Source organism: Dromiciops gliroides, chromosome 3 (assembly GCF_019393635.1).
Source record: "Dromiciops gliroides isolate mDroGli1 chromosome 3, mDroGli1.pri, whole genome shotgun sequence".
Classification (NCBI taxonomy): Eukaryota; Metazoa; Chordata; class Mammalia; order Microbiotheria; family Microbiotheriidae; genus Dromiciops; species Dromiciops gliroides.
Genome location: NC_057863.1, coordinates 360,784,767 through 361,938,199, shown reverse-complemented (window position 1 = coordinate 361,938,199; position 1,153,433 = coordinate 360,784,767). Strand labels below are relative to the sequence as shown.

The 1,153,433-nt window shown below is 37.0% G+C and overlaps 3 protein-coding genes and 3 pseudogenes across 10 annotated transcripts; 5 read left to right on the top strand and 1 right to left on the bottom strand.

The window, feature by feature from the left end:
* Positions 1–262,441: 262,441 nt before the first annotated feature.
* Positions 262,442–405,188, top strand: ACVR2A (activin A receptor type 2A). 3 transcript variants are annotated; one of them, XR_006355697.1, is made up of 12 exons: positions 262,442–263,152; positions 348,047–348,254; positions 353,837–353,946; positions 354,154–354,308; positions 380,138–380,281; positions 382,673–382,816; positions 384,940–385,085; positions 386,804–386,918; positions 390,216–390,354; positions 400,620–400,750; positions 401,371–401,972; positions 404,369–405,188. XR_006355697.1 is itself a non-coding variant. In XM_043996214.1 (11 exons), exons 1-11 carry the CDS (start codon positions 263,098–263,100, stop codon positions 401,563–401,565), a joined length of 1,542 nt encoding a protein of 513 aa, XP_043852149.1. In that variant the 5' UTR covers positions 262,442–263,097; the 3' UTR covers positions 401,566–405,188. The 3 variants fall into 3 exon arrangements, 2 of the variants coding, with proteins under 2 accessions (XP_043852149.1, XP_043852150.1); XM_043996214.1 differs by having other exon boundaries at positions 401,371–405,188; XM_043996215.1 differs by lacking the exon at positions 262,442–263,152 and adding an exon at positions 265,000–265,100 and having other exon boundaries at positions 401,371–405,188.
* Positions 405,189–409,169: 3,981 nt separating this feature from the next.
* On the bottom strand, positions 409,170–492,999 carry ORC4 (origin recognition complex subunit 4). Of its 5 annotated transcripts, none has more exons than XM_043994842.1 (15): positions 492,444–492,760; positions 458,345–458,416; positions 451,546–451,622; positions 451,185–451,275; positions 437,913–437,927; positions 437,703–437,778; positions 436,690–436,775; positions 434,811–434,859; positions 434,200–434,351; positions 430,911–431,084; positions 427,819–427,905; positions 412,769–412,877; positions 412,078–412,173; positions 411,923–411,990; positions 409,170–409,747 (listed from the first exon to the last, which is right to left on the bottom strand). In XM_043994842.1, the coding sequence occupies exons 2-15, from the start codon at positions 458,399–458,401 to the stop codon at positions 409,559–409,561; spliced, it is 1,326 nt and encodes a 441-aa protein (XP_043850777.1). In that variant the 5' UTR covers positions 458,402–458,416; positions 492,444–492,760; the 3' UTR covers positions 409,170–409,558. The 5 variants fall into 5 exon arrangements, with proteins under 5 accessions (XP_043850777.1, XP_043850780.1, XP_043850776.1 ...); XM_043994841.1 differs by lacking the exon at positions 492,444–492,760 and adding an exon at positions 492,767–492,999 and having other exon boundaries at positions 409,171–409,747; XM_043994843.1 differs by lacking the exons at positions 437,913–437,927; positions 492,444–492,760 and adding an exon at positions 492,767–492,997 and having other exon boundaries at positions 409,171–409,747.
* An 859-nt stretch (positions 493,000–493,858) lies between these two features.
* On the top strand, positions 493,859–938,937 carry MBD5 (methyl-CpG binding domain protein 5). Of its 2 annotated transcripts, XM_043995606.1 has the most exons (15): positions 493,859–493,976; positions 629,295–629,349; positions 708,775–708,868; positions 743,654–743,823; positions 796,754–796,862; positions 869,700–870,355; positions 874,081–874,183; positions 875,107–875,287; positions 876,502–878,637; positions 890,247–891,272; positions 893,014–893,225; positions 894,980–896,188; positions 912,100–912,173; positions 933,855–933,930; positions 938,340–938,937. In XM_043995606.1, exons 6-15 carry the CDS (start codon positions 870,246–870,248, stop codon positions 938,409–938,411), a joined length of 5,199 nt encoding a protein of 1,732 aa, XP_043851541.1. In that variant the 5' UTR covers positions 493,859–493,976; positions 629,295–629,349; positions 708,775–708,868; positions 743,654–743,823; positions 796,754–796,862; positions 869,700–870,245; the 3' UTR covers positions 938,412–938,937. The 2 variants fall into 2 exon arrangements, with proteins under 2 accessions (XP_043851541.1, XP_043851542.1); XM_043995607.1 differs by lacking the exons at positions 493,859–493,976; positions 629,295–629,349; positions 708,775–708,868; positions 743,654–743,823; positions 796,754–796,862 and adding an exon at positions 864,588–864,681.
* LOC122749306 lies at positions 740,599–741,209 on the top strand (annotated as a pseudogene).
* LOC122749304 lies at positions 794,986–795,999 on the top strand (annotated as a pseudogene).
* A 44,295-nt stretch (positions 938,938–983,232) lies between the features above and the next one.
* On the top strand, positions 983,233–984,162 carry LOC122750087 (annotated as a pseudogene).
* Positions 984,163–1,153,433: the final 169,271 nt, after the last annotated feature.

Here is a 1,153,433-nt window from a genome sequence, read left to right as displayed (position 1 = left end):
CTCAGTGTTCTCCTGGCAAGTGCAAATGCATGAAACGAGCCCAGTGAATAAAAGAAGCAACAATGTGTTGCATTTGGAAGAATGTGATTTTTAGCTCTAGTTAACATTTGGCTGGGAAATTAAAATCCACTTTCCAGAGGCTACTGTCATTCTCTGTGGGTTCAGTTGTTAGGATGGTCATAAACTGATTAATGGGTCATAGTGATGGAGATTAGTCTCTATTTCTCTAGCATGTTTAAACAATGGCTAAGAAAACTTTATGTACTCTTCTTTCATATGGATACTCAAAGCTGTCAAGTTTCTTATTGATCTAGAACCCCAACAGGGCAAATGCCATGAAAACCAGTTATTGTTACTACCAGAGGGATCTAATAGAGGTAAAAGCCAGAAGTTAGAGATAATAAACTAAAATTAGGAAGACACATTGCCCAGATGGTCTTTCCCTGTCTCTGTCATTTCTTGTTTGCAAGCATAACAAGAAAGACTAGACTCCAATAAGTTTCATACTGGAGCTGCTAGTGTTGCAGCAATATACCCATGCAACTGCTATCAAATAGTCCTTACTCTCCTTGCTTATCTCTGGACAATTCCTTACTTTTCAGAAGACAAGTGTTTATTACGGGAATTTGGATTGTTTTTTTTTTTTCTTTTTTGGGTGGGGGGGGTTGGAGTTTTGTTTTTGTTTTGATCAACACCTGTGATTTGATACCAGTCTAGAGACCTCCTGGTATGGAAATTCCCTCCCATATAACTTCATCTTAAAGACTTACCTAGACTTAAATCAAAGTTCTGCTATCTGTTCCTGGTATGACTATAGCCAAGTTGCCCCACCTCTCTGGGTCTCAGTTTTCTCACCTGTAAAAGGGAGAGTTTGAACTAGATGAACTCTAATGTGCTTTGCATCTCTAAGTCTATGATCCTATGAGTTATAAACAGAAGACAATAGGTTCACAGAATGTTAGCATTGTAAAGGAATTCAAAGACCATCTAGTGCAAACTCATTGAAGTATATGAATTCCTTTTATAGTATCCCTCACTTCCAGAGGTAAAAGTGGGTATTTATTCTCTCCTAGAAGATACCCAGTAAGGTGGCTACCTACTAAAGCAGACCTCTTTACATTTGGGGACAGCTTTGTTAGAATGGCTTGCATTGCCTTAAGCCAAAATCTGCCTCTCTGAACTTCTACCTATTGGTTCTAGCTCTTCTCTCAGGCACAGAAGGGAACAAGCCCTTCATACAGATGAAGACAAAGATTGTGTCTTCTCTTAGTCTTTTCTTCTCCAGGCTACATATTCCCAGTTTCTTCAATTAATTCTAAGGGATCATTTCAAATTCCTTCATCATTATGGTTGTTCTCATCTGAATCCATTCCAATTTGGCAATATTCTTCCTAAAAGTGTCAACATTCTAGATGTGGCCTGACTGGGTAGAAAGTACCACCTTTCCCATTCTGAACACTGTCACACCTCTTAATGTAACTTAAGATTTCATTATGTACAGAAAATTAATTATTAATAACTATAACTAACCTGGAAAAATTATAATATAATTGGATTTATGAAAAATTATGATTATATGAACACTGATAAATTTAGAAAAATTATAATTGGGCCGTAAGTCCCTTTGTGGTCGCCATTTGAATGTTAGAATATTTGTAAATTGTCTACCCTAATTTTGGGGGGCTAAACTATGGATGACTAGAGGACTAATCTGGGGACTTTTGACTATTTGGCTATCTGACTTCGTTAATTTAATGTGGGCCATTTATAAAGTTCCACCACACTGCTCCACTCCCAAATTGATAAGCACAGGATTAAGAAGCCTCTTAACTAAATAATCCAAGCAGAGTTTATTTATGAGATACTATTTGAAATTAAGAATACAGGAAAATAAAATGTACAACCTGACTGCTTTCCTACGGTCTCTTTCCCACCTGCTGTGCTTTGAACTTCTTGAATACAATAAGGGCCTTAGCCGCCTCTGGCCTCAGGGCACGTTACACTTTCCCTGGTTTGTATTAAGGCCTGTAACCTTGTCAGCCCCGTCTCTCATTTTCTGAACTGAACTCTCCTCTGTCCTTGTCTGTGCTCCCCTCTAGTCTTTCTAGTCCGTCTTCTAGTCAGCCCCTCCTCGCTCCTTTAGTCCATCCTCTCCTTCTTTACCTAGTCCGTCTCCCCCCTCCTGTCTCACTCCCAGGTCTATATATACCTTTTCTTCTCTCCACTCAAATCTCGGGGCTTCCTTCACCCCCACAGACCAAGCTAATCCGACAGCCAGAGCTGCAGCTGGTGGGGGGGGGGGGTGCTCTCGAGCCTCATGCCTCAGCACAGGCCATCCGGGATCCTTCAGATAGCTCCGCTCAGGTCGGAGGGAGCTGGGGCCTTTTTTTTTCCCCCAGCTGTCTGACCTGGTCTTGTATAGGCCATGGGGCTTTTTCACTCAGCTGAAGCTGAGGAGGAGGGGGAGAGACCCTGAGCGCCTAAGGCTTTCTAATCTCAGCCTAAAGGTAGGGTCCCCAAATCAAAATAAATTTCCACAATTAGTTGTTTTGGATTTTTTTTTTGGTTGGGGGCTGCCACATAATATCCAACTAATATTGTGTTTGAAGTCCACTAAAACTGAAAGATCAAGTGCACATGGTTACAAAACCACCTCTTCCCCATCTTGTATTTGTGTCATTGAGTTTTTGAATCTATGTATAAGGCTTTACATTTATACCTACTCAATTCCATTTTGTTTGATTGAACCCAGCATTTGTCTCTTGAGGGTTTTGGTATTAGATACTAAGTTATGACAATAATTTACACATTGCTATAATTTAGAATTAGGAAGGTGGCAAGGGCAGGAAAAGAGGAAAACCCAATATATGTGTCTATTTTTAACTAGGCTTTTTCCCCATTTGTTTTGTTTTCCAAATTTAACAATTCTTCACTTTGGCTCATTTTGTAAGCTAACATAATGTTGAGGTCTAGAATGAGGGTCTGACAGATTACTGGAAGCCATTTATAGACATTATTTGAATAGACTTTTAAGATACAGTAATATATTGATGTTTCTATTAAGAGAGGGTGTACTGAGGACTAACTTCTTAATCAGAATTTTCATTACCAAAGATAGAACTAATAGAGGAAGAATAGGAGAGTATTGTAAGATATCAGAAAAGAAGGTTTATAGTAGAAAATATTATTAAATAATAACTAATATAACAGTCAATTTGACATAAGACCTAAAATATGTTTCTTGGAGCAGAATAAAATAAAGGGTTAAGTTTAGAGAGTTGTCCTATCCTGCAGTAAAGAAAAGATGAAGAAAAGGAGTCTACTCCAGAGGCTTCAGGTAGTGAACAAGGCTGTGGCAGGGGAATAAATACTCTTCTCCCATAAGTTGCTCCCCTAGAAAAATATCCTTGTGGCTTGCATTTCATCCCCTGCTCCTCCAGGGGGGCAGGCAGAGATCAATAGACAGTGTCTTCTCACACTCCCTAGATAAGACATTCTGAAATTACTCGATCAGGTTTACTTCTAATTTAGGGTCAATCTTTACTTCCAATGGCCCAGTATGATGTCAGGATCACCCACTGGCCTCCACCACTATTGCTTCTCCCACAAAAAAAAAAAAAATTTAAGAAGATTTCCCCTCTTTCTTACTGGTGCTAGAAATTCCTTTAATAGGAAATTGAATAAGCTCCTCATTAGAGCATAAACACATGGAGGGCAAGGGGTACATTCCTATTCATCTCCTCACTCCCACCCAACTCAGCACCACACACCCAGTGGCCATTGGAAAAATTGTGGAATCAAACTGAAAGAAGTTTCATTCCATAATCAAATATAAAAGGCTTAACATACACCTTGTTGAAGCCACATGCTAATTGAAATTCTTTTACACTACTCTGTAAACAATCAACAAGGATAAATGATTGGCATCCAAAGACCAAAAGAATAAGAGAGAGGGAGTAAAGAGGAACAAGAAGGCATCAGGCAACTAAAGTGAGGGGAAGGAGAAAAACTTCTGAAGGACCAAACTATATGTAGATTTCCCTTTTTTGCCCTAGCTACATTCACAAATAGTGTCAGGAGTGATTTTAGTTATATGTAGAGGGCACTTTTGATTTTTCTGCTTTAGTGATGGCCTCTGTGACCATGTGGTTACTATGTTGCCACCAGAAACAGAAGAACTACCAAATTCGCAAAGACCAGTGTATTTTTTGCCCAATTCAACCTTTCCGCTTCACATGTTTTATGAGGTCTCAGGTAGTTCTACTTAACATGCCTTAAGAGGTTTGTTTTTCAAGGGCTGTAATGGTTTATGATGAGTTCTATAAAAAATTTTAAACAGAAATTTGGAGACTTTTTTGTCTTTCTTGGTATTCCCAACACTGAACCCAAGTGCCTGGCACATAACAGTCATTTAATAAATTCTTGGCTGTTAACTTATTCTCAAATCTTTTATTAATGGATGTTTCACAGATATTTTTTAAAAATCTATTCCTAGTCAACCCCTCTCACCCCACCCTCAAAGTTCTTGTAGTTAGCAAGTCCAAGAAAAGGAAAACCAGTTTCCCATGGGGCAATTTTAAGAAGGCTGTGAAGGCCACTTTGGGGCAAAAGTAGGACAATGAAAATATACCTTTCTTCTCAGAACACAAGTGGCTACCAGCTGATCACAATCTCAAGTGGTAGGTACTCTTCTATAAATCACTGTAATTTAAACACCCATGCTTTGCACCTCCCTTGGCTGGGGCAGGCAGAAAAAGTTACAACTTCATTGAGGGCACCTTTGAATATCAGTTGGTAGGAAGCCCAGATGGAAATTAGGTAATGCACACCTGATCTGTCAGGCACCAATTACTATCTTGTTCATCACTTGCCATGGTATACTATGTTCAGTACAATTCCCAGAAACTATATCATAGCAACAAATAACACAGCTTCCAAGAGCAGAGGGAAAAAAAACCGCTCCAGTCACTGTCAGCTAAGCATGAGTTTGAGCATGTATAAGTACATGCGAAGTACAGCCTTTTAATCTCAAGCCATATCTTCTCTTGAGCTATTTAAAGCTTGGGTTTTGTTCAATATGAGATGTTGCCACAGTAAAGAAAATGTCAACTTCTCTCACGGCAGTTGAGAAAGAAAATAGGTCTCCTGTCTAGCTCCCAGGAATCCATTCCCCCATGACGACAAGAAACATTTTTGAAATATCATATACACTAATACATTCATTGGCCTCATATGACGGCCACATGTTTTTTCCTTCTAGTTGGAACCTTTTCCATGCTTTCAGCTAAAAACATCAGTGCAAGCAGCTCAGGCTTTGTTCTTTATCATGCAAATGAGCTGTCAGAAATGTGGAAGAGCCATCTAGTACCTCAACTACTAACCATATTCATTTTCTGTGACCAGTCCATTGCCAAGCTACTGATGCTCTGCTAATTAAAATTAAATTCTAAACACTACCCACCTGAACTGATGGCTTAACTATCACTGGGATAACTGAGTCCTTCTGCCCAAATCACTGACTGCCTTTTGGTCAACTGGCAGAATATGAGCTTTATCACTCCTCCTCTTGTTCAATCACCTGCTACCCTCAAACTGATGATGTGACAAGGCTGCATTTGGAGACAGAGGACTTAGGTTTCAAATCCCAATCCTGCCTTACTACTTGTGTGACCACGGGCAAGTCAATTAACCTCTCTGAGACCCTCTCTTCTTCTGTAAAATGAAGAGATTGTATTAAATGGCCTCTGAGTTCTCTTCCAGCTATGATAAAGGGCTATGATAAATTCTCATCTCTAGTATGCCTGAACATCTATGATATGCAAGTGGACAGGTTTCCTCCTACAACAGCCAAATCATACAATTGCTAAAGGGGTTCTGGTAAAACCCAAGACCTCCAGGCAACAAGGACAGGTCTTAGTTTAGGAGTTTACTTTGGTCAAAACCACTGAGATGTTTATCAGCCTGATGGCCACATTCCTGGAGCAATTCCTAGATGGAACTGGTTCATGATTTCTATTATCTAAGTACCAAGTGATTAGTACCTTTTGCCCCCTTTACAATATTTCCACCACCTTTTGCTTAGGAAGCAAAAGGATAAATCCTGCTTTTCATTTTTTTTCCATTTCATGGGTCACCAGGTTCCCCCCTAAAATTCACAACCTGGTGATCAACTTTCTTTCCATACTTACCTAGGCTGCATCTTAGACAATAGAAATGGTCTGTCATCATCTTGCTTTAGAGTCTTTCCAGCATGGTAAACCTTCCAGATCTTTTACCCCAGTGGTACAGGCTTTGTTACCCCAGGGTTATTTCCATGCCACAACAGGAAATTGAAATAAAGCTTTAAGTGCTGAGTGACAATTCTGAGACTAAAAAAATCATTTAATAGTCAAAAGCACCTATAACCTTAATGAAACACTTTTCCAACTAAAATTTATGAGATTCCCAAGAGAGGGAAAAAATATGAGCAGAGGGCAAATTATATTCAGACATTCATTCAATAGGTATTTAGTAAGCACAGGGTGTTTTCCAGACAGTAGAAATATAACGAAATGAAAAAGTTCTTCCATTCAAGGTGCTTACATTCCACTAAAATGATGTATATGTAAAGAGATAGTAGTCAAGCAAACAAGCAACTAGCACTTTTAAGGGCATAGTGTGTGCTAGGCACTGGAGATAAAAACAAAAACAAAATAAACTCATATCATAGGGATACATCTACACAGATGAATAAATGCAAAGAATCTACAAAAATGAAAAAGTAATTTTAGGAGACAGGGAAGCATTCACACTTTCAGGAGATGGTACCTGAACTGGGTCTTGGAGGAAGCTAAGGATTCTAAGAAGTAGAGATGAAATAAAAGTGCATCCCAGGAATGGAGGCCAGCTGGGACAATGGCACAGAGGCCATAGATGATATGCTGTGTACAGAGAATGAGTCCATTTTGGATGGGATGTAGTGTACATGATGGCAAATAACATGAACTATGTCTAGAAGGGTAGACTAGAGGCACAATCCTCTAAATGCCAAATGGAGAATTTTGGTTTTTGCCCTAGAAGTTATAAGGAGCTCTGAAGATTCATTCACATGCAATGAAATGGTCAGACATTTACTTTATTAAGGTTACTTTGACAAACATGTAAAGGATGGGTTGGACAAGAGAAGACACTGAAAGCAGGTTAGGAAGCTACTCCAGCAGTCCAAGCAAAAGATGATGATAGCCCAAGCAAGGATGGTGGCTAAATGGATGGAGAGAAGGGTGTAGATTCAAGAGATTTAATGGATAGAAAGTTGCAAAGACTTGGGAATTTATTGGATATAGAAAGTAGGGGGAAATAAATAGTTGAGGATAGCTCTGAGGTTGCAGACCTAGTTGGATAAAGAGATAGTGTTGTGATCAACAGAAACAGGTAAGTTAGGAGGAAAAGTAATAGTAATGAGAACAATTTTAGATATGTTGAGCTTGAAATAACAAGAGGACATCCAGGCAGAGATGGTTAACAAACATCTGGTGATGTGGTACCAAGTTTGGGAGAGAATGCAGAGTTGAGCTATGTAGATATGAGAATTCTATGCACAGAGATGATAATAAGAAAGAGAATTCATTAAATAGAGAGGAAGGAAGAGCTAGTTCAGAGACTTAGGGGCCACCCACACTTAGAGATCAGGACACTGATGATGCATGAACCATCAAAGAAGACTGAGAAAGAGCAATCAGAGAGATCAATGAAACCAAGAGAGACAATGCCACAAAAAACAAAGTTTCCACAAGAAAGTGTTGACCAACATATGTCAAAAGCACATAGAAATTAAGAAAGATTGAGACTGAAGACAATTGATTTAGTAATCTAGAGAGAACCTTAGAAAGAGCAGTTTCTGTTGAGTGATCAGTTCAGAAGTCAGACTGTGAGGCACTAAAAAGTGACTGGTAGGTGAGGAGGGGGAGGTAACAAAAGTAAACAGCTAGGCAGTGCAGTGGATAGAGTGCTATAGATAGGGTCAGGAAGGCTTGAGTTCAAATTTAGCCTTAGGGGGCAGCTAGGTGGCACAGTGAATAAAGCACCGGCCCTGGATTCAGGAGTGCCTGAGTTCAAATCCGGCCTCAGACACTTGACATTTACCAGCTGTGTGACCCTGGGCAAGTTACTTAACCCCCATTGCCCCACAAAAACAAAACAAACAAATTTGACCTTAGACACTAGCTATGTGGCTCTGGGCAAGTCACTTTAGCACTATCTACCTCAGTTTCCTCATTTTACACATAAGGAAAATAATAGCACCAACCTCCCAGGGCTGTTATGCTGAGAAAATGAGATAATATTTGTAAAGTGCTTTGCAAAACTTAAACACATTATATAAATGTTAATTATAAACAGTGATTTCTTATCTCCAGTTCATAACTAACAAGTAAATGTAGGTAAATACAGACAGTAGATGTAAATGGAAATCTCTACATTCTGAATTCCAAATTGCATTCAGGTCATTTGTGACTTAGATAAAGATCATGCCGTGTGTTGTGCTGAACTAGTTATCTTAGTTCTAACACAATGATCAGCCAAGGATACTATTCCCTTGTGCCTAAATAACAGGCCCTTATACCTAACTTGTTAAACTGTTATTCAATTTTATTTGTATACTATGGGAACATTATAATGCATTTCATTGGTTAAGAATTACTGTATCTAAGGAAAGCTCATGATGAGTTTAAATATCATGTACACAGGGCAATTGGTCCTTAGAATAATTTAGCTATAGTTACTGAGTACTCCAACTACTGTTATCATAGTTCTGGCAATAATAATAATGATGGTTTTTATGATAATTTATATGAAGTCAAGATGAATGTTCAAATTTAGGAGACTTTTTTTTTAAAGAAAGAACTAAAAGCACCTTTAGCATAGCTCTGATTCTATGAGCTTCTCTATTCTCAAGGCCCAAATCTTAGTCTTATCCATATGTCCATGGATAATCCCTTAATGAGATCTATTTTCTAAGAGATGTATTTCTAAACCTTACTCATTCTTTATGGGATAGTCTTATGTGAATTTTCAGGTAAGGCCCCAAACAATCTTTTTTACATCCAAAGGTGTCATTGGCTTATAAAAGTTGAAATCACAAGAATGTGAATCCACCTCATGTCCCCCTGATCACACACTCACTAGGCTAAATAAGTGAGCAGGAGTGTAGGGCAATAGCTAATGTTCTTAGAAATCACCCATATAGTGCCATGAAGCAATTATAAAGGCATATGAAAGGAGAGCTTATTAAATTATTTCAGCCTGGCTTGGTTTTGTGTCTGGCCGAGTATAACCCAATAGATGAGAATAGGCCAACATGCTGAAAAAATTAGGCTATAGGAAAGGAGAGATCTTAATACTCCTAGCCTGAAACCCAGGATAACTCCAAGATGAGGGATCTTTCCACCAAACCACACAACATAGCTCCTCTCTACGATCCTCGCTGTGGAAGGGATCCTGATATAAGGTGAAAGGTGGGCCTAGTGACCTCAAAGGGCCCTTTAAACACAGTCTATGATGTGATGACTCTAAACACGGAAATAGGGGTGGCTAAGTGGCACAGTGGTTGGAGTGACAGGCCTGGTGTCAGGAAGACTTCTCTTCCTGAGTTCAAATCTGGTCTCAGAAAGCTATTAGATTGTGACCCTGAACAAGTCACTTAACCCTGTTTGCTTATCTGTAAAATGAGCTGGAGAAGGAAATGGTAAACCACTCTAGTATCTCTGCCAAGATAGCCCCAAATAGGGTCACAAAGAGTCAGACACAACCAAAAAGCAACTGAAAAATGTTGAAATGGGTGCTTCCTTTAAATATATATACACACATAAATAAGCATATATGTATATAGAGATATATATCCTTTTTATCAGATGATAACACATATCCAAAAAAAAAGGATAAAGTGAACCCAGTCAAAAATAATTAATATTTCATAGTAAATGGTAAAGGGAAGAGGGGAGAGGATTTGATTGGAACTTTATCTTGAAAAATCAATTTTAAAATTATTAAAATAAATTTATTCTACATTATAATTAACAATATTTGGTTCATAGATACAATGATGAGCTAATTCTCAGGATGAATAAATTGCTTGAATGTTGGTTTGTGAGGATATAGTTTTTCAACAAAATTGATAGCATGACATAATATTCTTAACTTCATATATGACTTTTATAGTATAATTACAGAGGGTAAATTTTGAAAAATATATACATATACACACACACATATATATTCAAGGCCTCATCAGCTTTCCCAAAGATCTGTTAATCTCTTAATATTCATATTATTCTTTTTTGAAACACCTACTAATAATCGATAAGAGACTAATGAAGTTGTTGACAGATGGGCAGAAATAAACACTAACTAGTATTAAACAGTAAGGAGGTTTGAGGAAGGTCTAATTTGAGAGGTGGTCAGTTCATTAGTAAATACACCCATGTTGTAATGACTTTTGCTTTCCTACACAACCGTACAATGAGGCAGTCTGGTTTAGTGGATAGAGGGCTGAGTTTGGAGTCAGGAAGACCTGGGGTTCAAATACTTACTCTAACATTTACAAGCAAGTCATTTAACCCCTCATTGCCCAAAGCATAGCTCTAAGTTGTAGAACAGTTGCCAATCTGCATTAATATAGGTAATTTTCTCACAGAAGTTCTTCATACCAGTGGAATCCCAGGTCCTGACCAAAACAAAATATAACTTCATTAACTGGGGATATTTGGATAACAAATATTCAGTTTGCAAAGGACCTCATCTATATTATTGCTTACTATCTTTCAGGTAAAACTCTGGTTCTTGTGAATATAATGCAAGGCTAGTAATCAGAAGATCTAAACTCTAATGAAGTGACTTATTGAGTGGCATAGAACCAACATGAAAAAAATCACTATTTCTCAATTAACCTCAATATGGTAGAGAAAAAATGTGAATCATCATGTTCCTTTAATGTTATACCAGATATCAACAACTACCAGTCTACTTTGTCCTCTCAACAAAATGTTCTTTAAGTATAAGAAGGGAACAAAGAGTAGACTTTTACAGATAATTTTCAGCATTAACTACACATTCCAACTGAGAGGTATAGAGAATACAAGATTTCACTGTGTACTGCTTGATTTAAAAAATTGTCTCGGTAGAACAAAATGTAGACATAAAAGGCTCTCCTCAAAGTGCATCATATGCATTTTAAGATTGTGCCATACTTCATACCATATATAACCACAGAGACAATTTTGTTCAATCCACTGAGTATAACTATTAAGCAAGCTGTAAACAGGGATAAATATGGTCACCAAAGGTGTTCACTAGTGTCATAGTAGATTTCCTACACAAAATCTACATAGGGGACTGCCAATTAATAAAGATATATTCCCGGTAGCCAAAGATGGCCCTGGGCTGATTCCTCAAATCCCAGAATATTATAGGACTTTTACAATGAGGTCCATAGAAATTCAGAAGATACCAAGCTAATCATCAGCACAAGAAAAACAAAACTAATGAATGCACCCTGTCCAAATGATTGCATAGGCCTATGTACTGATGGACTTAACCCACCATTTGAATTCATCAGTAAATGTTTCTTGAATTGGGTGCATGCAACATGACAGATAGTAAACAGGGCCCAGAGTTGAAAAATAATAAAATTGTTTTGATTTGCTATATACAATTTCCTTCGAGAATTACAGGACAAGTAAATTAGGTCAATTTGTTATATATTGACCCCTTCTCTGCTACCTACAAATATGTTTAGCTTTCCTATCTTAAAATAAATAAATAAATAAAAAGCTTTACTAGTTCCTACCATTTATGCTAGAAATACTATATCTCTTCTCCCTTTCTCAGGTAAATTCTTGAAAAACCCATCTGTATTTAGTGTCTTCACTTCTCTCACTCTCTAGCCCCCTGAAATCTGATCATTATTTAACAGCAACTACCTTCTCCAAAGTTACTGATGATCTCTTAATTCCAAATCTAATGACCTTGTCTCACTCCCATTCTTTTTTTTTCACCTCTCTGAGGCATCTGATGCTATTGACCACATTCTCCTCATATATGGGTTTTTTGTGACATTGTCCTCTCCCTACCTCTCTGACTACTCCTCAGTAATCTTTACTTGATCTCAATGCCTACGAATCATGAGGTTCCTCCAAAGTTCTATCATGGACCTTCTTATCTCATCTCTATACTCTCTAACATGGTTATCTTCAGTGATTACACTTATGCAAATGATTCCTGGATCTACATACTAAATCCTAGTCTCTCTCTTGAACTCCAATCCCACATCATTAATTGACTAGTAATAATTAGAACAGAATGTCTTGTAGTCATCTCAAACTCAACATGTCTAAAACTGAACTCATTATTTTCCCCAAAATCTATCCCTCTTCCAAACTTCCTATTTTGGTTGAGAGCACCACAATTCTTCCAGTCACTCAGGTTGGCAACCTCTGTATCATCCTTGACTCTCCATCCTCACTCATTCTCAATCATCTACTTTTCAAATGATTTGAGAGTCATTTGCCAACATTTGTCATTTTTTTCTTCACAGAATCTTTCAAATACATCCCCTTCTCACCACTCACATAGCCACCACACTAGTTCAGGCCCTCATCATCTCTCACCTGGATTCATGGAATAACCTTCAAATTTATGTCCTTGTCTCTCTCTCTACTCTAATCCATCCATCCTCCATGCTGTCAACAAAGTGGTAAAGTGCAAATCTCACCCTCCCCCCCTCCCTCCCTTCCCCCCTTTCTATTTCACTCAAACACACACACACACACACACACACACACACACACACACACACACACACACACACCCCACCTCTATGGAGGTCCTTATTACCTCTCAAATCAAACCCTTTTGTTCATAGACTGACCACTTCCAGTCTTTCCAGTATTCTTCCACATTACGCTTCTTGTAGTCTACAATCAAGTCATACTGACTTACTTGCTGTTCTTCACTCACAATACCATAGCTTCATTTCCATGACTTTCTACTGGCTGCCCTCCATTTCTGGAATGCGTTCAATATTCACCTTAACCACTACCTTCTACAGGCTGTTTTTTCCTGGTGTCCAAGCTGTTAGTACTTCTTCTCCAAGGTTACCTCCTATCTGTTCTCCACATATCTCATATACATATATGTGTATGTATGTACACACATGTGTACACATATGCATGTATACTTATATGTGAGTGTATGTATAAACATACCATTTTGTACATATATGTTGCCTGCCCCTTTGGAAGGTAAGCCCCATGAGGGCAGGGATTGTTTTCACTTTTAATTTTTACTTCCAGTGTTTAACACTGTGACTGGCACATGGTATACACTTAATAAATGCTTATTAACTGATTGATTATTCAATCTTTTCCTGAAAATGATATGTGATTGTGAATTGTGGATAACCCTGAATGCAAAAGAAATAGCACAAAGTGACTAAAAGACACATGATAGGCGTAAATAGCTTTGGGATGGTAACCATGATGAGTTCCACATAAACAGTAGCCTCAAAAACATCTTCAAAGATATGAAGGCCAGAAAAGGCCCAGTGATGTAAAAAAAAAAGCAAGTGATAATAAATAGGCAGTCCCTGTGCTGCACTGGTCACTACAAAATATTAAAAGGATTAGCTGGTGGTATTCATTGAATAGATCATCTATGAAGCTTTTTGAAGAATGACAAAGGTAAGGATTACACAGAATAAGAAGGCCTAGACAGGTTAGGATCTAGAATAGTGAAGGGAATATCTAGCAATTAACTCAGTCATTTAAGATTATTTGGTTTTTTTTAAAAGCAAGACTTAAAATGTAGAAATAAATATTTTCCCCTTTCTTTTATCTCTCCATAGATCTGTGCTCTGCCCACAGAAGGCACTCAGTAAATACTGTTGACTGATTTCTCTAGCTTCTTCTAAGAAAGGGAATGCTATTCAATTATTCAATATTCAGACAAAATAATTAGTGATAAACATCTAAACCTGAGTTCTTTAACTCTATGGGTCCATAAATATATGGACTATTACTTTTTTAGACCATAAAATTCCCCCAATGACTCATGCAGACAGAACACATAAGGGCAACAACAAGAAAAAAACCAACAGCAAAAAGTACCACTTAGACATTTAGCTCCCTCTGAATCATTCTGAAACACCCCAACAACTTCTCCATTGAAATGGATTGTTTCCCAACACAGCAACATCCTCTTTTCCCCTAATTAATTAAAGTCCCTATCTCTCAAACAGAGTACTGTGTTGACCATCTTTTTTCTTTTCAAATGAGGGGAGGAGGGAAAGCATACAATTGGCCTCATCTAGCTCCCACTGGTCCAGGTGTACATACCTCCATCAGGGCAAGAGGCCAGCTTATTAACTCCTGGTAGTTTTTTCATGAGCTTTCTACTCCCACCCACCCCCCCAACACACACACACACACACACACACACACACACACTCATCATTGAGGTTTCAAAATCTCATTCTCAATGCAAGAGCCTAGGATTCTGAACACCACTTATAGTACCCTTTGGTTAAGGTGTCACATTTTCCCCACCAATTCCTGTGGCTTGATAATGTCTTCCAAAGCACATTCAGTTTCTACCATAACAATCTGTCTACTTTTCTTCTCTAGCAACATGCACGCACACACACACACACACACACACACACACACACCCCTAGTGTTCGGGTGTGTTGAGGTATAATTATTCCTTGTTTACAATCATCATAGGATGCATAGATAAAGAGGAAAAGAATGAGGCAGGGAGTCAGGGAAGAAAGTAGAGAGACAAATGAACTAATTCTTTTCTACAAAGCACACGGAGCTGCTGGTCTGGCATAGCCTAGAATTTCTTCTCCCACCAATTATCAAATTAATCAATCCTCTAGCAAGCTTTCTCCAGGCCCTGCATAGCACATAAGTGGTGCTCAGTAATGCCAAGTTTATACTAAATAAGACTGGTGTTAATTCAAGTCACTAGGAGGTGAGTTTAAACCCCCACACTTCGGTAATTTTATTACAGCCCTACTTAGCCTTGATAATGAATAACTCCCTTTGACGATCTACACAGCAGAAATAAAAGAGTGACTTCAGAAGGCTGGAGATGGGTTATTGGCCCCCACACAAACCTAGCCTAAATCTGAAATTAAAGTCATCCTTTCACACCCCATCTGAAAAGCCAGCAATATGGCTGGAGAAGCCCTCCATCCTGAAGAGGAGACAAATCATTTCTTTTCCCTGCCCTTGCTTCCTCACATGTAAAAGGAGTCACTTCACGGAAAGGCTGCATGAGTTTCATTAATTAACATGCATCAAAAACACAAACTGCAAACCCCCTTTGCTCAGCTGCCATCTAGCAAATTGGCCAGTAGTCGCTATTGTTTGGTTGGTAGACATCCCTCCAACCCATCTATGCCTCCTTTTTGCCTACTTCTACTCCATCCCCCCATTCCCCTCTTCCCTCCCCCCAAACACAAACACACAGGCACACAAGCACCCACTCACGTCCTGGATTTTAGTTTCCTATTTTAATTTTTTTTCTTGGCTTTGCTGGCAACTGTTTCAGCCTCATGTTTCCATCCTCAAATGCCCACTAAAATTTCCATTCACCACAAAAGATCCCAAGCATCCATGCCAAAAAAGCACATGTCCGACTTGCGGATACCCAGCCAAATGATTCTACATCAAACTCTGTTTTACTTTCCCTGCTCCACAGTACCTTCTGTGACTAGACAAAAGATGATGGAAACTTCATTCGAGTACATCAGGCTCTGCCAGGCATATTTCCATCTGTCCTATTGAAGACTGCCAAAAAACATTTTTTGAGTTGTTTTTGTTTTTTCACAAAGTTAGTCAATCTAAAATCTTCTCAGACAGAAGTTATTTGAGGACTAGGAAGTGTCGTGCATCCTACCTTGATCGACTACTTGGACTCCACAAGGCACACCTGACAGAAATAGAAGGAGTAAAAGCAGCTGATTCTCACACAGTGCTAAGAAATGGGTTATACGAAGACGCTTTAGAGCAAGGGCAGAGATGGGGGCAGGGAGAACTCAGAGGAGTGCCCCAGAAAAAAGGTTGATGGTGTCTGACTGAGGAACAATGATTCAATCCAATTCAACACATTTATTAGATGGTCTGCTATGCACAAGATTCTGAGTTAAGCTCAAAGATGGAAAACACAGTTCCTTCCCTCAAGGAGCTTGCCATCTCACAAAAATAGAGCACAGGCACAAATGAGCATGATATAACATAGGGAAGGAAGTCCTTTAAATAAAAGAAATCCATTATCAAGAAGGACTCAGGATTTGGAGTGCCAGAAAGTGAAGCCAAGATGGACAAAGAAGAAACTAGAGCTGAGAAGAGAAGGTTATGACCAAGTGATAAAAGGAATAAGATTTCCCCTCAATAAGAGCTGATTCTCTAAGGAAAAAAAAAAGTCTATCTATTTTATCCATAATGAAGAAAGAGGAGTAAGTATTAAATCTCCCCAGAAGAACAGTGAAGAGAATGAAAGTACCAGCATGAGAGGTGGACTTCTATAGCAGAGCTGATGGCCCACTGATGAGGTTTTCTTAGATTCTTCTCAGCTTGGTGCAGTGCTGACCCATGCCAAATCAATCTCTATCACTCCTGTTTTTCCCTTTTCCCTGAAGCCTACCAACCATTCCCAGAAATACCCATGGTGTTCTATCAAACCTTTATTTTCTTTTATTTTTCTTTCTTATTTTTATAGCACCTGGGTGGAACAATGAATAGAGCACCTGTCCTGGAATCAGGAAGACTTCAGTTCAAATCTGATCTCAGACACTTACTAACCATGTGACCCTGGGCAAATCATTTAACCTCTGCCTCAGTTTCCTTATCTGAAAAATGCAGAAAATAATAATAGCACTACCTCATATATTTGATGTAAGGACCAAATGAGAGAACAATTGTAAAACAGCACAATGCCTGGAATATAGTAGGTAAGATAGACACAGATATACATACATACATATATACATATATGTGCTATATAGTATGTATACGTGTGCGTGTATATATATAAATATCCTATATAGTAAGCTTTTTAAAAAAATATCAGTGGTAGATGTTTCAGTCAGTTAACACTTACTGAAGCTTTACTGAACACTAGGCCCCAAACTTAAATACTAAAATTGGATTATCTAGGGGCCCTTCACTTGAAGACAATACAATGTAATTAGGGAGGCCAGAGCATAAAACAGCTGAGGAAATGAATCCAGAGAGCACATTGAAGAGTCAAGACAAGTCATGAGGGTACTAAATAATTTGAATCCAGAAACTCTGAGTGGAGGTACATTCCCCACCTCAGATCATATGAGATTATTCATACAACTGACTTTCCTAAAAGAAGTGTAGATATACATTTACACCTATTGTCCCCATTTTCCCCACCAATTAATTCATTCCTTAATCCCCCAGAAATTCAGCTTTCATTATAATTACTGAAATTAAACCCATCTTTCATTCAACCAACACTTGTCTATTGTCTACTAAGGGCAAGACATTGCATATGGTGCTGAAGAAGATGAAGAGATGAAAAAGATGAGATCCCTGAGTTCAAGGAACTTATAAGTGATTACCACCCAATCACCAAATCAGTTATTTAGTCTTCATTCTTCTTGATCTTTCCATAGCATTTGATCTTGCTCACCGCCTTCTTCTTGAACTTCTCTTTTCTTTTGTCCCCTTTGACAAAAGATTATCCAAGTCCTTCCAAAACTTTTGGTCTTCTTTATTGATTCCTTTTCCTGCCCCTTCAATGTAAGGGTGCTGTAAAGTTCATCTCTGTTCTCTCTTTATATTATCTTTCTCAGAAAACACATTCACCCTCATTACCACAACTGTTATCTCTCTTTTAATAATTCCCAAATTCATATCTCTCTTGAGTGTCAGTCCCATATCTCCACCAAAATTCTGGAGTAGCCATCTGGATGTCACCTCAAACATGCTGAAAACTGAACTCAACATGGTCCCTCTCCCTTGAATTTGCTTGCCATTTCAATTGATTGTTCAGTCAAAACACCACTTCACAGTAAGAGCCTGCTAAGTGCTGGGGATAATGGAGAAGAACAAAACAGCTCCTGCCCTCAAGGACCTTACATCTGGTCCTTTCCTAAGTTCCTTATTGCTATTAATGATAATTTCACTTTCTCAGGTTCCAAACCTCAAGGTCATGTTTGGCTCCATCTGCTTCACCCTTATCTCCCATATCCAATTAGTCCCAAGTTGTGTCTGAATTACAGGTACAGTCATAAATTAGCCCTGCTGCTTCTGGCCTCTCCCTACAATAATCCACACTGCCCAACCATCCACCAGAGTGAGCTTCCTAAAATGGCACTTTGGCCACATCATTCACTACACAAAAATCTTCAGTGACTCTTCAATACCTAGAGGATAAAGTCCATACAAATCTTTAGTAAAGCCATCTACTATCTGACTCTAATCTACCATTCCAAATATCTAATACTCCCCTTCCTGAATTCTCAGTTTCATCCAGGCTAGTCTTGTTCAACTCCTCACTGTACCCTTTCTTTATCCTCCCTTTAATTTTTTTAAACTCTTGTTTATGTCTACTATGTTTCTCTGCCTATGATATTTCCCTTGTTTGTACATCACTTCCACCCCTAGCTATATGAAACCTCTCTATCCTTCCAGACCAGCCTTAAGGCATCATTCATGCCTTTGCATATGATACAAGTGTTCATAATGCCTTCCTTCAAATTCCTGTAGCTTTTATTGTTGATAACATTATCTGGCACTTATTATATAATGATTTGGGGTAGTTTTTATTTTTAGCTATTTTGTTTTTCACGTGTTTTTTTTCTCTCTAAACATAGATTTTAAGCCCCTTGATGGTTTCTACCATTGCTTCTGTGTCTTTGTAATCTCCATATAGGCATAGCATAGTGCCTTATAAATAGCAAATAATCAATCAGTATTTGAATGAATGAAATGAATGAATAGGATTGGGGGTTACACATCTGGCTACCTTGTACCACACTTTTCTGGCATCTCATCAGAGTCCCATCACAGTAGTCTCTCAAAGAGACCACATAGGCCTGCTTGAGGTCTTTTGCCAGTTTCTCCTGAGAAGAAAGCATAAGCCTCCTCAGTTCTTTTCATCCTAGTTGTTGGTAGCCACTCTATTTATGTCAATCATAGGCTCAGGATAAAACTTTCTTTCCTACCACCTCATCTCACCTCATCTGTTACTATGGATCTCTAATCCATGACCCTGACATCTTTTCAGGCTCAGCTCTGTATCTCCATATGAAAAGGAAATTTTCATCATTCTTCTCTATTATTGATTTCATTAAGCTGACCTGGCATACTAGACTTCAAAATATACTATGTTTAAAGGCTTGTGGGGGCAGGCTTGTCGATAAAATTGGCCCTAAAGGATTCTAGAACAGCAAGATTGACTGGACATTAAAATTGTTGTGGCTTTTGTCCACCAGCAAAATTTTCTCAATCCCCAGGGAGGTGATTCCTTCTCTGTTTACTGATTAGTTAAAAACACATATATTCTGACATCCTGCCTGATGCCGGGAGATAAGAGGGTGTTCTAGAAAGTATCCGAGATTTGGAATTGGAGGAATTGTTTGACTCTCAGCTTTGGCACTTACTGCCCATGTGACCTGGGGAAAGTCACCTCACATCTTTGGATAAAATTTCAATTCTAATTTAATTTAGTATTTATTAAATGCAGGCGTATACTGGCACTGATTATCACATTTTTGTGTGAATGCTTACATCTCAGATATCAAAAAATGCTACAAATCAGAGCTTGATTTTTTATTTTGTTGATTGTCTAGACTTACGAAAATGAGGAAGCAAATGTTAACAAAATGTATTAAATTTAAGTGCTTTTTGCCTATTTTTTCCCCGAGAGCTTTGTTAAACATTTACTAGCTAGTTGTTGAAGCTAAGACAAAACAAAGTTCCCATTTCCCTCAAGGAATTTTGAATTTATTTGGGGAATACAGCTGGGAAAATGGTTATTTGGATTACTGAAAAGGAAGAAAGCACTAACAAATAAGGGGATTGGACTAGATGACCTCTAAGGTCATTTCCAGATCTAACATTCTATGATCTTGTTATTGGAATTATAACCCTTTATTGTGTTTGATTAGAATCAAACAATTTGTGGGGCAGCTAGATGATACAATGGATAGAATATTGAGGCTAGAGTCAGGAAGACCTAAGTTCAAACCCTTCCTCAAATGCTTATTAGCTATGGGACCCTGAAGAAGTCACTTAATATCTGTTTGCCTCTATTTGTTCATCTATAAAATGGAAAGAATAATAGTACCTCCCTTCTAGGGTTTTTATGAGGATCAAATGAGATAATAACTGTTAAATGCAAGGCACATAGTAAGGTCTACATAAACATTAGTTATGGTTAACTTTGTTTCCAATCTTGTCTTTGCACTTTACTACTTATAAGATTTAGAGCCAGTCACTTTACTCTTTCTTGGTCTCTGTTTACTCATCCATAAAATGAGATTTGACTAGATAATATGTAAGGTCCCTTATAGTTCTAATCATACATCCTTTTTTCTTAAACTTCAGATTTGCCAGGCCTTCCTTGACCCCCTAAGTCACACAAGTAAAGGTAGTTGGGGGGGGCAGCTAGGTGGTGCAATGGATAAAGCACCGGCCCTGGATTCAGGAAGACCTGAGTTCAAATCCAGCCTCAGACACTTACACTTACTAGCTGTGTGACCCTGGGCAAGTCACTTAACCCTCATTGTCCCACAAATAAAAAGGTAGTTGGACCACCTCATTGAAAAAGTTAGCTTAACAACAAGTCAAGATGACTATATTCCATAAACTCCAACAAAAGCATCCCTGAAGTCTGGCCTGCTATTGCACTTTAATCCTCTGGGTTTTACACATCTCTCCATTTTTCCTAGTCTATCACTTTACCTTTCTGAAACATGCTATGACCAACTACAACCCTATATCAGGTCTTTGAAAACTATTGATTAATAATCATTTATCAAGCATCTGCTATGTGTCTAAGCATTGGGGCAGGACCCAAAAGAAGCACTGTCCTCTCCCTCCTTTTGACTTTGTAATGTTGCCAATTTGTCTCTTTAATTTTGATTCCCTAAATTTGAAAAGTTTATTTCTGTTTCAGACATTTTGACTCCCTAATTTTGACAATTGAACTCACTAGCCTTGACCACCCAATTTTGACTCAATTAAGCTCAAGGAGCTTACAGTCGGAATAGGAAACCACATACATTAACACATTATACAACAAAGTAGGCAATTAAATTATAACCTGTGTTATACATAAACTGTTTATACCTTTGACTCCCAATCATCCCATTTCTGTGCACATACTCAATAGTCAACAAGCATATATTAAGTCACTTACTATTTGTCAGGCACTGTGTTCAGATCAGGGGTTATAAATACAAGAAAAAAGAAAGTCAATCAGTGCCTGACCTCAAGAAGCTTACATTCTACTGGTGGAAAACAACACATAAAAGGCAGCTGAAGTGGGGTGGCCAGGGAATAATATGAAAAGGGTACCTGCATGAGAGCATGGTGGGAAAAGAAGTCTGGAGAGTCAGAAGCAGAGCCCAGAGAGGAACAAAGGAGTGAACATGGCTACCCTGGGCACTTTCCTAAAAATGGAGGTTCCAGGAAGAAGCAATCATTCGGAAGAAAGGGCTGTAGGGTTGACATGAAGCTCTAGGATAAGAAGACTGTTGTAGCCTGGTGGAGAAACAAGTCTGGAGAGTACCAACAGAGAGACATGAAGGAAGAAAGTTAAAGATAGAAAGAAAAGCACCATGTGTGCCAAAATGTTTATTCATTTTAAGGCACAGACTCTAAGCACTGTTGATTTTTAGAAAAGATGATCAGTGAAGGCTAGGTACAAATCAAGGAAGGCTTCATGGAGGAAATGAAATTTGGGCAGACGAGGGGAGTGATGACCTTTGTGACCTAAAGAGAAAGAGAGAGAAATAAAAACATACCTCAAAAAGCAAAAAGATCTTTGTATATTAAAATGGACTACATATCAATGGCTTTGATTTTAATTTGGAGTTGCCACTGGCCAATGGGTAGCTTGGGACAAGCTACAAATTCTTCCTTTTTCCATTTCCTTCTCTTTAAAATTGGATTATCTGCCTTGGCTCTCTCCTTATAGGGAAACTATTAGGATTAATGAGCAAAGGTTTGTGCTTATGAAGCATCTTTGTTCAGAAAACTCAGAGTACTTTGCAAAGCATTCTTATTAATATTCATATAGTGGTTTATATGTTTTCTACCTTACATTCGAAAGTTGTGTATCCATATCCATAAAAGCTTTCAATTCTTCACTAATTCCTCTTCAATGTGCTGATATAGTAAAAAAAAAAAAATTTGTGCTTTAAAATCTTCATGTTTCGGGAGCAGCTAGGTGGCGCAGTGGATAAAGCACCAGCCCTGGATTCAGGAGTACCTGAGTTCAAATCCAGCCTCAGACACTTGACACTTACTAGCTGTGTAACCCTGGGCAAGTCACTTAACCCCCATTGCCCCACCAAAAAAAAGGAAAAAAAAACTTCATGTTTCTGGTGCTCAGAGTCAATATCATGCTTCTTCCTTGCATTTCTTCCACAAAAGAAATATACACAAGTATGTCAGCTCCAATGGACACACCTCAGAATGAATGAAGATATGAAATTATATGATTATCTTTAAGTCTTATGGGTTTTGTTCATAAAGTTTTGAATTTTCCAGAATCACAGATGTGTATGGTAATCATAAACATGCTAAGCATAACACTGGAAGTATATATGTGTGTGTGTGTATGTATATATAAACACTAGGAGAGTGTGTGTATATATATATATATGAGATATAGGTATATATTTGTGTATGCATATATATATTTACATTTTTTGTATATTAAAAATCAGCATGGTACAGTTGAAAAGAGCTCTGGCCTTGGAGTGAGATCCTGCCCCTGTCACTTCCTACCTGTGAGAACTTGATCCAGTCAATTTGGACCTTAATTTTCTCATCTATAAAATTAGGGATTTGAATGAGATGGCCTCTGAATCTCTGATCCTATGATTTTCTGGAAATCATAGAATGTTGAAGATGGCAGGCAATGCTGGATTCTAAGGCACAAATTCTAGGGCCCAGTCCTACTTTGCCACCCACTACTTATGTCTGTGAGTAAATTAATCTGTCTCTTTAAACCTCAGTGGAGTACAAGCCATGGTGGATAGCTATATTCAAGGAATACCCTTGGAGTCAATAAGAACAGGGTTTAAATCTTGCCTTTAAATCTTACCAACTATGTGACCTGGGGGCAAATCACTTGAATTCTCTCAATCTCATTTTCCTCATATCGAAGGAAATGGTTTGATTATTGTAAGGCTTAAATGAAATCACACACACACACACACACACACACACTAACCTCACAAATCTTAAAGTGCTACATAAATATGAGCTATTATTTTTGGTACTAGTGATATCAACCTCACAAGGTCATCATGGAGAAAAAACTTTGTAAACCTTAAAACACTAGATGAATATGAGTTGCTGTTTTTACCTAATTGACAATTATTATGAAGAAAATATTTTATAAATGGAACAGTGTTCTCTAAAAGTTTGAGCTATTATGAGATTGGGTATCAGAGGGCCAGGATTTAACTCCCTGCTCTCCCATTCTCTACCTGTGTGAACCTCTCTGGGCCACACTTTTCTCATCTATAAAATAAAAGGCATTGAACCAGATAATCTCTAAGGTCCCATTTTGCTCTAAACCTAAGGTCTGTTGTCAGTCAATAAATGCTTATTAAATGCCTACTGTATGCTAGGGGCTGTGCTGAGCCCTGGAAATACAAAGAAAGGACTCACAATCTAATGGAGAAGGCAACATTCAAATAGCTATTACAAACAAGCTATAAATTAGAAAGAACCAACAGAAGGAGGGGACTGGATCTGAAAAAGCTTCCTGTAGAAGGTTGAAGTTTAGGTAGGACAAGAAGGAAGCCAGGATATAGAGATGAGGAAGGGAAATCATTCCATTCCTTGGGAAGAGGCAGTGAAAAATGCCCAGGGTTGAGAGATGGAGCACCTTATTTATGGAACAACAGAAAGGCCCCATTTTACAGTTGAGGAAACTGAGGCTCAGAGAGAGGTTCAGTATTTTACATAAGTACACCCAGTACTTTAGAGATAGAACCAGGTCAAGAAATCAGATCCACAAGCTGCCTCAGAGTTCTCTGCCTTCCTGTTTGCACACTAGCCAGCAACACTGGCTAATGTCCTTAAATTGAGAGGTAGTAAGAAGGTTGCCTACTCATGTCACTCTACCTGTGTGGCTCTGGGCCAATATCACAAAACAAAGCTTCTGGAAGCAACTGAGAAGAAACAATTTGCATAACTTAAAGCTACGTTACAGTGGGGCTCTTCACGCTGTCTCGGAGTAGCATACGTCTTGAGCTTTAAATAGCCAAACCCTGACATAGATTTAAGAGCAAGGCTCTGAAGGCTGTTACATAAAGCCCAAGACTTAGTTATCACCATAGGAAAAAAGTGCAAGGGCCTCTTTCTTTGCAAACTCTCAGGAAATGACCCCAGCTAAGTAGCTAATTGAAGAATGTTCAGAGTTACATTGTCCCCCAAAGAGGCTAGCCCCAATTGCAGGGTAGAATTGAGTGTCACTTGGAGGTCCCACTTGCCCTAAATTATATCCTCCCCCAACAGTCTGACTTGGCATTGCTCATCTCTCATACTTGAACTGAAATTCCCACCATGAAAATCACTTCTTAAGTGAGATGACTAAAGTCAAGGCATTGTCTCCAGAAGGCCACTGTTAAACTGTAAACATGATAATAACAGCCATTGTGGCTACATGTAGTTCTTTGCAGTAAAGAAAGACCCTTTTTTTTGCTTTATGTCTCATGAATGATGCAGGGGAGGACTGAAACAAAAGAACAAGGACCATTGTCATCTGGAAGCATATCTGGACTTAAGTTCCTTAACTTGACTAGGAATTTTGTAACAAAATGACTTACCCAGTTGTTTTGTTCTTCCACAGGGGAAGTAGTATCTCTCTGTCTCTCTGTCTCTCTCTGTCCCTGTCTCTGTCTTGCTCTGTCTCTATGTCTCTGTCTCTGTCTCTGTCTCTCTGATCTTTTCTCTCTCCTCTCTCCTCTCTCTCTTCCTAAGCTTCTAGAGGACATCCCTCTGTCTGAAGGCTGACATGCAAAATCTGTATGGTTTGGGGTTTTGTAAAGCAATGGGGCTGTAAGTGCTATAATTATTAACCATAAGAATGAAATGGAAATGCTAGGCTACATATTATATTCTGCAAGTCGGAGCACAAAGAAGGTAACTACAGCTAGGGAAAATGCAGTTTCCATACTGATTTTTAAGCCGATGTCTCTCTAACCAGATTAACCAAGGGCTTTCAAGAAGCCTATATTTGTTCCTTGTGACTGTTTCAAAACTGGTAGCATCACACTCTCCCAATGGCCACAGGTTTTTTTTCCTATTCTTTGTCTCCAATCATCTCTTATTGCTAGCATCTCATTATCTACCTGACCCTCTCTCTCTTCACCTCTCATCTCATGGTCCTAACCCCAACCTTCAACAAAAACCATAGCTCAGGTGATAAGAGGAACTTAATGGAGGATTTTTTTAATAAAGAAGGCCCTGGGAATAGTTATGGGAAATGTAGGCATAGGAGGAAAAGGAAGATACTTATATTGGGGGTACAGCTATCTCGAAAGGGATAAATGCCACAAGGTGGTCATAGCCCCCCAAAAAACCTGGTTATTTCTGAAGTAATCAAAAGAAGAAAGGTCACTATCATCATTTCCCATTTTCTTGGTAAAGTCAACTTCTGTTACTTTGTTTTAGGAAAAAAAAAAATAAGATGGATGACAGAAGCCAGAGCACTTCCAGTGTGGACCTGCTCTCCTGCTCTTTAATGAAAAAAAATTTAAGAATCCTTGTTCAATGAAAACTGAAGATCCAGTACTTTGGTATCTAAAGCTAGTATTATAGATTTTATAAAATATAGAAATTTATAGTTCCCTGTTTAAAATGTCTAGTAATAAAGATCACATACATACACACACACACACATACACGTGCACACACACACACACACACACACATCCCAAATGTAAACCCATAATTTAAACAAAGCCCTGTTTTGGCAGGTCAGCAGTGGTATGACTGAGCCTGCTTTACAGTCTAAATGAAAAATCAGCTTTAGCTAAAAGCATCAAAATCATAATAATGAAATGTTGCCACTGAGTCAGAAAGCACTTTTTCTCCTCAAAAAGACAGATGCATTAAAATTTAATTATTGTCTCCTGATTCTCTACCTCCAGACAGTCTCCTTACCCAATTGTCATTCTAGAAATGTATGCCCAAAGTCATCAGAGAACGTACAAAGTAGATTCAGGAAAGATAACTTGGGTTCACACTGACACAGGAGTAGGATGTATTTTAAGGGCTCCTCAAAGAAACTTCCCACAAGCTTCACTACTTACAGGAGCAAGACACCTAGCTGGCTAATGGATGAAAGGGTTAGAACACGGTAGTCACTGTCTAAACAGCAATACACAAGAAGAGAAAGCTTACATGCACACGTACACACACAGAGAGACACCAATGTTTTAGACATCCCAATTCCTCACTTAGTTCTATGGCCTTTAAATAGGTTGTGTACATTTGGCTTTTGAGAGCTTCTGAAATAAATGTGTGGTGCTCCATCAGACAGTGCATTGATCCAAGTCTTTTTCCCTAGGTTAGGTAGGTAAGCAATTCTTTTCTGGAGTGTGAAAACCTCACAGCAGCAGCAACACAGCATATCTCATCTCTAATTTATGACTGACTAACTGAAACTCCTCACTGTCAGCAAACTGTGCAGTGTTTACTGGTTTGACAGCGTACACACATATGGTAGGAGCCAGATGGACCTTTCTCCCCCAGCTTTGAGCAAAGGGTGCCTCATTAGGATAGGGATTCAGCAGATCTCCAAGATCTTTAAGCAAGGTTTTCCAGACTAGAGAAAGAAAGTCAGCAAGCTAGGGGGAGAGCAGAACAACAGGCCCCTCAAAATGAATGGAGCAAGGCAAAACTGGATGGACTTCCTCTTATTTACTCAGCAACATTTTGAAGACCATCAATGCTTAAAAGGTGGAAATTATGTTTCTTCATCAAAAGCCCCCAAGTCCTTCTTTCCAAAAGAGAAACTTGAAACAAACTTTGTACCTCCTCTGCTCAGGAAAAAAAAAATAGGGGAAATACAGTAACAGGTTAGCTTTCTAAAGCTCCATTTCAGAGTTAGGAAATAATATTCAAGAAGAGCGCCAGCAAAGTTTGAAAGGAAACTGTAGTCACTCTTGCACTTTCAAAGATCAGAGGGAAGAAACTCACTAGTACTATTTGATAACCAGAGATCCACGGAAAGACAGAAAAGACACTTTATGGTGCAAAATTCAATTAAGAGCCTCTACTCTAGGACCTATGTTGTCAAGCTCAAATAAAATTGGGGGCCACTATACCATAAATAAGTATCCCTGCAGGCCACATATCGACAGCTTTAAAATATAGTATTATCTATGTTTTGTTGTGTTTTTATTTAGTTAAATATTTCTCAATTACATTTTAATCTAGTTCAGGCCTACTCTGGAGTATTGTGGATTGAGTATGGCCAGTGGGCCATGTTTGACACCTCTGTTCTAGACCAGCTTTGTGTTTATTATAAATTGTTGGGGGGTTAATTGGTTCATTATGCCTATTCTTGCTTCCTTTGCAATACTTATGGTAGTTTTCTATTTTTCTAGGGGGAGAAAAAATGACAAGACCTGAAAAGGTTAAATAATTGGTCCAATGGTCATAGAGCTTGCTGGTGGTTGAGCCAGGATTAGACTTGTTTCCTGAAATCTTTACTCAGGCCTCTTTACATTTCACCATGCTCATACAAAATAAACTGACCCCCAACTAACTATATCAAATACAGACTTTTCTATTCTTAAATCATCACTCAAAATGTTTTCTTTAATTTTTGAATAGTTAGGTGATGCCCTCACTTTTTTCTGGAAAGATCTAAAGCTTGATTGTGTGCATGTGTGCATGTGTGTGTGTGTGTGTGTGTGTGTGCGCGCTACCCTCCTAGCTGTTAAACCTAGTAGTATAAGGCTGCCTCCAGAAATGTTTTTTTCTCTTCCTCTGAAACAGTTTGGGCAGGGGTTTACTACTGAATAACACAAGATCTTCAACTCAGTAAGGAGCTTTGTGACTAAAAGGGTGTTGGCAAATGGACTAAGGAATGGTGGGTCCTCGGCAAGGTAATGTCTCTTGCCAGACTCTCAAGGTAGCAAACTAGTCAATGTCCCAGGTTTCACAACTTATAACTCACATTTTACAGTTTTCTCTCAACCTGAATTCATCTAGGCTAGGGTTCTCCCAAAGAAAAGTCCTTGGTTGGACAGAGAAACCTCTTTAGAAAGTCCAAGTGCCTCTTTGGACTATCTAGGAGCCCTTGAATAAGCTCTGAAGTGGAAGTAGAAAAGTTAAGTGTTTCTGGATTTTAAAGGTTCATCTTCTATCCCATCAACAATTAGTATATACCAGGAGTTCTTAATCTGGGGATTTGTGAACTTTTTTTTAAAAATCTATTTTTTGATCACTGTATTTCAGTGGACTTGGTTTCCTTTATAATCATGTATGTTTTACTTTATTCATTTAAAAACATTCTTCTGAGAAGGGGTTTGGTAGGTTTCCCAAGGTAGTCAAAAGGGTTTAAGACACACACAAAATAGAATCTCTGGTCTCTGCTGATCGAACTATGCCAGAACAGAGTTTATTCTCCCTGGAGGGAAACAGACAACTAAGTGTATTACAATGGAAAATATTATAGATGCCATGAACTGTTTTTTCAACAATTTATAATGTAGCAAAAGCTGATATAGAGAACAGGCTTTTAATTGAATGCTGGAAGATAAAGTATCTTTTCTATCCTCTGTCCTTCTATGAAAAGTAATTTAATCTAATGCTTATTGTCAACATAGCACAACTTCCAATTTCAGCCATAAGACTTTTTTGCTTTATTTTGAAATGTTCTGAAATGTTCTCTCTCAAAGTGACTGATGAGAATACTCAAGGGTAAACTGAAGTGAATTGTGGTATTTTTTTTAAATCCAGTTCTCTTTCCTTCTTGCTAATGGGGACCTTTCATCTGATTTGAAACAGGGTGCCAATTGTCAGTAAAACTTCATGGGACCAAAGCTCAGATTTCAACCAAATAGCCATTCACCAAAGAGCAACCAAATAGAATAATTCATTGATGGACTCCAGCAAACAAGGTCAAGCTTGAGGTTAGAAAGGATGACGGGTTGGGGCCTGGGTCCCCCCCCCATATATTCATTAGGATGAATAAGGTTATCCAAGAATGTCATTTTGTCGAACATGATGCTCTAGTATCTTCATAGAGTATATACCAAAATGGTCATATGATGTGATGAAGCTATGCTGCAGAGCTAGGCTTAAATGTAACCTATACCTACTCAAGTTACCAAACCTCCACCCCCCAAAAATAAATCAAAGATATTGGTACAAATTACTTTTTGCATTCAAGTCATACTTCAATTCTTTATCACAGCATCAAAGAGACCCTGAATTCTTTTTCTTTTTTTTTTAGTGAGTCAGTTGGGGTTAAGTGACTTGCCTCAGGTCACACAGCTACTAAGTGTTAAGTGTCTGAGGCCAGATTTAAACTCAGGTACTCCTGACTCCAGGGCCAGTGCTCTATCCACTGCACCACCTAGCTGCCCCAGGACCCTGAATTCTTAAAGGCCACTAGAATCAAGTTGAAGCTCTGGTAGGTTTTAACATGCTAAAATACTTTAAAAACGGACCCCAGGGGGCAGCTAGGTGGCACAGTGGATAGAGCACTGGTTCTGGATTCAGAAGGACCTGAGTTCAAATCCAGCCTCAGATACTTGACACTTGCTAGCTGTGTGACCCTGGGCAAGTCACTTAAACCTCATTGCCCCACCCCCCAAAAAATGAAACTCAAAAATATAAATAAAAATATTTTTTTAAAAAGGCAGGAAGGGGCAGCTAGGTGGCACAGTGGATAGAGTACTAGCCCTGGATTCAGGAGGACCTGAGTTCAACTTTGGCCTCGGACACTTGATACCTACTAGCTGTGTGACCCTGGGCAAGTCACTTAACCCCAATTGCCCACACATACACACACACACACACACACACACACACACACACACAAAAGGCAGGAATACCTGAGTTCAAATCCAGCCTCAGACACTTGACACTTACTAGCTGTGTGACCCTGGACTTAACCCCCGTTGCCCTGCAAAAAAAAAAAAAAAAAAAAAAAAAAAGGAATGGGCCACAGTGACAAGCTGTGTACCCATGTTCAAAGACCAGCATAGCTAAGAGCAGAGAAGATCATCTCTAGGTTAGTTTGAGAAAGATGAATTTTTGGCACAATAGCAACTCTCAATGGACTTCTACTGAGTTATAAAGGGATTGCAATTAGGCTTAGTGAAAGGAGTACTCACACGAAGGAAATTATAAATTCTTGAAGTAGGATCTGTCTCAGATTTGAAACTGGAAGAGATCTATGAGGCCCATCACTCTCATTTTACAGATGAAGAAACTGAGATCCAAGAGAGATAAAGAGACATCCAAAGTCATATTCCATTGCACCAGAAGTCCTGAAATAAATTAAAAACTATACTTTTTGAAGTATTTTTACCTCTGTTATCTCATTCAGTCTTCACATCCACCTTGTGAAATAGTGGAGATATATTTTTAGCCCTGTTTTACATATAAGGAATAGGAGACCCAAGGAGTTAAGAGACTGGGTAACTGATATGAGGGTCAGTCACATTGTTAGCTCATGTTTGAACCAGGATTAGAACCCAGGTGTCCTGAATTCTCTCCTCTTTACTGCTGCCCATCCTGAGGAAATAATACAAACATCATCGACACTTAAAAGGCTTAAAGTCTAATATAATGCTAAATGAACTCATGACCAGGGGATCAAAAACACAGACATTTACAATTATGATTATGGACATCTGAAACACAGTGAAAAAGTTCAGAGAGGCTAAACTTCCCTGCTCAGCAAACTAGCTCCCCAATTTATCTGTGGTTTACACCTTAGACAGCCCCAGTCCCAGAGAATGGAAATGAAGAGAAAATGCAAATTCTGCTGTGTGTTACATCCAGAGTAAATGCAAAGGCAAATTAAGAATTAAAGACAAATGCAAATTACTTTGCACATAAAAGAAACCTATGCAAAAGGAGAGGAATGAAAAGGCTATGACAGTTATAGATGGATCTCTGAAGAGGAGCAAAGTGGTTGTATATCCAAATTCAAGATTTTTGTAAATGGCTAGAAGAATGAGAACAGCTGCTGGGGGGTGGGGGGGAGTGGGGGAAGTGGAAACTGCTGTTAACAGTAAACCAAGCTACTGAGCAAAGCTGTGAATCTCATCCTTTTTGTCAAGGTGAGGACAAAAAGCAGCACAGACACCTAACCAAGCATTCTCTTACTAGGAATATTGTGACAGACATTAGAGATTATAGGGCTCTGGGCAGCACCTATGAAAGCCGGGATCTGCAAAACTCTTTGGCCCTGAGTGCCACAGTAAGTGAGTCACTGACAGACCTTAGTGATGGGGGGGGGGGAGGGGGAAGAGGGGAGAGGTAGGCAAGGGAGAAAAAACAGGAAGTGGAAAAATGTAAAAGGAAAGGGAAAAGACAAAGGCAGAGAAAACCCTCGAATTTTAGTGTTAGGAAGAATCTTAGAAATCATGAGGTCAAACCTCTTTATTTTAGGGATGAGGAAACTGAAGCCCTCATAGGTAAAGTGACTTACCAGTTGGTCACAAAGCCAAAAGCAGAATCTAAGTCTCCTACCTCCCAGTTCAGGGGGCTGCTAACTCCGCTAACAACAAGAATAAAGTTTTTTAAGATATGTAAAGTGCTTTACCAATATTGTTTCATTTGATGAGGAGGGAGGGAGAAGTACTATTAGTATTCCGTTTTTTTTAACAAATAAGAAAATTGAGGCAGAGATTAAGTGACTTGCTCAGGGTCACAGTGCTAGTGTGTGTGTGTGTGTGTGTGTGTGTGTGTGTGTGTGTGTGAGAGAGAGAGAGAGAGAGAGAGAGAGAGAGAGAGAGAGAGAGAGAGAGAGAGAGAGAGAGAGAGAGAGAAACCAGGTTTTAACTCATGTCTTCCTGATTCCAGGTCCACACCACTCAGAATTTGGCACAGGCCTTTAAGTGGCATAGTGGATAGAGCATCAGGCTTAGAATCAGGAAGATGAGTCTTCCTAAATTCAAATCTGGCCTCAGATACTTAATAGCTGTGTGACCCTGGACAAGTCACTTAACCCTGTTTGCCTCAGTTTCTTCATCCATAAAATGAGCTGCAGAAGGAAATGCCAAACCACTCCAGTATCTTTTCCAAAAAAAAAAAAAAAAAGACAATGGGATCACAAAGTGGTGAACACAACTCAACAACCACAAAGGTACTTAATAGATGTTTATTGAATGAATGAATGAATGAATATTGATGAAAAAAGGTAGAATGCCCACAAAAAAAATTGCCACAACTCCCATTTACTGGCCCCGGAGCCACCACTGCCCACTCCTGTACTAGAATTAACCACACATGCTAACCCTACTCATCTTCTTTATGGTACAGTGGAAAGAATGATGGTTTTGGACTTAGAACTTAGGTTTAAATTTGGCTCTTGCAATTTATTACCTATACAAGCAGCTAGGTGTCGTAGTGGATAAAGCACCGGCCCTGGATTCAGGAGGACCTGAGTTCAAATTTGGCCTCAGACACTTGACACTTACTAGCTGTGTGACCCTGGGCAAGTCACTTAACCCTTAATGTCTCTGGGCCTCCATTTCCTTATCTCTAAACTAAGGGAGTTGGATTAGATCAGAGCTTCTTAAACTTTTTCCACTAGTGACCCTTTATCCCCTGAAGAAATTTTTACATGACCCTGGATATATAGGTATATAAACTAGGGATATATAACCTTTTACTGTCGTCAGATTTTTCACAATCCCCACATTCAGTTATGTGACTCCATATGGAGTCACAACTCACAGATTAAGAAACTAGGGACAAGACGATCTTTCAGGTCCCTGCCAGCTCTAAATCCATGATCCTGCGACTATGGTCTGAATACTTACAGTGAGGTTGACATAGCATACTAAGAGAGAAACATTGGACTAGTTGATTTTAACATCAGCTTCAAACATGCAACAGTACTTTAAACCAACCTACAATTTGTTAAAATGTCATTAACTTCTAAAACAGTTGAAATAAAGGATATCTATGAGATTATACCATATAAACAAAACCCTCTGTAGGATATTTGCTGATGATTTATATCATTTCTTCTCTGTAGAGATTATTGACTAGTGTCTGCTTTTGGGGGGGGGGGGGACAATGAGGGTTAAGTGACTTGCCCAGGGTCACAGAGCTAGTAAGTGTCAAGTGTCTGATTCGAACTCAGGTCCTCCTGAATCCAGGGCCCCAGGGCCAGTGCTTTATCCACTGAGCCACCTACCTGACTCCCTCCCCCCTTTTTTTGGATGGGTAGCTACTTTTTAGTGCTTTGTAACATCTATATGTGCTTTTTTGAAACTATTTTTTAGACCAAGCTTTAATCTCATTCTGTGACTATATGACCCACATAATTGACACCTCAGTTAAGTCTAAACTTCTCAAAAATCACCTTTTTCCAAAAAGTCAGATTTAACCGAAAAAAATTAAAACTCCTACTTACATTTTGGGGTTTGGGGATATGGCCAATGTTGGGGTTTGTCTTGCTTGACAAAGAATGTTTGTAAAAAAGAGGGTTTCTTTTCTTTTCTTTTTCTTTTAAATTGGAGGAGTGGGGGAGAAAATAAATGCTTGTTAAATTGAAAAATAAAATTAAATGAAAAAATTAAAACTCATCATGAATGACACAGACTGGAAGAATGTCAAAGCCTCCATCTGAATAGCAACAGATAGCAACATGTCTTTTAGGGTTGGTTTATTTATTTAATGGAGAGGGAAGCCTTTTTTTGTTGTTCTTCTCCTGAAGCTATTTAAAAAATTAAAAAAAAAACAGTTTCAGGAATTATCCAAGAAATAGAATTCGAATTGTTTGTGAGGCAGTCAGCCCCTGAAGAATGTCCATACAATGAGCTGAACAGCCTGAAGAGGAGGGGTTGTAACCTAAAACCTGCAGGAATGCAGTTTGGCTTAAGGTACCTGCTCCTTTCTCCCTAACAAAATCCGGGAACTGAAGAGAATAAAAGTGGTGAATGTTATATAAATAGTGTATGACATTTGCAAAGGTTAAGAAGGGTCTCTTTGCTGCTTTGCTTCTTTTCCCAGGTATTATATTTAAGCAGTGAACCCCAAGGCTTTAGTATTCAGGTAGCAGGCTTCAGGTCAGATTACTGATGATACTCAGGCAGATCTGGAATTTCCACCCTGTTTGTTCCTTGGAGGGAAGCAGGACTTTAGGCAGCCAGATCTGGCACAAGCATTTGCCCTGGAGCTGGATGATGTGGCATTCTGCCTGAGGGTCCAGGGTACTAACTAGGTAGCTACCGTAAACAGAGAGTACAATTTGCCTTCAGATTTCATGTGGACCACTGGGGCAATGTGTAAAAACTGCTGCTTAAAAGGTGTCCAACTGCCCATGGCTGCTTCCTATTAGCTGCTAATCTCTTGGGGGGAGGGGAGGGGACAGAAGAAAAAAAATGGGGACAAGATGCTCTTAGTTCCAACTTTGTGAATAGAATTCAGTGTTTGAGGGTAGTAGGGTGGGTTAGCAGTTGGTTTTCCTAAACAATAGAGGCAGACTACAAGGAGAGGTTATCTAATCCATCCCCCTGTCTGTAGGGAAGAAAGTATTTATAACAGAAAAGTTTTCATTTATCTAACATTTGCAGAGACAGAGACCCATAACTATACTTCTGGGTCCCAGTTCTTCTTAGGAAGTTCTTCTTGGCTCCTACACTCCGTTTTGGCTCTTACAATTTGACCCTGTACTTTTATTCCTAATAAGGACTTAAATTTTATATGGAGTAGATGGGGAAAATTGTGACAACAGTCCATCTCCAGTGTATGGGGGTCCGGGCAGGGGGAGAAAAGGAGAATAACATAATTACTGTACGTGCTTTTAATCATAGAATCTCAGACTTAAGAAGGACCTCAAAGTCCATGCCTGAATCCTCAGAGAAAACTTCTCTGACAGATGGTAAGCCAGCTTTTTCTTGAATACTCCCACCTTACCTCCACCTCTTCGAATCTCTAGCTTCCTTCAAGTGGCTAAGGATGGGAATTAAGATTCTTATATCATGGGCACAGCGAACTCCCAGGAGAGAATACTTCCTCTGCCAATTGAGGTAAGCATCTTCTCTATAACTTAGTCTTAACATTTTCCAGGGTGCTAAAAAGATAAGTGATTTGCCCAGGGTCCCACAGTCAGTCTGTGTGAGTCAGCTCTTGAACCCAGGTCTTCTTGGCTTACCAGCTTTCATACCAATGTGTCAATGCCACTTCCTTTCAGGCACAGCTTCCATGCTGCCTTCTTCAGGAAACCTTTTCCAATTGTCTCAGCTACTAAGGCTTTCCTCCTTAAGGTTACCTTGCCTCTACTCTGAATGTATCTTAGGTGTTCCTATGTATGTACACCTCCACCATTAGGATAAAATCCCCCAGAGAGCAGGGACTGTTTTTATTTTTATTTTCTATCTCCAGGATGTAGCAAAGTACCTGACATAGAGTTAGTGCTTAATAAGCACTTGTTGATTGGTTGACTGGGAACCTACTATCTTTGGAAGAAACCCATCCCATTGTAGACAGCCCTAATTATTTTTAAATTATCCTTAATATTAGGACTTTCATCCATTGGTCCTACTTCTGACCTCTAGCGGTACATAGGATAAATCTAATCCCTATTCCAGATGACAGTCTTTCAAATGATGGAAGACAGCTAATAGGTCCCTTATGGTACTTCTTTTTATCCTCTGTTTTAAACTACTGTTCCCCAGATAATAAGTTATCAAGTTCCCTCAGGACGTTGATCAACCCCTCTTAACTTTCTCCTCTTTGTCAATATCCTTCTTAAAGTGTGGATCTCCAATTTTTTCACATTACTTATTAGCTTCTAGTAACAAAAGCCGAGATTATATTAGTATGTTGGTAGCCATAACCTGTTGTTGACTCATCCTGAGCTTGTAGTCAAGTAAAACATCCATGCCTTTTTCATGTGATTTGTTTGCTAAGTTATATTTCCCTCTCAGTCCTAGTAGAGTTGATATTTCCATCTAAAATATGACTTTGCATTTGTATTAATGCATTTTCAATTTCCTTTGATTTACTCCATTGGTCCAACCTGTCTGGATCTTTTAGAATGCTGATTTTTGCCATCTAACATATTAGCTAACCTTCTCAGCTTTCTGGTCTTCACCAATTTGATAAGGATAGTTAGTATCTGTCTTTTTTTAATTCATTGTTTAAATTCTTGGAAAAAAAGAATAGAGGACAGAGCTCTTCGGCATACCACTAGGAATTTAATCAAGACACTTTGATTGAGGCCATTCAACTAGCTATGAATCTATCAAACATATCATCCATCACCCAACCTACATTTCTCCCTCTTGTCTACAAGGGTATCATGAGTAACTCCATCAAATGCTTTATTAAGCAAAAAGATTAAGTTAATGAGACAACAAGCACTTATAAAACATTTACCATGTGCTATAAAGCAGGATTCCTACATTCAAGAAATTCATATTCTAATGAGGAGAGACTACATACAAAAATCATATATAAAGAAGATATACAGTATAAATTCTCAGAGGTAAGCCACCATATTTTCAGGCTTTCCCAGTCTAGTAATATCATCAAATAAGAAAATGAAATTATTTTCACATGGTTTGTTCATAGTGAACCCATGATGGATCCTTTTAATTATCAAGTCCTCTCCTTGGTCAGCTGGAGATTAGCAGGTCACAGATATATTCTTCCAGATCATTAAGTGAATAAACAAACTATTGGAGAGAAAGACAAATACAAAGCAAGAGAAAGCCAGGAAGGACCTCAAAAGAGCCCAACTATAAAATCTGAGCCAAGTCTGGGGCCAGAAAGCCTGATTACAAGAAGCTAACAAATCCAGGAGTTAAAACAGGGAACACGAGAAGGAACAGTCAGAGATTTACATGTCAAAGTCAAAAGGCACAGGGAATCAAACTGAAGCAGGAAGCAAAAACAACACAGGAGGTAGCTGGGTCAGATGACAATTTGCTTCACTCAGGGATCTGCTGGAAGTAGCTTCATTTTCTGACTAGTGACATGTTAACCACACCCCCTACTCAAATGAAGGCATTGCAGCTGTGGGCTCAGACACTAATCACCATTTCCCTTTCTGAGTACTAACAAACCAACTGTTTAATAACCTCTTCTAAAATTTTGCTGGGCTCAATGTCAGGCTCACCATAGCATCCACTCTTTCCTTTTTTTTTTTCCTTTTTGAAAATGGGAGCAACATCTGCCCTTCTTCCCGCACATTTCCCTTTCTCCCTGAATTTTTCATTGCTCACCAACTACATCTACAAAGTTCTTTCCGTATCTTGGAATGTCATTCATCTGGATCAGGAGACTTGAACTCATTTAAAACAGTTATGTGCTCTCACTACTCACTTATCTTGGACTTCAGTTCCCTCTTAGGCACATTTGTTCTTCTATTTCCAGTTCATTTTCTTTTCCAGATCATTCTCCTCATTAGGGAAGACTGAAGCAATTGCACTGATTTCCTCCTTTAAAAACTCAATTACAAACAGCCCATAAAGGCAAGCCTTTTTCTATTACTCTCCTGGTTCCCTTCAAGTTCCATCTCAAATCCCACCTTTCACATGAAACCTTTCTAGATCCCCCTTAAATGTTAGTCCCTTCTCTCTGTTGATTATCTCCAATTTATACTGTGTACATCTTATTGCACACAGTTATCTTCCTGTCGTCTCCCCTGTTAGACTGTGTGTTTCTGAGAGCAGGAACTATTTTTTGCCTTTATTTGTGTCCCCACTGATTAACACAGAGTCTGGAACATAGCAGATTCTTAACACTTAATTGACTAGATTTTACTTGACTCCTTGAGGGCAAGTTCTATCTCAGTCTGTAAATACAAATCACAAAAAATCTTAGCAAAGTTCTGGGCCTTGGCTGTCTAATCTGAAGAGGTCAACTAATGGTTCTGCACCTAAGAATAAGCAGGGCCTGGGCACCAGGAGCACCGGATGTCATTGTTGGTAGCACTTTCCCATTCCCTACCATGAGCGCTACTTTTCTTTTCTCTTTCCTTCTTTCTTTATTTTTCTCCTTCCCTCCTACTTTCATCGTTCACTTCTCTCCCTTTTCATCTCTGCCTAATACCCATAGATCTGTATAGAGTGTAAGTGGGGCATGCCCCAGAGGAAAGGGGAAAAGACAAAATTAATGCTCTCTCAAGGTGTACACACCTAATCCACAATCTATGTATGCACTCCTTTGGTAGCAACCACAAGTGTCTATTAGGCCCCAGATGTAAAAGAACTGTTGGACAAAAGGCAGAAAAATTCACTTTGCACTGACCATTCTTGGTTCCAGAGAACATATGGCAAAGTATACTTTCCTCTTTTCAATAGAAAAGTGGAGGATGGGAGAAGGGGAGACCATAGGTGAAGAAAGGTACCTATACAGTGGGACAAAGTGAATCTGTTGGTTAGATATGACTTAATTTTTTTCTTTGTTACAAGGGAGGATTCAATAGTGGAAACAATTATAATACAAAAAAGATACTAAAAAATTAAGGGCAAATATGAGGCTTTTAGCCCTTTCCCTGTTCTTGTATGAACAGGTCTTATCATTTGATGATAAAGTAAGTTGTGGCAGTGTTCCAGGTGAAACTAATCCAAAAGGTCCCTTCCAGCTCTAAACCCTATGATCCTTTAAGAAACTGAAGTCGGTGTCTGTAACAGCCACAAGACATTCAGCTATGTACTCTCTCCTCTGGGAAGCAGTTGGGCTGAATTCCTAAGCAAGCAAATATCACTTCAGTTATCATGATGTCTATTCCTTACCCTGCCATTAACTTGCTATGAGACATTAATGTCATCAATACAAACAGGCTATCCTTCCCGCCTTTCCAATACAATTCTGAAGAATTAGGTAAAGATAACAGGCACAAACCATGGCTTTAATAAATAAGTTCCCTGAAGACAAAATCTACCCATTGTATCAGAATACCAGGCCCAGACTAAGGTTCATAGGTTATGATATCTCTCATCTTGAGACATGTAGATGATAAATTAGATTTTATTTATAATAATAATTAATATTTAAATAGTACTTTAAAATTTATGAAGCAAGTTACATGCCATTTTCCATTTGATGGACACCATAATCGTGTGAGTCAAAGTTTCTTAACCTTTTTTGTGCCATGGACTGTCTTGGCAGTCTGGTGAAACCTATGGACCCCTTCTCCATATAATATTTTTAAATAAATAAAACAAAACACCCAAACTTACAAAAGACAAAATATATAGTATATTGAAACATAATTATCAAAATAGCTTTAAAACATATTCATGAAAAAAAAAATTTTAATTAAAAAACATATTCATGGATATCAGATTAAGAAGCCCTGCTGTTACAGGCACCATTATGACCATTTTACTGATGCAAAAAGAAGTTTAGAGGTCTTAAATGATATGCCAGGGTTACACAGATACTATGTATAGGAGAAATTATTTGAACCCTGATCTATCCTGACCTTAAGACCAGCACTCTTTCACTATACACTCTGGTAAGAGAATTATCCCAATCCAAAGAAAACAGATTTATAGGCTTAGGTCAGAGTTCACATTGTTTATTCATTTTGGCACAACATGACACCTGTCAAAATGAATAAACAAATGTGTGTTATGATCCAAGCATTGAAATTTGTTTTCCTTTAGAGTAGGATGATTCAGTTTTGAAATCTCTGGAGGGAAGTCCCTAAATCAATGTATTAAGTGGTATCATTCAGTGAACCTCCCAATTATGGACGCGTTTTTTGCAAAACTTGACTGTATGGGGTCTCCTGCACAACACCAAGCCCAGGGAAATTGTACCATAGCTTTCAAGTGGCTGAAACACCACAGGCTTCTTTTGTCAATGTTCATTTCTCAGCGCAGTTAAGTTCATTCTAGGAACTCAAATGGAATTCTGCTGTATCCTTTATCTTGATCATCTCATGTCCTATTGTCTCAGGTGCCTCCTATTTCTTAATTGCTTCTCCTATAATTGTTGGAAAAGAACATTCCTTTGAAACTGTAAGTTTCTTTTAGCTTTCCTGCTAAGTCTCTACCCTCCAACACTGTGTATAATTATTCTTTGCCAGTTTGGAATGGGAGATAAATTTTTGGTTTGGTTTTTGTACAGAAGGGATGCTCAGCCCTGATTTGCTGACAACACTTTCCTCAATCAATCAATCAATCAATCTCTCTCTCTCTCTCTCTCTCTCTCTCTCTCTCTCTCTCTCTCTCTCTCTCTCACTCTCACTCTCACACACACACTCCTCCAACCACCATCACTACCACCCTCCCCAAAGTCCATCCAGTTATTTCCAGGGGCATTATGAAATGCTTAAAACAAAATCAATCTTAACTCACTGTTTTTACATAAATACATACCAACAATATAGCCCTTTAAAGGATGGAGTTGAATGTGTATTATAAAACAAGGAAGGTGTTGAAATTCAAAAACACTTAGGAAACATTGCTCTAATGAATTTGGGGATAGAAAGTAAAATCCATGTCTACAATACATTTCCAAAATGATTCCTCGCCTTTGATTTGTCACTAATTTACATACTTCACCTACTCTCCTTTCAAATCCTGGGATCAAGAAATTACTTTCTCTGTCCCCAGTTAATATGTTGCTCAGCTTATTAGCCTTAACACATAAAGCTTTAACTTATTGTCTTCAGGGATTTCAAAGGGGGTTGGATAAGATAGATATTTTTCCAAAGTGCCTGTATGCCCTATCTTTTTGCATCTTGCAAAAGATCTATCAATCTATAATTTTACCTATGCATGCTTCTCTTCCATAAAACCCCAAAGGCTACTCTAATTAAGGTAAGACTCTCTGGCTACAGATTATTAAAAAAAAATAAGGTGTCTGGGCCATTGAATATAGACATGGCTCATACTCCATACAGTTGAGGTTCTAACATGTTCTCAACCAGCATAAAGTTCTCCTGTGTCCTAACGGTGTAAGGAAGGTAGGAGGGGAAAAGGATCATAGTATCATAAATCTAGAGATGGAAAAGACAATCTAGTTCAACCTGCTGAATTTACAGATGATGAAACTGAAGGAAGGTAAGTGACTTTGCACAAGGTCACACAGGCAATGTCAGAGACAGAATTCAAACCTAGCTAAGGAAGGGAATGGAAGGGAAAGTATTTAAATCACTCTCATTCTTAGTACCTGGGGAAAAAATCATTCCAATTGTTACAAATTAAATTGTCAAACCAATCCATGCTTACTTCAGAAATTCTGGATTCTTTTCAGATTCCTGGCCCTACCACATCCTTCTTGGGGGAGAATACATAAACTACGTCACTGGCAGAATTAAAGAGTTAACTTTGAAACCAAAATGCCTATAAGATGAGGTTGGTGGTCCACACCATAGTGGAGCTTAAGGGAAGGGAGAGTAGGTTGAGGAGGACAGGGGAAAGGACAATGATTTGGTTATGAGTGTGGAATGCTGCATATATTGTCAGATTTTTTTTCGATATATGGTTTAGTTTTTCTTTTCTTTTCTTTTTTTTTTTTTTTGGTGAGGCAATTGGGGTTAAGTGACTTGCCCAGGGTCACACAGCTAGTAAGTATTAAGTGTCTGATGCCGGATTTGAACTCAGGTCCTCCTGAATCCAGGGCCGGTGCTCTATCCACTGCACCACCTAGCTGCCCCCTGTTTAGTTTTTCTGAACTTCTCTTTTCCTATTTTTAAAAATTCTTTGTTATAAGAGATTTTTGTTCTGGGCAGGGGAGAAGGAAGAGATACACTGGGAAATGTAAGTGTTGTGAAAATATAGGGTATCTATGAAATTTTACTTCAAAAAATACAAGACTGTTTTCTTTCACAACATGACTAATATGGATATGTTTTGCATGACTACACATGTATGACCTATATCAAATTGCTTGCCTTCTCAATGGGAGGGCATGGGAGAGAATTTGGAATTCCAAGTTTTAAAACTGAATGGTAAAAATTGTTTTTACATGTAATTGGAGGAAAATAAAATACTAAATAACATTAAAATTTTTTTAAATACAAGATTAGTAAGAAAAACTGCAAATGGGAACTAGCAGTTCTCCAGCCATTTCTTGTTTAGACACAGTGAGCCAGCAACTCTTTAAATTCTTTTCCATTCTTTTAGTCTCTAAAATGGCCTGGCCCATCCTACTTCCATGAAAAGGACCTATTGAGAACAATGGCTCAGATGATGAAGAATTTGGCATCTCCCACCTCAGAATGGGGACATTCTGAGTAAATAGTAGATAGGCACCCCCTCCCCTTATACACAAAGGAAACTAGAAAACCACTCTAGTAGATGTAAATCTACCTACAGACAAAAATACTGAAGAATTCAAGATAGACAAGAATATTTATTCTAACCAGTCAAAAACCTTAAAAAGAATTCACCTCAAGGGTGAAGAGACTAGTTAGCACAGAAAGGGATTAAGTTACACATCTGCTCATCATCCATTAAGAAAGAGCAGCTAGGTGGCGCAGTGGATAAAGCACCGGCCCTGGATTCAGGAGTACCTGAGTTCAAATCTGGCCTCAGACACTTGACACTTACTAGCTGTGTGATCCTGGGGAAGTCACTTAACCCCCATTGCCCCGAAAAAAAAAAAAAAGAATCTACTATATGCAACACACTGTAGTAGGTGCTATGAGGTATAAGGTGACCAAGGGCCAGTCAAATAAGTACCAGTATGTCTCCTCCTCATTAGAAAACCCTAATTCTTTTAAAGACAAAACTCAGGTGCCAAGTAATAAGCAAGGTCTTTCCTTCCAATTGTTAACATTCTTTTCTTACTGATATTGCTCTTTATTACTCCGTGTGTGTTTTATAAATTCTTATCTGTGTAAAATTGTTTTGCTTGCCCCTGGTGGAAAGCAGTCCCCGACTGCTTCGGTTCTGTCCTTTATCTCCAGAGTCTAGCACAATACATTGTGATAGTAGATGTTTAATAAGTGTTCATTATATTGAAGCAAATAAGACCCAAACATGTACACAATTAAATTAAATGTAGAAAGTCACACATTCTGTAATAGAGGTACAGTGTACCATAGGGATTGAGAGGAAGGAAGGTCATCTGTAGCCAGGCACACCAAGCAAGGTTTCATGGAGAAGTTTCCATTTGATCTGGGTCTGGGAGACTGGATGGGATTTTGACAGGAAGAGATTTGAATAAGGGCACTTGAGGCAGAAAGAATGGCTTGAGAAAAGGCATGAAAGTGGGAAGCTGGGACATAGAAAACATGTTTAGAGAATAGCAAATCAGTTAAAAGGGACTAGACCTAGGAGTTCTTAACTAACTTTTTGTGTGTTATAAAAAACTGTCAGTCTAGTTGAGCCTATGGACCATGGTCTAAGAATAATGTTTTTAAATTCATAAAGAATACCTATTATTACAGAGGAATCCAATTATATTAAAATATAGTTATATTTTTTTTAAGTTCACTGATACCTCCCCCCATCCTAAGGTTAAAAACCCTTGGCAGCAAAGCACAACGTATATGAAAGGAATTAGTAGGAGAAAAGGTTTGAAAGGTAGGTGTGGCCAGTACATGGAAGAACTTTAATACAACTATAAAGAGTTTGGATTCTTTTTCCCAAAACAATAGAAAGCCATTGAAGGTCTTTGAGCAAGGAAGTGACATATTCAGAGTTGTGATTTAATGTTGTTAATCCTTCATTCTCAAAGAGAACCATTAACATCTGAAGGGTGATGACTTGCAAGTGAAATGGATTTAAGTGAGGCAGGGCTGTGCAGTCACCAGATCACCAGCCTCACTCTCTCTTCCAGAGTCATTCAGAATCCAGTGACAAGGCATAGGTCAGGGTGACTGGTGATGGCCCAGAAGCAGTGAGAGAACTTGGCCTTTTTAAGTTAAAATCTTTCCCAGGTCTCAGTTTGTCTGAGGCAACACCGATTCAGTGATTAAAGACTAGGTAAGAATTGAGGCAAAAGATAGCCTAGTTTGCCTTCTCAAAAGAATCTGTCTGACCAGATCAGAAACAATTGCTATTTATACTCACTCTGAGCCATCAAAACCCAAACAATAAGTAAATGAGGCTTGGGCTGGGATCTATTATTGGTCAATGGGTGAGGGCCCTCGTTATTTGAACTTAAAGACTGTGGTTTAAAAAATTATGGCAGAAGTAGTGTTGAGAATAGACTACACTGGAGGAAAAACTGAAGACCAGGTAAAGCTCCTAAGGCCAGGAAGGAGGTTATTGAAAAAATCTACGTAACAGATTGTGGAGAAATAAACATGTCTTGGCAGTAGAAATGGAAAGGATATACAAGAAATTGGAGAACTGAAAGGGCTAGGCAACTGAGTGGGTGAAGGGGTCAAAAGGAGAGGGAGAAGTCAAAGATGACTTTGAATTTTCTAGCTTGGATAACTAGGAAGATTCTAGTGTCTTTGGTAGAAATAAGAAGAGTTAGAATTAAGAAGAGGAACAAGTTCAAGGGGAAGTTTATGAATTCCATTTGAATCATATTGAGTTTATAATCTCATTAGAATGAAGCCCTAAATGGAGATGTTCAATAGGAAAGTAGAAATGTGGGCCTGGAGTTTGAGAAAAGTGGTCAAAGCTAGATATGTTGATATGGAAGCTATCAGCATAGGGGTGATAGATGAACCATAGGACTGAATAAAATCACTAAGGTAGAGGTTTCTCAGAGAGAAGAGACAAGGGCTAAGGATAAAGCCCATGGAATGTCTAAATTTGGAGGAAGGGAATAAGGGAGACTATCAAAAGAGTCAAAGAAAAACAGTATGAGAATTTCAAAACAGTAGGCGAGCCAAATCACAAAAGCTTAGAAAGTAGTTTCAAGAACAAACAATTAGAGTCAAATGTTACAGAGATAATAATAATAATTTGCATTCATGTAGCACTTTAAAGATTACAAAGTACTAGGTAATAAAAGCATTATTAATCCCATTATATAGATGAAGAAACTGAGTCTCACCACAGGCAAACGAATTAACTAATGTTATATGGATAGTAAGTGGCCAAGCCATGATCATACTTTCTGCACTCAAAGAGCCTAGTTTCACAGAGGGGTATGATATACAGATGTATGTCATATAAAATAATATCTAATTTTTGAATTATATAAGTGAAAAAGAAAATTTAATTTGAAGTCCAAAGACATGCTAGGGGGTTTCATAACTCAAAACTGAGATCTTTTGACTTTAAGTTTAGTGCTCCCTGAAAAAAGGTGGGAAATTACATGATAAATTTATTATATATTTAAAAGGAATAGCAAGTTGTACATAATAGATTTGCAGTTTCATGTACAATCATCTTTTTTGTTATAGTATATTATAGAAATACTTGTTTTATTCCATAAATTTTTAAAAACTAATAAATAAATAAAAAAAGAATTTCAATGCTCTCTCCTATATGTGTGTGTATGTGTATTTTTTAAATGGGATAATGAGGGTTAAGTGACTTGCCCAGGGTCACATAGCTAGTAAGTGTGAAGTGTCTGAGGACACATTTGAATTCAGGTCTTCCTGAATCCAGGGCCGGTGCTCTATCCATTGTGCCATCTATCTGTCCCCTCCAATATATTTGCTTTGCAAAGAATAAGAAGTTTTCAAGGGCTAGAGGACTTGGTGCAATGTCATTTCCTGATCCTCTAGAGATTTAAAATGTTGTCCCATAAAATGCAAGATGCAGGATCAGGGGATAGGTGAACACTGTTAAATCAAGATCTCCCTGTTACTTCAACAATAAATTTCTTTGGGTGGACTCCAGGTGGATCATTCTTACACCAGATTCTCTTCCTTGCCATTATTATCACCACTTTATATTTCAAGAAGTTCCCTGTGCATTTACTTGAAGAGGAATATGACACTGTTTCATTATCCTTGTAAACGGGGCTCAAGAGGCAGCATCATGATGACTCAGACTAAGAAAGATTCAGACCAAGAGGGAGTCAAGGCAGGCAAGGATCAGTAGAAGCTGCATTCTAAAACAAGAGATATGCTGAAGTTTGATGTTCTAAGGAGAGGGTATGCACTGTCCAGAAAGTATATTTGAAGGCAGGAGATTTTTTTTCACAGAACCACAGTATAGAAAGGAACTGCAGAGGTCTTCTGATCTAATCTGTACCTGAACCAAAATTCCCCAATACAACATACATGAGAAGTGATCATCCAGGCTTCACTGAGAGCTCACTACCTCTCAAAGCAGCCCAGTCCACTTTGGGATGGTGAAAACTATAAGGAAGGGTATTTTTCCCCTTCTTCTAAGACTAACTTTGTCACTTCAACCTCCACCTGCTTCTCTGGAGTTTTCCCTCTGAGACAAAGTAAAACAATACTATTCCCTCTTCCACATGACATCCCTTCAAATGTTTTAAGCATTCTATCATGTCCTCCTGAAATTTTCTCTTTTCTAGCCTAAGCATCTCCAGACTCTTCAAGCCCTGTTGGGTCTTCATGATAACCATTTCCTTCTCTATATGTTCACTAACCTTCACTTCCTTCCTTCTTTTCTTTGGGTACCTATTGCTTTTAAAACTAACCAACATATCGACCAAATCAGATAGCATATGCAGTGTCTCACGTCCATAGTGTTCCACCTCTTCAAGGAATGGTGAGAACACCATTACTTTCCTATGTTTTTAGAATTTTTCTAGGAATCAAAAATTAAGCTTTTGCTTATAACTTAAAGACCATCCTTTCCCCTTTCTTTTTCCGATGAGAACATTTGCCTTTTTCCAGTCCTATAGCAATAGTGCTGTTCTCTCCTATATCTCTCCAATTATTACTTGAAATAGCTCAACAATCTCATCTGCAGGTTCATTCCATTCTCTAGGGAGCCTGGTGACTTGAATTTCTCAAGAATTGCTACGTGTTCACTTACTATCTCTCTACTCATCTTGGGTTTAACATTTCCATTAACCATTTCTGTTCTATTCTTACCACGCAAAAGATTATCCTCCTTAGCAGGGAAAACTGGAGCACAATGCAAACTGAGCGGCTCTGCCTTCTTTCTCTCCTTTGCTTGCTGCCAGTGTCTCTTCTAGCCTAAATAGTAGGCCTCTTCCTTCTTTTCCCTTCTGTAATGTGTGTGTAAACCCTTTTTTGTTATCCTTAGTTTTCCTTGATTTTCCTGACAGCCTCAATTCATCCTCTGCTTTAACTTAGTCCAAGGAGGAAACATCAAGCTAGATATGAATCTCATCAGCCAAGGACCAAATGGAAGACATGATCTGAAGTCTTTTACTTGAATCTGGGCTTCTTGCTATTTCTCACAGATGACAGTCTATCTTCTATCTCTATGCTTTTCCCCTCCTCCCCTCTGCCTCTTAGAATCCCTAGTTTACTTCCAAGGAAAGGGCCAAACCCTACCTGAAGCTTTTCCTAATAGCCCTCCTCCACCAATTGCTAGTTTTCCCTCCCAAAAAGTTACCTTGAATTTATTTTGTATATACATATATTCAAATATGTCATCTTCCCCATTAGAATTCAAGCTTCTTGAGGACAGGAGTTGTTTTGTTTTTCTGCCCAGTGTCTTGAGCAGTGCCCAGCACATAATTATCTCATAAATATTTGTTGATTAGTTGGCTGGTTGATGACTGATTGATTGATTAGTCTTACCAATCCAAATGGATAGCCAAAGTTGAATTAAATGGAAAGACTATTCAGCATTAGGCCTATACTGATATGGGATTCATTTATTTTCTTTAAGTGGGGACAAGAATGGTCTCAGAGCTTGAGATCAGGAGATTTTGTAGGATGAGATTCCAGGGTTAGAGAGGTAGGTCATCATGACTGTCCTGTGTATGTTAGGAAATGAGGTAGCAATAAACGTTACTGGGCCCAAGTACAAATAAGATTCTAGTAGTGCTAACTGTTAAAAAAAAAAAAAAGTAGGCTATTCTTTTCAAAAACTAATTACAAAGCTGAATTAAGCGACACTGTCCCATCCAGGTTTGTTGGTGGAGGAGGATGTGAGGGTGTCTACAACAGATCTTGTCTTAGCTTCATTTAATCTACACCCACCCTTCTCATATTCCCTAATATCCATTCTACTTTATATCAGTTTTATGTGCACTTCTAGGTAATAAACACAAAATGTTCCCTGTGAGGCAACAGGATTTTTTAGACTGTATGGCCTAGTAACATTAGGATCAGGCTTAAATTTGGAAAGATCAGCTTTCAATCATCTTCTTACACATACAAGACATGTAACCCTGCATAAGTGGTAACTTCTCAGGGCCTTCTGAGCAATTCACAGGGAAGTGATAACAATATTTTTTTAAAACATCAACAGGTTTTTTAAATAAAAATAACATCTTCAAGATTATCAGTAAGTGTATACAAGCCTTACCTTAAATTTGTTTACAGAGGAAGAGAAGGCAACTAGAAATGCTGTATATTCTGATATGTCAGAAGGTACTTTGTTTTCTCATATCTGTTTCCATCAAGACACCCAAATGTAGTGACACGCTTCCTCAGTCTGGTCAAAGCAGTGGGGAAAGGCAGTTTACCTGGACCTTTTTTGGGACTATATGGGGAATTATTTCAATTACTCATTGACTGTGGAGCCCTGACTCCAATCTGGTTCATCCTTGAAGAACTAGAAAGGTCATAGTGTTTCCACCACCACCACCCCTCCCCTCACAGTGCAATATGAACAAAATATAGCCCCAGGGTAATTTGGGTCTGCCAAACTATTTGGCTTGGCCATTCCCACCAGTCTGGCTGACCACCGGATCCAGCCCCCCAGCATGTTAGAACTGGCATGGTCAAAGATTGGGCCAAGGCTGCGATTGAGGCAGCTGTGGTGGCTGCCACCATCTTCTTCCAAGTCAATAAAGAGAGCCAAATAGCTCAAATCCTTTTGTACTTAGTAAAATTATGGTAACGATTTCTTTAAGGCTGCCAGCCTATTGAAATCCTGAGCTCCTACTACACTGTACATTTTGGCCTCCACTATGGCCCAGCCATGAAAGAAAGTAGTGATGAATTCAAATCAGTTTAATTAAACAAACATTTGCTAAGCAACTGCTATGTGCAAGACACTCTACTAGGCGCTGGGAACATAAAGACAAATGAACCAGTCTCTCTCCTCAAGGAGCTTGTATTCTGATGACACCCAGAATCCTAGGAGTATAAATTTAGATCTATAAGGGACCTTTGAGATTACTTAGTGCACTGCCCTCTACACATTTTACAGTTGCCTAAGATGAAACCCCTAGAGATTAAATTAGTTATTTAGGGTTACACAGGTGGTAAGTGATAAAACTAAGATTTGAACCGAGGTTCTCTGGTTGCTATCCACTTAAAAGGGAACCAAAGCATAGGCCTGCTCCTTTCCATGGTACCAATGACACTCATTAAGAGTAGCAGCTGGATATATTAACTAAGGCATAACTAGGTGACACAGTGGATAGAGTGCCAGGCCTAGAGTTAGGAAGACCTGAGTTCAAATCCAACCTCAGACACTAAATAGGTGTATTAGACTGGGCAATTCATTTAACTCTGTTTGCCTCAGTTCCCTCATCTGTATGATGAGCTGGAGAAGGAAATGCCAAATCACTCCAGTACCTTGCCAAGAAAACTCTAAATGGGGTCACAAAGAGTCAGACATGGCTAATTAACTCAACAACGATAACAGCAAAACATTAACTATAGACAGATTGAGTCTCAAAAACATAAACTATAATAAAAAGTTAGACACACAGAGTACTCTGAAGACCTTCAGTTTCACCTAATATCTCCAGTGTGGTCTTGCTATGTGGCTTTTGATGATCTGCAAAAATTTATTTCCAAAAGCATGCTTCAGGTCTATGTATAGGAATTCCCTGATACAGGTTGGTACATGATTTTGATTTTCTTCAGTCCTCAACATTGTTTTGACTCAGCAAAATGGTCCAATACTCCTTTCATGTCTGCTTGTGCAATTACCAAATACAGGCATCCTGGGTGACTGACTTAAAGACTTAGAATATTCACAACCTATTGATCTGGAAGACTTTCCCAGAGGATATGAAGCATAGCCCAAAATCAACTTCTAGGCTTCTTGTTGAATACACAAGGATGCCTATATAAAATTGCTTGGATTAATATAAGCCTGTTATGCAGCCTAGCTTCATTCCTTTAATGAGAGAAAATGACAAGGACCCTCACTCAACTGACTAATATATAAAATTTAATGAATTTCACTAGACACATAAATTAACTCAGTATTTGCCAGTGTCTAGCTTTCCTAAAGAAAATAAACATTCTAGAAAAATTAACAAATGTAATATAGAAGTCTTAGTATTCTTTGTTCTTCTAGTAAACGAACACCTACTATGTGCCAGACACTATGTTAAGTGGTGGGAGATACAAAGAAAGAAAGAAGACCCTCAAAGGATCCCTATACTAAGTTATAGTCTAAAGTGTATTTGTGATTATGAAAGGGGAAAAGTTATGATGTTGGATAATCATTATTCCAAAAGTATTGTCTCTTGTCAATGATGGAGAACTTCAGTTATTTCCATAGTCAGTGTTCTTACCTTTGTGTTTAAAGATGGTAATGATAGTGCATTTCTTAAAATTCTAAGATAAATAAGAATAGATATGACCCTTGCCCTCACCTTAAAATTTCAGTAAGAATGTCCATCTAACCTTGAGGAACTGCTACTGGCCCATGAGGCCTGAAGTACTGTGCCTTGGATGGGCCAAGATATTTAGCTCATACTAGGTTAAGCCTTAGGAACCATAGCCACTATGGAGAAGGTGTTATTCTCCTCCTTTGCTCATTAAATGCACCCACAGTACCTCAGAATGATTTTAATTATAGCTTAGATTATAGCTTATGTCTAGGGTTTCCCAAAAAGGGGAAATAAAAATGTATTCAGGATACACTATGAATCAGTTATAGAGCAGGTAATTTATTCCTATAGACAAAGGAAATGCTAAGCATAAAAAGATACACAGCATGCATCAAACAGGATTCGGTAACTTAATCTATAATTCTTGTTACAATCTGTTGAGAAGCTGGTACTTAAATCTCATCAGAACACAAAACAGAACACAAAATAGACTGTTACTAAGGAATTTTACATTTCACCTCAGTTCTATATTGTCCAAATAACTACTGGAACCTCTCTACAATTAAAGAAGGTAGTCTTAATTAGACCAATCCTCTTATCATTAGCCATTATCTTCAATCACTGGAGTAGTTGTTGGGGACTCCTTTTCCCCTACTGATATTCAGCTCCAACCCAATGGGACCTCCAGAACTCTCAGAATCATAAGGTTGTCTCAAAGCCTGTATAAGTCCATCTCAGGATAGATACCCATTCATCTAAGACCAGGAAAGAACAAAGATCAAAGAGACAATCCAAATTCAGGCTTAGGCTTGTGTAGGAGGCCTTAGATGCCGCGTGCTCACAGCACTTGAATCCTCAAATTATTTTGCAAAAGTGTAATCATCAACATTATTTGGTAGTACATTAAAAAAGAAGTATATTGATAAAATGTACTAAATAAATAAAAACCAGAACAGTTGAACTTAATAACATAGTGTCCCAGTGACCCCAAGGACATAACTACTTAAAGTAATAACTTCCTATTTGACAAAAACTGCTGGGAAAGTTGGGAAGTCATCTGACAGAAATTAGGTTTGGACCAACACCTTATATCATTTACTACAACAAGTTCAAAATTGATGTTGCTTAAATAGCAAAGGACATAGTATTTTTTTTTAAATAGAAGAGAATAAGATCAATATTTGACATCCAAACTATATAGGAAAGCTAACTCAAATATGTAAGACCTAGAGACATTCCCAAGGGAAAAAAGTAGTCAAAGGACATGAACAAATAATTCCCAAAAGAAGAATTATAAACTATTAACAATCATATCAAAGATTATTTTAAAACACTAATAATGAGAGAAAAATAAATCAAGATAATCCTGACACTTCAACACACAGCTAGCAAGATAGGCAAAGGTAACAAAAGATGGAAATAGTCGATATTGCAAGAGTGTCAGTGAAACAGGCATACTTGTGCTCTATTAGTGAAACTGTGAATTGCTTCAACTATTCTAGAAGGCAATTTGGAATTATGCTAAATAAGTGAATAATATTCCTTGGCTCATAAATCCCATTGCTATGTATATAACCCAACAAGGTCAAAACTAGAAAGTTCCAAAATATTCAGTCCTAGAACAAAGAGCTGAAACTTACAGGTAAAGTGGAATAACATTTCATGTAAAGTTTTGCATTTAGGTTTAAAAAGTAAATAACCATACAAGAACAAAATGAAGGAGACCTAACTTAATAGTAATTCAAGTAAAAAAGGAATTGGGGAAGGAGTCTTAGTTGATGGAAGGCCTGAAAACTCATATGAGACTATTGATTGGGGGAAAATATCTAAGAACTATTCATCAGTGATGCTGAACACAGATCAGAAAGCAAAAACCTAAGAATGAACTTTCATCCCTGAGAGTTTCCTACTCATCAGTATAAACAACCAAAAATTGACCATTTCCTCCTTCAGCCCCCCAAATTTAGTATTTAACGGTAGTGGTAAATAACAAGAATTTCTGGAACCTGCATAGAGCATGGATCCAGCCATAGACAGGCAGTGACAGAGCCACCATTGCAATAACACATATTCTCAACTGTGTTGGTCCCAAGGGTGCCATGTGGCTCAGTCTTTATGTATGCCATGAATTATGTTGTGCTATATTCACATAATATATAAATTGAATTTCAGCATTCCCTGAAATTCTGCTGACCATGAAATACTCTTTCAGTCAAAATATGGTGCTTAATAAAATTAAATTACATTACTCAAGACTGCACAAAATAATTTGTTTAAGTTCTTCCTCTGATCTCCAGGTGAGAAGAAATGATATTTGATATTAAATAGCAACCGCCTATCTCTTGAATAGATAAAATACATATTAACTTAAATGTGAGTACTTTCCAATTTATGGGAGTATTTCAAATGTAATAGTTGTTAATAAAGTAGATTTCAGATCAAAACCACAAAGACTCTAAAAAATTACAAATATGATTTATTCAGAAAATACACATCTTGTCAATAGGCATAGATTTGCAATCAGTCAACAAGTAAGAGGGTGGGAAAAGAAGGGAGGCAGGAAGGGACTAGGAACAGGGCTTGGGATGGGTTGGGGTAGGATTTAAGAAAGGCATTAGGAAAATAGTTGTTAAGGTTAGCTTTGAAGGAAACTAAAGACTCTAACCAGCACTTAGAACAGGGCTTGGTAGATAGAGGGATTAAGAGATGGAGATATTCATTCTGAGCATGAGAACAGACAGCCTGTGCAAAAACATGGAGACAAGAGGTGGAATATTATGTGCAAAAGAGAAAAGGAATTTATGCAGCTCCCCAAAGGATCTGGATTGGCCATTTAGATGGTTTCAAATTTCCTGTATAAGTTCAAATCTCCCTGCTTTGCTTTGATGGCATACATGCAAACTAGAACAAAACACTAAATATTGACCATTTTTCCTATTACAGAAAAAAAAAACTCCTTATGAGCAGCCCTAAGTACTAGGTATTTGATAGAGGCAGTATATTTATGGCTGTGTATTTTCCAACCTTTCGTTTCTGAAAATGAATCCATTGTAATTGAAATCTAAAGAAATTAATGCATTTTTAATCAAATCAATACACATTTGCTATAACTAGTATACAATCCATTTTGAATTGAACACAGTATTTTTGAAAACTAATAAATCTCTGCAATTCAGAAACCTTAAATTGATTGGCCCTGAATGTGTATAGTGGTTGCTAAACATACAAGGGCAGTGATAAGAATAACAGAATTCCATCAGGGGTCTGATGATGCACAAGTGGTTATCAACGTCAGAGTGAAATTGAGATAGAAGCAGACAGGACATTCTCAGGTTCTTAGGGATTCCTGTTAGTTGAAAGGTCACCCTCAGCCTCTTCACATACCTCATAAGAAGTTAGAGCTTTTCATATTGGCCGACACATCATCATCCAGTCAGTCCAATGTTCTGTCTCTGATAGAAGCAACAGAGGACATTTAAGCCCCACATGATATCCACCTCATAAAGTCAGGGACATATGCTAAAAATATCCTTACTTTTCCTTAATAACCCATAAAACATTAGACTAGAAGGGACCTTGTAGATAAAACCCAGTTCAAACCTCCTGGTTTTTGTTTTCCAGCTAGGAAAACTAGACCCAGAAACAGAAAGATTCTCATGTCAGTGGCAAATCCAGAACCAGAACCTAGGACTTCTGACTCTCATTCTAGTATGCTTTCCTCTAGGCCATGCTTTGGGGGGAAATATATACATATACATATGTACATACACATACATATACACATACACATACACACATGCATGTATTATAAAGCTCTCTGTATGTAGCATATATGTATGTAAGAGAGACAGTTGTACAATGCCCACCATACAGTGGAGAAGAAAGCAATGTTTCTGGAGTCACCAGTCCTGAGTTCAAATCCTACCTTTGATGCTTACCATCTGTGGGACCTTGGCCAAGGCACTTGGCTTTCCTGGTATAAAATTAGGAGGTTGGGTTAGAGGCCTCTAAGTTTCTTTATGGCTCTACAGCTTTGATCCCTCATGGATATTTTTCTTTCTACAATCCTTTCCATACACAGCTCCTTGACAGATAAGGGAGGGGAAAGAGGAAGTTTCTGGGCCCATTTTCCCTTTGTCTTAGTGACTAATGGCTGCCTGTTTCCTTCCTTCTTCCCAGCCATCATTCCCCCTTCCTGCAAACCTGCTGCCCATACAACCTGCCTGAGAAATCCTTCTGTTCAACAAGTTTCTTCACTGTCCCATTGCTCAAAGACAAACTCACAGAATCACAGAACTATAGAATACTGGAGTCAAAAGTTTCCTCAAAGATCATCTTGTCAAACCCATACCTAATTAGGAGTTTGAGCTACAATGTCCTGCAATAAGTGATCATTTAGCCTCTGCTTGAATACTTCCAAACATAAAAAAAAACTTCTTATGGCCCAAGGAAGCCTATTCCACTTTGTGGCAATTCCAATTGTGTTTTTTCCCCTTATGTCAAAATATAATCTGCCTCTCTGCAATTTTTGCCCATTGATCTTAGATCTACCCTCTGAAGGAAAGCAAAATAAATCCAATCCCTTTTCCACATAACAGACCATTCAATAATGAAGACAGTTACCATGTTCTCTGCCCAAGTGTTCTCTTGTTTCTCTTTATTCAATTTAATTTTATTAGATATCACTGGCTTCAACCTATCAGTCTACATATATGGACAATATAGAGATCATTTTGGGATCTTAATTCTGTCATCCAATCAATGAGCTCCCCCCCCATCTCATGCCACCCATGAATATGATGAGCCACTAGTTGTACAGTGTATAGACCAGTGGTCCTGGAGTCTGGAAGATCGGAATTCAAATCTACCCTCAGACACTCCCTAAATGAGTGACCCTGGGCAGGTCACTTACTTGCTTTTTTCTTCAGTTTCATCAATTGTAAAACGGGGCTAATAATAGCACCTACCTGCCAGGGCTGTTATGAGGAAAAAATTATAAGAAGCTGGGAGCAATAACTCACAGATTAGATGACAAAATTAGGATCCTCAGAGATCTCTCTATATGTTACCCCTAATTACTTCTTGCACTTGCTGAAGGATGATACCATCAGCAAGAAAAATCAAAACTTTCTCAGCTGCTCCTCTCTAAGCTGAGAGGAACTTCCAAGAGATAACTAAATGGTTGATGTTTCTTATCTTTCCTACATCTTGCCTTCATGCCAGTTTTTAAAATCAGCTTCAAGAATTCCTCTTTCTTCCATCCAGTTCCTCTTTCAGGCTGGCCAGGCTTTGGAACCTCCTCTCACCACAATATGACTTCTGTTTCCTCCCTCTGTCAACCTTCACCCAAGTGTTCTCTACCAAGCTTCACATCTCAGGCTTCTGGTTTACACAATAGAATCTAATCTATTCTTTTTGAATAAACTTTGCCTTCCACCTGGACTCCAATCATAGGTCATATTTCACCAAGTTACCAGTTATAGGCACAAGGTCATATTTATCCCCCTCATGTTAGTGTGCTAAAACTGAGTACTAAAATTATAGAAGGGTTGCAATCAGTGTTGGTGGAAGGAGTATTCATAGCAATGAAATTATAAATCCCTGAAACTTGTAAATGCGGTGGAAAAGTATTAATTCTGGAAAGAACCCGTGTTTAAATCCTACTTATGAGGCTCAATGCCTGAGAGACTTTGGACAAGTTATTTACCCTCCCTGGGCCTTGGTTTCCTCAATTATAAAATGACAGGATTGGGCTAGATGTCTTGTGGGTTCCATTTTCAGCTCTGTGATTCTAAGTAAGTTAAGATCTTTTTTTTCACTTAATTTATTGACCATATTCTGTGTATTTGTGTAAAGATATTTAAGGCTCTGAGTAGTAGTATTATTATTGTCCTTACTTTGGGTATTGTTTCCTGTGAATTACTAGGCATTTTAACTCCTTTTTTTTATTTGTTTTGCTCCAATAAAAGAATCGATAGGCACCGGACATGACAAATACCAAATAACCTCACAAAGAAGAAAATAACTATATGTCAACAGATAGGGATGGGGAGGGGAACTTATTATGAATGTTAGAGTTATCCCTGAATTAGCTGCCTGACTGTAGTGGGATCATCAACTTATCAGACCTGAGATAAGACTTTTTTTAATGAACAAGAAGAAATAATGTTAATGAGAAAAAGATATGTTATGCAATTAAGAAGAGTTAACCCTGAATTATTTAAACAAGCTCTGGAAAATAAAAAATAAATGGGAAATGGATAACAAAAATTACTGATAATAACAATAATAATTTTTTCCACAAGGAAAACCAATGTAAATAGCCTGCTACAAGTATTCTAAAAAAAGTCCAATAATCACCTTAGTCAGAAAACATTTGACTTATTAGAGAAAGATGGCTGCCAAAGTTAAAACTAGGCTTTAAAGCACAATATAAATACTAGTTATTATTATTACTATTATTAGCTAAACTCACCTATAAAATTTTATGATGATGTATGGAATACAATTATGAACAATATCATCTCATAAAATGTAGAACATTAGTGAAGGGTAGTACCAGTGTAAAGAAAGTTTGGCAAGAGAGCCAGCTAAGGAAAGTCATCTAAAGGGCATTCAAGGATGTAAAGAGAAAGAAGAGTACAAATAGAAATATAATGGAAACTATTTGCAAAAATAACACAGCAAACTCTTTTCTCCAACAAGGGTACTGGCACCTCCACACTTAGACCTTAATATTATAGTTTCTGAGATGCTTAGAGGAAGTAAAAGACGGCAATAAAAAGAATGAAGACAGAAAGGCAGCTGGCTTGGATCAAATCTAGAGAGAGGAGATACACACTGGAGGCAATGTAATTTGGGAGGGTATTAAAGGACCAGTTCACAAAGTATCTAAAGACAGAAGATACCACAGTCTAAAACGAAACAAAACAACAAAGTAAAAAAATATTTCTTTTTGGTACAAAAAATAAAAGGGCCTGAGAAACTTTATGGCTTCCTATTTCCTTTAGAATAAAATATAAACTCCTCTGTTAAGCTTTTAAAGACCTTCACAATCTTGCCCAAACCCATTTTTCCAGCTTCATTATACTTTACACCCCTCCCACACTCTGAGATCCAGCCAAATTGGTCTTTTCTCTGTTCCACACACAACATTCATTCCCCAGTCTGGGTGCCTTTATACTTGCTGCTAGGTGGTTCAATGGATAGAGCACCAGACATGGAGCTAAGAAGACTTGAGTTCAAATCTAGCCTCCGGACACTTCCTAACTATGAGACCCTTGGCAAGTCATTTAACCTCTGTTTGCCTCAGTTTCCTTATTTATAAAATGGGGACAATAATAGCACCTACCTTGCAGTGTTAGTGTGAGAATCAAATGAGATAATTGTAAAGTGCTTAGCATGGGGCCTAGCATATAGTAAGTACTATATAAATATTGGCTATTATTATTGTTGTTGTTGTTATTCTTACTGTTATTTCTGTATCTTATACCTAGAATACGCTCCTTCCTCACCTCCATTTCATCGAATCTCTCTCTTCAAGATATAGCTCAAAGACTTTCTGTCTCGAATTACCTTTATTCAACTACTTTGCATTTATTTTTATTTCTTCTCTTTATGTTTATTCTGTATATTCCTATATAGTATGTATATGTAATCTATCTATCTAGATATATAACCTATCTCACATAGTTATATTGGATATAAATTTATATATTTATGTATTTACATGGGTTATATAAGTAAATATGCTATACACACATATACACATCCTTGTTCTCTCTCCTATTAAAATGTAATCTCCTAATGATTAAGTTCTATTTCATTTATTGCATTTTTATTTCCAATGCCTAGTACAGTTCTGGACATATGAAAGAAGTTAAATAAATACTTTTTTATTGGTTGCATTGTTGTTATTTAGTCATTTCAGTTGTGTTTGACTCCTTGCAACATCATTTGTCAAAGTTGCTGCAGGGATTTGCCATTTCCTTCTCCAGCTTGTTTTACAAATGAAGAAACTAGGGCAAATGGGGTTAAGTGACTTGTCCAACATCACACAACTAATGAGTATCTGAAGCTGGATTTGAACTCAAGAAGGTAAGTCTTTCTGACTCTTGGCCTGGAACTCTATCCACTGTGTCACAAAGACATTCACACATAAAGCCTAGATAGTAAAGAGTTCTTCCAGCCCTTTCATCTTTGCTCCTAATATGAGGAGCCTCCATTTTTGTAAACACATAGTTGTTAATTGATTCTGGAATAAACACAAGCATGTTGTAATCTCTTCAAGTCTCTGGATTGTTACCATTGCTTTCCATACCTTTCTAAAATGGAGATTCTCAGGTTTCAGCTAACTCTCATAGTGGCTGTGACAAATTGTTTGCTTGCTGCACCTGTTCACTATTCAGGGTGCTCTGGTGTCAGGGACTGCTATGGGAAGGTATGTTTTTTTTTAATATACCAATCTATTGTTCTCCCGTTATCTGCCTTTGCTTGCCCAGATATGTTTGATCTTCAGCTAACAAACTCTTGCCAATACCTTAATGCAAACAATAATTTTACTCAACCATTTTCCGGGAAAAGATCTTTTGAAGAAATACAACTTCTAGACCTTTATTAATTCAACATATATTTATTAAGTACCTATTATGTGCCAGGGACTGTGCTAGGTACTAGAAATACAAAGACAGGCACTTCTTAATTCTTCCCTCTCTCCTCTTGCTGCTAGTTAGACATTTTTGTCTGGTTTTCACTGTGCCACCATCTGTCATTCATCTGCTGCTATGCTGTTAAGGAGGGACAGAGGGGTACCAAGAAGGCTGTATTTAATGTGGCCTCAGCAAGCCATTATCATCTAGTCCCATCCTTTCCTTTGATAGATGCATAACATGTATATAAATCATCTACTAATTTATTCCATGAGCTTATTCATATTTTCTATAATACCATTTCTTGAAATGAAGAGTTCCATAAGTTGTCTACTAGCTGGTTTAAAAAAAAATGCCTCCTTCAAATTCCAAGGAGTCCCCCTAGTTATAACATTCAGAGTTTGGAAAACAAATCTCTATTCACACTCTTCAAACCCTTCACATTATAGACTTCAATCCTATCCCTTTCTCAGCCTTCATCTTTCTTATGATTCGATCCAAACTGGAAACTTCTGAGGGTTTGAAATGTTTGGAAGCCTTCTCTTTCATTTCCAGCCAAGACAAAAATAGAGAATGACATTTTGCTCTCAAGAAACAAAGTCTATTTTCTTAGTAGTTGAGACTGCTACATTAGATGGATCTTACAAATCAAGGCCCAAAAGTTTTCTTGTAGGAGATAGCCTAGCACCAGACCGCAGTACAACTCTAGGATGGCTTCCACCTCTGAAAGACTACTTCTCTCTAAGACAAGGATCAGCAGTCTCTCGGAAGTGTGAAGCCAAGTTGCTGCCTCCTGTTCCTCTAATGTATGTGGGGAAGGAATTCTGCCAGAGTAGACAACAAGCACTCATAGGCAAGAAGTCCCTGTGTTCAAAAATATCTGCATCTCACACTCCCCTAATTAGAGACTTGTCATCATCCTTACCATCATCACCTCCTCTTCTTCCAGTCTTCCCTATCTCTGTCAAGGGGACCTAGATTCACAACCTTGGTCTTATCCTTGACGCCTCACTCTCCATTGCCCCATATCTAATCAGTTGCCAAATCTTGTTATTTCTACCTCTAAATCATCTCTTGAATTCACTCCCTCACATAGTCAGAAGTCTAACTTAGGCTTTCATCATCTCTTACCTAGATTAACACAATAGCCTCCTAATTGGTCTCTCTATCCATGCCTTCGCCTACTCTAATCCATCCTCCACATACATAGCTGCCAGATTGATTTCCTTTTCCTTTTTTGGGGGGAGGCAATTGGGATTAAGTGACTTTCCCAGGGTTACACAGCTAGTAATATTTGGGGCCAGATTTGAATTTAGATCCTCCTGACTCCAGCCCCAGCACTCTATCCACTGTATCACCTAGCTGCTCCCAAATCGATTTTCCCAAAACCCAAATCTGACTATACTCAATAAACTCCAGTGACTCCCAATTACCTCTAGGATCAAATATAAAATCCCCTGTCTGGTATTGAAAACATTTCTCAATCTGGTCCCACCCTAAATTTACAGACTTATTAAAAATTATTCCACCTCATACACAGAATAGTCAGTCCAGCTAAAATGACCTTCTCACTCTTCCTGGTACACAGCACTCTATCTACTGTCTCCATATCTTTGTACATGCTATACTCCATGCTCTCCTTGCCTCCCCCACTTAGACTCCTTAGCATCCCTCAAGTCTCAGCATAATGCTATCTTGAACATGAATGTTGTCCTGATTCCTACAACTTCTAGAATCATACCCCTTTCCCAATTATGTTGGATCTTTTCCATATTCACCTCTGTACATATATGTTCTCTCCCTGCACCAGATTGCCCTCACCAAGGGCAGAGATGGTTTCACTTTTGTCTTTGTATTCCCAGTGCCTGACATAGTACCTGAAACACATTAGGTGCTTAATAAATACTTGTTGATTGACTTATCATCATCATCTGGCAGGAAGATGGCATGGTGGAATAGGAGTCAGGAAAGGCTTGATTCCAGTCCTCCTTCTGATACTGACTAGCTGAGTAACCATGAGCAGTTCACTTGACCTCCCCATGTTTCAATCTTCTCACTTGTGAAATGGAGATATAACAGGATTTAACTCACAGGGTTGTTGTTGGGAGGTTCTTTTACCTTATAAGACTACATAAATATGAGCTGTTACTATGCATTTAGAATTGTAAGGACCCTTCAAGTTCTTCTACCAAAGGTGTCAAACTTATGGCCCCCAGGCCATTTGGCCAACAAAACTCCAGAATGGGGCTGAACCAGATTAAAATATAATTGGGAAATGTTTAACAAAATAAATTAAAATGCAATACAGCATAGGAAATACTAATTTGTGGTTTTCTAAGTCAATATGAAGCTTTCATGGAATCCATTTCTATTTTAGCTTGACACTGATATTCTAGGCTACTGTCCCTTATTTGAGAGATAGGGAACTGAGGCCCCCCAGAGACAGTAATTGTCCCAAGAACATAAAGGGAAAGAGCTAGGATTTGAACAAGGGGACTCTTACTCCCAGGTGAGTCCTCTTTCCATTACATAAGGGTTCTTAATCTGGGGCCTGTGGATTTGGTATGTATGTGTACATACAAAGACATATGTGTATACATATATACTTACAAATGTATTTCTATATTTTAATAACTGTATTTCAATATAATTGGTTTCCTTTGTGATCCTATGTATTTTATTTTATGCATTTAATAACATTTTTCTGAGGAGTCCATAGATCAAATGAGATAATATATATAAAAAGTACTTAGCACAATGCCTGGCACATAGTAGATACTACATAAATACTTATTCCCTTCTCCTTCCCCTTCCTCATAGGTTTCCAAGGGATCCATGACACATACACAAATTAAGAATCCTTCCCTTAACTACACTATGGCTGCCTCATATTTGTTTGGTTTAATACAGCATCTTCCAACCCAAATGATTGTTGCTCAATAAAATATCCAAATTCTACACCATAAATTGTTTGCTCTAGCCTTCTTTCCCTTCCACAAATATTTACAAAGGGCCTACTGTGTGCCAGGCAGTGAGGTTATAAAGACAAAACCAAAGCAATCCCTATCCTCAAGATGAGAAAATAACAGTAGGAATTTCAAGTTTATAGGTTAAAAAAAAAATAAGGTAGCAGAAGTTTTGGCAATCAGAAAAAATAAGTCTGGGAATGGTACAGATATGAAAACTTTGGGGAACACAGGTAACAAGTTCCTCTTTAAAAATTCAAACAGACAGGGCAGCTAGGTGGCACAGTGGATAGAACACCAGCCCTGGATTCAGGAGAACCTGAGTTCAAATCCGGCCTCAGACACTTGATACTTATCAGCAGTGTGACGCTGAGCAGGTCACTTAATCCCAATTGCGTCACCAAAAAAATTTCAAACAGACCCTGGAAGAGTTAAATCTATCAGTACTTAACAATATACTGCTAATTACTTTAATTAGCCCAAGAATAACTAGCACAAGCGATTAGGAATTTTACCTGTGTGAAAAGGTAAAGATGGAATCTTTCCAAAAGAAAAATTTTTAAGGGTGGAGGCAGAGGGGTGGGTAGTGGCACATCTAGGTGGGATGAAGCTGCTTGTGCACTCTGGAGATGGTGGAGAAGAATTAAGGGTCTAGATAGAAAGATACCCAAAAAGGGAGGGTCCCCAAAGATAGCTCTGAAAGCAGAGAGGAAATTATCCCATCTCCCTTACCCTAGGAGAGAAACCAAGCCAAAGGCCCTGAAGGTTAAGCAGCAGTATTGAATGATGAGGAGAGGAAGAAAAAAGAAGAAAATTCAAGTTTCTCAACTTCCAGAAACTTGAGACTTCATATCTTCACAGCAGTCCAAGTATTCCAACACCCCCTCAGAGGAACAAAGTTGTTAGCTTGTGTCGTCAATAAGTTTCTCCTGAACACAAAATCAGCTGTTAGGAATAATGAGAACAGACACAACCATGGTATTCATCATAGATGTCAAAACCAGCAAGACTCAGATCAAGTATTTTATAAAGAAACTTTCTAACACTGATGTGGCTGAAGACAATAATACCCTAATCTGGCACTATAGAGAGATGTGCATTTAATCTGCCCCAGACTGTGATGCCTTTGACCTTGCCATCAAATCTGTAATCACCTAAACCATGCTAGTTAAAATAGGAAGATAAATGAAGGAGGAAGCAGCACTTAATAAATGTTTTTTGAATTATATGCTATCCTGGGTGGTCTTTTTTCTTCATTTTCAGATGCCTTATTTAGATTGTTGTGACCCACCTCATGATTTGAGATACTACCACTGTATGAACTGCGGTTTTTTACTCCAAAGTCAACTGTCCTCCAAAAAATTGTCTTCTCTTCTTCTTTAAGAATACTCCAGTTGGGCTATTAGCATGCTCCTGTAATCTTATTCCTTTTCTAAAACTGTCATATAGAACTGTTTGGCAAGGTTACTAACCTAGGTGCCATAAAACCTAGGCACTAGACTCTCATCTGCCTCTGCTACTAACTATAGTTCTGTCCATTCACTTCTTTCTGAACTGTTCTATAGATGTCTTCATACATGTTTCTCAGAATTTTTCATATAGGCCATCATATTCATATGCAACATTTTCTTTGACCAGTCAGTCAGTCAACTAACATTTTATTAAGTGCCTACTGTATGCCAGGCACTGTATGGCACCCTAGAAATACAGAGAAAAGCTTTATTATAGTTATCACCAAGTGATGAATGCCCATTTTGTTATAAAAGACCATTTTCCTCTATGTTTGGTATAAAAGGTTATAGGATCATAGATCCAGAACTAGATGGGACATCAGAGGCTAACTAGTCTAAACTGATGTTTTTTCAGATGAGGAAACTGAGACCCAGAGAGTTAAGTATTTTTGCCCAGATACCAATAGTTTTAGAAATGTCTTGAGAATAATTTCATTGTATCAAAGGAAATTGGATTTAGAATGGAAAAAGATAAGGATACATCCATTTGAGGAGATATTTTAATTCAACACATACTCTGACACTTTGGGGGCAGGTTGTCACTAAAGCAAATTCTAATTATGCATGGACCTATAGGGCAAATGATTGATTTAATGACTTCACACAGTGTTTACAATCCATCAGCTCATCTTGTTTTTGTAAACTCTCTTAAATCTTGCTTCACAGAAGGAGGGAGAGCAGTAGAGCTGATGAGAGAGAAAAGGTTCATAAGCGCTATCTGAAAACATCAACCTGAGATTTGTATTTACGCAAAACTAAGTCTGGGGGCATTTTTCACATGTCTGGCCTGTTTTCCCTGACCTGCTTCTATCATTACCTTACCAAAGAGTTTCAATCACCAATTCTATATTCCTGCCATTATCATGTTACTGTTTGTGCAAATCAAAGTCAAACTGAAATTCTAACTGGGCTGAAAATTGAAGTGTCCCTCCATTATACATTAACACAGAGAGAAGAGGTCAGGAAGAAGAAAGAGAGACACCAGAACATTGCTTTTTTCCATTATCATCACAACAGCATGGTACAGAGAGAGGTAGAATGCTAAATTTGGGGTCAAAAAGAACTGGGTCTGAATCCCAGCTCTAACTTTTGCAAGCTATGTGACCACAGACAAACCACTTTAATCTTACTGACCTTCAGGGAATTCTCTAAAACAATAGTCATAGAAGATTTTTCAGGATTATGATATGTGTTGGTGGAAAAATTTTCCACAATGGGATTTCCCATACCAATTAAATCAGAGGTCCTAGTTGTATCATCATTATATGACACTATTACCAATTCTCAATTCTTCAAGACTCTCCTCAGGTCTATAAGTTTCTAGGAAACACTCAAGGCAGTAGAATGATGATTTTTTAATATAAAAATAAGTAATTATGGGATATAGAGCTGAAAGGGATCTCAGAGGTCGGGGTCCTTTTTTTGGACAAGTTTTACTAGACCGATAAACTAAAGAATGATACAAATATAGTTTTCCTGGATCTTTACAGAGCATTTGACAAAATCTCATGCATATTCTTATACACATACTCAATAAAATCCAATGGCCACCTCTAGAGTCATAAATAAATTCTTCTATTTGAAATTTAGAGCTCTTTGCATCCTGGCTCCTTCCTACCTTCTCAGTCTTCTTATGTATTACTATTCTTGATGTACACAAATATGTAGCTATTCTGGCATAGACAGACAATAAGGCAGATGATGGAAATATACCTATATGTATATGTATTTGTGTGTGCATATATGCGTGTGTATATGTGTGTGTGTGTATATGTATATATATATGTGTATATATGTATATGCACAGAGAGAGAGAGAACAACCTCTGGCAAAGGATTGACTGCCCCCTACCAAAACAAAACCCTGGGATTTCTAGTTCTTTCTAGTTTGGGAAGAAGAAACAACTAGAGATCAGCCATTGGACAGAAGGGCAGAGTTTTTTTTTTTTCAGGTAAGGGCTCTTGCTAGACTTTGGGGACTTTTAAAGGAGAACAAGAAGAGAAGAAGGGAGAAGTGGTAATTATTCCATGGTAACAACCAGTGTTTGTTACATCTGCAGCTTTCTTCTTTAAGACTAGGAAAAATAGGGGCGGCTAGGTGGTACAGTGGATAAAGCACTGGCCCTGGGCAAGTTACTCAACCCCCATTGCCCTGCAAAAAAAAAAAAAAAGACTAGGAAAAATAACCCGTGTGTGTGTGTGTGTGTGTGTGTGTGTGTGTGTGACTGAAATGAAAGAGTGGAATCTCACACACATACACACACACACACACACACACACACACACACACACACACACACACACACACACATATATATATATGTTGGGTTTTGGTCAAAGCATTCCCTCCAGTAGCAGTAACACTGAGAGGACTCCCTGCCTTACTTCTGCTTCCTTGAATGTTTTTCAAATACTATTAAAGAGGGGCAGCTAGTTGGTGCAGTGGATAGAGCACTGACCATAGACTCAGGAAGACCTGAGTTCAAATTTGGCCTCAGACACTTGACACTTACTAGCTGTGTGACCCTGGGCAAGTCACTTAACCCTCATTGCCCTGAAAAAAAAAAAGAGGCCATTCCAGGTCTCTGAAGAAATGCAGTTACTACTTTAAAAAATACTATTAAAGAATACATTTTCTGGATTTCCTATTATTTCTCATAAACAACCTATAGTCAAATCTATCTTTATATTACCTGGTAGCCCTTTGCTTACAGTAGGAGGGTACAATGGGAGCCATATAAGAACCTGCACCTTTCCTAGTTAAGGGATGGGAGCTCAATCCCCAGTCTGTTGTTAGGGAGTTTTGCTCTTTAGCTGGGGGCATAAGTATGTCACTTCATAACTACCCTTTCAAGTGCAGAATGATTATGAATGCAAATTATCTTTGATATATCTACCCTAAAGACAAGAGCCAATGTTACAGATAAGTAGGGTGAGTCAATAGGTAAGTGATAGACACATAGTAGATAGATATAAGTGCTTACTATGTGACACACTGTATTAATGAGCTAGGGATACAAATACAAGCAAGCAATATCATCCTTGCCCTCAAAGAACTTATAGTCTAATGGGGGAAGTTTACACATTAAAGGAACAGCCAGCCATAGGGATGAGGAGGAAAGGTACCCTCACAAGGCAATGCAGCAGTCAAGGAGAAGGAGGTGGAGTTCAAAGAGAGTCCAGTAGAAAATGAGATAAAACATGATGGAGATTCTTACAAAAATGGTGGTCCAGGAGGTGGTCCAATGAAGTAAGGAGAGCCCCAGGACAGAGATTCCCCTGGGGTGACTAGGTCAGGTAAGGGAGAGGTAAAGTCTGAGGAGAGAATGAGAGTGAGGTCTATTTGTTGTTCATTACATAGGACACTTTATCTCCCAAATCTGTTCCTTTATACTCCCTATCTCCAAGCCTACCACTGTCACCCCATACCTGGAATGTTCTCCCTCCTCACCTCTGCCTTTTAGAATCCCTAGCTTCCTTCAAGATTCAGGATGCCCGTCCCAGTGGTATGCTGGGTAATGTTGTTAAATCAGGTCTCTGATAAAAAAAAACAAATAATATATATGCATGACTTACTTTTAAGTTCAATTTGCATTACTAACATTTTCTCCATCACTTTCTTAAGCCTAGACAATCAACAAAACAATAAATCAAGCCCAAATTTGCAGTCAGCTGATTTTCAAGGTGTAAATGTTCATATTGAAAATTTAACAATGGAGCTCTCAAGCTAATTGGAGCTTTTACTGATATTGCCTCTCTTGATACTCCCCTCCTCCTGGCTTCTAGAGCTTTCTCCTCTATGTTTAACTTACTCTCCATCTACTCCATTTGTATTGTAAAATATTTTAAATGACTAGCTTGGGCCTAATTTGGGGGGACTAATCTGACTGGAGGACTTGACTGTGGACTTTTGACTGGCTGGCTATCTGACTGCTATTAATTTAGTATTGGGCCATTTATAAAATTTCCCCTACTGCTCTGCTCCCAAATTGATAAGCAAAAGATTAAGAAGCCTCTTAATTAAATAATCAAAGCAGAATTTATTTATAAAAATCAATATAAACGATAAGGGTTAAAAAATACAAATTATACAACCTGTCTGCTTTTAATATAATAAGGGCCTTTGCTGCCTCTTGCCTTAGAGTATGCTCCAGCTTTCTCCAATTTTCACCCCTTCACTCCAACTCTGCTTTCAGTGCTCTACTCCTTTCTTCTAACTCCAAGCCCCTTTCACTTTGTCGATCCCCCTGAAAAGCCCCTTACCGTCCTCACCTCTGTTGCCAACCCCCTGGCATCTATAGCATCTCTGTACTGTAGCCCTTCCTCACTTTCTCCAACCTCCTTTATGCTGACTGCCCTTACATTCTCGCTAGCTTCCCTGTATGTATGTTCCTTCTCTCCCCTCAAACCTCCGGCTTCCTGTGCCCCCTCACACGCCAAATTAATCCACTGGCCCCACTAGCACTGCAGCTGGGCAGGGGCTTGAATGTCCAGTGCATACCACACCCAGGGCTCCCGGGGGCCATGCCCCCTGCTGCGCCCTAGGACCTCTGCACAGGCTACACCAGAGGCTGGCCTGGACAAGCCTGGGATCTCTGGGGTAGATTCCCTCAGGGTGGAGGGAGCTGGGGCTTTCTCCCCAGCCCTCTGACCTGGCGAAGCCCAGGGGGCTTTTTGGCTCATCTGAAGTGGAGGGGGAGGGGCACCAGCCCCTCCCACACAGAAAAAAAACCCTGAGAGCCCAAGGCTTTTCAATCTCAGCCCAAAGGCAGGGTCCCCAAACCAAAACAAATTCCCACAGTATCTTGTATATACCTATTTATTTGCAGGTTGTATCCCCATTAGAGGTAAGCTCCCCAAGGGTGGGAATACCTTTTCCTCCCTTCATATCCCTAGTGCTTAGTATAATGCGTGGCATATAGTTTAATGAATGTGTGTTGACTGACTGCCTGATTGACTGACTATAGTATAATTAGATGGATCTGGATCTGGTTGGATGGCCAGACTCCAAAGAGTAGTCATTAATGGACTGATGTCAAATTGGAAGAAGGTCTCTCTTAGAGGGTTCCATGTCCATATGCTTGGATTTGTGCTGGAGACATTTTTAAACACTTGAATAAAGAGCCTTGCTTATAAAATCTGCAAAAGAACAATCTGAAACTTGGAGGGATAGTTAGCACACAGGGAGGCATAATCAGGATCCAGAGAGATTTTGCAGGCTAGATAGAGCATAGTCCAAATCAAATAAGACAAAATTTAATAGGGATAAATGTAAAGGCTAACAAGGCTATTCAAACAAGTTTGCAGTAACAAAAAGGGAAGACATGGCTAGCAAGCAAATCATCAAAAAAGATATGGGAGTTTTGACTGCAAGCTTAATGGAAGCCAATGGTGTAATAACACAGCCAAGAGAGTGAATGTGATCTTCAGTTGAATTAAAAGAAGTATCATGTCCAGGACTAGGAAGGTGATAATTACCCTGTACTCAGTACCTGTCAGACCATGGCTGGAATATTTCATTCAGGTCTAGGGTCTGTGTTTTTAGGAAAGACATAAATAAGTTTTGTAGTATTCAAAGGAAGGCAAGCAAAATAATAATCATTATTATTATGTATTATAATATCTTATAGTAATATAATTATTGTTGTTGTTATATTACTTTTGCTATGTGCCAGGTACTATTATCTCATTTGATCCTCACAACAACCATGGGAAGTGGATTATTATCCTCATTTTATAGAGAAGGAAACTGAGGCAAACAGAAGTTAAGTAACTTGCCCAGGTTCACACAACTGCTAAGTGGCAAAGGGACTAGAGTTCATGCCTCCATGAGCACTGGTTTGAAAGAACTACTGATGTAGAACCTAGAGAAGAGATGACTTAAAGTAACAGATCTGTTGTCTTCAAGTATTTCCAAGACAATTATGTGGAAAGGGATTAAATGTGTTTTTCTTGGCCCCAGAAGATGGGGAAATAGGGATAATGGGTAGAAGTTACAAATAGGCTAATTTAGGCTTTAGATATGGAAAAACTTCCCAACAACTCAAGTTGTCCAAAAACACATTGGGCTGCTTAGAGACAGAGGAGTCCTAGGATATATGGTTTCTAACAAAGAGTGCTGGAGCCAGCTCCTACCAGCTAGTGAGAGCCAATTACTAAATTTTCAACGTGGCCATTTACTCCTCAATAGGCAAATGCTACAGATCAGGGCTTGACTTACAGTTTTGTTGATTGCCTAAACTTAAGAAAGCAGTGCATAAAATGTTAATAATGCTGATTCAATTTAAAAATGTGTCCTGAATGCTCATTTCTTTTCTCTCTCTCAGAGTGGCAGTTGTTAAACATTTACCAGCACAATCCTGCCCCTGAAGTTTCTCCACCCCTACCTTGAGATCCCGTGATAGTACAATCTGTTCATTAATATAGTTGGGGAAACCAAGTCTCAGAAAGATAAAGTGACTTCTCAAACTCACACAGTTACTGATTAGAAGAGCTGGGATCCAAAGCCAGGTCTTCAGACCCCAAATCTACCCTCGGTGTTATATAGTGCCTACAACCTCTGGTCCTGAGCAAAAATTCCTTTTCCACAAATCCTCCCTAAATTCAGGGGTGAGAGGGAAGGAACTGGAAATAGATATGACCTTCATAAGTCTCTGAGGACTACCAACAAGATTCCAAACACTGCCTAGAACATAGGTAATAAGCACTGTGCAATATTTATAATAAATCCTATAGCTCTAAATTAGCATAAGGTTAAAGCATCATACAGACATAGTCCCCAGCCAAAAGTCCTTAGCCCATGACCACTTCTACTTTCTGCTAGGCCCTGAAGTCTGCTTTTGCTCTAAATACAAATTCTTATCTTGTAAGAACATTCCCAGAGGTAAATATATATATTTAGGAACGTTAAAAATTACTAATTGCTTTCTTCAGGTTTTTGCCCGGGTCAAATAGATTTTTCCTGTGGGCCTTCCTGGCCTCTTGCCAAGTAAATCTTAGAAGAAAAATATAACCAATCTTCTGGGTGGCCACCTGCTATTCTCCACATACAGCTATGTCTCCTTCTTCCATGCCTTTGCTCAGATTTTCCCCTAACCCCAGAATTCTCTTCTACTTTATCTCTTGAATTCAATTCAAAGTTCATTTTAAGAGCCCCCTTCCTACAAAAGGTCTTTGCTGATCTCCCCTCATCTCTCAGCCACTCACCCTTTGTTATTATAACCCTCACTACAACTATTTTGTAGTTATTTTCCATATTACTATTTATTTCTATATTACCATGTTATTCTATATCAATATTGTATAATACCTATTATTAGTAAAAATTATCATTATTATAATGTTCTATATTAACACACCTATCTATGTTACTGTGTTCCCTAGCCCCTGCAGACTATAAGCTCCCAGAGGGTAAAGACTGTTTTCCTCGCTGTCTTTTGTCTTGGCATTCCCACTGCCTAGCACAGGGTCCGAACAGAATAAATGCTTCTTGAATTGAACAGTCCCTCAAGGCAGGGAATTGGGTTTAAATGATCTCTTGAGGTCTCTACCAACCCAGTTGTGATTCCTTAAGATCCTTTATTGGTTATGTTGTGGCTAAGAGGAAGAAAGTGACAGTGGAATAATAATAATGACAATGATAATGATAAACATTTAGCTTTCCCCTCAGGAAGAACTTCCCAATACAACAGACAAGTAAAAATGGGAATGAGTCTGTTCCTGAAGATCTGGCTATAAGAATATCTAGGAAGTAAAACCAAATCAATCTTAGAATGATAAAGCTGAACCTGTCTAGTTCAAACCCCTCATTTTACAAATGAGGAAACTGAGGCTTAGAGAGATGAGGTCATTTGCCAAAGGACAAACAGGTAATAAGTGGTAGAGGTGAGATTTTACTTCAAGTCTTTTCACACAGAGGCTAATTGTCTTTCCCTTACACCGTGTTTAATCTTAACATGAAGGTCCTGTCCTCGGCCTTCTCTTCTCTATACTATGTCACTCAGTGATCTCATCAGTTCCCATGGATTTAGTTACCATCACTGCATCTATGATTCTCAAATCTACCATTCCTCACCCCAGTCTCCCATCTCCAACTGCTTTTCAGACATATTGTAGACATCTTAAATTCAATGATATCCAAAACAGAAATCATTCTCTTATCCTTCTCCTGCTTTCCCTGTTACTGTAGACGGCAATACTGTCCTCCCAGTCCCCCGGACTTGCCACCTAGGAGTCATCTAGACTCCTCACTATCTCTCATCCCCCATATCCAAGCTGTTGCCAAGGCCTTTCAATTTCACCTTTGCAATATCTCTCAGAGATGCCCCTATCTGTACTTTGATACTGTCACCACTCTGGTGCTGGCCCTCATCACCTCATGTCTGCACTATTGCACTAGCTTGCAGTGGCTCTTCATGCTTCAAGCCTCTCCCCACTCCAATCCAGGCTCCATTGAGCCTCTAAGGTGTTTTTCGGAAAGCATAGGTCTGGCTCCACCTCACCCCCAACTCAATAAATTCAAGTGGCTCCCTATTACTTCCAGCATCAAATAGAAAATCCTCTCTGGCATCCAAAACCCTCCATAATCTAGCCCCCTCCTACCTTTCCAGGATTCTGCCACCTTACTCTTCAACATGTACTCTTCAATCCGCTGACACTGGCCTTCTGTATGTTTCAGGAAAAAGATATTCCTCTTGGTTCCTACCATTTTCTCTGGCTTGGAATTCCCCATGCATGGAATACTCTCCCTCCTCAACTCTGCCTTTCCCTAGTTTCATTTAAGTAGCAACAGGGGGCAGCTAGGTGGCACAGTGGATAGAGCACCAGCCCTGGATTCAGGAGTACCTGAGTTCAAATCTGGCCTCAGACACTTAGCACTTACTAGCTGTGTGACCCTGGGCAAGTCACTTAACCCCAATTGCCTCACCCCCCTCAAAAAAAATCTCATTTAAGTAGCAACTAAAATCCCATATCTTACAAGAAGCCTTCCCCAAGCCCTCTTAATTCTAGTGCTTTTCTTCTGATAATTATTTCCTATTTATCCTATATATGGATTATTTGTAAGTATTTATTTGCATGTTGTTTCCCCTGTTAGATTGTGAGCTCCTTGACTGCAGAGCCTGTCTTTTGCCTCTTTGTATCCCCAGTGTTTACCATAGTGCCTGGCATATAAGATGCTTAATAAATGTTCATCAATCTATTGTTCTATGTGTCCTCAGTTATAAGACCTTCAAATAGTAATTTTAGTTTTTTGACCCTATACAATTAAGAATCTATTTAGGTGGTGATTTTAGACAGGCTTTTTTCATTATAATCATAAAACATAAAATAGGTCCAGTCTACAAATTTCCTCAGTTGACTGGAGATTGAGGCCTGACTTACCTTTCTAAAGTCATCTTTCCTTCCTGGAACCATGAAATGAATTGTTTGCTTGAATGAATATTCCTAGCATATATTTTGTTTTGTTACCCACTGTTATTTCAGTTTGTAAATTTTGTGTTTAACATGTTAAAACGTGTACTCACACCTAGAGATGAATCAATCATAAAAGGTTCTGCTTTATCACTTTAAACCACAATTTTGCAAAAGCCTTTCCCTACCACCACCAGCAAACCTCTAACTCAATCAGGCCTCTGAGCCCTAGTACCACCAGAACTGCTTATTCTCCTTTCATTGGCCCCTTGAGTTTGTTAAGATTTCTTTGATAGTTACATTTATGCTGAAAACAAACAATACAAGAACCTCAGAAATAACAAGATATTTCTATAACCCTCTAAGCCCTACAAAGCTCTTTGCTGTCACATCTGACTCCTAGTGACCCCATTTGGGGTTTTCTTGGCAAAAATACTGGAATGGTTTGCCATTTCCTTCTCCAGCTTATTTTACAGATGAGGAAACTGAGGCAAACAGGGTTAAGTGACTTGCCCACGGTCATACAGTTAGTGTCTGAGGCCAGGTTTGAACTAAGGTCTTCCTGACTCCAGTCCCTGTGCTCTATCCCCCTAGCTGCCCTAAAAAAACTCCTGACAACACTCTTTTGAAGTAGTTACTATGCAATTAACTCCATTTTACAAATGAGAAAAGAAGACAGCAAAAGGATAATATTTATGGTAGGAATACCTAATGTTTGGAAACCTGGGTGCCCTTAATTCCTATAATAAAATAAACTTTAGATCAATTTCATATAAACATATGCATATGTGCATATATGTTATTTTTTATTGTTAAAGAAAAGTGTCCAGATGGAAGAAAGACAATGACTTTGCCTCCTGGAATTAATTTTGTTCCTCTGCCTTTTCCCCCCTTCCATTTATTTGCAAAGAGTACCCCCCCCCCAAAAAAAATCCTGAAGTTGAGAAAACTAGTAAGCCTAATGTTCAGAGAGCTCTTGGAAGCTTATTAGAAGAGCAGTCTCTAAATTGATGTTAATTGAGTACAGTTCAGCAACCAGACATTAAACAGGGAGTTATAAGAAAGTTCTAACACTAAATCAAAGTGAAATTTCTGACTGAGATTTTGCCCTTGTTGAACAGGACATAAAGGTTGAAAAAATAAACATAAGCCTGTGGGCACTATTTAGTCCCTTGAATCTGGGCTATCTTTGCATGTGAATTGGAGGGTGCCCCAGGTATTGCTTTATTAGATAAAATTCTATTCTGCATGTACACCGTGGTTTCTGTCACTTTTCCATGTGCTCATTTGATGGTATCTGCCTTCCTCTCAGTCCCCACGCTCTGCACTCTTGCCAGGTTAACCTATTTAGTGTTTATCTAAAGCAGTTTATCTGTTCCCACCTGCAGATCATGCTTTTCCTGGTTCTTATTCAAACAGAAAACTGAAGTGGGAGTAGTCCTAGCTTTGAGACTTTGTCATTAGCATTTTTTGTCTACTCTCTTGCTTTCAGTGTCCAACCCTCTTGAATGCCAGAACTTAAAGGTTTCCTGACTGCTTGTATGGCTTCCAACACACTGCCATGCCTTGACCTCTGCCATTGATATATCCCTTGTCTCCTTGCCTGACTTCTGACCACCTGCTCCATCTTCACTGCCAACATCTAAGCATGCCCCAGTATCCAACTGTTCCTGTGCCTAAATCCTTACTATCTTCTGTTACCAGCCATAACCTGGCTTTTTAAATTCAATAAATTAAATTCAACAACTATTAAGCACCTACTATGTACAAGGCATTATACTAGGTTCTCGCATCCTATCCTGATTCCATTCTCTGCCAGGACCAACGGTTCTGAAATGGCATGAGTCAATAGATATCAAGTGTTGTTACTGGTTTGGTTACACTTCACCATGTTGACTTTCTTTTTCACATTAAAAATTAGTTTAATGCAGGTGGTATGTTTCATAAAAAATTTAACAGGTTTTCAAGGCATTGAGCTTGTGTGTGTGTGTGTGTGTGTGTGTGTGTGTGTGTGTGTGTGTTCCAAAGATAATTCAAGGTATAATTCAAACACTTTCATTGCCATTTATACATTCATAGACAAAATAGCAAGATTCCTCTTGTTATCAGGATTCTGTTAAAACACACACACACACACACACACACACACACACACACACACATATACTAGAATACTAGACCCCTCAATCAGTGCATCCATAGTGAACTCTACTTCAAAGACATGAATGTTTTAGTGTATTCAGGCTTAATGAATTAAAAAATAAAACAATTTTGAAAAAAATGATCTGTATGCCTAGTGCAATAGGATTTTAGTAGGCAGTAAAAATGAAATCAACACATTTAAAGTTATCATTTTTCCCATCACATAATCAATATCTAAAACTAGATTTGCTTAACCAATTTATTCAACCACCTTAAAAACAGTTTATTTGGGTTGGGTTTTTTACTTTTGTTTTTTGTTTTTGTTTTGTTTATTGTTGTTTTTGCAGAGAAGCAAGCTTTTAAAAAATGAAAGAGCAAGTTCTTCTACACCCATAATTTCCCCTGATTTGAACTTTCTTAAGTTTGTCAAATGACATGCATTTTTCTTAAAAACCTATTCTGACAACTAGACTTAGAAAAGAGTTTTCTGTCCTGTCAGTCTTTTTTTTTTCTTGTCCTTGTCCTAGAGAAGGCTATATGTGCTGAGGCTTTTGTCAAATTAGAATGAGAAGTTTCACTTTGACCATCACTTATACACATAAAATTCAGAGATAATGATTTTAGGCATACAGAGAACAGGTGACCAACATTAGCTTACTTGTCATCCTCTCAATAACCAGTAATTGCTTCCCTAACATAGTTATTCTAGTCACCATATAAAGATACCTACTGAAGAATGGTGACAGAAAATGTGTATATATTTTATTTCTCTTCCTTGTGATTTAAAAGCATTCCAATGAAGATAGGATCTTTGTTCCTTTGTAGTCCATTTGTTCCTGCATTTCTTGATGTACCTGAATTCATCTTATGTCTTAAATGCCTTCATAGTAACCAAGGCAGGAAATATAGAGTAGACAAGCCCTTAATAAACAAAGATTCAATGTTCATTCACATGCCATAAAATCTAGACGAAATGGTTTTTAAAATAAATTATTTTTTTACATTTTCCTTGATAAATCATTGGCTTCAGCATTGTTTGTCCAAAGATTTCAGATAACTATTTTGTTTCAGAAAGAAGTCAAATTCTGGGAAATTTCTGCAAAAGAAAAGAATTCTAATTCCCTGCAAGGCAAGTAAAGCACTTATCAGCCTTCCCAGAAAAGTAAGTCTAGCTGGATTAAAATATTTTATAATTCTCTACTTTAACATTCTCTACTGACCTAGCCACTGATGCACAAAGGGCTCTATATTTGCTTTGCTTCTGAATTTGGCACCACCAAAACTTAGAGTGCTCCAGAGAATGTAGTTATCTTATGAGTATTTGCTCCTCACCTGTCTCTAAAGTGGAAAGCTCTAGAAATCTTCTCCCAAAATACTCAACTCATAGACAGACAACCCCAGGAACAAAGGCATTTTGAGTGCGGGACTCTGCTTTCCATCAGAGACTAAAAAATCTTCTTAACTGTTATCATTTAACCTCAATAGACATATTAATTGACTCTGAATCATGATACAAAGATAAAGGACCTCATAACTCATCTCATAAGCTACCCAGAGACTCAACCCAGAGTTCTGTTTATAAACTTCCCACCCCATGTAACAGCTCTGAGACTCTTTAATCAGCCAAGAACACCTAAGCTATAGTATAACAAGGATTTAGGTACTTCTAACCTATAGATCCTGGGCCCTGGAGGACTTATGTTCCTTATTGCTTTGAAAATGTAGGAAGTGCTGGGGCAGCTAGGTGGCGCAGTGGATAGAGCACCGGCCCTGGATTCAGGAGTACCTGAGTTCAAATCCGGCCTCAGACACTTGACACTTACTAGCTGTGTGACCCTGGGCAAGTCACTTAACCCCAATTGCCTCACTAAAAAAATAAATAAATAAAATAAGAAAATGTAGGAAGTGTTACAAAGCCAAGTAAGGTAGTATGTTGGGGTTGACAAGGACTGATAGTTGGTACTCAGAAGTACTTTATTATATTGCCTTCTCCTAACTCTCTAAATGTACCTGAACTCTCCTTATTCAATAAATAACTTCTGGAGTAGCTAGGTGGCACAGTGGATAAAGCACCAGCCCTAGATTCAGGAGGACCTGAGTTCAAATCCAGCCTCAGGCACTTGACACTTACTAGCTGGGTGACCCTGGACAAGTCACTTAACCCTCACTGCTCCACAAAAAAAATAAATTAAATTAAATTTTCAAAAAATCAATAAATAACTTCTAACTACATTGGTCCCTCTAAAACAAGAAGTCACTGGAGCGTGTACAGAAAATGTTTTAAATACATAAGCAGTCATTAAAATGTAAGCATGTCCTTGGGGCAGAAAATGGATACCTCCACTAGGAATTTCAAAGCTAATAAATATAGCTATAACAAGCCATTAAACCACATTGTAGCCAACAAACATAGGTGTGAATCATTGTGTCATGTGTGAGCACAGGGACTTGGCTGGCAGAGAAGCCCAGAAAGTAACCTGAAAACATTAAAATTAACTCAGTAAGTAATAAGATATGAGGGGTGACAGACATAAGCATGTAGAAAAGAGTAGATAAGCTATGGAACAGCTGAATTGTACAAGCTGCTTTCCTGAGATGAGAAACCCAGATTGAAACCAATTTAGGGGTAGGAGGCTGGGTCTGGTAGCTACAATGAACTTTGGAAATTAAGGAACAATTTTATTTTGAAGGCATAACATATTTCTAGTTGGAGCAACTAGAAAAAAAAAGAGAAAATGGAAGTCCACTTTGAATTGAAACAAGGACATAATTGAGCTAGGATGCCTACAAATACTCGATTAGAATGGTATTGATTTAAACCATTTGCAGAAAAAATCACATTTTTTTCATGGACCTTTTTTTTTTTTTTGAGTTTCAAATTCTCTCCCTCCCTTCAGCCTCTCCCCCACCCATTGAGAAGGCAAGCAATGTGATACCCATTCTACATGTGAAGTCAGTCAAAATATATTTCTATATTAGGCATGTTGCAAAAACAAAAACAAGAAAAATAAAGTATGCTTCAATCTGCATCCAGAGCTCATCAGTTCTTTCTCTGGAAGTAGACAGCATTTTTTCAATATGATTCCTTAGGAACTGTCTTCAATCATTGTATTGACCAAAATAGCTAACTCTTTCACAGTTGACCATCATTTCAATATTGCTGCTACAATGTACAATATTCTCCTAGTTCTGCTCACTTCACTTTGCATCAGTCCATATAAATCTTTAAACTAAATTCTAATCACCCTTATAATTCCAGTCCTCACGTGAGAATTCATTCAATTTATAGAAGATAATTTGTCAATTTTCATTCTGGTAAATGAGCCAACCAACATGTATTTACTGAAAAACTATTCTGTGTTCACAACAATTGGCACAAGCATTGCAGTAATGCAGAATAAATCTCAAACGTGGTCCCTAAATTAGAAAAGCAAGGAATAATAGTCTACCTGTTAGATCTATGGGAAAGGGAAGAATCCATGACCAAACAAGAGATAGAAAGAATTATGAAATGAAAAATAGACAATTTTGATTATATTAAAATAGAAGGTTTTTGTACAAATAAAACCAGTATGGCCAAGATTAGAAGGAAAGCAGAAAGCTGAGAAACAATCTTTACAGCAAGTGTCTCTGATAAAGGCCTTATTTCTCAAATATATAGAGAACTGAGTCAAATTTATTAGAATACAAGCCATTCCCTAGTTGATATATGGTCAAAGGATATAAATAGGCAGTTTTCAGATGAAGAAATCAAAACTATAGGCATATGAAGAAGTGATCTAAATCATTTTTATTAGACAAATGCAAATTGAAACAACTGTAATGTACCACCTCACCCCCATATGACAAAAAAAAAAAAGGAAAATGATAAATGCTGGAGAAGATTGGGAAAATTAGGACTCCTGCACTGTTGGTGGAGTTGTGAACTAATCCAAGCATTCTGGAGAACAATTTGTAACTATGCCTAAAGGGCAACCAAACTGTGCATACTCTTTGATCCAGTAATACCACTACTAGTTCTGTATCCCAAAGAGATTATTTTTTAAAAAGGAAAGGACCTACATGTGCAAAAATATTTATAGCAATCCTTTTTGTGGTGGTAAAATATTGTAAATTGAGGGGATTCCCATCAATTGAGGAATGGTTGAACAAGCTGTGGTAGATGAATGTAATAGAATACTATTATGTAAGAATAAATGATAAACACGCAGATTCCAGAAAAACCTGGAAAGACTTGTACAAACTGATACAAAGTGAAATGAGCAGGAGGAAAACATTGTACACAGTATCAAAAACATTGCGTGATGATCAACTATGAATAACTCAGTGCTGCTCAGCAACACAATTATCTAAGGCAAGTATGAAAGACTCATGAAGGAAAATGCTAATCACATCCAGATAAAGAATTGATAGATTCTGAATATAGATCTGTTTTGAATGTGTATTCATTTTTTTCATTTACTTTATTCTTTTTCATGGTTCTGCTTTTGATCTTCACAACTGTGACTAATACAAAAATATATTTTACATAATAACACATGTATAATCTATATCAAATTGCCTACCATTTTTTGGAAGAGGGGAGGGGAGGGAGGGAGGGAGAAAATTTTGAAACTCAAAATCTTGTAAAAAATGAATGCTAAAAATTGTCATGACATGTAATTGGGAAAAAAAATTAAATACTACCAAAAAAAAACCATGGGCCTGCCCTTAAGGAGGTTTTACTTTAGATGAAGAGATAGCTGTTTTTAAAAATAGTAACCTAAATAATAGTAAATTATATAAAATTACATGTGATTAAATTAAATTAAATTATATAATTTTATTGTAGTTTAGAGAAGAGGGAGATCTGCAAGGGCTAAAGAAGTCAAGGAAGTCCACCTTAATGTAGTGGGTGGGGCTTGAAAAGGGATTTGATTAAGTAAGTATGGGTGAGGGTGAGTGAGGAGGGAGAAAGACATTCCAAGTGAGGTAAACAACTTCACAGAGAAAAGTTTGGTGTGTCTGTAGGACAATGAGAAGACTGGACTGACCAGTGTGGCAAGTGCAAGTTGGGAGTAGATGATGACTGAATAGGCTGAAACTAAAGGATGCAAGGCTTTGAAAGTCAAACAGGGTAGTTTAAATTTATTGTACTGAAAACCAGGAAGTGTTAAAGTTTGGGAGACATGAAAAAGATGATATTGAAGAAAAACTAGGGTCAGTATCAGGAGAGAGAAAAAGTACAGTCAAGAAGACAAGCTATGAGGCCATTGAAAGTGTTTTGAAGTAGTGAAACTTTTTTAATATATATTTTATTTTTCCCCAATTACATGATAAAACAATTTTTTAACATTTTTTTTAAGTTTTGAATTCCAAATTCTATCCCTCCCTCCCCACCCTCCTCCCTGAGATGGTAGGCAATTAGACAGATTATACATGTGCAATCATGTAAAACATTTCCATATTAATCATTTTGTACAAGAAGACGAACAAAAGAAAAAGAATGAAAGAAAGAAAAGAAAAAAATTGCATGTTTCATCATTTAGCCCTTTGTGATTGTATTGGATCTTTGTATTACTAAGAATAGCTAAGTTACTCATAGTTCTCCATTGTACTATATTGCTGTTTTACTGTGTACATTCTCTTAGTTCTGTTCACCTCACTTTTCATCAGTTCATCTAAGTCTTTCCAGGTTTTTCCAAAATCTGTCTGCTTGTCATTTCTTATAGCACAATAATATTTTATTACAATCATATTCCACAGCTTGTTCAACCATTACCCAATTGATGGACATCTTTGATTTTCAATTCTTAACCACCACAAAAAAAAAGGGCTGCTATAAATATCTTTGTATAAATGGGTCCTTTGTGGTGAGACATTTTAAAGGAATAGGATTTGGTGACTAAGTCAGTAAGGTTCCAATATCACTTTATGTACTTTGTGCTAGCAACATGACCTCTCCAGGTCTCAGTTTCCTTTTCTGTCAAGTGGAGAGAATAATAGCACCGAGCTCACAGGACATTCATGAGGATCAAAGGAAATAACATGTAGAGTACTTCACAAACTTAGAGTGCCATATAAATTTTACCTCCTCTTGTTGTTGTTATTGTTATTCTCATTATGTAGAAAAACAAACTGATGTCTAAAAAGAGAAAGTAATCTGCCTAAGAAGTAACAGTAAGTTAGTGGAAGAGTTAGAACTAGAATCTTAGTATCCTGATTCCGAGTCCAGTATTTTTTTCTACTGTAGAATGCCATTTCTCTTGCTTATATCTACTAGCAGCAAATTGTTAGTCAAAATGGATTGTGTGTGTATTTAGATAGACAAAGTCTTATTGGAATAGTACAGATCTATGTACTCTGACCTAGTTTTTCTTGCTTTCTCAATAGGGTTGGATTGGAGGCAGGGGCTGGGTATTCAGACAACTGAGAGGGAGAAAAAGTGAATCTTCATTTGAAAAAAAAATTAATTTAAAAAACTGAGCCAGCAATTTCTTTATGAAATATTTGCTATCAGATAGCATAAACAAGTTTTACCATGTGAGTAAAGAGTAGATGTTCTTGAGATTTTTCCTCCTGTGTATAGTAAAGTGTTTGAAACCCTTTCATGCTGGAGTGCCCAACCCCAGGGCAGGATGGGACTAGAATAAACATTTTCATATAAACAGTACTAACCATATTCACAATCATTTTCACAGCAGGAAATAAGTGAGTGAGGGCAGAAATGGCAGGCAGTCTGAATGCACAATATGTGGGGCAGAATCCATTGGAGCCATTTTTCATGTGTGTCTGCAATATTCAGATTCCAAATGGCATTTTACCAACCTGTAGGTCTCAATAATTGCTTGATTTTCAATACCGCTCTCATAGTTGCTATGCCTACCTAAAGATGGCTTTTGCCATATGAGGTTGAGGTTCTGAGCAAAATATGAAATGGTTTTTCTTTTCAAAAGCCTCCATATCTCAGTAGCAGTGTTTCTGAATGTTTATGTTATCAAGAGGGAAGCACTAGTGAGGAAACCCTTGGTGGCACAGAGGTGCTGCCTTCACTGGCTGTTCCAGAGATCGTCAGTTTTATTTAATGGCTTAATGACTTCAAAATTGCTCATTGTTCAGCTGCTCTTAAGCCTGAATGATCTCAGCTTTTAATATGCCTTGTCTAATTTTTAGGCCCATCAATCCATACAAGGAGCTCATCACTACACTGAAATGCTAATACTTGTCACACTCTTCAACTGCCTCTGAAAGACCTTGTTTTTGTGTTCATAAATCTCTTTAACATTTCAGGTTCTTTATTTTCTTGTCCATTGATTCAAAGATAGAAGAAAGATATAATAAGGGACTGCTTCTCTAAGACATTTATAGGGGGAGGAGTTCTTTCCATATAAGAAAGAAAGATAAAAAGGGAGGGAGGGAGGGAGGGAGGAAAGAAGGAAAAGGAGAAAGAGAAAGGAAGGAAGGAAGGAAGGAAGGAAGGAAGGAAGGAAGGAAGGAAGGAAGGAAGGAAGGAAGGAAGGAAGGAAGGAAGGAAGGAAGGAAGGAAGGAAGGAAGGAAGGAAGGAAGGAAGGAAGGAAGGAAGGAAGGAAGGAAGGAAGGAAGGAAGATGTCAATTCTAGTTGGTCTGAATGTCTAACTTTCTTTGAAAATGATATTACCAATCTTTGAGGGAGAAAAAAGCCTTGGCTATATAGTTGTTTTTAAAACCTTATCTCCTCTAACTGACTCCTCTTCTTTTTCCTGAACTGTATAACTGTAGTCCTTCCTAAGGCTTAATCTTTGGACTACATCTGTCTATCTATATTGTCCCTCAAAAAGTTCTAGTCTCATGATTTCTGATATTAACTCTATGCTATATCCTTCAAGGTCTAATTATGCAATGGGCATGGATACTCCCTACCTGGATTTCAATTCATCTATAATTTATAGTCCTATAGAGTTGTCTGGGCTTCGAAAGATTGAGTAACTTACCCATGGTCGCACACTCTGAGATCTAGACACAACATTGCATCTACTTTTCTCTATGCAGTTGCCCTAGCTATCCCCCATATTTGGAGTACATCTTCTCCTTACCTAGGCCTCATAGAATCCCTTTTTTCCTTTATGACACAGTTGAAGAATCATCTTTTGCATGAAGGTTTTCTTGATCCTGGCAAATGCCATTCAGTCCCAAACTACTTTTTATATATTTCTATTAATTCACTTTATATGTATGTGTATATACACACACACACATACACACACACAGAGGCACATAGAGAGAAACATACATATAAATGTGTGTATATATATATATATATGTATATGTGTGTATGTGTGTGTGTGTGTGTGTGTATACACACACACACATATAGTTTATTTTAAAATGTCCTTGTGAGTAATAATTGTTTCATTCCTTGTACCTATATTTCCTACACCAAGCATAGTGCTGGGCACATAATAGGCATGTCATAAATACTTGTTGATTGCTTAATTGAAATGTCACAATCAGAATTTGGGATCAAGTTGAATTGCTTATGGAATTATAAAATGGGGGCAAGTATGTACAGTTCTTTGGATACTCACTAGGAAAGACCACAATGGCAGTGGGGAGTAAGGCCTCCATCATAATTTAATGAGACACACTTTAATAAGAGCAAACAACAGAGAAAATATAAAAATAAGAAGAGAATGGGGGATACAGAGGCAGATGGTATAGGGAGGGGTTAGAATGGTGGAAAGAAGCAAACAATGAGGAAAAAATGATGGAGAGCAGAAAAGGTACAGAGAGTAAGTCATATAACAATGGATTAGAGTTGGGTGCATTCAGCAGCATGGAAATGTTAAAGAAAGAAGAGGGCTAGGGGGTGGAGAGCAGGAGTTTGGGGTATCATTTTATAGGGTCTTCATGGGAGACAAACTAACTCTTAACCATTCAATCTTGGGGTTAGTTCATTAATATATCCATGTCCTCTCAAAGTTGTCAGTAAAACTTTAAAGATAATGTATCCAAATCATTTCAAATGTATCACCACCATTTAGTGCTGATATCTACAGTAAGTAGATACCTAAAACTTATCTGAGATTTATAATTCATAGGAACAAAGGGGCCTTGACAGCACGGCCTAGCTGGCTTTCCCTGATTTAGCACATATTCTCGGCATATGATTTTTGGTTAAAATATGATGCAGTTTTCAAATTATGTTCCTTTGATCTTTGGGACAGTCTATATATGACTTCTAGGGTCCCCTTTGCAATATTGCTTCCTGCTATTGTTACTTTTACTGACTACTTATAAATTTACTTACTCTACTGAGTAGAATGGGGGCAGGGATCAGAACGAGATGCAGTTTTAACACACAAGTCCAAATCCAACCCTCTCTCTACTTCCTCCCACTTCTTTTCTTCTATGCTAATGACTCCTTAATGTGTACCACAAGTTGTCATTGTACTTGAGCCCAGTTCCACATTTTTGTAGTGAATTCCATTCACTCCTTTGGGGCATGCTCAGTCACTGGAAGGAAGGGGAAAGGGGATGGGGAAGAAGTTTCCAATCACATACGACTTATCCACTGAGAGTCCTCAGGTTGGCTACTAAGCCAGAAGAACTAAAGACCCAATGGATATTTTAAAAGAAGAGATGGGTTTTCTCCCTCCACTGAAACTTCAAAGGTGACAAGGTACAATTTTAGCAATGACTCTTTTCTACCCTGTCAGTTGGTAGTAGATACCACTCCTTGTGTGGAGCATGACTTCAACTAGCCATGGGTAGTGGTTCCTTGATGGCCTTTTCTTCTACTGTATGTTTCATTCTTTTAGAATCAGCCTTGTGAGCATCAAAACGTTGGGACAGGGGCAGCTAGGTGGCGCAGTGGATAGAGCACCGGCCCTGGAGTCAGGAGTACCTGAGTTCAAATCCGGCCTCAGAAATTTAACACTTTAACACTAGCTGTGTGACCCTGGGCAAGTCACTTAACCCCAATTGCCTCACTAAAAAAAAAAAAAAAAAAAAAAAAAGGTTGGGACAAATTTTAGCAACATAAGCTGGCATCTCCCACATCCCAGGCACCTGAGCAGCAACAGGAAGAAAGTACAAGAGTGGGTTGGCACCAAGGGAAGATTAAGCATTGAATCCAAAAAGATAGAAACCACTGCAGAGAACAGTGAAGTTGGCTCTTGATAGTATTGTAGAGGTTATATTAAATGACTAATTAGTTACCTTGAAAAAAAGTTTCATGTCCCAAAGAGGCTTAAATAATAGCCTCCCAGATGATTGTGCTAATAATCATTCCAATACTAAATTCTGTTTAGGTCAGTCAGTAATGCACAATATGATTCTCTTGTGCTTATCATGACTTTCTTCAATGAAGAATAAGTCATGTGTCCTATCCTGGATTCATTTTGGTACATTGAGTACCTATTTTACTTTCCCCTCTTCTTGAGGACACCATGGATTGGGGCCCAAAATAGATTTGTCTCTGGAGTATCCAGGTTAGGAATGATGAGACAATAAATGTGAGAATAGGGGACCCAATCCCCTGAAGAGAGGTCAGGTTTTCATAGAGATGAACCTGGACAAACCTTTATTACAGATAAAGGACAGTAATTGGTGAAGGTTGCTGCCAACCCTGGGGCTTTGGCTCAGCCAAGTGATTGCCTCTAGCCACCATGTCAGATTTCCAGCCTTTATACTTGAATGACATTATATTCTCAATACACGATATATTCAAAATCGAACTTATCTTCCCAACCCCACTTTCAAATCAATTCTTCTTTCTAATTTTTCTATTTTAATAAATTGTACAAACATGTTCTCAACCACAGGCATTTGAAATCTTAGAGACTCATTATATGTATGCTTTTAGCCCCTAATCTAGTCAATCACCAAGCACTGTTGTTAGTTCTCTTACATTAGTCTCAGCCTACTGTTATTATAATTATTGCTATTGTTGTTATTATTGTTTTTGCTAGTAGCTTATGTTGTAATTTTGGGTTACAAAGGATATTACAATGAAGTAGTGTTAAGAATAAGAGACTGAAGGGCTCTGGAGCTCTGGGTTCAAATGAAGACTTGTTCTCTACTTCACATTTCTGTAATCTTAGGCAATTACTTCCTCTTTCTTTGGGCCTCAATTACCTCACCTGTGGGGTGTATGGTGTGCTCAGGGAGGACTAGCACCTCTGGTATGAGGGCTTTCTGAGCCTCTACTCATCTACCTTTGCTATCTACTTTTAACCCAATCCTCATCTATGGCTCCAAGAAGCTGTAGTATGTGCAGCAACTACAATCTTTGCAAACTGTCTAAAGCAGGTTGAGGGTAACCCATAAGCCTCAAAACCATCCATGAAGAAGGGGGATATCTACCCCAAGTATGTGAAGACTTCCCCTGCCAGGAGTAGATGAGAACAATTTTTTAAAGGCCATTAAGGCAGCAGAAGCAGGAGCAATGGAGCACATAGGACTTGGTCAGTCATCAAAGATGCCTAGGTCACCCAAGACATCCCAGGCCATCACCAGTTGTCCTGACTTTTGTCTTGCCACTGGATTCTGATGACTGAAAGAGAGTGAGGCTGATGACCTTGTGTAACTTTGCCTCACTTAAATCCCATCATGCATGAGTCAAGACTTCAACCTGTGGTATCATTGTTACTCTTCAAAATAAAGGATGAAAAATGGACCTCACCTGTAAACTGGCTTGCTTGGACTACACAATCTATCTTTAATGTACCTGTACATCTCTGTTCTGGGACTGCCATTATCAAGCTGCATGATCTTGAGCAGGTTCTTTCACCTCTATGGAATTCAATTTCCTCATCTGTAAAATGGGAGGGTTGGACTACATGAACACTAAGGTCTACTGTCATATATACTGAAAATACTTTCATTTTACAAATAGGGAAATATTCTATGAGTTCCAGTTTTTTTTTTCCATTCCCACAGGCTTCACACTAGTCAAAGCCCACAATACTTTAATCCTGGATTAATGCAACACCCTCCTATCTGGCATTCCGGACTCAATCTTTCCCAATTTCAATCCATCCAAGAAACTACTACCAGATACTCCTACTAAAATTCTGATTTTATCATGGCTCTTCTTTGTTCAGTTGCTCTCTACTTCCCAGCTCATCAAGGTTAGGCTAAATATCAGCCATCCATAATCTAGCCCCACAGGACCTACCAATCAAACCTTATCTCCCACTGCTGCACAGCATACACTCTTGACTCAAAAATCTGGTCATATCATTAAATGCCTCCCCCATTTTCTAAGAGACTTTGAGATATAGATTGAGTCACTCAATATTTGATAAATAAGGGAATGGGGTATTCAGTGCAGTACATATTTACTATGTGTTACTATGTGCTTAGCATAGGATAATTGGCAGGAAGGCATAAAATGATATTATGACTTCCAGAAAGTTTAAATAATAGACACCAACTGGAACCAATGAATTATTATTATTATTATTATTATTATTATTATTAATAGCAATAATACCAGCATAATTTATGGACTCTTTTGCAAGTAACTTAAGTAGATATCCACTTTTGTTAGAAGTTATTATAATTGAAATTAATCTGACAACTTTTATATTACATCTTCTCAATTTATTCTCCACAGGGGGGTTTACAGTAATAAGTTTAACAATTTTTCAATTTTTGTCTTTATTATATCTATTTTATATGTAACAACTATACAATACATAATTCTAAAATTTCTAAAAGATTCTGAATCCCCTTAGACATTAGACATATGTTTTTGAGAACTCTCATTGTTTGATTTGGTTATTGGCAAAGCTATTTAAAGTTGTGTTAAGATCCATTTTGTAGGAAACTTTCCAATTGAAACTTTCTAGCTGATCATCAGCATCCAAACCTGAAAGACTTAAACTCTACAACCACACTGGAGACCGTGCCCAGAATCCAGAGCTACACGCAGATGACATCCAAAGAATCACCTGAGAAAAGACTTCCAAAGACTTAAATGGACATTTTCCTGTTTTCCTTTTCCCATTGCACACACTATTTGTAATATCCACCTACTGAAGGGGACTGCCCCATTTAGTTTTTGTCCCTCAATTTCTTTTCTCTCTTTTCATTCCCTCTACATTGTTAGTCATAAGTATCTGTAATGGTATTGCTTCATTTAAGGAACCTATATTTCTTAATGAAGCACACGGGGTCTGTAAGAAAATAAAGGGCTTTGCCAATGCCCAAAGGCCCCAGCTGGGATTGATTTGGACTGATTGGATTGACTGACTTCACTGATTAATGTACTTGAAATTACCTTGATTGAAACCACACCTGCCTGACTCTGAAGAGGGTGTGTTCTCAGAGACTACGTACTTTGACCTCAACAGGGTACCACCTTCAAGTCCAGTGAATCAATGGACTTGAATGCTACCAGCCAATTAGCTTGGAGTGGTGTGTAGGCACCTCTCTTCCAGACCCCACAGTTAGCTTCCGATCTGACAGGCACAGGAACTTCCTCTTTTTGGCCTGAGACTCATAGGTGAATGAGAATCTTTTTCTCTTCCCTCTCCCATAGATCTTATCTAGGCTATCCTATCTTTCTGACCCAAGTGTTCTCTTTTTTTACTAATACCTGGTATGCTTTAATAAATGTTTAATGCCCAAAACTGGTGCTAATGCTACTAATTTATAAGTAAACTCTAGCTAATTTTCCCTACACTTGGGACAGGAGTAAGGCAACCACATATTAGATTTTAAACATCACAAAAGTATTTTATACATCTTATCCAATCATATTCTCACAACAGCTCCATAAGGTAAGTGCAGCCATCATTGTTATTCCCTTATCTCTAGATAAGGAAACTGGCTCAGAAGTTAAGTGACTTGTCCCAAGGCATTTAAGCTAAAATGTGTGGTGGCAGAATTCAAACCCAGCTCTACATGACTTCAAGTCCACCACTCTATCCACTATGTCAAGCTGACATCTTTCCCTGGTCCGACCTAACTTCTGTTTTTTTCACATTGCTACAGTTATACCTATTCAATCAACTCCAGTGACTCCCTATCACTTCCAGGATGCATATTTTGTATTTCAAGTAAGTATATAGTCAAGGAGACCTGAGTTTTGGTCCTAGCTCTTTCACTTACCAGCTAGATGACCTTGGACAAGTCACATCATCTATCTAAGCCTCGGTGTACCATGATCTATAAAGGAGAGAAAATAATATTTATACTTCCCAAGATTGTTGTGAGGTAACTACTTTGTAAATTGCTATATAAATGTGATAAAGATTATTATTTTCAACTATGGTCCTTGACAATTGATTATTATCATCAATCGACATGCTAAGAAACTATCAGTCATCACAGATCATGGTATCCCTGAGGAACTTACTTGAAATGCAGAATGTGGCATCATTCTGAACTACATGAGCTAGGCTTTCCTCAGATAGAAGCACTCAGAAGTACTCAGATAGAAGCACTAGACTATCTCACTCCCCAAGTGCTTATTATCCTTAATAACACCTGTTATGATTGAGGCCCCTTGCAAAAAAGGAATGTTAGTTTAAAATTAGGTAGTGTTTCTTTTAATTTACATCTGGGAAGAATGTGGACTGAGTAATAAATACATTTTATTAATAGAAAAGTAGGTCAGAATTATATTCCAACTCCACCCCTTTCCTGATCTGTGTCACCATTTAGAAATCTGTACCACTAGGAAGAATTATGTAATATATTTAAACAAATGATTGGAGTACTTGAAGAAGAATCCTCCAAGAGCCAGTTGAAGTGAAAGTAGCCAAATTGGCAAAATTTGCTATCACTAGCCTCATTTTCCCTTTCCATACACTTTTCTCTTTTAATAATCCCTTTGCAATCATGGGCCATGGATAGACTGCCAGGCCTGGAGTCAGGAAGACTCATCTTCCTGAGCTCAAATGTGGCCTCAGAAACTCATTAGCTGTGAGACCTTGGGTCAGTCACTTAGCCCTATTTGCCTTGGTTTCCTCCTCTGTAAAATGAGCTGGAGAAGGAAACAGCAAAGCACTCCAGCATCTTTGCCAAGAAAACCCCAAATAGGATCATGAAGAGTCAAACACTATTGAACAACAATAACAACCATGGGGACATCATGTTGTCCAAAGGATGAGGTAGAATGGAGGACATAGTGCTGCACTATGATTCAGGCCACCTGGTTTTAGTCTTACTACTGTCAAATTAATCATATGACCTTAACAAGTGGCTTCATTTCTCTGAGTCTTTTTCCTGATTTACAAAATGAGAAGAGAGGACAGGATAATTAACTTTAGGATTGGAAATGATGTCACATATTAGAGGGATTAGCCTTGTACTGCTTGGATCTATAAGCAGGATTAGGAACAATGGAGGGAAATTGCAAGGAAGCAAATGAAGGCTTGATTTAAGGAAAAACTTCCTAACAAGTAGAATTGCACAACAGTGGTATGTGCTGCATCCTAATTCTCTGGGAATCTCCAAACAGACACTGAATGACCAATGGCCAGGTAGTCGTTGAATGAGTTGGCCTCCAAGAACCTCCCAATAGCGCAATTTTCTGATTCTGTGAGGTTTGACTAGACTATCTCTTTGATTCTTTGCAACTCTAACATTCTGTGATATTCTCTCTCACTTTAAGGTAGTAACTTCACCTTTCCCAGAGTATCAACATTTAAAAAGTGGGCAGCAGGCAGAGGGTATTAAATAACAAAAAGGAATACATTTCTAATGGAGGATCACATGGAAGTGGAGGAGATATTTTCAGAAGAAGCCAAAGTCCCACACATTCCAGAACTCTGACAACTTGAATACCTTTCCCACTTACTGATCAATTGGGACTTGTACCTAGATCCTTAGAAAGCTATATAAACCTCATTGGTTCTTAGTGCAGAAAACTTTATTTAGTTCTGATTCATCCTTTTGATGTACACACCCAGAGTTACACCACTTAGACACAAATCAAAACACTAGCTGTTCTTGATTTCCTGTCCAGGTTCCCCTTTTTCCTCAGCCTTTGTGAAGAGAAAAATAATCTTACCAGGAACTCTCCTAAAGCATTTTCTTGAGAAGTTCTGGGATTAGAGTAAAGAATTCAAAAGGAGGGTGGGCGCCTTGGTGCACCAGGTACAGGGTCATCTTGCAAAGTCTTACATTGCTCCTGGAAGTAGCATCTTTTCTCAAAGGTTCCAGCAACTTTGAAGTACTAGTAAGAAATAGGATGGTCATTAGAGATTTATGCTAATTGGGAAGGCAACTGTCTGTCTGGGGCAGCTAGAGTTCACATATTCAGAGCTTGAAATAAATCAATAGTTTACCTTAAGAAAAACCCAGCAGCAGAACCAATATGAATTAGGTAGTGGACCTAAAATCAATTGATAGTAGCATGGTACAATGGAATGGGCACAGGATTTGGAATCTGGGAGTTTGGGTTTAAGTCCTGGCTGTGTCACTCAATGCCTGTGTGACTATAGCAAAGTCACTTTACCTGTCTGTACCTCAGTTTCCTTATCTATCACATCAATATTTCTCATAGATGTCCTTTTCTCTCCACTCACACAGCCTCCACACTGGTACAGGCCATCATTGCCTTATGCCTGGACTACTGTAATACCCTTCTGTTTGGTTTCCCTGCCTCTAGTCTCTCCTCACCCTAATTCATCCCCGACTTAGCTGCCAAAGTGTTTTTCCTAAAGTGTAGGTCAGACCTTGTCACCTCCCTGCCCCCAATCAAGAAACTCCAGTGGCTCCCTGTTATCCCCAGGATCAAATAAATATAAACTGTTCTGTTTAACATTCAAAGCCAATAACAACCTGACACCTTCCTACCTTTTCAGCTGTCACATATTTTACTCTCCCATACATATTCTAGGATCCAGCCACTCTGGTCTATTCGTTGTTTCTTGAACACAATACTTTATTGTGTGATTGCATGACTTTTCTTTGTTTTTTTTTTGTTTGTTTTTTGCGGGACAATGGGGGTTAAGTGACTTGCCCAGGGTCACACAGCTAGTAAGTGTCAAGTGTCTGAGGCCAGATTTGAATTCAGGTCCTCCTGAATCCAGGGCCGGTGCTCTATCCACTGTGCCACCTAGCTGCCCCCAATTGCATGACTTTTCACTGGTTGTCCCACCCCACCCTCATCTATGCCCTCTGCCCTCTATCTACTAGCTTCCCTGGATGCCTTCAAGACTCAGCCCAAATTTCACTACAAAGGACATATAAAGGAAGATGCTGTCTGCATTCAGAGAAAGAACTGACAAATAGAAGTCTGTATAGAGTATTTTTACATATATACATAGCTATTTCTTTTTATGATAGCCATTCTCCACTCCCTTCCCGCCCCCATCCCCATCCACCTCTAGTGCCTTTCCTCTGAGCTTGCTTTCCATTTATACTGTATGTTGTATTTAGACCGTATACTGTATCTTATATGTACATACCTATTTTCATGTTGTTTGCCCATTAGATTGTGAGTTTCTTGAGGACAGGGCCTGTATTTGCCTTTCTTTGTATCATCCAGAACTTAGCCCAGTGCCTGGCACATATTAAGGGTGTAAGTAAATGCATGGAGACTGAGTGATTATAAAACAAGGGAGTTGGACTTGATAGTCTCTGATGTTCCTTCCATCTCTCGACCTCTCATCCTCCAATCCTTTTCATTCATTTCCACAAAGGCTGAATTTTTTCTTCTAGATCCAAATCTCATGATGTAAGACTTGTATGATCTAATGCAGGATGAAAAGAGCAGAACCCAAAGGTACAACACAAAACATGATGATAACCATATCAATGAAGGCAACACTAAAAGACAACACAATTTAGGTCAAATACAATGGCCACTGTTGGTTCCAAATGATAGATAAAATATACCTTTTTCTATTCATATAAGAAATTTAAAACTTTAGGAGTAGAAATGTACATTGTACTCTCAGTTTACAATTAACAATGTACTATCAATTCCAATCACTATATTAGATGTTTTTATTTAACTATTTTAAAGAGATAATGCAATAGAATGGGCTTTGAAAACAGCAAAACACTTTAACAACAAGCTATTTATCAAAAAAAGCCATGTTTATTAAACACCTACTCTGTGTTAGAACTGTGATGGTCTCTAAGGATACAAAGACAGAAGTCAAACATTTCTGATACATCCTCTGCAAACAATATGTATACATAGTACATCTATTTACCCAATAAATACAAGGTAATTTTTGAGAAGGAGTGAGGCTTTCAAAAGGATCATCAAGAAAAGCCTCATAAGAAAATGGTGCTCAACATGTATAAACTATATTGGATTGCTTATCATCTCTCGGAGGAAGGAGGGAAAGGAGGGAGAGGAATGGAATTTGGAACTCAAAACTTTAAGTTTTTTTAAAAATTGTTTTAACATGTAATTGGGGAAAATAAAATATTGTTTAAAAAAGGAAAAGAAAAAAAAAGAAAGAAAATGGGGCCTGAAGCCAATGTGATCAGGGGTCAGGGAATGCTCCAAGAGAAATAGTAATTGTGGGTTATCTACTGACTTTATACTCCCTGCTTCCTCTGGGGCTGAAGACACATTAGTCTTTATTTTAAATGCACACTTTCTCTTCTTCTTTTTTTTTTTGCTTGCAGGCAATGGGGGTTAAGTGACTTGCCCAGGGTCACACAGCTAGTAAGTGTCAAGTGTCTGAGCCCGGATTTGAACTCAGGTACTCCTGAATTCAGGGCCAGTGCTTTAACCACTGTGCCATCTAGCTGCCCCAACACTTTCTCTTCTAAGTCATTAAATGTGATATAATTATTGATGAAGGAAAGAAGGAAGGAAGGAAGGAGCAAAGAAGAAAAGGAAGTGGTGTTTAAGTTGACAAGTAGAAGAAAACAGAGTTGAGTGCATTGCAAGAATGGGGGACAGCCTGTGCAAAAGCAGATAGGGACAATGGGCTGTTTTGTAGGAGGAGCAGTTTGACCATACCATAGAGTGTATTAAAGGGAGAAATGGATAATAGAATGACTGGAAAGGTAGATTGGAGCTTAATGGTAGAATTCAAAGGCTAAACAGAGGAGTTTGTATTTGTTCATAGAGTCCAAAGGGAATAATTAGAGCATGGGAGTGTGGCTCAGTCAAACCTACAGAGCTTGGGTACCATTTTATGTTTCTGTTCACTCCATGAATTGTAATAAAAAAAGAACAGAAATCATGTAAATAAAAATAAAGTAAAACATTGAATTGTTTCAACACTAAACTGTGTAAGTACTCTTCTAACAATCTGAGGGGCTGCACAGAAATATTATAATGATTTAAGAAAAACTGTGGTCAACAGCTAGAACTCCTAGATTATATTTCAGGTCGTTAGAAGTCTACAAATCAATAGATTTGGGACATTTGGGGGATGATTTTAAATAAGTGTACAAATGTTAATGACAGGCAAAAAAATCAATGTTGGCAAAAGACTCTGGACAACAAGGATCAAGATTTTTAAAGCTGTATTCTGGATTTAAGACAAAAATAATCTATACCTAATTTTAACCTACAACTTTGTTCTATAAATATCTATTTTAAGTGTACATCAACTACTGTCTATCTTGAGCATTTCTTATTCCTTAAAGAGCCTAATCTTGTTTTTTCCTTAGTATTTACCTGATCCCCTCTCTCAACAGAGAGGAAGCATCATACCAAACAATAAACACCCTTGAAGGGAGGCCATCAGCATCCTTGTGTCAGTTTACACAACAGGAGACATTCCAAAGCCCTGCTTCATTTCTCCTTTTTTAAAAGTAATACAAAATATCTTCACAGATCAGCACAGTATTTATGCACTGTCCTGGCCAAAAATTCCCAAAGGGAACATAGCCAAGGTGAGTCAGGGACAAAGAAATTCATTCCCTCAAAGGGGATGCCATTGATGATTCATTTCCATGTGCTCATACTATTGGTTCAAATTCCATTGTCCTACCAATCCTTCAAAGTTCATTTCAAATAACAATACTCCCACACATAATACCCCTAAAACCCAGCTAATCTCTTTCTTCTCTCCATTCCTCATGTACATATGGCCTGAACTACATAATTTAGTATTTTTTCAGTCATATTTTACTCTAATTTTTCATTCATATTTTTCAGTCATATTTTATTCTAATTGTTTTCAGTGTGTGTCAGTCTTTTGTTTCAGACTGTATATAAATCCTTTGAGAGCAAATACATCTTATTCTTGTTTATTGTCACCCCACAGCACCTAATACAAATCTGGACACATAGTAGGTGCTCACTTATGTTTACTGGACTGACTTGGCTCAGTAAGGGATTTCTTATACTGATTCTCAAGTGAGAGCAGTGTGCCTGTGTATCGATACTTTGTTAAGGAGTATAGATGAGCATTCTCCGGATGTTATTCTCTGGCACACTCCGGCCTTATATAAACAGTGTTCTGGTGGGAGGAGGACAGTTGGGCCAAAGAAAGCAGAGATAAAGGATTCAGAAGAGGAAGGCTCCTCAGAGATTATCTAATCCAAAACCCACATTTTATGGATCAGGAGACTACGGCCAAAAATGGTAAATGGGGTATACTGATTTGTTTTTTTATCACAAGAATTTAGCAAAACAAATAGCCTCTTAAAGTATAAACCAGTGGCAGTGACAGGAGCACTTGACTTGAATAGGAATACCTGGAGTCAAATACCACTGATTCTACCACTTGTTTGTATGAACTTGGGAAGGTCACTTTTCTTCCCTAGCCCATAGCTTCCTCATCTATAAAAGGAGAATATTGGACTTTTCATTCTCTAAGGTCCTTTGAATCTCTATTATTCTATGTTGTTGTTCAGTCACATCCAACTTTTCATGATTCCATGGACCATATTGTCCATGGGTTTTTCTTGGCAAAGATATAGGAGTGGCTTGCCATTTCCTTCTCCAATAGATTAAGGCAAACAGAGGTTAAGTAGTTTTCCCAGAGTCACATAGCTAGTAAATATCTGAGGTTGGATTTGAACTCAAGTCTTCCTGACTCCAGGACCAGAACTCTATCCACTGAGCCACCTACCTGCTTTCTAGGCAAATGGAGGTTAACTGACTTGCCCAAGGTCACACAGCTAATAACCATCTAAGGCTAGATTTGAATTCAGATCTTCCTGATTCCAGGTCCAGGGCTCTATCCACTGAGACATCTAGCAGTCCCTCTGTTATTCTATACTTTACTGTTAATTAGAATTAACACTCACCTCTAAGACCTATGCTCCTGTCTATTGGCAAAAACAAAACTTAAAAATTATGTTGCTAAAGAATATTATAATTCCTTTTCTATTAAGCTTTCCCTGATCCACCAAGTGACCCCTCTCTCATAGTACTTTGTTTCTCATATAGACACACGACTTTGCATTTTATATATATTTGTGAATAGTGGACACGACCAAGAGGAAAGGTTAAAGGGCCTCATTTACCATGGTGCTTGTGGCCCAGAGAGCATTGCTTGAGAGAAATGCCTTGAATTCTATTTCCCAGAAAGCTGTTGCAAAGCTATGACATCATCAGGACAAAAGTCTGATTGCTGGCAAGTCCTCTATAAGGCTAGAGCTTTAGAAGGGTGCACACTTAGAGAAGAAAGAGAAGGACTGCTATAAGTGAATAGAAATGAAGAGAAGACCAGGTCCTACCACTGGCTCCAGAGTCAAACCAGAAACTTCATCAAATCCTCTTTCCCATCCCACTTGTCCATGCTGACTGGAGACAGGAAACTGACTGACAACAATGAGGGAGAGTTTCTCCAATCCCTCTTATGTTTTTTGAAGGAGTTTCCCTTTTCCCATCAGGGTAAATGTTAGAGAGTATAATCTTTTGTGTATGGGACAGAGAATGACTCTTTCTTCCTTGTTATTTGTATTTCTTTCATGTTTTAGGTATTGGATTGTGTATGCCTGGTAATAGAGGACTATACAGTATGGAACCTGGGGAAGTGATTTGTGTGATCAATTACCCAGAACAACCACACCAAACATGGGAAAAATAGAAAGGGGCTGACTCTAGATACAGAGTTCTCCAGGACTTCAGGGTCCCTGTGGATCCTTATTTTTCCCCACTAGATTGTAAAGTCCCTGAGAGAAGTATTTATTATTGTATCCCCACACAATGCCTTGCAAATAGTATCTATTCAAAAAATGTTTGTTTAAAATTATGGAATAGCAACAATCAAAATAATGCCAATAATTCAAGGTTTCCCTAGAGCTTTGGCTAATTCTACTATAGTCTAAACAGACTAAGAAGGAAAAAAGGAAACAAGCATTTATTAAGTGCTTATTATATTCTAGGCACTGTGCTAAGACCTTTACAAATATTATCTCATTTGATCCTTATAACAAGAGATAGGTGCTATTATTATCCCCATTTTATGTCAAACCAATCATACCAACCTAAACTTTGAAGACAGAAGAAGAGAGTTTCACCCAGTAAAGACACAGCTAGAGATGCAGGGAGGAAGTAAGTGATGGAGAAGCAAATCTGAGACTCAGTAATCATAGAAAGAGGAAAAGGTAGAAAAATGGAAAGTAGAGCCAGAGGTGCTCATTCAATCAAGGCAACATTCAGATAGTAATGATCTTTCTCTCCCCAGTCTTATACACCTCCTAAGGTTGCATGTTCTCATTTTGTGTTATCTCTTTCATAACCTTCATGGCCTTCAAGGCTGTCCTTGATTCACTTTACCCATCATCCTGGTTAATCTTCCCATGTAATCTTCCCATGCCCTGAACCCTTTCCACTTGCCCACATCCCCCTGAAGGCATGAATTTAGGGGGTGAGGGGGAATAGAATGGATAGCTTTTTTCCATTACTGGCTGCCTTAGCTGTAAAAAACTAAACACTGAACTAAGAAATTAGGGTGGGCATGGGGGAAGGAATTGAAAATGTCATTAAGCTTTTGATGACATCCTTTTGCCTATTGCCATCAGTAGTATAAATACAATATGTCACAATCACAGCAACCCTAATGTTACTCCATTCATTTTGCAATAATATCATTAATATATTTATAACCAAAGCCTACCATAAAGTTATCAATCCCTTCTTATCTTTATCTCTTTGATCACTCATTTGTAGTATCTCCTCAGTGGATCTAACTGGCCTTAGAATGCCTTTTTGTCTAATATTGATTTTGTTCTATAACAAATCTCATCAGACTATAAGTTCTTTGAGGGCAGGAACTTGTTTTCTCACTTGCTTTGTGTCTCTTCTTGCACCTAGCAGATTACCTTGCACTGGTAAATGCTAAATGAATGTTTATAGATTTGAATGAATTTGAATCATGCTAGTGATATCTCCAAATAAAACTCCCAAGTATTAAAAAAATGTCTAATACCTTACTGAATCTATTAAATAAAAGATTTTCTGTCTCCTAGGAGTACCCAATCTAAGTAGGGTCACAGTCTAAAACAAATTTTTTTTTAAAGAATCATTGAATTCTAGAGCTGGAAGAAACAATAAAGATCATCTAGGAAAACCTCTCCATTTTACAGATGAGGAAACTGAGGTCCAGATAGATTAAGTTACTTGCCAAAAGTCACATAGCTTATTAGTGGCAGAGTCAAGATGAGGTCCCATCCAGGGCCCCTGGCACCTGCTCCAGAGTTCTTTCTACTATAAAATTTTTGCTTCCCCAAGGATTTATTTTAATATAACCACAAATTAAAGTAAGAGGGAGGAATTACCAGGTCATTTGCATTTGTGACACAATTTCAGAAGAGATAAAATAATAAATACTTGAAATATAATTTCCTTTGAGTTATTGAAAGGTTTGTATTTTCATACTTTAATAGCATTTTATCACCTCATCATCATTATTAATATTTGTCGAAAATAGTAATTGCACAGAATCCTTATTAGGACTTTTGGAGAATGGTGAAGATGCAATCCCTTAATGAATTTTCCATTTAGGAAAATATGAGGCAGAAAAGAATATATGCAAATTAATAGTTGACATTGTGTCCATTAGAATGATTTCCAAAGAATCATTGGAAGGAGGTATGCTGAAGAAACTTTTTTTTAATTCAACCAAGTATAGCTTTGTAGAGCAGGTGGTCTGTACTCTGATGAAGAGGGAGAGGGAGATGAAATGGTCTGTATATGGAAAATGGAAATAAGTTTCAAGAGGGTACTAGTTATGGATAGGGTTGGAACAAAAGTGGGCGTATAGTCCTGGAAAAAATACTGGAGTGAGGCTCAGCCCCAACTGTCACTGAATAGCTTTTATTAAAACAGTTCACTTAACCTTAGTAGGCTACCTCACAAGACTCTTATAAGTCATCAGTCAAGCAGTTGTTCACTACATACATCCTATTCCCATAAGACTAAACAGCAGAAGCAACATTTTTTGGTAGGATGATTGACATTATAAGGAATAATCAGATATTTATTTATAGGATCCCTAATACCTGGACATTTAACAAATACTAATTAACTAATGAATGATTTGGAAGGTACAATTGCAATATAGTAATTTTGTTTTTTAATAAGTTCCAGAGCCTTTAGTTCAAAACAAAACCATTGCTAATTTGCATGCCATTTGGCATAAATTTGCATATCATACTTCAGAGATCACAACTCAAAATATATAAAATAAAATGCAATCTATCGTAATTGCATTCTAACCCAATATAGAATAAATATGTAACAGCTTAATCTTGTACCAAATTGGGAAATAAATACCATTGCAGGGCAAGGGGAGTAGGATGCAAAAACATGAAGCCGGTAAAGTCAGTCTTAGTACCTTAAATCCAATTTCTCTTTATAACACTTCTCTAACTTCCTGGCACCACATCCCATTCACCATCCTATGCTCAGTTCCCAGAGGACCTAGCTCTCAGCTCAATTAATTCAATGAATCCTCTCTTCTGCCATAGCCCATAGGCATTAACTGATAATTCCCTCTCAGGGGTATTTACATTTTAATATAAAGGCCTGGAAAATTAAGAACCCTCTAGGATCCCAAAAGAATTAACCTTTAAAGGAAGAATTCCTGGCATCTATGTTATTGTATTTTGAAGCAAATAGGAAGCAAGGTTTCTTGTGGTTACAAAACAAACCTTAGAATCAGAAAATCCCAGATTTAGATCCTGTCTCTGACAAAGATACTCAACTATGTGACCATAGACAAGTCACTTAACCTCTCTGTAGGCCAGGCAACTCTCTAAAACTATAAATTTTAGTGGTTCTATATGAGTTGAGGAGATTTATATACCGAGAGTTCCCAAGCTAGATAAAGTTACAGGTCTAGATCCCTTCCTCCTCTCCTCCCTCTAAAATCAGCAAGGAACTGCCCAACGACTTGCAAATTATACAGTCAACACACAAGTTCTACACCAGTTCTGGCAAAAAAACCTGTGCTACTACCCACTATAGCTGGAAAAATTAACTTTGAAGACTAGGTTTGCAATAAGAAGATCCGAGTTTAAATCTTGGCTATGCCATTTAGAACTTAGGCAACCTTGAAAAACCATTTAGTCCTTGTGGGCTTCAGGCCCTTCATTTATGTAATGAGAAGTTAGACTAAATGATCATAAATCTTCTTCCAACTCAAAAATTCAATGATGCCACTCTACTTCCCTGGTCCCTTTCCCCAACATCTCCCCACTACCATCAGAGGAAATTTCCAAAAAATTCATCAAAAGCCCAATGATTGAGGCAGCTAGGTTGCGTAGTAGATAGAGCACCGACCCTGGATTCAGAAGGACCTGAATTCAAATCCGAGCTCTGACACTTAACAATTACTAGCTGTGTGACCCTAGGCAAGTCACTTAACCCCAACTGCCTCACCAAAAAAAAAAAAAAAAAGCCCAACCCTTTTTTATTTTCAATCCCTAAACCTTCCCCTTTTCCCTGGCAATAGAGAGCACTGAAAAAACCCTAAAATAAAAGAAATCCTATATTGTTCTGGATGGTAACTCCCAGTTTGCACACAGAAAGCAAGAAATGATGCAATCTGCACCATTCTGTGAGAGCAACAGAGAGCTTCAGGAGGGCCCAGTAATCATAGCAGGCTGCAAAGAACAGGGTCAAGGGCAAGGTTCGTGTCTTGCTGGGTCGAGGATAGCATAGTGGGAGAAGAGATTCAAGTTAGACAGGCTCTACTAACAGCTATGAGCATCAATATCCCAGGGGCAGGCTGGACAACTTCTCCAGGACCCTTGATAGATTTCATCTTTGACACAAAGTGGAAAAATACATTATCTCAGCAGCCGATAGAGCTGTTGACAGAAGACAACTGTTGGTTGTTGCCATCTCTTTCTCTCTTTTTTTTAAAGAACTTGCTAAGCTTGTTACTGGAAAGAGCTTTATTCCTTAGATTATTCCATATGCCTGAATATAACAGTTACACTGGCACATTTGAACTCCTGATTTCAAAAAATGTACACGGAGATAGAGGCACTTGAACAACCCTCGTGTCACATCCTGTTCCCTCAATCCGTTTTTCGACATTTTCAGAAGACTCAGAGGACTAAACTAAATGGGGCCAGAACTCAGCCTTTTTCCCTTTAAGCCCTCTGTCTCTCCCTCTAACATGTTCTTCATCAAAAATGCGCTAGAAAACAGTCTAGTGCGCTTAGAAGGTGTCATTTTTCAGTTTCTCGCTGAAATGCAGGTTGGCAAATAGGTTAATTTTAACTTCACAGATTGCAAGGTGTGTGAATAGAACAGCTATATGGAGAATAAAATAGAGCAGAGAAGAAAGAGAGGCTTTGAACTACTAACTGGTATTATTCCAAAGGTCAAAGAGGAGACTAGAGTCCATTGCCTCCAGTTCCAAGATTACAGGAGCGAGGTTAGGATGATCAATTGAGGGGAATGTGAAGAAAGAAAGGAATATCAGAGTTTCTAATTGGTCCACTGATCTGTGGCCACAAACCCTATAACAAACCTACTTCCTTCCTGAAAGACAAAAAAGCTTATTTTTTTCAGAGGAAAAAAAGAGGAGTTGAAAAAATAATTGCTTGTGAGTGATCAGAATTGGGTTCTAGTACCAGGGCTGTCATTATTTATCTGGGAAACCTCAAGAAAGTTACTTTAGTCTCCTGAACATCCATGTACTTATCTGAAAAACTATGGGGTTGAACTAAATGACCAGAGAGACTGAATCACAGAATGCATAAAAGGGAAAAATGTGTACTAAGTGAGAAAAGTAGTCCAGGGTCAGAGTGTGAGACTTTAACAGCTCAGCAGAGAAGTTTGTATTTGATTCTAGAGGCAATAGGGGAACCACTAGAGATTGCTGAGCAAAGAATAAGGGAATGAACATTATTTTTAGAACCTTCTATGTGCCAGACACTGTGTTAAGTGCTTGATTCTCACAGCAAACATGCAAGGTAGGTGCTATTATTATCCTTGTTTTACAGATGAAGAAACTGAGGCAAAAAGAGATTAAGTAATTTGCCTGGAGTAGCACAGCTAGTAAGTGTTATAGCTAGATTTGAATTCATGCCAAAAAAAGGAATATTTTCAGAACAGTACTTTAGAAATGTCCCATTGACAACTTTTTCGACTACGAGCTGGAGAAGAGAGAGACTGGAAGCATGGAAAGTAAGAGACTATTGCAATTGTCAATCTAATTCTATAATATAGGTTTAGAATTAACCCAGTTATGAATTATCCAGTCTTTACCCCCACACACACACACACTTTTAACTACTCGTTTATTAATTTCTCTATAAAGAAGGTTAACAAGAATGGCTAAACAAATTATAGTGTATAAATAGAATGGTTTTGTTTCATTTTGTTTGAATTTTTATATTTGGTTCAGACCTGTGATTTCACTTGACCAGGGAACTTCCAGTATAGAAATACCTTCTATCAGTGTGGATCAGGAACTAAACTGTAACTCAAAGTCTTTGATATTTGTCTGGAACACTAAAAAGCAACCACCTATCATCATCATGTGTCACAGGCTGGCCCTGAACCCAGGTGTTCCTAACTCCAAAGGCCAGCCTTCTATGCACACTGCCTTTCTGTGGAATGGAATATACTCGCACCACTGACAATGAACAATATAAGGAATACAAATATATATGGAAAGATATAAAAATAATGAAAAATAGGCAGTATCAAGGGGAGGATAGGAAATCTAAATTAGACCCTCTAGCACCTGCCTGGCAAGTTTGGAATAAGGCTTTGTGGAGAAGGTAACTTAAATGAATAGGTAGAAGTGATTTTTTAAAATAATAATAAACATTTTTATTTAAAATTTTGAGTTCCACATTCAATCCTTCCTTTCCTCCCTCCCATCCCACCTCCCTGAGGCATCAAGAAGTGATTTTTAAAAAAAATATATTTACTACCTGGTTCTTTCGATTAGTCCCTGGCCTTTCCAAACATGGGTAATTAAGCTAACTCTAATTTAACTATGTTTTCCCTTGCCCTTTTACCTACCTAATTCATCTAATCAAGGACTTCATTTCTGATCTTAGATGAATAAAGTCATTCTGTGTGAACCATAACTGGTTTTACAAGTCACATATGATGAGTGCCTTCCCTTCAAAGACCAAAACAATTAGAGCTTACATTTTAGATGAAATAAAATTTCAAGGCTGGGTATGCAAGAGGCCAATAATTCATTTCTGAGCCTCTTCAGTGACTTGTTTATTCCTGCTGTGTAACTATCCAAAGTGAATTTCTCTATTCCCATTGGTAAAACTTACTAGAAAAGTCTCTCAGGAATATGCCAGGTTCTTCTTCATAATGGCTAGAAAGAGTTTTACTTACTTCAAGGTGATTTGGATTAATCCTTTTGCGTTGCCCTAGTATAGGCTTTCATATTTAATAAAATTAAATACACAGCATAAAACTGTTTCACTAGTGATAGTAACATATTATAACTTAATCCTTAAATTGAAAAATAGCATGAATTCACTATTATTTAAATTGTCCTAGACCTCCAACACTTCTAGATAGTTTCCTCAGGCCTAGAGTCTCCTCAGTCACAGCTGCCTTGTGTCTGCATTTCCTATCTGTATAATTAGATATAAGTAATGAGGGAGTGAGAAAAGTGTTTTGTTTTTTAAAGCCATGCCAATGTTTCACATCCAAGTGGATAGGAGGATGGTGACTCCATATATTCATTTCTTCTTTCATGGAAACAACAGGGCACAGTGGAAAGGACACTGGGGTTCAAATCCAAGCTCAGCCATTTACTCTCTAAGCAAGTTGACAACCTCTTTAACCTTCAATGGCCTCATTTAAATGAGGGTTTGGGACTACATGATCTCCAAAATTCCTTCCAACACTAAAATCCTATTCATTCTACAATCATTTAAAAATGCAGAAGGCGGGGGGGAAGGGCACATAATCCTAGTCTGACTCTGTTCAAGAGCCCTGTAAGGTCCCCTCTCCCAAATCCAACATTCCATAGTGCTTTGAATGTTCTAATAGTCATTGCTACTAGGAACAATAGTTACATGTAAGCAGCAATAGAAAGTCAGGATCAAGAACCTAGGGCTGGAAGAGTCTATGAAAGTATCCAGTCTATTCCTCTGATCACTTTGCTGCTTAATCAATCAATAAACATGTATTAAGAGCTTATTGTGAGCCAGGCACTGTACTAAGTGCTAGGGATACAAAAAGGGGTAAAAGTCAAGATCTAATACCTCCTTGAAAGGATAGTATTTCAAACTTTTCCATATAGGGAAAAAAATTAGTGAGACTCTGGGATTAGAAAGGAAAGTCCAAGGATTGCCCTTTGCCTGGATTTGTCAAGCAAGTGGAAAGGATGTAGAGAGAGTTTCCTTGAAGGAATCACAACTTGGGGTGGGGGTTATTTTTTTAATAGGAACTGTGATTCATTAGGTGTAAAGACTAAAAAGCAACTACCTCTCCTAAAGCATATCATCACTTTCTCTGATGTTTCTATCTTAGAGCATGGCCTGGAACACTGGGATGTTAAGTAACTGGCTTAGGATGGCACAGCCAGTATGCACGAAAGGCAGGACTTGAACCCAGGTGTTCCTGACTCTATTTGCTATGTCTGGCTGCCTCATCATAGTGCAGCTTCTTCCACAGAATCTCCATGCTTTCAAACTTAACTTGAAATATGCTGGGGTGACTCTAATGGACTGACCCCAGGTCCAGCTTTAAACAAAGCCTTCTCTAGGAACCAAAGCCTGTCAAGCTACTGACCATATCCAGTAAAAAGGTCCCTATTGCCAGATGAGAACTTCTTAGGAAATGGGCAGAGACAGGAATGGTAGAGTGAAGAGCAGAAAAGATGGAGGACAGATTGGATGTATTAAGATGTGAATCCAGGTGCACCTGATACCATTTTTACTTTCCTGGCATTGTTCTTTGTGTAGGGAATAGAGAAGAACAAATTGGTGTTACAACTGAGAGAGGGACCAAATCATCAGATTTACTTGGGAGCTTCATTTGCCTCATTTGTAAAATGAGAACAGTAAGCCCTGTTTGTTTTATATAGCTTATGTGATTTGGCGGGATGATGATCTGAGGCCCTTTCCACGTTTAGGGTTTTTTTTGAGAAAGATGAGGGATCACACTTGCAATTTAACCTTGACCAATATGTAAAAGACCAGGGAAATTAGCTAGCTCATGTAAACAAATATTTATTGAGCACCTACTATATACCTGGAACTGTGCTGGAAGGTGTGAAGCATACAGAAAAGTATAAGACCTAAACTTTGTTCTCTCTAGATGTTTATGATCTCACTGCAGGGACAAGACGTCACACATGTGAAATAGCTGGACAACTCTACCAATTGTCCATGTAATCAGGCAGCAAGTGGAGATTAGTGAGTTCTATGATGATGAGTGAGATACGATCCCCATGTGTTATAAGAATGCAGAGAAAGAACTGAATGGTAGCAGCCCTGAAGCCCAAAGCCTTTAAAAAGACCGCAGGATTTGAAGTTGGCCCTGGGTAATAGGTGAGATTTGAATATGGGAAAAGGAAAGGAAACAATATTCCTCATGTGGGGCAACAAGAGCAAAAGTATAGACCCAGAGTAATACTGGCAAATAATTGGATACAGAAGGGAAGGGGGCCTGACAGATAATTCCTGTGGAAAAGTAGTAAGAGAACTGATTGCATAGGTAAAATGTAGCCTTGAATCATAGTTTAAAGAATCTTAACTTAAATTAGTCAATAGGGAGCTAGCATCTATTCTTGAGTGGATTCCTGTGGGGTACATAGAATTCTTAAGCTGGTAAATATCATCTGTTCTGATCCCTTCATTTTACATATAAGGAAACTAAAGCCAAAATATTTGCTAAAGTCCACAGCTAGTTAGTAGTAGACGTGATTAGAATACACATCTCTTAACTCCCAAGCTACTGTTCTTTCCACTATGGAAAGGATGGCATAGTAGAGTTGGGAAAATTTCTGGATTTAGAGATAGAGGACCTGGGTTCATACCCCACCTCTGATACTTGTGTAGCCTTGAGCAAATTACATTATCTCTATAAAACTGTTGAATTGACTGACTTCAAAGCTCCTTTCAGCACTAAATCTAAGATTCTATGATAGAAGTTCTGTTTCAGGGAAATTATTCTGATGGATTACAATAGGTAGAATAGAAGGAAAGGCAATCAATTTGAAGATGGTCTCAATGCTCTTAGAGGAAAGTGATATAGGCCTGAATTACAGTGGTGATAAGAGAATGAAAGTAAGGAAGAATCCAAGAAAAGTTGTAAAAGAAGAATCAACAAGGCCCGTGCACCAATTGAATGTGGGTAATAGAGGAATTAGATTATTCCCCATTTGAGTCTTGAAGGCAGAAAGCATCATAGAATCATAGCATTTTAGACCTTGACCATCATCTGTAGTAGGGGTTCTTAACCTAGGGGTCTATGAACTTTTTTTGATAACTATATTTCAAAATAATTGATCTCCTTTGCAATCCTACCTGTTTTATTTTGTGCATTTAAAAACTGCTCTGAGAACAGGTCCACAGGCTTCACCAGACTATCAAAGAGGTCCACAACATAAAAAGATTAAGACCTCCTAAACTAGTCCAACCTCCTCATTTTAGAGGTAAGAAAAACCAAAGACCAGAAAGGTGATACAACTAAGTAGCTACAGAATGAGTGTTTGTACGTACATATGTATGTATATGTGTGTATATGTATATGCATACCTGTATGTAGTTGTATATGCATGTATGTATATATGTGCATACATGTACACATATATACATATAAAATGTCTTTTGATACTATACTTTATATGAAGTATTGTTGAACACTGTCAGGTTTTATTCATCTGAATGTGAGGCTAGAATGTCATGAATGGAGGAAACTTTGATTTCTCCTTATGAAAATGGGATTGGGTGAAAAGGAAAGATTTAATATTTGATAATGAGAACAATGCCAAAAAAAAAAAAGCAAAACTATTGGGAAAGAGAGGTATAAATTAGCTTCTAATACTGAGGAGAAGGAGGAGGAGGAGGAGGAGGAGGAGGTCATTATTATGATGATGGCAATGAAAAGAATAACAATGAATACCAGAGAGGACACCACTGGCAATTAAAGCTTAAATTTCAAATGAAGCCAACCTGTCACATGCTCTTCTGTGCTCTCATGTTTCATGCAAAAATCTTCCTGAAGAGATGAAAATCATGGCATATTTCTCTGTATTTCTCAGTTTTCCCAAGTATTATTTCTCATTATTCTTGTATTATACTTTTTTGCATTTTAAATGTACAGTATAACTGCTGAAAAACAATGAAACATGCAAATAAGGATCCTGAAAGTATTCTTTGAAAAGTAGTGTAAAAGGCACTCAACTTCTCTTAATGTATTACATTGTCTTTTAAATATGTTTTTTCTTTGCTTTCTCTCCCTTCCACCTGCCTCTATCATTTTGCCTGCAAAACTAAATACCCCAATAATACTCTTTGTTGGAAAAAGACATTTATACATTTTGGGTTATTCATTTTAAAGCATGATTATAATGTTCATTTAAGAAAAACTGGCAGATATTTCTGTGATACTTTTCCACCACTGCTATTTAATATCCAGCATAAAATTGTTATAGCTGCATTGCAGATAGAACATGATTGTGTTACAGGACATCCCTAGATCAAAGGTCTTTTCCCAATGAAGAATATGTCTAGTTATGCCAAATCCTCTTAAACTGGGTCATAGTTATTTTGGTGTTTTCAACCATTCTGATCATCATTTTGGATTGCTAAATTGGTCAGTCTGATTATACAAAATTTAAGTTTTTCTTAAGAAGAGCCATGAAGAAAAAGGTATTTGATTTTCACTCTAAGGACAAAGGTTCAGATCCCAACTCTGCCACTTACTAGTTATATAACCTTAGGTAAGCCATGTCATCTTTCTAGACTTCATTTTCCTCATCTGTAAAATGAGAGAGCTGGACTAAAGGATCTCTGACATCTCTTACAGCACTAAACCTTATGATCTTAATTTCTTCAGTGCTTCAAAAAGTCATGACTCCATCATTGTGACATATACCAAAGCATAATACCATCCTTCTGTCCCTTGGTGCAATGGTCTCCAAAGTATGTGATTAACTAATCAAATGATGGGAAGATGGGGGGCAGCTAGGTGGCATAGTGGATAGAGTACCAGCCCTGGAGTCAGGAGTACCTGAGTTCAAATCTGGCCTCAGACACTTGACACTTACTAGCTGTGTGACCTTGGGCAAGTCACTTAACCCCAGTTGCCTCACTAAAAAGAAACACACACACACACACACACACACACACACACACACACACCAAAAAAAAAAAAAAAAAAGGATGGGAAGATGGGTCTCATCCTATCCACACCACAATAACCAATTATTGGATTTGTTTCCATCACAACAACACTACTCTTCACACTTCACAGCCAACTATTCCTCACTCCAATATTCCTACCTCCAATAGCTGAACAAGCTCCCAATCATCTCCCTTCTGAACTGGGCAGTTATGATCTAACCTCAAACTTCAGCAGCCACAGAGGTGCCTTTGGGAAAATCATCTCTCCACACCAGGAAAAAAGGTTACTGATGTGATCAAAAACGTCAGAGATGACTGCTTTAGTAGATAGTTTAATAAGTTGCTCTGGCCAAAATCATTTATCTCTCTTCATCCAACCTGGCAGTATGCCAGTCTTTGAATTGAACTAGGCAAGTCCTTGGATGATTGACATGGAGTCTCTCATTGATCTGTACTTGAAGCCATTCTAATTTGGTAGTATCTACCAAAACTTTCATTCTATTGACATTGTCTTCAATAACCCAGGGTCACCTTGAATAAAGCTTTAGTTGAGGGAAGGATTATGGCATAATTGCTATTAAGCCAGACATATGTTATATAGACATAACCACATTTTATAATTCCTTTGTATTAAAAAAATAAGGACCAATGGAAAATTGTCAATTTTTCATGCATCAATTAGACACTTATTAAGTACCTATTAATTGACATACACTACTTTAGGTTCTTTGAGTAATGGTTTTAAATGTAAATAAGAAACGGGCTCTGGGCAGAGGGAGCTTACAAATTGGTTGGTTCAATAACATTTTAGAAGGGACTTATATATTTAATTATCCCATTTTAAGAATAATTTCTAAGGTAGTAGATAAAGATAGCATTATAAGCTCCTCAAAGGTAGGAAAACTTTATTTTCTCTTTCCATCCCCCAGCGCTTAACAAAATACCTTACAAAAGGAGGTAGTTAAATAAACATTTGTTGAACAAATTAACAAATCTGAAGGCAAGGCAGACTTTTAAAAATTGAAATGTGGTTGGATGAAATCATAAGGTTCTATTTTACCCCTTGTAAAATAACTTTAAAACATCCATTACATCATGCTGAACCAATCAGAAAAAAGATCTACCTGTCTTTCACCCTGGGGCCAGCCCATGTCTCCTAACTAGTGAATGCATCATTTGGTCAACTATATCTGGTCAACCTCAGTCATGCCCCACATTGTTGTTGTTGTTGTTCAGTAATTTCAATCATGTCTGACTCTTTGTGACCCCATTTGTGGTTTTCTTGTCAAAGACACTAAAATGGCTTGCCATTTCCTTCTCCAGCTTATTTTTAAAATGTGGAAACTTAGACAAACAGGCAAAAGTGACTTGCTCAGGGTCAAATAGCTAGTAAATGTCTGAGGTCATATTTGAACTCATAAAGATGGGTCTTCCTGACTGTAGGCCCAGTACTCTGTCAAATGTGGCACACAGCTGCCCCAACTGTATTTGGGCTGGTTGATATTAAAATTGGGTGGATTTAGGACTGGTGAAACAATCAGAATCAAAGCTATTAATGTACCAATGTTAACATGGAGGAAGAGCTCTCGTAAGGTGTCTAAGGGAGCTATGCTTGACCTTGTGTTGTTTAATATTTGAATCAGTGGTTTCAAAAAAGGGATAGACTACATCGCTATCAAATTTCCATATGATAGAAAGGTGGGTAGGACAGCTGACATATTGGATGATAGAATTAAGATATGAAAAGATCTCAATAAGTTAGAATATTAGACATAATCTAACAAAAAAGTCAATATTTACAGTGATATATCTTTATGCAAAAAGAAAAGAAAAAGAAATTTCCCAAGTACAAGATGTGGGTAATCATGAAAATAGCTTGGATTTTTAATGGGTTGCAAGCTCAACAATTCAATGGTACAATATGAAAATCTGGGCTGTTTTGAGAGAAATAAGGTCCAAAATGATAGAGGAGACAGTCATGTTATTCCCAGCCCTGGTCAGATAGATCTGTACTGCCAAGTTCTTTTCTGAGTGTGTTTAGGTGGAGAACCCCCAATGTGAAGGTGACCAGGATGGTGAATGGCCTCAAAGTTATTCTATATGAGGATAGGAACTAGGGATGTGTAGCTTGGAGGAAAAAAAAAAACATTTAGGGAGGGATGGGGTAGGTACCTTGAAATATTTAAAGAGCTATCATATGGAAGAAGGAATTACACTTATTCTATTTGAACAAGAGTAGGAGCAATGGGCAAAAGCCATAAAGGAATTGATTTAAGCCCAATATATAGGTGGGGGGGACCTTCCTAACAATTACTTCACGGGCAGCTAGAAGGCACAATGGATAGAGTGACAGCCCTGGAATCAGGAGGACCTGAGTCCAAATCTGGCTTCAGACTTACTAGCTGTGTGACTGTACAATTTACTTTGTTTGCCTTGGTTTCCTAATCTGTAAAATGAGTTGGAGAAGGAAAGGACAAACCATTACTGTATCTCTGACCAAATGGGGTCACAAAGATTCAGACATTACTGAAAATGGCTGAACAACAGCAATTACTTTAATGCATCATGACCTCCTTAGTGTAAGTATTCCTTCTAATAGCTCAGGTCATAACCTACCTACACTGTGTCATTCTATGCAATTCACATCCATGTCCTCTCAGAAATCCAACACAGAGGATCTACCCTAACATGCAAGGGACTTTCCCAATATTTCTTGACTCATCATTACCATGTGACTTTCCATTGTCCTTTGTGTGACTTGAAGTTTTAATTCTTCCAAAACTGTAGTATTCCATGACTCAGTTATAGAGTATCATTAGAAGAATGCTAATATTTTAAAAGATAAGTCTTCATTTCAAGAGGATTTTCAGATTTTTTTTAGCATAATTTCCCAAAGACAATTCAACCTGCTCTCTTCATTCTATTAAATTCTGGGCCCAATATATTGTCCATCCTCACCATCTGTCCAATACATGTGTACTGATGGCTGAGCAATATGGCTTGTCTATCCAACTGCATATCATAGTCTAGACAACAGTCTTCATCCACTTGGTATTTGTTTGGTAGATAGCTAAGCCAAAAAATGTTTCTTGAGTGATTATTCTTCTCACTTAGTAGTCTGAAATCTTCTGAGATTTGACACAGTCAGTATAAAGTCATCTGTAAGCAGCTGAAGGACCTCACCATCTAAAGGAAATCTCTTCCATTTGGACTCTATTCTCTGCACCCCTCCATGATTTTGGCAAACAGCATTGGCAAGAATACCTCTTCCTGTTTTATGTCTTATTTAATATTAATAATCAGACAGTCCAACAAAGTTATGTCTGGTACATATTTTTAAGGAAATCATATGTCATTTTGATGTATTCCAGAATAAGATTTGTGACTTTTCCCAAATATTTTAAATTCTTCACTCTTTCAAATATCTTGGGAATCAATCCTTCAATATCCTCAAAATGGTGTCACCTTCATCAAAAATATCTTGTGACTTGATTTCATGTAACTACTCTCCTCATCTTGTTTTCTTTAGTGCTATAGATGCACATTTAACACACATTAGAGCCTGTGGCCTTAGGGTCCAGGCATAGTAGTTCCATTAGAACTTGGAGAAAGGAGTTTGTTACAGAAATTTTTTTACAGATCTTTTCTATTTTTTGTCTCTTTGTTTTCCTTCCAATGTCATCCTTAAAATATACTCTGGATGATTTGATTTAATTGGGTCTAGCTTCAAGCTTTATTTTAATTTATTTTTCTTTCCACTGCATCTTTTAGTGCTTATGAAATAGTGCTGCTCTTCAAACATCCTCCTCCATAATATTTCACAAAGGAGCTCATATTCTAAATGAATATTGCTACTGGCTGTCATCTCTGTCTCCTTACAAAAAACATCAAACTTACTTGAAAACACCTAGCTAAGGTTATTTCTAGACTCTTTTGGTCTCTTCGAGATGAAAGATTTCTATCAGTTAAAATTATTTATTTCATTGTACTTCTATCCCCATTGTCTAGCACAGTGACTGGAACATAGTTACTTAGTACATGTTTGTTGATTGATTTACTGATTGATTGGCTTTGAAAAACTGTGGTAGTCTTTGTTTCTATCTGTTCTTTTATTAATATTCCTTCTTTCAGCATAAGATGATAGTACATAAACTACAATTGCCATTGGTAAGTACAACAACTAGGATGTAGTAGGCACCTAATAAATGTTTTTTGATTGATTGGCCTTCATATTGACCTTTTTGCCTTTGCCTGAAATAAGTATTTTATCATGGGACAAAATTCCTTGTTAAATTGTTTCTTCTGGTTTTTGTATCCATAATAAAACCCAAATACTAGAAATTGTAAGCTTTTTAGCAATACATTGCTCCCTTTCCTGCTACTCTGCTACCATAACAACAGAACTGAATAGGTACCATAGAAACTCAAAAACATTTTACATTTTTGTTTCATGAAGTATCATAGCCAAAGAATTCTAGCCTTTTGGTAATTAGTCTCCTCATTTTTAGCTATGTGGATCCTCAAAAAAGCTGACAGTCTATGAAAAGGGCCATATTCATAGACAACATGGTAGAACTTCATAGACTCAGACTCACGTATTTAGTACTGGAAGAAACCTAAGAAGTCATCTAGTCAAAAAGGAAGGAAAGAAGGAAGGAAGGAAGGAAGGAAGGAAGGAAGGAAGGAAGGAAGGAAGGAAGGAAGGAAGGAAGGAAGGAAGGAAGGAAGGAAGGAAGGAAGGAAGGAAGGAAGGAAGGAAGGAAGGAAGGAAGGAAGGAAGGAAGGAAGGAGAAAGAGAGAGAAATAGTATGTTTCAGTCTGTATTCAGACAATATCAGTTCTTTCTCTAGAGGTGGATAGCATGTTTCATCATGAGTCCTTTGGGATTGTCTTAAATCATTGTATTACTGAGAATAGCTAAATCATGCATAGTTCTTCATTGTACAATATTACTGTTAATGTGTACAACATTCTCCTGGTTCTGCTCATTTCACTTTGAATCAGTTCATTTAAGTCTTTCCAGGTTTTTCTGAAATCATCCTGCTTGTCATTTTTTATAACGCACAAATATTCCATCACAAACATATAGCACAACTTGTTCATCTATTTCCCAATTAATGGGCATCACCTTGATTTCTAATTTTTTACACCAAAAAAATGCTATATATATTTTTGTACAAATAGGTCATTTCTCCCCTTTCTTATTTCTTTGGGATATAAACCTAGCTGGATCAAAAGGTATGCACAGTTTTATAGCCCTTGTGGCTTAGTTCCAAATTTTTCTGCAGAATGCCAACAAGCATTCATTAAGCACCATAGGATGTTTCAAGTATTTTGCTAAGCAATGGGAATACAATGAAAGGCAAAAAAACAGGCCCTGCTCTCAAGGATGTCACAGTGGAATGGGGGAGACAATGTGTAAGCAATTATGTACACACAAGCTATATACAGGATAAATTTAAGATAATCAATATAGAGAAGATGCTGGCATTAAGGAAGTTGAGAAAATGCTTTTTGAAGAAAATGGGACTGAGCTGAAGGAATCTAAGAGGTAGAGATGAGGGGGAGAATTCCAGACGTGAAAGACAGAGAAAAGGCCCTGGGTCAGGATATAGAATATCCTGTGAGAGGAACAGCAAAGAGGGAAGTGCCACTGGATTGCAGAGTACATAGGGGAGAAGGGGGATTCTAGAGTGAAAGTCTTTGAATGCCAAATAGAGGATTCTGTATTTGATTATGAGGGTGATAAGAAACCCTTGGAGTTCATTGGTCCACAGAGATGAGATGGAATGTGCTGATTGAGGAAGTGGTATAGCCTTCAGGAATATAGGATATTAAAAGTTAAAGCTACCTGAAAGTGAACTGGGCTGTCCTGGGAAGTAGTAGGTTTCGCTTCATTGGCTGTCTTAAAGCAAAAACCGGATGACCCTTGCCAGGAATGTTCTAGAACAGAAGTATCAAACTCAAATAGAAACTGGAGTCACTAAACAGTATGTAAGGATCCCCGTGGGAAGCATATTGACTTAGTTTAAAAATGTAATATTATCTATGTTCTATTTATTTCATTAAATATTTCAACATTACATTTTAGTCTGTTTCAGTGTGCACCTAGGAGTGCTGTGAGCTAACTGGGGCCTGTGTGTTTCACACCTTAATTGTTGAAGGTCTCCTATAGTTTTGGAGATCACTTCCAGTTCTGAGATGCCATAAAATGAAACTCAAAGGAATCACAGTTTCATGTATAATTCATAATTCTGTTCCATGATATATAGAAGGAAATCTCATTTTATTTGGTGTTTATAAAATTCAAAATTTTTAAAAACGAAAGCCAAACAGTAGACTCAGGCATTAGATTTGATATGGGGTAGATCTTCATGGATCTTAAAAATCATGTGTGGGGGGCAGCTAGATGGCGCAGTGGATAAAGCACCAGCCCTGGATTCAGGAGTACCTGAGTTCAAATCTGACCTCAAACTTGACACTTACTAGCTGTGTGACCTTGGGCAAGTCACTTAACCCTCATTGCCCCACTAAAAAAAAATTTAAAAACAAAATCATGTGTGTATGTATGCATATGTATGTATACATGTTTGTGTATACACACTCACCCTGACATGTATACATACATACCAGGAGTCCCCCAATTTTTTGGTTAGCATGATGGCTCCTCATGTCACTACATTAAGAGACTGAAAGGAATTCTGATAGTAGAGTCTTTCAGACAAGACATGGGGAGCAAAGAAGGGGAAAAGTTCTTAGCCTAAACATTTGAACCTTAGCTACTAATAGGTATTCATTTCCTACCGGCCAATGAATTTTTAAATGCCCAAACACTAAGGGCCTTATCCTCTCCTTTGTGGGACTTGGGCTTTCAAACTGATATTTCAACTGCCTGCAGGCAGAAGAGAAGGGACTTGGCTAAAGGCCGGAGGCTCCAAGATTGACTAGATCAGAATGCAACACTGCACGTTCTTAGGTCCTGTTGGAGACCCTCCAAATTCTCAGTAGCTCCACCCATACAAAGCTATTTAGGATACGCAAAGAGGCAATCAGAAGTAGAATATGGAGAACATGCACATAGCAATAGGTACAACCTTTGACTAGGTCGTCACAATTCATAAGAAATTAAACCATTATGTGGGCATCTGTCAAGTCCTGAGTCCAAACCTTTCTTGGGATAATTCTGTCTCTCCCTCCATATCTGAGAAACCTGATTCTCCCTCTGCCCACCTCACTTCTATCTACTTCCATCCCTAACCATAAACAAACTTTCCCTAAGTACCCTGGCTACCTGGGAAGTAGATCATTGTCTTAATTACTCAGATCCTACTTTCTACAGATAAATAAATCCATCAACAAGTATTTATTAAGTACCTCCTACGTGCCAGGCACTTTGTTGGTCATTAGAAATAGGAAGACAGGGGCAGCTAGGTGGTACAGTGGATAGAGCACCGGCCCTGGAGTCAGGAGTACCTGAGTTCAAATCCGGCCTCAGACACTTAACACACTTACTAGCTGTGTGACCCCGGGCAAGTCACTTAATTCCAACTGCCTCACTAAAAAAAAAAAAAAAAAAGAAAGATAGAAAAGAAAAGAAAAGAAATAGGAAGACAAAAGTGAAACAGTTCCTGCCCTTGAGTAGTTTACATTCTAGTGAGGGAGAAGAGACTATATATATTATGTATGTATTGTTTATTATGTGTATATGTGTATTTGCATATTGTGTTATACACGTATGTGTGTATACACATTGTGTATGTACTACATAAAACATGGGTATATATAGTACATTTCATTAGGGTAAACATACAAAGAATTTGTTTAATGGAACATTTATTGAAGACCCAATTATAAATAATGATATTTTGTTTTATTCATCAAACCAAATAAATTTAAAATTAACTAAGCTTATTTTAAACAACTAACCTTAATTTCAAATATGAGACACTATATATGCATACACACACATATACATACACACACACATATACATACACACACACATATACATACACACACACATATACATACACACACACATATAGTAGACATAGGGTATACCATAGGCTAAACATATACATACATACACATATATATGACACAGGGTATACCATAGGCTCACCTATGATACTTGTTGGGCAACTAGTAATAAAAACCCTGGAAACAGGAGAATGGAGTGCCGTGTATGAGGAACAGAAAGAAGATTAATTTAACCTTACCTTAGTGTGTCCAGGTCAAAGTTTGTGAAGCCCTAGTTTCTCTGTATTTCTCTTTTGTCTGTACTTTTCTTTATGTCCCTAGCTCTTAGCACAGTGCCTGGCACATATTAGTAGCTTAATAAATGTTTCTTGATTGATTACCTCAATTATTGACTAACCAGCAGATTTATATTGATGCAAGTATGATGCTGTGTGTGTGTGTGTGTGTGTGTGTGTGTGTGTGTGTGTGTGTGTGAGAGAGAGAGAGAGAGAGAGAGAGAGAGAGAGAGAGAGAGAGAGAGAGAGAGAGAGAGAGAAAATGAGATTGACTTGGAAAGAGGAGAGCCAGGTTCAACTCCATCTCCCTCACGTAACCTCTTAACTGTAAAATCATGGTGTTGAACTAGATGACCCCTAAGGGCCTTTCTCACTGTAAATCTGTGTTCCCATGATTCAAGTTCTAGTGAACTCTCTTCTCTCTTGTAACTTGCTCCTATGTATTCTATTCTCCCTCTAACCTCCCGTCTAGACAAATCAGAATAGTTTGGTCTACTGTCCATCCAGGTCTTATAGGTCTTCTTTCTGAAGTCCCAGTCAGTACGTAAGGTTCTATTGACTTGTATTGAATTGTATTGAATGTACAGCAGGTGATATCCTGACCTCAAGAATATCTAAAAGGATAGAATTAATACCATCATCTCTCTTCATTAAGTGTTCCTTATATTGAAAAGGGCCTTTATTTGACCCTGCTGCTCACTCTAGCTAAGACTATTTCTCCTCTTCTGTTCAAAGCCAAATTTCTCAAATGGATGATTCTCTACTTCTTTATACCCCTCCTAATCTATTAAATCTCCTTCACCTGGCTTATACCCCTACTATTATTCAACTAAACGATTTCTTAATGATCTCCTAATTTCAAATCCCATTGCTATTTTCTCAAGCTGTTCTACCCACTTAGAATTCCCTCCCTTTATCGATTGAAATCCAACTCACTCTTGAAGGTTCAAATGAAATCCTACTTCTTTCTAAAGCTTTTTCTCACCAGTCACATCACTCTCTTTTTAAAATTCTGATAGCAGTCTTATCTGTATCACTGAATTGGTGTGGATACTGTGTTTTGTTTTGCTGGAATATATGTCTTATATCCCCAATTAGATTGTAAGCTCCTCAGGGGCCGGAACCATGTCCTACTTTTTATTTCCCCCAGAGCAATTTTCACAATTACTTTTAAAAAGGCAATCAGTAGCCATTTGTTAAGCTAATTAGCTTATTAAGAATGGGGTTAATATCAATATATTATTGCATATTATATTTTATACTATAATGTGTTGTCACATAATACTAATATGATTAATACAAGTGGGTTTTGCTGTTGTGGGCTTTAATTAGTAAAGATACAATCCCTTTATTTATATAGCTAATGTAGTTATAATTATAGATTCCTCCTCTTATATTCCTGAAAAGTTGCTTGCAAATTAAGTTTTTGGAAATCAAATCATGTACTAAATGAACTGGAAGACCTGCACGCGATTAAAGGGAATGATGAGTTAAGTTCTTTGACGAAAGTAAAGAATTCTTATATAAAATGAATAATTATTCTCTAACATATCTGTTTTATAAATCAGGATTTTTGCATGGCAGGTGTTTTTCCCCCCAAAATGAGGTTTCTTCTAAAAGGTACATATCTATCTATTCATTTATCTCTTTTTCATTTTTGATATCCTAGTCAAGTTTTTGTTTTGTTTTGTTTTGTTTTTTAAGGCATACTTGCCTATGGACTGATTTCTTTAGCATTTAGATTCTAGGTTAATTTCTTTCAAACTCTAGGTATAGTGGTTTCTTTCAAATTTATGTCACCTTGTAAGATGAGCGTGAAGTCCATGGTGAATGAAATACCATGGTACAAAAATGTGTAAATGAAGATCTCACATAGAAGTGCTCTTTATAGAGAAAATGGGGGTGTATTCCCATCATGTAGTTTGTGATCAGGACAAAGCACAAGACACAGACTCACATCTGGGTTTAGCCACGCACTATTTACCAGCTGGCTCAGCTGGACAGAATCATTTTTCCGGCTGCATGCAGAGTCATAGGGTGGAAATCTGATTAGCCTTCCATTTAATAGAGCCCAAAGCTATTAATAATAAATCCATGGGAAATAGTTTAATTAAAAACTTCAAACTATTGTCAGACAAAAATCACCTAATATAAAAATAATTTATAATGCACACCCTAATTAATAATTTACCTCCTAGGGTAAAAAATTATCAAAAGTAATTACAATTAGAGCATAGTATTTCTTTTTTAAAAGATAATAGGATAATACTAAGAAGCTAAAGTAATCCCCAAGCAACAAGTTCAGTTACTGGCTCCATCACATTTTGTTTTTTAAAAAAATGCACAGATTTTTCAAGAAATACATTTTTAAAATATAACAATGAAATATGGTGATCCCATAACTTGAAGTTCAGAAAACTAAATGCATGGCTTTAAAATTAAAGTAACTCCTAAATGTAGTTTTGGGTAGTTCCATATTAAAAGGATATACATTAATTTTAGGAGATTCAGGAAAGAACAATCAAATGATTAAGACTTGGGTAAGCTATTTAAGTTGACTTAAATTAAGCCACATTAAGTTACTGACCTGAAACCTCTCTCTGATTAAACCATGGGCAGCAAGAAGAGAACAAACTGAAAAATAGCCACCATCTCCTAAAGAAGAAGAGAGAGTTTTAGGTTGATCATAGGGTTTAACATAAGGAGTCATTGTTCCCATTTTAGGGTACCTAAACCACAGATGGAAGTCTACTTCTCTCCCAATTTGTTTTAATGAATAGATTACAGGATTTGTAGTCAGAGAGACCCACATTTAATACTCAGTAAATACATGATAATGAGCAAGTCACATGTCCTCTGAGCCTCAGTTTCCTTATCCATAAAATGGGAAAAATAATGCCTATACTACCCATGACATAAGGTTACTATAAGTTTCAAATGAGATACCATGTATAAAGTACATTGAAAACCATAAATTACTATAAAATTTCAGTGATAATTATAATTTTCATGTGCTATATAGCTTATTGAAACCTCATGTGGTGACAATAATATCCTAAGGCCCTGCCTCATACAGGTTAGGTTGTGTGTGATTTTTTTTTTCTTTAAAAGCATAGAAACTCTCTTCCCAATTTAATTGCCTCAGAAGAATAAGGCTTGGGTCATTGATATAGCTTCCTGGTTACTTAGACACAAAAATAGCTAGAATCCAAGAGGATTCATCTCTTCTCTCAGGCTTCTAACTCCATACCAGCAGCATGGCTAATATCAGCCTAGCTGAGCTGAATCAAAGCTGTATATACTCACTAGATATCTTTTCTCTGCTCTCCTTCTCTTGTTTGGGCAAATCTCCTATTGTTAAGTTTTAGGTGGACCATAAGGGTCCCATTGTTAAAACCAAAGTCAGCCTGGAGGTCTGGCACCCCATTTCTCCCCAAGTCTCTGTTTAGTTAAGAGGAAGAATCACCAGATAAACAATAGGACCATTAGGTAACATGATGTTATTTGAAGTAGCCTGTTCAAGAAAATAGATTTTCTCCTCAAAGTGAGGGAAATTGTTAGTAGTAGGTCCTGCCAAGTAGGACACGCTAAAGCCATTCCACTGTCATCCTCCCAAATTTAAGCTTGAACTTCCAAAGAAAAATGGCTGCTATTTCAACAAAGAAAAGAAAGAAAGAAAACAGTCCTCTAAGCCTGGTTTTCAGAGCATAGAAATGAAAACTGTAACTGGAGAACCGTACAGGAAATGTTCCGGTATCTCATGCCTAGAGATGAATTCAGCATCATCTTGAAAGATTAGTCAGATGAATGAAAGGTTGGGCTATGTACACAGGAGCCATTGACTAAATGCTTGTTGAATGGATGTCAGCTGCATGGTACAGTGGAAGAACACTGGGCTAGAACTCAAGATATTTGGATTCTAGTTCCAGATATTCCAGGAACTATCAGTGTGACCTTGAGCAAGTTTTCTCACTTTTCTGAGTCTCAGCTTCTTCATCTCTAAGATAAAGAGGTTGAACTAGATTTCCAAATACCTTGATGGAAGCTCTAAAAATCTATGATTCAGGGAAGCAAGGAGGGGAGGAAAAGTAAAAAGGAAGGAAGGAAGGAAGGAAGGAAGGAAGGAAGGAAGGAAGGAAGGAAGGAAGGAAGGAAGGAAGGAAGGAAGGAAGGAAGGAAGGAAGGAAGGAAGGAAGGAGGGAGGGAGGGAGGGAGGGAAGGAAGGAGGGAGGGAGGGAGGGAGAAAGAGAGGGAGGAAAGAAAGGAGGAAGGGAATAAGGGAGGAAGGGAAAGAGATAGAAAAGGAGAGAGAAAAGGGAGGGAGGGAGGAAGAAATGAAGGAAGGAACGAAGGAATGAACAAAGGAACAAAGGGAGGGAAATGGAAGGAAAGAAACCTTTCCCACACCAAACCATAATTCCCACTGGGAATACATGGCTTCAGGAACACATAAATGGATCATATCATGGAGCAATTCTACCCACATAAAAAGAAGGAAAAATCTTGAGCTCGACGCAAAGTTTTTGCCTGACCATAGGACCTGATTTGTAGGGGACTACAGACATCATCTAGTCCAACCAGTGGAACAGGACTCATCCTACAGTGTTTCAAAAAGTGATCCTCTTAATGTTATTATGTGTGTATATATATATATATATAAATAACCTATATCATATATATATATATATATATATATATAACCTATATCAGATTACCTGCTGTCTAGGGGAGGGGGGAGGGAGGGGAGGGAGGGAGAAAAATCTGAAATTGTAAAGCTTGTATAAACAAAAGTTGAGAACTATCTTTACATGTAACGGAAAAAAAAATACTTTATTAATTAAAAAAAAAAGTGATCCTCTAGCCTCTTTTTCCAGACTGCTAGTGATTGGGGGAAACTCTAAACATAAAAAAGTTGTTCTACATACATTAAGCCAAAAGCTACTCTCTTTACTATCCACACCATTGTTCCATTATTCTGAAACAGAAAAACTTGACAAAGCACAGGTGTCCTTAATTTCATTTTGCTTTCCTTCTTTGCTCTGCCCTTCCTCTTTCTCCTATTTTCCCCACCCCATTTCCCTTTTTCTCCCCAACTTTTTGCTTGTTTCTAATTATGATCAACACTCATTAATTATACATTAAAACATTGCTTAACCCCATTAATAGCTCTCATTATTCAAAAAAAAAATTTGCCAAGTCCTAACCTGGAGATGCAGATCTTCATGGACAGGGTTATAGACATTTCAACAATTTCTTTTACAAATATTTTCCCTTTTTGCTTTGTTTCAATTTGCTACCTACATCAAATAGACCAAAGTCCCATTTTGATGCCTCCTTGTGATTTGGGCTTGACCCTGGCCTCCCAAAGATGATGCCAACAGGCTTTGAATATGGATCTAAGAATAGATTGTGTGTCTATTGTCCTAGTACCAACCTTGTTGAGTTCTGTTAAGTTCTGATAAGCTCATTATCAGAAGATAGACTACCAAGAAATTAATTGGAAGTGGGGAAGAACACCTCAACCTAATATAGGCTACCTGCTGAGGAGTGGAAGGTTGGTGATCTATGTTAGTACAGGGAATATCCACATGGATAAAACCAAGTATCCTTGAAATATTGGAGTATCTACATTGAGTAAGCTGACTTTAAGAACCTTTCCAGAAAGAAAAAAGGAGATAAATAACACACAAAGCTTTAAAAACTTCATGACATCAGGCATGTGCAGACATACAACTTAAAGGAACTTAAAGGGCAAGCCTCATAGACATAGTTGGCTTTGGCCCCAGGATTTAACTCAATAGCATTACTTATGTAAACCTTGATTTCTCAACCACATGGACAGCTGAATCACACTGCACCCATATTACACCTGCCAACATTCTCTGCTGAAAAACAACTACGTTCAGTGGTGTGCAGCGATTCAGAGAAGGTAGGGGGGAAGGGCTCCCTGATAATCCAAGTACACAGGAGGCAGCATCTTTCTTGTAAGATTAGTCAGATGCAGGGGAGGTTGGGCAGTCTTTCAAAATTAGAGCTGAACATGACAGATAGTGGCTAGCATCAGGTGGGAAAAGTTACACAATGTTCTGGGAGTCTGGCGCTGATACTGTGCTGGCTAAGCTGGTACACTCAGCCGGTGCAGGATGCTACCAGGACATTCAAATCAAGCTCTCTTTCTACAGTAATGAAAAGGACATAATGTGATGCTGGTTTCACAAAGCAAACGTCTATTAAAATGAAATCTCATTTGTGAGAATTATCATTTATGAGGCCAAGAGAGCTTAGCCTTTGAATCTCAAAAAGGGTATGTATGTTTTAATAGAAAAAATCCTTAGTGCCTCTCCCCATTGATTTTGTTTTTTTCTTCTAGACCTAGGAAGCTGTAACATGAATTTATCACTTTCCACTACTAGCCCAGCACTATTTGTTACTCTCCTTGACTAAGATGGTGGGCGGCAAGGTGACAGAATAATACTATGACCCCTAAAATGTGAAGGAACAAATTGTGACAGCATTTCACCAAATTGTTTACCTATCAAAGGACTCCTGGGGCATTCCACTCTGATAGATTGGAATCATGGCTAGATTTAGATGAAGATAAGAATAGAGTCACCAAAAAGAATTCTTCCAGAGAGCACCATCCTTTGTGGAAGATTGGAGAAGAAAATGGAAAGGAGAGAAGAGGAAAGGAGAGGAGAAGATATACTTTTTTAGTCTGGGGGCACTCTGCTTGGCTTTTGTTAGCTAGGCTTGGTGGCTGTACCTAAAGAAGTGTCAGTCACCACTATCAGGAAAAAAAAAAGTTTTAGGCCATTCTAGCAGATAGGATTTGAGGCGGTCAGCTAGTCTCCCTGCAGAGATGATTCCCAGAGGTTGGCAGCAGGGAGCAATCCTCAGAAATGACTATACATCTACCAACAACCAAGCAAAGTCCAGTAAAAACTACTAGGTTGGGGGCAGCTAGGTGGTGCAGTGGATAAAGCACCAACCCTGGATTCAGGAGGACCTGAGTTCAAATCCGGACTCAGACACTTGACACTTACTAGCTGTGTGACCCTGGGCAAGTCACTTAACCCTCATTGCCCACCAAAAAAAGAAAAGAAAGAAAGAAAGAAACTACTAGGTTGAAGAGCCACCATAAGACGCATAGAGCGATGCACAGCTGAGCAATCACTCTGAGACCAGTGGGGACCAGCAGAGAAATGTCAGGGTGGGAGGAGGGTGCCACATTCTGTATGAAGCAAGTCTAGTGAGAGTTGCAGGTTAATTCTACCAGAAGACAACAGAGGTCCAATAATGTTAAATGACTGTGCTCTTCATGCACATGCCCTGATCATACAAGTTCCCTACATGTGTCTCTCATATGTGATCCATATGAGTGTATACAATTCCTAATGGTGGTATTATGTTTTATGGTAGAATGAGAAAAAGGCTTAATAAAGAAATATTCTAATGAAATTTTTCACAATATTTTTTCATTAAAACACTGCTTTTAACTTAATGTGTTCTCTGGCTGACAAAAAATTTTTTTTAAAGAAACACATAAGTGGCAGCTTATGAGCTATGGTATTGAGAGAATACAAGCCCACAGAATATCTTAAACCTGGGAGAGTCCCACAGGGGAAATAGGGATGCCCTAGGTTTTATATTACCAAAGTTGCCTCTCACAGTGGCAGCACTAGTCTCAGCTCAGGTTCAGAACTCAAATCAACATCTGGGTCATGCCCTAGGGTGGTTTTCTCATTGACCAGGGAGTTTGAATGAGCCAACGATGTCTCAACCCTCTAGAATCACCCATAGTCCAGATACTTCACCTCTCACCATTTGAACCCCCAGCCCCAGTCCATACCCAGAAGTATGCTTACATACCTCCCCCTAGCCCCTGCCCATCTTTTGGAGCCTAGAGTGGAACTATGGTTAGCAAACTTTCTCTTCTTCCTCTCCAAATCTGCGTGATTCACAGTGGAAGGCAACCTTGACAAAACTCCTTTCTCCTGATACCATTCCTAAGCTTTTCAGTCCTTATCTACCTCAGCCCTACCCCTCACAAGTTCCTATTTCATTGCACTCTTCTACTGTGAATGAACCCTGACTAGTTCTTAGCAAAATTCCCTTCCCATCAGGCCTCCTCCTCCCACATACTTTTCCATTTTCTCGTACTCACAGGAATCTGAGTCCATCTCCAGAAAGCATTGCATCCCCAGCCAGCCCCTCCAACACTAATTATAACTTTTTTCATGTCTCCACATATACTTGGCCAATCAATTAATCAATTAATGTTTAAGTGCCTTCTACATGCTAAGCACTGAAAATACCAAAACAAAAGCAAAACAGTCCCTGCTCACAAAGAGTTTGCTTTCTAACAGGGGAAATAGATAGCTAGATAGCTAAATAGTGAAATGGATGGATGGGTGGATGGATGGATGATAGATTGATAGACAGAATAGATGATGATGATGATGATGATAGATAGATAGATAGATAGATAGATAGATGATACGTAGGTAGATAAATAAACAGACATTGGTTATCGTAGATAGATAAGAGATATTTAACATTTTTCTATGTACATGTATACAAATACAAATATACATTAACACATACATATTATATATGTGCATATATTACACATACGCAATAAATTTGTTAACCTTAGGAAAGGGAGGCATTAGCAGCTGGAGAGGCCTCATGCAGAGGGTAAGCCTTGAGTCCAACACTTAGCACACTGTCTGACATATAGCAGGATGGGGAAAGGAACTGGACCAGTGATTTCACTGGCATAAAAACATCCCAGGTGAGGAAACCTTCTCTATCAATGTAGTCTGGCAGCTTTGCTAAAATGTATAATCTTTCAGAGTTACCTAGAACATTCAGAAGTTAAGGGAATTGCCCTGATCACACAACCAGTATGCATCAGAGATGGAACTGGAATATAGATCTTTCTTCCTGTAAGGTCAGCTCTCTGTCCACTATAACAATGATATTCAACACACAGAAACAGAGACAAAGAAAAAGACAGATTCAGAGAGAGACAGAGACAAAACCAGAGAAAGAGACAGAAAGAGACAAAGACAGAGACAAAGAGAGGCAGAGACAGAAAAAGACAAAGATATAGAGACAGAGGCAGAGAAAGAGAAGAGAAATAAAGGCAGAGAGACAGAAAATAAAGGGGACAGAGACAGAGAGAGACAAAGAGACAGACTAGCTCCTCCACTGCCATCACTCAGCAGCCTCTCTCTCTCTTACTCTTCAGGTGCTGGTGGCTGTTATCTAGCAGCTGTATTGCTCAGTGTGGAGTTCAGTGTCTAGTAAAAAAGTCTTCTTCTCCACCCAACCCCTGCTTTCATCCTTGGGAATGTCAGGATACATGTTCATGTCCCTTCAAATACTGAGCTCCCAGATCATCAGTTTCTTCAGCTCCTCTAGGCTGAGCCTTCACTTCCCTCAAATACGCAGAGACATAGTTTTGATCTCACCATTACCCATGTAGGTCAGACCTCCAGAATCCAGAAATCTGAAATTCCTCTCTTGGACCATAACCTCTTTTACTTCCCTCTCTTCTCCTGCCTAACTCCCTGAAACCAAGTTTTCATCAGCTCCTCACTACATCCCTCCCCACTCTCCCAGTCCATCATTTCTCCTCTAGGTTTTCTTTCCTCACTTCACAATATCTGACAATAGATTTAACCAGCTCAGATTTATATTGTTTCTCACTAGAAAATTCTTTATCCCCTTATCCTGTTTCAGCTCACACCTTTGCAAACTTCAACCCTCACCTATAGGCTTCTCTGTTCCAAATCCCTTGTTGCTGAACACTGCCAGAGGAAGTTACATAATTGTGTTGGTTGGATCCACTACATATCAATGTTATTTAATCTCAATTAGTGCTTTTTGATGGAAAGTGATCTTTTGCTCTTTCCTTATTGACTGACTCTATCCCATTCCCCACAGCATCTGTTCCAATTTTTTCTTCTCTCCTCAAGTCACATGCACCACCCCTTTCCACTTCCTCTCAGTAGAATGAGTTGCTTCATACTATAATAAGAAAATAAAAGCTATGAGTTCCCTCTTCTCCCCAGTTCTATACCACAAAGCCCATCAACTTCATCCTTTAGTTTCTGTTTTTGCTCCAGTCCCTATGGATAAATGGCTCTTCTCCTTGCCAAAGCCAACCCTTTTACCTGTTTTCTTTTGTTTCTTTTCTTTTTAAATTTTTAAAATTATTTTAGCATTCTTTTTTAAATTTTGAGTCCCAAATGCTCTCCCTCCCTCTCACCGCTTACCCAATAAGAAGGCAAACAATATGTTAATTTTACATGTGAAATCATGCAAAAATGTTCATATTAGTCATTTTAGGGGAAAAAAGCAAGAAAATTAAGAAAGTGAGAAAACTGTACTTCAATTTGTACTCAGAATTCATCAGTTCTCTCTTGAGGTAGATAGCGTTTTTTCATCATGAATCCTTTGGAATTGTTTTAGATAATTGTACTGATCAGAATAGCTAAATCTTTTACAGTTGATTATCATTACAATATTGCTATTACTGCCAACAATGCTAACCTGGGTCTGCCCACTTCACTTTGCGTCAGTTTATATAGTTCTTCGCACATTTTTATGAAACCATCCCCCTCATCATGGCAAGGTCATCCTTGTTACATGTACCCTTGATCCTGTCCCTTCCCATCTTCTACAGGAGATTATCCCCACCATAATCCCTGTTTTAATCTTCAATCTCATACAATATACTGATTCCTTCCTTTACTATAAACATGCCTATTTCCTCCATTCTTAAAAATGGAATCTTACCATACCTGCCAGCTATTACCTCCCTGTCTAGTAAATTGCCTTGAATTAGCTGTCCAGTTAGACTGTCCACTTCTCTTTTCATTTACTGTCCAGCCTCATACAATCTGCTCTCCTGCCTCATCATTCAACTGAAGCTTCTCTCTCCAGTCATCAATGTTCTCTTAATTGCCAGGTCTAAGAATCATTCCTCTTGACCTCTCTGCGACATTTGACACTACTGACCACCTTCTCCTCCTGGATGCTCACTCTTCTCTAGGTTTTCATGAGTACTTTTTCTTGGTTTTCTTCCAAATTTCATGATCATCCATTTCAGTTTTGTATATTGGATCATCACCATCCATATCTTACCCAATGATTGTAGGAATTCTTCCAAGACTCTGTCCTAACCATTCTTTCCTATCCATACTCTTTCATTTGACAATCTCTTCATATCCTATGTCTTCAATTATCTCTATGCATATGACTCCCAGATAAATTTATCTTTCACAAAGTCTCTCTCTTAAGCTTGTCTCAAGGCATTAACTGCCTGAAGTGGATGTTCCATAACCTCAACTCAGAAAATCCAAAGCAGACCTCATTAATTTTCCCCACAAATATTTCCCTCTTTCCAATTCTTCTATTACTGTACAGTAATACCATTTTCCATTTTCCAGACCTTCAAGTTTAAAAACTTTGGTGTCATCCTTGACACTTCGCTCTCACTCATCTTGCATATCCAATCCATTGGGAAATCTTATAATTTCTCTCTATAACAACTCCTGTATATGTCTCCTTTTGTCCCCTCACACAGCCACCACCCTAGCACAGACTCATGATTTTTCACCTGAACTATTAGCCTTCTGATTGGCTTCCTTGCCTCAAGTCTCTCTACACACTAATCTGTCCTCTAATTAGCTACCAAATGTGACTTTTTTTCCCTAAAGTATAGATCTAACCAGAATATATCACCCCTATTCCTTCAGTTAACTCAACTGGCTCCCTATTACTTCTAGGGTCAATTATAAAGTTCCTTGTTTGGTATTGAAAGCTTTTTTACAACCTGATCCCTCCCTACCTTTTCAATCTTTTTATAGTCTACTCTCCATGAACTCTATAATCTGTCTAGCCATATCAGCCTACTTGACATTACCCAGGTGAGCTACTTCATAACAGCCTTTCTGTCATTGCACTAACTATTCCACCAATCTCCAACTCCTAAATTCATTTAAAGATTCCCTTCAAGATGATTATCAACTGGATTTCAGAAAAATCAGGAATGTCTTACATGAACTGATGCTGAGATGCAGGAGAACATTGTACATAGTAACAGCAACATTGTGCAATGATCAACCATAATTGACAGCTCTTCTCAGCAATACAGTGATCCAAGACAATTCCAAAAGACTCATGATAGAAAATGCTATTCACATCCAGAGAAAGAACTGATAGAGTCTGGATGCAGATCAAAGGATACTATTTTCACTTTATTTTTTCATAGGTTTTTTCCTTTTGTTCTGTTTCTTCACACATGACTAATGTGGAAATATGTTTTTCCATGATTGTACATATATAACCTATATCAAGTTGCTTGCTATCTTGGGGAGAAAGGAGTAGAGGAAGGGAGGGAGAAAATTTTGGAACTCAAAATCTTATAAAGAAATGAATGTTAGAAATTGTCTTTACATATAACTGGAAAAAATAAAATACCATTTTAAAAAAGGGATTCCTTTAAGGACCTATATGTACAAAAATACTTTCATTGGCTTTTTTGTGGTGACAAAGAATTGGAAATTTAGGGGATACCATAAATTGGGGAATAGCTAGACAAGTTGTTGTATATGATTGTAATGAGACACTATTGTGCAATAATAAATGACAAGGCAGGTGGTTTCAGAAAAACCTGCGAAGACATATAAAATTATGCAAAATGGAGTTAGCAGAACCAGGATCACATTGTACACAGTAACAGCAATATTGTGTGATAATCAACTGTGAATGCCAGCTATTTTCAGTAATAAAATGACCCAAACAATTCTGAAGGACTTATGATAAAAAATGCTGTCCACCTTCAGAGAAAGAACTGATGTAGTATGAATGTAGATCAAAGTATACTTTTAAATTTTTTTCTTTTCCTTTTTTTTCTTTTTTGGTCTATGTTTTCTTTTGCAACATGGCTAATATGGAAGTATGTTTTGCATTATTGCACAAGCATAATCTATATCAAATTGCTTGCCTTCTCAAGAAGGAAAGAAGGGAGGGAGAGAGAGAATTTAGAACTCAAATAAAATGTTGTTGTTGTTATTTTTATAAAAAAAGAATTTCTTCAAGACTCAGATCAATTGTTAACTCCTCCTGAGGCCTTTCTTGGTTACCTAGCTGCTACAGCCAAAGCTTCTAAAGTTGACTTCCATTCTCTCTGTTTTTATATTATATATTCTAATCTCTCTATTAAAATATAAGCTCTTCACATAGGATATAGAGAGAAAATAATATATAGACTATAAGAGTCAGGGATTCTCTTTGCCTCTCTTTGTGTATCTCCAGCTCTCAGCAGAGTATCTGGCTCAAGGTAAACACTTAATAAATGCTTGTTGATTGGTGAATGAAATCTGTGCAAAAATACCCAATCTTTGATTTAAATAGATAACAAAAAAGTAGAGTGAGACATTGGGGAATGGAGTAAGAGAGGAGATCCATCACATTTCTCATAATCGTATAATAAAATTCCCATGTCAAAATGCCCCTCCACTGCTCAGAATCGCTTATTGGTTACTGCACTACAAGGCTTGACTATGTCAATATAATGTCTTTTTTAAATTAAACTTTATTTTCAGATCTACATTCTTGTCATTAGTGAAATTCAACAAAGGTAGAATGAGGCATGTTTTGTTTTGTTTTTCTGAGCAAGATAATTTAATGGGGTATGAACCTAGTTTTAAAAAAAAGGAGGTCCATGACTACCACCATTATGCAAAAGACTTCGAAGAGTAAGATGGCTCTCTTTTAGAGTTTTGGGGAAGTATAGAATGAAAAATATGACTTTGTAGGTGAAAAACAAGTTGTGATTGGTTACATGAGCCTGATATCATGAATGGAAAAATCAATATGACTGGTTACAGAGCTGAGACACCAAGGACAATATAATTGGTTGGAAATTGGCAATGAGGAACTAGCAACAACCCTCTTCTTCCTTCCTGTGACTAAGAAATGTTTATTGTCTGAGTCTACCTTCAAGGTTAGAGATAATGGACTAGACTTCTTTATTTGGCAAACCAGACATCCTTGAAGAATAGCTTGGTGGTGTAAAGATATTAGACTAGATTTGCTAGTGTTCAACCCCACCCCCCCACCCCCCGCCCCAAGAATAAAAGATTTCACTGGGACAAGAAGAAAATAATGATTAGCAGGAGAACTGGATTTCTAAACTTAGCTCATTATGGGCCTGTTGAATTTCTGAACTAAGTTCAGAGACAAAGAACCACAACTTAGGCAAGTTATAGGATAAAATCAATTAACTGTAAATAGGATCAATGAAAAGATGATACAGAATCAATCTGATCATTTCACTCCCTGCCATCTCCCTCCTCCTCCAACTGATAAAGCAAGATAACAAAACTGCAATTACAAACACATATAGTTAAGCAAAACAAATTCCCCCATAAGCCATGTCCAAAATATGTCTGTCTCTGAGTTCATCACCTCTCTGTCAGAAGGTGGGTAGCATGCTTCTTCTTCAGTCCTCTGATGTTGTGATTGGACATTTTGTTGATCAGGGTTCTAAGTCTTTAAAAGTTGTTTGTCTTTACGATATTGCCATTATTATATAAATTGTTCTCCTGGTTCTGTTCACCTCACTTTGCAGCAGTTCATACAAGTCATCCCATGTTTCTTTGAAATTATCCCCTTCATAATTCTTAACAGCATTAACATATTATGATATAATAACATAATATAATAAATAATAGTATTCAAACACATACATATACATATTCTATAGCGTATGTATGACATACATTCCTGATTTCCTTTCCTTCTGGACCATAAATTGTCTGATTTGGGTATTTGATTCATGGAAATTCTCTAATCTGGGTTAGTTCCCTTAAGGTTTGGGGACTTGATTCATTGAAACAGGAAACAGAATTTGCATTTAGACTCAGTGATTTTTCACTAGCCAATCAATGAATAAAATAGCACCAGAATGCAAGGACACATGATCCATAAAAGGTTTTCAACTGTCAACAACTAAAGTCTCATGGATGAAAACATGTGATCCTATTAGTACAAGCAATCAAGAAAATCAAAATCAGCAACCATTCAAGAGATCGATTTGTGCTTCATCTTGGAGGTCCAGAGAGTTACCAAATAGCAGCAACTAAATAAGAAAATCAATGAATTCATTTCAGCAAATAGATAACGTTTTTTTCCATCACAAAATTACTACTAATATTTTTCTCATCTATGTGGAATTAAAGTCCTAATAAATCAAAGATATATAGCTTCCTCTCACTAATAATCCCCCCATGGGCACAAGATTATTTTCTTTCCCTGTATCTTCACACTCTAATGATTCTCACCAAGGAGCAGCACTAGTGATTCAACTGAAAACACATGACACTTGGACATGATATGGAAATTTTATATTTAAAGAACTATTTTGTGGACATACATCACCCTTTCACCTGACCAGAGCTCAAATTAACTGTCATGGTGGGAAAGACACCCCACCATCTGTGATTTTAATGAAAGAAGATACCAGCTCCTAAGAAGCAGCTAATACTCCCTAGAGCAGCTGTGCACTGTCTCCAAAGAGAATTATGGGAGATGCACTGCATGCATGGCATTACTTATACGAATTTGATTAGATACAGTACAGTAACCCAAAAATGTGGACTAAGAACATCATCATGTCAGAAGTTAGAATTACTATTGTATTCACAGCTACACATACCTTCAGAATTTCAAGAGCAGCAAGCTATTCCCTCACCTGTTTCTCTAATTTCAACAAAAATGATGATAAATTATTTTGTATGCTGTAACCAGATGACACAATATAGATTTAAAAAAAAAAAAAAAGGAATTAGTGTATGAGCATGAGAGTCATGATTCTTGCTTGCCCCACCTACCTACCACCACACAGAGGGTTTCTCCCAAACTCCTGAGATTCCATTCCATACAATTCACCAAGCTTATATACAGTACCTCCCAGGCATGAAGCATTATGCTAGTCTGTGCTGGGGAAGACACATTACTTAAGAACAGGATTAGGGGATGGAGTAGGAGAGGAGTGCAACTGTCTCCTTTAAAGAACTATAGGTCCAGAAATGAACCAAAGTAAAACAAAATATTAGTGGACTAAAAGACATAAATTTGCCCCAAACATTTTGTTTTGGTTTGGTTTTTTGCAGGGTAATGAGGTTAAGTGACTTGCCCAGGGTCACACAGCTAGTAAGTGTCAAATGTCTGAGACCAGATTTGAACTCAGGTTCTCCTGAATCCGGGACTGGTGCTTTATCCATTGTACCACCTAGTTGCCCCCTGCCCCAAGCATTTTAATAAGAACATTACTTCTTGATTTTTCACAATGATCCTTTTGTTAAAAACTACGTATAGATTTACTTAACCACAAAATTTGAGAGCTGCAGGATTCCCTGAAGATCGTCTACTGCAAAGGTTCTTAACCTGGAGTCCGTGAACATGCTGTTGTTGCTGTTGTTGTTTAACATACTGATAAATTGATTTCAGTATAATTGGTTTCTTTTTCAACTCTATGTATTTTATCTCACGCATTTAAAAAAATTATTCTGAGACTTGGCTTGTAGGCTTCATCAGACTACCAACAAGGTCCATGACACCAAAAAGATTAAGAATCCTTGATCTAATTCAAACATACTGACAATTTACAAATGAGGAAACTGAAGCCTGAGAGCCTTCATAGCTAGTCAGAAGCAGAACTAGGAGGTGGAACCCAGATTTCCTGATTCTAGTCCAGTTGACTCCAGGTATCTTTGTAATGTTTAACTCAGTTGTTCAAAAAACATGGCGGCAAAGCGTTTTCTCTGTGTTATAGGAAAGCTAAAAATTAAAAGTGAAATGGGATAGGCAAGTCTCTCATAGTAGAGGACCAATTACATCACTAAAGGAAAGAATGCAAATCTTCCTAATTTGCACATGCTACAAGAAGAGGCAGATTCCTACAGATGTGCAAACACAGATCCTTTGAGATGTAATTGAAGATGCATAGAGTGGGTCTCAGATTGGAATCCAGCTCAAGAAGTACAAGCAATCTTCTTCCAGGATTGTGACACTTTCTCAAAATGACAAATGTGTTGACATAAAGCAATAAACACAACTGACCAGCATTTTCTAAGATGATTTTGACTCCTTAATGCCTTGAAATAACAAACACTATTTTTAAAAAACATTTAAAAATAACTTACAGCGCAGTATTTACTTGTTCCTGTTGAGAACGGAGAACAGAAATAGCCACTTAAGGAGTCTCTGGCATAAGAACAGTGTGCTATATTTTAAAATAAAATCATGACCAATTCTCTGCTATCGAAAATGAACTCTGTGAAACACTTGCAAATCAAGAAAATGCAAATGAAGGAGGAGCTTTCACTCCAGCAAAGATAGAAAAATGCAATTTTTATCTGTGGATATTCTTTGGAAGTATAGAACTGCACTCCTGCAAGGATGTGGAATATATTATCTATGTATATACAGGTCTATAATAAAGTTGAGAATTAATATTTAACAGCTTTGCTTTACAGGGGACTTAAAGTAAGGGCCCTGTGATGAGAATTTCTTTTAAGTGTCACACATATCAAAAGCAAATCAAAGTTTTAGCTTAAAAATAAAAAATAAACATGTATGTAATATGGTATAAAGTTTGCTAATTAAAGTTAGCAAACAAGGAACAAATGAGCATCTTCACTGATGGAAATTATTTTCTTTGGCTACACCATTTTGGTGTAGCCAATAAAGGGACCCATCTACAATATATTAGTGTTTTAAATTTTTTAAAAGGGAGAAAGTTGGGGCAGCTAGGTGGCGCAGTGGATAGAGCACCGGCCCTGGAGTCAGGAGTACCTGAGTTCAAATCCGACCTCAGACACTTAACACTTACTAGCTGTGTGACCTTAGGCAAGTCACTTGACCCCAATTGCCTCTCTAAAAAAAAAGGGAGAAAGTTATAAGGAATTCCTTCATAGTGGTTCTGACTTTATTACCTATCAAATCATACCATTTGGTTGGTCCACTTTCTGCCATGACACATAAACTATAACACTAAAAATGTCTTCTTATGTTATCAAAAGAACTTGGCCTAGGATGGCAGAACTCAGTAAACAGCTGGTCACATGGCTTACACAAATTAAGCTAAGAGGTCATGTTTTAAGGACAGAGGGAGCTTGAAAAAGCTCTAGGAAGACATCGGAAACTGAACCAATAACTAAAATACTACTATGAGCTCATGCTTCATTTTGGGACACACGAGCAGTAAAGAGTATTTTAGATACAAGTATGCAAGGATGGTGAGCTTGCTGTCTACAAAGAAGCTTATCTTTTATAAGTCTCTGAACAACTTTCAGAAGAATTTGGTCCTATGTTATATCATGTGAGGAAAATGGAAGTACTTATCCTAAACTAGTTATCCACCAGGCCACAAGGCTTCTCTATTGTCAGTGACAAATACTACATTTCATTAAAGTATTACTGTTTAGTAATTTGCCTTCCTTTTCATTTTATCACCAACTGTCCAGATGGTAGCAGAACATTACCACTACCACCAGCACCAAGACCACTACCACCACCACCACTACTACTACTATACTACTACTTGATATTATTGCTACTACCTGTTGCTATTACTATCTACTACTACTAGCTAGCAATAGTTATCAATGCAATAGTTATCAGCTAGATCTCTGAAAAATTCCCTGCCATTTAAAACAATTATTTTCTGCCTATGAGTATAGTAGGGTTTTTTAAGGTTATGATTTAGGATAAGCATGGTAGATAAGGAATAGACCCTAGATCAGTTAACATGTCAGAGCCCCCAGACAATTCTCTAAGGCTATAAATTGCAGAACCTTAATAGATCTACATTTATAAAGGGAATTCCCTTGCTGGGAATTCCTTAATAATGAAATCACATGTCTGCCCTTCCCACCTCCCTTTAGGGGGTATGCTGGAGCCAGTGTGAACATCCCACTTTGGAAATTAGCAAAGGACAAATTAGGGCTTGGTTTATTGTTTTGTTTGTTACCTACACTTAAGAAAGTGATGGAGAAAATGTGAATGCAGATTAAACCTAAAAGTTTATGAATATACTTTTTTTTAAAACATGAGTTGTCAAACATTTAACTGTACACCCTTGTCCCCTTCTCCTGTCCCACCAAAAGACATCTCCCTCTTCGCTAGGACAGCAAATACTGATAGACAAGTTTCAAAATCTAATATGACTTCTATGAGATGTAATACCAATGCTCTGTTTTGCAACTTAATCTTTCAGTATCTGACCAAGATTGGGTTTAGTCCAACAAGATGATGATGCTACTAGTAAATAAGGCATAAAAACAGGAACTCAAGTACGGTGTCCCTTAACCTTCTTTTTCCCCCCAAAGATCTGCTATTTGAGTCACTATTGCTTCTAGAGTCTCAGTGAATAGCGTCAGATAACAGTGTCAAATTCCAGCTGTTAGTTCAAAGATTATAGCCTCTTTCCATGAATCATTCCTGTCATGTTAGTCCCACCTCGTACATCTCCAGATCAGTTGGGAAAAATATGCTTAGTTCAAAGAACAGAGTATAGAGCTGAGAATAGATCTAGTTTTATAGCCATGACTTTAACACACACACACACACACACACACGCAGATACACACACATATATATGTATTATGGATGTGGATATGTATATGTGTATGCATATTTGTGTACACATATATACACATATGTACATGTGTGTTTGTGTATATGTGTATCTTTGTATATTATGTGCTATGTATATATTATATATAAGCATAAACTGTGCATATATATACATACACACATGTATATGTATGTGTTTATAAGTACGTGTGTATATATATATACATATATGTCCATATATGTGCATAACCTCTGGCAGTACTCAAAACCTCTTAACCTCAGTTTCTTCCTCTATAAAGTGAGGGAATGGGGTAGATGATCTCTGAAAGACCTTCCAACTCCAAACTGCTATGATTCTACCCTTAGTTTCCCATTCTGTAAAGGAAAATGATAATTTCTACTCTATACATTTTCCCTGGTTGCTGTCAGGATTAAATAAGACAATAGTGTTAAGGTACATTGAAAACCATAATATGGGTTTAATGTCCCAAGGAGAACCTGGCACCTTGAAATAGTGTCTGGCTCAACCTTTGAGCAACTGGCTAATTGCTCGAGATTGCAGGGAAGCTCAGCAATACATAGGACTATGGTTGGGCATTATAATTTTGATAAGTCATTTAAATGGAGTTCTAGTTTTACTAGAAATTATTCCCAATATCTCATTTTGTTCATTAATGAATGTATATAAAATCTGTTTAATAATTTCTATTCTGGGTGCATTTTAAATATAAGTTGCCCAAAAAAAAAATATGAGTTGGTTGATTTGTGGTTTTTGTTTTTGTTGCTGTTGTTGTTTTCCTGAGGGGAGGGGGAAAGTCTGTGATTTCATTGATAGCATACTGTTTTGTCCCTAGAAACTATAAAGGGAAAAAATTGTTAAAATAACACTATTCAGGGCAGCTAAGTGGCAAAGTGGATAGAGCACCGGCCCTGGATTCAGGAGGACCTGAGTTCAAATTCGGCCTCAGACACTTGATACTTACTAGCTGTGTGACCCTGGGCAAGTCACTTAACTCCCATTGCCCTGCAAAAAAACCCCAAAAAACCACTATTCTAGAATTTGTACAATGATTAAGTAAGAAAAAAGGAGCATACAGCTCAATGGAGGATTACAAGACAAAGTGAAACATGAAAATGCCCAGAAATTATTAAATATGTGGAAAACATTAATTACAATGGGAAGAAGAAACTGAAATTGTTGGTGTGTTGTGTTTGTATTATAGTTATTTTGTGTGCATATGTGTGTATTTGTATTGTAATCCTCCCCTAAATTTTATATTTCATAAGGGTAGGGCCAGCCAGCCATGCTTCATCTATCTTTGTGTCACATTCAGTTCCTAGGACAATACTTTGCACATAATATATACTTTATAGAGACCTGTTACTTCTTTTATTGTACCTTTATACCCCTAATAGTTTCATTTGCTTTTTTTCCTCCTGAGATGCATGGACATTGGGGGAAGGAATGAGGAGAGAGGGCTGATATAGATGGTAGGAGTACATAATCCTAGTTGAAGGACTCTGGGCTTGTAGCTTGAAGGAAATTCGAATCTTAAAGACATAGCAAGAGGGTGCATCTCACTCCATTCACCAGCCTGTGACAGGAGGCTATCAAGCTCCCTGCTAGTGCCTGTAGAGGGGCACAGAGAAAAAGCCAGATGCAGAGATAATGGAGGAGGCTGATGATATCAACAGAGACCTGTAGGTGTGAACCAACAGAAGGGCAATGGACTCTCTTTCCAGGACCAGTGTTTGGGAGACATGAGAAAGTGACTTGGAGATATAGTTTTTGTTAACTAAAACATGTCACCCTACTCAGATAGAGAAAAAGCTGCAACAACTATTGTAAGTTTATATAGCACATCTCTGTGTCTCATGGCATAACTGAGAGAAGGGACGGCAATGACCTTGGTCAGGTCATCTGCACCACTGTGACAGGACTCCAACCTAAATGGAATTTTTCTTTCTTCTAGAGATAGAATTGGGAAGAAGTAAGATGTTGTGTGCTATGATATATATATATATATATATATATATATATATATATATATATATATAATTTTCTTAATTTTTACTGTTTCAAAAAAACAAATAAATAAATAATTTTCTTCTATGTTTCATCTAATCTAATTAAACTATTTAAAACTATGACCATTAAGATAGGAATGATTGAAACCATAAACTGGGTCTAGAAGCCACAGGAGGGATTGATAGATAGGGTGGAGCGATGAGTGATATGTCATAGCTTACCATATATTCCTATACAGAAAGCCCAGAGCATAACAGTATGTGATGGAAAATTGAGTGATTGACATCCACCTGCCCCATGATCCTAACTGCTAACAACAACAAACCTGTTACATGAATAAGTTCTAAGTGAATTGAAAAGAATTGAAATAAGGAAAGTATCATGTAGGGGATGACATTTGAGAAGTACTTTGAAGTACAGAAGGGAAATGACTTGGCAGAGAGAGGAGACAGTGTTCCAAGACAGAACAACAAAGTTTTCCTGATCGCAGCAGATGAGTGCAGGCTGAGGAAAGAGGCAGTGAATAACAGAGAAGATTTAGGGAAAGATTAAGAAGATAAGGAACAATTAAATAATAATGGCTTGTATTTACAGAGTTTTATACTTTGCAAAGCACCTTTCCTATAAATTATCCCATTTGGTCCTCACAGCCCCAAGAAGTAGAGAAACAAAGAATTATCATGATTTTATACATGAAAAGATTGAGCCTGTCTCCAAGGTCATACCTAATTAACTGGCTGAGCCAGGACTCAAACCCAAGTCAGTTCCAACCCTAAGCGCAGTGCTTGTTCACTATAGTATATGGTACTGCTAAGCATTGGTAGCCGAGGGAAGGTCTGGAAGTGATAATAGAAAGCAAGGGGAATGCTGACCTTCCTTCGAGGACCCATGTTTGGGGGTCATTAGCACTGGAAAAGATATTCAAGGATGCAATAGGAGAAGCAGGTGTTCAAGAGTGATGGAAGATGGAACACAAGAGGAAGAGGTTAAAATGAAAGGGGGGATTGTTAATGATAGAATGGGGTTTCCAGTGGCACAATGAAAGGGACAGGTTAATGTGAATTGAACCATGAGAAAATTAGGGTTGAGGTAGATGAGACTGAGAGAATTGCAAATGTGTCTGAGGGGCATGGGATGGAGTCCACTTAGACAGACAGCCCTGTGTCCATATCTATGTAGACTGTCCTGTATCACAGGGATTGGAAGAATAAAAAGCAGGAGATGGCTAGCCATAGGGGAGATGTTCTACCTTTTGATTGAGGGTTCTACCCTGAAGAGTACAGAGAATGGCACAGGTTACATTAGTTCTCTTTTAAGTATTAGGGAAGAAGGCGGATCAGGTTTGGTATTAGCCTTTCTACCTGTAGATGAGGTCCTGGAATCAAGAGGTCTGGTATCTGGATCCTTGCTCCTGGACGGGGTGAGGGCCAGTTGTTGTTTGGTGACAGCCAGGTCTTGGAGTTGTGTGGTCTGGTGTCTGAGGCTCTTTTTCAAGAGGTATAAATGTCTATTGCATGAGATACGAGTGGGTCCAAGAGATGAGAACCTGACATGTGAGCTGACAAGACAAATTGAGGTACTTTGTACAATATGACACCTTAAATGTATCTCAGGCAGTCAAGTGAGGGGAACCACACCTTGTGATATCAGGAAGGTGGAATAGACAAAGACCAGTTCAGAAAGTCAAAATGATTTCAAGGAGATTCAAGAATCTCTTTGACCATTCCCATATGTGGAATAGGGAAAAGGTATATACATGATATAAAATAATCTGTGAGCAAAGGCTGTTGGAAAGCATATACAAGGAAGACTGATGGGGCTTCCTAGATTGGGGCAATAAGAAAGAAAAGCTGGCAACAGAGGACAGAAGTGCTGGCTGCCAGTTTAATGGCAAGAAGATCCTGAGCCAAGCTAGCAACCATGCTGCTAACCATGCTGGCAGTGGCAAACGAGCAATGATGGTGGCCAAGGGCTAGGATCGAGGCAATAAACACTAAAGCAAAGAGGATGTAGACCCCAGAGATAAGGAAGGCAGATGACAGTTAGACCTGTCTTAGAACCTTTAATAACACTATGCAAAACAGGACTTGATGGTTTGATGCAAGGAGGCCTACAGGGCCTGTGTGACTGAACCCTGGGGACTGAAGAAGTGATGGTATTCACCAGTGTGGGTCATACTATTCCTTGCTAAGTGGATCAAAACACTAGCCCCTTCTCTGGTTATTGTTTTCTTTTGTTGGCTAGCTACCTCTCTTTTTTTAATCATTCATTTGACTTTATTTCTTTTTTTAAGCTTTAGTATATTTTTATTTACTTCATTTGATATTTTCCAATTACATAAAAAAGTTAATGTTCATTTTGAAAAAAAAAAATGAGTTCCAAATTCTCTTCCTCCTTCTCATCGTTCCCCCACCTCTTGAGAAGGAAAACAATATATCAATTATACATGTGAAGTCATGAAAAACATATATCTGTATTTGTCATGTTATAAAAGAAAACATACACAAAAAAAGGAAGTTTAAAAAAATACAGTTGGCCACCTTTCAATAAGTGTATACCATGTTAAAGCCTTGGTAACCTCAATTATTTGGAAAAGTCTGGATCTTGAGAAATATTAACCAGATTCTGAGGTTCAGAGGAAAACTTCTGGGTGGGGACAAGATGAATTAGAGATTTTTAATTGAGAAATGTTCAAGACTGAACCCAATCTCTGAGAGAACAAAGAAATTACCAGTAATGGGCCACAGATTCTATATAGGATCAGTCCTTTAAGGTGTCCAAAAAGCTTTAATAGCTTAAAATTGCACTGCAAGATTTGGGGCACCCTGTATTGTAAAGCAAGATGACTAAGAAGTTGTGTCTAAGTCCAACTTCCCCTTACCACCTCAAAATGATTTTTTAAAATGTATAAGTAGGGGGGCAGCTAGGTGGCGCAGTGGATAAAGCACCGGCCTTGAATTCAGAAGCTCCTGAGTTCAAATCCAGCCTCAGACACTTGACACTTACTAGCTGTGTGACCCTGGGCAAGTCACTTAACCCCCATTGCCTCGACAAAACAACAACAAAAAAAATGTATTAAGTAAAGTAAAAAAGCAAAAACAAAAATATGAAAAAGGAAGCAAACCTACACATTGAAATTCCTATGAGGAAAAATGTTCATTGGTCCCATCTGTGCCCTGTACTTTACAGCTCACTATTCCCATTCTATGTCTTCCTCTCCAAGTTCCCTATGGCCATACCATTATCTGTAAAAGCCACTAGAAATCTCCCCAGTAGCAAAGGTTTAGGTGGACTCTGCCACCCCACACTGAGAAGAGTTCAGTGACTTCCTCCAATTACCATAGAATTTCTATCTTTGAACACAATTAATTACTTCTAAGCATTCCTGTTGAGAAAACCAGAGCCAAGTAGAGTTTTTTGAAATATGAATGAAATAAAGAAAATAAATTTAAGAAAGGTAACCAAATCTGAACTTACAAAAAGGGTTAAGTTATTGTCCTTTCATAGAATCCTCCCCTTGCTCACATTTAAGAGCCAATAAGAGGACAAAGAGAAACAACTTCTGAGTTTGGATGTGGGGGAAAAATAATAATAGCAAAAAAGAAATACCCTTGGGATGGTATGGGGAGAAAGAAAGGGGAGGAAGATCAGGGAACTTATTTCTTATAACTGTCATAACCATAGAAAACAGTAATTCAAATATAGAGGTGAGGAATAGGGAAACTTGGGCCCAGCAAGGGAAGGGAAAAAAAATGTGTGTAAAATGTAGATGTAGTTTGTTTTTCTGGATGCATTCCCCTCTCTGACACCTTCAATAAATTCTCCTCCTTTTCCCTATCTCAACCCAGTCCCCTCCTTATTTTACTATATTACCACTAAGTTAAATATCTATATATTTATACTAGATGTATGCTATAGAAATATGTATACAATAAATATGTGTATGTATAAACTAGAGAAACAGGGAGATAGTTATTGAGGTACTTATAAAGGAGGTAGGCACAGCACCAAAGGAAAAAAAATGAAATTTAGAAGAATTGAATTAAGTATATCTAGAGGACATCCATGCCAGAGATGATACCAGAAATCTGAAGGAAAAGAAACCAAAGCAAATTAAAGTCTTATTAATAACAGGGGGAAAAAATAAGATGAACAAAGTAATATCAATAACTACCAACCAACATCTCTACAAAATCTATTATAGTCATCTATAAATAAATTGAGGGAATCTTCATTGAAGGCATGAGCAGGGAACAAGTGATATTCCATAATGGACCATATCTTTACCATCTTACAATTAACTGAAAGGTTTAGAGAATATAAAATCATGTCATGCCTATTCATCATTTGTTGATTATGGAAAAGCATTTGATTTGGTAGAAGAAAACTCTGCCTTACAGGATCTTTAACAGCCAAGTATCTTCTATCCATACCTCAGGATTATTTGGTATTCCTTATAAGATTTAATAACAGAAATAACAAAAAAGATAGGATATCTGGGAGTCAATCTACCAAAATATACTCAATATCTAGATATACACAATTATAAAATGTTCGCTTTGGGGTTTTTTTTTTTTGTTTTTTTTTTTGCAGGGCAGTGACGGTTAAGTGACTTGCCCAGGGTCACACGGCTAGTAAGTATCAAGTGTCTGAGGCCAAATTTGAACTCAGGTCCTCCTGAATCCAGGGCCAGTGCTTTATCCTCTGTGCCACCTAGCTGCCCCCCATTTTTGTTTGTTTGTTTGTTTGTTGTTGTTGTTGGGTGGTTTTTTTTTTTTGGTTTTTTTTTTGGTGTGGGGCAATGAGGGTTGAATGACTTGCCCAGGGTCACACAGCTAGTAAGTGTCAAGTGTCTGAGGCTGGATTTGAACTCTGGTCTTCCTGAATCCAGGGCCTGTGCTTTATCCACTGCACCATCTAGCTGCCCCCCCTCCCCCATTTTTGGTTTTAAAATAAAATAATGTGGTAGGGCAAATGAATTGGAGTGGAGAGAGACTGAATGCAGAGAAACCAATTAATTAGGAGGCGTTTTAAGTAGTCTATGAAAGAGGTGATGATCAGGAAAATTGAGAATAGAAGATCTTCAAATGGATCTGAGATCTTACTGATTTGGATGTTTCCTCCAGTGATGTAGATAGATCTCAACCAATCCATGCCCGCCAACTTGTGTGAATCGTCTTCATAGGCCTATAAAAATTTTCAGTGGGTTGTCCAACCAATATACTAGAAACCTTTCTTGCTTTCTCCTGACATCAAGAATGTCATTTGCCTCTTTTTTTATTCCCCAACATTTAGCACAGGGCATGGTACATACTAGGCACACACTAAAGCTTGTTGAATGATTGAATGATTGTCTAATGGAAAGACTAGATGCAGTGGTGAGAAGAATTCCCCTGAGTGAGACAGTATCTGCCAAGTGATAACCACCTGAGCTTAGTTCAGAGATGCTCATCACTAGAGGGTTGGCTAATAAGGGATGATTTTTTTTTCAGCCATAACTTCAAAATATCTCCTACTAAGGAATAAAGAAGTGATCATTTACAGAAAGTACTGATGAAATTAAAAACCCTTGAAGTATTAAAATAAATGTCTTTGACCAAATAGTAACAGTTTTAAAGAATAGTATCTTACATTTTATTTCAAACAGATAAAATCCCATTTTAATGAGTTCTGTTTCATGCAGTCCTTTTCCCATCCCAGTGGATGGCCCACAGTAACTAGGATTTTCTGATTTGGTTTTAATATAATCTATTAAAGGAAAAAATCCTGTAGAACAGATGTGTTCATAATGCCCCATTCACGAAGCGGTCAAGCTATTTAATGAAAACATTGTTCCTTTGGTTCAATATTTATTCTTTTCCTTATAGCTATATTTTTATTTGCAGGGTCTCAGTGGGGTTGAAAGTAGAGGAGATGGGCTAGAAATGAGGCAGGCTCATGTAGGAGCCATTAAAATAAAAGAGATGGAAACAGGGCAGGGTTAGAATTTCAGATGTAGTTATAGCAGGAGGCAGAAATAAAGGTAGCATACTTCTTCTGGTTGTTACTGTCTTCAATGTTCTTCACTCCCTGTGATTCAAATCACATGGCGACCCGAAAAAAAAAAATCATTTAATCCACACCCATTCCCAAAACAATATCATTTGCAAATTATGTACAGAGAATAAAGCCTTCACTTTATTTAAACAAACAAAAAATAAAGGATAAAGCTTCCATACTCTCTAGTGAAAGGTTTTCATTAAAGCATAATTTGAATTTAATGAAACAATTTGGTCATCTCATCCTGTTCATTAAAATGGGATTTTACCTGCAAATATAAATAGCAATTAAAAAGAAAACAATGCTTCTTGCTAATGAAATCAAATATTTTGTTTATAGTAAATTTTATTGGTGTTTACAGGCAGGTATGAATACTGTATGGTTTATTTTCCAGTCCAGAGCTTCAGTTGAGAAGAAGCCTGTTATCGTAGGGAAAGTGCTGTATTTGGAAGTCAGAAGACTGGTGCAACAAAATGAGGGGTTTGAATTGGACAGCCTGTAAGGTCCCTTCCAGCTCAAAAGCTATGATCCTGTAATCCTACAAACTGTGATCAATGAAGGGTCCCAGGGGCTGGGGTACTTTACCCCCTCCCTGTCTACAATGGGTCCCTCTCAGCTCAAGTCCAGATTGAATCTTAGGGGAGCCTGGGCTCTAATTAGAGCCAAAGACTGTATGAAGAAGAGCCTTATTAATCTCCATGACATTTAGATGTCATCTGGTTCTGAGGGAACTGGCTGGTCAACCTCAAGCAAATCACAGGCTCCAGCTGCTTCATTCGCAAGATAAAGATGGAGCTCCTCTCAAGGCTTACCTCACAGTTTGTTGGGAGAATGACATGATGTAGGTAAAGGGCTTTGGTTCTGTAAAGCTGTTACTGTTATTGCAAAGCATTGTGGTTTGGAATGGAAAGAACATTGACCTTGGAGTCAGAACACCTATGTTTGAGTCCTACTCTCAACACTTGCTAGCTATATGCCCATGGGATTGAGGAGAAGAAAATAATCCATTAGGTGATCAACAACATTGTTCTGTGTGTATATACATATATACACACATACATATACAAACACACCCACATGCATATATATACACATATACATATGTGTGTATACATACATGCATGTATAAACACACCACATACATGTGTGTATATTTCTGTATACATATAGACACACCCACATACAGATGTATATACATGTGTACATGTATACACATACATGTGTGAACACACCCACATACATTTGTATTTCCCATACATATGTGCATATATACATGTATGTGTATATAGATATATATAGTCGACCTTATAGAGCTAAACCAAGAGAGTTTGAAATGGAACAAGGAAATATAGACACAAATAGCAATCTCCAAGTTCCAAGATTTCAGACTTTACCTGAGCACAAACTACCCAGCAGTTCTATGATCCTGGACCTATAGGGGACACTTGCCTTGGAGAGAGTTTTTAGCCAGGATGCTAGAGGAGAAACCACACCAAGTCAAGAAAATATCAATATAGGAAGTAGCCTGTGAGAATTTTGTAAAATGATGTCTGTCTTTTAAAATTATATAACCAGATATCTGGAGGCAAGGGTGAGCTCCAGGCCTACCGGTTTTGGCAGGCCCAAGGGGGAAAATGTTAATTTCTAGATTGTTTAAGAACTGTGATACATAAACATTGATGAAACTCTTTAACAGAAAACACTGGGGAGAAGGTACTTGAAAGGATTATGCTGGAGCTTCTTTCAAGTCACTGGAGAGCTCTTAAGAATTAGGAATAACCATGTGCCAAAAGTACAACATTCGATTTGCTGGGGATATAAAATGTTTAACTGGGTAGCGGAAGAGTTTAATGTGAAGAGATTGGTCAAGATACTTGCTGCTCAAATGACTTACACACACACACACACACACACACACTCACACACACACACATACACACACACCAGAGCAGTTGATGTCATCACAGAAAGTGAAGAGGTAGAGAAGTTTCACTGACTGAATTGGAAGGCAAGCTAGCCAAATCCCTGGTGGCCCTTAAAAGAAACTAGCTTTCCAGCCCTGATTCTCAATCAAAGAGGAATCTAATCTTCCATAAAAATGTGTAGGAGACCCACAGATTTAAAGGAGGAGAAGATGCAAGGAGTCCAACAGAACCAGACAAACTGAAATGAGAGGCTGAGGCAAAGCACCAGGGCTCAGAATTGAGGCTGTGCAGGTCAATTAGGCACAAGGTCTTCCTGAAGTCCTTTAGTTGCTAATGCTTCACATTAAAATTACCTTGGGGGGGGGGCAGCTAGGTGGCACAGTGGATAAAGCACCGGCCCTGGATTCAGGAGGACCTGAGTTCAAATCCAGCCTCAGACACTTGAAACTTACTTGCTGTGTGACCCTGGGCAAGTCACTTAACCCCCATTGCCCTGCCCAAAAAATATATATAAATAAATAAAGGAGGAGTGGGCACTCGCCCATGCTTAAAAAAAAATTACCTTACATTTATGTATGTTTTGCATATGTCTATATATTTACATATATACTTATGCCTCTGTATATTTCTGTATATATACGCATGTGTACACAAATATACATATAAATGTATATGTGTTATCTCCCCTCCATAGACTGTAAGTTTCTTGAGACTAGGAACTATTTAATTTCTATCATTGTATTTCCAGGATCTTATACAGTGTGTGGCACACAGTAGGTATTTAATGAATATTTGTTCTGATTGATTCCTACTACTTTAAACATTTTAACTATTTTATTTATATAAGTAAGTGCCTTTCTTATGTCATTGGTCCTTTTTGAGAACAAAGGATCAACAACAAGTTAATGCTCATTATAATCCTAATTTGCTTCATATTGTTGTGGGGATTATATTGGGTCCTCAAAGACTATACCAATGGATCACAAATTCTGTCAGACTTCATCAGATTGCAATGACTTTAAGTATGGGCCCAGAAAAATCATGTATCTGTCATTTACTAAGGACAAAGTCAGCTCAGTTCAGAGAGGTTTGACATCAGGCTAGACCCAAGGTAATGAATTTTTTTTTTTTTTTTTTTTTTAGTGAGGCAGTTGGGGTTAAGTGACTTGCCCAGGGTCACACAGCTAGTAAGTGTTAAGTGTCTGAGGCCGGATTTGAACTCGGGTACTCCCGACTCCAGGGCCGGTGCTCTATCCACTGCACCATCTAGCTGCCCCAAGGTAATGAATTTTTAAGCGACAGAAACTCACCATGACAGTGTGGTAATGTGTGGGAAATGCTTTGAAACCATAAAATTCTATTGAACTTGAACTAGAACTATTACTCCTACTACTCCTACTACTCCTACTACTCCTACTACCACCACCACCACCACCACTAAGGCATACATGAGTTGCAAACTGCATTACTGATGGAGGTAATGCAGACATTTACAAAATCATGGATCCTTGAAATATTGGAGTATATAAATTAATATACAAAAGAGAGAATAAGCAATCTTTTATCTCTAAAGGCACTTGTACATCCAAGAAACTGGAGTAGAGTGTCCTGAGGAGAGCAAATTATCATCAAATAGTAGGATTCTAGAGTTGGGAGGGAGTTCAGAGACTTATTTTACAGATAAGGACATTGAGGCCTAGGGAGACTAGGCTATTTTTCCAGTATCACACAGGTTGTAAACATCTAAGTTGAGATTTGAAATCAGCTCACCAGATTCCAGAGCCCATACTTGTTCCAATGTACCATGTTACCTCCAGAGTTCTCAGACATTCTTCCATCAGTAAATTAGTAGAATGAGTCTATATGATTACCTAATTGTAACTTTGGAAAACAGAGAGAGCCTGGCCCTGAGGGGATGTGTGGGACAAGAAGGAGCTCAGTTAGGAAGAAGATGGAAGCCAGACAACTCTAAACTTAAACCCTATTACTTCAAGGCTAACAATTCATTGTTAGCAGTTACCTGCTAATAAGATGAGTTAACACACCAGCTCATTGATTTATTTTGTGTAAAAAACCCACACCTATATACAAGTAGATCTAGATTCATGTGAATAATAAATCCCCTGAAGTGGTAGCATGTATTCGAATTAGCACTATATATAAAATATGGTAATTGGTTCCAGTCCAATGGAAATAGTCTGTGTAAACTAGAATAATATGTCCACTTGAGGGGACTCATTATTCACACTAATGGGGTTCCAGATGTACCAATAAAAATCACACCCAGCTGGTAGGCCACTATTTGCTGACCCATGATTGAATAAAAATACCTCATTTTACATATGAGGAAACTGAGGCCCAATGTGATTTGCCCAAGGTCATGCAGCTGGCAAGGAATTGAATTCTAATTGCTTTTTCCATCAATAGCTTAGCTGAATGAGTTTCTAAGATTAGTTCATTGTTCTTTCTCCTAACTCTGAAGTCATTGCTCTTTGCCTAGGGTTCTTATACATCTAAATGATCATATGCTAGGTATTAGCTTTGAACTTCCCTTCTGAAGTTTTTTAAGTGAGATTATAAATGGAAGGAGAGAAGATGGAAAGAGAGAGAGGGAGAGAGGGAAGGAAGGAGAGAAAAGGAAAGAGGGAGGAGAGGGAGAAAGTAAGAGAAAGAGAGGGAGGGAAAGAGAGAGGGGGAGAGAGAAAAGAGAAATGGCAGAAAGGATTGGGGAGAGGAAGCGAAAGGTAAGAGAAAGAAGGGGGGGCGGGGAGAGGAGGGAGGGAGAGGGAGAGAGACAGAGAGTCAGAGAGACAGAGTGGGGAAGGGAATAAAAGTGAACTTCCTATTAAATTTTAGGGTTTGGGGCAGAACACAAATCCTTGAATTCCCGCCAGTTTTCCACAATTGTACTTCTTTTAACATCCTTTTGAGCTTTGTAAAAATAGTTCCAGAAGAAGCATATTTTTTAAAAATATTAAGCACAACTCTGAACCCAGAATTCAGAAGACTTATGTGGTTTAAGAATTTCACCATTCTTGTCTTAAAAGATTAAGCCCAAATCTGTGACAATGACACTATATATACTAAACTCTCTTTGAGGCTGAACCCTGTTCACAAGAATAATAACACACTACACTACTTCTAAAAGCAAGTCAAATAAACAAGTATCTATTGAATATTTCCTATGAAAGTACTGCATTTGGAGTCAGAAAACCCCAGGGTCAGGTTTGAATCACTAGTCTGATACTGTTAGCTGGTTCAAGGTGTGGCCACCCAAAAAGAAAGAAAGAAGGGAAAGACCACTCCCTCAACCACTCAGATTGGCTTGAACTCAGCTCACTGTGGTCTCTGTCAAGGCAGCAGACGCAGGCAGGCAGGCAGGCAAACACTAGCCAGCTCTGCATCATCACTAGAGAAAAAGAATGCCTCTGATTTGACTTCATTTGTACATGGTGGCATAGTGGTTACTGCTGGGCCAGAGATACTTACTAGCTATGTGATTCTGGGCAAGTCACTTAACACTGTTTGCCTCAGGATTGCCTAATTGCAAAGCACGCAGTATCTTTAGCAGGAAAACCCCAAAAGGGATCATGAAGAGTTAGACATGACAAAAAAAAAAACAACAACACTATGAGCCTTATTAAATAATCCCTGTGCTATGGACATTTTCAGAGAGAATTGACTATTAGTCTCACTTTTTTTCTTTTTTACTTTGCTTAACAATTTGCAAGCTTGGGGATTGGGGGAGGGGAGGAGGGAACATTCAGGAGTACAGGGGATAAGGCCCTGACCCAACAGAAACCCAAGTGGACACAAATTCTGAGAGTTTTGAAAGCTCCTTAGGAAAATGAGGAATTACAAGCCTGTATCTCCTTTTTTCCTCTTTTCTCCCAAGGGAATTAGTTTGTGGCCAGCTTTAGTCTTAAAGAGTCAGCATCAAATACCTTATTTTTCACTTGAAAGCTATCATTGAAAGGTTCTTAACCTGGAGTTCATGAACTTATTTTTGGTTTTTTGCTTTTTTTTTATAACTATATTTCAACATAATTGATTTCTTCTGTAAACCTTTGTATTTCATTTTATATCTTTAAAAACATTTTTCTGAAAAGAGATCCAGGAGCAGCTAGGTAGCAGAGTGGATAGAGCACCAGCCTTGGAGTCAGGAGGACCTGAGTTCATACTCTAGCCTCAGATATTTACTAGCTGTGTGACCCTGGGCACATCACTTAACCCCAAGTGCCTTTTAAAAAAGAAAAAGATTCAGAGATCCCTCCAGGCTGCCAAAGTGGTTAAGAACTTCTGATTTAAGATGTGAAAAGCATTCCTTTCAATTATATGAGATCTTAATTTGTCCTGTGCACACATAAAGAAGACCACCACAGGGTATCCTCCCCTTTATCCTTTCCTTCTACTCCTGCCCCTACCCTGGGGTCACTTAGATCCCATCAGGACTTCAGTGTGGCTGCTCACACTACTTGGATTAGAGGAGAGTTAATGACTTTAATATTACTCTGCTTGACCACTGGGCCTTACCATCTGCTGGATCTCCAGGTTCTCCAGGCCTCCCCCAACACTGTTATCTGACCTAGTAATGAACTCTAAGAACCTCTGGGTCTTCCATCTGTTCTGCCAATACAACCTTAGGATTTCTGGGCATTTCCCACATCCCTAAAGATGAAATCCTTTAAATGCCCTCTCCTCCTATTGAGAACGGGGACTGTCTGAATTTTTCTACTGATAACCCTAACACTTAGCTCAGTGCTTGGCACATAGTAATCATTTAATAACTGCTTTGCATTCATTTTGCACCCATAGTGTACTATGTCTATACATGATCCATACACACAACTTCTGTGCAGCAGTTCCAGGCACCAAATCTTCACATCACATATCCAGCATGTATCTCTATGAATTGGAAGGCCAGAGATACCAAAATTTGACTCTCACTGAGTGAAGCTGGGCTGTCTCTTTGAGTAACTTGATCCCTTTCAGATTGTGTAGCTTCATTCTTGCCACATCAGGAAAATTGATCAAAATTTAGCCAAGAGAAAAAAAAATTAAATCATTTCCCCGTTATGACGATAGGGAAAGATACAGAGGCAGGCTAGTATAAGCTAAGTATAAAGGACAGTGAGTAATAAAGTTTAACTGAGGAGAACATAAGAGTAATCAATAACTTTGGGTATAAAACAAAAGAGTTTAGACTGTTCCACAGGAACCATTTAAGTTTCTTGAGTGGGGTAGTATTTTGAATAATATTGTGTTTTATCAAGATTAAATAAAGAACAAGTGTAACTCTCCAAATACAAGGCACCCTTCCCCATGCCCCCCAAAATGGGCTTGTAAAAAGCCTGAATGAAGCCTATCATTGTACTTCATTGGCTTCTGTTTCCCCACCTGTATACTCCCCTGATAAGAATAGCAGTCAATTATAGATTTTTCAATTGGTTCCCACCAACCTCTTTTATTTTTCCATCAACTTGATTCTCTCTATAAATTCACTGATGGCTACTTGCTGTTAGCATTCATTCCCTTGACCTCGGTTGGGCTAAGTGCAGACCCCCTGAGTTCAATTGTCCAAACATTCATTTTTCACAGTACATATGTTTTAATCCAGGGGTAAACAAACTATAAGCAGAAAAGGCCAGATCTAACCCACAGTCTATTCTTGAATGGTCCTGAAACTAAGAATGGTTTTTATATTTTAAAATAAAATTTGTATTTAAAATGTGAAAACCATCCCTAACTCAAGGGTTATATAAAAACAGGCTCCCTAGCCTATTTGGCCCTCTGGTCTTAGTTTTCTGACCACCCTGTTAATTAGTCAAATATTTTATATGCAACAGAACTATCCCAATTAGGCTCACAGGAGGGCCAGAATGGCCATCCCTAACATCTCTTTTCCCCATCCTTCTCCAAGGGAGATTCTAACCCCTGCCAGAAAAGGAAGCAGGAGGTTAGGGCTGAAGGCTAATCACTAACTGAGGGACCTGAGCTAGAATTATATCTACCTGCTCCCTTAAGTATTATTTGTCTGGGGAAGCTAGGTGACTCGGTGGATAAAGCACTGGCCCTGGATTCAGGAGGACCTGAGTTCAAATCTAAGCTCAGACACTAGACACTTACTAGCTGTGTGACCCTGGGCAAGTCACTTAACCCTCATTGCCCTGAAAAAAAGAAAAAAAAATACTGATGAACTCTAAGTCCAGGGTATGTAATTTTCATGCTCAAGTCAAACTCTCTATCACTATTTCTCAATGGGGAAAGGAGGACCACAAGCTTTATATCCGAGGATTGACTCTCTCCCCATCAAATACTATGAGCAATATAGAAAATAGCAAAGAAACTAATTTATTCAAACCAATAGCAAAGGATGCCAGAGAAAGTGTATATATGTATGTGTATATGTATGCGTATATATGAATGTTTACATAAACATGTGTATGTGTGTGTACTTACATACTTATATATCCAGATACAGTTGACCAAGAGAGTCCCAGATCTCACCCAAGGGGAAAGTTCCTCAAAATTTCTAGTGCAGCAAGCTGAGGATGAGAAACATGATGGAGACTGCCAGCTACTGTCATGTTGACTTCTTCACAGAGTCTTTCACTCCCTTCAGTGGGGTTTGCATCATCCATCTTCTCTCTCAAGCCTGGAAACCAGCAGCCTCCAAAGAGACTAAGGAGACGGAATTTCTCTTCCCAGCTTTGCCCTTCGTCTTCTTTTTCTCTTCTAACTCTGACCCTCACACAGGTGGATGATATTGATATCCACCAATGAAGAGAGAATCTCATACCAATGGGCTTTGAGGTTCAGGTTACATGTGCAATTATTCTTCAACATGTAAATAGATATATATGTGCATATATAAATGTATGTCTTTTTTTCCAAGAGATCTCATTTGATGGGTACAGTTTCTATTCAGGAGGGGCCTGTTTTTAGAAAAATATATTTAAGTGCTAAATTGTATGGAACTGATTATAAGTACACGTTTGTTTTTCCTCGTTTGTCCTTTTCTGTCATCTGTGTTAAATTTGCAGTTGTCAAAGGAGAAAACCTAATATAATAGGAACAAACAATGAAAGAATTTACAGCAGACATGGTGTAAATGGAATATTGGAGGACTTGATTTGTCTAGCATCAGCCAAAATTATTTCCTACCTAGCAGTGAGGCAGTCAAACATCGTTCTGTATTTCCCTTTTTTGAAATTCCCTCTTTTATACAATTTATCTTAGTTCTGTTGGATTACTAGAAACAAAATTGAGCCCTTAGAGCAGACCTGCTTAGAATGTTACTGTTCCATTTGTAGAATATATCACATTGCTGTTGAAAAATGACAGCCACAAATATAACAAAAATGGAAAATATTAGATGTTGGAAGGGATATGGGAAATCTGGAATGCTAATTCACTGTTGGTGGAGTTGTGAAAACTTGTGAAAAGATCCAACCATTCTGGAGAGCAATTTGGAACGATGCCCAAAGGGCTATAGAACTGTGCATACCCTTTGATCTAACAATACCACTGCTAGGTTTATATCCCAAAGACATCCCCAAAAAGAGAAAAAGCCCATCAATTGGGGAATGGCTAAACAAGCTGTGGTGGTATATATGATGGTGATGGAATATTATTGTGCTAAAAGAAATGACAAGCAGGATGATTTCAGAAAGATCTGGAAAGACTTGTATGAACTGATGTATAGTGAAGTGAGCAGAACCAAGAGAACATTGTGCACAGAGATAGCAATACTGTTCGGTGAAGAACTGTGAATGACTTGACTATTCTCAATAACACAGTGATCCAAGACAATCCCAAAGGACTATTGATGAAACATACTACCCACCTCCAAAGAAAGAACTGATATTGATGGAACAGACTAAAGCATGCTATTTTTCACTCTTTCATTTTTTTAATCAAGTTTTCTTGTACAAAATGACAAATATGGTTATGTTTTACATAATCATACATATATAATGCATATCTGATTGCTTGCCACCTCAGGAAGGGAGGAGGGGAGGGAGGAGAGGAGGGATAAAAATTGGAACCCAAAACTATAAATAAAAATATTTATTACATTAAAAAAAAAGAAAAGTGACAGCCACAAATAGCAACCCACTGGAGAAAATGTTTTTAATTGTTTCAAACTTCCTGAACATTTTTTATCATTTCACCTTATATTTCAGAATTTACCTCATCCCTTCATCTAATGAAAATATTATTAATCCTGTTTAATTCAGTTACTTTTTAATCTTTTCTATAATTATTATGATCCAAATTTAAAATACTTGAGACTCATTGTAAGGTTAGGATTCGCATCTTATGACAGACTTATCTACAGATATTGTCCAATGCTTCAAGTTAGCATTTTGGTCTTTGTAAACTTCTATTGTAATACCTGGGGACATTTAACTTGTTCATGGGTACCCCAGAAAAAGCTACCTTGAATAGCATCAGGTTCAAGCTACTTCGTGAAATCAAATCTTCTTGCTTCTGATATTTATTCTGTATGATCCTGGACAAGCAGTTTTATTTTATACATACATACACTCACACACACATACGCCCCAGTTTCCTCATCTATAAATTGAGGGTAAAATTAAATGGCCTCTGAAGTCCCTTCCAGTTCTAGATTTATGATCCTTTGATCCAATCTTTTGTTCGAAACTGTAACTCATAAGCCCCCACCAAAGACTTCAACTTTTCTTGTTGAAGACACAATTAGTTCAAAAAACAAGCATTTAATGAAGATAGATGATAGATAGATAGAGATATAGAGATATATTTTGTATGTCTGTGTGTATGTCTGTATGTGTATATGTATGCATATGTATATATCATCAGTAGGTATAGTGGTTATACATAGAGAACACATATAGAGAATAACATGCTTAGGTAACATATTTGATCAGAGCAAATGTGGAAGGGCAACTTATGCTTCCAATGCTGCAAGATTTCTGATACCTTCCAGTGATGATACAACATTTTCCCCACCAGAACAGTTTCCCATGGATCTTGTGTGTCAATCAGTATGACCTGTTCACATAGTCTCTGCTTGACATGTAACTTCTACCAGGAATACTATTGTGCCATAAGAAATGAGGAGCAGGATGTTTTCAGAAAAGCCTGGAAAGACTTACATAAATTGAGGCAAAGTGAAGTGAGTAGAATCAGGAGAATATTGTACATAGTAATAGCAATATTATATGATGATCAACTGTGAATGACCTAGCTATTCTCAGCAATACAGTGATCCAAGATAATTCCAAAGGACTCATGATGAAAAATGCTACCCATCTCCAAAGAAAGAACTGATGGAGTCTGAATGAAGATCAAAGCATACTTTTACAAACTTTTTTTCTTTTTATTTTTTTTCCCTTTGGTCTGTGTTTTCTTTCATAGCATGACTAATATAGAAATATATTTTGCATTACTACACATTCATAACCTATATCAAATTGCTTGCCTTCTCAAGGAGGTGGGAGAAGAGAGAGGGAAGGAGAGTATTTGGAATTCAAAAAAATTGTTTAAAGAATATTGAAAATTGTTTTTACATGTAATTGGAAAAAAATAAAATATTATTTTTTGAAATCTTGTTTCTTCAAGATCTGACTCAAATGGTGACTCTTCCATGAGGCCCTCCTTGATACCCCCAAAATCTTCCTCTTCTCAAATCTCATGTAACCTTTTATTTAAACTACTCTCATCTATTGTGATTATAATGGTATATATTAGAGTTATTTGTATAAGTATTTTATCCTCCTATTAGATTGTCAATTCATAAGGGAAATGACCATGTCATATCTATTCTGGTATCTTCCTAGTTCTTAGCACGGTGCTTTGTAAATATTAGATGCTTAATATAGGTTTGTTGAAATGAAATAAGTTCAGTGAATATTTATGCAACTGAATGAATGTATAAGTGAAAAAGCATTGTCAAACACTTACTAAGTACCCACTATATTAAGTATTAGGGATACAAATACAAAAGTAAGATAGTCCCTAAATTATAAAAGATAGATGAAACAATATGGAGGAATAGTGGCGGGAGCAGAGTATTTTGTTTTAGGAAATAATAGGGATGGTGCCACAGGGCAGTGGAAGGGCTCAATCTTTATAGTCACAATAGACACATTGATCTGGTTATGGTTTCAGCTGGAAAGGGAAGAAAGAGGGTACACAAATGGTGGCAGAGCAGAAGACAAGATCCAGTGATACAGAGGGTGCAGCAGGAGGAGGTACTATTCAGAGTGCTAGAAATCCAAAGATAAAAATAAAGTGTGGAACCTTCTCTGAAGGAGTTTACAAACTTATTAGGAGGTATTTAAGATGTACACTAAAATTATTATACAAGGGAAAATATAGGAGAGTGGAAGACTAAAGTACTCTGGGCGGTTTGAAAAGTGAAAGCTTACTGGGAGGAATCTGAGATGGCCTAGTTGAGGAAGTGACACACCTCCTGAATAGGGACTTAAAGAAAGAGTAAGATTTCAATAGAAACAGAGATTGGGTGAGTAGGGGAAGTCAATGGGAAATCCATTCCAATTATTGGGTAAGCTTGAGTAAAGACACAGGCCGAAGAGGGAAGGATAAGAACAGGTTTTATGATTGGCACTATGAATGATAAAATTTGGTTCCTAGCATATTTTAAAGGGATTTAAAATTTTTTTATTGAAAGGATTTTAAAATCTAGTAGGGGAGAAAGATATGTAGACATCCCTCAGTGACACAAGACAGTATGTGAGAAAAGCCATAAAAGTAGTACAAAAAGAAGCTACACTTTGGATAATGAGGTGATGTCCAGCTATAGTGATCCAGGAAGGTTTCATACAGATGGGATTTGAGATGGACCTTGAAGCATAGTCAGGATTTTAATAGCCAAGAGATTAGGAAAGGGTAAGGAATTTCATAGAATTGTAGAGAGATCAGAGGATATCTGGTCCATACCATACCTGAATGGGAAACTCTTTTGCAATATACCTGACAAGTGATCCTGTGGCCTGTATTTGAAGACCTCCAGTGATAGTGAATCCCCCACTTCTGGAGGGAGCCCTTCCTAAATTAGAGAAACCCTAATAGTGAGATTTTCCTTCTATTGCTCCAAAATCTGCCTTTCTGCATTTTCCCCATTTTCCTAGGAGCTAAGAGACCGTCAAACTCCTGGGTTTGTCTTCTAGGGCCAGGCAGAACAAGTCTAATACTCCGACACAATAGCTAGCCTTTGATATGCTACCATGTCAAATCTTCTCATCTCCTGGCTAAATGTTTCCAGTTCTTCAACCAATCCTCATAGGATCCAGTCTCCAGGCTTCTAAGTATCCTGTTCACTCTCCTATGGCTATTATACAGTTTGTCCCTTTCAGATATGGATTTGGTATCTATAATTGATCATCACAGTCCAGGTATGGTCTTATGAGCTCAGAGTATAGTAGGATTATCACCTTTATTGTTCTAGGCACCATATATATGTCTCTTAAAGCAGTCTCAAATTACTGTTAACCTGTAAATTAAGGAAACAATCGATATAGAAGAAAATAAAGTCTAGCAAGAAGCTAGGAATACTCAAAGATGGGAACAGAGGACAGGGTTTTTATGGGGTAACAGAACAAAAGGGAACCAACAGACTGCTCTAGAAGTCACTTACAGAAACTACTTAACTACTTAATGTAAATGAACCTTTAACAAAAGAAACTATAGGACTGCTCCTGAGTTAAGTATAGAGGCTACTTAACTCTAAATAGAAACCACTTAATGTAGGTGGACCCTTTTACATAATAACATAAAGTCCAAGGAGTAACTAGGGAATCATTGGGAAGGGATAATTTTCTTTGGGGAGATCCATAAGTCAATCGAGAGACTGGAATTGACAAAGATTGGTTAGCCCCAGGCAATTCATTGGCCTGGGAAGGGGGAGTAGGTAGGGATCAGTCAGTTCTCAGTAAATTTGTGGTTATCATTATCTTAACTTTTTGATTACCATTCATACTGCTGATACCTACTGAGTTTGTAATACATTATCAAAGAGGTGTATGATTGGGAAAAGAGGTTAACCAGTCAGATAGCCAGAGCAAGGGATAATATATTGAATGTCTATATAATAAAAAGAGAACCAAAGACAGGCCCCCAGTATGTTGGATGGACTTTCTTTTCTTTTCTTTTCTTTTTTTTGGGTGGATGGACTTTCTATAGAGGATTTAGAGTTCACAGACAAGAGTTGTTCAAATTGCTCACTACAAGAAAGTGAGAATATACCTACCATAATCTGTATCCCTGCCTCAATGAGATCACACATCCATTGAAGTATTCAATGCCAAGAAAATTTTTTTCAAGCAAACCAACATCTAGTCCCAGCTCTCCCAACCTATACTTGCTGATTATTGATATTTTTAACCTTATGTTTATTTCTTCTAAATATAATCTTATTAGAGATTCTGCTCATCATTCTGACTTCCCAGATCTCTTTTTTTTGAATGCTGACAATGCATTAGCAGTTCCTTCTACTTTTGTATCATCTGAAAATTTGTTAAACTTTGCATCCATGTGACTTTTCTATCTAGTGCTAAATGTGTGGAATAATGGCCTAATCAATGAGGATGTTTAAACATTTAAGCCCCGGGGCAGCTAGGTGGCACAGTGGATAGTGCACCAGCCCTGGATTCAGGAGTACCTGAGTTCAAATCCGGCCTCAGACACTTAACACTTACTAGCTGTGTGACCCTGGGCAAGTCACTTAACCCCAAATGCCTCACTAAAAAAAAAAAAAAAACATTCGAGCCCCATGGAATCAGTGAGAAGTCTAGTGAAATGGGAATTCATTGTGTTTTATTTTTGCTACATATGTACTTATGGGTTGGCTATTCATTAAATTCTTCCAGGAGTTTTATGATATGGAAAAATTAAATGCTAGATTGTGCACTGATAAAGACAAAATGCTCATTGAAAAAGAATTGAAAAACATGTCATTCATGTTTTCAACTACTTTATTGACAAAAGTGTTAAATGATAAAGGGCCAATTAGAACACAACCACTCCCCTACATACCTCCTTCCAGGTTGACATCCATCTATTAATTATTACTCTTTGAGGTAGATTATTCAGTTTTTTCTTCTTTTTTAACATTTTGTCACTTCCCAATGATTCCTTATCAGTCCAGTCCTCAATGGAACCCTTTCATGCAGCAGAGAAGTAGAGTTAAACCAAACAAATCAACATATTGGTTATGTCTGACATTGCGTGCCTGATTCTATACCCAAAGTCCACCACCTCTCTTCAGAGAAGAGAGTTGTGTTTTACCATAAGTCATCTGAAGTCATCATTGGTCACTGCATTCATCAGAAACTTCTCATTCAATCAATTTGGAATCAGTGTGGGTATACTATCACCTGATCAACAGCTCACCATAATTTATCTTCAAGAATATTATGAGGTCTGGCTACCTGCCTCTGACTTTGCTCTAGGGCCTTCCCAGTGGGGCCTGTGTCAGGCCTAATCACGGCCTCTGTCTTTGCTTCAAGGCTTTCCCACTGAGATCTATTCCATCCCCAACCAGTTACCCACTTCTGTCTCTGATTCTGGACCTTCCCCAGCATCTTAGGTCAGCTCTTGAACTGCCTGCTGGCTTTCAACCTCTGTCTTTATTCCCTGAATCAGCTCCAGATGTGGCCCACCCACCTCTTAGACTCTAGCTTTGCCCCAGGGCTTTCTCCAGTATTCTATAGGTCATACAACCACCAAAGCCATTTCTAACTACCACTTCCTGCCTCCTGACCTGATTCCCCCAGGCAATACCTTCTCCTAGACACTTTGTGCTATTAGGCAAGCCTTATGGGCTTCATAGAATACATCATCACGTCTTCCCACAAAATTAAATCTCCAAGGATCATTTTAAACAGTCTAATCACTGGCCACCCTTTTCAGACCTCTCTCTGATCATTGATACTCTGCCTGGACTCATTCCCTATTGGTTAGCATTACCTCTACTCTTTCATATTCCTTTTTTTTTTTTTTTTTTGGCAGGACAATGAGTGTTAAGTGACTTGCCCAGGGTCACACAGCTGGTAAGTGTCAAGTGTCTGAGGCCAGATTTGAACTCAGGTCTTCCTGAATCCAGGGCCAGTGCTTTGTCCACTGTGCCACCTAGCTGCCCCCTACTCCTTCATATTCTGAACAACCCAGCAACCAATGAACAAACCTCATTGTCCATCCCCAGCTGTCTCCTCCTTTATTCCTATACCCCTCAACACTCTCTCCCCAGTGTCCCATTCCAGATCTATCTACCCATTTTACAATGTTATGTGAATGTTTATAATTAAAACTCTTTTTTTATCTTAAATGTTTTCCTTTCTAATTCTTTCCATCTACTGATATTTACTGAGACCTAGCTTCTTTCTGGTGACACTTCATCCCTGTCCATCTTTTCTAGTGTCCATTGTATATCAATGCAGTAATATATCAATAAGGTACTGTAGGAAAATTAAACAATTATAGAACAGTTAAGAGCCAAATGTCATGCTTTTTATGATAAATGTAAATAATCACAATTTGAAGAAATATTCCTTTCATGATATAAGGATTAGAATTTTGATAGAATATAAACTCTTTGTGGGCAGGGGCTTTGTTTACTTTAATTCACCATCTGTAAAATGAGCTGGAGAAGGAAATGGCAAACCACTCCAGAATCTTTGCCAACAAAATCTTGAATGGGCTCATAAAGAGTTGGACATGACTAAAATGACTGAAAAACAAAAATAATTTCCCAAAGTTCTTGTTGAGTCATATGTGACTCTTTGTGACAATGTGTATCACAGCACACCAATACTGTCCACAGGGTTTTCTTGGCAAAGATATTAAAATGGTTTGCCATTTCATTCTCTATTGGATTAAGGTAAGCAGAGTTTAAGTGAAATGCCCAGTGTGATGCAGCTAGTGTCTGAGTCCAGATTTGAACTCAGAGCTTCCTGACTCCAGGCCTACCACTCTATCTACTGAGCCATCTAGCTGCCTTTCCCAGTGTAGTTATCTGATAATACTTCCTGAATTGAATTGAAAGGATTGCATTTGGGGAATCATGAATTACTTTCAATAAACCCAAGCTGCTCTCTGCTGCAGAAGTCACATTTCTCTTGTAGTTATGTGGTATGGTTGCAGATCATAGGATATAATGAAAAATCAAAACTGCAAGGTGCATGATGATGATCAATAAGCTTCAACATATTTCCAATGATGCTTTTGTTGTAAGAAGTAACATAAGGGGGCAGCTAGGTGGTGCAGTGGATAAAGCACCAACCCTGGATTCATAAGGACCTGAGTTCAAATCTGACCTCAGACACTTGATACTTACTAGCTATGTGACCCTGGGCAAGTCACTTAACCCTCATTTCCCTGCCCCCCCAAAAAAGAAGTGGCATAAGGAACATCACTGAGGAGCATGCATCCCCAAAAACGTCAGTGGCTCCTTTACATAGCATAATCAAAAGATAAGAGATAAAGAACTAAAGTATTATATCGATATCCATGAAATATTAGCAGACTTAGAGAAAGGCATTCAATTCATTTAGTAGATTTGTTGTGGGAAATGTATGGAAAGAACTGAGTTAGAATCACACAAGATGAGAAGGTTTGGCTAGATTGTGATATGCATTGGCGGATAAAACAACCATACTTAAATATATCAGTAATTCATTTAAGCAAATAATATAAGCATGGACCTAGATGACTGTTTTAGATTGGACCTTACAAAGAAGCACACACACACCTGCCTCTTTTCAGTACAAAGGAAGAAGGACCATTGAAGATGATTACTGCACACTCTGATAGATATGGTCCCTTGGGTTGGCTGGTTTTGCTCAACTGTCTTTGAGCAAAGAGAAGGAAACTAGGGAGTAGGGCAAATATTAGGAAATTACTATGTTGTAAAAACCAACAAGGCATTAGTAAAACTTCTCAAAAAGTTTAAATACCCTGAAATAATAATATTTATTGGTCTATTTCTGACCAATCAACTTTTCAAGCTTATATAGTGAATATATATAAAATATTTGGCTCCTTCACCTAAGTATTAAGGCCTACAAACCTAAAGTACAATATATTTATCCTCTCCACCCAAGATTAGCCTTTCTGGCACATCTAGATAGTTTTCCTAACCTCCTATTTATTTAGGCACAAATCCTTGGTCCTCTTATCCACTCTCTGGACACCATTCCTGCCTTTTTATCTACTTAGAGACAGATCCTTGGCCTTCTGTCTACTTATTCTGTGTGTGTGTGTGTGTGTGTGTGTGTGTGTGTACATACATACACACATATATACAATAATACGTACATGCATAAACATACATACATACCCTGGCTTCCTAGCTATCTGAAGATAGATTCCTGGCTCTCTGCCTTTATACTACTATATGCATCAGCAATCCTGCCCAATCTCACTTTTCTCTTTTCTCTAATGGCTGCGAATAATTCAGCTTGACCACCATGGACATTTCACCTTGGCCTTGCCACCTAGACAGTGACACCATTACTAACTCAAGTCATCTAGTAACTTAAAAACACTAAACACAGCTAAGAGGGAAAAATATTTCATGAAGAAAGAGAGTAGTGATGTAGCTGAGACCTAGTAAAGGGAGGTGGGAGGCTCAGCTAGCTAGCAAGGGAGGAAAAACGTAAATTTTTATCTATTCCCTCCTTTTGTCTTCCTGATGAAAATACTACATTTTATATCAACCTCTACCCAATAGCAATCTCCCTTCGGACACTTGTCCACCATATGACTTTACTCCCATAATTTCTGCTTTTCACTCTTAGACCCTGGCAGAAACAGAAGTATAACCCTCAATTTAATTCCCTTTTATCTAATTTCTTGCTGACTACTCCCATTAGACTTCACCCAAAGTCACAGGCCCAAATATTGTGGTTCAGGCTTCTCCCTGGCCAATGGGCTCACAGGTCCTAAAGCAGCCCAGCCTCTCCACATTGTCCTGACCATCTTATTCACTCACTCAGTCCATTATCATTTGCTGTCTCTATTAAAGGATTAGTGCCTAACTTCCTTTCCTTTCTGTCATTTCAAGCAGTTACCCCTTATGGTATAACACCACATGTAGGCTTTTCCAGTCCCTTCTTTCCCTTTATCATATCCTTCCAAGCATATGTCCTTATCATATTGTTTACTTTTCTTCCCAAGTTGTGCCTATTTAAATCTTTTAATTACTTCTTATACATTATCTCTCTTATCATTCAATTACAATGCTTGGATAGTTCAACAATATAAGACTCCTGAGAATGACCATAGAATATTTTCCAAATAGCATCTCATATAGTGTATCTCAGTTTCCTCATCTGTAGAAAGTAAATAGTAAAAATCCTATACTAATAATTATTATACATCATATATAACATTATGATATTATATTATACTTTTTAAACTAATAAGAGCTAGCACTGATAAAGCATCTTCTATATGCCAGACACAGTGCTAAGCCCTTTACAAATACTGTCTCATTTAACACTCACAATAACCCTATGAGGTAGGTGCTATTATTATTCTCATTTTATAGTTGAGGAAACTGAGGTAAATAGACTTACCCAAAGACACCCAGCTAATAAATGTCAAAAGGCCAGATTTTATTTAAGGTCTTCCTTATTCTCCTAGCAAGGGCTCTGTCCAATGCTGTGAAAAGCAAATGAGATAGGATGAAGCAGGTAGCAGTGGTGTTATCAAAATGAAAAAATAAAATAACCAAAGAAAGTCTTTGAAATGCATTCGTTAAATGCATAGAGAGAAGAAAGTCAGTAGAAAATACAGACAAGCAGAACAGCTTTGAAAATAACATGATTATTAGAGCCTTAAAAAGAAAAGTCACTGTTCATAGACTAGAAGCTTCATGTGTAGTCCACTTTTTCTGTTCTACTTTACATATGTGGAAATGTCATCTTATTTGGTGTTGGTTAAGTTCAGAATTTTTTAAAAAGAAAAGAGAACAAATGAGATAAGGTCAGTAAAACCCCTGGCAGACCTCAGAGGGAGAGAAATAAATGCCAGCTTTGGGTAGGTGTTTAATTTGGTTTGTTTTTTGTCACAAGTGAACTTGCTTTTTCTTTAAAATTAGGAGGGATATCTTCAGATCTCCCCATCTTTCATAAGTTATATGCCACCATCAAGAGCCTGAATAGTGATTAGTTAATGAATAATGTAAAAAGTGGTTTGAATAATATAGAATATTAGCTTAAAAAATGAACATACCTATCAAAGAAAGAACAATTTCTCTAATGTCGTCAGGATAGTAGCAGGTATATTATCACCACAGGAAGCAAACTTGGCTGTCAAGCTGATGAAGAATAATTACAATTGTCAGACACTGAGCTGAGGAGATTGTGGGAAGTGGATCATTCCAAATTTCTCACAAGTGTTGACTTTGGTTTAAAGTCCCTACACTAGCTTTAATACTCCAGAATCCAACTTTGTTTCCCAAAACTCGTTATTACCACTTTGCATGCTGCCAATGGGAGATGTTCCAGTGAGTTTTTGCGTTTGTTTGGGTTTGATTTATTTGAAAGCCCATTATTGCCATGTGAAGCTTTCTAGGTCATTGCTTTGGGGGATGGGGGTGATTTTAATTTTGCTTTAACTCACTCATGTGATTAAACCCCACCCTTTGGAAAGACCTCTCTCCCAGTCATCCAAAATAATTTCATAATCCCCCTTGGATTGAGGGTTTGGGGATTTGGGGACCACATAATTCTTTGCTTGGTTTATGAGAATGAATTTTTTTCCCAGTTAAAAAGAACATTCTTAAACTGTTTGAAACATAATTATGACACTCTCTTAACTGTCAATATGAACATTTCCAATAGACCAAGTACTTCTTTTTGCTCTTACCTAAAGGGTAGGCACTGTGGGCCTGCTACATATTTGCTATGTACATGCCCCGTGGAGTTCATATTAGTGCAGTACTCTCTTTGAAGTCAGCAGTTTTTTGAAGCCTCTGGAAGCTCTGGGCTTAGATAAGCTCCGCAGGGCAATACAAGAGACAGACCCAGGATAATTTGTACAACAGCCCACAGCTTTACCAGTTCACACTGTAATTTTGCCAGATCTTATAAGCTAAGCAGGTTTGGCCCTAGTCATTAGTAAGATGGGCAGGCTCCAGGGAAAATCCATGTGCTGCAGAAACTATTATTAAAACTATTATTGGACATTTACCTAGAGCCAAAAATATAGAGGGCTCATCACAATAATTAGAAGGCATAGTGAGACAACATTTCTGTATCCCACAGGAGGAGTATCCTAAACTAGTGATTTTTTTCCCCCAGAGAAGCATGCAAATGGAAGGCACTGGGCACATAAGATGCATTTCTAGGCTCAAAATAAGATAAGTTCTGATTGTATCACTCTTAATTCCCTGCTTGATAAAGCCAAATTTCCAATGAGAGCCCCAGACCTAAGGTGTCTCTCAGGGATGCCTTATTTTGCCAGGTGAGCATGGGACCAGACTAGAGGGGTGAGGTGGGGAGATGGGAAGATGTGCCCTTGAATAATCATGTTGCCAGTAATATACCTGTGGATAGTCAAGAATTCACTGTGACAATTAAATGTCTTTTTTTTATAAGGAGCTTGGGGCATGTTACAAAAGTTAACTAGCCCCAATTTCTAGTTATAATAAGATGGAGATGGACTCTAGGATTAGTTAGAAAAGAAAAGGACACCAGTTGTTAATATTCCTTCTCTCTTTTGAAATAATTCTGTATTATTTTGTACATACTTTTGTTTATATATTGTTTCACTACTACCTCTTCTCCCTTCCTGCTCCAGCAGAGTAAAATCCTTGAAGACAGGGATTCTTTTTTCTTCCTTTCTTCCTTCTTTTTTCTTTCTTTCCTTCTTTTCCTTTCTCTTTTTTCCTTTCTTCCCACCATCCTTCCTTTCTTCCTTCTTTTTTCTCTTTCTTTTTCTTTCTCTTTCTCCCTCCCTTCCTTTCCTTCTCTCTTTGTCTTTTTCCTTTTTTCTTCCCTTCCTTCCTTCCTTCTTTCTTCCTTCCTTCTTTCTCCCTCCCTCCTCTCTCTCTCTCTCCCTCTCTCTCTCTCTCTCTCTCTCTCTCTCTCTCTCTCTCTCTCTCTCTCTCTCTCCTCTTTCTTTCCTGTCTTCATATTCCCAGTATCTAGGATAGTGCCTTGCACATAGTCACAATAATTTCTTAAACTGAATTGAAGCAGGTGCCTCTCCCCCAAATCTTATGAGAAAATTTCCCTATTCACCAGTTCTGAGATGTTTGTAAAAATTGTTTCAAATGTAAATCTTTTTTGTGACTTGTTCTTTCCAATCTGTACATGAGGAAATGGGGACCAAGAAAGAGGAAGGAAATGACAATGATATTTGCCTCCTGCCTCCAACTCCTGAGTCCTCTTAACCAGTGTATGCTTATGCTCACAGTCAGGGCTGGCACAGAATAGTAAGAAAATCAATCCACAAGCTGCAGGTACAAAGCAGTGTTTGGAAGATCTATAATCATGTTACATAAAATGAGGTTTATATAAAGTTGACAGAATGTGCTGATGTGAGCCATTTACAGTTCAGTTGTAACAGAGTTGTCTGGCATACAGCTAGCTTTATCTGAGAGATGATGTACTTTGGGTTCTGCTATTGAATATGATTTAGAATAACAGTTTGAAAGAAACTCAATTTCCACTTTTTAAAATTCTACATCCAATCAGTTACTAGGACCAGCTGATTCTGCTTCTGAAATATTTCTTGAATTTGTGCTCCCCCTTTTTTTCAATTTTCATTTGCCTTTTCCTCTAGTATAAGACCCCATTACCACTGGCCTGAACTAATGAAGTAGTTTATTATCTGGTGGCTCTAACTCCAGAATCTCCCCTTTTTCATACATCCTTAAGGTTTTACCCAGGTTCACATGATTTATTCATAGATTTGATCATGTCAGGCTTCTGCTCACAACCCATCAATGAATGTAAAGTATAATCACCAACCTTGGAGTTTAAGGCCCTCCACAACTTGGCTACCTCCTTACCTTTTCAGCTTTATCTCATGCGTCCTTCCTCCCTGTGACCTATACTCCAGCCAATCTAAATTATTGACCATCCGTTGTAAACATTTAGCCCTTTCTTACATCTGTGCTTTTGATCAGGCTCTTGTCGATTTCTGAAACACTATTCCCACTTTTCTCTCCACTCACCTCCACCTGTAACCTTTGAAGCCTTATCCTTTTTCCAAAGCCCACTTTAAAAACAACATTCTCCATAAAGTCTTCCTTGATTCATTCATTTTGAAATGATCTTTCCTTCCTTTGACCTGGGAGAACATGAGGTATCTCTCTTAGACTTTTATTATACTCCATTCTTAACTATAATTATATCATATTTATTTTTACATTTCATATTTGCATGTGGTTCATATCTTCTTCTACTACACTATAAGTTTCATGGGAGCAGGAATCATGTCTTAATTATTCCTTATCCCTTCTAGCGCCTAGCACAGAGCTTTGCATATTATATCCTTAATAAATGATTATTGGATGAAATGGAATAGAACAGGATTTAGCTGAATACCATTATGGGTCTTTCTCTAGATCAGGGGTTCTTAACCTTTTCTAGAACCCTATTGTGAATGATTTTAGATAATTAAAAATGCTAAATTTTAATTAGAGGTTAATAAAAATAAAGATGAAATTATTTTCCCATCTAGGTTCAAGTACTTCTGAAATCTATCCAAGTATTCCTTAGAAATTCATGGAACACAAATTAAGATCCTTTGTCCAAGATGCTGAGCAACAACAGAAGACAAGTTCCTTGCCTTTAAAGAACTCATAATCTAGTTATGTGGCTAGTATTAAACAGAGAAACCCATTTTTACATTAAACTAAATTAAAATTACAGGTCATTTTCATCACCCATTGGCAATTCCCCTCATAAAAGTTGACTTTTGATACCTCATCATCTCAATAGAACATGGAGGTGACCCTGAATTCTCAAGAACAATATCACTGGATCACATTTTGTCAGGTTTTATCATCCTGAAAAGGCTTCAAGTATGCCCAACTGTTTGCCTTCTGAGTTCCTACCAAGCTATATGCTGAGTACTGAATTATATTTAATGGAAACTCATGAAACAAAAATACAAAATATCCATCAGTCCTACATAGCTATTGCAGTGATGTGGGACAAAACAGGGAGAAGAGGATGCTAAGGCTTTAAGCCATCTACATACACTCATTTAATTCTTGATATTCTGAAGATGAAATCCTTGTCTAATGATCACCCAATAGAGCTGCTACTGAAGGAAGTGAGTCATAGTGATCTTTGTATCACAATACAATTAGAATGAGAAGAGAGAAGCAAGTTATAGCTAATTGAAAGGATAGTTCAGGGGCTCCCTTTGGAGAAAAATCCCCCACCCCATTTGTGGGTAAGAAGTGGCAAACTTGTTTTTATCAGGTCTTATTAAAGAGAATAAAAACTATCATTTCTTGCAACACTTGGGTATTATGATTTGCAGTGAGTGCTCAAAAGGAGTCAATGCAAAAAGACCACCATGAAGACAACTGTAATTTATGCTCTGACAGCTGGTACAAAAAAAATAAGAAAAGAAATTCAGAGAGAAATTTTAAGAAGTCCCTCTAAATTAAATCAATATATATTTAAAAGATCAGTGACTTCCATGTAAAATTGAGCACAGAGGAAGATAGTGAAAATATGTTGGAAGCATAGCTTAGGATCTAGAAACAAAAAAAGGTTATTATAGATCATAAAGAAGGATTATAAATTGCACAGAAACGTATGTGTACATGTGCGTATAGATATGTGGGCATCTATACATATATGCATGTGGGGCGAGACTAGCACTTCTGGTGTGAGGACTTGCTGAGCCCTTTCCAGGGCTGCTTATCTACCTTTGGTGTCTAACTAGTCCCCCAACTCTCACCTGTGGCTCCAAGAAGTTGTAGGTGCACAGCAGTCACACTCCAATAAATAGCCTCAGCAGATGGGCTAAATCAAGTTGAGGGCAACCAATAGGCCTCAAACCTGTCAGTGAGGTAGGGGGATGTCTATCTACTCCAAGCACACAAAGGCTTCCCCCAGCAGAATGGGCTTATGAGAACAATTTGTTCCAACAGATGTGGAGGCAGCTGAAGCAGGTGAGATGGAGCACTTAGAGCTTGGTCAGGCATCAAAAACTCCAAGGTCACCTACTGCATCCCAGGTCATTGCCTGTTATCTTGACTTTTGTCTTGTCACTAGACTTTGATGACTTTGAAAGAAAGAGTGAGGCTGATGACTTTGTATAACTCTGCCAGTTCTCAAGTAAGTCAAGATATCACATTATGATGTCACTGGTCGGTTTCAAAAATGAAAGACAAGGGATAGCTAGGTGGCACAGTGGATAAAGCACCGACCCTGGATTCAGGAGGACCTGAGTTCAAATCCAGCCTCAGACACTTGACACTTACTAGCTGTGTAACCCTGGGCAAGTCATTTAACCCTCACTGCCCTGCCAAAAAAGAAAAAGAAAGAAAGACAAAACTATATACACACACATGTATGAATTTAGCTAAATTTAACTCCAATATATTTGATAGATTTTATAGTTATCAAACTTTCCTTTTAAAGAAAGTATTCATGCTATATATGTGTGTGTTCATATGTGCTATATGCATGTATACATATATGTATATATGCATGTATGTGTGTATATTGTGAATACTTTCTTTAAGAAGAAAGTTTGATAACTACAAAATGAATTTAATATGAAGGAGTTACCCAACCAAGACCCAGAGAGGATTTAGATAAATATGAGACTCTTTAAAGAAATAAGAGAAGTCCTAAATAATTGGAGGATATTCAATATTCTTGGCAGGGCTTTACCAATATAATAAAAATGATTATGCTAGCTGAATTAATTTATGGATTTAATCCTATATCAATCTAACTACCAAGAGACTGCTTCATAGCTAGACAAAATAAAAGTACAATTATTTTGAAGGAACAAAAGGCCAAGAATTACCAAAAGAAAAAAGAAAAAATAGCAATGAGAGGTGCATTGCATTATCAGACCTCAAACTTATATCATAAAGTGGTAATCATAAAACCATTTGATACTGACTTAAAAATAGAAATGTAGATCAGTTGAACAAAGTAGATGAGCAAGACCTGGAAGTGAGCAACATTGTTCTGCTACATTCTGATAGCCCCAAGACTACAAGCTAGTGGGGAGGGATTCCTTATTCAACAAGAACTTCTGGGAAAACTTGAAAGCAATTTTTCAGAAAAGTATTTAAGACTAACATTTTAAACTATATAAGTTGCAAATGGAAAAGAAGACTAAATGTAAAAGGTCATATCATATAGACATTAGAGAATAATAGAAGATTATCACGAATATAGTTAGTGGAAGAATTCATAAATAAACAAGGAATAAAGACCATCACAGGCAAAATACAACATTTTAGTTATACAAAGTAGAAAATATTTTCCATAAGTAAAATCAATAAATTTTGTTGTAGATAGAATAAGGGGGTAGGGAAGAAATCTGTGTATGGAGCACCTTTGATAAAAATCTAATATCCAAAATCTAAAGGGAATTGACACAAATCTTTAGGACCTTTTCTCCAATAGGTAAGTAGTCAAAAGATATGAACAGCTTTAAAAAGAAGTAGAAGAAGAAGAAGAAGAAGAAGAAGAAGAAAGGGGAGGGAGAACGAGAGAAGGAGAATAGCTAGTAATTATATAACATTTTAACATTTACAAAGAAAATTCCAAATATTATCTTGTTTTATCCTCACAACTCTGTAAGGTAGGTGCAATGATTGGCCCTATTTTACAGATGAGGAAACTGAGGCAGAAAGAGGTTGACTTGCTTAGGGACACATAGCTAGTAAATGTCTGAGTCTGGATTTGAACTCAAGACTTTTTGACTCCAAGTCTATTTGTTGGAAATAACATAGTTAAAAAAAAAAAAAGCAATGGATTTGGATTCAGAGTATCTGGGTTCAAGTCCTGACTATATCACTTATTACCTTGTAATCTTGGATAAAACACTTAATCCTTCAGCCACAATTTCATCCACTATAAAAAAAGAGGTTGGAATAGATGATCTCTCAAATTCCCTTTAGATCTAAAGTTGCCTGCTTATAAAACTATCAACAAAATATGAAAAATTGCTCCAAATCACAAAGAACAGAAATACAAATGAAGATAAGTCTGAGGTTTCACCTAACACCTATTTAGAGAGCCAAGATAGTAAAAGATAGAAACACTTGAAGTTTGAGGGGTTCTTGGAAGATATAAACATTGATATAGTGTTGGTAGAGCTTTATATTTGGTCTAACTTCTGGAAAACAATTTGAGTTAGGTGAGATCCATTACTAAACTTTCATATGGTCAGAACTAGTGATCCCACTGTTGCACTTAGACCCCGAAGAAAGGCAAAGGCATAAAGAAGAATCTCTTAATGTACTACTCATTAACCAGGTAATAGCTAAACAAATTATAGCACATAAAAAATTATGCAGTAAGGAACGATGAAGATGAATTTAGAAAAACATGGGAAGACTAGTGTGAATTGAGGCAGAATGAACAAAACAGACCCTAAGAGGCAAAATGAACCTAACGATGTAAATGAAAATAATGCTAAAAACCAACAGAATTGAAAGCAAATACAAAATACAACTTTTCAATTCCACATGACTAATGTTAAAACACACTTCCTTCCTCTCTGTTAAGAGATGGTAAACTCTAAGTACAGAATGATTCATTCTGTCATTGACAATCACCATATCAGATGGTCTTGCTTAACTTTTTTTAGAACTGTTACTTTGCCTATGGGAGGAGGAAGGCGATTACTGGAAAGTACCTATGTGTTGAAACAAAATATATCAATAAGTAATTATATTTTTTTTGTTTTTGTTTTTGATGAGGCAATTGGAGTTAAGTGATTTGCCTAGTTTCACACAGCTAGTTCAATAAGTAATTTTAAAAGAAGAGAAATGAGAGGTATTGGACATGGCATGTGCCACATAATATCACAAATATTAAATTAACCATATTTTAACATATAGAAGAATTTAGTAATAATTTCTGAATCAGCTTTCTATGTACAGTCAGATCTTAGACTTGTTAGAGCAACTTGGGCAAAACCTGGGCCTGGAGTCAAGAAAACCTTCATTCGAATCTAGCCACTAAGTGACCCTGAGGAAGACACAACCTCTATTTGCCTCAGTTTTCTCAACTGTAAAACTGGAATAATAATAGTACCTCCCTCCCAGAGTTCTTGTGAGGATCAAAGTGAAATAATATTTGTAAAGCACATCCTCTGATACATAATAGGTGCTTAATAAAGAATTGTTCCCTTCTTGTTAGAGGGGAAGTATTTAATATAATATAATTTAATATAGAAATATGAATATTAGTTGATGAAAAACAACACCAAATTAGATGAAAAAATAAAATAAGGTAAAGCAGAATTTTAAAAGATCAATCCTAAACTATTTCACTTCCCCCAAAAAAGTGTGTGGGGGGGGGGGTAAATGGGCTAAATTAAGAAGAGAAAGAGGCATTTTGTTCTGGAGTTGACACAAATCTGAGGGTATTAAAGCAACCAATTCTCAAGGAACGAGACCTACATGCATACTACTAGTATTTCCTATGGAAGCTATTGGGGTTTTTTATTTTTTAAAAATCCTAAATTTAATGAAAAACAAATAAAATTACCATTCACACACACACACACACACACACAGAGAAAAACAGAATTCTACATGAAACTGCAAATCTCTAATTCAATTGTTCACAATTTGCTCCTATGGAAGTATAACCTACAGAAAGAAAATGCTATGGCAGAGGCCAAGAGAGCCTAAAAACTAGTCATTCCAGCCAGCAAACACTTCCTCTCCTTTCCAACTAAAAAAAAACATGACAGCAAAGAGTAACAAGTTTTATGAATTTAGAATATAAGTTGATTTATAAAATCTTAAGGAAGAAGATGATAGAAGAATATGAACAATACTGTTTCAGAAAACAAAAAGAAGCAGTGCAGAGAGGGGGAAAAACATGTTTTCAGAAAGCTTGGAAAGATCCAATTAAGTCAAATAATCCTGAGAATATTTAAAATAAAATTTACAATGGAAGAAGGACCAAAAAAGAAAGAAACTAATAAAAAGAGTGGATAAAACCTATCAAGATTTTTAAAACAAACTCCCTTCTCCATCAATGAGAGAAGAGCCACCATATGGATCTCAAACATGACTGTGTTGCACTATATGAAAAAGTTGAAATGACAGTAAAGAAATCAAAGATAGGAGAAGCAACCAGACTAAACTAAATATAGGTATAGCAGGTCAGCATTAGAACATAAATTTGAGAGCAATGCAGGAATGATTCTCAACATATTTGAAATAGAGAAATATAGTTTTTAAAAAAGCTTGTAAATTTCACATAACTCAATATAAACTAGAAAAACAGTCGAGAAAACATGTAAAGTATTCACAGAGTACCTCAAACTTGGGTCATTATTCTTTGGGGCACTCAACCCATGAGGCCAAGTTGCGAGGGGAATCTCAGAAAGGCATTATATACTAGTAACTGACCCATATGCCCACCTTTCTATCAGTACAAAATCTTTATGAAAATAATCTACTCACACATTGAGGGTATCTTTAATGAAGGTATGAGAAGAGAACAGGTAGACCCTTGTAAATGCATTCTATAGTAGAAATTGTCTTTTTTTGTTTACTATAAAAGTAAGTAATTCTACTGATTCAGTAGAACAAAATAAGGACTTGAAGGCTTCTTTCTATTAAGGTGTCTTCCATATAAGATCCTTGAGTAGCCTCAGGGTTTATTTGTTTTATAATTTTCTCTTTATTAATATTAAATTATATAGGGGGCAGCTAGGTGGCATAGTGGATAGAGCACCAGCCCTGGATTCAGGAGGACCTGAGTTCAAATCTGGCCTCAGACACTTAATACTTACTAGCTGTGTGACCCTGGGCAAGTCACTTAACCCCAATTGCCTCACCAATATATATATATATGTGTGTGTGTGTGTGTGTGTGTGTGTGTGTGTGTGTGTGTGTGTGTATATGTATATATATATATATATAATAAAACAGAGAAACATATGATTGTCAAAATTGTTTGCCAAAATGTTGGAGGATGTCCATATTTGAGAGGGATTCCCTTTGGATGGGAAGGCCCTCAAAATGCTCCCTTCTGGAGATAAGTTTATACTGATTATACCAAGTACCAAAATATTGGAGGACATTCTAAAGAAAATCCATAATCAAGCCAAAAGAGTATATCAACTATCCATGTAGGCTTACAATAAATCCATTAAAAGAACTGGGCACCTGTGGATGTTTATTCTGGGGAAGACTTTGCATATAGTGCCAGAGCAGAACATGGGATATACTATCTGATAGATATAGCTAGATAGCTGGATGGATGGATGGATAAATATATATACATATATATACACACATATATATATATACATCCATCCATACATATACATACAAACATATACAATATACATATGTGTGTAGAGATAGATGATAGAGATAGATACATAGATACATAGATAGATGGATGGATGGATGGATGGACAGACAGACAGACAGACAGATAGATAGATAGATAGATAGATAGATAGATAGATAGATAGATAGATAGATAGATCTTAAACAACCCTTTTACAATCTGGACCCTTTCTACCTTTCTAGTTTTCTTATACTTTACTCTCCACCATGTACTCTCTGATTCAGTGACACCAACTTTCTTGCTCTTCCTCATGCAGGACTTCTCATCTTTCAACTCCATATCTTTTCCCCATGCTTAGAATGTCCTGTTCTCCTCATTTTGCATTCTGGTTTTGTGCTTCCTTGAAGACAGCTCAAATTCTATCCTCTGCAAGAAGCTTTTCTTGGTCTTCCCTCCTCCCTACATCTCCCCTTTCTAGATTTTTATCACATTTTTCTTTCTGAGTTCTCTTCCTACATGCCAATGATTCATTCTCAGTCTCCTTTGTTTGTTCTTCATGGGTACCACACCCACTACATGTGGATACTCCCCAGAGCTTTGTCCAGGGTCCTTTTTTCATTGCATGCATCTAATTTGGTGATCTCATTAACTTCAATGGGTTGAATTATCATCTCTATACAAATGATTCCTAGATCTATCTATCCAATCTTAACTTCTCTCCAGAGCTCTGGGTCAATTGTCTTTCTTGACCATTCTCAACTGAGATGTATATCACATTATGCATCTCAAACTCAAAACTTCTCAAACAAAACTTATCTTTCCCCCAAAACTTGCCTCTATTGCCAGCTTTTCCCATTTCTCTCAAGCGCTTCCCCTTCCTCCTGGTGACTGAGGCTCATGGTTTTTGTGCCATTCCCTAATCTCACTCACCCCACATCTTCAGTCTGTTGCCAAATCTTGTCATTTCTACCTTCACGACATCTCTTTGATGTGTCCACTTCTCTATATTGTTAGGCAATGTGCTACACATTCACATAATCACCACACTAATAAATAACCTCATAACCTTTTGCCTGGACTATTGGAATAGCTATCTACCTGGCCTCACCGCCTCATTTCTACACATGTAATCAATACACCTGCCACTCAGCAATCAAAATCATTTTTCTAAAATGTAGGTCTAACCATGTCACCCTGATGCTTAGGGGGCTACAGTAGCCCACTAGGAACTCTAGAATACAATATAAACCCTCCTGTTGGTTATTTAAATCTCTTTATGACCTAGTCCCTTGGTATCTCTTACTTCTTTTCCTCTCAATTCTCTTCCAACCCCTCAGTAATCTGGTTTCTTACCTCATCATCCCAGCCTTCTTATAATTAACTCTTAAATTTCTTATACTTTGAGTGCATCATCCAGCTATGCTGGCCTTCTTCTGAAATCCATCTCCTTTACCCTCAGCTGTTGCCCATGCCTGGAATGCACTGCCCCTCCCCTTTGCCTCTCAGTTTCCCTCAGTTTCAAGACTTATCTCAAATCCCAAGTTCTACATCCTAAGTTTCCAGCTATGAGTGAATGGGGGACACTCTTATTACTTTCCATCTTCTTTATATGTATCATACATACCTAGTTCTTTACATGTTGTCTCCCTTATTAAAATATAAGTTCCTTAAAGGCAGGGACTGTTTTTACCTTTCTTTGTATCCCTAATGCTTAGCACAGTGCTTAACAATATAGTAGGCACTTAGATGTTTGTTAACTGACTTATTGACTGAGGTAGCCCAGGATCCAGAGCCTAAGAGCACCAGTTTAACAACCCTGCTTTGGCCTTCAGAGTCATCATCCAGGGAGGCAAATGCTCCATCATCCTTGCTATCACCAATACCAATCACTGACCAACTGCTACTGACAAACAGGTAAATCCAAGTGTCAGAAGGAAGAGAGGTCACTAACCTTGCTTCCATACTACTATAGTCCAAAGAAGCAACCCTTGTGGAAATTCAACCTATCAATACCTCTTCAGGTACTGCATCCTCTTCTTCCTCAGCAGACCTACCTATGAAAAGAAAGTTCTTGTCATCAAAATCTTTAGCACAGGGGCAGCTAGGTGGTGCAGTAGATAAAGCACTGGCCTTGGATTCAGGAGGACCTGAGTTCAAATCCAGCCTCAGACACTTGACACTAGCTGTATGGCCCTGGGCAAGTCACTTAACCTTCATTGCCCTGAAAAAAAAAAAGAAAGAAAAGAGAAAATCTTTAGCACAGGTAACTGGTTCAATATTAGAAATAGATATTGTTTCACAAATGGAAATTACATTGAAGAAGACACATAACTGTTTTGGATTGTACCCTAAGAACCACCAGGTCTTTTTCATCTTATCTACTGCTGAAACTTCCATTATGTGTAGTTTCCCCCATTCAACAGTGAGTTATTTGAGAGCAGGGACTGTGTTGTCTTTCTATTTGTGTCTCCAGTGATTAGCACAATACTTTGCAAACAATAAGCATTTTTAAAATGCTTTTTCATTCATTCATCTGGATAGTTAGAACTGGACAAATATAATATTCTAATTGGGCATAGCTGGAATTGCCCACCAAGTAGGTTGGAGCCAATCCCACAAATGAATGCTGGACAGAATTTAAATCTTCTTGTTATATGCTAGATATCAGAGAAACAACCTCTACAAACTAAGAATAAGCATATGTAGTAATCATTTAACTCCAGGTTGTATATGCTGTTTCTCTCTTGAAGAAGCTAATATTATTGTTGTTTGATAACCTGTACTCAATTTCCTCATTCTCCTAGAGGTATTTGAAAAAATTTTCTGAGTTAATACCATGTTTTATAGTCTCATGATGACTATATATGTATGTAGGTATATGTGTACGTATATATGTGGGATGTCTGTATATACATACACATATACATACATGTATCTATTTAATATATTTGATATATAACATATCTATTTAATATATTTATATATGAAAACAAAATGCAAAGAAGAAAATTCTATTTTCAGAAATAATCACTTTTGAATCAAAAGGAGGGAGGAAAATAACACATACTCACATTCACTCAAAGCCCCTTTAATTCATTAATTTCATTAGAGCTTCAAGGCTGTGCTTACTTTCATATACGGTGATACAAGGAGCTAAAGACCATTTAGATGAATTTGAACAACATTTATGTGTTGGTTGTATAAGCTACAACTTCACCTCTTCATTTGGAAGAAATCTACAGGACCACAAACATACCACAGTGGGACTGAAACATTTAACAAATGAATGAAAAAAGTATATAGGCTGCTCTTGACAAAACACTTGGGGACTATAGGGGGAGAGTGTTGCCATATTGTTATATATGGTCCTTGTATCATTTGTTTTGCATAACTTTTTCTCTAAAAAAAGGAAGGGGGCATCTAGATGGTGCAGTGGATAAAGCACCAGCCCTGGATTCAGGAGTACCTGAGTTCAAATATGACCTCAGACACTTAACACTTACTAGCTGTGTGACCCTGGGCAAGTCACTTCTTAACCCCAATTGCCTCATCAAAAAAAAAAAAGTAAAATAAAAATAAAACAAAGGAAGGTAGAACTTGGCCATTTCTAGAAATGCTTGTGATGTTAATGTAGGGGTAGCACACAATAAAGCATACTCAGAGTTGCCATTGCTAGTTCTAGGGAACCACATGGTAGAGAAGGCTTCTAGCTGTATATTACATTACTCATAGTCTTGTGCCTTGAGATGACAGCATCTCCTCACTGCCTTAGGAGCCAGGGGAATGACCCAGAGAATGTACAGGAGTAACCTACCCCCTCAGCTTCTCCTTCCTTCTTGGCTACAAATTGCTAGAAAATTGATCTTCCTAAAGCTTAAGTCTGACTATACCATTCCTCCCATTCAAATCAGTTTCGATAGTTCCCTATCACCTCCTGCATCAAATGTAAAATCCTTATTTTTTGGCTTTAATGCTTTCTATACTCTGGCCCCTTCCTACTTGTCAAGTCTTCTTACACATTATATCCTCCCCTTCCCCACTATCCCCTTCACCCTGATACAAGCCACCTGGCTATTCTACACACTGTGTCCCAACTCCAGGCATTTTCACTGGCTTTCTCCCAAGCCTGGAACCTCCTCCCTCTTCCTTTCCACCCCCTGGCTTCCCTAACTCTCTTCAAGTCTCAGCCAAAGAAGTACCTTCTAGAAGAAGACTTTTCCCATTGCCTTTAATCCTAATGCCTTCCCTCTGTTGATTTTCTCTAATTTTTCTTCTGTGCATATTGTTTGCATGTCATCTCATTGAACAGGTAAACTCCTTGAAAGCTGGGATTATTTTTAACATTTTTAATATTTCTAGTGTTAAGCACAGTGCTTGGCACATAGTAGGTACTTAATCAATGCTTGCTGACAATTTCAGACTGTTACCTGAGTTTCAGGTAGGAAAAAGATGGCTGGCCCTGTTCCCCTACCCTAGCCTCCATGCAACTGTGAGCACATGGTATCCAAAGTACATGTTCTGCCTATGTAAGCCCAAGTCCAGAACTGGGCTGCCTTCTTGTGTTTGTTTGTTTTCTTTCTGATCTTAGTTGAACACGTACCTATCCCAAGACACATATGACTAGGCATAGAGTTAATCTATGTTCAAGAGATATGAAGTTCTGGGTCAGAGACATATGGTGGCAGGAATGTTTTTGGAGAGGACTGCAGTAGACAAGAGGATGGGCCCAAGCCTAGCTATTTTATGAGCAGACATACAATAAGAGTGTTTGGGATGGTGGAGAGTCAAGGTAAAATGGAAAAATGCCTAATTAGCAGTCCTACAAACTCCTTGTGTTCTGATGAGGGTTAAGTGTCAGCTTCCCTGTAACAGTAGTTATATGTTAAGTTATGAAATCCTCCTTGAAGTTTGTTTTTATCAAATGTGTACTTGTCGGTGTCCTGGTTTAGTATTCCTTTTGTTTAGAAATAAATGACCAGCTCCATACCTGATTCATATTGTACAATGATAACTCGATTCTTGGAGGAAAATAAATAAAAACATCCCCAGGGCACCAGGGTGAGGGTCTTAATGAACTAGAGGGTGTAAGGACAAGTAGTATAACCCCTCTTATTAGAGGCTAGGCTCTCTAGGATTGAATCTGTTCCAAACCATGCGCCTGAGCCCCCTAGTAGAAAAAGAAATGTGCAATACCCGTTCCTCCAGATTTGGGTATTGTTGTTTTTTTTAAAATATTCAATAAACTTTAAGAAAATCTAAATCGTGTTCTCTTTCACAGCAGGGAAAGACAGCTCAGTCAGTTCACATGTATTTTCTTTTTTGTGCAGTATTTAATTTTCTCCCTTCTCCCAACCTTCCTTATTCAGTGATAAATGCAATAAAAAATGAGCAGAAATTGGAGACGACTGGCAGGTTTTCCCAAGGAACTTGAGAATGTGAGAAAAACTGAACACTGAAGGGTAGTGGCCTTTATAAGTACTTTCTTGAAGTCATTTCTTTATTGCCTCAGATTAATCATATTGCTTGGAATTACTGGCTTGCAAATAAATACAATTAAAAAAACATTTTCTTTTATATAGAAAACAGATGGGTGCTTGTTTTCTAATAAAGCAAAAATGGTGACAGAATGAAAAAGGAAAAGGAAGGGAATCTCTCCAAAACCTACAAAATTTTAATTGCTTCTTCCTCCCCAAGAGTACCAAGGGATCCTTTTTTTGCCCTCATATACTGAGAATTTAGCTGTTCAGCTTCTACTACAGTTAACAGGAATCACATGGCTTAATGCCTGTACATCCCATTGAAAAGCTCCCCTCAGAGAGGGTAAAACTATAAAGCAGCCATTTAAAATCATGAGATTGTTGTTCAAGGTCTTTTTAAAGCCTCCTACAGAAAATCCCTTGTCCATTATCATGGGAAGCAAAAAATAAGTGACAATTCCTTCTACTAAATGACAACCCTACAAAGCAGAGGCCTTATTTGGTCCACATGAAGAGGACAACACAGATAGGAACGTTCCAATTGAATGGTCCACTGCTCTGCTGATATTTCAAATTTACATCAACTCTTGTGATTTCTTCCTTCTAAACTTTAGACTATAAACCAAGGTAATCAGTTTCACATAGATCATCAAATACTCAAGCATGCATACACGTGTGTGTATGTATGTGCATGCGCATACACATACACCCCCATTTCAATTAATAACAGAAAAACAATTTAGTCAATTAGTAATACCTAATAAGAAATACTTGCAGTTTTTGCAGGGCAGTGAAATGTATACTTCAGGGAAAGAGATATAAGCAACAGAAATCAGAATCCCTGTCCCTGAAAACCTTACAATCTAATAGAAGAGATAAGCTTAATAACAAATGTATTCCCTTTATAAAATATAAAAGCTATAATCTCAACATGAATTGGATGCAAAGCCAATATCATTGTTCACTCTGCTTTTGTCATCTTAATATCTGGTTACCCAAGTAGTAGTTTAACATCTGGTTACATGAACATGGTAGGAGGCCAAATGTTTCAGAGTGATCTCTAGTTTACTGGGTCCATAGCTGGGGCTTAGAAGATTAAGGTGAAGTTGTACAGACACCAGCTATTTGTGTGCAAAGACTCATTAGCTCCTGTGGTTATCTCAATTACTCCCATATTATTATTTATAATAATAATAGTATTTATGGGTTACAAAGTACTCTACAAATATTATCTCATTAATAGTCATAACCCTTGGAGGTAAATGTTAATATTATCTGCATTTTACATATGAGGAAACTGAGACAGACAGTGGTTAAGTGACATACTTGTCCAGGTCACATAGCTACTAAGTGGGCAAGGCTGAATTTGAACTCAGGTCTTTCAGACTCAAGGTGTAGCACTCTATCCATGGTACCACCTAGCTGCCTTCTGCTATTGAAAATACAATCTTTTTATCTTAAAAGAAAAAAAGCTATCAAGGAGACTGTTAACACAAATCTTCATGTAGAAGAAAAGGGGCTACCTCTCTTCCACCTCTATCCCCCATTAAATCAATAGAAAGATTAGGAATATTGTCAGTGATGCCTTGTATCTGAAAAGAAGGGGATAAGAAAGGGGTGGGGGGGAGTTTTGGTTTTTTGCTTTTTGTTCCTGAAAGTGAACCAAACAAGCAACACATACTGAGAACTGTGGAAGATGGCTAGAGTTACATCCTGCAGAGTCTAAGGAGAGTGTGGTGTTTACTTCTTCAGTTCATCTTGATGGGGGGCTGTGCAAACAGAGAGTGGTTTTTGAAAAATCAGATGAGATGAAAACAGAACCCCAACCTGGGAAAAATCATCAAGAATGCCAAAGAGTAAAAACTGAGCTCTCTTTCCTCCTTTCCCTACATTGGTTGGCAAGAAAAGTTGCCAAAGCTTAAGATCACATGTGGCAAACTTTTTTGAGACAATTTTCTAATTGGGAGAGTGTGAATTCCTAGTGGGAGCAGGATAAGAGGCATGTCAATGCTTTTGTGAAGTGATGGTGCTTCTATAGATGCCAATGTATTATTTTTAAAGTACTTAAGGGAAAAAATTATCCATCTTCCCTTTATCTTGATGGGATTCAATAGTTTAGAAATTTCTAGGTAGTTTTTTCTCCCCCTGAGTTCACAGAATTGTTATACATTGACTTGACTATCTAAATGTGAAACTTAGGCATTCAATTAAGAAACAAAGTGAGAAAATTTTATGAGTAACAGAATTGTGTTTTTTTAATAAAATAACCATTTATTGCCTTCCAGTATATTTTAACTTAATATTGTATGTCTTCCTTGACATCTAGTTAAAGGAATAGTTTTATCTAGCTGAAATTGATGAAATCTAAAATGTATAATTAATGAGCTCCTCTGCAGAAGAGTGGAAAATTAACTTTATTTCTTTTGGAAAAGGTGTTATTCTCATGAATAACCAAATTACTCTAAGACATTGGAAGTGGTTTAATTTAATAGGTTTAGAGAATCCAAAGAATTCTGAATCTTTGATTTTGATTCTTCTCTATTCAAAGCAGAGGACAAGTTCTCATCAGCCCATAAACCATCCTCTAAAGCAAAAAAAGAAAGGCCCCTCAGAGGCAATGATCTGGACTTCTACCTCCTTTGTGTCTCAAAGGTGCCCACTACAATTAGGTTGCAGAATGGATAGAGTGCTGTCCTTCAGAAGAAGACCCAAATTCAGATCGTCCCTCAGATATTTGAATATTAGCTATGCAGTCCTGGGAAAATCACTTAACTTCTCTTTGCCTCAGTTTCCACACCTGTAAAATGCAAATAATAATAGCACCTATCTCCCACAGTTGTTGTGACTATTAATGAGTTCATATTTGTAAAGTGCTTCATAAACCATAGTACCACCCACATAAATGCTAGCTGTAGCTACTTTTGCAAAACTATTCATGTATTGTTGAATGAATGCTATATATTTCATTTACACATTCCTTCAGCTATATAATCTCTTTTGGACATGGGACTTGCAAGGAAAAGGAAAGAGGTTTGCTCTATGGGATTCCTGCAGATTTTTGACAGGCTGAATAAAATCATTCAGAAAAGTAAAGGGCTCAAGTAGCAGTAAACATTAAGGATGACCATTAACATAAAAAGGCAGGTAAGAGTAGAAACTTCTTGGTCAGAAAACAAAATATAAGAGCCCCTTTCTTAGCTCAATCTAACTTTTGATCTACAGCTATTGTTTGGTCTAAACTACTTAACATCCCTCCCTATTCTTCCCCAACTGTAGTTGGGGTTATCCTTGTCACCAGAAGCATTTGACAAGACACTGGCCACAAGACTCCTGTGATCATATATGCCAAGGGGGTCATCGAGGGAACACCCTCCCTATAGATTTACAACGCCACCTTTTGTAGTACCAAAAACATTGGAAACAACGTGGATATATATCATTTAGTAAACGACTGAACAAATATTGATATATAAATGTAATGGGATATTATTATGCCATAAGAAAAGATGAATATAAGGAATTGAAAGAAATGTAAGAAGATATATAAACTGATGACAAGTGAAGTAAACAGAATGAAGAGAACAATTTGCACAATTACAACAACAATATAAAAGGGAGGGAAAATTGAAAGATGCCAGAACTCAAGTCAATGTAGTCGTTTAGCACACTAATGATAAAACATGCCTTCCTCCCTTTAGCAAAAGTGAATGGGGGGCGGCTAGGTGGCGCAGTGGATAAAGCACTGGTCCTGGATTCAGGAGTACCTGAGTTCAAATCCGGCCTCAGACACTTGACACTTACTAGCTGTGTGACCCTGGGCAAGTCACTTAACCCCCATTGCCCCGCAAAAAAAAAAAAAAAAAAGTAAAAAAAAAATTTTTTTTTTAATTAAAAAAAAAAGAAGTGAATGGACTATAGGTTCAGAACTGGGTATGTTGTTAGACATTTTGCCTTGTTTGGCTTAACCGTGTCTCTTTGTTACCTCTACTGGGAGGAAGGAAGTCATTGGTAAGTGATAACAAAAAGGCATTAATAAAAAAATATTTTTTAAAAATTACCACTGTACTCATCCTTAGGGATATAATACTGGGCCTTGGCAAATCACATTGGCTTTTCTCACTCTCCCCTCCCACCCACCCTCATTATTACAAAAATGAAAACTAATTAAAGTTAAAAGATGGCTTCTTTTGATGGAAAATAAAAGAAATAGAGATGTTACAAAATGCCAACAGATATGCTGGAGGGTGTGTGTACAAAAGGAAGGGAGACTTGTTGCTAGGCAACCTATCACTACTCCTTAGACCTGTCAGCACCCACCCTTATATGTAGCCTATTTGAGGTACAAACCTCAAGGTTTTCATAGCACCACCTGACAGTGAACTTCTTTCTTCTCCATTCATTGTGTCACTACCCACAAATCCTGTTACCCAGTTCTTAAAGTAATTAAGCTCCACTTAATCCCCAAAATATAGGGACATGGATGAACATCTGACTCTACTGTACCTTAGGGATTACTCTGGTTATGACATTTACAATGATTTTATGAGACAATACAACAACATGATAGAGGAGGCATTGCTAGGCCCTTAATATCTGAAAGGGAAAGAAAATATATATGTATGTATTTGTGTATGTATGTGTATATGTATATATTTGTATACATACATTGCACACATATGCATATAATATCAAGGCAATGACTAACCAAGATTCCAGAGGACTGATGATGAACTATACTACCTACCTCCTGACATAGATGGGATAGACTCAAAATAAAAAGTGAGACATACATTTTTGGCCATGCCCAAAGTGTGAGAATTTGGCCGGGGGGGGGGGAGTTGTTTCTTTGTTTTATTTGACTATATTTGTTAAAAGAATTGCGTTTTTGTTTTTTTCTTTCTTTTCAGTTGGGGAAGATGGGAGGGAGAGAAAATAAATGCTTAATTTTAAAAGTAAAAAAAAAAAGAAAAATTACATAAAAAAAGAAAAAAGTCATACCCAATTTTCTTCAAAAGATAGAACAATTAGTACAGAATCCTGCTCCTTGGTTTAGTCATATAAGTCTCAGTAGCCTTAGAGATGTCCAACTTGTCATCCCATATTTTTGGAACTGGAAAACTCATAAAAGCCCTTTGAAATTTCCAGGGGGAAAATGCAAAGATTTAGTATCTTTATACAAATGAGTTACTCAAGTACCAAAAGTCTTTAATTTATGGATAACCAACAGAATGTACTATGACATAGCATGCTAAATTAATGGCAAGGGGATTAAAGGTTTTATTTTGGTTTGGTTTGGTTTGGTCTTTTGCTAAGGTGGTTTCTAGGTTCATTAGACTACTGGTTTTATGTTGATCAAACTTTTATGAGAAATTAGAATAATCAGAATAAATGTGTTTTCCTTTATCCATTTCCCATTTTTCACCATCAACAGCTTCTTTGAATAGGTCAAATCATGTTATAAAATTTCAGACAGTCATCTCCACCCCATCCACCCACCCCCATTTTTATCCATTCTTTTAATTTGGAATTATTTTTACCTTTGCCATCAGTAGACAATCTAACTGAAAACTGATTCAGAAATAACTACCACATCAATAAATGGTTGTTTCCCTTCAGTAAAAATATGGTCAGTTTCATTTCTTGTGATATTGTTTATGTCTAGCACCTTCTGAATCTCTTCAAAAAGAAACTACTTATGGCCTATGGATACCAAAGATATTTAAAGTATCTCCTGGCTTTCTTGGAGGCCCAACAAAAATCCTATCTTTTACAGGAAGCCTTTCCCAATCCCTTTTAATTCTGGTGCCTTCCCTCTGTTAATTATTTCCTGTATAATATATTTGTATATATTTGTTCACTTGTTGTCTCTCCCCTTAGATCACAAGCTTCTTGAGAACTAGGACTGTCTTTTGCTTCTTTTTGAAACCCCAGAATTTAGTACCTGGATAAGTAGATGCTTAAAAATGTTTATTGACTGACTGACAGTAACATGTTAGTAGGGGTGGAGAAGACAGATGTAAACCAAGGTGGGAGCTTGGCAAGGCCTGACCAATGATAAGATAAAGGAGCAAGGGATTCAGAAGTAGTAGACAACATGTAATTGAACTGATTTACTATAGAACTGGAATCGCAAACTAGAAAGTGAAGCCAAGAGCAGGAATAATGGTCTGAGAAGGTAATAACAGGACTGGAAGTCATGATGGTGATGAAGAAGAGCTTTGGAAGGGGTAAGGTATGAGGAGAGAGAATGATAGAAGGTTATGGTCAGACGGAGAAGTGTCAGAGTTTTTTCACCATGGAAGTGCAACACTCCTGGGTGATGGTTAAATCTATGACTATCCCTATATGTGGCTGAGATGGAATGAAGATCACAGGTTCTGAGGAGGGTTAGGAACTGGGAAGTGAAGGTGTTTGAGGGAACAATCACATATATGCTGAAGTCCCCTTTCACAAGTACAGAAGTTGGCAAGGAGAGGGAGATAATGAGTCAGACACTGAATTCCTTGAGAAAGGAGGGAGAATTAAATGTGGGACCAGCAGACAGTCATCAAGACCTGGATTAGATAATAAATATATACAAGATCTATCTATCATTTATCTATCTATATATTTGTGTGTGTGTGTGTGTGTGATGTATTAGAGTTAGAGGGAGAAGGTAGGTGGGGGAACCAGGAAGGGAATCTTTGAATATGTCCTTGAAGCTGTTTCAAGTAGCTTGAATGGGACAAAGAATAAAAACTGGAAGCAGATAATGATTTTGCCATTGGAAGGACTTTTGTTAACTATTTAATGAAGAGAATATGAAGCAACCCACTGGGTATACGTTATTTACTGATTTTAAAAACATTTTTATGATCTCCATCAAAATGACTAAAACCTTCAACAAGTAAAGGATGATTTAAAGAGGAATTCCATTAGATTGTGAACTCCTTAAGGGCAGGAACTATCTTTTTCCTCTTTTTGTATCCCCAGCACTTAGGTCAGTGCCTGACACATAGTAGGTGCTTTAAAATGTATATTGATTGGCCATATCCCACAAATACAATCATTATTTTAACTACTTTAGGAAAAAACATTTTCACCTTTGGTTTTATTTTACAAAAGAAGAGGTAACATACTCTCTTGTTGATTCATCCAGGCATCTGACATTTCTATCTTTTTTGTTGATAGCTATTTTGTTTGGCACTAAGAAGGCATTTGATATAGCAAAATAGTTCCATCTACTTATGAGACTAATATTTGAGCTGGACTCAAGATTTACTTTTTAAAAATCTGCAATCTTCAGCTACTAATGGCTAATTTCCAGATTCTATTTTGAAGATAATAATTAGGTTTGGATAATTTTTACCAACTTTGTTATGTAAATCACACCTTAGGGAAAATATATTGGACAAAATAACACAATAGTGATGAAAAACCATTTTATCCTGAATGATTTTTTTTAAAGAACCTATTGAGACTGATGAGATAGGTGCCAGGCATTTTGCCAACTGCACTGACTCCTGGATCATATTAGAACACAGTTCCAAATTCTCCTCAATCTCTCTTTCAAAAAACACAATTTTGCACATCTTTTTTTTCAGCCTCAGATATAATCTTTATACCTTTTAGTCCTTTTCTCTATCCCCTTGACTAACTGAAGACAAGCATTGTAAAATACCTTGGCATACCAATAATTTAGGATGGTTTTCTCTTTTTTTAGGTTTAAGAAGACCATTTATTGAAGGTCAACATTTATGAATAGACATTTTAAACAAAAGCAATGGTCCTGCCATCCTTTGTTTCTCATAATAAAACATCTTTACAAAAGAAAATCGATAATTGTTAACTTTTAAATTCTGACAATTACAGATTTTGTTGTTGAGGAATGAAACAAGAATAGGTGTCAAGACATTTTATCACCTCTATCTTTATGGACACAAACCATGTTGTTATCACTATTCATTAACTTCAGTAACAATACGCTTACTTGCCTCATTAATCTATCATCAGAAAAGTGTCATTCTGTAGATGTGGACAAGGCCTGGAAAGCTGACATTTTAGACCTATCTCTACCACTCATTCATATAAACCTATATCTCCAACCCATAATCTGGGTTGACACAATCAGGCTGACATAATTTCATAAAGCATTTACGATGGTTTTCTTACTTATTTCTGTGTTTCTTCATCATTTTACCAATGCACACTGAAAACAACATTTATTGATCTCCATGTCATCCTTCTTAATTCCATTTTTTGTTATCTTTTTTAAAATTTTGTTGCCAAATTATATAACTTCTTAGGCCTTTAAAAAATATATGGTATGACAAGTAAAAATGATCCTGTGTACCAGTCAAAACCATAACCAGGAATTCTGGTGTATTCGATAAATTTTGTTGATTGTTTCCTTTTAGGCTAGGAGACAGACAAACTGCCCAGGTTAGGTATAATTGTGCTGGGAGAAGCAAGCCAAATATGCAATGGTAGGATAGTAGAGGGTTATGACCATGGTGTTTACATGGTATTAAGCTAGCCTAGGGTTGACAGCAAAGGGAAAGTTCCTCCTAGATATTGGAACATCAGGGCAAAGCACCAGTTATAAGTCCCTAGTTATGTCTCTGCTTTATGAACTGCATTTGCAGCTAAAAGCAGGCTTTCCAGACATAAAGGGTAAGAAAGTAAATTGACCTTAGATATTTCTTAGTTCTTTTGACACCAGGGTCATTAGAGAAAGAACAATGAACATGACCTTGTGAAACAGCATTCAGTGTCCTAGTCTGACTTCAAGAGAAATGAAATGTCTAGTTTTGATGAAACAGTCTAATTCCAATGACAGACTTAAGACATCTGCTGTGCTGGTTGTAACAAAGCTTAGAAAACAGATCAGATCTAGTTTTACAACAGTAGTAAACCCTTTTTAAGAAACAGAATTATTTTAAATGGTAGCCATTGTGATTGAGGGAGGGAAGGGCAAATATTCATTTGAATCAAAAGATCCAAATTTTCATCATAGATTCAAGTATCTGCATTACAATCGCCTCTTTCCCTAAATCATCCTGTGCACGGCATAAACTTACCCATTTCTAATGCATAGCATGAGAGCAAAATGTATAAAACTCTCCTTTCATAAATTTTAGGTTGGATTTGAGAGGCTGACTCATCATGGTGCCTTTAGGAAGTCACAATCCTTCTGCCTCATCTGTTTGTTCATTTGTATGATGAGCTAGTCAATTGCTAGTTTTCATTCTTGTGTCTCAGCAGAAGAATAAGGTCTAGGGCAAAGAGGGTGAGATCCTTAATGGCTCTCTTCTGTCTCACTTCCCACACTTGACTGGATAGCTAGCTGACTGATGCAATCAGGGCATGGATGAAAGTACCTTTGTTATCCCTTCTCCCTATGCCCGTATGCCCTTGTATGTTGAATAGCCAATGGACTTTGTGTTTTGTCTTTTGGAAAGGTCACGATACTTGCCAAATACAATTCAGGGGAGGAGCCTGAACAATTTATGTTTTAAGGAAGCTACTTTCTCCCCAGGAATTATGCTATGTGGCAGCAACGGACCTCTTTTTGTGGGTTAGAGGAGGGAATTCTGAATCTTCTGTGACTATTATTCTGGGCAAAGTTCCTGCCTTGTTCGAACCTTCCTTGATGACTCAAACTCACACTGATCTCACCTTATTCTCAGGCCTTTGGCCCTTGTTTGTCTGAACCAGACTGCCATCGCTTTGCTAATAATAAGAGCTAGCACTATCTCATTTGATCCTCACAACAACCCTGAGAGGTAGGTACTATTTTTACCCCTGTTTTATACATGGGGAAACCCAGGCAGGCAGAGGTTAAAGCAACTTGCCCACACAAACAGCTAGTGTCTGAGGGAGGATGTGAACTCAGGGCTAATCCCAGGTCTTTCTGACTCCAGATCCAGTGCTCTATCCACTGTGCCATCTACCCAGAGCCTTGGGCTCCATTGTCCTAATCTCTAATTGTCTCTACTATACAATTTGCAATACCATGCTCTAGTATAGAACATGCTAAATAATGAGTCTCTGAACCCTTCCCAGGGTGTCTCTCAGACCTGGGGGCTTTCCCTCCTCAAGAACTCTCCTGGTAAGGAGGGCATCAAGAATTTGAAGGTACAGTGTTCCTATTTGAAGAAAGGCAGGTGGCTAGATCTGAGAGAGTATAAGTAAAGGAGAAGAGTTGTATGTGTAAGGCATAAGAAGTCTAGAAAGTTAGAGATGAACTACCTTATTTGTTCATAATGGTGACCTACAGTCACCATTGACTGGTTTTTGTAATCTTATTTTCCCAACTAGCTTGCAAATTCCTTATGTTCCCAAATTGTCTCTGTTACTTCTCTGGCACCTCTTATTAGTGTGGTGCCAGTGGAAAGAATACTGTTTTTGGAATCTGAAGACGTAGCTTCAAATTTATTAGCTTGGGCAAAGCACTCCATATCTGAGCCTCAGGTTGCCCATCTTTTTTTATTATTAATTTTTTATTGAATAGAATTTTATTTTCCAAAATATATGTAAAAACAAATTTTAACATCAATTTTTTAAAATTTTGTGTTCCAACTTCTCTTCCTCCTGCATTCCCACCCCCCACCCACTAGAACTCAAGCATTTCAAAATAAGCTACACATGAGTAGTCATGGAAAACCATCCCACATTAGCTAGGTTGTGAGAGAAAACAGTAAAAAAAAAACCCCAAAATTTCAGATTGAGGAATTGTCAAAGAGGAAAAAAAAATTTTTTTTAATGTGTTTCCATCTGTTTTCAAATACTATCAGTTCTTTCTCTATAGATGGGTTGCCATTTTCATAAGTCCTTCAGGGTCATATTGGATCACTACCTTGCTGAAAATAACTACATGCTTCCCAACAGATCATCTTACACTATTGATGTTATTTTGTATACAGTACATTTCACTCTGCTTCAGTTCATGTAGGTCTTTCCAGGTTTTTCTGATAGTATCCTGTTCATCATAACCTGTATAAAGTACCTTAAACTTGACAAAGAATTTTCTTCATATTAGCCCAGCAAAGTAGGTACCATACGTTTTGCCATTATAATCAATCATCATAACTATTTCCCTCCATCCTATTCCCTTCCCATGATATTTACTCTATTTTCTATCTTCTTTTAACCTATTCCTCCTCAAAAGTGTTTTACTTCTGACTGTCCCCTCCCCTACTCTGCACTCCCTTTTTTTCACCCTTCCTTCCTTATCCTCTTCCCCTCATACTTTCCTGTAGGGTTAAATAGATTACTCCTCCCAACTGGGTATGAATGTTATTCCCTCCATGATTCTACTCTGATGAGTTTAAGGTCTTTGAGCTAATTCTGTTTTCTAAATTTTCTTCCTCCCTCTCTCCTCAACCTTCCCTATGAAATCAAGCAATTCAATATGTCATACTTGTGCAGTTATGCAGAACATCTTCACCTTCCTGTTTTGCTTTTTACTGCTCTCTTCCCCAATCTGCCCTTCCCTCCTTCCCCTCTCCCCGCCCCCATCTCCCTCCCCTCCCTCAGGGCAAAAATACATTACTATACCTACTTGAGTATGTATGTTAGTCCTTCTTTGAGCCAATTCTGATGATATTAAGATTCACTCCCCAATTCCTTCACCCTCTTCCCCTCCCCTCCATAAGCTTTTTTCTTGTTTCCTTCATGTGAACAACCTCTCCCCAGACCATCTCTCCCCTTCCCCCTCCCCCAGTCTATTTCTCCTACACCTCAACCCTATTTTAAAGATGTCATCATGGGTAAGTTAGGTGGCACAGTGGACAATGCACCAGCCCTGGACCCAGGAGGCCCCAAGCCCAAATCCGACCCCAGACACAAGACACCCCACCCTGTCTGCCCCACAAAGAACAAAACGTAAATGCTTTACAGGGGCAAAAGCACGCCAAGCTTCTGACCATAGAGAATCAGAGTTCAATCAGACTTCTGTTTCTGGGTCAAAGAGAAAACGGCTGTGATTATTCACAAGCCAGGCAGGCTGAGAAGAAGCCCAATCATCCCCTGGGCCAGGCCGTAGTATGAACAGTGTGTCCTGGAATCTGCGCTACACTTTAAGAAGAAGTAAAATGCCCGTCTTTAAAAGGGATATACTTGTACTACCTACTTCACAGGGTTTGGGGAGAGAAAGTTAATGCAATAAAATTTGGGGAGGGAAATAATTTATACATTGAAATATATGAGGGGCAGCTAGATGGTGCAGTGGTTAAAGCACCAGCCCTGGATTCAGGAGTACCTGAGTTCAAATCCGGCCTCAGACACTTGACACTAGCTGTGTGATCCTGGGCAAGTCACTTAACCTCCATTACCTAAAAAAAAACAAAAGCAAACAAACAAACAAAAAGACAAATAGAAATATACGAATGGGATAGATGAATAATAATAGTGGTACCAGGCACAAAGTTGGTACTCAAAAACTATTGTTGATCAGTTGAGAATTGAGTTTTGGGAGTGAGGAGAGGAATGGAAAATGAGAGTAATCAGTAATCCTTTTGCCAAGGATTCTCACACATATCACACCTTAGCACAATGCAGGCCACCCATGGATCATTTAGGAATGATGATGGTTGAAAATTAGCTATGCTCTAGTGTTTCCTGGTGCCACTACCATGTCCTGCTCAGTTCTCTTCAATTCTACCAATGTTTATTAAGCTCTGACTGCATGTAAGACACTTAAGGAGTTCTTCATTTTTGTCTTTATGTCACTGTATGGAGCAAACTGCCTCAGTTTACCCAAATAACTCGAGGAGACCACCAAGTCAAGCAGAGACAGATTTATTACATTCCCATAGGAATGGGCAAGCTCAATACCTGAACCGCACCAGCTAATACATGCCTTGACCTTATATAGGAATGTTGGTCAGAGGGGAAGTCCCCACACACACTAGGTCGAGCTCACAATCTAACATCCAATCCTGTCTCACCCAGGGTGCGTGTTCAGCTCGTGATCAATGTATGGAGACATGCATACGTGTTCCAGGAGCAAGGGGGAAAAGGGGAGGGGGAACAAGGTCAAACCAAAGGAAGAGGAAACAGGGGAGTGACAGTCAGATGTTTCAGATCTCACAGTTCCCACTGACTCCCCTCTCCAGGCCCCTGTCTCTAAAGATATTCAACCTGAATAACAGGAAGAGTCACCCAGGTGCTTCAGCATTGTTAAGGATGACAGGGTTAAAATTTATCTTCGGTTATGTTGGGAAGAAAAGAATAATCCATTGTTGGGACCCCAGGGCCAAGGGGATTCTGCTCTGAGAAAAAGAGACATGTCACTTAACATCTGGTCTCAACTTAATTGCTGCATCCTGTGCTGAGCCCCGTCCTTTCTTCTTGAGTCCCGAGTATTGAATTGGTGGGCAAACTCCCTGACCCACTGACTGGGGTTCTGACACATGATGGATTGCAGACAAAACTAATATGTAGCTGACAAGTGGGGAGACTGAGCAGAAGTAAGAATACTGTTAATTGGCAATAAAACTTAAAGGAGACAGTGAGAATTTGACAAGCAATAAACTTCTAAACTAACTATACTGGGGCAGGGCTGGGTACCTTCCAGACCCCATCCTCAGAGTTTAATCTGACTCAAATCCATAATCATATCATATAATCCCCCGTTTTTCTTTTATGCTCAGAGAGCATATTCTGGATTTGAGTCATTGTCGTCGAGCCCTTTAGCCATGCAGGATTTCAGTGCATCAGTCCAAGTCCAACTCATCACCAGTCTCTCCTTTGTGAAGTTTCAGAATCAGGGTCTTTACTCTTTTCTCAGTGAACTACTGAGTCACCATCAGCTGCATCTGTTGAACTGCACATTGTATCAAACCTATAAAGCAAGGGTCTAAACAGGGACAAATATAAGGAGAACTCCAAAATTACAAATGAATATCTAATCCTGTCCCATAGGTATCTTTCAGGAGGTAAATTGGGGTCTAATTAATTATCCCAATATACCATATACATGTCAAATTCTTGGGAAGACATGTAAGCAGTTTTTGGTCACAAAGCCAATAGTGTCCTCTCAAGACTGGTTTTGTTAATAACCCCCCAGATATAGCACAAAGAACTGATGTCAATAACTACAATATTATAACAACAAACATGATTTAGAACCTCTTTATAATTTCAGTGATGTGCTCCCAGTGTCCATTCACTTAGCGATTTTCATCTTTGATCTTAGATGCCCCTATTAGAACCTTTTACAAAACAAATTTAAATAGCAAATACAACTGTTTTCCCAATTTTATCCAAGGAAAGAGTAATTTCTAAGTGGCCCCTTCTAGGCCTGAGTACCCCCAACTAGACTTGAGTCCACCAGGCTAACCACTACATTTTCCCACCCCTCCTTCCAATAGCTAAGGAAAAAGAGGGCGAAGATGTCTTCTTTTGTAACTGCTTCAAGCTGAATATGTGTATAGAGCTGACAGTAGAAGGTGCAGAAATCCTTGCAGGCCTGGTCCAGATGGCGAAGGGGGTATATAGGCTGGAATTGCTAACATAAAATTGAAAGCCTTGAGCCTAGATAAAACAAACTATCAAGAGGTTAAAGAGACAAAGACAAAAAATTTAAAAGGACAACAATAGAGAAAAAGGGCAAACCAAAAGAGTGAATCCAGGAACCCCCAGATCCTGCATCAGGAGCGAAAAGCTGTTCACAAATGTCCTTCATCCAGTGAAAGGTGTCACTAATGCCCCATGCTATTCAAAGCTTTACCTAGTTCTGTATCTGACAGACATTATTAAGAACAAATCAAAGGGTTACCACTATCTTGCTACATGCAAGCCATATAATCTAAATGTTTCAAAATGCCACTGATGGCAGAACCCTTAAATTTTTCCAAATTACATATATATCCATTTCACTTTATTTCTCCAAAAGTTTTCACTCAATTGTTTAAGATGTCCTCACATAAAACTTAGGTTACAAAATACCTTTGTAAGAAGATGACCCCAAATGAACTTACATAAGAGTTACCAAGTTAACTTCAATTCTAATAAAAGACTTAGGATGAGATTTAACCAATTAATTTCAAAACAGTGCATGTCAAATAAGTTGTCCATAATAAACCATGTTTGTATTATAGGACATGCTCTATAGACAGATATTATTTCCACATTACGCAATAAACTTATATAACAAAACATTCTATATTTTACTCTTCTCTGTTTTCTTGAAACAGGCTTGAGATGTCTCTGGTTCAGTTTCTAACATGCATAACTAATAACAGACAGATGACAAGGCTAAATGCTTATACATTCTAGTTGTTCAGATTCTGAAAGGGACTAGAATTTCTAAGCCAAATAGCTTAAATCTTAAACCTGCATCTCACCCAGATATTACAGTATTAATCTAGGGATGAAGAGACAATATTGTGTTCATGCTTATCAAGTGACATGATTATAGGAACTTGCCATAAAAGAAAAAGAACAAAGCTCTGGGGGAAAGGTACTTTCCCAACTCCCAGTAGAAGTTTTGTAGACAACCAATGCAATATGTCAGACTTAACATCAGCCAGGTGGGAAAGTTTACATTCCATATGTAATATTTGGGTAAACTGAGGCAGTTTGCTCCATACATCACCAAGGCTTCCAGCAGGACTGGAAACCTTATAGGCCTTTAATCAGTTTGAGTGGGTTGACTGATATCTGCACTACATAATGCTGGTTGGAATGTAAAGACAAAAGCAAAAGTAAAAATAAAAATTCCAAACCTTCAATGTATTTATATTCTAATCATTCCCATGTAATATTTTCATTTTTTTAATATCAGTGTGTTAATTTTAAAAAGTGGGTATTTGGGAATTTCTTGCTAGATTGGCTACAGGAGAGGGTTAGAAATGGGAGACAGTCTAATAAGGGATTTGAATATTCTGCCACTTATAAGGAGCCTTTCAACTAAATCTTATGACCTATGTATTTATTAAGGTTTTACTACATGTGAAGTACTGTGCTATTATCCATTTGAACAGAGAATATAGAAAATAAGAGCAGGAATAATATCTTCTCTATACAAAAAGAAAGGAATTTTGATTGTACTTTCCTGAGGGTATATGGAAAAATTAAATGTATTCAAAACGTTAAATGGAAATATACTATTAAAACCAGACCCCATAGTAGTTACCTATATTAAAACTTTACTGACATCCTCCTTCCAAATTTTAATCAAAACTCCTTCCTATACCCTCTGGGCACTGAATTGGATAAAGATTTTTTTAGAAGAACAAAGGAATAAAGCTTCATGAAAGAACCATTGAAAAAATATTTATTAAGTCCTCATTATGTAAAAAGCTAAGTGTAAACAAAAACAAAAGTGAACAGTCTCTGCCTTCAAGGGGCTTACATTCAAATTCCTCCTAAATAGGGTTTGCATTTTAACCCCTGTCATTGCTAATGAGTGAACTACAACAAAGGCTCATTTTGCCAGGTATAAGGTTAGCCCTGTATGGCCTTAGAGGCACTCAGCATGATAAAAGCAGGAAAAATAATTCTTGTGAAAAAAAAGTCACTTGGGAGGTAAACATAATAAACTGAATAATTTGTGGGAATAATTAGTGTTGAATTTAGAGTTTCCTGAGTTATTAGCTTGTTGTTACAGAAAAAAGTTGTATTGAAACAAGCTATCTGATATAAAATGTATAGCTCTTGAATAAAGAACTATAGTTTGGCTTAACATAGGGATAAAGGGATAGACAACTTATTAGAGAAGAGCTTTCAGTTCTAACATTCAATTGCTTTGGTATTGAATAAGAAAATAAACAAATTTGAGCATAAAAATCACCTGGCTTGTCATCACTCTATAGCATTTTTTCCCATTTAAACAAGAAGTAATATGAAAGATAAAAATGAAGGCCTTTATGAAAAACAGGGTGAAATATGAAGAAGTAATATAGGGCTAGTCATCAAGAAAAATGTATTTGCTCACCCATGCCTGATACTATATCCAACTCTAGCTTCCACCTCTAGTACAATTAGTCTGAAGATATTCTAGATGAGCTTGTTATGGGGGAAAATGGGGTATGGGTTGGGTTAGGGGTTGGGGTTCTTAAGAATTCCTCTTTAAAGAATTATACCCTCTTGCACACAAAAGCAGTTAGAATAAGATGGTAGTTTATTCAGGGGCAAGGGAAGGGAAGTGGGGTGGAAGGGAAGGGAAGGGAAACCAAGAGAAATCCTTGGACTTCTCATAGGGAGATAGGTATGGAACAAAGCACATGGCTCTGAGGTACCAATCTCCTCGAGCAGGAGACTGGGAGGTACTTTTATAGGGGGCTGATGGGGGTGTGACCATCTGCCTGCGGAAAGTTCCTTTAGTGAGGGAGGCCCATGGCCCAGTGGTGGTGGCTAGAGGAATTGGTTGAGGGGTGGCTACTGATCTCTCAAGCCATCTCTCTCTTCTGGATGCAGAGGCTGCAGCCACACCCAAAGTTATCTCCCCAGGGGTAAGGGAGATCAGAATGAAGGGTGGAGGTCCCAAAGCTAGCTCAGTCCAATCTGGTCCCACTTATCTCTCTAGGCATATCTGTCCTCTGGTTTAGTTTCTCAAGGACAAGATTCCTTGGTGTGCTCCAGAGAACTTCTGGGGTGCTCTGCACCCTCAACAAGCTGGAAGCCAAAACAATTTTGTTTTCAATTCACAGGGTCACAAATTTAGACCAGAAAGCCTCTTTCTGTATCCTTATCACTTAGCATATGGTAGGTGCTTGATAAATGTTAACTGACTGACCTCAAAGGTCATATTGTCCAAACCCTTTATTTTATGGATCAATCAGTCAATAAACATTTATTAAGAACCTACTATATGCCAGCCAGGGGGCAGTTAGGTGGCACAGTGGATTGAGCACTGGGTTTGGAATCAAAAAGATATAGCATTATGAATTCAAATTTGATCTCAGACACATACTAGCTGTATGACCCTGGGAGAGTCACTTAACCCTGTTTGCCTCAGTTCCTTGTGAGTAAAAAAAAAAAAAAAAAAGCTGGCGAAGGAAATAGAAAACCACTCCAGTATCTTTGCCAAGAAAGTCCCCAAATGGGGTCATGAAGAGTAGGACTGAAATACAACAACAACATGAGTCAGGCACTATGCTAAGCACCAGAGACAGGGATGAAACAAAAGATAATCCCTGCCCTCAAGGAGTTTACAATCTAATGGGATAAGTAAAATGAGGCTTTAAGAAGGGAAATGACTTGTTCATGATAATGCTAATGCTGTAAGTGATAGAGATAGGATTGTAAAACGGCCTTACTCCAAATTCAGCATTTCTTCTACTAAACTACATGTTTTTAGTTTCTACCTGTTAGGCAAAGAAGAACCTTTCAGTTCCCCTTGCAGCAGTGGCAAAGCAACATTTATAATAAGGAGCTTTTTTCTGTCCATACCCTTTGACCCAGCAATACCACTTTTGGGTCTTTTTCCCAAAGAGATCATGGAAAGGGGAGAGGGACCCACATGTACAAAAATATTTATAGCTGCTCTTTATATGGTGGCAAGGAATTGGAAGTTGAGGGGATGCCCATCAATTGGGGAATGGCTGGACAAATTGTGGTATATGAATGTAATGGAATACCATTGTGCTGTAAAAAAAAACGATGAGCAGGGGGGCAGCTAGATGGTGCAGTGGTTAAAGCACCGGCCCTGAATTCAGGAGTACCTGAGTTCAAATCCAGCCTCAGACACTTGACACTTACTAGCTGTGTGACCCTGGGCAAGTCACTTAACCCCTATTGCCTACAAAAAAAAAAAAGAAAGAAACGATGAGCAGGAGGAGTTCAGAGAAACCTGGAGGGTCTTGTGTGAGCTGATGATGAGTGAGATGACCAGAACCAGAAGAACATTATACATCTCCAAATCCAGGAAAATAAATAAATAAATAAACAAACAAACAAATAAATAAATAAAAAGAACTGTGGAATATAGATGCTGAATGAACCATACTATTTCTTTTGTCTTTGGTGCTGTTGTTTTTCTATTTTGAGGTTTTTCGTCATTGCTCTGATTTTTCTCTTATGACATGACTAATGCAGAAATATGTTTAATGTTATTATGTGTGTATATATATATGTGTGTGTGTGTGTGTATATATATATATATATATATATATATATATATATATATATATATATATATATATATATATATATATATATATATAAAACCTATATCAGATTACCTGCTGTCTATGGGAGGGGGGAGGGAGGGGAGGAAGGGAGAAAAATCTGAAATTGGAAAGCATGTATAAACAAAAGTTGAGAATTATCTTTACATGTAATGGGAAAAAAATAAAATTCTTTATTACAAAAAAAAGGAGCTTTTTGTTTTTTTACCTATGTACTAGCCATTAGATTCCAGGAAAAGCAAGAATTTCAAGACTGAGATAATAATATCTGTAAGGTTCTTAGCATAATTCCTGGCACATAGTAGGCACTTAATATATGTTCTCTCGGGGGCAGCTAGGTGGCACAGTAGATAGAGCACTGGCCCTGGAGTCAGGAGGACCTGAGTTCAAATCTAAACTCAAACAGTTAACATTTACTAGCTGTGTGACCTTAGGCAAGTCACTTAACCCCAATTGTCTCACTAAATACACACACACACACACACACACACACACACACACACTTTCTCCCCCACTTGTTGTAATCTATGGTGTTTTCCCTACTCTGCAACCACCACCCAGACCCCTACAGCTATCAATATGAATAGTTGCCTCCCATCCTTCTTGGCAATCCCACTAAGCCATTAAACAATTTACAGTGTTAATTAGAGGAAACCCTTAACTAAGATTATTTATAGATAGGACAAAGTATTCAGGGAAACATAGGGAACAATCATTAAACTGGACAGGAATATAGGTACAAAGGTACAAATGCTCTCTAATTTCAAAAATTCCTAGACAAAATTAATCACTCATTCTCCATTTAACTATAGACTTAAATATAAATGTATTTAAGTCAAGGATTTAAGCAGAGGATCACATGGGCAGCTAGTTAGCCCACCTGGAGTGAGGAAAACTCATCTTCCTGAGTTCAAATCTGGCCTTGGGCAAGTCCCTTAAACCTGTTTGCCTCAATTCCTCATCTGTAAAATTAGCAGGAGAAGGAAATGGCAAACCACTCCAGCATCTTGGCCAGGAAACCCCAAATGGGGTCACAAAGAATCAGCTATGACTGAAAATGACTCACCAACAACAATTACAAATCACCACCAGCTTTCATTAGGATGAAGACAACTGAAAAGAATCAAACATGTTCATATGCACTATAATTCATATGAATCAAGCAAGGCACACTTGAAAATAAAGGGATTTTCTGCCCAAAAAGGAAACAATCATTTTAAAAATTATTTTTCACATTAATATGACTTGTGGTTAGGTCTCATCTCTTTATCTTTCCTCATTTTCTTTGAAAGGCTCAAAACAAAACTTGTCCATGCATTTATATGTATTAAAACGACCAGATGACTAATTGTTAATTATAGAATTAAATAAAATGACATATACCTCTATTCAAGGGACCTTACCTTTTGTTATACAAAAGTGGGTAGAACTTATGCTTTCTGTTTTGACATCCTTGTCAATTTCTGCTTTAACAAACCTCTGACCAGCTGCAATTAATAAGTAGTGTGCCTTAAAAAAAAATCTTCCGGTAAGGTCTTTTTAGTACCTTCAAGTCCTTTGCAATGTTGCAGTAAAAGAAAACTCAAAGCTCATTATAATTGACAAGCATAGAAATGCATAAAACTCGTTTCCATAAGAAAGGACTGAAAGTATCTTTTGCAGTTAATTGTTTCATTTACTTATTTTTAACATTCTTTTTTAAAACTTTAAATTCCAAATTCTCTCTCCCTTCCACCCCTCCCAACCCAACCAATATGATATCAATTATACATGTGAAACCATTTTTGCAATTAATTGTAATTCAGCCTGTACTGATTCTCTGTGCCCAGTTTCTCATTAATGTTCTGCCCATCCTCTAGTTAACCTCTTTGTCTTCTGGGATAGTCAAAGAGAGCTGCAAAATTCCAAAGGAACCCATTGGTCTCTATCGCAAGAAAATGGAAGGCATGGCTGCCACAACTCGGAATTGAAAAGGTCATTGATCTTTATTCAGCTCTGCCTCCTCTTTATGTACTCTTTCTAATCACCATAGCTCCCCCCTTTCACAGGCTGTGGGCTAAACCGGACTATACCATGTTCAGAGATCTACAGAGGGCTGTGGTACAGCCTTGTACCTGTGTTGTATTTGTGTGTGGAGGGGAGGGAAAGTGAAAGAGAAGGAAAGGAATTCTCCCCCACGGGTCTTTGTTGTTCAGTCATTAAATCGTGTTTGACTGTGTGACCCTGTGGACCATACTGTCCATGGAGTTTTCTTAGCAAAGATGCTGGAATGGTTTGCCATTTCCTTCTCCAGTGGATTAAGGCAAAGAGAAGTTAAGTGATTTGCCCAAGATTTGCCCATAGTTATTAAGTCTCTGAGACAGCATTTGAAGTTGGGTCTTCCTGACTGGAGGCCCATGCTCTACTCACTGAGACACCTTGCTGCCTCCCCCTCCACCCTCACTGGTCACATGAGCAAATGAAAGATGCCTTTTATCTCCTTAAAATACCATATGGAACTTTAGCTCCCAACTGACCCAGAGCATCCTCACAGAAGTGTAGTTTCTCTGATGCTACAGATAGACAAATGAAGACCCTGGCAGGGGTAGGGAAGAGAATGTGTCCATTCTTTTAAATCCTCATTCAGTTGGACAATATTTTTATGGACCTGGACCTGAAACTTTCTCTAAACAATACCATATCACAGAAAGAGAATGGAACAAAGGATGTTTTTGTAACTAGGTTTTGGTTGTGTTAAATAAATGCAGAGTGGAAGTTTACATATTTATGTGGGTGTAATGATGTAATTTAATTCCAGAAAACTCATACATTTACAAGTTGGTGTTGGGATATGTATACATTCCTAAGCACTGAGACTAGCAATTCATTTATACAAAATTATAAAAGGTGTTACCAATAGAAAAAAAAGTATTGCCACCTTCATGGGGAAAAGAAAATCTTTAAAAAGAAGACAAAGGCAAATCATTTTCTATTTGGGGCCAATCTCTGGTAAGTTTAAGACTGAATGTGTTAAGTTCTACCCTTCCAGGTCAGGGGAGTACAATAATTCTCTTTCCCAAGCCACAAACATGGGGATTTTAAGACAATGCTTTTATCACAAATTAGCCAGATCATTGTGCTTAGCTGGATGCCTGGTTTAGAGGATTAGTAATAATAGCGAACGTTTACAGAGCTCGGACTAAGTGCCAAGCATGGTACTAAGTGCCGTACAATCATTATCTCATTTGATCCTCACAAGGACCCTGGACAATATTGGAAGTACTCCTCCCTGCCTTACCTTCTGATTGAGTGGCTCCTCCCAGGCTTTCCAATTTAAGGAGAATGTTATACTCCTCTCAATGCTGCCTGACTTACTCTTCCTAATAGGACTTTCTCTACCATACCCCAGTGTGGGCTGCCACCACCCTCTGCCCTTTTTAGCTCTCTTTTATGTGTTATTTTTCCCCATCAGAATGTACATTCCTTGAGGGCAGAGACTGTCTTTCTATTTCCATTTGTATTCTCAGTGCTTGGCATAATACCTGGCACTTAATAAATGCTTCTTGACTGACTGGCCAGAGGTCTAGTCTGAGTAATTTGAACTTGCTATGGGCCCATAACAAACCTGAGTTCAATTTGACCTTAGCCACTAACTAGCTGTGTGACCCTAGACAAGTCACCTAACCTTTGTTTCCTCATCTGTAAAAAAAAAAGGGGGGGGGGGATAATAACACCTGCCTCCCAGGATATGACAAATACAAATTGACAGAATTGGAAAAGACCTTAGGAACCACGGAGACCAATCCTCTCATTTGACAGGTGAAACTGAGAGCCAGAAAATAAAATTACTTCCTTAGCATCTCACTGATATTAAATGTCTGAGGTAGGATTTGAACCCATGACTTCCAGATTCCATTTGCAGTACTTTGTGCCCCTATGCCACACTGCCATTTTTAGGGAGTTAGGACAGACTGGTTTGACTTCTACCCCTGACCCTTAGTACCCATGAGATCATTAGAAAGTTAATTAATGTCTCTGAGTTTTAGTTTCTTTCTCTGTAAAAGAAAGTAAAATTTTTAAAAAATAAAAAGACAATCCAAGGCCCAGGTCCATAATCCATCCTCTAAATAAATGAGAAGTAAAAATAACAAAGGGGCATAGAAAGGATTAAATGAGATAAACTTTTTACCCACCTTAAAGTACTGTAAATATAACTATGATTATTTTCTCTTCAAAACTAATGACTGCTATTTGGTAGCAAGAGCTAAGTTCTCTACTTTTCTTCTTCTCTGACAGTGTAGTTCTGTAGTGTCAAACTCAGACAGAAACTGCCTGCAGGACACATATTGTCTTAGAAAACTACAAATTAACATTATCATTGTTGTATTGTATTTTTGTTAAACATTTCCCAATAACATTTTATTTTCATTTCAGCTCATGGGAATTTTAGGAGTTTTGCCATCTGCTTGGCTGGGGTCACAAGTTTGACACTTCTGATCAATCGATAAATAATCATTTATTAATTATCTACTTTGTGCCAGGCACTGGGGATACAAAAAGAGGCAAAAGACAATCCCTACTCTCAAGGAGTTCACAATCTAATGGATGAGTACAATGCTATGAAGCTTATTCTATAAAGTACAGTGTTATGTACAATGTTAGTACAATGCTATGAAGCTTACTCTATGAAGTACAGTGTTATGTACAATGTTAGTACAATGCTATGAAGCTTACTCTATGAAGTACAGTGTTATGTACAATGTTAGTACAATGCTATGAAGCTTACTCTATGAAGTACAGTATTATGTGCAATGTTAGTACAATGCTATGAAGCTTACTCTATAAATTTGTTACCAAAAATGAAATTAATAAATGAGGTCAATAGGCAGAAACCTGACTAAGGTGAATTATTCTTTGAAGACTTGGAAGTACATTTTAGCATATTTAAGACTGGGCAGCTAGGTAGTATAGGGGCTAGAGTACTGAACCTAAAGTCATCTTCCTGAGTTCAAATTCAACCTCAGACACTTACTAGCTGTGTGACCATGGACAAGTCACTTAAGCCTGTTTGCCTCAGTTTCCTCATCTGTAAAATGAGCTAGAGAAGGAAATGGCAAATGACTCCAGTTTCTTTGCCAAGAAAATCCCAAATGCAGTCCCAAAGAGTCAGACATGACTGAAACCAACTGAACAATGACAATATTTTAAGGCTAAGACAATATCTTCTGAAACTCTTAAGTTCTATCTCTATTATCACATATCCAATTGCAAGATTGGTTACAATTGTACCATGGTTATGACAAGGTTCTTCTGTTACTGGGATGGTCCTTGAATTGAGTTATACAATCTGATCATCATGACTGATCCAACTTGGAGATTGCAGTTTTTTGGTTTTGGGGTATGTGTGTAAACAAAGACATTTAGAGCCCCTGAAATCATAATATATAGGTGGATTATTGCTTTCTCCAGTTACACAAATATCCTGCTCTGTGCAGAAAACCCTGAGCATCTTCACACCATTATCAGCCTTCTATTGTCCATAGAAAAAAAAGTATCACCTTTGAATTCAATATATCAACCACGGAATATATAATCCCGTATGTATTTTGAATTAGTCTTTTTTTTCAAAGAGGTTACCATTTGTTTTAGTCTTGGCTTAATGGGAAAAATGCCACTAATAATGTGACTAAATGAGGGACTGGTCTTTGGTTTCTTTGTTTATAAAATGAGGGACTTAAGCTAGATGATCTAAGGTGACTTCAATTTTTAATATTCTATAATTCTTCTACTTTCTGTTTTCTTCCACCTCAGCTGATCAGGAAAGGAATGTTAACCCGCTCTCACAAACAATGTGACTGATGAAGATGACCTCACACCAACACAGCATCCTATATCTCTCTTTATGCAGATGAGGAAGATACACCACAGGAATAATAGTTATTATTGTATTTGATGTCTTAAGAAATTCAGATTAGGGGCAGTTAGGTGGCACAGTGGATAGAGCACTGGCCCTGGATTCAGGAGGACCTGAGTTCAAATCTGACCTCAGACACTTGACAATTACTAGCTGTGTGACCCTGGGCAAGTCACTTAACCCCAACTGCCTCACCAAAAAATTTTAAATTTAAATTTAAAAAAGAAATTCAGATTGCATTAGAGAAGTACTCTTCATTTTCACATGTGCATTAAGTAGGTAGAGGTTAGACATTATCTTCATATCACTAATAAGAATACTGAAGAACTTGGAGGCTATTAGGTGGCTAACTCAAAGCTACACCATAAATCATCAGATTAGCCAGCCATAGACTTCCAGTGAGTGCTCTATCAACTTGATCTTTTTAGGGGAATAAACTCTAATGGCAAATTTCTAAGAAGCTAAAAGAGAAAAAGAAATCCAATGAAATATAATTCCTTTGTTAAATATGCTTAATGTGCTCTTTCAAACTTGATCTTTTGTTGCAAACAATGAAATTTTAGCATTTAGGTAGCATTTTTAATCTACAAAGCACTTTTCAAATGTTAACTAATTAATCCTCACAATCCCTTTCAGAGTGAGAGAATAGTGTTATTTCATACTTCTGCCTTTTATGTGCAATTATTAGCAAAAACAGTGTGTCCAGTTGCTTGGTGTGCCAATTCATACCATTAGTTTGGAGACTTAAAAGTTTCACCAAAGATCAAAGAGGCCAACAATATGCAATGCCTTCATTATGCCACATTTTAATTCATACAAAGAGTAGCAATAGTTAAATTGGAGTATACCACATGGAACATATGTGAAGATGAACCTGCAAGGTCCATGCAATGGAACATGGGCTGAACTCCTAGGGCAACTTGGGGGACATGTGCTGACCAATGCTGGAGGATTATGTACTTTGGAATACTGAGCAATTCCTTTATTGGTCCTTTCTCAAGTATGTCTGCATCAGGAGGATTGACCACTGAGCCCAGAGGGGCCCACTCATGGAACCATAAAGGGAGTGACTCTACCCTCTGGCAATCTCTCTTCCCATCTAACCTTCCTTAAGAGTCCTGAAATCTCTTTCTCTGGAGAGAAAGGATTGGGGAGTGCAGTTTGTCTAGCAATAGCAAATTGCTTACATGTGGAAGCTAGAACATGTGTGGACATAGGTGAGCTTAAAGCTCCATCTCAAAATCCTAACCACTTCTGCTTTGTGATTCTTTCCTGAGCCTAGGTGCCTAAACAGTGCTCCTGAAATGGATATTTTCATCCTTAGAAGTAACCTTGTCACTTTAAGAGGTGGGGTGCTCTTATGTCCTCTGACAATTTTGACTGCTCTCCAGGAGGATCCCCTAGGAACTACCATAGTACTTCTTGGAAAAGATAACCAGCAACAGGAGGATGTGCCTAACTCCTGGCCTTGCTTGTCAGAAGACCTGGAAGGAATTGTTTAGATGATGAACAGCTGAGGTGAAGGTGAAATGCCAATTCAGTAGTCTCCCAAAATGTTTCATGTTTTTCTGTTTAAATATCAATTTTCCAGGCAAGCATAAAAATAGTTACATGTTGCTTCTGCTTGTTTAAGTTTTTGGTTAATTTATACCTTGAATTGTTGGATGGTGGTCATGGTATGTGCATATGTGCATCTAAGTATTTCTTTTTTGCAAAAAAAAAAATAATAATAGATATCCTAAACTTGATCTACTCAATTAAACATTGATTGTTTTTCCATTCTCTCTTTTGAGGACACCCTAGATATGAGCTAAACCTAAGCTTCAATTGCTTCTCCCTGGGACATCAGGATGGGGAGTGTAAAGAGCCAGAGATAATGAGAAAAAGTCCCCCAGGACTGAGTCTAGTCTGAGTGTATAGGCCTGGAGCTGAAAAAAGTTCCTTAGTGGTGTAAGGGTCTAAAATTCTAGCTTTAATGTCTAAAATCTAATGAGTAGTCACCTTAAATTAGAAAACATATAGTACCAATCTTTGGGCATTAAGTATTTATTAAAGTATATTAGGGGTGAGTAAAGAGAAACACGTGGATAAAATATCCCTATTCTACCCGTCCCTGCCACCTCTGCCGCCAAGCCACCGTCCAGACCTGAAAAGACCTTGCTCTCCTGCGGCTTCTCCCAGAAGTCACCTTTGAAACAGGAAACAGGGCCATCCACACACACAGCTCCAAGCTAATTGGCTGGTAACACTGATTGACAGGACCCATGGGTGGGAGTGACATCACTTCCTGATGCTGATGTGACTTTCGAAACCCCAGAAACATCACTTCAGGATGCCAAAGTCACATGGTTTCTTTTCAGGCCAGAGCTCACAATGTCCTTCCTAGCAGGGGGTGTCATTCCAATTCTCACAGTGGAGAGAGACAGGTTTAAATATTCCATTGTCCCTGGAGTTAGTAGTGGTTTTGTGCTATTAGAAAGGAAAGTCTCAAAGTCTAAAATAAGGCACCAAGGAGCAGTAAGAAATGGGGCAAGGGAAGAAGGTTCAGGAAAAGAATACATTGCAGCCTCACTCCATAGAGAGGGAAAGAGAAGCCAGCTCTGAGTTCTAGTTGTAGAAGGCATCGTCAGACCTCAGACACAATGACCTTTAGGAGTAAGGGAAGGGGTCATCAATGGTTCTTTTCATCATTGGACTAGGCACATCCAGTCACTCATAAAGTCTCTGTATGAGGTGTAAGAGTGCCAGTTCTTCTACACCATGGCAGCTTACCAACATAAGTAAAGGTCATAGATTTTCTGTGGAATAGGGATGGTTCCTGATTGGGTCCCTCTGGATTAGTTTTCCATTTCTGATGTAAATCAGTCAACAAGATTTATAATATAAATCAGGACACACTAGAGATTGGCTAGAGGAGGTGACAGTGATATAGACATAAGAAAAAAAAGCTTCTAGTTTCAAGTATGAAGGTTTATAGAAACGGACAGGGTAGGGGTTATAGGATCTTTGATTTAGAATTGGAGTCGTTGAGTCCAATGCCCTTATTTTACAGATGAAGGAACTCACTTAAGGTAGGAAGTGATAGAGTCAGAAGTGGACCTTCCATCCTTCAACTCTAAATCCCATTCCATTTTCCCTGATGGCAAGTGGAAGGGGGTGAGTCTAGAGCAGAGGTAGCTTACTTCAAGTGAGTCCCGACAACTCACTAGTCCCAAACTCTCACACTAGAGTACAATATGAAATATTTAGGTTGATACATATTTTCAAAGGTTTCAAATATAGAATATGACATGACTTCACTTTGGGGGGCTGTTTTAGATTCAGTGACCCCTACAACACACAGTAAACCATATGCAAAAGTCGAAGCATGTTTTTTGCATCCCCAAAGAGCTGGTGTTTAGCTGATGAATACTCATATTTTTTTCTTCTGCTTTGAAACAGGCCTAATGTTGAAATGCATAGGATAAAGGTTTGCCTGTTGGCCTAGAAACTTCAAGTACAGCCCTAATTGCTTAACCTTTTTGTGAGTCTCACATTTTGTTCAAGGGTTACCTGATCCTGCTTTTCTCACGCTAAACCTGATTGTCTTATTGTTGAGTGAGTATGAAATTCTATTCCCATTGTTCCTGTGGTGACAAGGATTTATTCAGAGAATCTAGGTACCCTACATTATTTCAGAGACCCAGAGAATTTTGGTGGTCCCCATGTAGAAGGAATACCTACTGATTTTTTTTTAGACCTTTAGTTGGATTCCCTATATATTTCTGAGATCTCCAGAGAAAAATTTGAGTTCTCTATATTGTTGAAGGGAACAGGAATCTTTCTGTGAGTTTGAGGTGCTTAGCAGAAGAGGAAGAGAATCAATCAATCAATATACATTTATTAAGCACTCACTATGTGCCAGACACCGTGCCAACTGCTGAAAGGATACAAAAAGAGGCAAAAAACAGTTACTGCCCTCAAGGAGCTTACAATCTAATGGGGAAGACAAGATGTAAACACATTTATACAAAACTAGTTACATAGAGGATAAATAGGAAAAAAATTAAACAAGAGTGAAGGTTTCCTGTAGAAGGTGGAATTTTAGTTGGGACTTAAGAAATTCCCCATCATCATCACAACCTGCATCACCACTCCAGTCAAGCTTGCTTTATAAGCACCAAGTCAAATCTATTTGGTTTCTAACCTCCAAGGGTAAGAGGGTAACTGCCAGTTGACCCTATGCCTTAAATCCCATGGGGAAGAACTCCAATTGGTCTGGGAAACTAGGTAGAGATTTCATTTGAGATAAGAAGCTAAATTTTCTTAATCTTTTTTTTCCTTTAATTTGGGGAAGACCATTTCCAGAACCAAGACAATCCCTTGATAACTTACTAAGTATAGTAATTTGGTTTGGTTTAGTTTAATGTGGTTTGGGGTTTTTTTGAGATTAGGTCTCCCTGTCTCACCCAGTCTGGAAGTTGAGCAGTCATTCATGGCTAGAAACCACTGAAGATCATCAGGGGAATGTTGGCCTGTTCAGTTTATTACCTGAACCAATTCTTTCTTCCTTAGGCAACCTGATAGTCCCTTGGTCCTTGGAGTTCATCATACAGCTATGGACATCTGCTCAGTTTAGCCCACTGCATCTCAGAACTCCCAGGCTCAGGGTTATCCACCAGCCTCAACCTCCATAGTAGGAGAAAACCATAGGCATGCATCACCACGCTGAGAGCTGCAATAATTTTTTAAGTGTTCTTTGTTTGCTGAAGCTGTGTAACTGTATTTTGGGCAATTGTGATTTTCTTCTGTACATGTCATCCTGTATAAGATCTGTGCCTCACGGACTGTTTTGAGACTATTTGAACTATTTGTGCTGTATGACACAGGGAGAGCAAATAAAAGAACAATACTTATATCTCTCCAGTATTCCGAGGAACTGTTCAAGATTAGGGACATAAACAATACGTTCAAAATGCACCCCAGCTGATTTTCCAAGGATAGAGCTTTTTTTTAAAGGGAAGGGGAGACCACTCCTTATGAGCATGCTCTGCCTGAGGCATTACCTCAATGTGCACTTTGGAGCATGCACAATATCCTATCATTGTTTCCTGTACAAATAATATGTTTCAAAATGGGATTTTTTGATTGGCTGCTGATCCAGAAATGGCCGCTCACACAAAGGACTGCAATGACTTAACCATGGTCTCTTTCCTCCCTAGCTGCATTGGAGCCAGGAGAATGAACTCCTCTGGGTGGGAGATGAGTTACAAGCCCTTTCTCATCTGGCCTAAGACACATACATGCATTGCTTCTGTCACTGTTGTGTCTATTTTTTCTTATTTTTAGATGAAGGAATATTGGAGAAAGCTGAGACCTTGTGAGCTTTGAAAGGTCAGTGTGAACTCCCAGAGGCTCAAGAGTCCATACCAAAGCTTGTTGGCAGTGAAATCTGGTGATGAAAGACCTGTGGGATCCAGCCCAACAATGAATTGGCCCTAGCAGCTGTGATGTCATTTTCTGGGGTGTCTTCTTCCACAAGCTATGCCACATTCAAATAGGAAATTGGTGGGACAAATGCTTTATAGCAACTACTTCAAGTTTGAGCCCATTGTTCTCAGGAACTAAGGTTGTTATAGGAGGGTGCTTTTTGTTTGAAGGAAAATTTTATATTTCAGTTATTTCTCAGGAAATATCCCTGTTGTAAAAGCTAATTGATGTTAATTGATATTGAGTGCCAATTAATGGTATTGATAGTATTTAGGAGATGTTAACTGGTACTGGTGATCGATCTTGGGGAGAGCATACCATAATCACAGCATGAGCTAATGACATTAGAATGACACCCTACCACCCTGCAGGAGGATCTCTAGAGCATGGAGGGAAAGATATACCTAGTCTTGCCTGAGAGAGTGGGGATGAGCACTCTCAGAGTTTATAAGCACCACACATGAATGATTTCAAAGAAAATAGCTTTTATGCTTAATATTAATTTTGAAATAAATATTTCACTAATGATGTTAATCATATGTGAAATCCTCAAGTTTTTAATTAGTTAATTTGGGGGAGATTATTAAACCCCCCCCAAAAAAATTCTTTTATCTAACTAAATTCCATATGTAAATGTCTTCACTAGTGATTTAAAGAAGAGATGTAGCATTGGGGTAGGAGAGGGTTAGCTTTTGTGTCAGGACACCTGAGTTAAATATACATATTGACTGCGTGGACAAAACATTTAAATTTCCAGTGCCCATAGACAACTTTAAGAATTGAGGTTGTGAATAGAGCACCAGCCCTGGAGTCAGGAGGACCTGAGTTCAAATCCGGCCTCAGACACTTTACACTTACTAGCTGTGTGACCCTGGGCAAGTCACTTAACCCCAATTGCCTCACTAAAAAAAAAAAAAAAGAATTGAGGTCATTGTATGGTTGTGGATCTGCTTTTGTACACAGTGTCTTTCCCAGTTGCTCTCTCTATTAAAGCACAGTGCTAATGCCTCATCTTGATGTGTAGATGACTGGATTCTTGAAGTAGAAGACAGGACATCCTTCTAAGCTTGAGAATAGATCTGGTGACAAGAATGAATGTATGTAATTCAGAGACCAGCTAGCTGAGATTAGAGAGGCTCATTACTATGTTGATTGCAAGGTAATGATTTTATTGGTTCCAACAAATCTAGATGAACTTCTACTAAGTTATAAAAGAGTTGTGATTTCCATCTTGGAGGAGTACATATATGAGTGAAGTCACAGGTCACTGAAGTAATTTTGAATGTCTCAAAATAGCCATGTATACTTACCCACCAGACATGCATACTTAAAATCAAGTGGACTCTAAGTCTTATGTCAGACAGAGCTCAAGTCTAGGTAAAATGTGTAACCCTCATGTCGCCTAGGAGAATGCAACAAATTCAAAATTGCTTAACACATATTTTAAAATGTCAATTATAAATGTAAGGGCAGTCTTTGACCAAATTGAGATTTCTTAAATAGCCTGATATAAAAGAATTATCCAAAAAAGCTGATAACAGAATACTAAGAGCTTAATAAAATGACAAGGACATAGGCTGAAGGTGATTAGAAGAGAATCAACTGTAGCTCTGGTGGACTTTAAAAGGCAGGTTATTCCTACTTTGAGTCAGCCAAAAATATAGCTAGCTATGACACTCTTTAGGACTTGTTTATGCTTTATAGAGAGTAAATTAAGGGTAGAGGGTAAGGGGAGGAGTCCCTCACTTCCCTTATTGGCAATGGTATCTTACAGCAAAGCTCATGGCATCATCCAGTGAAATAGAAGTATGAGTGCAAAAGTCAAGTCAACAAGAGGAGGCAAAAACCTGGTGTCTGAAGCTGGATCCTGCTTTGGGGAGGACAGAACCCAGAGTAGAGGCTCCTGACAAGTCCAGAGAAAGAGTCTCTCCCTAAGCATAATTGACTGAACAGTGATCCCAAGATAGACCTGCCCATTCTTGAAGTCAACCCTGTGAGCTGGAGAAATGTCAAGATCCTGAGTCCTTAGGGGGTGCTGGCTGCATGTTGGGAAGAGTCCCTGGCAACTATTTCAGTACGGTTGGAGAATATGACCATTAGCTGGAGAATGAGAATAATCCTGTTACCTTCAACAGTAATAAGGAAATTAGGAAGAAAGGGGTGTATCGGGGAAAGTTAATGAGTTCAGTTTGGGATATGTTGAGTTTGAGATTTCTATGTGACATCATGCTTGGGATGTCCAATAGGCATCTGGAAATGTAAGACTAGAGATATTAGGACTGGGCAAGCAGACCTGAGAAACACCAGCATAGAGATGATGACTGAATCCATGGGAATTAATGAGATCAACAAATGAAATAGTATAGAGGAAGAAGAGGGCCCAGAGCAGAGCCTTGTAGGATACCCACCTTTCGCATGCATGTCCTGAATAAAGACCCAGCAAAAGAGCAATGATGTATATTGTATCTTTTTTCAAGCAGAAAACCTAAACCAAACCTATAATGTAGGTATAACTTATCCTTTTCCCCTAACACCTATGTTATAACAGGAACTTAATTACATTTTCAAATTTTAAAATAATACTACATTATCCTTTGAAGATAGAACACAATTTATATATCTAATAACTTATTTATTTAATAATTTATATGCATGTTTAATAATATATTCTGTTCTACTACGAACAAAAGAGATAGAAAATTATTTCATTCTTCCTTAGGAACTGAGCAGATTTCCCAAGACCCTTGTCTAGCTATATGAAAAAAAAATTACCCAAATCCCTAGAAATTAGAGAAATGAAAATTAAAGGAACTATAAGGTTTAATCTTACACCCACAATATTGGCAAAAGTGACAAAAAGGGAAAATAGCAAATGTTTGAGGGGCTGCAGGAAAACAGTGACATTAATGCATGGTTTCAGTCATAAATTGGTTCAACCAGTCTGGAAATCAATTTGCAACTAAGTCCCAACAGTTACTAAACTATGCATACTCTTTAACCCAGCAATAATACTATTAGACTTATCTCCAAAGAGATGAAAGAATGAATTAAAGACCTATATGTGCAAAACTACTTACAGCTCTTTTTGAGATGGCAAAGAAATGGAAATTAAGAGGGTGCACATTAATTAGGAAATGACTGAACAAATTATGTTATAATGAATGTGAAGGGGAAGATTTCAGAGAAACCTGGGAAGACATATTAATTGACACAGAATATGGTGAACAGAACCAGGAAAAATAAATTATGCTGTAACAACGTCATAAAAATAAATAATTTTTGAAGACTTAAGAACTCTGATCAATTCAATAATTAATGCAGATTCTACAGAACCTATGATGAAGAATGCTACCTACCCAACTCCTGACAGAGAGATGGTGGACTAAATATGCAGAATGAGACATATTTTCTAATGTGGACAATATGAGCATTTGTTTTACTTGACCATGTGTATAAGGGTTTGGGTTTGGAGGGTGGGGAAGAGGCAAGAGTCAGGAGGAAGAGAAAAAAAATCTTGTTAATTGAAAAACAAAAGATAAAAAATAAAACACTTTTGTCTACCTAGTTCCTAACCATCCCATTCCCTCTCCTTAAAAAGACTGTGTCTCAAAAAAAGTACCAGATATAAAATTCTGTGAAGTCTTAAAAAGTATACATTTGTATTACTTGTTAAAAAGAAGTATGATTTTCTGAATTTTTGAACTCATTAAAACTCCATTTCACTTTCACTGCTAGAGACTTTGAAACTTCTGATATCATGTTTGAAGATGACAAAGCAAGTTAAAGTTTAAGGCTAGCAAATCTACTATGCCTATTCTTTTTCCAAATTCCAATTAGATTAATGTCAGTTTTATTAGGCCTCCAATTTCTATTGTCCACAGACAACTCATTTCCTCCTCTATGTGGGAAAGACTATTATCAAGTTTAGAGGTCTGTTTTGAAATGGAAGCAATACAATTGAGTAGATGATTTGGATATATCTAAATTTACTCTTTAAAAAATGGACATATTTTCTTACACTTTCATCTTTTTTCATCATTTCTTACACCTTCCTCTTCTACTTCAATAATGATAAACCCTTACACTAAATGTTAAGTGTTGTGTAAGGACAGCAAAGCCAGCACAACATTGCATGAAAATCATCAACTCCCCAGAACTAACTGCACCTCTGCATGAGCTGCAAAACAGGAAACTTCCATTTGAGAAAGCAACCACTTAGATCAAACAGAAATTCAGTGATTTGTCTTTAAGTTGCACTCAAATCCAGACACATTATGTTCTGATTTGAGAAAAATCCTTTGGTTTCCCTAAAAAATTGTTGTTGTTCAGTTGTTTTTCAATCATGCCTTACTTTCCATGATCCCATTTCTTGGCAAAAATACTAGAGTGGTTTGCATTTCCTTTCTCAGCTCATTTTACAGATGAGGAAACTGAGGCAAACAGTTAACTAACCTACCCAGGGTCACATAGCTGATAAATGTCTGAGGCCATATTTGAACTCAGATACTCCTAACTCCAGGCTTTGTGCTCTATCCACTGCATCCCTTAGCTGCTCTCCTTAGAGAATTATTTTAATATTAAATATTTTAAATTATTTAATATATTAAATATTAGAATATTTTAATGATTTATCACAATAGATTCTTCTAATAGCAAAGACACCCAGTAAAGCTGCCTTGAATATTTCCCAGAAGTCAGGATCACAAAATAGATGGGGTTCTAAGTTATTATGTTGTGGCAGAATGTAGGGAGTAAGCAGTGGGAGAGAGCTATAGAGAGAATGATAGAGGAAGCTCTGTTCTGCCTTTTACTCTAAGCCAAAATGGCAGAAGAAGACATACTGGGGAAAGTATATGACAAGTTGAACTGTTATGAATCTGTAGTGAAATATTGGTGCTTTTAAAAAAAATTCCTGCCACCAATTATCACATTAACTTTTTTTACAAGGGCAAGTCATACATGAACTAGAATATAACCCTTTTGGCCACCCCTTGTGGAATGAACCACAAAATGGAAGCTCCCCTAATCCCTAACGTGACTGGCCCCTTCCCTTTTGCACCATCATTCTGGATTACTCAAGGGTTACAATCTACCTGCCAAAAACTAGCTAATCAGAACGTAGCAACCCTCAGCCAATGGGGGAGGCCATACAGGGACAACTCTTCAACTCCTCCCCCACATGGACACAGCTCAGGAGCAGATCCTATTGTGACCAGCCCCTAATCATGTGACCCAGCCTTGGGGGGGGGGGCGGGAAGAAGCCAATTCCCCATTTCCTCACAGCCAGCTATACCTGTATGAGAAAAATTCTCTAACTCACTACTGATTGGAGAGATTCCAATTCTGGGTACTACCTTATACCTATTGTTTTGTATAATAGGACAGCAGAGGAAAATGACAAATGTTGTGGGGGGTATGGGGAAAATAAGACATTAATACACTCTTGGTAAAGTTGTAAACTGTTTCAAACATTCTTTAGAGCAATTTGGAACTGTGGACAAAGGATTATAGAACCATGCATGCCCTTGACCTAGCAATGCCACTACTAGGTTGTTATCCTAAAAGAGATTTTTTAAAAAGTTAAATTCAAAATTGGAGTGATGTCCATCAGTTGGAGAATGGCTGAACAAATCGTGGGATGAGATTGGGATGGAACACTATTATGCTGTGGGAATTGATGAACAGGATGCTATCAGAAGGACTTATGAAAAATGCAATCCATCTGCAGAGAAAGAACTGATGGTATCTGAATACAGATTGAAGTATAATATTTTTTGTTAGCTCCTCTTTCTTTTTTTTTGTTAGTTCCTCTTTCTAAAGTTTTTTGTCTGTTTTCTTTCACAACCTAATGTGGAAATGTTTTGCATGACTGCACATGTATAATTTATAATGAATTGCTGAGTTCTTAAGAGGGGAGTGAGGAGGAAGGGAGGAAGAGAATTTGGAATGCAAAGTTTTTTGGTTTTTCTTTTCATATAAATATTTTATTATTTTCCAGTTACATTTAGAGATAATTTTCAACATTTGTTTTTATAAGATTTCTAGTATCAAATTTTTCTCCATCCCTTCCATCCCTCCCCCCTCTCCAAGACAGCAAGTAATCTGATATAGGTTATGTATGTACAATTACATTAAACATATTTCTGCATTAGTCATTCTGTGAAAGAAGAACCAACAAAAAGTAAAAACCTCAAAAAAGAAAAACAAAAAATTAGAGATATTATGGTTCAATGTGCATCTAGATTTCATAGTTCTTTTTTTTTCTGGATTTGGAGAGCATTTTCCATCATGAGTCCTTTGGAACTATCTTGGACGATTGTATTGCTGAGAAGAATCAAGTCTATCACAGTTGATTAACACACAATGTTGTCGATGCTGTGTATAATGTTCTCCTGGTTCTGCTCATCTCACTCAGCATCAGTTCATGCAAGTCCTTCCAGGTTTCTCTGAAATCCACCTGCTCATTGTTTCTTACAGCACAATAGTATTCCATTACATTCATATATCGCAACTTGTTCAGCCATTTCCCAATTGATGGGCAACTCCTTAATTTCCAATTCCTTGCTACCACAAAAAGAGCAGCTATAAATATTTTTGTACATGTGGGTCCTTTTCCTTTTTTTTATGATCTCTTTGGGAAAAAGGCCTAATAGTGGTATTGCTGGGTCAAAGGGTATGCAAAGCTTTATAGCCCTTTGGGCATAGTTCCAAACTACTCTCCAGAATAGTTGGATCAGTTCACAGCTCCACCAATAATGCATTATGGAACACAGTTTTAAAAATTGATGTGAACATTTGTTTTTACATGTAATTTGGGGAAAATTCTAAATAAATGAGTGAACAAATGAATAACTAAATAAATAGATGAATAAGTAAGTAAATAAATAAAGACTTTTTAACTAAAAAAAAAGAATATAACCCTTTTATTATGCTTCCTACTGACCAAATCTTTAGAAGAATGGTGAACCTAGTGCTCTACAATATGAGGAAGGTAAAGATTTGGAGATAATTCAGAAGAAATCCACCAAAATGATAAAAAGTTTAGAAAATAAGACTAAAGGATTACTTGGACTAAGAAAGGAAAGGCTAAAAGCTTACCCAGCAGTCTTCAAGCATACATGAATGGTTAGAAACAGTGACCAGCTATCATACTGCATTTCCACTAAGGATCCATGGTTTCCTATACATTCATCCCTTCCCTTCCAAAACAATTTACAGCATATTAATTGAACTCCTAATACATGCAAGGCACTGGAAGTAAAAAGATAAATCTCACACAACCCCTGCCCCAAAGGGGTTTACTACCTCCTTCACAGGGAAAGGAATTTCAAAATTTTAAAGCACTACATAAATATGAGTTATTATTCTTGTTCTTAAAACAGGTATAATACAAGGCAAGGAGTGATGGGGGGGGGTTAAAGGAGAGAGCCACATAAATTGCTTTAGAAATGTTTTAGGTGGGAATAGAACAATTTGATCTAGGGAAAATTAAGGAAGGCTATATGGAGGACCGGACTCTTACAGGAAGATAAGAGTTCTGAAAAGAAGAAATGAAGAAGAGGAATACTGTAAACATTGTGAATGGTCTCTATGAATGCCCAGAGGAAGGTGATGGCATGCTCACTTTAGAGAACAGCTAATAGTCTAATCTGGCTACAACATAGGGTATATGAAAGAAAAGAAAAATACAGAGGTAGCTTTGAACTATATTGTGGAGGTGACAAGTGGTCATCCAGCCATTGTTGCTTGAAGACTTCAGAAAAAGAGGAACCTAGGATGTCACAAAGCAACCAACTTCAAATGTGGATAACTGTCCCCATTGGGAAATTTTTCCTTAAATCAAAACTAAATTCAACTCTCTGTAATTTCCATATTAACAGTATCCTCTAGAGTCAGGCAAGCCTGATCCCTCTGTTACATGACAGCACTGCAAATAGATGGAGATAGTGTGTTTCCCCCTAGTCTTATCTTCTCTTTTCCAGCCTAAATGTTTTCAGTCCATCAACTCCTCCTCCTATGACAAATCCAACGGCTCTACCAACCTGTTTGCCCTCCTGTGGGCACTCTCCAGCTTATTAATGAATTTTCCAAAATGGTTTGCCCTTAGCTGAAGACAGAACTTTAGATATAGACTGGCTGGGGCAGAGTATGGTGTGACTCCTATCTCCCTATTCAATCAATTTACAAGAATTTAAGTGCTCACTTAAATTGTGTGCCAGTTACTCAACATCCAAATACAAAAGTGAGTCCCTCAAGTTGCTCACATTTTGTTAAAGGGATAGGAGAAGAATTGTCCAGAGAAGCAAGTTTTGGTCTATACAGTCATAAAGATAGTCAGTGGAATTGTGAATAGATCATCATGCTCTATTGAAGCAACTTTAGATTATATTAGCATTTGGGGCTGCCATGATATGCTGTTAACACACATTAGCCTTGTAGCCCACTAAAAAAAAAAAACAGACCAACTGGCAGATACCTGTTTCCAGAGTTGATTTTGAAAAATAAGATTTCATATGTATCTTCATCAGTAAATGAGTTTGAAAATAAATTAACTAATTTATTTGTGAACTCAACTCATCAGACCCAGATGAACTAAATCAGTGTATTAAAAAAAAAAGACAGATGTGATATCCGAGTCACTGTCAGTGATCTTTGAAACCTCTTGGACAATAGGAGTGGTTACTCAGGATTAAAGGAGGCAACCATCCTAATTTTCAGAAGAGATTGGAATTTGAAAATTGGGCATTAATAAGTTTGATGGGGAAAATGTTTAGAGTATATTATTAAAGAGATGAACAAGAGGCAGGATGGCATAATGCTGGCTCAAATATCAATAAGATCCACCTTCACATCCCACTTCTGCTTTATTAGCTGTGTGACCATGGATAAGTCCCTTAATCTCTCTAAATCTTAGATACTTATCCAACACTTATCTACTATGGAACAGATTGTTTGCTACTTACCTCAATGGTGTTCCCACACTGACAAAATCACAGATCTTTGATGTATTTCTAAATATCTAGAAAAGGAAATAGCAATCATAAACATCATGGCTTTATTAAAAACAGGTCATGCTAAACTAAATTCATTTCCTTTGGGGGGGGGTGTCAGGGTTACTAGACTAATGGACCAAAATGATAGCATATATTTAGTCTACTTAGATTTTAGTGAAGTACTTGAAGTACTCTCATGTATAAAATGGAGATATATTGACTAGAAAATTGTACAATTAATTGGATTTAGAATTGGTTAAATGGCCAAACCCAAAGAGTATTAATTAGTCAATAAGTATTTATTAATCAGGGCAGCTAGAGTGCTGTACCTGGAGTAAGGAAAACTCATTTTTCTTAGTCCAAATATGGCCTCAGACACTAGCTATGTCACCCTGGGCAGGTGGATTAATCTTGTTTGTCCTCATCTGTAAAATGAGCTAGAGAAGGAAATGGCAAATAATTCCAGTCAGAAAATCTCAAATGGGGTTATGAAGAGTCAGACACAGTTGAAAAACACAAACAAATACTAAACAACAAATTTATTAAACATGTGCCAGTGTGCTAGGCACTGGTAATACCAATGCAATGGATGAAACAATTCCTACTCACAAGGAGCTTACATTCAAATGGGGCGGGGGGGGGGGGGTGCTCCAGACCAACATATCTCAAGACTAATTAGCACATTTTAAAAGGTTTTTTGTTTGTTTGTTTGTTTTTGCAGGGCAATGGGGGTTAAGTGACTTGCCCAGGGTCACACAGCTAGTAAGTGTCAAGTGTCTGAGGCCAGATTTGAACTCAGGTACTCCTGAATTCAGGGCTGGTGCTTTATCCACTGCGCCACTTAGCTGCCCCAAAAGGTTTTTTTTGATAGGCCTACACTATAGCCAGCCAACCCAGAAAAGGTTCAATGGCTGTCAAGACCTTGCTTCCAAGTCTTCTTCTTCTTAGTTGGGTTTCACCTTCCATCACCCATTCCTTTAGGCACAGGCTGTGTGATACATAGTTCATAATTCCTGATACATTTTTCTGGAGCTAATTTTCCCTTCCAACTCTAATCAGGTGTGCCTTTTGGCCCCCTCCCAAACCATGTAAATTCCTTGAAGGTTCTGTAAGCCTACTAAATTATTTTGCAATATCCAAGGTGGAGAGGTAAAGTTGGTGACCTTTAACCTCCATTCCTGCCACCTAGCCAAAGGTCTTTGTAATGTTTACACATGTAAGGAAGTAGGAATCAAGAACAACTAGCTTAATGTGAATACAAAGGAATAATGATGCAATAAAAGGTCAATGATGGATACTAAAAACAGGGAAAAGTTGTTTTGGTTTTTTAATGATGTGTTGGGGCCAAGAAGAGTGTTGAAGAGGAGACAGGACTATTTCTTAGGGTAGATCAAATGGGATGATGAAAGTTAATGACTCATGGTATAGTGGGCAAAATATAGCTGGAGTCAGAGGACCTGGCTGCAATTTCCTGTGCTACTACTTACTAGCTATGTGTCTAAAGACAGATCACTTAAATTTTCTAGTCCTGATGTGTAAAGTGAGGAGGTTGAACTACATGGATTCTAAGGTTTCTTCTAATTGTATGAAAATTTTTATTAACTCATATTTTGTTTTTCATGTCATGTCACAGGAAGTCATCTTTAGACTCAAAGGACAGAATAATAATGGCTAGTGGAGATTGAAAACCTGATATATCTGAGCTTCCAATCAAGTCTGGGGAATTTTTTATGTGGCTATATATACTGAAGGAGACATGACCCCTAAATGGTGTAGAGAATACTGGAGTGGTGATGTGCATCTATACCAGGGGTGAAACTGGTGTCAGAGTTTCCTGGGAAAGAGACACATGGCTTACATCAAAGTGGGAGCCACGGTCATCATATCCCCACCTGACCTTCCAGACAGCTTAGGGCCACCTTCATGTCTTGAAATCATTAGGAATTGAACATCAGAGGGGCATTTTGCCCTCTTTGTTATATCTATTGAGTTTTAGCTCAGCAGACAATCAGGTGACTCAACCCAGCTATTAATCATATATGGTTGGAAGCCAATCACCCCAGAATTCCTACATTGTCTACTGGAAGCAAGCAGAGAAGTGCAGATGCTCTGTGAGTATGGGAAAAGATGGATCCCATCAAACATATGAAGTCAGCCAGATGGCTCAGTGGATAGAGTGCTGGGTCTAGAGTTATAAAGATTTCAGTTCAGGGGCAACTAGGTGGCGCAGTGGAAAGAGCACCGGCCCTGGATTCAGGAGGACCTGAGTTCAAATCCGACCTCAGACCCTTGACATTTACTAGCTTTGTGACCCTGGGAAAGTCACTTGGCCCCAATTGCCTCACCAAAAAAAAAAAAAAAAAAGATTTCATTCAAATCCAGATACACTTAGTATTTATGTATTCTTAGGAAATTCAAGTCTGTCTCAGTTTCCTCATTTGTAAAATAGGGAAAATAGTAGCTTTCAGGGCTGTAGTGAAGAAAAAATGAGATATTTGCAAAGAGCTTTGTGAACCTTAAAATGCTATATAAATGCTAGCTTTTAGTATTATTGTTGTCATTATTATTAGGGAACTGAGGCTCAGAGAAACCAGGTGGTATACACAGGGTCATGCATTTTCATAAGGACTGGAATATATTGGCCAATCTCTCATTGTATGTCATCATTACCTTCTAAATTTATGGATGCATTTTTGTAATACAACAGACATTTCCCCCCCCCAAATAAGCCCCCTTTAAAAGAATATTTCTATTTTTAAAGGTTCATTTTGAAATCATTGACAAAGAGGAAATATTTTCTTTAATTTTGACATCATGGTAGCAAATATGGCTACTCTATATAGCTAGAATTTTGTTAACTCTCTAAATTAACTTTATTTCCATTGTTTTAGTCATTTATATCTTTCCTTTGGCTCAGATTTCTTCACTCTGTATCACTTCATAGAAACCTTCTCATATTTCTCTGAGCTCTTCATATTCATCATTTTTTATGATGCATCTATAGTTCACATGCTGTTAGATAGATATAGATATAGATGTAGATGTAGATATAGATATAGATATAGATATAGATATAGATATAGATATAGATATAGATATAGATATAGATATAGATATAGATGTAGATGTAGATATAGATATAAGATATATAAATATAGATATAATCCAAATGCTGTAATTTGTTCAATCATTTCCAATTTGTTGGGTACATATTTTGTTCCCATACAACAACACAAATAATATGTTACAGATAATGTAGCTATGAACATTTTTAACATATGGGTCTTCTCTTGTCAAAAGATTCCTTGGGATATAGTCCCAGTAGTGGAATCTTTGGATTGGAGGGTATGAATTATTTTGTAACTTTCTCTCCATAATTCCACATTATTTTTTCCAAATGGTTAAATTAATTCATGGCCCCTCCAAAAAGTGAACTAGTATGTTATTCTCCCCACAGACTTTCAAACACTTTTCTCCTCTATTAGCATCTAGAATGTATTATCAAAGGAATGATTTGGATATATTTTGAATGGATATAGCAATCACTATAAACCACCATTGACTTCATGGAGATGAGGTTATACCAGACTAAATTAATTTCTTTTTGTCAGGATAAGAAGTCTGGTAGATTAAGAGAATATGATAGGGGCAGCTAGGTGGCGCAGTGGATAGAGCACCGGTCGGGAGTACCTGAGTTCATTCGGCCTCAGACACTTAACACTTACTAGTGGTGTCACCCTGGGCAAGTCACTTAACCCCAACTGCCTCACTTAAAAAAACAAAAGAGAATATGATATTCATGTTATGTTTAAATGTCATAAAGCATTTCCAAAAGTATATCATGCTATTCTAATGGACAAGATGAATATATATATGTGAACTAAGTGATAATCTAGTCAGTCAAATTCATCTTTGTTTCAACAACAAACCAGTCTCAAAGATTAGTCAGTCATTAATGGGTAGAAGCCTGTTTATGAGGAATGGCTCTAGTGAATTTCTCAAAGATCTCTTCTCAGTGCTATGGTATGAAACATCCTTAACTATAACTTTGAGGAAGCCCCAGAAGTTATGCTAGTTAAATTTTCAGATGACCCTAAGCCAAGGGCCATCCAATCTTATACATTGGATGGGAGGTGAGGATTCAAGAAAACCTTAGTAGGGTAGAATGAAGGATGGGCTGAATCACATTAGATGAAATTTAATGAGGATCAGTGTAAATTTCTACACTTGGGTCTAAAAATAAAATTTATAACTACAATATGAGGCAATTGTAGTAAAGAATTTATCTTAAAAGAAAAGTAAAATGCATTTGTTGTTGTTGTTGTTGTTCAGTCATGTCCAACTCTTCATTCTATCCACTGAGCCATCTTGGTACCCCATATGAGTTTTATGTGGAATATAAAAGTTCTTGCCACCAAAGTTCTTGGCATTGTAAAATGGTTCAACAGTGGGAACTGATATGATTTTACTAGTGGAAATGTCATTTAAAAAGAGGCATTATCATCTGTTTTTGCCATTGCTCTCTAAGGACAATGAGACATTGCCATCTGACTTGCAGTTGAAACCTTTCCTATGTTGTTTCTCCCATTAGAATGTGAGCTTCTATAGAGCCAGAGAAATATTTTTTAAAATTAAATTTGTGTCTCCAGAGCTTAGCACAGTACTTTGTACATAGTAAACACTTAATAATGCTTTATTCATTCATTCATTCTATAAGTCAATATGAGAAATATCATGATAAGTCAGTCAAGAAAGTCAATACTAAAGAGAGGCAAAATTTCTAAGATTCTTCCTGAATGATTTTAGTCATGTGATATTGGTTTTCAAAGAACTGAAGTTAATGATCATCAAAATGGCAACAAAGTAGGTCATAGTAGGGATTGTGATATTGGAATACATTATAAATAAAGAATTATCCAGGAAAAGTCATGTAAAAGATGTCATCAAAGAAATGCTTAAGCTGAAAGAAGATATGATGGACTAGCTACATAATGAGATTAAGAGACAATCAATGGACATTCCAAGTGCTCAATTGCTATGTGTGTATGTGTGTGTATACATATATATATATATACACATATATACATATTCATATATAATAGTATAATATTATGTTTGTAACATTTATCAAATTGCGGAACTCATAAAAGAATGGATTCAATTATCCTATTGGTTCTTCCTAATGAAAGAGGTCACTACATTTTTTACTATGAATAAATTAATAGTTTTGTCTGAAGTACATGGCAACTCATGAAATAGACACTCTAAGATAATAATAATTCACATTTATATTTCAATTTAAGTTTTACAATGTGCTTTCTTCTCCAAAACTCTGTGGGGTAAGTAGCTCAACTATGATTGTTCCTGGTTTTACAGATGAAGAAACTAAGTCTTAGCAATTCAGTGATTTTGCCTGAGGTCACAGCATTAATAAGTGGCAGAGTCAGGGTAGGAATCCAGGTGTTCTGACTTCAAATCCATAGCTCTGCCTACTACGTATATCACCCTGCCTCTGTGTGAAATAAGTGTTAGGTTGTGTTTTATAAGAAAGGCAGAACATGAGAACTGTTCTTTGCTCTGAGGCCTTCAGGAGAGGTGGGATGTCTGGATCCAGAAGGAACTTCTTGACACCAAAGTTACAAGTGTAGAAACATAGGCCGCAGTGCCTATTGGACTAGGTGGCCTGTGAGACCCTTTCAGAGCTCCAGCCCTCTGGTCATATTATTCTGGCAGCCAACACATACCACCACTCTTCTGGAGGAACTCATCTCTGATGGTCAAGAGGAAAAGACTACATTTGGCATTCATACTAGACCCTAGCATTTTGGATTTATATTGTACAATGTACCTCAACAAAATTCCAAGACAACAAAACAGAGTGCCCAAGTCTGGACTCAAGAAGATGAATTCAAGTCTGGCCACATACATTTTACTAGCTGTGTGACCCTGGGCAAGTCACTTAACTTCTCTCCAGTTCAGTTTTCTCATCTGTAAAATGGGGATAATAACAGTATCTACCTCCCAGGTTTATTGTGAGAGTAAAATGACATATTCGCACACTTCTTTGTGAACCTTAAAATGCTATATAAATGTTGACTACGATTATTATTAGTTATTATTATTATATTGATCAAATGGGATGATAATTGAAACATATTTAGCACAGTGCCTGGCACATAGTTAAGTGCTATATGAATGTTACCTATATTATTGCTTCTATTATCATTATTAATAGTAATTATTTCATCTTTTCTAGAAAACATGACAGAAGTATAAAGAATCATTTTTATTAGCTTTACAATAACAAAAGAAACATCAAAAGTAAAAAAGTCCCCATACTTGCATTCTTAGACAGCACTGCCATGCTGTTATCTATATTTGTAAGGCACTCTCCCCTCCCCCCTGCCCCCAACCTCTGGAGCTCAGAGAGTTGCTCTTATACATTGTGGACAACAATAGGGAAAGAGGACAAGTTTTTTTCCTCTAGGGCCTTTTGTATGTAGTCTTAGTTCTAGTTCATTAAAAAGACACCTCTTCACTATGCATTAAGCAGAAGGAAATAATCACTAAATACCTGTGCAAGCTTACTCTGAATCTGGGGCAAGGTCTCTCCATTCCAATATATTTTTCTAAAAGCAGGTTTACCCCCTTGCACATGTTCTTAAGATGGGGACATCATGGACCTCTTCCCCCTTTATACATACATATACACACACACACATATATGAAATATAAGCAAGGCATTGTTAGCAAACAAGTTGGAAAACAAGTTTCAGGTTTCATAGCTGGTGAGGAGAACATAATGCTCAACAGATACCCCACAATCATCTGCTTTTGTTTGGGAAGTTAAATTAAGAGATAAATGTGCATGCAACTCTATTTGTCCATGACTTTCTAGAATTAAACCTCATTTTGATTTTTTTTTTCGAGAAGACATAAAGAAACCTCTGGAATGAAGGATAGGCAGTTGAAATAGATCAGACTCCAAGTATGTTAGTAAAAGTTAACTTTTTTAAAGTTTCACAGTCATTTGACATGAAAGCAAAATTGTGTCTTCTTTCCACACATAAAAAGGATCAAGAAGCAAAAACTAAACACTGCAGCCAGTTCAGAACAAGAGACAACTACAGTTTTGAATGTCTGTGATGCTATGCTCTTACTTTTCTTACATGTCTGAGTAAATAAGTCATGATCATACCATTACCTGTGATTATATGCTAAGACATGTCACTTTTAACATTAGTTTCTGTCAATTCAGTTATATTAAATAACAATGTAGACCAGGTTATTCTGTACATGTCCAATATTAAGTAAGGGGGATAAGTTTTCCAGTAGGTATAAATATGTGTTTGATTTTGTATTGTACTTTCACAAAGAATATATTTCAGGGGGCACCTAGGTGGTGCAGTGGATAGCACCCAGGCCCTGGAGTCAGGAGTATCTGAGTTCAAATCTGACCTCAGACACTTGACACTTACTAGCTGTGTGATACTTAACCCCAATTGACTCACCAAAAAAAAAAAAAAAGAATATATTGCAAACATTTGGCAGGAACAGAGATAACTAACATCTATAATATATATAAATGTTCTTGAGAACAGTTTTTTGGTCTGAGCTAATGATTTCTTTATTTAAAAAAAAAGGACTGATATTTCCCCTTAATTCACCTTTTTTAAAAAAGTACTCATTTATTTTTCACATATAAAGTCTAATAAACTTCAAACATTTCCAAAAGGCATATTTTTGAGTCCTATTCATAAAACCAGTAGAATCCAGAATGATGTTGGTTAGTATTATGCAGCAGTCACCACAAACATTACAGCTGTTATACATGTAGAACACTTGGAAGCTGTTTGAAGAAGCTTGTTGACTACTTCATTGCAACTTTTCCAGTGATCTTATGTAAGGTACTAAAACTGGGTTACAAGACAGACTGTCTGGTATTTTCACCAAATTTTATGAGGAAAAAAAAAAACCTCACCTTGGTTTCTAGTCTAATTTCACATTGAGCCTTTTGATTTAGTTAATGCATTCAAAAGTTGCTAAAGTTTCTTATATAAAAATATGATTGATTGTTACTGTGACAGTAATTGCATTTTAGCAAAAGTAACCATTATAGTAATTTTCTTCAGGGAAGAGAACTCTAACTAACTAAAGTAGCTAGTTACTTCCTAACACATTAACTTTGAAGATTTAACATAAAAATACTTGATAATGGAAGTACAGATGAAGCATTATGAAATGGCGTGTAATATTTGTAAAATTCCTTCCATGGAGGCTCATAATTTTGTACAGAAATAGTAATAATAAATAAGGGAAACAAGGGGCAGCTAGGTGGCGCAGTGGATAAAGCACAGGCCCTGGATTCAGGAGGACCTGAATTCAAATTTGGCCTCAGACACTTGATACTTACTAGCTATATGACCCTGGGCAAGTCACTTAACCCCAACTGCCTCACCAAAAAAATAATAATAATACTTAGGTGAAACAAAATATATGCTAAGCCTTACAGACAACTATAATTTCTTTACAGATAGGTTATTTAACCAAAACTGTCTTCAACATTGTTGAGTGTTCCTGGTTGAAGAATTTTTTTGGTTATTGAGGGTTTTTTGTTTTTGTTTTTTGGCAAGGGGGAAGGTAGAAATATGATATATAAATATGCTAGTTCTTAAAAAATTAATGAGGGGGCAGTTAGGTGGAGCAGTGGATAAAGCACTGGCCCTGGATTCAGGAGTACCCAAGTTCACATCCAGCCTCAGACACTTGACACTTACTAGCTGTGTGACCCTGGGCAAGTCACTTAACCCCCATTGCCCCCCACACACAAAAAAAATTAATGAGCACAATTGTTTAATTAAACCAGCTAATCAAGTCACACCCTTAGAAATATATTCTTCCTAAAGTAACTGCATAAAGATAATATTCTAGCAAAAAAACAACAAGAAAAAAAAAGAAAAGGAAAAAACATGAAACATCTACTATACATAGGTAGAGTAATGCAGCACTTAGCACTAGTTAGTACTATGATATATTACATGTTGTCACAAATTAAACAGCATTAGCATTTAATTTCATGTATTCCTGTGCACACCTGAATACTAATTAGAAACTAAAATAGAATGGGTGTATGGTACTGCATGTATTGAAAAAATTTTGGTTCAGTGTTCTTGAGACATCAGTAATCTAACATGAATTATATCCTGAGGAAAACAACATTGTCACCTTTCACAATTTCCTCTCCAAAATTCCTCTATATTATAAACATGAATATTTTTAAGGCAGTTCAATCATTTCAAAACAGGTCAAATATAACCAAAATCTTAGAAGAATTTGGAACTTCATTTTGAAATATTTTAACAAACATTACATAAACAATAGATCTGCCTTAAAGAATAGTGTATTATTATAGGCATACAGCCAATGTAAACTTGTGAGTAATAATTTAGGACATCCTAATATCCAACAGTGTCAACTCTACTTCTTGACTTTTAAAATTTCACAGAGTGTAATGAGCTGAGGTTCTTTCTGCTGCCCGCCTTACCATTCCCTTGTTCCTCTGTACCTTTGTCCTTGTCCCTTCCCCACTATGAGTTTTTGAAATGGCCCACAAGACCACACAAGTCAGATTTATTATGGAGGATGAGAGACCATCAAATTTATACCCCATACTTTCTATGACTGTCTATTCAATTAATCATGCAAGTTGGCCCTTGAACTTGTTTGATTTGGGACCAGAGGAGGGGAGGTCTCTTTTTTTCATAAAGGAAATCCTTGGTCACTTAGCCACATTTCTTCGGTTCAGATTTGCTTATTTCCTTCAAGCTTCTTATCCTCACATCTCCCCATCACTGCCTTCCCACAGCTTCCACATAGATTTCCCCCCTTTCCATTTGTAGCTTTTCTCTCATTTGAACTTACAATCCAAGTGAGTTTTAATAAAAACAATCTGGGAGATATGAATATCAAAGAACTTAAAAATGTGGGCATAGGAATTATTTTTTGCTAAGATGTTTCATCCATAGAGTGATTGACTATATTCTATTATCTGCTAATGAGCATGTGCTGCTGAGTTTTAGTCACCTCCACTCTCCAATTGAGGAAGAAAGAAAAATAAAAATCCTGTAACAAACATCTATAGTAAAGCAAAACAAATTTCTACATTGTTTATGTCAGAAAAAAAAATGTCTCACGTTGTACTGTGAGTCACCTCAATAAGTGAACAGCATTATTTATCATTAGTCATCTGGAATTATGGTTGATTAGAATTCCTAAGTTTTTCAAAGTTGTTTGACTCTACAATATTGTTTTCTTTATATAAATTGTTCTCCTGGTTCTCACTTTACTCTGCATCAGTTCATACATGTCTTTGAAGGTTTCTTTCAAACTATTCCTTTCATCATTTTTTACAGTGCAATAATATCTCATCACATTTATATATGATGATAACGTGTTCAGTCATGCCCTTAGGGCTGATGGCTATTCCCTCAGTTTCCAATTCCTTGCCACCACAAAAAAGGTATAAATATTTTGTACAAGTGATATCCTGCTTTACACAAACCTAATATTTCACTTAATCTACCCTCCCTCTAACTTCCCTTTTCTCTTTTCCCTTTCCCCTCCTATTTCCCCGCTGAGCACAATGTATTTCTGAATCCAACTCTGTGTGTATTTGTATGTGTGTATGTATTCTTCCCTTATTTGATAAGTTCATATGAAAATGAGGCAGACTAGAGAATCCTACAAACCTCTTCTTATAATAATGTTTTTTTAGATGCACCAAATAAAATATGTAGGATTACAAAGGAAATCAAATATATTGAAATGCAGTTATCAAAATATTTTTTTTTAAGTTCATAGACCCCAGGTTAAGAACGTATGCTTCTAGTCCAAACTGCCCATTTTACAGATAAAGAAAGTGAGGCCTCAAAAGGTAAAGTGATTTATAGGTAAGAAGTTTCTAGCTAGGACATCTAGAGGTAAATATGAATTTAGGTCATTTATATATACATATTTACATATCTAATATACGTATGTATATATAACCATATATAAAATGTTTTTTGAAAAAAATTAGCTCTTTCAAGAGTAGACACCACTTCTTACAATTTATTTGCAAACTTTCAGAATAGCTAGTGTGATCATTTATACTCAGTAGGTGCTGACTAAATGTAATTATTCTTAAGGAAGGATCCAAGGATTGTATTACTTGTGGGTGTGGATCAGGAGAGGTCAGTTTAAGTGGGTTTCCTAAAAACATTATGTCCAAAACAGTAGTTCAGTTCAAAACATTCATTTGAACATCAGACTTCACAAATATAAAGCAACCTATTGGTACCCTTAAACACAAATCCTACCATAAAACTAATTAAAATTCTCAAAACTTATGAAAGTCACAGAAATTAAACCATCCACCTGAACAAAAACCATGAAGTTTACAATTTCTATTCATTTTAGAAAGGGATAACTAATCCCCTTACCTGGAATTCTAAGATTTTCAGTAACTGCAAATTATAATTTCTATAATAAAATATAAAAGATCCCAGGTAGGGGATTGAGAGTTTAGAAAAGCAGTACTGATTACTCGTGCAGATGGGAAAATGGTGGGTAAATAACTTTACACTGGAAAACACTATATCTCCATTTCCCATACTCACACAAAAAGGCAGGGCAAAAATGGTGTATGTGTGTTGGGGGGTGATGCCTGACTTGCATTTATTGTACTAATTTTATATTGGGCCAAAAGACTGAACCACATAAGTTTTCTGCTTTTGTTTTTGTTTTTTTGTTGTTTTTTTTTTTAAGGAAAAACCAAGATCTTCTGTACCATTATTGGATGTGGTTTGCTATGCTCTACAAACTACAACACGGTAGAGTATCTGCCTGCTATGAAAGTAGACAGCTGCTTGTTCCCTTCTGCTGGCCATGTGGAGAGAGTTGGAGTTGGCAACAGTTATGTTCTTTTCCTGAGTCATCTTTCCCTAGAAACCTGTAGACATTCCTGCAAGATGCAAATCTCACTATAATTATCTTTATTTTAAATGATTGATAACAACTTAGGGCCAAAAAAAGTGCAAAAGTTATAACACAGGGGCAGCTAGATGGCACAGTAGATAGAGCACTGGCCCTGGAGTCAGGAGTACCTGAGTTCAAATCCGGCCTCAGACACTTAACACTTACTAGCTGTGTGACCCTGGGCAAGTCACTTAACCCCAACTGCCTCACTAAAAAAAAAAAAAAAAGTTATAATACATATTAAACCCTAGGGAAGGCCAACAGAGTACTAGTCTGAGTCTTGTGCAACTGGAAATAGGCAGCAGCTAACAAGTATGACCACTGGGCCGACTGCCTTGACACTTATCGTGGTTAATTTCCAACAGGAGTCATAAGGGAATGTGGTTTCACTTGAGAACTTTAACTCTTTCATACAAGGATTTACGTAATCCAAGGTAAGTGGTCCAGCCCAATGATGAATTATGCTATTGTTGTTTTCCTGCCAGAAACATTGACTAACTACATATGTATTAAACATAATCTAATCTTGCTTGAGGACAAAGTGAGAGGACGCTGAGGTTCACTCCTCTATGATTTGGCTTATCAAAGAGGATAGAGAGCTCTTAGGATGTAAGAAATAATCCAGGAATAAAAATATTTTTGTGGAGGTACAACAGAATCAAAACTAGGGTCAATAGGCTATTGATTATGACAAAAAGTTGCATATTTCACAAAAAGGAAAGGGAAAAAGAAACTGAACAATTGGAGTTAAAGAATAGGTATGGGGAATCTTCTGTGGAAGAAACAGAATCTTATATTCTGGAATGGTAAGTATGAAGATATATTACTGGAAGGGAGGAAATACACCTTTATTAAATGCCAACTATTTACTTTGCTAAGTGCTTTACAAATATTATTTCATTTAATTCAGAAGAAAGAGGTAACTTCTTGCTTGAAGGTATGATTAGGTAGATGAGAGATGCCCAATGAAGTGTACTATCTTTCTGAGGTATAACTATGGAACAATGGAAAGTCTGTTAAAACTTATTAAACCTTCTGACTGCCACTCACTCTAAGTTAAAATATTTTTTTCATTTAGTAAACACTTTCCCTCTAATCTGGGGAAGATATAAAAACAAAACCATTATAAGAAATAGGTAATAAATCCCCCCACACACATTGGCCATGTCAGAAAATGTATGTGCCATTCTGCATCTTGAGTTCATTATCTCTTTGTCAGGAGGTGGGCAGCATATTTCATGGAAACATACTCTGGAATTGTAATTAGTCATTTCTTTGATCTGAGTTTTTAAGTCTTTCAAAGTTGTCCTTACAATGTTGTTGTTATAGTATCAATTGGTCTTATAAAGTATACATCTCTTTTTTGCTTTATATCCACTCATACGAGTCTTTCCAGGTAAGACTGTTCCCTTCATCCTTTCTTACAGCACAATTATATTTCATTGCATTCATATTCCAATTGTTGGTTTGGCCAGTCTACAATGGATGGGCACCCCCTTAGTTTCTAGGTCTTTGCCACTACAAAATGAACAACTATATTTTTATACATATGATTCCTTTTCCTCTTTATTAGATCTCTTTGGGGTATAGGTAAAGTAGTGAGTGGTATTGCTGGGTCAAAGAATGTACATAGTTTAGGAACTTTGGAGGCATGGCTGCAAATTGCTTTTTGGAATGGGGGGGGGCAATTCAGAGATTCCACAACAGCATATCAATGTACCTATTTCAAAAGATTCATTTGGGGATTAATTATTCATCTGGAACGAACCTCAGAAGCATTCCTGGTAATGATGGAATTGTGAACAGGAAACCAAGGGATTGCAGGGCACAGGCAGGGTTTGCATATCTTCTAATTGAAGAGTGGATTTCTGAAAGAGAAAGGAGGATATGGGAAACAGATAGCTGGCTATTGAGAGGTTTCTCTCTTTTTCTAGAGGTGTTTTCCCTTCATAGTATGGACAAGATAAATATCACACCAACAATCTCAGACAAGAACTTGGTTAGCATAATTTGTGCCCAGGTCTCATCAATATGTGTTATTTCCAAAAGCATGACTGACGCATATCAATTCACTGGTTCTTTCATCTCATTCACAGTGTAGCTTTTCCTCCCTTCTCCTCCCCTACATGCTATGCTGAGATACCCATTTTCCCCAAACCACAAAGACATGTCGCCAGAACAGGAGAGCCTGATCCACACGGAGAAACACAATCTCAAGTAAGGACCTAATTGAAAAAGGCATCACAGACACTGCAAAGCAGAATTTCCTGGATTATAAGGTCTTGTATAAATCCAGCTATAGAACTGCACAAAGTTCCTACCCTGCGATAACCTCTCTCAGGGTGTATGTAATATAAACAAAGGGAATTTGAGATTTTAATATAAGAAGATAAATATGACTTCATAGGCAATGATGGGATATTATTTATGTCTGGAATATAGCAATAAGGGCTATAATTTACTCAAGATAAATAGCTGATAGAAGGTTTAATGCAATAACACTGTGTGGCACAAAGATATTTAACGACATGAAATCTATAAACATTATGGAGGTGTAAACAAAGTGGTCATTCAGCTTATGTTCTGTACATCAGAGATATTGTAGCAGATTCCTTCCAACTGTATGAGTTTATAAAATACATGGGTTGAAACTGAGGAAAAGGTCCTCAAACAGGTAACAGAAGATTGAAATGGAGCTGTGTTGTAGTGGATAGAGAGCTGACCTCTAAGTAAGAAAAAGTAGATTCAAATCCTACCTTGGACACAGATTGGTTTTGTGACTTTGGATAAGTTACTTAATATCTCAGTGTCCCAAGTACCTCTCTGAGCAGATACCAATCTCTATTGGTAAAGAGACCTACTTTATCAGATAGTCCCTATAACAATGAAATCACAGGTAGGGCTTTAAAAAAGCTCATATGAACAAATTTAAAAGACTAAATATTCTAATATATCAACAAATCAGATATGATCTGTAAGGAATTCATTGTGATTTGGGGTTTCTATAGGGGCAGTTCCTCGTGCACTGATCAATACATCAAATCACCCCCATAGGGTTTCTATCCCACGAAAAATTCTAAGATATATAACAAAAATATTTTTAGTAAAGCTCAGGAGCCAATACTTATCTATTATTAGGGAAAGAAAATTAGGCGCATATTTTAAATAATATACCTGGAACAGTCATATGTATTTCTAGTGTGTGTTTTGTTTCACCTAGCATTAATTCTGGGCAAGATCAGGATATCCATCAGAACTTACAGCTTAGCAGTTGTATGATGCCAGTTGAAACCTTCTGGGTTTGGCAAGTAGGTAAATGTTGCAGCACAGTGCCTGGCACATGACAGACACTTAATAAGTGTTTATTGACTTACTGACTGGTAGCCAAGAAATTTTCATGCAGGTAGGGCACAGTAAAGTAGTATGAAAAGCCAATCACTAGGATTCAGAATGTGGTAATGGAGAGTCAGAGGCAGAAGGTACCATCTTCACTAGAAGAGTGGTCAAAACCAGGTCAAGTGACCGTGAAAAGACTAGTAAGAAACAGGGCCTGGGTTCAGGCTGCAGATATTCATACTGAGTGAGACAATAGGAGGATAAGTTTGACAAAGAGTTTTCTCAATTTACTGAATTTAATGTTCTGGAGTTGTAATGATGTGGCCACTGTCCTCTAGCTACTTCGGAATTAACCTCAGCTGAGTAGTTCCCACCACTACTGCCCTCATTGTTTTCTGTGGCAACGGTCTTCTCTAAGTGGCCAAAGATACCATACACTTGAGTAGAATTTGCTAAGCTTTATCTTTTATTCCCAATGTTCCCAATGTATGAAATGCCTTTTATCTTATGATTTCAGTATGCTTTACATTACTCATTGTGATGTATTATTCAAATTTCAGATAGAAATAGAAGCACAAAAGAACCCCCAAAGTTTCTTCAAGGTATTTTAAAATTTTGTCTTTTGTTTTGGCAAAAATTTAAGGTAAAAGAGTATTTGGGTTTGTAGAACCTATCAGTTCCATAGTGATGTTGCCATATCCAAACTCTTCAATCAAATTTATATGATATTGAGCACCAAAGTTATCTTTGTTCAATAAAAGACTAGGTTTCAGTAATAATAGAGACAAATTTATAATTTATTATCTTTAGTATTCTGTATTTCATTTAGTCTGTCTTTTCATTAACACACTGCCCATTATGTGTGGTTTTCATTTTCCCAACAGCTGCAAAGTACAATTTGTGATGTACTCAACATTCACAGGTTCCACAATATTTTAAAAATTCATGTTTAACTCCTGGATGATGAGTGTAGTTTTCTAGTTACTAGGACTAAAAGGTGTCGATATCCCAAGAAGCACCTAAAGAACATGAGCTGTCTCAATATAACTTAGGGTTAGCTATCTCAATCAAATTTTACACACACATACAAATACACGCACATATATGTATATATGTATATACACATATGTGTGTGTATGCATGTATGCATATTTGGCGGAAATTCAGCAATCAGAAGTCTGTGAATATAAGCAGGAGACAGTTGGATAACCCTTCCCAAAAGTCAGCAAGAAATTATTCAAAAGTCAAACATTTACATCTCCATTTGCCTGTAGAAATTATGCCAAATCATCAAACCATATATATATACATATATATGTATGTATATATATAAATATGTGTCTATAGATGAGTGGTTGAATTATCCTACATAACTGAAAACTGGCAAAGTGAAAAAACTAGTCAACCAAGTCAATGAAAGTCACACTAAGAGCCAAACTAAACAAATGAGACCCCCTGGGGTAAAGATGAACAAAGTAGGTCCCTGTTGGTCAAGAAGTGATAAGAAATTACAGAAATGAGTGTTGTTGCCACAAACATGCTGAAATCTGCTTTTTCACTATACACATAAATTTTACCACAAAAATGAGGGTCATTTGAGGTTGGGGGTTTTTTTTGTTTGCTTACAGATATTTTAAAAGAAATGTATGATTAGAAAAGAAGATGGAGCAGCCATGTGGCAAGAGCAAGATAACAACCAGCCACTCTACATACTCCACTTGTATCTTTGTGATAACAAGGGAAAGCAAAGAAGCCTCCCAGCATGTTGGGTCCTATGTTGAACATATGAGAAAATATGTATGAGTATGGCAAAAGATGGACTATCATGGCTCACTCTTCATTGTTGGAGGGAATAATTACATTGATGAAATTACAAATCCATTTGAGTATTTGTGAATATAGTTTCTCTCTGTTTACTGTCATGTTAAGGATGAACTTTATGAGCACTGAGAATGTGTATTAAGGGGGCAGCTAGGTGGTGCAGTGGATAAAGTACTGGCCCTGGTTTCAGGAGGACCTGAGTTCAAATCTGGCCTCAGACACTTGACACTTACTAGTTGTGTGACCTTGGGCAAGTCACTTAACCCTCATTGCCCTGCTAAAAAAAGAGGGGGGGAAATGGAGAATGTTTTCAAATCAAAATTGTAAGACTTTAGTCATAGAGGAGGAGCTCCTAGTAAAATCCAAGGTGAGATTAGGAGGTAGGAGGATTGGAAGAGTTCAGTTCAGGAGGTGAATGAGGAAGAATGGCTTTTGATACCTTCCTATTTTAAGCAATTGTTCTTTTTAATGAGGTGTTAAACTCAACTCTTAATATGCTGCTGAAAGACCTTAAGTGCTCTTAGTGCTCTCTAAGTTCATGTATCTTGTACTCAAACCCCAACCACCTCATCTTAGTTACAGCTCTGATGAATCAAAGTGTTTTAGAAACCTTAAAGCACTACCAAAAATGTCAGTTACTAAATAATCTCTCTATATTTCATAATTGGCTTTTTAGCAGGCTAAATCACCATGATTTCTTTCATCTTTCCTAATGAGAACTATTTTCTTTATTTGTTTGTTGCTCTTCTCTGGATTCTGTTGTTTATTCTCACTCTCTTAAAAGTTTGATGACCAAAACTGCATGTGATATTTTAACCAAGTTCTGACTAATGAAAACCACCTGATTATTTACCATTTTCTATTTTGAATCCTTACTGTAATTTGGTGTGCTAGCAATTCTCTTCAATTCTATCATCTGCATTTGATCAGAATGCTATCTACACCTTTGTATCCAAGTGTATCATCTTACGCTTGTCCCTACTGATTCTATACTATTTAAAGTGGGACCCCCTTTAAAATATTCATTTATCAGTTCTACTCAACAAACATTTATTAAATAGGTCCTATGTATGTGGTATGTATGTGGGGATACAAAGATGAAAAATGACAGTCTCTGGCCTCAAAAGGGGGAAGGATTTTTATACCCAATTAACATATCATACAAGATAGACTATGATTAAAACAAATTTAAAAATCTAAACAAAGTGTTCTGGAAAAAAATGTTAGGAGAGATCACCTTTAGAAGAAGAAATAAGACAATTTCATAGAAGAACCAGTGCTTGAGCTAGGTCTTGAAGGAAAAAAAACCATCCTCTCTGGCCTCTATTACTGTACCCAGACTTTTTCTATTATGCCACAGCAGCCTCCTTACCCTGGAAGTTCACCCTTTTCACTTTGTCTTTCAACCCTTCTTCTCATTAGCAGATTCCTCCCAACACCTCCATTTTAAGGAAAGTACCTATGCTAACCATATTTTCATTCCTCTTAGCTGTACTTCTCTACTAAGTCCCTGTGTGCTTTCCTTCTCCCTTCCCCTCCCTGGTTTTCTAACTCCCTTTTTATGTATCCTTTTCCTCCTTTGGAATGTGAACTCCTTGAGGGCAAGTATTGTCTTTCAGCTAGCATTTGTACTCCCAGCATTTAGCATTGTACCTGGCCCATAGTAAATGTTTAATTAATCCCTTGTTGACTTGACTTGATTTTATAGCTAGGATAAACTACAAACTCCTCAACTAGAATATAAGACCTTCCAAAATGTGACTTTCTTCTACCTTTCCAGCTTTATTTCATATTATTTCTCTTATGTTCCAGACAATCTAAACTGTTGGAGAACTCTGTCTCCTGACTACAAACCACACATGCCTGGAATGTACTCCTTTCTCATCTCCATCTTTACAAGCATGGGAAATGTGCCTTCAAATAAATTTATTGAAAATATGAATTAGTTTGGGGGAAGGAAGAGGTATTATCTGTGGGAATCACCAGTAGTACAGTTCAGTTACACATTGTGTGTAGGGAAGCAGTATGAAATAAGGCTAGAAAAAGTGTATTGAAACTATTTTGTGTAAGGTCTTAAATGCTTAAAGAGATTTTATTTTATCCAACAAGCAATAGGGAACCAATGGTGGTTTTTGAGCAGGGGAGTGACATTTATAGACATATACATACACACCCCCACATACATACACATATGCAACTCATTCTAAAACTTGCATTTTTGAGAAAGTAGGAAAACAGTTTGGAAATTGAAAATCCTCATGTTTCTTTGATCTTTTATTTTGGAATGAGACTTACTTTAGAAATGGAAAGGAAAATTGTCTTGGGGAAAATTTCTGGAGCAAGAGGAATTAATAAATATATAGTGGCAAAAATTAATGTAAAGTTAATTTTAAAGGCAATGAATAATAAATTTATATGTGGTTTTGCGTGTGTACACACATGTGCATGTGTGTGCATATGTACATATCTTCCAGAATATGACAAATGTACTTTATTTACAACTCCATGTAATTCTAATAAGAATTTAAAAAAAAATTTTAATCTAGGTTATCAATATTGTATAGGAGAGGCCAGAGGATTAGCCCTTTTAAGATAGATAGTACTTGTTATTTTCCTCCTACTAGGCTGGCATGAAGCTATTGATGTCATTTCTTTATCTATAAACCTTGACTGCTTATTTTCATACCTTTTTGTCCTTATTTACCTGTGCAATTGAATAGCAGTTCCTGTTGCAAATGCTGTTACTTACACTCATTCGAACCTGAATTTGACTGGATTGAGATGTATCTAAAATTCTTTCCAGAGGTTTCATGAACTGATTACATGTAATATTACCACAAAGGTTATATCATGCCTGGGATAAAGGAAATACCTATATACCTATACTGAAGTATTCCATTCAGCATCTATTTCAAAGGGTAGCTTGTTCTAAGACTTGCCTTTTTTTGGGATAACCAAATGAGAAGGAGTAGAAGAACATTTTGAAAATTGAAAGTCTTTATGTTTCTTTCACTTTTTATTCTGTTATAAGGTCTACTTTAGAAATGGAGAGGAAAATAGTCTTGGGGAAATTTCTGGAGCAAAAGGAATTAATGTAGACATAATGGCAAAATTATTTTTCAATGAATTTTAAAGAGATGAACAATTCCTTTTCCTAAGGGAGCATCTTACTAGCTATCCCAATTCTTTTGGCATCTAATTCATCTGGATCACTATGGCCAAAACAACAAAAAATAACACATTCCTCTCCAACCATTTTTGGTTATGTTTAGCACTGTTAGAACCGAAGGAACTAAGATGTCTTGTATATATGCTGTTATGCTCATTTTTAATGGCTCAGAAGGAGAGATGATTTGTTTCTTTGTTTGCAGCAGGTGGGGTGGGGGAAGTAAGAGTTTCATCAGAAGTTAGGTTAAGAGCAGGGAGGGAGGGAGAAAAATTTGAAATTGGAAATCTTATAAAAACAAATGTCGAAAACTATCTCTACATGTAACTGGAAAATAATAAAATACTTTTATTAAAAAAAAAAAAGAAGTTAGGTTAGTCAAGTATGTTAGTGATCCAGGAGTTAGGGGGAGGGTAGGGGTGCAGGAAAATCGTTAGTAAACCGGCTAACAAGTTTTTAGAGGAAGAGGAAAAAACAGCACTGTGGGGCAGAAGGGTGTGAAGGTAGAGAACCAAGGATTATCTCAGATCAGAGGGTCTTAGTCAACTTCCTAGAATAAAGAAAATACTAGCCACTGAGCACTATGGGCAAAGTCCAAATGAGTTGGGGGAAAGGGGGTGGTTCAGGTAGCTGTAGGAACAGTTTTGACATAAAGCCAAAAGTTTATATAGATGTTTGGCTGAAGAAGCAGCCAGCAACTGAAAGAGGAATGAAAATAGGGAGAGCATGGAAGAGACTCTTTAATGTTCCAAACCTAATGTCATGCGAATAGAATAACATAAGACAGTACCAGTAGAAAAATTAGTTGTGCACTTGAATGAATGTATTGCCAATTAGGAAGCTGAGCAGATATTTCATATGATTCCACAATTGAGCATGTGCAGCTTTTCTGTCTTTGGATAAGATTTTGCAAGATGGCTAAACTCAGGAAGGAAGGAGAGAGTTGGTTCCTGGAAACTTAATTCTAAAACCTCTTCCCTTTCTCACTTGTAACCCAGAGATGCCACCAGCTTTTGTTTTTAAACTATATGGTAATACTTGGGGAAATTCTTTATCTGAGTCAGATTGATGGGTGTCCTCAAAAGAGTCACAGAATTTCAGAACTAGAAAGGCCTTCAGTAGCCATCTAACCCAAACCACAAATTAAAAGGAATTTCTATTATAACAGACTTGACAAGTGGTCACCTAGCCTTTCCTTAATGGTTGGTAATGGTTCTCAAAGAGGAACAAAATGATGTCATTATAATGGCATCAAGGTACAGTGTGTCCAACTGTGGGTGATCAGACCAACAAATAGTCCATAAAGACCTATGAGGAGGGACCCATTATCTCACCTCCAATGAGGGAAACCCATTCCATTTTTGAATTGATCTAATTAATAGGAAGTTTTTTTCTTAAATCAAACCTAAATTTGCCCTTTATGGTGTTTAAAATTATATGGGGTTGCCCTATTTCTGTCCCAAGTTTTAGGGATACATAGCTGGGGTTTCTAATATATTGCTACTTAGAAATTAGAGACTACTGCACCAATTTGGTGAATTAAGCGTTTATTAAAGCATATTAAATATTAGTAAAGAGAGAGAGAGAGAGAGCGCACATGGCTCAGAAAGATCAGAAGCCCTACATACCTAGGATAGAGGGGAGAGAGAGAAAATCTGTGTCCTGCCTTCTTGAGTGTTAAAAGCCAGGAGAGAGGTCTGCATGAGCGTAAGCTCACTGAGGTCAGGAGGAGAGCCGGCCCTTCCAACACTGCTCAAAGCTAATTGGTTAACATCATTCAAATCTATTGGTTTACTGGACTTAAGGGTGGTTCGACACTGTACATGCTGATGTCAAGAGTATGGAGCCCTCCAAGGTGAAAAAGCCTTCAGGTAGCTGTAGTTTTGAATGAGGTAACTTCTTTTGTCTGTATTCACAATCCAAAGTTCAACTACATTTCCTTTGAAATTCTCCTGACTCTGGGCTGGCCTTAAGAAAAATCTAGCCAGGTTCTCTGGGTCTCACAGAACCCCATTATTTTATCATACCTTCTGATCCTTTGAGCCCTTTTACTGCTCCCAGTTCTGTCCCATGAGTCAAACAGAAAAGTCGAATTCCTCTTCTTCAAGGAAGCTTTTCAAATACTTTAAGAGAAGCTATCATGTCTCCCCAAAATTTCTCTTCCACCCAACCATCCTCACTCAGGTCGTTTAATCAATCCTCATACAGAATGAATTCAAGACCATCACCGCCTTGGTTTCCCTCCTTTGGATACTCTTCAGCATGGCAATATCTTTCCTAAATTGTGGTGGTCAAAATGGAACACAATGCTCCAAATGTAGTTAGACTAAGGGAGAGTACAATGAGACTATAATTTCCTTATTCCTGGAAATTATGCCTCTTAGTGCAGCTCATTATTTCATTAGCTCCTTTGGCTCCCATATTACACTGTTGATTAATTTAAAGCTTATGGTCTACCAAAATACTCAGAGCTTTTTTAGATAAACTGCTTTCTAACCATGCCTCCTCATCTTGTCCTCATGAAGTTGATTTCTTTAACTAAAATGGACAACTTTACATTTGTCTTTATTAAATTTTGTCTTACTAGATTTAGCCCAATGCTTTATGATGACAAGGTTGTTTTTTTTAAACATCTTTCCTGTCATTTAGTCTGTTAGAAATCCTTCTGAGCTTTTTGTCATCTGCACATTTGATAAGGGTGCTATATCTTTGTTCAAGTCACTGATAAAAATGCTAAACAGTACAGGGCTGGGCATAACTGTCATTGTACTGGAGATGTATCATTCAACAATTAGTCTCTAATTTTTTAGTCTAACTTTTCAACCAATTCCAATTTTATGTAATTTTACTGTCATTTAGCACATGCCTTTCCAGCTTTTCCACAATAACATAAGATACTTTGCCAAATATTTGGTAAAATACAGGCAAACTGTATATCATTCCCTTGGTTTTTCAGTTTAGTAACCTCATCAAAAAAAAAAGAAAAGAAAAGAAAAGAAAAGAAAAGAAAAGAAAAGAAAAGAAAAGAAAAGAAAAGAAAGAAGGTTAGCCTGGCATGCTCTGACCTTGATTTATGATCACTACTTCCTTTCTTCTTTAGAATTACTTTCTAGAATTTTGCTAGGAATTGAAGGCAATACCATGGATCTTTGGTTTACAGATTCCATTCTCTTTTCTTTTTGAAAACTGGTCCAGTCTTCTGGTATTTCTTTTATTCTTCATGATCTCCTTTAAAAAATCTTTTAAATAAATAAAAATCCACATTCTCCCTTCCTTCTGCTACCTCCTACCGCTCTGTCATTCTGAATAAGCAGTTTTACAAATGGCTGATATAGGCTAAGTCCAGCAGAAGTTTACTGTTGCAGTGACCCAAACTCAGGTCAAGAACTTGCAGAACTCAGACCAGGGGGGCAGTAATCAAACTTTGCCCTATATCAGGATACATTGGAAATACTGAAAATTTGCTTATTCTCAGCTTGAGCTGTTTCATATAATACTCAATATCACAAGAAAGCAGTAGAAGACATTCCTTCCAAAAGTACACAGAGCCTTAACATAAAATAGGAAGTAGAAAATAGATGGGGAGGACAGCTAGGTGGTACCCCTGGATACCTGGTACCCTGGATACCCTAGTACCCTGGATAAAGCACCCCTGGATTCAGGAGGACCTGAGTTCAAATCCAGCCTCAGACACTTAACACTTACTAGCTGTGTGACCCTGGGCAAGTCACTTAACCGTCATTGCCCCCCCCCCCAAAGGAGACTGGAAGATTGAGCAAATAAAAAAGGAATCTCACCATAAAAAGTTATTTTGATAAGGACATTTAAGAAACAAACACAGCAGAGAATGATTCTGAAACATCTACAAGCAAAGCCTCAGCTTGGGCACAAATAACTAGAAGCAGCTTGGAAGCAATGAAACAAGAATTCTTTAAAAACCATTAAAATGTTTTTATAAGTAAAATGAGAACACTGGAGGAAAATATTTGGAAAATAAATGAGAGCTATTAAAAAATTAGAAAGGGAATTAATACCTTGGCACAAGAAGTACAAAACTTTGCCCAAGTAATTTCCTAAAAATCAGAATGAACCAAACGGAAGCCAATATCCTCATGACACAAGAAATAGTAAAAGGAAATCAAAAGACTAAAAAATAAAAGAAAGAAAAGAATATGTAAGGTTTATTATAGCAGATATAACTAACTTAGAAAATAGATTGAGGAAAGAAAATTTAAGAGTCACTAGACTAAAAATGGGAGGAGAGGTTCAAAGTAGCAAGTTGGGAGGTCCAACACTACTCAGATCTCCACTAACATCCACCCCACCTAGGTTCATACTGTGTTCCACTGCAGCTACCCCAAAGTTTCATGGTAATGATCATCACCCTTTCTATCTAAAAGCTAGCCCCTCATGCAGCCTGAAGAGAATGTCTGAACAGAAGGTACCCAGTAATCCCTTGCCTCAGCAACCTTGAAATCACCAGGAAGATATTCAAGATCATATTAATTACTTTACTGTTCAAATTTGTAAAATTAGAGGGAAGCTATTTTGAACAGAAGATTCATAATTTATTTTCCAAAAGGTTTTACTCCAGAACCAGAAGGTGGTTTTTTAACACCAATGGCTTTAACACTAAGAACTGCTGGATGTTCACATTTCATCAATAGGAGGTTATAAAGGGGTTGAGGGAAAATTGTGAAGAAAATTAGAAGGTGAAAAACAGCTTTTCAACGAATGCTTCTAAACATAAAGAAGGGGCTAAGTTTGTCAGAAGCCATTTTTGCAAACCACATAAAATCATAAAAGCAAAATCCACTGTTGATTTAAAAAATTATTTTTAATTCTTTGAGATGTTTTGGGGGGTTTCACTCCTATTTCAGCATTTTTCTTTCAAAGGTTCAGTGTAGAAAATGAAAATGAATTTGAATATGTTAGACATTGCTACAAGTTCATATCAAGTGTCTTTAACATGTGAACAATGTCTCAGTTCTAAACAACATTTTACTTCATATGACAGTTAAACATGTAATATACTCTGATGTGCTGCATACATTGAAAAAACCAGTGATTTCCAACTCATACTTATATAAGAACATAAAGAATGGTATTTTGTAAGAAATAGGAACATTTTGGGTTTCACCTGAACTGTCCATAAAATAATAACTGGCTACACTTACAAAGTATATTTTGAATTGAATTAGCTTGGTTTCTTTCAGAAGTAATTAATACATAGATTTGAAAGAAAATTATGTTTTTAGGAAAGGCAACTGTGGGTTTAAGAAATGTCTAAAGAAATTTAAAAATAGACCTCTTTTTACAATGGCTAAAAAAAAGAATCATTGGACCATTTGAGAGTCATCATATTATAAGAAATTTGTAAAGAAAACTGCACAAATATCTTAGAACCAGAGGGTAAAATGGAAATAGAAGGGTGACACTTGACCCTCACTCTCAGGTGGATTAGTTCAAGGAGGGAAGAGCACACACAGTTGCACAGGGTGCAGAAATACATTTCACTCAGTAGGGAAATAGCAGGGAGAAGGAGAAATCAAAGGGAGAGTAGAGTAAGCGAGGAATTAGGCTTAAATAAAACAAACTCCAAGTAAGGATATAAAAAATATTTATACCTCTTTTTTGAGGTGGTAAAGAATTGGAATTTGATGAAGTGGCCATTGGTTAGGGCCAACAAATTATGTTATATAAATGTGTTGGAATACTATTGTGCTAGATGAAATGATAAGTGGATGGTTTCAGAGAAACCTGGAAAGACTTGTATTTTCCTTCCATCCTATTCTTATACTTTTTCTTTTCCTTTCCCACCTCCCTCAGCCCCCTACCCCCTTTTTAAGAGTCTATTTTGTTTATAAGTAATTCTTCCCTTTATTTGTTCCCCTTCTTATTTCCATCACTCCCTTTAGCTCCTTTCCCTCCTATTTCCCTATTGGGTAAGATTACTATATCCCATACTATATTAATATATCCAAGCATATTCATGTATGTATTCCTCTCTCCTTTAACAAGTTCAGATGACAGTGAGGTTCAAATGTTACCCACTATACCACCCACTGCACTTGCTATTGTATAAATTCCTTTTTCTGCATCCCATTTATATAAGATAATGTTCCTCATTCTTCCTCTCCCTTTCTGTCTTTCCCAGTGCACTCCTCTTCCTCAGCCTTCCTTCTTTTGAGATCATCAAAACATAATAGAATCACAACCAGGCCCTCTATCTAATTAGACTCCAAGATCCCTGCTGATGATGAAATTCTGCAGGGTTTCATGTATCATCTCCCCATGTAAGAATGTAAACAGCTTAATATTGTTTAGCCCCTTAAAATTTCTCATCCATATGTAACTTTTTATACTTCTCTTGATTCCTCTATTTGTATGTCAACATTTCTACTCAGGAATACTTAGAAGTCCTCTATTTCATTAACGAAAAATGTTAATCCTTTGACTTCTGGGATATCACATTCCTTTAGATTGGTGGCTACTGAATTTTGTGTGATCTTGACTGTGGCTCCTTAGTATTTTAATTCTTTCTTTCTGGTTACTTGCAGTATTTTTTTTCTTTGACCTGAAAATTCTGGATTTGAGCTATAAAGTTCCCAAGTACTTTCATTTTGGGTTTCTCTTCAGTAGGTAACTAGTGGATTCTTTCACTTTCTACTTTTGGTGCAGCTAGATGGTGCAGTAGATGAAGCACCGGCCCTGAATTCAGGAGGTCCTGAGTTCAAATCTGACCTCAGACACTTGACACTTACTAGCTATGTGACCCTGGGCAAGTCATTTAACTCTCATTGCCCCGGAAAAAAAGTCATCTTGTAAATTTCTACTTTGTCTTCTGGTTTTTAAGATATCTGGGCAGTTTTCTTTTATGATTTTTTTTTAGTGAGGCAATTGGGGTTAAGTGACTTGCCCAGGGTCACACAGCTAGTAAGTGTTAAGTGTCTGAGGCCAGATTTGAACTCAGGTCCTCCTGACTCCAGGGTCGGTGCTGTATCCACTGTGCCACCATGCTTCCCCTTCTTTTATGGCTTTAAAAAAATATGATATCTAAGTTCCTTTTTTGTTGTTGTTCATGACTTTTGGGTAATTCAATGATTCTTAAGTTATTTCTCCATGATCTGTTTCCAAGGTCATTTGTTTTTCTTATGAGATATTTCACACTTTCTTCTATTTTTTCAGACTTTTGACATTGTTTTATTACTTCTTGATGTCCCATGGAATTATTAACTTCCATTTGGCTAATTCTAATTTTCAAGGAATCATCATCATCATCATCATCATCATCTTCTTCTTCTTCTTTTGCAGGGCAATGAGGATTAAGTGACTTGCCCAAGGTCACACAGCTAGTAATTGTCAAGTGTCTGAGGCCGGATTTGAACTCAAGTACTCCTGAATCTAGGACCAGTACTTTATCCACTGCGCCACCTATCTGCCCCTCTCATTTGGTTTTAAAATCATTTTTAGCTTTTAAAAACCTTCCAGAAATTCATGTTAGACTCATGTATAAACATTGTCTTTGAGGCTTTGGATGTAGATGTTTTCAAGTCATTCTCTTCTGAATTTGTCTTGAGCTTCCCTGTCACCACAGTAGTTCTTAGTATAGTAGTACTTTTTTTGTTCATTCATTCTTTCAGCCTTCTTTTTGAATTTGGACTTTGTTATTATTGGATTCTGCACACTTCTTGGGTAAGGGCAGAGAGGTAATATCTGGTATGAAGATTTGTCTTTTTAGATCTTTCTGCTGTTTTCACAAGTGTTCGGTCCTCACAAAGTAGTATGATGTAGGGAGAGATCTGTTTAACATTCTCAGTCTAAACTTCAAATTTGTGGCCCAGGTTTGAGTCTGTTGTTTTTTGCATAGTTGAGAGTTTCAGTAGGCTACTGCTGGACTCAGTCACTATTAGCCCACTGAGAAGTTCTACAGGTTTGGAGTAACTGAACTGATGGCTCCTCTTTGGTCTAAGATATTGTGCTGTGTTCCTGGGATCAAAGACATGCTACTACATTTCCCAAATTTGTTTCCTGTTCAGCATCTGTTACCTGGAACTGGGTAAAGTGCTACTGAGCTGCCAGACAATACCCAGCACTAGTTAAAGGCTTTGCTGGGATCTTTTTCTGCCCTGGTGCTTCCTATTCTTATGCCCTGCCCAGGCATTTTTTCTGTCCCTGTGTACTAAAATGCTCCAAGCTATATGTGCTCTGGCAAGACTCCATCCCCAGAGTCTGTGGACCTGTTTGTCTCCCTAAGCTTCCTGGAGCTAGAAAAATGATTCACTGTGACTTTTTCTTGGCTTTCCTGATCAGAATTCAGACATACATTTTCTAGATCATTGTGGAGAAGGGATAGCAGTGAGCTAGACTCAATTATTTCATCTCACTCTGCTCTCTTGTCTCCTGGGAAGAATAGCATAAACTGATGTAGAATGAAATAAACAGACTTAGTAGAATATATATATATATATATATATATATATATATATATACTTCCTGTTGGAAAGAATCAGGTGCAGAATAGAATTTCTTTTCCTTTTTTCCCCTTTTTTCATTCCTCCAGCTTTTGAAGGATGAAATTATCATTAAGGAATGTTAAGAGTTTATTAGTTATTCTCTTCTAGGATGAGAGAGACAAAGAGAGGTAGAAAGAGACACAAAGACACTGATACAGAAAGAGACAGAGAGACAGAGACAGAAACAGGGGCAAAGAGGGACAAAGATCTATGGACAGAGACAGAGAGAGGAGGAGGAGGAGGTGGAGGGGGGGGAATGGACAGAGAGTGGGGGAGTGGGGGGAGAGGAGGGAAGAGAAATTCTATCAGATAACCTGGATAATTGAAGTAACCCATCAAAACTTTATTATCCCTCTTTGCCAGGTCTGTGGTATATTTCCTGAACTCTCAACTACTTTCTCTTTCTTATCAGTTGGTCTATAATATACTCCAATGACAAAATTGTTTATGTTTCTATCTCCATTGATTTTCACTTAGATGACTTCCATCATGTCTCCCTTTTCTCATCCCTAGCTTTCCTTACAAGTGTATATCTACACAGTAGCATCCCACTCCTTTTTAAGTTCTTATTTTCTTTTTAATAAAGCATAACCTTCTAGAATCATACTCTAATTATGGGTCTCATTCCACCAAGTGATACCTATGATATTAAGTTTGTCTCATTGTTAGCATCTCTAATTCATCTTATTTGCTACCTATGACTTTCATAGTGTTTGTCTCCTAAGAACTTCTGGTTATACCAGCTATTATTCCTTTTCATAAAATATAGTTATTTAGTGATTCTATCTTCATGGACCTACATAGGCAACTTCCTCTTTAGTTTAGAGTTCTTAGGTATTATCGGGGTAATGGAGGATATGATTCTTCCTATAACTCAGTTATAGTCACAAGACTGTCATAAATGATGAAGTTTTAATGTGGCAACAAGGCATTAAACTAACTGTAAAATTGCTGCCGTGCCTTTATGAAGTATGAACAAGTTCCTTGAATAAAACAGAAAGGAACAATGTGGTTGACTGAGCAAACAAATTAGCCACACCCTGGAGGTTTAAAATCGCTTCATCTTGGAAAGTTCAAGCTATACTATTATAAGCCAAAAGCTGAGGAAGAAATAGGTTCCTTAGAAGAAATCACTCTTGGTATGGAGGACAGAGCTTTTCTCTCTTCTCCCCATCTTCCAGGCATGTCACTTGAAGCAGAGCTACCCAATCAGAAGGAGATACTATATCTAGTCAAGAGCAAAGATGCACACTCCATATAGTCACTCAAGAGAGGAAGTGGAAGTGGTAACTCACTTCTAATGAAGTGGTATCCTAGAACCAATATAATAGCAGTTGCACTCTGGAATCCAAACCCATAAATGCAAGCTTCAGGCATGACCCCAGAGAGGGTACAACATCATGACATGTAGCTAGTAATTATTGGGATTAAAAGGTAATATGCAAATATAGAAATCCAATATGTATTTTACACAGTAACAGCAATATCCATTACACATTAAACATGCAGCTGCATACATATATGTAAACATAGGTAATAAGGAATGCTTTTCTTTGAATAACCTGAAGAGAGGGAAATATGATGACTCTTTCTACCTCTTTCCTCCAGTTTTATTTTAGTTTTTGGTATTTGCCCAAGCCTTCTTTTATTTTTTTACATAAATGGAGACTACAATCACAGCTGGAAAAGAAATGAATACACCAATCCTTTAGATTTATAAAACAAATTTCTATGCTTTTAAAATTGGTTGTTTTGCACAAATTTGTTTAGGTCATTTTTTTTTGCAGGGCAATGAGGGTTAAGTGACTTGCCCAGGGTCACACAGTTAGTTAAGTGTCAAGTGTCTGAGGCTGGATTTGAACTCAGGTTCTCCTGAATCCAAGGCCAGTGCTTTATCCACTGTGCCACCCAGCTGCCCCCTAGGTCATAACTTTTTATTTCTAATGAACAGGTGAGTGGCAATTCCTGGCATATTATCTTTTCTTAATTGAAGGAAGTAGGTCTCTTTGTTTGCATAGGTCTTCTGGATGTGACATGCTCTATTTAGTGCTCTGTTTACTGCTTGAAGGGACAATTAATATGCTTATTACTTTAGAAACAGCATGGCTCATTGGACTAATTTTTGACTCAGGAGTTTCAACTTAGAATACCAGGTCTGATACTGATTTAGTTTGTAACTTTGGGCAAACCACTTAGCTTCTCTGTTTACTCACCTGTAAAATGGGGCTGAAATTCACTTGTCAGAATAAATAGTGACTAACACACTTTGAATATAAAGAGAGCTACATTGCAGACTTTATGGATATTAATTATTCTTACTAGTTAAAGGTACCATGCACATTTTTTTTCCAAAAGACCAGAATCTGTTTTTGGTTAAAATTTTCAGGTCAAAGGGAAAATGGAATATAATCAAGAACATTTAAGTTTTAAAATTTTATTTTCATGCTCAAACAAGTAAAAGAATTCATTATAACTAAACTTCAGAAAACTCAGGTGAAGTTAAAGCCTTTGTAAAAGAGAAATATACATTAAAAAGGCATGATTCCTGGAAAAGTAGAATTTGAAAAAATTAATGCTTACATGGCTAAAATTAAAATACCTTTTGTGAGTATATCTTAAAAGCTAGCAAATGTTTGGAATATATATTAGTCTGAATTTGTTAATCACATATAGCTTTAACTCACACAACCCAAAAACATTTCTGAAATATTGTTTGTAGATTGGCTTCCTTATAAAATAAAACAATTTCATAAATGATAAGGATGAAAGAGGATGAAGGAAAATGACATGGGATTTCAAGGAAAGAAAGATTATTTCTTATTGCATTTGGGAGAAATCAAGGAAACTTCATAGAAGAAGGAGCATTTGAGGTGGGTCTTGCAGTATTTATAGAATTTTAGTAGGCAGTGATAGAAGACATTCCAGGCATAAGGAATACTGTGGGCAAAGGCACAAAAGCGAAAAATCTTTAGATCTACTCATGGAATAGTAAATAATCCAGTTTAGTTAAAGCCATTGAATATATGAAGAGGTACAGTGAGAAATCAAACTGAAAAGTTAGATCCAGATTATTGTCAACCTCAAATTCTAAGCTGGGAGATTTAGGCTTTATGGAATAGAAGTGGTAAGGAACTGCTGAAGATTTCTGAGTAATAAAAGTATATGACTGAAGATATGCAATAGGAAATTTTGTCTGGTAATGATTTGAAAAATGCATTGGAGGGGCCAAAGCCTAGAGGTGGGGAAATTGCTTGAGATTATTGCAATAGTCTTGGGGAGAAGCAATATGGATCTGAACTAATGCAGTAGCAGTGGCAGTGGCAGTGGGAAGTGGATTTGAGAGACCAATAGGACTTAATAAATGATTTGATGAGCACAGTGAAAGAATCAAAGAGGACAGTGAGATGTTAAGCATTAGGGCCTGGGAAATATGGTGGTACCATTAGCAGAATTAAAGATATTAGAAGACGGAGCAATTTGGGAAGGGGGTGGAGGGAGATAAAGAATTAACTTTTGGATACACTGAATTTTAGTTTCTGATGTCCAAAAGGTAGTCAGAAATGTAAGTTTGGTGTTCAGGAAAAAAGTCAGGGCTAGAGTTTAGGAATCATTTGCATTAAGAGGATGAATTAAGTTGTGGGAATAGATGATATGACCAAGAGAAAGGATACACAGAAGAGAAGACAGTAGAGGACAAGGCCTTGGGAGAATGCATACAATATGCTTAGTAAATTGGGCAATGAGCTAAATGGAGGACATAGAAAAGAGATCAGAGAGGCAGAGGGAGAGATGCAGAAGTCAAGGAAGTATATTTTGAGAGTACTTCTTTCCCAGGTATGGCATGTAGACTACAAACAAGGGGTGTCTCAGAGACTTAAGAGGTAACTGGGCTTAGTCTAGAGTCAAGTTTCAGCAGCAGTGACTACACACTTTAACATCTGATTGGCTTAAGTCAATTTCCTACTTCTCTCCTACCACAGATAGATATAGACTAATAGGTCTTTTCCCAAGGGAATTTCACACTTCTGCTTTTACTGAGCATATGTAGTTCAGAAGGCAGTGTGATATAATAATAAAAATCCTAGAATTTGAGTCAAGAGACTTGGGTTATAATCCTAGCTCTCACTACCTGCATGACCTTAGGCAAGTTCCATAAACCCTTTCGATATCCCTTTCTTCATCTGAAAATTGAAGGGATTGGATTAAATGATACAAGGTCCCTTCCAGTTCTAACATTTTATTAGTATTAGTTGTGTTTGTCATCTGTCAAATGTCCAGGTATCTGCATCATGAGGTATATCAACCATGTATTAGTGATACTAAAAATCCCCAAAAGGAATAAAGCAGTCAATTTAGCAACCAATCTACATTTATTCAGTGTTTACTATGTTTTAGAGGCTGTACTAAATGCTGTGGATACAAAGATAAAAGTGAGAGTTCCTACCCTCCAGGAAGGAATAGCAGCACCCTTGGAACAACTGCTCTGCTTCCAATCCAGCTCCTAAAGCCATTGTCCAGGAAAGCAACCCATGTGCAAGGGCACAGTCCCTGCCTCAACAACTAAAACTACTAAAGACCTGAAAAGGAAAATTCTCACCACCAAAGTCCTTGTCACCATGGAAAGGTTCAACATCAGAAAAGATACATTTGTTATCACTGGAAATGACATTAATGAAGACTCATAAACTAATATTTTGTTGCTGTACATTCTAAGTGCCCATGTTACTTTTCTGTTCGTCTCATAGCTGAAACCTTTTATGTTTTGCCTCTCCCTTTTAGAATATGAGCTCCTTGAGAGCAGGGAAGTAAGGTTGTGCTTTTCTGTTTGTATCCTCAGAGCTTAGCACAACGCTTTATATAAATAAAATGAACGTGTTAGTTTTGGAAAGTAGTCAACAGCATCAAATGCTTCAAAGAGATCAAGGGCATTGAAGACAGAAAAATGAGCCATTGGATTTGGTGATAATGAAATCACTGGCAACTTTGAAGTTAGCAAAGGTATGGTTAGAAGATTTTTGAGGTTTGGGAAATGGGCAAGTCGGGTATGGAGTATAGTTTATTTTTCTAGAAGTTGAGGGGTGAAAAAATGGATAGGAAATAGCTCAAGCAGGTAAAAAAATGGAGAAGGTTGGGTAGGTGGAGGCTGATAGAGGAGCAGTTCGTAGGCAGAAAAGAGCCAGTATAGAAGGAATGACTTAGGGGTGTGTATGTGTGTGTGTGTGTGTGTGTGTGTGTGTGTGTGTGAGAGAGAGAGAGAGAGAGAGAGAGAGAGTAGAAATGGGAAGAAAGGTATTTGACATAGATTACATCAGACTGGCTCCCTCTCAGTAAAGATCATCTGCTGAAAGTGAGAGAGACAGGGTGGGACTAAGAACCTGGTAAGGAAAATGTTTGGAATGATAATTGTGGAGGATGCTACAGGTTGTCCGAGTTAAATAAAAATGTTTCTAGGCAGAATTTTAGTTTGGCTTTGACTATCAAGAATTTGAAGTAGATGTACTAGTGAACAGTTTCTCAGAGTTAAGGACTGGTAGAGTGGGAATAAGTTTTGAATTCTTGAAATGGCTGACCATCGGGGTCCAGACTAAGAAAGGCATTTCAATTCCCTTCTTTCATACTTCAAAATTTATATCTTTACACCCACTCTCTCTTTATTTCCTCCAGTCTTAGAGGAAGTAGCATCATTTTTTTTCGTCTGCAATATTGAAAGTAAAGTCAAGACTATGATAAATTAGTACCTATGTAGGCTTGTGATTTAAGGGTAAAGGAGTATTACATTTACCCAGTTTCCCCTTTCTCTTCTTTTTCCATTCTTTGCTGCAGTAGGAATCAGTCAACCTTTCCTCTTCTTTTATTATTGGCTCTTCTCGTCATTTTGCTTGTTATTATCTGGGATTTACATGTGGAGGTAAAATCATAAATAATCAAGCTGTGCAGGGACCTAAAGGTAAAACAGATCATCAAACTGAAGCCAAGAAGCAATTACCATAAAATTCTTGAATGGATTGAAGGATATTTTGTTCATCGAATGAATATCAACTTCCAAGCACATGGATGGATGGAAACACTGGATCTGAACCAGAAAACCAAACAGTAATACATGAAGACCCAAACCTGTTCTTATCCACTCATGCCCCTACAGAGGCCACAGGACAGACCTTCCTGATATCTTTGGAATAAAATTTCAGGCAGTATAACATACTGACAATCACATTAAAAAGAAACACTAAAAAAATGCAGATTCCTAAACTGTTGTAGATCAGTCAACTACTGAACTTTCAGCTTCGTGAAAATCCACAATTTAAGACACAAAATTTTGGAAATAATTTAAGTAGTTCCAAGGATTATTAATGACTTCTAGAAGTTGTAGAAATGGATGAATAATTAAAGGATGAATTTAACAGATGTAAGGGCTGGGTAATTTAATGGAACAATGATAAAATAATATAGATACAAGAAGAGAGAATGCTTAACTTGGTGGGGGATAGGTGAGAAAGAGATGGAAAACTGGTGAACCACAAGCAAAACATGAATTAACAACGTATACTTTGTCTTGTTAATTTTGTATTTATTTATTTGTTGTTTTTTTTAAGTGAGGCAATTGGGGTTAAGTGACTTGCTCAGGGTCACACAGCTAGTAAGTGTTAAGTGTCTGAGGCCGGATTTGAACTCAGGTACTCCTGACTCCAGGGCCGGTGCTCTACCCACTGCGCCACCTAGCCGCCCCTAATTTTGTATTTATTTTTAAAGCAACTATTTTAAAATAGTAACAAAGACTAATTGCATGTAGAAATTAGAAGGTAATAGTTCTCTAACTAGTTGGTTTCTCCAAAACAGAATGACTTTTATCATGTAACTAAGTCCAATATAAATAAATGTCCAGCATAATCAGCCAAAAAAATTATGAAGCATAAACCATGAGGAGACCACTATATTTGGTGCTGGGGATATAAATATGAAATCAGATATAGTCCCTTCTTTCAAGGAAATAGTAGTCTAGAATGAGAGATGAGACATGGACACAAATAACCAAAAGAGAAATTAACAAATACAAAGGGTGAAGGTCAGACAGAGGGAGATCAGAAAAAGCTTCATAGAGGAAACAGGACCAGGATTAAGCCTTAAAAGAGGGAAGGACTTCAACAGGTTAAGATAATGGGGAAAGGAACAGAGGAAATTCAAGCACAGGGACTGCAAAACTGTAAAAGCCAAGAAGCACAGGAAAGTAGACTGAAAATGAGTGCCAGTGAATATTTCAATTTGGCTGGAATATAGAGATGTAGCGGGAGATGCGATTGAAGAACATAGGTTAGAACCAGACTGAATGTCTTAGCAGATAACCTTGCCTCATAATTTCCTGTGAACATTCAAGCCATCAGGAGAGCCCTCCTTTCCCCTTTTAAATGTAAAATAACTCTATGGCTCTCTATCAGTGCCTGTGATTCTATCCTGATTCCTCCAATACTTTGCTATTATCCATTTTCTTTCTATTGTCCTCAAACTCTCTTCTCCTATATTTTCCCCCTTTAGTTTCAAGCATAATCAGGTCTCCAAGATCCTACAAAACCTTTCCTTCATCCTGCTTATATGTTAGGCTATTATCCTCTATTCCTCTTTTACTTCACTAGCAAGTTTCTTTTTTTTAAGTCTACACTTGTTGCTCCATTTCATGAAACATTCATTCCCTAACCCTCTATAACCTGGTTTCTTTATCACTCTACTATTTTGATGGGAAAATCCATTAATATTCATCCCATTTATTATTCACCTTCTTTCCCTCCTATTCCTCACCCCCACCATTAAGAAAGAAGCAAAAATCCTGTTAAAAACAAACTGAAGCCAAGCAAAACAAAAGTCTATATTGGCCATGCCCAAAAATAAGTCCCATGTTGTATTCAGAGTCTTTCACTTTGTTATCAGGAAGTGGATAGAATGTTTCATCATTAGTCTTCTGGAATCATAGTTGACCATTACATTGACCAGAGTTCCTAAGTCTTTCAACTGTTTTGACTTTATCATATTGTCTTCGTGTAACTTGTTTTCTTGGTTCTGTTTACTTTATCTTGCATAAGTTGATACAGGTCTTCCCAGGCTTCTCTGAAATCATTCCTTTCATCCTTTCTTACAGCACAACAGTATTCTTTATCACATTTATATATAGTAACTTGTTTAGCCATTTCCCAAGTGATGAATACTCCCTCAAATTCCAATTCTTTGCCACCTCACAAAGACCTATATTTTTTAAATCCTTAGTTTGTTTTTCTTAGACCCAATCCTTTCCTTCCCCTCCAATTCTCCCTTTTATCCTTTCCCTCCTATTGAATGAAATGTATTTCTGTTCAGTTATATATGTTGAATTCAATATATACTGTTGAGTGAAATGTATTTCTGTACCCAACTAAGCGTACATTATTCCCTGGTTCGACTAGTTCAGATTAGAATGAAGTTGAAGTGTCAGCTGTCCCTTGACTCCTTCCTCCTCATCTATATAGACTTCATTTGAGCACCTCAATTATATGAGATAATTTTCCCTAGCCTTCCTTTCTTTCCTTTTCCTAGTTTGTAATACTTTTTCCTTTACTTTCCACTGTTCGTTTAAAATCAAGACAGAGGGGCAGCTAGGTGGTGCAGTGGATAAAACACCGGCCCTGGATTCAAGAGGACCTGAGTTCAAATCTGGCCTCAGACACTTGACACTTACTAGCTGTGTGACTCTGGGCAAGTCACTTTACCCTCATTGCCCTGCAAAAAAAAAAAATCAAGACAGAACCACTGCCAGGTCTTCTATCAAATTAGACTCCCTTTATGACCTGTGATGATTAGGATCAAAGGGGGCACATGTATCATCTTCTCATATTATAATGTAATCAATTGGGGCAGCTAGATGGTTCAGTGGATAGAGCACTGGCCCTGGAGTCAGGAGTACCTGAGTTCAAATCCAGCCTCAGACACTTGACACTTACTAGCTGTGTGACCCTGGGCAAGTCACTTAACCCCAATTGTCTCGCTTAAAAAAAAAAACAATGTAATCAATTTATCCCTTAGGTTCTTATGGTTGCTCATATATGTCTGCCTTCTTAAGTTTCTCTTAACTCCTCTGTTTGAACCTCAAAGTTTCTATACAGCTCTGGTCTTTTTTACCAGGAATCCTTGAAAGTCTTCTACTTTATTAAAGTTCCATTTTTCTCTTTTGTAGAAAATATTACATTTTGTTAGGTTATTCTTGGTTATAAGCCCTTATCTTTTACCTTTCGGAACATCATATTCCATACTCTCTGATCCTTTATAGTGGTGACTGCTAAATTCTGTGATCCTTTGGGTATAATGTTCCTGAAACTTTTCGTTTTGGGGTTTTCTTTCAGGACTGGTAGATTTTCTTCTGTTTCTTTGTCCTACTGTTCTGTGTAGTTTTTATGATTACTTACTTGCATGATGCCTTTTTGGTCTTTCAGTGATTCTTAAATTTTCTCACCTCAATCTGTTTTCCAGGTTAGTTGTTTTTGCTAAGAGTTATATTTTGTTCTGCTTTTTTCAGTCTTTTGACTCTGTTTTCATATTTTTATATGTCTTGTGGTCCATTCTAATTTTTAGGAAATGTGTTGCTTGCTCAAGGTTTTGTACCTCTTCTGACAAGTTGATCATCCTTTCATAGCTGGTTTCTTTTCCATTTTCCCCCTCTAGTGCCTTCATTTCATTAATAAAAATATTCTGAATTTCAAAAACTCTTGTTTAGTCTTTCCTAGGAATTCTAGTTGAAATTTGTGGCCAAGGTGCCTTTTTTTTTTTTTGAGACCTTGCTTGGAAATGTTTTAAGTGCCGTTCTTTTCTTTTATGCTTTTCTTCAGTGTCCCTATCATCAAAATAGCCTTTTAGGGTGGGGTTCTTTTTTGTTTACCCATTCTTCCATAATACTTCCTGACTTTGGACTTTTATGTTAGGGCAGAGCTCTACATACTTCAGGAGGAAATATCTGGACTGGTACTGCTGCTTTTTGGGGGCAGAGTGCTATGTTAATTCTACCAAGCATCTGATCCAGGGCCAGGGCAAGTCTTATCCTTACCCTCTTGCTCAGATCTCTACAAAGTTACTGTTTTTGGTTTGGATCTGAGCAACAGGGCTGTGGACTTGCCTCCTTTGGAGTTAGAGTAGACCGCTCTTGGACTTACTATCTGCCAGGTTAAGAGTGACAAAATTGTAGGCTTCCCTTTGGTTTGGGATTCCTTCCTGGGTCATTCCTTTGCAGGCTTCACAATGCAGTTGGAACTCAGACTATGCACTCCTCTTGTGGTCAGAGCCACACATCTACTATTTGCCTTTGAACTTGTTACTTATTCAGTATAGGGTCTAGGGCCTGCAACCAGTCCTTACCCTCAATGCTACCGCACAGATTCCCTTATTAGTCTACCTTGGATCTGAGTTGGAAATAGGTATTAAGCAATGGAGCTGCCAGTTGGTACCTTTTCCCAGAACTTGCATGATGTAGTGATGTCCCAGTATGGATCTAAGACCTCATCTTGCCCTTGTCGTGGTCCTAATCTAAGTCATTAGGTGCCTGGTTCTCCATTTGTCTCACTTCTGGCCAGACTCCATCCTCAGTGCTCACAGACTTTTCTATCTCCCTTTGGTGATTGTGGCTATAAAAATTTTGACTTTTAGAAATTTTCTGATCAGCATTAAGACTGGTATATCTTTTAAATCTTTTTGGAGGTTTTTTGTTTTTTAGTGGGGGGAGGTCACTGTACTTCTTCCTGTTCCTTTGCCATCTTGGCTCTATCCACTCTGCTCCCATCCCATTTCTTTTTCTACAAGTCTACACTTGGAACTTCTACTTCCTCACTATTCTTTCATTCCCTAAGTTCCTGTAATGTACCTCTTGTTTTTACCACTTTAGTGAATCTGCTCTCACAAGACTATAGCTGACATATCACTGGACACCAATATTCAGGAAGAGGAAGATGAATTAGTGGAGCTTAATAAACCAGTAAATCCCAAACGGATTGGTAGTTAGGCAGGAGAGAAAAATGGCTTGTAATTCATTGTAATCTGGGGAGGGTCTTGTGGAGGGAGTGTCTAGTAAGGGTGCTTCAAAGAACCACTGTTCCCATCCTACTCTCTGATACATCACTCCCCTCCATGCTCTGCTTTTCACTCTCTAGACTTTGACACCACACTCCTTTGTACTTCAGCACCATTATTCCCCCACAGTGGGTAACTTCTACAGAGACTGATACTGACCTTGGGAGGTCAACTGGTTTCAGTCAACTGGTTAGATTGAGAAATAAACAGGTGGAGAAAGGGGAAGCACTGAATATCTGCTACTTTTTCTAGCAGTCTGTCAATGAATAGGAAGAGAAATATAAGATAATAACTTTAACAGTAAGGTCAAGGGAAGGTACGCTTACAATAGAAGAGAACAAGAAGTCAGTGGGTTTTTTTTTAAATTTTGTCTCCCTAATCCCTATTTCTAGAATTATACCATACAATAAAAAATACCAATTTACTTAAGTTATAGAAGGACTGCATATAGACCTGATGAAGAGGTAAAAATTAGGGGGAAATAAAGCTAAGGGCAAGCTCAAGTATTTAATAACAGCTGTTATTTTTTTTCTTTTTGAATAGAATTTTATTTTCCAAAACGGTTTATAAAGAACCTTACTCACATATTATCCCCATTTTACAGATGAGGATACTGAGGTTCCTAGAAATTAAAAGGACTAGTCCACTTTGACAAAATCACCAAGGAGAAGGGGCAGGATTCAAGTGTGTCAGGCAGCAGTTATCATTCTGCTTTCATTAAGCATCTGAATACCCACTAGGAGCTTATGTAAACACTATGCAATGCAAGTAGTAGTAGCCTGAGGACAGATGGAGGAAAAAAAGAGGAAAGGATTGTAGATTCAAGTTGTACAAGGGGAGGATTTAGATTACACTCAAAAAGCCTACAGTCCCGGCCACAGAGGTGGTGAAATTCTAGAACGCTTAACCAGAGGAGACTCCACCTCCCCCATTTTTTTTCCTTTTATTTAAACGCACGAGAATAACAAGTCTGAGATGCATCCCGGGCGGGGGTACCTGCTAGCGCTCAATGGTGTTTGGGCTGCATGGGAGCCCAAGGAGCCCTTCTACCCAGTTAAAAGGCAGTCTGATCCCGGGCACAAAGGAATACCCGAAACAGGCTTCCCGGAAGGGCGCGGGATCTAAGGGGGTTACCATTGGGTCCGCCGATCTCTGGGTCCGGCGGAACCAGGCCCATCCCTTGAGGTAGAACTTCCAGCCCCCATAATCGGCCCTAGACACCGCCCCTTTGGGTCCCCAGCGCGGACGGGGGGGGGGGAGTGGAGGGCGGGGCGGCCCTGGGCCTCATCTTTGGCTTCAAGGGGTGGAGAGACTTAGGAAAAGCCCAGAGGCTGCCTGAGTATCGAACTACTTCTATCTTCACAGCAGCAGCAGCAAGCGAACGGGTCAGGGGTCGGGGGGCGCCCGCGCCTCTGTCTCGCGGGATCTCCCCGCAGATCAACGGCGTCGAGACGTCGCGGTATTTGAGTGAGAGGCGGGGGGAGGGGGAGAGAGAGAAAGGGAGGGGACTGAAGGGGGGCGGGTCGGCTCCGCTCCTTCCCCCTCGCCAGTCCGGCGGAGCTCCGCCCCCCCGAGTTCCACCCCTCCCCGCCCCCTCCACCACCCCGCCCCCCCTGTTCCTCCCCGCCCCCCTCGCCTCGCTCTCCACACTCCTCCTCCGTCACCTCCCTTTCCTAACCATCTCATCTCCTTCCTAGCCCCGGCACGCGCGCCTGCCGCGCCCGGCCGCCACCGGCCGTTCCTCGCCCGCTCCTTGCTTTCCTGCTTTGGGCCGGAACCGGAAGTTTGGGGGGCGGGGCGCTAAAGGGGAGGCCGGGGGACCGAAAAAACTCGGCCGAGCCCGGAGCCGAAGCCCTGGACACGGCCGCCGCCGCCACCACCGCCACCGCCACCGCGACCAATCGCTGCGACTGCCGCCGCCGCCGCCGCCGCTGCAGGCGTCGCGTTCAAAGGGTTCCCGGACTTTGGGCGTCCGGGTTGAAGGTCGGTCCGGACATCGGACTGGAGTCCACGATCACCGGACTGTCCGGGCGGCAACCACCGCCGCCGCCGCCGCCGCCTCCCGCTTCTCCTCCTCCGCCTCCTCCTCCTCCGCCTCCTCCACCTCCTCCACCTCCTCCTTCTCCTCCTCCTGCTTCTCCGCCTCCTCCCCTCCGCTGGCGTTTTGTTCAGCGAGCTATGAGAGGGGAGACGAGTTGACAGTGATTTTGACAGTGATTTAAATCTGCTTTTGGCGGTGGTGCCTTTTTTATTTTTATTTTTTAATTATTTAAAAAAAATTTTGGTGAGTGTGTGGTGCTGGGTGTTTTTGTTTTTGTTTTTGTTTTTTTGTTTTTGTTTTTTGTTTTTGTTTCTGGTGTTGCCTTTTGTTGTGATTGTTGTTGCTGGTATTGCCCACCCCGTGGAGCGTTTCGATCGAGGGGGCTCCGACTATGCCCTATGACGGTTGATTGGACACCGGGGGGTTTGGCTCCAAGGAAGACCCAGGCACTGGATATCTCGCCAGAACTTGCTACGGATCCCCCGGCGCCTCGGGAAAATGGGAGCCGCTGCAAAGTTGGCGTTTGCTGTCTTTCTTATCTCTTGTTCTTCAGGTAGGTTGGAGTTGATCGAGTGTGGTGGTGGTGGCGGTGGCGGCGGCTTGTTGTTGTCGGGTCGTTTTGCTTCGGTGGAGATTGGTGAGGTTCTCCCTCTCCCCCCCCCCCCCCCCCCCGCCACCTTTTCAGCACTCCCCCCGCCCCGGCCCGGTTTGATTATGATCTGGAAACCTCCATGAATTTTTTTTTAATCGGTTTGAGTTAGCTTAGCTTGGTTTGCTGACACGAGTGAATGCTCTGTTGTCGAAGTGAGTGAGAAAGTAAATGGTCTGTGGCCATAACGTTGGATGACAGCTTCTGTAGGGTTTCAATTAAGCCGCAAATACCACAGGTGACATTTTATGTAAATATTTGAAACCTAGTCAGGCGGATTCCAAAATATGTAGCTTCATTTGAAATGGAATTCTCAAAACGAGTGTTTTTAAATTAATGCATCTTTCATGAACATTATAGTAGCAATTTGGTCAATTGCTACTTTATTATGGTAGCATAAGAAACATTCATCTGTAATCAATAATCTATCTTTCATATGGTCTCATCTTCTTAAACGTCAGTGTCCAGCATTGTTTAAAAAAAATAGTTGCTGTTCCGATAGTAAATAACTAGTACTGTATGCAGAGGATGTATTTGAGCGGTGTGTTATGGTAATGTGCTGGGTTTTCGAATGTCATTTGTAAGTATAGATTTTGCTCACCTACCAAATGCTTCTTGTTTTAAAACTCTTGCTTAGAGGTATTGTTTTCTAAGTAGGAAAAATACTTATATAAAATAACCTATAGTCAAAAAAATTTGAATTCTTTAGTGAGAATGTTTTAGGATTAATATCAGTGGTTGGAAGAATGATCTAGCTATTTTTCTATTTGAAATTTTGATTCTGAGAGAATATCTTATGGTTGCAACCAGTGGTTGGAAGAGATGTCTAGTCTTTTATATTCGAAAATCTATTAACGTATTACTAAACAGTCTAAAGGTGTGCATTCACATACACTATATATTGAATAGATTAAATTTACTTTAAAATATACTGGATTTGTTTACCATAACATCCAGCACTTAATTGCGTATGTTGCAAAGTGAAAAGACTATTACATATCTGTCATTTGACAGTTGGATTTTTGTGGCCATATCTTAATCTTACTTGCCATAGGGGGTGGTAGTCATTTCTTTGTGTATCTCTCTCTCTCTCTCTCTCTCTCTCTCTCTCTCTCTCTCTCTCACACACACACACACACACACACACACACACACACACACACACACACACACACACAACCTTTGAATTCTATAGGATTTTGCTGAATGGTACATTTCCTTGTGGTTAATAAATGGATAAAGTCTAGTCTTATGTCTGTAGTGGTATTGATCAGTTCCGGGTGGGCTGAATGTGCTGTGAAATGGCGATCATTGCCAGAGATTAACCAAAAGAATCATGTCTGTTTAAATGGAAGAAGGAACGTGCTTAAGGCAGGCTGACAGCTCTTTTTGTGCATGATTTGGGAGGGAAGATGAACAATGGCATGGCTATAAAGAATGAAGGCCTCGATAACATTAAATCTTTTGCTCTTGCTTGCAAAGAGCTTTAATGTTATGATTTTTATTTTTCCCAGTATTCGTATTCTACCCTCATATGCTCTGGCTGGTGTATTCCTCTTGTTCTTCTTGAGGAACCTTCTACTGAACCCCCTTTTCAGCTCTCCTGCCTTTGAGGAGGAGGAGCATGACTGCCTCTAACTGCCCAAGGAATTGTGGACATTACTCAATTCCAAACCCACCTGAGTCACACTAATTGGTGAACAAGGTTGTTCTTGAGCAGACATAAGGCACTACTTCTGGAATAAGGAGCCTTGCTGTATAGCTCTTGCAGCTTTCTCCACTTAGCTTGGGAGCAGGAGAAGAGAAATTGAGCAACGGTTTTCCTATAAGATCATTTTCACTAGGCCAGCAGGTAAATAGGCATAATTCTGCTGCTGTAGAATGTTTCATTTACAATAAAACTATTAGGAGAAAAGAACATAGATACTGCATAGCTTAAAAAAATTCTCATGATCTAATCTGTTAGTAACATTTGAGCAATTTTGTGGCTTAAAATATTAGATTTTTAAAGCAGATGTGCTCTGTGTATTTTATTGTTGCTCCTACTGTTTATTTTTATCTTTGCTATATAATCTGCCATTATTGAAATGTTTATGATTATTTTTCTTTTAAAAACTTATTAGTTTTTGGGATTCATTTTTCTGAGCTAGAACATATTCTATAAGTCTATTCTTTTTTTTAAATAATGAGTAATAGAGAAGAAAAGTTTTATTCTACATTAGGTTTTCTTAGACATTTTCTTAGGTCTCACAAACTTTCTTATTTAATTTTTCTAAATATTTGTATGTTTATACATACATATAATATGTTCAAGGGTCAGTTTATGCAGAGTCAACCTGTTGGATATAAGCAGGTGTGCATGACATTTAATTTTCTGTTTTAATCTTCAAACAGAGATATCTTAGGTACTTAGAATCATCTTAAAATGCCCTTCATAATTTCCTTGGTTTTGAATGTTTTTAGCCCCCTTTAATTTTTTATCTTCTAAAATGTGACAAAAATTTAATTGTTAATTCATCCTTAGCATTTCATTTCACTAATTTTTTTCTTTCCAGAAATTTTGTAAATGTGAGGATGATTATAATTCTGTGCTCTGAGGATCTGAGTTTATCATGAGTTCTTAAACTATTGTAATATTTGAAATATATTGAAATAAGTTGAAAACTTCCTAGGTTTCAATGGGAACGGGACATCTATTTGATAAAACAAGAAATGAAAACATTGTCTTATTAACAAGTATTTTCATTCAGTTCAGGTAGGCAGTTCAAATTTTCTTTTTGCTGTAACAATGAATCCTTCTGGCTAAAGAGTAGTTTATTTGAAATGTTTTATTGTATTATAGGAGCCAGAATTTTTTTAATACTATATGTACACAAATTCAAACTATGTATCCAGAGACATCCCATCCAGAAGCAAAGAAACAGTTTTCTCAGGTTTATAGAATTCTCGTAACCTTAAGAAAACTTCCAAATCTCCAAACCATGTCTTTTTCCATTTAGGAATCTTTTTTTGGGGGGGGGGAGAGGTGGGGGAGGGAGGGGGGGAGAGAGAGAGAGAGAGAGAGAGAGAGAGAGAGAAAACCTGTGAGTGGATTATTTGGGTAATCTGTATAGGTAACTTTGTACAGGAAGACTTTTCATCTTTGCATCATCTTTTCTTGAATGATTGCATCTAAAAATAAAATATTTTTCTATTATACATTTTGATGACAAATGTATAGATAGTGTATTTTTAATAAAGGTAGACTACTTTTGAATACCTTCTTCAAGGATTAAATAATTTATTACATTTGCTCTGGACCCATATCTGTTTTGCTGGGGGTAATCAACTTTAAAAATTATTTTCTATGTTCTTGTTGATATGACTTGAGGTTTTTGTTTGTTTTTAAACATGGTGTCTGCAAGTTTTGCAATTGGATTGAATTAATTAGCAATATTTAGTATTTCATTGTAGTGTTTTATGGAAGAGAATTTGATTTATTTTTTCAAAGGAATAATTTTATTTAAGCACTTTCATTCTCAAGAAAGTTAAAAATTATTTCTTGTGTGTGCGCTATCTAGAATTATTAGCTACATTTGGCTTTACATTGAATAAAAGTTTGACAAGTGCCCTCGCCCTTCTCGAGAATAAGATTTGGCCATAATTAGAAGTGCTTGCACCTTATATAGAACTCTAGTTTTTTCTTAACCATGTTGAGAATTCCAGTGAAATTCATATTCAATAAGCAGTCTGTACCCTTAGAGGGGAATCCTGAAGAAACTTCTTAAGGTGTGCTTGTCTTATTATGATACCTTAATAACAGCTTCCCAGCAATATTGTCTTAATATTGCTGATAATTTTTCAAATAAATTTGGCTCACAAAAATTTAATTGGTGAGAAGCATGGAGAGCACAGGACTAAATACTTTGGTTTGATCTCAGTCTTAACTAGACTAGCTCTCTTATTATGGGCAAACCACTTTCCTAGGCCTTACTCTCTTTATAAACTGAAGAGGTTGAATTAGATCCCTCCCAGTTCTAAAATTCTGTGATCTTAATATATGAGGATCTGGGTACTTGATATTGTCTTTGTCTCTTCTTCCTATTCTAAGATTCTTGTGTGTTGCTTTTCACTTTTATTGGTGGAATAATCTTGATTTTTTGTTTATCATGGATCTGTCTGAAATTTGCCTTTTTATTCTTTTTCTGCTTGACTAGGTAACCTTTTGTGTTGTCTTTCTTTCAGAAATTGGTTTAATTGTACACAGTATCAACAACATTGTGTGTTGATCAACTGTGATAGATTTAACTCTTCTCAGCAATACAGTGGTCCAAGATAGTTCCAAAGGACTCATGATGGAAAATGATCTCCAAATCCAGAAAAAAAGAACTATGGAATCTAGATGCAGATTGCACCATACTATTTCTATTTTTGTTTGTTTGTTTTTCTTTTTTGAGGTTTTTCCTTTTTGCTCTGATTCTTCTTACACAGCATGACTAATGCAGAAATGTTTAACGTGATTGGACATATATAACCTGTATTAGATTGCTTGCTGTTTTGGGGAGGGGGGAGGGAGGGAGAAAAATTTGAAACTAGAAATCTTATAGAAACAAATGTTGAAAACTATCTCTACATGTAACTGGAAAATAATAAAATACTTTTATGGAAAAAAAGAAGTTGGTTTAAATCATGGTAGGCTATACATAGTGTGATCCAAGTTGTTGGAGGGCATGCTACCAGTTTCCTACCATGTACTTTCTTTGTCTTTCTCCTGTTTTTTCCCTCCCCCCCCCTTTCCTGTTCATTTTTGCCTCTTTTACCAATGTCATATACCGGCCAGTGACACCAAAGCCTGACATCTCTACTGGTGACTTAGGGGAAAAAAGTCTTGCCACTTAATTTAGTAGATTAAAGCAGATTGAATTTAGTATCTTTGAAAATTGACTATATAGAAATACTTTCCAACTGTTCTTTTGACAGATCATTCATTTGTTGGTCTTTGGAATGACATATGTATACATACACACAAACTTGGGAGTAGTATTTCTTACCTGGAGTTGAATGGATTGAGCTATTATGTACCTACATCTCTTAGGTATTTGTGTGTGTGTGTGTGTGTGTGTGTATACACACATACATGTGTGTATGAATGTATATGTGAATAAAATTCTTAGGGTTTCATTTAATTCATCTATGAGTTTTAAGAGGTAAATTGTCTATTAATGTTCAATGGTTCTTTCTTTTTATAGCCCAAATCTGCCTAGTGAGTATGCATATTACATTTGAAGTCCTGTGTGGCAGATTTCACTTTGTTAGGTTTTAAATGTGACGTCTAGACAAAGCATTGATTTCAACTTGAAGACTGAACCTGAAGATGCCAGAGTAGTATATTTAGATTTGAGGAGTAGAAGTGAAGAAAGTGAAAAAATAACTGGAGCAAACATTCTCAAGATTGATCTTACTTTCCTTATTTTTCCAAATAAGCTTGTCTTTACCACTTTCAGACATCTAATAATAATAACTCACATTTGTCATCCACCAAAGGCACATAATGGTCAAATTTTATTTAGCAGAGTGACTCAGGGAACTTGTTATAGACACAGTGAATGTTGCCAGATTTGAGGTAAGGATTTTGGTAGGTGCGACTGGATTGATAATCCATATAAATAAGAACTTCTTACCTTGTGGATTGATCTGCTTCATTTGAAGGCAGAAGTACTGGCAAAAGTGTTTTACAGAAAGGGTATTGGATTGGGAATGAGATGATACTAACCATACGACTGATCAAGTCACTTAATTTCTCTTGGCCTCAATCAAGGGCAGGGATTTTGTATTATTTATCCTTATCTTCAGTTTCCTGTGTGGTTCCTTGGACATAGGCACCTAATAATTGGCTAATGAATGAATGAGTGAATGAAAGGAATTGGAACTGGATGGTCTCTGAGGTCTTTTCCAGCTCTAACATCTTATGATTACATGTTGTGAGTGTACAGCAGAAAATTGAATAAGAAAAGAAAGATTTGGTCCTAAAGTTTTCAATATCTTTAACTCTCTTCATTGTTTGCTTCCCATTCTGGTTTTTATCCTTAGAATGTGTAAAGTCCCTTCCTGAAGGAATCCTTTTCATGGTATCTCTGAGTGTCCTGTAGCTTCTATATGAACAATTCCAGTGAACTCATAAAAGTCTCTCTCACTACTGGATGACTTTTTGCTTTGTAATTCTTCACTGTACTGTGGTAAAACATACCTTCCTAGAATTTCAACCCATTGGTCCTGCATGTATGTGTCTGAGTTATACAAAATAAGCCTATCCTTTTTCTCATAATAGTCCCTCAGCTAATCAAAGGCAATTAATTCTCTAGGTTCTCTAGGTTGAAACAGCCTTGGTTCCATCAGCTGTTCTTTATATAATTTGACTTCCAGTCCCCTGACATCATACTGTTTATGAAGAAGCAATATGGTGCAATAGAAGGTGTGATGGGATTTGGGGTCATTGGACCTGGGGTCATAACCTAGTTCTGCAACTTGAGTTCTGCAACATGAGTGAAGACAAGTCACTTTAGAGTGTTTATTAGTCTAAGTCATTCAGTCTTTTTATGCAGATTTCTAGCAGTACCTCAGAAGACATTCTACTCTACTTTTGGGTTAGCTCTAATTTGTTGGAAATATTTTTTATATTGATTAAGCTATAAATCTGCTTCTCTAACTTCCATATTTTGTTCCTAGTTTTGTCCTTCTAAGCCAAGCAGAACAAGTGATACTCCTTCAGATATTGGAAGACAGATGACATGACATCCTCAGTCTTTTCTTCTCCAGTCTAAACATCTCTAGCTTCTTCAGTTGATTCTTAAATGGCAGGATTTTGCATCACCTCACCCATCTGGCCATGCTTATGTCAATTATCTTTCTAAATTGTGATTTCTCCAATTGAGTTTAGGTGACAGAAGAGATATTTTTCTTAGGTCAGTCCTTACACAGTCAAAAATTGCATAAGGGCAAAATCTTGGAAAGTAAAAAATAAATTCTTTGACAGCCACAGGGTTAAATTTTCTCTTAGTCTCAGGACATGTTTGTCCTAAGTAGATACATGCTTCTGTAACTATTGTCTGGAAACAGTTTTGAAGGAAACATTTTTGGTTGTGCAGAGGCTGATTCTCTTACTTTTCCTGGATCTTCATATATTCTTATTAGGAGGGGTAAAAAGGGCATTGGGCAGCTAGGTAATGGAGCAGATAAAGTCTTGGCCCTGGAGTCAGGAAAACTCAACTTCTTGAGTTCAGATTTGGCCTCAGACACTTACTAGTTGTGAGACCTTAAGCAAATCAGTTAACCCTGTTTGCCTCACTTTCCTGATCTGTAAAATGAGAAAACCTCAAATAGGGTGACAAGTCAGACACAACTGAAAAAGGGTATATTATTTTTCACTTTACAATTCTAAGGGTTCTGCCCCCAGCCCCAAATGGTCTTAGCTTGGACTTTTCAGTAAATATTTTTAGTTGAGAAATTCTTAGGTATTGTTTTTCTTTATCCTTGGGTAATCACAGTTTGTTGTTCTAATTCTTCTTCCTCCTTTTATCCTCCCTCCCTCCCTCCCTTCCTCCTCCTCTTCCTCCTCCTCCTCCTCCTCCTTCTTCTTCTTCTTCTTCTCTCTCTCTCTCTCTCTCTCTCTCTCTCTCCTGTGTTATTTGCTTATTTGTTATTTGTCCTTATTAATTTGAAATTGTTTTTCAAAAAATGGCTCAAATTTGACTTTTTGTAATTTTTTCCATCAGGGAAAACAACCTGGATGATAAAGTCTGCTTTTGTTTACAAAAAGATGCTGACATATAGTAGTTATATTGAAGCAGTAGATTGAAGTTCAAATGTCATTTAAGTCATAGTCTCTGTGGGGTGGGGCAGAGCAAAGGAGTTTACTTAAATTTACGTGATTGTTACTTAGAAATACTTAGTACTCTGAGTGCTCTATTTAGAGATGCAAGTGCAAATCTTCTTATTTCACTGGTATAGAAAAAGGTCCAGAGAGATCAAATGATTTGACCGTGGTTTTACAGGTAGGTAAGTAACAGAGAGAGGATTCATATCTAGGCCATTTGACTTCAAATCTGGTGCTCTAAACCATGTTTCCTTTTTTTTTTAAAATACAACTCACATAAAAAGCAGAGTTTCTGTTTTATATTGTAGACTATGTCAATTAACAGAATTAAGACATTGAGTATACTTAAAGTTACACACTGAGATATATATATATATACATATTAATTGGGAAAATTTCAGTATCTTCCCTGGGAAAACACTTGTAAGAGGAAGATAGGCTTTTAAGTTAGAAAGAATATGTCCTGGTGGATGGATAAGAATTTGTTTTAATTTCAGCAAAGCAGTGTGGATAAGAGAGAAGGAAAGTTGGGTAAGGAAAATAGAAGAAAGTATCATTTTCAGTGTATAAAGAGTAGGTTGGACAGCAATGGTTATTTAACCGAATGAATTATTGAATAGCATTGAGGAAAGAATGTGATTAGAAGACCTTTAGGTTATTATAATAATAACACATTTAGTTCGTTCACAATAACATTATGAGGTAGGTAATTCTTGCATTATCTTTCTCATTTTAATGATGAAGTAACCTTAGGAAATCTCTTTGAAGCAAAATGACTTATCCAGCATCACCAAAATAGTTAAATCTCAAAGGTGGCATTCAAACCTATATTTTCCTACTGTACTTTTATATCTTAACACTGTGCTCCCTGAAGCAGCAGTTGTGATTCAAGAGAGGCTTTAACTGATTGAACAATTCAGATGATGGATGCTTATACAAAGTTGAAAGAAGGGATATATACATGAAGGAAATGCTGCTTATTTTCCTTCATTGGCAGTTTGAGCAACTAATGAAATTTGTGGTATACAGACAATGTGGCATATTAAAAAATTCAAAGATTATAGGTGGGATTTGGGGATTTCCATATAAGATTTTGGAAAAATATTTAACTGCTATAGGTATCTAGGTGGTGCAGTAGATAGAGGGTTGGGTTTGGAGTTAAGACCTCCTGAGTCCAAAGTTTGCTTCAAATAATTACTAGTGTGTGAACCTGGGCAAGTCTCTTTACTGCTGTCTGCCTCAGTTTCCTTTTCCGCAAAATGAGGATAACAATTGCATTTTTCTTCCAGGGTCATGTGAGAACCAAGTCATACTATTTGTAAAGTGCTTTGCAAACTGTAAAGCACTATATAAATGTTAGCTATCACCATCATTAGTAGTAGTAATAATACTAAAAATGAGCAAAGAAAAGAGCTTTCTAGAGCATTTGAGAAGCTGTGTGTTATGATATATAGAAATATCTTGTAGGGGGCAGCTAGATGGCGCAATGGATAAAGCTCCAGCCCTGGATTCAGGAGTACCTGAGTTCAAATCCGGCATCAGACACTTGATACTAGCTGTGCGACCCTGGGCAAGTCACTTAACCCTCATTGCCTCGGGAAAAAAAAAAAAGAAGTATCTTGTAGATAGATTTGAGATATGATTTTTGATATGAATGAATTAAAATAGATTTAGGAGTAATCTGTGTGGGTACCTTTGTAGCGTCTTAGATTAGAATTGAAAGGGTCCTTAGAGGCTATTCAGTCCAACTCTTTCATTTTACAGATGAGGAAACTGAGGCAGAGAAGTTAAATGACCTGCCCAGCTAATATGATCACACAGCTAATATATACCTAAAGTGGGATTTGAACACAGGTCTTCCTTTATTCTGAGTCCAATGCTATAGACACTAAAATATGTCTTTAAAACTATCAGGGTAGATAAGAATTTTTTGAGTAGTGGTTAAGAAAAGGATGTGTGAGAAAAGGAGGGGATAAATAGTATATGTTGGAAATGCTTTTTTTGTGATTTTTCTTTTTGTTATAGAATTCCAAATATAGTGATTCAGTGTACTTTTTCAAGTTTTCAGTCATTAAAGCTTCTTTATTTCCTGACCATGTAGATTGTGGTCTTTATATTATTGTTTTGTATGTGGTTTTTGTATATATTGCTTTATGCATATTTAAAAACTTTTCTGAGCTACATTTTCTGACATTGACTCTTAGAGACCCTCCCTTTTGCAAGTACAGAGACATTTTCTTTAGTCAATAACATTTTTAAGTACAGTCATAAGAGAACCATTTTATCCCCTACTATACCTTGAATGAAAAAGTAGAGAAAATACTTTCTATTGATGGGTGGGTCTTTATGGTCCAGTTATTTAGTCTAAAAAATAGTTATCTTTAAAAATATCATAGTTTCATTTTGCAAAGCTTGGAATAAGAATTATTTTTCATTAGTTGATATATTTTCATTTTTTTTTTAATTTAGCGCTCATGTTCAGAAAGGTCTATTTTTACCTGTAGACCTATGGTAATAGCATGGTATAGAAGGATGTCTTTTTAGTAAAGATAAAGATCACAAGGTCATAGTTGGAAGGGATCTTAGTTTCTGTTTAGTTCTGTACATGGAAAAAAATCCTTACTACATACCCAAAAAGTCATAATCCATTTGCTTGTGGTGGTTCTTTGCTTGAAGACCTTCTATGAAGGTCGTAACCCACTATCTTCTAAGGCAGTCCTTTCTGTTTTGATAGTTTTAGAACCATTAAGACTTTTTTACTTATATCAAGCCTAAATTTGTCATTTTGCATCTTCCACCAATTGATCCTAGTTGTGTCTCCTAGGGCCAAATCGAGAAAGTGTGATCACTATTCTGTGTTGTCAGACTTTCCAGTAAAGACATTTATCATGCACTTTCTGAGCCTTTTCTTGAGTTCTTTCAACTCATCCTTACATAGCAGGAACTTCAGAGCCCCTGTACCATCTTGTTTACCTTCCTCTGAACATGTTATTCAGACATGTCATCCAGTTAATCAAAGTCCTTTAGAAAATTTTGGTACCCCTAAATCAACACAGTACTCCAGATGAATGATTACTGTGGAATTAGCACCTCCTTTTTCATGAACCTGTGGCTCTATTAACATAGTCCAAGATTGTAGAAAAAGCTTTTTTTGGACTGCTATATTGCAGTATTGACTCACTGAATTTGCTATCCACTATAATGCCTAGGTCTTTTTGAGATGAACTGCTGTCTAACTGTGCCTCCTGTCTCTTGTATTTGCAAAGTTTATTTCTTGAACCCAAATTTAAGACTTCACATTTGTATCTTTAAAATTTCATCTTATTAGATTAATGTCAGAGTTTTAACCTTCAGGATCTTTTTGGATCCTGAATCTCTTATCTTCTGTTAACTATTCCTTCTAGCTTTGTATTAGTTGCAGATTTATGTCAGGTATCTATTAATTTATCGAAATTATTGATAACAGTGCTGAATACTCTAGAACCAATCATAGATCCCTGGGATAGTCCACTGGAGAGCTCCTTCCAAGTTGACATGAAATCATGAATAATTATCTTGTGATTCAGGACATTTAGTGATTTTTAAAAGTTTTTATACGGAAATATTTACCTTTTGAAAAAAGTTTTATTGACATCATCATAGTTATCCCAAATATTTCTTCGCCTCTTCCTCCCAGAGAACCATTTCATATAACAAATTGTTTTTATAAGAAGAAAAAAAAGCAGCACAATTGATCAGCATGCAAAAAAAAGTCCAAAAACATGTGCAATGTATAATACTCCCATCTCCATGAAGGGGTGGGTTGGGAGTGGCTTTTCATAGCTTTTCATTGAAGACCTATTTGATCTTTATAATTTTATTACATTTGCCTTCAATTTTTTTGTTGTGTAATTGTCCTTTACATTAACATTATCATAGTTACTATGTGTATCGTTTTTTTTTTTTTTAACTCTGCTTACTTTGCTCTTTATCATTTCATATGGGTCTTTATGTGCTTCTCTGTGTTCATCACATGCACCATTTCTCATAGCATTATAATGTTCTATAGCATTCATTTACTACAATTTGTTTAGTCATTCCCCAGTTGATAGACAAATTGTTTGGCATCTACTTTGTTTTTTGCTCTCAACAAAACTGATACTATAAAAGTTTTGTAATACATGAACATTTTCTCCTTATTGATGGCTTCCTTGGGATAGAGGTCCAGTAATGGAGTCTCTTGTTCAAAGGGTATGGACATATTAGTTATTTTATTTGCGAAGTTCCAAATTACCTTCCAAGATGGTCGTACCATTTCATAGCTCTACCAAGAAAGTATTATTGTACTTCTCATTCCATAACCCCTCCAGCATTTACTACTACTATTTTTTGTCATTTTTTCCAATTTATAGGATGTGACATGAAACTTCAAAGTTGTTTTGATTTGCATTTCTCATTAGTAATTTGGTTTTGAAATGTGGTTTTGAATACTTTGCAGTTCTTTTGAGAATTGTTTGTTCATATCCTTTGACCACCTAGCTATTGGGAAATGGTTACTAGTCACATGTATGTGTACATGTGTGTATGTATGTATGTATTAACTAATTGATGCTATATCTTGAATATCAAATCCTTATCAGAGAAATTTGATAGAAAGTTTTTCCCCATATGTTAAGTAAGGTAAGTTAATTTTGTTTGTGAAGAAACTTTTCAGTTTCAGATAATTGTAGTTATTTTATCTTTCATAATTGCTTTTATGTCTTGTTTAGTTAAGAATACATCATAGCTATGAGAGGTATATGATATATTTCTCTTCTGATTCATTCAGGGAATTTAAAATTCCATCAAACTGTACTATTTGACTTCTGCCATCTCTTTATCTTTTCCATATTTCATTAATTTGGATACTTCTTACTACTTTTCTATGGACTTTATGTCCTCCCAGAAATCTTTTATCAGGGATTAATTCACTCGATGTAGTAATTGCCTTCTTCTAGATCTCTCCATACTCTATATGTGATGCATGTGGCCTGTAAGTCAGCTATCTAGAGGTATTGCTACAAATCAATCTCTCTCCTTTTCCAGCTCCATCTTCATTTCTGCTCATACATTTCTCTTTTGAAGCCCACTTATACATATTTGCTTCTCAGTTGCTTATTGGGTAGCCCACAATGTTAATTCTTTGAGACTGAAGAAGTGCATACCTTGGAAAATATATTGGTGTTAAAAAGACAAGTCTTAAAAAAACCCCACAATTTTAAAATTTAAAAAAAATTTGGGGGTGGAGTGGGGCAATGAGGGTTAGGTGACTTGCCCAGGGTCACACAGCTAGTAAGTGTCAAGTGTCTGAGGCCAGATTTGAACTCAGGTCCTCCTGAATCCAGGGCAGGTGCTGTATCCACTGTGCCACCTAGCTGCCCCCCAAAACACATTTTTTTTTTAAGAGGAACTTGAGGTCATACAAAATGAAATAATGTGTTTTGGCTGGAGGGGAATAGTGATTCTAAAGTGCCATATTCACAAAGAGTTATCCATGGCTTACAGAGGACATGGTCCCTATGAAAACATCCTTTTATAATCTCCTTTGGAAATAAATTCAAATTTTTGTCTTCAGTTAATTAAAAACAGTGATTTAAAGGATATTTAAAATGTTGTTCGCCTTTAAATCATTTTATTACTTCAAAAGAATTAAAAATTTGCTTACAGGTACCCAGTATTTAAGCATTGGAAATATGGTTCATCACTTTTAAGGCCTCAACTGTGAGAAACATGTGGTTGGAGTAAGAGTCAGAAGACTGGTTTTAGGCCTGGCTCTGCTAGTAACTCACTGTGTGACTTTGAGCAGACCACTTAACTTTTATGGACTTCATTTTCCTAATTGGTAAATGTGGAGTTTAGGTTAGATGATTTTCAACGTCCCCCTTTTAGCTCCAAAAATGTTATGACCCAATTCTAAGCCCTGTACTTATTTACTGATAATTCCAATGTATCTTCTATCTTCATTGTTAGATTTAAAGACTAATTATAATAATAGTTTACATTTATATAGTGTTTCCTGCACAATATCTCATTTGATCTTCATAACAATCCTGTAAGATGGGCAATTGTCACTGCTTCCATTTCACAGAAAAGGAGTTCAGGGGCGTTATAATTTGTTTCAAGGTCACATTGTTAAGTAAGTTGTAGACAGAGATCCAATTGGAATTCACTTCTGACTTTCAGCGCCACCCTTTCTTTTAGATCATGCCTTAAAACCTAAAGTAACAACAGACATTTATATAGCACTTTTGAGTTTTGCAAAAGTTTAATGTTCATTATTTGTTTTATTCCTCTCAACAGACCTGTGACATAAAGCTATTATAATCTTCATTTTCAGACAAGGAAACTAAGGTTCAGAGACATTATATGCTTTGCTCAGGGTTATACAGGCGATGTCTGAGGCAGGATTTTAACCCAGGTGTTCTTTATTCTGAGCCCAGTGCTCTATCCACTGTGACACACTGCCTCACAGAAACACTCAAGAAAACTTTGATGTATGCTTGTAGCTACATATCTTGAGATCAGACTCAGATTCAGTGTTTTAGATACACCAAGAGAACAATAATAAAATGAAGATTAAGTTAGTAGAATTTCATTTTAGACAGTGGCATGTGATAATGTATGTACATTACTCTAATTTATTAAAGTATTCGTACCTTTAAAATCTTGGCTTCACTTTTTTCTAGAGTAGCTATCATAAGGTTTCTATCATATGTGTTGTATTTAAGAATTTGACATTTGACATTACAGAGTTGGGGGGAGGGGAGAGATACTGCATCTTTGGATGAATAACTTTTTTTTTTTAAGTGAGGCACTTGGGGTTAAGTGACTTGCCCAGGGTCACACAGCTAGTAAGTGTTAAGTGTCTGAGGCTGGATTTGAACTCAGGTACTCCTGACTCCAGGGCCGGTGCTCTATTCGCTGCACCACCTAGCTGCCCCCTTTTTGTTTTTTTGTTTTGTTTTGGTTTGGGTTTTTTTGGATGAATAACTTTTTTTTTTTGCAAGGCAGTGGGGGTTAAGTGACTTGCCCAGGGTCACACAGCTAGTAAGTGTCAAGTGTCTGAGGCCGGATTTGAACTCAGGTACTCCTGAATCCAGGGCCAGTGCTTTATCCACTGTGCCACCCAGGTGCCCCTATAATGATTTTTTTTTTTTTTGGTGAGGCAGTTGGGGTTAAGTGACTTGCCCAGGGTCACACAGCTAGTAAGTGTCAAGTGTCTGAGGCTGGATTTGAACTCAGGTCCTCCTGAATCCAGGGCTGGTGCTCTATCCACTGCACCACCTAGCTGCCCCATGAATAACTTTTAATGTACTCCCAAACTCTGTTCCATGGCCATGGATTTCACCCCTTTACTTTGGAAATTGTTATCTTCAACATTATCTTGTGTATTACCACCACTAAGAATAGGGGAAGTTGGGGCAGCTAGGTGGCACAGTGGATAGAGCGCCGGCCCTGGAGTCAGGAGTACCTGAGTTCAAATCCAGCCTCAGACACTTGACACTTACTAGCTGTGTGACCCTGGGCAAGTCACTTAACCCCAAGTGCCTCACTTAAAAAAAAAAAGTTATTCATCCAAAGATGCAGGGGAGTCAGGAGTACCTGAGTTCAAATCCAGCCTCAGACACTTGACACTTACTAGCTGTGTGACCTTGGGCAAGTCACTTAACCCCCACTGCCCCGCCAAAAAAAATAATAAATTAAAAAAATAAAATAAATAGGGGAAGTTTACACACCCTTGTCCTGCTGGTGGGTGAGTAGCATTGGCTTCAGCTAACACAATTTTATTTTTGATAACATTGATCATAAAACCAACATAATCAAGTTAAACTTTATTGGAATGACAAGAGAACAAACTACTAGAAAAACCAAGCAAATGGCACGTTTAGAACTTCTTTTCATGTTAAAGTGATTTGTTGAAGGCTAGGCAGAACTAAATTTCTTTATCCTCATAGTCAAGTAAATGGCACAAATGTCAGCTATTAAGAATTTTGGTGGTTTTCTCTGGCTATTCTTCACTATTGGTGAAGCTTGAAACTATTGTCAGTTTGTGGCTGATGAATAGAGTATGCTAATGTTTTATATTTGAGTCAGGACTTCATCCTGACTTGTAAAAGTGCCTATTAAAATGGCGTCTAGGAGAAACGTAAAATTGCAGGCCTGAAATAGAGGTGACCTGCTATTGTCCTTGTGCACAGTAGTCACATTATTAATTCTATAGAGGCAATATTGCACCATTTAGTATATAAAAACTAATTTCTTAGGAGATTTTCAGTAGAGCCTAAGAATTTTGGAGATCCTACCTTTCCAAGAGATAATGAAAAGTGACTAAAGCACTGTTTACCTCTCTATATTTTGCTTGTAGACCAGTAAGCAGACCTCTAGACCAAGCAACCTTTTCTGGCCTTTTTCTTTGTTTGCTTTTTAAACTAGCCTGGGGTACTTGCTAAAATGTAAATAAATGGAGGTTGGGTCTGCACCAAGAGGTGACTAACTTGATTTAAATATCTCTTGCATTCATCCCTTTCTCTATGCTTGCTGTAAAACTGTAGTCTTCAACACCTTTTTCTTAGGTGATTGTTACTCTTAGTCCATCAATCAATCAATCATAAAACATTCATTAAGTGCCTGCCATGTGTCAGACACAGTGCTAAGTGCTGGGATACAAAAAGAGGAAAAAAATCCCTTCCTGTGACAAGTTTCTAATGGGGAAGACAACATGCAAATAAATATATAGAAAGCTAGCTATTTATAGGATAATTGTTGTTTTCAGTCAAGTCTGACTCTGTGACCCCATTTAGGGTTTTCTGGCTAAGATACTGGAGTGGTTTGCTATTTCTTCCTCTAGCTCATTTTACAGATGAGAAAACTGAGGCAGACAAGGTTGAGTGATTTGCCCAGGGTCACACAGCTAATAAGTGTCTGAGGCCAGATTTGAATTTAGGAAGATAAGTCTTCCAAATTCCAGGCCTGGAACTCTGCACCACCTACCTGCCCCAAACAGGACAATAGGAAATAATTAAAAGAAAGAAAGCAGTGGAATTAAGAGGGGTTAGAGAAGCCTTCAGATTTTAGTTGGGACTTAGAGGAAACCAGGGAGGTCAGTAGTCAAAACAGAGGAAGGAGAGCATTCCAGGCATGAGGGACAGCAAGAGAAAAATACTGGCAGCCAACAGATGAGGTGTCTTGTTTTTGCAGCAACCAGGAGGTCAGTGTCACTGGATCAAAGAATTCCTGTGGAAGGGTAGGAAGGGGCTAGGTTATGAAGGGCTTTAAATGCCACACAGCATTTTATATTTGCTCCTGGAGGCAATAGGAAGCCACCTTAGTCCCCTTTAGTCTATTGCCACAGACTCCTAATTAGTCTCCCTGACTCAGGTCTATCCTCTATACAGCTGCCAAAGTGATATTCCTGAAGTGCGGGTTTGACAATGTCGTTCTCCTACTGGAAAAGCTTTGGTGGTTCTAGGATAAAATACCAACTCTGTTTGCCATTAAAACCTTTAGCAGTCTGGCTCCAGCCTACCCTTTCAGACTCACTTCTCCTTCACTCCCTTTGTGTTCCAGCTAGACTGACCTTGCTGTTTGTTAATTGCCAACAACACTCTATCCTCGGCCTCCATTCTTTTGTACAGGCAGTCTGTCCCACTGTGCCTGGAATGTGTTCCCCGTAACCTTCGCCACTCAGAAATCTCTAACTTTTTTAAAGCTAGTCAAGAGCCAACTCCTTACATAAGGCCCTTCTTGATTCTTTTCTTCTAGGAGTGCCCCACTCCCTAAATTACTTTGCATATGCTTTCCGATATATCAGTTTCCCTCAATTGAATGTAAGTTCCTTGAGGGCAGGAACTGTTTATTTTTAGCTTTATATTTCCAATACCCTTCCCTTTGTCTGATCCATTATAGGATGAGTACTTGTTGATTGCTAAGCCTTGATTGTCCTAAGGACAAATCTGATGGAATCAAGATGGGAAGTTGGAAGCTAGTGTTAGATAATTCTGCTGATTCTTCCTTCCAAAGAATTGGCAAGTGAATAGAAAGGGTTGGAAGAGCTCGAGATAGACCCACTTTAGTTATGAGCCAGATCATGGCTCTTAACTTTCCCTTCTACTCAATAAAGTTAGAATTGTAACTGGTTTTTAAGTTACAATAATAAATGAAAGAAAAAAACCAACAATAACCCTATACTTAACTTTGTGAATTGCATTTTTACCATTAATCAAGTAAAGTCTTGTTGAATTTTTTTTTTGAATTTTTTTTTGGGGGGCAGGGCAATGGGGGTTAAGTGACTTGCCTAGGGTCACACAGCTAGTAAGTGTCAAGTGTCTGAGGCCGGATTTGAACTCAGGTCCTTCTGAATCTAGGGCCAGTGCTCTATCCACTGCGCCACCTAGCTACCCCCCGAATTCTTTATGTAGAGATGCAACTTGCAGCTCATGGTTTCACTGTATATGTCTGAGTAACAGAAGAATAAATGAGGTATAGAGATAGTACTGAATGTATAGCTGGGGCCTTCAAGGAAGATGAGGGGAAAGGAAAGCCAAGCTTTTGTTGATGCAAGTGCAACATCGTTTGCTTTTCAGTTTAAAAATAGCATCATTTATGTGAGAAAAACTGTGAAGAAAGTTCACTACCCTAAGAATGAGTTAAAATACAGGTAGTAATTAGATGGTGAAGGGGGATCAAGTAAACAACACTAAAACTTCCAATTCAGAATTTGTGTGATTCAGATGAGAATTGGGCAGGTTTATTACTCTTATACAACTCATGAAAAAACAAATTAAACAGTGAATAATGGAGGTGGGGGGCGGCTAGGTGGCGCAGTGGATAAAGCACCGGCCCTGGATTCAGGAGTACCCGAATTCAAATGTGGCCTCAGACACTTGACACTTACTAGCTGTGTGACCCTGGGCAAGTCACCTAACCCCCATTGCCCTGCAAAAAACAAAACAAAACAAATAAACAGTGAATAATGTAAATAAAATTATTAATCAGGGGAATGTTGACTTAAGAAACCTACCTGGCTTTAAGGATTTTTAAAACATTGACTTACTTGCAAACAGTGCAGAGATAGTCTACTTATTCAGTTTAATTCTGAAACTTAATTTTTAAAGCTGGGTGTTTGGAACTTCAAACATTTTTTTTAATATAGAAAATATCTCTTGGTTAATTTTACAAGCTAGCCCACAAAAAACTTTTTGACCCATTATGTATCTGAAGTTAATAGTTCTGTAGACCTTTACTACCCTGTATAACTATTTTCATAGCACAGTGCATTGAATTTCAATCAAAGATAACCACTAACATCTATTTGCAAGGTATTGAATGAGTGAAAAAAGAATTTATTACTTACTTTGTGCAAAGCACTGTTTGACATGCTGAGATGATGCATAGAAAACAGATATGGGCCATATTCTGAAGGAGGTCACATTCTAATAGGGACTTTTCACATATAGGAAGTTTCAGATATGTCAGATGAAAAGGCTAGTGGTCAGCCACTGAAAAGCAAATGGTAATTAGCCTTCTTTAGTACAGATTTCCATTGGTGAGCCATTTGTTAGTATGTAGGACTTTATTAAGAATCTTTTCAGATCTTCAATAGCTGTGCCAGCTGAGGAGGTACAGGCTGTAGCACCAGTATCTCACGTCCCCCTTAGGTTATTCCTCTTTATAATGGTCACAGCAGGATTGCTGGTGTTGGGGAAGGGGGCTACTATTCCTGGGGCTCATGGCCCCTTATTGTGTCCTACATTGCCTCCAAGGGAAGATAATGGCTGTAGTTTGACCCACTTGACACCTGTTTCTTCCTTGGGATGTCTTGTTGCTCCAGCTAGTCTGGCTTGTCTGCACTTTGGTGGCAGTTGGTTCGCAGTTGGTGGTGGTAGCAGTGATGGTAGGTTCCTTATCCTCAAGGTTTGCTCATTTGGATGATGGTTGTAGAAACTCAGGCTGAAAGCAGTACTAGTGGCCTGGAGGGACACTGTGGCTCTTGGACTGTGGTTCCTGGACTATCATTCCCATCTCATCGCACCCTCCAAACTGCCATCCCCGCCTTGAGGGGAGTTAGTTGTGAGGTGATTGATGGAGGAGTTCTGGTCACAGGTCTATGGGGACCGGAGCAGAAGGAGCTATGGAGGAGGGGTTGGGGATGCTAGTTTCTCTTAAAGAACACTTTTTGGTCCGGGGCCCATAGTGCTGCTCCTTTCTCTCCATCTCCCCCCCCCTCCACTCCCACCCCCTTCCTTCTGTTGGCTTCAGAGATTCATCTGCTTACTTTCTTTTCCACTTTAGTCATTCTTGTGTTTAATCAGAACTCTCTTCTCTACTTACTCACTGTGCAATAGGATGCAGACTCAGGCTTCTCTCCTATCATTTTTATCACTAGAAAAAGCACTTGGTTCCTTTGAGGCAGCTAAGGATTTTTACTGCTTGTAAAAACTAGAAACAGACTTTAATCTACATTTCAGAAGAAAACCTTGACTCTATGATATGTTGGATATCCTGAATTTTTTTCCAAAATGAACTAAAGGATGAATTGTAGGGATACTGACAGGCATAAATAGAGATGGGTATGAGGGATTTCTTTGGTATCAGAGAGAAAAAAAGAAATTCCTCAGTTAACCCTTTAGGGCCCCAGTGAATAATAATAATAATAATAATTCTTACAAAACCAAAAATAACATTAATAGCTAGCTTTTATATAGCTCTTTAAGTGCTTTACAATTCTAGAAGGTAGGTACTATTATTATCATCCCTAGTTTTACAAGTGAGTAAGTAGGGACAGATAGAATTTAAGGGACTTACCTAGGGTCACACTACTAGTAGGTATTTGAAGCAGAATTTGAACACAGGTCTTCCTGTCTTTAAATCCAGTGTTCTCTCCAGGATACCATGTAGCTGTGTCAGTCTTGTAATTGCCATATATTCAGTAGTTTTCACTGCTTATGTTAATGATTTTGCAGTGCTAATAGGAAACCATTCTTGTCATTAATATGTGACTTTTAGTCAGCAGTTGGTTAATCTAGTTCTAATTCTTTCAGTACATGAAAGTAAAGTGAAATTGAATTTCTTTAAAGCAGACTGTTGTACAAATTGATACCCTTTCAACGTGACATAGCCATGTCTTTAAATTATCATCCTATACCTTTTCCTTTTTACTGTCCAATTTCTAGAAACCTTAGTCTATACTTTCTACCTTTGTTTCTTTATCATGCATTAACTATTTAACTTTGTGTAATATGGTTTCAGATCATACTACTTCAGCAACTCTTTCAAAAGCCACCCAATCTCATGGCGTCTCTCCTGCATTTACCACTGTTGACCAGCCTCTTCTTTTGGATGTTTTCTTCTCCCTGAGCCTCTGGTATATGACTCTTTCCTGATTCTCTTATGACTTGTCTTTTTCGTCTCCAATTCCATTGCCCCTTAAGCATGGGTATACCACTTATGTACTGTCCTGGCCCTGTCTAGCTAATTGCTTTCCCTTGGTGATCACATTTGTTCCCTTTGGTTGGTTCAATTATTGTTTCTATGTAAGTGACTCGTGTGTGTGTGTGTGTGTGTGTGTGTGTGTGTGCAGATGTATGTTCTGTTTCAAAATCCAGTTCTGTATCTCTCATTACTTGTTCAACTTCTTCACTTGGATACTTTAACTTAGTTCATCTAAAACTGAACTTATCTTCCTTCTTCCTCCACTCCCTCACTGTTTTAATGTCACCCAGTTACCCAGGTTTGATCTTTGACTCTTTCTTCTCTCTCATCTCACATCTAATGATTTGCCAAGACATGTCAGTTTGTTAGTTTTAACTCAACTATATCTTTTTCACTAACTCCTTCGGTCCAGTGCCATGAATCTATTTCAGTCCTTTATCTCTCCTTAACTGAACTATCGTACCAGCCCCCTAATTGGACTCCCTGCTTCTAGTTTTTTCCTACTCTAACCCATCCTTCCTGCATCTGGCAAAAAAAAAAATCTTCCTAAGGAAAAGGACTTACCATGTCACTTTCCTACTCAAAATCTTTCAGGTACTTACCTTGTTGCCGTAGGATAAATTTTCAACTTCTTAGCCTGGCATTTAGAGCCCTTAACAATTTGGTTCCAGTCTACCTTTCCAATTTATTTTACATTACTACCTTTACTCTATGTTCCAGAAAAACTGAACTACCAGCTTAACTCAACATGCTATTTCCTGCCTTCACGTATTTATACTGTCCATTATCTCTGCCTGAAATGTACTCCCTTCCTATCTTTGCATTTCAGAATCATTCTTTACCCTTTAAATATCAACTAACATGCCACTTTCTCCACAAAGCCTTCCTTGGTTACCATCAGTTGAAAGTGTCCCTTCTCTCTTCTCTTTCCTCATTTCCCTAGAACTGTTTGGTGCTCTCCTTTGTCCCAGTCACATCCTATCCTGTAGAATACTTATATGTGTATTTCATTCCCACAATATAATGTAAGTACTTTGAGGATAGAACTTATCATTAACCTCTACCAGGGCCATCATTTATTTATTTGGTTTTAAAGAGTATTTTCTTTTTTCAGTTATATGTAAAGACAATTTTAAATATTAATTAAAAAATTTTTGAGTTCTAAATTATCTCCCTCCTTTCATCACCCCTTCCCATATGTGGTAAGCAATTTGATATAGGTTATGTATGTGCAATCATGTAGAACATATTTCTTTATTAGTCATGTTGTGTGTTTGTGGGAGAATGGGCCAAAAGAAAAGAACCATGAATAAAATAAATAAAGTGAGAATATTTTGCTTTGATCTGAATTCAGACTCCAGTTTTTCTTCTAGATGTGGATAGCATTTTCCATCATGAGTCTTTTGGAATTGTCTTGATCATTGTATTACTTAGAAGAGCTGTCAGTCATAGTGGAGCATCATACAGTGCTGCTGTTACTGTGTACAGTGTTCTCCTGGTTCTGTTCACTTCACTTTGCATCAGTTCATATAAGTTTTTCCCAGTTTTTCTGAAATGTGCCTGCTTGTCATTTCTTCTAGCACAATAGTATTCCATTCCATTCATATACTACAACTTATTCAGCCATTTCCCAGTTGATGGGCATCCTCTCAATGTCCAGTTCTTTGCCCACAAAAAGAGCTGCTACAAATATTTTTGTACATGTTGATCCTTTCCCCCTTTTTGTGATCTATGGGATATAGACCTAATAGTGGTGTTGCTGGATCAAAGGGTGTGTACAGTTTGATTGCCTTTTGTACCTAGTTTCAAATTGCTTTCTAGAATGGTTGGATCAGTTCACAACTCTACCAATAGTGTATTAGTGTCCTAACTTTTCCATCTCCTCTCCAACATTTATCATTTTCCTTTTCTGTCATATTAGCCAGTCTGATAGGTATGAGGGTGGTTCCTCAGAATTGTTTTAATTTGCATTTCTCTAATTATTAATGACTTAGAGCATTTCTTCGTTGGACTATAGATAGCTTTGATTTCTTCATCCGGAAGCTGCCTATTCATATCTTTTGACCATTTATTATTTGGGGAATAGCTTGTAGTCTTATAAATTTGACTTAGTTCTCTATATATTTGAGAAATTAAGCCTTTATCAGAGACACTTATCAGAGACACTTAGTATAAAGATTATTTCCCAGTTTTCTGCTTTCTTTCTAATCTTGCTGACATAGGTTTTGTTTGAATACTTTAAAAACATTTAATATAGTAAAAATTCTCCATTTTACATTTTGTAATACTCTGTCCCTTTTTTGGTCATAAATTCTTCCCTTCTCCATAGATCTAACAGGTAAACTATTCCTTACTCTCCTAATTTGCTTGCAGCACTATCCTTTATGTCTAAATTATGTACCCATTTTGACCATATCTTGCTCTATTATGTAAGATATTGGTCTGTATTTAGTTTCTGCTGTGCTATTTTTCACTTTTCCCAGCATTTTTTGTCCAATAATGAGTTTTTATTCTTATTCCAGAAGTTGGGGTCTTCGGGTTTATTAAACACTATGGTACTGTGGTCATTTACTACTGTCTTGTGTACCTAATCTATTCTACCTATCCACCACTATTTCTGAGCTAGTACCAGATAGTTTTGATTGTTACTAATTTATAATATAGTTTGAGATCTGGTCTGGATACCAGGGCCATTTTAAATCTTTGTATCTCTGTTGAACATAGCTTTGAACATAGAAATCCTGCTTTACCTTCTCTTTTGTTATTTTCCCTTTCTTCATTTGGGAGCAAGGGAAATCTTATTGTTCTCCCTTCCATAGAGCGGGGTGGTGGTGATATTTTATTAAAGGGGTTCCTAGAATGGATATTTGAGATTTATATTCTGTATAATTAGGCCTTTAACAATAATTAAAAGGAATTTTCTTTCTAACTCCATATCAGATCTGGCATTTAAAAAAGCTTTCTACCACCTATTGTTTCCTATCCTTCTAGTCTTAAATATTCTTTTCTTCACATAATCTGTGGTCCAGCCACACTGGCCTATTTGCTGTTCCTCATACACTGTGCTCTGTATCCTGGCCATATACCTTTGTCCTATCTGTTCCACCATTTCAGGAAGGCTTTTTCTCTCTTCACTTTTGCCTCTTAGAATCCTTTATTACCTTCAAGAGCTTAGCTCAGAGTTGGTGCTCAAGAAATGCATGTTAGTTGGTTGTCTGAAACCAATGAATTTAAATCTGTACCAAGAGAAAGCTGGTTAAAAGAAGAGGTAGGCTGAATTTTAGCCTGGGTACTTGTGCTTGCTTACCTGGCTGGGTAAGATGGCTTATAACCCTGAGCTATGCACTAGGACCTAGCTTCTAAAACTGTGGGTTGACACCCCCCCCCCAATATGGGGTCAAGTAACTGAATGTGGGGGTCGCGAAAAATTGGCAACAGTAAAAGGTTACGTATACCTATTGTGTATACCTATATACCCAGGGTCATGTAAAAGCTTCTCCAGCGAAAAGGGGTCATGAGTGGAAAAAGTTTAAGAAGCCAGAACTCTGTCCATTGCACCTGAGGTAAAAGAACAGCTAGCTGGCCTTGTAGGAACTGAATAAGCTGTAGCCTAGCAGATTGTTGCAGTTGGGTGCTCAGTGACCTTGATACCAGGAGAGACAATTAACTGGTTGCCCAGCAAAGACCAACCATTTGAAAGTACCCATTGAAGAGAGCAGTGGAAGATTACCATCAGAAGATGTTGGTGACTGCAGTGTTGCAAGAGCAAGTTGTCTTGGAGGTGGGATTTGAATTGGCCAGCTGTATGCCCCAGCTTTGTGTCTTTGTGTGTACCCTTGCTACATGTGCTCCTACATGTGTTTCTTCCCATGTGTATCCCTTATGTCTGTGCCCTCTCTGTGTATATCCCAGGATTATGTGTGTTACCTGCACATGTACTCTCCCTTTGGTCATATGGTAGTTTAGTAATTTAAGGAAAAGAGTTCTTCCTGTATGCATAAGGGGAATCTTTTCTTGTCTCCTTATTTGTTGTGCTATTTGATTAAATAGCTTTTTATTCAAAATAATATGTCCTCTGAGTTGACGGATAAAAAGAAATTAGTGGAGGCTCATGGGCTATGATTTTGGGTGAATACGGACGAACAGATTGTCTCAATTATAGAGGAATTTGGGGACAGCCCTCCTGTGTAATAAATTGTATCAAAAGTGATAAAATGATACCTTAAACTTGTATACTGCTTGACATTTTCCAGAGTGGCTTTCACATTTCATTTTATCATCAAATCCTCCTGTGAGGTAGGCTGGCAAACTATTATTCCCAGTTTTTTCTACATTATAAAACTTCAGGCTAAAAGGTTTGTGAGTTTTCATAGATTATAGGCTTAGTAAAATTCCAGGGTCTTCCAATTTCTGATCAGTCGCTTTTTCTACCACTTCATATTGATTTTGAGAGCTGGAAAATAAAAGAATGTTAGAAGCATTGATGACCCCAAATTGGAAGTAATCTACCACATACTTCAGCAATTGATAGTATATATATCACACCATTAAGATTTGTATTATTCGTACAATTCAAGGAAACTGGCACATAAAATTAGTTGAAAACGGGGCAGCTAGGTGGCACAGTGGATGGAACACTGGCCTTGGATTCAGGAGGACCTGAGTTCAAATCTGGCCTCAGACACTTAACACATACTAGCTGTGTGACCCTGGGCAAGTCACTTAACCCCAATTGTCTCATACACAAACAAAAAAATCAGTTGAAAACTAGCAGTGAAGACTGTTAGCACATTTTTTCCCCAGGGTGAGGGAAGTGCCTAAATTAATTAATACAGATTTTCACTTTGCAAAAATTACTTATGTAAAAGCTAACCAGAACTTGGGTATACTTTTTTCTTTCAGGATACTTAACTTCATTCATATAGCTGCTGGGTTTGTTTTTGTTTTTGTTTTTGATTTTTTTTTAAGACAGCACCAACCTTAGACCCTGACACCAACCCTTGTGACTTCTTTCTAGTTCTAAGGTTCAGTGATGATAATAGCTTCAATGACTTCACTCCATTCTTTATGTTCTTGGAGGTTTTTTTGTGTGTGTGTTTTTAAGTTTAAAAATCATAATAACATATTTGTCATTTTGTACAGGCAAACTTGATTAAAAGAAAAAAAATGAAAGAAAGTGAAAAATATGGTAATGTTTTACATAATCATACATGTATAACCCGTATATGATTGTTTGCCAACTCAGGGAGGATGGAGGGGAGGGAGGGAAAGAGGGATAAAAATTGGAACCCAAAACTATAAATAAAAATGTTTATTATTTTTAAAAAATTGTAACAACACAGTCAAGGATTGCCAAGGATTGTTCTATCATTATCTATGGGATATGGATGTCAGTAGAACAGGGCTAGCCAGTTAGTACCAGAATTCATTTGGATTCAACAAATATTTATCACATGCCTAAAATGTACCAGGGATACAAGGTCAAAAGTGAAACAGCCCCTGCCCTTAAAGGGCATTGGGAATTCGTTGAAGCAGAAGCAGTCATTTGGTACGCTTCTTTGGCAGGAAAGTCTCAAAGGTTCTTAACCTTTTTTGTGTGTGTGTCATGGGACCCCTTTGATATTTTGATAAAGCCAATGAACCCCCTTCTCAGAATAATGTTTTTAGTGCAAAAAATAAATGTGTGGCATTTTCAAGAAAACCAATTATATTTAAATACATTCATCAAAATATTAAAAATGAAAAGTTCACAGACACCATGTTAGGAACTCCTAAATTATATGAAGGCATAGATTATTAAATTTCTTAAATGACACAGAGCTGGAAAACTAGCAAATATGTTAGATTTTGCTACAGTAAGAAGATGAATTAGAGGTCCTAATGAAAGGAGGCAAATTTGACTCATAAATATCACTAAAACTTGGTTGGATCTGATCTGTGAGGCTCTGAATAGCTGTATACATTATTCACAAGAAAGAAGATAAGTAAAAAGAATAGAGATAGCATTTTCTTTGAATTTTTATTGATTACTTAAATCACCTTCATGTCTCTGTATATCCTTTTCTCTACTTCCATCCAGAGAGCCATCCCAGATAACAAAGAATAAAAAGAAATAGAAAAACAAAGTAATCTAGCTAAACTAATCAGCACATCAACCAAGGCCAACATAATATTCAGTGTTCCATATCCATAGTCTACCATACAATCCATAGTCTTACCTCTGCAAAAAAAGAGAGGGACGTACATTCTCTTTTTTCTTGGTGTTTTATTTTCGGGGATAAACTTGTTTTTCATAATTACAAAGCATTCAGTTTTGATTTTCCCCACTCCCATTTCCATTGTTGTCATTGTGTATATTGTTTTCCTGGTTCTGTTACTTTACTTTGAATCAGTTCATTATGTTTGTCTGTAGTCTTCATTTTCATCATTTCTTAAGAGCTCAGTGATGTATTCTATCTCAATATGTTTAGCCATTCCTCGGCTGATAGGCATTGACTTTGTTTCCAATTTTTTGATGCTCCAAAAAAATGCTTCTATAATATTTTGGTTTATATGGGACCATCCACCCCCCCATCTTTGACCTCTTTTGGGTGTGTATGCCTAGCAGGATCTCTGGGTCAAAAGGTGGAGCAGCTTTTAGATGCTATGCTTATGTGAGGAATTCCAGGAACCAGACTAGATAAAAGCCAATGGAGGGAGAAACAGACATGATTTTGATATTGGAATATACTATAAATCAGTATACTTTTATTCATTATCTGCTATTAATCATTGGAGATGTCAATGGAAAAGCAAAAAGTCATTGCTTTCAAATACTTTACATTCAGCTGGGGAGAACAACGTGTACTTAGGTCAGTGTTCTTAAGCTGGGGTCTCTGAGTTTATTTTTCAAATATTTTTAGAATTGTATTTCAGTATAATTGGTTTCCTTGGTAATATTGTATATTTTATTTTATTTTAAATACATTATTCCAAGAAAGGAACCATAGACTACACTAGGATGCCAGAGGGTCCATAACACAAAAAGGTCAAGAACTCCTGATGCGACAAATAAAGGAAATTTGTAGGGGTCAGGATGGCAGTAGGGAGGCACTAATATAGCTGGGAGATTAGGAAGGGGCTCTTGTAGGAGGTGTTGCTTGGGTTGAGGTTTTTATGTTTTATTGTATTTTTATTTATTTTGTTAAATATTCCTCAATTGTATTTTTTTTTGATAATAAACACTTTTATTTAAAGTTTTGAGTTCCAAATTCTATTCCCTCTTCCCTCCCTCCCTTCCCCCTTCCTGATGTAGTAAGCCATCGGATATAGGTTATACATGTGCAGTTATGTAAAACATTACCATTTGGGTTGAGTTTTGACTGGAGGTAGAGATTCTAAGAGTCAGAAGTGAGGATAAGGCATGAGGGATAGCAGGTGGAATTTTGTGTCACTAACAGGAAGTAGAGCAGTTTGACTAGAGTCACAGAGTACATGAAGAGGAATGATATGTAATAAGCCAGAGAAGATAGATTGGGGCTGGATTGCAAAGGTATTTAAATGCAGAGAAGAGAAATTTGTATTTTACTCTAAAAGAAATAGGGATCTACTAGAGCTTTTTGAGTAGGGTGAGTGACATGGTCCAACCTATGCCTTAGGATATTTCACTTTGGCAGCTATGTGGGGGTGGAAGATGAATTCAAGAAGGGAGAGACTTGAAATGGGAAAACCAATTAGGAGGCTATTGCCACAGTGGAAGAGATGATGAGGGCCTGAACTAGGCTGGGAACCATGTGAATGGGATGAAGGGAATGGATATGAATGATGATGGAGAGGTTACAACATTTGATAACTGATACATATAGTGGGGGTATGGGGGATGAGTGAAGACCACCACCTTCACAGAAAAAGGAAATAGATAACTTTGGCTGACAGATCACACGTGGCTCCAAGATATGTTATAAGAATAATTGGGAGGGGGCAGCTAGGTGTCACAGAGGATAAAACACCGGCCCTGGATTTGGGAGGACCTGAGTTCAAATCTGGCCTCAGACACTTGACACTTACTAGCTGTGTGACCCTGGGTAAGTCACTTAACCCTCATTGTGCCCCCCCCCCCAATTGGGGATTCCACTTATCCAGACAGGTTGTTGGAGCTTACTTTCTGTCAAAAGCAGAGCAGCTAATAACTTCTTGACTTCCCTTAATGATACTTTCATACTTTAAAAGGCAGAGGAGCCAATAAGGGAATTTCATATCACGTATCAAAAGAGAAATAATAAATGCAAAGTGCTTTGCTAATCTAAAAGCACCAATAATAATAGCTAACATTTATATAGCACTTATCACATAAAGCACTGTGCTAAATGCTTTACAATTATCTCATTTGATCTTCATGACAACCCTGGAATTTAGGTATTATTATCCCCAATTTTCAGATAAGGAAACTGGGGCATGTAGGTTAAGTGACTTGCCCAGGGTCACACAAGTAGTAAATGTCTGCAGTCATATTTGAACTCAGGTCTTCCTTGACTCCAGGCCCAGAATTATTGAGTTGTCTATATAAATGCCATATTATTATTAGTTATTACTCTTTTTTGTTTAGATCTTATTCTCACCAATAGGAAGGAATTGGTTGCTGGGATGGAAGTTTTTGGAACCTTGCAGGAAAGTGAGTAGACCATCCTAGAGTTTGTGATAGAGACAGAGGAAGTCCAGGCATGGTATGATATATATCCTAGATTTAGGGAGAGCAGATTTCAAAGACCTTGGGAGAATGGCTAGGACCAGCCCCACAGACTAAAATTCTGCAGGAAGTCAGACTAGGAGGTCTGGGAGACTATCAGGACTGAATTTTTGAAGGCACAAATGGAAATAATTATGATGAGAAAACAGTTGGAGTTAACTAAAGTAGTTTTTCTTTTTTTTAAAGACATGTTCCAAAAATTGAAAGGTCAGGCAACAGTATGAATATAAAAAATATAATGCAGAATTGCAATAATAATGGTATGAGTGCTGAAAGCTCAGAATAAGCTGAAGTTGGTAAGGGAAACAAAGGACCACAAAAGTGGGTATTTATAGAAAACTACATTGGGGAAAAGAGGAGAACCAAGAAGGGATAAGTGAGACTGCTGCCCGGGGTGGATGAATTAACTGGCAACAGTAAGAAGACAGATCTGCACTGCTCTTATTTTTGTTTATTTTTTTTGTCAAGAAGAGTGACTTTTGGCCTAGAAAAGAAAGAACAAAAATGTCTAATGGGAAGTTGATATACAAGGTAAGTAAGGAGCTAGTATGAGAGCACTTATCTGCCATTGATGTATTCAAGTCTCCTGGCTCAGATAAAGTAAAAGAAATTAGTGGATGTGATTATTGAACACCGTTGGTGCTGTATGAAATAATTTGCAGAATGGGAGAATTACTCCAGGACTGGAGAAGGGTAAATGTCCCAATTTTCAGAAAAAGAAAGAAAATGAAATATACAAAGAAACCAGTGTTTGACTTCCATTTCTTGCAATGTTCCATAATGTACCTTGTGATAGGAATAATATCTACCAGTATTTCCCAACAATATATCTACATAGGCCCATTACTGAACCCTTCCCCACGCCATCCACCATGAGTTAAGACCACACCTCCTTAATCTTACCCTGGTTAAAGGGATTTGTTTCCCCCCAAAAGAGATAAAGCTGTCCTTGGGACCTGACTGGCCCCCTTCTTTCCTGATTCAGTTTTATGCCCTTTCCCCTTTATGCTCTGAATATACAAGGGCATACACATTTCTACCCATGTGGAGTCTGGGACTCAGACTTGGAGGATACCTGAGACCACAGGAGACACATATCCTGCCTTGCTAATTAGACATGATTCCATATGTGAAAGAGGGAGGCCCCATCTACCAAAGTTATAGCTAATCTTTTTTGTATATTCTTGCTGCATCAAAGCAAAGTAAACCTCCTTTTGTTAACTCTTTGGTGACTTAGAGCAGGGCTTCTTAAAACTTTTTCCACTCGCAACTCCTTTTTGCCAGAGAAATTTTTATGTGACCCTGGTATATGTAAAAAAGGTATATGTAACCTTTTACTGTTGCCAAATTTTTCGCAACCCCCACATTCAGTTATGCAATACCACATGGACCCACAGTTTAAGAAGCTAGGATTTGGAGTACCTCATTTCATCGCCAAATTGAACCTAAATAGGAAGCTGATTTTAGGTCTGCCCCTAACCGTTGGCATAGTTGGTATGGGGATCAGATGCCCTCATTGCCACACATTGTGTTTGAGTTGGGGGAAGAAAACTACAAATTCAGAGGGTGGCATGATCAGATGGTTGAGAGGCTAAACTCAGTATAGTCAATAACAGCTAAGTGTTAGATTGGAAGGTGCTTTCTGGCAGAAACCTCTAAAGATTTATACTTGAATAGAGGCATAAATAGTATGTCAGATTTACATCTGATAAAAAATTTTGAGGGACAACTAACTCACTAAATGACAGAAGCAAAAAAGATATTGACAAATCTTGCCTAGAAAAATGAGTTGATTTAAGAGGATGAAATTTAATAGGGATGTGTAAGTTCTCACTACAAGATGAGGGGAGGCATGATTAATTTTCTGAATAAGTTCTGGGGGTTTGTTAGTTGACTACAAATTCAGTATGAGTCAACAGTGTAATATGAAAGCCAAAACTAATTGGATCTTAGGCTGCATTAAGGGAGCTTTAGCTTCCAAAAGTAAGGAAGGAGAGGATAGTCTCCTCATATAGTGAGTGCATGGTTTTAGACCAGATGTGTAGTGTCGTGTTTAGTTCTGGATGCCACAGTTCAAGACATTGATCAGCTGACGAACATCTAGAGGAGGACAACTAAGGAGGAAAAAGGTTGAGTCCATGTCATATGAGGTTCACTGGAAGGAATAAGGGATAGTTAACCTGAACAATAAAAGCCTGAAGAGGGACATAGTCGCTCTATTTTAGTATTTGAAAAGCTGTCATGTAAAAGAAGGATTAGCCTTGTTCTGTTTGGCCTAAAAGGGAAGAGCCAGAAGCAATTGATAGAAGTTTAAAAGTGGAATTTTTTTTGTTTCAGAAAACCTTGACAATCGTGACTGTTCAGAAATGGACTGGGCTGCTTCAGAAGGTGTTTCCCCTTATTGGAAGTTTTCATGCTAAGAATGAATGACCATTTTTTGTGGTATTTTGTAAAAGTCCAGTGAGAACTAGATGACTACTGAAGATATCCCTTCCAACTCTGAAATTCTATAAATCTGTGACTCTCCTATTGAAAAGTGGACAGGCTGCCAGACTTGGAGTTACTAGTGAATTATTTTGTATTTGCTGTATGTATGTATGTATATGTGTATTTGTGAACATATTGTTCCCCACCATAGAATATAAACTTCTTTAAGTGTTTTGTTTTTTTTTTCCTTTGTGTCTGTAGCTTCTAATTCTTTTTGTATCCATAGTTTCTGTGTTCCTTACCAAATGCTTGTGGAATGAATGAATGAAAAAACATTTTATTAAGTGTTTAATCAAGACCAGTTATGCCTTACTCTCTTCACTTTACTTTGCCACCACAATAGAGCTGCCTTTTCTTTCTGCCTCTGAGCGTTCCTTTCTATTGGTGAGATTCATCTGGAGCCTCGTTTTTGAGGAAGAGGCTAGACTAACCATGCTTTACTCTCCCAGTTTTACCACTGTGCTTTGGCTGCCTTCTCCCTTTATCCTGTAGCCCGTTTCTCCCATTGGTGAGTTTCTCCCAGAAGTTCCATTTTGAGGACAGGCTCAGATGAGACATCTGTTCTCCCAACTTCAATTACTATTTCCCTCCACTCCCTTTCAGCTCCCTTTTATATCTTGTTTTCCCCCATTAGCATGTAAGCTTTTTGAGGGCAGGAACTATCTTTTAATTCTATTTACATCCTTAGGACTGACACATAGTAAGTGCTTAATGATGCTTAATCCAAGATCTTATGTTTTGTTAGGGGGATATGTTACATATAAAGAAGGGGGTGACTAGAGAAGGGTGTTTTGGTCTGGTAAGACATAGAGATTGTGAGTGAAATAATAGAGCAGTCCATTGATAGTACTATTGTCTTTGAAAAAGGCATTCCCTTTGCTGAAATAATGTTATTGTTGGTTATAGCTCTTAGAACAAGAGATAGAAAAGGGGTTGGGAGTATAATGGCATAGCAGAAAATATCTAGGGTGAAGATAAGGCATGTGGTCCCAGGAAGTTGTCTTAGCTTATACTGGACATGAACTCAGGAGACCTAGTTTTAGTCAGGGAACAGTAGCACCAGGGCAGAAAATGACCAGGATAAAGATGAGGATGCAGGATAGAGGGATTTGAAGCAATGATATATAAGTATTAGTTGAAGCAACTCTGGATAGTTAACCAGTAGAAAAGAAGATTTCAAGTAATATTGTAGTCTTCAAATATTTGAATAAGGAGATGTTTTAAGTATAGGGAAGAACAAGAACAAATGGGTGAAAATTACTAGAAGGCAGATTTTGGTACATTATAAAGATGAACTTTCTAAATATAACAGCAATTCCAAAACAGAATGTGCTAACTTGTAAGGTTATAAGTTCCCCATTAATAGAAGTCTTAGAGTACATGTTGAATGACCAGTTGTTGGAGATGTAGAGATGATTATTTTTCATAGTACTTGTTGAACTAGATAACTTTCAAGGGCCCTTCTAACTTAAATTTTTAAGATTTTTGGTATAGACAGGTCTGAAAGGATCAAAGGTCAGGTAGGATTAGAGTTGAGTTCTAGAAGAGTTAGTTTAAGTGAAGAAGGGTTAGTCATAGTTTTAATAGGCAGATTGGAGGAGAGGTTCTGAGAAATCAAAATCAAGGATAGTCATACTAGGCAGTATGAAAGAAAAGTGATTCCAAATTCTGAGGCGTATTCTGTTCATTCTGGCCTCATTTTGATCCAGGGGCATTAATGGTAATCATAAGTGGTCATCACTCTGAAAGTAAAAAAGTAAACCCAGTTTTTGATGGGGAAAACAGTGTTAGCCTCAGATCTCTGAAAAATTGAGGCGAGTTTGAATTTGTTGTTGTTGAGTCTTCTCAGTTGTATCTAACTCTTCATGACCCTTTTTGGGGTTTTAGCAAAGATACTGGAGTGGTGTGCTGTTTCCTTCTCCTGCTAATTTTACTTATGAGGAACTGAAGCAAACAGGGTGAAGTGACTTGCTCAGAGTCCCACAGCTAGTAAGTATCTGAGGCCACATTTGAACTCACAAAGATTAGTCTTCATGACTTTCAGGCCTATCCATTGTTCCACCTGTGATATATTTAGTGGATTATTATAAACAATGTATTTCATAGATATTTAACTGGGTAACTTTAGTCAAAACTTAAAGTACAGTTGTTCATTTATAATGTATGCTAAATCAAGACTTTTAAATATGGAGATGGGAAAAAGAAGGTGTTAAACATGGTCAAAATAATAAGCCAGAATCAAAACCAGGTGGGAATCCACTAATTCAATAAGCATTTATTGGTAGTAATAAAATAGCTTCTATTTACATAGTACTTCATGGTTTGCAAAGCACTTTACATAAATCATCTCATTTGAGCTTCACAATGCTGTGAAAACAGGTATAGTCAATTCTGAGATAATACAACATATTCTATTTGTTCCTAAAAATAATTGCACTTTGCAAAATCCTTCTATAAAAACCACAAAGCTTATTTGGAAAATAGAGTTAGGGATACAATACTCAATAAAAAGATAGGAATATAAAATGGTAGCATAGTTTTATACTTGTTAAATGGTTAAGAAATACATAAATACTAAAATAAATAGTGGCTTGTCCTTGGCCTTAAGCTGCTGTTTGGCCTGTGCCCAGGTTCCCAGGGACTACAGCTGTGGTGGAAGTAGGAGGGAGTGGGCTTGAGTTTGTGGGTGGGTGAAAACTAGATGGCCACTGTCCACAGCTTGAACTTTACTAGAAGATATACAATAAATGCAGTGCTTATATGTCAGCATAAAAAATATCACCTTGAAAAAAAATACCTTAAAAAAAGACTTGGTTTGCTTGTGGAATTGGGCTTCAGAAGGGTTTCATCTTGAGAGTTATTGTCAAATAGCACACTTTTCTTCATTCTTGCTCTTTTTTGTGTACAAAATCACTCATAAGCAAACAAGAAATTCATGTTATGCTTAAATTGTTCCCTAATATATCAACCTCATTGGAACAAATTCATCTTTTCAAAACTAGCTTTATAGCAGAACTGACTGTATCATTGTTTTCCCACCCTTTTACAGATGATGAAACTGAGCCTGAAATAGATTGACTTAGGTCTTCTTGACTCCGTCCAGCTCTCTATTCACTATGCCACTTGGCTGCCATAGCTGTTATACCAGGACCTGTGTTAGGGGTTGGGAAGACAAAGTCAAAAAGTTCTTGCTCTCAAAGAACTGATATTCTATTGGATCTAGTTCTTCTTATGATCATTTTGGATGGTCTGTGTTTTCAATTCTTGCCTTTGTAACTATATCTGAGGTAGGATTAATGACAACCTGTTTCTGAGAAAAGTTTTTTTTTTAGGTGGGAATTTGCTTTTGCGAAAGAGAAAAAGTGTTTTGTTTTTTCAGTAAATTTAAAAGGCCTCTGAACAGCTAAAATAAATATCATACAGTTAGAATAGTTGAAACTTAGATATTTTACCTATTGGAGACCGCTTCTTTTGTCATTCAGAACTTGTTACTTCTTACATCCCCTTTAAAAAATAATGATTATATATTTCTATTATATTTATATCCCTGATGTTTCCTAGGGTTATACCAAATCCTATTCCTAGTTGTCCCTCAGAACAAAAAAGAAGGAAAAACAGACTAACAAAACTAACATATCAAAATAAGTATGTCCGCTGTACTGTTTTTCACTTTGCAAAGAAGCAAGGGAAATATTTTCTCATATCCTTTCTTTCGGGCCAAATTTGGTTATTATAATTTCAGGCTATTTGATTTTGATTATTATTTTGCCTTTTTTCTTTTCATTTACCTTATTGTCTTTGTGATAATTGATTTCCTGGTTGATCTCCTTGTGGTATATACTTAGCAGTGAAATCTCCAGGTCCTAGAGTATGGACTTTTTATTTATTTTCTTAACATAATTGCAAATTATGCTTTGTAAAGTGATGGGACCAAATAACTCAGCCTATCAGTACATTAGTGTCCCTGTCTTTCCACAGTCCTTCAAACGTTGACTGGGTGAAACTTAGGGATTAATTTGATTTGTATTTCTTTTACTTTGGTTTGACATCATTATTTTACGTGATTGTTGATAGTGTGTCATTCTTTTGACTGTTGACCTGTTGGAATTTTGGTCATATATTTTTGTTGTCTATTTATCGTGGTTATATTAGAAATTTTTCAGAGATGGCAATACAATGTTTTCTTTCTAGTCAAATGCTTCTTATGCTGTTTTGATTAATTTTTCATGAAAAATAAACTTAACAGCATTTCTATATAAGAATAGTAAAACCCAGGGGGAATAATAGAAAGGGAAGATATATTCAAAATAGCTACTAATCGCTTACAATATCTAGGAGTCAATCTGCTAAAGCATATTTGATACTTGTATAGCTAGAATTACAAAATAATCCTTAAGGAAGGAAAGAGCAATTTAAATAAGGTCAAGGGGATATTCTGTGCTTAAGGCTGGGCCATGCCAAAGTAATAAAAAGGACAGCATTACTGAAATTTAACTCACACATTTAATGCTATAGCAATCACATTCTCAGGGGGGTAATTTACAAAGCAACATAATGTAATAAAATTTTTTGAAGGAATAAAGGCTTAGAATATCAAGAAAAATAATCAAAAATAAGGAACAAAGGGGAAATAACACTTTTAGAATTTAAACTATTATAAAGCAGTAATACCACTACCACCCCCCATCCCACCTTTCTGTGGCTAGGGGTTTAGGGGTTGGGGTGGTAAATTCTTAATCAAATAAAAGATGCAAATAATTATGGAAGATACATAATTTTAACTATATAAAATAGGGAAGATTTTATATGATCATAAAATCATAGCTGAGTCATTAAAGAGGATTCAAATTACATTGAATTTTTTTAGAAAAATGTCAGCTAAAATTAATTTTTATCTAAAGATAAAGTAGAGTGGTTCCAATTTTACCTACTTTTTTAATGGTTGAAAATGAGTCATAAGTATATTGTAAAAACATATTTATCTTTACAATCTCATCATATTATAGGTTTCAGTCAAATATTCTCTGTCTTTTTATTTTGAAGAGGCCTGATTTTTTTTCCAGTTTTTATATTTCAGCTTCACCTCCTTGATCAATTTTGGTTGTTCTCTTGTGGACCATTTGTAGTAACATTGTTTCTTAAAAGGTATGATAATGAGAATTTTTTCAAAGGTATGTAAAGGTTAATAATATAATTATATTTTGCTACTTTGGACTTGTAATCTCATTGATGTGGGTACTCCATGCTTTCTTTTATTGAAAAATTCTGTAAATCTTTTTTGAGGGGATTTCCCAATGTTTGGAGAAGCACACCTTTACATATACTGATATTGTATGGTGTCCAATTGGTTATTACTTGCTCTTGATACTTGACTGTCATGTGTCTGGTACATGGTGAGTGCTTAATAAATGCTTATTGACTTGGCCTGGTAACATCCTCTGATGAAGAACACTTGAGGTCCAGACTAGAGTATGTGGTTAGATAATCAACCTATAGATCCAGTCCATTATTACCTATATTTTGAATTAGTGAGTATGAACAGTGAACTGGGCCAGAAGTGAATAGGTAGGACGAGAGTGGTCTAGATTGCATTTGTGAAATTGTGTAATGCTTTTAATGATCTCAAGCTTCTTCCTGAAACACTGTCCAATGTTTTTCACATCATCATTCTGGGTGCTGTATGGATAAAAGTCATGGAATACCTGAGTCTCTTGGGAAATTAGAGTTCTGGGTCACCTAAATGTCCATGGAGTAATATATGGTGGGGGGCACGATTAAACTGTAGCATGTTAACTATTAAAACCTACACAAGTAGTATAAAAGAATAATAATTTCTTACATAACATTTGAAGTTTTGCAAAGAACTATACATATACAAACTCATCAGATCCTGTTAACAATCCAAGGAGGGGGATTCTACAGTTATTCTCATCCTCATAAAAATGTAGAAACAGGAGCTCAGAGAAATTGTGATTTGTCTATGGTTACAGAGCTAATGAGTATCAGAAATGAGATTTGAACTCAGTTCTCTCCTGACTTTGTATCCTCTTGAAGTCTGTCTTTTTTTTTTTTTAATCAAGTTCTATAAAGTATCCCCGTGGTAATTTGATTGGCACAGCATTAAAAGTATAAATTGATTTTGGTAATATTATGGGAAAAGTCTGGAAAAGGAAGGAGTCAATTGGTGGAGGGCCTTAATTTTGGGTAGGAAGTAGGAAGCGATTGAGGGTTTTGAGTAGATAAATGTGATTTTTATTAGTAGTACCAGCTTTTGTTACATAAATGTTAATAACTAATTAAAGCAAGTGAATTAAGCATTTGTTAAACACCTATTATATGCTAGGCATTGGAGAGATACAAAAACAAAAATGAAACAATCCCTGCCTTCAGGAGGTGGGTTACTCTATTGAAGGAGACAAACATAAATGTATATAAAAATATAGAAAAGAAATTTCCAGAGGGAGACACTCTGAGCTGGGGTATTCAACAAAGGAAGCCTTTTCTACTCTACACACTTGCCTGTTCCCAATCTTCTCTCCTTAATCTTCCCCTACAATGTGTTCTGTCTACACTCACAGTCTAAGGATCTTGCTTCATACTTAGAAAATTGAACTCTCTATTCTCCCTTTCTCTTGTCAAAATCTCTTGATATTATTCTCCATTCTCTCCTTTACTCCAGTGTCTGATGAAGAGGTGGTTCTTTTTCTTTCCACCTCTTATGGCAAGATTACTTTGTGTAAAGGTTTCCCACATATCCTTTATCCCATTCTAGCCCATTTCCTTGGGCAGATTCCTCTTATAGTCATCTCTTTCCTCCCTTCCTTTCTTCCCAGATGCCTACAGACATGCTCAGGTTTCCCCCATCACTTGATCATTCATCCTATCTGCCATCCTGTACAGCTAGGTCATGATTAATGCAAATTAGACTGATGGGAAATTCAATTTAATGCAAATTATAAAATGATACAAGTTATTTTTAATGTGAGCCAGGTAATGCAAGCTAGTCAGGGGTTCTTAACATGCTGCTGTGTTATCAGTCTGCACTTGCCTTTCATCATGTATGGAAATGATATGCTGCTGTGTACCGTATTTCTAATAGTAGGTTAATTTTTTTAATAAAGAGCTCCTAACAAAATGGACAAAAGGAAGAATATTTCAGATGGAAATAGTACCAGCACAAAAATAAAGAGGCTTGTTATTAGATTTGAACAGAAATTTGATGTAATTCAGTGACCTGAATGACCTCTAAAATAGGAAGAGATATATCAGTATTTAACTCTGTGATATGGAACAATATAAATCATGCAGACAAAATAAAGGAAAAAACCAAAGTTTTATCATCTTTTTGTGGTTTGCAAACAACTATGAGTACAACTGTTATAGTATGTAATGGAGTGTCTTTTAGCTGTATTGACTGAGGATTGCAATAAAAAAATGCATTCCTCTTAGAAGAGAAGCCATTCAGACAAAAGCTTCAAGTTTATTCAACTCAGTGAAAGAAAATGGAAATTAAATGGATAATGAAACTTTTTTTTACTAAAAGTGGTATTTGATTGGTTTGGTGGCTTTAAAAATTGAATTCTGGGGGCAGCTAGGTGGCACAGTGGATAAAGCACTGGCCCTGGATTCAGGAGGACCTGAGTTCAAATCCGGCCTCAGACACTTGACACTTACTAGCTGTGTGACCCTGGGCAAGTCACTTTACCCTCATTGCCCCGCAAAAAAAAAAAAAAATGCTAAAAGAATTGTAGTCCTTCAGAATTCACTGAGGCGATAACTATGCCGTAGACTCAATCTATATCATAGGTCATCCAACTATACTTTGTTCATTGTGTAAGACTATGAGCATGAAAATTTGCTGAGATGTGGCTAAAGCACCTACTAGCATATATAAGAAAGGAAGAAAGGATGAAAAAAAGAGAAAAGACAGTTCAGTCTGTGCTACTAAAATAAAAAGTGACATTTTGGTCACATTGTCAGAATAGGCTTATCTTTAGGTACAATATTCAGTGATTTAAAAATTTTTGCTTTTTATAGTCTGTTTTAAAAAAAATAAACCTTGAATTTTTCAAGAAAGAAACCTTTTTTTTATCCTCTACTGTTATATCACATTAACCAACAAAACCTTATTTTTGTTTGCATATTTCCATTTCTAACCTTTTTACATATAATATTAACTGAATATTGTGAATTAAAATAATAATGTTAATTATTTTTATAATGATGATTGCTAACACTTATATAGTATTTATTCTATGCTGGTCACCTTGCTAAGCACTTGGAAATTATTAGCTAATTCATTCTCACAACATCCTTGGGAAGTAGTTACTATTATTATCTCCATTTTAAAGAAAAGGAAACTGAGGCAAACAGGTGTTTAGTGACTTATACAAAGTCCCACAGCTAGTTTTTGAGGTCAGATTTGAACAGAAAAATTCCTGACTGCATGCTTAGTACTCTGTCCACTGCACCACCTAGTTGCCCAACTTCATGAGATTCATTATTTGCACTAATCTGGACCTGCCTGTATGTATTTTCTCTTTCACAGTCTAACTCCCAGAAAACAGCTGTCTACTGTTATTGCCTCTACTTCCTCTAATCTCGCTGCTTCTGATCTCTTCATTGAACTGAAATTCTCCAAACTGAACTTCCTGAGTTACCAAAGATCTCTTTTTAAATTAACTTCAATTTTAGTTGATAAAAATCTAACTTCTCTCCTTCCCACTTCTCACAGCCAGTCACTACACTGAGAAAGAAAAGCAACCCCCCACCCTAGTAGAAACGCATATAGTCAAATAAAACAAATGTCCCCATTGCTCCTATCCAGAAAGAATATGATTCGATCAGCACCGTGATTCCATCACCTCTCTTATAGGCAGTAACATGTTTCATCATGATTAGTCCTCTGGAATAGTGGTTGGTCATTGCATGATCAAAGTTCTAAAGTCTTTCACATTTGCTTTCCTTTATAATGATATTCTTATATAAACTGTTCTCTTGGTTCTGCTCAAGTCACTGCGTCAGTTCCTATAAATCTTCACAAGTTTCTCTGAAATCGTCACTTTGATAATTTCTTAGAGCACAATAATATTTCATCATATACATTTACTATAACTTTTCAGCCATTCTCCAATAGATGGCCACCCCCCACAGTTTTCAATTCTTTGTCATTGTAAAACAAAAAACTCTATAAAAATCCTTCTCCTTTTATGTCTTTGGGGAAAGGCAGTGTTAAAAATGTAAATCTGAAGTTTCCTTTGGATCACAGTAAACTTATATACTAAGTGAATATTTTCCATTAGGCCAAAACTCTTATTTTCTAAAGCTTTAGAACCTTGTGGAAAATGACCACAGTTTTGGTCCTGATCTACCATATCTGAATTAAGACTTAATCATGGGTTCATGGGTTTAGAGTTGGAAAGGACCTCAGAGTCTCATCTCCTGTCCCCTTGTTCTTCAGTTGACAAATGAGGCAGTAAACATCAGAGGTGAGATTTAAACCCAAGCCCTCTGACTCCTGCTTCAGCGATCTACTATGAATGTCACATTCTTACACCAGGAGTATTGCAGTCTCCTAATTGGTTTCCTAGCCTTCATATTCATTGATTGCTCCAATCTTTTTCACAGGGCTATCAGATTAATTTCTGCAAAACTGCTTTTGTTATAATAATTCTATTTAAAGTTTATAAAGCGTGTAAAATATGTCCAAAGGGTATTATATCTTAATCTTTCAAATCAAATCCTTATCAACACATCCTCCATCCCAGTCAGAATATTCTCCTTACTGCCCCTCAACTAAGCCATATTCATTCACGTTCCCCATTTCTCCTAAATTTCATTGTTCATTACTTGCATAACTGAAGTCCTTCTTCCTCTTCCATGAAGCCATTCCAGACATTTGCCTCCCAGACATCTACATCTGTCCTCTTGTTACCTTAACCAAGTGATTCAGAGGAAATTTTAGATTATATTTTTATTACCTGGTATCTGTAAGACTAATTACTTTTATGAAGTACTTCCTATATGCATGTTAAATATCAGTTAGCTATGCCTTTAACATTTCATATTGCCTCAAAATGCTACATAACAAAGTTTTTTCTTTTTATCATAAAAGTATTTTAATACTTTCTAGTTACATGTAGAGATAGTTTTCTTTTTTCTTTCTTTTTTGTTTGTTTATTTATTTACTCACTTATCTATCTCTCTATCTCTTTATTTATTTGCAGGGCAATGAGGATTAAGTGACTTGCCCAGGGTCACACAACTAGTAAGTGTCAAGTGTCTGAGGCCAGATTTGAACTCAAGTGCTCCTGTAGAGATAGTTTTCAACATTTGTTTTTATAAAATTTCTAGTTTCAAATTTTTCTCCCTCCCTTCCCTCCCTCCACCCTCCCCAAGAAGCAAGCAATCTGATACAGGTTATACATGTACAATCACATTAACATATTTCTGCATTAGTCATGCTGTGAAAGAAGAATCAGAGCAAAAGGAAAAAACCTCAAAAAAGAAAAACAAAAAAAGTAGAAATAGTATGGTTCAATCTGCATCTAGATTCCACAGTTTGTTTTTTTTCTGGATTTGGAGAGCATTTTCCATCATGAGTCCTTTGGAACTATCTTGGACGATTGTATTGCTGAGAAGAATCAAGTCTGTCATAGTTGATCAACACACAATGTTGTTGATACTGTGTACTATGTTCTCCTGGTCTACTCATCTCACTCAGCATCAGTTTGTGTAAGTCCTTCCAGGTTTCTCTGAAATCTGCCTGCTCATTGTTTCTTACAGCACAATAGTATTCTATTACATTCATATATCACAACTTATTCAGCCATTCCCCAATTGATGGGCAACCCCTCAATTTCCAATTCCTTGCTACCACAATTGTACACGTGGGTCCTTTTCCCTTTTCCATGTTCTCTCTGGGAAAAAGACCCAATAGTGGTATTGCTGGGTCAAAGGGTATGCACAGCTTTATAGCCTTTTGGGCATAGTTCTGTTAAGGGCTAAAATTCTAGCTAAACTCTCTAAAATATCTAATGAGTGGTCGCCAATAAATTATAAGCTTTAGCAAGAGTTAGACTTTTAAACATTTATTAAGGAGAATAAGAATTTGGTATAAAGAGAAAAGAAAAGGCCTAGATTCCTATCTATTAAAGGGAGAGCACATTTCTAGCTCTGCTCTCCACCAGAGTCAAAGGAAAGAGTGCGAGACAGAGCGCCAGTCTCTTCCTTCCTCCTCCCACTAGCCCGTGTCACTTCCTGACGCCAAAGAAAAGACTCCTGGTCTTGCCCTCAAAGACCTTCGCTTCATGGGCGGAACTCTTCTACAGTAAGTCTCTAGCAGGTGGCGTCATTCCAATCGTTATAGTTCCAAACTGCTTTCCAGAATGGTTGGATCAGTTCACAGCTCCACCAACACTGCATTAGTGTTCCAATTTCGGAAAATTTCTAAGGGAGGAAATACCATGACTTTTATCTCTAATAGAAAACTCATAAGACTACCTAACATTGTGGAATATGTATAGATGCACAATAGAGAGCATCAGCATGAGTCTTTACTTTTACCTCAAAAGGCTTTCAGATAGTGAAATAAATTAATATCCTCTCTTTTTAAAAATAAATTCAGGCAAAAGGTGATTTTTAAAGGTAACATAAACACTATTTCCTCAACTCGTCTTAAACCAGAAGGGAAAAATACATATGGAATCTTTTTAAAATTAATTTTATTACAACCAGTATTTGAGTGCCTACTGTGAACTCCAGACTAAATGTACCCTTTTAGTATTTAATTAAAAACACAGGGTTTTGGTGTTTTATTTAGTTTCTTCCCCTTGTTAGTAGGTTTTGGTTGCTAAAAATAATGTAGGAGGAAATGCAGGAAAGCAGTTCTCTCATATACTGTTGGTAGGGGTGCCATTTCCAGTTGTGCTAAATAATTAACTAAAATGTCCACATCCTTTGACCCAGAGATTCCATAGGAATCCAGGAGGTTGAAGAAAAAAGCCCCCACATAGACCAAAATATTGTAGCACCCTTTGTGGTAGCCAAGAAATGTGAAATAGATAATTTAGCAGAGCTAAGGACAGAGGGGTCTGTGACCACTAGGCAGCCATTTGTGATGAATTCTTCAGCCACGGCAGCCCTTGAAGGAAAAAATACAAAACTGTCATCAGTCCTGGTATCCTTCTTTTGCTTCTGCACGGATGGTCTTAGCCTGGCTCAGAAAGTGGTATGGAAGGTGCTGAGAATAATTTTGTAGAAGTCGGAAACTTTGACCTTGATTGTTGAAATACTCAATGTTAGATCCTTGTATGAAGATGAAGTGGATGGTGTCAGTGTTGACCTTTTTGTTATACATTAAACCAGAAGCACAAGATAAATACAAATGAATTTTAGTGTAGGGTAACAACTGTGGGGAATCAAGAAAGATCTTTTGAAGTACATAGTACTTCAATTGATCCTTAGGGGCCAGCTTCAAGAGGAGGTGAGAGCAATCTATTTATGTTATTTTTTTATTTTATTTTTTAATTTTTAAAAAAATTTTTGCAGGGTAATGACCCAGAGTCACATAGCTAGTAAGTGTCAAGTGTCTGAGGCCGGATTTGAACTCAGGTCCTCCTGAATCCAAGGCCAGTGCTTTATCACTGTGCCACCTAGCTGCCCCTGTGAGAGCAATCTAGACATGGGGGGATAGCCTGTGTAACTCGGCTGGTAAAATGTACATTTTACTTGTGATGGCAATTAGTAAAGTAGAACGAATTCTTTCTTCATATTAGCAGGCAAGCTACAACGGAGACCTGAATGAGAGGTGGCTTTCTATAAAGATAGTAGGCTGGGGCAGCTAGGTGGCGGAGTGGATAAAGCACCGGCCCTGGATTCAGGAGTAGCTGAGTTCAAATCCGGCCTCAGACACTTGATACTTACTAGCTGTGTGACCTTGGGCAAGTCACTTGACCCCCATCGCCCTGCAAAAATAAATAAATAAATAAATAAACAAACAAAAATTCGTATGGGCTGTTTATAAATTCCCACAACTGCTTCTCCCAAAATGATAAGGAAAAGATTAAAAAAAAATTAAAAAAAAAAAAGATAGTAGGCTGGCCAGGTACAGGGTACTGAGATGCCCCAAATAGGTAACTAATGAGAAGGAGTGGTAGAAAGGATACTGGGATGATGAGGTTGAAGTTTTTTAGTGGGCTTTATATAGGGAAAGAACCTATATGCAATCAGTCAACAAGAATTTATTAATTTCTAACTTTGTGCTAGGTACTATGCTGATTTCTAGGGATACAAAGGAAAAAATAAAACGTTCTGTGCCCTGAAGAGCTTATATGTCATGGCAGACAATATGTTTAAGTATAAACAAAATATATAAAAAATGAATACAAGATAATTTTAGGAGGGAGGCCATTAATGCTTGGGTCCTCTCATAGGAGGTGGCTTTTTCCAGTTATATGTAAAAACAATTTTTATATTAATTTTTTAAAATTGAGTTACAAATTGTCTCATACCTTCTTTCTCTGAGTCATAAGTCCTTCAAAATTATATCATCATATTGCTGAGAACAGCTATGTCATTCACAGTTGGTCATCATATATATATATCTATATCTATATATCATATATTTCTGTTATTATGTACACTGTTCTCCTGCTTCTTCTCATTTCACTTTTCATCAGTTCATGTAAGTCTTCCCAGGTTTTTCTAAAACCATCCTGCTTGTCAGTTTGTATAGCACAAGAGTATTTCATCAAAATCATATACCACAACTTACTCAGCCATTCCCCAATTGATGGGCATGCCCTCAATTTCCAATTCTTTCCTACCACAAAAAGAATTTCTATAAATATGTTTGTACTTTTGGTGCTCCTTCCCTCTTTTTTTTAAAACTCTCTTTGGGATATAGACCTAGCATTGGTATTGCTGGGTCAGAGGGTATGCACAGTTCTGTAACCCTTTGGACATATTTCCAAATTGCTCTCCAGGATGGTTGGATCAGTTCACAACTCCGACAGCAGTGCATTAGTGTCCCAGTTTTTACACATCCCCTCCAACATTTGCCATTTCAGCTAATTTGATAGGTGTGAGATGGTACCTCAAAATTGTTTTAATTTGTATTTCTCTTATCAATAGTGATTTACAGCATTTTCTTATATCACTATAAATAGCTTAGAGTTCTTCTAAAAACTGCCTGTTCATATTATTTGCTCATTTATCAATTGGGGAATGACCTGTATTCTTATAAATTTGATTCAGTTCTCTTTATATTTGGAAAATGAGCCCTTTATCAGAGAAATTTGCTGTAAATCCCCCTCCCCCCCCCAGTCTTCTGCTTTAAGGGGTGTATTTTGACCTGGACTTTGAAGAAAGTTATTGGGTGAGAAGGGACTGCATTCCAGGCATATGGTACAGCCTGTGCAAAAGTAGGGAGGAGGAATGTCATTTGTGAGGAACAGCAAGAAGGCCAGCATGGTGGGACTAAAGTACGCGTAAAAATGTGTTATTCATTCAGAAAGGTAGATTGGCAGAAGGTTATTAAATACCAAACAAAGGAGTTGACTTAATACAGCATTTATTGTTGGAGGGTAACACACCTGTGCTTTAGAAATCTCACTTTGGGGGCAGCTAGGTGGCACAGTGGATAAAGCACCAGCCCTGGATTCAGGAGGACCTGAGTTCAAATCCGGCCTCAGACACTTGACACTTGCTAGCTGTGTGACCCTGGGCAAGTCACTTAACCCCCATTGCCCCACCAAAAAAAAAAAAAAGAAATCTCACTTTGGCGACTGTGTGAAGGAATAATTGGAGTGGCGAGTGTGCTGAAGTAGGAAGAAGGTGAAATCTATAGGCCAATGCTTGCTGACAGAGAGCTCTTTACAAACTTCAAATTTCTTTGTATTTTTTCTTCTACCCTCAAAAGTTACTAGCTCTAGAAAACTAGAAACCAGCCTACCACTAATAAGTAAAAGGTATAGAACCTTGGAATGGACAATTAGAAATTTACTTGTTATGCACACATGTATTGACTGTGCCTCTCTTCTCTCAAATTATAGTTGTTTCGGTGATCTTTTGCCTCCTTTCAAGGAAGTGAGTAACCCTTCTCTGATTGTTTCTCCCTTCCTAGACCAACTTTTCTGTTATCTTCCTCTGCCTCTTGTACTCTTTCTCAATATGATTATTTTAAAATTTTAATTTATTTCAATTAACAGGCATTTGGTTTTTTTACCTCTCCCATCTTTTCCCCTCACCACCCAAAGGACAGTAAAATCCTTGTAACATATGCACAGTTTAGCAAAACAGATTTCATTGGCTATATAAATATGATCAGAAAATGCAATGAATTGCATAAAAGGTAGAATATAAAGTAACTGCATCTGAATAAACATAATCCTTAAATTTGGTTTGACAAAAATCTTTATATGTACACATACATGTTGCCTTTTTCTTATATTTTTAGTTACAGAGTTCTTTGTCTACATGAATTTTTAAAAAGCTGCTTTTTTCTTTTTGATAATTTGAGAGACTAAGACTTTGAATTGGAGCCTAATTTCTGTGAATTTCTGCATATTATGCAGGTTTTCCTACTGAGTCAGGACTGACTTCAGTTCTTTCTTATTAACTAATTCCAAAACCAAAAACTATTTCCTTGTGTACATTGAAGCAGGTAGGGATTTGTGATGATCATCTTGTCTACCATGATTTATCTGCCTTTTCAACCTGGGAATTCCTTTATCACCCAGAGCCTTCTGGGGACTTCATTTTGGGATGGACCTAGGCCAAAGCTACTTGAACTGTGGGTCACGGCCCCATATGGGGGTAACTGAATGTGGGGGTTGTGAAAAATTTGGCAGCAGTAAAAGATGATATATATCTATTTTATATACCTATATACCCGGGTTGCATAAAAATAACTTTGACAAAAAGCAGTCTCGAGTGGAAAAAATTTCAGAAGTCCTGACTTAGGCCCCCACATTCCTCTCCACATTCCCCCCAGACTGTGCTGGATCCTGCTACCATTCCTCCCCACATGCTGTCTATCTGTTCCCTTTACATATAGCTGTGTGACTCTGGGCAAGTCAGTTAACCTGTGCTCCTGTTAATAATAGCACCCATCTCCCTGAGTTGTTGGGAGAATGAAAGGAGACCTTAAGCTATGTAAATGCTAGCTGTTATTATCGTTAGGTATTGTCATTCCTCTATTAGAATGTAAGCTCTTTGAGGGCAGGGACTGTCTTTTTGCTTATTTTTTGGCAGTGCCTGGCACATAGGAAATACTTAATTTCTCCCTGCCTGTTTGAGGAAGAGGAAAGATCTTGGATGTGTATTCCACCTGTAAAAACTGGTCATTCCCATTTTGTGGAAGGATTGATTCACTAGCCAGCTGTGTAACTCAACTAACAGCACTGTGTTTGGGTACAGTTGTTCTCTGTCCCCCACTTTACAGGGCTTGAAAGGAGGAAGCCCTTAAAGTTGTTAGCTCTTTCTTGAATCCTCTGCTTTTCTAAACTGCTGATATATAGATTTAAGAAAGTATGGAAAGGGATACCAGGTGGAATTACCCAGTCTACTGAGATTATGGCCCCAGGCCCAGAAAAATTGCTAACTTGTACATTAGGTAGTTTTCTGTGAGGAGAATTGATTATTGCTTTATATATTAAGAAGTAAAATGCCTGGCACAAAACTTTTAAAACTTTAATTTCAGCATCTTTCAGTGGTCTACTAGTTTCCTAATTCTAATTTAAAATTTTCACAAATACAATAAATCAAACAACTCTTATAATTATGTTACAGTCCTGTGGATTTTGTTCTTTAAGAGAATGATGGCTACAAATGATGACTGTGGGAGGATATGGGGGACATATTGGCATATTATTCAAGGTGAGTTATCAAAGCAAAAAAGTCCTTGTCAAAACAATTATTTTAATTTATTGGAATAAATATTTACCTGTTGGTCAAATCACTTCTCCAGTTTTGTTTTTTTGAGATCATATGTAAGAATAGAGAACTAAAAAAAATATCAATCTTCTTTTTATTCCCCTGAAGTTGTTCGTGGTACAGTTAAGGTGGAAGAAAAGGACCTTTTTTGTGTGTTTTCGGCACACCAGAATTTCTTTTGGTTTTATGCTGCATGATAACATTTTGGAAAATAGTTAAACTTTTATGTGTCCTATTTGAATAGTCAATTAGTAGATATTAATTAGTGTTAAATCAAGCATAGTTTGTCCATAAAGTTTCTCTTGGTTTGGGTAGGTGATAAGATTTATGAACTAAACAAGATTAGTTTTCTTTTGAATGTTGTTTTATATGCTTTAGAGTGTCTGAAGTAACAGTCTAGATCACAGCTTCTTAAACTTTTTCCACTGGTGACCCTTTTTTTGCCCGAGAAATTTTTATATGCCCCAAGGTATATAGGTATATAAAATAGGCATACATAACATTTTACAGTTGCCAAATTTTTCACAACCCCCACATTCAGTTACTCAAACCCACAGTTAGAAGCTTTGGTCTAGACCGTTTGTTTTTGGCTATGATCCTTGATTAAACCTGGTAGTGCTAGCCTTTATCATGTTACTTTTTCAACTTCTGGAAACTGATTGAGTCTATGCTACTTGGAATAATTACTACAGTAAAAACTGCTATAGTGAAATTCTACATTTTCTACATTTTCTCAAGTAGTAGAAAACAAGTTACTTTAACAGTTTTTTAAAGTTCGTTGATAACTCTTTTCTGGTAACTAATATAGTCTAAAACTGTAATTCAGATATAGTTGAGAAAGTTACAGACATGTTAGCAACATCAAAGGATTTTAGGAAAGAATGAATAACAAGCATTTAAATGCTTACTGTGTACCTTTACTGAGGATATACAAATGGATAATCTCTGCTTTCAGGGAGGTTTTGCCTGGAAGACAGAGTAAACATATAAGAAAAGGTCAGCTTCAGGGCAAATAAAGTCAGAAATCCTTAGCTATAGGTGAGTTGCATGGGTCCTTAGGCCACATAATTGACCAAAGATCAGAAAATAGAGCTCAGATATTTGGGGGGTATAGAAGCAACATATATGGCAAACAAGACACCTGGTGCTCTTCCGTCTCAATTTACCCCTAGATCTTCCAAGCATTGTAAGCAGCATTGTTGCACTTTCATTTAGGTCTGACTTCCAGGATGAGATTGAACAGGCAAAAGGAAGTCAAATTAGAAGGTCAGATGAAAGCTTAGAGAGAAAGAGATTTTTGTGTGTGTGTGAAACAATTTGATTAATTATAAATCTTGATATTATGATATAACTATTCCAACTATTTTCCTTCACATGCTTAATTTTTTTCAGTTCTTTAAAATTGATTTTTAAATTTTGTTTTCATTTTCTATTCCAAATTCTCTCCCTCCTTCCAACTCTCCATTCATTAAGAAGGCATTTCTGCATGAAAGCCATGTTCTGAAAAAACAAAAAAACCAAGAAAAAAAGAGGAAAAATACTTAAGTCTGCATACCGAGTCTATTAGTTCTCTCTCTGGAGATGAATAGCATTTTATATCACGAGTCCTTTGGTGTTGCTTCATATACCTTATAGGTTTTATAGAAGTGGATGGCCTAAATAAGCATTTGTTTTAGCCGAAATATTGACTGTTTTGTGGGTGTTCCTTTAAAGCAGTAGTTTTTCAAATATGGTTCATGAACAGATTTTATCAGGACCATGAACTTGCATGGGAAAAAATTACATCTTTATTTTCATTAACTTCCAATTGAAAGTCAATTGTAGGGGTAGCTAGGTGGTGCAATGGATAGAGCACTTGGCCCTGGATTCAGGAGGACCTGAGTTCAAATCCAGCCTCAGACACTTGACATTTACTACTTACTAGCTGTGTGACCCTGGGCAAGTCACTTGACCCCAATTGCCTCACCAAAAAAAAAAAGTCAATTATAAAAGTAGACAAATTTCCATACTGATAAGTCTTAAAAATAAAATCTAACTTTAACTTGCCTGATTTTAAATATATTATAATATTAAATATTAAATATATTTAAATATATTGTCTTATTGATGTGTTAACAAAGAAGTGCGTATTTTACAGTATCACAGGTTTTTTTGTTTCACCAGTTCCATTTAAATGTAATTGATTTCCTTTGTAATCCTGTTTATTTTATTTTATGCACTTAAAAACATTATTCTAAGGAGTTCATAGGATATAAGGTTTCATGACACAAACTAGTGTAAGAACTCCTGCTTTAAAAGGAGGGATGTTTCATTTATTTTGGTGAGGAAGGAGTCTAGGATTTTAATTTATGCAGATCTCCAAGTTTGATTTTGCTTTACTAGATACTGTATACCTGAGCAAAAATAACGTTTCTGTCATTATTTATTTATGCATAAGCTCAACATTGTAGGAATTTTTAGAAAGAATTAGAATATCTTAGACTTAAGAGCTTGCCTTTTCTCCAGAACAGAAGCATCACTTAGGCAGCTTCTTCATCTTCTTTTTTTAATGTAGGTGTTTTAGATATGAGGTGGACAAGTAAGATCATGAGCATAATATCTAAAAAGAAAGTCATATTTCAGTTTTTCCTTCTTGGAAACAGAAGAAAAGATAACCAAAGGTTTATTTTTTTAAAAAAGCAACAGTTATTAAATCTAAGGAAAAAGCTATTTATAGCAGTTTTAAGATCCATTGCAAAAAATAGAAGTAATTTTTAAACATATTTTCCTTCTGTTATTTCTTTTTCTTGCTCTCTTCAATTTTTCTGTTTCTTTGTTTTTGAACTTAACTCCTCATTGCTTATTCCCTACCAAAGTAGGATATGTAATCCTGCCAATTGGCAGTGCCTGCCAATCATCTATCAAATATTCAAAACTCTACTTAATTTTGATTGCAGTAGAACTTAAAAGACTAGAATAGAGAGAAGGCCAGAAGAGATAGAGGAGGCTACCTTATGACTATCATTATATCAATATCCTTGCAGATCCATTTTCTAGAGCCCCTGAATTTCAGTGACCTTTCTAATCCCTTTCATTCAGACTGCTAGCTTGCGAAACACTATTCTGATGTGTTAGTTGTCTCCTTTCATCAGTAGTGCCTGTAGTTATGATATTTGACTTGCTGTCTTTTCTCTTTTGCTTAACTACAAATTCACCTTCTTGTCAAGTTAGAATTTTGCTTAATTACTTATTAAATGAAGAGCTTTGTATTAATATCTGTGTAGGCAATTATTGTTAGGAATTTATTCAGTTTCTTCTTTATTCTTCGTGTATTCTATTCAGTAATATTTTAGGGTGTTCCATATTGTGGTCATTAGTGAGTTTTTAAAATCTCACCTCTTTTGGACAGCTTATTTAATTTTGTTGTAATCACAGTTTTCCTCCTATTTTTGTTTAGGAGATTTCCAAAGGTTCCATTTTCTCTTAAGTAGTAAGTAGTAACATATTTTATTCTTAAAACAAAATATTGATAAAGTATTACTAAGGGAAAGTGTAGTTTAAAGTCCATACTCTTCCCTAATGCTCTTGGTGTCCATATAGTGTTTGACTTTATACTTAAAAGTGTCTTAAACATTGCTCTCCCTTCCTTGAAACTTAAAACTAGTTTTTTTTCTCCTTCTGCCTTTGTAAGGAGGTTAAAAGTTTATAGTTTTTTTCTTGTTAGCTGATGTTTCTGTTAGATTGACTTCAAATGTGAAATGAATTATCCTCAGGCCTAAATATGTGGAAAGGACAGTTTCCTCGAATCGTCTGTGTAGGGGTAGACCACCAAAACATTCCTTATCTTTTCCTTGAGATTACTATTCCATTTAAAATTATATGAAAAACAAAACAACTTCATTTCTGTTATTTCTTGCTCAAGGCAGGCCTCTGTTTCCTCATGTTAGAATAATGTTAGCATTGTGTCAAAAGAACTATTCTTTTCTACCATTTCTCTCCTGAAAAAAATGGAACTTTGGAAGGCTACCTGTTTTTCAAAGATTATCTGAGAGAAACAAGTAAGGACTTGATCACTGATTCTGTTCTAATGAATTACATACTTGTAGTTTGCTATTTTCCATATTTCTACTATATATGCTCTTTTAGATTTTTTAAAATCATAAAAGTATTTTATGATTTTCCAGTTACATGTAGTTTTCAATATTTGTTTTCATAAGATTTTTTAGTTTCAAATTTTTCTCCCTCCCTCCCTTCCCTATCCCCTCCCCAAGAAAGAAGGCAGTCTGATATGTTATATATGTACAATAACATTAAACATATTTTTGCACTAGTCAGGTTGTGAAAGAAGAATTAGAACAAAAGGGAAAAACCTCAAAAATGGAAAAAAAAACAAAAGTAGGAACAGTATGGTTCAATCTAAATTCAGAATCCACAGTTCTTTTTCTAGAGGTGGAGAACATTTTCCACATGAGTTCGTTGGGATTGTCTTGGATCATTGCATTGCTGAGAAGAGCTAAGTCTATCTCACTTAATCACCACACAATGTTGCTATCACTGTGTACAATGTTCTGGTTCTGCTCACTTCACTCAGTATCAGTCCACTTAAATCTTTTCAGGTTTTTCTGAAATCAGCCTGCTCATCATTTCTTACAGCACGATAGTATTCCATTACATTCATATACCACAACTTGTTCAGCCATTCCCCAGTTGATGGATATTCCCTCAATTTTCAAGTCATTGCCACCACAAAGAGAGCTGCTATAAATATTTTTTGTACATGTGCGTCCTTTTTCCTTTTCTATGATCTCTTTGGGATACAGACCTAGTAGTAGTTATTACTGGGTCAAAGCCCCATAGCATATGCTCTTTTAGATTAAGGAAAATAAGACACTTTAGTAGATGTCATCAAGTCAACAAGCATTTATTAAGCACCTGTCACACCTCATATACTGTGCTAAGCATTGTTGATACAAAGAAAGGCAAAAAAACCAGTCTTCCTGGAACTCATGATTGAATGTGGGAAATAATTATGTATAAATGAGATATATACAGGATAAATTGGATATAATTTAAGAAGAAAGGGGGGCAGCTAGGTGGCGCAGTGGATAAATGCACCGGCCCTGGATTCGGGAAGACCTGAGTTCAAATGCGGCCTCAGACACTTGACACTTAATAGCTGTGTGACCCTGGGCAAGTCACTTAACCCCTGTTGCCCTGCAAAAAAACAAACAAACAAACAAAAAACAAAAACAAAAAAGAAGAAAGGCACTAAGATTTATAGAAGCCTGGGAACATTTTCTTGATGAAAGTAGGATTTTAGCTTAGAATTGAAGGGAGGTTAGGAGGTGGAGATGAGGAGGGAGAGAGTTCCAGGCAGGAGGCACAGCTAGTGAATATGCCTGGAGTCAGGATAGAATGGTATCACATATGTATTATTTGAAGGGATTTGTCTTAGCAGGGAGAAAAGCTACCTCATTTTCTCCTCATTTTTCATGATTACTAAAGGATAAGGATGCTGTGTTAGTTCATAATCATTATGGTCCTCTTAACCAATTACAGCCATTCCTTAGGATATAGAGAGGAATTATTATTTTAAAATTCTTTCATAGTTTTAAGAAAAACTTTATTTGAGAGGATATGGGAAAATGAGAATCATACTTGTGAATATTCCTTTTCTAGATTATTTTAAAACACGTGGACAGATAGTTTTGATGCATATTGTGCTTCTTTATACCTGTGCAAGTTTTTATATATTTTCTGTCTCCTTGTTTCAGCTTTGTTTCCCAAATAGAATGTCAAATTATGATTTTCTAAGAAATTTTTCTTTCTATTCTGAAAGGAGGTGGTTTTTGTTTTTGTTTTTGTTTTTTGTAGAGGGAATTAAGTGGAGAGAGAGATGGTAGGAGAGTGGTAATATAATAACTGATGACTACTTGCTTAGATTACTAACGGAATTCTCATTAGTCAGACTACCATCCTTATTGCTGGAAGTGATATATTCCTCCTTAAATGTCTCAGCTCTTTGTCTGGATCACTCTTTTTATTACATTCTACTTTGTATCATAATTATTAGACCGTCAGCTCCTAGGAAAAGGGAATATGATGTTCATCTTACACAGTGCCTTGGACACTGGAGAGGCTTAAATAAATACTTGAATTGCATTTTGGAGTACCTGCTTACAGCAGAAATACAGATCAAATACCTTGTATATGGAGATAATTTTATTTTTAAGAAAAGAGGCCAATTAAAAAAAAGAAAAGAGGCCGATTAATATAAGGAATTATGAATCTGAGAAATTAAGAAAAACAGAAAGCCTTGTATGAAGTGATGTAGTGAACAAAGCAGAACTGAAGGATAATATACAGAATGTCTACAACACTATAAATCATTTCAACATTGAGATGCAACTTGGGACAAATACTGAATTATTTCTATCTTATCAAAGTTCATTTCTGTTAACAATAGATGAACTGTTTTTGGATCATTTCCACAGATGTATTTGAGAATTGTCTTGTGCAAAAGCAAAATATGTTCCTAAATTTAAAGAAAATAAATAAAGGGGAATAGGTATGATTTGGCTAAATTTTAACCTGGATGTATTCATCTTTTTGGGTTATAAAACTAGATTGATAGTGAGAGTGAAATAAGAAATGATTATAACACACCAGGGACATGCTACTGTTACACAATCTGCAGTACAATTTTTCTTAAATTCGGTTGACTTTATCTGATACAGCAGAATTGAACTGTGCCAAATTTAGAGAGACATCTTCTTTGGATGCAAATTTTGCATAAGACGTTTTTAAGATTTGTAAATGTCTTGAGTATTGTAGCTAATATGTTTTTCAAATACAGTCAGTTCTGCTGTGCATTCCTAAAAATTAGCTATATGTGCAAAATCTGAGGAAAAAAGATCGCAAGACTTACAGGGAAAATGAATCTAGGAGTTGAACACTCAAAAACTTCATCAGTGACACATTAAAAAAGAAGATAAGAACCTAATTAAAAGGGTATCTGAGTTTTATACATGCTAAATGGTTATGAAGTATATAAATACTAAATAACCAGTGGTTCTATCAGTGTCCTTGGTCTGTTGCTTGGCCTCCACCACCTTTCCCACAGGCTTTGGGCTGGCAAAGGTCAGTTACTGTAGGTGAGAGGGTGCAGGTGGACCATGGTAGAAGGGAAGGGGAGGGAAAGGGTACATTAGCACTTCTTAGCCTACAGCTCCTACTGTACTAGAAGTTATACAATAAACATGTCATTTTTCTCTGGAAAAAAAAAAAACCCTGAAATTTGCTTGTGGAGGTAAGCATTGGAAAAGTTGCAGCTTGTGTTACTGTGCAGTGGTGTGGTTTTCTGTTCTCTTGAAGGTGAAATTGAGCATAAGCAAATTCTAGGCTCTGCCTGGCCTAGTATCTGTCCAGACCTTCTGTGGTAAACACTATGTATTGAGCCCAATAGGCAAGACAAAAAACAAAACAACAAAAATTTCCACAGTCTGGGAAAAATGCCAGAAAGTATCTGTATTTTTCTCTAGAAGTGATGTTCAATGTGGTAGAACCTAGCTATTAGTATAGCCATGACAAACTTATTTTTATTTATTTTTAATTAAATTAATTTTTCAGTGAAAAAAATCATTGTCTTTATTTTCCCACTTAACTATCATAACAAATATAATTGAGCAAAACAAATTCCCACATTGTCTCAAAAATGTCTGTACCCCTGAGTTTGTCGCTTCTGTTAAGATATGGAAAGCATATTTCATCTTAGTTCTCTTGGAATTGTGGCTGAACATTGCTTTGACTCCAGTTCTAAAGTTTGGCACAATTGTTTGTCTTTATAATGTTGTTATGGCAGAAGTTCTACTGGTTTTGCTTACTTCACAGTGCATCATTTTATACAAGTCCTCACATTTTTCTCTGAAACTTTTCTCTTCATCATTTATTACTGTACAATAGTAGTCCTTCACACTCATATCCCATAATTTGTTCAGTCATTCCCAAATTAGTAGGCATCTCTTTAAGTTTCTAGTACATTGCAACCACAAAAAGAGCTGCTATAAATATATTTGTACATATGTATCCTTTTCTTCTTTCTTGAATTTGTTTAGGTGTATAGGTCTAGTAATGGTATCCCTGGGTCAAAGGGTATGCACAAAGTGAATGTAACTTTTGAAATATAGTTGCAAATTGCTTTTCAGAATCTCCAAACCAATTCATGGTTTCCTCAACAGTGAAGTGCCTTAGCATGCCAGTTTTTTTGTTTGTTGGTTGGTTGGTTTTTCGAGAGGAAATTGGGGTTAAGTGACTTGCCTAGGGTCACACAGCTAGTAAGTGTTAAGTGTCTGAGGCTGGATTTGAACTCAGGTCTTCCTGACTCCAGGGCCGGTGCTCTATCCACTGTGCCACCTAGCTGCCCCAGCATGCCAGTTTTACTGTAGCTTCTCCAATATTTGTCATTTTCCTTTCTTGTCAACTTAACCAATCTTATAGATCTGAGGTAGAACTTCAGAGTTTTAACTTGTATTTCTCCATGTAATCATTTGGAGCATTTTAAAAGACATGACTATTGTTAGTTTGGATTTCTTCACTGAACTGTTTTTTTCCATGTCCTTTGACCATCAGTGGATCTTGTTCTTGGATAAATATTGGTTGAAAAATTTGGATAGAAGTCATCTCAAAGGAGGCAATTTGGTGGCTCAGTAGATAAAGTCCTGGGTCCAGAGTTAGGAAGACCCGAGTTCAAATCCAGCCTCAGACACTTACTAGATGTGTGACCCTAAGCACAACAAATCTCAAAGGAAGAGAGATTGCATTACTATGTAAGAAGGAGATGGCTTCAGAGAAACCTATGAAGTCTTTTATGAACTAATGAAAAGTAGAATGAATAGAACCAGGAGATGATGTATACAATAACAACAATATTGTAATTAAACAAAAAAGATAAAAATAAAAAGATATATACATGAGAACTATATGAACACAATTACAAAACACAAGGGTGATATAACAAATTAGAGGAACATGGAAGAAACTATCGAATCTACAGAGGAAGACTTTGTGATTAAGGGATAGGTTCGCAGGAAATTAAAACAGGCATTTTGATTACTTAAAATTAAAAAGGTTTTGCACAAACAAAGATAAGTCAGCTAAAATACGAACAGAATCAGGAAGTTGGGGGAAAATCTATACCCCCAAAGAGTTCAAAGATAGAGGAAAAGAGTACATTTGTACAAAAACATTTATTGTTACCTTTTTCATAGTGGAAAAAAAATTGGATACAGAGTGGGTGACCAAGTGGGAAATGACTGAACAAGCTATTATGTGTGAAAGTGATGAAATACTGCACTGCAATGAATAATAATGGAGATGGCAAAACATAGCCCTTTTTCGTTTTTGTTTTTCTTTTTTTGAAGGGGGTATGCAGGTAAAGTGACTTGCTAATAAGTATTTGAGGCCAGATTTGAACTCAGGAAGATAAATTTTACTGAGTCCAGCTCCACTGTTCTAATCATTGTGCCACCTAGTTGCCCAGAATATACAGATATACCGATAACTTTTTTTTCTGAATTTATTTTATATTCTACACTTTGCTGAAGTTGTTAAATGTTTCAATTAGTTGTTTAGTTGACTGTTAGGGTTCTCTAAGTAAACCATATCATCTACAAAAGGAGATAATTTTGTTTCTTGTTTATTCCTTAAATTTCTTTCTCTTATCTTATTACTATAGCTAACATTTCTGACACTATCAAATAGTAGTGGTGATAATGGACATCCTTTGTTTACTCTTAATCTTATTGGAAAGTCCTCTATCTTATATCCGTTCCAGATAATGCTGACTCTTGGTTTTAGATGGATAATACTTATTTTAAGGAAAGCTCTTCTATGCTTTTTAGTGTTTTTTAACAAGAATGGCTGTTATATTTTGTAAAAAAATTCTTTATCTATTGATATAATAATATTTTTGTTGTTTTTTTATTAATATGGATGATTATATTTATAGTTTACCAAGTTTTGAACTAGCATCTCATTCCTGATATAACTTTAGCCTGGTCTTAGTGTATAATCTTTTTGATATATTGCTGTAGTCTCCTTAATTATATTTTACTTAGAATTGTTGTATCAGTGTCCATTAGGGATGTTGTTCTATAGTTTTTCTTTCTACTTTTGACTCTCCTTTAAGTATCAAGACCATATTTGTGTCATTCAAGGAATTTCGTAGGTTCCCTTCTTTTCTTCTTTTTTTTCAAACAGTTTATATAATATTGGAATTAATTATTCTTTAAATGTTTGGTACAGTTTGCTTGTAAATCCATCTGGTTCTGGTTCTGGGGCTTTTTCCCTTTGGGAATTCATTTGTAGCTTGTTCAATTTCTTTTTCTAAGATAGAATTATGTGAGTACTCTATTTTTCTGTTAATCCATGCAGTTTTATATATTTATAAATATTAATTCATTCCAGTTAGCTAGTTAGTTTTATTGGGTGAAATAGCGCCTAATAATTTTCAAAATTTCTTCATTGGTTGTTAATTTACCTTTTTCATTTTTCATAGTTGTATTTGTTTTTTTAAATCAAATTTTAAAAAATCAAATTTGCTAAAAGCATATCTATTTTTAATTAAAAAAATCTAGCTCCTAGTTTTATAAATTCATTAATTTTTTACTTTCATTTTGATAATTTTATTTTCAGCACTTCTATTTTGGTATTAAATTGGAAGTTTAGAAGGTAATATTTTAGCTGGGATTTGAAGGAAGTCGGGGAGCAGATATGTGAAAGGAGAAAATTCTGATTTGGGGTACAACCAGTGAAAATACATGGTCAAATATATTATGTCAGGGAGGCCCATGTCAGAGAATGTAAAATATAAGAAGACTGGAAAGTTGTGGGGAGGGGGAGGTTATGAAGGTCTTTGAATGCCAGAGGATTTTGCATTTAATCTTGATCTTGAAGGTTATAGGGAGCCATTGAAGTTCATTCATTGCTGAGGGATCAATGGGGTGATCAGACCTATACTTAAGGAAGATCACTTTGACAGCTGAGTGGAGGATGGTCTAGACTGGGGAGAGACTTGTGCCGGTGAGACTACTAGGCTATTACAATGCAAGTCCAGATGTGAGGTGATGAGATGAGGCCCTGCACCAGCACGGTTGCAGTGACAGAAGAGAGAAGGGGGCATATGGAGGAGATATTATGAAGTTAAAATTGACAGGCCTTTGTAACAGATTGGATATGGGGGAGAGACACACACAGAGAGAGACAGAGACAGAGTCAGAGAGAATATAAATATAAAGAGTTGAGTATGTTAAACATCTTAAACTCAAACTACACAAAACTAAACTCATCATTCCCCCCTAACTCTCCCCTCTTTGTAGCTTTTAGATTACTGTGCTGAAAGTACCATTATCCTCCTAGTCACTCAGGCCTGTAAACTTACACTCAGGCCTGTAAACATCATCCTCCTCCTTGTGAAGGCTGTGAGCATGGGTCACTGGGAGGATAGTGGTGCCCTCAACAGTAACAGGGAAATTAGGAAGAGGAGATTGTTGTGGGAAAAGATAGAGTCAGTTTTTTTACATGTTGTGTTTGAGATGTCTAAGGGGCATTGAGATGTTCAGTAGGCAGTTAGAGATATGGAGGTCAGCAGCGAGGTTAGGGCTGTCAGTAGTAAATATGCTCCAGGCCCTATGCTAAATACTTGGGATTAACAAAACAAAACAAAAACCCCAAATGGGTGAAATTTACTTCCTCAACTCAAAGATTTCATAACCTAGTGGAAGAGACATCAAGTAAATATGTACAAACAAGCTATAGAATAATAAATGATGATGGGACGGTAATGATGATGATGTTGATAGCCAACATGTATGTAGCACTTTACAATTATTATCTCATTTGATACCTTACCTGGGAGGTAGGGTGTTAATATTATTATTCCCATTTTACAGATGGGGAAACTGAGGTGAAGCGACTTATTCAGAGTCACACAGCTAGCTAGTAAGTGGCCGAGGCCAGATTCGAACTTAGGTCTTCCTGATTTCAGAATTAAGAATTGGTAAAGGCTTCCTATTGAAGATGGAATTTTAGTTGGGATTTAAACAAATCCAAGGAAGGCAGGAGGCAGAGAAGAGGAAAGAGAGCATTCCAGGTATGGGGAAGAGTTTAAGATGTGTACTGGACATCCATGACTGAGAGGCAATTGGAGGTACGAGATTGGAGGTCAGCAGAGAGGTTGGGGCAGGCTAGGGAGATTTGAGAATGATCAGCATAGAGATGAAAATTAAATCCTTAGGAGGTGATGAGATCACCAAGTGAAGGAATATAGAGTATATAGAGGGAAAAGAGAAGGCCCAGGATAGAACCCTTTGGGACCCCTATGGTTAGAGGGTGGGGTCTGGAAGAGGATCCAACAAAGGAGACTGAAAACGTGTGGTTAGATCTGAGGAGAACCAGGAGAGAGTGGTGCCCTGAAAACCTAGAGAGACAGTAGTGTCAAGGTCATCAGCAATGTCACAGGCTGCAGAGAGCAAGGTCAGGGAGAATAAGGGTTGAGAAAAGGTGATTGGATTTGGGAATTAGGTAACTGGTAACTGGTAACTTTGGAGAGAATGGTTTTGGTGGAATGATAAGGTTGGAAGCTGGATTGAAAGGGGTTAAGAAGTGGAGAGAACACGGAGGCACCTAGAGTTGACAAACTGAGGAACTTAACCACAATTGGCAGAAAACATGTTAGGATGATAGCAGGGATGGAAGGATCAAGTGAAAGTTTTTTCAGTATAGGGGAGATAAGGGCATGCTTGTTGGCAGAAGGGAAGGGACCAGTAGCCAGGGAGAGAATGAAAATAAGTGATAGAATGGGAATGACAAGTGGGGTGACATTTTGATGGAGAAGATGAGATGGAGTGGTGTTGGCTGAGCAGGTAGAGGGGTTAGCCTTGGTGAGGAGTAAGGCCACTTATTCCTGTGAAATGGGTGAAAGAAGAGAGTGGCAGAATGTATATGAGTGATGTGGGATGAGGAATAAGGGAAAAGCAGGAGATCCCAATGAATGGCTAAATTTTTTTTTCCTCTAAATTATGAGGCAAGGTTCTCAGCTGAGAGTGCAGGGAGGAAGAGTCATGGGAAGTTTATGGAGGGATAAAAGGTTTGGAAAAGCTTCTGTAGGGTGTGGGATAGTGAGTTGATGGGAGAGGTATAGTAGTATTGCCAAGTAATAGGGAGGGCCCATTTAAGGTTGTGTAATATACATTTATAATAGATCCTCTCAGAATGGTTTCCTGATTGTCTTTACCTTCATTCAGTAGCACTTGTAGGAATGAAGTTAGATGGTGGGAGTGATCCAAGGCTGAAGCTTGTCATGGGACAATTATTCATATGATAAGAGGGTTAAGGACTCAAGATGACATTGTAGAGATGATAAGAAGAGGAGTGACTACAGTGGGGGTGATGGCCTGGGAGGGAACTCCTGAGGGGTTGGGGGATTGAAGATCATGGTGTGATCAAAGAATAGAATTTGAAAGGGAGGGAAGAGGAGAGATGGAAAGCCAATAGATTTTAGTCCTATAAGGGGACCTTGGAATTCTCAAACATGGAGGATTACATTAATGGAAAGATCCCAGAGGATGACTATCTTTGTCAGTGGCTGAGGTGAGGTGGAGGAGTAGGTCATGAGAAGTGAGTAAGTTGAAGAACTGAGTGGTTAGGATTATTGAGAGAGAATCAGTGTGTATGTTGAAGTTCCTAACCCAAGTTTGAGGGCAGGATTTGGAGAGGAGAGAAAATTTGTGAGCCAGGTATTGAACTCATTGAGAAGAAAGGGAAATGACCTAGAAGTCTGTCAACAGCTGCTATCAAGATTTTTATTGTGTAGTAGATATGAATTGCATAAACCTTATAAGAGGAGAGGTTACTGAATGATAGTGGTGGAGGGAAAACCTGGAAATGGCATTGGGGAGCAAGGAATATTGCAACTACCCTGCCTCAATGAGTTAGCTAAGGGGAATGAGTAAAGGTATAGATGGTACTGGAAAGGATGTCCAGGGAGGCTATGTTATCAGTGAAGCTAGATTACAGTAAAGGGTGGAAAGAATGGGAGAGGAAAAGATACAGAATGAAAGGAAGTTTGTTGCCTATGGAATAGGCTTCGAGAGGGCACAGTGGAAGGGGTTGGTTAGGACTTTGGGTTTCAGGGTTGAGGCATGTCCTGTGGGGGTTCAGAATCACTGGAATGTGAAGGTTATGACCACATTTGAGAATATCCATCATTCATTAGAAGGCACCACTCTTCAGAGGGTGCTGGAGATTGGGCTAGAGATAAGTGGAGCACGAGAGGGGAGGTATATTTGCAGATTAGAAGTCCCATTTCACTTCTACTCATTCCTTATGTCTTATTCCTAATTTATTCCCATGTGATCTCCAACCCTTTGTTTTCTCAAGCCCTAAGCCCCGCTTTAGCTATACCCTCCTTCCTCTTTAACAATCAATCTGCTCAGTTTTCCACTGTCTCCTACTCTTTTATCCTGTCTATTTGCCAGATGAGCCTTACCAAACCCAAACCTGAGTTACTTAAACCCTCTGCCTTCCCTATCTCTATTCCCTTGTTGGAGAATTGAAATGAAAGAAGTCATGTCTTTGTGCTGGCTGGTTCTAATACACACTTATTCACTCTCCTCTCAACTCCTTGAAGCAAACAATCATTTTATTCCCACTTAATTCATTATTTACCCACTCACTACAGTAGCTATTTTAAATCTCATTAAGCCCCTCCACAGTATTCCCTACTTTGACCCTTTTAGCCAAGATCTCACTTTATATTTCACAGAAAAAAATGGAGGCATTTCTCACATTTGGACACGTTAAAAATAGCCCATTAATCCTGGTGGGGGAAGGGGTTGACCTCTTTCTTGCTAAAATATTTAATAACTAATATCATTAAGTCCTATTGGGCAGATCAAGTGTCACATATACCACCATGGACCTATTCATTCTTTGTTTTTATTTTTTTGTGGGGCAGTGAGGGTTAAGTGACTTGCCCAGGATCACACAGCTAGTAAGTGTCAAGTGTCTGAATCTGGATTTGAACTCAGGTCTTCCTGAATCCAAGGCCAGTGCTTTATTCACTGCACCACCTATATGCCCCCTTTTTTGTTTGTTTGTTTGTTTATACCAATTCATTCTTATTGTGGTTTGACATACTTAGTTTTACAGATGAATGACACAGAATGAGGCAAGCCAGAAATGTTCTAACATGAGACTTACAGCTATAGATACCCCAAACATTTTCATATATAAACAAAAATTTGGGTTTATTTTGTGCCTTTCTTTTGAAGAGTTCAAGTGACTATATGTATAACTTTTTAGGCAGTGAACATTTTAAAAATAGTCATGTGAGCAAAACTAAGATAAGTGGGGCTATCAGCAGCAGGGAAGAAAATAAAGTAAGTATTTCTAAAAGCAAACAGGATAATCTCAGGTGATATAAAGTAATAGAATCATATAGCCCAGGGATGCCTACCGGTAGGCTGGATCTACTTTCCATTAAATTTTTACAAACAGTTCATTGAGGGAGCTGCTAGGTGGTACAATGAATAAAGGCACTGGCCCTGGATTCAGGAGGACCTGAGTTCAAATCTGGACTCAGACACTTGGCACTTACTAGCTGTGTGGCTCTGGGCAAGTCACGTAACCTTCGTTGCCCCCCTCCCCCCAAAAAAACCACCCACATATAGTGTTTTACGGTTTATAAAACATTTCCTTCAGAACTCTATCAAGTAGGAAATGAAATAAATATTATTATCCTTATGTTAGATAATGAAACCGAGGCACAAAGATTAAGTGACATAGTCATGACTATGGAAAGTGTTGGTGAAAAAATCAAATCTAGTTCTCTTGACTCCAAGTCCAGAGATCCTTCTACTACACCAGCTGAATCACTTTTGATTACTACAGGTTTTTCTTTGTGGGATTAAAAAAATCTTCCTTTCCTCTTTATTCATCAGGGTGCTCTGTGAAAGCGCTATGTGCATCCAGAGTCCCAAGTTTTTCCTTTCTTCACTCCTTCTGCCAATCTCCATAATTGTCGGGAATTTGACCAATGATTGACCAATGACACTTTTAGATTCTGGATTTTCTTTGGTACTGCATGTGGATGTCATTTGTGGATGCACCTTAGTTCCCATCCTTTCCTTTTACTTTTCTCTTTCCCATCCTTACCTCCACTCCCAAACTGCTGCTACACTATGCTAAACTATCCTTTTTTGTTATATCATTTAAAAACCTTTAGTGACATTCCTTTTTTACAAACAACCAAAGATTTTAGCATGGCATTCAGAGTTCTCAAGTATTTGGCCTCATTTTCTTTTTCCAGCCCACTCTCCCAGGAGCAGTGTGGTATGGGAGCTAGGGCACTGAACTTGAAGTTAGGAAGATCTAGATTCAAATCCTGCCAAAGACATTTATTGGCTGTGTGACTTTTGACAATTCACTTAACCTCTCTATGCTGTAGTTTCTTCATTAGCACTGTAAGGAGTTTTGACTCAGTTGCCTGTAAGTTTTCTTCTAGTTCTAAATCTGAAAACCTTTGATAGTGTGAACACAATGTTTTAAGCTTATCTCTTCATAGTCTCATAAGTGCAATGCTCCTTCTTGGCCTTAATGCTTTTCAAAACCTAGTTTTCTTCTCCTTTCTTCCCCATTCAGGTCATACCTATTATGAGATCTCCAGCTATTCCAACCCATATTGAGGACCCTTTTCTTTGAACTCCTTTTGTATTTATTACCTACCTCATCTACTTTGGATTTAGAGAAAGCAGTATGCTATAGGTGACCGAAGGCTAGCATTGGAATTAAGAAATACTTGATTCAAATCCTACTCTGACAGATTGCTGTGTGGTACTGGACAAGTAGCTTAATTTTCAGTGTCCCAACCTATAAGGCTATAAGTTTCAGAATAGCTGGGGATCTACATTGGAATAGGGAGTTTCCTCACTGATAGTTGCCTGCTCTAATGAATCAGAGGTCTCAATGAAAAAAAATAGCACCTAGTATATATATGATATATGAATACACACACACACACACACACATATGCTTTCTCTGGAGTGCATGACCTTTCCTCCCCATGGTGTTGTACAGTTATGTTTAACAAATGTTAAATATCAAAGTTGATGTTTGTTTTGCTCTAGTTTATCTGGTACCAGAAATGACTTTTCACATTGTGCTGTATCATTAGGGAAATTTTTATAATAAATTGTGTTAAAATTGGTTCTTCAGTATTTTAAAAATTTGTTATGTTGGACATTGCTTATGGTAGCTTACTTTTGGGGCATGCATTCCATATCTGGTTTTTCATAGGTTCATAGTTTGCTTGTTTTTCTCAAGCATTTGGATGGAAAGAGCAAAGGGGTGATGATCGTGGTAGAAGAATGAATGAGAGTGGGTGAGAGACAGATATTAAGATTCATTTGTATTGACTCTTAACTCCCTTTATTTCTTCTTCTCCCTTATCCCAGTGAACCACAATTCTGATCCACTCTGACCTCGGAGAAGGGAGGCTTCCTGTTGTAGTGGCAAAAGCAATGAATTAGGAGCCGGAGTACCCATCTTAGAATATCAGCTCTGCTATCTTTCTATCTTTGTAGCTTGGGAAAATTACTTCATGTCTTTAAAAGTCAGTCTTCTTATCTGTAAAATGAAAGTGCGGTACTAGATAATCTCTGAGGTCTAGAACCCATAATCTTATGTGTTTAGGTGGACAGATAATCAGATGAAAGTTAACTGGTGTTTTTTAGAGTGGTTCATATCCTAGGTTATACTATAGGAAATTATAACCTTCAGATATATTTTGCTTCTCTCAGGGAAGTCAGTGAAATCACCTGAAATCACTATTTCTCTTCAACCTAATGTTCTCTGCTTTGTTTTCATTCTTGGTGGCCTGAGTCCTGAGGCTGGCAAACCTTGTATGTGCTTTCCACTATTGTTGCCAGAATTTTAGCAGGAGCCTATGGATAGATTCTAGTTACAATGATAATAGAGTAAAAAGATTTTATATCTTGGCTATAGATAGAGGGACCTCAAAAGACCATTGACTTGGAATTCAAATAGATTACAGATTCAAATTGGATATGGAAAGCACAGTTTATCTGTTGAAAATGATAGTTCCATACTTAATAGTGGCTCAGAAGGCCATGGTTTGAGAAAGGTTTCAGTTTATTATCTCATATTATCTTACCCTTTGTACCCTATATATGTTATCAAAAATACTTGTTGATGGCACTTAGTGGAGTTCCTCTGAAGAATTGTGGGAATGCTCTATTCTTTTCTTTTCTTTTCCTATATTTGCCCAGCTCTTCAATCCCTTCTACTTAGGTAGCTGAAATGGGAAGTAAGGAAGCAGAAAGAGAGAAAAGAACTGTGCCTGTCTTAAATTTGGAGAGGACAGACACTAGCTGTATGACCTTGGGCAAGTCAATTAACCCTGTTTGCTTCAGTTTCCTCATCTGTAAAATGAGCTGGAGAAGGAAATGGCAAACCGCTCCAGTATCTTTACCAAGAAAACCCTGAATGGGGTCATGAAGAGTCACACAGGACTGAAAATGACTGAAAGACTACAACAGACAACTTAGTTCTTATGTAAATTTAGACAACCCTTAATCCCTTTCTAACTAAAATGACAGAGGTGGATCATATATAGGTCCTTTTGGAGTGTTAAATATTCAGATACTAATCCATTTTGGTAAAGGTTAGAATGTGTGATCACAATGTTACATATAAAAGTAAGTAATCCATACATGTTGGTTGGCATTTTTGAAACTATTTACAGTGGTGAATGGAGTTATGCTAGAGAAAGTTAGGGAGAACAGTGGATGGAAAGTATGCTGGACTTGGAGGCAGAAGGACCAGAGTTCAAATTCAGCTTCAAACTCTAGTTTTGTGACCCTGGGAAAGTTACTTAACCTCTGTCTGCTTCAGTTTAATCTGTAAAAATGGAGATAATAATAACACCTACCTCCCAAGTGTCTTTCTGAGCATCAAAGGAACAAATGAGACATTTTTATAGTAATAAATAAATAAATAAATAAACAAATAAATAAAGTGATTTATGAATGAGATGCTGCTGCTGATGCCACCACCATCACCATTGCCAGCTGGCCAGCTGGTGGCTGTCTCTGTTGATACCCAAAGTGACAATAGCAAGCTAGTTACTTACCAGGTTATATCAGGGCTCTAGGACTCACTTGGGGATAAAGTGTAAGGATTCATTTCTGGACTTTCAGTATTCTTGTTTCTCTGCCTTTCTTCTCTAAGTTTTCTTGATCATATCTAAGAATTAATCTGCATTGGAAAGTTACCTCCTGTGCTGTTATTATCCTACATGAGAGGCCATGTGGCACCTCCCCCCTAACCTAACAAGTGATTATTTTGTAATCACTATACTTGTTCTGAGTTATACAGGTCATACCTGTATAACCAGGTGGTGTGATGAAAACTGACAGCAACATGGCAGGTGATTTTACACATACCTGCCCTTCCCCCATGCCAAAGTCAGGTAATTGGGGCAATCTGGGCTCTGTGTGAGTAGTTGTGATTTAGGGTGAGAGGCAAAATAATACTAATATATGGTAACCCTAGGGTAGCATATTTAGTTTTATTTCAGCAAATATACATAGTATAGTAAGTTATATCTTAAAAAAAAAACCCAACCTTTCCATTTATTTATTTATTTTAGCATTCTTTGGAAATGTTGAATTCCAAATTCTCTTCCTCCTCCCACCCCTCCCCCAGCTATTGACAAGACAATATATCCCTTATATATGTGAAATCATGCAAAACAGTTCCATATTTTTTAAAAAAAAGAAAAAGAAAGTGTGAACATTATATTTAATTTGTACTCTGTTCATCAGTTCTCTCTCCAGAGGTAGATAGCATTTTTTCATCAAGAAACCTTCAGAATTGTCTTGGATCATTGTATGGATCAGAGTAGCCAACCAAGTCTTTCAAAGTTGATCATCATTATTACAACATTGCTGTTACTGTGCACAATAACCCCCCAGTTCTTCTTATTTCACTTTGTATCAATTCATATGGATCTTGCTTTGTTTTTCTGACACTATCCCTGTTGTCATTTCCCACAGCACAGTTGTACTCCATCACAATCAAATCATATGCTACAACTTTTTCAGGCATTCCCTAATTTATGAGCATCTTCTCAATTTCTAATTCTTTGCCACCACTAAAAGTGCTGCTATAAGTAGTAGTTTTGTACACATAGGTCCTTTTCCTTTTTCTTTGATTTCTTTGGGATACAGACCTAGTAGTGGTATTGCTGGGTCAAAGGGAATGCACAGTTTTATAGCCCTTTAGGCCTAGTTCCAAACTGTTCTCCAGAATGGTTGGACCAGTTAACTACTCCACCAACCCTTCATTAATGTACCCTTTTTACCTTCATCTCATCCAATATTTGTTATTTCTGATAGGTGTGAGGTGGTATGTCAGAGTTATTTTGATTTGCCTTTCTCTAATCAGTAGTCACTTAGAACATTTTTTCATATGATTCTAGATAGCTTTAATTTTTTTTTTTTTTTGCAGGGCTGTGGGGATTAAGTGACTTGCCCAGGGTCACACAGCTAGTAAGTGTCAAGTGTCTGAGGCCGGATTTGAACTCAGGTCCTCCTGAATCCAGAGCTGGTGCTTTATCCACTGTGCCACCTAGCTGCCCCCTTAGATAGCTTTAATTTTAAAACTGTCTCTTTATATCCTTTGACCCTTTAGTAATTGGAAAATGGCTCTTGTTTTTATAAATTTGACTCAGGATATTTTTGAGAAATGACTTGCTTTAAAAATTTTTGATATTACTTCATTGTTTATGGTACCTTTTAGAAAAATACAGTTTCCCTGATTATTCTTTTTAATTAGGTTTATTTTGCTTTAGCTTTGTCTGAGATTATGATTGCTATCTCTTCCTTTTTTTGTTTATTTGTTTACCTGGAAGATATTAAATTCTGCTCCAGCACTTTATTTTAATTCAGTGTATATTTTTCTGTTTCAAGTGTGTCTCTTATAGACAATATATTGTTGAATTCTGGTTTCTAATCCATTCTGCTATCTGATTCCATTTAACAGTGTACTCATTCTTTTCACTTTCACATTTATGATTTACTGTGTTTTTCCCTCCATCCCATTTTCTTTGGTTTCTTCTTTTCTTTATCTCTTTTTCCCTCTTCCCTCTTTAAAAGTATATTTTGCTTCTAAATAAACAAGTTCTCTCTTAATTTATCTTTCCTTGTATACCTTTCCCCCTTTCTCTTATCCCCTTCCTCTCTTACTTGCCTATTGGGTAAGTTAAATTTCTATATACAACTGAGTGTGTATATGTACTCTTCCCTGTTTGAACCAATTCCAATGAGAATGAATTTCAAGCATTGCCTGCCATTCTTCTCCACCCCCTATGCCCAATTTCTTCTCCACTGTAAAACTTTTCCTTACATGCCTCTTTTATGTGAGAAGCTTTTCCCCATTCTACCTCTCCCTTCCTCCCTTCTCTCAGTGCATTCTTCTTTCTTACCTCTTCATTTTTTTGAGATAATTCCAACATAATTGACTTACATCCATGATCTCTATGTAAAGTCCTTTTAACTGCATTAATAATGATAAATTTCTTAGGAGTTAACATGTATCATCTTTCTGTGTAAGAATGTAAACAGTTTAACATTATTGAGATCCTTATGACTACTTTTACAAATTTATCTTTTTACACTTCTCTTGAGTCTTGTGTTTGAGTGTCATTTTCTATTTAGTTCTTGTCTTTTCATTAGGAATGCTTGAAAATCCTTGATTTCATTAAATATACATTTTCCCCTCGAAAGATTATATTTAGTTTTGTTCAGTACGTGACTTTTGGTTGTAATCCTACTTCTTTTGCCTTTTGGAATATCATATTCCAAGCCTTCCACTTCTTTAATGTGGGAGCTGCTAAATTTTGTGTGATCCTGACTATGGCTCTGCAATATTTGAATTGTTTCTTTCTGGCTACATGAAGCATTTTCTCCTTTACCTGGGAACTCTGGAACTTGGCTATATTTGTGGGGGGTTTTATTTCGGGATCTCTTTTAGGAAGTGATTGGGGGATTCTTTCAATTTCTGTTTCTAGTTTTTTTAAAAAAATAATTCTATTTCTACCCTTTGCCACCTAAGATGTTGGGACAGTTTTTCTTGAAATATTATGTCTAGACTCTTTGATCATGGCTTTCAGGTAGTGCAATAATTCTTAAATTATCTCTATTTCAGATCTCTTTCCATTGAGATATTTCCCATTTTCTTCAATTTTTTCATTCTTTTGACTTTATTTTGTTCCTTTATGTCTCATTGAGTTATTAGCTTCCACTTACCCAATTCTAATTTTTAAGGAATCATTTTCTTCAGTGAATTTTTGTACCTCTTTTTCCATTTGGCCAATTCTGCTTTTCAAGGAATTCTTGTCTTCAGTGAATTTTTGTGACTCATTTACCATTAGGCCAGTTCTGTTTTTCAAGGTGTTATTTTCTTCAGCATTCTTTGGCCTCTTTTATTAAACTGTTAATTCTGTTTTCATAATTTTCTTGTATCATTCTTATTTCTTTTCCCAATTTCCCTTCTACTACTCTTATCTTTTTAACTCTTCCAGGAATTCTTGTTGGGCTTGGGTCTAGTTTGCATTTTTTCTTTGAGGCAATTTTTGTATCTGTTTATTGTCATCTTCTGAGTTTATGTCTTGGTCTTTCCTGTCACCATAGTAGTAGCTTTTTATGCCCCAATTCTTTTTTGTTGTTGTTTGCTCATTTTCCATGGTATCTCTTGACTTAGAATTTTATCTTAAAGTTGGCCTCTACTCACCTGGGTGTGGGGGGGGCACCATTCCAAGCTTCAGGCTTTTTCATGGTGCAGTTTTCAGAGCTAGTTCAGGGAGGTATGCATGTTTTTAGTGCTTCCAAGGTGGTATGGTTCAGGGAGAGGTTTGGTTTTTGTTCATCTTTCTGTGCTCTGATCTTTACCCAGGAACTCCTACTGGTTCCCTGTAGCCACAAGTGGTAGTGTTTTTCCTTGCCTTAGAACTGTGAACAGTATTCCTGCTCTCTTATGACAGCACCTGCTCACACACATTCCTCTCCATCATCAGACATAGATGTTTAAGAATGGAAATAAATAAAATAATGATTAACAATAAATAAGCAAAAGCCTACCAACTGTCTTCATATTTTAAGTTATATTAAATTTTGTCATTCAATAATAAATCAATAGGTATTTGCTAAGTGGCTACTAAATGCCAAGTATGTGTTTGTAAGGATAATGTTTTTTTATATGGTAGGAGTTCTTAACCTCTTTTTTGTCTTTTCTTGTCTTTGACCACTTTGGAAGTCTGGTAATGCCTATGGAGTCCTTCTCAAAAAATATTTTATTGCCTGTATTTATAATTGAAGGAAATGCTAAATTTCTGCTAGAGATAAGTGTGTATTTTTCCCCTTCCAAGTTCACAGGCTTCTCTTGGGTCCACAGACCCCAAGTTAAGAACCCCTGCTATTAAAATAAGTAAATACATTATCCTCTAAGAGAAAAAAATATATATATTTTGATACAGGGTTAGAGACAATTGAATATGAGCATTTAATAAGTAAAAGATAAAAAATATTTAAATTCATTTATAATTAGAAATTAAATAAGTTTAGGGATTACTGAAAAAATAGAATGTAGCAATGATAACTCAATAACGCCATGAGGCAACAAGAAAGATTAGAGCAAATTCAAAAGATTTAAAAAAAAACAGAAGAAAATATTGTTTTTACCACCCCATATAATTCACCTGAAGAACAGATCAAGGAAAGGTAATTGAAAAAAGGTCACTTTTCACAGGTTTAGTTTTAGAAGATTTTGATGGGAGCTGGCTTTTCAGGACTTGCTTGAATAAAGATAGACACTTGATATCAGTGCGTTCAAAAAGTGGGGAGAAAAAGAGATGATATTCAAGATATATAATACAGTTTGGAAGAAGACTAGATTATTAAGATGGTGATATGAAGAGTAGAAAAGCCCGCTTCTCCCACATTCATCCCAGTAAATATCTAAATAGGTCCTGAAATAGAGTACTAATAAAGACACTTGAGAAATAGACATGAACTCTCCCATCCAGTCCAGGCTGCACCAAAAGGTGGGGCTGGCTGGCCAAAGGAGTCTTGCCAAGGAAGATGGATGGAGCCTCAGTAAATGAGCCTGCAACCTGCAAATTCAGGAAGGTGGAGTGGTAATAACAGTGAAGTCGGTATGAGCCACAATAAATGGGTCTGGAGCCTGTGGATATTCTTAACAAGAACACCCAGAGGGTTTGTAAGCCAGTGTGAGCTCCTGAGCCCTGTTCATCTCTTAGAAATGGAAAGTAGAGCTGACCCTGGTAGAGGACTATGCAGGGACACAGCACTTGGTTATGGACTTCTTGGAGCTCTGGGAGCATAAAAGGAAACAAGGCAAACTCAGTACCTGAGTATCCTCATTGTGTGTGCATGTGTGTTGGGTTGGGGGGAACCCTTTGAGGAGGTTGCAGAACAGCATGATCTTCAAAACTGAACAGGAGCCTTTCAGAGATACAGTAGGGGAAGAAGAAATCAACTCTTATTGGGAATCGTGCAAAGAGAAAGAAGAAGAGAAGGGAATAACTCAGTATCCACAGTGACCTAGGAGGCTAAGATAGAAATAAAGAGTTGAAACAGAGGGTGGGACTTAGTACCAGTCCTCCCACTCAAAGAAGCAGCAGCACCAGCATTTGGACCAAAGAGGAAACAGAACCAAACAGGGCCTATCCTACCCTTGGAAGAGTACCAGAGGGTTCAGATCCTGGCCAAAAAAATATTCCAAAACAAAAACTGAGCTTGACATTATGAGTAAACAGAAGAAAACATCAAGTACAATAAAGCAATAGTATGGGGTAATTTAAAGCTCGAAGGCAAACAGAGAAGAAGTAAGTAATTCTACAAAAAATATAAGCAGAGGCTCAGAGAAAAAAAAACATACCTTGGCCACAGGGACTGCAAGACTGGCTGGGAGAAATGAAGCTGGAGAAGTAGATGTAAAATGAAATACATGAAATCAGAAATTGGAGGGGAAAAATTCTAAGTGTAAACACAAGTCTTAAGAGAAAACTACAAAGATAAATATACCAGCCCAGTTATAGAAAGGTCTAGATGATGAAGAAATGTATGCATTCCCAAAGAGGGGGAAGGAGAAGGTAGAGAAAAGCATGCAACTATTCTGATTGTTATACTACAAATATATGTTACACAGCCTCAACTGGACCCTTCTGCTAAGCAATCCTACCATACTTTCCTAATCAGTTTACTATCTCACTCTCTAAAGTAACTCTTCTAAACCTTTTCATGCCTCTGTAAACCTCCCATGGCTCCTCCCTCCTCCCCTGTCCTCTAAGCAGAAAATTTTGCTCCATAATTTATAGAAAAAAATAAGGCCATTTGTTATAAACCCCCTCTTCTCCCTTCTTCATCTTTAATGCTAATGCCTTTCCTCTGTTGATTAACTCTAATTTTTCCTGTGCATATCTTTTTGTACATGGTTTATATTATTTTCTCCATTAGAATGTTATATCTTTCAGATTGGCTAATATGACAAAAAAGGAAAATAATAAATGTTGGAGAAGATGTGGAAAAATAGGAACACTAATGCTTTGTTGGTGGGGTTGTGAACTGATCCAACCATTCTGGAGAGCAATTTGGAACTATGCCCAAAGGGCTATGGGGCTATACATACCATTTGGCTCAGTTATACTACTACTAGGTCTGTATCCTAAAGAGATCATAAAAAGGGGGAGAGCACCCATATGTAAAAAAAAAAATACTTATAGCAGCTCTCTTTGTGGTGGTGAAGAATGGAAATCGAGGGAATGCCCATCAGTTGAGGAATGGCTGAACAAGCTGTGGTATATGAATGCAGTGGAATACTATTGTGCTATAAGAAATGATGAGCAGGCAGATTTCATAAAAAACCTGGAAAGACTTAAGCGGACTTATGCTGAGTGAAGTGAGCAGAACCAGGAGAACATTGTATATATAACAGCAACATTGTGTGATGATCAACTGTGATAGGCTTGGCTCTTCTCAGCAATACAATGATCCAAGAGAATTCCAAAAGACCCATGGTTGAAAGTGTTCTCTGCATCCAGAAAAGAAAACTATGGAATCTTTTTTTTGGGGGGGGGGTCAATGAGAGTTAAGTGACTTGCCCAGGGTCACACAGCTAGTGTCAAGTGTTTGAGGTTGGATTTGAACTCATATCCTCCTGAGTCCAGGGCCGGCACTTTATCCACTGCGCCACTTAGCTGCCCCCTAAAACTGTGGAATCTTAATGCAGATTGAACCATACCATTTCTACTTTTTTTGTTTGTTTTTTGTTTTCTTTTTTGAGGTTTTCCCCTTTTGTTCTGATTCTTCTTTCACAACGTGACTAATGTGGAAATATGTTTAGTGTGATTGTACATATATAACCTATATCAGATTTCTTTCTGTTTGGGGAAGGGGAAGGGGAGGGAAAAAGGGAGAAAAATTTGGAACTCAAAATGTTATAAACAAATGTTAAAATATCTTTACGTGTAATTGGAAAAAAGAAAATACTATTAAGATTTTTTAAAAAAGAATGTTATATCATTGAGCACTGGAACTATCATTATAGTTGTTTATATGTTGTCTCCTCCATTAGACTGTGAACTCCTTGAGGGAAGAGACTATGCTTTGCCTTTCTTTGTATCTCCAGGGCTTAGATGCTTAATAAAAGCTTACTGACAGATCCTAAAACAATTCTTGATTTTCTTTTTTCATCTTTTCCATTCATGACCTTTTGTTTCTCCACATGAAACCTATTATCTTGTCTACTTCTAAAATATAACTCTTTGGTAATTTTAATTGTAATGCTACTCAATATAGAATTAATTTGGCTAATATTACCATTTTATTATATTGGCACAATGCAACCATCAGCCAGTTAATTTTTTTTCCAAATATTTAAGTCTGTCTCTGCTGAGTGATGAATATGAACTGTGCTACCCATTTTCTGACAGAGAAGCGATGGGCTAGAGCTACATAAAGAGACAAATTTTTGAACATGTTCATTTTGTAGATTTGTTTTGCTTAGCTACACTTATTTGTTATAAGGTATGATGGGGTGGGTAGAGTTGGGAGAGTTGGGGTTAATGGTAGTGATGCCTGAAGAAAAGAGCATCAGTAAATTCCTTAAAAATCTACAAAACAGAGTCGGAGGAAGCTTAGAATTGGGCAGTGTCAAACATCACAGTATTGGAACTACAATGTTAAATTAGATATATAATTTTTAAAAAACACAACAAAACTGTAGTAGAGATTCATTGGGACACACACAGACACAAACACACAATTATATGTGTGTATAAAATGAAGGAAAGTTTATGCTTGTTGTTTGCCAGGTTGATAATCATGAAAAATAAATTTTTCAACATTCATTTTCATAAGATTTAGAGTTCCAAATTTTTCTCCCTCCCTCCTTCCCTTTCCTTCCCCCTCCACAAGAATTCAATCAGGTTATATATGTACAATGCACAAGTGTTCTTTTTATCAGTTCTTTCTATAGGGGTGCATAGTAAGCTTCCTCATTAGTTCCTTGGGATTGTCTTGGATCATTGCACTGCTGAGAGTAGTTAAGTCATTCACAATTACTCATTGAACAATACTGCTGTCACTACACACAATGTCCTCCCAGCTCTGCTCACTTCACTATACATCAATGTTCATTAGTCTTTCAAGGTTTTTCCAGGGATCATCCTGTTTGTCATTTCCTGTAGCACAAGACCATTCCACTACAATCATATAACACAGCTTTTTCCATCATTCCTCAATTGATGGACATTCCCTTGATTCTCAATTCTTAACCTCCACCAAGAGTTGCTATCAATATTTTTTGCACAATTTTCCCCCCTTTTCTCTTTTTCATGATTACTATTGTTAACTGTTTCCCTTCCATCCTATTTCCTTCCCCATGATATTTATTCTATTATTCATCTTCTTTCATCCTATCACTCTTTTTTTTTTTTTAGTGAGGCAATTGGGGTTAAGTGACTTGCCCAGGGTCACAGCTAGTAAGTGTTAAGTGTCTGAGGCCGGATTTGAACTCAGGTACTCCTGACTCCAGGGCCACTGCTCTATCCACTGTGCCACCTAGCTGCCCCCCATCCTATCACTCTTAAAAAGGGATTTGCTTCTGTCTGTTTCCTCCCCCACTCTGCCCTTCCTTCTTTTGCCCCTCTCTCTTTATCCCTTTCCCCTCCTATTTTCCTGCAGGGTTATAGAGATTACTCTACACAATTGAGTGTGTACATTATTCCCTCCTTGAGCCAATTCTAATGAGATTGAGGTCTTTGAGCCAATTTTGATGAGTGTTAGGCTCATTTACTGCCCAGATTAAATAGATTATTCCACCCAGTTGGGTGTGTCTGTTAGTCCCTCCTTGAGGCAGCTCTGATGAGTTCAAGATTTTTGAGCCTTTTCTGATGAGTGTAAAATTAATTTACTGCCCTGCTCCTCTCCCATCTCTTCCCCCACTCCATAAGCCTTTTCCTATTACTTTCATATAGGATTTCACTTCTGCCCTTCCCCCTCCCCCAATGAATTCCCTTCAGCCCTCAATTTAACCCTAAAGATGTTATCATCTAGCTAAGTGACACAGTGGACAAATCATCACCCCTGGACCCAGGGGGATCCCAGCTAAAACCTGGCCTCAGACACAAGACAGTCGCCCACTGTTACGACCCCAGGTATGTCCCCCAGCTCCAATTTTATTATTTTTTTTTTACGGTTCTTTAGGGTCTTGTATTTGAAAGTCAAATTTTCCATTCAGTTCAGGTCTTTTCATCACAAATATCTGAAAGTCTTCTTTTTCATTAAAGTCCCATTTTTTCCACTGAAAGATAATGCTGAGTTTTGCTGGGTAGGTGATTCTTGGTTGTAATCCCATTTCCTTTGCCCTTTGGAATATCATATTCCATGCCCTCCGGTCCTTTAATGTAGAAGCTGCTAGATCTTGTGCTATCCTGATTGGGGCTCCACAGTACTTGAATTCTTTCTTTTTGGCAGCTTGCAGTATTTTCTCCTTGACCTGAGAGCTCTGGAATTTGGCTATAATATTCCTAGGAGTTTTCTTTTTGGAATCTCTTTCTGGAGGTGATTGGTGGATTCTTTCAATTTCTATTTTAGCTTCTTCTTCTAGAATTCCAGGGCAATTTTCCCTGAGAATATCTTGGAAGATGGTGTCTAAGCTCTTTCCTTGATCATGGTTTTCAGGTAGACCAATAATTTTCAAATGATCTCTCCTGGACCATTTTCCAGGTCAGCAGTTTTTCCCAGAAGATACTTCACATTGTCCTCTATTTTTTTATTCATTTGGATTTGCTTTATTGTGTCTTGGTTTCTCATAAAGTCACTGGCTTCCATTTGTTCAATCCTAATTCTTGGGCTATTATTTTCATCAGAGAACTTTTGTACCTCCTTTTCCATTTGACTTTTCAAGCTGTTGACTTTTTTCTCATGTCTTTCCTGCATCACCCTCATTTCTCTTTCCATTTTTTCCTCTGCCTCTCTAATTTTATCTTCAAAGTCCTTTTTGAGCACCTCTATGGCCTGAGACCAATTTGTATTTTTCTTGGAAGCTTTAGCTATAGGGGCCCTGATGTTGACATCTTCCTCTGAGGGTGCCCCTTGGTCTTCCTTGTTACTGAAGAAACTTTCTATGGTCCTCACCTTTCTCTGTCGGCTCATCTTGCCTTTCTTTTACTAGACTTTTAGCTCCTTAAAGTGGGGCACTGTTTCCAGGCTGCAATATCCCAAGCTTAAGAAGTCCCAGGTGGTATGATTTAAGGAGAATCAGGTTCTTCCCTTGCCTGGCCTGTTTCCTGGTCCTAGATGACTCCACACCAACTTGCCAATCAACCAGCTTTGTGGGTTGTGGTTGTTAGCTCTGATGAGCCTGTGCCCCTCCCCCACCTGGGCCACTTCTACTCAAGCCTACCCCCTGGTTCTCAGTAGGGGTACAAAATCCAAGTTCTGCCTTAGCACCAGCATAGACCCCTGTAGTCTCCCCCCTGCCCAGGGCTCAGCCCACTCACCAGACTGTGAACTTAGTTCCAGACGACACTGGTGCTTCAGCTGATTCAGAGGATCGTGGGGTGGGGGGGGGGGGTGTCTCCTTATCTGGTGAGGACTTCCTGAGACAGGATCTGTGTCAGGGTGACTGTGGGGTTGGGCCCGACTCCTATATCAGCACAACAGCTCCCTCCTTCTGACCTTCCAAGCCGTTCTTGGTTAGAAGATGATTTCAGCACATTCTTCTGTGAGTTTTGCTTTTCCGGGCATTTTCCTGTGACCTTATTTGGATTGAAAAATAAATTTTTGAAAGCATACTGCTAGGTGCTCAATAATTATTTAATGGAATTAAATCATTCCAAGGTTGCATTGTAATTTTGAAGGCTGGTAAAATGATTTTGTTTGATATTTTAAAAAATAGAACAAAAAGACTTCTTAGTAATTGTTTTAGCTAAAATAGTATTTTCTTTCATACTAAGGACATTAGAAAAATGAAAACAATGTTGACAGTGGATATTTATGGCCAAGTCCTCTACCATATTTTTTTTAAGTAGAAAAAATGTAATGATTGTTATTCCTTAAGTCTAAGTATATTGAAGGCAGTTGGTGGGCAGCTAGGTGGCGCCGTGGATAAAGCACCGGCCTTGGATTCAGGAGGACCTGAGTTCAAATATGACCTCAGATACTTGACACGTACTAGCTGTGTGACCTTGGGCAAGTCACTTTACCCTCATTGCCCTGCAAAAAAAAAAAAAGAAGATAGTTGCCTAGAACATGTATGTAGACTAGGCTTCTATTCATGATCCTTGTATTGAAGAGGGTTTATAGAATCATACATTTAGAATTGGAAGGTTATATAGAGGTAGTCCAATCTACCCATCCTCATTTTACAGATTTAAAGACTGAGCCCTGTAAAGTTTAAGTGACTTGCCCAAAGTCACACAGGTAATAGTCAGGAAACATTGCCCTTGAAAAAGAAAATAACTTCCCCAAAGTCACAGCTCTATAGAGCCAAGACTGGAATCCAGGTATTCTGATTCCTAGTCCAGGATATGTTTCCCAAACTAATGATGAAGTCATTTTTTAAATTACATTTTTTTCATTATCAGTCGTTTTTTTTCCTCTTCAGCCTTTCCCCCACCCCCAAAAAGAAAAAACACCAACCAAATGCTCTGTAACAAATACTCATCGTATTCCACAAATTCTTAGATTGGTCATATAAAAATGTTTCTTACTCTTCATGTTAAGTCTACCTATAACTGTATTTTAATGAAAACATTAATGAAATTAATAAATTAATGAAAGCCTGGTACCATGATAAGGTCTTGGAATATAAATATACAAGCAAGACAGACCCTGCACTTAAGGAAGTTATATAATTATTATTATTATTACTTATTAGAATAAGGGAAAACAACATATAGATGGGGAGGATGGCCTGGGTGTTTTGATCTGGATAGTTATGGGGATGGTGAGTGGAGTTGCCATAAGGCTAAAGTGAGGTGGTATGCCTTGAAGATGGTTGGAGAACAGCTGGGAATGGGTCTGGGTCAGACTATTTAAGGAGAACAGAGAACAGCTTAGGATCCCTAGGGTAAGATTTGGAGGGTTGGCTTGAGGTAGTGCCTGTAATGAAGTGGGTATGGTATTAAGATGGCTGGAGCATTGTGCAGTCCTTATTTTAGAGTGATCAGTATTGCCTGGTCTACACTGGGACCCCTCTGCTCCTAGGGTAAATCCTGTAAACTACAGGTTTTTTCACTATAAATTTTTTTTTAATAGTATTACTACAAATATATAGCAAGGAGTCATTTTTTTTTTAAATGGAAAAAACCATGTTGCCAGTTCCACATCTGATGTTTACCTTAAATTGAGAGTTGGGAAATGGGTAACACTTTTATATACTTATATATACTTGTCATTTTACTGTTCTGTTCTTAGTTACTGGGGTTGTAAAATGAGCGAGATTATATGGATTATCAGGTTACTTTTCGCTCTAAATTTATGATATATTAGCCTAAGAAAATATTGTCAATGCCCCTCATTACCTTCCTACTCCACTTCCCTCATGCTTTTCCTGGGCTTTCACATAATATAAGTAATATCAGACATTTGAATTATAGAGCATTCAAGCGTTACTACCTTGTTTACAAGTTTTGATGTTGAGGGGGAGTTCCCCGCTCCAGAAAGGCCACAGAGGACTTTTTTCCCTCTGAAAAGAAACACCAGTCTCTACCTTTTCCCTTGACAGTTTTAACATTTTATGTTTTTTTTAGAGTTTAAGTGTGGGTTTATATTGTCTCAATATTATCTCTTCCTGAAGTTTGTGATTGATTTTGCTGTGGTTTTTATCTTGTGCAGATCTAGAAACTTTAAAATTTCTGTTGAGCTTAGATCACTTGATAAATCAGAGGAACTTATTAATTAGACTTTTTCCTCCCTAAAAATGGACAGTCAGGATGGGTACAAGTTAGAACATTGCTTTCAGGCAGTGGTCCTCAAAGTGTGATTGGGGACCCATATTTTCATAATACTAAGACCACCTCAGTGGTATAGTAGATGGATTGCTGGTGTAGGCCTTTTGTCAGGAAAACCTGAGTTCAAATTTGATCTTAAGACACTTCCTAGCTATATGACTCTGGGCAAAATCACTTAACCTTTGTTTGCTTCAGTTTCCTCATCTCTAAAATGGGGATAATAATAGCTCCTACCTCTCCTGTGATTTGTGAGGATCAAATGAGATAAGATTTATAAAGAGCTTAGCACAGTGCCTGGTCCTTGGGTGCTTAATAAATGTTTGTTGCCTTCCCACCTCCCCAGTAAAATATTCTTTCCCTTATTTCCCAACTACATATCTATTTGAGGGCAGATTTTCTTCATATACTTAAGCTGAAACAATGTTTGCAATAAATTGATGTAGAAACAGATATGAGCATCAACTTGTGTTCTATTAAGCCAGACATTAAAGAGATTTGCAAAAAATATGTAAAGCAATGTTACTCTTTGAAAATGTAGTTATTTTCATAAAAATGTATTCCTATATTAATATGTAATGGGTTTTTAAATTATTATTTTAAAATGAATTAAGTCTTTTTAAAAATTTGTTTTAATTTCTATTACAGTAAATATTGAGAGCTGTCACCCACATAAACAAAAGCCCTTTGAGGTCCTCAATAATTATTAAGAATGTAAAGGACACTGTACTATTAGTTTTACTTAACTCTTTTTTCTCTGTTATAAGAGAATCCATAGGAATTGGGAATGATCTTTAAAGGTTTGTGATATAAAAACAAAGCATATCAATACAGTTTTAAATAATTTTTAATGCAAAGGGGTTTTGAGACCAAAAAACATGAGAACTGCTGCTTTAAAAAATATACTTTAGAATTAATTTATTATTATTTTTTAAGTTTCCAAATTCTTCTCTGGCCCCTCCCTCACCCATTGAGAAGGCAAGTAATATGATAGCAATTATACATATGAAGTCATACAAAACATATTAGCTATGTTGCAAAAAAAAGCAAGAAAAATAAGGTAAGTGAAAAAAGTATGTTTCTAGGTAACAGTGCAGTTTATGTTGGTTGCTTGACTACTATTAGATGAAACAGCAATCCCCCCTCCCCCTTTAATATTAACCCCTCCCCAGCCTCATAAAAAGATCTAGGTATTATTTCTATACTGATTAATAATAATGATATCTGCCATTTAAGTATGGATAATGTTAAGTTATTTTTATGTTATTTAATAACAGCCCTCTAGCAAAATGGCATGGGTGGACTTTCTTATTCCAAGTAAATTGGAGTTCCAGTAAGAATTTTTAAAGTGGTTCTAACAACTACCTGCCCTAAGAATCATATATCTAGGCCCTATATAAAGGAGAAGAGGAGACAAAAACTCAGTTATTTTCCACTAATGTGTTCCTTTCATCTGACACTTACTACCATGTTAACTATTATGACTAATACAATATAAATCTCTGTTCAAATGGATGTTTCAATGATGAAAAGCTGAAGACTTAAAAAAGAGTCAACTTTTTAAACCCTTCCTCCTTGAATCAATGTGGCAGCATTATTGACTAAGCTCTTTTTGCTTTTACTTTTTGCTATTAGTGTTCTTAGAATTATTTGGAGGAATATGAACTTTAAATGTCTCAGAAGACATTGTGAGGTCATTGGAGTCATGGCACTTTTTGGAACTGGAAGGGACTTTAGAGATCATTTACTTAATAAACTTCCCAAGTTTACAGATAATGAAACAATGAAGAACATAGAGAGGAAGTGACATAGCCAGGGTTACATGAGAAATCATTGGTAGAACCACAATTTTGCCCTTTCCCATACCAACTGTGGTATTGTGTCCTTTTTGTTTAAAACCAACCAATCAGGGCAGCTAGGTGGCACAGTGGATAAAGCACTAGCCCTGGATTCAGGAGGACCTGAGTTCAAATCCAGCTTCAGACACTTGACACTTACTAGCTGTGTGACCCTGGGCAAGTCACTTAACCCTCATTGCCCTGCAAAAAAAAACCCAACAAAAACAAAAAGCACCACCTAAAAAAAGCCAAACACACACCTGAATAATGTAGTCTACATGGTTTAAGTATTTTTTTTTTGTTGTGTGACCCTTAGCTGTGTGACCTCTTTGCCTTGATTTTCTCATCTGTAAATAAGCTGGAGAACAAAAGGCAAATCACAGTATCTTTGCCAAGAAAATCCCAAATGGGGTCACAAAGAGTTGGACATAACTGAAGCAACTAAACAAATGGTTACTTTTTTAGTATCCCAGAATCCTCAATCATAATGGAATTCATGGAGAAATCCAGGGTGAAGAAGAGAAATTAAAAGGAGAATAAGAAGCAGAAAACCTGATTATTCTTCTCAATAGACTTGTTTGAGTTGGTAGTGATTATGTATGTATGCTGAGTAGAGAATAGAAGTAGGAAAAAGGACGGGAGTAGGAAGTAAGAAGTTATCTTACATATCTTTTTTTTTTTTTTTTGGTGGGGCAATGGGGGTTAAGTGACTTGCCCAAGGTCACACAGCTAGTAAGTGTCAAGTGTCTGAGGCCGGATTTGAACTCAGGTACTCCTGAATCCAGGGCCGGTGCTTTATCCACTGCGCCACCTAGCCGCCCCTATCTTACATATCTTAAAACATAAATAACAAGACTTTAAATACTTAAATAAAATACTAATTTCTGATGTTAACAGTTAATTTTTTCTTTTAATTTGACAGGTGCTATACTTGGCAGATCAGAAACGCAGGAGTGCATCTTCTATAATGCTAATTGGGAAAAAGATAGAACGAATCGTACTGGTGTTGAACCTTGTTATGGTGACAAAGATAAAAGACGACACTGCTTTGCAACATGGAAAAATATTTCTGGCTCTATTGAAATAGTAAAGCAAGGTTGTTGGTTGGATGATATTAACTGTTACGACAGGTAAGTAACCAAAAGTCTTATTTTATGTGAAGCTCTGAAATATTTTTATTGAGTTACAGAGGAATACTAATACAAAGGATTTTAATGGGTTGCTATATTTCTATAATATTTACTTCTTTTTAGATAAAATTAGTGATCATATTTTTTAAAAGTAATAAGCAGGTTACATCTTTGGTCTGATATAAATAACTATCTATGTAGCAAATGTAATACCTATACTTAGAACTACTTCTCCCTGAAGTTAGGATTATTAAGTGCTTTTTGTCCATTTTCAAGGAAAACAGTTCTTGTTTTTCTAATTGCTTTAAAGGTTTCTTTGCCCAATCTATAGAGGAGACAAAGGCATTAGAAACCTTATTCTTTCATTTATTTTTTGTTTCCTTCCTTAAATTTCTTGAAGCATGTGATCTTATTCTATTTTATTTCTTTCAGAAGAGTCCTTTGTTTTCTTTCCCAAGAGACATTTTAACTTGACATTAAAATTACATTAGAAAAACCTTCTGATTTAAAAAGCCATTTCATTAACTGAACTTGTTTTAAATGTTTCATTTTGGAGTAGAGTGACATAGCGGTTGGATTTCTGACTAAAGGTGAGATACCCTAGTGAGATTTTCACAGGTATTTTGTGTTTATTGGCTAAACTGCTTGATTTTTATGAGGGCAGTGGTAAGGAGATTAGGGGGAAAATCCTCAGTTACCTTCCATTTCAGAGCTAAAGAGTGCTTAATTCATCATGTGACATCAGTACTAATTGGTACTCATTATGATCATCATTTAGCCTCCACATCTGAGCTTAGCTATATATCGTTAATGAGTGATAGATACATTTGAGCAACTCTATCCAAAAGGTGTTAGATCTACATTACATTCATAGGAAAATTACTTAGTCTATAAATTAGACAGACTTCATTTTCCCACTATTTATTTCTTTTTGTCCACATGGCCTTGTTAGAAGGGTGATATGAACTCACAATACAGATCGAAGCATATATTTTTCTTGTTCTTGTTTTTTTCTATTTTTGAAATGTGTAATGTGGAAATTTGTTTTGCATGACTTCCTATTTATAATGGATTATGTATTTTTTGTCTTCACAGTGGGTGGGGGGGAATTTAGAACTAAAAATAAAATAAAATGGAATGCAATAAATCCATTACTTCCTAGTAATTCTTAAGTTTATTGAGAAACAGCTAATGGATCAGAGAGTTTTTGAATTGTAAGTTATTATTGATCCACAAGTATAGATTGAGATCCTTGCATCCTTTTTGGCAAAAAGCTCTTCTTTTTCACTTTTGAATATCTTCTGATTGAAGGGGTTTCTGAGTTGGGGAGGTCTCTCTATACATACTTGGGGTATGAATAAGTCACTAAGCATTTTTGAAACATCCTTTATAATCCAGGGCCCTGTGCTAGGTACTGGTCAAAAAGCACCTTGTGAAGAAGGCAGCATGGCATGGAGCCTCTGCCATCTGAGACTTCTATTTCCCAGACATCTAATGCAAAAGATGTCGAACTTCTGTCCTAGTGCTCCTGGACCAGATTACAATGTAATAGAAAAATCTTAAACAAAGTAAAGAAAAATACAGCATAACACTGATATTGTTAATTTGTGGGTTTTTATTGTTGTTTTGTCAGCCTGCTTGCCCACAGGGATATATTTCTTTTTGAGTTTGACACCCCAATTTTACATGATTGTAGATCTGGAGCTAGAAGGGACCTTTGAAACCACTGACTCTCTCTTTTTAAGATGAGGAAAATTGAGGCTAAGAAGGGTTAATGACTTGCCCAAGGTCACATAGGTAGCTTTAAGCATATATGGTGGTGGTGATGGTGATAGATCCTAATAGGTCCCCTTACTGTTTTTAAAGGAACATAATTCCAAATGAGGAAAATTGTGATTAGTGTGAAGAGACTTTTGTGGAATCATAGAGATCTCCCCAACTCAGATTTAAATACAAATGCACGAAAGATAGAAATGAAGTCAGGTAATAAAGGGTGAATGAAGGTGGCAGAGTGTTGTAAAAACAGTGTCAGGAAGGCTAAAACTCAAAATGAGCTGAACAAAACTAAGGACAACAAAAGGATTTGTGTTGTTGCAGCTATATTAGGGGAGAAAAAAGGTCTAAGAGGGAGAGGACCTTCAATGAAGGATCGGTGGACCGAATAATGATTACTTACTACTGAGGGTGGGGCAGAGCTGCTCAGTTCATATTTTACTCCTGTTTTCTCTGTCAGCAATAATGACCCTTGCCCTGGAAATGACTAAGAAGGAGTTTATACCCAAGATAAGTAAGGATATAGTAAGAAAGCTCCTATCTAACTTCCCTTAATGAATTCAAGTGACCTGGTCCAGATGAATTACACCTTGAGTAATAAAGGAACTGACAGATGTGTTCATGGAGTCACCGTCAGTGAAATTTGAAAGATCATAGAAAATGGGAGCCATACCACAAAATTGGAGAAGGGCAAATGTTCTGATTTTCAAAAAAGGGAAGAAAACAATGTCTGCAAACTATAGATACTTTTTAACTTTGCTTCTTGGGAAAATTCCAGAATGGGTCATTAAAGACCTGCCTGGTGAACATCTAAAAAGAAAAGCAGTGTTTACAGAGAGCTAGCTTGGCTTCATCAGGAGCAAGTCATGCCACATTACCCTCGTTTTTTTTTTTGATGGATTTCTCAAATAGTAAATAAAGAAGATGCTGTGGATGTAGTTTACCCAGATTCCAACAAAGCTTTGTATAAAATATTTCTTACTATTTTTGTGGAGGTGGAGGAATTTGGGTTCTATTAAATGGATTTAGAAGTGTTGGAAAAGCCTTACTAAAGGGTTGTTTTTGTGTGTCAGTGGTCAGCAAGGCAGAATGTAGGACTCTAATCTTTGCTGGGCTCAGTGCTGTTTTACCTTTTTATCCGCCATTTGGATAAAATTATAGATAGTATTCAGATCAAATTTTTGGGTGACAAAGCTGGGAAGGGATAGAAAACACGGTAGACGACAGAGTTATCATCTGAAAGGACCTTGACAGGCTTAGAGCAACAGACTGAATCTATTTAATAAGATAGAATTCAAGAGGGATAAACATATTAGAATTAGGCTAAAAAAATAACTTTACAAGTACAAGATGAGGAAGATAGAGTTGGACATTAGTTGTCCTGGAAAAGATCTGTGGGTTTTAGTGGATAACAAGTTCAGTATAAATCAGTAGGATGACATGGGGGCTACAATACCCATGCACTATTGGGCTTGATGAAGAGAGGCATATCTTTCAGGAATAGGGAGGTGAGAAGAGCCCACCTGGACCACCACCCTTGTCAGACCTCCCCTCTTGTTCAAAGTTTTACAAGGAGATTGATGAACTAGAGAGTGTCCAAAGGAGGGCAGTGGGAAAGGGGAAGGGTCTTTACTCCATTTAATACAAGATGGTTAAAGGGCCTGGGGATATTAACCTGGAAAAGAAATGAAAGGGTCTTCATGAATTAAATAGTGATTAGATTTGTCCGGGCCCCATAGGCCAGAATCGGATGTGATGGGTGGAAGGTACAGAATAGCCAATTGAAGCTTATGTCAAGAAAGATAGCCTGATAATTAAGACATTCCCAAAGCAGAATGTTTGCCTTATGCAGAAGCTAAACCACTCCTTGTTAGCCTTCTCAGTTGATTGGCCACTCCTGGAGGAACATTTTGGAAAATCTGGTGAAACTAAGAGAATTATAAAAGATTAAAAACTAAACACAATCTAGACCACTCATTGACAGTCAGCTATGGCAGCTAAAATGAATAGTTCTATTACACAATGTTCCTTAGCTTCGTTCTGGGGGAAAAGTTCAACATTTTTGAGTTTTGTAGTTTTTAAATGTTTTGTTTGTTGTTTGCTTGTTTGTTTTTAAGGAACTGTAATTTCTTGGGTGTAAGGAATTCTTACAGTCTAGTGCCTTAACCAGGGTGACACAGCTTCTGTGTGGCAGAGGCAAGGACTTGAATCTAGGTTTTCGGGCTCAAAAGCTAGCTCTGTTACTATGCCTTGCTACTTCTCATCTTAAGCATCAGCTTTTCTAAATGAGTTAAAAATGAATAAGATTATAGGAAAAAGGGAAAATAAAGGGAAGGGCTCAAAAATGCATAAAATAGGTAGCCAGAGAATGAAACATAAATTTAAATGGTGAAAAGTAATTTTCATAAAAATTGGTCAGCTGATATGTTTATTAATACTGAATCTACCCTTTGCTATCTATTAACTAGATGACCATGGACATTACTTTTTTATTAGAATTTAATTCTGCTAAAATTTACTGAGACTTTCTTAAAAAAATTCAGCTTTAGGACTGAATGTATTTGTAGTTGTGAGTTCAACATCTCACTCCAACGAGAAGATCACAGGTTATTTAAAAAATACATCTTAAATTTGTTTGATGAATTTTTAACTAACTTTTGGTTTAAATTAACCAAGAAAGACTCAATAATTTCAATGTTTTCTGTTTGTTATATACAGGTCCGATGTTCAAGGCCTGATTTTGCTTTATTATTTAGGTTTATTTTGGTAGAGTCCATGTCCTTCATCTTAATGTTTCTGTATAAAACACCTTTTAATAACATCATATTTATCTGTTTTGTATAGAGTTCTCAGAAAGGCAGAATGCTTCTTTAGTTGTATATTTATACAATTGAGTTATATCTGCATGTTTATTACACCAACACTGCCCCATGTGTTTAGGGAATGTAAACCTGCTACTGTTAAAATGACAGAGCATATTCCAAGGCCAAACATAACTGAATTTTGTAATCTAATGATCCCTGCCATTAACTTGAATTGTAGAATTGATAGTATGCTGCCTTTTTCTTAATAGGTGGGGAGGAGAATTTTATTTCATATAATCATTGAGCATAAGATATTCTTAGAACATATGACTACTAACACTGTCATACTCAAGGATTTAAAAAGATACATTTTTTTCAGCATTGTTGCTGTTCCCTTCACCAACTTCATGTTACAGTCCTTCACTATCTTAGTAGACCTTCATGTTTTGCTGTTGTCAACACCTAGTATTCAACCTTCTCATAATGAACCCTTCTGAACTTAGCCTAATTTTAAGGTACTAGTGTCTGTCTATCTGTCTCTCTTTTTGCTGGACATTAGGTTGATAAAACCTGTCAGAGGGTTGCACTTCCTTGATTACCGAGAATCATGTCTATATCACAGTGAGGCATCTCAATAAGATTTCAGTACTACTAAACAGGAGGATACATTCTCACAACTTTCTGATTTAAAAAAAGAAAAGAAAAGAAAAAATTTAGATCACTTTAATGATGATTATTAGAAAACAATTCAAAGGAACAAGAAACCAAACTTTAAAGAATTAAATATAGAAAGGGCTTTTGATCAGAAAAGATCCAGTAACAGGATGCTATGCCATTTTTGCTAAATGAATCAATCAATGGACCATAATCAATAAAATGTTAAATTTAACAAATACAATATTCATTAATTTATTTTAGTGCTGACAATTTTAAAATAAAACTTTTTATAGTTTATGAATCAAAAGGCTGCAATTTTAATTCTTTATCTTTCTTGTTTGTTTATAGGAATGATTGTGTTGAAAAAAAGGACAACCCCGAAGTATATTTCTGTTGCTGTGAAGGCAACATGTGCAATGAAAGGTTTTTCTATTTTCCAGAGATGGAGATCACAATACGTAAGTTAGCAGGTGGGGGAAAGGTCTAATCAACCAGCCAGTTAAAATTCAGTCTTTTTATGATTTTGATAGTTGTAGGTAAGATTTAGATTTATTCCATTTTCCGTTTTTCTCTTTCCTTACTAAGTTTTTGAGCCATCAGTAAGTATTTATTAATACAACGTTTTGTATATCAGTTTGGAATGTAATTATTTTTCTTATTGACAGCAACTTCCAATCCAGTTACACCCAAGCCACCCTTGTTCAGCACCTTGCTTTACTCATTGGTACCTATCATGCTAATTGCGGGAATTGTGCTGCTTTCATTTTGGATGTATAGGCATCACAAATTGGCATATCCTCCTGTACTTGTTCCAACCCAAGTAAGTTATTCTATTATGTTCATTTTTACTGTTGTTTCAAAACAATATATGTTAGGCCTTTTTTTGGCTTTGTTTGTTTTATAAGAAAGGTTTTGCTAAGTCATTAAAAGTCTGGTTGGTTTTTGCTTTTGCTAATACAGGTACATGTAGAGAAATTCAGTGACTTGGTGAAAACTTTTTGGGACATTAAGAACAGTGTCCTGTTTTTAGTTAGTTTATAGAGTTATATTGTCATGGAGATTTTGGTTAATTCTGTTGCTAATTTATCATGCCAAAGTCCCTTCTTTCCTAGAACCTGAGGTAGGATGGATGGGGGATGAAGTAGGGAATAGGGCAACATTCCAGTTCTTCTTTGGAGAATTTTATTTTCATTCTACCACTTCTGGGAGGGTAAAAATAATTCCAGAATGCACCCTGTTAGGTTTCTTCCTTTTTCCTTACTCATTCATGGGAAACAGAGGTGGGAGCAGGTTGACCATTCCAATTCTTTTTTCCCTTACCTCCAATCCAGCTTCTCCCTCAAAAGCCTAGTTCAAAACTCAGCAAGCCACCTTTCTTTTTTCTTTCTTTCTTTCTTTCTTTCTTTCTTTCTTTCTTTCTTTCTTTCTTTCTTTCTTTCTTTCTTTCTTTCTTTCTTTCTTTCTTTCTTTCTTTCTTTCTTTCTTTCTTTCTTTCTTTCTTTCTTTCTTTCTTTCTTTCTTTCTTTCTTTCTTTCTTTCTTTTTGCAGGGCAATGAGGGTTAAATGACTTGCCCAGGTTCATACAGCTAGTAAGTATCAACTATCTGAGGCCGGATTTGAACTCAGGTCCTTCTGAATCCAGGGCCAGTGCTTTATCCACTGTGCCACCTAGCTTACCCCAGCAAGCCACCTTTCTTGATAGATCCTTCTCACCTCGAGGAAGTGGGAAGGAGTAATAGCATAAAAATTTCAGAGGATGTACCTTATAATAAGCATTTTATTTTAAGAAAGAGCATCAGAATAACACAGTTTTTTGTTTTCTGTTTTTAAAAGAGAGAAGGTACCTAGGATAAAGAGTAAGAGCTTTTAAAGTGCATCTCTTTTGTCTGCACTCATTCTGGAGTGAATTTCATTTTCTAATAATGTCTCCCAAACCTTTTTAGTGATAGTTGTCTTTCTGAGTTTAGTTTCTAAGAAAGTTACTGATAGCTTAGTTTTGGGTGATCATATTAAACAAACTAGATTTTCCTTACCTTGGATCACAAGAATATATGACACCTTATAATATAAGTATGGTACTATGGCCCAGAAAGTTGAATGCTTGATTGTGTTTGTTCTGGACTTCTCTAAACTCTGGGCTATTTGTGTTTCTTTTGATTTAAAGATCAGATTACCTTGCCCTTCTGAACCTCTTGCTTTATCTTTGTCTGTGTAATAGCTGTAGAATTACTGGGAAAAGGAAATGGTCATCTTATAATTTTAGGTCCCAAATAACTTATTGCCCTGATGATTTATTTACATAATACATTTCTTTCTCATGACTTAAAGTGATTTTTTTTTGCATTAGTTCCCTGATCCCTTAATCTACATAAGATTAAAAAAGGTCACAAAGGTAAAATACCTATAAAGTAGTACTTAGTTTCTAAACTTTTAAATAGCTATGGTTTAAATATAGTGGAAACAATTGGTTTGTAATTCTAGAAATTTATATTTGTATTAAAAATTGATCCAACCAACATTTCCAAATTTAGGTAAGCCATGATTCTTTCCTTCATAGAATTTATAGTCCAGCACGGGGAATAAGTTACAAACACAAATAATTCACTACTTTTTGTGCCAAGTTCATTAGAGAATTATTTGAAGTTTTATGGTGAATGCCTTTATTGACTGAGACCTGGTGGGAGCAGGGGAGTGCTGGTCAGAGAAGGGTGCATGGAGGAAATGGCACTGGGCTTTAAAGGATGGGTAGGAATTCAGTAAGTGAAGAAATGGAGAGAAACTGTGATTGAAGACTGGCAGATGAGAAGGTGAGCACAAAGCTGAGAAGAGGGAGAGAGTACATGAGTTTAGAGATTATGTGAAATATGATGTAATGAGAAAATGTGAGAAAACCACGTTAGTGTATAAAGCACCTTTCTAATAGCAACTTTGGGAGGTAGGTAGTGGAAGTATTACTAACTTCATTTTTACAAATAAGAAAGCTGATGTTCAAAGGGTTTGTGTTAAACATAGATAGTAAGTCTCAGACTTGGGACTCAAACCCAGGTCTCCCAAGTATGGTACTCTTTGTAGTAAGCCAAAATGTCCAAAGAGCATTTAAAGGCCATCTGCTTTTCTTATATCTGAAAGACACTTCAGTTTGGCTAGCCATAGTACATAGTTTGCCTTTTTTCCCCTATAGTAATCATTGTTCTTTTATCTTAAGATTTCAAATCAGAATACATTGTATATAATTGTCTAAGACATTAACAATTTGGGTTTATAGGTATAATCACAAATTTAAGGTTCACAATAATATGAAAACCTGGTATTTATCTAAATAATATATAAGAGATGCTTTTCCTGAATCCTGGATAACATAGAGTTGCCAAATAGTTTTCTTTGGGGGACTGTTTGTTCGAAGCTTTAGGCTTTTTTATTAAATATACTCAAGATCATTCATGAAGAACTTAGAGATAACTGTCTCTATAGGACTTGAATTATTTGTCCCCATGACTTTTACTTTAATATATTCGTTTCACTTATATGTTACTGCATTGATTCCTTGTTTTGAATCCTTATAAACTGGGTGGTTTATTGAGAAGAGGGAATAAATTAGGTTTTATGAATTATGTTTAAGTGGACATTTTCATTACTCTTATTAATGTGTAATGAAAGGAATGTTGCATAAATGAACTACCCAGCCATCACAAATACAGAATGGAGCATGTTTTAAATATGCTTTGTGCTTTGTGTATAGACATGGGGTTCTCCAGGAACTATTTTTAATTTTATATTATTTATGTAAGGTTACTTGGTCTTCTGTTTCAGAAAACAGAACTTTATTCTATTTAACTTAATGGATATTCCTGTCATTTCAAGATTTTTCCCCTGTATGATGATTAGTGTCATTTATAGTACTTACTGCCTTTGAGAATTTACAAGAAGGTTTGTTTTTTTACTCGTCTCATTATTGACCTTAAGATACTATGAAATTCTCTTCCTGAAGATACGTCATCAGAATATTCAGCAATTATGGAATGCTTGTTATGTGTATAAAACTCTACCAACTTTTGGACTACATAATGATTTAAATACTAAATTGAATGCATTAATGCTAATATACCTAGAACTAGGGGGGAATTTAAAACAGAATAAAGACACTGCTATACTTTTAACATAGTTTAATCCTTTAGAACACTGGTTTTCAAATTGGGAGGGATTAAGGAGAAATGAAAGGATTACTAAAATGTGTGAATATTCATGCGCATATATGTATATGTGTATGTGTATATACACACATATCCACATCCACTTATATGTACATTTATATTCCAGGGTTGTCCGGTTGTCCTGGCTTTAGTGCTTCTTGAACTGTAGCTGCTGTGTGTTTTGTGATGGGCAAGTGAGGGAGGAGCTGAAATTTTGTGTTTGGGGGTGGGGATGGAAGGAATAAAGTACCTTTTAGTTTATTGGGAAGGCAACGTGATTCAATGGAAGGAGTGATGAATTTGGAGTCAGAGGGCTGGATTTAAGTTTTGCTTCTTTGACTTACATCCTTTGTTACTTTGAGTAAATCATTGCTCATCTCTGCCTCAGTTTCCTTTTGTGTAAAATGAGTCAGATTTGATGACTTCTAAGGTCTTTTCCTGCTCAAAATCTGTGATTCTATAATTATGTTTTTTGAGAAATTAATTCTGTATAGCTAATAGCTTGCAATTTGAACACTTTTATTCCTTCATATCCCTATATTAAAAATTCAGCATTAACATTTATGTCAATTAAACAGTAAAGATCTTTCTTACATGTTAGCCACACATATTTGCTCATCATTTCTGCAGTATTTTCACCCCAGAGAGTTCAATCACTATAGTAGGCTGTGAAGTAATGGTTACTATTTCTTTACTCAGTGAATTTTTTTTCCAAAGCTTTGGTTAAAAATCTAATTGTATATATGACTTGGCACCAAATGAAAGCAGAAATTTTATATTGTGGTTACTCTAAGATTTCGGTATTCCAACTTAGCAATGTGCATGCTTCATTATAGCGTTGGAAAGCTTGCCCACAACTGTGTTTGAGAAGAAATTTATAGTGGCTGATGAGTGAACACCAAGAGCCTTATTTGTGCTCTTAGTCCAATTATTAAACTTTCCTATTTCCTCATGGGAGTGGTCAGCAATCCTTTGGGAAATTTCCCAGAAAATTGAACATTCATGTATTTTCCCAAGACTCCATCTCTGAATGATATTAGAGAATTGTTTTCACCCAAGGAATTTATAGTTGCTGATTATTAGCATCACGAGGACATGTTGTAGGACATAAATGATGAGAGTCTCAAATCATAATACAAAAGATAGTCTGCCATCTGAAATTGAAAATAAAAATGAGTCAGAGCTATGGAATGTGAGAGAGGAATGGGTTTTACTACCTGTTGAATTTTTGTAAATGTGCTCAGATTATTATGCAACATACTGTCATTATATCTCTGCAATAAATTAAAGGTGAAGCCTAAACAGTTGAACCTTTCTTTGTTAGGTGAAATCTGTCTGCGTAATCTTGAGTTTGTGAATCTAAAACTATCAACTGAATCATCTTTTAATTCACACTACACAAATACCTTTAACCGGTGCAATGGCTTTTCTTTGTCTGTAGGCAGGGAAAGACTTCATAAACATCAGTGGATAAATGAAAGGTAAACCAGTTTTCCTGTGGCCATGAGTCATAGATTTACAAGGATACTAATCCATGGACTCCCTTTTATTTAAAACAAAACAAAACACCAAACCCAACCTTTCTGTGGTTGAATATTAATATAATCTTTATGAGGCTTCTTACATCTTCTGGCGACCCACATACAAGTTCAAGTTCCTCACATGGAAGATTCATATTTGTAGCTAAAAAGAGTTTACTTTCTAAGCAAATGAAATTTGGGCCCTAGGAATTGCTTGATTTACAATAGCAGGGATATAACATTAGGGATTGTTTCTAAAACAAATGTATTAATTGCATCTTAATAGATGATCTTACAGTGTTGAAATATAAATGTTTTCTTTCTTGATAGCCATACCAATCAAGTCTGTTTTTTGCTTGTTTGTTTTGTGTGTGTGTGTGTGTGTGTGTGTGTGTGTATGTGTGTGTATATGTGTGGTGGTGTTGTTGTTGTTTTAACCATTAATTAAGTATAACACAGCATCTAGGTTTTTCTCCAAAAAAGACTAATAAAAATGTTGCACTGTCCCTGCCTGACTTTTTTGTGGTGTTTTGAAAAACTGAGTCAGGCAAATTCCAATCGTTTTGAATGTAAAAAAGTGAACATATTTGACACCTTAGATTACTATACACTGGGAAATCCATGCTGAGCTTCAAAACTTTTACTCATTGAACTTTTGTTTGTGGACAATACACAAAAAACAACTATGCACCAAGGATACAGGAAGATGTGGTTATTGTTAAATTGGTAACAAATTATAGCATTCTTATTCTGCCGCCGCCCCCCCCCCCCCCAATCATTTAGGAGTTAATTACATGTGAATGTATGTATGAGTAGTCTTGTAATTAGTCACTTCTACTAAAGGATCTGTTATGGCTTTTGTGCAGAAATGGGCACATAAATAGATCGAATCTGCTCAAATACAAAGGAAAACTTAATTCAGGACTCAAGTGGTTTTTTTGTTTGTTTGTTTGTTTAAGGCAGTTGGGGTTAAGTGACTTGCCTAGGGTAACATAGATAATAAGTGTCTTAGGCTTGATTTGAATTCAGGGCCAGTTTTATCCACTGTGCCACTTAGCTGCCCCAAGATTCAAAGTAATTTTAAAAATACTGCATTAAAGACCAACTAAAATGTTTATTTTAATTTTTAGAACTAAAGTATATGTTTTATTAAAAAATCACCTGTTTAAAAATAACTTGAATTATATCTCCCACTTTCCCCATCAGATTTGGAAAGACCCCACATGCCTATTAACTGAGGTATATTTTTGGATGTTGACTGTCTCTTTCTGCTTGCTGAGCCATGTTATGAAGAGGGGAAGACTGTACTCTTCTTTTTTCTGGACCTTCCTGTTATTGTGGTCGTCCCCTCCCCCCCCCACGTTCCTTTCAGATCCATTTCCTTCTGTTAGCCTGGGAATAAACAAATAAATGTTAATTTTCAAGTGATAAGATGCTTGTCTATAAAAGGCCAAGAAGCATTTAGATTTTTTTTTTTAATTTCCAAATGTAGTAGGATTTATATTATCTCACCCTTCGGGTGAATTATAGGAAGACACTGCTTCAGTTTTTTTGGGCAATAAATGGGGTTTGGGCACAGCTAGGTGGCGTAGTGGATAAAGCAGGGGCCCTGTATTCAGGAGGACCTGAGTTCAAAATCCAGCCTGACACTTGACACTTACTAGCTGTGTGACCCTGGCTAAGTCACTTAACCTTCATTGCCTCACAAAACAAAACAAAATGCAGTTGTTAAGGCATTCTCTCTAGGTTGATTTTGGGGGGCATCTTTAGATCTACAGTAATTCTTTTTTTTGGAGGGGTGGGTTGGACAAAATATTTTTCATTGAATTAATTCCCTTGTTATCTTAGCATGCACAGGGAACCATTTTATTTTTCAAACATATTTACCATGTTAATAACAAGAAATTCTAATTATTCAAGAAGGTTTCATTTTTTTATCCATTTTCAGAAAATCATATGGATCATCATAAGGAATACTCTGGAACTTGTGCTTGCATAGGTGACCCTTGCTACAAATGAAGATCTAGCATCTTCTCTGGCAGATAATTGGGTTTTCCTTCCTGTTCCTCTCCTCAGAACCTAGAGGTTGTGTTCAGTAACCGGGGTACTCAGGCTGGTTTAGCTGCCAGCCTGAAATATACATGCTGCTGAAAAGATGCAGGACTGTATTCTCAACATCCTGTTGCCCAGGCCAAGGTCAATGAGCTGGGGAGAACAAGAATTCAGATAGTGCCTCTGTTGAATAGCTAGCTAGCTGATGAGGAGAGAGGAAATCACTGGATCATCAGTTCCATTAACCAGTTGGCTTAGGTTCTTCTGCAGGGGGAAGAAGGATGACTGACTTATAGTGGGAGAGAGGGAGAGGATCTTGCTTGGTTTCCACAGTTGCAGTCGTTCCATTACCATTGTTTTTCCAGGGGATATTCAACAACCATTCAAGTTGAAGTGCTAATGGATACTGTGAAGGGACTACTTACTCTCTGGCTTGGGATCTACTTCAAGCTGTATTGTTGTTCCTAGACTGCCTATATCATTGCTTCTCCTGATACCTTGCCTGCCTGCCTGCCTGCCTGAGAACAGAACTATAACTAAATACAATCATTTTAATGAGCCTTTGTACCAGGGCCAACCTCTGCTCTCTTCACTTAAAAAGGTGAAGTGGCTGGCCCTGCTTGGTCTGGCCCTGAGTCACCTGAGTGCCTGTGCTGATTGCAACTTCCCAGGGTTTGCTCCACTGTGGATCTTGAAAGCTCAGAGTACTGGATCTTCAGAACTTTTTATGACATTTCAGGACAGAGTTCTATAGACCTCATAAACTCTGTGATGTCCCAGGCTGAGTTCTCCTAGTCACTTCTAACTTTTCCCTTCCAGCACCCTCTGTTATGGATTTCTGATGACCTCAGGGCTTTCTTGAAGGAGGCTTCTATTCTTTGAGCCTCCAGACCCAGAGACTTGCAGCAGTACTTACCTATGGTTCATCTCTTTTCAATCTAGGAGGCTGCCAGATTTTTGTTGTTGTTGTTTGTTTTTCCTGTGCTAGTGCTGGAGGCTCTTTTCCTCTTGCCCTCAGGCCTTGGCTAACTTTGTTCAGTTCTTGGCTGGAAGGTATCACTTTCTGTAGTTGCTCTCTGGATTTCTTGGTCATCATTTTGCCTAGAGCAATTTTTAGATTTTTGATGGAATAGGAGTTGGGCAACTGATCAGCCTGCCTTCATATAGGCAACCATCTTGTTATTTATGTTTTAAGTTTATTCTTCATCTTGTTATCTTTGTTTTCTATTTATTCTCCATTATCTGCCTTAGTTAATTATTTTCTTGTGCAAAGACATGGTTCCCTTTAGACTTAACATTATCATTTTTTGTTTGTGCGTTTAGAATTTTTTCATGAAAGCATCTTTCTTTCTTTCTTTTGAAAGCATCTTTCTTTTACTTCTCCTATACAGAATTTTATGCTACAGTATCCTACCTATTCTTTCTCTGGACTCTTAGAAATTTTATCTCCCAGAATCTAGAATTATGGAATAATACATAGATTTGGAAGATCCTTTAGTGATTTTCTCATCCAAACCCTTCATCCTACAGCAGAAAACTGAGGCAAAGGATGATGAAATGCTTGCCTGGGTTTTATCTTTGTGATATATCAAGAACTCTACTATGGAATAGCCCTTTCCTCCCAAGTTTCCTCTTTAGTGATCAGGATCAGATCTAAGTAGTTTCCCTGGTCATGTCTTCTGTCTTTTGAAGAATAAGGATTTCATTAAGGCAAGTCAGTTATTAATTAGCTTCTTGACTTTAGTACTACGACTACCCTGAAATGTTGAGAATATATTTGCCCAGCAATTAAAAGACATCATTGAGAACCTTAAGATCTGCCTTACATGTATATGATAGCTTTTTTTTTATATTTCCTCTCAGTTTCAGCTTACTTGATGGTTTTGATTAAGTAGCGGTATCTTTTAGAGAAATCCTTAAAGTCCTTAAAGTTCTTCATCAAGGTATGGTTAGGTCAGGTGCTTTGAACCTCAGTGTAGTCTTAGAAGTGATGAGGCTGGATTAAATCAAGAATTAATTAAAAGGGGGGGACAGCTAGGTGGCACAGTGGATAAAGCATCATCCTTGGGTTCAGGAGTACCTGAGTTCAAATCCAGCCTCAGACACTTGACACTTAACTAGCTGTGTGACCCTGGGCAAGTCACTTAACCCTCATTGCCCTGCCAAAAAAAAAAAGGGGGGTCTAGAAAGGGAGTTAAATGAGAAGAACTAGAAGGATTAGGAATTGATAATAATTTTGAGATGTAATACTTAGATAGAATTTTAGTTAGTGTGGTATAATCGAGTGTTACATTTGAAATAAGGAAGTTCTGGGTACAAACTTCGCCTCAGATACTTCTAAAAAAGGTGACTCTGGGCAAGACACTTACCTTCTCCAGGCCTCAGTCTCCTCATTTGTAAAATGAGAGAATTTGGATGATGTCTTAGATTCCTTCCATATCTAAATTCATGATCCAGTTAAGGCATCTGAAACTATTTACGTTGATGGAACTGTTAGCAAGTTGTACCTGTGTTCCCAAACTTAACATTTGTTTCCTTTAAACATATCTTCTTCATACGTTTATCAGCAGTTATAGATGAAAATTATATAAGCAATAAAATAAATATACTGATTTGGCTATTTTGATAGATTATTAATCGCATCAATATGAGTACTTCTTGTAATGCGGAACAGAAAGAGGAGATAGAATGTTTCATGTGAGGAACAGCACAATAGTCAGTTTAGCTATTATATATATATATATATTAGTGTAGAAACAATTAGCCGGTTTGCTTATCATAGGAAGAGTATGATAAGGTTTTAAAGGTAGGTTGTATTCAAGCTGTGGAAATGATAGTGCCTTTGCTAGAAACAGGGATGTTGGAAGAGCAATAGATTTTTGCAGAAGATAGGGAGTTCTGTTTTAGAATTGTTGAACATGAATTGAATATGGGATCTGCTCTTTCAGTGAACTTTTTGGGACAAAGGCTCAAGAAAGAGACTGGGGCTGTAGATAGAGATTCAGTAATATTTTGAATAGAGATGGAAATTAACCTTTGGGAACCAGAGAGGTCATCAAGTGACAGTGACAGTGAAGAAGGAAAATAGAAGAGGACAGAGGACAGAGTTTTAGGGAAGACCCAAGGTTAGGGGGTATAAATATGGATGATCAAACAAAGAAAATTAAGGAGCCATTGGATAGGAGAACCAGGAGAGCATTATTGGAGGGTGGTCTGCATGTTGCAGAAATTTCCAGAATAATAAAGAATTACAAAAGGTCATCAGATTTAGCATTTAAGAGACCACTGGTAACTTTGGAGAGAATAGTTTCAGTTGAATGAGGTGGGGACCTACCCAGTTCTTTGCTCACAATATGTTGCTGTTCATTCATTGCCACCATGTACCTCTCTCTTGCCGTTTGGGTTAATTGAAACTTTAATTCTTCAAAAATTGTGGTTTTCCATGATTCATGGTCATGCAGCATCATTAGAACAATATTAGGGGCAGCTAGGTGGAGCAGTAGATAAAGCACCGGCCCTGGATTCGGGGTGACCTGGGTTCAAATCCAGTCTCAGACATTTGACACTCAACTAGCTGTGTGACCCTGGGCAAGTCACTTAACCCTGATTGCCCCCCACACAAAAAAGAATAATATTAATATTAAAATGATGGGCTTTGATTCTGGGAAAAGCATGGGGTCGTTAAACTTGTGGCTTAACTTCCCAAAGTAATTCAGTACTCTCTTCTCTTATTTAGATAAGGTCTTGGATCAATATCTGTCCATTATTATCTAGGTATCCTCTGTGTCTAGCGTTGTTCTTGGAACATAATTGATGCTCAGCAAATGTGTGAATTGAATTGAACCCCTGGTGTTTGTCCAGGATATTCTTATTGATGAATCAACTCTATGCATTGTCTATCCTGTTTTGATATTTCATGATTTTTCCATTATATGTTCCTCAGTGGATGAAAAACAGTTATCTTATTTTTATGACAATATGAATACTGTAGTTGACACCAATTTGATTATTCATTCAAATATAGACCACTTCAGATCTTGCTTTTGCCCAAAGAGCAACAGCAACCTTCAGTATAGCCTGTAAATGCACTCTTGGGTGGAGAATTTATGATTTAAGATGATATCTTTGGAGCTATATGGAACTCTATTCATTTTTAAGTGTAAGGGGAAGAATATCGCTTAAATTTGTTCTGTACGGTTTTTCAAGATGTGTCATTTTAAATGGAGAGGATAGTAGCAAAGATGACATATTATGAGAAAGTCCGGAAGAAACCAACAAAAAAAGTGATTAAGAAAAAGAGCAATGAGGATCAATATGAACAGAACATTGTTATTCAAATTGGAAAAAAGTATAATTCCAAAATAAACATGTATTTTTGAATATAATAAGTGTATTCTTACTGTCGTATACTTGCCGTTCTAAATTCAGAGAGACTTGTCATGAGATTAGCTGACTGGTGAAAAATTTTTTTTAGACCATAGTAGCTCAAGAAACTACTAATGTATGGAAAGCTTATTATACTGTATTGTTAAAAGATATATCATCCTGGATGGTATTGGTAGCCTTTGGAAGAATTAATCAGTTTACCAGAATATTTTTTTCCCTTTAAAAAGACTGCATTTTAGGGCATTGTCCAAATTTGGAGGCATCCTGTATTCCCACCAGTAAGCCACTATTTTTCCATATTGTTTGGAAAGTGGGAGAGTGGAAAGGGAGTAGAGAGTTTCCACTGAGGAAAAAACTCTTCCCTTAAAGATTGCAGGTCTGCCAATTTATGGTCTAGAGAGATGCCTCAGGCACAGAGAGGGTTAATTGACCTCCTTGGACTCACATAGTCCTTTTCAGAGGTAGGACTCAAATCCAAGTTTTCTAGAATCTGAGGCCATTTCTCTATCGACTACACCTTCTTAGCATATTGTCATTATAATTCTGTTATGTTTGGTAATAATCATCTATAAATTTTATATTTATCATCTGTAAAGTTTATTTTCTCTTTTTGCAAATTTGGTCAGTCATTCAGCAATCATTTATTAAGCAGACGCCAACAAGCACTAGAGATGCAAAGAAAGGCAGAAACATTGTTCATTCTCTGAAAGAACTAATAGTCTAATTGAGGAGACAACATGCCAACAACTATGTACATATAAGATATATGCTGTGTGAATGAGAGGTGATTTCAGAGGGAAGGCTTTATATTTTACTTGGAATTTGTTTAATACAACATGTAGTTGGACGTTGAAGGTATTTTATCTTTCTTCTAGCATTGTTCTTTTCATGTTTCATACATGCAGAATCTCGTTTTTAATATTGAGGTTTAGATAATAAGGCTATTTTTCTAGCACCATCCACATATAACAGTGTTATGTTCATGTGAATATAGCAAAATCAGCTTCTAGTTTATTTGTTAGTATTATTGAACAAAAGTACTGTCCTTTTATGCTAAGAATTATGGGTGATGCCTGTATTTGAATACAGTGATATTTTTGTCCTTGAGCACACACGTGACCCACAAGTTTTCGAAAGCCTTGTCCAATCTTGTTATGGTATGTCCAATTGGTATGAATTGCTGTATGAGTTTTGCTATGGAGCTGATAAAGTAGCTTCATTCCAGAACCAGCTAAATAGATTATGATTCCTGGATGAATTTCAAATGGTCTAGAAGTAATATGATGGCTGGGACCTAGAAGGAAGACAAGAAAAAAGTGAAGCATATGGCAGTGGTACAAGTGAATAAAACCCAAAATTTAGTGAAATTCTTTTTTTAAGTTTGATTTTTATACAGATCTTTAAAACTCAGAAACATACTCAACTATGTATTTTTTAGTTTTCCATAGTATAGTTTTAGTTCAGTCTTCATATACGCAGAGCATACTTTTCTAGATATTTGAATTTTATGGGCTATATCAATTTTTAGGTGGCTAAACGATAGAAATATTGTTTGTTCTTAAAGAGCTTTTAATGCTTTTCTATAAATGGTGGTGGTGTCATTAAACAAATGGTGTTAGATTTCAGAAGTTGCTATATATGTGTAACGTCACTGCCCATGGCCTCTTAGAGACCCACTCTTTGTATATGTCCTACCTGTACGATATAGGAACTATTTAATTTTTTGTCTTTGTAGCTCAGCACTTAGAACATAGTGCTTACTAAATACCTGTTGATTGACTCACAAGCAATGTGTGTCATCAGAAAGATTTATGATTAGAAAAAGAAATGGCCTAGTCATGTGGCAATTTTGAGAGATAACAAATGGATAGATAACCAACTTACTGGAATCCACACACAATTATCAAAAGATCTATGAGGAGGCACTTGACACTTTTGCTGAACTTTTTGTGAAGAATTTACAATTCCTCACTAGATGTGGTCAGAGCAATAAATTAAAGACAGACTTATTTTGAATGTGTCATCTATTTCTATTTTCTGCATACTTTCTTCTTCCACTGAAAATAAAATCCTACACTCTCACTCCACAGTTTTAATACCTTTTATAAAAATATATATGTGTATATATGTGTGTGTGTGTGTGTGTATATATATATGTGATATCCAGCTTTTCTATTTTATTCACCATCTCTACCAAAGAGGAATCAATAAATTCAGAAAGTCAGGAAGGATTTTGTGATCTTCTCTTCTTATCCCAGAGGTGACAGGATGCTCTCGTTAGGAAATAAGGTCCAAACCATGAAATAGTGACTTGATTAAGACCCTAGAATTATGTTTTTCTTCCTTTTCACAATTATAGAAATGTACTGTTTATTGCCATTTAGTTATATCATATGATAAGTATTATGTAAACATTCCTTTACTAGCGACTGAAAGCTTTTGGATAAAGCAACACTGCCATCTGGTGTTAAAAAAACTAATCAAAAAAGCTGACTCGTTTTAAATTATTTAATTACAATAACACAGTTTAGAGGGTTTCTGGAACATGTTAGGGAAAATTAGCAGTAATAACATCGTCGGGTGAAGACAAATGCTAATTTTGATATTTAAAATATCAGGTATTTTTGAGTGCAGAAAAAATACACAATGATCCTGTAGGCTCATAATATCCAAGAATCTTTGCTGTGATTAATTCCTTCAAGAGTAAACTTTTCTATCATTACTTAATGGGAAAAAATAAATTGAAAAAATTGTATCATTATTAACTTTTTAAAAAGCAAATCCAACATTTTCCTTCCTCTTCTTTCATGATTGATGTGTCATTTTTCATCTCATTTTGAATATAAATCATAATTTCTTTTGCCTGTGTTTTTTCTTCACAAGCATGCCTTTCATATAATGATAGAGGTAAGATGCATTGCTGTTTGTATTATGATTGTGACTTTTTTTGTAAATACATACTTAAACATTTTGTTCTGGGATTTTTGTTGCTTTATTGTGCATCTTTCATAGTTTAAAAATTATAAAGTTTCTTTTCACTGCATAACTTTTAGTGTTAAAAACATGGTTACTTTTACATGTAAAATTTTTATAATTTGAGTTTACTAAAATTTTTCACATCTACAGTATTGGATAGAAACATACTCTTAGTCTATCACAACAAATGAGCCTAACTAAAGAAAAAATTAATGAAAGGAAAAAAGTTACTGTTTTCTAACCTTTCTTTCCTCAAAATCCTCTTACTGACTACTTTTGAGAAGTGTAATCAGCACAGATCCAACTTTTTAGCATGTTACTGGGCACTCATTTTTAAAATGCTGTCTTTGATTCATCTTAAGAACTTAGATTATTGATTTAAAGTTAAAAGATCCACAGAGATAATCTCGTCCAATTTATTCACTTAACAGATTAGATTTAGTGGCTAGCCCAAGGTCACTTAAGTAAGAAAGATGTGGAATAAGGATTTGAATACTGGTCTTCTAACTACCAAATCTAGCAGTGTTCTGTTATTACATATTGGCTCTTTAACTATCATATTTTCAAATTTTGTACTACACTTGAGCAAAACCTATTGGCCAGAAATTTGTGGTGATTGGTTATTTTTGCTGTTTTGCTGGTTTTTTTTTTTTTAGACTTCAGCCTTAAACAGAAGAAACTATGATATGTTACAGACTCACAGCATACTGTACACTCCAAATAAAGAGGCAACAATAATTTATTCTTCTATTAATTAAAATACCAATGCAAAAGAAAGATTACCTCAAGTTTTACCAAAGCAGAGCTTTAGTTTTAGAGGGCTAGATGAATCTGCAAGGGGAAACATTTTAAAAAAAAAAAATTTTTTTTTTTAGTGAGGCAATTGGGCTTGTGACTTGCCCAGGGTCACACAACTAGTAAGTGTTAAGTGTCTGAGGCCAGATTTGAACTCAGGTACTCCTGACTCCAGGGCTGGTGCTCTATCCACTGCACCACCCAGCTGCCCCAGGGGAAACATATTTAGAGACTTTCACTGTTTGTTTTTTTTTTTTTTGCAGGGCAATGAGGGTTAAGTGACTTGCCCAGGGTCACACAGCTAGTAAGTGTCAAGTGTCTAAGGCTGGATTTGAACTCAGGTACTCCTGAATCCAGGACTGGTGCTTTAACCACTGTGCCATCTAGCCCCCCCGACTTTCACTTTTAATCCTGAAAATGACAAAAATTTCACATGGGAATTAAGAACCCAGATAGAGAATTTATAGAGATTCAGAGGATTTAGAGTTGTGCTCTTAGAGAACCTTTACCTGAATCTGCCCATTTTATGAGTGAGGAAATTGATACTCCCAGAGGAAAAGTGATCTGCCAAGGTCCTACAGATGTAACATAACAGAGGGGGCATTGGAACCCAGGTACTTGGGCTTTGCATTCTAAGCTCTTTCTACTGTAGATTGTAGGTGTTCAGAACTCTTCCACTCCTTATAATTGTCCTCATAAAAGTGGTTTTTGTTTTTGTTTTTGTTTTTTGCATGGCTGGATGAAACTGTTTCATGTGCTGCTGCCTGACTGCTATTGGCAGGTGCACATGTTAATTCAGAGTTTGATTGAATTTGAGTAGTTTTTATTTGATCAAGACTATTAAAAAAAAAGTAAAGGTGTACTTATGTGTGTATCTATATAGATTTCTATTTTTAGTTATAAAAATGCAGTATCTTTTCTGAGTGAAATCTTTTACTTTTGTATATACATTTCTGTGAATTTTCGAAAGGTTATTTGCAATGTCTTGATGCCATTTAGTATACATAAAATCCCAAAGTTTTTGTTATAAATTGATATATTTGATATTACTGAAGATCACTTCATATATTATTTTTCTAAAGAGCACCAATGGCTCAAAAGAATGTTAGGCCTTAAAAATATTTTATAAAGCTCATCTTATTTAACTTCTTTTGTTTTAAAGAGAAGGACACTGAGACCCAGAGAGGTTGAATGAGCCAGTGGTCATACAGAAATTAATGGACTTTCTCTTCTCCTTTTCTCAGTCTTTAATATGTAGTTAATATTAATAGGTAGAGTAGTAGAATGGAATATACTCATAGTAGAGTAGAATTAACCATCTGAAGGGTACTGAGTTTTCCCTTGATCTCTTAAATACTTTTCCACAGATTTCCTCCCACCCATACCACATTCCAAAAGGAGCATTCTAGAATGCTTACATTTTAAAAACAAATACATATAGTCATTGTTATGATGTTTTTTCTTCAAGAATTGCAGAATTACTCATTTTTTAACCTGTAAACCTTCAGATACTGAATAGCATTGTAATTCAGTTATATTTTATAGTTATAGTTCATTCAATATTCTACTATTAATATACTCTGTTACTTCTTAGAACTTTTGAGAGGAATTTAATGTATTCCTAGTTTATCATTTTGTAAACTAGATTGTAATAGTCTCTTTAAATTGATTTTAGTTTCATAGTAATAGTTTTACAGAACTGTTAGGATAGAATCATGGAAAAGAGAGGTAGTAGTAGTACTAGTACTACTAGTAGTAGTACCATTAGAAAATTGTTCTAGATTTTGACCAATCCAAAAACCAGATAGAAATGAACTTAGCATGGGTTGGAACCTTAATAAACATGTAGAAAAAATAAATAAAATGTGGAAGTTTAGAAGAATTGGGGGGGTGGGTAGCTCTTTAGCAAAATTTTCTTTTTTAAAGCTCTAAGACTGGAAATTCTTATATTTCTTAAAAACAGCACACTAAAAGCTACAAAAGAAATTTGTGGTGGTGGAAAAAACTTTTGTGTCCCTAAGGGTAAATTAGATACTTCTGAAATTCTGTTTGAAGCCATAATTAGTCTTCACACCTTCTGGAATACCTAGTAGGTATTGTTAAACTAAGAAAGGTATAGTCATTAACTAATTTTATACATGTAAGTTAGAGTAGAAAATTCAGTGTTTGACTTCAGATTATAGGATCCTTCTCCATGATGTACCACCCTTTTTGTCTTAAAGTCTCTTTGTATTTTTTTTTTAATTTCCAGGATACTACTAATCTAATTAGGGCTCCCTTTCTAACTCATCCATCTTGAGCATTTCAAGGATCTGTTTTTTCAATGGTATGGTAACTCTATTCATGTCTTAAGATCATCATGAATTATGGCTAATTTTTTTTCATTACTAATTGGGCAACAGTGAGCCTTTCTGAACTTAGGTTGGCCGGTCCTTAGACAATAGTCATAATGCTTTATCAGATCTGTACTTGAAGCCTTTCCGTTCTGGATAGGACTTGCCAGACCTTGTGTTGTATTGTTATAACTTTCAAAAGCCTAACCTAGCCTCTATGCCACAATGTAGAGGAGTAGAGGTATCCATATGTAAAAGAGAAAAATCTTTAACTGAATGGATACTTAAACTTTTCACACATTAAACTTTCATATCTACCTTGTGGTTGTTGTACTAAATTTTGCTTGTGTATATACATGAACCTTAAAGACTGATCAAGTTTACGGTTATCTTTTCTGTAAAATCATTTTTCTTGGAAAATTTACCTGAGTTATACATGTTTGATATAAGTTGAACTTACAAGTTCAATTCTGTTGAATTAAGGCATTGCTATCTTTCTGCTCTGGTAACCATATGTACTGGAGGTGGGAAAGAAAAGAAGAAGTTAATTTACCCTATCTGTGAAATAATTAGATTAGGAAGAATCACAAAAGTTCTTTTAATTTATTCTCTTGCCTTAGAGTAGAACTTCATTTAAACCATCTTGGAAAAATAATTGTTTGCTCTTTTTCAGGAAGGAAGATATTAAACTTGCCTGTTGAAATACATTGAACTGTTTTCCAAGCTTTCAGTTGGGGTTGAGGTAGAAGGAGAAGGGTTTCTGCAAAATTATCTCAGCGTTCTTTTGTCGGTTTTGCCACTCCAGCTTGTTTTATTGTTGTTTTGGGGTAATTGTGTCAGGAGCTCTGTGTGTTTAATGTCTTTCCTCCGCCATCTTGGCTCCTCCCCCTGCCCCTCAGGAGAAGGGTTTCTAATATATGTCAGATAGGAATGTTAGCAGCCTTCTTGAGTATAGCCTTATGGGCTACATGGTGGCCTGAATTAGAAGTTTCAGGCCTGAGGGATTATTGGAATGAAGGAAAAAAAGAAGAGAACAAAGATAGGTACTTGTAGTATACAGTTCCACATTCAGTGCTATCAGTTAGTTGTCTCTTAAGCCCCAGTATCTAGCTCAAATCCCCTTTGAGCTATAATTGATTTTGCCTTGTCCTTTAATAGATGAAAAGTAAAGGACTAATTCATATCTTTAGAAGCTGTTGTTAAGGACCTTCACCTTTGGCCTCCTCTTAGTTTGGGCTAAATCACTTATTTTTTTCCTTATAGTGCTCTAATCTAAATCTTTAATCATTTCAATTACTTTTTTTCTGGAACATTTTCAAATTTTCCACTTAATTGCTTTAGTTGTAGTTACCAAAGTAAGCATAGTATTATATCAGGGGATACTTTGGAATAGGGAAAGATTCTCTGGTGATCTGGCCTTGAAGCTAGCTTTCAAGGAAGGGTTTCAGATCCTGCCTCTCATACATGCTGGCTCTGTGCCTTTGATTCCAATCACTTAATTTCCTTGTGTTCCAAACAGCCCTTTATAAGTTATAGAAAAGTACTAATCTACATTGGTAGAGGGAACTTCCTCACCTGGGCATTCCGATACCAATGAAAGCACAGGTACTTATCCATATGCTTGTCTTTGTCCTTATCATCATATTTGTATAGAATGTTTCTCAAGTATCCATGATTTATTTTGTGTGGACATCAAGGTGACCCTCGGTTCTTATAGGCTATGCCAGTGAATATGAATCCTCAGAAGTTCTCTACCATGCTTCACAGGCTTCAGGAATGGTCCTGGCAATAGACTGTATCTGCTTTCCAAAGACCAGCCTAACTCATTAAGAAGGATCTTATCACCAATATGCTGGCTGCTTGGTGATGAATTCCTTGGTCTTGGCAACTGAAGAAATAAAGAAAACTACAAAACAGCCTGTAGTCTTCTTTCATTTCTACAGTGGCAGAAAAGCAATGAGGTCAGGAAGTGGTTGCTAAGAATACAACTTTTAAATTATCTCTGGAAATTAATGTAATTGTTAGTATGTATTGTAAATTTGTGATTTTTCTTCCAATGACCAATGAGGGTGTAAAGACTGTTGAAGTTGAATCATATCAATCAATCTAGACATCCTATTTTATCAATCTTGACTGTAAAGGAAGTCTGAAGACAAAAGAAACTTGCAGCCTAAATGGAGAGATGACTCAGATCCTCTTTCGGAGATTCAACTAAAGTTGGCAGAATATTGTTTTAACTATTAGTCAAGAAACATTCATTAAGCTTCATTTATTTATTTATTTATTTATGAAGACTCATCTTCCTGAGTTCAAATTCATTCTCAGAAGTGCACTAGCTGTGTGACCTGGGCAAGTCACATAACCCCATTTGACTCAGTTTCCTCATCTGTAAAATGAACCTGGAGAAGGAGATGGCAAACACTCTGTATCTTGCCAAGAAAACCCCAATGGGGTCATGAAGGGTTGAACAGGACTGAAAAATGACTAAACAACAAACAAGCCCCTGTGTTTAGCCCTGGGAATACAAAGAAAGATAAAAGCAGTACCTATCCTTAATGAATTTGCATTCTAATGGGGGGAACAACATGTAACTAACTATGTGTAAGGTACTTACATAGTAAATGGAACATAATCTCAAAGCAAGGGGACTAGCAACTGGGGGAACTGGGAAAGTCCTGCTTCAGAAGAAGGAATTTGAACTGGGTCTTGAAAGGAAGCTAGAAAAACCAAGAGGCAGAGGTGAGAAGGGACAGTCCGGGACAGTCAGTTAATAAACATTTATTAAGCACCTGCTATGTGCCAGGCAACATGCTAAGTGCTGCAGATACCAAAACAGGCAAAAGAAAATCCCTGTCCTCAAGGATTTCACAGTCTAATGGAAGAGACAAGTAAACAAGCTGTAGACAAGATAAACAGGGAATGAGTAAGAAAAGGAAAGCATTAGAATTGAGAGATTAGGGAAGATTTCCTGTGGAAAGTTGAGACTTTAGCTTGGGTTTAAAGAAAGCTGGGGAAGCCAATAGCTAAAGCTGAGGAGAGAACATTGCAGGCATGGGGGAGGGGAAACAGGGAGGGGGCAGCCAGAAGAAATGGCCAGAGAGCTCTTTTCTTTGTGGGACAGCAAGGAGGCCAGTGCCATTGTATTGAAGAGCATGGGGTGGGCAGTAAGGTGTAAGAAGACTGGAAAGGTGGGAGGGGGCTAGGTTATGAATGGCTTTGAATTCTGAACAGGATTTTCTATTGAATCCTAGAGGTCTACCTATTTGGAATTTATTGGATATGGGAGAGGGATGAGGGATAATGAGTCAAGGATTAAATCTAGGTTTCCAGTCTGGGCACTGGGAAGGATAGTGCTTCCATCAGGAGTCATAGAAGAGTTAGAAGAGGGGGAGGATTTAGGAGAAAAGCTAATGAGTTGCCCATGACAGTTACAGGAGACTTAGGAGGGTCAGAGGGTTTGGGGGAAAACTAATGAGTTCCATTTTGGACGTGCTGGCTTCAATATGTCTACTAGACATCTAGTTTGAGCTGTCTTAAAGGCAGTTGGAGAGATGAGATTGGAAGTCAGCAGAGAAATTAGAGCAAGATAGACAAATTTGAGAATAATCAGCATAGAGATGGTAATTAAATCCATGGGAGTTGAAAAAGATCACCAAGTGAATTAGTATAGAGAGAGAAGAGAAGAGGTCCCAAGATAGAACCCTGTAGGAAACCTGTGGGTAGAGAGTGTGATTTGGATGAGGATTGAGCAAAGGAAACCAAGGATTGGCCGTATAGGTAGCAGGAGAATGAAGAGAAAAAGGTGCCCAAAAACCTAGAGAGAAGAGAGTATCAAGGAGAAGAGAATGACTATCAGTGTCAAAGGTTGTAGAGAGATCAAGGAGAATGAGGGTTGAGAAAGACCATTGGATTTGGTAACTAAGAAATCATTGATTGGTAACTTTGGAGAAAGCAATTTTGTTGGAATGATAAGTTGGAAGCCAAATTGTAAGGGTTGAAAAGAGTGGAAGGAGAAAAGATAGAGATACCTATTGTAGATGGCTTTTTCAAGAAATATTTCAAGGGTATGCAGGCATTGGGTGTAGCCAGAATAAAGGGATGGAGTTGATGTTGGGAGTGTTGTGCACAAGGAACAGTAAGTAGGTCAGTTGGCCAACTTATATTACAGGGCTCCTGATAAGAATTTGCAGAGAGGTAACTGTGACTATAGGTTATATAAAAACATCTGTTAAAGAGGATAAGGAGGTAGAGACAGACACTCTATTAATAACTTGGTAAAATACTCAAAATTAAATCAGCATATAATGCATTATGACTTCAATGGTCTTTGGTGTGGGGGGGCCAATGAGGATTAAGTGACTTGCCCAGGGTCACACAGCTAATAAGTGTCAAGTGTCTGAGGCCGAATTTGAACTCAGGTCTTACTGAATCCACGGCCGGTGCTTTATCTACTATGCCACCTAGCTGCCCCCTGCATTATGACTTCAAACAAAGCTAGGCACAAGGAAAGGCAACAAAAGCTATTTTGTATAATATATTTCAGGTGTAATACATGAGAAAGGGAAAAGGGTTTTAATGAATACCTTATTTCATAAGTAACTTTCATTCTTTTTTTTTCCCATGGCAGTGAGGGTTAAGTGACTTGCCCAAGGTCACACAACTAGTAAGTGTCAAGTGTCTGAGGCTGTATTTGAACTCAGGTCCTCCTGAATCCAGGGTTAGGGCTTTATCCATTGCGCCAACTAGTTGCCCCAATACCTTTCTTTAAGAAGAGTGTTTGGTGGAGCCGTACATGGCAAGAATCAGATAACACAAACATTTCGACAGGTAGGAAATGATCCTCAGTCTATTTATGGTTCAACCGTTAATAGCTAAAGATCAAAATAAGTACCAAAGAAGAAGAAAGAATAAATATGAGGATAAGAAATAATATACACTTTAGGAAACTTCAGCCTGACCTATTTAAAGAAGATATAGATGACAAGAAAAATGAGAAATGGGTAAAAGGGTAGATATTGAAACACTCTTCCTATTTTCTAGTGAAGTTTAATCAATATAAGTCACTTGACACAATTAGCAGACTACAAGAACCTAGAAACTGCCTCTGCCAGTAAACATTTGATGTCTGCCAAGTAGAGAGATTTGGTACCCACAGGCAATACCAGTTCAGAATACAAATTTGTTTGTAAAATCTTGCAGAAGGTTATGGAAGATTATGAGCAGTCTCACTTCATAAGACATTGAGAATCAGTGGAGAGAAAAACAAGTTGTCAGAAAACTTGGCAAGAGGTCCAACTAAGGCAGATAATCCAGAAGGCATTTAAGGATGAAATTGGAAAGGATGCAACACGCAGACAAAAAATGTAAAAGACTTCTCAAGATTTCTGTAACCAACTTTCTTCATGAATGGCAGTAAAGCTATCACATTTGAACTCATAATAAAATCTCTGAACAAAATCTTAACATCATTGTAAGGAACTGGAAATAACCCTGACCAAAACAAATATGAGAAGAGCAGCTGTGCTGGACCAAGTGTATGCAGAGGAAATCCTTTCCAGGGGCAATACAGTTGGAAGGATATTATTGACAGGTTGATTCTCAAGATACTGAGAGTGGGAAAAGATAACCAGTTGCCTAGAAAAAACAAATCTACCTTAACATTACCAAAAAAGGCTACTGAGGAAATACTAATAACTGCTGATCCATTTGCCTACTTTCCCATCTCTCCAAAAATTTTATGAGAACAATCTAATATGCTTTGGAGGCATCTTTGAACATCTAAGAGGGGACCAAGTAGAACTTTGCAAATGATAGTCTCTGGCAAACTACTTTGTTAGTATAGAAGTGTACTATTCTATAGTATAGAAAGGGTATAGAAAATACAAGATAACCCACTGTCCTTACTGGTTTTGGATTACTTAAAAAAAAATTTGACTTGGTAGAGCAATGGCACCTAAAAAGACTTTCTTCCAGTAAGACGTCTTCCATATGTCACAATTCCTACAAAAATTTTTGGAAGATTGAACAAATAAATTTGTTTAATAACCATCTGATTATTATTATCCAATGAGGCATAAATTGGGTAGTTTTATCTTTACTAATGTTTGTCACTGTCAGGGAGAATGTCCAGCTCCAAGGCTAAAAGGGTCCATATAAACGAGGACTTCCACATGCTTCTGTTTGCAGATAATATTGTACTGATTACATCAAGTCTGGAAACTTTGCAGAGCTCATTAAGGGAGATTCATCATAACTTCCATAGCATTTGTTTATTGACTATAAAAATACTTTGATTTGGTAAAACAAGATGCTTTAAAGGCTCTCCAGTGAAATGTCTTGTAGGTACATTTTAGGGTATGTGATATTCCTTGAGGGTTCTAACAGTAGAGATGACTTTGTTCATTGAATCTGTGAGTACTAATATAAAGAAAGGCATGAAACAGGGTAACAAACTAACCATAGGTATTTGTCACTGTGATGGCGGATTTTGAGCATGGATTCTGTGTGGAGGAGAGGGATTCTTTGTGAGTCTGGGTGGTGATACATGATCTGTGGCTGGCTGGATAGTCCATAAAGTTGGTCTGTCCTGGATTGGCACTGTAGATAGATAATATGTTAAGACCAAAATTGAGTCCTAGAACAACAATATCCTGAGTTGTCTTTGGGAAATTGCCCGGGGCTCGTAATGACCAGATTGCTCCACAAAACAATAGTTGGTTATTTTTTTTTTAAATATTGGTAGTCTTTTGGTGATTCTGTATGACTGTGAATCATGGAACATTGCAGTCTGTAGCACTAAAGTTACAGTTGACCAAAGGATTATGGAGACTACGTGACTGGACTAGTAAAGACTTGTGTCAAAGAATTGAGGTAAGGGATGCCTCCAGAGAGTTATATGACTAGAAAAGGAAATAGGTTAATGACAACAAGAATGAAGGTTACTGGATAGACACATCCACAGAATTTTTAAACGTTTGGGTGGAACCCCTATATTGGATTTATGGTAAGACATGGACAAGAATGACATGAGGTGAGAAGGTATCAATAGGTTACAGACTGTGCTATAGAAGCAGCCCCACAGTGGCACCACTGATTTATCACAGTACATTTTTATTAATATCCTTTCGATGGTTGTAATTCAGTATTATTGTCCTCACTTTGTAGATGAAGAAAATGAATTCTTAGTGTTTGAATGAGTTACCTGTGGTCATACAGCTGACATCAAGTCCAATGTTCTTTCCACTATACCAGTATTGCCTTAAGAGCCAAGGATCTCTTGTATACCAAGATGAAGTTGTGGAGCAGGACTTCAGTGGAAGACAACAAAGAGCTTGCTTAGTTTATTTGTACTTATGACATCATATCTTTTATTATCATTGTGGTACACTGTAGATAGCCCTTTTCTGTTAACCATCCCTCTAAGCTCCCCCCACCTACAAAACAAAACAGAAACCCCAAACTTCTTTCACTACCATTAATGGTTAATCATTGTGTTCCTCAACCTTTATCCTGTCAGCTCCAAAACACATCAATGTGCCTCTGGAGTATTTCTTGGCAACAGCTGTACATGGATCATAGAGTTAGAATCTAAAGAGACCTCAGAGGTTTTCCTCTTATTTTACAGGTGACTAAACTGGTCCCAAAGAAATTGTGATTTGCCCAGGTTTCCACAGGAGCAGCTTCAGGATTTGAACCTAAGTCCCCTGCCTCTAAATTCTATGTACATTCCACTGTATCATGCTCTCCTTCATTGTTAGCCAAGGCATGAACTACTATTTTGAAAATTAAATTTAGGTTAATTAGGGAAACATAAGTGTGAATATATTTATGCATATTATCCCTTTGTGTACATACATACTTAAATGCAATCCTTTTGGGCTTTTTTTTTTTTATCCACCGAATTAGATTTAAGGCTTACTAGGCACTCTAGCATAAAAGGTGAGAGACAGCTACAAGTTACTGATAATTTCTCATTCCTTGTACTTCTAACATCATGAAACATTATGTATCATAAAATGGATGAAACCTGTTAGTACATAAGCTTTTAGTATATTCTTACATAGAAGATATTTTTCTTTGAAATCTTATTAGTATAGCAAAGAATTTCTTCATGTTCTTTTCTACTTTTCAGCTCTAGCTCCAGTACAAACTGCTCTTATGAAAACTTATTTAAAATTTTAGGTTTCCTTTTTTTGTTGTGATGACTGCAGATCATTATTAATTGAGGAATTCATTTCTGAACTTTTCAGTAAAATTTTAATTAATGCCATCTTTGTGTTATTTTTTCAGATTACTAATTTTAACTAATACATTTCTATTTTCTTATATATTTTCAGAGTTTAACATTATGGTATGTTGATTATTCATACTATTATAATTTTTAAAAATTATCTCTAGGATCCAGGACCGCCTCCACCCTCTCCATTACTAGGTTTGAAGCCCCTACAGTTATTAGAAATAAAAGCAAGGGGAAGATTTGGTTGTGTTTGGAAAGCTCAGTTACTCAATGAGTATGTGGCTGTCAAGATATTTCCAATACAGGTATGTTAATTTTTTGTTTTCAATCCTACATATGTTATTTTTAAAAACATGGAATTGCAAGGTAGCCTGTGCAACTTAGAAATAGTCTGGAAACAGAAGAGCTTTAACTTATTGCCCTGAGTTGTCTGAAGACACTTGTTGAGCATTTTTTTTTCTGTTTCCTTATCTAGAAAATGGAACTAGCATTACCAGTCTTCCTCTGTTCTTTATAGTGAGAAGAAACTTATGAAGATATTTTTTTAGTTCTCAGCTAATAAAAAGTGCTAAGTGAAAGTGATGCCCCCAATATATCTTGTTGTCTTGGTAATTAGATTTCTCTTCCAATGAGATGTGTAATTATAGTCCAGGAAAGCAAACAATTTAGAAAAGAGAGTAGGTTGGCTTTCAGGGAAATAGCCATTTTGAATTTAAATGTCAGGCTAAAATTTAATTCAGCAAATCCTTTTTAAAATGTCTACTGTGTGCATGGATGCTTCTTGCGAGGGATGCCAAGAGGAATGATGCCTCTACTGTCTATTCCCGTTTGTACTTTAAGAAGCAAATAATCTTTACACAATCATTCAGCCTTATATTCTTCTGTTAATGATAGAATATGGCAACTATAATACTCTCCCACAGCCTCCAATAATTTGCTTACCACTTTAAAAATTGCTACTGGACTTCATGTATTATGCTGAAACTCGACTTATCACCGCTAGAATATTCCCTTTGTAACCTCATTCAAGCAGTGATGATCTCAAATAGTCAATTCGGAAGTAATTTTTTGGGTACCTACTGTGTGATTTGCTCAGTTATATCAGTGTCTTAAGGATGTAGCTCACTGAGCTCTGTAATTCTGTTTTCGGCATAGGAATGCTAATTCTCAAGTGCAGGAAAGGAATCTGGAACTGTATTATCACTCTGTCCAGTCCAGCTGAGATAGTGGACCTCCAGTTTGCCACTTATCTTGATAGCAATAATGTAGGATGGGGTATATTTTTTGTTTAATATCTTTATTTTAATACAGAGTATTCCAAAGGTCTTAGTATTTAACATTTTAATGCTTACTAAGTTGTTAAAAGCTTAAAACTACACTAAGACCTTTGGGACACTTTGGATTTCTCTTCTTTGGTGCTATTTATTCATCTCATCTCAAGTTCTGTGGCATGTAATATATGAGGAAACCTATCACTTCTTTCTAATATTAAAGGTCATACCACTTATAGTTTGGGCCAAGAAGGCTGAAACCTAATCATCTCTCAACCACATTCATAAACATATATGATCATGAGAAATATTAGTGTTTTCCTGCTGGTAGTTAAGTAGCTTAAATTCACAAGTTTCAGCAGTGACAGTGATCTTTTTTTTTCTTTTCTTGGTGAGGCAATTGGGGTTAAGTGACTTGCTCAGGGTCACACAGCTAGTTAAGTGTCAAGTGTCCGAGGCCAGATTTGAACTCAGGTCCTCCCGAATCCAAGGCCCATGCTCTATCCACTGCACCACCTAGCTGCCCCAGACAGTGATCTTTTAAATGACTAGCTTAAGAAATGCTGTAGTTAATAATTCTGTCCTTTTAGAGAAAATACAAACTAACATTTCACAAGCAGATTTAGTAAGGTATTATTTTCATAATGAAATGGAAGTACTCTATTTTTGATGCTTACTGAAATGCTATCCCCTATCTTTTAATTTTGATGGTTCAAGTAATAATAAAAATTTCACTAGGAAGGAATATAGTTAGTCTTTGGAAAGAAAAAAATGTTGATTTTCTGTAAAATTATATTTGTTAGATCTTTTCTGTGTCATGGAGCTAGGTAAACCTTAAAGCTCCATATGAATGATGTTCTTTGAGAAAGATTATTCTGAATTAGGAATAAGTCCCAACCCTCATGCTTGTGGTAACAGACCTTCCAATACCATGTAGAAATATGTTCTGGACTCCCAAACTGTGGTATTTCTTGGGTTTTTATTAATATGAATCTATTAATATTATAGTGCACATTTTCAGAGTGTCTTAATACATACTAATGTGCGTCAGAATTTAGCTAGTAATATCTCACTCTAACTTCAAATCAAAAATATCCCTATCTTGAAGGAACTTATAGTCTGTGCTACACTCCTCTTTCCTCCCCATTCGAGTATCAAACCTAAGTTTTTTTACCAGTGCATAATTGCAATAATCAAGCATTTCTGATCACTTATAAACTGTGCATATTAATTATAGAATTTGGAGATACTTACTTTGCAGGTACTAGAAATGTAATATAATCTTACCTTTGTCAGGATTTTGGTAATAAAAGAGAAACTTTTTCAAGGCTAGCTCAATTTATTTTGGAATTTGTCCCAGAATCATTTAGCTTAGCAAACATACACATCTCTACCTTTTGCATTAAATATTTTTTTCTCTTTTAGGACAAACAGTCATGGCAAAATGAATATGAAGTATATAGTCTTCCTGGAATGAAACATGAGAATATATTACAGTTTATTGGTGCAGAAAAACGAGGCACCAGTGTTGATGTTGATCTCTGGCTAATCACCGCATTTCATGAAAAGGTAAATATCTCCAGTGATTCACTTTTATATCCACAAGGAGACATGTCTTTGTCTCAACAACTACCCACTTTGAATGAATACATTTTAGGTTGTATTACCTTGTGAAATTGTTGTAAAAAGACCGTTTTTAGGCCCATAAGGCCTCTATTTCTGCTTTTTATATGTAGACATTCTGAAGAAGTAGGGCAGGTGAGTTCCTAAAATTAATTTGAATAAAACAGTGATGATGGTATTAAAATGTAATATCATTAGCAAAATTTAAGAATGCTTATGCATTTTATTGTTTAGAGAGTAGGGAAAAGAAAGAAGAAACCTTTTACCTCTGTTTTCTTCTTCCGTTTTCCTATTCTCTCTCTCAGAACATTTCCAAATCACTGCTTCTGATACAACCATTTGCTTAGTCATTTTCATCTATTATTTATGAGTTGATTTGAGTAAATCCTTTTATTCAGTATGACTTTTCTTTGCTCCATGCTCTGGTCTGATGGCTAGAACACAGAACTTAGGAAAACTAGCTTCTCTCTTCTCATCTCTATCACTGACTTGCTGTCAGTCAGTCAACAAGCATTTTCTGTGTCAGGCACTATGTTAAGTGCTGGGGATGTAAAGAAAGGAAAAAACGATCTCTGTCCTCATGGAACACACAGTTATTGGGAGAGAGAACTTCCGAGTTGATCATAGCAAAGACACTTGATAGTGTTTCTTCTCAGCTTTGCCCCCATCTACAATAGGGAAGATATCATCTACTCCTTTACTCATAAAGGTGCTGTGATAACTAAAAAACATTAGGTGAGCAGAAATGAGCTGTTATGCTCTGTGATACTGCTCCCTGCTCTATAAATGGGCTTGCCCTCTTCATTCAAGAATCCTATCATTCTCTCTGGAGAATACATAATTTAAAAAAGTTCTTGAATGTGCAATATTATTGCATCCTAATATTTCAAAACCAGCAGGGGCATTAAATCTTATCTCTTTAGAATTGAGGAAACTGAAGTCCAGAAAAGTTGACTAGGTCATCATATAGTCATATGTCCAGGACTATAAACATGGACCTTTCACTGTTGCAACATCCCTTCCCTTAAACCATTTTTGATTTTACAATTTTGAGTCCTTTGCCATATCATTTTAGGTATGTCTTATCATTGCAAATGATAGTAGGAATCATCCTATTAAAAAACCACATATAACTGTTTTGTTTGTACCTACTTTTGGAAGAAATTTGTGGTTTGTTCTTACACAAGATGTCAAAAGGTATTGGTTATCCCTCTACTAGGGTAGATTGTACCTCTTTGATGACTTACTAGACAGTCTGAGTTGTGGCTGAAAATATTAATCATCTGGTGGCCATCCTTCTAGTAACAAACTTTTTCCAAACTTAACTAGGTTGGTATTTAAATAACAGATATGGGGTTCCCAGGCCAGTACTTAAAATCTTTCCAATTTGGTAAAGTATGGCTGAGTTGGTACTCTGCTGGCATAGGTCTGTGCTACCTCCACATGGTAGTGAGGCATCTGAGTAGAACTAGAGTAGATGACCTTGTACACAACATTTAGAAATCAGCGTGTTCCCAAATATAAGCCAAATGTTAGTATCTTGGATCACTGAAGGAAGAAGGTAGGTGGACAGTTGAGAGGATTCAAACCATGCTAAATGCATAACTTTCTAGATATCATTTGTTGAAAGTACTTACTGGGAGCAGCTAGGTGGCGCAGCGGATAGAGCACCAGCCCTGGAGTCAGGAGTACCTGAGTTCAAATGCGGCCTGAGACACTTAACACTTACTAGCTGTGTGACCCTGGGCAAGTCACTTAACCCCAGTTGCTTCACTTAAAAAAAAAAAAAAGAGTACTTACAAGGTGCTTCCCTTTTCCTACTTCTCAAGGGAAAAAAGAAGAATGTTTTCATTCTATAATAGAGAAGCAAGAATGAGAGATAACAGATGTGGATAGCCTGAGTATTGTACTGGTATCCTGAAATCTTGCAAAATGAGAAGGCTGTGGATAGGAGGTAGGGGGAGGTTTATACAAATGGAGCAGTTATCTTCACTGATAAGATCATGAATTCATCTCCATATTGGTGGATCTCTTATAAAAAGTAAACAAAATATTTTTTCCCCTTTCAGGGTTCATTAACTGATTTTCTTAAGGCTAATGTGGTTTCTTGGAATGAATTGTGCCATATTGCTGAAACTATGGCCAGAGGATTGGCATATTTACATGAGGATATACCTGGTTTAAAAGATGGTCACAAACCTGCCATATCACACAGGTAGATAAATCTATATAGTATTCCTAAGTAGTTTAGAGCCTTGTAATTCAGTTAAACTTCACCTGTAGATCAAATGTACTTTTTCCAGTTTTGTAAATGGTAGTATAGGAAGCAATTGATTTGTATTTTCTTTTTAGGTTTGCACTCAATTTTGTTCAAAAGCCTCTTGAGTAAACTATACATTAGCATTGTCAGTGAATTTCATTTTCTTGTTCCTCACCATTATTTTAGAAATTAGATAAATTAACATATATTTGCTCTGTATTTTAGCTTAAAAATATAAATTAGGAATGATGGGATGCATTTAAGAAAGGAGACTCTAAACACTTCTAATTAATTCCCTGAGAATCTGAATTGTCAGATAAACATTTTCTCCAGCCACGGGTCAAGAAAAACACAGATTGAATCAATAGTGTCTTTATAATAAATTACCTTTTTCAGAAAAGACAGACTGCTTTGACCTGAAAAATACTCCTGTTCCATGTGAAACATTTAACTTGCCTTCAAATATGGGGTTCAATTTGGATGATTATTTTTTCTTTTAGATGCAGACGCTTGCCTTATTTAAAATTTTGCCAAGTCAAAATAAAAGTACTCAGAAAGGCCTGGGTTCAAAGCCTGCCTTTGATACTTAAAATCTGTGTGATCTTGGGCTAGTCACTTAGCCTGTCTGCACCTTAGTTTGTTCATCTTTAAAATGAAGGGGTTGAACTTAATGACTTCTGAGGTGCCTTATCTATAAATTTTGTCATGTGCTACCACAGACATGTCTTCTGTAGAGTTTCATTTCTTCTTAATGTTCCACTATTCCACTTGGTATTCAATCATAGCTCTTCCTTCACTCCATTAAGCTATTCAAAGAGCGTATCTCTGGGGAACATCATCTGAGAGCACGTGTTTTTGTGTCTCTCTCTTTTTCTCTCATCTCTCTACGTATTTCTCTCTGTCTTTTTTTCCTATGTGATTTTCTCTGTGTCCTACTTTGTGTACTTACATAGATGCATATGACTAGAGGATTATAGTTGAAAACAGAAGAAACCTTAGAGGTCATTTAGTTCAGCCCCCTCCTTTTAGCCTCAGAATAGCTTTTTGAGATAGGGAACTAGAAGGGAATCTGGTTGTCAGTGAATCTATTGCCTTGCTAGGTACCTGAGTTGATAAAGCCAACTAGGGCTGACCTTAGTTTTGTGAATAAAAAAAAAAAATTCACAGGCAACTGGAACTTGGAATTAAACACTTAGGGAAAAGAAGGCAAGAATAACAATAATAGGGAATCTCTTGAAAGACTGTAAAGATCCAAAATGAACTTACTACTACTACTATTCTGATCTCTCCCCCAGTGGTGATTTTTGGTTGTTTACATGGGTGTTTATTTGAATGGAAACCTGGAATATAATAACTGTGGGAATCCACTTATTCTAACACAGGAGTTTGGCAATGTAAAGAGAGTGGCACAGACAAGATGTACACAGGACAGTAGCAGTGTTTTTGGACTTAGAATTACAAAACTGCTTTAAGGAATACTTTCATTTAACTTCAGTTTAGTTTAAGAATAGGTGTTTATAATTACCTCGTTATTTGTTTTCAGGTTAAGTTTTATTTTATTTCTGTAAATTGTGTGTTTTCTAATTTTACATTTGATACCCCTACTACTCTTATGGTCGGATAACTTGTTATAGCTTATTTCAAATAACTTGCCTGTCTTTTTTTTTTTTAAGGGACATCAAAAGCAAAAATGTGTTATTGAAAAACAATCTTACAGCTTGTATTGCTGACTTTGGTTTGGCATTAAAATTTGAGGCAGGGAAGTCTGCAGGTGATACCCACGGACAGGTGAGAAGAATGACAAAATATATTTTTAAAGAATTACATAAATTGGCTTCCCATTGTTTTTGTCACTTAAGATTCCTTGGAAACTATGTATCTTTTTTTCAATGACTTTAAAAAGTTGTTATTTTTATTAGTCTTTAGAATAATATAGATCTACTTAAAAGGTAATACAGTGAGCTTCCTCAAGCCATGCCCTTTTTTAATGCTGTGGTATAATTGTTGGGATCCTTGAACATTTTAAGCATATCTGCTCAGATAGGTGAGAATGTATCTTGTATTTAAAACTCAGTAGTGGAGAGACTTTATAACTTAACATTTAAAAAAAGAGACCAAAGAAACCTTCCTTGCTGTTTGAGCCATTTTCTTGCCAGATCTTAAACTATCGCAAAGCAGTAATCATTAAAAAGATTTGGTTCTGGTTACTCAATCAATGTATATTTATTGATTGCTAACTATATGCCAGGCACTGTTTTAAGCACTAGTTCAGACACAGAAGGATTGATTAGTAGAACAAATTAAATGTACATTGTACAAAAGCAAACAAACACAACAGTCCAGTGTTTAATAAACACAAAGATTCTAGCTATCGAGGTAGGAACTCATTAGTGGACAAACACTTGGTGAAACTGGAAAACAGTTTGGTAGTAACTATTTCTAGACCAGTATCACCCTCTATTCCAAGATAAGCTGCAAATAGGTATGTTACTTTGATATTAAGGGTGATATAAACAATTTAGAGGAGTCAGGAAAAAATTAACCGGTTAGGTCAATGGATAGGGGAGAATTCATAACCAGAGATAGAGAAGGTCACAGAAGGTAAAATGGATAATTTTGATTACATAAAAAAAAAGGTTTTGCACAAATAAAACCAATGCAAATAAAATTGGAAGAAAAGCAGTAAATGGGAGAAAAAGAACTTTTGTACCAAGTTTCTCTGATGAAAGCTTCATTTCTAAGATATATAGAGAACTGGTTCAAATTTATAAGAATAAGCCATTCCTCAATTGACAAATGGTTAGTCAAAGGACACGAACAAGGAGTTTTCAGAGAATGACTTGAAGCTCTCCATGGGATTATGAAAAAAATGTTCTGAATCACTGATAATTAAAGAAATGCAAATTAAAGCATCTCTGACGTTCCATCTCCTACCCTTCAACTTGTCAAAATTAGAAAAAAAAAAAGAAAATGACATGTTGGAGGGGCTGTGAGAAAGCATATATGTTAATTCATTATTGGTGGAGAAATGAATTTGTTTAGCCATTTTGGAAAGCAATTTTCAGCTATGCCCCCAAAGCTGTTAAGCTACACAATCTACTATAAAGAGATCAAAGAAAGAGGAAAAGGAACCCTATATAGTGATAAAGAATTGGTTATGGAAGAGATGCCCATCAGTTGAAAAATGGCTGAACAAGTATATGAATGGGATAAAATAATATTGTGCTATAAGAAATGATGCAGGGGATGGTTTCAGAGATAAAGCAAAGCTTCTTAAATTGTGGGTTGTCATCCCGTATGGGGTTGTGTAACTGAATGTGGGGATTGCAAAAAATTTGGCAACAGTAAAAGGTTATGTATACCTATTTTATATACCTACATACCTAGGGTCGCATAAAAATTTCTCAGGTGATAAGGGGCCATGAGCGGAAAAAGTTTAAGAAGCCCTGATGAAAAGCAATAACCAAAAGCACAATTTATAAAACAACAGTGATTATTATAAGGAAAACCAACTTTGACTTAAAAACTCTCTTCAACACAGTGAACAACCACAATTCCAGAGGATTTATGAGGAAACAATCTACTTATCACTTGATAAAGAGGTTGATGGATTCAGAGTACAGATGGAGACTTTTTTTTTGACATAGCAAAACCAGGAATTTGTTTTGCTTGACTATAAAATTTATAATGGGTTTTGCTTTTCTTGCTTTCTCAGTGGAGAAGTTGGAGAAGCAGGTAGGAAGATTAGAAGGCAAATGATCATCTTAATTTTTTGTTTTTTTAAAGAATGATAAGGGGGGAGGTAGGTAGAACAGTAGATAGAGCACCAACCCTGGAGCTAGGAGGACCTGAGGTCAAATCCGGCCTCAGACACTTGACACTTTACTGGCTGTGTGATCTTGGGCAAGTCATTTAACCTGGATTGCTTCACCCAAAAAAGGGGGGGGGGGAGGAAAAAGCATGAATAGGGATACTTAAGTCATTAGAATAGCTCCATTGTTGATCTCCTCCCTCCCTTTTTTACTCCCTTACCTTACTAAATGAAAATAGAATGATAAGCTTTATAATTTGGTCTTTGGTTTAATGAATCTTTTAGATGGTGAATTCAATATCTAAAAATTTTCCTTTTCTTTGACTTGTTCATACTGGTAAATGCATTTTTTGTATATTGCAGCTACTTTTATAACTTTGGAAAATAATCATATTTCTCCCAAAGATTTGCCAGTGTAGAACTTGTTAGAGGAATTTTTTAAGTTAAGACATTCTGTTTCTCTTAGTTCCATATTGGGTAACAGGCCTTTCTCCATCCAGTGTCAGAATAATGAAAATACCAATAGTTTATAGGTGTATAATACTTTATGACTTATTAAAGTACTTTACTAATGAAAAAAAACAAAAGACATTTATTGTTACTTTTGTTTTATTAATGTCTTTTGTTTTTATATCACATTCATTTCCAAATATATCCTTTCTACCCTGCCATTGAGTTATTTCTTGTAATAAATGTTTTAAAAAATTGAAAACATAAAACGAAACCTTCCATGACTTATCAAAACCTATTGACACACAAACTTCTTCTGACAGCATACCCAGTATTCCTTACCTATAGGCCCCTATGACCCTTCAGTGAAAGGAAGTAGTTAAGCTTTGTCATTATAACTTAGTGTACATATTGTTATCTCCATACTGAAGTTGAGAAAACTGAGGCAGAGAGGTTAGGTGCTGGCCCATTGTTACAAAGGAGATTAAGTATTTGTGGTGAAATTTAATCTTAGGCCCTCCTGACTTGAAATCCACTATTCTTTCAATTTATCCCATATTCCTTTCTTTTTTTTTTTTTTTAGTGAGGCAATTGGGGTTAAGTGACTTGCCCAGGGTCACACAGCTGGTAAGTGTTAAGTGTCTGAGGCCAGATTTGAACTTAGCTGCCCCCCATATTCCTTTGTAGGAGACTAAGATGATCAGAAATTCAGTGAAAGGGAATTAATATAGTTTTAGGAGTTCTTGATCAATTGTGAAATGTTGTCAATGAAAATTCAGAAACATTAATGAACAAAGGCTGTTTGTTTTCAACATCTTTTCCAGGTTGGTACCCGAAGGTATATGGCTCCAGAAGTTTTAGAGGGTGCTATAAACTTTCAAAGGGATGCATTTTTGAGAATAGACATGTATGCCATGGGATTAGTCCTGTGGGAACTTGCCTCTCGCTGTACTGCCGCAGATGGTAAGCAAAAGTTTTGTCTCTCTTTTTTAAGAATGTAGTTAAAGTATATGGACCAACTAACTAAACTTAGATATAATATTCACTTTATTGCTGCTTACCAGTTTTAATATTATTTTTCCTCAGAATTTAAGGTTCTTGAGGGTAAGGACTGTTTGATTTCTGTCTTTGCATCTCTAGCGCCTAGCACATAGTTGGTATTTATAAATGCTTTAAAATACTTGTTGAACTTATTCTTGAAGCCTTAATATAGGTGTTTAGAAAAGGTCATTGCTTATTGCATGATCTAGGAAGCTGTGTCCTAAAGGCACTCGTTTGTAAGATATTTTCTTTGCCATTGCTCTTGTTAGATCTAGGACAGTAGTGGCATGTTAACTATTAACTGATGCTTTGGGGTCCTTTCGGGAATCAGTCAACAAGTTAAGCACCTACTATGTGCCAGACACTGTGTTAGGAGCTTAGGATACAAGTCCAAAAAATAAAATATCCCCTACTTTCAAAGAGCTTAAATTCTAATGGAGGAAATATCATAGGTCTATGTATATGTAAGTGTACTTGTGTATTTTATATGTATAGATGTATGTGTACACATACTATATATCTGTGTGTATGTATATGATATATACATATAGATATATAGATGATATATATTATAAATATAAACCTTTTTTTTTTTTCTTATTTGACTTTTTGGAGCCTGAGTCTCCCAATCTTGCCCAAACTGGAAGTGGCCACTCACTGGGCTTGATCCCCTGCTGATTACCACAGAGGCTGTGATCTGTTCTGTTTGCTACTTGGGCTGGTTCACCTGTCCTCAGGCATCATGGTAGCCCTGTTCCCAGGGTCTTAACATAAACACCATATTGATGCTAGACATAGTGTGGGTACCCAATCAACTTAGCACATTGTAGTTTAGAGCTTCTGAGCTCAAGTGATCCACCAGCCTCAGCCTTCCTTTGTAGCAGGGATTATAGGCATGCACCACCATGCCTGAGTCATAAACATAACCACAGAAAGACACAGGCATATACACACATATCTTGTGTGTGGTGTGTATGTGTGCGCGTGTGTTTGTGTAAAATATGAGAGCAGGGAGAAGTTAAATACATGTGAAATTGGGAGTTAGAGTCCTATCAGATCAGGAATCCAGGCTCCATGTAGAAAATGGTATCTAAGCTCTATCTTAAGAGGAGGGAATCCATGAAGTAGAAGTTAGGTAGGCATTCCAGGTATGGGAGATGACCAGTGCAAAAAGTAGGGAGACAGGAGATGAAATATTGAGGAACAGAAAAGGCAAATTTGACTGGATTGATTTGGGGTCTTATTGTTTATTTCAGCTTTGGGGTATGAGCTAGAAATCCTTGAATATCTTGAAGGTGCCTATAAGTGTACAGAGAGTAATAACCTCTACTTGTTTCTCCAAACTAAATATCTCTGTTTTTTCTAACTATGATTAGTTAAATTGAACATATTTTAGGTCTCCAGTGTGCTGAGATCTTTATATGTATTCGGAGATCTTAAAGGTCACATAAATATTATTCTTAGAAATGTCTGTAGCAAAAGCCTCTTCAAACCTAACCAGTAAAAGGAATGCTAGTGTTGATCAGAGGATCCAGAGCAGAAGTTGTATTGTTCACTTTACTCTTTCCTGCCATTTGAAGCACTTTCTAAAACTATTTTAATGTTTCTTTTTCTACATGCCCATTTTAATTATTTTCCTGCTCAGCAGTGTAAATATATAACTTAAATGTGGTCCTCTGATGCTTCCTTATGGTGTGGAAGTGACCCCATGCTCCTGAAGGCCATGCCAGGAGAGCACACACAGTGGCAGGTTATACCATATTGAAAAGACTTGAGGTATGGCCTTGGTAACAGACTGGAGAGAATCTTGGAGATGCACATCACCAGGACCTTGACCACCTGGTGATTAAACTTCTTTTTGGATGTGACAATCCACGAAACAAAGTGAAATGGCTCTCATTTTGCTTCTGCAGTGACAGTGTCAGAATGATTACAAAGGAGACACAGGGTTCTGAAAATCACTCGTTTTTTGTACCATCAACAACTTTTAATTTGTACTCTTTAATTAAGTATGCTAAATGCAAAATCATTGTCCCTTGACCAACAAGTATGTGTGTATCTATGTATATGTATGTGTATATATTGCTGAGGATCAGAAACATATCACTCTTGACATTCTTTATATAACTGAAAGCAGAAAAAATAAAGAAGTTTCTGTTAAAGCAGTGATGACTCATAGGTACTCTTTGGAAAGCAAAGATAGGAATTGGTAGAATAAGTTTTATAATGGATCCAAAAGTTTTAAGACATGTGGTCAACATGTCACAGTACTGATAAAAATAATTACAGGTTATGTACCAGTATGGTTACTGAATACTGAGTGGCAGAGAAATTCTATATAATACTCTAGAAGACCCATTAAATCAAATTGACATACACATCGATACTGGGTAACTTCAATACAAAGGTAGGAGAATGAGACTAAAGAGAAATAAATGGGCACGTATGGATCAGGTGAAAGAAACAGAAGGCCACAGACTTAGAGATCCTAGTGAATTGAAGTCTCATGCTTCTATATGCTAAACAGTGGGGGAAAAAGAATTGGTAACCGCTGGATGTGCCATGATCTTAGTTTTTGTTTATTGATGTTATGCCTCAAGACAGCTTTTACACTTTCCCATCAAAAGGCTTCTTAATTCTTCACTTTTTGCCATCAGAATAGTATTGTCTGTATATCTGAGATAGTTGATATTTCTTTTGGCAACCTTAATTTTGGCTTTTGATTCATCCAGCCTGGTGTTTTGCATGATGTACTCTGCATATAAGTTAAATATTAAGGTGACAATATTCAGTCTTGTTTTCCTTTCCTAATCTTAAACCAATCAGCTATCCCATTTTTAGTTCCAACTCTTACTTCTTGCCTTGCATACAAGTTTAGGAGACCAGTAAGATGATGTGGTAGTCCCATCTCTTTGAGGACTTGCTACATTTTGTTGTGATCCACATAATCAAAAGCTTTAGTATAGTCAGTGAAGCAGAGGTAGATGTTTTTCAGGAACTCCCTTTTCCTTCAATCCAGCAAATGTTGGCAATTTGGTCTCTAGCTCCTCTGTCTCTTTGAAAACCAGCCTGCACTTCTGGTGATTCTCAGTTTACATATTGCATAACCTTGCTGGTGTGTAAGATGAGTACAATTGTTTGGTGATTTGAATATCCCTTAGCATTGCCCTTCTTTAGGATTGGGACATAAACTGATCTTTTTCAATCCAGTGGCTACTGTTGAGTTTTCCAAATTTGTAGGCATATTGAGTGCAGCACTTTAACACCATCATCTTTTAGCATTTTAAATAGCTTGGTTGGAATTCTGCCACCTCCACTAGCCTTATTGTTAGCAGCACTTCCTTAGGTCCACTTGAATTCCTTCTCTAGGATGTCTGCCTCTAGATCAGTAACCATGCCATCATGGTTATGGATGATGTTAAGATCTTTCTTCTATATTCTTTTGTATATTCTTGTTACCTCTTCTTAATCTCTTCTACTTCTATTAAGTCCCTTCCATTTTTGTCTTTTATATTCCTATTTTTGCATGACATGTTCCCTTGATATCTCTGATTTTCTTGAAGAGATCTCTTGTATTTCCCATTCTATTGTTTTCTTCTATTTCTTTGCATTTCTCATTTAAGAAAACCTATTTATCTCTCCTTGCTATTCTCTGGGATTCTGCATTCAGTAGGGTGTATCTTTTCCTTTCTCCTTTCCCTTTCCTTCTTTTCTATTTGTAAAGCCTCATAAAACAGCCATTTTGCTTTCTTGCACTTTTTCTTTGGGATGTTTTGGTTGCTGCTTACTGTACAATATTGTGAACCTCTGTCCAAATTATGTTCAGTGATGGACTGCATCTTTACCATCTCACAGTTGACTAAAGGATATAAGATCCCATTATACTTAATTTGTTGATTATGAAAAATCATTTGATTCCATGGAACAGAAAAACCACCTTATAGGCTGTTTTAAAACATTTCATTTGAGATCCCTTGGAAGATGTAGCATTAGAAATTACCTTGTTCAGTGATTTTCTAAAAATAAACATCAGGTGAAGCATAAAACAAGGAGATGAATGTATGCTCCCTGAAGGTATTTGCCACTGAATTGGAGAAGATGAAGCTCAGAGTGCTGGTAGAGAAGGAATTTCCTATGAAGAATGAGTTCCTCCAGATGGCTTTTTGCTTTTGGTGGTGGTGGGAGCACATGACATGTTGATTGCATTAAACTCAAAGAAAATTCAGGACCTGGTTGAAGAGATCTGCCATCACTCAAAGATGTTTAGCCTGTCTTATCTACATGGGGAAAGGCCAAGTAGTTGAAAGTCTATTGCCCAGATTTGAACATGTGTCTGAATGGATATTACTAAAAGGTTTGTCCTATAATATTTAAATCTGTAATACGTAATCCAAATGGACAGTGAACTGGGCCCACAATTGAACAGCAAGAAGAGACAGCTCAGGATACTGCATGTAGCAGCCTTGGGAATGACACTGCTTCCATGCAGGTAACTCTTAGCCATTAGCCTGGAAAGCAACCCCTGTGGAGATTTAACCTGGTAACTATTCCTGGTGGTGCCACAGCCACATCTATTATTTAAGGTGCATAAAAATGGTTCTTGTCATCCAAGTCTTTGGCACTGTTAAATGGTTCAGGATCAGAAACTGATTTGATTTTTCTCAGTGGAAATGACATTAAAGAAGAAGCATTGGAGTGGAGCCAAGATGGTGGAGGAAAGGTTGTGACTTTTGGAGCTCCTGACACAATCCATCCACATACCTCCAAAAAATGCCATAAGATAACTCCTGGAGCAGCAGAACCCACCAAAGAACAGAGTGATATAATTTTCCAGCTGAAGACTTCTTAAAAGGGCAGCAGGGAAGGTCTGCTATACCAGACTGAGAGAGGATCACAGTGTGTGGCGCAGATCCAGCCCTACACAGGCTGTGCCTCCAGAGCATCAGAATCATCGGCATCAGCAACTTCTGAAGCTCAGCTCACAAACCTGTCAGGAAGTCCAGCACTTGGCCAGGATGAAATAGTAGAGGTGTCTGCTGGAGCAGAACCAGAGAACTGCTGTGTTGCTCAGGAAGCAGACTTGAGTGGCAGCAGCCCAGTATGGGAGGGGCACAGGCATGCCAAGCTTTTGACCACAGAGAATCAGATGTCAATCAGATTTCTGTTTCTGGGTTAAAGAGAAGTCAGGCCTGTGGTTATGTACAGGCCAGGAAGGCTGAGAACAAACCTCTCCTTAAATTGTACCACCTGGGACCCTCTGTAGCTTGGGACAGTGCTCCCTGGAAGCAGTGCTATACTTTAAGAAGGAGTTAAAAGCCAAGAAATAGGCAGGCAAGACAGAGCAGGCAGAAAAATCAGCGGACCATCGAAAGTTTCTTTGGTAACAAGGTAGACCAAAATATACCTTCAGAAGAAGATAATAAAGTCAAAGCTCCCACATCCAAAGCTTCCAAGAAAAATACGAATTGGTCTCAGGCCTTGGAAGCACTCACAAAAAGACTTTGAAGATAAAGTAATAGAGGTAGAGGGAAAATGGAAAGAGAAATGAGAGTGATGCAGGATGGTCATGAAAAAAAAGTCAACAGCTTGAAATGAAGAAGCATTACCATCTGCTTTGCTGCTATACCCTAAGGACCTTTGGATTTTTCATCTGATTTACAGCTGAATCTTTTGTATGTTTTGTCTTCCCTATTAGAATGGGAGCCCCTCAAGAGCAGGGACTTTTTTACTTTACTATTTATATGTCCAGAGATTAGCAACAGTGTAAGTGCTTAGCATAGTAAAAACTTTAATAAACACTTCATCTATCCAGTCATTCATCTATTTATTTATTTTGGGAAATTGTAAAACCCTGTTACTGACCACAGGATTCCCATAACTGCAAAGGCCCATTTAAAAACAAAACAAAACATTTTACCTATGCTATATGGAAAGGAGACCCAAAAAATTATGGCCTTCAAAGAACTAAGGGTAAGTATCACACAGAGGGGAAATGGAAAAGTACATGGTGTGGGTGAGCAAAGCTATGACCAATGAGGAGCTTCCAAGAACAGGAATAAAAGGTATTATTATAGAATTGTATCACAGAGAAAGTGGGCAGGTCACATAGTGGGATGGAAAGATGACCACTGTGTACCAGTGGAACATTTCCAGTGTGAAGAGAGGGTGAGGGAGGCCATGAGGCAGACCCCTGTGACAGTTTTAGGAGGACATTGAAAGAGTCACATAGGTTGTACAGGCCTAGCTGGATTGCTGTCTTCATTGTCATATATCACAAATTTGTGACACCTGGAGTTCACAAATCCGTTTGAGAATACTAAACTTAGTTACCTCCATCGCTTTCTCAGAATATCTACTTTTTCTTAACCATTATTAAAACATTTTGATATGATAAAAGTGTCTATATTAAATCTTTTTAGTATGGGAAAAGAACTATGCAAACAGATAGAGGCATCAATACCCAGCTAGATGTAAACTCAGCCTGATGTGTCAACTAATAGAATTCCCCAAATTTGCCTGATTTTTAAAGATCCCATGAGAAGTACATTGGTATCTTTTTGTTGTTGTTTTGTTTTGTTTTGTTTTTTTTTGCGGGGCAATGGGGGTTAAGTGACTTGCCCAGGGTTACACATCTAGTAAGAATCAAGTGTCTGAGGCCGGATTTGAACTCAGGTACTCCTGAATCCAGGGCCGGTGCTCTATCCACTGTGCAATCTAGCCGCCCCCGGTATCTTTTTAAAAAAATGCTCAGATTAAGGGAGGTGATGGCCCATTGCATTTCCATCTTAGGATCCATACCCATCATTAAGGGGAAGGAACAATTCTTGTAAGGAAAGGGCTCACTTTCCTACTACCACCAGTACCAGCTCGTAACCAGCCAACTTCTGTGATTGAGCAGAGAAGCCTTAGAACCTTGGGAATGGCAGGACTACCCTTAGTCCATAGGTCTTGCAGCCTAGACCCCACAGCTATAATTCAGGGAAGTGACTGCTGTGGAACAGGGGCCAGCTGTCCTCACCAATTGCTGCCAGCTTTCAGGAAAGCCCAAGGAGTTGCAGCACCAAGATACTCCAAAACACAAGGAGGCATACACCAGGAAAGTCAAACTACTGTTACCATTTCATCCCCTACCTCCCCTCAAACCCAAATAAAAATAGCTCAGGACCCTAAACCAAAGAATCTTGGGAATAGCATTGGCTTAGATAATTGGCCCTATTTTAAGTCAGTAGTTGTCCAGATGCCACACTGTCTGGCAGGTTAAGCCAAAGAACCCCAAGAGTCCCAGTATTCCCAGACCACTGGTTCTGATTCTAGCCAGCCCTTGCAGCCATCATTCTGAGATTCATTCTGCTCCTGCTGCTGTGGGTGCTCTATCACTTGCCTGCACAGAAGCCACAGAAACTGAAGACAAAGAAAAGAAAGTTTTTACCCATCAGAGTCTTTGGCACTGCCAAAAGGTTCACATAAGAAATGAGTAAAATTTTTTGTAGAAATGACATTCTGATAAAATGCTTTACTGTTTCTTTTGCTGCTTTATCCAGATCATAGAGCCTTCCTGTCTTACTTGTCTACTCTATTAGAATGTGAACTCTTTGAGAGCAGGCACTGGTGTAACAAGGTCGGACTAATAGTAATAACTTTCATTTCTGTGTACTGTAGGGGGTAGCAAATATTATTCCCATTTTATAGATTAGGAAACTGAGACTCAGAAATGGGCTTTAGGGGGGCAGCTAGGTGGTGCAGTGGATAGAGCGCCAGCCCTGGATTCGGGAGGCCCTGAGTTCAAATCCGACCTCAGACCTTTGACACTTACTAGCTGTGTGACCCTGGGCAAGTCACTTAACCCCCAATTGCCTCACTAAAAAAAAAAGAAAGAAAAAAGAAATGAGCTTTAGAGTAGCAACCATACAGATAAAGAAACTGACAGGTGCTTTCCATGGTTGTACTGGTACTACTAAGAATCAGTCAGAACTAGATAATTTTACTACATAAGGTACTGTGATTGTATCAGCCTTTCATAGATTTGTTTAAACTTCTCAGATGAGATGCATGCCCAAATATGTGTACATGTTTTTGGTTACTAAGATTACTCATTGTCATATTGCAGGTTCCTAAGAAATAGTGATGCAGAAGTGAATAATGCTGTTCGGAGCGTGTTGAATTCTTATTGAATGTTTCCTATTGGTTAAGGGTAGTGGCCTAAACTAGTTATTTTTTGTTAGTTTTAAACAAGCACCTGAAAGATGTAATTTAGGTGATTTTTGAATGTTGTATGTGTATTTTTTTTAAAAAAAAACAGACTTTGGAAAGGTTTTGTGTGAGGGCTAAGAAAAAGAGGTGTGAAGCTAGAGTAGCATGACTAATGCTGGAGAGGGCAGAGCTAATTTTAGAAATCTACACCCAAATCTTTTCATGCTGGAAACATTCCTATTGATATCTTGGTGTAAGTTGCATAGATGGGAGTGCAGTTGAGGTATTATTGCCTTATATAGTTAACTGATTAGACTGTCCTTGTGTCAAGTGCATATGGAAGGAAACTAATTACTGATAAAGTGAATGTGACTTGAGATCAAGTCTTAAGAGAATTTTGAATGTAGAGATGGCAGAATTTATGCCATAAAAATTATAACTAGAATGACTCCAAAATCCATGTATATAGTCCTGACCTTTGTCCTGAATTCCAGGCCAATATACTAATTACTAAAGGACATCTCCACCTGGTGTACTACTGGCATGTCTAAAAACTAAGGCTTGTTATCTTTATTTCTAAATAAATTTGCTCTTTTGATTTATTTCTGTCAGTGGTACCACTATTTACTCAGTCTTTCCATTTGAATGTCTTTGATTTTCTTTTATTTCTCATGTTTAGGGTGGTTGGTTTGTTTTCTTCCATTTACCAAAACCTGATGATTCTACTTCTGTAACATTTCTTCCCTCTTTTCACACTGCTACCACCTTAGCACATGCCATCCATCTGGACCACTACAATAACCTCCCAAGAAGTCTTTACATCTCCACTCTCTCCCTATTCCCAACAATTCAATATTATACAAATCTTCATTACGCAAAGATGTAGTAATGTCACCCCTATACTAAGAAAAACCTCCTCTGAGTCCTTTATACATCCTAAATTAGGTTTGTATTTCTTACCTGTTTTTCAAGGCCCATCACAACCACCTCATACTTCTAGTCTTCTCTGATAGTTTTTCTCTTATTGCATCACATAGTCACTTGTACATATACCATGAATTTCCCTCTGTTTCTGTGCTTTTACTAATGTTGCTTGCTCCCTTTGCCTTGAACCTTTTCTTCTTGTATTCTCTTTCATATGATTTATTCTTATTTATCCTTTTAAAAAGGGATTCTTAACCTTTTTTTTTTTTTGTCAAGAACTTTGGCAGTCTGGTGAAGTCTCTAGATCCCCTACTTAGAATAATATTTTAAATGCCTAAAATAAAGCACATAGGATTACAAAAAAAACCAAACCCAGTTATGTCAAAAACATATTTATCAAAGTATGAAAAAAGAAAAAAGAAAATTCATGGACCCAGTGTTAAGAATCCCTACTTTAAAACATAATTAAAATGCCACTCCCTTTAAGAAGTCGCCTTGGATTTTTTTTTTTTTGTTTGTTTTAATCTCCTTCACCTATACCTCACATAGCATGTTGTTTGCAAATTCAAATGTCCTCTCTTAAAATTCTAGCTCAATGCCTCATCTTGGTGTTGAGGTGACTGAGGATTCTTACAAAGGCTCTGCCCGTGGGGCAAGAAACATTAGCAGTCTGACTAAGCTAGAAGTGTTTCAATCTGGAGTGTGATGGATGGATGAAGTTAGAGATCTTTGAAGTGTAAGTTAACTATGTTGTATCTCCTACTAGATGCTGAGCTCTAAGAGACTCTGAGCTCTATTCAGGGACAGTGTCTTCACCTAAACCTTCTATCCTCCCAGCACCTAATCATAATAGGTGCCTAAAGTATGTAGCAGACACTTCATTCTGTTTAACTGATGCTACTATCCTTGTGATAGAGACCTAGTTGTTTGCCCACTTCTCATGTAATTATCTCTTGTCAACCAAAGGAGTTCCTCGTAACAGTTAAAGGGATGATACAGAATGTGTTAAAAGTTTTTGCCATTTTTTATGGAAGTCAGCATGACTTAAAATAACCTTATTTTTAAAATCGCAGGTCCCGTGGATGAGTACATGTTGCCATTTGAAGAGGAAATTGGCCAGCATCCATCCCTTGAAGATATGCAGGAAGTTGTCGTGCATAAAAAAAAGAGACCTATTTTAAGGGAGTGTTGGCAGAAACATGCTGTAAGTTTCTGAAGTGAAATTGACTTGAAATTTCAATAAAATCCTTTTTTCTCAAGACTTTTATTTGTGAACACTTTTGAGAAAAGGCTATTTTGTAACAGTGATTTCCATACTGTATCATCAGTAATGGAGTACTGGTGGCCATGGGGCTGGAATGGACCTTAGATATTGGGGAACAGCTTAATCCCATGATATTGTGGTCTTGTAAGTTTCTTTAGGAAAGGGAAAAATGAGTTTCTTTCCTGAATGGTTTTTATGCAGTATTAAGGAGACTAAAATGAATCTTGACCCTGGGATGTACAGACTTAAATAAGTCAGCCATCCCTGGTTCCTATTTTGTGTTTAGCTGAGGCACAGCATCCTAAGAACTTCACTCCCAAGCTCTCGATCTAGATGAGTGAGGGGAGTTTCTTTAATGCTTTTGATGTCTCCCTCACAGGTCAGCTTTGGCAGTTAAATAAACTCTTCCTGATCATTTGGTTCAGTAGATGGCATAACTGTTTAGTGGCACTTCTATGCTACAGACTCCATAAAGTGCATGGATTGACAAGTCAAACTTTGGATTATTCTGAGATTAGAAAAATGATGTATTGAATCTTTTTTTTTCCTCTTTTTTTAAGGGAATGGCAATGCTCTGTGAAACAATAGAAGAATGTTGGGATCACGATGCAGAAGCCAGGTTATCAGCTGGCTGTGTAGGAGAAAGGATTATTCAAATGCAAAGACTAACAAATATTATCACAACAGAGGACATTGTGACTGTGGTCACTATGGTGACAAATGTTGACTTTCCTCCCAAAGAATCCAGTCTATGATAATTACATTGGTTGTTCACACTGAGAAACAGGACTTGGAACTCGAGCTGCTAAGCTAATGAGACTGCTTACAGTTGAAAATGTTTTCTGTGTGAAACAGAGTGGTGAGTCTTTTGGGAACGGCGGTAAGGAGTCCCGCTTTTAAAAATGTGGATCCAAAAGACCTACTGCATTCCCTTCATGGACTTGAAGGCCATATGACCAAGAGAAGAGGCAAACTCTGTCAATCAAACTTTTCAGATGGAAATGAAGACTGTGGCCCTCTATGGATCATATGGACCTGTCTAATCAAGCATTTAAAAACTGACATCAAATTTCTTAATGTCTGTCAGAAGACACTAATTCCTTAAATGAACTACTGCTATTTTTTTTAAATCGAAAACTTTTCATTTCAGATTTTAAAAAGGGTAACTTGTTTTTATTGCATTTGCTGTTGTGTTTCTATCAATGACTATTGTAATGCCAACATGACACAGCTTGTGAATGTTTAGTGTGCTGCTGTTCTGTGTACATAAACAGTCATCAAAGTGGGATACAGTAAAGAGGCTTCCAAGCATTACTTTAACCTCCCTCAACAAGGTATACCTCAGTTCCACGGTTGCTAAATTATGATTGAAAACACTAACAAAATTTGAATAATAAATCAATCCATGTTTTGTAAAGACGTATTACAAATTCACTGTGTTATTTAAAAAAAAACAAAAGGGTAAGCTATGCTTTGTGCCAACAGGAAGTGGCCATTCCTAAAGCAGTGTTGTAAGCCTTTTCTTGTGCTCGCTCGCTCATGTTTTTTAAAAAAAAAAAAGTGCTGTTTTTTGAAATGAAAACCTTAATACCGTTTCCCCACCTCTCATCCTTTTGTCTTTGTTTTTAGTTTAAAGTTTCATCTCACCTCCAGTTCCCAAAATAATACATAAACTTATTTTACTTAAATACTATTTAGGTTTGCTGTGTCTGAGGAATATTTGAAAATGTAAAGCATGATTTTTTAAAAGTGTTTTTTTTAAGTGAGCTGTGACACTGGAAAGCTCTTAGTTTTCTTATTAATTTTTTTTAAATAGACTTTTTCCTATTTATGTATGTACAGTCTTTAGTGTATTTTCTTTCATCCAACAGTATGCAGTGCATTCTGTATCACTGTTTCAAGGATCACCTCAGGAAGCTTCATTACCCAGAATTCCTCACTCTCTGCTTTGAGACTTCTAACTAGGTACACTTTTGCTTGGTGCCATCTTGTCAGAGTAATATTTGATGTCTGTGATGTGTAAAAGATTATCCGAGAATAAGTTATACATTTTAGACACAGATCTCAGATATTACTGCTAAAAATCAGGGATAACAAGTTAAGCTTATAACTTCAAATATGCAATGAATTTAGAGGTAACCAATGTTGATGTAAGTAGCACGGCCTAGCAAAACAAATATGACAATATTCAAATTATTTTCAAAAGTAATTACAAGATTAATTTAAGATGATCCATGGCTATATTCTTGCTAAAACCAACCAACCAACCAACCAACCAACCAACCAACCAGGATTGATAGTAAATAGGTGCCAAAGTGCTTTTCATAGGAAAATGATTGGGTCCTCCTTCAGCTTATATAGGCCAAATTGAAATGTAATGGTTTCTGAAATCTCTAGATTACTGACCAGTGCTAGCCAGTATTATGCATTATAATTTTTTCAGGCCTTTTTAAAATCATGCATTAATTTTATAAAGGAGTTTTTTTTTTTTAATGTCACTATCAGGAGCTCACTGTGAATGTGTTATATTCAGATGGTTATTTAAGACCACACAGTACAGTTCATTTTACATATGATATGCACTTAATCTCTGGGAACAATAACAAATTAATTATTTATGAGACTTAGGTCAACATACTCTAAGCAGGGAGGGGAAGAAGGGTAATAGCAATGTTGTTCATATTTTACATCCCATCTAGAACCATTCTGTTTGCTGTTTGTCCCTCTCATCACTTGGGTTTCATTGTAGTCATAAAATGCCCATTTCAATGTTGAATGCACCTGCTTTATGTGTTTTAGCAAAGCAAACTGCTTGGGCTCCCTCCTGATTTCTTGATTTGAATTTTGTTTTGCTTCCATGTTCTGACACAAATCAAGAAGGGAACCCGTCGAGGAAATTTGAATACATGATGGAACTTGTTCCACCTTTTAAAGATTTATTTCTACTTGTTTTCACCATTCAGCCCTCTTTTTAAAAAACAAACAAAAAAACCACACACAACTAAAAAAAAAAAACCACCAAGGGGTATTATGAATGTTTGGCTTATGTGAGCACTAGAGGTAAATTTTATAAAATTCATTAGCAAAAATAGACGATGTTTTTCTCTTCATGGTAGAAAAGAAATGAACCCTGTTTTTAGAACCCCTGGATATTGTACTTAACTGTAGTTAGCCAATTTTATGACTTGTATCCTTTTGAAAACTATGTTGGTAGTAAAATACTTTTATAACTAGTGAAGTAAGAATGCTTCAGTGACCTGTCCTGATTCCTAGTCATGTTAAGACTTTGTTTTGCAGGGCATTTTTGTATTTGGTTTACAGTCAGTGCAGAAGTGGGCAAGCTAACAGAAGGAAAGTCTGAGCTTGGCCTAGGAATACTTAAAAAGAAGGAAGATTGAAGAGAATGAAAATCATGACCTTTGTTGTGGGGTTTTTTTGTAACCCTGATAACTCTTTTTTCCTCATGTATATGGTGCTCCTCATGGCTCATCTTGTATTTTGCCTTTCTGATACCAAGTCAGACTCGCTGCTCTAACTTATACTCTTTACCTTGCCCAGATCTACGAAAGAGGATTGCTGTATGACCAACTGCCATAGGACTGATGGATTAACCAGTGTTTGGCTTTACTGGAAGTCTATGCCCTGCACAGCTCTTGTATGTATTTAGATGCTAGGAAGTTTTTAGCATGTGAAGTGTGATTACTATTTGAACGTTTATTACAAGTACCTTATGAATTCCAGAACAGAGACTGTGCCTCATAATTGTTGATCCCTTGAATTTGCACTATCCTTTATGGTGACATTTAAAAAAAAAATCAGGAAAGAAATGGACTATCTTACTAACTTTTGGGAATTCAAAAACAAAATTCATTGTGCATGAAATTTTTAAAAAGTCACTCCTTTCTTCACTCCTGCCACCCCAACAAAATAACTTCTAAATTTATCCCAAAATATTGGTGGGGAAATATACCCTGATCAGGTTCATTAGAATAAATTGATTACTGTTCAAGAAAAATGTTTCACCACTGATTTTTCCACTTCCTCTTTTTTAGCAAATTACTTTTTAGGAACATTTGGTATAATATGCATAAAATTATTTACTGATTTATGGGCAAAATGATACAAGTAGCATCCTTGATTGAACATCATTTACCTCAGATATCCAACCAGCAGTACGTTTTTTATGCAGTCTCAATCCATACACTATTTGTTACCTCTCAAAATATTGGTAAGCAATTATTTGAGCTTTACTCTCTGTATTTCTTGTCAGTGTTTTGGGCACAGGTTGTTGTACTACTGTCAAACTGTACTTGCTATTTTTCTGCAAGTATATAACAAAAAATACAAAAAAAAAAAAAAGCCCCACAAAACCCCACCCTGGATAAAAGTGATTGTTAAATATTGTAAAAATAAAATGTATGCTATCCCCGCTCCACTTCCCCCAAAGTTAAATAAAAAATAAGTGACTACTGTATGATTTGCATATGCAGTGTTTTTTTCTCCCCTTTAGCTGTATGGGCTTCTTAGAAGCATCTTAGACCTAATGATAAGCTCTTGGCACTGTATTTCATAGAAGAGTTTGGACATTCAGATTTTGTAGAAGCAGGTGGGGGTGGGGGGATTTAAGTGGGGAGAGGATAACATTTATTACCCTTTTTATGTCTTCCCTGTCTAGTTCAGTTGGCATGATTTCTCCTTCCTTAGGTGAAAGCCATTAGTCTAGAATAGGGCAAGTAGCCTTTTAAAGTAGAAATGTTGCTTGGGGATTATGGCTATCAGAATTGTAAACACATTCATTGGTCAGTAGAAATGCAAAAATACTGAGTACAATTATTTGTGTGAAGGCATACCATACCTACTAAGCTAGTCTACTTCTTAAACTGTAGGGCAATGAGACTAAGATTTAAAATGTTTTTGCCCACGTTTGTTCTACTGTTGCGATTACAGGATGTTCCTCTGTGGTTTTAGGTTTTCATAGGATCACAGATTTAGAACTGGGCAGGACCTTAGCATTAAGTTCACCTCCCCTAACTTAACAGAGGCTGCTTAGCATCTGGTAGTGATGACTTTCCTCACCTCATTAAGTTATAGGCTATTAGAACTTGAAGGGATTCACTCATTTTTTAGATAAAGGGACCTAGCCTGAGATTTTTCTAGGGTCACATCCATAGCTAGTGAGATTCGTGACCAGAATGCAGACCTGCTGATTAGTACATTGCTCTTTTCACTAATTATTGCCAATCACTAGTATGTCTTCTAAAATCAGCCAGGGCCTAACTTTATAGATAGACTATTTAAAAAAAAAAGACAAAGCATAAAGGGGAATATATTAATTTTTATTTTGACCTTTTTTGACTCATTTGCTTAATTTTATTGTATAAACAATCAACAGTGAAATCTTGTGTTCTCTACATGGTAATTGTGTGATGGTAAAAAGATGTGGCCTGCTTTGGAACATCAGTTTATCAACATCCTCTATCACACACACTCAGTCCCTGTATAGATTATTCTCATAAGATTTTCATATAGATGGGAAAGGAGACATGGGTCAGAAGCTATTAATATTCTCTCATTCACCTTTTTTGAATGTTAAGGTTTAAGGGTTTTTCCCCCCATACTTCTCCTAACTTCCTCTCCTTTGGGTACTTTGATATCAACTTGTAGCCCTCAACACCATCTAAACTGTGTTCATTTACTATTTGAATACAAAACCAAACCTTTAGGAGTGGTAGACCAAAATACTGCCTTATTAAAGTCCCTCTATTTTCCCTGTCAAAATTAATTTTACAAATTTCAATTAACTTTATTCAGTGATTCTCTCTGATCATTAATATCAAATGAAGCATAAAATGGGGATGCATATGCTTGCCAAAGGTGTTTGCTGCTGGAGAGAGTTAACCCCGACCAATTCTAATGAGGATTCTCTCTAGATTGTGAGGTCTTCTAGATATTCTTGTTTGTCCTACTGAATGCATCAAACCTCAGAATATTAGTTTCAGAGCTTCTCAAAGAAGATTTGTAATCATGAAGAGATTGACAGAAAAAAAAGTGAATGAAGAATTCCTGTTGTTCATATTATGATATAGAGTTGAATGAGTAACTTTTGTGTTCATTAGTACCTCTATTTTGGGACAGACTTTGCAAGTAAATATATTGGGTTCAGACTTTAACCAAGAGGAAGAAAGCAGCTGGATTGACTTTGGGAATTGTAAAGATTTTTATTTTTTTAAATTTTTATTTTTTTTTTTGCGGGGCAATGGGGGTTAAGTGACTTGCCCAGGGTCACACAGCTAGTAAGTGTCAAGTGTCTGAGGCTGGATTTGAACTCTGGTACTCCTGAATCCACGGCTGGTGCTTTATCCACTGTGCTATCTAGCCGCCCCCTAATTGTAAAGATTTTTAATGTACTGTAAACTCCTCCCTGAAATAAAGGCCTGTTTTCAATCTTCTGGCAATAACTGTATAGTGGATTAAGTCACAGAACTCTAGTGTCCAAAAAACTGATGTTGCATTCACTTGAAGCACAATGGAAATAAACACAGTGTGCAACACATTATAGACAAGAAATTATATAGGAGTGGTATAAAGGATGATTAAAGAAATGATTTAAAAAACTAGTATGGACTGGTCATATGGTGAGAGCTAGAGAGAACTACTGGATAGCCCATGTATTCCTTGGCATCCTGAGATTTCTTTGCCTTTTGTTTTTTAAGTAGTAGCATTTCTTTCAATGTTCATAGTAGTCAGAATTATCTATTTCCTATGATTTCTAAGGAAAATGAAATCAATCATGCATATAATATCCACACTGACCGACACATGGATTATCCAGTTCACTGTTCAAGGCCATGTTTGACAATTTTCTTAATTTTAATCCCCCTGCAATGAGGTGATGGTAGTGGGAGAAACAAGTATATTGAACCAGGTTGTATAAGAGACCTTATATTGCCATTTTATAACATACCTTAATATGCTCTGCAGAAATAAATGCAGAGTAAAACAGATGGCACATGGATGCCAATTATTTCTGGCTGAAATGCCAGTTTTATCCAACTTTACCCAAGATTTCTAGGGACAAAAAATTAATCTGGTTATCAGCTATTTGAACCTACACAGGGTAGGTTAGTATTAAATCAGTCTTGCTAAAAAGTTTTCTCCATAGCTCATTTTCAATTTATTATTAATGCATGTGATAATGGTGAACTACAGTGAATTTAAAAGCTAAAGCAGTATTTTCAGTAGAAGTCTTTCTTCTTTGTGGTTTCGGGGAGAGGTATTGGAAAAAAGTAGATCAGTTTAATAATTCCCAAGAGATCGACTGTGGTAAAAATACTACAATTTAATAGCTATCCTGAAATTGATGACTCTGATAGTTGATTTTTATCTCATTTTAGCCTAAAAAGGAATACAATACGTTGTTGATTAAATGTGTATATGGATTATTGTACCTTATTTCACAGGAACAAAGAGGAGAAAACTGATGGTATGTTATGCCAATAAAGATTTTCAATCCACAGAGAGTGCCGGTTGAAGATATCCCTTTAAAGTAAACTGTGATACATGTTTTTTGAGAGTAACAAAAGGGCATATCTAATGAATGCTAGTGTACTGTGTATTGTGTATCATGTAATAAAAATTCAAAACTGATGTTTGACTAACTTAAAATCTAACATGTTCTCTCAGTACCTTCTGGAACAATGTAGATATAGAATGTGTTATACTAAGGCATGAGGAAGAATGTGGCTTCAAATTTTGCTTCTGACACCTACTATATTACTAGCCATAGGCAAGTCATTTAACTTGAGACAAATCTAACACTCAAATACATTAAAGCATTGTTTTGGAAATTTAACAGAGCAACCTTATTACCACCTAAAGTTTTGGTAATCATTGAAGCAGCATATGGATAGTTCTATGTTTCAGAAAACTATCCCCACATTGCTGGGGTTGTTGTGAAGATCAAATGAGATGTTTTTTGTGAGAAAGCACTTTAGCACAGTACCTGGCACATAGCAGGCACTATAAAAATATTTAACACCTCCCCCCCCCCCCCAAATGTTTACTCCCTTTTTCCCTCCATTACTTGAATGGCTCCTAAGGAAGTTATCATTCTCCCTCTGAGGTATTTTGTTTTGTTTTTTAAAAAGGTGGTAAAGTTCTCTGTGTGAAATAACACAAAAGCAATTCAGCAGAAATATACTATCTACTCAGGCTTCAGAAAAGCCAGAAGTACCACTCTTAAGAGGAATATGTAGCATGGTACTGGTAAAAAAAAATCCTTGTGGTTAAAGGTTTGGCTATTTACTTATACACAGAAAAACCAAAACAGTAAGATTTGATAAGATGAATAAATTTTATTCTTTTCTAAGGTTTTAACTTAAAAAAGTACCTCAAATGCATATAAACATACATTAAAATCAAACAATTACAAACTCTGAAATCTAAATATAACAAAAATCATACATAGTAGACAACAAAATCCAAAATAGTTTCAATAGTTCAGAAAGTCAAATGCATAAAGATGACCTATAAACTCATCTCTAAGTATTTAAGGAACAACTCAAGTTTCTATTTTAAATTTTACGTAGGGGCTTGCTAAAGAATACATATAAAACACAACTTATAGACAATACCCTGTCATACAAGAAATTCTACAAGTCACAATGCTAATTTTTACAACCCTGGGACCTCCCTGCTTTTAAGGGGACATAATTTGATTTATTCTGATACCAAAACTTCTGGTCAAATTCACAACCAGCTCAGTGAAGATGCTGCCCACTGCCTAACATCTGTAGGGCAGTTTGGATACTTTTGAAGAGCATCCATAATTTGATTATTGTCCAAAAGCAATTTCACCAGTTGATATTCTCTCTGTGTATTTACTGATGTTCTCTCCATTGCTTTTACTAATTCTAGTTGTTGTAAATGTTCAAATGCCTAAAAGGAGAGAAATATTTCAAGTTAAACAAACAACAAATGAATTCAAAGTTAATCCTCAGACTACTGGTATTTTCTGGTTCCATGGGTAAACAATTTGTTTGACACCTTGACTCAAGAATATCCCTAGAATGAAAGAGGCTCCTTGCTAACTTGTTACTGATTTGTATCTGCACGACAAAAATCTCATTTCTTACCTCTTATCAAAGAGGAAAAAAATTACTAACCATTCATTAATATCCAATAAATTATATTTACTAACTCATTTACACAGAAATGTTTCAACAGCTAGAACTGTAGAATATAAATGTTAAAGGGATTTCAGGTATTGGCAAGTAGTTTTGTTGGTTTGAGCTTTTTTCGGTTTTTGTTGTTGTTGGGTTTTTTTTTTTTTGGGGGGGGGGGGAGAGAAAGTAGAGACTGATGGGCTACCAGGCCTGTTCTATAGTTCCTGAGAATAAGAATAATTTCATTGTGGAGGACTGGACAAGTGTCTTCCAGACAAGTTCCCCAGCTTTGCTGGGGATATGGGAGGGAACTGAAGGAACTTGGCCCTAAACCAAGAAAAGTACATGCTTATCTGCTTAAGGGAGCCACTCTCTCTCCTTCTGCTTAACTTCAACCTTCTGCCTCAAGAGTCCCAGATACCTTTCTTTGGTCTTTTGATATATTTGTTATTCTGTATAAACATCTTAGATTGCATTTCTTACAATCTGACATCCTGGAACTCACCCTTAGGTAACTCATATTTATGCTTGTTTGTTTAGAATCAGTCAATAAGCATTTAGTAAGCAGTAATATATAAGCACTATGGGACATTCCGGAGCTACAGAGCAAAAACACGCTAAATCTCTGACCTTGAGGAGTTTACAAACTATTATTGTAGGAGACAAGTGTACAAATATAAGTGTGTGTGTGTGTGTCTATAAATGTATGTCTATATATATAGCTAACTTTAAGACATTTATTATTATATCAAGGTACATATGTCAAAAAACAATATCTGAATAATAATTCTCTTCCTCAGAGAAGAGTTCAGAATGTTTTGGACACTAAGATTAACAATGTTCTCTCCCTAATGTTACTGAAGTAAGGATACGGCTTGTTTTCATAAGATGTTGGTACATTTAACTATCGAAACCTCTCTATTCTTAGAACTGCTGTTATACACGAGCATCAGAAAGGCTGGAAAAAAGTAAAGTCTACTTAATTTTTATCTTGACTTAGCAAAAACTAGAGTATTATGGTATTGAACAAATTGGTTCACTGGCTAAAAAAGGAGGCCAACACTAAAGGGTTCTATTTATACTAACTTACCTCTCCCGCTCTTCTCTCACCCCTTACACTTTAACTTAGATGGTTCTTTTGAGTAAAAACACTCTGTACAACACTGCTTTAGAGTAATGTTACTGAGATAAGGAGGTTACTAACACATTCTACTTGCTGGCCTAATCTAAAAATGGTTTTTAGTAATGACCTGAGAGCATGTGCCACCTTGAGCCCCACTGTTATATTTATAGCTTTTTTGTGTGAAACTCAGTTTACCTATAACTCCATTTTGCCTTGCTATTCTCCCAGAGATCTAGTACACTGTTGGCCCAGAGAGAGATATAACAACCCCAGAGCTTTCAACCTAAGATATCAAATCTAATACCTATATGCTCTATTTTCCATGAGTAAGAAATCTTAATTTTTAGAAAAACATTTTATGTATGATCCTGAGCGAATCAAAACTTTTCTGGGCTCCACTTCTATTAGTCTAATATGATGAAGTGGGATTAGATGATCTATAAGGTCTTTTCTGGCCCATAACAATTAATTTTCTTTCCTAAAATCATTGGCTCCTTAAATTATATGCTGGAAGGGACAAAACTGGGTCTTGGACTGGAAGTGAATGTAGAGACATGATAGTTTATTCAACAGACCTGACTTTTAAAACATCTAATTCCGTGACTGTATGGCCTATAATTAGACAGTAGAGGGCAGCATACATCCACAAAAGAAAACTAGATTTACATGACGATGCAGTATCTCCACTTTTTCTTAACTGAGAGAAAAATTCCTGTGATAATGTCATGCAAACTTTATATCTTCAATAAACCTCATGCAAAAGCTCTCAGCATATCATGAAAGAGAAAAAAAAATTGTAGAAAACTACACAAAATGAAATCTTACCTTCATAACAACAGGTTTCTCAAAATTATAAACAGAATGGGCCTTCCTTTGGATAAACTTCTGAAATTCTGTATTAAAATAAATGACATTACTGGGTATGTTTGGAATACCAAAAAACCTTGACAAGTGATCACAAAATTATCAAAATAGCTTACCGTTATAGACCATTTGAAAGTTAAAAGGTTCATCCTGATAAATGTCATTTAAATGTTTCATTGCTATAAGAAGACAGATTTCTAACACTGAAAGACCTGAAATGAGACAGAAGCAAAATGTAAGTTGTTGTTGTTCAGTTATATCTGGCTCTTTGTGATTCCATAGACCATAAGCACTCCAATATGGTTCATGGGATTGTTTTGGCAAAGACACATTAGTGGTGTTTGCCCTTTCGTTCTCCAAAATTTATGTACCACTAGTTAATATTACACATTATTAAAGTGTGTTCAGTAGTGAGACATAAGCACTATGCAATTTATTACTGGACACATTTATATACATGCATAACTAATGGATACTAGATGCAGAATTGGAAAGGACCGTTCAAGGCCATCCAGTCCAACTCACTTTCAGAGAGGAGGAAAATTAAAGTACCTGTACCAAAGTGTTTGGTTTGATCCCAGGTCTTCTTGCTCCAGATCCAGTATATTTTCCACTAACTAATGGTATAAAACTGGTTTCTATAAGAAAACCAACCTACTCAATTCTTTACAAGTATACTAAGTACAAGTAAAGAAAAGCTTAAAATGGCTTTCATAAAAGAAGCCTTCAATGTGACTTCATATAAACCATTAAGTTTATAATCTGAAATATTTCATATCACAAGCACAAGAAAGGGAGCTATCTTACCATGTACAATATTTGCTTTAGAGTCCATACTACACAAATGGTTTGCCTCTACCAGGTCTGTTGGAATAATAAATGGGCGAGATGGCGTTATGTGACTTAAAGCAAGCATCTAAGAAAAAAAATGGGAATTAGAAAAAACAAATTACTTAGTGTGGGAACTTTGGTGATAATAATAAGCACCAATTCATATTTTTTTGAGCCTTGGTCCTGGTGAAAGATTAAAAATGACTGGCAACTCTTTTTATTAAAAAAAAAAAGTGACTAAAAAAGTTGCTTAGGAAGTTGAATTACATAGATATTTTTCTAAAACACAAGAAAGAGAAGATAGCAAAGCAAAGATTTTGTTTCTAAATTTAAAATTCCCTCACAGTAATTGGAAGTCATATTTATGGATTCTCTGCTATGAGTTTTATGCATGAAGAACTCATTCATTTATTTGATAAGTGTTTACTGAATATCCATGTAAAGGTGCTATGCTGCAGGAGTCATGAAGACTAAAAATAAAATAGTTCCTGCCCTTACTTAAAATCTATTAGTGAAGATAAGCTACACGAAAACTATAAATCAAAACAGAATGTGATAAAATTTCACCAAAGTTTCTGAGTGCTACAAGAGTTCATGAGTCAAGTTAATACTTTTTTGTTTGAATGGCTTGATTTTTGGTTGACTGATAGCCTTCCCCTCAGTCTCCCATCATTTCCCCCATCCCCTTTCCTTTTCAACAGTACCCTCACAATCAGTCCCTACTATTGGTTCTTTTTTTTGTTGTTTAAAAACACATCGATCTCCTCTATCCTTAAAAAAACAAACCAAACTTGGTTACTGCCAAGCTACTGCCCTGTATCTCTCTTCCCCTTTTTCAGCCACATTCCGTCCCATCTCTACTTCCTCTCTTTTCACTTTCTTCTTCAAACTCTTGCAATAGGGCTTTTGACTTCATCACTCAACTGAAATTGCTCTCTCTAAACTGACAAAATTAATGTAGCCTTTCCTCAATTTTCTTTCTTTCTTTTTTTAACCTCTCTGTAGTATGTGACACCTGGACCTCTATCTGAATTCTCTTTCTTCTTTGGGTTTCTATGTCAATATTCTCCCAATTCTCTTATCTGTATGACAACTCCTCGGTCATCTTTGCTGGATCACCCACATCCCACCTCAGTGTGGGGTAAAATACCCCAAAGCTCTGTCTTGAACCCTCTTTTCTTCTCCCTCTACATTACTTGACATCATCAATCCCCTTGAGTTAAATGAATCATCTCTATGGTGACTCCCAGATCTAAATATATACAGTCCTTGTCTCCTTTCTGAGTTTCATGTCATTTTGCACATTTTGAACACAGGCACCTAAATCTGTAACTCAGATTCAAAAATCCAAATCAGAACTTATTATCTGTCTCCAAAATCTCACCCTCCTTCCAAACAACTATTTGTTGAAGACAACCATCTTCCTCACTTCAGTCCTCCCCACCCCCAAAGCTATCCATGTGATTTCCCCAAAGCACATGTGAATCCTGTTGGGAAGTGCTCATAACTTAGCCCCAGACTACCCCTCCAGAAGTCTTTTACATTACCCTCCTTCACAGGGATGAAACCTGCTTCTCTTCCACATCAATGCCTATTGCAAGCCCTTCACCTGGAACATACTTTGGATCTGTGTTGCCTCAAAGACAAGGAGTGTTTTATTTTTGTCTTTGTTATCTCTACCACCTAGCACTGTCTTGGACACAGCAGGAACTTAATAAATGTTTTATTGGTAATAAGAGATCTATTATTTCTCTATATCCTTGCATCAGATAACTTGACTATCAATTCCCAATACCCCAACCATATTGCCTATAGCAAAAGCCTCCTCTCTTGTATATACTTGGCACTGTTCAACTGTTTTGCCTATCTTTTTTTTTCCTTTAGCACTATTTCCACTTTAAGTAGCACCTTTAAGATTTTGATATTAAGAATCCAAATGTGGGCGATAAAGCTGTGCATACCCTTTGACCCAGCAATCCCACTTTTAGGTCTTTTGCCCAAAGAAATCATGGAAGGGGGAAAGGGACCCACATGTACAAAAATATTTATAGCTGCTCTTTACGTGGTAGCAAGGAATTGGAAGTTGAGGGGGTGCCCATCAATTGGGGAATGGCTGGACAAGTTGTGGTATATGAATACAATGGAATACTATTGTGCTGTAAGAAATGATGAGCAGGAAGAGTTCAGAGAAACCTGGAGGGTCTTACATGAGCTGATGATGAGTGAGATGAGCAGAACCAGAAGAACATTGTACACAGTATCATCAACATTGAGTGTTGACCTACTGTGATGGACTATATTCTTCTCACCAATGCAATGGTACAGAAGAGTTCCAGGGAACTCATGATAGAAGAGGATCTCCAAATCCAAGAAAAAAAAAAAGAAAGAAAGAACTGTGGAGTATAGATGCTGATTGAACCATATTATTTCTTTTGTTTTAGATGCTGTTGGTTTTTTTTTTCTTTCTATTTTGAGGTTTTGCATCACTGCTCTGATTCTTTCTCTTGTAACAGGATTAATGCAGAAATAGGATTAATGTTATTATGTGTATATATATGTGTGTGTGTATATCTATATATATATATGTATATGTATAGAGATATATAGATATAACCTATATCAGATTACCTGCTGTCTAGGGGAGGGGGGAGGGAGGGGTGGGAGGGAGAAAAATCTGAAATTGTAAAGCATGTATAAACAAAAGTTGAGAACTATCTTTACATGTAATGGAAAAAATAAAATACCTCATACATTAAAAAAAAAAAAAAAGAATCCAAATGTGATAACTTAGTTGGCCTTGATAACAGAACAATATTTTTAAAAATCTTTCCACATTTTTTCTCTTTTTTATCATACCCTTTTCCTTTTTCTCTCATGGAATTAAATGCCCGTGGTATGACTTTGTGTAGGTGGGTCTCTCACCAAGCCTTTTAATACTTCATCCTCCACTGCGTCACAATGTTTTATAAGAAAATATTGTTCATAACTTTTTACTGTCTTTCTTTGTAAGGGCTTAAGATATGTTACGAAGTTCATTTTCTAAATCTGTATTGCACTCACAGTTGTTCTCTCTTTGATTTGTTAGAGATCAAGTGTTTACTGGTCTATCTTTTCTTTATGGTAAAATCTTTACACTTACAACATATTATGGAAAGTTAATCATTTGTACTGATGTCCAAATTTTCATCGATATCTATTTTCTTTCAACATCTCATCTAAATAGGTTAGTTTGAAGTTGTTTTGAATAGTAGGCCATACATCTTTTTCTCATTTTAAAATTTCATTGAGCTTTATATTAATTTTGATCTTTGCTGTAACAAGCTGATATTCTCAATTTAATATTAGTTTGTTTGCTAACAAAAATCCATTCCATTTTGGGGCATTTTATGCTTGCCATATCCAGTGCCTCCAAATTCTTTTCTTGAAGAAAATATTAATGACATATTGGCAAGTCTATAAGCCACTGGCCTCTCAAACAATGTTTTCCTGAACCATACTTGCCAATAAATGTTTCACTTTTTCAACATATTATTCTCAAAATATAGGCTCATTTCATTTTGAGACTGAGTTTTCAGAGCATTAGTTTTCCTTTTCATCCTTGACAACAGATTTTTATATATAACCTGACATTATTTTCATGGTGGCCTTCTTATAAATGCTCAGGATAAGGACTAAGAATAAATTCCTGGGGGGGGGAGGGGGGGGGGACACGGGACACCTATATCAAGAGGTGGAAGAAAGGGAAGACAATGAAAGAGAGGCAACAAATATAAAGAATGAGTAAAGTTTAACCTAAGAAAGGAGAAAAGATACTTCTTTCTGAGACAGGAAGTATAGTATGGGTGAAGATTAACATTCCAAGATGGAGAGGTACCAATCCAAGCAAGTTAGGAAAAAAACAGAAGTGTATTTGGCAACAGAATACTTTTATTATCTATTCATGTTGCTTAGAATAACCACCATAAATAAAATATCTAGATGTAGCCCAGAGGAACTGTCAAATAGCTTCAGTAGAGTTCTATCCTTGCATGAGTAGGAGTGAAAGAAATATAAGGGAGTGACCTTGTAAAAACAGAAAGTTCCTGTGTGGTCTCAGCAACAGTGGCTACTTCTTATGTCTCAAAACAAATTATAATGTTCATTTTCTTTACTTATTCTCCCAATATTTTAATGCAGGTGAAATCAAGTTACAAAGATAGCCAAGGCGAGACTCAAGAAAGAAAAGGTAGAAGAGAAATGGATCTGAAAACTAATCAATGTGGGTATTCCCTCCAACAATATGATCAAAACTCATGCATGTCAACAATGGAAAGAAATAAAAAAGGGAGGCAAATTTCACTTCGATATAAAGAAAATGTTACCAATTTGGAGTGACTTATCAAATACTGGAGGTCACCAAGTGGTCATTTATCAGGCTATTATATACAGGAGTCATGATCCCATTCAATTCTGAAGACTCAATGAGCTGACTTTGCATATACAACAATGTTCTTCCTCATTTAACCATAACTTTTCTTCCTATGGGTATCTTAAAAGGTTCTGCAAAGAAACAAGGGTTCCCTGATTTGCTTTGCCATACTGGGATATATCTATAACACCAGAAAGCCCTACTTGTTCTTACTGATTTTTATTTAGCAGCTTGTCAGTGTAGGTGTCTCACACATTACAATTTCCACTTGTCTGAATGCTTGTCTAAAAAGGTCCCCACGTGAGCCTTCACATCATAACCTTAATTTACTATGCTGTGCCAACTGTTGTATCTTAATGCATGATAGTTATTTATAAGTATTTACTGAATGCCAAATATTAATCCTTTCAAACTTTACATACCTACTATGTGCCACGTACTGGGGCTAGATACAAATAAACCATTTCAGACCTCAAGGAGCTTACATTCAAGATAACATGTATATATGTAATGAAAGGTTGTGTCTCTTGTTTTTTGGAGGGACAGGGGAAAGGGAAATAGTAATTGGGAGGGATTGGACAGGAAAGATCTCATGTCTTGAATCATGAATTAATGCTTGATGGAAGCTCAGAGAATATTTAATCCAACCCCCTTCATTTAAAAGAAAGGTACTGAAGCCCACAGAAGGTGACTTGCTCAGGGTAACAGGGAGTTAACAGCCTGTGGAGAAAGATGGAATGGACAGGGTAAGGACAACGAGGAAGAAAATTTGGCTGAACCTGAGTGTAAGAAGAGAATAATGTAAAATAAGGAGAGAAAGGAAGGTTGAAACAGGTTTTAACTGCCATACAGAGGCATCTGTATTTTACCCCAAAAGTTTCTTAAGCACAGAAGTGACATGATCAGACCTGAATGGACTGCAAAAGAGAGGCTAGAGTCAGGGAGATCAATTAGGAGACTTATAGTCCTGGTAAGAAATGATGGGGGCTTGAATTAACAGGGTAGCTCTCTTAAGTAGAGAAAAGATATACTATTGATATGAATTGGCAATTAATTATACATGGTGATGATGGACCGGGGAGAACTGAGAATTAACTTCCACCTGGGCCTCAAAAGAATTAAAAAATTTAAGGAGGGGGGTGGGTTGAGGGAAATAGGAGTTCTGTTTTAAGCTTATTGAAATGGAGATACCTATAAGGCATACAAGTGGAGATGTCCAAAAGATATTAGTTGATCTGGGATTAGAGCTCAAAATAAAACCAGCACAGAGATGGCAATCAAATCCACATAAGCCAAGGAAAACACCAAATTAAAGCGTGTAGAAAGAGAAAAGAAGGAACTCAGAACAAAGCCTTGGGGTAGCTCACCCTTTAATTGGGGTATATGTGTATATTACAGATGAAGCAGCAAAAGAGACTTAAGAAGCAATCAGACAAACAAGAAAAAGCAGTGGCACAAAAAAATCCAAGAAGAAAACATTCAGAAGGATAGTCAATAGTGTGGAAAAAAGGTCAAGAAGGCTGAAGATTGAAAAAATACCAATGCATTTGGGAAAAACCCAGAGCTCATAAATTAAATCACAGATGTCAATCTTGCTGGTTGATACACATTAAAATATGACTGGGAAATGTTTAACAGAATAAATGAAAAGATAATATAACAGAGATACTGTTAATTTGTGGGGGTTTGTAAGTCAATATGCAGTGAATTCCTTTCTATTTGAGTTTGATTCCAATGCTTAAAACTATACAATAATTCCTATAGGACTAGGAAGCCTGGCTCTTCTGTCACTCTTTTAAACTTGTTACCTTCTTCCTATCAAGTTGTCCAAAGTGAACATAAAACAAAATTTAACAAAACCAAACCAAACCTTGAGGATTTTAGAGCTGAAGGGTCCTTTAGTAGAGCCAAGGTCAAATGACTTACCAAAGATCAAATGGGCATTAATGAACATATCCAAGATTCTGGCTGAGTTATTCTGACTTCAAACTTGATGCTCTCTAATACTCAAAACAGGATACTACACTTGTAAAAGCTGTCCTAAACTTAAGGGAGAATTAAAAAGTGTTTTCTTGTATGTAATTCAAAGTAGTGGTATAACTAAATCTAAAACAACTAGTAGCAAATGAGAGACTCGTCAATATTAAAACACAAATGTGGATGGGGAATTAAACATCTATAATTTCTATATAGTAACATGAAAGTGTAGCTATATGAAGTAGTTATTTAAGGCAGCAGATCATTAGCAAACTCTTTAAATGTCTTGGGTTCCTGGATCCTGATTTGGAAGCTCAAGATTAATAAGTAAAAGATGAAGCTGTTCTGGAATCCCGATTTCCAAAGCTCCAATACAGTATACTAATGCAGGGCTACTTAAACTTTTCCCACTTGCAACCCATTTTTGTCCAAGAAATTTTCATGCAATGCCAGGTATATAGGTATATAAAATAGGTATACATAACCTTTTGCTGTTGCCAATTTTTTTCACGACCCCCATATTCAGTTACAAGACCCCATAGGGAGTTGTAACTCAGAGTTTAAGAAGCTTTGCACTAATTTCTAGACCAACGTTTCTAAATAACTTTTTGCTAAATCTGAATTACTCCATGAAAATATTGTTAGTTGTAAACACAAAAATTAATTCAACCTCCACCGTGGTTACAGAAGCAGGTTACAGACTAGTCTTTAACTACAGTTAAGGACAAGAAAAAGATCTGGGTGGATACAATGTAAAAGTCAAGTTCACTTATATTACCAAAGTTATAGTTCATAGTTATATGACTCTATCCTAAAACCTAAGTTAAATAAGTACAATTACTCACATTTTGTGGTTGATCTATTAAAGACACTTAGATAAATAATCTTAACTCTTTTTGCTTCCCATCACTGAATATAAAGAGGGATTATGACGGTGGGGAATAAAGCGACATATTTAACAGAGTAACCATGTATACTGATTCACATACAAGCTATCAGTGCATGTAGTTGTCCCCATGGTATCTTAACAGGGTACTCTGATCATGCCATTCCAGTATAAAATGATGAACAAGAAAGCAAGAGGAAGAATCTTTAACTACAACATGGTGCTGGAGGTCAGATGGTGGAGCAGTAAAGTGGCTGGATCAGAGTATATTTGAAAGAGAAAGTTACACTTTCATCAGATTAATTGGGACTCAAATCTAATGGCCTCTTCTTTATCCTCATGCTACCTGACTTCTCTACAGCTTTTGAAATTGCTGACCCCGCCCTCTCAACTAATGACAATCTCTCCTCCTTCGGTGTTCTGTACATTGGTCTGTTCTTCTGCCCTCTCCTACTCAATCTAATCTGCTAATTCATGATCCAGGGCACTTGGTTCTAAATTGTAGCTGCACCCCAAGGTTTGGTCCTAAACTCTCATCTCTTTCTTTCCATACTTTCTGACCTGGTAATCAAATAAGCTTTGATGGCTTCTATTATCATCTCAAGGCAGATGATATCAAGTTCTAGATATCCAAGTCTCAAGTCATCCAGACTCTCTTCTGAGATTCAATTTTATATCACCCACTGTCTGTTAGACAACACTACCTGAATAACCAGTAGCCATCTCTAATTAAACATATTCAGAACAGAGCTCTAATGTTATACTTATTCTTAACCACTTCTCACAACTGAACTTTGCTATTACTGTTGAGAGAACTGTATTTTTAGTCACCCAAATTTGCAACTTTGGTCTCATCCTCTTCTCCTTAGTGTCACCCCATATAAATCAGATACCAATCTTGTTGCTTCTTTCAAAAAACATCCCCTCTTCCATTTTCACAGTTCAGGATCTTGTCATCTCTTGCCTGACCTAGTCAGTGATTCAACAACCATTTATTAGGTGCCTACTATGTGCCAGGCATTATTACTAAGCCTCTGGGATAAAAGTACAACAAAGGAAAAATACAAATTTCCAAGGAGCTCATATTCTAAAGAGGGAGACATACAAACACACACATGTATATATGTGGAACAAATAGAAATAAATCTAAAATTATATAAAAATTAAAACAATGTAGTTTGAGAGAAGGAACAGTTGAACAATGAGGGAAAGGAGACTTCATGCAAAAGACGGTGCATGGGTTCTTCTCTAAAGAGAAGGATTTGATGTGGTAGAAGTGGGGAGGTTCCAGATGTATAGGACAGCCAGCCCAAGCACAGAGATGGGACATGGAGTGTGGTGCATGAGGAACAGATAAAAAGGTGAATATGGCAGGATCACAAGCAGCAGGAAGCAAGAAAGCTGGGATGGAGCCAGACCAAAAAAACAAATACAAGGTTATATTTCATTCTAGAGGCAACAAGAAGCCACTGAAACTTAGTAAGGAGGGGAGTTTCATGGACAGATATTTGCTTAAGGAAAATTATTTTGTCAACAGTGTACAAACTGCTGTAGATTGAACAGAGTAGTGAGAGACTTGAAGCAAGAAAAAATTAGAATACTATTGTAATAATCTAGGGAAGTGGTGAAGAGGGACTAAACTAAGAATGAAGGCAGAAATGACATGACAAGATGTGGCAACCGAATGGATAAATATGGTGAGAATAAGGAGTCATAGATGACATCAAGATTAAGAAACTGGGTGACCAGAATGATGGTACTGCCTTAAAAGAAAAGGGAAGTCTGGAAGAGGAGAGGGTTTGAAGGAGTTCAGTACTGGACATGTCAACATTGAGATGTCTCTAATAAAGAGACATTTCCATGCCTTTACACTTGATAACTCACATGCTTGAAATATACTCTCTCTGAATATCCACTTCTGTGAGTCCATGGTTTCCTTCAAGACTCAGGTCATGTGTCACCTTGTACAAGCTTTCTTCCCAGTTCTCCATTCTCATTCTCATCTGCTAATGTTTTTTCTCATAATCATAGTTTATTGATTTTGTTGTATGTATTGTCTCCTGCATTAGAATGTAAGCTCCTTGAGAAGGGACTGTCTTGCTTTTGTCTTTTTATCTCTATTGCTTAGCATAACATCTGGTACAAAATAATTGTTTTAATTAATTTAATTTAATTAATAAATGCTTGTCGATCAACCCAAACACTTTTCTCCTTACTAGGTCTACAACCATTCTCTTTCTTCAACCCTTTCAAGAATTAATAAATCCAAATAAATAAACTTTTGGTTTTTCTCAGTGTTGTTCATTTTGATTTCATAATAAACAGAAGCCATATCTCTTTTTATGATTAATTTTGTCTAGCATCTAGATAAGTATTCAAAGCATCTGAACATTAAATATTCTTGATGATTAAAGAATAGATGGCATTATAAAAATCTGATTATGAAACTAAAACATTTATTTTTGGCTAGTTAATGAACAATGATGTTATGAGGATGATGGTAAAAAAAAAATGAGGGCATGGAACCAAAATAGCAGAGAAAAGTCAGGAAGTTGCACAAGCTCTCCCCAATTTCCTTCAAAACAACTTTAAATCATGCCTCAAAATGAATTCTGGAGCAATGAACCCACAAATGGATGGGGTAAAATAATCTAATAATCTAAGATAACTTAGATGGATTGCAAGAAAGGTCTGTCTCACTTGGGTAAAAGGAGACTGTAGCCCAGCTTAGGCACTGTCTGGGCAAGCCAGTGGAAGACCCCTAGCCCCAGAACAGATCAGCAACTAAAGCCCTGCAGTCCAGCCAGGTTTAATGCCTCCAAACCCAATACAGCAGGCTAGTAGTCAGGCCTGGAGACCCCAGCCCAGTTACAAAGGGCTAGCCCCAGAAGCTCCCTCTCAGAAAGCCAGTGATCAGATCCCTGTCCTCCCCACCACTGCCCTCCAGTACAAGTGCCTACTACTTTAAAAGTCATGAAATAGCCTGGAAAATAAGCAACACAATCACAAATAAAAAGAGTCCTGATCATAGAAAGCTACTATGGCGACTGGGAAAATCAAAATGCAAACCCAGAAAAGGAGAACAATGTAGAACCTTGTACATGCAAAGCCTCAAAGAGAAATATGAATTGGTCTCAGGTCCAAAAAATCCTCCTGTAAAAGATTTAAAGGGATTTAAAAAATTAAATGAGGTAGAAGAAAAATGAGTTACTCAAGAGAATCATGAAAAAAGCTTAGAAAAAGAATTGGTCAACTGGAAAAGAAGAGACAAAAATCCACTGAAGAAAATTCCTTAAAAAGTAGAACTGGCCAGATAGAAAAGGAGGCACAAAAGTTAACTGAAGGAAATAATTCCTTAAAAATTAGAATTGAGCAAGTAGCAGCTAATGACTTTGAGATATCATGAATCAATCAAACAAAATTAAAAGAATGAAAAAATAAAAGAAAATGTAAAACACCTCACTGGAAAAAGAACTGATCTAGAAAGACAATTTAGAATTATTGGAATACCTGAAAGCCAGGATCAAAAAGAGAGGCTGGACAGCATCTTTCAAGAAATTATCACGGAAAACTGCCCTAATATTCTAGAATGAGAGAGTAAAATTGTGAATGAAAGAATCCACTGATCAACTAACTCCTGAAAGAGATCCCAAAATGAAAACTCCTAGAAATATTACAGTCAAATTCCAGAACTCTCAGGTCCAGGAGAAAAAATTAGAAATAGCCAGAAACAATCAATTCAAATATTAAGGATTTAGCATCTTCTACATTTAATAATCAAAGGGCTTGACATTCTGGAAGGCAAAGGGGCCTGGATTATGACCAAGAATCAACTACCCAGCAAAACTGGGCATAATATTTCAGGAGAAAAAAAATGACATTAAAGGAAATAGGGGATTTTCAAACACTTCTCATGAAAAGATAAGAGCTAAAGAAAAAATTTCATTTTCAAATTTAAGACTCAAAAAGGTAAATGGGAAAGAAAAAAAATGATTAAATTATACAGTAAGGTTATACTATTTACAACCGACATATGAAGATGATTCTTGTAATTCTTAAGAACTGTATCTTTATTAGGGCAGTAAGTAGGAATATATATAGGTTGAGAGTGTGAGTATAAGTTGACTTTGATGGGATGATATGAAATAAATTAATGAGTAAGAAGGAGGACTGTACTGGGAGAAGAGGGAAGGGAAAGATAATATGAAGAGGTGTGCAATGTCATCTATTACAGTGAAACAGAAAAGGCTGGGGTGTTTGTGTAGGGGGGGTGAGCATTGCTTGAATCTTACTCTTATAGGATTTGGCTCAAAGATGGAATAACAAACACACTTAGTTGGCTATAGAAATCTATCTTACCTATAGGGAAGGAGGAGGGGAGGGGATAAGACAAAATAGGGGGTAGGGGAGAGTGAACAGAAGGGAAGGCAGATTTAAGGAGGAGATGGTCAGAAGCAAAACAGTGGTGAGGAGGGAACAGGGTAAAAGGAGAGAAAAATAGAAACAGGGAAAATAGGATGGAGGGAAATACAAAGCTAGTAATCATAACTATGAATGTGAATGGGATGGACTCTCCCATAAGACAAACAAGGATAGCAGAGTGGATTAAAAAGCAGAATCCTTCAATATGTTGCTTAAAAAACACATCTGAAGCAGAGACACAAGAAGCAAAGGCAGAATCTATTAAGCTTCAACTGAAGTTGAAAAAAAAATCCAACAAAAAATGGGGGTAGCAATGATCTCAGACAAAGCAAAACCAAAAACAGATCCAATTAAAAGAGACAAGGAAACTACATTTTGCTAAAAGGTACCATATACAATGAAATGATAACAATACTAAACACATATGCACCAAATGGCACAGCATTCAAATTTCTAAAGAAGTTAAATAAATTACAGGAGGAAACAGACAGTAAAACTTTACTAGTGAGGGACCTCAACTTTTCCCTCTCAGAAACAGATAAAATTAACCACAAAATAAACAAGAAAGAAGTTAAGGAGGTGAATAAAATTTTAGAAAAGTTAAGATGACAGACCAGTGAGAAAACTGAATGGGAATAGAAAGGAATATACTTTTTTCTCAGTGGTGCATAGCAACTACACAAAAAGTGACGCTATATTAAGGCATAAAAATTCATAATCAAATGTAGAACAGCACAAATTTTAAATGCATCTTTTTCAGATCATAATGTAATAAAAATTACATTTAATAAAGGGCCATGAGAAGACATAAAAATGAATTGGAAACGAAGTAATCTAATACTAAAGAATAAGTGGGTCAAACAAATCATAGAAACAATTGATAATTTCATCAAGGATAAAGGACAATAGTAAGACAACATACCAAAATTTATGGGATGCAGACAAAACAGTACTTAGGGAAAAATGTATATCTCTAAATGCTTACACATCAATAAAACAGAGAAAGAGAATACCACTACTAGGTTTGTATCTGAAAGACATCATTAAAAAAAGGGAAAAGGATTCACATATATATTTATGACAGTTCTTGTAGTAGCGAACTGCAAATTATGGGGACACCCATCAATTGGAGAACAGTTGAACAAGTTAAGGTATATGCATATAATGAATACTACTGTGCTATAAGAAATAATGAACAAGTGGATTTCAGAAAAAAGCTAAGAAAGACTTATATAATTCATGCTGAAGAGAAATGAACAGAACCAGAACAATGTACATAGCAACAGAAACATTGTATGATGATCAAATATGATTGATTGATCCAAGACAATTCCAAAAGACTCATGATGGAAAAGGCTATTCACATCCAGAGAAAGAATTGTGGAGTCTGAATGCAGATGGAGGGAAACAGTTTGGCGAGCCAAACCCATCCACCCACCCCTAGCTTGGCCATGAACCAGCTTATCTGGTGGACTTTTTTTTTAACCCTCCCCCACTGCCTCATTTAACTAACCTCCCTTGCTTTAAACGTTTCTAAAAGTCTTGCTTTTATTTTTTGTTAATTTTTTTGTTTTTTCTTTCTTGTAGTTTTTCTCTTTTGTTCTGAATTTCTTTCGTAACATGACTAATGTGGCAATATGTTTACCATGATTATACATGTATAACCTGTATCAGATTGCTTACTGGCTTTGGGAGGGGGAAGAGGAGGGAGGGAAAGAGAAAAATTTGCAACTAAACATCTTATAAAAAATGAATGTTGAAAACTATCTTTACATGTAATTTGGAAAAAAAGAATATTAAGTGGGGGGAAAAGAAATGATAAGCAGGTGGATTTCAGAAAAACCTGGAAGGTATATTCTAATATTATCAAGTAAAGTGTATTATAGAGAAAGCTCAAAGCTTCCATCTTTTAAGTAATAAGGTAGCAAATATTCAAGAACAAGATATTATAATTTAACAATTTAAAAAAAATTGAAATGGAAGAGAAATTTAAGTCAATAAATTATTTGCTGTTCAAACATAATCCCTCCATGTTTCTAGTCTTAACACAGAGTAGACAGAGTGCTAGACCTGGAGCCAGGAAGACTTGGATTCAAATCCTACCTATGACAATACTTACTTGCTTATGTGACTCTCAGCAAGTCACTTAAATTAATCATTTACCTAAGACCCTTTCGGGGTCTGTTTCCTCATATACAAAATGAGAGGAATTAAATTTGATGGTCTTTAAGGCCCATTATCACTCTAAATCTAGGATGATACTTTTATATATGAAACATTGTAATAGGTTATATAATACAAAGATGTCAACACCAGAAGTCCTCATCACAGAAGACCATTGAAATCTTGATAAAGGCATCACAAAAGGCAGACCTGGAGTTAATCCTAAAGTTTTTTCCATAGAGCTTTTTTTTTTTTTAAAGCTCTTCCTATTTTTAAATAACCATAGTACAGTTTTATTTTCAAAAGCAAAGAAGTTAATTAAGTGAGGTCTTTTTTATATTCTTGGGTAGGAGCTTTAGCCATTTACAAGCTAAATCCTAAACAGGTTCATGATGCTAATTTAATCAGATTTTCAAAGGACACTAGTAAATGGAAGAGTTCACTTTTAGCAGAAATGGAAATCATCAGCTGAGATTGTAGAGATACTTTCATTGTTTTGCTCCACAGTAACTATCTCAAATAAACATGAGTGATAGAAAAGACTTTTCTATACGTTCATTTCTACAGCAAAGAAGACATAATGCTTAATTCCAATTTGATGCCAGAAAAAAAAGGGGGGAAATAAAAAGGAAAAAACAAAGCATCCAATACAAAATATGAAAATATATACCACTATTACTCCAATGATATTGGGAAACTTGTCAAGATTGGGACGCTTTATGTTAAGTGCTCTGAAGCAGGAATTTAATTAGCTTTTAAAAAATAGTAGCGTGGCTAACTCACTAGGCATAACCAAAAAGTAAAAATAATCAAAATTTGTTATATGAAATGATGAAAATTGGTCCATAAGACTGCAGCTAAATCTAAGCCCTAATAGATTTAGGATTTTTAATGTTTATTATATATTTGCCAGTTAGCAATTACATGGAGAAAATAGATTTTGTCCTTAAAAATGGACATAAGAAAGGAGGGTATGAAAATAAATATGGTAAGAAAGGCAATAGAGAAGACATAACTACTGTATCTTGAAGTGACTAGAAAACAATAAATTAAGACCTCTATTTTCTCAAAAGTTATTTGCCATATTAATTTTCTCCAGTATTAGAATAATCAAATATTTTTAGAAAAGAAAGTAGCTATATCAGAAAAGTTTCTATTATAAATACAAACCAGTAACATATGCAATGATCGAAGGTCTTTGCTGGCATGGAAATGTTTCAGCAAAACTTCTTTCACATTCTTGTCTTCTGAAAGACACTAAAATAAAATAAAAATGGAAGCTGGTATCATCTACATTTGATGACTTGAAACATAACAGTGTCATGCCAATAAGGTATGTATGTCTGACAACATTAACTGGCAGAAATTCATTAATAAATTAAGATTGGTGGGTTTTCTTAGGGCAACTAAAATGAAAAGGAGACAAAATCTCTATTATGTGTGTATTTTTTCATGAATTTTATTTGTCAAAGAAATGAACCAAATGGGCTGAGTTCCTCCTTTTATAAATAAAATAAAAATATCATATTTTGCAGTTCAGAAGGCCTTAGGTATAGAATATACAAAGCCAGCCCCTTGACATCATTGCCCCAGGGAATTTGGAGAATGAGACAATATCATTATGGACCATCAAAAAGACTGAAGCAATTCCTTTGAATGACAATCAAACTCAGGGGCAGCTAGGTGGCACAGTGGATAGAGCACTGGCCCTGGATTCAAATGCAGCCTCAGACACTTGACACTTACTAGCTGTGTGACCCTGGGCAAGTCACTTAACCCCAATTGCCTCACCAAAAAAAAAAAAAAAAAGAATGACAATCAAACTCAAGATTTAGGTTGTGAAAATGGGACATTTTTTTTCCCTTAAAAGTCTTTTCCTTAAAATTCTCTATTTTGTTCTGTATAATGCCAAATATACTGACATTTAAGTTACATGAAGCTTATCTTTTTAAACTAGGTTAGCTACATGACATGCTTCATTTTAGGGCAATTGTCTTTTTAACTATTTGATTGTAACTTGAACAGAAAATGCACTCAAATGTTTCTTGAAGTGTATTTCTTTTATAATAATGGCTAGTAAGATGGGTTAGCATTTTCTGGGTGGCTATCAGGTTTTCTTTTGTAATATAAAGCATCTTGCAAATGCTAAGGCACTTATGGGGCACAGTATGCACTGTTAGGGAGAATACCCACATCAATAAGATGATGATAGGGCTAACATTTATGTTTCAATTACTATGTGCCAGGCACTGTACAATGTAATTTACCAATGATTATCTTATCTGATTCTCACAACTACCCTGGGAGGTAGGTAGGTGTTATTATATCCATTTTGCAGGTGAGAAAGCTTGAGGCAAACAGAGTTTAGTTAAGTGATTTGCCCAGAATCATAGAACTACTAAGTATTTGAGGACAGATTTGAACTCAGGCTTTCCTCAATCTAGGCCCAGTGTTCTATCAACAGTGCCATCTATATTCACTGAAGCACTCATGAAAGAAATAATGTAGTGTGACACTTAATGTTAAACAATAAAAAAGAATTAACTTAAAAGGTACTTTTGCTATTGACTCCCTTCATCCCCCCCCCAAAAAATAAAGGGTTAAAATTGATAATGTTTAATTAAATAAGCATGAACTGAATATTTTTATTATTTCTTTCCAAACAATGACTTATGAGTTACAGTTCAATAACATGATGATTATTTAGTTCCAGAACCTTGTCATTATAGTCACTTGATTAGAGAATGACTGCTAATGTTACAAAATTTTAAAGGAGAGATAAGGTTGTATCAACCAAGAACTAGGGGTAAAAATAAAATGGTTTTTAAAAGAGGGCATCTGGAATAGGAATGGTTATGAGGTGGGGTGTTTGTTGAGGAAGAGAAACAAATGAAAAGGAACGGGTCTAGAAAATTCACAAACTGCATGATTCAGTAACCTTTAGTTTAGGTGAGACTGACCCTGGCAGATAGCATCTTAACAATATTTAAGGTTATGTATTTGACAAAGAACCCTAATAGTCCTAAAAATTCTGGATGCTCTCCAATTTTCAGAATTTAGTTTATGATTTGGTAATAAACCAGAGATGACAGAACTTTTTTGTGTGTGTTTTTTTTTTAATGACAAAACTTTAATTATTATTTTCAATCACTATTGGTCCTCATTGTACATGCAGTCCTACTGCCAACTGCATTCCATACCTATGCCTGATATGAATTTGTAGCCTATCATCAAACACTATTCCTCTCTGCAATCTATTACCATTTTCTATAATCATTTCATCTGAAATAACCAGGATAAGAAAAAAGTATACAAATCAGCAAAATATAAGGACTTTGAGATGATACAGTCTGTTACTGTTCATGCTGTCGGTGAGAAAAATGAGCTCCTAAGAAGTTAAGTGACTTACTTAGAAGGAATACATCAAAGGCTACACTGAAAGCAGGTTTGGGGAATATGCTGCCAAACTTAGAAAAGATCTACTTTAAAAGGACAAATAAACTCTACTCTTTAAATCTCTTTAGAGGCATGTGGTGGCCTGGACGTGCTGGTCAAATCATTTAACCTCCGTATGCCTTAATTTCTTCAACTCTGAAATGGAAATCATAATAGCACATACCTCACAGGGTTGTTATGAGAATGAAATGAGGTAATATTTGAAAAGAGTGCTTAACACAGGGACAGACACATAATAGGCACTAAAAAAAAGTTTATTTCCTTCCCTTATATTTTTATCTTATCTCAAACTTTAAGTCATTTAATCATTTGTCTACCAAATGAAAAAGCTCAGAGCCCAATGTATATGATAGAATTCACAAGTACTTAAAAGTAAATGCTGACATTATTTAAATATGCATATAAACTGAATTAGTTTATACAAAGATATTATCAATAAAGTAACAGAAATAAATTGGGATAATTTTCCTCAATTTATATAAGCCAAACTGTGTGCCTAAAAGGCCATTATCCAATCCATGCATCCTACTGAATTTATCCTTAAAAAGCTACTAATGAAAAAGAAAACCCCTCAGGGCAACTAAGTTCACTAGCTATTGAATAGCAATTCTATTAACAAAATGGTATTATTAAGAGAAATATATGATTTGATATTTCAACCCCCTTCATAAGTAAACAAAAAAGTATTGAGATAATGCATTTTCCATCTCCTACCACAGTAACATTAGAAGCACTGTGCAAATTTTAATTGCTTTCTAAAATTTCATAAAACCAATCTTGATATTACTGCCTTTGTTTAAAATTACCTGAACTGTTTCATTCCATTTCTCAGTAAAGTGCTTGTCTGGAAATTCTTCAGGTAGTGTTAATTGTTCTTTAAATATTTTAACATATTGTGAAAAACTAAAGGAATTCATTAAATGTATCTGCCGGTGAGAAAATCGTGACTTCACTCTCTTTTCTAGGAGTTCCAGAATATCCTTTAAAAAGTAAGAATATTATGCACGTCACAAAGTATTATATAAATGTCACGTTGATAGAAATATTTAAATTATTAGATATAATTTATAAAACTCATTGAACAATAGAAATGCACATGTCAAGACAACAGAACATTAAAACCAACCTTTCAGTTACAATTTTAATGCAACCTAGTAAAAAAATTACTTAGTGATTTTCATTGTCACAGCCTCTCACTTTGGATATATTTACAGCTTTATTCACAGCCAATCTTTACCACTCTAACACTTCAGTGACTGTTGAATATACATCCAAAATTTCAATATGGATAAGACAATCTTATTCAGCTACTAAAAAGACTTTAATCAGGAAGATGTGGTTACAAAATTAAACAAATGCTTATCTCCTATTCATGCATATCTCAGCAGGACTAAGGACTCTAGACTCTCATGGACTTCAGTTATTTCCTGCATTTTGCATGATCCCCTGCCATCTTGGAATAGGGCTTCTAGAGACCTAATAATTACCATATCATATATAGCCAACAAGGTCTCAAAACTATAAAAGATACATGTACCCCAGTAGTCAAGAGGCACTAAGGGCCTGCAGTGACCTGTTTTTAGTCCCCACAGGGCACTAGATGGTAAGTGGTCCTTATGTTCAATATTCATCCTATGGTAGGTAGACAAATTCCCAACTGCCTGCTTAATCCTTTCTCTTTCCCTAAGCCATACTCTTCCATCTAGAATGGAATTTCTTAAAACTTTTCCACTCGTGACCCCTTTTTCACCCAAAAACTTTTTATGTGACCCTGTGTGTGTGTGTTTGTATATAAATCAAACATTTACTGCCAAGTTTTTCCATAACCACCACAGTCATGACAGTTTAAGAAGATTTGATCTAGAACTGTTATTCTGTATTCTGTTAAAAACAAACAAAAAGACTTTCTTTTAACTACATATCACTTTAAACTCTTTCCACTTTATACACTAATAGAATTCTGCTTAAAGCAAAAGGCAACACTTCCCTCACCAATCTCTACAAAACGGGTTGTTCTTTCTGTCATGGGTTTTTTGGACCAGAAAGAATATGCATAATCCGCAAGCCCTAATTCCACTTCCAGACTACTCCTGTCACCATTTCTTAGCTTCCTTTGAGATTCAGCCCACCCATCTTTGTTACAAATGTCAATTTCTTGTCAGTGATCTGCCATCTTCTACATCATTTTCTCTCTCTCTCTCTCTCTTTTTTGGTGAGACAATTGGGGTTAAGTGACTTTCCCAGGGTCGCACAGCTAGTAAGTGTCAAGTGTCTGAGTCCAAATTTGAACTCAGGTCCTTCTGAATCCAGGGCTGATGCTCTATCCACTGTGCCACCCAGCTGCCCCATTTTCTCTTTTCTCAAAAGAATTCAATAATAGGATCTTTACCCCAACCCAGCTTTATACTTGGGTACTTCAATATACATGTCATATGCCCTTAAATACCTTGGCCTCCCAGTTCACCAATTAACTAAAATTCCATGATTATCATCTTCATCTTATTTAAGTCACATACACAGATAGTCATGCTTATAAGTTATACCCTTGGGGCAGCTAGGTGGTGCAATGGATAAAGCACCTGCCCTGGAGTCAGGAGTACCTGAGTTCAAATCTGGCCTCAGACACTTAACACTTACTAGCTGTGTCACCCTGGGCAAGTCACTTAACCCCAATTGCCTCACTAAAAAAATAAAACAAAACAAAACAAACAAAAAAATAAGTTATACCCTTTATCTAACCATCACCTAAAAACTATTCTACCGCCATAATTCAACACTGAAATTCCTTTCTCTGGCCATGACATTTAAAGGATACCTCATTCTTCTTACAGCCATTCTTCACTATGAGCAGCATTTCCTATACTTTTCTCAGCTCTCCCAATCTATTACCTTCTATTTATCCTTCTGTCTTCTACCTTGAAACTCTCATTAACTAGTTTAGCCAGAAGTGTGGGATATCCCAGAATCTCCTGACTCTTGTTTTATGGTCAGTCCCATCTTGCAAAATCTCAATCAGTGATGATACACACCATCTGTCTTTTCTGTTGCTGTTTGTGGGCAACTAGGCAGCACACTGTAGAGCTCTGTGCCTGGAGTAAGGATAATATTAGCACCTCCCTTCTAGGGTTGAGGTGAGGTCAAAGTAAGATAATAATCATACCTGGAAAATAATATGTGCTACATAAATGTTAGCTATGATGATGATGCTTTGCTAAAGCCACCTGAATAAAGTCACAAAACTATGCAGTAGTTATCTAATCTCTCTCTCTCTCTTTTTTTTTGCAGAGCAATGGGGGTTAAGTGACTTACGCAGGGTCACACAGCTAGTAAGTGTCAAGTGACTAAGGCCAGATTTAAACTCAGGTCCTCCTGAGTCCAGGGCCGGTGCTTTATCCACTGTACCACCTAGCAGGCCCAGTAGTTATCTAATCTCAAGTGGACTTTCACTGATACACGGAATCCTGTAATTCTTTCATTACTGACACTATCACAATCTATACAAGTAGCTATTGCAAATCTACTCTTCCCTCAGAGTGCCTCATCTGTAAAATGGAAATAACAGAAATAATGTTAGTAGGCGCCCAAAAGGGTTGTTCTAAAGCACCACTACCAATTATTATTGTTGTTGTTATTGTTATCATCCTCATCTCATTATTATTTATCCACTGTAACAGCTGTTCCAATATTCTGGATTAGATTATCATTCTTATTTATGGTTGATGTACTTTCATGACAGTAGAAAGGTTATAGCTGTTGAGCAGCAGAGGTGAGGGAAATTCCTCAGAGGACCTACACCAGTGAAATTAGAGGTTCAGATTCCCTCCATCTCCAAATGAACATTACAAGCTCCTCTTAATATCCATTATTTTGACAAACAACTCTCTGTACTTCCTGCACTACTTCATGCTTTCACATTTATTTGTAACATATGGGACATTTTGATTTTATATTCCTTTTCTTAAGTTTAGTAATCTGATGTGTAGCCTAAACATTAGGAGAAAATGGTACTCAAAGTACACAAGGGTGAAAGATTATATCAAGGTTATTAAGTTAGGCTGTTTGAAAGATAGTTAAATTTTAAAAGAATTGACTTACCAATCTACATGTAAGACCAATAACAGCAACAGGAGTCTGTGCTGACTGAGAAATATCAAAAAGGTTATAGAGAAGCGTTTGGTTTTTATGATGTGCAAAGAGATCAAATTCATCCAGGATGAAGATCACAGGGCAACTGCTACTACGGTCACCTAAGATTAAAATAGAGTTTAAAATAGAAAGATAAGTACATAAAACTTCTTTACATTTCCAAACTACTACTCATACCACATTTCTAGATGCACTGTCTTCATAAAGGAGTTAATGATCACATTTTAAATGTTAATAATAGATACAGCCCTATATAGCTGTGTAGAAATCCAGACTTTTGATTTTTAAATATTTAGGTTATCTCTCTACTCATTGCAGAGGTGAGGGAGGCACCTATGAGTATGGATTATTACATATATTTTTGAACATGATTGTCCATTTCTTTTTAAAGTTTTGTTATGATATAGTTCACAAGGTAGGAGGAGAATGAATATATTTGGTAATGAATGTAATGTAAAAATAAAAGCTATCAGTAGAAAAACTATAACACACACGACGATGAGAAAATTCTCAGTCTCAATTTATCTTCCATGCAACATCTTATTGTTATTTGTAATTACCTTTTTTTAAAGCTTCCAGAAGAAAAGAAAGATTTTCAGCAAAGGTTCCCTATAAAGAAAAAAAAGATATGAGAAGTTTAAAAGAAAAGGTAAGAAAGAAGAATATATCCTTAGATGATATATTTTTTCCTTTTTAACGTTTGATTGGATGCTTGGAGGTAATTGGTTAAAACCAAAAGAATATAATGAACCCTAACTCTTAAAATTTAACCAATTCCACAGAAGGACATTTACAACATATTCTACATCTACTAACTAGTTTGATTAATAACTATTATACAGTGACATAATGATTGTCAGGGTTCTTTTAGTTGTTAATTCAGGAGTGAGGTGGAAATGTTCTCAGAAGCCCACACTAATGGTAATATGCAACATTTTGGGGAATTTTGTGATTTTTTTCCCTAAGCATACCACACATCAAAAGATGCCTAAGTGTTTTACAAACTCTAAACTCTGCTCTTAACTTTATCGATGTTGTTCCAAAGTTTTGGCTCATTTTATACTTCATTTAGAACAAAAGAAGGAAACAACTATCTTGAAACATGTTAGTATGGTTAATGCTAGGTGAGGACAAACTGATCGATCTTGCTGGGGGATTAGCCGTGGCTTTCAAATAAGCAATCAAATGAAGAACTTTCTTCAAATATTAATTCCTGAAATAGTATTTCCCCATTAAAATATAGAATACAGAATTTGTATATGAAATCAAATGTCTATTTGTATTTGGCCTATACCCAAAACATTTCTGCATGCCATTTCTGAATTGTAAATGGGAATGAAAAGATGAGCAGATGTGTTATCCAGATGCTGCAGTTAGTGGGGAGGCCTTGTTAATATATTCCTTTTTAAAGTTCATTAGTCCTTACTTCATTTATGTTGCTTAATTTAAAGAACCACAGCAAACAACTTTAAATTCCAACAGATGGAAATGGAGAGGAGGGAAGAAGAAATTCACTTCCTCTTTTCCTAACCAATATTGCTGATAATAGAACAAATTATTAGCATTTCAGCTTTCCTTTTCCTTACTGAACTTGCATGAAGTTCTAATAAGTAAGAAAACAGCCGAAAAACAAATAGCAGTAGAGAGAGAGAGAGAGAATATGAACACCACCAAAACCAACTGGTACACTCTTGGAGAACCAATAAAACTGATAATCTATGCAACAATATCAAGTTTTCCACATACTTTTAGTGTTAAATATGTATTTTAAGTTAAAATAACAATTTTTTCCTAATATTTTCAAAACACATTTAGATTTCTTAAAACAAGCCTGTGGGGTTTTTTCTTTATATGTAAGAAATGTTTAACTCATTATGTCAATTATTTAAAAATTATATAAACACCCCCAAATATTAATTGATTGACAGATAATTGATTTATCTCAAACCAATCAGAGCATGGATTTGTTTTTCAATTATGTTGATTAAGAAAGTCTCGATTAAATTTGACCAAACTTTCTACTACTTGATCCTCCAAAAGTTTCCTACTTCTCGTCCAAAAACCAGAAAAGATAAAAGGAAAAAGAAAAGCCACTGAGACTCTTTTTAAAATTTTGTTGTTAAAAATTTCTAAGAGATCATCTAAATATATTTTATTGATAAGTAAATTGAGACTCAGACAGGTGCAATGGTTTTCTTGAAGCCATATCATCCATGTACATTTAAGCCAAAGTTTTAAATATATTCTGGTTATTATTCTCATAAATAAAGGAAACAAAATTCAGAGTTTTAATATCAATTATGTAGATATCTTTATAATAACTGGTCATGAGGAAAACACTATTTTAAATCCCACCTCTTAGATAGATATAGATACATAGACACAGGTATTGGAGAATGTACCTGAAATTCTACATGAATATATTAAATTGGTACTTACAAAAACTTTATCTCCAACTACATTTTCCAGACATAACTGCTTTGTGATTTCCTTTAGAGCAATTTTATCATTTGTCTGCAGCAACCCTGAAATAAAATGTTATTTTAAAATATTAAAGAAAAGCTTTACTTAGTGTGGTATTTTTTAAAAGTTATCTATAAAGTTTTTAATGTTATTTAGCTGTCAGGAAAAAAATATTCAATTTTTCTAACTTCTCATCTTTTTATCAATAGTGAAGGTATTTGAGATCTCACCTCTAGATCTGATACTATTAAAGGAGTGAGACAGCTGTAGCAAATGTTATTAAAACATGGATCTTAACAAATTAGTCCTCTGCTTAATAAACTCTGGTGGCTCCTCATAACTTCTAGAACAAAGTATGAACTCCTCTGTTTGACACTAAAAGCCATTTACAACCTGATATGAACCTACCTTATATATTACTACCCTTCCTATACACTATTTCATCTCACAGTGGTTTTCCTGCAGTACCCCATGACATTTTACTCCTCTTCTTCTTTACTTCAATTTCTCAGAATCTTAAGTGTTTTTCAAAACTCAGTTCAAATACCACTTCCAACATGAGGTCTCTCTTGACCTCAGCAGCTGCAAGAGTTTCCTTCCAGAAATTGGCTTACATTTAATTTGTATATACTTCTATGTTTATAAGTTGATTTCCTTTAATAGAATGTAAACTACTTGAGGGCAGGGACGGTTTCATTTTTGTCTCTGTATCCCCAGCACCTACCATAGAGCCAGACACTTTATGTTTGTTGATGGATTTATATTCAACAAAGAGTTTTGTGTTTTACGTTTCCTTTGTCTAGAATGTTATCTAGTTTAAGAAATGATATTGTGGATACAAGTTGCTGAAGCAGATCTTGGAACTGTTTATAAAATCTGGGTTTCTAAATGATAACTATAAATACAAATTCACTTTATAGTATAATAATGAATAATATGCAAATAGGAGATATTCTTTCTGAAAGTCATCAACACAATGATACACTTACCATTGAGGTGAACTTGCAAAACATTTTCTCTCACTTGTTTTATTTCCATGAGTTCTTCCAAAGCTTGATTTAATATCTACCCAAAAAGAGCCAAAGGAATCAGCAGTTCACAAATTAACAAAATGATAGATAGGTTTAATAGCATTTTTTTCCCCAATTACATGTTTTCAACACTCATTTTTATAGGATTTTGAGTTCAAAATCTCCTACCTCTCTTATCCCCTTCTGAAGCCAGCAAGCAATCCGATAGAGGTTATACATTACAATCATGTTAAACATATTTCCACATTAGGCATGTTGTGAGAGAAGAATCAAAATAAAAGCGAAAACCACAGGAAAGAAGAAACAACAAAGTGAAAATAGTATGCTTTGATCTGCATTCAGATTCCATAGTTCTTTTCCTGGATGTGGAGAACATTTTCTATCATGAATTTTTTGTAATTGTCTTGGATCATTCATCATATTGCTGAGAAGAGCTAAGTCTATCATCATGGAGCATAAGCTACTCAAAGTTCTACCTAATTAAAAATGCTTTTGGTATTAGCCCAATAACAGACAGTCTGCTGTGTGAGAATTAGCTTAGTATGTACAGTAGTAAACTGATCACAAGGTAATTATTTTTGGGCGTGGTGAGCCACAAAACAGGTGTGAGAATACCAACTGTTTCTATCATGGCAGAAGATGCTAATAATCACACAATTCTTAGGCTGTCTATAAATCTGTTATATGGTATTTGGCCAGTGATCAACAAGTAGACTACTGAAGGAAATGCACCATATCTACATTGATTATTGTTACAGAAATGACTCCAGAAGACACCAAGAAGTTGCGACTAAATTGAGAATGTTTATAAATTCTCCAGGGGGAAGGAAGGAAAGGTGCTGGTTTCATCATGTGTACAAGAGTAGCAAGACTGATCACTTCACAAGACTCAAGGTCACCCTGTCTTGTAATGCTTAGATTTTTTTCCATTGCTGTGGAAACTTATGTTGTAGAAGTTCCCTCCAACGCACAAATCAACAACTGTTAAATTACACTGGAAACTTAAGTCCAGAACTTAGAACAGCAGGGTTATTCCTAGAAGTTATGCCTCTCTGAAATTAGCTCAAGATCACACTAGAATTTCTCAGCTGCCATATCGCACTATTGATTCATACTGAACTCACAATCCATTAGACCTTCCAGAGCCCTGAAGGTAAAATGTCATGCCTCATGCCTTCCCAATACACTAAAAAATTGTATTTTTTTTGAGGCCAATTTTAAGACTTTGTCAATTAGATTTTATCTCATTCGATGCATCTCAATAGTCTAGCTAGTCAAGATCTTTTTGGGCACTAGTTCTCCCTGATTTGTTATATGCAAAATTGATAAGAATGCCACCTATGCCTTTTTCTGAGTTACATTAAATACCATAGAGACAAACATAGGTTACTGGAGCACTCCATTGGGAACCCCTGCAAAGCTGATATTATTTCTGAGTCTAATAGTTAGGGGCCCTTAGTATTTTCCCTATTTATCTGTATTTAGCAACATCATATTATCTTTTTTTCATTCTACACTGTGCATTCCCAAGATCATTCTGTTAGGCACAGAAAAGCAAAATGCCAACAGTTCTGACCTTTCTGTAAACATTGTCTAATACCAAACTGATTTCTCTTCCTTCAAACAGTTAAAAATCCCGATTCATTATATATAACTTTCCTAGTTAACCTTAGCTGAGTAGCTAAGGACCCAGATACTATTCTTTTTTCTTTTTTTTTTTTTGGTGAGGCAATTGGGGTTAAGTGACTAGCCCAGGGTCACACAGCTAGTAAGTGTTAAGTGTCTGAGGCTGGATTTGAACTCAGGTCCTCCTGACTCCAGGGCCAGTGCTCTATCCACTGAGCCATGTAGCTGCCCCTATTATTCATAAAGAAATACCCTATTTCTATATTTATTCTTGATCACTGCCCATGTGCTTGACCTTCATAACAAATTTTTTTAAAGTTTAAGTTGGGGCAGCTAGGTGGCACAGTGGATAGAGCACCAGTCCTGGATTCAGGACCTGAGGTCAAATGTGGCCTCAGACACTTGACACTTACTAGCTGTGTGACCCTGGGCAAGTCACTTAACCTTCACTGCTCTGCCCCACCCCACCCCCCAACCAAAATTTAAGTCTCTTGGTAAGTTCCCTGTGTGTCCACATCAGTCTCTTTAGACAATGGTCTCTTTTCAACTTCAATTAAATTATTCCAAAAATTCAGTCTTGAGAACTTCCTATTCCTCCTGCTCTGACTTCCCCTACATAATTTTACCCTGTATCATCATGCATAGCTTTTCTTTGAACTCTACGGAATTTCAAGACCTTACATCCAAGATGCATGTCAGAGTATCTCTAGTTATCCTTTCTTATTCAATAACAAATTCATATTTGTGTCTGCCTCTGCTAAGAGCTGATCTCCTTTACCTTACCTAGGTAGGAAGCACAGCAGCTACTCCTAGGCCTGATCCTACTTCTGAGAGCTTTGGCCTGTTTCACTTCTGACCTAAGCAAGTTTGTCCCCTAAGCTCCCTGTTCCTGAGAACTTAGCATGCTGGTGCTGAACTTAGTAGAGACCCTTAATCAGCTTAGAGCACTAAAGCTCAGAGCTCCCAAGTTCAAGTGATCCCCTAACCTCAGCTTCCCTGGTAATGGAGATTATAGAGATATACCACCATAACCATCTCATAAATTCTAAAAAATACTATTTTTATTACTGCCTGGCTAATGGAAGGAATACTATCACTATAGATGATTAAGAGTTGAGTGTAGGGCCAGCTAGGTGGCGCAGTGGATAGAGTACCGGTCCTGGAGTCAGGAGTACCTGAGTTCAAATCTGGCCTCAGACACTTAACACTTACTAGCTGTGTGACCCTGGACAAGTCACTTAACCCCAACTGCCTCACTAAAAAAAAAAACAAACAAAAACCAGTTGAGTGTAAAATATTCATGGATGTGAACACATATAATATTTACAGGTCTCAAGACAAGCAAACAAACTGTATAAGCTAAATAATGTGAAAATATATTTAAATTATCACAAATGTAAAACATGTAATGGATGTAAACTGGCCAATGAGAAACCAGTCCTTTAATTATGTGCAAGCATTCCCTACCTGGTTTCAATATAAGTGATCATGCTGAAACTTGGGGTAATGAGATTTATGGGCATGATGACTCAGGGATTAGTATTATGAGATTACAAGAAATACTTTCATTTGATGTGAAGGTAGAAGAACTGATGACCAGAAGTGAGGTAATATAAAACACACATCCCTTCTTTTCTTCTTATTTTGTGGATGCAAAGAAAAAGGATGATTCTGAGCTATCTCCCAAAGAGTTAGATGGAATAAGGACACCAGCTATGTCTTGAACGCAACCATAGTGGAAGTGAGCATGTGTACAACTTTGTCTCTTTATGTTTACTCTTCCCTGTTTTTAGGAAAATTAATTATAAGATAAGAATGGGGGCAGCTAGGTGGCACAGTGGATAAAGCACCAGCCCCGGACTCAGGAGGACCCGAGTTCAAATCCGGACTCAGACACTTGACACTTACTAGCTGTGTGACCCTGGGCAAGTCACTTAACCTTCATCCCCTCCCCCCAAAAGATAAGAATGCCCAGTTTACCTAGGAAGGAATAAATCTAAAGGGAACTTTGTGAAGACTAAATGAAGAGAGAAAAGGAATTCTAAGGCCTGATGCAGGGAGGTACTACTTTATCATATTTTTTCTATATTTATACCTCACTTATACTTCAAGTTTAAGCTCACTCTCCCCAGGGACCTTGTTTATACAAGGGGAGAATGTGCCCACAGTTGGGAAGGCTGGAAGATGTGCAATAAATAATTCTTGATATACCTTCTCTGAGAATCCTTTTTCTAAAAGACAATTGATGGCTATTAATGGAGAACACATTGGTGGAGGCTTAAGAATAACTGGCACCGGAAACTCCAGCTCTTCAAAGTTATCAATGAACTATGAAGGGAGTAGTCAGATACATTCTGAAAACTCAACCTGCCAGTGTCAGCAAAAGCTGGAGAAATCCATGCAGAGGGGAACAAGATCACAACTCAACACCAAATAAAGCAATGTAAAAAATCTGCTGAATGCTATTAAATCTGGAAACACAACCGTAGATCAATACTTCTTATTATGAAGAACTTTTATGATTTTGTATAACAAGTTTTCTTAGACACAATGAACAGTGGCAATGAAATTAATAGACTATGCAGTAACTAGCTACAGTCTTAAGTGAAGATATAATATGACACTGCTTTATTATGTATTACAAACACTGGCTCTTATTAGGGATTCTGTACAGTACCACTGCTGCTTTAAAAACACAAAGTATAACTCTTAAAAGATTTTTTTGAAGAATTTATTTTTGCAGTTTTACTTTATTTTTGTCAGTGAGAGAAAATAACTAAATTCAACTGCAGCTTGATCTAAAATGGAAGCAGAATGATATGACTCATTTATTTTTCTACATTAGCATTCTGCTTTGTGATTACAAAAGTTTAAAAGTTTTGTTATATATCTGAATTCCTTTACTAAAAAATATCTTTTAAAAATCTATCCAAATTACATCTATTAATACTGAAATGTTCTAAGTTACTTTTATATAGCCTAAAATTTAATAATCTAAAAACAATAAGTCTATTTCTATTCAGTAAAATAATGTAGAGAGTGCAATTTTACTAATAAAAAAATGAAAATGCCTTTAATACAAATCTATTTTCTTGTATCACACACATTTCCATTTTTACAGTTTACCCCATTTTTATTTCAGGTTAACTAATTTAAACTTTTATTATGCAAAACAGAAATGTTCTATTAAAAAAAAACAACCAAATAAGTCTTTTTCTGAAGATTCTGATATATGCATAGTATATTGCTGTTCTAACTCTGTAAATGTAAATCAATCAATAATCATTTATAAAACACCAATTATATATCAGGCACTGTTCTAAGTGCTAGGGATACAAAGAAACACAAAGAACATTCTCCAAATCTCAACATAAAAAACCTCAAAGACCTCACAATCCAACGTAAGGGACAATATGCAAGCAATTATATATATAGGAAAAATTTTTAAAAAACAACTGAGTATAATTAAAAGAGATTGGGGGGGGGGGCAGCTAGGTGGCGCAGTGGATAAAGCACCGGCCCTGGAGTCAGGAGTACCTGAGTTCAAATCCGGCCTCAGACACTTGACACTTACTAGCTGTGTGACCATGGGCAAGTCACTTAACCCTCATTGCCCTGCAAAAAAAAAAAAAAAAAAAGAGAGAGATTGGGGAAGTCGTCATGTAAAAGATTGTGTTTTAGCTAGACCATGGAAGGAAGCAAGGGGGAAATCAAAAGGCAGAGATGAAGAGGGAGAGCATTCCCCCTCATGAGGGACAATCAGTAATAATGCCTGGAATTTGGAGGTGGAATGTCTGGTTCAAGAAACAGCAAGAAAGTTAGTATCATCAGATCAGACAGTATTTTGCGGGGAGTAATGTGTAAGAAGAGTGGAAAGGTAGGGAACTGGGGGACAAGGGGTTGATGAGATAGCAAGGAGAGGGGTTTTTACTAGTATCTCACTACCAGATTTTACTAGCATCATAATTCTGCATGTGGTAAACAATATTTTTCACATAACAAAATGTTTGGTTCCTGATGCTTTACTACTCTCTCATTTATCCCCAGAACCTTTTCTTCAATGAAGAGATCCTATTCTTAGCTAACTAATAATTTCGAAATGATTCAGTCAACAAAAATATTTAAGGGATAAGCTACGATGGGTCTAACTAACATCATGAAACATTGTGGTAGATAAATAAATAAGTAAAAAATATTGATTCTTACTCTTGAAAGGCTTCAAACTTTTGTTACAATTCAGCTTTATGTTCAGGAAAGAAGAAAAACTGTCAGAAAAAAAATTTAAGTAGAAACTCTAAAAATCATCAGGTAACCAGAAATTCCATTGCTAGGCATATACCCTAAGGAGATCACTGACAAAAACAAAGACTCCATATATACATATATATATATATATATATATATATATATATATATATCCTAATTATTAGTATTTAAGGCAGATTTTTTTGTGGTAACAAAGAATTAAAAACAAAGTAGATGCCCACTGAGTGAGGAATGGCTGAACAAACTGTGGTAGATTAAGGTACTGGGATATTACTGTACTATAAGAAATGGCAGGCATATGGAATGATATAAAAAGCTAGAAACTGATGAAGTGAACTAAGCAGAGGCAGAAAAACAATATATACGATGACTACAATAATAAAAATGAAAAGAACCACCACCAAACAGGTGAAAATTAATAAACAAGCTTGGCCCAAAAGAAGAGATATAAGAAGGTCACTCCCAGACTCTTGCAGGGCAAATGTTGGGGAGGAAGTTATTTCACATGTATTTAGCACTGCATACACTGTCAGACTTTTTTGATATTAGAAAATTCAACCTGAGCTGGGAAGGTACCAGGGGCCATCTTGCTAACACACTGGACCTGTATTTTGAGGTTCACTGAGCCTGATGGTGCAATATTGTTATGATTCTTCTAAAACCTCCAACACTTACAAATCCCTCCCCTCTCAGCCATAGCTTCCTACTTGGTCTCCCTGCCTCAGTTCTCTCTCCATTCCAATCTATACTTTAAACAGCTGCAGAATTGGTTTTCATAAATAATAATAAACAAGCCTGACTATGTCATTTCCATTCTCAAGAACTTCACATATAAAGCCCTTTGTCACTTGGTTCCAACGTCTATTTCTAGACAAAATTCGTATTACTTCTCTCGTGGGTATGCATTACATAGTTATGTTTTAGTCATATTAAAAAAAAAAAAGTTAAGCTCTGACTCTTGGCCAGACTCTGTACTAGTCAGGAAAATAAGGCTCTAAAGAGAAAACTGGAACTAAAAACTCCCTTTCTGGAATTTGGTAGGTACTCAGCTTCAGGGATATAAAATAAAAGTTTTCATAAGGAATTAAAAGACTATCTGAGATAGCACAATAGCTCCACCTAGGAAAAATACTGACAATAACATTTTTGGATCTCATTGGAAAACCATACGTTGTTTCATATGACATACTTCACAGCCCATGATGTGGTCGGGGTATAGAAAAGGGACAATGATAAAAGGGAATGAGAGAAATATAAAAATAGGAGAATTACACTGAGACAAGAAAAGGCTGTTCTCTACATGCTGGAGAAGAGGACTTTGAAATAGTAGAGGCAAACAGAATAAGTATTTATATAGTGCTAAAGCACAGCAAACATCTTTTCTGATTTCCTTATAATAAAGTGGTCAAATAAGGATATTTTACTTGAAATACATATGGATAACATTATTCAAAATATTTTTCCACCAACCCCATGAAGTCAGTACGGTAAGTATGATTACTGGAATTTTGTTAAATCCACGCCTATTAAGTAGTGGTAGTAGAATTTGAACCCAGGCTTCCTAATCAGAAGTCCACTGTTTTTTCTGCTATACTACACTACTTTTTTTGTCTTCTCACCAAATGTTTGAATCTTTTGTCAAGTACTTTCTGAATTGGTCATAGCATAATTTTTGTATCCAAGAAGTCTAGAGGAACTAATAACATGTACATTAGGAAAAATGATTCTTTTCTAAACTTATTTTCTACTATTCTAATAGAAGTGAACCTAACAAGTGTGCCTTGTTGCTAAATATAACAATGCTAAGCAATAAAGGCTAAGAATAATGAACAATTGCAGTAGCTAGGTGGCGCAGTGTATAGAGCACTGCCCCTGGATTCAGGAGGACCTGAGTTCAAATCCAGCCTCCGACACTTGACGCTTACTAGCTGTGTGACCCTGGGCAAATCACTTAACCCCAAGTGCCTCACCGCCCCCCCCCCCCAAAAAAAAGAAAAATAAAAAAGAATAATGAACCATGGGCAAAAAGGAGGTAAAGATGGAAACCTCCAATAAAGAAACTGAGTCAGGATTACTCCAGAAACCTCAGGGACAAGGAACCAAGACCCCTGACGGAGAAAGCAGGAAAAATAAACTGGCCATTCCACTCCACTGGAGGCTCTGGTCTATAAGTAAACTCTCCAAATACATATGCATTAAAGATCTTCTATCCAGAGACGCTTTCTAATTCAAAGTTTCTATACTTCCTTAGCTGGTAACACTTTATTCTTCTTGTGATTATATATTTGGGTGTATTAACACCATGTCTTCTTGTGAAATCCCATGTCTAGATTAAAAAGGAAAAAAAATATTATGAAATCTTGACAATAATCCTTTAAGCTACATAAACTCAAAAACCAAATTTCTAATGTGAAAAATGATAATTACTCAGGCAGTTAAGTGGTGCAGTGGATAGAGCACCGGCCCTGGATTCAGGAGGACCTGAGTTCAAATCCAGACTCAGACACTTGCCACTTACTAGCCGTGTGACCCCGGGCAAGTAACTTAACCCCCATTGCCTTGCAAAAAAAACCAAAACCAAACCAAACCAAACCAAACCAAACCAAAAACCCAAAACTTTTCTTGGTGTTTCTGCAGACTATAATAATGTCACTCAACCTCTTCTCTGATACTCTCTTCACTTGAGATTTTTATAACACTACTCTTCCCATGTTCTCCTCTTATATGAATGGTCTTTCTCAACTTATTTGTTGGAACTTCATTCAGGTCAGCCCACTAAATGTGTACTTCTTCTTTAAACTCTTTAACTTTTACTTCCTCAGCTCCCATGGATTCAATCAGCATCTCTATGCTAATGATTTTCAAAGCTAGTCAGCCCTAATCTGCAGTCTGACATTCCCAACCATATATTAAAAAATATCAAACTGAATGTCTCATAGACAGCTAAAACTCAAAATGCCTAACGCTGAACTCATTCTCCCCTCCCACCCCTCCAAAGTGTCTTCTAACGTTCTTATTACTCTGGAGGGCACCACCATCCTTATCGATGTTCCAGGCTAGAAATCTAAGTGTCCTAATTGACACCTCTCTCAGTCCATATCTAATCTGTTGTCAAGACATTCAATTCAACCTTGAAAAGATTTACACACACACACACACATATATATATATATATATATATATATATATATATATATATATATATATATATATATATATATATATATATATATATATATGCCCTTCTCTTTGCAGACAGTACACTCTGTTTATCATCTCAGGCCTGGACTGCTATAAGAAGAGCCTGTTGACTGGTTTCCCTGCAACAACTCTCACTCTAGTCCATCCTCTAGCAAGCTGCCCAAGTGATCTCCCTAAAGTACAGGTCTGAACATACCATTTTCTACTTAAACCTGGCCCCTTCTTACCTTCAGTCTCCTTATCCTAACCTCTTCCCTTCACCTCCTTTGCAACGTGGGCACAATGGGTTCCTTGAACAAGACATTCCATCTCTAGACTCTGGGCATTTCTGTTGATTATCCCTGATGGCTGGAATACTCTCCTACCTCATCTCTACATTCTGACTTCCATAGTTTCCTTCAAGTCTCAGCTAAAACAATACCTTTTACCAGAAGCTTTTTCTGTTAATGTTCATTATTTATTTCTAATTTATCCTGTACACAGCTTGTTTGTACATAGCTATTTGCATATTGTCTCCTCCATTAGACTGTGACCTCTTTGAGAGGAGGAAGTATGTTTTTCCTTTCTTTGTATTGCCAGAGCACTGTGTATCACATATAGGAGGCCTTTACTAATTTACCAATAATTAGGCATTTTAGTCTACCTGACTGATACAGAAGAGGTAAAACTATATGGTAGCTATCTTTGGTTGTTTTCAGCTACTGAACAGGTATACAAGGACTTTTAGATGACTCTATATTTGGGATTTTTCTTCAATCATAATCATCAAAATTTGAAGGACAAAGTAAAATATATTTCTAATTTTAAAAAGGGTTATTACACAGGGCAGCTAGGTGGCGCAGTGGATAAAGCATTGGCCCTGGATTCAGGAATTCCTGAGTTCAAATCCGGCCTCAGACACTTGACACTTACTGGCTGTGTGACCCTGGGCAAGTCATTTAACCCCCATTGCCCCACAAAACAAAACAAAACAAAACAAAAAGGGTTATTACCAAAATTCATTCTTTTGTCAGTATATTGTATTCCACTGATTGTATATTATGTGTAAATGGTGGTTAGTTTCCAGGCCATTCTATATAATTCTATTTAATAACTATCATAGCAGAGATGTACCTATTGTACATTTTAAAGGAAAAAATTAGGAAAGATTATTAGTGTAAAATTAAATTAAGAAAAATCAGCAAATTGAAAGAGATAGAAAAGTTAATTTATAAGAAATGATGGAAATTTGAGGTGAGTCATAATTGGAACCAGGGAGATGACTATGTTAAAATCTAAAGGAGTCCTGATTCTCCACAAGCATCCCAATAAAGCTCTAAAAATGCACCAGAAAGAACAGTGATAAAGAAAACATCTTTAAGTTCCTCCAGCTAACCCAAGACTTCATAAAATGACTGAGAGAATACTAGAAGCTCTAAGCAGAGATAAGTAAGGTTTAGCAGAAGCAAAGCATCCAAGCAGGGCAGTCTGGGAAAATGGGGAAGAGGAGGGCAAGGCCAGAACAATACCCAGGCAGCACAGAACCTAGACCTGGCAAGCAGAGTACCTATCTAGCCAGCCTATTCCTACAGATACATGTATATGTATGCACGTATGTAGAACTATATGTGTTACGTATACAAACTGTGAGATTTAAAATTGGATATTAGATCATAAATCTCCCCTACTTAACTTTTCCCTTAATTTATCTCCCAGACTAGTAAATGGAAGAAGCTTCTGGTTTTCTAGATAGAGCCTTTATTGTATATAAGGTGTTGTTGATTAGAAGGATAGGAAAATAGAAATACAGTACAAATCGTCTTAAATCTAGGCTTAGTCTATATTCCTTATAAAAACTCACCAAACCGAAAAGGCCACCTTTGGAGAGAGGGAGACCGTCTGTGCCGTGCCGCCAGGAGTCCCGCCAAGCAGGCAAAAAAGGGCTACTCTAGTTCTCTCCACCCCCGGAAGTCAAAAACCCGGCAGGCAGTCTGACATGCGCAGCAGGCGGACTGTTCATCTCCTCCCCAAAAGGGTGGTCCTTGAAAAACTGGCGTCTTTCAGTTATCCTAACCGACTGTTAAAAACTTTCATATTTTACCACAATACACATATACACACATGCACATACACATATATCTATACATACATATATACACACAAATGTGTGCGTGTGTGTGTGTATACATAAATGTGTGTATGTATGTGTATGTGTGTGTGTGTTTGTATACAAACACAGAGGATGGCCCAATTGGAACAGACCAAGGGATATATATATATATATATATATATATAACAATTCAATTTAATAAACATTAAGCACCTATTATGCAAAGAAATAAATTCAAGGCAAGCTTCACAACACATAAATAGGAAACAAAAGAGGGAAAGCACTGGAATAAAGAGGAATTAGGGAAAACCTCCTTTAGGAAGGTGGGATTTTAGTTGGGACTTAAAAGAAGCTACAGAGGTTAGTAGTTGAAATTGAAGAGGTAAAGTGTTGGAGGCATGGAGAAACAGCCAAAGGAAATTCCTGGAGCCCAAGCAGACAGATTGGAGAATCATCAGTATAAATACGGAAATTAAGTCCATGGGTACATGAGATTATCAAGTGAAGCAATAAATAGTATAGAAGGGGAAGAGAAGAGGACCCAGGATGGAGCCCTGAGCGATATCTACAGATATATAGTGTGATCTGGAAAAAGATGCAGCAAAGTAAACAGAGAAGAAGCAATGAGAAAGGAAGAAACCCAGGAGAGAGTGGTGTCCTAAAAAACCTAGAGAAAAGAGAACATTAAAGAGGAGAAAGTGATCATGTGACATAACCTGCCAGGAGGTTAAGAATGAAGATTGGGAAAAGGCCACTGGACTTGGCAATTAGGGATTAGTAACTTTGGAGAGAGTTTTTCAGTGGAATGATACAGTCGTAAGTCAAATTTTAAGGGGTTAAGAGGAGAGTGGGAGGAGACAAAGTTTAGCTACAAAGGGCAGAAAAGAAACAGGACCACAATTAGTGAAGATGGAAGAATCAAATGAGGTTTGGTTTTGATTTTTCCCAGGATAGGAAAAGACATGGGCATGTTTGTAAGCAGTAGGAAAAGAGCCAGGAGAAGAAAAGATTGAAAATAAGTGAAAGAGGGGCAGCTAGGTAGCGCAGTGGAATAAAGCACTGGCCCTGGATTCAGGAGTACCTGAATTCAAATCCAGCCTCAGACATTTGACACTTACTAGCTGTTGGACCCTGGGCAAGTCACTTAACCCCCATTACCCCACCAAAAAAAAAAAAAAAGAAGTGAAAGAGTAGGAATGCCTGAGGGGGCATTCTGTTGCAGAAGACAGGATGGTATGAGAAATGATTATTAATAACCAATAATTGGGGGGAGACTCAGAGTTCTCCCCTTTTAAAGTCCTGACTTTAAATTCAGTTCTTGGTTCAAGGCCCCACCCTGGTGGAAGTTACTATGTTCTGCTCAGGCTTGGGTGGTATATAGGTTTTTTGAATTGATAGCCTAAAGTTAAGAGTAGTCTGGTATAGAAATACTTTTCCAATCCAACAAGATACTCAGCCCTTCATTTTAATTTAGCCCACTTCCAATCACTTTAACCAATTAGGTTTGGTTGTTGTTTGATGGACCACCTACTGTTTTGAAGAGTATATAAACTGTGAGTGTATCACTATGACTGTCTTTGGTCTAAGAGAAACTACCAAATTATTATCCTTTTATTAATAACCTGCTGGTTTTATTAATAAAATGATTAAATTATATTACCTAGAAACCGTGTCTGTCAAACTTTTCTAAAGGTCACAATGGTATGGAATGAACAAATGATAACAATTAAATCTTTTCAAGCAGGCAGCTGGAAGTTTTTTAAGTACAAATATACTAAAACAGGAAAATCTGTTAAGGAGGGAGGGGGAAATCACACTTAAGATATATTGCCTGGAGATCTTCAATCCATCTATACATGAATGTGTTAAGGGCTAAAATTCTAGCTAAACTGTCTAAAATATCTAATGAGTGGTCGCCAATAAATTATAAGCTTTAGCAAGAGTTAGACTTTTAAGCATTTATTAAGGAGAATAAGAATTTGGTAAAGAGAAAGGCCTAGATTCCTATCTATTAAAGGGAGAGCACATTTCTAGCTCCGCTCTCCACCAGAGTCCAGAGGAAAGAGAGCTAGAGTGAGCGCCAGTCTCTTCCTTCCTCCTCCCACTAGTCCGTGTCACTTCCTGACGCCAAAGAAAAGACTCCTGGTCTTGCCCTCAAAGACCTTCGTTTCATGGGCAGAACTCTTCTACAGTAAGTCTCCAGCAGGTGGCGTCATTCCAATCGTTACAAATGGGTATGTGTGTGTGTGAAATTTTACCATAGTTTTTCCTGATCCTCTAGGTCCAATAATTAGTGCAGAGTTACTTTCTCCATGGACAGCTGTTCGTTTTAGTAGCTCAATTAAGTGTCTGAAATTATAAAAGATAAAAATGAAGAGAGAACCTATGAAGTTCTAACAGCATTCTGGGAAATAACTCCATAAAATGAAATTAAAATCCCAACCATTTAAGTGGAAATGTAGTAATAATTTCAGCTTCAAACTTTTAAGACCAAGAAGAAGTAGAGAGAGTAGTATTAGTCAAAGTACTTTGGCAGTGACCAATATAAGAAAACTTCAAATTTTGTTGCTCTAATCAAAAGTATAAAGTCATATGTAAGGCTGACAATTCCTTTCTTACCTATACTGTGCTTGTACTCCAAATAGGTTACCCTTTGGAATCTGGTGACAAAATCTTTCACGTAAAATTCTTTGCACCTACAAAATTACAGGGAAAATCAAAATATACTTTTGGCTTGAAACAAAATTTTGAAATGTATTTCCAAACCTTTTATAGATATCATCTAATTTTATCTTTAAAACAACCCCAGTTAAGTAGGTACTATTATTATCACCTTATAGATGAGTAAACTGAAGAAGAGGTTAAGTTATTTGCCCAGAGTTACACACAGTTAGTGTTGATGTCGTCAAGCAAGTCCAGCATTCTACTACCTCTCAATGACCCTGAGGATAGAGAAGAGACCCGTGATTTGACTGGCACAGGTAAGGAAACACCCTCTACCAATGCACATCAGTCCCTTCACTGTAACATATAATCTTAGAGAACTGCCTAGAGCTTTGACAATTTAACCAGGTTCAAAGAATCAGTATTTGCCAGAGGCAGGACTCCAATCCTAGCTAACTGAGGTTTGATACTAGTTCTCAATTTACTGTGCTGGAATATACCAGTAAAAATTATACCAATACAGAATATATTGACAATATATACTTCAAACCTTGAAGAACAAATTTATTCCACATGAACTCTACTTTGTTCAAAGTTTGGATGAAAGGTTATGCAATATTAACAACTGTGTCTCTTTCTGCTCTATGGCTACTGTTTCCTCAATAACTACCATTTAGGGGCAGCTAGGTGGCACAGTGGATAGAGCACTGGCCTTGGATTCAGGATGACCTGAGTTCAAATCCAGCCTCAGACACTTGACACTTACTAGTTGTGTGACCCTGGGCAAGTCACTTAACCCCAATTGCCTCACCAAAAAAAACCCAAACTACCATTTAGATCTAAGAGCTATTCCATATCAACCCCAAAGTCCTAATCCATTCCTTCCTAGGGTACTCAATCTCTCACCAGATCCTGAAATTCTGTCCTTATGAAACAACTAATATGCTGAGTTAAAACAAAAACAAAAAAATAAAACCCTTTCCTTGACCCTGAAGCTCTTTTAGTAATTGTGCTATTTCATTATAAACTTTCTTAGCCAAACTTTCCCAAGTACTTGTCTAAACTGGCTACTTTCATTTATAACTAAATTACTCCTTAATCCAGCCTGCTACCAGCTTTGTACCCCAAACATTCTACTAGAACTGTTCTCTGGGGTCACTAATAACCTCCTAATATACCAAACATGACAATATTTTTTTTCAGAAAACATAGGACTTACGGTTTAGAATTGAAAGAGGCCTTAGAAATCATATACTCAAATGTTCAATATCATTTTTAATATCAGCAAACTAAAGTCCAAAGATCAAACAAGTAGAAGGGCTGAGATTTGAACCCCAGTTCTTTGACTTTAAATTCAGGAATCTTTTTATTATATCATAATGTTTCACCAGTCATTTTCCTCCTTGACTTTTCCATAAAATGAGATTACTGAAAAAAAGACATTCTCATCACCAATCCAAACTAAAAACTATTTATTATGCACCTATGCTGTTCCAGGCACCATGATAAGCACTGGGGATACAATTAATAATTAAAAAAACCCAAAAAACCAAAACACAATCACTGCCCTCAGCAAGCTTACAGTCTAAAGGGGGAGAAAACATACAAAAAGGAAACAGAAAGGCAGGGGGATGAATTGGATATTTAATCTCTCTTGCCCTAACATTTCTAAACAGTTAGATGGCACAGTGGAGGGAAGGAGGGAGAAAGAGAACGAGTTGGGCCTGTAGACAGAAAGACCTGAATTCCAATTCAGCCTCAGACAATTTCTAGCTGTGTGACACTAGACAGCTTCCTCAACTGTGATGATGACGGTGGTGATGGTGATGATGACGGTGGTGATGGTGATGATGATGATGATGATAGCATTTACCTCTCAAGATTGTTCTGAGTATCAAATGATATAATGTTTGTAAGTGCTTACAATAGGGCCTTACATATATTAGGTATTTAATAAATGGTTGCGTTATTCTTTCCTTAAACTTCAGTGTCCCCCAAGGCTCTGTCCTGGGATCTCTTCTCTTCTCAAACTGTATTACCTAAATTGGTTATATCATTAGTTCCTCTCTCCTCTACACCTCTCTATAACTGTTGAGGGTACCATGATCTTCTATTACCCAAGTTTGAAATTATGGTGTCAAGTTCATTTTCACTGACCCCTTAGATCCAATCAGTTGTCAAATGCTGTCATTTCTACCTTCCCAACATCTCTCATATAAGTCCCCTTCTCTCTGACACAGCTGCCACTCTAATACAAGGCCCCCTTACCTCATGCCTGGACTACTACAACAGCCTAAGTTGGTTTTCCTGCTTTAAGTCTCTTCTTATACTGGTCCATCCCATACTGCTAAAGCAAAGGTCTTAAGAAACCCGCACTACAGCTTACCATTGCCGCAAGCTATCATGTTCCATCTCTTTCCCTTCACAGCTAAATGTCTTGAACTAGCTGTCTATGCTCAAAGTTCCCAATTTCTCTCTTCCCAAACTCTTCTAAATCCTCTACAACTTGGCTTCTTATCCATCAACTGAAATTGCTCTCTCCCTAATTTCCAATTTTTTCTTAAAAGTCAAATGTAATCGTACTTTCTCAATTTTTATCCTTCTAGAGTTTTCCGTAGGATTTAACACTATTGGTCACCTTTCTCTTCCTGGAAAATTTCTCCTACCTCCATGAGCACTTCATCTAAGTTTACTTTTCTGAGGCTTTAACCATATTATGTCAAATATCTGTGGGTGTTTCCCAAGGTTCTGTAGTCTCTAGACTTTTCTTCTTTCCTCTCTATACTCTCGCAGTGATATCTCATTAACTCTTGAACAGGTATGAACTCTATACAGATGATTCCCAGAGCTATGACAATAATACCATAATAAAATTTACATAGCACCTATTATGTGCCAAGCACTGTGCTGAACACTTATAAACATTACATCATTTGATCCTCACAACTACCTACCCAGGAGGTATTATCATCACCTCCATTTTACAGATGAGAAAACTGAGGAAAAGAAGGATTAAATAACTTGCTCAGGGATACAAAACTAGTAAGTGTCTGAGGTCTGATTTGAATTCTGGTTTTGTTGAGTCTAGGCCCAGCATTCTATAGCTTGCATCATCTAGCTGACCCAGGCTGCAATCATGCATCACCAACCATCAATTGGACATTTTAAACTAGATATCCCATAAGCAAATCTCACACTCAACATGTCTAAAACAGAACTCATCTTTTACCCCTTAGTGAACCAATTCAACTCTATATTGTCCTCTCTTGAATCCCTAATCCCCTTATCATATCGCCAATTATGCCCAGCTAAATGCCACCATTAAACACCTTCATTCCTACACAGAAGCTGCTGAATGAAGGTGAAGAAAACTATACAACCTCAACTAGGCCCTCACTGCTGCTGGGCAATTCTATTATACCTCCTTGATCAACTCACTATGCCATTTTCCTCATCTACTCTCCTAAAACCTTTTCATCCCTCCTCAAACTTCCCATGGGACACTCTCCTTTCTCTCACCCCCTAAGCTGAGAACCTTGATTCATAACGTACAGAAAAAAAGTGCTTTACATTCATTGTGAGCTCCCTCTTCTCTCTTCATCTCATGTCACACATATGCCTTTTGCCAATATCTCTTCCTTCTCCTATCTCATATGATAAGATGTTTACTCCTTAACAAGACCATGCTCAACAAGCTGCTCGTGCAATCCCATTCCATCCTGTCTCCTTCAACAGACTATTCCATCATATCACTTACTTTCAATCTTTCCCTGTTCACCAGTTCTTTCCCTACTGCTTACAAACACTCCCATGTCTCCCCATTCTGAAAAAAACCCTCATTCGATCCTTCTAATCCTGACATCATCCTATATCTCTTCTGGTTTTCATGGCTAAACTGGAAAAGCCCAGCTACAATATATGCTTCTAGTTTTTCTTTTCTCACTCTCTTACTAATCTCTTACATTTTAGCTTTCAATCTTATTGTACCAAAACTACTCTCTCCAAGATACCAGGGGGCAGCTAGGTGGAGAAGTGAATAAAGCACCAGCCCTGGATTCAAGAGTACCTGAGTTCAAATCCAGCCTCAGACACTTAACACTTACTAGCTGTGTGACCCTGGGCAAGTCACTTAACCCCCATTGCCCCACAAAAAAACAAAAACAAAAAACAAGATACCAATGATCTCTTAGTTGCTAACTGTAATTTTCATTTTCCTACATTCTCTGACACTGTTGCTCACTCCCTGCTCCTCAAAACTCTCTTCTCTCTAGATTTTTAGGACACCTCTCTGCTGGTTCTCCAGCCAATCTGCCTATCTTCTCTGTGTCCTCTGGTGGATTGTGATCCAGATCACATCTTCTAGGCATAGAAGGCTTCTGTCCTGGGCCCTTCCTCTTTTCCCTATATACTACTTCACTTGGTGAACCCACCAGCATGCAGGGATTTAATTAATTTAACATCAGATGGGCTTTGGATTTAATGCTAGAACAGTTTCATTGTTCTTTTTTGCATTTTAAATTTTCTGCTTTCTAAGAAGGGAAATGACTTGTTAATCACCTCTTAACAAAGAGTGGATGAACTAAAAATACAAGTAAGACATATAGTTTTGGAGGCAGCCAATGTAGGAATTTATTTTACTCAAGTATTAGGTCTAAAAATTATTTAGTTAGTTGCCTGCCTTCCTTCCTTCCTTCATGAGGGTGAAGAGGGCAGGTTAGAGAAAAAAGAAAGAAAAGTGAATAAATAAAGGATCACTTTTTTTTTAAATGCAGAAAAAGCCAGAAATAAGTATAAACAAGGTCAGCTTTGAAAGCAACAGGCTGACCTTATGATATACTAAATAAAGAGAAGCCATTTCACGTACAATCCTCTTCTTCTGTCCTACTGCTTAGGGAGCAAGGTGGCACAGTGAATAGAGTGCTGGGCCTGCAGTCAAGAAAACATGCAGTCACAAAGGTGACTTCAGACACTTATTGGCTATATGATGCTGAGCAAGTCATTTAACTTGTTTGCCTCAGTTTCTCCCATTGTAAAGTGAGGATAAAAACATCAAGTAACAGTATCTACTAATCAGGGTTGTTGTGAGGATCAAATGAGATGATATTCGTAAAGCGCATAGCACAGTGCCTGGCACACAGTAGGTACTAAGGAAATGATTACTCCCTTCCTTTCCTTTGTATATAGAAACGCTCATTTTATTTGGAAGGTCAGAATAAAAATTAAAATTGTTAAAATATAAAAAAGTTATAGGCATTAATGATTTCTCTGCTGGTATAACCTTCCTAAAGTCATAAAAACAAGAATAAAAACTCAACATGAGCTGATGATGGGGGAAAAAGTAATTTTTATCAATGAATTTTTGGGGGGGGAAAGGGGGGCCTGGGCAATGAGGGTTAAGTGACTTGCCCAGGGTCACACAGCTAGGAAGTGTCAAGTGTCTGATGCAGGATTTGAATTCAGGTCCTCCTGAATCCAGGGCCAGTGTTTTATCCACTGTGCCACCTAGCTGCCCCCATTTATCAATTAAATTTACTTTCTATTCAAGGCTTTACCAAAACTTTTGTCAGAAATGACCCAGTGGAGCCTATGCAATATGAGAATATTCAACAGGCTGTAAATACCCGCCCTCCAAAAAAGTTAGAGATTTATATATATAAATTTGTGAACCTTTAGTCTTCTTGTCTCTATTGAGGAACTGATAAAATGTGCTAAATATAGTGATATATTAAAAAGAATTGTTCCAGAATTACAGAAATTATTAAATGGAAATTAAACACAGCCACATGACTTTGTATCATGCCACACATCACACAAAGCTGGGAAATGTATCTAAGACATAGCAATCTGCTCTTGCATATCAAGCATTAGTCCTCAATCAAGGCCACAATTTATTTTAATAATTACGTATTTCTTAACCATTTAACATGTATAAAGCTGGGAGGGCTAACTAACAAATTTTAATGACAGTTTGGATCCAGAAATATCTAGACAGGACAATGGGACACATTTTTTAGGATGAAATTTAATATGAAAAATATAGAGGTTACTAGATAACAATTTGTATGAAATATATTCTCTGTGAGTTTTAGTGAATCAAAAGTTCAGTGTTCATAAATTAGGTCATTGTTGTTTGTCCTTCATTCTCAAAGAGGGCAATGACTTGATGTCATGACTTCCAATGAATTGGATTTAAGTGAGGGAGGACTATGCAAGGTCACCAATTTCACTCTCTCTTCCAGAGTCATCTGGGTCCAGTGGCAAGGTATGTGTTTATGTCAGGACGACTGGAGATGGCCCTGGATGTTTAAGGCAATTAGGGTTAAGTAACTTGCCCAGGGTAACAAAGGTAGTAAGTGTTTGAGGTGAGATTTGAATTCAGTTCCTCCCAAGGTCAAGGCCAGCACTCTATCCACTACGCCACATAGGTGCCCCCTAAACTGGGTCATAAGTTAGCCAAAAAACTAATGCCAAGCTTTAAGAAAGTTACAAAGTTCAGAATGAATAAGCTACTTTTATTTTGTTCTAGCTTAAACACTACCACTGAGTCTTCCTTTATCTTCTAAAAGATATTTCTCTCTCACATGATATACTAAATAACTTTACACTACTCATGTGAGTGCCTTGTATTATAATTATTTGTGTATGTATAATTTCTCTTGCTGGGAACCCCAACACCACTGAAAAGAATGTCAGAAGTTCAAGGTTATCAATATAACTTTGTAAAATACATTATAATTTCAACACATATACTAACCTGTGAAATACACTCTCCATGTTTTAGGTTGCTGTTTTTCGATTTACGACTGCTCATTTCCACAATTCAGATCTTTAAAAAGAAAAAAATATATATATGTATTATGGTGCCACAAATATGGTGTTTAAAATGCAGAGAAAGCCAAAAAGAAGTATAAACATTGTCCCTATTTTGTTTTATTATTAAGTCCCAGGGCTAACTATATTAGGCTAAGACTCAGAATGTAAGTTCTTGATGGCTGGGAGTATTTTCATTTTTGTCTGGGATTTCATATATAGTATAGTGCCTGAATAATTACCAATAAGTGCCAAGTCATAATGGATTGCTGACTGATTACTTAGCTCCCTAGAGAAAAAAGACAAAGATATTCACTATAAAAATTATAAGGAAATGGAGAAATACTTAAAATAAAGGAAAGGTTTAGAGCAGTATATTTATCTATTTAAAGTTTTTAGTTCCAAATTCTATCCCTCTCTCATTCCCTCCCCACTCCTTGAGGTGTCAAGCAATCAGATATAGGTTATACAAGCTGAATTTAGTTGGGTTTGTGTGTGTGTATAATTCTATCTATCTATCTATCTATCTATCTATCTATCTATCTATCTATCTATCTATCTATCTATTTTTGGTGGGGCAATGAGGGTTAAGTGACTTGCCCACGGGCACATAGCTAATAAGTGTCAAGTGTCTGAGGTCGAATTTGAACTCAGGTCCTCCTCAATCCAAGGCCAGTATTTTATTCACTGCACCACCTAGCTGCCTGGTTTAGAGCAGTATAAAGAAAAAAAAACAATCTATGCAAAAGGTGGCAGAATGAACAATTTTAAAGGAAAATTGTGATTAAGATTTGATCAATTATGCCTCAAGTCCCTACTGACAGTTTCTAAGCAGAACAGACTATCTAGCATAGAAGCTGCCAATTTTTACAGAATTATAGAACAATCAAATTATAGATAAATCACTGAAAAGTATGGGAGGTTCTTTTTGAACCTCAAATGATTATCAAAAGAAAAAGAAGTAAATATTTTAACTTCTATTAAATTTTAAATGCAATGGCTAAATTTAATAACTCAAATTCTGGTATCCATAGACAAGTTAATTCAACTTGTAGAAAATATAATCTTTCACATATGAAAATAATCTTTTTTCAGAAACTCTCAAATAGGTATCTTCCTATTAAACACTGCTTATTATATTACATGAAATGAGTGACTTATCTTTTACATTATAATAGATTACTTTAAAAATAACATTATATTTATATTTCCTTGAACTAAGATACCAAGATTGAACAATTTTATAAATGGACTTGAAAATACCTTTAAACTTGAAACTAATACAATTTAAAAATACTTTTTCAAGAAAGAAAATATGACCTTTCCTTTATATAATAATCAACAGGTAGCCAAACTATAAACATTCCTGAAGTAAACTTCTTGCCACAGAAACTTAAGAGTTCACTTAGCCAATCCTCTTATTTTAATTAGGAAATAGAAAACAAAAGTATTAAGGAAAGTGCTTGGATTTTAATTTATGTCCCTAGACTCCAGATCTACTACACAAAACATTTTCTTATAGTGCCCCCCAACACACATATTTCGAATGCCGTATACGTAGTTTTGCTCAACATATAGAGACCTGGAGCAGGTACATGAATTTCTTTGTGATTTAACTTAGTATAAAATAAGCATTTATATCCTAAAACTTTCTAGTATTAAAAATATGTGCAATTATTAAAATTATATTGAAAAACATCACTCTTTCTCTCCTTCTGAGTGAAATACCAGTTTTCTTCCCCAAATCCAGATTCTGGTGTGTGTGGGGAAAATTAATGTGTTGATTTGTGTATAAAAATAAGACTAAGCCATAACTCAAAAAAAATTGTCAATAACAGTCTGAGGGTTGACAGGAATCAGCAAAGGCAGACAACTTCTTGCTCTGATCCCCACAAGGGTATCTAGCATATAAAGTCAGAAATGGCAAAGGAAACATGTATCACAAGTAAAGAGATTTGCTGCTGCTATGTTGAAGCTTAAATGATGGTTATACAATTTCAAATTTTACAGTCTAAGTTATATAGGATTAAGTGCTATGGGCAAGGTTAGGTGGGGCTGACTAAACAAGGTAATGTGGCAAAAGTTAAGTCAAAAGATTACAGGATCCTTGTTCTAGGGTGAAAGGTACCCCCCTCCCCCCCGGGGCAATGAGAGTTAAGTGACTTGCCCAGGGTCACACAGCTAGTAAGTGTCAAGCGTCTGAAGCCACATTTGAACTCAGGTCCTCCTGAATCCAAGGGCCAGTGCTTTATCCACTGTGCCACCTAGCTGCCCAAAGAAAGACACTTCTGAGGCTAGTGTTAAGGGCTAAAATTCTAGCTAGTCTGTCTAAAATATCTAATGAGTGGTCGCCAATAAATTATAAGCTTTAGCAAGAGTTAGGCTTTTAAGCATTTATTAAGGAAAACAAGAATTTGGTAAAGAGAGAGAGAAAGGCCTAGATTTCTATCTATTAAAGGGAGAGCACATTTCTAGCTCCCTTCTCCACCAGAGTCCAGAGGAAAAGAGCGCGAGACTCAGCGCCAGTCTCTTCCTTCCTCCTCCCACTAGCCCGCGTCAGGAAGTGACGCCAAAGAAAAGACTCCTGGTCTTGCCCTCAAAGACCTTCGCTTCATGGGTGAAACTCTTCTACAGTAAGTCTCCAGCAGGTGGCGTCATTCCAATCGTTACACTAGGTAGTCCAAATGCTTCGTTTTACAACTGGGGAAGGCAAGGTACAAAAAATTGTATGATCTGCCCAAGGTAGCATAGGTAGCAAGTATCACAAATGGGATCTCAACACAGGTCTTCTGACTTTAGAGCCAAGTGCTGCTTTTATTGTCAAGTCAAGAAGAATTTTTGAAAATTCTATTTTTTACAATCATTTAAACAATTTTGAGTTTCATATTCTTTTTTTCCATCCCTTCTCCCACCCACTGAGAAGATTAACAATATGATACCCATTATACATGTGAGGTCATGCAAAATATGTTGCTGTATTCGGCAAGCAGCAAACAGAAGAAAAATAATGAAGGTGGACAAAATAAGCTTCAATCTGAACTTGAGTTTATCAATTCTCTCTCTGGAGGGTGATAGGTATTTCCATCTCAAGTCCTTTGGAATTGCCATGGATCATTGTACTGATCAGAGTAGCCAAGCCTTCCATAATTGATTATTGTCACAATATGGCAGTTGTGTAGAATGTTCTCCAAGGTCAGCTCACTTCACTTTGTTCATGTAAATCTTCATAAGCTTTTCTGAAACCACTCCTCTGTCATATTTTAAAGAAAGATGATATTGAATCAAAAGGATGTATTTTTTGTAAGTCTTTTTACTTTTTTTCTGATTTCTTTGAGATGTAGACTCAGTAGTGGTATATAGGCCTTTGGGCATAGTTACAAATTGTTCTCTAGAATGGCTGGTCTAGTTCACAACTCCACCAATGGTGAATATTAGTGTACCTATTTTTATACAATGCTCTCCTGCATTTGTCAGTTCTCTTATCTGTCATGTTGGCCAATTTGACAGGTGTGAAATGGAACCTCAGAGTTGATTTAAGTGGCATTTCTCTAATTATTCATGATTTTGAGCATTTTTCATATGACTGTTAAAAACTTTCATTTCTTTGGGAAAACTGAATGTTTCTATCCTTTGACAATTTACCAACTTTGTTACTGATAAGGTAAAATATGCTTTTAGTTTTCCTAATACTGAACCAACCCTGTGTTTCTGGAAAAATTCCACCTGGTCATGGAATATGATTCTTGTATAATGTTGCTGTAGTCCCCTTACTAGTATTTTATTTAAACATTTTTTTTTCATTTTCTTTAGGAAAATTTGTCCAAAGTTATCTTCCCCTATTTTTGATGCTCCTTGCTACTTATCAAAATCACATTTATGTCACAGAAGATATTTGGTAGGTCTCCCTTTTATCAATTTTTTAAAAAAAGATTATATAGGATTGGTGTTTTTTAAAAAAACGTAAATCCATTTGGTGCTAGGGATTTTTTCCTAGGGAGCTGATTCATGACTTGTTCGATTTCTTTTTCTAAGATATGGTTATTTAAGTATTCCATTTCCTCTTCTATTAATTTAGCCAATTTATATTTTTGTAAATATCCATGCACTTCACTTAGATTGTCAATTTTACTGCATATAACAGGGTGAAACAGCTCATAATAATTGCCTTAATTGCATACTCATTGGCAGTACATTCACCTTTTCCATTTTTTGTACTGATAATTTGGTTTTCTTCTTTTCATTTATAAATTAAATTAACCAATGCTTGATTTTACTGTTTTGTTTTGTCATAAAATGAGCATCTAGTTTTCTTTACTAGTTAATATCTTTTTCACTTTTGATTTTCAGGATTTCTGTTTTGGTGGGAATTTTTAATTTGTTCTTTTTAAAAATTTTAGTTGTTTTTAGTTTATTTTAATTGCATGCCCAAATCATTTATCTCCTCTTTATTTTATTGTGGTGTTTAGAAATATGCATCATCCCCTAAATTCTGTTAATAACTGCATTCCTCAAATTCTGGTATATCATTGCATTGTTGTCATTATCTTTATGGAATTATTACTGATACATTCATTCTTTAGAATTAGATTATTAAGCTTCTAAATAATTTTTAATCTATGGTTCCAAAGCCCTATATTGAACATAATTTTTACTATACTATGGTTCAAAAGGATGTATTTACTATTTCTGCTTTTCTACATTTTTCCTAATTTTTATGTCCTAATACAAGGTCAGTTTTTGTGAAGGAACTAGTATACCTGAGGGAAAAAATATATACTCCTTTCTATTTGCATTCACTTTTTTCCAGAGGTCTATCACATCTAACTTTTCTAAAATTCTATGCGCATCTTTAACTTCTTTCTCGTTTATTTTACGGTTATATTTATTTGGAGATGGAGTAAATTGAGGTATTCCAATAGTACAATTTTACTGTCCATTTCTTCGTATAATTCATTTAATCTTTCCTTTAAGAATCTGGATACTATGCCACTTGGTACATATATATATTTAGTATGTGTATTATTTCATTGTCTATGGTAACTTTTTTGTTTTGGTTTGGTTTTTCGCAGGAAGATGTGGGTTAAGTGACTTGCCCAAGGTCACACAGCTAGTAAGTGTCAAGTGTTTGAGGCCTGACTTGAACTCAGATCCTCCTGAATCCAGGGCCAGTGCTTTATCCACTGTGCCACCAAGCTGCCCCCCTCCCAATACCTTTTAATTATTATTTTTTAAATTAAAAAAAAAATAAAAACATTTTATTATTTTCCAGTTATGTGTAAGGATAGTTTTCAACATTTGTTTTCATAGGATTTTTAGTTACCCCATTACCTTTTAATAAAATGTAGTTTCCCTGTATATCTCTTTTAATTAGATCCATTTTTGCTTTTGCTTTGTCTGAGATCATGATTATTACCCTTTTTTACTTCACCTGAACCATAAAAGATTCTTTATTTTAAGTGTGTAGCTTTCTGTTTCAAAGTGTGTTTCCTGTAAACAGCATATTGTTAGATTCTACTCTCTAATCCATTCTACTTTTCACCTTCCATTTTATGAGTAAATCCATCCAATTCATATTCACAGTTACAGTGTTATGGCCTCTATCCTATTTTTTTTTGTTGTTTGCCCTTCTCTTTGTACATTGTCCCTCTTCAAAATTGTTTTGCTTCTGACCACCACTTGCTTCAATTAATCTGCCCTTCCTTCCTCACCTTTTCTCTTAGCCTATTCCCCTAAACCCAACTGTGTGTGTGTGTGTGTGCGTGTGTGCGTGTGTGTGTGTGCTTTCCTTACTGAACCAGTGAGGTTCCAGCATTCCTTGCACCTCCATTTTGCCATCCACTAGAAAAATTCTGCCTTGCACACCTCTCTTATGTAAGAAAATTTTCTTCCTCTCCTTTCTCCCAGTGTACCTGTCTTTCTAACCCTTTCATTCTTTTTTTAAAAATTATACGAACCTCATTACCTCATACTCATTCCCTATCTATACAGACTCCTTTTAAACAGTTTAAGCCAATCAAGCACCTCCTGATTTCTGACTTATGTTTACTTTTTATGCTTCTCATTGATCTTGTGTTTGAATGTCAGATTTTCTATTTAGTTATGGTTTTTTGATTGGGAATGCTTGAAAGTCCTCTATTTGATTAAATATCCATTCCCACCCCTAAAAGACTGTACTCCTTTTTTTTTCCTGGATTATTCTTGGTTCTAATTCCAGTTCTTTTACTTTCCAGACTATCATAATTCAAATTCTCCAATCCTTTATTATGGAAACTGCTAAATCTTTTGTGATCCTGTGGCTCCTCTAATTTAATGTTTCTTATTAGACGTTTTCAGTATTTTCTCCTTAACCCAGGAGCCCTGGAATTTGGCTATGGTTTTTCAAGTAGTCTGTTAATTCTTATTTTATCTTTTTTTCTGAGTTAGGGTTTTGTTTTTGCTTTTTTTCCTGATGACATATTTTACATTTTCTTCTTTTTTCTTCTTTGGACTTTTATTGTTTCATGATTTCTCAAGGAGTCATTAGCTTCCACATGACCAGATCTAAGTTTTAAGGAATTATTTTTTTCAATGACAGTTTGTGCTTCTTTTACACATGCCCAATACTGTTTTTCAAGGAATTAAGTTCTTCAGTATTTTTGTGCCTATTTTAGCAAGTTGTTAATTCTCTTACTTTTCTCTAATTCTTTCCCTGTTTTTTTCCCTCTACCATTCTTAACTGTGTAAAATACACACACACACACACACACACACACACAATTTTACTCTTTTATAAAACCTCTTTAGTTCTTCAAGGAATTCTGGTTTGGCTTGTGTCCAATCTGCATTTTTCTTCTGAAGTTTTGATTTTATATGTTTCCATAGCATTGTCTTCTGAATTTTTGTCTTAAGCTTTCTTCTAGACACAGATTTTTATGGTCAGGTTCTTTTTCTGTCGTTTGATCATTTTTCAAGCCCAGTTCTCCATTTTGCATGTTATGTAGTAGTTGAGCTCTGCTCACCTCTGGTTCCAAGGAGGGGGTTCACTATCACTTTTTCACCTTGCTTTTTTCTGAGGGAATCTAAATTTTCAGTGCTTCCAAGGTGATGTGATATGGGAAGAGGTATGATCATTGCTCTCCTAGTCTCCATTCTGATTCTTACATATGAAGGGCCCATGTTTCCTTGCAATACCAGGTTTTATTGCTCTCTCTGTGCTGGAAATGAGACCAGGAACCAGAACTCCTGCTCACTCTACCATGGAAATGCAATGCAGAACTGGGTAATGGGTAATGAATGGACTTGCCCAATGATGCCTAGTCCTGTACTCTGTGCCTGCATAGTAGTCAAACGTAATCTTTTTTTGATCAGGTTCCCTATCTCCCCATAGTCTCTGGATGACAAGAGATTTCAGACCTCCTCCTGCTGTTCGCTACTGCTACCTCCAAGGGCCAAAGTTTTACACAGTCCTGTGCTGTCGGCCACTTGCCACCCTCATCACATAGATCTTACCTTTCCAACCTTCTAAGTTGTCCTGGAATGGAAAGGTACCTCAACCTGACCTTTTGTTGTATATGCCACTCCAGAATTTGATTTGACATGTAATGTTAAAGTTGTTTGGAGAGGAACACTGGGAGAGTTTAGCTAGAATGCCTTCTACTCTGTCATCTTTGCTCAACCTCTCCTCAAGAAAAAATTATTAAGCACTTACTATTTGCTAGGCACTATGCTAAACTGTAGGAATACATATACAATAAGAAAGACAGTCCTCTTCGGGAGGGTGCTTACATTTTAATCGAGGAAGTCAATACTTTAAAAGAAGCAAGAAAGCTAAGGGGGAGGAGGAAGTAATGAAGATACCTTGTTCATGGTAGAGAAAAACAGGGGAGATGTCAAGAGTACAACCTAAAGAGGAAGACATTTCTGGGCTGGGCCTCCTCTTCAAAGTGAAGGTTCTGGCAGAAACCAGCTAATCAGGAGAGGCTGCAAGGAAATTGTAATGTGTGAAGTACAGAAGTGGCATGAACTTCTGGAGTAAAGAACTGTAGGTTAACACAGTATGGCTGGTAGGATTCCAAGATATAATGCTAGTACTCAACAGAAATGGGGTCTTTTATGGAGAAGAAAGGTCAGTTATTTCATGAGCAAAAAGGGAATCTGAGAAAAGGGCAAGAAATAACAGTAATGTCCACAAAACAGGTGAACATATTAACAGGACAAAGGTATCCCAAAGTACTAGAATGAATAGGCAACAAAAGATAAAAACAAAGGTCAGTAAAACTGAGCCAGCAACCAGATTAAAGAATTGAGATTTAAGGTCCAAGAATTTATGAATTTGTCAAGCTCGGAAAATTTGGATTTCTCTGTACTTTTAAGTCAGAATGTATTGGGGAAGGAGGGGAGAAGCCAAGGGTTATCCTACTCTTCTTGTTCTTCCATGTAAGCTAGGTATAAACAATTCCTGCATGCAACCCACTACTTTCTGAACAGGAGCCAAAAAGGCTGCATAATGCAGAAATACGTTTAATGTGGTTGTACATATATAACCTATATCAGATTGCTTTCTGTCTTGGGGAGATAGGAGGGAAGGAGAAAAATTTGGAACTAAAAATCTTATGAAAACGAATGTTGAAAACTAACTTTATATGTAACTGGAAAATAATAAAATACTTTTGTAATAAAAAAAAGATAAATTGCAAACTATAAACATGAAAGAATGCTCCAAATCACCAATAAAAGAAATGTAAAACAAAATAAACCTGAAATTTCACCTAACATCTTCTAAATTGACAAAGATGATAAAGATGGGAAGTCATTCATGGAGAAGGTCATGGAAAGCAAAGCATAAGCATGCATTACTGCTGGAGTTGTGAATCAGGAGAGCCATTTTGTAAAGCAATTTGCAATTATGTAAATAAAGTGACTCTATGACCACTATTATTACCCCAAGAAGGACACTGGAAAGAAGAAACGTTCTCATATGAACTAAAATACTTATAGCAAACATTCTCTTTGATAGAAGTAGAAACAAAAACATGCCCACTAAGGAATGGCTAAACAACTTTTGACACATAAATGTAATAGAATATTACCATGTGTTTTTTTTTTTTAAAGAACCATTTTTACTTACACTTTTGAGTTCCAAATTTTATCCCTCCTTGCTCCCTGAGGTGACAAGCAAACAGACTATGGGTTATACGTGTGCAATTATGCAAAACATTACCATATTAGTAATTTTGTACATGAAAACTTGAATAAAAGAAACAAAATGAAATAAAGTGAAAAATAGCACGCTTCATACCCTTTGATCTAGCAATGCCACTGCTAGACATATCCCAAAGACATCCCCCAAAAGAGAAAAAGACCTATCTGTACAAAAATATTTATAGCAGCTCTTTTTGTGGTGGCTAAGAACTGGAAATCAAAGGAATGCCCACCAATTGAGGAACTGCTAAACAAGCTGTGGTATGTGATGGTGATGAAATATTATTGTTGTAAAGAATTAATTGTTAATTGAGGTTTTTATGCCTTGGAGTGCAAAAAACTGTGGGGACCAATTTTTAATTGGGGAGTGTTAGCTAAGCGGCTCGCTGCAATATTGGGACAAGGAAGGAGACCAGCAGCCTCCCTCAAAACAGAACAGGATTTATTTTAACAAGAACAAACTTAAAAAAAACCCAACACAAACAGGATCAGTAGGATCAAGGGAAAGGAAATAAAATGGGGAAAGGGAAATTATACAACCTGAGAAAATATCACCGCCCAGGAATCAGCTGAGAATACCCAGCAGAACGCCTGTAGCCTTGCAGCTTCTACACTAGAGTGCCCAATTCTCCTCCCCCAATCCCAGAAAACCCCATAACACCCCAGCCAATGGGATGGCCGCTCTGACAGTCACATGACTGCCCTCACTAGGCTTCCAATCATAATTTTGCCAGGCCCATGTAGGTGTTGGTAGTGGTGATGATGTGAGGTGCCAGCACCATGGCAATGGCTTTCAACCAGTGGGTGGAGCACCATGCAGTTTGTGGAGCCCCAGGCCAGTGTGGGCTGAGGCATAAAAACCTCAATTAACAATCAATTCTTTACATTGTGCTATAAGAAATGAGAAGCAGGATGATTTCAGAAAGTCCTGGAAAAACATGTATGAAATGATATATAGTGAGGTGAGCAGAACCAAGAGAACATTGTGCAGAGACAGCAATACTGTTTGAATGAAGATCTGTGAATAACTTGACTATTCTCAACAATACAATGGTCCAAGACAATCCCAAAGGACTATTGATGAAACATACAATTCACCTCCAAAGAAAGAACTGATATTGATGGAACAGACTGAAGCATGCTATTTTCTACTTTCTTTCATTTTCTTCTTTTAATCAAGTTTTCTTGTACAAAATGACAAATATGTTAATGTTTTACATAATTATACATGTATAACCCATATCTGATTGTTTCCAGCCTGGAGGAGGGGACGGAGGGAAAGAAGGATAAAAACTGGAACACAAAACTATAAATAAAAATAATTACCCCCCCCCTCAAAAAAAAAAAAAAAAAGACTGGAAGGATACTAGAGGAAATTTTGGTAATATAGAACTAAGGCTGACACAGAAATAGACCCAAAGTAAATACTCAATACTTAGTGAATTGAATTAGGGTCAAACCATGTTCCAAAGACAAATGTGTATTTTTGGATACCTATTTCATACTTCCATACTATTAGCATCAATAAGTCTAGACAGATGAAACATTTTATTAATTGCTTATTATAGTCCAGGCCATGTGCTAAGCACTAAGAGCTTACTTTACAATAGGAGAAGACAAAATATAAAGAGGAATTGGAAAGATGCAATGCTGCAGGCAAGAAGGATGATTCTAGGGAGAGTACTAATATGAATGAGGTGAAGCATGCCTAGGGTTCTTCTGAAAATGGTGGTCGGGAAAGGGCATCACCAATGAGGAGAGGAAGGTATGAGACTTTCTATATCACAGAATGTCACAAAAAAATCATTAGAGCTAGCAATTATCCAGTCCAACAATTTTATTTTACAGATAAGGAAACTCAACAAAGAAGTAGTTATGTACCCAAGCTCACACAGCTATTACATGTAGCAACTTGGAACTGAACTTAGGTCTTTTAAGTGCTCTTTCCACTACACCATTTCACTGATAATACCAAATCATTTATCTGTTAACTAGACAATCTTAATTTATTAGATTCTAGGGTGATAATGTAAAATCCTCTAGTCAAGTTTTAAACTAAGCAATTCTGGAAAAATACTTTAATGACAGACCAAACACCTCAGGTTTGACATATAGATATGTATTTTCTAACTGTGTCCATGAAAATTGTTAGAAAAAAATAAAAGGGGTGGTTAGTACCATAGAAACTGTTAAGTGGGTTTTTATACAAACAATGTTATAGTAGGGTTTGGTTATAATCTATAAAACTACCTTAGCCTGGGAGTCTTGGGTATGACATGACTAAATATTTTCTTACTCTGAAGAAGACATCTTCAACTCAACTTGACTTTAAAAAGCACTCTGAGTTCTTTTGCCATTATCTGATTTCATTTTAGAATCAGCTGTCAGTGTGCAGTCACACCACCAACTTCTTAGATATAAGGTTAAAAAAAATTACAAAATTTGAAGAAAGACTAAACATGAAAAGTTATGGCATGAATTTGAGCTAACTCCAAGCTGGTTTCACTTTTGTCTTTGAATCTACAATGCCTATGCCTAGCATATGCTTGGAACACAGTAGAAACTAACAAATACTTATTGAATAAATGAATGACCTACTTAAAAACAAGCTACTGATGCTAAAAAATGGGAAATAGATAAAAGAATAGATGCAAAGTAGCAAGCTATCACAATTATGACAAAGGATGTTTAATGGATTATAAATCAACTACCACAACTTAAGAGACTAAAAGAGCCTACAAACTGTCTTAGCAAATACTTGATAGCTTTGCCAAGAAGTCAGATATGGCATCTAAATGAGCAGCATGTGCTTACAACATAAATTCATTTTTAAGATCTTACATAGGATAGGGGGCGCAGTGGATAAAGCACCGGCCCTGGATTCAGGAGTACCCGAGTTCAAATCCGGCCTCAGACACTTGGCACTTACTAGCTGTGTGACCCTTGGCAAATCACTTAACCCTCATTGCTCCACTAAAAAAAAAAAAAAGAAAAAAGGAAAGAGAAAAAGATCTTACATAGGACTTAATGGAAGAGATCCAAGCAATAAACACCAAAATGCTCAAAATGCTTTTGGGAGTATGGAAAAATGCTAAAAATCACTAATAATTAGAAAAATGCAAATTAAAGCAACTCTGAGTTCCACTAAAAAAAGAAAAAGGTTGACTGCTGAGAGACTACAAGAAAACAAGCACATCGATTGGTGGAATGACAAATTGATGAAGCTCTTCTGGAAAGAATTTTGAAACTATTCTCCCAAAGTCACTAAACTACATATATACTTTGACTCAATGATATCCTATAAGGCCTTTACTCCAAAGAAAAAAAGAAGAAAATGCCCTAGTAGATATATAAAAATACTTGTAGCAGCTCTTATTATTAGTGGCAAAGAACTGGAAAATAAGGGGGTGCCCATCATTTGGGGAACAACTAACAAATTATGGTATATAAATATGATAGAATATTACTGATGAAAGACTTTCAGAGAAACCTGGGATTACTTTATGAACTGAAGGAAGAAAGTGAGAATAAGAAAAAAATACTTGATAATTTTTTCGAACAAAAAAAGATGTTATGCAGGGGGACTTCTAAGCAATGTAAAGATGTGTGTGTGTGTGTGTTTCTAAAATAAAAAATACATGGGCGTATATTAAAGAGTACTCTTAGTGGGACTATCCATCAGTATTGGGTCTTTGAGTACATAAAACTAAAGTACAACGAATTTTATGACCCTGGTGAACAGAGGACTAGGAAAATCCTTGAAATCAACTTGTCCTGTTCTATCAAATATTATTCACAGTAGCGCAAAGTAAATATGGGAATATGAGGAACAAAGTCAGCAGGATCAACACTAATGCAGCAAGAAGATGGAAGGGTACAGAAAACCCATATATTGATGTCAGGAAGAAGAGGATTCCAAGTAGCTATATTTAGATGAGAGAGATATACCTCTCTCTTGTAAACCGTATACCTAGTCTTACCTCACACTAGACCCTATATTCAAGAGTAGTTGTATAATCGAGTAATATAATTCAACAGTGTAGACATTAGGAAATTACAACAGTTCATATCACTTTTATTATTAGGCCCCACTGAGGACACAACACTGACTATTCATCTGTTTTTCCCAAACAACATTAAGATGGCAATATTAGGTAAGGAAAGATTATAATATAGCATTCCTGAAGGTAATCCCAGAGAAATTAAGTAACCTAAACCAACATTATGCTCTGTGGCAATAATATCCCCAGAAAAATTTCATATACAACTTAAGAGTGTTAAAGAAATTCAGAAAATCTACAATTGCTTCTGTTCATGTTCCCATATAAGAAGGGGATAAGGAAAACAACTGACTTTGGCTGAAAATACCCACAGATCTCTGAAATATATTTCTTTCTTTGGGCAGAGCAAAAATAATATTTTTCATTTCTATAGCATTTTTCCAAAGTATTCTTACAATTTAGATTGAACAGAAGCTATTAAAATGCCAAAAGATATCTAAAAATAACTAGAAACTAAAACACTTTTCTTGGAAAAATTAAACGAATATTTAACTTTGAAAAGTGAGAGCTAAAAGGAGAATTAAGTGAACAAGGATGAAGGGACATTAAGTTATTCCACGAGAGAATGGGGCTGTTCCAACAAAAATAAACTAGGTTAAATACCAACACAGCAATTATTAAAGACTGGTGTAGATTTTATTAAAAACAAAACAACAAAAAAACTAAAAGAATTTCATTCGGAAGAACCAAAAAATGGGACACACAAAGAATCACATGACTAGTAAGGATACTGAAGGAGCAGATATATTTTGTTCCAATTCAAGGATAACAATAGTCTATGTCTACAGACTTGTAGATATTTCCAAAGTTTTAAGTACTATCTTATATAAAGAATAAAGCATGAGATAAAAACTGAGTCTTATGAAGCTATAACTTAAATAATTTCATTTAAATTTCTTTTTTTTTTTTAAAGTGAAGCAATTGGGGTTAAGTGACTTGCCCAGGGTCACACAGCTAGTAAGTGTTAGGTGTCTGAGGCCGGATTTGAACTCAGGTACTCCTGACTCCAGGGCTGGTGCTCTATCCACTGCGCCACCTAGCTGCCCCTAAATTTCTACATGTAAGTGAATTATATTCCTACCTTCATGCTCCACCCCATTAATTCCATAGGTTATGGTAGAAAAATATGTTTTGTCTAGTCAAAGGAAGAGGAAGTCCAATGAATGTTCACTTTTAAAGAGCTGACTTCTATCATTAAAAGTGAAGAATAAAAGCACCACTTTTTAAAGTAAATTTTCAAGTAAAAGAAAAACAAGGGGCAGCTAGGTGACACAGTGGATAAACACTGGCCCTGGACTGAGGAGGACCTGAGTTCAAATCTAGCCTCAGACATGACACCTACTAGCTGTGTGACCCTGGGCAAATCACTTAACCCCAACTGCCTCACCAAAAAACAAAAACCAAAACCAAAACCGAATTACCAAGCTTAAACCATTAGTGAAACTATCTTTTCTGCATCTGCTGAAAAGGAATAAAAACTGTGAGCCTCCTAAAAAAAAGGACTATAATGCTTTTACTATTTGTATCCCCCGTGTTTAATATCTGCCTTATATTCATTGTTTTTTAAAATCTTGTTACAAGAAAGAATCAAATTCATTTCTCACTGGATATGGAGTCAGAAAGCTCTGAGTCTGAGTCATGATTTTGCCACTTCTTGGTTGTGTGATCCCAACCCTTATTTTATTTACCTTACCAAACTTCAGTTTGTTTATCTGCAAAATAACTGTACTTCCTTCTGGAAGAGTTTGAAAATTATATAAACATCTACAAACTGCAAAGGATAAGGTATAGCAAAAACTGGAATTGATTTAAGTAACTTGTTTGCAGTAATTCTTCAGACTAATAACAAGCCTCTTATTAAAAGTAACATGTACATGTTGAATTTATGTCAACATTGTAGTCACTTCAGAAATAAAATTCACACCTATGTATAATGTATATACCCATATACTTATATACTTAGACCTATGCACAAAACTTGTAGGTATCATCCTCATTTCAATCTTTTCAAGATTTTAATCTCCTTGAGAGCATAGAACATTTACTAAGTGTTAAAGAGTTAATAATATCACTGTATGCAGGGACATTTACCTTAAAGTGCTATATCATCATCATCATTTGTAATTCCTCTTATGTACCCCCTTCTTTTCACTAACATTGCTACCATCCTTGTATATGCCCATATCATCTCATAACTGGACTATTTCAATAGTCTGCTTTTTGGGTTTTTTTTTTTTTGCTTTTCTTTGTTATTCCCAGTGCTTAGCACAGTTGAGTACATAGAGGGCATTTAATAAATGATCAATGACTTGACTTGCAGTCCCTTCTGTCTGGTCCTCTATGCATAAGAAAAAGAGCAGAGGGGGCATCTAGGTGGCACAGTGGATAAAGCACCGGCCCTGGATTCAGGAGGACCTGAGTTCAAATTCAGCCTCAGACACTTGACACTTACTAGCTGTGTGACCCTGGGCAAGTCACTTAACCCCCACTGCCCCACAAAAAAAAAAAGAAAGAAAGAAAAGAAAAGAAAGAATAGGAAAGGAAAAGAAAAGAAAAGAAAAGAAAAGAAAAGAAAAGAGAAAAGAAAAGAAAGAAGAAAGCATCAGGTGAAGGCAGTCTGAAGAAACCAATGTGAACACACAGGGAGCTCCCTGAAGAATTTAGATTTTTAAATATATACACAACAGAAAGTCAAAACAGAGCAGACAACAGATAATAAAGGTAATACATACAGATAATAAATGGTCATACAAAAATAGTAGCAGGAATGCTAAAGTTCACTGTGAACTGAAGTTGGCAAGGAAAATTATGAAAAAAGCTATGAAATATGAAAAGTACCTTAAAAAAGGTACACTGGGGGAAAAAGAAAGATAAAAAATGGGAAAGGACCATTGCTTGGTGCAGGGTTCTTACAATTAGAGGTATGCAACAGTAGAATAGACGGAGACTTAAGGTACTAAATTCCTAATCAGCTAATGCTGATCATCTGGTATTGTATTTTATTGTATAAAAGCAGGGATTCTTTTGGGGTTTGACTATGTATGGCTACTGAGATCAAACCCTGCTGCCTCTTTACTCCTCTGATTTATAGATTCAAGCCCTTGCTTTGCTGAAGAAACAACCAACTCCTGAAATGCCCTCTTTTATACTCTTCAATTAAATTTTATTCACTTCAAGGCTTTTCTCAAGCTTTACCTCTCCCCTAACATATTGATTTCCATTAATTCAAACTCCTTTCTACTTAATGTTTAACCTTAACAATTAGAACTTTATCTATACCACACTGGGCCTCAAGTTACCTCATCTTTAAAATATCAAGATTGGATTAGATGATCCTAAATTCCTTTTCAAAATGAAAATTCCATGATTCCCATTTATTGCAACCCCTAGTTAGTATTTTGCTAAATCATAATATTTACAATTCTTAACTAGACTGCAATCTTTTCTGTTATAATCTACATACAGCATTAGCCACAAAGAATTAAATGTCTGTTTAATGGATACAATGCTAGTTTCTTGAAGACAAGGACTCTCTGAATTTAGTCTTTATATTCCAAGTGCAGAATACACTGCCAGGCATATACTGCAGCAAATGATTAATAAAGTATCAATGACTAAAGAAAAAAATCTGACAAAGAGTAGAACAATCCCCATTCTTCAAAACAAACAAAAATCCCCAACAAGGTATGCATGTTCATTTAGAAAGAAAAGGATTTCCTCAGGTAAGAATTACCTAAATTAGAACTATGCAGCTGAAATGCTGTCTTTAGGAGTCTTTAGTGGCAGAAACCTTGTTTTTTGTTTTAGTTTTTTTAAATCATAAAATCATAAAAGTATTTTATTTTCTAATTACATGTAAAGATAGTTTTCAACATTTGTTTCCACAAGATTTCCAGCTCCAAATTTTTCTCTCTCCCTCCCCAAGGCAGCAAGCAATCTGAACCTATATTTCCGTATCAGTTATGTTGTGAAAGACTCAGAACAAAAGGGGAAAACCTCAAAAAAGAAAAACAAAAAAAGTAGAAACTATGGTTCATTCTGCATCCAGACTCCACAGTTCTTTCTTCTGGATGTGGACAGCACCCTCCATCATGAGTCCCTTGGAATTATCCTGGACTATTGTATTGCTGGAAAGAGCCAAGTCCATCACAGTCGATCCTCACAATGTTGTTGATACTATGTACAATGTTGTTGTACACAGTATCAACAACATTGTGTGAGGATCTGGGAGAACTTTGGCAAATCATTTTAACTTCTGTGAGTTTTAGTTTCCCCATTTGTAAATGGGGATAATAATACTACCTACCTCACAGGGTTGTTGTGAGGGTCTAAGGAAATATATATAAAGTGCTTTAGATGAAAAAGGCACTATATACATATGAGCCATTATTTATTGTCTTTTCGAATTGTGACACCAATCAGGATGTATAAAAATCTCAGTACCATAGAGGGATACCTCATGGTTCTTGTGGGGCAGAATGATTGGACAGATCACACAATGAGAAAGAAAGGCTACCATGTAGGCCTACACCATAGGCCCTCTACAGTAGGCAGATAGAATGGTACAAATAAAAGGCATGGCGATCAAGAGCATGCAGATGCTCAATATCTCTCTTGTTAGCATAATTATCTTTTTAGGCATCATTGATAAACTTTTTTGGTATATTTTAATTGCTATTCTAGTTATTCTGTTGTATCTTGCTTAAGGATTATTGTCCTTTAAAAATGTTATAATTCTTTAATTAGAATGCATCAATTCAGCAGAAAACCAGTTGATTTTTCTTAATATGCTATAAACTGGTGTTCTTACTGGGAAAATTTATGTGAAGATATTAAACAATACCCAGATGTAGTCCATAAATCCAATCATACATAGATACATACATATATATGCATATGTATATATATCATAATCCCCTAAGAGTGTAACGATTGGAATAACGCCACCTGCTGGATACTTACTGTAGAAGAGTTCTGCCCATGAAGGGAAGGTCTTTGAGGGCAAGACCAGGAGTCAGGAAGTGATGCGGGCTAGTGGGAGGAGGAAGGAAGAGACTGGCGCTCAGGCTCGCTCTCTTTCCTCTGGACTCTGGCGGAGAAGGGAGCTAGAAATGTGCTCTCCCTTTAATAGATAGGAATCTAGGCCTTTTTCTCTCTCTTTACCAAATTCTTATTCTCCTTAATAAATGCTTAAAAGTCTAACTCTTGCTAAAGCTTATAATTTATTGGCGACCACTCATTAGATATTTTAGACAGTTTAGCTAGAATTTTAGCCCTTAACAGATGGCTGACCACGAAGAGGAAAGCTAAACCTCAGTCTTCTGATCTTCTGGTTGGGTAAGAAATTTCCCCTCCCTCTCCCTGGTGTACTGGCTGTGTTTTCCTTTAAATTTTTTCAAATGGACCTTTTAAACTCCCTAATTACCCTATTTTTTATTTTAGTCTGTTTAACCAGACAAATGGGAGATAAGATCATGTTAATGCTTTGTTTTTGTGGATTTTCTATTTTTCTTTTTCTTTTGTTAAAAGAGCCAGCAACTTACTCACACAAGGAAATATCTCTCCCTCTCCCAACCATGCTTTTTCAGAGAAACCTGAAGAGATTCCCGCAGCTTTTCCCAGTTCTAACACTAATTGTTGCTTTAATTTTGCATGCCTGGAGGCAATGACCCACCCTCTAGAAGCTTTTAATCCCCTAGCACCTGGAGGCAAAGTGGGGGAAGAGGAATCCAGGCCTGAGTTCAAAATCAAGTCTGATTCAAATTGCTCTGGTCCCTCCCCTCCTCTCCAGACCCCACCCTCTACTCCTCCTATGGCCAAGCCCATAGCTTCCCCTGCCTGGGAAGTCCAGAGATCTGATGCGCATGCTCAACTTTTTCTAACTGCATTTGCAGCTTCAGGCTCAGCCCTTCCCCAGCCTGGCTGTGCTTCTGAGACAATCTTAGAAAACTCTTTAAATTCCAGATATGCTCGTTTTGTTCATAATTTTGCTAACCTGCTTTTGTCTTTAATTAGTAATCTTATAAAGCATTTGTATGGTGAAAAGCCCGACAGACAATATAGAGGGGTTAAAGAAGAAAAACTTAAGCTGAATAAGAATGACAATCATCACCATAGTTCAAGACTCCGCTTCTTTTGCCATGGAAGGGTATATATTGTACAGAAATGTAGAAGTAAGCAGCAAGGTATTGATATGAGTATTGGGGATTTTAGATACCGGAATCAAAAGTGTTCTGAATTCATTCAGAGTATTAATGTCAGTTCAGAGGTTACATAGGATTTCTATGCTATTACATATACATTTTGAAATTAATGGTATGGGTTTATTTTCGTAGAGATTTTCCTGCTTTTGAGATTGTGTTTTATACTTAGTTTTTAAAACAAGGAGAATATTTGTAAAAGCTTTTTATAGTCATGCGATCAAGTTTATATTTTGTAATACTCTTATTAATATTAAGTTCATATTCATTTAGATTTCCTTAGTTTGAATTTCATTGTCTTTTATTGTTCCATGTGTATTTTCTTCTATTCATTTGTCTATCTAATTTTGAAACATTGCAAGATGGTTTTGATTTTATTATACAATGTTAATTCTAGGAGTATTGTGCTCCCATATTCTGAGTTATTTGTTTTTGTTATTTTTTTTTCTCAACTGATTATTTGATCAAACTCTTTAAAGCATTTCCCTGGCAAATTGGTTGCCATGGCAAGTGTAAAGAAGTATTATTTTTGATAAGCATATTCCAAAAAAAAAAAAGAGAGAGGAACATTTGTAAAAGTTTTCTTTTTTCAAAAAAAAAAAAGTTCTTTGAGTTTCTGTTGTGCTTTAACTTGTATTTAAGTATGTTCTGATTTTTCACAAAAGTAATTGTATACTAAGTAAAAAAAAGGGTATTATTTGAAATTGTTGCATAATTATATATTATATTTTGAGTCAAGATGTATTCACATTTTTTGCAATCATTTATTATCCTCAATTTTAAATCCATATGAGACTTGGATTATGGGAACTTATCATTTAAGACATTAATTGCCTTTATTCTGAGTTATCAGATGCCAGTTGGCCAAGATGCCATCCAATCACAAGAGGAATACATGCAAGAGCAGACACTGAACTGTCACATGAGGGGAGACATGCATGAAGTCAAGGTATGGCCGAGGGAACGGCTTTTGACAAATGTTGAGGTTGGATTCTCTTGGTTTAATATTTTATTTTATTTTTCCCCACAATATTGTACAGATGGCTGGAAGTATTGATCCCACCCATCTCACTTCTACACCTGGCTTCTATGCTCCCTCCTATATGCCTGATGCCATGGACCATCTCAATCCCATGCATCTGATTAAGTCTGACTCAGTTTCTTCCAATATGTTCGGTGGCATGGACATATATTCCATCCACCTATTTTAAGCCTGGCATACTGTATGGGCAGTACATATTGCTCAAGTGTGGGAATGTTCATATCCCATCATTTCTCTGTTCTTTTATGGTAACCCCCATAATTATCTCAGGTGTCATGATAAATAACAGTGTTGAATTTGGCCTTGACATCTGTTACTAATTATATTAGATTTAAAAATTTCTCATAATGGCATGAGGATAATTAGGCAGATGATGCAAAAAGTGATAAAACAAAGATAAAAATTATTTTTATTAATTAATATTGCAGCAATTGTCTTCTCAATTACTCTCCATAAGGGGGGACTATAGTAATATTATAATTTTAAAGAATGTTTCAATTTTTGTTTTATTATATGCTTCATGTGTAACAACTAAGATTCTGAATTCCCTTAGACATGTTTTTGAGAACTTTCATTGTTTGATTTGATTATTGACAAAGCTATTTTAAAGTTGTGTTAAGCTCAATTTTGTAGGAAGTTTTCCTGGCTGATTACCAGCATCCACACATCAACCCCTGAAGAGACTTCCATTCTACGACTACACCTAGAGGACATCTGAGAAAAGACTTTCAGAGACTTTAAATGAACAGTTTTGATTTGTTGTTTTTGTTGTTTGTTTTCTCTTTCTGTTATAATATACACCATCTGTAACATGTATTCTCTGCAGAGGCCCTCCCTTTGTAAGACCAATGTCAAAGCGTCGGTTCATGAGGACAAAAAAAAAAAATCGCCCCTCTGGACAAAACTTTCCTCTCTTCCTTTTCTATATTGTTGTTCACATATTATTAGTTAGCAATAGTTATCATATTGTTTTTACTGTTCCGTCAAGGAAACATTTTGTTTCTTGAGGAACAACAGGGGGGACTGTAACGATTGGAATAACGCCACCTGCTGGATACTTACTGTAGAAGAGTTCTGCCCATGAAGGGAAGGTCTTTGAGGGCAAGACCAGGAGTCAGGAAGTGACGCGGGCTAGTGGGAGGAGGAAGGAAGAGACTGGCGCTCAGGCTCGCTCTCTTTCCTCTGGACTCTGGCGGAGAAGGGAGCTAGAAATGTGCTCTCCCTTTAATAGATAGGAATCTAGGCCTTTTTCTCTCTCTTTACCAAATTCTTATTCTCCTTAATAAATGCTTAAAAGTCTAACTCTTGCTAAAGCTTATAATTTATTGGCGACCACTCATTAGATATTTTAGACAGTTTAGCTAGAATTTAGATAATATAAATTACAATATTGTAACATACCCCACTTGTATATGCTTAGCATCTTGGATAAAAGAATATAAAGCACTAATGGGGACCCGTTACCCTGTTTCTTTCTGCAGTTTTACCAGATATATTATTGATCTTACTTCAGTGTGTTCTTTTGGTGCCTTTTTGAAGTATTCTGAATAAATGCTATTCCCCCCCCTACTGCAAATAAAGAAGCTCAGGCTTAGCTTGTCATGCCCTTCATAATTGTCTTTAATCTTCATACCCTAGGCATTTTCTTCCTTTTTGTATTAATACTCCAGGAGTACAGATTGCCTTGGGAATGTTACTAAAGCAAACATGACAAACATACATTAATAAAGCACTAGCTAATCGGCCCCTACGCACAATTAAAAAAAAAAAGATACTGCGTACAATGTTCTCCTGGTGCTGCTCATCTCACTCAGAATCAGTTCATGTTAAGTCCTTCAAGGTTTCTCTGAAATCTGCCTGCTCATTGCTTCTTACAGCACAACAGTATTCCATTACATTCAAATACCATAATTCACCCAGCCATTCCCCAATTGGTGGGCATCCCCTGAACCTCCAATTTCCTGCTACCACAAAAAGAGCAGCTGTAAATATTTTTGTGTATGTGTGTCCTCCTCCCTTCTCCATGATCTCCTCAGGACAAAGACCCAATAGTGGTATCGCTGGGTCAAAGAGGTATGCACAGCTCCATATCCCCCCCTTTAAAAAGTGAGGTAGAAAAAACACTCCCCAGATATTCATAAATGCAAGGCTTAGGTAAAAATTAAAATATTTAAAAAAAATTTTGGCAAGGTTTATTCATGTTTCTAATGTAATTTAAAGGTTGATTTTTCAAAAGGAAAGAATGGCCAGTTAGGTCTTTACCTCTCAGAGATTTGTTATTCAAGTTGGATTTTGACATTTACAACCATATGTTCCATGTAACCAAATACAAAATCCATTTGCAGAAAATGGTTTTTAGGGGGAGGATGGAAGTAGGAATGTTTTCTGATATGCAACTAAGACAATGTTGCTCAAACTATGCATATCTGTTATTATTACTACTTCATAAAGGTTTCCTAGGATCTCTAGCACCAAATATACACTCCTCTTTTTGACACTTAACTGCCTTTAAAACCTGGATTCAACCAACCTTTTCAGACTTATCATGTACTCTATGTCCCAGACAAACTGGTCTTCTTGTTCTTCACGTATTTTATCCTCTTCACAGCCTGTCCTCCACGTCTGTAATGCACCTTCACCCACCTCTTGTACTTCTCAATTTCCTTCAAAGGCCACCTTCTGTATGGAGTCTTTCTTGATTTACCATCAACTGAACCCCCTGAAAGGACTTGGCATTTATTCTGTATATATTTATGTACAAGCATACTGGCTCTCCTAATAGAATATGAATTGCCTGGGGGCAGCAAGATTTTTCCTTGTATTCCTACCGCCTAGTACTGTGGCTGGCATATGGCAAATGTTTAATAAAGACTTGCTGACTGATTGATCTGTTTTAAAATTTTGGTTACAAGATTGTTGGGAGATAGTTCTTAATGTTCTCACAATTTAAGTAGGAGACTGTTGAAAACATAGTAGATAAATTCTAGGCTGTTTCCTGAAGCAAAATGCGTTAAGTTCTACAGCCTACTAAGTCTTAGATGCAGGTTTTGAACCCAGTACCTTACTGCCTCAGACCCCATCAATCTATGCACTACTCCAAGATGTCGCTCAGCTATATGCATAACTGTAGACTAGTTTTTTTTAAAACCCCTAATGTCAGTAAAAAATAAGTTAGGAATACAAAGTTTATTCATAAGTTAAAATGGATTAAAATACCAATTCAATCTTTATAGAAATGTGTGTAAACAAAGTCTTAAAAAAAACCTTTACTTCAGAAGATTAAAAACCTCTTTAGTGTCTTTAGAAATATTAAGTAATATTTTTTCTAATGTAAATAATTTTATACCTAGGAAAAGCCTTCTAACAAAAGGTCTTTCTAAGGGAACTGAATTAAGAATGATAACCAAACTCAGCTCTTATCTAGGAAAAAAACATTGCTTTCCCCACCAATCTGAATCATCTGGCACTAGACACACAAGGGAAGTGCCAGTTCCTGGTCAGAAATGATCTTTGCTTCTGTATCTCCTATTGATTCCCTAAGGGTAATGATCCAGGAGAAAATGAGACAGTGACCTGGTTACTCAACCATTTGGGAACATTAACCCATAACTGTATTTTTAAATAGTGATTTTCTTCTTTGGGATTCCCATAAATGTTACCTAAAATTGTCTTGGGGTAGTCATGTCAGAGGGCATGAAGGATTATGCCAGTTTGGACATTTCTACCTCCAAGCTAGAAATGCTTGGATATTAGATCAATGTTAAATAAAATTGTTTCTGGCAGACATAAACCTAAAAACAGAGCACAATATCAGCATTAATATTTTTTCTTTGACATAATTGTTTTCAAAGAAAGTCAAATACACAACTTCATCTGATCTGTTTATAACAGTGTCTATATTTTTTATATTTTTTGCATATACCAAGGGGCTATAAAGCATAAGAACAGTAATTAAATGAATGCTCTTAAGTACTAGAGCATGACCTCATCATGAAGAACTAAATAGACTACAACATTATTTTTAAATTTGGTAAGAATATGCCTCATTTTGACTCAATACTGGCAAGGAAGAGAATAGACTAGCATGTGGAATTTGTTACAGATAAAATTTCGGTACAACTATCACACATCTACAATTTTATTTGGAGAATTCCTCACAAATTCAGGGCCACTTAAAAGATAATCAATTCTAAGATAAACAGGCTAATTAATAAAAAAGATGAGTCACAGAAATAATCCAAATCAGCACATCATGAACAAAGCATTACTATTTGGCTTTGAAATGCATTTTGATTGTATTAAATTATTTCTCTAATCACATTTTGTTCAGGTTAATATTTAACATAAACACATTATTTAAGCTAGTATGGAACTGAAAATCTTCATGAAAAACTGACAAAATAGCACATTACATAAAACTTTAAAAGTTGTTATTTTAACATTTTCTGCATAGCACTTACATTTCCAGTACTAGGTTCAATAACTAATTTATTTCTAGTTATCATTCAAGCCCAAGTCACTGTAATATTAAAGACAATATTAAAAAGTTAATTATTTTTAATGTGAAAATGCAATAAAAAAAACACACAGTCGGGGCAGTTAGGTTGTGCAAGAGATAGGGCACCAGCTCTGGAGTGAGGAGGATCTGAGTTCAAATCTCTGGCCTCAAGACCCTGGACAAGTCACTTAACCCCTACTGTCCTCCCTCATCCCCTTACCACTCTGCCAAAATGTGCCTATCTCTATTTCCTTCAAAATGGACTCCAATTTTTTTGACTGTGTAACATTTTTCAGGAACACCCCCCCATTAAAAAAAAATAAATTTGTATCTATTTTATCTATGTACATTATTTATAAATGAGATACATGTTATGAGAGACTGTGTGGAGTAACAGAGAGTTGGACTCATTGTTAAAAAGACCTAGACTCAAGCCTTGTCTCTCACATGCTAGCTGTGTAGTCCTAGAAAGTCACAACCCTGCTCAGTGTTCTAGGGCAGTGTTATCAAATAGAAACAGGGACCACTAAACCAGATGTAAGGAACTGTGTGGGCCACATATTGACTTAGTTTTAAAAATGTAATATCTATTTTATTGTATTTTTATTTCTTTTGTTAAATATTTCTGGTTACATTTTAGTCTGGTTTAAGTTGCTATGATTGATATTTCTGCTCTAGGCCAGGGCTTCTTAAACTTTTTTCCACTCGCAACCCTTCCTCCCAGGAGAAATTTTTCCATGACCCTCGGTATACAGGTATATAAAATAGGTATACATAACCTGTTGCCAAATTTTTTGCAACCCCCACATTCAGCTACACAACCCCTATGGGGTTGAGACCCACAGCTGAAAAATCTAGGCTTTAGGCAACCCTCTGAGGCTACAAGTGACAAAAAGGTCTAAACCTACTTTGGTAAAAGGAAGCCGCCTTATCAGGGAGTTCCTGATACAAGTGTCTATCTTTATTCCCTATATTTATACTACTGTACTAATAATTATGTACATTATGAAATTATCAAAAACAGAACCTGAGATAAAGATGAAATATTATTTGATCCTACAGCAAAAGATTGATATATTTAGATATAGATACTAAGGAGCCACTGGAGTTTATGGAGTAGGGGTCTCACATGGTTAGATACAAACTTTAGGGAAATTTGCTTTTGAAAGCTGTGTGAAAAATTAATTCAAGTGGAAAGAGACTTGGGGGAAGTAGAGAACTAAGGAGGCTCATGCAATAGCCCAGGCAAAAGGTCCTAAGGGTCTGAACCAATCATGTCTGTGAGTGTAGAGGGGGACAGAAATAGGAAATACTGAGACACAATTGACAGAATTTGGTAATTGATTTGATATGTAGATATGATGTAAGGGAAAGTAACTGAAAGAACTGTGGTGCTTTACAAATTCAGTTTTAACTAACACCTCACACAATATAAAAGGAGAAGCTCCAAAGAATATTGTTCACATTATAAACAAGAGCAAGGAAGAAATGCCCTTTCAGATTTATGGAAGGGGAAGAGTAAACAAGGAGTAGAGAGGATCACATAAAAGAAAATAGACAATTCTGACTATGTAAAATTAAAAACCAATGCAGCTAAAATATTAGGGAAAGTTGAGACAGTGGAGGAGGGGTAGAAAGCTTTGAAGCAGATTTCTCATTTCCAAGAACTATAAGGATCTGATTCAACATTATAAGAATAAGAACCATTCCCCAATAGATAAATGGTCAATGGTTATGAACAAGCAGTTTTCAAAGGAAGAAGTCCAAACTGATAGAGGAGGCAAAAAAGGGATTAACATATAAACTGAGGTTTGAGTCATTATTAATAGTACCTAAAAGGGTTAACAGAGAAACTAAGGTTTGTGTTCTTCCAGTAAGCAAGAGGGTTTGTCCCTTTCAACCCTCACCATCAAAAGAGACAGTCACTAGGGCCCATTAACCATTAATATCCATTAATATTCCTAGATGATAGGACACCTAGAAACTAGATCCTAAGTAAAGAGATACCATAAACACAAAAGCCCTCTGAGATCAACAAGTTTAAGCATGTCCTTGGGAACATGCACAGAAAAGGCCAAATTTGTCCTTAAGTTCACCTTTTGACATGTAAACCCCAAAAACACACCTCTGGGGAAAAAAGGTACCCATCTCAGAGGTTGGCTTAGGATCCCAGGAACTCCAAATTAGGATAGGCCCTCCCCTGTGCCTCCTACAAGGAGGAGACTAAGATAATAAGGAGATAATCTACTTTTTCTCAGTATAAATATAACCATTTTCATCCCCCTATTTGAGACACCAATCTCCATGGTTATCTCCCTGTGGTCACTCACGGTATTGCAATAAAACTTGGGAAACTGAGTCACTGAGTCTTGTAATTCTTTGGGATGCCTCCCGATCAATTTGTTCACCTTAATTCCATCCCACATCAAAACAGTAATATGGAAGAAAAATAAAAGTTCCAAATCATTATTAGTGAAATACAGATTAAAGCCAATTCTAGGGGTAAGGGATGGGAAGGGAGGGGAGGGGAGGGCATGGGCAAAGGGCAATGCATGTTAGGCACATTGATACATTGATACAGCTCTTGTTGTAATGGCAAAATACTGGTGCTTCAACATAATGGTAGGTGTGATTGGGCTGGAGATAAGGTCCATGATTGGCTATTACATCTAAGGATTTAATCAGCCTTCCCAGAATTTATCTAAATGGTAGATTACATACCCCACTGAATGATAGCAATTGTCTACAGAAATTGAGGGAAAGAGAGGGGGGCACACCCTTCCTGTGAGAACTTTGTATCTAACTGGATACTTATATTCCCAGAACATTGCACAGTGCTACCAAACCTACCTCTGTGGATGTAAGGAACCAAGTTGCCTGAATTTTGGCTCTGAAGAAGCTATGTGAAACAATGTTTCTTTGGTTTTACCTTGCTACAGAGCATATTGTATCAAAATTCAACTCTATCAAAAACTTAAAATGCATCTTAAAGTTAATAACTTCCTTAAAACCTTAAACATTTTAAAATTCCTTTTCTTTTCTTTTAAAAAATACTATAGGGGGAAAAATTTTACAACTACTACAGTAACTACAATATACAAAATCTGTTAATACTGCATAGTGGCCTGTGGATTAAAGCTTCTAAATATAGTAAATTCATTTTTCTACCATACTAACTACAATGTTTTTCCACTTCTGTATGTATTTTTTATTTCTCCCCAATCAATCAATCATTTATTTATTCTTGAGGGCAATGAAGATTAAGTGACTTGCCCAGGGTCACACAGCTAGTTAAGTGTCAAGTGTCTGAGGTGGAATTTGAACTCAGGTCCTCCTGAATCCAAGGCCAGTGCTTTATCCACTGTGCTAACTAGCTGCCCCCTCCACTCCTGTATAACTGATATTCTGAATGATGTTTCTATGGTACTGTATGAGCTTAAAGTGACTTCTTAACCATCCTATCATCATAGAAATTTAGAGAGTGATGAACCTTAAGGATATCTAGTTTATTTCCCTTAAGTGCCACCATGAAGAAGTTGGGTTCAAGTTCAAGTTTACCTATCTTGTCCAAAGCCACAGAGTTGGCAAGGTGTATAACAGTAACCAGAACATATATTTCTTGTATAAGGTAAGTCTCAGCTGCCTTCACACATCATACACCAAACCAACAGCTTCAATCCCTGTAAACCTCACTCTTAAAACAGAATAGTCAATCTAGTGGGAATGGACTGAAAAATCAAAATAAACTCCAATATCAATTCTACAATATTCTCTTCTTTAACAGTTTGAGCTGTTAGTTCATTAAAGCTAAAAACTTTGTGGGAAGACTGCCTGCCTGAGAAATTTACATTTACTTTGAGAATGTTGTTGGCTCAACAAAATGTAAGTGAGACAACATTGGGCCAGAAGAGAATGCTGGTGATCCTGGCCAGTAGTTAAAGTCAGTACATGTCTCTCTGTCTCTGAGGGCTAGCTGAGTTTAAGCAGCTCATTCTGTAGGGCTTTACAGCTCTTTAGAATAGGCACACACAGATAAAGATACAGAGACAGAGACAGAGACATCTTAGCCTAAGTAGAAAACATGTTACTGGTATGCTCAAGTGTCTTTTGTATTATTAGATAATAGAAATAATTTAAATTTGTATATGAATCAAGATAGCAGAAAGAATGCAGGACATGGAATCAAAGAGACACCTATATTCAAATACTGTCCTGGAAACTTAGTAGTTATTTAATTATGAGCCAGTTACCTAACCTCTCTGAGGTTCCTCATCTATAAAATAGGAATAATATTTGTCATAACCAATTTACTGGCTTAGTGGGGTAAATGAGATAATAAATGTAAAATTATTTGCAAACTGTCAAGTATTCTATGAGCAACTTATAAAGTGCTATTAAGTCACTTGTAATCATTATATAATATTAATGCTACAAACAACACTCATAAAGCACCTGTGTACAAGGAACTGTCCAAGGTGCTACAGATACAAACAGAAGATGAAAAACAGCTTCTTTCCTTGAGCACCTCACATTCTACTGGAACAGCATACAACATTCTGTGGAATATCAATTAATTAATAAACATTTATTAAGTGCCTACTATGTGCCAAGCACTGTGGTAAGCATTGGGGATACAAACAGAGGCAAGAGACAGTCCCTGCCTTCATGGAGTTTACAATCTAAAGGCAAAGACAACATGCAAACAATTAAACACAAAGCCAAGTTATATACAGAATAAGAAATAATTTTCAAGGAAGGCATCGTAATTAAGAGGGTTTGAGGAAAGCTTCCCATAAAGGTTGGGGTTAGCTACACTTAAAGGAAATGAGTAGTCAGAGCAGAGGAGGGACAGTATTACAGGCACAGGGGACAGCCAGAGGGAATATCTAAAACTGAGAGATGGTGTCATGTTTGAGTCAGGGACTTGGGTCAAAATCTTGGATCTGCTACTTACTAGCTGTATGACAACTTGGCACAAATGACTTAAATTCTTTGAATCTTAGCTCCTTGGATTAGGGATTATTTCCTTAGGCACTTTCATGCTTGTTGATTGTTTGGTTTCTTCATTTTGGGCCCCTTCCAACTCTTTAGCTACTTTCCTACTGGATTAGTATAATTAATTTGTTGGAACCCTTATGTCATCAGCATAGAACATTCTACAGATGCAGATAACAGCCCCCACATACTTCTTACTGTTTTTTGTCCACGTTTTTCAAGAATCCTAAACTGAGGATTCATCAAGCAGACTGGTGCATTTACTCAAATTCTTTTTAACATATCAGGGCAGCGATGTATTACCTAGCAATATTTATTCATTGTTTCTTATTCTCCAGGTATGAACAACCCACCTCCTTTTCCAGTCATTGAGATTTCAATGATACATTTAGAGCTGATGGTAACTTGGTCCAACAATTTTACAGATGAGAAAATTAAGACCCCGGGAGGTAAAAAGACCAATCCCATGGAGCTGGGATTTGAACTCAGGTCTTCTGACTCCTAATCTACCACTCTTTCCTTTGTATCATACTGTCTTTTGTAGCCCTTTCCCAGTACAAGTTACCATTAGTAAGAAGCTGCAACTTCTTAAAAGACTATTATGCCCTTTTTTGCCCCTAGGTTTATCTCAAATTTTGATTCTTCCAATGCTGATCCACAACCTAATATCACCAATAAGATGATTGGCATTAGAAAGCCATCATTTTGCAATCCAATAATTGTTTCATGAAGTTAGACAAGAGAGAATGACTGAACTAAAAATGAATGTCTGTTCTCTGCCAAAACTCACAAAAAGTAACACAATATCCCTTTATAAGTAAAGGGCTGGCTCTGCTGGAAAACATAAGAATGGAAGCTGATGTTTTTAGAAAGGAAATGAACAATAAACAAGAAAAAAATGCTTCAGAGCCAACAACATATCCTTCACTTATCAACTTTGTCCAAGATTTATAGCTAATCAATAGGAATCAACGCTGTGACATGGTTATCCAGCAAGCTATTTTGGAAAGAAGGCTGTATTTTCTTCTGGACTTCATAATCACGCCTTCTCTACTGATGGCTCCTCCTGGAACTTCCCTCCATGGAAAAAATGGAAAAAAGGAATCTAGGAATTCTATTTGAAGAATGCTACTGTCTGCTCAACCTCCTCCTCCCATTGGTGAATTTCTCTTGCAGCTTCCATTTTGCAGAAAAGCCCATAACTTGCCTTATTTCTCTCCTGGCCCCATTCCTGACCTTTTTGGACTTCAAAATCATGCCCTCAAACCCAGAAATCTTCCTCTCCCATACAGTAAATGCTAAGTAAATCCTTCCTTCCTTTCTTTCTCTGCCTTATTTTAAATTTTGATTCTTTCAAGGTTGTCATTCCACCTTCCTCAACCAAATACCATCAGTAAGAGCACTGGCATTAGAATTTTGCAACAATGAAGTTTATCATCATTGAAAAAACAGTTTTCATTACAATCAGTACTAAAATTTTATCTGTAGTCAACAACAAGCATCTATCTATTAAGAGCCTACCAGGCACCCGGCAATGTAGTAATAAAGCACTGGGGAAACAAGGAGAGGAATAAAAACAAAATTAAAAAAACAACAACAAAATAATAGTCTTTGCTCTCTAGATGCTCACAGTCAAATGGGGATGGGAGGTTGGTGGGTGGTGGAACATGCAGACTATTATGTACAAATAAGATATAATTATATACAAATAAGGGTAACTTGGACATAGTCAACTAGAGGGAAGGTATGAGCATTAGAGAACATCAGGAAAAGTTTCTTGTAGAAAGTAGAATTTTAATTTATAGCTGCTCTCTTGGTGGTGAAGAATTGGAAATCAAGGGGATGCCCATCAATTGGGGAATGGAATGGAATGAATGCAATGGAATACTATTGTGCTATAAGAAATGATGAACAGAGAGATTTCAGAAAAACCTGGAAGGACTTAAGTGGACGGATGCTGAAGGAAATGAGCAGAACCAGGAGAACACTGTACACTGTGTGGTGATGAACTGTGACAGACTTGGCTCTTCTCAGCAATACAATGATCCAAGACAATTTCAAAGGACTCATGATGGAAAATACTCTACACATCCAGAAAAAAGAACTGTGGAATCTGAAAGCAAATTGAACCATACTATTTCTACTTTTGTTTTTTGAGGGTTTTCCCTTTTGTTCTGATTCTTCTTTCATGATATGACTAATGTGAAAATGTTTAATGTGACTGTACATATATAGCCTAGATCAGATTCCTTTCTGTCTTGCAAAGGGGAAGGGAAGGAGAAAAATTTGGAACTCAAAATGTTATAAAAACAAATGCTGAAAACTATCTTTACATGTAACTAGAAAAAACCCTATAAAGATTGGGGGGGGGGGAATAAAAAGGAAAGTGGGATTTTAGTTGGGATTTGAAGGAAGAAGACAGGGTGTGAGTTGAGGAGGGAAATAATTCCAAATATACAAGACAGTCTACGAAGATGCTCAGAATCAGGGAAATAAAATGCCTTTTGGGAGGTGTCAAGGGACTACAGAGTACAGGAGTAAGAAGACTAGAAAGGCAGGAGGTAGGGCAAGGTTATAAGGGACTTAGCTCACCAAAGGATTTTTCATTTTATTCTGGAGATGACAGGTAGTTATTGATGTTCACTGACTCTGTGTGTGTGTGTGTGTGTGTGTGTGTGTGTGTGTGTGTGAGAGAGAGAGAGAGAGAGAGAGAGAGAGAGAGAGAGAGAGAGAGAGAGAGAGAGAGAGAGAGAATTTGTTTTACATGAAAACAGCTGGACCCTAGAGTTTTACCAGTTTTCCCTTTCTAAATGGGGTATACAAGTAGAACATTTGAAAAAAAGCACTATTTTAATAAAAGTTATTCACTTTGAGTATGCATCTATTTCCAAATGTGTCATTTCAAATATCTTCAAGTTAAAAGGATTCCATAGTTTTCCTAAGTAAAATTCACTGCTGTTTAATGTCTCATTGAAATGAATATTTTCTAGTCCTCCACCAATGGTTTCTTTACCTGAAGCAATGTCTGAAACAAAAATCTAATGACTTGATGGTCACTTTAAATCAAATAAACTTTGTTTTATCTTAGTCTATATCTTTGTATTTATAGAAAGGGGTAAACTTTTGAGTATTAATGAATTATGATTTTGGTGCATTAAAAATCGAAGAAATAAAATTATAAAAATAATTTGTTTCTGTAACAATAATGAACTCCTAAATAGTATCTGTAATACACTATAAGAGATGTTGTTTCATAAGAAAAAAATCCATATTACAGCTTTTGTTTTAGGAGAAATCACTCCTAGGACACTGATGTTAGCCTTCCTTTTAGAAAATAAGTACCCTTAAAGAAGATTTCTCTTCAAGATCTGCATCAGATTTTTTTTTTTTAATGGAGAGAAGAGTAGCAATATGCAGTTTTGCAAAAGAAGTCTTATTTACATAAATTCCCCAGCTTATTCAACCCCATTAGCTTCTAGCACTAAGATCAAAAGTGACCTTTAGAACAACCACTTAATAACAACCTTTCTCCTCCCTCCCTCCCTCACAAAATTCTGAGCATTTCATTTGGGTAGGGAATCAAATTTAGTTTAAGAGCCAAAGAAATCGAACCAAATCACCAGAAACCCCCCCCCTTCCCCCCTGCAATTCCCCACACCAACATTCCTAGTCCATCCCTAGGTTTCCTTAAAACGCTATCTAAATTCCGATTATTCATCATCATTATTATTGTTACACAACCTCATCCCCGGCTTCAGAAGGGTAGACGACGTAGGAGTGAGTGGAGGTTTCGAGAACAGCGGGCCCGGGGAGAGACTCCCAGGCGTCCACGCCGGCTCCCTCCCCCAACGAGGACCAGATGGAGACGGTGGGGGCGACCAAGGGTAACGAGGGAATGGCGCAGAGAATAAATACTTGGAGTACTGCATCTCAGGAAAAAATGCACACATCTGCGTCAGCTTTCCCAGGCCCATCCTTTCAAGACAATTTCTCTCCCTTCCTCCCCTCCCCCCAAATGCTAGGATGGACCCTGTGGTCCATCCGATGAACAGCCTAGGGACCTTCACCTGAAGCCATCCTCTCCCTCTCAAAGTATCGCTCCTCCGCCACAACACGCCCCAGCGTGGCCGCGACCTTGGCAGCTTCCACACCAGACATCGAGCGGGGCCCTCGGCGGTGGGATCTGGAGGCTGGCTGGTCCTGCTGGGGTCCGTCCGGCCTAGCAAGCCTCCTTTGCTTTCCTCATTCTCCTCCTCCTCATTTTTCCTTCCTCCTCTGGTCTCCAGTCACCAGAGGGGCGGTGGAATCTGCGCCTGCCTCGCTTCCCTCCCTCCTTCGCAACCTGCTTCGGCCTAGACTCACTGAGTACGCAGGTTGCCTCGGTCCTTACCGGAGAGCGAAGACGGCGTGTCCCAAAGTGGCGGGGGCGTCCGCTTCTCCTCAGCCCGACGGGCTTAGCCTCCCTACTCCTGCCTCGGCCAGAGCGCGATAGATCCCGGCATGCTCCGCTCCGCACCGGGGCTTCCCAATACACTGCCCGCCCCTTTCTCTCATCCCACGTGACTCCTCTACTCCTTCCCCGCCCACTTCCGCTCATCAGCCCTCCTCGAGGTGGGAGGGGAAAACCGAGAAGTTCAACTTCCTCCTCCTCTTTCTCCTCCTCCCGCTCCTCCTCCTCCTCTTCCTCCTCGTCTCCCCCCCTGCCCCCGCCTCCTTCCCCCGTTATCCCTCACCCCCGTCCTTACCTCCAACACCTTCCGGGTCGCGGGCGCCGAGGTGCCCTCTGGGTAACCATCTCATTTCCTCCCCTCCCCCTCCTCCTGCCCTCGACCAACCAGCCTCCCGTCAGGGAGGGACATGCGCAGTGAGAACCTCCCATCTCTTCTAACAGAACCCCCCTCCCCCCCAAACCAGAGAGACCCCAGCAGCAGCAGCAGCTGATGATGAAGAGAGAGGCAGAGGCTAAGGGGGGGCACCTTTTATTTCTATTTTTAAAGGGACAGGACACTAATTTTACCCCACTTCAACCTTGAATTGCGAAGGGGGGGAGGCGATTGAGTTCCTTCCCCCACCCTCCACCCCTGAGCTCAGAGAGGGGAATTGAGCCTGAGAGAGAAGGAGAGTTTCTTCTTCTTCTTCTAACCCCCCCCCTTACCACTCCTGCCCCCCTCCTCTCTCTCCTCAACCCCCTCCACCCCCCTCTCTTTGGCCGTGAGAGGAGGAGAGAAAGAGACCAAAAGCCTCTTAGCAACACAGCCCCTTCTCTGCTGCTGCTGCTAAAGCTGCTGCTAAAGCTGCTGCTGCTGCTAAAGCTGCTGCTGCTGCTGCTAAAGCTGCTGCTGCTATTGCTGCTGCTGCTAAAGCTGCTGCTGTTGCTTGGCCCTGGCTGGAGACATCTCACTACACCCAGGAGCAGCCACTTCCCCCAGCTCTCCTCCTCCTCTTTTCCTCCTCCTCCTCTCCTCCTCCTCCTCCTCCTCCTCCTCCTCCTCCTCTCCTCCTCCTCCTCTCCTCCTCCTCCTCCACTCCCCCCCTTTATTACCCTTTGTGTCATCCTCCACAGCTCCAGGGAAGGGACTCAAAAGTGGGGGGCAGGAAAGGTAAGTGTGTCTGTGGGGGCTTCATTGCCTCCCTCTGGCTCTGACTTTCACTTCGGGGCAACAGTAGCACCAAACCACATACGCAGTGGAGATCGGGGGGTGAAGTGGGGGGCGTAGGTGGTGGTGCTGGGAGGGGGGGGAGGGAACTGAAGAAGGGGATGGACTAGAAAGTGTGTGTTTGGTGGGATGCCCATCTCCCTCTTGCTAGCCAGGAAAAGGACACTTTTATTTTTATTTGTTGTTTGCAAAAGTGATTTCTCCCCTTCATTTGGCAGATTATCTCTTTGCTTCTTTGGGGTAATACAGAAAAACAAACCCCTTCCTGCAATAGGGTTCTGTGGGGGGGAAGAAGGGAGAGGAGAGGAGAGAAGAGAAGAGGAGGAGGAGGAGGAGAGAGACAGAGACAGAGAGACAGAGAGAGAGGGGGACAGAGACAGAGACAGACAGACAGACACTGGCTGAGACTTTTTGGATCTGTCACTTTAAAAAAAATTCAATTGCAGAGCCTTTTTTTCCCTTTGCCCAGTAAAACCTACATTGGGTTTGATTCTGAGTGGGGAAATGTCATAGTATGGATTGTATTAGAACTACTTTGCCCATTTATAGACGTGAGTGTTTTCCCCTTTTTGGCCCTGTATCTAATTTGGATATTGACTCCAGTTTTGGAGTAGGCTTCTTGGTGTTTTTGGTTTTGTGGTTGAAATTTCAGTTTTTAGTTGTATTTGTTTCTCAGAGATATAGATTTCTCTTGTAAAGTGTTGAAGATATTTACTAATAGAAGTGGTAGGGCATGGTTTGTCTTCTATCCTTCACTTTTTAGCTAATTGGTTCCATATATCACTATATAAAGTTTAATGCTCAAAAGACAAAGTTTAAATAATACCTGTTATTTTTTCCATATTCATTTCTGGTGGAATTTGTTTTCAGTAAGGCTTGAATTATAACTGCTGTATAATTCAGTTGGGTATTCCACTCCTTTTAAGTTAGCAGAAATAAGTCACCCCCACTTGAAAACTTTTGTTATTTTGATTTCAAGGAAGGCCAAGATTTTCCATCAATAGTTTGCTGGATTGGGTACCACTTTCAGTTTTAACTGAATTATTTATTTACTCTTGTAAATTGCGATGAATTTTTTATCTCTTGGGGTAGTGAACCTATTTGCTTATTACATATAAAAGAAAAAAATTTGAAAGATGCTTTTGAGAGTCAAGGAAATCACAAAGTGTAAGAGTCATGGTGTCAGACAAAAAAATGACAAAGGTTATATAAGGCTTCAAGTTTATTCAGCCATTATTTTTATTAAAAAATATTATTTTCTATTTTTGTTAATAACCTTCCTTTACTGATTTTCCTTAAAATTGGGTGAGTGCTTTCATTTCACAAATGCTAGAAAGTATGTTTCTGAACGCTAGTATGTAGGCCTTTTAGTAAGGCTTGAGTTAGAAAATGGGATTCAGTTTCATACATGCATGTTCTTTATCCTTTATTTGAAGAGAGATATACACGTACATATACACACACAAATCCTTTCTTTGTAAATGCATTGGTATCTCTGATCCCATAATTTATGTCAGCAAAAAATATTCTTCTGTAAAGCAGCAATTTTGTGATCAGACTAGCAATATGAAAACAGCAATTTGATCAGCCTGGAAAGGATGGGAAAAAATAAATCTAGAATGATATGTAATATAAATATTATGAATAAGTGATTAAGGAAATAAATATTACTAGGAATTTTTAATTTTAATCTTATATTTTTTTAGATTATTAAGTCAAAGGAGATTATATTAGTGTTCTTAATGTAACATGCATATGTGCAGAAACTTGCTCTGTAAAATTGTAATTAACAACTTGTGCAAAAGTAGTCATTTACATGCAAGAAAAAAAGCTGTTGAAATAAACATATGAATCTATTTCCTGTTCTCTTGTTACAAATCAGTATAGTCTTTCTTTTGTCTTTATTTGAGGTGATATTGACATGTTTCATATGCAAGCAGAAACCTGTGCCATGTTCAAGTTTATTCCCCTAACATCAATATCATTTCAGGTCCAGCTATGATTTCCTATCCTCTAGATAGAACCAGAGCAACCTGTAACTTATGAGACATAGGGTGGCACTTTAGTGAAGAAATCAATTTAAAGTGAAGAAAATTGTGTAGATAACTGGGGTGGTTCAAAATAGTTACCCAGTAGGCAGCTAAGTAAAACTTCTTAAATTTGTATCTTGAGTACAATACATTTTATTTGCCCTGTTCTATTAAGTCCCTGAAAACCACCCCCAATACCTTGTGTAGATTATTATCTAAGTAACCCTTTATGAACTGTTGATCCTAAATTTCCCAAATTGAAGCAGATTAACTACCATTTGAGAATAATATTGGTGAGGGTTTTTTTATCATATTTTTTTGGGAAACGTTGTACTGTTAGTGTCATAGAAGTATAATAATAGTTACTCGTATTTATATAATGCTTTAAGGTTTACCAAGAACTTTCCACACCACATTATGACAATACTAATATTATTACCCCCATTTTACAGATGAGGAAATTGAGATGCAGAGAATCTAATGCACTTCACCAAGGTCATATAACTAATAACAGGACTCAAGTCTAACTCTTTTGATTCAACGAATAATTTTTTTTTAGCTCACAAGGACTTTAGAAATAATTTAGCCCCAAACATTTCTCCATGAAGCTCCAATTTTACAAATATATCCACTGAGGCCCAGAATGTTTAAGTAAGCTGGGTCCAAGTTCACACTGCTTTGCTGTGGCAACATAAGGACTAGAATTTAGGGTTCTTTACCTTCAGCAAATGGTCTTACCACAAGATCACACTGCCTTATTTCAGTTTGTATAACTTTTTCAGTTTTTCTTTAAAATTATGTTTGAAAGTTTGGTCTTCATGAAACACCAAGAAATTGGGTTTTGAAAAGCATGGAATTTCTATGAGGTTAAGGGAAAAATCAAACACAATAAACAAGGCATTTCTATCTTAATTTAAGCAATTTGGCATCAATTTTCTAAATTGAATTCATCCATAATCAAATGGTTTATCACTTTCTTGTGAGAATCAGGTTGTTTCCTTCCAAATTTGCTCTCCCTACCCCTCACCCGCCCACCCCTATTTTAATCGGGCAGTCTATTTTCCTTTCACCATTGTATTAAGAACCCATAACTGACTTTTTTGTGATAAATAAAATTCAAGACCTAGAATGCTGTCTTTTTAGATGTGTTTCTCCCTTCCCCCTCTTCCCAAGCTTTTTATTCAAATAATAATTTTGTGTTCTGGTCTCCCCCCTCCCCCATTTCCAGTCTTTCCTTTACAGTTGGATTATATACATATATATGTGTGTATAGATATATAGAGAGATATAGATATAGATATGTATATATAGATATATCATGTTATAGAAAAGAAAGACTACTATCCATCTTAAAGCACAAAATATCCTTAAAGAATTTTTTTTTATAAATGATAGGATTTTAATAGATAATGATGGCTGATCAACTCAGAAAAAATATATTTACAAATTTTGATTTGAAACTGATTTAGTTGACTTTAATTTTATAAGGCAATGAATACAATGAAGGGCCATTGGAGTAATGAGACCTCTTGCCCCAGCTATGCAAAGTAGCAATTATTTTAGAGGTTCTTCTTCTCCCTAGAGGGTTTTGGATTTTGGGGGTTTTGGGGGGGCGGTGAGGGGGTGGGATACAGTTCTTATCCAAACAGTCATGAGCTTTGTACTTTGCAGTGGATATGATCTACCTCTAGTCATCAGTGGCACATACCTGAAATTTGCCAGAAAACCCCAAAATAGATTGCATAATATATTTACCTGAAGAAATATTTTTGATGTATTCCAAATCTGTTGACTATAATGCTTGTATGTTTCTATATAATGTATCTTTTACATAAATTAAATAGACACTGTTAGGTGGGAAAAGCATGTGTTTAGAAGAGCATTACTGTATGTTATTAAAACAGAAATGAATTTTCCACTTAATACAGTATTCTGGGTGTTTCCATTACTCCCTTTGGACAATGAAAATAGATTATATGGTTTCCATTTCTAGTTCTCCAGTACTAACCACAATGATGCTAAGGTCACCAATACTATAACAGAATGTTTTTAAAATGAGCATTTTTTAATTGAAAAAGTAAGCTGTAGAAAACTTTTCTCAAGAGGTAAATTGCTGATATCAACTCATATTTAGCAGTTTTTCTCACATAATTTAAAAATTTATTTTCAGGAAATTCTTATGTATTTTTACTTTTGTTTCTTTTTTCTCTCCATATTTTATTTATATAACACCTGGCAGTATACCATTTCTTAAGTATGATTTAATTAGGTAGTACTATGCCCTATTTTGGAATTTTTATTAAAGCATATTGGATGCCTGCTAGAATTGATAGCTAAGCTTTTCAGTTCTAAAGAAGTTAGGACATTAAAATGGTTGGTGGTGTTTCTATAAGTTATTTGATAACAAGTCCATAGATAAATGCCCAAGAAACAGGGATTTTCATACCATTTCATATCATGGTTAGTAGTTCTGGTGGAATTACCATTAGGTAACAAAAGGATTGAACTCATGTTAGCCCTTTATGTGGTATTCCTTTTAGAACAAGAGTTTTCTCCTCGGGTCTATAAACTTACTTTAAAAAATATTTTGATATTTGATTATAATTAGTTTCCTTTGTAATCTTATGTATTTTATTTGTTCAAAAACCTTACTCTGAGAAAATGTCAGTAGGCTCCATCGGACTTCCAAAGGAGTACATGATACAAAAAATGTTAAGACCCCCTTTTGAGAACAATATCTGAGGTACAAGTTATGTTATTTTATGAAGACAAGTAAATATTTACTTCTATTCCTTGATTGCTTTCACATTTCTTCATATTGTACAGTTCTAAAACTATAAAAGCTTTTATCTTCTCCCTTAGAAAAATTATTTTTTGTATACTAATTTAATGTAATAATAAAGTGTAAATAATTAGTAGTGGTTACTAATATGCTTATAACAAAAATTATAGCGTTATAATAATGGGAAAGGACTTTTTTTTTTCCTGGGGACATATATAAAGCATATCAGACCAGAATGCAACTTGGTTTGCTTTTATTTCCTCTTTATTGAAGTGAAAATATCCTTACTGTGCCTTAAGAGAAATTACCAGGCCTTTAACAGCACTTAAACATTTGAGCTTTCCATAAGTTCAGATAATAAATGGTTTAGAAATTCTATAGTTGGACCCAGTATTTGCCATTTGAAAACATAACAGTTGAGACTTGATTGTAGCAAACTAATATTTAATGTGGACTGAGCAAATAAACCAACAATGGCCAGTAAGTGCCTAGTAGGTATGCACATGTTTTAATATCTAAGGTATTTGGTTTTCCTTTTGTGCCTTCTGGTAATTACTATTGCATCTATAAGATTGACTTTATGGCATCTTCCTATTTCCTCTAATGTTTCCTTTGAAGGAAAAGCGTTATTATCTCAGAATGACTAAATTATTGACAGTATTTGGAAAGCAACTGTTGACTTATTCACCAAGTGCTCATTAACTCACCTAACTAGAACACTGTTCTACCTCAGTGTTTGGGGGTGGGTGGTAGGTGGAAGGAAGGTGTATGGGGAGGAGTTGGGGTGGAGGGTGGGGTGAATGACAAGTAAGCAAGCAATGGACATCCAAACAACCTTGAGCCAAATCGAGAACTATACTATTATAGTATTAAAACTAATAAAACAGTGGTGACCCAGTGGTGTTGCGAACTTTTAAATTATAAAACAAAGATCTTTCTGTTAACACTCAGCTATAAAATTATATAAATACTGTCAAATACAAGATAACATTTTAAAATTTTAATTCTTAAAATTTTAATTATTTTTATATTTTGTATTTATACCTTTATTACCAAATATGCCCTTCCCCCTCCTCAAGGAGCATAACAAAAAATAAAGAAAAAAGAGAGGAAAATATAAAGTTCAGAAAAAACAAACATCCCTAAAGAATGACAGTTTTTGAAGTATTCCTCTCCCACAGTCCACCACCACTGCAAGAACAGAGGATTTATTTTTTCATTTCTCCCTCAGGGCAGAGTTTCATCTTTCTAGAATTAAGGTTGATTTTGTTGTTGTTGCTGCTGCTATTTTTTCATCAGTATTGTAGTCATTTTGAAAATACTAGGTTAAATTTTTAATAAGTAGGCAAAAACAAAAAAGCTTCTTTAGTTAATCCCGAATTAATCTAGAAATTAATTTGCCCAAATACCCCCATTTCATGAACTTGCAGTTAGAGTCAGAAAAACAAATATTAAGGAGTTTTTTGAGGTAACATTCTGTCATAGAAGTGTAAGTAACATTAATGTACCAAATCAAAAAGTGAATTTGACAGGGGAAAACCTTAACCTCTTTATTTTGTGAAAGTTTTTTTATTACCTTTATTGTCTAGTAATTCTCTAAATTAATTATTCTCTTCCCTTCAATTGACTATTTGATAGTGATATACCTCTGCTTTCCTCTAAAGTACATTAACTAACCATGGTTTATTAGTATCAGGAATTAATAGATGGTCTTTGTGTTGAAACATTATTTCTTAACCTAACATTTTATAATAACAATAATAATAATAATGCCATTTCAATTAGTAACCTATAAAAATACTTGTCTTAGCTAAGTGTTAACAGTACCATTGTATTTACTCTTTTGGTTCTAACCCTACTTTATCTTATATATCTAATGAAGATTAGTGGATCATATCTACCTTGGTCAGTCTGCTAATCATGAATTTAATCTGTTAGATGCATAATGTTAATAAATAAGCATGATGAATAGAGTTGAATAAGTATTTTACATTGGGGGGGCAGGAAATATAATTTGAAAAATGCTGTCCTATTTGTGACAAGCCGATTAATAAGGGAGTTATCTAAGAATAAAGGTTTTTTATTACTTTTGAAGTTATAAGTAAATAAAGAATATCACAAAGAATATTAAATGGCATTGAAATCTATATAGAATCAAACATGTATTACAGTCATTCCAGGAATTATTATTTTAGAACTATTTTCAGAATATTTTTCCTTCCTTAAGATTTGTCAAATAGGAGTTTTTGCTTAAGGGTTTGTTAGCCATTTTAGAGACTGTAATCTAGTTAAAAGGTTTGTTTATGCTTCCCATCCCTGTTCTGCTGATGGTATTAGAATACAGGCCAGAGCCAGACATGTAACTGTTTATAATGTTCAAACTTCAATTAAAGCTGTAGCATTCAGTTTACGATATATCAGTATGTTCATGAAGCTACAGAAAATTGTCAAAAATGATAGGGCTGCTTTTTGCATAGATGTAGAATTTTCCTAGCCTTGCCACTCCCTAACAAATGTTTTTCCTATTCTGTTTTTACCTTTAAAAGGCTTTAAGCTCAAGCTCATTTCAGAGAATTCTAAAACAGAAGCTTGTTTCCTACCAAAATATAGGCACAAGTGTCCTAATAACTTATTAGTCAGAAGGTGTTATGACCTATGTCTCAGTTACTTAAATAGAAATAACAGTTTTATAGACTTGAGTTTGATAAGCTTATAGTATATTTTTGGTTGCTGATTTTGATTTACAGTTTGAAAAATATACTACAATATCACCAATCAGGAAAAACAACTGTTACTTTTAAGGACTTTAGTCTATTTTGGAATGTTTTATGTAAGAAAAGAGGTTTTTCTAGCCCTATATGAAAATAGGTTTTAATTTATTTTTGTAAGTGCATTTTGGGGGCTGCTGCTACTGATGTTTTGGTTTGTGTGTTTTTTAGGTGGTAAATTGACTCAAAAGATTTCTCCAGCCAATGTTTAACACTGTTCTAACTCTTCTCTAGCTGTGTGACCCCGAGTAAATCACTTAACCTTGTTTGCCTCAATTTCCTTATCTGTTAAATTTGCTGTAGAAGGAGGTGGTAAACTACTCTAATATCTTTTGCCAAGAAAACCCCAAAAAGGGTTACAAAGAATCAGACATGACTGAAAACAACCAAACAATAACATAGGATATTATGTGGCATATTGATTTTCATTAAAATTTAAACCAACAACCAAGTACAAAAAGTATTCTGGGAAATATGAGAAACCCCATTGGAATATAGGTGAAAATTTGGCAAAAGGATCCTTTCATTAGTTATATATTCAGATTACAAAGCTCTGAATACTGAAACAACTGTCCATATTCTCTGGACCATTAGCAGCCTTTTTGAAAAATAAAGAATCATACTAGAGGCTGGAAGAATAACAATGAAACCTGAAGTTTAGAAAAGAACCTTTGGAAAACATGAAAAGTGAGTGGCCTTGGAAATAACAGCCCTGACTTAATAAGACACAGAAAAAGCACCCTAACAAATACCTGGAAAATGGGTTTAATAATACCTCTGCTATCTCTCTCACAGGGTTATGAATATCAAGTGAGATACTGTATTTATATAGTATGTTATACAAATCTTAAAGCATTAGATACATGTCAGATATGATTATTACCTTAAAGAGACAATATTGTTGCAAAAAATCAACATGGCTTTCTCAAGAATCAAAGGAGCCAGTCTTAGAAAGTGAAAAACCAGGGAGCAATATAATAATAACTGATATTTGTATAGTGACTTAAGGTTTACAGAATACTATTATTTCATCTCATTTCATCCTAACAAAATCTATTAAGTAGGTATTATGTGTATTATTACCATATTATGGATGCAGAAAGAAGCTTAGAGGGTTTGGGTCATTGTCACAGAGATAAGAAGTGTCAGAGGTGGAATTGGAACCCAAGTGTATCTTGAGCCTGTTTATAGTGCCCTTTTTACTTAATCACATTGTCCTTGATGGTTTGTGTATAATCAATACTTCTTCAATATATCACCTAATCTGGTCCCATCATTGCTGATAATCCTTTTAATGATGTAGATCACAGCTTGTCTACATCTTATCAACCTGTCTGATTCTCGTCCACATAAATCCACAGGGGTCCAGCCATTTTGTTGGGGGGGGGGAGAGTCTGAACGCCTTCCTGTAGACCTCTTATTATTAAACAGTTACCAATGGAGCATGTGTGCTCTCCATCAGTTAACAATCTTTTTCTCCCCCTCTGTACCAGGACCACATCACTGTCTAATTAGAAAATCTCTGCTCGTAATATATTGTATCCTTGTACAACCCATCATGGACCTCGGCATTGACTTTTGTGTAACCCACAAGTTTAATTATTTGGAGACTGGCCTTCTGTAAGTTGAAGCTGTGCCATATAGCATTACCACTGGAATATTGATGTTCAAAAGATGGTATGACTCTTTTTAAGGGATGTGTTGACATATTGCTTGAGCAAATAGGAATGACTAAATAAAAGGATAGGAAGAACAACTAGACGACACCAGAGTACACTGTGCTGAAGGGGATATAGGTTAAGCATGTTGAGATCAGTTCTCAAAATATTTGAAAGAGGAGGGTAACAAATAGTTAAAAGCAATTATAAGAGTTATTACTCCCAAAGATACAATGAAGAAAATATCAGTAACTGTTGATACTATGTCTTCTTTTCCCATCTCTATACAATCTTTATGAGAATAATTACATGCACAATGTACATATGTAATATACAAGGGCATCTTTGATGAAATATGAAAATGGAACAGGCAGGATTTTGTAAATGATTTTATACAGCAAATCACATCTAATCACATAGTTGACTGAAAGGAATAGAAAATGTTAACTATAAAAAAATGTGCCTTGGCCAAGTCAACTACTGTCTTAAAGTTTATTTCCCATAATGTATTTCCACCTGCAAAAAGAAAAAAGTAATTGTATGTAATTTTAACTTGAAATATAATCAACCTGAATGAGTTAGAGAATCTATTTTTTTCCTCTTGAAATTTTTAAATAATAAATTATAGCTAGCATTTATATAATGTAACATAATAGATAGCATTGATATGATATCATGGTTGCAAGGGACTTTACTATAATATCTCACTTGATCCTCACAATTACCCTGGGAGATGGATGCTGTTGTCCCCATTTCATAGCTAAGGAAACAGAGGCTGAGAGAGAGCTGAAGTCCCCTAGGGTCACACAGCAAATGACTGTCTGAATAGGGATTTGAATAGATGTCTTTCTGACTCTAACTCTAGCAGTCTATACACTTTATCACCTAACTTCTAAATGTGGGTTAATAGACATTAATATAATGCCGTGTCCACTTCTGGATACTATAACTAAAGATGAGTCACAAATGTTATTAAAAGGTATGAAAATAAAACCTAAGAGGAAAGTTTAAAATGATGGTTTATTCAGCTTTAGTGAAGTTCAAGGGACTTTTTAATACATTTTTAAGCACAGGAAGACCCTTTCTCAGAAAGAATAACAAACTGCTTTCAGTTTTCACCAAGATAGGTTATTAAAAAATAGGTATAAGTAACAACATGGGAAGTTTAGTTTAGATCAGATTAACAATATAATTTTAATAAAAATTGTTCTACATCTGAATGGATAATAGAAAAACATAGGTTTTTTTTTTCCTCTCAAGTTCTTTTAGAAATAATATAGATTATCATGACTTTGGGATGTTTTAAATGTAATTCACCGAATTATCCTTAAAGAGAATAGCAAATAAATTAGTCTCTGTTTGGACTTTCCCTACTTGTTCTGTATCATAATTTTAAACTTGACTATCATTGTTATGTTTTACTTAAGGACATGATTGTTATTGAAGTTTCTCCTGCAGACTACCTACATTAGTTAGCTTGGTGAAATAGAGGAAAGAGCTGCTGATTTGGAGTCAAGAAGAACTGAATTTTATTCAGCCTCAGACACTTAATGGCTGTGTGGGCCTTGTCGTGTCACTTAGCCTTTCTCAACCTGTTTCCTCATCTGTAAAATTAGAATAATAATAATAACAATAACACTCACCTCATCAGGTTATTGTATCAAAAGAGATAACATGTAAAATACTTTGCAAAATCTTAAAGAGCTATGTAAATGCTGGTTATTGTTATTGTTGCTGTTTTCTAGCCAGTAGATCATGACACTGTGTGCAAATGTCTTTGGTGTGTCAGGAGTTCAAGGTTTCCTTTCTCCCCCCCCCCCCCATCAATATTTTACTAAAGTGGTAGAAAGTAGAGAAATAATAGTAGTAACTAAAATTTATTGAGCACTTTAAGATTTGTAAAGCACTTTACAGCTATCTCAATCTTATCCTCATTTTACACATAAGGAAACTGAGGCTAATTGTTTAAATGTCTTGCCTGGGATAACAGTATATTTCTGAGACAGGATTTGAACTCCAGTAAACATTAAATGCCTACTGTGTACCAGGCAAAGAGCTAAGAGCTGGGGATACAGTTAATGGTCCTCAAAGGACAGTCATGGTCCTCAAAGAACTTAACAATCTAATGGAGGAAGAAAACACAAAAGGAGGCAAGAAAGTGGAAGGAGGAGGGAATACCAGGGGGATACTGAGCATGGAAGCATTTTGTATTCCATGGAGTTGAAGTCAGGTAGAGCAGCATATATACAGCAGAGTGAACTGAAAGTCCAGTATCTGCCCTACTCTGAAAGAAGGCATTGGGAGGAGTTTGGTATTTTTCCCTTTACCCCTCCAATCAGAGGGGAGAGAAGACTGAAGAAGGTGCTGTCAGTCACTTAGTAGCAAGATGATGAGATTAGAGGTGATGAGCTTATTCTGACATCATATTCTTTTGTGTTGAAACCAGGCAAAGTAGCAGATGCCTAAAGGAGTGCAAACAAAACAAATTCCTACATTTACCATATCCAAAAATGTATGTCTTATTCTGGGTATTGAATCCATCACCTCTTTGTAAGGAGGTGAGTAACAATCTTCCTCACTGTTACTGTGGAATTGTGGTTGGCCACTGCATTGGTCAGAGCTCTTAAGTCTTTGAAGATTGATTGTCTTTGCAGTGTTATTATTATATAAATTGATTTCCTTATTCTGCTCATTTCACTCCAGAACAATTCCTATGTCCAGGTTTCTCTGAAAAACATCCCTTTTGTCATTTTGTCAATAATATTCCATGTCATAGTTTGTTCATTGGGTACCTTCTTAGTTTCCAGCTTTTTGCCATTCCAAAAAGATCTGCTACAAACATTTTTGTATATATGGGTCCCTTTCCATTTTCTTTGCTCTCCAAGGTATTGACTAATAGTGGTATACCTGGGTCAATCTCAGTTTAGTGACTTTGGAGGCATATTGCTTTCAAGACTGGCTGCATCAGTTCAGAGCTGTACCAACAATGAATTATGCCTATTTTACCACACCCCTTCCAGTAATGATCATTTTCCTTTTTTTGGTTGTCTTTGCCAGTCTGAGAAATGTGCAGTAGTATCTCTAGCACTGATTTCATTGGCCTTTATTTAATTATTAGTGATTTGGAGCATTTCTTTTTTCATATGGCTGTTGATATTTTGGATCTCTTCCTTTGAAAACTTGCCCTTTAATATGTTTTGACCATTTATCTATTAGGCAATGACTCTTGTACTTAAAAATTTGAATCACTTCCTTATAGTTGTAAGAAATAAGACCTTTATCAGAGAAACCTTCTGGAAAAAAAAAAAACCTCTCCCCCAACTATTTTCCTTCTAATTTTACCTGAATTGGTTTTGATTGTGCAATAACTTTTTAATTTTATGTGGTAAAAATTATTCTACATCTGAAAAGGTAATTTCTTCCTAGTTCCTCAAATTTGTTTATGATGTGATTGACATTTTATACCTGAGTAAAGTATTTATGTTGAACTTTCTGGGGCATGTGTTATGAGATGTTAATCTCTATTTGATTTCTGTCCAACTGCTTTTCATTTTTCCCAGCAGTTGCCCCCCCCCAAAAAAAGGCCTTAACTCCCCAGATAAGGTCTTTACATGTATCACTGAGTATGTTTCTGTGTTTATTTGCTTCTACTATTACACCTGATCTCTTCCATTAACAGACTACTCTTTTTAAAACCAGAACTAAATAATTTTGATGATTACTGCTTTATAGTATAGTTTAAGATATGGTATTGCTGGTCTCCTTTGTTCTCACAACATTTGAATTGAGAGGAAGGGATGTATGTGAGAAATATTGTAGAGATAGAAATGGCATGATGTGGCAATTGATTAGATATATGTTGGGTGAGTGAGAAGTATGAGTTCTATTTGGACAAGAAGCTTTAAATGCCTACAAACAGAAATAGGAAAATTTAGATCAGAGGGTTAAACAAAAAGTTCGTTTTCTAAATAGATGTATAAAACTTTTTTTTCCCATTTTTTTAGCCTATTTAAACTATAAAAATAATTAGGAAGTACTATTTTTCCTTTAGAGTTTAGTTAGTATATAGTACAAAATATAAATTATTACAGAAGATCAGTAACAGATATTTTACAGTTTATGTTCTGAAAAGGGAGCTGTACTTAAAGCTTATTCTACTTATTTTGAAATTATTCTTTTTATTATTTTTCCTAATTTGTTTCCTATAGTGATTAAGGCAAATTTTGTAGTATTGCATAATAAGTAACATATATACATACTAAAAAAAATCTGATTTCTTTAAAGGGAGTACAGAAGTTGTGACTTTCTTGCTGTCTCATAGCTAGCAAGTGTCAAAGACAGGATTCAAACCCATATCTTTCTGATTAGTGAGTAGAGAATGATGAAGAATTGTACCCAGCCTTTGATAGTGACCAGCTGTGTGACCCTGTCCACATAATTTCTTCATCTGTAAAATGGGGATGCCTCTATTATTTCTATTTCGGTTGTGAACTTCAAGTGACAGACTCTGTAAAATACCTTACAAGCTTTGAAGCACCATTTAAGTATCAGATGTCAGATTAAATATGCACCTTTTTTCTCTGAGACTTGATGTTTGCAGGGTGAGGTTGGGAGTTCTAATAAGGAATGACAAAAAGGGATTCCTTTTAATAGGTAGTTGTACAAGTTGTGATGTCTTTAAGATTATACCAAAAGTACCAATGACTTTTAACTATTAAAATGTAATAAAGGTCTTCAGTTCTCAGTTCTTAACCCATATTTTGCTAGTATCTTAAGAATTTGTTACTGAGAATTGGTGCATGGTACTTAAACATATATGAATATTACTCTTTTTTTGGGAGGGGGGGCAGGGTAATGAGAGTTAAGTGACTTGCCCAGGGTTACACAGCTAGTAAGTGTCACGTGTCTGAGGTCACATTTGAACTCAGGTCCTTCTGAATCCAGGGCTGGTGCTTTATCCACTGTGCCACCTAGCTGCCCCCCTGAACATTACTCTTGATTGCAAACAAGAAAAATATTAGTTCTGTATATCCTCAACATAGAAATGGGTTGTGTTTTAAGACTTCATTTGCATATTTGTTGTTTGAGGATTGGAATTCATATTCCTATGGGAATCATGTTTTAAAAGGTGTTCTTGGGGGCAGCTAGATGGCGCAGTGGATAGAGCACTGGCCCTGGATTCAGGAGGACCTGAGTTCAAATTTGGCCTCAGACACTTAGCACTTATGAGCTGTGTGACCCTGGGCAAGTCACTTTACCCCAATTGCCTCACAAAAAACAACAACAAAAAAACAAAAGGTGGTCTTAGGACAGTTCACAAAAGACTAAGCAGTACAAACTTTAACAGTAAAGTAGTGAAAACACTCTTGTGTACTATTAATGAAACAAAAACTTAACAGTGGTTAAATGGTTGCAATATACATGGTTGGTACTTAAATTGAGCAGGAAATAATTTTTATTTTTCATTTTTTAAAACTGGACCTTTTTTGTTTATTTGACTTCTGACTTTGATTTTTGCATGAAGCATGTGTATTATTAGAACTGCTATGTCTACTACTTAAGAATAAGATATTTTTTTTGTTTTTGTTTTGAGGCTTATTGTTGAAACAAAGTGGGGGAGGAGAGAGCAGGGATTTTCCTGTGGTAAATGGATGTTTTTAAGGTTGGGAGAGGGGCTAGCTAAGGAATCTTTGTGTGTACACTTAAGAGAAATAGTTTGTTTTATGTAGTCTCACCTGTGGACTATAAAAGAAAAAAGGTAATAAGGTCTTCAATCATTTTATATGGGATGAAAGAAGGTAGTAGTATTGAATAGATATTAGGTCAGAGAACTCTACCCATCAAGTAGTAATACTTGACCTGGAACAGTTTGGATGCTGAGAGAGCAAATTACTAGAATATAGAAAAGTGTTACTTCTTTGTATTTTTGTCAAAAATTGAGAAATAATGTCAGAAATGCCAGTGTTTTAATTCTAGAAGTGAGAAGGGATTGGTGAATTGTACATTTTGGGGTTAAGGAAACACTTTTGATTTTTAATTTTTTTTTTTTTTTGGTGAGGCAATTGGGGTTAAGTGCCTTGCCCAGGGTCACACAGCTAGTAAGTGTCAAGTGTGTAAGACTGGATTTGAACTCAGGTCCTCCTAAATCAAGGGCCAGTGCTTTATCCACTGCTCCACCTAGCTGCCCCGAGGAAACACTTTTTAGCACTAACCTTCTAATGAAAATGTTATTCTGTTCCTGCTTTAGAATCATTGAATTGAAAGTAACCTCAGAGGTAATCTTAATTTTTTAAGACAATGGTTATTCAGTTATAGCTCCAAGACCTTTCCACAAAATTCTTGTGTCAGTTTATGGCAAACATTTAAATAAGACAAAGAGCCAAGTCCATTTTTAAAAATCTATATAAAAGCCAGTAGTTTAAATTGTTTTATGTTCATATTTTGACATATCAAGTATTCTTAAGTAGTATACAACCGTATAAATATAAAATGTATATACTAGTGTATGTCATTGTTTTAACCACTCATTCTTCAATTCCCTTACTTCTTGAACTTTTAAGTTCCTAGATCACTCTGCTAATTAAGGATGTGGAAAGTTATCAAGTCTGCACTCAGAGTCCAAATTCTTGAAGGAATACAAAGGTAGCTAGGTATAATACACACTAATATTTGTTTAATAAAGACGCAAAGTATTATGTAAGATCTGAAGAAAAATACATCATTAGTTGGGCAATTATAAGAATGGCTTAGAGTAGTGACCTTTGAGTCAGGCTCTAATGGTTTGATAAGCATCTTCTGATGAAGAGGAATACTGAGAAAGTGATAGAACTGGGGAATTGTGTGAACCAGTGCACAGAGATGGGGAAATGTATGAAACCTGTTTGGGAAGCAAAATGTGGTTTAGTTTGGTTTGACCATAGAAGATAAAGGGGAAATAACAAGGGGTAAGAGCTAGTTAGTTGGCCTTGAATGTTGGTTTTGAAAAAGTTGATATTTATTCCTTAGGCAATAAGGGACCAATTATAACTGGATAAGTTTGTTCTTACAGTAGTATGAGCAGTGGTTTAGAAAGGAGACTATTGTAGTAGTCCAGGTGGGGAGTTAATGAGGTCCTATCCTTAGGTAGTTTATTGGGAACAGTGGAGGGCACATATATTAGAGATGTTGGGAAAGAGTGATCGATAGGACGCATTAACTGATAATGATAAGGAAGAATTTAAAATAACAACCAAGGTTGAATATCAAATTGGGCAAATGATGGTACCACCTATAAAAACAATCATCAAGGGGGCAGCTAGGTGGTGCAGTGGATAAAGCACCAGCCCTTGATCTAGGAGGACCTGAGTTCAAATCCAGTCTTAGACACTTGACACTTACTAGCTGTGTGACCCTGGGCAAGGCACTTAACCCTCATTGCCCTACAAAAAACAAACAAACACGGTCATCAAAAAGAGGGACTTTTGGTAGAAAGATACAGTTGCTTTTCAGTGTGCTTACCTTGAAGTAATGGTGATGTGTCCTGTGTCATTGTTTACACATAATCGATCTGTAGAGATATAGGTTTAGATCCCAGAAGAGAATTCAGGACTAGAGGCATACATTTTGGGGTCATTTCCATAAAGAAAGTACTCATTGCAGTGTCAGTGAATGAGATTGCCAAAGGAAAGACTATAGAGAAAGTAAAGAAGCAGACTAGAGTTTTAGAGATTGTGTAATGGAATGTGAAACCTTACATGTAGTGAGGGGATAGGGTTGGCAAAACAATAGGCAACATTATTGGATATTTTAAAGTGTAATTCCTACAATCATATGCCTACATTTTTCAAAGTTAACAAAGATCAGACTGAAGTGGCAAATTTGTTCTGACACTGAAGGCAATGTAGTGATTACTTAATATTGCATAATGTGCTATGAATGAAGTCAGTTTGAATGGGAATATGTCAAATTCTCGTGTGGGCATGTTTTAGCTTCATCATCATTATTGCAAGCTGTAGTAAATATAGATGAGTTGTGTCATAATTTAAAAGTTTGATGCATTTAAATGTAAAGTATGTAAACTTGAAGTAAAACCATCTATTGTATTTCTCAACAGCATTTATTTTGGTAAATACTTCATTAAGAGAATGCAACTTTTAAAAAGTTGCAATTTCTAATAGTTATATTTAATCATTTGTAATTTTCAGTAATAAAATCTAAAATTTATTTACCTAAATATTTTATTATCTCATTTTTGGAAAGTGAAGTATCACATCATAATAGATATACATAACCAGTTTGAAGGTAAAAATCCTCTGGAATAGCTGAATATAGTACAGGCAAAGACCATATGAACAGCTGAAGAAGTAGAAATATGGAACCATAAAGTAAAAAGTTAAGAACAGAAAATTAAATGTAGTTTATTTAAGACCTCTCCCCTATTCTTGGAATTCACTCTCATCTCAGCTGTGCCTTGTAGAATCCTTCCTTTGCTTTAGAACATTACCCAAGCTATACTTTTTTTTTTTTTTTTTTGGTGGGGCACTTGGGGTTAAGTGACTTGCCCAGGGTCATACAGCTAGTAAGTGTCAAGTGTCTGAGGCTAGATTTGAACTCAGGTCCTCCTGAATCCAGGGCTGGTTCTTTATCTACTGCACCACCTAGCTGCCCCCAAGCTATACCTTTTTAGCCATTCCTGATTCACTCCTGGTGCTAGTTGTTGCATCTGACAAAAATTTTATTTTGTACTGTTTTCATTTTGTATGTACTTGCCTATGTATATCTAGTTTCCCTTGATAGAATATAAATATGTTGAGGATAGAGACTGGCGTATAACAGCTAATTGATAAATCCTTGTTGATTAATTAGTGATGGAATGTATAAAAAAGGCACTTGAAACAAGAACAGACCTAGGGAAATGTATTTTCAAAAGAGGGTAAGTTACTGATGTGGGAAGGCTTAGAGAAAACAAGTAGAGAGCCTAAATACTTCATTGGCATCCTTGTGATATCGTGAGAAATCTATAAAGGTCGTGGTGGTTCCTTAGAAAGGAACAGAAATGCTAGTAGCAAATGAAGAGGTAGTTGAGAATTTTAGTCCTCTATAAAGGGAGGCTATGTAAATTATAAATGATCTTATCAATATATGAATATCTGTAAGTTAGATTATTTTTGTATGCTTGAGATTTGTTGTAATTTGAAAAAACAGTTTTTAAAAAATTAAATGTAAAGAAGATCTTTTTACAAATTTACATGGGGTAAACAACATGCTTGGGACAGTGTAAAAATGGAAGAATATTGCTGCATAAAGTTGAGAAACAAATGCCATAAGGGATCATAAGAATGATGAGAAGTCCATGAAAACTGAAGTGTTAGAAAAGTAAGAAGCAGAAATCACATGCCAGTCTCTTATGCTTTCTCAGCTTCAGTTTCCTCATATGTTAAATTAAAGGGGTTGGATTCTATTGCCTTTAAGGCCTTTCCATTGTCTAAATATATTATCCTACAATCAGGGTTCAAATTCTACTTCTGCTACTGTCTTCGTGACTTTGTGTCAGCCTGTTTGAGCTTTAGAAATTGTTTTATTTTGTTTTTCATTTCTGTTGCATAAAGTTTTTTTTTTATTTTATCAGACCTTTTTTTCCAGTTACATATAGTTTTCATCATTTACTTTTGTAAAATTTTGAGTTCCAAATTTTTCTCCCACCCTCTCTTCCCTCCTCTGTCCCAAGGCCAGCCAGCAATATGATATAGGTTATACAGTGCAGTCATGGAAAACATATTTCCACATTAGTCATGTTGTAAGAGAAGAGTCAGAACCAAAAGAAAAAAAAACAAAAAAGTACAAACAACAACATCAATAAAAGCAATGACAAGAGTGAAAATGGTATGCTTCAATCTGCATTCAGACTCCATAAGTTCTTTTTACTTTATGTGGAGAGCCTTTTTCATCATAAGTATTTTGGAATTGTCTTGCATCACTGTATTGCTGAGAAGAGCTATGTTGATATATCACAGTTGATCATTACACAGTGTTGCTGTTACTGTGTACAATGATTGTTCTCTTGGTTCTGCTCATTTCACTCAGCATCAATTCATGTAAGTCTAGGTTTTTCTGAAATCTGCCTGTTTACTGTTTCTTACAGCACAATAATGTTCCTTTGGATACATTCATATACCTCAACTTGTTTAGCCATTCCCCAATTGATGGGAATTCCCTCAATTTCCAATTCTTTGCCACCACAAAAAGCAGCTATACATATTTTTGTACATGTGGGTCCTTTTCCCTTTTTTATAATCTCATGGGGATATAGAGCTAGTAGTAGTATTGCTTGGTCAAAGGGTGTATACACAGTTTTACAGCTTTTTGGGTATAGTTCCAAATTGTTCTCCAGATTGATTGGATCAGTTCACAGCTCCATCAACAGTGCTCCTTCAACATCTATCATTTTCCTTTTCTGTCATATTAGCCAATTGGAAAGGTGTGAGGTGGTACCTCAGAGTGGTTTTAATTTGCATTTCCCTAATCAGTAGTGATTGAGAACATTTTTTCCATATGGCTATAGATAGCTTTAATTTCTTCATCTGAAAACTGCCTATTTATATCCTTAGACCATTTCTCAATTGGGGAATGACTTGTATTCTTATAAATTTGATCCAGTTCTCTCTCTTTGAGAAATGAGGTCTTTAATATTGTGGCTCAATCCTTTGAATCTCTCTCTGGGTCAGTTTCCTCATCTGTGAATTGATAATCATTATAGCATCTACTTCATAGGGTTGTTGTGAAGATTGAATATAATGCTATATGTGACATGTTCTGCAAATATTAAAGTGTCATGATATATAAAAAAAAAGATATCAGGGCTTTATCAGAAACACTAGCTATAAAAATTGTTCCCCAGCTTTCTTCTTTCTTTCTAATCTTGTTTACATTGGTTTTGTTTGTGCAAAACCTTTTTAATTTAATGCAATCAAAAGAATCCATTTTGTATTTCATAATGTTCCCTATCTCATCTTTGGTCATAAATTCTTCCCCTCTCCATAGATCTAGTAGTAGTGTGATGAGTAAACTATTCCTTCCTTTTCTAATTTGCCTGTGCTATCACCCTATGTGTCTAGATCATGTACCCATTTTTTTTTTTTTTAAGAATTTATTAAATTCTCAACTACATTGAATGTTGTACTGGAAATTATACAAGTCATGTTAAACACAGTTCCAATCCCTACTAGTTTACAATTCTTTTTGTTTGTTTGGTTGGTTGGTTTTTGCAGGCAATGGGGGTTAAGTGACTTGCCCAGGGTCACACAGCTAGTAAGTGTCAAGTGTCTGAGGCCAGATTTGAACTCAGGTACTCCTGAATCCAGGGCCGGTGCTTTAACCACTGCGCCATCTAGCTGCCCCATGTACCCATTTTTACTTTACTTTGGTGTACGGTGTAAGATGTTGGTCTGTCTAGTTTCTGCCATCCAGTTTTCCTAGAAGTTTTTGTTAAATAGTGAGTTCTTATCCTGAAGGCTAGAATCTTTGGGTTCATCAAATAGGAGTTTGTTTTATTCATTTACTGCTGTGTTTTCTACTCCACTGATCCACTACTCTATTTCTTAGCCAGTACAAGAATAGTTTTGATGGTTGCTACTTTATAATACAGTTTTAGATCTGGTACAGCTAGACCACCTTCCTTTGCATTTTTTTTTCATTAATTCCCTTGTTATCCTTGACTTTTTGTTCTTCCAGATGAATTTTGTTAGTCTTTTTTCTATCTCTATTAAATAATTTTTGGTAGTTTGATTGGTATGGCACTGAATAAGTAAATTAATTTAGGTAGAATTGTCATTTTTATTATACTAGCATGGCCTACCAATGAGCAATTGATATTTTCCCATTTGTTTAGATCTGATTTTATTTGTGTGAAAAGTGTTTTATAATTGTGTTCATGTAGTTCTTGGGTTTGTCTTGGCAGGTAGCATCCCAAATATTTTATATTGTCTATAATTATTTTAAATGGAATTTCTCTATCTCTTGCTGCTGCATTTTGTTGGTAATATATAGAAGAGTTGATGATTTATGTGGGTTTATTTTCTACCCTGCAACTTTGCTAAAGTTGTTTAATTTTCAAGTAGTTTTTTAATAGATTCTTTAGGATTCTCTAAGTATACCATCATATCATCTGCAAAGAGTGATAATTTTGTTTCCTCCTTGCCTATTCTAATTCCTTCAATTTCTTTTTCTTCTCATATTGCTAGTTAGTATTTTTTTACATCAGTTTAAAAAAAAATCACTTTGTGTTCTCTTCCTCTCTTCCTCCCTCACAACCCCCACTCCCCCCACCCCAAGAACTCAAGCAGTTCAATATAAGCTATACATGAGCAATCATACAAAACATTTCCACATTAGCCAGGTTGTGAAAGAAAACAGACAAAAGCAAAAATTTAGATAAAGGAACTAACAAAAAATTATTCTTGAATCTGTATTCAGATACCATCAGTTCTCTCTCTGTAGATGGATTGCATTTTTTGTAAGACCTTCAGGGTTATCTTAGATCATTGCATTGCTGAAAATAACCAAGTCATTCATAGCAGATCATCTTACAATATTGCTGTTATTTTGAATGCAGTACATTTCACTTTGTATCAATTCCTGTTGGTCTTTCTAGGTTTATCTGATAGCATTCTGCTCATCATTTTTTGAAATAATAAACTACATTTATATAGTACTTTAAAGAGAGATTTCCTTACAATAAACACATGAGGTTGATTATTGCAACAACAGTAATAGATAACATTTATATAATACTTTATACCTGACACATAATTTTCTTCACAATAGCCCAACAAAGTAAATACCATACGTTTTGTCATCCTCCCCATCAATCATCATCCATCAATCCTCCTCATGATCCTCAATAAATCCTCATCTTCATCAGTCATTCCTCATCATCAGTCAATGTTCATCTTCATCATCATTACGATCTTACATTACTCTTGCCTCTGCTTCATAATTTTTTTACAATTGCTATTGTTAACTATTTCCCTCCATCCTATTCGCTCCCCATGGTATTTACTCTATTTTCTATCTTCTTTTACCCTATCCCTCCTCAAAAGTGTTTTGCTTCTGTCTACCCCCTCCCCCACTCTGCCCTCCCTTCTTTCACCCTTCCCTCCTTATCCCCTTGCCCTCCTACTTTCTTGCTGGGTTAGATAGTTTACTTCACCCAATTGAGTGTATATGTTAATCCCTCTTTGAGCCAACTCTGATGAGAGTAAGGTCTTTGAGCCAATTCGGATGAGTATAAGGCTCATTCACTGCCCCACTCCTCCTCCATCTCACCCCCCCACACACACACACACACTCCATAAGCCCTTTCCTGCTTCTTTCATGTGAGATTTCATCCTGTTCTACACCTTCCCTTCCACCTCCCCCAATGCAATCCTCTTACCCCTCAATTTTACCCTAAAGATGTCATTATGGGGCAGGTATGTGACACAGTGGATAAAGTACCTGCCCTGGACCCAGGAGGACCCAAGCCCAAATCCAGCCTCAGACACAAGACACCCACCAACTCCACAACCCCAGCCATGCCACCCTTTTCATCACAAATAACTGAAAGTCCTCTTTTTCATTGAAATCCCCATTTTCCCCTGAGAGATTATATTCAGCTTTGCTGGGTAGGTGATTCTTGGTTGTAATCTCAATTCCTTTGCCCTTTGAATATCATATTCCATGCCCTCCAATCTTTTAATGTAGAAGGTACTAGATCTTTTGCTATCCTGACTGTCACTCCGCAGCACTTGCATTGTTTCTTTCTGGCTGCTTGCAATATTTTCTCCTTGATCTGGGAGCTCTGGAATTTGGCTATAATATTCCTGGAAGTTTTCATTTTGGGATCTCTTTTAGGAGGTGATTGGATTCTTTCAATTTCTATTTTATCTTCTGTTTCTAGAATATCTGGGTAATTTTTCCTGACAGTCTCTTGGAAGATGTCTAAACTCTTGTTTCGATCATGGTTTTCAGGTAATTCAATAATTTTCAATTTATCTCTCTTGGATCTATTTTACAGGTCAGCTGTTTTTCCAAGAAGATATTTCACATTGGCCTCTATTTTTTTATTCATTTGGATTTGCTTTATTGTCTTGGTTTCTCATCAAAGGATGGGCTGAGATCATTTTCCAGTCAAAGATGGCTTCCATTTGTTCAATCCTAATTTTTAGGCCATTATTTTCTTCAGAGAGCTTTTCCATTTGGCTTTTCAAGCTGTTGACTTTTTTCTCATGACTTTCCTGTATCACTCTCATTTTTTCCTCTGCCTCTCTTACTTTATCTTCAAAGTCCTTTTTGCTTGCTTCTATGGCCTGAGACCAATTCATATTTTTCTTGGAAGCTTTGGATGTAGGAGCCCTGACATTGCTATCCTCTTCTGAGGGTGCACCTCAATCTTCCTTGTCACTAAAGAAACTTTCTATGGTCTGCATCTTTCTCTTTCTGCTTATCTATCCAACCTATTGTTTGACTTTTAACTCCTTCTTAAAGTGGGGCACTGCTTTCAGGCTGCACTGTCCCCAGCTTCAGGGGGTCCAAGGTAGTATAATTTAAGGAGGGGCAGGTTCTTCACTCACCTGGCCTGTGCTCTGGTCTGTAAATAACCCCAACCCTACTTACTATCCCACCAGGAAACAAAATTTTGTTTCACTGGGTTAATAGCTCCAATGAGCCCCACCTGGGCCATCACCACTCAAGATTTCTTCCTGGTTCCCTGCTGGGGTAGAACAACCAAATTCTGCCTTAGCTCCAGCAGAGACCCCTGTATTCTCCCCCACCCCAGGCCAACTGCTCAGCCCTCTCACTAGACAGTGAGCTTAGTTCCAGAAAATGCTGGTGCTTTAACTGATTCAGAGGCTCTGGGGGTAAATTTCTCTCATGTGGCCTGCCTGGGGCTGGATCTGTGTCAGTGTGACCATGGGGTTGGGCTCCACTCCCACCCTGGTACAGCAAACCCCTCCTGCTGAACTTCTAAGCTATCTTTGACTGGAAAATTATCTCAGCCCATCCTTTTGTGGGTTCTCAAGGCTAACATTTCTAGCACAATATTCAACAATAGTGTTATTAATGGACATTCTTGTTTCACCCATGATCTTATTGGGAATGCTTCTAACTTATCCCCATTACATATGTTTGCTGATGGTTTCAGATCGATACCATTTATCAACTTAGGGAAAGCTCCATTTATTCCTATGTTCTCTAGTGTTTTTTATTGGAATGGGTGATATATTTTGTCAAAAGCTTTCTCTGCATCTATTGAGATAATCATATGATTTTGGCTAGTTTTGTTATTTGTGGTGTCAATTATGTTGATCCTTTTCCTAATATTGAACCAGCTTTGCATTCCTGGTATAAATCCCACCTGTTCATAGTGTGTTATCCTGGTGATACATTGCTGTAATCTCTTTGCTAATGTAAAAATATTTTTGCTAACTGGGCCTAATCTGACTGGGGGGCTAATCTGTGGATGTTTGACTGGCTAGCTATCTGACTCCTATTAATTTCCTAAGACAATCTGTTAGGGCCTTTTAAAAATTTCTCCACACTGCTCAGATCCCAAATTGATAAGCAAATGATTAAGAAGCCTCTTAATTAAATAATCAAAGCAGGGTTTATTTATAAAAATAAATGTAAGAGATAAGAAATGCAAAGTTATAGGAGACCTGACTGCTTTTAATATAATAAGGGCCATTGCTGCATCTTGCCTGAGGGTATGCTGTTTGGACCTGTTCACCTCCAGTCCTCTCCAACTTTCACTCTTTTTCTCCTTCACTCCAGCTCCCCTGCTTCACTTTCACTGCTAAGCTCCTTTTTTCTAACTCCAAGCCCCCTTCACTTTATCGACCCCTGCCCCCTGCATCTTCTCTACTTACTCTGTCAGTCCACCCTCTCTTGCTTTCTCCATCCCTTTCTCAATGACCTTTCAGCATCTCTACCCTTCTCTCACCAACCTCCTTGCATTCTCTTAGTCCTCCAGTGTCCTCTTTCTGTCCATCCTCTTTCTTTTCTCATAGCTTTTTCTCCGTCACGGACCTCCTTTACTATCTAACTCCCCGGTGTATATCTCCTTCTCTCCCCTCAAAACTCACGTTCCCTGTGCCCCCACACATGCCAAGCTAATCCCCTGGCCGTGCTGTTGGTGGGGGGGGGGGGGGCAAGTGTCCCATGCGTACCACACCCAGGACTCAAGGGGACCATGCAGGACAAGTCTGGAATTTCCTTGGCAGCTCCCCTCAGGGCTGAGGGAACTGTTCTCTAAGGCCCACGGGCTTCTCCAGTTGGCTGAAGCAGAGGGGCAGGGGCTCCAGCCCCTCTTACACAGAGAAGAACCCTGAGGGCCTAAGGCTTTTTAATCTCAGCCCAAAGGCAGGGTCCCCAAATCACAATAAATTCCCACACTAATATTCTATTTAGAATGGTTGCATCAATATTCATTAGGGAGATTGGTCTATAATTTTCTTTCTCTGTTTTTGTTCTCCTTGGTTTAGGTGTCAGCCCCCTATTTATCTCAGAAAAAGAATTTGGAAAGATCCCTTCACCTATTTTTCCCAAATAGTTAGTATGGTATTGAAATTAATTGTTCTTTAAATGTAAACCCATCTGGCCCTGAAGATTTTTTCTTATGAAGTTCATTTATAACTTGTTCAATTTATTTTTCTAAAATGGGCTCATTTAAGGATTTTATTTTTTCTTCTGTTAACCTGGACAATTTATGTTTTTATAGATATTCATCCATTTCATTTAGATTGTCAAATTTATTGGCATATAGTTGGGCAAAACAACTCCTATTCATTGCTTTAATCTCTCTTTTTTTTTTTTTTTTTCAGGGCAATGAGGGTTAAGTGACTTGCCCAAGGTCACACAGCTAGTTAAGTGTCAAGTGTCTGAGGCTGGATTTGAACTCAGGTCCTCCTGAATCCAAGGCCAGTGCTTTATCCACTGCGCCACCTAGCTGCCCTTTAATCTCTTTTTGATTGGTGGTGATTTCACCCTTTTTGTTTTTGATACTGGTAATTTGGTTTTCTTTTTTATTTTTCTTAGTCAAATTAACTAAAGGTTTATCTATTTTATTGTTGTTGTTGGGTTTTTTCATAGAACCAGCTCTAAATTTTATTAATTCTTTAGTTTTCTTTCAATTTTATTAATGTCTTTAATTTTTGGTATTTTACTGAGGATTTTAAATTTGTTCTTTTTCTAGCTTTTTTAGTTGCATACCCAATCCATTAATCTCTTCTTTCTCTATTTCATTCTTTTTTTTTTTTTTTTTTGCAAGGCAATGGGGATTAAGCGACTTGCCCAGGGTCACACAGCTAGTGTCAAGTGTCTGAGGCCGGATTAGAACTCACGTCCTCCTGAATTTAGGGCCAGTGCTCTATCCACTGCACTACCTAGCTGCCCCCTCTATTTCATTCTCATAAGGATTTAGAGATATAACATTTCCCCTAAGAACTGCTTTGGCAGCATCCCATAAGTTTTGGTATTTTGTCTCATTGTTGTCTTTTTCTTTGATGAAGTTATTGTTTGTTCCTATGATTTGTTGTTTGGCCCACTCATTCTTTTTTTTTTTTTTTAACTTCTTTTTTTTTTATGTGAGGCAGTTGGGATTAAGTGACTTGCCCAGGGTCACACAGCCAGTAAGTGTTAAGTGTCAGAGGTCGGATTTGAACTCAGGTACTCCTGACTCCAGGGCTGGTGCTCCATCCACTGCGCCACCTAGCTGCCCCCCCCCACTCATTCTTTAGGATGAGATTATTTAATTTCCAATTAATTTTTGGTCTATCTTGCCATGGCCCCTTATTACATGTATTTTTAATTATCATGTTCTGAAAATGATGAATTTACTATTTCTGCCTTTCTACATTTGACTGTGAGGTTTTTTTATGCGCTAATACATAGTCAGTTTTTATGTAGGTGCCATGTACTGCTGAGAAAAAGGTATATATTTTTTTTGTCCCCATTCAGTTTTCTCCAGAAGTTTCTCACATTTAATTTTTCTAAAATTCTATTCACCTCCTTAACTTCTTTCTTATTAATTTTCTGGTTAGATCTATCTAATTCTGAGAGGGGAGGTTGAGGTCACCTACTAATATTGGTTTGCTTTCTATTTCTTCCTGTATCTCACTTAACTTCTCTAAGAATTTGAATGCTGTACCACTTGGTGTATATATGTTTAGTACTGATATTACTTCATTGTCTATGGTACCTTTTAACAAGATGTAGTTTCCTTCCTTATCTTTTTTGAGCCAGCCCATCCTACAAGGTTGTTGTGAGCTGTATACAAGGTGTTTCAAGAACTTTAAAGCATTAAATGGTTATTGTAATTAATATTATGCTTATTAGAGGCAGTGTGCACTAATGGATAGAGGGCTAGTTCTAAGGCATAGTTCTCTGGCACATCCTGGTTATATGATTCTGTACTAGTCACTTAAAGTCTCGTGCCTCTCACAATTCCAGGACTATGAATTGTAAAACAAATATTGATCATAGTTAGTAGAAAGTGTTTTTTCATTATGAGTTTACAATATGGACAAAATTATACATCCTAACCAAAAATCTCCTTGCCCTTATGGTCTTCTTCTCATCTATGGAAAGAAGCCAAACAAAGGGAAAATACATGAGAGAGATGGGATGCTTGCCACATCAACAAGTTTTAGGAGGTAGAAGGGATTCAAGCAAACCAGCTTCTCTTCTGAACTTCCCAGTTATTTGCAAGGGCACAGACAATCCAGATAATCCAGGTTTACTATCTCAGGATAATTCTGGACAGCTCTTTCACCCCCATATCCAACCACTTATCAAAAGTTCTCATTTCTACTTTGATACTATCTGTCATCAGTTCATTTCTTTCCATTAACAAAGCAACAGCCCTAGTTCAAGCCTTAATCAACTTTAATCTAGAATACTGCAGTAGCTTGGTCACCACCCTGTCTCTGATCTCTTTCTATTCTAGTCCATTCTCCACAGACCTGCCAGCAAAAGTCAGTCTGTATTCCCAGTGTTTAGCACAGAGTATGACACAGAGCATGTGCTTAATAAATGTTTGTTGATTTCCTTTTAGAATGTAAACATTTCCATCCTTGTTTAGTCCCTTATATTTGCTTGCTATTTTTACCTTTTCATGTTTCTTTTGACTCCTGTGTTTGTATTTCAAATTTTCTGTTCTTTTTTTTAATCTTTCAATTAGGAATGCTTGGAAATGGTCTTTATTAAAGGTTTATTTTATTTGTGCAATTCTAATTTAAGATTATTCTCATTTTTTCTGGGTAAGTTATTCTTGGTTGTAAGCCTATGTAGTTTTCCTTTTGGAATATCATATTCCAAGCTTTCCACTTCTATATAGTGAAACCTGCTAATAAATTTTGTATTTCTGACTGTGGCTCTTTGATGCATGAATTCTTTCTCTCTGGCTGCTTGTAGTATTTTTTTTTTAAACTGGAAGCTTTGAATCTTAGCTGTTGTATTTCTGGAATTTTTCATTTTAGGATTTCTTTCAGGTGGTGACAGATTCTTTTTATATTCCCCCCTTCTTTTTCCTCTTGTTTTAAGATTTGGTCGGTATTATTTTTTGAGTTCTTGAAATATGATTTCAGAGCTCTTTTTTCAGGTGATCCAATTATTCTTAAAGCATCTCTCCTTGAGCTGTTCTCTATACCAATTTTTTTTTTATTTGGGATACCTTACATTTTTTTCCATATGTTTTTCAGTTTTTAGACATTTTAATTTTGTTATCTCATGGAGTCATTAACATCTATTTGGCCTATTTTAATTTTTAAGTCTTCCATTTTCCTGAGTAAGATTTTATAACTCTTGCTGTAAGATATCCTTTTTCCAAATTTTTCCTCTATAGTTTTTGTTTCTTTTCCAGTTCTTTCTTCTAGGGTACTAGGGCTCTCATTCACTTATAAATAATTTTAAATTTTTTTTAAATCTTGCTTCATTTTTTTTCTGAATTTAAATTAAATTTGTGTCCAAACCGTGACTCAGCCACCCAGACCCACCAGAAAGTCTTTGCCTGCAAATGTTTCATAGCCATTCTCTTCCTTTGGGTTTATTTCTTAGAATTCTTTTTCAACATAATTACTGTTTATGGTGGAATTCTTATTTCTTCCCCAACTTTGGAATTTGTATGAGGGCTAGGCAATGAGCATTTTGGGAAAGAATGTCTGGGACATGCTTGGGTCCTGCTGCTTTTTTCTTTGCTTTTGAGTGTTATGTTTTTTAAGCATCTCATCTACTTTGGCTGGGCATCTGCAGATTTTCAGTGGGCCTACAGTTGTCTGATCCAAGTGGTCTGAGCTTGCCTTTGGTTGGAGATCCTATAGACTGCTGCTGACCCTGGATTTAGTGCTGCAGAGGAGGCAGCTAGAGAGAACTGTACTTAGAGTCAGGAAGACCTGAGCTCAAAGGTAGGCTGAGACTCTTACAAGTTGTTTGAGCCTAGGGAAGACACCAAACCTCTATCTGCTTTAGTTGCCTCAGGTGTAAAATGGGAATAATAATAGCACCTAACTTCCAGAGTTGTTGTGAGGATTAAATGAGAAAATATTGGCAAAGTGCTTAAGATAATACCTGACACTTAGTAGTCACTTTATAAATGTTCCATTACCTTCCTTCCATCTATCTCTTTCTATTCATTTCTCCTTCCTACAAATTATAGACTCCCCTTTGTTCTGAGACCACTGTCCTAATTTTTCCTCTGCAGGCTTCATTTGGCTCGGGGACTAGATATCAGACCCTATTCTACTCCTAGGCTCAGAGCCATATAGCTGCTGTGTTAGTTGCTTGAGTAAGGTTTTATACCTCTTGTGCTAAACTGTTAATTTTCCTTTCAAGTCTTTCCTCCATAACCCTCAAATTATTTTTCATGATTTTTTTCTAGTTAATGCTTTGTAACCTTGGAGCCAGAGCAGAAAAAGTAGATGGTGGGATTTACCTAGGGATAATTCTAAAATTGGGAATGGAGGAAGGTCAGAGAGATTGTCGAGTACTAGATAGTAACATATAAGAGTTGGAGTCTATGGGTCAAGGTTGGGTGTGGAGGTAATATCACATAAAAGTCACCCTTAATTGTGCAAGGTCCCCCTGTGGTTGTTTTGCTACCGCCCTCCAACAACACCCATTCCCTTTCCTCCCCCAATCCCTTTGTGCTTTTATCCTGTCTCCAAATTCCCCCCTCTTTCTTTAAGCCATTACAATTACTGCTTCATCACTTAGAGTTGTATATACACGGAATCCTTTTCTTGAGGCTGACTCTTTGCTGCTTTATCTCTATGTTTGAAATGACCCAGCCATCTGGACCCAGGTTCCTGTTTTCAGTCCACTTTTACTCTTCACCATATTGAGTAAGTTTTCTAATCACAGAAGGTCAGTAGCAAGCCTAAGGCTACTTTTTGTTGTCCAAGTTATGACCAAACCCACCATGTGATTAGAATTAGGGAGTCATTTGAGTTGAGGAGGCTGAAGAATGAAGTGTTGAGATTGATAGAGGGATCATAAAAATGAATGTTAAAGGCCCCAAGAGTGATAGTAGAGGATGGTATGAAGAGGAACACTAGGATCCAGGTACAAAATATACTGAAAAAAGTACTATAGATCCTAGCTTTTTAAACTGTGGGTTGACCCCCCACCTATATTAGGTCATATAACTGAATGTGGGGGTTGCGAAAAATTTGGCAACAGTAAAAGGTTATGTATACTTATACTTATTTTGCCTACCTATATGTCTGGGGTTCAAAAATTTCTCCAGTGAAAAGGGGTTGTAAGTGGGAAAAGTTTGAGAAGCCCTGCTATAGTTGATGTGGGGGGCGGGGGCGGTGATGGCTAAGGAGGAGAAATAGAAATAGTGGTGGTAGGAAAGGTTGCTTGAATGAAACAAGAGGAAAGCTTATCAAGGAGGTGGTTGTAAAATTTCTCCAAGTGATGAGGAGCAGAGTATTCATCCTTCTTCTTGGCCATAATAACTAGGGGAAGGAAACTAGCCTCCAGTATAGAGGTTTGCAAGGAATGTGATACCCTCAGGTTAGATCCAGATTAGGTCCAAAGTAAGGAAATGGAAAGACATGTCCAAACATAAGGAAATTTGTTGAGAAGGAAGGAGTGGGGAATCCAAAGGTCACTGAAAAAAGACAGTTGTAGTTGGCCTGGTCCTAGAGAGGAACTAAAGTGATTAGAATAAGGACAAAGGTTTTAGAGGAGGTTATATGGTCATTTTCAACCAAGGCTATGAGACAGAAATTGAAATCCAGTGAGACCTCAATTGGTCTGGGGCACTTAATCTGAAAAATATATATGATAAGAAGTTCTAGAAGTAGAATTAATATCTTTTCATTCTTTTATTGCTTACTGAGTAAGCTATTTCAGAAATGGGTGATTTTATTTCCATACAGTTTATTAATGGTTCTTGGAGTCAAAAAGGGTTAACATCCCTCTAAAAATGAAGATTTAATTTTGGATTATTCAAGAATTTATTGGAGCACTTTTATTTCTGCCATCCCTACCTCTCCCACCAGGTTCCCTCATTTCCGTGTAAAGGGGGGAAGGAAGATTTGGTCCTGTTCTTTCTTCCACCACCACCCCAAACCCCTATTGATATATTAATAGAAATCGAGGCCAAGAAGGGGAAACATACAATTAATATGCTATCAACCTAAATAAGTCTGGCATATCATTATCCTTTTTGGAAGTGTGGAGGAATTACATGATTAAATTGGGAGGGTAGCTGGACATTCGGGGAGAAAAGACTAAGCATACCCCTGGAAAACTTTTTTTAAAAAGCTGGAGAAGCCTTACATAGTCATATAGTTCAAGAGTTGGAGGTGTGGATTAGAGAACAGCTTCTATTTTGTGAATTCCGACCCTTACCTTTATAAGAAAGCAGTGATAGGTAAGACATTTTACATTTTCCTCCACCTCCATAACTATGGAGCCTTGTAGTAGCATTCAACATTATATGGCAGCATCATTAAGTTAAGAGAAATTGAGGCGCATCCTACAGGGAGCAGACCCACCTGATATAGTGACACTGGCACAGAGAAGTGTCACATTCCAGTTAGGAAGCAGCTTTAGGGATGAAGGCCGTCTCTACCTCATCCTGTGGCCATAGTAAAGCAAGGTGACAAGGTTTTAAGAGAGAATTAACCCAAGCAGTCACAGTCAGAGCTGTGGAAAAGAATCTGTCTGAGCAGACACTGACTCCCCAGGAGTGTGGTTGCTCTAGCAGAGGAAAACTGGTATCAGGATCCTGCAGCCTGGACATGCCCTCATTGCCATTGTACTTTGTTTGTGCCTGCTATTAACATGAACACTGTGTGCATTTGTGAGCCCAGGGGTCTCGGGTTAATTAAAGAAATGGTTTGTGCCATCATAGTAAATGTCTTTGCTTTGTGTTAATTTTTGTATACTGGCTTACTAGTCAAACTAAGCACATTGGTGAAGGTTTATGAGCTAGAGTTCTGGAATAGAGATCCACAGTTTACCTCAGAATCTGGGAGTACTTTTTCTCCCATGATCCTAATCTGAAAACCTTTGGTAATCCAGAAGGAAGGGATGCTCAACATAATCAGTCACTCAGTAAGTATTTATTCAGAGCCTACTATGTGTCAGGTACTCTGTTAGCTACTGAGGATACAGACACAAAATAGGAAATCATTCTTCTATCAGAAAAACATGGGAAAAGATGGAAAACACTCACCACATGCAAAGAAAGGCCTATGGAGTCTAAATGCAGATTGAGGCGTGCTATTTTCACTTTTTATTGTTTTTTTTTGTTTGTTTTTTCTTTCTTCTGGTTTTTCCCTTTTGTTCTCAATTTTCTTTCACAACATGATTAATGTGGAAGTATGTTTAACATGACTGTACTTTATAACCTAAAAAAATAATAAAATTAAAATTAAAAAAATAAGCATGGGAGAAGCATGGTATTGTGTCACAAAGGCTACTCTTAGAGCATTGTGTAAGCTGAGTTTGGAAAGAGGCCGGCGATTCTAAGAGGTGGAAGTGAATGCTGGCATGAGAGGCAACCTGTTCAAAGGCACAAAGGTGAGGAATGAAATTACCATTTTAGGAGACTGTATGTGCATGGGCCAGTTTGACTGTACAGGCATACCTCAAAGATGTTGCAGGTTTGGTTCCAGACCATTGTAATAATGCCAGTGTCACACTTAAGTGAATTACACAAATTTTTTGGTTTCCCCATTGCATATCAAAATTATGTTTACACTGTTCCATAATTTATTATTATAATAGTATTATATCTTTTAAAAGCATAGATATTTTAATTAAAAAGGACTTTGTTGTTTAAAAAAGATGCTCACCATAATCTGAGCCTTCAGCAAGTTGTAATTTATTTATTTTATTTTTTTGCTGGTGGAGGGTCTTGCCTCAATGTTGGTGGTTGCTGACTGATCAGGGTGTTGATTGCTGAAGGCTGGAGTGGCTGTGGCAATTTCTTAAAGTAAGACATCAATGAAGTTTGTGGCATTTACTGACCATTCCTTTCACTCAAACACTTAAGAGACCAACGTAGGGTTCTTAATTGGCCTAATTCCAATATTGTCTCCAGGCATGGAGGCCAGTGGGTAGAGCAGTCAGCTCACGTTAAATTCACAATCTTAAATGGGCATGCTTCATGGCACCCCAAAATAATTAAAAGAGCAACATCAAAGATCACTGATCACAGATTACCATAATAGATATAATAATAATAATAATGAAAAAAGTTGAAATATTGTGAGAATTACCAAAAGGTGACATAGAGACACAGTGTGAACACATGCTGATAGAAAAATGATGCTAACAAACTTACTCAATGCAGGTTTGCCACAAACCTTCAATTTGTTAAAAAAAAAATTCTATAAAGTGAAATAAAGTAAAACAAGGTATGTCTGTATTCTGGAGTGCATAAAGAGTAATAGTGAGTAATAGGTCTACTAAGGTTGACCAGAGACAAATTATGAAGAGCTTTAAATGTCAAAGAACTTTCCTAAATGAAACAGGCAGCCCCTGGAACTTCTTGAGCAGGGGAGTGACATGCAGACTTATTCTGTAGTAATAGTATTTTGGCAGCTGTGTGGACGATGGATTGGAGAGGAGAGAGGCAGGAAGAGCAATTAGGAGATTATTGTAATAGGACTGGTAAGATGTGATGTAGGCTTGAATTAGCATGGTGGTTGAGTGGGAGAAAAGGGCAGATACCAGAGATATTCTGGGAGTAAAATTGGCAACTTTGGAAGAGACAGGGCAGGAAGAGAGGAAGAATGAAAGGTGAGGGCAACCAGGGTATGCCTGGAAGTGTTGTGGTGCCCTTGGCAGGAAAAGGTAATTAGACTCATGGGAATATTTAGGGAAATGGGGAAGTGGGTTATAGAAGAAGTATTGAATATTGGACAGGAATTTTTCCCCCCTTTCTCCTAACTTTATTATTTTTTTGTTAATTATAAACGTATTTTATTTTCCAGTTACATGTAAAGATAGTTTTCAACATTTGTTTTAATAAAATTTTTAGTCCCAAATTTTTCTCCCTCCTTCCTTTCCCTCCTCCCCAAGACAGAAAGAAATCCGATATGGGTTATGTATGTACAATAACATTAAACATATTTCTGCATTAGTCATCTTGTAAAAGAAGAATCAAAGTAAAAGGTAAAAACCTCAAAAAACAAAACAAAAAAAACAAATATAGAAACAGTATGGTTCAATCTGCATTCAGAATTCACAGGTCTTTTTTTCTGGATGTGGAGATCACCTTCCATCATGGGTTCCTTGGAATGGACATGAACTTTTAAAAAGACTTAGTAGTTACATTGTGTGTTAAGGGTTACTGAGAAGAGCATGGCATAGTAGATAGAAAACTAACCTTAAATCCAGAAGATCTGGGGTCAGGCACTGCCAGTGATAGGTACTAGGTTTGTGACCATATGCAATTCATCTGACCTCTCAGTTTTCTTGACCAGTGGTGTTAAACTCAGAAACAGGACCACTAACATCCTTAAGGAAAAGGAAGTATATATGAGTTTAGGAAACCACATGCTAACATTGTAATTTTGTTAAATATTTCCAAGTTACATTTGAAACTGTTTCAGCTGTACTCTGGAGTATTGATGGCTGCATGGGGGTGGAGTATGTGACACTTCTTCTCTAGGCACCTCTTTAAGACTGTAACTTACATGGGGCAGCTAGCTGGAACAGTGGATAGAGGACTAGCCCTGAAGTCAGGAGGACCTGAGTTCAAATCTGGCCTCAGACACTTGACACTAGCTGTGTGACCCTGGGCAAGTCACTTAACCCCAATTCCCCCCCCACACACACACACACGCAAAAGACTGTAACTTACAGGGATGGTGCTAATCTACATGTGGATTTTTCTCACTTGAGAGTTCCCTAGATGAATGAAATGAAGATCTAGGCCGTATCTTCATCCCTTTAAGGCTTATTAAGCACTGTACCCATATTATTTTATTTTATCCTCACAATAATCCATATGCAGTAAGAACTGCTATCCTCTCTTCGAGATGAGGAAATTGTGGCTCAGATAAATAAAATGATTTGCTTGCCCATGATCATATAACTCATAAGTGTTAGAGGTAGGATTCAAACAAAGGGCTTTACTGATTTTAGTTAGACAAAGTCAAGGAGAAATTTGAAAGTTTGATCAAATCAAGTTTGAAATTTTCTGAATGTTATTTCATAGGACTGTATTCTTCATTAGCACAGATAATCAGTATTTGAGTATATTTAACATTTTTATCAGTTAGATTCAAACCATTATTAATACCCATGCTTGACATTCTCTATAACCATATTAATTAGTAAATGTTTTTATTCTGAATTTTCTACTAAGATTTTTTTTAAATTGAGGAATAATTATGGTTTTTTCTTCAATACGAACATTGAACATTATTACTAAAGTCACTATGGTAGCTGGGGTAGTAGAAGAAGGGGATGGATGCAAAAGAGATTGTCATGGAAATTTAGAAATGTCCAAATTTGGCAACTGATTGTGATGTGGAATGGAAGAGAATAAGAAATCAAAGAGAATCAGGAGTCAAGGAGAGTGCCAAGGTAACAAACATGAGACTAGAAGAATAGGGGTGCTTTTGACAGACATGGGAAAGTTTAGAAGATGCAAACATTTAGGGTGAGACAGCTAGATGGTTCAGTAGGTAGAGCACTGGTCCTGGAGAAGGGAAGACCTGAGTTCAAATCCAGCCTTAGACTATCTGTGTGACCCTGGGCAAGTCACTTAACCTCTACTTGCCTTAATCTACTGGAGATGGAAATGGCAAACCACTCCAGTATCTTTGCCAAAAATAGCCCATGGACAGTATTGACATGCTATTGTCCATGTAGTCACAGATCAGACATGACTAAATGACTGAAGATGCCAAGTTTAGTTTTGGGCATGTCGATTTTAATATACCTACAGAATATTGAGTTTTAGATATCCAGTAACTTCCCTGATGAGTTCAAGGAGGAGACTGGGATTGGCTAAATATTTATGGGGGTCATTTACCTATAGAGAATAATTAAACCTACAGAAGTTACCATGAAAGAGAATAAAGAAAGAGAAGAGGGCCTAGGATAGAACCTTGGGAAGCACCTATGTTTAGGGGAATGATATAGAGCAAAACTTTTTAAACTGTGGGTTGGGATCCCATATGGGGTTGAGTAATTGAATGTGGGGTCAAGAAAGATTTGGCAGTAAATATTTGATTTGTATACCTATTTTATATACCTATATACCCAGAGTTGCATAAAAATTTCTCTGGTAAAGGGGGGGTCGAGAGTGGAAAAGCTTAAGAAACCCTGATATAGATGATGAACTAGCAAAAGACTAAGAAATGGCATTCAGGCAGGCAGGTGAGCCAGGAAAGATTAATGTCATAAAAACTGAAAGAGGAGAGTATTAAAGAGTAGAGGATGCCAAACAGCTTTAAATGCAGAAGTGAAAGGGATCAAGAAGGATTGAGCCTGAGAAAAGACCATAAATTTAGCAATTAGAAAGAAGGAAAAGCAGAATACAAAGACATATTCAAGCCAAAAAAAAAAAAAAATCCCAAATTGTCCATGTCCAAGAATGTAGATCTCATTCTTGATACTAAGTCCATCGCCTTTCTGTAAAGAGGAAAGTTGTATTTTTCATTGGTTCTCAGAAATTGTGGTTGGTCATTACAGAGACGTTAGGTCTTTTAAAATTATTTCTCTTTACAATATTGTTGTTATTATATTTTTTCTTTTGATTCTTCTTATTTTACTCAGCATCTGTTCATACAAGTCTTCCTAGGCTTCTCTGAAATTTCTTTCTATCACAACATAAAAGTATTCCATTACATGCATTTTTTTATAACTTGTTCAGCCATTCTACAGTTTATGGGCATACTCTTTGTTTCCAGATCTTTGCCACTAATAAATGTTTGTACGTATAAGTACTTTTCCTCTCGGTTGCACAGTGGATAGAGTACTGAACCTGGATTCAGGAAGATCAGAGTTCAAATTTCACCTCAGACGCTTATTGTGTGACCCTGGAACAGTCACTTAATCTCTGCTTCAGTTTCCTCATCTGTAAATGAGGGTAGTAATAGCACCTCCCTCCCATAGTTCTGAGAATCAAATGAGATAATAGTTTTAAAACATTTAGCATAGTGCCTGGCATAAAGTTAGGGCTATATAAATATAGCTATTATCATCATCTTCAGTATAAACATAGTTAGCAATATCACCGCATCAGAGGATATGCACAGTTTAGTACCTTGAGGGAGCATTGTTCAGAATTGCTTTCTAGAATATCTGAAGCACCTCACAATTCCACCCAGTAGTGTATTTATGTGCTTATTTTCCCACACTCTCTCCAGTATTCATTATTTTACTATTTTGTCATCTTTGATAAGTTGTGAGGAAGAACCTTCAGAGTTGCTTTAATTAGCAGTTTCCTAATTAGTGATTTTGGAGCATTTTTTTCATAGCTTAGTTTTCTTCAAGAACTGCCTGAAATCTTTTGACTACTTAACAATTGAGGAAATTGGTAACTTTGCAGTTTTCTTGAGTGAAGAGTTTGGATATCTGATTACTAGGGTTTTAGGACTGATTTTAAAGGAGAGGAAGTGGAGGCAGTTCGCATATGTATCGCTTTTCCTGGTAGTTTTGCTGTGAAAGGAAAGAGATATAGGAAGATTAGAGTGAGAGTATAGGAAGGTCTAGTGAGGGTTTTTTTTAAGAATTAGGGAGACTGGGGCAGCTAGGTGGCGTAGTGGATAGAGCACCGGCCCTGGAATCAGGAGTATCTGAGTTCAAATCCGGCCTCAGACACTTAACACTTACTAGCTGTGTGACCCTGGGCAAGTCACTTGACCCCAATTGCTTCACTAAAAAAAAAGAAAGAATTAGGGAGACTTGGCCATGTTTGGAGGCAAGAGAGGTTGAAGATTTGAGAGGAAGGGACAATTTATGGTTTCAGTCTGCTTGAGTAAAATGAGAAGGAAGGGGATCAGGTGTCCACTCCTTGCCAAATACTGAGGGAAAGGAGGAAAGAGTTAAAAAATAGCAAAGGGGGCTTGACTTGAAGAGAATAGAAGAGAGAGCCACCCTAGGAGAAAAGAAAGCTCCTATCAAAATTACTTTTCTCTTTGCAAATAGAGACAAGGTCCCAGGTTGAAAATGAGATTTAAGGGGGCAGGGGGAAAAGTGAAAGAGACTTAAGAAGGGAAGAGGTTTGGAATAATTTCTCTGGGGATTGAGAGAGGAAATCTGGGAGGAGCAAAACAATTGCCTGACTTCAGTGAGGACTGGACACACTTGAGAGTAGATAACATAAATTTGTAATGGACCCAGCAAGATTTTGCTACTTCCTCCATTTGGTTTCAGCACATTAGAGGAGGCAGGTCCACATGGTGAGAGTAATTCAGATCAAGCATTTGACCAAAGAAGAGTTGGGGTATGATAGGGGAACAAGAGAATCCAGAGCAGAAGACCATGTAGAGTTGAAATAGTTATTGGGTTAAGAATAGTGATGCCCTTGAGGGCAGGAACAGTGTTTTTGCTTTTCTTTGTATCCCCAAAGCTTAATAGTACCTGCTACCTCATATAATGTTGATTGACAGACTGAATGTTTTCTTGACAATTTTCCCTTTTGCTTTTATAGTATATAATGCAGAAACACAGAAAACAGATTTCCTTTAATTGTAAATATGTTGGAGTTCTTGACCTTTTTGGAAAAGAAAGGGGAAAGGAATGCAGTATAAATGTGATGCTTCTCATTTAGGAGAATAAAGAACTTAAATTTGGAATAATTTCTTGTACTTAGAAATGTGAGTTATAAAATAATTTTGAACTAATCATTTATTGTAGCATTTTATTTTTTGCTAAATGCTTCAGATTCTTTATGCCTTAAAATAGTGCAGTGAGAGGGGAACCATATAAATATCCCTGTTCTTTCCAATAAAGAAACTGAGGCATAAAGAAAAGTTCAGGGCATTATAAAGGGTGGCACAGTGAGTCACAGCAAAGGCTAAAATTAGAATCCAGAATACTCTGGGTGCCAGTACATTGAGCCAAGCTATCTTCAACCCCTAAAATGGATTGAAACAGCCAGCCTGCAAGATAGCAGAATAATATTTGTAGATATTTTATCATGTCCTTCTAAAAATTCATCTGGATGTGGTGGAGAAAAATAAGTTTCTCAGTTGAATGTTTCATGTGGTTTGGCATTTACTCACCCAGCTGATTTAATGAAGATATATGGTTTCAAATGGTATTAAAACTAATGAATTGCATAGCCCATCTAGATATTTAAGTCTGGGGTGGAGCACCTTATCCAATTTGTCATTCAAATGACAGTTTTCTTTTGTATTGACTTCCCATTAACTTTCAAATGATGGATTTAACACCCTTTCTAAACTGTCTTCTCTTGAAAAAAGACTATCAAAATAATTTGTTGTTGTTTTAAACTTTGCCTGCTGCTTTCAGTGCTAAAGCTAATATTAAAATGATATAAATGTGAGTTGTCAGTATTAAAATTGCAAAATCATGTTTTTATTACTGTAGTTATTAATTAGTATTGTTTGGGACAAATATTTTTTCATTTAGTGGAGAGTTTGAGAGTAGACCATTCTGATTTGTTTGAACACATATGCAGTTCTGTATTTTTAGTTTTGTTGAGACACTTCTGACTTATTTCAGATTAAATTAAACATGAAAGCAGGTATACTACAAATTAAATTTAATCAGATGCATTTTAAAATACATTGTAATAAAGTATGTTGTTTCTCTCAATAAAGATTCCAATATAGTAAATGTATTATTAAAATCCTATAGTAAATAAATAAATCTTAATACTTTGACCTACATTCTAAATTATATGGATTTTTTTTTCTTTGCAGAATATTGGATCAGTCTTCCCTTTACAGCATGTTAATGGTACAAAAAAAAAAAAAGAGGACCTTCTCCCACATTTTCTGGAGTAGCTCCCTCTGCCCCTGAAAATAGACTAGCTAGTACAGTAGTCATCTTTCTTGTCTTAGGGTGACTAGGGAAAGAAGCCAGCCATGATTAGACTATTCTCTGGCAGCTAGATAGTTTCAGAGGAATCACTAAAGATGTTATAGTGGTAGAATTATTATACCTTTGTTCTCCTAGATACTTCTCATACACTAGGGTGCATACCCTTCCTTGTTGCCTGCAAGTATTGATTCTGTTTTGCCTCCCATATGTGAAGATGGTGTGGGTGCTCAAATTAGTTGACTTAATTTTGGTCACAAAGGACTTTTATTTTTTTTAATGGTACAGAAAAATATTCCCTAGCATTAAACTACTAAGATAAAACTTAGAATGAGAACACATAAGAGGACAGAGAATAAGTATAAAGAACTGGGAGAAATTTGAGCGTCAAAAGAAAAAAAAATACAGCTTTTAGAACAGTGCACATTTTAAGTTAAAAATATGAAACAGACTTATGCCTAATGATCCTAAGTACATGTTAGCTTTGTTGGTTGAATGTCACATGGAAGAGAGATTAGAATTATTACTTTTCCCCTATTTATCAGACCTTTTAGACACAGAATATATAATTCCATTTAAATGATAGCACTATGACTACAGAATTTTAGAGGATGTTATAGTTAAGTAGGGAGCAGATTTTTTGTGTGTATAAGAATAATTGTTACTGAAATAAGTAAAAAGATCATTTAGACTATATAAAGGATAACATTTTTGAAAATTAAGAAATAAGTGAAATAGACTTATAGCTAAAAAGTTTTAAAATGTGGAAAATCATTAGTAGAGCCAATGGAGTGGAGACATATTTTTTTATGAGTTTTGGTGTTTTTCAACATTCAGTATTTGATATGCTTATTTTTTCCATTGTTATATCACCTGACTCTTTCATCTTACTCATGCACTCTGCTCCTCCTCAATAAAAACCTTTTTAACAAGTATAGTAAAAGACAAAACAAATCAACATATTTATGATGTCTGAATATGTATACTTCATATCATATCTTTAGTTCATTACTGTTCTACAGAGAAATAGGAGTCATGTTTCTTTTGTATTATTGTGGTCATGTGCCCATTTGTTCTTTTTGTTGTTCTTGTTGTTAACCCAATGTATTTTTTTTTAATAATAAACATTTTTGGTTTTGTTTTTTTAAGAGAAAGGTGGTTTGTTTTTTGTTCTTGTTGTTTGTTTTTAGGTTTGGGGGTTTTGGTGGGTTTTTTTGGGTGGGGTAGTGAGGGTTAAGTGACTTGCCCAAGCTCACACAGCTAGTAAGCGTGAAGTGTCTGAGGCCAGATTTGAACTCAGGTATTCCTGAATCCAGAGCCCGTGCTTTATCCACTGCACCACTTAACTGCCCTATTTTTGGTTTTGAGTTCCAAATTTCATCCCTCCCTGGGGCAGTAAGCAATCAAATATGGGTTATACATCTATAATTATATAAAACATTACTATATTAGTCATTTTTTATAAGAAAACTTTAATAAAAGAAAAAATGATAGTGAAAAATAGCATGCTTCAAGTCTGTTCAATTAATATCAGTTCTGTCTTTGAAGTAGATACTATGTTTCATCATTAGTCCTTTGGGATTGTCTTGGATCATTGTATTGCTGAGAATAGTTAAGTCATTCACAGTTCTTCATCAAACAATATTGCTGTCTCTGTGTACAATGTTGTCTTGGTTCTGCTCACTTAACTATATTTCAGTTCAGATAAGTCTTTCCAGGCCTTTCTAAAATCATCCTGCTTGTTTAGCCATTCCCTAATTGATGGGCATCCCTTGAATTTCCAATTCTTAGCCACCAAAAAAAACCCTGCTATAAATATTTTTGTACAAATAGGATTTTTCTTTTTGGGCACATCTTTGGGGTATAAACTTAGCAGTGGTATTGCTGGATCAAAGGGTATGCACAGGTCTATAGCCCTTTGGTCATAGTTCCAAATTGTTCTCCAGAATGGCTAGATTAGTTTGCAACTGCACCAACAATGGATTAGCATCCCAGTTTTCCCACATCCCTTCTAACTTCCACAATTTTCCTTTTTTCTTATATTTGCCACTCTGATAGGTATGAGGTAATGCCTCAGTTGTTTTAATTTGTATTTCTCTGATCAGTTGTGTTCTACAGCATTTTTTCATATGATTATAGATAGCTTTGATTTATTTTTTCTGAAAATTGCCTGTTCATATCCTTTGACCATTTATCAATTGGGGAATGACTTGTATTTTTACAAATTTGACTCAGTTCTGCATATAATTGAGAAATGAGGCCTTTATCAGAGATACTTGTTTCAAAAATTCTTTCCCAGTTTTCTCTTTCTCTTGTAATCTTGGTTACATTAGATTTGTTTGTGCAAAATCTTTTTAATTTTAATCAAAATGATCTATTTTACATTTTGTTTTATTCTCTATATCTTCTTTGGTCCTAAATTCTTCCTCTGTCCATAGAATGACAAATAAATAATGCTGTACTCTCTTAATTTGCTTATGGTATCATTCTTTATGTGTAAATCATGTACTACCCATTTTGACCTTATTTTAGTATACAGTGTGAGATGTTGTTCTATACCTGTTTTCTGGTTTTCCCAGCAGTTTTTGTCAAATAATGAGTTTTTGTTCCAAAAGCTTGGGTCTTTGGGTTTATCATATACTAAATTACTATAGTCATTTACTATGGTGTAATTTCTACCTACTCTATTTTATTGATCCTCCTCTCTATTCCTTAGCCAGTACCAGATTGTTTTGATGATTACCATTTTATAATATAGTTTGAGATCTGCTACTGCTGGTCTACCTTCTTTCATACTTTTCTTTTTTATCATAAAATTCTTTTAGTATTTTCTAGTTACCTGTAGAGATAGTTTTCAACATTTGTTTTTATAAGATTTCTAGTTTCAAAGTTTTCTCCCTCCCTTCCCCCCTCCCCAAGACAGCAAGCAATCTGATATAGGTTATATATGTACAATCACATTAAGCATATTTCTGCATTAGTCATTCTGTGAAAGAAGAATCACGGCAAAAGGGAAAAACCTCAAAAAAGGAAAAACAAGTAGTAATAGTATGGCTCAATCTGCATCTAGATTCCACAGTTCTTTTTTTCTGAATGTGGAGAGCATTTTCCATCATGAGTCCTTTGGAACTATCTTGGACCATTGTATTGCTAAGGAGAATCAAGTCTATCACAGTTGATCAACACACTGTGTGTACAATGTGTGCAGTGTACAATGTTCTCCTGGTTCTACTCATCTTACTCAACATCAGTTCATGTAAGTCTTTCTAGGTTTCTCTGAAATCAGCCTGTTCATCGTTTCTTTTTTTTTTTTTTTTTTTTTTTAGTGAGGCAATTGGGGTTAAGTGACTTGCCCAGGGTCACACAGCTAGTAAGTGTTAAGTGTCTGAGGCCAGATTTGAACTCAGGTACTCCTGAATCCTGGGCCAAGTGCTCTGTCCACTGTGCCACCTAGCTGCCCCCTGTTCATTGTTTCTTACAGCACAAGTGGACTATTATATTCGTATACTACTACTTGTTCAGCCATTCTCCAATTGATGGGCATCCCCTCAATTTCCAGTTCCTTGCTACCACAAAAAGAGCAGCTATAAATATTTTTGTACATATGGGTCTTTTTCCCTTTTTTATGATCTCTTTGGGAAAAAGACCGCAAAGTCGTATTGTTGGGTCAAAGGGTATTCACAGCTTTATAGCCCTTTGGGCATAGTTCCAAATTGCTCCAGAATGGTTGGATCAGTTCACAGCTCCACCAACAATGCATTAGTGTTCCAATTTTTCCCACAGCTTCTCCAACATTTATTATTTTCCTTTTTTGTCATATTAGCCAATCTGATAGGTGTGAGGTGGTACCTCAGAGTTGTTTTAATTTGCATTTCTCTAATCAATAGTGATTTAGAGTATTTTTTCATATGGCAATAGATAGCTTTGGTTTCTTCATCAGAACATTGCCTGTTCATATCCTTTGACCATTTCTCAATTGGGGAATGACTTGGATTCTTATAAATTTGATTTATTTCCCAATATTTTGTATTTTTTCATTGATTCTCATGAGATCCTTGAGCTTTCATTTTTCCACTTGAATTTTGTTATTTTTTCCTAGATCTATAAAATATTTTTATTGTTATTTTTATTATATTGGCTCTGCCTACCCACGAACAATGAATAGTTTTCCAATTGTTTAGATCTTGACTTAGTTTGTGTGAAAAGTGTTTTATAGTTCTGGTCATATAGTTCCTGGGTTTGTCTTTACAGATAGACTCCCAAGTATTTTATATCAAGCACAGTTATTTTAAATGGAATTTCTCTTTCTATCTCTTGTTGCTAGTCTTTATTGTTGATATATAGAAATGTTGATGATTTATGTGGGTTTATTTTTTATCCTGCAAATTTGCTAAAGTTGTTACTAATTTCAAGTAGCTTTTTAGTTGATTCTCTAGGATTTTCTAAGTATAACATATCATCAGTAAAGAGTGATAGTTTTGTTTCCTCGTTACCTATTCTAATTCCTTTAATTTCTTTTTCCTCTCATATTGCTATAGGTAGCATTTCTAGTACAATATTAAATCATAGAGGTAATAATAGATATCCTTGCTTTACCCCTGATTTTATTGGGAAGACTTCTAGCTTATCTCCATCACAGATAATGCTCACTGATGGTTTTAGATAACCATTACTTATCATTTTAAGGTAAGCTCCTTTTATTCCTGTGTTCTCTAGCGTTTTTAATAGGAGTGGGTGCTGTACTTTTTTTCAACATGCTTGTTTGTTCTACTGGGCATCGGTTCATATATGCCTTCTCAAGTTTATGTGAATTCATGTACATCATTTCGTATAGTATATTAATATTAATTCAGACATTACAGTATTTTCAATCCTTTTTCAGTCTATTGACAACATTCTTTCCAGTTCTTTGCTACTGTAAATATGTTTACATTTATGAAACCATCCTCTCTATGTGACCCCCTTGGGCTATAGTATTCAGTCAATAAACTTTTATTAAGCACCTACTAACTGCTAGGCACTGCTTTAAACTCTGGGTGTATAAAAATAAGGAAAAACAATCCCTTTCCCCAAGGAAAGTACATTCTAATAATGGAGGAAACAACAAGGAAACAAATATGTACAAACAAGCTATATCCTGAATAAATATGAAATAAAGTACCAGAATTAAGAGGAACTGGGAAAGGTTTCATATAGAAGATGGATTTTTAGCTAATACTTAAAGAAAGTCAAGGAATCCCTCAGCTGGAGAGGAAGAAGAAAGAGTATTTCAGCCATGGGATACAGCCAGAGAAAATACCTGGAAGTGAGAGATGAAGTGTCTTGTTTGTAGAACAGCCAGGAGGCCATTGTCACTGGATCACTGAGTAAATGGGGAATTTGAAGGTATAGGAAGACCAAAAGGGCAGGGTGCAAGGACTAGGTTTAGAAAAGCTTTGAATGCCAGAACATTTTGTATTTGATCCTGGAAGCTACAAGTTTATTGAGTAGGAAGGTGATGTGGTGGTATCTACACTTTGCTCATTGAATGAAGAATGGATTGAGGTAGGGAGATATACATATACATACATACATATATATGTGTGTGTGTGTATACACACAGGGCAATGGTTAAGTGACTTGCCCAGGGTCACGCAGCTAATCAGTATCAAGTGTCTGAGGTTGGATTTGAACTCAGGTCCTCCTGAATCCAGGACCAGTACTTTATCCACTGTACCACCTAGCTGCCCCCAAGTGGGTAGAGATTTGAAGCAGGCCAATTCACCAACATCCTGTTGCAATAGTTCACATATGAGGTAATGAAGGACTTTGCCAGAGTGATGGCAGACTCTGAGAAGAGGAAGGAGGATATTTGAGACATGTTGCAAAGGAGAAATCAACAGGCCATGGCAACATATTGGATATAGAACTTAAGAGATAGGGGCAGCTAGGTGGCACAGTGGATAAAGCACTGGCCCTGGATTCAGGAGGACATGAGTTCAAATCCGGCCTCAGACCCTTGACACTTAATAGCTGTGTGACCCTGGGCAAGGCACTTAACCCTCATTGCCCCCACACACACACACAAAAAAAAAAAAAAAAGAGAGAGAGAGAGAGAGAGATGGTAAGGAATCCTAGATGACTTCTAGGTTGAGAGCCTGAGGGAAGATGGTGTTGCCCTGTACAGTAATGGGGAGGTTAGGAGTGGGTAGGGTTTAGGGGAAAAGATCTTAAGTTCTGTTTTGGACAAGTTAAATTTAAGATATCTTTTGGACAGCTAGTTTAAGATATCTGAAAGACAGAGATATGATATTTGAGTTCAGCAGAGAGATTGGAACAAGATAGTTAGATCAGAGAATCATCAGCATAGGAGATGTTAATTAAATTCATGGGAGTTGATGAGATCACCAAGTGAAGTAGTACAGGGGATTTTGGAATTCTTAAACATTGAGGTGGTAGGTACATTTGTGGATAATGGTAAGAACAACCATATGACCATCTTTGTGTGTGACTGAGGTAAAGTGGAGGATGCCAGTAGATTGAGTAATTTGGGGATTAGGGTTTTTGAGGTAAAATCAATATGTATATTGAAGTTCCCTAGAATGAGGGCAGAGGGGCAGGTAGGTGGTGTAGTAGATAGAGGACTGGCCTTAAGTTTGAAGGACTTGAGTTCAAATCTCACCTCAGTCACTTACTAGCTGTGTCCTTGGGCAAGTCATGTAACCTCAATTGCCTTAAACATCTGGGGCCATCTCCAGTCATCCTGATGTATATCTTGCCACTGGACCCAGATGACTCTGGAGAAGAGAGTGAGGTTGGTGACCTTGTACAGCAGCCCTCCTTCACTTAAATCCAATTCACTGCAAGTCATGACATCACCCCAATGTCATGGTCCTCTTCAATAATGAAGAACAAAACAGAGGGACAGCTAGGTGGCACAGTGGATAGAGCACCGGCCATGGAGTCAGGAGTACCTGGGTTCAAATCCGGCCTCAGACACTTAACACTTACTAGCTGTGTGATCCTGGGCAAGTCACTTAACCCCAATTGCCTCACTTAAAAAAAAAAAACTATGAGAAAAAGATTTTGAGCTATTTAACAAATTCATTGAGAGGGGATGGGTAGTGACCTGGAGGTGTGTAGATTAACAGCTACCAAGATTTTGATTGAGTGGTAGGGATAGATAGCATGAACTTCAAAGAAAGAGAGTTTACTGAGTAAAGGTTGTAGGAAGAGAACCTGAAAGTGGCAATGATGAACAAGGAGTATTCCAACTTCTCTCAACCAGTGAGCCAAAGGGAATTAATGTAGATGCAGCTTATTTGCCCTGAAATGGGTGGCCATGGAAGCTGTCATCAGTGTGGAGCCAGGTTTCTCTGATAGAAGATGGAAGGAGCAGCAGAGGAAATAATTTAGGATGAAAGGAAGTTTGTTGCCAATGGAACAGGCCTTCCAGAGGGTAGGATGGAAGGGGAGAGTAGTGTTTGGCTGGAACTTAGGGATGGGAGGGTTGAAGAGGATGGAAATAAATAAATAATAAATAATAGGGATAAGGTGTGGGGTTTGGATGATAACTTATGGGAGTATATATTTACTGGGATACATAGGGTGGTACCCCATGTGAAAATGTTCATCTGTGAATGAAAGATGCCACTTATTTTCCCAAAGGAGACACAGAGTCAGATAGTTAGGAGTCCTCATTTTACAATTCTTCAACCCTTCCATGGATGGAGATTAGGCAGGAAACTTTGAAGCTGAAGATAGAAGTCCCACTCCCCATCTACTTTCCTCTTCCCTCAAGGGACAGGCACAGTAAAAGATGAAAGGCCTGAGGTCAAAGGGAAAATTGTTTCACTTTTGACCAAAGTTACTTGCATTTCTCTAATTAGTGATTTGGAATATTCTTTTACATTGTGGGCTCCTTAGCTTGCATTTCTTATTTTGAAAACTATTTTCTCCTTTTTGTCTTCCTTCCCAAAGCTAAATCCTACACCTCTGACTTAGATCCTGTCTCCTGGGAAGCCATGTTTTACGGATTGATCATCCCTTCTCTTTTGTATCTTAATCTTATTGGCTCATTCTCCTATCCCCACAAACCTGGTCACAATCTCAAATCTTAAAAATCCACCTCAAAAAGTCTTTCTTTGGCCCTTTAACTCTATTACTTGATCCAGCAAACATTAAGTGCTTACTCTAATGTTCTCTTTTCCCCTCTAGTGCCAGATTTCTAGAAAGTTCTGTACTCACTGCTTCTACATCCTGACCACAGTTATATTTCTCATTGACTTGTGATCTAATTCCTATTCCCTCTATTCTGTTGTAATTGCTCTTTCCAAAGTCACTAGTGAAATCTTCAAATCCAACATTCTTTTCTCAGTATTCATCCTCCCTTTATGTATCATTTACACCTTTCCCCTTCTTAATATTTTGTCTTCCTTTGGCTTTTGTGACATCATTCTCTCCCAGATCGTCTTCTCTTTTTCTGATTTCTTTTCCTTGTCCTCTTCATGAATTCTTCTTTCTCCTTCCATTTCCAAATTGCCGGTGTTCCTTAGAGTTCTCTCCCAAAGCCTCTTCTTTTTATGTACGTTCTTTGGGCAATCTCAGTACTTTCTTTGTTTCAGTTATCATTTCTCTGCAGAGTCATTCATTCTACAAGTATATTTATTAAGCCCAAAGTATGTGCAAGGCAGTAAGCCAAACATACATAGACAAAAGATGACATAATCCTTGACTATAAAAACTGCATTCTACTCAAGAGACATAGCATGTACAGTGGTAAGTCAGTACTGCAGACAAAAGTTAGTATTAAAAAAGACAAAACAATATCTCAAAAATGAGGAAATATCTCATAAATGTTTTTTGATTGAATTAAATTCAAATTACTCTTGAAAGGAGCTATGGATTCCAGACAGTAGAGAACATCTCAGCCATGGAGTACAGCCTATACAAAGGCCTGATGGTAGGAGATTGATTTTTTCTATAGAAAACACTAAGAGGTCAGTCTCACTGGAACATAGATTGCAGGAGGATAGTGAGTAATATGCCATCTAAAGACTGATTGGAGTCAGCTTGTGAAGAAATTAAAATGTCAGATAGAGGAGTTTATTTGCTCCTAAAAGCCTGAGAGCCATTGAAGCTTCTTAAATGGTAACATGGTCAGACCTTCATTTGAGGACTATCATCAGCTTGGTAAGTGAATATAGAGATGGATTACAAAAAGGAGATAACTAGAAGTAGGAAGACTATTTCAATATTTGAGAAGTGTTAAGGGTAGGAACTAGTAGTGTGGAATGTAGCTGTGGAGGTAGAATTGACTATAGTTAGAAATTCTCTAATCTCTTTTGCATAAATTAGGAATTAGTATTTCAGATTGCCAGGTCTGATCAAGTCATTCCTCTTGCCCAAAATATTCCCTGGCTATAAGATAATATATACTCCTTATCCTGATATTCAAGGCCTTCTACAATGTCTCCAACCTTGCTTTTTAAGCTGTCTTTCACACTGATTCCTTTCAGGTACTCTATGTCCCAGCTAAACTTAACTATTATCTTGTCTTTTATTTGCTTGCCTTTGTATTTTCACGTGATGTCCCTGATATCTAGAATGAATTTTCTTCACATATCAGCTATTACATATCCTTTTTTTTGTAGGCCCAGCTTAGGTGCCTTCTCTTCTGTGCAGAATAATCTAAAACCTTCAGCCACATGTGATAGCACCCTCCCAAAATCTCTCATCCATCTCTTTTCAGCATTTCCTGTAGATTTAGTATAAGAGAACTTTCTAATAGTACATGTGATGTCCCTTAGCTAGAGGACAGGGATTTTAGGAGCATAGATTTAGAGCTGAGAGAGCCTTTAGAAGCCATCTTGTCCTGCCTCCTCATTTCATAAATGAGGAAACAGAGGACCTGAAGGACGAAGTTCAAGGTTAGGCAGTGACAGAAGTGGGATTCAAAGCCAAGCTCTGGCTTCTAATCCAGTACCATTGCCACAGCATCATGCTAAGGTGGCATTATTTCATCATATTACCCCAGTAATTGAACATAGGCCTGTCCACATTTAAGGACTAGGGTAAGTACTTAAGAAAATGTTCAAATTGAATTTTAGCCCTTTGAATTGATTTATTATTTACAGGATGATTCTGTAAAGGTATTTTTCTTAAAAGCAAAATAAAAGCTTCTTAATACTTTTAAGTGTTTCTAAGACTATTACATTCCCTAGAAAGAACAGCAAAGTTAAAATTTAAGTTAAAGTGCTAGCCACTGATAATTTAATATTAATCAGAAATAAGGATAAAACTGGTCCAAAATGATAATTAAGTCAATAGAAAAATGATTCACGCAGACTTTTTAAAACACTTTCATTGCAAATGATATTGCGTTAATTGTGCTGAAACACTGTAATTGTATAGTTTCCTTAATGAAATCCATATTAAAGTAAAAGAGAATGAACTAACCATCCACACTAGAAAAACAAAGTAGATGAAACATTGTCAGATTTTGATATACATCTAGATTAGAAAACTGTTCAAATGATTTAAAAAATTTTTTCAAATGAGATTTATTAAAAGATATTCTGTATCAAAAAAAAAAAAAGATATTCTGTATTACCTATTGAAACCTCAGGAGGGCTAGGGGGAAAAGGGATGCTACTATCCTCGAAATTGGCATCCAGATTGGAGTGGTAATGTGGTGGCAGCTATTAAGTTGACTTATCAATTTTCCATTTTTGTATATTAAAAAAAAATTTTTTTGATGTGTCTGAAATATCATTCTTTTTTCAAGAATTCCAAAATGGGGATGAAGGAGTTAAATGTTACTCTCTACTTGCAGATCTCCACTTAGGCATTTTTTAACACTTTTAGTGTTTGAGTGGGATGGGGGGTAGAATTGGAATGTTCCTCATCTATTCAAGATTGGCTAATGAAGAGGATGTCGAGGGTCTTATCTATGATCCCAGATGCAGTGGAGTCATATGGGGCTCAGGTAGTCAAGTAATTTCAGCAATACATATTCTTGAAAAGTGCTGAGGATAATAATGATTTCAGATTCCTTGAAAGGACTATATGATTTCCTATATATAAATCTAGTTAGCTTTCCTATTCAATTTTGAGCTCAGCTGATTGTCCTGTCCACTTTATGTGTACTTATGAACTAACTCATGCTAACACTGTTATAATCTGCATCTAGGAGAGTCTTTATCTACTTGGTGTTGCCTCTGTGATTTGCTAGGCTGCTATCTTTTGAGTATTTTTGAGTATTTTCTCTTTGAGGAAGCCCTATAATTTTCAAGCTTGGTAATCAATACAATGTCATTTTTATATAGAGAACCTCACCATTTATAGGGTCTCCCCCTTTAATTAGAATGTGAGCTCCTTGAAATCAAGGACTATAACTTTTTCTGTTTTGTCCCCAGAGTTTAGCATATTTTAAGTACTTAAATGCTTTTTAATTTGTTTGTTCATTCATTTTGACTTTATATAGAATGACTTCTATGAAATTACATAACCTAATTGATAAGCATATGTTCCTCATTTGATGTTGATATTCAGCAAGTACTTAAATGAAATGAAATTACTCAATAAACCAGCAAAAAATCAATATGTATAGGGAAGACTCCATGTTGGAAGAGAGCCACATTTTTGTTGTACAAAATGATTTTTATAATTAAATAATAAACACAGTTCCATTTTGTGGTCCCTATACCTTTCACTCAGTTTCTGGGAACACAAAGGACATATGCCAGGTATTCATAGTATGTATCAAGTCACCATTGATAACTTGGATATGAGAAGTACATAAAACTCATTAAACTTCCATAACTGTGACCAGAAGACTTATATGTCATATGGAAAGAGTGAGCTTTAGCCAGTGGAGATCTAGAATATTGCCCTTGTATTCAAGAAAAGCCCAAAGGACTATTTTAAGGGAGTGAACAAATATGTAGAATTTATGGAATGAGAAGTGCCCATCTTAATGCTATAGATCCATAGAAGTGAAAAAACAGCTTGTAGTACATAAGCAGGAAACTGAATATTGAAAATACATGAGCAGAGTTTAATCCTGTAATCAAATAAAACATTTGTATCAGGATAATCTGCATAATATTCTTATGTTGCATCATAATTCAGTGTGGTAAGCAGTTGAGGAAAATGATTTATTATTACTTTTGTACTACCAACCAAATATTTATATAGTTTTTTCTTTGCTGTTAGTCTTTCAGGTATCTGAGATCTACCTCAATGTTAAGTATTTTCTCTAATAATACACAGTGTTCCATCATTATCACACATACACAGTAAAAGAAAATTATGCTGGTTCTAATGCCCCAATATCCAGTGTTCCCTTTGTCCCAATATTCCCTACCCCTAGTAGAAGTTACTATTTTTTTCTCATTTCTTCTTTCCTTTTCCCAACTGATTTAGTATTATAGATGTAGGAAACATGCCCATAGGTCCCATAGGTAGCTAGCTGGCACAGTGGAACAAGTGCTGGGCCTGGAGTTAGACCTGGGTTAAAATCTAGGCATAGATACTCAGCTTTGTGGCGCTAGATAAATTGCTTAACCCATCTGCTTTAGTTTCTTAATCTGTAAAACAAAGCTTATGGTAGCATCTACGTCACAGGGTTATCATGAGGATAAAATATTATTTGTAAAATGTTAGCACTGTACCTGGCACATAATAGGTGCTTAATAAATGCTTGTTCTCTTCTCTGTGGAATGTCCTTGAATGATGAGAGCACTGCTGAATTAGCAGGGAATAGGAAAAGGGGGTCATGGTGAGTAACTAACCCTAAATCTTCTAGCATCCCGTAACTGGAAAAGAGGACTAAAAAGTTGAGCACCTAAAACAGGGTCATACTTCCCTTTCCCTGGCAAATCCTAGGAATTAGTCTTAGTCATAGTTAGAATTCTTTGGCTCATCCTTCTTGGGAGTGGGAACTGGGGTATGAGTATCATAAATTATACCTTCTGATTTTCCTTAAACTTTCCTATTCTACTCACTCACTTCTAAAAACCCAACCCCCTGAATCTGAATGGCTAAATTAGGTTTATTTTCATAGCCTAGTCTTAAAAGTAATCATAGATTTTTGAAGCAGGAGATAATCCAACTCTAAACTTTCAACAAAACTCCCCTTCTATTTTCTAATACCTGAAATTCCATAAAAGTACATCCTTTATTCTTCCATAATTTTATATCTAAAGGCTTAAAATGGAAGTGTTTTGAACAGGTTGAAATTCTTTTCTCATCTGTAAGATAAGAGGACTGAATGAATGATTTCTCTAATCCGAGACTAAATCAACTCATATAAATGACTGGTAGATCTTTTCCTGTTTTCAAAGTGGACATGGTATTAGAGGATAGAAAGGCAGTGGGAGCTTGCTAAATAATCCTTCCAAATTTGGACAGGAGAAAAGTCAGTTTTGAAATTGCCATATTCAAGTACAGGGAATAAGAAAAAAACCTGGCTATTAAAACTTTTGGAAATACAACAGTTAATATCATTGAAGTAACAGCCTTTGATAATAGTGAAGACTGTATTGAGGCCATGAGGCTAAATGAAGAAGAGAACACTATGAGCACCAGGTAAATAAATCTTCGAAGAGAAGTCCCAAATATGTCCCCTGTGAAATTTTGATAGGTCTGAAAAAATGAAGTTGTTCTTTGCTTAACCTATTGAAATTCTGTCAGCAGTAATGTCTTCAATGTTAATGAACACCAGAATCTTCGAAACATAGTTATGTCAAGTGCATCATCTTATTTCAATGGCATATTATATAACATTCATGAGTTTTTATGCTCAAAAAAGAATTTATCACTCAGTGACTAACCATTCAATGATAAGCCTCTCCAAGCTTTTCTGGGCTGGTCTTTAGGTGGTAGATATATATATCAATGGCTACCTCTGTTTCACGTCTTTACACCTTGATAGAATCAACCAGGGTGTAGTCATTGAGAACCCAGAATTGCTTCCATGCCAGAATAGCATATCAGAGGACAATTGTATTGAAATGGCTTGTCATCTTTATTTTTAAATACCCATCAGGTTAGGGAGATAACATTTTTTGCATCCTGTGGCTGTGAGTACATAATTTGTAAAACGGGATAAATTCAAATTACTATTTGTTAATTAAAAAATGCTTACTCTAAAAACGTTACCTATTTTTGACAGTATGGGTTGTTGTTTTTTTATGACTAAACATTATAAGAATTAGTTTAGAATTTGTCAATAAAACAATAGAGGATATTTCCTGAGGTAAGGTACTGCCTGTTGGAGGTAAATTCAGTCTGATTGGTAAAGTATGATTTAATGGAACTTAATTTAAATCAATGTAATTGTACTTTCTAGTATTTATACTAGCATAAATAACAATATGATACGATGAACTCGGAGTCAGGAAGCCCTAGGCTCTAGCTCTGCTAGCAAGTGATTGTGTGACTTAACCTCATCGGGCATAAGTTTCTTTGTATATAAAACGATGGTGTTGGGTTGGCTCACTAAGTTCCCTTTGGCTCTGAAATTCTATGGCTCTCAAGTGTTTTCAGGTGTATCTGTGTGTGTTTGTTTGTACCTTACATAGTTACTGAGGTGCCACCCAACTCTGAAATTCTGTAATTTTGTGTGATCATATGTAAAGAGTACATTAAGTCATGTTATGTAAATGAATACTGCTTAAAGATTTTTTAAAAATGTTTTTGCTTAGGTTAAACATGCCTCCTTCAATCTAGTTGATCATATTCACTTATTAACCTTGCTCTTTCTTTTACAGATGTACTTCAGACATAATCTTCACCCCTCACTTATTCCAAATTATGTCAATTTCCAAATTATTGGAATTAATGAGCTTTTGGTGTCCACAGAACATTGTGATGTAGTGGAGCACAAAACTTGGTGTTGAGAGATATGGGTTCAAGATCCAGTTTCAATACTACTAGCTGTGTGGCTATGGATAATTCATTTATTGTTTCTGAACCTATTTTCCTATCTGTAACATGGGGATAATTATCCTTGCATTTCTTACCTCACAGGGTTGTGAAGAATTCAATTTGTAAACCTTAAAGCAATTTGTGAATGTGAATTATTATTATACTTATAATTACCATATACATATGTTCCCTAGTTTTTCTGGAGTCAGAGTTTTAAGTCCAAACATTTTGTGGAGCCAGGTGGTTCTCCAACAAAGAAAATATTTTCATCATTGGCTGCAATGCTAGTCATTTCACAAATGCATGTGTTCAAAGGTCACAAAAGGTAGTATAGATAGTTGAAGGCAAAGTTATTGCTACTATTAAAAATATTTAAATGTATGCTCTTGTTGGCCAAGGCTTTAAAAAGTAATTTTCATAAGTTAAAATATTATTGCCATATTAGTTTTTGAAGTAAACTAATTTTTAAAATAACATACCCTTATCCATTCTTTCTTGCAAATGAATTAAATTGAGTATAGTAAAAAACTGTATAAAATCTACTGGGTTCCATAACATCAGTACAGTAAAATATGCATAAACATTTTCATGTTTCCTGTGATTATCAAATTAATTCAGATAAATAAGAGGTCTTTTTTGTATAGTCTTTATGCAAGAGATTATAATTTAATTAATAACTGATCTATCACTACTTTTAAAAGGAAAGTCATTCTTGTTCAAAGGTAATACTTTCTGATTGTTGGATTTAACTTGTTTCCTTTTAATTTTTACTTCTCAGGTTACTCAAGGCTAGTTGACTATATTTCATTATCTTTATATCAGTTCTATAGGAGTTGCTTTACATTTAGAAGTATAATTATTTGGTTTGGGAGAAAATGGAATTCTTTTAAGTAGATTTTAATATAAAGTGAAAATTGTATAATTGATTTAGATTGATGACTCCCCTAAATATTTGGAATTGAATCAGTTAGCAAATTCCTTGGTAACATTTTGGAAAGATTTTCAGAAGAGGGAGAATTGCATGCAGTTGGTAGTTAAATAAAGTGTTGAGCTTCAGTTAATTTGGATAGCTTCCACCAAGTAGACTGGGAAAATTCCTGTGAGGAGAGAAAAGTAGGCAGAATGTCCAGGGTTTCTTGCTGTTCTCTCTTTCAATTGTCTAGCCAATAAATTTTTTAAAATGCAGGTTTCCCTGTAAGTTAGTGGGAAAATTTCTTTGAAATTATCTGTCCTATAATATAAGTAAAAAGGAAAACTTATTTAATTCCTTTTGTCCCCCTTTTTAACCATTACTTATCTTTTAAATTGTGATTTGTTCTGTGTTCAGAAAAAGACAGTTCAAGTTTTCTAGGGATTTAAATAACTTACTACTGTCTCTATTGCAGTGGATCTGTAATCTCATCTATATGATTATGCCTTCCAAAGATGCAGCTCACAATCCATCTAGTCATCTCCATACTATGTCAGTTCTACCTGTGTACTCCTACAGATTTTTCATATGGGATCCATCCAGTATGTTGGGGCCCTTCCTCATATTCTAGTCACGTTAGGTGGATACTGATGACTCACACAGGCTGACTTTTGGTTGTCCCTCTTTCAAGCTGTGTAACTGATACATGTGTTTTTTGTTGTTGTTGTCGTTTGCCCCCCCCCCATTTCTTTGATAACGTCCTTTATACAACCTCTCCTGCATAATTCCTTAATTTGTAATGCCTTACAGTCTAGTCATACCTACCGTGTGCCTCTTATTATTCTTTAAGTGAGTCTCAGCTTTAACTTCTTTAGAGACTAGCCATACAATATCATGGGGAAAATACTGGTGTTAAAAAGGGTAGACTTTGTTTCAGGGAATAGCACATAGTTATTTAAAGAACTTTGTCATTTCCCAAAGACACACTAACTGGTTTAAGTAATGTTTCTTTTTTTTAGTATTATACTCATATCAGTAATAATTTGAAGCATATATATATATATACACACATATATATGTATGTATAATAGATGTCAGTATTTCTGGACAAATACTATAGTTTTCTTTTGTTTTAATTTGATTGCCTATTGTGGTATGAACAGTAGGCTTTCTTCATCCACTTTCCCATCTATAGAAATTTTGTTATGAGAATAATCTGCAAACATATCAAAAGAATCCCCAATGTAGCTATTGGAAACATACATAGTGTATCACAAAGAATATTCTTCAATACCTTACATTTTTACAATCACAATTTAATGATAATGTTAAGCATACTAGATCTCACTATGCTTATTTTTTAACTATGAAAAAAATTATTTGATTTGGTAGGGCAAAAAGCTTTCTCAAAGGCTCTTCTTCACATAATTGTCTTCCAGACACTTTAAAATCATGCAGGATACATTGAAAGATATAGTAGAGATAACTTTGCTCACTCCTCTGATTATTAGTATAAAGCAAGGCATAAAACCAGATGTATACTTGCTATAGGTATTTTTCTGTCACAAGAGTTTCAGAGAACAGTCCGAGTTGAAGAGGGATAAATGGGTGATCTAGTCCAGAGTCACTTGTTTGCGTATGACATTTTGCTTAATTGCATCAAGCCATGCAACACCCTAAATGAGATTTATAGGAACTGAAAAGAATTTGGCCTAAATATCCACCCAGGAAATGTGCTGCTTATTAATGGAAAAATACAATAACCTGCACTGAATGATAGGTTATAGTGGTTCTAAATTGTGTTGTGTGGAACCCTGCTATTTTGTGTAATATTAATGAGGAAAACATGGATATTTTGGTGCCAGTTAATCCCTTCCCTCCTCCCTCCTCCCCCCTCCCCTTTAAACAGTGGAGATCCAGTCCTGAGGGTGTTGTGCCAGACTTTGTGCTTTCTTTCCTTCCCTAGCCAACAGTCAAGTCAGGTATGCAGAAGCAAGCACAGTTTGAGGAAAGAAACAATCCCCACTTAACTATTCTCCACTGTTTTACTAATCTGGAAATCAATAATTCTACCTCCCACCCCGCCCCCTTTCAGCCTTCCTGCCTTCTCTGTTCCTCCATATATTCCCTCACCTTCAAAGAATAATTTAGGGGGCACCTAGGTGGCATAGTGAATAAAGCAATGGCCCTGGATTCTAGAGGACCTGAGTTCAAATGTGACCTAAGACACTTGACACTAGCTGTGTGACCCTGGGCAAGTCACTTAACCCTCATTGCCCCACAAAAACAAACAAAACAACAACAACAACAACAACAACAACAAAACAACAAAGAATAATTTAAAGAAAATTAAGAGGAAGATTTCTACCCTGACTTCTATTTACTTGGGTTTTCAAATATTTATCCTCTGGCCTTCTATCTATGCCTTAACTTAACCCTGGCTCACATAACCATGCCAAATATGTTGTCCCAAAGTTTAGGGTTTCATCCATTTATATCAACTCTAAAGCAGTACTTCATGGCCAAATGAGTTTGGGAAATGCTGATCCATAGCAATCAGTTGTCCTGTTAATGTAGTTCACGTCTCCCAAATTGGGTGTTTTTGAAGATAAAAACTATATAGGTAGTTATACACTAGAAAAATTATATAAAATTACTATATATATATATATTCACTGTTAACTTCATTTTGGCTTTACTTTCAATTGAAATAAAAATGTTTTATTTATTTTGATCACCACTGCTCTTGTCTTCATTTTTGCTGTTGCAATATTCCTATTTTCTCAGTAATAGTATATGATCCTTAACACCACCCATTCCATTTGAAAAGCAGGATTTTTCCCAGAAGGTAATCCTTTATACATATATACTTAATTTTTCTATCTAGTGTGGGGGCATGTATTTCCAAAAGACAATTGTAATATTTTCTCCATACTAATAAGATCATCTTGAACTGTACTTAGGTTTTTGACATGCCATATTTTGGGAAAAGTACATTCAATACTAATAATATAGCATATCTATAGCATAATGCCAGATCCTATAGGAATTACAGAGCAGAAAACATGTTGTTTCCTATCCACAAGAAGTTTTCATTCTAGTTGAAACAAGACATAAACACATCAAACAACTAAATAATATAAGAAAACTGCCAAAATAACTATAAATTGCAATCTCCTTGAGGGCAGTGGCTATTTTTTGCCTCTATTTGTATTCCCAGTGCTTAGCACAGCATCAAGTACATAGTAGATACTTAAAAATGCTTTCAGAGTATAATAAAAGAATCGTTATTGTAGACCAGGAAAAATAGAAAACTATAGGAGTTGTTGAGCTAAGTGCTGATAGATATGTATAGGTGGAAAACAGCTTTCAGATCTCTACTTAGTGTCTTGCCAAGGATCAAACAGAAAGAGTTCTGAATTTGGAGTCAGGTTAAACTGAATTTGAATCCTAGCTCTACCATGCTACATTTAAGCCCCTTCTAGCTTTAAAACCTCTGCATTTAACCTTGAGATCATCTAATCCACTTAACTCATTTTATCTAGTGTTCACACAGCCAGTCAGTGAAAATTACATTTGGACCCCAGAGTTCCTAACTCTTTACTCCCTTTAACCTCCCCCCAAGGCCCATCCCTCTTACTTTTTGCCCCCCAAATCTTCTGTCCAATGCTTGAAAAATTAAATATAGGGTTATCTTCAAAACATAGACGTTTAATTGACAGTTTGTTGGGTGCCATTCTTAGCATGAAGAATAGGACTATCCTTGCCTTGGAAGATGCTTGCATTATAAACACCATGAAATGTATAATTGCAGGTATGAAATGAGACAAAAGTGTCTCAATCTTTCCACTTTTTTCTGTCCCATACCTTATAAATATAAGGATGCTAGAATTGAGGGGAAAGATAAACTTATTAAAGCTCCTTAATGGGTTGCAAACACAGGACTTACAGCCAGGGAAGCAGAAGCCAACATGGTAGTACATTTACTCCCTTTTTTCTACCCTCTTGGGTTTACTAATACCTGGAATCCCCATTGTTAGTTACTGGTTTTGATTATAGCTTTGTCTCTAGAGAACTGGTTAAAATTCAAATGTGTTAACTTCAAATATATAACACCATACCCTTATTGTCGATGTTCAGTTTGTTAATTGAATTATATTAAAATTTGTTTTTTACACAAGGTATGCTCTCTCTGTACAGTGTCTAAAATCTCCATTCCATAGTACAGTTGCCTCATTCTACTTCATGTTCAGCATGTTACCAAATAAGTAAATAAAGGCTATATACAAAATAAAAAAATTATTTGGCAAGACACTGAACCTGAAGAGAATCAGGAAGGGACTCTTGAAGGAATGGTTCTTGAGCCTTGAAGAGACCTCAGGGTTCTCAGTGCCTGTGGTAAGGAGGCGGGGCAGACGTGGAGAACACCTTACACAGAGGAAGGAAGAGAGAGATTGTTCATCCTGCACAGGGACAAGAGAAAGGAGGCTGGTAGGGCCAGATCATAGAGTGACAGGGAGTAGCATCTAATAAGTATAGAAGTATTTACTTAAGCTAGATTAAATGTGTAACATGACTTATTGACAAGCCTTAGAAATTTTTAGAACAGCGTCAGAACATTGGGTGGAGGTACTGTAGGGGATGCCCAAAGAAAAGGAAAACAGAATGCTGTTGATGATATATTAATATTATTTTTAGGTCAGAAAATAGAACAATAGTTTTTAGAAACAGTAATTTAGGCTCTCTATATTATGCCAATGAAATGAGGATGGTGGCAGTGCAGGTGGGGTCAGGAGATGGGGAAGGTATTAGGCATTTCTTTAAGCACTGCTACATGTCAGGCACTGTTCTAGGTGCTTTATGAATAATATCTAATTTAAGCTGAATTTTGAAGATTCTATGAAGTATCCTTTCCAAAGTCACCAAAACATACCAGAAAAATCTCCCAACTTAGATTTTTGAGGTAGGTATATCATATCGAAGTAACATGGTAAAGAGACCCATTCTGTATCTAAGACTGTCAGCTAGCCATTTTCCTCAGGATACCCTCTCTTCAAGAGGTTCTGTCAAGGCCCTACATTTTCTCCAGTAGGTTGGAGAAACATGATCCATCATTTCTGAAATATTACTGCTTTACAGAGACTTATAAAAAAAAAAGACTACAGTGAAACACAAGGTTCCCATTTGAAAGACATCTTGATTCTCAGGAAAATAAAAAAGGCTCAGCATCAACTTGGTGACCCCTCCAGCAAAATTTGACCTTGTTGATTAATAATAATAATAGTTATTATTTGTATTATGCTTCACAGTTTATAAATTGCTTTCTTTGCCATTTTCTCACTTGATTCCCACAACTCTATAAGGACACAAATCTTGTTGTACAGCTGTCAAAACTGAAATCCAGAAACTTTAAGTGACTTTCACAAGGTCATACAGACGTTAAATGTTTGCTTATTGCAAGTACCATTTTGGTTTTTTTTCCTTCTACGCCATTCTGCCTCTGATTTGTTATTAATTTTTGACAACAAGTTTTACTTGGTATTCCTAATACCAGATAGCATGAGAGAAAACCACTTTTGATCTCAAGAACTAAGTCACTGTGAAGAGTATACATGAATATTTGTCATTTCTTAGCCTTAGATCTGGAGTTGAAAAAAATTAGGCCTAAGAAATAGAACAATTCATGCCTTTTAACCGTTAGCCTTTTCTATTAAGCTGCCTTCCTTTTTATCATGCTTCTGTACACTGGACATAGAACTAAAGTAGATATCTATGAAAAGGAGATCAGTAGATTTTATTGCTTATTACCTGGGGCTTTTAGAGTACTGGGGTTTTGAATTACCTGTGAATTCAGTTTCTCTCTTCTGTAATTCCCTTAAGTTAACAAAAATAATCTAGAATTAGCTCAGTCACAAATGACAGTTATATATAATTGATGTTTAGTGGAAAAGAAAACACTAAAAGGAAGCCACTCAAAGAGCCCTCATGGACAACAGCATAGAGAAAAAAACTGCTTAAGAAAAAAAGTATTTCACATAAATGAGCTAGAAACAATATTGATCTTGAACACTGTAGAATGTTTATATTCATCAGAACTGCTTCATCATTTGAAAGTCACAGTGCATCCTGTGTACTTTTGAGCTGTTCGATTAGTCTGTTAAACATCTTCTGTATGTGGAAAATAGTATTAATTAAACTAGTCAAATTTGTAGTCAAATTTATTTTTCATTGACCTTTTCTTTCAGTCTTCTCCAGTTAAGAAAATTCTCTTTACCTTAAATTTTAGGAGATAACCTGCCTTTTAAGTGGTATCAGGATAATTTCTGGATGCGTCTTCACTTATTGAGATTCCTCTTTCTGCTTTTCCAGGTTTTGATCAGAAGGATAGAGGGTGAAGGGCTATTCAGGGTGGAAAGAGGTTGCTGGTATATAAGGAATTTGATCAAAACTGGAATGTTAGTGTAGATTGGCAATGAGAAAATTAATCAATTAGGGTCCTATTTCTAATATTCCTGTGAAAGATAATTATTAACTTAAAGCATAGAAAACTGGGGGCTTGAGGAAACCCCTGTTAAATCTGTAGTTCTCAGGTGATTATGAAACTCTCAAGAGAAGAATCAATGATTTTAAGAAATCTCAGTAAAACCAGTGGTGAAAGGGTTAACAACCCTTTTCACTGGCTTTAGGTATCATTATTACCTGTGGTTCCTTATTTAAAAATAATCTGGGGCAGCTAGGTGGCGCAGTGGATAGAGCACCAGCCCTGGAGTCAGGAATACCTGAGTTCAAATCCAACCTCAGACACTTAACACTTACTAGCTGTGTGACCCTGGGCAAGTCACTTAACCCCAATTGCCTCGCTAAAAATAAATAAATAAATGAATGAATGAATGAATGAATAAATAAATAAATAAATAAATAATCTAAGTTCCAAAATTTGGGAAATATTAGCTAATCTTGTATGGTGGATGGTGTGGGGGAGTTGAATGGAAAGAGTCTAGATAGCTGAGAAGGCAGAGAACCTTATTTTAGGTTTGTAAAATTTATTGATACTTTAAAAATAATTTTGGTACAATTGAGTTTTTTCCTAAACTTTTTAAAGTTTTCTTTACAGCCATTTTGATCATTTATAAACACAGAAATTTATTTATGTGTAATTTGTTTTACTTGTGCTCTGAGCAGGCACCCTGTTTCACCTACAGCCCCTCAAGGCCTACCTTGTCTGGGCTGTTATATTGTGATCCAGCTGCTGCTATGTGCAGCTGTGCGGGCTTGTCTTGTCCCTGCCTGGGCACCCTTCGATTACACCACCACTATATTCTGGCCCCACACAGATGCCTGACACCCTCAGATGCCTCTACTAAGGACAGAACCCTGTGGATATTGATAATCCTACTTGAACACATTCCTCAATGATTAACATACTTCCACCCCATCCCAGTGATTCCAACTTCCTGGTTGCCATTGGCCAAGTCTCATCTAATATTCCCCACTTACCCCTCCCTAACCCAATCCCTCAACCTCTTTTTCTATTTTTTGTCCTTTTTTTTTTTTTTTTTTTTGGTGGGGCAATGAGGGTTAGGTGACTTGCCCAGGATCACACAGGTAGTATGTGTCAAATGCCAGAGGCCGGATTTAAACTCAGGTCCTCCTGAATCCAGGGCTGGTACTTTATCCTTGTACCACCTAGCTTCCCCCTCAATCTCCTTTTCTAAAACTACCAAACCCTTTTGCTGTGATCTAAATTTTGCTTCGAATGCCTGTTCCAGAGATAACAAACTAGATTTCATCTTAATCTTTTTCTTGATCCCTACATCTTCTCACACTTTGTGAAACCAGGCTCCATCCTAATGACAGCTTTTTTGGTTACCCTTTCCAGCACTGTTGACACTTTCACTCACGTCCCCTGAATCACTGGTTATGGTGGGGAAGCTGGATTTCTCCTTACTCCCCACTGTTACTTCCAGGCCCTCTGTCTACCACCATAACTCACTAACCTATGCTCCCAAATTTCATTTTACCTTTATCAATTTAGAATTATGTGTGGTTAATCGCAATTTAGTGAACGATCTCTCCCAGCACTATTTACGTCTTCATTTTTAGTATTTTCTCGGAATACAGAAAACTGGAAATTTTCCTTGGATTGAGATAAGTTTCATTTTTATATTTTAGTTTATTTCTTGATTTGGTATGAATATATGCAGATACACACATTGGTGAAGGTAGAAGAATCTAAATCAAAAGAAAAGTTGTTGCATCAGGGTCTTACTACTACAGATCCTTGATGGTGTACTGTTTTGCAATGTTTTAAAGTATAACCACTGTGATCCTATGTTTTTTTGGTTGTTTTGTAACCTAGTAAAATGGCATAATAGTTCAAGAAGTACAGATATTTTTACTTTTGAATCTTGTATCCAAGAAATTCGCAACTGCATGAATTGGCCGACCAGAAAATTCTTTCCATTTGTTAATAGAGTCGTTCACTTTCCTTCCTTTTTTTTTTCAACTTGTAAAGGGAAACCAACCAACTCAAATATTTTTGAGAATCTAAGTTTATCCATATTATTTGATAAGGAATGTAGTAACAGTCATAATAGCTAGCATTTAAATAGTTCTTTATAGTCTAGAAAGTGCTTTTAGATTATCCTATTTATCCTCACAACAACTTTGGGAGATAGGTACAATTATTATTCCCATTTTAAAGATCAGGAAATTAATACAGGCACAGTTTAAGTGGCTTTCAGGTTACACAGTTATTTAGTATCTGAGGTCAAATTTAAACCCTAACTCAAGGCCCATTTTTATCCATCCACTGCTTCACCTAACTTCTCAACATTGAATAGATAACAAATATAAATTGCGTTTCAGATGCAGTGTCTACTGAAAAAAAACACAACAAACACTTGAAAATATATTTCTACAGTTGATTCCAAAGGATATTATTATTGAGGATATAATTTTCCTTCTCATTTCTAAGTAATATCAATAATTTATTCCTCATAATTTAGGGTATTTTAATATCAGCAACTGTGAAGTATATTTTGAAGAACTTTTTTTCAATCTATTAAACTTTTAAGCACCTACAATGTTCTAGGCACTGTACTAAGCTCTGGGGATACAGAGGGATACAGTCTAAAGAGGGAGACAACATACAAAAAGAGGCCTGAAAGGGGGGTAGTGTTGGACAGCAAGGGATACCTTGTTCCATGAAGTTCAGAGGAGGCAGTGCAGCGTATGCAAAGTAGAGGGAGCTGAGAGTCTGGTTTCTGCCTTCTGTGCAAGGAGGCATTGGGAAAAACTGAGGGAGATGGTGTCAATCAAGGCTTGAGTAAGTCTGGTGATGAGATAAGAAGTGATGAACTTATCCTGGGAGCATCATGTTCCCTGGAATTGAAACTAAGCAGATCATCAGATGCAAAGTTTTTAAAAGTATGTTCCATGAAGGGTATTGCCATTTCACTTTCATAGAGTTTTACTAGTGATTTTCAAGGGCAGCATTTTATTATTTAAAATTTTCTTCCTTTTTCTTGATGTCAGTAGCTATACAGTATAAATTATTTGTTTTTTATTTTTCTTTATTGTAAAACTTGCACATGGACAACCTCATCATTTCATTAATAAAAAAAATACTTAGGCCATAAAAGACACACCCTTTTGCAATTGTGTTTGGACATTTTATCACTCCAATATTCAATCTAGCTTTTCTTGTCATTCTTATCAGTCAAAAAGTAAATGCTTTACCTCTTAATACTTTCTATAGGACTTATATATAGGATGTATTTTGCAATTTCCAGACTATACAGTGTGTCTGTTTTCTCCCATTTCATTGCTTTTAACAACATTTAAAGTAATTGTTTTAAAAATCCCAGTGTTCTGATTTCTCCCCCTTACAGATTCATCCATCTCTCTAACTGCTTCAAGGGAAAATACTTCTTTGAATTTTAGTTGTGCAAGTTCTTATATTACAGCTTTTAAAAAGTTTTACTGAAAGAATTTACTGGACAAACTATATGATATTAGTATTTAAAAAATAAAAATGTGTCATGTGTTCTAGTTTCTAGTGATGATGTTTCAAAAGAATATATTGTTCTTCAAAAAATATAATTAATTCCCCCATCCCCATATTAAGATATTTAGACAGCAGCTTACCTGTCTTGTCCAAATCTTGAGTTTCACTTTTTTAAAAATACTGCTACATGCCATATATATTTACTTGAGGTTGTCTATTGGTGAGCACTTTGTTATAATTAAATGAAATAATGTGAAAATATTTCACAATTTGCAAAGCATTGTGATCATGATGATATAGAAGTAACAGCAGAGACATGACTTCTGAATAAAGGACTTTGGAAATAGCTATTTATAATTCCTTCTTCGTGGTTCTAACACCCTTTAGGAGAGGTCTTATATACAAATACGTAGTCAGTTATCCTAATGGTATTTTAAAATGCATATTTAGTTTGATGATACTTGTAAATTGTGTTGCTTTTGTTTCCATGGCATATTTACATAAGATAATAGTTGGTCTGATAATTTTTCTTAGGAAGGGGGGAATGTAATTTAATTATTTTCTTGCAAATTTAGCAATCATATCCTTACTTATTTTAACAATTTTTGTATTTTTTAAAATTCAGTTTTATTTTGTTTTGAATTATCTCTCTCCCTTTCTCCCCACCTATTGAGATCAAGGCAAGAAAAACAAAACCCATTACAAATATTTATAGTAAAATAAATCCCTGCGTTAGCCATATCCAAAAACAAGAAAAAAATACAAAGAAAAAGGAGAATGTATGCTTCAGTTTGCAATCTGAGCCCATCAGTTATCTTTTTGGAGGTAGATTGTATATTTCATGAGTCCTTTGAACTGTGGTTGTTCATTGTGTTGAACAGAGTGGCTAAGGTTTTCAAAGTTGATTATCTTAAAAATGTTGCTGCTGTTGTATACAGTGTTCACCTGGTTCTGCTCACCTCACTTCATATAAGTCTTCCTAGGTTTTTCTGAAACCATCCCTTTCATCATTTCTTACAGCACAATAGTATTCCATTACTTTCATATACTATAACTTGTTCAGCATTCCACAATTTATGGGCATCTCCTGTTTACATTTCTTTGCCACCCCAAAAAGAACTGCTATAAATATTTGTGTATTTATCAATCTTTTCCCTCTTTCTTTAATCTCTTTGGAATAGGGGTTTCTTCTTAGGGTGATAACTTAAGGATATTTGCCTTAAAATGTTCATTCCCAAGGGTTCAAGGTTTTGTGCTGCCTCCACCAAGATCTGAAGGGAGGTGTTGATGGTGACCTGACTTGCTCAGCATATGCCTGCCCTCTAGGTGGCAGTTAGTTGAGCTTTAATGCAAATGGCTGGGCCCTTCTCCACAGCATTTGACTCCCTAGGGCTGGTCTGGAAGTAGGACCAGTGTTACCAGGACTGCTCCCATTCCAAAGTCTCCTTTGCTTTTCTGTGTATTTATGACAGTTGGTCAGTAGTTGGTGGTAGTGGTGTGATTGCTCTCCTCAACAATGTCTGCCGGGACTGGGAATATATTAGTAACTGGTTGAAAAATGTGGTAGATCACCAAAGCTTATCAGTAAAAATGAGCAATAATACTACTCAGTAACCCAGTACTCATTAAATCCCCAAACAAATTATTTATGAAAGAAACTCTGGATTGGATAAGAAATTCTGGGAAACATGGAAAGCAATCTAGATGAAATTAGGCTTAGACCAACATCTTATAGAATTTTTCTATAAATTTAACTTGGATATGCAACATGAATAACAAGGTCATACTATGAAAAAATTAGAAGAGAAACAGATCATTTATCTTTTACAACCATGGGTAGGAGATGTATTCTTCAAGTCAAATCTAATTTTTTTTTTCTTTATTTCATTTCATTTTCCAAGAATGTTTGCAGAGCTTCTTTCATTGAATAGTTTTCTTTTTTCATTAATGATTAGGCTAAGGTTACTAGAGTGTCTCATTTTGGTTTGCATCTTGAGCTTCTTTGCTTTTCAGAACATTATTAATTACATTCCCTCTTGAGGTTTTGTTGAGTGTAGAATAGTCTTCTATCATTCTGATTTCCTTTGTTTTTGAAGTTTTTGCAATTTTGTTCAATTTAACTACTGTGTGTCTTGGAATTTATAGCAAAAGCTTTGGGTTTTTTGTGGGGTTTTTTGTTTTGTTTTGTTTTCTTCCCGGGGGGGGGGGTGATCTGTGGATTCTTTATGTTTCTTCTTGTATTCTAGTATTCAGGTTTTTTGAATTGCCATCTTCTTTTGGGTGGCCTATGATCCTTAAATTAAAAGACTCTAAGCATCTTTTCTTAGAAATCAATGTATTTTGCTTTCATGAGATCTCATGTTCTTTTTAAATTTTATTGGGTTTTGCTTCTCTTCTTCCAGGATTGTCTTTCACATAAGTATATTTGTATTTTTAATCAGTTATTTTCTATTTTGCTTCCTTTAAATAGACTTGAACTCACTATCTTGGATTCAAGTTTTCCTATTCTAATTACTTGTTATAAAGGCCATGAATTCTGCCATTTGTTCCATTTTAACTTCTTTTCAAGATTATAATTTTTCTCTTGTACCATTCAGAAACATTCTAAGTTCTGTGATTTCTGGGGATTCCACAGAATCCAGTGTTTCAATAGGTGTTGACTCAGTTTCCTTTGTTTTCTAAAATTTACTTAGAGATATTACAGCCAGATGTTCTGGGATCCATATTCTCTTACAGTTATCTTCACTGTTGATTTGTCTCCTTGTGGGCCACACCCCATAGCAGGAAATTACAGTCCCTTCTTCCCATACATCTTCCTCCTTTTTATGTAACCTGGATACTTTGATTATTTGCTATTGGTTACAACAGGATTCTGGGGGAATGGCAGGGATGGCATGTACCAACTGAGGCTGCAGCACCAGATAGAACCTTTAGTGGGTCACAAAGTAGAAGTCACTGGGCTAGTTTGCACACCTTGCTGTAATGAGAAGGCTGGTCAGAAAGGCATGTTGAGCATATTAGGGATTATTTTTCTCCAATATTTATTCATAAGGCTTTTACTTTGTTAAACTACCTGCATTCTAGGCCTATAGAATAGCCATAATTGTGATACCTCTTGTTCATAATTTCTTTTTTTATAGGTTTTTTCAGAGTGAGTACTGCAGTAAATGTCTAGTCCTCCATCTATTTGGTCATGTGACTCAGACGTTCAGACATGCTATTTCTCATGTTAGTTTATATGTGTTCACCCATTATTTCTACAAGTTTGCGTTTGAGCTATTTTTTAAGAATTCTTTGATGAATATGATCCTATTGATATATTGATATCTCATTTGCTAAGTATGTCAGATCTGTCATGTGAATTTATCACAGCATCCATTAGTTAAAGAAATATTTTTTAAATTAAAAATAGAACTGTTATCAAATCCACGCTGTAATTTGCTGATCATATTCACTACCATTTTGACCCTTTTTAAAAATCTGTCTTGTTTCTTAAATTCTTTCAGCAAAAAGATAATAAAATATAGCGTATTTATTTTCTGGTACACTTTATACCTCAAGTATCTCCTCTTTATAATTTTACCTCCATGCAGTTACCAAAACAATATGTGATAAGGAACAAGTCTGACCATGTCCAATGTCTTTCAGTTGCCTCTAGGATCAAATACAAACTTTTCTTTGGCATTTAAAGCCATAAATCTCTCCAGTGCTCATCACAGTGCCTGGTATATATAGTAGGCACTTGCTAAATGTTTGCTAGTTGATTGATTCTCTGCCTGTGTCTAGCCTACCTTTGTAGACTATTTCTAGATTTACACATAAATCCCTTTCATGAATCATACATTTAAGCTAAATTGGTCTGTGCTTGGTATTTCTCACACAGGACATTCTACCCCCATCTCTATGCCTTTGTCCAGGTAGTCTCTTATGCCAGAAATATTCCTAAGTGCTATGTAAATAAAAGAAAAGAAAGAAAGACTAGTGGACTTGGGGCCACAATTGGGTCCAGCCCATACTATCTGTATAACTCAATTTATTCATCTCTAAAATGAGGATAAATTTGAACTACCTACCTCACAAAGTTGCTGTAAAGAAAATGATTTGTAAGGATTAAAATTATTCATAAATATTAGTAGTAATTGTTTCTGTTTTTACACTTAGGAAATGGCTAGGCTTTTAATGTGCCCGCCCCTCCCCCCGGCCATTTTATATTAGAGTAAATCTTGTCTCTGGTAGATATATTCAAGAAATAAATAAATAAACCTACAGGGCAGATAGGTGGTGCAGTGGATAGAGCACCGGCCCTGAATTCAGTAGAACTTGAGTTCAAATCTGGCCTCACATCCTTGAGACTTACTAGCTGTGTGACCCTGGGCAAGTCACCTAACCCCAATTGCCTCACCAAAAAAAACCCTGAAAAACCAAAAAATAAACCTACATTTGAAATTAAGAAGAGATAGTTATTACCTTGTTTGTTTTCTTATTGTTCATGTGAAAGTGAAGTGTGGTAATTGGGAGACCCTCAAAAGTTTCTCTAAACCTCTTCTGTTTGGAATACTGATATCTAATGTATGCCCAGAGACACAATTATACAGCTGTTAGGTTAGAAGTTTGTGAGAGAAATCTTTGAGACATAGCCTCAGGGATATTTGCAACAGCCACTTAAAAGTAGCCATCCTCCACCATTGTGTGGTTTATTCAGCCTAAAAACCCCATGCTTTAGAATACTTAAACAAGCTTACTGCTTCTTTCTTGAGGTATTTTGCTTCAAATCATTAAAGACCTTAAATTCTGGGTTTTCTGAGTTCTTTGTTTTCTTGTGCTTCCAAGTTTTCAAATGCTTTCACAGGTGTTATTTCACTTTCTTCTCACAACAATCTAATAATATAACTAAAAAGGGAAAAGGATCATTGTCCCTATATTATAGATAAGTAATCCAACTCAGGTTTTGCCTGAGACACGTGGAAGTCAGTGAGAAGTCTTGTGGCTCCCAGTCCTGCCATCTTTCTTTCTATGTTGTGGGTGTCAGCTCCAAACCATTGATGTAGTATGTATTATTTTTGGAAAATATGGCATTCATCATTAAAAATTTTTTTAAAGGGCAGCTAAGTGGTGTTGTGGATAAAACCCCAGCCCTGGATTCAGGAGGACCTGAGTTCAAATCCAGCCTCAGACACTTGAAACTTACTAGCTGGGTGACCCTGGATTTTTATGGGATTTTATTGGAAATTTATGTCCTCCATTAATTCACTCTTTTTTCCCTAGTTCTTTTGCCATTGTCAAGTGGTTGAAAGGAGGAGAAACAGCCCCTGGCATTTCTTAGGTGCTAAGAAAATGCTTGTTGACTGATCTGTAGGAAGATCCTACCTAGGTTTCAGTTGTTTAGTATAATGGTAATACAACAAACATAATAATAACTTCTTTAAGCTTTAAAATACATGGGAGGATGTATATTAAAGTATATGGGATGAAGTTAAATATCTTTTGAGTTAAAAAGATGTTGTATCCCTCTGAGGATTATTAACATTTAAGAACACTAATGAAACTCATGGGAATAAAGAATTTCACTATCAGAATCTTCTGATTCAGAATCTTCTGATTCTGATCCATAAGTATATACTAGCACATGAATCTATATAAAATGTAAAGTCCATGTTGAGGGTTAACAAAACTGTGTCCAAAAATTTAGTGTTAAATTCAAAGATATATAAAACAAATAGATATAGCTTCTAAGTGGGGTTACACATGTGTTTCCCTGTAATGTATCAAATCCAGTTAATCTATACATTAGACAGGTGCTAATGTTAAATCTTGGACAGTGATAGAAATGTATATGCTGTCATTACTGTTGACACATTTAAAGAATAATTATCCTCAAAATTCCTGTAGCACTTTTCCTCTATCCTCTATCTCCCTCCTCAATGTATCATATTCTCTTCTGTGTCATAATTGTCTATGTGTACATTAATCTGTCAAAAAGCATTTTGATTTTTCTCCCTTTGTATGCTACAAAGAGTTCCAATAGCTTTATAAGTTCCTGGAGAATAAAATGGTGTTGCGTCCATTTTTGTATTCCTACTACAAAATAGAATACCTTCTATACAATAGGACCGTAGTACATTTTTGTTGATTTTAATTCTGTTGGTAACAGCAATTAAATCCATATAGTTAACTAAACCTATTTGTCTTCTAGATAGATAGAAATATTGAGATTAGAGTTTGCTGTTAAACATAATAGATAAAAAATGGAATAAAATATAAAAAGACTAATGACCAATGTAATGTGACATAATGTATCACATGGAGAGAATAGAACCATCTCTAAACAGAGTTACATAATTTTGTTATTTCAAATAAAATGCAAATCTGACCAAATACAAGTTTTGACATAAATCAGGAAGAAATGCCAAAGTTCCAATAAACTTTTTCATCTTACTAGATATGAAGCCAACATCCATGTTTTCTGTAATATGCTTGAGTGGTGAGCCAAAAAAAATGAATCATACTATATAGGTTTAAGCTCCGGGTGAATTATTATTTTAAATAGAATTTGTCTGGATCTACAATATATCTTGTCTCTGCTATGAAATCAATCCCTAATCTTGTTTATTCACATATTAAGTTGAGTTAAGGTTGTGATGAGAAGAGGTTCAGCATGCCTGGGAAATTTTAATGGTTAGTGGATAGATTCTTCATATTTGAAGAAATTATGACAACCTTAAAAACTTCGGAAATCATTGTAATACTCTATTGAACATCATAACTGTGTTCAGTCAGGTCTGTTGCCATATTCATATAAAGATACCCAATCAGCAATATATGTAGTTTTTTCTTTTGCTTCCTGGCTTTATCTAGGAAATGACAAGCAATTGAAATAGGAACATTGCTCCTAATATAGTTTTGTTGATAACCTTGGGGTGTTTGTTAAGTAATATTTATTGATGCATTTCACCTTTTTTATGATATCATATTTTTTAATCCATGTTGTTGGATTGCTTAGTAATAAATATTTACAGTTATTTACCCCACATTAGATTTAGGCTGAGGTAGACATGTAATATACTAAAGTCTGTTTCATGGTGAATCATACTTTGGGGAAGCTGGAATTTATTTTTATATTTATACTCACACATATGTAGTTCTATTCCAGCTGTGTGTGACTCTTTGTAACCCCTTTTGTGGTTTTCTTGGCAAAGATACTGGAGTGACTTGTCATTTCCTTGTCCAGCTTATATTACAGATAAGAAAACTGAGGCAAACAGGGTTAAGTGACTTGCCCAAGATCAAACAGCTAGTAAGTATCTGAGGTTAGATTTGAACTCGGGTCTTATTTATATATTTATACATACATACATATATATATATATACACATATATATATGTACACATCCATGTATAGTGTTGTATTTGTGTAAGGGCATTTATGTTATTAAATATTGCGCCTCACACTAGCTAGAACGTATGGAAAGCTGGTGAAAATCATAAGCCAGGATTTTCTTGTGTGCATTTTTCTTGACTTTTCAGTTTTCATTAGCATAGTGATATCTAGACCACAGATGGTAGATCTTTGGAACAAATAGCAATCTTATTTCCTTCTGTCTTATTGTCCATCATATATTTTAGTATACTTATGTCTTCCTCACATAGTCTTTTGTTTTTTCAACTGTTTCTCATATCATATGGTTTGTAGACCCCTGACAATTGTGGTCACCAACCTGAATGCATTCTAGTTTGTCAAAGTGCCTCTTTAAAAAAGAATGTCGGGGGCAGCTAGGTGGCGCAGTAGATAAAGCACCAGCCCTGGATCCAGGAGGACCTGAGTTCAAACCCAGCCTCAGAGACTTGACACTTACTAGCTGTGTGACCCTGGGCAAGTCATTTAACCCTCATTGCCCTGAAAAAAAAAAGAATGTCTATGTAATAAATGTTTCTTCCTCTTTCCCTCCTCAACCCTCCCTATGAGATCAAGCAATTCAATATGTCATACTTGTGCAGTAATGCAGAACATCTTCATCTTCCTTGAAAGTGTTTTGCTTTTTACTGCTCTCTCCCCAAGTCTGCCCTTCCCTTCTTCCCCCCCATCCCTTATCTCCCTCCCCTCCCTCAGGGCAAAAATATATTACTATACCTACTTGAGTATGTATGTTAGTCCTTCTTTGAACCAATTCTGATGATATTAAGGTTCACTCACTCCCCAAGTCCTTCCCCCTCTTTTCCCCTCCATAAGCTTTTTTCTTGTTTCCTTCATGTGAACTACCTCTTCCCAGACCATCTCTCTCCTTCTCCCTCCCCCAGTTTATTCCTCCTACACCTCAACTCTATTTTAATGTTGTCATCATGGGTTAGTTAGGTGGCACAGTGGACAAAGCACCAGCCCTGGACCCAGGAGGCCCCAAGCCCAAATCCGGCCACAGACATAAGACACCCCACCCTGTCTGCCCAACAAAGAACAAAACATAAATGCTTTACAGATATCATCCCTTCATATTCAGTTCAGACCTGTGTCTTCTGTGAATTCCTTACTGAGATAGTTCTTATGAGTTTGAAGTATTATCTTCCCATGTAGGAATGTAAACAGTTTGATCTTTTAGTATCCCTCATGAAGTCTTTTTTATGTTTACCTTTTTATGCTTCTCAAGGGTCTTGTCTTTGAAAATTTAGAACAGAGAATTAGCTCAGTGACCTTGATCTCATTGGAGTGGGCTCATGGAGGAAATAGCATTCATACCCAATTGGGAGGAGTAATCTATTTAACCCTGCAGGAAAGTAGGAGGGGAGGAGGATAAGGAAGGAAGGGTGAAAAAAGGGAGAGCAAAGCGGGGGAAAGGACAGTAAGAAGTAAAACACTTTTGAGGAGCAATAGGTAAAAAGAAGATAGAGTAAATGTCATGGGAAGGGAGTGGGATGGAGGGAAATAGTTATGATGATTGATTATAATGGCAAAACATATGGTACCTACTTTGCTGGGCTTTTATGAAGAAAATTCTATGTCAAGCTTAAGGTACTATATACAGGTTATGATGAACAAGATACTATCAGAAAAACCTGGAAAGACCTACATGAACTGAAGCAGAGTGAAATGTACTGTATACAAAATAACAGCAATAGTGGGGGATGATCTGCTGGGAAGCATGTGGTTATTTTTAGCAAGGCAATGATCCAATATAACCCTGAAGGACTTATGAAGATTGCAGCCCATCTGCAGAGAAAGAACTTATAGTATCTGAAAACAGATGGAAACATGTTTTTCAATTTTCTTTTCTTTTCCTCTTTGACAATTCTTTAATCTGAAGTTTGGATTGTTTTGGTTTTTTTTAACTATTACCTCTCAAAACTAGCTAATATGGGAATTTTTCCATGACTACTCATGTATGACTTCTTTTGAATTGCTTGATTTCTTGTGGGTAGGGGGTGGGAATGGAGGGAGAAAGAGAATTGGAACACAAAGTTTTAAAAAATTGATATTAAAATTTGTTTTCACATATATTTTCGAAAATAAAATTCTATTCAAAGCCAAAAAAAAGAGAATGTCTAGGCTTGGACACAATATACAAATACGTTTTCTGACCTGCCCCTTGGTATCTGGATATAATCTTCCTATTAATGCAACTTAAGCCCAAGTTAATATTTTTAGTACCACGTGATTAGTACTAGGTATGTCTTAAGCTTGTGACTAATAAAACCAGTAGATTGCCAAGCCAGGTCTCCCCTGTACCTTTTATCCCTTCATGTAATTCAGTAATTGAGATGTTCATCAAGTTAAGGCCAAGGGTTAAAGCCATTAGCAATCTACCAGAGATATCACTTTTGCAGATTTGTAAAGTGCTTTGCAAACTTTAAACCTTTATGTAAATGATAGATATTGTTATCATCATTATTACCACTTTATGTTAACACAATGCCTCTTCTTTGGATATAGCCATCTGTGAATTTACTGTCATTCATATTTCTTATCTGCAGGGATGTCTTTGGAAGTTCAGTTAGGTACTTTGCTAAAATAATATTTCATTTTATTTTTTTAAATCTCCATTTTAACGAGGAGATCATTATACACACTAACAGCAATGTCATATCAATAATGAACTGTGAAAGACTTAGCTACTCTGATCAATACAGTGATCCACAATGGCTCCAAAGGACTCATGATGAAAAACACTGTTCTCTGGAGAGAACTGATGAACAGATCAAAGCATATTTTCTTTTACTTTCTTTATTTTTCTTGCTTCCCCCCATAACATACCTAATGTGGAAATGTTTTGCATGACTTCACATGTATAATGTATATCATATTTCTTTCCTTCTCAATGACTGGGGGAGGAGTGAAAGGAAGGGAGAGAATTCAGAACTGGAAATAAAACATTTGAATGAATGAGTAAATAAGTACACCTCTGTTTCTAAGCCTAGCTACTTATATCTAGCCCTTTCTCCTGTTTCTTTTAAAATTGTTTTATCCGAAGAATTCTCACCACTACTACCCACACCGTTTTCCATGGTAAATAAAATATCTTCAGTCACCCAAGTAATTTTGTAATTACAGTATCAAGATTCATTATCACATGATGGATCTCACATTGATTTTCACCATGAAATATTTCCTAAGAATCTTATTAATAATGTTATTATTATATAACATTTCCAGTATTTTTAGGAAATTAATAAATGACAACAAGAGTGTTGTTGGAATTTTGTTACTTTATCAGCCTTGGGGCTGATATATAGTTAAAAGTAATGACTATGGCAATAAATATAATATATAAATTGAGGAAGTATTACATAAGTTTATAAATATATTCTCATGATAAAGAATAACATAATTGAGAGCAAATAAAAATTAAGTTAATTTTAAAGCTTTTCAAAATATTCATTTTAATTTAGAAGTAAACTTTTTCCCTAATCTTGGCTTGAGCATTCCTCTTATATAAAATCCAACTTTTGTCACCTTGGAAAAATTGTTACTGTGTGTTGGTGATAATAGCTGTCTTCATTAACTGTACCTAAATATACGCATACCCACATATACACATATATACTCAAAAATATATAGGTGCGTGGGTGGATGGGTGGATGGATGGATCAAATGGATCAAGTAGGAGCTGGACTTACGGTTTCATTACCATTAGGAATTCCCAGTTGAGGAAACTACTTCCATCAATGCAGATTGCAACTATTCTAAAATTATTCTTTCTTAGAGTCGTTTAGAGCACTAAGAAGTTAAGTGAATTGCACAGTGTTAGAAAGCCTGTATTTGTCACAGATCATATTTGGATTCTGCTCTTTCCTGGCTCCAATGCCAGCTCTTTATATACTGTGACATGATCCCTGTCTCATATGTCCCTTTACACACACAAACTATATATATATATATATATATATATAAACACACTCACATATATACATACACACATATCCGTGTGTGTGTATGTATTTATGTATTTCCCCCTCCTTTAAGGACCCACTAATCCAGCCATATCAGTTGTTCTTTCTCTAATAAAAAAACCATTGTTTTCAAGAGTTGTCTTATCTTCATTTATAAATATCATTTCTTCACAGTCCCAGTTAGACTTTGCATTCCTTTCTATAATCTCTTTTGAATTTTCTACTATATCCTACAAAATGACCTAATTTTCAATTGTCAAGTTTAAATAATCTATGATTTTCCATATAATTTTTCCATATAGTTTTATTGGACAAATTGTATTTTTTATTAAAGTAAAAAGTGGTTCTAAATAAACCTGGGTGTTGTTATACAATGCAAGAAACTCTGGAAGCTCTATTTTTGGCGGGGTAACAATTGATGTATAAATCTTATTAATTTGTTTTCACATCTCTGAACATTCAGTTTGTGCTTAAAAAACAGTAAAGTTAGTAATGGTGAAAGATATATAGCTGAAGGGATGTCAGAGGGGTGTTGGACATTAAAACAGGTACATGGGGGCAGCTAGATGGCGCAGTGGATAGAGCACCGGCCCTGGATTCAAGAGTACCTGAGTTCAAATCCGGCCTCAGACACTTAACACTTACTAGCTGTGTGACCCTGGGCAAGTCACTTAACTCCAATTGCCTCACAAAAAAAAAAAAGAACTGAAAAAAAAAAAACAGGTACATGTCAGGGCAGCTAGGTGGCGCAGTGGATAGAGCATGGGCCTTGGATTCAGGAGTACCTGAGTTCAAATCTGGCCTCGGACACTTGACACTTAACTAGCTGTGTGACCCTGGGCAAGTCACTTAACCCCAATTGCCTCACTAAAAACAAACCAAAAAACAAACCAACAAAAAACCCAGGTACATGTCCACAGATTTACAAATGGTGATGACTCTTTATGTACCTCAGTACACCATAACTCATCTGCTATTTGAACTATTGAAAACTTAATCTTGGGCTTCATTTCTCCCTATTGTACTTTTTCCACTTTCTGATTTCAGCTTCCTTTACTTGAGGCACTATCTCTTCCTTCTGGACCTTTGAGCATTGTGACTCTTATGCCTGGCTCATATTGTAATTCTTACCTTTGTCTTCTTGGTAACAAAGTTAACATCTTTCCTAATTCTTTTAAACCAGGGAGGGTTCAGTTTGCACCATGGACCAACAAGGTGTAGTAAAAATAACATTGTATTTGAGGTCAGTGGATCTGAGTTTAAAACTGCTACTTACTAGTTATGTGACTCAGTTTTTTCATCTATAAAATGAGAACCTAACCAACCGTTGTGATCCTACTACTGGACATGTAATTATAAAGAGGTCAACTAAAGAAAAATCCTACATATACCAAAATATTATAAGCAACACTTTGTTGTGGTAAAAACCTAAGTGGGAAAGTAAGTACTCACAAAGTGGAGAACATCAACATATTTTGGCATATGAAAATAATGGAATATTAGTGTAAGAAACAGTGAATATGAGTAATTCAAACAAATATAGCAAGGTTTGTATAAAATCATGCAGAGAAATAGAACAGAAGTAGAAAGAGTATACAAAATGTTTACCATGTTAAAGTAACACCAAAAAGCAAATGAACACAAATTAAAGACATGACAAATATTAGGGACAACTGGGTGGTAAAGTAGTTAGAGAACTGATTGTGGAGTCTGGAAGACCTAATTGCAAATCTAACTGAAGAAACTTATTAGTTGTCATCCTAGACAAGTCTCTTAACCTATCTGTCTCAAATCCTTCATCTATAAAATGAGAATAATGATAGCACCTTCCTACCAGAGTTGCTGTGAAGATAAAATAAGCTAATTATTATATAAAGCACTTATAAACTTAAGTGCTATGTAAATGCTAGCCATTATTGTTACTACTACTGCTGCTGTTCCCTTGTGACAGATGATGAAATGCAGTTGTTTCTTGTGAAAGGTGTGGAGAACTACAGATATAAAATTGTGTATGTGCTGTTGGACATTTATTTGGGTAATTTTACAGACTGTTTTTCTTTTTTTACAATAGAGGGCTCTGTGTAGTTAATGTTGAGGTGGGGGTAGACAAGAGATTTCATTAGCGAATGTGTAAAAGAAAATAAAGCTTTAAAAATAATAATATGAAGGTATTGGCCCTGATAATCTTTTTTCAAATCATTAAAGTATTTTATTATTTTCCAGTTACATGTAAAGATAGTTTTCAGCATTTTTTCATAAAATTTTTAGTTCCAAATTTTTCTCCCTTCCTCCCTTCCCTCCCCTTCCCCAAGATAGAAAGCAATCTGATATAGGTTATATATGTACAATCACATTAAACATATTTTCTGCATTAGTCATGTTGTGAAAGAAGAATGAGAACACTAGGGAAAAGCTCAAAAAAGAAAAAAAAACAACCCAAAAGTAGAAACTGTGGTTCAATCTTCATTCAGAACCTACATTTCTTTTTTCTGGATGTGGAAAACATTTTTCTTCATGAGTTCTTTGGAATTGTCTTGGATCGTTGAACTGCTGAGAAGAGCCAAATATATCATAGTTGATCATCACACAGTGTTGCTGTTACTGTGTACAGTGTTCTCCTGGTTCTGCTCACTTCACTCAGCATTAGTTCACTTAAGTCTTTTCCTGAAATCTACCTTCTCATTTCTTGCAGCATAATAATTCATTACCATATACCATTCCATATACCACAACTTATTTAGCCATTCCCCAATTGATGTGGTCCTGATAATCTTGAAGGACTTTTTATTGCTATAAATAGTGTGATCCTGTTACCTTACTTATTCATTAGCCAGAGGTGTCTGGAGTATACATTCTGTTATGACAGCATAGTCAACCTTGTAATTTAGCAGTTATAAACATCAAATTCTAAATATTGGAAAAGGCCTCAGATCATGCTTTCAGGAAGTATCAAGAGCTAGAAGAACTTTACAATGATCTGGATAACTCATAGCCTTTGTCATTTTTGTTTATGGTCCCCATTAGCTCACCTATGAACAAAGTGTAGGCAGTCTCTTTTTTCAAAGTGAAGGTAAATAGGGCAGCTAGGTGGTACAGTGTATAAAGCACCAGCCTTGGATTCAGGAGGACCTGATTTCAAATCCGACCTCAGACACTTGATACTTACTAGCTGCTGTGTGACCCTGGACAAGTCACTTAACCCTCATTGCCCTGGGGGGGAAAAAAAGAACAAAGTGAAGGTAGTAGTATTCAAGGAATACCTTTGCATTTTTGAGATGAAATGAGAGAATGAAGTGTTCTTTAAATAAAAAAAAGAAAGAATTCATTGTGAAAATAAGTAAAAGGACGGTCACAGGCAAACGAGAATTCTGATCTGCATTAGGAGCTGTGAGAACAGAAAAATGTCACGTAGAGAAGGATAGGAAGAACTACTGAGCATTGGTAGTTAAAGAAGAAGAGCTTCATGAAGAAGAGGAGGATGGAACTCTTAGAAGTAATTTTCTCTTTTTGTCATCTAAGGAATGATGATGTCAATCCATTGGTATTGTCAGGGAGATCACTCAGTAAAAGATCTCAAGTATGGAATACTATACTGGGAAATTGACAGAAATGGAGAAATGGGAATGGAACTAGTTTAGGGGGACAAATCAATTTTTGTTTTGTTTTTAATTGAAATGATGTAAGGAAAGCCAAATAACAATTTATAGGAGACAGATGAAAATCAATATATTTCTCAATTTAGAAACTTGGAACCAGAACAATGTATATATGTGTTTATAGGCTTGGTATTTTTTTTCTTATGTAATTAACTAAGTGTATTCTACAAATTCCCTTTTAATATTCTATCTCCTCAGTGTTCCCAAGCAAGACTTGGGAAAGGAGAATAGGAGAATCTTGGTGTCCAATGTTCATTATACTGTCTGGCACACTAAACCACAATAAATATTTGTTTGTTGATGGGTTGATTCATTTGGCCTATCAAAACTCATTACTCTTCTACTACACTGGTGCTTAGTGATATCCTTTTTGTTAGTTACTTAGAGCTTTACTAATTGGAGGAATCAGAGAAAGCATTGAAGTAAAAAAGTTTTAGTGACTAAGTATCATTCTACCTTACTTCCTTTCTTCTTAAATAATTTCCTTCACTTTGGCTCAAAATTGTGCCCCCAAAAACATTTTGTTAAAAAACTTGTTCCAATACTGGGATCCCATAAGTAGGGGACATAGTTTGTTTTAGGAATCTAAAGCTTCCATTGTACTAAAAACCTTCAGTTCTGTAGTCTAGCAGAAGAAGGGCAGACCAGGGAGAGATTTAACAAGAGAGTAATATATGTAAAGAAACTTTTAAAGGCCATGAATTATGAAAAAAGATAAAAGAACCGAGATTATTAAATTTAGAGAAATGTATGCTGACTGACTTAATAATAGTTGTTTTAATGATGATAACCATCTGTTTGTCATCTCTTCTGAGACCTGAATAAGGAGAAGTTAACCTAAACTCTCACTGGAAACCCTCAGATATGATATTTAATCTTATGTCTAAATGATTTGTTATTATGGCATTTAAATTAGTATCCAGGGAGTGGCTAGATGGCGCAGTGGATAAAGCACCGGCCCTGGATTCAGGAGTACCTGAGTTCAAATCCAGCCTCAGACACTTGACACTTACTAGCTGTGTGACCCTGGGCAAGTCACCTAATCCCCCATTGCCCTACCAAAAAAAAAAAAAAAGAACTGTGCATATCCTTTAAAAAAAAAATTAGTATCCAAGAAATCTAACTTGAAACTACATTAGCATCAAGATATGTAAAAAAACTAAGATGTGTAAGAACAGCAGGTTTTCCCCAATGAGTAGGTGTGGCTGTGGAGAAATAATTCTTCAAATAATTCAAAATAAACGAAATGCAAATCAAAAGAACTTAAGGAATTCATCTCATCGTTTGGGAGGGAGAAAGATATATTTAGAAATTATAAGTATTGAAAACAAAAGATAATAAATTATTTAGTACCCATTCTTCAAAGAATACTTGATGTTTTAGAGAACTTCTCACATTATAATCATTGTATTATTATCTAGGCAGATGACACCTAGATACTTAGCCAGCCCTACCTACTCATCCCAAGACCACCAACTACCTATTGGACATTTCAAACAGAATGTCTTAAAAGATATCTCAAACTTAATTTGTCCAAAACTGAAATCATCTTTTTAAACTCACCTGCTTTTTTAATCTTTCCATTATCTATGAAGGGGACTGTCTTTCCAATCACCCAAGTTTGTAATCCTATAGTGTCATAATCAACTTCTTACTGTCCCTTTCCCATCAGATCCCGTCATTTACCAACTTTTTAAAAAGTGTTCTTCATCAGTATTTCTTACTACTCCCTGCTTCTCTGTTCAAATAGTCACCATGTTGGTTCTTGCCCTCATCACTTCTCACCTGGACTATTGCAATAATCCTCTAATTTGTTTTCTTGTTACCTTCTCCAATTCACCTTTCACATAGCTCCTGAAGTCATATTCTTAAATCATGACCATATTTAATAAATTCCAGTGGCTCCTTATTGTTTCTAAGATAAAATGCTAACTTTTCTGTTTGGCATTCAAATCACTTTACTATACTATCAGCATACTTTTTTTACCTATTACATATAACTACTCTTCACACTATACAGATAGGCCAATAGGGTTTTCTTTCTCTTCCTCACATTACATGTTATTTCCCATGGCCATGTCTTTGCACAGCACATCCCCAACCCTGAAGTGAACTAATTCAAAGCACAAATCAATTGGTTTCTTTTACATGAGTCCTTTCCTAATGTCTCCTGCTGCTTGCTAATTCCTTCTACACACACACACACACACACACACACACACACACACACACACACACAAACAAACAAATTAGCTTGAATTTATTTTGTATATGCAGATGCCCATATTCATGTATATGCATACTCCCTCTTTGAAGTTTATTATTTATTTTTGGCATTCATTTAAAAAAATTTTTTTTTGAGTCCCAAATTCCTTCCAGGCAACACTCTCCCCCACTGAGAATGCCAACAATGTTATATCACATACATGGTAAATCATACAAAAATTTTGCATACTAACCATGTTGTTTTTTAAAAAGAAAAGAAAAATAGTTTAAAAAGTTTTGCTTCAATTTACACTGAGTTCATCAGTTCTCTCTCCCTAAAAGTAGAATTATCCTGAGGGTTTTTTTTGTTTGTTTTGTTTTTGGTTTCTTTTGTGGGACAATGGGGGTTAAGTGACTTGCCCAGGGTCACACAGCTAGTAAGTGTCAAGTGTCTGAGGCCGGATTTGAACTCAGGTACTCCTGAATCCAGGGCCGGTGCTTTATCCACTTCGCCACCTAGCCGCCCCTGAGTTTTTTGCAATTGTGTTGGATTGTTGTATTTATTGTTAATATTGCTTATTATCATTACAGTATTGTGCTGGCAGAATATTACTTATATTATTACAATATTCTAGATCTTCTTACTTCACTTTGCATTAATTCATATGTCTTTCCAAATTTATTTTGAAACCATCCACCTCATCCTTTTTTAATAAATATTTTATTATTTTCCAGTTACATTTAGAGAGTTTTCAACATTTGTTTTTATAAGCTTTCTAGTTTCAAATTTGTCTCCCTCCCTCCCCCCTCCTCAAGACAGCAGGTAATCTGATATAGGGTATATATGTACAATCACAGTTAGCATATTTCTGCATTAGACTTCTTATGAGAGAAGAATCAGAGCAAAAAAGAAAAACCTCAAAAAAGAAAATCAATAATAAAACAATAGAAATAGTACACCTTGTCATTTCTTAAAGCACAATAGTTTCTATCACAATTATATACCACAGATTGTTCAGCCATTGCCCAATTGATGGGCATCCTCTTTTTTTTTTTAATTGAATAAAGTATTTTATTTTTTTCCTGTTACATGGAAAGATAGTTCTCAAGTTTTGTTTATACAGGCTTTCCAATTTCAGATTTTTCTCCCTCCCCCCTCCCCTAGACAGCAGGTAATCTGATATAGGTTATATATATATATATGTATATATATATGTATATATACACACACACACATAACATTAATCCTATTTCTGCATTAGTCATGATATAAGAGAAAAATCAGAGCAGTGATGAAAAACCTCAAAATAGAAAAAACAACAGCACCAAAAACAAAAGAAATAGTATGGTTCATTCAGCATCTATACTCCACAGTTCTTTTTTTTTTTTTTTCTTGGATTTGGAGATCCTCTTCTATCATGAGTTCCCTGGAACTAACTCTTCTGTTCCGTTGCATTGGTGAGAAGAATATAGTCCATCACAGTAGATCAACACTCAATGTTGATGATACTGTGTATAATGTTCTTCTGGTTCTGCTCATCTCACTCATCATCAGCCCATGCAAGACAGTCCAGGTTTCTCTGAACTCCTCCTGCTCATCTTTTCTTACAGCACAATAGTATTCCATTGTATTCATATACCACAACTTGTCTAGCCATTCCCCAGTTGATGGGCATCCCCTCAACTTCCAATTCCTTGCCACCACATAAAGAGCAGCTATAAATATTTTTGTACATGTGGGTCCCTCTCCCCTTTCCATGATCTCTTTGGGAAAAAGACCCAAAAGTGGTATTGCTGGGTCAAAGGGTATGCACAACTTTATTGCCTTTTGGGCATAATTCCAAATTGCTCTCCAGAATGGTTGGATCAGTTCACAGGTCCAACAATAATGCATTAGTGTTCCAATTTTCCCACAGCTTCTCCAGTATTTATTATTTTACTTTTTTGTCATTTTAGCCAATCTGATAGGTGTCAGGTGGTACCTCAGAGTTGTTTTAATTTGCAGCTCTCTAATCATTAGAGATTTAGAGCATTTTTTCATAGGAGAATAGATAGCTTTGGTTTCTTCATCAGAAAACTGCCTATTCATATCCTTTGACCATTTCTCAATTGGGGAATGACTTGGATTCTTATAAATTTGATTTAGTTCCCTATATATTTTAGAAATGAGGCCTTTATCAGAAGTACTGGCCTCAAAAATTGTTTCCCAGCTTTCTGCCTCCCTTCTAATTTTGGATGCATTGCTTCTGTTTGTACAAATTTTTTTTTAATTTAATGTAATCAAAATCATCCATTTTGCATTTTATACTATTCTCTATCTCCTGTTTGGTCATAAACTGTTTTCCTTTCCAAAGATCTGATAGGTAGACTATTCCTTTCTCTCCTAATTTACCTATGGTATCACCTCTTATGTCTAAATCGTGTATCCATTTTGGCCTTATTTTAGTATAAGGTGTAAGATGTTGGTCTATGCCTAATTTCTGCCATACTATCTTCCAGTTTTCCCAGCAGTTTTTGTCAAATACTGAGTTCATATCCCAGAAGCTAGAGTCTTTGGGTTAATCAAACACTACATTACTAGTGTCATTTACTACTGTGGTTCCTGTCCCTACCTATTCCATTGATCCTCCACTCTATTTCTTAGCCAGTACCAGATAGTTTTGATGACTGCCGCTTTATAGTAAAGCTCCAGGTTTGGTACCACTAACCCACCTTCCTGTGAATTTCTTTTCATTATTTCCCTGTATATTCTTGATTTTTTGTTTTTCCAGATTAATTTTGTTATTATTTTTTCTAGCTCTATAAAATAATTTTTAGTTTTGGTATGGCACTGAATAAGTAAATTAATTTAGGCAGTATTGTCATTTTTACTATATTAGCTCTGCCAATCCATGAGCAATTGATATCTTTCCAATTATTTAGATCTGATTTGATTTGTGTGAAGAGTGTTTGTTAGTTGTGTTCATAGAGTTCCTGGGTTTGTCTTGTCAAGTAGACTCCCAAGTATTTTATATTATCTACTGTTACCTTAAATGGAATTTCTCTTTCTATCTCTTGCTTCTGGACTTTGTTGGTCATGTATAGAAACGCTGATGATTTATGTGGATTTATTTTATGCCTTGCTACTTTGCTAAAGTTGTTAATTGTTTCAAGTAATTTTTGAGTTGATTCTCTAGGATTCTTTAAGTATACCATCATATCATCTGCAAAGAGTGATAGTTTTGTTTCCTCCTTGCCTATTCTAATTCCTTTAACTCTTTTTTCTTCTCTGATTGCTAAAGCTAACATTTCTAGGACAATATTAAATAATAGGGGTGATAATGGACATCCCTGTTTCACTCCTGATCTTATTGGGAAGGCCTCTAATTTATCTCCATTGCATATAATACTTGCTGATGGCTTTAGGTAGATACTGTTTATTATTTTAAGGAAAGCTCTACCAATTCCTAAACTCTCTAGTGTTTTTATTAGGAATGGGTGCTGTATTTTGTCAAAAGCTTTCTCTGCATCTATTGAGATAATCATATGATTTTGGTTGGTTTTCTTATTGATGTGGTTGATTATGATAATAGTTTTCCTAATGTTGAACCAGCCCTGCATTCCTGGTATAAATCCCACCTGGTCATAGTGTATTACCCTGGTGATCACTTGCTGTAATCTCCTTGCTAATATCTTATTTAAGATTTTAGCATCAATATTCATTAGGGAAATTGGTCTGTAATTTTCTTTCTCTGTTTTTGCTTTGCCTGGTTTTGGTATGACCACCATATTTGTGTCATAAAACAAATTTGGTAGAACTCCTTCTTCACCTATTTTTCCAAACAATTTGTATAATATTGGAATTAATTGTTCTTTAAATGCTTGGTAAAATTCACCTGTAAACCCATCTGGCCCTGGGAATTTTTTCTTAGGGAGTTCATTAATGGCTTGTTCAATTTCTTTTTCTAATATGGGTTTATTTAAGGATTTTATTTCCTCTTCAGTTAACCTGGGCAGTTTGTATTTTTGTAAATATTCATCCATTTCATTTAGATTGTCAGATTTATTGGCATACAGTTGGGGAAAATAATTCCTAATTATTGATTTAATTTCCACTTCATTGGTGGTAACATCACCCTTTTCATTTTTGATACTGGTAATTTGGTTTTCTTCTTTCTTTTTTTTAATCAAATTAACCAATATTTTATCTATTTTATTGGTTTTTTCATAAAACCAGCTCTTAGTTTTAGTGATTAATTCTATAGTTTTTTGCTTTCAGTCTTATTAATTTTTCCTTTAATTTTCAGGATCTCTAGTTTATTATCTAATTGGGGATTTCTAATTTGTTCTTTTTCTAGCTTTTGAAGTTGCATGCCCAATGCATTAATCTCCTCTTTCTCTTTTTTATTCATGTAAGCATTTAGAGCTATAAATTTTCCCCTAAGCACTGCTTTGACTGCATCCCATAGATTTTGTTATGTTGTCTCATTATTGTCATTCTCTTGGATATAGTTATTGATTGTTTCTATGATTTGTTGTTTGGCCCATTCATTCTTTTTTTTTTTTTTATAGGCAATGGGGGTTAAGTGACCTGCCCACGGTCACACAGCTAGTAAGTATCAAGTGTCCGAGGCCGGATTTGAACTCAGGTACTCCTGAGTCCAGGGTTGGTGCTTTTAACCACTGCGCCATCTAGCTGCCCCTCATTCATTCTTTAGAATGATATTTAGTTTCCAATTGATTTTCATTCTACTTTTCCCTGGCTTTTTTTTTTTTTTTTAGTGAGGCAATTGGGATTAAGTGACTTGCCCAGGGTCACACAGCTAGTAAGTGTTAAGTGTCTGAGGGCAGATTTGAACTCAGGTCCTCCTGAATCCAGGGCCAGTGCTCTATCCACTACGCCACCTAGCTGCCCCTGGCTCTTTCTTACATGTAATTTTTATCACATCATGATCTGAGAAGGATGCCTTTACTATTTCTGCCTTTCTACATTTGACCATGATGTTTTTGTGCCCTAATACATGGTCAGTTTTTGAAAATGTGCCATGTATTGTTGAGAAAAAGGTATATTCCTTTCTATCCCCATTCAGTTTTCTCCAGACATCTATCATGTCTAACTTTTCTAGTAATCTATTCACCTCTTTCGCTTCTTTCTTATTTATTTTTCAGCTAGATTTATCCAATTCTGAGAGGGGGAGATTCAGGTCCCCCAGTAGTATAGTATTACTGTCTAATTCCTCTTGTAACTCATTTAACTTCTCCTCTAAGAACTTGGATGCTATACCACTTGGTGCATACATATTTAATATTGATATTACTTCATTATCTATAGTACCTTTAGGCAAGATGTAGTTTCCTTCCTTATCTCTTTTAATGAGATCTATTTTTGCCTGCGTTTTGTCTGAGATAAGGATTGCTATTCCTGCTTTTTTTACTTTAGCTGAAGCATAGTATATTCTGTTCCAGCCTTTTACCTTTACTCTGTGTGTATCTCTCTGCTTCAAATGTGTTTCTTGTAAACAGCATATTGTAGGATTCTGGTTTTTAATCCACTCTGCAATTCGCTTCCATTTTGTAACAGAGTTCATCCCATTCACATTCACAGTTGTTATTTCTGACTGTCTATTCCCCTCCATTCTATTTACCCCCTTTATACTTTTCCCCCCTTCTTTCACCCTATTCCTCTTCACCAACGTTTTATTTCTTACCCCTGCCTCCCCCAATATGTCCTCCCTTTTTATCACCCCCTCTCTTTTCTTTACCCTTTTCTCCTTTGCTTTTGTCCTCCTTTCTGTCAGTCCCCCCCTTTCCCTTCCCCTTTTGCTTCCCTAAAGAATGAGCTAAGTTTCTTTATCCCATTGAACATATATGTTATTCCCTCTTTGAATAAAATCTAATGAGAGTAGGGTTGAAACAGTGTTCACCCCTCCTTTCTTTCCCTCTATTGTAATAGTTTTTTTTTTCACCTCTTCATATGATATAATTCATCCCATTCCACCTCCCCTTTCCTCTCCTCCCCATAGACTCCCTTTTTAACCCCTTAATTTAATTTTTTTTGTATCATCACATCAAAGACAATTTATATTTATACCCTCTGTGTAAACTCCTTCTCTCTGCCCAAATACATTTACATTTCTTAAGAGTTATGAGTATTATCTTCCCATGTAGAGATATAAACAGTTTAATCTAATTGAGTAACCTTTTTTTTCCCCTCTGTTTACCTTTTTAAACTTCTCTTGAGTCTTGTATGTTAAGATCTAATTTTCTGTTCAGTTCTGGTCTTTTCACCAGGAAAGATTGAAAGTCCCCAATGTCATTAAATGTCCATCCATGGGGCAGCTAGGTGGCACAGTGGATAAAGCACCGGCCCTGGATTCAGGAGGACCTGAGTTCAAATCCAGCCTCAGACACTTGACACTTACTAGCTGTGTGACCCTGGGCAAGTCACAATCCCCATTGCCCCACAAAAAAAAAAAAAAAATGTCCATCTTTTCCCCTGAAAGAGAATGCACATTTTTGCTGGGTAGTAGATTCTTGGCTGCAATCCAAGCTCCTTTGCCTTCCAGAATATCATATTCCAAGCCTTGCGGTCCTTTAATGTTGAAGCTGCCAGGTCCTGAGCAATCCTGACTGTAGCTCCATGATATTTAAATTGCTTCTTTCTGGCTGCTTGGAGAATTTTCTCCTTCACCTGATAATTCTGGAATTTGGCTACAATATTCCTTGGAGTTTTCCTTTTGGGGTCTCTTTCAGGAGGTGATTGGTGGATTCTTTCAATGATGATTTTATCCTCTGATTCTATGATATCAGGGCAGTTCTCCTTAATAATTTCCTGGAATATGGTGTCTAGATTCTTTTTCTGTTCATGGCTTTCAGGCAGTCCAATGATTCTCAAATTGTCTCTCCTTGATCTGTTTTCCAGATCAGTTGTCTTTCCAATGAGGTATTTCACATTTTCTTATATTTTTTCATTCTTTCAATTCTGCTTGACTGATTCCTGGTGTCTCATGGATTCCTTATCTTCCAACTGTCCCATTTTAATTTTTAAGGCATTGTTTTCTTCAATGAGATTATGCACCTTTTTTTCCATTTGGCCAAGTGAATTTTTTAAGGCAGTGTTTTCTTCAATGAGATTATGCACCTTTTTTTTCCTTTTGGCCAGATGAATTTTTTGAGGCAATGTTTTCTTCAGTGAGATTATGCACCTTTTTTTCCATTTGGCCATATGAATTTTTTAAGGCATTGTTTTCTTCAGTGAAATTATGTGCTTCCTTTTCCAAGCTGCTGATTCTTTTTTCATAGTTTTCTTGTTTTGCTTTCATTTCTCTCCCCATTTTTTCTTCTACCTCTCTCAATTGATTCCCCCCCCCCAGGGCAATGAGGGTTAAATGACTTGCCCAAGGTCACACAGCTACTTAAGTGTCAAGTATCTGATGCTGAATTTGAACTCAGGTCCTCCTGAATTCAAGGCCAGTGCTTTATCCACTGCACCACCAAGCTACTCCTCAATTGATTTTTAAAATCCTTTTTGAGCTCTTCCAGGAAGGCTTTTTGTTCTTGAGACCAATTGACCTTCCCTGGTGAGACTTCACATGTAGGCAATTTGAGGCTATTGTCCTCATCTGAGTTTGAGTTGGCTTCTTCCCTATTGATACAGAAGCTCTCAATGGAGAGGGCTCTTTTTTGCTTCTTACTCATTATTGCAACTTATTTATTTATTTTTTAAGTTGAGGTCTGCTCTGGGGGCACCAGGGTCCCTGTTTTGGGCTTCTTGTGCAGGTGTATGGGTGCTGTGTGACCGGCTTTTTACTCTGAGGCCTTTATAGTGTGTGCAGTTCGACCCCCTGCACTTCCTGTCTGGGTGCGCTTGGCCAGGCGCCCGATCCCGCCTGTCCCATTAGTGGCCCGACAGCCTGCCTACCCGGTTGGTGCAGGTAGGTTTTTCCACTGTCCTTCTTGGCTACCAGATTTTTGAGCCAGGTTCCAGGGGCCTCAGTTGTTCGGCTGTGGCCCGCAGCTCCTGCTGACTTGCCCTGACCCCCTTGGCACAGGGCTGCTGCCCTGCGCTGGGCCTCCCTTTTGCCCGAGTCAGACCGACCTTTTCCTGAAGTCTTCTAAATTATCTCTGGTTGGAAGACTGTGTCCCTCTGTCTCTTTGCAGGTTCTGTAGTTTCAGAATCTGTCCAGAGGCTTGATTTAATGTTCTTTTTGAGGGAACAGAAGGAGAGCTCAGGCAGCTTGCTCCTTCTTCTCTGCCATCTTGGCTCTGCCCCCCCCCCATGGGCATCCTCTTAACTTCCAATTTCTTGCCACCATAAAAAGGGCTGGTATAAATATTTTGTACATATAGGCCTTTTCCATTTTTCTTTGCTCTCTTTGGAACGTAGAGCTAGTAGTGGTATTGCTGATCAGAGGCATACAAAGTTTTATAGTTCTTTGGGCATAATTCCAAATTGTTTCCCAGAATGATTTGAACCAGTTCACAATTCTACCAACAGTGCATTAGTGTCCCTGTTTTCCCATATCACTTCCAGCATTTGTCCTTTTCCTTTTCTAGAATATTAGCCAATTTGATAAGTGTGAGGTGCTATTTCAGAGTTTTAATTCGCATTTTTTTAATCACTAGAGATTTAGAGCCCTTTTTTATATGACTGGATAGCTTTGATTTCTTCTTCTGAAAACTGCCTGTTTATATCCTTTGACAATCAATTGGAGGATGGCTTTTATTTTATGAATTTGATTCAGTTCCCTATATATTTAAGAAATGAGGTCTTTGAAATATCATTTGCCTCCCGGTAACACCACTTCATTCTTGTGACTTTGCAAATGAAAATACCACTACCTCACCAGTACACTTATGTATTGTTTCCTAGTTTTAAAACATAATGTGCTTGAAGGCAAAGATTATCTTGGTTTTAATAAGTATTTTATAAAAGCTTTTTGTTTATTCATTAACTCATTTTTACTTGCAAAATATTAATAATAACCCTCTTATAAGTTTTATATCATGTCTGCATTAAAAATTGCATATGCAGTATAATTTTCAAGTCATTGAAGAAATATTCCCTCTGAGTATAATCAGGGTTGAGTAGCAGCATAGCTCATGGTAGATACTATTAAATTCTCCTCAAATCAATACTTGGGAAATGGGACACCTAAGAAAAATAATTTTAAAAGCCTCACATAAGTTGCTTAAGACCGAAAAATAAATAGAATCACTCCTGTAGGCTCTTTTTAAATATCTTAACTACTGATAAAAGGAAGATTACATTCTGTACAAGGAGTTAACTACAACACAAAGTACAATTCCTTATATAGATTTTAATCTTTTTAAAGCAGCTTGGAATCTTGTCCAATCTTTTATTCAGCAGAATGAACTGAACAACTACTCATCTAAGAAGCATTATCTAAAGCATCCAGAAATGTGCAATGAATAGGTATTCAGGAATTAGTATAGTAATTGACTCATTTAATATTTTATTAACTTTCTGGACCTCCCTTTCCTCATCTGTAAAATGATAGTATTGGTCTCAATCAACTCTGTCATCCATTCACACACCATATCTTACATTTCTATAACTCATTCATTTTCTTGATATGCTTCATAAATCTGATAAAGTCCCAGTATTTCCCACAAGTATCACCCTTATTTTATTTATAGGGTTAGCCTTTTTTTTAAATTACATGACTAGTAAGAGGTTACGCACCAGACATGGGAGAAGACTCTAGTCTCTTTAGTTTTAACAGGATACCTTCTGTGATTTTTGTCTTGTACTGAATTTTTTTTTTGGCCTAGTTTTCAACCAAAAAATATCCTATTGAAAACAGTAAAATTCACTGTAGCATGTCTTATTGATAGACCACTGTGTTCAGTGGTTGAAAATCTGATCATTGGTTATAAAAGGACTACCTTTTTAAAGGTTATACTCATGAAAAAAATATGCTAATTCAATTTGTTTGTAGCCATGCATAAGATTCCCAATTGCTATACAGATCTAAAAGCTCTAACCCTGTATTTTACTCTTGAACTGGAATACTATTTCAGAATAAGCACTAGACCTTTGTTAAAATGATGCTACTAATCATAATGTGATATTGGAATATGGCTATTTCTCAACTTATTAGTTTATTATCCAGAAAGGAGAGGTAGAGAACAACTTATTTCACAAATATATGGCAACAGAGAACTAAAGTATAAATGGTCAGCCACAGAAGCAACAAGTTAAAAAGGTAAACAGTAGTTCTTGTAATATTTTTAGGTTTTAATTAAAGGTATTGTGAATTAAGGCCTTTCCAAACCCAGGAAGTTTAGCAGCTAGAAGGGAATTCTTTTTCCTTATTCTGATCATAACATTGCACTTCCTCTTTGGGTATGGCCATAATACCAGAACTTCTCTCTGAAAAATAGACTCTATATCATTAGTATCTTCCACCATCTTAGTATTAATAATATCTACTCTCTCCCTAACCTTCTCCTGTCTGACTTAAAATCTCAATCATTCTGTGGAAACTATTCTTTCAGAGGTTGCCGTGAACTCATGATCATTAAATCCTAAAGCCATTTTTCAATCCTCATACTCTCTGACTTTTCTTCAGCATTTGAAACTTGGATAGTTAACTGCTCTTTACTGGAAACTATCTCCTCCCTTGTCTTCAAAGATAATTTACTATCCTAAAGAGGTGTAAGAACTGCTGTCACCATTTCTCTTTAGTCTTCACTGTCTTCTTGTGAACCTATTAAGGTCAATTTCCCCCAGACATAAGATTGAATAAGTACTTGAATCAATGAGATTATATTTTTAAAGCATTTAACACAGTTCTGGGTACATAGTAGGCACTAATAAATGCCTATTCCCTTCTTCCATCTCACAAAGTAGACCCTTAATAATGTTTGTTTTTTAAGTAAAGCTGAATTTGATGGGAAGGATAGGGAGAGGGTAAGCAAGTAACACTTACTTGAAGATCACTCTTATCTGAACTGGTTCAAGGTGGAAAGAACAAACATACACACACAATTTGATACAGAAATTTATCTTAATAAACTGGAAAGAGGGGGGAAATTGAGTTTAAGAGAAGGATGAAGAAGAGAAAAAGAGGCAGTGACCAGAAACAAAGCAGACTCAAAGAAGAGACAGGATAAAAAAGAGAAGAATAAGTAATAAGAGAATAGGATGGGGGCGAGGGGGCGGGGGGTGGGGCACAGCAGTCATAACTGTGAATGGAATTACTTGCCCATGAAATAGAAGATAGAAGAATTGAACAAAATCCAACGATACCTTGTTTACAAAAAACACAATTGAAACAGATAGATACACAGATTCAAAATCAGGCACTGATGCAGAATTTATTATGCTTTAACTGAAGTAAAAAAACAAACATGGCAATCATGATCTCAGAAAAAGCAAAGCTAGAACTGACCAGAAGAGATGAGGAAGACACATTTTTCCAAAAGACACCATGAGCCACTGTATTAATATCAGTATTGAATATATATACACCAAACAGCACAGCATTTAAATTTTTAAAAGAAAAGTTAAATTTGTTACAAGAAGAAATTGACAGTAATTATCAGTGTATTCCTAAAGACCTAGATAAATCTGTCTATAAAATAAACAAGAAAGAAATTAAGGAGCTCAGTAGAATTTTAGAAAATTCATATATGATAGACCCTTGGAGAATATTAAATGAGAATAGAAAGGAATATACCTATCTCTCGGTTGTACAAGGTACCTTCACAAGCATTGATCATGTATTACATTTAAACTCACAAAAATGTAGAAAGCAGAAATAATAAATGCATATTCTCACCATGATGCAATAAAAATTGCTTTTGAAGCATAGATTAAAATTAAATGGAAACAATAACTTAATCCTAAAAAATGGATGGTTAAAAGATCAAATCAGGGAAAGTAAAAATTCCATTAAAGATAATGACAACCATAAGTAAATACTAAATTTGTGGAATGGAACCAAAACTACAGCAAAGACTGCCTAATTGCCTGTGCTCCCCAAAGTCTCTTCTTTGTCAAGTCTGTTGTCCCCACAGCTGAAGAATTAATATTATTAAAGCACTTCTGACCATGCCACTACCTTCTTAAAGAAACTTCAGTAGTACCTGTTGCTTTAAGGTTTAAATACAAATTTCTCTGTTTGATATTTATGGTCTTATTCCAACCTATCTTTCCAGATTTGTTATGTATTACTTCTCAAATACTTCCCTGAAATCTGGCCTCCTTGTTGTTCCTCACACAAAACATTTTACTTTTTTTTCCACTTCTTGACATTCCCCTTGTATACAGGACTTTCCTTAATCTTTGCGTTTGCAACTCCTAGATCCCTTCAAGGCTTTGCTCAAGTGCCACCTCTTTAAAAAGACCTTTTCTTATTCCTTCCCTTTCCCAAACTGTAATTACTTTTCATATATATATATATATCATATCTCATATGGGAAATGAACAACAGAAATGATACACACAGCAGTTATAAGAAGTTTAACCATATAAATTAGTTTCCATCACAAGAAGAATAAAAGATCCCAGAATGTACCTTAGCAAATATATAATTTACTTTTCAAACAAAAGGAAAATAGCTACCAAGGGCAACACCAGCTAAGAGTATAAACTCATTTGTAAGTTCTTACAGAGAAAAATGAAGTATTATGAGTAGTATCTTCTCACAAAGAAGAGAGAAGCAGCATACTCATCCAACAGACATTTAAAAATGAAAGGACGAGAAAAAAAAACAAATTAAAAGGCATAAAATTTTATAGCTTTTTTCCATCAATGACAGTGAAACTATCACATCCTGATCCTAATATTACAGTTCTAAATGTGTGGCACTAAACTTGGGATGCGGATATCATTGAAAGAAGTAACACATTCGTAACCGTATTGAGGAATTTACAAGTTGTCTAATAGAGAGGGAAGATAATTAGTTCATAGGAAAAATCTTGGATCTGTATTAATAACAAAAAGAGGTTACCAAGAAACCATCAGTTACCATCAACCTTTATGCCTATTTTGCCATCAGTACAAAATCTTTATAAGAGTTGTCTGTACATAAATTAAGGGTGTCCTCAATGAAAATAGTACCAGAGAACAGTCAAGTTCTGTCATGATTTATACCAGTGGACTACATCTTTACTATTTCACATCTAACTGGAAAATATAGAGAATATAAAAGCCCATTTTCTTTTTTGTTGTTGAATTTGGGAGGGGATTGGGGTGGGGCAGGGACAACTTTCACTCAGTAGAGTACAAAGCCACTTTACAGGCTCTTGTTCCCAGTCACTTGTCAAAATCTGTCAAGATTCTTCTAAAGATCTAACTATTGAAATGACCATATTCAGCAACCCTCTAATCATAAACTTCAGATACAGCATAGAGGGAAATACATACATGCAAATGCTGTTTGTCACTGTCATGGAAGAAATTCAGTGCAGAATTATAGTTGAAGAGTGATTCCCTGTGGATGACAAGGTCCTCAAACAATAAAGAGGCCAGCCAGTGTCAGTAGATTAGATTATGTAGGGGTGATCAAGGTATAACCGTGGAAAAGTAAGGAGAAGCAGGTAATGAAGGGCTTTGAATGCCAAACAGAGTTTTCTATTTTATTCTGGAAGTGATAGGGAGCCACTGGAATTTATCAGATGGGGTGGGGGTGTCATGATCAGATCTGTGCTTAAGAAAGATTAAATTGACAGTTAAACAGAAGATGGACTGGAATGGAAAAAGACTTGAGGCAGGGAGACCAACCCACAGGCTTTTTCAATATTCTGGGCCTGAGATGATGAGAGCCTACACCAGAGTTGCATCATTGTTAAGAAGAGAGCATATACAAGAGATGTTACAAAGATAAAATCAACAGGACTTGGCAACAGATTAGATATGGGGTCTGTTGTAAAGAGAGTGAAGAGTTAAGGATGATATCTAGATTATAAGCCTGGGTGACTGAAAAGACAGTGGTTAACTCAACAATAATAGGAACGTTATCAAAGAATTTTATGAAGGAAAAAAGAAATTGGTTACTTAGGTGGTAAAGCCAAGGAATGAGAAATAGACAGCTGGATTGCTCTGCTCATACCCATATTATATTAGCAAAAAGAGAGGACACTTTGCTCCACATTGGAGAGGATTTCTGTGGCGAATTTATAGGAAGATCTCCTTTGATGGGGCTTTAGTCTTTATAATTGAAGGGATCTTCCAAATGAGTGATACCACAGATCCATTTGAGTCTTGAGTATATCCTGAATTGATGTAACTATGCATGTATCACAACAAATTTCTATGGACTAAGAGATTCTCACCTTTGTATTTTTATTTCTAACATCTAGCACCACACCTAATACATTGTAGGCCGTTAATATATGCCTTTTGAATGATTAGTCAATAATCAATGGTAAGTAAACATTTATTAAGTGCCTACTATGTGCTAGACAATGCACTGGGTTTACAAAGAAAGGTATAAGATAAAGAAAAGTCTGCTTTTAAGGAGCTGGCATTCTAATGGGGAAAGACATCACATATAAAGTAACTAAAACAGGAGATGAGGAGGATACCTGATGTGGCTTTCATCTTGCAGAATGATGAATTTCTGGAGATTGTGATATCCCAGAAGTCAACTGGGTAGGAAATAAGGAGGTGAATTTCTTACTTGCTCTCCCCATTGATTGTAGAGGATTAGAGAGGAGCTCCAACCTCCACTCTCTCCAGTCAGAGGGAGGGAGAGAGGTCTCCCAAGGGTAAGGAGCACTGAAGATGTGTATGTTTTATCAGAGTTGGTCTCATCTTGCAGAATGATGAGTTTGTTTTTTTTAATTAATAAAGTATTTTATTTTTTTTCCGTTACATGTAAAGATAGTTCTCAACCTTTGTTTATACAAACTTTACAATTTCAGATTTTTCTCCCTCCCTCCCCCTTCCCCTAGACAGCAGGTAATCTGATATAGGTTATATATATATACACACATAATAACATTAATCCTATTTCTGCATTAGTCATGTTATAAGAGAAAAAAATCAGAGCAATGATGGAAAACCTCAAAATAGAAAAAAAAAACCAACAGCATCAAAAACAAAAGAAATAGTATGGTTCATTTAGCATCTATACTCCACAGTTCTTTTTTTTTTTTTTTTCCTGGATTTGGAGATTCTCTTCCATCACGAGTTCCCTGGAACTCTTCTGTGCCATTGCATTGGTGAGAAGAATATAGTCCATCACAGTAGATCAACACTCAATGTTGATGTTACTGTGTACAATGTTCTTCTAGTTCTGCTCATCTCACTCATCATCAGCCCACGTAAGACTCTCCAAGTTTCTCTGAACTCCTGCTCATCGTTTCTTATAGCACAATAGTATTCCATTGTAGAATGATGAGTTTTTAGAGATCATGAATCCAGGAATTCATCCAGATAGGAAATGATGAGATGAATTCTGAGTGCCCTCATGATTGGTATATATAATGAAGAATTTTTGATATTTTGCATTGAGAATTTGCCCCAGTTAACCCATTTCATGAAATAATGAGGTTGCAGTTAAGATTCTTTGAGTCTGAGGGGAGCAGCTAGGTGGTGCAGTGGATAAAGCATTGGCCCTGGATTCAGGAGGACCTGAGTTCAAATCCAGCCTCAGACACTTGACACTTACTAGCTGTGTGATCCTGGGCAAGTCACTTAACCCTCATTGCCCCACCAAAAAAAAAAAAAAGATTCTTTGGGTCTTTGTATAATATGGTAAATGAATTTGGTTGTTTGGCAGGATATGTTAGAGTATGATTAAATATAGGGTTGAGTTAAGGAGAATTTATTAGCTTCTCCTTCTGGTAATTTTGTGGAGGAATAAAAGCAAGTAATTTTTATATTGTGTAACAACACCAGCTGCTGTTACATAGTTCTTTTAAGGTTTCAAATCACTTTACATAATATCATTTGAGTCTCACAACAACCTTGTTCATATATGAATACAGTCTTATTATTAGTTCTCTGAGAAATATTATTTCCCTGAGAAACCAGGAAAAGCCTCATGAACTGATAAAGAGTGAAATGAGCAGAACCAGAATAGTTTATACAATAACGGCAACATTGTAAAGAGAAACATTTTTAAAGACTTAAAAATTCTGACCATTGAAATGACCATGTTCCAAGACTGATGCTTAAGAATGCTACCTACCTTCCCTGACAGAGAGGTAATGGACTTCATATAGAATGAAACATACATTTTTGGGTATGGCTGATATGGGAAGTTATTTTGCTTGACTATCCATAATTATTGTAGGGTTTTTTCCTCTTTTTTTTTTTCCAACAAAGGAATAGGAAGGGAGAGAAAATCTATTTGTAAATGCCGGGGTTGGGGGGAGGCGCCAAGGGGAGAAATTTATGGTAAAATAAAACATTCCCAACACAAAATTAAAAAGCGGCTTTAGGGGGCAGCTAGGTGGCACAGTGGATAGAGCACCGGCCCTGGATTCAGGAGTACCTGAGTTCAAATCTGGTCTCAGACACTTAACACTTACTAGCTGTGTGACCCTGGGCAAGTCACTTAACCCCAATTGCCTCACTAAAAAACAAAAAAACAAAAAGCGGGTTTAACAAGGCTGAAGTATAAAGCCTTTCTTCTAACCTTAAAGAGTTCTCTTATGACAGACATCTTAGTCTTATATCAGGAGTTACTGTCTTGGAGTAAGCAAAGGCCTCAAACTTTAGCCTTAAAGTTGTCTAGGCTTTTCCTGGTCACAGCATTCTGTACAGCTTTTCTAAGTATTATTAAATTAGCCTTAGAGTCAGTGCTTTTTTTGAAGTGATGAGGTCTATGCTTCTAGAAACTTTGGAACTAGATGTTATAAATCATAAATTTTAGATGTAAGGCTGCAAGAGACTTAAAGCCTGAATCTAATCCTCTCATTTTACAGATGAGGAAACAGCCCCCACTGAAGGTAAGTAACTTCCCCAGTGTAACATTGTTGGTTTGACCAGGAAGACGTCCTTCTTATTGGTTCCAAGTCCAACATCTATCCATTATACAACTATGTGGTGTACGCAATTGAAATGATACTTTACCTCAAGAACCTTATTATATTCTACTTAGGAATGTGATATGTGCATAAATACGTTTATATCAAATATACCCAGTAATTTTTAGAGGAAATTTTAATCACTGGAGCATTTGGATGAATCATTGTATTTTAGAGGGGGGGAAGTTTGGAGAGGATGTTTTCTAGACACAGTAGAAGGTAGCATATTGTTTGGGGGCAAGATTCAGCAGGCCCCTTTGATTGGTAGGTACATTCAAGAGAGTATTTTGAAATTCGCAAGTAGGTGAGAGCCATATTATAGTGGGCCTTAAATGCAAGGCTGAAGATTCTTTTTTTTTTTTTTTCAGATGCAACAAGGAAAAATTTTTAGTGTGTAGATGACATTATCAATTCTTTGTTTTAGAATATCAGTTAAATTTGATTCCACATAAAACATTTGTTCAGTGTCATCCAAACTTGATCTCATTCTTCTTATTGCCCACTTCTTTGGGTCATTCTGCTTTGCAATTTCAATCCATTTCTTCAAACACAGTTCTAGGTCTGTTTCCCACTACTCTATTAGTACCTAAGGAAACAAGTTCCTTTTTCTGAATAGCCACAGTTTCCCCATGGTTTCAGTTGAAACTACTGGATAAACTCAATAGCTTTGATTCCAAATACAGAATTTCCCTGAAAATGTCTATGGGGGTGGGGGGGGGCAGCCAAGAAGAATAAGATTAAATTATAATGTTCCTTCATTTTTATTTCCCTAGTTATCATTCAGCTAAAACAAAGTTACACTTTCAAAAGGAACTCTTAATAAAACAAAATAAGAAAAAAACACCAAGCAGGAAAGCAAATGAGTCCATATATTAAGGTTTCCTTAAGTGTCTGGCTACAGATTAGCATGTAACCCTTATTCCTGTTTTTCACTTCTAAGCCCTCTGAAGTAAAGTAACCATATCTTCATCCTGCTAAGGTTAGTATATTATAAGACTTTAGAGTCTTTTTACTCTGATTATCTCTACTGCTCTTTCTCTTTTCTAGCATCTGAGTAGTTATGAGTTTTCCCTGAAGTCTTCTATCTTGTCTCCTTGACTTCATTTCTTATTTCTAAAGTGTAAAATGTGTACAAGGTTTCATTTTTAAAATTATGATTAAAATGCTATGGTAATTTTAAACTTTCTGGGCTTGTTATAGTATCAGATTTAACACTGATGAATAAGATTATGACTTTTAAATCAAGATTTGTGTAGTGACTTCATTTTAGTATTTTAATATAGTTTTTGCCATACATAGTTAATGTGGGAATTTGTTTTGCATGACTGTACATATTTGTAATAGTTTTTTCTTACATTCTCAAAGGGTAGAGGAAGAGGTGGTGGGCAGAAGAGAACTTGGAAACAAAAATGAAATGAAATGAAATTTTAAAAAATTTAGATGTAGAAAAGAGTATTGGGAGAGGTCAGGTTTATTCCATATTACTCATAGTATGTCAACCTTTGTGTGTGCTTGATTCTTGACAAGTAAGAAGGCTATTACAAGAGTCCTATAAAACATGATACAAAGATGAAAGAATACATAAATAAATCAAGTAGAAACTTATACTATATGTTTAGGATACCTTCCCCCCCAAAAAAAGGATAAGTGCAACATTCTAGGATAAGACTAATATTTGACCATTATTCTGTGGTTTCCCATGAAAACCATTCCATGATGTTTTTCATTTGAATTAGTTTGATAAATCAGAACTGTTATGTTTCTCTACATCTTTGATTGCACAAAAAAGAAAGCAAAACATCTAACAGGAGATGTTTAAGCATCTTTAAGAGTTTTTCTGATTTTAATCATTTCCAGATTTATACTTAACCTCTTGTTTTAGGAGACAGCTTTATGTAGTGATTTAGTGAGTTCTTTTTCTTCCATCATCATTGGTATTAGATGAGTCATTTAACTCTTTACATATTTCTTTGAGTGTATTTGTATGATAAAGTTACTTGTAACTATCCATGGTATAATCTTAGTAGATTTGAGTTAGAAGTTGATGAAAAATCTCCTTGAATTGTTGGGCTAGTGAAAGTAGTAGAGGTAATACCCATAGAAACTCCTAAAATAAACAGTTGTTTTGATCTAATTTCCCATCAAGAAATAACAATTCTTTCTCTATGATAATTTGGTATTATGACTCCTTAAAAAACATTATAATTTTAAAAATTCAAAGATGAATATAATTCTGAAATAGAATTTCAGTACCAAGAACAATAAAGAATAAGGTAATCATGACAGGTTCTTGGTTTTTGTTTTTTAATTTGGGCAAATACTTATCAATTTTAAAATCAACTTGTTTTGGAGCAAAATTCCACAAGAGTGTTAATTTGATCTTGAGTTATAATCTGAGACCTTTTTTTAATGCTGGTGTTATCATTTACAATATGCTAAGTAATAGATGCATTCTAATTTGATAAACATTTTTTGATAGCTCACTTGGACTGTAACGTACATTGTAGGCAATATAAACTTCTGAAAGTCAGCCTTCTGGTTTTTTTTGGGGGGGTGGGGGGGGAAGGGCAATGAAGGTTAAGTGACTTGCCCAGGGCCACACAGCTAGTAAGTGTCAAGTGTCTGAGGCAGGATTTGAACTCAGGTCCTCCTGAATCCAGAGCCGGTGCTTTATCCACTGTGCCACCTAGCTGCCCCCAGCCTTCTGCTTTTTATCTTCAAATAACCAATAGTATAATAGGCAGCACTGTGGAGTAGTTTTGGAATTGTGGTTAAAAGATACTTGTGTGCCAGCCTTCCCAGACCATATCTTCCTCTTCACACCACGTGGCTCAGTGGTCATGACCTTCTAGTTCATACCTTTGCTCTGCCACTAATTCTGTTGGCCAGAAACTTCAGTAAAATGTCAATCACTCTAATCCACCGGAATCTTGCTTACTCTACTAGGGATAAATAGTTGAGAGTCATGGTTTGTCTTATTCAGATGTTAGCTTATAAAAGTAATCAATAAAAGCAAAATATCTTTTATAATTTTAATTTTTTGATAAAATCAAAATCTGTAACATTCAGTTTAGACTCCAGCTAGGTGAGGGGTGGGGAAAAGAAGCATTTTGGATCAAAGTGCAAACCTCTGTTGTGTTTAGTTTTTTTTGTATTCTCAGCCATTTATTGGCCTTCTCCATTGCATTCTACCTGTCTGCAATCTGTTAACAGATATGAAGCATCAAGAAGTTATGGTCCAGGGCAGCTAGGTGGAACAGTGGATAAAGCGCTGGCCTTGGATTCAGGAGGACCTGAGTTCAAATCTAGCCTCAGACACTTGACACTTACTAGCTGTGTGACCCTGAGCAAGTCACTTAACCCTCATTGCCCCACCAAAAAACAACAACAAAAAACAAAACAAAAGAAGTTATGATCCATCAGTTTTATATGAAATGAATAAAAAATTATAAGTAGTATAAAGCAATGAAGAAATAATATAAAATGCCTTCCCCCTACAAACTTAAGGAAAGAGCAATGGTAGAGGAGTTGAACTTTTACTGTCCTTTTGCCAATTTCAATGATTTTGCTAATCTGAATGACAACCTGTACTTTCAGTTCATTTTGACCACATCATCATATTATTTTGGGTTTTTTCAAGTGCCATAGGTCCATGATATCAAGCTCAAATAGAAATGGATCTCTGCCAGCTGCTTATTGATATAGACCACAAACGAACATTATCTGTGTTATATTATATTTTTATTTATTTTGTTAAACATTTCCCAGTGACTTTTAAACTGGTTTACCAGATTACAGGTCTGGGATGGCTCTGAGTTTAACACAAGGGTTCCCTCCCACTCCCTCTTTCTCTCTACTTTCTGTTCTGATAATATACAAGATGGACCAAAAGTCATGAAGGGGTTTCAGTATTTAATAACAACTTTATTTTTTGCTTTTAATTTACAATACTATAGCATCATATACAGCCTAGCTTCTTAAACTGTGGGTCACAACCTCATATGGTATTCCATAAATGAATGTGGGGGTTACAAAATATGTGACAACAGTAAAAGGTTATATATGCCTATTTTATGTACCTATATACCCAGGGTCACATAAAAATTTCTTGGGCAAAAAAATGTCACAAGTGGAAAAAATATAAGAAGCCCTGATAGACAGTATGTATAAGAAATGAATTTTCATTACATGTGAAAAAATCAAAATAAAGGAAAATAATTTTCAAAAAGCTATGAAAATATTGTGACTTTTGATTCACTCTATTTCCTTCCAGTTCTTTTCTCCAGAGGGTTTTTTTTTCTTTTTAAATCTCATTCTTTCTTTATTCTATGTCTTTATGTAGTCCCATGAAAAAAAAATCTATTCTTTTTCCTTTGAATCTCTTCTTTGTAGTTGTTAAAGGGTTATTTTTTTCTAGATTGGATTTTTGGTTATCTTTGAATCTACAGTATTTCTTTATAATCATTAATGTCTTCATATTATTGACTTTTCCAGCCTAGTCCCTGAATTGTAGCATTTTTGTCAGGGATGGGTTCCCCTGCTTCTGCTTTTTTGAGTTAGGCAGTCACGCCTTTTTGTTCTTGACGTACGTCATTTTGATTCCAGTGCTGACCTCCACATCCTGGGATTTACATCCCTTGATCTTTTGAGGTTCAGAGCACTAGATCTTCAGACTCCTCTGTCTTTGCAAGACAGAATGCTATGGACTTCTGAGTCTCATTCATCACTCAGGTTTCTTTTCAAGGTTTCCATTGTAGGTTTCTAAACACTCTGGGGCTTCCTTGAAGTCTCTAGCTTCAGGGCCTTGCAAGATAACATTTGTCCATGGTCTATCTCTGGTGTTGCACTGCTAGTAATCCCTTTTCCTTTAGCCCATGGCTTCTATATGACTTTTTTATGCAGTTCTGGTATGAATGTCACTATAACTTCCCAGTGGATTTCTTGATCATTTGCTCTGGCACAAGTTTTAGAGTTTTACCAGAGAATGTACATGGGAATTCAGTTGCTTTGTGTCCATTCAGGCACCCATTTTGGACTGGAGTTAAGGATTCACCCATAACATTTTTAAAACATCAGCTTTTGTATTTCAAATTGTCAGGAAACCTTATATAGATCAGAGGCCACATTGCTTGAATTTTTTAAAATAACTATAAACATGTGGATAATAAAGAGTTGACTATTGAATCATTACTTAGTATTAGTGGTACTTATATGCTTCAAGCAAATGCATAAGACATTTGTTCAACTAAGTCAGTTAGAAAATTACATTTCTTATTTTAAAAAAACAATCTGTATTACTATTTGTTGACAACTTTAAGCCTTCACTATAATTCATGCATTTGACATAAAATAAATATCTATATGAATTATAGATCTAAAGTGTCCTTTGTTGTCCACCCTGGAATGTTGTTTGAGACTGCCTACCTATGTTTTTATCTTAAATAAAAATTCCTTTTTCTTAAGAACTTTTTTTTGGGGGGGCGGGCAATGAGGGTTAAGTGACTTGCCCCAGAGATAGAACATATCAGGTGCCTGGAGCTGGATTTTAATTCAGGGCCAGTGCTCTATCCACTGTGCCACCTAGCTGCCCCCTTCTTAAGAACTTGACAAACATACAAAGAAGAACACAAAGATAAGACTGCATATGAAACCATAAATCTCCACTACTATTTAATGCTCATGGTAGATTTTTTAAAATTTGTATTATATATTGAATTAACACAGTAGTTCTAACTTCTGTTCTTTTTATAATAATTCATTGACACTCTTATTTTATTTTTTATTTTAACATCATTATAGCTCATATCTCCAATAGCCCTTATCTCCTCTCAACACACAAATCTCTTGCAGCAAATAAGCCTATTCAAGCAAAAGAGATGGACCCATAGAGATATTTTCTTCTTTTGTTTATGCTTATTTGCTCTTTTTTCTTGTCCTATTGCTATAGTTAGCATTTCTAGAACTGTATTTAGTAATAATGGCAATGGTGAACAGCTTCCTTGTGTAATGGTCTTGACTCATCCACACAAGGAATATATCTTATGGGGAATAGTATCTTCTTTTCTATTCACTAATTGCCTGAGATCTATAATAATTAAATTATTAAATTTATTTAGGACCTTAACTACTACTTGTTACATTTGTCTAACTCTGAAGGGGACATATTAAGTTTTTCAACTACCATGGTTTTTCTTTTCTATTTTTTCTTTAATTCCCTTAACTTTACCTTCAAGTACTTAGATGCTTTAGCATTTGATACCTATTTCTTAGGCATTAGTATGATTTCATTTTCTCTGTTTAACTTGGAAGCTTTAAATTTTAACTGACATTCTAAATGTTTGAGAATTTCTTTCAGGAGGCAAACACTGGAGTCTTTCTATTTTTACTTTGCATTTTTTTTCTAATATATCTGGGTAATGTTATTTTATAATTTCTTGAAATGTGATACCTAGGTTTTTTTGTTTGAACATAGTTTTTAGGGAATGTGATGATCCTTAATTTTATCTTTCCTTTGCTTGTTTTTCAGATTTGTTGTTGACAACTTACTTTCTTCTCTTTTAATCAGTTAATTTTGTTCTAGTATTTCTTACTGTCTTATGGAATCACTGATTTAGGACTGTTCAATTCTATTGTTCATTGAATCTATTATTTAGTTTGCTATTTTATCATGTTATTTTTTTCTCCTTTTAATTTTACCCCATAAACTCACATTACATTTTCATAAACTCACATTGCATTTATAATGAATTTTTAAGTAATCTCTTCTAGTCACTCTTCTAGTCCTAGTCAAAAGAAAGGCTTTTTTCCCCCTTTGAGCCTTTGCTTGTAGTTATTATAGGTTTATTTTCTTCTTTATCTCTTGGGCTTTTTTTTAAAAACCAAACTATTGTATTTCTTCACTAGCTTCAGTGTTTTCTTCTGTTTACTCATTTCTAACTTTTATTCTTAGATTGATCCATTGTGTTTATATTCTGATACTGTTAGATGGTTTGAGTGTGTGTCCTTTCTGTAGGCTTGATGCTGCTGTTTCTGTTAGCCTCAGTGGGGTGACTACCCTTATCCTTATTCCATCTTCCGTCTCAGTCTTCTCATGGCCAACTCTTGGATCTTAATGTCTCAGTAGGTCTTCTGTCTCTTTTTTCATCATGTGAACACTATTTGGGAGTTGTTTCTGTCTTAGATCATACTGCTGTACTGTCTCCCTTGTGTTGGCATCCAGGCAATGAATTTTTCCCATCTCTTGGTATGTCCCTCAGTGTTCTGTGAAACAAAATATTATGCTTTCTCCCCCACTCAGTGACTTTTAAGTTTTGATTTTGTCCCCAATGTCTGTTCTTACAAGTGGGGACTAAAGTCTGGTTTCAGGATACCAATTATTGGAGCTTACACTAGCTTGTGACCCTCTTCTTCCCCCTTCCCCCACCCCTTTCAGGCTGCTTCAGATCTATTTGCCAGAGGTAGCATTGGCTTTCCTCATGTGGTTCCTCTCCCAACCTCTGCATTCTGGCTTGTTTATTAGAGTTCATGCTGGATTCCTTGATTTAACACTTCTTTAAGCCTTTACCTGCCAGCCCATTTACCTGAAGTGATTTCTCTGTTGCCTCTTTCCCACTTTCCATATTTGTGACCTGCTTACTAGTATAAGCACTGGCTTCCCTTTTACTAGTCTTCTTTGACTTTTAGATGTCTTTTTTATGCGTTTTTTAAAACTGGATAGAAGAGCTTATTTCTGTTTCTCTGTGATTATCTTTATTATCAGCCTGCAACCATTCACATTGCCACCTTAATCAGAAGGCTCCCTACTCTCTTTTCTAGACATACATGTCCATGTTAATGTCTTTTAATTTTCTCCTTTCATGCCTCTGTACCAGAATCTGTCTACCATGTACCTTGACGTTTTTTGGTGGAGTTGTCATTTAACCTGTTAGATGTATTGCTCAATATCAGATCACTGGAAGAATAATGATAAAAAGAAAGACTTTTATGGCCATAGTTCATTATAATAGAAAAAAACTGCAATTTCCCAAATATAATCAAATAGATTTCCCCCCTTCAATCTATCCCATTTATTATTAGGAATTTGTTTGAATTAGTGAGCCTCTTTCACAAATATGTTTCTCTAATACCTTGCTGTATGTTCAGTACTCCACAGATGGTTGAACGAAGTAATCTCTATTGTGGAAACTGTCTTGGACTTGTTTATGTTTTTGACATCAGCCTATAAAACACCCAGTCTGAGGAAAGAGGTTGGCATCTTGCTGCAGAGTGAAGTGCAAAAAACCCCAGCAAGACAATAAATAAAATGATTAAAACAATATGAATGAAAATAATTTTTTAAAAAATCTGAATGCTGCATAGTTATGATGAATTAATTTGGGCTTGAAAAAGATATGAGAAAATGTACTTTGTTACCTTTTTTTGCAGAGGTAGGGCACCATGGATGCAGAACATCCTATATGGACATGGATGTGTTCTTTTTTCTAAATCTCTCTCTCTCTCTCTCTCTCTCTCTCTCTCTCTCTCTCTCTCACACACACACACACACACACACATACACACACACACACTCAAAGACACATATCCACACACCATTCTTGTCTGTACTTTTTCTGATAAGAAAAACTGTGGAGTACAGCAAATGACCATGCAAAACTCTGTATACTTCTATGTATTAAAAGCATTAAATATGTAGAATTTGTATAATCATGGAAAGATTTGTATGAACTGTTGCAGATTAAAAGAAGTAGAATAACGTGAATGAGATCACCAAAATTTATGGAAGCCAACACAATATAGTTGAAAGAATCCTGACCGTAGCTAAGATGACCATTAAAATTCCATGCTTTCTCCCTGCATGATCTCAGGCAAATTTCTTACTCTAATTTGTCAAATGAAGCAGTAGGGGATACTCTTCTCTGAGTACTCTGGGGGTACTCTGAGATTCACTCTACCTCCAGATCTATGATTCTATGATCCTCTGGCTGTACTGTTTTACAACATCAAAATCACTAAATAATATAGTGCTTTAATATTAGCAAAGGACTTTATATTTATTTCATTTTATTCTCACAAAAATCCTATGAGGTAGGTACTGTTCTCCCCATTTGAGGAAACTGAGACTGAAAGATGGTAAGTGTAAGCACAGGGTCATATAACCAAGGCTTGTCTGAGTCAGGATTTGAACCCAGGTCTTCTTGATTCCACATCTAGCACTCTTGGACTATGCCACCTAGTTACACTACTAAGAGGCAAATGACATCAGATTAATTTCAACGAACTAGTCTTGGCCCTAGAAATCAAATAATGAAATGTATTTCCTTCTCATTCACCCTACATCGTGAATAGGAAAAAACAATACAAATACAAGGAATGAAACAGTTCCTGCTCTCCAGTAGCTTAAGTCATACAGGAAGACAAATGTTTAAGTACATACCAGTTATAAAGAGAATAAATAAAAGGTAGAGGCAATAGGGAGCCATCAGAGTTTAATGAGTTAGGGAATGACATGGTCATATCTATGCTTTAGGACAGTCACTGGCAACAGTACCTGTAGGATAGACTAGAGTGGTGAGAAATTTAAGACAGGCAGACCAATTAAGAGATCGTTGCAATAGTGTAGGAGAGAGATGAAAAGGACCTGAACCAATGTGATGGATATGAAAGAGTTATTGTTAAGGTAAAATGTCAAGATTTGGCAACTGATTGGATATATGGAGGGAGGAACAGTAAGAAATCAAGCATACACTCAGTTATAAACTTGGAAGACCAGAATAGTGTTAACATGCTGGACAGAAACCTGTTGGTATACTAATTATTCTATTATGTTCATATACCACAATTTGTTTAGCTCTTCTTTATGGCCATCTAATTTTATATCCATTTTTTGCCACAACAGAAAGACCTGATATAAATGTTTCTGTGCACGTAAATACTTTCTCTGTATCTCTGATCATTTGGGGATTTGTGCATCGTGGTGGTATCACTAAGTTAAAGGATAGGAATAGTTCCAAGAGGTGCATCGCAAATGGTGCCTTTTTTCCTTCAGCTGCTCATACAGTCGTCATTTTGTTTTAGTTACCTTTGTCAGTCTAATGAGTGTGTGAGTTGTAACTTCCATGTTTAATTGCATTGTTCTTATTATTAGTGAATTGGAGCATTTTGAAAAATATGGCCTTTGATAGTTTGTCTTTCTTTGACACTACCCGTTATTATCTTTTAATTTTTTTTTTTTTAGCGAGGCAATTGGGGTTAAGTGACTTGCCCAGGGTCACACAGCTAGTAAGTATTTAAGTGTCTAAGGCCGGATTTGAACTCAGGTACTCCTGACTCCAGGGCCGGTGCTCTATCCCCTGCGCCACCTAGCTGCCCCCGTTATTATCTTTTAATACTTATCTTTTGGAGAATAGTTCTTGTTTTTATATTTTCATATAATTTCTAGACACTGTACTAAGAGCTCTGTGTACAGGGAAATAACTGAAATTGTCTCAGTCCTCAAGGGGCTTAACTTTTAATGGGAGAGATAGCATATGCCTTTATGCATATTAGTGTGAGTATATTCATATAAGTACATATAGAATGTATATAAAATGATTACTAAGTAATTTTGGGAGAAAGGAGATTGGATCAAGAAAGACTTCATGTCAAATTATTTGAGCTAGTTTGAAGGAATTCAGGCAATCCAGAAAGTGTAAGTGAAGAAAGTGAGAGCCATTGCAGAAGTATAGATGATAAATGGGGTGCCATGTTTAAGAAAGTAGAACATTATGACTGACTGGAGGGTAGAGTACAAAGATTGGAAGTAAGAGGCTACATTGTTGAGAGCTTTCAATGCCAACGTAACAAGTTTATAGTTTAGGTCCTAGAAGTAAGAGGAACACTGAAGTTTGTCAAATGTGGGCACATGGTTGGATTTTCAATTTAGGGAAATCACCTCGATGGATGTCAGCTCTTATCATTACAATTTGCCTCAAAAAATACTTCCCACTTTACTTTTTCCCTTCTAATTCTAAGTTCACACACTAAGTTTGTTTATGCAAAAGTTTTTCATTTTTTCCGCATTGAAATTATGCATTTTATCTTTTATGAGTAATAGTGTCTCTTGTTTCATTAAGTCATTTCCCAGTGTTCTTTGGAGCAAAGCTTGGTCAGTATTATAACTCAGTATTCAGTTTCATTTTATTGTTCTTCCTGTTTGCATTATTGAAATCAATATATAAATTCTTTTCATGACTGCTTACTTTATTCTATATGAGTTCAAAAGTTATTTTCTGTTTCTTCATTCCATAAATTCTACATATTCATCATTACTTAAACTCATATAAGACTATTTAGCCATCCCTAATTGATAGTTCCTACTTTCCTATTATTCACTATCATGAAAAGTGTTGCTTTATATTTTTTAACTTTATTTTTCTTGGGTGTTTTGGGGGGGGTTCTGTGTTTTCTTTCATAATATGACTGATAAGGAAATATGTTTTGCTTGACTGCACATTTCGAACCTCTAACAAATTACTTGCCTTCTCAATGAGAGGGGAAGGGAGGGGAGGGAAGAAGGGAAAGAATTTGGAACTCAACATTTTAAAAAATTAATGTAAAAAATTGTTTTTACATGTAATTGAGGAAAATAAAATATTAAATTTATTTAATTTTTGATATACATGGAACTTTTATTTATTTAACTTCCTTGGGATAGCTATGTATCTATCTCTATATATAGGAACAGGCCATTTTACACCAATTTTATTGTAATTAAGAAATGTTTTATAATATGGATGTATTATTTTACAACTCTACCAATAAGGTTTTTCATATACTTGTGTCTCCACAACATGGATTGTTCTAGTCTGTTGTTATATTTGGTGTTTTATTTGTTGTAAGATAGAAACTTCAGTATTTAATCATCATTGCTTTTATTAAAGATAGAGTGCAAACTTTTATATGGTCTCAGCAACAAACGTAAACCTTGGAGCCACTCCAGTGGCAGCACACACCCCAGTGTGAACTGGCAACGTCTGTGAGGATTGTACCTATAGTCCCCTTAGGAACCAGTGCTACTGAAGATTCAAAAAAGAAAGTTCTTGTAGCCCAAGTACTTGGAATGTCAGAAACTATTATGATTTTATCAGTATAAATAACTTACATAAGATGTATTTCCAACTACTTTGCTGCTTCATCTTCTCCATTTGATTTGTACATACAACTCCCTAGATGAGCTGTTTCCTCTATTGTAATATGAGCTCCTTGAGAGCAGAGTATCCTTTGTATTTATGTCCCCAGTCTAGCCATAGTGTTGTACAATAATAAGTGCTTTAATTAATGCTTATTCATTCATTCATTTGGCCACTTGTGTATTCTGTTATTTTTATCTTTTGTGATCTCTTCTCCCCTTCTTTGATTAAAAATTCTCCTTGAATGTTAGTTGTGAAAGATATCTGCATCCATTTTAATTCAATTTTGAAAATGATATTACCATATTCATGTTAAGTTTGCATTTAGAACTTATTGTGGTATATGTTGTAAGATGATATAACTAAAGCTATTTTTTGCCATATGACTTTCCAGGTTTCTCAGGACTTTGTCAAGTAGGAATTCTTTTCCCATGTACTTTTTATGCTTAGATTATTGAACATGGCATTATTTAATTTGATTGTTTAATTTTTAGAATAATATTTATTATTAACTTAAATCTTCAACAAAAATGAGAATTTACAAATAAAAAGGCAGAAAAAGGATTGCACATAAAACCATGAATCTAATATGTAAAGGTTTAAAAAAAACATAAATTTAATATAGCAACCTCATTTTGTACCTACACTCCATCACCTCTCCATTACTCATCATTTCTAATGATCGTTTCTAATTGATCTGAATTCTTAAATATTTCAAATTTTTTCATCTTTGTAAATTTCGATTTATACTTGTTTTCCTGATGTTTTACTTTATTCTGTATCATCTCACACAAGTATTTCCAGATTTTTCTGACTCTATCCCTTTCATTGTTTCTTTTTTTTTATATACTTTTTTTTTTTTTGGTGAGGCAATTGGGGTTAAGTGACTTGCCCAGGGTCACACAGCTAGTAAGTGTTAAGTGTCTGAGGCCGGATTTGAACTCAGGTCCTGTTGACTCCAGGGCCGGTGCTCGATCCACTGCACCACCTAACTGCCCCCTTTCATTATTTCTTATGATTGATAATATTTTATTATATTGATATGCCAGATTTGTTCAACCATTCCCCTAGTTGTCTATTTTTCGCTAGACCAAGTAGTTTTTAAGATTACTCCTTTATACTATGATTTGAGATTTAGAAGTGCTATTTTGCTTTAATTCCTACTTTTAAAAAAGAATTTCCCTTGAAAAAGAACCTTTCTAGATTATTCCTCCAGAAGAATGGTAATAAATTGTTTAGATCTATAATGTCTTTAATAGTTTGATTGGGACTGAACTAAATCTATAAATTGATATAATTTTAATATATCCTTTTTATCATCTTGGCATGGCCTGCTATTGAACAATGAATATTCCTGCAATTATACAAACTGTTCCTTATATCTTTAAAAAGTGTTTTGTAAATTAAATTAGATGTCTTGAACATGCCTTAATAAATTTGTTCCCAGATATTTTACCCATTTGTAGAACTTTTCCCAGTAGAGAGAAGGACCCTCATAGCTTTCCTCATGTATTTGTTGGGAAGATATCTAGCGTTTTACAAATTGCCGCTGTCTGTATTTTATTTTTAGATAAATACTTATATTAGAAATTATCCTGAGCCAAGATGGCAGAGAGAAAAATGGCAATACCACCTAAATTAATTTACTTATTCAGTGCCATACTAATCAGACTACCTAAAAATTATTTTGTAGAGTTAGAAAAAATAATAACAAAATTCATCTGGAAAAACAAAAGGTCAAGAATATCAAGGGAAATAATGGAAAAAAAATGCACAGGAAGGTGGGCTAGCTGTACCAAATCTGAAGCTCTACTATAAAGCAGCAGTCCTTAAAACTACGTGGTACTTGCCAAGAAATAGAGTGGTAGATCAGGGGAATAGGTTAGATACACGAGACACAATAGTAAATGGCTATAGTAATCTACTGTTTGATAAACCCTAAGACTCCAGCTTCTGGGATAGGAACTCTGTATTTGATGAAAACTGCTGGGAAAACTGGAAGATAGTATGGCAGAAATTAGGCATAGACCAACATCTTATACCTTATACGAAAAAAAGGTCAAAATGGATACATGATTTAGACATAAAAGGTGATACTATAGGTAAATCAGGAGAGGAAGGAATAGTTTACCTCTCAGATCTTTGGAAAGGAGAACAATTTATGACCAGACAAGAGATAGAGAATATTATAAAATGTAAAATGGATGATTTTGATTACATTAAATTAAAAAGGTTTTGTACAAACACAAGCAAGGCATCCAAAATTAGAAGGGAGACAGAAAACTGGGAAACAATTTTTATAGCCAGTACTTCTGATAAAGGCCTCATTTCTAAAATATATCAGAAACTAAATCAAATTAATAAGAATCCAAGTCATTCCCCAATTGAGAAATGGTCAAAGGATATGAACAGGCAGTTTTCTGATGAAGAAATCAAAGCTATCTATTACCATATGAAAAAATGCTCCAAATCACTATTGATTAGAGAAATGCAAATTAAAACAACTCTGAGGTACCATCTGACACCTATCAGATTGGCTAAAATGACAAAAAAAGGAAAATAATAAATGTTGGAGAAGCTGTGGGAAAATTGGAACACTAATGCATTGTTGGTGGAGCTGTGAACTGATCCAACCATTCTGGAGAGCAATTTGGAACTATGTCCAAAGGGCTATAAAGCTGTGCATACCCTTTGACCCAGCAATATCACTATTAGGTCTTTTTCCAAAAGAGATCATAAAAAAGGGGAAAGGACCCACATGGACAAAAATATTTATAGCTGCTCTTTTTGTGGTGGCAAGGAATTGGAAATTGAGGGGTTGCCCATCAATTGGGGAATGGCTGGACTAGTTGTGGTATATGAAAGTAATGGAATACTACTGTACTATAAGAAACGATGAGCAGGCAGATTTCAGAAAAACCTAGAAGGACTTGCATGAACTGAGGATGACTGAGATGAGCAGAACCAAGAGAACATTGTACACAGTATCAACAACATTGTGTGTTGATCAACTGTGATAGACTTGATTCTTATGAACAATACAATGTTCCAAAGAACTCATGATGGAAAATACTCTCCACATCCAGAACAAAAAAAGAACTGTTCTATCTGGATGCAGATCAAACCATACTATTTCTATTGTTTTTGTTGTTGTTTTTCTTTTTTAAGGTTTTTCCTTTTTCCTCCATTTTTTCTCTCATAATATGACTAATGCAGAAATTTGTTTAATGTGATTGTATACATATAACCTATATCAGATTGCTTGCTGTCTTGGGGAGGGGGGAAGGGAGGGAGAAAAATTTGAAACTAGAAATCTTATAAAAACAAATGTTGAAAGCTGTCTCTAAATGTAAGTGGAAAATAATAAAATAAAATATTTATATAGTAAAAAAAAGAAATCATCCTTTTGTTTCTATACTATTTAGGATTTTTAGCTTAGATGTGTGTTATGCTTTGTCAAAGACTTTCTATTTCAATATATAATGTGATTTGGGACGTTTTTCGTGTTCTTGTGAGTACTTAATATGTTTTTCTAATTTTCTAATTCCATCCTAGATTAGACCTATTTGGTCATGGTAAATTGTTTGTGTCTCTGTATTCTTTTAGCTAGGATATTATTTTAAATTTTTGCATAAGTATTATTTAGTGATACTACTTCTTTTCTTTCTTTGCTTTGCCCCCTCTAGTTTAGGTGTTAGGACCATATTTGCTTCATAAAAGGAGTTTGGTCCAGTGTTTTCTTTCTAAATTTGGAAATAATATGCATACTATAAGTATAAATTGCTCTCTCTATATTTGATAGAATTAATCTGTTAAATCTTTCTGGATTGGGCATTTTTTTTTTGTTAATTACTTTTGAAACATTAAATTTTACTTTTTGAATTTTAATTATTTAAGATTTCTTTTCCATCTTATTCTAATTTGGGTGTTTTATATTTTGTACATAATTATTTCCTCTAATTTCTTAAATTCTCAGTTTTTCAATTTTATAAGTGTTTAAATTCTGAATTCTCATTCTTTTTTATTTTATTGGGGGGGGGGGTTGGTGAAGCAATTGGGGTTAAGTGCCCAGGGTCACACAGCTAGTAAGTGTCAAGTGTCTGAGGTCAGATTTGAACTCAGATCTTCCTGAATCGAGGGCCAGTGCTTCATCCACTGCGCCACCTAGCTGACCCTCTTTTCTATTTTTTATATCTTCATCTTTTATAATGAGTATGAGCTCTTGAGTTTCTAAGGTTATCCATCCTATGTTTTAAGTACCCATTTTCATGATTTTTTTTTTAACTTTCTATGGTGTTTCTATCTTCTAATCTTGTGGATTCATCTTTGGTTATTCTATATCTGAAACACAGTTTCTTTTCCTAAAATTTTTGGTTTGAGAAAAAGAATGATTCCTTTATCTTACCAGTTATGTGATCCCCATATTTGACTGGTAATGCCTTGTGTCTTCCCTTTCCACATTTATTTCACATTGCTTGCCTATATGTACTCTGTATTCCAGTCACATTTGCCTGCTTAATGTTCCTTTTTCTGAATTGAATAGGTTGAAGTTTGCAGAAATCAATTTCCACTTTTTTTTCCTATCATATCTCCCATAAATATTTACATCTTATTAATTTCAAAGTATAATATATCATGAGAGCTTTTCAGTAACTCCCTTTAAATCCCTATCGGGATTCTGTTTTCTTATGTATCTTCATAGCATGTACTCATTAATTATTCTGCCTTTTTTTCATTTTTCATTCTTCAAAATCTTTCTAGATTTTTTCATATTCTCATGCTTGACAGTCTTAATTGCATTGCAGTATTTCAATGCATTAATATACTCCCAATGTTTAGACTGTTTACATGTTAGTGAACATTTCAGTTTCTCCAAATTTTTATAACAAATAATGCTCATGAAAATTATTCAAAATTATGAATTCTTACTCATATTTATGTGTGTCGTTTTACTGTTTATTTTTCATAGTATTTTCAGAGCATACTTTTAGTCATTCAGTTTTGGACTAAAAGAGTATCATTATTTTTTTACTTTTACTGCATACTGACAGATTGGTTTCCAAACAGATTCTATTAAGTTTGCAGTTCCACGATCAGTGTATAAATGTACATATTTCTCCATGACCTAGTAAGTATTTTCTTGCCTAAAGTTTTCTTTGTTTACATATGTGTATGAAGTGGTACCTCAGTTCAGAATTACATTGCTTTGTTCATTTGTTTGATAGAAGATTTTTTATAAAATAACAATAATTTGTTTCTTCTCTTTGGAAAACTTTATATTCCTATTCCTTCATCAAATTCAGTATTTTCTACTAGAAATTACTTTTGTAAATTTTCAGTAGTTCTGTGTTTATATAACATGTCAATTTTTTATCAGTAATAATTGCCATAAATATTTTAGGTCTGTTGATTTTCTTTAAATTCTTATTATTTTGTGGTGCAGGATTTCCTTATTTTGGATGTGAGAATTATCATCAGTCCATTTATATTTGCATAGTCACATCATTGACTAATCAGAGGTAAAATTGTCAGAATTTTGTAATTAACAAGAAGAAAGTTAGAAATGAAACAACATATGGTCTATAATTAAGAATACTTAACTTTGAATTTTAAACAAGTTATTTTTTTGTTTTTTGTTTTTGTTTTTTGTGGGGCAATGAGGGTTAAGTGACTTGCCCAGGGTCACACAGCTAGTTAGTGTCAAGTGTCTGAGGCCGAATTTGAACTCAGGTCCTCCTGAATCCAGGGCCAGTGCTTTATCCACTGTGCCACCTAGCTGCCCTCTAAACAAGTTTTTTTTCAATTGGTAAATGGACAGTACCAGTAACATTGAAAACTATATTTTTATTCAGAAGTTACAGCAGTGTAAATTGATTACTCTCCAAAAAGATCAAAGACCCCAGGAAGTACCTTCATCAGGAAGTGTCTTTACTTGTGAAATCAAAGTTATAGATGTGAAAGTCAACACAGAGTTAGAGTATTCACTCATTTATAAAATCCTTCCAAAGTAAGATGATAGACAGCTTTAAGCAGTATCAACTTATGGGGGCGAGTGGAGCACAATAATGCCAAAAGCAATGGATGAAAATGGAAGGAGGAGATCAGACAAGACAAATGGAAAATATTTGCCAAAATTATTACAGCTGTTTTGTCCATTAAGGATCATGGCACCATCAGGCTTGGATGCTACCATCACAGTCCCTGAAATGCCGATAGAGGATGTAAAAATGGCACTTAAGAGTACAAATATCAGGAAAACAACCACATCAGATCAAGGTGATATAGATATGGATATATAGATAGCATCTGCATATTTACATATATATGCATGTATTTTATATGATTATTTGTATAAGGTTGGAGGCAATACAATGATATGGGAAAAATCTTGGACTTACTGATTCCAAAAAAGGTGACCAAGAAAAACAGTACTGATGTGTGTGCCTATTTTGCTTTGTATACACTTCTTAAGACATTCATATGCAGAGGAAATGAGGGCATCTTTGAAGTGGAACAATAGGACTTTACTAATTATATTCAACAATATAACACATTATGATCTCACAGTTGACCAAATGACAGCATAAGCCATTATATTCATTGTAAAAAATTTAAAAGTTTAAAAAGCACTTTACTCAGTGAAACAAATGATTAAGGAACTCTTTTTTATGAGTTGTCTCCCTATAATAAGTCAATATGTCATTGGTATATTGATATATCAATATGACATTTGATATACTGAATTCCTTTCCATTTAGATCTTTATTTTAGTAGTGTAGATCATAATTGTTCTTAATACAAGTTCTGTGTTTTTCCTAGGTAATATTCTTTGGTAAATGTGACATCAGTAATCCTGCATTTTAACCACAGGCTTAAATAGAGTTTCAGTGAATCTCTAAAATTAAAATCAAGTGAGATCTAAAACATAGAAATATTGTATGTGTTCCATAGTATTCATTACTGTGATATAGTATATCCAGTAGAGAGTCCAGAAGGCATTCCATGTGAACTGTCCATTCTTCCAGAAGCTCCTGTTAACTGATTACATGATGTTGATTGAATTCAGTCCCAAGACATTTGAGAGCCTCCTAGGAGAGATTTGTGATTACTCAAGGGAGCCATAATAAAGGTGTTTTTTTTTTTCTTTAAGAAAGAAAGAGGGGGCAGCTAGATGGCGCAATGGATAGAGCACCGGCCCTGGATTCAGGAGGACCTGAGTTCAAATCCGGCCTCAGACACTTAACACTTACTAGCTGTGTGACCCTGGGCAAGTCACTTAACCCCAATTGCCTTACTAAAAACAAACAAACAAGAAAGAAAGAGGAAGAAGTAAAAAAATTCATTAAAACCAATCAATGCATCCAAAACATCTGACATTATATGCTGTGTTCTACATTCCTGGACCCACACCACTGAAAGGAGTCAGGAAAGATGTCTTCTCATATCTCTTCTTTGAGTCTAAACTTCTTCTTTATAATTTTGCAAAATTCATCTTGAACTGTTTATGATGTTGGTTCTTTTCATTTACATTGCTACATTTATTGTGTACATTCTTTACCTGTCTCTGACTGTTTCACTTTTCATTCATTTTTATAAGTCTCCATTCCCCTCTGTAATCATCTTGTTTCTTGTTGGAACTCAAAGACTTGGTAAGCACCGGCCCTGAATTCAGGAGGACCTGAGTTCAAATCCGGCCTCAGACATTTGACACTTACTAAAAAAAAAAAAAAGAAAAGAAAAGACCTCAAAGACTTGTGTAGTCTGCTAACCTTTAAGAACAAACCATAATATAACAAAAATAGTAATTAATTCAGAATGGACAAGTAAATTACATAGTCAAAAAGGGAAAAAAAATCTATGTATCACGTTGAAGGTTTTGGTATCCATGATATGTAGACAACTGATAGAAATAATATAAGCTCTAAAGCCACTCCCCAATATACAAATGGTCAAATGATATTGACAGATATTTCTCAAAAGAATGATAAAGTATTAACAACCATGTAAATGAATGTTCAAAATAATTAATAGAGAAATTCAAACCAAAACAACTCTGAAATTTTGCCTCACACTCACCAAATTGGCAAAGATAACAAAAGGTCAAAATAGTGTGGAAGAAATTGTAGATAGGCAGGTACACTGATGCATTATTGGTCCAGCTAAAAGTTATTTCATTCATTCCTGAAACAAATCAACTCTTTTTAAGCCTGTCCCTTCTTATTTTTTCCTCTTTGTTTTTTCCATATGTTTTATGGCTGTTTAGTCATGCCCAACTCTTCGTGACCCCATGTATCATAGTACATCAGGCCTTCGTATCCTTCACTATCTCTCAAAGTCTGCCCAGGTTCATGTTCATTGTTTCCATGATACTATCTATCCATCTCTTCTTCCTTCCCCTTTTTCTGTTTTCCTTCAATCCTTCCCAACATCAGGATCTTTTCCAGTGAGTCCCATCTTCTCATTAGGTGGCCAAAGTACTTAAGCTTCAGCTTCAGTATTTGACCTTCCAGGGAATAGATCATTGCAGATGGCAAACTGCAGTCATGAAATTTAAAAATGTTTGCTCCTTAGAAGGAAAGCTTCACTATCTCTTAAAGTCTACCCAGGTTTATGTTCACTGTTTCCATAACACTATCCATTTCTTCTCCCTCTATTTGCCAGGAAGTAATGGGATCACTTTGTTTTAATTAAGGTTTAAACACGGGGCAGCTAGGTGGCGCAGTGGATAGAGCACCAGCCCTGGAGTCAGGAGTACCTGAGTTCAAATCTGGCCTCAGATACTTAACACTTACTAGCTGTATGACCCTGGGCAAGTCACTTAACCCCAATTGCCTCACTTAAAAAAAAAAAAAAAGGTTTAAACAGGCTTTTGCACCTTCCTCTTTCAACATCATCATTAAGAGGCTTCTTAATTTCTGTTCATGATCTGCTATCAGAGTGGTATCATTGGCATATCTGAAATTTTTGTTATTTTTTCCCAGGCAACCTTAATTCCAGATTTTGGTTCATCCACCCTGGTATTTCATATGACTTACTATGCATATATATAAGGTAACAATATACAACCTTGTTGTGCTGCTTTTCCAGTCTTAAACCTAATCAGCTGTTACATATTTGATTCTAACTATTGCTTCTTGGCCCATATACAGGTTGTTCAGGAGACAAGATTACCTTGTACTCCCATCTCTTTGAGGATTTATCACATGTTGTGGTAAATCACACAGTCAAAGGCTTTACTGTGGTCAATGAAGCAGAAGTAGTTTTTTTTTTTTTTTTCTGTAACTCCCTGGCTATCTCCATAATCAGTTTTTTGTCAATTTGGTCTCTAGTTCCTCTGCCTATTAAAAAAAACCAGCCTGCATTTCTGGTAATTCTCAGCTTATTTCACATATTGCTGAAGCTAGCTTGCAGAAACTTAAGTGTAACTTCGGTGGCATGTGAAACAAATATAATTGTTCGTTTGTATGAATATTAATTGGCATTGCCATTCTTTAGGATTGAGATGTAAAGCAGTTTTTTCCAGTCCAGTGGAGTTTTCCAAATTTGCTGGCATATTGAGTAAAGCACTTTAACAGAATCATCTTTTAGGATTTTAAATAGTTCAGTTGTAATTCCATCACCTCCACTAGCCTTATTGTTAGCATGCTTCCTCAGACCCACTTGACTTAATAAAACAGGATGTCTAGATCTTCATCAGTAACTCTACTATGTGGTTATCAGTAATGTTAAGATCCTTCTTGTATAGTTCTTTTGTATGTTCTTGCCACCTCTCCTTAATGTCTTCTGCTTCTGTTAAGTCCCTAACATTTTTGTCATATATCATTCCCATTTTTTTGCACAAAACATTCCCTGATATATCTGATTTTCTGGAAGACATTTCACCTTTCCTGTTTTATTGTTTTCTTCTATTTGGTTGTTTTGGGTTTTGTGTTTTTTTTTTGCATTCCTCATTTAAGAAAACTTTATCTCCTTGCTATTCTCTTGAATTCTGCATTCAATGGAGTATATCTGTCCCTTTTCCTTTCACCTTTTGTTTTCCTTCTTTCTTTAGCTATTTGTAAAGCCTCATCAGACAGCCATTTTGCTTTCCCTGCTTTTCTTTGGGATATTTTTTGTTGGTGTCTCCTATATAATATTGTGAAGCTCTGTCCATATATTTTCTGGTACTGCATCTACCAGATCTAATCTCTTAAATCTATTAATCATCACCTCCACTTCATAAAAATAAGGGATACAATAAAAAGCTCATGATCTCATTCAGTTAGCTCCAGGTCTGGCTTTAACTGATTATATATATAGAGCTTCTTCACCTAAGCTGCAAAGTATATAATCAGTCTGACTTCTTTATTGACCATCTGGTGATTTACATGTTAAAGTCAACTTTTGGGTTGGTGAAAAAGAGTTCTTGTTATGACCAGCAAGTTATCTTGACAAAACTCCATTAGTCATTGCCCTGCTTTGTTTGATATTCTAATTATCTTTGGATTTTCTGCTTTAGCATTCCAATCCCCTCTGATGACTGTGAAAACTTTTTCTCCTGTTATTTCTAGAAGATATTTTAGGTCTTCATAGAACTGGTCAACTTTGGCCTTTTTGGTGTTGGTGTTGGTGTTGGAACATAGACTTGTATTACTATGATATTGATTGGTTTGCTTGGATTCTAATAGATATCATTCTGTCATTTATGAGATTATACCCCAGTACTGCTTTTCTCACCATTTTATTGACTAAGAGGGCTACTCCATTTCTTCTTTTTTTTAGTAATAAAGTATTTTTTTCCCGTTACATGTAAAGATAGTTCTCAACTTTTGTTTATACAAGCTTTCCAATTTCAGATTTTTCTCCCTCCCTCCCTCCCTCCCTCCCCTCCCTCCCCCCTCCCCTAGACAGCAGGTAATCTGATATAGGTTTTATACACATAATAACATTAAACATATTTCTGCATTAGTCATGTTATAAGAGAAAAATCAGAGCAATGACGAAAAACCTCAAAATAGAAAAACAACAGCACCAAAAACAAAAGAAATAGTATGGTTCATTCAGCATCTATACTCCACAGTTTTTTTTTTTTTCCTGGATTTGCAGATACTCTTCTGTACCATTGCATTGGTGAAAAGAATACAGTCCATCACAGTAGATCAACACACAATGTTGATGATATTGCGTACAATGTTCTTCTGGTTCTGCTCATCTCACTCATCATCAGCCCACGCAAGACAGTCCAGGTTTCTCTGAACTCCTGCTCATCTTTTCTTACAGCACAATAGTATTCCATTGTATTCATATACCACAACTTGTCTAGCCATTCCCCTTTTGATGGGCATCCCCATAACTTCCAATTCCTTGCCACCACATAAAGAGCAGCTATAAATATTTTTGTACATGTGGGTCCCTCTCCCCTTTCCATGATCTCTTTGGGAAAAAGACCCAAAAGTGGTATTGCTGGGTCAAAGGGTATGCACAGCTTTATTGCCCTTTGGGCATAATTCCAAATTGCTCTCCAGAATGGTTGGATCAGTTCACAGCTCCACCAACAATGCATTAGTGTTCAATTTTCCCACAGCTTCTCCAACATTTATTATGTTCCTTTTTTGTCATATTAGCCAATCTGATAGGTGTCAGGTGGTACCTCAGAGTTGTTTTAGTTTGCATTTCTCTAATCATTAGAGATTTAGAGCATTTTTTCATAGGAGAATAGATAGCTTTGGTTTCTTCATCAGAAAACTACCTGTTCATATCCTTTGACCATTTCTCAATTGGGGAATGACTTGGATTCTTATAAATTTGATTTAGTTCCCTATATATTTTAGAAATGAGGCCTTTATCAGAAGTACTGCCCATAAAAATTGTTTCCCAGCTTTCTGCCTCCCTTCTAATTTTGGATGCATTGCTTCTGTTTGTACAAAATTTTTTTTAATTTAATGTAATCAAAATCATCCATTTTACATTTTATAATATTCTCTATCTCTTGTCTGGTCATAAATTGTTCTCCTTTCCAAAGATCTGAGAGGTAAACTATTCCTTTCTCTCCTGATTTACCTATAGTATCACCTTTTATGTCTAAATCATGTACCCATTTTGACCTTTTTTTCATATAAGGTGTAAGATGTTGGTCTATGCCTAATTTCTGCCATACTATCTTCCAGTTTTCCCAGCAGTTTTTGTCAAATACTGAGTTCCTATCCCAGAAGCTGGAGTCCTTGGGTTTATCAAACACTACATTACTAGTATCATTTACTACTGTGGTTCCTGTCCCTAGCCTATTCCATTGATCCTCCACTCTATTTCTTAGCCAGTACCAGATAGTTTTGATGGCTGCCACTTTATAGTAAAGCTCTAGGTTTGGTACCACTAACCCACCTTCCTGTGAATTTTTTTTCATTATTTCTCTGGATATTCTTGACTTTTTGTTTTTCCAGATGAATTTTGTTATTATTTTTTCTAGCTCTATAAAATAATTTTTAGTTAGTCTGATTGGTATGGCACTGAATAAGTAAATTAATTTAGGCAGTATTGTCATTTTTACTATATTAGCTCTGCCAATCTATGAGCAATTGATATCTTTCTAATTATTTAGATCTGATTTGATTTGTGTGAAGAGTGTTTGGTAGTTGTGTTCATAGAGTTCCTGGGTTTGTCTTGTCAAGTAGACTCCCAAGTATTTTATATTATCTACTGTTACCTTAAATGGAATTTCTCTTTCTATCTCTTGCTTCTGGACTTTGTTGGTCATGTATAGAAACGCTGATGATTTATGTGGATTTATTTTATGTCTTGCTACTTTGCTAAAGTTGTTAATTGTTTCAAGTAATTTTTGAGTTGATTCTCTAGGATTCTTTAAGTATACCATCATATCATCTGCAAAGAGTGATAGTTTTGTTTCCTCCTTGCCTATTCTAATTCCTTTAACTCTTTTTCTTCTCTGATTGCTAAAGCTAACATTTCTAGGACAATATTAAATAATAGGGGTGATAATGGACATCCCTGTTTCACCCCTGATCTTATTGGGAAGGTCTCTAATTTATCTCCATTGCATATGATACTTGCTGATGGCTTTAGGTAGATACTGTTTATTATTTTAAGGAAAACTCCACCTATTCCTAAACTCTCTAGTGTTTTTATTAGGAATGGGTGCCGTATTTTGTCAAAAGCTTTCTCTGCATCTATTGAGATAATCATATGATTTTGGTTGGTTTTCTTATTGATGTGGTTGATTATGATAATAGTTTTCCTAATGTTGAACCAGCCCTGCATTCCTGGTATAAATCCCACCTGGTCATAGTGTATTACCCTGGTGATCACTTGCTGTAATCTCCTTGCTAATATCTTATTTAAGATTTTAGCATCAATATTCATTAGGGAAATTGGTCTATAAATTTCTTTCTCTGTTTTTGCTTTGCTTGGTTTTGGTATGACCACCATATTTGTGTCATAAAACAAATTTGGTAGAACTCCTTCTTCACCTATTTTTCCAAATAATTTGTATAATATTGGAATTAATTGTTCTTTAAATGTTTGGTAAAATTCACCTGTAAACCCATCTGGCCCTGGGGATTTTTTCTTAGGGAATTCATTAATGGCTTGTTCAATTTCTTTTTCTAATATGGGTTTATTTAAGGATTTTATTTCCTCTTCAGTTAACCTGGGCAGTTCATTCATCCATTTCACTTAGATTGTCAAATTTATTGGCATACAGTTGGGCAAAATAATTCCTAATTATTGATGTAATTTCTACTTCATTGGTGTTTACATCACCCTTTTCATTTTTGATACTGATAATTTGGTTTTCTTCTTTCTTTTTTTAATCAAATTAAACAGTATTTATCTATTTTATTGGTTTTTACTCCATTTCTTCTAAGAGATTCTTGCCCACAGTAGTTTATGTAGTGATCACCTGAATTAAATTCACCCAATGTATACTTAAGTTCACTAACACCCTAGAAGTCAGTGTTTAACCTTTCCACTTCCTGCTTGACAACACCCATCTTACCTTGGTTCATAGACCTTACATTCCAGGTTCCTATGCAATAGTGATCTTTACAGTATCAGACTTACTTTTTGTCATCAGATGCATCTTCAGCTCAGCTAGCTTTTAGCTTTGACCCAGGTGCTTCAATGATACTGGAGCTATTTGTATTTGTCCTCTGGTCTTCCCCAGTAGCATATTGAACACCTTCCGACCTGAGAGGCTCATCTTCCAATGTCATCTCTTTTTAACATTTTAATATTGTCCATGGGATTTCTTGGAAGAGATATGGAATAGTTTGTTTTTTTCTCCAGTGGATCACTTTTTCTCAGAACTCTCTGCTATGACCTCTCCAGCTTGCAAAGTATAGCTCATATAGACCATAGCTTCTTAAACTGTGGGTCATAATTTTATATGGGGCAACAGTAAAAGTTTTTGTATACCTATTTCATATAACTGTATTCCTGGGGTCACATAAAAGTTTCTCAGGTGAAAAGGGGTCACAAGTGGAAAAAGTTTAAGAAACCCTTGTATACACAAGTCTGTCCACCTTGACAAAGCAGTGATCTGGGAGTTCAGGGAGAGGAGGGATTCCATATAAATGTAATTAAAATTTTATCTGGTAAAATTGCCATTTTTATTTGTATTTTTGCTTTGTATTACATTGTAAATGAATTTAGAGAATATTACTGTATTGTTATATTAATCCAAAACATCTAAATTCTAGCATCTAATTCAAAACACTGAACTCTCTTACAATTAATCAGATCTTTATTTTAGTAGTATAGTTTCATAATTGTTCCCTTGTAAGTCCTGTCTTTTTCCTATGCAAGATAATTGCCTAATGTTGATCCTCTGGGGCAATATTTTTTGGTTTTTGTTTTATTTGTTTCATTTACTATTTAAGTCTAAATCATTTCTTTTTTCCTTTGTTTGGAACTGAAAAAATGGTTGAAGTAAATATTAGAACGAGATATGCCTACAAAATAGCAAGAATACTAATGATTATTATCAAATCAATGTTGACCTCTAAGAGGCAAAATGGTGTAATGGATAGAAAACTATACGCCCATCCAGGAAGACCTTGTTCAAGTCCTGACCATGACAGTCAATGTGAATGGATCTCCTAAGCAAGCTATGCCCTTTCTGTGTTCTAAGACTCTTAGTAGCTAAGAAGTCACTAACCTGCACTGGTAAAGTGAGTTTCCTAACCAAAGTTTCCCAGATATTATGTTTTCTTGATGTTTGTTGTTGTTGTTGTTGTTATTGTTGTTTTTGTGAGGCAGTTGGGGTTATGTGACTTGCCCAGGGTCACACAGCTAGTGAGTGTCAAGTGTCTCAGGCCAAGTTTGAACACAGGTCCTCCTGACTCCAAGGCCAGTGCTCTATCCACTGTACCACCTAGCTGCCCCATTGATCTTTTTTTACTATTAATATTAATGCATCTTAATGGATTAATATATAGTACTTGTTCATTGTTTCCATTAATTATTTTCGGAATGTGCTGTTGTGGCAAATATTTCAAATATTAATCTCTTTAACCAAATTTCTAGCTCTTACTAAAGTTATTAGTTATGTCCTATAAATACAGTAAATATTGGCATCTTTGTTTATTAATTGTTCTTAATTGGGAATGCTTCTTATATTTCTCCATTTCATATTACATAAGCTCTGGGCTCTGGGTAGATAATTTTTATTGTATCCCACAAGAATGCCTCCAAACCTTTTATTCATAGTGTTTTCCCATCTCAGTTACTTACCAGGTGATCCTCAGCAACTCCTTCATCTACATTAGCCTCAGCTGCCTCATATATGAAATGGAGATATTAGCATCCACCTCACAGGGTTGTTGTGAGGATAAAACATATATAACACTGATAAACCTTTAAACACTATATAAATGTGAATTGTTGTAATTGCTGTTGCTGTTATTTATCATGGATTAATGATAGACTTTATCAAAGGCTTTTACTGCATCTATTGATAAAATCATATACTTTCTTTCTAAAGACCATTCCTCTCACTTCACTGCAGCAACACACTAAGATGGCCATATGCTTGATCTTGTCATCTATAAGTATTCTGCTTCCATGTTTATAAATTCTGAAATTCCTTATCTAATCATAATCTTTTGTCTTTCCATCTTTCCTTCTCTGTCTTAAAATCTATAACCCTGTTTGTCATTTGTAACCTTAACTCACAATTTCAATACCCAACAGTTCTTTCCCAGGTCGTTATTCTTGCACTGGCTATATATAGTCTCTCCTTTTTCTTATCTTGACTTCTTGGTGAATCATTTCAATTCTACACTAATCTCTGCACTTGAGACCTTTGCTCCCTTTGCCTATTGTTAGCCATGCCTTGCCATACCCCAGTCTTGCATTACCCTCATGATCTCCAGGTTTCCTTTCACATGTGGACAATATAGCTGGAAATATCCCAAGACAGTGCTGACCATGACCACAAAAAATCTGTCACAGAGTATCATTTTGACCCTCACTGCAGCAAGGTAGTTTTTTCATGCCTTCCTAATTCATAAACTACTCCACTCACCACAGTTGCTATTCAAAACCTTGTTATCACTCCTCAGGCCTCTGTGGCATTCTTTCTTCCCTATTCACTCAGCTGAGTACCTTGTTTCATATTTCACAGAAAAATTGAAGCCATCTTCCTGAGGGCTGTCTCTTCTCTTCATATTTCCTCTTCCAGATGCCTTCCCTTACTATCTCTTCCTTTATCCCTAGCTCAAAGATAGGGTTTTCCTCACCAAGACAAACTTATTTCCATTGAGAACAGGTATTTTTCATGCCTTTATTTGTATTTTCAGGGTTTCATACAGTGTCAGGCATATAGTACATGCTTAAGAAATGTTTGTTGAATTGACTAGATGTATCCTTGATAAATTCAATCCTATCTTCTCCAGCATATAGCTCCTTATTTCATCACAAAATACTAATCTTTGGGCTTTATCTACTCACTGTTTCCTTGCTGACTACCAACGTGCTCATTTCCCCTCCATCTTTAAAAATCCCTTACTTGATTCGACCATCAGTGCTACACATGGGTCTTTATCTATCCTCTTCCCTTTTGTCACTAAATTTATTGAGAATACTGTTTAAATTCTCTATATCCAATTCTTTCGCTCTTTTCCAATTGCTAGTGTAGCTTCTGACTTTATCATTCATTTGAAACCACTCCTCTCTAAGTTACCAACATTATCCTTAATGCCACATCTACTAACCTTTTCTCTGTCCCCATCCTTCTAGGCAGTCTTTGACACCTCTCTATCTCCTTCTTCTTCCTCATGTCTTTGCTCTATCATGGCTCTCCTCCTAAGTTATTTTTTACTTCTTAGTCTTTGATGTAGCCCATCCAGGTCAGGCCCACTAACCTTGGATCTCTCTCAAAGCCATATCTTGGGCCCCTTTGTCTTCTCCCTTCTTCTATACCATCTCACTTGATGATCTCCTCATCCACTTCCATGGATATCACAATCATCTCTTGACGTCTCATTTTCAGATCTGTTTATCCAGGCATAACTTTTCTTCTGACCTCTACTCTCACTTTACCAACTGTCCCTTGTATTATATATAATACAGTACAATAGTGTGTAGAACATTCCAGGTACTATGCTAAGTGATGAGGCTCCAAATAAGAAAAAGAAAGTATGTGTGCTCAGTAAGCTTACAATCTAATGAAGGAAAATGACACATAAACAGGGACCTAAAAAGTGAGAAGGGGGCTTGACAGATAAAAGAAGATACCCAGATTAGGGCATGATGATCCAAAGAGTGCAGCTGGTAGAAATCTGTCTTGAAATCATGGAAAACATTTCTATATTAGCTATGTTGCAAAAAAAAAAAAGGCAAAAAGAATAAAGATAGTGAGAAAATTATACTTCATTTTGAAGTTAGAGTTCATCAGTAATATCTGTGGAGATGGATAGCATTTTTTTCTTTATGAGTCATTTGGAATTATCTTGGATCATTGTATTGATCAAACTAGTCAAGTCTTTGACAGTTTATCATCATTACGGTTAATGTGCACAGTCTCCTGGATTTGCTCACTTCATTTTTGAATTAGTTCATATAGGTCTTGCCATGTTTTTGGTTTGGTTTGGTTTGCTTTTCCTGAAAGAATCTTGCTCACTATGTCTTAAAGTGCAAGAGAAATGCATTACAATCATATGCCCCAACTTGTTCAGCCATTCCCCAAAATGATGAGGATGTCCTCAATGTCCAATACTTTGCCACCACAAAAAGCTGTTACATACATTTACATACATACATGCGTGTGTACATACATGCATGCATACATGTGTGTATATCTATAAATATGTGTGTATCCTTTTTTTGGATCTCTTTGGGGTACTGACCTAGTCCTGGGATTGCTGAGTCAAAGGCTATGCACTGTTTTATAACCCTTTGGGCATAATTCCAAATTGTTCTTTAGAATGACTAGACCAGTTCACAACTCCACCAACAGTTTATTAGGATACCTGTCTTACCTCATCCCCTCCACATTTCTCATTTATGATAGAGGTGTGAGGTGACATAATTTTCATTTCTCTAATCAATAGAAATTTAGTGAATTTTTCATATGACTAGATAGCTTTAATTTCTTCTTCAGAAAACTGCTTGTTTATTTTCTTTAACCATTTATTAATTGGGGAATGGCTCTTGGTTTTATAAATTTAACTTAGTGTATATTTGAGAAATGAGGCCTTTATCATATAAACTTGCTGTAAAAAAAAATTTATATATTCATTGTCTATAATACCTTTTAGCAAAATGTAGTTTCCTTGATCATCTATTTTTGCTTTTGCTTTGTCTGAGATCATGATTGCTACCCCCCCTTTTTTTTTTTACTTCAGCTGAAGCATATTAGATTTTTATTCAGCTCTTTATTTTAACTCTTTGTGTGTCTTTCTGTTTCAAATGTGTCTCTGTAAACAACATATTGTGGAATTCTGATTTTTAATCCTTTCTGCTGTCACTTCGATTTTGTGGGTGAGTTCATCCCATTCACATTCACAGTTAGGATTAATAGTTGTGTATTTCTCTCCATCTTATTTTCTTCTGTCACACCCTTCTCTTTTTTTATCCTGTCCCTCCTCAAAAAGTCTTCTCATGCCTGCTCCCTCCAATAATCTATCCTATTTTTATCATCCCTGACACTTTTTTTTATCCTCTTTCCTTCCTGTTTCCCTTTTGGGTGTTTCAGGTGTTCTTTCAATTTATATTAATTTTATTTCTACTTTCTTAAACTTCATGATCTCTATCCACTAAAATTAAGTATCTTTGATTTTATCTACTTTTAGTGAAATTTTCTCCAATATTTCTTGACTGTATCAATATACAATCTTTTTGATATATTAAGGAAAGATCATGATTACTGTTTTAGCATAATTTAATATTAAAATTTAGTGAAGATGTTTCTTCTTATTATAATAATAATTGCTTTTTCTTACTTATATGATTATATTGCCCTCAAAGCATTATTAGTAAAGCATTTTCATTTCCAGTTGATCATAATGAATCATTTTATATATCCTTTTTGCTAGTATTTTATTGAGTAATTTTCAAAATAGCATTCATTACTAACACTATTCCCCTAGTCTTCTTTTTAAGCCTTATATTTACCACATATCATTTATATCAGAAAACTACATTTAATTCATAAATATAAATATACCATATTTTCTTGATTTTTAAGAACCAGGTATATAAAATGTTCTTTTCTTCTTTGAAGACTTGAAAGTCTCCAATAATTTTTACCTGTGTAATAGTGAACAAAGTCTTTTAATCTCTCTGTGCCTTAGTTTTCTCATCTTTAAAATCAGGAAGTTAGATTTGATGTTCTCATAAGAACCTTACAAACCTTATTCCTATGTTCATTTGCATTTGTGTCCTTGTAGCTTTTTAACACATGGTACATAATTTATTAACCAATGACTTCTTTCAATTTTCCTTATGAAAATTAGCTGGGTCAATTATGTTTACTAACTTGTGGGTGTGTGTTCACATATTTATAGCTATTTATTTCATGTAAGTTATAAAATATGTTAACATAAAGCTATGCAAAGTTAGTCTGATAATTATATTATTCTTTCTAACTTGATAGTAGTACTAGTTGAAATTTGTGCCCTGCCACTGTTTTGGCTATATTCCATAAATTTTAACGTGTTATAATTCATGTTTGTTTTAATCTGCTATAATTACATATAGTTCCATCCTTAACCCAGAAGAAGGGGGGAATATTATGTGATTATTTTCCCCATTAAGTACTCCATGTGTCTGTTAAATCCAGTTCATTCAGTACCATATTTAAATGTGTTTCTTCTTACTCATCTTTTTTGCTTAGTTCATTGTGTTCTAATAGTACGTGATTTGAAATCTCTAGATTATTACTGATTTTCTCATAATTCCTAAAGATTAAGATTCTTTTTTGTAAGCTTAATTCCTATATTATTTGTTGCATCTATATATTAAAAGAAAAACAGAGTAGGGTAGTGGGAAAAGGGCTTGTTCCCCCTAGAATTAACCTGGGTTGAACAGGGCTTCAAGTCTTTGCTCCAATGTAAGGTAACTTTATGACTGACAGCAAATCACTTAACAGTAATGTCCCTGGAATCCTCTATAGAATGATGTTGGGTAGGATTAATTGTTGTGCAGTGATGGGGAAAGTTTCCATATAGCAGTTTCCCTGACATAATGAAGTGACAGGTCTGGATTTAAGTTTTTTTTTAAAAGCCTCAAAATTGATGTCCCCTTTTTTGGTGGTGCTTTTAACAGCTGTTATTTTAAAAAATCTCTTTGTGTTTTGTAGTTTACATTTCACTTTGCCAGATACCCTTATTGTAGTTCTTTATCTAAAAATCTAACATACTTCATGATAACATTTATTACATTATTTCTATTTAAATCTATATACATCTTTTAGCATTAAATGATCTTTACAGACAACATATTGTTTTAAAAATTAATTTTGTAGCACTTTTTTTTTTTTAGTGAGGCAGTTGGGGTTAAGTGACTTGCCCAGGGTCACACAGCTAGTAAGTGTCAAGTGTCTGAGGCCGGATTTTTTTGTTTGTTTGTTTGTTTTGTTGTTGTTTTTTTTTTTTAGTGAGGCAATTGGGGCCAAGTGACTTGCCCAGGGTCACACAGCCAGCAAGTGTTAAGTGTCTGAGGCCGGACCTGAACCCAGGTACTCCTGAATCCAGGGCTGGTGCTCTATCCACTGCACCACCTAGCTGCCCCTGTAGCACTGTTTTTTTAAAGAAGGGAGATTAATTTGTGCTTGATGTTATTTTTTCCTCCCATTTGCTATTCTTTGTTAAATTAATATTTTTTCAGAAAGCAAAACAGACTTTTAAAAAACTATTTCTAGCCCTAAGCCCAAAACTAAAAAACATGAAGAAAAAAAATTTCTACACTTTGTATTTTGTCTCAAATACATATACAATCTCATCTTTTCCCCACTCTCCTCTGAAGGGGTAATCCTATCAAGGAATTTTCTCCTTATTCACCTGCTTCTTAAGTTCTACATAATTGTAAGGCACTTTTACTTTTTCATTCTTTTCATTATTTATGTCTCTGTTGCCATACTTGTTTTTCCTCTCATCCAACTGTATTAGTCAGTTAACTAACTGATACAAGTTGAGTTATTTTTATCGTGCCATGAAAAAATTTTTTGCTATAAGGGAACAGCTAAATAATCACTATTTAAAACCACAATTGAGTTCTTAAATCTCTCTTGCTAAGATTTTTTTAAAGGTCATGTAATTTGCTCTACATATTCTTTAAACTTCTCTGGATTTTTAAATATATGTTTTTGTTTTTGTTTTTGTTTTAAATAATTCTTAGGGGGCAGTGAGGTGGCACAGTAGATAAAGCACCAGTCCTGAACTGAGTGGGTCCTGAGTTCAAATGTGGCCTCAGACACTTGACATTTAGTAGCTGTGTGACCCTGGGCAAGTCATTTAAACCTCATTGCCCTGCAAAACAGACAAACAAAAAAAGAATTCTTAGTTTTGCTTAGAAATTGATACTACAGGGGGCAGCTAGGTGGCACAGTGGATAAAGCGCTGGCCCTGGATTCAGGAGGACCTGAATTCAAAGCCAGCCTCAGACACTTGACACTAGCTGTGTGAACCTGGGCAAATCACTTAACTCTCATTTCCCCGCAAAAAAAAGAAAGAAAGAAAGAAATGGATACATTGAAAATCCATATTATACAAATGTTTTTCATTTTCTTTGATTATTTTTGCTTTTTATTAAAAAATTTCTGATACACAGTTTGATGCTTCTTTGTTAAGTAATTATGTCTTTCTTCTTTTAGCAGCTTGAAAAATTTTTGTCATCAAAATTTTGAAGTCTGAAGATAATGTGCCTGGGTGAGTTGAATTTGGAGTTTTCTTCTTGTTACAGTTCTCTAAATTCTGTTAATTCCAGAAGATCACTTTGGGTTTTTTATTGTTTTTAAAAGATTTTTCACATTTCTGAAAATATAATGATTAGATTTTTTTCTTCAGTATTTCCAAGAATACTTCAAGCATTTTCCCCATGTCCAACTGTCACCAGAGTTTCAGTTATTTTCTGAGCTTTTTTCCATTTCAGTAATCTTGTCAGGCATTCCATTTTCTTGTGTAACATTCTTGCCTTTCATTGTGTTCTTTGGTGTTTTAGAAATCCCTATACTTTTTTCTATTCTGCTTCTTTTCATCATAATCTTCCTGGATTTTTTAACAACTGTCTTCATTTCTAAAAGAGGCTTAGCAAGCAAATGTCTTAGTCATGATAATGCCTTAGCTGAGTTGTAAAGATATCTTGTATGTGATATGTTCCTCCTGAGGTGATGAGTAGTACCAAATTGTGGGTATTTTCCAACCAATTACATCCTCAGGGTCAGGAACTGTTTTCTGACTTGTTTTGTAATTCCATTCAGTGGCCCATATGGTGTTCTTCCCACAGTTGGCACTATTTAAATGTAATGTTGTTTCAGCCTTTCTAAAAAGGTAAAATAATATTGAAATGTACTTTCTTCTCAAGAGTCAAATCACAAAAAAATCTAAATCAGGTAAATATCATCATAAACATTTTCAATATTTAACATAGCTTTGTCAATGTTAAACAACAGGAAGACCCATTATAACAAGTATTGTTGATTTTATTTTTATTTTGTGCCATTTGTAAAATTTCTTTTAGACATTTACTTTTAAAAAAATAATTAAACTGTTACCTAAACCATTTAGATTGAAAACTCATGAAGGACAGGAGATTTCATCTTCTATATTTGTATCATTTGGTGATAATGTGTACAAGGCTACAATTACGGACTGAACTTCTTATTTAACTTTCTTTTGACATCCACACTTACTTACTTGATCCTGGTACATATTTTTTACAAAGGTTCATTTACTTTCATAACAGAGAAATTAGACCACTGTAGTGTTCATAACTAGTATCTTTTTCTTTTGTAGGAATCTCTTTAAAGATTGATGATAACATTTTAAAATTCCAAAGAGTAAAGTACCCTCTTTAGATGAATTCATATATCCTTGGATTTATCTTCAAAATAGCCTTTCTTAGTTCTCTGGTCATTACTAAATGCTATTCCCAAGAAATTTAAATGGAAATGGTACCTGCCTTCTAGAGTAGTATATAACGATTATGGGTGTAGGTGTGTTATTGGTTAAAAAAATACACTAAAATTTAATTTTTGGTACTCCATTGATTACATATTCTTCATTCTTACATAAAAATATGATTTGATAACTTTTTATACTAGTATGGAATATCTTTTCATTAGTACTTCAAATTTATTCATAAGATATTTATAACAGATTGTTTTAAAAGTAACTTTTTTGTGTATTGTACTATTTATATGGTAATTATCCTCATTTATTTGATATCTACTTAAATTGAAAATATCTAATTTCAAAAGCTGTTAAGTAACCCAAGTTGCTGTTATTATCAAAATATTCAAGGGAATCGTCTTTTTCATATTATGTGTTTTCTTTGGGAGCAGCACATCCTCAAGTACTACTTTTTCCCAACTCTCAACCCGGAGGTTTTGTATGAACTTTTAACTTAAGCTAAATGGTCAGTAGGGCTATAGTCCTAACCCATTTTTAAAAATTTTCTGTTTTCTAACCTTGTCTTTATTTTATATTTTTTGTGTGCATCTATAAATACTTTTTCTTTAGCCCTTGATCAATTTTGCACATAACTGACAAATAAAAATTAATTAAAAATTTCTTTTGTCTAGACCTATGTTTTTTACACACAGTAAGTTTAAATAAATATTTGTTGAAGGAATATCTAGCAAAAATATGTAGCAAAACTTGATTGCTTTATACCAAATTTCTTAGCTTGGTACTCAGCCTATCTAATGAATTTTATATTCTGCTGTTCCCTAACTCAGATGTTCCTCTACACAAGTAAAGATAGTTTCGCTAAATATCTGTCTATCCATCTGTCTATGTATCTATCTATACACACACAGAGAGTGTCACACCATTGTTATTTACCCCTGTATCTTGCATCATACAATTCTCCATAAAGTCCTTTCATATATTCTTTGTATTCAATCCCATCCAGTGTTCAACACCCTCTTCTGTGAAGCTGCCTTTGATTAATTCAGAGCAAGGACCTTAAAGATTATATAGTCTAACACCTTCATTTTACAGGTGAGGAAAATAACATTAAAGGAAGTTATGAGTTGCTAAGAGTCAAACAGAAACTGTCAGAACCGGGGTAGGAAACAATGCCCTCTGACTTCAAATGAATCTTTCCACTAAGCCATGATGCCTTCATTAATTTATACTTCTTTGTTCTTAATTTAAGTGTCCAGACTCTTCTCCCCAACAAAATTGTGTGCTTCTCTACAAAGTAGCAACTTTTCTTGTATTGATTTTATATTCCACATCTCTAATGGCCTTTCCCACTCTAAATTCTGTGATCTTCACATCCCAAAGTGCCCTGCACAGTTTTAAGCATCTAGTAAGTACTTCAGCCAATCAGTCAATAAATATTGATTAAACTACTAAGTTTCAGGTGCTAGGGATAGAAAAAAAGCACAAAAGACAGTCCCTGTCCTCAAAGAGCTTACAGTCTAATGGGGGAGATAACATACAAATACACACACACACACACACACACACACACACACACACACACACACACACAAAACAAGCTATATTCAGGGTAAACAAGAATAAATAACAGAGGAAAGGCACTAGAATTAAGAGAGGTTGTGAAAAGCTCCTTACAACAAAAGTTGGGATTTTAGTTGAGACTTGAAGGCCAGAAAGTCAATAGATGGAGTTCAGGAAGAAGACCATTCCAGGAGTGGAGGACAGCCAGAGAAAATGCCTGTAGCTGAGTGTGTTCTTTGCAGAACAGCCAGGAGGCCAGTGTCACTGGATCTAAGAGTACATGAGGAGTACTCTTTTCAGTGTAAGAAGACTGGAAAGATAGGAAAGTGCTAGATGATGAAGGGCTTTGAAACCCAAACAGAGCATTTTCTATTTGCTCCTGGAGGAGCTAGATAGCTACTGGCATTTATTGAGTAAGGAAGTCACATGATCGGGCCTATACTTCAGGAAAATCATTTTGGTGACCTAATGGAGAATGGATTAGAGTAAGAAGAGACTTGAGGTAGGCAGACCTACCAACAGGCTTTTGCAGTATTCAAAGTATGACATGATGAGGGCCTACACTATACAGTGGTGGCAGTGTCAGAAGAGAGAAGGGAGCATCTTTGAGAGATGTTGCAAAGTAAAGTCAACAGACGTTGGCAACAGATTGGAGATTGGGCATGAGAGATATTGAGTAATCCAGGATGACACCAAGGCTGTGAGCCTGAGGGACTGGGAAGATAATATTTCTCTTGATAGTAATAGGGAAGGTTGGGGGAGGAGGGATTAAAGGACAAGATAATGAGTTCTGTTTTAGACATTTTGAGTTTAAGATCTCTAATGAACATCCAGTTTGAGATGTCTGAATATATTAGAATCCCTGAGGATTTCATGACACAAAAAGGGATAATAACTTTAAGTAGTTTTCTTTTCGCAAATTTATTACCTACTTACATTTGGCTTTTAATCTATGTTGAAAAAATTGGGCATATTGATGTGTAAATACTTTTGTCTAACTAGATTCCATTTTTCAGCAGAGATTTTCATATTTAAAAGGGGAATTGACATCTTAGAAAATGAAATCAGCTAAATCTAAGAGCTTGCCTATAGTACCTAGGACTTTTCACTGAAATGAGAAATGGGGAAAGAGTGGTCAAATATAGTCCTGGAGACAGAATTAATATAGCTTTAACGAAAAGATAAGGAAAGCAAGCACCAGTATGTAAAACAAAGAACTATGGATTGTGAGTCAGATGGACTTTGCTCTACTTATGGTTCTACAAGTTATTAGCTGTGTTACACTAGATAATTATTTTAGCCCTTTTGAGCCTCAGTTTCTTCATCTGTAAAATAGTGGTAATAATTCTCATTCTACATAGCACTGTTGGTGTACACATTGAATTTGGTCATTAAAGCATGAAATTGCTTTGAAAACTATAAAGTGTAAGTAAAATGGAAGGTATTTTAGTAATTTTTAAAATTATCTCCACGTCTTCAAATCTATCATCCCAGTTAAAGTTACCTAATGTGGAATTTTAAAAAGTTTGAGAGACATAGTTTCTGGGTAATTTAATCATTTTACTAATAAGGCTAGCATATTTATTAATAAAAGGATACCCATTTGACCATCTCTCTTAGACCAAAACCTTCTCATGTTGATGAGCTCTTGGAAGAGTAGGTGATCCTGAGGATGGCAATCAACTCTGATTTGTTAATAATTAATGAGAAAATAAATATTACAGTGAGAGCCTAGGCTATATTAAAGTGAGGATCTTGGGGTACCAGACTTAGGTCACCCAAATCTTGGTTAAAAAGAATGATAAATTTCCATATCACCTGTCTGACGAATGGGAAAAATCAGCATTTTCCCAGACTTGTCTGAGTAAACACAATGAGTAAGAATCCTCCCATTAGCCCAAATTTAGAATTTCTTTTACTGTCTGATTAGATAAATCTTTGTGAAAGATTGATTTCTGGATGAGGAAGTAGAAAAGGGGAAAAACCATGGTCCCAATACAATAATTAAATATGAGGAATATATTTATCTCATTGATGTTAATTTATTTTAATCATTTTGCCATCCAGAAATGTCCCTGTTCAAATATTCTTACCCAGATATCTTTATGCCATCCCCTAATCAGTCTGCCTTTCTCCCTTTCCTGTACTGATACTGATACATGATCAGTCTCCTTATTGCAATGCAATCAGTGTGTTCTATGCCCTTAATATGAGAATGGGATTATCAGGCATTTCTTTAAATAAGAGTTTTTATAAATCACCAGGATCATAATAAATAATTGAATGATCTTTACATATGTGTGTATATACATACAATCTCTGTCTCCAGACCCTAATCCAAGAATTTTTACTTTGCTACATCATTGAGTAATGATTAAAGTACTGGAGTACTTAAATCCTGAGTACTGGAAGGCTATTTAAGTGGAGCCCAAGCTCTGACATTTTCTGAGAAGCTGTAAAGAGTTTGAGTACTGTCATATTGACAGGCTATATACCTGACATTCCAGGAATCCTCTTGCTACATAGAGGGAAGCTTATTGTCAGCAGGTTGGCCACTAGAGTGATAAATTATTTTACCTTGATATCCCATTAAATAAAAAGAGGAGAAAGTCTTCTCTCTCTACTTACAAGTAATTTATTAATTACTAAATCTGAGTCTTCTCTTGGTCCTAAAACCCTTCTTGACTTTTAGCTGCATTTGACACTAGTTACTACTGTCCATTCCTAGATAAGTATTTCTTTCTTGTTTTTAATGATTTTTATCTCTTTGGCTTCACCTCTTATCTGTCTGTATTCTCTTCAGGCTCCTTTGTCTGGCATATCATTTCCTAACTTTTTTTGACCCTCCAAGTTCTGTTAATAGGCCCTCTTCTTTTTCATCCTCTGTGGTTTCTTTCTTCATTTCTACGCTCGTAACTCCCAGATCTACATATTCAGCCCGATTTTCTTTCTTGAGATTTAGTCCCACACTGACCCTTGTCTTTTGGATATTTCAGAGTATACGTCCTGAAAATATCAAAACTCAGTATACCAAAATCAAAATCATTGTCTTTTACCCAGAACCTTCTTCTCTTCCCACTTCTCTATTTCAAATGAAGATACACCATCCTTCCATTTTCCCAGCTTTGTAATCTTGGCATTAATATGAAGGTACTATTCCTCCCCTTCCAACATATATATTCAATTGCCAAATCTTGCTATTTCTGCCTCCACAGTATCTCTTGTATCTTATTCCTTTTCATTATTAAAGAAGCTCTCATGTTAGGTCAGGCCATTATATTTTTGCAACAGCCTCTTAACTGGTCTCTTCACCCTAAATTTCTCCCCATTTCAGCCCTTTCTGTATGCTATTGCCAAATTCATTCTGACCATGTCACTTTTTGATTCAGTCAACTCCAGTGGCTTTTTAGTACCTTTTAGATAAAATATACATTCCTCTGTTTATCTTTTAAAGCCTGAAAAGCCTGGCCTCACATTCTCTTTCCAGCCTCATTGTTTATTACTCCCTTTCCTACACTCTGCAATTCAACAACCTGGCCCACTTTCTCTTTCTCATACTCAACATTCCATTTCCTGCTCTCCTTCAAACAAGCCTATATTCCTAAACACACAGCTCAAGCAATACCGTCTACATGAAGCTTTTCCTGATTTCCCCCAACTACAAGTGCATTCTTTCCCAAGCTACTTTTTATTTAACTACTTTTTATGTGTTTCTATGTGTTCTATATATTTTTATATGCAATTGTCTCTCATTAGAATATAAGTTCCTTATGAATGGCGATAGCTTCATCCTGTTTCCTGGCACATGTTAGGTGCTAATAAAGATTTTTTGTTTCTACTTCCTCAGTGACCTTGCACAGTGGCCCACAAAACTCAAAGAATCAGACCGTTTTTAGTTATCACTTATAGTATTGACCCACATACAGGTTTCTATCTATTTTAAAGGTACAAGAAGTGACCCTAGACTGCTCCAGCCATTTGAGATTGATATGGGCTATATACTATATGATTTGATGAGACTATATTATCCCATGGTGCTGAGGTAATTTCTTTGTGGTTTCTATGTCTGAGATGCATTATCTAGCCTAATTCTTAATAAATCTTTCTAAAGTTTACAGCTGTTCTCTTCTTAAATTTCCATTTCCATATCTTATTCAGATTGTTGGTTGTTTGGTTCGTTGTTGTCCTTCATTCTCAAAGAAGACCAAAATGGCATCACTATATTAGAGTCAAGTTACAGTATGTCTGACTGTGGCTAATTAGAACAGTACAAGCTTAGAATGCTCTACCACAGGTTGGGCACAAATTGTTCACGTGAATATGTGGGGTAGATTCTTTAAATTTGGACATCTCACATTTCTTTTGAGCTATTTTAATTCTGCCTTACTCATAAAGTACAGCACCTTCGTTAGTGCAAGTACACCATGCTGGGCCACCCTTTACCAGGATCTCCCATGTCACCTAATTAAGTCTGAAGTTCTTCAGAGAGACTTTGAGTGTCCTTATATCATTTCTTCTGACCACCATGTAAGTGCTTGCCTTATGTGAGTTCTCCATAAAGTAGTCTTTTAGGAAATGATACATTTGGCATTTGAACAATGTGGCCAGCTCTCTAGATTTGTGCTCTCTACAGTAGAGTTTGAATGCTTGGCAGTTTAGTTCAAGAAAGGACCTCAGTATCCAATACTTTATCCTTCCAGGTGATGTTCAAAATCTTCCTAAGACAATTCAAATGGAAACAATTCAGTTTCCTGGCTTGGCACTGGTATACTGTCTAGGTTTCACAGGTATGCAACAAGGTCAGCACAATGATTCTGTAGATTTTCAGTTGGTAGTCAGTCTATTATCTCTTCTCTCCCACACTTTCCTTTGGAGTTTCCCAAACACTGAGCTGGTTCTGGCAATGTGTGTGTCAACTTCATTATCATTGTGTACATCCCTGGAAAGTATACTGCCAAGGTAAGTGAACTTATCTACAGTATTCAAAACATCTCCATTTGTTGTAACAGAGGGTTCCACATATGGATGGTATGGTGCTGGCTGATGGAGCACCTGTGTTTTCTTGGTATTCATTGTTAGACCAAAATTAGCACAAGCAGCAGAGAATCAATCCATACTTTGTTACATCTTAGCTTAAGAGACCACACAATAATCTGCAAACAAAAAAATCAACCACCAACACACACTCCACTTTAGTCTTGGCTTGTAGCCTTTTCAAGTTGAAGAATTTACTATCAGTGTTGTAGCTGAGCTTGATGCCATGTGTGTCTTCATTGAAGGCATTTGACAACATGGGTGAAAACATCATGCTAAAAAGCAAGGGATCAAGCACACAGCCTTTTTTTACTCCATTGGTGACTGGGAAAGCACAAGAGCATTGTCCATTATCTGGAACCCAAGCAAGCATGCCACTGTGAAATATACAATGCTGATGAACTTTTCCTGGCAACCAAATTTTGACATAATTTTCCATAAATCTTCATGACTGACAATATCAAAGACCTTAGTTAGGTGTACAAATGTTTATAAACCTCTGTTCTGCTCCTCGCATTTCTCCTGGATTGTCATAGAGCAAAAACCATGTTGATTGTTGCTTGGTCCTTGCTGAAGCCACAATGGCTCTCAGGCAGATAACCATTTTCTCACCACCCTGTGCTTTCTCCCTGTGCTTGCTCCTGGCATGCTGGGATGGCCAGGCCTGGTCTCGCCTGTCCTGTGGGTGGCCCTCTAGCTGGCAGCCTGCCCTCTCTGCTGGTGTTGGTGGGTCTCACCACTGGCCTGCTACGCCACCAGCTTGTTGAGCCAGGATCTAGGGGCCTCAGTTTCTCAGCTGTGGCCTACAGCTTCCTGCTGACTTGCCCTGACCCCCTCTATGCTGTGATGTGGTGTGCTGCGTCCCCCCTTTTGCCCGATTGAGACCGACCTTTCCTGAAGTCTTCTAAATTATCCCAGGTTGGAAGACTGTGTCTCTCTGTCTCTTTGCAGGTTCTGTAGTTTTCAGAATCCATCCAGAGGCTTGATTTAATGTCGTTTTTGAGGGAACCAAAGGAGAGCTCAGACAATGTGCTAGCTTCTCTCTGCCATCTTGGCTCCACCCCTCTCCAGATAACCAATTTCTAAGTGAAGGATCAGCCTGTTAAGGAGGACTCTAGCAAGACTTTTGTGGGCATGTCACAGTACAATCTGTTTTCTTTACCTTTATAGAGATGGACAATGGAAGCATCCTTGAACTCCTGGAGGATAACCTCCTTTTGCCATATAACTTGAAAATTTTCACTTAGCTTTTATATGAGCAATGGACCCCTTGCCTTGTAAATCTGAGCTGGAAAAGAATCAGTCCCAGGTACTTTGCCACAGGAGAGGACCTTAATGGCATTCAAAACCTCTTCCTCAGTTGGAAATTTGTCTAGAGAAGGGTTGACTTCAAACTGAGGTAAATAGTCAATTGCTTGAGCAATGATTGAGAGCATGGTCTTTTGAGAACACTATGGAAGTGTTCAGCTCATAGCTCCAGGATTATATATCATATATAGACATAGATATGTGTATGTATACACATATAAACGTACACATATATACACATTTACATACATGTATACTCGTACATATATATATATACATACATACATGTATAATGGGAAAATAACCTTATATTTATGTTAAAAGAAACAGTCAAATCAATTGCTTTTTGTGGTCAACAAATAATAAACACAGAGTTTTATTTTACCTGCACCATTGACAGTAGGTGACTCTAAGGATGTGTTCAGCTATAAAAATCCCATTTGTTCCATTCTAATTTCTTCATTTTGGATACCTTTGATGTCTACATAGGTTAATCTTTTCAGCATTTTATATATAAGAGAAAGGCATGTCATAGGATACTGCTATTCTCTTTTGTCAACTTTTTTTCTGATAGGTTGAGAACTTAAATCTCTCTTAAGTCCTCAAAATTATATCAGCTCCCACATGAACCTCTTGCATACCTACTTGACTTGGTCTAGATACTTTTCTCATCTTTGTTTTCTTCAGGGCTACATTTTGTCATGCTATACTTCTCGAACTTTGTTACTGAGTCTATATGTGGTTGGTATCAATGATGAAGAAAAGCATTTGTCATAGATCTTTTTCATTTTTGTCTGTTATTGTTCTTCCAGGTTCATCCTTAAATGCTTTTGAGGTAATTTTTCTCAATTGGGTACTTTTAGTAGCTAACCTTTTTTTAAAGAATTAATTTTGCAGGTAGTGAAACAAATTTCATCCATTTGGCATAAGGTGAAATGGTTAATTTGCGAACATCAGTTTTCCCCCATTGTATACTTTCCATCTTCTTTTAACTCTTGTTATCTTACTTGTTTATTGTAAAATATACTTGGTCATAAACTGAGGTCAATTTTTTTATCCTCCAAACAAGTCGTCAACTACTGCACTTTGATTCATTATTTATATATAGCAATTATTAATATAGTGTGTAAGGAATTTTATGAGATGAAATAATCATATGTAACTCTGATGTGTTATAATTTGTTACTGAAGTTATCCAAATCTTTGCTCTTGTCAGATATCTGTTTCCTTCAGTATTCTGAACTGATTAAAGAAAAAGAGTAGAGAATATAAGGAAACAGGGCAAGAAACTATAAAGTGTGAGTACAGTAAAGATTCTGGTACCTCCTCACCTTGGAACATCCATCCATCCCTGAGGCTTTCTCACACGGAAGCATCTCCCCACTATGTGTGCCCTCTTCTTCCATTGATGAGTTCTTCCAATGTCCTCCATTTGGGAAGGGTTCCAGGTTGGCCAACCTTCCTTCCCCTTCTGGCTCTGTTTCAGACTCTTTGCACTTAAACTGTGTGCTATTAAGACATACCTTCTCTCTTTCCCCTACATCTCTTTCTTAAGTTCCTTTTTAGGTGTTATCTCCTCTTGTTAGAATATCAGCTCCCTGTGTATGTAAATTACAATGTAAACTCCTCAGGAATGTAAGTCTCTAGGGAGGGATAGGTTTTTTTCTTTACATAATTACATCTGCATAGCTTAGTACAATGCCTGGAATATGATAAGCAATTAATAAATGCTTTGTTGCCTTGATTCACTAAGATTAAAATCTTCACTAAAAAGTGAGAGAAATGTGAACAATTGAAATGATTGATACTAAAACAAAAGTTATCACTAAAATAAGCTTTTAAAAAAAATAAGAACAAAAAAATGTCCATGATTCCAGTGATTGACCATTTGGTGCAGAGTCTAGAATCCCCTTATTCTGCAGTTGTCCCAGAGAGACTCACTATACTGTTTATGTTACTGCCTCTGGAGAATCTTAGTCATAGAATCTTGTAATTGAAAGGGGCTTCTTGGGAGACTATAAGAAGTAATGTTCATAATGATTACCTTAAGAAATGAAATGTTTTCTAAGCAGCAGGAATGTAAATCTTGTAACCTTGAATATAAATCTTTTCATTTCAACAAGTATATTGATACTGTTTTTGATATATGGTATTTCTGTCTTTTTTTTAACATCACAAATATTTCCCAATATACCCTTCTTTTCTCTTCATGATGCATAAGAGGGAGGAGGAAAGGAAGTAGTTTAGTAAAATTAACCATCACACTGAAAATGGAAGCTAGCATTCTTTTTTTTATCTTTTTGTTCTTTTCTGTTTAAAGTGACTGAATATTGTTTTCCTCGTTCTTTATTATGCTTTGTTTCAGTTCTTATACATATTATCACCCTTCTCTGAATCCATCATATTCATTGTTTCTTCAGCACTGTACTGTTCTGTTATATGCGCATCACAACTTGATTAGCCATTCCTTAGTGAATGGAGATAGAGGATAAGGGATATTCTGATACTCTTTGAAATCATTAGTATGGCTTTCCCACCACAACTCATGCAGACTTTCTCATCTGGCATAACTCTTAGCCATATCCTCCTATAATTGTTTTCTCAAGGGGTCCACCCAGTGTACAAGTTGATTGGACTTTATGACCTCTTTTTCGTTAGTTTGGCTACAGATTTATCAATTTTGTTTTCATTTCAGAGAAACAGCTTGTAGTTTTGATTATCATTTAATTTTCAATTTATCTCTTTCTCTTCCAATTTTTGATAGCTTCATTTTTGTGCATTTTTAAAATTTGCTTACTTATTGGCTTTCTAACTTTTTAAATATTGATACTCAGTTCTTTAATCCTCATTTGTCCTGTTTTATTAATGCATGTTCGTAGGGATCCAATTTTTTTTGAGGATTGCTTTAGCAAATCCCAGAAACTTTGCTATGTTGATTCATTATTATTTTCTTTCACATAATTCATTGTTTCTATTATTTTTTAAATTTTAACTCATTCTAATTTTAAAAAATGCATTTTCCCTTCTTTGTACCCACTCCCTCTGTTGAAAAATAAGGACAAACAATATATATCTCAGTCTTCATCCTCAGTCAAGAGATAGGATTAGTATGCTTTATCATGGATCCTATGGGATTATATCCAGTCGTTGTGTTGATCAAAATTTTTAAGTCTGCCAAAGTTGTTTGTATATAAGATACTGTTGTTATGGTATAAATTGTTTTCCTGGTTCTGCTCTCTTTATATTGGCTAAATGGATACCAGTCTTCCCACTCACAGTTATTTACACCAAAATAATATTCTACTATTTTCATATAATTTATTTAGCTGTTCTTCAGTTGATGGTCATATTCTTAGTTTCTAGCTATTCACCACCTGTAAAAATAGCTGTATTTGGTATATATACTAGAATTAGTTGATGGCACAGAGGATTGGGTGCAATGCCTAGAGTTAAGAAGTCCTGAGTTCAGGGGCAGCTAGGTGGTGCAGTGGATAGAGCACCAGCCCTGGAGTCAGGAGGACCTGAGTGTGACCTTGGGCAAGTCACTTAACCACAATTGCCTCACCAAAAACAAACAAACAAACAAAAACAAGTCCTGAGTTCAATTATGACCTGTCACTTACTAGAAGTGTGACCATAGACAAATCAATTAACCTCTTTGCCTCAGTTTCCTCAACTGTAAAAAAAAATGGGGATAATAATAACTCTTATTGGGTTTTTGTGAGGCTCAAATGACATATTTGAAAAAAAGCATTTAGCACAGTGCCAGTCATAAAGTAGGCAATATATAAATGCTTATTCCATTCCCCTTTCCCTTACATATTGGTCCTTTTCCTCTTTATCCAATCTCTTCTGGATATCTGCTAAATCGTGGTGTCCCAGAGTCAAAGGGCATATACAATTTAGTGACTTAAGAGGGAGAGTTCCAAATTGCATTAAACAATGGCCAGATCAATTAACAGCTCCACTAAGAGTTTGTTAGTATTTATTCTTGTTTTCCTCAAACCTCTCTAACATTGGTAATTTTTCCTTTTTGTTTCCTTTACCAATCAAATGGATATAAGATGGAATATAAGAATTATTTTAACTTGCATTCCTCTAATTATTAGTTACTTAAAACATTTTTTCATTTGGCTGTTGATGGCTTGGATTTCTTCTATCCTCTTCATGATGCTTTGAATTAAGGAATGGTTCACATTCTCATAAATTTTAATCAAGTCCTTACATATCTTGCAAATGAGAACCTTATCAGAGAAATGCTGTAAAACTATATTTTCTGCTTATCTTTTCCCTCTAATTTTAGCTACATGTTTTTGTGTATCTGATAAAAGAACTTTTACCTTTTATATAATCAAAATTTTTCATTTTCTTTTCTGTGATACTATCTTTTTTTGATGATAGACTCTTTCCCTAGCCATAAATCTGAAAATAATTTCTTTTTTTGTTCCTACAGTTTATTTATTACAGCATGCTAGGTTCTATAAAGTTACCATTTGGTATTGGAAAGAATACGTAAATTTAGGTAGTATTGTCATTGGGGTAGGGAAGACAGCTTTGTGGCAGTAGGGGCTTGGAGTCAGGTAGACTCATCTTCCTGTGTTCAAAACTGACCTCAGACAATTACTAGCTCTGTAACCCTGGAAAAATTACTAAACCCTGTTTGCCTCAGTTTCCTCATCTGTAAAATGAGCTGCAAAAGGAAATGGCAAACTACTCCATTATCTTTGCCAAGAAAACCCCAAATGTGGTCACAGAAAGTTGGACATGACTGAAACAGTTGAACAGTATTGTCATTTTTATTATATTGACTCAGCCTATCCTTGAACAGTTAATATTTCTCCAATTATTCGGGTCTATTTATTTTATTATGAATATTTTGGTTTTGTCTTCATATAGTTCTTCTGAATGTCTTTCTTAGAAGATAGACTCCCAAGTAGTTTAAGTTACTGAAGTTATTTATTGTGTCAGTTAATTTTTAATCGACTCTCAAGCTCTCTCTAAGTTAACCATCATTTTATATGCAAAAAGTGATTATTTTAGTTCTTCTTGACTTCTGCTTATTCCTTCTATTTCTCTATTTTATTCCTGAAACTAACATTTCTTGCTTTATTTTAGATAGCAGTGATGATAATGGACAGCCATGGCTTTAGTCCTATCTTTATGGAAAAAGAACCTCTACCATCACTTGTAATGCTGACTTTCCTTAATGTTAACCATATTAAGAATAGGTTCACTTATTGCTGTGTTTTCTAATTTTTAACAGTCATGAGTTTTCTATTGTGCTAAAAAAATGTTTTTTCTCAATCTATTTTTGTAAGCATATGCATTTTATTGTTGTTATTAATGTGATCTTAACTATTTATAGTTTTCCTAATATTAAACCAAGCTATTGTCCTTGTATAAATTCAGCTTGATAATAATAATAATAATAATATATGATCTTTGTCGTATATTATTATTGTCTGTTTGCTAATACTTTATTCAGATTTTTTCCTCCAAGGTTTATTTTGGATATTGGTCTATTCTTTTCTTTCTCCATTTAGACTCTCCTTTGGTTTAGATATCAAGACTGTATTTGTATAATGGAAGAAATTTGATGAGTCCTTTTTTATTATTTTCAAATACAATATTAAAATGAATTGTTATCTGAATGTTGTTTAAAAATTGATAGTAAATCCCTCTGATCCCAGGGACTCTTTTTTTCATAGCTCTTTTTCATCTTATTTAATTTCTTTTTCTGAGATTGTGTTATTCAAGATCTCACTTTCTTGTTGTGAAATTTTAAATGGTTGTAAATATATTCTGCCATTTCTTTTAGGTTGTCAATTTTATTTTCATTTAATTGGATAAAATAATTTCTATCCATTACCTTTATTTCTTTTGAATTTTTGTGAGTTGCTTTTTTTTTCTAATATTGGTAATTGAATTTTCTTTTTTTAAAAAAAATATGTTACCAGGGCAGCTAGGTGGCACAGTGGATAAAGCACAAGCCCTGGATTCAGGAGGACCTGAGTTCAAATCTGACCTCAGACACTTGACACTTATTAGCTGTGTGACCCTGGGCAAGTCACTTAACCCCAATTGCCTCACCCAAAAAAAAAAAGTTACCTAATGGTTTATCTATTTTATTGGTTTTTTAATAACTCCTAGTTTTATTCATTCCATTTTTAGGATCTTGTTTTTATCTTACTTTCAATTTTGCTAATCTTTTTTTTATTTACAGAATTTCTGTTTTGGAGTTCTTATTAAATATGTCGATTTTCTAGAATTTTTTTCATTTTTATGCCCAGTTTGTTAATTTGTAATTCCTAAGCTCTATTATTATCCAAAGTGTTTAACAGTATAAAATTTCCCTCAAAGACTTCATTGACTTCATCCAAAAATTGCCAGTATGTCATTTCATTCTTATTGTGTTTAATTAAATAAACTTTTATTTTGTAATTTATTTTTAACTCACATTAGGATTTCATTATTATCTTATTTTATGTCTGTGATTTTTATTTGTTCTCTACGAATTGATTATAATTTTTAGAAGTTATATGTAAAAAGGAATAAAAGAATCCTAATTCTTTAAAAATTACAAATGGAAGATGATATAAATCTGTCATAACTTTAAATGTGAATGGATTACATAATCCCAGAAAATGAAAGAATAATAGATTGTGCCAATTTGTTGCTTGCAAAAGACATAATCTGTCACACACACACACACACACACACACATACACGACTATTAAGTTTAGTATGCATCAGGTGAATTTTTTTTTTTTTTTTGTGAGGCAATTGGAATTAAGTGACTTGCCCAGGGTCACACAGCTAGTAAGTGTTAAGTGTCTGAGGCCGCATTTGAACTCAGGTACTCCTGACTCCAGGGCCGGTGCTCTATCCACTGCACCACCTAGCTGCCCCTACATCAGGTGAATTTTAAAACAACAGGAATTGTAATCATGCTATCCAACAAATTAAACAAAAAACAAAACTTTACAACAGAGAGATAAATGAGGAAATTACATTATGCTGGGGGGAAAAGTCATAAACAATAAACCAATCACATTTGCATTTAAATTCAAAATTTAATTAACTTACAAGAACACATAGACAGTAATATTATAATAGTAAAGGATCTGAATTTCCCACTTCCTATTTTGGACAAATAACTAAAAGAATATACAGAATTTTTAAAAAATTGCTGAAGAAACTAGAGTTAGAACATGTGACATTTTCTGAATTTGAGTGTTAAATAACCTGTGTATTTCTCAGCATCACATAGAACATGTATAAAAATTTGCCATGGATTAGGTCACAGAGATTTTGCAATTAAATATACAAAGGCAAAAACAGTAAACAGGTCCTTAAGGCCATTAGGATATAAAAATTGTGATCTCTTCAGGAAGCAAAAACAAAAGACAACCAAATGGAGACTTAACAATGAATTTCAAAATAATGAGTTGGCCAAACTCGTTAGAAACAATTTATAGTAGAAATAATTAGTAGAAATAAGCTCATAGAAACAACTTACAATTATGTGGAAGAAAATGATAATAATGGAACCACATACCAAAATTCCTGGAATGTAGCTGAATCAGTCCTCAGGGGAAGAATTATATCCCTACATACATCATTAACAAATAGGGGGGGGGGGGGGTAAGGATTAATGAACTGAATATGAATTTTTTAAAAGCCAAGAAATAAACCCCAAAACAAGCAAATTGAAAGTTTTAGAGAAATAGATAAATTTGAAACAGTCTATTGAAATGATAACCAAAACTAAAAGCTGATTCTTCTAAAAGACTTATCAATTTGATCAGCCTTTGAGCCAACCTTAAAAAGAGGAAGGCAGAAAATAAAATTAAGAAAATAGCATATTAGCTAGGTGTATCACAATAGAACCAGGAGAAATAAAAAGTAAAATTATCAGAACATATCCTACACAATTGAGAACACAAAAGAAATGGAGAAATACTTTTAACAATATAAAATAACCAGAGTTACAGAAAACTAAGCCATCCAATATCAGATAAGGAAATAAAAACTTGTAAAGGTAATACCAAAAGCAAAAGCTCTTGCTCCTGTATTATGGAATGATTCTTCTCAGACTTCACCAAAAACAACAAAAAAAAAGTACTGTTACTAAAGTACTCTCCCCATACGCCATTTATGAAACAAATATAACCTTAATGCCTAAATCTAATACCTACAAATGAATATTGACTCAAATTTAAAAGATAAAATCTCAACAAGTACACAACAGCAATGTATTCAATAAAACATTCAGTATGACTAAGTTATATTTATACCAGGGATTCAAAGAAGTATCAGAATTATAAAAACAATCGACATAATAATTTTAAAAAGAAGAAACATCTCAAACCACATGGTTATCTCAGTTGTTTGAAATGAGGATGCACTGAAAGATTTCCCAGCAAGTATAGTCATAAAGCAAGAATCCTAACTATGCCTACTGTTATTTGGGATAGTTCTAGAAATGCTAGCTATAGGAATAAGAATGAGAAAGAAAGTAAAGGTGCAAAGAGAGGCAAATAAAATATAAAATTATCCCCAATTGCAAATGATGAGATAGTTTACTTAGAGTATCCTAGAGAATTAGCAAGATTCTTATTGAGAGAGTTAATAATTTCAGCAAATTTGCAGGTTATGAAATACACCCACAAAAATCAACAGCGTTTTTACACAATAAAATACAAGAGCAATAATTGAAAAGGAAATATCATTCTAAATAATTATACAATATTTTGGGCTCAATCTGCCAAGCACACAAAATACTTTTTATTGTTTCTGCTACAGAATGTTGTTTAAAGAAATAAAGGAAAATACCACCTTCTTTTTCTTGTAGCCTCTCTTCTTGCTGAGGGTGTACAGAAGTTTTATTCCCTTCATTGTTGACTGTGCACTTGATTTCAGTATGTCACTTGCCACTCTGGTTCATGTTGTTTCAGATCTGCTCCTTCACTGTCATTTATTTCTTTGTTTCACTTTTATCATTATCCTCTTATATACTTTTTTTTTTTTTTGGCAAGGCAATGAGGGTTAAGTGACTTGCCCAGGGTCACACAGCAGGTCCTCCTGAATCCAGGGCCGGTGCTTTATCCACTGTTCCACCTAGCTGCCCCCATATACTTTATATAAGAAATTTCCTAGTTAAATCTTTTTAACCCCATAGTTTTATTTCTAGTTTTTTTTTCTTTTAATAGAATCAAAAGATGCATCACTTTATTTCATTATTTTTGCTTTCCTTTTAATTTTTTATTTACTTTCATTTTTTTTTACATTTTCAAACTGAATAATCTACTCATATCTGTTGTTTTTTCCCCTGTAGGAATGCTTCAGATGCCTCTATTTTATTAAACATCCATGGCTTTTCCATTGATTATTATTAGGCTCAGGTCATTACACATTGCATCTTGAGCTTCTTTGCTTTTCAGAATATATTATTCATTTTCCTATGGGTTTTTTTAGTGTATGCAGAATAGTACCATGTCGAAACAGTTTTCTTTCTTTTATATTTGTAGGTTTTTCTCCTCGTATATTGTCAAATTCAGTGTTATTGGAATTGTGAGATTTAACCACTAAGTAAATTGGAGTTTCATTCAGAGAAAATTTTCTGAAGTTGAACTCTGGATCCTTTGAGTTGGTGTCTTGTTTCCTGTATTCATAAGTTCTAGACAATTTTAATAAATTATTTTTTACATTCTGGTATTCAGGTTTTTTGGCTTTTCAGGTTCTTGGAAGCCCTTGACCCTTAAGTTGTCTTTATGCATCTCATCTTTGAGGTACAATGTTTTGCTCGTATAGAGATCATTTGTTATAGTAATATTATTTTAAAATTCATTTTCCAAATTGTCCTTCACTTCACTGTATTTGTATTATCAGTTTCTTCTCTCCCTTCTTTGGAGAAACTTGCTATCATGCATTCAGGTTTTTCTATTTTGATAAGTTATTTCTGTGATGAAGTTTTAAATCTTACCATTTGTTTCTATCAAACCTTTTCCCTCAAATTTCTGATTTCTCTCTTTAGCCATTCTAGAATATCCTGCTTTGTATGGTTCTATGTTCTCATGTATTCGAATACATACATTTTTCTGTTTTATCAAGTGTCATTTCAATTTCCTTTCCCTATCTACATTTCTTTTAAAATGTTTGTAATCTATTAGGTATCAAAGTATTCATCATCTTCTAATTTTATTGTCATGCCTGTTGATTTATCTGCTTGTTTTTAGCCAAATTTTCTTCCTCCGGAGATTTTGGTCATTTTAATCTTATTTTTTCTGTTTTTCATTTTCTTACACCTTCCACTTTAATGTTGTGTTTAACCTGGAAGTAGATCTTAAATCTTTCCTAGTCTCCTCCCATGTAAAGAAATTCATTTTTTCCTCATGTCTGTTCCTTATTCATTGTGGAAGAAGATTGTCCTCACCACCTATGTGCTGGTCTCCTTTTCTTCCCAGATGATGAAACCCTGTATGCTACTGCCCTCTCTAACCGATTTCGCTCTCCCACACATATCATAATCCTGCTCTTTTGTACCGATTCACCTCTTAGCCAGGTGGGCAGAATTAAGATCTACTGCTGGTTGCATCATGAGATGGGGTTTAGGGTAAGGGCAGGGTAGACCAGCATAGAGTTCATCTGCAGCAGGCAAGTTGTCCAGTGGTCCTCAGAGCACAAATCAATGGGGTGAGAGAATATTTTCTGTGGAAGTACAAAGGACAGAGGTAAGGATATGGATGCTTCCAAAGTGCTAAGAATGAGTATTTTCCAGCCCCAACCTTGGACTGCTACTTTGTGAGGCTTCTTGTTTTCCTAGCTTGTGGACACAAATGAAATTGTTTTACCACATAATTCCTTTTATTTAGGGTTTTTAGTGAACTATTGGCAAGTGGGGAAGAAAAGTCTGATTTTTTGGTCTTGTTAGTCAAGTGACATTTTTGTCATGTAACAATGCTAACTTTTATTAGCAAGTCCTGATCATTCTTCTTAGAATTAAAAAAAAATCCTCATCTTCCACAACTAATTCCAGGGTGATGGGGTTTTTTGGGGGGGAAAAGGGGGATGTTTGTTTGTTTATACCAAACCTCATCGTGACCACTACACCATAAATTGATCCAATGTTTCTATTCCTTTTTCTTTACAATACACTTAAAACCAATTTCTCCAACTCCTCTATTTGCCTCTAATAGAGACTTATGAGTTATCCTTCATTTTAACATCGTTCATGTAAAGACTGTCAAGATAGCCTTTGGTTCTTCCACTTCTCTATACACTAATTGGGCCATAGATAAACTTCTCATAATAAGAGTGCTAACAGCTAACTTTATGTTTATAAACTACTGAAAAACTCAGAAATTCTAAGAATCATGTCCCCCCATTTTCCTCATTGTGATAGTAGAACTAGTGTGACACAGAAGAAGTAGACAGGGTGTACAGTACAAGATCTCTTTTATTTTTCTTTGTTTCCTGGGTTGTCATGGTAAGAGAAATTCATTACCCAATAGCCCATCTCCTATTAATGCACTTCTGTACTTAAATAAGTTTCTCCTCAAAAAGCCTATGTAGTCTCTCCCTTGGTCCATATTTACACTTCTGTGGAATAGAAGAACTTTCTGGTCATTGCACTCTCATAGTAGAGTCTTTGTTTCAGCTTCATGATCAAACATCACTATTAAAATCTTTAAGCTATCAAACTATCTACTAAATTCATGTCATTGTGCTAACTTCTGTTGATTAAAAAGCCAGTTAGGATACATATCCTGCTCCATGTAGTTTACAAGTTTAGTAAAGAGGAAACAACAATATCAGAGACCCAAGAAGAAAGGAAAAGTCAGGGTAGAATGATCTGAGGAAATCTGAGAAAGGAAAAAGAAGTCTGACCTGGCTTGGATAGTGGCTGGTATTTGGAGGATGTGGGTTAATGTCAAATCAAGTGTGGCTTCTTGGAAGAAATATCTATTGATTTCTGCCTCGAATTTTAGGCATGTGACAAAATTTGAGCAATAAAGGTGGAAAATTAGAATTCAGACAGATTATAGAGGGCACTTAATGAAAGAAACATAAATTCATACTTTTTCTAATTAATCTCACTGAGGAGCAACTGAAAAGTTTGGGGTTTTAGAGGAGTAAAGTTATCTGAGAACAGATTATGAAAGTATTACTCAAGCAGTGGTGTGAAGAACTGGTTAAAGACAGGAAGGCTACTTATGAAGCTGCAGTCCCAATGAGAGAGAGAACTCAGGCTTGAACAGATGTTTGAAATGAAGTAGAATGTAGGAAACACAAGAGCTAGTGTACCATAGAATAGAAATGACTTGGCAGCTAATTGGTGATGTGTGAGGGGAGGCAGGCAGAAGAGTAAAATATAACTTTTTCAGCAAACATGATTCAAAAGATGGCAGTGCCATTAACAGAAAGAGAAATTGCGAAAAAAGATTTGGGGCAAGATAGCACAATTGATTTCCATCACGATTTTTAAAACCACAGTATTTATTTTTGCAAATAAAGTGGTAAGTAAAATTATATTGATGTAGAACATCTCATCTCATTCCCTACTGATGCCAGTTGAATGAGGTATTATTCTTTCATGCCTTTCCTGTCAAGAGGGTTTTCTCTTGAGGTAGTAGTTCCTGTCTTTATATTATCTTTGTAATATCCTCTATTTTCTTCATATACTGTGGTTTCAATAGATATTTTGAACCAGCTGATTTTTCCATTACTTTAGGTGATTAAATACTAAGGCAGGGACACTTTCAAAAGAATTTTAACCTGGAATATCACAGATAAATTTGGTAGCTATAGTATAAGTAGTTATTCAAGATCTTCCCATTCCCTCTTAGATTTCTAAGAGGGTATATAACATTTCTTCATGTTCAAAATCAGTGATGAAAATAAAATATTGTATATGGATAGCTCATAATTATTCTTTGTTTCTCTTAAATCTTATTAGTAAACAAAACATCCTTAGACTTGCAATAGACAACAGTCTTCAAATGAGAAACATTATTTATATAGCAAATTTGAAATGTAAGGATGAAGTTTTCTTTTTATATTGAATAAGCAGAAAAATCAAATTATTACTTAAAAGGAATACTCATATATCATTTTCCTACTTGCATAACACAAAAATAGCTAATTGCCTTCACTCCTTTAAAAAAATCATATTTGGATGGTGACTAAGTATGAGATATTTCTCAAAGAGAAAGTTTTAAGGAAGTGAAAGATGAAAATTTTGACTGGAATAAGTCTTGTAATCTATGTTTAGGCCAATGAAAATAGCCTGATAGATTTTTAAAAATTTATCAGTTACTCATATGCCATTTTAAAAGATATTTTAGATTTTATTAAAATGTTTAACTTGGACAAGTTCCTTTTTAAAAACTTTTTTCTTTGTTTCATTGTTCACCTAGCCACGTAAAGAATAAATTTGTGTCTTTAAAATTATGTATTTATTATTTTACCTACCTGGATTTTCCAAAATGTATATATGTATGTATGTATATATTAAGATTAAATTTGTTAAAATCACATAGGTTAAAAAGAGGACTGATTTAATGCAACTTATGACCAATACATATAAGTCCAGTATTCTTAGTCACTTGAAATGATTAGGCTGTTCTGTCAACTGACAGATATCTGCTCTTATAAGTGAAGAAAAAGGAACCCAAATTGAGACTGCTTTTATAAAATGGGAACATCTAGTAGATGTTTTAAATGCATTTTACTGATACTCTTTTCTTTTTATATCACAGTGCCTTCTCCTCTCAGAACTCTCTTCTACCATATTGTTCTTTTGTAGCTATAGTCTGCTACCTCTCTCCAGAAATTTGTGAGGCATGCTTCGCTATCAGTCCTTTGAAGTCACGATTGCTCACTACATTGATCAGATTCCTGAAGTCATTCAGTGTTGTTTCCCTTTTGATTTTCCTGGTTATTGCCTAAATTGTTCTGTTGGTTCTGTCTGTTTTCTGCTTTAGTTATAACAGTCATTCTCACTCTTTTCTGATTTCTTTTTCCCTAACAATGACTTTTCATTTTTTTTATTTTCATATCCAAATTTTCTTCTTTCCCCTCCCACTTCCAACCGCTTGTTGAGGCAAGAAAAGGCAAAGAAAAACAAAAACCATTACAAATATTTATAGTCATGCAAAACAAATGTGCACATAAGTCATTTTTTTTAAAGGCAAAAACCAGAAAAAATAAATAAAGAGGAAAAAATATGCTTCTATCTGTGTTCTGAATTCTACCTGGAGGCAGATAGCATGTTTCTTTTTCTTTATTTGCAGGGCAGTGAGGGCTAAGTGACTTGCCCAGGGTCACACAGCTAATAAGTATCAAGTGTCTGAGGCTGTATTTGAACTCAGGTCCTCCTGAATCCAGGGCTGGAGCTCTATCCACTGCGCCACCTAGCTGCCCCCAGATAGCACGTTTCAACATGAATCCTTTGGAATTCTTTTGGACCATGTGTTAAATTTACTATAAAGACTGTTCTAGTTTTGTTCATTTTATTCTGCTTCAGTTCATATAAGTCTTCCCAGGGTTTGTTTGTTTGTATGTTTGTTTTTTTCTAAATAAATCTCCATCATTTCTTATAATGCAGTAGTATTCCATCCCATTCATATTCTGTAACTTGTTTAGCCATTTCCAAATTTATAGTTATCCCCCTCCATTTCCAGTTTTCTCTCAACCCCACAACTCCCTCAAAAAAAGTTCCTATCCTTTTTTTTTTCTTTCTTTGATCTCTTTGAGGTAAAGCCCTAGTAGAGGTGTTGCTGGGTCAAAGGGTATGCCAATTTAATAGCTTTGGGGGCATAGTTCCAAATTTCCAGAGTAGAGAAGTACACAGCTCTACTAACATTGTATATGGGTGAATCTTCTCCCACATCCCCTCCAGCATTTGTGATTTTCCTTTTTTGTTCTTATCTTAGCCAAGCTGATGAGTGTGAGGTGGCACATCAGAAATGTTTTGGTTTGCATTTCTCTAAATATTAGTGATTTAGTGCATTTTTCTTAAGGATTTTGACAGTTTTGATTTCTTCCCCTAAAATCTATTTATATCCTTTAACCACATATCAGTTAGGCAATGGCTCTTCTGACAAATGTGGCTTTACTCTCATATTTTAGAAATGAGATCTTTATCAGAGAAACTTATTGTATAGATTTATTTTCTAGTTTCCTATCTTTATTTTAAATGCAATTAGTTTTTTGTGCAAAAATTTTAATTTTATGTAATAAATAACAGTTATCCATTTTGATTGGATAAACCTCTGTGAACCTATCTCTTGTTCATGAACTCTTCCCCTATCTAGAAATCTGACAGGTAAATTCTTACATACTTCACTAACTTGATTATATCACATATATACATCTTGCACTGATTTTGAGTTTATCTTGGTATATACAGTGTGGTCTATATTTAAGTTCTGTAAGACTACAGTAATCCTATCCACATCACAGGGGTGAGGGACACAGTGCTCATGCAGTCTAGAAAATTTGTGTACAAATTTTTACCTTCCCTTCATAACAGAGAAGAAGTCTGAATTATTAGGCTATTAAAGATAAAATATGTTATTAAACAATACTATACATATATTTATTCATATCTGAGTTTCTAAACTTTGTGTTACCTACTGGGCTTTCTGTGTCATCTGCAGTTTCTACAAAACTCCCAAAACATTCCCATTTAATTTCTTTTGCCAGCCCACAACATCAAAACTGCAATGGGGAAAGTCGCAATGTGGAAAAGATGACAGTACTTTCTAGATATCCCAAATTTTTGTCAGATAGTGAGTTCTTTTTCTAATACCTGGGATCTTTTGGTCTATCCAACACTAGATTATTGTGCTCATTGGCTTCTGTTTATTGTGCACCTAGTCTGTTCCATTGATCAACTTCTTTATTTCTTACCCGGTCCAAAAATATTTTGATGATTTACAGCTTTGTAGTATAGTTGAGATCTAATACTGTTAGATTCACTTCCTTTCCTTTTTTTTTTTCATTCAGTTCTTTAATATTCTTGACCTTTTATTTAGTTCACAATTTTTTTTTTTTGGTGAGGCAATTGGGGTTAAGTGACTTGCCCAGGGTCACACAGCTGGTAAGTGTTAAGTGTCTGAGGTCAGATTTGAACTCAGGTCCTTCTGACTCCAGGGCTGATGCTCTATCCACTGCACCACTTAGCTGTCCCCCAATTCATTGTTAATACTTCAAATACTTGCAGTTTTGTTGCATTATGGTCACAAAGTATGCATTTGATATTTCTATTTTTCTGCGTTTGTTTTTAAGGCTTTTATGTCTTAATACATGGTCAGTTTTTTGTGAAGGTACTTTACACAGTTAAGAAAGGTATATTGCTTTCTATTCCCATTCAGTATTCTCCAGAGCTCTATCATATGTTAGCTTTTCTAAAACTCTATTCATCTCTGTAACTTTTTTCTTGTTTATATGGTAAGATTTATGTAGGTGTAAGAGGGATAAATTGATGTCCTATGCTAATAAAGTTTTATAGTCTATTTCCTACTGCAACTCATTTAACTTTTCCTTTAAGAATTTGGATGTTTGGGGGGCAGCTAGGTGGCGCAGTGGATAAAGTACCATCCCTGAATTCAGGAGGACCTGAGTTCAAATCCGGCCTCAGACACCTGACACTTACTAGCTGTGTGACCGTGGGCAAATCACTTAACCCTCATTGCCCCAGGGGAAAAAAAAAGAATGTGGATGTTTTTACTATTTTCAGTTTTGCTGGGTTTTGTTGTTTTTGTTGTTGTTTCTTCTTTCTTGTGTGTGTGTGTTTTTTTTTCCTTTTGTTCTGATTCTTCTCTCACAACATGACTAATGTGGAAATATTTTTAACATGATTGTAATGTATAACCTAAAAAAAGCCTGGGGGAAAAAAGAATTTTGATGCTTTGCCACATAATATTTATATATTCTATGTTGATATTAATTCATTGCCTATATACCTTTTAACAAAACAGTTTCTTTGATTTATCACTTTTAATTAGTTCTGGTTTTGCTGTTGCCTTTTATGAAATCATTATTACCCCCACACCTTTTTTATTTCACTCAAAGAAAATAAATTCTAATCCAGCTCTTTAGTTTAACTCTTGTTTATATCTTTCTGTTTCAAGTGGTTTGGGTTTTTTGTTTGTTTTTTGGTTTGGGTTTTTTTTTGTGTGTGTGTAAATAACAGTGTTTGATTTTGGTTTCTAATCCATTCTGTTAGCCTCTTTCATTTTATGAGTGAGTTCTTCTTGTTCATATTCACAGTTATGATTAACTATGTATTTCCCTCCATCCTATTCACTTATACTTAGTTTTCCCCTTTTCCCTTCCTCAAGAATTTGTTTTGCTTTTGACCACTGCTTCCCTTAATCTACACATTCTTTTATTTCTACCAGATTTCACCCATTCTCATTCCCAGTGTTGGTTCATGGGTCGCTTGGGATCTCCTGCCCTAGAGTACAGCCTCAACCCCCTTACAATGCCTGGTCATTAGAATGTTCCTCACTGTTGCTGTAGTTTCTGTTCTGAGCTCCTACCTACTCTGACCCCTTTGTCTATAGACTTCTTTATCTATCATCCTAAACTACCCTAGTCTAGAAAAATAACTCATTATGACTTTTTCTTTGCATATGCTGTCAGAATTCAGTCTGACATGTTTTCTAGGTTATTGTGGAGGAGGCGTATTGGGTAACCTGGGCAAAAATAATGATTCTCACTCAGCCCTCTTGACTCTGACTCCGTCTTTTCTGATTTCTTTATATTCTTCATACTTACGGCTCAATAATACTGATTTACCATTAGGCATTAAGCATTTAAGTGCTGACTGTGTGCTAAATGTTGGGAAAAGGAAGAAAAAGTATGATCATTCCTGCCTTCATGGAGCTTACATTCAAATGGAGGAAACAACATGAAAAAGAGACAAAGTTGATACTTTATTAGCAGCTAGGGGATTGGGCAGAGTCTCCTTCAGGAGATGGCCCCTGATCTGAGACTTCAAGGAAGTCAGAAAGTCTAAGAAGTAGTAAGGAGAGGGAGAGTCTTTCATGCCTAGGAGATGGCTGATACAAAGTCAAAGATGGAAAACTCCTTTTTGAAGAATAACAAGTAGACCAATATAGCTGGGTCATTGATTATGTGGCTAGGAATAATATATAAAATTATAAAGATTAAATAGGGACATGTTGTGAAGAATTTTAAATGCAAGACTTCATTTGATCTTAGAGGTCATTTTTGATTTTATCATGCAGATGGGTATGAGAACAGACCCATGTTTTACCTTAAGTTACTTGGGCAGCACTGTAAATGATGGATTCATATAAATAAATAAATTTTTAAAAGGAGGCTAATTAGGACTGCTGCATTAATCAGAACAAATAAAGTAATGAGGGTCTAAACAAGATTAGGGGTTGTGTGATTTGAAAGAAGAAGATGTGTACGAGAGATTTTGTGAAGATAGATCTAGATTATGGCTACTGATTGGATAAGTAGAATGATGGAGAATAATTTTAAAATAACAATTGCAAAACTCAGTGACTGAGGATAATGTTGCTGTTGAGAAATTCAAAAGAGAAGCTTGTTTTTGGAGGAGAATTAATGAATCCTTTTTTTAGACAAGTTGAGTTTGAGATGCCTACTCTTGTAGGATATCAGATAAGTTTGTGTTTTTGTGTGTATGCTTCCTATAATTGCTAAATTATCTCGTGTGTGTGTGTGTGTGTGTGTATGTATGTACCAATAGTAATTCAAGCATCCAACTTAAAATATCCAGTAATTGCTTGGTAATGTAGGACTGCAGATCAGTAGAGATACCTGATAATCACTAGCATTTAAATAATTGAGCCCTTAGTAGCTGATGAGATATCCACATGAGAGAAAAGAGAAAGGGAAAAAAAAAAATAGAAGAGTGCCCAGTACAGAGCATTGGGGTATGTCTATGGTAAATAGATGTTTTAGTGTTTGTGACCTGAGAGGTAGTTGTCAGACTAGTAGAAAGAGAACCTAGAGAAAACAATGTCACAAACACCTAAAGAGGAGATAATGTCTGAAAAGAAGAAATAGTAAGCACTATGTTGCATAGAGGTCAACTAAAAGAAAGACTAACTGAGAAAAGGCATTGATTGAACTAGGCAATTAAGAGATTATTGGTAATTTTGGAGAGATCAGTTTCATTTGAATGACTGATTTGTAAGCCAGAATGCAAAAGATTTAGAAGACAGTAAGAGTAGAGGTGAATAACTTCTTAACATACCAGTGATTGCCATTTTTTGTCCCATTCTCTACTTCTTAGTTTTGACCAGATTTTCTAAGTAAGTAGGAGCTAGATTCTCTTAATCTATGTCGATGAGTTTAACATAATGAAAATACTATATATCACTCATTTTTATTCATTGGTTTACATGTACAATGCAAATATCTTTACTATAAGTAAAGATACTCAATACTCCACATAATTGAAGTTCTGCATTTTTCTGTAGTAGATTTTTTTCCCCCTTATATTTCTTAGCAAGGTTAAGGTTGCCTATATAATATATATTTTGACTAGCAATTCTTACTGTGTGGTTACTTGAAAGCTGTGTATAGAATTAAAGAATCTTTGAGCCAAAAATTACTTGTGAACATGTAATGAACATGAACTTGAGAACATGCCAATCCACCTGTGTTATTTTGCTCACATGGAAACTGAGTAGGAAACATTTTTATTACTATTTCCCAAAGCAGGGTATATGAATGTGGTATTTTCATTTAGAACTTTTAAGGTCAAAGGTAAGTTGGATTTAGACATTGCTTATATGAAGAGAATGAAAAAGATTTCTTTTGATAAGAAAACATTTTTGATATGTGTATATGCATGTATGCAGACACATAAATACCAAGATTTTTTCTTAAACAAATCAATGTAGGGTATAATGAAAAGCTGAGTTCATCATTGCTGCTTTTTCTATTCTCATCTTCTGCCACAGCTCCTGGACTTAAGGACTTCTTAAGATGTATGATCCATTACAATGTGACACAGTGCTCTTCAATTCTTTCTTTTCTCAGGAGTAAGTCATTATAAAGTGTATTGAGAAGAAAAATGTTGTTACAGCAGGTGTCAGGAGTGGATTCACACGGTCAGATCTATGCTTATAGAAAATTACTGTGGCAGCATTGTAGAGGAAGGCATGGAGTGGAGAGAGACTAGAGGCAAGGAGAGCAATTGGGCAGCTCTTAAAATAATCTAGGGCTAAGGTGATAAGTGCCTGAACTAAGAAGAATATATGAATAGAGAAACATTGTCAGATACTAGATATTTTGTGGTGGTCTTAATGGCAGGATTTGGCAACTGATTGGATATGTGCGATGTGTCAGGAATAATGCTATGGTTACAAACCTAGGAAATTGAGGGAACAGTAATGCCTTCAGCAGTAATGGAGAATTTTGGAATAGGGAGGAAAGATAATTCATTCAAACTAGGACATGAATTTGAGAGTTCTCTAGGACATTCAGTTTAAAATTGCCAGTAGACAGTAGTGCAATACTGAATCTCAGAGGAGAGACTAGGGTTAAATGTCTGTTCATAACAATTGATCTGTCTTTCTCTCTGTAGATAGATAGAAACACACAACTATATACATATGTACAAACACATCTGTCACTTATCTTCATAGCAAGGATAATTAAACTCTTAGGTGGTAAACAAGTTACCATAAAAGAGCATATAGAGGAAGAAGATAAGAAAACCTAGTACAGAACAGTGGGGATCACCTTCGGTTAGGTGATGAGCCAACAAAGGAGAATGGGAAAGAGTGATTGGACAGGAGAGAGTACTCATGAAACTCATAGTGTAGAGAGTAGCCAGGAGGAAAGAGTGGTCAATGCAGCAGATAAGTAAAGGGTAAAGGATGATAAAAGACTATCAAATTTTGCCATGATCTTCCACAAGCCCTCATATTAGATCAACAAACATTGCATACAGACCTCTATTCTGCTCCAGGCATTTCTCTTGGAATTGTTGGGCAGCAAACACTATGTTGATTGTTCCTTTACCCTTTCTGAAGCCCCAGTAGCACTCAGGTGGATGACTATCTTCCAGGTGAAGGATCAGCCTATTAAAGAGGACTGTAGCAAAAATCTTGCTGGCAGTGACTAAGACCCCCGCCCCATGATTGTCACAAGACAACCTATTTCTTTAAACTCCTGGAGGATAACCTCCTCTTACCATATAACCCAGAGAATTTGAGTCAGTTTTAGTGTAACAAGTGGACCCTTTACCTTGTAAAGCTCAACTGGAATAGAATCAGCACCAGGTACTTTGCCACATCAGAGGAGCCTAATGACCTTCAAAACCTCTTCTTCAGTTGTCAGTTTGACTATAGAGAGATTGATTTCAACCTGAAGTAAACAGTCAGTAACTTAAGCATTGCTTTATGACAGTCTCTTGAGAACACTTTGGAAGTATTCAGCCCATCTCTCCAGGATCATGTCCTTAATCAGTGTGGCTCCATTGGCCCTGAGTAGGTGAAATGCACCACAGGTCTTTGACCCATAAATAGCCTTTAGGGCATCATCATAAAAGTGCTTTAGATTGTTACTATCAATGTAAAACTTAATTTTGTCTGCCTTCTTACTAAGCCAAGAATCCTCCATTTCTCTAAGCTTTGTTTGCATTTTACTTTCAATGGAGTTAAGCACTACCACTTTCTTAGAAATGTCTTAATATTTTTTTTCTTGGTTTTATTCCTTGGACTTCTAATAGTCCTCATGCATCGTATCAAACTGATTCCATACTCTTGGATGTTGTGGATAGATTCAGCCTACTCCTGAGTTCAGTTGAGCTAAGTCAGTCTAGCTAAGACTGAGCTCCTTATCAATGCCTTTGGTTCAGGTCCAAGCTATCTTGACATTAGATTTGGTCATATGAGGGCTACCTGGATGCTATGTTGAGCATAGGCCTCCTAAATGCTGATCAGCTTAATCTGCTTGGCAGGGCAGGCTGCTTAGATACCCTTATGTCTAGGGCCTCTGACTTGCCCATTTCTCCTAGAGATGGGACTTCTAGGTCACCCCACACTCGATCCTATTTTTTACCTTCTGTCTTGCTATGCAACTGGCAACTTCACTTTTTGCCTTCTGCCTACCCTTACTTGTTTCCTCAGAGTTTTCACAGGATTCTGGCCTTCTTTTTCTGCAGTTCAGCATTTCTTGGAAGAATTTATAGCTGTTTATTTTATGTTCTTTTTATCATTGTTTTTGTTGGTGCAGCATTAGAGCTTTACTAAGGTGTTTTGATGGAATCTGGGATCCTCTATTTTCCCATAATATGTTTGAGGCAGATTGTGCAAATTTTATCTACTACATTTTACAAATGAGGACATAGATCCAGAGATCTGAAGGGACTTTTTCAAAATAACTTAACTGGGGGCAGCTAGATGGCGCAGTGGATAGAGCACCGGCCCTGGAGTCAGGAGTACCTGAGTTCAAATGCGGCCTCAGACACTTAACACTTACTAGCTGTGTGACCCTGGGCAAGTCACTTAACCCCAATTGCCTCACTAAAAAAAAAGAAATTAACTTAACTGGTATTTTTCAAAGCCATGACTCCTACCAAGAACTCTGACTCCAATCTTTGCTCTCTTTCCAAAGGATTCATTTGGAAGTCTCTTTTTAAAATGCAAAAGCCTCCTGGTGAATTGCTTTAATCAAGTAATCACATTTATATCTAGCTGAATAACATTCAGAAAAATGGGAATTTTGATTAGAGTTTTGAGTAGATGACAGACTTTGGTATCTGAGGGATAAAGTAAAAGTGAAAAAAGAATGTTGGAGAGCCAGAGGACCCTGAGAGTGGTCAGGGCCTTGAAGGCAGGGATAGTCAAGGTCTTTAAAAGAGTAGTAAGTGGGTTAATGTAAAAACTACCAGCTTGAATGCTTACACATTTTAATTTCTTCCACAAGAGCCTTTCTGGGATGGGAAGCAGGATGAGCAGAGTAGAAAGAGCACTGGATTTGGAGTCATAATAAATGGGATTGAATCCCAGCCCTGCCATTTGCTGCCTCTGTAAAATTGGGCAAGTAATTTGACCTCTCTGAGCCTTAGTTTCCATTATGAGAGTCTATTCCATCATTTCCCTTTCGATACATTGTCTTATCTCTATAGCTCTGTAATTCCAATGATGCATAAGGAAGAAGAGAGAAAAAGCAGAAATAAAAAGTCATATATGGAATCCTTTCCTCCCCACACCAACATCACACTGTCCTTCACTATTAAGCTTCCACTATAAATGTAGTTCAGTAGGACCATTAGATCATATTCCTTATGAGTTTCAAAGGTCCATGATGCTTTTAAATTTAATATGCAGAACATAGTTTTCAAAGTAAACCACATTATACACAAATATTTTTACACTCCTAGGATGATAACTGACTAAAGACTTTAAAAAGAACATAGCTTTTTAAAAAGGCGTTGTAGTCAGTAAAGACATTTTAAAAAAAAAGACATTGTAATCAGATGACCAGCAAGAGGCTACATATATTTGATCTCTTCAAACCTCCTCACCTTTACAACCTCCAAAGAATTATGCTTCTTGTATTGAGCAAGTGTAGCTAGATCCTCAAGAAAACTAGACAATCTCTGTTAAGGTGGGTATCTTATGAATTAAGCCTAGAGTACTTTAATACCCAGAGCCTTCCCCTACCCTCCCACCAGGCCAGGAACCCCAGCATAGAAGTGCCTGCACAAACACCCCTGTCTTCCTCTAATCAAAAACAACACAAAGTTGTTCCTGCTGTTTGATGGGAAAAAGAAAATGATTAGAAAGAAATCAGATGGTCTGAAAATGTACCTTCACAGGCAGTTGCAACCAGTCCCAGAGAATATTCAAGTCAAGGGACCCCTGATACTATGGTGCCTTTCCCAAAGACCCTCCCTCTTTCCCTCTACCCTGAAAGAAACAGCTTCCCCTTTCTTTGTCCAACCATGTGAAGTAAAGAGTAGACGGATGAATTAGCCATGCTAATGTTAAGAGGGAAAGGTCAGGTAGTAAGTGACAAGGAATATCAAAGGAAATTCTTACAAACCAAAGATACCAAGGCAAAAGTCTCAATAAATGCCCAGTGTATCAATAGAACTGCAAAGTGAAACTAAAATGTGATTAGCAAATATTGTTATTATAATGTGAGTTACATGTTTGCAAATTTAAATTTTTATTATTTAAAAATAAGATAAAGATAGCCATTAGGAAGAATCACTGTAAAGTGAAAGAGAAAAACAAATTTCAAAAAGAAACCAAAATGTGATTAGCAAATATTACACTATGTATTATAACATGTTATAATATGTTTGTATTATAATATATGCTAATTACATTTTATGTTTGGTTTGGGGGGCTTTTTTGCAGTTATACTCATTTTTCCTGCTGGTTTTTAAAATTCCTTCTATTGGTTTAAATTTATGTACAAGGCCTTTGTTGAGATTTTTTTCTTGGTATCTTTGGTCTTTCAGCCTTTTTCTTTTATTCTTCATAACTCACTGTCTGGTCCTTCTCTCTTAATTGGTGCTACAAATATCGAACAAATGGTACCCAGTAAGAGAAAACCCTATGGATCCCTCCCAGAGGTCATAGAACAATAACAAGAAAACTCAGTATCTCAAAAGAAATAAATTAGAAGTGAGTTTAAATAAGAGATTAGAAATGGCAGGATAGAGGATAGGGCTTTTATGCAGAATTTTTTTAAAAATTTAAATGGGTAGATAAAAAGATACATTACAAATAGATGTTTAAAATTTTCCCAAACTCTGGCTTTTTATGAGGGAAACAAAAATATACCTTTTTACCTGTCAGGTTAATTAGATGAAGCTGTAATCTCATTAGAAGTTATTCCCGGGTAGCTTGGTGGTGCAGTGGATAGAGCACCGGCCCTGGAGTCAGGAGTACCTGAGTTCAAATCCGGCCTCAGACACCAGACACTTAACTCTTACTAGCTATGTGACCCTGGGCAAGTCACTTAACCCCAATTGCCTCACTAAAAAAAAAAAAAAAAAAGAAGAAGAAGAAGTTATTCCCTCAGGCAGCTAGGTGGTGCAGTGGATAGAGCACTGGCCCTGGATTCAGGAGGAGCTGAGTTCAAATCCAGCATCAGACACTTGACACTTACTAGCTGTGTGACCCTGGGCAAGTCACTTAACCCTCATTGCCCCGCCCCCCCCCCAAAAAAAGTTATTCCCTCCACCAGAAATTAAGACAAGATTTCTTAAGCCCCTGCTATTTTCCAAGCATTGTACTAGGTCTTAGAGATACTAATGCAGAGCCAAAAAAAAAAAAAAAGTTCTTACCCTAAAGAAGCTTCCATTCTAATGCTGGAAGACAATACCATAAAAAGGTAGGAGTGAGAAAAAGTACTCCAGGCTACGATGGGGGAGGGATGATGCCAAATTCAGATACAGCCCAGAGGGAAGTAAAGCTTCAGTCTTGGCTCATACTTAAAATGGAGGGTCCAGGTGAAACTCACCAATAGGAAAAGGGAATTGCCATGGAGAAAGAATGTTGCAAAGTAAGATGGCTACAAGAGTAGGTAATTATTCGAGGATAAGAAGGTCTCAAGCATTGGGGAAAGTTGCAGTGTAAGATGGCAACTAAGGCATGGTAGCAAAGTCCAGAGTATCAGAAGCAAAGGGAGAAGGGTAATGAAGGTTGGCCAGCTTGGGCCCATCCTCAGTCCTTTTTATCAATATCTATGACACTTTTCTATAAGTCATTTAAATTTGAGGACCTCAGTAATCTGGAACACAGATGAGAATCTAGAGATAAAGAGATATCAAAGAATTTTAGATAGAAATCCATGTAAAAAACTCATATATAAGCTTTAGAAATTCCAGATAGCATTTTTGAAAAAATTGTTTACAGATGCTTTTAGGAAAAACGCATATTACTGTCCTTTCCCTTAATGGAACCTTTCTTTGTTGAAAGTATAATTAAATGAGGGAATGCCCATCAATTGAGGAATAGCTAAACAAGTTGTACCATATGAATGTAATTGAATATTATTTTGCTATAAGGAATGATGAGCAGGCAGATTTCAGAAAAACCTGAAAGACTTAAATTCACTCATGCAAAATGAAGTGAGGAGAACCAGAAGAACATTGTACATAGTAACAGCAACATTGTGTGATGATCAATTATTATCAATAATCCAGAACAAGTCTGAAAGACTCATGATGGAAAATGCTATCCACAACCAGAGAAAGAACTAATGGAATCTGAATACAAATCAAAGCATATTTTTTTCACTTTATTTTTTTTGTTTATTTTTTTCCTTTTGTTCTGTTTCTTCTTTCACAACATGACTAATATGGATATATGGGTTTTTTAAGTATAATTAAGCAAAAGAAACCAACAAATTAACCAAATCTGTGAGCACTTGCTTCATCCCATACCTGTAGTAAAGAGAGATTTGTGTCTTTATCATTTCTCTGGAGTCAAGATTCCTTTTTGAATTAATAAGAAGTCTAACATTACTTACTGTCATTTCTTTTATATAGCTGTATATATTGCTCTTCTATTTTTGCTTACTTTGGTCTGCTTTTGTCCAAATGAGTCTTCTAGTGTTTCTCTGAATTCTTCATTCTAATTGCTTTTCACCATAAAATAATAATTTATTTTATTTATCAAACACATTTTGTTTCACTATCCCCCAATCATTCATTGCGCAGGCATTTTGTCCCCAGGTTGGAGTTGAGTTTTGGGAGGCATTTTGAGGTGTTTTGCTATCTCAAAACTTGCTATTATTAATATTCTGTTATACATAGTAATTTTTATTTCTCTCATTGACCACCTTAGGGTAAATGTCCCAGTATTGGAGCATTTAGATCAAAGGGTATTAAGAGTTTAATGACTTTTCTTGAAAAACTCCAAATTGTTTTCTAAAATGAGAGTTTTGTCTTTCACATTTGGTTTACATGGTGATTTTCACCATTTTTCCTGTTATTGTACTAATTTAAGTTTCTTCTGGAAACTCACTTTACCTCCCTGAACTACTCAGATTGGAACTACCCCCCTGCTTCTGCATCCTCTCCTTCTGATTGGCAGGATCCTCCCAGAACTTCCAAGTTAAGGAGGAGGGTTGTACCAAGATGACTTTATTTCTTCCCAGGTTCCACTAAATACGTCTTGTTTGTGCATAGTTATTTGCATATTTTCTCCCCCATTAGATTGTGAGCTCCTCAAGGTCAGGGACTTTATACTTTGGTGGGGTATATGCCCAGTACCTGGTAGGTGCTTAATGTTTGTTAATTGACTACACTACCAACTCACCTCCATAGAACTTTCTGTACCTCACCCCATGCAGGATACCTTCCCCTCTTGTTTCTCTTTTCAGCCCCCTTTTTATGTATTGCTTTGCCCATTGAATATAAGTTCTTGATCATTTTGGTATTCCCAGGCTTAACACAGTACCCAGAACATAGTAAACACTTAATAAATGCTCAACTGACTACCTATGCTTATTTTTTAACACATCTGTGTTGTTATTGTTGATGATGATGATGATCAAAGAGGACCAAAATGACATCACTACATTGAGGACAAATCACAGTGTGCCTGACTTCGACTGATCAGACCAATGTGAGCTTGGAAGGCTGTACCACTGGTCAAGCACAAATAGTTCATATGAATATTTGGAGGGAAGATGCTTCTAAATTTGCACATCTCATGTTTCTTTTGAACTACTGCAATTCTTCTTTGCTCATAGAGCACAGTGCCTTTTTAATATGGGTACATCATGATGGGCAGGCCTGTGCCAGTGTCTCCATGTCTAACAATCAATTCCAAAGTTCTTGTCACTTCCTCCAACCTCCATGTGAAAGCTTGACTTATATGTTTTGTCTGAGGTATTTGCTATAAAGATTTCTTACTAATTAACAATTTTCTCCTCTTTTCCTATCTGTATTGATTTTGCATTGATTCAGTACTCTGAAAAATTATTTACTTTTTATTTAATTGAAATTGTTTACCTCTTGTCAAAGTCACTTCTTTTGCTTTATTAAGAATTCTTCCTGTTCTGTAGATTTGGATGGTATACATAGTCCTTTTCTTCTATTTTTTAGTCACTTAATCATCAAGTACTGTGCTAAATCCTGGGAATACAAAAAAATGGCAAATCAGGTAAAATTTTACAATAGGTCACATCCATTTAGAACTTATTGTATAAAGTACTTGTCTAAGCCTATTTTCTCTCAAACTCCTTTATAGTTTTTCATCACTTTGTGTAAAATGAGCCTTCTTTCTCACAGTGCTTTATATAAAGGTTTACTAAACACTAGACTACTGTGTTCATTTGTTCCTATCTTTTGCTTTTCTAGTTTTTGATAGTTATTGGTTTATAATTTATTTTGAGATATGATGCTGAAAGTCTTCTTTATTCTTTTTTTTATATTTTCCCTGAAACAAATCTTTTTTACTTTTTCTACAATTGAATTTTAAAGTTATATAGCATAACCTTTTGGTATACATACAAATAAAGATATATGCATATATATATGCATAGACATATATATGATATATAATATCAAATATCTAAATTAGTTTAGGTAATATAATAATTTTTATTATACTTGTATATCTAACAAATAAGAAGTGTTCTTTCAATTGTTTTTCTTCCTTTATTTTATAAAGTATTTTATAGTTGTATTTCTGTGTGTTCTATTTTTGTCTTCAACCAACTATATGCATCTTTATAGTTATTTTCAACATAAAATCTTTTTCTGATTATCCTTCCTGGACATTGTAAGAATTTTGTTACTAAAATACAGAAAGACTGATAACCTCTGATAATTTATTTTTATTCTGTTATTTGTGATACCTTATTTTTATTTCAATTAATGTCTTTTGCATTTTGGATTCTTTTAAAAATAATCATGGTATATATACAAAAGAAGATAACACTACTTCTTGTCCTGATGTTCTAGCTTCTTTTTCTAATGTTATATCAAATAACAGTGCCTAAAATGGACATCTTTACATTGTTATTGGAAAAGTTTCTAATTTTTTTACATTGCAAATGTTAGCTCTGTTGCTGTTGTTATACAGTCATTTTCAGTCGTGCCTGACTCTTTATGATCCCATTTGGGGTTTTCTAGGCAAAGATACTGGAGTAATTTGCCATTGCCTTCTCCATTTAATTTTACAGAGAAGGAAACTGAGGCAAACAGGGTTAAGTAACTTGCTCAGGGTCACATGGCTAGTAAGTGTCCGAGGCCGAATTTGAACTCAGGAAGATGAGTCTTCTGACTCCAGTGCCAGCACTCTATCTACTGGGCCACCTAGCTCCTAGCTCTGCTGGTTTCATAAGAATAAGATTCATTTACCCATAATTAAATGGTCAAAAGGTGTGAATAGGTAGGTTCCTAAGAAAGAAATGATTCCTGTTAGTAACCATATGGAAAATATACCAAATTGATAATAATTTATAAAATTAATATTGAAGGAACTCTCATGTTCCACCTACCAGATTAGAAAAGTTGAGGAGGAGAATTTCAAGTGTTGGAGAGGCTATGGGAGAATTGATTGATGCACTGTTAGTGGAAGATTTAATTGGTTCAGTCATACAAGTAACCATTTTGGAACAGTGTCCCAGTTACTAAACTGTGAATACTATATAACCTAGCAATACCGTTACCAGGGCTATACATCAAAGATATTAAAGAAAATCGTAAGAACTGTGATCAACACAATAATTAACCATGATTCTAGAGGAACCATAATGAAGAATGCAACTTACCTACTAACAGAAAGATACTGGATTAATATAGAAAGGAACACATTTTTGTACCTGAGCAATATGAGAATTTGTTTTGATTTACTATGCTTTGTTGCAAGGGTTTTTTGTTTTGTTTTGTTTTACTAGAGGTGGGATGGGAGTGAGAAAAAATAAATGCTTAACAATTTTTAAAAAATATATTTATATAATTCAAGTTGTTGCTTCAAAAACCCTCACTGCTACCAGTTTGTTTTAGATAACTAATTTTCATCATCTAGAAAAGTTTGTAACAAATTCAGTTGTCTAATTTCTAGACCCTTCAGATGATTAGAAGCAGCAAGTTTTATTTGAAGTGGGATATTTGGAAGAAGATAGATACACTGACAATAGCAACAAAAATGTACCTGGTAACCTGTTATTTGAGCCTGTCAATAGGAAAACAATACAAAAGGACACAAAAACTCAAAATCTCAGCAGCCTGGGAAAACTGAGTGTATAAGCAAGCAACTTTGCACACTTTAGTAACCCCTGAAGCCTTTGCTATTTTACAAAATAATATAATTGTCCCAAAGTCCTCAAGACAATATTCAAATTATAGTCTCTTTAATAAGCAAAGGATGTACCTTGGACATTTTAAGAATATTTTCCTCAAAATAGCTTAATTACATTTTGTTAATCAAAGGCATATATGCCTTGGTTATGTGGAAGGTTCATTGATGTGGAACACCACAGTCCCTGAGAATGTCAGATGAATGAAGTGTTGCTGTATTTTCTATAAAAAGGATATCTATAGATTATGTCATGACATGAAATTAATTCTGAATTTGAGCTTACCTAAGCTAATATTCATTTAAGATAATGAAAATTATTTTAAATACATAAAGAATAGGCAAATGGAATTTAATTATATATAAGCTCATTATAAGATAACATATCTCTAGCAATGGACCTCACAGAAGAGTTAGATCAATTCACTCTTTTTTACAGATAAGGAAACTGAGTCCAAAGGAAGCTAAATGTTTTGCCAAAAGTAATTAGGGTAGTAAGCATCAGAATTCACCTTCTCTGACTCCACAGCTCTTTTCACTATACTGTGCCTCGGATCATAAAGTTACCTAGAATAAATCAGTATCTAGTATATATTTTATACATGGTATAAGTGTTATAAGTATTTCTATTGTGTATTTATATTTTTCTATGAACATGTAGACATTTCTTCATTTAGCACATAAATGCTATGATTTTAGAAGATACCACAGATCTTTCATGATGATATTTGGGTCCAATGTTTTTGTGGTTTTCAATTTTATTAATTATTTGTAAATAATTCACATTATAGTCATGTTACCCATTGTAAGTTAATTTTAATAAAAATATATTTTGTCTCTGACACAGTTTTTAATATTTGCTCAGTTGTATATTTTTCTAAATCAAAACTGAAAAATTCTTTGTTTCTGTTAAATTTGAAATACTTCTGCTAGTTGTTAAAATCATCTTAAAGACAGTTCCAGATTTATGAATATTTAACCTCACTCAAACATGTGACTGGTGCTGCTTTAAGCTACTATCAAGCCTCTGGGGCTTTTTCCTTCCTAAATTTGCTAGGTTCTAGGGATTTTTCTTTTTTTTTTCTTTTTTTTTTCATCTAGATCAATGGCTTTATTTTTTCCCTTAACAGTAACTAGAAAGTATCAACAGTTACTACAGTATTAATAACTTTTGTCCCAGAGATTCTACTACTGAGCTTTTACTCCAGGGTTGTAGTCTTTGAGAAAAAAAAATGTTCTCATTTGTAACATAATGATTCATAGCTATGTGGAAACTACCTCCACTTTACAACAAATCTGTAACTTACATTTGAGATGATGGGGACACTGGGAGATTAAATGTTTTATAAATGTCAGAAAGAAGATTTGAACCCAGGTCTTTAGGAGTAATAGAAAGTACTCTAATAACTATACCATATTACATATATAAAGAGATTAATAAATAACAACCTCGGTTCTCAATTATATTTGACTAGGTCAGGAGATGGGGAGGTTGAGGAAGAAGAACTTGAAGGCAGACAGAAAATACAAAGGAATTCTGGATGTGGAAAAGAAAATGCTAACTACTGAGGAGGGTCAGAAAAAGTCTCACGTAGAAGCTTGCCTGAGCTGAGCCTTAATGGTAGGATTTTAAGAGGGCGAAGGTAGAAAAGTAGAGTATTCCAGGCAAGGGGAACTAAATAATGCAAGATACACGAGTGGGAAATGGAATGTTACATAGAAGGAAAATGCAAGTCATTTAAAGAGTGCATGAGGAAATGAGGAAATCTAGAAAAGTTAGTTGGAGCTACTTTAGAATAATCTTTAAATAACAAATAATTTGTATTTTATCAGAAAGAAACTGAGAAACCTTTCAAAAGTACTTCAACTATGCTTTAAGAATAACAGGTTGCAAGTTATGTGGAAGGTGGATTGGAGAAAGGGAGAAGCTAGAGGCAAGGAGAACTATTAGGAGGCCATTTCAGTAGGTTAGGCAAGTGGTAATGATACCTTGAACTAGGTTATTGGCTACATGGATGAAGAAAAAATATGTGGAAACAGAAGTAACAAGACTTAGCAAATGTTTTGATAGGGGGCAGGGGAAACATAGTGTCAAAAAAAATAGATTACAGAGTTACAAACCTGATTGTCTTGAAGAGTTATGGTTCACTCAATTACTAAAGAAAAGTTAGAGAAAAGATTAGATTTAGCATAAAAAACAAATTCTGCTTTGGAATATATTAAGTTTGAGATGCCTCTGAAACATCCACTTGGAGGTACCCAGGAGGCTATTATTGGTGATGTGGTAGTGAAGAGTACCACAAATGAGAACCATTTATGTAGATTTAAGAACCATCTGCATATGGATTATACTGAAACCCTTTAGTTAATGAGCATTTGGAGATAAAGAATTAGAAGGAAAGGGGCTCAGGATATTTATGGCACATCCCTTTTTTGGAATGCTAGACAAAGTTGATGATATAGTTCATCTCCTCTCTGAGGTGAGTGGCATGTTTCATCTTCACTGAAAGGACTGGCATAGAACGTGTATGTTCCAGGGTACAACTGCAGCTGAGGTGTGGTGTTGAAATACAGCAAGTATTTCAGTTCCTATTGAGGAACAGTTAAAGCAGTATCTAATGTGGAAATATGTTTAACATGATTGAAATACTTTATATATATATATATATATATATATAATCAGATTGTTTGCTGGCTTTGAAAGGGGGAAGGAAGTGATGGTTGCAGAAAATTTTGGAACTGAAAATCTTACAAAAATGAATGTTGAAAACTACCTTTACATATAATTAGGGAAAATAGTATTAAAATATAAAATATATTTGTTTAAAAGAACTTCAAAACAAAAGAGAGAGAGAAAGAAAGCAATATCATATTAACCAAGAGGGAGCAAATATCCAGGGGGGAAAGGTGATCATTATTGTCACCTGTGTCTTAGGTGCTATCAACTTAGCAAAGAATAGAACGTATTAATCATTATGACATTTCAGACTGTGCTAATTACTAAGGATACATGTACAAGAAATGATTGAAGTGAGGAACAAGGTCAGAAAGCAGATTACAAGTAGTTGAATAGTTAATGGGAAGTGAGTGTGCATGGCTTTTTCTAAGAGTTTGTATGGGAAATTAAGACAAACATAGTATGATAGTTGAAGGAGGATAATAGGATAAAGAGAATTTTGTATTGTTTTGTATTTTTTTAAGGTTGGGGAAAATATTGGCGTATATCGTAATTTTTCCCTAAGTTCTCATCCTTTGCCATTCTAGTTCACACTTTCTTATCAATCTTCCATAGAAAGACATATTAAATGACTTGAAGACTTTATTCTCCTTTTAGGATCTTGGGGGTACCAATAAGTTGCTCAAGTTGTCCATATTTTATTTCTCTTTCTCACTATATTACCAACCCATTTCCTTTTCCAAATTTTCCCCAAACCCACACATACTGAATGAGAGGTCCCCTGGAGTAATGATCAGAAGACTAGCCTTGGGGCAGCTAGGTGACCCAGTAGATAGAGCACCAGCATTGGAGTCAGAAGTACCTGAGTTCAAACCTGGCCTCAGACAGTTACTAGTTGTATAACCCTGGGCAAGTCATTTAACCCTAAGTACGAGAGAGAGAGAGAGAGAGAGAGAGAGAGAGAGAGAGAGAGAGGGAGAGGGAGAGGGAGAGGGAGAGGGAGAGGGAGAGGGAGAGGGAGAGGGAGAGGGAGAGGGAGAGGGAGAGGGAGAGGGAGAGGGAGAGGGAGAGAGAGAGAGAGAGAGAGGGAGGGAGGGAGGAGGAGAAGAGAAAGAAAGGAAGGAATAATAAAAGATAGAAGACTGGTCTTGGAGTCAAGAAAACCTAGTTTCTACTCCCGTTTTCCCCCCATGTGCCCCAGCAGTAATCTCAAAAAATCCAGATCAAATAATGATGTAGAAATCCATAGAAAAACATCAGTAAAGTAACTTCACCCAAACTAGAATTGTAGAAAATACAGTCAGATGTAACTAGTAGTAGAAGAGGCATTCCACTAGGCAAACTGGCAACCTCATGTCATGATGCCAGTACCCACCAGTAGCACAAGGCCTAGGAACCCCCAGCTAAAAAACCCTAACTTGCTGTATTTCAACACTATACCTCAGCTGCAGTTGTACCCCGGAACACACACATTCTATCCTAGTCCCTTCAGTGAAGATGAAACATGCCAGTCATCCCTTGTCAGAGAGGAGATGAATTTAAAATGCACTGAATTTAAAATGCACAAAAAATAGATGCCTTGGGACAAAAGCAATGTGGTGATTTTTTTTCTTGTCCAAGCCTATGCACCTAAGTATTAAGGTATTATTTTTCGGATGTGGTATTTTGTTGTGTTTTGTTAGTTTGCTACTCATGTGCCAAGGGTGATTGTGTAAGGAGGTGTATTAACTGTATATGTGTACACTTGAATGATTCTCTGGAAAGGGAAAACATTCAAGAGGATATTCAGGCGATATAAAAACAATGTATTAATAAAATTTTGTATTAAAAAGATTTAATACAAATGAGAAATTAGCAAGATTACTGATTTTATTCATATACATATTGCATTTATATATGTTTGTATGATACTCTTCAGTAGCTACTAATGTCACTATTTTTTAGGTACTAACACCATTCATGATTTTTGTTATTCTTTTGGAATCTTCCCTTTAATTCTTTGAGAAACTCAAACCCTAAAATCATTATTATTGATATTATTTCAGTGCTTAATAAATACTTGCAGACTGACAAAAAGGTATAAAATGGAACAGATCTGCTGTTATTTTAAAAGAATCTATTATCATTAATGAAAGGAACTATCACATTTGGATTATACTATAAATAAGTGGTAAAGGTATTTAGGATAAAGGCTGAAAAAGTAGTCAGACCCAATGAAAGGCAAGTATTTACTTTTAGCTCTCATTTCGATTTTTTACCACACAATAATTCACTTTAAAGCATCTTACTATGTAAGAGAGTGCCTTCCTCCAAATGACTGACTCTGTGGAATTTAGAAATATTGTTCTTTTCATTACATAAATGAGGAAACTGAGACTTAGCAAAGTTAAATGCTCTGAACCAAGCAACCAGCCATTTCTGCTATGCCTCACTTTTCCTGGCCTTTCATTTTAAAATGTACTTCAGATTATTTGGTTTAGTTGAATTTCATACTAACTTTCTGAGGGGGGGGTTGTCTTCTTTTTTATGGTCTTGTGAGATGATACAACTCTTGGCTGTCAACTGTGCTGTTTTATAAATGAGTTTGTTTCATTCGACTTCAGTTCATTAACTCTTATGTAGCTTTTTGATTTTGAAAGTAATGAGCAGGTTGCCATGGAATCCCAAGATTTTATTAACTATGCAAATAATATACTAAGATGTATAAATTTGTATATTGATACTTTTCATGAATTATTGAAAAGTTATCAGTCCAGTAATACAACAAAACATAATCATCATCATTATGATAACTAGCATTTAAAATAAGGGTTCTTAACCTTGGGCCCCATGAAATTATTTAATAACTATATTTAAGTAAAATTCATTTTCTTTGTAATACTATATACTTTATTTATACAGTTAAAAACATTATTCTGAGAAAAGTCTAGAGGCATCCCCAGACTGCCTAAAGGATCCATCCATGTCACCAAAAATATTAAAGATCCCCTACCATAGCACTTAAGGTTTTAGAGTTGCTTTAATTATTTTATCTTATTTTATCCTCACAATTATCCTATGAGGTAAGTGCTATTATTTCCTTCTGTATTCTTCATTTTAAAGGAAGAAGCTGGATTGAATAATTTACCAAAATGACTGCAACTATATTCAAATTCATGTCTTCTTGACTCTAAGTTCAGCAGTTCATCCACTGTGTCCTCTAGCTGCTACCCTCTACAAGTCTTTAAAACGATAGAAATAGTGTTGAAAAGCTTATACTGACTGTGCTGAAAATATATGATACTACAAGGTGGGTGCTACTCGTTTTTCAGATTGAGAGGTAAATTTTTCATGCCGTTATTCCACATTCCAGACTTTCTGTCTCTGGAGATACAGCCAGCTTCCGACTGGCTGGTATTCAGGTCATGCCACACTGACCAATAACCTCTGTTTGAACAAGTTCTCATAGTAGGCTTCCACCAGTCCAGGATGACCATGGATCAGAGCCTTGAAGAGCCACAGGAGTATCCTCTCCAGGGCACTGGCCTGGGCAGATCAATATGGAAAACAAGCTGTTGCCCGTGCAGCAGGTTTTCCCTCTCTGCGACATTGGTGGATCCAAAGGAGAGGCAGAGCCAGTACAGTTTGGCACCAGTGCCACTGCAGGAGTTGCCAGAGGGATGTGATGTCCAACATCCAACTGCCTAAGGGACTCCGACTCCTGTTTTTTCCTTGGGGTTAACTCCCGAAACCTTTCCCATATATGGGTATAGCTGGAAGGCAGCAGAGGTTTAAAATCAGGATTTTCCTTCCCCTAGGTGAGTTGCCTGCCAAGGCTGACGAGCCCCACCTGCCCGAAGTGACTGGTTTTTAAGGCGCCAGTGACTCGCCTTCGCCCGTTCTCCTGTTACTGGAAACAGTTCACCACGAGAAGGCCAGGAGTTGGGCTTCGGTTGTCAGAGGCTATCTGAGATGCATGCCATTGGAGCATTTTATAGAGAGTGGGAGCTTATCCCCACTCCCACCCTGGCATGACAACCTTTGGAACCAAGTTCTCATAACCTTTAGTATATATAGGTAGTTGTTCTTTCAGTAAGCATTTTTCGAGTACCTACTGTATGCCAGGTTTTATGATAGTCCCTGGGATAGAGAAATGAAAGCAGCCCAGCTGTCCCGGAGCTTACATTCTATGGGGAAAACACCATGAATACAGATATATGAATGGATATTGCATTGTACCCATTCGTTGACACAGTTCACTGCATGCTTTCAGGAAGATTGTTTTTAAGGTAGTATGCAGAATGAAGTCTTAGTGGTAGATCTTAGCCAGTCAAGGGGGGAAGTGGTTGAATGAGATTTCCCCCCTTTGGCAAAATTGAGTATGTGCATGTTAATAAGTATAGAACAAGCAGAATTTAGATGATGTGTTGAGTATGTCACAAATCTTTTTATGATCTGCATAATGCATAAACCAAAGATGCTTTGCCTTTGGCTCCCATGTTTCTTTCTATGGCAAGAAGTGTCTTTTGGTTGTATATGTCATAAGAACATAGATTAGTGCTAGGAAAGATCTTACCAGTAATATGATTCAGACTCTAAATCTGACCAGTGAGAAAACTGAGGGTCAAAGAGGTTTAATGACTTTTTCACGGTCACACAAATAGCAAGTGGCTGAAGCAAGATTTTAGCTCAGATCCTCTGAATTAAATTCAACACAATTTTAACCTCAAAAGTGTTTAAATTGGTGATTAAGTTCTTTAAAGCTATTTTGGCTTTCCAGGTACATTATGGGTCAGATATGTTTGTGTAGGCAAGCCTTTAAACATAACCACTGCCTAAAACATTTTGTTTTTAATCTAAAAAACCTTTGCAGATAATAGCTATTTGAACATTAGCATAATGATACCTACTAATATTGACCATCCGGACCCATCTTAAAAATGGTCTTTATTTCAAAAATCCATTTTGAAAAGGCATTTCCTTGGAAGCCATTATGCTTTTTGCCATGGGAACAGTTAATTAACCTTAGTTTAATTACAGCTGTCAATTGTCATCAAAAAACATTTTTTACCCTTGTGTAATGTAGTAGGTATCTCCTGCCTTCAAGAAGTTTAAACTGTAATAATGAAAGGAATTTGCAGGAAGAGAAATGAGGGCGAGGGAAAAAGAGAGAAATAAAACACATAACTAAGTTAAGTGTTTCTGTTAAATGAAAAGTTTGTAAAATCATTAATAAATGGGTGTTCTGAAATTCTCATATCAGGAAAAATTCCAACCCCTAGAAACAGTTACAATTAATTTCCTAGAAATATTATTTCAGGAGTTGTGTGAAGGCTAGAAGAATAATATGGATTGGAAGAGAAGTCTAAACATAGGATGTGCCCTAAAAATGTTCTGAGGGAAAGTTGTAGGATGCATGAAAACCAGAAGTTTCATGTTAAATTTTCTGAAAAGAGTAAAAGGTATAATCAGACACAAGAACATCTAGGGCAGAGCTTCTTGAACTTTTTCCACTTGCAAGCCCTTTTCACCTAACAAATTTTTATGCAACACCAGGTATATAAATGTAATATAGATATATAAAATAAGTATACAAATCAAACACTTAACAATAATAAGTCATAAAGAAATTTATTGTAAAAAAATTTTTGTTATACATATAATTTTACCATTTATTAAAAACAAAAGCAAATTTGCATACTTATGAGGGGAATATGCTTGTTTATTTTTACATGGAGAATTAAATCTTGGAGGAATATTTGATATTGCAGGACATAGAGTCTCTTCGATGTTTTTCAGATTTGATCAGTATTTTGATTTTATAATCATCATTGTTGAGAATGCCACTTCACATAAATACAAAGTACAAAATGGCAAAAGTATGTTTTGGGGCATTTTAGAAATTGTTGGAAATTCTATCCTAATCCTAAGCTAAAATTCATTTAACAATTTTTTTAGGAAACTCAATTTGTAAACCTGTGTCACTTGATAACTTGGTAAATTTTTCTTGAACTTTTAATGGAAGATGATTGACATTTTTTGTTTCAGTCAAGTATGGTTTATGAACCCAACTTAGTTTTTTAGAATCAGAATTTGAAGGGAAGTATTTCTGAAACTATGTCTCCAGGCATTTCAGAAGATCAATTATAACTCTTACAATTAAATCTTTGGGAAGGTTATTTTCAATTATAAAATCATCTGTAGCTGTAAACATTTCTAAAGAACCATTTTACACCCTATTCTTCCATATGTTAACTTTTTAAGTAAAACTTTCAATTTTATCTTTTAACATAAATATGTTATAATTTTTTCCTTGAAGCATCACGTTTAAATCATTGAGGTTTTTGAAAATATCTGACAAATAACAAGTTTTGAAAGCCATTAGTCATTATGAAGAAATTTACAAAATCAGATTTCTACTTAGTCAAAAATATAACTTCATCTTTCCATTTCAGTAATCTGTATAAACTTTGCTTTCTTGAGAGCCACCTTACCTCTGCATATAGCAATAAGCTTTTGTAGTAGGAGTCCATGTCTTTCCAAAGGTTTGAAAACAAACAACTGTTAAGTGCATGGCTTTTAATGAAGTTAATGATTTTGATAGTATCACAAAGCACAACATCTAACTCTGGTGATTTTGGGGGGCTACAAGTGCTTCCTGAGGGATCATGCAATGAATAAAAGTGATATCTTCATTGCCACCAGCTTTACATTTTGCTACAAATTCAACATTGTCTTCCATCGTTGCTCCATCTGTACAGATTCCAACAGTTTTTTCACTGTAAACCTTAAGTTGTGAAAAATTCATCAACTTTAAGATATATAGCTTCCCTTCCAATGTGCCCTTCCAAAGGGCGACAAAACAATAATTCCTCGTGTTTGCTTCCGTTATAAATATATCTTATATAAAGTAACAACTGTGCCATATTAGAAATATTAGTTGTTTAATCTAACTGAATTGCTAACTTTGAACTGCTCTTAAGCGTGCTAATAAGCTGCTGGAATTGGTCATTACTAATTTCAAAAATTCCTCAGGAAACAGTATCGTTTGATAAAGAAATTTTACAAATTTCATCCCCATATTTTTTCCCGTGAACTGTCTCTGACATTTTAATAGCAGCAGGTAACACGAGACCTTCTCCTATCACTTTTCGTTGACAGTAACAAATTTCTCAAAACATTGCTTTTCTTTATTTGAAGATTTTAAAAGTCATTAAAAATATTCCTTTCGTTTGTTTCAGTACACTTCATCCTTGGTATTAAGATGTCATTTTAGTTTGGCTAGTTTCATGCTGTACACAGCCAAAACTTCATTATAAATTAAGCAAAGAGAGGCAGCTAAGTGGCGTAATGGATAAAGCACCGGCTCTGGATTCGGGAAGACTTGAGTTCAAATCCAGCCTCAGACACTTGACACTACTAGCTGTGTGACCCTGGGCAAGTCACTTAACCCCAATTGCCCTCACCAAAAAAAAAAAGTTTTGGTCATATAGTTGTATTTGTTGTGGGAGGTAGACTCCCAAGTATTTTATATTGGCTAGTTATTTTACATGAAATTTCTCTTTCTTTCTGTTGTTGCTTGACTTTATTGGTAATATATCGCAATGCTGATGATATATGTGGGGTTTTTTGTATCCTGCAACTTTGCTAAAGTTGTTAATAATTTCAGGTAGTTTTTTAGTTGATTCTCTAGGATATTCTAAGTATAACATCATATCATCTACAAAGAATGATAGTTTTGTTTCTTCATTACCTATTCTAATTCCTTTAATTTCTTTTTCTTTTCATTGCTATAGCTAACATTTCTAATACAATATTAAATAATAGAGGTGATACAATGGACATCCTTGCTTCACCCTGAGTGTATTGAGAAGGCTTTTAGGTTATCCCCATTACAGATAATGCTTGCTGCTGGTTTTAGATAAATAGTACTTATCATTTTAAGGTAAGCTCCTTTTATTCCTATGCTTTCTAGTGTTTTTAATAGAAATAGGTGCTATATTTTGCCAAAGTCCTTTTCTGCATCTCTTGAGATAATCATATTATTTCTTTTGCTTTTGTTATTGATATGGTCAATTGTAGTAATAGTTTTCCTAATATTGAATCAGCCTTGCATTCCTGGTATAAATCCCACCTGGTCATAGTGTATAATCCTTGTGCTATATTGCTGTAATCTTTTTGCTAATATTTTATTTAAAATTTTTGCATCAATATTCATTAGCGAGATTGGTCTATGCTTTTCTTTCTCTGTTTTGGTTCTTCCTGGTTGGGTATCAGTACCATATTTGTCTCATAAAAGGAATTTGGTAGGACTCCTTTACTTATTTTTTCAAATAATTTATATAGTATTGAGATTAATTGTTCATTAAATGTTTGGTAGAATTCACTTGTGAATTCATCTGGTCCTGGGAATTTCTTCTTAGGAAGCTCATTGGCGGTTTGTTCAATTTCTTTTTTCTAAAATTGGGTTATTTAAATATTTTATTTCTACTACTAATCTAGTTAACATTTTTTTGTAGATTTTCATGCATTTCATTTAGATTGTCAAATTTATTGGCATATAATTGGGCAAAATAGTTCCTAATAATTGTCTTAATTTCCTCTTCATTAGTGGTGAGTTTACCCCTTTCATTTTTGATATGAGGAATTTGGTTTTCTTCTTTACTTTTTTGATCAAATTAGCCAGTGGTTTATCTATGTTATTGGTTTTTTTCATAAAACCAGCTTCTAGTTTTATTTATTAATTCATTGGTTTTCTTTCAATTTTATTAATCTCTCATTTAATTTTCAGAATTTCTAATTTGGTGTTTATTTGGGAATTTTTAATGTGTTCATTTTCTAGTTTTTTTAGTTGCTTGCCCAATTCACTGATTTGCTTTTTTTCTATTGTATTGATGTAAGCAGTTAGGGATATAAATTGTCCCCCTAAGAAATGCTTTGGCTACGTTATATGTTGTCTCATCATTGTCATTTTCTTTAATGAAATCTATTGTTTCTGTGATTTGTTCTTTGACCCACTTGTTTTTTAGGATCAGATAATTTAATTTCCCATTGGTTTTTAATCTCTCTTTCAATTATTACTGAATGTAATTTTATTGCATTGTGATCCAAAAAGGATGTGTTTGTTATTTCTGCTTTTCTGCCACAGTGTTTTTATGCTTATGTTAAGTTGATCCCAGTTCCTCTGTCCTGGGATGTGTTGTTGTCTTGAATATTTCTTAATAAGTATTTTATTCAGAAGGTCTTTTTGAAGCAGGTTTTAGAAAGATTGGTTTTAAAAGACCTGAAAATTTTGGGGTTTTTATTATTCTTTGATTTCTTTCTAGAATTTCTAACTTTTCTTGTTCCATATATGACTTTAATTACTTAGTGTATTTCAGTTTATTTACTCCATATAATTATCTTAATAAATTCTTGAACTAAAATATCTTGGAATAAAACTTGTTTTAGGGGTGTCATTTCAGTTGTGCCTGACTCTGTAACCCTATTTGGGGTTTTCTTGGCAAAAGTATTAGAGTGGTTTCCCATTTTCTTCTGCAGCTCATTTGACAGATAAGGAAACTAAGGCAAATAGGGTTAAGTCACTTGCCCAATGTCAATAGCTGAGTCCAAATTTGAACTCAGGAAGATGAGTCCTCCTGACTTGAGGCCTGGCACTCTATCCACTGAGCCAACAGCTGTCCAAAACTTCTTTTAGTTTTCATAAATTCTAAATGTTAAGAAGGTCTATCAGTCATCCCATTTGTTATTTTCTACATTCCAACAAGCATTTATTAATCACTTCATGCCAGGAAATGTGCTAGACACTGGAGATGCACAGACAAAAACGAAACAATCTCTGCCCTCAAGCACTACATATTCTATCAAGGGCTAACAGCATGTGCATAGATAAGTAAATAAATATATATACAATATACTTACTAACTACTGGGTAGAATAGGAAAGGCCTTTTGGAGGAGGTGACACTAATGGAGGTCCATACAACTTGAAGGTTGTTGACTTTTAAAGGACAATAGGGATCCTAAGAAAGAAAAAATGGAGGCATGATCCTGCCTTCACATTCCTGAGGGAAAGAAAGGCTGTAGCAGGCAGCTAGATGGTGCAGTGGATAAAGCACTGGCCCTGGATTCAGGAGGACCTGAGTTCAAATCCGGCCTCGGACATTTGACACTTACTACTTGTGTGACCCTGGTCAAGTCACTTAACTCTCCTTGCCCTGCACACACAAAAAAGAAAGCCTGTAGGAAGGTACAGAGATGAGATGAAATGTCATCTACTGACACAATTCTATAGGAAACATAGCAAGTGCTCATCTTAGAAAAGGATTGTGTTTCCAGAAGTTAATTTGTAGATTGGTTGTTTGTGGCTAGCAACCACTTTTCCCATTAAAATGCATTTGATCAATTTTTCTTGCACTAGTAGTTGGATCCATGAGAGAAAATTTTATAGGATATTAAAAGATTCAGTAGTCAAACAGTCAGTAAACTTGCAATGGATGGACACTAGTAGGGGATTAGGAAATTATGGCAGAGTATTTAATGGTTGCATTAAGCTTTAGACAATAGAAATAGAATGCTATGACAGACTTCCCTTCTAAAAGTAGCAATCTTTATGATTTGCAATACCAGGAGAAGGAACAAAAGCAGAGAAGTTGAGTGACCCTGGAGAAGCCTGAGACCTTGCTTCATCATCTGACCTCTGATGCTTGAATCTGTTATGACCTTGGACAAGTCACCTAACATCTCTCAGGCCCCAATTTACTTATAAACTGTAGGTAGTAGAATAAATGTGTTGAAGTCCCTTTCAACTCTCTATTTATGGTTCTTTTGTCTTTTAACCCTTATGAATGTAAATTTAAACTTTGAAACAGCTTTTTCTAACCTGCTTAAAAATATTTTCGATAATAAGTTTTGTTGGGTTTTGAACAATTTGTTAGAAATATAAAAATACAATACCCTCTGATTAGTTTGCAAGAAGAGTTGATTGACATGAGCAAAAATAATTTCTTCAAGTAATTTGAAGAAAAACCCTTTTTATATTGGTTTGATGTAGTGGTAAAATGAGTATCATGATTTACTAAATGTAGACATGATATTCTTCTTCCATCTGGATTTCCCCTGTCCTTGTCCCATGTTATTTTTAGGTGTGACAGCCCTTAAAAGCAAGTATCAACGTAAGATGAACTTATAACTAGGCCTTTGATTCACTGTATCACAGAATATTCAACCAGGCTGCTAAGAACTAATGAACCCTTTTCAAGCACTTTGCTCTCACCAAAAGTATCATTATTGACAAAAATTATTATCACCTCCATTTGAAAATAAGCTTCTTGTGAGTAAGGATTTTTTAATCCTTCTTATGTGCCTCAGTCCCTTGCACATAGTAGGCACTTAATGAATACTTGTTATTGCTTGATTTATATTGGAAAGCATTTTGGATTTAGTACTTAGGCTCCAACCCGTTCTTTCCTAATACTAATAATGACTAGCATTTATAAAGGTAATTAAGTTTTGCAAAGTGCTTTACATATATATTATTTCATTGATCCTCATAACAACCCTGTGAGTTTGGTGCTATTGTTATCCCTATCTTATAAATGAGATAATGCAGACTTAGAAAGGTTTAGTCACAGGGCCTCTAAGTGTCTGAGGCAGAATTGAATTTAGGACTTCCTAACTCTGAGTCTAGCACTCTATCCAACAACAACAACAACAAGCCTGCCTGCTTATTACTCTGTGTGATTCTGAGCAGATCACACTTCTCTGAGTCTCATAGAAAGGGTTAGATTTGGTGCCTAGAGCAGCATATAGTGGGTAGTTTCTTTTGGAACCAGTATAACTTGAGTTCAGATTCTTCCTCTAATATTTATTGATTTTGTACTAAACCACTATGTGTACTAGACAACTCTCTAAAATTATTAGGTGCATAGAAGATATTGACCCACATTGGTAGAATTTCCTCGCCTGATAATTCCCTATTCTTTTTTCCATGCAAGTATTTTATTATTTTCCAGTTATATGTAGAGATAGTGTTCAACATTTGTTTTTATAAGATTGCTAGTTTCAAATTTTTCTCCCTCCCCAAGACAGCAATCTGATATAGGTTATATATGTACAATCACATTAAACATATTTCTGCATTAGTTGTGCTGTGTAAGAAGACTCAGAGCAAAAAGGAAAAAGGTCAAAAAAGAAAAAAAAATAGAAATAGTATGGTTCAATCTGCATCTAGATTCCACAATTCATTTTTTGTGAATTTGGAGAGCATTTTCCATCATGAGTCCTTTGGAACTATCTTGGACCATTGTATTGCTGAGATGAATCAAGTCTATCACAGTTGGTCAACACACAATGTTGTTGATACTGTGTACAATGTTCTCCTGGTTCTGCTCATCTCAATCAGTATCAGTTAATGTAAGTCCTTCCAGGTTTCTCTGAAATCTGCCTGCTCGTCGTTTCTTATAGCACAATTGTATTCCATTACATTCATATACCACAGCTTGTCCAGCCATTCCCCAATTGATGGGCATCACCTTAATTTCCAATTCCTTGCCACCACAGAAAGAGCAGCTATAAATATTTTTGTACATATGGGTCCTTTCCCCTTTTTTATGATCTCTTTGGGGAAAAGACCTAATAGTGGTATTGCTGGGTCAAAGGGTATGCAAAGCTTTATAGCCCTTTGGGCATAGTTCCAAAGTACTCTCCAGAATGGTTGGATCAGTTCACAGCTCCACCAAAAATGCATTAGTGTTCCAATTTTTTCCACAGCTCCTCCAACATTTATTATTGTCTTTTTTTGTCATTTTAGCCAATCTGATAGGTGTCAGGTGGTACCTCAGAGTTGTTTTAATTTGCATTTCTCTAATCAATAGTGATTTAGAGCATTTTTTCATATGGCAATAGATAGCTATGATTCCTTCATCAGAAAACTGCCTGTTCATATCTTTTGACCATTTCTCAATTGGGGAATGACTTGGACTCATAAATTTGATTTAGTTTCTGATATATTTTAGAAATTAGGCCTTTATCAGAAATACTGGCTATAAAAATTGTTTCCTAGCTTTCTGCCTCCCTTCTAATTTTGGATGCCTTGCTTCTGTTTGTACAAAAACTTTTTTAATTTAATGTAATAAAAATCATCCATTTCATAATAATAATTTCATAATATTATCTTTTCTCTTGTTTGGTCATAAACTGTTCTCCTTTCCAAAGATCTAAGAGGTAAACTATTCCTTCCTCTCCTAATTTACCTTTTATGTCTAAATCATGTACACATTTTGACCTTATTTTAGTATAAGGTGTAAGATGTTGGTCTGTGCCTAGTTTCTGCCATACTATCTTCCAATTTTCCCAGCAGTTTTTGTCAAATACTGAGTTCCTTATCTCAGGAGCTGGAGTCTTTGGGTTTATCAAACAGTATATTACTAAGATCATTTACCACTGTGTCTCCTGTGTCTAACCTATTCCATTGATCCACCACTCTATTTCTTAGCCAGTACCAGATAGTTTTGATGACTGCTGCTTTATAGTAAAGCTTCAGATTTGGTACAGCTAGGCCACCTTCCTGTATATTTTTTTTATTAGTTCCTTTGATATTCTTGACCTTTTGTTTTTCCAGATGAATTTTGTTATTATTTTTTCTAGTTCTATAAAATAATTTTTAGATAGTCTGATTGGTATGGCACTGAATAAGTAAATTAATTTAGGTAGAATTGTCATTTTTATTATATTAGCTCAGCCTATCCATGAGCAATTGATATTTTCCCAGTTATTTAGATCTGATTTGATTTGTGTGAAAAAGTGTTTTGTAATTGTGTTCATAGAGTTCCTGGGTTTATCTTGGCATGTATACTCCCAAGTATTTTATACTGTCTACGGTTACTTTAAATGGAATTTCTTGTTCTATCTCTTGCTGCTGAAAAAGAATTCCTGTTCTTAACAGCTGTTTTGTATCATAATCCTCTTTCCCAGAACACTTTTTAAATGTATAAAATGAAATATGTAGGATTACAAAGGAAATCACTTACATTAAAATAGAAATGTATTTTTCCCATCCAAATTCATGGAGCCCATGAAATTTATCCATTTGATTCTTAAATCCTAGGTTAAGAACTCTTGCCTACCCTTTACTAATGGAATCACAGTTCTGGTCCCTATACTTATTCTTTCTCTCTGCTGACTTGCATGACCTTATTGCCTTCTTATCAGTAATTTGTAACATTCTTTAATGTAATTATTAATAGTTTGTGATTCTTCTTTTGAGAACTTCTTATTTGTGTCCTTTAACCATTTTTCCTTTGGGAAATAGTTTTTGTTATTACATGTTTATTTTAGTTGTGTATATATCTTGAATACCAAAGTTTTTAATGAGTAATTTGATACAGTCTCTGAATATTTATTAAACACTATGTGCTAGATATTGTGCCAATCAGTGGTAATAGGGATGTTTTTTTCATTCACTTGCATTTTCCAAGTTACCTTGAATTTGTGCAGAAGCTTTTCAGTTTCTATCATGTAAATTACCTATAGTCTCTTTTGTAATTGCCTCTGTGTTTTGTTTGGTTAAAAATTAATAAAGAAGGCATGTAATTTATTTCCCTTTAATATTCAGGTTACTCACCCATTTTAAATTTATTGTGTAGTGTGGGTAAGATATTTGTTTTAAACCTAATTTCTAACTACCTACTTCCCAATTTCCCCATCAATTATTATCAAATATGTAATTTTTTGCTAAGTAATTTATGTTTCGGGGTTTATTGAACACAGGATTCCTGAGTTCCATTATTAGCTATTATTCCTTGTCTACTCTATCCCATTGACTTCTCTATTTTTAACCAATATCAAATAGTTTTAATGGTTGCTGCTTCATAATAGTTTGAGACCTGGAAGCTATTTTCCCTCTTTATTCCTACTTTTTTTTTTCATTACTTCCTTAGGTATTTTAGATCTTTTGTTTCTCCAAATTAAATTTATAATTTTATCTATCTCTATGAAATATCCCTGTGGTAGTTTCATTGTTATTGTGGTAAGTCTGTAAATTAACTTTTTTTAGTATTGTCATTTTAATTATATTGGTAATGGTCCACTCATGAGCACAGAATATTCCTCCAATTTTCAAAGTGGTTTTTTCTGGAGCATTTTGTAATTGAATCTATACAATGCAATATATATTAATTTTTAAGAGTACTTTAAAGGTATTGTTCTCTAAAAGTTTCATAGAGTTCTCCTCTAAATCTATCAGAACCAAGAGTTTTGTTTTCTTTCATACTTCCTTGTGTGTGTGTGTGTGTGTGTGTGTGTGTGTGTGTGTGTGTGTGTGGCAGTTGGGGTTAAGTGATTTGCCCAGGGTCACACAGCTGGTAAGTGTCAAGTGTCTGAGGTCGGATTTGAACTCAGGTCCTCCTAAATCCAAGGCCAGTGCTTTATCCACTATGCCACCTAGCTTCCCTTTAGATAATTATCTCTTAATTTGGTATTTTGTTAATTTAGGTATTTTATATTTTTAGAGTAGGAAGTAAAACTCTTTTACATTTTCAAATTGATTACATATAACTTTGCAGTATAAGAGCTAATAATTCTTTTTTTCCCTACTGTGCTTATTGTGATTTCACCTTCATTTTTTAGTTGCTTTTCATGCCCTCTTTGTTTTTAATCAACTTGGTTAAGGTATTATCAATTTCATTAACCTTCTCAAAGAACCAGCTTTTGGTTGTTGTTTTTTAATCAATTCTATACTTTTTTGTTTCTGATTTATTTGTTTCTATAATTTTCAAGACTACATCTTTTATGCTTACTTTGATTTTATTCATTTATTAGATTTGTAATTTTTAAAAGACATGCCGAGATTATTAATCATCATTTATTAAAAATTTTGTTTTCCTAGTGTATGTTTTGGGGATTTAATTTTTTTTCTCTAAGAGCTTCTTTAGCTTCAACCCAGAAATTTTGGAATTCTTTCTCACAATCATTGCCTCTTACATAATTTTAAATTTGCTTGTATAATATGCTCTTTGACCTGCTCATTATTTAGGTTTCATTATTAAATCTTCATTTAGGTATGTATCTTGTTTATCATTCCTAAATTGATTACTATTTTTATTACCCTATGGTCTATGAAGAGTTTTTATATTATTTTTTCATGTTTTTGCAGTTTCTCTGTTCCCAGTTTTTGAAACTTCCTTATGGTGCCCAAAAATATGTATATTTTTTACTGTTCTCAATCAGAAGGGACCATAAGTCTTTTAGCTCGAATTTTCCAGAAATTTTTTCAATTCTACATTTCCCTTTTTAAAAAAATCTTTCCATTAGATTTGTCCAATTCTAATAGGTGACTATTAAAATCTATCAATGTACAACTCTCTGGTTTTTTTGAGGGACAGGGGGTTGGTACAATTCAAATAAGTATTCTTTTATGAATTATACTATGTTATTTAGAACATGCAAATTTAATATTAATGTTGCTTTGTTGTCTGTAGTTCTCAGCATAATGTAATTCCTCCCTTTTTTATATTTTGACTTAATGTTTTTGCTTTGTATGATAACATGATTGTAATTCTGCTTTTTGGGATTTACCTAAGACTTTAATAAATTTTATTCCTGCTGCTCATTTTTACTCCCTCTTTATCAGCTTTTTGGTTGTGTTTTTTCTCAGCACTAAGTTGTGGGGCCATTATTTTCTCCTGCAGTCTGTCATTCATTTTATTTTCATTGAATTGTTTAATCCATTCACATTTAAAGTTATATTTTCCTCCATTTGTGGCTCTAGTATTGTCTTTTCTAAATTAAGTTTTTTTCGGTCCTCTTCTACTTTTCAGTGAGTACTTAGTCCCTTAAATTAGTTTTACCCAATCCATTTTAAGGCAACACAAATTTTGTTACTCTCCCTTAATTCTTCTTCTCATTTGTCAACCCATTCCTTAATTTTAGAGTGTTTCTTAACTTGTGGATTTTTCTTCCTTTTACTTGATTATCTCATTCTAGTTTTCCCTTTCTCAGTTAAGTGTTTAATTCAGATTCTCCTCCTCTATATCTTATTTTTGTTGTTAATAATTAGATTTTTCTATTTCTGTCCCCTTTTTAAGATGGATTTTTTGACCTTGTTGTATTTATGAATTCTCTTCCTCCATCTTCTAAACAGTTTCTTTTTTCTGGGGTGCCTAACTCTTTGAAATTTCAATTCATAAGAGAAATAAGGATATAAGCATTACTTCATGGTAGAAATTTCCCTTTGTCTCAAATCATGTGGTCCAATTCTACCCACTTCCCTTCCAGTGCTCATTTTCTTGCCTATTTACCATTCATTCTCTTTTCTGGGTTCATTCCCTCCTACCCTTCTGTCTTGGGCAGCTAGGTGGTGTACTAGATAGAGTACTGACTTTGGAATCAGGGAGACCTATGTTCATATCCATCTTCAAATACTTAACAGTTGTATGACCCTGAGCAAGTCACTTAACCTCTGTCTACCTCACTTTCACTCTGAAATATGGATAATAATAGCACCTACTTCACAGGATTATTCAAATGAGATATTTGTAAAGCACTTAGCACAGTGCTTGGTACATAATAAATACGCATCCCTTCCTTTCTTAACACATTTCTTCTTGTTATGAGGTGATTAGATTTGAAATTTATGCTGAAAATCTTTTATTTGATATCTTGTTAGTCATGTGTATCAATTAAATTTTCATTAATTTTTACCTTTCTTGAATTAATGATACTGATTTTCATTTATCAAGTTATGATATGTGTTTTAATAATAATAGCATATATTTTAATTATCTTATAAATGTACCATTTTCTCTTGTTTCATTTGCTCTCTGAAGATGATTATGCAAATATGACCATCACCATTTTAGAAAGCTGAATGCCTGGGCTATGCTTCACTTCACTCAATACAAGTGAGTGGCAGAACTGGTACTGGAACCCATGTCCCCAGTCTATGATTCTAGTGTATTTTCTAGCAAACCACATTTCTGTGATTTTTCATAGTAAGGTACTTAACAATTATATCAAAATTACAATACCATCAAAAGCCTTCATCTTAAAAAGTCTTTTAAAAATAGTGTTCTAAGGGGCAGCTAGATGGCGCAGTGGATAAAGCACCGGCCCTGGGTTCAGGAGTACCTGAGTTCAAATCCGGCCTCAGACCCTTCACATTTACTAGCTGTGTGACTCTGGGCAAGTCACTTAACCCCAATTGCCTCAAAAAAAAAAAAAAAACAATAGTGTTAAGATTCAAAGCATCCATCTAGACCTAGAGCTAGTAATAGTAGTTTATCATCATATAGTACTATAAAGTGTACAAAATGTGATCAAAGATTTTAGAACTGGAAGGAATCTTTGATATCTTTAGTCCAACCATCCCATTTTACCAGTGATTAAATGGAGTCCCTACTTGTCCAGGGTCACACCAAATCTAAATCCAGTCCTCTTTACCCCCAACTCAATTGCCTCTTTTATGACAGTTTCATAATCTGTGAAATATGCAAATGAACTATTATTATATTCATTTTACAAATGAAGAAATAGAGGCTCAGATAGAACAAAGTGACTTAATCAAAATGTTATATATAGTAAGTAGCAGAACAGGTGTGCTTGCAAGCCTAGCACTCACTGTATTATACTAGGCTTTTCCACAGCTTAACAAGGATGCTTGATTTTAAGTTATGCTCATAGCCATAACAAGTTTGTCTTAGTCTTATTAGAATTTGTTTTGGTTACTCATGAAGTATTTATTTTGATGTGTTCCTGTTCTGTCCTTTTTATAGCTTTGTGATTAAAATATATCTCTGTGTGTATATGTATATATCTGTACATATATATAGTTCATTTGTATGTGTCATTCTTTTATCTACTTTATCTTAATTTATTTCTTTTTTTGGGTTTTTTTGTTTTTTGTTTTGTGGGGCAATGAGGGTTAAGTGACTTGCCCAGGGTCACACAGCTAGTGTCAAGTGTCTGAGGCTGGATTTGAACTAAGGTCCTCCTGAATCCAAGGCCAGTGCTTTATCTACTGCGCCACCTAGCTGCCCCTTATCTTAATTTATAAAAATTACTAAGGGGTTTAAAGAATAACTTCATTAATTTGGCATTCTACAGAAATTAAGCTAAAATTTACCTTTCCATTGTACAAAAAAAAAAAATGTTTTCTAACTAAAATCAAGATTTTGGGGCCAGAAATGTTTACTTACTTAATTTGTATTTGTATTTTTTAATATCTTGTTATGATCTATTAAATGTAGATAAAATGTGATACTCTAATTTCAATCAATGAATGAAAACATTTTTATTGAGTACTAATTAGGTGTAAAATACTGTGCTAAACATTAGAGTTACATATAGGAAAATAAAGACAGTCCTTGTTTTTACACTCTAATAAGGATTTCAGTAGCAAGTCTAGTGGAAAGGTACCATGGTCCTTAAGAGTATAGCAGCAAAGCAGATTTCCGCTGATAAAAATCATGTCCATTTCCAATGTTGAACTATTTGAAAGTGATAAGGATTTTGCTAGCAAGAACTTTCCATATCTTTAACTCTTTCTAGGTCCCATCTCTATAGGTGTTGCTTCTAAGCATAATGACTTTGGTGACTAGGTTAAAAGCAGAAGCATTGGTAAAATGATGCTGTTGCTCCTGAGACTCTTGGTTAATCTCTCCTTCAGGGACATTTGGTTCGTAGGTTTTCATGGTAGTCATTAGCAAAGAAGGTGGAACTCATTTTCATAATTATTTCTCTTTTTCAGTCATGCTTTTATAGTTTGGGCTGTAAGCAAGACTAGTAGTTTTTGGGCACTGCTCTTGCAGGACTCTTGGTTTCAGAGTCCCATCTCCATTAGGGTCTGAGGGGAGATGGTGATCCAGGGAGGGATGCTGACATATGGGCAGGGTGCTTTTCTGAAGCTATGTTCACTGAATTGATTCTCTTAAATATTCTAATTTGCTGCCTCACCTTTTATTCTTTGTGAGATTTTCTCTTGAAAAATTCCACGAGTAGTTTGCCAGCACATTCATGGGTTACACCAGAACTCCATCAGCCTAAGACCTCTGTAATTTTATAATGTGACTTGCCTGCTGCCTGGTGAGGGAGAACTGAGAGGAAAACCTAGTATCTTTGGATTTTGTTTCCTTCCTCATTCTTTTCTTTTTTTTACTTTACCTCTAATATAATGATTCCTTAGGGTGGGGTAGGAGGTGTTTTTTTTTCTTTTTCCCCTTAGTTCTGCCCATGTTAATAAGGCTATCTAGTAAACAAACAAACAAACAAAAAAAAACCAGAACACCAAAGTATTTAAATGATCAAAGATCATTTAAAAGTTTCTTAGGGCCTTGCCACCATGATATCAAGTGATAAAAGTAATATCTAGTGTTTTCCTAAAACATGTGTTCATATACCCTTCCTGCCTGCCCCCAAAATTAAAAAACAAAAAAACAACAACACTGAGTTAGGCTTTTGCCTTTCTTGTCCCCCTCATAGGGAATAGATTTCCTTAAAAAAAGACAAAACTATCCCTATGCCCTGATTGGCCCCTGCCTTCCTTGACATAGATTCCTAGTCACCTAAGGGTATAAAAAGTCTCATAGAGTTTGGGCCTCTGAGATTTAGTGGGTACTTGAGACCCACGTAAGTCACAGTTCTGTAGCCTCTTGACAAACACATTTCCATAAAGAGACAAGAGAAGCCACCCCTACCCAAGATGAAACAAAGTACCATTGTAATGGTGATGAATATCCTTGCTGTATGAGGGCAAAGTAAACCACTTTTGTTAACTGTTCGATGATTTATAAGTGTTTTATTTTGTCAAAACTCAACCTGTGCTAATAGGATGTTGGGATTCAAGTGACCCCACCCACAGCACAATACTATGATTTTCAAGTCCCCTCTCTTTCTCCTTCACTCTTGAATAAATGAATTTTAAAAATTAAAACATTTATTTTAATTTCTTACTTTATGCCATTAGTTGTAGCTATCACTAGAAATACACAAAGGCAGTCACTAATCACAAGGAACTAACATTTTAATAAGAGATGATCACACACATAAAGGACTAGAGTTCAAGAAAGGATGTTGGAGCCTGTGAAGTCACAGAAATCGTGAGTTCCTGGAATCTAGGCATGATTACTCATCCCAGAACTAGAGAAAGAAGGGAGGTAGAGGTGGGATATGACAGGAGCAGCATCGCATCAGGATGACCAGAGATGAGCAGTTTGATTTCTCTGCATCAGATTACTATGAAGAACTTTCTCCAATCTGGAAGAAAGCACTCCAGTTCAGGAAATGGAAAGTCAGGTTGGAAGTAAGAAAGCTTACCATGAAAATCATGGCAGCAGGCAGCATGGTAAGGTCTGAATTCAACTAGATCTACAGAATTAGGTTCATACATATGGGGCTGCCCACCACTAGGTGCCATTTTGTGTCTCTCTTCACTTCACAGATTACCATGGCCAAAAAATTTATTAGCAAGTAGTCACTTGTCTTATTTGTGTTGAGCCTCTCTGTACTTGCTTGGTCTAATGTAATTTACAGGGACCATATCAAAAGCCTTTTTTCTTTTCTTTTCTTTTTCATTTAAAATTAAACACCAAATAAAGAGTATTTCTATAAAACAGCAGAATTTTTTAAAGGGCGTTCTATGTGAAACAGTGAATCTCCATTTCATAACACATTTTTTTTAAAGTATCTCGTAAATCCCACACATTGCTTTCAAAGCTGGCCGGATGTCTATGCTTCTTTCTAAACTTTCATATATTCTTCTCTATACATTTTTAAGTGTTTCAGTGACCTTCTCTTTTTTCATATTGTTATTACTAGTTTTTCCTCTCCCACCTACCCATCATCATTAAAAAAAAAAAAGCGGAGGGGGGAGGGAACTCTTAAATCTTATAAACATAATCAAATAATGAATCCCCACAGTGGCCATGTTCAAAAACACATGCCTCTTTTTGTACCTTTGAGTCCACCAACTTTCTGTCAAGAACAAGAATTATGTGTTTCATCATAGGTGTGCTGGAGACATGGTTGAACATTGATCAGAATTCTGAAGTCTTTCAAGTTTTTTGTTTTTGTTTTTGTTTTTGTTTTTTTATGGTGGTGTTTTATATAAACCGTTCTCTTTGAAACTGCTCATTTCATTCTGCAACATTTGATCATACCCAGATTGCTGCCCTACTTGGTCTTGCCCTGCATTACCTAGATCCTTGTGTTGATTTACTCCCCCACCCTAGAGTTAGGTTCCTCTCTGGTTCTTTGATTCAGAAAGCACTGGTTCTCCAGGGCCCTCTGTGGCATCACATAACAGAATGCTAGAAACCTCAAAGCCCCAGCACATTCCTGTCTGGTCTCTGTTGATCCCCAGGGCTTCTAAGAACACTGTTGTCAGTTTAGCACTGCCCTAGGAATTTCTTTATGGAAAGCTATATATACCTATGTATACCCTAAGTAAAAGTTACAAAGCTTGGGATGTGGTCTAATAAAAAATAATGATTTATCAAGCAAAGTTTAGAATATACAGGCTAAAATTATAAACTAAGCTAATCAAGAAAATATATATTGAATGAATTATATGATTAACTTTCTATGACACAGAAATGATTACCTCTGTGTAATTTTGGATCACTTAGAGTCAACCCATACACAAAATTTGTTGATCAGAATTTCTATTAGAGGACCAACTGTTATGGATGAAGTGAATGTAACAGACTTCCTCTGAAGATGGCTGCCTGAGCAGGAAGCAGTCTACCCAACCCCCCACACCAACTCCAGCAAAACCCCATAATTCATCCAGGCCATGTTACTAATAATATGGACTATTTAAAAATAAGAAATTATGTACCAGAGGTAGAACAATTACAGGTGTTTTCACAGGACAAGAAACCAAGAAGCAAAACATGGTAACAGCCTTATTAATTAGCATTGGGGAATAATTATACCTGATTGATCAACTAGTGTATCACTCTTCCACCACAATCTATCCTCCAGTAGATCATGCAAAGTAACCCACATGCTTGAGCATGAGACAAGTTTAGGAATTTTCCTGCTGTTGTAGTCTTTGCCATCACATGTAGCCTCTGCCCCTTAGCCCATGATTCCTTTGATTTAGGCAGCAGACCTTAACTCTTCCCAGCCATATATAGAACAGGGGGATATATAAAAGGATCAGCCCTTACTTTGCCTGGGGTAGCCCTTAGATTAGGGAACTCCAAGATGGCAGAAACTCTGTGTATTGTGCCCATTCTACCCTTTTGCATGCCTGCAGGAGTGGAAAACATTAATTCAGCCCAATCAGAAGGAACAGAATAACAAAAGTAAATGGGGCAGGAGGCTAGTGTGTAGGGCATTAACAGCAGCGAGGGAAACAGAACTGGAATCCAACTGGGGCCAATCCTGATCACCCAAAAATTGCTTGGGCAAGGATTGAGGCTAGGAAAAAGTGAATTCCCTAATCTGAGAGAAAGCTAAAGCAGCTTTGAGGTTCAGCCCCACTATCAAAGGATAAGGAGACAAAAAGTGAATGAAAGGGGTTTTTTGGGGTTTTTTTTTTTAAGGGAGAAGGATCTCAGTAGGGAAAAAATCTCAGTTGAAAACCTAGAGCATCAACAGAGAATCCACCATGTCATCTAAAAGATCACAAAGAACTCTAAAGAAATATTGCAAGATAAGGAAATTGAGCCAATAACCATGTTCCCAAAACAGCATGGAACCACAATATATAAAAAAAGAAAGACATTCCCTGCCTTCAAGGAGCATACAGTATAATGAAGGGAGACAGCACACAAAAGAAAGCTGCAAAGCTGTAGATGGGAGGAGCAAATGAAGGTTTTGGAGTTCATAGCTCTACCCTCCAATCAAAGGAACAGAGAGTGGGGATGAGGAGGAGTGCCAAGACTGATGAAGGGATCAAATGAGATAATATTTGTAAAGAATTTAGTACAGTGGCTGGTACATGGTAGGTGCTAACTAAATGCTTATTGCCTTCTTTTTTCCCCCTTCTAACATTCTCCTGAGAAACCAAAGCATGATCTGAAGATCCTGGGTTCTGAAATTCCAAGTTCTAAGGAGGATTAAGGCAAGATCCTTTGGGGGCCTGGGACAAGACAAACATTATTAAATAATACTGGTGACGGTGGGCATTCTTGTTTCACACCTCATCTTACTGGAAGGGCTTCTAGCTTATCCCCATTACAAATAATGCTTGCTGATTCTTTTAGATAAATGCTTTTTATCAATTTAAGTAAAGATCTATTTATACCAATACTTTGAATAAAAATGAGTGTTATTTTTATTTTTAAAAATTCTACATCTATTGACATAATGATGTTATTGTTTTTTACTTTTATTATTGATATAATAGTTATACTAATAGTTTTCCTTGCATTAAACCATCCCTGCATTGCAGTTATAAATCCCACTTGATCATAATATTTGTAATATATTGTTGTAATCATTTAGCTAGTATTTTATTTAGAATTTTTGCATCCATATTCCTTAATGAAATTTGTATATAATTTTCTTTCTCTGTTTTTACTCGTCCTGATTTAACTATCCATCTCATATTTGTTTCATTAGTTTGGTAGGATCCCTTCTTTGACTATTATTCCAAATAATTTATCTAATATTGGAATTAGTTGATCTTTAAATGTTTGATAGAATTCACTTGTAAATCTATCTGGTCCTGGTGTTTTTTTCTTAGGAAGCTCATTTATGGCCTGTTCAATTTCTTTTTCTAAAATGAGTCTATTTAGATACTCTATTCTCTCTTTGTCTAATCTATTAAAAATACCCAAATTAGCTTTAAAGGACATATGAAGAAAGATACTATCTGCATCCAGGGAAAGAACTGATAAACAGAAGTATATATATAGAACAGTTTTACATATATATATACACACACATACACCTACTCGGGTCTACTGGTAGCCATCTCTGAGGCGGGGAGGGGGCAGTTGGGGGGGGTACTGCAAAGGAGGGGGTATAAAGAAAAGAAGGGGGAGGAAATTTATACAATAACTTTGTTGTATATTTAAAAGGAATAGCAAGTTGTACGTGGCAAAATTGTGGTTTCATGTGAAGTGATCTCTTATATTGTACTGTGTTATGGAAATAGTTGTTTTATCCTGAAATTTTTTAAAAATACACATTTAAATATTTTTTAAAAAACCAAACAAAACCTACTCACTCAAAAATGTAGTGAAGGGTGTTGCCTGGTCCTGGAACAAAGTCCCCTTTCAGGAACTAAACCTAGAGTAATAAATAAGACAACAATCAGTATAAAAAATTATTGCAAAACTAACTCCATAGCAACTGTCAGCAGAGACCTAAAACAAAGAAATGGATTTTTCACAAGAACTATAGGAATGTCTGCAACGAGTAAAGCATGAAATAAAATCTCTAAGCAAAAGAGTTAGGAGAATAAGTAGCTTGGAAGAGAAAGTGGTCAGCTTTACCCAAGATATGAAATCTTAGAATACTAAACTAGACCAAACAGAAATCAATGATTCCAAAAGACACTAAGCAGTATTAAAACAAAATACATAAAAGATAATACCAAAAAAGAAAAGAGTCAGATCTGATATCAAAAACAGCTGACTTAAAATTAGAAGCCAAGGAATGATCATTTATGAAACATTGGTCTCCACCAGAAACATGATTTTTTTAAAAAGCCTAGACACATTTTCAAGAAACATAAATGAAAACTTCCAAAATAGATTAGCACCAAAGGACATTGGTGTTACCCCCAAAAAGGGAGAGTCATTGAAAACATTTTAAATGGCCCAAAAAGAATCAAAGAAGTTCAGAAGGTGCAGAACAAGGCAGTTCTAAAAGTAATATGTAGAATGTATGATATTCTTTAGAAAGTAAACAATGTGGGACAGCTAGATGGCACAGTGGATGAAGCACTGGCCCTGGATTCAGGAGGACCTCAGTTCAAAGCCCTCCTCAGACACTTGACACTTACCAGCTGTGTGACCCTGAGCAAGTCACTTAACCCCAATTACCAGAAAGAAAAGAGAGAAAGAAAAGCTGGGAGTTTAGCTTGATGTTATTAAAATGTTCATATAACATTAATAGTACATAAATATTCACCTACAAATATTACAGAAGTCTTTCATTTTCTATAGTAATTAGACTGGCACTTTTATAATAATTTTAAGTCAAAATTAGGATGGAACCATATATATATATATATATATATATGTATATATATATATACACAAAGAATAAAATTTATACTTTTTTCAGGAAAAGAAGAACAATGTACTTAATGCAGTTCTCATGTTTCCAAAATATTAAATCTGATACTTTAAAGTTTTATTCTGGTTGCACGTCTCCCTTCAATTTTATGTGGTACCTTGTAATTGTTTTAAGATATAATTAATATTGTCAAAAACAGTAACCCAAAACACTTTGATTACATCCATCACTGCATTTAGAAAGAGGGCTTTTAAACTTTTTTTCTTCCCTAGAATAAAAATATTCATGGAATCATGGACTTTTTTCTTTATGTATTCATTTATAGCAGAAAAGGTATTTTAGAACTTTTCATCAAAAGATCCCAAATTCTTTCCATGAACAAGAACAATTTTTTTTTAATTTCCCTGAAAGCTTTTGATCATTAGGATAGTAAGGAATGTGAGGGGAAAGTGATTCTTTACAGTAAGTCCCTGAGAACAGTTGAAGAAGAGGTCCCCTTGCCAGGTATATTTGTTCCTAGAAATCACTGGGGAAAAGATCATGTGGTTGAATTTGATGGTACTTTTCTTATAGTTGTACCTAGTGGCTTAATTACCAAGATTAAAAAATAAATGTGTGTAGATGCAGACACTGTTTTATACATGTCTGTGTAATTTTATTCCTGCCTAACATAGGCAGGAATAGTTTTAGAATCACATAAGTACCACACATTCAAGAAATCTGATGATATGTCACATAAATCCCTTGACTGGCATTCTATAAACCTGAACTATTTTTTCACTGACACTTTTTAAAATCTTGTCTTTGGCTGTAATTCCAAAGTGCGACATGGCAAGAACTGTTTTTGTGATGATGTCCAAAATGTCCATACAATCTAGTTCTTGTCCTATTAGAGTAGACCTTTCTGAGTTCTAAATTATATTGTCCAGAGTCTCTACTCCTCTGTGCTTTAAGAAGTTTATTTAAAATTGAGAAAAGAGAACATTTCTAGCATCTTTGTAATTTTAGCCCCAGATAACAATTTTTAGCATTTTATGTTGTAGTTATTTCCACAGTGGGTTTTGGTGGTATTTTTTTTTGTTTCCCTTCTCTCTTGTGTTTGAAATTCCCATCTTTGGTAGATTTATGTGAAATAGTGATTAGCTACTGACAAATTCTTGCAAATTATGTTGAATGTAATTTTAAAATAATTTAACATCAAAACTTGGAGATCAGGGCAGCTAGGTGGCGCAGTGGATAAGGCACCAGCCTTGGATTCCGGAGGACCTGAGTTCAAACCCAGCCTCAGACACTTACTAGTTGTGTGACCCTGGGCAAGTCACTTAACCCCCATTGCCCTGCCCCCCCCCCCAAAAAAAATACCTTGGAGATCATTTTGAAATAGTATTAAGTAGGGGCAGCTAGATGGCTCAGTGGATAAAGCACTGGCCCTGGATTCAGGAGTACCTGAGTTCAAATCTGGCCTCAGACACTTGACACTTGCTAGCTGTGTGACCCTGGGCAAGTCACTTAACCCCCATTGCCCCGCAAAACTCCCCACAAAAAAAAAACCCACAAAAAAAAACCCAAAACTGAAATAGTATTAAGTAAATATAAGTTAGTAAGGTGCTTAATATATTAGAAATTATCTATACATTTTGTCTATTAGGGAATCTTACAGAGCTAGTTTGGCAATTTGGATTTCTTCCTTAAAGACTGGTGCACTTTTTACTACTATCCCTGCCTCACAAACCTTTCCCCTTTTACTTTATGTGAGAGGCAGTGTGCAAAGTGTAGCAGATGTGCAAGTTAGTGCCATAAAAATGACAAGAAGGATGATTTCAAAAAGGCCTGGAAAGACTTGTATGAACTCATGTATAGTGAAGTGAGCAGAACCAAGAAAACATTATACAGAGACAGCAATATTATTTGATGAAGAACTCTGAATGACTTGACTATTCTCAACAATATAATGATCTAAGACAATCCCAAAGAACTATTGATAAAACATACTATGCATCTTCAAAGAAAAAAACTGATATTGATGGAACACAGACTGAAGCATGCTATTTTTCCATTTTCTTTATTTTTTTCTTTTATTTAAGTTTTATTTTGCAAAATGACTAATGTGGTAATATTATACTTAATTGTAAATGTATAACCCATGTCTGATTGCTTACTGCCTAAGGGTGGAGTGGTGGCAGGGTGGGGGAGGAAAGAAGGGATAAAAATGGAACCCAAAAGTATAAATAAAAATGTTTATTACTTTAAAAAATATAAACAAATGACCAGACAAATAAATGGATGCATAAGGCTAATTAAACATACACAAAAAAATGGGGCAATTATGCTAGCCAGCCTCCAAGGTCTCCTTCATGTAAGGGACTATGTTTTTTGAACTTTTTTTTTTTCTTTCTATCCAGGAAATTTTCAAGAGAAATCTTTTCATATGTAAAGAGAAGAATATATTATTTTTATTAGAAAGTAAAATTATTCCTGCTTATAAGAATTTTTAAATCTAAAATGTTGACAGCATCCTATATGTTATTTTTAGTGCATTATATAAATGGTTTTATGATTGTGCCTTCTAAATTCAAGGAAAATAATCCTAGCCTTTTATTTTCCTTTTTTTTTCAATTTGACTTTATATTTAATATGAAATACAAATCAGGCCTGAACAGCTCATATGTTTGAGGACAGGTGCATTGTTCTTGCCGGGTAAAATATAAAAGATTTAAAATTTAGAAACAAGTTAAGGGGATATTATTTTAGGTATATATTAGGTTTCAGGTTAATTTTTTAACCATAGAAATGAAAGGTAATCAGGTGTGTTTGCTTGAGTTTTGTTCCTTCAAAGATTGTGTTGTCTTTTTTGAAGGAATGAAAATTTTTTTTGATTTTTTTTTGGGGGGGGGGTTGGTGAGGCAATTGTGGTTAAGTGACTTGGCCAGGGTCACACAGCTAGTAAGTGTTAAGTGTCTGAGGCCGGATTTGAACTCAGGTCCTCCTGAATCCAGGGCCGGTGCTCTATCCACTGGGCCACCTAGCTGCCCCAAAGGAATGAAAATTTTTGCTATGCATTTTTCCTAAAACAGCAGGGCAGTGTGGTTTGTTGAGAAAAATTCCAAAAGTCCAAGTCTCAACTCAGACACTTTTGTGTCTGAGAAGCTATGTGATTTTAGTTTTCTGAACTTTCGTTTCTTCTTTTTGTAAAATGGTGATGATAATATCCTACTTGTTTTCAAGGTATCTTTCATGAAAGTTCTTTGTAAACTCTAAAGCATAAATAAATGAGTTATTATTTTTATTATCATTATTATCATCATCATTTTTCTAATTCAGTAAATTACAAGCCTATATACTATAAATCAGTTTTCTTGCTAATTTGTGGACATTTGATGGGGGTTTTTTAAGTCCTTTCCTAAGTCAGTGTAAATCAGAGGTAGAGGGGCAGCTAGATGGTGCAGTGGATAAAGCACCAGCCCTGGAGTCAGGAGGACCTAAGTTCAAATCCGGGCTCAGACACTTGACACTTACTAGCTGTGTGACCCTGGGCAAGTCACTTAACTCCAGTTGCCTCACCCCAAAAATAATAATAATGATAATAACTTAACCAAAGGTAACAGATAATAAATCATGGGTAGAGAACTATCCCGCTGAATCATAAAATGAGGTGGGGTTTCATGAAGTAATGTAGATCATCCTATAGTTAAACAGATTGCATGTAAGTCTTACTAGATTGTAGTAGATGAAATAATTATTAATAAGTATAGTAGGTAAAATTAGTTCAATGAAAATTTAATTATTTTTCTGATAGAATAATTAGTGTTTATACTAGTACTTCATGAATTTAGCCTTTGTGAGCAATTAAAATTTAATCCAACTATTTCATAAAATTAGCTAGTTTAGAAATACAAATACTTTTTTAGAAATTGTGAATATTAATAATGCCCTTTTGTAGCACATCAGAAACTGATAGTTTCAAAATTTCACTTAGAATTCTTCTTTTATCTACATAAAAACTAAATACCAAATTTAAAGTATACTCTGTCTTATGACTTGGTACAAAGTATTTTCATGTAGTTTCTTGGGACTGTGATTAACAATTTTGAAGGATCACCAAATGTCAGAATTAGAAAGGACTTCCAGAGTCTTCATAAGTCATCTGGGTGAACACATACCTGAACAAATATCCTTTTCTATAATTTACTTGACAAGTGGTTGTCCATTGCTTTAAGACCTCAAAAGACACTTCCTGTGTGTAGCCAAAATGGTAGAGGACAGGCAGTGACTCTTTGGAGCTCTCCTCCAAATCCCTCCAAATAATGCCATAAGACAATTCCTGGAGCAGCAGAACCCACAAAAGGATAGGGTGAGATCATTTTCCAGCCAAAGACAGCTTAGAAAGTTGGCAGGAAAGGTCTGTTGTACCAGGGTATGAGTGGAGTGCAGATCCAAACCACACCAAGCAGACTCAGCCCCAGCCCCAGGGAACCATGACTCCAAAGCTGAGGCAGTGGCTACTTCTGGAACTCAGTTCATGGACTAGTGAGGTATTCCAGTGGTTGGACTGGGGAGATTGCAGGGATCTCTTCTGGTGCTGAGGAAGAACTCTGTTGTGTTGCCTTTGCTCAGAACCAGGAAGCAGTATTGAGTGGCAGCCCAGGTGGGGGAGGGATGCAGGCATGCCCAAGCTTGCAACCACAGTGAAACATAATTCTGTTCCTGGGTTAAAGAGCAAGCAGGCCTGTGTTTACTTATAAACCAGAACACAGGCCAGGGGAGTATAGGACAAGCCTCTCCTTAAATCATACTAGCTGATACACCCTGAAGCTTGGGACAGTGTGCCCTGGAAGCAGTGCCCCATTTTAAGAAAGAGTTAAAAATCAAGAAAGAGGCTGGCAAAATGAGCAGACAGAAAAAAATGTGGACCCTAGAAAGTTTCTTTTGTGACAAGAAAAATCAAAATACACCCTCAGAAGAAGATAACAAAATCAAAGTTCCTACATCCTAAGCTTCTAAGAAAAATATGAATTGGTCTCAAGCCATGGAAGTGCTCAAAAAAGACTTTGAAGATAAAGAAAGAGAGGTAGTGGAAAAATGAGAGTGATGTAGAAAAGTCATTTTAAAAAAAGGCAACAGCTTGAAAATCCAAATGCAAAAGTTCTCTGAATAAAATAATTGCCTAAGAATTAAAATTGAACAAATGGAAGCTAGTGACTTTATGAGAAACCAAGACACAATAAAGTGAACCCAAATGATTAAAAAACAGAGGGCAATGTGCAGTATCTCCTTGGAAAAACAGCTGACCTGGAAAATAGGTCCAGGAGAGATCATTTGAAAATTATTGGACTACCTGAAAACCATGATCAAAAAAAGAGCTTAGAAGGGGCAGCTAGGTAGTACAGTGGATAGAGCAGTGGCCCTGGATTCAGGAGGACATGAGTTCAAATCCAGCCTCATAGGCTTGACACTTACCAGCTGTGTGACCCTGGGCAAGTCACTTAACCCTCATGGTCCCGCAAAAAAAAAAAGAAAAGAAAAAGAGTTTAGACATCATGTTCCAAGAGATTGTCTGGGGAAATTGCCCTGATATTTTAGAAACAGAAGGTAAAATAGAAATTGAAAGAATCCACTAATCACCTCCTGAAAGCGATCCTAACATGAAAACTTCTAGGAATATTATAGCCAAATTCCAGAGCTCTCAGGTCAAGGAGAAAATATTGCAAGCAGCCAGAAAGAAACAATTCAAGTATGTTGGAGCCACAGTCAAGATAACACAAGATCCAGTAGCTTCTACATTAAAGGATCAGAGGACTTGGAATATGGTATTTGAGGGGGCAAAAGAATTGGAATTATAACCAAGAATCACCTACCCAGAAAAACTGAGTATAATCTTTTAGGGGGAGAAATGGAAATTCAATGAAAAGGGGGACTTTCAAGCATTTGTGGCGAAAAGACCTGAGCTGAATAGAAAATGTGACTTTCATATACAAGACCCTAGAGAAGTATAGAAAGGTAAACAAGAAAAAGAACTGTTTACATTTCCACATGAGAAGATGATACTTGTAACTCAAAAGACCTTTGTCATTATTAGGGCAGGTAGATGGAGTATATTTACATAGGGCACAGGTATGAGTTGAATACGAAGGAATGATATCTGTAAAAAATTAAAATTAAGGGGTGAGAGAGGAATGCACTGGGAGAAAGGGAAAGGAAGAGGTGGAATGGGTAAAGTGTCTCACATAAAAGAAGTGAGTAGAGAGGAAGATGGAGGAGGGTGGGAGAGTAAGTGAGCCTTACTCCCATCAGAATTGGCTCAAAGAGGGAATAGCATACACACTCAATTGGGTAGAGTAATCTAACCCTGCGGGAAAGTAGGAGGGGAACGGGTTAAAGGGGGAGGAGGGAAAGAAGGGAGGGCAGATTTGGGGAGGGGGTAGTCCCAAGAAAAACACTTTTGAAAAGGGATAGGGTAAAAGAAGATAGAAAATGGAGTAAATATAATGGGGAGGGAATAGGATGGAGGGAAACACAGTTAGCAATAGTAACAAAAAAATTTTGAAGCAGAGGCAAGAAGAATATAAGATGGTGATGATAATTAGATGAAGATGAGGACTGATGATGATAAAACATATGGTACTTTGTTGGGCTATTGTGAAGAAAATTATTTGTCCAGTATAAGGTACATAAATGTTATCTATTAGTGTTGTTGCAATTATCAACCTCATGGGTTTATTGTACAGAAATCTCTCTTTAAAGTACTATATAAATGTAGTTTACTATTAAAAAAATTGATGAGCAGGGTGCTATCAGAAAAACCTAGAAATACCTACATGAACTGATACAAAGTGAAATGTACTGTATAAAATATAACAACAGTGTTTTAAGAAGATCTGCTATGAATGACTTGGTTATTTTCAGCAATTCAGTGATCCAAGACAACTCTGAAGAACTTATGAAAATACAGTCCATCTACCGAGAAAGAACTGATGGTATCTAAATGCAGAAATACAGATTGAAGCATAATGTTTTGTTAGTTCCTTTATCTGAAGTTTTGTTTTTGTCTGTTTTCCTTCATCACCTGGCTAATGTGGAAATGTTTTGCATAACTACTTATGTATAACTTATATTGAATTACTTGAGTTCTTAGGCAGTGGGGAGGAAGAGAATTTGGAACGCAAAATTTTTAAAAATTGATGTCAAAATTTGTTTTTCATGTAATTTGGGGGAAAAAAATCTATATTAAAAAAAAAGACCTCAAAAGAAGAGGAATCCACTATCTTCCAAGGCAGTCTTCCATTTTTCATAATATGACATGAACTAAAGTGCCTTGCCATTTTGGTTGCCCTCCTGGATTCTCTCCTGTTTATCACTGTCCTTCCTAAGGCACTGAGAACTGAATACAGTACTATAAATGTGCTCTGACCAATATAGAATATAACAAAGCTATTACCTTATTGATCCTAAACATTATATCTTTCTTAATATAGCAAAATTCAAATTACTTTTCTTTGCTACTTTATTCTACTTTTAATTCATATTGCATTTACAATCCACTAAAATCTTTGGGACTTTTTCAAGATGAACCACTTTTAAACTGTGCTTGACCCATATTTTTGGTCAGTCCAACTATAAGATTTTAAATTTATTTCTCTTCAATGTATTCTTTGGGGGGGGGCGCAGCTAGGGGGTTCAGTGGATAAAGCACTAGAACTGGATTCAGGAGGACCTGAGTTCCCAGCCTCAGACATTTAACACTTACTAGCTGTGTGACCCTGGCCAAGTCACTTAACCCTCATTGTCCTGCAAAAAAAACCAAATAAATAAATAAATGAATATATTCTTCTGCTTGGCCCAGTGTTCTTACCTGTCAAGATATTTTAAAATCTTAACTTGATCATCTAATATGTTCAGTAGTTTGTATCATGAACAAGTTTGAGCAATATATACATATATATATATATATTTCATTTTATAAATTTTCTTTTTTATTTTGAACTCTATAATTATCAACAAACATGAACAGTTCACTAAACAAAGAATAGAAAATAGCATTGCATAGAAAATTGTGAATCTCTTTTGTATAGTTTTTTCACTGATGTATTTAACACCATAGTAACAAAACTACCCTTCTCTGCTTTACTCTATCCCTTGCTGAATTTCTTTCTGCTCTTTTCTTGTATTTTAAAATGTTTTATCCACACTTCACATTTTTTTAAGCATTATTGCTACCTATGAACTCTCCCAGACTCCCTTCCCCTTGGAAGCTCTCCTTTATGACAAATAACATAAAGCCAAGCAAAACAAGTGAGTGCACCTGCATTCCATTGCCTTGACCAAGAGGTGGGAAACACACTTCATCAGTCTTCTTATGGCATGTTTAGTGTTTGCATTGACTAAGAGTTCTTATGTCTTTCCAAATTGTTTTCCTTTATATTACTATAGTCATTCCATTAATTGTTTTTTTGTTTGTTTGTTTCTGCTTACCCATCTCTGGATCATATCATATAAGTCTTCTTTAGTTTCTTTGTAGCCATCACAGCATTTTTCTTTTTTGCTCAACATTTCATTCCATTCATATGTACCATGATTTGCTCACTTGTTCCCTAGCACTGAATCATTTTACAATAGAATGTCATAAAAAGTATTACTATAAATAATTTTTTACATATGGGTCCTTTCTCTTTGTCTTTGACCTCTTTGTAATATATGCCTAATGATACTTTCAGGGATGCAAAAAAGTATGCACAATTCAGTAACTTGGGGTGATAGCTCCAAAATGCTTTCCATAATGGTTGATTCTCAGCTCCACTAATAGTACATTAGTAGTGTTCCTACCCTTATATAGCCTCCCCAAAAATTGTCATTTTGCATTTTTGTCATATTTGCCAATCTGATGTAGGTATGTCAGAGTATTTTTAATTTAGTTTTATAATTTATTTTAGTTTAGTAAGTTTTATTTTAGATTTCTCTTATTATGTAGATTATTGACTTAGAGCAGTGATGTGAAGCTCAAATAGAAATAGCACAACTAAACTATGTCTAAGGATCTCTACTTGCATATTCAGTTAGAAAAGCACACATTAACATTATCCATGTCCTGTTTTAGTTTTATTTTATTAAATATTTCTCATTTTCATTTTAATCTGGTTTAAGCCAGGGCTTCTTGAACTTTTTCCACTCATGACCCCTTTTCACCTGAGAAATTTTTATGCGACCCTCAGTATAATAGGTATATATGTATACATAACCTTTTACAGTTGCCAAATTTTTCATGACCCCCCCCCCATTCACTTATATGACCTCATATGTGGTCACAACCCATAGTTTAAGAAGCTTTGGTTTAGGCCACAGTTCTAAGTGTTACTAAGGGAAGCATGTTTCACACTTCTCACGTAGAAGAATTTTTTTTCCTGTGGTTGCTGATAGTTTGCATTTTTTCTTCTGAGGACTTGCTGCTCATGTCTTTGACCATTCAAATAGTAGTGAATGGTTCTTGTTCTAACATATTTTTATCAATTCACTATATGTTTTCTACATCACATCTTTATTAGAGAAATTTGCTACAAAGATTTTTCCTGTTAACTTTTTCCCTTTAAATTCTAATTTCACTGAATTTTTTTATGTGGAAAGGCTTTATGATTTTATATAATCCATCATTAGCCTCTCTATTATATACTGTCAAGAATGAGCCTCTTATACACAGCTCTAAATAGTATCTCTTCAATTCTAATTTGCTTATGATATGATGTTTTATTTTTAGGTCATTTTATTGATTTGCAGCTGAATATTCAAGGTGTTGATCCAAATCTAATTTCTGCCAGGCTGCTTTCCCATTTTTCCAGCATTTTTGTGCTTATCCCAATGCTTGGTTTTATCAATTACTCCTCAATCTTATGTACTTTATCTGTGTTTTTTTTACCAGAACCGAATAGTTTTAAAGATTACTGCTTTTTAGTAGGTTGAGATATATACATGTAGCCCCTTTCCTTAATACTTTGTCATTTCCCTTGATGTTCTTTTCTGCTTCTTCCTCCAAATGAATTGTATCCTTATTTTTTCTAGTTCTATTAAGTAACCTTTGGTAAAGCATTGAATGTCTAAAGTAATAGTCATTTTTATTATTTTAGCACAGCCCAACCATAGGCAATTAAAATCTCCCCAATTAAGGTTTTTCATTGTTTCTGTAGAGTGATTTCTCATTGTATTTTTATTTCCTTTTCCTTTGTCCAAGTCCTTGGTCATTGATAAAAATATTAATCAGCATTAATCAGTTAATCAGCAAGCACAGATTCTCTGGGATACTTCATTAGAGATACTACTACTTTTCATGTAATCATTATTGACTGTTTTTTTTCTCTTGCCTTTTAGCTAGTTTCAGATCTACCTAATTGTCCTGCCTACAGCTCTCTATCATTTCCACAACATTTCCATGATGGATCTTATCAACTTCTTTAATAAAATATAGTGTGGGGGCAGCTAGGTGGCGCAGTGGATAGAGAACCGGCCCTGTATTCAGGAGGACCTGAGTTCAAATCTGGCCTCAGACACTTGACACTTACTAGCTATGTGACCCTGGGCAAGTCACTTAACCCCAATTTGCTCACCCAAAAACAAACAAACAAAAAAAAACCAAACAAATAAATAAATAAAATATAGTGTGCTTTGTCTGTAGCATTCTCCTGATCTACTATAAGATTACTAGCCATTTCAGCAAAAAAGAAGGGAGGTGAGTGGGGGGACTATTTGGTCAAAGTCTAAGTCTGGAAGAGTAGTCATTGATCAGAGTCACAGGCAAAATAAAAAGTAATTCATGGGAGTAGGTTCCAGACCTGGAATGGACTTTATATCTAGTCCAGTTTCATCACTTTGTCAATAAAAGTTAAATAATTTGTTCAAGGTAACTTAGAAGATATTAAACAGGAGAACTGGACTTCAATTATAGATAATCTCACCCCAAATCTTGTTCTCTTTCCATTACACCAAACTGATTCTTTTTTGTGTGAAGTTGTGATCCTTCAACTACATTTTTTGTACAGAATATGTCTATATGCCAAATAAGTTAAAAAATAACACCTCATCTTTTCCCCAAATTTGTGAAAGAAAATAGCGAGTAACAATTATAGGATTTCTTTATATATTATATGGAAAAATTGATTTACTCTCAAATTAATTGTATACTTTTATGTTTTTCCTTTAGGAGGTCACAGGGAATGTTACTTCCTGGGTATATGAAACAGATGTGGAAAAGTGTATTGTTTATAAACAAGAACTCTCAAATTTAGCCAATACAGGTAGGTAATAACTCCAGTTTTGTAAATTATTACTAAAATTTTTAAACCTATCACAGTTTCATTTGGCATGGTTAATTTGAACATTCACTGCATTGGTCATAACTTTATAGCTTCACATTCATGAACATATCTTTATCCTCTAACATCTCTTGACAGGAAGTAGGTGCCATGTAAATGACATATTAATATACAGGAGTTATAAATGGGTGAAAATAAAAACATAAAAGTAAATTAAGTAACTATCCTTTGAAAATTCCTGTCTTGTCTTTTTTTTTCCATTTTGCACTTACCCATCCCAAGCTACTAGCTTCCTTCAGTATGACTAATTCAGATTTTAGCTTTAAGTCTAACAAACAAAAAGCGGGTTCATGGATGAGTCAAATATGGAGAGAATGGAATCTTTCCCCCATTTCCTAACTTTTTAAAGATTTTTTTTTAATATTACCCATTTTAACTTCTTGATTGATGGTGTCATCGCTTGATATTTTTCCTCTTATATTCTTTATTATTATTATCTCCTAACTAAACATTTAGTGATGTGGAGTTTCATTCATTTCTGTTCCTTGCCCCCACCTAGCTATTTTGAGTAGTTATTTGACACTATTTTCACAAATTATAGTTCACTCTTATTCATTCATTCGTTATATTCACTAATTATAGTTTTTCTTAATCTCTTTTGTCTTTGTGGTTTACTAGAACCTTTAGATAAAGAAAATTTCAATTATATTTAATTTAGCATCTTTTCATAGACTTATTTCCCATCCTAATTCATAGTGAGATAGGAAGAAGAAAAGTATTTCATTGTCCCCTGGGGAAGTGATGCTTATCCTGACCACGTGATTAGTTAATTCAGTTCTATTCTTGATATCGCTTCAACCCCATACTTCTTTCTTCTCAGTATGTTCCTGTAAAGAAAAAAGAGTACATCTTATGAATGAAAAAACGGTTAATATTATCAAGTGGTGTGGAACACGTTGAAATGAACAAGTCAAAAAGCATTTAAGTGTCAGTCACTGTTCCAAACTCTGGGAATTCAAATAGAAGCAGAAAGACATTCCTTGCCCTCAAGGAGACTACTTTATCATGGGGAAACAATGCATAAAAGGAAGCTAAAAAGCTGGAGAGAGGGAAGGAGAAAAGGACTATACCTACAGAGGCATCATAAAAAAAGTCTGGAAAGTGCAGCCATGAATACTACTCTGGGTGTCCTTCCTCAGATGGAGGTTCTAGGAGGAACCAGTCAATCAAAGAAAGAAGTTCAGGGATGGAGGGACCTTCAATATGAAAAATCCACAGAGTAAACATCTAGCATGAAGAAGTGGCTGTGACAAGCATGGTAGAGGAAGTACAGGAACTTTACAAGACAAGATACCACATAATTATTGCATTTTATCAATTCACTTAAATAAACAAGGAGTTCATTATAAAAACTAGCCTTGGAACCTTAAAAGCAAAAGATAAGAAGTCAAACATCTTTAGGAGATATTGTGTCATCATTATATATACATATATATATATATATATGTATATATATACAGTGATTCCTTTTTCCTTCAGAAAATAACTCATTTCACTGCATTCATTTAACTCATTTATATGAAATTAATCTTTTCTTATAGTAGCGAATATTGAACATAAGTAAATATATTCTTGAAAGAAAAAATCCAAATCTAATTCTTTGTTCATATTATAATGTGGGATGTTGGGGGCTTTACTGCTTAAATACACTATCCCCTTCCCACTTTTACTTTTGCCACTCTAATAGCTTGTGCAAGCACACGCGCACATACACACACACACACCTCAAAATCATTCCCCACTCCTCCCCCAACCCCGTTCAGTCTTTTCTCCATCTACTACTGATTCCTTCCCTAAAGCCTTCAAATATGCTTCATCCTTAAAAAGCCTTCACTAGACCGTAGACCCTACCATCCCCTCAAGCTATCATCCTATATTTCTCCTCCCTTTTCAGCCAAATTTCTCACAAAAGCTTTTTTATTCTATTTTCTTAATTCCTTTCTCCTCACTCCTCAGCCATTTGCAGTCTGTCTTCTCTGACTTTGTCTCTCAGCTGCCACTGCTCTCACTAAAGTTACTAGGCTTTTCCTAGTCCTCTCTTATTTTTCTTTTCCTTTTCCTACTGCTGAATGCTCTCTTCTCTCTAGGTTTCCATGGTGCTACTTCCTTCTGATTCTCCTACCTTTCCTTCCTCCTTTCCTGCTTCTTCATCCATATCATATTTACTCACTATAGCTATATTCCAAGTCTCTGTCCCAAACCCTCTTCTCTTTCCACATCCTATCAATGATTTCATTAGCTTTCCTGGTTCTAAGTATCTTCTCTCTTCAGTTGACTCCCAGATCTACATATTCTTTCCCCAACTTTTTTCCTGAACTTCATTCCTGCATGACCTGTTTATTGGGCAGATTAAAGTCATTGTGTCAAAAACAGAACTTGTTATCTTCCCTTGCTCTCAAACATAACCCTCTCTCTGTTTTTATCAAAGATACTACCATTCTTCCAGTCTCCTAGTAAACCACCCTCAGTATCATCCTTGATTCCTCACTGTACTTTATACAGTTGTTTATTCATATTAAATCTTCATATTTCTACCTATATAACATTTCCCTCATTCATATCTTCAGTCGCTTTAATTCAAGCTCTTATCACTTCTTGCCTAAAGTATTGGAATTGCATTCTAATTGGTCTCCATGCCTCAAGCCTCTCTCCACTCCAACTTATCATCAACACAGCTTGCAAAAGTACAGATCTGAGAATGTTACTTCCATACTCAGTAAATTCCAAAGGCTTTCTTTTGTCTTGAGGATAAAATGTAAACTCCTCTGTTTGGCTTTTTAAACCTTTGATAACTTAACCCTGATCTATTTTTTCCAGACCCATATGTGCTTCTCTTCCCATACTTTATAGTCCAACCAAATTGACCTTTACTCTGTTCCTTACACATCATGCTCTGTCTCCCATCTCCCATCTTATACTGCCTGTCCCCCATACCTATAATACACACCTTCCTCACCTCCTCTTCTTAGAATCCCTTTTTTCCTTCAAAATACAATTCAAGCACCTCTTTTTTTTTTTTTTTTTGCGGGGCAATGAGGGTTAAGTGACTTGCCCAGAGTCACACAGCTGGTAAGTGTCAAGTGTCTGAGGCCATATTTGAACTCATGTCCTCCTGAATCCAGCGCTGGTGCCTTATCCTGTAAGGGCTAAAATTCTAGCTAATCTGTCTAAAATATCTAATGAGTGGTCGCCAATAAATTATAAGCTTCAGCAAGAGTTAGACTTTTACGGGGGGGGGGAGGGGTGAGGCAATTGGGGTTAAGTGACTTGCCCAGGGTCACACAGCTAGTAAGTGTTAAGTGACTTTTCAGCATTTATTAAGGAGAATAAGAATTTGGTAAAGAGAGAGAGAAAGGCCTAGATTCATCTATCTATTAAAGGGAGAGAGCATTCCTAGCTCCCTTCTCCACCAGAGTCCTCAGGAAAGAGAGTGAGTCAGAGCGCCAGCCTCCCCCTTCTTCCTTCCACAAGCAAACGTCACTTCCCAACGCCAAAGAAAAGACGCATGGTCCTGCCCTCAGAGGCCCTCTCCTCATGTTGGAGCTTTCCTACAGTAAGTCTCCAGCAGGTGGCATCATTCCAATCATTACAATCCACTGTGCCACCTGGCCACCCCCATCAAGCACCTCTTTCTACATTTAGCCTTTCCTCATTTCTCTTTCCCCAATTGCTAGTGTACTTCCTCCATAGCTATCTTATACTTAAAAACCTCTTTGTATTTTTTTATTTATTCCCTACATATTCCATATGTCATACATTTCTTCTATTATATGTATATTATGTTTATATTTTATTTTATATGCATGTATGTATATCTTTATTTGTATAATTTGTCTCCCCCAATAAAATGTAAATTCTATGAGAGGAGGAATTATTGTTTTCCCTTGGTATCCCTATTCTTATGGTAGGTGCTTAATCAGTGTTTTTTGATTGAGTCATAATTTGATTTTTCTGGTCATATACCTCTCTAATGACATCCATTATGACACATCTCCTGTGCATTAATTGGCAGAGTGCTAATCATTCATCCCTTTAGCTGACTTGTAACTAGTTCAATGGAGACTCATAGTCTTTGATTTACTACCATACACAGCAATATTTGAAGACTATTATTGTCATTGTTTTTAAGTGTGCCTTTGTTTCAGGAAGAAGCATGTAGTCAATGAAAGCATCATAATTCCTCAAAGATTTGCTAGCCTCCTCCTGTTTAGTACTAGGACCTGGAGATAGCAAGAGCATCTGGAGACGTGGCTGCTAAACTATTTGAAGCTGCTGGCAGGTCTGACCTGGGCTTAGCTGTTGTAGGAGGAGTTGACAACTCTGCCTTATATATTGTGGATGCTGGCCACAGAGCTGTCATCTTTGATAGGTTCGTGGAGTCCAAGACATTATTGTAGGGGAAGGGACTCATTTTCTCATCCAGTGGGTACAGAAACCCGTTATTTTTGACTGCTGTTCTGGCCACATAATGTCCTAGTAATCACTGGGTTAGTTAGAATATTACCTACAAGTTAGATAATGACAGACTTGGTTAGTCAGAGTATTACCTACAAGTTAGGTAATGATAGACCAGTTCTGTGATTGTCCATCCAGCATTAATCATAGTCTAGGCAGACATTATTCTTCCATTTTGTTTTTCTTCTTTATATAGTTATGTTAAATGCTTTAGAATGTTCATGAATCTTATTTAGGAGACTCTGCAGTTTGATAGGGTTTAATCCAATCAGAACATCTCCTATAAATATATACTCTCAAAATTAACTATTCCATTTGAATGCAGAGCTAGATAGCTACCTTGATGATATCAGACTTTTAAAGAATCTTATATGATTTTGACATTTGCATGGGGGACATCTTGTTTTAGGAGTACCTTTAAGATAGCATTTTTCTCTACCAGTTTCTTTTAATAGTCAAGAAGAGTAAACACATTGCAAACATACATTTCAGTCAACATTGTGGCTAAAAATATCAGCTGTGAAATGTTTCTGCAGACCTACCTGCTACTTTTTTGTAGATATTAAAAAATATGCATATGAGTTTTTACTTACTGATGTTTCATCCTTCATCTTTTTTGGTGATAATAAGATTTTTTTTCCCCAAGCTCTTGGTGTCCTTTCCACTTTCAGGTACCTTAAAAAAGTTTCTCAATGCCCTGTAGCACAGACATCCTTTGATTTGAATATAAGTGATTTAGTCTATCTACTCTTCCTATCTTGTTTTTATTATTGCCATTCCCAAATATGCTTTTTCATAATTGATGGGAAAATAAAAGTCGTTATAGAAATCTTTAGAGTGCTTTTATATATTGTATCTATTTTCCCAACTTCTACGTTCATACTACTGCAACATACGTATTGATACATCTACAAATTCCCCAACTTTCAGTTCCTCATTATACTTAGTTCCCATGGCCTACTCCTCCATTACAGTTTAGCTACACAAAGAAATAGTGATAACCCTTGATTATGTCCTCACTCTAAAAGTGTTTCATTTCCATGTTCATGAATTCCTAGATGTCTTTATCTAATCGTAATCTTTTATCATGCCATTTTTCTTTATACCTTAGGACTCCTGACTCTGTTCTTTGACCTCACTGTGACCTTTTATCACTTCATCCCTCACTTCTTTTCTAGACCATCACACCTCTACTGACCCCACTGTCCTCTCTTCCCTGTCTTGATTCTTTGATTAATCAGTTCAGCTCTACATTCAAATCTCTTATTTCTTTGTCCTGTTAGTAATCATACTGTGGTAAACTTCAACCCTATAATTCTCAACCTTCCTCCTACTTTGCTTCTATATATGTGTTGCTGAGCATAACTAAAGATCATAAAGCTATTTAATTTTGGCCAAGGTAGATATATGGGGTTTTATTCTTAAGTGAGCCTTCAATGTAGTCTTCTTCTTCCCTAATCAATTAAGTATCCCTCTCTCCCTGATAGGTGCACCAAACTTTCCTTTCCTTTCTAAATCCTCTCATGGCCCCTTCTTTTCTCAAACTATCTCAGCTGAGGACTCCTTTTTGTATATCACTGAAAAAAATTGAGGCAGTCAAGTTACAGCACTCAAAAGCTGTAACCCTCCCCACCAACTATATCCTCCTTCTTTTTTGTCTCAGATTAAACTGATGGCCCTTTCCTAACCAAGCCCAACTCCTTTATAAACACTCTTAACCCCAATCCCATACTTCTCTGGCAGATTGCTCCTCACTATCATTCCAGCACTCCAGTTATCCATCACTCACTATTCACAAGCCCTTTCCCTGCTTCCTAAATCCATATCTCTCCCTGTTCTTTTTTTTTTTTAAAGAAACAGTTAATGTCATCTGCCAGCCATCATCCCATATCTCTTCTCTTCTAGATTTAAGCTCTTTAAATCATTCATCTAGAGAGGTGCCTCCACTTTCTGCTCTCTTCAGAGTTGCCAGTGATTTCTTACTTGCTTTATGGACTTGGCTTTTCATCCTTCTTGAGAACAGAATCAAGCATTTGAGTCTGTTCATCATCTTCTTCCACTGGATCTTCTCCATGTATAAGTTTTCCAGATCTAGATATCTAGCCATAGCTTGTCTTCTGAGCTCTGGTCCCAGATCACTAATTGCTTTTTGGACATACTGGACTGGAACAAGATGGTTTCAAGCATTATAAACTACAGATAGACCTAGAGTTCTTTTGGTTTTTCCCTTTTCTTTTGTTCTTCTAGATAAGGGGGAGAAAAGAAATATAGAACAGAATTTGATGAAGGGTAGAAGAAACAATAATTAGAACCACAAACAAAAATATAAGAGATGAACTTTGTAAAAAAAAAAGGGGAGGTTGGGGTGGGAGGAGGGCAGATAGATTAAAAAGGTAAACCCACTAATTTTTTTGGTTTACAAGAAACATTTGAAAACATAGTGATTCATGCAATATTACTATGAGATCTAGAGTGGATTTATTATGCTTCATGTAAATCCAAAAGAGCAGGAACAGCAGTTATTATCTCAGACATGGCAACAGTTAAAATAGATACAGTTAGAGACACAAGCAGGAAAATATTGTGCTAAAATGGACAAGAGATAATGAAACAATATCAATTTTGTATTTTAGAAAAGCCAACCAAATTACAGGGAGATTTTTCTCTTGTAGATGAGGTCAAGAATGGCCTTGACATTTAAGGGCACAAACTTTTTCAATTCCCTGTTGTGAGCAACAGGGTGTCATCCACCTTCCTAAATGGATATCCAGGGTTATTATAAGGGACTTGGTTATCCAGCATTCAGTCTTCTGTCCCAGTCACTACAAAGGAAATCACTTTCACATCTCTTGTTTGTTATGGGTTGGTGTTAACTTCCCTATGACCAAAATCACAATAACCTGTGTCAGGATTACCATAAAATTGCCCAGTTACTCATGATACCTGTCTCTTTAGCCCCTCATAGAGTTTGAGATGCCATAATGTATCAGTGTCCCCTGTTGTAATAGTGACCTGACAGCCAATGTCTAACCACCCCTCATGTCCGTATGGGGCAAGAGCTTTCAGGAATGCCTTAGGCTTTAATAACGCTAAAAGGCCTTTAACTACTGCAGTGTTTTGTCTACACTATGACTAACATCTCCAACGTCTCACCTTATCAGACCCATGTTTCAGAATCCTCATCCAAAGCTCCTTACAGGATTCCAATTTTTTCCTGTAAAATCATTCACAATTTTGCAGAATCAGTTATTTTTAATTGTAGCTTTTTTTCTTTTGCCTTTATCTCAATCATACTACATCACCTTCTTTCCTTTATCATATCTGATACACAAATTTCAATAATTCTGACTTGGTTTTTGATAGCATATTCTTTATGCTTACTTTCTGTGGTTTCTCAATGAACTGGAGTCTCTGGGATTTGGTCTAAGTCATTCAGTGTAAACTGGGGTCAGGAAGTCTTGAGTTTAGATTAGACCTCAGACATTTGCTAGCTATGTCACCTTGTGTTAGTTACTTAACCTTACTGCCCCTCACTGTCCCCTTTCCTTATCTATAAAATATGGATTAACACCAACCTCTCAGGATTTTTGTGAAGATAAAATGAGAAAATATTTGTAAATTCTTTGTATACATTAATATGCTGTATAAATGCTAACTGTCAATATCATCATCATCATTATTTTTCCCTGTATTATTATACGTTAAATTTCTCTTTTCTGGTGACCTGCAGAGTCTTCCTATGTGCCCTTTCCCTTTGGTTCCAGTACTGCTGTACAATTTGCTTTTATAATTTCTCAAAATGTAATATTTAGGGGCTTTGCTTCATGTTTTTTTGGAAGCTTGGTTATTCTTGAAGCTTAGTTTATCTTCTTATTCCTCGTATTTAAAGTCAGTAATAGCAGACAGTAGCTAGCTCACAATTCCTTCTTAATTTGCTTTCTTTTGACCTTGTTAAAATATTTTTACTCCCTCATTGAATTTTTTACTTTTATACTCTTCTCTGTTTTTGTTTTTCTTTTCTGGGTGTCCACACTGCATTAGTAAGATTTTCTAGCTTTTGTTCTAAGGTTTCTGTTTTGCTTCTTCTTTTTTTCTTTGATTCTTTTATTAGGACTTGCAAATACTTTGGGGTTTCTGAAATATAGATCTTATTCTCATATATAGTTCTTATTTCCTTTATACTGATTCATTCTAATGGTAGTAATTATAGAATTGTAGAATTATTCTTTTGAACTTTTATCCTGGGATACTTTTACTCTTTTGTATTTTCCTGTTTTTTCTTTGCTTGGTCAATCTCCCCACCCCCGCGCCCTTTTTCTGTGGAAATGAACTCTCTCCCATTGAGGTAATAGGAAGCAGGACTCATCTGGTTTTGTAAAATGTTGTCATCAATATAGGAGTTGACTTCACTTCCATTTTGAAATGAAGCCTCTTTCAGATTAGGATTAGTGATAAAAAGTTTTCAGGTAGCCCTGGGAAAGAATGCTGATGAAATCTAATCAGATCACTTTTGAAACAAAACTCCAAATGCAACTTGTAAATTAACTAAATGATTATTCATCCCACTGGTTAGTAGTTCAAAACTCTTTTTGATACTTACACCAAATGAACTTACCCACCAGTAATAAGTTTACTCTATGTAGGATCAAAGACCATATTTCTAGTAGTTGTAGTTATTCTGGGTTGATTAGAAGGGAAACAATTAACTGGGAGGGGGAAATCTTTGCAGTAATTTTCTCTGATAAAGGTCTCACAAACTAAAAAAAAAGGACTTATTCAGATTTATAAGTTTTCCCTTTTTTAAATCAAATTAGCTAATAGTTGAATATTAGGAGAACTAAATGTAACATATATTAATAACAAAATTTATGATTATATCAATAAACAGAAAAAATTAACAAAATTCAATGCCAGTTTTTAGAGATGAAGGAAGAGGGAGAGACTGAAGGAGGGAGGGAAGGAAGGAAGGAAACATAAAAATAAGTGGGCCTTTTATAAAACCAAGTGCTAGGGGACAGCTAGGTGGCACAGTGGATAAAGCACCGGCCCTAGATTCAGGAGTACCTGAGTTCAAATCTGACCTCAGACACTTGACACTTACTAGCTGTGTGACCCTGGGCAAGTCACTTAAACCTAATTGCCTTACCCAAAAACCAAACCAAACCAAAACAAAACCAAGTGCCAGTATAATATGTAATGGGGATAAACTAGAATCCTTTCTAGTAAAATCACAGGTAAAACAAGTTGTTATAAAGTATCAACATTTCTTTATAGTATGTTATGTTATGATGTTATATTAAGTTATGTTATATGATGCCAGTAAAATCCAATAGGAAAGGGGCAGCTAGGTGGCGCAGTGGATGAAGCACCGGCCCTGGAGTCAGGAGTACCTGAGTTCAAATCCAGCCTCAGACACTTGACACTTACTAGCTGTGTGACCCTGGGCAAGTCACTTAACCCCCATTGCCCCACCCCCCCAAAAAAAAATCCAACAGGAAAAAGTAGAAAGAGAAATTCCATTTAAAATAACTAAAGAATTTTAAAACTACATATGTAGTTATCAAGATACCCTTGACAACTATATATGAAACATAAAAGTATTACAGCCTCTAAGATGATTCACTTCAAATCTTTCTTTCTGAATGAGGAGATAGATGGTAGTAATAAAATGAAACAGCAATACAACTTGATCTTAACCAGAAGGAAAAATTCATTTGGAAGAAAAAAGGTCAAAAATCTCAAGGGACTTAATTTTTAAAAGTGAGAATGGAGGGGAGCTTTAAGTATCAGATCTCACACCATACTACAAAGCAATAATTACCAAACCAATTTGATAAAGTTAAAAATAGAGAGATCAATCAGTGGAACAGATTAAATACACAACAATACCAAAGCAACTAACCTAATAGACTATTGTTCAATAAACCCAAGTACCCCAGCTGCTAGGGGTGAGAGTTTTACTATTTGACAAAAGCTATTAGGAAATCTGGACAGCAGTCTGGCAGAAATTAGGTTGAGACCAATACCTCACACCATAGCCCAAGATAAGATCTCATTAGATACATAAAAACCTACATATAAAGGGATACATAAACAAATTAGAAGAACAAAGAAGAAATTGCTTTTCATTTCTATGAATAGAGGAATAAATTATCAAGCAATGGATATAGAGGATCACAAGAAATAAATTGGACAATTTTGATTACATAAAATCAAAAGGGTTTTGCACAAATTAATCCAGTGCAGCTAAAATTAGCAGGGAAACAATTAACTGGGAAAGGGGGAGGGGAATCTTTGCAGTAAGTTTCTCTAATAAAGGTCTCATTTACAAACTGTATAAAGAACTGATTCAAATTTATAATAAGAGCTATTCCCCAGTTGATAAATGGTTGAAGGGCTATGAACAGGCAATTTTCAAGGGAAGCAATCCAGTCCAAGGAAAGCAATCATAAGAAAAAGTTATCCAAATCACTGATAGATGCACAGTAAAGCAACTCTTTAGTTATAATTTATATCCATCAGATTGACAATCCCAACAAAAAAAGAAAATTACAAAGTTGGAGGGCCTGTGGGAAAATAGGTACGTTGATGCACTATTGTTAGAGCTTTGAATTAGTCCAGCCATTCTGGATAGCAGTTTATAACTATGCCCATGCATGTCCTTTAACTCAGTGATACCACAACTACATCTATACATACATTGAGGAAAGACTGAACAGATAATAGTATATAAATATAAAAGAATATTATGAAACTGTAAGAAATAAAAAAGAGATGATTTCAGACTTGTAGGAAGATTTGGATAAATGATGAGGGAAATGAGCAGATCTAGTAGAATAATTTATACTATTACCTCAATATGGTAAAAATGGACAATTCTGGAAGAATTAAGAACTCTCATCAACACAATGATCGGTCCATAGAATCTAGATTCCATTGAATTTTCAGCCTTGTTATATATTATTCCCACATATTTCAGCTTAAAACACTTTCCATATTTCAAATGTATCAGTAATCTCCCTCTCTAATTTTGCTCACAGTATTTCCTGTGTCTGAATTATCTCTGTTTCTCCCTGTTAGAATCTTTCAAAACCCAGCTAAAATGTCACCCCCTCCATGAAGTCTTCCTTTACTCTTTTTAAAAATTATTTTATTCTAAACTTTACAAATACTAAACAAAATGAGCATTGTCTGTGAAACTATTAACATCTGTTTTATAGAGCTTGCCTTTGGGGGGGGGGGCAGGGCAATGAGGGTTAAGTGACTTGCCCAGGGTCACACAGCTAGTAAGTGTCAAGTTTCTGAGGTCAAATTTGAACTCAGGCCCTACTGAATTCAGGGCTGGTGCTTTATCTACTGCACCAGCTAGCTGCCCCCGCTTGCCTTTTTTTAAATTGGATAATGAATTCAGCAATTTTCAATATTGTCATGTTTATCTTTAAAAATTGTTTTCTTTACAATGTCATGATTATCGTATTCTGGTTTTGCTGACTTCACTCTGCATCAGTTCAAATAAGCCACACCAGTTTCCTCTGAAACTGTTCCTTTCATTATTCTTTATGATACAGAACTAGACCATTACTTTCCTATACTGTAATATATCCAGCCATTCCTCACTTAATGGACAGCCCCTTAGTTTCCAATCATTTACCATAGCAAAAAGAGCTGATACAAATGTTTTTGACATATAGACATTTGCCTTCTTTTTTTTTTCCTTTCTTTGAGGCATAGGTATCATAGTATAGTCTCTTCTCCTTTTCTTTTCTCCCAAACCATAATTTACCCAGCCAAAAATAGTCTCTCTTCTGAATATTACAGGTATGTTAGGGCTTTTGTATCTTACAGCAATTACTGCTTTTTAGTAGAGAAATCCTGGAGGCTTAAGGATACAAAAATGACAACCTGTTTAAAAGAAAGGGAAAAAAACCACACATTTCTGCAAACTACCCAACCATAGCCCTGCCCCCCAATCATTCTTTAACCTGCTGCCCCTACCCAAAAGCAGTGAGACTAACACTATATAAGTCATAATGAATGTTTTTCCATGCCTGTAATTTCAGTCAGTTCCCTTCCTAACTTTGCTGAGGAGATATTATTACAAAATGATGACTATTTTATAGGATCAATTAGGTCATACAGGACTTGGGACTCTAGGAGCCAGTGCTCCCCTTATATGCCCTTCTCTTTGGATCATTAGTTCAGAAAATGGTTCAAAAGAATGGTATCTATATTCCATGGCGGTAGAACTCCAGACAGTGTATCTCTGTAATTGGCCAGGGGTGGATGAAACTACTTAAAATGCTAGAGTGCAATGGCAACTGATGAAAATGTGCTGTTGTTTTCACCTCACTTGTACTGATGTCTCAGAGTATTGGTTTTACATGTTGCACCCCCAAGTCTAAAAGCCAAAGAGAGATATTACTGAAGAGACTATACCTTCATATTTGTTTGTGGGGAGCAAGGGGGGAGAGTTAGCTTTTTTTTTTACTGTAATTGTATTCCATATTACATTATACTTACTTGAGAACATGTCTTTTTATCTTATCTCCTAGTATAATACTTTACTCAAAATAGATAATTAATACATTTTGTTAATACTTGAACAATAACAGAGAGGAAGTTTGGCAAAGTGGATAGAGTGCTAGCCTTGGAAGTTGGGACTGCCTGGCTTCAGATCTTCCCTCTTGACATACTGGCTGTGTGACCCTTACCAAGTCACTTAACCTCCAAGAGCCCCAAGACAACTATCTAAGAGGTGGCAAAGCATGTTCTGACCTGTATTTGATTGATGAATTTTCCTCATTGGCAGTTCCCTGTCCAGTGGTTTCACAGATTTAACCCCTCTCCCCACAAAATCAAATTAGTATAACTAGAGGCACTTTGCAAAAAGAAAAGTATTCACATATATTTATAGCTTCATCATTAAAATATTGTATTCAAAATAACAATCAGTACTTTACTCAGCCTCTGCCAAATATCAGGGTACTCGGCTAGAAACTCAAGTCACTAAAAAGTATAAGGCATGGTTATAGCTTCCAAAAGGCTTACTTTGTAGTTGTTCACTTGCATATAAATAATTGCTCACATTTCCATAGCACTTTATGGTTTACAGAGTGTTTTCCTCCTGATAACTTTATGAGCCAAGTATTTTATTTACTGTTATCTCTATTTTTAGAGATGAAGATGAGTTTAAGAGTTGAAATGGTTGTTTTTTTTAATAAAATCAGATGGCTAATAACTATCATATAAAGCATTGGATTTAACTTTGGAAATTTAAATGTGATTTAAAATTGTGGTTTGGTGAAAAGAACATGTGATATGGAGTAAAAAATCCAGATTCAATATTCCAGGTCTTCTACTTACTTTCTCATCCAACCTTGAGAAGTTCATTTAACCTCTCTGAGCCTAGTTTGTTCTCTATAAAATGAAGGTATTAAACTGCATGATCTCCAAGGTCCCTTACAACTTAAAATTCTATGATCTTATAAAATACTTTAGGAAGATCATAGATTAAGATCACTTCCTAGGGGCAGCTAGGTGGCACAGTGGATAGAGCACCGGCCCTGAAGTCAAGAGTACCTGAGTTCAAATCTGGCCTCAGACACTTAACACTTACTAGCTGTGTGACCCTAGGCAAGTCACTTAACCCCAATTGCCTCACTAAAAAAAAAAAAAGATGACTTCCTTATGATCCTAAAAAAAAAAAAATTGAAATGCTGAAACTTCTTAGAAACTCTAACAACAAAACTAAAACCAAAAAGATAATGAGAAGCCAAAAAAAGAGATTGATAAAATAAAAAATATGATGCCATAAGAGAAATGGTAAGAGGTAGGAGAAAATGTCAAAAGAAAGATACACATAAAGCACCGGCCCTGGATTCAGGAGGACCTGAGTTCAAATCTGGCCTCAAACACTTGACACTTACTAGCTGTGTGACCCTGGGCAAGTCACTTAACCCTCATTGCCCCACAAAAAGAAAAAAGAAAGATACACAAAAACATCTATTTTTTGGATGCAAATTACATCCATAACAATTTGAGGTGACCAGAGATATGATTGTTAAATAGAAAGTGGGCATAATGTAAAAATTATCTGAAGAAATTAAATTTCTTTTTAAAATGAGATGCATTAGGGAGAATTAAATGTAGTTAAAGAATCTTGGGAGAATATGATGAAATTCAGAAGTATGGCATATAGCTCAAAACTATGAAAATATCAAGTTGTATCAAGACAGGAGAGGAGAGAATGGCAGATGGTACAGCTGAGATGGAAAAGCAAGATCAGAAAATAATTCAGCTGGAAAAAAAGATTAGAAAGCAATGTAGATGAAAATGACATTCTGCACAGAAAAACAATTTACAAACCCTAAGAATGGAGTAACTCAAGTGAGTTCATCTAGCCACATCTTAGTTTTGAAGTTTGATGATGAAGACAAAGAAAAAAACTTCCTGGCTTTCGAAATAAATGAAAGTGTTGGGTTCTTTCTTTCCATGCAAAAACCAGAAATGGAAAAAGACTTGAATGATATAAAGAAAAATTTTTAAGTTTATATTACTCGATCTAAGAATCAGGTTTTCAGCATATTCTAAAGCCCTGTGTTTGAAAATAAAAGGTAACATTTAGAAACCAAGAAACTCCCAAAGAATTATCCTTCAGTACTGAGAAACATCAGAAAATCATTTATTTAGAAAAATAGACCATTTCTGATTATGATTAACCTAAAATATCTCATTAATAATCATTTTTAAAATAGAAGTGGTATTGAATTTGTTAATGAATAAATTATAAAATATTAGGCTAAAAAGTAAAATTTAAAGAAATTATAATTCAAAGTTTTTTATTTTTCTTTTTTATTATGAATTTAATTATCAAACACTATTATATTAAGAACAAGAATCATTGTCAAAAAAACTGAATTTAATACCATTTGTATAAATATATACATATATTTAGAATATGCATATATAATTGAGCACATTAGTAAAAAAAATACTCTGTGCCCCATTTATACTTATTTTTTTCTTATAAGGATTATTTAATGTTACTTATTACATTATTTTCCTTTTTTTTCCATCTCTGTCACTGCCACTAACTTGCCCTTTGTCCCCCAGATAGAAGCCCTCTATTGAAACAAATAGTATACTCATTGACCAGAATACTGGTATCTTTCAATGTCATTTTCCTTTATATGTTTTGTGGTCACTCTATAAATTGTTCCCCTGCTTCTGCTCACTTTGAAGATCTTCCAAGCCTCACTAAACTTTAAGGGCAGAACAGAAATTATAAATTAAAATTGACTTCTTTTGCTTCTGAAGAGCAGAAATATTTAACAAGCTTAGATGTAATCTGTATAAAAATACTGAAGATGCTTTAATGTTGCTATGTTAGTCCAGTACTTGAAGAAATGAAGTGAAAAAAGTACTTAAGCATTTATATCTGTTTTTATAGTCATTCACTGCAAAAAATTCGGTTTGGGGAGATTTCAGGTCTACATTTTCATTGATTTAAAGGGATTTATTTAATTTTTTAATTTTTTTTTTTTGGCTAATGTAGTCAACATCTTTTTTATTAGCCTAGATACCAATTTTGTGGACCAATTCACTAGTGTTTCAAATTGTCACAGGGATAGATCTAATTTTCAGGTTTATCTTATCTGATTACCTTAAAATGAACTACAAACTGTATTGAGGGTATCCTTGATGAAAATAAGAGATTGGAAAAAGGCTTTCAAAATGAGTTTTTACAACTGACCACATCATCAGAGTCAGAGTAGAATTTCAGGCTACAGAATATCTTTCTCTTTCTTTTGTTGGTTTGAAACTAATATTTTAGTTATTTGAGCAAAATGTACTAAAGGCTCTTCTCTATCACATTATCACCCTTAGATATGCTGAAAATATATGGAATTCTTTGATAGTTGCAGTAACAAAGATAACTTAGAAGATAAATGACAAAATAAGGTGTTTTCCTAGTAGAGTTCAAGTAGAAGAGGAATTCCCTATATGATATATATTCCCTATATCATATGGTCCTTCATATGATCCTGTTTATACATCAGGGTTCTTATTCTTAGCCTTTTCTATGTCATGAACCCATTTAATAGCCCATTGAAGCTAATGAACCCCTTATCTGAATAATGTTTTATTGGAAATGCTAAATATGAGTTAAAGTTTACTGAAAATAACAATGTAACTTTTTACCATGAAGTACATGGACGCTTCCTCTCACCAGAAATTTATCCCATTAGATATGACATTATGCCTATTACCTCAACCCCAGCAAATTATAGATCCATAATAATGCAAAAAAAAAATTGACCTAGCAAAATTCACAAGGAAAACTACAGAGATGAACAGTAATGGTGCACAAGGACAATGGGCAAGTGCATTGTGGTCATACTTAGGCTATAGATTATCAGTTTTCACTCAAGCAATTAAATAAAATATATTTATTCATTTAGAAAACGTATAATCACAAAGGGAAGTGGACTTGCCAATTAAACGAAAGTGAAAGGCAGTTGTTGGATTGCCCAATAATTGTGTGGTGTATTTATCTTTATATTTGCATGCACACACACACACACACACACACAGAGGCTTACAATTAAAATAGCTACATGAAAACATGTAGAGCAGCCCAGATCTCTGACACACATTCCATCAAATATAACTAAAAGGGACAAGAGAGATCAATGATCAAGAATGCCAAATTAAAATAACAATAAGCTCCTTCATCTAGATGAGAACTGTATAAGATAACAGCCACAAGTCTGTGAGTCCTCAGAGAAGGAGAGGGAAAAGCCAGCTTGAGCTGTGATTAACAGCTAGAGGACTGCAAGTACTCCTAAGTAGAACAGGCCAGGTGGCCTCAAACCAGCTCAGAATCACAGAGCTGGGATGCTTGGATTCCTCTGATCCAAAGTAGGAACAGTATCTCTAATGAATATCAATGCAAAAATATTGAATAAAATGTTAGCAGAGAAGATATAGAAACATTTTTAAATGTTATTTTATGATCAAGTTGGATTTATAGGTAGACCACAGGGTTGGTTCAATATTAGTGTGAAAACCATGACTCTAACAGACCGTATTAATAACAAAACAATAAAAATCCCATGATTATATCAATGGAAACATAAAAGACTTTGGACAAAATATAACACCCTTTAGTGTTTTTGAAATAAAATGTTATTGATACCTTTTGTTTTTTATGCCACTATTTCCCACTGTATTTCTCCCTTTCTACCCTCCCAGGAAACCATGTCTTATAATAAAGAATTTAAAAAGTAAAATAAAGAAAAAAATATTCCATAAAACTAGCGTAGAAGAAAATCCAACATTATATGCAAAGTTTGACACCTGCAGTGCCTCACCTCTGCAAAAGAAGATAGATGATCTCATCTTTCCTTTTCCTGTTGAAGGCACCACTGCCTTCACAGACATCTGGGCCCAGAATCTCCATGTTGTACTTCACTCCTCACTCATAGTCACCCCATATATCCCATCTCTTTACAAATCTTGTTATTTCTCTCTTCACAATATTCCTTGTTTATGTTCCCTTCTCTTCACTTACATGGATCCTTAATACCTCATTGGTACTTTTGCAATAACCCTCTAGCTTTGTCTCCTTATCTTTTTTGGGGGGGGGAGGGGGGGGGACAATGAGGTTTAAGTGACTTGCCCAGGGTCACATAGCTAGTAAGTGTCAAGTGTCAGAGGTCAAATTTGAACTCAAGTCCTCCTGAATCCAGGGCCAGTGTTTTGTCCACTGTGCCACCTAGCTACCCCCCAACCCTTGTCTTGTCCAATCTAGTTCCAATATGTCCCTCACTTAATTTTAAACCAAAGTGATTTGGAAAATCCCTGGTTTGACAGTGTCATTCTCCCTACTCAGTAATCTCCAATGACTTGTTATTGCTTCCAAGAACAAATATAAACTTTCCTATAAATTTTCCTAAAGAAATGTTACATCACAAATAGTGTGAGAGTATTATTATTACCAGAGGCCCCCTCACTTATGAATGGAAAAACTAAGGCACAAAGAGATGAAGTGGCTGACCCAAGGTTGTAGTGGTAGTGGTAGCAGCAACAACAACAGCAGCATCTAGCATTTACATAGCTTCTTTGTGCCAGGAACTGTGCTAAATACTTTACAAGGATTATCTCATTTAATCCTTACAACAACCCTGTGAGTCAAGGGGTGCCATTATTCCCATTTTTGTTCAGGAAACTGAAGTAAATAGACGTTAAGTGATTTGCCCAGGATCTCAGAGCTAGGAAGTAGCTGAGGCCAAGTTTGAAATCAGGTCTTTATCTACACCAGGCTCTGCACTCTCTCCCTATATTACTACCTAGCTGCCTCCAAAAATAAGTGGTAGTAAACTGATTTCAACCCAGGTCTTCTGACTCCAAATACAGCATTTTTATCAGTATATTAATGTGGAGGTTTGTAGTGCACATATTATCACTTAATATATAAACTGTATATATTTTATATATTAATATATGTGTCATACTACCTAAAATAGACAACCTTGATTACATGAAACTGAAAAGTTTTTGCATAAACATCAACGCAGCCGTGATAAAAAGTCAAAATTCAAAAAGTCATTTGGAAAAAAATTTTTGTATCAAATATCACTTAACAGTTAAAAATTCAACTACAGAGAGTATTAACACAAATAAATTACTGAGAACTTTTCACAGTAGATATTTGTTCAGAGTTTTTGAACAGTTTTCCAAAAAATAATTATAAAAAGCCCTGTGAAGTATTACTGTTAAGTCATTAAGAATGATAGAAATGCACATCAAAACAGCTCTGAGGTTTTATAAACCTCATAAATATCAGGTTGACAAAGATGACAAAATACAGAAAAATTGGGGGGGGGGGCGGCTATGGCAAGATATACATGCTAATGTACTATGGGTGGAATAATGAATTGGTCCAACTGTTCGGGAAAAGAATTTAGATTTATGCAAGAAAAATCATTAAACTTTTAACATATTCTATCCCAACAATCTTACGGCTTGCATTACTTTCCCAAACAGGTCTTAATAAAGACTGTGTATAGATTTTTTTTTTAATTTGAGCACTACTTTATTGATAACCACTAGGGATGGGGAGGAATACCCAAATGTCAACATAGGAGGTTATCTATTAGTTGAGAGATGGTTAAACAGATTATCATAAATTAATGGAGTACAATTGTATACTATAATATGAAGAATTCAGAGAAACATGGAAAAATCTATATGAAACTGTTCAAAGCAGAGTGAGAAGAAACAAGAAAATTATATATATATAATAATTTCAATAATGTAGATGAAAAATACTGAAAAAACAAGCAGAACCAATTGTAATTATGGGAACCAGTTTGACCCTAGAAAAGAGATGGGATATTCTCCCCACCCCCAGCCCCCTTTTTTTTAAAGCAATATATGTCTATGAGTATAGAAGTTTGCTGATGCTGTCAGATACAGTTGCTGTCTTTATTGGTTTTGCTTAACTCCTTTTCTTATATGGGCAAGTTTGTTGGGAAGGGAGCATATGTGGAAATGACTATGATTTAAAAATGAAAGATATGAATGCTACCTTTAAAAAAAAACAAACAAGTCTTAGTCTTTTTCTGAAGAGAAGGTAATTGAATAAGTTGAATAGAAAGCAGCTGCTTTTTATCCACAGAATAACAAAGATTCACAGATGCTATCAAGTCATAAATCATCTAGTGAGGGTCAGTGGAAGAGGAGGATAGCAGTTGGTGAGCTCCTTCCAAGGTATACAGAAGCTGTTTGTACACCCAAAAACAATAATAGAGAGGGGTTCTGTTGTATTCTAGGGGCATGTTTCCAAGAACTGATAGAGAAACCATCTATAACTAATCAAATCAGGGACAGGTGATTGTGACCCACTTCTCATGAGTAACCTCAATACAACCATAGAAGGCATCAACAAAGGTTAAGTTTTGGTCATGTGAGAGGCTAAAATTCTAGCTATACTGTCTAAAATATCCAATGAATGGTCGCCAATAAATTATAAGCTTTAGCAAGAGTTAGGCTTTTATGCATTTATTAAGGAGAATAAGAATTTGGTGAAGAGAAAGAGAAAGGCCTAGATTCATCTATCTAATAAAAGGGAAAAAGCATTCCTAGCTCCACTCTTCGCCAGAATCCACACGAAAGAGCAAGAGTCAGAGTGCCAGCCTCCCTCTTCTTCCTCCCACAAGCAAATGTTACTTCCTGGTACCAAAGAAAAGACGCATGGTCTTGCCCTCAGAGGCCCTCTCCTGATGTTGGAGCTTCCCTACAGTAAATCTCCAACAGGTGGCATCATTCCAATCGTTACAGTCAGTAACCTAGAGATCACAGAATCCTAGAGATGCACAGAAGTGCATGAAATGTTTTTATCATTTCTGCCCATTGAAGACAAGGAATTCAGAAGATAAAAAGCAGATTTGGAGAGTTAACATCTAGTTAAGATTATGGTGTTAATAGAATTATTGGTTTTGAATTCCTGGAACATGACATCCAGCAAGTACTAATAAGAATGTACTAGTTTATGGCTTGTAAATCTAATCAAAAGGGCTTTCAACTGAATAGGAAGAAGAAGGTCAAAATCTGTCTATGTATATTCACCAAGTCAGGTCAGGCAGAAGATAATAATTATGTAGGAAAAACAATAGCAGGTATGATGTCCAAAAATTCACAGGGGACTGTGAGATTTAAAATTGGATATTAGATCATAAATCTCCCCTACTTAACTATTCCCTTAATTTATCTCCCAGACTAGTAAATGGAAGAAGCTTCTGGTTTTCTAGATAGAGCCTTTATTGTATATAAGGTGTTGTTGATTAGAAGGATAGGAAAATAGAAATACAGTACAAATCGTCTTAAATCTAGGCTTAGTCTATATTCCTTATAAAAACTCACCAAACCAAAAAGGCCACCTTTGGAGTGAGGGAGACCGTCTGTGCCGCACCGCCAGGAGTCCCGCCAAGCAGGCAAAAAGGCCTACTTTCTCTCCACCCCGGAAGTCCAAAAAACCCGGCAGGCAGTCTGACATGCGCAGCAGGCAGACTGTACCTGGCAGGCAGTCTGACATGCGCAGCAGGCGGACTGTTCATCTCCTCCCCAAAAGGGTGGTCCTTGAAAAACTGGCGTCTTTCAGTATCCTAACCGACTGTTAAAAACTTTCATATTTTACCACAGGACAAAATCCAAAACTAATCCCCCATATGCTCATTCACAAATGCACAAGATATGGGCAATAAGCAAGATAAACTGCACACAGGGAGAGTTATTTGACCTAACAGTTTTTTCTAAAAGTTGGGTTTTTTATGTATATACTAGAATTTCTCTGTGAATATTTTATCAGAATGATTTTTTAAAATTTTGTTCATTCAGAATGAAGAGGAAAAGTTAAAGGGGCTATGAGGTAGTATGACTTTTTGTACTAAGATATACTCTAAGGAGGTCACTGACAGAAAGAAAGCCTCACATACACCAAAATATTTATAGCAACAGAACTAAAAGCACAGTTGTTTACCATCAGTTGGAGAATAGCTAAACAAATTATGGCATTTGAAAATAATCAAATATTTATTATACCGTAAGAAATGACAAATATAAATACAACAAAGCATGAAAAGAAGGCAATAAACAGTGGTGACAACAATGTAAATGGAAAGAACAACCATCACAAATCCATCAAAAGTATATGTTGCAAAATGACAAAGAACAAACCAGGCCCCAAAGATGTGATAGGAGAAAGCACTCCCACCCATTTGTAGAGGACAAAACTAAACAGAAACAAAAAAGCAAGAAGATAGGCTCATGTGAGAAAATCCAGAAAGCAGAGAAGGTAAGCATAGGGGAGAGCATCTGAGAGTTAATCAGTTGGTCAGAGCAGGGGAAAGCAATTTTGTCATATCATAGAGGAGTTTGGGAAACTATCCTGGCTTAACTTTGTAATGTTCTATGGAATGTTATAGAATGTTATAGAAGTTAGATATCTGGACATTTACGTCCTTGTCTCAAAGCAGAGTACGTTGTAATTTCTTGTTTTGTTTTTTTTCCTAATATTCCTTTAAGTGTTCAAAAAGTAAAAGAACCAATAGAAAGCAATTCTGTTCTGGATCCAGTTTCTAACAATAGGGAAGAAATGCTGAAATTTTAGAAAGAAGTGATCACACTGTATTACAATTTATGATAGAAAAGGGAAGAAAAGCCAAGAAGTCTTACATGGGTCCTAAATTTGGGGGAAATAGATTTCAAAGAGTTTGGAGAGATGATGTTAGGTCCTACTAACTAAAATTCTACAGGGAAAGTCAGCGTAAGAGAGAAGAGAATCTCTCAAGCACAAAATTCTAGAGATATAAAAGAGAGTTAGAGCAAGGAGCAAAAGGAGGAATTATCAGAAGAGACTGCTGTGACACTGGGAACTGTAAAAAGGTGATGACTGCGGGTAAAGAGCTGGGACGAAAAAAAGATGTCATAGAGGTAGAAAATGCAAGAATTGACAGCTTATTGGACATATGAAATGGGGCAGAAACAGAAAGTCAGGAAGGGTGCTGAGAGTACAAACCTGAGAGATGAGAAGGTCACTGGCTTCTGTAGAAATAGGGGGTTTTAGATAATGAGAGGTGGGTTTCTGAGGAGAGTAAGCTATGTTTTGGGTAATTTGAATTTTAGGTGTTTCCTAGGCATTGTGATTGAAATGTCCAAATGCAGTTGGTGATGTGGAACTAAATCTCAGGAGCAAGACTGTATCTAGGCATGTACAAGCTCTAAGTTATCTTCATATAATCAGTTATTAAGCCAATAGGAGTTAATAGGGTAACCAAGAAAAAATTAGTAGAGAGAAGAGAATACAAGATCCAATGGCCTTGTGGAACACCTACATTTAAGGGCTGTAGATGATGTAGCAAAGGATACTGAGTGTTTAGGTAGGTGAGAATAGAACAAAAAGAGAATATTATTATGAATTCACACAATTTAAAAAATACGCAAGGAAGAGAGAAGGTGATCTGCAGATAGGATGTCCAACTTAAATAGAAATGGATTCCTTGTTGGTCACATAGTGACTTAGAAAACCACAAATTAACGTTATTTTTGTTGTATCTTATTTTTGTTTTGTTAAACATTTCCCATTTACATTTTCCTCACATTCATGACCTTTCCCTTCTTCAATTCTTCATCTACCTCTCTTCCTTAACAATTCCATTAATTCCCATAGTTTCTTTTTTTTTCCTTTTTGTTTTGTTTTGTGGGGCAGTGAGGATTAAGTGACTTGCCCAGAGTCAAACAGCTAGTAAGTGTCAAGTGTCTGAGGCCAAATTTGAACTCAGGTCCTCCAGAATCCAGGGCCAGTGCTTTATCCACTGCGCCACCTAGCTGCCCCTCCCGTTTATATTTTCATCTGGTTTCAGAGAACTTGGGAGTTTTGCAGACCACTTTTATGGGTCTGGAGTTTGACAGCTCTAGTCAGCAGCATTAATTGCAGTCCAAAAGCCAAGTAGGATGAGGTTTGAGAAAAAGCTATAAGATTTCACAAGTAATAGATTATTGTGGATATTTCTGGTTATGATGACAACATGAAAGGTACTACAAGAGCTGAATCCTTCCACAAATGCTCCATTAGAGTTCCAGAAATGCACCAGAAGGAACAGTGTTAAGGCAACTAGAGCAACAACTACAAACTCATCCTCACTGTCCAAGAAAAATACCAAAAGCCTCTAGAAAAAGAAAAGGAAGGCAGAAACCACAGCATGTTAATTCCCCGCCTCCAGCGTCACAGAAAGGAGTAGGGCAAGCCCACCTCCCAGGCATCCTACACTAGAAACAGGGATAGAAAGGATACCCACAGTGCTCACTAAGAGCAGTTCCCAAGAAGGCTGTGAGAGCCACAGGATGAGACAGAGCCAGAGGAGCACCTGGGAAGCACAAACACCAGGGATTTTATAAGAGGCAGTCTACCAGCTAAATTGACAATGTCTAGTTGGGGCTTGTAAGGGTCACATGAAAGGATGGGGCCAACTCCCAAGTGTCAGAAGAAAGAACCAGAAGGGACTTCTGAACTCAGCAGGGCCTAGAGCTACCCACTGTATCCTGCATGGCAGAGGTTGCTTCATCCCAACCATAGAAGGAACAGACCACCCTCTTCCAGTAGTGAGTCAAGTGGTGGATTCAGGCCTAAGCACAAAGGTGTAATTCAGAAACTGAAGCTAGATATATGTTTTTTAAAATTATGAATTCAGTGAAGAAATACTATAAATGAAAGAAACCCAGAAGAAAAGAGAAATTCTATATCAAATTCTAGTAGACTCGGGGCAGAGCGGGGGGGATGCCTTGGCTACAAGGACTGTGTAATAAGACTGATAGAAGTCAAGCCAAGGTTCAAAAATTAAATTAGAATTGAAATAAGACCTACGGAGGGAAAAATTAGAAAGAAAATAAGTTGCTTAGAACAGAATGTGGAAAGTCTTGCCCAAAATGAATGGGGCGGGGGGGGGGGCTGGAAATGAAGAAAGCAGACCAAGTACTACCAGATCTCTCAAACTATACTACAAAGCAGTAATCACCAAAAACATAGTAAAGTCAGAGGAGTAGATTATATTTACAATACACAGAAACAAGCAAACACAGTGACAGTTCAGTAAACCAAAAGATTCCATGTACCAGGGTAAGTAGTCATTCAACAAAAACTACTGTAAAAAAACTGGAGAGCAGTGTGGTAAAGACTATCTTTAGACCAAGACCTAACACTACTTTATTAAGCTCCAAATTGATAGATTACCTAGAAGTAAAATGTAATATAGGGGATCAAGCAAGAAAATAACTTTCAGTTATGGATAGAAAAGAGTTTATGAATATTGATATGATAGGATCACAGAAGGAAAAAAAAAGAATTTTGATTGACATTGTGCTAGAGAAGTGATGGCCTTAGGTTTAGCATGTGACACACATTTTTACACACAGCAAATTATGAATTTATTTTTCTTGACTGTGCTTATTTGTTACAAGAATTATGCTTTTTCTGTTTTACTGGAGGGACAGACACTGTGGAAGGGAGGACAGAACAGGAGCTAGCAGTGGTATTCCCAAAAATGAGAAGATGATAATTGAATCATTTTTTAAATGCATAGAAAATAACAGAAGGGAATTCAGATGGAAACACAGGCAAACTAGACAGCTTTGAAAGGAATATGTTAAATTTATTCTATATTTTTAAAAAAAGCAAGCTGCACATAATAAAGGTTTACAATTTTGCTTTTAATCTTAACTTTCTGTTCTACTTTGTATATGGAAATATTATTTTTTACCTTTAAATTCAGAATTTTTTAATTAACAAAAATTTGCCCAAATAATTGAAAAATAAAATCAAACATGAGGGGAGAACTTGAATCATTATTATTAGTTTTACCAAAAGGTAGAAAAAGTGGGCGGTGAAAGGGTATACTTGGGAAGAAGAAATGAAAAAGTGGGCACAATTTCTCATAATTAGAGTGAGCAAGAAGAAGAGAATACAAAAATCAAGGTAGGATGAGAGGATATGTCATGCCTGAACTAGACTAAATAGAGTTGGATATACATTACGTGTGTGTGTGTGTTTGTATGTATTATAGCCTTTGCTTTAGAAACACATTAAAGATAAAGGAACAGGTAGAGACTGTGACAGGTAGCTTTTAGTGAAGAAGCTAGAGAAAGAAGAGAATAATCTAAAATCAAAAAGGAGAGAAATATGAAAACCAGTGATCAAGATCTGAACAAACAAAAGAGAAAGAGACTCAGTCCTCTTCAATTATAGGTCAGTAGTATTGAGCACGTTTTTTCTTTCACAGAATTTTTAATTTTAATTTTAATTTATGTATTTTGGGGGATAAAAAGTATTGGAGGACCAATTTTAATTGAGGTAATATAATTTGATTTAAAGTTTTAATGTAAATTTTTATACCAAGAAGCTTAATATGCATTATAAACACTGTGTGATTATCATAGTTGTATATTATATTGACTTGGTTTTAGTGGTTTATTTTTAAAAATAAAAACTCTTAGTGGTCTTGTTTCTCTTTTGAAGTAAAATTTTCTTGTTGCAATCAGGAATTATCATCCTTTGACTTGAGCTAATTTTCATTGATTTATAAGCAAATTACTCCTTTCCACTTCTTGAATGATGGCTACATATAAAAAGTTCCTTCTTTAGACACTTTTAAAAAGAATCAGTCAGAACACAATAACCACCCTTGAACACTAGAATAAAAGTCATAATCTTGGCATACCACCCTTGAAAGGTTATCGTCCCCAGTTGTAAGTAATATTCAAAGTGACCCATTGTTTTACACATATGTTTTAGATAGTAATTTGATTTTGATAGAATAAAATCAGTCTGCAGATTTTATTAAAATTAGATTAAAATGTTCATTATATTTTGTACCACAATTTTATGCTTTCTAATTGGAATAAAATTTTTTCTTAATGTGATATAATTCAGTAAACTACATTGTGTTATGATTGTTTATAAAATACCATGGTAGATTTTAAAATAACAATAAAAGGTATTGCTTAGATTGAGCAACCAAGATTTTGTTATATGTATTAACCAAAGTAAATTTGTTTTACTTTTATGCTGTAGTTTAAAGAAATAATACAAATCACCAAAAAATGTATTTGTGTAAATTTAATACAAAAACCAGATATTATTAGTTATATGAGTTAGAATTAAGACAATTTTTTCTATCACAATTTTAATTTTAAACTGTTGTACTCTGCTGCTGCATATGGTATTAGTTTTGTTCTCTCTTAAGTTCAGTTTATACCTATTTTAATTTTGCTTCATTTTTTATGCCATAAAACATCTTGGTTTCTTGTAGTTGTTTTTTTCTTATGTACAGTAGAAGACTATGCAATGTTCCATTCAGTATAAACTTTGCCTAGCCTGCAGAAGTAATTTTCTCCTTTTTATGCATGTCTGAGCAGCAGTGATCTGCCAGGGGAAGATCTCGTTCTGCCGATCTTTGTGCCTGATTCATTGAGCAGTTTAAATTATAAATTTTAGTGGGCGAGTAATAACTTCATCCCACAACTTATAGAGCATCAGAACCAGTACAAATATGACCTAATTTTAGATTATCAAAACAAAATTGTTTTGTTTTACAAAGAGATGGACTTTATTCTATCCCATTAATTTTTTCCCCTTTCTTTTTTTCCTTTTCCTCCCACTTGGTATTTTCCTACCTTTTGTTAGAAACATCTGGCTACCTAAAATGACTTTCTCACATGGATTCTAGTCATTTAATTTCTTGTGAGCATCCTCCATTTTATGTTTTCTCCTTTGCCAAAAACCATGCCTTTTTTCTGATGATATTCAGAAATATTGATATATTTTACTTGGAATTGAAAAGAACTTAGACTCTGGTAATTAGGAAGAGAATGGCAAGAAATGGCTTTATTGTAGTTTTCAGCAATTAAAGTCTTTAATTCTCAATTCTTTAGCACTTGAAAATAATTAGGTATTAAAAACTATTTCAATACTCTCACGTGCTAAGCCCCTTAATTATGAGTTCTTTTCATATATTTTCTGTATTGTAGATTTTCATTTGGGATACCCAAAGAGTTTCTGAAACTTCCCGAACTTTTCAAGGTAGAGATTTAGAATGTTGGTTGTGGCATTCACAAGTGAAAATTTGTTTTGTTTTGTTTTGTTTTTCACTAGGATTCTCTTTTTCCTGGCTATCCTAGCTATATATTTAATATGCATATCAAATATTAGAATATCCTTCTATTCTTAGCTGCTATACTTGAACAGTAAGCAGCCTCTCTAAGTCTTCAAGAATTGTGTAGCAGAAAGAGAATCAAATTTAGAGTCAATGTACCAACATTACAATCCTGGTCCTGGGAGTCAGGGTGTATTACTTCTTTTTCCTTAGGAAAATAATTTAATCTATCAATTTCTTCATCTGAAAAACCAAGTGGCTGGACTAAGATACCTTCTAGCTCTACGTTCTATTATTTCTTATAAAAGTAATAAATAATTCTAGTTCAACTTTTTAGTGATGGTAGATCTCATTTTAGAGTTTTTTCATGATTTGGGCTTGATGCATTAAGCACAGTGTCATCTAAAAACTGAAGAGTCCTTGAACTATACACCTCAGAGGAAGTGTTGTTTGTTGTTGTTGTTGTTTTCCTTCATTCTCAAGAGGGTCATAACATTGGGGTGACATCATGACTTGCAGTGAATTGTATCTAAGTGAGGGAGGGCTGTGCAAGTTCACCAACCTCACTCTCTCCAGAGCCATCTGAGTCTAGTGACAAGATATATATCAGGATGCCTAAAGATGAGCCCAGATATTTTTTAAAGCAATTAGGGTTGTGTCTTGCCCAGGGTCACACAGCTAACGTCTGAGGTGAGATTTGAACTCTGATCCTCCTGACTTCAGAGGCAGTGCTTTATCTACTGCGCCACCCAGCTGCCCCCATAGAGAAGACCTCTTCAAATTGAACTGCACTAGATGTCCACTACAGTGATAAACAACTTTGGCAAGCATACATCTCTCTCCCTTTTCTATGTTAAATTGGTTACCAGACTGGTGTTGATTGAGGTTGTCTCTATTTTATCTTTCCAGGAGTCTTGTATAATTTTGACATATTCATGGGTGACACCTTTGTAGAGGAAAGTATTTACAGTTATATTTTGTACTAATGAATCAGATGTAATAAAAAGCAGTGACTTTCCATCAGTTTTGTAATATTCAGGATGTGGCCTGCTGTGGAATATTACTTTTGTTAATATGAAAGTCTACTTTTCTCCTTTCAGTGTCCTCAACAAGGATGCTGTCAATGTGCCTACATTATTCTCATAGAAATTCAGTGTAGATAAGAAGGCAGACATAGGTCAGTAATTACTGATGTTATTCCGATTGCCTTTTTGGTAATAATGTCAGACTTTTCTATGTTCCTGCTGTATCTGCTTACTCATGTACCTCAAGAACCTGTTTTTCAATATCATGAAAGTTGTGTCACATCTTAGATGCCCCTCTATGGCATGGGTCTAGTCCACAGCTTTTCTCATCTTTGTATCCTCTAGTGTCATTTCTTCTTCCAGTGGTCCTGGGGAGTGGCATGTGAGAGTCCAGGTGTGGTACCCCTGCTCTACTTTGGAGAGGAAAAGAATTTGTTTTAAAAATCTTTTTATATCTTTTTTTATTTTTCATCTGTGTATTCTCTGCCTTCTAGTTCCATACATAAGCTCCAGTAGGCTTAACTCTTAGTTGGATCCCTAATTAAGCTTTTGTTCAACTTATTTTCCCTCCATTGCTTCTGTTTGTTTCATTAGGTATTAATATTAATAATGTACCATTAGTCTTTTCAAAACAATTCTTAATATAAGTTTATATTCCAAATCATTGTGACCACTGATTGCCATATCTCTCAAGTTTAGTAAAACAATTAAGTGTTTGCTATGTAAGATAATATCTAAGTTCCTTCAACCTCTTGGTTTTATATGAATTAAATTTTATATGAAATTGTTATAATCAATGTTGATATTTCTTCTATCCATTTCTCTTTTCATCAAATACTTCACCTTTTAAAAAAAAAACAAACAGGTGAGGTTGGAGTTGTGTTCCTTACAAACCATCCATTCTTATTTTTGTACTTAGTTTTGTATTGGTTTTGATCTTTGTTCTAACAATCAGTAACAAATTGTTTTCTATTTGCTAAAATAAAACATCATTTGGTATTTACCATGTCCAATACCTACTGATTCATTTCTTGGAAAAAATATTCCTAATATGTAAAACTCATGTCCCTCTCATTCCCTGCCATGTTTTTATAACTGTTTTACTCATGCTACTTTTTTTAGTCTCACTATAACTTCTTGTTCCCTCACCCAAAAGACACCTCCCCTTTTAACAAAATATATTTATATTAAACAAATAAGCAAAACAAAAATACGTTACAATATTTTATAGTCTATGCCTCATCTCTGTAGTTCTTTTCCTGCCTGAAAAGGAGATCAACATACTTCACCATCAGTCTTCTGACATCACAAATTGGTCATTGCATTGATTAGAGTTCTGAAGTCTTATAGTGGTTATTGAGTAAATTATGAACTATATCTTCTAAGATACATTACATTGTTTTCATTGTCCTCTGTTATCATCTGTGCATTGTCATCACTAAGTACCAAGAACATCATGATTGAATTTGATGAATCTTATCAAAACTGGTTATTATACAAGATAACATTTTTAGGGATCAACATTTAATGTTTCATGTGAAGAATTGCTATAAATCATGAATAAGAGAAATACAAATTAAAACAAACCTGAGGTTTTACCTCATACCCAGAAAAGTGATAAAGATGACAAAAAATGGTAGGAGTAAATGACGGAAGAGCTATGGAAAGACATTCGTAATAATAATATACTTTTGATAGAGCTGTTAATTGTTCCCACCTTTCTGGAAAGCAGTTTAGAAGTATACTTTGTTTAAAGTAACTAAAATATCTGTACCTTTGATTGATATTCCATGCTAGACATTCATCCCAAGAAGGTCAAATTCTGAAAGAAGGGTCCCATTGACATCGAAATATTTATAACTGCATTTCCTGTGCTAGCAAAGAACTGAAATAATGTAGATGCCCATCAGTTACTGGATGACTAACAAGTTATGGTACATGAGTAAAATACATTTCCATGATGAATTAATAACATGAAAAGTGGAGAGAGAAGAAAAAATATATATTAACTGATGTAGAGTAAAAGAAGCAGAACCAAGAAAATAATGGACATAATATCTTTGAAAATGGAAAGAATAATCACCAGAATAAAGAAAACATTAATGCTATGTGATTATAGTAACATTGCCTGTCCTTGAAGAAGAGATGAGAAAAGGGCTTTCATTCCAACAGTGTGCTGGTAAATGTTTAAGAACAGGCTCTATGGAGAGTACCATGACACACTTGCAAGTTTAATCTACTTTATTAACATTTTCTTGGTTGTGACTCCCCAACCCACCAGTGGTGACCAAATCTGTCTTTGTTCCTTCTCACTACCAAGATCAACTGTCTCCAATGAGAGGAGAATTATGTCAAGGCCTCTGGAAACCAGAGGATTGAGGGTCATAGAGCCAATGCCCTAACCCCTTTTTCTACCTACCATCTTACCCCAGTTGCACTTACTCAGTCTCTATGTGGGATCAAGATGAGAAATGGAACAGAAGAGGATTATGGTTTTGTCTTCAGGTGCTAATAGGGGAATTTGGAGTGGGAAAGACCAACCTGTTGTCAAAATTCACATGGAATGAGTTCAGCCATGACAGTCAAACAACCATTGGAGTGGAATTCTCCACTCGAACTGTGCTGCTAGGAACAGCTGCCATCAAAGCGCAAATCTGGGACATAACTAGGTTGGAAAATGTTACAGAGGGTCAGTGGGAGCCCTGCTGGTATTTTTACCTAAACAAACACCAGACCTACACCATAGTGGAGTGCTGACTGAAGGAGCTATATGGCCATGCAGATGCTGCCATCATTGTCTTACTGGTAGGCCACAAAAGTGACCTGAGCCATGCAAGAGAGGTACCCAACAAGACTTGCATGTTTGCTGAAAATAATGGACTTCTATTTATTGAGACCTCAGCTCTTCAGTCCACTAACATTGAACTGGCCTTTGAAACTGTCCTCAAAGGGATTTTTACCAAAGTGTCCAAGCAGCGGCAGAACTATGCCCATGCCAATGCAGTCACCCTGGGCAGTGCCCAACCTGGGCAAGAGCTGAGTTCTGAGAAGAAGGCTTGCTGTATCAGTCTCTGAAGCCAGCTGGTAACCTGATTATTTTGGGCTGAAGCTTCTTCTCTTTGACCTGAATTTCTTATTATTCTCTTCCCAAGAGTCTCAGCCCTAAAAGATGACCCCTTCAAGTTGCACCCTCACTAAGCAGACAGAGAGGGAGGGATCCAAATGTCTAGGAAGCCATTCCTAGTTGGCTTTGAGGAACTGGGACTGATCACTTTCTTAGAGTGTTAGGGGAGTTTCTGTAGCCTAATTCCACACCCCTCCCCTGTCATTCCTGTATATCCATTGTCCTTTCTTCCCTACACAAGATTAATTTGCTTCTGGGATATTTCTTTGCCCTTTGAGAAGGTCACCTAGCCTGAAGGACCTTGCTCTCACTCACCCAGGAATCCAAAATTCTACTGCCTGTGTTCCCCTGACCCTCTCCAGCAATGCCCCACATCCCTATCCAACCAGGTCCCACCAATAAAACTGTTTTGTAACCAAGGGCAAAAAAAAAGTCTCCACCATGATCTAAAGTCTAGATAATCAACAAAACAATACATCAAGATTTGATCTGTAATATTTGGAGATTCCAAGGTATAAATGTTCACAATGAAAATTTAACAGTACATTAGATAGTTTAAACTGGCTTTTTAACACACTTCTGCTTAATTATCATAAATGAGTAACACTACCTTGCCTCCCCAAATCAATGTTGTTATTAAGAGTTTAGAAGATTGCAAATATTTAAAGGTAATTTTCCAATGATCTAACAGGTGGTCAGTAAGCATTTATTAAGTGCATACTATGTGCCAGCCACTATGTTTACTGCAGAATCCAGATGGTCAGGTCTTCTATAAGGCAATTTGCTGAGAGAAAAATTTCCCATTTTGTTGCTTTATTTCCTCCCCTCCCTCATTATATAGAGAGAACTTTTTTTGCCTTTTGGGTCGTTTTCTATCCTTTGCAAGGGGAATATGGGAATAATAATCCATATTGTCTCTTTTAGGCTATTAAAAGACTTTTTGAAAATATTATGACCACTAAATGTTGAAGAAGCTGTGGAAAAATTGGAACACTAATGCATTGTTGGTAGAGCTGTGAACTGATCCAACCATTCTGGAGAGCAATTTGGAACTATGCCCAAAGGGCTATGGGACTGTGCATACCCTTTGACCCAGAAATACCACCATTAGGTCTTTTTCCCAAAGAGATCATAAAAAAGGGAAAAGGACCCACATGTCCAAAAATATTTATAGCTGCTCTTTTTATGGTGGCAAGGAATTGGCAATTGAAGGGATGCCCATCAATTGGGGAATGGCTGAACAAGTTGTGGTATAAGAATGTGCTGTAAGAAACGATGAGCAGGCAGATTTCAGAGTAACCTGGAAGGACTTACATGAACTGATGCTGAGTGAGATGAGCAGAACCAGGAGAACATTGTACCTGGTATCAACAACATTGTGTGTTGATCAACTCTGATAGATTTGACTCTTCTCAGCAATAGTCCAAGATAGTTCCAAAGGTCTCATGAAGGAAAATGCTCTCCAAAACCAGAAAAAAAGAACTGTGGCATCTAGATGCAGATTGAACCATACTATTTCTGGGTGTTTTTGTTTTATTTTATTTTGAGGTTTTGAGGTTTTTCCCTTTCGCTCTGATTCTTCTTTCACAGCATGACTAATGCAGCAATATGTTTAATGTGATTGTACATATATAACCTATATCAGATTGCTTGCTGTCTTGGGGAGGGAGGAGGGAGGGAGAAAAATTTGAAACTAGAAATCTTATAAAAACAAATGTTGAAAACTATCTCTACATGTAACTAGAAAATAATAAAAAACTTTTATTATGATTAACAAAAATATTATGACTATTTCTAAACATGATGCCTTGTGTTCAACATCCTATATTTACCTGCTAATATTAATAAAATATATATTTTCACATCATGATCTTTTTCTATACATGTCCTCATAACAGAATGAAAATAAAAAATAACTTTAAAGCTAATATTTTGATCTCTGAACATGCAGTCCAGTACAGCTTTAAACAGAACTTAAAAGAGATATATAATTAGTCAGATCCCACATTTTAAAATTGTACCTTGCCTTCAAAAGATATATGAGAAATAGCTAACTTGGGTCATTCCAGGCTTTATAAAAATAAGGTAACAGACATAGTCCTTTAATCTTATAGCCTAATGAATTCATACAGCTGTTTTGCTTTAGCAATAACAGTACTTTTATTTCACTCTTATTGATCTCTGGAAATAATTGTCAATTCTAATTTGCAAGATAAGTTTGTGCAATCATCTCTATAAATGCAGATCAGCAACCTCTCTATAATTAGTAGTCTTATAGTTTCCTGGGGCACTGGAGGAGGAAGAAGAGGAAGAGGAGAGGAGGAGGAGGAGGAGGAGGAGGATGGTGGTGATGTTGTTGGTTAGTATTTATATCCCTTTTTTTTTTTTTTTACAGTTGAGGAACCTGAGGCAAACAGGTGAAGTGACTTCACACAGCTGTTATTTGAGGCCAGATTTGAACTCATGTCTTCCTGACTCCAGGTCCAGCTCTCCATCCACTGTGCTACCTAGCTGCCCCTGAGAGGATAAGTGACCTTCCTAACGTCACATACCAATATGTGCCAGGTGGGACATGAACCAAGGTCTTTCCTGACTTTGAGAATAGCTATTTATTCACTATGATGCCTCTCTTAGATAAATAGTATGTTGCTAAACAAGCCCATCTTTATTATTTTGAAATTATAACAATATAGGCTTCCACTAAAGTTGTACTTTGATGCTTCATCCTGGTATGGAAGCAAACCTGAGTTCTCAAAAGACTTTGCCAGTGGGGTGCAAGCTATGACAGATTCTCCCATCTGGAAAGTCTTAGAATACAAGCCTAGTAATAGACTATGTGTCTGTCCTCAGAGAACCAGACAATGTAAATATAAAACTGCTCATTACTAGGATTGCCTGAGGGTGATGAATTTTTATTTGTTTTGGTTATATCTTTCAAAGATTATCTCCTAAATTGTGGAGGTATGTAGTAGACTGAAATCAGGCCTCAGATCCAGTGATGTGCACAGCTGTTACAAAGGTAAGTCATAGCTCTGAGGTGGATGATCTGGGCCCTTGTATGTATGTATAGAGGTATTTCCAGGGAGCACGTAAGGGGTGCTTACCTGCTCAACAGGCCAATCAGAATGACTACATAGGCTACATGGGGTTATTGAGTGGACCTTAAAAGATCATGGGAAGCCATACCCAGTAAAAGAACTGCCTCAATCAAATACTGTGACTCTGAGGGGATTTATTAAAACCCCCTTACATCAAAAGAGAACATCAAAAAGAACAAGCGCTTGCCTACAGGAAGGGGCAATATTCTGCACTTGTATGGGAGCATCACTGAAAGACTGAAGTAAGAAAATCTAGGCAACCTTAATCATATAGAAGTTTAACATCATAAGCTTAGGTTTATGGAATTTATAAATCAAGGAACTAATACTCTATATATTATCTGAAAGCTTCAATGAATGTTTAGGTCCTCTCAGCTATTTATTGTACTATGTTCCCACCCTTAATTTGTTTATTGTTATATTAAACTAAGTGCATTTTTAGAATTTAATTATTAAGTTATTGAATTAATAAATAAGGATCTTACTTCCAGATCTATATCATTTAGTCTCTAGGAAACACTATTTTGTTGTTGTGCCTTAACTCTTAACTTTATTTTTTTAACATGCTTGCATCATTCTCATACTGTGATATTTATCATATTCTTATTTTTTCTTTCCTTCTGCCTTATACAGATATATGAAATAACAGTTATTTCTTTTTTAAAATAATAAAAATTTTTATTTATAGTTTTGAGTTCCAATTTTTATCCCTCCTTCCCTCCCTCCCCTGCCCCTTCCCTGGGGTAGTAAGCAATCAGATATGGGTTATGCATGTGCAATTATGTAAAACATAATCATATTAGTCGTTTTGTACAAGAAAACTTGAATAAAAGAAAAAATGAAAGATAATGAAAAATAGCATGCTTCAGTCCGTGTTCCATCCATATCAGTTCTTTCTTTGGAGGTGGATAAAATGTTTCATCAGTAGTCCTTTGGAATTGTATTGTATTATTGTACTGCTGGAAATAGTTGTCATTCACCATTCTTAATCAAACAGTATTGCTTTCTCTGTGCACAATGTTTTCTTGGTTCTTCTCACTTCACTATACATCAGTTCATACAAGTCTTTCCAGGCCTTTCAGAAATCCAGGCTTGTCCTTTCTTATAGCACAATAATATTCCATCAGCATCATATACCACAGATTGTTTAACCATTCACCATGTGATGGGCATTCCTTTGATTTCTAATTCTTAGCCCCCACAAAAAGAACTGCTACAAATATTTTTGTACAAATAGGTCTTTTTTAGTGGGCAGCTAGGTGGTACAGTGGATAAAGCACCAGCCCTGGATTCAGGAGGACCTGAATTCAAATCTGGTCTCAAACACTTGGCACTTACTAGCTGTGTGATCCTGGGCAAGTCACTTGACCCTCATTGCCCCACACAAAAAAAGGGCATTTAAAAGGTATTTTTCTCTTTTGGGGGATGTCTTTGGGATAGAAACCCAGCAGTGGTATTGCTGGATCAAAGGGTATGCACAATTCTATAGCCCTTTGGGCATAGTTTTTTTCACAACTCCACCAACAGTGGATTAGCATCCCAGCTTTCCCAAATCCCCTCCAACATCCAGTATTTTCTATTTTTTGCTATATTTGCCACTCCGTTAGGTGTGAGGTGATACCTCAGAGTTGTTTTAATTTGTATCTCTCTGATCGAGAGTGATCTAGAGCATTTTTTTATATGATTGCAGATAACTTTGGTTTCTTTGTCTGAAAACTGCCTGTTCATATCCTTTGACCATTTATCAATTGGATAATGGCTTCTTTTTTTATATTTGATTCAGTTCTCTATATATTTGAGAAATGAGATCTCTCCCAGAGGAATTTGTTTCAAAAATTCTTTCCCAGTTTATTGCTTCCCTTGTAATCTTGGTTATATTAGTTTTGTTTGTGCAAAACCTTTTTCTTTTTATATCATCAAAATGATCTATTTTACATTTTCTTTTGCTCTCTGTCTCTTCTTTGGTCCAAAATTTTTCTTCTGCCCTTAAATCTGACAGATAAACAATTCTATGCTCTCTTAATTTGCTTATGGTATGTTGGTCTATACCTAGTTTCTGCCATACTGTTTTCCAGTTTTCCCAGTAGTTTTCTCAAATAATGAGTTTTCGTTCCAAAGGCTTGGATCTACCTATTCTATTTCACTGATCAGCCTCTCTATTTCTTAACCAGTACCAGATCATTTTGGTAATTACTGCTTTATAATATAGTTTGAGATCTGCTACTGCTAGACCGCCTTCTTTCATAATTTTTTTCATTGATTACTGTGATATCTTTGAGCTATTGTTTTTCCAGATTAATTTTGTTATTATTTTTTCTAGAATTACAAAATATTTTGATAGTTTGATTGTTATAGCACTAACTAAATAAATAAATTAACTTAGATAGGATTGATATTTTTATTATATTGGCTCAACTTACACATGAGCAATGAGTTTAGATCTGACTTTATTTGTGTGAAAAGTGTTTTATAGTTCTGGTCATGTAGTTCCTGGGTTTGTCTTGGCAGGTAGACTCCCAAGTATTTTATATTGTCCAGTTACTGTAAATGGAATTTCACTTTCTATCTGTTGTTGCTGGACTTTATAACAGTTATTTCAAGAAGACTTTTGAAGTGTTTTTCCCTAACATTAAGAAAAAAACATAATTTATTAAACTACCTCTACTTTTCACAAAGGAATTCGGAAGAAAAAAATATTACAGATATCTTTGGATTCAAAATCATGATGTAGTACTTATGTTTCCTTATTACCATGAAATATTATTTACTGAGTGGAACTATTAGCAACATTTTATGACAGGAATTTATTTTCCATACAGCACCACATCAGCACCTTCCTAATTGTAATGTTTATGGGCCAGTTTTTCTGTCATCGAAATTTCCTCATAAGGACACTTTGCTTTTAAAAAACTTTTCACAAATCTGTTTCATTTCTATCTTGTTGAGTAGTAGTATTACGTAGTAGAAAGATCATTGAAATGGAAGATCTTGGTTCTAATCCTGGCTCTGCTACTAATTTTGAAATCCTGAGCAAGTTCCCCTGTCTTCTCTGGGCTTCTTTTTACTTACATGTAAAATGAGGCAATTGAACCAAATGGTCTGCAAGACTTCTTCCTAGCTATAAAATTGTGAGACCATTATCTGAGAGTAGTGTTCTGTTTAAACAAGATTCCCTAGAAATGCAAAAATAAGTGGTAGTGATCCAATTCAGAACTGATACTAATTTTTTATTCCTCTTGAACAGGACCAAGGGAGCATATTATACCAGAAGCCAAGAACACGGAATATTCCCCTTCTCTCAAATTCATAGAACCCTGAAATTTCTCCAGTTTTATCAAACAAAAACGAAGGGCCAGATTGTCAAATATTCACAGATTTCAGAAGTCACACCAATTCATAAGGCAAGTAGTGAAAAAATTTTGAATGAACGATTACTTAAAATGTAGTAAAAATATAAGGGTATTTTTTTTTTTTTTAGTGAGGCATTTGGGGTTAAGTGACTTGCCCAGGGTCACACAGCTAGTAAGTGTTAAGTGTCCGAGACCGGATTTGAACTCAGGTACTCCTGACTCCAGGGCTGGTGCTCTATCCACTGCGCCACCTAGCTGCCCCAAGGGTATTTTTTAGCAACAAATAAAAATATTTTTAAAATATAGCAGTTTGTAAATTTGTAAAAGCATTACTTCAATTTTAATGTACTAAATGAATCATGACTTGATTTTACTGTGACATACATGATGATATTGCATTAGAGTTATCTTTAAAGTCTGTTGATTGTTAGGACCTGCAAAGAGCCTCATTGGATACCTAAACATCAAATATAGTTTTAATAATGTGAATTGTCCACTCATGTTTGTAAACTGGGCCCAAACTAATTAGAAATTTCTTTGTTACATTATCTTTTGTTAGTCTAAATTCTGTTAAAATAGGAAACAGGATTTTTTTAAACTTAAGAACCTCTTAAGAATTCTTTAACTTAAGAAAATACTTATATCAAGGCATCCCATTTATGAAATTCCAATGGCATAACTTATTCTAGAATTTTTTCTTGACTGTTTATAACTTTTCTAAATTGCTGGAAATTGTTAATAAAACCTGTTCTTCTTATAAGCCACTTTTATGTAAGTACTGCATCAGAAGGTTCCATTAAACTTTTAGTTAATTTCATGGTAGCTTCTATTACTCCTAGAAGAGCAGTCAGGTGAGGATCATGGGCCACAGATCTTCCTTCAACATTTAGATTAATTGCATTACCCTTTAAAGAGAAATTTAACTTAGAGAAACCAGTGATAGTCTTTAAAGAAATTTACAAAAAATCCCTTTTTTCCTTCTAAATGCAAAATCAAGGTTTTAAAACATAGATATTAATTAAAACCATATTATTCTAAGAAAGTTCCAAGTAATTACATACAAATAAAGATAACATATTTTTAAATTGTCATGCCAATTCAACATGCCTGTTTTATAAGTTTTATTGGATAGAATAATCTCAAAAAGGAAAAGAAACTTACTACTACTGTTGTTGATGGTACAGTTTCTCAATAGAACCAAGTCTGCTTTCATCAATTGAACCTTCAACTCTAATATGGAGAATTACATCTAATTACATTTGAAATACACTATAGAACTGATTACAAAAAAAAGGGGGGAGCTGTTTTTCCCTTTGTCTCATAGATTTAATTACCACATTATCATGTAAGCATTGGGCTATATTTTGCCACCGTTTCACCCTCCTAGCCCCCATATTCTTTCAGGTATGCACCTAACCTTTTGTAATATTTGACAAGACCTCCAGAAAAACAGATCTTCTCCCTTTCTCCTATAAACCAATCCCATAAAACAGTTCTCATTCTCTGGAGAGCGTTTCTGACAACCCTTGTATAGAAGCTCTTCTCAGATTATTAGATCTTTTATCAAGTCAATCTTAAACCTTCTCTAATAATCTCAATCACTTTGACTTTCCCTAATATCTTCTTTATCTCATCACACTTTAGTCACAGTATAACTTTCTTCTGAATTGTTTTCTATATTATTTATGTTGTATAGCTTAATAAAACAATTTAGTTAAATTACAGTAAGTAAAAATGACTTCCTGAGCACAGGAATATCATAGTCCTCAAAATTTGCAAATCTTAGGTAAACCAGTGACACATTTCTTTTCATGTTAATACATTATTAACTTATTCCCGTTGTTATCTACTTGGATCCCTAGATCTTTTTCAGTTATTACTGAAAATAACCTTGTTTTATATTAGTTTAGTTTATATTTCCTTATGAATTTACCACTCACTATTTGTGCTTCTGTTCAGTTAAACAAGTGTCTATGCATTATCCTCTTCTATATTTAAAATCTAATAGAAGAATTTATAGTTTTATAGTCTTTACTTCCAACTACTACCCTAGGTTACTGCAAACATTTAGAATTTTAATAGTGTTATTGGTTTCTCTTTGTAGGTCACTTATGAGCAATGAATATGGTGATTGCATATTGTATCAGTGACTACAAATATAAAATATGTATGTATATATGTATATATACATGTGTGTATATATATATATGTATATGTGTGTATATAGATATAGATTTTGTGTGTGTGTGTGTGTGTGTGTGTGTGTACTCAGGAGGACCTGAGTTCAAATCCAGCCTCAGACACTTACTAACTATGTGACCCTGGACAAGTCACTTAACCCCATTGCTTCAAATATAATATATATATGATTCTCAAATCTACCTATCCTGCCTCAAGCACTCTGCTCATCTCCAGTCTTGCATATCCAACTGCCTTTCAGATATCTTGAACCAGATGTCCAGTAGACAATCTTAAACACATTATGTCCAAAACAGAACTCATTATATTTCCTCCTAAATCCTTCTCCTTCCTACCTTCCCTATTACTGTAAAATGCGACACTATCCTCTTAGTCCCTCAGGCTCAGAACCTAGGAATCATCCTGGACTCTTCATTATCTCTTCCTCCCCCTCCCTCATATCTAATCTGTTGCAAAAATCTATCACATTTACCTCTGCAACATCTCTCAAAACACCCCTTCCTCTCCTCTGACACTGCTACCATTCTGGTGCAGGCCCTTATCACCTCATGCCTTGATTAGTTTAGTAGCCTGCTGGTGGGTTTGCTTGCCTCAAGTCTCTCCTCACTTTAATATACCCTCCATTCAGCCATTAAAGTGATTTTTCTAAAGTGCAGGTCTAATCATGTCATCCTCCCTACTAAATAAACTCCAGACTCTCCCTGTGGTCACCAGGTTTAAATACCAAATGCTATGTTTGGCATTCAAAGTATCCCATCACCTAGCCCCCACCTACATTTCTAGTCTTCTTATACCTCATTCCCTAACATGTATTCTTCAGTCCAGTAACACTGGCCTCCTGGCTGTTCCATGAAGACTATTCTCCACCTCTTGTCTCCCATCATTTTTTCTGACTGTCCTTCATACCTGGAATGCTCTCCCTCCTCCATTCCAACTACTAACCTCCCTGGCCTCCTTCAAGTCCTAACTAAAATCCCATTTTCAGGAAGCCTTTTCCAACCCCTCTTAATTCTAATGCCTTCCATCCGTTAATTATCCTTTATTTATCCTGTATATCCCTTAGCATATATTTGTTTTTACATTGTCTTCCCCATTAGATTGTAAGCTCCTTGAGGACAGAGACTGTCTTTTGCCTCTTTTTGTATCCCCACTTCTTAGCACAGTCCCTGGCACAAAGTAGGCACTTAATAAATGTTCGTTAATTTATTGATCATTGTGCTTGATATACAAAAATCAGTATTTTTAATAAAAGGTATAAGTAAAACAAAAAGTATTTTCTATAAAATAATTCAACACAGATTTCCTATAAATAACCAGATTTCCTCATGCACTTAAAATATTTATTTGATATTTTTTGAAGAACAGTTTGTTATCAAGTTTGAATGTATCACAGTAATTTTCCATGAAAGTCAGAATTGGAACTTTGAGATTTTCTCCTCAAATGGAGTTATAATTCTCACCCAGTTTTGTGTAGCACTTTTTTCACAACAGTTCTGTAAATAAGCCAGTTTTATTTGTAGTGAACTGATAATACTATTAGAAATTGGTATAACATGTATCTTTACTGTAAATTTTACTATATTCCTAATAAATTACTAATTAATATTTACAATTATTAAAAATCAAGGAGCACTAACTTCTTAAGTTCTTATAGCTTTTATTGTAATCAGAATACCATATTAAAGGAAAGATTTTCATTAGAAAAATGGCTTTGAAAAATGGTATTTTCTCTCAAGGCAAATGTTGTGAGGAATGAGCCTCAATGGGCATGTTTCTTTACAAAGCAACTCCAGTGTTTCCTTTCTCTGTTTTCCATTACAGACTGTTTCTTGGTAACATTTTCCCCAAACTGCCTTATAGTCACCATTAAAATTATGAAGCAGAGGAGGATAATGGGCACTTATTATTGACATTTTTCTTGTGTTTGAGATCGGTATTCAAATAATAGAAGGGTTGCAGTTTTATGATTGAAAGCTTGTACTGCTTTTGCATGTCTCAACAACTGAAATACTGCAGTCTAAAGATCATGTTGTCTTGTGTCATGTGAGAGTGGCAGCCGGATGGGGAGTAAGCTTTTTAAGTGAAAGTTCCTCTGTAATTTCCCCCTGTTCTACTTGACTGAAGACAAATGATACAGTCACCGAAAGCTAAATATTTGAAAGTAAATATAGCATTGAATTATTTTTAATGCTTCATTGATGCCTTTTGATTTTTTCCTATGAGCACCCCCACATAGAAGTCTCCTTTTTAGCTATGAAACCCAGTTACACTATTTTCTATCACAGAAACATCATCCAACAGCATTTGGAACATTCAATTCAGTATTTATTAAATGCCTGCTATGTGCCAGATTCTTTTCTTTTAAAGTACTTGTAATTTCATTGGTTTACATTCTTCTCCATCTTTGAGGATCAGGTTTTAACTACATAGGTTTTTTTTTTTTCAAATAAGGTATATAATTCTAGGTGTAGTTTTGAAAAATATTATGCTTGGGGGTGGGGCCAAGATGGCAGAGGAAAGGCAGTGAGCTCTCAAACTCATGACACAATCACTCCAAAAGACATCCAAATAATGCCATAAGACAATACCTGGAGCAGCAAACCACACAGAAGAATGTGCTGAAATGATCTTCTAACCAAGAATGCCTTGGAACGGCAGAAGGAGGGAGCTGCTATGCTGAGACCAGAGTGGAGCCCAACCCCACAGTCACCCTGACACAGATCCAGTCCCAGGGAAGCCTCACCAGAGAAGGAGACCCCCAGAGCCTCTGAACCAGCTGAAGCACCAGTGTCGTCTGGAACTAAGCTCACAGTCTGGTGAGAGGGCTGAGCCCTTGGCAAGGGGGAGACTACAGGGGTCTATGCTGGTGCTGAGTCTGGACTTGGGTTTTTCACTCCTGCTGAGAACCAGGAGGTAGGATTGAGTAGCAGTGGCCCAGGTCGGGGAGGGGCACAGGCTTGTTAGAGCTGAAAACCACAACACACAAAGCTGGTTGATGAGTAAGTTGGTCTGAGGTCATCTATGGACCAGGGAACAGGCTAGGTGAGTGAAGAACCTGATCCTCCATAATCATACCACCTGGGACTTCTGAAGCTTGGGATACTGCAGCCTGGAAACAGTGCCCCACTTTAAGGAGCTAAAAGTCAAGTCAAAGTAAGGCAAGATGAGCAGATAGAGAAAGGTGAGGACCATAGAAAGTTTCTTCAGTGACAAGGAAGATTGAGGTACACCCTCAGAGGAAGATGTCAACTTCACGGCCCCTATATCTGAAGCTTCCAAGAAAAATATGAATTGTTCTCAGGCCATAGAGGCACTCAAAAAGGACTTTGAAGATAAAGTTAGAGAGGTAGAGGAAAAAATGGAAAGAGAAATGAGGGTGATGCAGGAAAGACATGAGAAGAAAGTCAACAGCTTGAAAAGCCAAATGGAAAAGCTTTCTAGTGAAAAAAAATTGCCTAAGAATTAGGATTGAACAAATGGAAGCCAGGGACTTTATGAGAAACCAAGACACAATAAAGCAAATCCAAATGAATAAGAAAATAGAGGGCAATGTGAAATATCCCCTTGGAAAAACTGCTGACCTGGAATATAGGTCCAGGAGAGATCATTTGAAAATTATTGGTCTACCTGAAAGCCATGATCAAGGAAAGAGCATAGACATCATCTTCCAAGATATTCTCAGGGAAAATTGCCCTGAAATTCTAGAAGCAGAAGCTAAAATAGAAATTGAAAGAATCCACCGATCACCCCCAGAAAGAGCTCCCAAAAGGAAAACTCCTAGGAATATTATAGCCAAATTCCACAACTCTCAGGTCAAGGAGAAAATATTGCAAGCTGTCAAAAAAGAAAGAATTCAAGTACTGTGGAACCCCAGTCAGAATAGCACAAGATCTAGTAGCTTCTACATTGAAGGACCAGAGGGTATGGAATATGATATTCCAGAGAGGCAAAGGAATTGGGATTACAACCAAGAATCACCTATCCAGAAAAACTGATCATAATCTTTCAGAGGAAAAATGGGACTTTAATGAAAACGAGGACTTTCAGGTATTCGTGATGAAAAGACCTGAACTGAATGGCAAATTTGACTTTCAAATACAAGACCCTAGAGAACCGTAAAAAATTGGAGTTGGGGGACATAACCTGGGGTTGTACAGTGGGTGACTGTCTTGGGTCTGAGGACGGGTTTTGGCTGGGATCCCCCTGGGTTCAGGGTGGATGCTTTGTCCACTGTGTCACCTGGCTACCACATGATGACATCTTTAGGGTTAAATTGAGGGATGAGGGGAATGCACTGGGGGAGGGGAAGGGCAGAGGTAAAATCCTACATGAAAGAAACAGGAAAAGGCTTATGGAGTAGGGGAAGAGATGGAGGGAGGAACAAGGCAGTAAATGAATTTTACACTCATCAGAAAAGGCTCAAAGACCTTAAACTCATCAGAGTTGCCTCAAGGAGGAACTAACACACACACACACACACAACTGGGTGGAATAATCTATTTAATCTAGGCAGTAAATGAGCCTAACACTCATCAGAATTGGCTCAAAGACCTCAATCTCATTAGAATTGGCTCAAGGAGGGAATAACATACATACTCAATTGGGTGGAGTAATCTCTCTAACCCTGCAGGAAAATAGGAGGGGAAGGGGATAAAGAGAGGGGGGCAAAAGAAGGAAGGGCAGATTGGGGGAGGGGACAGACAGAAGCAAATCCCTTTTGAAGAGGGATAGGATGAAAGAAGATGAATAATAGAATAAATATCATTGGGAAGGCAATAGGATGGAAGGGAAACAGTTAACAATAGTAATCATGAAAAAGAGAAAAGGGGGGAAAATTGTACAAAAAAACATTTATAGCAACTCTTTGTGGTGGCTAAGAATTGAGAATCAAGGGAATGTCCATCAATTGAGGAATGACAGAAGAAGCTGTGGTTTATGATTGTGGTGGAATGGTCTTGTGCTATAGGAAATAACAAACAGGATGATCCCAGAAAATCCTAGAAAGACTCATGAATTGATGCATAGTGAAGTGAGCAGAGCTGTGAGGACATTGTGCATAGTGACAGCAGTATTGTTCAATGAGCGATTGTGAATGTCTTAACTACTCTCAGAAATGCAGTGATCCCAGACAATTCCAAGGGACTAATGAGGAAGTTTACTATGCACCCCCATAGAAAGAACTGATAAAAAGAACACTTGTGGATTGTACATATATAACCTGGTTGCGGTCTTGTGGAGGGGGGAGGAAAGGATGGAAGGGAGGGAGAAAAATTTGGAACTCCGAATCTTATGAAAATGAATGTTGAAAACTACCCTTACATGTAACTGAAAAAAATAAATAAATGTGTGTTGCTAGAAAAAAGAAAAAGAAAAAGAAAGAAAAATATTATGCTTAAACAGAAGCATTTAAATACTTAAAAAGAGACAAGTGGTGCCACAGTAGATAGTGCACTGGGCCTATAATTTGGAATACCGGAGTTCAAATCCAACCTCAAACATTAGCTGTGTGACTTTTGACAAGTCATTCTGTTTGCCTCAGTTTCCTCAACTGTAACAATGGGGATAACAAAAGCACCTATCTCACAGACTTATTGTGAGACTCAAATGAGATTATATTTATAAATATTCGTACAGTGCCTGGCATTTAGTAAGTGCTATGTACATTCTTATTCCCTTCCCACTTCCTCCTTAAAATATAAAGAGAAACTGATTAAAGTTTAATCAGCTCTCTTTTTGATAAGTATTAGTTATGATACATAGAAACTTGCTAATCAGATAGACAAAGGACCAGATTCAGGTCTGTAATTCATAGTATATGTTGCTGTGTATCTTACACACACACTTGTATACACACACAAACACAAAGTCACTAATATCTGAGATTAAAATCTGCACTTTCAAATTGGTTTCATTTGAGGAGCAAAATACAGCATCAGAAATAAAAATAAAAGACTCCAAGTAGCATATAATTTATATTTTGTTTTTACATCATCGGTTATTCAAAGATTTCTAATCATATTAATGACTTTGAGATAATGTAAAATACAATTTATTAATATTTTAAGAATAGAGCATGTGAAGGAATTTATATTGTAACATGTTATAAATCAGGCATATAATTTAAAGGATATTAATTAGTATTATAGCCTATAAAGAATGAGTAAAGGGGCAGCTAGGTGGCACAGTGGATAAAGCACTGGCCCTGAATTCAGGAGGACCTGAGTTCAAATCCGGTATCAGACACTTGACATTAGCTGTGTGACCGTGGGCAAGTCACTTAACCCCCATTGCCCTGCCCCCCCCAAAAAAAGAATGAGTAAAACAGTATTAGCATTTTGCCGTCTAGCAGGTAATAGTTTTATATGTTTCCATGGAAATTAGACCCTTCATTTATAGCATATTTTTCCAATTACAAACTGTACTCTTCCCCTAAAACCTAGTGTGCAAAAGCTTATCTCAACCTATCAATGCACTCACCCAGAATGACTTCAGTCTCCCTCTTCCTTTGGCCTCCTATGGGAGTCACATGTGGAATTCAAAGTCAGTCCCCATTGGGATCTTTCCTTCCTTTCTGTTACAACTTTTTTTCTGCCAGTTTTAAAAAATATCCTTTTAATTTAATAACATAACTAGAGTAGCTTCCCTTAAGCTTCACACTCTGAAAAACCTGAATCCCCCTTCCCTAGCTGCCCAACTTTTAAAATAATTTTCAAACTCGATAATTTAGTGTACTTTTTTCTTTAGCATGTACCAATTATATTAGCTATGTTAGCTGAAGAAAACACAGAGGTTTTAGTTGACTACAAACATAGTATGAGTCCTCAGTATGATGTAGCAGACAGAAAAAAAAAAAAAAAAAGGGGATCTTAGAGGTATAGGTCCCAGAAAAGTGGTGAGGTGATAGTTTCTGCATATTTTACCCTTGCTAGGACACATGTAGAGTATTATGCTTGGTTCTGGGTAACACGGTCTTTAAAAGCCATTGATAAGCCAAAGAGCAGCTAGGAGGAAACAATCCCTGAGTCTGTCATCAGTTCTAAGTAATGCTTAGAGAATCAAAATCAGGGTAATACATACATCTTAGCTCATTCAAGTATGGAAGGACTGATATGTGGAAGAGGGATTACATTTGTTCCTTTTTGTCCCAGAGAACACAATGAAGAAGAATAGGTATAAATTGTTAAGAGAGCAAATTTTGTCTTCATTTCACAGAAGGAAAAAAAACACCTCCCTAATAATTAGAGCTCTTCAGAAGTGGGATGACCTGCCTCAGCAGGTGGGGGTTCTCCCTCTCTGGAATTCCTGAAGCATAGGTGTGTTATTATGATAATTTTGCTCTGACATAGCTTATACCAAATGCCCACTGAGGGTCTCTTCCAGATCTGAACTATAGTGCTTTTCTTTCAAAGACCTCATTTGGAAGAAATAATGATACAAAAAACCCCAGCAACAATAGCTAGCCTTTATATGTCATTTTAAGGCTTACAAGGAACAATGTGTTATATTGTTTGATGCTCACAATAGCTCTGGATAATAGGTGCTACTATTATCCCCATTTCTTTTTTTTTTTTTAAGTGAGGTAATAGGGGTTAAGTGACTTGCCCAGGGTCACACAGCTAGTAAGTATTAAGTGTCTGAGGCCGGATTTGAACTCAGGTACTCCTGACTCCAGGGCTGGTGCTCTATCCACTGTGCCACCTAGCTGGCCCCTATTATCCCCATTTCAAACAGAAGGGGATATTGAAGCCAAGAGGTGAAGTGACTTGCCCAGGACCACAAAGCTAATAAATGTCTGAGGCAGGATTCAAATTCAGGTCCTCCTGATTCCAAGCCCAGCAATCAGTGCACTGTGCCACATAGCTACTTTGCATGTCACATACTGTTGATTGATGGGCTAAATTTGAATTGGCAAGTTACTTACAAAATCAAAAGAAATCATTTCAGTTATCATAACTGAAAATATTTAGAATTGGCATTGATGAGGTGAATATTATGGGAATATTGAAGAAAAATAATTATTGCATCTCAGAATTTCTGATAAAAGGAGAGGAAAACAAGGTATAGTGGATAGGAATTTTTGTTAAATTCAGGGAAAGGATAGGTGGGAACTCATGGAGTAGAATTCTGTAGGGATCATCAGCAGAAAAAGAATGGAAATATTCAAGAATAAAATTATGAAGACAAAAAGGGAAATAAACACGTATATAGGGAGGCAGACAGTGGTATTCTATTTGAATAAGCATAACACTCTGCATATCTGACTAGGTCTATTTACAGGGAACTTAAAGCAACTTAAATTTTTAAAGCATTTACAGAAGACCAAACAAAGAAAGATCACATGATGAGACATGAATATAAAAGCAGAGCATAGTCTCTGGAGAACGTGTCAGAAGGTTCATTTCCTGGTCATGCCAGTGTGTACCAGGATACAAGTATGGTAATGGTGGTATGTGTACAAGGGTATGCCTGCCCCCATGACTTCCGTGTCCAGTGGCATCATTTCTTTCCAGAGCAACTACCTGTTCCCCTTTGAAGTCCCAGGAGTTTTCTCTTTGTGTTGCCATTCAGCTTTCTCCATTTGGCTTGGATTCAGTGCTAGTCCCTTCTCCCCACCACTCTGCTCTCTGCTGGCATTTCTGTTGGGCTTCTTTCTGTTGCTGTTTCCCCTTTGTTGCCCTTTCCTGGTATCTCCCTCTATTGATGTCTCACGCTGCCATCTGCTGGTCTGTCTACTGGACTGTGGCCATGACAGCTAGAGACTATAAACTTAGGATTTTAGGCTCTTTTAAAAAAATGCTTTGTCAATGCTTTTTTTTTTTTAATTTTGCTGTCAACCTCCCAATTACTCCCCCAGAAATATCCTCCCTTGTTTTAAAAAAAAATAGTACAATGGAGTAAACAAGCTAACACATTGACTGTTCACCAAAATATCTGTCTACTCAGATTCACCACTCTGTACCCAAAGAAGGGAGGTATGTTTCACCATCATCAATCTAATTTCTGGTATCATTTCATGTTATGTTACTGTGGTTTTTAATTATATTATTATTAGACTGCTTTTCATCTGCTGTTGCTCAAGCTCTCTTAACATGTACTCCATTTCTGTTGTATCAGAAGAATTTCTTTTGTCTCCTTTCATGATCTCAAGTCCCTAGTTTGGGTCTGCACAGGTTGTCCTGTGCTCTCCATCTAAAAGAGCTATACAGAAATTTGATAGAGATGTGGTAAACAAATTCCTTTCAGCCCCTGTCATGAGCCTCTTCACTACCAGTAATAGGGATCTATAGATCCTTGACTGTGCCTCCTGGGTACTTAAATTCTTTCTTTCTAACTCCTTGCATCATTTTTTCTTTGACCTGAGAGTTCTGGATTTTACCTATAATGTTTCCAGAAGTTTTCCTACAGTGATTTCTTTCAGGAGGTAACCTATACATTCTTTCCTTTTCTACTTTACTTTTTGGTTCTAAGAGTTTTCTCTTAGAATTTTCTTATAGGATTTCTAGGCCCTTTTTTGATGGTAGCTTTTAGGTAGTCTATTGCTTGTTAAATTATTTTTTCTTGATCTATTTCCCAGGTCATGTTTTCTTCTATTTTTTTGTCTTTTGACTTTATCTTAATATTTCTTGGTGTATTGTGAAGTCATTAGTTTCCATTTGGTCCATTTTAAGTTTAGGGAGTTATTTTCTTTGGTAACAATTTTTGCCTGTTGTTCTAAGTTGTTGATTTTTTTATGTATGTTTCTTCCATAGTTCTCATTTCTTTCCCATTTTTTCCCTCTGCTACCCTTATTTGTTTTTTTAAATAATTATTTTGCTTTTTAAAAAAAAATGTACTTTGTCCTCCAGATTGTACTTGTGCCCAAGCTGCATGAATGTAAATGTTTAGTCATTCTATTCTTCTGTTTTGTTTTTTTCTTCAGCTTTCCTATTGCCATAACTTTCTTTGGTGGAATTCTTTTTTTGTTTGCTCATTCTTCCAGCCTACTTCTTGGCCTTGGACTTTATTTTAGGACTGGGCTAGGTATTTGGGGGGAATGGGAGATTGATATCTAGCCTGAGCTTCTGTTTTCTTATGCCCCTCTACCAATTTCAAAGCTCAGACTGGGGACCTCTAAATTTTGAGTGTTCTCAAAGTGATGTGATCCAGAGCAAAGTCTGCTTACTGCCTTCTCAGCCTGAGCTTTATAACTTTCTGACCCAGTTTTGAGTACTGATTTGCCCTTGACTGGAAGTTTCAGTAGTGGCTACCATATTCAATCACTGTTAGGTTAGTAAGGGACTCTGCAGACTCAGAGCAACTCAGCTGCAGGCTCCTCATTGTTTATGGAGTCTTGCTCCCTTATTCTTGCAAGCTTCAGCTTGGGTTAGAGGTGAGAAGGGTGCCCCTCCTCTGCTTTTGTGGTCAGGGCACTCAGCCCCCGTGGGTTTCTGAGCTTGTTTCGTTCTCAGCACACAGGTAGAGCAGCCACTCCTCTTCACCACATCTCCTTATTCTACTCTCGGGCTGTGATCTGGACTTGGGCAGTTTACTAGAGCTTCCAGGTTACAAACATTCCTGCATGGATGCTTCCTGCCCTAGGGCTCAATCTTCACTCTCTTTCAATCCCTAAATTGATATTGAGGTGGATAGATAAATAGAGCAAACCCTAGTCTCATTCTTCAACTCAATCCCTTATCACCAACCATCCACAATTCCCTATTTTTGTCAGGGGTACTAAGAGTCACCCTAATTAGTGATCCAGAATCATCCTTGCCTCTTCACTCTCCCCCACATCACATTTCTAGTTAGTCTTCATGAGTTGGCATTTCAATATCATAGGATCCTACCTGTAGGAAGGGACCATAGAGACGGGATAGGAATCTCCCACCCTTTCATTTTGAAGATGAGGAAAGTAAGGTATGGAGAAAGGTTCAGTGACTTCCTCAAAGTCACCTAGATAAATCAACAGTGTGTATCTTGTTTGTATTCTTCTTTCTACTCAGCTACCATTCTGGGTCAGACCCTCTTACCAGGGGTAACATCTTACCTGGTCAGTTACAGTAGCCTCCTAATTGGTCTCTCTGCCTCTGAAGATGGGAATGGATGTGAATAATGTTGGCATGTTATAAAGGTTTTATTTTTCCCAGTTGTGTAAGAATAGCCAGAACTTAGTATTGATTGACTTTTAGTAACAGCAAGTTCCACTTTAAAATTTGGTTGCACTAGATATTTAAACTTATGTAATACTTTGTGATACTTGAGAATATAATAACATGTTACCTAATGACTTATAAAATTCTAAATCTAGTGAGGTTAATAGCCTCTGGTTATGGTGTTTCATCAGAGACAAATAAGAATGTCAAATGTGGAAATATGTCATTTTGAATCTACTTAAATTGTTTACTAATAAACAACATAAATGAAGTAGGACAGGTGTGACTGCTACTAAACATTACACATTTAATAAAGCAAGTTGCAACATATACTATCAGGGTGCTTTCTAAAAGTTCTAATTTTAATGGGAGGAAAAAAATAGAAATTCAAGAGTTATAAGCCAAGTTCGTTTTTATTTGAAAACTGATGAGGTATTTGAAACAATCTCTTCCATGTAATTAAACTGAAGAAGAAACCAGTCATACCAAAATACAATACTACCTTTTAGAATGGGCTTCTAATGCCACATAAACAAGACAGGTACTGGAAAGGTGAGTTCAGTGTGTCCCTCAGAAGCAAGTGTTTGAAGGAATTACAAACAAATTGATGTTCATTTGATTTGGATATTGACACAAGTGGGAAATTCAAATGATGCATAATTTCATCAGTCTGATACTCTCTCCAGTGTCACAGATTATAATACATTCATGCTGTCTCACACTGTTTTCACACTGTTTTACACGTACACTATAAATCCACTCTAGGGAATCTACCTAATGTGCCAGAGGCCTTCCCTTTTGTGTTTGAACATCATGTCAATACTATTGCAGAATTCATCTTATTCCTTACTCTCAATACATGCCTGGACTGTGTTCTTTTTTGATAATACATCTCCTTTTATGTCTCTTCTTATGTGAAAGTCAAAGTTGGTAGTATGTTCCTATCTATCTCCAACTTGTGCTTCTCCATTGTTCTTCACGTGTTTGATACTTTCATGGCTGTGGTACATTTCTTTGATTCATAGGCATATCATCACTAGAATGATATAATTGTTTTTAAAAAAGAGTGTGTGTATGTGTGTGTGCGTGCGTGCGTGTGTGTGTGTGTGTGTGTGTGTGAGAGAGAGAAAGAGAGAGTATTAGTTTCTTGAATCACTTTGGGTTCTGTGCACTACACAATTTTCTAAATACATATATAATGCATTCTTTCTCTTTTTTACTTTTATAATTCTGGACCCAGCTTATTGTCCTTTAGTGTCTGAGATATGTATAATGATTGACCAACTAATTGGCCTGTCATTCCAACCTCATCAAAGTCTAGACAGTAGATATTCTTCATCTAATTTCTTTTTTATGTATGTATTGTTAGGTCAAATTCATAAATGCTTATAAATGTCATCTAGGAGGTTCTATAGTATTCTTGCGCATGAAAAAATCAGTACAGTATCATCAGCCAACATGAGTATATAAAGGAACTCACCATCTCTAGCAAATCCCTTTTTCATTTGGACTTCATTTATGGACTTCCTACATGAAAATATCAGAGATCTTTGGTAAGCATATACCCTCTCACTGATAATAGATGATCAGTGCATCCTTGAACTAAGTTATCTCTGTTCTAAGTATAAGGTAAGCTTTTATTCCCTTAAGGATGACCTTTAAACCTCCATTTTTCTTTGCTCTACTAAATCATATCTTTATTTTTTTAATCAACAGTTGGAGCTTATGTTCTCTAGATTTTGCAGTCTTTTCTATGAAAGTAGATATATAATATGCTATAATATATAGCCTGTGAAAGCTGACTTATTACTATCTCATTTTCATCAAGGGTATTTTTGATATCTTTTAGATATTAGGCCTCATTTTCTTCATCAGTAAAAATTTTAGCTTTTAGCTCTAAAACTATGATACTGTATCTTATAATTTTCATGAAGAGTGATCTGCCTGTGATGCTATAATGGGTTGAAGTATAGAGGTTATCCCCTAGTAGAAAATGATGCCATGGTCATGGGATTCTGAGAGTAAGACCTGGCAAAGGAGTAGTATTCTGCTGTGTGGTTTGGGTTGGGAGAGGAAGCATCACTCTCTCCCTGCACCTTCCCACCCCCACCCCCCCACCGAATGGCAAACCTGCCCAAGTGCTCTTTACAGTGATTCATCATGTAGTGGAGGAGATCCTGGTTCTATTGGGATATTAACTTTGACAAGTTCTAACATACTAAACAAACTTCAGGTACAGTCCTGGCAAAAGAATTTATGTTTTTTGAAAACTGTACTAACTTAGTAGAGAGAAACTTATTACCACTAGGTTTACCATTTGGTAATGAATTATTTGACTGTGGAAATTCATGAAACAAAATAAAAGATTTATCTCCCTTTGGCTTCTTCAGTAACAATGTCAGAGTAGTAGAAATGGAATCATAAGTTGATAAGAATCACAGGTTTTTAGACATTTCACAAATATTACTTTAAAAAAAACAAATATTACTTTAACTATGGGTCTAACTGTCCACACAGGAAAAAATAGAAAAATGCTTTTTGTCCAGAATGTTATTCCATGATCCATATATCTTGGACAAGCCTTATTACTAGACAATGAACCAGAATTGAATGGGAGGAGAAAAGGAGAATGAATTGCCTTTGTACTTTTAATTTGACCAAGATTCTCTGTAAAACAAAAGCTCATCATTCTTCCATCCATCTTTTTTCTGGTGCTGCTGTATAAATCTGTAAAGCCTAGAATGTCACATTCTCTAAAAAATTAAAGTTATAGGTCATATACAGGACAATAGAAAGACTCGTGATGGGTGAGGTGTAGCATATTACTAACCAAGAATTATACAAGACAAATAGAATATAGACTTTCATTGGAATGCTGAGTGATTGTAGGCTGACTAAAAGAACAAGAAATAACAAACAAGGAGTCCACATGCTCCATTAGTAGCCGCACAATGTCACTGTCAAGATTTCTAAAGAAAGCCCCTCAGGATATGTGTGTGTGTGTGTGTGTGTGTGTGTGTGTGTGTGTACTCCTTGTGGAGGATTTGCAAAAGGACATGAGGGAAAGATGCACAAAAGGAGGGAGCAGAGAGCAGTTGTCATCTTTACCCATAGAAAAAGTACCCACATCAGTAAATTACATTAAAGTAATATTTAGTGTATTCCTTATTTCATTTTATTTTCTACTTCTGGAGCACATCTATTATTTTGATAAATTTTGTGCTTTACTAAGCCAGTTTCTCCTCACAATTTATTTTAGTATATTGTTAGAGGATCATATCAGCCTTTATGATCATGAGAAAGAATAACAGTATTTAACTAATATTAACAACAATGTAAAAGTCGACACACTTCTTTCTAAATTTGCTTTTGCTTTCTTTATTAAAGAAAAATATCTGTAGACTCTTCTATTCTCCATATCATAGGATGTGATAAAGATCAAATAGTTTCATTGTCTAAAGATAGCAAAAAGATAGGTAACATTTGATAACAGAAGCTGCCATTTCTGAATAAAAAAGAATGTCACAAAACAACTCCCATTAATCTCCTGCAGGAATAACTAGTATATTGTATAAGTCTAATAATTATATAGTCTCACAATCCTAACTAAAAAAAGACATAATTTGCTTTTATTATAAAATTATTAATTTTATTTGATAAAGAAGCAAAATAATCCATGTTTTAAATTTGTTAAAATATAAACCAAAAAGAACCAGATGCTTTGAAGGCACTATTGCAGAATGTGCAATCATTGTTTTGGTTTTCTGTTAAAATTTTTAATCTACCAACCTTCTCTTTCTTATATGTTTGCCAAATGTTGCTCTTTCCTCCTTCTCTCTTTCAACCTATAAGTTATCCACCTTTCCTCACCTGAGCTTTTACCAACTCCCTAAGAAGAGAGTATAATGAGAAATGTCAGAATAAAGTTTTAGAGACCAAATAGAATTGATCTTTTCTTCAACACTCAGATAAAGTTAATTTCATTCACTTTCCCATGGCAGGACCAGTACCAAGCAAAAACAATAGCACTTTAAGCTTTTTTCACCTCTATGATATTAAAGCCAGTCTATGTCTCTTCCTTTTGTTATAAAAAAATCCATTTGAAATCCTAGGATGTAAGCTGATGGTTTAAAGTGTTCCATGGCTCACCACTTCCAGCTCCACTGCCAAATCTTCATATGACATTGATAGGTGATTTGTAGAAAAAATGACTGGCAAATTTGTGAGGAAGACCACATTCATCATTCTCGACTACTAACTTTTACTCAGTTCTGTGAAAGTATACACAGGGTGATATCGAATTTGTACAAAATTTTCCCCCACAACATCTTGCTTGTTTGAAGCTTAAGCATGTACAGAGATGATGTCAAATGTTTTTATTATGTACATAAAATGTTTCCTAGCTTTATAGATATTTCAGCTTTCATCATAAAGAGTTAATAACTTCAAGTGGTAAATTAATTGGGAAAGAACCATTTCAACTTATTCAGTGGATAGATGGGATTTCTTATAAATATAGCTTTGCTACTAACTAACTTTCTTACCCTGGATAAGTCAGTTCCTCCACTCTGGGCTTCCTGTTACAAAAAAGTGAGTTGGATGTAAACGGTTACCAAAGTTCCTTCCACGTCTTCTAATGCAGGTCAAATCAACAATGTAATATGTTCTTTATTTTATTTGATTTTATTCTTCTAGGATATATCTATTATTTTATTTAATTTTTTGTTTTTTAAGTGCCTGGGCACTGTGCTAAGCACTAAAACAGTCTCTGCCCTCAAAGGAACTTAATGGGGAAGAAAATATACAAGCAACTAAGGCTTTTTGCGCAAGGTAGGATTTTAGCTGAGTGAAAGATACAATCAATTTCTTCAAAGAGTTGATAGTCTACTCTAGTTGCTGATTGATCACACACACACGCAAACACACACATTGTGATACTTCAGTGTATTTCAAGATATGATATAAAAAGCTTTTAAACTAAAAGCTTTTTTTTTCCCATGGAACAAGGAAATAAAAATATTTGAAAAACAACTAGTTCATATTCTCTAAAATTAGCACAATTGAGTAAAAATTAACAGAAATGTGGTATTGAACTACAAGGTCTTCAACAGCTTGTATCTTATATCCAAATGTGTTAAAAAGTTGAAAAGGAAAGTAATAAGGGATTTTCTGGATTTATAAATGCTTAAATCCATTTACTGAAGAATAATCAAAATCACCCAAAATTACTCAGTCATAATTATCAGGGTTAATTGAAGTGTAGATCTCATATCCTATCATTTCACCCTAACTTCAGCAATTCCTTGTCTACTAAGAGGGAAATATTTCTTTAAATAAAGCTGTATATTTGTTACAGGAGGAAAGAAATTGGTACGATTTGTATTTTGATTGAAATGTGATATCTAATCTTTTCCTTTTAAGATTATGATTTGAGACTGTAGATAACTTTGGTCTGGAAAAGAGTTCCAAAGCATTTAGCATTCCTTTACTACTTGTGTCTCCTATTAGGGTTGGGAGCACTAAAAGCCCTATGGACTGGAAAGGTAGAAAAGAGTAAACAAGACATTTGAAAGGGACTGGAAGGAAGGAGGTAGTGAATGACTAACTCATTCATCATCCTATCCAATGCAAGCAACAAGGAATTACTTTATTTTAATCCTTTTACTGATCTAACATACACAGAGAATTTTCCATTTAAACAAGCCTCTATTAGAAGCTGAAATAACTGTTTGAAAATGGAAAACAGAAAGACAGTGGTAGAGCTCTATGAAGAATGCATTTTTTCTTTAGTTTTTATGAAAATGAAAAGTGACAGGAATAATTAGTAGAGGAAGGGGAAATGCATGAGTAAATTGTATACAAGAAGAGATAAGTTGAAAACAATTACTCTTTTTTAAATAACTAAAGTCAGATAACCTGCCTTCCATTCCTGGAAAATTATGGAACATATTAAATGGATGGTATTTATATCTGAATTAATAATTGATTTATGAAAATATTCAATAGGGGTAGGCACTTCAGTTCTTTGGACTCGCTGGGAAAGACCACAATTGGCAGAGGAAAACAAGACAGCAATCACACTTTAATAAGGTACAGATACAGGCATCAAAAATGGTACAGAGGCAGATGGTAGGGATCAGGGAAAGGAAGACAGCATAGGGAAGAGGTGCAGAGGAAAAGAGGGAGAGAATAACACTCAGGTAAGCATTGATTGGAGTTGAAAGTACTAGGCAGCATGGACCCAAATGATATAGATAAGTGCTCTGGGGGCAAGAGTCTGAGATCTCATTTTTATAGAGTTTTGGAGAGGAAACAGACCAATTCCTATCTGTGCTACCTTGGGGTTAGTTCATTAACATATCCAAATCATCACAAAGTTATTGGTAAAACTTCAGTCATCATCTCAAAGTTTTATCAGTACCTTTTTGATGTTCTGCTGGTCTGGATTTTGTCTGCAATTTGCATATCATAGAACCAGGAGCCTTGATAAGCAGAGCCTAGATGTTTTCTCCTGATTTGGCACATATTACAAAGATGTGAGTTTTAGTTAATATATGATACATTTTGTAAATTGGGCTCCTTTAATCTTTGGGACAGTTTGTAATCAAGTAAGTTGAAATTTAATAAGGATAAACACAAAGTCTTATCCTTGGTTTCCAAAAATCAATTTCACAATGATAAGACTGGAAAAGGAGAGACCTAATTGGGTAGTAATTTTTCTGAAAAAATCTGAGGAGTTTTAATGAACTATTAAAAGGCCACATTGTGAGAGTATAGAAAAATGATGATGATGATACAAATTTAGGCTGTATTTTAATGCGTATGTGTATATATGTTTTTTTTTTATTTTTAGGTCAATATACAATAGGGATATTGGTCCATTGCTTTCTTAGTTTTGACTCTCCCTGATTTAGATATCAAGATCATATTTTTATCATAGAAGAAATTTGGCAAGATCCTTTCTCTTTTTTCCAAACCGTTTGTGTAATATTGGAATTAATTGTTCTTTGAAAGAATTTGTAAAGCCATCTGGTCCTGGTGGTTTTTTTTTCCTTTGGAAGCTCATCTCTAATTTGTTCAATTTCTCTTTCTGAGATAAGGTTATTTAAATTATGTTTCTTTTCTGATAATCAGGTAATCTCATATTTTTGTAAGTATTCATCCTTTTCTTTTAAATTGTCACCTTTATTGGCATATAGTTTCTAATAATTTCCTTTATTTCATTTTCCTTTATTGCAAATTCCCTTTTTAAATTTATAATGGGGGCAGCTAGGTAGCACAGTGGATAGAGCACTGGCCCTGGAATCAGGAGTACCTGAGTTCAAATCCAGCCTCAGACACTTAACACTTACTAGCTGTGTGACCCTGGGCAAGTCACTTAACCCCAATTGCCTCACTTAAAAAAAAATTATAATGCTGATAATTTGGTTTTCCTCTTTTCTTAAAGCAAATTTGTTAACATTTATCTTTTAAAATTCCTAGTTTTAATTATTAATTCAAATAGATTTTTATTTCAATTATTAATCTCTTTGATAGTCAGAATTTGTATTTTGATGTATAAATTGAGTACTTTAATTTGGTGATTTTCTAATTTTTTTAGTTATATGTCCTTTTCATTTGTCAGTTTTCTATCTTCTGTTGATGATAGTGTTTAGTTGAATAAATTTCCCCCTTGTGACTGCTTTGGCAGCATCTCACAAATTTTGGTATGTTGTCTCATTGTTATCATGTCCTTTGATAAATGTATCTACTGCTTCTGTGATTTGTCCCTTCATCCACTGATTCCTTAGGATTAAGTTAATCTCCAGTCAATTTTTAATTCTTTTGTTGTTGTTGTTGTTGATGATGATGATGAGTCATTTCAGTCATGTCCGACTGTGACCCCATTTGGGATTTTCTTGGCAGAGATCCTAGAATGGTTTTCCTTTCTGCTGCTCATTGTACAGATGAGGAATTAAGGCAAACAGGGTTAAGTAACTTGTCCAAGGTCATACAGCTGGTATGTGTCCAAGACTGGATTTGAACTCAGGAAGATGAGTCTTTCTGACTCCAGGCCTGGCACTTTATCCAAATGCTCCTCCTAGCAACTCTTTCCTTAGTGGCACTTTATTTAATATAATTTTTATTTTACTATGATCAGTCACAGATATGTTTAACATTTCTCTTTTTTTTTACATTTCTTCGTGATGTTTTTACAGCAAACAAAGGTTGAGAAAGGAGTATACTTTGCACCAGTGTTCTTTTTTTTCAATGCCATTTACTTCTGCCCCTCACATATACACCTTTTCTTCCACCTTCTCTTCTCACCCATACCCCAGCCAAAGATTCTTTTTCTTTTTTTCTTTTTAAAACCTTTCACAATTGACTATCTTAACTTAGTTTGTTTTGCTTATGACTAATCCCTCCCTGAATCTACTTTCCCTCTTATTCCTTTCTCTCCCTTCTCCTTGTTCTACTTTATTTCTGTGATGAATCAAATGTATTTCTCCATTTCCCTTTTTGTGTGTGTCTGTATGTGTGTATGTGTGTTCTATCTTCCTTTGTCTACTTCAGATGAAAGCAGTGTTTAAGTAACAATAGCTTCCCCAACCCCTTCAACCTTGTTTCTATTTTCTTCTCTCTGATTATGTGAGAGTAAGTTCTCCCGACCTCCTCCTCCTCTCTTTCCCCCTAATGTATTGCTTTTCCCTCCTTTCCTTTCTTATGTTAAGATCAACAAAACACCTCCAAACTCTGCCCAATATAACTCCCTCAGTGACTCTTGATGACTTTGGGGGTTTTTGAGGGATAACTTATATTATCTCTACTTATTAGAATATAACTACTTTCTTGTATTAGAATATAACTACTTTCCCCTTTCATTGTTCACTTGTATTCATTTTGTTATTGTTCCTTTGACTCCTGTGTTTATTTTTCAGCGTTTCTACTGCATTGTGTTCTCTTCATCAGGGATGTTTAGAAGTACTCTGTTTTATTAAAGGTACATTTTCTCCCATAAGATTATACTTAATTTTACTGATTCAGTTATTCTGGGTTCTCATTCTCTCTCTCTCTCTCTCTCTCTCTCTCTCTCTCTCTCTCTCTCTCTCTCTCTCTCTCTCTCTCTCTCTCTCTCTTTCTCTCTCTCTCTCTCTCCCTCTCCTTCCTTATATACATACATATTAGAATGGTATTACATGCATATGATTTATAAATAAGTAAATATAAGTGTTCAAAATAGTTTTGCTGCTGGAAAGTGTGATCAAATAAGTTTGGAGACCAGTGGCTTTAAGCATTAAAGATTTTGACCTTCCCAGAGTCACACAGCCATAGTATAACTTAAACCCAAGACTCCCTGGTTCTAAGGCCACCTCTATCATCTTCTCCATGATGCCTCTCACATATGACTTATTTCTTGCTAATAGATATTAACTACATCATGATCTGTATCCTAATTTATAAGTTTAGTAATGGCCTCAAGCTATTTGACAAAAAGAGGGTTTTTTCTAACTTTATTGGCTTTGTGACCTTGAGCAAAACACTCCTGTAACTCTCATCAATATAACTTTAGAAGGTATGTTAATACAGGGTAGGCCAAAAGTCATGAAGGAGTTTCAATATTTAATAACTCCTTTATTTTTTGTTTTTAATTTACAATACCATAGTATCATATATAATACATATAGGAAATGAATTTATATTACATGTGGAAAAAATCAAATCTCATAAATGGTGAAAAACAAAGAAGAAATAATTTTCAAAAAGTTATTAAGGGGCAGCTAGGTGGCTCAGTGGATAGAGCACCGGCCCTGGAGTCAGGAGTACCTGAGTTCAAATCTGGCCTCAGACACTTAACAATTACTAGCTGTGTGACCCTGGGCAAGTCACTTAACCCCAATTGCCTCACCAAAAAAAAAAAAAAAGTTATTAAAACACTGTGACTTTTAGCCCACCCTATATGTGACCTACCATATCAGACTTTAAAAAAAAAAATTTAATTGACTGATTTTCTTTCTTCGTCACATTAATTTCTGAATACATTCCCCCTCCCTTATGCAGGGAGCCGTCCTTTACAACACAATTTATGGGGCAGCTAGGTGGCGCAGTGGATAGAGCACCACCCCTGGATTCAGAAGGACCTGAGTTCAAATCCAGCTGCAGACACTTAACACTTACTAGCTGTGTGACCCTGGGCTAGTCACTTAACCCCCATTGCCCCGAAAAAACAACAACAACAACAACAACACAATTTGCCTCAAAAAATAGGAAAAAAGCTGTTTAGCAAAACTAACCAACCATCAGCTGTTTTTTATAGTAGTCCCCCATCTCTGCACTGAAGGAAGATGCAATTTCTAACCCTTCTCCAGGACCAGTTGCCTATTGTTATTTATTTTTACACTGTCATGTGTATTGTTTATATTTTCCCTCTATTTCTACTTATCTATGTTTCCCATACTTCCCTATTTCTTATGGCACATTCCATTACATTAATGTAGCAGAATTCATTTATCTATTCTAAAATCAGTAATCATCAACTTTATTTTATGTTCTTTACCACCAAGAAAAATACAGCTATGAATATTTTGGTATGAATGAAACTATTTTTATCTTTGACCTCCTAATGGCATGTGCCTCTCAGTCTGGGTCAAAGGCAATGGCCATTTTTAGTTACAGTTTTAGCTCAGTTCCAAATACTTTTCTGGAATGGTTGGATGAATGCACACCTCCACCAACAATGTATTTTTGTTCTGGCATTCTCATAACCCCTCCAAAATTATTTCCATCTTTTGTCATCTTTGCTCATTTGCTGAATGGAAGGTTGAAACTTCAAAGTTATTTCTATTTACATCTTCTTAATGACTTGGACCAGTTTTTCATATTGTTTTTGGTAGTTTATAATTGTTTTGAGAACTCTTTATTCATATTCTTTGACCATTTATATCCTGGGGAATGGCTCTTGTGTTTATAGTTTTTGCTAATTTCCTATATATCTTGGATATAATTTCCTGAATAGAGATTATTTGTAACAATTTTTTTTCCATTCAGGTTTCCCTTCCTATAGTAGTTACATTGATTTTGTTTGTGTAACAGCTTTTCTTTTCTTTTTTTTTTGTGTGTGTGTAACATCTTTTCAATTTCATGTAATCAAAATTACCTATTGTATATTTCGTGCTCTCCTTCATTCCTAGGCCGTATAAAGATATAAGTAAAAAATATAAATAGATATAAATAAAAATCTTTTAAAAGATATAAAATATATCCCCTCTCTATAATTGTGAAAGATAATTTCACCCAATTTCCTTCCATTTTTTATGAGAACTTTCATATTTAAATCAAATATCTATTCAAAATTTATTATGATGTTGAGATTTTTCATGCATTGATCTGAGCTGAATTTTTGTGCAACTTCTAGTTTTCCTCACAGTTCTTGTCAAATATGGAGTTCTTCCCCAAGTAGTTTATGTCCTCTAGTTTATCAAAGATGGGGTTATTTAATTTGTTTCTGATTCTCATTTATCTGGTCTTTTCCACTGTTCTCCTTTTCTGTTTTCCAATCAATACTAAATGTTCTTGATGATTAGATCTTTATAAACATAAGTTGAGCTCTAGAAGTGCTATTCTCCGTTCATTTATACTTTTTTATTATGTTCCATAAGAAAAGTATTGTTTCTCAGAATGAATTTTGTTACTTTCTACAGCTATATAAAAATCATTTAATTCAGTTTTAGTGTTAGTCTGATCTATGATGGGTCATTTTTTACATTTAATTTGAGAAGAGTCACTAGGACTCAGAGGTATCAAAAAAGTCTTGATGTAGGAGTTGACACTCAACCTGTCCTTGGAAAAAAGCTTGGAATTTTAAGAAGTACAAGAGAGAACAGAGCTTGTTCCAAGCATGAGGAACTGGATGTCCTTGGCAAAGGCACAAGGAGTGGAGATGGACTCTCATGTTATAGAAACAGCAAGTAGGCTAGTTTGGCTGGAAAAAACTAACCAAATATGTATGTATATATAGTACATGAAGAATGGGTAGTCTGGAGCAAGATTGTGTGGGACTTTAAATGTCAGATGAATTTATGTTTGGTCCTAGAATAAATAGGGCACCATTGAAGATTTTTGGTCAGAAAAGTAACATGGTCAGACCTGTACTTTTATTATTTGTACAACAGTATAAAGCATGAATTAGAGGGAGAGGAGGTTGGATGCAGGGAAACAAATTAGAAACCAATTGCAGTAGTGTAGTCTGGAGTGATGATGGTTAAAACTAGGTTTGAAGCTTTCTGAGTGTAGTCTGCCTTGGACCTCACCACTCAAGTGACTAGAGAAAGGCAGGGAGGCCTAGCCACTGTTAAAGAAATTGTCCATGGCTCAAACCTCATAAAAGCAAGGTCCTTCTTTGCACTGGAGGATGATACTGGGCTGCTTTCCCTAAAGTAGGTGAATTTGGGACCAACGTGTATCCTGGAAGAATCTATTCCCCAACTTCGTTGTTCTCAGCTGCCAGATATGAGGCAGCTAATTATAGTAATGCATAGAGTACTTGGCTTGGAGTCATGCAGACCTGATTTCAAATCCTCCTTCAGACACTTACTAGCAGTGTGACCCTGAGTTTCTGCCCCAATTTCCTCATTTATAAAAAGGGATAATAATAACACCTCCCAGGGTTCTTGTGAGGATCAAATGAGATAATATATAGCACTGGGCAAACCTAACATGCTTTATTTGTTTTTCAGTCATTTCAATCATGTCCAGCTCTTTATGACTCCATTTGGGGTTTTCTTGGCAAAGATACTGGAGTGATTTGCTATTTCCTTCTCCAGCTCATTTTACAGATGAGGAACTGAGTCAAACAGGGTTAAGTCACTTGCCCAGGGTCACACAGCTAGGAAGTATCTGAGGTCAGATTTGAAGTCAGAAAAATGAGTCTTCCTGAATCCTGGTCCAGCACCCTATCCACTGTGCCCAATACACAATATAAGTGTTAGCTATTTATTATTGTTTTCATCGTTGTTATTTTTGTTATTGTAAAACCAGTGAATATTGTTTCACAAAGGGCATGTGCCCTTAAGTGAGTACTAACTATTATCTCAGAAAGCCAAATGTCATTGATCAAGCTAAAAGGAAATTGGACTGATAATTAAGAAACTTGGCTTCTGATCCCTGCTGTGTTATAAACACTCAGAATTTTTTCCTTCCTTTTTGAAATGAGTGATTTGAACAAAGTGTTTTCTAAGTCTCTTTCTAGTTCTAACAATCTGTGAATCTGAAATCTGGGCTTCATCTCACCTTTGCCTCAGTTTCAATAATGAGATAAATAATCATTTTTCTCTGGGCTGAAGCAAGTCTTTTCCTCTCCAAAACCTCAGTTTTATCTTCTTTAAAAGGAGTGAGACTAGGTGATTAGATAGTGCAAGGGAAAGATTCCTGGCCCTGGAGTTCCAGGACCTGAATTTGTTTCTATCTCACCTCTAACACTTATTACCTGTGTAACCTTGGGCAAGTCATTTCAACTCCCTTGTTTTAAAGGAGAAAATTGTACTCCAGGTTTCTGAGGACTCTCCCAGCTTTAGATCTATGTTTCTATGATTTTTTTTTTCTGAATCTGTAATAATACTTAAAGTGTTCGAGGTAGAGTAGTTTCAGGTTTTCTTTGAGGATCTGTTTCTTGGTCAGTACTGCACTCCTATCCTCAATAATTAGGCTTCTTGGGTGGCAAACTAGAAGAAACAACTGACTTTATGGCATCCAAATAGCAAGAATAATTAATTAAAATTGGGATCTATCAAATGACCTGCTTTTTCTCTCCAGGACACTCTCAACAATGACGTCATGACATCCTAGGGGTCTCTCTTTTCCCCAGCAGAGCAGTGTCTCCCAGCCATGCCAAATCAAAGTGCCTTCTGTGCTACTTGCCCCAGATACAATTCGTGATGTTTGTCGCAAAAGCAAAAATTTCTAATTAAAGATTAGTTTTAGAAACAATTTTGTAGCTATGGGGGAAATATTCTCAGTATTTCTGTGAAGAAAAATTCCTATTTGCTCAAAGAATATGGGGGATTGGGTTATTTTTCTTTTTTGAAGTTTTTCCCTTTTGTTCTTCTTTCACAATATGACTAATGCATAAATATGTTTAATGTGATTGCACATATATAAGCTATATCAAACTGCTTACTGTCTTGGGGAGGGGGGAGGGAAGGGAAGGAGGTAGAAAAATTTGGAACTCAAAATCTTATAAAAAGAAATGTTTAAAACTATCTTTACATGTAACTGGAAAATAATAAAAGACTTTTGTGATTAAAAAAAAAGAACATGAAGGAAAGGGAAGAAAATAGTGGATGGAGGAAGGCATAAAGCCAGTAACCTAACAATCACATCAAGCATTTTTGTGGCCGCCTTGTTCATAATCTTTAGTTCTTACACATTCTTCTTCAGTCATAGAGTCCTGGAATAAAGTTGATAGGTTTTGAAATATAAAATATTGCCTCATAATTTCTACAGGCCATATTCTTATTTGTACACTCAGTACTGTTTACTTTTAAAAACAAACAAGAAAAAAACCCAAACGTTTCAGTGCCTCATTCAAGATTCAGTTTTGGCAGGGTTGGGTTTGTTTCTGGTTTTGCCCTCTTTAATTCCTGAGAACTTTTTCAGTCAAGCTGAAGATGACCCATGCTAATGTTTGTTTTGGTCACTTGTATTTAATTCTTTGTCTTGTATTTGTGTGATTTATATTTTCTCATCCTTAGGGCACTTTCTTACACATCTTCCAGTAGAACTAAATTTTGTGTTGTTTTGACTTGACCATGGTTACTTTACATTTATATTTTATCTTCTGGTTTGTTGGCTTCCCACTCTTGCAGGTAAATTTAATCTGAAAACTTAATTAAGACTCCCTCCACAGCATTATGCAGACCAATGATGAAAAAATTAAATAATTCCAAGGACCAGTCATTACCAAATCATTTGTTTTGTCTGTCTGGTTTGACACTGATTCATGGCTAGCACTTCTGCTTCATTGTGGAATATATCACAAAAGCAAAAGGTTTGATGAAGTCAAGAGAGGTGACATCTCTTAATTTCTCTCAGTCTGCTAGGCCCAAAAGCTTAAAATTCAGTCTGCTCAAAGATATGATGGGATAGATCACACTTGGTATGTGTATTGGTTCAAATGTGAAACTGTAGAAATATAGAGTTGGAAGATAACTTTAAAATTTTGTTATAAACCAGTTCAAATTAACAAATTCAAGTAAATAGTTAATTTATTAACTGCCTCTAGGTACAAGACACGGTCTTAGACAGTGGAGTTACAAAGAAAAAATTAAATAAAATCTATTGGCAAGTAACTTCCATTCTACTAGAGGAATATCATTTGAACAAAGTGTAAAGAGTTTGTTTAGTAAGGGTTAGGCACTAAATACGTGATTTCATTTGTATAGCAAACTTCCACTTAAGGAAGGGAGCCTCCAGGTAAGGAAACTCCTTCCATCAAAGCAAGTTGAACTTTACCTAAAAGTTATCATTTTAGAGATTTGCCCAGAGCATTGAGAAGTAAGACGTTATTAAATGTGGATTAACTGAATGAGTAAAGAGGAACAGAGAAAAAATCAGAGAAAAAAGCTGTTTGTTTATATTTATTTTATGTCAGATTTCCTAGTATTTTTCCAAGTATAGCAGCTGAGCTTATGTTTGTCCATCCAACGTTTATTAAATTGTATGTTTTATTCTGAATTTAACAAAAAAGAAACATTTCCATATACAAATTAGAATATAAAAATATTATATGTAAAACTTCAAATCCCTTACATTTGAAAAAGTTTTAAGTATATATGTTTGGCATGCTACTTTCAAAACTGTCCTGTTTATCTGTATATCCTTCTGTGGATTTTGAAAAATGCTTCAATGCCCCTCGTCATTTTTTTTTATGGCAGCACTATCACTAGCTCTCACCCATTCCCTAAACACCATCTTTGTAGCAAATAAACATAGTCAAGTAAAACAAATGTATACATTTACCGTCTCCCAAAAAGTGTGTCACATTCTGAACATTGAGTCTATCACCTCTCTGTCACAATTTCAGTAGCATTTTTTAAGTCCTATGTGTCTTTGGTCAGTCCTTAACTCTTTCAAAGTTTGTTTTTCTTTACAGTGCTATTCTTACTATATAAATTGTTCTGATTCATTTCATACAAGTTTTTCCAGATTTCTCTGAAATTTCCCTTTTAATGTTTCTTGTAAAATTTCTTATATTCTATTCATGTCATTTGTTCAACCATTTCCCAGTTGATGGGCGGGCACTCCTTTTGTTTCTAATTCTTTGTTACTACAAAAAAAGCTGCTATATATACTGTTGTATAATACTATTGTATCATTTTTTGTGTATGCATGTGTGTGTATATATATATAAATACATATATATGTATACATATACATATACATATACACATACATAGGTCCTTTCCCTCTTTCTTTGATAGTGTTACAGCTGGGTCAAAGGGTATACGTAGTTTAATGACCTTTGAAGAATAATTCCAGAATGTCTGGACTAATCCGCCAAGAATGTACCATTGAGAGGGAAGCTAAGTGGCACAGTGGATAAAGCACCGGCCCTGGATTCAGGAGGACCTGAGTTCAAATCTGGCCTCAGACACTTAACACTCACTAGTTGTGTGACCCTGGGTAAGTCACTTAACCCCAATTGCTTCACCAAAAAAAAAAAAAGAAGAGAAAAAGAATGTACCATTGAGACTTGTCCCTAAGCGCCTCCAACAACTGTCATTTTCTTTTTTTTTTTTAATTTTTGCCTATCTCATGAACATGACACGGATGATAATGTGTATTTTAAAATTCTAAATGTGGGTTCTAATCTGTCCCCCCAGTTTTGGGGGGAAACTGGCTAAAATCACTGATAAATGAGTTTAGGTTTTTTAAGGGTTTATTAAAAGATAGTAAAAGAAAGAGAAAGGTTGAGAACAGATTTCTTATAGCATGGAAATCCTAGCTTTCCTAAACCTCCCACTTGTTATCCTGCTACCACGCCGATGTCTCCAACCAAAAGACCAAGAACTCCTCCGCCAGTGTCAACTTCCTCCTTCATGTTCTCCTCCCAGAAATGGGAGGTTCTTCAAGCTGATTGGCTAGTGTTATTCAAATTCATTGGTTCACTGGACCCAAAGGTGGTCTCGATGTAAAGTTCAAAGTTTTTAGCTTCTGAGAACAATACTCTCTTATGGGCCAGCCAGATGTGCTTACAATCTCGTTAAATGGAAGTAGGCTATTAAGCAGTCAATCACTCTCACTTAATTCAGTAAGTTTAGATTAATCTCCAGGTGGGCCTTTGAGTATATGCTAAATCCCTTTTTCTACCACATTCCATTATCTTGACACAATAAGGATGATGAGGATGATGATAGCAGCTAGCATTTGTATAGCACTTTAAAGTTTGCAGAGAGCTTTAGAAATATCTCATTTTACCTGCACAACAATCCTGGGAAATAGGCTTTATTTTTTTAGTGAGGCAGTTGGGGTTAAGTGACTTGCCCAGGGTCACACAGCTAGTAAGTTTTAAGTGTCTGAGGTTGGATTTGAACTCAGGTACTCCTGACTCCAGCTCTATCCGCTGTGCCACCTAGCTGCCCCGAAATAGGCTATTATTAATAGACTCATTTTATAGAAGAAGAAACTAAGGCAGCCAGAGATTAAGGAACTTGTTCAGAGTCACACAACTAGTAAATGTCTGAGGTCAGATGTTAATTCAGATCTTTCTGACTCAAGATCCAGTTTTCTACTTTGCAACCAAGCTGCCTTTAATGGAAATTCTAAGTTGTGTTAATCTTCATTTCGCTAATTATTAATGATCTGAAGTTTTTTTCTTATGGATATTGATACCTTGATTTTCTTTCTTTGAGAACTTCTTATTCATATCCTTTGACATTTATTTATTGGAGAATGACTGTCATCCTTATGCAAGGTGTCCCAAAAATCTCAGTGCAGTTTCAGGGTATTAATGTTTAAATGCCAAAGTGTTTTAGACTGCTAACAATTCATTAAGACTTTTGCAAGGCAGCTAGGTGGTGCAGTGGATAAAGCACCAGCCCTGGATTCAGGAGGAACTGAGTTCAAATCCAGCCTTGGACACTTGACACTTAATAGCTGTGTGACCCTGGGCAAGTCACTTAACCCTCATTGCCCCACCAAAAAAAAAAAAAAAAGACTTTTGGGACATGGAATTCTGGAGGCAAAGCCAAGATGGCAGAGTAAAACCAGGAAGCTGCCTGAGCTCTCCCAAATTTTCCTCAGAAACAACATTAAATTAAACCTCTCAACTGATTCTGGAGCTATAAAACCTTTAAAAGAAATGAAATGAAACAATCTTCTGACTTAAGATAACCTAGAAGATCTTCTGGAAAGGTCTGTTATATCTGGAGAAAAGGGGAGCACAGCTCAACACAGAGGGTGTCTAGGCAAACCAGCTCTTAGAGCATATCAGCAGCTGAGTACCCGTGGTCCTAGCACAGCAAGCTAGTGGCACAGCAGACCAGTTGTGAGGCTTCCAACCCCAATGCAGAAGGCAACCTGCAAGCTGGGTTATGAGCTATCCAACAAGCCCAACTAAGCTGCACCACTTCAGTGCAGTGAGAAGCCTCAAGATGCTGATGCCCCAGAGCAGAAAACTGGTGACTCAGCCCCCTACCCCTACCTAGCAAAAGAAGCTCCAGAGAGTGCATGCTATACCCAAGGAGCAGAACTCAACCTTAAAAGTCACAAAAGAGGCTGAAATTAAAATAAAAATATGAATAAGAAACAAAAAGGAATCCTTACCATTGACAGTTACTGTGGTGACAGACAGGGAAGATTAAAACAAACTCAGAGGAAGGCAACAATTATCAAACTCCTACATGTGAAGCCTTAAAGGGGAAGAAGAATTGGTCTCAAGACCAAAAAGCCCTCTTCAAAGAGCTCAAAAAGGATTTTATAAACCAAATAAGGGAAGGAGAAGAAAAATTGAGAAAAGAAATGAGAATTATGCAAGAGAAAGTCAATAGCTTTGAAAAAGAAAACAATGCCTTAAAATAATACAATTGGAAAATTGGAAAAGGAGAATAATTCCCTAGGAATCAGAGTTGAGCAGATGGGAGCTAATGACTCAATAAGACAACAGGAAGAAGTAAAACAGAATGAAAAGAATCTAAAAGTAGAAAATGTAAAATACCTCTTCAGAAAAACAACAGACCTGGAAAATAGATCCAGAAGGGGATAATTGGACTACCTTAGGACCATGATCAAAAAAGAGCCTAGAAAGCATATTTCAAGACATTATTAAGGAGAACAATCAAAGGAAAAATAAGTCATTGAAAGAATCTACTGATCACCACCTGAAAGAGACCCCAAAAAGAAAATGCCAAGTAATATCATAGCTAAAGTCCAGAATTATCAATTTAGGATGCCCTATATGCATAAATCTACTTTATATGTCCTTAAAATGGGACCTTTAGGAGAGAAACTTGCTGTAAATGTTTTTTCTTTAACTGTTTCTCTTCTAATTTAACTCTGTACATCGATTTTATTTATATAAAAGCATTTTGATGTTATGTAATCAACATTGTCTACTTTATCTTATATGATCATCTCTGTCCTATGTTTGGCCAGGAACTCAGTCCCTTTTCATAGGTGAAAAGGTATGTTTTTCATTGCTTTGTTTATGATAGAACCTACACCATGTATCTATTTGGAGCTTAATTTGGTAGATAATGTGAGGTGTTGGTCTAGAACTAATCTGTGTCCAACCACTTTTCAGCTTCCCCTGTACTTTTTGTTACATGGTAAGTCTTTAACTACTGTGTTACAATGGGCCTTGGGATATCAAATACCCAGGCTACTAGGTTCATTTGCTTTAGTATGTTATATACCTAATCTGTTCTACTGTTCAACCTCTCAATATTTTTAACCAATATCAAATAATTTTGATGATTACTGCATTGTAATATAGTTTGAAATGTGGTGCTGCTAAGGCCCCTTTTCCCTTCCTTTCTCTCTTTCTCTCACTTCCCTTGAGATTATTTTTTTTTATTGAGGCAATTGGGGTTAAGTGACTTGCCCAGGGTCACACAGCTAGTAAGTGTTAAGTGTCTGAGGCCGGATTTGAACTCAGGTACTCCTGACTCCAGGGCCGGTGCTCTATCCACTGTGCCACCTAGCTGCCCCCTCCCTTGAGATTCTTAACCTTTTGTTCCACCAGATAGTGAAGGTGATGTAGGAGTTCAGTGACTTGAATCAGGTCACACAGTTATTTAAATGTTTGATGGAGGATTAGCATTTTCTTGCCCCAAGCCCCGTATTCTATAACCATTTTGTTGCCATCCTCTTATAGTTCCTGTTCATTGCTCACATGAGTTTATCTTTCTGTTTTTCCTTTGATTGCTATGTTGGCAGGAATTCTTAGAAATCCTCTGTTTCAATTAAAATTCTGCTAAGCTTTGTCAAGTAATTTATTCATAATTGTAAAAACTTGTATTTTTCACCTTTTGAAATATTTCTTCCAAGCTCTCCTCTCATTACAATGGTAGCTTCCAGGTCTTGTGTGATCCTGACTGAGTCTAATTGGGTTTTTATTGTTGTTGTTGTTTTTGTAGCTGCCTTTTGTGCTTTTTCTTTAACATGTAAGCTTTGGATTTGGGCTATAATGTCCAAGATTTTTCATTTGGGGGTTTGTTTCAGGAGATAACAAATGAATTTTTTCTGCTTCTACTTAACTCTTTTATTTTAATAGGTCTGGGAAGTTTTCATATATCATTCCTTGAATGGTTTTTATGGTCAAGGTTTTCAAGTAGTCCATATACTGTTGATTCTCCTAATTTTTCCTCTTAACACTTTTATTTCCTTTACTGTTCTTTCTAGAGCTCTCATTTCATTTATAATCATTTTTAAACTCATTTTCATTTTTGTATATTTTTATTTAAGATTTTTTCTTCTGAACGTTAACAAGCACCAAGTAAAAATGGCACTTCCATATATATATATAATAGATCAGGAGGAGAGGGCTGTATATATAACTGTGAATCTCTTATCTATTGTTATCCCAACCTTACCCCCATACCATCATGTGAGGGAGTGACCCTTGTAGAGAATGGGTACACCCCCAATAGCACCTGATCACCACTGCCACCAATTAGCAGGTAAGCTCATAACTCTTAGAATAGTGGCACTCCCTAGAATGCTGGCTTTTTTCCAGCACAGGCCCTGCAACATTGAAATGACCCCTGTGGAGTTTGGTGATATGACCAAATCCCCATTAACTACCACCTGCTAAATAGGCAGGCCAACCTAGAAGAAGCAACAAAGACCCCCAAAAGGAGAGACCAGAAGTGCCTTGTGTGAGGCAAATCAAATAAGCTACCTCCTACACTCAGACCCTAATGGATAAGGAGCCCAGAATACTTATCCTAATAGTTCTGGGAGTAGCCATGACCCCTATACCAATGACCCTACTTCTAGCCCAGCCCCACTACAATCATCCAAGGAAAAAATTCCTCTGGAAATTTGACCTGTCAACTGTTTCTTTAGGTGTTAAAGCCAGTCTGTTTCACAGCTATGTGCATTAAAGACCTAGTAAGAAAATTCTCATCACTTTGACATTGTCAAGTAATTTAACATCAGAAATGGATATGTTTTTATCCATGTCATTGATAACAGTTCTTAATCTTAGGTTCATAAATCCCACAGAATATGAATTTGGAATTGAAATAAATTATAAAAAGTAAAAATCCACCTTCTTTCCCTATCATAATTAAGAATCAGAGGGAAATTACTATCACAAACATGCACTGTTAAATGAAACTAATTTCTATAATCATGTCCAAGAAATATGTCTCATTATACACTCTGAGAACTTTGCCTGTCTGTCAGGGGATGGATGAAATGTTTCATCCTTAGTCCCCTAAAATTGTGAGTCTTAATTATGCTAATCACAGTCTCTATTTAAAATTTGTTTTCTTGGCCATGTTGTTATTATTGTTCTTTAAATTGTTCTGGTTCTTTTTACTTTATTCTGCATCAGTTCATATTAATCTTCCTAGGTTTCTCTTAAACTATCCTCTTCATCATTTCTTATAGCACAGTAGTATTCCTTGACAGTAATATACTATAACTTGTTTAGACATTCCTTAATTTGGGGGCATTCTTTCAGATTCTTATTCTTTGTCACCTCCAAAAGAGCTATAAATATTTTTGTACCTCCCTTAGAGTTGCTTTTGCTTAGAATTAATCCTTCCCTTGATTACTCTTCCCTCTTATCCTTCTTTCCTTCTGTTTCTTTATTGAGTGAAATGTATTTCTGTACCTAAGTTTATGTGTATATATAACTCCCTCCTTTGACCAGTTAAGATGAGAGTGAGGTTCAAGTGTCAGACATTCCCCCCAGTCTGCTCCTCCTCATTTGTATAAATGTCTCTATACACACCCTGATTATGTAAGATAAATTTTCCCAAACTTCCTTTCCTTTCCCCCCTTTTGTATTCCTCTTAGCCAATTGTCTCTTAATATCAAGACATAACAGAAATACTCCCAGGTATTGTCTAATTCACTCTCTTGGTAATTCCTGATGGTGATAGGATTCAAAAAAGGATTCAGGCATCATTTCCCCATATTTCAATGTAAGCAGTTTATCCTTGTTGGGTTCCTTACATTCATTCATGTTGTTTGCCTTTTTATGCTTCTCTTAAATCCTTTGTTTCACTTTCAAAGTTTTTATGCTTCTCTGGTCTTTTCTTTGGGATCCTTGAAATTCTTCATATTTCATTAACTGACTGTTTTATCCATTGTAACAGTATACACAATTTTGCTGGGTATATTCTTATCTTTAAGTCAATATCCTTCTGAAATACCATATTCTAAGCTCTCCAGTCCTTGATAATGATGGCTGCTAAATTGTGTGTGATCCTTACTCTTATCTTCATGGTACCAGCTGTGTTTTTCTTTGAGGCTTTGTTGTAGATTTCTTTTGTCATTTTCTTCTTCTCTGGTTATATTTTGAACTTGCCTGTTAACACAATGGCTTTTTATGGTTGGATGCTTTTGTTTGTTCATTCTTCTAGCCTATTTATTCTCTTTAAACTTGATGTTAGGACAAGTCTCTATTGATGCTTTTTGGGGTTATTAAGTGTTGTGTTGTTCCAAGATCTCAGGTTCAGCTCATGCTGGAGGCCTGCAATTTTTCAGTGTCATCAAAATGGTCTCATGTGGGCAAAGTCTAATAATTGTTTCCCTAATCTGAGTTCTACAAGTTCCTGATCTGAGTTTGGGTCTAAGCAATAGTAGTCTGTTCCTGGAGTGAAGCACCATCAGCTGCCTGGGAAGTTCTGCTGCTTCAGAGCAACAGAAGTGAGCCTCCTCTTTGTTCTGAGATTCCTGCCCTGACTATTCTTCTACAAACTTTAGTGTGGTTTAGAAGCTGTAACTGACACCCCACTTTCCAGTTAGGGTCTTAGCTACACCTTTGTGGCTGGGGTCTGTCACTGCTCCTTCAGAATGTTGCCCCTGGTCCTACAGGTCTTCTCCTCATGCCTTCAATCTGTGTGACCCAGAACCAGGTAGTGAGTGACAAAGCTTCCAGATCACACCCATTCCCATTGCAGTGACCCATTATGACTCTGAGAACTCCTCTTAACCTATTATAGAGCCTGTCTCTGCACCGTAGAGTACTGGAGTATTTTCTGAGTCTTGCCAGACCACCTCCTCCAGACCTTTCTGCCAATTCCAACTTGGGTTGGAAAAATGGATTATTGTATTTCTTTCTTAAATTTACCCATCAAAATGTGGTCTGATAACATTGTCTAGATCCCTTTGGAAGACTTTGGGATTGGGTTTGGGAAAGGAGTGCAGCTAGCTGTGTGCTCCCTTTTCCTTAGCCACCTTTGTTCAGCCTCCATTACTGTCTAACCTTACTTCTTGAACTGGGGTTTTGTGTTGGGGCCAAGCTTTGTTCCCTTCTAGAAAGAATAGTTACGCCCTCTTTAGCACTGAACAATATTATCTGGTGTGTGGGTCATTGGTACTGTATTATTCATTGATGTCTGGAGATTCTGTCCAGTAACCTACAGTAGGACCTATCTGTATAAGGTGTTCTGATCAAGGGTGGCATAGACAATCTCCTTCCCAGCCCAAGTCCTGCAAGCTTCTGATCCCAAACCCAGGCTCAGAGCCACACAACTGCAGACCTCATGTATCTGGCTTTATATCCTGGTCTAAGCTCTTGTTTTCCTGAGTCTAGCATGGTGAATACCTCTACTCTTGTCTTTCCTGGCCCACTCCTGGTTAAGCTTCTCTGCCCACTGCGTTCAGGCAAGGCTTTTCTTATTGGACCCCTTTCCTGTAGTCTTTTTGCTATCTCTTTTTTGATGACCTGTGTTGTCATAATGCACTTAGTAGAGATTCTCCTTGATTGATCTAGTACTCTTTTTTTTAAATACTTAATGGAATAGTTGTGAAACAGTAAGGCTTTCCAGCTTCCTTCTATTTGGAGAGCTTGAGGAGCACTTCCAAACTTCCTCTGTTCTTTAGGATTCTCCTTAATACTACACAAATCTTGAGAAATTTAATTCAGTTCAACAGATATTTATTAAGTATATTTTCAAGCAGAATAGGCACTGAGAGATATAAAAAGTTTGTATAAAATATCTTTCACCTTATGGAGCTCATAGTCTAGTAGAGAATTTTTTTCATGCACCTAAAACTGCTCTTAGATTTATAATGTTAAAGATTCACTTGAAGCACTGAGAGATCAAGTTACTTGCCCCAAGAGAATAGAGTATATGTCAGAAGAACAAGGGACCCTTGGTCTTCCTGACTCTCAGGCTAGCTTTCTATCCACTGTATTCCAGCTATGTAAAATCATACCACCAAAGTGTCTTCTATTCCAGTGTAATGTCTCACTTTTCTGTTTTTGTAAGCTGCCCCTGGTTTACACTGAAATTTATGGTTAAGCATAACCTTTCAGGGGGAGGGAAGGAAAGGAGAGAGAAAGATTTGGAACTCAAAATCTTATAGAAGCGAATGTTGAAAACTATCTTTACATGTAACTGGAAAAAAAAAATACTGTTAAGATAAAAAAAGTGACCATTGACATCATCTAGTCTGCTACCAACCCAGCATAGGAGTCCGTTCTACTATGTCTATGACAGATAGTCATCCAGCCTGGAAAGTTGAAGCCAGAAGAGCTTTCTAAACATTTAAAAAAAGCAAGAACTCAGCTAATAATGAACATTGTTATCAACTTGGTGCTACTTTGCCAACCCTTTCCATTGTTGTATAAGCTATCTGTGATTATTAGAAAGTTGTTCCTTTTACTGATTCTAGATCTGTTTCTTCTAATTCCCACCAATTATGCCTCATTCTTCCCCTCAGGAATAACATGGAATAAGTACTCTTCCTCTTCTAGTTCATAACCCTTCATGCTTAGAAGGCAATTTTCAAGACAATCTCTTTTCTCTAAACTAACCAAAACAAATTATTTTACCAGTCCTTTGTTGGGCATAGTTTCAAGTTCCATTTTTGTCCTATTTATTTCACTCTGTAGGTATTTCCACTTGACATTGTTTCTCAAAGTATGGCAAACAGCACCTGACCTGAGCAAAAAGTCAGCAAAATGTTTCTGTTGTTCTATGTTTTTCTTCACTTCTGTTTAATGTAGTCTAAGATTACATCAGCTTTTTTGGTTTTCACATCACACAGTTACCATATTGAACTTGGAATCAGCACACCCCAGTTCCATATAGGGCCTTACCATCCTGAGCACTTCAACACAACCCCTTCCACCCCTGCCAGATACATTCTAAATAGCAGTGTCCTTTTTGGAAAATCATATGAATCAGATACAGTGCTCCAAATATAATGTGGACAGCACAGAACCTGGGGGACTGTTATCTCCCTTAATATGGATACTCTTGTTTCTTTTAAATAAGTCTAAGATTTTCATTATCATTTTAGCAGCAATAATTTGCTTGTATTTTTCTTTAAAGATTTTTTTAACTGTCATCTATTTTTCCCTTTGGAGTATTCCCTATTAAAATTTTTCCCTAACCCTTCTATTGGAGAGACATTTTTCCTTTATTCTCCTAATCCATTTCTATATATGTATACATGCTATACTTACATATATATCCATATGTAAGTGTGTATGTACATATATATGAAAATGCATAGTAGTAAATATGCAAGTATGCTATATATGTGTGTTACTGTGGTGCCAGATCATCCAACAAAGTCAGAAGCTATACTCCAATTCTCTTGAAAGAAGGTAAACTCTGTCATACAATGATCCCTTTTAAAAAAATTTTAGAACTGTATATAAATTAAAATTCAATTCAGCAAACACTTATTAATTTGAAATAGTATTAAGAAAATATATAGTTCATACCATTTAACTTAGCTTAGGAAAATGGAATGAAATTGCAGATTGAAAATATTGCCAGCCAAATAACAAAAATAAGTTATTAATTCAAACCAGTAATCCCTTCTGAATCTTAGCATTGTACTTCTTGTTGTTCAGTTGTGTCCAACTCTTCATTACCCATTTGTAGTTTTCTTGGCAAAAATTAGAGTGGTTTTCCATTTCCTTCTCCAGCACATTTTATAGATAAGGAAACTGAGACAAACTGGGTTAATGACTTGCCTGGTATCACATAGCTGTTTAGTGTCTAAGGCCAGATTTGAACTCCAATCTTCCTGACTTCAGACCCTACCCTCTATCCACTGCTGCACCTAGTTGCCCAGCATTGTACTAAATCATTGCAAAAAGCATCTAATAGTAAAAAACTAACAATTGGTATTTCCTTCATTAGTGTTTTCAGTGCCCTTTAATTTCTTCAAAGAATAACATTGCCCTTCCAGAAAATCTTTCCAAATATATGTAAAAAGGAGGATTCCAAACACAGGAAGGAATTAATATTCAAGTAACTAATATGTGTCAAGTTGTTATAACTCCTATCAAGCAGACATGTTTGCCATAGTAACTCAGCAGGACAAATAGAAGTATCAAAGGGTAGGAGAGGAGATAAGCCCACAAAGTTCCTCGAGTTTCTCCTGAGCAGTTTTGTATATGTGAATGATTTCATTTATTATTCTTTATTGTTGTCCTGATTCAGCTATGTTTTTATATTTTTGTCGTATATATTTTATATGTAGATTTAGGTTTTTTTAAGGGGGAAAGTGAATTAAAATGTTTTAATTAGCATATACTTTATCAAGTGCTATTTTTAAAAATTAGGCATATTAATATACTATTGTAATATGTAGAATATTTCATTTCATTAATTTCTATCACTTAATTTAGTGAAGATTAATTTTGAGCACTTTTTTCTTTAGTGATTTTTTCAGTTCATATTTTGCCTTTCAGATTCAATAATTATTTGTATTTTCAGCAGTCACAGCAGTATTTACCATTATTAATAGTAAAAGTTAAACTTATTCGTTACTTCATTTCTAGACAAGCCTCCTTTTGGGGCTCCTTGTTTCCAGTATCTCTCCATAGCAGTATATTTTACATAATGATTCTAGATTAATCTTCTTAAAATACAGCTTTGGTCATCTTACTCACCTGCTCAGAGACCAGTGTGATCTCAGGCCGTATGGAAAGGAATAGGCCTTCAAATAAAAGGTTTATAATCACATTGTACTCAGCTGTGGTAAGGCACCACCACTCCCCAATCTAGGATGTTGTATTCAATTCGTCTCTGGGAACTACATTAAGCTACCTGAGAGATGATGGGCCTTGAGTTCATGTTTGTTTATATGAGGTCAGTTAAGAAGAATGGGAATGTATAGCTTGGAGAGAGACCTTTTCTACTTTCTCATTTGCTCTAGGGGGCTTCAGATGTCCCTCCCAACTCTGAAATTCTATCATTCTGTGGCTTCCCAATGTCTATGAAACAGATTCAGATTTCTTCACCTGGAAATTAAGTCCCATGATGGACTTGTCCTAACCTCCTTTTTTCAGTGTTATTTCTCATTCCTCTTCTCCATTAGCCACTTTTAGTCAATCAGATTGGCTATCCCCTAAAACATATTTTGTGCTTTCGTGCCTATATGTGTTTACTCATTGCTCTTCATCCCACCTGAATGTCCTCTTTCAACTGTGAAATCCTACATTAATCTGCTGTTCACCTTCTACCTCCTTTGCATCAAATTCCTGATCACCAGGGGCCAAAGGCAAATGCTTCTTCCTCTGAACTCCAGTAGAACTTACTCTCTGTACCATGTCTTTGGCACTTGCATTTTTCTGTCCTCAATTTTATTTGTGCAGTTCTTCTCAAATTAGTGTTGGCAGCTATTAAAGAATAGGTCCTTTATCTTATGCCTTTTGTTCTCTCCCCTTTTATGATTCTCACCAGCCCCAATTATTTGAAACAGCAATTTCCTCCTCTGTCTTCCTCCTTTTATTTGCTCTTGTATTGTTTTGCTCTGCCTTCTCTTTTCTCTCTTTAAACCTTCAAAATAGAACCAATCCACCCTCTAGGCACTCTATTTTTCTTATTTATGTTAGTAAAGATCTTTTGATTTTTAGGGAGACCTCTCTTCTATATTAAAATGTTACATATACCACAAATAAATTTACCTCTAGGTTTCTCTTGATTCTTGTGTTTGCATTTCAGAGTTCCTACTCAGTCCAGATCTTTTCATCAGAAATCCCTGATAATCCTCTGTTCAATTGAAGATCTGTTTTTTACCCTGTAGGATTCTACTCAGTTTTGCAAAATAAATTATTCATCTTTGTAAACCCATACCTTTTGACTTTGGGAATATTGTATTCCAATATCTCCTCTCATTTTTAATAGAAGTTTCCTAGTCTTCTTTGAGAGTCCTCCTTCCTCTCCTGCTGCCTCCACATACATAGTAAGCCTTGCTCGTTTTACTTTTCTTAGGCCTTTCTCAAGCTTGTTTGCATGCTCTGGCATTGGATTTGCTGGCAGCCCCTTTCCTTATTGCCCAAAGGCTGCTGGTTAACTTTTTGTGCAATTCTTAGATAGAATGATTTCTCATTCTATGATTTCTATGATTTTTCATTGAATTTATTGTTACCATTTACATAGTGCTTTTGAAAGCTCCTTTGAAATATCATCTCATTTTATCCTCACAACTCTGGTATATAGATATTATTATTGTCCCCAATTCACAAATGAGGAAACTGAGATGCATATAGGTTAAGTGTCTTCCTCACAGTCTTACAAATTCAAGTTTTCCTGACTCCAGGTCCAGCCCTCTATCCACTATACCTGTCTTTCTTGATGATTATTCATTCTGGTATAAACTTCAGGCTTTTGTTAGTGTAGATATATGGAAAGTAAGTCGCCTGCCTCTCTATTCAGGCAGCCACCTTTGCCAGAAGTCTGAAAAGCTATTTCAAGAACTTACTGTATGACAGGTGCTATGCTAAGTGCTGGGATGCAAATATAAAATGGAGGGAATACATATATACAAAAGCAATACAATTCCTGCCCTCACAAAGCTTATAATAGTAAAAGAGAACATGTGTAGAGGAGTAATGGCCATGAAGGGTTATCTTCATCTACTTCATCTAAGAATGGTGAATGGAGAGTCATCAGGCAAATTACTGACATGCCCTTTCCAGGAATAATAGGGTTGCTTTGATTCCTAAAACTAGAAGTAAGAAAGAATGGGGCCTGGGTGGATGTGGTAAGCTAGAATGACACATTCTGTGGTATGATGGGTCTGGGTCTGGATATAGGTTAGAGGTGGAAAACTCAACAATCAGGAGCCCAGAGCCCAGGATCCCAGAAAGGAGCTGTAGTAACAAGTTGGAGGGGATGCACAGTCTGGAGCCAAGAAGTATGGTATGGATGGCCAGAGATAGAAAATACCTAATGAGGTATCTTGATGACTTTGAGTCATCTGGCCCAAGTAAATTTCAGTATCATATATCTGAAGGGATTGGCAGGTATGATTGTTAAGTCATTATAAGTGACAAAATATAAATGAAAAGGAGATATCCTATGCAATTTAAGAAAGACAGATGTCCCAGTTTTTTAAAAAAGGAAAAGAAATAGAGTTGGCAAATCCTAGATATGCCAGTGGACTTGACTTCAACTCACTGAGATAATTTATTTAGATTTTACCCAAGTATTTGATAAAGGAGCTCATACTATTCTTGTGGAAAATATGAAGTAATATAGGCAAAGAAGCTATAAAATGATAAAATCATAACTGGTTAAATGCCTGGCCTCAAAACACAGTAATGAATGGTTCAATTTCAGCTTGGTAGGAAGTCTCCAGTGGAATGGCTTAAGGGTATGTGCTGTTTAACACTTTGCTATTTAACACTTTTATCAATAACTTTGATATGAGTATAAATAATGATCATTTAATAAATTAGCAAGTTTTTTAAGCACTTATAGTATGCCAGGCATCATGGATACAAAGACAAAAAAATGAAAGAGTCTTCTCTGTCAAGAAGTTTATATACTTATATATATATGTATGTATATATATGTATGTATATAGATATATAGATATAACCTATATCAGATTACTTGCTGTCTAGGGGAGGGGGAAGGGAGGGAGAAAAATCTGAAATTGTAAAGCTTGTATAAACAAAAGTTGAGAACTATCTTTACATGTAATGGAAAAAAATAAAATACTTTATTAATTTAAAAAAAAAAGAAGTTTATATACTGTTGGTGAAGACATGTACCTAAAGATATGTACAAAAAATTCCGCATAATTTCTAGTGGGAGACAGAAGCAGCTCTGGGGCTCAAGAAAGTCTTCATATAGGAAATGGAATTTGAACCAAGCTTCAAAGGAAACTAGGGGTTCTGAGGGGCTGGAGGGAAGAGGGAGTGCATTCCAGGCTCAGGAGACAGCTTGTCCAGAGGAGCTAAGCTGGAGATAAAATGTTATATGCAAGGAAAAGTGAGAAGGGCAGTTTGATTGTCACATCAAGTGATTGAAGAGGAGGAATGCATAAAAAGCCTAGAAAGCAGGTTGGATCCTAGTTGTTAAAGGCTGTTAATGCCAAAGAGAAAGTTCATTATTTGGTCCAGAAGGAATTGAGCCATTGGAATTTATTGAGAAAGCTAGTGACAGACCTATGCTTTTGGAATATTATTTTGACAGCTGTGTTAATGAGATGTTGATAGGAAAGATGACTGAGATTCTGCAAGACAGGCAAGATCCAAAAAGATTTTGATAAGTTAGAGCATCAGACTGGTTCTAATAAGATGAAAATCAGTAAGGATAAATATGAAGTCTTACAGTTTAATTTTTAAAAATCAGTTTTGTAAGTTCAGGATGGTGAAGACACAGGTGGTAGTTTTTCTAAAAGAAGTCTGAGGTTTTAGTGAACTAAAAACAGTATAAATCAACTGTGTTCTGTGCCTACTAGAAAAATGAATGTGGTCTTGGGCTTCTTTAAGGGAGGCTTAGTTTCCAGAAGTAAGGAGACCATAGATCTGCCCAGGAAAGACCACATTTGTAGTATTGTGTTCCATTTAAGGACCTTATTAACCTAGAGACCATCCAGAGGAGGGCAAACAGCTTTATGAAAGGGTCTTAGGAGATGAGGCTGCAAGAACTGGGATGTTGGGCCAGGAGAAGAGAAGACACTAGATAGCATGAGAATTCTCTCTCGCGCTCTCTGCAAGTCTTTAAAGGAGTGGCATGTGGAAGACAGGATTGGCTTTTCTTTTTGTCTGATAGGACAAAAATAGGAGCCCTGGTTGGAAGTTACAAAAAGGCAATATTATATAGCTATCAGAAATAGAATGTGCTGACTCAGGAGTCCATGTTTTGGACATATGGACCGAATGTTGGGAATGCTCTAATCATTTGAGATTCTGTTGGAGTATAGCTTAGACTAGAAAGTTATGGAGATCCCTTCCAGCTTGAAAACTCTGTTATTCTGTAAATTGTCATTTTCAAAGTAGTCACCTTGAGAGACTATCTGCTTATCCCAATAATACTTCCTAGAATAATACCTTGCACATCCTAAGCAGTCATTAAATATTCATTGAATTAAGTGTATCCTTAATTTGGTAATGCTATACTTAATTTTGGTAATAGATATTGTATTCCTAGAGACTACCACAGTGCTATAGGTAGTAGCCAAAAATAATGTTGTTTTTTCCTTATACTGATAATACCTAAATTTATATAGTTTAATTTTTAAGATTTTCAGTTCTAATGATTTTCTTTTTCTGACACGTTTTAAGTCTGATATGGGAGGGACCAGGCATGTTTTTATTTCTTGATATATCTTCAAAATAAATATCCACTTATTGATGTTTTTTTAAAGTCTAATATGCTTAAGGTGGAAACCATAAGAGTTGATTGCTAGAGACAGATTATAGAAAATGAAACTGTTCATTTCACTTATTGAATATTAGAAGGTTTTCTATAATAGTTCAAATTTGGAAAGCTTTTTGGGAGCATGACATAATAGAGATAGATTTAGAATATTCCTTAGAAATCATATAATTCAAGCTTCCTATTAATTATTGTGCTGTATTAATTTTTTTTTAATTTTACACCAGTTATTTTCCAAAATGCCCTCCATTATAACAAAGAAAATGTTAAGCAAAACCAATCAACCTGGTAACTCTATGTGATCAGATCAATAACATTCTGCAGCATGGCTCCCTGCTTCTGTACAGATATATAGGAATGGCATTTCATCATCTGTTTTACTGTACCAAGATTGGTCATTATATTTACTCAGGGTTCATCTGCCTATCAGTATTGCTTTCATTTTCATTAATGTAATCATTTTAAATATTATTCCCCTGGTTCTGCTTCCTTTCCTCTCTACTCATTCATACAAATCTTCTCATACTTTTCTGAATTCCTCATGTTCATCATTTCTATTACATGCATATAACACAGGTTTTTGAACATCCTTCCTCCAATTGATGGGCACCTACATTGTTTTCCACTGTTTGCTACCACAGGAAAAAAAAATGTTTACATGAGTGTTTTATTATATATGAGCCTTTTCTGTCTTTGATTTCTTTGCAGTCCAGGCCTAGTTATAAGATCACTGACTCAAAATATATGAACATTTAGTGACTTTTCTCACAAAAAATCCAAATTATTTGGAATGGTTAGACCAAAGGCACAGTTCTATCTGTTGTATATTTTTGTAACTGCCTTTCCATAGACCCTCTAACATTGACTACTTCAGTCTTCTATCATCTTTTCCAGTGTGATCGGTATGAGGTGAAATTTTGATGTTTAATCAAATCTTTCTTATTATTAGTGAGTTGGAGCATTTTATCATATTGTCATTATAGTTGCAGTTCTCCCTCTCCAGACTCTTCATATCTTTTGACTGTTTAGCTTTAGAGGAATGACTTTTATACTTAAATATTTGGGTCACAGATACCAAGCTCATATTACAGGGATGTCTGAAACTCTTCTAATTGAGGTGTTTTTTTCCCTTTCTTCCTACTTTGATTTTATGTAAAAGATTTTTAGTTCTATAGAACTAAAAGCACCTATTTTATATTTTATGATCACCTGTATTTTTGGTCAGTCTTTTCTAATTGCTTTTAATAATGTAAGCATTTATATTTAAATCAATGTCAATTGATTATTTACGTAAACTTACTATATGATTTAAAATGCTCATTTAACCCAATTTCTGCCAAACTGCATTTTTGATATTTTTTTCTCAATTCTTGTTGAATAATGAATTTTTCTCCCATTAGTTTGTGCTCTTGCAACTTCCTCATTTTATTGAAAAGTGAATTGAGGCCCACCGAGTTGAAGTGACTTGCCTTTGTTCACAAAGGAACTAAGCATACTGATAGTAAATGACAATTTTAAATGCTACTTATAAAATTATAACTCACTGCTATTTGGGGCATTCAAGAATGCATTGGAGGGAACCATTGGAGCGGCCCTGGGAGCGGGAGTGGGGCCACATCGGGTTCTGTACGAGTAGCTGAGTCTAGCAGCAGGCGAGATGGGCGGGTAGCAGGAAGAGGAGCGCTTCGATGGCATGTTGCTGGCCATGGCCCAGCAGCACGAGGGTGGCATGCAGGAGCTCGTCAACACTTTCTTCAGCTTCCTGCGGCGCAAAACGAACTTCTTCATTGGTGGCGAGGAGGGGATGGCCAAGAAGCTCATCAACGAGACATTCCGCCACCACAACCAGTTGGCCCAGAAGGGGCAGCAAGAAAAGCAGGCGAGGCAGGAGGCTGAGCGGCGAGAGAAGGCCGAGCGTGCAGCTAGACTGGCCCAAGAGACCCAGCAGGAGGCCTCTGGGCCCCAGATCAAGGAGCTGACAGACGAGGAGGCCGAGAGGCTCCAGCTGGAGATCAACTGGAGGAGGGGCGAGGAAAACAGTAAGAACGGAGACGGACTGGCTCAGCCTTTGAACAACGCTTCCAACTCAGCAGTGAAACAGGAGGCTGATGTTGACGAAGAGGAAGAAGATGAAAAGGATAAAGGGAAACTTAGACCTAACCCGGGCAACGGAGCTGACCTCCCTCCCTACCAGTGGACGCAGACCCTGTCCGAGTTGGATCTGGCTGTGCCCTTCCCTGGGAGCTTCCGGCTGAAGGGCAAGGATGTGGTTGTGGACATTCAGCGGCGGCATCTGTAGGTGGGACTGAAGGGGCAGCCCCCGCTCATCGATGGTGAGCTGTACAATGAAGTCAAGGTGGAGGAGAGCTCCTGGCTCATTGAAGACGGCAAGGTGGTGACGGTGCATCTGGAAAAGATCAACAAGATGGAGTGGTGGAGCCGCGTGGTGTCCAGCGACCCTGAGATCAACACCAAGAAGATCAACCCAGAGAATTCCAAGCTTTCTGACCTGGACAGTGAGACCCGGAGTATGGTGGAGAAGATGATGTATGACCAGCGGCAGAAATCCATGGGCCTGCCAACCTCAGAGGAGCAGAAGAACCAGGAGATTCAGAAAAAGTTTATGGAGCAGCATCCAGAAATGGACTTTTCCAAAGCCAAATTCAACTAGCACCCTGACACCCCTAGCCATCTTCCCTTTGGGGTCCGAGGCCCCCTCCTTCCCCCTGCCTGACCTCGTTGGAGACCTCCCCTGGAGACAGGATTGTAATGCAGGGACAGACACAGGACCCCTGGCCCCAGGTGGGCTTGCAGCTCCATGGGCAGCATCCAGGACTATTCCTGGAACCTCCAAGGTGGGAGGAGAAAGCAGCTTGTAATCCCCACTCTGCTTGTTACAGAAGTAAAGGAATGTTTGCCCCTGGAAAAAAAAAAAAAGAATGCATTGAATGTAAAAATTCATAGACTGTGTAAAACAATATTATTCCTAACTACTTTATACCTTTCCAATTTTTTTATAAATAACTGTGTAGATTTCTCATCTTAGTTTTAAAGTGTATTATTATTAAAAGCGTGTCATTTTTTATAATAGATTAGGTAAATTATGCTTTTTCTTCAGATGTTCCTAATGTGTAGGGGGTAGTGAAAGAGAAGGGGAAGGAGGGTGTGTTTGTAGAAATGGGAAGAGAAAGAGAAAATGAGAGATTCTCCTATAATAGGCTATGTAAATTTTTTTAATGGTATCCTCTTTTACTATAAGTTTCCCCTTATAGTGTGTTATGGAACCTCTTGCCAATGACTTATTTCTGTTTTATAAATTAAAAAGTAATAAATAATCTAAAGTCAAATAAAATGTTTTAATTTTGAAAAAGTATCCTTGAATGAATATGTGTACCTCTTTTGTTCTGTTTTTTTTTTATATACAGGAAAAAGAGGTGCTCATAAAGATACAATAAAACATTTGAGAAATCTGTTCTCTCCAGTGAGCAGTGGACCTTGGAAGATCGGTTTGGTTTCATCAGTTATTCTCCTGGGGTAAGTATAGACTTCTCATATATTCATTCTCTCTCTCTCTCTCTCTCTCTCTCTCTCTCTCTCTCTCTCTCTCTCTCTCTCTCTCTTTCTCTCCCCCCACCCCTCCTGTTTTGAACTTATACATTTGTCCTCTTTCTCGGAATAGAGTTAATTTTCAATAAATATAAAAGGCATTTGACAAAAATAGATCAGAATACCAGATGACATCAGATAGGCAGATATTACTCAGTTAACTTTAGTGTCAATTGTTAAATTCCTTTGTCCCTGTTACATGCTGAAGACCCTACTTAAATAATTGACTTCCATTGGAATGTTACAATAGAACAGGTATGAGAATATGTCATTAAAGAATACAGTTCCATCAGAAATCACAATTAAATATGTGCCTCTATTAAAAAGAAATTAAATTAATCTAAAAACTCAATTTGTTTCAACAAAAATAATGCCTGTCTCATGGTCTGCAGACCAAGTTAATAGTATATTTTTGTTTAGCACCAATGATAGATAAATAAATACTATATTCCATTAAAAACCAAGTCTCTTTTTCACCCATTGTATATATGGCATACTTAGAGACTTAAAAGAACATTAGCTGTTAAACTTCTAAGTGAGTTACTGTAACTGTTTCCCAAGTCTTAATTTGATTAAGTTAAATTAAAATTTAAGAATAATTTTGTCTTTTCAAAATGTGGCAGATATTTTAGTGCATTTTCTTACTTGAAATAACTTGGCATGCCAGATTTCAAATGTTATAAATAATTAATATCTCAGTAGTTTATAAGTTATTGGCCATGATGAAAATAATTCATCCCCTTTTGAGTTTTCAATAGGGCTTCATAGTAGAAGTCTGAGCTAAGGCTTAGAGATAGGCCCTGTAAGCGGTTTCATATAATCTAGATCTCAAGGATGCTTTAACATTTCTTCTTATAAAAGTATAAATTTTCAGTGCCAGAGAATTCTGCTTTTCATGTCTCTTTGTTTTGTAATCCATCAAATAGAATGTGTCATAGTAAAAGGTCAAAATCTGTAGACATAGGTAATATAATCTTTAAATTGGGGGTGAGAAGACTGGGGTAAATGTACAGTTTTCAACCCTTGCCCTAGAGCTTTGTCCTAGTTTTAGTGTATGAAAGACATTATAAGGTAAAAACTAGAAATGTAGCAAATAATACATTGTAACCCAAAGAGGACAGAATACTATTGGATGTGGTTTTTCTTCAATTAACTAGGTTGCACACAAAACAAAGGAAGAAAAAAGTAAATGGTAATGCACACTGAAAAGGAGAGATTGATATTGAGAATTGAGTTATGTCATTTGAATGGAATCATGTAACTTTTATAGTTGAAAAGGACCTCTGAGATCTTTAATTCAGTTTTTCATTTTGCAGATGGGTTAAGTATTTTGCTCAGTCTTATAATTGATCATCCCCTCTGACATTCCACAGTCTAGAATTTTAGCCTCCTGAGGGAAAGGATTGGTTCTGTTTTGTCTTTGTATCCCTTATGCCAACCACAGTGCCTCATACACAGAAGCTGTCTAATCTAATGCCATTTGAATTGCACTGAATTGAGGACAACTAGGTATATTAGTGGATAGACCTCTATATTTGGAGTCAGGAAGATCTGATTTTGAATTCTGCCTCAGATATTTATTAACTGTGTGACCAAGAGCAAGTCACCGGATCTCTCGATTTCTTCATTTGTAAAAAGATGAGTTGGACTCAGAAGCCTCTCAGGTCAGTCATTTCTGCTCTAAATCTGTGATCTTGTGCTTCTGTCAATTAAAGTTATTTTCAGAGTTAGAATTAAAGTCCAGGTCTCCTCATTCCCAAACCAGTCTTCTTTCCCCTTATAATTAAGACTTTCAAAAATGACCTCTGGAAAACCAGTACTTAAAGGTCAGAAAAAATCAGTTTCATTCATAGCTTTTGTTTTTATATGTCCATTTCCTAATATATCTCTCCTTTCTATCCAACCCAGAGAACCATCCTGTATACAGATAATGAAAAAGAGAAAAAAATAGTTCAGAAAAACCAATCTATCAGCCAAGTCAGGCAGTATATGCAGTGTTCACCCCCATTGTCCTCCACCTTTGGGGCCAAACTTGGTCATTATAATGTCATAGCATTGTTTCTATTTTTTGTCATTTTTCTTTCCACTTACATTATTGCCACCTTGATATTGTTTTACTCTTTCATCATATTTCACTTTGCATCAGTTAATTTGAGTCTCCCTCTGCTTCTCCGTATTCTTCATATACATTATTTCTTATGCAGCAGTAATATTCCATTATATTAATGTATCTAATTTATTTAAATGTTGTCTAGTTTGAGTCAGCAAATGATAACCTGCAAGCTAAATCAAGCCTGCTAAGTGGTTTTGTACCCATAAGCTAAGAATAGTTTTACATTTTTTAAATGGCCTTTTGGGTCATGGTTTGCCAATCCCTGGCCTCAATGATGGCTATCAGCTTTGTTTCCATATGATAGATAGACAGATAGGGCCTCTATTAAGTACTTACTCAGTGGCAAGAACTATACTATGTCGGGGATACAAATGCAAAACAGCCCCACACCTCAAAAAGCTTATACTTCTAAAGAGGAAGAAATAAAGGGGAGCTAGAAATGTGGTGAAGTAGGGTGCCATGTTCACTTTTGCGTGGCATGGAAATGGAGAGTAAGTGCAAGGGAGGCTTGGACCTTGGCAACATGAGGCAAAATCTTCCCCTGTCAGAGTTGGGGGATGTGGTTCTTGATGACTGGTCCAAGTAGAGAGGGTGTGTCATGGCGATGGCCAGAAATTCAGAGATCTGAATGTGACAAGGCAAGGCAAAAGCCATGGGAGGTTGCAGGGGAAGAGGCCAAATGCTTTCAATACTTTGTTGTATTTGGGGCCTTTCTCCCTATTTTTTACTTCTTGGGGATATAGGATTGGGTAAAGTTTCTGGACATGGATATTTTTCTTCCGTTTCTTAGCTTAATTCTGAATTCCTTATAGAATTGTTGAGCCAATTCACAACTCCACAAACAATGTGTTAATGTGCTGATCTTTCCACAAACCCTCCAACATTGACTATTCCCACTTTTTTGCATCTTTGCCAGGTTGCTCGATGTAAGGTGCAACTTCATAGATGTTTAAATTTGAAGAAATCTTTTATACAGTTGTTAAGAGTTTGTTCTTCTTTGGGGAGCTTTATATCATGTGACAACTTACCTGTTAGAAGTGACTATTGGTTATATATGTTGTGTTAGGTGCAATAAAATAGCAGGATACAAAATAAATTCACAAAAATCAGCAGCATTTTCCTATAGCAGTAACAAAACCGAGGAGGAAATAATAGAAAGGAATGTCCTATTCAAAACAAGCATAACATGAATAGAATACTTGGGAGTCAGTCTACTAAGAGACACTCAACATTTGTATAGATACAATTGCAAAACACTGAAAGAAATAGCTGCTTAAATAATAGGATTGATATTCAATGCTTAAATGTGTGGACTGTACTAGCACAATAAAAATGACAAACAGAACCTGTTAACATATAAATTTAGTCCTTTACCAGACTTTCATGAAGATACTTTTATAGTTCTAGACAAATGATAACAAAATTCACTCAGAGGAACAAGTCTACAATCTCAAAGATAATAATGAAAATAGATAGTGGTGATGGAGGTAGAATACCATTTCAAAATCTAAAATTATATTCTAAAACCTAGCTTCTTAAACTGTGAGTTGGAACCGTATAATTGAATGTGGGGTTTGTAAAAAAAATTTGGAAACAGTAAAAGGTTATGTATACCTGTTTTATATGCCTGTATTCCTGAGGTTGTATAAAAATTTCTTGGGCAAAAAGAAGTCATGGGAAAAGTTTAAGAAGCCTTGCTCTAAAGCACTGATGTCAAACACAAACAGAAATGCTCTCTGCAGGCTGCATATTGACATAGAAAACCACAAATTAACATTATCTGTTTTGTATTGTATTATTATTTATTTTATTATACATTTACCAATTAAATTTTAATCTTGTTGGGTAGCCCTACTATGAGTATGATACTTGCTCTAAAGCACTAATCCTTAAAATTATCTGGTACTACATTAAAAATATTAAAGTAAAGCAGTGGAAGAATAAAGAAGAATAAAAAAAATCACTCAACCCAATGTTTCATAAACCTGAGCACATAAATTACTTGGGAGTAAACTCCCTATTTAACAAGAATTGATGGAAAAATTGGAATGAAACATCTTATGCCATATGACATTATAACCTCAAAATGAATATGCTACCTAAATATTAAAGTTTATACCCTAAAACAATGAGAAGAAAGATAAGTTTTATATAAAGAAAAGAACTAATCATAAAAGATAGATCATTTAGAGTTAGATAAAGTTGTACAGCTTTTGTACCAATAAAATCAGTGGATAAAAAAATAAGCAAAAAAAAGTCTTTGTTTTAAATGTATCTGATATTCAAGATATATAGGTAACCATTACTCTTAGCTTTTAGGACTACTGAATTAGACAAAGTGAATGGCAAAGAGAAGAGGGTTTCTGAGGTCAATTTTGGAAATAAAGCTCTGAAGAGGGGTTTACCAGCTAGAGGGAAATAATTTTTTTTTGAGAACTTGAATAGAAAAAGGTGATAGGATCAATAAAAGAAGCATGTGATTGCAGGAAATTGTTTTATCCCCACTTCTCTAAATCACTAAATATTTGAGTTGTTATTTGTAAATGTTTATTTATATCTGTAAAAGGAAAAGTGATGATATATGTATGTATGTATATACATATATATATATACATATACATATATTAAAAAACCACATCTGCATCCCTATGTAATTGTAAGTTTTCTGAACTCATATTTACATTATTACTTCCTTTCATGTCACCATTAACTCTTTTCAGTTTTCTGTTCTGCACTTTTTGGTATTAAAATACTTCTTTATAAATTCAATACAAAGCAACTCACGGAACAGTTTGTCTAACTATCATGATTCCTTCAGCTAATCCTCTAAAGATATATATGAATTAAACAAACACTGAAATGTAGAAAGGAGTTGGTTTTTAAATAAATTTTTGAGGTATTTAATTCTAAATAGTAATCAGATTTTTAGCTTGGGGCTTTTCTAGGAGGTTGTGAATAATTATTAGATGAGATTATAGGCCCCAGGCAAAGCCTTAGGACATTAGTCACTTCTGGCTAGTCAGTCATCCTCAAGGCCTCATAATGGCCCTTTGGATTATGTGATATTTTTTAAATTATAGGAGGTCATCAATCCCATATCTGTCAGTTTACCATTGAGGACTCTCAGAATTCTGAAGCTCAAATTGGGAAGATAATGTCTTACTAAAACTAGAATCATTGGTAGATGTCTTAGATCTAAATGCTGTTCTGTTTTAAGGGATTGTTTTCCTTGAGGATGTGAGTTGAAACAGAATTTTTTAAAAGAAATATATGTATTTTTCCATCCATTCCTAAAAATGATTGGAAACCACGTGCGCGTGCGCGCGCGCGCACACACACACACACACACACACAACCACTGCAGCACCAAGAAAAGAACAAATTGTATTCAGCTCTATCAGCAGTGCAATCCATGTGCTGAGTCTGATTAAAATACTAACAGACCTAAAGGAATTTCAGCTTTAAGATTCTTTTGTATTATCTTTCTACAGATTTATGTTTGGGAAAATTATATCTCCTCTACAATGGTAGAAAGTGAAAGTATAGTGATCAGTCAGTGATTTTTAATTTAGACTCAATTCTATTACTTAAAAAAAAAAAGGAAATACCTGATTGCTCATCTTGTTTTCAGTTTCTTTCTAAGAATATCAGTCTCTTCAGTTAGAGTAACTCCTTTGTTTGAATTTTTTTCACTTAAAATAATCATTCAACAAGCATTTATTATGCACTCAGTGTGCCAGATACTGTTATAAATCCTGGAGATTCAAAGAAAAAAGAAATCCAAAACAAGCCTCTTCTCTCTAAAACCTTGTGTGTACACATAAAGGTACATACATCTTTAGACAGCATACATACAAAGTGGATAAAAGGTAACCGTAGAGAAGAAGTATGAACAGACTAGGGGACTAGGAAAGTTTGCTTGCAGGTGGCACCCAAACTGACTCTTGGCATCCTAAATTAATTATGTCTAAAACAGAGCTCATTATCTTTCCCCAGAACACCTCCCCATTCTAAATTTCCCTATTCCTGCCAAAGGCACCACCAACCTTCCAGTCCACATTCATAACCTCAACATTAGCCTCAACGCCCTACTCTCCCTTCCTTCAAATAGCTACTCTGCTCTGTCTTGCAGTCTTCACCCAAGCTCATACTGAAAGCTTTGTCTCTACTCACCCAACCAACACCTTAGTTCGGGCCCCCATTGCTTCTTTTTTTTTTAATTAATAAAGTATTTTATTTTTTTCTATTACATGTAAAGATAGTTCTCAACTTTTGATTATACAAGTTTTCCAATTTCAGATTTTTCTCCCTCCCTCTCCTACCTCCCCCCTCCCCTAGACAGCAGGTAATCTGATATAGGTTATTTTATATATATACATATATATATATATACACACATAATAACATTAAATATATTTCTGCATTAGTCATGTTATAAGAGAAAAACCAGAGCAATGATGAAAAAACCTCAAAATAGAAAAACAACAGCACCAAAAACAAAAGAAATATTATGGTTCATTCAGCATCTATACTCCACAGTTCTTTTTTTTTTTTTTCCTGGATTTGGAGATCCTCTTCTCTCATGAGTTGCCTGGAACTCTTCTGTACCGTTGCATTGGTGAGAAGAATATAGTCCATCACAGTAGATCAACACTCAATGTTGATGATACTGTGTACACTGTTCTTCTGGTCCTGCTCATCTCACTCATCATCAGCCCAGGCAAGACCCTCCAGGTTTCTCTGAACTCCTCTTGCTCATCGTTTCTTACTGCACAATAGTATTCCATTGTATTCATATACCACCACTTGTCCAGCCATTCCCCAATTGATGGGCATCCCCTCAACTTCCAATTCCTTGCCACCACATAAAGAGCAGCTATAAATATTTTTGTACATGTGGGTCCCTTTCCCCCTTCCATGATCTCTTTGGGAAAAAGACCCAAAAGTGGTATTGCTGGGTCAAAGGGTATGCACAGCTTTATCGCCCTTTGGGCATAATTCCCATTGCTTCTTAACTCGATGATTACAAGAGCTTTTTTTTTCTTCCCTTAGAGACTGGGTCTCCTCATCTTGCCCATGAGGGAAGTGTAGTCATTGATAAGCCCAGGAGCTCTGACTGCTGTCTTTCCAACCTGGGATGATTCATGCCTCCCTAGGCAGCCTGGTGCCTCCTGTCCCTGGGGGAGTCACTACTTTGGTGCCAGACTTAATGCAGACACCAGATTGGCTGAGTCCACTTCAGCTCAGAACTTCTGAGCTCAAATGATCCACTAGATGATAGACTTTTCCTATTAGTAGCAGCAATTAGAGAAATGTACCACCATTCCCAGAAGGAGCTTTCTAATTGGTCCCTCCCTGGCTCAAGTATCACAATTCTAATCCATGATACATGCCACTGCCAAAGTAATTTTCCTTAAGCTTAGATCTGATCATATGACTCCCCTTATTCAGTAAACTCCAATGCCTCTAAGGATTGAATATGAACTGTTCTGTTTGATTTTTTAAAGCCTTGTACAACCTGATCCCAACCCATCTTTCCAGCATCAATCATTAAATATTAATTTAAGTGCCCTTTTCTGAATCTTCAGTAGCATTGGCTATAGCACCTGTAGGAGCCATTTCTGGGCTGCACAGCACTAAGGGTACGTATACTACATCTTCTCCCAGGATGAAGGCCAAGGGCACTGGGCTGGAAACACTGCCACTGCCAAGGTACAGGATCCTGGGCTATCTCCACCAAGGTCTTAGGGAAAACAGTGATTAAAGTGGTATTAATGATAGTTTTATTTGCCTAGCTTTCACATTGTCCTGCCTCTCCCTCAGGGTGCCTTGCCTGTCCTGTCAAAGTTGCTTCTCTGTATAATGTCAATGAAGTCTGGGCTAGAAGCAAGACTGAAGGTCTTGCTGGAGGGTAGAGAGGGGTGCTGTCACTTCCAGGGCTCTATTGCCTATCTGCCTGTTGGTAGTACTTAGTCAGCATTTGTTGCTCGTGGTAATGAGAAAGGTAGTCCCCATCTACACATTGATTTTTCACCTCATGATGTTTGTGAAGACAGCTAGAAGCAGGTCTGGTTGTTAGGGAAGTGTTGCTATTCTCAGTGTGCTTAGGCTCAGGGTCCAGAGCTGTCTCCATCAGAGTCTAAAGGGAAAATCAGTGTTGTGGTGCTGTTTGTTGTGAATAGCCTAGCACATGCTACCTCCTGCTTCTCCCTCAGGGAATAGAGAGAATAAAAGAAGACTCAGGCCAGAGCCTTGGAGTATACCCATAGTTGATAGTCAATGACATGGGTCATTGACATCCAGCAAAGGAAAGTGACAAGGACCAGATAGGTAGGAAGAGAATGGAGAGAACAGTCCAAAAACCTGGAGAGGAGAGCATGTACAGAAAGAGAAGGCAGTCAACAGAGCCAACTGCTGCAGAGAACCAGTTTCGACAAGGATTGAGAAAGGCCATTAGATCTGGCAATTAGAGGTCACTGGTGATCTTGGAGAGGGCAGGGACTCAGTGTCTTTTCTCTAGTTAAGAAACCTTTCTATTTCTGTCCTCTGGACACAGCATCTCTTCTGGGAGGGTGTTTGCTAGAACCTGCTCCTTTCTACAGCTCAAGTCTCAGTTGCCAGGATTAGTTGTCTCATGAGTACGTGTCTTCTCTGCTTCCAGAGGTCCTGCTGCCTTTCCCTGCTGTATGGCCAAAGGCAGGGGTAGAAATTTCCCACTTTAGCTCTGGTATGGATATAAGGATACTCTCCACCAGCTGTTCCCAGAGGTGATTGGCCACTGAGTTTAGCCAGCTAACTTAATGAAGGCTACCACCAGGGGCATGACCAGTCTTTGCCAGCAAATGCCAACTTCTGCATTAACAGCTTGTTGTCACTTACTTTAACATCTCATTATCTGTGGTTACATGCTGATCTGGGTCAAATACCAGTCAGGGGACCAACTTCTGTTTCCATTTATATTATCACCAATCCATACTGACTCTAAAACTCCCAATCATTCCCATACTGTGGGTTGAGCATGTTCCTCCCTTGTGGTTCCCTCCTTCACCCCACCTGGGACAGTACTGACTATTCAAGACAGTAGCAAATGTGAAACTGTCTCCCTGATGTCCTTTAACCTGCCCCATGAAGGCCAAGAAGGTAATACTGTGCATTCTGGGAGATTCAAAGCCCTGCTACTCCCCTCTTGATATCATCTGCCAGGCAGAATTATGTCACCTTTGTTTATATGTTGACAAACTTAACACACACTTGGTAAGCATACTGTCAATGTTTATTAATTGACTGATTGATCCTGACACTGCTGAATACTCTGCTCAACTAAGGTAGAAAAGTTATTTTGCACAGAATTTTGCCTAGCATTCTTAGCAACTTCCTTTTACAAAGGGCTGCTTTTCTTGAAAGTCTATGATTTTCGTCCCCTATGAACACCTTAAATCCATTTGGAGTGAACAGTGTAAACAAATAGTCCAAAAACTGGCTAGACTATATTTAATTATAGTAAATATTCATTTCCCAGTTTCAAAACCTGTAAGTATATGATGATTTCATTGGGGCAGTATACCTAACAGAATAAGTTCATAATTACTTGAGTACATGAAAGATTTCTCTGTGGTTTGAGATATTGGAAAGTTTAGAATTATATTCATCTTTCTTGAATAAATATGCTTTTAGGTATAATAGATCCTACAGATCACTATGATAATATGAATATTCTCTGTATCAAAGTTTTATCTTTATAAACTGAGGTCATTTAAAAGTGCTTTACTGTAATGTTGATTTATGTTCCCTTCTCCCTGTTTTCTCTTTGAGATATTCCCAATTCCTCAGTCCAGATTAGGTTATAACATTATGTAATGTGAATTACTTCCTGTTTACTTCAGTATTAACTAATTGGAACAGAGAATTATTATTAAATAACATAATTGATTCAGTAAATTTCAGGAAATATAATTCTCATGAAAATCTGAAAATAAATGGAAGAACCATTATGCATCTTCTATAAATAAAATACATCCCAATCTCTGTGGTCTTAAGTTGTGAGATATATGATTAAACAGATTGTGCTTTCAAATGTTATTGTGAGTCCCTATAGTTCCCATTATTCTGTATGGAAACAATAGTTTCTGATTATTAGTATCCAGTGCAGCATTCATCACTAAATTGCAGGTTATATTTTTTGTTGACATTGCAGTATTTATTTTCACTATAGCTTGTTTTATCTGTACATGCCTATTTATTCTGTATTATATGTAAGTATCTCATATAGCAGTTAAAAAACAAAACCTTGTCTTAAAGGATATGAAATTCCTAAAGGATTTTATCCAATGTACATAAAGGGAAGGGTAATTCCATTTTTATGACAGTGGGTACTGTTTTAATCCAAAGTTATTATTCCCCCCAATCATGTTATACATTTTATTCATAATTCAGAAGCAAGGTATTATGTTTCTGGTTGACAAAATCTGCCTACTTTATATTACTTTCTATTTGCAGCATTCTAAATAGTCCATGTGACCTAGATACTGAAAATCAAGGTAGTATGTGCTACATTGCTATTATTTACTGTGAAGTCTTAGAAACATTCTAGTTCTGCATAGTAGAATTATAGGGCTGGTTTGTAAAGGGTTTTAAATGTCTCCAAAAGTATATACAATTGATATTTACCTGATCTTGTAAGCAATGTTAAATAAAATTAAAGTTGATTAAAAATTAAATAACAACTCTAAATTCTCACATAAATATAACTATAATAAAATAATCTTGTTTTTATTTTAGGTGAATCTATTCAAGGTTCATGATGCATTTTTTATTTCCCTTCTGTTAACGGTTGTGGGAATATTATTTGTTTCTTAGACCTAATCATAGTATATTCCTTCAACCGATATTTCATAATCTGGGATTAAGATTATATCTTTGTGTGTACATACATGCATACATACATTTGTATACACATACATGTATTACAGAGTCTTTGTCATGAAAATTCATTGAACAAGAGAAAATAAATTTTATTACTTGAAAGGAAACTTTGAAGTGCTTCAGATTTTCATACATTGAATTATATAGTCCTAGAAGTAAAACTGCTTTGTTCAGTGTAATAAATACTTCCCTGAAAAGATTTTTCTCAATGGTGGCAGAGTCCTCTAGGAAGTGAAAGATTTGGCTAATTTTCTCTTTATATTCGTGGAATTCCTACAGAGTAAAAAGAAAGGTATGTAACATTCCCAAGCCTTAGTTGGAAATCTGTCTTGATTTGCAAATCTTGTTCTCCTTAAATCTATTATCTACAATCAGGCACAAACTGGACTTCAATTTATAAACCATCTAACAGTTGGGAACATGGCCCGAATTGGGCTACATAGTGGCTGAGGCCAAACCCTAGAATACATACCTAATGACTCAGTGTTTAGGGTTTTACCCTAAAACCCATGTCAGCCATCACTCCACAGTCAAGACTCTTTTTGATAGGCTCAGTAAATGAAGCGGGTATTGAAATGGTAACTTCTTATTCTAAGAGACAGTGTGGTAATCAGAACATTGTGCCCAAGTACGAATCTTGACAGATTCTAACTAGCAAGTTACTTCTCTTTTCAGAGCCATGTTTCCTCATTTGTAAAATGATGATCTATAATATCCCTTTTGGTACTAAAAGTATTTCATCAATTCTTTTAATGAATTTAATTATTTACAGAATTGTATCTCATTTTTTAAAAGATTACTCATGGGGGACAGCTAAGTGATGCAGTGGATAAAGCACCGGCCGTGGATTTAGGAGGACCTGAGTTCAAATTCGGTCTCATACACTTGACACTTACTAGCTGTGTGACCCTGGGCAAGTCATTTAACCCTCATTGCCCACCAAAAAAAACAAACCCCTGATAAAAATAAAAGTTTACCCATGGAAAAAAAATTACCCATAGTCTGTTAATTTAAGTTAAATGGCTTATTTGAAAGATAATTTTCAAATAGCTTTTCTCACAAATTTCTATATTTAATGATTTTTCCTTATGTAATATTCATGTTAAAAATCTTAATATCATTACCTCAAACTCAACAGATTGGCAGAATTAACAAAAAAGGAAAATGACTATGCAAAAATAGGTATAATAATGTTCTGTTAGTGTAGCTCTGAATTGATACAGCTATTCTGGAAAGCAATTTGGAACTGTGCCTAAAGAGCTGTTAAACTATGCTTACCCTTTTACTCAGTGACACCATTACTAGGTCTATATACCAAAGAGATCAAAGAAAGAAAGAAAGGACCCATATGGACAAAACTATTTAAAACAATTCTTTTTATAAAAAAGGAGGCATAGAATTGGAAACTGACATGATAACCATCAATTGGGAAATGGCAAAATGTTATGGCACATATGTTCTCAGAAATGATGAAGGGTATGATTTCAGAAAAACTTGGGAAGATTTTTATGAACTAATGCAAGTGAAATAAGCAAAGTAGTTCATACAAACAATACTATAAAGGCAAACAACTTTGAAAGACTTAAGAACTCTTATCAACACTACAGAACCAACCATAGTACTGTAGGACTCATGATAAAACATGCTCTCTATCTCTGGAGAGGTGATAGACTCAGTACAAATTAAAGTGGATGCACATTCACATACATGTATGTGGATGCATACACATATACATGTACACACATGTGTACCCATACATACATATATAGGACATGGAAAGCGGGGGATATGTTTTGCTTAATTATATATATATTCATAACTATTTTGGTTTCTTTGCTTTTTTAATAGATGTGGAGGAGATGTAGGAAGGAAAACATTTGGAACTTTAAAATTGGTTTTTAAAAATCTTAATATGATGTTAAACTTTAGATGAAATCTTGCAAGCATTATTTTCATCTTTTTATACTATATTAACTCTAAGGCAAGGATGGCAAAAGAAGGTCTTTTTTGAAATAACTTTTTATTGGCTTAGCTTAGTAATTATCAGTATAATAATTTTGTAGTGGATTTCTATCAGGCAACATTTCTTCAGACCCAGGAAGACCTATGTTTAAGACCTTAAACATACTGGCTTTCTGACCCCGAACAAGTAATTTAACCTCTCAGTAGCCTAAGCTACCTTGTAGGACTATAAATTGCAGAGAAGGTTTAGACCTGCATCAATAGAGGTAGTTTCTAACCTGGGAGCTCCTTATGCCAATAAAATTACAGGCCCAGGCTTTATCCTTTGTATGTGTGTCTGTATTTATATGCTCGTGCATGCACATGCCTGCATTGTATATTCATGTATGCACTCACGTCTGTGTGCATATGCACGTATCTATATGAATAACTTTATTTGTATGTGTATATGTATATGCTTATATCATATGTATATCAGTCAGTCATATATTCCTTAAGTTCCTACTTTGTGCCAGTCACTGTGCTAAGCATTGGGGATACAAAAGAAAGTGAAAAGACAAACCCTGTCCTTGAGGAACTCACAGTCTAATGGGGAGACAACATGCAAACAAAATTTATACATGGTAAGGTGGAGCTAATCAACAGAGGGAAAGCACTATAATTGAGATGGAAAGGGAAAAGCTTCCTGAAGAAAGGGATTTTAGCTGAATGCAAGGAAGACAGGAGGAGGAGATGTGGAGGAAGAACATTCCAGGGATGAGAGAGACAGCCTGAAAAGGCCCAGTCAGAAGATGGAATGTCTTATTCAAGGAATAGCAAGGAGTTTACCATTACTGGATCTAAGATTACATGTGGAGGCATAGGGTATAACAAGACTAGAAGGGAGCATGGGGCTAGATTATGGGGGGGCTTTGAAAAACAAACAGGCTTTTCTTTTTAATCCTGGAAATGGCAGAGGGCCACTGGAGTTTATTTTGAATCTGTATGTGCACATCTATATGTGTGCATGCACATGTACATGCTTGTATACATCATATGTGCATACATTTGAAACCTCTCTGGAAAAACTAAAAAGAAAGTATATCTCATTTTCTTGGAGTTATAGGGCTTTTGTTTAAATGAACAATTTATTTGCAGATGTAAATGACAACAATACTGTTTAAAAATATGAATATGATACAATCTATAACTCAGAACACATATTATTCTAATAAGCCAGATCCCAAGAGATATGTAAAAACAAGATATTCTAGGTAGAAGAACCACTACAATTTTGAATTTCATACCCCACTCTCTACCTAGAGTGACTGAATTATAAAGCGTATTAGGAAAATTAATGAACCTCACAGAGAAGATAATGGTTTTGATATTTGTAAGCTATCTTGAGTTCTTTATATTAAATTCAACATGGGAATTCAAGGTTTTAATATTTTTAATGACTGCATTTAGGATGTGAATAGATGTCAGTTTGGAGGAACAAAAATATAGAAATATCTCCATTTCCTGTTGTATTTACTTAATTCTGATTTCTCAAAAATTGTCACCAATACTATTTTTTCCTGTGGGTTACGCAGTAAATCAATATAGTCACTCCAGAAAGATTAACTTATCATGTACTTAAAGAAATATGTATTAAGTCAAAGGAAGGTATAAAAGAAAATTGAACTATTCTCTATTAACAGATTGTCTAGTTTTTTACTCCTATTATCACATAGCACAAATCACTGTATTGTATTTTTGTAAAAATATAGGATAAATTCCATAATATCTGCAACAACTTAGAATGTTTTGAGCACATCAGAGAGGATTTTTTAAAATTTCATATAGTTAGGGTGCTCTTTGCATTTATAGTTTATGTCCTATAACTTTATTTTATAAAAATGTAAGCTTTGGGGCAGCTAGGTGGCGCAGTGGATAGAGCACCGGCCCTGGATTCAGGAGGACCCGAGTTTAAATCCAGCCTAAGACACTTAACACTTACTAGCTGTGTGACCCTAGGCAAGTCACTTGCCCCAATTGCCTCACTTTAAAAAAAAAAATGTAAGCTTTGCTTTTTGGGGGGATATTTCTAAGTTATACAACCTTGATTCTTGGTAGTACCATATTACATTTTTCTGAAAAGTAGTCATTCTCTAGCACAAAATGAGCTGGTAATCCCCTCCCAGAAAGGTGGTAGTTGGTGGGAGCGGGTTATGAATAAGAATAGCAAACATTTATATCATGCTTTAAAGTTTGCAAAGCACTTTATTTATTTGATCCTCCCAATAATTCTTTCAGATAATCACTATTATTATAGCCATTTTACAGATGAGAAAATTGAGGCTGAGAAGTTAAATGATTTGCCAAGGGTCACACATGTACTCAGTATAGGAAGCAAGGTTTAAATTTACCTCTTTCTGACTCCAAGGCCTGTCCTCCATTCCCTATGGTTCCTACTGCAGGTTTAACTTTTAAAGATATTTTTGACTCAGAACTAAGATTGGGGAACAAATAATGCTACCATTAAAAGATATGTTATGAAAATAACTTCACCATCCTAAAATGTAGTAGTTTTTAAAAGAAGCTAAGTCTAAATTGAAATTGTTTAGCTGGAATTTCAAGTATTTGAATGGTCTATAAGGTAACTAGAACCGACATAGGAAGTCATGCCTTGATATGTGCACATATACATTGCTAATATCTTTTTTAACCAAAAATTTTTAATGATTTTTATTTTAATGCATAAAAATACAAAATTGTATTTGTAACATTGATACTTTTAAAAATTAAATGCCATGTTAGAAAATAATTCAAGAGAAGCAGTGGTTTTTCTAGGTGAAATAAAGTGACTTTTCTTCTAATTGATCTAAAACTTCATAAAGAACTGACATCACTAAAAAATGTACCAAGTAGGAGATTTTAATGGTGGTCACCTTTTCTTTGTGACTGTTTAGTTTCTATTAGTAATTTGCCCACAGGTAACTTTTTTTTTCCACAAAAAATTAAATACCAGAGCTCTTATTCACATTATAAGATTCAGCTCTGTACTGACCTAGATTTTTTTTTTTTTACTCATTTAGACATTTTTGGAAATGCAATAGCTGTCTAGCACTAAGATATGAAGCCAGAATTTTATTGTAAAATATTAAAAGGAGAAAAGCTCTCATTCTTGCTGTGTTTTCATAATCAGAATATAAGGTTACATTATATCAACAACCAGCAGATGGAGAAAACGAACACTCTAGGAAGCCAGGCTATAAATAACAGCTAATTCTGAAACCTCAAGATTGTGAAGATTTCACTAAAGCTTACCCAAAGTGCCTAATCTTTCAGGAAGAAATTATATTATGCCATTTTCCAGTTTTTGATGGGAAAGGAGGGCACATGATCTCAAATTAAGATCTGTTTATTTTGTCAGATTATTTGCATTATCACATTTAATGCTATTAAGCATTTTTTCTTGGGATTATTCTCATTATCCTTGGTTTCTTGTCATAATGAATGCAGTAGGATACCTTAGGCAATTTTTTGTTTTTTTGTTGTTGTTTCTTTTTAGTGAGGCAATTGGGGTTAAATGACTTGCCCAGGGTCACGCAGCCAGTAAGTGTTAAGTGTCTGAGGCCAGATTTGAACTCAGGTACTCCTGACTCCAGGGCCGGTGTTCTATCCACTGCGCCACCTAGCTGCCCCCTTAGGCAATTTTTTAACAGAATTTTTCTCCACTGGAATTATGATTATCATATGTAATCAGCTATCTTTCAATCCTACACTCCTAAAATTCGGTAGATTAATTCAACCCTTTGATTAATTCTTTATATGTTGTTTTTTAGGTACCTATTGGTAAATCTTGCTCTGACATAACCACAATACTTTAGTTTAATAGTGGAAGAGTTTCATTTTTAAGAATGAAAACTGTCTTCAGTTGTCCAAAATTTTGATCATTCTTGGATGAAAACAGTCTCTGTAATTAAATAGTTATAGGGAAGCTTTAGTTTGTAAAATCTCTACAGATACAGATTAGCAATTTAGCTATAACTTATATTTTTACAGCATTACCTAAGATACTGAGAAGTTGGGAGTACCTCTGTTGACACAGCTAATATATGTCAGAGGAAGGACTTGAATCCAAATCTTTCTAACTGAAGAGCTAACCCTCAATCCATTATGAAAATCACTCACTTAATCTTGTAGGAGTCCACATTCTAAGATATGATGGGGAATAGGGCATCTGGGAGATGATACTAATAGAAGACATTTATTAACACTTTAAGGTTTGCAAAATGTTTTATGTATATAATGTCACCTGATCTTCCCAACAACCCTCTGATAACACAGGTATCATTATCACCATTTAACAAATGAAAAAACTAAAGGTCAGACATTAACTAATTTGCCCAGGGTCACACAGCTAAGGTTAGTCGAAGATGGGGTTCAAACTCACATCTCTCCTAATTCTAAGTCTAATATTCTTTTAACTCAAGTAATGCTGCCTCTGAGAGATAAACATGAAAATATTTTTCAAAAGAACTACCAAAAAATTTTATTTAATATTTTAAAATTTGCTGTTGCCACTCTATCTTTGACAGTGCCTTTAGAATTAATCAATTTTCCTTGCTTTTTTTCTACACTATCTGCAAAATGTAGATGATCTATCTTGTGATTCATTATTCTATTTTACAGACATATTAGGATTAATTGAAAGAGCAAAATATCATATTAAGGAAAAGGGGAGAGTATCTTTCTATACCCTTTCTAGAGTCTCCAAGTATTCTGGTTTAAACCCATGCATTCCTAGAGAACCACTTAAATGCCACACTAGCCTACAGTCCAAGCTGCATTTTGGCTGAAGAAGACAATTTTGAATGCAATCTTTCAACAAATGTAAAAGGTTGTTCCTCAAGAACCTGAGGATTCTATAGCAGAATGTCTGTAACTGGATGGCTACAAGCTTTCTATGTCCCAAGATATATACCCTTATACCAGACTGGTGGAACCTCTTTATGCAGTGATCATCATCATCAACAAGCATTTATTAAGTACTTACTATAGGCCATGTACTGTGCTAAGCTCTGGGGATACAAAGAAAGGCAAAGACAGTCCCTACCCTCAAGGAGCTCACATTCTAATGGGGGAGACAATATGCAGACAATTCTATACATACAAGACATATACCGAATGATTTGGAGGTACTCAAAAGGGTAAGGCACTAGCATTAAGGGGCACTGAAAATATGTCTTGTAGAAGGTGGAATTTCAGCTTGAACTTAAAGCAAAGAGACAGAAGTGAGTTTGGAAAGTTTTCCAGGAATGAGGGAAAGCAAGTGGTAATTCAGAGATCAAGACTGAGTGATTGAATGTCTTATTTAAAAGAACAGCAAGGAGGCCAGTGTCACTGGGTCATAGATTCTAGAGGCCCATGAGAGGAGTAAAGTGTAAGAAGACTAGAAAGGGACCACCTTGTGAAAAACTTTAAAAGCCAAACTTAGGGGTGTATATCTGATCCTGGAGGTAAAAGGGACAACACTAGAGATTATTGAGTAAGGGGGTGCCACCTAGCTGCCCCATGAGTTGGTGAGTATCTGAACCAAAGTAGTTGCTCTTTGTATGTGGAAAGAGGGGGAGATAAATGAGAAGTGTTGTGAAGCTAGAAATGACAAAACTTGGTAGCATGGATAAGTTGAGTGAGTGAAAATGAGGAGTTGAGATGTGGCCAAGCTGCCAGCTTGGGCAACCTGTGGTACCCTTGACAGCAATAGGGAAGTTTGAAACAGGAAAGGCTGGGGAAGGCGATAATAAATTCTGTTTTGTACCTGCTTAATTTGATATATCCAATAGGCAATTGTTGGTGTCATACTTGAGGTCAGGAGAAAAATTAGGATTGAAAAAACAGATTTCAGAATAATCTGCATAGTAATATTTGAACACTTGGGAGCTGATGAGATTTTTTTTAACATTCACACAATGGTATTTACAAAAACAGGAGTAGATTCCCCACCCCCAACACTGGGGTCACACTTCCCCTATACCACCTCCATCTCTAGGGAGAGTGGGCTCAGTCTTAGCACAATTCCCACATAACATTGGTCCACCAAGTACAGGCCTGGCTGCAAAACCCAGCATGGATTGAATACTTGGACTCCTGGATGCCTTGCAAGGTCTTCATTGCAACTCCTTCACCAGAATGAAAAAACAAAATGTCAAGGCAGGCAAAGAACCAAGAAACATATTTATAGGGAGCCTGTTAACCTCAGAGAAATAGAGGGCCTGACTCCTCCCCTCTTTGAGCATTGTTTCTCCCTGAACGCCATCTAGCAGAATAAAGTCAGCTGAAGAGAAGTCAATCCAAGGGAGAAATGTGTGTGCTATCTAATACTTTATGAAGGTTCCTTCATTACCAGTTCCTCAACTGAAGCCAGTCAAAGAGGCAACTGTTCAACATGTATTCAACAGATAGGAATCAGTTACAGAATAATTATGGGTTATCCAAAATCTTTCCAGGACATCTCCATCACATCTCATCATGACTCTTCCAGAAGTAGGTTCCCAATCTCTTCCACATGGGTAATTGCATCAGTGACACTCTGTACTTACTTGTTCTGACTTTACATAAAAAAGAAAAAGTTTTATTTCCTCTCCAAAAAGCCCCCCTTTCCTCTCTTGTCCCCAGTACATGACTGTGCAAGGTAGAACTGGGTTTAGCAAAATATGTTTGTTTTTTTTCTAAGCAACTTAGAAAAAAGTGCAATTTTTATTACATTCAAGATAAAGAAAAACTGACCTGATTTTTCCATGCTCAATTTTATTTTATTTGTTTGGACTAAATTCTAACATTGGAACAGGCTTTTGCCTTCATATGGAATAATCACAGTAGTAGAAAGCCTTTGGCAGACCCTGGATGCATTAAGTCAGCTGCCAAAAAACTAAGCAAAAGACCCAACTTAATAAACACTTACTGAAGAACCTGTTTTCTCAATATGCTTCTTTCCTGGCACTGCCATCAGGATAGTCTTTTACTGATCCTGATGAAACCTAATGAAAATGCAAGAAAACTTCAATCTAATGAAGAAATATAGTAAATTCTTAGAATTTTCATATGAGGAAAAAAACATTCTCAGAAAGCCTCTTTTTTTGTGTGGGGCAATGAGGGTTAAGTGACTTGCCCAGGGTCACACAGCTAGTAAGTGTCAAGTGTCTGAGGTCAGATTTGAACTCAGGTCCTCCTGAATCCAGGGCCGGTGTTTTATCCTCTTTACCACCTTGCTGCCCCCAGAAAGCCTCTTTTTGCTATCAGTCCAATCATTTTTGTATTTCTTAACATACAATACAAAATAAAATTGTATAGAGACACTGAAAGTATCAGAATGAAGATTTTTCTTATCTGGGTAATATATCAGATTGGGATTTATATTTGGAGGAGGTTTTTTTTAAACATCTATTTCCTTTTTTCCAGGTTGATTTGGGTTTGTTTGTTTGTTTTTTTTAAGTTTAATTCCTAAAAAGAAAGTTATTACATTTCTGAATGGTTGGCTTTTCATGCTGTCTATACTGAAGGCAAAAGTTTTTAATATATTAATAAGTTAACTCCTTTGAAGACTTTAAAAATAGAGTATTGGGATGACCTTTAGTGCCCATGTCTTTAATATGAAATTACTTTGCAGGTTCAAGCATTGTATGCCCTGGGAGGGACCTTATATAGCAAGCAAAATTTGGCCAATATGATGCATTATTATGAAGATTTTGCCAATATCTGAAATAGTTTATTTTAATTTTTCTGGATGCCCTGGTCAGTTCCCTAAATTGCTAAGGAAGGAACAGGGATCAAAAACAAAATTTTCCCCATTGCATGTTGCAACTAATCCATGGCCAGCAATTCCTGAAATCTTTAATCAACAAGTAAAAGTGAAAGCCAAAAGCTTAAAGTGAAATGAGTCAAAGAACAAAATAAACAAATCAGCATTAATCAAAAACATAACATAAATGAAAACTTGAGAAACAAAGAAATTAGAGAAGACAACTAAATAAATATATGTAAATTTTCTGGTCTCTGTGGTCAAAAATAGTCAAAAACAACAAAAGCCTATTGCATAAAACATGAAATAGGAAGCTAGCATACCATACTGTTAATTTAATGAATACTATAATAGTTGCATCAGAGTTGGGGGTGCTGTTATGGGCTGCCATTCAGCAAATGACTCTCCAAATAGAAATCAATTATTTACTTGTGTATTTTTTATTAAGCACTTGTAGCTTTTACTACTAAAACAAAGCAATTTTGAGAAAACATACAGACTAAGGCGCAAAAAGGCTGTGCCAAAGCATTCCAGGGATATAAAGAACAGCTCATTATTGATTCATTAATTATTGAGTAAACCACGCAAAGGTACCATAACATTTGCATTGCCTTTATTGATTATCCCAAAGCTTTGACTGAGTTCTGCATTTATGGCTTAGTCATATGCTTCAGGTGTCTAAAATAAATTCAAGCAGACTTCTCAAACACTGGAGTATTTGATGCTCACATGGAAAACTATTCTCTATTTAAAACATAACACCAAGACAATAATGTCCAGAAAAATCAATGCATAAAATATGGCCTTTTCCTGCAAAATAGTTTGACTCAGGGGGCAGCTAGGTGGCGTAGTGAATAGAGCACTGGCCTTGGAGTCAGGAGGACCTGAGTTCAAATCCAACCTCAGATACTTAACACTTACTAGCTGTGTGACCCTAGGCAAGTCACTTAACCCCAATTGCCTCACCCCCAAAAAAAAAATTAATAAAAAAATAAAAAAAAAATAGTTTGACTCTGCTATGGTTCTGCCTAATCTGAAACCTACTATCATTCCTGAATAGAACTGATATATCCTATATGGAATATATCATAGGCCTCCACTGAAAAGTACATTAAACAGCTACTTCATCCTTTGGATAATTTTCCAGTGATATCAGATATATATATATATATATATATCAATGAAAACTGGAGAGTTTAAGGATGAATCTAGAGACCAAATTGAAGCAATAGACAATACTTACCAATGCCTTGGTCTTCTCCAGGAACATTAGGCTATCTATCACAAGGAAAGCTGAATAACCATAGATCTAGACAGTATCAAAACCTACAAAAACTCATACAGTGTTAATGAAACACAAGGCTAAACACCCTAAGGTATCTATAAAAAGATTAACACTTCCTAGTCAAATAAGAGAGAAATGATCCATGTTCTGAGAGCACATGTTAAACAGGTTAGAAATTAACAGAAATACTTTTAAAACTAATAAATTCCAGGGGCAGCTAGGTGGTGCAGTGATAGAGCACTGGCCCTGGATTCAGGAGGACCTGAGTTCAAATCCAGCCTCAGATACTTGACACTTACTAGCTGTGTGACCCTGGGCAAGTCACTTAACCCCAATTGCCTCACCCCCCCAAAAAAAAAAAACCTAATAGATTTCCCTTCACAAAACAATAGTAAAAGTTGATAATACCTACATTCTTCTGGATGTGTTGAATGCAACCAAAAGTGGTTTATGTCCATGTGGAATGTGAAATAGCTAAAATCTAATAGTCAAGTCAAAAAACCCTTCATGGATGTCAGGCACATGAATTCAACCAACAATATATAAACAAACATCAAACAGATGGCTGAGTCATGCAGATTCATGATAAATAAAAGGAATTTTAATAGCAATACAGAATCAGGTCATTACTACTAAAAATTACCAAAAAGTTATCCTTTAGGTGCCTAGATATACTGAGGCAGATTAAGTAATGAAATGAAAACTGCAAAAGGTAAATCGCAAAATTTTTTCATCAGTTGAGTACCTAGAAAGACAATCAAGTAACTAGAATTAAATACAAAAATTTGCTGTCATTTATAAACTAATAGATAATAAAACTTCGTATTACAACTACAAAATATCCTTGTTAATTTAGCAAATGAACTATTTTGGAACCAGAGAATTAATACAGAAACATTGCCCACAACCACTTGGACAAAAAGTTGATCCATAAAAGTTTAAGAATAACATTTTTTTACATATAAATATTTTATTATTTTCCAGTTACATGTAGAGATAGTTTTCAACATTTGTTTTTATAAGATTTCTTGTTTTAAATTTTTCTCCCTCCCTCCCCACCTCCCCAAGACAGCAAGTAATCTGATATAGGTTATATATGTAGAATTACATTAAACATATTTCTGCATTTGTCATGTTATGAGAGAAGAATCAGAGCAAAAAGGAAAAACCTCAAAAAAGAAAAACAACATCAACAAAAACAATAGAAATAGTATGGTTCTATCTGCATCCAGATTCAACAGTTCTTTTTTTTCTGAATGTGGAGAGCATTTTCCATCATGAGTCCTTTGGAACTATCTTGGACCATTGTATTGTTGAGAAGAATCAAGTCTATCACAGTTGATCAACACACAATGTTGTTGATACTGTGTACAATGTTCTCCTGGTTCTGCTCGTCTCACTCAGCATCAGTTCATGTAAGTCTTTCCAGGTTTTTCTGAAATCCGCCTGCTCATTTCTTATAGCACAATAGTAAAGAATAACATTTTTGATACATGTTGTCATACCAAACATATTATCCAAACTACATGGCATGATAAGCTTTCAAAACATAAAGACATTCATTTCTCAAATATATAGAGAACTGAGATAAATTTTTTTAAATTGGAACCATTCCCCAGTTGATAAATGTTCAAAGAATGTGAATAGTCTGTTTTCAGAGGAAGAAATCAGTGTTTCAGTAGTCATATTTAAAAAAAAATGCTTTGCGTGAGTAATAATTGGAGAAATGCTCTGAGGTACCACCTTCTGCCTCAGATTGGCTAAGATGACAGAAAAGGGAAATGACAAATGTCTGAGAGGTTGTAGGAAAATAGATACACTAATGAGCTGTTGGTGGAGCTGTGAAATAGTTCAACATTCTGAAGAACAATTTGTTACTATGCCCATAGGCTATAAAACTATACTTTTGACCCAGAAATACCACTTTACTACAGGGAGATCAAAAGAAAAGGACTCATGTACAAAAATATTTATAGCAGCTCTTTTTTTGTTGGTGTCAAAGAACTGGAAACTGAGGGGATTCCCATCCATTGAGAAATGCTAAACAAAACATGGTATATAATTGTAATGGATTACTGTTCTAATAATAATAAATGAGGTTATTACATCTTTCAAGGAACCTTGTATGATTATGATATGTTCTTAAGGTACGCATTGTTGAAGTAAAACGTTTAAGGTAACATTGTGCTGTGCTGAATCAGAATATTTATGAATCAACAGTCAAAACAGGAGTTTTGCATTTTCTACACCTTCTAGTCATAGTAAGGATATCATTTATGAAACCTGCTTATTCCTTTCTTATACTTTCATTCTTAGTATGTATGTAGATTAGTCTAGGAAAAATTTTGTAGGAATGAGAATACAAAAATGGAAAATCACTTTTACCTAGAAGTAGGAAGTTTTGTGAATTTATTTTGTAGGACTTCTGAGTTCATGTTGAAATATTAGTGCTGTGTCAAAACAAAATATATGACAATAGCAAAAAAAGAAGAAAATTAAATGAGGGAATGGGATTAGGTGACCAGTAAGGTCCCTTCTAATTCTACATCCTAGTGAATATTTTTTCATGTTATTAACTCTTTGTACCTCAGGTATCTCTCAGTTAATGGCTTACACTGCTTACTCTGACTAACACGAGTAAAAATTCCTACTACTGATAAAAAAAGAAAATTAATGAAAGAATATGTATAAAGCAGTACTTATATAACATCCAGTTACTGGGGAAACAGCTTAAAATGGGTGTCCTGTTAATAGTGGATTATTAGCACTAAATGTTTAATGTACATGGTGTATTATTTAATGTACATTATCATTACATCAAACTTTAATATGTTATTGGAATAGCATTAGAAAAAAAGCTTGAAAGGAGGAGCTAGAGGTTGGGTTGTAGATGAGGCCACTGCAAAAACTCAGGAAATGAAAGAAATATGAAATGGGCTTCAAGAGTTAATTTTGAAAGCAGTAATATATTAAGCTGATGGAAGCAGCGGTTCGATTTATTGAAGAATTTTGTAATTTACATATTGTGCCCAAAAAAAACAAAATTTCTGGAGCATTTGAAAATTGGAATATGCTATGATAATATCTATTTCTATGATTCTGCCTCTAACTTTCCATCCATTTTTTTGTCAGTTCCAATGAGGAAAAGTAAATTTGCCCTTGAGCAATTATTTTAATTAGCCATTAGTAATGTTAGAATATCCTATATCTTTATCTGTTAATGATCAAGTAAATACATAGTCTGATTACATATAGTTATGATTTTTCTTATAAAAGAGTATACTGGGGTAGCTAGGTGGCACAGTGGATAGAGCACCAGCCCTGGAGTCAGGAGTACCTGGGTTCAAATCCGGCCTCAAACACTTAACACTTACTAGCTGTGTGACCCTGGGCAAGTCACTTAACCCCAATTGCCTCACTAAAAAAAAAAAAAAAAGAGTATACTGATATCAGAAATCTTAATTGTGATGATCAGAGAATTCAGTGAAAAAAATTTTCATCAAATGATTCCATTTGTTATCCTCAACTCCTCAGTCTCTCCCACCTCTTCCCCCATTTCCAATTTGTTATCGAGTCCTGAAGATTTTAGCATCGTATCATCTCTCATATGTGTCCATTTCTTTGCTCTAACACTGCCACTGCCCTGGTGTAAGCCCTCATCAACGCAGGCCTGGTCCACTGCAACAACCTTCTGATTGCCCTGCCTGCCTCTGGTATCACCCAGCTTCACTCCCTCCTCCACCCAACATTAAACAAATCTTAGTCAGCACATCTGACCATGTCATTCTCTATTCAGTAAACCCCAATGGCTCCCTCTCATCTCCAGGAACAGATATAAAATTCTCTGTTTGGTATCCAGAGTCCTTCATAGCCCAGCTCTGCTTCTACCTTTCCAGTCTTCTTCATCCTTACTCCCTCCCACTTACTTTGCAATTTAATAACACTGGCCTCCTTGAAGTTCTTCCTGCAAAATACTTGATCTCCTGACTTCAGGCCTGCAATGCTTTCCCTTCTCACCTCTACCTCCTGACTTCCCTGGTTTCCTTGGCGTCCAAGCTAAAACCCCACCTTTTATCAGAAATGTTTCCTGTTCCTCCTTAATGCTAGCGCTTTCTCTCTGTTGATTATCCCCAAATCATTCTTTTATCTTATATGTGCATAGTTATTTTCATGTTGTCTCCCCCTTTAGACTTTGAGCTCCTTGAGAGTCAGGGCTTTTGGGCCTTTCTTTCCATCTCCAGACTGAGCACAGTCCCTGGTAGGCGGTCAACAAATATTTAATAAGCTCTTACCATATGCTAGGACTTAATAAAGGAATGCCTAATTTAGAGACAATCTCACTGAAATTTTTATAAAAACTATTGATTGGAGGACAGGGCACTAGAGCTGCAGTAAGGAAAACCTGGGGGTTTTCAATGCTGACTCAAACACACACTAGCTGATGATATGATGTTAGATAAGTTATTGCATCACTCAGTGCCTCAGGGATGAAAGGAAGGGATTGGACTATATAGCCTCTAAAGACAGAGAAAAGACCTAAGTGAACTGGATGGCAGAGAACTGAACCTATCTTGCAGAGAATATCAAGAAAATTCTTGAGAAGAGACTTTAAAAGATAAACAAGGAAGTTTGCATGTTATCTTAGAGCCAGTAATAAGTGGGAGATGAGGCAGAGATTCCAATTAGGAGGCTTTTTCAGTGATCTAGGCAAGAAGTGAAGAGGGCCTGAGGTAATATGGTCGTTGTGTAGTAGAGAGAGTATATGTGAGTAATATTGAGTTATAGACATGGGAACTGGTTGTATATATGGGATAAGAGAGAGGGAAACATCAAGGATAAGGTTATGAACCTAAGAATCTGAAGGAATGATGATCCCTTCAACAGAAGTAGGTAATTTGGAGGAAAGATAAATTTAGTTTGTTTGTTGGTTTGTTTTGGTTTGGTTTTTGTTTTTTTGGTGAGGCAATTGGGGTTAAGTGACTTGCCAGGGTCACACAGCTAATAAGTGTCAAGTGTCTGAGGCCGTATTTGAACTCAGGTCCTCCTGAATCCAGGGCCAGTGCTCTATCACTGCGCCACCTAGTGGCCCCCAAATTTAGTGGGTTTTTTTGTTTGTTTTTTTTGCGGGGCATTGGGTGTTAAGTGACTTGCCCAGGGTCACACAGCTAGTAAGTGTCAAGTGTCTGAGGCCGGATTTGAACTCAGGTACTCCTGAATCCAGGGCCAGTGCTTTATCCACTGCGCCATCTAGCTGCCCCCCAAATTTAGTTTTTAATATGTCGAGTTTGAGATACATTCGGGGCATCCACTTTGAAATGTCCAATAGGTAATTGATGATGAGTACTGATGTTTAAGGAAAAGACTCATCCAGGATAAATAGATCTGTGAGTCATCAGCACAAAAAAGCTAATTAAACCCATGGAAGCTGATGAGGTTACCAAGAAAGAGTAAAAATAAAAAGAGAAGAGAAGTGAGCCTAGGAAAAACTTGGAACCTCCACAGTTGGAGGGAATGAAATGGTAGATGACTCAGCAAAGGAAGCTGAGGAGGATCAGAGAGTAGAAGGTGATAAAAGAGTCACATCCCAAAAGAGTGTCCAGGAGAAGAGTGGTAAACTGTCAAATGTAGCAGACAGGGTCAGGAAGGATTAAGACCGTTAGATTTGCCAACTATGAGAAGGTCATTAATTACTTTGAAGAGAACATTTTCAGTTGAATGATGATATCAGAAGCCAGCTTGCCAAGGCAGTAATTATAAAACAGTCTTTTCTCAATCACCCATTCATAAATCCTTCTAATAATGAAAACAACAACAAAAACGAACAAACTCAGCCATGAATTTTGATGTTGGCTATTTTCATTTACTTTGCTGCTGTCTTTGTATATAGCCTTCTTTTGATTTTTTTCTCTTATGTTCATTGAAGTCTTTTCATTTTTCTCAGAACTTATATTTTTCATTTCTTATGGCACAATATTTCATTTCAACATAGGCAACAACTTATCCAACCAGTCTCTAATTGATGGGTATCGGCTTTGTTTCTAGGTTTTGCTATTAAAAAGTGCTCATGTGAGGCAGCTAGGTGGCGTAGTGGATAGAGCACCGGCCCTCGAGTCAAGAGTACCTGAGTTCAAATGCGGTCTCAGACAGTTAACACTTATTAACTGTGTGACCCTGGGCAAGTCACTTAACCCGAACTGCCTCACTTAAAAAAAAAATCATTAAAAAAAAAAAAGTGCTCATGTGAGGGGCAGCTAGATGGTGCAGTGGATAGAGCACCGGCCCTGGAGTCAGGAGTACCTGAGTTAAAATCTGGCCTCAGACACTTAACACTTACTAGCTGTGTGACCCTGGGCAAGTCACTTAATCCCAATTGCCTCACTAAAAAAAAAAAAGTGCTCATATGAATATTTTTGTACTTTTCTATGAGATTTCTTTCTATTATTGATCTCCTTGAGTTATATGTCCAAAAATGAGTTTACTGGGACAAATGAAGTGAAAAACTTTGTAGCTTTTATCACATAAATCCAAACTATTTTCTAGAATTGTTAGACTAATCCACACCTCCAGTCTCAGGGTACTATACTTCAGAGCATTTCCAACATGGATTATTTCCATCTTTTATCAGATCTACTAATTTTCTGGGTGTGATGTGAAACTTCAGATTGTTTAATTTACATTTCTTTTTTCTCCCTTCTCCAGTCTACCCTTGACAAAATTACCAAATTGATACTCCTAAAATAAACATCTTCCCATATGTTGGGAACTCAACTCAAAAATCTTAAATTGCTTCCTATTTCTGATAAAATACATTCCTATCCTCCTTCTGATTCCCACCTCCCTTTCCAACCTTTATTGTTGTTCAGATGTGTCCAACTTTTTGTGACCCCATTTGGACTTTTCTTGGCAAAGATATTGAAGTGGTTAGCCATTTCCTTCTCCAATTCCTTTTGCAGATGAGGAAACCGAGGCAAACAGGGTTAAGTGACTTACCCAGAGTTATACAGCTTAGTAAGTGTCCAAGGTCAGATTTGAACCTGGCACCACCTAGCTACCCAATAATTATCACTAAGCAATTATAACTAATTTTGATTGGTACTTAATGGTCATTCTCTTGGCCAATGATAGTATCTGTGGTTTGGCATTGTGGTTCCAAAGTGTGACCCTACATGAGCTACACATGGGATTTCCCTTTTTTGGTATCCTGTGAATTCCATCAACTTGTACCTTGCCTTCTGCTTCTAATAACAAATGGGCAATTTTCCTGTAAGAAATTCCTAAAGCCTTATATATATTTGGAAATCCACAACCGGTTAATGAAAAACAGCATGGTTTAGTGAAAAGAGGGCAAAATATGAGATCAGAAAGATTTGGGCTCCAATTTAGCACATGTTAGCTATGTTGAACATTGGCAAGTTAAATGACATCTCATCTTTTTAAAACTGTACATTATAGTAGATTTCCCAGTCCACTTGGAAGAGGGAGTTTCTACTTAGTGAGAGAGTTCCTCACAGTGGCAAAATCACATATCTAGACTAAGTTTAAAAAAAAAATTATATGGACTATAGATAAAGCCAGGCAATTAATGATTTTCTGGAAATTTCAGGGTTGAAATCATCCTTAAAATTCACATTAATTCATTAATAACCCTTTCAGAAAAGAGTTTGCTCTAGGATAGGCCAGACAAAAAAGTAGTAGTCCAGTTGTTTTTTGTTTTGTTTTGTTTGTGAGGCATTTGGGGTTAAGTGACTTGCCCAGGGTCACACAGCTAGTAAGTGTTAAGTGTCTGAGGCTGGATTTGAACTCAGGTTCCCCTGAATCCAGGGCTGGTGCTCTATCCACTGTGCCACCTAGCTGCCCCAATAGTCCAGTTTTTAATTATTTCTACAAAGAACTTCTTTCCTTCATTGAACTTTTTAAATATATAACCTTTACCCTTAAGGAAATCCTGAATCATTCACAGCTAAATTTAAATTTGTTCTCTTATTTTGTCTATTAAGGAAATTGAAAACATCAAACTTGTAATCCTCTGGGTCAAATGTTCTTAAGCTTTTTTGTGTCATGGACCCCTTTGACTATCTGGTGAAATCTATGGACTCCTGTTTTTGACTTAGTATTGTTGGGGAGACTTGCAACCTGGATCAGGGGGCTAGCTCACCCAAAGAATTAGAGGCTCATCACAAATCTTGTAAAATAAAAAGATTTCTTTGGAGAGAGGAATGTATGGCCAGGGGACAGAATCACTATGGAGAATGTCCTGCAGAGTAAGAGAAGAGCCTGTCTTTTGTATGTTTACAAACAAATGATGTATGCAAAGCAACTGGGAGGGGCAAAACAACTGGGGAAAAGTGCCTGGGTTTGAATAGCACCCATCAATATCAATATATCATCTTTGTTCCTTGTAGACCAAGGTCTTTGTGCTTGGGTATACCTTATTCCTGAGGTGGGAGGCAGAGCTGCTTTTCCCTTGGGAAAGTTTAAGGATTCCTTGGGGCTTGGGGACTCTGTACTTGGAACTGGAACTTTGAAGTAGACATGTATGTGTGACTTCCATGGCACTAATCCTTAGTTCTTATAATTCAGTGTTGAGGATGCATGGCATAAAAAAGAATTCTGACTCCAAAATCAGAGGATATGGGTTCAAATCCTGCCTTTAATGTTTGTTTCCTGGATGACTGTAGTAGACAAGTCACATGAGACGAACCTGGTCCTGTTTCTTCCAACTCCAGGATCTAGGGTCCCACGTATCTTATTCTCAACCCCTTGGGTCAGACATTTTATGTGTAATATATCATTGTTAAAACTAGGTAAGTAGGTATTAAGAAGAACATGGTTCACAGGTTAATAGGTAATAGCAAGAGCCATTAGAATGACTAAAGGATTAAAACTAAGAGCAGTTAGGAAAGGTTAAAAGGAAGTAGAATTTTACCTGGATAACCTGGGGCTGAATGATCTACATATTATTTGTTCTTTTACCAGAGGTTCTCAGATCCTTATATCATCTTTAGTGCTATTAAGGTCCTGACAGTACTATGTTTTAGAGGGATCTTATTTTCATGGCTATGGAATCCTAACTGTCACAGGATGGGCCTGGGTTTTGGCTCAATTAAGAATTATGCTCTTGTACACAGTCCAATTAGAATTAAAATGTGTTTTTTGTTTTGTTTTTTAATTTTTAGTGCTGCAGTAGGTTACCTAGAGGGAAGTCAAAGACTTCACTTCAAAGAGAGCTTAGAAACTTTCTCCTTCCAGAACAGAAGGAAGACAAAAGCTTTTATAGAGGATTGATAGGGTGACCACCTGAAAATGGAAAGTTCCTTTTTGGCCAGGGGTGGGGAAAGCTTGGATGCTTGTCATATTCCTGAGAGTTGAGGGGGATTTTTTTTTTTAAAAGATGGTCCTGACCTTTGGGGTTATCTGTGTCTCCTAGCTCCTGGTCAGGTAGTAGCCATGCCTAATTGACTTTACTGCTGTAGAATTTTATCTCTCCTTCTTAGGTATGTCCATCCTGATATATAATTGGTCAATCTATGGTATCACCCTTTATGTCTAAATCATGGACCCATTTTTACCTTATTTTGGTATACAGTGTAAGATGTTGGTCTATGCCTAGTTTCTGCCATACTATCTTCCAGTTTTCCCAGCAGTTTTTGTCAAATACTGAGTTCCTATCCTGAAAGCTGTAGTCTTTGGATTTATCAAACAGTAGATTACTATAGTCATAGTTGGTCAGTCTAAACTTTAATAATCCCTTGATTCCTTGATCAATCTGACCCGTTATCTGGTCATCTTTAGTTTTGCTTCTCACAGGAGAAACTTTTTCTGATTTATCCTAAGCCCCATGTCATAACTGTTGCTTTTTTAGGATCAGCTTTATGCTTCAGATGGTTAATAAGTCTTTACTGAGTATTCATTATGAATCAATTTCCATTCACTTTTTCAACTGCTTTGGGATAAAAGAAAAAATAAGGACAACCCTTTTAAGTTTCCACCTAAATTTACTTCTATCCCAGGATAATGTAATATGCCCATGGTGTTTCCTTCTTCTTAAGCTAATAGGAGGTTGGAGAACTTCCTGACATGCTGCTGCATGGTGACAGTACATACCCCAGGCATGACTGCAAGGGAACACAGTGCTTCTGCCTATAGAAAAGATAGCTGATTCTAGGTGTTGCAGTATAACATATGCAAAATAACATTGCAAATTGTGAAACCTTTTTGAGTTTGGCATCCCTGGGTTCCTTTCTGCCATACAGACATATATCTACACCCAGACATTCAGCATTTTGAAGCTTATTTTTTCTTAAGGTTACTGGTTTGTTCTCATCACAGTTAAACATTATATTATTCTCTTTGTATTCTTTTCCATTAAAAATTCAACAAACACTGAGTGCCTACTCTTTGCAAAGCACTATACTGATAATGAAAGAGTTTGAGTTTTCAGCCTAGTGCAGTATATAAAACATATAAAAAAATAAATATAATGAAAAGTACTATGAAAATTTTCCAGAAGCAGTTCACATTTCTGTCCAACTTGCCAATGTCATATGAAACGTTATCAGATTGTGCCTACTACTATATGTGTAAGAAATTATTTTAGATATTAAACATGAATTTCTGGGCACTAACTATTCCCCCAGTTCAATAGCCTCCAACAGTCTTAATAAACATGTTTTCTATTGCATCATCAATATCACTGGTAAAAAAATATTACAAAACAGCAGATGTATCTCACTATGGAGAATAACTGAATCTTTAATAATTTTCATCAAAAGAGTTTTAGGGAAATTATCATTTATATGAGTGAACTAGAGTTGTAAGTCCCAAGGAGTCATAGTTTACATGCTGGTGCCTTACTCCCCCTGAAAATTTTCTATCCATATGTTTTTAGGGGTGAATCAACTTTACTATCTCCTTTCATGTTATGGGCTCCTTCACTTCTCTCTGTAAGAATGAATCAATTTTAAAAGGCATATATTAAGCACTTACTCTGTGCCAAGCTCTGAGCTAAACCCAGATATAAAAATTTTAAAAAGTGAGACAGTCCTTGCTGTCAAGGAGTTCATATTCTTGTGTGTGTATGTGTGAGGCAGTTGGGGTTAAGTGACTTGCCCAGGGTCACACAGAGAGTAAGTGTTAAGTGTCTGAGGCCAGAATTGAACTCAGGTCCTTCTGAATCCAGGGCCAGTGCTCTATCCCCTGTACCACCTAGCTGCCCCAAGGGGTTCATATTCTGATTGGGAGAGACAACTCATAGAGGAAGGTGCCAGGCTAATGGCAATGCCATGTGTGTAGAAGACTGCCTGCTTATTTCCATTGAAATCTCCCACATGCTACCTTCCTTCAAGGGCATTCCAAACATGGAGTACTCTATGTGGGGGAAAAAAGGAAAAGGAGAAAAAAAAGTTTAACATCCATACCTTGATAAGAACTTTGTAGTTCAGGAACTTTGTTAAAAGAATAATTGTATAGGTATTTCTTAGTGCTATCATGGTAACAAATGGAATAAAAGTACCCATTTTCCCATTAATTTAAATATATTTGAAAGGATGTCTCCACTGTTAGGAAATGAGCTATTTATTATGCGCTGTCAATTTAGGAGTGAGGCTGGAAACCCTCTTTAAGTAACCATACTGTATTTCCTTTTGTAATGCACTATGTGGGGAGAAAAATGTAGATAAGTCTAATGAATCAGCTTTTTTCTCTAACGATTTTCTACAGTACTCATTAATTTGTACATATTTCTATTCCTTATAAATGATAGTATATATTATAAGTATAAAATTATTTCATATATTAATCCCTTACTCCTTAGAGGTACAGATAAAATAGTAAAAATCAGTTTAATGACATTTGGTTTCCTGATAAATTTCAAAGTTGACCTAAATTATATTACTGCTTTTTCACATTAACCTCTAAAATTGCTAATTTTTTCCAAGAATTGATATGTGCAAATCCAAAATGGAAAATTTGCATTCAATTTCTTCAAGGTAGGTAAATTTAAAAATTAAACCATCATTTATTTAGTTTATCATTTAAGAAGCTATGTTTTCAAACATTAGGACATGATTATATTTCTTAGAGCTTTACAATAGAATAAATAATAATTGTCCTTAATTAAGCTAGTGTCAATTTTTATAACTTCAAAATAAAAGAATTTCTAATAAAAATACTTTAAATTTCTTTTTGTAAACAACAATAATAATAATAATAGAAAGGTTTGCCTTAATCACTTAAAAAAAAAACAAGGACCAATGATATCCAGGCTTTTTGTATCAAGAAGTTTAAAAATATTTTGAATTAGCAATTCTTGACATTTTATTGTATTAGCAATTGCTGTCATGAAAATTGAAAATGGATTTGTCACATGATACATACCAGACTATTTGCATGTATTTTATTGTCATAATTCTGTATGTGGAAATAGTTATTTTAAATGAAATAATGTGGTTGTTTGCAAAAAGAGATAGAATATACCCCATGTACAAGCAAGAAAACTAAAGGATTTTTTGAGGTTCATGTATCTGTTCCTAATTTCTTTTTGTTGCTTTCTAAATTGTATTGAGTTTTTCAAGTCTACCTAATATCCAAATTTTTTAAAGGAATTATTTTTAGCTATCCTTGCATAAAGGCACATCCAGTAACAAACATGGTAATTGTTAAGTGTAGTTAATATCTATTTCTTAAGGGCAGCTAGGTGGTGCAGTGGATAAAGCACAGGCCCTGGATTCAAGAGGACCTGAGCTCAAATCTGGCCTCAGACACTTGACACTTACACGAGCTGTGTGACCCTGGGCAAGTCACTTAACCCCCATTGTCCCTCAAAAAAAAATCTATTTCTTATTTTTATTTTACTGGATATTAAAGGTGCTTCGGTTTTTTTTTCATTTTATTTTAGCATGATCTAGATTATTCATTTAAATATATTTTCTAAGAATTATAAAAATGTTGATTATTTACTAAATATTAAACAATTTGAGAACAATTTGTATGGTGTTGGGGACAATCCTATATCTAAAAGCGGATTTGTCACGTTACCATACTTTAGTACACTTGCATAATGTGCAGGTTTAATTTATAATCTAGCTATGTTTTTGACACTTTGTTACAAAGTTCAGACTCAATGACTTGTATTTCTTTTGAATGCTAGAATTTTTAGCATAAATTAAGTTAATTTAATGTAATTTATACTACTTAAGTCTCTATCCACATGATTTTTTTAACTTTAAAATGCTTTTCTTTCAACATATTTCACAGTTAAAGAATTTCGAGAATCACCAAAATAAAGAATGGTTATCTCATCAGCAAACAGCATCCATTGACTAGTTTTAGGAAGTATTGTAATTAAGAACTAATGTAAGCTTCCATTCATTTCAAGAATTTAAAGATTTCTTTAAATATTTTGTATCTTGTCTCTGTGTAAAAACCTAAACCCAAATTAATTTATTGAGAAAGCTGTCAGATAAAAGCATATGTTTACAAATCTTTATATTAAAAATCATTGAAATATTTATTTCTAGGTTTTGCTCATTAAATGGCTTAGCTACATAACATTTTCTTGGGGAAAATATTCATATTGGCCTGTGCATGAATGTATATCTACTTTTATTTTTGTTCACCATGACCTATGTACTGCTCACTAAAAGCATATTTTAAGGACTTAGTCATTTCTTGTTATCCCATTCTACCCTACTTTGTAAAATCCATTCATTTTAATAATGTGAAGAAAATTCATATTAACTAAAAGGCAGTATAGCATCTTAGAAAGAGCCCTGCACTTGGAGTCAGAGCTCTTAGGTTTAGGTCAAAGCTTCAGCACTAAATATCTAACCTACTGGCAAGTCCTTTCACTTCAGTGAAACTCAGAACCAGTCAGAACCAGTTTCCTCATTTGTAAAATGGGGATCATTATGTTTATAATGCCTGCAATGTGGTATCATTGTGAAGAAAGCTTTTTATAAATTGTAAAGTGTTATAAATATGAAATGTTGTCATTAAGAAAGCATCATGGGGCAGCTAGGTGGCGCAGTGGATAAAGCACCGGCCCTGGATTCAGGAGGACCTGAGTTCAAATCCAGCCTCAGACACTTGACACTTACTAGCTGTGTGACACTGGGCAAGTCACTTAACTCCCATGGCCCTGCAAAAAACAAAACAAAACAAAAAAACCCCATCATATCGTGTCATTGTGGGTACTCCCTTTAGAAGCATAGATCACAACCTATCCATTCATTCCATGCTGAAGCTGGAGTCAGAAAGAAGTGAGTTTGAATTCCCCTTCAGTTACTTGCTATGTGACTCTAGGCAAGTCCCTCTGTAAATTGGGGATTTTAGACCTATAAAACTTATCTCACCTGGTTATTATAGTGAATATTTAATGAAATGTCTGTAGAGAGTTTTGCATATCTTAAAATGCTACGTAAAGATCATGTATTTTCATCATATTTTTGTCCATGTTCTTCCAAAAGTCCTCCACTATCTGCTATTATGTTGGAGACCCTCTATGTCTTTTTATATTTTATGACTATCAGTAGAACATATTATTGGTTATCTGTCCATTAGTCCTTTCTCTCCACATCAGAAGTATCAGATATAAAGCCCAGGGGCCACTTGTGGCCCACAACTTTCCCAAGTGTAACAAATCAGATTAAAATGATATTAGAAAATATTTAGCAAAATAAATTAAAATATAATAAAACCAATATTATAGTAATAATAATAATATGTGGTTTTATAAGTCAATATGCAATCTGTAGGGATCCTTATGTACAGTTTATTGACTCCCATTTCTATTTGAGTTTGATGCCACTGATATAAGTAGATTGTTTCCTCCTTTTCACCTATAACCATTCCACCTTACCTTTGCACTGGGTTCCCCTGAAGGCTAGAATGCATTCCCTTTTTACGTCTACTTTTTTGTTTCCTTCAAAATTCAGTTCAAGCACCACCTTCAATATAAAAACGTTCCTAATTCTACTAACTCCTATATTAAGGTTATTCACTGCAGTAATCAGAATGAGTTCAAGTGGTTTAAAAATGAAGAGACTTGATCGGTAGCTCCTACCCATTCTAATTCTTTCATTTGACCACTTCATATCTTCCCAAATAAATGATGTCATGACCCAGAGTTCTCTATTAGAGAGGCAAGAGACATATCCAGAAAGGATTTATTAAAGGCCATTCTGTGTTGCCAACTGAGACCTCAGGAGAGCTGAAGATAGAAGTGGAGTGCTCCAGTCCTCCAAACCCACATCTGAATTGGGGTGGTAGTGGTCTTGTCATCCTGAAGATAGTTTTGCAGCTTTTCTTTTCGTACAGGAAAAGTCCCATCTCTAGCACATTTTAGAGATGCTCCTTCTTTTTCAGGGGTGATTTGTAGAAAGCAATCTAACCTTCTACCTGTGCTTCCAAATCTATGCTTTGGGATTTCTGATCACAGTAAGTGGTGGAGGGAACTGAGATTGGAATATTTCCCAGTTTATTCAAGGTTAGGTAACAAGAGGAAGGTAAAAGGTCTCATCTGTAAGGCTATGTGGATTGGGGCCATTTCAGACTAAATGGATATCTTTTTTATTATTGGGGAAATACAGGGAAACCTTCTTAGCTGTTTTAAGGAAGGAAGAAACATTTTACTCTTCTAATATTCTGTCTGGTTGATATGGTCATGAATCATATCAGAGAGAGTTCAAGAATACCAGAAAGATGGCCTCAGGATATTTCTCAAGTGAGAATTAAAGGCTTTAATTCTTAATATAGCTACATATAAATGTATATATGAAAATATATGTGTGTGTGCATTCTTGTGGCAAACACTATTGATTCATTTATATTTTTCAGAGTGAAGATGACACAGTTAATTCATTCTAAGAAGCAAACACATCTTTATACATAATAAAAAGGAGGGTCACAGAAATAACATAGTAGACATTATGGAAATGAAGTACAACAGTCACAGCTTAGTTAGACCTTCCACTGGAAAATGGTACCTTTCCCCTTCCTCTACCCAAAAAAACCCCTGTATTTATTTTTTGTACATATTGTAATACATTTGCATATATATCTCATATATATACATACATACATTTACACGCATACATAGTATCTTGATAAACTGTAAGCTCCTTGAGGGCAGTGACTTTTCATTTTTGTCTTTATAACCCCAATTCATAGCCCAGTGTGTGGTACATAGTAGGTGCTTAATAAATGCTTTTTGCTTGATTGTCATCTGCAAAGAAGAGTGTCTTCAGTATCTCCCTTATCTATAGAGAATTCTGCATCTATTTTAATATCCTTTTGACAGTGAACACCTTGGCAAGTCTTTGTTCAAGGCTTGTTTAACATTAACGTATTGAATAAATTCTCTTTGGTTGCATTTCTCAAGGAATCTAGCACAATCTTATATTCATTAATGACCCTTTTTTCCATGCTAAGTAAATGCTTTTTTTAATAATCTATAAACCCAGTTGGGTTTTGTCAATTTTATTCTGCTAAATGTTTAACAACTGACTCTCAAGAAAATGTATACATGTCATACTTTTGAGTTTAATCTACATCATTAACATTTTCCACATCACTTTAAGTCTAGACAATCAACTGAAACAACAAATCAAACCTTGAATTGTAGCATTTGCTAATATCTAAGGTGTAGATGTTCACACAGAAAATTTAACAATCAGCTCTAAGAGCTGGTAAGGAGCTGGCTCCAATCCATCTTTTGTATTCTATTCACCTTCTAGTCAATAGTGTGATGGTAAAGAAGGGGTCTCCTTTGGATAATCATTTGTGAAAACCTACTGTTGCCAAATACTTCCTTCAAGAATACTAATAATATTCTATACATATAGATGCTTCTCATACCTTTTATCAAGACAATTCTATAGGATTATTGAATGATAGTTATTAATAGTCTCAGGAATCTCCTTTAGTGTTAATATCATACAGGATGTTCCCCATTCTCTCAGAATTTCCCCCCCAAGTTATCCCTCAGTACTTCAAATTGGCCCACCTCTGGCACAGGTTTCTTAGGTAAGTACTTGGTATGCTACCCAGACTCATCTTTCTTAGATGCCATTCCAGCTTTTTCACATGGGCTGTGGTACTGAACTATTAAGATCAACATATGATTGAACCTCTGACATTAATGATGAAAGAAATGGTTATAGAAATAGAAACACTGACTGATATTTATTATTCCATGCTAGTTTCATCCATGAATGCTCTTGGGATAATGTGATTCTTTTGAGTCCTATGCCTAACTTTTTTTAGACTTATTTTCATTTCTACCGTTTGGGATCATTTACTAAGCTGGATCACTCTGCCATCCCTTTCTGTAGTGTTTTACAAGTGAATTTGTATTCTAAACTCATATTTTCCTTAGCTGCCGTCTCTTTCTCTGCTTTTCAAAGAATCTTGCATTCAAGTGCATTTTGGCTGAGGGACCTTCTGGGTTCTTTTGACCTCTGTTCCGGCAACTGTTTTATATCAATACAACTTTTGCAGGAAGTGCTGATAATAAAGATCACTATCTTTGCCTTTTCTTTTGACCAGTTTTCATCATCTGTAGCTCTTCTCAGTAGATCAGGTTGAAGTAGTTGCATTTGTTTGAAAGGATCCTCCATTCTTTAGCCTTTCTCCTAATTTAGTGTTGATTTTGACCTTTGCTTTGGCTACTTGATGATATGACTGCATAGAGAAGAACAATTCTCATGACTCTCACATGGATATCTGATCTGTAGAGATAGTCACTTTCGTGTTATTTGGTACTTAATGTGTCAAGGGCTTTCCTACTCTCTCTGGAAGAAAATATTCATGATATGTATTCACAATGCTTCTGAATAGTCTGTAACCCTTTGGTGTCTAATTTATCCATTTGGAGCCATATTTTCCAATATATTTTTTACAATCCTTCCTTAAGCCAGCTTCCCTTTCATATTGAAGTCACTAAAGCTCAAAGTAGATATTGATTTATTTTGTATGATCTTGTCAAGTTCTTTGTAAAATTTCTTTTTATTTTCCTCAACATATGTCCTTTGTGTAAGCTGCACTTCTCTTCATGGTGGTACATTTACCTCTATACCATAAATAAATGTGTGTCGTGATACTACAAATATCTTTTGAAATATTTTCTTCTTGCCTTTGGGCTCATGGTGAAATATTAGTAGCAAATTTAAACACTTAATATTTCTTACTAATAGCAAATGGTAAAGCAGGAAAAATACAAAATGAACATATAACTAATAATAACTCCATCACGCAACAATTCTACCTTCTTTGTTTACAATTCCAGGAAGACCCTGTGAGCTATCCTTCCATTTAGCAACAACTTCCTTTGGAAACAATACTGTGACCTACAACAATCATTTCTCGGTGATCTAGAAATTAACAGCCAATGTTTAAGTCCCATGTCACTTCCCTGGAGCCTAGATATGAAGATATCTCTTATTATCATTGCTTTATGACCTTCTGAAATAAACATATGAACATAAGGAAAGTCCAGTGGAGTGCAAGGAAGTGGTATCTTAAAATGGCACTATCATTCGGTTCATCACAAAAGATCTGCTGCTAGGGTATACATTTAGAGTCAGGGTAGTAGAATAAAGTAGTAGAGAGCTGTTAAAGAGATTTTTGAGTGTGTGAGAGATAGGCAGTGTCTGTGGCTGATCACCACCTATCATTGACAAGCCTTAAATACATTATTTGTGAAGTTTTTCACAAATTCTTATTTTATTCAGGTTTGGAATTCATATATTTGAAGTTTAACACTAAAAGGAATTCTTTTAAACCTATTCTCCAGACTTGTTAAACCTGTTCTAATAAACCTGTTCTCCAAACTTGTTAAAAAGTAAACTTCTTTTTGATATTCCTAGTTATGTGAGAGACCTATTTCCTACCCCCTACCAAAACTAATATCTGTTGTCACCTAACAACATACTTTATGAATTAATCCTTTTTGCTTATTATAATCACCAAATAGAATAAAATCTACAAATGAAATGGACTTTGAAAGATCATTTAGGCCACAATCTTAATGTTTGCCATTTATTATGGATACTTTTTTTTAAGTCACAGTACACTTTCTAGGAAATAGTGAAACAAATTCTTTTACAATGTACATTTTTGCTAAGTTAACTTAAAATGCCTAACAGAGAATGTGATCGATAATGCATGTTCATTTTCTATTTTTATGGTTTAACATTTATCAAACATAAAGGAAAGAGGTATGTTTTAATTTCAATATTTTAGTACTAATTTTATCTGCTTTTTTTGATTGGAATTTTGTTGCCTGATAATATTGTCTTCATTTCCATTTTTGTAATAATTGTACATGCCATTCTTTCATCTCTATCCTCTATTTTGTATCACTTCATTTAAGTCCTCAAATGTTTTTTCTGAGTTCTTTGTATTCTTCATTCCTTATGATGATACAGTGAAATTATATTATACTCATATGCCAAAGTTTATTCAAGCCATTCCCCAGTCACTGAGTATATAGTTTGTTTCCATCATTTTGGTTTTGCAGTTTTCCTATGAACATTTTTATAAACATTTTATGATCATGGGATTTCCTCATGATATAAGCCTAATAACAGAACCACTGAATCAGAAGAAATTAATAGCATCCTCATTTTAATAATGAGAAAACCAATGCCCAGAGATGCTAAATGACTAAGACAGGGCTACACATGGAAAGAGTCATATCAAACTTGAGTAATCTGACTCCAGTCATCTTTCCCCTTAGGCAAACACATACTTTGATTTTGTCAGAGAAATATCTGCCCTTATTCATTTTTAGATATCTAATGAAGACTATCTCTGTTTTGCATAGTATCTAGCATATTACAGAAGCTCAGTATGATATAACATACTAATATAATATAACATAATATAATAATGTAATATAACATATAAAATTGGCAATTCTTAAAAGAGCTTTTCTGGCTTCACATCTTACAATACTGGTTTACCTGATAGAAACCAATGAACTGAAGACAAAGGCCACAAACCATATTATTCCATCTCTCACCTTGGTGAAACACTTTAGCAAAATCCATATCGTCTACTGTAAGTTAACAAGAGAACTATAAAGAATATTTATTGTGGAAGTGAAGGGTTTTCATCTAATTAATTTGAAATATAAGTATACTTATCTATCTTATCTAGTTTGAAAGTGTCTAGCATCTGATCCAGGTCTCTGTAATCTGGTAAAAAGTATTTATTTATCCCTGAGATAGTAACCTACCAGGATATTTATTTATTTATTTATTTATTTATTTATTTATTTATTTATTTATTTATTTATTTATTTATATCTTTGAAGTCAGGTTATATAATTAAGAAAAATGCTATTTGTATTGAATATAGGCTATTGTCAAATACAAGCTACCCCCTCTTTAAAAAGAAAATGTGTGTTATATAATGTATGTTCCAATTTACTTCCATATGCATTTGTTATACATATACATTATATATGTATAGACATACACATATATGATATACATTTAATTAGGGGATATGAAAATTAACTTTCAAATGAATGAAATCTTCATTTATTTTTCAGGAAACTCTCTCTCTAATGATGAGGTACCAATTGGTGACTCATTGCAGTCAGCAATTTTTATAATGGGAGAAATATGAGAAGACCCTTGTATACTAAGAACGTGATTGTACACAGTTCTAGCATTAGGAAAACTGGATTTGGGTTCTGGGCTTGTGTTCAGATTTTAGCTATGACAAATGACAAGGTTTTTCTGACCACAGGCAAGCCACTAAACCCTCTGGACCTCATTTCATCTGTAATATGAGGGAACTGCATTTTTCTTTAAACTTCTGAGGTTCCTTTCAGCTCTAAATTTACAATTCTAAGACTTAGGAGGGAAGTTCAGAACAGTAGTAAAAAGCTTTCTGTTACCCCTGCCTAACATCCTAAAAAAGCAACATAGATAATGATTGGCATTTTCCTTTTCCAAAAACTTGAGTCAACATCTGCAGATTTATGTCATCTGTGCATTTTAACAGGCAGTGAATATTTTTAACCAGATTGAAACCTGTACCCTGCATCCAAAAAGACAAAGTTCTGATTTTCTTGAAATCTGTGTGTTTAGCAGTCAAAATTTGTAAGTTGCTTCAAACTAAGGTAACTATACATTTTAAATTTTCTGTGAGAATTCTAGGGTTTACCTTCTTGTCTAAAGCATTAATCTATCCCCACTTTAATTTGGGTTTAGGATTTCTTCCATCAGTTATAAGTGAACCAATTTTGGAACAGAAGGTCTTTTTCTCAGAAAAAAAGTTAAAGTTAAAAAAAATTAGCTAGATCATGATTGCAAATTTTAGTCAGGAGTTTTAGCACTTCACATCATGAAGCTTGACAATATATACTCATTTTTATTATCTACAGGTTATTATTTACTGACCTTTACTGTTTTTGTTAGGTTTCTGATGGTTCAGACTTTTTAAAATAGCATGATAATTTTTTTTTTGGATCAACTAACTTGCAAGGTTTTCTTTTCTCTGCATTTTCCTGAAACAGATGGAATTCGTGGTTTGGCACCTATAAAGCTATTACTCTATATGTCTTGAAAACAAAAAAGATAAAGGTTTCTTCATTGATTTCTAAGTACAAACCTCTTATTTTTCCAATTCCATCCCAAGAAAAATGTCTATAAGGTGAAAATTCATCTAATTAAAACTTTCTTTTCATTATTATGGGGAAACTTAGGAAGACTTTCTGGGGATCCATCTACAGTTACCCATTTCCATCATAACATTCCCAGACATACACAAGAATAACTCTGAAGTTGATAGCTTTTACCAAAAGAGAGACAGACAGACAGACATAGACATTATATGAGTGTTGAGGTGGCAAAAAGAGGGAAGTGATGTGAGCTAGTCTCTGGCTATGGGTGAGGTGGAATATGAAGGGTGAGTACCCTGCAGAGAGCAATAGAGTACTGCTAGATTTATAGGATTTTCAGCTTTTTCATCTACTCCAAAGAACTTGACATTGGTTTTCAAAGACTTGCAATTTCTTAGGTAACTGCTATAGCCTTTCTTGCTTGAAGTGGCTTCACTTGTCTGTAATCCTCAGCCATGAAGTATCTAAGCTCTTGAACCTTTCAAACTAGCCATAGCTTTCCTTAAATTGTATGTCTTTCACATTACAATTTTTCTTCTGTATTACCTTCAGTATTCTCTAATGTCTGTTTGAGTATCATACCTTGTCTCCAAAGTAATTTGTCCTTGACAATCTGCAGAGTAAAAAATGTTGTTATTGTTGTTCAGTTGTTCAGTCATGTCCAACCCCAAGAACCTTGGCACATCAAGCCCCTTCTAACCTCCATTATCTCTCAAAGTCTGTCCAGGTGCATGTTCTTTGCTTTCACGACACTATCTATCCCTCTCATCCTCTGTTGTCCCTTTTCCTTTTGCCTTCAGTCTTTCCCAATATCAGGGCCTTTTCCAATGAGTCCCATCCTCTCATGATGTGACCAAAGTATTTAAGCTTCAACATCAGTATTTGTCCTTTAAATAAATAGGCTGAATTAATTTTTTAAGCATTGGCTGATTTGATCTCCTTGCTGTCCAAAGGACTCTCAAAAGTCTTCTGCAGCATCACAGTTTGAAAGTATTAGTTCTGAAGAACTCAGCTTTCCTTGTAGTACAGCTCTCACAGTTATATGTTGCTATGGAAAAAGTATAGTTTTGACTATACAGATCTTTGTCAGCAAGGTGGTGTCTCTGCTCATTAGTATGCTGTCTAGATTTTCCATAGCTTTCCTTCCAAGAAGCAAGCATCTTTAAATTTCATGGCTGTTGAGGGCAGCTAGGTGGTACAGTGGATAAAGCACTGGCCCTGGATTCAGGAGGACCTGAGTTCAAATCTGGCCTCAGACACTTGACACTAACTAGCTGTGTGACCCTGGGTAAGTCGCTTATCCCCCCATTACTCCGTAAATGAATGAATAAGTAAATAAATAAGTAGTTTGTTTGATTGATTGACTTCATGGCTGTAGTCACCATTTGCAGTCATTGTTGAGCCCAAGAATATAAAATCTGACACTGCTTTCATTTCTTCTCCCTCTATTAGCCAGGAAGTGATAGATAGGACCAGTTGCCATGATCTTAGTTGTTGTTTTTTTTTCCCTTTGTGTTTAAACTTCAAGCCAGCTTTTTATACTCTTCTCTTTCACCCTCATCAGGAGGTTTCTTAATTCTTCTTCACTTTCTGCCATCAGAGTGCTATTGTGAGCCTGAGATTTTTGATATTTCATTGGGCAACCTTAATTCCAGCTTTTTATTCATCCAGCCTGGCATTTTGCACAACATCCTCTGCTTATAAGTTTAAAAAAATAAGGTGACAATATTCAGCCTCGTTGTACTCCTTTTCCAATCTTAAATTAATCAGTTGTTCCATGTTCATTTCTAACTGTTGCTTCTTGACATGCATATAGATTCCTCCGGAGATGATCTTGTATTCCCATCTCTTTGAAGACTTGCCACATTTTGTTATAATCCACTTAAGTCAAAGGCTTTAATGTAGTCAGTGGAATAGAAGTAGATCTAAAGACTGAATCTTCTCCAATACAGTAGCCACTGTTGAATTTTCCAAATTCGCTGGCATATTGAGTGTGAGACTTTAACAGCATCATCTTTTAGAATTTTAAATAGCTCAATTTCATCACCTCCACTAGCTTTATTGTTAGCACTTGACATATTCTCCAGGATGTTTGGCTGTAGATCAGTAACCAGGCCATTGTGGTTATCAGTGATATTAAGAACTTTCTTATATAGTTCTGTATATTCTTGCTACCTCTTAATTTCTTTTTTTTTAAGGTGGTGCAGTAAGGATTAAGTGACTTGCCCAGGGTCACACAGCTAGTAAGTGTCAAGTGTCTTAGGCCCTATTTGAACTCAGGTCCTCCTGAATCCAGGGCCAGTGCTTTATCCACTGCACCACCTAGCTGCCCCACTATCTCTTAATTTCTTATCATTTTTGTCTTACATCATGGCCATTTTTCCATGAAACATTCCCTTGATATCTCTGATTTTCTTGAAGAGATTTCTTTTCTTTCCTGTTTTGTTGTTTTCTTCTGTTTCTTTGCATTGCTCATTTAATAAAACCTTATCTCTCCTTGCTCTTCTTTAGAATTCTGGATTCAATTGGGTATATCTTTCCCTTCCTCCTTTGCCTTTTGCTTTCCTTCTTTCTTCACCTATTTGTAAAGCCTCATCACACAGCCTAAAAATTAACTTAAAGAATAGATATAGATTACTGTCATTCATTAAAGTGAGAGCCAAGTGTATCTGAAAGGCTAGTAACTTTTTTCTTTTAGTTAAAATAGCAATAATATATAGAATTTAACTATCTTGGGGCAGCTAGGTGGCACAGTAGATAAAGCACTGACACTTACTAGCTGTGTTACCCTGGGCAAGTCACTTAGCCCTCATTGCCCCTCCAGCAAAAAAAAAATATATATATATATATATATATATATATATATATATAACTATCTCTTAGCAATGATTGTGCTAGCTTAAGTGTACCAAAATAAGCAGTTTAGATTTAACAAAAGTCATCCTACAACAATTGAAATTCCAAAAATCAGTACATTTATCCATCATAATCCTCTGTTAATTTAGTACCTACACTGCAGAGGGACTAAAGAGCCATTTACTTGTACCTAACAAAAGCTAAGAAGATGCTTTTTGAACTGTTTGTTTAAAACTTCAGAATTTAAGTTTATATGATAGAACATTTTATTTGAAGGATATTTAATCAACAAATGTTGGTCATTCCCTCCTGTCTTCTGCAATGGTAATTGAAGAGATGGTCTTGATTATTAATACTTTGATACATAGAAGCATACAAATTGACATTGTGATTCTTCCAAGATGGGACTATTTAGACAATTCTGAAAAAAAAATGGTCTATAATAATAGTGACCCTCCAAAGTTAACCAGCTTTTTGCTGCAATACATTTATGAAATGAACAATAAATCATAGGTAAAAGGATGGTTTTTAAATGAAGGGTTTACTGATATGCTAATATATAGTGAAAAATTCTTTCACTATTTAGAAAACTTAACAATTGCCCTCTTTTTTGGAGATGGCAATCCTGAGAACTCAGTAACACAGAATATACTGAATTATATTCCAAGACCTGCTAGAAAATGATAAATGCATGATTTATAAAATAAAGTGAGATGGCAAATTACTATGTTCATTTTTTAGCCATCAGATGAATGAATAGGTATAAGGCAAAGTGGTTTTAAAAAGGCACTGCCAAAACACAGAAGCCACAAACTATTTACAAAGCTAATAATAACATAGATTCACTCATTGTTTCTCTTTTCTGTGTTGGCATTCCTGACCCTGACACTGTGTAAGCAGTGTCATTATGCATGTACCCTCCTGTGCATCTGCTATTGACTTCTATCACACACAGCTAGTACTTCTATGGAGTAGACATACGAGAGGGAAAAAGTACAAAAGCCCTGTTAAACTATGAAATTGCAAGAATCAAGCAAATGGAGTGTCACTTCCATTCACCAGCTCTCCCCTACCCTGGATGAAAAAAAAGTTTCTCTTTTACTGATAAATAATGTCTGCAACCTCTAGAATGCCAACAAATATTCTTTGCAAGGTGATTTCTGTATATTTGGTAGCTGTTAAAGTTTTAGGGGTATTATTCTAGATCATCTCCAGTTACTGTATTTATCTGAGTTATTTTCCTTTCTATTCATTTGTGTGAGTTCTATTTGTGTGACACTTAGGTTCTGTGCATTGATATCTGGGTTCAAGGGCAGATTACCTTGTGTATGTATCAGTCTCTTTTCTTTGTCTTTGTGCAAAGGGAAAGACCCTAGGGAACTTTCAGAATTGGATATGATCCTGTGAGCACAAGGTCCCGATGAAATCAGTAGCAAACTCCACCCATGAGTATCTGATAACATTTTTTAAGGTTCTGTCTAATCTCTCTCTTCAGATTTGAACACAGGTAAGTACCCATTCCCTGGTGGTGAGCATAGAAATAGATCCCACCCGTATCGCTATAGCTGATGATAGTAATTACCACAGTGACAAAACTACCAGCAAGATGGCCTTGCCTATCATCAAAGACTAGGAAAGCAGTGTCTGCCCCATTACTTTAGGACAAGTGCTACAAGAACCAATAAATAAGTCTTTGCCATTGATTGCTCTTTATTTACTTTGCATATCTATCTACCTTGGCTTCCTAAGGTATGCTGGTATACTGGTACTGTCTGGACTGACAGGACGATAGGCTCCATAAGAAAGATAGTTCCCACTGCAGCTGTAGGTAAACCTATCCCTCCCTTTCTTTGAAATACTGTGACCTCCTCTTCCCCATCACCACCACCGCCAGTGATATTTTGATTCCTGTCAGACTTCTTAACTGATACTTTTTACCCGCATTTATCCTTCTGAGCGGCCTTCCTTCCCCTTTGGTGTTTCTTCTAATTATTGACCTGGTTATTTCCTTCTGGATGCCATGCCAGTGCTACACTCTGATTTAGACAAGTTAACTATACATGAATCTTTTTCCTATTTTTGGTATTTTTTGTTCCAACAACTGACATATATACCTTATTAATTGTTTAACATCTATTCCTAACAATTAGCTACCTCTGGGTGGTTATTTATAGACCAGCCTAGTATAGTAGGTTGACCCTTTTAGAAACTGCTTATACTGCCCAGAATTGATGTTAAACATGGCATTATTTCCTTTCCTTTTCCCTTTATTGACTATTTTTCTCCCTGTCCTATCAATCAGTTTTGTCTGGTAAGAATTATAGTCACCTTTCCTCAACTTGTACATTAAATAAGGTATCCCATTTCATTATGAGTATTTTCAGCATAGGTCCCCCAACATCTACAGAGAATAAAATGTTATGTCCAAATTTACCTCAAAAAGTCAGAAGTTAGCCTTCCTTTTGGGGAGGGGCAGGGCAGTGAAGGTTAAGTGACTTGCCCAAGGTCATACAAGCAGTGGCAAGTGTCTAAGGTCATATTTGAACTCAGGTCCTCCTGAATCCAGGACCAGTGTTTTATCCACTGCGCCACCTAGCTGCCCCCCAGAAGTTAGCCTTCTTCTACTCCATCTCTACAATCAAGATTCTTGTTTTTCAAAAACTATATGCATCAAGTGCCTGGAGTTAGGGGAGCCTAGGAGAGATACCTCTGAAGCTTTCATTGCATGAAGAATACAGGGAAAAAACAGACCAGATAATTTTAGTGGTCATGGGTCAGCGAATGTCGGTGTAGAGTAATTAGAAAGAGAAGATAATGAAGAGAGGAAGAAAAAGCCTTTTTGGAAATGGGTGCCAAAAAATAAAATTTTTAAAAACTAATGAACAGGACTAAGTGAAGGGGAGGAAAGGGAGAATCTGGTTAACTGAGAACAGAAAAGAAGGGGGAGAAATATATAACTAGATAAAATAGGAGAGAAAAAAAGAACTATTAAACGAAACCCTAAAGGTAAAAAGATAACAAATGAAAAGAGGGGATGAAGGGTATTGGGAAGAGAGCCAGTGGGAACAGAGGCACTTAAAAAAAAACCAAAACACTAAAGTAACCAAAGAAGCATAATACTGTGTTCCCAGCAGAAGAGGGGGAAAGATCATAACTTAAAAAAATTTAGACAAATGGAAGAAAATTCCATCCTAACTCATAACTTTGAACATAAATGGATTATACTATCCAATAATATGGAGAAGAGTGACAGATTTGATTTTTTAAAAAATCCTAAAATCTGTTGCTTTAAAAAAAACATTAAAAACAAAGATATACATAAAATAAAACTGAGGGAATGGAAAAAAATTACCATGCATCAAGTGGATACAAAAAAGCAAGAGTTGTCATCATACTATCAGACAAAACAAAAACAAACATTCAAAAACTTAAAAGGAATAAACAGGGAAACTATATTATGCTGAAAGAAACCAAGGGACAACAAACCAATATCATCAATAAACTTAGTTGCTCCAAATGCCTTAGTACCCAAATTCATAAAGGAGACATTATCTGAGCTTCAAGAAGGCATAGATTGTAACACAATAGCAACAGGAGATTTTAGTATGCCCCTATCAGTTTTGGATAAGTTTAACAGAAAGACAAAAGGGAAAATATGGAACTTAATACATACGTGTGTGTGTGTGTGTGTGTGTGTGTGTGTGTGTGTGTGTATATTTCTCTGTACCACAGGGAACTTTTACAAAGATTGGCCATGTACTAAGACACAAAGATATTGCAAACAAAAGCAAAAAGGTAGAAATAGTTAATACATCCTCTAAATACTGTAATGCAATGAGAAAAAGAGTCAGCAGAAAGAAAAATTGGTTCAGGGACCACAAGCAAAAGAAACAGTTCTAAATGGACATTTAACAATGAAATCTTAAATGAGTAGTTCAAAGAACCGATCATAAAAACAATAGCTACTCAAAAGAAAATGATAATGATTAAATAACATCAAAATTTCTGGTATGCTGCTAAATTAGTCCTCAGGGAAAATTATATCCTTACAACCATACATTAGCACAATTGAAAAAGAAAGGATTAATGAACTAAATATGCCTTTTTTTAAAAATTAGAAAATCAGCAAATAAACCTAAATTAAGCCCAAAAGTAGAGATATTAATAATTATGGGGGAAATGGATAAATTAGAAGCAAAAAAGAATGATACAGGGGGGCAGCTAGGTGGCATAGTGGATAAAGCACCGGCCCTGGATTCAGGAGTACCCTGAGTTCAAATCCCGCCTCAGACACTTGACACTTACTAGCTGTGTGACCCTGGGCAAGTCACTTAACCCCCATAGCCCCACAAAAAAGAAAAAAAAAAGAATGATACATCTAAAAGCTAGTTATTTTAAAAGACAAATAAAATTGATAAACCCTTAGCTAATCTGATTAAAAAGAAGAGGGCAGAAAATCAAATGAACAAAATAGCAAATGAGCCCGGTGAAATCATAGCAAACCCAGAAGAAATGAAAAGAATAATTAGAATATATTTTGAACAACTATATGCTAACAAAACTGGGAATACAAAAGAAGTAGAGGAATACCTCCAAAAAAGTAGATCAATAAATAGAAATAAAATCATACAGCCAATTTTAAAGAAAAAGACCAGGACTCACTCAGTGCATTAGTATAATCAGCATATCATAATGGCTTTTTAAAAAGATAACTTGCATAATGACCAGGATTATGATACTATCCTTGGAGAATTTCTCATAGATGTTAGAGTTACTGGCTAGGATGTTGAATTGCTGGTTAAAAACAGGAGTCATTATCAGAAACCTATAAATAATTTTAAGGGTTGTCCCCATCTCCCCAACCCAAAGTTCCTTCTGGATCATACTACAATGAAGATTAAATATAAGATACAATAATAGAGAAGAGGCACTGATTTCCAGTGTCTTATGAAATAATTTTCATTACATAATAAATCTGACCTTAATTGGTTTGCTTTTTTAACTATCAGTCACAGCCTAGACTGAGGAGCTATATTGACAACTTTTCAGACTTTACCTGCCATTCCCATCATCTCCACCTTGCCCTTCCAAGCAATTCCAAAATTTCTCCCTAAATTTATTCATTCTTTGTTTTTCCCCCAGACTTGTGATTTCTTTAGTATAAAGAGCTCCCCCTGAGGAGAAAGGTCCTCTACCAGTGTAGACCCACTACAGTTCTTCACTGAAACCCAGTACACCTGACATGTTATTACTGTCTAGTCAGCACCACCCCTACCTTGAAGAGTATTGGCCAACCTCAGAAAGAGGCGTCAAGAAGGGAGCTTCCCTTACTGCTGATTCTTGACAAAGTAAACACTATATTTGGTAAGATGGTATTGTATCAGTAGGGATAATACCAATACAAATACAAATAATAGTATTTGATGTAATAATTTGGCATAATTAATAGGTGACTATCAAGAAATCTATTTGGAAACTAATTTTTTAATGTGTTTTATTAAACCCCAGAATAGAAAAATTAATTCTAAGGTCCTCAAGAGGGTTAAAGGGGAAAAAATCTATACTCTACGCTATACATAAGATCTAGAAGGGACCTAATTTGACATGTTTATTTTTTTAGATGAAAAATTAAGTTCCAGAAAGTTTGCGACTTCTCCAGTATTATGTATATTAGAATTCAAAAAGAACTAGAACCCAGACTTTCTGATTCCTAATCTAAAGATTTTCCACTAAACTGAGATAGAGAGAAATAAATAACTATATGCTATTTTCAAAAATATATATATATACTATCTAAAATATATCAATTATATAACTGAATAATCTTTATCATTTAAATAAGGTGAGATAAATTTTTGTTTTTTTAAAGAGTGCAGTTTTACTTTAATATGGCAGTACAATATTAAGTTTCAGAGAGACCATATAAGTATAATAGAATATCATTGTTGAGATGGATGTTACAGTTGCAAATTCTAGTTTTTTTATGAATTTCTAGTAGAGAGAATAAGCATATTAACATCAAAAATGCTCAATATATGTGTATTTTGCTCAATATAATTTCATTTATATTATTTATTATAATGTGTCATAGTATATTTTGTAAGATTAATGCACAAATGTTAATATGAAACTTCCCAATGGCTCTCTGATATTGTGGAGGGTTTTTTGTTGTTTTTGTTGTTTTTTCAGGGCAGTGAGGGTTAAGTGATGTGCCCAGGGTCACACAGCTAGCAAGTGTCAAGTGTCTGAGGCCGGATTTGAACTCAGGTACTCCTGAATCCAGGGCCAGTGCTTTATCCACTGTACCACCTAGCTGCCACCTTGATATTGTGTTTTCTAAGAAACAATGATACTACCAGAATTTATGATAATACTTGGTTTGTACAGTTATAAGCTGTGAATTAACCAGCTTTTCCTATAGGTTCCATAAAGATAATTTGAAGTATACAATTGTGTGAGATTTTTCTGGTTTGCTTACATTTTTATCTTTGTTAGTTACATAGTATGGTTAAGTCATATTTAAACTGCAAGATCCCAATGGAGGGTACCATTGCAGAAATGTCTCTTAAAGTACTAAGGCTTAAAATGTATAAGAACCATCCCTGCAAACAAGTTTATAGATTTATTTCTTTATTTAGTTAGTTATTTTTGTCTGGACCTTTTATTTCGCTGGTATAGGGAACTCATGGTGAGGAAACTCCCTCTACCAATTCGGTCTGGCAAATGCTATACAATTTGTAGTCTTAAAGTGTTACCTTGGACACTAAGACATTAGTGACTTGCTCAGTCACACAGCCTGTATGTGTAAAAGGCAGAACTTGAACCCAGGTCATCTAAACTTCATCTTCATACCCTGTCAAATACTTTTATCCTATGACTATATTATCTCACTGGATACTTTGTCTATAGTTCAAGTAACATCATTATCAGCTATATGATCCATGATCTGGAATTAGATTTTTTTATCTTGAGATCCAGGTTAAAATTATGAATTTATAATTTAATATTTTAATTTAAAATGATTGTCATAATGGTCATTAAACATTTATTAAACACCTACTATATGCTAGGCACTGGGAGGGACAGTTCCTGCCTAATGGGAACTTACATTCTCTTTTGAGGAGAAAATTCATATATATAGGACTCATATAGACTCTAGAGTTAATTACTCTCCCAAAGCACACTCAAGATGGTAGAGTGGTTGGGTTTCCAAGAGCAAAGCTCCTGTTGTGTCTTTTTTCATATTCTACGAGTATTCTTGACTGGCTGTGGAGTTCTTTTAATGCTGTTACTCTGATCCCCCATTTCAATGTGCCACTTCTGATTTCAATCAGCAGTCCAACATATTATCCCCCCAAGTATCATTTAACCAGTTAACATTTTTTCAATATTATCAGTAAACAATTAATACCAATTATCTTTATAAAGGGATATTTACTGAAAAGATACAGCAAGAACCGAAGTACAAAGACATCCTTCAAATCCAGAACATACTCTTCTTGCTCCTGAGGGGCAAATTAGCTCAGCCTCTGGGGAAAGTGAGTTTATACTTAAAGTGATTGTTGTAAACATTGCTTCCACGAAGTTAAATCCTGACTGTGGCATGGCCATTCTGTGGATGAATCCTTTACATGTAGGACACAGTGTCTCAGCCGCTTGGTTGACTCCCTTCTGGGCTATCACTTAGGTGGCTCTTTAGAGCTGCCTTGGCTCTTCATCCAGTTCAGGACCAGCAACGTATGGCAAGCTTTGTCACTGGACCTCTGGTGACTCGTCTAGCTTTTCAGAATTCACACAATTGTTCTTTCCCCAATACTACTTCATCTAAGGTCAGGAAAAAACAGAACTGAGACAGTTGGAGGCCACGTAGCAACAAGGTAGAGGAGGGATTGCCCTACCTGGAGGCTTGTAGCATTTTTTTTCCTCAAACAAAAGCCACAAGAGAGAAATACAACTATTAGAGGCTTTTGTCCTCACACATAACCCTGGCTTAGGAGCCAATTAAAAGGCTTTTCTTCACCACAGAATAAGTCGAAAGGAAACAGCATCAGTATATCTGTGCATACACTGAAATAGAGAGGAGGAGCCTCCATTACACATTCCTGGAGACAGGCTCACAACTGGATTGACAGACAAAGGAACTTCCATACACTCAAAGGCCTGGGTCCAAACCCCTCTTATGTGTATATGTATTGCCAAGGCTCACCTATCATATGCACCTTTGATTCAGTCTCCACCTGTCCCCATCATCAATTTCTCCATGTTCTACAAAAAAACATATTAGAATTCTCCCCACCATCTTCAGAGAACCCTCATTGGATCCTACCATCCATGGCAGGTATCATTCTACATCTCTCTTTCCCTTCTCCACTAAACTCCTTGACCAGTCCATCTGTATGCATTTCATCTAGTTCCTCTCATCTCCCCCCCTTCAAAATCCTCTGCATTCTGGATTCTGACCTCATCCTTCTACTGAAATTGCTTTCTTCAGAATTATCAGTGATCTCCTAACTGCCAGATCTAGTGGTATATCTTTCCATTCTTGTCTAATTTGATCATGATTTAAAATATTTCCCAGAATTGGGAAATGGGGTGCCTTGTGGGAAGAAAATCAAGGTCATCATTACTAGATGTACGTGAGAGGGAATAAAATATAAACTTACTGGAAAGGGAGGGAGGGACCAGGTTCTGAAGTATTTTAAAAGGCAAAGAGAGAATTTTATATTTTATTCTGAATGTAAGAGGGAGCCACTCAAGCTTATTAAAAAGAGTCTGACATGGTCAGTATCTGCACTTTAGGAGGATTAATTTGATAGCTGAGTGGAGGATGGATAGAATGGGGAGATACTTGAGGCAGGGAGACCAAGCAGAAAGCTATCACAGGGAGTAGAGAAGGCATGAAGTGATGAGGACCTATACCGGGGGGGGGTAGCAGCATCAGAAGAGAGAAGGGAGCATAGAAGAGAGATGCTATAAAGATAGAAATGAGAGGACTTAGCAACCTAGAAAGGTGGAAGAGAGAGTGAGGAGTTGAGGATGATACCTAGGATAGGAGCCTATGCTCTAGTCTTGTTTTCTAACTGTATTTTGTTGTCTTAGAGAGTAAAAATCATGTCTTATACTTTTTCTACACTTTTCAAGTGCCGAGTTCATAAGGAGAATTCAGTAAATACTTAACTGGTTCAACAGATATCTATTATCACCTATTATGTACAAGCTACTATACTGGGTATGTGAAGAAATATAAAGATATTTAAGGGACAATTCCTTCCTGAGAAGGGACATTTGGTGATACTAAGTTGATAGCCAAAAACACCCTGTTTGTATATATCACCTGAAATTCATACTTTATAATACTTCTATACAAATGTCCTCATACTATCAAAATCTGTAACTTACATTTAATTTCTTTTACTCCTGCTATCCATACACTTACACAGAAATGTAATCTCTGATCAATATATCATTGTTCTTTGATATAATTTCTTCTAGAGAATACTTGCTTATCTAGTTGCAGGATCATCATTTTCTATTTCAGACCTTAAACAGGCACTGTATATCTGCCTGGAGAAACTAATAATTAATATTGCATAACTTGTATATATCTCAAATGTAAAAGATCTAACAAAATATAACCTTAGACCTAAAGGATATTGGCTAGTTGGAGTGAACATTTCATGAACATTTTCTTACCAGGAAAAATGCTCTTTGGAAATTTTATTAAGAGATAGATTGTTCTCCATATTAATTCTGAAAATTTATAGAATAGATGACATGTATTTTCTTCTAAAATCTATGCTATGTCTAATATAAATAGTTCATCTAATATAATTATATCAACTATGGAATCACAGAATTTCTAAGTTATAAGTGAACTCAGTAGTCATTCAGTCTTAAATGTGAAATACCTGAAAATAATCTCATCTATAAAATATCCAGTAGCTTATTTTTTTCCTTTTTTATTTATTTATTTGGGGGGGGGGGTGAGGCAACTGGGGTTAAGTGACTTTCCCAGGGTCACACAGATAGTAAGTGTCAAGGGTCTGAGGTCGGATTTGAACTCAGGTCCTCCTGAATCCAGGGCCGGTGCTCTATCCACTGTGCCACTTAGCTGCCCCTCCAATAGCTTATATTGCTCATCTTTTCTTGAAGACCTCTGTTGAAGATGAACTCTTTACCTACCAATGAAGCCCATTTCACTTTCAGTTAGACATATCATTTTTTCTGGACATAAAACCTAAATTTACCTTTTCCTATTCATAACCTCTGAGACAAAACAGAGTAAATCGAATTCCTCTTCCCATTGATAGTCCTCATATGCTTGAGGTGGTTATTAAGCAACTATCAAGTCCCCCATTAGTCTTATCTCCTTAAGGCTAAACATCCCCATTTCTTCAATTGATCTACATATCCCAGTTGCCCTCCCCTGAATGTTTTTCAGCTTATCAATGTCTTTCCTTAACTACAATGCCCAGAGCAGTATTCTACAGTACAGAGTATTACAGATGTGGTATAACAAAGCAGAGTAAAACAGGATTATTGCCTCATTATTCCTAGAAGCCCAAGATTGCATTAGCACTTTTGACTCATTTAATTTTCAGTCCACTAAAATATCTTTTTTTACATTCAGTTTTATTTTATTTTCATTTCTGAATTCTCTTCCTCCTACCACCTCCACCCATTGAGAAAACAAGAAAAACAAAACCCATTACAAATATATGTAGTCAAGCAAAATAAATTCCCACATTAGCCATCATATACATAGTATATACTGTATGTATATATACATATGTATGCATAGTATACATAGACACATATATAGTATACATATGCATGTATATCTGTTCTATCTGGAGATGGATAGCAAATTTCTTGAGTCCTCTGAAATTGTGGTTGATCAGTTCCTAAGACTTTTGAAATTGTTGGTTGTTGCAATATTGTTGTTATTGTATAAATTGTTCTCCTAGGGGCAGCTAGGTGGTGCAGTGGATAAAGCACCGGCCCTGGATTCAGGAGGACCTGAGTTCAAACCTGGTCTCAGACATTTGACACTTACTAGCTGTGACCCTGGGCAAGTCACTTAACCCTCATTGCCCCACCAAATAAATAAGTAAATAAATAAATAAACTGTTCTTCTGGTTCTATTTACTTCACTTAGTATAAATTCAGTCAAGTCTTTCTAGATTTTTCCAAAACCATCCCCTTCTTTTTTTTTTTTTTGGCGGGGTAATAAGGGTTAAGCGACTTGCCCAGGGTCACACAGCTAGTAAGTATCAAGTGTCAAGTGTCTGAGGCTGGATTTGAACTCAGATCCTCCTGAATCCAAGGCCAGTGCTTTATCCACTGCACCACCTAGCTGCCCCCTTCATTTCTTACAGAACAATAGTATTCCATTACATTCATATACTGTACCTTGTTCAGTCATTTCCCAGTTGATAGTCATCCCCTCAGATACCATTTCTTTGCCACCATGAAAAGAAACTACTGTAAATATTTTATACAAATGGGTAAAGAAGAAGAAGAGAATAAACATTTATATAGTGTCTACCATGTGTCAGGCACCGTGCCTTTTTCAAATATTATTTCATTTTATCCTAACAACCACCTATATGGTAGACACTATTATTCCCATTTTATAGTTGAACAAACTGAGGCAAATAAGGTAGGTCCAAGGTAAGTGGCCAAGATCACCCAACTGGTAGGTCTCTGAGGCCATATTTAAACTCAGATCTTCCTGACTCCAAGCCTGGCATTCTATCCACTGCACCACTATTTGGATCCTTTTCAATCAGTCATTGAACATTTGTTAAGTGCCTACTCTGTGCCAGGCCCTGTGTCAAGCACTGGGTATACAAAAATAGTCTCCATCTTCAAAGGGGTATGATGAAGTCTTATAGGTGGGTCAGAAATTATGAGATGTCTACCTTGGGCTTCCCTTCTTAATTGGAGGATCTGGAAGGAGGTCTCCTATGGAAAAGGGAATCCACAGGCAGGAAGCACTGAGGAAGTATGAGTTAGAGAGTTGATGTGATGTTGATGACATGGCTGCATTCCCTTAAATGGAAGATCTGGGAGGACCTCTCCTCTGATGTCCACCTCATACCCTCTGAAATCAAAGGGAGGCAGAGACCTGAGGGGCATACTATATACACCTAGCAATAGTATCACTGGGTCAGAGGGTATACACAGTTTATCTCTTTTGAAGCATAGTTCTAAATTGCTTTCCAGAATGACTGGACCACTTTACATTTTTACTAATAGTGCATTAATGTACCCCTTTTCCCATACCCTCTCCAGTATTTGTCACTTTCCATTTTTGTCAGCTATACCATTTGGATGGGTATATGAGTCATGCCTCAGAATTGTTTTAATATTCTTTTTTCTGATTATTGGTAATTTAGAGAATTTTTCACATGGCTAGTGATAGCTTGAATTTCCACCTCTGAAAACTGCCTAACCTTTGACCTCATATCAGTTGGTAATGGCTGTTATTCTTATAAATTTGGATGAGTTCCCTTTATATCTTAGAAATGAAACCTTTGTCAAAGAAACTTCCTACAAAGGTTTCCCCCCCCCACCCCTGCCAATATCCTGCTTAGCTTCTTATTTAACCTACATCGGTTTTGTTTATGAAAAAACTTTTTAATTTTATGTAATCAAAATTGTCCATTTTATCTTCTGTGAACTTTTACAACTCATTTTTGCTCTTGAATTCTTCTTCCATCCATAGATCTAACAGATACTTTCTTCCCTATTCCTTTGATTTGTTTATGATGTTACCCTTCCATGTCTAAATCATGTCCATTTGGACTTGTCTGTGGAATAGGGCATAAGATCTTGACCCCTACTTAGTTTCTGCCATACTGCTTTTCTAGTTTTCTGTACAAAGACTATAGAATTTTTGTAGGATAGTGGGTTCTTACTTCAGTAGCTGAGGCCTTTGGCTCTATAAAACATTAGTTTACTGGGCTCTTTTTCTTCTGTAAATTTTATGTCTAATCTGCTTACCTGAACAAACTCTCTATTTCTTACCCAGGTCCAAACTATTTTGATGATTATGGTTTTTATAGTATGATATATGATCTGTTACTGATAGGCCTATATTCCCATTGTTTTTTTTCATTAATTGCCTTGATATTCTTGATATTTTTAAAAATTTCTCTAAAGAAATTCTTTGGCATTTTGGTATAGTAAATTAATTTAGGTAGTAGTATCACTTTTATTACATTAGTTCCTCCTACTCATGAGCAGTTACTATTTCTCCATTTATTTAGATATTTTTAATGTTCATATAATGTCTAAATTTATTTTGGCATTTAGATTCCTAAGTATTTTTTGTGTTGTCTGTTATTTTAACTAGAATTTCTTTATCTCTTCTTGCTGAATTTTGTTAGTAGCTTACAGAAATACTGATGATTTACATGTGCTTATTTTATATCCTGCAAGTTTACTGAAGTTAATTATTTGAATTATTTTTTTTAGTTGATTCTCTAGGGTTTTCTAAGTAACCATAATATCTGCCAAAAAATGATCATTTTGTTTCCTCTTTGCCTATGCTTATTCCTTCCATTTCTTTTTCTTAGCTTATTGAAATAGATAGCACTTCTAACACTATATTGAAAAGTAAGAATGCTAATGAACAATCTTGCTTTGCCCCTGATCTTATTGGAAAGGCCTCTAGATTATCCCCATTGCAGATTATTGTTATATTATTAAATTATTAATGTTGTTATTATATTACAAATAATGCTTGTTCTTGGTTTTAATTAGCTGCCTACCTAGGGCTCCTCTCCGCCATGTCTAGATATGTTACGTTCTCAGTCCACTTTGCATCTGTGATATGAAATTGAGTAGTGGGCAACAGAGTTGCCAGATAGTACCCATTCCTGCTGCCTACTCAAGTTCAGGGATTGTCTAGGATCTCTCTGCCTCAGTGCTTCCTTCTCTGGTGCCCAGTCTTTGTTCTCTTTCAGTCTGAGCACTAGAATGCTCAGCACATAGGGAATTCCTGATCAGACCCCACCTGTTTCCCTAATCCACTCTGGCCTGGAAAATGACTTTTTTTTTGCATTTTCTGATGAGAATTCACTTTGGTGCATTCTCTATATCTTTGTGGCAGAGGTTTGGTGGGAAACCTGAGCTATACTTCTTACTGCTATTCTACCACGTTGACTCCACCTCCAATAAGTTAATCTCGATATCTTTTTCAGATGTAATACTATCTATCCATGCCTCCCCCAGCTTGTATTTTTTTGAAGACAAGTATATGATAACTTTAAATTTCTCCTCATTCAATTTCATCTCATTCAATTCAGCCCATACCCTTTTTCCCCCCTGGGGCAATTGGGGTTAAGTGACTTGCCCAGGGTCACACAGCTACTAAGTATTAAGTGTCCGAGGCCGGATTTAAACTCAGATCCTTCTGAATCCAGGGCCGGTGCTCTATCCACTTCACCACCTAACTGCCCCAGCCCATACCTTTTTGATCCTGATTTTGTCATCCAATGTGCTATCCAACCAACTGAGTTTTTGTCATCCAAATCATTACTCCCCTCAAAGTCTTACTCATCCATGGAACTCATGGGAAATTGGCATGAGGAATACTAGCAAAAGTGATATATGTGTGTGTGTATGTGCACATACATATACATATGCATACTTACATACACACACACACATACACACACACACACACATATATAAGGGACTTGATATGCCCTTAGACGGTTATTGTTACTGAAGGACTCACAGGAATTGTGAAATAATGGAAAATTAGGCCCAGGAAATTCCATTCATTAAGTTAACACCCACTGTGATGCAGCTGCTCCTAAGAGTGAAAGAAACAGATGAGATGGCATCAAAGTTTAGGCTTTCCCTCCTCAAAACTGATGTAATCAGCTAGACATGTGATCATCAAACTAATAACATTCTTTTACACTCTCATGCCACAAGGAGGCAGTATAAACTAAAACAAAAAACAAAGCTCTAGTGTATCCTGTCAAATATGAAGAAGATGAAAACTATGAGGCCATTGAAAATCTTTATTTAATTCAAACTTCAGAAATTGCACTTAATGTTGAAGCAGATGACAAAAACTGTATTAATGTCTCAAATGACTTTTTTTTTTTTTTTTAGTGAGGCAATGGGGGTTAAGTGACTTGCCCAGGGTCACACAGCTAGTAAGTGTTAAGTGTCTGAGGCCAGATTTGAACTCAGGTACTCCTGAATCCAGGGCCGGTGCTCTATCCACTGCGCCACCTAGCTGCCCCTCAAATGATTTTTAAAAAGAGATAGGCACGGGGGCAGCTAGGTGGCGCAGTGGATAGAGCACCGGCCCTGGATTCAGGAGTACCTGAGTTCAAATCTGGCCTCAGACACTTAACACTTACTAGCTGTGTGACCCTGGGCAAGTCACTTAACCCCCATTGCCCTGCAAAAAAAACCCAAAAAAAGCTGTTGTTGTTTTTTTCTATGTTGTTGGGTTTTTTTCTATTTTGAGGTTTTCCATAATTGCTCTGTTTTTTTTTCTCTTATAACATGACTAATGCAGAAATAGGATTAATGTTATTATGTGTGTGTATATATATATATATATATATATATATATATATATATATATATATATATATATATAAACCTATATCAGATTACCTGCTGTCTAGGGGAGGGGGGAGGGAGGGGAGGGAGGGAGAAAAATCTGAAATTGTAAAGCTTGTATAAACAAAGGTTGAGAACTATCTTTACATGTAACGGGGAAAAAAATAAAATACTTTATTAATTTAAAAAAACAAAACAAAAAAACAAACAACAAAAAAAAGAGATGGGCACACTTAGACTAGAATTTCAGAGTGCAGTTCATAGTTTGATAGCAAGAATCCAACGTGTAGACCAACTATACTAAACAAAATAGTTCCAAAAAGCTGACATTTATTTTAATCATGAACAAACTAATTTTTCCAAATATATGTATCAGATAAATATGAAAATATTTTTAGATCTGCACAGAAAAGCATATGCAGTAGTTTTTGCCATAGGAGGTAATGTGGAAGCATCACATATGGAGGATCAAAGGAGGTATATTTGTAAAAAGTGATTAGCACAATGCCTGGCACATAGTAGACACTATATAAATGCTTGCTCCCTTTTCCCTATCAAGAAATACTTTTCCTAAGGACAAGGCATCCTTATCACCATGCCACCATCTTATCCTTACTACCATTGTAAGCAGTGAAGTAAAAGAACCTTTGAACATCTAGAGTAAGGCAGTGGAAGATCACATCTTATCTGACTTACTCACATAATAGAAAGTATAAATTCCATTGTTAGTCAATCAAAAGAAACAAAAAGGAATGTAGAATGGAATCTGAAAAACAAAATTATATCTGAAATTTGAGATACTTTAGCATCTCAGAGCATCTGGAAAGCAAAAGTTTAAAGTGATGCAAGGAGGCAAGCATCCCTAAGGTAACAGGGAGGGAGAAGAAATACAATATTAAATAAAAAATTTATCCTCTCTGAAAAAAAAGAAGAGAGAAGGATATGGATAATTTCTGAGTAATTGATATAGTCATAATAAGTACAATATAGAAAAAATGAAATTGGATTAAATACAAACCAAAAGGTTGTTGTGTATTGTTCACTTAATAAATGACAAAAAAGTTGAGAGGTGAATGAAACTCTAGGAAATGTTGATATTATGGGACAGCTAAGTGGCACAGTAGATAGAGCAGCTGGGCCTGGAGTCAGGATGATTTGAGTTCAGATCCAGCCTCAGACACTTACTAGCAATGTGACCCTGGCTAAGTAACTATCCCAGTTGCCAGGAAGGAAGGAAGGAGGGAGGGAGGGAGGGAGGGAGGGAGAAAGAAAATAGTGAAAATAATTGTCTCAGATATTTCATAGTAGCACTTGAATTGCTAACAAAGCTTCATCTCAAATGCAATTGTTTTGTTGTTATTCTCAGAAAATGTTATTCTATAATTTACTGTCATTTTCTTTCATAGTATTTTAAACTTTTTATATTTAACACACATTTGTTCTCTCCCTCTAGTTTCTCTCACAAGAGATGAAATCCTCCCCTTAAAAAAAATAAGAAGAAATATGCGTATTTAAGCAAAGCAAATTATCATATTGGCTATGGGTCCAAAAATATATGTCCCATTCTGCATCTTGAGTCCATCCCCTCTCTGGAAGGAGATGGAGAGTAGGCTTCATATTCATTTCTCTGGAAATGTAGTTTGACATTGCATCGATCAGTGTTTGATCAATCTGTCAATTGTTTTTCTTTATGATGTTGTTACTGTATAAATTGTTCTCTTTATTCTACTCATTTAACTCTTCATCGGTTTCTACTGGTCTTCCAAATTACTCTGGAACCTTTCATTTCATCATTTTTATGTTATAATTCCATCGCCATTATTATAATAGTCTCATATATCATAATTTGTTCAACCATTTTTCAATGGATGAGCACACCACTCCATAGTTTCTAGTTTTTTGCTTCTACAAGAAGAGCATCTATAAATATTCTTGTACATATGAGTCCTTTTCCTTTCTTTGATCTTATGGATTTAGAGTTAGTTCTGCTATCACTAAGTATAAGGGTATTCATAGTTCACTGACTTTTGTGGCATATTTCCAATTACTTTCCAGAATGATTAGACCAATTCACAACTCCACCAACAGTTAATTAGGTTTTTTTCTTCCAGAAATATTCATTTCCCCTATTTGTCATCTTGGCCAATCCTATAGGTGCTTAGATTTGTTTTAATTTATGTTTTTCTAATTATTTGTGAGTTAGAGTATTTTGTCATGTGATTGTTAATTGATCAATTTTTCCTTTGAAAATTGCCTAGATTCATAATTTTACTTTATTATTTTTTCAGTTCCAAATTCTTTCCCTCCTTCCACACCCTCCCCCACCCATTGAGAAGGCAAGAAATACAAAACATTTCCACATTAGTCATGTTCCCCACATACACACACCCCAAAGAGCAAGGAAAATAAAGGGAGTTATAATGTGCTTCAATCTGAACTCAGTTGAAGAGACTATCAGTTCTCTATCTAGAGGTTGATAGCATTTTATATCATGAATCCTTTGAAGTTGTGATAGATCACCATATTGATCAGAGTTACAAGTCTTTCAGAGTTGATTATCTGTACAATATTGCTGTTACTCTGTGTTCCTGTTTCTGCTCACTTTACTTTTTATTAGTTCATATACGTCTTGTCAAGTTGTCTGAAACCATCCCCTTCATAATTTCTTACAGCTTATCCATATATCATACCCTGTTCTGCCACTCCCCAATTAATGACTATCCCCTTAGTTTTCAACTTTTAGCCACACCACAAAAAGCTGCTGTAAATATTTTTGTACACATGAGTCCTTTTCCTTTGAAGATCCATCTTCTTTAACTATCTATTGGGGAACATCTCTTGTTCCTATGAATTTGGACCAGTTCTTTATGTATCTTGAAATTGAGACCTTTATCATATTGATTTTTTTTTGGTGAGGCAATTGGGGTTAAGTGACTTGCCCAGGGTCATACACAACTAGTAAGTGTCAAGTGTCTGAACCCAGATTTGAACTCAGGTCTTCCTGACTCCAGGGCCGGTGCTCTATCCACTGTGCCACCTAGCTGCCCCCAATTGAGACCTTTATCAAAGAAACTTGATGCAAAAATTTTTTCCCAAGTTAACCTGCTTTCCTTCAATTTTTTTTCTTTTAGAAAATTTACTTCTTTAATTTTCACAGTCTGCTTTCTGACCTCATAATTCAAGTGAAATTACTCTCTCTACAATTACCAATGATCTTTTCATTGGCATATCTCATGGCCTTTTTTCAATCCTCATCCTTCCTGGCCTCTCTGCAGCCTTTGTCATTGTAGATCACAATTGTCTCCTTCTTTCTTCCTTCTAACACCTTTCCCAGCCCACCCACACCGTACCCCCAGTCCCACTTTTGGTGAAAAAATAAAATAAAAAGGAAAAAAAACCCTTGTAACAAATACTTAGAGTCCAGTGAAACAAATTCTCATATTGAACATGTCCAAACCTGTCTCATTCTGCATACCTAGTCAAACACTTCTCTGACAAGAATTCTTCATCATCACAACTCAGGAATCATGGTTGATCATTGCATTGATAGTCTTTCTTAAGTCTTTAAAAATTTTATACCACTCTTGTACCAGGAGCAGGGTCCTTACTTGGATCAGTAGTTTCCTCTATCCTACCAGAACTTTGCTACAGCTCCATGTTAGTTTGAGAAGAATCCTTGCCTGAAAGAGATTAACCCTCTCCACACAGTGCTTCACCTCCACACTGGTCACCTTGCCTCCTTTCTAATCCTGCCAAACCTTACGTCTTTCTCACTTTTCCCCCATACCTTAATACCTGAGCCCAGGGAAGACTCTACCCTAAGGCCAGATGAACGTTTGGTGAGTCCTTGCCTAGGGTTTCAGTATCGTGAGAAGGCCCTCGCTCTTCACTACCAGCTCATCCTCTAGCTTGCTTCATGCCAATATTCACTGCCTACCCTTCAACATCTACTTCCTGAACCTCAACTCATATTTCAGTTTTTAAAAAATGAGGTCATTTACATAGAGCTCCCTTTTATCTCCTCATCTCATATCAGTCAGGTGCTTTTCCCTACTGTCTCTTCCTTCAACACTGTTTCATATAAAGAGCTTGCCCACATCCTTGCCAAGGCAAAACCCTCTATGTACACAAGTGACAGCATTTCATCTCATCTTTATCAGCAGATTGCTCCCCCTTTAATCTTCACTCTCTCATTAATCTTCAATCTCTCCCTGTCTACTGGCAGCTTTTCTGCTCCCTACAAATACGATCATGTCTCCCCCACCCTCAAAAAAATCCTTGATCCATCACTCTTTTTCTCCTTTACATCTTGTCAAGTCCTATCCATTAAACTCTCTTAACATCTCTTGTACATATCCCCTCCTTCTCTCTTACACTTATTACACTATTGCTTCTCAACACCTTATACCCTAAGACCATTGCAGTAGCCTTCTGGTTGTCCTCCCTGTCTCAAGTTTCTGACCACTCCAATCCATTCTCTGCTTATATGACCATATCACTCTCCAATTATCTTAATGGTGCTTTTTAAGTATAACTTTTTTAAAAATTTTCTTATCACTACTTTGAAAAGTTAGTTTATTCTTAGCTTTTCAAGAATTTCAGCAAAGCTAATTGTAAAAATGAGCTTTGTTCTATTACTTAAGATCCAAATGTAGTGTTGGTTTAATTATTGTAGGGCTACATTTACTTGCTGTCCTATCTTATTCATCTAATTAGTATATCTCAAAAGCAATTTAATAAATAAAATTCTCATATAATTCACCAATAAAGTATGAAATTAACACACTCATTTTGCTAGAAATTCTACTGAATTTTTTTCTAGCTGGAAATAAGCACCATTCAGAAATCAGTGTCTGTATAAAGAAAGAACAAGGGTATAAGGTCCTGTTTAGCTTTCTAATATCTTTCATCTTATTTGTTTTAATAACCTCCCTTCCCTTTTATTGAGCTTATAGCTGACTGTCAGTGATAAATAGTATGCTCTAATTTCACAGGTATATGTGAATTTTTATATTTGTATTTCCTGGCAAAGGACCAAGATAATTAGGTGTTTTCATATACTGACAATTGTAATCAAAGCATAGAGCCTAACTTTAACTTAAAATCATTATTCTAGACAGTAATGACACAAACAAGCCCCTCAGCATTGACTCTGAATATTGAGACACAGTGGATAGAGCACTGGGCCTGGAGTCAGGAAAACCTGAATTCAATTAATGTGACTTACTTGCTGTGTGACCCTAAGCAAGTCACTTAACCACTGTTTGCCTCAGTTTGTTAATGTTTAAAATGGGGAAAATAATAACCCATATCTCCCAGGGTTGTTGTGATAATCAAATGAGATAATAATTGTAAAATACTTAGTATACTGCTTGGCACATAGTGGGCACTATATAAATACTATTATTAGTTTTTGCTTATTCAAGTGTTGATGCAGTTTGTGAATTGTACAGGCTGTTTGATTTCCATTTTCTTTCTTACTTTTTGATGACTTTACTATCTATTCATTCCTCAGCCAGAGAATGTGCAGGAAAAGTAAAAGGAGAAAAAAAACAGATGAGTCACTTCTGTCACATTTTAGTAGCTCTAAAAGGAAGCGGTTTCCTGGCAAAGGTAGTTAAAATTAATGATGAAAATGTTTCCAAGTTAACTCAAAGTTAGCTGTAATGTTTGTATCAACTTCTGTGTACAAGTGTAACTATATGTATCAGTACCAAATGCTAAAATTTACTTTTTTTAACTTTACATCAGAATAACTAGCAGATATTTATTGAATATTTGCATGTGTACATACAAGGACTTTTTTAAAAAATTGAACCCTCACAGTACCTATCATTGGAGAGTCAAAACATTCACACATGATATGTTTTTAAAACATTGCAAACCCTAACCCCATCTCTATCACCATTGTGTATTTTATCAATTATATCAACTTTCATCCTCTCGATCCAAAATTGGTCTCTGCATTTAATGAATTCAGATGCATTTTCATTTACATTATAATAATTGTGTATATTGTTCACCTGATTTTGCTTTATCCATTCTCTTTCTGTGTTTTTATGAAACCATCATGATATTCATGGTTTTGTAATATGTACTTATATCCAATTACATTTATATCACAATCTCTTAAATAAGTACCCAAATGATAAATACATGATTTGATTCCAGTTTATTATTGCTGCTAGGAAAAGTGCTGTTATGGCTACTTTTTGTACATGAGTCCTTTCTGTCTTTGACCATTGAAGAAGTGGGATGACTTAACAGCACAGTTCATAACTTTATTCTCATGATTCCAAATTGTTTTCTAAAAGAGTTTAGCCAGTGCATTGCTCCATGAACTCTGCGTCATTGCACCTCTATCTCATTTTTGCACCACAGCTCACTCCACTGCACTCTTCTCAATCTCATCAGCTTTGGCCAGTTTGATGCATGTGGTTCTTGTTAGATTAGAATTAGGGGCAGCTAGGTGGCTCAATGGATAAAGCACTGGCCCTGGATTCAGGAGTACCTGTTCAAATCCAGCCTCAGACACTTGACACTTACTAGCTGTGTGACCTTGGGCAAGTCACTTAACCCCCATTGCCCCGCAAAAAAAAAAAAATGACAAGATTAGAATTGATAGTTTGCATCTCAGATGCCCCATGTCAAAAACAGAACTCATTACCTTTGCCCCTAAACCTCATCTTATTTCCCTTTTTGTTTTCAGGAGCACCATCGTGCTTTGTATTCACTCCTGCTCACAACCTCAGAGTTGTCCTCATCTCCCCTTGCCCCTCACATCCAGTCATCCAATAAGTCTTGTCAGTTTTGCCTCCATTGTATTTTTCCCATCATTTCTCTTTTCCTTACTCACACAGCCACTATTCTGATTCACCTCTTCCCTGAACTATGCAGGCTTCGAATTGGTCTCCTTGCCTCAAGTCTCTCCCCTCTCTAATTAGATTTCCATATGACCACCAAAGTGATATCCCTAAAGCCCAGGTCTGACCTTGTTGCTCCCTTACTAAAGGAACTCTAATGGTCCCCAGCTGCCTCTATAATAAAATACAGACTCCGCTGCCTGGCATTTCAAGCCCTTCACAATCTGGCTCCCACCTATGTTTCCAGACTATTGAATATTATTCTCCTTTCTAGCCAAAGTAATACACAAGATGATTATGCACAATATTCCATCTCACATTTTTGTGCCTTTTCCCAGGCCGTGCCCCCATACCTGGAATGAACTCCTTCCTTATTTCCGCCTCATACAATCCCTCACTTCTTTCAGGGTTCAAGTGCTCTCCCCTACAGAAAGCTCATCCTAAACTTCCCTAGGCCCCTCAGCTTCCTTTGTATGTACTTTCTTATACATCCTTTCTGATATGCCCCCTGAGCAAGTCACAGTGTGTTAGAAACTTTGCAAGTTGCAGAATAGGCACCAACCTCCCTCCATAAAGGGAGTTTCCTCAACAGGAGTTTCCTAGACCAAATCAGAGGTCACACAGCCATTATCTAAAAGAAGCCAGTCTTCCACCCAGGTCTTCTTGACTCCAAGGCCAGTGATCTGTCCACTATGCCATTCTGCTTCTCTCTCTCTCTCTCTCTCTCTCTCTCTCTCTCTCTCTCTCTCTCTCTCTCTCTCTCTCTCTCTAGCATTTAGACATCTATATGCTCTTTTCCCAAATAAGCTCCTTGAGAACAGGGATTGGTTCATTTTTGTGTCTGTATCCCTAGCCCTTGCTTATAGTAGATGCTTAATAAGCACTTTTTGAATTAAATTCTTCACTTGAAAACTCTTTGCATCCCTGTCTATTAGAGAGTGACTCCTCGGCTAACATTACATACATCTTAGATATCATACTTATCACATATCTGCTTAATAAAAAGATTTTCCCATTCAATAATTTTTTTCTTATTCTAGTTACATTGATTTGCCATCATTTTGGTGCTTTTTAATTTTATATATTCTAATTAATTTTATTTTTGCGATCACTACCTGTTTGTTTATTAATTCTTCCTCTAACCATAATTATGAAAAGAACCTCTTTCTGTACTCCTAACTTAAGATGTCTATTTTTTTTTTTTAACTTTAGACAGTTTATCTGCTTGGAGCTTCTTGTGGTGTATGATGAACATTGCTACTCTAAGCCTATTTTCTTCCAAACTACTTTCCATGTTTCCCACCAGTTCTTTTAAAATATAGAGTCTTCCCCCAGAAGTTTGTGTTTGGGGTTTATATGAAAGTAGGTTATCATGTGCCTTTCTTTTTAGGTCTTACTTGTACATAGTACATTCCACCAATGTGCTTATTAAAAAGTTTTGCTAATTATTACTGTGTCTTATAGCTTGAAATTTAATGTAGTTTGAGATATGATTATGCTCATCTGTCCTCATTCCTACTTTTTTCTTGAGATTTTATGCCTTTTGTTGTTCCAATATATTCTGTTATTTTAAATGGAATGTCACCTTATACTGTCTGCTCCAGGCTCTGAAGTCATCTCTAACCACTACGCTATGTGGGCCGGCTCTTTTAGGATAATTGATAAAATTGGCTAAGAAGAAACAATATTTTCCCAATATGCATATGTAGCCAAAGTTTACTTAGAAAATTCCAGAGAATCCTTAAGAATCAGAAATGGTTTAGTAAAGCAACAAGATTCAAAATGAATCCAGGGGCAGCTAGGTGGCGCAGTGGATGGAGTACCGGCCCTAGAGTCAGGAGTACCTGAGTTCAAATCCAGCCTCATACACTTAACACTTACTATCTGTGTGACCCTGGGCAAGTCACTTAACCCCAATTGCCTCACTAAAAAAAAAAAAAATTAATCCACACAGCCAGAAGTAAACAATATAAGGGGAGATTCCGTTTAAAATAACAGCATAAAAATAAATCCCATTTTTATTTTTTCTTTGTTTTTTTTGATATGTACATTATATAGGATGTCATTACTTAGTCTCCATTTAGGACTGTTTCTTTTCTTTATATTTACTCTATTATTTAACATTTTTGATGTTAATAGTCATTAAGGATGAGCCTAATATTTCTCTTTTTAAATTAATTTATGATTTCTTTGTGTCCAAGCATATGATCAATTTGTTTAAAGCTGCCATTTGAATTTCTTTTTTAATACTGTCACATAGAAATGTTCTTGTCTTTCAAATCCAATTTTTCCAAGCATCTGTTGAGCTCTTTGTTTTTTTCTTCTTATTTATCTTTGTTAGATTTTTTCCTGCTCTGGAAGAGGAATATTAAAGTATTTTAATTATTGATTTGCTTTCAGTGCCTTTTTGCAATTTAACTACCTTTCTTCTAAGAGCTTTAACTCTGCCATTTGGTTTGTATGTATTAAATAATGATATTGTTTTCTTATCTATGGTAACTTTAAGCAGAGTTCTTTTCATTTTATTGATAGTTGTTTAATCCATTCATGTTTAAGGTTATAATTGTTACATTTGATTCTTTTGTAATACATTTTTCTACACTTTTAATTAAGTATTTTATCACTATAATTTATTTTGCTTATGCCTATTTGGTCCTAATATCTTCTCCTAAACTCTCTTTCCCTCCCTTCTTGACTTTACCTTGCCTAAACTAAATTCTTCAAATTCACTTTTTTGTTACTTTGGGTTTTTTTGTTTTGGTGAGGCAATTGGGGTTAAGGGACTTGCCCAGGGTCACACAGCTAGTAAGTGTTAAGTGTCTGAGGCTGTAAATTCACTTTTGATATTTTTCTTTTCCTTTCCTTTCCTCTACTTTTCTTTTCTCCTCCTTTCCATATCTTTCCCTTCTCCTTTTTAACCTATTTTTTCCAACAAGTACAGAATTGTCCTTTCTCTACCACTTACTCTCTTAATTTAAATAGCCTTCTTTTTGACACTACTTTCCATGTAGCTTTGCTCTCTATTTCTAAGAGTTCTGGGCAATTTTCGTTTATTATTTCCTTAAGTATCATATATACAACTTAAATGTTTTCTCTTCTATCCAATCTTCCTTGATCTATCTCCAGGTAAAGGAGATCTCTCTTTCCTCAAGTTTTCTCATACCACTTTGCCTAGATCTCTCCTTTCCCATTATCACATTCTGCTTTTTTATCACCCTTGTGTACATGGGATAAATTTCTCCTACCAAGCTCCTTAAAGGGCAAAAACTGTCATTTTTTTCATCTTCATATCCCCATTAACTATCAACATCGTACTCATTACAAACACTTGATAAACATGTGTTGTATTAAATTTAACTACAATATTCTGTCAACTATTATCATCATTGTTTTGTTTTCTTTTTCATGACGAGACTGTAATGAGATTAATTAGGTCAGTTCTGCAGGAGGTAGATCTTGACAGAAATGCTAGTCTTATGCTGGTGAAAAGTAAGGAAGAGACCACATTCCATAAATGCAGCTGTATGAAAACAGACATGGATGTAGGAATTAAAACATTATGTGAAAAAGACAACCCCTTATATAAGTTAAACTGGAGTGAATGAATGAAATTGGTGAATAAAAAGATATAAAGTTGGATTAGATATTCTTTTCTAATGTAGAAAGAAGCATGGTAAACATGAATGGTTCATTTAACAATTCTATTTTAGAGCTCACACAATTATTCCTTACCAAAAAATAGAGTTTTCATACTTATATATGTTTCAGGTTGCATTATTGGCATTGTGAAGACATGAAAGAATCAGAAGAAAGAATCTGCAACACTTTGAATATAGAAAAGAAGATAAAGTTGAAGGAATGTGGCATATAAAGTGGGGTAATGCCTGGAAATATTAACTAGTTGATAATTGTCAAAGTAAGACTCTTTCTCAACAAACACAGAATTTATTAGGCTTCAAGTTTTTGAGACATGCTGTTAATTTAGAAACTTTACTTCCCTCCAGCCCTTTTGAGAAAATATGATTTTCCTAATTTGGAAGCACTCGTTTTTACACATGTAGTGTGCCCTTAGGAATACATACATGGGAAGTTTAAACGTCAGCTATTTAATGTAGATTATAATGGGCAACTGACTTAACAATGGCAGATTTCAAGGACTTGGTTCCAAACTGAGCTAAAGCTTCCCAATGCACCTTGTACAGACTGCAAAAAACTGTACTGAATTGGCCTATTCTTGAAGGTCATCATGCCATGTAATATAAGGATATCATCTTACTGTTGATATCTCTGAGGAGTCCCAAGCAGACACAGAAAATGAATGGAGGAAAGGAGTGTGACGGAGGGGACAAGGATGGAGGCCTGCCTGTACAAGTTCCTGTGGGCTGGCAACGTCGGGTGGATCAAAATGGAGTGCTTTACATTAGGTGAGCATATTTCTGATAACTGTTACCTCCTTGCTTCCTTTCCTAGTTTGAGTGAAACGTTACTTCTATGCACATTTGAGCAAAATTATTGTTACTTACAAAATTTCTATCTAATCTAAGCAAATTATCATCCAAGCAACACACATTTATTAAGTGTCTACTATGTACCAGACACTATGCTAGGTGCTTACAACATACAAATAAAATATTCTCTGCTAAAAAATATTTGAATGCCTTTATTTCATTTCATAGATCCAGAGCTAGAAGGGACCTCCAAGGCCAACAAATACGATCTCCTTACTTTACAGATGAGGATGGTGAGGCCCAGTGAGCCTAAGTGTTTACCTAAGACCACACAAGTGGTAATGGCCGCAAAGTGGAATTTAAACCAAGGTCCCTAGACTCCAGAACCAGGACTTTTTCCACTATAAAACCGTAGTTTTGTCATTTAAATTTCTTCAGATCATTAATGAATTTGTGTTATTTTTGTCTTTAATACTTTTAAAAGCATGTGGACATCAGTGCTACATTCTAGAATACAGTAGTATTTTAGATTATTCCGTAGTCATTTGGTGGCAACATTCTGTTTTTGGTAATGTTCTGGGTGATTTTTCTCTTTTAATATGGACTATTTTCATCTCCAATAGGTCATGTTAATGACTGCACCTCTTAATGATGCCTGAAATTGCTAAAAAAATTATTCTTTATTGTTCTTATATAATTTTCATAAACTAACTTGTGTGTAATAGAAAAAATTGTGTTATCATGTTTGATGTGGTATTTACTTTTTATTTAAACAAGTAAAATTCTAATTATCCTCACTTTTATAGTTTTATTCCTTGTCTTAGGTGATTGAGAGGTAGAACTATGAGATAATTACAGACTTGCAATAATAATCTATTACAATAATTCATTAAATAATTAAAATAAGTATTTTTAGTATGTCTATAAAAAGATATTTTTTGTAGACAGACCTGTGATTTCATCTCCCAGTGTAGAAAATCCCTTCAATGATACACAGATTAGCAACTCATCTATAATTGATAGTTTCAAAGAATTTGTCTGGGGCACTCATGGTAATACAGGCAGTCTGTGTCAGAGGCAGCACTAGAACTCAGGTTTTCCTGATTCTATTTATTTGTCTGTCTTTCATGTTTTTGTGTAAGAGATTTAGAGCTCTATTTTTGAGACACTTGTGGTTTTTTTATTCTATAATATGGAGATTGAGTCACCTTTGCTGATTCTTTGGGGAGGATTTCAATTTCTGTGTTGATATATTTGGTTGCCTTAGTATCTGCCAATCTTTCAACTATGAACATATAGGTCAAATCCTGTTAAAATTAATTCAAGGGAGTATCTCAATGCTGTTATCATACTTGAAGTTTTATAATGTCACGTGTTGAGGTAAAGCATCGGTTGGGGCTTGAAAATCTTTGTGTCATTGAAAAATTTATGTTGCAGAGGTATTTTTTAGTAAAAGAATGTGTAACTTGTATTAATTTATAGTTGAAACCCAAGGAGAGTATATTGTCATTCTCCTTCATGATAGACATGTTGGTTAAGGGCACAAAATATGTTTTAAGCTCTTCAGTTTACTATATATTGCCACTTTGCCATCAAAAAATAGTATTTAGGTGTGAATTTTCCTGACAAGAAAGGAAGAAGCACAATGTTTTTAAATCAATATTTAACTTTTTAAATGTAATCAATCAACAAGCATTTTAAGTGCCTACTATGTGATAGACCCCAGAGATATAAATACTAAACAAAAAAAAAAATCTGTTTTCGAGGCATTTACAATAAAGCCTATTCAATATTTAATAGTAACCTTTGAAGTTTAAATTACCTTACATTTTCTCCAGCCTACATATACATACTTTTGTGTGTACATATATACATATACACATACACATATATATATTCATATACATATATATTCATGACAGCTTTTCATTTTACTAAATGCTGAAAAGTAAATTTTAACTTTGAGTCCATTAGTCATCATATTTCATATTTTGGAGTCATTTATAGAATTCAGTTTTCATGTAAGTGCTCTGTATAATGATTATATTGGTCTGATTTCTCCAATTTCAAATCTGTATCCCAGTCCTTTTTAAAAAAAAAAAAATTCTGACCATTGCCACTTTGTGATAGAAAATAAGGATGAGAATGAACAAATTCTCCTGGATAAGAAAGTAAAACAAGGGGCCTTAAGCTAACATTTACCAATATGGTTTAGATGTAGTAACTTTTAGAGATCTTGCTATGTTGTCATAGCTCCTTCAGCAGCTCTTTTTTGTCCACAGTGAATATTTAGATGCCTGCTTTTATTATAATTTATAAGTTACATCTTTCACCCTACTCTGGCCTGAGGGTGGCATTGATTCTCTATGTTAAATATTCCACCTGCTTCTGAGCTTAAGCTATGTCTGTGCTACAAGCTCTGTAACTGTGTTTACATTAATTATTACTACCTCAAGTTAATTAAAGAGCTACAACAGTAGAGGGAAAATTCCCACTATCTAATTGAGAGGAAGTGTTTCTGAATAGCTAGAACAGAGTTCTACAGAATAACTTAGGAATCTTTTACAATTTTTTTCTTCATTAACCTAATCCTTAACTATAAAATGTCAGTGATGCTTCTTTTGGCAAGCTGCTTTAAATTTTTTATGTAAAAAGTTAATCATGTGGGGGCAGCTAGGTGGCGCAGTGGATAAAGCACTGGCTCTGGATTCAGGAGGACCTGAGTTCAAATCCAGCCTCAGACCCTTGACACTTACAAGCTGTGTGACCCTGAGCAAGTCACTTAACCCCCATTGCCCCACAAAACAACAACAACAACAAAAAAAAACAAAAGTTAATCATGAGAAGTTAATAATTTAAGCCAAATCAACCAGAATTTATCTACTTTTTTCCTGTGAAGTAGGTAATGAGGTTGCCTTCCTTTGTTATTCATTTGGAATGAATTGGTATTCACCCCGGGCAAGTGGATGCTTGACTGTCTGTAAGGTTAAGGCCCTTTTAGATTTCTGGGTAGTTGGTGTGGTACTCAGTCAAATATTTATCTTCAAAGAGTTTGCTTTTTCAGCTGCAGAAAATCTGGATGCATTTTTATAGATACAAAGAATATGCCGCCCCTAAATGAAGAGTTAATACTTTATATAAAAAATAGAGAACTTAACTTTAAAAACACATAAATCGAAACAGTCTGTGGGAAGGTTTATCTGAAATGGAAGCATAATCTCTTATGATCAATATAGGATCACTTAATGAAATCTATATTCATCATTGAATAAGAAAGCTTAAATTCCTCTTAATTCTGTGATAAATACAAAGCTAAGCTCTTTTCAGCCCTCTGAGTGTGATAGGCTTGAATTTGATCAGGGCATCGTGCCTTCAGAGGAGTATGATTTTAGGAGTTTCACAGATTCTGGAGGAAATAAAAAGTCCAGTTTCATTTGGTTTACTGACAGCTCCAGAGCTACAAGGGAAGAACTTGTTGTCATTCCAACTTTGGCAAACCTGTTTAATTAAGAAATATGTTGGTTCAAAATAAAGAATTACAGGCTGTAATTCAATGGCTACCATAATTTTGGCAAAATCAAATGCTTTTCCTTACTTGGAAAATATTGTCCTTGTAAAAGAGAATAACACTAAAAGTTATACTTTTTCATATAATGTATATAGTTGAAATTATTTCCTGATTTTTTAAAATATTTTTACAGTCCCAGTGGGTCTTTGTTATCTTGCTTGGAGCAGGTTAAAACATACCTGCTTACTGATGGAACATGCAAGTGTGGCTTGGAATGTCCTCTTATTCTTCCCAAGGTAACAATTTTACAGTAGGTCTCTCAGTATATTTTTCCTCCAGATTTTATTATTTATGTTTTTTTCTCATATGGCATGTCATTTTACATTATTCTTCTAATCATATATATTTTAAATATTTGCTTAAGGCTTAAAGTTTTCTCATACATTTTAGAGTGCTTTGTGGAAAATGTTTGAACTAAAGTTTTTTTCTAAGTTTTGTAATCTAATAAAAACTGAAGGATGTTAGTGTATATACTGTTTTAGATATTTCAATCAAAATGATTATATGCCTTGTTTATTACAGCCATCACTATCCTCAGTTTAGTTTTTATAGCACAACATTTTGTTGCACTCCTTTAACTGTTCAAATCTGCTATGCTATTTTCAGAGATGATGGTGGCAAATCTAACAGATTTTTCTAAAATCACAGAGCAGAGCTGTCTTGTAGCCAGAAGGTGAAACTGTTTTTACTAATTGTGCAATGCAAAAAGAAAAAATGATACAGTGTTAATCGACTTATTGAAATTTACTATAAGGATAAAGTGCAGAGCAGCAGTTTTAGGGTGTGTGTGTGTTGTTTGGTTTTTTAAGTGTATTATAATTTTTTAATTGTATTCCGTTAAGCTACTTTCAGGAACTAAAACTGAGAGAATCTAAGATATGGCTGCTTTGTTAGGGAGTTATCTAGAACATGAAAATCTTCAGTTAACTTGGAGTAAGAGCAATGAATTTACCACTAAAGCTCTGAGTTCAGCAGTAGTGTTTACCAGGACATATGAAATTGCTTTTCTGATATTTAAGAATAAAAAAAACTTATTAATATTTATAGTCTTGCTTGTATGCATTTTACTTTCCCAAATAGGGGGTTAGGAAGAGGGAGAGGGTGTCCACAGGGAGAAGCAATACAGTATATATTCTAAACTACGATTTGTTCTTTTAAGGTATTTAATTTTGATCCTGGAGCTGCTGTGAAACAGAGAACTGCAGAAGATGTTAAAGCAGATGAAGATGTCACAAAGCTATGCATACATAAAAGGAAAATCATTGCAGTAGCAACACTGCATAAGAGCATGGAAGCCCCTCATCCTTCCCTAGTCCTTACCAGTCCTGGAGGAGGAACAAGTATGTAATATGGCTACACACAGATGAGAAATTTTTTTTTTCTTTAAAGAAAGAATCAATAAAAGTAGTTTTGCAGTTCCATTATTTGTTGCACTTCTTACATATACTAAATATTTTCCTAAAGTTTTATATATACATATACATACACTTATGCATATATAATACTTATATAACATATGCATATATTAATATATATTTACATTACACATATACACACATACATACATGTGTGTATAAAATCTGTAAAATGCAAATAAAAAATGAAGTCCTAAGAATCACCATGGGTAATTGACTTCCAAGCCCTCAATCAGTTAACCTTTAAATAAACCAAGCAAAATAAAACACTCATTGTTGGTATAATATGACGCAGACAAATAAAATGAAGTTGACATATCAGGAACTGCTATTAGCAAATCAACTGTGGGCCTGTTGAAAGGTTAGAAAAGAGGCCAGACAGCATCTCATACCTGGCTTTGAAGAGAATATCCTCAAAATGCATAGAAATTACCATCACAGATTAGACTGGGAATCAGAATTAACCAAGAGCCAAATCCTCATTCTAAAGTGATTCTAGCCCTAAAAGCCCCATCCCTTCTCTCTTGCCACCTCTGTCCTATAAAAACTAGACAGCAGAGATACAGAGGGAAGTACCGCTCTGATTCTATCATATATTGAGAGTACATGGGCAAAATACTCTGTTTAGCCCCAAAGGGAAAGAAGACATTCATGTTACAGAAAGTTGAATAACACTATTGAATAGCATGAGTCCAACATCTGGACTGAACAGTGCACACCAGAAATGCTGTCATGCTCTAAAAGTTGCAAGAATGTATAGATCAGTATATAGTTGAATGGTCAGAGAAGTTGTCATAGAAGAGAATGGTACATGAGCCAGCCCTGGAAAGATAGGAAGGTTTTGAGTAAAGAAGGAAAGGTTTTCCAGGCCAGAGAAACAACAAGAGCCAAGCCTTGGAGTCAAAAATAAAAGAGAAGTGGTGCTAAGTGGTCAGCCATATTAAAGGCTACCCAAGATTGAATTGACAAATGGAATGTATGTGCCCTTTTAAAGCTCCAATTTCATAAGCTGTTAGACTTCATAGAAGCAGCACTTCTGTTTTCATATCTATGTTTTCAGACACACACTGATATATATAGTCTGCAGAATATTAACAGGTGTTTTGGGGTTTTGTTTTTGTCTTTTCTTTTAACACCAGGTGCAACTCCAATAGTAACTTCACGGGCAACAACTCCAAGATCAATGAGAACGAAATCACATGAAGGAATTACAAATTCTGTAATACCAGAATGTAAGAATCCTTTCAAGTTAATGATTGGAGCATCTAATACCATGGGAAGGCTTTATGTTCAAGAGTTGACTGGAAGCCAGCAACAAGAACTTCATTCTGTCTATCCTAGACAGAGATTGGGTAGCAGTGAACATGGTCAGAAATCTCCATATCGTGGTAGTCATGGTGGACTTCCTAGTCCAGCTTCATCAGGATCCCAGATATACGGAGATGGCTCAATCTCTCCTAGGACTGACCCACTTGGAAGCCCTGATGTTTTCACAAGGAGTAACACTAGTTTTCATGGAGCTCCTAACTCTAGTCCTATTCACATGAATAGAACTCCTCTTTCTCCACCCTCAGTAATGCTACATGGTTCTCCCGTACAGTCATCCTGTGCAATGGCTGGAAGGACTAATATACCTCTTTCCCCAACCTTGACTACAAAGAGTCCAGTAATGAAAAAACCAATGTGTCATTTTTCAGCTAATATGGAAATACCACGAGCAATGTTCCACCACAAACCACCCCCAGGCCCACCTCCCCCTCCACCACCTTCTTGTGCTCTTCAGAAAAAGCCATTAACATCAGAAAAAGATCCACTTGGCATTCTTGACCCTATTCCTAGTAAACCAGTAAATCAGAACTCTATTCTCATTAATCCTACGAATTTCCATTCAAATGTCCACTCTCAGGTACCTGTGATGAATGTAAGCATGCCTCCTGCTGTTGTTCCTTTGCCAAGTAATCTCCCTTTGCCAACTGTTAAGCCTGGTCACATGAACCATGGAAGTCACGTTCAAAGAGTTCAGCATTCAGCTTCAGCCTCCCTGTCTCCTTCACCAGTGACATCCCCAGTGCATATGATGGGAACCGGAATTGGAAGGATTGAGGCATCACCCCAAAGATCACGTTCATCTTCCACATCATCAGATCATGGGAATTTCATGATGCCACCAGTAGGACCTCAGTCTACTTGTAGTGGTATTAAAGTTCCACCTCGGTCGCCACGGTCAACAATAGGGTCCCCAAGACCATCAATGCCATCAAGCCCTTCCACCAAGCCTGATGGACTTCATCAGTACAAGGACATCCCCAACCCATTAATTGCTGGAATGAGTAATGTACTAAATGCTCCAAGCAATGCAGCCTTTCCTACTGCATCTGCTGGAAGTGGACCTTTAAAGAGTCAGCCTGGTTTGCTGGGAATGCCTTTAAATCAGATTTTGAACCAGCACAATGCTGCCTCCTTTCCAGCAAGTAGTTTACTCTCAGCAGCAGCCAAAGCACAGCTAGCAAATCAAAACAAACTTGCTGGTAACAACAATAGCAGCAGTAGCAATTCTGGAGCTGTTGCCAATAGTGGCAACACTGAAGGACATAGCACTTTAAATACCATGTTCCCTCCTACTGCCAACATGCTTCTACCAACAAGTGAAGGGCAAAGTGGCCGAGCAGCACTAAGAGATAAACTGATGTCTCAGCAGAAAGAATCTATGAGGAAAAGAAAGCAGCCAACTACTACTGTGTTGAGTTTGCTTAGACAGTCTCATATGGACAGTCCTGCAGTTTCCAAACCTGGTCCTGACTTGATAAGGAAGCAAAGTCAAGGTTCATTTCCCATCAATTCCATGTCTCAGTTACTGCAATCCATGAGTTGTCAAAGCTCACACATGAGCAGCAATAGTTCCACTGGTTGTGGGAGCTCCAATCCTGCTTTGCCTTGCTCTGCTAACCAGCTGCATTTCACGGACACCAATATAAATTCCAGTGTTCTTCAGAACTCATTGACACAGAACTTACCTTTAAGAGGGGAAGCCGTGCACTGCCAGAATGCAAACACAAACTTCATCCATGGGAGCAGCCCAGGGCCAAACCACCATCTTGCAGGCTTAATAAATCAAATTCAGGCTAGTGGGAATTGTGGAATGCTCAGTCAGCCGGGCATGGCTTTAGGAAATTCATTACACCCAAACCCACCTCACTCAAGGATTTCAGCATCATCTACTCCAATGATACCAAACAGCATTGTTAGCAGCTGTAATCAAACAAGCTCTGATGCAGGTATGGTTTTATTTTAAAATGGTACCCAGTGGGGTAAAAGAATTTCCTACTACTTTTCAACCTGTCCTTAAACATTTTGTTATAAAAATGAATCCTTATCTATTTCAAACATATCAAAATTTTTATTGATTTTACCTCATAGAGAGGTAAACATTTCTATGTTTAAAATCCTAGCCAAGATGATACCATGTTAATAGTAATAATAGTAGTAGGTTTTCTAGTACTCAGAGTTTACAAAATGTTTTACATACCTTATCTTATTAGAGTTTGACACAACCCTGTGTTGGTCAGAGGTTGGTTTTGGTTTTTTTTTTAATCTATTTGGTTTCATAATTTTGTTTTTTAGTTATATAACCTCCAAATTGCTAAAATTCAAAAGGAATAAGTAAGGAAAGGCTTTCTGTTACTTGATTTTGTCCATCTCAATAGAAAAAACTTCTTCACTAACAGATATTTTCAGATAAATATAGCCCAAATTGAAAATTTTAAAGAGAGGGAAATAGCTTTATATTTTTTAATGATACCAACCAGAAGCAGATAGATAAATAAATGAATACAAAAGCTGATGAGAGGCTATAGAAATTCCTCATCTTTTTTTATGTTAGTCTATTGTCTTTTATCCTCACTTTTCTCAGAAAACTTGCAGAGAATATTGGCTATTCGTGTTACTTTGAAATGAAAAATTGGAGGTTTCCATTATAATGAAAAAGAAATAATGGGAAGAATTGAATTTTTTTAAAAATAGGCAGCATGCTTAGTAGTACAAAGTAAATAGCAATAATGAATCAAGATTTTTTTTGCAGTATAGTCTGAAAAAGTAGTGAAATTATGAAGAATCACTAACTACTTACAATGAAGATAAAATCATCTAAGAAATCAGTGAATTTATGCAAACCTATTAAACCTTAAAGATGTTGAAAGGAAGAAGCAAAATAAACACTATGAGTATTGAAGATTTATAGTAGAAAGCAAGCGGGATATCTGAAATATGTATGTGTGTGTGTATGTGTGTATGTATATATATATATATACTTTTATATATATATATGTATACCAAGTATTTTATGCTCTTTATTTTGTGGTTTAGAATCACTGAGTCATGTACAAGACAACTTGCCATTTCATTGTCATTTTCTCTTAATAGTTATATTTTCCATGTTTTATATTTGTGTCATTTTATTGAACTGATCTTCCTGGTTACAAAAACAATGGTGTTAGATAAAGCATTTTATATGGGAATCAATGATGCTATTACTGTTTTTTAAAATGTGTATGTGTTTGTGTATTTATATTTTACCATCTTGGAAATATTGTCATTAGCTACTTATGTTTGTTATTACTGTCGAAATCAGATATTTTCCCCCTGCTGTTTGAAAACATATCACCATCCATAGCAGTCAACTGGATGTTTTTTTTGTTGTATGGTTTTTAAAAGAAGAACTCTTCACTACTCTGTTGTGTTTAGCTGAAATAGAATATGAGACTCAGGAAGTGTCTAAACATATAATAATCAATTTTATATTCTTGGTCTCTGATAGCACTTTAAATTTAGTTTTTGATGAATTACAGTATGAAAATTCCTAAAGGGATCTTTTACAAGGCTCATATCCTTTGCAGATAATTCTGCAGTAGAGGTAGACAAATGAAAAACTGGCCCTATGTATATAATAAGCTACCATTACATAAAAGTCACTGACTCCAATTAAAACCATAGATAAACTGAACACAAATTTCATTATTTAAATCAATATTGGTTAGTCCTTTGGGGCTGCTATCCTTTTTAGTTTTTAACATTCATCTTTTTTGGTTTTGTGTACTTTTGCTAATCTATCAATATTTTGGTTTCTCTAATATATAAAGCCAACTTTTACATTCTAATTTTCTTGAATATTATTTAGAATTTCATTTTTTGTACCTATCTTCCTTTTTCTTTCATTTTGTTCTTTCTTTGAAAAACACCTGACCTATAAGTGGTGATTCACACAAGGTGTCAGAACACGCTCTTTAGAAATCAGTTATTAAAAGAAAGTTTTTGGTTTAGGAATAAGCAAAAAAGACAAAAATAAAAATTATATTAATATATCCAAGCAAATGTCAGTGTGCAGAAAGCATTTCTTTTATTATATTGTCAGGAGATTTTTTTAATAAACCTAATAAAACCACTTACTAATTATCTGTGGAACTAAAGTAGATATTGTAATAAAAGTAAATGTGTTTAACTACTGACACAGTTATTGTAACAAGCCATATTTGGTAACGGTTTCATGTACCATGATCTTTTCATTTATAGTAAAGCTGATTATGCTAACACTACTTTCATTGTATATAATTAGCTTAAGCACACCTATAATGTGTATTGCTAGGCTGAATTCAGAGTACCTCCAAGAGATAGTACTATAATTCATAAGATCATAGATTTAGATCTGGAAGGATCTTTAGAGGCCAGCCAGCCCAAGCCCTCAACTTACAGATGAAGAAACCTGAGCCCAGAGATGTGAAGTGGCTTGTCCAAGGTCATGCAGGTAGGCCAGGTCCTCCACCTCCAAACCCAGTACCACACTGACTTAATAAAATCAATCATAAAAGGCATTTATTAAGCAATTAATATACACTAGGTTCTGAGCTAAACACTGGGGATACAAAGAAAAGTTAAAGTAGCCCCTGCCCTTAATAAGCTCACCTTCTAAAGAAGGAGATGGCATGTAAATAACTAGGCACACCCAAAATATATACAGAATGGATAGGAGACAATATCAAAGGCAACAATGCTGGCACATCCATAAAAGGCCTTCTGTAGAAGGGAGGGTTTGAGCTGAAACTTGAGGTGTACATTTTAGCTTCTAGCAAACTACCAAACTTTCACCATTCATCCCTGACCTATGATGTTGTATGCTTAGAATTGAAAAGGGATTTGGGGGATAGCAGATCAATAATAGATAAACCACACAAGAACTTCCAGAAATTGACCACTTGTCAATCCACCACTGTTTGAGTGGATTTTTTTTTTAATCACTGGCCCATGGCACTTAATCAAGGTAGAATTCTTGGAGGATTGTATCTAAGGTGAACTTTGAATAATGTGATTCAGTAGATGATAAAAAGATCATGCAGGCCAGGTCAATATAAAAGTTTTAAAAGACCTTAGAAAAAGACAGAGGTCTTTAAGCAAGCTAACTAGGTTCCACCAAGTAACTTAACTTTTGTTAACTAGACTGACCAAGTCTAGTGCTTTTTCCACTAACCACATAGTAATGTGTTCATAAACTAGTAAAGACCTGGGATTGGAGAAGACACATGTTTGGGGGCTAGAGGCTCTATCATTTACTCTCCTTCCTCTCTCCATGGATGATCTGTTCTGCTTTAGTTAGCACTGCTGTGGGGATCATTTCCCAAATCTACACATCTCCAGACCCAGTCTTTTCTCCCATAGGCCTACATTTCTAAAGGCCTACAGACAATCCCAGTGCCTTTTTCAGCTCTGAATCTCGTTTCCCACCTCATTGTTGTTGGAACAGGCTCCCCAAAAGTGTAAAGAAACCAATATTCACATTTGACTTCAATATTCTTCATTCATTCACTTTCAGAATAACTCCATGAGGGAGAAGGAATTAGTTGCTTTTTCTTTTCTCAGATAAGGGAATAAAGGCACACAGAGTTTGGGTTTGAGTCTGCTAACCTTAGTTTAGAGCCTGTTAATGAAAGATTATGACTTCATGTAGTGATAACTTTTCATTCATTCTGATCTAGATTTACGTCAATGAAGGGGAAAGTTCTGTTAGGAATTGTGAATGATCAATTAAGAATTACAATTGAAAATATTTGCACTCAAACCAAACAGTACCTAAAATTTATCACTATCTGAGTTAAGAATTGTTCCTGCTCATTCTTTGATCAAACACTGGAATTATATTTAGTCTCATGGATTTAACTCCAGTGATAATAAACTTTAAAGCTATGACTATGTCTCAATGTAATACAAAAAGAGCTATTTTTCCTTTACCCTGGGGCATAATTTTTTTTAATTGAAGATATTTTGCTACAACAAATTGTCAAACTGGTGCCTTGAATTAATACAAGATGTATTTCAGTCACATGCCAGTTTTTAAGGACCCTAAAATGATACAAGTTTCTTAAATTTTATACATCTTTCTATTTATATATGAACCTATCATTGTTGTTAAGAAAATTTTTATGTAATGTGTATCTGTAAGATAAAATTGGTTGTGTTATTTTAGTCCATCTATCTTAAAGAAAGAGATAATCAATTTAAGAATGACCTCAGTAAACACTGGGCAGTGTGAAGAGTTTTTAATTTCAATAGCTTTTGAATGTAATATTTTTCCTATTATTGTCGCATGCTGTAAAAGACAACAAGATCAGCAGACAGAAAAATCAAGTTTCCTATTTCATCTGTGTCATTGACTAACAGTGAGCTGACTGTGAAAAATCGTAACCTTTCTGGGAAGGTTTCTTTACTTGCAGTCTTCTCTAACTCCTTGCCTTACGTGTATTTCCCTAAGTATTGAAGACCTTATTGGTTCCTATTCTAGAAGTAAACTAGCGATCTTTTTAATGATCCACAGAGAGCATTATCATATTAAGAAGGTTTTTTAATAGGGAGTATAGATATAATTAGGGCAGGCAGGTGTTACAGAGGATAGTGTGCCAGTCCTAGAGTCAGAAAGACATCTTTCTGAGTTCAAATCCAGCCTCAGACACTTCCTACCTGTGTGACCCTGGGAAAATCACTTAACCCTGTTTGCCTCCATTTCCTTAAGTATAAAATGAGCTGGAGATGTCAAATCACTCCAGTATCTTTATCAAGAAACAGCAAATGAGGTCCTGAAGAGTACAACATGACTGAAAGGACTAAACCTATAGGTATATCCTATTTTAAGAATTGCATATTAAAAACCTACATTGTAAAACCAATAAATTAAAGAATGATGATAGATATGAGGTATATTCTTTAAATGCTGAGTTGAGGGTATATTTCTTTGTTTGCCTATGGGTTACTAACTGCTTGCACAGAGTTTGGAGTCAGAGAAAGTTAAATAGAAATAGGTAGAACTTCCATTGGAGGAACAATCAGAAAAATTGCTCATAAAATTCCATTTATTTCACTTTTCAGGTATATATTAGTTCATGAAGATGAATATGCTTTTTATTCTCATCCTTCTAAGTATCCTGTTTTAATAGGTGATTAAAAGAGAAACCAAGCAAAGATACATGCATTATGATATCATTTCTAACTTTGACACTTAATACCTGTCTGACTGAGGAGAAATCACTTTATAGTTATCCCTTCCACATCATGACTTTCCCCATTGCAGTATTGATATATCACAAGTCATCATAAGAAATTAAATGGGAATTTGGGGGAGTTTTGAAGAAGGCACAGATGATATGCAAAGGACAGCAGAAGACAGAAAAAGTTTAGAAATTCAGAAATGCAGAGAAGAAATGTGTAGTATTGTATAACATCAACCCAAATTTTACAATAAAGAACAGCAAACACCCTATAAAAGAAAAAGAAAAGATTCGGATTTCTTCTCTGGTACAAAGGGAGGTCCAAAAAAATTTATATGGGTTTTCTCGATCATGGTGGGGGAGGTGGGAGGGCTGCACACCTCTAACCCCAACAGTGTGAAGGGATAATAATGAACTGTACTTATATGAATTTGTTTCCTTTTCTGTATAATGAGGGAACTAGATTAGATGACATTCACAGGCTCTTCCAACTCTAAATCCATGGTCCTACGAAATCACGTGAAGCCTTATTAAATGACCTCTAGTCATTTCTTAAAACTTAATCATGGGGGCGGCTAGGTGGCACAGTGGATAGAGCACCGGCCCTGGATTCAGGAGGACCTGAGTTCAAATTTGGCCTCAGACGCTTGACACTTACTAGCTGTGTGACCCTGGGCAAGTCACTTAGCCCCATTTGCCTCACCAAAAAAAAAAAAACCAAAACTTAACCATGTAGTTTCCCCCAGTTTGGGGGGAGAGGAGAAGTTGGAGGAGGAGGAGGTGCTTCTCTTTATCTCAGTTTGACATAATAGGAAGGATATGAATTTGAATCCTTGCTCTGTGACCTTAAGTCAGTCCTTTAACCTCAGTGGTTTCATCATATATGCAATGACTGACATATAGTAGGACTTAGTAAATATTTGTTGATTGACTATAAAGGGAGGGGGTTGGACTAGAAAATCTCTAAAATGTCTTCCCTCTCTAAATATAAGAGCCTAGGAGTCTACTGTATCTTCTGGAGTCCACACTTATCATTTATTAAGTAGCATGTTGCTGCTGGTCTGCATGAAACATTATTAGAATATTTTCTTTTCTGAAGACTTACTCAGACAACATTTATTAAGCATCCACTGTGCCAGACACTATGTGCTTGGGTTGCAAAAAGAGATAAAAGACAGTCTCTGCCCTCAAGGAGCTACAATCTAATGGGAAAGACAACATGAAAACAAATGTCAAGACAGGCGAGGTCGAAACATGTAGTTTATGGAAGCTATCTTTAAACTGTGTTTTATAGGTGTATCCTATTTTTAAAAGAATAGTATATTAAAAACCCACACTTAGGATAACTACTCTTTAAATGCTGAGTAGAGAGTTTATTTCTTTTTTTGCCTAAAGGTTACTAATTGCTTGACACAGAGTTTGGGGTCAGAGAAAGTTAAATAGGAACAGGTATAACTTCCATTGAAGGAATAATCAGAAGAATTGTTTATACAAATTCCATAAATAAACATTTATTAAACTCCTGGCATGTGTGAGGCAATGTGCTAAGTCCTGGGGATACAAAAAGAAGCAAAAGATAGTCCCTGCTCCTGAGCTTGTAATCTAGAAGGGGACACATCATGCAAAGGAATGTCAATCCAAGTGAAGTTAGAATGTATTTTCTAGAGGCTATTTAAATATACATGGGAACATATATATATATGATATAGATAAATGATAAATGGGAAAAATTAACAGAGGGAAGGCTCTGAAATTAAGAAGGGTTGGAGGCTTCCTGGAAAAGGTGGTATTTCAATTGGAACTTAAGGGAAGACAAGGAAGTCAGTAGTTGGAGCAAAGGAGGGAGAGCATTACCCAATTCCCCCTCCTCTCAAGGATCTAACTGCTAGGTATATACTGATTAATATGCATCAAGTAAATAGCAACCACCTCTTAACACTAGATAAGATGCAAAAATGCTTTCTGAAGCATAATCAGAAAAGACAAAAATTTTCGCCATCCTAGACCACTACCTTTAAAACATACACACACACACATTTTAATAGATCACAAGATGTTTGAAAAGAGAGATGAAATAGTTTCACTCTAAAGTGACAGTTCCAAATAAATTGAATGAAAAAAATATCCAAATACTCATTGTATCTAGTCATTAAAATCCATTCTAGTTTATTACATTGTTGTTAAACTGATGATGATAATGAACAAGTGGCTTCAGGAACTCACAAGTGGATGACTCAATGGTCGAACTTATCTCTGCATTTTGATTTGAGGTCCTTAAAACATTCTCTCAGAACCTGGATTTTTCTCTTTAATGATTTTCTAACCATTCATTTTCCTAGTCATACAAGAAGATTAGATATCATTTTTTCCAGCATTCATATGCAGCTCAGATAAGCCTCTGGTAGAGCCAATTATTAGCAAGAAAACCCCCTTTCACCCTCACTATTTATAAAATAGTTTACATTTTTGAGTAAGCTTCATCAAAGTTTTGTGAAATTACAAAAGACAGGAATGAGACTTCCTTAGTGATTTATAATGATAGTACGTTGAGTCAGTTCTGGCCCATCCACCAAGTCAGATATAATGGAAGATCTTTTCTCTTTTCTTAGAATTAAAAAAAAAAATTTAAAAGTTCATATAATGAAAATAGAATACATTAATTTATTCAATTCAGTGTCAAAAAGTATTAAGTACTTTCTATGTGCGAGACACTGTGCTAAACACCTTAGTGAAAAAAAAAACATGCAAACAAGTATAGGGGAGGATGGTTGGCACCAAGAAAGTGGTGGGATATGAGCATTCCTGAGGGAAGCCAAGAGATAGAGGAGCCAACTACTGCAAAGTCATGGAGTGCTGTGTTTAAGGAACTATGAGTGTTACTATTTTGTGGAATACGCAGAGGGGGTAAGTATAAGGACTGGGAAGGTAAGAAGGTACTTTGAAAGCCAAACAGAGGATTTTATATTTGATCCTGGAAGTAATTGGGGAGCCACTGGACTTTAATAGAGGAGTGATATGATCAGACCTGTGTGAAAATCACTTTGACAGCTGAGTGGAGGCTGGACTGGACTGAAGAAATTCTAGAGGCAAGGAGACTAATCAGAAGTTTATTGCAATTGAATAGGCAAGAGGTGATATGATGACAACTTGTAGCAGGGCGGTTACTGTGAATGGAGAATTGAGGATGTGATGTGGAAGTAAAAATATCATGACTTGGCAATAGATTACATATGTAGGATGAGTTCAAGTGAGGAATCAAAGATGACACTGAGGTTTCAAAGCTAGGTGACCAGGAAGTTTGCAAGATAGGAACGTTAGAAAGGAAAGATAGTGAGTTCTATTTTGAATATGATGTGTTTGATATTTCTGTGGGTTATCTCATTAGAGATGTTCAGTTTGCAATTGGAGATGTGAGAGTAGAAGTTAGGAGAGAGTTTAGGGCTAGATAAATAGGAGAACCATCTATATGAAGTTGATAATTTAACCCATGGGAGATGATGAAATCACCAAGTGAGGTAGTATAAAGGGAGAGGGGGAGAGGGCCCACAACTGAACCTCAGAGTACTCCCAGAGTTAGAGCATGTAGCCAAGAAGAAAATTCAGCGAAGAAGAATCCAGCAAAGAAGATGAAGAGTAACTCTTAAACATATAGGAAAAGAACCAGGAGAAAGCAGTGTCATGAAAACCTCAAAGGAATATTCAGAAGAGGGTAATCAACAGTGTCAACAGCTGTAAAGAGGTCAAAAAAGAAGAAAATTGAGATGTTGATTGCCTACTGTTGTTCAGTTATTTTTCAGTCATGTCCAACTCTTAATGACCCCGTTGAGGGGTTTTCTTGGCAAAGATGCTGGAGTGGTTTGCCATTTCCTTCCCTGGCTCATTTTACACATGAGGAAACTGAGGCAAACAGGGTGAAGCAATTTGCCCAGGGTCTCACAACAAGTAAATGTTTGAGGCCAAATTTGAACTCAGGTCTTCTTGACTCCAGGCCCAGTGCTCTATCCACCATGCCAACTAGCTGCCCCTATAGTCATGGGTAGGAAAAAAAATTATACATAATGGTAATGGCCAAATTAAAAATAAAGAAAACACATATGAAGGATAACATAAGTCATTACTTTCAGTTAGATGAGGAAACTTTTGAAAAGATAAATTACCTTCAAAAGTATTTCCATAAGTGGTATTATGAAATATATTTAATTTAATTTCCTTATCTTTATTTTTTATTGAAAGAGTTGTGTATATAGTAATAGCCATTGACCAAGTTAATAACCCTAGATCATCCAACAAATTAGCAGATAATATATGTAAATAGATACTTAAAAACTTATGACAAAAACCACATCAGTGTATATAAGACAAAAGTCTGCCTGAGTGATTATAATTCCCCTAGCCTCATTCCTTTAGTAGTTTTAGCTGGAGAACTTTCTAAGTAATGTCAAAAATTGCTTCTCCCTTGAATCCTAAATATGGTGATTTTTTTTTTTGGTGGCAAACAAAAGGTGAATAAAGTGATCTCTGTGGAAAAAATCTTCATAGATAAAACTTTATCCATATACTTGTTATTATATCTTTTTTACTTTAAAATAAAGGTGCTGTAAAAATGTAAATATTTTTAAAAGAGGAAAAAATGAGTGATAATTGCCCAAAAATTATTTTTATTGTGTCATTTTAAAATATGATTTCCAAATACAATATTGGGAAGTACCTATTTATTAAAGAAGTACTAGACCTTAACATACAATGAAATGTTTTAAATGTTTATTCTTTTATAACAAGGCAGAATTAATTTTTAAGAAACTCTGTACTATATATAACCCATGTCAACATTTGGTGGTTCTCTGTACTATGCCCTGTGTGACTAGAATTATTTCATTTAATAATTCCAAAATATAATGTATGAAAAAGGTTTTTTCTCTTTTATTTAAGTCATCTACTTTATATACTTTACAAAACTTATCAAAATTTGTGAACGTCTTTTCCTACCCTGTCCCCTCCAAAGTCCTTTTGTAAAAACACTTTAGATATTCCTATTCCTTGCTGTTTCCTAAGTACTGATGTCTCAGTACTTGAACAAAAGATTATACACTTGAATTGTCCATTTCTATTAACCTTTTAAGGTACAAGAAATGTTTTTAATTTGTTGTTTGTGTATGAATTAATGTTGGTTCAATGTTATATTTCTTTTGAAAAGAGTTGTTTTAATCAAGCAAGCAAAAGGTATAATTAAAAAATATTAAGGTGTAGGTTACAATTTGATGAAAAAAATAAGGTTCTTTTAAACATAAATGCCTACTTAAAACAGTAAGACTTTTATGGGTGACTCTTTAGATGATTAGTGTAACATGTTTTAGTGGAAAGCCTATGAAATTATATTTATAATTACTCAAAGCAACTTTTCATTTTAAAATATGAATTCATTGACAGTATTTTAATTACCTGTATAATCAATCAAGTATTTATTAAGACAAGAGAGAATATATAGTCAAACCTCATTAATTCTAAGTATTAAAGGTAGGCCAGTTTGACTTAGTGAAACCTGTCATTTTTCCAGCCATATTTTCCTAAAAAATATTTTTGCCGGTAATCTAATTAAATAAATAGAAAAAGGAAAAATCAGGAGACAGTTAAAAGTTTGAAACAATTTATTTGAAACTTAGGATCTAAAGGACGTTAGAATTCATAAGTCATAATGCTTAGCTGTATGATACCTCTTCAAATTCATAGCCCTTTGCTACTTCATGAAAATCTGTCTCCTAACTGAAAAAAGAAATTGAGGATAGAGTGTGTGTGCATACAACAGACATTTGATAACAAAATCAAAGGGAAAAATGCATGTTAAAAATTTTGGGAGATGTGCATTCTACCCCTCTTCATAATCCTTTTAAGTGTTAAAGTTGAATAACATACTTCATTCACAAATGAAAACTTTTCATAAGTTTGCCTATGCCCATCAGTTTTTTGTCTCTATGTAGACAGTTGAAGGAAAAGAAAAACAACGGTTATGATGTATTCTTTAAGAAATGAAGTTCTGTTATATCCAAACACACATTGTAACTTAAACTGCTAACAACATTCTGCAAAATAAAAGTTCCTTTTCATCTACCCTAAAATTAAAATTTACTTGAAATTAGCTACCATTTCTTAATGTGTAAAGTCCTTTAAGACTTTGAATAGGTCAAGGTAATTCTTTTTCCAAAAAGCAAAAGTAACTTTATTGTCATCATTACAAAGTGATTAGAGTTCACATTTGTGATATTTTACTGTACTGGATTATTAGAAATGATTCTCATTTGCAACCACTAGGGTACGTTCTCCTTTAATAGTCATATTTAATTTTGGTTGCTTTTGTATTTTAGGAGGTTCAGGACCATCATCATCCATAGCCATAGCTGGCACCAACCAACCTGCCATCACAAAGACAACATCTGTCCTTCAAGATGGTGTTATAGTTACCACTGCTGCAGGAAACCCAGTGCAGAGTCAGCTGCCCATTGGGAGTGATTTTCCTTTTGTCAGCCAGGAGCACGCACTTCATTTTCCACAAAACAGCCCTTCGAACAACAATCTTCCGCACCCTTTGAACCCCAGCCTCCTCAGTTCTCTTCCTATCTCTCTTCCAGTGAATCAACAGCATCTCCTAAACCAGAATCTATTAAATATCCTGCAGCCTTCAGCAGGAGAAGGCAAGTCTGAGGTCAACCTCAACCCTTTAGGTTTTTTCAACCCGAATGTAAACGCTGCTTTAGCTTTTCTCTCTGCTGACGTGGACGGGCAGGTATTGCAACCTGTTCATTTTCAGCTCTTAGCTGCCTTGCTTCAGAACCAAGCCCAAGCAGCTGCCATGCTTCCCCTGCCACCTTTCAATCTGACCATCTCAGATCTGTTGCAACAGCAAAATAACCCTTTACCCTCATTAACACAGATGACAACCCCTCCAGACCATTTGCCAAGCAGTCAGTCAGACAGCAACAGAGCTGAGACCCTTTTAACCAACCCCCTGGGGAACCCTTTACCAAGCTTTTCAGGCAGTGACACTACTTCTAACCCCCTGCTCCTCCCTGCTGTCACTGGGGCCTCAGGATTAATGGCCTTGAATCCCCAGCTGTTGGGAGGTGTCCTGAACTCGGCATCGGGCAACACTGCTAATCATCCAGAGGTTTCCATAGCAACCTCCTCCCAGGCAACCACTACCACAACCACTACATCATCAGCAGTGGCAGCACTGACTGTCTCAACACTTGGTGGGACAGCAGTGGTGTCAATGGCAGAAACATTGCTGAACATATCTAATAATGCTGGGAATACACCTGGTCCAACTAAACTCAACAGTAACTCTGTGGTGCCACAGCTACTTAACCCTCTACTGGGGACGGGTCTGCTTGGTAAGTTAAATGTTTTCACAGATTTTTATAAAAGAAGTTTTTTTTAATTCTACTTTCTCCCTTTTAAAACCTCCATTTTGTCACACTAGTGTAAGTCATGCTTTTGTTTTGTCAAATAGCTTATGGACTAAAAACTAAAACACAAACGTGGAATTGTGCACATTTTAAAATGACTTTCCCCCCTTCCTAGTTCCAGCAATATTTAAATATCATTTTTTAATTTGTTTTATTTTGCCTGATAATTCTGATACCACCTAAATATAATACTCGCTTAATTCAATAGTCAGATGACTATTGTTTTCAAATACTAAAACACAGGTGCATTTTAACAACTAGTCTTTTATTTTACTTATATTCATTGTGGCATCACAGGGTTAATATGAGTCCTGCACCTTAGACTGGGACAGTTCTAAGGCATGATTTCCAGAAGAACCTAAAATAAGTAAAATTGAAGTGTACAGCCTGAAAAATCACATATAAAGTACTCAAAGTACAAACTTGCACAAGTTCAAGGTAACTAACTGCCCCAAGAGATGTTGCCACTAACTTTCCTCAGACATATTTCTTTTTCATGTCTTTATTGCATTAAAAACGATTCATGTAGATACCACCCTCCACAAAAGGGAAGTATTACATATAGTTTCAGATTTCTAGACATGAGTTTTACATTTAAGCATGTTAGTGTTTTTTACATTGAAATCAGATTCATTGAGTCTATTTGTTGAATGAACTAAAAGCATTACAGAATCAATATTTTTTTAAGATTGGATCTTCCTGTCTTATCCAAGGTAGAAGTCCCTTTACTGATCATCATGGGAGCTTTGACCTATTCCAATTCCCACCCAGTACTGCTTCCCCCTCACCAGTCTCAGTTTCCCCAGTAGCTGAGATTTGGTAGCATATGCTACCAAACTCAGATGAAATCAGTATTTTTCAAGCTACAGGAAAATTCCTAAAGCCTTGACCTCAGAATCACTGTGTGTATATCAATTTCAGATTAGGTTAATTTAGGAATTAAAAGTAAATTTAATAATAGAGTTGCACTTTCATGTGCAATCATCTTTTTCATTATGCTGTGTTATATTTTATTCCATAAATGAAGAATAAATTAATTTTTTAAAAAGTAATTTTCCTTACTAAGTTATCCCCACCTGATTACATAATAATTAATTTTAAATATAATCACAAAGAAAAGCTTTTTCCTACTGTGATGCTAGCTCACGTTAAAAAAATTTTAGGTAATAACTTTTTTTACTTTCCCTACCCAAAATGTAGATTTCTAAATTGTTTGTTTAATTTTGTTTGGCATCAATTAAAGATTGGGGCTTTACCAGTGAACTTGATAAGCAAAAAATAATGCACAGGTTCATTTTCAAGTGAGGACAAATTGACATGCAGCTCTAATGTTTTCATAGTTTCTAAAAGCTTTTTAAATACATCAAAAAATTTAAGGAAGCTTAAAAATAATTTTAATAAAACAATCCCTCCAAATTTTTACAACTTTTGATCAAATGGGAGATTAAAATCAAGGGTTATCAGAAGTGGTGCCTATAAGATGTGACTAACATGTACATTCATCCCTTATATCTTTTTGAGAGTTGAGAGAGGGAAAAAAAAATAATTACCTGTGTAATTCCAGCATTTAGTATTTGATTCAGGAATGGCTCTGGTCGCAAACATAAGCTTCGGAACTTTTCTGTAAATTGTGTTGACTTGCATTTTTGTGTTTTTGAAACTACAGGTGACATGTCATCAATAAACAATACTTTGAATAACCATCAACTGACTCATCTACAGTCACTATTAAACAGCAATCAAATGTTTCCTTCAAATCAGCAACAACAGCAGCTTCTCCATGGGTACCAGAATCTTCAGGCGTTTCAAGGACAGCCCACAATCCCTGGTCCAGGCAACAGCTCAAATCCTATGGCTTGTCTTTTTCAAAACTTTCAGGTACTTTATAGTTATTTTCCTGCTTCATGCTGGGAGGGAACAGCGTCGGAGTAGGAATAGTAATAGTCGTACCAGTAGTAAAAATTGTTAACTCATATTTTATAGGATTTTTCCAATTATAAAGCCCATTCCTTACAATAGCCTTGAGAACAGGCTATTTTTATTCAACATTTTACCAAGCCAAAAACTGAAATTCAGAACAGTCAAATAATTTGCCCAAAATCTAGTGAATAGCAGAGCTCGGTCTTGAACTCCAAGCCAAGTAATATCAAGTAGATTGTGATGTCCTTCCTAGATAACTTTAGTAGGAAACAATGTCCGTGATTAAACATTTAAATGTATTATTTCCTTTGATTAGAATTATTTTTGTAATCTTCTGAAATCTGTTAGTAACAGTAATAAGATGCTATGTCATTCTAAAGTATGCTAACAAAGAAATATTTGTGATCAAAGTAGATAATGTTGGCATTGGAAAAAAGTAAAATCATTAGAGACATTTAATAAGATGGAGAATTTGGTTGTAAATAAGAAGAAGCCACTCAAAATCACAACTTATAAATATATTTCAACTTGATTCTTTTCCATATTGGGGAAGAGGACAAGAAATCCAAATTCACAGAAGAATATCCATAGTGGGTGGAAATATCCATAAAGGTGGAAAAATGTCTTGTCCTTAACCCTCCCTCCTTCCCTCACCTCCCAACAGCCTTAAGTATAGGCCATTGTGTAGCCCCAAACACAGTTGTGAATCTGGCCTGCCTTCACCCCAAAGGTAAGTAGGAAGAGCATTAACTAGTTCTCTACACCTACCTTAGGTGTGTTGCCTGTAAAGCAAAACAGGAAAACGTAATTGCTTTGGGTTCCAGGGAACATCACCTTTAAGGGAAAAGTGAAGAATGAGTAGAAAAGTTTTGTATTAAATGATAGAAAGAAAAAATAATAATTAATTAATTAAATGATAAAAAGGTTTTGTATTAGTTGGATTATTGATTGTTTTTCCTAAGTTTGCAAAATAAAAATCAGGTCCTTGATCCGATCTTTTTTTTAATAAATGTTTTGAAAAACTTTTCTTTTTTTTCTGCTTTCCTTGTAACTTCTTAACTTGGCACAAGAAATTGATCACAATAAATAATTGGTAATACAGGGTGGCTCAACAGACTTCCACAAAACTTGTCACCTCTGTTACAGAACAAGTAAGAAAATTGTTATGAGTATTTCACATTTTTTCTATCTGAAGACTTCAGAACTGTGAATGATAGGGCTATATAATGTTTCACTACTTAAGAAAAGATGATCTATCATTTATTTATTCTAGAACAACTTGACATCTTAGTGAATTAACATTTGTTTCAAATTGCCTGTTCCCCTTTTGAATTTGAACAGTGCTAACATTGTGTTCTTTCCCTCTTAAAATCCTTAATCTAAAAGTATATGACAGTACATTTTTAGAACCATCACTTATAAACATTTTGTATTTATTTCCTTCAAAGTTGGTCACTGTAGAAATGTTAATAGGAATTAAGACATTGACATTCCTTAAAAAAATCTGATCTTTCTTACTGTAATACCTGCCCTATAATACATAAAATATTATCATATGGCTTTCTACATTGTCACTTTCTCATTTTTTTAATCTATTATCTCTTTCCTTCATTTTTACATCTTTATTATCAATTAAAATGTGAAAATGTAATCTCTCTCCGTGAGGACCATACTGTTTCTCTCTCACCATTTGTTTTGTATATTTCTTTAAGGTGAGAATGCAGGAAGATGCAGCTCTCCTAAACAAAAGAATGAGCACTCAAAGTGGTCTGACAGCACTTCCTGAGAATTCTAACACTACACTTCCTCCTTTCCAAGATACAGCTTGCGAGTTGCAACAGAGGACTGAGCCAACACTGGGACAACAGGCAAAGGATAGCCTCAATGTGGCTGGTCAGGGTGATGCTTCAGTAGATGCAATTTACAAAGCAGTTGTAGATGCTGCAAGCAAAGGAATGCAAGTTGTCATCACCACTGCAGTTAGCAGTACAACTCAGATTAGCCCCATTCCAGCTTTGAGTGCCATGAGTGCCTTCACTGCCTCAATTGGTGACCCATTAAATCTCTCTAGTGCTGTCAGTGCAGTAATTCACGGAAGAAACATTAGTGGTGCAGATCACGACAACAGGCTAAGGAATGTAAGAGGGGCTCGTCTCCCAAAAAATCTGGAACATGGAAAAAATTCAAATGAGGGAGATGGATTTGAGTATTTCAAATCAGCAGGTTGCAACACACCTAAAAAACTGTGGGAAGGAGAGCAGAGTCCTGGTGGAGAGATAAACAGATGGAAGTGTGAGGAATTTTTAGATCACTCAACTCACATCCACAGTAGTCCTTGTCATGAAAGGCCCAATAATGTCTCCACACTGCCATTACTTCCAGGAGAACAGCATCCAATTCTGTTGCCACAAAGAAACTGTCAAGGGGATAAAATGTTGGAAGAAAATTTCAGGTATAACAACTACAAAAGAACTATGATGAGTTTTAAGGAGAGACTGGAGAACACTGTGGAAAGATGTGCACATATTAATGGAAATAGGCCTCAACAGAGCAGAGGGTTTGGAGAATTGCTGAGTGCTTCAAAGCAAGAGCTAGTCATGGAGGAGCAATCTCCAAGTTCCTCAAATAGCCTGGAAAGTTCTCTAGTTAAAGACTATATCCATTTTAATGGAGATTTTAATGCCAAAGGCATTAATGGGTGTGTGCCTAGCCCTTCGGACGCTAAAAGCATTAGTAGTGAAGATGACCTAAGGAACCCAGAGTCCCCATCTTCAAATGAGCTAATACATTATAGACCAAGGACGTTTAATGTTGGCGACTTGGTCTGGGGCCAAATCAAAGGACTAACTTCATGGCCTGGCAAATTAGTACGAGAAGAAGAAGTTCACAATTCATGTCAACAAAACACTGAGGAAGGGAAGGTATATCAGTCTCTCTATGCTATACTTGTTGTCAATGCCAACCTTGTTTATCAATCAATTATTACTTGATGTTACTTTTCTGATCGGTTTTATAGTGATTGAAATCATGTTTCTTCTTAACTCATTGATGTACCTCAGAATTGGAGTATAAAAGAAGAGGTGATTGTAGTTAGCAAAATGACAGTGAATGGTGAAATAAAAAGCACCTATAAAGCCAAGGAGGTTCCAAGGGTCTCCCACCTGGGATCCTCATTATTAAGTTGTTACCAAGTTTGCCTGCCTCTCCTGCATCCACCCAACCCTGGGTGTCATGCAAAGGACTGGAGGAAAAGTAGGTTTTAATGGCAGTAAATGGCAAAAAGGATGGAGCAGCTATTGGAGGCCTGGATGTATTGTGTGCTCCCCAGTTTCATGGGTAATCAGCTTTATTGTCAACTGAGATTGCCTCTCCATTTTCCCCAGCATGATATATAGAGCAGAAGAGAGCCATTAAATATCATCATTATTACATACTGCAGGTATTTTCTATGTTCTGAATAATGTCTCTTTATAGGGAAAAATCCTAGTCCTTTCTAACATATGGAAGTATTTAGGGTTGTAGTTTGGTTTTGATTAACTTAACTTAATCACATAAATTAAATGAAAACTCCTTCCTGAAACTACTGTTCAGTTTAGAAGAAATTAGTATGAGACCTCAAACCTTTTTTTGCACATATGAAAGCATTGACTCAATTTGTAAAGTTTAGAAAGAAGTTTAAAAACTGATAGAAAAATATATTTCTGACTAGATACAGATTATTGTACAGGTACCACATGTATGATGGGAAAATACAAAATTCTTGATCTCTAAATCTTGCAAGAAGTTATTGTGGATAGAAAAATAATTTGTATTATATCTTTTTCTTAAATTACTAGTATAAAACTGATTCAACCCAACCTAGACTTATAATTCACTTAGATTTGGTGGCAGGAAACCAGAAATATCCTTACAATAAGAAATCTTTCTCCTAAATCCTGACAAATATTTTGCATATAACAGGTAACTAATATACACCTATAAGGATACTGTGTGGTAATAAAGGTTCTGGCTTTGATAAGAAGATAATTTAGCACTTCTTCCATTTGTAAAACATGTTATTCTCCAATCCCTCTGAGATCAGAGACATCCATTATTTAGGTTGATAAACCCAAACATTTTTTTTTCCTCCAGTTTGTACAGTAAATAATTAGAGACAACTAAAAAGGGTCTTTGTCATACAAATGGAACCACTACAAACAAAAGATTTAGAACAGAACATTTTGCTGTCATTGTATGAAAGAACCAAGTCTTTAGTATACATGTATGACTTCAGAAATAAGCTTAATTGAAGAAATATTACAGCATTTGCTCTCCCCTTAAAACCTATTCTTTCATTCATAGATGTCTAGCTTAAATAATGTTCTTTATTCCCAACAAAGTAAAGGTTTTTATTTTTTAATATATTTCACATTAGACTTTGGCCCTAGCCCTCACAGTGACTTGCATTTGTAAACTTATAGACAGACTTGAACTTTTGCAGGCATTAAGGGAAATGAAACTTCAGGGACATCATCTATTGAACTGGGGGAAAAAATCATTTGATAAATAGTGTTCTAGAAATGTTTGTTTGGCATCATGTTAGTTATTAACCCAATCTGTACTAATTCTAAGATAATATTGTCTTCATAAAATATTTTAATACTAATTATTAAAATATTTAATAGCTTGCTTTTTGCAACAAATACATTCCTGAAAAAAAATGTGACTATAGTATTTATAGATATAAAAATTTTCTTTAATTTACATTATAATTTCTGAGACTCATTCACAAGGAAAAACTTTTTGTCCCAATATAATAAAATATAGCACACCTTTTTAAAGCACATACTTAGAGACAACCAGTGGCAGAGCGGAGTAAGTGCAAGCCCTGGAATCAGGAAGTCCTGAGTTCGAATCCAGCCTCAACCATTTACTAGTTGTGTGATCCTGAGCAAATCACTTAACTTCTGTTTGCCTCAATTTCCTAAGGTATAAAATGTGGATAATAATAACACCTCCTTCCCAGGGTTTTTATGAGGATCAAATGAGATAATATTTATTTAAAAAGCACCTAATAGTAACTGGCAAATAGTAGACTATATATAAATGCTTATTCTCTTCCTTTTCCCACGATTTAAAAGAATACCATAATTTTATGTCCAGATATTCATAATTTAAATCAAACATTTAGCCATTATTAAAAGAACAGGATAGGGGGCAGCTAGGTGGCGCAGTGGATAAAGCACTGGCCTTGCATTCAGGAGGACCTGAGTTCAAATCCAGCCTCAGACACTTGACACTTACTAGCTGTGTGACCTTGGGCAAGTCACTTAACCCTCGTTGCCCTACAAAACAAACAAACAAAAGAACAGGATAAAGCACTTTACGGATCTCAAAGATAACATGCTTTTTAAAAATAATAAGATATTCTCAGGCATTATCCTTACTTTTACAGGTTAAAAAAAAAAGTATTAGCCCTCAAACAGCATACAATAAATTGACTTCATTTTATCTTTGAACTTATAACCATTACTGCTTCCTATAAAATCAGTACCAAAAAAGCTTGCCTCCAGACTTGCTAATTGTCACCTCCTTCTTTTTGCCAGAATGCTAAGTAAAATGATCCCTGTTGATCTTAATGATGACCATCTTCAAGTTCTTCTAACTAGGTCTAAAAACTTTTAAGGCGATAAATACCAGCAGCTATGGGAATGATGATAGTTAGGAAAGAAATACTATATTAAACTGCCCCAAAACTTCTCACTCGTGACTCTAAGTGTGTGAATGCTGATCAAAAGAGAAAAATTAAAGGAATCCTTTTTTAGTGAAAAAAAAATCACCCTATAATGTTTCTGTTTCTATGTTTTTTAACCAGGTAGGGTTCCATTTTTTTTCTTTTTTTGTGAGGCAATTGGGGTTAAGTGATCTGCCCAGGGCCACACAGGTAGTAAGTGTCAAGTGTCTGAGGCTGGATTTGAACTCAGGTCCTCCTGAATCCAAGGCCGGTACTTTACCCACTGTGCCATGTAGCTGCGCCCAGGGCAGGGTTCCGTTGTTAAACATCCAATATTCTCATTCAACTGGTTAACAGGTATTTATTAAATATTTAAAATGTACAGAGCACTCTATTAGGTATTGTAGAAATTTTCATTTCCAGGGCTTATGCCCATGTTAATACTGCTTTTCTGATGAGATAGAATTGCAATTGAACTAAAAACCTAAAAACACCGGTTGTGTTCACAAGTCCCTGTCACAGTCAGAAGGCCTGGCCTCTAGTCTTAGCATCACAAAGTTTATAGGATTTAGAACTGAAAGAACATTTCATTTTGGTAAGGTATTTATCTCTATTACTTGAATACCTGTACAGTGTTAGATATTCTTAAAGTTTAACATTATTTTTTAAATGTTATGTTGGAATAGTTTGGGGATTAAAAAAAAAATTTAGTTGGTAACATTGAAATGTTGTTTGGGGGCTTTATGAAAGGCTCTTATAAGGCTAGAGTGAAAAAAAGTATAAAGTACTATGGATTATTAACGTTTTTCCCATCTGAACTTGTGATTTCTTTTATGTCTCCTTCCTTCCAGCACTACAACTATGTAATCTAACATCTTAGGGAATCGCCATGGGTACTAAGAGGTTGGGTCTTGCTTACAGTCATACAGCTAGGTTTGTTAGTAGTAGTACTTGTAGTTATCTATGTCTTTCTGACTCAAAGGTTGGTACTATGCCATATTGACCTTTAGTAAGAATCACTCAGACTCCATCTACTGTTATCCCTTTTCATTTTCCTATCAGGCTGTCATGTAGCTGAAGCACTATATAAATGTTTGTTATTATTATTTCCTGATGCCTACCAAAAAAAAAGAGAAAGAACTAGAGAGATCTATATCCATGAGCCTTTCAAACACCACTGAATACAACATATATGTTCTGATCATTAAAATTGCTAGCTGATACCCAAAGAGCATTACAACTGCTCTCTTAGTACTTCTCCATGTCTTCAAATTATATTGGTAGTCTCAGGTATAGACCTTGGATAGCTAAGGGACAATGCCAGTCTTCTTTGCTTCCTCACCAGTACTGAGAGCACTGTACTAAATTATGGGCAACATTACATTTTAATGTTAAATATAGCAGAATCATTGTTTTCTTGCACATTGATCTTTTAGGATTTTGCCATATTTCCTAGGCAAGAGGATTTTAAAATATCACTTTAACATGCTTTACTATTAGAATGTATTCATTGTACAACAAAATCCATACCCTGCTAATATTAAATTTGTGATAGTTTGACTTAGGATAGAGTTTGCTTCTGCAATATCTTAGTGAAGGAAGGGTTTGTCTAAGTAGTTTAAGCATAAAAAGATTATAGAACATATATTTGACCTTAAGTAAATTAAGAATAAACTGCTTTTAAGAATTTCAGCTCATTATTATACAAATTGAGAGAATGTATTACAACTGGATCTTCCATATTCAAACAATACTCTGCTTAAAAATACTTTTGTAACAGTTGTTTTCATTTGCTAAATACATTTAAGAGATTTTTAAATGAATATCTTAATATATTCTAATATAAAACATTGTTAGCTAATTGAAACCTCATTGGATATAACCTGACATCACTGAATTATAGAATTTGAGAGCTTCATTTTATAAAAACAAGATGAGGGCCTCATCTTTCTAGAATATAGAATTATGGCCAGGTATACACAATTCCAGACTTTGATAAAGATACCCAGTAATACTTAAAGGAAAAAGTTTGATCATCTCTGGCATGTGTACTATGTGTGTAATATGTGTACTATCCATACAGCTACTTTAGGACAAAATAACTGATAAAACCCGGTTATTTTTCTGTAATTTATATAGTTCATCATAACACTTGTTCTCACTTTTCTAAAAAAAAAGTCATATATTCTGCCACCACATTGGTGCCCTTCCTATATTATTTAACATTAAAAGATTGCATCCCTTTAGTACTTACAAAGATATACAATTCAGGACAGCTAGGTGGTGCAGTAGGTAAAGTACCAGCCCTGGATTCAGGCAGACTCAAGTTCAAATCCTGCCTCAGACACTTGACACTTCCTGGCTGTGTGACCCTGGACAAGTCAATTAACCCTCATTGCCCCACAAAAACAAAACAAAACAAAGATATACAATTCAATCAGTGTGGGTTCTTCTTTAACACCTTAGATGATGTTCGTGAAATACTGTGGCCAAAGAAAATGTAGCCACCTGTTGACACCTTTTGGTGATGTGATTCTCTGAACTTAGCAAGATAGTCATTAAATTACAGACATAGAATCTGTTGCTTGGCCCACACTCAGCACCTTTGCCATTTAGTAGAGCTTAGACTCCACTGGCATAGCTTTTGAGAAGTCAGTATCACCTTCATATGATGATGAAGCTTCACAATAGAGACTAAGTGGAGAATAGTATTGCTCAACAAATTTTAAAAATGAATTTTTCTTCTCTGTACGAATCATTTTTTCACTATTTTGTATAGGCTTTTTGGTCTTAAAGTTGATCTTAAATTGATCTAATGTATGTTTCTACTAAAGCCAAATTTAAGAAAACAAGTGAGGATAGGAGAGTTAGAGGCTGAGATTGAGCAGGTGCTAAATTGTTTATTTGAAATGAAATTTGAACTGATTGGACTGTTAGAGAGAACTGACCCGTACTGTGAAATATGTCTTTCAAATATTTGCAATAGTGTTTGAAATGAATCATCGTCCTTAAAATGCTTATCTTATTTAGTCCTTTCTTCTTATATACTATAATAACTAATTCCAAAGTTAAAGGTCATAATTATTTTTGCTAGACAGAGATTAGACTATCAACAGTGTTCACAATTCTAGATAAACAAATATTGTCTCATAATTAAAGCCCATAGTGAAGTGGGGTTTTGGACCTATGTTTAGCCAATTCAGAGTCCCTTGTGTTAGAGAGTATAGCTTGAAAATTCAATTCACTTTAAAATTTCACTCAACTCATTTTAAAAATTGAGATAGAATGGGGCAGCTAGATGGCGCAGTGGATAAAGCACCAGCCCTGGAGTCAGGAGGACCTGAGTTCAAATCCAGCCTCAGACACTTAACACTTACTAGCTGTGTGACCCTGGGCAAGTCACTTAACCCCAATTGCCTCACTAAAATTTTTTTTTAATTGAGATAGAAGTCTTAAAAGTGAAAGTTGAACAATGAAGTAACGATTCAAGATTATGATTTATAGAATATTGTTGGTATGTCTTAATTACTGATAATGATTTCTTTGCCACATCTGTGTTGAAAGATATCTTCTTAGTGTACATATAGAAAAAATACTTATATACATATATGCATATGTATAAAATTTTTCCCTAACTGCCATCAATTAATCTCTGGATTCAAAGACCTAGCAGATAGGGCAGCTAGATGGCGCAGTAGATAAAGCACCAGCCCTGGATTCAGGAATACTTGAGTTGAAATCCGACCTCAGACATTTAACACTTACTAGCTGTGTGACCCTGGGCAAGTCACTTAACCCCAATTGCCTCACAAAAAAAAAAAAAAAAAAAGACCAAGCAGACTATTTGGAATAGTATTGTATCAGCTAGCAATGGAAACTCAGTTTTCCTACAGATTGGATATAACTTCATTTTTTTATTTTTGTATATAACTTCATTTTAATTGGCTGTGGTGAGAATGTAAGTACTCTGTCAACAGGATCTCCTTGAAGAGGAGAAAGTTTGGATTTTGTTATCAAGGATAATAGCAAGATGAAAAAGAAAAGAAAATTGAGAAATTATAGAAATATAAAAAAGATTTTAAAAGTGAAGGGTGGGGGTGCAGCTATGTGGCGCAGTGGATAAAGTGCCGGCCCTGTATTCAGGATGACCTGAATTCAAATCCAGCCTCAGACACTTGATACCTACTAGCTGTGTGACCCTGGGCAAGTCACTTAACCCTCATTGCCCTGCAAAAAAAAAAATGTAATTAATTAAAATTTTTTTAAAAAGTGAAGGGTGGGGGCAGCTAGCTGGCACAGTAGATAATGGATTCAGGAGGACCTGAGTTCAATTCCAGCCTTAGACACTTGACACTTACTAGCTGTGTGATCCTGGGCAAGTCACTTAATCCTCATTGCCCTGCAAAAAAAAAAAAAAAAAAGAAGGGTAAGATAGCACAAAACCTGATAAAGAAAAACTAGAAAATTTACTGTACTGAGCTGACGAGCTTTTTCCCTGTCAATGACTCATTGTCATTTCCTGAGGCCAATCAAAAAGGAAATGAAAGCACATCACTGCCTGCATCGTTGGTGTTACCCAATACAAAATAATGAAAATATATATATATTTTATGTAGAATTTACTCATGGAATCAAATGTTTGAGGCAAATCCATAATTTTGCTAGGTATACTTAATTAGTAGTCTTTAATCTTTAGGAAGATGGATTGAGATCTACAATTTCACTTATTTTTAAAGGGATAGAAGGGCATTTTTCTTTGTCACATTAAGATTAGATTTAAACCAATATTGTAAAAAATAATCTGTGATTAGAGCCAACTGCCTATACAAGTGATCTGTAAGTGTCAGGTACAAAATACAAGAATTAACAAGACTGGTTCAAATTATAACAGTTTGCAATAGTGAAATTATTTTAGGTGGACATGATTAATATATTCATATTGTTATATTAATATATTGTATTAATATTAATAATATAACCATGCTATCCCTTCCATTTCATGTCCAAACTCTTAGAAGAACTTTCTATATTTGTTGTTTCCACTTTTCTACCTTCTGTTTATTTCTTGATCCCTACATGTAGTTATACCCCAATGGTCTATTCTGGACTTAGTGATCTAATTTATTCCCATAAATTCAACTATCATTTCTATGCAAATGACTCCCAGAGCTCTCTTTCTAATCCTGAGCTCCAGTACTATATTTCCAACTGTCCACTTGACATCCTTACCTGTACCCCATAGACATATCAAACTCAACATGTCTAAAGAAGGACTCATTTAATTCTCCCAAATCAGGGACTTTTTTGCCTTTTTAAAAATTTACTTAGGCCTTAGTACAATGCCTGGCACATACTAAGCACTTAATAAATACTTGTTGACTAAAATAAAATAAGCCTATTCCTCATAACTTCCTTATTTCTGTCAAAGGTGCTACCTTTTTTCCAATAACCCAAGTTCACAGCCTTAGAGTTATCTCCTACTTTTCATTGTCCTTTACCCTCAATATCCACTCATTTGCCAAGTCTTGTCAATTCCATCTCCCTGATATGTTTCATCCCTCCATTCCCCATGATTTATAACAATTACCATAATCTTGGTCAGTGGTATCAAACTGAAATAGAAACTAATTTTACTAAACTATACATAAAAATGCCTATGGGCAACATATTGACTTAAAAAAACATGTATTATCATTAGCTGTGTTTTATTGTATTTTTATTTATTTGTTAAATATTTCCCAATTATATTTTCATCTGGTTCCAACCATACTAAGGCATATTATCAGCCACATGTTTTACATCTCTGATCTAGGTCCTAATCACCCCTTGCCTAGACTAGTACTGTAGCCCCCTATTTGGTCTTCCACTGTCTAGTCACTGCCCTTTTCAGTCCACTCAGCACATAGATGCTAAATGGATTTTCCTAAAGTTCAGATGTGATCATGTCATTCCTCTGCTTAAGAGGAATGGCTTCCCATTTTCATTTAACATAAATTATAATCTTTTTAACATTTGAAACACTACAGTCTAGGTCTAGTTTGTCTTTCCAGATTATCCACATTATTCCCTCTCCACATGATTATCCCCATGTCCTACTTGATGTTCCTGTATACCACATTTATCTCCTACCTCCAGACTTTTGCATCAGCTACCCCCATGCCTAGAATACTCTCCCTTGTTACCGCCACCTCTTAGAGCCCCTCATTCTCTTCAAGGCTCAGTTCAAGTGCTGCCTCCTATTAAAGGCCTTTCTTGTCTCCCCTAATTGTGGGTCCCCCACTCCAATCACTGTGTATTTATGTAATATATATTGTATATTTTAAAAGGAAGGAATCAAGCATCTACCAAGCATCTACCATGTTCCAAGGACTATGCTAAATGCTTTACAAGTATTGGAAGGTAGGTGCTATTATTATCTTCATTTTACAGCAATGAGATAGAGCACAGGACCTGGAATCAAGAAAACCTGGGTTCAAATCCAGCCCCAGACACTTACTACCTGTGTGACCCTGGGCAAGTCACTTAACCTCTGTCTAATTTGATTTCCTCAACCATAAAAAATGGAAATAATAATAGCACCTAGCTCCCAGGATTATTGTGAGGATCATATGATATGATATTTGTAAAAAGTGCTTAGCGGGGCAGCTAGGTGGCACAGTTGATAAAGCACCGGCCCTGGATTCAGGAGGACCTGAGTTCAAATCCAGCCTCAGACACTTGACACTTACTAGCTGTGTGACCCTGGGCAAATCACTTAACCCTCATTGCCCCGCTCCCCCCCAAAAAAAGGCAAAAGTGTTTAGCACTGTGTGTAGAACTTACTAGGTACTTAATAAATTCTTGTTCTCTTCCCATTTCTCCCCCCCCCCACTTCCCTACATTTGATTATCTGTAAACATGTCTTTCCTCAGTTAACTCTTTGAAGTCAGGGAAAATTTGTATCCCTAGTGCATAGCAATTAGATTTACCAAATGATTGTTGATCAACTTGTATTTTCTTCAGTATAGGCCTACCTCATAGAATCATAGGATTTTAGAGATGAAAGGAATTTTGTTATTGTTATTCAGTCATTTCATTCTTGTCCAACTCTTTGTGACCCCATTTGGGGTTTTCTTGGCAAAGTTACTGGAGTAGTTTGCCATTTCCTTCTCCCACTCATTTTACAGATGAAGAAACTGAGACAAAGTTGAATGACTTGCACAGGATCACACAGCTAGTAAGTGTCATGGGCCAGATTTGAACTCTGGAGGATGTGTCTTCCTGACTCCAAGCCTGACACTCTATCCAGTGAATCTTAGAAATTTTTATAATGCAGAATTTGAGGCTACATGAGATAAAAAGTCATGCATGTAACTCAATTTGTATCAGCTGGAACTGGGACTCAGGTTTCCTGACTCTTAGTTCATTGTTTCTTCTTGGAGTCAGGCTTATTTGAGGAACAACAGGGGAAGCTTTCCAGGAGGAGTTGCTTACCTTTTGAGTGTATTAATTTCCTTTCTGTTCAAATGTACAAAATTGTTTCATGGAAGACAACAGGAATTTTAGTAGTTTGGGAGGTATATGTGATAAAAATAAAAAGTACCATTTTAGAAACCATAAGTTCCATCTTTGCTCTACCATTAAAAGTTACCCGGTGACCTTTCAGTCTATCATTTAATCTCTGTGGCAGCTCTTCTCTAAGTAAAGTGTCCCAAGAATTTTGAGATTTCTAATTAACAAAAGTTATCAATATACGAGGCATAATTCATCCATTTTCTTCTGGCATGTATTTTGCTTACAAAGAACAAATTAAATATTTTGCAGGTTTTAACAGTTCCTTCCTGTAACAAGACTGTCATTTAATAAGTTATTATACCACATATTACCATGAAACCCTAAAAAAGTTAACTCAGTTCCTAGATCCAGTAATGTTTGTCCTGGGAGCCAAGTAAACAATGGCTTACTTATGAAAATCCTCCTCTTCCATAATGTATAATCTAGATTAACAGAGTGAGTCTAAATTCTTGACCATACTGACAGTACAAAACAGTGATCACATAAAAGAATCAGTAAGTAAAAAGAGAATGCATTTGTTATGATAAAGTTTTTAAAATATAAAGAATACAAAGTATTTTTAGGTATATGTAGAGACACATTGATTATGCCCATGGAATATAAATGCAGGGATAAAATACCTTTTCACCTTGTCCCCCCAAAAGGCAACATCTGATAGCAGGCATTTCAGGCTCCTAATGGGTGACCAAGGGTATATAGAGTTATAATTAATCAGTAAAAATATCTGTATCAGGGGGCAGCTAGGTGGCGCAGTGGATAAAGCACCAGCCCTGGATTCAGGAAGACCTGAGTTCAAATAGAGCCTCAGACACTTGACACTTACTAGCTATATGACCCTGAGTGAGTCACTTAACCCTCATTGCCCTGCAAAAAAGAAAAAAGAAAGAAAATATATGTATCTTTAATTAAAGACAGTCCTTAATATAGATATAAGTAATGGTCTAAATGCATTCATAGTTATCCAGAACTAATATTTTTTCATAGAAATGATTATGTAAATGGTGATGAGGTTCTTAAGTCAATCTCATTAATTCATAAATTAGCTGAAATTTACAGCATAGTACAGTAGTGCAGCTTCAAGACCAGGAAGGACTGGATTCCAGTCCTGCCTCTTTGACATATTGATCATGTTACCTTGTACAAGGCATTTGACCTCTCAGTGCTGCAGACAACTTTTATGGCTGTAAGTGGCAGAGAAGGCAACTACTTGTATTACTAGAGGGAGCTTTCTTGCCAGGGAGTTGCTCCATCAATGTAATAACAAATCTGGTCCCTATCCCCTTACTAATAGTACTACACAGTAGTCATACCATCTGTAAGAATACTGCTATGGGAAAACAGATTCTGAATTCCAACATGGACTCATCTCTCTCCATTGCAGTGGAAGTGAAATTCCTACCACTATCTGGGAATGAGGACTACTCCCACTCTAGGCCACCTGTCACCTTCCATGCTCTAGAACAGAATCTCCACTAGGGAGAGTCTGTTAAGGAAACACCATCAAGAACTAGGGAAAAGAGAGTAAGAGTCAGGGACAGGGCCTGTAGGGAGAAAGGGATATAGGTAGGGACTCTGACAAAGAATGAAAAGAGCCTCTGCAGGATACCAAAGATCTGTGGGAATTGAGATGTAAACAACTGGGAGACTATCTTAGCATCCATAGCTCCCCAGCTATCTGCTTTTTTTCTTCCACAGACTCCAAGAATTTCCCCTTCTGCTATTCCTTCTACCTTTTGCTGCTTTTCTTCCACCTTTTGCTTCTGGCCAGGATTCCTGCCTTCCCTCGAACCATAGACAGATGGTAATGTGGTAGATAGAGTGCTTGGACTGGAGTCAGAAAGACTTGAGTTCAAAATCCAGCCTGAGACAATTGTGTGACCTTGGGCAAGTCACAGCCTTATTTTGCCTCAGTTTCCTCAACTGTAGAATAGGGAATATAATAGCATTGACCTTGAAGGATTATTGTGATGATCAAATGAGATAATATATGTAATAGCTCTTAGCACTGTGCCTGGAACATAGTAAGTGCTATATAAATTATTCCCTTCCCTAGCCCACTAAATATGAAGCCTTCTATTTCAGCTCTATTCTGTTATGTGTAAGGCAAGTATATGAGGCTTTCAAGGTTTTTTATTCTTAATAACTAACAAAAAACAGAGTTGAAAGGTCCTCTTTTATGACCCCCTCCAACCTCCTTTATTTTTTCCTTTTTAAGCCCCATAAGCAAACATAAAGCTACCTATAAATGGCAGGTATTTGAATATCCCCAAAGAAGTAAGATTCATGGCCATTTCAGAAGAAAATGAAAATTAGTCTTTCCTGGATTCTTTATTATTGAAAATAAGAGGCTGGGGTGAAAAACTGAATGGAAGACCTAGGTTATGGGATAGGGAGGGACAGTAAGAAGATGAATTAAATATTGTCCAAAAAGTAATAAGAGTTGAGGCTTGCTCATTGACCACTGCCCACTAAAACTAGTCTAGAGTCAGGTATAATGAAGAAGGGGGTAGGGGACACATAGCTTTTGTGGATATAGTATTAATGACATTGGTCAACAACAAGCCCAAGCAATAGAAGGGAAGGAAGACTAGAAGGAAATGGTTTTGTGAAGTAGTTGATAAGAAAAGGAGACTATCTGCTACCCCCTGGCTGGGACTGAGGAGTTATTTCTAATTAGCTCCTTAGGTAACAGAGGTCTGATCAGTTGCCTAATACCTGCCATTCTAGTTAAGGTTTTGTGAAAGTATTGGGTTCCTAAGGGTTTTGTTTGTTAAGTTTTGACTACTTAATATTACATTGATGTGTTTTATATCAAAAGACTTTTTTGACACATTGGGGTAAGTAATGGAACAAAGTAATGTTCAGGGGTTTTTAATATCACAATTTTGGTTTTTTTAAAGAAGTATCTAAGTTTATTTTCCCTTTTTCTGATATAAACATCTTTAAATTTTTTTTCAAGTGTATCAATGTTTTCCCATGTAAAAGTAATTTAATACATTATCTTTTACAATCTTGTCAGAAGGTGAAATATCTAAAATGCTGAAACAAGGTAAATGATACATCACAGTATTCACTTTCTAACATAAAAAGATATTGTCATTCCAAAAGTGAATCTTGGTTTGTGTTCTTCTTAGATTCAAGGAACTACAGTATTATTGGTACAATTCTTTTTCACAAATCAAACGTTGCCATCAGATTCTTTGTGACCTTTAAGCAAAATGTTCATTATGACAATGTGCAAAAGTTGCATATAAATCATAAAATTGTAATCAAGAATGTAGTGTTCAGAATATCACCAAAACTTGTTCAAAAGTTATAGACAGAACTTGATTTGTATGATTTATGATTTTTGTTCATCAGTCAAAAACTTTCTAAAATAAACTCAAATTATTACCCTTTACCTCTGTAAAATATAGAATGACATAGTTGACTTCATTGATTTCATCCCAGCAAATCCTTTAAAAAAATTTTTTTTTAATTTTAAATTTTTAAATTTTGTTTTGTTTTTTTGCAGGGCAGTGAGGGTTAAGTGACTTGCCCAGGGTCACACAGCTAGTAAATGTCAAGTGTCTGAGGCCGGATTGGAATTCAGGTCCTCCTGAATCCAAGGCCAGTGCTTTATCTGTTGTGCCACCTAGCATATCCTTTAAATGAAAAGTCTAATATGATTACATTCATTTACTGTTACTCGTATTGCTTCAAAGAACTGAGTAGACATGTTCCTTCTTTTAATCTATCTTCTCTAATTCCACCAGTAAATTCTAAAGCATTCATGTTGATAAAATGCAGAAGTTGTTGCATGTACGCATATGCACATGTGCCCTTTGAAGGCAGGGACTGTTTTGTTTATATTCCTAACACCTAGAGCATTGCTTTGCACATAATTGACACTTAAATATTTGTATAATTAAAGTTGTTGGCATAAATGTCTGTATTCTGTTTATACCATGTTTGTGTCAGTTATACAAGGCAGAGCCTTCATTCATTCTAAAAGAATGCCAGAGCTGAAAAAAAAGACCATCAAGTTCATCTCATGCAACCCTTCATTTTATACATAAGACAACCAAGCCCTAATTTTTCAGTGACTTATCTTCATTTACACAGATTTCTCATTGTTCCCAGTGTCTCTGCTTCCCCATTCTGTCTCTCTTTTTCTCTTTCCTTCCTTCCTAATCTACTGCTCTGAGTCTGTCATGGGATGGAAAATCAGATAAGCAAATTTTTGGAATGGCACCTAAAATAAGAGTAAAATAGACTGTGAGTCGAGTGCGTGCACTTGAGTGCATGGACTTTCTGACTCCAAATTGGACTACTTCCTTCCTGGATCTTATCCAGGTGCCAAATGGTTGCATATTCAGAAGCAATGACATGTGAGAATAGAACATTTAAATTTCAACCAAGTAGACAACAATCTATTTGCCCAAGCTTTTGCTGGCATTTCATTGGATCAGTTTCTCAGTAGTGGCCTTTCTATAACTGTTAGGATATATTTAAACATGAGGAGTTCTTTGTCATCCAGGCATCAATTGCTGAAGCTTGGTGGGTGAGGCAGCTTCTATTGCCTTTGAAATACTCTTATAAATATGTGAAATCTTTAGGGATCATTTGAGATAAAATATGGAAAAATTGAAAAACATTCCCTACTCTTTTCCTCTATCTTTAAATAGAAGTTCTCAAACTTTCATCTCAGGACCCCTTTATATACTCTTAAAAATTACTGAGCTTGGAGGCAGCTAGTTGGAGCAGTGGATAGAGCACTGACCCTGGAGTCAGGAGGGCCTGAGTTCAAATCCGGCCTCAGACACTTGACACTTACTAGCTGTGTGAGCTTGGGCAAGTCAAATAACCCTAATTGCCTCACCTAAAATAAAAAAAAAATCACTGAGCTTTGGGCAGCTGGATGGTGCAGTGGATAAATCCCTGGATTCAGGAAGACCTGAGTTCAAATGTGGCCTCAGACACTTGACACTTACTAGCTGTGTGACCCTGGGCAAATCACTTAACCACAATTGCCCTGCAAAAAAAAAAAAAAAAGAAAGAAACTAAAAAATAGCATTTGTCATAACCAATTTCCTGTTTATTTAGTACTTACCATCATGTCCAAGTTGATGGAGAGCCATATTAAGGCTAACGGCCTACAGAAATGCTATTAATAAGCAAATGATGTCTACACTTGTCCCAGTTTACCAGTTATATAGATTGCCAACTAGATTTTAAGCTTCTTGAGGAAACGTTCCATGTCTTTGTATCCTGGGAGTGAAGGTAAGAAGGAACTCTGCTTGGCATCATTTCATGAATTACAGGTTTTCCTCTCAAATGTATTATTTTCTAAGTGTTACAGTTTATGTTTATCTTGTCTTTGCAGTTTCATATACAAATGTACTTTCATTTTAGTCATTGTTCATACCTGGAGTCGCTGAAGCAGGAATATCTGGTTGAATGCTAACAGCACTGTTTTACTGTGCCCTCTGGGTGAAGGACCTGCATGTTCAGCAGTAAAGTAAAAGCAGCACTTAATAATTGCAGGTCTGAGTAATGTGGCTTGGTCTTCATACATTCACTTAGGTGGAGCCCGAGAAGTTGAAGACACTAACAGAAGGATTAGAAGCCTACAGTAGAGCCCGGAAAAGAAACAGAAAGTAAGTGCAATTTTTTCCACTTTTCAAAAATATTTGCAGATCCTTTTTCAAATAGATAATGAAATGCCACCAAGTTTATTGGTGTTATAGCATACATTCATTAGTTATCTTTAAGGAATTTCAGCTAGTACCATAGGCAAACATCAATGCCATTAAATCTGTTATCTTCTCATCCTAACAATTTGTGCTCATAATTATGTGGGGTTTTTTTCTCCCAGTTAGCTAGTGGGAAAGGGAAAGAGGATTTATATGTAAATGTAAATTGTAGTATAAATTAACAAGTCAGCATGTTAAAGGGCATAGTTCCCCAAAATAGAATGTGTAAACAAACTTGGAGGTTAGTGAATCACAATTATACCAATAAACATTTGTGGTTTTTACATGGTTTAATGTTCTAATAACTTTTCATTGGTATTATTATTATTAGCAGTGGCAGAAATGATTGTAGAAAGATGAATCTAAAATGTTTTCTGGACATTTATATCCTTAGTTACTTATTACAGGACAGATGGAATGCTTGGAGTACAATCTATACTTTGGCATAATGGAGTTTTTTGGATTATGTATATCAATCCTGATTTAACATTAATTTTAAGAACAAAGTATCATGAACAAGTGCTTGACATAGTAGGTAGAGCCCTGGACCCTGAATCAAGAAAACCCAAGTTCACATCCTGCTTCAGATATTTACTAGTTGTGTGAAAACAGACAAATCACTTAACCTCTCTCACTTCAGTTTCATCATCTATAAAATGGAGATACTCACAGTACCTATGTTTCACAGGGTTGTCATGAGGATCAAATAAGATGATGGATGTAAATATCTTTACAAACCTTAAGGTACCATGTAAATAGTACCTATTATTATTAATTTAGATATTGCATAACCAGTTTTATAAAACAAAGTTGGCGTACAGTAGATTGCCATTCAGCTTATAGTGACTGTTCCACAGACAGACCAGTTTTCCAACAGCATACACATCGCACAGTCTTAGTTATCGTGATTTTAAAATGTTAATAGAGGAGGTTCATCAGATTTTCCAAAGTGGAAATCCAGTGTCTGGAAATTTATGTTGTATATAATGTCCATGCTCTATTCCTACTGCTACCACCCTGGAAAATTCTAGTCTTTTTTCTGACAGAACCCTTTCAGTACCTTTTATCTAGATCTTATAGTGCTACTTCCTTTGGACCACACCAGCGATTTGTTACTCCCTCTTCCTTCTGCTCAGCCCTGCCGATGGTGACCTTCCTGAAAGCTCTCTGCCCTCCTTGGGTCTGTTGCAGTTACTTTTACCCTGGTATCACCTCTAGTCAGGGCCACTGCCATACCAAAAATTTTCTCTCCTTCCATTTTCTGATTAAACCATGGTATGTTCAAGGTCTCAGACTTGAGTTATGGGTTATCAGACTCCACTGGGGCCCTAGTGGTGATGTCTTTGAGCTTCTTACAACTTTGGAGAGGGTAGATACTCCCATAGTGATACAATGGCATGGTGCAGTGGAAAGATCATAGAATTTAGAGTCAGAGGACATGGGTCTGCCACTTATATCTGTATGACTTTAGGACAATCACTTCACTTCTCTGTACCTCAGTTTCCTCACCTGTAAAATTAGGATGTTGGTCTATGGCTGGCCTTTGAGATCTCTTCCAGCTCAAGATCTATGACCTTATGGCTTTAAATTTATGATCTTATGAACTAGTCAGTATTTGCTGATTATTTTAAAGGAAGTATTCTGGAGCTACATTCCACCAACAATAGAAAAAATTTACAACTGGTTCTATAGAGATTGGGAAAACCCCATTGCCCCTATACGGGTAGACTCTGAGGAAAGTGTCCAAAGGTAGAATTCTTAGCAGTAGGAAGACCTGGAGCCAGACCACCACATCAGGATTTTCCCAGCCAATGAAGCACTAGGATACCTTCTGGACCTTAATTAGTTCCATATAGATGAAGGTTCTCTAATCCCTCTAAGCTAGTTCAAAATTTGGTAACTCATTCTACAGGATGGTGGCATAGTTAGTCAATAATTTACTAAGTACTTTCTATTCTTAGGCACTCTGTTAAGCACAAGAGATTTTAAGAGGTGCAAAAGCAGTCACTGGCCTCAAGAAGCTTGCATTCTAATGGGAGAAACACTATGTAAATGACTAGGTACATACAGGATATATACAGAGCAAATGGAAGATAGTCTAAGAGGGAAAAACCCTCCCTAGCACCTGGAGAGACTGAGAAGAGTCTCTGGCAAAAGATGGGATCTGATTCTTATAGGAAGCTAGGGAGAAACTAAGAGGCAGAAGAGAAAAAAGTGAGCATTCCAGACATGGAGAAGATCCAAGACAGCGTTACTGAGACCAAAGATGAGATGGCATAGGATGAACAACTAGCTAGTGTAACTGACTAAACTCATGGAGAGGAATAAAGTGTAAAAAGGACTGGGTGGGGGTAGAGGGGGTAGAAAAGGGCCAAGTTATGAAGAACTTTAGGTGCCAAACAGAAGACTTTATATTTGATCCTGTAGATAATTGAGAGCCACTGGAGTTCATTGAGTTCAGGGGATCTGGTGATGATGTGACCAGAACTACACTTTCTCAGCTAAATGGAGGCTGGAAGACACTTGAAGCAGGGGAACCATTTAGAAGATGATTATAATGGTCCAGTGAAAAAGTAGTGAGGGTCTGAACTAGGGTGGCAGCTCTGTGAAGGAGAGACAGGAGCAAAGGAAATTCAGAAAGAGCAGTCAGATAGGTAAGAAGAGAACCAGGTGAAAGCATTGTGGTAAAAACCAGGAAAAATTGATCCACAGTGTCAAATGCTATGGAGGACAAGAAGGATAAGGATTAAGAGAGGGCCATTAGATCTGGTATTTAAGAGGTAACAGTTACTGTCCTGCCCCCTGGTGCCTGAATTGGTTACTTTTCACCTCTTCCCCAGGATTCTCCAATACCATAGGGAGAGTTGGAATATCTAGGCTTTCTGCCATTATCTCCCATCCCCATCAATGATGTTCCTCAAATTTTAGAAGGGCCCCTGCCCCCCCACTTCTGTTTCACAATTTAACAGATTAGCTTTTACAAAGGAATAATTACTAACAAAGAATAATAGGAATAAATATACAAATGTTCCCCACCCCCAATATCTAAGTAGGAAAAAGGGAATTAGAACTGGGTTTACTGCTTAGGTTCAGGTTCAGTTTCAGTTAGCACAATCTCATGTTCCAAATTCAAAGCCCCTCCTAGGTTTGACTCCTAGACATCCTAGCTTCTCAGAGCTTCCCTGGTGGTCTGACTAGAACATCTAGCCTGGAATTCTAGCTCCACGGTCATCAGTGATTAGATTCTAGGTTCAGTGGGGATTCTACCTCCCTACATCTAGAGATAAAAAGTTCAGACAATACAAACAAAAACAACCAAACCCAAGTCCATCTCTCAGTAAAAGAGAGTAGGGAAAGGTAGCCTTTTCTCTTTCTTCAATTCAGTTCATGGTGCCCGAGCTGTGAATGAACCTTTCCGTATGCCACAGGAAAAAGAATGAATGTCCTAGCCTGGCAGTTTATAAAGATGTAGCCTGGGGGCAGCTAGATGGTGCAGTGGATAAGCACTGGCCCTGGATTCAGGAGTACCTGAGTTCAAATCCGGCCTCAGACACTTACTAGCTGTGTGACCCTGGGCAAGTCACTTAACCCCAATTGCCTCACCAAAAAAAATTTTAAATTAAAAAAAAAAAAAAGGTGCAGCCTATTCTGAGTTGCATCCATGTGATAGGAGAGTGAAGAGTATCTTCTTCCTAGAAGCATACTCCTGGAATTTCACAGGGTGGCTGTCTCCATTTTTAGGTGATCTTGGTACGTTCAGGGCAAAAGTAGTTACAGAGAAATCATTGGTAACTTCAGAGAGGGCAGTTTTAGTTGAATGAGATTGATTACCAGACTACTAAAGGTTTAGAAGAAAAGCAAAAGGAAAGGGCGTAGAAGCATTGAATATAGATGGCATTTTCAGTGAATGTGACTATGAAAAGAAAAAGATATAGAATAACTAGTGAGGATAAGACATGGTGAGTTTTTAAGGAATGGAGAGACATGAGGGTTTTGAATAGTTTTTACCCAAGGGAAATGTTTTTAAAATTAGGAACTTAGTACACTAAGGTCTATCCTGGATAGACCATGTCTTTACAAAGCATAAATAGCTAGCAGATCAATTGGTAGCTCCAATGCAACCCTTTGCCAATATATCAAATATTTTAAAAGATTTCAAGTGGGTTGTTTTTATGGACCATATATAGGTTGCAAAATAGGCTTCATAGGGCAGCTAGGTGGTGCAGTGGATAGAGCACTGGCCCTGGATTCAGGAGGACCTGAGTTCAAATCTGCCGTCAGATGCTTGACACTTTAGTAGCTGTGTTACTCTGGGCAAGTCACTTAACCCTCAATGTCCCTCCCCCCCAAAATAAATTAATTTATTAAAAAAAATTTTAAATAAGCTTCATAAAGACATGAAAATAAGCAATTTGGTTAGTTACCTGCTGTACTGTGACTGAAGTGGCATTTTCTCTGCAGAGCTAATGAAAATGGCAAATCCTGAGAAACTAATACAATAGTTGGATGAAAAAGAGAAAAGTGTAAAACATCTGTAACACAGTTTTGCAAAGAGACATTAATTATAAAATATTCATTGAACAAATATTTTTATGTAAAAACCCCTTATGATGTCTTCAGTATTTCACAGCAAGATAGGTTATCTATTGTGCTAACTTAAATGGTCAAAAAAAAGTTGATATTACGGGAAGGAAATAAATACTTGCAGCTAATGCTGAAATTTTTTTCATACACACATGCATACATACATACATACACACTATCTGTAGATAGAGAGATAAGAGAGTATGTATGTATATATACATATATCTACATGCACACACATAAACTTTCTCTTACTGATTATGTAAATGGTAGCATATAGAAAGGAGAAATTTTCTCATAAAATTGTAGATATTCAATAAACATGAGGGTAGATAAAGATTAGTCAAAAGCATAGTCAAATGTAAAACAAATGCATTTGTCTTGATGTTCCTTGTGTGTACTTATGGTTTCCTCAAAATGTCATTTAACCTTATCTAAGAAAACCATTAGAAATTTTTTAAAACTTTATAAATTTGAGCCCATGAGATTATAATGTATCTATTATTAACAAATATATGTATTTCATCTTAGTCACAGTAAACAAATCATTTTTACACATTCTTTTTTATTATAAATTAAAATAATAACTTTTATTTTATTTTTAAATTTTCTACTGCTTTAAGATGTTACCATCCAGATTTCTCATGAAGAATTTGGATACTTAATGAGTTTAATAACTAATTTTCCAATTAGTCAACCATTGACTCTTTTCCATAACTCATATGTGGTTTGTTTTTGTTTTATTTTGTTTTTTATTTGTTTTGTTTTGTTTGTTTGGGGGTGGGGTTTGCGGGACAATGGGGATTAAGTGACTTGCCCTGGGTCACACAGCTAGTAAGTTTCAAGTGTCTGAGACCACATTTGAACTCAGGTCCTCCTGAATCCAGGGCGGGTGCTTTATCCACTGCGCCATCTAGCTGCCCCATTCATTCATATATGTTTATACTTAGGAAGTATTTTAGAATCATAGTCATGAAATTTGTAGCTGAAAGGGACTTTTTAGATCATTTAGTCTAATCCCTCAATTTTATACATGAGAACACCAAGTCCCTGAGAAGTAAAGTAATTTGTGTGGCAGACGGTACATTAGAAACCAGGCCTTCTGAAGCCTTTTCCTGGGACATCCACTAAAGAAGCACCATGGTAGTATAAAGACCACTGGATTGGGAATAAGAGGGATTTGGACCATAGACCAGCTCTGCTACATGCTAGCTGTGGGACCTTAAATAAGTCACTTTACCTCTCAAGGCCTCAGTTTCCTCATGTATAAAATGAGAGTAGTAGATTTGGATGATCTCTGGCTCTGTCATCATATGACTGCCTGCCAGTTCATTGTTTTCCCTACTATGCTGTACTGCTTCTGTTTGTAGCCTAAATCCAATACTGACAAAAACTAAGTACAAATAATGAAATAAACCATAGCTTCATTGCAAAATCAGCAACTGATAGTTCAGAATATAGAATTTGCTTAGATATGCCAGCATTCACTGATGAATCCAGTCAACAGCCTAGGGTTCCTCCTAATCAAATTCCACTTCTGTTTGTTTATTTCTGCATGAAGTAGTCATTCAGATTCTAAAGTCATTTGTCATAAAGCAGTATGTAATTTCTCTACCCACTCCTTGTTCCTAATACAGTTCAAAATCTATACCTGATTTCTTTATTAGCAGAGATAAGAATGTGTGACAGCACATGCAATGAAAATGAAAGATGGCAATTATCTCTATTAATAATTAGAAACGTGATTATATGAAAATGCCTAGTGGTTAATCAAGTAGGTTTTAGAGTGTCCATTAGTAAAAATGTTTATTATTAAATGTCAGCAGGGAACAGAAAATAGCAGAAGACACTCTCAGGGAGGCCCTCTGTATTTCAGAGCTGAATTTTTACTAATCCTTTATTTCATAGGACCATAACTCTTATTCTAAATTCTCTAATGACTATACCTTTCCGTAGCCTACCCTGTTACTGTAAGAATAGTGTCTGCCACTGTGACAGGAAAGCCTTTCTTCATTTCTGAGTCTCTTGATTTTTTTAAAGAATAAAATAGTTTTTACGTTTTTCAATTAATTGTTGTCACTCTATCTCTACCCAAACATCAGTGGTATAGCTACAATCAGTGGTATAGCTAGAACCATTAATTATATTTTAAAGGAAATGTTCTTGAATTCCAGCATATTCTGAATCTAGGATTTCATTTTTTGTTCCTGTTATTTCTAAAAGTAACATGTAGTTAAGTATTGTCCTTCCAACATTGGCTTTGATTGGCTGGCGCTATGATCTGTGCTCACCAACAAGTAAAGAAAATATATAAAACAAAATATAAAGAAATTTCAAGAAGTAGAGAATGATGACAACAGGGGAATTAGGAAAAGCCTTGGATGTATGGGGTGAAGGTGGGAGGGTGCCTGAACTGTCTTCTGAAGGAAAGGAAAGTTTTTATAATCCATGAGTGAGAATGGAGAACATTTCAGACATGGGAGTTGTCACCTCTGCTGCAGAGGCGTGGGATGCTCCTGTGTACAGAAAACAACCATCAGGGCAGTTTGAGTAAGTGAATTAAGAGGAGTAATGTGAACTATAACTGGACAGACAAGTGGTAGCCAGATTGGGAAGGACTTTAGATGGCAGGCTGAGAAGTTGGTACTTTATCCTAGAAGCAATAGGGAGCCTTGGAGTTTTGTTTTTTTAATAGGGAAGTGACATGGTCATATTGGTGTTGTACAAATATCAGTTTTATAGCTACATGAAAATAGATCAGAGAGGGAAGAGACTGGAAGCAGCAAAAGCAGTAATGAGGACCCGAACTGGGAGAGTGAATGTGAGTAAAGAGGAGGAGACTTACATGTGAGCGGTGTCGTGGAGGTGAAAATCAACAAAGCTTGGCAGTTGGTTGGATATGGAAGGAAAAATAAAAGCCAAGGTTGTGAGTCTGGGTGAGTACAAACATCATGATGCTTTCAATGGGAATAGGAAAGTTTGAAGAAGGTAGAGGACATTCAAAAAGAATTGTCCAACAGATAGTAATGCAGAACTCAAGGTAGAGAGATGAGACCTGAATATATAGACTAGGGAACTGGCTACATAGAAATGATAACTGAACCCTTGGTAGCTAATCTGCTCACAAAAAGTGTAGAGAAAGAAAAGAGGGCCTAAGAGCGAGCTTTGAGAAGTGACCACACATAACAAAAGCACAGAAAGGGAGGATCCAGTGAGAGAGTCATCACAAAGGTAGGACAGAGCCAAGAGAGACGGAGTCATTAGCTTTTTTTTTTTCTGATATATCACACTGCTGACCCATTGAGCTTGCAATTCACTACAATCCCCAGATCTTTTTCAGGACAACTACTGTCCAAACTACATTTCCCTCATCTTTTACGTATTAATTACTTTTTTACCCAAGTGTAAGACTGTACATTTATCCCTACCGAACTTTATCTTACTAAATATACCTCAGTGCTGTAGCCTAATAAGATATTTGGGGATCCCTTAACTCTTCTCCACCGGAAGCTAGCGCTCCCAGGTTTATGTCACTGATCATTGTCATCTATACCTTTATCCAAGTCATTGGTAAAAATGTTGAACAACAAAGACCAAGCACCATTGAACCATTAACAACTACTCTTTGAGGCCTTAATCCATCTAACCATATTATTGTCTAGTCTGCATTTCTGGTTTAGTACTATGCAGGCCTTTGTCCTCTTGTTTTTTTTATTCCTGGGCCATATTTTCCAACTTTTTTTTTTCCATTCTGCCTTATACTCACCTTTTCATCGAAGTCATCAAGGAGCATATCAAGTTCTACATAGAATTTCTCTATTTAAGGGCAGCTAGGTGGCACAATGGATAAAGCATCAGCCCTGGATTGAGGAGGACCTGAGTTCAAATCCAGCATCAGACACTTGAAATTACTAGCTGTGTCACCCTGGGAAAGTCACTTAATCTTCATTGCCAAGCAAAAAAAAATTAAAAAGAAAGAAAAGAATTTCTCTACCTCTTCATCCTCCATAATAGATGTTAGAACATAAACTGAAAATATTTTCATAGTTGTCTTTTTGGAGATGCTTTTTTGTGAGTACTATAATGAAATAAATGAATCAAAGAAGAATATTTATTAAGTGCTTGCTATCTACAAACCTCCATGCCAAGCCCTGGGGATCCAATTAGAAAAAAGATAGGCCTTGCAGTCAAGGAGTGCACATTGTAAAAGAGGAAGATGACACATAAAGGGGGTTTCATCTGCAAGTCACTTGGAAAGCCCCAAAGGTGCAGCAGCAAAGCTGATAGTATTGTACCATCTTTGATATCATTTTTATCATTAAAATTACGTCTACTACTAATAGTAAGCCATTTAACAGTGCCAAGGACCTTAATGGTGAGGACTTTGTTTCCCGTATCTTCAGCAGCCACAGCTTCTGAGGAAACAGGAGCCAAAGTAACTGCAAAGGCATCAACAGAACATCTTCACAAGGGTTGATCCCTTAGGTGATGACAGCAAGGGCAAGACTGATGACCAGTTTGCTGTTCTGAGGAGCACTGCTTTAGCTTACCTGTCTGGTGGCAGCTGGGTTGGTGGTTGGTGGGGGGAGAGGGAGGATGATGGTCCCATTTTTTACCACTTTTCTTCCCCTGGATTATGATTGTGGAGATCAGGCTTGGAGCAAGGCTGGAATACTGTGTGCACTGTATATCCCAAGGTTCTTGGGTTTACAACCTACCTACATGAAATTATGTTTCTTATTTACTTTGAGCCTACCATAAACCCAGCATCTTTATTTGCCTCTCCAAATGTGAGTCATCCTTCCACATGGCTGTGGTATTTTTTCTCCTGATTTCATGTATAGCAAAAATGTTGAGATTGATACAATTTGGTTTCTTCCAGTAGTGTGTTCACTCGGTGGTCAATGGACAAGGGTCTTAGATTTAGAGAAACAATTTACTTCCTGTTTAAAGATCATCTAAAGGGGCAGCTAGGTGGCGCAGTGGATAGAGCACCGGCCCTGGATTCAGGAGGACCTGAGTTCAAATCCGACCTCAGACACTTAACACTTACTAGCTGTGTGACCCTGGGCAAGTCACTTAACCCCAATTGCCTCACTAAAAAAAAAAAAAAAAAAATTTAAAAAAAAAAAAGAAAGAAAGATCATCTAAAAATTCTAAGCATCATCCTTTGCTCCCTTTTTGGCCATTCTGCTCTCATTAATGTCAAAGTACAAGGGAGCTAAATGAGCCTGAAGGCCGTTTTTTATCTTTGTTTGCTTCATGTGTTGTCATGGCACAGAAATTAGTCATCTGGTGGCCAGCCTACTGGTGTCCAACTTTTATGTGCTCTGCTAGTCTGGTCCTTGGAAAGTAGATAGAGTCTGTTATCAGGATCCCATTCAGCATCTTTCCAGCATGATGGAACCTGTGCCAAAGCTTGTGTATGACCCCCTAAAAACCCGGTGACATTTCTGCACCACAAGGAGGCATCAGAGGAGGAATATCAGGCAATAAAAAGCAGCCGGCTGATTTAGGGCTTTAAAGTTTATGATGTATTTCATAGACAGTATCTCCTTTGATCCTCACACTACAAAATACTACAGGCATCATTTCACAAATAAGAAAGTTCAGAGAGGTTGACTCCTCACCCATGGCTACATCCCCAGGAAGCATCAGAAGTGAGTTTCTAGGGCCAGTTCCCTTCTCAGGACTTGTCTAATGCTCTTTTCATCCTGCTGCTTAGGGCTAATGATAGCAGAATCTTTGGGGGAAAACCAAACACATAAAACTTTTCCTGCTTCAAATAAAAGATTTTGATTTATACTCTATTGTTTTGTTGTTAAACAAATACACCTTAATTTTTGTAGGATATCTAGATCTGGTTAGCAGAACTATTCCTGTTCTCTTTGTCTCTGACAGCATAGTCTTCTTCAATCTTTCATAGAATCATGGAAGTGCCATTGGAGAGGAATTTATAAGCTACCTAGGCCAACCATTTGGGTAAAAGAGACTGGCCTTTTCACTTAATTCCTTCACAATGTTCATTCCTTGGTGTCTGTGTCATGCACATATTTGACCCTTAATAACTGAATAATAGTAATATTCTATGAGATTATATACCAGAGTAAAAGTGTACTTTAACCAAGCCCATCATAACCAAATTTTCTCCGTAATTTAATGTCAATGGCATTCATTCTTTTATTTTTCAACTGGAAAATACTCAACTACCAAAAATTAAATTAAAAAAATATAAGTTTGTTAATCTGACATATCACTATCTGTACAAAGACGTATATTTTTAATAAAATCCTACTCCCTGTTAGAAAAACATGGCTGGGGCAGCTAGGTGGCGCAGTGGATAGAGCACCGGCCCTGGAGTCAGGAGTACCTGAGTTCAAATCCGGCCTCAGACACTTAACACTTACTAGCTGTGTGACCCTAGACAAGTCACTTAACCCCAATTGCCTCACTAAAAAAAAAAGAAAAGAAAAGAAAAAGAAAAACATGGCCTTTTAAAACAATATTTAAAACTAAGGAGAATGAGATTTGATGTATAGGAAACAAAGTTGAGGGTGGCAGGAGAGAGAGAGATCAAGCCTTCCTCTTCTGTGGGGCACTCCTTCATATACCTACCTGTCTCTCCAAATATTCTTAGAATCCTCTGGATCTCTTCTTTACCTCCATTTCCCATCTTATATCTTGTATTATATTTATCTTTGTCTCTCACACACACACACACACACACACACACACACACACACCCCAGAATATAAACTTATTGAGGACAGAGACTTTCATTTTTGTCTGCATGGTGGCTTTCAGAAAGTAAACATTTAATAAATGTTTGTTGAATCGTTTAATTGAATTATGGAATGGACACTAATACCTGCCTTTGGGTCTAATGGAAAGGGTACAAAAATTTGGAACTAAAAGAGCTAAGTATAGTTCTCTGTTTTTTGCTTTGCTAATTAGTTCCTGTGTGATCTTGCAAGCCACATACCTTCTCTAGACCTCATCTGGAAGAAGGAGGGGGACAGAGAGTTGGACTAGATGATCTCTATGATCCATGCTAACTCTAAATCTATGGTCTTAATTATGAAGGCATTTGACAGTCTTTTGTGATACTTTTCTGGACAGGATGGAGTTAATGTGAGTTAAATAAAGATAGGGAGAGCCCCAGCTTCTTGAATGATCATTCTCAAAGTGCCAGTTATTGATCACTGTCAATCTGGAGAGGCCTCTAGTGGTGGGTTTAAAAACTCTGTCTTCATCTGTATTCTATTCATTATTTTTCTGGGTAACAGAGATGGAGATATATCTGGCATACTTATCAAATCTTCAGGTGGCATAGAGCTGGGAATAATAAATCATGTGTTGGATAAAGGAAATAAGATTCTAAAATACTTAAAGTGATATTTAATAATAGTAAATATAAAATCTTGTACCATGTTAAGTATAAGATTAGAAGATATGACATATAATTTGAAAAGGGCTTTGAAAGGGTTTTAGTTGACAATAAATTCAATAAAATCAGTAGCCTACTATATTTTAAACTTCTTGAGTGCTGGGACTATATGACATTTATTTTTTAGCCTTCCCTCAGTGCTTAGCACTGTGTATTGCATGTGTTATATATACTTAAATGTTTGTTGAATAAATGAATAATTCAGTTAATGTATAAGCAGTGTGAGCTAATATGATCTTTATTGTTGTTGTTGTTGTTTTGTTTTTGTGTGTGTGTGTGTGTGTGTGTGTGTGTGTGTGTGTGGTTTTTGGTGAGGCAATTGGGGTTAAGTGACTTGCCCGGGGTCACACAGCCAGTAAGTGTTAAGTGTCTAGGGCCGGATTTGAACTCAGGTCCTCCTGAATCCAGGGCCGGTGCTCTATCCACTGCGCCACCTAGCTGCCCTGCTAATATGATCTTAGGGTGCATTCATTTGGAATATTGTGTTCGGTTATAGCTGTCACTTTTTAAAAGGGAAATTGGCAAACAGGAATGAGTCCAAAGAAGTGAGACTAGATATTTGAAGTGACTGGAAAAGATGTATGAAGAACTATTGAAGGAAATAGGGATGTTTAGCCTAGAAGGAGCAGGAAGAACATGGTAGTTGCCAGAGATTATTTAAAAGACTCCCCTGTGCAAGATGGATTTAAGTTATTCTGGGTAGCTTCAAAGGGTAGAATTGGGCCTCTAGTTAGAAGTTACAGAGAAGATTTCAATTCAATAGAGAGAAGAATTTTCAATTTAAAATGGATAGCAATGGAATAAGCTCTTTATGAGGTAGTAGTCTCCCCAAGACTAGAAGTATTCAAGCACAAACCTAATCACCAGTTTTTAGGGTTATGATAGATAAATTGACCTCTAAAATCTCTTCCTAACATATAGTAGGTACTTAATAAATGTGTGTTGATTGGTTAATTATGTTAATGCAGTTGCCACAGGAAAGAAAGCAAAGTCAATAGATTGAGAAGGCAACTCGTTCTTCACAACTAAAGTAGTCAGAAATTGTATAGAGTTGAAGTGAGTGGTTACAGAAAAAAACAGGACTCACAGAGCCACCTTTACCTTACAGTGAAGAACTTCCACAAAAGCATATGCCAAAACTTGAGCAAACCTTCCTAGCTCCTTTCACTTCTCAATCTACCTATGCGACCTGGTAGCAGAGTGGAAAGAACTGGATTTGGAATGAGCAGACCTGGTTTCTGTTAAGGGTTAAAATTCTAGCTAAACTGTCTAAAATATCTAATGAGTGGTCGCCAATAAATTATAAGCTTTAGCAAGAGTTAGACTTTTAAGCATTTATTAAGGAGAATAAGAATTTGGTAAAGAGAGAGAGAAAGGCCTAGATTCCTATCTATTAAAGGGAGAGCACATTTCTAGCTCCCTTCTCCACCAGAGTCCAGAGGAAAGAGCGCCGGAGTCAACGCCAGTCTCTTCCTTCCTCCTCCCACTAGTCCGCGTCACTTCCTGACTCCTGGTCTTGCCCTCAAAGACCTTCCCTTCATGGGCAGAACTCTTCTACAGTAAGTATCCAGCAGGTGGCGTTATTCCAATCGTTACAGTCCCCCCTGTTGTTCCTCAAGAAACAAAATGTTTCCTTGACGGAACAGTAAAAACAATATAATAACTATTGCTAACTAATAATATGTGAACAACAATATAGAAAAGGAAGAGAGGAAAGTTTTGTCCAGAGGGGCGATTTTTTTTTTTTTGTCCTCATGAACCGACGCTTTGACATTAGTCTTGCAAAGGGAGGGCCTCTGCAGAGAATACATGTTACAGATGGTGTATATTATAACAGAAAGAGAAAAAAAACCAACAAAAAGAACAAATCAAAACTGTTCATTTAAAGTCTCTGAAAGTCTTTTCTCAGATGTCCTCTAGGTGTAATCGTGGAATGGAAGTCTTTTCAGGGGTTGATGTGTGGATGCTGGTAATCAGCCAGGAAAATTTCCTACAAAATTGAGCTTAACACAACTTTAAAATAGCTTTATCAATAATCAAATCAAACAATGAAAGTTCTCAAAAACATGTCTAAGGGAATTCAGAATCTTAGTTGTTACACATGAAACATATAATAAAACAAAATTGAAACATTCTTTAAAATTATAATATTACTGAGAAGACAATTGCTGTGATATTAATTTTTAAAAATAATTTTTATCTTTGTTTCATCACTTTTTGCATCATCTGCCTAATTATCCTCATGCCATTATGAGAAATTAGAAAATCTAATATAATTGGTAACAGGTGTCAAGGCCAAATTCAACACTGTATTTATCATGACACCTGAAATAATTATGGGGGTTACCATAAAAGAACAGAGAAATGATGGGATATGAGCATTCCCACACTTGAGCAATATGTACTGCCCATACAGTATGCCAGGCTTAAAATAGGTGGATGGAATATACGTCCATGCCACCGAACATATTGGAGGAAACTGAGTCAGACTTAATCAGATCCATGGGATTAAGATGTCCATGGCATCAGGCATATAGGAGGGAGCATAGAAGCCAGGTGTAGAAGTGAGATGGGTGGGATGAATACTTCCAGCCATCTGTACAATATTGTGGGGAAAAATAAAATAAAATATTAAACCAAGAGAATCCAACCTCAACATTTGTCAAAAGCCGTTCCCTCGGCCATACCTTGACTTCATGCATGTCTCCCCTCATGTGACAGTTCAGTGTCTGCTCTTGCACGTATTCCTCTTGTGATTGGACTGGCATCTGATAACTCAGAATAAAGGCAATTAATGTCTTAAATGATAAATTCCCATAATCCAAGTCTCATATGGATTTAAAAATTGAGGATAATAAATGATCGCAAAAAATGTGAATACATCTTGACTCAGAACACAATATATAATTATGCAACAATTTCAAATAATACCCCTTTTTCTTAACTTAGTATACAATTACTTTTTTGAAAAATCTGAACATATTTAAATACAAGTTAAAGCACAACACAATCTTAAAGAACTTTTACAAATGTTCCCCTCTTTTTTTTTTTTTGGGGGGGAATATGCTTATCAAAAATAATACTTCTAGAATCAATTTACACTTGCCATGGCAACCAATTTGCCAGGGAAATGCTTTAAAGAGTTTGATAAAATAATCAGTTGAGGAAAAAAAAATAACAAAAACAAACAACTCAGAATATGGGAGCACAATACTCCTAGAATTAACATTGTATTATGAAATCAAAACCATGTTTAAAAATAGATAGATGAATGAATAGAAGAAAATACACGTGGAATAATAAAAGACAATGAAATTCAAACTAGGGAAATCTAAATGAATATGAATTTAATATTAATAAGAGTCTTATAAAATATAAACTTGATCGCATGACTATAAAAAGCTTTTACAAATATTCTCCTTGTTTTAGAAACTAAGTATAAGACACAATCTCAAAAGCATGAAAATCTCTATGAAAATAAACCTATACCATTAATTCCAAAATGTATATGTAATAGCATAGAAATCCTATGTAACCTCTGAACTGATACTATTACTCTGAGTGAATTCAGAACACTTTTGATTCTGATATCTAAAATCCCCAATACTCATATCAATACCTTGTTTCTTACTTCTACATTTCTGTAAAATATATACCCTTCCATGGCAAAAGAAGCAGAGTCTTGAACTATGTTGATTGTCATTCTTATTCAGCTTAAGTTTTTCTTCTTTAACCCCTCTATATTGTCTGTCGGGCTTTTCACCATACAAATGCTTTATAAGATTACTAATTAAAGACAAAAGCAGGTTAGCAAAATTATGAACAAAACGAGCATATCTGGAATTTAAAGAGTTTTCTAAGATTGTCTCAAAAGCACAGCCAGGCCAGGGAAGGGCTGAGCCTGAAGCTGCAAATGCAGGTAGAAAAAGTTGAGCATGCGCACCAGATCTCTGGACTTCCCAGGCAGGGGAAGCTATGGGCTTGGCCATAGGAGGAGTAGAGGGTGGGGTCTGGAGAGGAGGGGAGGGACCAGAGCAATTTGAATCAGACTTGATTTTGAACTCAGGCCTGGATTCCTCTTCCCCCACTTTGCCTCCAGGTGCTAGGGGATTAAAAGCTTCTAGAGGGTGGGTCATTGCCTCCAGGCATGCAAAATTAGAGCAACAATTAGTGTTAGAATTGGGAAAAGCTGCAGGAATCTCTTCAGGTTTCTCTGAAAAAGCATGGTTGGGAGAGGGAGTGATATTTCCTTGTGTGAGTAAGTTGCTGGCTCTTTTAACAAAAATAAAAAGAAAAATAGAAAATCCACAAAAACAAAGCATTAACATGATCTTATCTCCCATTTGTCTGGTTAAACAGACTAAAATCAAAAATAGGGTAATTAGGGAGTTTAAAAGGTCCATTCGAAAAAACTTAAAGGGAAAACCCAGCCAGTACGCCAGTACTTAGCAGTTAAAGGGAGAGGGAGGGGAAATTTCTTACCCAACCAGAAGATCAGAAGAAGACTGAGGTTTAGCTATCCCTTCGTGGTCAGCCATCTGTTAAGGGTTAAAATTCTAGCTAAACTGTCTAAAATATCTAATGAGTGGTCGCCAATAAATTATAAGCTTTAGCAAGAGTTAGACTTTTAAGCATTTATTAAGGAGAATAAGAATTTAGTAAAGAGAGAGAGAAAGGCCTAGATTCCTATCTATTAAAGGGAGAGCACATTTCTAGCTCCCTTCTCCACCAGAGTCCAGAGGAAAGAGCGCCGGAGTCAGCGCCAGTCTCTTCCTTCCTCCTCCCACTAGTCCGCGTCACTTCCTGACTCCTGGTCTTGCCCTCAAAGACCTTCCCTTCATGGGCAGAACTCTTCTACAGTAAGTATCCAGCAGGTGGCGTTATTCCAATCGTTACATTTCTCATCATAGTCCTGTGGTTTACTGCCTGCATGATCTTGAACAAGTCAAGTTCTTCATCTATAAAATGAAAATCCATGATGGAGTACTCTAAACTCCTTCTTGACACCCTGTTCTCTCTAGGTTTTCAGGACACTACTCTATCCTGGTTCTCCTCTCTATATGGCTGCTTCTTCTCAGTCTCTTTTGCTGGATGTTCATCCACGTCATGCCTGCTGTGTAATTTAAGATTCTAAATGTGGATTCTAATCTGTTTCCCCAGTTTGGGGGGAAACTGACTAAAATCACTGATAAAACGAGTTTAGGTTTTTAAGGGTTTATTGAAAAAATAGAAAGAAAATGATTGAGAACAGAATTCCAACAGCCTGGCATTCCTATCTTTCCTCAAATTTCCTGTGAAGTCCTCTGCTGCCACCACCACCATCAAGTCAGGAACCCAAAATAGAGCGAGAGCTCTCCGCGCAGGCTCTCTCTCCTCCTTCCTGTCTCCTCCCAGAAAATAGGAGGCTCCTCAAGTTGATTGGCTGGTAGCCTTCATAGACAGCACCCATGAGCAAACATCACTTCCTGATGCCAAGGAAAAGCCACATGGCCTTGCCCTCTGAGGCATTTTCCTCATGGCGGAGCTTTCCCACAGCAAGTCTCCAGTAGGTGGCATCATTCCAATCATTACACTGCTAAACATGGGTTTCTTTTTTTTTTAATTATAGAAGTATTTTGTTATTTTCAAGTTACATGTAGAGATAGTTTTTCAACATTTTCTCCCTCCCTTTCCTCCCTCCCCAAGACAGCAAGCAATCTGATACAAGTTATATATGTACAATCACATTAAACATATTTCTGCATTAGTCATGCTATGAAAGAAGAAGTAGAGAAAAAGGGAAAAACCTCAAAAAAGAAAAACAAAAAAATAGAAATAGTATGGTTCAATCTGCATCTAGATTGCCACAGTTCTTTTTTTTTCTGGATTTGGAGAGCATGTTCCATCATGAGTCCTTTGGAACTATCTTGGACCATTGTATTGCTGAGAAGAATCAAGTCTATCACAGTTGATCAACACACAATGTTGTTGATACTGTATACAATGTTCTCCTGGTTCTGTTCATCTCACTCAGCATCAGTTCATGTAACTCTTTCCAGGTTTCTCTGAAATTTGCCTTCTCATTGTTTCTTACAGCACAATAGTATTTCATTACATTCATATACCACAACTTGTTCAGACATTCCCCAATTGATGGGTATCCCCTCAATTTCCAATTCCTTGCCACCACAAAAAGAGAAGCTATAAATATTTTTGAACATGTGGGTAAACATGGGTGTCTTAATAGGAAACTGTCCTGTTCTATCTTCTCTTTTCCCTCTATATTATTTCACTTGGTGATCCCATTAGCTCCTATGGATTCAATTATGCAGATGATTCTTGATTATCATAGCTCTAACCTCTTTGCTAATCTCTAGTCTCTAATCTCCAATTGCTTGTTAGACAAATCACACTATATGTCCCACAGACATCCTAAACTCAACATGTCCAAAACTGAATTCATTATCTTTACCCCTAAACCTTCCTTTCCTCCTAATTTCCCTATGACTGTCAAGGTTACCACCATCCTCCAAGTCTCCCCAGCTCACAACTTAGGTGTCACCCTCAGCTCTTCACTCTCTCTCATCCCCTACATTCAGTATGTTGCCAAGACTGATTGATTTTACCTTCTTAACATCTCTTGCATACATCCCTTTCTCTCCTGCTACATACAGGCCCTTATCTTCTCACACCGGGAGTATTGCAACAGCCCGCTTGTTAGCCTCCCAGCCTCAAATCTCTCCCCACTACAGGCTATCCTGCACTCACCTGTCCTAGAGTGATCTTCCTAAAGCACAGGTCCAACCATGAGACACACACTCAATAAATTCCAGTAGCCACCTATCTTGTCATCTTCAGGATCAAACATAGCATCTTTTGCTTGGTCTCTGAAGCCTTCGTAAGCCTCTTTCTCCCCATCTTTCCATTCTTGTTATATCTTAGTCCTCCCCACTTATTCTGTGATCCAGTGACAATGACTTCCTTGCATTCCTCACACTAGACTTTCCATCTGCTGACTACATTCATAGGCTGTCCCCATTCCTAGAATTCTCTCCCTCTTCATCTCTACCTCATGTCTTCCTTCAAGTTCCTACTAAAATCTCAGCTCCCCCACCCACACACAGTGCTAGTGTCTTCTTTTGATTATCTGTATATATCTTGTTTGCACATAGTTGTTTACATATCCTTTCCATCATTGAGAGCAGGGGACTATACTATCTTTTGCCCTTCTTTGCACAGTTCCCAGCATATAGAAGGTGCTTAATAAGTGCTTCTTGTCTAAAATCTGATATTTCCATGAACTTGCTAGTGATTCCCAAAATGTCAAACCACAAAGACTAATTTTCTAGAAATATCAGGACTGCTTGCCTTCAGAACTCTACTGCCAGAGTTAATTCTCTCATACTCCCATAGTTATTTCTCTTCTTTGCTGCCAGAGGATCCCATTCCTTGAAGCTGCTTCCTGCTTTGAATGTTGCCTTTTTGTGTCTGTGCCTACCTGATAGTATCTGTCTTAACTCCCTCCCTTGAATTTGGCCTCTAAAGGGAGAGGAGACATGATCCTTTCCCCTACCCCTAAAAGAGAAGAGATCACATTCCACAAAATTGCTCCCTGCTTCTAATGCCTCAAACTCAAACTGTTTTACTGTCAGGTTTAACAGGCTTAGCTTTTTTAAAGGCCACCAGGGCCATGGCCCAGCTTAACCTTCCAAATTCAGTCAGAGAATTCCATGCTTCACAAAGGGGTGTCAGGATGTAGGCTTCTAGCATTAGCATATCAATATCTGGTTACTTCTGTTCTGTGCCCCTTACTTTCCGTAATTCTGTCAACTGTCTGGTGGCCAGAATCCAAATCCCTCATACATACTATGCAGGAATATATGAGATACATGCAAATAGATGCAAGGTAACTGTAGAGGCAAAGACACTAGCCTCTCAGGGGAAAGAGGACCAGGAAAGGAATGGGGCCAGGGATTCTAAAAGAGCTGCATGTAAGCAGGAAATGCATTCAGGGCATGGGAGGCAGCCAGGGCATGGACACAGAGAGAGGAGATAGAGTGTAGTGTGTGAGGAGCAACTGGCCAGCAGGGAAGATAATAGAGTATATGGAGGGTTTTGATGTGTAAGAAGTCTGGAAAGATAACAAGGGACAGTGTCCTGAAGAGCTTTAGATACCAGAGAGAGTATTTTATATCGAATGCTAGAGAGAATAGGGAACCACTAAATATGGGCTAGGAGGGTAAAGTGCTTTAGGAAAATCACTTGGACAGCTGTGCCTTGAAATGAAGAGAGACTTAGGACAGGGAGACCCATTAAGACACTATTACAATGATCCAGGTGAGGAGTGATCAGGCCTGAACTAGGACTGGGCCTATGTGAGTAGTGATGAATTAGAATGATCTTGTTGACATAGAGCTGACAAGAACTGACAGTGATTGGACATGTGGCATGAGGTGAGAGTGAGGAGTCAGGGATGAGGTCCACTTTGTTACTCCACCCTAAGGACTTTGGGACCTTTTCATCTGACTTACAATTGAAATATCTGGTGCTATATGTGTTGTCTCCCACATGAGATTGTGAGCTTCTTGAGAGCAAGGGCTATCTCTGTTTTTGTATCTCCAGTGCTTAGAGCAGGATTTTGTACAATAAGCATTTAAAAATGCTTTTTCATTAATCATTCATTCATGACACCAATGTTGCAAAACTAAGTGATTAGAACGGTACCAGTGTCTTTGACAATATAAAAGGGGGTGGGTTTGGAGGGAAAGAAAAATGAATTCTGTTTTAGACTCCTTGAGTTTAAGATGCCTATGGGACACCTAGTTCAAAAATAAGAAGGTCAAAAGGAAAGAACATGCATGAAATTATTGGAACTCTGATTTTGATCTCTAAAAGAATTAAATCACTATAGCCAAGGAAAATGTTGGGACCTTATTAAGTGAGTGCCTGAATAGGGACTGACTCCTACTGGGGTGAGTAAAGTGAAGCTGTTCATATGAATGGGGATTTCATTCTTAGTTGGTTAAGCCTGGCACTGTAATGTTGCAGTAAGGGAGAGGGAGCTCCCTAGTGGCCAGTACATGCAGTTCAGCTCATCTGCCCTTTATTAAGTTGAATAAAATCATTCAACTGAACAGGATGAAACAAAGATCAGCCCCTACCAAGAAACCTGGTGGCTGCCTCTGTGGTCTGGCTGAGTAGGGCCTGCCCTGAGTATTTATGATAGTCTCTGCAAGAAAAAGAATTTAGCTCAAAATTAGCTCTTCTCAAAGGGCATCATAAATTGGGGGAGAAAAATCTAAGAGGGAAAACTGGATGTGATCGTGCCTCTTTCCACAATCTGTCTCATGTATAGATGCTGATATTTTACATAGTGCAATGCTGAGTATTTTCTGTTCAGAGGTAAGAAGCACAAATACAGTACAATGACACCTAATCTGCCAGCTGTTAATACCCATTCCTGCTCCCTAGTGGGACTGTTTGTGATCTTGATGTCATAAAGCCTGAAAGTAAACAATGGTAAAATCAGAAAGAAATATGTTAAATCTATATGGTATTTTTTCTCCTTAATTTAGAAGTGGAAAGCTAAACAACCATTTAGAAGCTGCTATTCATGAGGCCATGAGTGAATTGGACAAAATATCTGGGAATGTAAGTGACTTCTTTTTGACATTCACTATACTGCTTTGACAAAAACAAAAACAAACAAACATTCAGTATACTGCTTTGAAAAGAAGGATGTTGTTTTCAGTAACTCCTCTGTGGTGATGCTATCAGGTGATCAGATATAATTTCCCAAGTAAATTAGAGGGTAAAAAAACTGGCATCAGAAAACACTCAGAATAATTTGGAAAAAAAATGTATCAGTGTTAATTGTATATTTATTTCCAGAAAGTAATTTTTTTCTATCACATGTGACAAGTCTATATTTCCTTTTAAAGTCTAAGTAACAAAACATTGAAACCCAGTTAGTAATACCTTGCTTTAATTTAGCCCAATGATATATTATTTACATCAAATATGATTAAATATTAAGTTTATAAGTATCCATAGAACTGATAGTATCTCATTGGAAAGGCAGTCATAGTATCTCCGGTTTAGAACTGAGAGGAACCTGAGAGGTTGTCTAGAGTACCCCCATCAATTTTGCAATTAACAGGCAGCTAGGTGGTGCAGTGGATAAAGCATGGAGCCTGGATTCTGGAGGACCTGAGGTCAAATCCAGCCTCAGACAATTGACACTTGTGTGACCCTGGGCAAGTCACTTAACTCTCATTGCCCCGCCCCCCCAAAAAATGTGCAAATAAGGAAAGTAGAACTCATTATATCCTTAGGACTTGCCTAAGGCTACACAGATAGGAAATGGCAGAGCTAGGATTTCTAGATATAAGGCTAAGAAGAATCATTAAGCCTTTTAAGTTCCTTTCTATTCTGATATTTAAAAAAGAAAAATTTTAACACAAAATTCTGATGTAATAAAATTTAATTCAGTAATCTTCTGTATTAAATAAGTAATTACCTTTTTTAACATTCATACACACATGTGCAAGACATGTGTAACACAGAAAGTAGCACTGGATAACAAAAAGAATGCTGGACTCACATGAGTTCAAATTCTAGCTTTTCTACTTATTATCTGTGTGATCCTAAATAAATCATTCAACCTCTATGGGCCTCAACTTCCATATCTATAATATAAGGCTGTTGGATTAGATGATCTCTGTGATCTAAATCCTATCATTTATCTTTTCTACTTGTATTCTGAATACTTAGCACATAAGCACTTAATAAAGGCTTTTTCATTCATTCATATGATCCTAAGTATAAGAGAAATACGATCCATTCTTCCATGGTTCATATCTTCTCTAATGTAGAAATCATAAATAGAAATCTTAAATATAAATTTGAAGAGCCTTTAAATATATTGATTATCCAGGATCATTAAACATTAAAAGCAACTTTTTTCCTATTTACTTGGAAGTTTGTTCATGCCTATTTTATATTTTAACAAATCTGCTTAAATAATAATATCCTAAGGCCTATTAAAATTTTTATAACTATATCTCTTAAGTATTACTTATATTTATTGCATTAGAACTGGGTAACAGAAATGTATAGTCAGTTTTGTTCCCAGGAAGGGAAGAGGGAAGTGAACAATAATTTATTAAATGCTTTGTACTTTGTGCCAGGCATTGTGCTAAGCACTTTACAAATATTACCTTAACAATAATGCTGGGAGGTAGGTCCCCTTTTACAGTGGAGGAAACTGAATCACACAGAAGTTAAATTGCTTGCCCAGGGTCATACCACTAGTAAGTGTTTGAGGACATATTTGAACTCTTCCAGACTCCAGGCCCAGCATTCAAGGGAATAGTTAGGTCCAGTGCACTAAGAATGGTTCCCGTTAAACAGGAAGTCAGCTGGTAGCAAAGTCCAAATAGAATCCAGTTCTAATTTATAGTCCCTTTTTCCTCCTAAAATCATCCCCCCCCCAGATGTCTAGAATTATCAACTCTAATAGCAGCATTATATTTAGTAAGGTCCCTCCACAATGACAAGGAACTTAATGACCTCATAAGGTTTGTCCATTACATTGTTGAATATCAATAATTTTTTTTTGTGTGAAACAACTGGGGTTACATGACTTGCCCAGGGTCACACAGGTTGTGTCAAGTGTCTGAGGCTAGATTTGAACTCAGGTCCTCCTGACTCCAAAGCTGGTGCTCTATCCACTGTGCCACCTAGCTGCCCTGAATATGAATAATTCTTAATAAGTTCATTGTTGTTGTCCAGTTGTTCAGTCACGACCAACTCTGTGTGACCCTATTTTTAATGAAGTTTTCTTTTTTTTTTTTTTGACATTTCTTCCATGAAAAACAGAGATGAATTTATTACATGTCAATATATTGTTTTGATGAGTGGCTATGGTCAAAACCATCTGATTCTTTTTTTTTTAATTCTGAATTTATTTATTTATTTATTTTACATATAAGGTATTTTATTTTTGCCGTTACATATAAAGATAGTTCTCAACTTTTGTTTATACAAGCTTTACAATTTCAGATTTTTCTCCCTCCCTCCCCCCTCCCCTAGACAGCAGGTAATCTGATATAGGTTATATCTATATATCTATATACATATACATATAGATATATCTATATTTATACACACATATATATACACATAATAACATTAATCCTATTTCTGCATTAGTTCTGTTATAAGAGAAAAAATCAGAGCAATGATGCAAAACCTCAAAATAGAAAAAAAAAACAGCACCAAAAACAAAAGAAATAGTATGGTTCAATCAGCATCTATACTCCACAGTTCTTTTTTTTTTTTTCTTGGATTTGGAGATCCTCTTCTATCATGAGTTCCCTGGAACTCTTCTGTACCATTGCATTGGTGAGAAGAATCTAGTCCATCACAGTAGGTCAACACTCAATGTTGATGATACTGTGTACAATGTTCTTCTGGTTCTGCTCATCTCACTCATCATCAGCTCACATAAGACTTTATGAGGTTTTCTTGGCAGAGATACCAGCGTGATTTCCCATTCCCTTGTCCAAGTTCCTCCTTAGGTTGCCCCAAAGTCTGCCACTTGTAACTTTCCCTCATTTCGTTAGTATAAGTTGTATCTTTGGAAAACAACTTAAGAGAAACAAAACAGGACAAGGAAAAGGGCAGTGGAATTAGAGTTAAAAGACCTAGGTTGGAAATCTGTCCTTGCCATCTGTAGCATTGGGACCTTGGGCAAATCACTTTACCTCCTCTGAGCCTCATTCTTCTCATCTCTAAAATGAGGCATTGCACCAAATGATCTCACAGGCTCCTTTCAGGACTAAAATCCTATTAATTTAAGTTTCATATCCCTTCCAGATGATAACCCTTCCTATATTTTATAGTACTGATTATGTTGCCACCTGAGTCTTGTCTCCAAGTGAAACTTCCCTAATTCCTTCAAAGAAGCTGAACATCCTCAGTTTTATATGTCTTGTAACACGTGTAAATTTTATTACCCTTTAATACAGCACAGGGGTCGGTGGCTTCTGGCCCTTTGCCCACCACTTACCCACACCACCACTTCACAAGGGCCCTTATTAGTCCAGCATCCCCAGGGCCTCAGACAAAAGCAGCCTAGTGCATGAGACTGACCGCCAGCTTCCTGCCCCTTCCACACGCACCCAGCAATCACCGCTTTGGCAGCAGCTCATGCCCTACCCATGCTTAGTCTGGCATGGAGTGTAACAACAAAGTATTTAAAGCTGAGTAGGCCATTGACTGCTCCTCCAGCCTACACAATCCCAGATCCACCAACAGATGGTAGTGGCATTCTGCTTTACATCCTAGTCATTCTAATTAATGAACAGCCTTTTTCTGGGTTGCTGTGTGTTTATTCCTTAATAATCCTTGGCCTTTCTGAGCAGTTACAGTACGTAAGATGAAGAAATGAAAAATAAAACATTTTCACATACTAAACTTATACATTCTCCACATTAAAACAAAATTATTAGCCTGATGATCCTCAGAGGTGAAAATACATGCCTACAACCGAATGCTTTTTTTGTGTCTTAAATTCATTTGGAGAGTAGTGGCATATTGTGTTTACTCTATTAATCCTCTGATCAGCCCTTAGTTTTCTACTGTTCTGAGATTCATTATGGGGGTACATTGACTGTGGGCACAACTGTTGCTTTAAGAAAGTCATTTTTTTGAAAAAAGTCATAGGCTCATAGAAGGTCAGAACTGAAAAGGTTCTTAAAGCTCACCTGATCCAACCCCTTCAGTTTAGGGATGAAGAAAATAAGATCCAGAGAGGTTAACTGACTTTCCCAAGGTAATACATTCACCTTGTAGAAAATTGGAACTAGACTATTGGTCACCTGAGTCGTCATTTGATGTTGAGGAAGGGAGCTTATCTCCTTTCAGGGCAGAATACGAACATGGGTGACTGAAAACCCTAACCTGGGCATGTTACTGTCAAATAGGTCTTTTTCAGAAATCATGTGGTTTTTGTGGTATGCACCTCTTAAGGTTTTTTTTTGCTTCCTCGTTTTCAGGTTCACCAAATCCCACAGGGAGACAGACAAGTGAAGCCTCCAAAACCCAAAAGGAGGAAGATTTCCAGATAACATTGAATGTCTTTGTTGATGGTCCAGTATTTATCAAAAGGAACATGCACATATATCTGTCGATAGGTATTGGTATAGCTATGACTATATCAGTATCGAAGGCAAGGCAGATAACTGTCACCACTAACGGGTGCTAAATGAAACAGTGGTACCATTTTTTTCTGATCAGGAAGGATACTGAGTGCTGGATAAGCTAATCAAAATCCTTGAAAGATGACAATAACAAGGCATCAAGTGATTACTGAAAACCTTTTTTCTATGATACTAAAAATTGTGATTATAAGAAATAGTCCAAATGTTTCTGAGAAATTTTCATTGTGTATATAGATAATACAGAATTTCATGGTGATATCTGAATTGTAAATACTGTACAATATTGTCATGTACAAGCGTACCTGATGCACACTTTATCTTTTATTGTACAAAAAAAAATAGTGTACAAAATTCTTTGGTTTCTATTGAGTACACATACCAGAGACTACCAGTGTAAAGTGATAAATAAAAATACAGCCTAAATGCTTTTATATGATAATGTAAAAGATGCTGTTTTTGTATTTAACAGCAGAGAAAAGGCATGATTATGTAATACCTTAATTATGACATACACTTCACACCACTGAGTGTTCATTTATATTGTCTGTTTGGAATGAACCTTGCCTGGAAGTACTGTACTCCATTTCAGGTCTCTGTAGGAGAGTGCAACCTTGCAGATTCCTAAGGGGATGTGGGCTCACAGGTCTAAATTAAGAATTCAAAAACTGCAACCATTTGTTGCATATTTTTTTTACCTAAGTTTTAAAGTAGAATAGGTTTTATAAAAAAAAAATCTTAGATGGACTATTTTATTCAGCCATTTCTGTAGTTAAAATTTCATAGCCACCTATTGAACTGCATCACTTATATAATACACCACCATTGACTCTCAAAAACTACATTTATTAGCATCCATCATCTGACCTGATAAAACATCCTGTTTACACACATGGAGGCAAGGGCTCCATTTTGAAATCATTATCAGATAAAGACAAAGTATTTTGATTTTTATAGTAACAAAAACATACATATGTCATCAAAATGATTTTCATATCCATCCTACAGTATTACTAACCCAGTCATTAAGGTGGCTTACAAAATTATTAGCAATGGTAATTTTTTATCAGTATTATGTAACATATCAGATTTATTTTATTTAAAGAATTATTTATACCATTAACAGATTCTTATATATATTAATGTGGCTGAAATGTGCAGGTTAAATCTATTAACCAAATTATTTATATTATATTAAGTAAAAAATGTGAAACACAAATGTAGAGAGGAAATAATACACTACAAATATACAAACCTAAAACTGTGAGCCATTGTAAAGTACAAGAAAATTAATAAGAAATGTAGCACAACATCATTTTCCGTCTTCTTCACATTTTTGGTGGTGGTGGTGGTACAACCCCATCTCCCAGGCAGCAGAGCATAGGTTTCACTCCTCCAACCTGGCCCGGGTTGAAGGCCTATCAAATCAGGGTCCTAAGGATCTACTCTCCCTTCATTCTTGGCACCACCACGTTTTCCCCACCAAAACACTTTGATCCCTGTAAGAGCCATGATTGACATGATGCTCTTGCTTTAGCTAGGAGAGCCAGTAAGTCGCATGTTCAGAAGTTAACGCCCATGCTGCTGTGCGCATGGAGACACTTGATCACTGGGCATCCTGAATCCTCCTTGCTCATCTTCCCAGCTCGCTCTCTCTCTCTCTCTCTCTCTCTCTCTCTCTCTCTCTCTCTCTCTCTCTCTCTCTCTCTCTCAGAGCCCAAACTCTTCATTTCTGTCATGCGACAGAGTCCTCCTGACCCAAGGTCATTTGGGAACCTGGATTTCTTGGGCCACAGCACACAGCACTACCACCGGGCTCACTTTCCGTGTCTCACATAGATAGCTCTTCATTTTTTTCCCCAAAGTCCCTTCACCTTCCCTCTCCCTTTCCCATTTCCCCAAACCTGATGGAATGCAATTAGCTACACTAAGCTACAGTGGCCTGGAGGCAGGAGCCCTTCCTTCTGTGGGGTAGGTTCATTTTGTCTTTTATGTAATGGCAGGGAGCCTTGCCATGGTCCTTCATGCAAACTCATGTGAAGTGATTCTTTGTGTAGTTTAGTTAACACTTTTTGTTACAAGTTGATGTGTTTGTTATGTTTAAACAGTTAATGTTGTCCATTTTCCGTCCCAGCCTGCTTTTCTGCTGTTTTGTCTTTCACGGATGTTTTTATTCACAGATTCACATATGTGTGCAGATGCCTGTGGATGTGTGGGAGTGTGTGTGTGTGCCTGTGGGAGTGTTTGTATTTAGGTTTTTTTTGTTTTTCTGGCCTAAAACTGAGTTTGTATTGACCAACCCTTTTTTTTTCTTTCGACATTTTAAACGAATTAGGTTTGTACTTTCTCACCAATGTATACTTTACATTAGTAGACTATGTAAAGTATTTTTGTGCACTTGATCTCATTGGTTAATAATGGCATTGATGTGGGTGCTAGGAATAGTTTGTTTCAGTCCATACAGGTTTTTTTTCCTCTTTTAGAGTTTTTATGGTTTCATGTAAGCAGTTAATGTAAATATTGTGAGCATTACAGGTCATGCAGTGCTGTAACATTTTTTTAAATGTTGCACCTACTTTACAATTAAAAAAGCTGGTCACTCATACTTGAATTTTGCCCGTAGAGCCATTTCTTTCTCTCTGCACTGAAGCTTACTATTCATTTTTGATGGAGGCAAGTCCTCCTTACTTAGAATATTTTTTGCCCAACAGCAGCTTTTTTTTTCAAACTAAAGATGGAACTGATATAAAACAAAAACCTTTTTTGTCCCTTTAAATAAAGTAGCATATCCCTCTGGAAAGGGAAATGTGACTAAGATACGGGGGTTACATCCCTAAAAAGCTCCAATACAAGAGCCAAGCAAATGCAAATTAATGGTTAGATTTTTTTCTGAACAAATAAGAATCAAACAGCTCTTTCTTTGCCTTCCAACTCTGGACTTTCTGGCTGCTACCGTTAAAGGTAATTCAGGATTTTCATATATTTGAATGGATTTTTTTTTTCTTGTTCCCACTTTTCAGTCCCATTATGACTGAAGATGCTAAATTAAAACAAGCACCTGCAATATGAAAAGTGCACACACATTCCCTCATGATGTCATGGATCTCCTTTTACTCCATTTGCTTCAAAAACTCAATTTTGTATTATTTACAAACTGAATTTTTCTTATCTTGTCACCAACACACCATTAACATTCAAACATAATAATACAGGCAGAAGTTGGAAACTGCCAATGAATTGCATTAGCAGTAGGAGCTTCCCTTTTCCCTGTTTCCCCACCAAAATACAATTCCTTTTGAGTGTTAATAAGGACAATGAAACATCCTAAAAGCCATCCCCCTGGATGATCCGTATCATTTTTCTTTGTGGATCATTCTTTTTGATTCCCCTCCACATTTATGATTTTCCAGAGCTTTCAGTGCTTTCTAAAAAGTCACAAATAATCGTCCAGTGATACTAAAGATTCTGATAGGGTTTGGTTTTGGGGTTTTTTTTTCCAAAGAAAGGAAAGGTAGTAGGCCACACTAATAGTCCACTACTCTGTTCTTGCATTGCCCACTTATGCCAGTATTATAAAACATTCAAGAGCAACAGCACAATGCTTAGAGCGAGTTATGAAGTCATTACTTGATTTCATTTTTCAGATGTTAAAAAAACACTTAAGTCAGAATTTGAATGTTGACTTAATTTTCCACTTGTTTCATTCATTTTGTAATATGTATTAGCCAAAGAGATAAGAACAACAATAATGCCTATTTATTAACATCCTCAAAGTGAATATTAAATCAATGAACCAAGAGACATTATATATAGCTCAAGTACAAATCCTTGGTAACAGTAAGAAGTCTGTTATGGAAAAAAATATATATCTCAAAATTATCATCTTCAAGTATTTTAAAAATCTGTTTATGATATTAATCTTTATTTTCAAATATATGGTTATACATTCACACATACTCTATATGTGTACCTCAAAAAATCCTGTTGAAACCTGGAAATGATTGAATAGAATATTTGTTATGGAGATGTCTAAAAATTGCAAAATTTGCTCCCAGATGGCTTTATAATACACAAGTGCATTTTATAATAACTTGCATTTATGTATTTGGCATAAATACGCAGTCCTGTCTTTTTAGGAGAGTGGTTTGCACTATACCTACATTTCAAATTTAGTTCAAAAGAGCACACTTTTAGAGAAATGTGAAAGCTTTCATTGTGAAAAACAAATGTACTTTGAAATTAACTGAAAAACCCTTTTTCACATTCAAGAGAATCTTTATTAATAACCTATAAAAATGGGTTCTTCTTACAGTTAGATATTTTAGTAGTAGGAATTAATCCTCAGGGATAGATGCCACCCAAAGAGAATCCTTCGCAATTTGAAGACATGGTTTTCTCTCATGTTCCTTCTCTGTCTCAGCTAACTTTAGGGAGAAAATCCTCAACTTTTTGGTTACATTTGACTTCAACACTCCTTGTAAAGCACTCTTCATATTACTAGAATCCGAGGATTGCAAGTTAAGGTTGCTCATGAGTGACATCTTAAAAGACTCAGTTATAAGCAGAGGAAAGGGAGCATACATCTGGTTAAAACAGAGATATTTTGTAACTTGTCGATAAAAATTCAACTCCTTGAAGATGTATCAACGACACACATCTCTCTCTCTGTGGTAGAGGGAATCCTATGCTAGATTCACATTAATAACAAACATCCTTGATGCTTCTGATAAGAAAATCAAGTTGAAGCATGCCTATGAGAATGCCCGGCAGTGACTCAGAGGTGAGTAATCTGATGATGTGTGGCTAAAAGTCAGAGAGAAGACTGAAAAATGACTCTGGATGATAAAAGAAGATTCAAGCACTGTAAGTTTTCCAAATAAGTCTGTTTTCCTTTTGGGATGAGATATTTAATTTGATTTATAATGTATATGCACTAATAACTATAGAGGTCATACACAGTCTTCAAAAATGCTTGCATGTACACCAAGGGAAAAAAGTCTCATTTCAAGTATCAGATTTTAAAATATGTATTGTTTCACATAACTCAGAAAATGAAAAAAGAGCTTTCTTCATAATTTTTCATACATCTGTTCAGTAAGTTTCAGGAGAACATCAACATTTCCAAGAAATTGAATTTCTTGTCTCATCCAAAATGGGGGAGCAGAGAAGCAATTTTACCTTGATAAAAAGTTAAGAAATTCTATATTTTCTCAATCGTTGTTTCCTTTTACAAAGCAGTTAAAAAGCAAGGTACAAAGGGGCAGCTAGGTGGCCCAGTGGATAGTGCACCGGCCCTGGAGTCAGGAGTACCTGAGTTCAAATCCGACCTCAGACACTTAACACTTACTAGCTGTGTGACCCTGGGCAAGTCACTTAACCCCAATTGCCTCACTAAAAAAAAAAAAAGCAACGTATAAAAATTGAAATTTACAGTCAAATGTCCAGTTTATATAGTAGCCTCAATGTAATACTCCCATTTAAAGAATATCTTATACTTAGGGGAGACACAGAAAATTTTGAAGGGAATGTTTAAAGAGCATTATAGTGCTTGAAAACAGAATCAAAGTAGATATGATAAAATAATTTAGTATTATTTGGTCTGGAGTAATGTCATCCATCAAAGTACAGCTATATCCTAAATTGGATATGGAAGGGCCAACCAATATTCTATATCTCTTGTTCAGACATCATCAGGCAACCTTTATATTGGGATGGATGGATGGATGGATGGGTGGGTAGGTAGGTAGGTAGGTAGATAGATAGATAGATAGATAGATAGATAGATAGATAGATAGATAGATAGATAGATAGATAGATAGATAGATAGATAGATAGATGACAGACACAATATATATGTAAGATTTATTTGTTATTTTGATTATTTATAGGCTTTAAATATATTAATCAATAATGGACAAATGAAACATTTGTCAACATTTTTATATAGTCCATTTTCATAGTAACAACAGAACCACCTTGGTTCCAAATGTTATACAAGGTATATATAAAGTTAGGGTAAGTAGCTGGGCCAGCCAGACCAAGTATACAGTAAGGTAATCTGTGCTGGAAGCTTCTTAGTCTTAAAAACATTAAGGGATTGTTTTATAAGACTGTTCAGTGAGAAGATGCCCCCCCAAATGAGGGGGGAGAATAACAAAAAGATGGTTTTACTACTCAGAAAAGGCAATTGAGGATATATCAGTAATTACCACCCAACGTGCCTACTTTCTCATCTTTGATAATGAAATACACATTTTGTCCTTGATAATAATAATAATAATAATAGAAGAGGACACCAGGCTTTTGCCAAAAAATTTCACAGTTAGACAACATTTTAACAGTCACACAATTAACTAACAGGTGCAGAGAACACAAAATTCCATTTTTGTTTTTGTTTATATGATACTATTAGTAGAGCATGACAGATGCATCCTTTAAAAATTCTGTTTCAATAAGGAGATGTGTTAAAATTATTGGTAAATGCAACCAGAAAAATAATTTCACTCCACAATCCTCTGAATATTAACCCTAAGGAAGGTATAAAACAGGAGACTTATGCTCACTAAAGGTGTACACAATCATCATGGAGGATGTTCAGTCCAAATAGAAGAGAGATTTCCTCTGGGTGGTGAAGTCCTCCAGATGTTCCTATTTTGTGAATGATATTGTGCTAGTTTCCTCAAGCTCCAGAATTTTAGAAACTCTCTTCAATGAGATCTGATTACTCAAAAGAAATTAGCCTAATCAAACAGAAAATGTTAATTGAAGGAATAGTACCTGTAGTCCATACTATGACATGAAGTAGGAAGGCTAGTCTAATGAGCTAGTTCATCAGTTTATTTATTTTTTTAGTTAGCTAGCTAGCTAGCTAGTTAATTATTGTCAGACACTAGAGATGGACCCAACACTGAATAGGAGGGAGTAGTCTGGATTGTATTTGGGGAACTGGGACCTAAATTCTGTGAAAGTAGGGACTGTTTCATTCTTTGGATTTACGCGGACCTAGTACAGTGCCTGTCACTTTAAGAAATGTTTGTTGATTGATTAAGCTGCTCCCCAACACAAAGGCCCATCTTCTTAACCTAATTGTTGCTGTGATCTCGTGGTCCTGACTCTTGGCATATTATATTCTCTGAAGAATTAGAACTGCAAGTGAGCCAGAGTTCAAGGTAAAGATTGAAGGGGTGTACAGGTAGTTTATAACCTATTCCTAATGGTAACCTTTGTATAAGTGTCATAAAACAGTGAAAATGTTATTTGAAAAGGAGATAGGTAAGCCATTTGACAAAAGTGAGGGATAAGTGGGCAGCTGGAGCACTACACTGGTGCCCCCAAAATGTAAAAACATCTAGAACACCTCCAACACATTAGGTAGATCCTCTATTGAGGATGGACAAGATCATGGAATTGCACAGGTTGAGAAGGGATAAATGAGTTATGATCTGCAATAGTGGAGAGAATATTCATAGAGATGAGACCTCAGAGCTCTTGAATTGTTGAAATATATCAGTGTAGTAAAAGATTTCTTCCTAGAATAGTGCTTTGCAAACAATAGGCACTCTTGAGGAAACATAGATAAACGATGGTGATGACAACAGGACAGAAGGAAATGGACTTAAAATTGTTGCTTGAAATAGTGAAGTTTGAAAAAATTTAAAAAGCAACTTTCTAGCACTAAAAGTTGTTAGACATTAGGAGGAGTCACCAATGATCTTGTTTCCCTTATGAGCCTGTGGATATGAGATAGCAACTCATCTTTCTTAGTGTCACTAAGACTTAAGTCAAGAAAAAACCTCCCTGGTTTTTGTCTTGTCATTTGTTCAAAATGCTCTTCAGCCATAATTAAGTTTTTTCTTTACACTGTAAGGCAACGAGGTTCTCATTTGGGGCGGCTAGGTGGTTAAGTGGATAGTGCACTGGGCTTGAAATCAGGAAGACATCCTCATAAATTCAAATCTGGCCTCGGTCACTAACTAGCTGTGTGACCTTGGGCAAGTTACTTAACCCTGTTTGCCTCAGTTCCTCATCTGGAGAAGGAAATGAGAAATCACTCCAATATCTTTGTCAAGAAAACCCCAAATGGAGTCATGGAGAGTCAGACATGACTGGAATGATTTAACAACATTTCTCATTTGACAAATGAGGAAAATGAAACCCAAAGAATTTAAAGGACTTGCTTAATATCCTTCACCAGAATAGCAACATATTCAGGGATAGAACTCAAAAGCTTCTAGATAAGTTATTCTTAATATTTTTGAATATTATTTGAATTTATAGCATAAAATTTTGTAGATCCCCCCTTATTAGCATCTGATGAACCCCTTGTAAAAACTCTGGCTCCTCAGAAGGATCTTCCTCCTACTGATTGGGGTTCAGCCACTTGTCCCTCTCTGGTGCCTAGCTAAACCAAAGAGCAGAGAGGCTCAAAATCTGAAAGTGGTCAAGATGTGAACAATGATAACAAAAACTGGTCCAGTTGAAAATTCATGGGGCTAGAAATCAGAAGTTTGGTTACTCTTTCTAGAGCAGGCAAGTCAGTTAACCTGTGGCCCTCTGTTCTTCCATAAGAAAGATGAGTAAAATACATATTCTACCTTGAAGAGGATCAGCCATATGTGTAAGTTAGTGAGATAAATAATATGATTTCCAAATCACCAGGATAAAACGCTGTGGAGTTTAGAAGAGAAAACGTTTACTTCTTTGTTAGAGTCCTAGTGGCAGAGATGGCATTTGAGCTGGGCTTTGAAGGATGGATAAGATTTTTAACAGTCTCCTCCTCTAACTTCAATCAAATGAAATAATATTAGAAAAAAGCATGTAGTGCCTGGCATATAATAGATGCTACATAAATGCTCATTCCTTTCCCTTCCTCAGCTTATTCTTAAGTAAATGGTTTCCTTGGTTAAATAAGAAAGATTCTGAAATTCTTAATGACTTTGTAGGATGTGTACCACTCCCCTTCTCAACCAAGTATTACTTGGAATCAGTAGGTTATTTTAAAAATCAATGTGCCTATTAGAAATATTTGATTGTAGATATCTCAGCCACAAACCATTTGGCTGAATAGGCTTGCACTAGGGTTGGGGATTGAAGCGGACTTTCAAGAATTAGAAGAAATAAAAGTTTTGAAGTGAGCCATTAATTCATTTAATAGACCTTGAAATCTAGAAAGGACTTTTTTCCCCTTTCAGTATTTGCTTCGTGGGTTCACTCCAAACAAGAAAATATCATAGAGGGATTCTATTGTCCTAGAATAGTAACATGTTGCCTTTAAAGAAAACCAACAGGGAATTGTTCATGACAGCTATAAATGAAGTCTGCCCATAATGACTGTTCACCATTTGTCAGCACCTGTCACTTTCTATAAATATAGATGATAAAAGGTGTCCTTCCAGCCTTTAAAGAGAAACTAAGCTAGATCTTCCAGAATTGATATGAGATTTTATGGTAAGGATACATACACACACACACACACACACACGTACATACACATACACATTTTAGGGGAAAGATCCATATGTGTAATTTCATTGGTATGAGAAATAACTTTTGCAAAAACTTTCTCCACAAATGCAAATCAGCAACTCCTATATAACTTAAAATCTTAGAGAGATGCACTGAGGGTTACTCAGAGAGTGGTCCAGGACCACCATCTGTCAGAAGCTGGTCTTGAGAACAGGCCTTCCTGACTTCAGCCAGCCCTTTACTCACAGCTATGTGCTGCCTTCAAACAATTTAACAATAAACCCTCCACTATTTTCCTGGGATTTGCAGCCATGAAGGTCAAGCTGTGCAACTTCATTGGTTACAGAATCTCATGTTGTGGAGTCATGGAGACTGTAGGCAGCCAGTAGAGGAGGCCAGTTGATGGGAAGGTTTTCTAATTCTTGAATGCAAAATGTAAGTCTGCATTCCTTTCAAAGAGGATGCCAGAGAAGATCAGTTGAACTGCCCTGAATAAAAGAAAATACAAGAAGGGACAGTCAGAAGAAATTCAAAATAGCTCAGTAACTGAACAAATTATAGTATATTAATTGAATAGTATCCTACTGTGCTGTAATAAATGATAAATTTTGACAGTTTAGGAGAAACCTGGAGGGCAGCTAGGTGGTGCAGTGGATAAAGCACTGGCCCTGGATTCAGGAGGACCTGAGTTCAAATGCAGCCTCAGACACTTGACACCTACTAACTGTGTGACCGTGGGCAAGTCACTTAACTCTCATTGCCCTGAAAAAAATAGAGAGAAATCTGAGAAGACATATAACTAATACAAAGTGAAATAAGTAGAAGTAGGTGAACAAATTATATAATGACAATACTTATATAATGACAAATAACTTTGAAAAAACTTGAGAACTGATCAATTCAGTGACCAAGCCCAACTCCAGAGGACTGATGTCAAAGCATGCAGGTCATTTGCTGAAAGAGAAGTGGTGGACTCAAGATGCAGAATAAAATATATTTTTGGACATGGCCAATGTGAGAATTTGTTTCACTTGACTGCATACTTGCTACAAAGGGTTTTATTTTCCTTTTTTTAAGGAGGGGATGGTTGAAGAGAATAAAAATATATGCTTGTTAATTGGAAAATAAGAAAAGAACACAATGGGCTATAGATCTCTGGGGACCATAAGTGGGGCTTTTCTTGGTATAATGAGCAAGAAAAGGTCTATGTGAATAAACCATCAGGATTACAAAGGAAGCAAAAAAGGCTAAGCACAAAAGCAAAAAAGCCAGCTATATCCAAAGGTAAGGCTCCCACAAAGATGCCATCTATTCAAAAGATTGTGAAGCATGTGAAAATTTCTACACCTCAAGTTGGTGGGAAATGCTAAGTTGCTTGTTAGATGATCAAATAGTTTTAAGTAACTATAAAAATAATGATTAAAATCATAACTGACACATAACATTTTAAGGTTTGCAAGGCGCTTCATATACATTATCTCCTATAGAATGAACTAAGCATTCCTGAAGAATCTTAATGTCTAATGCTGAGTCTGTGCTTTTGTAGGGGAAAAGGGACCTTTCTGGTCATTGTGGAAAACAAAATGAAAAACTTCAAGCCTCTATAGATTTGAAGTCCAAATATACCTCTAGGTTTTAGATGGAAATAGGAAATAGGAAAAGATTCTGTCACCTTCCTGAGAATCTCTCTCTCTCTCACACACACACACACACACACACACACACACACACACACACACACACACACACACACACCCCTCTATCACCAAATAGTGACTTATATGTATCTGCATATCACCAATCAATATTTACCAGCTTCTCCATTGTCTTTCTGTGACCTCTGATTGGGGTGAGTGAATTTTGTTCATTAGGACTCCTTAATCACACACTGATAACCTATCCCTGGGCTAGTTTGGGAGCATCTTGAGCCTTGGAGATATCTAGGAATGTAGTTACAGAAAAACCCAATAATAACCCAAGCCATTCAGTAATGACCTATTTAGGGACCCAGTAAAACTACTGGTGAAGGGGAAGCTAGGTGGTACAGTGAATAGACCCTGGAGTCAGGAGGGCCTGAGTTCAAATCTGGCCTCAGACACTTAATGCTTACTAGCTGTGTGACCCTGGGCAAGTCACTTAACCCCAATTGCCCCACCAAAAAAAAAAAACAGAACAAACAAAAAAAAACTACCAGTGAAACCTCAAACCTGAGATCCTGTAATAAGAAGTTAGCTCAGATGTAGTTTTTGTTGTTGTTGTTGAGTTGTTCCAGTTGTGTCTGACTCTTCATGACTCCATTTGGGATTTTCTTGGCAAAGAGTCTGAAGTGGTTTACCATGTCCTTCTCCAAATGAGGAACTGATGAAAACAAGGTTAAGTGACTTCTCAGGGTCATACAGCTAGTAAGTATCTTAAAGCTAGATTTGAACTCAGGAACCTGGGTCTTCCTAACTCCAGGCCCAGTACTCTATCCACTGAACCACCTGGCAGCCCCCAAATCTAAACTAAGCCTAAGTCACTTGAAACCAAAGCTTGTGTCCAAATGCAACCTAATCTTGGGCATTCTCTTTAACCTTCCTGACCCTCAGTTTCCTCATCTGTAAACTAAGAGACCAGACAGTTTCTGAGGTCCTTTGCAACTCTAAAGCTATAATCCTAATCCAAAACCATGCCTTTCAAAAACAGAGATAGAAGTGCCTGTGCTAAAATAAAACACTTTATCCAATAGTGTAGGCCAGTCTCCTCATTACTGGTATGCATTCAATAGGATTAGCTGGATGGGCACTAGTTACCTCCATAAAGTAGCTTGGACAAAGTCCAATGATGCCAGTGCCTAGACAGATGTTCCAGGAAGACTGTCTTTCTTAAAAAGTGTTCAAAGTTAAGCACCCCATGCTGACAACAAGCTAAACATCAAATTCATCCCTGGGGTAAACAGAATTTAGGCATTACTGCTCCTAGAAATTGACCTTTCAAGTAAAACTTAAATGACATTAAAGCAATTTAATAGTGGCAGCAGATTTAAAACCCAGAACCCTGAGTGGCTTAATGACCTTTTCAGAAACTCTTACGTTTCCTGGCACTAATACATGATCAGTCTATAAATGACCAAGTTTTAGTTTCCCACCCTCCTAGTCAGACTTCCAGGATGATAGTCTAAAAAATAATTTGTCCTTCAGAACTCTTTTCCAATGAAGATTCTGTTCAGGCGCAGCTAGGTGGCGCAGTGGATAAAGCATAGGCCCTGGATTCAGGAGGACCCAAGTTCAAAGCCAGCCTCAGACACTTAACACTTACTAGCTGTGTGACCCTGGGCAAGTCGCTTTACCCCCATTGCCTCCCCCCCCCCAAAAAAAAAAGATTCTGTGCAAAAGGAAAGTAGCATTAATATTAAAAACCAGTGACAATGGCACTGATGGTCAGTATTTTGGCCTCAGTCCCTAAACTTTCCATTTTCACATGTTTAAAGCAAGTTGAATTGATACAATATAGTCAAATATAGTGGTAAGAATTCATTTTCATTAATGATCTAATAAAGCTGAAAACCACAGGAAAACATAACACAGTTCTGAAATAAAGGGAAATACTGACTTCCTAGCCTTAACTTTTTCTATTGAAAATCTAATGTTCATATACATTTCTGTTTAGAAATCCAAAAGTGGCCATTTAGAAACCCCTGTTATAACTAGCAGCAACTGAGGGGTCGTTATAACGAGCTGCAATTGAGAGGTCATCTAATCCAATCCCTTATTTATAGATGAAGAAACAAATGCCTAGAGAAGTGACTTGCTCAACAAGCTCACCCCCAGGAGGCTATAATTCATTCAATTAATTCAATAAACATTTATTAAACGCATAAAGAAGAAAAGAAAGAAATAACTAGCAGCATTATTTGTGGGTAAAGGGTGAGCCTTTGAGAGAGACAGACCCCAGTACCACTCCTGCCTCAACACATCCTAGCAGTGCAACTATGAGCAAGCACTGGACCTGAATTCAGGAAGATTTGAGTTCAAAAGTAGCCTCAGATACTTACTAAGCTGTGTGACGCTGGGTAAGTCACTTACCCTCTGTTTGCCTCAGTTTCCTCAACTGTAAAATGAGGATAATAATAGCACCTACCTTGAAGGGTTGTTGTGAGGATCAAATGAAAAAATATTTGTAAAGCACTTAACACAGTTCCTGGCACATAGCAGTCTCTATATAAATGCTTATTCCCTTCCCCAACTCCATGCTCCCAGGCAACCAAAACTATAAGTAACAGATGAGTTTCTAGTCTGCATTGATAGGAGACATTTTACAAAGAGAGAAAAATCATAGGTCTGGACATAGCTATGTGATTAAAGCTATACATACATTTAAATGCAAGTTATATATACATTTATATACTATATGTATATGTGTATACATGTTTGTTTATAAGGGAATAGAGATTGGACTTTTGATTTCACTGGTGAAGGGAATTCCTGGTGAAGAACTTCCTCAACCAATGTAGATCAGCATCTTCTCTGTACTGTCTAGTCTTGAGGAGTTGCCTACTTATGTAATTTATATATGTATTTAATATATGTATAAGTAATAAATACTAAGGACATTAAAATGTTCAAGTGGGGCAGCTAGGTGGCTCAATGGATAGAGCACCGACCCCAGAGTCAGGAGTACCTGAGTTCAAATCTGGCTTCAGACACTTAACACTTACTAGCTGTGTGACCCTGGGCAAGTCACTTAACCCCAATTGCCTCACTAAAAAAATAAAAATTTAAAAAAAAAACAGCCAAGCTGTATGTAATGAAGACTCACTTGCATAAAAAATGTTCAAGTTAGGGTTACCAGCCTTGGTTGTCTTCTCCCAAAACCCTGAGAGGTGATTTGGGAAGGGCTTGCGAGCAAGAGGTGGGGAGCTCGAACCCATCCCTGTGTGCTTTGGTGGTTGTTGTTACTGTTGTTTGTCCTTTGTTCTGAAAGAGGACCATGACATCTGGATGATGCCATGACTTGCAGTGAATTGGACTTAAGTGAGGGAAGGCTGTGCAAGGTCACCAACCTTATTCTAGAGTCATTTAGGTCCAGTGGCAAGATATACATCAGGACGACTGGAGATGGTCCTGGATGTTTTAAGGCAATTGGGGTCCAGGGTCACACAGCTAGTAAGTGTCTGAGATGAGATTTTAACTCATGTCCCCCTGACTGCAGGGCCAGGGCTTTATCCACTGCACCACCCTGTGTGCTTAGGAGACTGCTACTAAAGTATCTGTCTTTCCAGTCTTTGTAAAGTATCTGCACATTTATTAAAAATTAACTTAATTGAACAGAAATGGTTATGATCCTTTAATCACAAAATAAGAGATGGAAAGGATTTCAGAGGCCTTCTACTTCACACATGACCACAAATCTCTTACAGTATTCCCAAGAAAAAGTCATCCATTCCTCACTTAGAAAGCTCTAATGATGGTGGATTTCCTGCCTCCCAAGGCAGCCCATTCTAATTCTGAATAGCTCTGATTATTAAGAAGCCTTTTCCTCACATTGAACCTAACTCTGCTTCTGAAATGCCCATCAATGTAGTTCCTAATTTTTCGCATGAAAGCCAAACAGAAAAAAGACCTCCACGTAATGGCCATTCAAATACTTGAAGATAGCTGTCATTTTCCTTTCCCCTCCCCAAGTCTCTTCTCCAGGTTCTTTTTTTTTTTTTTCCAGGGCAATGAGGGTTAAGTGATTTGCCCAGGGTCACACAGCTAGTAAGTGTGAAGCATCTGAGGTCAGATTTGAACTCAGGTCCTCCTGAATCCAGGGCCAGTGCTTTATCTACTGCGCCACCTAGCTGTCCCCCTCCTGGTTCTTTTAATGACCTCATACTGCATGATCTTAAAGTCTCTCACTAGCCTGGCTGCCCTCCTCTGGACTTTTTTCCCCCAGCTTGTCATTGACCTTAAAATGTCAGTCCATAAAACTAAACCTAATGCGGGGCAGTTAGGTGGTGCAGTGCATAAAGCACTGGCCCAGGGTTCAGGAGGACCTGAGTTCAAATCTGGACTCACACTTGATACTTACTAGCTGTGTGACCCTGGGCAAGTCACTTAACCCTCATTGCCCCACAAAAACAAAAAAAACCCTAAACCCAATACTTCAGATGTGCAGGGATTTTTTTGTGAACTGCAAGCTCAATATCAGTTAACAGTGTACTATGGAAACCAAGGAAGTTGATACAATATTAGGCTGCATGAAGAAAACCCTAGTGTCCAGACAGAAGACAGCTACCTGATGCAGTAGGTAGATTATCGGGTCTGGAATCAGGAAGATCTGAATTTAAATCCAGTCTCAGATGGTTGATACTTACTAGCTGTGTGACCCTGGGCGAGTCACTTAACCCCTATTTGCCTCAGTTCCTCATCTGTAAAATAGGGACACACTGGAGAAAGATATGTCCAAACTACTCTAGTATCTTTACCCAAAAAAACCAAAACCGGGGCAGCTAGGTGGCGCAGTGGATAGAGCACCGGCCCCAGAGTCAGGAGTACCTGAGTTCAAATCTGGCCTCAGACACTTAACACTTACTAGCTGTGTGACCCTGGGCAAGTCACTTAACCCCAACTGCCTCACTAAAAATTAAAAAAAAAAAAAGTTCTACAGAAAAAACCCAAAACACATGGACTTTGTCCATGGGGTCACAGAGAGTTGTACACAACTAAATGACTGAACAACAATAACAAGTGTCCAGATGAGGGAGATGACCCCACTGCACTACACTCTGGTAAGGCTACATCTGTCAATCAGTCAAGAAGCATTTATTAAGCACCTACTATGTCACAGGCACAGTGCTAAGCACTGGGGATACCAAAAGGTAAAAGATAGTCCCTGCCTTCAAGGAGCTCACAATCTAACAAGGGACAGCATGTAAACTAATACAAACAAACAAGCTACATACAGGATAAATGGGAAATAATTAAAAGAGGGAAGGCACTGGAATTGAGAGAGGTTGGAAAATATTTCCCGTAGAAGATGGAATCTTGCCTGGGACTTAAAGGAAGCTAGGAGACAGATATGAGGAGGAAGTGTGTTCCTGTTGAACCAAGAGATGAAGTGTCTTGTTCATGGAAGAGCAAAGAAACTGTCTGGAGTATTGTGCTCAGGTCCAGTCCCACATCTTGGTAGGCTGTTGATGAAGTTATAGTTCTTTCAGGACAAGGTGAGACAAGGGAAGTTCTATATGAGAATTAGATGATCCAGGAATGCTTACTTAGCCCATAGAAAACACAGAGACATGCAAACTATCTTCAAGGACCAAAAGGGCTGTCGTGGGGGAGAGGCATTTTTAGATTTGTTTTTTAGCCTTCTTGGCCCCAGGGAGTCAATTGCTGAGAGATTTGACCTGATGCAAAGGGAAAACTTCCTTGTAATTAGAGATATCCCAAAAGTACAGTGGGCTCTCTCTGTAGGGATGTTTTTTTCCTCACTGAACATCTTAGAATCAGAGGCTGTATCACATAAATCATTGATGTTATAGAAGAGATTCTTGGTCAGGCAGAGTTTGAACCAGGTGACCTCCAAGGCCTCTTTCAACTCTTAAATTCTATAATTTTGTTAAGTAAGAATCTGAAGTACAAAGACAGATCTTGATCCATTATTTGGGGATCCTTGCTTTCTTACCCTGGCGTTCACAGAATTGGGGGCTTGGGTCTAAGGATAGACCTCAGGATAGCCAGGGAGGTCTGTGAACTTGGATGGGGGAAAACATTACATATTTATTTCTACTAATCTCTGAAATTTAGCTACTCCTTGTATTACATATTTTTCAATTTCTTCTGAGAAGGGCCCATTAGGCTTCACCAGTCTGCCAAAAAGGCCCATGACACAAAAAGGGTTAAGAATCCCATAGTTAGAACATTCTTTTTTTTTTCTTGGTCATAAATCTTTTGATATCACAACACAATTGTAGAACCAATGTTGGGACTCACTGGGACATGACCTTATTTTAAAAGTACCTGTTCATCTAAGATACTTTGAAACTGCTAAATGTCCCAACCCAAATGGAGAGCACAGTCATGCATGAAATGTGTGGGGATGCAGGGGAGAAGAATAAGTAGGCTCATGATGGTATTTGGCTTGGCAATAGCAAGTTATACCTGAAATTTTGGTGGAAGTAGCCTGAGAAAATACAGAATTAACTGACTAATCAATGCCCAATTTGGGAGGTCTGTTGCTTAAATGCTTAAGATTTTAGCTATCAAACACACACACACCAAAAATGTCAGATTTGAGTACCCAGACTGGCATTTCAGGACTGGGTTGAAAGGCTTAGCCAACAGATTTTTATGATATTCCCCTAAAAAAAATTAATGGAAAGGCCTTACAGCACTTGGTTAAAAAATTGTATCCCAGTGCAACATAGGCCACGTGACTGATCTAGCTGAAGCTTTGTTGCCAACATTTCTGGCAAGAATTTTACTTTAGAGAACAATATGTGCTGTCAATGTTTACTTCCGAGCCAGGACGGGGTAAATGCTGTGATTTAAACTGAGGAACAAGTAGGGCCCAGGAGAATAGCCTGAAGGGAGCAGGGAATCTGGAGGTGGAAAGGAGAATGTTTAGTCTAGCCCAGGAATCATCAAACAAGAACATCTTGCAGTCTCTAAGAGGGACAATCTAAAACACTCTATCACCCCACTAGGCAACACTTTGCTTGCTTCTCCTCATCCATGTCTTCTGGTGAAGCTCACTTTCTTCCTTCCTTTCTTTCTTTCTTTTTTTGCTGGGCAGTGAGGGTTAAGAGACTTGCCCAGGGTCACACAACTAGTAAGTGTCAAGTGTCTAAGGTCAGATTTGAACTCAGGTCCTCCTCAATCCAGGGCCAGTGCTTTATCCACTGTGCTACCTAGCTGCCCTAAAGCTTACTTTCTTTGTATCTATTTCTTGTTTCACTTTGTGTCTGTTTTTCTGTCTTTTCTTATTTAATTTTTTATTACACTTTAAATTCCAAATTGTCTCCCTCTCTCCCCACACTGCACTAGAGACCACCATTTAACACATATAGAAAGATAGATAGATAGATAGATGATAGATATGTGTGTATACATATTATATTTTGCATACTTCTATTTATCAGTTCTTTCTCTGGAGATAGATAGCATCTTCCTTCATTAGTACTCTCTAGTTGATTTGAATATTTAAAATATTCAGAATAACTTAGTCATTCACAGTTGTTCTTTAAGCAATATTGCTATTACTGGATCCAACTGGTTCTGCTTGTTTCATCCTTTATTATTTCATGCAAGTCTTTCCATGTTTTTTTCTAAAATCAGCTTGCTCCTCATTTCTTACAGAGCAGTAGTACGCCATCATCTGGCTTTTCTCTTTTAATTCTTCTTCTTTTTTGCGGGGCAATGGGGGTTAAGTGACTTGCCCAGGGTCACACAGCTAGTAAGTGTCAAGTGTCTGAGGCTGGATTTGAACCCAGGTCCTCCTGAATCCAGGGCCAGTGCTTTATCCACTGCGCCACCTAGCTGCCCCAATTCTTCCCTTTTCTTACTCTCTTGTCTATGTTCCAGTTCCTTTTTTTTCTCCCACTGTTTCTTACTCACTCCGTCTATGTGTTTCTCACTATCTTGTTTGGTTTGTGTCTCTTTATCTCTCTGTCTCTCATCATCTGTCCTAATATCCCACTTATTCTTTTTTATTGATGGTTATATTACTTATATTTATCAGCTAGATTCATATTGTTAGTTGGAAATGTAGTAAGAATGTAATTGCTGCACTACCTCCCCACCCCTACACCCCCACTCTGTAACACTGTAATAAAGTTTATTTGCTGGTGCAATACCCCCTCACAATTTGAATCATTACCATCCACTTCCTTGTGACCTTTGCTTCAAATCTACAACTTCCTTGGACCCTAGGATACTGTTGGTCAAACATTAGGGTCTTCCAATTTGTAGAAGGGCTTGAGATGTTGTTGAAAGGGTCTTATGATCTTTGGAAAGCACCCCCTGAAATATCCTAGAGTTGATAACCTGTGAAAGAGCTATTGACAAAGTGATTATGATTGGTGGACATTTCCCTTAGCCAACCATAAGATTTCCCCACTTCTGTAATTGATCAATCAGTTAATTATAATGCCTCCTTTTATTTTTAGTGCTCTACCAAGTGTATAAAAGTAATTAGTGCCCAAGGGGAGGAGCCCCTATAGTGAGGAAAATTCTGGACCCAATTTATTAGGGACCACCAGTATCCCTAATAAATTAAAAATGTCCAGAACTCTCTCTTGGTGACTTTTGTTACAGATTGGAATTTTCTGGCCAACACACTTACTACCTCTGTGTCCTTAGGTAAATCTTTAACCTCTCTGAGGTTCAGTTTCTCCATCTGTAAAATGACTAGATGATCGAGATTCCTTATATCTCTAAATATGTGATCTGAGATCCTATCACTAGGAAGCATCACAGGCTTGATTTGAAATTGGGCCTTCCTACTTCCAAATTCAATGCTCTAATCACACTATTTTGTAAAACGAAGATAAATTAGGATAATCCCCCCTCCTACCAAACTCCAGTATGGCTAATTTGGGGATTTCAGACTTCAACAATCCAGAAAGAAATGAAAAGTATTGACTACCATAAAGTAAAATCCCTCTGATACTCCTGAGGCTATAACTAAAATTCTGAAGCACTTATATTTGTAATAAGTATACCACCTTCTGTCTGCAAAATATGCTAGGTTCTGTGGCAAGGCTTCAAGACTTCAGGTGGCTAAAAGCGAACATGAAACTAACAGCTGAGACTGTGGGAGAAAATCAGAAATGAGAAGGTATCATTTCTCTTTTTCTGAATTCCTTCTCTTTATCTCTTTTCTCCCTCACAGTGTCTGAGACTTGGGCCTAGTGATCAGTACCAAGAGAAACTGGATACTGTGAATGAAAAAGATTGAACATTTTCAGGAGTCACAAGAGCGGCCTTTAGGTCTGCTGAGCAGCCTAGACTTCTTATATAGGTGGTGGTTATTGTTCATCCTTTGTTCTCAAAGAGGACCACTGACATCAGGAGAGTGATGACTTGCAAATGAATTGGATTTAAGTGAGGCAGGGCTGTACAAAGTCATCAGCCTCACTCTTTCCTCCAGAGTCATCAAGTCCAGTGCCAAGACAAGAGTCAGAACAACTAGCCATTGTTTGGGATACAATGGGTGACCTTGGCCTTTCTTTTTGTTTTTTTAATAATTAAACATTTTCATTTAAAGTTTTGAGTTCCAAATTCTATCCCTCCCTCTCTTCCATGTCCCCTCCCTGAGGTAATAGGCAATCTGATATAGGTTTTACATGTGAAATTATCTAAAGTATTACCATATTAGTCATTTTGTACCAGAAAACTTGAATAAAAGAAAAAAAATGAAAGAAAGTGAAAAATAGCACGTTTCAGTCTGTGTTCAATCAATATCAGTTCTTTCTTTGGAAGTTGATAGGGTGCTTCATCATTAGTACTTTGGAATTGCCTTGGATCATTGTATTGCTGAGAATAGTTAAGTCATTCACAGTTCTTCACTGAACAGTATTGCTGTCATTGTGCACAAAGTTCTCTTGGTTCTGCTCACTTCATGTAAGTGAGGCCTTTCTGAAATCATCCTGCTTGTCATTTCTTGTAGCACAAGAATATTCCATCACCATCATATACCACAGCTTGGTTAGCCATTCTCCAATTGATGGACATTCCTTTGATTTCCAATTCTTAGCCACCACAAAAAGAGCTGAGATAAATATTTTTGTACAAATAGGTCTTTTTCTTTTTTTGGGGATGTCTTTGGGATATAAACCTAGCAGTGGTATTGCTGGATCAAAGGGTATGCACAGTTCTATAGCCCTTTGGGCATAGTTTCAAATTGCTCTCTAGAATGGTTGGATCAGTTTACAACTCCACTAAGAGTAAATTAGTGTCCCAGTTTTCCCACATCCCCTCCAACATCCAACATTTTCCTTTTTTTGTTATATTTGTCCCTCTGATAGGTGTGAGGTGGTACCCAAGAGTTGTTTTAATTTGCATTTCTCTTATCAATAGTGATTTAGAGCACTTTTTTCATATGACTATAGACAGTTTTAATTTCTTTGTCTGAAAGCTTCCTGTTCATATTCTTTGACCATTTATCAATTGGAGAATGACTTGTATTTTTATAAGTTTGACTCAGTTCTCTACATAGTTGAGAAATGAGGTCTTTATCAGTTATACTTTTGGCAAAAATTCCCAGTTTTGGTTACATTGGTTTTGTTTGTGCAAAAGTTTTTTAATATCATATAATTAAAATTATCTAGTTTACATTTTGTAATGCTCTCTATATCTTCTTTGGTCCTAAATTCTTCCCCTGTGTGATAAAATAATGGGATTTGGCAGACGCTCAGGTGTCCCACCTGAAGACCATCAAAATCAAGACCATACCTGGCTGGCCCAGAATGGGGTGTTGTTCTCAGAGGTGGTATACTACTGACATGAGCAAGAGACCACTCTCAACCAACCAGCTTGAAGGCCTTCCCCTTTTGGGGAGGGAGACAGGAAGTAGGAAGGTGAGGTTGGCTTACTGGATCTTCCTCTTTTTTCATCCAGAACTGGCTTGGTGGTGGCAGAGATGGAGAAGAGGAGGGCCCCCTCCCCTTTTTATCCAGGACTTTGGCGTGGTGAGGGAATTCATGTGGACTGCAAGGAAAAGCAAGGGTTTCTCTCTGGCTATACAGACTCTCTCTTCACTAACTTCTAATACACTTTAATAAATCCTAAAAAGCCTAAACAATTGCTGAATTTATCAGTGATTTTAGCCAGCTTCCCCCCACCCCAAACTGGGGTGGGGGGGTGGGGGGCGCAGATTAGGACCCACATTTAGATTTTAAATACCACACCTTGTCCATAAATATAACAAACTATTCCATGATCTCTTAATTTGCTTATAGTATCAGCTTTTATATGTAAATCACTAACCGATTTTTACCTTATTGACCTTGGCCTTTCTAAATTAAGATCTTTCCCAGGCCTTAGTTTGTCTGAGGCAATGCCCATTCAATGACTAAGGGCTGGAGGAGGCAGAGCCAAGATGGCAGAGGAGAGGCTGTGACTCCCACAAGCTCCAGATAAACCCATCTATTCACGCCCAAATAATGCGGTAAAAATCAATGACTAAGGGCTGGGTAAGAATTGAGACAAAATATTTCCTACTTTACCACCACAAAAATATTAATCTGGGAGAAGACTATTATGGAAGAATATTTCACCAGCAGGCCTAAGATTCAGGACAGAACCAGGACTTGAGTTAAAGGTACAGGATCAAATGAAATAACATATGTAAAGCATTTAACAGAGTGCTTAATAAATGCTTGGTTTTTTTCCTATCCCTTATACCTCTTCCCCTCCCATCCCACAGATGATTTGTTCAAGGTCACTCAGCTCATTATCGGCAGTCCCAGGAGAAGATCATGCTGACTCCCAACTAGCCCAATGCTCTTTCCTTTAAACCACATTTCTCCAAATGTTGGAATGTAGGGAGGCGAAAAGTTTGCCAAGTCCCTCAAATTGTCCAAATATGCTGTTGGGACCAAATTTAATATGGGGAGAGTTAATTGGGTGGCTTGCCATAATATTGGGTTTCAGAAAATAATAAGGGATCTCTAGGCCCAAAGCTTCCTCTCCTCTGAACTGCCTTTTTTAGTCATTTCTCACAGGCCAATAAGAAAGGAGCTTAACAGCCTCTTTTCCACAAACAAATCAGGTTTTTATTAATGGGAATAAAATACACAGCAAAGGTGAAATTAATAAGGTCAAGGACAAGGGAATAGAGAAAGAGGAAAATGGATAATCTCCTTGGCTCTAGCAAAGGCTGTCTCAAAACCCAAACTTGATTTCAGCTCAGCTAATTCAAAGAGCTGGATTTTATTAACTCACCACCAGGGGTCTGTAATTTCTATGGCAGCCAGTCTCCAGTCCACTCCAAAGTTCCTTCAAGGCAAGAGAGCGAGAGCGAGAGCGAGAGCGAGAGCGAGAGAGAGAGAGAGAGAGAGAGAGAGAGAGAGAGAGCGAGAGAGAGCGAGAGAGAGAGCGAGAGAGAGAGCGAGAGAGAGAGAGCCACTTCCTGTTGGGGTCCCTTTTTCTCCCTCCCCCAAAGGGGAGGCTGAGACTGGTTCCCCATCCACAGCCTCTGAGGGCACTCCTCAGGGTTGGCCAAGTTTAGACTAGGTTTAACAGGGCGGGCCAGGTGTGGCTCAAAATCTAATCCTCTTAAGTGGGTACTTAGTAGTTTCTTATTCACACCCAATTCAAACACTACTAAAGCAATCAAGTTGGGCCCCTGAGCATCTGCCAAATTCCATTATTTTACCACTGTGCACAATGAGTTGAAAATTTTCAATTGAGATGACTTTTGATATGCTTGAGCAGTAATAGAATCCCACTCATCATCATAAGAGGAATGGGAAAACCAAAATGGGGAATTGGAAGGGTCAAGCTGGTCCACCAGGTTACTCCCAACTTCACACCTCTGTAAGCTGTGAATATACCCAAAGTATGAAGGGAGCAAAACCTTAACATCTCATTACCTCTGTTACTTGTGCCTGATGACTTTATCAAGTGTATTGGGGGGACTCAATTGATGATTCAGTCTCTCCCTCCCAACAATGTAAAAAAGTAGAAATGAAAGGAGCCTAGCATGATCATTTTTCAAAAGATATTTTAAAAAGCAATTAATATCAAAACTATTTAATACTTGTTAGAAAAGATCAATGGAACAGACTAGAAAAGGATGCATTAGTGGAGAAATTACCCACAGCATTGTAATATCAAAGTATAAAATGAATCTACAAAGTCCCAGACTATGTGGGACAATCCTAAACTTTCTAATCTGTCCCATATTACAGTTTCTCCAGTTTTAGCCTGAGCATTCTAATTTATCCTGGCCTCAGATTAGTGCCTTGGCAACTACTTCCCTCCTGGCCCCACGTAAGAATGGCATTTCAAGGTGAATTTGGGAGTTTTTCCACTTGGGCACTCTGGATCTAGTCTATTGGTCCATTCTTTAACCTCAGTCAATCAGGAAGCCTTTTGATGGCATGATGGGATTGTGAAATGCCCCATCTCCTTCACACACACACACACCCAAGAGGACACAGTAGAATGTTATTCTTGCACAGGAACACCTGGATTCATATACTGCCTCAGACACTTAGTAGCTGTGTGGCCCTAGACAAATCACTTCAATTAATTCAGCCTCAGTTTCCTCATCTGTGAAATGGGGATAATCATAGTGTTTACATCACTGAATTGTTGTGAAGATCAAATAATCTATGTAAAGTCCTTTAAAAACCTTATGGGATAAACAGGGATCACAGGATTTAGAGCTGCAATTGACCTTAGGAATTATCTGTTTCAAACTCTAGCTTTACAATAGTTTGCATTTCTATATCCTAGTTAAATCCTAGTCAGACACCCCATTGTGACTTGGAAGTGAACCCAGGTTCTTCTTCTTCTTTTTAGATTGTTACAATTCAGCCTTTTGTTTTTATATCACAGTCATTTCTAAATATTGAACACTGGCTCTCTTTAACTCCTTCTCACCATGCATTGATTCTGTGTTCTTGAAGGATATGCCAATGGATCACAGGCTCTTTCAGCCCGAAGGACCTGGGTTCACATTCTACCTCTGTACTTACTATATTGAGTGAACTTGGGCAGTCACTTAACTTCCTGGGCTTCAGGGAGGTCAGGTTTTCTCAATAGTCATAAAGGAGTTGAACTAGACAACCTCTCTAGATCTTCAATCTCTGTGATGTCTCTAGGTCTTACCATGCTGAAAATGCTTTGACTATGAGCCAGTTAAGGGACCAGAAGTGTGCTATCCAAGGATCAGCTTACCTAAAATCAGAGAAGTTCATCTTGACATTAGTCCCAGTCTTGGGCATTTTTCAGAAACTACAGTTCTCAAAGACTCTCTATTAAAGCATAAAACTGTTTCAATCTCTGTCAGTGGAAAAAAAAATGATCACACCAATGAAATCACAGGTCTTTGACATTTTAAAGGAGCATTTCTGTGGTGTTTTATGATTTACCAAGCATTTTTCTCACAATAGCTTTGTGGGAGTAGTGTAACAATTTTTCACTTTACAGATGAGGTAATTGAAGTGTGGCATGGTAACGTGACTTGTCCAAGATCATGTACACAGTAAATCAAAGAACCTGGATTTGAATTTCAGTGCATCCATCTCCAGTGCTCTTTTCATTAGACCAAACAAGTACCTTAAAATGGTTCCTATTACCTCAAAATAAAAATATTATGGTATCATAGTTTTAGAACTGGAAGAGAGATTGGCAGTCATCAACATCTTCATTTTACAGATCAGGTAACATATTCAGAGAGGTTGTGATGTGCCCAGGATTACACAGCTAGTATGTCAGAGGCAAGATTTGAACCTAGATTTTCCTGATCCCAAGTCATGATCTATTTAGTATACCTTATTCCCTCTTAGCAGTATTATTTGAGACACAATTAATTCCCAAAGTTTGAAAAAGTCCCATCTCCTCCCTACAATAATACAGGGCAAGTACTTTTTGATTCAAGAGGAAGGGAAAGATCAATAGTACGGGCAACTGTTTATAATGGTGAGGTTTTGAAGGATAGCCTTGGGGAGGAGGGTGGGGCTCGATGTTGAAGTTAGGGGATAGGGAGCAGATGAAGGAAAATGGAGGGGCATTGAAAACCATCTTCACAATGTTTGCCTAGGGCTAGACCCGTCCTGCTTTTTGGCATCGGAAGTCTCGGGATTTTATTATTCATGTGATCATTCTCTTTTGACTTGTGCCAAAGGAGAATGAATTCTCTAAAGGGCTCTACTTTAGGAAGAGAAAGTTCTAACATCTTCTCAGTCAGCCAGCATCATAAGTTGAGCTCTGAAAAAATAGACTTATGAACCATCTTTCATGCCATGGAGTTCATGTACAGCAAAGAACAGAATATTCTGTTCTTATGGGTGACCCAGTAGATAGTGTGCTGGACCTGAAGTCCTAACTTCAAATCTAGCCTCAGACAGTTGCTATCTGCATGACCCTGGGCTAGTCAGTTAACCCCTTGCTTGCCTCAGTTTCCTGACCTGTAAAATGGGAACAATAAGTGTTAATGAGAGGATCAAACAAGATAATATTTTTAAAGTGTTTTGCAAATTTTAAAGGACTATGTAAATGATATCATCATTACCTGTTATAGGGCCTAGCACCCTAGAAGTTCTCTGGGGGTACATCAAAGAACCTTCTTGAGAAACTAAACCAAAGGACAGACACACCTAAAGAGATAAGTGGAACCTGATTGGGACTGAGCTAGCTCTGGGACCACCACTCTTCATTCCAGTCTCCCTCACCCCGGGGAGATAAGATTAGGTGTGGCTGCTGCCTTTGTGTCTGAAGGAGGAGAGAGATGACTTGAGAGATCCAAAGCCACCCCTCACCCAATTCCCCCAGCCATCATCAGTGGGGGATGGTCTTCCCTCAATAGGAGAACTTTCCACAGTCAGATGGTCACCTCATTGGACCACCATCGGACCTCTATAAAAGCACCTGCCTGTCTCCTGCTCGAGGAGATTGGTATCTCAGAGCCACACTCTGTGCCATGCCCTCTCCCCATGAGAAGTCCAAGGATTTCTCTGTTGATTTCCCTTCCCTTGCCCCTAAATATACTATTATCGTATTCTATTGGTTTTGTGTACAAGAGGGTGTAATTCTTTAAAGAGGAATTCCTAAGAATGCCAAACCCCAACCCCTACCCCAAACCCCCTACCCTATTTCCCCACAACATTACCTTTACATAGATATAATTGCTGAAAAACATTCTAAGATAAGATTTAAGCAAAAGCATAATAGTGTAATGTCTCCCTGAATAAAAAGTGGCATAAAGGGCATCATCAAGGATATGTATGACTAGGAGAGGAGGCAGGGCTGGTAATAGAATGAAAGTCAAAGCTGACAAATGTGGCCTTAGTGCCACACTGGAAGAGTATAACTCAGTCCAGTCCTCCAGCATTGAAATGAATCCTCTATGAAGGATGTATATAAAGATATGAACAAGGGGGCAGCTAGGTGGAGCAGGGGATAAAGCGCTGGCCCTGGATTCAGGAGGACCTGAGTTCAAATCCAGCCTCAGACACTTGACATTTACTAGCTGTGTGACCCTGGGAAAGTCACAACCCTCATTGTCCCACCAAAAAAAAAAAAAAGATATGAACAAGAATAGGACAGCTAGGTGCTTCAGTGGCTAAAGTTCTGGGCCTGAAATTGGGAAGACCTGAGTTGAAATCCAGCCTTAGACACTTACTAGCTGTGTGCCTTTGGGTAAATCATTTAACCCTATCTGCCTCAGTTTCATCATCTGTAAAATGAACAGGAGAAGGAAATGGCAAACCACTCCAGTATCTTTGCTAAGAAAACCCCAAATGGGGTCACAGAGAGACAGACACAATTGAACAACAACAAAGAAGAATTGCCCAATATGAGAAGGCATAATGGTTGATATTATCTGCTCCAGTGAAGGGAGTACCCATGCCAGGGAGATCACAGATACAACTAAGTATGCAATGATAGGGTCGAATAGAATGAATAAATATTATTATTCATTATTATTCATAAACAATATAAATATTATTTATATTAATGACAAAATGGAGGAATACTCATATTGGGAGAGAGTGGGGTCAGCCATTTAGTGCAATATAATGGAAAGAGTACTACACTAGACACCAAGTCAAATCAACAAGCATTTATTAAGTGCCTACTATGCACCTGGCCCTGTGCACAGCTCTGGGGATACAAAGAAGTCCCCCCCCCAAAAAAAAAAGTCCTGCATCTGAGTCCTTACTCTATAGCTTGCTAGTTGTACAACCTAGGGAAAGTAATTTAATTTTTCTATTTCCTCATCTGTAAAAACTGGTAAAAGAATACTTGAGTGTGCCTCATCACCATGCTAAGAAATGTGAGCTATTAGTAATAGCTATTGGTGTTATTAATCATGGAAGGTTTCATGAAAAAATGTCTTGGACTGTTTCTTCCATAACAAATTGTTTCAGAGAGGAAAGATGGAGTACAAGAAAATCCCTTCACTTTCATTCAAAAAGCATTTCTTAATGGCCTCCTGCATAACAATAGTAATAACAGCTAGCATTTATATAGCACTTTAAGGTTTTCAAAGTGCTTTCCATGGGTTATTTACCATGCCCGGTGCTAAAAGCTGGCACCATAAAACCAGTCTCTTTGTGGTTCTAATTTTCAGAAAGAATGCCTTTAGGAAATGCCTGAGATTAGAGGGATGTATATCCGGTCCTTGGCCAAAGGGGGGCAGTGATGGCAGTGTATCCCCGGCAGCCAGCCAGCAATATGGATTATGGATCCTGTGGGTGCAGAACCAAACTCTGTGCTACAGACAGATAAGATGGGACTAACCATTGAAGAGGTTTTATAATTCAATGGTTGAAATAGAAACAAGGCCAAAAAGGAAGGTGGCTGTAATACAGAGAAAACATGCAAATGTGGATTTCTTTCTTTCTTTTTTTAACCTTTGTTGAAGAGAAAACATTTCATTTCCATGGTCCATGCCACTTCATTTCCATTTTTCTTACATTTAAACACAACCGGTTTCAAACAGAGGTCCAAAGTGGTTTTCTCACACGCACAACCTATGTTCATTACATGACCATGTTCCATATGTGAGGGGTTGAGGAAAATGGCAAGAGGCCTCGGTAACAGAGGGAGATTTGCTCTCAGCTGGGGGTGAAAGGTGGGTGAGCCAGAGGGTGGTTGATTGTTATCTCAGCCCTTCGCATTTGTACTTTGTACTTTCCAAAGCATTTTTACAGGCTTTATCTCATTTGATCTCATAGAAACTGCAGGCCATCAAACAAATGAAACTAAGCTAACTTCCAAATGAGAATCCTGTTTTTCAGGTGTGCATAAAAGCCAGGTTCAGAAGCCAAGGAAATCCTTCAGCCTGAGAAAGGCTAGGACAAAAAGCAGCCATTGATATGTATATCTTCCACATCAGGGCGCCTCAGTTAAGGGGGTAAGGTTCTCTCTCTCTGGAGGAGCCTCAAAAGGAGTCTGTCCACTGTGTGCCGTGGGTGGGGGTGGGGGTGGGGAGTGGGGGGTTAAGTGGCTGAGGAAAGGAATGTTCAGCTTAAAGCACTTGGAAAGTCTCATTTCATAGGATCAAAGATTTGGAACTGAAAAGGTCCTTAGGCACCATCTAGTCCAACCCCATGACTTTACAGATGAGGAAACTGAGACCCATAAAGGTAGAGCCACTTGTGTCAAATGTCACATAAGTAGAAACTAGCCGGGTCAGCATTTGAACCCATAACCTCTGACAACAAGTATCCAGTCAGTCACTCTGTATATTCACTACTAGGCATGAGGAGGAGATATCAGGCTGCATCTCCACAAGTACTGTTCCCCTGAATTATGGCTCTGGGGCCCCAAGATAGAAGCAAGATTAGTGGTATATAGGGTGCCACTGTCCCTAGGGCTATTATATCAGATTGTTGGGTTGGTGGTAGTGTGGATAGTGGGCCAACCAAGTGTTGCTCCCCTAGACACTGACTGCAGGGGCCAGGCTAGAAGCTAGTTGCTGACTTGGGAGAAGGGGGGAAGGGGAGAGTCTTGAGCTGCCCTGAAAAAGACATCAAGGGCAGTAGTGGGCAAAGTGGTGGTGGTGGTGGTGGTTTGGCCTGCCTGGCACATACCTTCTCACCCTGAGGGTACCTGAACTGATCTTTAAAAGGATTCTGAGAGGTATATTTAAAAGGAGAGTACATTTAAGAGATGGGTGACAGCTTATGTAAATGCATGGAAGCCAGATATGGCATGTCAAGTTTAAGAATAGCTAGAATTCCATTTTAGCTGGAATGTGGAGTGTGTGAAGGTGAATAAGGGGAAATGAGGCCAGAAAGGAAAGCTGGAGCTGGATTATGAAAGGCTATAAATGCCAGGGTGAAGAGTTTTAATTTTATCCTAGAAGCAATAGGGAATCATTGAAAGTTGTTTTTATTATGGGAGTGGCATGGCCATATCTGTGAATCAGTCTGTTCGTCTCCTCCCCAAAAGGGTGGTCCTTCAAAAACTGGCGTCTTTCAGTTATCCTAACCGACTGTTAAAAAACTTTCATATTTTTTTACCACATTGGGATATAGACCTAGTAGTGGTGTTGCTGGGTCAAAAGGTATGCACAATTTTGTAGCTTTTTGGGCATGGTTCCAAATTGCTTTCCAGAATGGTTGGGTCAGTTCACAACTCTACCAACAGTGCATTAGTGTTCCAGTTTTCCCACATATCCAACATTTATCATTTTCCTTTTTTGTCATATTACCCAGTTGGATAGGTGTGAGGTGGTACCTCAAAGTAGTTTTAATTTGCATTTCTCTTATCAGTAGTGATTGAGAAAATTTTTCATATGGCTGTAGATAGCTTTAATTTCTTCATCTGAAAACTGCCTGTTCATATCCTTTAACCATTTCTCAGTTTGAGAATGATCAGTGTCATCTCTCAGTACAGTCTAAAGCCTAAAGGGGAATAAATATGGCAGAATCCCAGACCAACAGGGAGGCTACAATTCTCTATGAACCAGCAGAGCTTTCCAGCTAGATGACAAGGGAGGAGCAAGCCCACAGGAGTGTTGCTGAAACCAAAATCCAGGTCAGAAACTTGTAAAGCTCAGACTAGTGGGATAGACTGTGCCCTGGATCAGAAGACATTGGGAGCACCGAAAGCCTGCAAACCTCTAGCCTGAGCTGTTCCTAAGATCCTAGAATAATGCAACACTCAATACCCTTTAAAAAAGCAGCAATAGGCATTTCCTCCAGAAGTGCTTAGAACAGGACCCTAACATAAAGTCTGAAAGTCAGGAAGTAGACTGGAAGAATGTGCAAACAAAGAAAAGAATAATCCCACCATAAAAAACATTATCATGATAGAGATGCTTAAGACACTAACCCAGAAGATGAGAATGATGCCAAAACATTTACAAGACTTTACAAGCAAAGTCTCAAAGAAAAACAGCTTGGGTACAAATTCAACTAGAATTCTTGCAAAAGCTGAAACAAGTGTTTTTTAAAAGAGTTTAAAAAATATTTTTAATATATGAAGTTGGAGAACTAAAGGAAAAATGGAAAAGACATTAGATCTATTCAAGAAAGAAATGGAAAGATAATTATCAGGTTGGCACAAGAAGTAAAAAATCTTGCCCAAGAAACAAATTTCCTGAAAATTAGAATAGACCAAATAGAAGCTAATGACTCCATGAGACAAGAAATGTTAAAATAAAGTAAAAAAACTGAAAAAATAGAAGAAAATGTAAACTAAACTATCTCATAAGAAAAACCAACTTAAAAAATAAAGGAAAGGGGTGGCTAGGTGATACAGTGGATAAAGCACTGGCTCTGGATTCAGGAGTACCTGAGTTCAAATTCAGCCTCAGACACTTGACACTTACTAGCTGTGTGACCCTGGGCAAGTCACTTAACCCCCATTGCCCTGCAAAAAAACAAAAAACAAAAAAATAAATAAATAAAGGAAAAACTAGCTGATCTGGAAAACACACCTAACAGAGATAATTGAATGATCTCTGCTAGATATAGATAGATATAGATATAGGAGACTGAAAGCAGCCCCACATATACACATTATAGAGAGCTCCTCCCATCCTCTCATTCCTCAGGCTTACAAACTAGCACTCCCATTTTATCTGCTGGTGACTCAGCCTGCCTAAAGTCTCTCCCCACTCCAATCCATCCTCTATTCATCTTTTAACGTGATTTTCCTAAAATGCATGTCTGAACAAGTCACCTGACTCCTCAATAAACTGAAGTGTCATCCTATCACCTACAGGATCAAATACCCTTAATAACACAATCTCCTCCTACCTTTCCAGTTTTCTTACACCTTTTGTTGTTCAGTCATGTCTGACTTTTCGTGGCCTCATGAGGGGTTTTCTTGGCAAAGATACTGAAGTGGTTTGCCATTTCCTTCTCCAGCTCATTTGTCAAATGAGAAAACTGAAGCAAACAGGATGAAGTGACTTGCTCACGGTCACACAGCTAGTGAGTGTCTGAGGCCAGATCTGAACTCAGAAGAATGAGTCTTCCTGACTTCAGATACAACACTCTATCCATGGAGCCACCTAGCTGCCTACTTTGAACATCTTCTCAATATATATTGTTCAATTCAGTGAAACTGGCCTCTCAGCTGTTCCACTAACAAGACACCCCACTTCTTGTTTCTCTTCATTTCTCCAGGTTGTCTCCCATGCTTAGAATGCTCTCTCTCATCTCTGCCTCTTGACTTCCCTTTTTTCCTTTAAGTTCCATCTAACATTCAATTTTCTACAGGAAGTCTTTCCCAAGTCCTCTTAATTCTAGAGTTTTCCCTATTAATTATTTCCTGTTCATCCATCCTGTACATAGCTTTTTTGTTGTTGTTGTTTTTTTTGTGGGTTTTTTTTTTTTTTGCGGGGCAATGGGGGTTAAGTGACTTGCCTAGGGTCACACAGATAGTAAGTGTCAAGTGTCTGAGGCTGGATTTGAACTCAGGTCCTCCTGAATCCAGGGCCAGTGTTTTATCCACTGTGCCACCTAGCTGCCCCCCTACAGTAGAGTTTGAATGCTCGGCAATTTAGTTTGAGAAGGGACCTCAGTGTCTGGTGCCTTATCTTTCCAGGTGATATTCCAAATCTTCCTAAGACAATTCAAATGGAAGCAATTCCATTTCCTGGCATGGTGCTGGTAGACTGTCCAGGTTTCACAGGCATACAATAATGAGGTCAGCACAATGGCTCTGTAGACCTTCAGTTTGGTTGGCAGCCTAATAGCTCTTCTCAATAAACTCCTCCCAAAGCCTTCCTTATAAAGGTCTCTGATCTTTCAGAACTTTCCAGGCAACTCCATTTTCCATCAGCAGCTCTGTTTGGTTTTGGTTCCATGGAACTAGATGTCCCTGGGTCTAGTACCTGCTGGTAGCCCAGCCCCTCCTTTTCCTTTCCTGAGTAGTCTTCCCTGTTAGATTGTAAGGTACATGAGAGAAGGGACTATTTTTCTTCATATTATTTGTCCTCTAGGGCTTTCACAGTACATAGTAGACACTTAATGTATTTAATTGAATTGTAGGTATTTGTGTGTTGTTTCCTCCACTAGATTATGAGCTCCTTGAGGACAGGGACTATCTTTTACCTCTTTTTGTATCCACAAGGTTTAGCACAGTGCCTGGCACATAGTAGGTTCTTAATAAATGTTTATTGACTAAATGAGATTGTGATTGTTTTGGTTTTCTTGTTTTCTTAATGAGAAGGGGGAAAGCAATAGGAGGGAGAAAAGACAGATTTTCATTTATTGAGAAAAATTCAATTAAAAAAGAGATCATTCATAATCTTTGAGTAAGTACTTTTAATGGAGCAAGCAGCAAGGTTGGCAAGTCAGAATACAAGATACTGAAGAATGAGTATGAGCTTGGCAGAAACTTGGCAAAAGGGAGGAGAAAATAAGGGGGTCGTAGTGTCAAGTTTTGCTTTGTTTTGTTTTCAAAGAGTGAGGAAAGCCTGAACATATTTACAAGTAGTGGAGGGGAAGGGGGAGTCAGTAGATAGAAAATGAGAGGGAAGGGAGGAGGATGATTTATGGAGAAAGCTGCTGGTAGAGTTAGGAAGGAATGGGATTGAGGACACCACATAAAAGGATTATTCTTGGTAAAGAGGCTTACCTATTCCATCAGAGACTAAAGTAAGAGTTGGAGGGATAGAGGAATTTCAAGGTCTGAGGTATACGGAGATGAGAAAGCTAAAGATGGATGGTCTCTATTTTCTCAGTAAGGGGTAGTCCTTGGTAGCAGTGGTCCCCAACCCAGCTGTACACTGATGGACAGCTGAAGGTTCTATTTTCTCACCTGAAGATTTTTGTTTTCTCAGTTGGTAAAAGTGAGCAACATCCTCAGTGAGGGTGAGGGGGGACAGAGAGGGTGCTAGCCTCCTCTTCAAATGGCTATAAGTGGCCAGGCAGCTCTCCACTTCTCCAAAGTGTAGTGAGATTACTTTCCATATTAAAAGAATGCCCACAACAACTCTTTTGAAGTATTAAGGTAAGCCACTAGACCACTCTGATTTCTTTTTCCTCATCTTTTCCTACTGCCCAGCCAGCAGCTCATCCATCAGAATTTATTTATTGAATGTCCACTACTTGTAAGCTCGGGGGGACGTGTTTTCCTCCATTAATGCTAGTTAGGAAAGCAATTTATTGGACTACAGGAAATTCTTGGGATTCCTTGACTTGTAATTCAATCACAAATATCCAATGTCAGACAGAGCAAGTTCTCTCTTATCAGAGTGAGGTCAGAGATGTTGTTTCTGTACTCTAGTGGCACAGAACATTTAGTATACCACTGTAATATACATGAAATTCTCTCATAGGTTTTTTAAATTATTGTTGTTATTATTATTATTGTTGTTATTTTGGTGAGGCAATTGGGGTTAAGTGACTTGCCCAGGGTCACACAGCTAGTGTCAAGTGTCTGAATCCGGATTTGAACTCAGGTCCTCCTGAATCCAGGGACAGTGCTCTATCCACTGTACCACCAAGCTGCCCCTTCTCATAGATTAAAAAAAAAATACTTTACTGAAAACACAGCAGTTCTAGCTCCTGCTTTTTTGGTTTATTTATTCCTCCCCTCATCCCCATCCCCATCCCCATCCAGCTCCCTGCTCCAACAACTCCTGTCTTTAAAAAGCTAGTGTTGGGGGCAGACAGGTGGCACAGTGGATAAAGCACTGGCCCTGGATTCAGGAGGACCTGAGTTCAAATCTGACCTCAGACACTTGACACTTACTAGCTATGTGACCCTGGGCAAGTCACTTTAGTGGCTTAATGATAGGGGTGTAAGGAGTCCTGAGACCAGATTAGCCTAAAATAGGATAGAACCCTTCTCAATTTCAGGCAAAGGCCCTGGAGAGACAGGTATGGTTAGAGGGAGGTATAGCCCTGGATATTTCTTCCTTCTGTCAAAAGTAGCCAAAACTCTTCTGTAGAATCATCTGTCAAGAACCACCACTCCTCAATAGTTGACCCTCAATTTCATAGTCAGTTGCTCATTCTGCATAATCCTTGGCTTGCAACTTAAACATTAGAGAAACACTTGTATGGAACAGAGAAGGGTTACAAAATGGTACCTAAAATCGGGGATAGTGGGCATGGAAAGAAAAGGCTACTGAAACAAGCAGTAGCAAGGAGGAGAGAGGGGTTTCTACTTCACATCTTCTCTCTGTGGACATCCCCTCTCACACATGGGCCTCTAGAAAAGTTTCCACAAGTTCTAGGTACTCTGTGGGTCTATATCCACTCAAAAGTCAGTCCCTACCAGCCAGAAGGCTATGAACTCCTTAAGAGCAGAGATAGTATTTTGCCTTTCTTTGTTTCTCTAGCACTTAGCATAGTGCCTGGCACACAGTAGGTGCTTAATTAATGTTTATTGACTTAACTTAAGGGCAAAGTTAAAAGCAAAGATATTTAGTAAACAGTAAGAGAAGTAGCAGGGTGTGAGGGAAAAATTCATCCTCTTCTCGATAATTCTCAGGAACTCAGCAGCGAGGTGACAAAGGCTTTATTTTCTTCTCATGAGAAGGAGGCACCCTAGTGTGCAACTAGTGGGTGCCCAAAAAGGGGGCTCACAGGCCCTGTTTTATACCCTAGTCCCTAACACAAATGGACCTTCCCCTTTTTCATCACTGGTCGGGGTTACAATCTACGGGCAAAAACTAGCTAATCGGAACGCAGTATTCCCACCCCTCTTCCTTGTATGGGCATAACTCAGGAGTGGACCTTATACTTCCTTATATGGACAGAACTCTGGAGAGGACCTAATTGAGACCAGGCCTCCTTGAACCATGTGACCTTGCTAACCTGAGGGGGAGGAGGGGATCTGAGACCTTTGTCCTACAAACAGGTCAGGGGAGTATGACTGACTTATATCCACATTGAGAGGAGACAACTACCCATTTCACACAAGGGGCAGCTAGGTGACGCAATGGATAGAGCACCGGCCCTGGAGTCAGGAGGACCTGAGTTCAAATCTGATCTCAGACATTTGACACTTACTAGCTGTGTGACCCTGGGCAAGTCACTTAACCCTCATTTCCCCACAAAGAAAAAAAAGAGAGAGAGAAGTAGCAAACAAATGTTCTCCCTATATACCCAGGGCCCATGCTTCCACATCATGACACTGCCAGCAGGAAGAGTGGACATCTCTACAGAACATTTGTCATCAGGGCATGAGTGGGAAGGAAGCACTTCACGACTCCGATGCTGAAAAGTCCGTGGTGTTTTCTGGTACTGTACCCAGGCTGCTTTCACTGGGCCAGCTCCCTGTCATGCTTGATGTCTTTGCTATTCCCAAGTGGCTGTGATATGTCTGCTGATCTCTGCAGCGGACAGAGCGGGAGGCCTGGAGTAACTCCCTACTTCATAGGGTTGTCTTGAGGGTGAAGCATTTAGCAAAGTGCCTGGCATATAGTGGACACTTGCGAAATGCTCTTCCCCTTTCCCTACCTCTCTCTCTTTCCTCCTACGGGGCTTCCACTGGAGTTCTTAGCTGAAGTCCTAACTTGTCTCTCTGTAAGCCCTCTGTGAGTGGAGAGGCTGAACTTCCATTCTGTCAGGAAGGCTAGTCAGTCATTTGCCTGGGAAAAGTAGCTTTCTCTCTATAAAAAGAAAGAGCTCTGCCTGTCAGCTCCCAGGGCCTTGGCATCCAGAAACCAAGCCCTTTGGGCAGACAGACCATCCACCCCTAATTAGAACCCACACATACTTAGTTTGCCTTTTGAACTCCCTTCGCGGAACTTTCAAGCAGGACTGATGTCTCCACCAAACCTCTCCTTGCCTCATATTAGGAGATCCTTATAACTGATTTAACTTCTTTTGGGGGTCCTGTGCTGCACAAAACCATTTCTGGGGGCTTCTACCAAAGAGATCCCACAGGAGCTGTGCGGGTCTGAGGTGCCTGAGAGCCTTTGCATATCGTCAAACAAACGAGTGGCTAGGTGGGGCAGCCCGGGAGGCTAATTTCAGGGCATTTTTCTTCCTTGGGTCCAAATTTCAGCAACTGTGGTCTAAACAAACCCTCTCAGGCTTTGAGCTCTGGGCCTATTTTCCTGAGATGTTGCATCCAATTGCAGCGAAGATCCATGGCTGGTTTACTTCCAAGAGCTGAGTAGAGTCTGAAAGCAAGGATGATGAGGGAATAGTGGGAGGGATCATGGGTTGTTTGTGTTCATCAAAAGTGCTTTACATGACTTTGGGTTTATTCATCTGTGTATATACTCATAGGATCAAGAACAGGAAGACAGATAGTCCAACCTCATTTTACTGATGAGGAGAGTTGCCCAGGGAAATGAAGTGACTTAGATGGAGGTGACACAAGCAGTATCAGGGGGAGGATTTGAACCCACTTCCTCAGACTCCAGAACCAGTGCTCCATTTTACTGTAGTATGCTATCTCCAGGAGAATGTAAATTCCTTAAGGTCAGGCCATCACCTTGCACATAGTAGGTGTTTAATAAATGTTGATCTCAAGTTAATAAATCTTAGTTGTTGTCTCCCATAAACACAGCTCATGCTCAAAAAACCATAGGGACTGGAGCAATATCCCCATTTTGCCATACTGTATGGATGGTTTTTCTTAATAGATTTATAAAGGGGAGCTCATGGTATAGAGACCTAAGTGAAGAAAGTTTGGAATAAGGACAAGAAAAAGGAAGTGGGGAAGGGGAAGAATCCTTTCTAAAACACCTACTCTTTGCCAAACACTGTGCTAAGCACTTTTAAAAAATCTCATTTGATCCTCACAACAACCCTGAAAGGTAGAGGGTTTTACCATCCCATTTTGCAGTTAAAGAAATTGAGGCAAACACATTAAATGACTTGTCCAGGGTCACCTAGCTAGTAGCTGAGGTCAGGTTTGAATTCAGGTCTTACTGACTCCATACCCAGCATTCAGTCCACTGAATAGCTGCCCCTTGGTATTTTCCATCTCAAGAGAAGTTATTATAAGGAACTTACTAGCTAAAATTTAAATAAAAGTTATTGTACTTGTTACCCAAAGTGTGTCTTGGTTGGTGCCCAGTTGAGCTACTAACTTGGAGCCCAAGTTGGAGAAGTTTATTTTATTTAAGATATTAGACCCAGAGAGAATAAAGACACAAATATATCTCCTATAAAGCCATGGTAGAATTTTACCTTTTTGCTCTGGTGACCCTAATGGATCCCCATCCTAAAATCCCTGAACTAATTTCTGCCTTTGTTTTCCCCAAAATGTAAAAAAGGCCATATTGAAGATAGGGATTATACTCATGATTTCATCTGTATAGGAGATCTCCCAGGTAAGGAACTCCCTCTACCAATGCAGGTCATTATCTTCTCTGCCACTTAGAGAGTTGCCTCTGATGAAACTGGAAAGAAGAAAACAAGTAGATGGAATAAGTAGAAAAAAATGGAAAAGACCTACAAAGATTTTATAACAAACTTTTTAAAATGCCATCAACAAGGGGCAGCTAGGTGGCACAGTAGATAGAGCACCAGCCCTGGATTCAGGAGGACCTGAGTTCAAATCCGGCCTCAGGTATTTGACACTTACTGGCAAGTCACTTAACCCCAATTGCCTCACCAAAAAAAAAAAAAAAAAAAAGCCATCAACAACAGAGCCACCACATTTGGCTTCTTAATGTTACAGACCCCTATGTGCCTCACAAGGAAATAGATATGGGACAAAATAAAACAAAGACAGAAAAAAACAGCTAAACTAGTACAAGTATGCAAACAGGAGGTCCATGATGTGGTTGTTGAGATGTACCTGACCCTTCATGACCCCATTTGGGGTTTTCTTAGCAAAGATACTAGAGTGGTTTGCCATTTTTTTCTCCAGTTCATTTGATAGCTGGGGAAATTGAAGCAAACAGGGTGAAGTCACACAGCTAGTAAGTGTCTTTGGGAGGATTTTAACCCAGGTCTTTGTTATTAAAAAGCAATCATTCTAGGGACAGCTAGGTGGCACAGTGGATAAAGCACCGGCCCTGGATTCAGGAGGACCTGAGTTCAAATCTGGCCTCAGACACTTGACACTTACTAGCTGTGTGACCCTGGGCAAGTGACTTAACCCTCATTGCCCTGCAAAAAACAAAAAACAAAAAGCGATCATTCTATCCAAGCTGAAAACCTTAATTTTACCGATGAGAAAATATCAACAAGGACTTATCCAGATGCCTACTTTCTCACCTCTAGAAAATGTTTATGAGGATGATGTCCACACACAATGAAAGTCATCCTTAATGGAAGAAATCAAAGTGCTTCACAAACAAGAGTCTACCATCTTTATAATCATATAAATGATTGAATAGTAGAGACAATACAAGATATCATTGTATTTTTTGTTTTTTCACTGTCAAAAAGTAAATTGTTTAGTAGAACAAAATGTTCGATTTTAAAGGCTCTCCTCCAACAAGGTATCATCTATGCATATGTTAAAATCATTCCTGAAAGAGTAACAAAGAGAGAGCTTTGTTCAACAATTCTCCCTTTAATATCCTATGCATCATCCTAGTGGAAGAAGGATTCCCTATGAGAGATAAGATCCTTCAAATGTACCTATTTGTGGATGATCTTGTCCTGATTGCAGTCTCCCAAATGAGATCCATCGCCACTTTAAAAGTTCAAATTAACAATCCAGGGGCAGCTAGGTGGTGCAGTAGATAGAGCACCAGCCCTGGAGTCAGGAGGACCTGAGTTCAAATCCGGCCTCAGACACTTGACACTTACTTACTAGCTGTGTGAGCCTGGGCAAGTCACTTAACTCCAATTGGAAGAAGAAGAAGAAGAAGAAGAAGAAGAAGAAGAAGAAGAAGAAGAAGAAGAAGAAGAAGAAGAAGAAGAAGAAGAAGAAGAAGAAGAAGAAGAAGAAGAAGAAGAAGAAGAAGAAGAAGAAGAAGAAGAAGAAGAAGAAGAAGAAGAAGAAGAAGAAGAAGAAGAAGAAGAAGAAGAAGAAGAAGAAGAAGAAGAAGAAAAGCAGCATTTGTGTTCTACTAGTATCTCCACAATCTTAGGAGAACTAGAGGAAGGTCCTTAGCATGGTAGTTCAAACTCCTATGGAAGATTTATGGGAGGACATAGACAAGAGTTTCACAGGATAAGAAGGCATGAATAGGTTGAAATCCTACACATTGGAAGGAGTGCCCACGTTAATGAGGTCATGTATTCATTAAAATAATTGTCTAAGGATAGTCAGTATGATGCCTAGGAAGAAAGTTTGTAGGAATAAAAGATTTGGAGAAAAGCAAAAGATATGGAACAGGACTTTGAAATGTGGGACAATCCCAGATTATAGGATATCTGTCAGCTCTATTATTTATGGTCTTACCTGTGTTCTTTGGCTCATTCACTTATCCATTTGTTTGGTCAGTCTGTCAGTCAATAAGCATCTATGGTGTCAGGCACTCTGCTGAGCACTGCGAATACAAAGAATGTCAAAAGACAGTACCCATCCTGGAAGAATTTACAGTCTAATGAGGGAGATAGCAAGCATATTGTTATGTACGAACGAGTTATAGACAAGATAAATAGGAAATAGTTAACAGAGAGAAGGCACTAGAATTAAGAAGTGTTGGGAAAGACTTCATGTACAGTTATCCCTTCCACATTGTGATTTTCCCCTTTGATATATAGTGGGTCAGCCTAAGAAATTAACAGGGAATTGGGTTTTTTTGGAATTTTGAAGCTGCAGATGACACACAAAGGTCAGCAGATGACACAGAAAAAAATTAGAAACTCAGAAATGCATAAAATATGTGTAAGTATTGTATCATATAGCCAATGACCAAATACTTAACCCAAATTTTACCATAAGGTACAATAAACACCCCATAAAAGAAAAAGAAAAAAATTCAGACTGCTTCTCTGGTACAAAAGGAGGGCCAAAAAATTTACACGCAGATTTCCCAAATTGTAGGAGTGCCGAACCCCGAACCCACTCGATATGGAAGGGATAACTGTAGAAGGCAAGATTTAAGCTGGGACTTGAAGGAAGTCAGGGAATCCACTCGGCTGAGATGAAGGAGACATTCCAGGTTCTCCCTGGGGGACAGCCAGAAAAAAAATGCCAGGAACAGAGAGATTTGGTATCTTGTTCATCGAACATTAAGGAAGCCACTGTCATTGGATCAATGAGTACATTGGGGGCTCTAAGGTTAAAAAAAGACTGAAAGGATGGGGAAGATAGGGTGAAAGGTTTTAAACACCACAGAATTTTATAGTTGATGCTATTATTGATAGAAAGCCAATGGAGTTTATTGAGTAAGGGAGTGTTATGACCGTAATTAGCACCTGAATGGAGGATGGATTAGAGTGGAGAGAGACTTGAAGTAGGCAGATTTACCAGCAGCCTATTGCAACAGTCCAGGTGTGGGCAGGTTTGGACAGTTGATGAGGTCCTGTGCTAGAGTAACTGGCAGTTTCAAAAGAGAGAAAGGCACGTATTCAAGAGATGTTACAAAGGTGAAATTATCAAAAGAAGGAATATGAAGGTGAAAGATAGGAGCTGAGGAAGACATCTAGGTTGTGAGCCTGTGGATTGGAAGGATGATGGTGTCCTCAACACCAATAGGGAAGTTTGAAAGTGGGTAGACATGAAGTAGAGACTTAATTAACCTTGGATTTGAGGAAATATTTAAGCCATTTGTTACCTAAGTTGCTTACAGTGACAAGGTCAAAGCCCTGGCCTCTACTCCTAGATGTACCAGTTAGCCTTGCTCTGTTCTCTGGCCACAGACCACACTTGAAGGCTAATGCAGTTATCTTTCATTTGTAGGCCTTCGGTCACAAGATTTCCTGAGCAAAAGAATGTGGGTAACCAAGACAAATCAATTGCCAGGAGCAGAGAATCAGTTCAAAATATGTGACACTATTGACAGTCTTCATAAAGACCTGAGTACTGTCATGTCCATGTGACCTATGGATGATCAGAACAAAAGATGAAGGAGTGGAGGGAAGGTGGGTCATGCATAGAGACCTAGCAAGTGTGTCCTAGGAAGCACCAAAGTGGAGAAAGTAAATGAAATAGCAAAACACTGCTCATTAATCAAAAAGGGTCAAGGGACAAAGCAGAAAACATGACTCGAGGAACAAAGTAAAGATAATTAGGAACATCTACACAGATGAAAGTTTAAGCTATGTGGAGTTAAACACCATCTTTCATGCCTGGGAGTTTGCTGAGACAGAACTAGGAAGTTTAGTGCTTAGGGTAAATGGGACACATTGTGATTTCATTTGAAAGGTGGGATAAGGATACTGTCCCTTAGAAGGTGACAGACTTCAGGACACTGTTGTAAGACTACTTCTGAAGAAAGCTACCACTTTGAGAGGGAAAGGGAGGATAGAGATATATGGGGGAGGGGTTTCAAAGTTATCTACTTTTTAAAACTAATCATTCTTCTTAACTAAGTGCTAAGCTCTATTTTTTTCTACTCTGTTGAAAGACTTCAAACTGATTGATGTCATCTAAATTCAGCACCTTGGGGCAAAGCTCTGATTGCCTCGACCTAGTTGTAGCCTGGTAGGGCAACAAATTGGCCACACTCCCTACTTTGCACAGCAGCTGTCTGATCTTTGCAACTAGGACATATACAGAAAACAGTGTTAGTATCATTATTGGCAAGAACAGTAAAAGGAGGAACAAATAGACTTCCTGTCAATCTCCTTTCATATGCTCAATGTTCAATTGAGCCCCATTGAAAAGAGTACAGTGTTTGGAATCAGGTTGGAATCCTGGCAATGCTATTGACTGACTTAGCTGTGGGACTTTGGGCAAGCCACTTACATCCAGTTTGGAGACAGAGTCCAAAGAACCCTCACTGTCCCTGGGCCTCAGTTTTCTCATCTATAAAATGAGAAAGTTGAATCAGATGACCTCAGAGGTCTCTCCCAGCTCTAGGTCTAAGAAACCATGTTCCTCCTCTGTAAAATGAGATGAGGTGGATTAAATCATCACTAGAGCCTTTTTTAGCTCCAATGGCCTGTGAAAAGGCTCAGTCATTCAATAATTCCACCTCACCCCTCAGTGGGAGCAGGACATTCTCATAATAGCCCCTAGCTAACATGTAGAGAGTGCTTTAAGGTCTGCAAAGCACTTTACAAATATCGCCTCATTTTATTCTCACAACAACCCTGGGAAGTTGATGATAATATTATCCCCACTTCACAGATGGGGAAACTAGGGCCAGGTTAACACAGCTAGTGTCTGAGGTTGGATCTGATTCCAGGTCCAGGGCTCTTTCCTTTAAATACACAGTGGGTGGATGGTCTGAACCCAGACTATCAGTACTACCCTCTGAGACTCTGAATTCAAATGTGGCCTCTGTTGAAGGCTTCAAAAGTAGCAGCAAGAGGTAGCTAGGTGGCACAGTGGATAAAGCCCCAGCTCTGGATTCAGGAGGACCTGAGTTCAAATCCGGCCTCAGACACTTGACACTAGCTGTGTGACCCTGGGCAAGTCACTTAACCCCCATTGTCCCACAAAAAAAAAAAAAAAAGGCTGGCCACCCAGCATGGGTGTGAAGCATGCTGGCTCTGTATTCATAAGATTTAGCTTCAAATCCCACCTTGGATGGTGTGCCCCTAGGCAAAACCACTTTACCTCCTTGAGTTTGAGTTTCCTCATTTCTAAAATGAGAGGGTTGGACTAGGTGGCCTCTGAGGCCTCTTTCAATTTTAAATCTATACTCTTAGGTGGGGTCAAAAGAGACCTAGATTAGAACCCAGCCTGCTTCAAGCACTCACTGGCTAGGTGCTTCTGAGCAAGTCACTTAATCTGAACTTTATTAAGCAGGGATAGTAATAGTGTACTTCCCACTTCCCACTTGGGTGGTGGGAGGAAAGTGTTTTGCCAGCCTCATAGCACAATTTAAATGTTAGTTGTCCTTTGAAAAACATTTACTAAGTACTTACTAGGTGCCACACCCTGTGTCAAGGGTTGGTGAAAGAAGTATAAATAACAATAATAAATAATAATAAACCCTACTCAAATAGAGCTACATTCGGTGAGGAGACGGAGACAGGGACGGAGAAGTCTTAGCAGCGGTTGCAGAGGCCGTCTGGAGCCGCAGTTCGTTTCTTTATCGCTGTCGATCAGGGAGGCGGAGATTCAGAGTCCAACTTTTTCTCCCTCTCCCCACCAGTGAGATTTTTTTGATCTTCAGCTACACCATGGCCAGCAGTGTCACCAACAAGACTGATCCCCGTTCCTTGAACTCCCGTGTCTTCATTGAGAATCTCAACACTGGTTATTAAGAAGACTGATATGGAGGCCATCTTCTCAAAGTACGGCAAGATCGTGGGCTGCTCTATTCATAAGGGTTTTGCCTTTGTGCAGTATGTTTAGGAATGAAATGCCCGTGCTGCTGTGGCAGGAGAGGATGGTAGAATGATTGCTGGCCAGGTACTCGATATTATTAATCTGGCCGCAGAGTCAAAAGTGAACCGAGGAAAGGCTGGTGTGAAGCGTTCTGCTGCGGAGACGTACGGGTCAGTACCGGAACACCCTTCTCAGTCTCCTCTACTCAGCTCTTCCTTTGACCTGGATTATGATTTTCAACGAGACAGGATGTACAGCTACCCAGCATGTGTACCACCTCCTCCTACTATTGCTCGTGCTGTGGTGCCCTCAAAACGCCAACGTGTGTCAGGAAACACTTCCCGCAGAGGCAAAAGTGGCTTTAACTCTAAGTGGGCAGCGGGGCTCTTCATCCAAATCTGGCAAATTGAAAGGTGATGATCTTCTGACAATTAAAGAGTTGACCCAGATAAAACAGAAAGTGGATTCTTTATTGGAGAGCCTAGAAAAAAACTGAGAAAAGAACAAAGCAAACAGAGATGAAGAATAAGTCAGAAGAGGAGCAGAGCAGCAGCTCCCTGAAGAAAGATGAGACTAATGTGAAGATGGAGTCTGAGGGGGGTGCAGATGACTCTGCTGAGGAGGGGGACCTACTGGATGATGATGATGATGATGATGATGATGATGATAATGAAGATTGGGGGGGGGGTGATGACCACCTGGAGTTGATCAAGGATGATGAAAAAGAAGCTGAAGGAGGAGAGGATGACAGAGACAGCACCAATGGCGTGGACGAAGCTTAAGCACATGTTGGGGTTTTAGAAATCTCCCACAGGGGACGCTAGGTGGCACAGTGGATAAAGCACCGGCCCTGGAGTCAGGAGGACCTGAGTTCAAATCCGTCTCATACACTTAACACTTACTAGCTGTGTGACTCTGGGCAAGTCACTTAACCCTCATTGCCCTGCCATAAAACAAACAAAACAAACAAGCAAACAAACAAAAAACCAAGAAATCTCCCATTATTTCTTTACCTAGGTGCTTGTCTTTGATCAAACTTCTCATCAAGATCCTCTCCCTTAGTATCTTCCAGCACATGTTCACTGTTGTACCCAACTTTATCCTTCCCATGTTCATTAATTCTGCCCAGTGCCTAGTCCTTTTCCCACTTCAATTCTCCTAGTAGTTATATTAAGTCTCCTGTAATTTTACTCTTTTAATTTTGATACCTCTTTATGACTTAACAATAAAAAGGATTGTATGGTTAAAAAAAAGCTACATTCTAATGGGGGAGATACAGTTACAAGTATATATGACATAAATGTAAAGTTAATTATTACGAATATATACAAAGATGTTAAATAAAGGGAGTTTGGGAGGGAGAGCTCTACCAGCTGGAGGGATCCAGAAAGGTTTCATGTAGGAGATGGTGCCTGGGCTATGTCTTAAAGAAAGAGGGATTCTATGAAATGGTGATAAGAAAGGAATGCATCCCAGGCATGGGGGAGGAACATTATGTAGAACTGGATGGATGGATGGGAAGGGGGGTGGAAGGATAGATGGATGGATGGGGGGTAGGTAGATACATGCATGCATGCATGTATGCATGCATGCATGTATACATACATGTACATACATTGGATACAGAGAGAGGGGGAGAGAGAAAGAGATGGATGGATGGGTGGGTTGATGGATGGATGGATAGATAGAAAGATGGATAGATAGATACATACACACATTCACACAAATACATATACACATACATACATTAGATACAAAGAGAGGGGGAGAGGGAGAGAGAAAGAGAGAGATGATGGATGGATGGATAGATAGATAAATAGATGGGTGGATAGATACATAGAGTAGACAGGACAGAAGATAATCTAAAAGGGAAAAACATTATAAGCTGGGATAATCAGGAAAGGCCTCCTGCAGAAGGTGGGGGTTTGAGCTGAGTCTTGTAGAAAATCAAGGAAACACATGAACTGAACAAACAGAAGTGAACAGAACCATTTTACACAGTAACAACAGTATTATATGATAAACAACTGTAAATGACTTAGCTATTCTCAGCAATACAATGATCCAAGACAATTTCAAAGGACTTGTGATGAAAATGCTATTCACGTCTAGAGCAAGAACTGATGGATCTGAATGCAGATCCAAACATACTATTTTTTGCTTTATTTTTTTATGGGTTTTTTTTTTGGTCTGTGTTTTCTTTCACAACATGACTAATATGGAGATATATTTTGTATGACTGCATATGTATAACCTAATTGCTTACTGTCTCTGAGACAGGGGAAAGAAAAAAGAGAAGAGAACATTCAAAACTCAAAATTTTTAAATACCAATGTTAAAAATTGTTTTTATTTGCAGTGGGGAAAAATAAAATATTAAGATCTTTTTAAAAAAAAGTGTGTGTGTGTGTGTGTGTGTGTGTGTGTGTGTGTGTGTGTGAGAGAGAGAGAGAGAGAGAGAGAGAGAGAGAGAGAGAGAGAGAGAGAGAGAGAGAGAGAGATCAAGGAAACCCAGAGCCAAAGATGAGGGAGTAGAACATTCTAGGCATGGGGGACAATCACAATACAAAAGCATGAAGATGTGTTAGTTTTGAGGTGAAGGAGAGAGCAAGACCAGTGTAACTGGATTGTAAAGTTCATGGAAAGGAATAAGGCAAGAAGACTCAAAAGGTAGAAAAGGGCTGGGTTATGGAGAGATTTAAATACCAAACAAGAAGAAATTATGTTTGATCCTTGAGGAAGTAGTTCTCTCATTTAGCAAAGAAATGACAGGGTCAGCCTGATTGATGCTTCCCATGTTAGGGAGAGACTGGAAACAGGTAGACCAGATTAAAGTAGTCCACTGCTATTAGTAAAGATTTTCTCATCCAGTCCTCTCATTATACCAATGAGAAAGCTAAGACCTGTGACTGGTACAAGATCATGTAGCTAGTCTCCTGACTCCAGGGGTTTGTTCTCAGGGGCATTCCTTCATACAGGTAAAGTGGCATCATGCTGCTATAGGAAGACAATCTGGTACAATGGAAAGAGCACTGTCTCTGGATTCAGAGGCCCTGGGTTCAAATTCTGCTTCCTGCCCTTACTACCAATACAACCCTAGGGAAGTCACTAAGCCTCAGTTTCCTCATCTGTAAAATGAGGGCATTTGGTCTAGATGCTTTCTGAAGTCCATTGCAGCTAGAGATCTAGGTTCCTATGCTGCTGAGTGTCCCTGTCACCATAGTAACCAATGACATCACAGAAACATCAGCCCGGGAGAAACTAGAGCAGCTCAAGTGGTTGCAGCTTTCTAGGTGTTGATCTTCGTTGGTATCTGTGATGCAGAAACAGCAAATGAATATCTTGTTTGGCTCATGCAAACTCACATCATTTCCTCCACTCTGGGAAAGGCAATGATGCCCAGGAGGAGGGCTCTGCTTTGATCTATTGCCAGAGAAGATTTTGCATTTACTTCAGAATCACTAACACTAGAAAGACTGCTGTTTGGAGAAACTCAGGCCCCTTAGTGGCCTCAATTCCGATATTTAAAATGATCTAGTAGCATATCGGGGAGCTTGGGGACACAGGAGCAAAAATGGAACTGCAAGGTTGGCTGATTCACGCCACAATTAATGCCAAAGTGGAGGAAGGGAAAGGCAGTCAACCCACCTCCCACTGTCCCCCAGTGAAATAATATGCCTTATGCATGTACCGCATTCCCTTCTTGCCTGTCAACTTCTCTAGTGCCAGGATAGGGACTTATTCTTCCTTTCTGTCTCCTCACACCACCTGCCACCTCTCCCTACCAACAGTAATAATAATTAGCCCTTCTATTATATTGTCAGGTTTTCAAAGTGCATTCCTCAGAACAAGCCTATGCATTAGGTAGTTCAAAGTGTTGAGAGGCTCCTGACATAGTGGCGAGAGCACTGGTTTGGCACCAGGAAGATTTGGGTTCAAATACCTCTCCATCCTCAGCAGTTGCTATGTATGTGATCATGGATGAGATGTTTACCTTTTTTGAATCTCAGTTTCCTCAGCCATAAAATAGGAATGATAATATACCATTCATAATGTCGTTATGAGGCTGAGATAAAATAACATGTAAAGTTCTTTGCAAACAAGTTGCTTTGTACAAACTGGTTATCATTATTATGAAGATGCTGAATCACACTAGCTGTGTGACTGTGGGTAAGTCAATTTTCCTCTCTGAACCTTAGCTGTCCTATCCATAAACTGGGAAGACACAGCATAGCATAGTACAGAATGATGGCCTTGGAATCTGGAAGACCTGGGTTCAAGTGACTTGCCCAGGGTCACCCTTCCAGGAGTGCATAAGGAATCAGTTGAGCTGCTTGGGAAAACTGATTGTTAAATTTTTATTGTGAGCATCCAAATTTCTAAAATCAGTAAATACTATAAATCAGGGACCAATTTATCGATTATTGCCTAGACGGAAGAAATTGTTGGAGAAAAAATAATGCAGATTAAACTTTAAAATAAATCATGAGGACATTTTTTCCCAGAGAGTTGGTTGTTAAACATTTACTAGAACACCCCTAAACACAGCTAGAATCAATGGTATGTGTCTGAGAAATAAAGGAATGCCCTAGAGTTTGGAAATACTTGGCTTCCCTAAGAAATGTTGAAATGGATAGTTTTAGAGAAAACTGAGAAAACTTATAAATTGATGCAGAGTAAAGTGAGCAGAATGAGGACAACAATGTATGTTAAAACCACAACATTGTGAAAAAGTCTAACTTTCAAAGACTAAATAACTATGATCAACACAATGACTCATCAAAAGACTGATGATGAAGAATGAATGCTACCTCCTGATAGAGAAGCAATGGAATAAATAAGCATAATGAGACATATTATTGGACATGGCCAATGTGGAAATTTGTTTTGTTTGACTCTTCACATTTGTTGCAGTGGGAGCTTTTGGTGTATGTTTTCTTTTTTTTCTGTCCATGGGGGGGGGTGAATGAGAGGGAGACAAAATAAAAGTTTGTTAGTTGAAAAAATTAATAATAATAAACTAGATACTTGGCTGGGTAGACCCAGGATCCAACCCTGACATTACTTTCCACTAAATTTTTATTTCTATTCTTAGGAAAAAAAATATTGAATTAATTGGATGGTGTTATTATTTAGATCTACAGTTGAATTTATTATATAGTGAAGTGTTGACTTTTCTTATTAAGCCAAAAAAGCTGGACTGTTGTTGTTTTTTGTTAACTGGAATAAGCAATTGTATCAAGATAATGGAATGTGATAGATGAGATTTAGCAGATACTCAGGAGCCCACCTGGAGATTAATTTAAACTGATTGAATTGGATAAAGTGACTGACTGGCTGGATTACTGGCTGACTTCTAGTTAAGCACATCTGGCTGGTACTTAAGGGTACTTAATGAATTTGAATGACACTAGCCAATCAGCTTGGAGAACCTCCCATTTCTGGGAGGAGAAGATGAAGCAGGAAGTAGATGCTGGGCAGTGAGTCCTGCCTCTTTGGCTTCGAGACATTGGTGTGGTGGCAGAGAACTTCACAGGGGAGTTTAGGAAGGTGAGGCTTTCAGGCTATAAGAAATCTGTTCTCAATCTTTCTCTTTCTTTTACTATCTTTCAATAAACCCTTAAAAAACCTAAACTCGTTTATCAGTGATTTTAGTCAGTTTCCCCCAAAAACTGGGGGGACAGATTAGAACCCACATTTAGAATTTTAAATTACACACAATTTAATATAGAGGTAATCCCTTGTGTTGCTGATTTTTCTGTTCTGTTTCTGGTCAGATTGGTTTTGATTTTTTTAAAAACCTCAGGTAGACACAAGGCCCTAAAAGAGAAAAAGATATGTGTAGGCAGAGGAAGGGGGTGGGGTGGAGATTTATGAAAAAGAATGTTGCTTGATCATTCTCTGTGATATTACCAACAAAAAAGCTAATGGTTGATGTTCATGGCTAGAAGTATTTTTACCTTTATGTTTTGGTTGAAGCAGATTTATAAAGTAACTCTTTATTTTACAAAACAAAGGGAAATAATTTTATATCAATAGCAAATTATATAAAAAAAATTTCAATGTCTACTCACTACAATATTGAAAACCATTTAATAGACCTATGATATTGTGGTAAAAGGTAAACCAGGGAAGCTGCTTTTAACAACCATGAGCACAAACCCAAACCAGTTTTCTGATGACAAGCAGCACTTATGTGATTTCCTTCAGTCTCTGTATGTGGTCTGCAGTGGCAACATCTTTTGTCTCTGAGAAGAGCTGATTTTTGGAAGCAGCCAGAAATCACAGAGTCTCAGAGGTAGAAGTGACCTCAGAGCATCTAGTCCAACCCTGAATAGAAAGCCTTTCCAAAAAACTACTAGGAAATAGTTATCCAGGCTCCACTTCAAGACTTCTGTTGGTAGGAAATTTCCCACTGAGTAGCAGATAATACTCGAAGTCAGGAAGATCTAGGTTTTTTGACTCCCACCTCAGAAAGTTTCCCTGTGACCCTGGGCAAATCACGTAACCTTTCTGACCTTTAGTTTGCTCATTTGTAAAATGGAGGTAGGGCCACTAGGTGACCCAGTGAATGGAGTGCTCAGGAAGACCTGAGTTCAAATTTGCTCTCAGACATTTACTAGCTGTGTGACCCTGGGCAAGTCACTTAACCCTACTTGACTCTATTTCGTCATTTTACAATGAGCTAGAGAAGGAAATGGCAAACCACTTCAGTATCTTTGTCAAGAAAATACCAAAAGGGGACATGAAGAGTCAGGCACCTATTTCACATTGTTCCAATGAGAGTGAATATAATAAGCAATCTGCAAACCTTAAAGTGATATATAAAACATAATATATAAAATATATAATGTAATATATAAATATAATATATTAAAAGATATACATATATATAATATTAAAATATATAAAATCACTTTCTTACCATAAGGCTCAGCCCATTTCACTCTTGGAGTAACTAATCATTAGAGTAAGGAGTGAGGGTGAGAGGTACTGGCTAGTGGAAGTTCTCTCCCTTGAGCATATGTAGAGTTTTCCTATTACATGCCGTCCTAGAGGATGAGCATACTAGGTGGTACAGTAGATAGAGCCTGGAGTTGGAGTCAGAAAGACCTGAGTTCAAATCTTGCTTCAAATATTAGCTGTGGGACGCTAGGCAAGTCCCCTAACCTCTCTAAGTCTCAGTTTCGTCATTCATAAAAGAAGGATAAGAAGAGCTCCTACCTCACAGGGTTGTTGTGAGGATGCAGTGAGATGACCTACATAAAGCAGTATAGAACCTCTGAAAGCCTTAAAAGCACAGTGTATATGCTGGTTATTGATGGATAGGCTCTGTTCCTCGTGTGGGTATTCTATTTCTGGTCCACTGCAAGCCTTTTTGGATTGGTGGCTGAGACAGGACTGGGTGAGCATACAAAAGAAACCATCCTCTTTCCCACCTGACTGCATTTAAGTGCCTCTAGCGTGGAGGAGAGAGAACAAAGGCTGCCCCCTAGATCACCGTGGAGCCCCAAGCACCCAGCCCTTCCATCGCTTCTGTCCCTGTTGTATCTATTCTTTCCTGCCTTGGGTGATAGGGTACTGGATATGGAATGGACCAGACTGTGAGCTTCCGAAAGTGATTTGCATCTGTGCCAGCTGGAGTCTGTAGGTGGAGTTGGTGCCAGAGTCTGTGGGCAGGCCAGTCCACCAGCACAACCCCGAGGAACAACCAAGACCCTGTCAAGTAGTGGATTATTCCCAAAGCCAAGACGCCAATGCTGTCTCCAAATCCTCCCTCCTAGGTAACCCTGGGTATCAGGAAAGTGGGCCTCAGCTTTCTCGTCTGTAAAATGAAGGGGTTGGACTGGAGATTGGACTAGGTCTTTGTGCCAAATTTGTGATTCAATTCAATTCAAAACATTAAGCGCCTGCTACGTGCATACAAATGACAGCCTCTGCCCTTAAAGAGCTTACAATCTAACAGGGGAAGACAACACACAAAAGGGGACACCAGTGCTACCCAGCTTGAGGGTATCTTGTCCTATGAAGTTGAAACCAATAAGACCCACAGATTATAGTGGAATGAGATCCACTTTCCGGATGTTTCCTAAATTCTATTTCCTCTTTCTATCCAGGTGGTCTGTAGTATGTTCACTCCACCTACAAAATTAAAGCCTCCCTCTTGACCTTCATTCCAACATTGTTATGCTTCGCCGCCCTCCCCTCAGTTTTGAGATATCCTCACATGAGTTTACTTTATGAATGTACAATAGCACCTTATCACACTTTACTTGTTTTCATGGATCCATAGCTAACATTTATTTAGCCAGAACTATAGCAGAATCAGGGGTTCCATCCCACCACATTCTAGTAGTACTTGAGTTCAAATTTCCCCTCTTGGGTTAGAACACTGGGTATCTGTGTCTAGACACTTAGAACCATGGATTTACTACTGGATCCTTTATTGGATTTCATCTCCTGTTAATTCCTGCTTTGCTGCTATTTCTCATCTTTCTTTGTTGTTGCTCTATGTAGCATCTAACTTTGGAGATATACAGAGGCGGCAAATCCATTGTTAACAGTCTTTGTTAGATGTACTTTATCTCTGGCAAGGAATTTATCAGTCCTATACTGTATTCTATGCTGTGATCTAGTAATCCAAATCTTGTTTTCAGAGCCCACCTTCACAGCCAATTGTTGTTTTTACACCTCCAGGAGAAATTTCCTGGTCATCCCAGCACCCCGTGCCATTTCCCATAAGGTTACCATCTACCTTGTATTTATCTTGTATCTGATGTTTTATCTCCCCCGTTGAAATGTAAGTTCTTTGAAGGCAGGGACTGTTTTTGCTTTTTCTTTGCATCCCTTCCACTTAGCACATTAAAGGGCATATAGTAAGTTCTTAATAAATGCTGTTGATTGATTCACTGACTAATTTTTCTCCTTCCTCCTTTGACTTCAATGGACAGCAGTGAGGAAAACACAACCTGTACCCCTAATATTCCTCATAATCATTGGCAATATTTTTAGGTTCCTTTTGAAAGTATCATTTTTGCACATGTAAATTACAAGAGGGTAATATCATCTGCTTTCATAAGTCTGAAGAGGTTCCTTGTTTCATCTTGGCTACATGCCCCAGGAAAACATTAGATTTCTCTATTGTTGTCCACAAAAACCTCTCTTACTTCCCCTGAGCAGGAAATCACCAGCTGCCACTATTCTTAGTCTTCTGTCTCTTACTAGATCTTGTACCAGAGAATGTTTATAGTCAGGCCATAAGCATTTATTAAACACCTGGGGTATATGGAGTGTTCAGGAAGATGAGCACACCTATGACGTGAGAGCAGGAGCTGTGGAGCGCTTAGAGCTTGGTAAGACATTGTAGACACCAAGGTCATCCGCTGCATCCCAGCCTATCGCCAGTCATCTTGACTTTTGTCTTGCCACTGAACTTTGATGACTCTGGAAGAGAGAGTAAGGAGGCTGGTGACTTTGTGCAACTGTGCCCTACTTAAATCCAATTCTCATAAAAGTCAAGCTATTGCCCCATGATGTCATTGGTCCTCTTCAAAACTAAGGACAAGGGCAGCCAGGTGGCCCAGTGGATAGAGCATTGGCCCTGAATTCAGGAGGACCTGAGTTCAAATCCAGCCTCAGACATTTGACACTTATGTGTGACCCTGGGAAAGTCACTTAACCCCAATTGCCTCACAAAAACAAACAAACGAACAAAACAACAACAAAAAAAACTAAGGACAAAACAACAATTAAGCACCTGCTATCTGCCAGGCAGTATACTAAGAGCTAAGGATACAAATTGAAATAAAAACCAAAACAGCCTCTGCCATCAAGGAGCTTACAATCTAATGTGGGAAAAGACAACACACAAAAGGAAGCTGAAAAGGGTAGGAGATGGAAGTGGGGGAGTGAGAAATTACCCTATTCCATGGGCATGATGGAGAAGTCCATGGAGAAGTCCAAAAGCAGCGTAGTTGTTGGTAAGCCTTAAATAGAGGCCCTGGAGCCTATGACCCTGCCTTCCTTCCAGTCAGAGGGTTTAGTGAAAGGAGAAGAGGGCACTGATAAAATGTGAGAACCAGGTAGATTTAATCTTACAGGAAAATGATATTTCCCCATGATTAGTTTCCTGGGGAAGGAGGGCATGATGGAAGCCTCCATCTATTGCTCTACCAGATCAAAGCTGGGAGGATGAACAACTGCTTTATTGCAAGTAGGGATTGTTCCATTCTTTGTGCTTGCATCCCCAGCACCTACCACTGTATCTGGCCCATAACAGGCGTTTAATATGTATGCTTTTTTTTTTTGGCAGGGTGATGAGGGTTAGGTGACTTGCCCAGGGTCACACAGCTAGTAAGTGTCAAGTGTCTGAGGCCAGATTTGAACTCAGGTCCCCCTGGATCCAGGGCCAGTGCTTTATCCACTGAGCCACCTAGCTGCCCCCAACAGGCGTTTAATAAATACTTACTGATTGTGTCCTCCATGGAGTATCCAGCTCTCTTCTTTTCCAGAAGAGTTTCAATTCTGGTTTCAATCTCCAATTTAAACTCTAATTTTTCCTTCCCATTTCTTTTGCATAACACAGCCATTCTGCACCATCCTGACAAGGGTCAAGTCTGCCCTTCTCTACCTTAGATCCCTTTTCTTTTCCCCACTAAAGCCTGGCTTCCATTTCCTTTGTGAACCTGTGGGTATTTCCTAATAACCTAGTGCATGGTGAGGAATGCTTTGAATCTCTTCCCTTCCTCCTCTGAGAGGGATATCAACCTGCACTTGAACATTCACGCAGTTATGACCGAAATACAAATACCATACTCACTGCGGGCCACTGCCCAGTTTCCCTTACTCCTCATAAGGATGGACATTTCCAGCCTTGTTTCTTTTTTTTGGTTTTTGTTTTGCTTTTTGGTTGGGCGATGAGGGTTAAGTAACTTGCCCAAGGTCACACAGCTAGTAAGTGCCAAGTGTCTGAGGCCAGATTTGAACTCAGGTCCTCCTGATTCCAGGGCCAGTGCTCTAACCACTGTACCACCTAACTGCCCCTCCAGCCTTGTTTCTTGAAACTACTTGTGAGTATTTACATCTGGACCCAGAGAACCTGCTTAAAACATTTTCCAGCCAAGCCAATTATTGCTTCTTAACAGCTTCACAACCCCACTCAAATTCCTTTCCTTTGTCTTTATTCCACAGCCTCAGGTAGGCCCACTCCATCAGTCCCCCATCTGCTTCACCGTCTCTGCCCCACTCACCAACCAGATCAATCACTTTGCTTAGCACTCTAATTGTTCCAACTACCTTTTCTGGCCCAGTCAACTGTCTTCACCTTGCTCTTCCTGAAGCTTACCCCTTAACCCTCCTTAATCCTTTCATATCCTTTTTCATTGTCCTTTTTGTCAAGATAATGGAATGTGATAGATGAGATTTAGCAGATACTCAGGGGCCCACCAGGAGATTAATCTAAACTGATTGAATTAAGTGAGAGTGATTGACTGCTGATTAGCCTACTTCGAGTTAACTAGATTGTAATCACACCTGGCTAGCCCTTAAGAAGGTATTGTGGGGGGGGGGGGGCAGCCAGGTGGCAGTGGACAAAGCACCAGCCCTGGATTCAGGAGGACCTGAGTTCAAATCCGGCCTCAGACACTTGACACTTACTAGCTGTGTGACTCTAGGCAAGTCACTTAATCCCCATAGCCCTGAAAAAACAAACACAAACAAACAAACAAAAAGAAGGTATTGTTCTCAGAAGCTAGACTTTGAACTTAACCTGAGACCACCTTCAAGTCCATCGACCAATGGATTTGGATGACAGTTTGAAGCAGTGTGTAAGGACTGCCCATGCTCCAGACATATAAAAAGCTTCCACAATCAGTTTGCTGGGGAGTTCGTGATTGAAGCAGGTGCGTGGTGGACGACTTGAGGAAGAACTAGACCAGGCTGGAACTCTAGGCTAGATAGGCCTTTTCTTAACTTTCTGAACTCTACATGAATACCTGTATGCTTTAATAAACGTTTAATGCCCAAAGACTGATGCTAAAGCTTCTAATTTAAGGCGATCACACAATTTAGATTTTAAACATCACACCTTGATGTTACTTCTCTCTCAACCCAGAAGTAAATCCTAGATCAGTATCTGGACTTAGAGATCTTTCTTCAAATTTCTCTTCATTATCTCCTCAAATTCAATTTTTGACCTACATCATTGGTCCAAACCCCTACAGAATTTTCTTCCCTTTCTAATTGGGCTCTAATTGGCTATCTCTCTTCTCTCCCCCCTTTTCCAATAATCTTCTGCTTCAGACACCAGAGGAAGTAGAAAGATTTTTTTTCTTGAACAGTCAGTCCATTTTGGTTTTCTTTCTCCTCCCTTTTGGTTTGATTTTCATGGGAATCTGTGTTTGTTGGGAAGATTCTCCATGTACATGGTTGTAGGCAGATACTTCAGGTGAATCGAGTGAAACATGTATAATGGGTATCATATTGCTTGCCTACTCAATGGGTAGGTGAAGAATTAGGAGAGGAAAATTCAGAACTCAAATTTTTTTTTTAAAAATTAATGTTAAAACTCATCCAACCATTCTGGAGAGCAAATTTGGAACTATGCCCAAAGGGCTATGGGACTGTGCATACCCTTTGGCCCAGTCATACCACTACTAGGTCTGTATCCCAAAGAGATCGTAGAAGAGGGAAAAGGACCCACATGTACAAAAATATTTATAGCAGCTCTTTGTGTGGTGACAAAGAATTGGAAATCAAGGGAATGCCCATCAATTGGGGAATGGCTGAACAAGTTGTGGTATATGAATGAAATGGAATACTATTGTGCAGGTAGATTTCAGAAAAACTTGGAAAGATTTAAGTGGACTGATGCTGAGTGAAGTGAGCAGAACCAGGAGATATTGTACACAGTAACATCAACATTGTGTGATGATCAACTGTGATAGACTTGACTCTTCTCAGCAATGCAATGATCCAAGACAATTCCAAAGAACTCATGATAGAAAATGTTCTCTATGTCCAGAAAAAAGAACTGTGGATTCCAAACGTAGATTGAACCATACTGTTTCTACTTTTTGCCTGTTTTTAAAAAAAATTTTGAGTTTTTTCCCTTGTGTTCTGATTCTTTCACAATATGACTAATGCAGAAATATGTTTAATGTGATAGTACATATATAACCTATATTAGATTGCTTTCTGTCTTGGGGGGGGAGGGAAGGGAGAAAGGGAGAAAAATTTGGAACTAAAAATCTTATGAAAGCAAATGATAAAAACTATCTTTACATGTACCTGGAAAATAATAAAATACTTTTATGGTAAAAATTAATGTTAAAAGTTTTAAATAAAGCACATATTTAAAAAATTAACTGTGTGAAAAGAGGAGCTATCGAAAGAGACATGGATGAGTAGTCATGCTTGTAAGTGAATAGGGAAAGTACAATATAACTTTGGCTTGTCAGGCTGTTGACCTAATGGTTTTTATAAATTATTTGCAAGGTTGCTTTAGGAAACAGTAGCATCCACATTCATTTCATATGTAAACAAGGCTAGCTACTTATGGAGAGATTCAGGAGACACCAAATAATCCTTCTATCTCCAGTGTTCTCTTTTGAATCTACCATGGTCTCTGGAATTCTCCCTTCAGTCCTTCCTTAAGGAGCTGTATGGACACATGTGCATTTGCTGTTGTTCAGTCATTTTTAAGTTGTGTCTGACTCTTCATGACCCCATTTGGCTTTTTCTTGGCAAACACACTGGAGTGGTTTGCCATTCCCTTCTCCAGCTTGTTTTACAAATGAGGAAACCAAGGCAAACATGGTTAAATGACTTGCCCAGGGTCACACAGCTTGTAAGAGTCTGAGGCTGCATTTGAACTCATGAACATGAGTCTTCCTGATTCCAAGCCCAGTGCTCTATCCACTGCACCACCTAGATGCCCATATGTGCATTTAAACTGGGGCAAAGTGTCACCCTATCCATGAAAGATAACACTTCAGCTAACTAATATATTAACAGTGATTAGCTAACTATTCTACTCATTCACTACTTTCACTTATCCAAGAATAGGGCTACAATGGAATGGGACACAGGATGGGCAAGTGTAGATAGTAGAGGAGGAGAAGGAAAGAAAAGTCCTTGAGCACAAGGCACTGCATGGCCCTGCTTAAGTGCTACAGACAGGGACCTTGATCAGTACAAAGGGACTGGAACAGGAGTAGAGGTGTGGTTGAAAAGAGTTAGAACTGTCAGCCCACCTCCCCATCTTTCCTTGGGTACTTTGCCTTTGTAGTTTGTGTGCAGGACAGGATTAAAAGTACCAGTATTATGGCACCTTCTATATGAATCTACAGCCCAAGGATGTGCTGGTGTCAGCTCCCACTGACTTTCAAGAGCAAATATATGAAAAAAATGCTGTAAATCACTATTGATCAGAGAAATGCAAATTAAAACAACTCTGAGATACCACCTCACACCTATCAGAGGGACAAATATAACCAAAAAGGAAAATGTTGGATGTTGGAGGGAATGTGGGAAAACTGGGACACTAATCCACTCTTGGTGGAGTCGTGAACTGATCCAACCATTCTGGAGAGCATTTTGGAACTATGCACAAAGGGCAATAGAATTGAGCATACCCTTTGATCCAGCAATACCACTGGTAGGTTTATATCCCAAAGACATCCCCCAAAAGAGAAAAAGACCTATTTGTACAAAAATATTTATAGCAGTTCTTTTTTGTGGTTGCTAAGAATTGGAAATCAAAGAAATGCCTATCAATTGAGGAATGGCTAACCAAGCTGTGGTATATGATGGTGATGAAATAGTATTGTGTTATAAGAAAAGACAAGCAGGATGATTTCAGAAATGCCTGGAAAGACTTATATGAACTGATGTATAGTGAAGTGAGCAGAACCAGGAGAATGTTGTCCACTGTGACAGCAATACTATTCAGTGAAGAACTGTGAATGACTTACTTATTCTCAGCAATACAGTGATTCAAGACAATCCCAAAGGACTAATGATGAAGCATACTATCCACCTCCAAAGAAAGAACTGATAGTTGATTGAACACAGGCTGAAGCATTCTATTTTTTACTTTCTTTCATTTTTTCCTTTGATTAAAATTTTCTTACATAAAATGACTAATATGGTAATGTTTTACATAATTGCAGTGTATAACTTATATCTGATTGCTTACTGCCTTAGGGAGGGGGGAGGTAAGGGAAGGAAGGAGGGATAGAATTTGGAACTCAAAACTTTAAATAAACATGTTTATTATTATTTTTAAAAATTACTGTATGAACACTTAAACCTCAGAAGCTGGCAAATGTTACTAATCAAAGTTTGATTTGTTGTTTTGTTAATTGTCTAGACTTAAGAAAGTAATAGATAAGGCAGCTAGGTGATGCAATGGATAGAGCACTCTAGCCTCAGACACTTACTAGCTATGTAACCCTGGGCAAGTCACTTAACCTCAATTGCCTCCCCAAAGGAAGCAATAGAGAAAATGTAAATAATGCAGATTAAATTTAAAGGTATATAGTGGGGAGGGTAGCTAGGTGGCACAGTGGATAAAGCACCAGCCCTGGGTTCAGGAGGACCTGAGCTCAAATCCGGCCTCAGACACTTGACACTTACTAGCTGTGTGACCCTGGGCAAGTCACTTAACCCTCATTGCCCTGCAAAAACAAACAAACAGAAACCAAAAAAAAGCATATAGTGGGTACAATTTGTTTCCAGTTGTTTACACATCATACCAGCACATCTCTGAACCTACCCTTTCTTGTTTGTGGGATTGGTAAGAATAATAACCATGAGAAACTGAGAGTCAAAAGGGAATGCAGGGGTAAGAATGGAGAAAATTCCAGTGACCTAATTAGTCTCATGGAAACCCATTACTGAGAATAGCTGAACCTGGGTATCCTGAAGTTCTGGAAGGTATCTCAGAAGAGGCATTGTTTTGGGGTTACTGGAGACTCAAAACAGCTTTGAGCTTTCATATATGGAAAGATACAAATCTTAGGTCATAATTTTCATTTGGCCTTCCTAAATTATTCTCTAGAAAGTGGCCACAAAGAAGGATTTAAGAATTTGTCTGAGTTGTTTTGATTCCTCTCCCTTCCCTCTGTGGTTTTGTTACTTACTTCTTTATTGCTTTTTTCCAGAGGGAGAAATCAGGAGGAATTTGGACTATTTGGGCAGATACAGCTTCACGGAGGGAGAGGAAGAGTCTGACCTCCCTACCCTGGGTTGGAGGTGAGCTTTATGAAACTCTGTGGAGGGTAGCTTCAATGGAATTCTGGGACTGAGAAGAATGCCAGAGCCCCATACTCTTGATTGTAGCATAGCTATCTTGTGAGGGGCTGTTTCATCCTTGAGTACTCCATGGAAATGAACCAGCCACACTTCTTTTTTTTTTTTTTTTGCGGGGCAATGAGGGTTAAGTGACTTGCCCAGGGTCACACAGCTAGTAAGTATCAAGTGTCTGAGGCCAGATTTGAACTCAGGTCCTCCTGAATCCAGAGCAGGTGCTCTATCCACTGGGCCACCTAGCTGCCCCCCAGCCACACTTCTAATGGGGCCATCTCCCACCCCTCCCCTGCCCGCCCTTTCACCTTTTTATCCTGGGATTGATAAAGGGTTAGTTTGAACTGTGAGTGGAGGTAGAATAATGACTACTTAGAACCATTCGTTTTCTTCTGAGCTTTTACTTCTGAAATATTTGGTTCATACAAATATTTTAGAAAGTACTGTATGGAACACTTTGATATGAGCATAAAGATGTTTTGGAGTCAAATATGTCTTTTCCATCTCTCAGTGCCACACAACTCTTCCCGGCCTCCTCAGGTATGCTTTTATTTCCTTTGCTCTGTTTTTACCCTGTGGTGCCTAAGCTGTATTCTTGTAGACTTTTGTACCGACTTCAAAAGGTATGTTCAACAAGTTATATCCTAATGTAGTTAGACTTTGGACTTACATTCCCATCATCCTTCCACTCACCTAGGTTCAAGCCCTTGGAGTCATTCTTGACTCCTCCATGTCCCTTTTACCTCTATCCAATCACTTTCTAAGATTTGATGATTCTGCCTCTACAACAAGTCTTCAATTGTTCCCCTTCTCTATACTCACCCAAACACCATATGAGTTGAGGCCCTCATCACCTCTCTATGGCAATAGCCTCCTAATTGTTTTTCTTGCTTCAAGTCTTTCCCTTCTTCTCCCATCTATCCTTCACACAACTGCAAAAGTAGTTTTCCTAGGGGCAGCTAGGTGGCACAGTGGATTAGAGCACTGGCCCTGGAGTCAGGAGTACCTGAGTTCAAATCCGGCCTCAGACACTTAACACTTACTAGCTGTGTGACCCTGGGCAAGTCACTTAATCCCAATTGCCTCACTAAAAAAAAAAAAGTAGTTTTCCTAAAGAAAGGACCTGAGCACATCATTCCCCTGTCTAATAAACGTCAAAGCCTCCCTAATACAGAATCACAGAATGTAAGAGCTAAAAGAGACCTTGGTGGCTAGCTAGGCCAATGTATACATAAAAGGAATTCCCACTATAATCTACCTAATAAGTCATCATCCAGCCTTGGCCTGAAGACTTCCAAAGAGGAGCAACCCACCCCTTTCTGAAGCAGCCTATTCCACTTTAGGACAGTTCTAATGGGCAGGAAGTTTTTCCTGACTTGGCTTCCTTGTGCCTTCCACTGAATGCTCCTAGTTCTGCCCTATGAGGTCAAAGAGAACAAATCTTATCCCTATTCCACAGGATAGCCTTTCAAATACCTAAATACAGTTCTCATGTCACCTTCCTACCCACCCATTGACACTACCCCTGTCCTAGTCTTCTCTTCTCCAAGATATACAGCCCCAGTTCATCCAAGATATCCTTCACAATCCTGGATGCCCCACTTTGGACACTCTCTAGTTAGTTAATATCCTTCCATGATGACCAGGACTGAACACAATACTTCAGACGAGTTTCTGACAGGACAGAGTTCAGTGGGGTCATCACTTCCCTATTCCTAGAAACTATGCTCTTCTTAATACAACCCAAGAGAGCCTTCATACTTCCACAACTTCCCCTGCTGGACATATAAAAACCTTCACAACATTCCTTCAGCCTACCTTCCCATCTCATCACATATTATTTCCCTTTATACACTCCACCACACCAGTTTTCTTTCTGTGCCTAATACATGGCGCTCTATCTGGTGTCTCCATCACTTGGCACAGGGCGTAGCAATTTATAAATATTTGCTGATTCATTGAAAAAAACCGGCATGACATCTCCATTTCAGTGTCTTTGCTTCAGGTTGCCCACCATACCTGGACTGCACTACCTCTTCAGATCTCTAGTTTCCTTTAAAATCTCAACTTGAATGCCATCCCCTGCATGAGACTTCCTGACCCTGCTAACTGCTAGTACCTCCTTGCCCTGGATGTGTACAAATAGCCACTTATATGTGTACATGCAGCATGATACACTGGAAAACAAGCTGGGTGTGAAGTCAGGGAATCCTGGCTGTTCCACTCATTCTGTAAACATTGAATGGCTAAAGTTAGCTTACCTCTCTGGATATCAGCTCCTTCTCTGTAAAACGAGGAGTTGTATTATAAAGCTTCTGTGATCTCTTTCAGCTCTAAATCTATGACCCTAGGACCCCTCTCCCTCAGAATATAAAGTCTCTGAGGGAAGGGATTATTTCAATACCTGACACATAGTAGGTGCTTAATAAATGCTTGTTGACTGACCGCTACAAAGACAAGAATTTGGGGCAGAAGAGAAAGGGTATAATTTCATCCACTCCCTGGCTACTCCCACAGGGGTGATGGGAATAGCCTACTTCCTGCTAGGTCTTTGGTTGTGGGGCAGAATCACGCATTATCCTGGGAATTTATGGAGTTATTCAATTCCTGAGACACAGGGAGATAGCTATGTTTCTGGATTGGTATGAATGGCATCTTGATTTAAAGCAGCAGGATTCATGAAATGACTGAGTAACATTCTTTCTAAATGTTTTATTCTATAATAAGGGGAACAACAGAGTTTTCCTAAAATAATATTTTCCATTGCTATAACATTTTATCTTTTCAAAGCCTATTCATATGTACAAACTAATTTAACCTCACAATCTTCCTGTAAAGTTAGTAGAGTAAGAAATATCATTCCTGTTTGACAGGTTGTACATGGTAGGTACACATTGAATACCAGAATGAACAAGTGAATAAGTAAAATGACTCACCCACAGTCACCCAGGGCCAAAACTACATCCCAAGTGTTCTGATTGCAGCCTACTTCCCTTTCTGATGTACTACCCTTAAAAGTACTTTATCTGATAGGACTAGAAGCTCAGCCCGAAGATACCAGCCTGTGAAGCATGTAATATCAGATTGAGAAGAAAAGGGCAGGTTGAAAAGGAAGTCTGGTTACCAACTTCAGGCTTGCTTTGGCGCAGCTTAGAGAGATGCTCACAACCTACATCACTATAGCTTTTCCAGCCAGAGTAGTTTCTCACCATAGGTGAATACCAGGTCTTACAATATGTGTTGGGCATACAACAAAGTAGAGAGGGAGAGGGAAGGGAAAAGAATGAGCATTTATATGGTACCTACTATGTTCTGGGCATTGTGCTAAGTGCTTTTTATAAATACTATCTCATTTGATCTTGACAAGAACCCTGCAACCCATTTTACAATAGGGGAAACGGATGCAAAGAGAAGTTAAGTGATTTATCTAGAGTCCCACAGCTAGTAATTTTCTGAGGTCAGATTTGAACTCAGGTCTTCCTGACTCTTAGGTGGCAACTAGGTGGCTCAGTGGATAGAGTGCTGGGCCTGGAGTCAGGAAAACCTGAGTTCAAATCTGGCCTCAGACACTTGACACTTACTAGCTGTGTGACCCTGGGCAAGTCACAACCCTCATTGCCCCACAAAAAAAAGAAGGAAGGAAGGAAGGAAGGAAGGAAAGAAGGAAGAAAGAAAGAAAGAAAGAAAGAAAGAAAGAAAGAAAGAAAGAAAGAAAGAAAGAAAGAAAGAAAGAAAGAAAGAAAGAAAGAAAGAAAGAAAGAAAGAAAGAAAAGAAAAGAAAAGAAAAGAAAAGAAAAGAAAATTCCATGAATGGCATTAGGACGCTACAGTCCATGGGGGTCATGAAGAGTCAGGCATTACTGAATAACTGAAAAACAACTTCCTGATTCCAGATCCAGGGTCCTAACCACCATAACATCTAGGTGCCTCAAAACCCCTGAAAATCAAAGAAAGAGAAATCCTCACCTTCCCCTGTCCAGCTCTGTGTTTGAATCTTATTGAGAACTCCCTTGAGAACGAGATGTGGAAAGAGGATGAAGACAGGCAATTGATGGCAGCCAAGGATGACGTTTCTCTCTTCTCTTGAAGGATGAGGACAGAGGAGACAGAGCAGGGCACTTGGGAATGTTAAATGTTGCCTGTTCCTTCCAAGGGGAGTAGAGCACAGCTGTCCTTCCAAGGGCTGTACTGACTGATTCTCCCAGGAGTGCTCAGTTAATTCCACCACCACCTCCCCAAAGAATTTTGGAAAGGTTTCTATGATAATGTCTTTTCTTGGGTCCACAGAGAATCAGGATTCCAAAAAATGGTGACTCTCTGCAACTTTAATTTGTCATCCTGCCTTTTACCCAAAATGTAGCCAAGATTTCAATTTGCTTTGCACAGCACCTAATATCCTGCTACCAGTAGGAATTTGCTTAATAAACACTACAACAAACTAATCAGATGCATTGAAATTGTGACTTCTACTCACAACTCTCCTTGACACACTGTCTTCCAGTGGGACCTATTCCCTTTTGTTTTCTCCCTTCTTCCTCTCCTCTACACACACACACACACACACACACACACACACTCCATATATATATATATATATATATATATTCCATATATATATATATATATATATATATATATATATTCCATATATGTGTATATGGAATTTATTTTTTTCCTATAAAAATTGTGCCTAGGAGAAGACAGATAAAACCCTTCAGAATCCTCTTGTGTTTCCTTGAGACATCTTAACCTCTTGAAAAAGTTAACTCTTTGATAACATGCAAACTTGCCTGAACCTAAGTGGTCCCCTTTTAACACCACTTAAAGGCAATGGCTGATTCTGTTCAGTTCATGCACATGGGCTATATATACTTTTGGAATTGACCTGCCTGGGTGGGGTTAAAATCACCCCATTTTGGCTGCAGTCCCTTGAATAGAACACTTTTTGATTGAATCAAACAATCAGAATTGAGTGTGAACAGGGCCTGAACACTTCCTTGAATCAATCAAAGCCATTGTGTGAGAGATTGGGTCACTCCCTAAGCAATTTTTACAAAATGAAGAAGCTTTTTTAGAATCAGAGATTCTGAGCATCTGGGCTCAAGAGGCTGCAGCAGTATATCTCTAAGGAACAAAGAGAGAACTCAGTTGCGGTAGAGAAGGGAGATAGTGAGGAGCATCTCTGATTCTACAGGCTTGTAAGAGTGGAAGTTAATGGAGATCCCAGGAAAAGGCCAGTTGTTTCCTCAGCTTCTCCTCTATCTACAGACACTACAATATAATCTGTTGTTTTGTTACCTAAGTGTTTTTTATGTAAACTAAAATTTTGCCTTCACCACAAAGAGATTGGGGGGTTAGAGATAATGATAACTATAACAGAGAATTACAAACTTTTAAAGGGAAGAGCAGAGATAGAGTGATGGATTGAGAGAATGACACTGAGAAGAGTTATACCCAGAGAACAGAGTTGGTCACTGTGGCATTTAAAATTATATGGGGTTGCCCTATTTCTGTCCCAAGTTTTAGGGAAACATAACTGGGGTTTCTAAAATATAGCTACTTAGAAATTAGAGGTGGGGCAGCTAGGTGGCGCAGTGGATTAGAGCACTGACCCTGGAGTCAGGAGTACCTGAGTTCAAATCCGGCATCAGACACTTAACACTTACTGGCTGTGTGACCCTGGGCAAGTCACTTAACCCCAATTGCCTCACTTAAAAAAAAAAAACCCAGAAATTAGAGGCTACTGGGGGCAGCTAGGTGGCTTAGTGGATAAAGCACCAGCCCTGGATTCAGGAGAACCTGAGTTCAAATCCAGCCGCAGACACTTGACACTTATTAGCTGTGTGACCCTAGGCAAGTCACTTAACCCTCATTGCCCCGCAAAAAAAAATAAAAAAATAGAGGCTACTGTACCAGTTTGGGGCATTAAGCATTTATTAAAACATATTAAATATTAGTAAAGAGAGAGAGGGAGCACATGGCTCAGAAAGATCAGAAGCCCTGCATACCTGGGATAGAGGGGAGAGAGAGAAAATGGGCCGCGTTCTAGCGCCCAGAAAGCATGTGAGAGCCCCTAAGCTTCCTGTGGTCAGGACCAGAGGTGGCCCTTACACACTGCTTAAAGCTAATTGACTAGCATCATTCAAATCTATTTGTTTATTGGATTTGATGGTGGTTCAGTGCAGCACGTGCTGATGTCAGAGCCCTCCGAAGGGAAAAAGCCTTTAGATAAGTGTGATTTTGAGTCCATATTCACATATTCACAGTCCAAAGTGCAACTACATTTCCTTTGAAACTCTCCTGACTCTGAGCTGGCCTTAAGAAAGGTCTGGACAGGCTCAGATCCCTGAAGGAAAGCTTGTGGTCCATGTGACCTTTCTGGCACCTTTCTAGGGTGCCAGACAGATTTATGAGTGAAGGATTATATAGATTCCTAGGGGAAAGAAAGTTCATAGGGTGAATTGCTTGCCTTAGGAGTGGAATTGGGGAAGAGAACAAACATTTATTAAATACCTTATTTATGTGCCAAGCATATGCTAATCACTATTATAAATATTATCCTATTTGATCCTCACAAGGACCCTGTGAAGTGCTTATAAGACACCCATTTTACAACTGAGGAAACTGAGGCAAACAAGTTAAGTGACTTATCTAGGATCACAAAGCTTGTGTCTGAAGCAGGATTTGAATTCAGGTCTTCTTGACTCCAGGCCCATTGTACCACCTAGCAATTCTGAGGGTTCTCTCCTTGTGGGATATAAGAATAGGGATGTTAACCCAAACAATTACTTTGTCCAGTGTATTTATAGTCCCTCAGGGCAAACATGGTTCACTGGTGAGGAAAGGTGAATTGTCTTAACTTGAAAGAACATCTTTGTAAATATTTTTTGGTCAAGTTAAATAAAATCTCTCCTATATTCAGCATTACATTAGCTGCTCTTCGGGGAGATGAAGGCCCCTTTTTTCTTGTTTTCTGGTGTTACTAAGGGAATACCCCGGATGAGAGCATAAGGGAAACAGTATGATTAATGTAGAAGCCCTCAAGTTTAAACCTGTGATGTATCAAGTCAGAGCTTTGATTCTTGTCTTTGAGTTACATTCAAGAGTATGTTGGAGCCATTTCCAACCAGTTAGAACTGATTGTTAAGTGTTCAGTTTGATCATTTACACCTTGGTAATTGGCAAATGCTACAAATTAAGGCTTGATTTACTCTTCATTTTGTTTGTCTAGACCAGAGGTGTTAAACATAGCAGCCCCACACCAACTAGATTAAAATATAATTGGGAAATATTTAACAGAATAAATACAAGAACAACAAAACTGGGCGTTGTACTTTAAAACTCTGTTAATATGCCGCCTGAAGGGATGCTTATGTATAGATTAATTGCCCCTATTTCCATTTGAATTTGACATCGTAGGTCTAGCTTGAAAAAAGTGGTAAAGAAAATGTTAATAATGCAGATTAAATTTAAAAGTGTCTGGTGCCTTTCCAGAGTTTGTTGTTAAATATTTACCAGCCCAACTCTGATTTCATTCTTCTTATCGTTCAGTCTTCCTTGGTTTTTATTTTCTCTTCTCTTTTCCTCTTCCTCTCTTTGCTCAGGTAGAGTCATATTTACTTGTAAAAACAGTCTTATTTGAAAACATTTATTATTTGTTTATTTTTAACATTTTTTGAGTTCCAAATTCTCTCCCTCCCTCTAGCTCCTTTCTCGCCCATTGAGAAGGTAAGCAAGATGATATCAATTATACATGTGAAATCATAGTTCCAAATTCTTCCCCAGAATGGTTGGACCAGTTCACAACTCCACCAACAGTTCATTAGTATGTTTATTTTTCCCTTCAGCATTTGTCATTTTTGATAGATATGAGGTGGTGTTTTAGAGTTGTTTTAATTTGCATTTCTCTAATCAATAATGATTTAGAGCATTTTTCACGACTATAGATATTTTTTATTTCTTCTTTTGAAAATTGCCTATTCATATCTTTGACCATTTATCAATTGGCCCATATTTTTGTAAACTGACTCAGTTCCCTATATATTTTTTGATATTACTTCATTGTCTATGGTACCTTTGAGCAAAAAGGAGTTTCCCTGATTATCTCTTTTAATTAAGTCTATTTTTGCTTTTGCTTTGTCTGAGATCATGATTTCTACCCTTTTTAACTTCTCACTCTGTGTGTGGATAGTCTTGTTTATTATGCCAATTTTGTGGTTGTCTGGCTTCTCCTGATTGTCTAATATCTCTCTTGCCCCACCTATATCCTCTCTGGATTCTTTCTAACCTGATTATCCCCCTCTCCACAGGTTTCCCCAACCCTAATGTCCCTAACTATCTCTCTACATCCTCTCTCCATCAGCTTTAAAACTCACTGGATCGGCCAAATCTTGTACTGACATGGAAATAAGGTTGCTCTATCAGGACCTGATCATTTTTCAGTTCGGTTCAATTCATCAAACCTTGAGTAAGCTCCTACTAAGTTGCAAAACTCTGTACTAGGTACTGAAGATGTCAAGACAAAACCTGAACAGTTCTTACTTTCAAGGAGTTTACTCTCTACTGGGGAGAGATTGTATACACAAACAGAATACAAGATGAATGGAGGGGGGAAAGATGATCCTATCTATACCCTATTTCTTACTTCAGGAAGAGTTTTATAGAGGTTTTAATTCTTTGACTTGACGAAGTGTTTGAATTAAGAGTCACTCAGATGCCAAACAGAGGAGGCCCTGGGGCAGCTGGGTGGTACAGTGGATAGAGCACCCGTCCTGGAGTCAGGAGGACTTGAGTTCAAATCCAGATTCAGACACTTAACACTTACTAGCTGTGTGACCCTGGGCAAGTCACTTAACCCCAATTGCCTCACAAAACAAACAAACAAACAACAAAAAAACAAACAAACAGAGAAGGCCCAGTGGGTTCTGAGGTTTACCAGCTAGCTTTGGCTGGAAGTGGTATTTTCAGGAAGTAGGCTTCTGAGTATGGGTTAGTTTGACTGTATCTACTCATGTCCAAATACTGCTCTTTAAAAGACTTAAAGCCTGTTTTCCCCTCCTCTATTCCCTGAGAGGGTGGGGAATTATAGGGGTGTGACATCCTAAAGTGACATTTAATATGGGGAGGAGGAAGAAGAGGAAAAGTGACTGATGATACTGGAGAAATCCTTTCCCTGTTGATCTTTGAAGACAGGAACATTTTAAATAAAATTATTCTTAGTGGGTTGAAACATATCGGGGGATGGGGAGAATAACACTGGATAGATTTACTTTTTTGTTTATTTTTTTATATAGGAGGATGATATGTTTTTATTTATTTAAAAATGTGTTAATGATGCTCTTTTCTTCCTTCCTTTCTTTTTTTCTTTCTTTTCTTTCAACATTACCATCACTTCTCAATGACCCTACATCCTCCAATAAAATCCTCCCTTCTAATGAATAAATTCAATCAAGTGAAACAAATCAACATATTGGCCAAGTCTGAAAACACATACCTCTTCTGCACCTATGGACAAACCATCTCCCTGCCAGGAGATGGAAGACAAGTTTCATGAGATTGTTCCTTAGGAAAACTTATCTACCTTTAGGGATGGACCAAATGATCTCTAATAGCCCTTTGAATTATAATATTCTGTGATATCGTTTTCTTCTCACCATAATTCTCTGACCAGGATAGCCAAGTAAGTAGAATTGGGGGGGGGGGGTTTGGAGGGTATAGAAATGTTATACTATTCCTCCTCTGGCTTCTGGCTGAATTGCCACCAGTGCCCTTCTTCCCTCCCCCACTCTCAGTTAGACTAAGGTAAGGGAGCCAGCTCCCTAATTTTGTGGTGAGAGATTATTTCCAAATATTTCTCTATAATATGTCTGAAATTTCTTTAACAGAGAACAAAGGCTTTCTTTCCCCAATTATATATCAGGCTTAAAATGCATATACCCTGGGAGACATAAGACAAACAAATTTAAAGTATAAATGACAGCTAGGTGGCACAATGGATAGAGTGCTGGGCTTGGAGTCAGGAAGACTCATCTCCCTGAGTTCAAACCCAGTCTCAGACATTTAGTAACTATATAACCCTGGACAATTTGCTTAACCCTGTTTGCCTCAGTTTCCTCATCTGTAAAATGAGTTGGAGAAGGAAATGGCAAACCACCCCAATATTTCTGCCAAGAAAACCCCAAATGGGGTCATGAAGAGTCAAACACGACTGAAATTACTGTACATCAATAAATGGCAAATGTTTATTCCTTTCCCAGAGTTAGGGATGGGGAGGTTACCAGTAAAAGTGTGTCTGAAGAGAATCAAGGAAGAGGAAAGAGGGGGAAGAAAAAGGATGCTGGAGTCAACAAAAGTCAACCTTTCCCTGCTTCATCGTTTGTCTGGAAGATGAGAACAGATTGAAAGAGTCTGAGAGGATCTTGATGAATGTGAGAAATCTGGCAAGTTATCTCTGACAGTGCTCTCCATTATATCCTATAAAAAGGTAGGACTGTGAGGAAGAAACAAAGACAAGTAAGGCTCTAGACTGGAGGCTGGTTGAGTAGGTCTTAAAAGCAGAGGGAAGGCCAGAACTTCTCATTTCTGACAGAGACACAATAGCATTTCTTTTAATTGGATAAATGGTGCCCAGATAATTCAGTAATGGACACTTTAAATAAAATACTATGACAGAAGTAATATACTCTCTGTTAAGTTACCATAAAAGTAACCATAAGTGGATTCCTCTCATTAAGAGACATTTATACTGTACTGTGTGACCAAGAAATATAATCCTCCTGGTGAGCTGACATAATTCCAAGGCTTTGATATAGGTCTCTCTTTTGTTCTCTAGTACATTTGCTCTTTCTTCTTTCCCAATACTTGCAAGATTGGGTATTATTCAGGCCAACCCACCATAGGTTCCCATTTCTAGCCCTTTGGTAACATGATCTTCCATCATGGTCTTTTGGGAAACTGACGATCCATGCTTACAGCTCATGAATTATCTTCTGATGGTGTTAATATGAAATCAATTTCCGAGAAGACATCAGTGATAGATGCCAAGGTTAATATGAGGGAATAAATGGCTATGTCTATAAAGCTATTAAACCAACCATGTTCATTATGGGTGATTACTTTTTTTTTTTACAATGACAATTATAGGGAAATGAATAACATGCTGGAGGAATTAATAATAGATGTTTTAGATGTCATCCCAAGACAGAATATTAGAGCAAAATACATCATTGGACTAAACTTCTTCCACGGAACATCACCATGATGGACGTTCTCCTTCTTGGCTAATAAAGTACCTTTATTTCCCTGAGATAAGCCATCCATCTTCCTTTTTAACTTTCATTCATCCAACTTCCTGTGCCCTGATTTCCAGCTTCTTTTTGACCCTGAATTCTTTGGTACTGTGTTTTGTTTTCCTCTCTTCTGTGTAGCACTAGTCAGAGAAGGAATCAATGTAACTGTTCATTTGGACAGCCTTCACATTTCCTCTTGATCATGGCCATTTCTCTGTTTTTCAGGAGCTTAAAAGATGCCTTCCCATATGTATGTTCCAATGAAATGTATTTGTATCAAAAAACAAACAAAACAAAAAAAGAAATGTATTTGTATCTATCATTACATCTTTATGATCTCTTTGGATGGATGGAACACACTTTGGAGATCAAAAAGCTGAGTGTTTTGAAAGGAGCTAGTATACTACATTGTCTTTTAAGGCCCTGCTCCTCTACCTACTGTACCCCAAGTCCTTTCCTTGAAAAATGGTGAAAGAGTGAAAGGAGGCTCAAAACTCTGATTGGTTCACTTCTGACACTCATCAGAGTAGAGTTAATGTACTGGATGATAGGATGCAAAAGGATCTTACAGGCTACAGAATTGGGTTGAATCTAATAAGATGAAATTTAATATGGATAAATGTAAGGTTTAGCACTCGGATGACAGAGGTATGGTTCTGAAAAACAGATGGTAGTTCTGAAAAAAAACATCTGGGGAGAAATTCTGCTGGGTTTTGGCTAATCATATTGTGTGCCTTACTAACATTTTTATAAAAATCAAATATGATAAATGTGAAGAACAAAGATGGTCATGAAGGGATAAGGAGAAAGCAAGAGACGTACAACCTGAGCAACCAGGATTGTATAGAAGGGCACAGAAGCCTGTTGATGATAGACAGCAATCCCCAGTCCATCAGCCTTGCTGACTGTATGTATATGAACCACATATCTTTTTTGGTACCTCCTGGTGGCAATACCTTTTTCTCACATTCCTACTATTTCCTTATCTAACTACTACTTCTAGTGAACATCTTCATCCCTGTAATACAGAGGGCCCCTCAAAACACTGGACCCTGGAAAATTTATTTCCATACATAGAAGTCAGTATACTTTAAAAGAAAAGATTGAGGGTGGTTTCCTGAGAACAACCAACCCTATGGCACTGTGTGCTATGTACAGTTACGTGGTGGAGTAAGAGTTAGCATTTTTTCCCAGCTCTCTCAAAATACCTCCTCTATAACAACCTAGAAAAGACACCAGCATTCTAGCACCCAGGAATGGTAAGGGAGTTGAGAATGAATATTATAGCTAGAAGTACCAAGGCAGAAAGAGATTCCAGGGGACCCCTGAGTCAATGTTGAGAACAAGTACTGGTGCCAGCTGGCAGGTTTGTCACCCATTGCCCAGTTCTAGGTCACAGTTCCAAACTGGAAAGGGGAAGTTGAAAGCAAGCAAAGCCCTAGCTATGTATGGAGCAAGAAACAAGTTCCAAAAACTTAGCTATGTAACTCTGAGCCCAAGGTGAAGGCGGGGAAAAAAAATCATATGAAAAGAAATAAAAACATCTAAATATTGGAGAAATATTAACTGCTCATGGGTAGGTTGAACCAATATAATAAAAATAAGAATACTACCTAAATTAATTTTTTATTCAGTGCCATACCAACTAGGCTATCAAAAAATTAGAGATAAAGAAAAAATAACAAAATTCACCCAGAGGAACAAAAGGTCAAGAATATCAAAGGAATTAAAGAAAAAAATGTGAAGGAAAGAGGACTAGTAGGACCAGATCTCAAAATATTCTTCAAAGTTGTAATCATCAAAACAATTTGGTACTGGGTAAGAAATAGAGAGGTTGATCAGTGGAACAGATAAGGTATACAATATACAGAAACTAATAAACACAGTAATCTAGTGTTTGATAAAACTACAGGGGCAAGAACTCACTATCTGATAAAAACTGGAAGATTTTGTACACAAAAAGACAATGGAGCTAAAATCAGAAGAAAAGCAGTAAACTGGGAAACAAATCTTTGCAGCAAGTTTCTCCAATAAAGGTCTGAAGTTTGAAATATATAGGGGACTGGGGCAGCTAGGTGGTACAGTGGATAAAGCACTGGCCCTAGATTCAGGAGGACCTGAGTTCAAATCTGGCCACAGACACTTGACACTTACTAGCTGTGTGACCCTGGGCAAGTCACTTAACCCTCATTGCCCTGCAAAAAATAAAAACAAAATAAAATATGTAGGAAACTGAGGCAAATTTACAAGAAAAAGAGCCAATCCCTAATTGATAAATGGTAAAAGTTGTTCATTGTTCATTTTTGAAGAGAACAAATGGCATCATGGGATGATGTCTTGATTTTAGGAGAACCAGATTTAAGTGAGGCAAAGTTGCACAAAGTCATCAGCCTCATTCTCTCTTCCAGAGTCATCAAAGTTCGGCAGCAAGACAAATGTCAAGATGACTGGCAATGACCCGGGATACAGTGGATGACCTTAGTGTCTTCAGTGTCTGACCAAACTCTAAGAGCTCCACAGCTCCCGATCCAGTCTCCTTCATGGCCTTTGGAATATACTGTTCTCATCTGCCCATTCTGCTGAGAGAAGTCTTCACAATGGTTCACCAATGGTTTATCCCATCTGCTGAGGCAGTTTTAGTGGGGTGTGACTGCTGCACATGCTACAGCTTCTAGGAGCCATAGGAAGAGTTGGGTGAAACAAATGAGCAGCCCTGAAAAGGACTTGGCAAGCCCTCACAACAGAGATGATAGTCCTACCTGAACACCCCATGTGAGTAGGCAGTTTTCAGAGAAAGAAATCAAAGTTATCAATAGCAATATTTTAAAATGCTTTAAATCTTTAATAATTTAAAAAATGTAAGTAAAACAACTCTAAGGTGCCACTTCACTCCCATTGGAATGACTAAGATGACAAAAAAAAAAAAGGAAAATGACAATTGTTAGAAGAGATGTAGAAAAATAGGTACACTAATGTCACTTAACCTCTATTTGCCTTAGTTGCCCCATCTGTAAAATAGTGATAATATTAATAACACCTATCTCCCAGGGTTGTTGTGAATATCAAATAAGATAATAATTGTAAAGTACTTAGCACAGTAAGCCTATATAAATGTTAGCTATTATTATTACTATTATTACTGTTGGGAAATATTATTGTTGGTAAAGCTGTGAACTAGTCAACAAATTTGGAAAGCCATTTGGATCTATGTCTAAAAGACATTGTTTAATTATTAATCCTCCTTCAACCAGAGATCTGAAAGCTACTTCCTCCCATTCTCCTTAAACTTTTTTTGTGTGTGGGGGGGCAATTGGGGTTAAGTGACTTGCCCAAGGTCACACAGCTAGTAAGTGTTAAGTGTCTGAGACCAGATTTGAACTCAGGTCCTCCTGAATCCAGGGTCGGTGCTCTATCCACTGTGTCACCTAGCTGCCCCTCCTTTAACTTCTTAATGATATGTTAGGTCAATTATCCATTTGGATCTTATTTTACTATATGGCATAAATGTGGATCCGAATCTATTTTCTGCCAAACCACTTTAATTTGGGGGGGGCGGGGCAGGGCAATGAGGGTTAAGTGACTTGCTCAGGGTCACACAGCTAGTAAGTGTCAAGTGTCTGAGGTCGAATTTGAACTCAGCTCCTCCTGCATCCAGGGCTGGTGCTTTATCCACTGGGCCACCTAGCTGCCCGAAACCAAACCACTTTAATTTTTACCAGAAGTTCTTACCAACAATATTTTCTAAGATCTGCCACAAAGTGGTAAGGACCCCAGAAATCCCTTGGGATATACATTCAAATTGATAGAATCCCATTGGACTGCTGTGTGACCCTGGGCAAGTCACTTAACCCCAATTGCCTCACCAAAAAATCAAAAAGCAAAAGCAAAAACAAAAACAAAACAAAACAAAAAAGAATCCCATTGGACTGAAGACTATCTTCCTTCTCTTCATTAGCCATGAGGAGCTGACAGTATCCAATGCTGAAAACTGCTGTTCGATCTACAGACAGTAATGGGGCATTTTTGAACTCTCAGCATAAGGATGAAGCCACAAAAAATCCTTGTCCCATTTACAATTGTTAGTTATCACCTTGGAAAACCAGAAGAGCCAGGAGCTGACAGGATAGTCTGAGACTGTAGGTCATAGGAGCAAGAAAATACAGTAGTGGGAAGTGTGGTTGTGTATGGAAGGGGAACAAAGAGGAAGAAGAGGCCCAAGTAAGACATTGTGCTTTAGGCCACTGGGGGTGACAGAGTGGGAAACACAAGGGCCTGAGTTCTACTCACTCCAAAACTATTTTTTTTTTAGTATGGAAGTTGTATATGAATGATGTGGATGAAGAGAGTTTTAGACATTTATTTTGGCTAAAAGAACTTCATTCCAGGAACAACTTTGGTATTTTTTCCTAGACAATTTGCTCTGAGTTGTGTAGCAGAAAGAACACTAGATTTGGAACCAGTTAGGAAGACCTGAGTTCAAATCTAGCCTCAGACACTAGTTTTGTGACCCTGGGCAAGTCACTTAACCCTGTTTGCCTTGGTTTCCTCATCTGTAAAAAGAGGTGGAAAAGGAAATGGCAGACCACTCTGATATCTGCCAAGAAAACCCCAAATGGGGTTAAGAAGAATCGGACATGATTAAAATGACTAAACAACAAAAATAACCCCCTTGTGACCCTCAGCAAGTCACTTTGCTTCACTTCAGTAAATATTTATTAAGTGCCTACTAAGTGCCGGACAATGTGCTAAGTGCTAGACATACCATCCTGTCCTCAAGGAACTTACAAGAAAGTTTTTTACAGGAAAAAAAAATTGTTTGTCCTTTGTTCTCAAAGAGGACTATGACAGATATCATGACTTGCAATGAATTGGATTTAAGTGAAACCAGGAAATAGAGGGAAAGCACTGGAATTAAAAGGGATTAAGGAAAGCTTCCTGTAGTAGGTAGGGTTTTAATTGAGACTAAAGGAAGACAGGGAGGTCAGTAGTCTGAATGGAGGAGGGAGAGTGTTCCAGATATGGGCAACAGCCAGAGTGCTGAGAAATAGCATGTCTGGTTCCTAGAACAGCCAGGCCAGTGACACTGGATTGAATAGTACATATTGGAGAGTAAGGTATAAGAAGACTAGAAAGGTGTGGGGGCTGGGGGGCAGCTAGGTGGCACAGTGGATAAAGCCCTAGCCTTGGATTCAGGAGTACCTGAATTCAAATCCAGCCTCAGACACTTGACAGTTACTAGCTGTGTGACCCTGGGCAAGTCACTTAACCCTCATTGCCCCTCCAAAAAAAAAAAAAGAAAGAAAGGTAGGAGAGGGCTAGCTTATGAAGGGCTTTGAATGCTAAACAGCATTTTGCATTTGATTCTAGAGGTGATAGGAAGCCATTGGAACTTATGGGTTTATGTTTGTGTGTGACATAATCAGACCTGTGTTTTAGAAAAATTACTTTAGTGTCTGAATAGAGAATAGATTGGAGTGGGGAGAGACTTGAGGCCTTAGGTGTTTTTTTTTCCATACATAAAATTAGGAGGTTTGGACTTGTTGTTCAGTGGTTTTCAATCATATCTAATTCTTTGTGACCCTATTTGGGTTTTTCTTGGCAAAGATATTGGAGCATTTCCATTTACCATTTACTTCTCCAGCTTATTTTACAGATAGGGAAACTGAGGCAAAGAGGGTTAAGTGATTTGTCCAGGGTCACACAGCTAGTAAGTGTCTATGTTTGGGTTTGGCTAAAGAACTTTAATCAAAAGTCCCAAGTTTGGGTTTGACCTAATGTACTTCTTAATTCTACATAAATGTTTCTAATCCTTCTAAAATGATAACTGGTAAGATATTGTACCTATATTAAGGACTCTTGTCTACTTAACTACTTGTCTTGCTTACTAAAATGTCTTTATTTAAAGGAATGTATTAATTTTTTTAAAAAAGGAATGTATTACAGATACCATGATGTTTGTGTGAGGTGAGACATGTTAAGCCAAGGTCCTTTGTCTTGTACCCCTCAGATTTCTAAAACCCAAGCAACTGTCTAAATTCATAAGGCTTGTCCAATCTAAAGGGAATAGTATGGCCTGGCTTAGTCTACATTCTGGATTTCATTGCTCCCCTTTAATCCATTCAAACCAGACCATTTGCTAACCTTCATTTTCCTCTGCCTCTCTCCCTCTCCTCCCCTGCTCCAATTCCCTTCAGGTAAGGAAATTGCATTGTTTGCATTCCTCTGCCTTACAAGGTGGTTAAAGAAACAATTTAGCTTAAAATCAAATTATGTTGAAAAAAATGAGGCTGAAACATATTGAAAACTCAGATGAAAAAATGGTCACAAAGTTCAACTGCTACATTGTCAAAAGTCTAGGAACAATAACCTCAATTTTCAAAACCTTTTGCCCCTGAGACAGAAAGATCAGAAGCTCATGACCAGGGAGGGATCCTAGAGGCTGTCTAGTTCAACCCCTTCATTTTGAAGATGAGCAAATGAAGACCCAGAAAGGTGACTAAGGAAGTGGCCATGGTTACCAAACTTACTTACTCTGACTACAAATCCATTGAACCACAATGGATGCTTAATGGTCTCTTTGCTGAGACAGCAGAACAATGTGTAGCTATGAGATCAGAGATTCTCAAGATATAAAGAATCCTAGAGCACATTTGAAGATTGTTCACTTTTCTGGCTATAATAGCCTCATCCTAGAAAATTTGGAAAATTGACCTGGTAAATTGACACCAATTGCCTTTGCAAGTAGTAGTTTTCAACACAAAAGGATCTGATGAGTTTTATTGAAAGAACAGGGAATATAAAACAGGAACTTCAGAAAACAAATAGAAACCCTTCAATAAATATCTCCCAAAGATCCAGATAAGCCTCTAGTTAATTTCATTTCTAAATGGTTCCTTTCTAGCCATTCTTCCCTTCATGATGGTCTCCAGTGCTGTTGTTTGCCTATTGACCTGGTTAGTGGAGTAGTGCCAGTGGTAGAAGCCAGAGCTTCATGGAAAGCAAAGTTACTGTTCTTAGACTGGAACAGTTGGAGCAGTTGAACTTTGCCACTGGTTTTTTCAGTTGAATGTTCAAGACATTTTAGCCTAATTTTTTTTCACCATAATTTGATTTGGAGCTGTATTATTCCATGTAAGGTGCCAACTCCACTGTTTCTCAGTAGTTGAGATAGGTATTTCCTGGTATTGATCTGTCTTGGCTCCCTCTGCAGTTCCCAGTTACTTCCAGCAGGTGTCACCTGGCATTCATGGCTTTCTGGGTCTATCCTGGCTCCTTCTGCAGTTTCTCATTGCTCCCAGCAGGGGTCACCTGGTGGTGTTTTTTCTTATTCTAGCTTGACTCCTTCTGCTGTTTCTTATTGAGCCCAGCAGGAGTCACCAAGTATGCATGACTTCCTCTATCCTCTATCCTGGCTCCCTCTGCAGTTCCTTGTTGCTCCCACTAGGTGTCACCTGGTATTCATTACATTCTCATTCTATCTTGACTCCTACAATTCCCAGTTACTTCCAGTAGGTGTCACCTGGCATTCATGGTTTTCTCGTTCTAGAGTGGCTCCCTCTGCAGTTTCCCGTTACTCCCAGCAGGCGTCACCTGGTATTACTTTCTCATTCTTTTTGACTCCTACAATTACCAGTTGTTTTCAGATGTCACCTGCTGGTGGCGGTGGTGTTTCTCATTCTAGTTTGGCTCCTTCTGCACTTCCTCATTGCTCCCAGCAGGTGTCACCTGGTACTCAGGGCTTTCTCTATCTTGACTCCTTGAGCAGATCCCAGTTACTCCCTTTAGATGTCATCTGGAATTCGGGGCTTTCTCCTTTTAGCTTGACTCCTTCTGTAGTTCACAGTTGCTCTCAAAAGGGCCCCCCCCCAGGTGTGGCTCTCTCTTCCTTCTTCCCACTGACATGACTTCTCTTGAGACAAAACTTTATCTGTCATTGGGTGACAAAGGGAAAAGCCTCTATTCTCCTTGTCTGGAAACAAAGTTATCCTACTACAGTAATGAAGTACTAGACCAGCGATTATCTCTTAATGAGGCTATTTATTTTATTTTATTTTATTTCATTTTTGCTACTGTCAGAAAATAGCTTGCCCAGAAGAGGGTCTCCTGTTCTTTTCCAAGTTCAAGCTAGATCCCCATGAGAAATTCTAGTTTTACAACCAAAAAACAATCAAAAATGAATGTTGCAGGGGCAGCTAGGTGGCGCAGTGGATGGAGCACCGGCCCTGGAGTCAGGAGTACCTGAGTTCAAATCCGGCCTCAGACACTTAACACTTACTAGCTGTGTGACCCTGGACAAGTCACTTAACCCCAATTGCCTCACTAAAAAAAAAAAAAATGAATGTTGCAAAATTACAAAGAACAAGCATGCAGATGTGAAAAGTTCCTCTCTCCCCACACGTCATTCTTTGCAAATGGGGATGAGGGGTGGTCCCTGTCTTTAGAACGTTGTGAATATTGTCAGACTTTTGTTGAATGTATTGATAGGTTATGCTGATTTGTTTCTCCATCTTTTTATTTTTTTCTTTCTTTAAAAATATTGTTTGTTACATGAACTCACTCTAGGAGGGGAGAGGGAGAAGGATACAGGAGAGAATGTAGGTGATATAAAAATAGAAGATACCGGGCAGATAGGTGGTACAGTGGATAGACCTGGGCTTGGAATCAGGAAGACTCATCTTCATGAGTTCAAATCCAGCCTCAGACACTTACTTGATGTGTGGTACTGGGCAATTCATTTAACCCTGTTTGCCTCAGTCCCTCATCTGTAAAATGAGCTGGAGAAGGAAATGCCAAACCACTCCAGCACCTTTAACAAGAAAACCCCCAAAATGGAGTCATCAAGAGTTGGACAGGACTGAACAACAAAAACAAAATATATCAATTAAATCTATTTTGAAAGAGAAATTACAATTTCAGATGCGGTATCCATAAAGTTTGATATCCTTTCCCCTTCTGATACCTGGTAGGTGTATTTTCCACCCTGAGGAATATTCCCTACTTTTTGAAGAACTAAGAAAGTTTCTTAATTGCTCCCAAATTAGCTCTCTTAAAGAGGTGAGTGAGATTATTGGAATCATTCCACACTGTCAACAATCTGAATGGGAGCGGGCAAGAGGAACCAGGCACTATTCCAATACCGCCTCGACACATAAACAAGCATGCTCAAGAGGCTATTGAGTCACTAAGGGAGTCAAGTTGCCCCAAGAGCAACTAAGGTGAAGCCAAATTTCAATTAGCCATGCTCACAGGGAGCAGCGAAAGCACAGAGGATTGAAATCTGTAATTAATATCCAAATGTAATTTAATGGATCATTTCAGCTTTCTCCCCAACCAAGCCTTTTGCTAGAGAAGCCAGCAAGAAACAACTGAGAGGAATCTTAGTCAGGGGGAGCGTTTCCTTTGCCCTGACTGTGCTGAGGTGGAGGTGATCACTAGTCCAGGAGCAATAGCACTGGTATAATGGAAAGAAACCTTGATTGGGAGTCAGAGGACTGACTTTGAATCCTGACTCTGCTGCTTAGGACTGGATGACTTTGGGAAAGTCACTTACCATTGCTAGGCCTCAGTTTCCATGTATAAAATGGTTGAATAAGAGACCTCAGAGCCTCTAAGCAGTAGAGGGCAAATAAGTTGTATAATTCCCAAACCCCAAGGAAATTGAGAATTCACTAATTTTAACAACTAGATTAAAATATTTATGCTTTTTAAACTTTTTTTGGGGGGGGAGGCAATTGGGGTTAAGTGACTTGCCTAGGGTCACACAGCTACTAAGTGTAAAGTGTCTGAGGCTGCATTTGAACTCAGGTCCTACTGAATCAGGTCAGTGCTCTATTCACTGTGCCACCTAGCTGCCCCTAAACTTTTTTTAAAGCTATAGATGGACTAAGGTGCTAGGGGGATGGGAAGGTGACATCAGTCATCAATTATATCACATCTCCTTTTTCATCACCTTCCAGAGTTTCCATGTCTCTCATTCTTGCCTCCTCCTACCCAAGGGCTCAATTCTGCCAACCTCCACCTGAGCCCAACTTTCTCCACAGGGCCCTTTCTTCCCTCTCTTCATCAAAACATAACTGTTCTGAATCCCATTCCTTCATAGGAGAACATCATTTTTTAAATAAGACAATGAGGGTTAAGTGACTTGCCCAGGGTCACACAGCTAGTAAGTGTCAAGTGTCTGAGGTCAAATTTGAACTCAGGTCCTCCTGAATCCAGGGCCAGTGCTTTATCCACTGCGCCATCTAACTGCCCCTAAGAATATCATTTCTTTATTTCAGTTATTTATATTTATATAAATAACTAAAATTATATGATATTGTATTGTAATATATATATATATAATCAGGACAACTGCAGATGGCTCCAGATATTTAAGGTAGTTGGGGTTGACTTGCCCAGGGTCACACAGCTAGTAAGTGTCTGAGGTGAGATTTGAACTAAGACCCTCCCAACTTCAGGGCCAGCGCTCTATACACTGTGCCACCCAGCTGCCCATTCCCAATCTTACTACTTTAATAATTACTTTGTTTTATTTGATTATTTCAACTCTATTCCCTTTGCATGAATTATATCAAGCCTGGGGCACAGTGATACAAACCAATAGGGGAAGTGGGAAATACAGGTGTAGCACATCATAGATGTTCTACCACATGGGGACAGCTGCAAGAGGAAATAAGTATTTGTACTTCTTTGGAGAATATCCAGGAGTATCAGGAAGGTGTCTCCAGTTGTATATCAGTTTGATGTATATCAGTTGATGGTTTGGGAGCCACACAGTCTATAGTATGGGAGGGGTCAGCGATTGAGTGTATGTTGTGTGTGTTATATAAGTTCTGCATATGTATTCAAGTAAATGAGAAAGAGTGGTGTATTCTGGGAGGGTGCACAAAATCAGAGACAGAAAGTCCATATGGGTGACTATGAATGAGCAGGATGCTTCTGAGTCTAGCAGGAGTAAGAATTAACTGTACAGGGTTTAGCCTAGCCTGTGTCTGGTTGCTGATGCCTCCTTCTCCTTGAAGTTTATACCCCTATGCAGTGAGCTATGATGAAAAGCTGTTAAGATTAGATTCTTTTCAGATTCTTTTAGCCGAAGCATTAGCTTTTGAGCCTGGGGCCTCTTGGTTGTCCAACCTGCCTCTTCCACTTTCTAATTTTACACCAGGTGTTTAAGCAGGGGGGAGGGGGGAGGGGGGGCATCCACTCCCAAGGGGTCTATGGATAGATTTCAGGGGGTCTGGATTGGGTGGAGGAAGGAATTACATCTTTATTTTCAGAAACCTCCAACTGAAATGTAACAGTCTGTTCAATGATTTTAAAACATTATTCTGAGAAGGGGTCCACAGGCTTCACCAAACTGCCAAAGGGCTCCACAACATAAACAAGGTTAAGCAAGCCTTTTTTACATAAACTCAACCCCAGCCTACAGATGGGGTGGTGTGTGCGATCTGTATATGTGGATGGAATGTGCATGCCAAAGACATCACACAACACGGAAATATATAATACAGGAGGCTTTCATTCCTCATCTTCATTTTCTCTAAATGTATATTCTTTTTTTTTTTTTTGTGAGGCAATTGGGGTTAAGTGACTTGCCCAGGGTCACACAGCTAGCAAGTGGTAAGTTTCTGGGGCCGGATTTGAACTCAGGTCCTCCTGACTCCAGGGCTGGTTCTTTATCCACTGAGCCACCTAGCTGCCCCTAAATGTATATTCTAATAAAACTGGTCTATTCCTATGTTTCCTCTTCCATGTCCAACCCTTTGTACAGGCTGTCACTGCCCACCTAGAATTCTCTACCCCCTAATCTAGCTCCTTCCAAGGTTTAGCTCAAGTGCCACAAAAAACAGGATCCCTCCGGCTGTTAGTTCATTCTACCATGACTGTATTCATTTTAGATGTACTTTATCTATGAGTGTTTCCTCCAATTAGTATAGAAACTCATTGAGGACTGAGGCTGGTTTTTTTTTTTTTTATTTGAGAGCCTGGTAAGTTGCCTGACATGTAGAAGGAGCCGGATGAATGCCCATTGAACTGGATTTTAAAAGTTTGAAATTCCGCATCCCAGCATTTCATCCCTTCATTTTGTTCAGCTGCTCAAGAGATATCAGTGTTGTGCTCAAGCGACCCCAGCTGATCCTTTGCTGTGCAGAGACAGGATTTCACCAGTGATGGATTCACCTTTGACAAGAATCCTTGAATAAGTCAGGCTCTTGGGTGAATCAACAAGTAAGTCTAGATCTCCATCCAAGGGGGTATAGCACTTGGTGTGCTTGAGCTGGTTGTAAGAAAGATAGAAAAGCGTGGCTAAGTTTCCCTGGCCCTTTCTTCTCCCTCCCAATTTTCTGGGTGCCCCTTCCCAGGAGTCTAGTGCTTTCCTGTTAGCCTTTTGGTTTCCCAGAGTCCCCTGGGCACTCTAGCATCCCAACTAGACTTTTCCAACAGTGACTACATCATGACCCTCTTTCTTCACCTTCTCCCTCATAAAATTCACCTTTTGAGTGTCTTCCTTATGGGGGGAGTGGGCTGTTCCCACCTAACAGTGACCTCTCTTGGAAAGAATCACATATGTTCATTCTCACTAGAGGCAACCCAATTGGCATTTTAACCCACAATAATTTCTTACTCTCTCAAAACAACAGCTGGCAGAATTTTAGACATCAGGGATAAACTTATTAGGAAAATAGAAAATTTGATTATTTAGTAGAGGCAGCCTTATCTGTACTTTTTCATGGCCTAGACCACCTTTGAGAGGCAGTGTGATATAATGGATATTCTGCTGAAGTTAGGAACATCTGAGTTCAAGTCCTGCCCCTATTGGCTGAATGACCACTGGCAAGTGACAGCCTCCCTGAGCCTCAGTTTCCTCATCTGTAAAATGGGGGTGATAATTACTGCAATTTCATTCTTAGCAATACAATGATCCAAGACAATCCCAAAGGACTAATGATGATGCATACTATCTACCTCCAAAGAAAGAACTGATATTGATGGAACACAGACAAGCATGCTAATTTTCACTTTCATTTTTTCTTTTATTAAAGTTTTCTGGGGCAGCTAGGTGGTGCAGTGGATAAAGCATGGGCCCTGGATTCAGGAGGACCTGAGTTCAAATCCAGCCTCAGACACTTGACACTTACTAGCTGTGTGACTCTGGTAAGTCACTTAACCCTCATTGCCTCACTAAAAATTAATAAATAAATAAAGTTTTCTTGTACAAAATTACTAATTTGGTGATGTTTCACATAATTGCACATGTATAACCTATACCTGATTGCTTACTTCCTGGGGGGCAGGGTGAGGGAGGGAAGGAGGGATAGAATTTGGAACTCAAAACTTTAAATAAAAATGTTTATTAAAAAAAAGTGATAATAGCTGTAACTCCTACCTTATAGGGCGGTGAAACTCAGATGAGAGTGTGTCTAATGGTAGCCATGGGAGGTGGGGGGAGGGAAGGAAAAAAAAGAAATTTACATGATAATTTTGTTCTGTATTTGAAAGGAATTGCAAGTTGTGCATAATAGATTTGCAGTTTCATGTGCAATCATCTTTTTATTGTACTATGTTATGGAAATGATTATTTTATTCGATAAATTAAAAATAAGTGCTTTGAAAATCTTAAAGTGTTATATAAATGTTGGCTCTAGTGATTATTATGTGGAAGAATGAAGCAGCTGAGGCATAATGGATAAAGAGGTGGCTTCTTCGTCAGGAAGACCTGAGTTCAAATCCTCACTAGCTGTGTGACCCTGGGCAAGTCACTTAACTTTTTAGGACCCCAGTGAACTTCCTAAGACCAGTTGTAGAGGAGGTGCTGATTTGCTTTGATAAAGGAAAGATCCTCCTTCCCTATGCCTATGAAATCACAGATCCAGTTTAAAAAAAAAAGTCAGATCAAGTGTAAGAATTTACTTTCCAGTTTATGGCCAAACCCCGAGTGACTAAGGTAGAAGTAGAGGGGTGGGGGGAATTTGAGATTCTCTTGCTGCCCTGCTGTCAAACTCGATGTTGCCTCTGCCCTTCCACCATCCTTTTCTCTTTTTTAATCTAATAATAATAATAATAACAATAATAGCTATAATCTGTATAGCATCATAAGGTTTGTAAATGTATTTAGCAATGTTATCTCATTTGAAACTACTAACAACCCTGGGAGGTATGGGCTATCATTACTGTCCCCATTTTGCAGATAAGGAAATAGAAGCCGAGAGAGGTTAATTGATTTGCTCTGGGATCACACAACAAAGTAAAATGTCTGAAACAGGATTTGAACTTGGGTCTCCTTAACCCCAGGATCCACATTTTATCCATTGTGCCATCTAGCTGCCTAAATGAGGTAAATCTCACTTGCAGGTCTATCTTCTGTCCCTCTCCATTTTCAACCCTGAGATATTCCAGGCCAATGAGGCAGTGCGCCAGAGAACACGTCCTCACCTTCCCTCCTCCTCGCTGCGCCCCCCTTCCCCCACTGATATAACCATTCACATACACACTCATCGGGAGCCAAAAGCATTTGATCTGGCCCTGATGGTGGGCAACAACATCTCCATGGTGAGGAGAGCTCAGGTTTCAGGGCTCTGTTCTCACATCAAGACGGAGAGGAGATGGGGGAAGCAGCACAGCTGTGAGTCATTAACAAATAATCAAAGGCCAGAATTAAGGAGCAGGTCAGGAAAGGAACCTTCCATGGACTTGTGGGAAACTCACATTCCATTGCAAAGAAAGACCCTAGGCCACTCGATGAAACAGCTGAGTGGGGAGCCCTCTGTGGGAGCTTGGCAAATGCTGACCAGGCATACTTATAATAACTAGATATTTGTTAAACAGGTCAGATGAAACGCTAGTATCTTCTTCCCAACAAACAAACACCTCCTCCCATTGGTGTATTAAAAGCTGAAAGAGAGAGAGCCAAGAAAGAGGCTAGATTGCTTAAATTCATTCTCTAACATGGGTACTGGTCCCTCTAACCCAGCATCTTGTGAGGCTGAAAGACTGAAAATTACTCCACCTTTTTCTTGCCTGGTACAATTCTATTTCCACTGTGTTCAACGCAAAGGAAGCCGTTACTGCCACTGAACACATCCCCACTCCCCCATCTCCAACACTCCATCCCCCCACCCCCATCCCCATTACCTAGCACTCCCACCCTACCTTCTTTTTAAGAGGAAGGGAAATTCCTATAAGGATCTGAAGAAACAGCAGTCCTAGAAGAGGGGGAAGGGCTGATCCGTGTGGGGGCAGGGAGCAGATCTGGATTCAATCCTAGAGTGGCCACCTAGGCAGAAGGGGCAGGAACTGGAGCCCTGAATTGGAATTCTTTAAAGGGCCTGGATTGGAATTAGAACCATAGGCTTAAGAGCTGGAAGGGACTTTGGGGGACATTTTATTGAACCCCGTCATTTTACAGGTGAGGAAACTGAGGCCCAGAGATATTAGGTCACATAGGTAATAATTTACAGATATGGGATTCATACGCTGGCCCTCTGGTTACAAATACAGCAAGCTTAAAAAAGGGGGGGGGCCTAGGTGGCGCAGTGGATAGAGCACCGACCCTGGATTCAGGAGGACCTGAGTTCAAATCTGACCTCAGACACTTTACACACTTACTAGCTGTGTGACCCCGGGCAAGTCAACTTAACCCCAATTGCCTCACAAAACAAACAAAAACAAATACAGCAAGCTTTATTTTCTTTCTTTCTTTTTTTAATATCATGCTGCCTCTACCACCTAGCCCAAGATGGCAGTGTCAAACTTGGGGTTTTCTTTCCCTAGGGACTTTGGGAGTGTACATACTTGGGAAGAATCTGCCTGCCTGTCAATTCCCCCCCACACCCCGCCCCCCAGCTTTATCTTAACCCAAGGCAACAATTTTTTGATTCAGTTCTTAGCTACCATCAATCCTTAGTTATAGCCTTATTTTAAAGCAGGGTTCTTAATCTCAGGTTCATGAACTTGGTTTTTTTTAGATAACAATTTCAATATAATTAATTTCCTTTGTATGTAATTTTATTATATGCAATTTATTTATTTTAAAATAAAATTAAAATATTTTATGCATTTTCAAACATTTTGAGATGGGATTCATAGGTTTTACCAGACTACCAAAGGGTCCATAATGCAGGAAAGGTTGAGAATGCTTGTTTTGAAGGGATAATGTTGTTAAAATAGCCAAACCACAAATTCCCAGGCTTCAGCTTGACTGAAACTAACTGTGGGTGGCTCTGAGTCTAGTGGCCCTTAGGAGGGGGAAGCAGAGGGGGAGGAGAAGGAGAGAGTAAGGAATTCAGCCCTGTACTAACAGGCTTCCTGGCTGACATGCCCCCTGACCTTCTGTCATTACTGAGTCATCTGGCTCACCACTAGAAAAATGGAGACAATGACCCCCAGCTACTTGGGGCTATTTGATTGATTCTTGTTGGCTAAGTGGTTGGCAATCCTGGGATGAAACCAATCTGAAGCCCTTTAATAAGTATAAGAAGGAAACAGTCCAGTAGGAAGAAGCAATCAATGAGTTTGGGTCCGAAGACTAGCCACATAACAAGCTAGCACAGTCTTAGCTGGGTGGGGGGGGGCGGTGGTAGAAATCATTTGTTCTCTCTAAACCTTTCTCTCCATTCAGCTGTAACTTACCTTTCCAATCTGATCCCCTCCTACTCCCCTACACTGACTCTCCCCGGCTGATCTGTTCAGCCTTTTTATACTGTCCATTCTGACATTACCACCACTTTCTTCTCTGCTTGTAACTTTTTCCATGTGTCATTTTAAGGCTCAACACAAATGAAGAGGGCTGGAGGGGGAGACTGCTAGTCCCAAGTAGATCTAGGACCCAGGAATTGGTAGCCAGGAACAGAGGCTGGATCAGAGGATACCATCTGGTGAGCCAAAGAGTTGGGAAAGACATGGAAAAAACTAAAACAGCTGCACTCAGCCTGAATCTTAGCAAGTTCTATTACAACAGAGAGGAAAGCAAACCAGCCATTCAAATTTAACAAAGGTGTATTAAATCCCTAGCTTCTTTTATCCCATTGCCCTTCTGGCCAGTATTATCAGAAGAACCTGCCCCAACTCTGCCCTTTCATCTAACAAGACAGGAAAAGAAAGGAAGCTACAACTAAGAAAAGAGGAAGTCCCTAAATCTATGACTTGTGCTGCATAGGATAAGAAGCATCCTTAACTATGTGGCCTTCTGACCACCAATCCCACTAGCTTCCTTTACCTCATGACCTGAGCTTGAAAGGACCGTCAAAATCATCTCAAGTTCAATCCTATTACTTTACAGATGAGGAAATCTAAGCACAGAAATGTTGTCACTTGCCCGGAGTCAAGTGTCTGAAACAGGATTTGAACTCAGGTCTTCCTGATTCCAAGTGTAGAGTCATCTACTATGCCTTGCTGCTTCTCAAAAACACACCTTGATCTGAATGGGATTCCTTTGTCTTATGGCTGGTAAATAACCTACCTCTGCTCCCCTAGTCCCTATGGTTCAGAAACATCTGTTGAGTCAAAAATCCCACTCCTCTGTGATTTCTCTCTGCACTATGATACCTAGCAGGCTCACCCCAATTCGATAGTTACTAGTCTCCTTTGCTGTGTCCCTTTCACCCTAGCTCTCTTTGTCTCACGTTTTTTCCACTTCCTGGTGCAAATAGATGCCTCATCCCTTCTCTTTCTTTCATGAGCTCCCTCCTTGACCCCCAAGTTAATCAACTTCTTCAACTCTCATGACATGACCACGATACCTAATCCACCTATCCACAATGGAAGTGATATCATAGACTGCAATATCACTCAAATAGTTACATCTCCATGATCTTGAACTCCGAAATTTCCTTCTCCTTACAACCTTCTGTCCTCTTACCCATCTGTCTATTTTTCTCCTAAATTTGTCCTCATGGTGACTTCTTGTCTTTCCTTACTTCCCTATTCTCTTAATCTATCACCTCTGCTCATTTTCCTCTCCTAAAACCCTCGATCCCATTATTAAACAGGTCAAAAAACCACTGTTCTTCACCCTTGCATGCTTTGCCCCTCTTACTTGTTGTTCCAATACTGCCAGTCCTATAGCTGATGAACACTACTGTGGAAAAAAAAAATCACACAACCTGGTTGATTGGGTCCAATACAAATTCTTGTTATTTAATCTCACCTGGACCCTCACCAATGCACAGCAATCTCTCCATTCTTTTCAGGTTTCTCTCTCTCTCTTCTCTCTTCCTCCTCCTCCTCCCCCCTCCTTTCCTCTCTCCCCCTCCCCCTCTCTCTTTCTCTTCCCATCCCTCTTTCCCTCCTCTCCCTCCTCTCTCTTCTTCTCCTTCACTTTCTCCCCCCTATCTAAATATCTGTCTTTCTCTTCAAGCCCCCAGTGACACCCTGTCCCTCTCAGCAGAAGACCTTGTCTCCTACTTTACTAAGAAAATAGAGACTATCACTTTGAGTTTCCTCATTTTCTCTATTCCATACCTCAAATAACTCCTTCGAGTGTTCATGTAGTCTTTCCTTCTTTGCTAGTCTCAGAAGATAAAGTGATTCTTCTCCTTGCCAAAGCGAGTCTCCACATGTCTCTTCAATCCTCAGTTCTTTAGAAGCTCGTGCCATCTATCATTCTCTCAGCCTTTTATCTTCAGTCTCTCCTTATCATTTTCCTCCTTCCCAGATGCCTATAAACTTGTTCTGGTCTCCCCTATCTCAAAGAATCCTTTACTTGACTTTGCCATCCCTTTAAGCTATTACCCTCATCTCTCCCCTTCACTACTAACTAAAATCTTAGCAAGAGTCATCTCTTCCCATCACCTCCATTTCCCCACTTCTTGATCCCTTTCAGCCTAGCTTGCCGTTATAGATACTTCATGGAAACTCAAGGGTTATCAATGATCTTTTAATTGCTAAATCTAATGGCATTTTATGAGTCCTCATACTCTTGACTTTTCTATAGTTTTTGACACTATTGACCACACCCTCTTAGGATCACATATTCATTCATTCGTTTGTTTGTTTGTTTTTTGTGGGGCAATGAGGGTTAAGTGACTTGCCCAGGGTCACACAGCTAGTAAGTGTCAAGCAACTGAGGCCAGATTTGAACTCAGGTCCTCCTGAAGCCAGGGCCAGTGCTTTATCCACTGTACCACCTAGCTGCCACATAGCTGCACCCCCCATATATTTATTTAGAGACAGAAGGGATCTTAGAGATCATGTAGTCCGATCTCCTCTCATTTCACAGGTGAGAAAATTGAGGACTAGGGAAGGTAAGTGACTTTTCCAAAGGCACACAGATTGTATAAACTGGGATTTGAACCCAGGCCCTCTGACTTCAAATCCAACATTCTTTCCATGGTTCCACATTACCCCTTTAAGGATATTTTTTGCCTCCTTGTCTTATGTGACACTGTTAACTCTTGCTCTCCTCTTAAAATAGGACTACTACTTTTCAGTCTTCTTTGATGGTTAATTATCCATTTCCTGCCTCCTAAGTATGTCAAAGGCTCTGTCCTTGGTCCTCATTTCTCCATATATAGTGTCTCAAAAGTTTTAGGGCAGTTTTAAGCTTCTCGTTGTTCAGTCATTTCACTTGTGTCTGACTCTTCATCGTCCCATTTGAGGTTTCCTTGGCAAAGATAATAGAGTGGTTTGCCATTTCCTTTTCTAACTCATTTTACAGATAAGAAAACTGAGGCAAGCAGGCTGGAGTGACTTGCTCAGAGTCACACAGCCAGTAAGTGTCTGAGGCCAGATTTGAACTCAGGAAGATGAGTTTTCCTGACTCCAGGTCCTTCACTCTTATCTATTGTGCCATCTAGCTGCCCTTAGTTTTAAGCTATTAAATTTTAAATTCTCTCCTTCGTTTATCTTATCTGCTCCCACAGGTTCAGCCAATGTTTCAATATATATCAGTGGTGTCAAACTCAAATGGAAACAAGACCACTAAGTACATAAGGATCCCTGTAGGCAGCATATTAACTTAGAAAACCATGTATTAATATTATCTATGTTGTATTAAATTTTTATTTTGTTAACTATTTCCCAATTACATTTTAATCAGGTTCAGACCCACTTGGGAGTGTTATAGACCCCCATGTTTTTGACACCTCTGATGTAAAGGACTTCCAGGCTTACCTACACCTAATCTCTTTCCAAACTTTGTCTGCTATAGGACAAATTCAACATGTTCAACTGTTAGTTCATCAATCTGGCCTCCAAACCTTGCCTTTTATTGAGGCACCTCTATCCTTCTGTATATCCAGGTTTATAACCTCAAAATTCTTACTGACTCTTTTCCTCACACAGCCCCTATATCCAATCATCTGCCCAGTCTTGTTGATTCTACCTCTCATTGCTCTCTTCATTAATCATCAGCTATCACTCTAATTCAAGCTCACTACCCCCACTCATATGGACTATTGTAATAGTCCTTCCCTTTCATCTCTCTCTTCTAATCCATCCTCCACAAACCTGCCAAAATAATCTTCCAAGGCATAGGTTTGACCAAGTCACTCCCCTGCTCAAAACCCTTCATTCGCTCCCTATTGGCACTTGGATAAAATACAAATTTCATAGACTGGCATTTAAGACCCTCCACAATCTTTCTCTAAGCAATTCTTCAAGCTTTATTCCACATCATTTCTTGTCAAATTGAACCAAAACTGACCTGTTGACTGTTTGAGTTTCATAGACCAACAATTGTCCCTGTACATCTACATAAGCCTTCCCTCAATTCTGGCATGTACTCCCAACACATCTTCAGCTTTTAGAATTGCTATCATTCTTCTAGGCTCAGAAGTCACCCCCTATATGACTGGTCCTCTCAGTTGTTGGTGTTCTTTCCCTACTTATATATTTTTGTGTGTGTGGACTACTTATATTCTTTTGGGGGGTGGGGTGGGGCAATGAGGGTTAAGTGACTTGCCCAGGGTCACATAGCCAGTAAGTGTCAAGTGTCTGAGATCAGATTTGAACTCAGGTCCTCCTGAATCCAGAGCTGGTGCTTTATCCACTGTGCCACCTAGCTGCCCCCTACTTATATATTCTTTTTTTTTTTTTTTTGCAGGGAATGAAGGTTAAGTGACTTGCCCAGGGTCACACAGCTAGTTAAAGTGTCAAGTGTCTGAGACCGAATTTGAACTCAGGTCCTCCCGAATCCAAGGCCAGTGCTTTATCCATTGTACCCCCTAGCTGCCCCCCCTCTACTTACATATTCTTAAAATTCATTTTCTATACTTCTCTTTTATATTTTTCTCCAAACCTGCCATCTCCTTGAAGGTGAAAATAGCAGCCACCCCAAACCAAGTACAGATGGAAGAAGTTAATATTGGAGGCAGAAGTATTGTGATAGCATTGAGGAAACACTTTGAAAGATTTCATAAGGCAACACAATATTCAGGGGGTATACAGAAGCCTGCTTGTACCAGCTTCTGAGACCTGAGTGTTAAATTTTCAGTGTGAGCATTTACACCACAGAAATCTCAAAATGCTACAAATCAAGGTTTGATTCATTGTTATGTTAACTGTCTAGACCTAAGAGAACAAATGGAAAAAATGTTAATAATACCAATTAAACAGAAAAATATGATTGCCTTTCAGAGATCCAGTTGTTAAACACTTAATAGCACACCCCTGGCAATATCTATGACATTCTCCAAAGTTTCTAATCATCCCTTAATTTCCAGATCTAATAGCTTTTTCTCAGTCTTCCACATTCTCTCTCTCTCTCTCTCTTTCTCTTTAATGTGTCAATACTTTATTCTGGCATAAATATTGGAAGCTGGAAAATACACTATTTAAATTAGTTCCTTTGATTTCCCCCTTGATCTGTGGAAACTCACCTACTCCCAACCCATACACACAAACTCAAGTCCTTAAGAACTTTTGCAGCAGGGGGCACCTAGATGGCACAGTGGATAGAGCACCGGCCCGGAGGCAGGAGGACCTGAGTTCAAATCTAGCCTCAGACACTTAACACTTACTAGCTGTGTGATCCTGGGCAAGTCACTTAACCCCCATTGCCTCAGCCCCCCCCCCCCAAAAGAAGTATAGCAGCAAAACAAAGCAAAGGAAAAAGAAAACACTAGATAGAGAGGACTTGGGGGGTACATTCTAGATTTTTCTACAGCATTTGACACTTGCCTACCATTTCATTCTGAATATTCTCTTCCCTAGAGTTTCTTTCTTATTTAAATATTGCTACCAGTTCTTTCTACTTATTTGATTATTCCTTCTTAGTCTCCTTTGTTGGATCATCTTCCAACCCTAGGTTGGGTCCCTAGGTTGTGTGCCTGACCTTCTTCTGTTTCCTTTCTACACTTACTCTTTCCGTGAGCTTAGCAACTTACAAAGGTTACATTGCAGTTTCTGTGCTGAACACTCTTAGATGTGTATGTGTAGTCCCAGTCTCTGTCCTGAGCTCCAATCCTATATTACTTATTAGACATTTACAATAGAACTGGCTGTCTCACGAATGACTTAGCTATTCTCAGAAATACAATGACCAAGACAATTCCAAAGGATGCATGATAGGGGCAGCTAGGTGGCTCAGTGAATAAAGCACTGGCCTTGGATTCAAGAGGACCTGAGTTCAAATCCAGCCTCAGACACTTGACACTTACTAGCTGTGTGACCCTTTGCAAGTCACTTAACCCTCATTGCCCTGCAAAACCAAAAACAAACAAACAAACAAAAAACAAAGGATGCATGATAAAAAAAAATGCTATCCATCTCCTGAAAAAGAAGTGATGGAGTCTGAATGTTGATCAAAGCATACAATTTTTCACTTTTGAAATTTTTTCCTGGTTTTTTTTTGGGGGGGTCTGTGTCTTCTTTCACAACATAACTAATATGGAAATATGTTTTGCATGATTGCACATGTATAACCTATATCAAACTGCTTACTGCCTCAGGGAGGGGGAGGAAGAGGAGAGAGGGAAAAGATCTGCAACTCAAAATTTTTTAAAAACTGAATGTTAAAAATTATCTTTATGTGTAATTGGGGAAAATAAGATAATAAAATAGTTTTTAAAACATAAAAAAGAATTGGATGGGGGCAGCTAGGTGGTGCAGTGGATAGAGCACTGGCCCTGGAGGCAGGAGGACCTGAGTTCAAATCTGGCCTCAGACACTTAACACTTACTAGCTGTGTGACCCTGGGCAAGTCACTTAACCCCAAATGCCTCAACCAAAAAAAAAAAAAGAATTGGATGTCTCAGAAGCATCCCAAACTTAACACTGGCAAGACAAAACTCACTATACTCCATTCCCAAACTTCCCCCCCCCCCTTGTAAACATCTCTATTTCTTTCAAAGACAACACCATCCTTCTAGTCACCAAGGTTTGCAAATTCAATCTTTGACGTTTTACTCCCCATGAGCCCATATAGCCAAATAATCACCAAATCTTGCCACATTTCCCCTGAAAAGATCAAAATAGCCTCTTAATTGGCCTCCCAGCCTCCAGTCTATCCCCTCACCTGAAAACATCCTCCACTCAGCTGCCAAAATGATCCTCCTAAACAACAGGTCTCTATCACTCCCCTACTCAATAAATTTCAGTTGTTCCCTATTATTTCTAAAATCAAAAATAAATTCATTTTTGTTTGGCACTTGAAACCCTATGTAACCTAGCCCCAAACAATTTTTCTAGCCTTAGTCAGTAGTGCCTACTATGTTTCAAGCACAGTAAGCACTGGAGATACAAAGAAAAGCCAAAGATAATTTTGTTTCCTCTAGGCAGGGAGCTCCTCTGCTCCCAGTTTAATGGGGGAGGCAATGTGCAAACAACTCCATAGAAACAGGCTCTGTGTAGGATAAATAGGAAATAATCAACAGAGGGGAGGCACTAGAATTAAGAGCTTGGGAAAGGCTTCCTGTAGTGGGAAGGTGAGATTTTAGTTGGGACTTGAAGGAAGTCTGGAGGCAGAAATGGGGAGGGAGAGCCTCCTAGGCATGGGGGACAGCCAGTGAAAATGCCCAGAGTGGAAAAGTGAAGTGCCTTGCCTGTGGAACACAAGGGAGGCCATTGTCACTGAATTACAAAGTTCATCATGGTAATGGGGAGGGGGGAGGGGATAGTAAGGTGTTAGAAGCTTTATTACACATTGTTCCTCTCCTAGCACACTCCAGGCTAATCAAACCTGACTTCAGACATTCCTTAAACACAGCATTCTATCACTATGCCTTCACACTCCTTCCCCTTGCCTGGAGAATGCATTCTTCTGCTAGGAAATAGGAATAGAGGCATCAAATGTATGGGGTGCCCCAAGGTGAAGACTGGCAGTATAGGAAAAGCCAGACAGAGGGGCAGAGCATAGAGGATGGTCTCCAAAAGTAGGGTAGATCATCTTTCTTTCTTTTTTCCTTTTGTAATGGTTGGAAATGGGGTACGGGGTTGGGGTTAGGGTGTGGGGTTCTTGGGAATTCCTCTTTAAAGAATTACACCCTCTTGCACACAAAACTTAGTTAGAATAAGGTGATAGTTTATTTAGGAGCAAGGGAAGGGAAGGGTGAGGGGAGGGAAACCATGAAAGAAATCCTTGGACTTTTCATGGGGAGATTTGGCACATGGCTCAGAGGTACCAAATCTCCTCGAACAGGAGACTGGAAGGTACTTTTATAGAGGACTGATGGGGGTGGACCATCTGCCCGTGAAAAGTTCCTTTAGTGAGAGAGGACCATCCCCCACTGGTGGTAGCTGGGGGAATTGGGTGAGGAGTGGAGGATCATCCCTCACTGGTAGTGACTAAAGGAATTGGGTGAGGGGTGGCTACAGATCCCTCTTCAGAACGCAAAGGCCGCAGCCACACCCAAATTTATCTCCCCAGGATAAGGGAGACCAGAATGAAGGGTAGGAATCCCAAGATAGCTCAGTCTGATTTGGTTCAGTTTATCTCTCTAGGCGTTATCTGTCCTCTGGTTTAGTTTCTCAAGGAGAAGCTTCCTCGGTGTGCCCCAGAGAACTTCTGGGGTGCTCTGCGCCCCATGACATTCCCCACTTCTCTATATATAAGGAAAGGAGATGAAGATTCTTCTGAAACTGCTTCATGCTGACCAGGGGGTCAAAGAAATCATGGCGCAAGGGAGGGGGCGGGGAGAGAAGTGGAGAAGGCCTGGAGTGCGCAGAGCTGTGAGGGGCCCAGAGAGTCCAGAGTCGACACATAGGCACAATGGGTATTTGCCATGAATCCTTGAGCCTAGATGGAACAGACTTAAACAAAAAAATTAAAACTGACCAGAGCAAAAAGGAAAAGGGACTTTATCAGATCAGGAGTCAAGTGGGACCTTTTTGCAGGACAGGGTGTGGCCTGCTTTACCAGAGGGAGTTCAAGCCTAATTCTGTGATAGGCAGTGTCTGTCTACATTAAGGGTCCTTTTATCCCATCCCCACTTTGTGCCTTGATTGCATGCTAGGACCTGAACCAGAGAGTAAGTAAGACAGAGGTTGCCCCAAAACCATTCCTAGGCTTACCTCCTATGTCCAGCTTGGCCATGGGCCCGACAAGGTGCTGGCCTGGAGAGCATGCTGCAGAACCCTGGATTTTCACTAAGCCGATCTCTTGGGTGCTGCCCTGGGGACAAAGAGGTAGGAGGGCAGGCCTCACCTTCGTGCAGCGTTCCCCACTTCTGTGTCCCAGTTTACTGCAGCTGCCAGAATGTCGGCCAGCCAGAGTTCTGCTGGTAGCAGATGTGGTGATGGCTGCTGCTATTATAGAAGCTTGGTCTACAGAGCGGGCATGAGCCATCTTTTCTCTCTCTTTGGCTATTGCAAGGTCCCTGTTATTAAAAATCTTAAAAGCAATGTCAAGGAGTTGTGAGGATGGGATCTGGGGACCCCAGTCTAACTTCTGGAGCTCTCTCCTAATGTCAGGAGCAGACTGGCTGATAAAATGAATATTGAGGACAGTTATTCCTACATCTCTTTGGGGGTCTAGGTTAGTATATCTCTTCAGAGAGTCTGCTAAGCGGCTCATGAAGACAGCAGAATTTTCATCAGACCCCTGTGTTATCTCCCTCACCTTTCCATAATTGACTTGTTTCTTAATACCCCTTCTCATTCCCTCAACCAGGCAGGTGACCATGTGATTTCTACGAGCTCTGTCTTCCCTGTTAGCATAGTTCCATCTCGGTTCTATGACCGGGACAGCTGTAAGTCCAGGGACCCCAACCCAATTTCCAACCTGCGAGTGTTCATCCCCAATTTGTACCGCCAGGTCCCAAATCTGTTTTTTCTCATCAGGGGTACAACAGCTGGCAAGAATAATTTGCAACTTGGTCCAGGAAAGGTTAAACTCCAATGTCGCAGATTTAAAGCCATCTATGAACTTTGTGGGGTTTTCTGAGTAACTCCCCAATTTCTCTTTAATCTGAGATAACCTGCTTATAGAAAAAGGGGCATGCCTTAATGTTGTGCCCTTCCCAATGGGAAATTCCCTTAATGGAAGCAGGGAAGCAGTGGGAGACACTGGTAAGGACCTGGGTTGGGAAGATAGCTCAGGTGGAGACAGAGGATTGGGCGCAGGGCCCAGTGGGGGAGGGGTGACAGCCTTTGGCTGTGGAGTAGGTGGGGATGGGGAAACAGTCTTTGGCTGCAGCATGGGTGGAGATGGGGAAAGGGAGATAGCCGTAGGTGACTGCAGATTAGGTAAAGCAGATGGGGTCGGCTGAATGGAAAAAACAGGAGAAATGGGAACATATTGGAGTTCCCCCAGATTGTAAATGGGGTAGAGCAGGATAGAAAGAGACTGATATCCACTCCCCGTGTGGCACAGGGAATTGGTTCTGAGATCAGCCGGTGGGCAAAGAGAGGTCTCAGTCATAGAGTGATATGACTGTGGTTGACCCTTAGGTATGGAAGCAGGCAGGGAAGAAGGAGTGGAACGAGAAACAGGTAGGGAATGAGTTTGAGGAGGAGGGGAGGCTGAGGTCTCAGAGTAGGTGCCCGAAGGGTTAGCTAATTGCTTGGGCTTGTGGTGATTCTCAACTGGCATGGGGACCTCATCCTTTCCCTTTGACTTCTGGCTCAAACTCATAAAAGTCAATATGTATGGAATCTCTGTCCATCTCCCTTCACGCTTGTAAAACTTGTCCAATTGCAAAATGGTATTATAATGTCATGGGGTGCAGAGCACCCCAGAAGTTCTCTGGGGCACATCAAGGAAACTTCTCCTTGAGAAACTAAACCAGAGGACAGATAATGCCTAGAGAGATAAGCTGAACCAAATCAGACTGAGCTAGTTTGGGATTCCTACCCTTCATTCTGGTCTCCCTTACCCTGGGGAGATAAATTTGGGTGTGGCTGCGGCCTTTGTGTTCTGAAGAGAACACCCCTCACCCAATTCCTCTAGTCACTACCAGTGGGGGATGGTCCTCCACTCCTCACCCAATTCCCCCAGCTACCACCAGTGGGGGATGGTCCTCTCTCACTAAAGGAACTTTTCACAGGCAGATGGTCCACCCCCATCAGTCCTCTATAAAAGTACCTTCCAGTCTCCTGTTCAAGGAGATTTGGTACCTCTGAGCCATGTGCTTTATGCCAATCTCCCCATGAAAGTCCAAGGATTTCTTTCATGGTTTCCCTCCCCCCACCCTTCCCTTCCCTTGCTCCTAAATAAACTATCGCCTTATTCTAACTACTTTTGTGTGCAAGAGGGTGTAATTCTTTAAAGAGGAATTCCTAAGAACCCCAACTCCTACCCCAACCCCGTACCCCATTTTCCCACCATATCACTTTCTTTCTTTTTTCTTTTTTGGTGAGGCAATTAGGGTTAAGTGACTTGCCCAGGGTCCCACAGCTAGTAAGTATCAGGTCTTCCTGAATCCAGGGTCAGTACTCTATCCACTGTGCTACCTAGCTGCCCCCATCTTTTAAGCCAAATTGGTCGGAGATGCATAATTCATTAAAGGTACAAGCATCCACTTGGAGTGATCCCCTAAAATCTGTTTATGGATCCCTTTTGAGTCTGTGGACATCAGGTAAAGAATCCTTACTCTAGCTTTTCTTTCCATGGCTTTTCATCTGCTTCTTGACCCTTTGAGGTGGGGATTTGTTGAGATTTTGTCTGGCTCTCTTTCTCTCATCTCTCTAAATTTTTGCCCTTGACAATCTTCTTTATTCCCACAGTTTTGAATATTACCACTACGGGGGTGGTTTTCACTCACTCAATCAATGAGCATTTATTGAGCACCTACTATGTACAAGGTACTGTGCTAGGTGCTGGAAATATTCATAGAAAGAATGAAACAATCCCTGTTATCAAGGAGTTTGAGAGGGAAGGCATTAGTAGCTGGGAGGATGAGGAAAGGCTTCAGGTAGAAGGAACTCTATTAGGAAGAAGAGAGGAGGAACTACATTCTAGGTATGGGGGACAAAGCCCATGCAAAGGGATAGAAATTGGAGATGGAGAAGGGAGAAGACAAAGAGAAGACCAGTCTGATTGGCTGGTGGAGTGCAGGATGGGGAGATGGGGATACAGCTTGGGGTTAAGTTGCAAAGAGCTTTAAAAGCAAAATTCTTGACTATATCCTTAGTTACTCTTCCAAGCTCTAGACCCACATCTTCAGGAGCACTGAATATGTACAAAAATATTTATAGCAGTGATTTTTATGGTGGCAAAGAATTGTAAATTGAGATTTCCCATCTATTAGGGAACAGCTAAGCAAGTTATGATGAATATGTGTGTAAATACATATATATGTATCATACAAATGTATGATGAAATACAAATGTGCAATAAGAAATGATGAAGGGAAAGTGGTCAATTGGGAAAAAATTCTTTGCATCAAATTTCTCTAATGAGGGTTTGGTATCTAAGATATAGAAACAATTAGATAAATGACCAAAGGATATGAAAAAAAAGTTCTTAAAAGAACCACAAAGTATTCACAACTGTGTGAAAAAATCCAAATTACTGATAAGAGAAATGCAAACTTAAACAGCTCTGAGGTTTCACCGCACACCATGCAAAATGGCAAAAATAACAAGTGATAGCAATAGTAGATAGTGAAGGAGTTGTGGAAAAATAGGAACATTAATATATTGGTGGAGCTGTGAAATGGTGAAAACCAGTTTGGAAAGCAATGTGAAATTATGTGAAAAAAAGTGACTGAAGTCCATACTCTTTGAACCTGAGACTCCATTACTGAGCTTATACCCCAAAGAAACCATTGTTTTTATTTATTTAATTAATTTAAATTTTTTGGTGAGGCAATTGGGGTTAAGTGACTTGCCCAGGGTCACACAGCTAATAAGTGTCAAGTGTCTGAAGCCGGATTTAAACTCAGGTTCTCCTGAATCCAGGGCCAGTGCTTTATCTACTCTGCCACCTAGCTGCCCCACTTATATATGTTTATATTTAGGAATTATTTTAGAATCATAGGGTAGGCTGAGCTAATATAATAAAAATGACATTCTACCTAAATTACTTTACTTATTCAGTGCCATGCCAATCAAACTAACAAAATAACAAAATTCATCTAGAAGAATGAAAGGTCAGGAATATCAAAAGAATTAATGAAAAAATGCAAAGGAAGGTGACCTAGCCTAGATTTAAAACTGTATTATAAAGCAGCAATCAGCAAAACTATGTGGTACTGGCTAAGAAATAGAGTGGTAGATCAGTGGAATAGGTTAGATACACAAGACACAATAGTAAATGGCTATAGTAATCTACTGTTTGATAAACCCAAAGACTCCAGCTTCTGGGATAAGAACTCACTATTTGACAAAAACTGCTGGAAAATATTATGGAAAATAGTATGGCAGAAATTAGGTATAGATGAACATCTCACACTGTATACCAACATAAGGTCAAAATGGGTACATGATTTAAATAAAAAGAGTGATGCCATAAGCAAATTAGGAGAGCAAGGAATAGTTTACTTGTCAGATCTATAGAGAAGGGAAGAATTTATGACCAAAGAAGAGATAGAGAACATTATGAAATGCAAAATGGATCATTTTTATTACATTAAATGAAGTTTTTGGACAAACGAGACCAATATAACCAAGATTAGTTATATGAAAACATGCTCTAAATCACTAGAAAAATGAAAATCAAAACAACTCTGGGGTACCACCTCACACATATCAGTTTGACTAATATGACAGAAAAGGAAAATGATAAATGTTGGAGAAGGTGTGGGAAAATTGAAACACTAATGCATTATTGGTGTAGTTGTGAACTGATCCACCTTATTTTGGAGAGGAATTTGGAACTCTGCCCAAAGGGCTATAAAACTATGCATACCTTTTTTTTTTTTGGTGGGGCAATGGGGGTTAAGTGACTTGCCCAGGGTCACACAGCTAATAAGTGTCAAGTGTCTGAGGCTGGATTTGAACTCAGATACTCCTGAATCCAGGCCCAGTGCTTTATCCACTGCACCACCTAGCTGCCCCCAATGCACACCTTTTGACCCAGAAATACCTCTACTAGGTCAATATCCCAAAGAGATCATTGAAAAAGTGAAAAGGACCCACATGTACCAAAATATTTATAGCAGCTTTCTTTGTGATGGCAAAGAATTGGAAATTGAGGGGATGCCCATCAGTTGGGGAATGGTGGTTGTGGTATATGAATGTAACGAAATACTATTGTACTGTAAGAAATAATGAGCATGCAAATTTCAGAAAAACCTGGAAAGACTTAAGTGGACTGATGCTGAGTGAAGTGAGCAGAACCAGAAGAACATTATACACAATGACAGTAACATTGTGCAATGATCAACTAAGATGGACTTAACTCTTCTCAGCAATGCAATGATCCAAGACAATTCCCAAAGACTCATGATGGAAAATGTTCTCTGTATCCAAGAAAAGAACTATGGAGTCCCAATGAAGATTGAAGCATAGTATTTTCACTTTTTGTGTTTTGGGAGGTTTTTTTGTTTGTTTTTTTTCTTTCTCATGTTTTTTTCCCTTTTGTTCTGATTCTTTCACAACATGAATAATGTGGAAATAGGTTTAACATGATTGTATTGTATAACCTATATCAGATTTCTTGCTGTCTTAGAGAGGGGGGAGGGAAGAGAGGGAGAGAGAAAAATTTGTAACTCAAAATCTTATAAAAATGAACTTTGAAAACTATATTTATATGGAATTGTTAAAAAATAAAATACCATTAAGATAAAAATCAATAAAAACTTATTTTGAAAAATGGTTATAGGGATGGGTTCAGTGAACCATAGGGAAACTTGCATGAAGTTGATATGGGGAGGAAGCACGTAGGTCCTTAGGATTTCTCTGTAAAGAATTACACTCTTGCAAATCCTAATTAGGAATAAAAGAACAGGTTTATTGGGGTACAAGAGAAACAAAACACTTTCCTCCCCGACTAGCTGGGGAGTGCCCTTTTATAGGGTTCAGATGGTGTGGGTAAGAATGTCCCTAATTGAGTGAGGGGCTGGGGGTTCCCTGGAGTTGGGCTGGGGTAGGAGAGTTCAGTTGTGAGTAATCTGGTGATGGGCGTTAACTCGGTCCTGATGGGTCCGAGCTGTCTGCTGGTGGGCAGTTCTAGGTGGTCTTCTCCTGGTGTAGTCACTCCCAACAGGATTACTTCATCCAGGTAGTCAGGAAGACTGGCATGTGGGGTGGTGGTCCCTGAGCATGCTCAGTTCGATCTGGTGCTGCTTATCTCTTTGGGGTGTGTATGTCTTTGATTGAGCTCAAGGAGAGGCCTACTTGATTTCAAGGGAAAACTCCTGAGGTTTCAAGGAAAAAGTTCCTTCACCTCCCCAGACAACTGTTGGGGTAACTGGGGCCCATAATCTTCCCATAACAAAGTGATAAAGAATGAAGTGAGTGGAGCCAAGAGAACAATTTATATAATAATAACAATATTGTAAAGAAAAAAACTTTCAAAGAGTTAGGAATTCTGATCAACACAAAATGACCAACTATAATTCTAGAGGACTAAAGAGGAAAAATGTTAATTGCCTCCCAATGGAGAAGTGATAGATTCAGAGTGCAATTGAGATACATTGTTCCCCCGACATGGCCAATTTGGGAATCCTTTTTGCTTGACCATACATATTTGTAACAGGCTTGTTCTGCCCCCCCCTCCCCCCCACCCCCCACGCTTTCTCAATGATAGGGAAGTAGGGGAGAGGTAGGAAGGGGAAAAGGTAGATCTTGGAAAATACATAATTTTAAAACAATCTAACCATTTCTTAAAAGAGAGGTGATGGACTGAAGATGCAGAATAATACTCATATTTTCAGACTAGCAAATGTGGGAATTTGATTTGCTTAACTATGCATATTTACATAACTATGCATATGTAACAAGGGCTTTTGTTTTTCTTTCATTCTTTTTCTGATGTGGGATGGAAGGAAGGAAGGAAAGGGGGAGGGAGGGAAAAAGGAAGGGCATTAAAGCATTTTTAATGTAAAGAAGAAAACAAAAGGAAGCTACAGGTAAAATGTATTATATATGTTAAAAGAAAAGCAAGCTATACATAATAGAAACATGCAATTTTCTGTTCAGTCCTCTTTTTTCTGTTTTATTCTGTCTATGTAATGCCCATTTTATTTCATGTTTGTTAAGTTCAGAGTTTAAAAAAATTAATGAGATGGCAGAGCTGAACCTTAAAAGAGAAACAGGCATTGAGACAGATTTTGGAGTCAACTGCAAAGGTAAAACTTGAGAAAGAATGATATAATTGAGGGTGAGAAATTAGAAATGAAGGCAGAAAATACTCTTGGGGAACGCCCACACTTAGTGAGTAGGAAGGAGATAAACTAGTAAAGGAGACTGTAAGCAAAGAGGTAGGAGAACTAGGAGAGAATAATGTCATAGAAAATTCAGGAAGGATTGGGCTGCAAAAAGCTATTGAAAGAGAAACACACACATGGATAAGTGAAGGATCTGTGATTTCATCAGTTTGGGAAAATTCTAGTGCCTGAACTACCTGTACCAATTCAGCCTAGAACCCACCTGAATTTGGTAGGGAGTTGCTTAAGGTGCATCAAACTTTTGACTCTCTACTAAATATTACAGCTGCAATTTGAATATAGGACTTCCTGATTCCAAGCACCTCTCTGTGTGATGCTTTCCAGTCCCCTATCCTTTGTTTCCATTTCACCTGCTGCCCTTTATGTTGATCAGAACCAGAGAAACCAGGTGTCTAGAGAAACAAGACAAAACGAAGAAAAGCTTTTGATCAAATGAAGTCAACAATAATGAAAACCCAAGCAAAGGGTGGAGCTGATTATTCTAGAAGGGAGCCTCTGACCAGTCATGCCTTTGTTTTCATGCCTTTTTGTCCTTAGGAAGTCCATTAACTAAGAAGGTTTCCAAGGTTTGGTAGTGGGTACATATACTGGGCATTTGGCCATCTGCATCAAGGAAAACAGTTGCTGAATCGAAAGGAAATAAGTGCTTTTTAAACCATACTTAAAAATATTCCCTGTGGGGCCAATTTCATTGAGGCGTGCTTTCAAGACGATTAAAGGCTGTGTGTGTGTGTGTGTGTGTGTGTGTGTGTGTGTGTGTGTGTGTATGTAAAAATGTCACCTTGGCAGCCTGCCATCCACCATGCATCCATAATATTTGGTAGTATTTCTCAGTATCACCACATCCTGGTTCTGTTAGTGCTGATGGGTGCAAAGTGGCTGAGTGTGAGTAGCAGGAGAAAACAAGATGCTAAGCTTTTTGCAAACAACGTGCTCCCCATCTCTTACAGAAGAAGGAGAAGAGGATCCTCAATCTGGGAGATCCTGTGGAAGACCAGGAAAAGAACAGAGGGGAATGAATGTTTCCCTGTTGCTTTGTTTCATTTTTTAACCTCTTATTCCAAGTCACAAGATAGAAAATAATCCACTGGAGGGAAAGCCTGACTTATAGCACTCAATCTATTCCTTTTTTTTTTTTTTTTGGTGAGGCAATTGGGGTTAAGTGACTTGCCCAGGTCACACAGCTAGTAAGTGTCAAGTATCTGAGGCTGGATTTGAACTCAGGTCCTCCTGAATCCAGGGCTGGTGCTCTATCCACTTCGCCACCTAGCTGCCCTTTCAATCTATTCTTGTTAAGGGAGAAGGTAAAAGAAGAGGGTGGGATGAGCAGGGGTAGGGTGGGTAGGACTGGAGAGCTGTCACCTGGTTAAATAGATACCCCATTAACCAAGATGAACTATTCATCAGTAGGCAAGTTAGTAAAAAGAAGAATCCTCCTCAAGTAGAAATAGAGAAGACAAAGTATCAATGCAGCTCCATAAGAGGCCATCTTTGGCCTTAAACCTATGAACTGAATGAAAGGACATGAGCTTGAATTTTTTATTGTTCTTTTTTTATTCTAATAGTATTTTTCCCAATTACATGTAAAGATAGTTTTTGACATTCATTTTTGTAAGATTTTGAGTTCCAAATTTTTCTCCCTCCATCCCTTTTTCCCTCTTCCCTAAGACAGCAAGCAATCTGTTATAGGTTATACTGTACAATCATGTAAACATATTTCCACATCATTCATGTTGTGAAAGAACAATCAGAACAAACAGGAAAAGCCAAGAAAAAGAAAAAAAAAACAACCAAAAATACCCCCCAAAGTGAAAATACTATGCTTCAATCTGTATTCAGACTCCACAGTTCTTTTCCTAGACATGGAAAACATTTTCCATCATGAATCTTTTGGAATTGTCTTGGATCATTGCATTGCTGAGAAGAACTAAGTCCATCATAGTTGATCATTGCACAATGTTGCTGTCATTGTGTATAATGTTCTCCTAGTTGTTCTCACTTCATTCAGCATCAGTTCATGTAAGTCTTTCCAGGTTTTTCTGAAATCTACTTGCTTAAAATTTCTTACAACACAATAGTATTCCATTACATTCATATACCACAACTTCTTTGGCCATTCCTCAATTGATAGGTGATATGGTGGGAAAATGGGGTACGGGTTGGGGTTCTTGGGAATTCCTCTTTAAAGAATTACACCCTCTTGCACACAAAACTTAGTTAGAATAAGGTGATAGTTTATTTAGGAGCAAGGGAAGGGAAGGGTGAGGGGAGGGAAACCATGAAAGAAATCCTTGGACTTTTCTTGGGGAGATTTGGCATAAAGCACATGGCTCAGAGGTACCAAATCTCCTTGAACAGGAGACTGGAAGGTACTTTTATAGAGGACTGATGGGGGTGGACCATCTGCCCGTGAAAAGTTCCTTTAGTGAGAGAGGACCATCCCCCACTGGTGGTAGCTGGGGGAATTGGGTGAGGAGTGGAGGATCATCCCCCACTGGTAGTGACTAAAGGAATTGGGTGAGGGGTGGCTACGGATCCCTCTTCAGAACGCAAAGGCCGCAGCCACACCCAAATTTATCTCCCCAGGGTAAGGGAGACCAGAATGAAGGGTAGGAATCCCAAGCTAGCTCAGTCTGATTTGGTTCAGCTTATCTCTCTAGGCATTATCTGTCCTCTGGTTTAGTTTCTCAAGGAGAAGCTTCCTTGATGTGCCCCAGAGAACTTCTGGGGTGCTCTGCACCCCATGACATAGGCATCCCCTCGATTTCCAATTTTTTGCCACCATAAAAAGAGCTGCTATAAATATTTTTGTATATATAGGTCCCTTTTTTATGATCTCTTTGGGATATAGACCTAGTAGTGGTATTGCTGGGTCAAAGGGTTTGATAGCCTTTTGGGCATAGTTCCAAATTGCTCCATGAACTTGAATCTTGCTTCTACCACTTCTTGCATGACCATGGGCAAGTCATTTCACCATGTTGTGACTTAGTTTCTCCTTTTGTAGCAGAGTTCTCTTTTGGTTTCAAACCTTAGAATTTCCCTTATTCCCATTCTCACAGTGCTTTGCCTCTCAGTCCTGAAAGAATTTGAGCTTTTGGGAAAATTAAAAGGCTTACAAATATGGAAACTGTAGCTTCCTTCCCCCAGTGCTTTTATAATTTTGGGCTGATGAGGGAAATAACATACTGAAATAGAAAGAACACTAGACTTGGAATCAGAAGACCACGATTTGAATCCCATCTCTACCACTTACTATAGTGGGAAAAGTATTGCATGTGGGGTCAGAGGACCTGGGATCATATTTAGCTATGCTTCTTATTAGCTTTGTGACCTTGGGCAAATCATTTGACCTCTCTAGAATTTCAATTTCCTCATCTGTAAAATGAAGGGGATGGACTAAACTAGAGGTGTCAAATGCATGGCCCATGGACTAAGTATGGTCTGGTCTAGATTAAAGTGTAACTGGGAAGGGGGCAGCGAGGTGGCATAGTAGATAAAGCACTGGCCTTGGATTCAGGAGGACCTGAGTTCAAATCTGACCTCAGACACTTGACACTTACTAGCTGTGTGACCCTGGGCAAGTCACTTAACCCTCATTGCCCAGCCAAAAACAAACAAATAAATAAAAGCGTAATTGGGAAACTACAAAATAAAAATACAATAAAGCAGAGATAATATTAATATGTGGTTTTCTAAGTCAGTGTAAGGCCCACAGGGATCCTTATATATGGTTTTGTGGCCCCTGCTTCTAATTGAGTTTGACACCACTGAACTAGATGACTTCTAAGCTCTAAATATAAGATCCTATGTTCTTTGGGACCTTGGATAGATCACCTAAGCTCTTAGCAGCTGCTTCCTTATCTGTGAAATGAGGTAGTTGAGTAAATGAGCTCGAGGGTCCTGTGCAATCTTAAAATCCTATGACCTCAAAGGAAAGTAATCCTTAAACTACCCATGTCACAGATTCCTTGTAAGGAAAGTCACTTTTCAATTTAAACAGCTATGCTGTTGTTGTTCAATCACATTCAAGTCTTCGTGACTCCATTTGGGGTTTTCTTGACAAAGATACTGGGGTGCTTTGACATTTCTTTTTCCAGCTCATTTTACAGATGAGGAAACTAAGGCAAAAAGGGTGAAGTGACTTGCCCAGGGTCACACAGCTAGTAAGTGTCATGGGCCAGATTTGGACTCAAGAAGATGAATCTTCCTGACTTTAGGCCCAACACTCTACCCACTGAGCCACCTGGCTGACTTCGTCAAAGAGATACAGAAAGAGGTATCTTCATGGTGAATGACAGGTGTGAGAGGGCAGAGGAGAACTTGATAGGTTATTGAAAGTGTTTAGAGGCTAAGTCTTTTGAGACACTCCAGAAAACTACCTTATTCTTCCTGGGTTCTCACATACACACTCCTTAGGTTGAGAGCAACAATACAGCAAACAGGATCAGTTTTTAATCCTACCTTTTGAGACTATTCAAGTTATTTCAGGATTCTATCTTAGTATCATCACAGATTTAGGATTGGCAGATACTTGAGAGAGCATCTAGTTGAACTTTTTCATTTCACAAATAAGGAAATTCAGACCCAGAGAGGATGACTTACCCAAGGTCACATTGGTAGCCAAATTTTCAATCTCCTAGGGCTAGAATTTGAACTGTGGTTATCCTCTGACTCAAATCTTTCCATTGTACCATAATGCTATTTCCCCTTTGTTCCCTCTTCACGTGGTTACCCTGAGAAGTTGTTACTACTTCTAGTAGTAATTTTTAAAATTACCTGAACAAAAACTCAAATAGCTGAAATTATGCTTGACAGCAAGAAAGATGTGTGAATACTGCCGATTGTATGTTAGCTTCTCCCCATGTTTCTGTTCTCTTTTATACAGAAACATGTATGCACTGTTGTTCCAAGGAGCTAATAAATTTGCTAAGGAGACTTCAGATAAATTGCAGAGATGCAGAAAGGGTGAAGGAACATTTCTGAAGTTGATAAAGGCTTTTCGTCTGCTAGAGCTGCCTCTTCCTGTGAATTCCAAACTGCAATATAAGAGAATGATGTTCATGGCAAAATAGAAAGAGGACCCAAGGTCAAATCCCACCTCTGATGGTACAACTGGGTGACTTTGGTCAAGTGACTTAGCTTCCCTGGGCCTCAGTTTCCTCCTCTGCAAAATAAGGGGTTTGGACTAAAGGACCTCGGAGATCCCTTCATGCCATGTTGAACCACATTCTTCTTAGGGAACATCCTTTAGCTTCTCTCTGTGGAGACCCTTGGGAAGCAGGAAGATAGGCATCTTCTGTTGTCCATGATTCCTGCCAGCAGGCTCATCCACTAAGGCTCAGGCAAGTGATCCAAAGAGGCCAAACTCCTTGAACAAGGAGACCAAAGGCCTTACTAATCACTGAGGCTCCATCTGCAAAGACCATTTTGACTTAGGAGAGGCAGAAAATCTCCATGGCTATGAAATTCTTGGCTCCACTGCTGCTGTTACTGCAGATTCCTCAGAGAGCCATCCAACATTGGCTCCACTGAAAAATACAATGGACCTGTAGGCTGGGCTTTCTCTAGCCTCCCCTCAAACCATTCTTCCAGGGCAGGACTGGTGATCTCCAGTAAAAAAACAAACAACAAACAAACAGGCAGACCTTTTGATAGCCAACACGTCAGTTCACTGGGCAATTTCATAATTCTTTCTGCCTATCCTGACCTTCTCAGCCCTTTCCCTCCACCCTCCCAGAAAAGTATGAAAGTGTAGGCTTCTGACAGGGAATAGGATCATAGGAATTAGAGCTGGTTACTGGGCACAAGTCCAAGGGCCTTCTAGGGGTCCTGTCACCCTGATCATGGGTCATTGACTAGCAGGGATGAGCTAGGAATAATTTGATTCTGTTTGGAACTAACATGGTGGAAACTGGTCTCGGTTGCCTGCCCCCAAACCATTCTGCCTTGGTGATTTGCCATGTGCCCATTGTGTTGAGTCACAAAAAGAACCTAGCTAAAGTTTCAGCTGGGAATGTGAGAGTTTGGTAACAGGAAGGCTTTTCATCAATCCACTACCCCCTTTCCCACAAAATATAAGCAGCCATTTCTTGCCCTGGTGTGGGAGGGAAAGACAGGGCAGGGCCTCCTCTGCTGGGTTGGTCAACAATCTTATCTTGCTTCAGGGAGAAAGTAAGCCTCATCCATCACTAAGGAATCTGGGTTCTTTCAAAGTGGTGAAGGGGGAATCACACACTTTGCCTGCTCCTTTCAAGGAATTCGTGCACGTCAAAGAACCTTCTACTTTTCAATCTCCCCTTCTGTCTCCCTTGTTAGGAAGGGGGACAGTAGAGAGAAGGATTACAGAGTCCCCCAACGTATGTTACTTCTGAGAACCAGAGAGAGAGAGGAAAAGAGGAATGACTTCACTTTAGCATTAGGCCAGTAAACTGGGAATTGGCAACCTGCAATATTTCCATGGCCAAGCGGTTGTTCTTACAAAGTGTCGGGGCTCCCATTTTTTCATTCTTTTTGGGGGGGCAGGGCAATGAGGGTTAAGTGACTTGCCCAGGGTCACACAGCTAGTAAGTGTCAAGTGTCTGAGGCCAGATTTAAACTCAGGTCCTCCTGAATCCAAGGCCAGTGCTTTATCCACTACGCCACCTAGCTGCCCCCATTTTTTCATTCTTTATGCATTCCACCTGTTGTTGTTATTCGTGGTAATTTGGTATTTCTGTTAGAATGCTCAGATGCTCCAGTAGTAAGCCTTAGGCACTCAATCGGTTAATCCATGCCAGCCTCAGTGTGAGGCCCTGGGAATACAAAGACCAAAAAAAAAAAAAAGAAACAATCCCTGTTCTCAGATGAACTGGACATTATATTTAACTACAGTCCCTGCATTTTAAAAAATTCTTTACTTTTGTCTGTACCTGTGATTTTATTGGCATAAGGCATTTCAAATGAGTAAACTCCCTTTACCAAGGCTGATCAGCAGTTGTTCTGTAGGTTGTAGCCCAGGGTGGTGAGAGGTAAGGTGACTTGCCCAGGGCCAAGCAGTCGTGGCAGAGCCTCAGCTTAAACCCATATTTTTAGACTCTTACTTTTACTTTCTATCCACTTCACCAGAGATGCCAAGCACACAGGCAGGTATACATCAGATTAAAACATAATTGGGAATCTTTTTTTTTTTTTACAACTGGCTTCAAACTTTATTTTCTATGTTCATAATTCAAATGCAACATTTTAAAAATACATACAGGGGCAGCTAGGTGGCGCAGTGGATGAAGCACCGGCCCTGGAGTCAGGAGTACCTGAGTTCAAATCCAGCCTCAGACACTTGACACTTACTAGCTGTGTGACCCTGGGCAAGTCACTTAACCCCAATTGCCTCACTAAAAAAAAAAAATACATACAAAGACCCAGAGGATGAGGCCATCATTTCTCTAAGTCATCTCTTTACTGCAGTCCTCCATCACATGTTCAAAATGGGTTTTTTCCCCTCCTACAAATAGGAAACTCTTCAGTGGTAAAGTATAAAAGGACTTGGATTTAAGACATAGTCAATTTATCAGTGCCCCATTTTCAGAGCTTCATTTCAAGACATTGATATTCCTTGTAAGGCCTTTCCCAGGTCTCAGTTTGTCTGAGACAACACCCATTCAGTGATTTAAAGTTGGGTAAGAAATGAAGCAAAAAATGGTCTTCTTTGTTTATTTTTTTAAATGAGAGCCAGAGTGATTTGGGTTTAAGGCATAGTCAAGTAACTCCATAGAATCCAAATGCCTGGTTTCCGGAGGTCCATTTTAAGAAACGGATATTTTGTGTAAGGTCTTTCCTAGGTCTCTGTTGGCTATCACTGATTGTCCAATAATGGGCCCCAAACTAAGCCTCACCAGGTCATTGTTCGGGTTCTGATGGCACAAAGTGAGTACAAATAGCAATTGTTTCTGTTCTAACCAGAAACTCTAAGGTTCTTCCCCTCCCAGATTAATTTTTTTTTTTAAGTAGGCAAAAGAGGCCATTTTTTGCTTCATTTCTTACCTAGACTTAAATCACTGAATGGGTGTTACCTCAGAAAAACAGACCTCAGAAAGGCTTTAGCTTAAAAGGCCAAGGTCTCCCACTGCATCCTGGGACATCTCCAGTTGTCTTGATCTATGTCTTGACACTGCACTGGAAGAGAGGGTGAGGCTGGTGACTTTACACAGCTCTGCCTCACTTAAATCCAATTCACTTGCAGGTCAAGACATCACCTTCCTGATGTCATTGGTCTTCTTCAAGAATGAAAAACAAACAAACCAAAACTTCAGATTAAGGAATTGTCAAAGCAACAACAACAATAAAATGACTTCTTTACATCCAATACTTTGTGGGACAGAGGAACTCCTGGGGAAAAAATAGCTAGAAAATTGGGAAATATTTAACAATATAAATAAAAATGTAGTAGAACATAGACAATGCTAGTATCTGGTTTTCTAAGTCAGTATGTACCCTCATGAAAGCTTTAATGGTTCCCATTTCTGAGTCTGACACCACTGCCCTCTACTATACAGCAAGCTTTTTCCATCCTCCCTTCAACCCCTCCTCCCACACAAAACAGACCCTTCCTTTTAGCTTCATTAAATGGGGCAAGAAGGTGTAGTAAGTAGAGCAATGCACCTGAAGTCAGGAAGACCTGACTTCAAATCCAGCCTCAGATATTTACAAGCCGAGTGACCCTGGTCAAGTCATTAAACCTCTGTCTGCCTCTGGTTTCTCACCTGTAAAATGGGTATAATAATAGCACCTACCTCCCAATGTTTGGGGAATATTTGTAAAGTGCTTTGCAAAACCTAAAGTGATATATAAAGGCTAGCTATTAGAGAGCGTGACTTACCTCAAATACGTACCATCTGTGTGACTCTGGGCAAGTATCTTAACCTATTTGAGCCTCAGTCCCTCCATCTGTAAAACTGGATAATTATAGTACTTACCTAACAGGTTTATTAGAATAAAATGAGATTTTATGCAAGCAAAGCTTAAAGGGCTATATAATTGTGAACTCTTATTGCTGTTGTTAGGCTGATGCTGTCTCATCACCTTAGATGGGTTTTTGAGATATTACTTGGCAAGGCCAGGAGTTGGATAAAGGCAATCACATGAGGCTATAAGTGACAGATAAATTCTCTAATGTCTTATTAGCTAGATAACTCATTACTAGTCCATATTCTGTTTGTTGTTAATTATCTCCCTCAAAGGGAACTCTTTTTAAAGACTCTTATAGTTTTCTACTAGCCTCACTGGCTCACTTAGGTTTCTGAAGTGTTTCTTTGTTCGTCAAAGTTGGGGGAGAAGCACATCTTCATAACGATTAGACTTCTCCCTCCCTGCTCTCTGCTGCTGCCTCTTTCTTCATATTCCTGTTGACAGAGAGAAAATATGTATCTTTTTACAGCTCTCTTGTTTAATGAGCAGCCCACACCAAGGTACTTATTTCACATCATGCTCTCACAGGCATCTTTAAAATGATGCTTTTAAATGAAAAAAAGGGTCTCTTCAATGGAGACTTAATGTCTTCCCATTGGTGAGAAACACTCATGTCAAAATCATTTCAGCCACAACCAAATGTTTAATACAGAGCGAGTCTTCACAAGGGCACTTCCTAGGAGGCTTCTAAGGCCTCTCTCATCTGCCTGGGGGGTGGGAAGGGAGGCCCAGAGAAGAGAGCACATTTTTCTGAGGTCTCCATGGCCAAAGTAAAGGGAAGAATTGGAATAATGGCCTCCATAATTCAAACTAAAATCTTGCTCCTTTGGCTTGTTCTAGCTGAAAACTAGATGATATCCCTAAAGTGGCCCTATGCCAACTCCAGTCTAGGCAGAGCAGACAACATGATTTGTAGTGTGCCAGAGGCCTCTCCTGTCTAGGAGCTGGGAGGGCCTGAGAGGGTTACCCTTGATTGGCTACCACAGTAACAGGCCCAAGAGCAGCATGATGGCTCTGGTTTAGGAGGAAAGTCATGGCACAAGCCTACTAGATTGGTAGGTAAGGAGAATGCAATGGATAAATTTTGCCTAGATTTTAGCAAAATATTTTTTTGCAGGGCCATGGGGGTTAAGTGACTTGCCCAGGGTCACACAGCTAGTAAATGTCAAGTGTCTGAGGCCGAATTTGAACTCAGGTCCTCCTGAATCCAGGGCTGGTGCTTTATCTACTGCACCACCTAGCCACCCCTTTAGCAAAAGATTTTTATGGAGTTTTTTGTGCTATTTTTGTAGATGAGATGAAAAGATGTAGGCTACATGATAAGTACAATTAGTTAGATTTGGAACTGGTTGAATAGCTGGACCTTAAGAGTTGTCATTAATGCACTGAATGTCTCTGTGGAGAGAAAACTGCAATACAGTGTCCCAGGGATCCATGCTTAGCTCTGAATTATTTCACATTTTTATCAATGACTTGGAATTGGCATGGATGGCATACTTTTCATATTTGTAGATGATGTAAAGTTAGGACTGAGAATTAACATGTTGGAGCCTAGCACATTGGGATGAATCTAATAGGATGAAAAATAATGGGTCCAAAAAACTCAGTTGAACAATTGCAGAATGGGGGAGGCAAGTATAGATAGGTGTTCAGTGGGAAAAGATAGGGAAATTTTAATGGACTGAAAATTTAATATAAGTTACCAGGATTTTATGGTAGCAAAAAAAAAAAAAAAGCTAAAGCTTTTAAGATGCATTTAGAGACCCAAAGTATCTAAGGAATCTGGAGGTGATAATCCCTCTTTACTCTGCCCTGGTGAATAATATAAGTATTATTATAGCTAACATTTATGTAGTGCTTTATATTTTGCAAAGTACTATACATATATAACATATATAATTCATAATATATGACATATAATACATTACATAAATAATTTTATTTCATTCACAGAACATACCTATGAGATAGGTGCTATTATTACCATTTTACAGATGAGGAAACAGAATATGAGAGAGGTATAGTGATTTGCCCAGGCTTACACAAGTAGTAAGTGTCTGAGGCAAGATTTGAACTCAGGGGGGCAGCTAGGTGGCGCAGTGGATAAAGCACCAGCCCTGGATTCAGGAGAACCTGAGTTCAAATGTGGCCTCAGACAGTTGACACTTACTAGCTGTGTGACCCAGGGCAAATCACTTAACCCTCATAGCCCTGAAAAAAAAAAAAAAGAAGAAGAAGAAGAAAGATTTGAACTCAGGGCTTCCTTCCTCCAAGTCTAGAATTCTATTCACCATATCATCTAGCTGCCTCACATGTTTAAAATACATATGTTTGGTTCTGGGTGGCACAGTTCAGGAAGGACATTGATAAACTGGAGAGAATAAAGAAGAAAGTGATGAGGATGATCAGGGTCCTCAAAATCTTACTCTGTGGATTTGTTAAAGGTACTAGCGATGTTTAGACTAGATTAAGAGGGGACATGATAATCATTCTCAAGTATTTGAAGGGATATTTTTTTTTTTGGCGGGGCAATGGGGGTTAAGTGACTTGCCCAGGGTCACACAGCTAATAATTGTCAAGTGTCTGAGGCCGAATTTGAACTCAGGTACTCCTGAATCCAGGGCCAGTGCTCTATCCACTGCGCCACCTAGCCGCCCCTATTTGAAGGGATATTATGTTGTATTGTGTTATGATGTGATGTGATGTGATGTGATGTTAAGTTATGTTATGCAGAAAAATTAGACTTGTTCTGATTGTCCCAACATAAGAGTGTTCTGGTAAATGTTTAACAACCCAACCCTCTGGGGGGGGGGGAGGGGAGTATATATGATACATTTTAAAGTTTAATATGCATTATTAACAGTTTTCCCCATCACTTTCTTTTTTTTTTTTGTGGGGCAATGGGGGTTAAGTGACTTGCCCAGGGTCACACAGCTAGACCCCATCACTTTCTTAAGCCTAGACAATAAACAAAACAACAAGCCAGTAGGAGCTGACTCCATCACAGCCCTGCCCCAATGGGAAGGAGTAGGAGCAATGGATAGAAGTTGAAAGGAGGCAGATTTAAATTTGATGTCAGGAAAAAGTTCCTAACAACTAGAGATATCCCAAGGTGGAATGAACTTCGTGGGTGTGCTGCAGGCTTTTCCCTCAGTGAAGGCGTTCAGGCAGACACAGGGTGGGGCCTCTTGTCAGCTCTACTAAAAGAGTGGGTCTTTATTCAGATGTGGGTAGGACCAGATTGTCTCTAGTCTGAAGTGATTTCCAACTCCTAGATTCTGTAATTCTGTGATAGTATATATTCCAGACTCATATGTGTGTGTGTGTGTGTGTGTATAGGCAGCAAGCGGAGCAGTGGATAGAGTGTGAGGCCTGAAGTCAAAAAGATTCAACTTTGTGAATTCAAATCTGCCTCAGACACTTACTAGTTTTGTGACCCTGGGCAAGTCACTTAATCTTAGTAATTCTTTTTTTTTTTTGGTGAGGCAATTGGGGTTAAGTGACTTGCCCAGGGTCACACAGCTAGTAAGTGTTAAGTGTCTGAGGCCAGATTTGAACTCAGGTCCTCCTCAATCTAGGGCCAGTGCTCTATCCACTGCACCACCTAGCTGCCCCTAAATATTTATAGTAATTCTTTTTTTTTTTTTTTTGCAAGACACTTAATCTCGTTTGCCTCAGTTTTCTCATCTGTAAAATGGGCTGGAAAAGGAAATAGTGAACTACTCCAGCATCTTTGCCAAGAAAATCCCAAATGACATCACAAAGAGTCAGAAATGACTAAATAACAACAACATAGGCAGCCTATGAGTCTCATGGAACATTTTTTTTGAGTCATGGACCCCTTTGGCAGTCTGGTGAAACCTACGGCCCCCTTCTCAGAATAATGTTCTTAAATGCCTAAAATAAAGTACATAATATTACAAAGGAGACAAAATATATATCCACATATATATATGTGTGTGTTTATGTGTATTTGTACATATATGTATGAAGGCAGGTGGGTCTGGACCCTCCCATGAAATGTAGGCTCCAGGAAGAACTCAGCAGAATATTCTGGGGTGATCAGGCTGGAGGGGTGATAGGTTGTTGCAGGGCAAGGAGGCCCCAGGTCTTGCCCAGAGAAGAGGATATACATATATGCACAGGGAGGGACAGACAGAGACAGACAGACGGAAAACAGATAGAGAGACAGAGACTAAGTCTTTTTCACTCAGGCTGGAAGTGGAAGTGCAGGGGTTACTTACAGCCAGATCCCACAACTCATGGGGCATAGAAGCCTAAATTTACCTGGGCCAGTTCCCTAGTCCCTAGACAACTCAGTGACCCTCCGCTCCTGGGAGCTCACCCTCCTGGTGCCAAACTTAGCTCTTCTGAAGTTTGGAATTCCCAAGCTCTATTAGTTCTCCCTCACAGTAGGGATGGCAGTCATGTGCCACCTCATCCAATGAGACCAATTATATTAAAATACAATTACTAAAATATTAAAAAACAACAAGTTCATGAACCCCAGATTGCAATAGATTCCCCATGTGCATTTGTTTTGCAGACATATTGGGATGATTATATCAGGTTCAGCAAGACATACTCTTGCCGATGGCATAAAACTCATTAAGAGAGACTAGATAAAGCACTGGCCCTGGACTCAGGAGTACCTGAGTTCAAATCCAGCCTCAGACACTTGACACTAGCTGTGTGACCCTGGGCAAGTCACTTAACCCCCATTGTCCCGCAAAAAAAAAAAAGAGACTAGAACTTTGGTCATGTGACTAACCTGATCACCTTCCTAACTCCAGGCTTGTCGCTATATCCATTTGTACCACCTAGCTGCCCTGCCTGCTGTCTGTCCATGTATTTTTATAATACTGTTGGTTTATTTGGTGTGTTTAATGGATTCCCTGGGGAAGTACTAAATATAGTTATCCTTCTTGCAGTTATAACATACCATATCATACCCTCCCCGTCTTTGCCTGTTGAATCCCTACCTTTTCTTTAAATCCCAGCTCAAATGTCACCTCTGTGAAGCCTTTGCTAGCTCCTCATCATTTTTCTGACCCTTGAAGGGCAATACTTCCCAAGGTTTATTCCTTGCCTTTCTTATCTTCCCTGGGGAAGACCTGGGGCCTCTACCCTGCAACAGCCAGTCACCCCTGTGGCCTACTTATCCCCCCTTTTGCCACTGATGAATTCCTCATGGAATTTCCATTTTGTGGAAGGGCTCAGGATGGCTTGCCTTCATTCTCCTCTCTACCCTGTTCCTGATTTGGGGGCCTTCAAAACTACCCCCCCTCAAAACAGCTCCACTTATCTACTCCTTCAAATCTTCCTCCTCTGCCCTCTACAATGCATCTTTTATTATATAACCAAACATATCTTTACTGAGAACTTTATTGAGTAGAGTAAATTTTGTGGAAATCAAAAGGTCTTTACAATCAGGAACAAATTTAAATTTTCAACCTTATTTTGACTTATTCTCTACTTTGTGCCATATGTAGCAGTCAAAGTAGACAGTCTAGGGGCAGCTAGGTGGTGCAGTGGATAAAGCACCGGCCCTGGATTCAGGAGGACCTGAATTCAAATTCGTCCTCAGACACTTGACACTTATTAGCTCTGTGACCCTGGGGCACTTAACCCCTATTGCCCCCACAAAACCAAAACAAAACAAAGTAGACAGTCTATATGTCTTTATCATAGTGTCAGTTTATTTGGCATGTAACGTGGATTCCCTAACTATTATTCTTGCAGCTATACCATACCAGGTGGGCATCAGTTTCCCAAGTATGGAAGGGATCTCAGAGACCATCTTGCCCAAGGTCCTAATTTTACATTTGAAGCCCCTGAGGCCCCCAGAGGCTATGACTTGCCCATGGGCACCCAGGTATAGTTGGCATTGGGTGGGATTTAAATGCGTGTCCTTTGGCATCAGGGCCAATGTTCTTTCCATTATACTGTGTCATAGCTATAGAGATGATTTGAGCCTCCAGGAACCTTAGACATCATTGAGTCCAAACCCTTCATTTTATAGATAAGGCAAATTAACCATGTCCCTAGCAGGCAATAAGTATTTGTCGAATTGAAGTCTAGAGAAGCAACATGGTTTGCCTAGAAGTGGAGGTAAAGTGAAGAGAGTGCTGCACCTGGAGTCAGGAAGCCCTGAGTTCAAAGCCCATCTCTGGCTGTGTGAACAAGGGCAGCTTACTTAACCTCTCTGTGCCTCAGTTTCCTCACCTGTAAAATGTAATAATACTTGAGCATATTTTTTCATAGGGTTGATGAGTCCCAAATGAGGTAACACATGTAAAGCATTACATAGTTATCCTGGGTTTATTTTGAGGTTTCTGTACTGTCACATCACCTAACAGCATACATCTTTGAGACCATCTGAGGCTGTAATTTGCCAACTCCTGATCTAGAGCAACTGAGTGAACTCTCAGATTCAAACCATCCAACTCTCAGTATGCAAATCCATCTGGACAAAATGTGTAATTAGCCCTGGTGTTTGATTAAAAGATCCTGCAAACACAAGAGCAGAAGTCTTCATTCTAATAAGGGCTATCAACTCAGACAAAAAAAAATCAATCAGGAGCTACTCAGAAGTAAAAAGCAGCTTAATATAGTTCTTATAATCTTAACTGGTGCTTTGAGGTCTAGGGAGGGTGTATCATACACCACAGGTACCACAGAAGCTAGAAGAATGAAGGAAAAGATGGAAGGAAACAAGCCAGGCACTGTGCTAAGTGCTTTACAAAGACTATCTCATCTGAGTCCCATAACAACCCTGGGAGATAGGCACTTTTAGTGCCCTTATTTTACATTTGAGGAAACTGAGGCAGACAGTGGTTAAGTGACTTGGTAGTGGACTGCTGATGAACCCAATGTTCACAGTCAGGAAAGAAACACTGACCAGAAGGGAGAAGTCACAGTCCACAAGATAACTTACAATAGTGCACATTCAGCTGAGCAGGAGGGACCCTGGGATTGGAGGGGTGGGTAGGCAGGGTGAGCCGGGAAGGCTGGGTACCCATAAAGAACAAGAGAATAAGTAGGCAATCTGAGTACAGAGTCAGCCAAGCCTAACGAGAAGAAGCAGCTGAACTGGAGTCAAGAGACAGGGCAGAGTCGGACAAAAGAGATTAACAGCCAAGTGGCAGGATGGATGTTAATTGGTTAATTGCCTACCAACTGGCCCAGCAGGATCAGGCACCTTTAAGCAGGCCAGGACTGTGTTTTTTCTTTCTTACCCCCCTCCCCATACCTCTTCCCCCCATAAAACCAGGATATGACAGTTTTGGGTGTCTTTGATAGTGTCTCAAACAAAGGCTGAATACATTTTAATTTTAAAGTTTTGTCATTGTTTAGTCATTTCGGTAATGTCTGAAAAAACATCTGAAAAAACCCCTTTGGGGTTTTCTTGGCAAAAGTACTGGAGTGGTCTGCCATTTCCTTTTCCAGCTCATTTTATAGATGAGGAAACTGAGGCAAAAAGGGTTAAGTGATTTGCCCATCGTCACATCTGAGGCCAGATTTAAACTCAGGAAGATGTCTTCCTGACTTCAGGCCCAGAACTTTATCCACTGTGCCACCTGGCTGCCCTAATTTTAAAGTAAGAAAAAGGGAAAATAACTTTTTATTCCATAAATGTGACAAATATAGTGTCCAATTAAGGGAAAGGAGGGAATGGGGGAAGAACAGGATATAACCAAGAGAGACTGGAGGAGAAGGTTAGAAAAGAAAGATGCAGAAGAGGAAGGGAGGAGAAACAGAGACAGATAATGACTGGGAATGCCCCACCCCACCCCAGCCTTCTCTGTTCCTACTCTTTAGCTGAAAATATCAGGATATAGAATTCACTATAATTTTTGTTGTTGTTTCTAATCTTACCTGAGCTCTCAAGATCACAAAACAATCTTCTTATTTATCCCCCCAAATATTTCTTAATTGGGTGGTTGAGATTTAAAGATAAAAAGAAAAGTGATGGGGGTGGCCAGGTGGCGCAGTGTATAGAGCACTGGCCCTGGATTCAGGAGTACCTGAGTTCAAATCCGGCCTCAGACACTTGACACTTACTAGCTGTGTGGCCCTCGGCAAGTCACTTGACCCCCCATTGTCCCGCAAAAAAAAAAAAAAAGAGAGAGAAATGGGAGACATAGAGAAGTAAAAGGAAAGGAATGGAGCAAACATTTATTAAGTACCACTAATGTGCCAAACATAGTATTAAGCCCTTTACAAATATTATCTCGTTTGATCCTCAGAATCCCAGAACTAGATATTATTATCCCTATTTTATTTTATTAATGTAATAAACATTTTTATTTATAGTTTTGGGTTCTAATTTTAATCCCTCCTTTCCTCCCCTCCCCCCTCCCTGAGGCAGCAAACAATCAGATATAGGTTATACATGTATGATTATGTAAAACATTACCATATTAGTCATTTTGTACAAGAAAAATTGATTAAAAGAAAAAATGAAAGTGAAAAATAGCATGCTTCAGTCTGTTCCATCAATATCAGTTCTTTCTTTGGAGATGGATAGTATGTTTCATCAATAGTCCTCTGGGATTGTCTTGGATCATTGTATTGTTGAGGATGGTCAAGTCATTCACAATTCTTCATCAAACAACATTGCTTTCTCTGTGCACAATGTTCCCTTGGTTCTGCTCATTTCACTATACATAAGTTCACACAAGTCTTTCCAGGCCTTTCTGAAGTCATCCTGCTTGTCATTTCTTATAGCACAATAATATTCCATCACCATCATATCCCACAGCTTGTTTAGCCATTCCCCAATTGATGGGCATTCCTTTGATTTCCAATTCTTAGCCACCAGAAAGAGAGCTGCTATCAAAATTTTTGTACAAATAGGTATTTTTCTCTTTTGGGGGATGTCTTTGGTATATAAACTTAACAGTGGTATTACTGGGTCAAAGGGTATGCACAGTTCTATAGCCCTTTGGGCATAGTTCCAAATTGCTCTCCAGAATGGTTGGATCAGTTCACAACTCCACCAAGAGTGCATTGGTGTCCCAGCTTTCCCACATTCCCTCCAACATCCAATATTTTCCATTTTTGTTATAGTTGCCACTCTATGTTATCCCTATTTTAGAGCTGAGGAAACTGAGGAAAACAGAGGTTAAGTAACTTCTCCAAGGTCATTCAACTAGTAAGTGTCTGAGGCAGGATTTGAATCCTGTTCTTCTTTACTCCAGGCCCAGAGCTCTGTAGAAGGAGGAGGAAGAGGGGATAGATTCTGAAAAAGTAGTAAGGGACTGATTCTGTGCTGATGTTTGCTTGGGTTAGGACTTTTGTATTCTTCCTTTCCTGGTCTCTCAAGTGCCAATTAGCTGTTTAGTAGTTTGACTGGCTCAGGGAACTAAAGCATTGTCCCCAGACCACTGGCAATGGGAGGTCTTCTAGCAGCCAGAGATTCCTTCTTGGAAACAGAAATATCTGAGTTTGATATGGAGTTAGTAAAAGTAATTAGTTAAAAGAAAACTACCAAATAGCTGTTTCCTTCCTTCCCTGGCTGCCACACCCCAGATAAACTCCTTCCCACCTTCCCCACCCTAGTAGTGGGGTTTGTTGGGGTGTTCAAAGAGGACTAGCATTTCTGGTGTGAAGGCTTGCTGTGCCCTTCTCAGGGCTGCTCACCCACCTTTGGGGTGTACCTGGCACTCAGCTTTCACCTGTGCCTCCAAGAAGCTGTAGCAGCCCATAACCATCTCAGCAGAAGAAATAAACCAGGTTGAGGGTAACTGATGGACATCAAACCCATAAGTGAGTTAGAGAGACACCTACCCCAAGTATGTGTAGATGTCCCCCTGCAGAATGGTCACATGAGAACAATTTGTTCCAACAGCCATGAAGGTGGCTGAAGTAGGCACCGTAGAGTGTTTAGAGCTTGGTCAGACATGGAAGATACCAAGGACATCCATCGCCAGTCATCTTGACTTTTATCTTGTCATTGGACAAGAATAGGAGTGAGACTGAAGACTTTGGCAACTCTGCCTCACTTAAATCCAATTCACATGCAAGTCAAGATATCATCCAGTGATGTCATTGGTTATCTTTGAAAACCAAGGACAAACAACAAAAACAACAACCTCTATCATGTCAGAGCTGGCCTGGCCCTGCCTTCTCTGAACCACCCCCAACCCTCCTTTCACTTGAAAATAAAGAAAAAATACAAATCACACACACACACACACACACACACACACACACACACACACATTTACAGAGTATCTACCCAACCTACATTCAAATTCAATAAACATTTATTAAGCTCCTACGATGTGCCAGGTACTGTGCTAACCTCCCGGGATACAAATATGAAAAAGAAAGACAGTTCTTACCCTCAAGGGGCTTGCAATCTTGTGTTGGAGGGCCACCCACAAAAGGGAAGCAGGAAAAGGGAAGAGGGAACCACAAAGGGGCACCCTGTTCCTTGGAGTTCAAAACAAGCTGAGTTGTAGATGTAAAGTTGTTAAGGGCTAAAATTCTAGCTAGTCTGTCTAAAATATCTTATGAGTGGTCGCCAATGAATTATAAGCTTTAGCAAGAGTTAGACTTTTAAGCATTTATTAAGGAGAATAAGAATTTGGTAAAGAGAGAGAGAAAGGCCTAGATCCCTATCTATTAAAAGGAGAGCACATTTCTAGCTCCGCTCTCCACCAGAGTCCAGAGGAAAGAGAGCGAGAGCGAGCGCCAGTCTCTTCCTTCCTCCTCCCACTAGCCCGCGTCACTTCCTGACGTCAAAGAAAAGACTCCTGGTCTTGCCCTCAAAGACCTTCGCTTCATGGGCGGAACTCTTCTACAGTAAGTCTCCAGCAGGTGGCATCATTCCAATCGTTACAAAGTGTAGCATTAAGCAGATAGTCCAGGTCCAGTCCTCTATAAAGGAAAGTTGTTTGTTTGTTTGTTTTATATTTTTTTAAATAGAATTTTATTTTCCAAAATATATGTAAAAACAAAATTTTAACATCAATTTTTTTTAAACTTTGTGTTCCAATTTCTCTTCCCCCCTCCATTCCCACCCCCCACCCACAAGAACTCAAGCAGTTCAAAATGAGTTATACATGAGTAGTCATGGAAAAATTCCCATATTAGCTAGAGAGAAAACAGTCAAAAAACCCAAGACTTCAGATTAAGGAATTGTCAAAGCGGAAAAGAAAAAGAACTTAAAGATGTGTTTCCATCTGTTTTCAGATACTATCAATGCTTTCTCTGCAGATGGGCAGCAATCTTCATAAGTCCTTCAGGATTATACTGGATCATTGCCTTGCTGAAAATAACCACATGCTTTCCAGCTAATCATCCCCCACTATTGCTGTTATTTTGTATACAGTACATTTCACTCTGCTTCAGTTCATGTAGGTCTTTTCAGGTTTTTCTGATAGTATCCTGTTCATTATAACCTGTATATAGTACCTTAAGCTTGACAGAGAATTTTCTTCATAAAAGCCCAGCAAAGTAGGTACCACATGTTTTGCCATTATAATCAATCATCATAACTATTTCCCTCCATCCTACTCCCTTCCCATGACATTTACTCTATCTTAGTTTACTGCTTCATCCTCCAGTCTTTCAATCAGAGGGAAGAGGAGGCTGAGGGAGTTGGGAAGGTTTTGAGTATCCCAAACTTAATTAAAGCAGCATGAGATTTCAGTTTATCCAGGGAGGGGCATTATAATCCTTTGGAGTTCAAACTAAGCAGAGCTGCAGATGAGGTCAAACACAGGTGCTTGGGACAAGAGATGAAAAGTCCGAAGGGACCTTAGGAATTGTCAATTCCAATTGCTTTCTTTGATTTCATTTTTTTAAAAAGTGCAATCCACCTGAGGTGTATGTTTCATTGGAGTGATTCCACTATCATTGATGATGAAAATAGATCATTATACACCCACTGACAAATCTGCTCCATCTCATGACTGTTCATTGTCTTCCTTCTAGCTTTTTCTACAAATACTGAGAAAATGTGACATAATCAGGTCTTATGCTAATCTTTCCATTTCTGAACTGGGGTTTGCCATTTTGTACAATCATAGTGCAATTATACTCATAATTTTACATCTCTTCTGTAATGTTTTTCAAATGTGCTCATACTCTAAATTGGTGGACCCTGTGGCTGTCATGTCTCTTTGCTTAGCAAGGAGATTCTTTTTGCTAAGGCAATCATTGTAGTGATTTTCTCATGTTAAACTTCTCTAGTAAATGGTGATTTAATTCAGAGGCTTTTTTTTTTATCCTCTATCTTATTATTCTCTTGAAGAAAATAATCATGATGTCTGAGATTTCTGAATCATCTACAAGCCATTGGTCTCTCTTGTTTCTTGATCCTAAACCACATTTATTTTTTTTAACTTTCTTTTTCTCCTTCCTTCTTTCTTTCCTTTGTTCTTCCTTTCTTTCATCCTTTCTCTCTCTCTCTCTCTCTCTCTCTCTCTCTCTCTCTCTCTCTCTTTCTTTCTTTCCTTCTTTCTACCAGACTTGTAATTCTATTGGTATAGACAATGAATGCTACCAAGGTAGCTAAGCACTGTGGCTAGAATTATTTTCCCTGGGGCAAATGAAAGGCTGAGGTTCATACAGCCAGTGTGTGTCTGAGGCAGCACTTGAACCTAGGACTTGTTGACTCTGAGGAAGCTCTTTATCCATACTGTCTTTTCTTTCTTCCTTCCTTTCTAACCTTTTTTTTTTTTTTGGTGAGGCAATTGGGGTTAAGTGACTTGCCCAGGGTCACACAGCTAGTAAGTGTCAAGTGTCTGAAGCTGGATTTGAACTCAGGTCCTCCTGAATCCAGGGCCAGTGCTCCATCCACTGTGCCATCTAGCTGCCCCTCTAACCTTTTTTTGAAGGAATTCAAGATTATAATTTTACTTAGCATTTTGTTTTTTTACCAATTACATGTATAAAACAATTTTTAATGTTCATTAAAATTTTTTTGAGTTCCAAATTTTTTCTCCTTCCCTCTCCTTCCCTTTCATTGAGAAGGCAAACAATTTGATTGGGATTATACATGTAGAGTCATGTAAAACATATTTTCATATTAGTAATGTTGTGAAAGAAAACAAAGATGACCCCCCCAAGAAAAATTAAGTTTAACAAAAGTATGCTTCAATCTGCATTCAGACTCCATTAGCTACTTATTTATTTATTTATTGATTATGATTATGATTATTTTTTTTGCAGAGCAATGAGGGTTAAGTGACTTGCCCAGGGTCACACAGCTAATAAGTGTTGTGTCTGAGGCCAGATTTGAACTCAGGTCCTCCTGAATCCAGGGCTGGTACTCTATCCAGTGCACCACCTAGCTGCCCTTCCATTAGTTCTTTCTCTGAAAATGGAAGCATTTTTTATCCTAAGTCATTTGGAATTGTCTTGGATCATTGTATTGCTGAGAGTAGTTAAGTCATTCACAGCTGATAAAATATTGCTGTTCCTGAGTACACAGTTTTCCTGGTTCTGCTTACTACACTCAGCATCTGTTCATGTGAGTCTTTCCAGGTAATTCTGAGAGCATCCTTCCCATTATTTCTTATAATAGCACAAAAGTATCCTATCACAATCATATGCCATAACTTGGTAAGCTATTCCCAAATTGATGGGCATCCCTTCAATTTCCAATTCTTTGCCACCACTAAAGGACCTGCTATAAATCATACTGTCTTTTCCAAATTGTCTTTTTCAGCAAAATTTTACCCCTCCCCATTCCCCTTTTACATTGAAGTCACCTTCAATAATACATGTTGACTAAGATTAGAGGACTTTGTCAAGTTCTCTGTTGAACAATCCTATTTCTTTATCTTCTGAAATCAATATTGACTGCAATATAGGCTGCAATTATTTACATGGTATTCTGTTTATTTATGTAAGCTCCTTGTGAATAGAAATTGGTTCCTTCTTTGTATTTGTATACACTGTACTTGTTGCATGGTAGGCACTTAATAAGAACTCATTGCCCGATTATGTTCATCATGAGGGCAACAAAGCAAAAAGATCAATTATTCTATGAAACTATTCTATGATTCTTTTAGACACATGATGAGAATTCAACTGAGGGGATCCTTTCCATCTAGCTTTACCTTCTTTATGTTATAATATTTCATTAATAGAGATAATGTCAATATGGGTGTATAACAGTTCCCATAGTAGCATGTCAATTCATTCATTGTTGAAGATTGATACAAATAATATTGCCAGCAGTCAAACTGTAAAAAGTCTAGCAGCTATGTGTAAATGTATGTGTAAATGTATACGTATGTATGTATGTATGTATATACACGTACACATACATATATATGCTTTCAGTAAAGTTATAATTTATATATAGGCCTATATATAGTGTTATTGATGCAACTATTTTGGTGATGCAATCAGGGTTAAGTGACTTGTCCAGGATCACACAGGCAATAGCTTTTGTGGTAGAGGGGAAAATCGGGAGTTGGGGGTGGTTGGTGATGCTTGAACCTTACTCTCACTGGAATTGGTTCAAAAGTGGGAAATATATATATAATATAGAGACACACTCAGTTTTGAATAGAAATATAACTTACCTAACAGGAAAATAGGAGAAGAAAGGGGAAGGGGCAGCAATGATAAAAAGGGGGACAAATTAAGGGAAGCACTGGTTAAAAACAAAATAGATGGGAGCAGCTGGGTGGCACAGTGGATAAAGCACCAGCCCTGGATTCAGAAGGACCTGAGTTCAAATCCGGCATCAGACACTTGACACTTACTAGCTGTGTGACCCTGGGCAAGTCACTTAACCCCCATTGCCCCACCAAAAAAAAAAACCACAAACAAAAATCAAAATAGACTTTTAAGGAGGGACAGGATAAAAAGAGAAAAAAGAGAAAGAAGAAAATGAGATGGAGGGAAAAACATAGATAATAATCATAACTGTGAATGTGAATGGGATGAACTCACCCATAAAATGAAAGCAGATAACAGAATCCAATCTTATGTTGTTTATGAGACATACTTGAAACAGAAAGACCCACACAGAATCAAAACAAAAGGCTAGAATAGTGTGAGATTTAAAATTGGATATTAGATCATAAATCTCCCCTACTTAACCCTTCCCTTAATTTATCTCCCAGACTAGTAAATGGAAGAAGCTTCTGGTTTTCTAGATAGAGCCTTTATTGTATACAAGGTGTTGTTGATTAGAAGGATAGGAAAATAGAAATACAGTACAAATCGTCTTAAATCTAAGCTTAGTCTATATTCCTTATAAAAACTCACCAAACCGATTTAGGCCACCTTTGGAGTGAGTCAGACCGTCTGTGCCGCGCCGCCAGGAGTCCCGCCAAGCCGGTAAAAAAAGGCTACTCCTTCCCAAGCTGTTTTTGGAAGCTTATTTATAGATCTGGAACAGAGGCGGTCCTTACACACTGCTTCAAGGTTATTGGTTGGCATCATCCAAATCCATTGTCTTTGAAGGTGTTCTCAAGTTGAGTTCACAGTCTAGTTTCTGAGAATTACACCTTCTTAAGGGATAGCCAGGTATGATCACAATCCAATTAACTTGATACAATCCAATTAACTTGAAGTAGGCTTAATCAGCAGTCAATCACTCTCACTTGATTTAATCAGTCTTGATTAATCTCCAGGTGGGTCTTTGAGTATCTGCTAAATCCCATTATTTCATCACAATAGAATCTAGTATGCTTCAGCTAAACTAAAAAAAAAAGATAGAAGTAGCGATCATGATCTCAGACAAAGTAAAAGCAAAAATAGATCTAATTAAAAGGGATAATCAGGGAAAGTACATTTTGCTAAAAAGGTACCATAGACAGTGAAGTAATATATTTATTTTTTATTTTATTTTTTGTGGGGCAATGAGGGGTAAGTGACTTGCCCAGGGTAACACAGCTAGTTAAGTGTCAAGTGTCTAGGGCTAGATTTGAACTCAGGTCCTCATGAATCCAGGGTCAGTGCTTTATCCGCTTTGCCACCTAGCTGCCCAACAGTGATGTAATACAAAAAATGTTTACAGGTTTTTCTGAGAAAAGTTTTATTTCTCAAATATATACTGAGTATAAAAGTGAATCGCATTTATAAAAATGAGTCATTCCCCAATAGATAGATGATCAAAGGATATAAACAGACAATTTTCAGAGGAAGAAATTGAAGCTATCCATAGTCATATGAAAAAATGCTCTAAATCACTATTGATTAGAGAAAGGCAAATTAAAACAATTCTGAGGTACCACCTTACATCTATCAGAAATGACAAATGCTAGAGGGAATGAGTGAAAAATAAGGATACTAATGAATTGTTGGTGGAGTAGTGAATTGATTCAACCATTCTGGAGAACAATTTGAAAACTGGGCTCAAAGAGCTATAAAATTGTGCTTACCCTTTAACCCAGCAATACTACTACGAGGTCTGTAACTCCCTCCCCCCCCCAAAAAAAAAACAAAGAAAAGGGGAAAGAACCCATATGTACAAAAATATGTATAGCAGCTCTTTTGTGGTAGCAAAGAATTGCAAATTGAGGGGATGTACATCAATTGGAAAATTGCTGAACAAATTATGGCATAAAATTGTGATGGAGTATTATTGTGCTATAAGAAATAATGGGGGGTCAGGAAAACATGGCAAGACCTACATTAACTGATGCAAAGTAAAGTTAGAACTGGGAGATCTTTGTGCACATTAATTCCAAAGTTTTAATGATGAAGAACTGTGAAAGACTTGGCTACCCTGATCAGTACAATGATCCAAGAGAATTCCAAAGTACTCATGACAGAAAAAAAATAAAAACATGCTATCTACCTCCTGAGAGAGAGCACTGATGAACTCTGGGTGCAAATTAAAGTAAGAAAATTATACTTCAATTTGATAGGTGGTGCAGTGGATAGAGTACTGGGTTTGGAATCAGAAAGATTCATCTTAATGAGTCTTCATGAAATAGGTTTTGCATGATTTCACATGTATAATTGATATATTGCTTGCCTTCTCAATAGGCATAAAAGGGAGTGGGAGGGAGGGAGAGAATTTGGAAGTCAAAAAGGAAATAATGCTAAAAATAAATAATAAAATTTAAAACAAACAAAAAAGAAACAGAACAATATATGACATTGTATTCTTGTTGTTCAGTCATTCAGTCATGTCCAATTCTTCATGACTCCAGGGACCATAACATGCCAATGCTATTCATAGGGTTTTCTTGGCAAAGAAACTGGAGTGGTTTGCCATTTCTTTCTCCAGAGGATTAAGCTAAATGGAGATTAAGTGACTTGCCCACACAGCTAATAAGTGTCTGAGGTCAGATTTGAAATCAGGTCTTCCTGACTCCAGGTCCAATGCTGTATCCACTGAGGCACCTAGCTGCCTAATGACAATGTATTCCCACATATCAACTGTATTACCAAGCCCTAAATTGTGCAGATATTCTGAGTATTGCAGGAATTTGGAGAAGAGATCACTGTGCACCTGAGTAGTTGGAGAAGATTTAATTGAAAGCATCATTCTTAGGACAGCTAGGTAGTGCAGTGGATAGAACACCAGCCCCGGATTCAAGAGGACCTGAGTTCAAATCTAGCTTCAGACACCTGACACTTACTAGCTATGTGACCCTGGGCAAGTCACTTAACCCTTATTGCCCCACCAAAAAGAAAAAAAAAAGCATTATTCTTGTCCCTTATTACAGGTTTGTTACAGTCAGTCAATAAATATTTGTTACGTACCTCCTATGTGCCAAATATTGCTAAACACTGGGGATACAAAAAGAGGCGACTCTCAGATGAAATTCCACCTTTTACAATAAGCTTTGCAACAATTCTCTTTAATCTTAGTGCCTTCTTTCTGATACTAAAGTCAATTTATCCTGCATATATCTTGTTTGTACATATTTATTTGCATGTTTCTCCCCCATTAGACAGAGAGCCCTTTGAGAACAGGGACCAGTTTTTGCCTTTCTTTGTATCCTCAGTACTAATACATAGCAGAGTGCCTGACACATTTGTTCTTGTTCAGTCATATCTGACTCTTCATGACCCGGTTTGGGATTTTCTTGGCAGAGATACTAGAGTGATTTGCCATTTCCTTCTCCTACTCATTTTACAGATGAGGAACTGAGGCAAATGAGGTTAACTGACTAGCCTAAGGTCACACAGCTAGTGTCTGGGGCAGGATATGAACTCATGAAGATAAATCTTCCTGATTCCAAGCCCAGTGCTCTCTCCACTGCACCACCCAGCTGCCCCACCTGACACATGGTAAATGCTTTTAAAATGTTAGTTCAGGGCAGCTAGGTGGCGCAGTGGATAGAGCACTGGCCCTGGAGTCAGGAGTACCTGAGTTCAAATCCAACCTCAGACACTTAACACTTACTAGCTGTGTGACCCTGGGAAAGTCACTTAACCCCAATTGCCTCACTAAAAAAAAAATGTTAGTTCAATTACTAACTACATCAACAAGCATTTATTTAAGTGCTTACTACATGCCAGGCATTATGCTAAGTACTATGGATTAATAACAGTGATAATTAAAGTAGCTAGCATCTATGTAACCCTTTATGGTTTACAAAGTGCTTTATATCTATTATCTCATTTGATCCTTACAACAACTATGTGAAGTAGGTCTATGATTCTTATTTTACAGCTGAAGAGAGCTTGTGGCTGAGATAAGTTAAGTGACTTGCTCAGGGTCCCAAGGCTAGTAAGTGTCTGAGACAAGATTTGAACTCTGGTCTTTGCTGGTCTTCTGGACTCCAAGTCCAGCATTTTATCTATTACTCCACTTAGCTACATAAAAGAAAAAGCTAAACATGGTCCCTGTATCTTCAGGGAGCACACTTTCCACATATTCAGAAATACTGTGTTCACCAGGGACTAGATTTCATCCTCTTTGTTGATGATGATTTCCCCCCTCTGGTCTCTGTTTCTTATCCATTCCAGTCAGTTTACTTCCACTTTTTCCTGTCTCTCATAATACGACATAGTAAATAGTCAGTTGGTTGGGATAGTGAACAATTAGCTAGTTGAAACTAAGAAGGCAGCTTGTTTGGCTTCTGCTCCATGTCTTCCTGCTGGAAAAAGGCTGATGAAACAGCAACTAACCTTCCCACATCAGTCGGTCTCTCCTGACTCAGGTGCATAATAACACATATTTCTGGCCCTCGGGGGGAGCTGCAGGATTTTCCACCTTGTGTTTTCCAAATGGGGCCCTGTACCAAGGTAGGTGCCCAGCTCCTTAGGCACTTCTCAGTAAAGGTATCTCCATTCATCTTCTCAGTTGCCCAAGGACAAGCTGCTAGCAGCTTTAAGCTTCCTTTAGTTTAGACCAAGGTCATCATTTGGCCCTTAGTGATCCTTTGTGGCTTATCAGATGTTTTGTTTATTTCTTCCTGGTTTTAGTCTTATTTAGATATGTATGTGTGTGTGTGTGTGTGTGTGTACACGTGTATGTGTATGTGTATATGTATGTATATATTTATTAGTTGGAAAGGAACTGCAAGTATCATCATAAGGGGAGCACAGTTGTCAGCCTGATGGATAGCCCCTACACTGAAAAAGAAGGTTAGGTGCCTATTTTCTTCCACTTAGCTTCATGGTAGCTTTTTAACACCAAAGATAAGTCACTGATTTCAGTATCAGAAGGCTCTTCTGAAAGACAGTCCTATAGGGAATGTAGAAACCCTATCTCCTCCATCATGGTTCCTGGAATTTGAGCTCAATTGTGGGCTCAAAGTATTCCCAAAGAGACCAGTGATACCCCCAGCTCCAAAAATAATTCAATAAAACCATGAGAAATATTGTTTTCTTATGTATAGAATTATTCAGACTTTATAAGAAGATGTTCAGTCTTCATAATTTTCTGACATTGGCCAAATTTCCCAACCAACCTGTAGATTTATTGAATTCTTATATATGCAAGGTATTGTGTTAGGCACAGAGATGCAGAGACAAAAATGAAAAGAGTCCCTCCTCTCAAGATGCTTGCACACTGCGGTGGGGGTTGAGGGAGGGAGGGAGGGAAGGAGAGGGAAGAAGGGGAGGAAGAACTGCATAGGGGTAGAGTAGGGAAGAAAAAACATGTGCACAAGCTAAGTAAATGCAAAGTACATACAAAGTTATGAAAAGTAATTTCAAGAGGGCGAAAGTGCTCATAACTAGGGGATTGAGAAAGAGCAGTTGAAGAAGGTAGCCCCCGATTTTGTGTTTCAAAAGAAGCTAAGGATTCTACAAGGCAAAGGTGAGAAAAGAATGAATTCCTAAAGGCCAGTATGCTGCAGGTGAAGTATTGGAGTATTGTGTCTAGGGAACTGCTAGCAGGGATGGTGATCAGGTGGTTCTGACTGAATTTTTTTTCTTAAGTGTCTTAGTTGAAGGGATAAATAAATGAACCTAATCAAATTCAAATAGTAATAATAATAGCTAGCATTTATAGAAAACTTTAAGATTCGCAAACTGCCTTATAAATATTGTCTCGGGGCAGCTAGGTGGTGCAGTGGATAAAGTACTGGCCCTGGATTCAGGAGGACCTGAGTTCAAATCCAGCTTCAGACACTTGACACTTACTAGCTGTGTGACCCTGGGCAAGTCACTTTACCCCAATTGCCTCACCAAAAAAATTAAATAAACAAACAAAAAACCAAATAAATATTGTCTCATTTGATCTTTATAACGATCCTCACAGGTAGGTGCCTTTATTATTCCATTTTACAGATGAGGAAACTGAGACAAAAGTTAAATGATTTGCCCAGGATCATCCAGCTAAGAAGCATTTTAAGCAGGATTTGAATTTAGGTCTTCCTAACTCCATTCAACCCACTATAGACTGCTGTCTGTCCCAACAGTCTCATTTAATGTAGCTAAGAGAAATGGAGTCTGTTCTGTGTTTAGGCATTATTAATAATATCTACCTCATTACTATTAATAACACATTTGTATAGCATTTTATTGCTACAAAGCACTTTATATGATTTTTCATTTGACCCTCTCAACAACCAGAGAATGATATGATGTACTATCATCCCAATCTTACATTTTGTTTTAGTGAGTCAATTGGGGTTAAGTGATTTGCCCAGGGTCACACAGCTAGTAAGTGTTAAGTGCCTGAGGCCAGATTTGAATCCAGGTACTCCTGACTCCAGGGCTGGTGCTCCATCCACTGTGCCACCTAGCTGCCCCCCAATCTTACATTTTAAGAAACTGAGGCTCAAATAGGCCAAATGCAATTCCTCTGCTATATAATCTTTCACGTGCATAAGGTTATGCGAGGTTATATAGCAGAGGAGTTGATAGCAGTTGGGATGGGTCCATGTGACAAGCTCTATGCCAGAGCCTGTGGACCTTTCATGTTCCCCATATCAGCTGACTTATAAATGTAGTGGGGGGGTTTTCTTTACACTATGAAAATTACTTTTTCATGGGTCTGATGAAATAAACCAGAGGTTCCTAATCAATTTTTGTGTCACTAATCCTTTTCATACATCACTGAAGCCAATGGATTCCTCAAAATAATGTTTTTAAATACATAAAATATATAAGATTGCAATGGAAGTATTACATTGAAATGCAATTATCAAAACATTTTTTAAAAATTCACAGGCCTCAAATTAAAAAACCTTTATAAATAAACTTATCCACCTCCCCTGAATATGAAGTTCAAAATCCAAATGGAGAGTTGAATTTGGGCTATCCATATACAGCAACTCATATAATTGTGATTAGTCAAAGTACACAGAGGACAAAATGAGTTGGAGACAAAAACCTTCGAAATCCAGAGCAAAGTCAGTGAAAAGGGGAAAAAAAGATATGTTGCCAAAGTCAAAACAAACGAATGAATGAACGAATAAACAAACAAATAGATCATGAATGAATGAATGAGTAGGCACGTGAATAAATAAATAAATAGGTAAATGGATAGATGAGAGATGAGAGAGATGAATGAATGGAGGGAGGGAGGGAGGAAGGAAGGAAGGAAAGAAGGAAAGAAGGAAAGAAGGAAGGAAGTCTGGGAAGGGAAGGCCCTCAGGGTTTCTGGTGGAGACTGAAGGAATTGCAATTTACTCTCACTCTAAGCCATTAAGAGCCCAGACAATGGCCCGCGAGGCTTGGGCTGGGACCTGTGTAGGCCAGTCTATGAGAGTAAGAGTGATTTGGGATTAAGGCAAGGTCCTTTAAAAAATCAAGGCTATAAACCCCAAACCATCTGGTGAAGTTTAATCAATTAAAACATGTTCCTTTGAGCACCACTGATAAGGCTGTGATTCTCACTGAATAGACACATTGCCTTAGGCAAACTGAAACTTGGGAAAGATCTTACTTTAAAAAGGCCAAGGTCTCCCTCTGCATCCTGGGACATCTCCAATCATACTGATCTATGTCTTGCCACTGGATCCAGATGGCTCTAGAGGAGAGAGGAGACTGGTGACTTTGCACAGTCCTGCCTCGCTTAAATCCAATTCACTGCAAGTCATGACATTACCTCCCTATGTCTTTGAGAACAAAGGACAAGCAATAACAACTCTTCATGACTATCAGATGCCAAGAAAATCATAACTTGCCTTGGTAGAGAGAGTTGGTCCCCTGGAGCTCTTTACTCCACTGAAACCATGGTCCCTACCTCCATTCCTTAGGCAAAGCCATATAAGCTCAATAAAGTGCCCGCAATGTACAGTGAAGGGAAAAGATGCCCCAGGAGCAATAGCAGGCTGCCCTTCAGTATCATTCTCCTCCCAGTTCCCTTTCAACTGATTTGGACGCTGAGATTGAACTTCACCCTCAATTAATCCCACCATTTTCACCCAGAGGTTGTAATCAAGTTTGTGCATTTGACTGTCTCTTCATCAAGGACTTTTCAGCCACTGGATTAGGAGACCAATAAATTCCTTTGCTAAAAGAGAGAAATTAGTTGAAACTGGCCAACCCCCTGTGAGTTTTGGTAATTGAGTAATTACTGATTTATTCCAAAACCTAAAAGAAAAAAAGAGATGCATTTTTCTCTGATCCAATGTGGATTTTTAAATATATTTCCCAATGACTAAATATCCTGTCCTAGATAATGCAGGATAGGGAAGCAGATGGAAAAACCTTGACCCTCTAATCTTCCTCTCCTGCTTTATCATCTGTTAACAAATAAAAGATGAATTGGTTGGACAGTCCTGGAAAATAATTTGAAATCATGTGATCAAAGTCCCTAAACTGTTCATAGCTACTAATCTCACTACTGAGTTTACATCCTCGAGGGTGTCAAACAGAAAGAAAGCTCCAGTATATAGCCAGAACACTCACGATAGTATAAAACTGGAAGCAAAGCAGATGCTCAATAGTTGTGGGAAATTTTAGCCGTGAACCAATTTTGATAGAGGAATATAATGCTATATATATATTTTTTACCCTAAGAAAGGATGGATGGGAGGAATTCAGAAAAAAACATAGGAAGACTTACATGAATGATGTGGAATGAAGTAAGTAGAACTAGAACAACACAACTATAATAATGCTATAAGTGATCAATTATTATTTATTAAATTATAGAGAGGAAGCTGAGTTCTGAGTAATTGTAATAGCCAGTCCTTATTCCAGGGGACCAGATGACAAAATACACCTTCTTCCTTCCAGTAAAGCGGCAGAGAATTGTCCTTACAAAATGTTGTAGACATTGTCAGGATTGATCACTGTTGCTATTGTTTTTGTTTAATTTTGGTTCAGGTAATCAGGTGGCACAGGGGATGGAGAACTGGGCCTGAAGTCAAGAAGACCTAAATTTAAATACAGCCTCATATACTTAATAGCTATATAATTCTGGGCAAATAGTTTCTTCATCTATAAAATGGGGATACTAATAGTGCTTACCTCCCAGGATTTTTTTGAGGATCAAATAAGAATAATTATAAAGTCCTTAGCATGGTGCTTGGCATATAGTAAGTGCTATACAAATGTTAGCTATTATTAACTCTTGTTTATTGTTGTTACAAGATAAGGTCCCATGAGAGGGGAGACATTTATTTAGAAAAGACTGTGATGTGCAATGTAGAAACAAAAAGTAGTAATAAAATGACATTATCTCCCCTTGCAGACCTACAAAGTAGATAAAGAATTGCTAGACTAGGGGCAGCTAGGTGGCACAGTGGATAGAGCACCGGCCCTGGAGTCAGGAGTACCTGAGTTCAAATCCGGCCTCAGACACTTAACACTTACTAGCTGTGTGACCCTGGGCAAGTCACTTAACCCCAATTGCCTCACTAAAAAAAAAAAATTAAAAAAAAAAGAATTGCTAGACTAGAAATTCTATAAGACATTTAAAGTGCTTGCCAAATTTAATTGAGTTAACAAGAAATTTGATTTTTAGAATTCCATCCTTGCCAAGGTTTCGTAGCCTTTTTCTTATTCAGCAAAGAAATATTGGTAACAAGTAGAGTATTCTACTATTCCAGCTATCCCCACCCCTGGTTGAGGATGGATATAAGATCTGCTCCATAGTGGAGTTGAATGTCTTCTGGGACATAGGCTGAATACTCCTAAGCTTGGGAGCAAGGAAAGGCCATGGTTGGAAGCTTCCTGCTCAAGGCAAAATCCAAAACATAAGATTTGTCCTGCAAAACCAAGAGGAGCCAAACACAGAAGATGGTTGGGATCAAAAAAAGGAATTAGGATGAGTCTGAGAGAGGAAAGTAAAGAGACATGATCTAGGGGTCAAGTCAAATGGTTCCATAATAAGATAACTTGGGGGGGGGGCCTGACTTCCACAGAGAATTCATATGGTTTGCTTCACTGTATGCTGAGGTCACACACGGTTTTGTTGTTGTTTTTTGGTGGGGCAATGAGGGTTGTGACTTGCCCAAGGTTACACAGCTAGTAAGTGTCAAGTGTCTGAGGCAGGATTTGAACTCAGATCCTCCTGAATCTAGGGCCAGTGCTTTATCCACTGTGCCACCTAGCTGCCCCCCACACAATGACCAGTTAGCCTTCCTTAAACTGATTGCATCTGGGACAGCTCCTCCCAGTAGCTGCTACTTTATTCTCTATGGAAATGGTCATTTTGAAAGGGCAGTAAATAGGGGGTGGGTTAGCCCTGTTGACTGTAATTAGCTTCAGAGTATCAGTTTCTGAGCTACCCTTGTACATTTAACAAAAACATATTCTTCCCAACCTGATCCATTTTCCTGACAAGGTCTGGTAGGCCTTAGCATATCTATTGCTCCTATTAAAATGCATACTGTTCCCTCAGGTGGCTGCAACCAATCTGACTGCCTTCTCAAAGTTATATTTTCCAAGTTTTCATCAGCTGATATAATCAATTCAGGAGATTTGGACCCCGGGACTGTCTATAGTTCTGCCAAAACTTCATCCTTAGAAAACTTGGATTGGAAAGATTGCCTCCCTCTGGGCCATTCCTCCCAGGATTACTGTTTAAATCAAGAAAGAAAATATCTGATCAAATTCATTTATCATCACAATCTCATAATGTGAAGCAATAGCCCCTGGGATAAGTCTAGGGGAAATTTCTCTTACCTCTCTATCCAAGAGGCCAGTGTTACTGGTTATTTAATAAGACGCCCTTCATTGCTCATCTCTGTCCTTGAGGTAGCTATTCTAGGCTGGGTTGAAAGTGGTAATTTTCCCTCTACAGTTAATATGACCTTCAGTGTCACTGCCCCTGAGCATGACTATATATGTAAGGGGAATGGTGAGATTGTAGGGATAAGAAGGTTAAGATGGGATAAAGCTCCCTCCAAATTCCATGATTACTTTCCTGAGGTCTAAAGAATTTATGATACTCTGCTCACACTGCCTTCTGGCAGAGGTTCCTCCTTTAACTATATATCAACAGTCTGAAAACAGACTGAAACCAGCTTTGACTGCCCTATATTCAGACAATTAGAGGACTGGCCACCTTATCTCTTATTTGAATACAAAGATTGCAAGAAAGCAAAAAGAAAGAAAATCTTTCAAAGTTATTGAACTAGCACTGTGAATGGGGTTCAACTGAAGTTACCCAAATGTTTAATAAATTCCAATCTTTTTCAAAACCACTCTTCTCTTGAGAGTTGTCTTACTTTTACATAGCCCTCTACTGTGGTTCAGTAGAAAGAACTGAATATGTGTTCAAATCCTGACTTTTCTTTTAAGTGCAGAGGATTCTGAGAAATGTGTATCTGCAAACATTTTCATTCTTCCTCCTACTTTGCTTTTACCCCTTTGTAACTTCTAAAAGGCATTAAAAATGCTTGTTACAAAAGAGAGGGAAAAAATCAATAAATATATGCTGAATTGAAACAAAAATCTCCTTTAGCAATTTCTCATTGTGGGAAGGAAGTGAACCATCTTGATCAGGGAGACTACTGTCACCAAGAAGGCATCCTGCCCCTGGGACAGAAGCAGATATGTGATGAAATCTAAAATTATCACCACCCAGGGTGGTGTTGACAAGCTGCAGCAAGTCCTGCAGTCTACCCCCATTAGATCTTTGGCCTAAGCATATGTATACACAGATACACTGGCCAAAATTCGGTTAAAATTGTAGGGAGCAACAGTTATGGTTAACTGTATTAGGTCATGTAAAGGCTCCAGAAATCCACTGCTGTTCTATCACGACAGAAGTTGAGGGTTGTCCATTGAGCCTTACAAGGAGAGATGTATATGTATGATTGGAGGCAAAGAAACCTCTACAAGACTAGCCTTCCTTCAAGCATGTTCTATCTGTTTGGAGGAAGGACCAGTGAGTATAAAGGCATCACTTACCTACTATAGGCAGACTGACTTTAATAGTTGTGGTTGAAGTTTACTGCTACAAAGTAGTTTGTATAAAGACCTGTCATGTTTGATCTATCAAGTGTCCAGATTTGGATTTTTATCCACGGCAAATCTACCCACAGATTACAGTGTCTAAAGACAAAGGCAACAGTGAAATTGAAGCTCTTCAAAAATAACATCCAGTAGATTTTGCATTTCTTGAGCTTTGGAGAAGATGCAATGTCATATACCTGGAATGACAATTGAGCCCTTTTGGCTGGAACACAGAAAACATGAAAGAGGAATGTGCAATAAGTCTGGAAGGGTAGGCAATAGCCATACTGTGAAGGCTTTAAAAAGCCAACCAGAGTTTACATTTTATCTTAAAGGCAGTAGGGAACCATTGAAACTTCTTGATCAGGCAAGTGACATGCTCAGACCTGTGCTGTGTGAAAGAGATCAACTATATATTCTTCAAGAGTCCTTCCTACAGGGGGCAGCTAGGTGGTGCAGTGGATAAAGCACTGGCCCTAGATTCAGGAGGGCCTGAGTTCAAATGTAGCCTCAGATATGTGACACTAGCTGTGTGACCCTGGGCAAGTCACTTAACCCTCATTGCCCTGCCCCCCCAAAAGAAAGAGTCTTTCCTACAAGTTAGACAATCAGAAATATTTGTATGTTAGCCCACCTTCCCTAGAAATGCCTTCTTTGAGTCAAATTTGTTGCATAAGAAATGTCCCGTTGAACAATACTTCTTTGTCTCTCACAAAATCATAATTAAAGACATAGCCCACTGTGTTGCTTAATGTCCATCTGAAACTCAATATGTCCAAAACAGAACTTAACATATTCTCCCCCAAATCTGTCCCTCTTCCAAAATTCATTATTGTTTTTTAAGACACACCATTCTGTCAATCACCTAGATTTATATTCTTAAAGCCACTCTTGAATCTTCTCTTTCCTCACTGTCCCCTTGCTCCTTGCCCTATAGCCAAACAGTTATCAATCCTATCTCCACAATATCTTCCATCAATTCTGTTCTCTCTACTCAGACAGACACCAGCTTTAAACCTTCATTACCTCTGGCCTGGATAATTCACACAGCTACCAACTCTATATTCCTAAAACGTATCTGACCAAGTCACTTCCCTTTTTCATGGTTTCCCCTTGGTCCTTGAATAAAATACAAAATCCTAATCTGGCATGTAAAGCCTTCCATAATCTAGTTCCAACCTACCTTTACAGTTGTTCCTCCTATTTCATTTCATATATTCTCTTTCCAGTCAAACTGGCCTGCTACTCTCCCAGCTCTTTCTCCTGTAATGTTACCTAAGCTGGTCTGGTACTGCCTTTTCAAGTCCCTTCCCTCCTTCAACTACAGGAGCCTTCCCTGATCCAACCCAGTTCATGTGATCCCAACCTTTTAAAATTACATTGTATTACTTTATGTTTACTTTTTTGGTTATTCATTGTATCTCTCTAGTAGAAAGTAAGCTTCTTAACACCGCAATGATAACTATGATGGACTTAGTCTCAGCAATATAATGATCCAAGACAATTCCAAAAGGCTCATGAGAAAAACTTCTATCCACATCCAGAGAAAGAACTGGTGGAGCCTGAATGCAGGTTGAAGCATACTATTTTCACTGTCTTTATTTTGTGTGTGTATGTTTTTCCTTTTCACCTGTTTCTATTTTCACAACATGACTAATGTGGATATGTTTTACATGATTGCTCATATATAACCTGTATCAACCTTGCCATCTTAGGGAGGGGAAAGGGAGAGAGAAAATTTGTAACTAGAAATTTTATTAAAAGATGAATGTAGGGGCAGCTAGGTGGCGCAGTGGATAGAGTACCGGCCCTGGATTCAGGAGTACCTGAGTTCAAATCCGGCCTCAGACACTTAACACTTACTAGCTGTGTGACCCTGGGCAAGTCACTTAACCCCAATTGCCTCACTAAAAGAAAAAAAAAAAGATGAATGTAGGGCAGCTAGGTGGCGCAGTGGATAGAGCACCAGCTCTGGAGTCAAGGAGTACCTGAGTTCAAATCCAGCCTCAAACACTTGATACTTACTAGCTGTGTGACCCTGGGCAAGTCACTTAACCCCCAATTGCCTCACTTAAAAAAAAAAAAGATGAATGTAAACATTTTTAATTAAAAAAAAAAAAAAGAAAATCTGGCAGCTAGGTGGCACAGTGGATAAAGCACCGGCCCTGGATTCTGGAAGACCTGAGTTCAAATCCAGCCTCAAACACTTGATACTTACTAGCTGTGTGACCCTGGGCAAGTCACTTAACCCTCATTGCCTCCCCCCCAAAAAGGTAAGCTTCTTGAGGGCAGAGATCTTTCTTTTTCTTTTTCTCTCCCCAGCACCTAGCCTATAGTAGCAATTTAATAAATGTGGAATTGAAATGAGAACATTTCTTTCTCGTTTCTCATTTCTTTCTCATGTCAGACAACAAATAAGAACTTGCTGAAGATGGTAGTAAATTGTCAGAGATTAGGAAGTCTTGAGCAAAAAATTGAAGGCCACAGGTGTATAGATGGCTTATTTTCATTGCTGCCGTCCATTGAAAGCAAAGGAAAGCACCCTAAAGGTCAAAGGAAAAAAAAATTAAAGAAGACCCATTAGCAAAATCCAGTCTCAAATGGCAAAAGTTTAGCCATCAAGAAATATTAACTAGGGGCAGCTAGGTGGCGCAGTGGATAGAGCACTGGCCCTGGAGTCAGGAAGTCCTGAGTTCAAATCCGGCCTCAGACACTTAACACTTACTAGCTGTGTGACCCTGGGCAAGTCACTTAACCCCAATTGCCTCACAAAAAAAAACAAAACAAAACAAGAAATATTAACTAGAGGGGTAGCTAGGTGGTGCAATAGAGCACTGGCCTTGGATTCAGGAGGACCTGAGTTTAAATCCAGCCTCAGATACTTGACATTTAACTAGCTGTGTGACCCTGGGCAAGTCACTTAACCCTCATTGCCCTGCAAAACAAAAAGAAAACAAACAAAAAAAAGACATTGATATAAGAAATATTAACTAGAAGTCTCATAGCAAGAAGTCAAATTTGACATCTCAGGTTGGATGAGATCCATGAGTGGACTATAACCCTGAATAGGTATACTTTATTCAAAAGACATAGGACAAGCAAAAGGGAGGAGAGTGACATGATATAAGAAGAAAGCATACTCATGTGACAAAATCCAGGAATTAAAAGGGAAAAGAACCCACACGTACAAAGATATTTATAGCTGTTCTTTTTGTGGTGGCAAGGAATTGGAAATTGAGGGGCTGCCCATCAATTGGGGAATGGCTGAACAAGTTATTGCATATGAATGTAATGGAATTCTATTGTGCTGTAAGAAACGATGAGCAGGAGGAGTTCAGAGAAACCTGGAAGGACTTGCATGAACTGATGATGAGTGAGATGAGCAGAACCAGAAGAATAATGTATAATGATCCACAGTATCATGAACATTATGTGTTGATCAACTGATAGACTAGATTCTTCTCACCAATCCAATGGTACAAGAAAGTTCCAAAGGACTCATGACGGAAAAGGCTCTCCAAATCCAGAAAAAAAAAAAGGAACTTTAGAATATGGATGCTGAGTGGACCATACTATTTCTTTTGGTTTTGGTGCTGTTGTTTTCCTTTTTTGAGGTTTTTCCTTTTTGTTCTGATTCTTCTCATAACATGACTAATGCAGAAATATGCTTAATATTATCATATATATAACCTATGTCAGATTGCCTGCTGTCTGGGGGGGTGGGGAGGGACGGGAGGGAGAGAGAAAAATTTGAAATTGGAAATCTTATCTAAACAAATGTTGAAAACTAAAAATAATTAATTAATCATTATTTTTTTAAATCCAGGAATTAGAAGGAAGAAGCACAGTGGAGAGCGTCTTAGTGAAGAATAGTGAAGGGAGAAAAATTAATTTTGTCATCAGAAACTAAAGAAAGAGTCCCTGGAAAAAAGAGAAACTAGATGAGAATTTCAGGAAATACCACACACCTGGTACAGAAACATGATGCTAAAGGATTTCAATTATCTAGGCATCTGATGGATAATTACCAAAATCAGAGTATCAGACAAATACTTGACTTGTCTTTTTTTTTTCTTTTTTCGAGGCAATGAGGGTTAAGTGACTTGCCCAGGGTCACACAGCTAGTAAGTGTCAAGTATCTGAGGCCTATTTTGAACTCAGGTCCTCCTGAATCCAGCGCCAGTTCTTTATCCACTGCGCCACCTAGCTGCCTCTCTTGACTTGTCTTAATGATAAAATCATCCTTCTAAATGTGGAAGAACTGATAAGGGAGAATTCTATTTTATATCAGATTCTCAGAAATATAAAGAAATTAATTGTTGGGATGGAAGTGATCACTACCTTCTAAATTTGTAAAAAAGAAAAAAGTAGCAAAAAACTAAGCATGTTTTGACATGCCCTCTAGATTTTAGGAGAGTAGATTTCAAAAGCCCCAGAAAAAGGACTGAAATTCTACACGGAAAGTCATCCCAGGACAGATGGGAAACTCTCAAGAATGAAATTCTGAAAACAATCTCCGCCCCCCCCCCGCCCCCGCCCCAATTCTGATGAGGAAAAATGGGAGTTATCTGAAGAGAACTATGGAGATACATGGAGAAATCATCAACCAACCTAGATTTTATAAGGTTATATAGAGAAAATAGAAATAAGAGAAGATTCTAGAAAATTAATACATTAGCATTGGATAATCCAGTAAGAATAGCTTCAGAAGTTCTAAAGCTCAGAACAATATAAATCTGAAAGGACAAAGAAATTTTTTTAAATTATATTTGAAAAAAGAGGAGGATCAAAGAAGGGGCAGGACTACAGATAGGATGAATGGGATGAAAAGAGCAGGCAACAGAGAGAAGGCAAAATTGTTTAATTCTTAAATTGCTTCTGTTTCCTCTGCTAAGGAGAATGAATTCTGAACTGAAAAAAATGGGACCAAAAGATGGTCTAGAGGGAGCTGATGCCCAGAATAAGTAGAGAGATGGAGAGTATTTAGCTACCTTTGATGAATTAAAGTCACAGTCCAGATGAACTATATCTCTGAGTACTGAAAGAGCTGGCAGGTGTGGTTACTGCACTGAAATCAGTGTTATTTTAAAGACTTCAAGAACAGAAGAGGTACCATAGTGCTGGGGGACACATATCCCAATTTTTAAAAAAAGGAAAGAAAATAGAATTTTCAAACAAGAGGATAATTAGTTTGACTTCAATCCCTGGGAAAATTATCAAACATATTATTAAAGGAATGGTTAATGAGTGTATAGATAAGAAAGCAGTGATTACCACAAGCTTCATCAAGAACAGGTCATGCTAGACTAACCCCATTTCTCTTTTGACAGGGTTACTTAACTAGAAGATCAAGGAAATTCTGTAGATATAGTTTGCCTAGATTTTAGCAAAGCTGGCTATTCTTGTGGACAAGATGGAGAGATATGACCTGGATGATACAATCAGGTAGATTTGGAACTGTTCAAATGGCCAGATTCAAAGAGTAACCATTAAAGATATACTTCATAAGAACAAGATGGTAAGCCTTTCCAGTACAATCGGGGTGAAGCAAGGATGCCCAATATCACCTCTATTATTTAATAATGTGCTAGAAATGTTAGCTATAGCAATAAAAGAAGAAAAGGAAATTAAAGAAATCAGAATAGGTAATGAGGAAACAAAACTATCACTCTTTGCAGATGATATGATCTTATACTTAGAAAATCCTAGAGAATGAACTAAAAAGCTACTTGAAATTATTAACAACTCTAACAAAGTTGCAGGATACAAAATAAACCCACATAAATCATCAGTATTTCTATATATTACCAACAAAGTCCAGCAACAACATATAGAAAGAGAAATCCATTAAAAATAACTGTGGCCAATATAAAATACTTGGGAGTCTACCTGCCAAGACAAATGCAGGAACCATATGAGCAGAACTACAAAACATTTTGCAAACAAAGTCAGATCTAAAAAAATGGAAAAATATTAATTGCTCATGGGTAGGCCAAGCCAATATAATAAACATGACAATCCTACCTAAGTTAATTTATTTATTTAGTGCTATACCAAACTATCAAAAATATTTTATAGGGGGTAGCTAGGTGGCACAGTGGATAAAGCGTCGGCCCTGAATTCAGGAGGACCTGAGTTCAAATCCAGACAGATACTTGACACTCACTAGCTGTGTGACCCTGTGCAAGTCACTTAACCCTCTTTGCCTTGCAAAACCAAACCAAAAATACTTTATAGGTCTAGAAAAAAAATAATAACAAAATTCATCTGGAAAAACAAAAGTTCAAGGATATCATGGGAATAAGTGAAAATACATACAAAAGAAGGTGGCCTAGATCTCAAACTGTATTATAAAGCAGTAATTATCAAAACAATCTGGTACTGGCTAAGAAATAAGAGGTGGATCAGTGGAATAGAATAGGTACACGTTATACTATAGTAAATGACTCATTATTTGACAAAAACTGCTGGGAAAACTGGAAAACAGTATGGCAGAAACTAGATATACATCAACATCTCACACCACATACTAAAATAAGGTCAAAATGGATACATGATTTACACACAGAGGATGATACCATAAGCAAGTTAAGAGAGTATGGAATCATTTATCTGTCAGATTTATGGGCAGCAGAAGAATTTATGACAAAAGAAGATATAGGGAAAACAAAGTGTAAAATAGATCATTTTGATTATATAAAACTAAAAGGTTTCTTCACAAACAAAACTAATGTAACCAAGATTACAAAGGAAGCAGAAAACTGGGAAAGAATTTTTGGAAAAAAATATCTCTGATAAAGGCTCATTTCTCAATTATATAGAGAACTGAGTCAAATTTATAAAAATACAGTTCATTCTCCAATTGAGAAATGGTCAAAGGTTATGAAGAGGCAGTTTTCAGACAAAGAAATCAAAGCTATCTATAATCATATGAAGAAATGCTCTAGATTACTATTGATCAGACAAATGCAAATTTAAACAACTCTGAGGTATCATCTCACACCTATCAGATAAGCAAATATAACAAAAACAGAAAATATTGTATGTTGGAGGAGATGTGGGAAAGCTGGGATGCTAATCCACTGTTGGTGGAGTTGTGAAAAGATCCAATCATTTGGAACTATGCCCAAAGGGCTATAGAACTGTGCATACTCTTTGATCCAGCAATACCATTGCTAAGTTTATATCCCAAAGACATCCCCCGGAAGAAAAAAAGACCTATTTGTACAAAAATTTTGATAGCAGTTCTCTTCTTTCTTTTTTTTTTTTTTTTTTTAGTGAGGCAATTGGGGTTAAGTGACTTCCCCAAGGTCACACAGCTAGTAAGTGTTAAGTGTCTGAGGCCGGATTTGAACTCAGGTACTCCTGACTCCAGGGCCGGTGCTCTATCCACTGCGCCACCTAGCTGCCCCTGCAGTTCTCTTTATGGTGGCTAAGAATTGGAAATCAAAGGAATGCCCATCAGTTGGGGAATGACTAAACAAGTTGTGATATATGATGGTGATGGAATATTCTTGTGCTATAAGAAATGACAAGCAGGATGATTTCAGAAAGGCCTGGAAAGACTTGTATGAACTGATGTTTAGTGAAGTGAGCAGAACCAAGAGAACATTGTATACAAGAGACAGCGATATTGTTTGATGAAGAACAGTGAATGACTTAACTATTCTCAACAATACAATGATCCAAGACAATCCCAAAGGACTCTTGATGAAACATACTCTCTACCTCCAAAGAAAGAACTGATATGGATTGAACACAGACTGAAGCATGCTATTTTTCACTTTCTTTCATTTTTTAATTCAAGTTTTCTTGTATAAAATGATTATTATGAGGGGCAGCTAGGTGGCACAGTGGATAGAGAGAGCACCAGCCCTGGATTCAGGAGGACCTGAGTTCAAATCTGACTTCAGATACTTGACACTTACTAGCTGTGTGACCCTGGGCAAGTCACTTAACCCCAATTGCCCTGCCAAAAAAAATTACTATTATGGTCATATTTTACATAATGGTACTTGTATAATCCTTATCTGATTGCTTACTGCTTCAGGGAGGAGGGAGGGGAGGGAGTGAAGGAGGGATAAAAATTAGAACCCAAAACTATAAATAAAAATGTTTATCACTTAAAAAAAAGAACAAGATGGTGGAAATACATCTAGATGACAATTCATCTCAAAGACATATAGAGAGATTTTAGTAGATTATAAGCTCCATAGAAATCAGCAGTATGATATGGAAGCCAAAAAAAGCTAATGCAATCTTGAAATATTAAGAGAATCTTAACTTCCAGGAATGTAGAAGTAATAGTCCTGCTATACTTTGCCCTGGTCAGGTCATCCCCCATCCCCTACAGTATTGTGTTCTATTCTGCATATTATATTTTAAGAAAGACATTAAGCTGGAGAATGCTCAGAGGAGGTCAACGAAGCCTTTCCTGATCACTTGTAATTCCAGTGCCTTCTTTCTGTTAGTTATTTTCAATTGATCCTTTGTCTAGTTTGTACATAGTCATTTGCATGTTGTTTATTGTTTCCTCTACTAGATCATTAGCTACTTGAGAGAAAGAACTGTATTTCACCTTTCTTTGTTCCTGTTGCTTAGCACAGTGACTGGAACATAGTAGTTACTTAATAAATTCAAGCTGACTGAGTGACTAACCAGGAAGGTGACAGGCCTGGAATACATGCACTATGTGGACTAGTTTAAGGAAATGTGAAGGTGTTTAACCTAGAAAAGTAAAAGGGAGGGGGGCAGCTCGGTGATGCAGTGGATAAAAGCACTGGCCCTGGATTCAGGAGGACCTGAGTTCAAATCCAGCCTCAGACACTTGACACTTATTAGCTGTGTGACCCTGGGCAAGTCACTTAATCCTCATTGCCCTGCAAAAGAAAGAAAGAAAGAAAGAAAGAAAGGAAGGAAGAAAGAAAGAAAGAAAGAAAGAAAGAAAGAAAGAAAGAAAGAAACAAAGAAAGAAAGAAAGAAAGAAAGAAAGAAGGAAAGAAAGAAGGAAAGAAAGAAGGAAAGAAAGAAAGAAAGAAAGAAGGAAAGAAAGAAAGAAAGAAAGAAAGAAGGAAAGAAAGAAAGAAAGAAAGAAAGAAAGAAAGAAAGAAAGAAAGAAAGAAAGAAAGAAAGAAAGAAAGAAAGAAAGAAAGAAAAAGAAAAATAAAAGGGTAGGGCTGGGGGAGGAGATGGTGCATGATAGGTTCCTTTAGAGTATTTGAAAGAGATATCTGACTTGCTCTGTTTGGTCTGAGAGGGCCAAATAGGAACTATGGTGGAAGTTGCTAAGGAGACAATTTAGATCTAATGTACAGATAAACTTTCAAACAATTAGCTATCCAAATGTAGAATGGGTTGCCTCTGGAGGTAGCAGTTCCTCTTCACTGGAGATCATCTAGCAAAGGTTCAATGACCTCAAGTTGAGTATGATAGAATAAAGATTCTTTTTTCTGAGTTCCGTTAGAGCTCTAGCTTCTTAAACTCTGAGGTGGCATAACTGAATGTGGGGGTCGTGAAAAATCTGGCAATAGTAAAAGGTTATGCATATCTATTTTATATACCTATACACCGGGGGTTGTGTAAAAATTTTTTGGAAGAAAAGGAATCATGAGTGGAAAAAGTTGAAGGACCTCTGAAGTTCTTATGCAGGACAGTGCCAGGCACCTAGTAAACTCTTAATAAATGGTTATTGATTGATTGATTGATTGATTGAAATGCTTGTTGATTTGACTGAACATGCTTCTCTTTGCATCAATTGCCAGGAAACTCAGTTTAATTCAATGCTAAATTCCAGGACTCATTTTATCTGGGTTTCTCAGCAACGTCTATCTCTTTACTCCTCTTAATTGGTTTTGTTCTGTTTTTATTTTTCTGTTTCATACTGTGGTTAATTTTATAAACTGCCTCAAATCCTTTTTGGAAGTAGGCAAAGTACAAACCCTAAAGAAATGTTCAGCTACTGAGATACTGAAGGACATGCGTGCCCTTGCCTCAAAAGGCTCTGTCATGGGGCAGCTACGTGGCGCAGTGGATAAAGCACCAGCCCTGGATTCAGGAGTACCTGAGTTCAAATTTGGCCTCAGACACTTGACACTTACTAGCTGTGTGACCCTGGGCATGTCACTTAACTCCCATTGCCCTGCCAAAAAAAAAAAAAAAAGATCATATCTAGGTCTTTTTTGGGCAGCTAGGTGGTGCAGTGGATAGAGCACCAGCCCTGGATTCAGGACTACCTGAGTTCAAATCCGGCCTCAGACACTTACTAGCTGTGTGACCCTGGGCAAGTCACTTAACCCCAATTGCCTCACTTAAAAAAAAAAAAAGGCTCTGTCATGACAAAAGATGTCAATCTGACATAGGAAACAAATCAGGAAGCCTTAGCCCTCCCCACCAAGGGTCCCTGAAAATTAGTAGCCTCCTTCCACTTGTAGAAAACAGAGAAGAGATCTCTTTTGCAAAGTGCCTATTGATACTAGCAAAAGAGATGGGATAAGCCCATCAGAACTTCATTCCTTCCCCACCAAGCCTTCTGGCTCAATTATCTTATTCAATTCATTTCAGCAATTTAATTTAATTTGTAATTAAATGGAACCAAAATCAAGAAATTTGAGAACATAAAGACATTGGTCTATTATTCCATTTTTCAAATACCTTTCTATCCAAAAGACTTCACAATCCCTCCAGCTATACTTCTCTCCATATTCCCTATAGCATTCCCTTGTTCACAGAGCTTTTAACCTTTGTTTCACTTATAGAAAGAACCTTTTTGTGGAGTTTAGGCCCAGAGGTATTGGTATAACTTTTCTAAAAATATCTCACTGGGCCTGTACTAAGATAGCTCACACAGGTTCCCCTGAGGCAAAAAAAAACAACAAAAAAACCAAAAAAAAACCTTTTATTTTTGTTGGTGTTATAGAGCAGGGAGGAAATTGTATCTAGGCATTTTAACTACCAGCAAAGTATTGTATTTTTCATTGAGGGTTAGGTGGTGAGGAGGAAAATATTGCCACCTCAGCTTTGTTCCCCAGAGTTTGGAGGCTGCTCCGGAAGTGTCCTTCCTGTAACAAGGAGGGGGACAAGAAAATGTGGGTGGGTTGGAAAGAAGAAGCCAAAACTTTAAGCAAAATTGTCTGAAAGATTAAGTCTGTGGTTTCACTAATTTTCTGCCCATTAGAACCTTTTCTTTCCTGGGGGTATTTCTACTCCCATTCCACTATTTTTTTTTTTACTCAGTTCTTAGTTCTTTCTTAACCTGTGTTGTCAATGACAATCTTTCCCCGCTGAATAAGTAATGCCTGTGAGGGTCAAAGAGGAAAGAGTGAAAGAGAGATAGAACTTGGCCCTTTTGTTGTTAAAAAAAGAGACCCAGATAAGCTGGAGAGTGGGTTGCTGTGAAGCTTCAGCAAGTAGAGGGCCCTAAGCAACTTCCAAGGAAGTTCTCTGTACTGCTACTAGTTGGATCCCAGTTAGGTGGTGGGGAGGATAAGAAGGAACCGTGTGTCTCCCCTGTCCTGAAAAAACTCTCACTTGATTCTTCCACCGCGGCTAACTCTCATTCCTGTTTCTCTTTTGCTCTGGTAGCTAAACTCTTTGGAAAGGCTGCCTCCAATAAGTGCCTCTGCTTTCTCTCCTCTCACTCTCTCCTTAACCTCTTACAATCTGGCTTCTGACCTAATCATTCCGCTGAAACTGCCCTCTCCAAAATTATTAACGTTCTCTTAGTTGCCAAATCCAATGGCCTTTTCTCAATCTTCATTCTCCTTGACCTCTCTGCAGCCTCTGACACTATTGCTCACTCTCTTCTCTAGGTTTTTGGGACACCACTCTCTCCTGGTTTTCCTCCTGCTTATCTGACAGCTCCTTCTCGGTCTCCTTTGCTGAATTCTCCTTCGGATCACATCCTTTAACTGTAAGTGTCCCTCAGGGTTCTGTCCTGGACCCTTTTCTCCCTCTTTGTGCTTCACTTGGTGATCTCATTAACTCCCATGGATTTCATGACCATATCTATGCTGATAATTCTCAAATCTACATTTCTTGCCCAGTTTCTCTTCTGACCTCCAATCTCATATCTCCAACTGCCTTTCAGGCATCTCAGACTGGGTGTCTAGTAGACATCTTATACTCAACATGCTTAAAACAGAACTCATTATCTTTCCCCCAAACCTTCCCTGCCTTCTACCTTTCCTATTACTGTAGGAGGCAAGATCATCTTCCCAGTCCCTCAGGATCACAACCTAGGAGCCATACTAGATTTCTCACTCCCTCTCACCCCCACATCCAAGCTGTTCCCAAGGTCTGTCAATTTCACCTTTGCAACATCTCTTGAATATGTCCCCTTCTCTCCTCTGCCATCACGCTGGTATAGGCCCTCATCACCTCAGATTGAGACTATTGCAATAACCTGCTGGTGGGTCAGCCTGCTTCAAATCTTTCTGCACTCTCTTCTCCAGCCAGCCACTATTTCTAAAATGCAGCCAGCCAGCCAGTGCTATTTCTAAAATGCAGTATTGGGGCAGCTAGGTGGTGCAGTGAGTAAAGCAGCAGCCCTGGATTCAAGAGGACCTGAGTTCAAATCCAGCCTCAGCCACTTGATACTCACTAGCTGTGTGACCCTGGGCAAGTCACTTAACCCTCATTGCCCCACAAAAACAAAAACAAAACAAAACAAAAAATCAACAACAAACAAAAACATAAAATGCAGTATTGATCGTGTCAGCTCCCTCAATAAAGTCTACTGGTTTCCTATTTCCTCCAGGAACAAATACGAAATGCTCTGGTGCTCAAAGTCCTTTGTAACCTAGACCTTTCCTACCTTTCCAATCTTTCTTTTTTCTTTTTTTTTTAAATAAAAGTATCTTATTATTTTCCAGTTACATGTAGAGATAGCTTTCAGCATTTGTTTACATAAGATTTAAAATTTCAAATTTTTCTCCCTCCTTCCCCTCCCCCCCCACAGCAGGCAATCTGATATATGTTATATATACATACATACATATATATACACACATATACACATATGTAACAACATTAAACATATTTCTGCATCAGTCATGCCATATGAGAAGAATCAGAGCAATAAGGAAAAACCTCAAAATAGAAAAACAACAGCACCAAAACCAAAAGAAATAGTATGGTTCAATCAGCATCCATATTCCATAGTTCTTTTTTTTTTTTTCTGGATTTGGAGAGCCCCTTCCACCATGAGTCCCCTGGAATTCTCCTGTACCATTGCATTGGTGAGAAGAATCCAGTCCATCACAGTTGATCAACACACAATGTTGATGATACTGTGTATAATGTTCTTCTGGTTCTGCTCATCTCACTCATCATCTACCTTTCCAATCTTATACCTTCTACCTCAACTACATATTCTTTAATCTAATGACACTGACCTGGTTCTTCCATGAGCAAGACACTCCATCTCTTGTTTCTGGACATTCTCTCTGGCTGTCCCCCATGCCTGGAACATTCTCCTTCTTCACGTCCACTAGTGACTTCCCTGGCTTCTTTTTAAGTCCCAACTAAAATCCCATGTTCTACAAGAAGCCTTCTAGTGCTTTCCCTCTTTTAATTATCTCCCATTTATCCCATATATAGCTTGTTTTGTATATATGTGTTTGTATTGTAAACTTAGATTGTAAATTTCTTAAGAGCAAAGATAGTCTTTTGCCTCTTTTTTGTATACCCATCAATTAGCACATAGTAGATGCTTAATAAACTTATTGATTGATTAAGTGTGAATTTGAAGTCAGGTCTTCTTGACTTCAAGCCCAGGAATTCTATCTATGGTGCCACCAGCTATCAAGAGAATAAAAGTTCCTTGAGGGCAGGGAGATTTCATTTTGGGAGGGCAGAGCAATGAGGGTTAAATGACTTGCCCAGTGTCACACAGCTAGTGTCTGAGGCCAGATTTGAACTCAGGTCCTCCTGAATCCAGGGCCAGTGCTTTATCTACTGCACCACTTAGCTGCGCCCCCATTTCATGTTTTTGTCTGCATCCATAGGGCTTGGCACATAGCAAGACTTAATAAATCCTTGTTGATTGATTAATCACCATTGAGCTTTTGAAACACTTGTTGTCATTTCTGTTTTTATAAAGCAAAGATTTGAAAAGATGTGACAGGAATCACTCAATTACCATTTACTAAGTACTTACTATGTGATAAGTACTGTGCTAAATTGGGGGGAGGGGGATTTGAAGACCAAAGTGAAAGGTCACATGTCCTCAAGCAGGGGAAAGATGGTATATACATGCTGTTGTTGTTCAGTCAGTCAGTCATGTCCGACTCTGACCCATAGCACCCTATACTGTCCATGGGGTTTTCTTGTCAAGGACACTAGTAGTTTGCCACTTCCTTCTCCAATAGATTAAGGCAAATGGGGTTAAGTGACTTGTCCAGGGTCACATAGCTCATGTCTGAAGCTGGATTTGAAGTTAGCTCTTCCTGACACTAAGTCCAGTGCTCTATCCACTGAGACATCTAGCTGCCTCATTGATGCATAGATAAGTATATAAGGAATAGATGTAAAATGAATGCAACGTGGTTTGGGAAGCGAGGGCATTCCTGGCTGGGAGGATCAGGAAAGGTTTCATGTAGAAGATGAAGCTTGAACTAAGACAGGAAGGAAATATGGTGAATGCATTCCAAGCATAGAGGATGATTAGTGAAAAGAGTTAAAGAGACAAGAGGTAGAGAACTTTGTTTAAGTGTGGAAGAGCAAGTACACCAGCAGGGCAGGGCAGGACTGTGCCATAGAGTGTGGGGAGGCAAGTAAACCCTTGGAAAACTGGGAAGGTGGGAAGGAGTCAGGTTGTAAAGAAGATTAAAGATTGAAGCAATAGGGGCAGCTAGGTGGCACAGTGGATAGAGCACCGGCCCTGGAGTCAGGAGGACTTGAGTTCAAATCTGGCCTTAGACACTTAACACTTACTAGCTGTGTGACCCTGGGCAAGTCACTTAACCCCAATTCCCTCACCAAAAAAAAAAAAAAAGAAAGAAAGATTGAAGAAATAGTTACCAGATACCATTTTTGCTAGGGTTGCCAGGTAAATACATAGGTAGACACATTCCTGCCCAGTGTAAGATGATACCCCAGACATGAACTAAGACAGAAAAACATGGTTCTGTTCTCCATCATAATACCCTCTCATCAGTTAAATTTCAGGAGAAGGAAAAGGGGTTAGTTGGATAGGAAGGGAGGAGGAAGTTTTAGAGACTATAAGGAATAACAAGAAAAGGCATGGGGAAGAAAAGGAACAAAGAAATAAAGCAGATCACTTGATGAAGAGGGAATTTGATGAGTGGAAGGAGATGATGGTCGTGAGAGCAGAGAGGTCAGAGTGAAATAAAGGACAGGAAATTGGGATTTAAGAACATAAAGAAGGGATTTCAGTGAGGGTATAAGTGAATGAAAGGTGATCTTGTTGGAAAGATTTTTTTTTTTTAGACACAGAGGTGATCAGGTGAGGAGTAGCGAGTCCAACAAAGAGAAGATTGTTTGATCTACTTTTATAATCATCCGCCCCCAAACTTGCCATCTCATAGAAGCAAAACGCTTTTCCTGGCAATGTGCTCCTTCCCAGATGGCCCCATGACAGGAACCATTGTGCAGCCAGGGGCTCTCAGAATCCGGGGGAATCCAGCTGCTGTGACTCTGTCTGCCCTCAATAATTACTGTTCTCATGTCATTGCAGGAAACTAAGCAGGGTTTCCCCGAGAGCTATGAGAACTTCAAGGGAAAGGCAGGTGGACATTATAACTACATCTAAAATGCCTTGTCACTTCCTCTAAAGGAATATCTTGCACACTGTGGACATGGAATAAAAGCTAAATAGAGTGAAATCCTTTTAAAGGCCTAATGTAGAGCAACAGGACTGGTCTTTACCCACCTCAGAAGTTCCCTGAATCACATCAGGCTTTTAGTGTGGGTTTTTAGAATATGTTATAGAAAATATGATCTGACCTGCAACGGATCCAAATCCATACTAGTAAGCATGCAATAATAGAGTTCTCCTGCAGAAATCATCCAGCGTGTTAGAGGCTTTCTCACAACATATGCTCATCAAGTGATTGGCGCCACAAGAGCAACTTGCTGTTGTCTGTTGCTACTTAGGAGAGATGGAAATAAATGTGGATGAGTATAAATATGATATATTGCCATCCGTATAATGCTTGGTTATCTATATTTATGGAGGGGAGAAGAGGAGCACATTATATAAAATCTGAGCTGATTTGTCTGGTTTTAGAATACAATTAGGTGTGTGCACTAAAATACACATACATATCATTGAGTATGCCATGTATTAATACACACTTATAATATGTAAGCATGTATGTATTTATATGTGTACATGAACGCAAGTGTGTTATTTATACTCACATGCAACTGTAAATGTACGTATGCTCAGGTGAAACACATTTCGTGTGTGTTTGTACATATATGCATGTTTTCATCACATGTGTGTGTATTTCTGCATAATTATACATTTATATACATGTGTATATATTTATAGTATCCATGTGTATTTATTAATTTATCGTGTGTTTGTACATGTATTGTTTATTGTATTTATACATATATGTGTACATTTATTTGTACGTGACAATCAAATACCTAAGTCTTAGAGAGTCAGGGTGTTACAGTGGAAAGGCTACTGAACTTGGAGTCACAAGACCTGATTTTGAATCTGCTACTTTCTACCTACATGATCTTGAGTAAGTCCCTTAATCTTTATAGGCCTCATAGACCAACATCTCATACCATATACTAAGATAAGATCAACATGATTTAGATGATTTAGACACAAAGGGTGATACCATAAGCAAGGAATAGTTTACTTGTCTGATCTATGGAAAAGGGAAGAATTAATAACCAAACAAGAGATAGAGAACATTATGGAATGCAGAATTGATCATTTTGATTACATTAAATTAAAAAGGAATGCAACCAAAATTAGAAGGAAAGTAGAAAGATGAGAAACATTTTTTACAGTAAGTGTTTCTGATAAAGGCCTCATTTCTCAAATACATAGAGAAGTGAGTCAAATTAAAAAAAAAAATTTATGCTTCGATCTGTATTCAGATACCATCAGTTCTTTCTCCGTAGATAGATTGCATTTTTCATAAGTCCTTCAGAGTTGTCTTGGATCACTGTATTGCTGAAAATAACTGTCATTCACAGAAGATCATCTTACAATATTGCTGTTATTTTGTATACAGTACATTTCATTTTGCATCAGCTCATGTAAGTCTTTTCAAGTTTTTCTGATAGCATCCTGCTTATCATTTATTGTAGCACAATAGTGTTCCATCATAACCTCATCCCTCAATTTGTCCAGTCACTCCCCAATTGATGGGCATCTTCCCAATTTCAAATTCAACTTTTTGTGTTTTTTTTAAATCTTTTTGGATACCAACCCAGTAGTGGTATTACTAGGTCAAAGAGTATGCATGGTTTGGGGCAGCTAGGTGGCACAGTGGATAAAGCACTGGCCCTGGATTCAGGAGGACCTAAGTTCAAATCCAGCCTCAGACACTTGACACTTGCTAGCTGTGTGGCCCTGGGCAAGTCACTTAACCCTCATTGCCCTGCAAAAATAATAAAAAAAAAAAGAGTATGCATGGTTTTATAGCTCTTTGGCCATAGTTCCAAATTGCTCTACAGAACTTTTGAATCAAGGTAAGTCAGATTTATACAAATACAAGTCATTCCCCAATTGATAAAAGGTCAAAGGATATGAATAAGCAGTTTTCAGATGAAGAAATCAAAACTATCTATAGTCATATGAAAAAAATGTCCTAAATTACTATTGCTTAGAGAAATGCAAATTAAAACTACTCTAAGGTACCATCTCATACCTATCAGAATGGTTAATATGACAGAGAAGGAAAATGAAAAATATTGGAGAAAATGTGGCGAAATTGGGACATTAGTGCATTGTTGGTGGAGTTATGAACTGATCCAACCATTCTGGAGAGTAATTTGGAACTATGCCCAAAAAGCTATAAATTCTGCATACCATTTGATCCAGCAATACCACCACTAGGTCTTTTTCCCAAAGAGATCATTAAAAAGGCCAAAGGACCTACACATCCAAAAATATTTACAGCAGCTCTTTTTGTGGTGGCAAAAAATTTGAAATTGAGGGGATGTCCATCAATTGGTGAATAGCTGGATAAGTTGCATATGAATGTAATGGATTACTATTGTGCTATAAGAAATGATAAGCTGACAAAATTCAGAAAAACCTGGAAAGACTTATATGAACTGATGTTGAGTTAAATAAACAGAACCAGGAGAACACTGTACACAGTAACAACAACATTGTGTGATTAACAAATGTGATAGACTTACTTAGCTTTTCTCAGCAATACAATGATCCAAGACACCAAAAGACTCATGATGGAAAATGCTATACATACCCAGAGAAAGAATTATAGAATCTGAATGCAGATCAAAGCATATTATTTAAGTTTTTTTATTTTGTTTTTCATGGCTTTTCTCTTTTGTTGTTTTTTTTTCTTTCACAACATGACTAATGTGGAAATACGTTTACATGATTGCACATGTATAATCTATATCAGATTGTTTGCCATCTTGGGGAGGAGGAATAGGAGGGAGGGAGGGAGAAAAAAAAACTTGGAACTCAAAATCTTATAAAAATTAATGTTGAAAACTATCTTTACATGTAATTAGAAAAAATAAAATGCCATTTACTAAAAAAGAAAAAAGCAATATTTATAGGCCTCAGTTTCCCCATCTATAAAATAAGAACTTTGAACTTAGAAGCTAAGGTCCCTTTCAGTTCTCAGCCTATGGTCCTATGATTCTGCCAAGCTCCACAGAATCTTTGCATTCTCTACTTATTAGTTAATACTGCCCTTGGTACCATCAATGCAGTCCCAGCCACTGTCATGGTGTTAGTGGGAATGACTTCAGCACTGATACCTGGAAGGGCAGGGGAGTTAGAGATCTCAAGGATTGGACCTAAAGTCCAGCCACTGAGTCGTTACTTATTCAACTAGTCGGAATATTGTTCAGTGGCACAGGGTGACAAGGACTGTTCTGAGTTCTGATCAAGCTGTGGCCTGTGCAATGGGAAGACACAGATGTAGAAATCCTGATCTCAGTCTCCATAGGTCTTGAAAGGCAGGAGCAAGGGACTTCTGTGAGGCCTAGTAAAGAGGACAGCATAGGGATAATAGAATTGAAAGTGTCATGTCCTTGTAACCTAGTGATGGGCAGAGAAACAGAAAACCAGCTGGCTACAAAGGCAGAAATTCATTAAATGTTCAAACATTTATTTTGAGTACCTACTATGTGTGTGGAACGAGACTTTAAATATAGTGACAAGTCAAAGAGGTAGAAGATAAGATGAATTATGATGGGGGGGGAAGCATTCAAATAGCCTAGGCCAATTTGGTAGGAAGTCTGTAACCTTTTCTTTCTCCTTTTCATCCTTCTCCTTCTCCACCTCCTCCCCCTCCTCCTTCTCCTCCTCATATCCTCCTCCTCCTCCTCCTTCTTCTTCTTCTTCTTCTCCTTCTTCTTCTTCTTCTTCTTCTCCTCCTCCTTCTTCTTCGACTTCTCCTCCTTCTACTCCTACTCCTACTCCTCCTCCTCCTCCTACTCCTCCTCCTCCTACTCCTCCTCCTCCTCCTCCTCCTCCTCCTCCTGTGGTAAATCTCCATTTTCCATCAGCAGCTTTGCCTCACTCATCATGCATCATTTGCATCATGCCTCACTCAGAATAAGCAGATCACCTGAAATCTCATCACCATGCTGATTGACTCAGTTTTTGATACTTGACACCTTCTCAACTTCCTCAGTTGCTTCTCCTCTCTGATTGAAAGGCAGGAGAATGGAGCAATATATTCCTTCCAAAGCCTTCCTTAGCTTCCAACCCTCCTCCTAAATTCTCTATCTTTGTCAAGCACACCATTGTTTTTCCAGTTACCCAGATCTGTAGCCTAGGATCCAACTTTTCATTTTCTCTAATCACCAGACTGACCCTCTCCCCGCCACCCCCCATATCTAGTTACTTACTAAGTCTCCTTCATTTCATCTCCTCCTCATCTCTCCCACCCTTTTCTCCCCACTCACACTATAACCACTCATCACCTCTCACATGGTCTACCAAGAAAAATCTTCTCATTGGTCTTCTCCCTCCATCTGGTCCCCCCGTTCTCTGATCCATTCCCTACATAACTGCCAAATTCATATTCCTAAGATAGAAATCTGGCCTTATCACTCTCTTGCTTCAGAAGGGTTAGTGACTTCCCTTTGCTCTTAGACTAAAATAGAAGTTCTTCTATTTGTCATTTAAAGTCCCTCATAATCTGGTCCCAGAGGATCATTCCAGGATGATTGCATATTACTCCCTGCTCACCCATTCTGTGTTCCAGAAAACTAGTCTATTTGCTATTCACCCTAAGCAACATTCCATCTCTGGCCTCTATGTTTTTGCAAGGTCATCCCCTATGGCTGGAATGCTTTCCCTCCTTGCCCAACTTTGGGAACCCTGACTCAACTTGGAACCTCAAGGCTCAGTTCAAGCACCATCTCTTTTTGAGGCCTCCTCTGATTACCCAAGTTCTTAGTGCCCTCTTCTCCAATTCCCAAGTCTCTGTATATTTATTCCATGTGTATCTTCTTCATCTCTATGTATTTCTCAGTAAATATGATGAAATCCTATGTTTGGCTTTGAAAGTCCTCCATAAACTGCCCTTCCAACCTTTCCAGTCTTCTTACACCTTACATGTACCTCCCCACTCCCCTAAGTACATTGACACTGGACTCCTTGCTATTTATCAGAAAAAGCCATGCCCTGTCCTGTCCCTGGGCATTTTCACTGGTTGCTCACTCGTGCCTACTGTACCTCCTCGTCTCTGCCTCCTGGCTTCTCTGTCTTCCTTCAAGTCCCAGTTAAAATCCCACCTTCTACAGGAAGCCTTTCCTGATCCTTCTTAGTGTTTTCCCTTTGTGGGTATCCATTTTGTTCAGTATATATTTTGTTGTATATGGCTATTTGCATGTTATTTCCCATGAGACTGTGGGCTCCCCAAGGACAGGATGTATCTTTTGCCTTTCTTTGTATCCTCAGTTCTTAGCTCAATGCCTGACACATAATAGGTGCTTAATAAATGTTTATTGACCTACTGTGGCTATGATGTATCCTATTCATAGATGTAAGCTCCTTGAGTCATTCTGGACTCTCCTCTCTCTAACCTCCTATATTCATTAGATTGAAGAGTCGGGCATCTTTTGCCTCTTTTTGTATCCTCAGGACTTAGCAGAGTGCATGGCATTTATTAGGTGCTTAATAAATGCTTATAGAGGGGCAGCTAGGTAGCACAGTGGATAAAGCACCGGCCCTGGATTCAGGAGTACCTGAGTTCAAATCTGGCCTCAGACACTTGACTAACTGTGTGACTTTGGGCAAGTCACTTAACCCCCATAGCCCCGCAAAAAAAAAAAATGCTTATAGAATTGAATGAATGAATATTTAGTTACCAGTCTCCTTTATTTGACCTCTTCAGTATCTCTCTGCTTTGTTTTTGGTTTCCTATCTCCCAAACCTAGCATAGTGCCACACTTGACACATACTTAATAAATACTAATTGAGTTCAGCCTTTGCCTACATTCTATCTTCAGCACATAAAGTATCTTGTAATTCTTTCATGTGGAATCGTTATTTTATAGTTATGGAATAATATGAGATTTCTCCATGTAGGAACTCCCAGAGTAAGAATTTTATCCTCTGACAGTAATCACAACCTGTCCATCAACATTATAGAATTAATAGTTAAGTCCTAGAGTTGCCTGAGACACAAAGGGGTTAAATGATTTGCAGCTACTAAGTAGATTTCAACCTGAGTACTCTGTGATGCCTTGGTTCTCTTAGGGTGATGTATATCGTTTGAAAAAATGCCTTCTTAAAAAACTTTATGTGGGCAGCTAGGTGGCGCAGTGGATAAAGCACCAGCCCTGGATTCAGGAGGGCCTGAGTTCAAATCTGACTTCAGACACTTGACACTTACTAGCTGTGTGACCCTAGGCAAGTCACTTAGCCCTCATTGTCCCACAAAAATAACCCCAAAAACAAAAACAAAAAACTTTATATGTAGATTGAACTTTAAACTCCAATAAATGAGCGTACTCATTTAATCATCAGAAGTACTTTACTACTTGTAATTAATTACATGAGAAAATATCCTTAAGATAATATTTAACTATGCTTAACTGTGTATATGGAAGGTCTGGTTGAGCAAATGGGAACTTTAAAAAAAAATGTGATCAAGAAAGGAAAGTAGTTATTAAAGAACATAGCTTTTTTTCCCCCCTTTTCTTTCTTTTTTTTTTTTTAAAGCTTTGACTAGTGATTTGGAAAAGATGAATTTGAATCCTGGAAAAAGCACTGGATTTGTGGTAAGAAAACCTGCCCCTGCCACTTATTACCTGTGTGACTTTGGGCAAGTTATAATTTCTTTGGGCCTCAAGTTGCTGCTCATCTGTAAAATGAATGGAGCAGGGGTGGACTAAATGGTGTCTAGGATCACTTCCAGTTCTATGACCCTATGACCATAAGCTAGAAAGACAACAGATTCCTCCATCTTCTGGAGAGGCAATAGCTAAACAATTGTACAATTAGGTAGATTCGGCATATGCTCCTGACATAATCATTAATTGCTCAATGTCAATCATCAGTGCAGAGTGAGGTGTTTCCCAGGGCTCTTGTCCTTGACCCCATTCTGTCCCACATCTTTAGATCCAATGAATTAGATGAAGGCATTTGTGTCAGGCTTATCAAATTTGGGGATGACACAAAGTGAAGATGAATAACTAATAATGTTGGATGACAGAATTAGGATCTAAAAATATCTCAAGAGGCTAAAATGATGGGCTGGATCTAATAAGTTGGATTTAATATAGATTCATGTAGGACTTTAATCCTACACTTATTTTCAGAAAACCAATGGCACAAGTTCAGGATATGGAAGACATGGCTAGATAAGTTTTTTTTTAAACTGCATTTTAAAATATAACACAATATTAATAAAAAGTATCATCTTTAAAACATTTTTTTTGCTTTCTTCTGTGCTTTTTTACATGACAAAGACCTGGGGGTTTTAGGGTACTATAATCTCAATGAAAAGCAGCGCCATAAAAGCTAATGCAAGTTTTGCAAGCAAGGGAGCTGGCAGTTCCACTGCATTCCAGCCTAGTCAGACCCCATCTGGAGTATTAAATTTAAATCCATGTATGATGTTGTAGGAGGGACATTGACAAACCAAAGTGCAGCCAGAGAAAGGGCATCAGGATTGCAAGATAATTCCAAACGCTGCCATACGAAGATTGGAGGAAGGAACCAGTTATAGGAAAGAGAACACTTAGAGAGAACATGATAGGGGCAGCTAGGTGGCGCAGTGGATAAAGCACTGGCCCTGGATTCATGAGGACCTGAGTTCAAATCCAGCCTCAGACACTTAACACTTACTAGCTGTGTGACCCTGGGCAAGTCACTTAACCCTCATTGCCCCGCCCCTCTCCAAAAAAAGAGAGAGAGAGCATGATAGTTGTCTTCAATTATCTGAAAGACTGTCAGGTGAAATGAATGAATAAATCATGTATTTATTAAGTGCTTACTATGTGCAAAGCAATGTGTAAAGCAGTGAGGATAAAAAAAAAAAGAAAAAAAAGAAAAGCCCCATAATCTGGGCTCTCAATGACATCATATTCTAAGAGGGAAGGATGACACACATTGTTTTCAGGTGCAGATTCTTATCTGCCAAGCAAATATTGTGCTTGGCTCCAGGGATCTTAACTAGGAGCTTGAGGAGAAAGTTGTTGAGAGGCAGATAAGGCTTTAGGAAGAGAATCCTGGTCTCATAGCTAGACAAAAGGGTAATAGGGTCTTTGGAGAAGTAATGGGTTTCCTCTCAATAGAGGTCTTGAAAAAGAGACTAGTTGACAGCTTTTTGGGAGTGGATAGAATGCTGAGTCTGGAGCCTGGAAGACCTGAGTTCAAATCAGGCCTCATACACTAGTTGTGTGACCCTGGACAAGTCACTTAACCTCTGTCCGCCTTAATGTCACCATTTGTAAAATGGGCAAAATAATAGCCCATTCACGGGGTTGTTGTGAGGACCACATGAAATATTTGTAAAAGTGTTAGCACAATGTCTGGCATGCTTTGTAAATGTTTATTCCCTTCCTTTCCCCACCCTTTTAGGGGTGTAGAAGAATATAGGGAGTTTGCTAAAGATTTCATATGTAAATGAAAGAGTAGCTCTCAGTTAACCCTGTCTTGAACCTAGACATCTGCTTAGCCAGATACTGACCTTGTTTGAACTCTGGCCAGTGGAGCACCCTTATCTCTAATAACTGCCTGGAGACCTATCTGACTCTCTAAGTGGCATGGCCTAAGGGTGATCTAGATTAAAGGCACCATCCTAATTAGGCTCTTCCAAGTCTTTGTTCAGAAGGAACCAGTACTGCCTTTCCCATCCCTTCAAGGCTTCTGTTTCCCAAGGTCTCTACCTGGACTCTCCCAGAGGGAGGAAACATGAGCTTAATCCCATTCAATAAAAGTTCTTTTGGTTACCTCTGTGGTGCTCACCGTGCTGGTGCCCTCATGATTAAAACCCAGACCCTCTGTGAGGTAGAATTCCTGTTCATTTTATGGAATTGAATTGAATTCAGGTACATATTACACTACATGATCTCTGAGAGCTCTCTTGCACCTCCAACAGTCAATTATCTAAACAATAAAACTTCACATTGTTCACTTAAACCAGGCCAGGGCTCTTTGCAGCTATTAAATCAACTTTGGGGTGGGGGTGGGGAGAGGGGAGGAAGTGTTTTATCATTTCTTGTAGACATCCTAATGGCTTAAATCCTACATGACAGTTGGACCTCACCATCCAATAGTCTTTAGTTGAATTAACCACAATTAACCTGAGCCTTAATTTCTTCATCTGCAAAATGGAATAACTGAAATGCTATTACAGAGGCAGTCTATTGGGATGGTCTAGGCAGATATTGATTGAGTCAGGAAAAACCATCTTCAAATCTTGCCTCTGACACATACTGGCCAAGTGACCCTGAGTAAGTCACTTAACCTCTCAATGATCCAGTCAACTAAGACTATAATGTGGGAAAATATGGGGCCCCCCCAAAAGCTGATTGAAGTTGTCTAGGAAATATCTGGGAGGTGAATTTCGACTGGGAGAAGGGTGCTTACTAATGGCTCCTTTCTTCCCCCCCCTCCCCAGCAATCAGGATTACATGGTGAGAGAGACCCAGGGCTGGTCATGTGGGGAGGAGTTTAGAGGGCTGCCTCTTTGGCTATACTGCATTCCAATTGGATAGCATTTGGCGCCAGTGTCTTGACTCACAAATTGTAACTGAGGAAGAAGGGAGGGGCCAACCAGTTGAGATAAAAGGGCTCCTGATTCCCACACTCACCAACGTTTCCATTAGGGAGCTGACCCATTCACATTTATTTATACATTCGTATAAATAAAGGCCTTTGATACTTCTCCAACACTGAGTCCTAGAAATTTTTAAATGGGGTTTCTCACAATTTGTTTCTCACATATAAGTTGCAAAATTATTGCTTATATACCTAGGATCAAGGTCAGTCTCTGATATATACTGGCTGTATGACTTTGGGCCAGTCACTTAAATTCTCACTGTCTCCATCAATTTTCTAAGACCATAAATTACAGAGAAGGTCCTGACCTCCTTTGATAGAGGGACTTTCTCATCTATAAGTTCCCAATATACATGGAATCTAGTCTTGATACCCACAGTCTGCAAAAGGCAGGAAAAAATTTCAGAGTATTATTAGTTGCTGTCTGCACAGAAAGGGAAATATTTCCTTTTAGTGATACTTTGATACCTGCTTTTTGTTTTAAAATAGAAACTTCTAATTCAAAGCCAACATTCACTAATAATTTACTTATCTGTTCTCTTTCCAGTCAATGCCTCACCCTAGAGTTTGGGGATTGGTAACCTGGGGGCCAAAGCATTCCAAAGGCTGGGAAGGAGAGGGGCAGCTAGGTTGCTCAGTGGATAGAGCACCGGCCCTGGCATCAGGAGGACCTGAGTTCAAATCCGGCCTCAGACACTTAACACTTACTGGCTGTGTGACCTTAGGCAAGTCACTTAACCCCAATTGCCTCACCAAAAAAAAAAAAAGAGTTGGCCAAAGGCTGGGAAGGAAAAGTCGCTGTCCCTCTGCTGGTGCTGATTGAGGGATGTGAGAAAGAAAGCATTCACTATTTTTTCAAGACATTTCTAACTTCAATCAACTAAATAAAGTTGAGTTATAGTTGGTTGTTTGGGGTTGGGGATTTTTAAAGGTGATTTTATATTATTAATAAGCTCTCCCTAACTATCCCGTGTAACTCAGTGTTCCTGAAAAGATTGTTCTGAAGGACTTGTTTTAACTGTCAGGAGTCTGAAAATCTGTTCTAGAATTAGCCAGGAGAGGCAATCCACAGCTAGTAAACATTTTCAAGAGAAACAGTCTGGTACAGGAGATAGAGGATATGCCTCAGAGTCAGAAATACCTAAATTCAAGGTGGCTTCTGGCACCAGCAGGCTGTGTGACCCTGGGTAAATCATTCAACCTCTTAGTACACCCAGGCAATTCTCCAAAACTGTAAATTATAGAGTTCCTTTGTCTGCCTTGGTGGTGGGTGTCTTCACACATAGATGAAATCACAAGTCTTGTTGGGAGGTGGGGGTACGTTTCGACCAGGCCAACCTCCAAAGTTCTTCAGAATCCAAGGCTTTCAAAGGCGTACAAGAAGCCACATGTCAGTGTTAAAATAAATCAGTGTTATAACTCTTTAAATCCTATTTCCTTTAGGATGATTTCTAACACTAATAACAAGAGATCTTAGTATTGGAATGATTGGAGTGACGCCACCTGCTGGAGAGCTACAGTAGGAAAGCTCCGCCATGAGGAGAAGGTGGCTGAGGGCAAAGCCATTTGGCTTTTCTTTGGCGTCAGGAAGTGACATTTGCCTGTAGGAGAAAGAGGGGGTGAGGCTGGCTCTCTTGCTCTCTTTCACAGGACTCTGGTGAAGAGTGGAGCTAAAAATGCTCTCTCCCTTTGATAGAGGAATCTAGGCCTTTCTCTCTCTCTTCACCAAATTCTTATTCTCCTTAATAAATACTTAAAAGTCTAAACTCTTGCTAAAGCTTATAATTTATTGGCAACCACTCATTAGAGATTTTAGATAGTATAGGTAGAATTTTAGCCCCTTACAGTATATCATTCCATCAAGCTGGAAATGCCTTGAGGGCTTACCTCCTTTAAAAAATAAAGTAAAATGATGCTTTTTAAAATCATGAACTTAACAGTCATTAACAATATCCCAACATGCAAAGAACAAAAAAAGTGGATTATACATAAAAATCAGGAACCCATCACATCATTTGCTTTTTAAAAGTATATAGTAGGGGGCAGCTAGGTGGCTCAGTGGATAAAGCACCAGTCCTGGATTCAGAATGACCTGAATTCAAATCTAGCCTCAGATACTTGACACTTACTAGCTGTGTGACCCTGGGCAAGTCACTTAACCCTCATTGCCCTGAAAAAAAAAAGTATATATTAAACTTACAATCTCGGAATAAAACTGAGCTGTTTTGTGTCCTTTCTGAATTTTTATTTTATTCTAGGCTTTATTTGTACATTTTATGACCTTATCCATATTCTACTTATTAATTCACCCCTCCCCATCCAAAAAAAAAAAGAGCTTTCCCTTGTAACAAAAAGTATACTCAAGCAAAACATATCAACATATTAGCCATATCTGACAATTCTCATTCTTTCTTTATTTATTTGGTTTATTTGTTTGTTTGTTTTGATGAGGCAATTGGGGTTAAGTGACTTGCCCAGGGTCACACAGCTAGTAAGTGTCAAGTGTCTGAGGCTGGATTTGAACTCAGGTCCTTCTGAATCCAGGGCCAGTGCTTTATCCACTGAGCCACCTAGCTGCCCCTCATTCTTTATTTCTAGTCTGTCACCTTTCTGTAAAGTAAAGGGAGGCATACTTCATTAGGCTTTATAATTCATGGTTGATCTCCTTGAGGGCAGGAACTATCTTTTGCCTCTTTTTGTATACCCAATATTCAGCATAGTACCTGGCATATAATAAGAGCTTAAACATGTTGATTGATCAGAATTCTGAAAGCTTTCAATGTTGCTTTCCTTTATATTATTAAGGTCATAGAGTAAACTCTTCTGGTTCTGTTTCATTTCTCCGTGCTTCTTTTCAAAGTGAATAGAAAGCTGGACCTGGAATCAAGAAACCCTAAATTCAAATCTAGCCTCAGCCCTTACTATCTGTGTGACCCTGGGCAAGTTAATTGACATCTGTCCGATTCAATTTCCTCATCTGTAAAATGGGAATAATAATGTCACCTACCTCTCAGGATTGTTGTGAGAATCAAATGAGACATTTGTAAAGTGCTTAGCACAATGCCTGGCTCATAGAAGTGCTAAATAATTTTTATCTTATTCTCCAATTACTACAGCACAATAACATTCCATTAATTTATAAACCTCAGTTTGTTCAGTCATTCCCCAACTGTAGGGTGCTTGCTTTATTTCCAGTTCTTTGCTACAATAAAAAAGTTTTGTTAAATGTTTTTGCACACATACAAGTCCTTTCCTTTTGTCCCTGACCTCTCTGAAGTATCTTCCCAGTAGTAGTATCAATAAATCAAAGAATACATATGTTTAGTGACTTTGGAGGTATAGTTCCAAGTTTGTTTTGGTTTTTTGGTGGGGCCATTGCCCAGGGTCACACAGCTAGTAAGTGTCAAGTGTCTGAGGCCAGATTTGAACTCAGGTTCTCCTGAATCCAGGGCCAGTGTTTTATCCACTGTGCCACCTACTTGCCCCCTCCAAGTAGGCTTTACTAAAGAAATATACTTTGTCAGGCCAGGTTTCCCATTTTGGGACTCAGAAAACACGATCCCTGTAGCTTCTGTTTTAGTACAAAAAGCATTTTCTCCTCTGAGACAAACCCCAATTTATCCTTTATTTATTTTCTTTGTACATAATTGTTTGCATGTTATCTCCTCTATTAGACTGTAAGCTCTTTGAGGTCTGTTCTTTCACCTTTTTTGAATTCCCAGAGCTTAGCACAGTTCCTGGAACATAATAGGTGCTTAATAAATGCTAGTAGACTGATTAGAAAAGCATGGACCCTGTTTAGTAGTATAGCTTTAGAGCTGAAAGGACTCTTAGAAGTTATCTAGTCTGGGGCAGCTTGGTGGCACAGTGGATAGAGCACTGGCCCTGGAGTCAGGAGTACCTGAGTTCAAATCCAGCCTCAGACACTTAACACTTACTAGCTGTGTGACCCTGGGCAAGTCACTTAACCCCAATTGCCTCACTTAAAAAAAAAAGAAGAAGAAGAAGTTATATAGTCCATCCCCACCCCATTTTGCAGAAGAGAAAATTGAGGTTTGGAGAGGTTTAGACACTTGTCCACCATCTGACTTACTTTACAGGGTTCCATGTCACTTTTTTTTTTTGGCCTGTACCTGTGATATAATTGCTACAGGAAATTTTCTCCGTCATTGCAGATCTGCAACTTTCAGTATTAGTTTACGGGGACAAAGCAATTAAATGACTTTTTCAGGTTCACACAGCCATTGCATTAAAGGCTGGGTTTCCCTGGCATAGTGCCTCACACAATTAACCATTTTATCAACGCTTTTTAAAATTACTATAATGAACAACTTAAGACCCAGTAGATTGTTAGCTCCTTTAGAACAAGGACTATAGGTATAGCCCCTTGTACATAGTAGGTGCTTAATAAATATTTGTCCAACTGAACTAATGGAAACTTAAGATTTGTAACTCTGAATGAATGAATATCTATGGTTAACTCAGTAAGAAATAGCTGTTATTTTATGTTTCCAAGAGAATGCTATCTCCAGGGACCATAATCAATACTGTATCTCAGCAAAGGGCAGTAATGCTTGTGCTCATCCCATAATCCTTCCCCTGTGATTTCACACTACTTTTTTTTTTTAGGTGACAGAGACTAATTTCCCCACAGAGTTCACTAGGATTTCCCTACTTCTCAATAGAATTTTCTGATCAATGGCAAGGAGAAAAAATGGTTCTTGATGGGGAGGGGAGCTCTCCAGGGACATGTGATTCTAATGAATTCCATTTCCCAAAGGTTGGTGGTAATATTATTGAGATACAGACAGCTAGCTAAAATAAGCAAGAAAGGAGGAAGAAGGGAAAAATCCAGAAGACAGAGACTTTCACAATTTACAATAGTGTTTGTGTTATTTTTTTTATCCCCAAAACATGATGTTACATTGAAGAGAGTAACTCCAATCAGCAATCTGCTACTATGTGAAATAAAAACTTTAGTTATTGTCTAGATGAGTGATAACTTGCTCTATAAATCAGTAACTGCCTTTTGCCCAGTTGCTGTACTAAAAGACTAATAGAGGCATCTCCTTCCTCTGTTTACTTTGGTGATACCCCAGCTCAGGCTTTAAGGGTTTTTTCTTCCTTTGCAGCTAGGAACCACTTCCTGATTGCTGGCAATAAAAGTTGTGCAGCTGTTTTCAGAGGAAGGATCTGTGTGACAGTATTTTATCATTTTTTTTTCTGTCACCAGTTCCTCCCTGAAGGAAATGTATCTCCTTATTAATCCCTACATCACTGATTTGCATAATTGGTTTTCCAAAGGTCAATCAATTCAAGAGTAAGGAATAGGAATTATTCATTCACACCACAAATATTTATTAAGCACCTATTTTTTTTTATTTTTTGGGGGGGGAACTAGATCTCCTTGTATCTCTTCAACTGGAAGTACAGGGGGATATTCCTTGTCCCAATCCCACTACTGATTAGCAGGGTGGCTTTGATCTGTTTATTTTCCAACCTGAGTTGGTTCTCCCATCTTTGGGCAATTTGGTGACCCTGCTTTTGTGGGCTCACCATATTGAACTTAGTGAGGACACTGAATGGGCAGAGTCCTCCTAGCTCAGATCTCCCCCAAACTTAAGAAATCCACCCATCTACCTCAGACTGCCAGGTAGTTGAGTTTACCATGCCCTGCTAAATACTTATTTTGTACATGGCACAGTGGAGGGTACAAAGATGCATGAGATTTTTTTTCCTTTTTGGACAGGGCCAATTCAGGGAATTTATTTGTGCTTAATTATGTATATTTATTACAAGGGGGTTGTTTTTCTTTCTTTTTTAGTAGGTAGGAGAAAAAATAAATCTTTGCTAGCTGAAAAACAAATAAATAAATGAGATGCATGATCTTTGTTCCTGCCCTTAATGAGATTAAAGTGTATTTGTATGGAATTGGCATGCTCTTTGCCTATGCTCCCAAAGATATTCTAGTTTGTTCTCAAATAACTTTATCTTAAATGCAATTATGACTTCTACTAACATAAAGTATAATTCTGGTTCCTTGAGGCAAGATCTAATAAATGGACTTCTTTATTCTATCTTGGGATGGATGGCATTTATGCCGGTGAAGAGGAAAGAAAGGTAGTTGATGGGTTAACAAATACTCCAATCCTTGCTAGCTCTGTATTGCTTTTTCCCAGCAAATTACAACCTCAAATGTGAATTACAAATAGGCAAGATGGTAGATTAAGATTTAGAGCTGTTTGCTACTTCCTACTCCACCACTAATTTATCCTACAATCTTAGGCAGAGTTTTAGCCTTAGTTTAATCAACTGTACAATCAGAAGATTGGACTATATGATTTCTAAAGTTCCTTCTAGATCTAACATTTTGTGATTCTATGATCTCCTAGCAGCTGGGTGATGCCACAGATAGAGCACTGGGCCTAGATTCAGGAGAACTTAAGTTTAAATCCTGCCTCAGACACATTTACTAGCTATGTGATGCTGGGCAAAGTATTTCATTTCTGTCAGCCTCAGTTTCTTCACCTGCACAATGGGGATAATAATAGCACCTGCCTCCCATGGTTGGTATGAGGAGCAAATGAGATATTTTAAAAGCATTGCGTACAGTACCTGGCACATAGTAGGTACTTAATTAATCCATGTTTACTTCCTCCAGATAGAAACCTCTGGGATGATTAGAGATTTTAAATAAAGTGAGCAGTAAATATAAATATAATGGTGGTGTTTTATGAAGCCTTAGGGATCTCTTTTTACTTTTGGGGGGCAACTTGTTGAATTAGTAGGACATGTTATTATGAACTGTGTAACTGTTGTGATTGATGTGTGGGCATCTGTAAAACTGTCATGGCAGTGACTGAGGTTATCATAGGGCATCCTGGTACCCTCAGGGTGACCCCTGGTTTTTAGGACATTTGGGGGCTACAAGGGAGAACATCATCAAGGAGCCCAGGCCCAGTTTGGGAAGAGGGATGCAGCAATGGGGAAGGCAGGCCCTGAGCACCTTGACATTTGACAGCTAGGATAGGGCAGGAGTTTTCAATCCACTATCTCCATCATTATCTTTTGTTATTTGTTATTTATATTGTGATTTTTTATTTTTAAGATTTTTTTGTTATTTTGTCATTTATATTGTTAAATTTTGTTATTTGTTACCTATTATTATCTTTTCCTATTGTCATCTCCATTTTTTCTTCTCTATCCTCCTCACTACCACCACCATTCCCAAGGAATTTGCATCAGTCCTTGGATAATATCTGCAGATTATTTAAATAGTAACTAAAAGATATTAGAAAATAGCCATATAGAAATGTCATGGCTCACCATTCCCAGTTCTGAAAATGTCCATTCAAAGTGAATGATTTCTTCAAAGCTATCTATTCCCATATGAAAAAATGCTCTAAATCACTATTGATTAGAGAGATGCAAATTAAAACAACTCTGAGGTACCACCTGACACCTATCAGATTGGCTAATATGACCAAAAAGGAAAATAAGAAATGTTGGAGAAGCTGTGGGAAAATTGGAACACTAATGCATTATTGGTGGAGCTGTGAACTGATCCAACCATTCTGAAGAGCAATCTGGAATTATGCCCAAAGGGCTATACAGCTGTGCATAACCTTTGACCCAGCAATACCACTTTTGGGTCTTTTTCCCAAAGAGATCATAAAAAAGGGAAAAGGACCCACATGTACAAAAATATTTATAGCTGCTCTTTTTGTGGTGGAAAGGAATTGGAAATTGAGGGGTTGCCATCAATTGGGGAATGGCTGAACAAGTTGTGGTATATGAATGTAATGGAATTCTATTGTGCTGTAAGAAATGATGAGCAGGAAGAGTTCAGAGACACCTGGAAGGACTTGCATGAACTGATGATGAGTGAGATGAGCAGAACCAGAAGAACATTGTACACAGTGTTATCAACATTGTGTGTTGATCAACTGTGATGGACTAGATTCTTCTCACCAATGCAATGGTACAGAAGAGTTCCAGGGGACTCATGATGGAAGGGGATCTCCAAATCCAGAAAAAAAAGAACTGTGGAGTATAGATGCTGATTGAACCATACTATTTCTTTTGTTTTTGGTGCTGTTGTTTCTCTATTTTGAGATTTTTTCTCATTGCTCTGATTCTTCTCTTATATATGACTAATGCAGAAATATGTTTAGTGTTATTGTATATATCTATATAGCCTATATCGGATTGCCTGCTGTCTGGGGGAGGGGGGAGGGAGGGAGAAAGATCTGAAATTTGAAAACTTGTATAAACAAATGTTGAGAACTATCTTTACATGTAACTGGAAAAAAATAAAATACTTTTATCATAGTAAAAAACAACAACAACAAAGTGAATGATTTCTTAACACTTTGGACATTGACATCACAGTATATTAAATACTCTCCATAATCTGATGCCAACTTATCTTCCCACTTTGGTTTTTCACTCTTGATGTGCTCCAGCCAAAGGAGACAGATATCTGTTTTCCAATCCTGTTCTGCTGTCTCCCACCTCTCTGCATTTGCCATACCATTCCCTAAGTAAAGAATTTCCTCTCCATCTGTTTCCTTCAAGGCCCAAGTCAGGGGCTAGCATCTCCATGAAGTTTTCCCCAGTCTCTCTGGCTGGGGGGGGTATTCCTTTCTCCCTAAATCTGTCATTTTGTTCTATTTAACCTTTTCTGTGCACTTATCATATCTGTAAACATGTCTTAATCTCCTCCCCAACTAGACTGTAAGAGTTTATAGGGCAGGGGACTGTGTTTTCCTTTATCTCTGCATACCTGCCACCTGGCAGGGCACTGCACAGCACAGGTAACTGTCTTGCACTGAAGTAACTTGGCAATTGGACCACATATCCCCCTCCTTCTTTTAGCTTCCTTTCCTACTCACCCCCACCACTTCCCCATTGCAAGAGAGAGAAATGAAAGGGAAAAAAAGAAAGATGTAGATTAGAAACTAGAGTAGAAAACGACCCCATGGGTCAGAGACAGGAGCCCAAGCAAATACGAATGGGAGGAATAAAAAGAGGAGAAGAAGAAAAGCAGAAAAACTCCAAGAGAAGAGGATAGAGAGGGAGGGACAGACAGCACCAAACCCTAGTCTGTCCTATACCATATGCCTCTATTAAACTGAAATCTTGAAAAGAAGATCACACATGATATTTTGTTTAAAAAAAATAGTTTGGGGGAAGCTAGGTGAAACAGTGGATAAAGTACGGGCCCAGGATTCAGGAAGACCTGAGTTCAAATCTGGATCAGACACTTGACACTTACTAGCTGTGTGACCCTGGGCAAGTCACTTAACCCTCATTGTCCCACAAAAACAAAACAAACAAAATAATTTTTCCCCTTCTGCCTTTTAAAATGGGGGTAGTAAGGATAGAAGGATGGGGGCAATACAAACTTCACTGACTCACTTTTCTTCTTTAGGCCAGCCTTGTCTCTTGGTTACAAGGCAAAGAATAAGTCAATAAAAAATAATTACAACTTATTTGTGTCATTACCTTCCAGTAAAACAGAAGCCTTTAATGAGCACATCCTTGATGTCTTTTGTAATTGTAGGTATTTAGTGCTGATAAACTTAGTATTTGGAATTGTATCACTTTCCAAATATTTCAGATATTAGCTTGTGAATTTAAGTGCAACCCAAGTTATCAGAATGACCTTCTATTCTTCAAAGCTGATTTGTGTATTTGGGAAGTGAGATACCTCACTCAGCTTAGGGGATCATAGATAGGATCTTGGCACTCACTTCACTATATTCTCTTCCCTGTGAGTCCTGCTCAGGTTAAATATGATTTCAACTTCGTGAATCAAAATCCTGGATGAGTGAACCACCTGAGACAGCCTCTAAGCTTTTGCACTGGGCAGCACAAAACAAGATAATCTATAGGCTGACCGAGTCAAGCGCGTGCTGTTAACCGAGAGCCAGGCCGAGTCAAATTCCAGTCAGCGTCTGTCTGTGCAGCGCAGCTAGGAGACCCGCGGAGCAGGAAAAAAGCCCCACTTCCGTTCTCTTCTTGCCTTTTAAGCTCGCACCCCGGAAGTCGAGTGCTCAGCAGGCAATATGGCGTGCGTCGCAGGTGGACTGGTGTGCGTAGCTCATGCTGTTGGTCTCCTCCCCAAAAGGGTGGTCCTAAAAAAAAAACTGGTGTCTCTCCATTATCTAACCGACTGTTAAAACTTTTTACCACATCACTTTACAGATGAAGAAATTGAAGCCCAGGGTGGTTGAGTGACTTGTCTAAAGTCATACAGTTAGTAAGTAGCAGTCAGGATTCAAACCCAAGTTCACATATACATATATGTATGTCTACACATACACACATACATATATGTAGAGTCAAGCTGGCAGAGTAAGAGTAACCATTTTTGCCTAACTCATCTAGCACACCTCCTTCATAACAATGTGGAAACCATACCAAACCAAATTCTTATTGAGATAACCAAGAACAAGTCACTGTGAATAATTTTTCCTGCCAATGGTAACTTAGGTTGACACAGAGAGAGAGAGAAGTCTTCCAACACTGGAGTCAGGGCTGGTCAGGAACACACAGAGGCAATAAGACAAGGAAAACAATGAAAAGAATAAGCACAGGGGCCGGCTAGATAGCACAGTGGATAAAGCACCGGCCCTGGATTCAGGAGTACCTGAGTTCAAATCCGGCCTCAGACACTTGACACTTACTAGCTGTGTGACCTTGGGAAAGTCACTTAATCCCCCTTGCCCCACAAAAAAAAAAAAAAAAGAATAAGCACAGGCAAAAAAGGAAACAAAATTATCACTTTTTACAGATATTATGATGAACCCTAGAGAGAACTCTAGAGAGTCAACTAAAAACTAATTGAAATCATGAATGACCAGCAAACTTGCAGGATAAAAAACAAACCCAATCAAATCATTTGCATTTCTAAATACTGCCCACAAAATCCAGCAGGAAGAGATAGAAAGAGAAATTCCACTTAAAAATAACTACAGACAGGGGCAGCTAGATGGCACAGTGGATAGAGCACCGGCCCTGGATTCAGGAATACCTGAGTTCAAATCTGGCCTCAGACACTTAACACTTACTGGCTGTGTGACCCTGGGCAAGTCACTTAACCCCAATTGCCTTACTAAAAATAAAAAAATAAAAATAACTACAGACAGAATTAGATACTTAGGAATCTACCTATTAAGACATACACAGGAACTATATGAACACAATTGCTAAATACTCTTCACACAAAGACAGATTTAAATAATTGGAGAAATATTAACTAAATATTAACCTAATATAATAAAAATAACAACAATACCTAAATTAACTTGTTTATTCAGTGCCATACCAATCAAACTACCAAAGAATTACCTTAAAGAACTAGAAGAAAATAGTAAAATTCACCTGTAAGAACAAAAGGTCAAGAATATCAAGGGAATCAATGAAAACAAATGGAAAGGAAGGGGTATTAGCAATACCAGTTCTCAAATTATACTATAAATTTGTAATCATCAAAACAATTTGGTCCTGGTTAAGAAATAACGGAGTTGATGCATGGAACAGACTAAATAAACAATATACAGAGGCAAATGAGGAAAGTAACCTAGTATTTATTAAGCCTTAAGATTCCAGCTATTGGAACAAGAACTTACTATTCAACAAAAACTTTTGGAAAGATTTTAAAGTGGTCTGGCATAAACTAGCCATACCATATAACAAGATAGGCTCAAAATGGTCATATGAGTTAGATATAAAGGGTGATATCATAAGCACATTAGTGGAGCACAGAAGAAATTACCTGTCATATCTATAGCTAAGGGGAAAATTTATGACCAAACAAGAGAAAGATTCAAAGGAAGTAAAACAGATAACTTTAATTACATAAAATTAACAAAGGTTTTGCACAAACAAAACCAATGCAGCTTAAATTAAGGGGGGGGGAGGAAACAGGAAAACATTTGCAAGTTTCTCTGATAAAGGTCTAATTTCTAAGATATATAGGGAATTAAGTCAAGTTGATAAGAAAAGGAGCCATCCCCCAATTGATAAATAGTTAAAGGATGTACATGTTTTTCAGAGGAAGAAAGCAAAGCTATCAATAGCCATATGGGGAAAATATTCTAAATTTTTCGTAAATAGAAAAATGCAAATTAAAACATCTCTGAAGTACCACCTCACACCCATCAGAGTGACTAAGATAACAAAAAAAGGAAAATTACGAATACTGGAAAGGCTGTGGGGAAACAGGTATACACATTTACTCTCAAATGGAGCTATCAACTAACTAGTCCGACTATTCTGGAAAGCAGTTTGGAAGTATGCCCCCAAAGCTCTTAAATTGTGTATACTTTTTGACCCCAAAATTCTTCTATTAAATCTATACCCCAAGAGATCAAAGAAAGATGGAAAAAAACTACATGTAAAAAAAATATTTGGGGCAGCTAGGTGGCTCAGTGGATAGAGCACCGGCCCTGGATTCAGGAGGACCTGAGTTCAAATCCGACCTCAGACACTTAACACTTACTAGCTGTGTGGCCCTGGGCAAGTCACTTAACCCCAATTGCCTCACTAAAAAAAAAAAAAAATTGCAGCAGGGTTTTTTTGTGGTGGCAGAGAATTGGAAACTGAAGGGATGCCCATTAGTTGGGGAATGGCTGAGAAACTTAGAGTATATGAATAGGATAGAATACTATTGTGGTGTAAGAAAAGATGAAGGTGATGGTCTCAGAAAAACCTGAGAAGACATGTATGAACTGATGCAAAGTGAAGTGAACAGAACCAGGAGAACATTGTACAAAGTAGCAGGAATATTGTAAAGACAAACAACTTTTAAAGACTTAAGAACTCTAACCAGTGTGATGACCAGCCTCAATTCCAAAGGACTCATCATAAAACATGCTATCTACCAACTAAATTTAGAGCTGATAGGCTCAGAACACAGATCAAATCATATTTTCTTCCCTTTCTTTCCTCCCTCTGTTTCTTTCTCCCTCCCTCCTTCCTTCCTTCCTTCCTTTCTTCCTTCCTTCTCTCCTTTTTGACATGTCTAATGCAGGAATTTACTTTGCATAACTATATATATTTGAGATGAGTTTTGTCTTTTTTTCTACTTCTTAATAAGAGAGGGAAGAGAAGGGGCAAGGGAGAGAATTTGCAACTGAAAATAAAATAAAATTGAATTTAAAAATATGTATTTATGCAAAGTAAAGCAAGCAGAACCATAAAAACCAATATCCTCAACAACTACAATAATTAAAGTGGAAAGAAAAACAAAAACTGAAATTGAATGCTTTATAATTTTCAACCATCAAGCTCAACTCCAAAGGAAAAAGGAGAAAAAATACTTCTCTCCCTTCCTCTCAGAAGAAGGGGCCTGTAGGTTGGAACATTTAATATACTATAAGCCTAGATTAAGGTGTTGATTTGCTTTGCTGAACAGATTTTTAAAACTCTTTGTTATAAGAGATAGCTTGCTGGTGGGGGGTAGGGGTAGAAAGGGATATATTTAGAAATGAAGATAATGTAATAAATGATAGAAAATTCATTAGTGATTTTATTTGTCATATATGAAGATAAGCTCATTATGTTATATACATACCACATTCACAATCATGGTATAGTAGAAAAGGCACTGGCCTTGAAGTCAGAAAGGCCTGGTTTCAAATCCTTCCTTAAGACACTTAAATTAGTTGCATGACTCAGGGTAAACCAGTTAACCTCTCTATATCTCTGTTTCTTCATCTGCCAAAGTGTGCATGTGTGTGTGTGTGTGTGTGTGTGTGTGTGTGTATGTGTAGAGGCACACATATACATGCATGACCCCTCATTTCCTTTCCAACTTTAAATCTATGAATCTATGAATTAAAATATACTCAACATGGTCATTACACTGAATTCTTACAGTGCTTCTGGGTGATCCTTCTATAACTATATTACTAAATTATATCCTTCTATAACTATATTACTAAATAACCCATTCTGGTTATTTGAGGTTTTTTTAGGTTCTGGATAAATGGGAGTTTGCTATGCCAACATATTGTGTTTGAATATAGTCTGTCAACCCGAGATAAAGGTCCCTTCCATTACAGGAAGGAAAATCTGAACCTTTATCACTATAGACAAATACAATTTTCTGGGCCATTGAGCAGTCTATTGCCTGTAATGGAAGAGCATCTTTTCAAATAGCCTAGGCTAGGCCAAGGAAAGTGAGTAGAAGATTGTCAGTAAAGCTTCAAAAAGGGGGGAGGCAGAGGAGGGAAAATAAGTGAACATAATAGATTGTGTTACTTAATTAGTTTTAAAATTAGATTCTTGAATATTTAACAGATATTTCCCTGAGTGAACCAAGCTCATTGAAAAATCATGATGTTGCAATAAATCTATTGTATTTCAATACCTGTCCAACAAAGGTTCTGAGTGGGATGGGAAGTACACCCACTGACCCCTGTAATAGAGACTCGAGGAGAAAGGAGGCCGAAGCATTGATTTTATTTCTTTCAAAAGAAAGGTGTACCACGCTCACTGGGACAACCAGGAGGTGTGACACACCAGGATTAGAAATCAAGCAGCTTTTATACTTTTTACAGACATCTAATTTGAGCAAAATGCGGTAATTGGGTTAATACTATATGTTCAGCAATAAATCTTTCTCCTGGGATGTTCAGCAATAAGTCTCTCTCCTGGGTCAGAGTGCCCCAACCTCAGGGGTTCAGCCATAGGTTATTTTGCAAAATTTCAAGTTTCAGCAACAATTTATCATATCTACATAATGTCTCGGTGCAGACCCTATGAAGCAATTTTTAAGTTGATATGCCTATATTTAGAAAGGGGGATAGTAGCTTCCCGTTATTGCCTCTCTCTAGAGAAAAAACAGAGAGATAGAGAGAAATAGGGGGCTTTAAGGGGCTTTAAGACTTTGAGATCAGATCACTAGGCCAAAGGGGGGGCACTTTCCATCTCAGTGGAGGGTCATATCCATATGTCCCTCTCGGTTCTAATGTAAGTATGTTCTTTTCTGTGGATTCTTGGGGTCAGAATTTTGAAGCAAGATATAATGGAAAGAGCCCTGAATGGAGGGCAGAGATCACAGAACAGACTATGGCAGTGACCCTTCACTAGAAGGTGGTTTTGTCATGTGATGTGAACTTGTCACTTGGCTAAAACAAAAGGAATACATTTTTTTTTCTTTTTAGGGCAATGAGGGTTAAGTGACTTGCCCAGGGTCACACAGCTAGTAAGTGTTAAGTGTCTGAGGCCAGATTTAAATGCAGGTACTCCTGAATCCAGGGCCGGTGCTTTATCCACTGTGCCACCTAGCAATACATTTTTAAAAACCTTACAAAAGGAAAAAGACTGAAGTTAGAAAACTGAGGAAAAGCAGTAGAGAAATAACTCTTGCTCTTGATCATTAAAAAGACTAAAAGGTTAATAAAAAGATGACTTTAGCAATGCAATGATTGGGGACCACCTAGTTTAGAAGGAATACAAGTATTGGAGATATCTCAGAAATCAGTCAGCATTTTATATACATCATGATGCAGTGGGAAAAAGAATTGGGCCTGGATTTAGAAAATGGGTTCAAATCTTACCTCTGATGCTTAACCTGTGTGACTTTGGGCAAGTCACTACCCTGATAGGCCTCAATTTCTTCATCTGTAAAATGAGAGAGTTGGACCAGCTAACCTCTAAGGTCTCTTCTAGCTTAAGACTGATGATTCTGTTGTCTAATTTCTGTCTCACAACTCTGTTAGATAGATATTACCAGTAGTATCATTCATTTTTTACAAATGAAGAAAATGAATGTCAGAGAGAATGTGATTTGCCCATGGTTGCAAAGCAAGTAAGTGTAAGAGGCAGGATTCAAACCCAGGTTTTCCTAACTCTGAGTCCTATATTCTATCTAGTATGACATGATAGATAGATAGATAGATAGATAGATAGATAGATAGATAGATAGATAGATAGATAGATGGAGGAATAGATACAAACATACATATATGTACATGTATATATATTCATAGACATGTACATATGTAGATACACAGATACATAATCCTTCCTTTTTTTTCAATTATTTAATGTCTGGTGCCTCCCAAACTAGACTCTGCAGTCTAGGAGAGGAAGTCTCTTCTTCCTTATTCCCCATAGTACCTAAAATGGTAGTGGCCAGGTAATAGTCACTGTGGGGTAAATTCAATTTGACTAACGTTTTTAAAGCCCATTTAAAGTGAGATGTTGAGTCTTGAGGTCAGAAGGCCACTTATGTAACCACTGCTCCCTTAGCTATGTAACCCAGGACAAGTAACAGCTTCTTCTTCTTCTTCTTCTTCTTCTTCTTCTTCTTCTTCTTCTTCTTCTTCCTCTTCTTCTTTTTTGGTGAGGCAATTGGGATTAAGTGACTTGCCCAGGGTCACACAGCTAGTAAGTGTTAAGTGTCTGAGGCCGGATTTGAACTCAGGTCCTCCTGAATCCAGGGCCCATGCTCTATCCACTGTGCCACCTAGCTGCCCCTAACAGCTTCTTCTTTAGACAGCGGTTTGTATGGTAGATAGAATGTTGGACTTGTGTTCAAATGTGGTCTCAGACACTTAATAGTTGCATGACCCCAAGCAAGTTCTTTGTGCCTCAGTTTCCTCATATGTAAAATGGAGATAATAATAGCACTTGCCTTCCAAGGTTGTTGTGAAGATAAAATGAGATAATATTTGTAAAATGCATTGCGAATCTAAAAGAGTTATATAAAGCACTTTACAAACCTTAAAGCCCTATCTAAATGAGGGTTAGCATCATAATAAGTGCTTAACATTCCTGTGGTACTTCAGATATTATCTGATACTTTAATCTACTAACTTTGTTTTGCAGAGTTCTCAGATCCTACCTCTTCTAAGAAACTTTTTCAAGGACTCTAGCCCACCAAAAGATGTGGGGTTGTTATCCAGTCATATCCACTCTTTGTGGCCCCAGTTAGGGGTTTTTTCGGGCAGATGCTGGAGTGGTTTGTCATTTCCTTCTCTCCAGTGGATTAAAGCAAACAGAGGTTAAGTAACTTGCCCAGGGTCACGAAGACATTAAATGACTGAGGTTTGAACTCAGGGAGATTAATCTTCCTGACTTTAGGCTCATCACTCTATCCATTGAGCCATCTAGCTGGTTTTTTTGGGGGGGTGGGGGAGTGGCAGGGAGGGGGAGGTGGGGAATGGGGGGATAGATGTACTTCCCTTTTTTGAACAGACAAGTAATTCTGAATGTTGAATCTCATGTCATATACAGTAGATGTGTTGGTTTTGCCCAACTGGTTTTTACTCTTTTATTACAAGGTAAGGCTCACTGGGTAGAGAAGTTGAGAAGGATATTTTCGGAAATAAACGTGATGCAAATACAAAATTACTGTAAGCCCATATATGAGAAATATCACTCCAATAACTTCTGGAACTCAGCATTGGTGATGTGTCAAAGGCTCATATATTGTCATTTTCTTGAGAATGGGTCACCCCTTGTCCGTCCGGTAGGTGACCAAAAATGGAGGCTCACAGACCTCCTTTTATTTCCTAATCCCTAATGCGAATGGCCCCTCCTCCTTTTCACCCTTATTTCAATTACCTAAGGGTTACAATCTATGTGCAAATACTGGAACACAGTATTTCTTAGCCAATGGGGGAGGTGATACAGGGACAATTCTTCAATTCCTCCCTTATATGGACACAGCTCAGGAGTGGACCCAATCTGGACCAGCTCAGGGTTTCCCTAAACCATATGTTTTTGTTTGCAGGGGGGTGGGGGGAGGGATGGAGAAGGAGACATTTTTCCTCAAACAGGTATTGAGAGGAGATCAATCCCCATTTCCTCACACCGTAGGAATCTCATTTTTCCCTTACCCCCTATAGTGCTCATTATCTGTGCCAATCACTTTGGCCCTTAAATATATATTGACTTCTCTTGTAATTTAACTGTTTCATGTATGTGTATGTCTTGTTTTCCCACTATAATGTAAGGTCCCCAGGGGCAAGGACTTATATCACTCTTCTGTCTTCCATTTCACTAACCACAGGGCTAGAATGGATCAGAATATTGATTTACCAACTGGATACTTTATTTTTTTGTTTATTTTTAAAATAATATTTTCCAAGTTATATGTAAAGATAATTTTTAATATTCATTTTTTTAAAAAATTCTGTTTTAAATTTTCTCTCTCCTTCTCTCACACTACCCCTGCCCAAGACAGTAAGCAATTTGATATAGTTTATACATGTTCAATCATGCAAAACATATTGTTATATTCTGACCAGATACTTTAAAAAGCCATTGTGAAGACAGCTAAATGAGGTCATCACACATCTACACACAGTGTCAGCCACTCACCAAAGACCACACTTTGACACCATGATTCAGCTGCCTTCTCTCTCTGCCATTGCAGCTCCCTTCTCCCTCTGGTGAGTTCTTCCCAGAATCCTCATGTTGAGGAAGGACCCAAATCAGTCATCATTCACTGTCCAGACTTGACCATCATTCCTCCATTCAGCGATCTTCCCTTCTGCTTTTCAGCTCCCATTGGTGTGTTGTCTTCCCCCATCAGAATGCAAGCTCCGTGACGGCAGCACCTGTTTTCTTTTTCTTTACACTTGTATCCTCAGTGCCTAGTGCTATTCCTAGCACTTGGTAAATAAATGCTTGTGAATTTGATGTGGACTGGAATTTGGGGGCCAATTGATTGTGAGTCATCCCAAAAGAATTGCAAGACTCAGTTTCCCAAGTTTTATTGCAATACTGTGAGTGACCACAGGGAGAGAACCAGAATATTGGAAAGGTATCTCTCAAAGAAGGAGAGGGAAGACAGTTATATTTATAGTATGGATAAATTGATTATCAGTCTCATTATAATAATCTCCACCTTGGGGAGGTACAGGGGAGGGTTTATCCTAATTTGGAGTTCCTGGGGTCCTAAGCCAACCCTGAGGCGGGTACCTTTTTCAATGGAGGTGTGTTTTGGGGGTTTACACGTCATAAGGTGACTCTGGGGACAAATTTGGCCTTTTCTGCACATGTCTCTTTCTGATTCCCATGGCTAGTTTCAAAATAGAATCATTTTTCATTAGAATTTCTATAGGTTGTCTTTTTCCTTTATTGTTATTTTGACCTGACCTGTTCTGATCTGTTATGGATATTGATCACTATGGGTATGAGAACCTAACATAAGTTATCCATTAACTGGGATCTGACTCCCTTTTAGAGCTAATATCTGTACTAGAGCTTGGGTCTTAAGATTTTTCTATTAACCCTTTTTTGCCTCCTACAGCAAATTGATTTGATGTGACCTTAGAACTCATCTCTACTTGGAATTACAATATCTCTAATAGCCTAACCTCAGAAATTCTATTCTCTGGCCACAACCTCCTTTCTTTGTACCTCTTCTATTCTTACTAAAACTGCTCTTTGTCCACATCTTACAGTGGATAGAACTCCAGGCCTGTAGTCAGGAAGACCTGAGTTCAAATCCAGTCTTAGACACTTATTAGTTGTATGACCTGTAATGATTGGAATGACGCCACCTACTGGAGACTTGCTGTGGAGAGCTCCACCATGAGGAAAATGCCTCAGAGGCATTGTGGCTTTTCCTTGGCGTCAGGAAATGACGCTTGCTCATGGGTGCTGTCTATCAAGTCTACCAGCCAATCAACTGGAGGAGCCTCCTATGGTCTGGGAGGAGACAGGAAGGAGGAAAGGGAGCCTGCGCAGGGAGCGCAGGCCCTTTTGGCTTCCGGACTTGATGGTGGTGGCGGCAGAGGACTTCACAGGAGATTTGAGGAAAGATAGGAATGCCAGACTGTTAGAATTCTGTTCTCAATCTTTTTCTTTCTATTTTCCAATAAACCCTTAAAACCCTAAACTCGTTTTATCAGTGATTTTTAGTCAGTTTCCCCCAAACTGGGGGAACACATTAGAATCCACATTTAGAATCTTAAATTACACAGTTCTTGTGTGGTAGGACATGAGACCCCAAGAAACTTAGAAATCTTAAACTTTAGCAGAAGTGAAAAATAATCCTTAAACTTTAGACACTGAAACCAAAGATTCTTTTTTAAATTTAAATTAAATTTAATTTAATTTTTTGGTGAGGCAATTGGGGTTAAGTGACTTGCCCAGAGTCACACAGCTAGTAATCGTTAAGTGTCTGAGACTGGATTTGAACTCAGGTCCTCCTGAATCCAGGGCCGGTGCTCTATCCACTGTGCCACCTACCTGCCCCCAAGCCAAAGATTCTTGAAATAAAAAACAATCCCTGTTTCTCACCTCAGGAATGTAATGTTACCAAAACCAGGGGTCATGCAGACCCTGGGATATTTAGAGACATTTCTATATATGATATAAATACCAATAAGCATATCAAGGTCTGCAAAGAACATAGATGATATGGGAGTTCCACCTTTGCACATCAGCAAGATGTGCACACCACTTGACCTTCAAATGCCCCCTCCTAATGTCCCCTCCTTGGTAGTTTTTGCAATTTCATTACTCTTGGCATGCAGCCTTCTTTGTTTGAAACGGGATAAAAGGTCAACTCTCCTTCCATTCAGAGAGGCAGTCTCCATCTTACCACTGTCTCCCCACCATGTATTCCTCTCTCCCTAATAAATCTCTATTTTACAAGATTTACTGTGAGCCTGCCAGTCCTTTGGGTGAGCCAGCCCCTTGAACTAGCTCCCATGTCACCTAGGAAATCACTTAATTTGTGTTCATTTCCTAATCTGTAAAATGGGGATAATAGCCCTTACTCCCCACAGTCGTTATGATGAAATAATAATTGTGAAGCATTTAGCATAGTGTCTGGCACATAATAAGTGCCATATAAATGTTAACTCCTATTATTATTCTCTCAGACCATCATCTCTATTATCCATTTGCTAGCATCCCTACTCATCCTTAACCTCACGTTCAGCCACTTCAATAAATGTTTTTACCACTCTGAAATGCCTTGCTTCCCTTGACTTTCTGCTGTTCCTGTTCTAATCATTCTGACCACAGAGGTAATTAATTCCTACCATCTAATTTCTCTGAGTTCCCAGACATTTCTGGAGAAAGTCATGACATTGGCCTGATCTTATCCATCATAAATGAACCTCAGTTGGGCTGTGAAGGCTGCCTGAAAATCCATTTATTTAATTCCTATTTACTAATTTTTTATATTCCCCAATAGTTCCTCTCCCAACCCTTTTCCAGTCTCCTTAAGATCCCAACCTATTCCTGCCTCCAAATTCTTAGTAAATGACCTCCCTTCCTCCTTTCAGATTGAGTACCTCCAACTCTCATCCTCACCTTCTCAAAACCTTTGTGTATCCTCCCTTCCCTCCTGCCTCAGAAAAAGTGTCCCTTTCTTTGCCAATGTTAACCCCTTCATCTTTTCCCTTAGTCTGACCTTCTCATACTTACTCTAATATCTTATGATGTCAATCATCCTTTCTGCCTCAATCATCTTTTATTTTTTTCCTCTTCAACTGATTCCTTCTCCTTTGCCAAAAATTCCATCTTCCAGTCCTTTAAGGACCATACAAAGGTAATTCCCCTGGGTCAGGTGACTTGAATTCATCCAGGGCAGGTAGGTGCTCTATTATCTTCTTTCTTATCTTGGCTATCAACTCCCTGTTATTCATTTTTGTCCTGTCATTCTCAATATAAAAGTCATTTTCTTTCAAAGGGAAAACAGGAACAAAATAGGCATTTAGTAGCCTTACCTTCTCTCTCTGGTCAGTTATCATCCTATCCGCCCCAAAGTAAAGGACCTATTCCTTCTTTGATCCTCCTTTTTTTCTTCTTCTCACTTTAACTTTTTTTTTTCTTCTCAAATCCCTTTTTGTTGTCTTTAGCATCCCTTGTCCACCTCAGTTCATTCTGAGGTTTAGAGTTTCTTATGCTATTTTTATAGGACTATGACTCACTCATATTCATTTTTTGTTATCTGGCCTTGTTTCTATCTTTTGTATGTTACTTTCTAAAATCTAAGTTGATTTCTGAGCTCCCTTTGAATCTAGATTGGTTTCTGCACACAAATCCCCTTTCCCCCTCCTCTTTGGAATTAATTCTCTTTGTGTCTTCTGAATTTCATTCTTGCCCATTACCCATACTGGTAATGGCCTGACTTCCCCCAGGAGATCCTACCTATTTTTCTTTTGAACTTTTGGAATCTACTTTGTCAAGCTCTAGAATTCCTGTCAGACTATGCCCAGATTTCCTCTTCTTTATCACAAAATCTACAATGGAGTGGTCACTTTCTCACCAGACTCCTATCTTTTCCACCCCCCCCACTCCCCTTATATTCTTTCCTTTGTCTTCTGTGACTTCTTATTCATCTGTTTTTTTTTTTTACCACTCTTATCGTTCCTTTGACTCTTTCCGAGGCTAATTCTGTTAATTGAGGCATTGCTCAAGGCTCTATTCTTGATCCTTTTCTCTTTAAATACTTTCTCCTTTGGTTACCTCATCCATCCTATTGGCTTCAAGTATCTGCTCTATGTGGATAAATTCTCCAGTCCAGGCCCTCATTACATTTTCCCTAAACAGCTGCATTAGCTCTCTAATGGGTTTGCTCATCTCTAGTCTCCCCTCCTACCCTCCAATCTATCTTTCACAGTAATGTCAGATTAATCTTTCTAATGTACAGCTCCAATCACTTTACTTCCCAGTTCAAAAATCTTCAGCAGCCACCTATTACTTACTAAATTAACTGATTCAGCCCTCAAGGTGCTCTGTATCCAACCTACTTGTGTAGCTTTTTCTCTTCCCATATCCCTTCATGTGTTTTATGCTTCAGCCAAACTGGACAGCTCATTATTCCCCAAACATTTCCCATGACTTTTCACCTCCATGCTTTTGTCCTACTCCTCGAATCCTCCTCCATCCTAAAATTTTCCTCCTCATTTCTACCTGTTGAAATCCTATTTGTATTGTGCCATTTCCCCATTTTTTCTTTAAGCTTTCTCCTCCTTGGATTTTCAGATCAAAGTGTAGCAAGTGTATGTATTGGGGGGTTGCGGGAAGAGAAGTTATGGAGAGGTGGATCCATACTTCCTCAGGAGCAGAAAATGGTGACTTGTAGAAGAAGCTTATCATGAGCAACCTGTGCTTGCCAAGGTAAACTTGAGAGTTTAGTCCCTGCCTGCCTTCTTCTTTGACTTTTCTGCTTCTTTTCTGAGAGTGAGGTGAGAGACTAGAATCCAGACTATGGATATTTCTAGCCTTGTGGGTTACCTCATGTCTAATCCTACATCCAAATGTTTTTAAATTCCAGAGTCAGGCACTGCTCTTTGTCTCTGAAGGGAAAAGGCTTCTTGGAAAATTACCACTCCGCCATGCCATGTGAGACCAACACATTTGGACTTTGCCAATCTTCCATTATAATACTTTGAGTTGCTTGGATATGACAAGTCTGGGGTGGATGTTCAAGAGTTCCTTGAAGTATCTTTATCTTCTGGACTGAGTTTAATGAGTGTATGGGCAATTTCCATGTTTTATGTATTTCATGTGATGGAGGAAATAAAGGTTGTTCCATACCTGAAATGGAAAAAAAAATCCTACTCATTCTTCAAATCACAGTTCCAATACTACCTCTTAAAGGCTAATCCCCCTCACTTTCTCAGAGAGATGGGAGCCTAAGGGTGCAGAACATGACATATACTGTCAGACTTAGTCACTGTTAGTAGTTTTTGCTTAACTGGTTTTCTTTGTTATAAGAGGAAGCTCGTTGGGTAGGTGGAGTGGTGGTAGCATATATAAAAAGGAAAGGCACCAATAACTACTATTTTTTCCATGAAGCCTTCTCTGATCTCCCCAGATAGATATCTCTCTGATCCTTACCTCTTCAGAAGTTTTATAGCACTTTAAACCTCTTTTGTGCTCTTATCTTGCTGTATTCATTAGTGGTCTTGACTCTTGTCTTGCCACTGGACTTCAACTTCATTGACTCTGGAGGAGAGAGAAGCTGAAAACTTTGTGAAACTCTGCCTCACTTAAATCCAATTCATCCACAAGTCAAGACATCACTCTGTGATGTCATCGATCTTCTTCAATCTATGGACAAACAACAATGTCATGCTGTGTTTTATAGTTATTCATTTTACATTTCTTATCTCCTCTTCCTATCCTGTAAGAGATTATCTTATTTGTCTTTGTACCTGCCTCAGGACCTAACACAATGCTCTGTTACATTGTGAGTGATCAAAAAAAATGTTTAAGTGAATGAATGAAGGAGGAAAGTTATAGTTTCTCTTTTATCCTTTCCTCAATGGTACATAACCCTGGAAAGGAAAAATTGCCTTAGTCTGTGTGCCACTGGATCTGGATCCTTTGGCTGCTGAAGGACCCATTCCAGGTGGCACCCCATTACATTTAAAATGCTTTTATGCTGGGGAAAAAATAGGCTGGTGCTTAGTTAGAATAAGGTGTTACTATATGCCTCATTAATAAAGCCTGATTACAACTGTGTGCTCATCTGGTTGCTGCCTCTAATTATGCTAATTATATATTGTGGGAGAAAGAGTGGAGGAAATGTGGCTCCTCTGCTTTATTTTACTAACTTGATTCCTTCCTAGTTTGCAGAATATTTACCTCCCTATCCAATGAAACCCAACACATCTCAAAAATTTATTCCCTTCTATGTTCAATATTTTCAGTAAAAGGTCAGATTTTTTTTTTGAAAGGGAAAATAGTATAGTAAAGTACTAGACCTGGAGTCAGAAGACCTGGGTTCAATTTTATAGAACCACACCTCCTTCCTCTTGATGAAGAGGTGGTGGACTATAAATTTGGAGAGGGTCATCTCTCATTAGGCCTAGCCAGTGTATGGATTTGCTTAGCTTAGTTGTACTTCATTTTGATGGAGGGTTCTATTGGCTAAAAGGGTTTGAGGGTTAGGGAGGGAAAGTTATTGAGAAAACTAATTGGTGTCCAAAAATGGCATCAATAAGACTTTTGGGGGGGGGCAGGGCAATGAAGGATAAGTGACTTGCCCAGGGTCACACAGCTAGTGTCAAGTGTGTGAGGCCGAATTTGAACTCAGGTCCTCCTGAATCCAGGGCCAGTGCTTTAACCACTGTGCCACCTAGCTGCCCCCAATAAGACTTTAGAAAAGAAAGGAATACCTGAATTCAAATACACCTTTAATATTTCATAGATATGTGACTGTGAGTAACTGACTTAATCGCTTTGAACCTCATTTTCCTCATTGGAAAAATGGGGATAATACCTTGGGAACCAACCTTTCCTGGTCATTGTGGGATTCAAATGAGAAAACTTATGTAAAACCCTTTGCAAACTTTGATGCCTCATATAAATATGTAGGTATTTTTTTTTTTTAGTGAGGCAATTGGGGTTAAGTGACTTGCCCAGGGTCACACAGCTGGTAAGTGTTAAGTGTCTGAGGCCAGATTTGAACTCAGGTACTCTTGACTCCAGGGCTGGTGCTCTATCCACTGCGCCATCTAGCTGCCCCAATATGTAGGTAAATTAATCAAGACACAGACTCCCAACACACACCCCATTCAATTATTCAGTCCTAATAATCAGCTTTAGAATAAATATGAAACATCTTTGAAAGCCATTGGATAAAGTAAAATGAAGCCAGGCAGAAATTCTGTTCAAATTGGCTGAGGGATATCTTCATGCCTTCTGGGTCCTATATAAAAACATTGAGTTAACTGGAATTAGTGGTGAGCCAGGAAAGAGAGACCAGAGACAGAGAGACAGAGAGGAACAGAGGGAGAGACAGAGAAAAAGCATATTCCAGCAGACCTGCAGACCTCTTAGGAGAACTAACTTGGGGGTGGGGAGGAGAATTCTTCAGCCCTTCCTTCCCTCTACCTTTGCCCAGAGGAGAACTTTAGGTAATTCAAGGAATCCACAAGATATTTGACTTCCCATCCTTCTCTCTGGGTTCTAACTGCATTCCTGGATCAGTTTATGGCCGTATGGGAATTGGGGGCCAAGGAAAGACTGGATATAAATCCACAAGGAACCAACTAAGAAACTATTCTGCCTAAGGGGAACTTTTCTCTTTTTGGAGGTGGGGGGGGCAGAGCAATGAGGGTTAAGTGACTTGCCCAAGGTCACACAGCTAGTAAGTGTCAAGTGTCTTGAGGTCGGATTTGAACTCAGGTCCTCCTGAATCCAGGGCCGGTGTTTTATCCTCTTCACCACCTACCTGCCCCACTAAGGGGAACTTTTGAGCACTCATAGATGGGTGAAAAAGATTTTCAGCAACCAGGAGATTTGAGTTACTCCTTTGCTACATGTACTCTCCAAACTTAAACCCACTTTCCCCTGGACTCTCTGCCACACTCTTGGTGAGATGTTTTGTAGCAAATGTTCTTACTACGACACCTTAGAAAATGCAATCTAAAAGCTACATGACTATGACTAAAATGATTTTCAGCTGGTAATCTTGGGGGAAGAGAATAGGCACACCAATGGGGGCTTGAGCCAACAGCATTAGTTAGAGAATAAATCCCAATTTCTCCCTAGGACTCTGAGAGGGTAATGATGAAGCCTTGCTCTGGAACCCAAGATTTATCTGAAAGTGGGAGTTTGAATAAAGATCCTCAGAACTAATATGGGCTATGTAAGGTTTATTATTATTATTATTATTAATGTTAGTGTTAGTAGTATCAATGGAAAGATTGACAATACTATTTATCCAGTCTTAATACTCCCTCCTTGGGGCAGCTAGATGGCGAAGTGGATAGAGCACTGGCCCTGGAGTCAGGAGTACCCAAGTTCAAATCCGGCCTCAGACACTTAACACTTACTAGCTGTGTGACCCTGGGCAAGTCACTTTACCCCAATTGCCTCACTAAAAAAAAAAAATACTCCCTCCTTTCTTCACTCCATGATACCTGCACTATAACCATTATCCCTGTACCCATACCACTGGAATCTTGGACTCTACCCTGGTACCCTGGGCTCGGATCAGTTGAGTTTTCTTCTCCTTTTGCCTGGAACCAGACCTCCTCATAATTTATCTATCTATATCATGCTGCTACATGCTTCACCCCCCTCCCCACTTTATAGTTCCCCCCTTATGTGCTATCTTTCTTCTTTAGAATGTCAGCTCTTTGAGGGCAAGAACTGTCTTGCTTGCTTGTTTGTACTCCTACCACTTAACACAATACTTGGTAGTTAGTCAATAAGCATTTAAATATCTACTATGTGCCAGGCACCGTAGGAAGTACCCAGAATAATACAAAGAAAAGTAAAAAGCATTTCCAGCTCTTAACAAGCTCATTGTCTAATGGGAAAGACAGCATGCAAACAACTACATGCAAACAAGACACCAATAGGATAAAGTGGAGATAATGGAATCAATAAAGGAAAGGCACTAGGGAAATTTGGAAAGGCATATAGTAAGTACTTAATAATTGCTTTCTCTAGCTATCATTATCCCTCTTTTTTTTTTTTTTTTTTTTTTGCGGGGCAATGGGGGTTAAGTGACTTGCCCAGAAACACAAAGCTAGTGTCAAGTGTCTGAGGTCAAATTTGAACTCAAGATCTCCTGAATTCAGGATCCAGGGCTGGTGCTTTATCCACTGTGCCACCTAGCTTCCCCCATCCCTCTCTTTTTCTTTTCTTGTGAGGCAATTGGGATTAAGTGATTTGCCCAGGGTCACACAGCTAGTAAGTGTCAAGTGTCTGAGGTCAAATTTGAACTCAGGTCCTTCTGACTCCAGGGCCCGTGCTCTATCCACTGCACCACTTAGCTGCCCCTTATCCCTCACTTTTTGAAGATACTAATAGTGCTGCCATCCAAGTGAGTGGGTATAGCTGAGTGGACAGAGACACTTGGCCTGCCATCCAGTTGTCCTCATCAATGCCAGAGCAACGGTCAGTTGTCTATCATAGATGGGATCCTGTAGAGACCCCACCTCATGTCATCCTAATACCACTGTTGAAACCCCACCCCCATGTTTCAAGACCCAGTTTAGAGGGATGTAGGGATGCAGATGACTAGTGTTACTAGAGTATATCCTTACATCTATACAAACACATACTTGCCACTGTCACCCCCACTCCCAAACACATAACTGAGTTGTCAGAGGCTCTAGGAGGTTGAGGCAACAGGGAAAGGCCAGGGCATCCAGGGAGCTTTGGGTAACCTCACAATCTCTATCCAACTAGATGCCTGGGATGCATTAACACCTCTACTTTTTACATTCTATATGTGTAAACACTGACCTTTAGTTTGAGGCTAGAGCCACTATGTGTAAAATATGTGACCATTTGTGGCTTTTCCTCTTTTTTTTTTTCTGTCAGGGCAGTGAGGGTTAAGTGACTTGTCCAGGGTCACACAGCTAGTGTCACGTGTCTGAGGCTGGATTTGAACTCAGGTCCTCCTGAATCCAAGGCCAGTGCTTTATCCACTGTGCCACCTAGCTGCCCCTGTGGCTTTTCCTCTTAACCTCACAGGCTGCTCTTTTTAAAAAATGAGTCACCCTGCCACTGTCTACTATGAGCCAAAATAGTCCTTCTGATTCTGGGGTTTACAGAAAAATCGGACAGCATCACACTAACTTCTAAATCACTTTTTAGTACAAAAATCTATCTTCTTCAACAAGGGTTACATCTCTTCTAAGGAAATAGGTTGGAAATGAATGGATTCCCCTTTAACTTTCCACAGGTCCTCCTCACCCCTCCCTCCCCAGCTCCACTTCCTTTATACAAAGCCCACTTGCTTGGAAATCCCTTTGGTGATGACATTTTAGCATATTTCACAAATGAAAATGAGCAATTCACTTTGGCATTAAGACATCCAATCCTTGGGTGAGTTTCTCATTTACTAATGAATGACTCCCTTTGGGTATAGCCGACAAAGCCAAACAAGTAACCTCCCTAGTGAATTATTCTCCTGACTGAGCAGTGCGATGAAAGAGAAATGTTCCTAGAATTGGAGCCAGGCATAGACCAGGGTTCAAATACCACCCCTGGCACTTGCTGTGTGACCATGTGTGGCAAGTCAATTAACTTCTTGGAACCTTGGTTTTCCTTTCTGTAAAATTGGAATGCTACCCTTAGAATCTAGCTCAGTGGGCTGTTTTGAGGATCAAATGAGATAATGTCTCATTATATAGCTTACCAGCTATATAAATGTAAATTGTTACTTTAAGAAACTGAGAATGAATAGGAAATTGCCCCAATCCTGTGGAAGGTCCTTTTAAGCTGTAGTTCTCATATCCTCAATAAGAATAAACCTGGGCCATATATCATAGTAAGAAATTTCCTATATACTGTGATTTCAGAGATGCTGTTTGCCGTTCCTCAGATAATGGGCATCCTCTCAGTTTCCAATTCTTTGCCACTACAGAAAGACCTGCTTTAAATATTTTTTGTACATATAGGTCCTTTCTGGGAGGGACTTTTGAAGTCATGCCCAACCTTTTCATTTCACAAATGAGGTAACTGAGGCCCAGAGAGATGAAGGGAGCAGGAAAAGGCTAGGGCTCAAGATCACCCAAACAGTAGGAGTATAAAGATTAGAATCTAGGTTTCCTGACCCTCAGTTTGGTACCCTAGCTGCCACACCATACTGTTTCCATGTTTATAAAGTTCATTTTCTTCAGATATACTGACTCCATATATTGTGGGAAAAGTACATTGTAAACCTGAAGGCACTCATAGTAATGTGAATTTTTGTAGATGGAGACAAATCCATACATAGAATTAGTACACGGACTCCCATCCTATCTTGTCTTCTACTTTGAATGATGGAGCCTCCCAGGGCTAAAACATGAACCACCTAATAAGGAGAAACTAAAGAGGAAATGATTAATTTTTTTTAAAGTATTTTTTCAATCAAATGTTAAGATAGTTTTAAACTTTCATTTTTGTAAGATTTTGAGTTCCAAATTTTTCTCCCCCCGCTTCCATCCCCCTTTACAAGACAGCAACCAATCTGATATAGGTTATACATTACGATCATGTTAAACATTTTTTCCACATTAGTCCTGTTGTGAGAGAAGAATCAGAACAAAAGGGAAAAACCACAAGAAAGAAGAAACAAAAACAAAAAAGTGTAACTAGTATCCTTTGATCTGCATTCAGACTCCATATATTGTTTTCTGGATATGGAGAGCATTTTCCATCATGAGTCTTTTGGCATTGTCTTAGATCATTACATTGCTGAGGAGAGCTAAGTCTATCACATTTGATCATCACACAATGTTGCTGTTACTGTGTACAAGGTTCTCTAGGTTCTGCTCAGCATCTGTTCATGTAAATTTTTTCAGGTTTTTCTGAAATTTGCCTGCTCGTCATTTCTTACAGCATAATAATATTCCATTGCATTCATTTGCCACAACTTGTTTAGCCATTTCCCAAATGATGGGCATTCCCTAAATTTCCAATTGTTTGCCACCACGAAAGAGCAGCTATAAATATTTTTGTACATGAGGGTCCTCTTCCCTTTATTTTTTTTCCAATTTTAATAGTATTTTTTCCAGTTACATGCAAAGATAATTTTCAACATTCATTTTTTGTTTTTTCGTTTGTTTTTGTGGGGCAATGAAGGGTAAGTGACTTCCCCAGGGTCACACAGCTAGTAAGTGTCAAGTGCCTGAAGCTGGATTTGAACTCAGGTCCTCCTGAATCCAGAGCCAGTGCTTTATCCACCGCACCACCTAGCTGTCCCCTCAACATTCATTTTTTCCATAAAAGTATTTTATTATTTTCCAATTACATGTAGAGATAGTTTGCAACATTCGTTTTTTTGGGGTTTTGTGTTTTGTGTTTTTTTTGCAGGGCAATGGGAGTTAAATGACTTGCCCAGGGTCACACAGCTAGTAAGTGTCAGGTGTCTGAGGTTGGGTTTGAACTCAAGTCCTCCCGAATACAGGGTTGGTGCTTTATCCACTGCGCCACCTAGCTGCCCCCACAACATTTGTTTTTATAAGATTTCTAGTTTCAATTTTTTCTCCCTCCCTTCTCCCCAAGATAGCTAGCAATCCAATATAGGTTAGATATGTACAATAACATTAAACATATTTCTGCATTAGTCATGCTGTGCAAAAAGAATCAGAGCAAAAAGGAAAAACCTCAAAAAAGAAAAACAAAAAATAGAGATAGTATGGTTCAATCTGCATCTAGATTCCATAGTTCCTTTTTTTTTTTTCTTCTGGATTTGGAGAGCATTTTCCATCATGAGTCCTTTGGAACTATTTTGGACCATTGTATTGCTGAGAAGAGTCAAGTCCATCACAGTTGATCAACACACAATCAACATTCATTTTTTAAAATCAACATTCATTTTTATAAGATTTTGAATTCCAAATTTTTCTTCCTCTCCCCTCCCCAGGACGGCAAGCAATCTGATATAGGTTATCTATGTACAACCACATTAAACCTATTTCCGCATTAGTCATGTTGTGAAAGAAAAATCAGAACAAAAAGAAAAAAAACCTCAAAAGAACAAAAAAATAAAAATAGTGTGTTTCAATCTGCATCCAGATTTCACAGTTCTTTTTCCAGATGTGGAGAGCATTTCCCATCATGAGTCCTTTGGAATTATCTTGGAATTGCTGAGAAGAGCTAAGTCTATCACAGTTGATCATCACACAATGTTGCTATTACTGTGTACAATGTTCTCTTGGTTCTGCTCACTTTACTCAGCATAGGTTCATTTAAGTCTTTCCAGGTTTTTCTGAAATCTGCCTGCTCATCATTTCTTATAATTACAATAGTATTCTATTACATTCATATACCACAACTTGTTTAGCAATCCCTCAATTGATGGGCATCCCCTCAATTTTCAATTCTTTGCCAACACAGAGAGAGCTGTGTTTTATAAAATTAAACTATAACTGTGTTGTTTTTTTTAAATTGCTATTGCACCAGTTTTGGCAGTAAGCATATTATTATTTACTAATATTATACACCAGTAAAGGACTGACCAAGCAGTAGAAAAAGCAGAGCGAGCGCTTCAGTTTGACTGTTAGCTCAAGCAGGAAAAAAGCCCCCCAAAACTCATGCTGTCTCCCAGAGAGACAGCAAGTGGTCTCAAGGAGGATTCAGAAGATCTACACAGTCCTAAGAGGGAGAGCCAAGCCAAGAGGACATCCAGAGAGAAAGAGTTTGTGGCCCTTTCCAAACTTTTTATCCTCTTTTGATAGAGGTGAGTCATTACATGACTTGAGGGATGTCTAAATTAAAATGAACAGATGACATCAGGAAGAAGACCCTCACTCAAGTTGCTTAAGACAAAGATTAGGTGTGGTCTTCCACTGAGCTAGACAAAAGAGTCTCTCTCCCTTTCTTTTGTTCCCTTGGGTTTGTCCCAAATAAAACTGTACCTACCCTTTGCAGCAATACCACTACTAGGTCTATATCCCAAAGAGATCATACAAAAGGGAAAAGGACTCACATATACAAAAATATTTCTAGCAGCTGTCAGAAAATAATTATTAATAAAGGATTTTGTGGGGGGAACCTAGCGATCAGTTTCAGTCCTTTCTCTCCCCTACTCTAGAGCTGAAACCAGTTCATATTTTTCTTTGAGGCTTTAGATGTAGCAGTTTTGACTTTGATGTCTTCTGAGTGTGTGTTTTGATCTTCCTTGTCACCATAGTAGCTTTCTATAGCCAGATTTTTTCTGTTGTTTGCTCATTTCCCCAGCCCATTTCTTGACCTCTGACTCTATGCTAACATGGAGCTCTGCTTCCAGGCTGAAGGGCACACTTTCCCAAGATTTAGGTTATTTGTGCAGCTGTTTTTAGAACTAGTTATGGGGGTCTGTAAGCTTTCAGTTCTTCCAAGGTGGTATGATCTAAGGAGATGTGTGTTTATTACTCTCTTGGACTGTGCTTTGATCTGTGAGTGACCACAAGAACTCTTTTCTACCCCAGAACTGTGACCAGGGACCCTGTTCCCCTGTGGCCACAAATTCAGGTGTGTTAATATTCTTCCTCACCCTCAAACTACCATCCAGGACTGTGACCCTGTAACGATTGGAATGACGCCACCTGCTGGATACTTACTGTAGAAGAGTTCTGCCCATGAAGGGAAGGTCTTTGAGGGCAAGACCAGGAGTCAGGAAGTGACGCGGGCTAGTGGGAGGAGGAAGGAAGAGACTGGCGCTCAGTCTCGCTCTCTTTCCTGAGGACGCTGGCGGAGAAGGGAGCTAAAAATGTGCTCTCCCTTTAATAGATAGAAATCTAGGCCTTTCTCTCTCTCTTTACCAAATTCTTATTCTCCTTAATAAATGCTTAAAAGTCTAACTCTTGCTAAAGCTTATAATTTATTGGCGACCACTCATTAGATATTTTAGACAGACTAGCTAGAATTTTAGTCCTTAACAACCCCAATACTAGTATGGGCAATGCTATAGAGTCCTGCTCCCAATATCAGTAAAGGGACCCCTGTAATCTCCTTCTTCCCAATTGTCCAACCCTCTTACCATCTATAAGCTAAGAACTCAGAAGCAATTGCTGCTCACTGCTGATTCACTCTCTTCCAAGGCCTGCTCCTGGTTTGCTGGGGTCCAGTCTGTGTTGCTGGGGCTTGCACTGGACTGTGCTCCGCTCTCACCCTGGTGTGACAGACCTTTCCTGCCAACCTCCTAAGTTGTCTTGGGCTGGAAAATTATTTCATCCCCATCCTTTCGTGGGTTCTGCTGCTCCATAATTTGTTTTAAGGCATTATTTAAAGGTATTTTTAGGGGAATTTGGGAAGAGGTCAGGTGAGTCCCTGCCTTTTCTCTGCCATCTTGGCTCCCTAAAGTGATTGTGATCTCGGACAAGAAGCTGTATTTCTGGGGCTCAACATTCTCATTTGTCAAATGAAGTCAAATTACATGATCTATTTAGTGCCTTCTGTCTCTAAGCCATATGTCACTAGACTTTTACTAAATTCACTCATTCTGAGTACACAAAGAAAAATAATTGTAGGATTTTTACTTCACATGATTTAAATACAAAAAAAAACCCCAAAACAAAAAACCTTTCTGTTTGTAGTAACAGTAACCCACCCCCACCAAAAAAAAAAAACCCTCAAGAAGGAATAACAATGCTTAGGAAAGTAGTTCATTGTTTTACCATAAAACTTTAAAAAAAAATGTCATTCTAGGAAAAGAATTGAATTTACACTGAATTGTGTCTCTCTCTGAGTAGTGCAGGACCAATGACTTTAGCAATGGACAAGAGGAGGGGTGTCTAGAGGTAGTCAGAATATACTGTTGATAGAGTGCTAGGCCTAGAGTTAGAAAGACCTGAATTCACATTCAGCCTTAGAAAATTACTACCTGTGTGACCCTGAATAAGTCACTTAACCTCTGTCTGCCAGTTTCCTCTTTTGTAAAATAGAAATAAGAAAAGCCCTTACTTTTCAGAGTTGTTGTGAGAATTAAATGAGATAATATTGATAAGGTTTTATATAAACACTAGCTAGTGGGAAATCTATCTTCATCTGGTTTGAGGATTAAACACCTTGTAAGCTTTTACTTGGTTCTAAGCTCCTAGAGGTAGGGCAGAGGCTCATATATTATTTAACTTCATATTAAGGCTTTGCACAGGTATGTGGTAAAGGCTGGGTGAATTTTGTTTTTAAATTCCCTTTAAACTGGAACCGAGTTTCAACGGACAGGACAAATTGACTTTTGCTCCTCAGTGATGTATAAATGGACCAAGCTGTTCTGTTTAGAGAGAGAGCTAGCTCCTCAGGAATCTCATATTTGTCAATGAGTGGGAAAGGGAATTTCAAATGGAAGATTTTTCATGGAAGACATAGAAAGACTAAGTAAGTATAAATACATTTTTCCTTGCTTGTGTTTCTCTTCTAAGTACCGTGCTCTTTTGTTTCAGTCATTCATCATCTTGGCTCATAGTAGGCACTTGGTAAATCCTTGCTTGCTTGCTTGCTTGATTCATTTATTATTGCTCTTCAGGTCAAACCAAATGAAAAGTAAAGAAAGTTTAAAGTATATGTTAACCTGCTGTTGTTTTTTTTTCTATTTTTCTATTTCCATCATTGCTCTGATTTTTTTCTCTTATAACATGACTAATGCAGAAATAGGATTGATGTTATTATGTGTGTGTATATATATATATATATATATATATATATATATAACCTATATCAGATTACCTGCTGTCTAGGGGAGGGGAGAGGGAGGGAGAAAAATCTGAAATTGTAAAGCTTGTATAAACAAAGGTTGAGAACTATCTTTACATGTAACGGAAAAAAATAAAATACTTTATTAATTTTTTTAAAAAGTATATGTCGACCAAAGTTGTACAGTTTGTGGTAAAATTAGAATAGCATAATATAATGTGGCACAACTGCAGCCAAGGATGAGGTTGCTTTTTCCTCAATCTCCACTAAGTGAGGCTGTTCATCTAGATTCGTTAGTCTAAACACCACCATGTGATGGATTTCTCTATGAGTGCAAAATAAAACACATGGGATCATGGATTTAGGAGCAGAGGGAAACTTAGAGGCCATCATTTCCAACCCTCTCATTTTACAGATTAGGAAACTGAAGCACAGAGAAGTTAAATATCTTACCCACAGTCACACGGTGTTTGAAGCAGGATTTAAACCCAGGTATTCCTGAATCCAACAATTCCAAGTACAGTTAGGGTTATTCACCAGTTCATCTTCTATGAATTTTCTGTGCACCTTGTTATATGGCAACTGAATATGACTAGCTACTTTGGACAGTTCAGTAAATTCAAATACTTTTGTAACACCTGTTATGATTGATTCCCAAAAGAGAAGCAGACAGATTTTCTTAGCATTGTGGCTACTTCTCTTCCTTCCAAAAAGTTGATTTTAATATGATAAATGACTTAGCAATGAAGAGTTGTTCCCTAAAAATATCATTTTCAATAGGTTCAATGTTTGGCTGCCTCCCTGGAAAAGGAGAAAAAGAAGTTATAAATGGAAAATGTTTCAGCCATCAATGCACATATCTAGTATTTTTGCAGAAAGTGAAAAAGAAATGATTGAGATGAGATAAGATGTTTTAATTCTGAGAATTATCCAGTAAGGAGACTTAGGAGCTACTTGGATATTATGATCTGGCTTCCCCCCCCCCCTTTCCTTCTTTCCTTTTCCCTTTTCTTTCTTTTTCTTCTCCATTTTTCTTTCTTTCTTTTCTTTCTTTTTCTTTTTTTTACAAAACCCCTATTGAATCAAGTGGACAGAAGTTCCATTCACTTCAATGGGAGTTTTCAGGCAAAAGGAGAAAGGAGGATTTCATAACCTTTAAAAAGCCTCAGAACCCATTCATAGATTTCCTAGCATTCTCTGCACTTTTCCTGTGGTCAGGATACTAAGCCTGTCTCTTCACTATCTTTATTGTCCCTCTTGGGGACTACCCCTACAGCTGAGGTCCCCAAGCCACATACATAGCTTTTGAGGTATAGATGTGAATCCATTTAAATCTTTCCTGAAAGGGAAAACTGGGCACCAACCCCAGTTACGGACCCAAAGGGAGAAGCAGATGGGCCCAGAAACATAGAATAACTCGATTAAGAATACAGGACTGTCTTCTCTTCCTATTGAATTACACTTTCTTGAGTCCTCATGCATATTATTCTTATTGCAAGTTGGTCATGCTACTGCTCTAATCCAACAAGGAAAAAACTAAAATATAAGAGTATTTCTCTGGATTTAAAATGCAAAATGATTGCATCTGAATATTCTTTTGAGCCCTTTCCAATACCACTCCTTTCCTTTTTCCTTAATTGCCTTCCTTTACAATAGAGTACTCTATTTTCCTGCAATATTTATCAATCATTTAAAAACTTCAACCCTAATGTCTTCTTGCAGTTATTAGGACTAGACCCAGACACCTGGACAGGAACCCCGCCCCCCCTCCCCTGCCCCAACTTCCTGTTTTCTGTCCAATGAGTGACTTGCCATAATTTTCCTCTTGTTTATTTTCTTTTTAATTTATGGAATAAAACAAGCATTTCCATAATATAGTATAATAAGAAAAAGATGATTGCACATGAAACTGAAAATCTAGTATGTACAACTTGCTATTCCTTTTAAATATATAATAACATTATCATGTAAAGTTCTGTTTTCCTTTTTTCTTCCCTCTCCCCCAAAACGGACACCATTAGACACACACATATATATGTAAATATAATATATGTAAAATTATACTATATATATTTCTATTTATCAGTTCTTTCTCTGGATGCAGACAATGTCCTTCATCCTTCACATGTCCTTTATATAGTCAAAATGACTTATTTGCTCAAAGTTGTTCTGAAAACAATGTTGCTGTCAACTGTATACAATGTTCTCTTGGTTCTGCTCATTTTATTCTTCATTATTTCATGCACTTCTTTTCATGTTTTCCTAATATCATTGAGCTCATCATTTCTTATAGCACAGTAGTATTCCAAGATGAAAAAGAGGCTCTTGGCATATTTTCCCCCTTCTTTATGATGTATGTAATTTATGAACATTGAAGCATCAAGTTTTCAGACAAGGCAGTAGGTAAGGTTCGATGAGCTCTTTTTTCTTTTAATTTCTGTGAGTGTGTGTGTGTGTTTAAAGTTTCCTTTGCCTTCATGCAGTTAAGGGTGAATTTTCCAGACACTTATTTTTTTTTCTAGTAACCAATCTAAATGCTATATGAGATCCTGTCTGATTTAAGCTCTCTTGAAAACTAAAGAAGTGGACCAAATATATAGAACCAGAGGGGCTGATTTTGAATGCTCTTTGATGGCCTCAAGGCAACGTCTGCCCTGATTTTCTGCCTAAATTCCAATGAACTGGCCTGAACTTGAGAAGACAAAGCAAGGGTGAATTTCCAAGCAATCCTAGAGGAAAGGAGAGGTTCCTACACCATCACTTTTATTCCTTTTTTTCCTTTTCTTTATTCTTATTAGAGTTGCCATCCTTTTCTCCTAAAGTCTTGTGCTCCTAGAAATTAAAGATAAGGTAAAAAAAATGAGTAGCATATTCGAAAGCATGATTTCAGATACCCTGTGGATGGCTTCTGCCCCTCCCAATCCTTTTCTACTCCACAAAAATGCTAATATCTTTCCAACTAGGTTTGCTCAAGGTGAAAATTCCTAATTAATTCCTATATTTGAGCCAAATAAGGACTTTTTAAAAAATCTATGGCTAAAAACAAGTATATTAAACTTCATTTACACTTCAGTGTGAATGTGCTTATTATTATAAAGGACATAAGGGAGAAAGCAAAATGTCTGAGTGGGGACCTAGCAGTAGGAAGAGACATGAAGAGAAGGCTAACAGACAAAGAAAAAACAGGGATTTCCGCAGTCTGTTGTATGATCCTGGTCCTGTTACAGGAACAGGGCATTCCATCCCCATTCCAGGCATGAGAAAAAAGGCTAGGAGTCCGAGGGCCCAGACACTTACAATTTTGACCAAGGTTGTGGTTAGAAATTATTGTTTATCTATAGTATCTAGCACCTTAAATGCTTTCAAGTAAAACTGTTGCACTGAGGATATTGTTATATCTCAGCAAGCCTGTGCAAAAACCTGGTAGCCTGCAAAGGTAGGTTGGAGGCAGTTGATGGAGGGTTATAACTGCTAAACAGAGGGGTTTGTGTTTGATAGTAGAATAGGGAGTCACTGGAGTTTGCTGAGGAGAAGAGTGACATGGTCAGACTGTCACATTAGGAATATTACTTTGGCAGCAGTGGTGTCAAATTCAAATAGAACAGGGGTCACTAAACCATACACATGGATCTCCGAAGGCTGCTTATTGACTTAGAAAACCACATAGTTAATATATATGTTCTGTTCTGTTTTTTATTTATTTTATTAAATATTTCCCAATTACATTATTTTGGGAGGGGGTAGGGCAATGAGGGTTAAGTGACTTGCCCAGGGTCACACAACTAGTAAGTGTCAAGTGTTTGAGGCTGGATTTGAATTCAGGTCCTCCTGAATCCAAGGCCAGTGTTTTATCCACCACTGGTGGTGCTTTACTGCACCAGCTAGCTGCCCCCTCCCCCCCCAATTACATTATAATCTGGTTCCGGCCTTCTGCCCAGTGCAGCCTGCAGCTTGGTATTTGACATTGAACCAGTTCCAAATCTATGACTGTATTACCTTCCAGTATATTTATCTTAGTCTTGTTCACAAGAATAGCACTAGAGACTGTGGGATGATTTGCTCAAATCTAGGTGAACTATAGGGGCAGCTAGGTGGTGAAGTGGATAGAGCACTGGACTCATCTTCATGAATTTAAAACTGGCCTCAGACACTTACTAGCTGTATGGCCCTGGGCAAGTCACTTAACTCTGTTTGCCTCAGTTTCCTCATCTGTCAAATGAGCTAGAGAAGGGAATGATAACAGTATCTTTGCCAAGAAAACCCCAAAATAAGGTCACAGAGAGTCAGATGTGACTGAACAACAAAAAGATGAACCATATCTATTTCATTCTGCTGATCTAAGTAACTATCAGAAAAGGAATAAATTCAGTCTGATACAAACTGTTCTTGATAGAGCCATTCTGGCTATTCTTATAATTACCACTTTTCTAGTTGTTCGCTAACCCACTCTGGAATGAGCAAGTCTAAGTTTTTTTTCTTCTTTAAGGAATTGAAATCAAGTTTACTGGCCTATAGTTTGTAGACTATATTTCCCCTCCCCGCCCTTTTTAAAAATGGGTACAACATTTTCTCTTCTCCAGGAGTGTGGTACCTCTCCCATTCTTCACAATCTTTCCATTATCACTGACAGTGGCTTAGCAATCACACCTACCCAGTCTTTCAGAATCAGAGGAAGCAGTTCATTTGGGCCAGGTGGTTTGAATTCATCAAAGGCTGCTGCTGGGTGCTTTCTTAGGATCTCCTTCCTTCCCCTCATTTACACTTCTTCCTTCCTCTCCAAGCTCCTCTCCTGACTTTCTGGGCTTCTTTTCCCACCATGTCCCAACAGCCTTTTCACCCTGTCAGGTCCCTCCCAGAAGAGCCATGGGGAAGAGTCTTGTGACCCATTCCTCTGATTGATCAGTTCCTTTGAGAACCTCCATGTTAAGGAAGTGCCTAGACCAGACAAGTTCACTCCTTTCCTCTCCAGGATCTGCTTCTGACTGTCCAGCCTCTCCAGATACCTTCTTCCCATTCCTTCTTCAGCTTCCCTTTTTTGTTTTGTCTCTTCCCAATTGGATGTGAATGCCTGGAGGGTAGGTACTATCTTTCTTGTTTGTATTTGTACCCTCAGTTCTTAGCACAGTGACTAGGGCATACATAGTAAATGCTTAATAGATGCTTGTTGACTCAATAACTTTATTTCCTTTTCCATTCTCTATTGAAAATCACACTTTACAGCCTGTGGAGGAAAATCTCTGATCCACCACCACATAACTGATTGGGATGGTCTGCCCCGTGGAGAAGTACGGGAATCATAGGCTAAGTAAAATGTCTTAAATTCTTGTGGATCTGTCAGGTCTCTTTATGGTATAGCCAGTGACATCCTTAATTTTTGTTTGTGTAGTCCGACCCTATCTGATCCAAAATATAGTGACATCCCCCTCCTGCCTCAGTTTAAGGGTTGATGGAAAACAGTCTCTCATATGACTTTACCAGACTCTATAGTTGACCAAGCAAGGATTTTCCTATGTTTAAAGGCTTATCAGACCTGAGGGTCTTGGAGGTTGGGAGTGGGCATGATGGTAATAGAGACAAGGAGCAAATTGTATCCTAAGGCATATTTAGAAATAATTCTGCCAGGAGGTTTCTCAGCTGATTTAGAAGCCAAAGGGCTGGATATATTTTTGCTTTTGTTAACTGCCAATTCCCTTTTTTATTGTCTTTTAAATTGTCAAGATGTGATGGAGAAAATCTGATTCCCCTTTCTCTCCTACCTCCCCTCCCATTCTCTGATTCTACTTTCCTGCCCTCCCAACACATCTCAAGAACAACCTGGAAAAATTCACTCTGGTCCAGAAAATACACTTTTATGTAGCAGGAGAATGCTTTCCCCTCTATTCATATGAACTATGGCCCTGGGCCCTGGCCACCAATCTGGAGAAGATCCAGAACCCAAGTATTATATTAAGATAGTATCTTTACCCTAAAGCTTTTCTCTAAAAGATAGTCAAAGGATATGATAAAATAGTTACCTAAAGAAGAATTGTTGTTATTCAGTCATGTCCAATTCTTCTGATCTCATTTGAGTTTTTTTGTTTGTTTGTTTGTTTGACAAAGATACTGGAATGGCTTCCCATTTCCTTCTCCAGCTCATTTTACAGATGATGAAATTGAGGCAAACGAGGTTAAAATAACTTGCCCAGGGTCACATAGCTAATAAGTGTCTGAAGGGAGATTTGAATGGAGGAAGTAGAATCTTTCTGGTTCCAGGCCCAACACTCTATCCACTTTGCCACTTAGCTGTCCCTAAAAAAAAAATTGCACACTATTAAAAACAATATGGAAGAATGCTCCAAATCATTACTAATAAGAGAAATGCAAATCAAAACCATCCTGAAAGCTCAGTTCACGACCGGTAAATTGGTAAAGATGTAAGACTGTGTTCAAAGTTAGAGGGGTGAGGGCAGCTAGATGGTGCAGTGGTAAAGCACCGGCCCTGGATTCAGGAGTACCTGAGTTCAAATCCAGCTTCAGACACTTGACACTAGCTGTGTGACCCTGGGCAAGTCACTTAACCCCCATTGCCCTGCCAAAAAAAACAAAAACAAAAGTTAGAGGGGTGGCTGGAAGACAAACACAGATATATTGTTGGTGGAGCTGGAAATTGGCACAACTATCCTGGAAAGCAATTTGGAATTATATGAAGAGAGAAATAGTAACAGTTAAGATTTATATAGCACCTACTATGTGCTAGGAATTGTGCTGTTTTACACTTACTGTCTCATTTGATCCGCACACAACTCTGGGAGGTAGGAGCTATTATTATCTTCATTTTACAAATGAGGGAACTGCACAATGAGTGTGTGAGGCTAAATTTGAATTCAGGTCTTTCTGACTCCAGGCTCAGTGCTCTATCCATTGTGCTACGGTTTTGAGCATTACCCAAGAAGCTCATTTACAAAACAAAGACAAAATAAAACAAAACAATCTCCATATACACCAAAATATTTATAGCAGCATTGTGTGTGTGTGTGAACATGCACACACACACACACACACAGTAGCTAAGCATTAGGAACAAAGCAAAGGTCCAAGAATTAGAAAATTGCAAATTGTGATGCATGGAAAGACTTATGAATTGATGCAAAGTGAAGTAAGCAGAGCCAGGAAAACAATACATACCATGACTATAACAATGTAAGTAGAAAGAGCCACCACAAAACAAAACTGATTATGAGATTATAGATAACAAGGTTTGCCCCAAAGAAACTACATGAAAAAACACTTTTCTCCCTACCCTCCTTGGCAGAAGTGGTAGTTCACGGGTGTGGAACACTGCATTAAATGTCAAATTTCTTCAATGTGTGGTTTTGCTTCATTTTTTCTCATCTCTTAAAAAAAAATCTTTGCTGTAAGGGATGGCTCTCAAAAATGAAGGAGGGAGACAGATACAGGGGAAAATGTAGGTGATACAAAAATATCAACTAAAATCTATTTTAAAATATATAGTAACTTTACAACAACAATGTGATATCTTAAGGGGCAAGTGATCTGAATGCTGATTAAAGGAAAGATTATAATTAAAGAAAAATAATAGGTGCTTAAAGAACCCAACTCACTGCAAAGACAGTTCCCTGTGTCTAATTCACAATGTTGCCTAGAACTCATTCCCAATTTACACTGCAACCTGAACACTATCCTAGAGAACACTCTGAATGTCAGGGAGAAATAAGGTAGATTATGCATGTGAAATTGTCCAGGAAGTAAAGGCATGAATGAAAGTCGAGAAGAAAAGGGTAGAGATAACAGTCTAATAAAAGGCTGGTTCTGATTATAGTGCCCTTATCTCGGTAAGAAGTCTCTTCCCTGGTTTTGTTTGCTTTTGAAGTAAGCCCTTTGTATCCCTATTTGATAGCAAGGTACCTGGAACAAAATAAATGCTGAATGTTTGTTGTCCGCTCAAATTCCCTCGAGTTCAATACAGACAGTCAAAAGAATCCCTACTATGATGCCTCTGAGAAGTGGTCATCCAATCTCTCCCTAAAGACTCCCCCCTCCTATTTTTTTCAGGGAAATGAGAGTTAAGTGACTTGCCCAGGATCACACAGCTAGTGTCAAGTGTCTGAGGTCAGATTTGAACTCAGGTCCTCCTGAATCCAGGGCCAGTGCTTTATCTACTGCATTACTTGGTTGCCCCTCCTTAAAGACTTCCAATGAAGGGGAACTCACTTTCAACCCTGATTAGCTAGAGCCCTGAGTCTGGAATCAGGAAGACTCATCATGATGAGTTCCTCTCTGCACCCATTGCTTCTAGTTTTATCCTCTGGGACCAGAGAGAAAAGATCCAGTTCCTTTTCAACAAGATACTTCTTTAATAGCTTGAACACAGCCATCATACCCCACTTGAGTCTTCTCTAAGCTAAATATCCAACCTAGTTCCTTCAATTGATCATCTTATGGGATGGATTCAATACCCTTCACCAACTTAGTTGTCTTTCTCTGGATGTTCTCTAGTTTAGCAATGTCTTTCCTAAATGCGAGTGCCTGGAACTGAACGTAATATTCCAGATATGGGAGCAGCTAGGTAGCGCAGTGGATAAAGCATTGGCCCTGGATTCAGGAGGACCTGAGTTCAAATCCAGTTCAGACACTTGACACTTACTAGCTGTGTGATCCTAGGCAAGTCACTTAACCCTCACTGCCCCATAAAACAAAACAAAACAAAACAAAACAAAACAAAACAAAACAAAAAATAAATATTCCAGATATGGTCTGAGCAGGATAGGGTGGTGGGGGGGGTGTAGTTATCATTTCTTTATTCTGGGAAGTCATACCTCTCTGAAGGCAGCTTAGAATCATACCAACAGCTTTGGCTGCCACACATTACATTGTTGATTCATAGTAAACTTGTGGTTCACCAAGACCCTCAGATACTTTTCAGATCAACAGTAGTCTAATGATGCCTTGTTTATCTTGTACTTTTGGAGGTGACTTTTTGAAACCCAAGTTTAAGATTTTATATTGATACCCATTGAATTTCATTTTGTTAAAATCAACCTGTCATGGCTGATGTCACTTTTTGCATCCTGATTATGCCATTCAGTTTCTTACTTATCCTTCCTAGCTTTGTGTCATCTGAAAATTTGATGAATATGTCATCTGTGCCTTTATCCAAGTCATTTATTAAAATTTAAAGCAACACAGGGTCAAGCATAGATACCACATAGGAAAATCATTCTCATCTGCTTAGGTTTTTTTTTTATTATTTTGTTTTTAGTTTTCAAAAATACTTGAAACAGTATTACCCAGCTTAATGTCTCTCCTTATTAATGAGACTTGGCTCCAAAAGATAAAGCCTCCAGTTAAAATATGATTTGTCACCCTTGAAGATACTCCAGACAATGTGTAGGAGGCTCTGAAGATAATTCCTATAATGCTTTGGGGCTGTAGCAGCATCACTGAAATAAGAACAGTCTCCCAAGGCTCTGCATTTTAAATAACAGCATTGGTTTAGATCCAGGCCTCTTAACCTTTTTCGTGTGTCATGGATCCCTATGTCAGTCTTTCTATTGAAGCCCTTCTCTGAATAATGTTTGAAAATGCACAAAATATATGTATGAGGTATTTTATTTTTTCCATTACATGTAAAGATAGTTCTCAACTTTTGTTTATACATGCTTTACAATTTCAGATTTTTCTCCCTCCCACCCCTCCCTCCCTCCTCCCCTAGACAGCAGGTAATCTGATATAGGTTATATCTATATATCTCTATACATATACATATAGATATATATATATACACACACATATATATATATACACATAATAACATTAATCCTATTTCTGCATTAATCCTGTTACAAGAGAAAGAATCAGAGCAGTGATGCAAAACCTCAAAATAGAAAGAAAAAAAAACCAACAGCACCCAAAACAAAAGAAATAATATGGTTCAATCAGCATCTATACTCCACAGTTCTTTCTTTCTTTTTTTTTCTTGGATTTGGAGATCCTCTTCTATCATGAGTTCCCTGGAACTCTTCTGTACCATTGCATTGGTGAGAAGAATATAGTCCATCACAGTAGGTCAACACTCAATGTTGATGATACTGTGTACAATGTTCTTCTGGTTCTGCTCGTCTCACTCATCATCAGCTCACGTAAGACCCTCCAGGTTTCTCTGAACTCTTCCTGCTCATCATTTCTTACAGCACAATAGTATTCCATTGTATTCATATACCACAACTTGTCCAGCCATTCCCCAATTGATGGGCACCCCCTCAACTTCCAATTCCTTGCTACCACGTAAAGAGCAGCTATAAATATTTTTGTACATGTGGGTCCCTTTCCCCCTTCCATGATTTCTTTGGGCAAAAGACCTAAAAGTGGGATTGCTGGGTCAAAGGGTATGCACAGCTTTATTGCCCTTTGGGCATAATTCCAAATTGCTCTCCAGAATGGTTGGATCAGCTCACAGCTCCACCAACAATGCATTAGTGTTCCAATTTTCCCACAGCCTCTCCAACATTTATTATCTTCCTTTTTTGTCATTTTAGCCAATCTGATAGGTGTCAGGTGGTACCTCAGAGTTGTTTTAATTTGCATCTCTCTAATCATTAGAGATTTAGAGCATTTTTTCATATGGGAATAGATAGCTTTGGTTTCTTCATCAGAAAACTGCCTGTTCATATCCTTTGACCATTTCTCAATTGGGGAATGACTTGGATTCTTATAAATTTGATTTAATTCCCTATATATTTTAGAAATGAGGCCTTTATCAGAAGCACTGGCCTCAAAAATTGTTTCCCAGCTTTCTGCCTCCCTTCCAATTTTGGATGCATTGCTTCTGTTTGTACAAAAATTTTTTAATTTAATATAATCAAAATCATCCATTTTGCAGAAAATGCACAAAATAGAATATATAGAATAGAAATGGGCACTCATCGAATAGAAAATTACAAAGAAACCAATGACACTGAAATAAATATGTACTTTTTTCCCTAAGTTTACAGATACCCAGGAATCTATCTGTAGACCCCTTGAGAGTCTGTGGACCCCATGATAAGAATCCCTGATTTAAATGTATCATTATGTAGTTCCAGTATATTGGTTACAATATTGATCACAATACTCTGTAGTCCTAACATACACCTGTAATGTCACAATCCTATCCTCCTATCAGGTGGAAGTATTCTACCTATTCCCCTAGTGCTAGAAGTAGTTGTTTTGGGTAGTTCTAACAGGTCTATGCTAAACATGAAGGTATAAAGTCATGACAGACTGATTCCAAAGGGTCTTAACTGTGCTTAGACTATGGGAGAATGAGTCAACTCAATCCAGTAGATACAGGGAGAGGAGGAACACAATAGCCCCCTCTGAAGTCCCCTTGCCCCTGGCAAAGATCAGTGAACCACCAAAGAATTCTCTCTCGGTCTCTGTGTGTATGTCTCTCATGGTCTCTCTCTGTCTCTGTTTCGCTTTCACTCACACACACACACACACACACACACACACACACACACACACACACACACACACACACACACACACACAGGAAAACACAAAGGGACTTAAAACTACCTGAACTATCAAAGCCATGTTGACAGCAAAGAGGCAAGACTCCTTCTCCTTTTATTCAGGTGCTATAGCCCTTTGCATGGCTCAGTATCAGTCACATCAGCAAAGTACGCATTGCTTCTCCATCTTAATATCTTGCTTTTGGACAGCCTCCATGGAGTGGAAGAACCAAAGCACTTTTCTAGCACCAGTAGTCACACCTGCCTGCTTCCTTCCTCTGCAGTCCCACTGTTTCCCCTCCTCCACCACCCTAACATGACACAGTTGAATATGGAACATGAACTAATATAGAGAAGAATAATTATTGAATTTATTCACTGGGATCTCTTTGTACTTCTATTGTTGATTTTAATAATTTATTTAAACTAATATAATTTACTTTATTAAAATTCATTAGTTCTAGTAAGTAAATAATAATGTATTTGACTTTTTATACATTTTGAATGAGACAAAAGGGACCTGGCCCAGTCAATATGTTAATATATTAACATTTATAAACTGTGTGTGTTGCTTAAGATAAAAAATAAGTATTAGTCTCAATAAAGACACAAACAGAACTCTATTCACATGTGATGTTTAAAATCTAAATTGTGTGGACACCTTAAATTAGAAGCTTTAGCACCAGTCTTTGGGCATTAAGCATTTATTAAAGCATACCAGGTATTCCCATGGAGTTCAGAAAGTTAAGAAAAGGCCTATCTAGCCTAGAGTTCCAGCCTGGTCTGGTTCTTCCTCAAGTCTTCCACTATGAGCCTGCTTCAACCATGAACTCTTCTCAAACTGAGTGTGGAAGCCTTCTATAGGTCTGGAGCATGGGCGGTCCTTACACACTGCTTCAAGCTGGATTGGTTAGCATCATCTAAATCCATTGGTTCACTGGACTTGAAGGTGGTCATGAGTTAAGTTCAAAGTTTTTAGCTTCTGAGAACAATACCTTCTTAAGGGCTAGCCAGATGTGCTTACAATCTAGTTAACCTGAAGTAGGCTAATCAGCAGTTAATCACTCTCACTTAATTCAATCAGTTTAGATTAATCTCCAGGTGGGCCTTTGAGTATCTGCTAAATCCCATTATTTTATCACATTTCCCCCTTTGTTTCCTCAAGAAACACAGGATGTTGATGAAATAGTAAAAAATAATTAAGTCTTTGGAAGTCTTTTCTCAGATGATTCTTGGGATGTCTTCTGGGTGTAGCTTTGAGTATCTACTAAATCCCATTATTTTATCACACGCAAAATTAGTAATCATATTTTTCCTACTACGGATGTAGTAGGAAATCTTTAATAATAATATAATAATAATCTTTAATAATAATAATATAATAATAATAGCAGCTAGCATTTATGTAGGGCTTTGAGGTTTGCAAAATATTCATGAATATTAATTCATTTTATGCTCACAACAACCCTATAAGGTGTAATTTTTATCCCCATTTTACAGATGAGGGAATTGAGGCAGAGGTTAAATGACTTGCCCAGTGTCACACAGCAAGTATGTGTCCAAGGCCACATTTGAACTCAGGTCTTCCTGACTCCTGATTCTAGGTTCAGTGCCCATATTTATATCCATGTTCCTTGTTTTTGCAGATGTTGTTAATATTGTTGCTATTCTAAGCCAAAGAGGTTGTTAAAAAACAAAACAAACAGTGTGGAACTAGCATTTTTTTCATGTAGTTGTTCAGTTGTATCCAACCTCATTTGGCATTTTCTTAGCAAAGATATTGGAATGGTTTGCCATTTCCTTCTTTAGATCATTTTATAGATGTCAAAACTAAGGCAAGGAGGGGGCGGCTAGGTGGTACAGTGGATAAAGCACCGGCCCTGAATTCAGGAGTATCTGAGTTCAAATCCGGTCTCAGATACTTGACACTTACTAGCTGTGTGACCCTGGGCAAGTCACTTTACCCCCATTGCCCCGCAAAAAAAAAAAAAAAAAACTAAGGCAAGGGGGCAGCTAGGTGGTGCAGTGGATAGAGCACCTGAGTTCAATCTGGCCTCAGACACTTAACACTTACTAGCTGTGT

Bases quoted from the DNA above. Each gene is read 5' to 3' on its own strand.
- ACVR2A (XM_043996214.1), top strand. From the start codon at position 263,098: ATGGGAGCCGCTGCAAAGTTGGCGTTTGCTGTCTTTCTTATCTCTTGT. The intron at 263,153-348,046 runs GTAGGTTGGAGT...TTAATTTGACAG, and splicing joins TCTTATCTCTTGTTCTTCAG to GTGCTATACTTGGCAGATCA. The intron at 382,817-384,939 runs GTAAATATCTCC...TTCCCCTTTCAG, and splicing joins TCACCGCATTTCATGAAAAG to GGTTCATTAACTGATTTTCT.
- ORC4 (XM_043994841.1), bottom strand. From the start codon at position 458,401: ATGAGCAGTCGTAAATCGAAAAACAGCAACCTAAAACATGGAGAGTGT. The intron at 427,906-430,910 runs GTAATTTTAAAC...ATTTTATTTTAG, and splicing joins AATGGAATGAAACAGTTCAG to TGTCTTTCAGAAGACAAGAA. The intron at 412,878-427,818 runs GTTTGTATTTAT...TTTTTTTCTTAG, and splicing joins GATCATTGCATATGTTACTG to ATGCTTGCTTTAAGTCACAT.
- MBD5 (XM_043995606.1), top strand. From the start codon at position 870,246: ATGAATGGAGGAAAGGAGTGTGACGGAGGGGACAAGGATGGAGGCCTG. The intron at 875,288-876,501 runs GTATGTAATATG...TTTTAACACCAG, and splicing joins CAGTCCTGGAGGAGGAACAA to GTGCAACTCCAATAGTAACT. The intron at 893,226-894,979 runs GTACTTTATAGT...TATTTCTTTAAG, and splicing joins GTCTTTTTCAAAACTTTCAG to GTGAGAATGCAGGAAGATGC.